The sequence below is a fragment of the Dendrobates tinctorius genome, unplaced genomic scaffold, assembly GCF_039654945.1.
Source record: "Dendrobates tinctorius isolate UK_male_01 unplaced genomic scaffold, ASM3965494v1 ptg000016l, whole genome shotgun sequence".
NCBI lineage: Eukaryota > Metazoa > Chordata > Amphibia > Anura > Dendrobatidae > Dendrobates > Dendrobates tinctorius.
The window spans coordinates 7,534,085-8,465,000 of NW_027361684.1; the positions used below are offsets into that span (position 1 = coordinate 7,534,085).

General features: G+C 44.1%; 3 protein-coding genes across 15 annotated transcripts in view; 1 reads left to right on the plus strand and 2 right to left on the minus strand.

The window, feature by feature from the left end:
- Positions 1 to 627: 627 nt before the first annotated feature.
- On the minus strand, positions 628 to 490,769 carry SPECC1 (sperm antigen with calponin homology and coiled-coil domains 1). 7 transcript variants are annotated; one of them, XM_073565374.1, is made up of 17 exons: positions 490,675 to 490,769; positions 362,702 to 363,230; positions 353,438 to 353,587; positions 345,470 to 345,605; positions 193,073 to 194,634; positions 178,792 to 178,999; positions 163,650 to 163,723; positions 161,511 to 161,686; positions 153,587 to 153,664; positions 138,183 to 138,325; positions 132,027 to 132,127; positions 122,096 to 122,162; positions 118,210 to 118,366; positions 97,668 to 97,770; positions 33,125 to 33,241; positions 3,295 to 3,354; positions 628 to 1,610 (listed from the first exon to the last, which is right to left on the minus strand). In XM_073565374.1, exons 3-17 carry the CDS (start codon positions 353,582 to 353,584, stop codon positions 1,521 to 1,523), a joined length of 3,219 nt encoding a protein of 1,072 aa, XP_073421475.1. In that variant the 5' UTR covers positions 353,585 to 353,587; positions 362,702 to 363,230; positions 490,675 to 490,769; the 3' UTR covers positions 628 to 1,520. The 7 variants fall into 7 exon arrangements, with proteins under 7 accessions (XP_073421475.1, XP_073421477.1, XP_073421476.1 ...); XM_073565376.1 differs by lacking the exon at positions 153,587 to 153,664; XM_073565375.1 differs by lacking the exon at positions 362,702 to 363,230 and having other exon boundaries at positions 490,675 to 490,746.
- A 27,385-nt stretch (positions 490,770 to 518,154) lies between these two features.
- TIMM22 (translocase of inner mitochondrial membrane 22) lies at positions 518,155 to 538,002 on the plus strand. Its single transcript, XM_073565381.1, has 4 exons — positions 518,155 to 518,656; positions 527,995 to 528,191; positions 535,362 to 535,434; positions 537,493 to 538,002. Exons 1-4 carry the CDS (start codon positions 518,404 to 518,406, stop codon positions 537,567 to 537,569), a joined length of 600 nt encoding a protein of 199 aa, XP_073421482.1. The 5' UTR covers positions 518,155 to 518,403; the 3' UTR covers positions 537,570 to 538,002.
- Positions 538,003 to 544,941: 6,939 nt separating this feature from the next.
- ABR (ABR activator of RhoGEF and GTPase) overlaps positions 544,942 to 930,916 on the minus strand; it is a 392,053-nt gene continuing 6,078 nt past the window's right edge. The window contains exons 1-24 of one of the 7 annotated variants that reach the window (XM_073565385.1): positions 865,489 to 865,844; positions 865,167 to 865,315; positions 786,161 to 786,345; positions 717,546 to 717,650; positions 693,723 to 693,908; positions 686,456 to 686,563; positions 674,613 to 674,673; positions 656,313 to 656,365; positions 653,236 to 653,376; positions 649,917 to 650,038; positions 648,833 to 649,001; positions 648,114 to 648,236; positions 643,682 to 643,757; positions 635,811 to 635,915; positions 632,890 to 632,964; positions 619,647 to 619,744; positions 618,374 to 618,505; positions 561,430 to 561,489; positions 559,766 to 559,875; positions 559,439 to 559,578; positions 559,223 to 559,357; positions 558,193 to 558,298; positions 552,410 to 552,557; positions 544,942 to 551,456 (exon numbers count right to left, since the gene is read on the minus strand). In XM_073565385.1, coding sequence (XP_073421486.1) covers positions 551,367 to 551,456; positions 552,410 to 552,557; positions 558,193 to 558,298; positions 559,223 to 559,357; positions 559,439 to 559,578; positions 559,766 to 559,875; positions 561,430 to 561,489; positions 618,374 to 618,505; positions 619,647 to 619,744; positions 632,890 to 632,964; positions 635,811 to 635,915; positions 643,682 to 643,757; positions 648,114 to 648,236; positions 648,833 to 649,001; positions 649,917 to 650,038; positions 653,236 to 653,376; positions 656,313 to 656,365; positions 674,613 to 674,673; positions 686,456 to 686,563; positions 693,723 to 693,908; positions 717,546 to 717,650; positions 786,161 to 786,345; positions 865,167 to 865,227 — 2,589 coding nt within the window. In that variant the 5' untranslated portion in view covers positions 865,228 to 865,315; positions 865,489 to 865,844 and the 3' untranslated portion in view covers positions 544,942 to 551,366. Of the gene's footprint in view, positions 551,457 to 552,409; positions 552,558 to 558,192; positions 558,299 to 559,222; positions 559,358 to 559,438; positions 559,579 to 559,765; positions 559,876 to 561,429; positions 561,490 to 570,036; positions 570,428 to 618,373; positions 618,506 to 619,646; positions 619,745 to 632,889; positions 632,965 to 635,810; positions 635,916 to 643,681; positions 643,758 to 648,113; positions 648,237 to 648,832; positions 649,002 to 649,916; positions 650,039 to 653,235; positions 653,377 to 656,312; positions 656,366 to 673,858; positions 674,011 to 674,612; positions 674,674 to 686,455; positions 686,564 to 693,722; positions 693,909 to 717,545; positions 717,651 to 744,997; positions 745,550 to 786,160; positions 786,346 to 805,314; positions 805,333 to 865,166; positions 865,845 to 930,916 lie in introns of those variants that run through there. The other 6 variants (XM_073565384.1, XM_073565386.1, XM_073565382.1 and 3 more) reach the window with 6 other exon arrangements.

Here is a 930,916-nt window from a genome sequence, read left to right on the forward strand (position 1 = left end):
CCGCCAGATTCATTGCAAGTCCCTGTATAGCATCCTCTCCCACCACCAGATTCATCGCAAGTCCCTGTATAGCATCCTCTCCCACCACCAGATTCATTGCAAGTCCCTGTATAGCATTCTCTCCCACTCCAATTTATTATAAACCCTTATACAGCATTATCTCATACATCTCAATTCATTATAAGCCCTGATAAAGCAATATCAACCCACCCCAATTCATTATAAGTCCCTGCATAGTGTCATCTCTCCTCCCAATCAAGTCATTATATAGCATCCTATACCCTCCCCCCTATTCACCATTATGCTATCCCTTACAGTGTTTGTTTTTCTTTAAAGTGTACTCACTTCTACAGACTATCCCCTGTGGCATCAATTCCTTTCTCTTCTGGTCTGGTATTTTATTAATGTATGCAGCATCAGAGTTATAGAGAAAGAGTTGGGTGAGAAGAGAACAGTTTCCTGTGGCTCTGCTGTAGGCAGTAATGCTGCCTGCCTGGTGCGCCACTAATGATGAGAGCAATCTGGCCAAGGGTTTCCTGAGCCTCGGTCAGCTGAGCAGCAGCCCAGATTGTACTCATCATAAGTTGCTTAAATATGAATCAAATGCAAGAAAAAGCTGCAGAATAATTAATATCAGGTGTATTTTATTTAGAAGGGGTAACCATCCCCTCAGTTACAACAGTGCATTACCATAATAAAAAAAATCCACGGTGGCAAAATGGGAATATCACCGCAGGCTGAAGCTCAGGGTAACACTGACACATTGCTTCTGTAAAGAACAAGGGGTATAGCTGAACCCTTTACTTTATGGGATTGCATATGTTATTTAACTCCATTGTATCGGCTCTGAAATCTCTGCTGGTAGTGGACAGGTTAATAGATTAGGAAAACGTTTCTTACTAAAGCATGGCACTTATGTCAGGGACCAGAGATCATATCGTACAATATGGATGTGTGCATCTCGTGCAAAACAGATCAGGTAACCATTATGGAATTATGAGTGTCCTCTCTGATGTGATACGTCCATTCACCTACGTAAATGAAGTCTTCTAGAAATATTCAACGTCCTTCTATGCCGTAGAATTCAGTCTAGTAGTGTATAAATAGCAAAAATCCCAGTTACTTGTAAAGTAATGCATATATTTTTTTTTCTGTGACCTGCAGAAAATAACGTCAATCATTGCTGTTATTGAAGCTTCTGCCAAATCTCGAGGTTCAGAAACCTCAGAAATACACCGTGTCAATTTTTACAAGGACCATGGTCGCAGTATTGTAGGACTTCTAGGTTAGTGTATCCATGCCAGAGGCTGATGATCGAGGTGATGGGGTTTATTAAGGGCAGCGTTATAATCCCCGCTCATGTTATACGTCATACAGTCAGCACCAGGATCCAGGAGCTCAACGTGTTGCCTCCACACATTCATAATGCAGTGTGAAGCTCTGCTCTTATCGAGATAGACCTGATCGATAAAGTGAATATGTGCTTCCTCTGTAGCAGTCTTCTTATTCACAGCCTTCATTTATGTCTCAAAATACTTGTATATCTGAGACACATACTGCATCACACTCTGCCAGTCTGGACGATCTGTGAACATCAACTCATTGAGCTCCTGCAGAGAAAAGAAAAACTGATAAGAGAGCTAAAGCCAAGCATATGGCCTCCAGACAGTTCATGAGACCTACTGTAAATCCCAAACCACATAGTATGGCATAGAGCTTTAAGGGGTGCATTGAATTAAAGGCCCCGTCACACTAAGCGATCTCGGTAGCGAGATCGCTGCTGAGTCACAACTTTTGTGACGTAACAGCGATCTCACCAGCGAGATCGCTGTGTGTGACAGCGATCAGCGAGCGGCCTCCCTGCCGGTATCGCTGATCGCTGCAAGAAACCTCTGGACATTTCTTTGGTCGCTGGTCTCCCGCTGGCCAGCACGCATCGCTGTGTGTGACAGGCGGGAGACCAGCAATCAGGTGTAAAAAATAATAAAAAAAATAAAAAATAGAGATATTCTCACCTTCCGACGTCCCGTTCAGCCATCCTGCCTCTCTCCACGCTCCGGTCCCAGTAATCCTTTGCACGAATGACCGCGAGACTTTGTTATCCCTCGAGACCGTGACATCTCGCGGTCATTCTCGCAAAGGATCACTGGGACCGGAGCGTGGAGAGAGGCAGGATGGCTGAACGGGACGTCGGAAGGGGAGAATAACTATGTTTTTTATTTTGATTCTATTTTTACAGGGATGGCCAGCGATGCCGGGTGCTCGGCATCGCTGTGCTGATCGCTGGTGAAGCTGTCTGTGTGACAGCTCACCAGCGATCACATAGCGACTTACCAGCGATCCTGACACCTTGATATCGGTGTCGGGATCGCTGGTAAGTCGCTATGTGTGACGGGGCCTTAACTTGTATGGCTGGTCCATACAATCAGGGCAACTGTTACCACCCACCTTTCGTGTCTACCTCTTTCCTCATAGACTGTAAGCTTGCGAGCAGGACCCTCATTCCTCTTGGTATTTGTTATAATCTATGTGATTATTGTTATGCTGTAATGTCTATTGTCTGTAAAAATCCCCTCTGAAATGTAAAGTGCTGCGGAATATGTCGACGCTATAGAAATAAAATGTATTATTATTATTATTATTAATATTATTATTATCCAGGCCCCGGTACCCAAGAGGGCTAAAAAACACCAATGTAAGGGCTCATGTAGACATCTGACTTTCACTCATGAGTGCTATCTTTGGTTTTCACAGATTGCACTCATATCTGTAATAGTGATTCAACATGTCGATGATTTTTCTTGGTTCTCTCGATCCGCAAAAAATTGAGGAGGACAAGTCCGATTTTAAACTCAGGGTCAAATCAAAATCAGCCATGCAAGTCTATGGGTCCATGATATATATTGGACCGCACTCGGATGATTCTCAAAGAACTGGAAAAGGTGAAGAAACTTTAGATTTTTATTTCTTCACATACAAGAAAAATGGATGACACTAGGACCACACTCTGATCAAAGCCTAATCAGAATAATCGGTCCATTTTTCTTGTACATGGAAAACTCAGATGTGTGAATGAGCCCTTATGGATATCATGACACAGATTCTCCACGAGAACGTACTGACCTTCTATATATTGACATAGAAAGGAAAGATTTCATTCTGGTTCTAAAAGACTAAAGTCTGGCTGTAGCGTCCTCCAATGACAGTACATGGGACTGCATATATTAGAGATGGTATATGACTGTCGAAGGTGGTTGCAGAATTTATATAGACACTAGAAACATTGGTACCCACCAGACTTGCTTTAATTCCAATGCTTTCAGCTGCTTGAAAAGCTAACATTAAATTTCTCTTCTGCGAAAAAAAAAATCAAAAAAGTTATTACAAAAAGCAATGATGTATATCTTTGTACCGTGTTAGCCAGTAGATAGAAAAATATTCAGAATTGAGAGTCCTCAGTGGTTGATACCTTTTAATGGCTAACTGAAAAGATGGTAACACATTGCAAGCTTTCCAGACTACTCAGGTCTCTTCATCAGGCAAAGACTAATACAAAATCTGAAAATCTGAAGAATATGTGACTCTTCAGATTTTGTATTAGTCTATGCCTGATGAAGAGACCTGAGTAGTCTCGAAAGCTTGCAATGTGTTACCATCTTTTCAGTTAGCCATTAAAAGGTATCAACCACTGAGGACTCTCAATTCTGAATATTCTTCTACAAAAAACAAAACATTTTAAACATTATTCTGGAATTATTCACATCTATCATTTAGACCTTATTCTATCAATGAGGTAGAAAACTGGAAGAACAATAGACGCACTAGGGTTTTATCGGCATGACAATGGGGAGACCAAAAGTAAAGGTATCGGCACAACCTTTAAAGGCTCAAGGCTGCCACAGACGCACGGCTAAGGTAAAAGCTGAAATGTAATCATAGGGTAGTCAAAGATGGAAGAGGAGAACGGTATCCAAGAATGCGGTTTATTTGTCAAAGTGTATCGAAGTTCCAAACTCCTTCATCAGGACAAATCACAGCGTGTCATTGCCCTATCATTCCAGCTCAGTTGTTATTCTGTCAATGGAAATTATTTAGAGAGTGGATTAGATTTCTACTGACTAATGTATAATTGTGATTCTAAAGGTACTCAGAGGCATGAAGAGTCTCTGGATTTTTGTATGGCAATATTGCACTTCCAAACCCCATTACCTTTACTACATATCTGAAATGGTTCGTGCATAGCCCTCAGGTGTCACTCCTTAAAGGGAAGCGGTCACTAGATTTATTCTCCCTCATCTGAGGGCAGTGTTATGTAGGGGCAGAGTCCAGAGTTGATAAAATCAGTTTTATCTGCTGCAGATCTACCAATTCTCTGAAATCTGAGCTCTGTATAACCCCACCCACCCCACTGAGCTTTATGTGTACACTGTGCATAGGCAGAAAGCTGCCAATCAGTGGTGGGAGTACGGCTATACAGAGCTCACAGATATGGACCTCTGGTGATAAACTCCTGCTGATAAAATGTTGATTTTATTAACACTACAGCAAATAGCCTGCTGGGATCAGGGATTTTGTCTTTACATAAATCTGCTCTCAGACCTGGTGTGACAGATTCTCATTAAAAGGGACTCTGGCTATGCTCTGTATTTTTTGGGGAGTTTTTGTAACGGATCTGCCTCAAAATCCTCTTCAGAAACTACCTAAAGGCTATGTGCACACAATGTCTTTTTCAGGTGGAAACCACCTGAAAAACCCATAAAAATGTGTGCATGCTTTTGAACGTATTTTAAGTTTATGATAATAAAATCTTCTTCGGTATCCAGCGCTGTTCCTCTCTTCTTCAGACTTTCTGGGTCACTCTATGGTCTTTGTAGGAGACGGAAGTCTCTTTTACAGTGTAAGTCTGCGGAGCCACGTTCTGACGCCCCATAGACTTACATTGTAAATGCCACTTTCGGGTCACGCAGAGCGCAGTGTGAACTGGAGAGTCTGAAGAGCAGTAACATCACCGAGAAGGGGTGCAGAGCAACACTGGATCCTAGAGAAGATGGCGGTAGGCGAGTACCAAATATTAACACATATAGTATGCACTATGCTACATACACATATTTAGTAAATTAAAGCCTTCCTGCGAGGGGAAGATGATGGTGACGGGTACAGTAAAGATAACAAGTGAGGCAGCTTACATAGTACAGTACACATCAGATGCACTGTGTGATTCAAGCCCTATTTGACAATTTGAGCAAATAATCAGGGACTGAGCACTCCAGATTGGCAAACACCCACACTCATTTATTGGGTACAATGATTTTAGGGGCGGCTTAAAAACCATCATTATCGGCAGCCCATCACCCTGTGTAATCACCAGGATGGGTTCTACCAATAACAATATTCAATGAGCACAGAACGATCATTTTAATGATTGTCCTGTGAGCATAGAATGCACTGTAGCTTGTGTATAGTTTATAGTCGGTCATTTAATGACCTGGATCTGCAACTGTAAAAGGTGCTTAACATGTCCATACACATTGAGTCATTTGGACATCGATATTAGATGTGCCATATAATACAATGGAGGCATAAACTATACTTTTAGGCAATTATCTTGAAATTACTACAATGTGTGTGCTAAATAATAGTGGCACTAATACAGAGAGGCATCTGACAGAATTATATACACTTAGACTGCACTTTTAATAATAATGTGATGAGTACAGACTTATATATTGACCTATCATATGATATACTAGCATTAGTGTGGATAATACTACATGAGAGTGTCATTTTCTTTCTAGCGCTCTTCTGCCGAGCCATCACTTAGAGAGCGCAACTTTCTACAGCAGCGGAATATCGCTTGAATATTTTTAATGGAATATTAAAATTGAATTTAAGAAAATATTTTTTCCCACTTTTATCAGTAATTGGGTGCTTAAAATTGGCGGATAATCATATTTGTACAGCACTTGTTTGTTGCTGGATCACTAATTTTCCCATAAACATTAGAGAAGTATTAATCAGCAGGATCAACTATCCATCCATAGGTCTGTAAGGTGCTGGCCTTTTCCTGATGACAAATCTGGTGGAAAATAGAATCAGGAAAATTGGATTTTCATAGAACCGATGTTTGGTCTTCATGATAGATAAATTATGGTCAGAGAAATCGGGCAACAGCTTGTCTCTCTCTGTTTATCGAAAAAAAAACATGCACACTCAGCAGAATTTGTAGGAGTTGGAATAGCCGTGAATTAGAGTTGAGAGGATCGATCTGTAGAGAATCGACTTTAGGTCGAATTTCCTGATATTTGCGGGTCCCCACAAATTCAAATACCCTGCAATTGGATTTGAGGGGACCAGCCCCTGTAAAATGTCTGGCGCCTTTTCACACACTTCTAAAGGCTCAGAGAGTGGGCTAATGATGTCAGTCACGGGCTGAGCAGGTTTCCTCATAATACTCTGCAGCTATTTTCTTCCCCTCTTTCATTTCTCCATGCTTTGTGTGCACACACAGAAACACAATATAAGATTGAGTTAACTTCTCCCCTTTTTTTAAGTGGTTCCAGGTGTGATTTTCATATTGCTCACACCTGTTACTTGCCAAGGGTGAGTATGAACGAGCATCACATACTTGAAGCAAAGCTGTTTTCCCACAATTCTGTAAAGGTGCCAAAATTTTTGTCCAGCACATTTTGGGGGTTTTTGTGAAATGATATCCAATTTGCCATTTTTTTCTTTTTTTTTTGGGTTGTTCCAATACACTCAAAGGAAATAAGCATGTGTATAACAAAACATGTAACTGCAATAATTTTCTGGGAGAAATACTTCATTTTCTGAAACAATTTCAAGGGTGTCAACACTATTGGCCATGACTGTATATGCCCCCCATCCTCAGCAGTGATTTTATGCCCCCAAGCTCCCCAGTGAATTATATGCCCCCAGCCCTCCCAGTGATATATATGCCTCACTAGTGATGTCTATGCCTCCCTAGTGATGTCTGTACCCCCCGCCCTCCCTAGTGATGTATGTGCCCAACAGCATCTCCTGTGTTGTATATACTGCAGTCCCAGCATCTCCTGTGATGTATATACTGCAGTCCCAGTGTCCCCTGTGATGTATATGCCCTCAGAATCTCCTGTGATGTATATAGCAGTCCCAGTGTCTCCTATGTGATTTATATGCTTCACAAAACTTATCGCAAAGAGTTCACTGTGCTCAAGAGCCATGCAAACCTAGAAAAGCAGTTGTGAGAAGCAACATGCTCAATATCACCTAACATCAAAGACACACCAAGAGAAGCAGCTCCAGCTGTCACGTTAGGGGTGAGTTAATTAATTGTTTGACCAAATATAGTAGGGTAATTTTCAAGCTGATAATTTTGTGCAGAGCCCCATTTGATGGTAGAAATTTCCAAATGGCCCTTGGCAGAAAAAGGTTCCCCACCTCTGCTTTAAGTGATATAGAGAACTGTTGTCGTAGCATAGTCACTCATTGTGACTGAATTGATTGATGTGAGTAATACTGTAACAACAGTACTTTAGTAGCCTTTTTTAGTCTTATGCACTGCTAACAAGGAGGCCAGTATTAAACCGCTCAGTGATAATTTTACTACTAAAACAAAATTCTTAATCCAAGGCTTGTGTGTCATAAACTGTGCTCCCTGCATTGTAACACACATTCAAATACACTGCTAGTAGACCTCAGAGTGTTACACATGTATTTTCTGGACAATTAGAGGCTTATTAGTATTTGCATTTTTCATCAAATTGCATTGAAATTTATTCAACAAAAATTGAATATTAGGGGAAAATTTAAATTTCAAAGAATTATAGAATGTTAGCGTTAGTTAATTGTGTCCAACTCCCTGCTTAATGGCGGATTCACTAAACCATCTCAATAGAAGTCTGCTCAGTCTCTGATTGAAGACTTCCATTGAAGAAGAACTCAACAACTCTCGTGACAGCCTGTCCCACTCATTGATTATCTTCACTGTCAAAATATTTTTTTCTAATGTCTAATCTGTGTCTTCTCCCTTTCAGCTTCATTCCACTGCTTCTCGTGTTTCCATGCAAATGAGAATAAGGATGATCCCTCTACACTGTCTCCTCTTAGCCTTCTTTTTGGCAAGCTAAACATTCCCAGACCCTTTAACCGTTCCTCGTAGGACATAATTTGCAGTCCGCTCACGACCCTGGTAATTGTCCTCTGAACTTGCTCCAGTTTTTCAATATCTTTTTTTAAAATGTGGTTCCAAGAACTGGACACAGTATTCCAGATGCAGTCTGACCAAGGAGGAGTAGAGGGGGATAATTACTTCACGTGATCTAGACTCTGCTTCTCATGATACATCCTAGAACTGTGTTGGACTTTTTTGCTGCTGCATCACACTGTTGACTTATGTGATGTCTGTGATCTATTAGTATACCCAAGTATATTTCACGTGTGCTGTTACTAAGTTCTATTCCTACTCCTCAAAAATCCTCTTATCTTTAATGTCAACTGAATGATTATTTCACTGAAAGATATTTTTTGTGCAAATGGACTTTATATACTACACAGAAAGTTGAGACTGGAGTTGTACTGTTTTTGGAGAAAATGGCAAACTTTTTTCAAATTCTGGATAATATCTTTAAAGTGTTAAACACATCAGCATTAGTTATAACCACTTTTACACAATACACCTGAAGCTTATGGGTTATCTAATGTGAAGTCTTGAAGGGGTTCTCCAGGCATTTGATAGTTAACCTATCCATAACAGTGGTCATCAATATCAGCTCAGTAGGGGTCTAATGACAAGCAGCCCTAACAATCAGCTTCTTGCAGCTCCAAAGTTGATATGCAGTTATTGATAGTGGCCATTACATAGTATATGAAGCTGTGCATCTCTTTTTAATGTTTATATCCAAGTGCTTCTCAATAAATTAGAATAATATCAAAAAGTTAATGTATTTCAGTTCTTCAAAAAAAAAAACTGAAACTCATATTATATAGAGTTATTACAAATAGAGTGATCTATTTCAAGTGTTTATTTCTGTTAATGTTGAGGATTATGGCTTATAGCCAATGAAAACCCAAAAGTCATTATCTCAGTAAATCGGAATAATTAACAAAAAAACACCTGCAAAGGCTTCCTAAGCATTTTAAAAGGTCCCTTAGTCTGTTTCAGTAGGCTCCACAATCATGGGGAAGACTGCTGACTTGACAGATGACCAGAAGGCAGTCATTGACACACTCCTCAAGAAGGGTAAGCCACAGAAGGTCATTGCTAAAAAAGCTGGCTGTTCACAGAGTGCTGTATCCAAGCATATTAATGGAAAGTTGAGTGGAAGGAAAAGGAGTGGTAGAAAACGGTGCACAAGCAACCGGGATAAACACAGCTTTGAAAGGATTGTTAAGAAAAGGCCATTAAAAATTTGAGGGTGATTCACAATGAGTGGACTGCTGCTGGAGTCTTTGCTTCAAGAACCACCACACACGGACATATCCAGAACATGAGCTACAAGTGTCGCATTCCTTGCGTCAAGCCACTCATGACCCATAGACAATGCCAGAAGCGTCTTACCTGGGCCAAGGAGAAAAAGAACTGGACTGTTGCTCATTGGTCCAAGGTGTTGTTTTCCGATGAAAGTAAATTTTGCATTTCATTTGGAAATCAAGGTGCCAGAATCTGGAGGAAGAGTGGAGAGGCCACAATCCAAGCTGCTTGAGGTCTAGTGTGAAGTTTCCACAATCAGTGATGGTTTGGGGAGCAATGTCTTCTGCTGGTGTAGGTCCGCTGTGTTTTATCAAGACCAAAGTCAACACAGCCATCTACCAGGAAATTTTAGAGCACTTCATGCTTCCCCCTGGCGACAAGATTTTTGGAGATGGAAATTTCATTCTCCAGCTGGACTTGGCACCTGTCTACATGGCCAAAAGTACCAATACCTGGTTTAAAAACAACAGTATCACTGTGCTTAATTGGCTAGCAAATTCACCTGACCTTAACCCCATAGAGAATCTACAGGGTATTGTCAAGAGGAAGATGAGAGAGACCAGATCTAACAATGCAGACAAGTCGAAGGCTGCTATCAAAGCAACCTGGGCTTCCATAACACCTCAGCAGTGCCACAGGCTGATCACCTCCATGCCTCGCTGCATTGATGCAGTAATTGATGCAAAAGGAGCCCCGACTAAGTAATCAATGCATTTACCAAACATACATTTCAGTAGGCCAACATTTCGGATTTTAAAATTATTTTTCAAACTGGTGTTATAAAGTATTCTAATTTACTGAGATAATGACTTTTGGATTTTCATGGCTGTAAGCCATAATCATCAACGCTAACATAAATAAACACTTGAAATAGATCACTCTGTAATGACTCTATGTAATATATGAGTTTCATGTTTTGTATTGAAGAACTGAAATAAATTAACTTTTTGATGATATTCTAATTTAGTGAGAAGCACCTGTACATCCACCATCAGAGGTAACAGCAGTTGGTCAGTGAGGGTGGCTTGAGTCAAACCCACACCAATCTGATATTGAGGACCTATCCAGGGAATAGGTCATCAATGTCAAATTTCTGGGGAACTACTTTACACCATATGGTCAAGTGACTTAGTCACTGTGGATGGCTTGCCACCTACAGCAGCATTGGACACAATCTGTGTTAGTTGCTAATTGCTTTTGTTTCTTAATCTTTGTGTAAAAATAGAAGTTGTATGATCAATAGTTGATATCAGCTACAAGACCAGTTCTTTTCTGGACCTATTGTTTATATGAAACCTTGAGGTGTAGTCAGGGGTGGATTAAGGGTAGCCAGGGCCCGGGGCAGTTCAGACTCTGTGGGCCCCCCTCGTCACGTGACGGGGGTCACGAATCGTAGAGCCACACTCTACATAGAGAATAATGGGGCCTCCAGCACCGACCTCCACCCGCAGAGCCACACTCTACATAGAGAATAATGGGGCCTCCAGCACCGACCTCCACCCGCAGAGCCGCACTCCACATAGAGAATAATGGAGCCTCCAGCACCGACCTCCACCTGCAGAGCCCCACTCCACATAGAGAATAATGGCGCCTCCAGCACCGACCTCCACCCGCAGAGCCGCACTCCACATAGAGAATAATGGAGCCTCCAGCACCGACCTCCACCCGCAGAGCCGCACTCCACATAGAGAATAATGGAGCCTCCAGCACCGACCTCCACCCGCACTCCACATAGAGAATAATGGGGCCTCCAGCACCGACCTCCACCCGCAGAGCCGCACTCCACATAGAGAATAATGGAGCCTCCAGCACCGACCTCCACCCGCAGAGCCGCACTCCACATAGAGAATAATGGAGCCTCCGGCACCGACCTCCACCCGCAGAGCCGCACTCCACATAGAGAATAATGGAGCCTCCGGCACCGACCTCCACCCGCAGAGCCGCACTCCACATAGAGAATAATGGAGCCTCCGGCACCGACCTCCACCCGCAGAGCCGCACTCCACATAGAGAATAATGGAGCCTCCAGCACCGACCTCCACCCGCAGAGCCGCACTCCACATAGAGAATAATGGAGCCTCCAGCACCGACCTCCACCTGCAGAGCCCCACTCCACATAGAGAATAATGGAGCCTCCGGCACCGACGTCCACCAGCAGAGCCGCACTCCATATAGAGAATAATGGAGCCTCCGGCACCGACCTCCACCCACAGAGCCGCACTCCACATAGAGAATAATGGAGCCTCCAGCACCGACCTCCACCCGCAGAGCCACACTCCACATAGAGAATAATGGGGCCTCCAGCACCGACCTCCACCCGCAGAGGAACACTCCACATAGAGAATAATGGAGCCTCCAGCACCGACCTCCACCCGCAGAGCCGCACTCCACATAGAGAATAATGGAGCCTCCAGCACCGACCTCCACCCGCAGAGCCGCACTCCACATAGAGAATAATGGAGCCTCCAGCACCGACCTCCACCCGCAGAGCTGCACTCCACATAGAGAATAATGGGGCCTCCAGCACTGACCTCCACTCGCAGAGCCGCACTCCACATAGAGAATAATGGAGCCTCCAGCACCGACCTCCACCCGCAGAGCCGCACTCCACATAGAGAATAATGGAGCCTCCAGCACCGACCTCCACCTGCAGAGCCCCACTCCACATAGAGAATAATGGGGCCTCCAGCACTGACCTCCACCCGCAGAGCCGCACTCCACATAGAGAATAATGGAGCGTCCAGCACCGACCTCCACCCGCAGAGCCACACTCCACATAGAGAATAATGGGGCCTCCAGCACCGACCTCCACCCGCAGAGCCACACTCCACATAGAGAATAATGGGGCCTCCAGCACCGACCTCCACCCGCAGAGCCGCACTCCACATAGAGAATAATGGAGCCTCCAGCACCGACCTCCACCCGCAGAGCCGCACTCCACATAGAGAATAATGGGGCCTCCAGCACCGACCTCCACCTGCAGAGCCGCACTCCACATAGAGAATAATGGAGCCTCCAGCACCGACCTCCACCCGCAGAGCCGCACTCCACATACATGGCTGCTCTCAGTGCTCTGTGCTGTGCGCACAGGACCTGTGATGAGGTCACAGGAGGGGAGGAGACAGGGGTCACATGATCGGGGCCCTGACACCTTACCTCCTGTGATCTCATCACAAGCCTTTGCACGCTACCAGCAGCATCAGCGTTCAGGTTACTTGTAGATGCTGCTGGTAGCAGAGCACATAATGCCGCCCCCACGGTCACTCACTTTTAGGTGGGGAGAGGATGGAGTGCCATTGCAGCAGCCAGCAGGAATGTGGTGGGGGCCCCCTTAGAAGCTCTTGTGGTGGGGGCCCCGGGGCTGAAGCCCCGCCTGCCCTGCCTATAATCCGGCCCTGCGCGGTGGCGGATTATAATGGGGCAATTTACTGGCCTGGGCTGTGGGCCCCTTAACCCCACTGGGCCCGGGGCAACTGCCCAAATTGACCTCATTATAATCCGCCACTGGGTGTAGTATGTCTGTATAATTAATATCTACAGCAATGCAATTTTCGTTTATCCCAAAAAGGTTTTAGTCCACAGGACTCAAAACAGGAATGGATTTAAGTAGAAAAACCTCTCCCATAGGTCCCCAATACGTTTTTCTGCTAGGATCCATTTCTTACATTTGCAGCTGTAACATGAACAATACAATCACATTTTGCACATTGTTAAATGCAATTACAAGAGTGGACATAGGTTCTGATATGAAGAGTGGATTATAGCCGATAAAGAGAATATGGTACAGTCCAAAGGATACAATTTTACTTCTTGTTCTGTTTATATTCTTTCTCTCTCAGCTGATCTGTTCATGGATTACATACAAAAGTAATAGACAATGGACATGAGAAAAAAACCTAACGAGAAGAAGGAAATGTCTATCATATAATATTTGACTGCACTATCTATACAGACTAGTAAATTAGAGTCACTGGAAATCAATCCAAACCAACCTTGTAAAATTAGTTGACATAAAAATGGGTTACTACAGTTAACATAAGTGTTCTCTTTGGCTACTTTTTAATCTTCGTCTTGAAAGCCTCTTCTTCACATATCAAACATTCTGTTATAACCTTTGTCCACCTGTGCAGCTGGGACCTCTTTAATGGGACTACTGAGCTCAATATGACTAAGAAGAAGCCACAGCTTTACGTAACAACCTCAGCTGATGAACTGGATGAAAATCAGATCATTTTCTTGTATCTGCACCACACGGCTCCCACAGCTAGGCCAAGTCAAAAATTTACACGAGGATTAACAGGAGAATAGCACAACTCTAAGATGCTCCAGAACATGAATATGTGGAATTAGAGGTGGGCGGATAGATTTGCTAGACTCTTGTCCATCGATCAGGTGCGTAGTCTCTGGCCACTGGATGGAAGGCTCATGGATCTCTTACCTTCTGGTGACCCCCAGTGAGAATTTTGATTACCTGGGATGGTGCAACGTCATCTGTATGTCATGCCGCAATGATGATGTTGCATCAGTTCAGCTAATCAAAAGCTACACCTGGCAACTGCAAGGTAAGAGATTCAAGAGCCTCCTGTTTAGTAACCAGAGACTACGGGACCCTGGTCGATGGACCAGAGTTCCACAAATCGATCTGCCCTTCTCTATGTGGAATACAAGTATTTATTGAAAGAGATCCACTTTAAAGTGTACCTGAGCTTTCATACACAAAAGGAATGGGCTTGCTGCCCTCACCCCCAACAACAAGCTAAAACTGCTTCTGGTGTATATACCATATTAATATGTCCAAAACTCTAGATTTCCTTGCTCTGTAACTTACTTTATACTCTTTTTGAGCAGGTCATTGCTCATCGTCAGGATTCTGCCCGCCCTATCGTACAGTAGGAATGGAGCTGCAAATTCATTGCAAAAACACCTACAAACCAAGTTAAGTAAGCTGGCATAAAAGAAGCATTCCAGGATGTTCATAAGTGATTCAGATTTATTCACACTTGTAACACTGGTAGCACGATTGGTGCATGGACTTTCTTTCCTTCACTTCCAAGCATGCATTGATCCTGCCAGAGTCCAATCACATTATCTACTCAGAGATAAAAGCCCTCCTCTCTGTAAAGGCCTGTATTCAGTGCACCAGACAGGAGAGTGTGATCAGAGAGACAAGGACCCTCTAGATCGTCTTGTAATCTGTCTCAGCGTCTCTGCTTTTAAAGATAGATTGCACTTGACAACAGGCAGTGGAAAGTAAGTTATACAGAAGGAAGACACCCAAGAGCTGCTCCAGTGGCTACACTTAACTTAGTTACTTATGACACCATAATTATATCAAATATGATCTGCAGATTGTCCTTTTATCACGTCATCTATCAAATCAGATCAAGCTGACGGAAAGTGACCATTAAAGCTGTACCATTGTTCATTATCATCCTTCTAGATCAACATATCAGATGTTTCATCTCTGACTCATGGTTTCAAAAACATGAAATTGTGAACACATTAGTCTCACATGTCTGCTCATTATGGTTTATGTCTGTTGTGAAATGTTAATGAATAAATGGGTTTGCTAAGTGATCATTAGGATACATGATGGATGCTGAACACAGATAGATACTGTAGGAAAATGCAGTAACATAAATATGCAACAACTGTAGCTTCCACATCTATTTAGTGGTGTACTGGCGTTATATCCTCAGCTATAGGAACAAAGACAGGAGGGGTTGGTAAACATTGCGAGGCACTAGTTAGCCATTTTAGTTTTGATGGCGCGCTCCTTGACAGCTCTATAACGTGAGGCTCAGGCGATCTGTCAAAAAGAGAACATTGCGTTCCAGGAATTTATCATTATGCCATCTACAATAGATTGTTCTCCCGGTAAGTTAGCACCGCGTTTATCGAGCTCCGGTGCCGGCTGTAGATCGGCTCTAATTGCGAACAGCGACTGCAGGTCTTTTCCAGGTTCACATGTATGTGTATGGCTTCCTCATATTTAGACTTTCATTTGAGAGGTGACATAAGATTCATAAACCATGTTGGCGCCTGTGAGGTGGAGGTTAGATGTGCAGAGGAAGATCAGGATCCGTGGGTTTTAATCATGTAAGAGGACAGACATGTCGTTTTATTATAGCCCTTGTGGTAAATAATGATGAACTATTGCTGAAGAAGCTTAAAAACGGGGCGAATTACAGCTCTCGGTTTAGTAATAAACACGAAAACAGGATTAAGTTAATCCTAATACAAAAAGAAAAGGAATACCGTAATTGCACAACATTGCAGCTAACAGAAGTATGGATAGTAGATCTGCTTGTGGAACCAAAAACTGCACTAAGACCGTATTGAGGCATATTTATTTATCAAGCAAAATGTGCCAAAAAATAATTTTCATGATTCACACAATATTAACAATATTTATTTTTTTCACTTTCTGCACCGTGTTCGGTAAACTGATGTGGTCTCATTGAAGGGGGGGCTGAGTATGGCTTAACATATAACACAGAGTTCCCAAAAATGCACCATGGTTTTGGTGATGAGTTTCAGTCAACTAATAGTTTATATACAGTAAACGTAAACCAGTTTAATAATAGTCCAGTCACGTCCCAACCCTCATCAGCAGCTTACTGTCAATATGCAATGTACATAGAAAGCCGCCAGTCAGGGGTGTGGCTGGGGTCAGTTTTCTGAGCTCTGCTACATCGACAGCAGAAAGAACTCTGATGATATCACAACTGCTGCACCCAGTAAAGTAAGTGATACATCACTGGAATCAGGTTTTTTTCTCTACATTATGCTGCTCTCAGATGAGGTGGCAAAAATCTGGTGACAGATTCCCTTTAAGACTGCCTAGTCTAAGTTTACACTGTCAAAGAATCAGACAATATTGATAAATATGCCTCATTATGTATGCAAAGCCATATGCATTTATTAAACATTAGCTGCAGAATCGCTCAGCTGTTTCTATGTCATTCGTTAGCATTTGCAGTTCTTGCCATTTTAGGCTTTATTCAGACATCAGTGATTTCTCATACATGTGAAAGAAAAACTGACTGATTTTCATCAGTATTTGTTCAGTGTGTTTTACCATCAACGTCTCATCATTTTCTTTCTCTTATGCGATATAAAGACCTGATGAAGGTTTCCTAGCTTTTCTTGTCAAACATGAAAAATGGACTAAGATACAACTACGATGTCATCATGTGCTGTTGATGCGCCCGAGAAGCCGTGGGATACTTAGTACCGGGCCCGTTAACTTCAATGGGAAATGTCACAGTGGCGGTGACCTGGTCCGTGGCCCCAGGCGGTCATGTAAAAGGGGATGAATTGAATGGGGATAAAGTTTATGTAGTGATTCGTGACGCCAGTTGGAGTGTTCGACTGTAGTATAGCCGGCACTGCAGATGATCCCTGGGGGAGTAGATGGTGATGGCAGTGCAGATGTTAAACCCTCTCCAACCAGGGCAGACCCCCAGAGATTGTGATGCAAGTAGAAGACACAGAGTAATAAGGCAGGAGACAAGAAAAGACACTTTATCATTTACTGTAGTTCAGGTGCAGTTCAGAGGAGATATTATAACTCTCACCAGATTACAGTCTGCTCTGGAGAATGGGAGTTATCTTTTCCTGCTGTGACTCAGTGTAACTTCCTGCTATTCTAATCCCTTCTGGGACCAAGGTTTCCCGGAGTTTAGAACTTCCCAATATTGCCTCTACTCACTGTGTATTTCTCCTTCAGCAACTTGCAACTTGAATCCTTTGTGAAGCAGCTCAAGTTCCCACTTGTACTATCCTTCACTGATCCTAGGTTATTGCAGTATTTCTGCGGGAAAACACTTTTCTGCTGGTTGTGTAATCTCATGCAGTCTCTCAGCTTACCACCCTGCTCTGAAAGCATGGATGGTCTAAGGGCTGGTTCCCTGATGCTTCTTATTAGCTGTACTCCTGGACCGAACACATGTCTTAACATGGCTTCCCAGACTTTCTTCCTCCTTTATGTTCACTGAAACAACAACTCGGCCCCTCCCCCTCCCAGTTAGGGTATGTCTGCAAAGCTCTCAGCTTCAGACAAGTGAGGGAGTGAGGCAAATTGTGTGTGTGTGTTGTGGTCTCTAGCAGAGAAAGCATAACTCCCTTTGCTCAAAAAACACATACAACACAGTACATATTTAACCCTTTTGTGGCGGTAAAGACGCAGGGCGCCACACTGTCAAATTTTTTACAGACCTGTGGACTGAAATGGATGAGTTTGATCTGTAACTAAAGCTCAAAACCAGACATCAATAATGGGCATATATTCAAGCCACAAAAACAAGGTTAGAACTTGAAAAACAGAAGTCTGAATGTGGCCTAAAAGGATAATTTCTGTAGTCTGATCTGTGATTTCCCATGATTTACAGAAATAAAGTGTTGTTGCCCTGCTGATCTATTGTCAGAATACAGGCTATTACGTACTGCAGGCTATGATAAAATAACCATCAACTGCTAATTAATCTCCAACTTTTTTTTTAATAAAAGCTTACAAGAATAGTTTATACTGTAAATTCTACTATAATAGAATGTAACTTTGTAAAACGTTGTTCTATTTTGCATGACAAAAAGTATTCGATTTTCTTTTCAGCTCCACTACCAATCGCCAACGTATTAAACATCTCCTAAACCCCCCATTTTTCAACCCCTGTAGCCCCTTCCATACCCACATGAACTGAATATCGACAGATACACATGTTATTTGGATAATTTGGCCACAGCAGCCATTTATTAACATATAAACAAACGTTTTACAGTAAGGGCGGTCCTCGAAGCCCCGAAAAACCAAGATTCCATAAAGTTATTAAACCAACATGGCCCCCAGGTCGAGTCTTGCCTCCCGCCGTAAAGCACCAGCTCAGAGGCACCAAAACAACCCGCCTGGCCATGAACCATTACCATATCCAAGTTCCCTTTATCCCTTCTTCGGGATGCCTCAAATATCCATCCACATAGGCCCACCCCGGAGGGCGTCTTCTGATCCCCCCCAGGGCGTCCAGCCTCACCAACTTCGAGGACCACCCCACGCTCCGCTGCCGTGACAGAAAGCGTACACGAAACTGCTGTTCTAACGTAGAAGAATACATTGACTGTTCCACACAATTCAACTAAAATACTAAACCAGGGACAACCCCCAACCCATAGCCCAACATACCGAGAGGGTGGGTGGGAGATTCCTACTGTTACTGAGGGGTACCTAAAATGGTTGCCCCTATGAAATGGCTCCCCCTATTTATACCCATGTCCCCTGACCCCTCCCCCCTTAACTAACCCTCCTCTTTAATAAACCCGGCCCCACTCAGCACTATTCACTAATTAACCCCTTACACCACGCTACCCACTATCCACAACTGTAGCTTCTTCACTCCCTCTCAACTTTGTCATGATGGCCTCCCTTTCACGGTCTTTGGCCTAGTATGGCCTCACTGAAATCAGGACCACTCCTGCAGATGATTCTATGGCTTCCGCTGAAGTCACATCGCAAGAGCAGCTGCTTGTCTTTCACTCCTCTCTGTTGACGGAGCCGATTTCATGCTGACTGACAGCCGGCTCCCTGCTGCCCAACTGCGTGAAGCTGACTGTCAATCAGTATCATACCAGTGGTCACGCCCCCATCGATAGAGCAGCTCGAAAGAGGAAGAGTTGCTCTGTTGACGTGAAGCAGAAGAATTTCCGGCAGCATCTGTCCGATCTATGGAATTAAGGGCGCTAAGTGAGTAAAATAAATTAAGAAGTCTCATCTGAAATACAGAAGAAACTAATACATGCTGCAGTTTGGTCTGTGGAAAAAAAAAAGTGAACTGAACAGCTAAGGTATATTGAATATCATTGGTCCGAGTGCTCCATAGACAGTATTCAGACCAAGAATTAGGTTGCGTGAACTTGGCTTATAAGAAACATAACCTGGCTAACAATCAGTAATGATTTGTTATTCCAATCTTTAAGAATTCAATTTTCCTGCTTTACTGCAGAAGCAGAAAATCAGAATACAGTCTAATAATGAATCCACAATTGACTGACCCCAACGACTTTATTGGGATCCTTTGGATTTCTGGTGAATCCCATCATTTTACATGGAAACATAGCGCTCATAATGGAGCTTCCAACACAGGATAATAGGAAAAGGCGGATTAAAAGTGACACATTGTATAAGATGGTTCTGATATCACATAATAACACAAGGTACATGCATCGAATAATGGATAATTATAAGATATCAACGCAGATTGTAGTCTTGACAAGTGACATATTCCCAAATCAGTGATCAACACATACAGTACCTGAGACATTAGGTGTTGGCATTGTGCCTCACTGGACTTTGGGCAAGTCACTACTTGCAAAAGGTAAATTCCTATAATTGGTGGAGTGGTCTGTGGAGGGCCACTACCATCACACATTTCTCATTTTAGAGCTTTAATTGCTTCATTAACACATTGTTAAGGCTCATTAAAATATCCCAGAAATGGTTGTCTAAATGGATATTGGGTGTCATTTATATAACACAATGACAGAAGAGCGATGATGGCTCAGTAACTAGGGAAATTATTAATAAACATTACAAGCTCTGAAAATGACATGAAACACAACCCTATCTATACCCGACATCTACATTATCCCAATTATCACTTCAACAACAAACTGACGCAATACACAGAGGAGCGTCTCAGATGAGTTTTCCCAGAACTTTTCTAGATTACAGTGTTAGGCAGGTTTCACACATCGGATTTTTTTCTTATACTTAGAAAAGCATCAGCAGTTTTTTCCGCGTGCTGGACCCATTTTCCGACAGTCATTACAATCCTTGTTCCATCCGTTTTTCCTTCTAATAAGATAACAATCTCGCAGCTTCTCCTACCCATTAAGCAGTAAAATACAGACAGCACACGGATGACATCGGTGTAATATCTTTTTTTTCACGGGGTCATTGACTTGTATTGGTGAGGTTGATGGACAATATGAAATAAAGTCCTTTATTTATTTATTTTGATTGAGGCAGACACTCGGTCCACGTTCACACGTTCAGTATTTGGTTAAATGTTGCTTTATAAAGGGTACATTCCTGCATTTCGTAGTAGGAATATACATAAAAAGCTTTTTCTCCTTTTTCCACTCCATTGTGGAGATAGAGTGCACATCTCTGCTCTACTCCCCTTCCCTGCTTGTAATAACAGTAAATGTCCTCAGTGAGACCAGTGAGCAGAGCAGAACAGTCTATCATTACAAACACCTTATGCAGCTCTCCTCTCACGGCAGTCAGTGAGGAGGACGAGTATAGCAGAGTTGACAGTGTTGCAAGAGGAGAGCTTTAGAGGTGTTTGTAATGACATGCAGCTCTGCTCTACTTCACCTCCCCTTGTAGTCCAGTAGGTGATGGCAGTGAGATCAGTGAGGAGAGCAAGGCTGTGTGTCATTAAATTTTTTCCGTAACACATAGAAAAAGCCAAATCTGACCTTTTCTGGGGGCATCTTCTTTTTTGCCTGCATGACGCCACCTACTAATGCTTGGACAAAGTCAGGCAGTAAAAAGATTAACTGTACCCAGAGACAAATCTCTGTCAATGTCCCATTGGTCTTAGCAAAAATTAGAATCTAAACTCTACAAGCTAATGTCTCTGCAATGCAGATGAGATTTTTTACTATATAAACTATGTTTTATTCAGCTCTCCAGACACTGTTCCATGATGTGGCCAACTTAACATGCTCAAACTGGTGAAAGGTCCTCTTTAAGCAGTTTAAACACTTTCTGTGTCTTGGCTTGGCCAACAAGGGGACATTACCTTGCTAAATACAGTCATAACTTAGATGATATGTTCTATAACTTAACATGTGGCTCTGTGCGCCAAAATACACAGTACTGATCAATATGCCCATATGTGTAGATTTTTTATATAGATTTTATATAGATTTTTTATATAAAAAGTACCTGGATAAGAATGAAGTGATTAATCAGAGTCAGCATGGGTTTGTAACTAATAAGTCATGTCAGTCTTAATTTCCTTCTATGATAGAATCACTGACTGGGTGGATCAGGGAAATGCTGTAGATATAGTATATCTTGACTTCAGCAAAGCATTTGACAAAGTATCTTACACCATCCTTATTGAAAAAATGACTAAGTATGGAATGGACAAGGCAACTGTTAGGTGGATTCATAACTGGCTTAGTGATTGGACCCAAAAGTGGTTGTAAATGGCTGCAGATCCAGTTGGAAGAATGTCTCAAGTGGGGTACCACAGGGTTCTGTCCTGGGCCCTGTATTGTTCAACATCTTTATCAATGATTTAGATGAATGAATTGAGTGTAAACTGATTAAATTCGCTGATGACACAAAGCTAGAAGGGATAGCTAATACTAGAGAAGAGATAGACAGGATTCAAAAAGATATAAATAAACTGGAGCAGTGGCCAGCAACTAACAGAATGGTTTTTAACAGGGAAAAATGCAAAGTACTACATCTGGGCAATAAAAATGAAAAAAGCATATACATAATGGGAGAAATATGGCTAAGCAACAGCACATGTGAAAAAGAATTGGGTATACTAATAGATCACAGACTGAATATGAGTCAACAGTGTGATGCAGCAGCAAAAAAGGCAAATGCAATTCTGGGATGTATTAACAGGAGTATACAGTCTAGATCACGTGAAGTCATCACTGCCCTCTACTCTACTCTGGTCAGTCCTCATCTGGAATACTGTGTCTAGTTTTGGGCATCACATTTTAAAAAAGACATCAACAAACTGGAGCAAGTTCAGAGAAGAGCGACCAGAATGGTGACCGGTCTGCAAAACGGTCAGACACAGCCATTACACAGTACACAGCAGGGGCACATTTATAAGATCTCAGCACAGGAACATTTTATGAAAACACATCCAATTGTGGAAATTATTATTATTCCAAGAACTATTAATGAAAATGAACTTTTGTTCTTGGGAAAACCTCTTTAAAATATTTCGGATCACCAAACAAATTTAAATATTAGACAGATAACACAAGTAAACACAAAATGCAGTTTTTAAATGAAGTTCCTTATTAATAAGAGAAAAAATAAATCCAAACCAACAGGGCCCTGTATGAAAAAGTGATTGCCCTCACCTCTTTAAAACATAAATTAACTGTGGTTTATCAAAACTTTGGGAAGCGGTATTCAAATTCCCTAGACACTCCCAGGCCTGATTACTGCGACACTTGTTCTAATTCAAGAAATCACTTAATTACCTGTCTGATAAAGTGACGTAGACCAAAAGTTCCTGAGAAACAAAGTAATAGAGGTCTATCAGTCTGGAAAGGGTTATATAGCCTTTTGTAAATTTTTCAGACACCAGCGAACCAAAGTGAGAGTTATTATCCACAAATGGTGAAAACAGTATTGAACATTCCCAAGAGTGGCCGGCTGACCAAAATTTCCCCAAGAGCACAGCGACGACTCATCCAAGAGGTCACAAAAACCCCACAACAACATCCAAAGAACTGCAGGCCTCACTTCACGTGCCTCAGTTAAGGTCAGCGTTCATGACCCCACCATAAGAGAGACTGCATGGCAGAGTTCCAAGAGAAAAATCACTGCTAAGCAATAAGAACATAAAAGTTTCTCTGTTTTGCCAGAAAACATTTTGATGATGCCCAAGACTTTTGGGAGAACACTATGTGGACTGATGAGACAAAAGATGAAACTTTTTGGAATGTGTATGTTATATAAAACAGGTCTAACAACTGGACCATTTTTTGATGAGTAGTGTTGTCATATAGCATAAGGGAGAACACATTTTATGGAACTAGTCACGGCTGTAGTAACTGTAGTATGAATAACCTTGAGACCCTTACAGACCATATTTTGATTGGGTAACACAACTTGGCACTCAGATTACAGTTCTTATTATTTTATTTTGCATCCAGATTATGTGTGTTAAACGTTTTCGATCCAATAATGGATCTTCATCAGAACTTCTCTAAAGGAATGAACAAATATACAAAAATAGAAATAAATCCATATTAGTATGTATCACAATATAGAGAAAAATATATCAAATCTTACAATGCATGAATAGAAATGTATCTTTCAAAGAAAACAAAATCATGTCAAACAGTATAATATCTCGGGGTTGGATTCCAAGTGCCAGTGATCTGTGAGACAAGGTATATAGGTCAATATTAAGGAAATAACCGCTTTAAATTCCTATATAGCGATCATGAGAAGTGAATATTATGATATAAGGATATCATGGCCTTCCGTTATCAAGGTGCCAACCGTAAAGTGCAGAGTGCTAATTATGCCTGGTGCGTGAATTCTATCTTTCCTAAAAGAAAGCAAAGAGACAGACATCAATTGCAGGTCCCATAGTATAATAACATATGCAGAGAATATTGTTTTATGCTCATTGACAGTGGTGTGAGGGTGCAAGATCATATTTATAAAAAATAATAGCCAATACCTGTTAATGGGATATATAAAGGGGCTTTAAAGCGCTTGGTATGGCGACTTTAGTCACTTGTTTTGTGGTGCTGTAAAAAAATAAAAATAAACAGGATTTCTTTTGGTATTATGGTGGACAAAGTCACCAAATGGTGAAGGGGAAGATCAGTGTATTACCTGCTCCTCCTGGCCCACATGAATAGCGTTGTAACCGCTAGGGTGAAGGACGCCAGGAACCTTGCGGTGTGAACGCTGTAATGGAGGACGCCAGAAAGCACCGGAGTGTATCCGGGTTATATGACCCGGCGGGGAACTCCCCCAATTACGTCATCGGGTCCGTGACTACTCAAATTTACTGATCTTGGTCTTCGTTCACACAGTACCTTTATGCCTCCAAAAAGCAATCCACCTATCGAAACCTTTATCAGTTTGGTTGAAAGGGACATAGGGGTTTTTCATAGAGAGGTAGAACAGGGTAAATTCCACCACCACACTAATCTGTCCAAAGAAGAAAAGATAGCACTAGAGTATCTCTCTTCTGACCAATCATTGGTCATCAAACCAGCTGAAAAGGGTGGGGCCTTAGTCATCAGGGATAAATCTGATTATCTGAGTGAAATCAACAGACAATTAAGTGACAGAGAAGTCTATATGCCTGTCTCGCACAATCCTCTTGAATCCATCATTAACAAAATCAAACCCATTATAGAACACCACATAGGGGTGGGCACAATTGATAAGAAAACAGGAGATTTTCTTTTAAACTCAGACCCCATTACACCAGTTTTTTACATCTTACCAAAGATTCACAAAAGACTGGAAAAACCACCAGGACGCCCAATCGTGTCTTCCACAGAATCTATTCTTTCCCCACCAGCTATGTTTCTAGAGAGAGTTTTGACACCTCTGGTTAAAACCACGAGATCGTATTTAAAAGATACCAACGAGTTCATAGCACTCATTAAATCTTTGGGTTCTCTCCCCCCATCCTCCTTTCTAGTCACATGGGATGTCAACAGTTTGTATACCTCCATCACACATGAAAAAGGTATAAGAGCCACTGTAAAGATAATGGAAAAAGCAGGCATGGACAGTAGAATCCGTAACCTTTGCTCCGATCTCTTAGAACTAGTGTTGAAGGAAAATTATTTTCTTTTTCAAGACACATTTTACATACAAAAACAGGGCACAGCAATGGGATCACACGTAGCGCCCCCTATGCTATTGCCTATATGGCCTCATTTGAGGAGGATTATGTCTACACCCACCCACCGTACACACAGTACTCTATAACATGGCTTAGATTCATTGACGACATTTTTTGTGTGTGGAATGGCCCCCTGGACACTCTAATAAAATTTGATCATGACATCAATAATGTGTGGCCCGAGCTCAAGTTTACTCTACAACATGACATGGACAAAATGAATTTTTTAGATACGTTGATCAGTAAGGATTCACTAGGGACACTTAAAATAGATCTCTACGTCAAGCCAACTGACAGGAACAGTATTTAACATTTTGATAGCTTTCACCCATCCACGGTTAAGAGATCCATTCCTAGGTCCCAATTCTGTAGAATAGACAGAATAGTCTCAGAGGAGGTGACAAAAGCCGAGAGACTGACAGATATGACAAAAAAGTTTACAGAAAGGGGTTATCCTGATAAATTTTTAACTGAGTCAAGATCCATGATAGGTCAATTTGAGAAATCAAATAAATCATACAAACGTATACCCTTTGTGAATACATATCACCCCTATTCGAGGAAGATACAGACTACCATAAACAAACATTGGGGGCTGCTTTCAAGGAGCTACCCAGGGATAGAGGAATTTCAAAAACCATTTCTCCCCTGTTATCGGAGACCAAGAAATCTGAAGGACAAGCTTGTTAGAGCAGATATTGGCTCTAACATAAAGATACCGAGACAAAGGTTTCTCCAGACACAAAAACAGGGTACATTTCCATGTCTATCTTGCTTACAGTGTAATAATATACAGAGAGGGGGTCAAATTTTCCACCCACAAACAGGAAGAGCTATTCCTATAAAAGGATATTATACCTGTGAATCTACGTATGTTGTGTATATGATCAAGTGCCCATGTGGCCTAGCTTATGTGGGAGAAACCACACAGATGGTGAAGGACAGAATTTCACAACATAAATCCAACATTAGGTGTAAAAAGGTTCATCTTCCTCTTCCACATCATTTTCTCGAAAAGGGACATAATATTTCTCAGTTGAAATTTCAAGTATTGGAGCAAATTGAATCAGACAGAAGAGGATATGACAGGACAAAAAGGCTCAAAAAGAGAGAGGCCTATTGGATTTTCACACTACAGACTTTGGAACCTAAAGGACTCAATAGAGACTACGATATATTGAGTTTCCAGTGAATTTAGCTATCATTGTTTTATATTATTTTTTACATTGTACAACCTTGAATATGTCTATATGACTTGCTTTGACCATGATTTCTTTTCCCTTTTTCTACAATAGAATCGTTAAACCTGGCTCTCTACTTCTTCACTGGGCACTACTGTCTCACCTGGTATAGTATATTTTCACTCCCCCCCCTTATATTCTCACATATTTTTTCCTGTATAGTGAATTTTAAGCTAGAGCATTATACTCACATTTCACAGTCACTACACTCTTTATACGATCTCAAATAATTCCTCATTAATATATACTTCACATGCCATTTCGGTACCGTATACAGGTCCCATGATTCAAAATCTCAACACTATAACTCCATTTTACCCTGTACTGCCACTAAGTAATCTAATGATCTGAATCTCAAAAATCAGTTCTTCAGACAAGCAGACAAAGGGTTCAATCACTTTTTACATATGTGAGCAATACAATGGAAATCTTTCAATTTAATGGTGGTGTTTAATCACACCCCTCGCCCCAATCTGATAACGTTACAATAGTACAAACAGCGCAGGCACGCTTCTCCTTAACATTCATGCAACCTCTTAGCCTGCAGCACGCAGACTCTGTGACAGAGCCAATCCCTCCCCGCCGGGTAAACACGTGACCGCCACAGCCAGTAATGCACGGACCCGATGACGTAATTGGGGGAGTTCCCCGCCGGGTCATATAACCCGGATACACTCCGGTGCTTTCTGGTGTCGTCCATTACAGCGTTGACACCGCAAGGTTCCTGGCGTCCTTCACCCTAGCGGTTACACCGCTATTCATGTGGGCCAGGAGGAGCAGGTAATACACTGATCTTCCCCTTCACCATTTGGTGACTTTGTCCACCATAATACCAAAAGAAATCCTGTTTTTTTTTATTTTTTTACAGCGCCACAAAACAAGTGACTAAAGTCGCCATACCAAGCGCTTTAAAGCCCCTTTATATATCCCATTAACAGATATTGGCTATTATTTTCTATAAATATGATCTTGCACCCTCACACCACTGTCAATGAGCATAAAACAATATTCTCTGCATATGTTATTAAACTATGAGACCTGCAATTGATGTCTGTCTCTTTGCTTTCTTTTAGGAAAGATAGAATTCACGCACCAGGCATAATTAGCACTCTGCACTTTACGGTTGGCACCTTGATAACGGAAGGCCATGATATCCTTATATCATAATATTCACTTCTCATGATCGCTATATAGGAATTTAAAGCGGTTATTTCCTTAATATTGACCTATACACCTTGTCTCACAGATCACTGGCACTTGGAATCCAACCCCGCGATATTATACTGTTTGACATGATTTTGTTTTCTTTGAAAGATACATTTCTATTCATGCATTGTAAGATTTGATATATTTTTCTCTATATTGTGATACATACTAATATGGATTTATTTCTATTTTTGTATATTTGTTCATTCCTTTAGAGAAGTTCTGATGAAGATCCATTATTGGATCGAAAACGTTTAACACACATAATCTGGATGCAAAATAAAATAATAAGAACTGTAATCTGAGTGCCAAGTTGTTTTACTCTATTACACGGGCTGGAAACCCTACTTGTGCACCTGCTACCGCATATTTGAGAGAGTGTCTTGGTGTTTCTACTACATATTTTAATTGGGGTCAGGTTGCTGTTGAGTACTTCACAACTTTTCTTTTAAAGGATTATTTATTCCTTCCAAGCAGGATTATGAACAATGCATAAAAAAAACTTATGCTACATCAAAAATAGAGTAATGACTGAACGCAGCGACTGGTGAATAATCTCCGTTTCAAGCTAGTCACATCTGAAGTGTCATTGAGGTCATCGACATGATGGAGATATAGGTCAAGTAACGCTGTAAAATCTCCCCAGCTAATACAGCACCAGAAATGCATCCTCCAAGTGGCTTTCATAAAGATATCCAGCAAGATAAACTAATGTGGAAAGAGCTTACAGAACAGCACAGATTATGATATAGGTCATTACGTGGATAGAGTTCTCATATTTACACAGCTTCGTTATCTAATTTTACAGCTCTACAAATAGTTATTTGGGTGCTGCTTGAGTACGACAGACACTATACATCCTGACTGCGTGCATTAAATGCAAATATTTGATAAAGGATGGGCTGATCCGGTCAGTTGTATGGGTGCTTAAAGGGAATCAGTCACCAGATTTCTGCTACCTAATCCGAGAGCAGAATAATATAGAGACAGGGACCTTAGTTCCTGCCAGGAGTCACTTACTGGGCTGCTTGATGTAGTTTTGATAAAATCACTGTTTTCTTTAGCAGGAGATTATCATTTTAGGACTAGTAATCCTGGTAGTTCAACCCCGCCCCTACCATGGATTGGCAGCTGTTTTTGTACATTGTGCATATGAAGAAAGTGGCCAATCAGAGGTGTGGGTGGGGTTATACAGTGCTCAGCATTTAGAGAACTGCTAGATCTGCAGGAGATAGAACAGTTTTTAAACAAAACTGCACTAACCAGCCAAGTAAATGACACATCACAAGAATCAGGATATCTGCCTCTATATTATGCTGCTCTCAGATGGGGCAGCAAAAATTTGGTAGCAGATTCCCTTTAAGGAGCATCTGAAACTTGTCACAGTTATGTATTTATGTATTTTGTGCTTCCTGAATCTGGAATTGGTTTTACTTTCTCCCTGCATTTCTCCATTGTATTTTACTTCTTTTTCCAAGTGGGTGGGGTTTGCTAAGTGGGTGAGGTTTGCTAAGTGGGTGGGGTTCTAAAGCATACACCCGCAGAGATCAGTTGAGGACCATGCCCCACTTGGATAAAAAGACTACATTTATATACTTGGTCAGTGTCAATAAAATGAGTGGGGTTGAATGATATCGTTCTAACTTGCACTTAGTCCTTTAAAATGTTAGCAAAAAAGAAGTATTGGTGCAAATAACTTAAATCTTCTCTTAATGCTATCGATCTAGCGAAAATTAGGAAATGGACTAGATATGTTGCTATGGACAACTACTACACTTTTTGCCTAAGTTTGTTGTTCTTAATTCATAAATTATACATGTTTATGGAATGGCACAAGTACAAGAAAAACTATTTACCCATTTTAATGCATCATTTTCTTTTGAAGAACATTTTGTGCCAAAATTGGCCGTAAATGTGATAACCTGAACATAGTTGTTCATAATTTTACTATGACTGCGTTCTCAAACCTTTATTTTTTTCAATTGTCGATTAAATATTAAAGCTGAATGGACTAACACAGCAATGGGTGACAGGACAGCCACAACGTCTATGCCAACAATGTCAGAAATTTATAAAAAAATTAAAAAAATAAAGACACCACTTATAATGATAAAATGTGAAGCTGCACTAAGTCTTTTATAAAAATAGATTTTATTTTTATTAAAAAAAAAAAAAAACTAATGGGTCCTAGTGTATTCTGTCTCTGCCTGCTCAGCCTGACTTAATGACAGCTGCAGCTTGTACTGAGCTGTATATCAGCAGCTGGGAGGAGGAGGAGGGACACTGAGGAGCTGTCAATCAGGCTAGATGTGTAGAAAGGTAGTATAAACTATCACAATGAATTATACAGCCATCTACAGTAATCTGTTTAATATATTTATTTATATTGGTCAAAAGGGTGATAGATCAATTTTAAAAAAGAAAAACTTGGCATAAAAAAAAATCTGCAGCTTTTCCTATATGTTGCACATTCCTTTAGATAACTGTTATAAATGACATTTGGATGGCAACACAGCATTATTCAATATGCTCTGATATCTTTTTGATCCCAGTCACTTTTGCACACGCTCTCACATAATGATATTTGACAATAACTGTCGTTACTTACGTCAGACACAGGCGCAGATTATAAAGTATCAGTCACATTTTTCAGACAGTGCACACAATAAACAGATAAACTGCCTCGACTTCACGTAGATATATCCTCAGGGGCAGACATTTTCTTTCTAGATCTACCTATGACTCCACATTAACTTCCAGCAATCCCGCTTCATGTTTTATTTAGTTACGTTCAGCACAAGAACACTATACATAATATTACATACAAGCTGCAAAGTGGACAGAAAATGGAAAATATGACTTGTTACACACATCCTCATGGGCAAATGGTGTCTTTCTTTTCTATGAATCATTTAATCACACATGTACCAGCCTACGGGTAGACTTTTATTAAAAAATAAAATAAAAAGATGTCTCGTCATTTGGACAGATATCATATGAAAAGCCCATCCTAGGCTTTCTCTTAGAAAATTTGCAAATAGCAAATCTGTTCCTTTACATTTTAATCATTGTTTATTCATATCCAGCCCTTTCTTGTCTGTCTGTGCAAGAAAATGGATCTTACATAAAAAAAGATTGATATGTTTTATAGAGTCAATAGGTGAAAATATTAAATTAGAAAGTGGGCAAAAAGTGATTCAAAACATGCATGAATGCAGACTGTGATATCTACATACCCTCCTACATTGAATATATATCTATACACACACATATATATATATATATATATATATATATATATACACACACGCAGCTCTGGCAAAAATTAAGAGACCTCTGCATAGTTTTATAAAAATCAGCTTCTCTACATGTCTGACAGCCATTCCATTCCAGTGTCAGTTGAATTCCAACCAGAGTACACCTTATTCTACTTATTGTGCTTCTGATTAGGTGATCATCTGAACCAAATCTTATTTAGAGGGAATCTGTCACCCCTTTTTTCGAACATGAGCTGCCGGCACCGCCATCAGGGGCTTGTCTACAGCATTCTGTAATGCTGTAGATAAGCCCCTCATGTAACCTGAAAGATAAGAAAAAGGAATTAGATTATGCTCACCGGGGGGGGCGGTCCGGTCTTGGTCCGATGGGTGTTGCGGTCCGGTGCCTCCCATCTTCATATGATGTCGTCCTCTTCTTTCCTTCCTGTCGCCGCTCCGGCCTGCCCTGTTAAGGGCAGAGCAGAATACTGCAGTGCGCAGGCGCCGAACTTCTCCCGATGCCTGCGCACTGCAGGACTCTGCTCTGCCCTCAACAGGGCAGAGCAGTGCGCCTGCGCAGGATACACTACAGGAAGGAAAGAAGAGGACGGCATCGTATGAAGATGGGAGGCGCCGGACCGGACGGCGACACCCATTGGACCAGACCGAACGCCGGGGTGAGTATAATCTAACTTTTTTCTTCTCTTTCAGGTTACATCGGGGGCTTATCTACAGCATTACAGAATGCTGTAGATAAGCCCCTGATGGTGGTGCTGGCAGCTCATATTCGAAAAAAGGAGTGACAGACTCTCTTTAACAAAGGAAAGTTAAAAAAAACCCTGCTGTGGTTGCTGAGGGACATTCGAATAAGATGATGGTCATCCCAGTCAGTGGAGAGTCATTTTCGCCCTCTGCCGGTCTGTAGCTTTGTTGTCCCCAATGTCTGCTGCTTGACCTTGTTGTAATGGACTGCCATCTTAGAAATTTTAAGGATGGAGGCAACATGACGCTCACTGTATCCCTCTGCTAGTAAAGTCAGAATTGAGCCTTTCTTTTCCTCATTCAAGACTTTTCTTTTCAACTCCTTTGGCATGGTTAAAAGTTATTTTTTCATTCCTATTACTTTTGGGATATTACTAGCACTTGCTTTGCCATCCAGCTTGTCCTATTGCAAGAGGATTGTGAACACCACAGCAGGTTTTTTATACTTTCCTTCGTTAAATAAGATTTGGTTCTTGTGATCACTTAATCAGAAGCACATTAAGTAGAATGAGGTGTACTCTGGTTGGAATTCAACTGACACTGGAATGGAATGGCTGTCAGACATGTAGAGAAGCTGATTTTTACAAAACTGTGCAGTGTTGTCTGAATTTTTGCCCAGAGCTGTATATATATATATATACAGTACAGACCAAAAGTTTGGACACACCTCATTCAAAGATCTTTCTTTATTTTCATGACTATGAAATTAGTAGATTCACTGTGAAGGCATCAAAACTGTGAATTAACACATGTGGAATTGTATAATTCACAAAAAAGTGTGAAACAACTGAAAATACTGTGTCTTATATTCTATGTTCTTCAAAGTAGCCACCTTTTGCTTTGATTACTGCTTTGCACACTCTTGGCATTCTCTTGATGAGCTTCAAGAGGTAGATGGAACATATGAACAGTAAGTAATTTTGATGTTAATGTACATATCTTATTTTTAACACTTATTTTGCATTTTTTCAGGTAGCTTCGAGGCGGCATAAGGTGTTGTGTGTACATACTCAAAATGAGTTGTACGGGCATTCAATATTGGATGATCTATTCTTAAAATAGTTAATATCAGATCAACAAAAGTACAACACCCAGCACTCTATGCTGTTTCAGCGGTTATCAGCTTCAGGAAATAAAAACTGATTACGTTTTTGGAAATATATATTTTACAGAGCCGCCACCACGGCTAATAGCAGCTGATCAGTATCTGGTGCCTGAACCCGAAGGATAGGTCATCAATATTATATGCATGTACAGAGGCAATAGATACTAACTACTGAATACCCCTACTGTTGGCTCTTACTGGGCTCACAGTGGTTGCCATCCATCTGTCACACCCCTGAGGAGCATGTACACTGGAAAGTTGCAATCCATAATATTTTACAAATATATTTAGGCTTTACGAGAAAAATGACAGCCCCACATGTGTCCCATGATGGCTGTCACTAGTGACCTAATTATTAACCATCTCTGAGATCTGAGTTACAGTCTCTATTATATTTATTCACATAAAAAGAAGAATTGCACATGAAAAAGAGAGAGTACCTTGTCTTGGCTGTTGAGTTCAAGGTATGGTATATGAGCTGGCAGATATGTGTGAAGCAGGGCACAGAAAGCCAGGCCATCGCTCCAACTGCTACTGAAGTTTGTTATATCGATATTCTGTGAAAACACAAAGGAATAATAATACGTTTTACACTGCGTCCATAGAACACAAGGGGCTGTAAAAACATCTTCCTCTGGTTAGGCTCCGGCCAAGTTTAATGACTCTTCTCATAATGTCAGAGCTGAATTCTAATGAACAATTAATTACTGAACTTGGCTGAGTAAGATCTTTCACTGCTTCCTGTATTTGCAGTTATTGGAATAAAGCCGTGCTTCCTTTCATTCATTATGAGCACATGCCAACATTCAGCAATGGTCCACTGTCACCAGCTCAGTAGCTCCATGCGTTCAGTGAGAAATGGTTCTGCCAATGGAGAAGCCATACAAGTCATCATCTGAGGTCAATCTGCTGCATACCTAATTTTATATTATTCAACATTTCATCCTATTACTATATATTAACTCTGATGGGACATGCTTCTCATCAACGGTCAACGGAGACCAAAAAATTCTTGAATCATTGAAATACTAAAATTTTTCTTTTTACCAAACACCTAGTAATATAATTTTTTTTAATGGAAATTTTCATAATTTTCAAGCTCTTTAAAGGGTACCTGTCAAGTGATTCATGCTGCCCGAACTACATAGACGCATGAATCAGTGACCGGCTCCTGCATTCTGGACATCTAAGTTTCACTCTGAAATGCTTCCTTGTTTCATACAAAAGCAGTTGCCTCAGATTCCCTCTGCCCGCTCAGCTCTCTTTCTATATGTGTGCACAGGGGAAGGGAAACCTGTCAATATAGTTGTCTGGGAAAAAGAAATTGGGGACCTGGCTCTTGGATCACCTCATCGCCAAGCCATGCATTCAGCTATATTTTTAGGCTGTGTGCCCACGTTGCGTTTTTTAAGCGCTTCCGCGGCGCTTTTAGACGGGCATTTCTGCCGGCGAAACGCTTAAGAAAAGCATCCCATGTAATCATAATTGAATCCGCACATGTTGTGCTAATGGTGCGTTTTTTTCCGCTGCGGAAACGCTTAGCAGAAAAAAACGCAGCGTGTTCATTAATTTTGCGGAAACAATTGTATTGCAAAAACGCATAGGAAAACGCATGCTAAAACGCTTAACAAAAGCGTCAAAAACGCTTACAAAAGCGCTTCATAAAACGTATGCGTTTTTCCGGGAAGAGGGTGTGCGTTTCCACTCAGGAATATTCTGCTTCAAAAAAGCAAATTGGGCACATAGCCTTAATCTCTGAAAGGGATTTCAGAATTTAAAAAAAAGATGATTAAAATGCAGGAGTCACTCTCTCACTTATGCTTCCCATAGTTTGGGCAGCATAAATCACCTGAAAGATTAATTTTTGAACTACATTCACCCGGGAAACTATCTAGCTTACCACCTCTATATGCATTCCCACCTAATATTCTGCACTAAGGCTAGTTTCACACTAGCGTTTATTTCCTGCAGCGCATGGTGCCGCTAAGCCCCGCCCCCTCCCGGCTCCCTGCCCGCCCCATCCGGTCATCGGCGCCTACTAGCGCACATGGGCGCTTGCGATCTGCGCATCCTATCTTTAGCATAGGGTGCGCAGATCGTGCGCTGGCCGTGCGCTAGCAGGATTTTGCCGTGCACTGCGCACTTTTGAAGGTGCGCCGAGCGCGCCGAAATGCAACATGCTGCGTTCGGTGCACACGGGCACACCTTCAAAAGTGCGCAGCGCATGGCAAAATCCTGCTAGCGCACGGCCAGCGCACGATCTGCGCACCCTATGCTAAAGATAGGGTGCGCAGATCGCAAGCGTCCTTGTGCGCTAGTAGGCGGCGATGACCGGAAGGGGCGGGCAGGGAGCCGGCAGGGGGCGGGGCTTAGCGGCGGCCGTGCGTAGGCCGTCGCTGCGCTATAAAGCGCAAATGTGAAACCGGCCTCATTCCTTTAATTTAAGCACAACTAGATTGCTCCATGTCTAGGAAACATTTTCTAAAACTGGTTCTACCTCCCCTTCCCAAGCCACAAAGCACACTGCATCTAAAAATCTACCCCCCCCCCCCCGTTAAAATGACAGGTCTTTGCCATGTAAAATAAAAAATCATACCAAGAAGAATCGTTTTGGAACTTTTCCCACCTACATAGTAACATAGTAACATAGTTAATAAGGCCAAAAAAAAGACATTAGTCCATCCAGTTCAGCCTATAAAATTCTGTCAGAATAAATCCCCAGATCTACGACCTTCTAAAGAACCTAACAATAACTATAAGATACAATACTGTTACGCTCCAGGAAGACATCCAGGCCTCTCTTGAACCCTTCGACTAAGTTCGCCATCACCACCTCCTCAGGCAGGGAATTCCAGATTCTCACTGCCCTAACAGTAAAGAATCCTCTTCTATGTTGGTGGAAAAACCTTTTCTCCTCCACCTTTAATGTCATCATCTGGACAAATAAATCAAAAATCAAACAAATCTTTTTGAGTGTAAAAAGAAAAATAAAGAATTAAGATAATGTGGCTGCGTAGATGTGCATACCCTTAAATTAATGCTTTGTTGAAGTACTCTTTGAATTTATAACCACATGGAGTCTGTTTGGGTAGGAGTCAGCACAGCACACCTAGAATTGGCAATTTTTGCCCACTCTTCCCTGCCATAGAGCTCCAAAGCTCTTTGTTCAGGTTATCCCACAGATATCAATTGGATTCAGAGCTGGGCTTGAGCTGGTCAGTTCAAAAACTTTGTTCATCTTCTGGCAAAACCATTCTTTTGTCAACTTGTATGCCAAGGTATCCTTAAGATCGTTGTTGTGTTGAAAGCTCAAATCCCTCTTTATTGTTAGCTTTTTAGCAGAAGCCTGAATGTTGTGCTGCAAAATTGACTGATATATGGAACTGCTAACAATTCCCTGCACCTTGACTAACACCCTAGGTCGAGCTGTCAACAAACAGCTCTAAAGCATACTGCTGCCTCCATCATCTTTCACTGTGGTTATGGTGTCCTTTAGGTGATGTGCAGTGTTGGCTTTGTGGCAAACATACTCTTTGGAATTATGGCCAAAAAGTTCCTTTGTTTCACCAATCATTAGACCATAACACATATTCCCACATGTATTTGGCAGACTTGATGCAGGCATTGGCAAAATATAGCTGGACTTGGATGCTTTTCTTTGTAAGAAAAGGCTTCACCTTACCCCATATGCCAGTCATGTGAAGTAAACAGGAGGTTGTCACATGCAGTACACAACCTGTACTTTCCAGAGATTCTTACAACTTGTTTAATGTTGCTGTAGGCTTTCTTGACAGCCTTTAAGACCATTTTGTTTTCTTGGGTTTTCATAAATTTTTGAGCGACGTCCACTTCTTGGTAATGTCACTGTTGTGCCGAATTTAAACCACTTCTTGATGACCATCTTCACAGTGTACCATGATATATCTAATGCCTTGGAAATAATTTCATAACCTTCTCCTTACTGACAACTTTCACAAATGAGATCCCCTTGCTGTGTTGTAACCTGTTTAAGGACTATGGTTGGTGCTGTAAAATGCAACAAAGAAAAGCTGAAGAAAATCCTACTAAATCAGCTAAACTGTATAAGGGGTTAATCAAAATTTACCAATACATGGAGGGGGCGGTTGCCTGGTATGTTAATGCACAATAAAAAACTTGTATGCGGCGCTGTTCACACTATGGCAATGCACAGCATCCAGGCCAGCCTAGTAGTGACACCCTTCTATTAGCTCAGGCGGGCTGCCCAGCGCTATCAGAATGCATGCCATGTGAACAGACACCACAGTTTACAAGACCAAATGGGCCCAACTGCACCCTGAATAAAAAGTGCAAAAACCACATTAAAAAATGTGGAGTATTAGCTGATATTTTTGGCCAAAATACGTGAGCCCTTAACCTGCGCCAAAGGTCTCCACGTTTACGGGTACCTAACACTAAATCCTAACACAGTGTTAATCAAAATTACTTTACATGATGGCAGCTGTGTACTGACTACTATTTAACATGAGTTTAAATGTGAATGGTTAATTCTGCACACAACCAAAACCACAAATATAAGAGGCTGTATATACTTATGTAACCACAATATTTTATTTTTGTTTATTTTCCCCCTAAAAATGATTAAAGTATGTTTCGCAATGGATTTGTTCAGATTTTGGATGATATTAAAGGTGTAAAAAGTTTTGAAATGTTTCTTCTTTTTTTACACAATAAAAACCTGACATTTTAACATGGTTATCTAGAATATATATGAATACGGTATATAAACACTGTGCAGTATTGTCTGTGATTACAACAACGAGAACTTTCAACAGACTAAAATCCTTGTGAACAGAGACCAGATCACATCTCATTTGATTGATGTAAATGGGAGAAGATTATTGGAATCATGTTCTAGTATCTCTTACATGTCACAAAATTTGAATTACAATACTTTTTTCTGCTTTGGTTTATTAGTAATAGATCATACAAAGTTCACTATTTCACATTCTGTTGGTCTGAGATTGGCATCTACAATATTTCCCATATTCTTCACACCAATATTATAATCAAGTAAGATGTGGATAATAGTGACATCCAAAAAAACATTGATCCTTTACTTAACACAAGCTACAAAGACACCCTGCTAATGTGTAGCCTGCACCTTTCATGGCCAATTATTCTGGACTTCCATTATGTAAACATCTGAAAGAAGTTTTCAAAATTTTACAAAATTTGCCCAAGATCAGGGCATGTTAGGCAATAAAGAAATAATCATTACTTACGATGCTGCTCCAGCACCACCAATCATTTGGGCTGCACCAGTGCTGCTGTGATGACGCCATGATAATCATCCACTTGACCATTGCAGCAAATAACTCGCATCGGCGTTGGCATTTGCATGTAGGATAAATCATGCAGGATTGGCAGGGACCATTGGAACAGTAGTGGGGGGATTGAAGGGGTAAGGAATGCTTATTTCTTTATTTCAGAACATTTGATACTTTTGACCAACTTTCGTAAAATCAAGGCCTATCAAAAATCTTCTTTGTACTGGAATAATTGTTCCTGAACATTTCCATGTGATTGTGATTTGAGTGACCCTCTACATTCAGCTCGTTCCTTCACAGTGAAGGGTTTTATTGCTGGTAAATAGAACGACCAGGAGCACGGTAGATAAACAAGACATAAAAGCTGGATACCAATAGTTATAGGCCACTGCAATTTATTCCTAGTGAAGGATTTTACCTCATCATTTCCATCTGATCCAACTTAAATGAAATGAATTCCCAGGATGCCTGTGTCGTTGCCAGGACGCTCTCCGAAATAACCCTCGATCCTGCACATTTATTCAGCGGACTATTGCTGTCTAAACCTATTTACCCTTCATTCATTACTTTGCACAGTCTTCTCTGTGAGTGGCAGACAGGAAAGCTCATTTATGTTGATTTCTATGCGACGAGCCGTCAATAGATATCTAAAAGTATTGGATAATGAGTAAACGAATGTATATTTTAATGTGGTAGGAGACACTAAAGTTGTGTGTATTACACTTAATACTACTACACATTATGAAATAGAACAATCTTATCAATAAAGGAGCAAAACGATGGTTGGACATGAAATTGCCGTAAGATAAATAAACGGTTTATCGCATGATCTGCACATATTAGAACTCGGATGTCCTCTTGATCTAGGTTTGTGCTGGAGCTCGCCACGGTCTTGGCTGAATTATGACAAAAGTGATATATCCAATGGTTATATCGGTATTAGGTTAGCCACCACGGGATATTTTGGGATGAAGTGGAAATCAGGTTTGATACTAGCCTCCAGTCTTGGATTATAGAAAGGACATTTCATGCATGTCTTTATATCTTTGGAGACCTAGTGGGCCTCCAGAACCTGCTCTACCTGTTCTTTGGACCCATTTAGTCCAAAAGTGGTGGCCTTACATGTTCGTGGCTCTCATCTTTTAAAGGGAATCTGTCACCTATTTTTTCCCATATAAGGTGCGGCCACCGCCATCAGGAGTTTATCTACAGCATTCTGTAATGCTGTAGATAAGCCCCAGATGTAACCTGAAAGATAAGAAAAACGAATTAGATTATACTCACCCGGGGGGGGGCGGTCCGGGTCCGATCCGGCACCTCTAGCGATGACGTCCTCTTCTTTGCTTCCCATCGTGGCTCTGGCGCAGGCGTACTGCTCTGCCTTGCAGTGCACAGGCGCCGGAGCCGAGACAGGAAGCAAAGAAGAAGACGTCATCGCTAGAAGATAGGAGGCACCGGACCGCGACACCCATCGGACCCGGACCGCCCCTCCGGGAGAGTATAATCTAACTCGTTTTTCTTATCTTTCAGGTTACATCGGGGGCTTATCTACAGCATTACAGAATGCTGTAGATAAGCCCCTGATGGCGGTGGCTGCATCTTATATGTGAAAAAATAGGTGACAGATTCCCTTTAATCCCTCTATTACATGGCGATTCTCAGGGTTTTTTTTTTCATTTTTTTCTCGCCTTCTTCCAAGAGCCATAACGTATTTATTTTTCCGCCAACATAGCCATATGAGGGCTTGTTTTATGCAAGACAAGATGTATTTATGAATGAAACCATTAATTTTACCACATAGCGTACTGGAAAATGGAAAAAAAAATCCAAGTGTGTTGAAACTGCAAAAACAAAGTGCAATTTCACAATTATGTTTTGGGTTTTTTATTTACCATGTTCACTGTACGGTAAAACTCACCTGGCAGCATGATTCCCCAGGTGTGTAAGAGTACGCCAAAACATGTATAGTTGTTTTTTTTTTTATTTAAATGGTGAAAAAAATTTAGAAATTTGCTTTTACCGCTATTTTTTTGAGGCCCTGTGTGAGGGCTTATTTTTTGTACCCTGAGATGGCATTTTATAGATAGCACTTCGGAGTTGATATGAGTTTTTGATCAATTCTTATTGTATTTTATTGCAATGTTGCGGTGGTCCCAAAAAACGTAATCTTGGCACTCTGGTTTTCTAATCTCATTATACCATTTACCGATCAGATTTATTAACCCTTGTGCAATACATAGCAGGGCTTCAGCACTGCTATGTAAAGAGAAAATAATGATCTCCTACGAACAACAGTCACAGGCTGGCTTTCACAAGAGGATCATAATGACAGGCATGGGGGTCATCGGCAGACCTCCAGCTGTTATGATAGCTCAATGACGATGGAAGCATGGAACAACGCACCCCCCTGCCGGCACATGTTAAATGCCTCTGTCAGAGACTGACTGCAGTATTTAACAGGTTAAGGCTGGGTTCACACGTTGCGTTTTTTTCGCGTTTTTAACGCGTGATTTTGCCACGAAAACGCAAAAAAACATTATCCCATGCAATCCTATGGGATTCCGCAATGCTGTGCTAATGCTGCGGATTTTCCCGTGGTAGAATCGCATCACGGAAAAATCCGCAGCATGCTCATTATTTTGCGGAATCGTGGCAATTCCGCCCACATAGGAATGCATTGTTCTGCTTACTTTCCGCATGTGGCTGTGCCCACCATGCGAAAAGTAAGCAGAACATTTGCGGATGGTACCCACGGTCCGGAGGAGCGGAGACTGTCCTCCGAGCTCTGGGTACCATATCCCTGTAAAAAATAGAATTAAAATAAAAAAAATCGGGTTATATTCTCACCTTCCGATGTCCTGCGCGGCGTCCCCAGGCTTCAGCGATACACGCGGCAGGTCCCGTTCCCAGTAATGCATTGCGATGACCTTTGCTGACGTCGTGTCTCGCGATACTGTAGCGGTCTCGCGAGACCGCGACGTCATCAAAGGTCATTGCCGCAATGCGACACTGGGAACGGGACCTGCCAGCAGCATTGCGAAGGCATGGGGATGCTGCGCGGGATGTCGGAAGGTGAATATAATCCGATTTTTTTTTTTTTTAATTATTTTTAACATTAGATCTTTTTACTACTTATGCTGCATAGCCAGCCTCAATAGTAAAAAGTTGGTCACACTCGTCAAACACTATGTTTGACGAGTGTGACCAACCTGTCAATCAGTTCTTCAAGCGATGCTACAGATCACTTGGAAAACGCTAGCATTCTGCAAGCTAATTACGCTTGCAAATTGCTAGTTTTTCCGCAGGAAAATCACGGGAATTTAAAATGTGATTTTCCCGCGGAATGGAATTCCGGAATTCTCACGGTAACTTCGGCAGGAATTCCGCTATGTGTGAAACCAGCCTAACAGTCACGGGCACATGATGGCTGATTAAATCAGACATCATGAGCAGGGAAATGTGCAAAATCAGCGTGCAAGCCTGCATCAAAGGCAGGGATACTACAGATTATGCAAGTTTACGTCATATCTTGTGAAGGGGTTAAAGCTAAGAAGGTTGCTGGTTTGACGCCATACACTGTAGTTAAAAAAATGGTCATCCTTATGTATAACCACCTATCTTATATTTAGTTGCAATAAGCCATTTGATTATTAGAGGGGGATGGGAGACTTCAGCAAGTTTTTGACCAGGATCTTCCGCCAAGACATAATTTGGCCTCCACTTTATCATCTGATGTCACATCCTCCTGATAAATGTTGACCAGATATTAGTATACACACCAAAATATTTTCACAAGTGTAAGGAAATGTCATGTATTTATTTTACATGAGGTATTTAAGTCAATGCAATAATTCAGAGAAGGAATAGGAAAATATAGAATGGAAATTAAAGATCATTTTTTGTAAATTGCATCATTACTGGTAAGAAAACAGCAGAGCACAATAGTATTTTGTATAGATAACCCGATCAGTCATATTGACCACTATTGCACACTAGTAAACTTTGTGATAAGGTTATAGGAAGTATTGCAGAACCAAAAGAACAAGCCTGGGGTTATATGTTGTAAAGCAGGATTTTCCAGTGTGCGCCAGCATTTAGAGCTGCTGCTAACTACTGCCAAGAACATTCACAATTGCTCAATTATCATTAGCTGCATTAAGAAAACTGTTCATCGCGCTAATAGTGAACAAATGGTGCTGTACAATCTGGTGGGAATGTCAACATTCAAACAAAGGAGTTATGGGTTTGCTTTGGGCATAAATGGGAAATATCAGATCTGTTAAATGTGGCTCAGGAAAAGCCTACAAAAATACATTTTCAGCCACTAGAAAAAATATGTATTATCAGAAGTCTTTCTAATGTGGTTTATCCTTAAAGAGACTCTGTCACCCCTTTTATCGAATATGAGCTGCCGACACCGACATAAGGAGCTTATCTACAGCATTTTGTAATGCTGTAGATAAGCCCCCCGATGTAACCTGAAATATAAGAAAAACTAGTTAGATTATACTCACCCTGGCGTTCGGTCCGGTCTGATGGGTGTCGCGGTCCAGTCCGGCGCCTCCCATCTTCATACGATGCCGTCCTCTTCTTTCCTTCCTGTCGTCGCTCCGGCTCCGGCGCACTGCTCTGCCCTGTTGAGGGCAGAGCAGAATACTGCAGTGGGAGGCGCCGGACCGGACCGCAACACCCATCGGACCGGACCCCCCCCCCGGTGAGTATAATCTAATGTGTTTTTCTTATCTTTCAGGTTACATCGGGGGGCTTATCTACAGCATTACAGAATGCTGTAGCTAAGCCCCTGATGTCGGTGCTGGCAGCTCATTCGAAAAAAGGGGTGACAGATTCCCTTTATTGGATTGTACAATATTAGAAAAAAGGGTCTCCTTATTCAACAGAAGGAACACCACTTGGATCCATGGACTGTCTCGTATTGCTGCTATCAAGAAAATTAGAACCAACGGGATGATTCGTCAAGACAAGCTTGGCGCTTCTTTGCACTACACCGGTGTTAATGGATTTGATGCCTCTTGTTCTCCATCAAGAGGTGCATGCCACTTAATGACTTCGACACTTCTGATGCTGAAAACTGCACAGAAATAGGTGAAGTCCTGAAGACCAGTGACAAGTAGCAAGGTTACTAGAAACTGCAGACAAACAGGTGAAGTCCTGAAGACCAGTGTCAGGTAGCAAGATTACTAGAAACTGCAGACAAATAGGTGAAGTCCTGAGACCACTGACCGTGTCATGATGGTGACCGCTGCGCCTGCTCCGCCTGTTATGTACGCAGCTGCCGTGCCCGCCTCGCACTCCTCTACTTACCTTCCCACTCCGCGCTGGGGATCTGCGCATGCGTCCTAGCCCGTGGGTGCGTGCTCTGCCGCCCCTTTAACCCTGCAGCACCTGATCCAGAGGCACTGGTGCTCCAATCAGGTGCTGTCACAGGGTATATCAGGCGGCTCCTCCATATTGGAGGTGGCTGATTATCATGTGCATCTCATACACTTGTCTTGGCCGTGTTTGTGGGTCCTTGCCCACTATTCTCTTCGTTACCAAGTCTGTCCTTGTTCCTCCTTGGCTTCCCTGTCTCCGTGTTCCCTGCCTGGTTGTTGCTATCCTTGTGCTCTGTCTCCATGCTCTGTCCTGATTGTCCTGTCCCCCTGCTCTGTTCTGATTGTCCTGTCCTCCTGCTCTGTCCTTGCTGTCTTGTCCTCCTACTCTGTCCTGGTTGTCCTGTCCTCCTGCTCCGTCCTGGTTGTCCTCATCCTCCTGCTCCATCCTGGTTATCCTCAGCCTCCTGCTCCAACCTGGGTGGGCCTCTGTTCCACCAGTCCAGTCCGAGTGGTTTCCCTGCCGCTCCTTGAGCAGTCCCTCTCGGAGCAAGCTGTCGCGGTATCTGACTCCCTCGGGTATGCCCCTAACAATCCCTGTACAGGGGTTGGCTCCACCTGGTCCACTCACTCGGGGGAGCTTCGGTGCCATGACCCAGAGGGTCCACTCTTGGAAGCACGCCACCCCTAGGCATCACAGACAGGTAGGAAGGTTACAAGAAACCGCAAACAGGTGAAGTCCTGATGACCACTGACAGGTAGCAAGGTTGTTAGAAACCAAAGAAAAACAGGTGAAATCCTGAAGACTAGTGACAGGTAGCAAGGTTACTAGAAACCCCAGACAAACAGGTGAAGTCCTAAATATCACCATCAGGAAGCAGGGTTACTGGAAACCACAGACAAGTAACTCAGGGACTGAAAATACAGAGAAGTAGGAGACGTTCTGATGAATGCGGACTGGAACAGTGCACAGAAAACTAAAAGCATTAACAGAAAGTCTTAGAGCAATAGCAAGACACAGGTGTGTCTCTTTACATAGGCCTTGGAAATACAACACATGGTGTGAGGAAACGATGCCGCTGCCAGCAATATTTGACGACAGCGCCGCTGCCACCAACTTGTCACAACGGCAAGCACACCCTGTGTCACCAATATGTCACGATCCCACCACTGACACGGGTATGTCAGCGGATGGAGGGATGCGACGCACTGCCGGCACACGGCTATCACAGGCACAGTGGGGGCTTATCTTAGTTATCCCATCACTGGTACCATGTGACAAAAATACACAGCAAGCTAATCTCGCTCTAACAATTTACTGCAGGGGGGTTATTTTGGATGCCCCACTACTGCTAAGAACCTTCCAAAAACTGCGGGGATTTATGTATATCCCACTTTCTCAGTTCCACTTTGGAACTCGCAGCTCTCCGGCACCCCCCTTACCCTCAGGTCAGTCAGGGAACTGCACCTAGGGTGATTAGTCGCCGGATGGGCTGCTTGTTGTGCGCGGGCAATTAGACTACTACAGTAAGGGAATTATCAATGCTGTGGCCGCATCCCCCCTTATTCAGCAATATAAGACCCTTCCGTACTGCCAACAAGCCTAACCAATCGCACACACCACGCTGCCACCAGCCACGATTCACTTAATCAAACAATTAATTAAGAGGGTCCGTGACAAACCCCCAAATTAGTAGCGATTATCTAAAAAAGGCGCACAGTTCGTTTCTTAGAGCATGGAGGAAACTGATAGATTTTACGATTTATTCCCCAAAGAGGGCAGTGATTACATAGATAAAAAATTGTTACAAAGTTGAGACATTAAATATGTACAATGCAAATATCAAAACAACATGGATGAAAACAGAAAGTACACTTACAGTTGCTTATGATTCCTTAGGCAAGCCATGTGTGGCAAGGAGGGGGAGCCACACATCTCCACTCATCCGGGGTTCTTGTCAGCATCAAGACTCCAGCTTAACTGACCCATTGTAAGGGAGGGGTACCTTATAGCCTAGGGTCGGTGACATCACGAAAGGGGCAGTCTGCAGAAGTTCATCCCCCTTTCTCCAAGTTGCCAATTAACTAAAAAACTTATGATAACCATATCTTAACGAGGGAGGCTCGTATCAACTCACCGAGGGTCTCATAGGTTGTAGTTTATCGAATATAATAAAACAACATCAGACATGCCATACTTAGGACACTCCGTTTGGGAGCAATCCATATCTCAGGTTCTGGAGGTCCGAAAACTTCGCAAGAGCCACCGTAGCGAAGTCGGGTCCACTCAGATCACAGAAATGTAATTATTATATCTCTGGCACGAGCAGAGTGCATGCTAGGCTTCTTTTAATATTTGCAAAACCTTTATTCAGCTTCTTGGCCAGGACAAAGGAATCCTTTAGCTTATAATTATCATTCCTTTCTCAACAGGAAATGGACAGTGTCCTGTTACCCAAATGCAGGCAGAGGCTGTATGTGGAGGAAGGGAGAAACAAAAGGAGGGGGGGCTGCAGCTAAGTGACATGATTTTCTCATCAGTGGGGTGAAATGGGAGATTTCTTGCATGTTACAGAAAACATCATACTTTACAGACATTTTACATTACACATGGATTATGCCAGGCAACTTACAAAGCCCTACATGGAGCACCATAAAATCAAATGGACTGGGGCATGTGCGTAACACCACTTTAATTTATCTCAAATACCAAAAACAGAAAATAAAAACATCAAAGCTTCTCCTATCCATGAAACAGAAAAAATGGACAAAATGTGGATGAAACATGGATGAAATATAGATGACATCCAAGTCACTAAATGAAGAACACGGCTAGAACTCATACATGAAAAGCAGATGTCTAAATGAGGCTAAGTTGCAAAACCTGAACCAGCCCATAGACAAAACTGGTGCCGGCTTCTGGAAAAAAGGCAAAATATTTTTCTTTCTAATTCCATACAACTCTTAGAGGACTAATATATACCTATAAATGAACGTACAGAAATCCCCATTTCTTTTCTGCTGCATGGCTGATATTTGCCAGTGCAATAGATCATGCCCATTTTGTATAAATTAAGCAACAGGGCAGATCAATGACATGCGAGTCAAATGTGCCCCCTCAGTTGTTGTCAGCTGCAAATCTCGTTAGGCCTTTGAGGAACCAGGGAGGTGATTGCACTATTAGAACTAGTAATGAAAGTCAATACCATATCAAGCAGTAACACTTGTGGTGTAGTGACCACTGTGTCCGCTTGGGGGCGCTGTGTGGATGTCCCAAGAGAGAGGATGAGTGGCAGAATACGGAAGGACCATTATGTATCTCAAGGTGGGTGGCCTTGAGATGGAGACTGATGTGTGTGTTGAACAGCAGTGATACTGCTGAGGTGCTGTTTCAGTGTGTCAGGGAGAAGTCTCCAGGTAACTGGGGAGATGGGCGAGCCCAGTTACCTACAAACCCACCCAGGGGGTGTGTTTAACACCTGTAGTAAAAGACCATGAGTGTGTGAAGGACATGTGATGAGGTCATAGCCATGTGACCCGGTGGGCACGGCTACGGACCATATATGGTGGCCAGGGTAGGTCACATGGGATGAATGCTTGGACCCGGTTGGTCCACTGTGGAAGGTCCCGCTTGGAGATGGGGCTTCCTGGCTGACAGCAAGTGAATGCTCTGTGAATGGCTGCCAGCGTCTGATAGTTCCCAGGAGGGAATGAACGTCTGCAGTAAGCTGCGGCAGCCATGAGGGAACCCTGATGGGTGAGATAACTTTGAGGCTGAAGAGCCTGAGTACTGGACATTGAGTAACCTGTGTGACCACAGGCTTAACAGAGGGAAGCTCTATAATGGACGCTATGCTGGTGATATGAACTTCATGTTATTGGTCACGATTTATGCTGCATAATAAACCTCATGGACTGGTATGGTTTTATGGAAAACCTGTGCCGGATGTGATTATTTGGCTGCCAAGCGAGAATCCCCTATCTGAATGACAGCGCTACCTCATAATTGGTGGAGAAGGCTATGGGCAGTGCTGGCAACGCTGAGCCAGGAGGGCTGACGGTTGTGAAAGCTGTGTGGTGTGCTGCTGACTGGAGTCAGAGACTGGTGATTGCTAGGGTGCCTCTGCGGATAAGAGGTACCTGAGGACCTGTGTGGCCGACACAGGTAACGGACAGCGCTATCTCACACACTATATACAAACTTGTAACATGGCTCAGCACCATCTGCCTTATTTGAATGTGACCTGAAACCTAAGGTTGCGGACTTCTAAATTAGACCTACTCGGTGCCTTATATAGATGTTACTCATTTGAGAAATGCATACAACATTTTGTAAACCAAGAAACGGTCGATAAGCTGAAAACAACTTTTGGTTACAGATAGAGATGAGCAAATCGATCTGTGGATGATCGTGCTCGAGTCGCATTTCCTGAATTCGAACATGTTGAGATTCGATTCACAGTTTGCCAAAAAATTTTAAAAAAAACTTGCACCATTTCCCACACTGCTGAAGATGGTGGGCTAATGTAATTTGGAGTTGCTGCGTGGGTCTCCCCATAAAGACCTGCACCCATGATAATTTATGGATTACAAACTTTGTACGTTGGTATTCAAAACCTGGCCCATCACAGATCAGCGGTTCCCAGTGGAACACAGTTTGTACAGCAGATTCGTTTTCCATATCCAGAATCACTGGGTAAGTGTCTTTCTCCCGTAGAGATTAAGCTCTTATGGTCAGCGGGGTCCACTCTTTTTTTCCTGTAGAGTGTAAGCTCTTATGGTCAGTGAGGTCTGCTCTCTTTTTCCTGTGCAGTATAAGATCTCATGATCAGCGGGGTTCTAACTCTCATTTAGAGTGTACACTCTTATGATCAGTGGCTTCCTCTCTCTTTTCCTGTTTCTCTCCTGTAGAGTGTAAACTGTTATGATAAGCATGGTCCTCTCTCTCGCTCTTTCTCTAGTAGTGTGTAAGTTCTTACTTTCAACGGGGTTCTCACTCTCCCTTCAGTAGAGTGTAAGCTCTTATGGTTTGCGATTCTCTTTCGTGTAGAGTGTAAGCTCTTATGATCAGCAGGGCCTTTTCTCTCCTCCACACATATTTTCCAAGCAATTACAGGCTTTCCAGTATTGAAATTCATGCAAATCTATTTACCACAAATAAAATTTTGGTTTAAAATTTGGTGAAATCGGCAAAATCGAATTTCAAAAGATGCGCTCATCTCAAATTACTTTACACTGTAGAAAGTTTTTCCACCATTTTTAACAGTGCACACTTACTAGATAAGATGTGACATAAGTATCGCATAACATTTTTTTTTGCCTATTAAGGAAATTTTCTACAACCCTTTTTTAAACAAAGTCGTGCAAGTCAAACGTCTCCGTCATGGAGGTAAACACCTGACAACATATATTTTTTGCAGTAGCCACTGACAAGATAAATTTGCCTTCATTCAAATGAATGACTGTCCATGAATTTATCTTTATCCTTGCACATATGGGAGGAGGAGTTCTAGTAAGGCAGATGGCCACAGACTCTCTTTCGGAAACAACCTTATTTCTCTATAGTGTATTTTTTATATTTTGGGCAGCTACATTCAGTAGAAATGAACATATGCTCTCGAGTTATCACAGATGAAATGGTTAAATGATGAAATTGATTTTTCTTGTTATACGCCACATCATGTGGTCGAGTGTGTAACAATAACATACGGTTAGAGACGCGTGACACTATAACCATGGTTTCTTGATGGGTTTACTAGCTTGAGTACTACGGCTGACGTTTGTTGATAATCTTACAGGTAATGCAATCCATGTTAATTGTCAATTTGCTCGTACATTTCAGGAAGTGATGATCTCATCAACCTTTCCCAAGGGTCAACACAAATTAGCTTTTTCCCAGGTTACGGAGTTTTTCCAATGGCATAATACAGAAGTGGAGAAACAAACTCTAACCCAGACATGACCTTTGGGTCAAGAAAAAAGAGGGGGAGAAGCCAGCGCTGCTTGTGGTCAGAACGTAATACAAGAAGTGTGAAAACACACATAGGTTTCAATCTGTATTCAAAAATGAGACATTTAGCAAAAAATTGATCAATTGTTTGAGCTACCCCGCCACGTCAAGGCAGTCTCGTATGGGGAGTCCTACTCTACGTTTTTTATATTCGCTGTGCCATTACGGCCTCCTAAATGTATAAAAGCAAGACCTCATTACATGCACACTGTACCTCAAGCATTTCAGAATCGCTCCTATGGCACCAGAGAGGACAAGCGCAGATAAAGATTAGCCAGGTCCATGCAGACATTTCAGGTCCAACCTCCACACTGCCTGTCCAGCACCACATGATAAAGGACGATCCAGGCCCAGATACAGGTGCGTAATCAAATAAAGCCTAGGGCAGGGCAGGGCTGCCGTTTAATGTGAACAGCAGCCTAGATCAATCACTGAGAAAACAGAAAGAATGGCGTACATGACCCAGCGCGCACGGCTACAGTGGTGGTCAGCCACAAAACCAATATCAAGAAAAAAGAGGGGGAGAAGCCAGCGCTGCTTGTGGTCAGAACGTAATACAAGAAGTGTGAAAACACACATAGGTTTCAATCTGTATTCAAAAATGAGACATTTAGCAAAAAATTGATCAATTGTTTGAGCTACCCCGCCACGTCAAGGCAGTCTCGTATGGGGAGTCCTACTCTACGTTTTTTATATTCGCTGTGCCATTACGGCCTCCTAAATGTATAAAAGCAAGACCTCATTACATGCACACTGTACCTCAAGCATTTCAGAATCGCTCCTATGGCACCAGAGAGGACAAGCGCAGATAAAGATTAGCCAGGTCCATGCAGACATTTCAGGTCCAACCTCCACACTGCCTGTCCAGCACCACATGATAAAGGACGATCCAGGCCCAGATACAGGTGCGTAATCAAATAAAGCCTAGGGCAGGGCAGGGCTGCCGTTTAATGTGAACAGCAGCCTAGATCAATCACTGAGAAAACAGAAAGAATGGCGTACATGACCCAGCGCGCACGGCTACAGTGGTGGTCAGCCACAAAACCAATATCAAGAAAAAAGAGGGGGAGAAGCCAGCGCTGCTTGTGGTCAGAACGTAATACAAGAAGTGTGAAAACACACATAGGTTTCAATCTGTATTCAAAAATGAGACATTTAGCAAAAAATTGATCAATTGTTTGAGCTACCCCGCCACGTCAAGGCAGTCTCGTATGGGGAGTCCTACTCTACGTTTTTTATATTCGCTGTGCCATTACGGCCTCCTAAATGTATAAAAGCAAGACCTCATTACATGCACACTGTACCTCAAGCATTTCAGAATCGCTCCTATGGCACCAGAGAGGACAAGCGCAGATAAAGATTAGCCAGGTCCATGCAGACATTTCAGGTCCAACCTCCACACTGCCTGTCCAGCACCACATGATAAAGGACGATCCAGGCCCAGATACAGGTGCGTAATCAAATAAAGCCTAGGGCAGGGCAGGGCTGCCGTTTAATGTGAACAGCAGCCTAGATCAATCACTGAGAAAACAGAAAGAATGGCGTACATGACCCAGCGCGCACGGCTACAGTGGTGGTCAGCCACAAAACCAATATCAAGAAAAAAGAGGGGGAGAAGCCAGCGCTGCTTGTGGTCAGAACGTAATACAAGAAGTGTGAAAACACACATAGGTTTCAATCTGTATTCAAAAATGAGACATTTAGCAAAAAATTGATCAATTGTTTGAGCTACCCCGCCACGTCAAGGCAGTCTCGTATGGGGAGTCCTACTCTACGTTTTTTATATTCGCTGTGCCATTACGGCCTCCTAAATGTATAAAAGCAAGACCTCATTACATGCACACTGTACCTCAAGCATTTCAGAATCGCTCCTATGGCACCAGAGAGGACAAGCGCAGATAAAGATTAGCCAGGTCCATGCAGACATTTCAGGTCCAACCTCCACACTGCCTGTCCAGCACCACATGATAAAGGACGATCCAGGCCCAGATACAGGTGCGTAATCAAATAAAGCCTAGGGCAGGGCAGGGCTGCCGTTTAATGTGAACAGCAGCCTAGATCAATCACTGAGAAAACAGAAAGAATGGCGTACATGACCCAGCGCGCACGGCTACAGTGGTGGTCAGCCACAAAACCAATATCAAGAAAAAAGAGGGGGAGAAGCCAGCGCTGCTTGTGGTCAGAACGTAATACAAGAAGTGTGAAAACACACATAGGTTTCAATCTGTATTCAAAAATGAGACATTTAGCAAAAAATTGATCAATTGTTTGAGCTACCCCGCCACGTCAAGGCAGTCTCGTATGGGGAGTCCTACTCTACGTTTTTTATATTCGCTGTGCCATTACGGCCTCCTAAATGTATAAAAGCAAGACCTCATTACATGCACACTGTACCTCAAGCATTTCAGAATCGCTCCTATGGCACCAGAGAGGACAAGCGCAGATAAAGATTAGCCAGGTCCATGCAGACATTTCAGGTCCAACCTCCACACTGCCTGTCCAGCACCACATGATAAAGGACGATCCAGGCCCAGATACAGGTGCGTAATCAAATAAAGCCTAGGGCAGGGCAGGGCTGCCGTTTAATGTGAACAGCAGCCTAGATCAATCACTGAGAAAACAGAAAGAATGGCGTACATGACCCAGCGCGCACGGCTACAGTGGTGGTCAGCCACAAAACCAATATCAAGAAAAAAGAGGGGGAGAAGCCAGCGCTGCTTGTGGTCAGAACGTAATACAAGAAGTGTGAAAACACACATAGGTTTCAATCTGTATTCAAAAATGAGACATTTAGCAAAAAATTGATCAATTGTTTGAGCTACCCCGCCACGTCAAGGCAGTCTCGTATGGGGAGTCCTACTCTACGTTTTTTATATTCGCTGTGCCATTAGCGGCCCTGCCCTGCCCTAGGCTTTATTTGATTACGCACCTGTATCTGGGCCTGGATCTTCCTTTATCTGTGGTGCTGGTCAGGCAGTGTGGAGGTTGGACCTGAAATGTCTGCATGGACCTGGCTAACCTTCATCTGCGCTTGTCCTCTGGTGCCATAGGAACGATTTTGAAATGCTTGAGGTACAGTGTGCATGTAATGAGGTCTTGCTTTTATACATTTAGGAGGCCGCAATGGCACAGCGAACATAAAAAACGTAGAGTAGGACTCCCCATACGAGACTGCCTTGACGTGGCGGGGTAGCTCAAACAATTGATCAATTTTTTGCTAAATGTCTCATTTTTGAATACAGATAGAAACCAATGTGTGTTTTCACACTTTATGTATTACGTTCTGACCACAAGCAGCGCTGGCTTCTCCCCCTCTTTTTTCTTGATATTGGTTTTGTGGCTGACCACCACTGTAGCCGTGCGCGCTGGGTCATGTACGCTATTCTTTCTGTTTTCTTAGTGATTGATCTAGGCTGCTGTTCACATTAACAGCGGCCCTGCCCTGCCCTAGGCTTTATTTGATTACGCACCTGTATCTGGGCCTGGATCTTCCTTTATCTGTGGTGCTGGTCAGGCAGTGTGGAGGTTGGACCTGAAATGTCTGCATGGACCTGGCTAACCTTTATCTGCGCTTGTCCTCTGGTGCCATAGGAACGATTTTGAAATGCTTGAGGTACAGTGTGCATGTAATGAGGTCTTGCTTTTATACATTTAGGAGGCCGCAATGGCACAGCGAACATAAAAAACGTAGAGTAGGACTCCCCATACGAGACTGCCTTGACGTGGCGGGGTAGCTCAAACAATTGATCAATTTTTTGCTAAATGTCTCATTTTTGAATACAGATAGAAACCAATGTGTGTTTTCACACTTTATGTATTACGTTCTGACCACAAGCAGCGCTGGCTTCTCCCCCTCTTTTTTCATGACCTTTGGGTCAGTACCACAGATGGGTTCTAAAATCTATTTCCAACAGCTTTGTAACATTTAAAACTGTGGGTCAAAGCAGCTAGACCCTTGTTAGGTGGCTACTAGACAATTATGCCCAAACATTAAGGTGGACTTGTCAGATCTCCTAACATACAGTATCTACTAAATTATTCTATTCCGCAAAAATAATTTAAGAGCTTTCTTTCTTAGAACTTTTTTGGCTGGACTGTTCCTGTTATTTCTACTAGAAGTCTATGACTAAGTTGACAACTGGGTGATACCAAGGTTGACACAGTATGACACTGTCCAATCATAAAGGACTGATTCTTGCAATGTCTAGTTGTTAATTAAATCATAAATATTTCAGAAGAATTGCAAAGCAAAGTCACAAGACAGAGGTATGAAAAACAGTGCCCTAGAAACGTTACTACTTGCGGAATACTAGAGCCAACGTGCTGGGGAGATGGTTGAGATTTATAGACTATTTTAAGTGAGCGTGGAGTGGGAAGTGAGGAATAGCTGAGCTTACTTCATATTAAACAAGGAACTCAGTTTTCTAAATGTTCAGATTATTTGACAAGGAAAGAATTTTGAAAAGACATTGTTCACATAACAGTACAGATTGTAATAATCTTTCACTATGAAAGAGTTATCATGCTCCACATCCATTCAAAAGTATTCCTAAATGTCAGCATGTTAGGGCAAAGAGGATAACGAGTACCGATGAACATCAAAAGAAGACTCTGAGAATGGCAACTGGCAACTACATTTTAGTATCATCAGAATTATGTGCAGATTATATATAAGAGAAGGAAAGACTATAAAGAATTTCTGATTTATTATATGCAATAAAAAAAAAAAAGGGACAGAATAAAAGGTTCACACACCCGTTAAAATGCCAGGTTTTGGTCATGTAAAAAAAATCGCATCAAGAAAAATAATTTCAGTACTTTTTCCACCCTTAATTTCATCAATATCTGTTCTAAATCCATTGAGAAACAAACTGAAGTGATTTTGAAGTGGGAAATAAAAATATAAAAACTAAAATAATGTGGTTGCATAAGTGTGAATAACCCTTTTAAAATTGGGGATGTGGTTATGTTCAGAATTAGCCAATAACATTTAAACTCGTGTTAAATAGTAGTCAGTATACAGCTGCTATCATTTATAGGGATTCTGACCTTATATAAAGTTTAAGACACTAGAATGTCCTTAAGACTAATTTAGGCACTTCAAACACAATAATACACATAGGGGGATCTCTGCACATGATTATCTACACCTGTATAATTTGGTCTAAGGTAATTATCAGTTTGATAGCTTTTCTACCTTGTCATTTAATGTGTTACAAGTTTATTTTAGCCTATGTTGTATTGGCGTTTTATGACAGCGGGGTTAGATTAATTCTCCCCGACTATGTCGATATGACGGCTTTATATGGTACCGGCACTATGTTGCATCTCTACAAGTATATAAGGTTTCTTTTACCCTGAATTTTTATATATAGAGTGAGACCTATGATTGTACACTATATGCCTTAGTGGCGCCTTATAACGGCAAGGTTAGATTGCTTCCTTTTTAGGATTGTTATAATATTGGTTTTTTGTCTTATTCCATTAATTGTACAGGAATATTATGATTATTTATAGAAGGATTATTTGTCCGGGTTTATGGTCTGTGCATTTTTCCCCGTTGGGGTATGTTATGAGTAAGGTACTATGTAGTCTGCAATTTTTATAAAAATTGGAATATTTTTGATATTCAATAAAATAATATTTTTTATATATATGGTTTGCTGGTTTGCTTCTTTTGGGGATAATTAGTGAATTCTTTTTACCCCTATGTGTATTCTTATATAAAGTTTAGTTGTTCTAGTAGGATTTTCCCAGTTGTGTTTTACAGCAAAAGCCATGTTCAGTCATCAGCTTACAACACAGCAATGGGATCTAATTACATATACCATGGAGCATTTTTAAGATGGCTGACTGATTGCTCATTTCAATAGCTGAGCTAGCTCCTTTTTCTAACCCAGCTGATGCATACACAGAGAAAAGAATCGTCTCTTCTATTGAAAGGAGCCGTCAGCCAGCCCCCTTTACACAGAGCATTGGTTTTGTGGCAACACAAGAAACTTTCTTCTTATGTATTTTTTTAGTTGACAAGAACTTTAAGGACTTAATTTCACAAACCTATATTATATGCAGCCCATGTACAAAGATAAAAAAATGAGCAAATCACTTTTCCCTTGTCTAATTTACCTTCCCTCCCAACAGTTTTTCTACCCTACCTGTTGTTCCTCACCCTTGATCCATATCCTTTTAAAAATGTTTAAAATACCAATAAAAATTATTGAAAGATAAAAAAATTAAAAAAAAATGAGCAAATATGTTATAATACATGTATCATATTTACTTTTGGATTTGCATTGGGAAAATGATTGTTTTTGTTGTTTTGTCCCTTTTGTTATTTCATCCCCTGTTTTCCCAGTCACACAGGGTTTCCTCTTGTCAGTCTAGGCAAAGTAATTGTGCTAATATAATGGCAAAAACAGATGTGGAGAACAGTATGTAGAATAATACACAGTTCAGCCGGTCATGGGTCAGTACATGTAATGGCCAGCTAGAGTTCTGAATCCTTACTACTTACGTGTTGAACTTGTATATTGTTCTTTCATTTAACAAACATACTGTTCCTTGGCAATATGATTGCGTCAAAGCCAATTGACAGATTCGTTCACAATTACCTATATATATCACTCATATGTAACTTAGGTCAAATGCTAAAAATAATTAGAAAAAATAAAATTTGTTGGTCTTCAGTGATTTATACCTATTAATGGCTAACTGAAATGTGAGGCAAATAGCAATCTAATGGTTAACAGATGTAATTTTATAACTGGATAAATTATTAAATACAGATGATATGGTATTGCAATACAATAGAGAGGTTACAGTTTTATTTTTCAGGCAGGAGGTTATGACTGTAAAAAACACAAACTGAATAACACAGGAATAATTTCCGCTCAGGATTGTGCAAGTTTAATCCACATTCTTTCTTCCTTCTGATAATACAGAGCGGGAACTCATCCTCTGTAAGGCTATTTATCCGAGAAGGGACAGGCACAGTCCGTACATTCCTTGGCTGATGACCCCTGCCAACATCAGCTCTTGCCAACATGTCTTACATTTATTCAGCATCTTCTCCCAATGCAATGATTTATTTTTCACGCCTCAAGCAAATTCTTATACTCAAACAGATCCCACCATTTAAAATAAAACAAGCAAGCATAAAACACTCAACATGGTAAAAAAAAAAAAAAAACCTTCTCTAAAATGTACGATCACATTCGAAAACCAATATACAATTCAGTAGTATGACTTTGTAAATGCATAGCATTACTTCGGTCCAGTACTGCATACACAATTGTGCCGGTTAGTGGGTGCTACAGTCCACAGTTACCCCTAAAGCTGCCCAAACACTTTCAGATAAACCCTGGCAGCAAATCCTCCTGAACACCCGTGCAGTCAATTCCCCATATAAATGCAGACTTGCGTTGATGAAGCCTGGTCGTATTTTCAATGAGTAGAGCGGTATAGGCATTGATGACCATTTTCTCCCCAATATCTGTCATCTGCTATTGGTGAAGAGTTGAGACCCCATATACACATTAGATAGCTGGCCACTCCAGCTGAAATCTGTGGCTTCAACCTACTTTTAATTAAAGTTATATAGGCATCTTAGGCCACATACTACTTCTTGTTCAAATGCTGTCAAATTACGGCCCAAAATAAAAGTGACTTATGGTGCCCAACTAAACCTGCCATAACATGCCTAACTAATATCAAATAACTTTTACATAATAATATATAGTCATTACATAATACCACATTCACCAAGGAGGTTTGCTGAAAGCCCGACAGATCTACTTTTGGCATAAATGCAATACTTTACATTAGGCTTAGTTGTTAGCAATGTTGCTTTGCAGCACTAGGGTCCTCCTGGGTTTAAATCCCACCAAGGAGGACATCTGCAAGGATTTTGCATGATTTACCCGTGTTTGCCTGGGTTTCCGCACACAGTCCAAAGATATACTGATAGGGAAAAACCCCATTCGGGACAGCAATGATAATGTCTGTAAAGCGCTGTGGAATATGATTGCGCAATGTAAGCAAAGCGTAATAAATGAATTAAATGTGTCTTTCTTGTGACGAAGTGTTGTCAGATGGTACGGTATTACATAAATGCAGCACCATCTGGTGGATGCAATAGGAAAAGTGTCCAGTGGCCCAGGGTAATGTGTTCTGTTAGCATCATCCTGGACACTTTGCAATTATCGCAACATCGATAATGGATGTCACTAGGCATGATACCTACTACACAAAGGGGTTCCAAGCAAGTTACTTTCATAAAAACACGCTTTTAACAGCAGAACTCTGCTGTGTAAAAAGCCTAAAAAAGTTGGGACACACTGAAAGGAATGAATAAAAAGATTGAACTTACCGTATCTTATTGGTACAAAAATAAAGAGAAGTATAATATTATTCCCTAGATATGGTATGAACATGGAATATGTGAACATTACAGTGATACCATATACTGTAACACTGGTCAATAATTGTTTTGATTTCTTGAATGTCAGTGGATCACAGCACTAATGGGCAATTAAAGTGCACTACACCAGCTAAGGGCTCATTCAGACATCAGTCATTTTTCTTGTACACAAAAAAACAGTGAGTTTCTTCAGTGTTTTTTATATCAAAGTTTGATCAGTGTCAGCTTTTATCATCAGAGTTTGGTCTGAGTTTTATCAGTTTTTCCCAGAAAGAAAAAAAAAGCAGTTTCTCAAGCTTTTTATTTCCAAAAAGTCTATGAAAATTGGACAGTATGCAGATTGTATCCGAGTGCTGACAACAGATAGAAATGATAGGCAATTAGCAAGACAACCCCTATAAAGGAGTGGTTCTGCAGGGGGTGAACACAGATCACTTCACTTTTCTCATCCTTTTTGGCTGTTTTGGTCACTTTTGCATTTTGTCATTCCGCTCACCCTTAAAGGAATAATAGCAAGAGGCTGTGTCTACAGTACAACCCACAGAAGTTGCTCAGGTAGTGCAGCTCATCCACGATGGCACATCAATGCGAGCTATGGCAAGAAGGTTTGCTGTGTCTGTCAGCACAGTGTCCAGAGCATGGAGCATATACTAAGAGACAGGCTAGGACACCAGGCGATGTGGAGGGGGCTTTCAGATTGCAACAACCCAACAGCAGGACCACTACCTCCTCCTTTGTGCAAGGTGAGGATAAGGTTTTTTATTTTTAATTCAGTAAAGGAGTCAGTGTCATTATTTTTTTATTTACTATTTTACTATAGAGTTAGTAATGGGAAGGTCTTATAGACGCCTCTGCATTACAAACCCCTGGGCTTTATGTCAGCTGCCAATACAAAGCTGACATCAACCCCCCAACTATCACCCCACTTGCCAGCGCACCAGGGCAAGTGGGAAAAGTGAGGTTTAGCACAAGAATTGGAGCATCTTATGGATGCACCTTTTCCAGGGTAGCTGAAGGCTAAGTACAGTTGTGCTCAAAAGTTTACACACCCCGGCAGAATTTTTGCTTTCTTGGCCTTTTTTCAGAGAATATGAATGATAAAACCAAAACTTTCTCTCCACTCATGGTTAGTGGTTGGGTGAAGCAATTTATTGTCAAACTACTGTGTTTTCTCTTTTTAAATCATAATGACAACCCAAAACTTCCAAATAACCCTGATCAAAAGTTTACAAACCCCATTTCTTAATACTGTGTATTGCCCCCTCTAACATCAATGACAGCTTTAAGTCTTTTGTAGTAGTTGTGAGGTAGTATGAGGTTCTTTATTTTCTCAGATGGTAAAGCTCTTCTTGGCAAAAGTCTCCAGTTCCTGTAAATTCCCGGGCTGTCTAGCATGAACTGCACGCAGGTGCAAAGTGATATTGAGGTCAGGAGACTGAGATGGCCACTTCAGAACCTTCACTTTGTTCTTCTGTAGCCAATGACAGGTCGACTTGGCCTTGTGTTTTGGATCGTTGTCATGTTGGAACATCCAAGTACGTCCCATGTGCAGCTTAGGGGCTGATTTGCCTCTAGTATTTGCTGATAACGTGCTGCATTCATCTTTCCTTCAACTTTGACCAAGTTTCCTGTGCCTTTGTAGCTCACACATCCCCAGAACATCTGCGATCCATCTCCATACATTACAGTAGAAATGGTGTTCCTTTCATCATAGGTCTTGTTGACCTCTCTCCAAATGTAATGTTTATGGTTGTGGCCAAAAAGTTATATTTTTATCTCATCTCTCCAAATTACCTTGCTCCAGGAGTTTTGGGGCTTGTCTCTGTGCTGTTTTGTGTATTGTAGATGAGATACTTTGTGGCATTTGCACAGTAATGGCTTTCTTCTGGCGACTCAACCATGCAGCCCTTTTTTCTTCAAATGCCTCCTTATAGTACATCTTGAAACAGCCACACCGCTAGTTTTCAGAGAGTCCAGTATTTCAGCTGATGTTATTTGTGGGTTTTTCTTTGCATCCTGAACAATTTTCCTGACAGTTGTAGACAACATTTTTGTTGGTCTACCTGACCGAGGTTTTGTTTTTACAGAGCTCCTGATTTTCCAATTGTCAATCACAGTTTGAACGCTGCTGCCTGGCATTGTCAATTCCTTGGATTTCTTTTTGTATCCCTTTCCTGTTTTATACAGTTCAACTACCTTTTCCTGTTGATCTGCTGTCAATTCTTTTGATTTCCCCATGACTCACAATCCAGAAACGTCAGTGGCTAAATGAAAGAAACAAGAGTTTGTCTGGATCCCACAAACTCCCTCAGCTTTTATGCACACTGATTACCGGCAAACAGGTCACAGGTGAGGATGTTACTTTTAGAAGCTATTCAAACTCATTTGCGTCAACTTCTGTGCATGTCATCAGGCCAAAAGCACCAGGGTATGTAACCTTTTGATCAGGGTCATCTGGATATTTTGGGTTGTCATTAAGATTTAAAAAGAGAAAACACATTAGTTTGACAATAAATCTCCTCACCCAACCACTAACCATGAGTGGACATAAAGTTTTGGTGTAATCATTCATATTCTCTGAAAAAAGGCCAAGAAAGCAAAAATTCTGCCAGGGTATGTAAACTTTTGAGCACAACTGTATACCTCTGTAAAATTATATTAATAGTCGGGGAAGCTCCATGTATATTACCCCTATCCCTGGCTATAAACATCTGCCCCTAGCTGTCCGTTCTCTTTGCTGGTTAATAAAATTTCAGGGGATCCCATGCCATTTTTTTTCAGATATTTATTTCTTAATTAAATACATGTACAGTGAGCTACACAAGCACTGTAGTAATTATGTATGTGACTGACAGCTTTTTATGTATATATATGTATTCTATCTATTCTAGCTTGTCACGCTGTGATTTTACTGTACGCAGCTGATGAAATGTCAGGTTTTCAAGGAGATGGGTTAGAAAAAATTGGACGGCACTCCCATGGTCCAAGTGCGGTGGGATTTTTTTTAATTGTAGTCATTCACTTGCATTAGCAAGTCTCTTCCAATATAAGAGTACAATCACAGCATGCTGTGATTTTTTTCTCAGTCCGATCTGAGAAAAAAAAATCACAGATGAGCAGGAAGTCACAGATTAACGTTGGTCAGAGTGCAATCTGATATTTTCCTAGTAGTGGACAACCCCTTTAATTATACTATAATCTGCACATATTCAAAGTTCATTCTCCATCTAATAAACTCCAGGAACTCAATATACATCTGTTTTTATTATATTTATTATAGTGTTTTATATACATTTGTTTTAAGTGTTTTTATACATTTTTATTATAGTGTGCATTCATTTTGGTATGTCCATGAAAAAGCACAGGATAGGACAATGGCCCAATCTCTCCTGGTGGTTCATGTGTGACCATGACTTAGGAAAGTCTGACTGACGGCTTCACTGTAATGACCCCTCCCAAAACCCACACTTACCCCTTCTTAACTTAAATAAGACACGACTGCGTGACATTGGATGTAAAAGGCCACAGCAGCCCCGTTTATTAACACCAAACAAGCAATAACATTTTATCCATAAACGTAGAAATATTCCATAAACATAACCACCAGCAAAAGGAGGGGAGGTAAATGAAGAGTCCATTGTACATGATTGCAACACCAGCTCCACCACGTGCCCTCAGCCGCACCACACCGGCTCGAGGACACCCAGCCGAGTGTTGCAAAAAACCCATTGTACATGATTGCAACACCAGCTCCACCACGTGCCCTCAGCCGCACCACACCGGCTCGAGGACACCCAGCCGAGTGTTGCCCAACCAATGTCCTGCTGGGACCCAGCCCAGCAGGGACCCACGTTAACATGCCCCGCTGTGACCGAGCACAGCAGGGTCCCACGTTAACATGTCCCGCTGTGACCCAGCACAGCTGGGACCCACCTTAACCAAGTATACCATTGCACCACCAGGGGTAACCCGCTCCTGCACTGGGTTCACCCCCCCCGCTCTTTGTGCAATCCACCGACTTCAAATACCCCCTCCTTTTCCGCCGACTGCTGCGACAACGTCAAATCTCTTCTTCTCTTCACCATGTCGATCTCCAGAAGATCCTAAAATTAGGGCGGGAGGGCGGGACGATTCCGGACGTCTGCAAGGTAAGGAATGACCATCCCCCCACAGTTCTACCCTATATATCCATCCCACTACTGACCACTCCCTGCCAACTCACATTGCACAATAAGCCCCATAGCTCCAACCCACACCTTCCCCACAAACACAAAGCACTACTGACTAGAGTTGAGCGACTTTTGGTTTTTTAGGGTCGCGTTTCGTTTCGTGAAACCCGACTTTTCCAAAAGTCGGGTCGAGCAAGATCGTCCGATTATAGGGAAAAGTCGGGGTCGTCCCGAAACACGAAACCCAATGTAAGTCAATGGGGAATAAAAGTCGGCAGTGAGAGGAGGACAGGAAACACACCTACAGTGCCCATTTGAATGTCAAAAGCATCAATTCTTCTTACTTAAGCTTGTCAACCTTAATTAACTTCATAATACAAGTTACGCACTGAAAAATGGGGGTTATTTGGCTAAAGTTGTGGGGGGGGGAGGGCTGGCTGCAGGTTTTCATGTGCCCTGGGCGAAAGAGCGCCCCTTTAACACATACCACAACTCATCATGCTCCGATACGGCAGATAAATAGCGGTATAGTACAATGAAAAATACCTCACTTTTTACATCTCATGACGAGGCCCATCTATTTCTCCATACAGAATCATTGGTCCCATATAATGTTTGAAACAGTATATGATGAGCTCCACATAATGCTACAGTATATGTTGGTCCCCATGGATGAAGCTCCACTGTCTTATGGGCCCAAATAATGCTCCAAACATAATGGGCCCCATTTCTAATGCTCTAGTGTATAATGGGCCCTGTAAATGCTGCTCCAGTGTCTGATGTCCACCTTTGGAATGTTCCAGTGTATGGTGGGCCCCATCTATCATTCTCCAGAGTATAGTGCTCCCCAAAAATTGCTGTCCCAACATTGAAAACAATCAAATAAGTCTCCTCGCTAGGGAATCCCTGTACTTGTCTGGACAGGTGCTGTAGCTTGCTTAACAGCTCGCCAGCCGTTCTCACGCCCAGTATGGATTGCACGTGATTGCACAAAGGTTAGAAAGGGTACCGTATCCCTGGATAACATGTATGGATAGCGTACACATTCAAAATATATGTCTCAGGAGGCAGGCTCAGACGGTGTCAGGCCCAGTATGGATTGCACGTGATTGCACAAAGGTTAGAAAGGGTACCGTATCCCCGGATAACATGTATGGATAGCGTACACATTCAAAATATATGTCTCAGGAGGCAGGCTCAGACGGTGTCAGGCACAATATGGATTTGACGGCCCAGATTACACAGCGGAGGAGCAGGGAGAGGTAAAGATTGCAAATGCTGGGGCCCTGCCCAAGCAAGGGGGGCCCACTCATGGGCGTCGGTACTGGCACTGGGCCCCTCATAGTACAGCGGTGTGTCTGACGGCGGGTGTGCACCACCGCCGTCAGAGACACTTGATTGCACTATGAGGGACCCTGTGCCAGTGCCCGCGCCCAAGAGTCGGCCTACCCACCTGTCCAGGGCAACGGCACTCGCACGGTGTCGTGCGGTAGGTGGTGACCCCGGCCATGGGGGGGGAGGCAGCACAGTTAGGGAGTTTTAGAAAGTGGCATATGTTGATGTTGGACATTCAGCTGATGCAAAAGGCGAAATAGGTGAAGTACAAGGAAGAGGTGGACCAAAGCAAGCCATTTTTCTGTCACCCTATGTGTCATCAGGGGAAGGTGGGACAAAATCCTTGGAAACCCATGCGTGGTTCATTTTAATGAAGGTTAGATCATCCACATTTTGGGTTGACAGACGGGTCCTTTTTCTGTCAGGATTGATCCAGCTGCACTGAAGACTCTTTCCGATAGCACACTTGCAGCTGGGCAAGCGAGCTCCTGTAAGGCATATTGGGCCAATTCAGGCCAGGTGTCCAGTTTAGCGGCCCAATAGTCAAAGGGGAATGACCTGTGTGGGAGAACATCGATATGGGAGGAAAAGTAGTTTGTAACCATAGTTGACAACTGCAGTCTCCTGTCACTTTCCATCGATGCAGTATTACCAGTTGTGTGAGCGGTATTTGAAAAATCAGTCCACAACATTGTCATGAAACCCCTGTCTCCAACGCCACTTCTGCTGTGTGCACCACGAACACCTCTGCCAAGCTTCCCCCGGCCCGTACGGCTCGTGTGAGAACCATCACCGCTGCTGTGTGCTGGGAATGCCTCAAGCAACCGATTTACCAGAGTTGCTTGTTTATTAGCCAATATTAGGTCAAGGTTCTCCTGTGGCATGATGTTTTGTAATTTGCCTTTATAGCGTGGATCCAGGATGCTGGCCAACCAGTAGTCGTCATCGTTCATCATTTTGGCAATGCGGGGGTCCCTTTTTAGGATCCGCAAGGCATAATCTGACATGTGGGCCAATGTTCCCAGTGTCAATGATGCACTGCGAGTGCTGGGTGGAGGAGCACTTTCTGGCAAATCCACATCCCTCCAGTCACGCACAAACCCTGTACCAGACCTTGCCACGCCAACATTTTCACTTGCCCCACGAGATGCATCCTCCTCCCCTAAGTAATCATCCCCATCATCCTCCTCCTCTTCTTCCTCCACCTCGTCCAGGAGAGGTCCCTGAGCAGACAATGGCTGAATGTCATCAAGGATTCCCTCCTCTTCTTCCTCCTCATCAACATTGGCTGCAGACGCCTGCTCCTTAAGGTGCGTCAAAGTTTGCATGAGCAGACGCATAAGTGGGATGCTCATGCTTAGGATGGCGTCGTCTGCGCTTACCAGCCGTGTGCATTCCTCAAAACACTGAAGGACTTTACAAAGGTCTTTCAGCTTCGACCACTGCACGCCTGTCAACTCCATGTCTGCTCTCAAAGTGCCTGGCCGTGTATCCTCCCACAAATGCATTATGGCCTGCCTCTGCTCGCACAGCCGCTCCACCATGTGCAGGGTGGAGTTCCACCTTGTTGCAATGTCGATAATGAGGCGGTGGTTGGGAAGGTGGAGCAATCGCTGCAGCTTCTGCATACGAACGGAGTGTACAGGCGACCGGCGGATGTGCGCGCACAGTCTTCGCACCTTCTGGAGCAGGGCTGTTAACTCCAGATAATTTTTGAGGAAGCACTGCACCACCAGGTTCAAGGTGTGAGCCAAGCAAGGTATGTGGCTGAGTTTTGAAAGGGATATGGCTGCCACAAAATTACGGCCGTTATCACTAACTACCTTGCCTGCCTCAAGATGTACACTGCCCAGCCATGACTCAGTTTGTCGCTTCAAGTACTCGGCCAGCACCTCGGCGGTGTGTCTGTCGCCCAAACACATCATCTGCAACACAGCCTGCTGACGCTTTCCACTAGCTGCTCGATAGGGGGACACATCGTGTGCAACAGTGGCAGCTGCAGATGGAGTGCTCGTACGACTGCGCTCTGTGGACGAGCTTTCGCTTCTGGAGGAGGAGGAGGAGGAGGATCGAACACCTACAGCCAACTGTTTCCTATACCGTGGGCTAGGCAGCACTGTCCCACCACCGCTGTCCCCTGTGGACCCTGCATCCACCATATTAACCCAGTGCGCAGTGATGGACACGTAACGGCCCTGGCCATGCCGACTGGACCATGCATCAGTTGTGAGGTGCACCTTTCCGCTCACTGACTGCTTGAGTGCATGGACAATGCGGTCTTTCACATGATGGTGGAGGGCTGGGATGGCTTTGCGAGAGAAGAAGTGGCGACTGGGTAGGTCATAGCGTGGTACTGCATAGGCCATGAGTTCGCGGAAAGCTGTGCTTTCCACCAACCGAAAGGGCATCATCTCAAACGAGATTAGTTTGGCAATGTGGGCGTTCAAACCCAGTGTACGCAGATGAGAGACTGAGTACTTTCTTGACCTACTCATAGTGTCTGGGAGGGTGAGCTGGACTTGAGAGCTGCATATGGTGGAAGTAGCGGTGGACAGGGCGGACTGAGAGAGGGTTGATGATGGTGATGGAGTTGGTGTTCTTTCTGATGGCCTAGAATCAGTCTTTCGTTGATATAACAGTGGGATTCCCTGACTGCTGTGGTCTTGCAACGACACCTCAACATTTGCTGCTGTGCTAACCGGTGGGCTTACAGTGGGGGAAACAATGTAGCGTTGCTGACTACCTTCGTTGTGATCAGTTGCACATGTGGCACTTGAGGTTTGGTGTTGTGTCCACGCTTGCAAGTGCATGCTGGTTAAATGTCTAAGCATGCAACTGGTATTCAAATTTTTCAGATTTTTCCCTCGGCTAAAGGTCTTTGCGCACTTCTTACAGATAACCTTGGCCTGATCATGAGGATTTTGTTCAAAAAAGTGCCACACTGCACTCTTCCTACTTTGGCAGACATTTTGCGGCCTAGCACGCTGTGATCTTTTGACCCTCTGGACAAGCTGTCCAGCAACTCTTTTGATGTTTGGAACCTGTCTTTGGAGTGCTCCGGGCCTGCCAGATAACAGCTGTTGCGATGTCGATGTCTGCTGTGGATGCTCCTCATCTGAGCTATTGGAAGCAGCACCCTCTTCCCCCAATGGATGCCAATCTGGGTCAACAACTGGGTCATCCATCACCTCCTCTTCTATGTCATGTGCACCTTTCTCTGTGTCACCGTGTATGGTGGTATAGTGTGCGGGAAGGGGCACCTGAGTCTCATCAGAGTCAAAATCTGGCTCTGTACACTGCGAGGACAATGTAGTGCTCTGAGTGAATGTACCAGCAGAATCCTCCATCAGCGGCTGTGCATCAGTGCACTCCATGTCAGATTCATCTTGGCCTGGGTAATTCACCATTTCACTTGATAATCCAGGCATGGTATGTGAAAACAGCTCCATGGAGTAATCAGTAGTATGGCCTGCGTCATCCTTGAATCTTGGTTGGGGTGAAGGACACAAGGAAAGGTGTGGTTCATGAACATGAGCCTCCAATGACGACTCAGTGCTTTTACTTTTTACAACTGAAGAAGAGGAGGCGATAGAGCTGGAGGCTGAGTCAGCAATGTAAGACAAAACTTTTTCCTGATGCTCTGCCTTTAAAAGCGGTTTGCCAACTCCTAGAAAACTAAGCGTTCGAGGCCTTATGTAGCCAGACGATGACGCAGGGTCAGCACCTCCTGCATTCGGTCCTATTTTGCTCTTGCCACTACCATCAGATCCACCACCAACACCATCATTAACAGCTGCCAACCCCCGCCCAATTCCACGGCCTCTTCCACCAGCCTTCCTCATTTTTGGTAGAAATGTAGACAAAATCCAACAAACTATATAGTCATGTAAAACAAGGTACAAGGTGTCTATAGGACAGGGGAGATTTAGAATTTCTGCACACACTTGTGGACAGTGGACACTTTTGGATTGTGTGAGGCCCACTGATATCTGAGCGCTATGTGACACGCTCGATGGCACAGCTGCCTGTGACCAAAGTGACGAGAGGATAATGGAGATTTTGAATCTCTGCGCACACTTTTGGACACTGGACACTTGTGGATTGTGTGAGGCCCACTGATATCTGAGCGCTATGTGACAGGCTCGATGGCACAGCTGCCTGTGACCAAAGTGACGAGAGGATAATGGAGATTTTGAATCTCTGCGCACACTTTTGGACACTGGACACTTGTGGATTGTGTGAGGCCCACTGATATCTGAGCGCTATGTGACACGCTCGATGGCACAGCTGCCTGTGACCAAAGTGACGAGAGGATAATGGAGATTTTGAATCTCTGCGCACACTTTTGGACACTGGACACTTGTGGATTGTGTGAGGCCCACTGATATCTGAGTGCTATGTGACACGCTCGATGGCACAGCTGCCTGTGACCAAAGTGACGAGAGGATAATGGAGATTTTGAATCTCTGCGCACACTTTTGGACACTGGACACTTGTGGATTGTGTGAGGCCCACTGATATCTGAGCGCTATGTGACACGCTCGATGACACAGCTGCCTGTGACCAAAGTGACGAGAGGATAATGGAGATTTTGAATCTCTGCGCACACTTTTGGACACTGGACACTTGTGGATTGTGTGAGGCCCACTGATATCTGAGCGCTATGTGACACGCTCGATGGCACAGCTGCCTGTGACCAAAGTGACGAGAGGATAATGGAGATTTTGAATCTCTGCGCACACTTTTGGACACTGGACACTTGTGGATTGTGTGAGGCCCACTGATATCTGAGCGCTATGTGACACGCTCGATGGCACAGCTGCCTGTGACCAAAGTGATGAGAGGATAATGGAGATTTTGAATCTCTGCGCACACTTTTGGACACTGGACACTTGTGGATTGTGTGAGGCCCACTGATATCTGAGCGCTATGTGACACGCTCGATGGCACAGCTGCCTGTGACCAAAGTGACGAGAGGATAATGGAGATTTTGAATCTCTGCGCACACTTTTGGACACTGGACACTTGTGGATTGTGTGAGGCCCACTGATATCTGAGCGCTATGTGACACGCTCGATGGCACAGCTGCCTGTGACCAAAGTGACGAGAGGATAATGGAGATTTTGAATCTCTGCGCACACTTTTGGACACTGGACACTTGTGGATTGTGTGAGGCCCACTGATATCTGAGCGCTATGTGACAGGCTCGATGGCACAGCTGCCTGTGACCAAAGTGACGAGAGGATAATGGAGATTTTGAATCTCTGCGCACACTTTTGGACACTGGACACTTGTGGATTGTGTGAGGCCCACTGATATCTGAGCGCTATGTGACACGCTCGATGGCACAGCTGCCTGTGACCAAAGTGACGAGAGGATAATGGAGATTTTGAATCTCTGTGCACACTTTTGGACACTTGTGGATTGTGTGAGGCCCACTGATATCTGAGCGCTATGTGACAGGCTCGATGGCACAGCTGTGACCAAAGTGACGAGAGGATAATGGAGATTTTGAATCTCTGCGCACACTTTTGGACACTGGACACTTGTGGATTGTGTGAGGCCCACTGATATCTGAGCGCTATGTGACACGCTCGATGGCACAGCTGCCTGTGACCAAAGTGACGAGAGGATAATGGAGATTTTGAATCTCTGCGCACACTTTTGGACACTGGACACTTGTGGATTGTGTGAGGCCCACTGATATCTGAGCGCTATGTGACAGGCTCGATGGCACAGCTGTGACCAAAGTGACGAGAGGATAATGGAGATTTTGAATCTCTGCGCACACTTTTGGACACTGGACACTTGTGGATTGTGTGAGGCCCACTGATATCTGAGCGCTATGTGACACGCTCGATGGCACAGCTGCCTGTGACCAAAGTGACGAGAGGATAATGGAGATTTTGAATCTCTGCGCACACTTTTGGACACTGGACACTTGTGGATTGTGTGAGGCCCACTGATATCTGAGCGCTATGTGACAGGCTCGATGGCACAGCTGCCTGTGACCAAAGTGACGAGAGGATAATGGAGATTTTGAATCTCTGCGCACACTTTTGGACACTGGACACTTGTGGATTGTGTGAGGCCCACTGATATCTGAGCGCTATGTGACACGCTCGATGGCACAGCTGCCTGTGACCAAAGTGACGAGAGGATAATGGAGATTTTGAATCTCTGCGCACACTTTTGGACACTGGACACTTGTGGATTGTGTGAGGCCCACTGATATCTGAGCGCTATGTGACACGCTCGATGGCACAGCTGCCTGTGACCAAAGTGACGAGAGGATAATGGAGATTTTGAATCTCTGCGCACACTTTTGGACACTGGACACTTGTGGATTGTGTGAGGCCCACTGATATCTGAGCGCTATGTGACACGCTCGATGGCACAGCTGCCTGTGACCAAAGTGACGAGAGGATAATGGAGATTTTGAATCTCTGCGCACACTTTTGGACACTGGACACTTGTGGATTGTGTGAGGCCCACTGATATCTGAGCGCTATGTGACAGGCACGATGGCACAGCTGTGACAAAAGTGACTAGAGGATAAGGGAGATTGGATTGCTTTTAAAAAAGCAGTTTGCGGAGCAGTGGGTAAACAGCAATGCCAGCGTGTCAGGAAGCCTTAAAAGGCAGCCCAACAACCAACACCACTGATACACCACAATATAGCCTCCCCTTGCACTGCACACACAGTGACTTGTGTGTTGTGCAGGCCAAATCGCTAGCAGCAGAAGCAGTTTTTTTGTCTTCTTCCCTGCCTAACGCTCTCCCTACAGAATCAGCAGCAACCTCTCCCTATACTAAGATCGGCAGAAGTAAGATGGCGGTCGGCGTGCACGCCCTTTTATACCCCCTGTGACGCCCACCAAAGCAAGCCAATCACTTGCATGCCCTTCTGAAAGATGGTGGTGACCCGTGCCTAGGTCATCACGTTGCCCACAGTGTCCGTGGATCCTGATTGGCTGAAAAAGAGCGCAAAACAAACTTTTGAAACGCGACTTTGGCGCGTAAGTCGCCGACCTCGTGGCCGACCTCATCCTAGGGTCGGGTTTCGTTTCATGAAACCCGACTTTGCCAAAAGTCGGCGACTTTTGAATTTTTTCGACCCGTTTCGCTCAACTCTACTACTGACCACTCCCTGCCAACTCACATTGCACCATAAGCCCCATAGCTCCAACCCACACCTTCCCCACAAACACAAAAGCACTACACCTTACCCTTCACTAACCCTCAGGCCTAGCAGCCCTCCTTAGTCATGTGCGCCCTCCCTGTAGCCCATTTGGGGCAGGCGTCCGGGCTTGCCTTGACTTAGGAAAGTCTGACTGACGGCTTCACTGTAATGACCCCTCCCAAAACCCACACTTACCCCTTCTTAACTTAAATAAGACACGACTGCGTGACATTGGATGTAAAAGGCCACAGCAGCCCCGTTTATTAACACCAAACAAGCAATAACATTTTATCCATAAATGTAGAAATATTCCATAAACATAACCACCAGCAAAAGGAGGGGGGGTAAATGAAGAGTCCATTGTACATGATTGCAACACCAGCTCCACCACGTGCCCTCAGCCGCACCACACCGGCTCGAGGACACCCAGCCGAGTGTTGCAAAAAACCCATTGTACATGATTGCAACACCAGCTCCACCACGTGCCCTCAGCCGCACCACACCGGCTCGAGGACACCCAGCCGAGTGTTGCACAACCAATGTCCTGCTGGGACCCAGCCCAGCAGGGACCCACGTTAACATGCCCCGCTGTGACCGAGCACAGCAGGGTCCCACGTTAACATGTCCCGCTGTGACCCAGCACAGCTGGGACCCACCTTAACCAAGTATACCATTGCACCACCAGGGGTAACCCGCTCCTGCACTGGGTTCACCCGCCCACTCTTTGTGCAATCCACCGACTTCAAATACCCCCCTCCTTTTCCGCCACCGCGAGCACGTATGACACCTTGTCTGTGCGAGTACCACCACCAAAAAAAACCCAACCCGAGCCGACTCTGCGGCTCGAGTAACCAATGTTTCTGTACCAAGACCAATCGATCAAAACTGATCCCCATTAGACCTCACAATGCCAACCTACACCAAAATACCAGTACAACAAGGTCAGCCACACCCAAGACCTGCAACTAGCCAACCGCATCGTCCAATCCTATGCACCGCCTGCGCGACCAGTCCCCAACCTGAGCCGCCGCCTCTGCCTCGTTGAGACCGCAACATTGCAGGCGCCTCCGAAAATTATACTTCACCTAATAATTAATCAAAGCCAACCATTATTGCCGTGAACAAAAGAACCTACAAACCTCCGATAGATTCTTGAAAATGTGCCCAGTAAAACCCACTATGTAGTCATTCCAAACAGGAGCCCCTATGGACACCAACATGAGCACGGCTCCCAGGCAGAAAATTGCACTCCACCTGATAATAATCAAAGCCAACCATTATAGACGTAACAACAGAACCTACACTGGTTCTCCAACCTCCGACAGATTCTTGAAAAACGTGACCCACAATATAGTCATGAACAACAACACGAGCATGGCTCCCAGGCAGGAGCATTCAGGCCCGATGTCTCAGATCAAAACTCCTTGACGCCCCAGCGACCAAGTCTCCACCACACATGTGCAGTACCAAAACGCTGTTGGTCCCGTCAACCCTGCGTGATAGCATCTATCTTAAAATATCCACCCAACTAGAAAACATAAACCAATCCACCCCGTAATCACCATGACCCGGAACGAATTAATTGTGTGCATCACCCATGCACTTCGAACCCAGAATCACAACACTATTGTTGCCACCCTCTTACCAAAAGTGAGATGTACTCCGCACCCATTCCCCGCTGAACTGCGGATTCGACACTACTCACAAAAGAAAGAAAAGCGACTCCACACCACCTGAAGTCCAGGAAAACTCAGACACACATCACGTCTCCCGAAAAACCCCAGACACCATAAACCCGGGCCGTCCGTCAAAACATTGCACTCACCGGTGCACGATGCTTGTCCGCCACTCAGCCTTAAAGCACCGCAAAAAGCACCCCCAAACGGAGCACAGCCCCAGACGATTACCAGGTCCTTAGAATCATTAAAAGTCAATGCACATCGCACTAGCTTCCCCTGCCACAGCGTACCACCAGCCCGACATTAATGAAAGTAATGTTATAGCTGCAACCTGCTCACCCACTACCTAAAGTACACCTCCCCCGCAGCAGCGCTGCACCACAACCGTGTCCCCATAATACCAGCCGGTCCTGACAAGTGCGCATAACGGAATAAATGACATAGCCATGTATTGCCGGACGGGCTACACCCACGCGGGAGACCATTCACACGGCCATCGAAACAACATGTCCTGCCTCATGCTCTATACAGAATTCCTGACAAATGGAACAACACCCGCTGGATAAACAAACCGTTCACCAACCAGGACCCCCGAGACCAGTAAAGCACACGCTGGGTTACCCAACTCAAATGTTGCATCATCCTTGCGCAACACTTCACCATGGCCCCCCCGTCCGGGGGCACCCAAAAAGAAAAGACTCTAAGGAGAGCTGTATACCCAGAAGGCAAAGCAGGACCAGCTGCACCCACAATAAACCTCCTAGCCCATTGTAACGAAAAACTATCCACTCTGTATAATAAACTCCTACGTAGCTGCAATCAACGGCTGTAACAAATACCACCCGATACAGTCTGCCAAAAGATCAATCGGCAACCCTAAAGAACCGCAGTGAGAACCCACCAGTCCTTACGTACAAAAGTTGTTAAAACTGCCCCAGGGCAGCCACGACCAGCAAATTACCGTAAGAACGCCATATGACTGCAGATCATGCAAAAACCCCCAGTGGATCATAGCTCCACGTATTCAATAACCAAAATCAACCCCCCAAAAACAGCAGCGCGATATACACGGGAACCTAATAACGACCCCCGACCTGACACGATGTACTCGTTAACCTAACCTGACTTAGACATAGGGCCCCAGGTGAATCAAACACTTTGACTTATCCAAACACATGATAACCGCAACAATGCCCTGAGCATGAAGAAAAACAAAGTAGTCAAGGGTTGGACCATGAACAGAAATAAGCACACCACCTTCCCTAATACCAGATAGTAGTCCCAGGTTGGACCATGAACAGAAAATAAGCACTGCACCATCCCTAATACCAGATAATCCCCGACTACCACACAGAAACCAAACCACGGACCTCAACAACCGGACATTGACCAACCATAACCCCACGCCATATCTACGTACCCCCAGAAATTAACCAGGAAAACAAATCCGGTAAAAGGTCAACTCCAAGCCCCCCGGGGAAAATGTCATCCATTGCTGCCAGAAAGGCAGGTTCCCGAAAAAATCTGCCGTCCCAAGCATCTCGACCTCACCAGAACGTCTGCCGCAACAAACCAAAATGCCCCTAGTGAACATGAAAACCCTTAGTACACTCAAAGCCCCTATTGGAGAACCGAACCCGGCATATAAATAAAACACACCCTAATGAAAACTCGACCACCTACCCCCTCACCTCTGACCAGCAATAGAACACACCCCACTGTAACATGAAAGATTAAGCCGCCCGATGCACTACCCAAACAGATCACCACGTCAGTGAACTTCCATCCAACCCTTATCAAATACTAGGCGCGGCGATAAAACTGCTCACCACATCAGTGAACTACCATCAAGCCCTTATCAAATACTAGGCGCGGCGATAAAACTGCTCACCACATCAGTGAACTACCATCAAACCCTTATCAAATACTAGGCGCGGCGATAAAAACTGCTCACCACATCAATGAACTAACATCAACCCTTATCAAATACTAGGCGCGGCGATAAAACTGCTCACCACATCAGTGAACTAACATCAACCCTTATCAAATACTAGGCGCGGCGATAAAACAGCTCACCACATCAGTGAACTACCATCAAAACCTTTATCAAATACTTGGAGCGGCGATAATCCTCCAGCCCAAAGACCCCATGCCTATAACAATAAACCATAAAACTGGCATGGATATGGCTATCCACCACCGTTCTGCCAATATCCGTATCACCACCTGAATTACTCACAAACCGCCATGGAATCACGACCAGTCATACACAAACACCCAGAGAATGCAAGCACAATTATACTAACCAAAATAAAATGATGTCGTCACCCATAGATATACCCACTATCATAAAAGCAAACTAGCATGAAATTAAAAATTACCTCCCAACACTCATGACGTGCACAAAAACAGCCTCCTGGACCACAAAGCAACCATTCCCTCACAGATTCGAACGCTGTCCACATGGACCAGCCGCGCATCTTTTCGAACCCCCAGACAAAACACCCGAAACCATACGTAGCAACACCCTTCCCAACCAATATAATCTAGACATTAATAAAGGTTTAAGTGAGCCTTACTTACTAGGCTGACTCCGCGGAACCCCACGGAACAGCCGTCACGTGTCCTCCGCGTCGAGCACCGCAACTGCGATCTTCTCCATGGATCTACGCCGACTGCAGCCCTCCTGGGCCGCAGCGCCAGCGCCCAGACCGACTGTCCGTCCGGGAACGCATGGCAAAAAGTCACTGGCTCGGAGCCTCAAACAGGGGGGGGAGGTTGGCGCTCCAGCCGCAGGCCTGAATCTGGCACCCAACGCCGGGGGAACGCGACGCCGGACCACATGACCTGTGGCCCCTGGCAGCTGAAGGGTGGCCACATGACCGAGCCACCGCCCGCTTCCCCCCAGCGCCGCAAGAAAGGAAATGAGGCCAGTGAAGTCACACACCACCTCGCCACCGGGCTCCTTGCCGCGTTACGTCACCGCCGTCCACCGATGCCGATGACCGCGCCGGGTCAGGTGACCACGCCGGGTAACGTGGCCGCGACGTGCGCGTCACCACTGTGTGACGTGATCCGAAATGGAGGGGAGGCCGGCCACGTCACTCACCGCCCCGTTACCTTGCTGCCTGCTTCTCGACTTCTGGCTCCGGCCCCACGATGTCTTCTGCAACAGGTCTGCTAATGGGGCTCATCCTCCGCTGCAAACTTAACTCCGGGCTGAGGTGCTCAGGAGGCCGTGATCGTCGCTGCCGCTTCGGAGGCAGAGGGGTCCCATCTTCTCCGCCGTCGCCATCACCAGACCATCGCTGCAGCTGTTCCTTCATCCACTGCTGGCCGCGCTGCTCCATCATCCTCTTCATCTGTGCCACGAGGTATTCCATCTTCTGGATCCAAAGATTCAAGCTGTAGTCCCAGATGTGAGGAGCTGACGATTCCGGACGTCTGCAAGGTAAGGAATGACCATCCCCCCACAGTTCTGCCCTATATATCCATCCCACTACTGATCACTCCCTGCCAACTCACATTGCACAATAAGCCCCATAGCTCCAACCCACACCTTCCCCACAAACACAAAGCACTACTGACCACTCCCTGCCAACTCACATTGCACCATAAGCCCCATACCTCCAACCCACACCTTCCCCACAAACACAAAAGCACTACACCTTACCCTTCACTAACCCTCAGGCCTAGCAGCCCTCCTTAGTCATGTGCGCCCTCCCTGTAGCCCCTTTGGGGCAGGCGTCCGGGCTTGCCTTCGTGACTAGGGCGGTCATTTACCATAAATATCTGATTTTAAACACAATATTTCACCATACATTTTTCTTTTACTGTAAATCTTTGCAAATGCTTTAAGTTTCAAGAAAGCTAAACATACCGGCTCTTGAGAACACCTCCCATATGTGCAGCTGACAACACCAGAGATGCTGGTCTTCTAATCAGCTGTAGTATAATTGGCTCAAGCTTGACTCTTCAATGGAAAACAATTACCTTTTGTTTTCCAGGAAACTGAGAAAAAGGGCTGATGAAGACAACACAGGGTCTAGAGACCCTGATGCTCTACTGTCTTTAGTTTCTGCAAGAGCTCCGGTGTGCAATGAAAATGCTCCATTCTTCGCTTATTTCGTTTGATATCTAATTTTTCTTAATTGCATAAAACTAATTATTCCATATTTTCCAGGAAAGCAATTTCTTTTAATACCTTTTCATTCCAGACTTGTCAGTTATATGTGTGTTATACGATTACTAAAATATTGGAGTATGAAATAGGGGTCATCTTTTTGCATTTACACTACATCCCATGTACAAAGAGCATTTGGTATAATACACAATGAGAAGATGTTTATTGGGGAAAACATTTATTAAAAACTAAATTAAAGGCCCCGTCACACTAAGCGACTCACCAGCGATCCCGACACTGATATCAAGGTGTCAGGATCGCTGGTAAGTCGCTATGTGATCGCTGGTGAGCTGTCACACAGACAGCTTCACCAGCGATCAGCACAGCGATGCCGAGCGCCCGGCATCGCTGGCTATCGCTGTAGAAAATAGAATAAAAATAAAAAATATAGTTATTCTCACCTTCCGACGTCCCGTTTAGCCATCCCGCCTCTCTCCACGCTCCGGTCCCAGTGATCCTTTGCACGAATGACCGCGAGATGTCACGGTCTCGCGGGATAACAAAATCTCGCGGTCATTCATGCAAAGGATCACTGGGACCGGAGCGTGGAGAGAGGCGGGATGGCTGAACGGGACATCGGAAGGTGAGAATAACTATATTTTTTATTATTTTTTTACACCTGATCGCTGGTCTCCCGCTGTCACACACAGCGATGCATGCTGGCCAGCGGGAGACCAGCGACAAAAGAAATGTCCAGAGGTTTCTTGCAGCGATCAGCGATACCGGCAGGGGGGCCGCTCGCTGATCGCTGTCACACACAGCGATCTCGCTGGTGAGATCGCTGTTACGTCACAAAAGTTGTGACTCAGCAGCGATCTCGCTACCGAGATTGCTTAGTGAGACGGGGCCTTAATTGTATGCCTAATCTTCAGCACAAAACAAAGTCTATTTGTGTAGTTATACAGAAACCACCGGAGCACTAAACGGAGGAGGACATGACTTTGGGAGGGGTGGACCTTTAACTCCTGCATCTTTGTTTGTATAGCGGTATAGATTTTAAGCAAGAGTGATGTTGCTTTAAGACAAAGGAGCTCAGTATGTCTGTGCCTAAGGCCCCGTCTCACACAGCGAGATCGCTGATGCATCACCAATATTGTGACGCAACAGCGATCTCGCTACATGTGACACATAGCAGCGACCGGCCCCCCCGCTGGATATCGCTGATCGTGCTCAAATGTCCTGGGTCATTTTTTCATCGCTGGTGTCCCCCTGGCCAGCATGCATCGCTGTGTTTGACGCCGATGAGCGACCTCGTTGGCAACGCAGGCAGGAATCGTTCAGAATAGCTGCTGCGTGACAACGCACCAGCGATCCTTACCAGGTCGCATTGTTGTCGGAATCGCTGGTGTGTCGTTGAAGAGATCAGCCTGTTTGGCAGCTTACTAGGAATCATGTAGCGATGCACCAGCGATCCCTACCAGGTCATATCGTTGTTGGGATCGCTGGTGTGTCGCTATGTGAAACAGAACCCTTACTGTGAGGAGGTTAGGGCTTATATAGAGGAGGTAACTCTGTCTCTCTCCCTATTTCTCTAACAGGATGAACTGGAGGAAACATTATGTGTTATAATCACCGTCCTAAAACATTTTAATTGTTGCTTGTATAATGATGAATGCTTTATTGTATTTTTATAATTTTCCAGTGTATATCTTGTACCAGGTCCAATTTTATCATGGCAATAAAGAGTTAACATTAATATTAACCTTCTAAAGGCCCCGTCTCACATAGCAAGATCGTTATCAAGATCGCTGAAACGTCACAGATTTTGTGGTGCAACAGCGACACGCCACGTTTGACACATAGCAGCGACCGGCCCCTCACTGTGATATCGTTGATCGTGCTCGAATGTCCCAGGCCATTTTTTGATCGTTGGTGTCCCGCTGGCCAGCATACATCGCTGTTTTTGACACCATAACAACGACGAGCGACCTCGTTGGCGACTCAGAACTCATGCCTATCGAGGTCTGAGTCGTCAGAATATCTGCTGTGTGAAAGGTCCCAATGACCGCCGAGGTCGTTATACGGATCGCCGCTGCGTCGTTGAGTAGATTTGCCTGTGTGACATCTTACTAGCGACCATGTAGCGACGTACCAGCGATCCTTACCAGTTCGTATCGTTGTCGGGATCGCTGGTGCATCGCTAGGTGTAATGGTACCTTAAGCCCAAGTGAAGGGCAATCCTTCAGCCATTGGTCCCTAGAGGTTTCCTCCACAGAGGATTTTCCTCTCCTGAACGCTGTAGGATGACTCTGTGAGTTGGAGGTTTGCCAAGTTTAGTCCCCTTAATGCTTTTAAAGGGACTTCTAGTTTATACGTTTACAAAAGTGATTTATAAAAAGAGTGTCAAATGTGACCTCGAATTTATAGCCCATCACAGCTTTGCAGTTTAGGAGTCAGGTGGAAGTTGCGGACAAGTTAAGGTGGACTCATTTTAACTAACAGAGGATGTAAAACCTCATGGTGGTGAATGGGCTCAGCTTTGGTGGCCAGCCTCAAGGACGTTGTAATGGTAACGTCAATCAGGGGCGAGCACAGTGGTTAAGCACAGGAGTGAGGATAATAGGGTCATTGGTGCCCTGAAAGTTTACTGGCTATGTTTGAATGGCAAGCCAGTGTGTGTCGCCCCTTTATGGCTGTGTGTCTTGGTGCTACATGTCAGACAGCAGGGGGTATCATAGTACTTGTGAATCCCAATGTACTAGCACTTCACTTGACTCCTACTGTGATTGTTTTAATCCCGTGATTTAAATAAAGCTGTGGCCATTTTGACAACCAAAATAATGCTTTGCATAATTATTCCAATGTCTAGGTGTACTGTAGTTATGGTGGTTTTAAGATGGAGTGGGGGTCCGTCCCATATCCAAAAGTCATGTATATTTAGACATATTTAGATATATTTTGTTGCTATTACTTTTATAGTATATTTATATTATAGTATTGGAGATTTTGACTTCCTCCTTGCATCAGTCTCTAGGCTATGTTCACAAATTGCTATTTTGCTTTGTTTTCTTTGTAGTTAAAAAAGCTGCAGCCAAAATTCAGGTTTTGCTATGTTTTGTGCTGCGGTTATTTGCTGCATTTTTTGCCGTTTTCAGGATCCCAAAGTTCAGTTTTGCTTCCAGCATACAAGCATAAACAAAACAAAATGTTTTATCACCAATGCAAGACATACTGTATGCGAATCCATAAAATATTTTTTGGAACAAAGGAAATTTGATCAAATTAATTAGGGGAAAAAAGTTTTTTGTTATGTGACTATTCTGAACAAAAATGCTGGATTCATGTATGAAGCGCAGCCGTGAACTAAGGTTATACAAGTTCATGAAAAAAATACACAATTGCAACCATATAAACAGTGAGGGAAGTTGAATTAGTCAGGCATTGTTTACTATAACACATATCGCTAATTTACCGTAATTAAACTGTAATTGGAATCAGGAGAAACAAAAGGATTGCTTTGAAAAATGAAGTGTAAATTACATTACAATAAAAAGATACTAACATCCAAGGTAATGTGAGGACACTAAGACATTATGGGTTATACTTGGGAAAATCACAAAAATATATGAGCTTCACATTTTGTTGTAAAGGCATTTTTTTTTCACCAGAAACGATGCAAAAACTGATATCAGCATTTTTGCTGTGTTTTTTGCACTTAGTCATGGTTTTCTATGGGTGAAAAAAAAACAAAGAAAAAAATACCCAAAAATTCAGTCAGGAAGCAACGTGTGTGTATGAGATTTCTGAAATCTCATAGCTTTTGCTGGTACAGTAAATAGCAGTTTTCCATTTGCATAAAAAAAAACAGCAGCAAAAATGGATCCTACCTGCACTTTAAATTTGTCAGCTTTTAGCCTGGGAGAGACATGTTTGATAAATTTTAGGTTCAGTGTCAAGATAGACCTTGTTTTAGCTGGTGGGCTCATGAATTGTCCAATTTATGCGACAAGTACCTTCATTTTTATAACTATTTTCTATATAAGAAGAATGCAGTCCAAATTTCACATTTTCAAGGTTTGCATAAATTTACAGTGGCTGCTGTATTTTTTGTTTGTATATTAAGCAGTCATAGCTGCATGCACCTGTTCACACTTCCTTTGTTTTGTTCACAGGTATTGGGTCAGTTTTTTTTGGGGATTTAAAGGGCGTTATACCAAGACTACAGACTATCATCTATCCTCAATAGGTGATAACCTGCTGCTGAACACTGGGACTTTGATCCTAGGGACCTAGACTGACCACAAAAATAGGGAGTCAAGAGTCCCCTGTTTGAGTAGAGCAGAGATTGAGCATATGCTCTGCCAATTCATCAAAGTATAATGAAGGAGATAGCTCTGTACTCCACTACCTCTGTCAGCGTCATTCTAACGAGGGAATGTCCTTCGTCAATGACCAAGCTATCACTTATCCTGACAACCTCTTTAAAGGAGCACGCCCATTAAAGTTTTTATCCTCTTAATATATTGTAATCATATTATATGGCAATATTCTACTGTGGCATAACTAGAGTGTGATGGGCCCCGATGCAAAATTTGGACCTGGACCATCACCCACACACAACCACTCCCTGCCCCCTCCCCCATGGTGAGATGTATGGGCCCTTGTAGGGTTCTAAATCCTATAAGGACATACGAGTTTCCCACCCTCCTCTAATATGTAGTAATATCCCCCATCCTGGGCTCCTTCCTGGTATATATTGTATGTCCCTCACCCTGGCCCCATCCTGGTATCTCCCCGCAGCTGGCAGCACTCATGCAGCCCCAAACTATGACAACTCCCACCACCATACTTGACGGTATGTTCTCCATCCTGATATATGTGTCCCATCCTGGTATATATGTCCCTTTATCCTAGGCCCCATCCTGGTATATATGTCCCTTATCAGGGATCCCCTTCCTGGTATAAGCAGTATATCCCAAAATTGAATACACCCCTCATATTTTTGTAAATATTTTATTATATATTTTCATGGGACAACACTGAAGATCTGACACTTTGATATAATATAAAGTATTGAATGCACAGCTTGTATAGAGTAAGTTTGGTATGCCCTCTAAATAACTCAATACACAACCATTAAGGTCTAAACCGCTTGCAACAAAAGAGATTACACCCCTAAGTGAAAATGGCCAAATTGTGCCCAATTAGCCATTTTCCCTCCTCGGTGACAATGTGGTGTTATAGCTCTCAAACTCTCTAAAGCCCCCGTCATACATAGCGATCTCGCTAGCGAGATCGCTGCTGAGTCACAATTTTTGTGATGCAACAGCGATCTCACCAGCGATCTCGCTGTGTGTGACACTGACCAGCGACTGGCCCCCCTGCCGGTTATCGCTGATCGTCCTGGAATAGCCAGGACATTTTTTTGATCGCTGGTCTCCCGCTGGCCAGCACACATCGCTGCGTGTGACAGGCGGGAAACCAGCGATCAGCGATCAGCGCGCTGGTAACTAAGGTAAACGCAGGGTTTCTAAGCAACCCGATGTGTACCTTAGTTACCAGTGCGCTGATGCAGGAAGCTGGTAACCAAGGTACACATCGGGTTTCTAAGTGACGCGCGCTGCTTAGAAACCCGATGTGTACCTTAGTTACCAGCTCCCTGCATCAGCGCGCTGGTAACTAAAGTACACAGCGACGCCAGGCGCTCGGAGTCGCTGGTGCTGATCGCTGGTGAAGCTGACTGTTTGACAGCTCACCAGCGATCACATAGCGACTCACCAGCGATCCTGACAAGTTGATATCGCTGTCGGGATGGCTGGTGAGTCGCTATGTGTGACGGGGCCCTAATACTGGTCACTGGAAGTTCAACAAGGCATAATTCCAGTGGCACCCTGTGAAGCTCTAGTGATCTCAGTGCCCAAGAAAGTTAAGGCAAATTTAAATTCTTCTCTTTTCTCTGCTCTATGTAGAAACAGGAAGTCTCTTGTACCTTCATTTATCATTCCCCTCTTCAACTCCTGACACAGCTGCTCCCTCATCCCTCCCTGCCATTGACTTTTGCAGTGACTGATGAATCAAAGGGAAAATTAACCTGTTGCTACCTAGAGCTTAGAAGCATTGAGCTGGTCAGTTTTTAATTACGTGATGTCATAAGACCCAACGGCAAACAGAAGAATTATCTGGGTAGAAGGACAAAATGAGCAATTGTAAGTACACAGTGCTATGAAATATGATGATTGCAAATATATTAAGATGATACAAATTTTGATGAAAATACTTCTTTAAATTGCTACCTTGGTATAATCCCTCTAACCTATACAAGACCCTCGCTAATTAGATATAGTCTAATTTCAAGTATGTTGAAAGCTCTGTATACTTGCTCCCAGGTTTTCCCACAGATAACAGCTGATCGTTGTGGGTTCATGCAGCAAGACAAAGTTTGATCCTTTACTTTACAGGGGACATTTCGAAGAAAAAACAGGAAAACCCTACAATTTTTAACATTACAATGATATTAGATTAAAATATCAGTCGAGGAAGGCCCATGATGAGATACACGTCTGTATCAGAGAACTTTCCCTTGGGATGTGACTTAAAGCTGCCATCAGGAAAACCGTGCTGCTGTTTTCCACTCTCCACACGCAAGCTTGTGATGTCATGGCTTTTATGTAGAACATCCCAAGCGTCCTGTTTGCTTAGAAGAAATTTTTCTACGTGGGCTGAGTCCATCAGTCCCAGCACAGTGTCCTTTTCCATACATTTCCGCATACTTCCTGCATCTCAAGGATATAATGTATATGCTGCAGATGAACGTGTGAAAATTCAGGCTTTCACTGTTCGGGTGGCAACAAGATTCTCGCTGCAGAAAATATTTCTAACCTCCTTCCCTTGTGTCAACATTTGTATGGTAGGATGCATACACTGGAGCACGGTACACATGATATACTGTCTACTGATGTACAGATGTTATCAATCAGATAATTCAAGAGGTACTGTAGAGGGGAAGAAAGCCCACACAATACCTGTAGAGGGGAAAAAATATAACAAAAATAGTATTGCTCACCTAGTAAGATATATGGTATCTCCTTAAAAATAACAGTTGCTGCTGCCCTGTGGCATGGCGATAAGTCCCAGATAAAATTCAACACTTTAAAGATAGGCTGCGAGGCTGGATAAACTGTTCTTTCAGCTTGTAGTAGTAGAAAAAAAAGATTTTTTTATTTATCTTTGTGTTGCAACGCCGAACTGGTGGGCTTTCTCAAGTTCAAAAACACCGACAGTTAGAGAGATACATGGAGGCATTTTAAAGCCTGAAATGGGAGCCAGGTGGTCTTTAAACATGTTCATGAAAGGTAAAGGATCCAGCTTCCAGTATATGTAAGAAACATCACATTTTATTTAATCCATTAAAAAAGTGAAAAGATGTATGTACATTGCGAAAGGTTGCAGTGAATACACTCCAAAAAAAAAGAAAAACGCTACAGGGTTCTTAGTCCTGGTACAATTGTGAACACCCAACGTGTTTCAAAAGCTACAGCCGTGGCATGCTTTCCAGGCTTCCCTACTGACTGATTAAATCAGAAACCAAGATCCAGCAAGTGATTTAAAAGTGCCAAAAATCCAATACTCAAGACCGTCTGTCCCACTGATAGTGTGAATTATCCAGGAACAGAAATAGCACTATACAAATTTATAATAAAACATATTTTTATTGAAAACATAATAAAACAAAAAACTGATAAATCCTCTGTGATAAGACACAAACACGGCTTATAATAATTTGTCACATGAAAAAAGAATGAACAACTGGTGCTTTACAAAAATGAATATGAAATATGCATAATTAATAATATGCCATCGGAAACCACCTAACAATACATTATAGACATATACCTTGAATTACTCATAGCTGAAAAGATCAAATAAATTAAGCTCCCATGACAATTAGCTGAAATTAACAATATGCTCACTCTCTGTTTTCATTGTAATAAAGATCGCTGGTTATTCATTACTGCTCTAAATTGAAAATAAGCATGACTGCATGCAAAATCTATAAACACTGCTTAAAAAGCATGTGTAAATCATAGATAGCAAAAATCGCGATCTAAATAGTCTAACAAATTAGCTTACATAAATGGAATAAGCCGCGTGTCCTATTCCCCGACGCTCGTTTCGTCCTCTTCCTCAGGGGGCGTGTCAATGTATATGTATATGTAAGAAACATCACATTTTATTTAATCCATTAAAAAAGTGAAAAGATGTATGTACATTGCGAAAGGTTGCAGTGAATACAATCCAAAAAAAAAAAATGCTACAGGGTTCTTAGTCCTGGTACAATTGTGAATACCCAACGCGTTTCGAAAGCTACAGCCGTGGTATAAAAGCAGTGTCATGCTTTCCAGGCTTCCCTACTGACTGAGTTCATTTGGAAGGGGGAGCTGGATAATTTGGTTAATTTGGTCATTAAACACGCCAATACAGGGATTGGAATACACATAAAAAAAAAGAGAGAGGGAAGAGGACAGAAGAATAGATACATGTGGAAAAATATTGCCATGAAAAGAAGAATGGAGAAATACGTGTAAAATGAAAGATGGTGTCCTTGACCAAGAGAAGACAGAAATATTGCAAAAATAAAAGAGAATTAGTCCAAATGCAAAGAAAATGAAATATCCTGACACTATTGTTAATGGGTGGGATCTGAATTCTATGTATTCCATATGGTATAAGAAGCCAGTGAATGAAAGTGGTGCTTCCTGAATGGGGAAGCAAAAAACATTAGTAGTCCACAAAAAAGAGAAGGTGACACTCACCATGTAAAAACACCTGTCACATTCGCACTCTACCTGCCTGCATGCATAAGGAAATGGACCTATGGACCATGTTCCTACTTCATTAAACAAGTGTTGTTATGTTGTTTAATGTGAACTGTGATGTGTGATAATAATGTTGATAATATGAATTGCTTGACAGTAGGGATAGCAAGAATTAATATTTGGGACTAGCCCAGAGTGGGACAGGATAAGTTGAAGGGAAAGAGACAGTTTCCTGTTGAGACAGCAGATAGGGCCCAGAGTGTTTAGAGAAGAGACCTAAGATTTGGTGTGAGCAGTGCCGCATTTTTTGGGTGTCCATAAAAGTGAGAGGAGACCGGGAGAAAGAGATTGTGCAATCTGGAGCAGAAATGAGGAAGAGTGACCGTGAGAGTGATTTATTGAAGATGGGTCCTGGGAGACTGAGGATGCCTAGCAGTATGGTTCAGAGTTTATAACTCCTAAAGGTAACACACCTAAACAGGACGAAGTACGGGAGACAAAGAGAATGCCAGGGCTGGAGTTCCAGAGCGTCAGAGACAGAGAATATAAATACCGGCTATACTGGTACTGCAGCTACTTTGAGTGGAAGAAGACGCTAAACCGTTGGTTGAGTAAAAGACTCTTGCTAGTCAAAATGTAGTATCGAGCTGAGTTGTGGAGAAGCACTGAGGAATAGTGAAGACAGAGAACAAGTATAGAGAGTAAAGAGAGAGAAGAGTAAGGGATTGAATTTGTATGAGGAAAAAGTTACCGATAACGAAGGAAACATTTGAGAAGATATGTACCCACTATCTGCGTATAGAACCCTTCCCAAGTTCATGTTCAGTCAAAAGTTTATTTTGAACTGTGGTCTCCCTCCTTGAACTGTCAAACATCTGGTCCTGGCCAAACATCAACATTGGTTACATGTGACATACACGGGCATAGTGCCCTCACAGCACAAGTCCACACACCCAGCCAGGGCACCCAACATCATGTAATGTGAGGGCATAAGAGACGAGTACCTCACCCACTGCTACCGAGCTGCGTTATACATTTTAAAGGACCTGAATAAAAGAAGTGTTTTTTACGTGGTGAGTGCCGCTTTATCTTTTTTGTGGAATAAGAGAGTATTAGGGAACAATAAAGAATAAATGGGTGTGGAATGTAGGAATAGAATTGGAGTGTGGATATTAAAAATGAAAAGATGGGAAGGTATTGACCGCACTGACAGGTGGAGCCATGGAGTGCTATGTGCAGTGGAGAGTATGGAGTGAGGGGTAAACAATAGATTAGAGAGAAGAATAAGAGAGGTAAGAGAAAAGGAGAAAAAAGTAGAACAAAGAGTTAGGATGGAAGGTGGAGTAGTGGAAAAGAAAGCGGAGAGAAGTGGGAGTATGGTTTGAACAGAGAAAACAATATTTTGTATGAATAAGCCAGTATTGGAGAAGTTTCAAATACTAGCTTATCTACACAAAATATTGCTTTCTTTACTCAAGCCTATGTTCACCTGTTCCCCATTACACAAGTGATTTTCTATTTAAATTTACTAGTGCGAATCAGACATTGTTTCTGAATTGTGAGTCAACAGAAGAAAAAAATAATATAAATGACCTGGACAAACGTGATGGTAGATTTAACTTAATATTTTGTTGCCTAACCTTTCGAGGCAAACAAATTTTTTCGGTAACTCTCAATGAGACTTCAGCACCTGTCCACAGATATTTTAGCCCACTAGTGCTCCTTGTGTCTCAGGTGGGAAGTTGCCTTCTCCATGCTGAAGGTTTCAACTCTTTCCACAGATGTTCGATAGGATTTAGATTACAGCTCACAGAAGCCACTTCAGAAGAGTCCAATGCATTGCTCTTAACCATACTTGGATGTGCATAGCTTTTTGTTGGAAGACTCATGACCTGTGACTCAGAACAAGCTTTCTGACAAAGGGCAGTACATTTTGCTACAGAATAACTTGATATTTCATTGTACCCTGCACAAATGCAGCAAAGCAGCCGCAAAACATAATCAAGCCACCTCCATGTTTCACAATAGGTGCAATGTTCTTTTAAATTTTGCATCTGTGAACATTGATCTTATGTAAATTGCCAAAAGACATTCTGACATAACCTTTGCAGCTTGTCCATATGCATTTGGAAAACCGAACAACTCCATAAGAAAGAACATCAGTTGTATGTCACCATCTGTAACAGTACTGTAATCTCTTACATGTTCTGCAGGATCAATATCTACCACTATATGGTCACCGTATGGCAATAATATCAGTGTTGGTCTTTGCATAGAGATTTATTTTCAGTAACTGCATGGTCATCTACTGAGGTTCCTCTATATCCACACCTATGATGCACCACTGTAGTTGTAATTAGGGTGATCTAGTTAAGGGCCCACTCAGATGGTTTGCCCCCTCAATTGTCATTCATTTTCCTCCTGTGGACACATCCAGTGAGGTTGGCTACAGTCCTTTAAAGGGGTTGTCCGGTCTAAATTGATAAGTCTGTTGTCACTCTGAGTGACTGGAGACTTATGAATCCCCCCAACCACACGCACTGTGGAAATTCACCTGTTTCTGAGCTGGGAATGGAGGGTATGTATGAGTTATACATACTCCCGGCCAGTAGGCATGGCCTTGCTTCCATAATCTACGCTCACTGGAAAGCCATGTCACTAGACGGGGCGTGGCCTTGTTCAATACAAGTGTATAGAGCCTGGCCACGCCCACTAGACAGGCCCTGGCTGGAAGTATGTATAACACATAGTTACCCTCCGGTCCTGTCTCAGAAACTGGTGCATGCGTTAGGGGGATTCATAAGTATGAAGTCACGCAGAGTGACTGCAGCATTATCGATTTGGACCAGACAAACTTTTGAATATTATGTGCATCTGTAGTAACAGGAGCATCATGGAGTGTGGAGACGCTCTTTATAGCCTTTAACTTTAATATGTTTGTCTATAATTTTCTTTCTAATCTCTGCAGACAACTCTCCTTGGCTTTCTTTGGTCTATGTTCACTGTGGTTCACACCTTGATTCCAAACAGCACAGTGACTACTTTAGTTTTCACCATTGAAACAGGCAGACTGAACAATTACCAGTTTGCAGACACATGTGATGTTAATTAAAGGACACATCTTCGTTTAACCCAACAATCGTATGGTCAAATTATTATTATTTTTTTTTAATTATGGTATTTTTCTTTTCAACCACAATTAAAAAGATTAAAAAGCACTGCCTGGTTTTCATTAGTTGATATTCAATAAATTTAAATTGAAAATTACTTTTGTCAGTTTCAAGATATTTCAGTGACCAATGTAGATTTTTCTTACTGTATCAGAAGGGTACCAACAGCTTTGTATATATATATATATATATATATATATATATATATATATATATATATATATATATATACACACACACACACACAGTATATACACACACACACAGTATTTTACGGATTATAAGACGCACTTTTTCCCCAAAAATTTGGGGGGGAAATGGGGGTGTGTCTTACAATGTGTATTTACCTTACAGGTACCGTTGCTGCAGACTGGGATGATGGGGTGCCCGGCGGTGCTGCTGGGGTCTCCGGCGCTGCTGCGGGCCAGAGGTTTCCTGTGCGGTGGACTCCGGGCAAATGGCCGCCGGGGGGCGGCGCATGCGCAGATGGAGATCTCGGCATCAAGATCTCGGGAGATGAGAAATCAGAGCTTATTTGCAAACAAACATACTACTGGACAAGAAATGGGGATGTCGATCTATATAACATGGAGCATAGTAACCAATGCCTATTGTGCCAATTGTATCTAGAAAAACATAAAAATACTCGGGGTAAAAATTCCCCCACAAGTTGATTAATAGATTATAGCATAATAGCGTTACTTACGGTACTTATAATTAGACTTAGTGGAAGCATCCCGTCGCAACAACGCATGTTTCGTCTCAATACTTCATCAGAAGTAGATACAATTAGCACAATAGGCATTGGTTACTATGCTCCATGTTATATGGATCGACATCCCCACTTCTTGTAATGGTCAGTAGTATGTTTGTTTGCAAATAATCTCTGATCTTAATATATATCTAATTTAATAAAATTATTTTAAAGGGTATATACTCCTCTGGTTATTTATTTAACCATTTTTTGCTAAAAATATTCAAATGTGAAGACCCTGCAAACCAGTGGTGAATGGAAATTTTTTAGCCTGCAAACCGGTAGTGTACTAAAACCACAAGACAAAAACCACGAGTGTGATATTTTAATGTGGTTTTGCACTGCACAACTTATGCATGTGAACGATGTTGAAAACCACATGTTACATTTGTAAAAGTCCAAAAGCCAAAAACTGAACTGGTTGTTAGACAAGGTACAGGGGAAAGGATTACAGCACGCACACACTGTGTATTGAGCACTGACTGTTCACAGCCCAAACGGTATCCTGTTGACTGTAATCGAGCAGTCAAAATGGTATTTATCTGCAGGTTATCACCATGGCTGTAGTTAAATACCATTTTGTCTTTGCAACAGGTTCTCATTAAATCATTATCCACATCATTTAACATTTCACATCCTAACTGGCTTGCCTATATATGTGGTCAGTCATCAGAAGTGTCAGATATAAAGTTAAGAGTCACAGTTTTACTAAAGCAAATAATCTGTATTCTGAGTTTTTCCAGAAAGCAATAATGCAGGATCTACCACCACCATTATTCATTAGGGAGCATTGCGCTACACTAAATCTCCATTTTTCAAAGAAAAGAATCACTACCAGCCGCCTCATTCCAGTTTTCAAACATGTTTTGTTATTTATCAGGATGGTTCTGAGAAAAACATATTACCAGCAGATGACAGAATTCTATAATTACTCGCAATTCCATTTCCTAATGTAAAATGTGTATTCCTCCTTACACAGCTTTTCATGAAAAATAAACATCAGCAATATGAGAATCAACCATTTACCAGCCATTTCCATGCAAATAGGGTTTGATAATTGACCAGTAAAGAAAGCCAAGCTCACGTCAGAAATAAAACATGGTGCCAGAAATGGATTTCCAATAGGTAGAGTAGGCCAGTGCTTATAAGGGACCCTAGGCTTTACAGAGCTTTTGATAATGTTCACTACCAAAAAGAAACCTGTCCATTAATTTATGCTGCCAAAACTGCGGGCAGCATGAACCATGGTTTGGCCCTATCACTGCAGCCAAGTATACATTTCTCTGAATCACTCCAGTAGTCCTGAGAAAATATTCTTCAAGGATCCAGCTGGGGACCATAGTCCGGCACAGTACCCCGCAGGCATTTCACAATGCTGGTCTAGGAGATTGACAGGTATCTCGCTATGGGAGAAACCTGTCGATCAACTGCAGCATTGCTGAGGGCAGAGCCAGACTAATCTAGTCTCTCAGGCTAATTTCACACTTGCTTTTTTTTGCAGCGCGTTTTTCCCGCAAAAAAACGCATTGAAAAAACGCATACAAACGCATACAAATGCTGTGTTTTTTTCAAGCATTTTTATGAGCATGCATGAAAAAAACGCAGCGTTTTTATGCGTTTGTATGCGTTTTTAGTGCGTTTTTACCGCGTTTGCGTTTTTTTCCAACATTAGGTGGCCCCTCACACTAACCCAAACCATGACTTTACTAACCCTAACCCTAACCCTGACCCTAACCCTAACCCTAACCCTGACCCTAACCCTAACCCTAACCCTGACCCTAACCCTAACCCTGACCCTAACCCTGACCCTAACCCTAACCCTGACCCTAACCCTAACCCTAACCCTGACCCTAACCCTAACCCTGACCCTAACCCTAACCCTTAACCAAACCATACTAACCCTAACCCTAACCCTGACCCTAACCCTAACCCTTAACCAAACCATACTAACCCTAACCCTGACTCTAAACCCTAGCTAACCCTAACCCTTGCCCTAAACCCCCTTAACTAACCCTAACTCTAACCCAAACCTCTAAATTCCATTGTCCAACTAATGGTAAAAAAAAAACGCATGCGCAAAAAAACGCATACATAAGCATGCCAATGCACACATATGCGCACCCATAGACTTATAATGGGTGTCTTGCTGTAAAAAAACGCATTGCGCGCGCATGTGTTTTTTTGAGGCAAGTCGGACGCCCAAAAAATGCAACAGGATGCATTTTGTGCGCCCGAGCGCATACCGCAAAAAAACGCATGCGCGGAAAAACGCATACAAACGCATGTGTATGCGCACATAAGCGCATCCCATGCAAAGTATAGGGGAAAAAAACGCATGCGTTTTTTAGCGCTAAAATCCCGCGAAAAAAAACGCAAGTGTGAAACCAGCCTCACTATGGTCAATCGGTCAGATCTTTAAAGAATATTTTCTATGAAACAGCGGAGCAATAACTGGTTGCAGTCATCCAGGCCTTGGTTCATGATGCCTCCGGTTTTGGCGAGTCAGGTGACAGGTTCCCTTTAAGGTGAATCTGTCAGCAACTTTTTGCTATTTAATGTGAGAGCAGCATAATAGAAGAATAAGACTTAACCCTGTTAGATCTACATTAGACAAAACAGGTATTTTATGAAAGTATCAATAAGTGATACATCCCCTTAAATCAGCCTTTCTTACCCTATGTTATGCTGCTCACAGATTATATAGCAAAAACTGCTGACATATTGCCTTTAAGCAGGATGCGAGAGGTAAAAAAAGAGGCTACAAGCTCACCTCACTAATTTTGTCTTAGAACGTTCCAAGCATTTGAACAATAGAAGGTACATGACATGCAAAAACTGGGCAGCAATTGTAACAACAGTATCTCAGGATACATTTGCAAGCTTTTCTTTTAGATTTATACTATGTATTTTTAACTACCGACTGTACAGCCACACTCTGGGAGATTGCTTGTAAATGCCAAAATGAAAGTTTGCATACTACTGGTGATTTTACTGCTGGGTGGCCGATGAACTATGACAAAAATAAATTGTGCAGACCTTAAAGAAAGTATGTGTGTGTATACATGACAAGTGCGATGTGGGTGTTCTAATTGTAATCAGTAAGATGGATTTCACGCAGAGCAAAGCATTACAGCACACATGCAATATTTTGTTCTAAGGAAAATAAGAATTCATAGTTTGTTGACACTCGTATAAGTGAAAATAAATCTACTAAAAGATCTTCAGAAATTTTCAGTCTCTATAAAAGGAAAAACAGAACTTTATACGGTTATTTGACTTTTGCTTACAATTAGAGGTGAGTGACTTTGCCTTTTTTTGGGTCGAGTCAGGTTTCCTGAAACCCGACTTTCTCAAAAGTCGGGTCGAACGAAATCGGCCGATTATCGTGAAAAGTCGAAGGCCGACTGAAGCACGAAGCCCAATGCAAGTCAATGGGGAACCAAGGTCGGCAGTGAGTGGAGGACAGGAAACACACCTACAGTTCCCATTTTAATGCCAAAAACATCAATTCTTATTACTTAAGCTTGTCAACCTTAATTTACTTTATAATAATGGTTAGGCATTGAAAACTGGGGGTTATTTGGCTAAAGTTGTGGGGGGGGGGTAGGGCTGGCTCCAGATTTTCGTGGGCCCTGGGCCAAAGAGTGTCACTGGGCTCTTTTAACACATGCCACAATTCATGATCCTATGATACGGCAGAGAAATAGCGGTATAGTACAATGAAAAATACTTCACTTCTTACATCTCATGACTGATATCCATTTTAAATTCTCCAATAGCTCCAAAAACGGACAGTATATTACTCCATACAGTATTATGGACACCGCATAGTGCGCTATACAGAGTAATGAGGCCCATATATTTCTCCATACAGAATCATTGGTCCCATATAATGTTTGAAACAGTATATGATGAGCTCCACATAATGCTACAGGATATGGTGGTCCCCATGGATGAAGCTCCACTGTGTTATGGGCCCAAATAATGCTCCATATATAATGGGCCCCATTTCTGATGCTCCAGTGCATAATGGGCCCTGTAAATGCTGCTCCAGTGTCTGATGTCCACCTTTGGAATGCTCCAGTGTATGGTGGGCCTCATATCATTCTCCAGAGTATAGTGCTCCCCAAAAATAGCTGTTCCAACATTGAAAACAATTAAATAAGTCTCCTCACTAGGGAATCCCTGTACTAGTCTGGACTCCTCGTTGTCCCCATCTTCCATCTCACTGCACTTGGACTGTTTAGGCAGAGGGCGTACAGACGTGATGTCATCGCACTCTCTGACCAGAATGTCACTGTCAGGAAACGCGGAAGATGTCACGGCGGTGGAGCAGGCAGAGCTAAGTATTTCAACTTTGCAAGTGCTGTGATCCTGAGCAAGCAGGGGGGGGCCCACTCGTTGGCGACGGCACTGGCACAGGGCCCCTCATAGTACGGCGGTGTGTCTGACGGCGGGCCTCCCACCCGCAGAGACACTTTTGCGTACTATGAGGGGCCCCGTGCCAGTGCTGTCGCCCATGAGTATGCCCCCCACCTGCTCAAGGAACCTGTACTTTCATCTGGACCTTCCTCTTTGACACCGTGTAAGGTGGTATAGTATGCGGGAAGGGGAACCTGAATTTCATCAGGGTCAGATTCTGGCTGTGTAGAGTGCGAGGGGAATGTAGTGGTCTGGGTCAATGTACCAGCAGAATCATCTAGCAGTGGCTGGGCATCAGTGCACTTGTGGCGCCCCCAGGAGTACGGTGGCCACAGTGGCGCCCCCAGGAGTACGGTCGCCACAGTGACATTACCTTCCTCCTAGGGATTGTGATGTCATGCTTGGGAGCAATGAAGGATCTCTCTAGCAGTTAAACCAACACACAACACAGTTCCCACTCCAGGCCAGCAGGGAGACCTCTGAACCTGACTGCTGAGGAGCTGCTCTCTGTGGTTGGGAGGAGGTAAGTTAGGGCAGTCTGTGAAGGGAAGGGGAAGTGTGTGGACGTGAGAAGGGGAGCTGGAGGATGAGCAGAGTTAAGGCTCACTCCTAGCTAGAGCGCATGGTTGGGATTCCGGTCTCCGAGTTTGTAGGGACACTGACGGTCCTGCAGCAGAAACCGGAGGAAGTAGCAGCTGTAAATGCTCTGTTCCCAACTATGGCTCGGAGGCCCCAGCAGCAACGTGTGTGAGCCAGAAGGAAAAGGCTATGGCTGCCTGCCATACGAGAAAGTTCCAAAAGAGAGTAAACAGGGGGAACTTCAGTGAACTCAGTACTGCGAGTACCTCAGATAAGTGCTAGAACGGAGGCCACACTACCTATCTGCAGAGAGAGAATTCCAAATTTGCTTCCAGGCTGACCAACTCCTTCTCCATCTGTACTCTGGGTCCTGGACGGCACTTGCCAAGTACAGGTAAAGGAACTGCACGACTGTGTCTGTCATCTTTCTCATGCGCCTGACGCACGGCTCTGCTACAACCTGCAATGCACACCATCTACCAACTCTTTCATCTGCCCTGCGACTACAGCCCTACCTGTGCAGGGCTTCTACATTTTAGCTGCACCACAACATCTGTCCCAGAGAAGCGACACCGCAGCGTGGGTCAATCGGATCAGAAACCACAGGTGGCGTCACGTATCATTCACCTATAAACGTTATTCACCCCTTTGCATGGACACCGAGGGCCAAGGAACGGGTCATCACCACCAACGTGACACATCCCTCTGAGACACCGGCCCGGTACCGATTAACCCCACTGCCCTGGCTGGCCACCCACACTCCATGTCAGTTTCATCTTGGACTGGGGAATTCACGATTTGAATTGCTAACCCAGGCATGGTATGTGAAAAGAGCTTCATGGAGTAATCGGTAGTGTGGCCTGCCACATCCTTCACTTTTGGTAGGGGTGAAGGACACAAGGAAAAGTGTTGATCCTGACCAGGAGCCTCCACTGACAACTCAGTGCTTTTATTTTTTGAAACTTCAGAAGAGGAGGCGAGAGAGCTGGAGGCTGTGTCAGCAATGTAAGCCAAAACTTGTTCCTGAAGTTCCGTCTTTAAAAGTGGTTTACCTACTCCCAGAAAAGAGAGCCTTCGAGGCCTTGTGGAGCCAGACGATGACACAGGCTCAACACCTCCTGCCTTAGGTGCTATTGTGCTTTTGCCACTACCAACAGATGCAACACCACCACCATCGGGACCAGCTGGCAACCCCCGCTCACTTCCATGGCATCTTCCACCATACTTCCTCATTTTTGTTAAAATGTACCCAAAATACCACCAGCTATATGGTACTGTAAAACAAGGTAGAAGGTGTATCTACTATTGGTGAAAATTTGAATCTCACTATAGATTTGAGGACGCTGAACTATTGTCTCAGGCCCAGTAGAGATTACACCTCAATGTAACAGGCTGAAATTGGATGGTGTATGACAAGGTGGAGGGTGTCTATAGGATTGGTGAGAATTTGAATCTCACTATAGATTTGAGGACGCAGAAGTATTGTCTCAGGCCCAGGAGAGATTACACCTCAATGTAACAGGCTGAAATTGGATGGTATATGACAAGGTGGAGGGTGTCTATAGGATTGGTGAGAATTTGAATCTCACTATAGACTTGAGGACGCAGAACTATTGTCTCAGGCCCAGGAGAGATTACACCTCAATGTAACAGGCTGAAATTGGATGGTGTATGACAAGGTGGAGGGTGTCTATAGTATTGGTGAGAATTTGGATCTCACTAGAGATTTGAGGACGCTGAACTATTTTCTCAGGCCCAGTAGAGATTACACCTCAATGTAACAGGCTGAAATTGGATGGTGTATGACAAGGTGGAGGGTGTCTATAGTATTGGTGAGAATTTGGAACTCACTAGAGATTTGAGGACGCTGAACTATTGTCTCAGGCCCAGTAGAGATTACACCTCAATGTAACAGGCTGAAATTGGATGGTATTTGACAAGGTGGAGGGTGTCTATAGGATTGGTGAGAATTTGGATCTCACTAGAGATTTGAGGACGCTGACTATGATGCTCTCAGTCCAAGTATGGATGCAGGCAGCCTAATAAGCAGGACTGCTGCACACACAAAAGGGTGGAAAAATGAATGCTTGGTAACTGTGCAGAAAAGAGGAAGAAAAGTATTTTTGCTTTTAAAAAAGCAGTTTGCACAGCAGTGTGCAAACAGCAATGCAGCTATCAGGGAGCCTTATAAGGCAGCCTAATAACCAACAGAGCTGATGCACAAAAATAGAGCCTCCCCTGTCACTGCACACAAAGTGTTGGGTTGTAAGTGGAAATCGCTAACAGCAGAAGCAGTTATTTGGTTCTTCTTCCCTGCCTAACGCTCTCCCTTATTCTGAATCAGCAGCAGCAAACTCTCCCTAATGCTAAGATCGGCAGAAGTAAGATGGCGGTCAGTGTGCATGCCCTGGCACTGGCCGCCTCGCCCCTTAAACTGTTTCAAATACTAATCTATTTCCGTTGCCAATGCTCCGGTGTCCAATCTCTTCAACGCCTCTGATTCTCAGTGATGTCTCAGTCCAGACTTCGCACTGATGTCACTACAGCGCTACCAGAGAGTCAAGACGCTGAGGAGACCTGAGCGGAGTAGCAGACACTTGAGGCTGGAGCACTGGTAGCAGAGAACAGGGAGAGGTGAGTATTTGGTTATTTATTTTTGTAGCATAATATGGGGCCATTATACTGTATGGAGCATTAATAAGGGGGCCATTATTCCGTATGGAGCAATATACGGGGCCACTATACTTCATGGAGCAATATATGGGGCCATTAAGTTGTATGGAACAATATATGGGGCCATTATTCTGTAAGAAGCAATATATTGGGCCACTATACTGTATAGAGTAATATAGTGGGCCATTATACTGTATGGAGTAATATAGTGGGCCAATATATGTATGCTGTATGTAGCATTATATCGGTTCATTATACTGTATAGAGCATTATATGGTATGGAGCAATATATGGGGCCTATTATTCGGTATATAGCATTATATGTGGTCATTATACTTTATAGACCATTATATGGGGCCCATTCTGTATGGATCACAGCACAATTTCTCCATCTCCCCTGCTGCTGGTGTCGGCAGGAATAGCACTGTATTGGAGTGATGTCTGAGTGCAGTGCGATGTTTTACACACACCTATAGACTTATATGAAAGAGTTTGATCCAAATTTGTCATGTAATCGCAGTATGCTGCGTTTTTTTTCCTGTCCAATCACGATCAGAGCAGGAAAAAAAAGCCATTGAGATTAGAAGCATCGGATTAAATTGGTACAAATGCAACCCGATTTTTTAAGTGGGAGCAAGTCCTAACTCGTGTTCTTATCACTGTACATAAGACAAATCATCAGTCAGGTCTGACAGAAATCCATAAAGCTTAAAGGGGATATCTGGTCTTATACTACAACTGCATTCTATGTGACCACAGACTTATGAATCCTCACACTGCGCCCGGTGAGGATTCTTCAGTGTCGGTGGGTGGTCATGTGACTTTAAGCATAAGACTTTTATACTCCCAGCAATATTCTGACTAGACTGTTTCCGGCCTCGGTCAATATACTTGCAATTGCGATAGGCTGGGCCCATCAAGTCAGCACGTGACTGCATGTATGGAAATCACATGCCTTTTAATAGTGAGGAAATTGCATTATATGAATAACATAGGATATTTAGGAACTCACCGAATAACCCTCCGTTTTCTTTTGGCACCATTTCAATAAAGCATTTCTTTTTGAGCCTCCATATTCTCTGGCTAAGGCAGCCAATGGGTCTTTTCTTTCCACACTGAAAATGAAAAATATTTATATAGTACCAAATATAAAAAGTAATAACATATCTACACATCACTTTTTGATAAAGAGATGTTAGAATTTTCTGCCCTGAGAGTACAATATAGTAATAAAAATTGATACACTATGTGCCATACAAGTCTGATATATGCAGTTCTCATCTCTGGATCCAACAATACAGGGTCTAGTTTTGTAATGTATATTCCTCCTCTAGAACCCACACATACGTTCAGAACAAAACATTCCCCTGACCCCATGTCAAATCCAGACAAAGAATAAAAGGAGAGGTGGTAATGCAGGGCAGCTCCTCTGCTGCACAGCAGTAGACAGAGGGCCACAAGTACATGACCACTTTGCAATTCCTTTTCTTCCTGGAGGCGGCAGCTGGTGGCCTCTTAAACAGGCAAAACTAGGCATCTATCAAACAGTTTTAGAAAACTGGAAGATTAAGGCCAGGATCACACTACCATGTGTGATGCGAAAAACTCGCACGAGTTTCTCGCATCAACACCCGGCACTGCCGCCGGCACTCAGGACCGGAGCTGCAGCTGCATGTATTTCTATGCAGCCGCAGCTCCGGTTCCAAGTGCCGGCGGTAGAGTCGGGTGTTGATGCGAGAGACTCGTGCAAGTTTCTTGCATCACACACAGTAGTGTGATCCCAGCCTACTACATAAAAACACAAATACCTGACGGTCTGGGTACTAACTAGATGAGTTTCCTTTCTTATAGAAATGTATAAAAGTACAAGCTCAGTGAGTCAGGCATCACACAAAAGACTCAGCTGTATTTCTTTGCTCTGACATTATCTACAGATTTTTCAGGCCCTAATAACAAGATGATTTCAAAGGAGTGGTAAGTCCCACTACCAACATACTCACCATTCTACAACAATCCAGGCCTAGAAAATAGCACTAGGCCATGTTCACACGTTGCGTTTTTGATGCATTTTTTATGCCAAGTTTAAGCTGCTTTAAGTTGAGTTGCAAAACAAGGAACAACCCATGATGTGGGATTGCACTGTTTGAAACAATTTGTGTATGAGGCTTTTCCCTGTCTGAGCCTCTGTTCCCTACAAACCTTCTCAGTCATGGGAATTCTCTACACAGACGGTTTTAATATAGTGTACAAATCTTTTTTTGAGCAGCAGTTGAAAGCAGCTTTTAAAGCAACATGAACTAGGGTTTGAAACTGCACAGTAGCATAGTGTTTGGGAGAGAATGAAATATAATGAGGCAATTAAATATATTGAAAACAAATCATAAGAACTTTGGAATGCCTGGAGGAAAATTCAATTAAAAACGTTAAATTACTCTTTAACTTTTGAAATATATAATATATCACATACTTTCCTGCTACAGGCTTATAATATAAAAAAAAATGTAAAATAAATCATGGGAACACGAAAATCCTTAGTGGCGGCCCAGCTAATGCTCCTTAAGCTTACGTTTTGCTCAAGGCATTAGAAATTTATTGGAAAGTCATAATATCCCAGTAAATTAATTTCCTTCAATTGAACTTGGACAGGCGTTAAGATCTGATTAGATATTAGCCCACACAAGACACTGACTGGTCTAATTACAGGTAGAAGACATACGGTAGATAAAAAAAAAAAAAACTTTCCTACAAAACATTATATTGACTACAGCAAGTGTTAGGAAAGAGAAAAAGAAATAAAAGAGGAATATATCAGCATTGGTGAAGGAAATATATTTTAACGATAAGGCTCATATCTAGTGTTGAGCGATACCTTCCGATATCGGGAAATATCGGATCGGATTGGATCGGATATCGGATATCGCCGATTCCGATACCGGAAACCAATGCAAGTCAATGGGACACAAATATCGGAATGAAAATAAACCCTTACTTTCCTTGTAGGTTAATTCTACATGAAGGAAAACAACTAAGAATAATGTAGAATGTATTGGGGGAGGTGGAGGAGACATTAAAGGCATAGAGGTTTAGCCCAATCAAATGGAATAGCAGGAATTTTTTTTTTTTTAAGACGTTCGGAGTTACAAAGATATTGACTATGTTAAGCTTTTTTATATTTTGCCAGATATTTATGTTTCACTACTTCCATGCTCTTCACCTTCTTTTTTACTTCTCCCACACTTTCTCCTTCATCATCCTCTTCAGGGTCATCTTTTTGGTCTTCTTCGGGGTGGTCTTCAGGGTCGTCGTCTGCAGGGGTCGTCGTTTTCGGGGTCGTTGTCTTCTTCGTGGTGGTCTTCAGGGTCGTCGTCTCCAGGGTCGTAGTGTTCGGGGTCGTCGTCTTCTTCGGGGTGGTCTTCAGGGTCATCGTCTCCAGGGTCGTCGTTTTCGGGGTCGTCGTCTTCTTTGGGGTGGTCTTCATGGTCGTCGTCTCCAGGGTCGTCGTCAGGGACATCCAGAGTGATTACCAAAAACCATTTCAAAAAGCTTGAACTTGGAAATGTAGCAGAAGGTACAAGAAGGCTGAGGAACTGCTGAGAACCAGCTGACGGTACTGGAACCTGGATGGGTAGCCGAAGGTACAAGAGCCAATGGAACTACCGAGGACCAGCTGATGGTACTGGAACCCGGTTACTAAGCAGGAGGTACCTGTGCCAGAAAGCACTACAAAGGAGCAGCAGACGTTGGTGGAACTCGGATACCGAGAAGGAGGCACCTAAGCCAAAGGCTCTGCCTGGAACCAGCTGACGTTACTGGAACCCAGGGGGACATATTCAAGATTGACTTCCAAAGAACCAGCTAATGGTACTGGAACTCAGATAGGCAGCAGAAGGTACACGTGGAAAAAAAAGTTGCAAGGCCGCGAGCCGGCCGGAGTTACCGAAACCCACAGTCCTACAGGGGGAGCTTGTCCTATTGGCACTACAGAACCAGCCTTCTTTGCCAGATCCTACAGCCCACATAGGAAGCACCTAAACTGCAGGCACCATAGAGTCGGCTAACCCGACCGCAACACGACAGGACAACGTATTGGAGGCAAAGTGACGTTGACACTACACGGAAACAGCTGGCGTGCTGGAACCAGGCTGGGCAGGAGGGAGTACCCATGCCAACGACACTTCTGAGCAGCAACTGGCGGTGCTGGAGCCCAGGGATTACAGTAGAAACAGAGTGTAGCCAGAGGCCTAATTGGAGCAAGTTTAATATCTGTAGTAGTGTGAGTGTGGTCGGAGCAGGAGATATTGCCGGACACACAGCAGGGGATCAGCTGACGTTACTGAACCCCAATAACACTGGAGCATGTGTTGACTGTGCAGATGGCACTTCTGAGCAGCAACTGGCAGTGTTGGAGCCCAGGGATTACAGTTCAGATGGTAGAAACATGAACACAACAGGAGACCTGGATACATTTGCCAACCAATTATTTAATCTGGAAGAGGACTGGCAAATTCAGGTGAGATCCAGGCCTTGTTCATTTTCAGAAAAGTAAGCCTGTCAACGTTATCGGAGGATAGTCGCATGCGACGGTCTGTTAGTACACCACCTGCGGCACTAAAGACGCGTTACGATAATACACTAACAGCAGGGCAAGCCAGCACCTCCAATGCATACTGGCTAAGCTCTGGCCATGTATCCAGCTTAGAGACCCAAAACTTGAAGGGGGAAGAGCCGTGTGGAAGAACACTGAGAGGGCAAGACATGTAGTCTGTCACCATCCATCTGATGGAAACATTGCCTCCTGCTGACTGGAGCCATCTGCGATTGTGTAGACATTTGTGGCAGGGACACAAAACTTTGCCACATTTGGCCATACTGGTCTTGCCTTGTGCTGAGGCGCTGCTTCTGCTCCCTCTTTGTGCAGAGCTTCCTCCACTGCCTCGACGCACTGAGCTGCTTTGTAAAGCACTAGCAGCACTGCTCTCGGGTTGAATGGAGAATATGATGGAATGCACCAGTGTGTCTTGGTACTCCCGCATTTTACGCTCCCGGTTCAACGTGTTATGAGGCTTTGTAAGTTGTCCCGGTAGCGAGGATCTAGGAGGGTGTACACCCAATAATCAGCCGTGCTGAGAATGTGGGCAATGCGGCGGTCGTTTCTCAGGCACTGCAGCATGAAATCAACCATGTGCTGCAGACTGCCAACTGGCCAAGAAACGCTGTCCCCTGCTTGAGGCATCATCTCTGCCTGCTCTGCATCACCCCACCCTCACTCTACATACTGACTACTAGAGCATTGTGTACCTCTCTCCTCTGGACAGATGTCTTCCTCCTCCATTGACTCCTCCTCATCTTCCTCACAAAGTGTCCCCTGCCTAGGCCTTTGTGAGGAACCACGTTGCGCAGACTGTCCAGAAGCAGATGACATTTGTGACTCCTCATCCTCCACCTCTTCCACAACCTTCTCCCTTAGTGCTTGCAGTATTTTTTCAAGCAGGCAGTTAAGGGGGATAGTCATGCTGACTAGTGCACCATCTGCACTCGCCATCCGCGTGGAATCATCGAAGGCACGCAAAACTTGGCAGATGTCCTTCATAGAGGCCCACTCAGTGGTGGTGAAGTGTGAACGGCGCGCCGTGCGACTTGTTTGCGCCTGATGCAGCTGGTACTCCATTACTGCTGCCTGCTGCTCACACAATCTCTCCAAAATATATAACGTTGAATTCCACCTGGTGGGTAGGTCACATATGATGCGATGTTCCGGAAGGCAGAATCGGCGCTGCAGAGCTGCAATGCGTGATCTTGCCATGCTGGAACGCCGCAAGTGAGCGCACTCTATGCGGACCTTGTGCAGCAGTGCATCAAGATCCGGATATTCCCTCAAAAAACTCTGCATGACCAAGTTGAGCACATGTGCCACACATGGGATGTGAGTGAGGTTGCCTAGTCCCAGAGCTGCCACCAGATTTCGACCATTGTCACACACTACCATGCCTGGCTGGAGATTCGTTGGCACAAACCACACGTCGCTCTCCTGCTTGATGGCATTCCAGAGCTCCTGCGCTGTGTGGCTTCGATTCCCCAAAGAAATTAATTTCAATATGGCCTGTTGACGTTTGGCCACGGCTGTGCTCACATCGGTTGTAACAGGTAAGCATTCACGGGTCCATGTGGAGGCAGACTGTGACGGCTCCTTGCAGCGCTGATTCAGAGGAACTGGAGTATGAGGAGGAGTCAATGTGTACAGACTGGATTCATGCAATCCTTGGAGTTGGCAGAACACGTACAATGCCACTCTCAAGATCTGTGCCCGGCTCCACCACATTTACCCAATGGGCAGTGAGGGAAAGATATCGTCCCTATCCATGGTTACTGGTCCACGCATCGATGGTCAGGTGGACCTTGCTACTGACAGCGTTTAGTAGTGCATGTTTAATTTTTCCCTCCACATGCTTTTGCAGGGCAGGGACGGCTTGCCTGCTGAAATAAAAGCGGCTGGGCACGTTGTATTGTGGGACTGCCAATGCCATGAAGTTACGGAAGGTGTCAGTCTCCACCAGCTTGAATGAGAGCATTTCAAGGGACAGTAGTTTTGCAATGCCAGCATTCAGAGCCTGTGCTCGGGGGTGGTTTGCCGAGTATGGGTGCCTTTTCTCCCATGCCTGTGCTACCGATGGCTGTAGACTGGCCTGGGAGTATGAGGATGACAGGGAACTTGGTGCTGTTGGTGGAATGACACTGTGTCTCTGTACAACAGTGCCAGAGGTTCTTCCATGGCAATCCTGTGAGGAAGCCGAACCAGCTGTGTGTGAGCTGGAGGAAGAGGCTACAACACGAGCTGAAGAGGTGGTAGGTGGCGCTGTAGGTTGGCCTAGGTCTTCAGTGTGTCTTTGTAAGTCCACCACGTGCTTGGTCCGCACATGTTTTCACATATTTGTGTTATTGAGGTTGCTGACACTTTTCCCTCTTTTCACTTTCTGATTACACAGCTTGCATTTGACAAAGCAAATGTCATCTGCAACTGTGTCAAAAAAGGACCAGGCACTGCAAGTCTTGGGAACGTCCATTTTGGGTTTTGGAAGAGGCATGCTCCTAATGGGTGCCGAAGTGGAGGCGTCAGGCAACCGAGTCTGCCCCCTCCCTCTCCCTCCTTTTTTGGCCGTTCGGGGAATTTCTTCCTCAGACCACCTTCCTGTACCTCATGCCATGATGGGTCAAGGACCTCATCATCTACACTACCCTCTTCAAACGACTGCTTCTCCTGGGTAGTCTCGACAGCACAGTACGCACCAGAAAGTGGCATCTGAGTCTCATCATCAGATGCGTACTGAGGTGTGCTGACCATAGGCGCTGGCCCACCCGCCTCTTCAGAATCAGAGAGACAAAGCTGTTGCGCATCACTGCATACTACCTCTTCTTCAAATTCTCGAATGCTGCTTGGCTGGGCCCCTCTGTCCAAGCCAACAGATTCAGAGAACAGAAGTAGAGATGGCTCCTGTCCAGGGCTCTCTGACTGCCTGGGCAATTTGGCAGGCGGTGAAGAGACAGATGGGTGCTCTTCAGTGCTCTGAACCTGAGTGGATTTGGAACTAATTGAAATCGATGCGTTAGCTGCCATCCATCTGACAACGGCTTCAATTTGTTCGTCCCACAGCAGTGGGGTACGGTGAGCTCCTACAAAGCTGCGCATAAAGGACTGGGAAAGCTGGGGGATGCTGAGCCACTGGTGCCCGCAGCAGGCACCGAATCCCCACGTCCTCTCCCTGCAGAAACTCCACGCCCACAACCACGTGCCTTACTCCCTGCCTTCTTCATCTTGGTAGACTGATAAAGATAGGCAGAAAAGTACTAAGGGCTTAGTGTGCTTATTCCTGAACAGCTGCTAACAGGTATAAGAAACACTAATTTTATAAAGTGTGGACTAGACTTTAATATGAGCTAATGTGGCCTACACAACTGTAAAGTGGAGTGTTTGGTGAACTTTATTAACTTTTTATTTTTTCACAAAAAGACACTGGATGTGCCCAAAGATGTAAAACCGATAGTATCACAAACTTTTTGTAGCTATTACAATGCAGGAAGGTAACCTACAATGCAATAGATGAGGCTCCAAAAAATAGGCTAATACTAATCTGGCTGGGGCTGCAGGGCACAAGCCAGCAGAAAGGCTCCTCTATCTACTCCTATATAGTGTTTGCAAATATTCTAGCTGGATACGGATGGAACCACACTAATAGGAGACATCTGGAAAAATGAGCAGCACTAATGCAAAAAAGGACAATGTATGAGGCAGTGACGCACGCTGAGCGGACTACAACCGGAGGTGGCTGCAGAACACACTACAGCACTCACACACAGAGACCTCGCAGACAGCCGTGAACAGCGCTGCAAGGCAAAAGAAAGCTACAGCGGTTGATAAAGTAGCCTGGGTAAAGCACAATATAGCAAATCACTAGGTCACACTGTCCCTCAGAACAGCAGTGTCCTATCCCTAACTGAATTCACAGCAGAGTGAACCCAAAATGTCAGCGGCGGCTTTTATAGTGCATCATGACATCATTTCAGCAGCCAATCACAGTCATGCCAGTAGTTACATGCCTAACATGCTCTAACAGGATGTGCCCACACTTCTTAGGATCCTCATTGGCTGAATAAAATCAAACTGGCTCAATGCATTATGGGAACTTCCGATTCCAGTATTCGATATAGTAAAAGTATCGGAACTCAGTATCGGAATTCCGATACCGCGAATATTGGCCGATACCCGATATTGCGGAATGCTCAACACTACTCATATCACATTAAATATTACATCAGAAATATATATTTGGATATTGTAATATAAAGATTAAAAACACTATTCCTATACAAACCCTGATGAAGGATTAACTCCGAAACGTGCATCGGGGAGCACATTTGTGGGACGTGCTGGACCTTATAGGTATATTATTCAATTTTGGCATTCTTTATTTAAGCATTCATTTTATTCCTAACGCTTTGTTTGCACAGTTATGTATTGAAGCCTTTTTGCACACTGCACTTTAGCAAGTAGTAGTTTTATCTAATTTCTATATTGATGCACGGCACTTCACATATAGTGCCATGGTTTAATTTTGCACAGCAATGTATTGCAATTTTCTTTTTTGCACAGGCACACTGCACTTTTATTAAGCAGTGTTTTATAAATTAGAAGCTGATTTATGTTGCACAGTTACACTGTTTATGTAACTATTATAAGTTTTCACTGTATTATTATAATTTTTATACAAAAAATCTTTCACAGCATTATATATTTTTACAAAAAGGAATGTTTCAAATATTTTTTATTTTGTATTTATATTTTATTTTTTATTATTTTTTAGGAATATTAAAATATTAAAATATATATTCTTGTATGACTGCATATGTAAATACCATATAATTGGTCTAAGTCACATTAGTCCCTACCATTGTGTAAAATTGTCCCACTTGTGCTTATTGTTTTTTATAAATTTTATGGTATTTTATACCACCACTGATTTAATATTAATAAAGGTATCTATTGAAGATTATATCTTGCTTGGTCTTTCTTGTCCACGGGTCCTCTTCGGTATTTGGGTTTGGTTCTATACAAACCAGAATATTAAAATTATATTTAGATTAATACAAAGAGCAAGTGATTGGCCCTCCTTTCCAACGGGATGTATGAATCCACACAAAGCTCTCTACCTCAAAAGCAAACAGAATGTCAACAAAACTGAGAAATGGACCATTTGCCCTCTTTAAGGATGGAGAGCCATAGAGTTTTGGTGTTCAAGCACCAGTTCCCACTTTATTGGGTAGAGATGAACAAATATCAAGAGAGCTGTCTCACAATGCTTTTTTGCAATAAATGTACATGACTGGCAACTAATATGGTTAAAAAATACAACCCATAAAAACAAATGCTCAATAAAAATTCAAATTGGGCCAGAGCTTCATATCTACACCTCACTTGGGATGTAATATTTTACCCATGTTTAAATTAAAGTAATTTTCTGTGGTTCTACAATTTGTGAGAGAGTACAAATGGTTAAAAATATGTGGTACATAAAGTATTCCTTGAATCCACCAACTCCGCTGCTGGTCTCCACAATAAATGGAAGTGGTGTTGTCCCAGTCAGTCACGTGACTGCTGATGACATTGATTAGCTGCAGTGGTCAGGTGATAGATGGGGCGAGTCATCAGCTCTTCAAATGTGATGACATTCTCTTCCTTCAGTCACATGTTCCCTGTAGTCAGGGGCCATACATGCCTCATAACTGATGAAGCCGGTGATACACAGTAGTACACTCATGACTGAAGAGCAGAACATAATCAGTTCTAGTGCCAGCAAGGACTTCTAAAGTGATGAGGGGACTTAAATGGTAAGTAAAGCTCATTTCTTTCATTTATAATGATCCCTACTCTCTGCCAAATGTTGAAAAGGCCTATTTGTAATAAACGCAAAAAAATTGCTGACTTTATTTTTTTAATAGCTCAAAGTGATAGACACATGATGCAGACTTGTGTTTGACTTGATATTTGGCTAACGGCCAACTAGCTCATGTTTAAAAATACCAGCCCATAGCAGAAATCTGCCTCTACCTTGGTGGTGTCTAAGTCTAAGTGGATTCAGCCATGGGCCCATCCATCTGGTCTATCGAGAGTCACTCTCGTACCATCAGTCCATAATAAAAAAAAACGTTCTAAAATTTGTCTTCAGATATTTCTTTGTCTACTTGACGTATCCATTTCTGTGTTCAGTGGTGTTTGGGTTTCAGCCTTCCTTACCTCGGCCATGAATGAGCATTGAACACCTTGTACTTCTGGACACTCCAGGGAGGTTGCAGTTCTGGAATTTGACAGATCTGGAGGATAATGGCTTCCTGGTCGATTCATGCTCGATTCTCAAATCTTTGGCAATTAATGTGCGTTTTTTTTTTATACTTTTTTTGTAACCCTATTGACCATTTGCAACAAAACTTTTGATGGTTCTGTGATCACACCCATATAGCTTAGCAAATGCATGAGTGGTGCATCGCCCTCTGGAAGACTTGTTATCAATTTTTGACTTTAGAGTCATTTTTTTTTGGCCCATTTTGCCTGAGGAAAATAAGCTGCCTAATAATTCTGTACACCTTGATAAAGGGTGTTGTATCCTTAGGCCACACTGTCCTCATTACACAAATACACATCACATGACCTGGTTCATCCAATAAACATTAAAGTTTATATAGTGCTGAGATAAAGATAATGAAACTGTCAAATTATTCACTTGCCTAATAATTGTGCTCACATAATAGTTAAATCTCTCGCACAATTTATAATGAACATTTTGGGAAAATCTCCAACAAAAACAAAATAAACAAAAAAAGTCTTCAACAGTTATTTTTAAAGCCAGTACTGCCAAAATGTTTGTAAACCAGTCAAAATTTTTCTCTTGATTACAGAATGACAGGGATAAAAAAAACAAGAACGAGCATAGGATAATATACAAGGAGATGGGAGACAGAAGGAAAGGTCTTGAATAATGTTTCCCTGACGTATCAATTCTTGGGAAGTGTACTCCTGTCAGGACGGAGGGAAGTTAAAACACATCTCATTGAGTTAAAGATGCTTCAAGTCCAACCATCCCCAGGGAGGAAATGGCCCCAAACAAGACAAATGCTGTTATTTATGTGGCGAGGTCAGGAGTTTGTGCACAAGAAAATATAAGCTCCACGCCAGCCCTTTACCTACAGTATGGTGCTTAAGACACCAGTAGAATTGAAGGAAGTGGATGCAGGCATTCCAAAATTCCTTTAAACCTCTGGTGTGCCATTGACAGCTGTCCATATGAATGAAGTGATTCTATATTTCCCTTAGGAAGGATGTAGTCCAGTGTTAAAGTAACATCCATGGTGAGGAGTAGAGTGTACAGCCTAGTGAGTTATTCGGTCACACCAAATACTAATTGGCTTATACTAAGGATGGCCTTAAATTCTCCAGAAAACAGGATATTTATACAGTGCTATAAATAATGACACACTAACCTTTCACATTGGTATTCATATCAATCTTCTCATATGAAAAGCTATATAACACCCTTTAGAGACCAAACATTTGTACATGGCGGTTTCCGAGTGGTCTAGAATTGTTTAGTGGTTAAAGGGAATGGAGGTTATGATTAAGAAGCATCGCTTCAAAACGCGTCAACCTTGTTATTTAATTTCTTGTGGGACGGTCTCCTCGGATGTGTTATATAATCATTGTCAAGTGTTAACTTTACAGTGATACTATGTTTTAAAGGATAAAATAAATCCTGGGATTTTATCCGAAGTGCTGGATCTATTTCTTCATTTTTCTACATGGACTGCTTCCCCTTGTTTTGTGGGATCCCGTGCACGTGAGGATAGGTGAGCTGATCGTTTTTTCTTTATTTTGGTTAAAGGGAATCGATCACAACCAAAAATGCTATTTACAAATATAATCTGCAGTTAAAAAAATGCTTAATCCTTGGGTAGATGGTTTACTGGAGCAGTGGCTGAAGGGAGAAAATGAAGTTTTATTCTGCATGCAGCCGCTCGATTCCAGTCATTGAGATACTGCACAGTCACCGGTCACTATTCAGTGAGGGCAGCAGTAATCACTCCCCCCTGCACTTTGATTGTGCAGGCTGTCAATTAGATGCAGGGGAGTGATTACATTCGCTCTCGCTGTGTAGTGGGGTAAGGAAAGGAACATACTGCCCATGTTCCCCTTTGAAGAAACAAGTATATTGCTATCATATGTAATGTGAATCCTGATATGCGTTAACGAAGTATGTTGTTTGACAATAGGAGAGCAAGCGTTAATGTTTAGGACTAGCCCCGAGTGAAGGGGGCAAAGTTGACAAGAGATAGTTCCCATTAGAACTTTAGAAAGAGCCTGTCTGGAGTGCATAGAGAAAAGGCCTAAGGTCTAATGTAAGCAGTGTCACATGAAGTGTGTGTTCCTAATGAAAGAGGAAATGGAGGATAGCGAGATCCTGAGCAGAGAATTAGAACAGAAGTGACTGAAGGAGCAGAGTGATCGGTCGGACATGTGTCCCGGGTCAGGACGCCTAGCAATGCGGCCTCGGTCAGAATACCTAGCAATGCGGCCTCGAGTTTATAACTCACAGAGGTAACGGGCCTAAACGGTACACACTCGTAGTGCATAAGATGAAGAAAGTGCCCCAGGTGAAAGTTCAAGAGTGTCAGAGACGGGAGAGATAAGTAACAGCCATAGTGGCAAAGTAGCTTCCCTGAGGGGAAAAGGACGTGGAACTGTGAGCATAACACTCTTACAAACTGGACTGCTGTACTGAGCTGGGTTATGGTGAAGTAAAGAGAAAAGGTGAAGATAAAGGACAAGAGAGAAAAGAAGAAGAAATCTGTGTGTGGAAAATTATCTGTATTGTGAAAGAAGCGTTCAAGATATGTGCCCGCTATCTCCTGTATCCCAGTTATCGTTGAGTAAAAAGCTTATTTTTGACTAGTGGTCTCCCTCATTGAACTGTCCAACACCTGGTTCTGGCAAAACAATGTCACCAATTACATGTGGGCTGCATGGGGGTAGCGCGCCACACACCCAGGCAGAAACCCAACCTTCATGTAATGTGCTGTGGCACAAGAGACTAATGCCCCCCCCATGGTGACCACCCTAAGTCACATTAAAAAAAATCTTTTCTGATGTCACAGTAAAGTACAGTGCCACTTTGCAGAAAAAAAAAGTTAGGTATTTTCACTCACCATGCCCTCTTACATGAACGCTTGTGGCACGATGGAGACAGTAACTCTCTCAGGAAGCGAAGAACATACGGTACTCAGAAGTGCTTCAAAGAAAGAATCTAGCACTCACTCCACGGAAAAAATATATATATATTTTTTATATATATTATTAATCATAGTTATGATTGTCTCTGCATTTCAACGAAGAACCAACTAAAAATTTATTTACAGGTTTGAAATGCATCAGCATTTTTTTCCCCATGCAAAAGTCCTGTAATTTTTAAGGGGGAATCATACTGGATCTAAATTTGCTTTAAATGATGAAGTAAAAAAAAACCTTCAGTCCTTTTTTTCCGTGGATGAATGTTGTATTCTTAGTTTGAAGGCCCTATGATTGTATTCACGTTTCTGACACAGAATTCCTATCTCCATTGTACCTCTATGAGTAGATATAAGACAGTCACTCCATGGTGAGTGAATATATACTGCTCAAAAAAATAAAGGGAACACTTAAACAACATAATGTAAGGGGTACTTCACACTAAGCGAGATCGCTAGCGAGATCGTTGATGCGTCACCGATTTTGTGGTGCATCAGCGATCTCGCCAGCGATCTCACTGTGTGTGGCACGCATCAGCGACCAGCCCCCCCGCCGTTTATCGCTGATCGTGCAGGAATGTCCTGGGCCATTTTTTGATCGTTGGTCTCCCGCTGGCCAGCACGCATCATGTGGCAGTGGGAGACCAACGTTCAGCGAGCTCCCAGCGCTGTAAGCAGACGCTGGGAGCTGGTATCCAGGGTAAATAGCAGGTAACTAAGCGCGTGCATCGCTTAGTTACCCGCTGTGTACCCTGGATACCAGCGTGCCGCGCTGGGAGCTGGTATCCAAGGTAATCAGCGGGTAACTAAGCGCCGTGCGCTTAGTTACCCGCTGTTTACCCTGGATACCAGCTCCCAGCACGAGCACGCTGGTATCCAGGGTAAACAGCGGGTAACTAAGCGACGCGCGCGCTTAGTTACCCGCTATTTACCCTGGATACCAGCTTCCTCGCTGGTCTTGATCGCTGGTGAGTCTGCCTGTTTGAGAGCTCACTAGTGATCATGTAAGCAACGCCCCAGCGATCCTGACCAGGTTGTATCGTTGTCGGGATCGCTGGTGCGTTGTTTAGTGTAACGGGACCTTTACTCCAAGTAAATCAAACTTCTGTGAAATCTACCTGTCCAGTTATGAAGCAACACTGATTGTGAATAACTTTCTTCGACTATTGTGCAAATGGAACAGACAATAGGTAGAAATGATAGGCAATGGCAAATAGCATGACAACCCCTATAAAGGAGTGGTTCTGCAGGGGGTGGACACAGACCATTTCTCCATTTTCATCTTTTTTGGCTGTTGTTTTGGTCCCTTTTGCATTTTGTCATTGCCCTCACCCCTAGAGGAACTGTACAATAGCATGAGGCAGTGTCTACATCTCACATGAGTTGCTCAGGTAGTGCAGCTTATTGAGGATGGCACATCAATGCAAGCTGTGGCAAAAAGAAGAGACGTGGAGGGGGCAGTAGGAGGGCAACAACTCAGCAGTAGGACCATTACCTCATCCTTAGTGCAAGGAGGAACAGAAAAAGCAGTGCCAGAGCCCTGCAATACGACCTCCAGCAGGCCACTTATATCCATGTGATTGCTCAAACAGACTTCCATGAGGGTGGTATGAGGACCCAACGTCAACAAATGGGTGTTTTGCTTACAGCCCAACATGGTGCAGGGCGATTGGCATTTGCCAGAGAACACCAAGATTGGCAGATTCGACACTGACACTCTGTGCTCTTCATGGATCAGAGCAGATTCACAATGAGCACATGTGAAAGATATGACAGGGTCTGGAGATGCCATGGAGAATGTTCTGCTGCCTGCAACATCCTCCAGCATGACAGGTTTGGCAGTGCGTCAGTAATACTGTGGGGAGGCACTTCTTTGGAGGGCTGCACAGCCCTCCAAATGGTAGCCAGAGATACCCTGACTGCAATTAGGTACTGGGATGACATCCTCAGACCCATTGTTAGACCATATGCAGTGGGCCTTGGGTTCCTTCTGATACATGACAATACTAGGCCTCATGTGGCTAAAGTTTGTCAGCAGTTCCTGAATGATGAAGGCATTCATGCTATGTACTGACCTGCCCGTTCACCAGATCTGAATCCAATCAAGCACATCTGGGACATTCTATCTCATTCCATCCACCAATGCCATGTTGCACAACAGACTGTCCAGGAGTTGACGGATGTTTTAATCCAGGTCTGGGAGGATATTCCTCAAGGTGAATGTAGTGGAAATATGTATTTGTAGGCGATGTATGGCAGGCAGTTAACTAGCATCTGTCTTTAGGCTGCACAAAGGTGACAACATATGTTATCCTGACAAAAGGCAGTTTTCCTGGTCTCAGACCCCAGGGGGGCCTTCCTGGGAACACACAAAATTGGAAACATTTCACACCTCTGATGCCTTGAAGGCAGACGCCAAATGGGACCTATTTACAGCCTGACAATTTCTATTTACTATGGGAAAGAAAAGCTAAGACAAGAACTTTTAGAAAAATAATGTATTCATTGGTAAAGTAGCCATGGTCCAGTCACAAACTAGGAATTAGAATATTAACATGAGAGGGTGGTCTAGAAATCTGATCTCTAGGCTAAACCTATTAATTAGGCCCTACACAAAAAAATGGTTCACAGTTTGAGGGGAAGCCAAGCTGATGCGATCCATATTCCTCCCCCCTCAGGAAGCAGAATACCAGGCTGCAAAAGTTAGATATTTCTGTAAGTTTATCCCTATTATTTTTATAACTGTTTTTCAAATTTGTATGTCACTTTTTATTTCCAAATTTTTATATCCTTTCATTGCAAGCACTGTACCTTTTCTATTAAAGTTTAAAGCTTAAAACTTTAATAAGTCTGAACCTTGTATACTCTAAAAGAATCCATAGCCTTGGAGTGTGTGATCCTGGTGATTGGCAGACAGTAGTACTTCCGGGACTCATCGCCCGTGTGTTCAGTGAGTGGTGGCAGCATGTATGAAGCGGGGTGCGTGGTCTGTGTCGGGGTGTGATTCATGTTTCCACTGCAGCATAGGACAGAGGTTGAATACTGGATGGCATGAGAGGAGACAGATTAACCCTTGCAGGCACAACCCCAAGACACGTGCTGAGGAGCGGGTATGTGACACAGAATATCTACCACCTCATCAGGACCATGCCCAGGCATTGTAGCGAGGTCAAACATGCACGTGGAGGCCACACGCACTACTGAGCATCATTTCCTTGTCTTGAGGTATTTCCACTGAGGCTGGATCAACCTGTAATTTGATTTTCCACTTGATTTTGAGTATTATTCCAAATCCAGACCTCCATGGGATATTAATTTTGATTTAAATTTATCATATTTATATTTTATTGTTCTCAACACATTGCTCTATGTAATGAATAAAGATTTGCAAATGGAATATTTCATTCAGTGATATCTAGGATATGGTATTTTAGTGTTCTTTATTTTTTTGAGCAGTGTATATACCAGTTAGTAGCACTTTAACGTTTTCATTTCCAAAATTGTGATCTACAGGACACAACCGTCCTTTTAGGCTCTTTCTGTTTGGCACAACGGGCCGAATTACCTGTCAGGCTTAGTAGGCATCTGATCAGACTCGGCCATGCAAGTCAACAAGCCAATGGAAACCATCAGACTGCACTTGGATGACTGTTGTGAATTCCCTTGCTCGGATTTCTGAGCGGAAGCTCCCTCTGGTGGTTACTGAGAGAAGTGGAGCTGGCCAGGTTGATGGAAGTTCCCCACCTGACGACGATAATTGGGAACCTGGGATTACTGGCTGGGAGCATATAATTGAGCTGGCTGCTCTTGAAGGTTGCTGGTGATTTTCCTCCTTGTGCATTTGGAGTTCTTTTGTCCCCTGCCTGATCTGCATGGTTCAGTTAAGTGATTCTTTTGCTAATTCTTTGCATCTAATTTGGTTGTGCCTTTTTTTTGCTTTCTGCTTTGTTGCTAGGGTTCAGCGTACTCCCTGCTGAGGGTAGCACTGAGCCCTGCTCTATATGTTACAGCTTGTGTCAGTTTGTTCAGTCCCCTGTTACGTTAGCATCTTTTGCTTTGCTTCCAGTTTATACCAGAGTGCTGATCTAGCAGGGGTGAGGTCGTGTGGCCTCTGGTTTTTTGTATATCAGAAGAGTTGGAATTTTTAGGGTTTTGTGCGTGATTGCAGACAGTGTCTTTTCTGTCCTGTCCTGTCTAGACAGCTTGGACCCCACCATTTGCTCAGTCTGTTTTCTGCCTGTGTTTGTGTTTCATCTCATGTCACTGACAATATATGTTTGGGGGCTGTCTATTCCTTTGGGGATCTGCTCTTGGGCAGCTTAGATTTCACCTTTCTGACTTCAGGCTTAGTTAGTTCTCCGGCTGTGACGAAGCGTCTAGGGCATCATAGGAACGCTCCACGGCTACTGCTAGTTGTGTTGATAGGATAAGGGTATATCCAATAAGACAGAAGAAGTATGAGCCATAAAATATACAACTTTATTAAAGCACAATGGCCAAACAATAAAAGCACAATAAAAAGGAGATACCTGGCCAATAAACCAGACAAGGTAAGTATGTATATATAAACCCACTAAGGGATGTACCAGTAAAAGATTAAAGAAATCTTATGACTAGAATAGCATCCTGGTGACTGCTCAAACATAACTCCCTACATGGTACATTCTAATCCTCTCTGCAGACCAAATGAGAGTAAAACAGTAGCGCACATATGTAATGTTCTAACCGCTCCAAGTAAGTGACTGCACAATGCTATAAACCATATGCAGTAACACATAAGAATGGACGTATGGAAGATAATGTGCAGAAATATATATACTGTAGCTATCAATGTGCATTAAGGCAATATAGGTGTAACCCCATAAATCAAGATAAGTGTATAGTAACACATAAATACACCATCAAAATATAACTGCCAATAGCGTTTCGCTAAAGTACTTTACCCCCCTGGATGAAGCTGTAGCGAAACGCGCATCGGGGACTGAACCCAACAAGGTTGTATGTTTCCTCTTTGCACTCTGCACTTTTTTGTATTTAGTGGGCGCCTAGAATATCATACAGTGGACATGTGGTAATGTGCTGACTTTAGTATTCATCAACTGTAGCTTCTATGTCGGTCACTGCCTGCACTATTGGCAGTTATATTTTGATGGTGTATTTATGTGTTACTATACACTTACCTTGATTTATGGGGTTACACCTATGTGGCCTTAATGCACATTGATAGCTATGTATATTTTTGCACATTATCTTCCATATGTCCATTCTTATGTGTTACTGCATATGGTTTATAGCATTGTGTAGTCACTTACTTGGAGCGGTTAGAACATTACATATGTGCACTACTGTTTTACTCTCATTTGGTCTGCAGAGAGGATTAGAATGTACCATGTAGGGAGTTATGTTTGAGCAGTCACCAGGATGCTATTCTAGTCATAAGATTTCCTTTATCTTTTAATGGTACATCCCTTAGTGGGTTTATATATACATACTTACCTTGTCTGGTTTATTGGCCAGGTATCTCCTTTTTATTGTGCTTTTATTGTTCAGCCATTGTGCTTTAATAAAGTTGTATATTTTATGGCTCATACTTCTTCTGTCTTATTGGATATATCAGTACTTTCGAAGTGCCATTAATGGTAGGCCCATTTCTTTGGATATATTGTGATAGGATAAGGGGTCTGCAATCCGCTTAGTTACCAACCTCTCTGGTTTTCTGGTGGCTTAACCTGTTCCTGCCATCCTCCTCGGTGACCCATTCATAACAGATGACCATCTGAGTGCAATCTGATTTCCACGGACTGACACAATGGAGAAGATGGAGACATTTATTTCTCCATCTTCTCCTCAACCGAGAGACTCTGATCAGGTGCTATCAGATGAGAAGATGGACAAAAAATCCTCTATCTTCTTCATTTTATTTTAGAAAATCATATTGCACTCAGATGTCACCCCAGCCTGATGGCTTCCACAGGCTCGTTGATTTACATGGCCGAATTTGATCCAAGCAGCATTTTTCTCCACGGATAGACTTTCTCCAACGAAAAAAAATGGACATGTGCATGGCTGCATAGCATAATATTGGCCCGAGTGTGATCCGATATTTTGTGGGATCGCACTTGAACTGAAAATACGCTTGTCTGCCCCCTACCTTTGTTTTACCGATGGATGGAGGGTGGTTGAGGAGCTACCTTCAGGATTCCTTTGATTACTAATTTAAGCCCATGAGTAGTCAAAATAAAAGAAATAAAATACAAGATACCTCCAATATAAATAAATACATTGGATATTTTTGGTAGATTTTAATTATTATTTTTTTTTTTACTCTGGCTAGACATGGTTAAAAGATTTAAATTCCATCTTATTTGCTCCAAAGAACACGTGTATAATAAAAAACCCAACCCTGAGTAATAAAGCACTTGTACAGACTGGGAAATATATAAAGAGTGTGATTATAAATATGTCATGTCTAATTGGGCCATTTGGGTGATCCATAATTATAGGAAGCTAGTCATGGTTTTTTACCTGAAAAGTAAACCAAGACTTGAAAGATGTGTTGTAAAACTTGTTACATAATATAACCAGTGTTATGTACACTCTTAAGGAATTGCAAATTGCTCTGGAGGACCTGTCCTACATTACACAAACACAATTGGCAGAGAGTTGAGGCCTATATTCACACAGTCAGGCAAGGCATAAACGGGGTCATTAAGTCCTACAAATTGGGACATTTAATGCACAGATCCAATATGACCATTGAAGAAACTGTAGCATTTAATGCACTCAAAAATGTCAAATCCTCCATAATAAAGCCGTCTGCTAAAGGAGGACCTCTAGTGATAATGGATAAATCCTACTATATATCTAACATTCTACTGCAATTGTCTAATTGTGAGAACTATACACCAATTCTATATAATCCTGTTGCTTTTAGCACAAATAAGATCAACATCATCTTGGATCGATATTTACACTTACAGGCAGGGTCGGTCTTAGCCTGAATGGTGCCCTGTGCACATGGCCGGACTGACCATCTGGCAATGGTGGAGGTAGAAGAATGTGAGAAGAGTACTGGGATAGCAGTAAAGTAAAGATGTCTGTGTGTTACACTTTAAACATGCAATTTGCATATATGTGCTAACTAGTCTTGTTCAGTAAAAGTGAATTTCACAAGGCCAAGTACATCTAGTCTGAATGTGGCCAGAGGTGTTGAGAAAAGATTTTTGCATTCACATGACGGGCCCGCTTCCAATGATCTGGAGAATCCTGACAGTGTGCGCAGTGAAGATTCAGAAGTCTGAATTCACATAGATTTTAACTTCAAGCCTGGACAACCCCTTTCATGATCAGTACGGTGCTATTACTAATGCTGTATATTTTGGTAATGGTTAGTTGGTATTTGTTATATTGCAATATTATTATTGCAGCTTTATTATTATTCTATCTTATATAGCTGTTTAATTGGTACTATTATAAATATTGGTAGATTTATCTCAGGTAGGGTAATATCAGTAATAGAGACCTGCATCTGGTGCTCGGGGGTGAGGACAGCATGGACCTGTGTGCTTTCAAATGCCAGGGCTGCTCTGAGATTGCGTAGCAGAAACCTAGTGACAGACAGATTCCCTTTAAACATAGGGGCAGACACAGCACCAGGCAATGCCGGGCAGATGTCCGGGCACAATGTACTTCCGGGGCGGACCTTGCACACATAATTTACGTGGCCCTACCTGAGTTTACTCTGCGGTGATAGAGAGTCAAGTGAAAACGGTGAAGAATTTCTTGATCCAAAACCTAATGGCGAGTGAGTATTCAGCGATTCTAAAGAGGGGCTTTTACGGGGGAACCGATCCGGCGTCATATCCTCTCTTTGTCCTTTCAACTTGTCTGTGGGCAAAAATTAAAATTTTATTTTATTAAACAAACAGTAATAAATGAATAAAATATATAAATATATATTCATAGATTAGTGAAATGCTAATTTACAGCTAAGTCTACCGATATACCAGAGCGGAAGAACAGTGTTCTTTACGGTTTTTTTTTCATGGCGAGGAATGAGGACTCAATATTCACAATCTTATACATAAAACTTTGATGTGTTTTATTACCCAATTAGAAGAAATAAACCCTAGATGAAAGCAATACTGTAAGGCTGTACAAATCCCAGCAGCACATCTAACGTACCCTGCAGATTTACTGGATTCAAAACACCATCAAAAAGGGATAAAACTGGAGAAGTCACTTCTGGTCTAGCATAGAAGGGCATCTCTCCACAAAAGGGAGACAACTATTCATGTGAACAAAAAATATTAACTTATAGCTATATTTTTATAACAATTGCCAAATGCATAGACATGCCTGTGTCTCCCTCGAGGATATCCGTCAAATATATCAGATATCTATCTCCTTCCTAATATACAATTACACATTATTAAAGAAGATAAAGGACAGGAAAACATTTATTGGGGACAATCGTGTTCATTGTTAGGCAATTTGTCCATTTTTCCTGGTAAATGCACAAGATATAAAAGCATCCACAGTAGTATCAATGACAGGACTGCTCCATTCACTGTCGATTAGACTGGTGGTCACATGTACAATCACCCCCTGACGAGGAATGTGGGTGCTATTATAATATTTGGAGGGCTATGTGGGAGCCTTTATACTTTATTAAGGGCTATGTGGGATCCATTAAACTGTATGGAAGCATTTACACAGTGTGAACGTTTGTGTGGGTCCATCTTACTGTGTGGAAGTCCTTATACTGGTTGGAGGGCTAGTGGGGCTATTACACAGTGAGGAGAGGCGTGGGGAGATTATACTCTATGTAGGCCCAGTCTACTGCATGGAGAGCTGTGTGGGGTTAACAGTTGGGGATCATACTGTATTTGGGTCCTCATACTTTGCTGGGGGAGTTGAGATGGGGTACAGTGGGGTCATCATACTGTGCATGTGTAGGGTACTGGGGAGGAATTCACTGTGACGGTATCATTTAGTGTTTGTGGGGCACTTTTGTTGGCACCATACTTTATGGGTGAAATGAAAGGGGGATTTCGGGCTCCAGTAGGAGGAAAATTATGGTAATTTGTAAAGGCTTCAAAGTCGTGAGATACTTCTGTGACTCCACCAAATATTTTTTTTTTTTTGGAGGGGGGGCAATTAGAACTTCTGATATGGGGCCCCATGATTTCTATGTACGCCCCTGATCTTTATATAGTAAAACTGGAATGCCCCTTTAAACTTGCCTTACTGTCTAGTAAAAGTAACCGTCCATGTTGATATTTACAGTAGGGCAAACAGGACAGACAGCGCTCATTCTGCAGCGGTGACCAAACCACTTTGGACTAGATTCTGGGTGACTTTCCCCAAGTTCCCAGCAGTTTTCCAATCCCTTAGTTATGTGTGAACACTGCAGCCTCTGTTCAGTGCATTACATCAGTGCTGTCTAAAATGAGAAGTGAACAAAGCAGCCCTTGTATTCCGGGCCAAACATTATTGGGACTCCAGCGGTGTCTATTATTATGTCCTACAGTTGGCAGTACATGCTGGACACACATTTACGGCTGACATTTATAAGGAAAACACACATCGCCCAGCAGACCCTTAAATGTAACCGAATATACTGTGCAAATCAAATTAATTTCATGCTGGTAGTGAAAGGGGGTGTCAGCACATTAGATAACAGTAGAAATCAACCGCATGTGAAAACATCTAATATTTTAAGTGCCTTTATTATTTTTTTAGAAGGTGATTAATGGAAATAATTATTATTTGCTTTCTTGGACTTTTTACAGCATCCATTCACAGTGTGAGATATATCGATATATACACACGCTCAGTGGAGAAAATAAGTATTTGATACACTGCCGATTTTCCAAGTTTTCCCAACCTACAAAGAAAGAATGGAGAGATATGTAATTGTTATCGTTGGTACACTTCATCTGCTAGAGGCAGAATCTTAAAAAGAAATCAGGAAAATCACATTGTATGATTTTTACATAATTAATTTGCATTTTATTGAATGAAATAAGTATTTAAAAACATAACTTAATATTTTGTACAGAAACCTTTGTTTTCAATTACAAAGGTCAGATGTTTCCTGTAGTTCTTGGTCAAGTTTGTACACACTGCATGAAATATGTTGTTGGCCAAAATTTTCCAATACATGACCACATCCATCCCTCCTCAATACGGTGCAGTTATCCTGTCACCTTTGCAGCAAAGCACCCCCAAAATATGAGGTTTCCCCCACCATGCTTCACATTTGGGACAGTGTTCTTGGGGTTGAATTCATCCTTCTTCCTCCCAACACAGCGAGTGGATACCAAAAAGTTCTATTTTGGACTCAACTGACCACATGACCTTCTCCCATGCCTACACTGGATCATAAAGATGGTCATTGGCAAACTTCAAATGGGCCTGGACATGTGCTGGCGTGAACAGGGAGACCATGCGTGCCCTCCAGGATTTTAATCCATCACAGCACAGTGTGTTACTAATGGTAATGTTTGTGACTGAGATCCCAGCTCTCTTCAAGTCATTGACCAGGTCCTCCCATGTAGTTATAGGCTGATTCCTGACCTTTCTCAGAATCTTCCGTACCCTATGAAGCGAGATCTTGCATGGAGGCCCAGACCGAGGAAGGCTGACAGTCATCTCGTGTTTCCTACATATTATAATAACTGTTCCAACAGTTGATGCCTTATCACCAAGCGGTTCGCCTATTGTCCTGTAGCCCATCCCAGCCTTGTGCAGGTCTACAATTTTCTCCCCAGTGTCCTTAGACAGCTCTTTGATGTTGGCCAAGGTGAAGAGGTTGGAGTGTAATTGAGTGTGTGGACAGGTGTCTTTTATGCAGGTAATGAGTACAGAGTAGGAGGGCTTTTTAAAGAAAAATTAAGTCCGTGAGAGCCAGAACTTTGGCTGGTTGGAAGGTGATCAAATATTTATTTTATGCAATAAAATGCAATTTAATTATTTAAAAATCATACAATTTTATTTTCTGTTATTTTTTGTTTTTAGATTCTGTCTCTCACAGTTGAAGTGTACCTACAACAAAAATTACAGACCACTCCATTTTTTGTAGGTGGGAAAACTTGCAAAATCGGCAATGTGTCAAATACTCATTCTCCCCATTGTACAATAAAAACATTGGTATTAGTGTACCTTTTCGCATAGGAAGTAAAGGGGTTATTTTTCTTGTAAATATCAATTTGGTCACATCCATGGGCTAGCACACTGAGTGATGTCCTTTTATGCCATACTAATTGCTTTCAGAAGGTTTTTTGACATGGAAAATGATTTAAGATAAAGAAAAATACATGAGAGGAAACTGGATAAAATATATAGCTATGGTATCCTACAACAAGGCACGCCAGCCTATGGACAATCATTCCTAATGCTATCTGAAAATAGTCACATCCGGACTTCGCAAATAGTTTCAAATTCTCTTATTAAGCCAGTTTTAAAAATAGAATCTGGACAGTGTCCCAGGCACGCACATCGTAACAGCTCCAGAAAAAGAAAGACCATTTGGACACAGTTCAAGTCATTGGAAGTCGTGGAGTGCTCGCTCCTATGATTACTAAACAGTCTCATTTATTGGCAGCACATTACCTGAAAGATCTAATTGCTTCTCGGTGTCCTTGCTCGAAAGCTTGGCAATGCTGGAAGCCGAGAGCCTCTGAGATAGAACGAAAGGTATATTACTAAAACATATTAAAACAAGTCATGTAAATGAAATTCATAGAAATATAATAGAAAAAATAACACTAAACACCCTCATATATATGTAACATGATTATTTACATCTTCCATTTCCTATGCTTACAGCATAATTCATATATTTCTTCATACCAAAGGAAAAAAAAATAACCTACATGCCTCAATATTGAAATTGTAACACCAAGAAGGAAAGTCCATGGAGTTTGGCAAATCACAGGATGTATAGTTATGTTAATGATATGCAAATGACAAAAAAAATGGCAACCGTTTTTCAAAACATCTCGATTTAGGCAGTAGTGCGTAGTAACCGTCACGTGCAGAAATCCTCACACTTACACCTAGTCTGCCATCAATGAGGTTATTAATGGATTGTCTGAGGAATGACCTGCCACGGTGAAGGCACTAGGGCATGTAAATTATCAAGATCTGCAGCTGGCAGCTCCAACCAATGCGATCTCAGATGTGCTAGATGGGAGACAAGTCTGGAGACGCTGCAGGCCATGGTAGCACTTTGGGCCAAGCAGGTTGCTCACAGTAGCACAATTAAGATATGGCCTGGCTTGTCATGTTACAAAACAGCTCCTGGACCACTTAGGGGAAATGTCTGTACTACTGGTAACACCACCAAATCCATGCAATGCCGAGCTGTTAATGTACTTACTTGGAATGAAGATTAAAGGGATCAGAGTGCTGTACACTATACTACCCCACAGCATAATCACAGGAGTAGAGTCGATGTTATGATCCCTCATGACGGCTTCTTCATGGCATTGTCCACTTGGTCTACAGACCAATCTCCAGCTATCATTATGTCAAAGACAAGTACTGGACTCATTGCTGAAGAGAATAAACCTCCATTTCAGCCTTTAGTTGGCAATTGCAAAGGAAGCTGCCAGCAGCGGATCTTGACAAATTGCCCAAGTACCTTCAGCATGTGAGTGTGGGTATTGATATGCGTGACGCTCATGAGTCATAATCAAAATTGAATAACTGAGATGTTTTGAAAATTATGTTTCCATTTTTTCATCTTTTGCATATCATTAACATGTCTATTTGGCCTGTGATTTCCATAATTCCACAGCTTTTCCTAATTGTTGTTGCAATTTCAATGTGGAGGAGTGTATATAAATTAGGGAATGATAAAAATACCTGAATTGTATAGCAGAAAAAGCTCATGTGCTGACCAAAGAGTGATTGAAATTGCTTATCTATAATACGACCAGGGCCGCGTTAGCGCCAGGCAGACTAGGCAGCTACCTAGGGCCCCACTTCCCCAGGGGCCCCCAGACAGTAGCATGCCACTAATAGCGGCACACCACATGGCCGAAATGGGGCCAGTGAGTCAGGAGGGTCCGCCCGGCGCCAGCCGCTGCCCCCCGCCCTGTGCACCGCATTCAACTGTATCGGCATCACTGATGCCGATACAGCTGAAAGCAATGATGGAGGAATCCCTCTCCCATCATTCCCTTCTGCCTCTGATACTGCGGGTGCGCAATGACACCACTTCATCACGTACCCGCTGTGTGCCGGGCAGTGCAGCTGCTGAGACCAAAGCAGAGCCTGGGGCAGCGCAGGGAACGAGGGGGAGGTAAGGATTGTTTTTTTTTGTTTGTTTTTTTTAAATATATCAGTGAGTGACTACTGGACTGTGTGGCAGTATTACATTCTATGGGGGAGGCTGCATCATACTCTGAGGGGGCTACACTATATTCTATGGGGGCTGCATTATACTATATGAGTGGGGCTGCATTATATTCTATGGAGGCTGCATTATACTATATGAAGGGGCGGCATTATACTATATTAGGGGGCTGCATTACATTCTACGGGGGAGCTGCATTATACCTTATGATAGGGCTACATTATATTGTCTGGGGGGCTGCATTATACTCTATGAGGAGTTTACATTATATTCTATGGGGGGTCTGCATTATACTCTATGAGGGGGCTACATTATATTTTGTGGGGTGGCTGCATTATACCCTATTGGACTATGGGCAGTGCATTACACTATATGTAATATATGGGACCTGCATTATACTGTATCAAGGACTATGGGGAATACATTATACTATATGAAGAACTATGGGGTGCATTATACCATGGGAAGTGATCAGTACTACATGAAGGACTATGGGGTGCATTATACTATATGTTGAATTATAAAGTATACTATATGGAGGACTGAGGAGTGTATTATACTACATGGAGGACTGAAGAGTGTATTTTAAATTATGGAGGACTATGAGGAGAGTATTATACTATTTGGAGGAATATGGGGCACATTATATTATATGGAGGACTATGGCATGTTCATTATACTATATGAAGGACTGTGGGGTGCATTATACTATATGGAGGACTAGGGGGTGTATTATATTAAACAAGCAAAATGCTGCTTATTCATCGAGTAAGTGGCTTGTTTATGCCAGAACAAAAATCATTGTTCTCTCCAGCACATCGCCCGGTGAAAACAGCAGATATGCTGCTGATAACATGATGATACTGAATGGGGACATATTGATGTATTATTGATTGTTCTGTCCCCATCATTATTACTCAGCCGGTGGAAAGAGGCTGAGAAACAAGCATCAAATGACTTCAATATTGTTGATCACGCTCTTTTTGTGGCCTGAACTCAGTGCATGTAAATACAACCAAAATGCTTTTGTGTGATGTGCAATATATGAGCATTTGGGGAATCATTTTAAACTTTTTCCTAGGGCCCCACTTTGCCTAAAACTGGCCCTGAATACGACACGCCCCCCAGAAGAAGTGAGCAGCGAAGCGGTACCCGTTGGGTGAGTGGGGGACACAGCTCTTCCAATTTTAGGTAATATACCCTTTCATTTCATATATAGCAACCCTGCTAAGTGTGTGTCAGGCTACGAGATTCATGTAGAAATGTCATTTTAAGTGGGGTGATGAAATGCAGGACTAATAGTCTTGCAGACTTATGCACTGGCACTTTAGCTATATTATGCTCTTGACTCCAATTTATTCTACTTACCCTATGAATGGGGACTTATATAATTGTCACTTTTACATAAAAACCAGCTATTATCTAGTTACCAGCTTTAATTAATGTTTTGGAACTTTCCTGATTATATATTACTATGTAGGCTATTGCCCTTTGGCTGGTTATTTTATAGAATTGATTACAGATCTGGTTATTTTGATACCCCCACTAGGTTATTTGCTTATTCATGCTGTGTTTTCCCCCCTTTTATTGCAAGCCTTTGCCCTGTTTTTTTATATGATATGTTTTTATGTTTATAATTAATATAATATCATGTTTTTATTGTACTTTTGGTTGGAATCTCTCATCTAACGGCTACGCACTGTAAAAGATGTTATGTATAATATGGTAAGGCCAAGTTCACACATCCAGTAATTATCTTGTTATAACAGATCCAGCAGCAGCCCGTTGATAAAATAAAACTGTGCAGACAACTATTTTGTCTGGCTAAAAAAAAAATTATTCCAATTGCATCCGGGTTTTTTTTTGTTTTTGTTTTTTAAACATTGAAAATAACTTTTTTGAATTTACCATATGACTGCAATGAAACAGAGTAAAAAATATAAAGGGGTCTGAATACTTTCCATACCCACTGTATGTAATCCGTTTTCCATAGGTTTTTTTCTCATTAATGTACACCTGGCACCCTATCTTGACTGAAAAAAAACAGAAATGTAGAAATTTTTGCAAATTGATCAAAAAACAAAAACTGAAATAATACATGGTCATAAGTATTCAGACCCTTTGCTCAGACACTCATATTTAAGTCACATGCTGTCCTTTTCCTTGTGATCCAACTTGAGATGGTTGTACTCCTTCATTGGAGTCCAGCTGTGTTTAATTAAACTGATAGGACTTGATTTGTAAAGGCACACACCTGTCTATATAACACCTCACAGCTCACAGTGCATGTCAGGCCAAACGAGAATCATGAGTTCAAAGGAACTGGCCAAGACGCTCAGAGACAGAATTGTGGCAAGCACAGATCTGGCCAAAGTTCCAAAAGAAATTCTGTAGTACTCAAGGTTCCTAAGAGCACAGTGGCCTCCATAATCCCTTAAATGGAAGAAGTTTGGGACCACCAGAAGTCTTCCTAGACGTGGCCATCCAGCCAAACTGAGCAATCATGAGAGAAGAGCCTTGATGAGAGAGGAAAAGAAGAACCCCAAGATCACTGTGGCTGAGCTCCACAGATGCAGTAGGGAGATGGGAGAACATTCCACAAAGTCAACTATCACTGTAGCCCTCTACCAGTCAGGCCTTTATGGCAGAGTGGCCCAACGGAAGCCTTTCCTCAGAGACAGACATATTAAAGCCTGCATAGAGTTTGCTAAAAAAAAACACATGCAGGACTCCCAAACTATGAGAAATAAGATTCTCTGGTCTGATGAGACGAAGATAGAACTTTTTGGTGATAATTCTAAGCAGTAGGGGTGAAAAAAAACAGGCACTGATCATCATCTGCCTAATACAATCCCAACAGTGAAACATGGTGGTGGCAGCATCATGCTATGGAGGTGTTTTTCAGCTGCAGGAACAGGATGACTGGTTGCAATTGAATTAAACATGAATGTGGCCAAGTACAGAGATATCCTGGATGAAAACCTCTTCCAGAGTGCTCTGGACCTCAGACTTGGCCAAAGGTTCACATTCCAACAAGACAATGACCCTAAGCACACAGCTAAAATAACAAAGGAGTGGCTTCAGAACAACTCTGTGACCATTCTTGACTGGCCCAGCCAGAGCCATGACCTAAACCCAATTGAGCATCTCTGGAGAGACCTGAAAATGGCTGTCCGCCAACGTTCACCATCCAACCTGACGGAACTGGAGAGGATCTGCATTAAAGAATGGCAGAGGATCCCCAAATCCAGGTGTGAAAAACTTGCTGCATCATTCCCAAGAAGACTCATGGCTGTACTAGCTCAAAAGAGTGCTTCTACTCAATACTGAGCAAAGGGTCTGAATACTTATGACCATGTGATATTTCAGTTTTTCCTTTTTAAAAATTTACAAAAATTTCTAAATTTCTGCTTTTTTCAGTCAAGATGGGGTGCAGAGTGTACATTAATGAGAAAAAAATGAACTTTTTTGAATTTACCAAATGGCTGCAATGAAACAAAGAGTGAAAAATTTAAAGGGGTCTGAATACTTTCCGCACCCACTGTATATTCGCTTATATGTAATTCATCCCAATTATTTGCATACTACGTTATTCCTATGAAAAGTGTGCTACGCAATTAGAGCAAATGAGCTATGCTATTGTGAAAACGCACAATGCCTGTTGAGTTATGGATTGTTATATCTGAAACTGATGACCAAGGTGAGGTCACAGGGGGTGAAGTTTTACCATACATCCACACTAGCGATGAATAAGAGTGTTCGCTACTTGAGGAAGTATCTGGGTGATCAGGTACGCATCGAGTATTGTTGGTGCTCGAGTGCTATGCTCTAGTCCCCCGCCTCTCATCTTTCATGGTTGTTAGACAGCCTAAAAACATGCTGATATTGCTAGCCTGCAGACTTATTAGCTATCTAACAACTGTGAAACATGTGGGGTGGGGAATTTGTTATATCTATGGGTCAAATCTTAAATATCACTGATGTTAAATGTGTGTATAAAAAAATAAATGAGGCATCACACAATTCATTGATTTAAATTCTTTTTAGCTAATGTTTTCCTAGGACGTTGAAAACATCTTAAAAACACCCCAGATCGTTCCCCATACTCCATTCAAGCTCTCCAACAAAGCAGGAATTTGTCACAAAAGCATCCAAAACATGACATCACCCCTTTTTATTCACTTGGTGAGATACAATCAATGCCTGTCCATCTCCGCCAGAGCAGAGAGGATTTATTATCTGATAGCTGTGAAAATCATCAGCTCGCTTTCCTTTTAGATCTGGCATTGGGGCTGTTCAAAATCAGCAAATTTATCCTTTTTTATTTTAACCTTTCTTATACAAAATAAATCTAAAAATAAAAAGTACAACTTTCCCGCTGTTGTGTTTTGTGAATTTATTAAAGGAAACCTGCCAGCGGACCCATTAAGCAACTCTGCAATATATATTATGAGATAAATTCCTTCTTTTTCCTCCTGGACTTATCATTCACTGCCAATTCATGGGTAAAATATGTAAAATCTGCAATCACTGAAGACAGACTTTCCCATTACTGAGATAGGAGATGGCAGGTGGAGCTTATTCTATGGAGGACCTAGAGGCAGGTACTGACATTCTGCTCGGAGCTCTCCTGAAACAATAGTGAGATTATGTTCACATGCAGAATTTTTGCAGCTTTTTTTGCTACTTTTATGCAGATTAAAAGCAGAGTTTTACAGTACTGATAAAAATAAAAAATAATCCATATTAGAAAAAACAACCACCATGACCCACAATTAGGGCCTACGTAACCCTTGGTAAATAATATGACATATCAAATACAAGGCGACATAGTGCATAAAAAAGTGTAGATCTCTCCAATTTGAGGTGCAGGGATGTCACGTTCCCTGGGGTTCCACTGGTAGCCTAAATCAATAGTCAAATCTACCTGCCCTGTCAATCAACATGTATGTTCTCCTGCCCTATCAAGGGCAGTACCCAAGTATAGCTCTCATGATCTATAACCCCAGGGGAGGGATTTTTTTCTTTGCACCAGTTTTAATCACTTTAAGGCAGGTGCTAGATGGGGTTGAAGGTGTAGAGGAGGCCTCTGTAGAGTTGGGCCCAGCCAAAAGAGTCTACCTTGTCATGATGGCGACTTTAAAAAAAAATCTTTTGGCCAAAACAAAAGCTGTTGACTATGTATGTGATATGGTGCTCAATGGGAACTCTTTTTGTGTGATTAGCGAGGACGTAGTGGAGTTTTTCCAAGAGTGAGTGGTGGGAGTGTCTAAGGTTTGAGGGGTGGAGGTGTAGCTGGGGTGGAGCCTGGCAGAGTTTCAAGGGGCAAAAAATTTTTTGTCAGTGTGGGGCCCTGAAACTCCTGGTGGCAGCCCTGTTCATGCTATATGCTCAATATGTAAAAGGAGCAGTGACGAGAGATGGGACACACTGTAAGCACACGAAGATGGGGTAGTTTGTGGATGCTGGTGACAAGGGAAAGTGTGACGTAAGGCCTATTGACAACTGCAGCAGGAGAGGTATGAGCATCATGAGCCAGAGAGTTGCAGCAGACCAAGGGTCCTAAGAGAAAAACTGATCAAACTGGTGTTATAACAGACCAGAGAGAGTGGAAACGATGTACTTAGCTGTGCATCAGACAGAGGATTAAAAAATCCACAGTCTATTTTAGAGTGGAGGGTTATATTGCTCTTTCAGCATTGCAATCTGGACAAATTACAAGTTATCAAAATTCTGCCGTCTACCAGGAGTGATTCAGAGACCCACAGAAATGGTGCTGATCCCATGTCCCTGTAGTAAAGACTATCTAAATTGCTTCTTCAGAGAATAACATGGCCTATAAGTCTCCTTACCCTGGCATGTCACTCTCCATAAGGAGAAACGTTACTCCTTAGGCTTGTTTTACACATACCGTGTTTTTGCTGGCCGTTTTTGCAGCCCCAATAGATTTCTATGGGGTCGCAAAATTGGCCTGCAAAAATTCCATGGTGTGCAGTGTGCCATATGGCTGTGAGGGCCGTATTTGCGGCCGTTAAAAAAGATTGAGCTTGCTCGATCTTTTTTCACAGCGTACGGACACGCCCAATTGAAAATCACCGTCACTTCGGGTTTTGCGGAACGCCGTTTTTTTTTCCCAATACTTTTTCCATAGTATTGGAAATCTGAAAAATGGCGATCCGCAAGTTTTTTAATACTTCTATTGTTATAAAATGATGCAGCTTCCAATATACAGACACTTTTTTGGGTGAGCGGATCCAAAGACGGGCACATCATTCATATGTGGCAAGCATTCCAAATGCAGTAAAATATCAAAATTGGTAAAGTGGAATAACATCAAGAGATCAAGAATGAGACATATGATATTTTAACAGATGCAAACTCTGGGATATGTGGTTTTAACAAATCCAGACTCCTTCTATAGCAAAAATGGTTGCATATCCAATAGTAAAAGTTTATTTTAACAATTTTCTACTTGTGACATGCTGTTTCAGGCGATATATGGATGGAGGTATTCGCCACTAGAATTATGGCTTCTAAGGGAGAATATAACATCTCAATATATATGGAGACATTCAGATTAAGTCTAGCAGTGCTTAAGAGCTGTGTGGCTCCATACTAAGATGCCGTCAGGGTTCCTACCTTGAATTTATGGTATTTTTTTTCTGGACATCTTATCAAAAAATCGTGAATAGACAATATTTTCTACGGACACATTGGAAAACCATGATAAATCATAATGGTCATAATCAATACATGTCTACAGCCCAAAATTCCGATATGGAAACCTCATCTACATTCACTGTAAACTGTAAAATGATGATAATTACAGTTAAAATAATTTTTATAAGTTTCTTCAGCTTCCAAAAAATCATAGACGCCTTACATTTTTATTTTTTACAGACAGGGCAAGAAAGTGTCCTATTTTTACGGACTGTCCAGGAATTTCTGAACAGTTGGCAACCCTGGAAGCTGTGTATCCTCCCTTTGCATCATTTTCGGTAGGCCCTACTAGAGACGGACACCCAGACTCGGTCTACTATGTCTGAAAGTCCAGTATATGCCAGAAAATTATGCACATCAAGGCACACGTTCGCTCTGCCGGCACTCTTATAGTCTATAGCCCAATCAGCGCATACTAACGAATCCAGATTTGCGGGGAAATCGGAAGTAAGCCCCAACGGGGCCACCAAATGGGTGCCTGAACGCAATATGAAAGCACCGTAACCCTTTAATTTTTTCTTACAGCACCCATGTTCAGAGTCCTCTGCTGCTCATGGTGTCGATACGCAGAAAGCAGACACTGTGTCCAACACTTTTCCATGGTTCCCAAAATGTGGGTATTCACATGACTGGCCAACGTCACCTCTTCTAGACTGCATCCTCTTCTGCGTATGCACAGGTACAAAAAAATAGAGGACAGAAACAAAAAGCGTCCAATCCAGGGTGTTGCATTTCAAATGTTCAGGTGTATTCTGCCATCATAATACAACATTTCGATCTATCACAGGTCTTTAATAAGTATTACTTGTGTGGCGCCCCCAGGAGTATGGTCGCCACACTGGCATTGCCTTCCTCCAGGAAGGGTGATGTCAGGCTTGGAAACAATGAAGGGTCTCTCTGGCAGTTAACCATATCATGCCACACACTTCCCACTCCGAGCCAGCAGAGGGAGCTCTGAACCAGAATTGGGGGAGGAGTGCTCTCTGAGGGCCAGGAAGGGAAATTAATTAGTGTGAGGAGGGCAACGAGTGTAGACGTGCGGAGAGAAGCTGGAGGTTGAGCTGAGGATAGAGAGCTCCCTCCCAGTGATAGCGCATGATCTGGAGTCTGGTCTCCATGGTTGTATGGATACTGAAGGTCCTGCAACAGAAACCAGAGGAATAGGAAGCTGTAAATGCTCGATTCCCAACTAAGACTCGGAGGCACAACAGCTAAGGGTGAGCCAAGAGAGATAGAAGGCTACAGCTGTCTGCCTTACGAGGTAGATCCAAAAGGGAAGAAGGAGGAACTTTAGTGTAACACTTGTATTATGATGGCAGAATAAACCTGAACACTTGAAATGCAACACCCTGGATTGGACGCTGTTTGTTTGTCTTTCTGCTGCTAATCCTCCAAGTTGGTTCCTTGAAACTTTCTCATAGGTTTTGAGCAAAGTATAAAAGGAATAAAAATAAAATTTACCTGCATGGGCGATACCGCTGCTGCCGGGGCAGTCCTTACAGGAATCCCACTCAGGGGACTTCGGGGGACAGAGTGCACTGGAATATTTGTACCCCCACCACCTGTTAGAGAAACAGATTATATGTCACATATCAACTCTGCAACTTTTTGAGAATCCTAAAGTCTCATGCACACGCTGCTTATTTGTGACTTGTAGTACGTCAATTCTTTAAGGGTTTTTGATGCAGATTTAATTTTTACTAATGAATGTGGAAAAATCTGCACCAAAACCCCATGTAAAACATGCATAAAAAACGCGACAAAAACACGTGCATTTGACGCTGTATTTTTCCTGCTAAGAGATGAAGAAATTTCTGCACCAAATACTTGACGTGTGCACATGCCCCAGCTCTCTCCTTTCATCCTATACACATCCTTATTTTCTTCCTGCAGAGATGAGGTGCTGTACATGCAAATGCGACCGACGCAGCCAACTACAGCCCATAGCCATATTAGCAAATACAGCATGTGACCACTGGGGGCAGTGATTGGCTACAGCAGTCATGTGTTCATGGACAGGATGACATCACTGCAGGAAGTAAAGTAATCCTGGTGGGAACCACGGGAGTGGCAGCACTGTATCCAGTAGGGAAATAAATGGATGAGTATAGGTTATTTATTTTATACTATTTCCTCTTCTACTGTATTTTCTTCATATACCGGAAAACCCCTTTGGGATTTCATAAATCGTATTCACTATGTAACCACAATTCCCAGTGCTGCTTCTTAAATTTATAATGAATATTCTTTGAGTAAGCAGATGTCCTCTAATACAAGCAATTTTCTTTTAGATTTTTAAGTATGTAATTTAGAATAGGAATAGATGTGCTTTTCTAATGATGTTTTGAAATTATGGATCTAACGAAAATCACCAAGTGAGAGATAATTATTCTACTTTGAATAGGTTAGCCATCAATTTCCACTACAGTGAGGAACACGGACTTACGATTACTGATTACCTGCATGACAACATGCATCAAGTATGTTTGTCATAAGTGTCAGATCGTTAATCCATCATGACGAATTGTGCAGAAAAATCAGATAAAGAGCAACAGCTCTAATACAGAGTCCCAGTCCGGCTGTAATGCAGGCGATCAGAGGAAAACTCTGATCACAGTCATTTAACCCTTTATATACACAAATTAACACTAACTATAGTTGTGTCGCCCTTCCAGGGCCGTGGGGTACTCGGTACTGGGCCGGTGTCAGGGGGATGTGTCACAGCAGCGGTGACCCGGACCGTGGCCCTGGGCGCCCAAGTCAATGGCGGAATGTACAGTGGGGCAAAAAAGTATTTAGTCAGTCAGCAATAGTGCAAGTTCCACCACTTAAAAAGATGAGAGGCGTCTGTAATTTACATCATAGGTAGACCTCAACTATGGGAGACAAACTGAGAAAAAAAAATCCAGAAAATCACATTGTCTGTTTTTTTTTCATTTTATTTGCATATTATGGTGGAAAATAAGTATTTGGTCAGAAACAAGCAATCAAGATTTCTGGCTCTCACAGACCTGTAACTTCTTCTTTAAGAGTCTCCTCTTTCCTCCACTCATTACCTGTAGTAATGGCACCTGTTTAAACTTGTTATCAGTATAAAAAGACACCTGTGCACACCCTCAAACAGTCTGACTCCAAACTCCACTATGGTGAAGACCAAAGAGCTGTCAAAGGACACCAGAAACAAAATTGTAGCCCTGCACCAGGCTGGGAAGACTGAATCTGCAATAGCCAACCAGCTTGGAGTGAAGAAATCAACTGTGGGAGCAATAATTAGAAAATGGAAGACATACAAGACCACTGATAATCTCCCTCGATCTGGTGCTCCACGCAAAATCCCACCCCGTGGGGTCAGAATGATCACAAGAACGGTGAGCAAAAATCCCAGAACCACGCGGGGGGACCTAGTGAATGAACTGCAGAGAGCTGGGACCAATGTAACAAGGCCTACCATAAGTAACACACTACGCCACCATGGACTCAGATCCTGCAGTGCCAGACGTGTCCCACTGCTTAAGCCTGTACTTGTCCAGGCCCGTCTGAAGTTTGCTAGAGAGCATTTGGATGATCCAGAGGAGTTTTGGGAGAATGTCCTATGGTCTGATGAAACCAAACTGGAACTGTTTGGTAGAAACACAACTTGTCGTGTTTGGAGGAAAAAGAATACTGAGTTGCATCCATCAAACACCATACCTACTGTAAAGCATGGTGGTGGAAACATCATGCTTTGGGGCTGTTTCTCTGCAAAGGGGCCAGGACGACTGATCCGGGTACATGAAAGAATGAATGGGGCCATGTATCGTGAGATTTTGAGTGCAAACCTCCTTCCATCAGCAAGGGCATGGAAGATGAAACGTGCCTGGGTCTTTCAACATGACAATGATCCAAAGCACACCGCCAGGGCAACGAAGGAGTGGCTTCGTAAGAAGCATTTCAAGGTCCTGGAGTGGCCTAGCCAGTCTCCAGATCTCAACCCTATAGAAAACCTTTGGAGGGAGTTGAAAGTCCGTGTTGCCAAGCAAAAAGCCAAAAACATCACTGCTCTAGAGGAGATCTGCATGGAGGAATGGGCCAACATACCAACAACAGTGTGTGGCAACCTTGTGAAGACTTACAGAAAACGTTTGACCTCTGTCATTGCCAACAAAGGATATATCACAAAGTATTGAGATGAAATTTTGTTTCTGACAAATACTTATTTTCCACCATAATATGCAAATAAAATGAAAAAAAACCAGACAATGTGATTTTCTGGATTTTTTTTTCTCAGTTTGTCTCCCATAGTTGAGGTCTACCTATGATGTAAATTACAGACGCCTCTCATCTTTTTAAGTGGTGGAACTTGCACTATTGCTGACTGACTAAATACTTTTTTGCCCCACTGTATATGTAGTGAATGGAATGGAATAGTTTGTGACGCCACCTGTGGTGCTCGGCAAGGGAGGTGTTAAGCCGACGCTGCAGACAGATCCTCTGGGACAGATGGCAGGATGCAGAAGTGATGGTATATCCCTCCACAGGCAGGGCTGATGTCCCAGGGCAGTGTAGTTGTAATAGTTGTGGAAAGGCGCAGGCAGTGTAAAATATGGTACCCAGATGTAGCGGTGCTGAATGGGTTGGCGCGAGAATGAATGGAGGACACCGAGGCTTGCAGTTCCAAAGCTTTACTCACAGTCTGCGGTACACAAGGGTGCCTGCCTCCGGGCCATGTCCTCCGGGTCAGAGACTCAGCCAACCTCCAGGCCAGATGGAAAGCTCCTCTCCAACACTCCGCCAACATGTACCTTTCCTGAACGACTCCTCTATTGCGCCTTAAGGTGTGAAGATCCCCAGTACCGTGGTACTCTGGAGTTCATCCTGTCAGATGTTCCTAACAATTCTACTCGTATGGCAGACAGCTGTAGCCTCTCTCGGGGACTCCTCTCTCCGGAGTCCTGGCTCTCTATTCAGTTGCTGTTGTGCCCCGAGTCTTAGTTGGGAGTAGTGCATTTACAGCCAACTACTCCACCGGTGTCTGCTGCAGAACCATAAGTGTCCATACAACCTCGGGGACCGGGCCCCGACCTTGCGCTGAGAACCTATAGGCAGGGCTCCTCTTCCAACCCACGTCTCCTCTCTGTTCTCCTACTCCTTCATTCCGTACTGATCCTTCTCTCTCTTATGGAAGCTTAGGTTGCAGTTCTATGTCTTTCTCCTTCTGTTCCTTTCCCGTGCCAGCTGGCTCAGATCACTGAGGCAGCTGCAGCACTCCTTCCTCCATCCCTCCTTCCAGGGATCCTCACTCCTGTCTGAGTGACTTCCTACCCGCCTAACCTTCTGCCAGACTGAACCTATCAGACTGCCCTGTAATCCTACACTTTCCCACTCTTTTATATATCTCAACTCCACCCACCTCCCAGCACATCCAGTGTTCCATGCAGGGAACCACCAGAGGTGCTCTGCTACTCTCTAAGCACTGAGCCGCAATGTGGTTGTGCAGAACTACCCTGTTGTGTGGGGTGCGAGTGTTGGAGCGTGGAAAGGAGTTCCCACCTTACCTGGATGGTGGGGCACTACACCTTAGGAGAAGGTGCCGTACCTCTGTGGCGACTGTATGAGGCGGCGTTCACACCTTCAGGTTTTTTTGCGTTTTCGCGGCGGTTTTTACCGCGCGATTTTCCCGTGAAAATGCAAAAAAAAACAGCATCCTATGCATTCCTATGGGGTGCTGTGCTAATGCTGTGGATTTTCCCACGGCAGAATTGCGTCGCGGAAAAATCCGCAGCATGCTCATTAATTTGCGAAATCGCGGTGATTCCGCCCACATAGGAGTGCCCAAAATGCGAAAAGTAAGCAGAACATTTGCGGATGGTACCCACGGTCCGGAGGAGAGGAGACTGTCTTCCGGGCTCTGGGTACCACATCCTTGTAAAAAATAGAACTAAAATAAAAAAATCACCTTATATGATTCACCTTCCGACGTCCCGCGCAGCGTCCCCAGGCTTCAGCGATACACGCGGCAGCTCCCTTCCCAGTAATGCACTGCGATGACCTTTGCTGACGTCGCGTCTCGTGATGCTGTAGCGGTCTCGCGAGACCGCAACGTCATCAAAGGTCATTGCCGCAATGCATCACTGGGAACGGGACATGTCGGAGTATCGCGGAGGCCTGGGGACGATGCGCGGGACGTCAGAAGGTGAATATAACCCTATTTTTTATTTTTTTTATTATTTTTAACATTAGATCTTTTTACTACTGATGCCGCATAGGCAGCCTTAATAATAAAAAGTTGGTCTCACTCGTCAAACACTATGTTTGACGAGTGTGACCAACCTGTCAATCAGTTCTCCAAGCAATGCTACAGATCTCTTGGAAAACGCTAGCATTCTGCAAGCTAATTACGCTTGCAAAACGTTAATTTTTCCGTGGGAAGATCACAGGAATTTAAAATGCGATTTTCCCGCTGAATGTAATTCCGGAATTCTCGAGGTAACTTCCGCGGGAATTCCGCTACGTGTGAACTTAGCCTGACTGTCACAACTCATACAATATATTTATAGAAATATGCCCCGACTGGTGTATGCCATAGAATCATTAAATTAGAAATGCAAAAATAAAAAATATATGTATATATAAAAACAAAGAAAAAGTAAATGTATATACAGATGCCAAAAATAAAACCTCTTACATAAAAGAAAAAATTTCTAATGCCAAAAAAATAAAAAGCCTCATACAGCCTGCAGCCTGTCAAACCCCAAAAAAAGTTATTAGCACCAATCTCGAAAGAAGAGAAATAAAGGAATTTTTGGTCTGTTATTACAGCTCTAAAAATAACATAAAAAACAAGAACCTTTATATATGTACAATTTCATGTACCATCTACATTAAATATGTCTAGAAGATTTATGTGGATTGTGTAATTGAACAATGTAAATACTGAAATAAAGGCTTGTTCCCATTAATTAAGTGGAGAATAGGAAACATGGACTTGTTCTCCCTTATAAATCACTAGCTAGTGAACCCGTTCAACGGTGGCGAGCATTTATATTGGTATAGGTCTCCATCCTGGTATGTGCTGCTTCCATCCTGCGCCCTAGTCTTGTCATGTGCTGCTACTATCTTGCGCCCCCATCCTGTCATATGCTGCTCCCATCCTGCGCCCTCATCCTGTTTTGTGCGCCTCCATCTTGTCATGTGCTACTCTCGTCCTGTGCCCTCATATTGTCATGTGCTCCCATCCTGCACCCAAATCCTGTCATGTGGTGCTCCCATCCTGCCCCCCGATGCTGTCATGTGCTGCTCCCATCCTGCGCCCCCATTCTGGTATGTGCTGCCCCCATCCTGCTATGTGCTACTCCAATTATGCGCCCCCATCCTGTCATGTGGTGCTCACATCCTGTCATGTGCTGCTCACATCCGGCAACGTATTTTATATACTGTATATATTCAGTAGAAAGTGGCTGGATTGCTCCACTGTAGATAAGCCCCTGATGCCGGTGGCCGCAACTGATAGGCAAAAAAATTGATGACAGATTCCCTTTAAATGTCAGTGTCTCTAAGCACAGGAAATAGTTTTTTTCATTTACTACAGAAAATTCCCAGCATTTAAATAAAGCAAACATAGCCTGTAGACTCTCTTACCTTGGGGAGCCACATCAAATGATTTGATTAAGGACTTGACTGTAGCTGGATTTTCATTGGCAGTCGTTGATGTTTGACCCACATTGTGGCTCTGCCATCTGATGGCGTTAACTCCATCCACATGTTCTTCACTCAGTAACTTTCTGTGAATTGACAAGATGGTTTGTTACAATAACAAAAATATTACTAATAGTTCACTAACACGAAGTAGCTTCAATCAAGACACACGGTCAAGTATAATAATCTATGAACCAAAGTCATTCTACTATGCTTGTGTAAGTGTTCTACAATCTCCATCAATGACGCTAGATGAAATACTAGACACGGCAGTAATAGGACTTGTATTCTCCAATTTAATCCTCACAGAGTAATATAGCAAGTTAATAAGCTATATTGCACTTTGTAAAATAGGAATAAAAGCGTACAGAGATATCAAACTTCACTATGAAATGCTTTTATTATCCATCTGCCACAGATTACCATGTGAAGGAAATGTAGACTTGAGGAAGACTAGAAGGCCTAAGGGAAATTAAGACCATTTCCTATCATTTGTCCACATAGGAAGAAATAAGGCAGAAGGTATAATATGCCTAATTAAGACATTACATGGCACAGATGCTGTAATAATGGACTCCGAAAGAACTGGAAATGGTATAAATATTATTTATCAAAAACTATTATATTATAATTCAGTTGAAGAGTAGGCAAAATAATGAACATGTCAGTCATTCACTGTATGATTGCCACTTAGAGGGGTTTTCCCACCAACAAAGATAATTTTGATCAATATTTTACTTATCAGATCTTGGAATAATAATTTCCACAATTGGATGTGTTTAAAGAATGTTCCTGTGCTGAGATAATCTTATAAATGTGCCCCTGCTGTGTACTGTGTAATGGCTGTGTCTGACCGTACAGGAACATGGTCTGATCATACCACAGCTCCTGGGCAGGGGAGGAAGCAAAAGAGAGTTTGCAGACAGGACAGCAGGGGATCACAGCTGATTCTTTCTTTGAGGTAAAACATTGTTTAAAAGCAGGAAGTGATACAGTATGTATTGCCTTAATAAAAAAAATAATTTGCGATCCCCTGCTGTGATGTCTGTATAGTCTTCCTCCCCTACTGAGGAGATGTGAAATGATCAGACCATGTTCCTACACAGTCAGACACAGCCATTACACACAGTACACAGCAGGGGCACATTTATAAGATGATCTCAGCGCATGAACAATTTTTTTTTTTTTTTTTTAAACACACCCAATTGTGGAGCTTATCATTATTCCTAGATCTATTATTTAAAATGTAGTTTGTTCGATGTAGTTTGTTCGTGGGACAACCCCTTTAACTGGCCAAAATCCTGTGCTGCATTAATTAAAGGTCCCATCAGGGTAGCCCATATCTACATACAACATTGGGGCATATGGAAAACAAAAACGGATTGACTTCTTTACAACCGACATAAAACTGCTGAGTATTCGCAACTGTTGCCCTGGCAAGCATGTAATACTGAATTTAACAAGAAGTGGCAACTTGGCGATGTCCTTTAAAGTCTCACTTAGGCTGGTTTCACACTTGCATTTTTTTGCGCTGTTTTTTAGCGCAAAAAAAGCATGCGTTTTTTCCCCCTATCTTTTACATGGGTGTGCATAGGTACGCATACACATGCTTTTTTTGTAGTGTGCGCTCGGGTACACAAAATGCATCCTGTTGCATTTTGTGAGTCCGACTTGCCCAAAAAAAACGCATGCGCACGCAATGTGTTTTTTACAGCAAAACACCCATTATAGTCTATGGGTGCGCAAACGTGCGCATTGTGATGCGCACGTATGCGCAAAAAAACGCATGCGGTTTTTTAAAAAACGCACCCAAACCCGCAAAAAACGCACACAAACGCATGATGCATTTTTTTCATGCGTTTGTGTGCACAAAAAATGCACAGCAAAAAAACGCAAGTGTGAAAGTAGCCTTAGCAAACACTAAAGCCATAATATATGGAAAGCCATGAAAAGTTCGACTTGAGCTTGATCAACCGATTGCTGTGATCATTTCATTCTCAGGGACTGTTGTCCTATTGAGATGTACCCTTCAAATCTGGGCCCTTTACCAACTACTAAGACCATGATGTACTTAGCTTGATTTGTCAACAGTCCCTGCGCTTAAATTTTAGGAAATACTCAAATTTATCAAGGGATCATGAGCTCTTGAGCACAGTGGGAACTTTTAAATAGTCAGTGCCTCCATACTTCTGGGACCAAGAATATGATGCTTCCAATGCCAGCATCCCTGCATGGTCCCTCTCCCTCCTTTCAGCAGAAACCCAACATACTCACCGCCCAGCTGCATCTCCTTCCCCTGAAGCGGCTTCCTGCTCCCTCTGCACGTCTTCGGGCAGCGCACTTAAGGTGCGCATTCTGTCTGTCTTAAAGGGTAGCGCGCATTTCTGATGTGTCCCCAGCCAATAGTTGGGAGGCATCAGGTACTTAAGGCACCTTCCCCTGTAGGGAGGTGCCTAAGCAACCTCTTTAGTTCTAGTTAGTGTTTGTACCCACTAGTCTGTTGTCAAGACCCTGAACACTTTCTGTCCGAAGCTATTCCAGAGTCTGTCCTGTCTGAACATCCTGTTCTGTTTGAGAATGATCTGGTTCAGTCTGAACCAGCTCCTATATATGTTTTACCAGTTATGCGAATCCTGTCCTGCCAGTGACTCCAAGTTTGTGTCCGTGACAACAATCCTGACCCTTGGGGTCAGCTGCTGCAGTGTCGGGGACATCCCTTGAAGTAGTATCTGCTTGACACCTACAATTAGTAAGGTCCTCCATTTCAATGAAAGGTTAAAAAAAAGTTCCAGGAAGCAATATGATTTAGCAATATCAAGAATAATTCCCAGCAACAGCCTGCCTCTACACAACGATTTTCCTAGAGTGCTCCATTATTATTATTTATTTTGCATCAACAATATTTTATAGCATTATATAGAAAATTCCTTCACAAAAGTTCCTGTTGCTGAATGGGGGTTAAACCCCAACTTTCCCAAATAGAGATAGTGATTTTTAAAAGGGCATCTGTCAGTAAGATCAACCCTCCTAAGCAGTCTATATGAACACATAGGTCATAGATAGCTGAATAAAATGACACCTTGATATCTGTGATCCGATACCTTATTCCAGAGAAACCTATATTTTTATTCAAATGCAAATGATCTGTTAAGATCTATGGGCCGGACATACGGTAGATCTCACTGAGAATCTGCCTCTAGAGCTTATTTTATATGAGGGGGCAGTTGTCAGTGTGAGACATGTAGCGACCGACAGTCTTCACTCCTGATCTACACGTCTCAGACTGATAACGCTCCTTTAATTTAAAATAAGCAGATTCTCAGAGAGATCTATGTCCGACCCATAGATCTTAACAGCTCATTTACATATTAAGAAAAATGGAGATTTCTCGAATATAAAAATATCGGATTGCAGATACCAAGGTATCGTTTTATTATTTATGACCTACATGCCCATATAGATGGCTTAGGAGATTTGATTCTACTGAGACATGACAATATTTTCATCTTTCTACAGAATATACCCCTATTTTTTCTCTTGTTCGCGCAAAGAGAAAATAAAAGGGAAGAGTACGACGAAAACAATAATAAAGTAAAAAAAAGACAAACATTAAAAATACTTAACACTGAATTGGCTCCTTCCACTAGTTACATGAATGGTCCAACTAGGAGGATGCCAGCACTTTCATTAGAAGCAATCCTTTTGGCAGATATCTGGCTGCTTATAATGAAAGACGCCAGTGTTATAAATAGGACTCTTGTTTCCTTAGCAGATCTTATCCTGCACAGTTTACTGTGGTGTCCTTCATTCTGAGCGCCGACAGTGACGGGACGAATTAAAAAGTGAAGCTGTGCAGCTTTGACACTCTCTACACACACCGTCACAGAAAAATCGGTATATCACTTCATGCCATTTATACCAAGTCCTTGCAACGTTGGCAGACATCCCAGGTCTTTCTGGATGACACCAACCCTAATTCCAGGAAAGCAGGTTAATTATTCCATTCAGCAGATAATTAGCTGTTTAGGACACCATATTTTCATGCCAAGATTTTTTCTTCACGGATTCTACATGAATCCAAGAGAAAAGATTTCAAATGGTGGTAAAGTACGGCTGATTTCAGGCCAATAAGGAGCATCGAACCGCTATATTTAAGTCTTTTGGAGCTCGTTTACTGGTCTTTTTTCCCCATGCCAATGAGAAATGACAGAACAATCACAAATATTGATCGTGCCGTCTCCACATACAGTGCACGCTACCGGCAGGATTAGAGCTGACGTGCTGCTGATAACAATTATTTTTATGCATAAACAACCCAATCACTCAAGGAAAGTTTTGCTTATTGATCAGGTGATTGCTGACATGTTTATTCAGCCAGAAAATTGGGAATGAGCGATCCTACGAAGATTATAGGTTGGTCTTAAAGGGGTTTTCCCACGAACAAAGATAAACTTTAACCCCTTTACCCCCCAAGGGTGGTTTGTACGTTGATGACCGGGCCAATTTTTACAATTCTGACCACTGTCCATTTATGAGGTAATAACTCTGGAACGCTTCCATGGATCCCGGTGATTCTGACACGGTTTTCTTGTGACATATTGTACTTCATGATAGTGGTACAATTTCTTTTATATGACTTGCATTTATTTGTGTAAAAAACGGAAATTTGGCGAAAATTTTGAAAAAAATTCCAACTTTGAATTTTTATGCCCTTAAAACAGAAATATGTCACCAAAAAATAGTTAGTAAATAACATTTTCCGCATGCCTACTTTACAACAGCACAATTTTGGAACCAAAATTATTTTGCGTTAGGAAGGTATAAGGGTTAAAAGCTGACCAGCAATTTCTCATTTTTACAACACCATTTTTTTTAAGGGACCACATCACATTTGAAGTCACTTTGAGGGGTCTATATGATAGAAAATACCCAAAAGTGACACCATTCTAAAAACTGCACCCCTCAAGGTGCTCCTCAAAACCACATTCAAGAAGTTTATTAACCCTTCAAGTGCTTCACAGGAATTTTTGGAATGTTTAAAAAAAAATGAACTTTTAACTTTTTTTCACAAAAAATTTACTTCAGATCCAATTTGTTTTATTTTACCAAGGGTAACAGGAGAAATTGGACCCGAAAAGTTGTTGTACAATTTATCCTGAGTACGCTGTTACCCCATATATGCAGGTAAACCACTGTTTGGGCGCATGGCAGAGCTCAGAAGGGAAGGAGCGCCATTTGACTTTTCAATGCAAAATTGGCTGGGATTGAGATCGGACGCCATGTCGCATTTGGAGATACCCTGATTTACCTAAACAGTGGAAACCTCCCACAAGTGACCCCATTTTGGAAAGTAGATCCCCTAAGGAACTTATCTAGATGTGTGGTGAGCACTTTGAACCCCCCAGTGCTTCACAGAAGTTTATAATGTAGAGCCGTAAAAATGAAAAATCATTTTTTTCACAAAAATGATATTTTCGCTCCCAATTTTTTATTTTCCCATGGGTAACAGGAGAAATTGGATCCCAAAAGTTGTTTTGCAATTTGTCCTGAGTAGGCTGATACCCCATATGTGGGGATAAACCACTGTTTGGGCGCATGGCAGAGCTCGGCAGGGAAGGAGCACCATTTGTCTTTTTCAACGCAGAATTGGCTGGAATTGAGATCAGACGCATGTTGCGTTTGGAGAGCCCCTGGTGTGCCCAAACAGTGGAAACCCCCAATTCTAACTCCAACCCTAACGCCAACACACCCCTGACCCTAATCCCAACCCTAACATACCCCTAACCCAATCCCAACCCTAACCCTAATTCCAACCCTAACCCTAATTTTAGCTCCAACCCTAACCCTAAACTTTGCTCATGGGAATAAAAACCCTTTAATGGACCTCTATTGTTTTTTTTCAACGTTAACTATTCAAGTATATAATAACAACATTGGTTCTGTAAGGATTGTGTGGGCTCCTCAATATTTGGATACTTGCATAGCATTCTAGCACGAATTGCCGGTTCCTTCTTAGCTTTATTATATGTGCAAGGTATGACATTAAAAAGTGACCCTTTAATTCAAATTGAAAATATTACTCCATGGAATTAAAAAAAATGGCAACCATTTGTATATTTCACTTGATAAAGACCAGTATGGAATTGAAACGCGTTGTGAATAAAAAAAAACTAAAGAATCGATTTACTCCAGCAGTGCAGCCCACCTTACATGTTTCATCCACGTGGATCCATAAAATGGCAACCGACAGACTAAATCCTCTTAAGAGATTATACTCAGAAGTCAGTCACATCTCCTCCCCCTCTGATAGGACTAGCACCGATGACACAGAAGGGATGAACATGGCGCTGACATCATCAGTGCTGGTTCTATCGGATAGTAGTGGCGGGTCATGATTGTGGAGAACTCTAACCATAAAAAAAAGTTACAGGCTGTAGTGACTTGATCCTAAAATGTTTAACCTTTAACTGCACCATGCAGTTTTCCATTTTTGCGCTCTCTTGCAAAAAAAAGGTGATCAATGTAATACCACTAGCGAGGAGTGAATGTGTTCAGATAAGGTGTTATCTGATCATGCTCGGGTGTTAACCGAGTGTCTTCGGCGTGCTCGAAAAAAGTGTCCAAGTACCCGCGGCTGCATGTCTCGAAGCTGTTTGACAGCTGCAACACATGCAACGATTTCCTGTTTGTTAGACAATCCTGGCATGTGTTGCAGCTGTTGAACAGCCGTGACACATGCAGCCACGGGGGCTCTTAACATATTTTTCGAGCACGCCGAAGACACTCGGTTAGCACCCGAGCATGATCAGATAACGCATTATCCTAGCACGTTCACTCATTACTAAATATCGCTATTCTACCAGTTACAAGTACATATCCTATTCCTTACACATAAAACAGATGATAAAAGATCATTAAATTCCTTCTGCTTCATTACCCGCTAACATCCACAGTAATAAAAACAACCACAACGAGAACATTATACATCAGATGCTTTATTTGTGTAGGAAAATATGAGATTTGAATAACAATTTTTTTTTTTTTTGCTGCCAAGAAAACAGAGACATTGGCAACAATCAATCACTTTTTCAGCATTTAAGCACATCATAAAAAATACATTAGTTTCACATAAACGTATCCGGGATACATTTAAGAGGGCCAAGCGAAAAGTAGAAAGGTGGCGGCTCTATTCGAAGGCATGGGATTCTGATTTTTCAGATGCTCGGCCATAATTTTCCTCCTTTGCATCACATCTCAGGAGCGTCCTTTATGGTCTTTGTAATAACTCGGAAATTATTTTACTACTGTATATTAAAGTTTTCCCAAAAAGCCAATTTTGACATTATCTGTATCAAATATTTAAATAGATATAAATAATAAATTTTATATTACAGATGAACTCAGCATTATCCGCCAACCTCCTCAATGGCGGGAGTAGATCACAGAATGGCACGAAGGGTGGATCACATGGTGCATTTTTAGCCCTCACCGGTCAAACTGTAAAGCGCTGCAGAATATGTTGGCGCTATATAAATAAAGATTATTATTATTATTATCCCTCACTACACATCTCCATCACACTTCCGTTTTCAAGGAAAAGAAATACGTAACCCTTAATCTCATGCTTAGTCTCACTTGAAGATTTCATAGTTTCATTCTGTAATTGCCTGTCCTTTGCCTGCCATTAGGATGTGTGTTTGGCAGGGTCTAATGGGTCTACAGCCATTGCCGGCCTGGGGGCAATGATGGGAAACCAAGAGCGTCCATGCCCATAATGGCATCTAAGGGTTTGTGCACATGACGCCTCATGACGTTTTTGGTTTTTTTAGATGTAGGAGAAGCCACAGAGTTTTTCAAGCAGAAAAAGCTTCAGGACACGTAGGCGCATTCTTTTTAATGAAGCATCTTTTCATTTGTTTTTTTGCAAATTCTTAGTCACCATTGTTCTTTTTTTTTAAACTTCCTAAAAGAATGGTCAGGTCACCTAACCACTTCAAAATCTTTGGAAACAAGAAGCTCCAAAGGAGTGATCACATGAGTAGAAAGTTTTTTTTACATTGCAGTGAATATGTCTCCATTCTTTCAACCATTATAGGAGCGTTAGGTTTCGCAATCCCACCTGAAAAAGCCTTTGTGTGTACACATACCCCCTAATGAATCAAAGCTCTGAGCCTGGTGGTTAAAGTGGGAAGGAGGAGGGCTGTCAGTTACCACTGGACTTCTGCAGCAATGGCATGGGCACAGCTTCTATGCTCACACGGTCACTCATATGAGCTAGCTGTCAGTCAGTGCTGGGGCGTGGTTTTAGCCATCGCTAATTTTGCACTGAGAGGTGACTGAAGCCATGACGGCTCACCCCTATGACTGAAAGCCCAAAGCTGCCCGGAGGAATAAAAGTTAAAATTTCCTCCCGGCAGCGGGGCTCTCAGCGCAGGCACAGGGAAGCTTCAGAACGCTATTAACATGCAGATTAACCCCCTATCTGCAGGTTAGTTGCATTTTTTTACATGACGGGCAACCTTTAAAAATGATTTACTCAGAATCGCAACTTATCGCCTATCTGAGGACATAATTTTGCTACCTCTAGTCTAAGGTTTATCGGGGCCATTACTAACAAAGACTTAAGTCGGGCAAACTCTCCGACAGTCTAATGTGTATGAGGGCCTCCCACCTGAGAGAAGGATCTGACCTGCAGGATTTCTAGTGGCTGACCCTTTTTTTTCATCAGTAAAACAATTGCTGTATGACCAATGAGCATGAATAGAGCTGGAGTGACTGAGACTTCAGATCTACAGACCATGTAGAAGGATACCAGTTATGTATGGAGTCTTATTGGCAATGCACAGTGCATTATACACCAGGGGAAAAACATGTAAAGAAGCGCTTAAAAAAGCCTCTCTCACTAGTAGGTCAAGGCCACTATTCACATTGGATAACTGGATAACTATTGAGTGGCTGATACCTAGCTCTCCTGATTCCCCCATGCACAGGAACGCTCGGCACATTGCTCCTGTGATTTCTATGAGAGCACAGCTGCCAGAACCCTCTGGCAGAAGACTATCTCCACGTCAAAGAAAAGGATCAGCCATTTAAATTCAATCAGCCTGACCCTTCTAACACTGACATCATCTGGAGGACCCCAAAACACAGACTGTAAGGCAGGATTGTCTGACTTTAATAAGTATGAAGGCCTTAAAATAGGTATTCCCATCTCCAACATCCTATCCCAGTATCTAAAAATAATATTAAAAAATGCAGTATAGTTCTTCTGATTCGCTATGTCACTTACCCCATGTGCAGGCATTGCAGTAGCTTAGGTATCTATGATTATGACCACTAACTGTCACTAGATGAGTGGCTGTATCTGTGGATACCTAAGCTACTACAACGTCCTGCACATGAGGTAAGAGACATAGCGAATCAGAAGAACTATACTACATTTCTTATTGAAGATACTCGTTAATATTATTATGATTACACCTACTACGTTTTGAGAGAGGATCTTGGAGATGGAAATACCCGTTAAGTCCCCTGAAACAAGATTCAAGATGGGTGTATGGCTTGGTGAAGATCTCTGGTCACATTTCAAAGCTTTTATGGGTTGTACATTGACTCATGGGGTAGCTACTTCCTGTAGGTGGCACTAGGAAAAGCAATTTGTTTTCCCGCTCTAGGAAGCTTTGCTGGATCATACTAGGATAGCCCAATTGTATTAAATGGTGTCAGTCAGAGCTCCATCATCTCTGACATCAAGAATAGTATATACATTGCGCTATTCTTGTGACTAGTGTGAATAGAGCCGAAGGAAACGCAGGGGGGAAATGTGATGGAGGCCTATACATACCGACAACCTCAAAATATTACAAGGTTCTAACACTCGCAGATGATTAGATCAATACTAACATTTCTTAAAATATGTTCTGGAAAGGATGGTGTTCTCTAAATGTACAGACGGAGAATATGGAGACCATGGAAGAATTCTAATCATGGGCTAAAATGTGCAAGGAATTTAATCAAGAACATATTGAGACACTGCATTAACCAAGGCAGGTGATTGATTATTTGGGGGAGTGAATGGGAAAACTAATTATACAAAATTAAAGAGGTATGCTTCCCGGACTCCATGTTTCACAAGGGCCAATAGTGCAAATAGTGCGAATGCTTCAGAAGACATCCAATCACCTTCTAACACTGACATCTAGTGGCTACAAATGGTATTACAAAGTGGTTGCTACATATATTAAAAGAAAAGAAAAGGGAAAAAAGAGAGCAGGACCAAAGTGTTAATACAACAGCACAAATGTCAATATTTATATAAATGCACAAACTCTAAAAAATAGAATGCCCACATTGCCGGAAATACAGCATAAAATAAACTTCTGCATAGCACAATATTTGCTCATAGATCTGCAGTTTACGGCTATCCCTTTCAACACGATAATACTACATAGCAGAAAACTAAACATATGGCTCTCTGAGATTGGGATGACTGGCTATAGTCCACAGCTGTCAGTGTGCGGCCTCATTCGGGGTCCATGGCTTCTCTTTCGTCCCATTGCTAGCTTGCACAGGCAGCATAACTGCAAAAATAGAGCACATGTGTCATGGGAGATCATGCGCAGAGGACGCAGGTCTTACATTCATGATATAATTCACCTCCTGTTACACATAGTAGTGACATCTTGTGAGGGAGCGTATGCAAAAATAAGCAAACAGGCAGCTAGACATGGACAAAAGGAAAGCACAAATGTGTCAGAACGGACAAAAAGGGCTGAACGCACATACAACTGGGACAGAGGGGATACTTGTGGTCACTGCAGCTGAAATGTATTAGTTATATGGGGAGACAGAAGGGCTCTATGGTTCGCACCGATGCCGTATGGGATTAAACCAGAAGATCTGGAGTTTACCTCTTCTCCTTAGAATGAAGAGTAGAATTATTATTTCAGTTAGGGCTTGTTCGGATAAGTATATCATCTGTCACATGGACACCAAAAAACTAACGTACCAGTGCACTTGGCTGATCTACACTGCGGACTGATGGCCTTCGCGGAATAGATTCCTAGTATGCCCTACTTCGGTCCATGTTACAGACCAGAATAGTGCATGTAATGTAACGTAAGGGCAGCTCCTGCACCCATCTGCATGTGGTCAGGCACTCAGAGATACAGACGGAGACAGCCATGTCCTCAATTTACGGACGCGACTGTCCTGATTTCCAAAGCGGCTGGGTTCAGTCAAACATATTTTACGGTCATTTACAATATGCGAAGAACGGACTGCCCATGGGTTTCCCAACCCGAGCTCACTGACTAATATTTGTCTATGAAGTAGTAAGTCCAGGGTAGTCCCCAAGGTCAGTCCGAGTATTGTGGGACATATACGGACCATGACATAAGCCCATGTGAACCCGACCTTGGGCTTCCCTCACATGTCCATGTTTCATGTTCGTGTACAGACCCAAGTGCCCCGACTGTCTCTGGGTCTCCTGAGCCCAACTAACAGACTCATCAGCATGTATGAGGCCGTTAGTTAGGGTCAGGATACACAAAGTTGGACTGGGCACTGCCTTAAAGGGAACCTGTCACCAGTTTTGTGATATATCAACTAAAACTATCACTTTATTCAGCGCCGGTGCTGCATTGTATAAATGCTCATATAACCCCGACTCCCCAAAAAACCTTTTTTACGCTGTATGGTAATCCGGTTGGCCAGGTCTGATGGGCGTGGTTTAAATCCCTCCTTCCATGGGGCTGCTGCTCGCCTTCCTCGTTCTTTAATTGACGTGGATGACTCCTCAACTCATCCACATTGCCAGGCAAAATCTTGTGCCTGCGCACAGAAATTGCAGCTCGCACCTACGCACTATGCTTTGACCTACTGCAGGCAGAGCCAAAAATATAAGTGCGCATGCGCCCGCAGTAGATTGAAGCACAGTTGCGCATGTGCGAACTGCGATTTCTGTGAGCAGGTGCAAGATTTCACCTGGTAATGTGGAAGACGCGAGGCATCCTCCCCATCGGTTAAAGAGGGAGGACGGCGAGCAAGATTTTTGGGGGGTATACAGAGGGAGTCTGGGGGTTATATAAGCATTTACGGAATACAGCACAGGCGCTGAATAAGGGAATACTTTTAGTTGATATATGACAAAACTGGTCCCCTTTGAGGTTGGCATACACATGAAATGATACTTTGGTCGATTGTTTGGCCGGCAGTCATCTCAGTCTTCTCTCCCATACACAGGAGCACTTTTTCTTCTGGAGCGCTCCTGTGCTCTCTACGAGAAGGACGCCAGCAAGAGATGTATTATCAATGGGGGAAGAAAACAATCAGCAATCTGAAACTGGACATGCCCAATCGACATCTCCCTGCAAAATCTGTCGAATGGTGCCCCCTTATACATATGGGTGTCGGCCGAACCTATCTATATGAATGAGTGCCGTCATCATTAATCTAATGTGTATGGGGGGCACTTTAGGCTTTTGTCATATCATCCTTTAGGTTACATTGGAGATGTATATTGGTTTATTCTCTAACATATACCTGCCTGTGACTGATACCACCCTACTGTATAGGCATGCAGCGGCGTACACTGATCACGGCTCTTATTTGTAAAAAAGAATGTCTACCACCCCTATACATCTTTATTATGTCAAGGCAAAGGGAAGCATGGTAGACCAAGCTTTCCTACACAAAAGAAGCCAAACCAAAAAGTTATATGCTGATGCATAACTGTCCTATGGACTCATTGGCTTACAATGGAGTTACTTGTTGGGGAATACTCCAGATTTTTGGCCAGCAGTGAGTAAGAGGAATGGGGAATGTACAAGTACTTATATTTTTATTAATTATACATTTGTAGGGGGAAATTTATTAACACAGGCATTTCCCTACAGAATTTTCTCCAGAAGGCTTTAGGTTTAAGACTATGTCAACTTTATGAAGCGCACGGGTATATTTAGTGTAGCCTGTGTGCCATAAAATGAAAACAGTTTACGGTAGGTATACTGTATGCATTTACAGTAAATTTGTCATGGGAAGGTTTGCCACACAACCTTTTCCTATGCCCAGTCACTGTTTAGATGTAAAAATTTGCTAAAATTTTTTCGCAAATCAGTCTTGTGTCAAATTTGGTGACTTTTTGACATCAGAAAATTGTTGCATAGGGAACAATAAACCCTAACCTCCACCACCTAGCTAAAACCCTAGCTAAAAATTACATGACATTTGGCCACTTGACTGATCACTGATTGGGAGCATCGGTCAAATGGCCAAATAGCACATGATCAGTCACAGCGTTGTCCGTCGACATGAAGCTGATAAATTAGTACAGCTGAAAAAAAAAATACGTACAGTGGTGTGAAAAAGTGTTTACCCCCTTCCTGATTTACTATTCTTTTGCATGTCTGTCACACTTAAATATTTCAGATCAACAAATACATTTAAATATTAGACAAAGATAAGACAAGTAATTAGAAAATGCCGTTTTTTAATGAAGATCTTTATTATTTAGGGAAAAAGAAATCCAAACCTAGAAGGTCCTGTGTGGAAAAGTGATGCAAAAGAATAGGAAATCAGGAAGGGAGCGAACACTTTTTCACACAACTGTATGTCCATCAAATTCAACCAAGAGATAGGAAAAAATAAAGGGAACAAAGTACGAGTACATCCAGTATGCATGATTCAGTCTGCACTATAAGAGAGCAAATTTTTACCTCCTGGAAATTTCACTTTTTTGGACTGATAAGGAGGAAATATTCTCTTTTCTTTTGAGGGGGTTTTTACATGAAATCGCTTTCACCATATTTTTGTATGGGGCATTTTTACATTTTGTGATTGTAGGAAAGTATAATATAGTCACGCAACAAATATGCTAATAGGAGTGTAAAGAATGCAAAATGAACTATGCCATATAGGACTATGTATAGAACTATGATATAGACTTGGCGGTATGTGTGTGTGCATGGAGAGATCATTTTAAAGTATGGCTGCTTTTTCTGCTGTCACTTCTGCAAAAATGTCCTTCATGACTGAGAAGACGAAAGCACTGGAGTATATATATGAAACGGTCTTTGTTGCATATAGGAACCAAGCACAGAACAGGTTTCATTTTATATTTAACTTTTGAAAAATGAAAGCTGCTCTACAGGCAACACAGACAGGTTTCATAAATCTGCCCGAATATCTTTTCAGTGAATGAAATGTAATTACCCCACTGTGGCTGCTGCATTTACTTCCAATTTACTAGGACATGGAGGATGTATAACTCATACATACCCTCCGGTCCCGGCTCAGAAACGGTCGAATCCCCGCAGAGCACAGTGCATGCGCTGGAGGGGTTCATAAGTCCGCAGTCACACAGAGTGACTGCAGACTTACCATTTTGGACCGGACAACCCCTTTAAGGTGGAATAATTTTAGTAAACCTCCCTGAATCATTACAACCATTATGAAAGTATTCACCGGGTTGTCACACAAATGTACCCCACTATAAAATGGCAACTCTGCCTAAGGGTATGTGCACACGTTGCGGATTCTGCTGCGTTGTACAGTAGCATTGTAATCAATGCAAAACAAAAAACGCTGTGCACATGCTGCAGATTTTTCCGCGTGGATTTGCTGCAGTTTTAAATCCGCAGCATGTCATTTCTTTGTGCGGATTCCGCAGCAGTTTGACACCTGCTCCATGATCAGGTGTCAAAACACAGGGGAAAACCGCAGGCTAATCCGCAGGTAAAACGCAGGTCTTTTGACCTGCGGATTTAGTGAAATCCGCAGCAGAATCCGCAACATGTGCACACACCCTAAGGCCGGCTTCACACATCCACAACTAACAGTTGGTGTACCGACTGGCTGTGGGTCTACTAACCCGAAGTGCCAGCCTCATAGGTATATACAGTATGAGGCAGTTCGCTCCGGTCAGGAGACCCACGGCCAGACCAGAAATGAAGGTGAAATGCGGATGTGTGGACTGGGCCCAATGTTCAGGAGCAAATCCCCTAGGTTCACTATAGAGATAGTCATGTATGCTCCTAGGTGTATGGGAAACACGTGTGGAAAATGAAAGACAGTCATAACCGTAGACGAAACTTGAGAGCTCCAGGCTCTGATGCAAAATCTGTAATAGGACCGCCACCTACTTTGTGCCATTTTTAATACTGCTTTCTAAGAATATGGTGGAGGGTCTTTTGGCTTAGTGGTGTTAAGGCCTGAAAGTGACAGCTGCCTTTGCACACCTTTAAAACCTTTGACATACTGGCTATCACTCCGCTCCCTCAATGCAAAATTTAAGGCAGCTCAGTAACTAAGCATAGGTTTACCCCTTACGTCCCTTTCCGGCATCTTACCTCTGTTTTATGTTGCTTGCATCAGTATCTAGTTTGCCAGCTTTCAGGAGATCTCCAGCCGTGAGCATCTTTTTCCCCCTTAACAGCAGAAGGATGACATCAGGTAAGACGAGCCAGGAAAGTACTGTATGTCCTATGTGATGTTCAAAGCATCTAACTGGGAAGAGTCTACACAGAACTTGTCCAAAAAGCGAACCTCAGGCTGAAAGCCATGTGTCCTCCAAAATCCAGACTTTAAATATATTTACAATTGTTGGGGAAAAAGACTCATCAAGTGGCAGGTAGTAATGTTTTGTTCATAATGATACCCAGTGATGTTAAAGTATAAACTGAGATCTAGGCACGACAACTTCTGGAAATGTAGAAGTCTCTGGGTGGAAATCTACTAAAACCTCAACATATTTGATGATTCTGATTAGTGTACGGCACAATACAGTCAGGTCATGTTTAGATGTGGTGGATTTGATGAAGATTTTACCGACCAAATTCTGTAATAAAATCAGTACAATACATGCAAATGGGGTTTACAAAAGTCCATCCACATATAACCATCTTTTTTCAATGATGAATTTTTAAGTCCGCAACATATCTGTTATCAGGCCCAGTTTTAGACAAAGTAGGGCTCTGGGCAAAAGTTTAAAGTGGAGCCCCTAAATGCCAACATTGCACCATCACACTCAAACATTTCGGTTGCATTTACATGCACTGAGTTTAGACCATTAAATGGGAGCAATTGACAATATTGAAGTGGTTTGGCGCTTGTTTGCCGGCCTTTTAAGGGCCTGTCACACTAAGCGATATCGCTAGCAATATCGCTATAACATCACTGGTTTTTGCGACGTTATAGCGATATTGCTAGCGATATCGCTATGTCTGATACTTACCTCCGACCGCTCCCCCGCTGGTTATCGCTGATCGCGCGAGAACGTCCTGGACCGTTTCTCGTTGTCAGCTTCCTGCTGGGCTTCCTGTGGAGAGACGAGCGACACGTGGACGCAGGCGGGAGGACGTCAGGATCGCCTCGTCTGACAGGTAATTAGCGACCCCCGACCCCTGCTATGTCGCTGGTGAGATCTGCCTGTGTGGCAGCTCACTAGCGACCACTTAGCGATGTACCAGCGATCCTGACCGTGTCATATCGCTGGTCGGGATCGCTGGTGCATCGCTAAGTGTGACAGTAACTTTACACAGGTTGACGAAGAAGGATGGGCACAAAACAATCACTGATAGATCAATTTGTCCCCATACAGTATAAGGTTATCAGCAGCACATCTGCAGTTTACACTGGGTGACGTGCTGCCGAGAACAATGATTTTTTGTTCTGCCATAAACAATCCAATCACCTGATGAATGAGCAGCATTTAGCTTGTTCGTTGGGCTGACATTCATCTACGCTGACATTATTTCTAAATGTGGATGCTACATACAGTACATACATACACCATATGTGACAGACACACATAGCACACACGCATGTATACTCCGAGCACATACACACATGAATACAGAGCACATACATACACACATACTACCAAGAGCACATACATTCTAGGCTCAACCAGACACACAGACACAGAGGTCCATTCACATCAACGGGTTGTCTGTGTGATACAGGACGGATCCTCGAGAGAGAGACACGCTCTTTGTAATCACTTACACTCTGACCAAGAGATGAGGTTTCTGAACACAGTATGCCTTGTATTAATTAAGAATGACTTAAAAATGTTTAATAACATCAGTTTTACAAACTGGAGAGTCAGTAAGAAGAACGTTTTCATAGGATCATCTACTTAAATGTCATTTTTGACAAAGAGCTCCTATATACTTTATACTAAAGTCTATTTTACACAAAAAAAGTGTTCATTTTGAATTATTAAGCACCATCCTAGTGTTCCAAAATCCATATGACAATACTTCCACACTAGTGGAAATGTTGGACTTAGGCTAGTTTCACACTTGCGCTGTTTTGCGCTGTGTTTTTGCGCAAACATGCGCATGCGTTTTTTTACCTATACTTAACATGGGTGCGCATAGACATGCATTTGTACGTGTTTGTATGCGCATGCGTTTTTTTGCAGTGTGCGCCCGGGCGCACAAAATGTATCCTGTTGCATTTTTTGTGCGTCTGACCTGTCTGGAAAAAACGCATGCGCACAAAATCCACCCACAAACACATTATAGCCTATGGGAGCGCTGACGTGCGCATGGTAATGCGCACGTCAGTGCAAAAAAGCATGCTTTTTTTGTAAAAACCATGCGCAAAACCCCCAAAAAACGCATAAAAGCGCATGATGCGTTTTTTATGCGCATTTGCACTGCGCACACAGCGCAAAAAAACGCAAGTGTGAAATAAGCCTTAATGCTTTGTAAGTGCTGCATAAGAACAGTCTACACAATTAGGAATAAAGTAGGTGCCTCCCTAACCCGAATTACATTTTATAGATCAGATTTTTTTTAGTTAGTAAACCCATCATGAACATCTGAAGAATGGAGCCTGCAGGTGGCACTCATGCTGCCATTATATGGCTATTACAAGGATTTTAACCCCTTCAACCCCGGGCTATGTTCAATTTTTGTTTTTTCCTGCCCTTCTTCCAAGAGCCATAACTGTATTTTTCCATCCTCATAGTTGTATGAGGCAGAAAGCCACTGTTTGGGTGCATGCAGGGTTCAGAAGGGAGGGAGCACCGTTTTACTTTTTGAACTCAAAATTGTCTCGAATCAACGGCGGGCTCCATGTCGCATTTGGAAGCCCTATGATGTACCTAAACAGTGGAACCCCCCATTTCTAAGGGTCTATCACAGTGATCAAAATGAACCTATAGGAGAAATCTCCTATTGTTGCAGGGTGTCGGCAGATCTCGGAGGGCGCACTGCGCATGCGCCCGCCATTTTTTTCCTGGAAGAAAATGCAGAGGGCCGGGGGACATAGCCAGAAGGACAGGAGGACATTGCAGGTACTGGGGGGGTGGCCCGGGGGACCCCATTTCAGAGGAGAGAGAAATAAATGGGAAATCTGACTTTTTTTTGCGGTCAGTTATTCAGTGAATAATGGTGATCACAACACTGGGGTCGGTAAAAATCAACTCGAATCCCATTCTCCGGGGTCTTGGCTACCCTCGGTAGCCGAGACCCCGGAGAAATTCCAGTGGTTGGGGACGCTATACACTTATTTCTCAGCGCCGTTAAATAGTGGTGCTGAGGAATAAGTACCCTTAACTGCCAGCGTTAAAAGGCGTATCGGCGGTCGTTAAGGGGCTAAATCTCTCGCTTTGCACACTATGCTGCACATGCATGTTATGGTCAGGGTGCGCATGTATTGAGCAGGCTCAGGAGGTATTCCAGCTACATAGAGGCAGATACCAGCTGTAACACATAGCCAGCATATGCCCGTCACAGCGATTGGCGCTAGCCGCAATCGCTACTGTTTAACTATTTTACCTTGTCAAGTAGCACATTTAAAAAGTGTGAATGCCGTTACATTTCTAATTGGAGGTATTTGCTATTAATACTATGACATCTACTACATATTGGGATAGTATCTTGAAGATGTGAATATCCCTTTAATGCCCTGATCTTTGTATGTTCTAGATTTTGATTGTGGCCATATGACTAAATACACTAAATCCCGAGCTACGAAAAGAAAAAAAACAAAAGGATCCCGTACAGAACACCATGCTATTGCTGAAATATCTGAAACTATAACAAAAAACTGCTAAATTGCAATTTTCTTTTTAAAACGAATTAATAAATAACGCTGATTCTGACTGTTCACTTAGTTCAGTTTGTTTGCACAGCTAATTGTAGACTTATCTGTGCTATGAACAAAGATCTCCTGAATATTTGTATAAAGATTTGGGTGCTGAGGAACTGAGAATTCTAATAGAAAAAAATAGTCAAATACCATTGTTGGTGCCTTATAGTTCCACAATTAAGACTAACGAGGAGCCAAGGAAACGAGGCTATGTATTATAAGAGACAAACCCTACCACAACAAACACATGGCAGACTCTGCCGTCTGCACGGAGATTACCAATATCATGTACTGTGTTTACGACTCCAGCTACAAATTCTGTCCCCAAGACGTCGGCGTGTCTGTCTTTATGACTGGAGAGAGAAAATTGATCCAAAGAAGAAAGGAAAACATAATACTATGTGCTGCACGGAGTCAAAATGACATAAATGGAAGATTAAATCTTAGTGTATGATGACCAAACCAACAGCAGATGACACCAGTGTTTCCATAGTTGGACTCCTTACTTGGAGCAAATTGGTAAAGTGAATAACCAATTTGGTTGCTGCTGTTTTTGGACATCAAAGGAGGGAATTATGGGCCAGAATGGTGATCCACTCGCAATACGAGACTCTCAGGCTTGTGGCTATAGTCATTCCATGTTTTACATGATTGGACATTCATTTGCTGCAAGTTGCAGTCTTACAGGAGCTTGTGTGATGTTTTCGCCATTGAACACAAAAAGAAAATAGCAATTACAGACCCAGACTACCATAACAGGGGAAGGACTATAGGTGCAACTTATACAAAACTGGAAGACCTAAAAATCCAGGAGGACAAGGACTGAGAACAAGAGCCGAGGGAATATTAATTATTATTATGAAATGTAATTTGAATTATTGGCAAAAGAGGCATTTAATGTAACACACATAGAAAAAAACCTGAAAAGTCAGTTTCAGCCCAGAATAAAATTTTGCACCCCCCTCTCATTGAGTTATAGCCCATACAGTGTCCTTGGTGTTTCATCACAACCTCTGCACAGGGTAAAAGCATGCAGGAGTGACAAGAAAGGATATTCCCTTAGATCCTCTAACCAGCAGGAACTAAGCATAACAGTTGTGCTCAAAAGATTACATACCCTGGCAGAATTATTGCTTTCTTAGTGTTTTTCAGAGAATATAAATGATAACTCCAAACCTTTTTCTCCACTCATGGTTAGTGGTTGGGTGAAGCCATTTATTGTCAAACTACTGTGTTTTCTCTTTTTAAATCATAATGACATCCCAAAACATCCAAATGACCCTGATGAAAAGTTTACATACCCTGGTGATTTAGGACTGATAACATGCACAGAAGTTGACACAAATGGGTTTGAATGGCTACTAAAGGTAACATCTTCACCTGTGACCTGTGCCAAATGCCAGGAAAATTGTTTGAGATGCAAAGAAAAACCCACAATTGACATCAGCTGAAATACTGGACTCTCTGAAAACTAATGGTGTGGTTGTTTCAAGATGCAGAATAAGGAGGCACTTGAAGAAAAATGGGCTGCATGGTCGAGTCGCCAGAAGAAAGCCAAATGACTCTGATCAAAAGTTCACATGCCCCATTTCTTAATACCATGTATTATCCCATCTAACATCAATGGCAGCTTGAAGTCTTTTGCGGCAGTTGTGGATGATGTTCTTTATTTTCTCAGATGGTAAAGCTGCCCACTCTTCTTGGCAAAAAGCCTCCAGTACCTGTAAATTCCTGGGCTGTCTAGTATGAACTGGGCACTTGAGATCTCCCCAGAGTGACTCAATGATATTGAGGTCAGGAGACTGAGATGGCCACTCCAGAACCTTTACTTTGTTCTGCTGTAGAAAATGACAGGTCGACTTGGCCTTGTGTTTTGGACCATTGTCATGTTGGAACATCCAAGTACGTCCCATGCGCAGCTTCCGGGCTGATGATTGCAAATTTGCCTCCAGTATTTTCTGATAACGTGCTGCATTCATCTTTCCTTCAACTCTGACCAAGTTTCCTGTGCCTTTGTAGCTCACACATCTCCAAAACATCAGTGATCCACCTCCGTGCTTTACAGTAGGAATGGTATTCCTTTCATCATAGGTCTTGTTGACCTCTCTCCAAATGTAACGTTTATGCTTGTGGACAAAAAGTTCAATTTTGGTCTCATCACTCCAAATTACCTTGTTCCAGAAGTCTTGAGGCTTGTCTCTGTGCTGTTTTGCATATTGTAGGCGAGATACTTTGTGGCATTTGCGTAGTAATGGCTTTCTTCTGGTGACTCGACCATGCAGCCCATTTTTCTTCAAGTGCCTCCTAATTGTGCATCTTGAAACAGCCACACCGCTAATTTTCAGAGAGTCCAGTATTTCAGCTGATTTTATTTTTGGGTTTTTCTTTGCATCCCAAACAATTTTCCTGGCATTTGTCACAGGTCACAGGTGAGGATGTTACCGTTAGTAGCCAATCAAACCCATTTGTGTCAACTTCTGTGCATGTTATCAGGCCAAAATCACCAAGGTATACTGTATAAACTTTCGATCAGGGTCATTTGGATGTTTTGGGTTGTCATTATTTAAAAAGAGAAAACACAGTAGTTTGACAATAAATGTTATCATTCATATTTTCTGAAATAAACACCAAGAAAGCAAAAATTCTGCCTGGGTATGTAAACTTTTGAGCACAACTGTACTTTTTCAGTCCCTCACCATTCCCAAGATTCTAAATGAGAGTACTCCTGTGTACAATCACAGTTTGAAAACAAGAGTCGATCTCTCAGCTGAGAGGCAAATACAATAGTGTTTAGCCTCAAGTTTTGCCCTTTTATTCAGGTGACCCCACAACGATTTGGGAATGCCATAAATATTGTACCACGGAAAAACCCCTTTAAAGGATAAGTCATAGTGTTTTAAAAAGTAACACAAAATGTATTTACGTACATAAACGCTAGTAATATTAATGTATCATAAAATACACTTATGTAGCAGAAAACATATAACAAGTATGGATTAGCAGAAGCGCAAACACAGAGCAGGTAATGCAGATCCCCAGGAGTGTGACTATGACCAGTGTCACGTTCATGTGCTACCAATGTCTCTGATGTCAATCTATCACATTCTGCCATGCTAGCATTTATACGTCAATCATATTGTGTGTAGAACTGGATTATACAACACTAATACTAGAATCAAAAAGCAAATAACATAAGTAAAAACACAACAGTCATTGTCAACAGATTGCACATATGACAAATAGTAATCATGGCCAAATCTACCAATGATGAGGATATTCTCTTGTTGGGCAGCATCCAAATTCCATTGTCCAACTTCTATATTACAGAAGTGTCGGAAGAGTGAGTTCATTGCCGACTAGGTACCAGCAACTCTGCCCCTTGCATGTTGCTGGATATATGGCACCATACTAATTGGAATGGGGATTAAAGGAGTGGTCTGAGACTTTAACATGGATGGCCTACCCTTTGGATAGGTCAATGTTCCTGGTGTCGGTGGTGGCCGGAACTGCTCAGTTATGGAGCTGCACAGCTCCGTTGATGGAATAGTACTGTCCACCGCCCCCCCTTCCCCTATTAATTTTAATAGGTGGCGGATGTGTAGTACCCAACCACGGCCACAATAGAGTTGACTAAGCTGTGCTGCTCTGTAACTGAGCAGTTCCGGCCACTGTCGACACCGGGAACAGCTGATTGGCGTATGTACCGTATGTTGCACCCCCACCGATCAATGTTAAAGCCCCTTTAAAAAGGAATTCTTTTATTCTTAAAATATAAAGCAAGTGAGCCATTCACGGAGGTTTTCGATAAAATTTAACCTTGTATTTAATAACTTTATACTGCGACAAATCACTGAATAAACAGGATTTCCTAATAAAATGTCATATATTAAAGGAGCCATGCTAACAATAAAATTATATTTGAGAATTGCTCCAATATATAATTGACATTTTATGTATATTGAGACTAGTGTGTATATTTGCAGTATTGGGGTGCATAACAATCAAAGGGTTTTATATACTGTTTATACGGTAAAAAAAAGAGTGATCAGTGATGGTGTGACTACTGGAGCTCCAACCATTTCAGAGAACATACTGGAGAATCCTTCATATAGAGTAAAAATGTACCGTAAATGGTAAAAAGTATAAATGGTAAATCAATGGTATCCTGACCTGCTCCCACGCACGTCTTCCAGTTCCCGGTGAAGATGAGCATTCCTTTCTTCCTCTTCCTGCAACCGCCTTTTCACAGCGCGCAACTCTTGCTGAGCTTCACATTTGATATCATTTGCTACGACCACAGCTGTCTGCAGGTCGGCTTGGAATCGCTTCCACTCTTCAGCATCTTCCTATGGTGGAATAACCCACAGGTTAGCAAAAAACTTGGCACTACTGACTTAAGAAAACCAGAGAGCAGCACAGCATTTTATTTAAAAAGAGCTTTTCACCATTTTTAGCATTGTAAACAGGCCATGTCATAGGGCAGTGGCTGCAGAGCTAAACAAAACATATCTTTTCATCTTTGTTGCAGAGAAATTAGTTTACAAAATTTAGGTTACAAGTTATGTGAAGTCCAAGGGGGCGTTACCAGAGATTCTTTCCTAGAGGCGTGTACTTCTCTCCCTCTATGATGCTGACCAATCATAAGTATGAGGCACTGTGGAGGGGAAAAAGAACACACCCCCAGAAAGTCAGAAGAACATGCCTTATCCTGTGAGACGTAATGACAGACAGCCCTGCTCTCAGCCATGATCTTTGTCCCTTCTATATAGTATAGACCAAAGCGAAGTGTTATTACAAACCACTTTCATCTCACAGCATTCAGTATAAGCATACTCACTGCATGAGATGAAAGCCGTTTTCAATCATACTGTGCTCTGGTCTATACTATACAGAAGGTGCAGAGATCAGGGATGTCTATCATTCCATCTCACAGGATAAGGCATGTTCTTCTGACTTTCTGGGGGCGTGTTCTTTGTTCTCCTGTATGTTGCTGCTTTCATATGAATGATCAATGTCATACAGGGAAAGAATTGCAAGCCCCTAGAGAAGAATCTCTGATAACGCCCTATTGGGCTGATCATAAATTATAACCTAAACTTTACAAGCCAACATCTCTGCGATGGAGAGGAGAAATTAAAAAATATAAATGATTTTTTTTTATCCAGCTTTGAAGCCACGATTCCATGATGTGGTCAGTTTAACAAGCTAATGATAGGTTCTCACAACCGTATTTCCAGTCCAAGTGCTGTCCATGAAAAAGGTACAGCACTAGGACCAATGTTACTTAATGGGGTAGTTCAAATTAGTCATTTTATTTCTTTTCACTGATCAAATCTAAGCAAGAAAAAACCTAGCATCCACTAGTCTAGTTTCTTCCATGTGTCAGATAAGACTCATTCATTCAAAACCATTTTTGCGCAAAATATATATATATATATATATATATATATATATATATATATCAGATGCCACCATATAGCATCCATTTTCTAAAGGGTTTGTTCCATGAACAAAGCACAGTACAGTTTAATTACCGTATTTAATTAACAAATCTTAGAATAAAATTAAGGCCCACAATTGGGTGTTCTTAAAAAAAAAAAAAGTTCCTGTCCTACTGTCCCGAGATGCAGTGGCATGCAAAAGTTTGGGCACCCCTGGTCAAAATTACTGTTATTGTGAACAGTTAAGCAAGTTGAAAATGAAATGATGTCTAAAAGGGCTAAAGTTAAAGATGACACATTTCCTTTTTATTTTAGGAAAATTTTTTTTTTTTTTTTTTTTTTCATTTTAAAAATTGCAAAAAGGAAAATGGGCCAAATTCAAAAATTTGGGCACCCTTGGAAATTTTTGTGCTGAGATAACTTTGACCAAGGTTTCAGACCTTAATTAGCCTGGTAGCGTTATGGCTTTGTTCACGGTCATTGTTATGAAAGACCCGGTGATGCAAAATTCCCAACTTTGTAAAAACCCAGCCTCCTTAATAATTAATTATGTTTGTTTGCTCCTAAAGCGGAACTGCAAATGGAATGTCCGAATGCAGCTGTGAATGTAGCCTTATTACTAACCCATTTCTGTAGCAAATGTTTTTTTATCAAGGTGTGTTCTGAATACCGTCACAGCTTGGCACATTATGGCAATATTTATAAAGTACCAACATATTCTGTAGCATCATCAGTAAACATAAAAAAAATACATATACGGTATATACTTTTAACATACATGCCATTGAAAAAAAATAAAAATATCCTGCTTAATAAAGCTTTCAATAGTTAAAATCCACATTGTTTCTACATTTGATGCCGATTTTACCTTCATTTGCTTAGTGAGGAGCTTTAGTTGTCTTTCCAAATCTTGTTTTTGTTCCTCCAGTTTATCCACTTTATCTAAATAAGAAAAAAAAACACAGATCTCAATTCCAGAGTGATGCAGACATGATGTAATTCAATGATGTCGCCACAGGGTGGTGCTGTTCCCCCACGATAATGTGAAATAACTAAGGAAATGTAAAGTAGAGCTGCGCCATATGACAGTCCCATGTAAGGATAGTAAACCGCATCTGATAATGTTCCATATCTAGCATCATCATATAAAAAAATTAGAAATTTTATTAGGAAGCCATAAGGGCTGTAACAATATTATATACTAGATGGTGGCCCGATTCTAACGTATCAATCTCTCTCTCTCTCCGCAGATCTGCCGACGGAGGTGTGCGTCGTTCGAATGCGCTGATTGGTCCCAGCCGGCTGGGTGAGACCAATCAGCGCCGCGGGATTATATAGTAGATAGTCCAGTGCTCTAATTTAATGATTCATTGAGGCTCTTCACATTGATATTTTGCCACTGCAGGTACAAGAAAATTTCCATGATAGCAAAACTCTGCTATTCTCTTGGATCATTTGCCAAATCTCTTTCTTCAATCATTTTTGTCCACTTGCACTCTATTTATAAGAACTATCGTGTTCGGATTGGTATGGTTGGGTCCAGTGAACAGTATATTCCTATCTTATCGGTTTCCATTTTCTGTGATTTTCACAGGATGGCCCCATGAGACTGATGAATGTATAAATGGGACCTTATTGTTCAAAGTAGAAAGAAAACACTCCCCCCCCCCAACAAAGGATGAAAAGCACAAGTCCCTGAGCCCCCGTTTTTCTTTTAAAAATCATATCAGCGTCATTTTTCGTGAGCTCAGATGCTTCAAAATTAAAAAGTTAATGGATTTTGGATTTTCTTTTCAAAGTCTCCAAGGACTTTCACATAAAAGAAGAAAAACGTTTAACATCAAGGCTCTTATCGAGTTTCTTTAGGTTACATGGTTGAAAAGAAAAAAAAAAAGGAGAAGGAGAAGGATGCGCTTTCTTGTTTTAGTAAAGTGCATAATAATCTAAAGTGTTCTGTAGTTTAAACCATTAATGATATATAACCAGGATATGGCATCAATATAAGATCTGAGGGGGTCCCACTGCTAGGACCCTTGCAGATTGTGAGCCCTCGGGGGCAGGGTCTGCTCTCCTCCTGTACCAGTCGTGACTTGTATTGTTTAAGACTACTGTACTTGTAACATAGTAACATAGTTATTAAGGTTGAAGGGAGACTTTGAGTCCATCTAGTTCAACCCATATCCTATCCTAACTTGCCCTAACATGTTGATCCAGAGGAAGGCAAAAAAAAACCCCATGTGGCAAACAGTAAGCTTCACATTGGGGAAAAAAATTCCTTCCCGACTCCACATACGGCAATCAGACTAGCTCCCTGGATCAACGCAATATTAAGGAAACTAGTGTATATACCCTGTAATATACTTTTCAAGAAAGGCATCCAGTCCCTTCTTAAGTTTTAGTAGGGAATCACTCATTACAACATCATATGGCAGAGAGTTCCATAGTCTCACTGCTCTTACAGTAAAGAATCCGCGTCTGTGAATATGCTTAAACCTTCTTTCCTCCAGACGTAGAGGATGCCCCCTTGTCCCCGTCACAGGTCTAAGAGTAAAAAGATCATTAGAAAGGTCTTTGTACTGTCCCCGCATATATTTATACATTGCGATAAGATCACCCCTAAGCCTTCGATTTTCCAAACTAAATAACCCCAAGGGGTGTTTATTATGTATACCCCTCCTCACATGTAAAGCACCATGGAATAAATGGCACTACCAGAATGGAGATGAGCAGCACAGTTAATTGTGGCAAGACTACGATATCTCACACAACACACGTCTAGTAAGTGAGAAGAGGCACAGTACTCCACTAACATATCTTCAGTCACATCAGCAGGTGCTAGAAGTTTCTACCTTCAGTGATCACATATTATTGGCATATCCTTGCAGAGCTGACATTACAGCCCTGTATTGTTTTTCTTATGAGTCTAAATTTTCCAAAATACAGACTATTGAGAAAATCCGACTAACTCTGATTCCAAACGATTGTCCTCTATTTACAGTGGGGCAAAAAAGTATTTAGTCAGTCAGCAATAGTGCAAGTTCCACCACTTAAAAAGATGAGAGGCGTCTGTAATTTACATCATAGGTAGACCTCAACTATGGGAGACAAACTGAGAAAAAAAAATCCAGAAAATCACATTGTCTGTTTTTTTTTTCATTTTATTTGCATATTATGGTGGAAAATAAGTATTTGGTCAGAAACAAAATTTCATCTCAATACTTTGTGATATATCCTTTGTTGGCAATGACAGAGGTCAAACGTTTTCTGTAAGTCTTCACAAGGTTGCCACACACTGTTGTTGGTATGTTGGCCCATTCCTCCATGCAGATCTCCTCTAGAGCAGTGATGTTTTTGGCTTTTCGCTTGGCAACACGGACTTTCAACTCCCTCCAAAGGTTTTCTATAGGGTTGAGATCTGGAGACTGGCTAGGCCACTCCAGGACCTTGAAATGCTTCTTACGAAGCCACTCCTTCGTTACCCTGGCGGTGTGCTTTGGATCATTGTCATGTTGAAAGACCCAGCCACGTTTCATCTTCAATGCCCTTGCTGATGGAAGGAGGTTTGCACTCAAAATCTCACGATACATGGCCCCATTCATTCTTTCATGTACCCGGATCAGTCGTCCTGGCCCCTTTGCAGAGAAACAGCCCCAAAGCACGATGTTTCCACCACCATGCTTTACAGTAGGTATGGTGTTTGATGGATGCAACTCAGTATTCTTTTTCCTCCAAACACGACAAGTTGTGTTTCTACCAAACAGTTCCAGTTTGGTTTCATCAGACCATAGGACATTCTCCCAAAACTCCTCTGGATCATCCAAATGCTCTCTAGCAAACTTCAGACGGGCCCGGACATTTACAGGCTTAAGCAGTGGGACACGTCTGGCACTGCAGGATCTGAGTCCATGGTGGCGTAGTGTGTTACTTATGGTAGGCCTTGTTACATTGGTCCCAGCTCTCTGCAGTTCATTCACTAGGTCCCCCCGCGTGGTTCTGGGATTTTTGCTCACCGTTCTTGTGATCATTCTGACCCCACGGGGTGGGATTTTGCGTGGAGCACCAGATCGAGGGAGATTATCAGTGGTCTTGTATGTCTTCCATTTTCTAATTATTGCTCCCACAGTTGATTTCTTCACTCCAAGCTGGTTGGCTATTGCAGATTCAGTCTTCCCAGCCTGGTGCAGGGCTACAATTTTGTTTCTGGTGTCCTTTGACAGCTCTTTGGTCTTCACCATAGTGGAGTTTGGAGTCAGACTGTTTGAGGGTGTGCACAGGTGTCTTTTTATACTGATAACAAGTTTAAACAGGTGCCATTACTACAGGTAATGAGTGGAGGAAAGAGGAGACTCTTAAAGAAGAAGTTACAGGTCTGTGAGAGCCAGAAATCTTGATTGCTTGTTTCTGACCAAATACTTATTTTCCACCATAATATGCAAACAAAATGAAAAAAAAACAGACAATGTGATTTTCTGGATTTTTTTTTCTCAGTTTGTCTCCCATAGTTGAGGTCTACCTATGATGTAAATTACAGACGCCTCTCATCTTTTTAAGTGGTGGAACTTGCACTATTGCTGACTGACTAAATACTTTTTTGCCCCACTGTATAAATCACAACGAACACTATGTTTCCATATACTTATGAATAGTACATTGCACCAATACAGAGAGTTATACTCCACCCCCTGAGGGAGCCAGGTGTCGGCGATACACATAGGACCACATTGTCCCTCACAGGGAACCTATAGTTGAATTTAGAAGTTTACATACACTGTATAAAAAGACACATCTGCATGTTTTTCTCAATATCTGACAAGAAATCAGAATAAACCTTTCCCGTTTTAGGTCAGTTAGGATTACCATAATTATTAACATTTGCTAAAAGCCAGAATAATGAGAGAGAGAGAATGATTTAAGGCATTTTTATTAATTACGGTTAAGTCAAAAGTTTACATACATTTCATTAGTATTTGGTACGATCGCCCTTAAACTGAATGACTTGGGTGAAACGTTTGGGATATCCTAACACAAGCTCCTCACAATAGTTGGTCGGAATTTGAGCCCATTGCTCCTGATAAAACTATTCTAACTGATCCAGGTTTGTAGGTTGCCTCACTAGCACCGGCCTTTTCAGCTTTACCCATAAATTTTCCATAGGATTGAGATCAGGGCTTGGTGATGGCCACTACAAACCATTGACTTTGTTATCCTTAAGCCACTTTGTTACCATTTTGGCAGTATGCTTCAGGTCATTGTCCATTTGGACCCATTTCCACCCAAGCTTTAACTTCCTGGCTGATGTCTTGAGATGTTGTTTAAATGTTACCACATAATCTTCTTTTCCCAAGATGCCATCTATTCTGTGAAGTGCACCAGTCCCTCCTGCAGCAAAACAACTCCACAACATGATGCTGCCACCCCCTGTGCTTCACAGTTAGGATGGTGTTCTTAGGTTAGTTTCACACTAGCGTATTTTCCATGCAGCGCATGGCGCCGCTAAGCCCCACCCCCTGCCGGCTCCATACCCGCTCCATCCGGTCATCGCCGCCTACTATCGCACACGGCCGCATGCGATCTGCGCACCCTATCTTAGCATAGGGTGCGCAGACCGTGCGCTGGCCGCGTGCTAGTAGGATTTTATCGTGCGCTGCGCACTTTTGAAGGTGCGCCCATGTGCGCCAAACGCACCATGTTGCATTTTGGCGCGCTCGGCGCACCTTCAAAAGTGCGCAGCGCACGCTAAAATCCTGCTAGCGTACGGCCAGCGCACGGTCTGCACACCCTATGCTAAAGATAGGGTGCGCAGATCACATGCGGCCGTGTGCGATAGTAGACGGCGATGACCGGATGGGGCGGGCAGGAAGCTGGCAGGGGGCGGGGCTTAGCGGCGCCGTGCGCTGCATGGAAAATACGCTAGTATGAAACTAGCCTTAGACTTCCAAGCATCTCCCTTTTTCCTCCAAACATAACGATGGTCATTTGCCCAAAAAGTAAAATTTTAGTTTAATCAGACCACAGGACATGTCTCTAAATATTAAGGTTTTTCTTCCTGTGTGCATTTGCAAACATTAATCTGGCTTTTTAGGTTTCTTTTGGAGTAATGTCTTCTTCCTGGCAGAGTGGCCTTTCAGCCCATGTTGATACAGTACTTGTTTCACTGTGGATATTGACACAATCTTACAGCTTCCACCATCATCTTCACAAGGTCTTTTGCTTTTGTCCTTGGGTTGATATGCACATGTCGGACCAAAGCACTTTCATCTCTGGAACACAGAACCCATCTCCTTCCTGAGCGGTATGATGGCTGGACATTCCCATCTTGTTTGTACTTGCGTATAATTGTTTGTACAGATGACCGAGGCACCTTCAGGTATCTTGGAATTGTACCCAAGGATGAGCCAGACTTGTGCAAGTCCACAATTCTCTTCCTGATATCTTGGCTGATTTCTTTAGACTTTCCCATGATGCTACACAAAGAAGCAGTGTGTTTCAGGTGTGCATTAAAAGACATCCACAGGTGAGTCTTTAACTCAGATGTTGCAAAAAAAAACATCAGAAGCGTCCAAACACATGACATCATCATATGGGCAGTCCGGAATTGTTTAAAGGCATAGTAAATCTTAGTGTATGTAAACGTTTGACTTTGCAGTAAGTAATAAAAATGCCTTAAAACAATTCTCTCTCTCTCATTATTTTGCCATTTGGCAAATATTAATAATTATGGTAATCCTAATTGACCTAAAACTGGAAAGGTTTATTCTGTTTTCATGTCTAATATTGAGAAAAACATGCAGATGTGTCTTTTTATATAGTATATGTAAACTTCTAGTTTCAACTGTATTTTCCTATACCCTGGTTTTGGTATTTACTTCATCTACGGTACTTCTTGCTCTTGTTGCCTCCCTTTACATTCATTGCCTATTGATATGTATATTTGATGCTGAAGTTTCCAGTAGTTATTTAGATCTCCTTTGATCCATTTTTCAACCAACATTATATACAGCTCTTGCAAAAATTAAGAGACCACTGCACAGTTTTATAAAAATCAGCTTCTCTACATGTCTGACAGCCATTCCATTCTAGTGTCAGTTGAATTTCAACCAGAGTACACCTCATTCCACTTAATGTGCTTCTTCTGATCACCTGAACCAAATCTTATTTAACGAAGGAAAGTATAAAAAAAACCCTGCTGTGGTGTTCACAATCCTCTTGCAATAGGACAAGCTGGATGGCAAAATAAGTGCTAGTAATATCCCAAAAGAAATAGGAATGAAATAATAAACTTTTAACCATGCCAAAGGAGTTGAAAAGAAAAGTCTTGTGTGAGGAAAAGAAGGGCTCAATTCTGGCTTTACTAGCAGAGGGATAAAGTGAGCGTCATTTGCCTCCATCCTTAAAATTTCTAAGACGGCAGTCCATTACAACAAGGTCAAGCAGCAGACATTGGGGACAACAAAGCTACAGACTGGCAGAGGGTGAAATTGACTCTCCACTGACCGGGATGACCGTCATCTTATTCGAATGTCACTCAGCAACCACAGGATGACATCAAGTGACCTACAAAAGGAATGGCAAATGGCAGCTGGGGTGAAGTGCACGGCAAGAACAGTTTGCAACAGGCTCCTAGAGGCAGGGCTCAAGTCATGTAAAGCTACAAAAAGCCTTTCATCAATGAGAAGCAAAGGAGAGCCAGGCTGAAGTTTGCCAAAGACCATAAGGATTGGACCATAGAGGACTGGAGTAAGGTAATCTTCTCTGATGAGTCTAATTTTCAGCTTTGCCCAACACCTGGTCGTCTAATGGTTAGACTGAGACCTGGAGAGGTGTACAAGTCACAGTGCCTTGCACCCACTGTGAAATTTGGTGGAGGATCGGTGATGATCTGGGGATGCTTCAGCAAGGCTGGTATTGGGCATAATCTTTGCGAAGGACATATGAATCAAGCCGCATACAAGGTTATCCTGGAAAAACAGTTGATTCCTTCTGCTCAGGCAATGTTCCCCAACTCTGAGGACTGTTTTTTCTAGCAGCACAATGCGCCATGCCACACAGCTAGGTCAATCAACGTGTGGATTAAGGACCACCACATCAAAACCCTGTCATGGACAGCCCAATCTTCAGACCTGAACCCCATTGAAAACCTCTGGAATGTAATCAAGAGGAAGATGGATAGTCACAAACCATCAAACAAAGAAGAACTGCTTAAATTTTTGTACCAGGAGTGGCATAAGGTCACCCAAAAGCAGTGTGAAAGACTAGTGGAAAGCATGCCAAGACACATGAAAGCTGTGATTAAAAGTCATAGTTATTCCACAAAATATTGATTTCTGAACTCTTCCTGAGTTAAAACATTAGTATTGTTGCTTCTAAATGATTATGAACTTGTTTTCTTAGCATTTTTGAGGTCTGCAAGCACTGCATTTTTTTGTTATTTTGACCATTTCTCATTTTCTGAAAATAAGTACAAAATTTATTGCTTGGAAATTCTGAGACATGTTGTAGGTAGTTTATAGAACAAAAGAGCAATTTACATTTTACTCAAAAATATACCTATAAAGAGAAAAATCAGACAAACTGAAAATTTTGCAGTGGTCTCTTAATTTTTGCCAGAGCTGTATATTCTTTCGATTATTAGCAACCAGCATCTTACATATTCTGCATAATTGAGTATTTCTTTGATTAGAGCAGTCATATAGTTTTGTATCCACCATTTATGTTGATTGTTTCCTTACAAATAATTATTAGATTGCCCTGTGAGTGTGTCAAGAACCCCATTTTTGAGTTCTGCTATAGTGGCACTTTAGTCAATGCCTATTTTAATTGTTTTTATCTCTTTGTGGTTATTTATGTACACTTGTTTTATGGATTTTAAAATCTGGATGTACATTTTGTTTAGTTTTTTTTTCCCTTTTTTAGAATTGTAGCTGTTTTTTTTTTCACTATGCAGTGTGCCGCCTTTACTATTGTAGTGGCGCCTGCTTAACCATTATTTTAGGATCCAATCATCTGTAAATTCTGATAAAAGTTTCAGCAGGTTCCCATTAGATCATGGAATGCTCTTTCCAAGTTAATTTCATACACTTTTCTATGACTGTCTGCTTATCTAACATGTGTTTGGTCCCAAATAAGTTGAATTAATGGATTTTAACGTAAGGCATTTTGCTAATATTAGTCTTACATATCATAATTGCATCCTTAAACACAATTGCGTTGGAACGTGATGCTTCAAAACATGGCAAATGTAGTTCATGTTGTGACTGCCTTGAGATATATAATGCCCGGTAAATGTTATATATCCTGGAGAGTCATGTTATGTGGAGGCACAGTCCTACCCATAAATCACGGGTGTACGGTCGCCCCCTTCCATGTCTGGATTTCCCAAGTTTCCTTTGAGATTGCCGTGCCCTCTGACACACCACACAAAGTTGACCTCTATTGCTATATTATCTAATCACATCCAGCTTCCTGCCTGGAAAAAGACAAAGTCAGTGGGTGTTGTGTGTTCAATCACCTTTTACAGATTATAGCACTGGACTGGTGGGGGGGCAGGGAAGGGAAACAAGACCACAGAAGCCCCTCAGGGACTTTGAAGAGGCAGAAATCTAGTGGGGGTTAGTCTGACACAGACATGGATGGGTGTAGCAATTGTCAAAGAGCCAAGGGGTCCTTTTGATCCATATGAGAAGACAAATACTATTATAGAAAGATATACATCTTTCCTGTATTATAGACCCATGATCGTTGGGGATCTGTTGGATATTTTGCATTGGGTCTCACAAGCTTAGGTTACATCCCACGGCACAGGATATAATGGGACATTTACTACAGTAATGGGTGACATGCATGGACCATGTTCCGGTAATATGGTGACCAGACCTGTCATACAAGATTTCTTACGTGCCACAAAATAACATTCTTAAAAACTTGTCACCCCTAGTAGCACTCTGAAAAGGAGATTAACAGGTTTTACTTGTGATAGCATGGATATATGACCTGCATTAATCGGTATTCCTGTCTCCAAGATCCTATTGCAATATGTAGTAGGCGTTCTCAAATAAGATGTTCGAGTCCCCACAGCTACAGGTCGCACGACTGTTTGACAGCCGCAACACATGCAGGGAAAGCCTAACAAACAGGAAATCGCTGCATGTGTTGCGGCTGTCGAACACCCGCGGGAACTCAAACATATTTTGCGAGCAAGCCGAAGACACTGGGTTAGGACCCGAGAAGGTTCAGATAACACCATATTCAAGCACGTTCGCTCATCACTTTCTGAGTTGAGACTGGTGCAATAGCTGCTTAGAGCAAGTGAGCTGTTACTGACTACAGCACTGCCTCAGCGCAACAGACAATACAGATACCAGGAGCATAGACCATACCAAAAAAAGGTGAACACAAGGCCAAAATAACATATAAAAAATACAATCCAATACACATCCAGCACACATAGGCCATCATCATGATGATAATTTACTAAAACATAAAATTAAAATATGGACCACACAAAACGTGAGCGTCACTGAAACAGAACAGTGCGATCAAAGGAATGGGGCAAAACTAATATGTTCATTTAATCCAGATGGATGGACAGTACCAAGTGTCCAAATCCACCTGGAATCTAACTGGGCCAACCTTTTAGACGTGTCTCCACCCCGAATACCAACATTCAACATGTCAATGCCTCTAACCCTGAGAAGACTACCATTGCAGCCATGGAACCTCCTGAAAAGACGGGGGATGGTTCTTATGGAAATAGCTAAGGGGAATGATTGTGGTATATACCCCAGCTGTATGTGTGTCCATTATTTTCCCTCTGGTATTATATACTATGTGTGGTTTTTTTCCCGTTTGGGTTAAATCACAATTGTGAGATCATTTTATACATTATTAGTATATATTAATCTGGATGTGTACGTCCCTTTGCATGTGCTTATGTACCACCATCATGTGTGCATTTTCCCACATCTTCCACCATATATACCTGTCGATTGGATTTTATTAATTGCTTCAATAAAAATTGTATTTTTTATATGTTATTTTGGCCTTGTGTTCACCTTTTTTTGGTATGGTCTATGTGTTGCTGGTGATAGGCAGCTAAATCCACAAACAATTTTATGGTAGATGTATAAGTAAAATACCATGTATGTGTGTTTGACCTGCTGGTGTCAGATACCAGGAGCAGCAGTGAAGGCTCAACACTGAATCCGGTGAAGGGGAGAAAGGTACGGTTTGTTCTCCTAAGCCTGCAGCCAGGGAAAAGGGGTTTTCTGAAACCGTAAAACCCCTTTAGGGTTTGTGCTTGGAACCTGCCTTAAAAAGTGCTAAAAAAAAACTCTAAAACAGAATGAACATTCACATATATTAAGTCTTTAGGAACTTTGTCTTTGTAAACCCAAAATGGTTAAAAAAAAAAAAAAAAGAAGAACCTTGACCATTCTTTTGGAGGCTTTCACTTGGAAGCCACTCAGTATTAAATACATTTAAAAAAAAAAAATGCAGGTAGGAAAGTCATCAAAAAAGATGCTTTAGGAAAACCACCATAGTGTGCACATACCCTTGAGCTGGATGGCACCTTATCCAGTATCTTCTGTTGGCACACCTATCTTTATACGTAAGAGTCCTACAAGTTACATATCACCATAGAATACGCAAACAACACTGACACACGGTGTCCAAATATCAGAATAACTGCACTATACAATGTCGCCTAGGGTTTGCATATTACTTTGATGTGGAATTTCGATACAGAATCCACAATTAAGCCAAATATAATGTCAATTAATGGAGTTTAAATACAGCCTTATTCACACCAATCAAAAATCCACAGCGGCCTGTAGATAAGCTGCAGATTTTCAAGTTTGTTGCATGTCCTATCCTGTATGGTTAAAAAAAAACAACACATATATTCACTGCTGTGCAAGGCAACGAGTGAAGTCCATTGCTATCTGTGCAGTAATATAGTTATGAAGGTTGAAGGAAGACTTTAAGTCCATCTAGTTCAACCCATATCTTATCCTAACCTGCCCTAACATGTTGATCCAGAGGAAGGCAAAAAAAACCCATGTGGCAAACAGTAAGCTTCACATTGGGGAAAAAAATTCCATCCCGACTCCATATACTGCAATCAGACTAGCTCCCTGGATCAACGCAATATTAAGGAAACTAGTGTATATACCCTGGAATATTATACTTTTCAAGAAAGGCATCCAGTCCCTTCTTAAATTTTAGTAGGGAATCACTCATTACAACATCATATGGCAGAGAGTTCCATAGTCTCACTGCTCTTACAGTAAAGAATCCGTGTCTGTGAGTATGCTTAAACCTTCTTTCCTCCAGACGTAGAGGATGCCCCCTTGTCCCCATCACAGGTCTAAGGGTGTGTGCACACGCTGCGGATTCTGCTGCGGTGTACAGTACCATTTAAGTCAATGCAAAGTGAAAAACGCAGTGCCCACGGTGCGGAATTTTCGGCGCGGATTTGCAGCGGTTTTAAATCCACACCATGTCACTTCTTTGTGCGGATTCCGCAGCGGTTTGGCACCTGCTCCATGACAGGTGTCAAACCGCAGGGGAAAACTGCAGGCTAATCCGCAGTAAATCCGCAGATAAACCACAGGTCTTTTGACCTGCGGATTTAGACAAATCTGCACGGAAAAATCCGCAGCAGATTCCGCAACGTGCGCACACGTAAGAGTAAAAAGATCATTAGAAAGATCTTTGTACTGTCCCCGCATATATTTATACATTGTAATAAGATCACCCCTAAGCCTTCGATTTTCCAAACTAAATAACCCCAAGTCCCAAGTGTAATAACCTGTCCTGGTATTGCAGACCCCCCAGTTCCCTAATAACCTTGGTCGCTCTTCTCTGCACCAGCTCCAGTTCAGCTATGTCTTTCTTATACACCGGAGACCAGAACTGTACACAGTATTCTAAGTGTGGTCGCACTAGTGACTTATATAGAGGTAAAATTATGTTCTCCTCATGAGCATCTATGCCTCTTTTAATGCATCCCATTATTTGCCTTTGCAGCAGCTGCCTGACACTGACCACTAAATGTGAGCTTGTCGTCCACCCATACACCCAGGTCTTTTTCAGTGACTGCTTTGCCCAGTGTTTTACAATTAAGCACATAATTATACATCTTGTTTGCTCTTCCAAAGTGCATGACCTTACATTTATCCCCATTAATGCTCATTTGCCATTTATCAGCCCAAGCTTCTAGTTTATATAAATCCTCCTGTAATATAAAATTGTCCTCCTCTGTATTGATTACCCTGCAGAGTTTAGTGTCATCTTCAAATATTGAAATTCTACTCTCTATGCCCCTTACAAGGTCATTAATAAATATGTTAAAAAGAAGCGGGCCCAATACTGACCCCTGTGGTAACCCACTGCTAACCGTGACCCAGTCCGAGTGTGCTCCATTAATAACCACCCTTTGTTTCCTATCCCCGAGCCAGCTCTTAACCCACTTAAATAAAATGAGAACAATGGGGAAAGGGGAAAATATGTGTATCAACCTTTTGTGTGGCACCGTATCAAAAGCTTTTGAAAAGTCCATGTACACTACATCCACTGTATTCCCTTGGTCCAGTCTGGAACTTACCTCTTCATAAAAGCTTATCAGATTAGTCTGACAGGAGCAGTCCCTCGCAAACCCATGTTCATATTGGGTCATGAGGTTATTCTTCTCCAGATACTCCAGTATAGTATCTCTTAGAAAACCCTCCAGGATTTTACCCACAGTTGAGGTTAAGCATACTTGCCTATAATTTCCAAGTTCAGTTTTTGTCCCCTTTTTGAATATTGGCACCACATTTGCCATACGCCAGTCCTGTGGTACAGACCCTGTTATTATGGAATCTTTAAAAATTAAAGTACGATGGCTCAGTAGGATGGCTCAGTGGTTAGCATTATATCTTTGCGGTGCTGGTGTCCTGGGTTAAAATCCCACCAAGGAGACATCGGCAAGTAGTTTGTATGTTCTCCCTGTGTTTACGTGGGTTTCCTCCAGGTTCTCCAGTTTCCTTCCACACTCCAAAGCCATAATGATAGGGAATGTAGATTGTGAGCCCCAATGGGGACAGCGATGATTATGTCTGTAAAGCGCTGCGGAATTATATAAGCAAGTGAAAAAATACATATCAAACACAAAAGAATTTGATTTTGGACATTGGTTTGGATTTACATAAAAAGGACTTTGTGTATGATGTCACCATATACTGCGGTACGGTAAGTCTTAATATTATGGTGGTGCCAAGGACTGAGTGTCAGTTGGACTCCCTTTAGCAGGGGGCACGAATATGGCCTTTGTGACCACAATCACCTGGCAAACTTATGGCTGGCTCGGTAACCTTCCCTATAGATTGCCATCATGGATTGCAGCCTCAGCAAACTAGCATTGAATTTATAAACCAAGCATAGCCTGAATAAGGTTGAAAAGAAAACCAGCTAAACATACAGCATAGACCAATGACCAGGGCCGGACTGGGACAGAAAATCAGCCCTGGCACACCAACCAAAGCAGCCCACGCCACATGCTATAATAATTATATATATATATATATATATATATACACATACACACATACATATATAGGCAGCCAGTGACGGAAGAGCATAGCAGAGGCGTGCTCTTTCCGGCTCTCCAGCGTTGATCACTCTCCCTGGGTCTGCGCTGCCTCCCTGCTGCTGCTAAGGATGTTTGCTTACCAGCTGCAGCAGTGACGTCACATCTATAGTGCTTGTAACTGTTGCAGCCAATCAATAGACCGGGGAAGCAGTGAATAAACTGTGATGTAGTACGTGTTTCAGACCTCTGTAACACAGCCTTATGAGGAGCGGAAGAAAATGTATGGGGAAATGAAGACATCCGTGAGCCCACTGGCTGAGAGATGGGTGGGAAACAATATGTCTTCGGAAAGCTTGCCACCCAGCTTTCCCAGACTCCTGCATGGCAATTATGACTATATAAATAATCCTACCCTCCTCCTGGTAGAGCAGAGTAAAGCTGCCTTTTTGTAGCAGTATTTTTTATGACTGAGTGAGTCACTCACTCTCACTCACATCATGGGTCGCCCGCGTTCAAATTAAAAATGGCCGCGGCCGCCAGGTTTCCTCCTGCTCCTACTGCAGTCCGGGGCGGGGCCTTGTTGACCGACGAAGTGCAGCGTCACCACGTCGCGGCACGTTTTTAACCCCCGCTGCCTGCCGCCTTGCCAGAAAATTTAAAGGGCCAGCGGCAGGAAAAAAGAGGTGACCGGCCGCCGCCAGCGGCCCATAACCTCATGAAAATGGCGGCCCAGCGGGAAAATGCCCGGTTGGGTAAGTGGCCAATCCGGGCCTGCCAATGACCCATCTCAATGTTCACATTTTCCATGATAACTTGTCATGATCCAGGACGGGGATTCGCTTTGGCCCGTCCTGGTTAGACAGGAGGTTAATTGTTTCTGCCTCTCTCTGGCAGAGGGTGGCTATTTAATGCTCACTGGACCTGGGTCCGGTCTCAGTTATACTCCTGCCCTTGGCTGAGTTAGCTGACCTCTTGTGTACGTGTGCCTTGTGCCTGATAACTTGTTGCTTGTTTGGTTTTGATCCAGTTCTGTCCCTGTTACGAGTTCTGCCTGTCCCTCTTGTACCGCACCGCCCTCTTGTGTATGACTCTCTGCTTGTGACTTGACTATTCTCTGCTCATTCCTTTTGTACCGTACCGTCCTCTCGTGTATGACCTCTGCTTGTCTGACCTGCGTTTTCCTCTCCTCTACTACAGTATTCCTGCAGTAGGTACATTACATTATCTGCAGTAGTAGGATGCTAAGCCCCGCCCCCTGCAGTCACATGATCGTAGGTCCTGGTACTCCTAACTATTTTCCGTGCCTCAGGTCCTGTCTGCTTAAACCTTCACTACCGTATTGGGCCCCGTGCTCTCCCGCAGTGAAGGTAAGTCACCCTGCTCAGCCGTGGCAGTTGCCGACGCTGACAGGATCCTGACATAACTTTTCTATACTTACTTTCCAGATCACTGAGGAGTTGGTTGTTATGTAGTTTCACAGCACGATGTTGTTCCACTTGGTCCTCCAGTTCAAAAATGGTGTCCTTCATGTCTTTTATCTCGGACTCTCTCTCGGTGCTCCTTTCCTGAAGCTTCTTGTTTGCAGATTTCAGCTGCTCTTCCCTCTGGTCCCCCAGCTCCTTCAGGTCATGGCACTCTGTCTCCACCTGTAGTAGATGAGACAGGATAAAGCTATTTAGGCCACGATCGATTCATCATTACGGGTTCTTTAAGTATTTTTTTTTTGCCTTGTCTTTCCTTTTGCGCTTGCAAATTTTGCGCCAAATCAATCAAAACAAGTGCACAATATTTGATGAACTTACAAGAATTCAAAGATTTTTTTTTTTTATTTTTTTCACCTTTTTAGGCTTTCTCATTAACTAAATTAGGTTACTTAGGTTTTTTCACCGAGTTTGTTTTTTTAAAATGTGTTCTATTGCTTTTTTGGTTGCAGCTTTTTCTCCTTTTGGTATGTAATGTTTTAAATAAAACTTGAATACTTCCTAGTATTTGGCTTTAATAAAACTTTATTGATAAAGTCATGGGCGGATTACACACGTTTTTAAAGCGTCAACGCTGTGGAAATGCACTAAAAAGGCTTTGAGTATTTTCCCTGTGGATTTCCCTCATCTCCTTCAAGTCTATGGGGAAACTCAACCAATAATACATTTAGTGAATGAAAAAAAATTGACATATTACAGATTTTTTTAAAATGCACTGAGGGGCACTTTTATGCTTCATGAAAAAAAAGCACAATGCGCGTGAGAGTTCTATAACGATGGTACACTTTGTTAAAACTGTAAGATGTTGAGAGTTTTTTTTTGCGCAACGAATATACGGGAGTCAAAAAATACTCTGTGCCTGGGGGATATCGAAGTACATTTGGGCAAAAGAATGCAACTTTTTAAAAAAAGAGGCCAATTTAGAATTTGATGAAAACATTTTAAATTAAGTTTGCAAAATGATGACCTTGAAGCTCTGGACAATAATACGGTTTGTAACTCTGCGTCTGTGCAAAATAGGTTATGTAATGTATTCATAAAATTTCTCAGTTTATGATGTTATTTTTCTATATGTAACCTGTACCAAATACGGGCATGCCCTGTAAATATTGCACCTCTGTGCTGTGTCCTTAGGGCATATAACTGCACCCTTAGTCAGTAGTGATTCCAAGCCCCGGCCTACAGCACTTGTCTAGGACGGCGGCTCCATAGCTTGTTGTGTTCATCTGCTCAGGGCTCGGCTGATCTTGGAATCATTCCTAATTTCATAAGTCACTAAGGTTGAACAGGATGAACGCTGACTGTGAAGATTAACAATACCGCAGGGTACTGACATTTACCGCATCAACAAAGGCGTGTCCATTAGCACATATGGAACAGGCCCAAATATTCAGAGCCCTGGGGTTCGGCTATTACATCATTCACCGTGATATATTCATCACACCTCGATCACCAGGAAACAACAAGTGCCAGACTCTACACATCATCCCAAAGGAAACGCTTAACACTGCAAACCTCAGTCTCATCACTGACTCATCCTCATCACTAGCAGCTCTCAATTTATATGTATTATGATGTCAAAATATTACTATAGCACCGAAACGTCTAAATCTAAAATGTCACTACTCTAGGGTGATTTCTCACAGCCATCTTATTTGTAGCCTCTCAGCCTCGGTATTAGGGTCCATAAGAATGCATTCACATATCCGTATTTATTATTCAGTCCAAACTTGGACTACAATACGCACATGGGTCTCTTAAGCTAAACCAACAATCTCAAAGGCATTTACACTATGAGGATATTAGTTTGGATCAGAAGACCTACGGTCGGGTAGGAATTGTGGTCCGAGCGCAAACCATATAATATTGATGTGTGAATTCACGTTTATAGACAACGCCAGGATTGTCTGCTGTTTTATTGAACCAAACTTAATGGATGTGGACGCCTTCGTAAGTATTTATTATTTCAATAAGCTCTCCCACAAAATGTTTTATTGCCTAAACCTGCCTAAATATATATGTATTGTAAGTGCGGTAACCTGCTCATCGATCACAGTCTACCCCGATTTCCATCGCTGCTTCGGTCCTCTTCTTACTCACGTTACGCATATTCCAACTTGCCGGATTTACACTGCACTCTGTGTGAGAGCTGGAAGTTGCTTTAATAATGTATGTCTATAATGCCTCATTCTGACACTCCATAGACTGACATTATAAAAGTGGCTACCGGCTCACAGAATCCGGTGTGATCCAGAGAGTCGGAACAGAAGTCATGTAATCCAGAGGAGGATCAAAGCGGGGCTGGAACTGAGAAAGATGGCGATTGGTGAATATACTAATTTGTATTACTAATTTGTATTACTTCATCTTCACCTAACCTTTTGCCATCACACAGAAGGGGAGGGGGTGACATCAGATACCACGTCCACTTTTACTTCAGTTGTAATGCAAATTAGTTCTCCCGCCGTTCTGTCTGTATCTGCTTGTCGGCGTGACAGTGCATGTTTTTGCTTTAACCCTTGGCTCCTTTCCCCCTAATTGAGCTGGGATACTATTGGCTGTTACCTGTATGGAGCCTGCTCAGTTCCCTGCTCTGCTGCGTAGCCATACATGTGTTGTTAGGTCTTTGCTCTGCTGAATGACTATCCGCATGTGCGGTCCCTGGTTGCGGCTGTGGAAGCTGTCTGCCGGTTGCAAGGTCATTTGCAGCTGGTGCATGACTTTCCACGTGTGTCTGGGTGTGCAGCCACTGCCAGGTGCCCAGAGCCTCAGCTCCTGCACTGACTGTGCTGTAATGGTTTCTGTTTGTGCTTAGGGCGTGCACGGGCACACCTTGCGTGCTTTTATCAGGGTTAGTGTGTGTACTTGAAATGCTGTCCCCAGCCAATTGCTGAGGGGAAGCTCCTATATAAAGATCCCCTGCCCTATGGGTGGGGCCAGAGCTACTCACAAAGCTCATGAACTTTGCAATGCGTGTTTTGTGTTCCTGGACCTCTCCTGTCTATGTTTTGGTACCAAAGTCCCTGCCTTGATTCCTGGTCCTGCGCCTGTCCTGTAGGCGGTATATCCAGGCCTGAATCCTTGATCCTGTACCTGTCCTGTACCTGACCCTGTCTGAATTGTGTCTGCTGTGTTCTGTTCCTGGAATCCCTTTGTGTCTTGAGCCTCGCACCCAGTGACTTTGAGTTTTCTGTAACCGGTGTTTCTGCTGAGCATCTACTACCCTGTGCTCTGACTACCATGCATGCGGTGCTAGCGCCATGCAGGCCCAGCAATCCTGAGGTTCTAGTACCTTCACGCTTGAGTTCCTTCCTAGGTCCGATGTCCGGAGCCTGACGACTGCAGTCTGGAAACTGATGATTGCTGCCTGGAGCTTGGAGCCTGATGACCGCAGTGGTGCCTGTAGGTCATGTCGGATGTCCGCAACTGAACAATTCCTGTCTGATGTCTGCCAGTGACTCTAATGTCCTGCCTGTGTCCTGATGTCCTCTTGTACCCCGACGTCCTGCCTGTGTCCTGATGACCTCATGTACCCCGATGTCCTGCCTGTGTCCTGATGTCCCGCCTATGTGTGCCTTGGTGATCCGTTGGTGCCTTGGGGTCCACTGGGTGGTACCCTTCTGAGAGGTGTGGAATCTGGAGCCTGGCATTGTCATGCTTTGTTTATGTAATGTGTGACTTTACTTTAGTAAACTTTACGTTCTCTATACCTGAAGTTGTGCGGTGTAATCAAGTCCTCTCCTTGTCCACATGCTCAGCTGCCACAGAATCCTGATCGCTGCCCTTCCCTAGTTCGGGTCCCCACTCTGCGGTATTGAGGGTCCATATTGCATCCCTAGGGGTCGCCCGCCCCACACCTTTGTGGCCAGTCGGCGTGGGGGCGTTTTTGGGCTGGGCCGCGTCTGCAGTTTTTCGTGACACTAGTTGCACAATATGTTTTCATGGCAAATGTCAGCAGCTGCTCCCTCTAACGTTTAAAAGTTAAAAACAGTAAATCTTTTTTTGTATTTTTTTATATATTTAAAAATGTAATATACTTAAAGAAGAAAAATAAATAAATGATTTACGTTTATTCTATTGTTGGGAAAAAATTTTGGATGACATTCCCTTTAAATGCTATGTGCACATTTACTATATGTACTATACTTTAGAGCTTCATTAAAAACATACCAAAACGTTTTTTGTTTTTGTTTTTTTTTAGGGCTCAATGTCAGACCTACCTGTCTTTATGAGTACAGACTATAAAACGAACCTGAATGTAGTCTAACTTTGCAGTCACATGATTCTACAATCAAACAGGTTTTTAATACCCCATTTAGCAATTCTCTGAATGCTGAGCTGTGTATAACCCTGCCCCCAAAACGGATTGTTTATACACAAAAAGCAGCCAATCACTGGTGGGGGGCAGGAATGGACTACCTTGCAACAGGTTTACTAGTCCTCCAGTGATAATCTCCTGCTGATAAAACACTGATTTTATAAAAACTACAGCAAGCAACCGGGAAAGTCACATGTGGCTGAAATCAGCGTCTCAGTTTATGTGGCTCTCAGATTAGGTGAAAAAAAAAACCTGGTGACTAATTCCCTTTAAGAAGCACAACCAGCTTCCATGCATACACAACTCAAGATAAACATATAAAGGACCATTTAAAACATCTGCATACGCACCACATTAAACTATATTCACTATTTTTTTTCTAATAAAATAAACTTTCTAAAAACATGAACTTCAGATCACACCACTGATTCCTAATTAATGTTGTTATGCATTGCTTGTTTTCCCTCGAAAAGCATTTCTTTCATGTGCACACGGTGTTAATATAATCATCTAATAAAATCAATATGTAAAAAATAACAAAATAAGAAATACAAAGAAACAAAACACTGTAATTGTGGTTTAAGTATGAAAGTATAATTCGACATCTAATAAAAGAATATATAGCAAGGAAAGGAAATAAAGGGTAACAACAAAACAAGAAGAAACACAAAACATACAGCCGAATTCTATTAAATCTTAATATTCAATAATTCTGCCATTTCCCCCAAGACTTTTTGCAACATCAGGCAGATTCTACTGTATTCCCCTCACCTCATAAACTTCCATGCACATCTGGAATTCCCTGACCTTTTCACATTAGGGGGTGCCGGTTGGCCTGGATATTCAAGTCTACTAAATCCAGCGGCCCACCACTTCCTTCTCCGCTTTCCCATTCCCATCCGCAGCATACAGTGACCCCCATCCTCCAGGACACAGAACAAAAAACACAAATCACCCCGATGTCTCACACACGGATTTCTTTCTGGAACCAACAAAATTTTAAACACCTGGACCAATAAAAGAAATAACCCCAAAACGAACTCAAAATTTAGCAATATTGTGTTTTTTTTCTGTTATAGGCTTGCAGAACATGATCACTGATGAAACAGATGTACATACAACTCTTTACACTCCTGAATTTAAAAGTAACACTACATAAAGGTATCAATGCAAAAAAAAAAAAATCGATAAACTATAAGGATTTCCACCTCCAAGGTAGGTCGCAAGGCACTGGTGCATTTTTTACATCGGTAATACATTGTAAGATGATTAACCATCATAAATCACAGAGATAGGGCTTATAGCATGAATATCCAATAATTTACCAGAGATGACCAAGCGCTGTTCAAGTAAGGCATTGGTCACATTGCTGTTAGAGGTTCCATTTATTTTATAGGAACCATAAGAAATATGACAAGTTGCTGATTCTTCAGATCTACGGCATGTGGAAAGCGTCTGCTATCTGTGAAATTACATTATAGCAAGAAATTATTAAAACTAATCCAAATCTATTATCAGATTATCTCCATTACAAAGCATCAGAGGTGACATATTAGAACAGGGCAATGGTAGAAAAATCTAAATGTATGAATGTAGAAGACCTCATACACACTGCAGATAGCCATATAGGACGCCATGGGTTTTCCACAATGCGCCGTTGAGTACTTATATGTGAAGCTGTAACGTGGTGTCAGGTAGTAGCTGTGCGCAAGGTACTCAACTCTTGTGCCCCGATACGTTGAATGAAAGTGGCGGTCCTGGCTGGGTGTTTGGACTTGTGATATGGAGGTGCTATGCCCTGGCAGGCCACATATAACCAATTGCTTTAGTTGCCCAGGACCAAATGTTTGACAGTTCAATGAGGGAGACCACCAGTCAAAAATAAACACTTTACTAAGCTATAACTTGGTGGGGATTATACCCAGTAGATACGATAGACTTTATTGATCCTCAGAGAAATTACAGAACGAGTACAGATAATGAGCACACAACTTTATGAATGGTTCCTTCACAGCACGGAGCATTTTCCACACACACAGTTCCAATTCTTTCCTCTCTACTTGCTTGCTCTCTATCTTCACCGTTCCTCTCTAATTCACTACAATCCAGTTTAATACTACTGTCCAGTTAAAAAGAGTCCTTTAGTCAACTATATTGCCAGTATGGCCGGAACTTACCTTCTCTGTCACTAACGTTCTGGAATTACCGCCCAGGGCACGCTCTTATAAACTCCAGGCCATACTGCTAGGCATCCTTCCCCTGGACACATCTCCAGTCAATCACTCTGTTTTTCGGTCACTTCTCTCATTCATTCCACTAGGATCTCGCTATCCTCTGTCACGGTCCCCTCTCATGTTAGGGACACCCAAATAATGCGGTACTTCTACTGTCTAGACCTTAGGTCTACTTTCTGCACACACGGGGCCCTATCTGACAGAAATCTGCCGGTGTCTTCAGCTTATCCCCCTCCTCCAACTTTGGGCTAGTCCCTTTCATTAATTCTGACTCTCCCTACAGTCGGGCAACACACAATATTAATGCATGTCATAAATCACATTACAACATGTGGGCAATATGTCCATCTCCTTACAGAGCAGTGATGCATTTTGTATGGTGTCCAGAAAAAGAAAACCTATTGATGCCTCCATATGAAATGAAAGTCATTCGCAGATACCATAGCAAACAATCATGTACATGAGGTACCATGCTGATCAGTATAGAACAGCCTGTGTCTGTGACAGGCTTCAGGGTGGCTGCAGAATATCCAAGTTCCTCATAGCTGTCATGCATCATGTTTAGGAATATTCCAGTGTCATAATACCAGAACTGTTTCGTTAGCGTGGTTTTTGTTTTTAGATGTTTCATCTGCACAGTCCATGCCAATATTAAAGTGAACCTGACAGACGATGAATTGTGCATGATTGACTGGCGGCATGTGTCAGGCACTGGCTGTATGATCTCAGACAGGTATGTTTGACCTTAAAGGTTACTGGAGACCAAGCAGTGCTGGAAACATGTCGGATAGGCGAGTTCCTGATGGCTTTACACTGCCCGAGGACAGTGACTCAGAGGACTTACTCTATACGTGAACATAGGCAGTGACCTGTCACTCCAGGGCAGTGGGTGGGAAAAAAAGTCACCGAGTAACCGCCTGTCTGATTAAAAGCCGTAGGGAATTGAGCCACACAGGAGACTAAAGTATGCTTTTCTCTGAGTTACAGAGTCAGAGTCAAACACATACACGGCTGAGATCATACAGCCAGTGCCTGATACATACTACCTGTGGTTTGGGCGGTATGAATCGGCTGTCAGGATCCCTTTAATAATCAATTGAAAATCATGATGATTAGCTGGTAAGACCACTGTCGGTTTGGTTTAGTGGACAGTGTGAGGTCTCATTCAGCCATTTGTTACATTTTTCCTCAATCTGCCAAATTCAACTTTCATATATTTTTGGTCAATGTGTCCATCTTTACAAGTAGCATGGCATCTGTTTTCCTGTATGCAAAAGCTTTTACTACCCATTAAACAATAAAAGCAAACAGTATGAAATAGGAATGGCATCCAAGTGCAAACCACTTTTTTTTCACAGAATCATCTACTTTAATGGACAAATTTAATCCACAAATCAGATAAAAAACAGACTTTTTTGCAGACACTTATTCAGGAAAAAAAATGACCATGTGACACATTAAAAGGGGTTGTTGGTAAGTCTCCAGTCACTCTGTGTGTCTGCAGACTTTTGAATCCTCCCAGTGCACACACTGTGCACTACGAGGATTCACCAGTTTCTGAGCCGAGACCAGCGGGTACATATGAGTTATACCCAACTAGACGGAGTGGCCTCGCTCCATACACTTGTATGGAGTGAGGCCACACCCACTGAACGGGCGAGCCGGATGGACTGCTGCATCACTAGACGGGCGTGACCTCGCTCAATACAAGTGTATGGAGAGAGACCGCGCCTACTAGACAGGATCTGGCTGGGGGGGCGTGTGCTGGGGGGATTCAGAAGTCTGCAGTCACATAGAAAAAGATAGACAGGAAAACCCCTTTAAGCCTAAAACTAGACAGTAAAAAAATAAAAAAGTAAAGGGTACTTCACACATAGCGAGATCATTAGCAAGATCGCTGAAACGTCACAGGTTTTGTGATGCAACAGCGACCTCGCCAGCGATCTCGCTACGTGTGACACATAGCGGCGACCGGCCCCCCGCTGTTATATCCCCCAGGTTGTTTATTATTATCATTGAACGTATGAACAGGACTAGAACCTATGACCAATGAAGTTACTTTAGGCCAGTTTCTCAGAGTGCCCAGGACAAAAAGTATCCCCCCACCCATGAGGAAAAATAGGCCACAAATCGTTGAGGGGGTCTAGTTTTCCCTCTTTGGGTTACATGGTTGATTCTGCAAGAGGAGGAACTTGGTAGACATTTATCTTATTTCAACCCATGTAGCCAAGTGACAGAAACATAACCACATATGTAAAACACACGGAAAGAAAACTCATCTGCTCCTCCAAGAAGAAACACAGATACATAGGATGACTATGATGTAGAAATATAAACGACTGGTTGGCTGCTGATCAAAATACATAAGGAAGAAATTATTGAAGACACATACACTCCATTAAAATGTTGTTTGAAGAACACTAAACCAGCTGTGGCATCTGCCCTCTCTTCAAATGCTGCAAAAGAATACCACTAAACAGGTTTTCTAGTACAATTATATTGATGACTTCTGCTTAGGAAAATTCAAAACATCACATTAGGAGGGGTCCGATGCCCCATGGATCAGCTGATACCAGCAAAGTCAGTGGCCGATGTAAACAGTGCATGCGTGGAACACCAGTTTACTAAATACCGTGGTCATTGGATCGCTGATATTAAAGGGAACATGTCAACGTCCTGAGGTCCATAAATTTCCACCATGCATTTACTGCTACTATTACACCCTTATGAACAAGCCCATGTTATTGTCTTATTGATTTCTGCATATGCCAAAAATAGTTTTTAAATATACAGGTGCTTCTCACTAAATTAGAATATCATCAAAAAGTTAATTTATTTCAGTTCTTCAATACAAAAAGTGAAACTCATATATTATATAGAGTCATTACAAACAGAGTGATCTATTTCAAGTGTTTATTTCTGTTAGTGTTGATGATTATGGCTTACCGCCAATGAAAACCCAAAAGTCATTATCTCAGTAAATTAGAATAATTAATATAAACACCTGAATATGCCTCCTAAGCGTTTAAAAAGGTCCCTTAGTCTGTTTCAGTAGGCTCCACAATCATGGGGAAGACTGCGGACTTGACAGATATCCAGAAGGCAGTCATTGACACACTCCACAAGGAGAGTAAGCCACAAAACTTGCTAAGAAGCTGGCTGTTCACAGAGGGCTGTATCCAAGCATATTAATGGAAAGTTGAGTGGAAGGAAAAAGTGTGGTAGAAAAAGGTGCACAAGCAACCGGGATAACCGGAGCCTTGAAAGGATTGTTAAGAAAAGGCCATTCAAAAATTTTGGGGAGATTCACAAGGAGTGGACTGCTGCTGGAGCCATTGCTTCAAGAGCCACCACACACAGACGTATCCAGGACATGGGCTACAAGTGTCGCATTCCTCGTGTCAAGCCACTCATGACTAATAGACAACGCAAGAAGCGTCTTACCTGGGCCAAGGAGAAAAAGAACTGGACTGTTGCTCAGTGGTCCAAGGTGTTGTTTTCAGATGAAAGTAAATTTTGCATTTCATTTTGAAATCAAGGTCCCAGAGTCTAGAGGAAGAGTGGAGAGGCCACAATCCAAGCTGCTTGAGGTCTAGTGTGAAGTTCCACAATCAGTGATGGTTTGGGGAGCCATGTCATCTGCTGGTGTAGGTCCACTGTGTTTTATAAAGACCAAAGTCAGCGCAGCCGTCTACCAGGAAATTTTAGAGCACTTCATGCTTCCCTCTGCAGACAAGCTTTTTGGAGATGGAAATTTCATTCTCCAGCAGGACTTGGCCCCGTCCACACTGCCAAAAGTACCAATACCTTGTTTAAAAACAACAGTATCACTGTGCTTGATTGGCCAGCAGACTCTCCTGACCGTAACCCCATAGAGAATCTATGGGGTATTCTCCAGAGGAAGATGAGAGACATCAGACCCAACAATGCAGACGAGCTGAAGGCTGCTATCAAAGCAACCTGGGCTTCCATAACACCTCAGCAGTGCCACAGGCTGATTGCCTTCATGCCACACCGCATTGACGCAGTAAATGATGCAAAAAGAGCCCCGACCAAGTATTGAGTGCATTTACTGAACATACATTTCAGTAGACCAACATTTCGGATTTTAAAATCATTTTTCAAGCTGCTGTTATAAAGTATTCTAATTTACTGAGATAATGACTTTTGGGTTTTCATTGGCTGTAAGCCATAATCATAAACATTCACAGAAATAAACACGTGAAATAGGTCACTCTGTGTGTAATGACTATATATAATATATGAGATTCACTTTTTGTGTCGAGGAACTGAAATAAATGAACTTTTGATGATATTCTAATTTAGTGAGAAGCACCTGTATATGGCGATATACTAATTAGTGGATGATTATTCATGGAGTGTGGTTTTCCCCAGACTTGTTATCCCACTAGAAAATTGATATTGTATAAAGGAATAGCACACCAACAATAGGCAGAAAATTATTTTTGAATGCTTTTAAATTTTCTACTCTCATATATTTAAAAAAAATGTATTACACCACAGAGAGAGGTATGGCAACCCTTTGTCAGACAGTATTTGAAGGGATGGAATCACACCCCATTCCTCTACATCCACTGATGGTTGGTCCTTCTCCTATGGGCAATAGAAATTTCCACACTCCCTCTGGATCCCTAGACAGCCCAGTGATTCCATCTTTTCATATACTTCCTGATGAAGGGTACATTACCCGAAACGTTGCTATATTTCACACTGCGGTGTAATAATTTTTTTTAAATGAGGGTAGAAAAGTTAAAAGGCAAAAATGCTGGCACTGCTATCACACCCTCCAGGAATGCATTAAGGCAAACACTTATTGCAGATTACCAGATACAGTGCTGCTCGGCTTGAGATATAGCAGTATAGAAGCCGGAAGAAGCATAGTTTTCGCTAAATAGCTGCACTTACCTCCTTGATCTCCTCTCTCCTCATGTGACTACCATAATAAAGAGCTGCTTTTTTTCCCACGTACCAGTGGCGAGTGCCACTTTCATTCAGTTTTTGCTCACAAGTTTAGAAAAATTAACAGCATTCAAAAAATCATTCATTTTTGTTTCTATTCTTTGTATGCTATTCTTTTATATAATGTTTTCTGATGAAGTAGGGAGTAAGGTGGTCTATTCCACAGGAATAAGCACCCAATCTTTTCTTCACAACATAAATTGGAGGTTGATCAACCCACCTGTCACGGGGTTACCAGGACAGAGAGGAGCCAGAAGACCTCAGTGTCTGATTGCGTCTACTCATGCGCTGAAAAGAAGCACCTTCTTTTTAAACGGGGTCAATTTCTTTTGGCAGTACAGGGGTTAATCAGCCATGCTGAGAGCTCTGGAAGTCTGGACTCTCAGCTGAGCACAGTTTAGTCACTCCCATCCCCTATATAATCTGGGTCCTGACTGACACACATCCTCAGAGGATAGCTTATGCTGCATGGCTGGGAGGATAGTTGTTTGGTGGTTAAATGAGAAGGTGTTTGATGGGTTGATCAATGACTGTTGCTTGGTTTAGTAAATGTGTTAATTCCGTTTCCTTCTCCTACTTTGGTTTTTCCCCATCCTCCACTCCCCGATGCATTCCTCTGTTATATGTGAGTGAATATTTGTATGCCTGGTATTTTTCTGTTGCCCCTGTTCGTGTTGCCTTGTTGGTCTGGTTGGTGTACTGCTGTGCACAGCTGCTCCCCTCTTCCCTGTGTGAAGGAAGGGAACAGACGGAGGGCAGATTCAGTAGATAAGGCATGGTATGTGGCCAAAGCATCTTCACCTTCAGAAGTAACCCGGGGAACAGGGCAAGCTAGGACGTCCACTACCGTTAGGGACAGGGGAATCCTGACGAAGGATTCATTCCGAAACGCGCGTCGAGGCTGTGCTGCTCGTTTACCAGCGGTCCTTAAAGGTATACACCCTCATTTGTCCTTATTTCACCCTCATTGCTATTTTTTGCACTCAGCACTTTGCACTTTTTATATTTGGATGAATATTCCACTGCTGCTATTTAATATTGCACTTTTGTACTTTTGTCTTGAATACACTGACACTTTCTTGAGCCTAGATATATTAGGGTTGGCTCTTTATATTTTATGTCACTTTTCTATAGGGCAAGTATAAAGGTGGTGTATTTACATTTTTTCATATATGTGGACCGTTGTGTATGTTGTTTATTAAACCTATACAGGTATATATTTTAATCAATCTGAGCACACATTGCTTTTCTATATATATGTACCACTATTATATAATAAAGGTATTTTAAATTTCATCTATGTTTTAATATTTTAATTATTTTAAAAAATTCCTATTATTGACCATAATTTCGGGTTTTTTCTTTTGGTTCGGTATGAATGTTTCCCTCGAATGGTCTACCATTCTTCCATTAGCATCCACTCAAAAACGTTGGAAATAGGAAACCTTAATGAGATCTGCCATATTTTTTTATTATTTTTCTACCGTTTCTTTGTGGTATTGCTTGTAAACAGGTCAATTGGTTTCACTGATTCTTGAAGAGCAAGACTCTTTAGAATCTCTGCCTCTCTGACAATCCTCAGTGATCCAAGTGTTTGCTCCCCGGCTTCATCGCTGCACTGTACATACGCAGGGAGACCGCAGTACCGTAGGACTCAACAAGATTTGCAGAACCGGTGGCAAGCATGGACTTTATCCTGCATAACTGTTTTTTTCCTGGGCATATATAGTGTGCCGATTAAACCCGGGTGCATACACACAACTTACATGCACATTGTCAATTGAGTCAGAGTTTAGCGGTGATGCCGATCTTGCGAATCATGTTACACACAACTACAAGGGAGTGATAACATGATTAGTGGGATGACTAGCCTAGGGAAAGCAACTCCCCCATGACTAGCCAACCACTATTTAGCATATCACAACCACAAGAATGATTTTTGTAATATGAAGAAATCAATAAGAAAATAAAATGGGCTTGTTAGGAATGGTATAACAGTAGCAATAAGTACAGTATATGATGGCAGTTTAGGGGGGCATGGGAAAGCTGACAGGTTCCCTTTTAAGTAACATACCTCTTCTCAATGTGACTGGTTCAAATCATGGATGAGCATAATCTGTTAAATGGCTAATGACAAAATGAATAATGTAATGTGGCTTACTGATTAGAGGAGTTGTCTAGCATAGAAAACACATTTTTATAGAGTATTTGAGAGCTCTAAGTTAATGGACTGAGTCCTCAGTTGAAGGTCCTCATCTCTGTAGAGTGTAGGTCAGTTATAAAAAATATTTTTTTACTATGGTGGACCTGTTCTGCATTACATAGAAAGCCCACTGAGTGGAATGGGCACAGTGTAATGCTCAATTTTACATGTGGTGGCGCTAAAGAGAAATTGAACACTTACTTTCAATGGACTTTTCTTGTTAGTAGGGATTATACAACACAGAGACCCTCCTTAAAAGATTGGTGTCCTAAATTACCTAACTTAAGGCTTGTTATGACAATGCATCCTTGGGTGAATTGGTATGAAAAAAAATTGGCAAGTACGATAAAACCAGCAGTCCTGTACCAGTTATGACTTGTATTGTTCAACATTATTGTACTTGTTTTTATGTATACCCCTCCCTACATGTAAAGCGCCATGGAATAAATGGCGCTATAACAATAAATAATAATAATAATAATAATAATAATAATAATAATAACCTTAGCCAGAAGACACTGAAGTTGTTTTACTTCACTGTTAGCCTTCAAGAGCTCTAGTCGAAGTTCTGAGCAGGTGAGCTCCAGATGTTCCTTGTCCATGTGGACAGACTTCAGCACCTCCTGAGATGTCCAGTTCTCTAGGTTATTGTTAGGTGTTACTGTTGTGATTTCAGGTATTTTTTGCCTTTCTCCATCCAACTGAGTTTTTAAACAGTTACTTTCAACTCGGAGACCATCAATTATGATATTTTGGTCTTCCACAGTTTTTGACAAATTACCTCTCTCTTTTCGTTCACTATCCAATAAATTTTGTAATTTACTGACTTCTTCTTTTAGTCTTTTGATCATTACTTGAGCCTCTTGGTGCTCTTTCTCAAGACTTCTCAGGCTACTTGTTAATTGCTGCTGAATGTTGAGCAGTTTCTCTCTTTCAAACTGAGATTGTTCAACAAGTTCTGAATACTTCTTCTCCATCTCTGATAACTTGCTTTGGACATGTGCTTCTTCTTTCTTCGACCTTTCTTGTAAAAGGGTCATTAATTTTTCATTTTCCTGACTGAGCTGTTCTGCTTTCTGTCTTTGTTGCTGTACGGAACTTTCCAGAAATGCTTTCTCTTCCACTAGTTTCTCACTTTCCATTGTAAGCTCTTGCACCATGAGATTCTGATCAGACAGTTCTTGTAGTGTAGCCTGAAGTTCTTCTGCAGTACTATGTTGATTTTCTTCCATTTTATGAATCCTTTCGGTCAATGATGCTACAGAAAGGTCACTTATGTTATTTGAGGAACTACCACTAGTTGAACATTTAGAGCCTTGGCACGGAATGCTTCCTGAAGAACCAGGTCTAGAAGGGACATCTGCAATATGTTCAAAATCTGAATCGGGTGATAAAGATGCTTTTGTCACATCACTACTTGAAGAACCTGATATGTGTAAACCACTTTCTCCTGCAGGCAAGTGACAGTTTTCAGATCTACCAACCATTGGACTCCTTGCCTTACTCCCAACACTTGCAACTCGTGTGGAAGGGGAAACGAGGCTGCTATCTGTTGCATTGCTGGTCGTAGTGTCAGAAAGAGGTGACTGCTCTAAACAATTTAATTTCTCTTTTAGGTTTTTGTTTTCTTGCTTAAGTAAATCAAGCTCCTGTTGGAAAGCTATGGTCTTGTCGTGAAGAGTTTTCATGAATAAATCAGGATCACAACCCTGCATAAGATGCCTTTCCACATCTAGGTCCAGGATATCAGAGCCTAAACTTTCTCTGACTTTACATTTCTGTAGCTCACTTTGCAGTTTACTGATTTCAAAATCTTTTGTTTTTGCTTCAGCCAAGAGCTCCTTAACTTGCAGTTCCAATAACGACTTGTTGTTGGGTTCATTTTCTTGTTTAATTTTTGGTGCTGCGCGGACAGTCTTAGGTGTAAGAGCGCTGGGAGATGTAGGACTTGGTAGTGTTTTTTTTGTTGTAGGGGCCTGTGCACGCAAATTTGTTCTGTCCCTTGTTATTTGGGTAGACAGTTCTCGAGGAGTCGGTATACCAGTCCTTCTTGTTGATGACGGCCCTAATAAAAAAAATATATAAATATATGTTAGTATTTATTCTGTGAATAGGTTCTTATTATATTAACAGCATATTAAATATGAGACATTTATTAGATTTTTTTATGTATGTAATTATTTTTCAGTGCAAACAAAAGTCAAGATGTTGAACTCCAAAGTGTAAAAATGCATTCACTGGACGATTATCGGGAATAAGAGTTTCCAATTGTTCAGTGTAAACAGGTTGCTAATCACCAGAGCAAAACGCTGGGAGAAAAGATCTTTTGGTTTATCATTTTCGGCAATACATCATCCTGTGTAAACAAGACCTGTGCTGCCGAGAACAAAGGCAGTCAATGCGCAGACTACGATCTGGTACTGATCATTCTGTGTGCAAATTAAATGAAGTCTGCCTGGCAGGCAAGCATTTAGTAGCCATTTAAATCAGCAAACAAATAAAGGCCCCGTCACAGTAAGCGAGATCGCTAGCGATATCGCTTAAGCGTCACTGATTTTGTGACGCAGCAGCGATATTGCTAGCGATATCGCTATGTGTGATACTTACCTACGACCGGCTCCCCCCGCTGGCTATCGCTGATCGCGCGAGAACATCCCGGGCCGTTTCTCGTCGGCCACTTCCTGCTGGCGCAGACGAGCGACGCGTGGACGCAGGCAGGAGGACGTTTTCATCGCCGCGTCTGACAGGTAAGTAACGACCGCTGCTGCATCGCTGGTGAGATCTGCCTGTGTGGCAGCTCACTAGCGACCATTTAGCGATGCACCAGCGATCCTGACCGGATCGTATCGTTGTTGGAATCGCTGGTGCATCGCTAAATGTGACGGTACCCTAACTGATCAGCGCGAGTTTACTACCGCCGGTCCGCTGGTGTAAACCCAGCTTCATTTTTAATAAAAGTTGATCAACCAACTTCACCTATCAACTGAACAAAATGTTAATTTACTATACAATGATATTAAAAGTACCTTTACATGAATCATTTACCAAATTACAACTTTTCTAAATTATTATTGCCTCATATCTAGATTTGCCAGGTTCTATTGTTACATTCCTTAATAAAATACATAAAGGAACACGGGCCCATTAAAAGGGGTTATTCCCTGAATCTATTATTTTTCTAAACTTCCTGTAGCCTAATAATCTTTCTAAAAGTAATTTACCCCAGATCTCTGCTGGGCTTCTTTGCTCCTTATAGAGAGCAGATTAGTAAAGACATTATTAATGCAGCTACATTCTGTGCTCAAATGAATGTATGCATTTTTGCCCCCTATACAAGGTGTATCAAGGTCAGGAAAAGTGATTTAAGGAACAGGAAGAACATAAAATGTAAAACTACTAAATCCTTAACCCACTTGCTCATAATTAACTGTTTATGATTAAAAAAACGGAATTAAAAAGCTGCATCAGAAATAAGCCACAGCACGCCTCTGTCTTGGGTTAAGCACCCGGTAGAGTAAGAAACAAAGCAAGCAGTGTTCAGAAGAAAATGAAGATAGCAAAGGACATTCTGACTACAGAGCAGACAGCCCACTCATTCAGGTCAAAGAGTTAGACATCCACAGCTGGAGAATTCCAGGCGAAAAAAGCAGAGAAAAGAACAAGATACACTGGTAATCTGACCATTATTAAAGGATGGAGAATTACGTCACACAGTAGACAAATGGCCCTGCGTTCTGCTACAATCACAGCACTATTAATCCCTGTCATGCTTTCTCAAGAGCTTTTCCAAGCCCCTTCCCCAGAATTGCACATGGTCACCACAGAGGAACCTAAGCAACATGAATACCCTTCAAGACAATGAAGAGGGCGGATGGCTGGGCAGCTGGGCTGATTGAGGTCTCTATGTTTTTCTGGTTGATTTTTTACTTATTAAACAACTCATCTGAAAGAGATCATTCTACTACGATCATCACAAAACCATAATGTAGGATAAAAACAAAATGAATACGGTAAATACCTTGCAGTAAGTAAATAGATAGTAATAGTTCATGTATATGACATAGGATACTTAGCTGACACTTAACAACAGGGCCATCTAAGTACCGTATGTTATTTACATGCACTATTTATTCATTTTGTTTTTATTCTAGGTCATGTTTTCTAATGGCCACAGTGAGTGTGCACCTACTTATTGCACGTCTAACAACATTTGTTCCAGCTCATTTTTTGGTGTGGCTTGAAATGTGTTGTACTTGGTACATACAGGGGCGCAGCTCCCTCTTTTTGGGCTGTGCATTTAGTTTAGATAGCTTTCCACAGGCAGGTGTTTAAACAGTCAGACCTTGGCCCTGTTCGGCCCACATCTACTGAGGCAGCCTGGCACATCGAGAGGTTTTATTTTAGAGATAGGGCCCTCCCGAGTTGTTACACCTTGTCGCGGTCGGATAGCTTATACACTTTTTTGATCATATCAGTGTCAACTAAGTACCCGATGTTATTTACATGTACTACCGAAATACTATTCATTCACTAACTTTACGGGTATGTATTTATTTTTTTCTTATCCTAGGTTATGTTTGTTAATTGCCCCAATGTGAAGGCGGACCCACACACTGCACTTATACCAACATGTGTTCCAGCTAGTGATGAGCAAAGGTACTCTGATATGGTGTTATCCCAGTATGGTTGAGTGCTAACAGAGTGTCTTCGGCGTGCTCGAAAATTATTTTCGAGCCCCCACGCCTGCTTTGACAGCCGTAAAACACACAGGGATTGTCTAACAATCAGCCAATCTCTGCATGTGTTGCAGCTGTCAACAGCCATGAGACATGCAGGTGCGGGGACTCAAACATTTTTTGAGCACTCCGAAGTCACTCGGTTAGCACACAAGCATGCTCAGATAACACCTTGCCCAACATGTTCGCTCATCACTAGTTCCAGCTCATTTCTTTGGTGTTGCTCAAGATCATCCTTAAACCACTAGATTTAAGATAAGTGTCTCTCTTACACTATAGAATACATGAAAAGACCTAAATAAGCTTTAAAAACTTGTACAACTTACTACTATAAATCAATTCTACCAGGTGCTTCGTTCCTCTGGTAGCCATTCAGCCAGCAGCTCTTCTTCCAGGTCTGTGATCAATACAAGACAGCGTTTTTTTGTGTTGGCACAATAAGGAGGCTGGGGGACTGCTCATTTTAGAAGCTGAGCCAGCATCTCTGCTGTCTATCCACAAGCTCTGACCATTCAAGAACTGGCTCAGTTATTGAAATGACGAGTCACCTTCCCGCTTTGGACGCTACTCTAGTCACGTGCCAAAACAGCGGCACAACCACAAGGGAAGCTATTACTATTGGAAACACATTTAATTTTTTTTTTATAGGCTGGACAACAACCTTAATATGTCAGTCTGTATAAATCCAAATCTGTGAAATTCTGTCAAGTTTTCTTCTACATTTCTTAATATTACTTACTGTCTATTATGTTATTCTACAGACTATTCTACATCCAACATTACTAGGAATAAGACAGGAACAGTATTCACTAGTGAAGATCAAGCACTAAAATGCTCGGTACTCAAACTGAGCATGTTGGACGCTGGAACGAGCTCAACCTGAGCTCCGACTATAATGGAAGTCAGTGGGAAACTCAAGCATTTTTCCGGAAGAGCCCAACAGCAGGGCTAGGCAGTCAGGAAAATCACTGAAACGGATGGAAACAGCGCTAAAATGGAATAGTAGTAGCATGGGGAAATCGCCTAGAAGCTTCTCTGCCTACCAGGTTGCTGCTGGGAACAATGTTGTCAGAGTATTACTCCACTTTTACGGACTGACAATAAAACATACAAAACTGAAGATAAAATGGATTTTACAGGAAAAAATGTTAGGAAACATTCATCCTGTATAATGACTTGAATATAAGGCAAAATTAAAGAGAGAAAAAACAAACGCCTCTCCACCCCTTAATAGGCGTATTTCCCGTCGTCTATGACTGCAGCAGTATACCTAGAGAAGGACTAAGGCAATAAACCCAGCCTATATGCCTCCAATCCAAAACTATCCATCCTCCACTGAATGCAGGTAATAGCTCCAGAACGGACAGTATGTAGCAATGTAAAGGATTTTTATTTTAATGGTGTAGCAGCAGTATACAAGTACTGCAACTGCAATTAAACACTGCATGTAAAAGTTTGCAAACCCCCCGGTCAAAATTACTGTTGTTGGGAATAGCTAAGCAAGTTGAAGATGAAATGATCTCTAAAAGGGCTAAAGTTAAAGATTATACATTTCCTTTGTATTTTAAGCTTAATTATTATACATTTACAAAAGGAAATTGGGCTGATGCAAAGGTTTGAGCACCCTGCACGTTTGGTACCAGTAGCACCAGCTTTTGAAAGCATCACAGCTCGTAAACGCTTTTTGTAGCCAGACAAGAGGCTTTAATTTTTTGTTTGAGGGATTTTTATCCATTCTTCATTGAAAATTCTTGCAGTTCTGTGAGATTCCTGGGTCGTTTTACCTGCACTGCTATTTTGAGGACTCACCACAGATTTTCAATGATGTTCAGATCAGGGAACTCTGAGGGCCATCGTCAAAAGATGGAAGCTGAAGGTTTTACATAGTCTAATGTGGATTATGACTTGTGTTTAGGATCATTATCCATTTGTAGAAGCCATACGCTTTTCAACTTCAGCTTTTTTACAGATGGTGTTATGTTTGCACCAAGAATTTGGCTGTCTAAGGCTGGTTTCACACTTGCGTTTTTTTGCGCTGCATTTTTGCGCATACATGCGCATGCGTTTTTTTCCCCTATTTTTAACATGGGAGCACATTGTCATGCGTTTGTACGCGTTTGTATGCACATGCGTTTTTTTAGGGTGTGTGCCCGGGCGCACAATATGCAACCTGTTGCATTTTTAGCGCGTCCGACCTGTCTCAAAAAAACGCATGAGCACAGAATTCACCCAAAAACACATTAAAGTCTATGGGAGCGCTGACGTGCGCATGGTCATGCGTACGTCAGCGTTTAAAAACGCATGCGTTTTTTGTAAAAACCATGCACAAAAAACAATAAAACGCATTAAAAACGTATTAAAAACACAAGTGTGAAAGTAGCCTAACAACTGGGAAACATGCAAGGCAAGAACTCCAGCAAGGCTCAAGCACCCGCGATACTCAAATCGAGTAACAAGCGTACCAGAGCACCCGATGCTTGATTGAATAATGAGCACGTATGCTCATCACTAGTGTTCACACAGTTAGGGACCTACCACGCGATTACTCTTATGAACATTCATTCTTGATCACTGGCCCATGTAAACATGCCAGCAATCAGCTGATGGATGAGCATGTGCTAATTCGGTGGCTAATCACGTCTTTTTTCTAGGCCAAAAATGATCATTGGTGGCAATGCATCGTCCCGTGTTTCTCTTGGTTATATAGATATTTTAGGAAGCAGAGGTTCCCAAGTTATGAACTATACATTCTAATTAGCTGTTCTAATGATACTACAAACCTGGTGATATATAATATAATAATCAAATATAATATTTCACATTTTTCTCAGCATTGAACAGTAGCGCTCCAGATGTGAACATGCTTCTAAAACGGTCAAAAGTGAACCAGAATCTCCAATAAGACCCACACAAAACTTACTAACTTCACACTAGGCAATGGTAGGATATATACAATAAGCAAAACAGAACAGAAACCGGATTACTATAGGTCTGCAACATGCTATTCACTAGCAAAACCTTTCTGGGATGAAAAATATTTTCTAGTAAAATCAAATACCAAGTAAAAAAATAAACCATAACAGATGAGACCATATAATGTGGAAAACGTTACTATGAAACAAGTCTAATATGGAGTTAAATAATGTATATAGGGCCTTGGATCCATTTCAGATGTATTAAAGGGATTTTGTCACCAGATTTTTTTTACCTCATCTGAGAGAATCAGAATGTGAGTTCTTAGGCCTCTTTCACACTTCAGTTTTTTGTGTCAGTGGATCCGTTCCTAACTGATGAGAACGGATGCCACAGGATCCGTAGAATGAAGAATTTTAAAGGAACCGCTGGCCAGGAAGAGGAGAGAGAGAGAGCTCTCTATGTACACTGTCTATTGACAGTGAGCTGCTTATCACAGGAGGGGGATTGGTCGGACCAGCAGTTGTATGAGCATCAGGTACGGAAATGATAAATCACCAAGTAACAAAACCTTTATGACAGGTAAACAAGAGTATACAGCTTAATAAATAACACAGGCCAAAAGATAAGTTTGACAAACGTTTTGCTTGTTTGTCGGTTGATCGGCAGCACCATTATCGTGAAATGAGCGTTCCTAGATATGCACAGTCACGATATTCTTCCAGAATGAATGGACCTTTACACATGTGCCATTTATAACACTATTGTCTTATACAGCAAAGGGACCTTCGGATCCCCACTGGCAACATGGGACAGGTGCGACGACTACCTTTGCACCCTCGGTAACACTACTGGAGACAAAAAAAAAATGAATAGAAAGGCAGCTACAAGTCAAGTCAGCAGTTGTTCATAGTGAAGATGGTGATGGCAATATTGCAGAGGACAGAGGTAATCACTCTGCAGCACAAAATATGTCTGCGTTGACTGCATTCAAACAAAGTGATGACTCAGCAATGCTTTTATTGATAGTGAGTAAATATAAAAGATTAGCACTTGTTTAACTCTTCTAAGTCTGTATTATGTCGAGTGATAAAAAACCATGCATATACATAGTATTCAATTTTCAATTAATAAGTATTATTAAAATAAAAAAGTTATTACCATTAAGGAGGAGAATAAATTAAAAAAACAGACCAATGTGCAATGATCTCGGGGATTAGGAACGGCCTCCTATCTGCAAGAATCCACAGGTCTTCTTTTGATTAGCCGGCCTGGCGTGAGGTCATTGATGCGGCGTAACACACATGTAACGTCTCTCCAGATCGGCTAATCAAAAGAAGAGCCATGGATGCAGTCAGATTAGAGGTCATTCTTAGGACTTCCACCCAACAACTCCAGATTACAAACATGGCCAATGGAAAGTCACACAAACGCTAGCCCCTACTAATAATGAGCGAACGAGCTCGGATAAGGTGTTATCCGAGCATGCTCGAGTACTAACAGAGTGTCTTCTGAGTGCTCGAAAAATATGTTTGAGTCCCCGCGGCTACATACCTCGAGGCTGTTTGACAGTCGCAACACATGCAGGGATTGGCTGTTTGTTAGGCAATCTCTGCATGTGTTGAGGCTGTCAAACAGCGGCAGGGACTCGAACATATTATTCAAGCACACCAAAGATACACTGTTAGCACCCGAGCATGCTCGGATAACGCCTTATCCGAGAACGTTCGATAATCACTAGCACCCTACATAATCTGAAAAAAATAAGCAATAACTAAATATACAATGAAGAGGAAAATGGCACAATGAATGCAGACTTCTAAGATTTTCCAGTAGTGTTCTATCATGGATAATATAAGCAATTACTACCGAGATATGTAAGGAAAGGTGTAACGATAATGTAAAGTGTGTATTTTTCCCTATTATCACACCTTCCGGACCATTCCAGAATCTTCTATTCACATACTGAACTCTGCTGTGGCTAGCGTTTGACTCCCCTGTTCTTTTCCATTTGCCTGTCATGCCTGCAACTTTCTCCCCCCTCACAGCCTGTGACATTGTCCACCCCTCTTTCTCCCCCCCAGCCTCCACACACACTCTTTGTAACCTGAGATACCAGTGAGTGATTTCCCTCCTCCCAGCAGGGAGCCTCTTTGTCTTCCCATGTGCTCTGACTTCTCATAGACAATAATGAGAATCTAATCATTTGGTCATAAAGAGATGCAAGTGTGTGATAGAAAAATGAGAGATACATATTTGGAACGTGCTATAATAGAGCTTCGTGTCAGCGCCTCTTGCTAAATTCTAGCTTCAGCGGAATCTGAGAAGTGGATTCCTGCGCAGCCGGGGCAGCCCGATGCTTCGTGTTTGGTTTTGAATGAATGCCAGAGACAAGCTGAATAAAATGATACTATGTGCGTTTCTATTCGAGGTACCCTCTGCGAGATATGATTATTATAGTTTTCTTAGCCAGATTGTAACTCTGAAAGCAGGGGGAGGACCGCCACAAACCAGCCCCTTTAGTGATGTCACAAGCCCAGAGGTATAAGGTACTTTCCTGCAGTCTGCAGTCACTTCGTTCCTGGGAATCTGCTGCAATCAGACCCCTCAATGCATTATGACGTCTGGCTCCTCCCACCAGCATGGTTTAGCCTAAGATGATCTAAGCAATACGTGAGTTTATTTCTGCTTTTAATCCCCCTTTTTATTTGTATTTGCTTTGTACATAATTTAATTGTCTCAGTTTGTAAAATCTTTTTATACCTTCTGTAAACACTGCCAACCTTTTTTTTTTAAGTAAAATATAAAATTATTAGTCTTGTATCTCTTTGCTCAATGACTAATTCACGTGCCTAAAAGTTAATTATACTACTAATTTGGGTTGGCTTCATACCCCTTTATTAATTTTAAATATTAATAGAGAAATCGGACGCTGGTGGCAGCGAAGTGTGCTCTGGGCTAGGTGGGCTAGCTGGCAATGACAGAAGGGGTTTTATAAGCTGATTGTCTGGCTGCGGCCAGAGCCTTTATAATTACCTCGCTGCAGCGGGCCTAATAGCCAGTGCACAAGTAGCCCGCCCAGCGACTAATTATCCTATGTGCAGTTCCCTGACTGACCTGAGAGTAAAGGGGCGCCGGAGAGCTGCAAGTTCCAAAGTGGAACCAAAAGTGGGATATACATAAATCCCGGCAATTCTTGATATAGTGTGGCAGTGGTGGGATAACTAAAATAAGCCCCCCTGCGGTAAATTGATAGGTCAAGACTAGCTTGCTGTTTTCATCACATTGTGGCAGTGGTGGGATAACTAAGATAAGCCCTCCTGCACATGTGATAGCTGTGTGCGGCCAAAGGTCATATTCCTCCTTTCCCTGACAAAAGGTAACAGGTCTTCTTAGGCATTTGTGTGAAACAATTTATTAAACCGTATGTCCATACATAGCCACTGAAATAAGGCACATGTAGAAAAAGATGTGGAGTCAAGTAACTGGATTAAAAAAAAAAAATACACCTTTATTAAGGCACATTAAAAGCATATGAATGCATGATAAAAATTATTAGAAAAACTGATAAGAGAATCAGAAAAACAGATGGGGAACCCCATGGATATACATGTAAGCCTATAATACATATTTCTGTCCCTCGAGGACAGTGTGTGTGCATGTGTATATAAATATATATATTTATTGTTTTGTAGGAGTTTCACTTACCCAGCTGCGGTTGAGGTAGGCACAGGAAATGGTTTAATTAAAACGTCCAGGCCAGGCTGGTTTATTACAACTTCATAAACTGCTCAGCATAAGAAAACCAAAAGACAGCCTTTACCATTACAGTGTGAAAAAAACCCCAAAGTGAATAGTCCATATATCATTCGGAGTTCGCCCGCTCAGGTCAATGCCCTTTAACAAACACACTGGAGACCGCCACACCTCAAGTCACAGACACTGAATGAGGCACTTGGTCTCCACTTTATCTGCCATACCGCACCCCTGGGGTGGGGATATGTGAGCAGTCATTACCACCCATTTCTTTGACTGCTCGCAAAACCCGGCCCTGATACACAATATTAACTCTCTCAGGACTATACTTGATGGAGCCTGCTTTCCCGGGCTTACATCACCGAAGCTACTAACCTTGATGATACATATCTCCTCTCAGGGACCTGTTCGTCGGCCATCTTACTATATAAGTAATCAATGCAAATGGATTTGCAAAGTAAGCCTAGCAATTAAAGCCAATAAGAAGAGAGATGGAAATATGTAGGCAAAGATTACCAAGCGTTCAAAAGGAAATCAAAAACAGTTATTCAGCAGGGATCAAAGGGTCCAACATACGTTTCGCTGAAAAAGATTCTTCTGGGGGTGGTTAAGTGCTGATAATTATTATATTTATACAGAGATTATCCATTTCAAAAAAGTTAGGAGTGCCTGCAGATGTAGACAATCATGTTACAATAATATCTAGCTCTGGCAGTATGGCGATTAGCTGATTACTACAGGTCTGGATTAAGAAACCTGTTATTGACAGGAAAAGTTGTAGATACCCATGCTAATCCTGCTATGGACACGTAAGAGTACATGACAGTCATTCAAGTAGTCTGTCGAATAGATGGGGTGGTCCAGAGAACCCCATCATGTTGTTCATAATGACCTGGACTGTTCTGACAGGACAGCTTCTGTAATTTGAGACACTACAATGTGGCTACCAATCCGGTAGCCAAAAATTGAGTGCCATGAACAGAGGCATTCAAGATCAAGTAGTTAGGTGGGGTCCAAATTATTGATAAATACAAAACAAAAATGCGTGTCGGGAATTTAAATGCAGTCATCTTTTCATTAGACCATGCCATTATTATTTGTTTTACCTACTGAATGTATGTATGCCTAACAAGCAGTTCTAAACCCAGTGACTCACAACTACTGTATGTGCTGCATTAGAGGTGTGGTGCCTTGTGTATATTTAATACTTCAGAATTAAACCAAACATGTATGAGATCAGATTTTTAGGATTTTAGAACTATATGATTATTAAAGAATCATCTAATTTATAGCTTTTATTATGAGAGGTAAGCTGTAATAACATACAACTAGAAAGTTACCTTGCTGTGTAACAATGTTGTATCAATTTCTGCACTGCTCCCTATAATTACCAGAATGGCAATTAGTATCAACTAAAACATATACTCTATGTGACTGCAGACTTCTGACAGTGTGCGGTGCATACACTGTCAGAATTCGCCAGTATTCCTGGCTAGATGATTTCCATACTTTCAGCCACATTCCGACTAGACATGTCCAGCTCCTCTCACAATGCGCAAATTGAGAGAAGTCAGGCACATCTAGTCTGCATGTGACCACATCTGCAAATCGCATACTTGCTCTCACAGGCAATACTGGTGAATCCTGACAGTGTGTGCACAGCACGCTGTCAGGATTCAAAAGTCAGCAGTCACATCGTGTATAGGATTTATTTGATACCATTTATAGTTCTGATAATTATAAGAACGAGTACAGACATGGATAAAACATTGATGAATGGAAATTTAACTGTCCAGTTGTATATTATTACAGTTTACCTCAGATTTATCAGAAGACCAGATCACCCCTTTAAATTCAGGGTGTTAGGTTTAAGGTGCTTTCCACATTAGCAATAGGTAATGCCATCAAAGAGGTTGTGTCACTAGTCGGTCAAGTCCTCCTGGGAGATCTGCAGTTAGAAAGTCACGACCTATTGTGAATCGCAGAGCTTCCACTTAGCCTGTGTGTTTGTGTTTCATATTAAATGGGTACCTTTGGGAGCAGGGATAGTTAGGGCCCCAGTCCTAGGGATGGTTCAGGGCCCCTTTCCTTTATGACGAACAGTCTCAGCATGACATGTTGTCGAGAGTTGGCACAAAATTCTTCAGTCATGCTATGTGACTACAGTATCCTGAATCCTTTCAGCGTGAACAGTGTGCACTGTCAGGATTCTCCAATGCAGATTCTGGGAGCGGGCGGTTATGCGACTGCACACTCAGCCACCTACTGACTACATGTGTGCGGCCTTGCTCAACACAAATGAATTGAGCAAGGCCGAGCAGTCTAGTCAGAATGTGATTGAAAGTATGGCACGTGTGCTGTGAGGATTCACTAGTCCGCAGTCACAAAGCGATTGCAGACTTTCGTGCAAACCAGAAAAACCCCTTTAATGTCTGATTAGAGGAGGTCTGACCCCCACTAACCGAAGAATAGACTGATGGTTCCTCTTTATGGGATTTGGATGTTTCGCCCTAAGCAGTTCGCCCACGGTGAAATTTTGCCCCCGCACATTTCATCCCCAGCATGCGAAATGATAGGGGCGAAATGTACCTGGGGGCGAACTGCTGGGGCGAAACTTCCTATAACCCCTCATTATTTACCACTTACTTGTTGCAAGTTATGCTCTTTAAAAAACAAAAAAGGTGATATTTTTGGGGGACAAAGTAGCCAAAAATTTATGGGAAATCTAAGAGATAGGTCATGAATAACTAATTACACTAACAAGAAAAGCTTAGGCCATTGACATGATAAGCCAAAATTGTGACCCAAAACCTTAAATGGTATGCCTTTGTTCCCATTGTTAAAATTGTGACATGTTCTTCAGAAAACCACATACATATAAAATATTGTATAATAGCAATAACGGGTTGGTTCAGTTCACTATTCTAAATTCAAGATACTATTATATTTCTGATTGGAGAATTCATAGAAAAGACCAGAGAGTGCATAGAAAGGTCCTGGGAAATTGTAATCCATTTTTTATACAGAGCCATAAATAAGCCAACATTTAGAGTTCAGCCAATTAAACACACCTTAATCCAAAAAGGAAAAGTTCTTGGTGGTCCTCATTTTATAAACACACCCAAACCACATGTTCTTTTGTTTGCTGTGGTAAATTAATGAGGACAATCCTTCATTTAATAATAGGACAGGACTTTTCATGGATTTCCAGGGAAACACTTTTATGCGTCACAGAGTCTGTGGTGGTCTGGCAGCTGGAACCCCACCAATCTGGAGAACAAGGCGGTCCAGTCTTCTATTCCCGGCAAAGATGTGCTACCATTTTCCAATAGAAAAGAATAGAAATTATAAAACCCTTTGAGCAAGAAGCCTCATACGGTTCCCAGTTATTTCAATAAAACGAATACTGTGGAGAAAAGAAGTATTTGATACACTGCAGATTTTGCAAGTTTTCCCACCTACAAAGAATGGAGAGGTCTGTAATTTTTATCGTACGTACACCTCAACTGTGAGAGACAGAATCTAAAAATAAAAAAAATTAAAAAAAATTGTATTAATTTTTAAAGAATTAAGTTGCATTTTATTGCATGAAATAAGTATCTGATCACCTACCAAGCAGCAAGAGTTTTGGCACTCACAGACCTGTTAATTTTTCTTTAAGAAGCCCTCCTACTCTGCACTCATTGCCTGTATTAATTGCACATGTTTAAACTTGTTACCTGTATTAAAGACATCTGTCCACAGACTCAATCACACTCCAACCTCTCCACCATGGCCAAGACCATAGAACTGTCTACGGACACCAGGGACAAAATTGTAGACCTGCACAAGGCTGGGATGGGCTATAAGACAATAGGCAGCAGCTTAGTGAGAAGGCAACAACTGTTGGCAGAGTTATTAGAATATGGAAGAAACACAAGATGACTGTCAGCCTTCCTCGGTGTGGGGCTCCATGCAAGATCTCACTTTGTGGGGTAAGGATAATTGTGAGAAAGGTCAGGAATCAGCCCAGAACTACATTAGAGGTCCTGGCCAATGATCTAAAGAAACCTAGGACCACAGTTTCAACCATTACCTTTAGTAATAGACTACGCTGTCATAGATTAAAATTCTGCATGACACCCAAGTTCCCCCTGCTCACGTCAGCAAATGTCCAGGCCCATTTCTAGTTTGCTAATGATCATCTGGATGATCCAGAGGAGGCATGGGAGAAGGTCATGTGGTCAGATGAGACCAAAATAGAACTTTTTGTTATCGAATCCACTCACCGTGTTTGGCAGAAGAAGGATGACTACAACACTAATAACACCGTCCTAACCATGAAGCATGGTGGGGAAACATCATACTTTGGGGGGCGCTTTTCTGCAACTGGGACATGACAACTGCACCATGTTGAAGGGAGGATGGATGAGGTCATGTATTGCAAGATTTTGGCTAACAACCCACTTCCCTCGGTAAGAGCATTGAAGATGGGTCGTGGCTGGTTCTTCCTGCATGACGATAACTCGCATCACACAGCCATGGCAACTAAGAAGTGGCTCCATAAGAGGCATTTCAAGGTCTTGGAGTGGCCTAGCCAATCTCCAGACATGAACCCAATAGAAAATCTTTGGAGGGCGCTGAACTCAATGTTGCCCAGAGACTGCCTCGAATCCTGAAAGATCTGGAAAAGATCTGTATCGAGGAGTGGGCCAAAATCAAAATGCAAATTAATTATTTACAAATAAAATGTGATTTTCTGTTTTTTTTTAGATTCTGTGTTTCACAGTTGAAGTGTACCGACGCCAAAAAATTATAGGCCTCTCCATAAAAAACATGAGCTACTTAATCAATTTTTGATCGAAAAATGTAAAAGTCATTCAACAACAACGTGTGCCTCAATATGGTTGGTCCCTAACTCTAGTGACTTGCCTTTCTGTGTGTCCAGACAGGACACACGTGAAATGGGAAGAGATTTGAACAAGGCTTAGCTCACAATGGAACCTCTTTGGGAAAGATGGACTGATAAGGGTGCAAAGCCCAGGAGTCAGCGCTGGCTTCCCTCTCCTCTCCTAAGGAAGTAATTGACATCTGGAGGTAGGGAGAGCTGCACCTGCTCTCTCACTTTCTCCGGATGTCTTCATTCATTCGATTTGTTATGTTACACAATCCCTGTGACCAATCAAAGCTGCCTTCATCGGCAAACCAAGATATCTGGAGGAAGTGAGAAAGCTGTTGCAGCTCTCACTTCCTCCAGATGGCAATTACATCCATAGGAGAGGAGAGGAAAGCCAGCGCTGATTGAACGCAGGCAGTGTCGGACTGGGGTGCCAAGAGCCCACCAGTAACATTGAAGTTTGGGGACCCACTTTTTACCTGCATACAAATATTACATGACCCTGATTCACAAAAGAATGAGATGCTGCTTTTTTCTGCACAGTGAATCAAGTGAATTATGACAAGTACTGCCAATACAGTAAGGTTGGGGGCCAATATCTGCACAGGGGGCCACCATGGGATTCCCCTGTTCTGCTAAGGTCCAGTCCGAGCCTGACTGAAGGGATGTATTTATTACATAATATCAGGCGATCACTGGGAGAGCCAGGGCAGACACCTCTGGAACAGCTCCGGCGCCAAAGGTGACTATAGGTATTTTTTTATTTTACTAGGAGGGAAACATAAGGTTTAAAAGAAGAGTTTGTCTGCGTAGTGGGCAACCTCTTAAAAGAGTTTTAGAAAATGTATTTTTTTTTGCTAAAGTAGTTTTTTGCAGCCTTTTGATTTGATAGGGCTTAGTCTTGAGTGAATTCAATTGGAGACGATCCATTTCAGAACACTTCTCAAAAAACCCTAGAACCCCCACTAATATGCTGACTACCTCGGATGACTGACCAATCTCCTTCATTGTTCGCAAGTCACAGTACTATATATTTTGTAATTGGTGTGCCCGCTGCTGTAGATATCTGCACTTCAGGTGGCTCAGTGGTTAGCACTAGAGTTGAGCGAAACGGGTCGAAAAAATTCAAAAGTCGCCGACTTTTGGCAAAGTCGGGTTTCATGAAACGAAACCCGACCCTAGGATGAGGTCGGCCACGAGGTCGGCGACTTACGCGCCAAAGTCGCGTTTCAAAAGTTTGTTTTGCACTCTTTTTCAGCCAATCAGGATCCACGGACACTGTGGGCAACGTGATGACATAGGCACGGGTCACCACCATCTTTCAGAAGGGCATGCAAGTGATTGGCTTGCTTTGGTGGGCGTCACAGGGGGTATAAAAGGGCGTGCACGCCGACCGCCATCTTACTTCTGCCGATCTTAGTATAGGGAGAGGTTGCTGCTGATTCTGTAGGGAGAGCGGTAGGCAGGGAAGAAGACAAAAAAACTGCTTCTGCTGCTAGCAATTTGGCCTGCACAACACACCAGTCACTGTGTGTGCAGTGCAAGGGGAGGCTATATAGTGGTGTATCAGTGGTGTTGGTTGTTGGGCTGCCTTTTAAGGCTTCCTGACAGGCTGGCATTGCTGTTTACCCACTGCTCCGCAAACTGCTTTTTTAAAAGCAATCCCAATTTTTTTTTTTTGTCCTGCTGAGAAGAAAAAAAAACTGCTTCTGCTGCTAGCAATTTCGCCTGCACAACACACCAGTCACTGTGTGTGCAGTGCAAGGGGAGGCTATATAGTGGTGTATCAGTGGTGTTGGTTGTTGGGCTGCCTTCTAAGGCTTCCTGACAGGCTGGCATTGCTGTTTACCCACTGCTCCACAAACTGCTTTTTTAAAAGCCATCCAATCTCCCTTATCCTCTAGTCACTTTTGTCACAGCAGTGCCATCGAGCCTGTCACATAGCGCTCAGATATCAGTGGGCCTCACACAATCCAAAAGTGTCCACTGTCCACAAGTGTGTGCAGAAATTCAAAATCTCCCTTATCCTCTAGTCACTTTTGTCACAGCTGTGCCATCGAGCCTGTCACATAGCGCTCAGATATCAGTGGGCCTCACACAATCCAAAAGTGTCCACTGTCCACAATTGTGTGCAGAAATTCAAAATCTCCCTTATCCTCTAGTCACTTTTGTCACAGCAGTGCCATCGAGCCAGTCACATAGCGCTCAGATATCAGTGGGCCTCACACAATCCAAAAGTGTCCAGTGTCCAAAAGTGTGTGCAGATATTCAAAATCTCCCTTATCCTCTAGTCACTTTTGTCACAGCAGTGCCATCGAGCCTGTCACATAGCGCTCAGATATCAGTGGGCCTCACACAATCCAAAAGTGTCCAGTGTCCAAAAGTGTGTGCAGATATTCAAAATCTCCCTTATCCTCTAGTCACTTTTGTCACAGCAGTGCCATCGAGCCTGTCACATAGCGCTCAGATATCAGTGGGCCTCACACAATCCAAAAGTGTCCAGTGTCCAAAAGTGTGTGCAGATATTCAAAATCTCCCTTATCCTCTAGTCACTTTTGTCACAGCAGTGCCATCGAGCCTGTCACATAGCGCTCAGATATCAGTGGGCCTCACACAATCCAAAAGTGTCCAGTGTCCAAAAGTGTGTGCAGATATTCAAAATCTCCCTTATCCTCTAGTCACTTTTGTCACAGCAGTGCCATCGAGCCTGTTACATAGCGCTCAGATATCAGTGGGCCTCACACAATCCAAAAGTGTCCAGTGTCCAAAAGTGTGTGCAGATATTCAAAATCTCCCTTATCCTCTAGTCACTTTTGTCACAGCAGTGCCATCGAGCCTGTCACATAGCGCTCAGATATCAGTGGGCCTCACACCATCCAAAAGTGTCCAGTGTCCAAAAGTGTGTGCAGATATTCAAAATCTCCCTTATCCTCTAGTTACTTTTGTCACAGCAGTGCCATCGAGCCTGTCACATAGCGCTCAGATATCAGTGGGCCTCACACAATCCAAAAGTGTCCAGTGTCCAAAAGTGTGTGCAGATATTCAAAATCTCCCTTATCCTCTAGTCACTTTTGTCACAGCAGTGCCATCGAGCCTGTCACATAGCGCTCAGATATCAGTGGGCCTCACACAATCCAAAAGTGTCCAGTGTCCAAAAGTGTGTGCAGATATTCAAAATCTCCCTTATCCTCTAGTCACTTTTGTCACAGCAGTGCCATCGAGCCTGTCACATAGCGCTCAGATATCAGTGGGCCTCACACAATCCAAAAGTGTCCAGTGTCCAAAAGTGTGTGCAGATATTCAAAATCTCCCTTATCCTCTAGTCACTTTTGTCACAGCAGTGCCATCGAGCCTGTCACATAGCGCTCAGATATCAGTGGGCCTCACACAATCCAAAAGTGTCCAGTGTCCAAAAGTGTGTGCAGAAATTCAAAATCTCCCCTGTCCTATAGACACCTTGTACCTTGTTTTACATTACTATATAGTTTGTTGGATTTTGTCTACATTTCTACCAAAAATGAGGAAGGCTGGTGGAAGAGGCCGTGGAATTGGGCGGGGGTTGGCAGCTGGTAATGATGGTGTTGGTGGTGGATCTGATGGTAGTGGCAAGAGCAAAATAGGACCGAATGCAGGAGGTGCTGACCCTGCGTCATCGTCTGGCTACATAAGGCCTCGAACGCTTAGTTTTCTAGGAGTTGGCAAACCGCTTTTAAAGCCAGAGCATCAGGAAAAAGTTTTGTCTTACATTGCTGACTCAGCCTCCAGCTCTATCGCCTCCTCTTCTTCAGTTGTAAAAAGTAAAAGCACTGAGTCGTCATTGGAGGCTCATGTTCATGAACCACACCTTTCCTTGTGTCCTTCACCCCAACCAAGATTGAAGGATGACGCAGGCCATACTACTGATTACTCCATGGAGCTGTTTTCACATACCATGCCTGGATTATCAAGTCAAATGGTGAATTACCCAGGCCAAGATGAATCTGACATGGAGTGCACTGATGCACAGCCGCTGATGGATGATTCTGCTGGTACATTCACTCAGAGCACTACATTGTCCTCGCAGTGTACAGAGCCAGATTCTGACCCTGATGAGACTCAGGTGTCCCTTCCCGCACACTATACCACCATACACGGTGACACAGAGGAAGGTGCACATGACATTGAAGAGGAGGTGATGGATGACCCAGTTGTTGACCCAGATTGGCATCCATTGGGGGAAGAGGGTGCTGCTTCCAATAGCTCAGATGAGGAGCATCCACAGCAGACATCGACATCGCAACAGCTGTTATCTGGCAGGCCCGGAGCACTCCAAAGACAGGTTCCAAACATCAAAAGAGTTGCTGGACAGCTTGTCCAGAGGGTCAAAAGATCACAGCGTGCTAGGCCGCAAAATGTCTGTCAAAGTAGAAAGAGTGCAGTGTGGCACTTTTTTGACCAAAATCCTCATGATCAGGCCAAGGTTATCTGTAAGAAGTGCGCAAAGACCTTTAGCCGAGGGAAAAATCTGAAAAATTTGAATACCAGTTGCATGCTTAGACATTTAACCAGCATGCACTTGCAAGCGTGGACACAACACCAAACCTCAAGTGCCACATGTACAACTGATCACAACGAAGGTAGTCAGCAACGCTACATTGTTTCCCCCACTGTAAGCCCACCGGTTAGCACAGCAGCAAATGTTGAGGTGTCGTTGCAAGACCACAGCAGTCAGGGAATCCCACTGTTATATCAACGAAAGACTGATTCTAGGCCATCAGAAAGAACACCAACTCCATCACCATCATCAACCCTCTCTCAGTCCACCCTGTCCACCGCTACTTCCACCATATGCAGCTCTCAAGTCCAGCTCACCCTCCCAGACACTATGAGTAGGTCAAGAAAGTACTCAGTCTCTCATCCGCGTACACTGGGTTTGAACGCCCACATTACCAAACTAATCTCGTTTGAGATGATGCCCTTTCGGTTGGTGGAAAGCACAGCTTTCCGCGAACTCATGGCCTATGCAGTACCACGCTATGACCTACCCAGTCCCCACTTCTTCTCTCGCAAAGCCATCCCAGCCCTCCACCATCATGTGAAAGACCGCATTGTCCATGCACTCAAGCAGTCAGTGAGCGGAAAGGTGCACCTCACAACTGATGCATGGTCCAGTCGGCATGGCCAGGGCCGTTACGTGTCCATCACTGCGCACTGGGTTAATGTGGTGGATGCAGGGTCCACAGGGGACAGCGGTGGTGGGACAGTGCTGCCTAGCCCACAGTATAGGAAACAGTTGGCTGTAGGCGTTCGACCCTCCTCCTCCTCCTCCTCCTCCAGAAGCGAAAGCTCGTCCACAGAGCGCAGTCGTACGAGCACTCCATCTGCAGCTGCCACTGTTGCACACGATGTGTCCCCCTATCGAGCAGCTAGTGGAAAGCGTCAGCAGGCTGTGTTGCAGATGATGTGTTTGGGCGACAGACACACCGCCGAGGTGCTGGCCGAGTACTTGAAGCGACAAACTGAGTCATGGCTGGGCAGTGTACATCTTGAGGCAGGCAAGGTAGTTAGTGATAACGGCCGTAATTTTGTGGCAGCCATAGCCCTTTCAAAACTCAGCCACATACCTTGCTTGGCTCACACCTTGAACCTGGTGGTGCAGTGCTTCCTCAAAAATTATCCGGAGTTAACAGCCCTGCTCCAGAAGGTGCGAAGACTGTGCGCGCACATCCGCCGGTCGCCTGTACACTCCGTTCGTATGCAGAAGCTGCAGCGATTGCTCCTCCTTCCCAACCACCGCCTCATTATCGACATTGCAACAAGGTGGAACTCCACCCTGCACATGGTGGAGCGGCTGTGCGAGCAGAGGCAGGCCATAATGCATTTGTGGGAGGATACACGGCCAGGCACTTTGAGAGCAGACATGGAGTTGACAGGTGTGCAGTGGTCGAAGCTGAAAGACCTTTGTAAAGTCCTTCAGTGTTTTGAGGAATGCACACGGCTGGTAAGCGCAGACGACGCCATCCTAAGCATGAGCATCCCACTTATGCGTCTGCTCATGCAAACTTTGACGCACCTTAAGGAGCAGGCGTCTGCAGCCAATGTTGATGAGGAGGAAGAGGAGGAGGGAATCCTTGATGACATTCAGCCATTGTCTGCTCAGGGACCTCTCCTGGACGAGGTAGAGGAAGAAGAGGAGGAGGAGGATGATGATGGGGATGATTACTTAAGGGAGGAGGATGCATCTCGTGGGGCAAGTGAAAATGTTGGCGTGGCAAGGTCTGGTACAGGGTTTGTGCGTGACTGGAGGGATGTGGATTTGCCAGAAAGTGCTCCTCCACCCAGCACTCGCAGTGCATCATTGACACCGGGAACATTGGCCCACATATCAGATTATGCCTTGCGGATCCTAAAAAGGGACCCCCGCATTGCCAAAATGATGAACGATGACGACTACTGGTTGGCCAGCATCCTGGATCCACGCTATAAAGGCAAATTACAAAACATCATGCCACAGGAGAACCTTGACCTAATATTGGCTAATAAACAAGCAACTCTGGTAAATCGGTTGCTTGAGGCATTCCCAGCACACAGCAGCGGTGATGGATCTCACACGAGCCGTACGGGCCGGGGGCAGCTTGGCAGAGGTGTTCGTGGTGCACACAGCAGAAGTGGCGTTGGAGACAGGGGTTTCATGACAATGTTGTGGACTGATTTTTCAAATACCGCTCACACAACTGGTAATACTGCATCGATGGAAAGTGACAGGAGACAGCAGTTGTCAACTATGGTTACAAACTACTTTTCCTCCCATATCGATGTTCTCCCACACAGGTCATTCCCCTTTGACTATTGGGCCGCTAAACTGGACACCTGGCCTGAATTGGCCCAATATGCCTTACAGGAGCTCGCTTGCCCAGCTGCAAGTGTGCTATCGGAAAGAGTCTTCAGTGCAGCTGGATCAATCCTGACAGAAAAAAGGACCCGTCTGTCAACCCAAAATGTGGATGATCTAACCTTCATTAAAATGAACCACGCATGGGTTTCCAAGGATTTTGTCCCACCTTCCCCTGATGACACATAGGGTGACAGAAAAATGGCTTGCTTTGGTCCACCTCTTCCTGGTACTTCACCTATTTCGCCTTTTGCATCAGCTGAATGTCCAACATCAACATATGCCACTTTCTAAAACTCCCTAACTGTGCTGCCTCCCCCCCCATGGCCGGGGTCACCACCTACCGCACGACACCGTGCGAGTGCCGTTGCCCTGGACAGGTGGGTAGGCCGACTCTTGGGCGCGGGCACTGGCACAGGGTCCCTCATAGTGCAATCAAGTGTCTCTGACGGTGGTGGTGCACACCCGCCATCAGACACACCGCTGTACTATGAGGGGCCCAGTGCCAGTACCGACGCCCACGAGTGGGCCCCCCTTGCTTGGGCAGGGCCCCAGCATTTGCAATCTTTACCTCTCCCTGCTCCTCCGCTGTGTAATCTGGGCCGTCAAATCCATACTGTGCCTGACACCGTCTGAGCCTGCCTCCTGAGACATATATTTTGAATGTGTACGCTATCCATACATGTTATCCAGGGATACGGTACCCTTTCTAACCTTTGTTCAATCACGTGCAATCCATACTGGGCCTAACACCGTCTGAGCCTGCCTCCTGAGACATATATTTTGAATGTGTACGCTATCCATACATGTTATCCAGGGATACGGTACCCTTTCTAACCTTTGTGCAATCACGTGCAATCCATACTGGGCCTAACACCGTCTGAGCCTGCCTCATGCTGTATAGACATATATTTTGAATGTGTACGCTATCCATACATGTTATCCAGGGATACGGTACCCTTTCTAACCTTTGTGCAATCACGTGCAATCCATACTGGGCCTAACACCGTCTGAGCCTGCCTCCTGAGACATATATTTTGAATGTGTACGCTATCCATACATGTTATCCGGGGATACGGTACCCTTTCTAACCTTTGTGCAATCATGTGCAATCCATACTGGGCCTAACACCGTCTGAGCCTGCCTCCTGAGACATATATTTTGAATGTGTACGCTATCCATACATGTTATCCGGGGATACGGTACCCTTTCTAACCTTTGTGCCATCACGTGCAATCCATACTGGGCCTAACACCGTCTGAGCCTGCCTCCTGAGACATATATTTTGAATGTGTACGCTATCCCTACATGTTATCCAGGGATACGGTACCCTTTCTAACCTTTGTGCAATCACGTGCAATCCATACTGGGCCTAACACCGTCTGAGCCTGCCTCATGCTGTATAGACATATATTTTGAATGTGTACGCTATCCATACATGTTATCCGGGGATACGGTACCCTTTCTAACCTTTGTGCAATCACGTGCAATCCATACTGGGCCTAACACCGTCTGAGCCTGCCTCCTGAGACATATATTTTGAATGTGTACGCTATCCATACATGTTATCCGGGGATACGGTACCCTTTCTAACCTTTGTGCAATCACGTGCAATCCATACTGGGCCTAACACCGTCTGAGCCTGCCTCCTGAGACATATATTTTGAATGTGTACGCTATCCATACATGTTATCCAGGGATACGGTACCCTTTATAACCTTTGTGCAATCACGTGCAATCCATACTGGGCCTAACACCGTCTGAGCCTGCCTCATGCTGTATAGACATATATTTTGAATGTGTACGCTATCCATACATGTTATCCAGGGATACGGTACCCTTTCTAACCTTTGTGCAATCACGTGCAATCCATACTGGGCCTAACACCGTCTGAGCCTGCCTCCTGAGACATATATTTTGAATGTGTACGCTATCCATACATGTTATCCGGGGATACGGTACCCTTTCTAACCTTTGTGCAATCACGTGTAATCCATACTGGGCGTGAGAACGGCTGGCGAGCTGTTAAGCAAGCTACAGCACCTGTCCAGACAAGTACAGGGATTCCCTAGCGAGGAGACTTATTTGATTGTTTTCAATGTTGGGACAGCAATTTTTGGGGAGCACTATACTCTGGAGAATGATAGATGGGGCCCACCATACACTGGAACATTCCAAAGGTGGACATCAGACACTGGAGCAGCATTTACAGGGCCCATTATACACTAGAGCATTAGAAATGGGGCCCATTATGTTTGGAGCATTATTTGGGCCCATAAGACAGTGGAGCTTCATCCATGGGGACCAACATATACTGTAGCATTATGTGGAGCTCATCATATACTGTTTCAAACATTATATGGGACCAATGATTCTGTATGGAGAAATAGATGGGCCTCGTCATGAGATGTAAAAAGTGAGGTATTTTTCATTGGACTATACCGCTATTTCTCTGCCGTATCGGAGCATGATGAGTTGTGGTATGTGTTAAAGGGGCGCTCTTTCGCCCAGGGCACATGAAAACCTGGAGCCAGCCCTCCCCCCCCACAGTTTGTAGCCAAATAACCCCCATTTTTCAGTGCGTAACTTGTATTATGAAGTTAATTAAGGTTGACAAGCTTAAGAAAGAAGAATTGATGCTTTTGGCATTCAAATGGGCACTGTAGGTGTGTTTCCTGTCCTCCTCTCACTGCCGACTTTTATTCCCCATTGACTTACATTGGGTTTCGTGTTTCGGGACGACCCCGACTTTTCCCTATAATCGGACGATCTTGCTCGACCCGACTTTTGGAAAAATCGGGTTTCACGAAACGAAACGCGACCCTAAAAAACCAAAAGTCGCTCAACTCTAGTTAGCACTGTTACTTTGCAGCGCTTGGGTCCAAAGTTCAAATCCCACCAAGGACATCATCTGCAAGGAGACTGTATGTTCTATCCATGTTTGCGTGGGTTTCCTCCAGGTACTCCAGGTCCCTCCCACACTGCAAAGACATACTGATAGGGAATCTTGATTGTGAGCCCAAATGGGGACAGTGATGATGTTTGTAAAGTGTAACATTGGCGCTATATAAGTGAGTAAATTAAAATAATTCAAGTAATAGGAGAGAGCTGCAGTACCAGTCTCAAACATTACTAAAAGTAGAGCGCTGGCACTAGTAAATAAACACTTGTTAGGTTATTATAAGTAGAGATGAGCGATCCCGAACTTAGAAGATCGGCGTTCATATGTGGCAGTTACTAACCGGTGCTAATCGCCGAACACTGACTTTTCCGGAAGTCATAGCAGTGTTTGAACTTCAGGGGCAAGTTCAAGTCTGTTGGAGGAACTTGAAAAAGAGAAGTAGCGAGAGCCTGAATTTCTACAGGTTCGTCCATCCCTAGTTAGGAGTGGCTTGGATATTTGATTCTACCTATCTGATATATATTAAGTCTCAAAATAAAACTTTTTTTTCTTTTCGATATGCTGCCTTCAAAGCCTTTCCTATCAATACACAGATTATAAATTTGTTCCAAATAAAAACGTTATTTTGTTTTTGTTTTAGGTTTCCACTCCATTATCTGGTTACAAAAAAGTCACAATTGTTTTTTTTGTCTTCTGTAACAGAAACACCCTTCTAATTTCGGTGTTGTTACAGCTGATTGCTGTTTTACTTCATTTTAGTTTGCGTTTGACCACTTTGCTGTGAAAAGCCCCATAAGATTAATGCAAACTAGAACGGCAGAGCTGTGTACATACAAGAAAACATACACTGTCAGAAAGGCCAGCCTAGAAAACCAATATTTAACAGTCTGCATGCAGAAATTCATTAGCATAAGTCCTTCAGCAGGGTGACAGGGTGTGATTTATACCGAGCATTCTAACCACTAGCAGAGAATACGTCACTCACACTTTCTAGAATAGGATAACAATTACTGCCACATAGACTTTGGCCAAATATTTATTTCATCGCCCCTTCATATCACAGAGATTCCCACTGGAAGAGACAATTACGGTGTTTGCAGAGTGTTAGTCACGCAGGCAACACCCTCTTGGCCTCGAGAACTGGACTTTTTGCATGTCAACAAGAGCATATTTCTATAAAGTGCCATATGATTAACAGCCTTACTTAATCTTTCCATCATAAGGTGAAAATGACAAACATATGCAGACGTCCTTGGTATCTACAGAACTGAACACAATTTCAAATACATAAGGTACATTTAATTAAAAAAGCACACATAAACCTAAGGTCAGAACAGGTTTGCGTGTTATGTGAATATATTACACGCGTGTGTTATGTGTGTCCATTAAGTTAAGAAACAAAAAATTGGCATTTTATTTTTTTTCAATCGTGATCTTGAATCAAAAACAGAAAAACATCATCTTGTAATTTTCACACTGACAACTGGGACTATTTTAGACTCCACCTTCCAGACCTTTCAGGAGGAGTTTACAGTAGTTTTATCAACAGAGGCACGATTACAACCAGTGCTGTGGAGTCAGAGTCTGTGTCCATTTTGGTGGAGCGGGACTCAGAGTTGGTATAAAAATGGACCGAATCCTAAAATATATAATAACTTGGGTTCAGTAGTACAATGCAGGATGTGCTCTAAATGTTTTCATAAGGATTTGGGAACGCTATGAAATGTCCTATAAAGGTCTGTTCTGTTCCTGATCTAAGGATCTCGGCTTTTAGTCAAGATAAATCTGTGCTGCACTTTATGGACATGCTCAGTGGTGAAGTTCCTCCTCCAGTGCTACAGAGTTGGGAGTCGGAGTCATGGAAATTGAGGAGTCGGAGGTTTGGCTTACCGACTCCACAGCCCTGATTACAATTACAGGTAATACTTTTATGCACTGCTGATCTGTGGACGTGACTGATCTATTTTCATCCAGTTGTCTAAATCAGGTCTTAGGAGGCATTAAAGGGGTTACCCAGCCTTTGGCTACAAATCTGCAGTCATTATATGTCACTACACGAACACAAACTGAGCACTGTGAGAATTCTCCGTTGTCAGGGCCAAGAGTGTGAACACAAGTATGCAATTTGCATAAATGCAGTCACATGCCGACTAGACGAGTCAAGCTTTGCTCACTGAACATCTAGTCGGCATGTGACTGCATACTGGCAGACACATGCCTGTTGCTCACAGCAGGCACAATGGGAGGATTTACAAGTCTGCAGTCACATAGATTACAGATTTGTAGCCTAAGCCCAAATAATCCCATTAAGGCTCTCACAGCATAGTCCTCTAGCTAATAGGTTTTTTTAATGCAAAATTTACAGAACATTTACCAGATTCACAGAAATAGTAAATACATGTGTGAGAAATTGGAGAATCCTGCTGAGATCTGAAACATGTTGCATAATAAGTTAAATTTTCCATCCTTTTGAAAAACTTTCTTACAATATAGAAGCTGGAAGTAGGAGTCCAGTAACTTAGTGGCCAATATAAAAATTGCCAGATAAGATTTTTTTTATTTTTTTTTTTTAATATAATTAACGTAAAATATAAAAACAAAAAAAATCTGTTTAACTTTTAAAAATTGTGATACACGATAATAGACTATTTTCTGATGATATGTTCCATTGGAAGGAAAAAAAAATCAATTGTTTAAATCAAGTTTTTGTGCTACAAGTATTTTTTTTAAAAAATTGCCAATTTTTTTTATTCATCTCTGAGGATCTGAGTCCCTGGCCCATTCCTCCATGTAGATCTCCTCGACAGCAGTGATGTTTTGAGCCTGTCGCTGGGCAACACGGACTTTCAAATCCCTCCAAAGGTTTTCTATTTGGATGAGATCTGGAGAATGGCTAGTCCACTTCAAGACCTTCATATTCTTCTTACGAAGCCACTCCTTCATTGCCCTGGCGGTATGCTTAGGATCATTATCAGTCTGAAAGACCCATCCACGTTTCATCTTCATTGCCCTTGCTGATGGAAGGAGGTTTGCACTCAAAATCTCACGATACATGGCCCCATTCATTCTTTCATGATCAGTCGTCCTGGTCCCTTTGCAGAGAAACAGCCCCAAAGCATGGTATTGCCACCCCCATGCTTCACAGTAGGTATGGTATTCTTTGGATGCAACTCAGCATTCTGTCTACTCCAAACACAATGAGTTCTGTTTCTACCAAACAGTTCTACTTTGGTTTCATCAGACTATATGACATTCTCCCAATACTCTTCTGGATAATTCAAATGCTGTCTAGCAAACTTCAGACGGGCCCGGACATGTACTGTCATAAGCGGGGGAACATGTCTGGCACTGCAGGATCTGAGTCCCTGGCGTCATAGTGTGTTACTGATGGTAGCCTTTGTTACGGTGGTCCCAGCTCTATGCAGGTCATTCACTAGGTCCCCCTGTGTGGTTCTGGGATTCTTGCTCACCGTTCTTGTGATCATTTTGATCCCATGGGGTGAAATCTTGAGTGGAGCCCCAGATCGAGGGAGATTTTCAATGGTCTTGTAGGTCTTCCATTTTCTTATTATTGCTTCCTTCCACAGTTGAATTCACCACTCCAAGATGCTTGCCTATTGCAGATTCAGTCTTCCCAGCTTGGTGCAGGGCTACAATTTTGTTGCTGGTGTCCTTCGACAGCTCTTTGGCCTTCACCATAATAACAATAATAATAATAATTTTATTTCTATAGCGCCAACATATTCTGCAGCCCTTTACATTATAGACGGGACTTGGACAGACAATAGACATTACAGCAAAACAATAAACACAGATCAAAACAGATATCAAGAGGAATGAGGACCCTGCTCGCAAGCTTACAATCTTACAAGCTTACCATAGTGAAGTTTGTAGTGTGACTGTTTGAGGTTGTCGACATGTGTCTTTTATACTGATAACAAGTTCAAACAGGTGCCATTACTACAGGTGATGAGTGGAGGACAGAGGAGCCTCTTAAAGAAAAATTTACAGGTCTGTGAGAGCCAGAAATCTTGCATGTTTTTAGGTGACCAAATACTTATTTTCCACCATAATTTGCAAAATAAATCTTGCCAAATCAGACAAGGTGATTTTCTGGATTAGTTTTCTCATTTTGTCTCTCATAATTGTGGTCCACCTATGATGTCAATTACATGCCTCTCTCATCTTTTTAAGTGGAAGAACTTGCACAATTGGTGGCTGACTAAATACTTTTTTTCCCCACTTTATATGCAACACCTATAAACACCATAGGGTCAAAGTCTGTTCATTATGGCTAAAGTACAAGTGGGTTTCTTGAAATAGCAAGAAGCTAGAATTTGAAAAAGCTCCAATGGCCAATTGTGAAAATTGCAAGATTTCTAATTTTATTAATGAATATTTTGTTATAGGGAGAACGTGATTTAAACAATGGTTCATTTTGTGATGACACGTTCACTTTAAAGCCTGTTTTCATGAAGCATTCATCGATAAGTCAATTAAAGGGGTTAACTTGCAAAGACAACCTTTCTACAATTGCCTTATGTTCCTCAAGACTCCCCTCTATTAGTTGGAGAAGAATGGCAGTAACAAAGAGCAGATCTCCTCGACCTAGATGCTACTTCGACCAATGGCTCTCTCTTCAGATTTCTTCTCCCGATACACGATACCTTAGTTGAACCCTCCTGTGTTCGCAATGAAAGAGCCGCTGCCAGAATTATTTCGCAGTGGCATATCTCAAGTGAGAACAAAATGATCAGCTATTGACATTCAATGGGAAGGATCCTTCTGTCCCTCAACATCATCTGTCAGGAACAAGTCGGGAGGCCCCTCACACATTAGACAGTTGGCCAATCTGGGTTCTGAAGACTTTATTCTAATATGTATGGGGCCCAAGCTTAGCATTGAATTAACTGGTAAATAGTAATATATGTTCCACCACTGGCAGTTACCCACATTCACGTTGGTAATTTGTGGATATTTTAGTCCCAAGGGCTCCGCCACAACTCCACCAGTAACCCTTCATTTGTGGGTTGAGTTAGAGCGAACCATGCATATATGACCACACGTTTCTTAAAGAGTCTGTTCACTTTAGGAAAGTCATTGCTTTATTCCGTATCAGGAAATTCTGACTTGTAGAATCATCATGCATCATACAGATAACCCTGTATCTGAATTGGTGCTATATAATATAATGCTAATTTATCCAATGGGGGCACTGCAGAAAAATTACTGTCTGGCTTCCCCAGTGATTACAGGTAATCAATGGTAGTCCTAACATGGGGACATTTTCTTATCCACTCATTGAAAAAAGTCCCTTTTAAGAATTTGGGATTGTCAAAATTGGAGAATCACTTTAAGCCACATCCACAGCAATTAGCTGATCGCCAAGCCGACCTAACTGAAAATCTTTGAAGAAACCCAGAAAGAGGCAAGATGAAGACCACAGAACATAAATAATTGAGAGAAAATCAGACCATACAAAGAACCCGTTACATTAATAACCAAGGATTGTATTTTCCCATCTTAAAGTGATATACCATCTCTAAAACGGAGGCCTGCCTCGCATTTCTATGAATGAAGAAACGGTCACATGTGCAAGGCTCTTTCCACTAACTTATATGGCAGTAAATGGGCAACAATTATAAAAAGTATAAAATATAATAAAACAAATTATATAATTGTTTATTAAACATTAACCCCCAACAAAGTGTGAAAGGAGAATAAAAAGGTAAGGAAAGCTTTAAAAGGAGGTCTATGATAAAGAGGTCTTGAACTGGGTTGGCCGGTTATGTAGTTCCTTATGCCGACATTTGATATACAGGTACGTTCATGGTTATCATGGCTTGCTGTAGGACTCTATTTACATTGCAATGGTAGCCAGGATTTACTAGGTCTATTCACAGTGAGCAGGCGTGATAACGTAAATGACAGACAAAATCTAAGCTTATTGTAAACCCTTCCTTAATAACTACATCATTAAATTGGCATTTCAGAGCCGGAGGCTGGAACAACTGCTTTTAATTAATGATATTCCTAATCGCACTCGGTTTGCATACCAAGCATTGTCTCATCGGAGGCTTACATCAGCAAGCTAATGTCACATGTCAATGAGTGACAATCCTCAGGGATATTATTTATATTCAGGCTATTTTGGCTATCTGACAATGGGTGTGGTCGTTTCTTAGAATTGAAATATATCAAATTTACATAATCTGAAAACTAAACTACATTTTTTAACCCAGTAGCAGATATCTAGTTATAATCATGGTGCCGGCCAGGAGGAGCTGACGATTGTCCACTTGCCCATTTCCACAACCTGCTTTATGTCATATACAACGTAAGGTTCAGTCTAAGAAATCATCAATTTACATAAAAGAGAACCAAGGATTTCTCTGGATTAAGACATCAAATCATAGATATCAAGGTATCATTTTCTTCAGCTTTCTATGACCTACGTGCCCATATAGATGACTTAGGAGTAGAGATGGGCAGACAGCTGGATGTCCGGGTCCGGCATATTCAGTTGAACAGTTACAAAAAGTTCGGGTTAGGGTACCAGAACAGTACCCGGACCCGAACCCCATTCACTTGAATGAGGGGCCCGAATATCCAGTGTTTGACACGCTGTTATGTACATGACAGCGTGGCAAAAACCGCTTCTGATCAGCGTTGAAATCATCCCCGCCGGTCAGAGAGCCGCGGTTCCCACACTGTCAAAAGACAGCGTGAGCGCACAGCTGGGATCGGAGGTATAAAGTTTACCTCCCGCCACTGGTGTCAGCAGATGGGACTACTGATCCCATCATCCGACACCTGCTGCCGCTAATAACAGCAAGAGCAGGAGTGGCTGATGGGAATATTTGTCAGCCGACGTCTGCATTGTAAATAAATAAATAAAAAAACGGCGTGGGTTCCCCTGTATTTTCTATAACCAGCCAGACAAAACTCACAGCTAGGAGCTGCCGCCCTCAGCTGTCAGCTTCAGCAAGGCTGGTTATCAAGAATAGAGGGATCCCGACACAGTATTTTTTGTCATCCCTGTGCTGTCCACACAAAATCCGTTTTTTTTTATTCAGAGGCTAGTAATCATTTACAGGATTATTTACAGTTTCCTATATTTCAGAAATTTAATGCATCCATAAAAATCAAATGCCACTCTGATAGTTGCATTGCATGTGATTTTTTTTCCTCTGGGATGGTCAGATTTTGGAGTAAAATCTCAGCATGCTGCAATTTTTTTCTCATGACGAATGCAGCAGAGTAATGACGAGCAAATGTTCTCGGATTAGGTGCTATCTGAGCATGCTCGGATGCTAACAGAGTGTCTTCGGCATGCTTGGAAAATATGTTCGAGACCCCGTGCCTGCATATCTCATGGATTGCCTATAGAACAGCCGTGAATGTGTTGTGGCTAACAAAAAGGCAATCCCTGCATGTGTTGCGGCTATCTAACAGTTGCGAGATGTCTCGAACATATTTTTCAAGCACGCTGAAGTCACTCTGTTCGCACCCGAGCATGATCAGATAACACCTCATTGGAGCATATTCGCTGATCACATAAAGCTGAGAAAAAATACACGGCTCTGCACTGCCTCATTAAACGTCGTTTGTTCTGAGTGCAGTAGATTTTTATCAGATTGCACTCGTCCAATTTATACACTAGGTATAAGCAAATCCTCAAGGAAAAAGTGGCAGAAGATCTGTGCAATTTTGTAACCACTGTACACTTATAGTTTTAAGTTATGCTTGCTTACATATCGCCATTAATTCCCCAGCGCTTTACAGACATTATCATTGCTGTCCCCATTGGGCTCACAATCTAGAATCCCTATCAGTATGTTTTTGGAATGTGGGAAGAAACCAGAGAACCTGGAGGAAACCCACGCAAACACGGGGAGAACATACAAACTCCTTGCAGATGTTGTCCTTGGTGGGATTTGAACCCACGACCCCAGCGCTGCAAAGCAACTGTGCTAACCACTGAGTCAACGTGCTGCAAACAGTTGTGAAATATTAATTAAAAAAATAATCCAGATTCTCTTTTACTAGTAGAGTATACAGTATGCACATTCTGAGAAGACAATCTGCATGGGCTGCTATTGAGCATCAACAAATCATATTAATACATCCACAAGGCTGTCCTTATAGATGCACGTCTATAATTAAACACCCCTTCCCCACCCCAACAGAAATTTAAAGTCAAATAGCAATTTAACAACATTTTGGGTGACTCGGCTTCTCTCACTATTTCCCTCTAGGGTCCCTCCATTGCAGGTCTCTGGGCGCTGATGACACAACGTTTGCAAGCGGTTGAAATTAAAATAAAGAAAATCTGTTCCAGAACTATAACAAACTCGGGCTCACATCCCCTTGTAATGCACATGACCGTACGAAGACAAAGGGAACAGCACTTTGCTGCAATCTGCTTCCAGTCCACTGAGCAACGTCTAAATTAAATATGAGGAACGGAGGGCATGCATGGATGAGCTGAGCTCTGTGCACCACAATATTCCTCAGGAAAGTAGATTTTTTCAGAGATACAATAGAACCTTCTTTAAAAAAAAAACAGATCAACAGGGTTTTATTTTATTTTTTCCAGTTTAGGTTTTGTCCATCTACTTTTTTACACGTCAGTTTTTTTCATGCATGTGCTATCCAGGTTTTTGACGTAAAGCTCATAATTACGGCACATGCTACATGTTCACATTTCAGTGATTTTTGGAGAAGACTGAAAATCGTGAAAACATGTTTGATCTGGTTCAGATGAAAAATGGTAATACAATACTATGGCTCCATGAAAATAAATTGGGGTGCAGTCTGATTTTCATAGAAACTTTTTCAAACTTTGATGAAAATCACATATGGAAATTGAGTTAGTTTTTCTCATCAATTACTTCCAAGATATACACTCACTGGCCACTTTATTAGGTACACCATGCTAGTAAGGGGTTGGACCCCCTTTTGCCTTCAGAACTGCCTCAATTCTTCGTGGCAGAGATTCAACAAGGTGCTGGAAGCATTCCTCAGAGATTTTGGACCATATTGACATGATGGCATCACACAGTTGGCGCAGATTTGTCAGCTGCACATCCCTGATGTGAATCTCCCGTTCCACCACATCCCAAAGATGCTCTATTGGATTGAGATCTGGTGACTGAGGAGGCCATTTGAGTACAGTAAACTCATTGTCATGTTCAAGAAACCAATCTGAGATGATTCGAGCTTTATGACATGGCGCATTATCCTGCTGAAAGTAGCCATCAGATGTTGGGTACATTGTGGTCATAAAGGGATGGACATGGTCAGCAACAATACTCAGGTAGGCTGTGGCGTTGCAACGATGCTCAATTGGTACCAAGGGGCCCAAAGAGTGCCCAGAAAAAATTCCCCACACCATGACACCACCACCACCAGCCTGAACCGTTGATACAAGGCAGGATGGATCCATGCTTTCATGTTGTTTACGCCAAATTCTGACCCTACCATCCGAATGTCGCAGCAGAAATCGAGACTCATCAGACCAGGCAACGTTTTTCCAATCTTCTACTGTCCAATTTCGATGAGCTTGTGCAAATTGTAGCCTCAGTTTCCTGTTCTTAGCTGAGAGGAGTGGTACCCAGTGTGGTCTTCTGCTGCTGTAGCCCATCTGCCTCAAAGTTCGACGCACTGTGCGTTCAGAGATGCTCTCCTGCCTACCTTGGCTGTAACGGGTGACAATTTGAGTCACTGTTGCCTTTCTATCAGCTCGAACCAGTCTGCCCATTCTCCTCTGACCTCTGGCATCAACATGGCATTTCCGGCCACAGAACTGCCGCTCACTGGATTTTTTTTCTTTTTCGGACCATTCTCTGTAAACCCTAGAGATGGTTGTGCGTGAAAATCCCAGTAGATCAGCAGTTTCTGAAATTCTCAGACCAGCCCTTCTGGCACCAACAATCATGCCACGTTCAAAGGCACTCAAATCACCTTTCTTCCCCATACTGATGCTCGGTTTGAACTGCAGGAGATTGTCTTGACCATGTCTACATGCCTAAATGCACTGAGTTGCCGCCATGTGATTGGCTGATTAGAAATTAAGTCTTAACACACAGTTGGACAGGTGTACCTAATAAAGTGGCCAGTGAGTGTATATGTAGCTATTAGTATGTCAATAGTGGGAGAAGAAGGTTGCATTGACAATCCAACACAATGGGCAGCATTTTGAACACATTTTATAAGTGGCCATAAACTTGTAAATAACTCATGAAGAATAAAGTTACGTTAAAACCAAGTATACCATTGTTTTACTTGTAAAATTCTCAATGAGTTTGATGTGTCACATGACCTTCTTCCCATTGAAAAAAATAATATTGGATCCAAAATGGCCTGCTTCAAAATGGCCACCTTGGTCACCACCCATCTTGAAAGGTTTCCCCCCTCCCATATACTAATGTGCCACAAACAGAAAGTTGATATCATCAACCATTCCATTTTATTTAGGTGTATCCGTATAAATGACCACCCTGTGTAACAGTGGTCCCCAACCTTTTTTTGACCTTGAGAGCCACATTCAGCACTGAGAGAGGGTCGCGAGCCATATTCAGCTCTGAGAAGGGGGTCACGAACAACATCCTGTTCCTGTCCCCCTCAACGTAGTGTCAACCAAAGCCCCCATTACAGGTATAATGATAAGCAAAGCTTTTTCACAGAATTCACTCCAAAGCAGTACACTGAGATCCAGGGGTTGTTCCCACAATACCCCCATTCAGTATTCTCCCATCAAAGACTCCCAACACACTATCGCATTCAGCTTCAAGAACCTCCTCTAACAGGTAGTACCATCCTCCAGCGTACCATCCCTAAAACATCTCTAAACCCCTAAGACCAGTGCATCCAGATCTGCTCTTCTGTGCAGGGCTACTCAACAATTCACCATTTTGAGATGCGCTCTTCATACCTGTTTGCTAGACCTGGACCTAATGCACCAAGCTGGCAGACAGTCGCGAGCCACAATTCCTGGGACCGCAAAACACGTGGCTCCCGAGCTACAGGTTGGGGACCCCTGCTCTATATAATATAATATAAGCTGATGGAAAGATTTAGCTATTAAATTACAAATAATCAGACATAAGTAATTGATGTTCAGCTCTTTTTGTCAAGTTTTAGAAAGTTTATGATAGGAAAAGTTTTAAAATCATCTAGTGTGAGAACTAATATTAGATTTATTGTTGTTCTTTAATCAACAGTTGAAGTTTTCATTAATCAGATTTCAGGGCACAGGGGCCGGACTATGCACTTGTTCTTCTCCCCCCTCTCTGCGATTCCCCGATCCATCTGCCTCTGGTCTATCAATGACCGGCCTCTTCTGTCTGGTATCTCAGCAGTGACCTGTCATTCACAAACCAGAGGCAGCAGAGGGACCGGAGAATCAAGGACAGGGAGGAGAAGAACATGTGCACAGTCCGGCCCCTGTGCACCGAAATCTGAATAAGTAGAAAACTTTAAATGGTGATTAAAGGATAACAACAAAGCGGATTTGTTCACCAATGGTATCATTTAATCAGTATAAGGCTGGAGTCACACTAACCTGCGCAAAATACGGTCAGTATTTTACATGCGTAATACGGATGACAGACCCCTAAATAGTGCTCCGTATGTCATCCGTAAGCAAGGTGTGGTCGCGTATTTTGCGCATGTCAGCATCCGTATGTAATCCATATGGCGGGATTTTCTCGCAGGCTTGCAAAATGGACATATAATGGAGCCCTATGACAGGGTTTCTAAAGACACCTGGTGCGTATTTCTCGCAAGTCACATGTGTGGTCCGTGTGTAATCCGTATTTTTTGCGCACCCATAGACTTGCATTGGCGTATTACGGGTGTAGTACGCTGACAATCGCAGCATGCTGCGAGTGGCACGGAGCGTAGGATACTGAGGAGAAATATACGCCTGGTGCGAGGGACCCCATAGAGAATCATTTGTCCGTGTGTAATGCGTGCTTTTTGCGCCTCTCACTCTCCCGTATTCCTCGCCAGTGTGACCCCGGCCTTAGAGTGCCATTATAGCCATGTGTTTACTTGACATTTCAAAAATCGAGCTGCCAGGTTCTCTTTAGTGACCCAATGGGTAGCACTTTATTGTTGGCATAGGGATACCTGTAGGCTATGGAATGCTCCTTGGGAAATAGTATTCAAATTAGTTCTCCTTCAAGAAAAAGTAATCAAGGTCTCCAATGCCACTCAAGTCAAGTAATGATGCTAGTTAGGGTGTGTGCACACGTTGCAGATTCTGCTGCGGAATTTTCAGCACATATTTGTCTAAATCCGCAGGTAAATCCGCAGGTCAAAAGACCTGCGGTTTATCTGCGGATTTTCTGTGGATCAGCCTGCGGTTTTCCCCTACGGTTTGACACCTGTCATGGAGCAGGTGCCAAACCGATGCGGAATCCACACAAAGAAGTGACGTGCTGCAGATTTAAAACCGCAGCAAATCCGCTCGGAAAATTCTGCACCGGGGGCACTGCGTTTTTCATTTTTGCATTGCCCTAAATAGTACTGTACACCATCCGCAGTAGAATCTGCAACGTGTGCACACACCCTTAAAGTGCTGACAGTAAGGGTATGTACACACAGTGCAGATTCTCCTGCGGATCCGCAAGTCATGTACAGTACAATGTTAGGCAATGGAAATTAAAAACCGCTGTGCACATGCTACGGAAAAATCTGTGTGGAAACGCTGCGGGTTCATTTTCGCAGCATGTCAATTCTTTGGGTGGATCTGCAGCGTTTCTGCACCCACTGACTTGCATTGATCCGAAGGCAAAACCGCACTGAAAAACTGCATCAAATCCACGGCAAAAACGCATCAAAAACGCACCTGCGTTTTCTGCCAAGAGCTGCGGTTCTTGTGCGGAAAAATCTATGGGAGAATCCGCACTGTGTGCGCATACCCTTAGGGTGGCTACCTTCAATAGGGAGCACCGCAGAAGCAGCTCTCTTCCTCTTCAAGAATTAATTTGCATACCTTTTCCCAGCTAGCACTGCATGGCTGCAAAAAAAAATTTTGCACAAAGTGAATAAGTGTCAATAGTGAATAAGTCCATCATTCCTTGGCCTATGGTCACACGGCGTCTCAACACGAAAGCAGTTTCTTTCCAGGCTCAGAAAGAACAACAGAACTTCCAGTGCTGATATAACAGAAGTTGGTCAAATGCAGGCGAATTTTTAATCAAGTTAAAATAAATTTGGTTTCACAAATTGCAGCTATTTGAATTTTTTTTTATTGTTTGGGAAACCCTTTAAAGCTGTACGGATGCTTTCTTTAATAGAATTTCCCTTGATAGCTATATTAATCATAAAAGAAACATTTCTAAGAGACTGGAAAACATTAGACAGCACATGTCCTTAATAAGTGGTGTCATATGCAACTATTTTTCTTGTACGTTGTTATCCATGTGTCGCATTGCCTTAAAAATCGTTCAAAAATTCCTTCTAGAAGTAATTTTATATATATATACACATGACCCCCTTTAAATGACACATTTAGACCCCCTGAAGGATACACTCAGCCTGGTTCCTAACAGAAAACAGACTGGAAACATTAACCATACCTCGTGGTTTCCACTAGGGAGGAAATGATGAGAAGCTGGATTGGGGGGGCACGAATGTAATTAAATCTTGAAAGGCAGATATTTTACAATACGTTGTCAAACCTGGCGAGTTTCATTTTGGTCATTACGTTCCTGAAAGTCTGATATTTGTTTTGTGTTGGAAACAAGATCCTGACACTTCTTGACAGCCGAAGAAAGAATTTCCCCTCTCCAGCCACCAAAGGAACATGTGTTGAATGAGGACGGAAAAAGGATAACCCTTATCACCCAACATGAAAGAAAAGTCAACTTTTACTTTTCCAGTCCCTGTAGACATGTGGACTGAATGTGAAGATGACAGAAGAATTACCAAACCTTCCAGGAAGTTTACAATGTGGCTCTTTATTCTTTAGATACTATTCTTTTACTGGAGAACTACCAAAAATGGTCACAATACAACTACAGTCTATGTGCCAGCAGATACCATCACCATATGAAGGACTTAAACTCTCACATTATTTCCCCAAGTGATCATTAATATTTCACTTCTCAACGTGCTAATGCGGCATATAGGTCCAACGTGACACGTGTCTCCATGTGTGGTCCAAGGAGTAACGTTTCTCCTTGTGGAGAGGGACATGCCAAGGTGAGGAGACATAAGTGGTGAAATATGCAAATTGTCTCTTCAGAGTGTAAGAGGACTAGAACTCAAGCGCCACCTATAGGAAGTAGCAATCCTAAAACTCAATGTCAACTCTTTGACGAGCCTTGCCACATGACTTAGGATAAACACTCAGCCAAACCAGATCTCACACTTTGCACTGACAAGGGGCAGTACCCAGAAACACAGTGGCTGCAAATAGAGATTCTGGTTTGACTTTTATCCTAAGTCATGTGGCAAGGCTCTTTAAAGGGTCAATATTGACTTATTGTATTGCTACTTCCAATAGGTGGCGCTAAAGTCCTAGTCCTCTTCCTCTCTGAAGAGACACTTTCCATGTGTAGTCTGATCTATCCCAGGATACCATAAAGTTTTCCTACTGGGGCACCACCAGAAATGATTACTCTGCTTTAGCAGTAGTTGATGTCTATGTCACTCCTGTCCAAGTGTAAGCAGGTTGCGGGATGCAGTGACAGACAGAAAGCATGGCAAGGGTTAATAACTTTACTTTAACAGGGGAATACTCCACGCAGGGAGGTAAACAGTTAAATGAGGAAATAAACGGTTCAAGTTGCAAAGGATATGCAGAACTAAGGAACAATGAATCAGGTAATGGCAGCTCTTGTGAACTACTTAACGTGTCAGAAGTTCCTCAGACTGACTCCTGCTGGGAAGTCAATAGCGCCAACAACAGCTGGCGCGGTGCTTATTCAGGAAGGTCCTGTAGGCAAGAAGGATCTGTCTTCTGGTGGCAGCGGTCGGTCTCTGGTACCTTCCGCTGAGCCCCTAGTCCATAAGCTGATGCGGCCGAGTCAATTCAGGCCGCAGCGCTGTCTGGGTCCAACATAGATCAGCGAGTATCAACTGGCAAATTAGGGTGCAAGTGTCTGTCTCGTATCTGGTTTCTCTTATGTGGAACGTGTGCTGTACTTACGGACAAGGAACGTATGGCACCTTGCTCTCTGGTGGTCACCGGGAACCCTGCACCTCTCTCAAGTCCCCGCGGTTGGCGGCGGGGGTTAACGGATGCAGGCCTGTGCAGAACTGGTGCTCTGGGGACGGAGCACTCCTCCCAGCCTGCTGCATACCGCCTGACCTCGCCAAAACTGTCTCTAGGCACTGGGTCGGTCTGCTGCAGTCCGTCACAGCTCCGGCGGTTTGGGTGCAGAGCGCGCTGCCTGCCCTGCTGCTCGAACGCTGATGGCGGGGGCCTCTCTGCAGCTTTGCATGCTTTCTACCTCAACTTCCGGCCGGGTTACCTGACTAAACACGCCCCCTCTTCCTGGATCATGGGGCCTGTCCAGTCCCCTATTCCTTCCCGCAGAAAACAAGGAAGGCAGCCTCAACAGTTCCGGTACCCACAGCCTGGTCTTCTCCCTTACACAAACGTCCAACCAAATGTCATTAAGGAGGTTTTCTTATTATAGACAGACCCTTTACCAGAGATTAGCGGCAACTAGTTGATTTTAAAGGTGGCATAGAGGAAGGGTTGCTTTTGCCTGATCACTTCCTCTACCGATAAATTTAGCATTAGACATATGGCTTCAATCTGCCAGAACAAGAGCAGTACATGAGCAGGTCACACAAATAGTTTATGGCTATGTGCAAGAAGAGTTTTGCTTTTTTTTTGTTTGTTTTTTTTAACATGGTTGGTTATGAAGCTGAAACTGTGTGGAAACAGTAATCTCTTCTAATCCTCCTCAAAAATGCAAGATTCCTCAAAAGCTTGGAGGTTCTGATCAGCTTCCTTTTTTTTTATAAAAAAAACAACCCAAACAGCAAAAATACTCTAGCATCGATTCATCATTGTGTTTGAGACCGTTTCTTGTCTAGTTTTGTGTGTTTTGCACCATTTTTGTTTGCAGAAAAATTCCTTATTCCAAGTCTATTTTATATGCACTCGCCTATTTATTTTTAGTTATTCTCATCGCTTAACTTATCAATTGAGACTTTTTAAAAATACAAAGTCGCAAAATTTGTCAAAACTGCACTCCAGTCCCCCACTATTGTATTTTTAAGTATGCCAATATTTTGGAACAGGTTTCGCACAACAGGTGACTTTTGGCACAAAACGTTGCTAAATAGGTTTAAGACAGAAAAAGAGATGATTTGTGAATTTGGCGCAAAGTCAAAAACTTTGTGCGCAGTTTTGAAGAATTTGGGGCCAATAAAGGTAACTTATACCACAAGACAAAAGGAAAGCAACAAAGAAAAAAAATCTGTAAATTATGAATCGGGACACATAGCCTATTTGTTGTCTGTAACCATGGAAATACATAAGATTACATAGAGAGTTTTATACATAAAGTACATGTCTTTTCACTACTGCTAACTTAAAAGGTAACATCCCACAGTGCCATTAACCTGCAGATATGAGGTTAATCTGCATGTTAATAGCATTCCAAAAGTTGCCTGGTCACAGTACTGGGAGCCGTACTACTGGGAGGAAATTAACTTTATGCATCCTGGCAGCCTCCGGCTTTCAGTGATAGAGATGCGGCTACAATCACCACTTAGTACATAGTAGGCGATGGCTGTACTATACCCAACTACCGACGCCGGATCAGCAATGCAGTAAGCAGTATGCGTTTGGCGGCGCATGCGTCCTTTTGACGGTGCGCCGAGCACAACCAAATTGCAACAGGTTGCGTTTGGCGCTGGTCAGCGCACCGTCAAAAGGACGCATGCGCTGCCAAACGCATACTGCGCACGGCCTGCGTCCCCAGTGATAAAGATAGGGGACCCAGGACGCATGCAGCGTCATGCGCCGGTAGGCGGAGCTACCGGAGGAGGCGCGTCAGGGGGCAGGGCTTTGCGGCGGCCGTGTGCAGGCCGTCGCTGCGCCCTGAAACGCTAATGTGAAACCACCCTAAAAGGAACACCACAAGTGGTAGTAATGTTAAACACCACAACAGCTTTTAAAAAAGGGCTGGATGATTTCCTCAATACACATAACATTGCGGGTTATAGTTAAATTAGTGACGAAATGTACAATTGGTGGAGAAAGGTTGAACTTGACAGACCTAGGTCTTTTTCCAACCTATGTAACTATGAATAAATTTACCGTAATTTCCTTAAAGTAGTCGGCGTTCTCGGTGCAGTGACCAGGTATCTTTGGAAAGCTACCTGCACACTAATAATAATAATCTTTATTTATATAGTGCCAACATATTCAACAGCGCTTTACTAACCCCATATTTTCAGGTTAATAGCATTTTAGGGTGTGGCAGGTTTCTTTTAATTCTATTACTTTGCAATATGGTATAGACCTGTAAAAAATGCGTGGCCTTTCCACTGTTCCCAGTAGACCTCACACCCAGTCATACGGCTTCCATTTTCAATGTAGATTATGTCACATGCTGTAAATCAGAAACATTATGTACCCCAGCCTCTTTCCACCTCCAGTGTATGTGTTGTTACTAATTACACTTACATAGGCCTTGTCTATAGCAGAGTTCCCCAACTCCAGTCTTCAAGGCCCACCAACAGGTCATGTTTTCAGGATTTCCCTTGTGATGTACAGGTGATGCAATTATCACCTCTGGGCAATACTAAGGAAATCCAGAAAACATGACCTGTTGGTGGGCCTTGAGGACTGGAGTTGGGGAATCCTGGTCTATAGTATGTGCAAACAGCATAAAGACTGGACACATTCACAGATTCATCCAATGTGCAACAGCTTCTTGGGCAGGAAGGTGGCTCAGTGGTTAGCACTGTAGCTTTGCAGTGCTGGGGTTCTGGGCTCAAATCTCACCAAGGACAACATCTGCAAGGAGTTTGTATGTTCTCCCCGTGATTGCGTGGGTTTCCAGCGTGTTCTCCGGTTTCCTCCCACACTCCAAAGACATACTGAAAGGGAGTTTAGATTGTGATCCCGATGGGGACAGCGATGATAATGTGTGTAAAGTGCTATGGAATAGCGCAACATATTCAAGTAAAATTAAAAAATTGATAAGACACAAAGCATTGTCGGAGATCGATGTGCCCTGCTGGAGCTCCGGCGTGCCCACAGACAACCATATTGTGAGTATGACTAGTTTGGATTTTTTTGGTATTTTTATTTATTTTCAGTATTTGAAAGGAATTCTGCAATTAAAGGAAACCCTTATAAAGTGGGAGGACATTTTTAAATTAAGACCACTTGCAAAGTTGCTTCGATATTTGATTGCCATTGGAGAAATTGAAAAAAATAAAAAAGCAATTCACAAAACTATAAATTACCAACTACAAAAAGAATGTGCAGGATTAGAATACTGGGCCGCTTTATAGCTGTAGGGGACACATAGCTGGATAATAATCTTAAATTTTGTGTTAACATTAACAGCCATGTAAGACAACACTGTAGTTAGTTATCAGATGCTACCAACAGTGTTCTCCCAGCTGGCAGACAAACTCTCATACCAGGTCTTTAAATGTCAGGGCCAATTGGAAGTGAAAGAAAAAAAAGGCTTATACAAACCGTACAGACAATGCACCTCCAGGATCAGAGCTGTTGCTAGGAAAATTGCTGATTCTTACAAAGCACCCAATTTAAGAGCATTATTAAATACTCAGCCAACTCTTGAAACTTGAGGCTTGAAAATACTATCAATGCCTTTCTATACTGCAACTAGCCAAAACTTTATACCAGATTTTACAAGACTGCAGACATTAATGTGGTTTTCTGGTTTTGTATAAATAAAGGGGTTTCCCACTGTAGTAAAAGATAGCACATCACTTGGCTAAAAGGTGACTTACTGATTAAGGCCTCATTCACACACGTGTTGCATGTACGTGGTGACACCGACACCATTTTTTCACGTACTTGTTTAAACATGGATATGTGACTGAGGCCTAATGGACATCCGGCTGCCACTGAACCCAAGAATAGGGCGCCACAAACTAGCTAAAAGCAATGGCACCTTCTCACTACGTTGTCTCTGAAACAATATAAGAAAGTTTTGCCTTCACTGAGTATTTTGTATTGATTTTATATTTTTTTCTGGTAAGGCTTGCTATGTATATTTTTTTTTTTAGTATGGGGTCAGTAGTCCTTTCTGTCTACCACTTTATACATGGACTGATCACGGTCTACGCTAGTGTGTTTGTAATCTGTGGATTTGTTTTGCCTTTTTCTATACAGTTTGTAATCAGGGCTGCGGAGTCGGTCAGTGTCCATTTTGGTGGAGCTGAAGTCTGTATAAAATGGACCGACTCCTAAAATATATAATAAATTGGGTTCAGTAGTACAATGCAGGATGTGCTGTAAATGTTTTCATAAGAATTTGGGAAAGTTATGAAATGTCCTATAAATGTCTGTTCTGTCCCTCATCTCAGGATCTTGGCTTTTAGTGGAGATGAATTTGCGCTGCACTTTACGTACATGCTCAGTAGTGACCAGTGCTGGGGAGTCGTAGATGAGATGAATCTGTGCTGCACTTTACGTACATGCCCAGTAGTGACCAGTGCTGGGGAGATGTAGATGAGATGAATCTGTGCTGCACTTTATGCACATGCTCAGTAGTGACCAGTGCTGTGGAGTCGTAGATGAGATGAATCTGTGCTGCACTTTATGTACATGCTCAGTAGTGACCAGTGCTGTGGAGTCGTAGATGAGATGAATCTGTGCTGCACTTTATGTACATGCTCAGTAGTGACCAGTGCTGTGGAGTCATAGATGAGATGAATCTGTGCTGCACTTTATGCACATGCTCAGTAGTGACCAGTGCTGTGGAGTCGTAGATGAGATGAATCTGTGCTGCACTTTATGTACATGCTCAGTAGTGACCAGTGCTGTGGAGTCATAGATGAGATGAATCTGTGCTGCACTTTATGCACATGCTCAGTAGTGACCAGTGCTGTGGAGTCGTAGATGAGATGAATCTGTGCTGCACTTTACGTACATGCCCAGTAGTGACCAGTGCTGGGGAGATGTAGATGAGATGAATCTGTGCTGCACTTTATGCACATGCTCAGTAGTGACCAGTGCTGTGGAGTCGTAGATGAGATGAATCTGTGCTGCACTTTATGTACATGCTCAGTAGTGACCAGTGCTGTGGAGTCGTAGATGAGATGAATCTGTGCTGCACTTTATGTACATGCTCAGTAGTGACCAGTGCTGTGGAGTCATAGATGAGATGAATCTGTGCTGCACTTTATGCACATGCTCAGTAGTGACCAGTGCTGTGGAGTCGTAGATGAGATGAATCTGTGCTGCACTTTATGTACATGCTCAGTAGTGACCAGTGCTGGGGAGATGTAGATGAGATGAATCTGTGCTGCACTTTATGCACATGCTCTGTAGTGACCAGTGCTGTGGGGTCGTGTATGAGATGAATCTGCGCTGCCCTTTATGCACATGCTCAGTAGTGATCAGTGCTGGGGAGATGTAGATGAGATGAATCTGTGCTGCACTTTATGCACATGATCTGTAGTGACCAGTGCTGTAGGGTCGTGTATGAGATGAATCTGTGCTGCCCTTTATGCACATGCTCAGTAGTGACCAGTGCTGGGGAGATGTAGATGAGATGAATCTGTGCTACACTTTATGCACATGATCTGTAGTGACCAGTGCTGTAGGGTCGTGTATGAGATGAATCTGTGCTGCCCTTTATGCACATGCTCAGTAGTGACCAGTGTTGTGGAGATGTAGATGAGATGAATCTGTGCTGCACTTTACGTACATGTTCAGAAGTGACCAGTGCTGTGGGGTCGTGTATGAGATGAATCTGTGCTGCACTTTATGTACATGCTCAGTAGTGACCAGTGCTGTGGAGTTGTAGATGAGATGAATCTGTGCTGCCCTTTATGCACATGCTCAGTAGTGACCAGTGCTGTGGAGATGTAGATGAGATGAATCTGTGCTGCACTTTATGTACATGCTCTGTAGTGACCAGTGCTGTGGGGTCGTGTATGAGATGAATCTGTGCTGCCCTTTATGCACATGCTCAGTAGTGACCAGTGCTGGGGAGATGTAGATGAGATGAATCTGTGCTGCTCTTGATACACATGCTCAGTAGTGACCAGTGCTGTGGAGTCGTAGATGAGATGAATCTGTGCTGCACTTTATGTACATGCTCTGCAGTGACCAGTGCTGTGGGGTCGTGTATGAGATGAATCTCTGCTGCCCTTTATGCACATGCTCAGTAGTGACCAGTGCTGGGTAGATGTAGCAGAGATGAATCTGTGCTACACTTTATGCACATGCTCAGTAGTGACCAGTGTTGTGGAGATGTAGATGTGACGAATCTGTGCTGCACTTTATGCACATGCTCAGTAGTGACCAGTGCTGTGGGGTCGTGTATGAGATGAATCTGTGCTGCCCTTTATGCACATGCTCAGTAGTGACCAATGCTGGGGAGATGTAGCTGAGATGAATCTGTGCTACACTTTATGCACATGCTCAGTAGTGACCAGTGCTGTGGAGTCGTAGATGAGATGAATCTGTGCTGCCCTTTATGCACATGCTCAGTAGTGACCAATGCTGGGGAGATGTAGCTGAGATGAATCTGTGCTACACTTTATGCACATGCTCAGTAGTGACCAGTGCTGTGGAGTCGTAGATGAGATGAATCTGTGCTGCACTTTATGTACATGCTCAGTAGTGACCAGTGCTGTGGAGTCGTAGATGAGATGAATCTGTGCTGCACTTTATGTACATGCTCTGTAGTGACCAGTGCTGTGGGGTCGTGTATGAGATGAATCTGTGCTGCACTTTATGTACATGCTCAGTAGTGACCAGTGCTGTGGAGTCGTAGATGAGATGAATCTGTGCTGCACTTTATGTACATGCTCTGTAGTGACCAGTGCTGTGGGGTCGTGTATGAGATGAATCTGTGCTACACTTTATGCACATGCTCAGTAGTGACCAGTGTTGTGGAGATGTAGATGAGATGAATCTGTGCTGCCCTTTATGCACATGCTCAGTAGTGACCAGTGCTGTGGGGTCGTGTATGAGATGAATCTGTGCTGCCCTTTATGCACATGCTCAGTAGTGACCAGTGCTGGGGAGATGTAGATGAGATGAATCTGTGCTGCACTTTATGCACATGCTCAGTAGTGACCAGTGCTGTGGGGTCGGAGTCAGGGAAAGTGAGGAGTCAGAGGTTTGGCTTACCGACTGTACAACCCTGTTTGTAGTAAATATATTCTTTTTGACTGGTAATACTGTACTTATGCATGAATGATTGGCACCCCAATATCTAGTTATGTTGTGCCCACTCATATTATCATACTAAGTAGGGACAAACCACAATGATACAGGTAACAATTAAAGGCCCTTGTGTCAATTCATTCATACATCTCCAGAAAGAATTACAGAAGAATAACTACCACATATAGGAATATATATATATATATTTTTACTCTGAAATGCTGCAATGCTTCAGAGAAAACTTATTTTAAAAAGCCAGATGGGAACTATGCAGTTTGGATGATTGGTCCAAGAGGCTGCACCCCAGTGGCTTCTTCCCCCTTGACTGACAGGTCTCTTCCTATACCCACACACATATTCACGAATCAGATGACAGGTTTCCTGTAAAGAAGCACTCCTCCCATCAGAGTGTTTATCTTCTTTATATATTACAGTCAACATATTATATAGCACCATGTACTTACAATTGCTCATTTTGCCTTTCTACCCAGTTATTCTTCTCTTTTCCATTAGGTTTATGACATCACGCTATTAAAAACTGACTGCTGACTACGCTCTATGTAGAAACAGGAAGTCTCTTTTCCCTGCATGAGTCACCACCCACTTCTACACATGACCCAGCTGCTCCGCTCTTCCAACCTAACAGGGAAATTGCAGTGAGTACAATTGTGGTTCTAATGATGGCTCATGCAGAATGAAAGAGTTTCTTTATCTGCATAAATTCGATTACCATCAAAGAATGTCCCCAGAACATTATATGGCAGGAGTCACTCAGAAGCCTGCTATTAATTTAAAGGGCAGGTCATGCCTGATGGATATTAAAGTAACAGTTGTAAAAGTCTCACACTCTCACAATGTGTCTTGCAGGAAATCAGGGCAATTTACAAAGCAGAATATAAGAAGTGCTGCCTGTTAACATTTGCATATTACATTTCATAGCAATATTATAAAAATTCCTGCAAAACAGGTAAACATACATACATTGCGTTATCACAAATCGTAGAAAAATATTCCTCAGTGGGTTTTTTTTTTACAATTTCAGATAAAAAATGTAATATACTGAACAGTCACACCAAGTTTTTCGAAAAGAAACCAACTGCAATGGAGCCTTCAGGTACATATTTTGGATTTGCACTATGAAAAGTTTCTGTAGATCTTGAGGCTACTCTGAGAGAAATCTGCAGCAGGACCAGCAATTCTGCCTCGAATTGGTATGAGGATCAACTGATTTTCAGCATAAAAGGATACAGGATATTAAATAGTAATTACGCCGCACAAATTTGTGAATAAGAGATTGTTTCCAATCTACACATTACAGGTGGGAGAGATGCAGAATCACAGCTCGACAGCGGATCTAGCCGTCTCAGACATTGCTGAGCTGTGATTGCCAATGTCAAAAAGGGAGGGTGAAAGCCCCCACCACTAGAGAAGACTCAGAAGAAACGCCCAGTTGCACTACATGCAGAGATTTCACATACTGCGCTCCAAAGGCAACAAATGCCAATATCTCTTCAATGGAGTGATGCAGTGCAAAATCAAAAAGAGTGACAGACTAGGGGGAGCTCACGGATTTTTACAATGCATTTAAGTCACGTTTTTGAGCAAGTGACAGATTCTCATTAAACATGCATAAAATTTGCAATGTATGAACATGGCCTTACAGAGCTTTCCTCCAAAAGATACATGCATTATATAAATTGTTTTTTTAATGCATGTATGTTTTGGAGGAAAGCTCTGTACGGCATGTCCACACATACATATAAGAGCTTGTAAAAAAAAATATAAAGTCATGCCATTAAGGGCTATCTTCTTCAGGTATGGGGGTCCGATCACTGGGACCCCAATGATCCAGAGAATGGCTGAATGGTGTAGAGGTTGAGCATGTGCACGCCCACTTCATTCATTTTCAATGGGACCAATGGAAATAGAGAGCTGCATTTGTCTCCGGCATGGAGGGGACCTTATACATGCTTCTCATACAGGGGTCCTTTGCTCTCACTGTCCGCCCCTGATAGGGCCCATCAATGCACATTAATGAGCATGGATCTCCTATATGCAAGTCATTTAAGTGCTCATTTACTAGTCTGTTCTCAAAGGCCAACAAGCAATGATGGGGTAGAATGATTGCTAATGTTATCTTTCTGTCCCTATTAAATATCATACACAGGAAAATGACTTTTTTTCTGGCATTAACAATCCGATTACAAACTAGCATTTGCTTGAACATCAGTTTAGCAGCATCCTCACACAGGCAGGTTAATCGGGAATGGTTGTTCATATGCTCATTCGCAGATTATCTACTAGTGCATATGCGCCTTTACTGTCCATTCCCGTCTTATATGCTGCTTGTCACATAGATTGCGCTGCAAGCAAAATCTGAGCTCACCGATTGGCTGCAGAACTGTCAATGTCATAGCCAAGCCAACTGAACTGTTCCGTAATATAAAGCAAACACTATATAATTTTATACTGCACACCTTATATTACACCACAAACCTGAGCAAAATCTATTACTTCAACTCTGGCAGATTTTACCCCTATGGTCTAGTAGTCCTCTATCCACAGTGATTGCTTGACACATCAGTAAATGCAGACATCAGAATAAGTATTGAGCGTTGATCTTTATGCAGTTTATACATTATTTTTTATAGATTTTTTGATTTATATAAAGCTAAAAATCTACCAACTCAGCTAAAATGCTAATCTGCCAGTCATTATGCAACTACATGGCCATATTTGTAGGAGGTCCTATTTCTGGTAGTGAAGACTTTATTACATACATGAAAATATATTAATCCCATACAGTTCTGAAATGCAATATCATTGCAGAAATCACTATTGGTATAATTACAGCTGAACTAGATGGACATAAGGTCTTCCTTCAGCCTTCAAAACTATGTTACTATGTTACAGCACGAGTCTTAAATATGAAAACGAGAAAAATAAACTGGTGTTATCCAATCAAAAGAGATCCATCACCTTGCCCACACAAGTACTCCAGGACCAAAGTGAACAGTAGGCAATGGTAATGATGATTATAATAACGCACAATATTCCACTAATTGAGACATTTCTTTACAAATAGTTGGAAATCAATTACTTTCTTGTATGTTTTCTATTTTTTATATTACTTTATTACTTTTGTATTTTATACTGTGGTTACTGCGGAAAACCATAATTTCCTTCAGGCTCTAAATAAATTCTTAGTTTCGACAGGAAGGAGAATCCACCTAAGGATGCCTTAATGCCATGAAATTGGAATAAAATGCAAATCAACCACATAGTAAAACATTCCTAGCCACTGAGTCGGAAAGCGATTTAGTATCCGGATTGTAAAGTAAAACTTTCTTAACGACAGGACAAACTAATTTGCTGTTGGCCTAAAGCATGAAGGGGTTGGAACTCAAGTACATTTCTAGACAAGTAGGTTCCTTAGTTCTGGTGCACAAACAGGGCTAAAACTACACACAGAATTTTTTGGAGATGGACTATTACAATAGGCGCTAATAAAAAAAACACTGATCAGATACTGATGAAAACTGTATCCCGTACAGTGACGAAAGTCTGAGTGAGCCATAAAAAGCTGTTAACGGTAACTGAAATAGGGAAATGGCGCAAAGCAGCAGTAGCCGATCTGAAAGCCCCAGTTTAGTTTGAAGGTTACATTGACCCTTCCAGTCAAAAGGCAACCATATATCTACTCTGTCCAGTCAAGAGTCTTTTCAACTTGATGGAATCAACATAGAGAAAGTTGATGCATGAAAATCCATTCTATGGTTTTGTGCCTTTGAGAGTCATTGGCTGGAATTTGGAATTTTCAGACTATGAACTTCTTACCACCCAGTATTCGCAGTAAGTTGGTCAGAATATATCAACATTTGTCACTTTTATCGAGCCAGTGCCATCACGCATGATGACTTAATATGAAGAACCTGTTCTTAAAGTCTGATATTAATTTTGGATGCTTAACAAAAAAAAAAAACAGGATTCTTCCTTTTTAAAAATTTACATTATATACCGCATACTGAATACAGGAAGTTGCCTATAAGGTCAATTATATTTGTAGTTCAATATATCTTAATCATTAAATTCAAAGCGGAGCGGTGAGTCCCATAAGTGACTCGACATTTAGAGATGTGTAGTTTCCTATTGCACATACACATCGATTCTTAGATGAGGGATTTAGAGGGAACTAAAAGTACTAGACGGTGTGGATATCCTAAGAACTGTGTAGCCTTAAGATCACAGGATACCCCCGGTGGATACATGGTTTTAGCCTATAGTAAAAATGGTGAAGGTTTTACTAATAGTAAAATGCAGTTTATATCTATTGATACCCAAAAATATATCAGTACAGCTTATAACACATTACCAGGCAGCAGTGTAATACTGAAAAATTATGGGATGTAAGGGGTAAAGTTTCTCCTTGCAGAGAGTGACAAACCAGGCCTGGCAAGTCAGAGTGAGGAGACTTATAGGCCATGCATGCTTCTCTGGGACAGGCAATTTGCATAATGAAAAAGTATGTTACATGCTAATAAAATAAAATTTTTCTAGAAGCACTTAAACATTAACTAGGGTTACACTAGGGATAAGATAAGGGCTGTGGTTATGCTTAGGACTAGGGTTATGGCACTAAAATTGTAAAATTATTAAAAAAATATATAATATAATAAACGTATAACTTTCTATTTTTAAAATTTTGAACAAAAAAAAAACACACACTAGAAGGTCAAAGTGTAAACTATAATTATATCAGTATGCTCAAAATATAATACATGTGCTTGCGGGGATAAGGGATATTATATTGGTCAGGATGTGCTAACAGTTCATGGGTTAGGAGCACCAAGTACAGTGCTGTGCAAATTAATTAGGACAAAGCATTTTTTTAAGTAAAATTGTAAGTTGGTTACCAGTCAGTGATTCAAACCAGTTTTAACTACTTTGAACAGGTGCTGGCAACCCACGCTAGGCCACTGCACACATGTGATCACAATGAATGGTCAAGTAGGTTAATTCCTCTGTAAATTCACATATGACACCCTTGAAAAAAATCGTTTTTAAGAAACCCAGAGTAGGATGAATTCCTGTTCTCTCTCTAAGGCTGGAGTCACACACAACGAATAAAAAATCGGTCCCATTTTAACGGTACGAAATCGCCCAAAGATTTCTTGTCCAGGGATCCGTCTGTCATCCCATTTACCGGCGATGAACCGATTTTATTCGCATCTAAGCATCAAATTGACATCCAATGCCAATGCCTGATGCTCTTTCCTGTTGACCTGGAGAAGTCTTGCGATTTAATCGCAAGTCACACGTGTGGTGCGTTTTCAATGCGTTTTTTAATCGCATGCATAGACTTGCATTGTCGAATCCGATCCGAAAATCGGTGACATTCGCAGCATGCTGAGATTGTCTCGGTCCGAGGAACGGATCCGATAAAAAACCGCATGATGGGAGCAGCACCATAGAATAACATTGGGACGAATGCAATGCGATTTTTTTATCACATTGCATTCGTCCGATTTAATCGCTAGTGTGACTCCGGCCTTAGGGCAGTTTCACACGTCCAGATAATTCCGGTACCGGAAAAACCGGTACCGGAGCTATCCGTGTCCGTGTGTCTGTGTGCATACGTATGCCATCCGTGTGCTATCCGTATGTCCGTGTGTACCATCCGTGTGCTGTCCGTGTGCTGTCCGTATGCTGTCCGTGTCCGTGTTTTTGAAAAATTATTTTCAATGTTAACCCTTTGACTTTTAAAAACGCCTACGGATCGCACACGGACAGCATCCGTGTGCGATACGTGTTTACACGGACCCATTGACTTGTATGGGTCCGTGTGATCCGTGCTGTTGCACAAAAACGGACATGTCAGCGTGTTTTGCACACGGACACATGGTCCGTGAAAACACGCTGACATCTGCATAGACACATTTATTAGAATGTGTCTACGTGTGTCAGTGTCTCCGGTACGTGAGAAAACTGTCACTACACGTACCGGAGACACCGACGTGTGAAACTGCCCTTAGGGCGCAGTCAGATGGCCATATAGATCGGACCGCAATGCACAGACTGGCCGGCAGCTCTCCTGACCTGAGTGACTGCTTCATATATTTCTACGCAGCCGTCACGCTCACTTTGGGAGAGCCGCGGCCAGTCTGAGCATTGCTCTCCGATTTATACAGCCATCTGACTGCGCCCTTAGGCTGTAATTAGATGAGCCGGTATTTATCTGGTAACGCGTGACGATCATCTATATACAGATGTAGCAAAGTTAACTTTAACATAGATAAGCACAGTACTGGGATATCACAGCACAAAAAGTGCAAAGTCAAGTTATTTCAACCCTCTAAAGTGAAAAGACCTTGTGTTACAAGTCGCGAAGAGCAAATGTGCTCGAATAAGGTATTATCAGAGCATGCTTGAACTCTAATTGAGTATCTTCAGAGTGCTCGAATACTATGTCCGAGTACCCGCGGCTGCATGTCTCGTGGCTGTCCAACAGCCACAACACATGCAGGGATTGCCTAACAAACAAGCAATCCCTGCATGTGTTGCGGCTGTTGAACAACCACGAGGCATGCAGCCACGGGGACTCGAACATAGTATTTGAGCACACCGAAGATGCTGTATTACACACGAGCGTGCTCTGATAACATCTTATTTGAACATGCTCGCTCATCACTAATTACAAGTCATCAAGAGGGAGCATGGTTTGTCAAGTCAAATGTGGCTACATCTATAGAAGCATACTAGCACTCGTTTACAGAGATGATCGTTCTGGTCTCACGCGGTATCATATCTCAAGCACATGTCCTGTTTTTATGGGGCGTCATGTTGCTCGTAATGATAATTTTTATACCGTCTGATCAACCGACAACTGAGCAGTTCTCTTGTTTGTAGGGAGAACATGGGCAGATATAATTGGTAACGACTAGTATTCTTTGGAAAGCTCATTCAATTCTCAGCCTGTCTTAATGCATCTTGTCAATCCCAAGTGTGGGATTGACAAGGCTACAGTTGCGTGGATTCATAACTGGCTCATTGATCGTACTCAAAGAGTGGTAATAAATGGTTACACATCCAATTGTAAAAGTGTTTCAAGTGGGGTACCACAAGGCTCTGTCCTGGCCCCAGTGTTGTTCAACATTTTTATAAGTCATCTACATAAGGGAACTGAAGGTAAATTAATCTACTTTGCAGGCAATGCAAACCTAGGAGGAATAGCTAACCCTAGAGAAGAGAGAAAAGGATTCAGAAGGATCTAGATAAGCTTGGACAATGGACAAGGACTAATAGAATGGTATTTAACAGGGAGAAATGCAAGATTCTACATCTAAGAAAGAAAAATGAAAATTACATCGACAGAATGGTATCAATAGGACTAAGCAACAGCACGTGTTAAAAAGACTTGGGTATACTAATAGATCACAGACCGCACAAGAGTCAACAGTGTGATGCAATGTCTTTGTGTTTTCAGTGGACTCCTAGAGCACACTGGCACTTTACAGCCTGTGGGGCTACTCACATGTTCGGGGTTATTTTACAGACAGAAAGTTGACTTTAGAAAAGAAGGAGACATGTCTTACTCTGGTCCAAGCTTATTCAACTGAACGGGTCAGTGAAAACAAACACCCAAACAACAGAGCTCACAGATGCCAACTGTTTTGCAACAGTGTGCTGTCAGTTTTTTTACCAACTGGTTATAAAGGAAAATTTGGGAAATTTGCTGTTTGTTTTTTTCAGACATGAGAAAAATGGATGAGGCTTGGATAATGGATGCAGATATGGTCCGAAAACCGATGAAATTACATCCAGCACCGGGATGGGAGGTTTTTATTTTTCAGATGAGGGAAAAAAAGCTGACATGTGAATTCAGCCTTAATATGCATATGGTACTCAGCAGGAAACTACTACTTTAGCAAGAGTTTGTAAAGTCCATAGAAAAAGTCACCCCAGAAGAACATGTCACTAGAGTAATGAAGAACTGGCTTTATTTGAGCATAAACCAAAAGATTGACAGTAATGTTCAAATCACCGCCTGAAGGAGAAACCTGGCTGCGGTGGCTGCAGTTATGCCTATGGTCAGAGGAAATCCATGATGTCATTGTTAGGACGTACAAACACCATACAGATGTTGCCTCGGTCGCATTCAATCTCAGGACCTCAGTGCTGCTATTAATTAGCGTTAGGCTACGTTCCCACATTGAATTTTTGCTGAGCATTTTGCATTTCGTATTTTCGAAAAAAAAAAAATGCAAGTAACCCATTTTACTTAAAGTACACAAATTCTGCAACATCAAAAACTCAGCAAATAAATATTCATTGTGGGAACGTACCTTAACTCAAATAAGAATCACATGCACCAGGTGAGGGTGGGCTATACCTCGATTCATAACAAAAGTCCAATATCCAAGATATCCAATATCCAGAAGGGTCCAGGTCACAGCAAGATGACTTTTTTTGTTTATTTGCGGGGCATGAATGCGCAAACAGCTGTAACACATATTGGTCGTGCCATAATGAAGAACTAAGAGAAGCATCTGGGACCCTTGTTGCATATTATACCACTGAATGGCCATGAATAAAAGGAGTTACATAACCAGCAATTACATAATAAATCCTTATCATATCCGCTTCCTTTACAAGTGAAAGCAATCCAAAAATAACAGGGCAGAAGTCTGCAGATCCTGAGAACATGATAAGGAAAGGATGGTGGTTTGGTTAGACTGTTGCTTTGAAGTCCTAGAGTCCAGGGTTCAAATCTAAGGAAAGACATTGGGTTTGAGTCATCATTTGCCCTTTTGTCACTTTTATTTTTTTTGCACCAAATTCATCACAATGATACATAACAGTTAATGAATTTTGCTCAAAAGTAAAAAAAAATGCATTTTATTTGTCCTTTAGCCGTTTTGTGATTTATTTTCTTTTAGCACAAAAAAAGATGTGCTCCAAAATATCTAGAGTTAAAAAAAAAAAAAAAACAACACTCCGGGGAGGGAAGCTGGAGTACATTTGCACTAAATTAAGCAAAATTATAAATTTATGAACCATGTGAAAATATCTGAAAACCCCAGCACCACAGACAATTGCATACTTAAAAAAAAATACAGGTTAACATACATTTTTAAAAAGGCGCAAATTAGAAAAAAAAAGTAGTAGAGTGAATGAAAACCAGGAGAAAACCCCCAAAAGAGACAAAAAAGTGCAAATGAATCAATCAGGCCCATTATCTACATGGGAGTTTTGTTCCTTCTCACTGGGTTTCTGTCAACACTTTAATAATACACTAATAGGTTCATTGACTTAAGGTACTGTCACACTTAGCGATGCACCAGCGATCCCGACCAGCGATATGACGCGGTCAGGATCGCTGGTGCATCGCTAAGTGGTCGCTAGTGAGCTGCCACACAGGCAGATCTCACCAGCGACATCGCTGGGGACGGGGGTCGCTACTTACCTGTCACACTAGGCGATCCTGCGTCCTCCCGCCTGGCTCCACGCTCGTCGCTCGTCTCTCCACAGGAAGCGCCGCAGGAAGCTGACGACGAGAAGCGGTCCTGAACGTTCTCGCACGATCAGCGATAACCAGCGGGGGAGCGGGTCGTAGGTAAGTATCACATGCAGCGATATCGCTAGCAATATCGCTATAACATCACAAGCTTAGTGTGACAGTACCTTTACTATGAAATAGGTATGAGATTGATTATATTCACACAACCGTATTGTCCGTGTTACAGCCCAACTGTGCGGTTTTGAGCTACACCCTCAGGTCAGGTGACTCACTGTCGAGTCAGTCTTTGGGGCCACAACAGACCGTAAAAAAAAAGAAAAAAAAGAAAGTGATGACAATCTGAGCAGTGATGTAGAATATGGTGATGCTATATAAGCAACGTATATAAATCTGAAATCAGAACACTGGAGAGACAGACCCACATTATGGGGAGCACAGTGGCTCAGTTGCTTTGCAGCGTTGGGGTCCTGGGTTCAAATCTCACCAAGGACAACATCTGCAAGGAGTTTGTATGTTCTTCTCATGTTTGCGTGGGTTTTCCCCGGGTTCTCCGGTTTCCTCCCACTTTCCAAAGACATACTGAATGGGAATCTAGATTGTGAGCTCCAATGGGGACAGTGCCAATAATGTCTGTAAAGCGCTGTGGAATTAATGGTGCTATATAAATGAGTAAAATAAATAGATATTGGAATACAATGGCATGGACTGAAGCAGTGGGACTTTTAGCTTGGAAGCTTTCATACTGTAATAATTTAGCTTGTAAGTCCGGGTGCCTATGATCTGGAAGTAGCAGTGCTTTGGACACAGCGTATATTCGCTGCATCCAAAGTGCTGCCTTCTATTGAATGCAGGTACATCTGCATGTGCTTGTAAAGGAGAGAGGTTCATTGGATGCAGTGAAGAGCCGGAGGCAGAGAAGGGGTTAACAGGATTTACTGAACAGGTAATTAAACAAGGAATACTCCACACAGGGAGGCAAGATTAGTAACGGCAACGACGGGAATTGCACACATACACAATGCTTGAGAAAAGGGGTATACAAAAAAAGGTAACTTATCGCTTGCAGTTCTTGTAGGGGAAAGACTGGAATATCTCCCGACGGTGTCACAAATCGTGGACAATGTCTCTGGCTCTGTTACGAAGGAAAGAGAAGCACTGTCTCCCAACGGAGCTGATGTATCCGGTCCCGCTTGGCTTGAGTGCGCTGGAACGTAGAAACAGTCCTTTGTGTAGATTCCTCAGGGATGGTGCTGAACACGAACCATAGGCACGCTCGCAGACCGCGGCAGCGGGCGGTCCTCTGGATTAGTTTCTAAGAACGGAGCAAGTGAGCTTATCTGCAACTGCAGGCGGGAAGGAGCCATCCAAAAAGGCAGGGTCAGAAACTAGCTCGGTCGTGACACAGTCAACTTTAGAGTAAGTACGTTGGGGGATGGATGACGTGGAGTTAGCAGTCGGAGCAGCAGGGAGGGAGTCAACCTTCTCCTTGTTCTTCTGTCACTTTCCCGCCAAGTCTCACCCGTTCCCGTGCTCAGTCCTTTTTATATTCCCTGTGCCCCCTGCTGTCCAGCGTGAAGGTCCTCCCCTCCCAGAAGAACTCTCTCCTGGCAACAGTGGTGACAGTCCCGATAGTTCCGGCCTCAAAGGGCACCGGAAACCACTGACTCTGTCCCGGCTCATCTTCTTACATGTTCACCAAACCATGCAGATTCACCGAGTCCAATACATTCTATTGATGTAATTTCTATTGCGGAGACTAGCGAAACTGACATACTGCGGTCTTGATAGACGCCTCACATGTCAGTGTCCACTTGTGATCTGCAGGAGACTATGCACGCATAGTGGACATGGGATTTCTATAAATCTCACCCTCCATGCTGTCGTGGCTGACCGTTGCGGATTTGATGCTGCAAAAGTAAGCAGCGTCAAACCGGAAGCAATTACTGATTGTGGGCCTAAACGATGCAGTTCTGATGCAGGCATCTTCATAGAATTCTCATTTCTCAAGTACTTTTTTCTCTTCCTTGTGAGCCAACTTGTAGAAACTACATCCCTGGAAAGATTGGTCTTCTCATTTCAATAAGTGGAGACAATCCACAATGGTCCTCAACCTCCAGACCACCAACATGGTGCATACATCCAAAAAACAAGAAAAATATTGATGCAGTTTTTCCTAGGAGTAAATGAAAAGTATCACGATCGCAAAGTGTGACCTGAGCTTTAAAGTTCTTATTCCTCGATACCTACACATAGGCTAGATGATAAACATATAATTGGGGAATCCAACTGTTTAAGGGTACCTGCAGACGAGTGCATGATTAATCGTCTGAATTTCATCCAGAAAATGTGGATTTTTTTTTTATTTTTGCATCACATTTTCAACCATGTGCCCGATTTTTTTATGGACGTGCGACGTTCATGTGTCAGCCGTACAACTACAGTTTCACAGGTTGATAACAGAAATCTATTTGTCACTCTGATGGTCCGGTTTTGATCCGATTTTTTTTCTTGCAACCATAGACTCAAATGGGCTAGTCTCATCCGAGACTCTGATGGAAATAATGCATGCTGTGATTTTTCTCATATAGACATTTGAACCAGGAAAAAAAAAATCTTTCTGAACAGCACTATTGAATATCGAATAACAAGGATCAGCATGTGGTCCGATTAAAAAACAGCTAGCACATGTCTGATGTATAAACTCGCCTGAATGAGCCCTGACAGTAAGGGGCCATGTGGATAGACCCCCGCCAACCATACATTTTCTATACACCCAGGCAATGCGATTATTTGATATTATAATGTTTATCCGAAAAATACAACTTTTCTATACAACGCCAGTGTGCCAAACATAGCCACCGAGATTTTAGGCCTTGCAGCTCCAAATCGAAAAACTGTTTGCAAGGCATCCCTAATATAACCTCAGTTTATTGCTCGCTGGAAGGTTTCTTCTACACGTTGGGCAGAGATCTGGCACAGGCTGGCGTATCAGACTGCAGAGCTCCGCGTCATATGTCACATCTTGTTTGTTGTCCGGACATTTCTGCAGCGTCTTGTTCTTCTGACATCTCGTAAGGTCGATCCAATGTGCGACAGTCAATATTCTACATGTCAGAGATTCACGAATGGCCACAGACTGACTGCAATGTGTCACAGCGGTAATCCTACACCATCAGCTCTATGGAAAGCAGTGAACGTTACCTGCCCCTGGCCGTAACTAGAGCGGTCAGGATATACCGCCATCGGCACCACTGCCTTTTCTCTGATTTCATCCTTGTATGTATTTATTTTCCATTTTCTATAAATACCATTTTTCCATTGAATATCAAAAATATCAGACTGCCAAAAATTGAGGTTATTTTCATTAAAAAAAAAAAACACAAAAAAAAACATTCACTTTATTATAAACGGTCTATTTGCTTAACTGACATGGATAGAAAAGTAAAAAAATTCAATATTTATAAACTGTTTTTCATCATTTTTTAAGGGCTCACATGACCTTGTAAGGCCGGTTTCACATTAGCGCATTTTCAGCGCGCGCACGGCCGGGGGTAGCTCCGCCCCCGAGCCGGCTCTCTGCCCGGCGTGCCCGCCCCTTCCTTGTAGCGCCGCCTCCTAGCGGACAGCGGCGCCTGCGATCGGCGCACCCTATCTTTAGCATAGGGTGCGCCGATCGTGCGCAGGCCGTGCGCTAGTTGCGCTTTGACCTGCGCTGCGCACTTTTGACGGTGCGCCGTGCGCGCCAAAATCCGAAAAGTTTGATTTTGGCGCGCACGGCGCACCGTCAAAAGTGCGCAGCGCAGGTCAAAGCACAACTAGCGCACGGCCTGCGCACGATCGGCGCACCCTATGCTAAAGATAGGGTGCGCCGATCGCAGGCGCCGCTGTCCGCTAGGAGGCGGCGCTACAAGGAAGGGGCGGGCACGCCGGGCAGAGAGCCGGCTCGGGGGCGGAGCTACCCCCGGCCGTGCGCGCGCTGAAAATGCGCTAATGTGAAACCGGCCTTATTCAATGAACTCGGACCAATGTTATTCAGTGATGCAGTGCTGATTTACGTATTTTTTTCTAACATCTATTTGGCGTGAGAAAAAAAAACACAGAATGTTGAGATATTAATTGGAAATTGGATGGGTGCGAGAAAAAAAACAAATAATCAGATGCCACACAGTATGGCAGCTTAGGAGACTGTAAATGGTCCTGTAACAGATTAATAGCTGCTGATTAAAAAGAACGGATTGTATACGGTTGACAAGTGAGAAAAAAATTATCACACTTTTCTGGATGGAAATTGGACTTTTTTTATTTGCTCATGTGAACGCAGCCTTAATGCTGGTCATTTTCAGGTGAGTATAAGGGCTCGCTCACATGAGCGAATAAATCTGACGAGTGCAATTCGATAAAAGATTGTACTGCACTCGGCCCAACGTTATACTATGAGGCACCTCACATCTGAGATGCTCTTCTCCTGCCAATTCGAAATGAGAAAAAAAAAGTTGGCACCGAAACTCGGATCGCACAAGTCTATGGGTGCGTGTGAAGCATCATACTGCACTCAGATGTCACCCGAGTGCAGTGCGATTCCCACAAACGCCAGCGATGGAGAAGTTACTTTCTCCATCTCCTCCGCACCTGTACTGCGATTCTCACATGTGAGAGGATGGGAGCATAGAGTACTGACACTCGCGGCAGAGCAGGAGCCGAGTGTCATTAGACCATCGCCTCGGATGTCATACGCTGGTGTGACTCCAGCCTTCCAGGGGCATTTGTACAATTATATTAGGAACACCGAGTCCTTGTTCGGCCGCGGGTCTAATGATAATGAAAGCGGAAAAAAAGTGGACAGTTCCTGTGATTAGGCTTGGGTCTGAAAAATGCTCTACTGAAACTGTACATTGATTATTTGTCAGTTTTGACCCTTTTACAAAAAAAGCACACGAAGCCTAAAACGCATCTCCTAACCAGCAAATAAAATACACAACTCATCTACAAATACAAGAATGCCATAATACATCGACGTAACACATGCCCGGTATTACATTCACTCTACACAGCCTTAAAAGCTCAAATGAACAATTCTAGATATCCTAATAATTATTAGGAATTCTAATCATTCATACTCCGGTCCATGTATCAGTCTAAATATTGAAGGCCTATCCGACTATTTTTTAAAGAACAGGTGCCTCCAGTCGGGCAACGATCATGTATTAAATTAGGGGCAAGGATCATGTATTTAATTAGGGGCAAGGATCATGTATTTAATTAGACGCCAGGCTCCTGGGAGGGTCGCTGAGGATTTAAGCCCCTCTTTTCATTAAGCATTTAGGCTAATTGCCATAAATCTCAGTTATGTCCATCCGCTGTGTCCATTTAGCAGTAATTGGCCTGAAGATATCTGTGCGCCCATTCTCCAGCTGAGCAGCCACATGCCAGGAGGGCAGGGTTAAAACTTCCCAGCTGCAGAGGGATAGTCAGTGACAGCCTGCACCCAGCAGCATGCAGATACCGGCTCCCCATTGTGCGGCTCCCCATTGTGCGCAGATACCGGCTCCCCATTGTGCGGCTCCCCATTGTGCGCAGATACCAGCTCCCCATTGTGCGGCTCCCCACAAATGCAGCTCTCCGGACAGCGCTGACCTGAATGCACACATTTACTACAGCCGCACACAAGGTCACAACTTCCCCTACAATCTTCCTACACATCCATGCTCTAGAATAAAGGATCCCATTCCTACCAACCTTGCTCCTGCTCCTCAGGCTTGGCCGGCTGGTTCCCCATGATGCAGAATAGTGCTCAGACCTATCACATTGGCCTGCATGTCCGGGCTCTGGCTACAGACATATTCCAAGTCACTTCTGCAGCTGGACCTTTGTAATGGGTGTATTGTCCTACATAGAGAACTCCCAGCTTTCCAACAGCGAGCAGTGGGAGCGAAGCCTGGGTGCCTGTGTCAGGGCAGTGCTGTGGCCATCCCTCCTCTCTAATTACAATACTCAGCACAGAAAGGCAGGGCTGTGCAGTTAATTAGCCGGCTGCCTGCTGGAATCAGGAAAGAAAGAAGAAAAAGGTGACTCAACATGTGAAGGAGGCCACATAGAGGCCAGCAGAGGCACTGCAGGCTGTGGGGAGGGAATATGGCATTTCTCTACATCTGCTCTCAGGATAACAGCGGATTGTGATGGGATCTCTGATCGATGCAGTTATGTGATCTAGTAACCATCGACTCAAATTGATGTTTATTAAATAATTTGTATGGTTTCCCAAGTTTATGTTTCCATATATAAATATATTACAAAACTATTTATGTTTTTTGGTTTATGCTAATAGCACAGTGGCTCAGTGGTTAGCATAGTTACTTTGCAGCGCTGGGGTCCTAGGTTCATTTCATTCCCCCCCCCCCAGGACAACATCTGCAAGGAGTTTGTATGTTCTCCCCGTGTTTGCGTGGGTTTCCTCTGGTTTCTCCGGTTTCCTCCCACACTCCAAGACATACTGATAAGGAATTTAGATTGTGAGCCCCAATGGCGACAGTGATGATATGTGTAAAGTGCTGTAAGTGATGCTATAGAATTGAGAAAAATAATAGACCAAACATATAGGGAAGTGTTGTGCCAAATTTGGCCACTTTTTAAGAAGTCGTACATAAAGAATCAGCTGAAATTACCTGGATTGCTAAACTGAGCAAAGAAAGGAGTAAAAAAAATAAAAAAACATGCAAATACATATAAAATAGACTTAAAAAAGGTGCAAATAGAATGAATTAGATGCAAAAAAAAAAAAGCACAAAGCTAGATAAAAAACAGGCAGCAAGTCAATAATGAAACAGGGCCAATGAGTCTCTTTTTAAAGGGAACCCAACGCCATGAAAAATGCTATTTACCTGCAGATATAGGGTTAATCTGCAGATAAATAGCATCACAATACTAAAAGTGCAGCTATCGAGAGAAAATGAACCTTATTTGGTCCATAGGAAAAAAAAAACTATCATCTGAGCAGCTCTATTGAGCGACATTGGTCCGTGTGCTATCTGATTATAACATGGACAGCAGCACATGCATGTATACTACAATCGTCCGAACGAGAAAGTGACACAGAATCAACCCCATTACCCAATGCAATAGTGCTTACCCTTCATCAATAAGGACTGCACCTTGAGAAAGAGGCGAAACGCGCGTCAGTGGCGGCGCTGCACGTGTCCTGACATTATTCATGATGGGTAAGCACTATTGCATTGGGTAATGGGGTTCATTCTTAGGATGCGCACCTGTCTGTTATCCTCATGAATTACTGAATCCCAATCATTCTGCCCATGAAGCACTTAGCACTTTTTACATATTGATTTTGTCAGGACATTGGTAGTATAAATTACCTGATACTCATTATATCTTTATGTCAGTACTATTTTGTATTTACTATATGGCTAATAAATTTGCACCTTTTATGATAATTTTGGACGTGAACTCCCTCTTTTCTGATGTTTAATATGACAACTAGATGTAGCAGAGCTAGACGCGTCGCGGGACAATTAGATTATTATCTTCACTTCGGGGACAAGTGAGGATGGTGTTGTATTTTATTTTTTTTTTTATTTTTTATAGGGGACATTGTCTTCAATGGATTGGGAGCAAAGGTGAGTATAAATCTTCTTGGTTAATTTTAATTCATTAAAGGAGTCTTTGTCATTTATTCAAAGAAAGGACTTTATTCTGGGTGTTATAATTTTACAATTTCACTATTGGGTTAGTAACCGGAGCGTCTTATAGATCTATAGTAACATAGTAACATAGTTATTAAGGTTGAAGGAAGAATTTAAGTCCATCTAGTTCAACCCATATCCTATCCTAACTTGCCCTAACATGTTGATCCAGAGGAAGGCAAAACAAAACCCATGTGGCAAACAGTAAGCTTCACATTGGGGAAAAAAAATTCCTTCCCGACTCCACATACGGCAATCAGACTAGCTCCCTGGATCATCGCAATACTAAGGAAACTAGTGTATATAACCTGTAATATTATATCACTCATTACAACATCATACGGCAGAGAGTTCCATAGTCTCACTGCTCTTACAGTAAAGAATCTGCGTCTGTGAGTATGCTTAAACCTTCTTTCCTCCAGACGTAGCGGATGCCCCCTTGTCCCCGTCACAGGTCTAAGAGTAAAAAGAACATTAGAAAGGTCTTTGTATTGTCCCCGCATATATTTATACATTGTAATAAGATCACCCCTAAGCCTTCGATTTTCCAAACTAAATAACCCCACGTATAATAACCTGTCTTGGTATTGCAGACCCCCCAGTTCCCTAATAACCTTGGTCGCTCTTCTTTGCACCCGCTCCAGTTCAGCTATGTCTTTTGTCATGATCCAGTGTTGGATCTGGCGGTATTAAATGCATTAAGTGAACTTTTTTTCCTTTGGTTCCAAAGTGTGTCGTGATTGCCCCCGGTGGCCATTAGAATTATCACGTGGTGTCGTTCATTCTAAGTTGCCCGGTGGTGGGGTATGGTATCGCACCTTAGGTTTAGGTTAATGTTCACTTAATTATGGATTAGGTGTGACACCCTATAAAGGTGTGCTCAGGGTGTTCACTCACTGCCTGTGATATTGTGAGTTTGTGTTAACTCTGTTTTTGGAGAGCTTGGATGAAGGATGGAGCTGGTGAGGAGTCCTGCGCAGCTTAGCCAGGGGGGATGTGTTTCAGCAATGGTGTCTGGACGAAGGGCTGGCATGGTGTGGTGGAGTCGCAGTGATGGTGTCAGCGGGAAGTGTCTGCATGGGCTGGTGGAGTGGCGACTATGGAGAGTGGCACTCACCATGTGGGACTTGGCCGCTGAGCTGGACTCAAGCATGCTTAACTTCGTGTCAGAAGCTGAACACTTCCTTGGGACTCTGGTGCTGAGCAGCTGCAACTGGTGGTGGACTCTGCTCCAAGGCTGCACTAAGGTGAAGGATCCTGTTATGGTGATGGATCCGGGTGGAGGAGAAGACGCACGCAGGTGGTGGGCTCTGTTGCTGGGAGCGCACGCAACAGAGCAAAGCTAAGTGGTGTTTCCCCTGTATTGTCTCTTTCCTCATGTGTGTTATTAGTGCAGTGGTGGGATTAGTCTCCGCACCGACCCATTCCCTAGTGAGGGTTTAGGGTCAGGGTGAGCAAGGGCGTTAAGGTACGCGTGCGGCGACAGGTGCGGAGCCTGTTTAGGGAATGTGAGGAGTGCAGGGACACTTGCTCAGGGGAGTTTAGGAGGTCTCCACGTCCCCCATTCCCTATCGCAGGGCCCACCATTGTTAAAGTTTCCCAGGTTTCCCCTTTATTATTTAAATTCGCCGTACTGGAGGCGGGGTTTCCAGATTTTATGTATATAACGTGTAATACCCAAATTCGCCAGGTGGAGGCGGCGTATCCACCTGCACGTTTTATTATTTAAATGCGCCCCACTGGAGGCGGTGTATCCAGGGTCACGTGTGTCACATGGGTTCGCCTTGCGGAAACATCTGCGTCCTGACACATGTGATCATGACATCTTTCTTATACACCAGAGACCAAAACTGTATGCAGTATTCTAAGTGTGGTCGCACTAGTGACTTATATAGAGGTAAAATTATGTTCTCCTCATGAGCATCTATGTGTCAGAGACACCGCACTACACTCGCTCACAGAGCCAGTGCGCGTGTCCTAAGTACAGAAACAGTGCTAAAAGATACCTGTGGAGCAGGGCAGCAGAGGTGACAATGCTGTGCTTCAACTATTAGTGTCAGGGTCCAGTTAGCGCCGGAAAGTAAAGATGCACAGGACCTGCGGACACTGAAGTTAGCAAGCTGGCACAGGACATATGGTCAGGTGACTGCAAGGGGGCAGGGCTTAGCGTCCTGCTTTCAGATATGACAGGACACCATACAACAACTCAGAGTCAGGCAAAACGGAGGTCACAACAGTACGGGCAAACGAGGCACAGGAGGGACAAACAGACGGGTAGTCAGACAAAGCCAAAGGTCATACACAAGAGGGTGACGTGGTACCAAGGGGACGAGCAGAGAGAAGTCGGGTCACAAGCAGAGAGTCATACACAAGAGGTAGCGCAGTACAAGAGGGGCAGGCAGAAGTCGTAACAGGGACAGAACCAGATCAAAACCAAACAAGCAAGCAAGATATCAGGCACAAGGCACACGTACGCACAAGGTCAACTAACTTAGCCGAGGGCAGGAGTATAACTGACACCGGACCTAGGTCCAGTGATAACTAAATAGCCGCGCTCTGCCAGAGAGAGGCGGAACAATTAACCCCCAGTCTGATCAGGAGGGTCAAAGCGAAACCCTGTCCTGGATCATGACACTATGCCTCTTTTAATGCATCCCATTATTTTATTTGCCTTTGCAGCAGCTGCCTGACACTGGCCACTAAATGTGAGTTTGTCGTCCACCCATACACCCAGGTCTTTTTCAGTGACAGTTTTGCCCAGTGTTTTACAATTAAGTGCATAATTATACATCTTGTTCGTTCTACCCAAGTGCATGACCTTACATTTATCCCCATTAAAGCTCATTTGCCATTTATCAGCCCAAGCTTCTAGTTTACATAAATCCTCCTGTAATATAAAATTGTCCTCCTCTGTATTGATTACCCTGCAGAGTTTCATGTCACCTGCAAATATTGAAATTCTACTCTCTATGCCCCCTACAAGATCATTAATAAATATGTTAAAAAGAAGTGGGCCCAAAACTGACCCCTGTGGTACCCCACTGCTAACTGTGACCCAGGCCGAGTTGCTCCATTAATAACCACCCTTTGTTTCCTATCCCTGAGCCAGCTCTTAACCCACTTACACATATTTTCCCCATCCCCATTGTTCTCATTTTATGTATCAACCTTTTGTGTGGCACCGTATCAAAAGCTTTTGAAAAGGTCATGTACACCACGTCCACTGCATTCCCTTGGTCCAGTCCGGAACTTACCTCTTCATAAAAGCTTATCAGATTAGTCTGACAGGAACGGTTCCTCGTAAACCCATGTTGATATTGGGTCATGAGGTTATTCTTCTCCAGATACTCCAGTATAGTATCTCTTAGAAAACCCTCCAGGATTTTACCCACAGTTGAGGTTAAACTTAATGGCCTATAATTTCCAAGTTCATTTTTTGTCCCCTTTTTGAATATTGGCACCACATTTGCTATACGCCAGTCCTGTGGTACAGACCCTGCTATTATGAAATCTTTAAAGATTAAAAATAATGGTCTATCTATGACTGTGCTTAATTCCTGCAGTACTCGGGGGTGTATCCCATCCGGGCCCGGGGATTTGTCAATTTTAGTGATTTTTAGAGGCCGCCGTACTTCCTGCTGGGTTAAGCAGGTGACATTTAATGGAGAATTTTTATCCCTGATCATGTTATCAGTCATGGGATTTTCTTGTGTAAATACTGTTGAAAAAAGTCATTTAGCATATTGGCTTTTTCCTCATCCTCATCCACCATTTCACCCAGACCATTTCTAAGGGGACCAACACTATCATTTTTTAGCTTCTTACTATTTATGTAGTTAAAGAATATTTTGGGATTATTTTTACTTTCTCTGGCAATGAGTCTCTCTGTCTCAATCTTTGCTGTCTTGATTTGCTTTTTACAGAATTTATTTAATTTTCTGTATTTATTTAATGCCTCACTACTACCTACTTGCTTTAATCCTCTAAATGCTTTATTTTTGTCAATTATTGCTCCCCTTACATCTCTATTTTAACCATAGTGGTCTCCTCCTATTTCTAGCATGTTTATTCCCATACGGTATATATTGTGCACAGGTCCTATTCAGTATGCTAATAAATGTCTCCCATTTTCTTTGTGTATTTTTATGTCTCAGGATATCGTCCCAGTTAATTGCACCAAGATCATCTCTCATCCGTTGGAAATTTGCTTTCCTGAAGTTTAGTGTAACCCCTCTACTACACATCTTATTAAAGGATACATGAAAAATTATTATTTTGTGATCACTATTACCTCTCCATTACTAACCCCTAATCTTGATGTCAGCTGCCAATACAAAGCTGACATCAATCCCAATACTATCATCTCACATGTCAATGTTCCACGGCAAGTGGAAAGGGCTAAGTGCCAGAATTATGGATGCGACTTTTCTCAGTTGGTTGAAAGCTGACTTTTTGTAGTCAGGGACGGAGGCCAATAACAGTGGCTCCTTTCTAGCCTATTAATATCAGCCCACAGCTGTCTGCCTATCCTTTGCTGGTTATTAATTATAGGGGGACCCCATTTTAATAACCAGTAAAGATTAGGTATACAGCTGTGAGATGATATTAATATCCTGAGATGCTCCATGGGGATTTACCCCTTCCTAGGCTATAAACATCTGCTGTCTGCTTTCCCTCTGCTGGTTAACAAAATTTAGGGGCTCCCACGCCAGTTTTTTTCCAGAAAATTATTTAATAAAATACATCTACAGTAAGATACACAGTCATTGTACTAATTATATACATCACTGACATCTTTATATCTATTTTATTTATTTTACTAATTCATATTGCACCATTAATTCCACAACGCTTTAGAGACATTGTATATATCTATTTTATCTGTTCAGTCATATCACGCTGTGATTTTACTGTACGTGGCAGATGAAATGTCAACTTTTCAAGGACATGAGTGTAAAATAAAAAAAAAAGTCGAACAGCGCTCGTTTGGTTCGAGTGCTGTACGATTGTTTTCTCGCACCCATTGACTTGCATTGGCAAATCTCATTCGATTTACGAGGACAATCGCAATATGGCATTATTATTTTTTCTGAGCAGAGAAAAAAAATTGCACATGAGCAGCAACTCATAGTTTAACATTGGTCAGAGTGGACTCCGTTTTTTTATCAGATTGCACTCATGCATTTTTCTCGCAATTGAGTATGAGCCCCTTACAGGAAATGATGTGACCTGTGACCTGGCCAACAGACTGCGACCTGCTCCAATCCTGTGCAAAAATTCCACTTCAAAGAATGGCATCAGTTTCCCTTCAGTGAAATGTTAAACGCCAGATGCAAACAACACAGCACCAGATATATGTGGACCTAGCCTAATAACTTGTGGTTATTTTTCTCAATTATCTTACAAATAGACGGTAAATAAAAAAAAAGTTTGTTTTTTTTTGCATTGGTAATTTCTGTTTATTATTTGCTTTGGAATCCTTGGCAGAAAACTGAGCAGATCCTTCAGTTTGAGCTTCTGCAATTCCGCACAGAGACGAGCTGAATTCAGTAGGTAACATGTCTAGCCACAGAAGTCCCACCAAGAAGGTTCATCTAACTTATTGAGATTTTATTTTAACCTGCAGCCGAAAAATCCACAACCGTATGACCGGAAACTTGGATTTCTCATTGAAGACAATGAGATGTGACTTATGGGTGGTTTTCATGCAGATTTCGGCAAAGAACAACGACAAAAATCATTGTGAAACCAAGATGCTGTTACTCAGACATGTTTAAGGGTGTGTGCACATGTTGCGGATTCTGCTGCGTTGTACAGTACCTTTATAGTCAATGGAAATTGAAAAACACAGTGCACATGCTGCGGATTTTTCAGCGCGGAGTAGCTGCAGTTTTAAATCCGCAGCATGACCATTCTTTGTGCGGAATCCGCGGCGGTTTGACACTTGCTCCATGACCAGGAGTCAAAACGCAGGGGAAAACTGCTGGCTAATCCGCACTAAATCCGCAGGTAAAACGCAGGTCATTTGACCTGCGGAATTTACCTGCGGATTTAGCTAAATCTGTAGGGGATATTTTTGCAATACTGGCATAGTAGAATTTTGGCTTTGTATGGGAATTTTTGGCTACTGTAAACCTAATACTTATATGATAAGGTAAAATATTTAGTGCTGTATTAGGTTGGTCTTATTGGGGATAACACGGTTGAGTCATGATACTATGTTTGCAATTTGTAATTTTACATAAAACAAAATTCATTTTCAATTCAGGATGTTACTGCTTCTCCACAAATAATTACAAGATTTAATCTCTTCTTCTGCAGAAAACCATCCAAAAACATTCCCTTTGAGACATCTCATTATATAGTTCTAGGGGTCCATAAACCTTAGTGCCTGGGGACTAAAAACAATGTCAGCCTAGTCCATGGCTGAGCTGGCGATGTAGCGAGAGTGACAGGGTTCCATCAAGCACAGATCAGATCCCATTGAAACAAATGTAAAAGTTTAGAAGCTTTTCCATGAATTTAGCTACAAATTAAAAGCTTTTGATGACGGTATCCTGACCATCTGGATGTACATTTAAACACTGGCGGACACAGTCGGAAGAGGCCCTTGTGCGAGAATAGTATATGGGCCCTTTACAGTCCAAGAGCTCATCATAATGCACAATTCTACCTGCTTTGGAGGTGGAAGTGGCCCCGTACTTCGTGGCCCCTGTGCGGCCACACAGGTCACATCAATGATCTATCTGCCCCTGTATGTAACCCCTTCACGCCGTGGCCATTTTCTGGTTTTTGAGTTTCTTTTTATCCTCCCCTTCTTCCCAAAGTCATAACTCTTATTTTTCTGTCTACATTGATACATGAGGGCTTTTGAGTGACACTATTCACTCTACCACATAGTGTACTGGAAACTAGGAAAAAAATTCCAAGTGTGGAGAAATTGTGAAAAAATGCAATGCTGACATTGCTGTTTGGGAATTCTTTTTATGGAGTACAGTTGTAGTAAAAATGACCTTGCAATATGATTCTTCTCATCGATGTGATTAAAGCAACACCCAACAAGTTTAGTTTTTATTATTTTAGTAGTGTAAAAAAAATCAGACACTTGAAAAAAAAAAATTGGGGGGGGGGGGGGGGGCGTGTCACCATTTTCCAAGACCTGCAACATTCTTATTTTTTGGCCAATGGAGCTGTGAGATGGCTTCTGGGGAAGCACTGATATGTGCGCAGACCTATTTACTGGAATAGGTCTACATGTGTTAGTGTCTCTGGTACGTGTGAAAACGGTCACCACACGCATCGGAGACATGGACGTGTGAAAGAGGCCTTAGATTAAGTTCTCTTTAATAAAAAAAAAGTTTACTCAAATGAAAAACACTTTTTCTTCTAATAAAGTCTAAAAGATAAACCCTCCACCCTAGGTCATTGCATTACAGTATTCACTTATCCACGTGTCATTGTAGGTATCAAATGTTAGACTGGTGGGGTTTGACTGCTGGGACCCCAACAATTGTTAGAACAAATGATGCTAGCCCCCAATTCCCTACAGGCACATGACTGCCTCTACGAGGAGTTCCACTGGGCTCCCGTGCCGTTGCTGTGACATGACCCCGGTGCCCAATCAGCACTGGTGTCACTGTCCCCGCTTCCAGTCAAATTGAGCATGAAAAGGAAGTCAGAGATCAGCTGCAGCCCGGACTTCCCCTTAATGTTTGATTTGTCCGAAAGTGGAGACAGTGATGCTGGTGCTGATTGGGCACTGGGGTCACATATGTCACAACAACCCGGGACCGTGACTGCAGACACAGCTGAGGCAAATATAGTTTTTTTTTTTAATTTTATCGGGGGTCAAACATGTTGATGAGGTAGGGGATGCCAAGTAGTGGACAACCCCTTTAAAGACACACTCCTTCTCCCCCAATCAAAGCTTTTATGCTCTTAATGTATTGCAGTCATCACATTATATAGCACTGTGTACTTACAATTGCTCATTTTGCCTTTCTACCCAGCTAATTCTTCTCTTTTCTCTATGTAGAAACAGGACGTGTATTTTCCCCTGTATAAAATGCCTTCATATCTAATGTACAATTTTACAAAATATGTCTCAGTACCTACACTACAATCCCTATGGTCACACCGCTGACAATCTACATTATGAACTCCAAAATGGATAACAAAAATAAAGATGGAACGATAAGTTTATATGGTCTGTGCTGCAGGACTGAACTCTGGAGGATAATCATTGTCAAATGTGACCTCATCTCTCATTCATTATAGCAGCAAGTAAATTTGGATTATTTTACACATTGGTTTCCTGTTGGATAATTCCTCCGGGAGAGATTTCCAAACTCTTATCCTGGTTCACTGAATTTCCAGTAACTAGTCAGAAGAAAAAAAAAATAAAATAATTCCATTTGCTGTCACTACTTCTTTATGTTCTATATAAAGTCTTTCTAATTTTTTTCTTTTTACACAAACATTCCCCACGGATGTGGATAAATGGCTAAGGGATTATTCATGTTTTGGAGCTTGTACGGCTCCATACTACAGGGCCATAGGCACTTTAAAATGACTTCATGCTGCTTCATTATAGAGAACTTCTCCCCTAAAAGCGCAGAGCAAGGCTATGTTCACACGTTGCATTTTTGATGCTTTTTAATGCAAATTTTAAGCTGCGTTTTACAGTACCAGCAAAAGCTATGAGATGTCAGAAATCTCATACACGCATTTTTTTTCCTGATGGATTTGGAAAATGGCTGTGTTTTTGCAAACTGCAGCATATCTCCTCTTTCAGCATTTTTGCAGCATTTTGTCAGCCCCATAGAAACAAATGAGTACGTGCCAGGAAGCAGCAAAAAAAAAAAAAAAATAATATATGAGGTTTTGTTGCGTTTTTGGTGCAAAAACCTACGGAAGTTGCATCATGATTTTTTGGGGGCGCACTAAACTTTATCAACTTTTTGTAAGCAGCTTCGTCACTGCCAAGAGAGCAGATTTAGCTTGCAGAAAAAACACAGCGTGTGAACATACGCAAATTGGCATTACATTAAACTGACTCCAGTTCCATCCATATCCATCATGAATGCAGCAGCATTATAATTTCACATTCTCATCTCCTTAGGCTGGATGCATACGATCCAGAAGTAACAGCGCTTTGGACACAGCACATTTTCGCTGCGTCCAAAGTGCTGCCGTCTATTGAACGCAGGTAAATCCGCATGTGTTCACTGAACTCACTGGGTTTACCGCATCCAATACATTCTATTGATGAAATTGACATGCTGCGGTTTGGAAAGACGCGCCACATGTCCGTCTCCGCGGGTGATCCGCGGGCGTCTGTGGATACATAGTGGACATAAGGTTTCTTGCAATCCCATCCACTATGCTGTAACAGTTAGACGCTGCAGATTTGACGCTGCATAAATACACAGCATCAAATCCACAGCAGTTCCCAATTGTGGGCACGTACCCCTATACTGCTCCTTAACCCCTTAGGAGTGAGGCAAAATTTTTCAAATCTGACCAGTGTCATTTTATAAGACAAATAGTGTTATGTGCACATGTTGCGGATTCGTCTGCAGATCCACAGCGGATGTGGCCCTGCGGATCTGCAGCAGTTTTCCATGTTATCCTATGGAAAATAAAAACCGCTATGCACATGCAGCAGAAAATTCCGTGTGGAAACGCAGCAGTTTCTTTTCCTCAGCATTTCAATTCTTTGTGCGGATTCCGCAGCGTTTTTACACCTATTCCATTCTAAGAATCCGCAGGTGTAAACGCAGGCGAAATCCGCAGGTAAAACGCAGGCATTTTAACCTGCGGATTCTGCAGATTCCGCACGATAAAATCCGCAGACGAATCCGCAACGTGTGCACATACCCTAATACTCTGGAACATTTCAACCTATCCCAGTGATTTTGAGATTCTTTTTCTGGACACGTTATACTCTATGATAAATGGTGAATTTAGGATGATATATTTTTCATTTATTTCTTAAAAAAAAAAAAAAAAAAAATTCAGAAATTTGGCAAATGTATAAAAAAAAAAAACTCTAATTTTGATTAAACCTTTTCATTGGTGTCTCATACCACACAAATGACAACATTAACCTAATGTCTGCTTTACGTCAGCACCATTTGTAAAATGTTTTTTATTTTGTTAAGGTGTTAGGAGCTTTAAAAATGTAGCAGCAAGTTTTAATTTTTTTCAGGGAAATTTACAAACTTTTATTTTGTATTCAGGTTTGAAGTGACTGGTGACCATATATTGGAAACCCCCAAAATGTGATCGTATTTTAAAAACCACACCCCTCAATATATTCAAAACTGCCGTCAGGTAGTTTATTAACCCTTCAGGTTCTTTTCAGGAATTAATGCAAAGTGACATGATAGATGGTAAAAATATAGAATTTTTTAATTCCTAATTGTTTCGAACAGGTCACTATAGCCGGAAGACTAAGGCTATTATTTGGCTGTGGATTGTCATGGCAACCATCAGGACCACACAATCATGATCTCAGGGTGCCCATTACACTCTGTTAACCATCTAGATGCCATAGTAATTATTGAGAGCAGCATCTAAAGGGGTTAAACTGCCATGGTCTGTGCCAACACCATGACGTTGGTATTGTCAAGTGGTTTACCTCAGGGGAGACTAAGCATCCTGGCTTTCCCCGTTATCCCCGCGTGACCATGGAAAACCCCACAATCTCACCGGCACTAACTAAGACACGGACACAAGTATTTTCTTTGGAATTTTTATGGCCACAGCAGCCTTTTATTAAACGAACAAAACAATAAACACTGTATCATAAATATCATAAGTACAATGACTTGAACACTGAAAGGAGGAGTCCTTGAAGCCACAAGATCATGGTGAAGTAGTCCAAAATACTGTGAACAAACCCCGTCCATTTGCTTCCAGCCGTTACCCCACAGGCTCAGGAGCACCAGCACACCAATATATATTGTCCACGAACTACTTGGAGATCCGCCTACTTCCGACGGAAACTCCCCATCCACCTTTCACCAGATCACGACCAGCATACCTTTTAATGGAGGAGACCCAACACACCGAGTCTCCAAAAACCAATTTCCACCGACTTCAAGGACTCCCCCCCCTCCTCCAAAACCACCATGACCCAAAATTAAAATAACGCTCCAGGCTGACAAAAAAAAGGGAGGGAGGGTGGGACTGCTTCAGTGCTGGGAGAGCAGGAACACAAGGAGGGCACACCCCTGACCCTCACCTAAATACCCCCTGACTCCCCTCCCTGTTAACCCCTCCCCCCCACTAAACCCTCCAACCCCCCCCCATCATGTTGACCTCTGCCCACGCCTCCTATGGGGGGCTGGGAGGCTTACTCCGGCCACTTCTATCATGGCTGATGCAGCAGGGTGCCAGCTATTGTGTACAGCCAACAGCTGCGGCATTTTCACCTGTTGGGGAACACTATTCACTTATATCTCAGGTCGACTTATTAATGGTCACTAAGGTGATAGATGGATTTTATTGGATGGTGCTTGTGAACAAACACTTTTGCAATTTTCTGCCTATTAAAATTTACAGCCGTTCTTAAGATATTAACACTTGTTTATGGCTTGTTGCCTAGGCCACCGACCACCTTCGCTTTGTAGCTAGTTAAATATAAAATATATCTGTGATCGTGGAAATACAGCAGCATTTTGCCAGAATTTTTGGGAAAAAACGGAGAAACATCATGCAGCAAAAAAGTGAAGAAAAATAACGCAATGTGATTCCAACAGGTGAGCACAGCATTTGGCCTATTTCACACCCGCAAATATATATGCCATTCAGGGTTAGTGAAAAGCTGGGTGCCCTGTGCCATTAACAGATTCCTACTTTGGAAATCCAACATCTTCTAGGCCAAGATATTGGATCAATGTGACCCACTCTTTTTATTCCTATTTTTAAAAGTAGATCTCTAAATGTCATTAATAAAATCAGTGTTCGCAGTCCTATATCTGGTCCCCATTTTTTCCTGTCCGTGCACATCAATGATGCGGCCGAGATCTCCAGTAGCATCTCACGCATTCAAGCTCTTCATTCATTACACAATTTACTAAGATCAACAGAGCTGAGAATTTAACCCCGGCTGCTTTCTGTACTAACAAGGCCCATTAAAAACACAGCTGTATGTTGCCTGAACTCTCAGCAGTGACGGGATCAAGATATCAAAGCAGCAGGCAGACAGACTCTACTCATGCAGATGGAATTGGCAGACATATTATTACAAAGAAAAAATGCACCAAAAAAAAAGTTCAACTTATCCAAACTTTTACCTTTTTAGGTAATACAGTTTAATAATTCTACATGTTGGCAATGGAACGTTTCTTAGCATTTTTTAATCTGGGATATTTTTGGCAATTTCGCGAGCTAAGGGTGGAATGTTCTGCTACGTGGGAGCGGGGGGGGCAGAAATAACAAATGGAGCAGTGGGAACATTTATTGTTAATTGTCCTTCAGAAAATGGACACAAAAGTCCCTTAATGCCAGGGCCAAAATCTGTGCTGAATTCAGCAAGTCATGCCCATGGCAGCCTGTAACCCTTATATTTTGCAAAATTTTCCTTTAATGATTCTACTGTACAATTATAGGGTATGAACACTTGAAATGGAAAAATAATTTTTACCTACGTTAGCGAGTGCCTATAGTAAGTAATAGAACGTTACTTTTCAACATTCAATCTTCGTTCTTTCATTCAATCACATTGATATGTAGCCTGATGTAAGTTTCAGATTTTTCACTTGTGGGAGTATCCCTGCTGATAATATAGGTTGGATATAAGTTCTTTGTGTTTTTAGTGTATCGCTGTCTTCATTAGCTGATATCAGCACAGCTTCTATCCTGCACTTATTTCCTTTTCATGTGCTTTTCTCCCTTTCTACAGCCCATTTTCTCTAGCCTCCATTACATACTTTCTCACCTCTCAATGTTATTTAGATCTTTGTAGAACAATCTCCTTGCTGCTATCTCTAAGGCTTGGTTCAGATGACCAGTTTTTGAAAGTCCATATCAAGACTCGACCTAGCCACAGGTCTACTGACCCGAATCTACAATCCATATGTAGCCTGTAAGTTCAGATAGGTAAACCCCCAGTCAATCCAGACATTGGGGTTCATGTACATGAAAGAAGGGAAAAGGAGACCAGAGAGAGTTGTCAAAGCCAGGAGGATTGGATTTGCATCATGTTTGTAAATCCATTATCTAGCTAGCTGCAGACACTCTGGAGCAGCAAAATGGTAGAAAATGTTTAAGGCCGGGGTCACACTAACTGACCCAAAATATGATCCGTAGTTTACATGCATAATACGGATGAATGACCCCTAAATAGTGCTCTGTATGTCATCCGTAAGCAAAGTGTGGTTGCGTATTTTGCGCATGTCAGCATCCGTATGTAATCCGTATGGCATCCGTATGGCGAAATTTTGTCGCAGGCTTGCAAAATGGACATTTAACGGTTTTGAGGCCTGCTAACTATTTAAATCATTAGCCTGCACCCTATTTATTGCCTCAGGAACAGGTGGCTGCCTCCATTCTGTCCATTTGTGACCTTGCCTTGACTAGGTGTGTTGCTGTTGTATGTGCAACATGGCAAACAGTCTGAGTTTCAACACAACTGAGCAGGTTCTCTTCAACTGGCTTTTGTCACGCCGCTTTGGTCAACCATACCCAGTGATAGTGGATCTGTGGAGGAGGAGACGCATATGGGTCCATCTACTTTTGAGGTGACGACTCAAAAGAGGTCATTTTCACCGCCTCTATTCTTCTCTGCGGGAGCATCCGGAAAAATTCTACCAATACTGTCGCATGAGCCTTGCAACATTTGATCTAATCTTGGAGACAGTGCGCCCTGGGATAACCTTTCAGGACACAAGGATGTGCAAAGCTATATCTGCAGAGGAGCGACTTCTACTCACATTACGGTATGTACTACACAACCACATTCTCTATGTTCATGATGTGTTGCCCAAAGTATGTATTTATTGCTTCTTAGACTAAGTTTAATGCCCTCATCTTATTCCAGATATATTTAAACTTACAGTCCAGAATGTTATGTGTAATATGTACTGAATATCACTTAGTCATTGTGCGACCAAATATATGTGTGCTAGTAGATCTGAAATATTAACAAGTTTGGTATGTATGTACCTGGTTTTTAGTTAATTTGTGCATTCTAAAATGTTACATTTCTGTTGTTGTTCAGCTTCCTGTCCACTGGCCTGTCTTATGCCGCCCTCCACCATGAGTTTCTCATTGGAAGATCTACCATTTCTGGCATAGTCAGGTCGACATGTAGTGAAATATGGTCAAGACTACATCAACTCGTCATGCCCCAGCCCAGGATGGAAGACTGGTTGAGGATATCAAGGGACTTTGAGGAGGAATGCCAGTTTCCTAATTGTATTGGGGCCCTTGATGGCAAACATATCCGGGTGCGTAAGCCGCCGAACTCTGGCTCTCAATTCTTCAATTATAAACAATACTTTTCTGTTGTATTGTTGGCTCTGGTAGACCCTCAATACAAGTTTATAATTGTTGACATTGGGGCCTATGGAAGGACGGGAGACTCTAGAGTCTTCAATACTTCCATTATGGGCCGACGGCTACGCACCAACCAGTTGGATCTACCACCACCATGCCAGCTACCAGGCTCCACTCAAGAATCAGTCCCTTATGTCCTTGTGGCAGATGAGGCGTTTCAGTTAATGCGCAATGTCATGAGGACATATCCCCGGCGCAACCTGGACCACCGGCGCAGAATTTTTAACTTGCGCCTATCACGTGCTCGGCAATTGGTGGAGTGTTCTTTTGGCATTCTTTGTGCCAAATGGCGGGTACTCCAGTCTGCCATTCAGCTGAGTGAACAAAATGTTAATGAAGTTGTGAAAGCCTGTGTGGTTCTTCATAACTTCACCAGGATACATGATTGTTCCTCCTCTGCTGGTGTTGTGCGTGGGTCGGACAATGTGCATAGGGCGAGACCACCTATCAACCCTCAATGTAGACCACTTTCTGGGCTGAAAGTGCGTGATATTTTCACAAATTACTTTATGTCACCTGAGGGGGAAGCTTCTTGGCAAGAGCATGCTGTGTCTATGTTATAATTTTTTGGTTTATGTCTGTCTAAATATATATATTTAAACCCCTTATGATTCTATGACTGTTTAATTGCATTGGTAAGCATATGTTATTATGCTGACACCGTTTTTTTGAATTGAGACAGAGATGTAAAATGTAGACAAATGTTTACTTTTGCTTTTTTTTTTTTTTTTTTGAAGCAAAACATATTATTGCCATATGAGAAATGTGGGAATGGGCCAAATTGGCCTTTGTGCAGATGTGAAAATTGGGTACAATAAACATCTTCGGACAAATAAAAAAAACAAAACACCATTAGGCAATAACAAAATGTCAATATTATAAATTTTGGTACGTCGGGGGAGGAGAAGGCAGAAGACCAGCCTGTGTTTGCTGCAGGCTACTTTGCCCAACTTGGCCATCGCCCTGTGTGGGGGCATACTGTTGCCCATGATGTGGGTAGTGTACTGCCTCCTGGGATTGTGCTTGGTACTGGCCAGAGTGATACTGGAGAGGGGCCTCTTGTTGGGTCTGGTAGGCCCGTGTCTCATACCCACCAATATAGCCATATCGTCCCCAACCAGGTTGGGACCAGCCTCCAACACTGGGTGGGAACAAGTGGCCATATTGGTGAGGTTGGCTAGAGCCAGACATATGTGGCTGCTTTTGGAAAGGTTGGGTAGGGGGAGGAAGGGGGTGAGGTGTAGGCCCACGTATTTGAGGATCCTCAGAGCCTGCTTGAGCAAGCATGTGTGTGGGGTATCTAAGGCGCATTAGATTTCTGGGTGAAAGCTGCCACCTCTCCAGATATTCAAATAACTCATATGGGGTATTGTGGTGTGTGCTGGCATCAAGCAGGATCTGAAAACATCCTCGAATACGGAGCCTCACCTCACGGGAAAGGGCACAAAGATAAAGGGCCAGGCTGCGTGAGTATACCTCCTCGACATCATCATTTTTGACTCTAGCCAGATAGTTCAGTACCCCTGTGTCAACATTGGTACGGGTATCTTGGTCAGGGATATGGCGCCTTCTTCTTCCTCGCTGGGATGGTCCATCAGGCTGTGGGGAGCCCCGGATCTGGCAAGTTGGGCTGCTGCTCATGTTGCCCTGCTCCTCCTGTGTGGCTGATGTAGCAGCAGGAGACGGTCCTGCTTGTGGATGTGGTCCTGGTGGTGGGGTTTATGGCGCAGGCACTGGGTTTTCCTGAGAGGAATCTTCACCCATGCTTCTTGGAGGGGGAGAAGATGGGCCAGCCACCTCATCCCCTACAGACCCAGGATCTATGATGGGCTCGGTATCTGAGCCAGTTCCTCTCTCCGTAAGGTTGGACTGAGTTCTGTTATGAAATAGAACAGAGCCAAAAATAAATCAATTTTTTTGGCCCTGTAAAGTATCTGTGTAATGTGGTATGAGGTATCTACTTACGGTCTCAGATCCAGAATAGGATCGAGGAAGGAGAGGCGGTCATAATAGATGTATTTCCTCTTTATGTGGCCCGCATCACCACTCCTGGACCGCTGCTGACGTTCCCGCCTGTACTGGTCGTGGATGCTGCGCCAGCGTCTCATCACATCTTCCACTGCAATGTGACAGGAAATATTCTCAATTTCACATATTTGATAGGTCAAATTTGCTACCAGTAGCCTAGGCATGTGGCCTTCTGGGGTGTGCTTTCTATTCAGGGTGGCATATATTGGGGCATCCAGCCCAGATACACAGGGGCACAATAGTTCATGTATCAAGTAACTACACTTAATAACTTGGTTGGCTAGGAGGATGAGGAGCTTGTGGGCTGGGCCAAATTATGGCAGTGTAAAACCATGGGTCACATCAAAATCTACCCTCCTCATGAGGCAAAAAGTACAAGCACAGGAAGGGGGGGGCTGATTCTAAATGCATTTTTTGAAGTGAGGTAATTTTAAACAGTTTTTGGGTTGTACTTACTCAGTTGCTGCTGCTCCTCACGTGGCCGATCACCAAAATTGTGGAACATCTGGCGACATATGCGCCTCCATGATGCCTTCTTTCTTGCCTGGTTGGCATAATGGGCATCACGTTGGTCCCAGATTTCTGGCCACTCCTGCACTAAGACAATCAGCATCTCCACATTGAGAAAATATGGCGCCATGACGCTGCAGGACTCCGTAGAGGCGTACTTCCTGGATGTCTGGAGCGCTTTTTGAGCTCATTTGCATGTCTAAGCTTCCTGATGATGGATTGGCCCATTTCCTGTCACCTGCCAAAAGACCTGCGTATTTCTCGCAAGTCACACGTGTGGTCCGTGTATAATCCGTTTTTTTTGCGCACCCATAGACTTGCATTGGCGTACTACGGGCGTAGTACGCTGACAATCGCAGCATGCTGCGATTGGCACGGACGAATACGGGCGAGAATTATACAGCTGTTGGGAGCTGCCCCATTGAGAATCATTTGTCCGTGTGTAATGTGTGCTTTTAACGCCTCTCACTCGTCCGTATTCCTCATTATATTCTTGACATTATACCTGAGGAAGACTCTTAGCAGTCGAAACCGGTTGTATTCTATTTTTAATCAAAAATAAAAATCATCCTTGAACCTAAATATCAAGTTCCATCATCATCCTTCAGGAGCGCATATTGCTGGGAAAAACATTCACCAACCGTTTGTCCGTATTCCTCTATAGTGTGACCTCGGCTTAATGAAGACTATTTATGAAGTTGCTTAACCTGTGTGACGTTGTATATGGTCTTTGAAACATCACAGACAACACAAGAAAAGTAACTTTATATTCAAAGAATTCTATCTAAAATATAGTCAACACCTTGAAGAAAGCAGCGTCATAGAAGAGAGATTTCCCAGAGAGAGGCCTTTGTTCTGTATTGAGACCAAGCTAAAGTCACACTCGACTCTGAAGCTATTAAAGTTACTAAGTTTTACCCCTTCCTTTCATCCCCTTTTTATAAAATCTTCTTAATGTACTGTTAAATAATCCTAATTTCCAAAAATCAGTCATAACACTTATTAAGTTGCAACATTTATACATTTATTGAGTCTCTTCAGCAAATATATCCGCATACAATATTGATAAGAAAAAGCTTAAGGCTGTGTGCACACAGTGCGTTTTTTGTGCTTTTTTTTTTTTGCCTTGTGGAATTGGCCCAAAAATGCTAGGGAAACCTTATGCCAGCAAAGTCAATGAGAATCCTGAGGTGTTGTGCACATGATCAGTATTTTTCCTTTTAGGATTTGCTGTGCGTCTAAATTCGTAGCATGTCAATTCTTTGTGCGTTTTTGCCTGCGTTTTTGACTTATTGAATGCACAGGAAAAAAATGCATGCAAAATTGCACTAAAAATGCAGCGGATTTTTCCGCAGCGTGTTTGCTGCCAAGAGATGCAGAAATTTCTGCAAGCAAATACTCAAAATGCGCACATACCCTTAACCCCTTTCTGACATCAGACGTACTATCCCGTCCATGGGACCCGGGCCCCTATGCCCATGGACGGGATAGTACGTCTAGCACGATCAGCGGCGCTCACATGGTGAGCGCCGCTGATCGCGGCCGTCAGCTGATTATCACAGCTGACACACGGCACAATGTGTCGATACGTTAACCCCTTGCACACCGCGATCAAACACGATCACGGTGTACCGGGGGTTAAAGGGAAGCATCGTCAGGGATGGGGCTCCCTCCGTGCTTCCCTGAGTCCCCCACAGCAGCGCAATGTGCAGCGTTGCTGCGGGAGGTCTCCATCACTGCAGGTCCCCGAATCCAAGATGGCGTCGGGGACCTTCGGGGGCCTGCAGGGAGCTGGCTTCCTCAGTGCCTGCAAAGCGCAGGCAAGAGGAAGTCTTCAATGCCTGTGACAGATCGCTGATCTGTCACAGTGATCTGTGATGTGACGATCAGTCACAGGACATGGGACATTATAATAAGGTAAAAAAAAAAAGTGTAAAAATAATTTTAAAAAAATCGCGAAATAAATTAATAAAAAAAAATATTCCCTAATAAATTCATTTTTTGGAAATAAAAAAACAAAACAATAAAAGTACACATATTTGGTATCGCCGCGTCCCATTAGTTAACCCCTTTAGCGAACCCCTTAAAAAATAAAAATAAAAAACGAAGCAAAAAATAATGATTTATTATCATACCGCCGAACAAAAAGTGCAATAACGTGCGATAAAAAGACGCATATAAATATCCATAGTACCGCTGAAAACGTCATCTTGTTCCGCAAAAAACGAGCCACAACACAGCATCATCAGAGAAAAAATAAAAAAGTTATAGCTCGCAGAATAAAGCGATGCAAAAAGAATTATTTTTTATATAAAATTGTTTTCATTGCATAAAAGCGCCAAAAACATAAAAAACAACATAAATGAGGTATCGCTGTAACCGTACTGACCCGAAGAATAAAACCGCTTTATCAATTTTACCGCAGGTGGTACGGTAAAAACGCACCCCCCAAAAGAAATTCATGAAACGCTGGTTTCTGTTCATTCTGTGTTGCAAAAATCAGAATAAAAACGAATAAACATCAACTCGTCCCGCAAAAAATAAGACCTCACATGGCTCGGTGTGTCAAAATACGGAAAATTTATGGCTCTGAAAATGTGGTGATGCAAAAACTATTTTTACAATAAAAAGCGTCTTTTAGCATGTGTCAGCTGCCAAACATAAAAACCGCCATAAATAGTAAATCAAACCCCCCGTTATCACCCCCTTAGTTAGGGAAAAATAATAAAATTAAAAGAAAATGTATTTATTTCCATTTTCCCGTTAGGGTTAGGGTTAGGGCTAGGGTTAGGGCTATGGTTAGAGCTAGAGTTAGGGCTAAGATTAGGGTTAGGGGTGTGTTGGGGTTAGGGTTGGAGTTAGAATTGGGGGGTTTCCATTGTTTGGGCACATCAGGTGCTCTCCAAATGCAACATGGCGTCTGATCTCCATTCCAGCCAATTCTGCGTTGAAAATGTCAAATGGTGCTCCTTCCCTTCCAAGCTCTGCCATGCGCCCAAGCAGTGTTTTACCCCCACATGTAGGGTATCAGCCTACTCAGGACAAATTGCAAAACAACTTTTGGGGTCCAATTTCTCCTGTTACCCTTAGGAAAATAAAAAATTGGGGGCAAAAATATCATTTTTGTGGAAAAAAATGATTTTTTCATTTTCAAGCCCCGGCGTTATAAACGTCTGTGAAGCACTTGGGGGTGCAAAGTGCTCACCACACATCTAGATAAGTTCCGTGGGGGGTCTAGTTTCCAAAATGGGGTCACTTGTGTGGAGTTTCAATAGTTTAGGTACATCAGGGGCTCTCCAAATGCACATGACACCCAGAGACCATTCCATCAAAGTCTGCATTCCAAAACGTCACTACTTCCCTTCCGAGCCCCGACGTGTGCCCATACAGTAGTTTTCTCCCACATATGGGGTTTCAGTGTACTCAGGACAAATTGGACAACACCTTTTGGGGTCCAATTTTTCCTGTTACCCTTGGGAAAATAAAAAAATGGGGACTAAAAGATCATGTTTGTTGAAAAAATACGATTTTTTTATTTTCACGCCCGGTCGTTATAAACTTCTGTGACGCACTGGGGGGTTCAAAGTGCTCACCACACATCTAGATAAGTTCCTTAGGGGGTCTAGTTTCCAAAATGGGGTAACTTGTGGGGGGTTTCCACTGTTTAGGTACATCAGGGGCTCTCCAAAAGCAACATGACACCCGCAGACCATTCCATCAAAGTCTGCATTCCAAAACGTCACTACTTCCCTTCCGGGCCCCGACGTGTGCCCATACAGTAGTTTTCTCCCACATATTGGGTATCAGCATACTCAGGACAAATTGGACAACAACTTTTGGTGTCTATTTTCTCCTGTTACCCTTAGGAAAATAAAAAAATTGATGACTAAATGATCATGTTTGTGGAAAAAATATGATTTTTTTATTTTCACGCCCAGGCGTTATAAACTTCTGTGAAGCACTGGGGGTTCAAAGTGCTCACCACACATCTAGATAAGTTCTTTGGGGGGTCTAGTTTCCAAAATGGGGTCACTTGTGGGGGGTTTCCACTGTTTAGGTACATCAGGGGCTCTCCAAACGTGACATGGCGTCAGATCTGAATTCCAGCCAATTTTGCATTGAAAAAGTCAAATGGCGCTCCTTCCCTTCTGAGCTCTGCCATGCGCCGAAACAGTGGTTCCCCCCCACATATCAGGTATCAGCGTACTCAGGACAAATTGCACAATAACTTTTGCCATCCAATTTCTCCTGTTACCCTTGGTAAAATAAAAAAAATTGAACCTGATGTATTTTTTTGTGAAAAAAAGTTAAATGTTCATTTTTTTTTTAAATATTCAAAAAATTCCTGTGACGCACCTGAAGGGTTAATAAACTTCTTGAATGTGGTTTTGAGCACCTTAAGGGGTGCAGTTTTTAGAATGGTGTCACTTTTGGGTATTTTCTATCATATAGTCCCCTCAAAGAGGCTTCAAATGTGATGTGGTCCGTAAAAATAAAATGGTGTTGCAAAAATGAGAAATCGCTGGTCCTCTTTTAACCCCTATAACTTCCTAACAGAAAAAAATTTCGGTTCCAAAATTGTGCTGATGTAAAGTAAACATGTGGGAAATGTTACTTATTAAGTTTTTTGTGTGCCGTATCTCTGTGATTTAAGGGCATAAAAATTCAAAGTTGGAAAATTGAAAAATTTTCGCCAAATTTCCATTTTTTTCACAAATAAACGCAAGTTATTTGAATTAAATTTTACTACTAACATGAAGTACAATATGTCACGAGAAAACAATGTCAGAATCACCGGGATCCATGGAAGCGTTCCAGAGTTATTACCTCATAAAGGGACAGTGGTCAGAATTGTAAAAATTGGCCCGGTCATGAACGTGCAAACCACCCTTGGGGGTGAAGGGGTTAAAGGGGTTGTTTGTAACTTTTACATTGATAGCCTATTCTCAGGATAGGACATCAATATCTGATCAGTGTGGGGGGGGCAAAACCCGACACCTTCACCGACCAGCTGTTCCCGATGCCAGCGGCAGCCAGACGTGCTGCATTGTGGAGCTGCACAGTTCCGTAAGCGGAATAGTGGCTGCGGCAGGGTACTGCACATCCTCCCTCTATTCAAATCAATGAGGGGCGGATGTGCAGTACCAGGCAGTGGCTACTATGCAATAGACGGAGTGAAGCTGTGCAGCCCTGCAACTCAGCACATTTGGCTGCCACCAGCACTGGGAACAGCTGATCAGTGGAGGTGACGGTGTGTCGTGCCACCACCGATCAGATATTGAAGAAGCCTTAGGCTATATGCACAAGTTGCAGATTCTGCTGCGGATTTTTCTGCGCGGATTTTGCTAAATCCGCAGGTAAAATGACCTGCGTTTTACCTGCGGATTTAGTGCAGATTACCTGCGGATTTTCTGCAGATTTTGTGCGGATTTCACCTGTGGATTCCTTTAATGGAGCAGTTGGATCTTTACAAAGAAGTGACATGCTGCGGATTAAAATCGACAGAAAATCTGCGCAGAAAAATCCGCAGCATGTGCGCAGCTTTTTTGTTTTACATTGGATAAAATGGTACTGTACACCACAGCAGAATCCGCAACGTGTGCAGATTTTTCTAGGCTTTTTTGGAGCAGAAACTCTCCAAATCACAAAACTTCTAACTTCTACTTGATTGCTCCACTCACAAAACTCAAACTATGGCAGGAGTTGTTCCCACTGTCACAGAAGTGCCTGCAAGCCATATTTTCTAAAGGATCCTTGTTTGTAGATACCAGTTATACAGTGCTAACAAGGCACCCTAAATCTAGGCACCTACTTTGTGTTGGACATATTTCTATGCAGTGTTTTTTACAATAATGCCCCAAAATAAATAAATGCCACATTAAATAATTACTTAAAATATATTATTATTATTTCTCATTCAAATTCTACCCAAATCAAGTGTTTTTCAAGTAAAGGTAGAAAACAATTTGGTATTTCCAGGGTGAGACATGGGTGTGAGATCTTTAGCTGTGAATAGTGATTGAGGAATGCTTGTCGATATAGAATTCTGTGCTAAATTATTTTTACTATTAGTCATTTATGCAACTGCAGCAAATAACATAAAAAACAGGTTGTCCTGGGTCTAGTAAACTATGTTTAATAGCAGTAATGCAAAGAATACTCAGTAATGTACAATGTGTTCCGGACTTGCACCATTTCTCCCTCTGGGGCCGCTTCCGGAGAACATACGTAATACTGAATCTTGTATACATGAGAGATGTCCATGACCATAGCGGACAGCTGCGAGTTGCTTTATCCTATAAACCTATTTGTTATTGCTGGTTGGCGCACTTATAAAGGGGACCTTATACATTTATGGCATATCTATATATGTGTCGTGGATATGGATCCGACCGACTGGCCCTGTATCTATCTCAAAAATGGGGCCCCGTACCACTCTGCTTTTGGTAGAGAATTGGTCAGAGTTCCTATTCAAAGAAATGGAAATTCTGACCACCTCTACACTGACATCAGGGCCACATTCTCAAAATTGATGCTTTTTTCTTTTTACAACACTTACCATATGGATTCATAAAATGTTATATTTTAATGGGTCAGAAAATTTTTAAGGACTGCAATGACATTATAATTTTTATATTTTCAAAAATATGAAAAAAACTTTCAGAAACCTTTTTTATTTTTTAAGTCCCTTTATGGAACTTGAACTTACCGTATGATTGCTTGATTACTTGTGTTATATACCACAGTATTACTGTATAGTATAATATATATATGCTCTATATAGTGAAAATTACTTTCTCCATTAGCGCTTAGCCACAGGTAGACTTCACAACAAGACCAAGATAGCAGTCATCTTGTAGCTGCCACAATAACCCATCTGCACCCTGCGATTGAATGACGGTGGTTGGATGGGTGGCAATGGGAGCCAGTTTATCAATCAACGCACCGGCAATTGCGAGATTTTTATACATGGGGCAATTGCCAGCTCCATACATTAGGACCCAATGTAGGGTGTACTATTATTGTCCTACATTGTAAAGGGTTAAAAAGAGTCAGTCAGTACAAAATGACTCAAATCAAGCACAGGCGGCTCGGTGCAACCTTGGTATGGCTGAGCATTTCAATGAACTTTTTCATCTACCATATATCTGTCCCCTCTTCCTTGACTAATAGATGGAAAACAAGTAGGTGTGAAGATGCATTAAAATGCAACATCAACGGTGCATCAAGCCCCTGTGCTCAGTTTGATCAGTGATTCTGTTTATTTGAAACCCTCATTAAAGGGAAGTTGTCACAAGAAAAACACTATTAACCTGCAAATATGGAGGTTAATAGCATCCTGAACCTGCCCGGTGCTTAGCAGCAGCTCCACAATTGATGGTTAGTGGCAGGTCCTTGGTGTAATAAACAGCCATCACCTGCCGAGTTTGGAGTGAGTTCACCTTCTGAGCCCACTCCACAAACCCGCCTTTCGACTTGTGCCATACATGAAGAGGTTACATGAAGATGTGCAACAATTTAGGCCAATGCACCAAGTCCTATGGGTAGCAAATGGTGGCACTTACAGTCTAAGGCCGGGGTCACACTTGCGAGTGTGATGCGAGACACTCGCGCATCAATACCCGACACATTTCTATGCAGCCACATACTCCGGTCCCGAGTGCCAGCAGCAGTGCCGGGTATTGATGCGCGAGTGTCTCGCATCACACTCGCAAGTGTGACCCGGACCTAAGGGTCCCGTCACGCCAAACGATGCACCAGTGATCCAGACAATGATATGACCTGGTCAGGATCGCTGGTGCATCGCTACATGATCTCTGGTGAGCTGCCAAACAGGCATACACACCAGCGATCAGGACCAGCGAAGACGCTGGTATCCAAGGTAAATATCGGGTAACTAAGCGCGCACGGCGCTTAGTTGCCTGCTGTGTACCTTGGATGCCAACGTGCTCGCGCTGAGAGCTGGTATCCAAGGTAAATATCAGGTAACTAAGCGCACGCGGCACTTAGTTATCCACTGTTTACCTTGGATACCAGCTTCCAGCGCGAGCACGCTGGTATCCAAGGTACACAGCAGGTAACTAAGCGCCGTGCGTGCTTAGTTACCCGATATTTAACTTGGATACTAAGCGCGATGCGTGCTGGCCAGTGGGAGACCAATGATCAAAAAATGGCCGAGGACATTCCTGCACAATCAGTGATACCCGGCGGGGGGGGGCGGTTGCTGATACGTGTCACACACAGAGAGATCGCTAGCGAGATCGCTGATGCGTCACAAAATCAGAGATCTCGCTAGCGATCTCGCTGTGTGACGGGCCCCTAAGTCTTAGGGCCCTGTCACACATAGCGACGTACCAGCGATCCTGACGATATTACCTTGTCAGGATCGCTGGTGTGTCGCTACATGATCGCTGGTGAGCGGCCAAACAGGCAGCTTCACCAGCGATCAGCACCAGCGACACATGGGTAACAAGCTGCGCACGTCGCTTAGTTACCCACTATGTACCTTAGTTACCAGCGCGCTGGTGCAGGGAGCTGGTAACCAAGGTACACATCGGGTTTCTAAGCTGCATGCAGCACTTAGAAACCCAATGTGTACCTTGGTTACCAGCGCGCTGGTAACTAAGGTACACATCGGGTTTCTAAGCGCTGCGCGCCGCTTAGAAACCCGATGTTTATGGGTCGCCCTCACACCCAGGGCTGTGGGGTACTCGGTACCGGGCCCGATGAGCTTCAATGGGAGATGTCACAGCAGCTGGGACCCGGCCCGTGGCCCTGGGCGTCCATTGTAAAAGGGGTTGTTTCAGTGTGCTGATGGTAGTGAAGGTTTATAAGTGATTCGTGACGCCACCTGTGGTATTCAGCAATAGAGATGTAAGCCGACGCTGCAGACAGATCCTCTGGGACAGATGGTGTGGTGCAGCAGTGATGGTATAGCCCTCCACAGGCAGGGCTGTAATCCCAGGGCAGTGTAGGTGAAGTGACACTTAGATGATGTAGTGTCAGGCGCGAACGATGTAGAGGTGCTGGGCAGGTTGGCGCAGGAATAAGTGGAGGACACCAGGGCATGTAGTTCCAAAGCTTTACTCACAGTCTGTTGTGCAAACAGATGCCCGCTTCCGCGCCGTGTCCTCCGGGTTAGGGACTCAGTCAACTTCCAGGCCAGATGGAATCCTCCCTTCCAACACTCCGCCAACACATGTGCCTTTTCTGAACGTCTCCTCTTATAGCGCCTTAGAGTGAAGTACTCCTAGTACTGAGTTACACTGGAGTTCCTCCTGTCAGATGTTCCTATGAACTCTACTTGTACAACAGACAGCTGTAGCCTGCTTTGGGGACTCCTTGCTATTAAGTCCCGGCTCACTAATATGTTGCTGTTGTGCCCCAAGTCTTGTGTGGGAATAAAGTGGTCACTACTTCTATTCCTCCGGTGTCTGCTGCAGGACCATTAGTATCCGTACAACCTCGGGGACCGGGCCCCGGCCTTGCGCTTAGAACTTGAAAAGGGTTCTCCTCTAACCCTGGTCCTTGTTCTCTTATTCTCCTCACGTTCCGTGCTAATCCTTCTTTCCAATCGAGAATCAAGCTTCCTTCCTCTGTCTCTTTCCTGTGCCAGCAGACCCAGATCACTGTGGCCTACTGCAGCACTTCCCTCTTCCATTCCTCTCCCGGGGATCTACTCTGTCTCACACTCTCTCCTTCTACATCTTCTCTCACTCACTGAATGAAAGACTGACTGACTGACTCAACTCTTCCCGCTCTTTTGGTGCGAACAAAACTCCACCCACCTCCCAGCACGTTTCGTGTTCCTAGCAGGGAGCCACCAAGGGGTGCTTTGCTATACTCCAAGCAGGGAGTCGCCGAAGGTGCTTTGCTACACTACTTTGTGGTGTGGGGTGCAGGTGTTGGAGTGTGGTCAGGTGCTTCCACCTTACCTGGATGGTGGGGCACCACACCTCAGGAGGAGGTGCAGTACCTCTGTGGCGACTGAGCCTCAGGGGCGCCACATACGGGGGGGTTAAACACAGCACGTCCGCGGGCTGCAAACAAAGTTGACTATACAGGAACATACAAATTTTTATATTGCATAATGAACATATCTTATCTAATCTTCTCAAAATGAGAGGCACTCATTCTTGAATGTTACAAACAATTTAACTGTCTATCCATATTTAAAGTTATGCTACCTAATTTAAAGTGCTATAGAAGCAAATTCACTATCAGCTTGAGTAACACATTTTCTAGCAACACATTTCTTTTCTGTTATCTTTCACATTTTCTACTCTCCCCTTTCCTTTCGTCTTAGGAGTGACAACCGTTATTGCTTGATTCGTCATCTGCATATTTTTATTCAATTCTCACATCTTAATTCAAACTTTGTAAAACATTCAATGTATTTCTGTCCCAATTATACCCTATGAAATCTGTCATTAATACTTTCACTTCCTAGTTTCTTATTCAAAAATACTAAGCATTATCAATAAGTGCAAAGAGTAGGCATTGGACCGGCCATCATGTCTGGAAATGTCCGTATAACGAGGTAGTCCTTGTTCCAAGGGCAGGTTCCTATGTAAAACCAAGAGAAAGCACCTAAAGAGGTGCAAACTATATACATTAACAGTTCGGGATCACTCAGCGTCTATGATCTCCATAGTTCAAGTGTAAAGGCTGCCAACCAAACTGGGCAACGACTGGAAAAAAACAAAAACATGATAACCAAAAAGAAAAATAGAAAACAAGAGCAAAGGGTGCAAATACCCTCCAAGGCAACAAAGTTAGTTATTAGGGCTAGTTATCCCCTCCTGGGGTTCCGGAAGCTGGTTGCTTGGGCCGTTTCCAGGGGAGATACTCTGGGTGTCTTGAGGAATCGAAGACTCACTGATCTTCAGTCGGAATTTGTATCAAGGAACGCTGGATTGGTACAGCTTGGTTTACGGGCATGGGTACCAACACAGTTTTAGTGATCACGGTGGAGGTACCGGGGAAGCGCAGGCCTTTTCCTTCTTAAAGGTGGTGAGAAAGTCCTCGGGTATCTGGCGTACGTTTAAAGCGTACCAGCCACGAAGTCCTTCATGCCGTGTGAAAGTCACATATTCCCTCGGCTGTAAGTCTCGAGCAGGGTGTCTCTTCCGGAGATGAGACTCCACGTCTCTCCGGCTAAAGAACAGGTCGGAGATCCGTGTAGGGTTGGTGATGAAACCGAACCCTCGCTCGTGGTTCACATTAAGGACCTGGCCCCATCCTGCCGAGTCCCGGGACCCATAGTGACCAGCACGGGCTTTCTCCTTGCGGTCCAGATCAGGACCCAGCACAGCCAACCTCCGCTGTTCTCTCTCCCGTTGCTCGGCCGCCAACTGCCGGAGGGTCTCCTGGCATCGGGCTTCTGTTTCCTCCTCCTCTTCCGGGACCGTCCCCTGCTCACTGTGGACCGCGGGGTTCAGGTGTTTCCCCCCGGGGACTGATATCCCGGTCCCAAACCAAGTCCAGCACCACCTGTCCGGCCGCTGTAGCACTTCCCTCTTCCATCCCTCTCCCGGGGATCTTCTCTGTCTCACACTCTGTCCTTCTACATCTTCACTCACTTACTGAATGAAAGACTGACTGACTGACTGACTCAACTCTTCCCACTCTTTTGGTGCGAACTAAACTCCATCCACCTCCCAGCACGTTTCGTGTTCCAAACAGTGAGCCACCAAGGGGTGCTTTGCTATACTCCAAGCAGGGAGCTGCCGAAGGTGCTTTGCTACACTACTTTGTGGTGTGGGGTGCAGGTGTTGGAGTGTGGTCAGGTGATTCCACCTTACCTGGATGGTGGGGCACCACACCTCAGGAGGAGGTGCAGTACCTCTGTGGCGACTGAGCCTCAGGGGAGCCACATTTACCTTAGTTACTAGCGACAGCTCACTGATCGCTGGTCTCCCGCCTGTCACACGCAGCGATGCGTGCTGGCCAGCGGGAGACCAGCCATCTAAAATATGTCCTGGCCATTCCAGGACAATCAGCGATACCTGGCAGGGGGGCCAGTCGCTGAGAAGTGTCACACACAGCGATCTCGCTGGTGAGATCGCTATGTGTGACGGGGACTTTACAGTCTGTGTCCTAAAGTTGAGATCTATGAATTCTTGTTCTGAGGTCCTTTGGACGATCACAATCTATTATGTGTTCTAGGTCACTGGAGAGCTGAATAGACATATGAATAAACTGCTTATAATGTAAGAGAAGCCGGTTCCTGTTTTCCTGTTTACCCATCACCTTTTAGACTTGAATTACAACCTTGTGTTCCAGAATGTCTAATGTGAAATATGTTTCTAATCATAATTGTTTAATTACGTACAATTCTCAGTAACGGCTAATTTATGGTTCTGACATGATTCACATGTAAAATCACACTCATAAATAAGGATTTGTGAGGCCTTAGAAACTAAAACACAAGTCAGTGACAAGTATAAGAAGCCACATAAGTTTAAATAAATACATGGAACCCATTATAGCCGCTATTTGTGTTTCAGAAGCAACCAAGATGTATAATGTTACCTTACAATGCTACCTCAGTGTGTGAGATAATATTATATAGTCAGTGGTGAACAATAAATTATGGCTGATGAGCCACAAGGAATTACCTGGTAGACATTCAGGTTTTACAGGATAAGTTCATAATACATACAGGAAAATCTTTTATTTTAGGTCACTCCAAGTTAATAACTTTTTAATAGTTAACTACTTTGTTTATAAAGATTGGCAAAGGATTTGAAGGGCTCTGGAGCCAAGTGCTGGTGCCCAGAGATTCCTAAAGTTCATGCGTAAAACATCTTTTATGATATAAGTCATTGAAGATGACTTGGAATTGAATTTATTGGGCATTGTATTTTCCTATAGGCTTGGTACACAGCATTGTACAGCTTTTATGCATTTTCACTGGCTTGTTTTACTGTTTTTTTATAAGTCCAAAATGTGACCAAATGTTACCTTGAAGGCTACAGATTACTGAAAAGTTTACATAGAATTTTTAATGATTTTTTGGATTTTTTTTCCACTACAGTACTGACCTTGCACAGCCCATGATTGCTTGAACAGATTTGTTTTAGCACTTTCAGGTATTTTGAAATGGGCTCAGGTCGTACAGAGTAAAGGGAACCAGCTAAGCATTGGAACAGGAAGCTGCAGGGAATGGTGAAAGGGAGTATCAAAGGGTGGTTCACTTCTTTGACACAATTTAAAAATAAGTCTATAGTGGTTTTAACATTTTCAAAAATACATAAATTAAAAAAGGTAGTCACCTTCGAGATCCCTGCCGCAACTCTGAACTGATGCCGGTATCCTCCGCTACACTACCAGCTTTATTCCATCCAATGAACCAATAAGAGGTCACTCATTGGCTACATTGGTCATGTTCTTCTGAGCAAGAAGAAAGAGCCAAGAGACTGTTTCTTCTGGCTCTGATGAAACGCAACCACTGCAGCCTTTGATTTGTTCAAATGACACCTCCCGCCAGAAGGGAAATTGAGACCAGTAGGTCACTGGTAGGAGAGAGAAGGAGCAGTTCAGCGGGTATGTTTTTTGTTTGTTTTTTTTAACACTACCATGGCTATGTTTTCTAAACCGAGTCAAAGCAGTGGACAACCCCTTTAATCCTTTGATTTTTTTTAACCGATCAGAGCCATTTTAAAAATAATTTAAAACCTCTTTAGGTCTCTATTCATAAGAATGAATTCATAAGTATGAATTGATTTGCAAGATCCAGTCCAGTGACCAGGATTGTAATCTTTGGCCGCAGGATGGGAACCTTGAGAACTGCCTCCTTCCTTCTGGCATCTGCAGCTTTCTTTGACTAGATGTCCTCGTGAAAAGAAGAGCCACAGATTCCAAAAAGGTAGAAGGTAGATCTGAAGGCTCCAGTCCAGCAGATTATGGACGTGACCATTGGACTGGGTCCTGCAAAATAATTCTCACCAACCCTACTGTATATATCTAACTATTTGTCATATGTTTATTCCTCTATACTACATGTATAGAAACCGTAGAAAATCATCTATTTTTCATTGCTTAAAAAAATTGTGAACTAATGCTGCATAAGGTCATCCTTCATAATCCAATTCATCGATTTTAGACATGACCACTATGGCCAATTTTCCAGAAAATCAAATAAGTGTCAGTATATTTGAAGTGTGGTTGGAAATTGGAGAACCCAGAGAAAATCCATACAAATAGTGGGAGAACATACAAACTTCAAACAGATGTTGGCTTTTGTCAGATTTGAACCCAAGACCTTAAAGTCAAAGTGCTAACCACCAGAGATCACAGGTATAAATGCGATAAACTCACCTTATTTATAAACTCCATGTTATCTGATGTCTTTAGCTATTCTATTCAGCCACATCGGAGTTGGTCTTTATTAACAGGTAACAGATGCTGGGTGTCAGCATCTAGTAGCAGCCCATACATTACCCGTGGGGCCTGTCATTTGGCTTTTACAGAATTTTGCAGATTTATAAAAATTTGCAAGGCTTTATTCAGTGTTTCCTGTCTCCTGCCCCCCTCTGTCATTGTTAATCTTAGTTAGAAGATACAAGCTCTTGCAGTTTTAAACAATTCTTTTGATTATTGGCAATCGAGTTATAAATTGAAATCAATCAATTTTATTTTCAGATAATTGTAAACTACAAAAAAAAATCATTAAAAGGGAATCGGTCATAAGGATTTCACCCCCTACGCTATTAATATGAACATGTAGCTCTTTCAACGACAAGTCCAGCAATACCTTTACATGGCCGGTCCATTCCTGCATTACAGATAAATCAGTATTTGAATTTTATGGTAGATCTGAAGCCTTGGTCACTCAAGCTCTATTGAGATCTATGTAGGGGCTGTCGGTCAAGCAGGAGATTTGAATTCTACTAAAGCTCTTCAGCCTCATATACAGTATATGCACACACACATATAGCTATATCAGCTACGGTATATCAGGGAGGTCATTGCCTCAGATTGCCATGTCAACCCACCAGAGATCCCACAATCTGTAAGTGTCTTTACATTGTGGTAACAAGCTTATGTTCCTCAGGCAAGCAAACTGCCAACACTTCTGCTTTTATAGCAATGGCCACATTTGCTAGTTAACAATTAACCAATTGCACTGAATTTCCAGAACATGGCAGCTACTTACCCTTTTAATTCTTAAGGAAACAGTAAAAGTGTACTTGATTTTTCACATACTGCTTAAGTATTTTGGCTAGTGGATAACTTCCAAGCTGTACAGTAGATAACCCCATTAAACAGGTTTCCCAGGATTAAGTTTTGTCCATATGCTTCCAGACATAGAAAATAAGCACCAATAGTGACCCTCCCCAAGTCCAATGCCACTTCTTTAACCCCTTCATGACCCAGCCTATTTTGACCTTAATGACCTGGCCATTTTTTGCAATTCTGACCAATGTCCCTTTATGAGGTAATAACTCAGGAACGCTTCAACGCATCCTAGCGATTCCGAGATTGTTTTTTCGTGACATATTGGGCTTCATGATAGTGGTAAATTTAGGTCGATAATTTTTGCGTTTATTTGTGAAAAAAATGGAAATTTGGCGAAAATTTTGAAAATTTTGAAAATTTTGCAATTTTCAAATTTTGAATTTTTATTCTGTTAAACCAGAGAGTTATGTGACACAAAATAGTTAATACATAACATTTCCCACATGTCTACTTTACATCAGCACAATTTTGGAAACAACATTTTTTTTCGTTAGGAAGTTATAAGGGTTAAAAGTTGACCAGCAATGTCTCATTTTTACAACAAAATTTACAAAACCATTTTTTTTAGGGACCACCTCACATTTGAAGTCACTTTGAGGGGTCTATATGGCAGAAAATACCCAAAAGTGTCACCATTCTAAAAACTGCACCCCTCAAGCTACTCAAAACTACATTCAAGAAGATTATTAACCCTTCAGGTGCTTCACAGGAACTAAAGCAACATGGAATGAAAAAATGGACATTTTAATTTTTCCAACCAAAATTTTATTTTAGCATCAGTTTTTTCATTTTCACATGGGTAACAGGATAAAATGTATCCTAAAATTTGTTGGGCAATTTCTCCTGAGTAAACCGATACCTCATATGTGGTCATAAACCACTGTTTGGGCGCACGGCAGGGCTCAGAAGGCAAGGAGTGCCATTTTACTTTTTGAATGTAAAATATGCTTGAATATTTACCGGTTGCCATGTCTTGTTTTAAGAGTACCTGTGTGCCTAAACATTGGAGCTCCCCCACAAGTGACCCCATTTTGGAAACTAGACCCTCCAAGGAACTTATCTAGATGCATAGTATGCACTTTGAACCCCCAGGTGCTTCACAAATTGATCTGTAAAAAAAAAAAGTACTTTTTTTTTCACAAAAATTTTATTTAGCCTCAGTTTTTTCATTTTCACATGGGCAACAGGATAAAATGGATCCTAAAATTTGTTGGGCAATTTCTCCTGAGTACATCAATATCTCATATGTGGTCATAAACCACTGTTTGGGCGCACCGCAGGGCCCGGAAGGGAAGGAGCGCCATGTGACTTTTTGATTGGAAAATTAGCTCCAATCGTTAGCGGACACCATGTCGCATTTGGAGAGCCCCTGTGTGCCTAAACATTGGAGCTCCCCCACAAGTGACCCCATTTTGGAAACTAGACCCCCGAAGGAACTTATCTAGATGTGTGATGAGCACTTTGAACCCCCAAGTGCTTCACAGAAGTTTATAACGCAGAGCAGTGAAAATAAAAAATAATTTTTTTTTGCTCAAAAATGATTTTTTAGCCCGTTATTTTTTATTTTCACAAGGCTAACAGGAGAAATTGAACCACAAAAGTTGTTGTGCAATTTGTCCTGAGTACACTGATACCCCATATGTGGGGGGGAACCACTGTTTGGGAGCACGGGAGAGCTCAGAAGGCAAGGAGCGCCATTTTGGAGTGCAGACTTTGATGGAATGTTCTGCGGGCGTCATGTTGCGTTTGCAGAGCCCCTGTGTGCCTAAACAGTAGAAACCCCCACAAGTGACCCCATTTTGGAAACTAGAACCCCCAAGGAGCTTATCTAGATGTGTAGTGAGCACTCTGAATCCCCAAGTGCTTCACAGAAGTTTATAAATGCAGAGCCATGAAAATAAAAAAATATTTTTTTTTCCTCAAAAATGATTTTTTAGCCCGCTATTTTTTATTTTCCCAAGGGTAACAGGATAAATTGGACCCCAAAAGTTGTTGTTCAGTTTGTCCTGAGTATGCTGATACCCCATATGTGGGGGGAAACCACTGTTTGAGCGCACGGCATGGCTCAGAAGGGAAGGAGCGTCATTTGACTTTTTGAATGGAAAATTAGCTCCAATCGTTAGCGGACACCATGTTGTGTTTGCAGAGCCCCTGTGTGCGTAAACTTTGGAGCTCCCCCACAAATGACCCCATTTTGGAAACTAGACCCCCTAAGGAACTTATCTAGGTGCATAGTGAGCACTTTGAACCCCCTTGTGCTACACAGAAGTTTATAACGCAGAGCCGTTAAAATAAAAATATTTTTTTTCCCTCAAAAAATAAATTTTTAGCCTGCTATTTTTTATTTTCACAAAGGTAACAGGATAAATTGGACCCCAAAAGTTGTTGTCCAGCTTGTCCTGAGTACGCTGGTACCACATATGTGGGGGGGACCACTGTTTGGGCACACGTTGGGGCTCAGAAGGGAAGTAGTGACGTTTTGAAATGCCGACTTGATGGAATGGTCTGTGGGCGTCATGTTACGTTTGCAGAGCCCCTGATGTACCTAAACAGTTGAAACCCCCCACAAATGACCCCATTTTGGAAACTAGATCACCCAAGGAACTAATATAGATGTGTGGTGAGCACTTTGAACCCTCAAGTGCTTCACAGAAGTTTATAACGCAGAGCCGTGAAAATAAAAAAATATATTTTTTTCCTCAAAAAATGATTTTTAGTCCACTATTTTTTATTTTCACAAGGGTAACAGGATAAATTGGACCCCAAAAGTTGTTGTTCAGTGTGTCCTGAGTACGCTGGTACCCCATAAGTGGGGGGGACCACTGTTTGGGCACACGTTGGGGCTCGGAAGGGAAGTAGTGACGCTTTGAAATGAAGACTTGATTGAATGGTCTGTGGGCGTCATGTTACGTTTGCAGAGCCCCTGATGTACCTAAACAGTGCAAACCCCCCACAAATGACCCCATTTTGGAAACTATATCACCTAAGGAACTAATCTAGATGTGAGGTCAGCACTTTGAACCCCCAAGTGCTTCACAGAAGTTTATAACGCAGAGCTGTGAAAATAAAAAAATATTTTTTTTTCCTCAAAAAGTGATTTTTAGCCCACTATTTTTTATTTTCACAAGGGTAACAGGATAAATTGGACCCCAAAAGTTGTTGTCCAGTTTGTCCTGAGTACGCTGGTACCCCATATATGGGGGGGAACCACTGTTCGGGGACACGTTGGGGCTCGGAATGGAAGTAGTGACGTTTTGAAATGCCGACTTGATGGAGTGGTCTGTGGGCGTCATGTTACGTTTGCAGAGCCCCTGATGTACCTAAACAGTGGAAACCCCCCACAAGTGACCCCATTTTGGAAACTAGACCCCCCAAGGAACTTATCTAGATGTGTGGTGAGCACGTTGAACCCCCAAATGCTTCACAGAAGTTTATAACGCAGAACCGTGAAAATAAAAAATCTTTTTTTTCCACAAAAATAATTATTTTAGCCCTCATTTTTTTATTTTCCCAAGGGTAACAGGAGAAATTAGACCCCCAAAGTTGTTGTGCAATTTTTCCTGAGTACCCTGATACCCCATAAGTGGGGGTACACCACTGTTTGGGCACACGTCGGGGATCGAAATGGAGGGAGCACCGTTTGACTTTTTGAACGCAAAATTGGCTGGAATAAATGGTGGCTCCATGTCGCATTTGGAGACCCCCTGACATGCCTAAACAGTGGAAACCCCTCAATTCTATCTCCAACCCTAACCCCAACACACCCCTAACCCTAATCCCAACCCTAATCATAACCCTAACCACAACAATAATCCTAACACACCCCTAACGAAATCCCAACTCTAACCCTAACCACAAGCCTAACCGTAATCCCATCCCCAACCCAACCCTAATCCCAATTCCAACCCTAACCCTAAGTTCAACCCTAACCCTAAGTTCAACCCTAACCCTAAGTTCAACCCTAACCCTTAGTCCAACCCTAACCCTTAGTCCAACCCTAACCCTATTTCTAAACCTAGCCCTAGCCCTAACCCTAGCCCTAACCCTAGCCCTAGCCCTGGACCTAACCCTAATGGAAAAAAAAAATATATTTTATTATTTGTCCCTACCTATGGGGGTGATAAGGGGGGCGGTGATTTACTTTTTTTTATTTTGATCACTATGAAAGTTTATCATAGTGATCAAAATAAATAAATGAATCTGCAGCGTTGCAGATTCGATTCGGCGCACTGCGCATGCGCCCGCCATCTTACAAGATGGCGGCGCCCATGACACTGGACGCCGGGACACCGGGACGGATAGCGGGAGGTCGGAGGCACAAAGGAGGGTGAAAGTGGGTGATCGGAGGGGTGATCGGAGGGCTGGGGGGGCGGAGGGAAGGCGGGGGGGCAGATTATGACGGCGGCTGCCGATCGGTGCCGTCAATCGGTGTGGGGGGGTCGGGTCTCGGTGTCCAGCCATGTCCGATGCTATTTCAGCATTGGCCATGGCTGAATTGTAATATTTTAACAATTTTCATTGGTGAAATATTACAATCGCTGATTGGCAGTTTCACTTTTAACAGCCAATCAGAGCGATCGTAGGCACGTGGGGGCTAAGCCACACCCCCAGGTGTTAACTCTGAAGGGTCCTTTGTGTGCGGGTCGGGTGACCTTTCAGTGACCCCGGTCACCCGACCCGCAGGGGGGCTATTTATAGCATGACGCCTACGTAGGCGTCATAGGTCGTTTGGGCACTGCTTTTCATGACGCCTACGTAGGCGTCATAGGTCGTGAAGGGGTTAACATGAACACTGAGGCCATTCCACATCACAGGAGACATTGAGATCACTGTTTATATTTGATAGGATAGTATAGACAGCATATAAGCACAGACTGCTGTATATTCATTACATAGAAGACGCTGAAACTGCTTTAGACATCACATAGTATACACTGAGAGTGCTCTGAGGGTTGTGGGGAGGTTGAGCTGGGTACAGTTCTGTCTGTGATAGGAGACAGAGAGTTTGACAGCAGGTGTCATGTGGCAGTCTGCCCATCAGAGATCACTAGAGAGCACCGATGGCAGTGATTATGTAACTGTCATTTGAGTGTTACATAACTGCCAGAGGTCAAAGTGACTCTGATTGGGCAGAGGTGACTGTCAGGTGACAGAGGGTGGGGCTACCTGGTCTGTCTGAATAAATACTGAGGTAAGCTTCCAGAAGCTTCAGTGAGCCAGGGGAGCTCACAGGTTAGGAGAGTCTGTCACACAAAGGAGACCCCCTCAGAGACTTTGGACAGTGGAAACGGTCACGGGGGGTGACCCTATAGGACATTGGTCACAGGCAGAGACGGCCTGTGAGGACCTGGATTATTGGTGGACTTTGTAAGGTGAAACGCCGTGGTGGATTGGCCTAGGGCAGCCACGGCGGATAGAGCCACGAAGTACGCCTGACGGAAAAAAGTGTACAAGTGAAGGTACCAGGGCCTGTCTGCAGGAGGGTAACAGTGTGAAACATCTGTCGTGTTTTGTTCTGTTCGTCGTGAGGCCAATAAAAGCAAACCTGTTGAATACAATTCCTGCCTCTGTCTCGTGCCTGTCGACGTCAAGAAGTGGGTCACCCACACCTTCCTGTGAGTACAGCACACCTCCGCCACCTACCAGCCACACCACCTAAATTCCACAGCACGCTACCCTCCGCCCCAGCCTGCCACCGGTCTCTACAGGGTCACGGGTTTACTGCAACAGAGCGGGGGCTGGAAGAATGCAGCATCTGATTTCACGTACTTCCCACTGATTATAGAAGTACATCTTCATATTAATAATAATAATAATAAATTTTATTTTTATAGCGCCGACATATTCCGCAGCACTTTACATTTCAGAGGGGATTTGTACAGACAATAGACATTACAGCATAACAATAATCACATACAGTAGATTATAACAAATACCAAGAGGAATGAGGGCCCTGCTCGCAAGCTTACAGTCTATGAGGAAAGAGGTAGACACGAAAGGTGGGTGGTAACAGTTGCCCTGATTGTATGGACCAGCCATAATGTTAAGTGTGTAACAGTACAGACACAAAGGGCTAATGGATGCATAAAGCATGTGGGAACATGATGCTGGGAACCTGGTTATGGTAAAACTTTTGGCTCTGTCACACAGGGATAGGTTAGGTTAATGTGTTGAGGCGATAGGCCAGTCTGAATAAATGCGTTTTCAGGACACGCTTAAAATTGTGGGGATTGGGGACTAATCGTATTGACCTGGGAAGTGCATTCCAAAGAATTGGCGCGGCACGTGTAAAGTCTTGGAGACGGGAGTGGGAGGTTCTGACTATTGAGGATACTAACCTCAGGTCATCAGCAGAACGGAGGGCGCGGGTAGGGTGGTATACTGAAACAAGGGAGGAGATGTAGGGTGGTGCTGAGCCATGGAGGGCTTTGTGGGTGAGGGTAATAAGTTTATACTGAATTCTGGAGTGGATGGGTAGCCAGTGTAATGACTGGCACAAGGTAGAGGCATCGGTGTAACGATTGGTGAGGAATATGATCCTGGCTGCAGCATTCAAGACAGATTGGAGAGGGGAGAGTTTTGTAAGAGGGAGACCGATTAGAAGAGAGTTACAATAGTCGAGACGAGAATGAATAAGAGAAACAGTAAGAGTTTTTGCAGAGTCAAAAGTAATAAAAGGTCGAATTCTAGAAATGTTTTTGAGGTGCAGATGACAAGAGCGAGCCAGTGATCGAATGTGGGGGGCAAAGGAAAGCTCGGAATCAAGTATGACCCCAAGACAGCGGGCATGTTGCTGGGGAGTAATAGTGGAACCACAGACGGAAATGGCAATGTCGGGTGTAGGTACATTAGTAGCGGGAGGAAACACAAGGAGTTCAGTCTTTGACAGGTTCAGTTTCAGATATAGTGAGGACATGATATTAGACACAGCGTTTAGACAATCGCCAGTGTTTTCTAGAAAGGCTGGCGTGATGTCAGGAGAAGAAGCGTATAATTGGGTGTCATCAGCATAGAGATGGTAATGGAAACCAAATCTACTGATTGTTTGACCAATAGGGGCAGTGTACAAGGAGAAGAGGAGGGGGCCTAGAACCGATCCTTGAGGAACCCCAACAGTAAGGGGAAGGTGAGAGGAGGAGGAACCGGCAAAAGAAACAGTAAAGGAGCGGTCGGAGAGATAGGAGGAGAACCAGGAGAGAACAGTGTCCTTGAGGCCAATGGAATGGAGCATAGTGAGGAGGAGCTGATGATCCACAGTGTCGAATGCTGCAGAGAGATCCAAGAGAATTAGCATGGAGTAATGACCATTTGTTTTAGCTGTTAGCAGATCATTAGAGACTTTAGTGAGGGCAGTTTCAGTGGAGTGTAAAGAGCGGAAACCGGATTGGAGAGGGTCGAGAACAGAGTTTTCTGAGAGATAGCGGATAAGACGGGAGTGGACCAGGCGTTCCAGGAGTTTAGAGATGAAGGGAAGATTAGAGACAGGTCTATAGTTAGCGGCACAGTTTTGGTCGAGGGATGGTTTTTTAAGTAGTGGATGTATGATGGCATGCTTAAATGAAGAGGGAAAAATACCAGAAGAGAGAGAGAGGTTAAATATTTTAGTTAGGTGAGGGGTGACAGCAGGGGAAAGGGACTGGAGGAGATGTGATGGAAATGGGTCACTGGTGCAAGTAGTTGGGCGAGAAGATGCAAGGAGCCTGCTTACTTCTTCTTCTGTGACTGGTTCAAAATCAGAGAGTGAGTTAGATGCAGTGGGGGAGGGAGGACAGTGCATGGTATGAGGGGATTTGGAGATAATTTCCTGTCGGATCTGGTCAATTTTTTCTTTGAAGTAAGTGGCCAGATCGTCAGCTCGGAGCTCCGTGGTTGGGGCCTGTACTCTTGGATTGAGTAGGGAATGAAAAGTGTCAAAGAGACGTTTCGGGTTATTGGACAGTGAGGTGATGAGGGTGTTGAAATAGGTTTGTTTGGAGAGGTGAAGGGCAGTGTTGTATGTTCTAAGCATAAACTTAAAATGGATGAAATCTTCGTGTAGATTGGATTTTCTCCACAGACGTTCGGCGCACCTGGAGCACCGCTGCAGGAAACGTGTTTGCACCGTGTGCCAGGGTTGTCGCCGTCTGCGTTGTGGTGTTCTATTTATAGGGGGTGCAAATTCATCCAGGGCAGTTTGAAGTGTTTCATTGTAATGCTTCAATGCAGAATCAGGACATGAGAGGGAGGAGATAGGGGCCAATGAAGACTGCAAGTTCTTCAGAAGTTTCTGGGTGTTAATGGCCTGTATGTTTCTATAAGTCTGGACAGTGGGGGTGACCTGAGCAGCCTGGCAGTTCTTTATAGAGAATGAAAGAAGATTGTGGTCAGAGAGCGGGAGAGGGGAGTTTGCAAAATCATCCACTGCACAAAGCCGAGAGAAGACCAAGTCGAGGGAGTTTCCGTCTTCATGCGTTGGAGAATTAGTAAGCTGCGAAAGGCCAAATGAGGAGGTTAGAGATAAAAGGTGAGTAGCAGATGGGGAGAGGGGAAGAGCAATGGGGATGTTGAAATCTCCCATGATGAGGGTAGGGATGTCACAGGAGAGAAAATGTGGAAGCCAAGTGGCAAAATGATCCAGGAACTGATGGGAGGGGCCGGGAGGACGATACACCACCGCCACTCGCATGGAGAAGGGGGTGTAGAGTCTGACGGCATGGACCTCAAAAGAAGGGAAGACAAGTGAGGGTACTTGAGGGATAACCTGAAATGTACATTTTGGTGATAGGAGCAGACCAACGCCTCCACCAGCTCTATTGTCTGATCTTGGGGTATGAGAGAAGTGTAGCCCCCCGTATGAAAGAGCAGCAGCAGCGGTAGTATCTGACTGCTGGATCCAGGTTTCAGTAAGAGCCAGAAGGTTAAGAGAATTAGAAAGGAAGAAGTCATGCATGAAGGAGAGTTTGTTACACACTGAGCGAGAATTCCAAAGTGCACAATTAAGAGAGACAGATGGCATGCAGGGAATATTAATAAGATTAGAGGGGTTACTGAGTGTAGCAGTGGGGGGGTTTGACTTTCTATAACATGGGGGACCAGGGTTGGGAGCAATGTCTCCTGCAACTAGGAGAAGGAGGATAGAAAGAGTGAGCAGATGGTTAAGTGATTTGTGAGAGCGTCTCTGGTGTTGAATGGTGGGACTGGCTGGATCTGTGCAATAATAATAAATTTTATTTTTATAGCGCCGACATATTCCGCAGCACTTTACATTTCAGAGGGGATTTGTACAGACAATAGACATTACAGCATAACAATAATCACATACAGTAGATTATAACAAATAAGAGGAGTGAGGGCCCTGCTCGCAAGCTTACAGTCTATGAGGAAAGAGGTAGACACGAAAGGTGGGTGGTAACAGTTGCTCTGATTGTATGGACCAGCCATAATGTTAAGTGTGTAACAGTACAGACACAGAGGGCTAATGGATGCATAAAGCATGTGGGAACATGATGCTGGGAACCTGGTTATGGTGAAACTTTTGGCTCTGCCACACAGGGATAGGTTAGGTTAATGTGTTGAGGCGATAGGCCAGTCTGAATAAATGCGTTTTCAGGACACGCTTAAAATTGTGGGGATTGGGGTCTAATCGTATTGACCTGGGAAGTGCATTCCAAAGAATTGGCGCGGCACGAGTAAAGTCTTGGAGACGGGAGTGGGAGGTTCTGACTATTGAGGATACTAACCTCAGGTCATCAGCAGAACGGAGGGCGCGGGTAGGGTGGTATACTGAAACAAGGGAGGAGATGTAGGGTGGTGCTGAGCCATGGAGGGCTTTGTGGGTGAGGGTAATAAGTTTATACTGAATTCTGGAGTGGATGGGTAGCCAGTGTAATGACTGGCACAAGGTGCAGGTTTAAAACGGTGCAGGTTCCTGTTAGCAGTGCAAGGGTTAATCCGTTCAGTTGAGAGTTCCTGGAAGCTTTCCAGTATTGATTGTTTCAGCTGTTCAGTGTTGGCCACTCCCCCCCCTCTCCTACATATACTCACCTCTGTCAATCTGGATTGCTGGAGTTAGTCTTGTACTGTCTGATGAGAAGTGGAGGTGTCGGTTGTTGGTAGAGGCTTTTGGAAAGTTGATGTGTGACTGTTGCTTGGTGTTTCAGCTGTGTGTAAATCCTCATCCTCTCCTATTGATTCACCTACATTTTCTCCCCAGTGTTCTTCTCTGCTGTCTGTGCGAGTGCACATTTGTATGTTTGGCATTTCATTTATCCCTATACGTCCTCCCTTGTCAGTCTGGTTTGTGTATATACATATACTATTACTCCCCAATTCCCTGGGTGGGCAAGGGGGAAAGATATAAGGCTGATTCAGGAGTTCAGCAAGGTACATGGCCCCGGTGTCTTCACCATCAGAAGTAATCCGAGGAGCAGGGATAGATAGGGCATCCCTAGCGTTAGGGACCGGGAAGGAGCCCCTGGTCCCGGGTATCCTGACAATAGAGCTGTGACACTGAGGCTGCTGTATATACCAGTATACATTGAGGCTGCAGTATATACATCACATAAGTATACAGCAGTCTCTGTGCCATCCTATCACATAGAAGACACCGACACTGCTATATATAAATCAAATAGGAGACACTGGTGTTGCTGTATACACATTACATAGGAGACACTGAAAGTGCTGTATACATCAAATAGGATACACAGAGTTCTGTATACACATCACAGACACTGGGACTGCTCCATGCATTACATTGTAGACACTGAGACTGTTATATATACATAACATGTTAGACACTGAAAATGCTGTATATACATCACATAGGAGACAAGTTTTCTGTATATATGTGAGGAAGGGTCAGGGCCGTAGTCATGGTCAAGGACATCGGTGCATTTGAGCCCTGGCCTCCCATCACATGAAAATAGTGTCCATTACTATGCATACCTGTGGCTCCATCTTCTGCGCCGTCAGAGTCCTCTCTGCTTTGCTGAAGGCTCCCTATAGATGGTTCCGCATAAATAGAGACACAGTCCATTTCAACTTTCAAATGAACAAATTTACTGGTTTCTTTATGCTGCACATTCATATTCTTCACAGCATTAACAACAGGTTACACATTGCACATTTCTTCCTCTTTCCCTGCACTTCTCTCTGTCACATAGCACGTACCTAGGTCGGACCGTATTGTACGGTTCCACAGCATCCTCCCTGTTCAGCTCTGTTATGGTTAGATGCTCCCTAGTCTGGTTCGCCTCAGACATGAGAATCGCCCCGGGTCTGAGGGCATCAGCCCATGCGATAAGTTGACACATTATGGAGCTACCTGCATCCCCATACTGCCACTGTTTCTGTCTTAAGCTTGTTCTAGGACTGCTGTGGCCCGCTGCTGCTCTGGCCTGGGGCTTCTCCCTTAACAAACGTTGCGTGGTCACTGCTATCATTCCGGGCTCTATAGCCTATGCAGGCGGTTTGGGCACCCTGGCCTGACTGACTACTTTGAGGAAGTTCTCCCTCTCTTAGCTGCAGCTTACCCCTCCTATGTTTATCTGTTTTCTAACTAGTTTCACTATACTATATTACATCTACTATACTGCCCCATCTAGTGGCCAGAAATTGGTACTACATTTTCCCTAATAACAGGTACACAAAATAAATATATACATTACATTATGTACAGTAAATGTAAGGGGGCGAAGCACAAGAAGGACAAGAAAGGGTTTACCTCCTCTGCTCCATGCCTGCAACCATTTAGCTGCACAGTAGAGTTGCCAGGGGGAAGGCTGTTGGACCTGGACCGACTGCATCTTGGGCATGTGAGTAGCAGTGGGGAGGAAGAAGTGGTGCTGTACAGGAAGGAAGCCAGGCAGAGCGCAGGAAAAGTGGGCGTGCAGACCTCAGAGCAGCCTGGGCAGCGGTCAGGACAGGACCGCACAGAGAGACCATAGCCCGTGACTACGTGAAGCTGGAGTCTGCAGTGACAGTTGAGGTGTGTCCTGACCCCCGTGCAGAGACTGTGCCCCATGTAAAGAGTGTGGCCCATGCAGAGAAAGCAGCCCGTGCAGAGATGGTGGCCCATGCAGAGACAGTGGCCCGTGCAGAGACAGTGGCCCGTGCAGAGACAGTGACCCATGCAGAGACAGTGACCCTCGCGCATAGCCCCGGTAACCGCAGTGCTAGTTCAGAGCCCCTGATTTCTGCTGAGAGAGAAACAAGGGACAGTGTGTTTCCCCTGGGAGAGGCTGTTGTGCTTAAACAAAAGACTCAGAGCAGAGGGGACCCCGTTTGCCCAGTACACCCTCTGCCTCTTGCAGTAACCCTTGAGTCCCCAGCAGATGATTGTTAAGACCACAGAGTTCACAGACTATAGACAAGTGCCACTGTTGTTCGGTGCCTACGCTGGAGAAGACGACCCTGCAAGCAAGTCCTCTTCAGACTGATAAGTTCTTTCCAAGAGATACCGTTTATGACTGTTCATACCGTTTGCCTATCTGATAACCTGTTTCACTTTTCTAATACTCACACTGTTATATTACCAGTTTACATCCCTGTAAATACAGTTGTGGCAAAAAGTATTGACACCCCTGCAATTCTGTCAGATAATACTCAGTTTCTTCCTGAAAATGATTGCGAACACAAATTCTTTGGTATTATTATCTTCATTTAATTTGTCTTAAATGAAAACACACAAAAGAGAATGAAGCAAAAAGCAAAACATTGATCATTTCACACAAAACTCCAAAAATGGGCCAGACAAAAGTATTGGCACCCTCAGCCAAATACTTGGTTGCACAACCTTTAGCCAAAATAACTGCGACCAACCACTTCTGGTAACCATCAATGAGTTTCTTACAATGCTCTGCTGGAATTTTAGACCATTCGACTTTGGCAAACTGCTCCAGGTCCCTGATATTTGAAGGGTGCCTTCTCCAAACTGCCATTTTTAGATCTCTCCACAGATGTTCTATGGGATTCAGGTCTGGACTCATTGCTGGCCACCTTAGAAGTCTCCAGTGCTTTCTCTCAAACCATTTTCTAGTGCTTTTTGAAGTGTGTTTTGGGTCATTGTCCTGCTGGAAGACCCATGACCTCTGAGGGAGACCCAGCTTTCTCACACTGGGCCCTACATTATGCTGCAAAATTTGTTGGTAGTCTTCAGACTTCATAATGCCATGCACACGGTCAAGCAGTCTAGTGCCAGAGGCAGCAAAGCAACCCCAAAACATCAGGGAACCTCTGCCATGTTTGACTGTAGGGACCGTGTTCTTTTCTTTGAATGCCTCTTTTTTCTCCTGTAAACTCTATGCTGATGCCTTTGCCCAAAAAGCTCTACTTTTGTCTCATCTGACCAGAGAACATTCTTCCAAAACGTTTTAGGCTTTTTCAGGTAAGTTTTGGAAAACTCCAGCCTGGCTTTTTATGTCTCGGGGTAAGAAGTGGGGTCTTCCTGGGTCTCCTACCATACAGTCCCTTTTCATTCAGACGCCGACGGATAGTACGGGTTGACACTGTTATACCCTCGGACTGCAGGGCAGCTTGAACTTGTTTGGATGTTAGTCGAGGTTCTTTATCCAACATCCGCACAATCTTGCGTTGAAATCTCTTGTCAATTTTTCTTTTCCGTCCACATCTAGGGAGGTTAGCCACAGTGCCATGGGCTTTATACTTCTTGATGACACTGCGCACGGTAGACACAGGAACATTCAGGTCTTTGGAGATGGACTTGTAGCCTTGAGATTGCTGATGCTTCCTCACAATTTGGTTTCTCAAGTCCTCAGACAGTTCTTTGGTCTTATTTCTTTTCTCCATGCTCAATGTGGTACACACAAGGACACAGGACAGAGGTTGAGTCAACTTTAATCCATATCAACTGGCTGCAAGTGTGATTTAGTTATTGCCAACACCTGTTAGGTGCCACAGGTAAGTTACAGGTGCTGTTAATTACACAAATTAGAGAAGCATCACATGATTTTTCGAACAGTGCCAATACTTTTGTCCACCCTCTTTTTTATGTTTGGTGTGGAATTATATCCAATTTGGCTTTAGGACAATTCTTTTTGTGTTTTTTCATTTAAGACAAATTAAATGAAGATAATAATACCAAAGAATTTGTGTTTGCAATCATTTTCAGGAAGAAACTGAGTATTATCTGACAGAATTGCAGGGGTGTCAATACTTTTGGCCACAACTGTAAACCTCCCTTTAACTGTTGGTCCATCTGTTCCGTGGTAACAAACTCAGCATCTGCTCGTTATTATATACATAGCAGCATTGATATATCACTAAGGAAGGGAGTGAGGTATTACACGGTCCCGGTAAACCCCTTACATATACATCACAGACAGGTTGCTGCACCCATCACAGGATATATTGAGGCTGTCGCATATATTGCAGAAGACACTGAGGTTGTTGTATATACATCATATAAGAAATACTGAGGCAGCTTCCCCAGCGGCCCCCAGCCAAATACGTCTGTATCATAAATGCTGATACAGTTGAAATCAATGATCAGGAGAGCGTGTCAGGTGACGTTCCCTCTCATCATTCCCCCCTCTGCTTCTGATGCAGTGGGGCGATGATGTCACTTCATTGGACAACACACTATGCGAAGCAGTGGAACTGCTGAGACTGGAGCAGAAGGAGGAGCGGAGAGAGGGGAGTACGTATTTATTGATTTTTAAATCAGTGAGTATATGGTTGCCTTAATACTGGATGACTATGGGGCTGCATTATACCTCTATGGTGGCTGTGTTAAACTCTATCAACTATTATGGAGAGTGCATTATACTATGTGTATTATATGGGGGCTGCATTTTACAATGGAGGACTATAGGGAACGCACTATACTATATGAAGGACTAGAGGGTGCATTATTCTATATAAAGGACTATGGGGGTGCATTATACAATATGGAGTACTATAGTATGCATTATACTATATTGAGGACTAGGGGAAGTGCATTATACTATATGGATGACTATGGGGAATCTATTATACTATATGGAGGACTATGGGGAACATTATACTATGTGGAGGACTATGAGGTGCATTATACTAAATGAGCAAAATGCTACCTATTCATTGATTGGATTGTTTATACTGGAACAGAAACCATTCTTCTCAGCAGCACATTGCCTGGTGAAAACCACAGATATGCTGCAGATAACATGATACTGTATGGGGACAGAGTGATCTACTAGTGATCTTTCTGTGCCTATCATCCTTCCTCAGCCGGTGTAAAGAGGCCAGGAAACTAGCATTGAACGACTTTGATATTGTTGACCACACTCATTTAATTGCCTGAACTCAGTACATATAAATACAACCAAAATGTTTCTGTGTGATGGTGCAATACATTAGCATTTGAGGCCCCACTTTGTCTAAAACCAGCCCTGCGTATTGGCACTCCATACAGTGGGGTCATAGCTGAATCCTGTGAAACTCCAGAATCTCCGAGGTCATATGGCCAACCGTGAACATAATCTGCGTTTATTAGAGATTAAGAACAAAAACTTTATCTCTATACTAGTCTCATATGGAATTCTATCCTTTTTAGCAAGTGCAGAAGCTTTGGCAAAGTGTAGCAAAAATCCCTCTGTAGAACAACAGTTCATAGTTTCCAGGCAGAGAAAAAAAAAAAGGAAAAGCTGATTGTGTATTGTGTGACCTGCACTTGGACTTCTCCATAGCAGGCCACAATAAGCTTTTAATTTTTTACACCTTCCTGAATTTCAACCAAATCATCCTCTGGGACAGTTAAAGGAAGGAATGTAACCATGAATAATGTACTGTGCTTTACTACCATCCCACTGTGAGCATTTTGATTGATTTCTGCTTCTTTTACGTCTATTTACGGTGAAACCTATTCATTCCAAAGACAATCAAAACGTAGTAATTAACTGAATCAAATAGAATTGTCAGAATCCTGGCTGAATGGATTTAGATTAACCTAGATTGTGAGTAAAATTAAAACAGATTTTTAAAGTCATTATTATAGTTGGGCAACATGGTAAAGCATGGACGCTTTAGTTTCCAAACACCACCATGAACAGCAGCTCAGTCAAATAAGTTTGATGGGACTTCTCTCCGATCGAGCACATCTAGGATTCCATTGGTCGGCAATTGCGAAGGGTCCAGCCAGAAATATAAATGTTAATTTAGACAGGGCATCAGAAAGTAACTGTCAGCTTTCATTTGTAATTCTTTAAAATGGATAGCCCATCCTTAGGATAGGTCATCAATATTAGATCAATGTTGATCTAACTCTTAGCATGCCTACTGCCCACTCAGCTGTTTGGAGAGGTTGTGGTATTTGGGAAGGTTCTGTGGTCTCTACATGGTTTACATTGTTTCTTACTTAACGCCACAGAACCCTAGGGGTCTACAATATCTTCACGTCAAACTTTGGAAGCCAAGATGTCAGAGTCTTTAAAGATAATCTAAACACCCTTGTAGAATACTTGTACATGGTAATAGCATTTTTGGTCTATTCAGGTGTGTTGCCTTTGCTATTTTGAACAAACGGTCAATAAAACTGGCCTTTTTAAGCATCAAAGCTACCATTCAGAGGCGGATTAAAGTCTTGAGCATCGAGATGGTGAGAATAGGGGAACAGAAGTTCTAATTAATCACAGTTTACACAATTATTAGGCAGTGAGGATTATGACCATATGATCACTTTTAGGGCTCATGCACACATTGAGTATTTGGTGAGTTTTTTACCCCAGTATTTGTAAGCCAAAACCAGGAGTGGAATGGTCAAAGGAAAAGTAGAATAGAAACATTTGCACCTCTTCTGTATGACTGCGGCGACCCGACCGCAAAACCCACTCCCCAGGCACACTTCCCAATGCCCCAAAAACCCAATAAATTAATACACTTAACACCAAGTGATGGGTGAAGGTCGGTCACAGCTTTATTAAACTTTACATCCAACCATTAGAAAGGCACTTATATTTTATTAAGCCGTGCTCGTCGCCCAATGCCCTGCAGCATATTCACAGGCAAGTCAGCCAACGAGCCGTAAACTTGTGTCCTTTCTTTCCTTTACCACTGTGACTTGAAATCTAAGAAAGATAAAACAACACTGAACATTAAAAACTCATCATAACAAGGGAGGGAGGGTGGTACAAGCACCTCCAGGACCCGATCATGCCGGGGGGAAGAGGAAGTCAGGGGGCACAACACAGCATTATATGGCAGCAGGGAGGGGCTGTACTAAACCCCTTTAATTTAATTGGCCCTACAAATGAGTAGCCAATCCCCCCCGAGAGGGTGGGCAAGCCGAAGCGTGCCTCAAGCATCATGGGAGAAAAGAGGGGGAAAGAAGGGGAAGGGAGAGCGCCGCAGTCAGAGGCACCCTCCTTAGTCAGTGCAGTGCCTGCCATTATCACCCACTCCTGTTTTGGCTTACAAATACTGGGGTAAAAAACTCACCAAATACTGAATGTGTGTATGAGCCCTTATGCAGATTTTTCAACTCTGCGCTATATAAACTTGAATGCTGATTGGATGAAGCAGATCAGGTGATGTGTATTTGTGTAATGAGGAGAATGAGGCCTAAGGATACAACACCCTTTATAAAGGTGTGCAGAATTATTAGGCAGCTTGTTTTCCTCAGACAAAGTGAGCCAAAAGAGAGATTTAACCGATTCTAAAAAGTGAAAATTTGCTACAAATCTTACAGAAGGATGCAGCACTCTTGAACATAAGATATTTGGATGATCACAGAACCATTAAAAGTTTTGGTTGCAAATAGTCAGTCACAGAAAACATGATTAGTAAAAAAACAAACAAAAAACAACGCACGTTAATCAAAGATTTGAGAAGAATCAAGCATGAAGCTAACAGGAAGCCTATAGAGCCAAGAAGTGCAAGGTATTCAGTGCTCACAGACACCGCAAAGGTAAGGAAAGGTTTTATTGAATGAGGAGAGCGATTCTTGATGGACCACTAAAGGTCACAGACTGCCTCTTTAATACCAGCCCATCTCCAGCTAGCCGGTATTAAAGATGAGACTGTTGGACTTTTCTGGGTTAAAGATGGACTTAAAATCACCTCTCAAACCTGCTGCCAGTTTTTAGAAGACACTTTCTTCAGTGGTTCAAGTCTGCATCTTTCAAGAAAACTATGATTTTATGCAGGACAATGCTGGCAGCACAGAAATCTCCACTGCTCGGCTGCCAGTGAAAGCCTAAAAATGAGAACCTTTCTCCAAATTTTGCATGTTGAAATGGATACACAATGTAATACTGTAGTCGCTGTAGAGCAGAATAAAACTTTTTTTTCATTTTCCCTCTTTGTTACAGATATTTAGGCAATCCAAGTGTTTGGCAGCTAATTAGATATTTTCCATGGGGTGTGTACTTCTTCTCCATGTATGAGTTGCTATCTGATAGAACCCACTTGGACTTAAAAGTTAACAAACGTTTCTTCTGCTCTACAGCCACTAGTATATTGTGTGTCTAGCTCTTCATTAAAAATTTTGTGAAAAGGTCCACTTAAAAGATAAGAAAAGAGAAATGACATGGCCCCTTCCTCACATAACCTAAGCCCTAGTGAGAACATGAGAGGCCTTCTTAAACAGTTAAAAAGAAGATTTGCAGTGAAGGAGAACAGTCACCTCTCTAATCAGTGTCTGGGAGGCCGTGGTTGGTGATGCCCAAAAAGTTGATAGTCAACAGATTAAGAAACTAGCCGACTCCGTGGATGGAACTTATAACCGTTATTGAAAAGAAGGAAAGCCATATTGGTCACCATTATATATATATATTTTTTTATTTTTTTTTTTTAAATGGCAGAAATTTATTTTGGTATATTTTGAGTTGTTTGGTTATTATTCTCACTTTAACAGATGAAAACAAACAACTGAGATGGAAAATGTAATTGTTTTTCATTTAGTTTCCTAATTCTGCCCACCAATAATAATTATGCCTTCAGATATTCTCCTAACAAATACAAAACATCCCTTTTACTTTCTAAACATTCAGGTTTATTAACCTTTTGTATTGACTGACAGCGCCGTCGTTGTTTAATAATAAAATTAATCATTAAAAATACAAAATTGCCTAATAATTGTGCGCACAGTATAAGTCCAATCTTTGTCCCTTTTTTAAACTAGATGTTTGTCTTTTGTCTCTTCTCTTTTTTCGTATTAAACATAGGAGCATCTATCCAAGCAGTATAACTGGACACTTTATTCCAGTGTCATGATCCATGCTAGATTATGACAGGTTTTTGTATAAGTAACCTTTTTTTTCTTTGAGCTGTTTGCTCAGGGTTGGTTTTGCCCCAGTGGCCATTTAGGGTTATTACACAGTGGTGTCTTTTTCTAGTTTTGCCCCCAGTGGCCGATAGGGTCATTGCACTTGATGTTTTCTTTGCTTTGCCTTTTGCCCCCGGTGGTCACTGGGATTATTGCAGTTTTTGGCCCCTGATCATTTGACCATTCCCTTTTCCTATATAGGGTCACATGGTCTATGAGCAGGTGTTGGTGATAGCGTCTTTTTGGGATTCCAACCACGGTGAAGGGAGCAGCTGGCTGAGGTGTGAAGCCACTGCAGAAACCTGGTGAAGTGAGCAGCTGGCTGGAAGGTTGGAGCCACTGCTGAAACTGGTGTGAACTCTGTCTGCCCAGTGTCCGCAGCAGAGTGAGATGGTGAAGGTGGCAGCTGGCTCTGAGGTGTCGAGCCACTGCGAAAAGTTAATCCGGTGATGCACTCTGCTGCCTGGTGCTGCAGCAGAGCCAGATAAGTGTTTTGGTGTTTCCCCTGTTTGTATTTTTTCCTGGTGTGTATTAGTACAGCGGTGGGGCCAGTGCCTGCACCACCCAGCTCCCTAGTAAGGAATTAGTGTAGGGTGTGTGCTAGGGTGACAGGTATCCTGATCGGCGACAGGTGAGGAGCCTGTATGGGGAACGTTAGGAGTGTTAGGGACACTGACTCAAGGGAGTGCAGGAGGTCTCCACGTCCCCCGTTCCCTATCGCAGGGCCCACCGTTGTAACTGTTTCCCCTTCCCCCGTGTCTTGTCTTAGTTACCGGCCTGCGGGCCGTGTCACACAGGACAGCTTCACGTGCCGCGTCTTGTTGTCTCAGCTACCGGCCTGCTGGCCGTGTCACACAGGACGGGTCATTGTAACATCCAGAAGATAGTTTACATGCTATATTATTTATTTATTATGCTTTTCTTATATAGCGCCATCATACTCCGCAGCGCTTTACAGACATTATCATCGCTGTACCCATCAGTAGGTCTTTGCATTGTAGACGGAAGCGGAAGAACCCGGAGGAAACCGATGTACACACGGGGAGAACATACAGACTCCTTGCAGATGTTGTATCAATCAGATTGAGCAAAACTATAAAATCTATGCATGTAGAGTACTATTCTTTACATAGTTATGGTGAATCATGAAGCAAAATATGGTCTGGGTCTAAATTTGATATGCTTTATTAATGTTGTCACCAATCTTTGATTATTATGAACGCAAATTAAAAAAAAATAAAACACAACACTCTTGGCATTGATATTGGATGTGCATGTTATGAACCCAGCACATTCCTAGGCATGAATCAGTCACTGTGATATTTTTATTGTCCTGTTTTTCAGTCATCATACTAAAGATATGAAGCTGTGCTGCGGAGCATCGGAACTCGCTACAACTGCAAGGATTCCAACAGTAATTTAGCCAGGCCTGGAGTGAAATGCGCATCTATTAAGAGATGTGCATTTAACACTGGGACTGGATACTGTGCTAATCGTTATTAGACAGAGGTTATTTGGGTTTTCGTTTTAGACAGCAACATACTGCAGATTGACTTGTGATTAAATATGTAAAGTGATATAAAAGAAAACTTCTTACTACTTATTTTACTCGCTTTTATAGCTCCACTAATTCCACACTTTACATATATAATCATCGCTGTCCCCATTTGGAGCTCACAATCTAAATTCCCTATTAGTAGGTCTTAGGAATTTAGGAGGAAAACGTATCACACGGAGGAAACCCACGCAAACACAGGGAGAACATAAATTCCTTGCAGATGTTGTCCTTGGAGGGATTTGAACCCAGGACCTCAGCTGCAGTGCTAACCACTGAGCCACCGTGCTTATGAAAAGCTTTTCTTTCTGTACCTACAGATCAGTCAGGAATAACACAGATGAGGACAGGAATGGGACGCTACAAGATACAAGTCTCTGTGGCTCTTTTGAAATCTATATATGTATGTATGTCGAAAGAAAGTTCTCAGCCCATAAACCAAATATTTTATAGGGCTGGAGTGTGTCTGTATTGCTTTTTTTCCCCACAGGCTAGAATAATTCATTATGCTATCCTATCCTATGCTGCAGAATATATTAAGTAGATTTATGGGCAGCACGGTGGTTCATTGGTTAGTACTGTGGTCCTGGGTTTAAATCCCAGCAAGGACAACATCTCCAAGGAGTGTGTATGTGGCAAATAAAATCTCTTGCGTATTTTAGAATAGTTGCTTCCTTCTGGCCAGTATCAAAAAATGTGTCAAAAATTCCCCTTAATTCTTCCTTTTCTTGTAATTACTCTAGGAGTCCCAGATTTTGTAATATCAGTACATTTCATATCCATCGCGCTATCCATGAATATGTTGCACCTTACATGTATTAGTAACAGATAATTTGAACAGATGTGCAGCTGGGTTTCTGGCAACATCTTCATTCCTTCACCCAGAATCCAATTACCCCCAATGTCCATTCACTTTAGCTTTTAGGATTTTTGGTTTAGTTTCTTCTTAAATATTTCAGAAAACTTCCATCCAAAGGTCATTTTCATTTGTCCAGCATGGAAAGGTATGAAGCTTGACAAATTACTTTATTAGAAGTTTGTCTTCATTCCTAGAAAAAAAAAATTGCAAGTAGGGACTTCCAATCCCCTACTTTCCCCTTGCCCATTTGCCTACTCTTAGCTGTATTTATTTCATTTGGAGTACAGCTGATGGCAGTGAGAGGGTCAGCATCTGCTCCTCTCAGTGTTCTGCTAATCAGATCAATCTCCTGCTGCAGCTTATCCCCAGAGTTAGTGAGACACAGGTGCTGACCCTGTCACTGCCCTCTTCTGTACTCCAAATGAGTGTGCAGATATAAATGCAGCTAGAACCAGGTAAATCGATCGAGAAAAACTAGATGGAGAACAAAAAAAAATTGGAAGCCACTTACGATACATGCATTTTTTTTTTTTTGGGGGGGGGACGAAGACAAGTGCCAAAGCAAAGTTTGCTAACTTTCCATGCTAGACAAAGTTATTAAGAAGAAAAAAAGTTATAGACAGTATTATATAACTGCACATCTATCATATGCAAGGATAAAAAAGCAAATGGTAATGTGTGGGATGACGATTGCTTTAGCCAGGCCGTGACTTGTAGATTATGTCACTGACATATAGAAGTGCTTATCTCAAGAGAAATGAAGGCACTGCTGTCCAATCCACAGGAGCACCCCAACATTAACACATCACCATTATATATTTAGCCACAGGGTAGGGATGGTCACGTGGCATCACTCCTCACATATGGATGTAAATATTTATTATTGCTCAAGGGCTTTTTGAGAAGAAAATATTAATTGTATTTTATTTTGTTTTTTATTTATTATTTTATTTATGTATTTTAGGCATTTGTGGCTTATATCTCAGTTTGGGATCATGCACATGACTGATTATATTGGACGAGCGCTAGCCGTGGTTTTCTCGAGTAGCACGTGTACCTATGATATTCTATGGGTCTGAGCACACATTCGGAAAAAAAAAATCTGAGACATGTCCAATTTTGATCAGAGTGTCGGCTCAAAACTTGGCAATGCAAGTCTATGGGTCCATGAAAAACATCGGACCGTACTCAGATATCAGAGTGTTGTCAGATTTTCACGAACTCACAGAATGGAGGAACTTTTTTTTTTTTTCTTCACCCCCGAGGGAAAAAAAAAATGAAAAACTGATGACACACCGATCAGAAATAATCAGAGCGTTTTTCTCAGATGGAGAGAAAAAAACAGTCATGTGCATCTACCCTTATACGGATCCCGTGACGTATGTACATCGAACACACTAAAGCAACTATGAGCTAAAAGTATACTTACTGAATGTGTGCTGGTTTGGACTATGCACTTTACAAATATAAGGAAAAAGAGCAGCACAGCCAAGTAGCAAAATAAATTATTCTATATTGCGTAACAAAAAAACTATACCTTGCAGTAGGTATAGTTCACATTATTGCCATGACTGACTAACGTGTTTCTGGAGTAACAACAAGGCCGGGATCACACACAGCGAGATACAGCCAAGTCTCGCAGGTTAAAAGCAAGCTCTGGCACCGGCACTCCGGAGCGGAGCGTGCAGCCACACAGCAATACATGGAGCTGCACGCTCCGCTCCGGAGTGCCGGTGCCAGAGTTTGGTTTTAACCTGCGAGACTCGGCTGTATCTCGCTGTGTGTGATCCCGGCCTTATTGTTACTCCAGAAACAACATTATTTATATATGTATATTGAAACATCAGCATGACAACTTCTGCATTATTCAGTATATTAGTCATTCACATGGATCAAGAACATGGTTGACTGTCTGATATATCTCATATGTGATCAGTAAGAGCGGTTTGAATCGATTCTGCCAATTGCCACCTCCAGTTACTTTTTCATTCCCATAAAAAGGAAAGTGAGCTGACATTTCCTGCTTGATTATCTGTAATGTATAACCCCAACATTTCCCTAATAAAAAAAAAAATATATAAAATAATCCTACTTTGGCTTTAGCATTCAATTCCTTGCTGTGTTTGCCTGAAATTGGTCTTTATTTGAATATAACAATGAGGCTCTCTGTGCACCTTAGGCATGGCTGAGCTGGCCAGTGCACTATCCCACCTACTTGGTCTCTATCCATCTGTAAGGGGTGAACAGGAATAGTGTCATCGGTCCGAAATACGCTCTGGAGCCGGAACCATCGGGGCCGTCATCACTGTTGCAGGGGGGTGACTTGCCTGGGTGGGGAGAGCTCGAGCACCTGACAGAAAGTGGCATGGGAGACTTAAAATGAGCGGAGCACTGGAAGAAGAGGGACTTGGCGGGAAGGCGACTGCAGAGCAGGACAAAGGTTGACTCCCTCTCCTTAACTACTGCCACTGACGCCAGCCCTTTACAGACTGTCCTCCTCTCATACCCTTTACCCAGTGCCCCTCCATAAACGAGACCCCTTAACGGGTAGGGCAGCGACGTACTGATCTTTTCTGAATGAGGCCTTGTCACCCCTGCGGCCTGTACGACATTGTGCTCCCGATGTGTTGCGTCACCCTTGAGTAACCCACAGAAGGAACCGTTTCCCCTTTCCAATGGAACCAAGACCAACGGATCTGGATACTTCGGCACGGTCAGGAGACAGTGCATCTCGTTTCTACACAGCAGAGCCAGAGACTTTGTTCACGGACTGCGATGCCGACGGGAACTGTTCCAACAGCTCCCCAACAAGAACTCCAATCGATAAGTCATTACCTTCACTTTTCCCTTTTTGTTGTGTTTATTGTATAGTTCACTATTTGCCTTAATACCTCCCTGCACGGAGGTTTCCTTGAATTCATATTCAGTAATTGCCTTAGTAAACTTTTGTTAACCCCTTCTCTGCCTCCTGCTGCTTACTCCATCGACGAACCTTTACACATCTTTACTCTTTATTGGTTTCTGTAAAGACAGAACTGTTAATCAACAAAGAGGGGGTGGAGAGAGAGATGCAAACAAGTAGGTTGGAAGGTGCACTGGATTCTTTGGTCATCCTAAAGAGCCTGTCACACTAAGCGATATCGCTAGCAATATCGCTATAACATCACTGGTTTTGTGACGTTATAGCGATATTGCTAGCGATATCGCTATGTCTGATACTTACCTCCGACCGCTCCCCCGCTGGTTATCGCTGATCGCGCGAGAACGTCCTAGACCGTTTTTCGTTGTCAGCTTCCTGCTGGGCTTCCTGTGGCGCCGACAAGCGACACGTGGACGCGGGCGGGAGGAAGTCTTCATCGCCTCATCTGACGGGTAAGTAGCGACCCCCGACCGCTGCTATGTCGCTGGTGAGATCTGCCTGTGGGGCAGCTCACTAGCGACCACTTAGCGATGTACCAGCGATCCTGACCGCGTCATATCGCTGGTCGGGATCGCTGGTGCATCGCTAAGTGTGACAGTACCTTTAGGGAGCATTGTGGGCCTCATTAGCATATTTCAATGAAGCACACTTTTGGGTAAACACAGCAATTAATTTGGTACAGTTTTTATTAGGGATATGTCCCCTACAAGGTGCTAGGCTTGTTTTGACCACTCAGTTTTAGTATTGAGCGCAAGTGCTTGCTACTCCAGTTTGCATCAGGTGGATCAGGAATGCACCGAGTATCGAGGGGGCCCAAGTGACAAGTCCCGAGACACGAGTCCCTGCCCTGCATTTTCCTGACTGTAACACCCCAAAAACACGAAGCAGGAAACCGAGATACTCAGTGCATACCCGAGCACCCGATGCAAACTGGAATAGCGAGCACTTGCACTCAACACTACTCATTTTGTGTTGACAGACTAAGTCTGAGGGAAATTCGGTTGCAAGCTCTATTAGGAACAATACTGTTGAATGGCAACAATCTGAGTACAGAGCAGTGGAATATATTTGCACTATAATAACTAATTATTGAAGGACAATAAGACAAACCGACTGACTAGCAACCAACAGTTTTAATACCTCTACCCTGTCTTACCCATGATGTGGAATAATTCGAGATGAGCAGATCAGGCAAACTTTAAAATTTGCAGAGAAGTTATTAGCCACAACAAATTTAATGTCCCTTATTATGCCCTGGAGTCTCTCCAGATGTCATATGTAAAAGACAAAAAATGGTTATAGTCACCTCTCCGGATCCATTGCCACTCGTCAACCTATCCAGCCCTCGCCGCCTTATTAGACCGCTACCGCTCATACGGAAATCCCTGGGCCTCTCACAATGGCCTAGACTTTTGACTTTGATGTGGCACAGGGTGGTTTTTATGCATGTACACACAAGGTTCACCCAAATATGTTTTGCACACTTGTGCAGAATCCACACGGGCTTCATCATCAAAGCCAGAAATACCGGCCCAATGTGAGATGCTTGGGGATTTCAGTGCGAGCAGAGTTGACCTGAAGATGTGGCGAGGACCGGATAGGTGATACGGACATGCAGGAGTGGTAAGCGGTAAGGCAACAAGGGTCTTTTTTTTGGGGGGGGGAGGGGGTTTCAAATGTTGCTGGCCAGAAAAAATGTCCATGTCCAGCAGCCGACAGTTTGCTAAATCTATGAGAAAGCAAATTATTAAAAAAAGTCTGCATCGTGGTGAATGCAGAATTTTGTAAAATTCGAGTAGAATTCAGTTCCACTCAAATGTATTCACTCATCTGTAGGAATAACATATATATTGTGACTCCTTATAGTTCACTTGGTTCAATTGATGAGTTACCCCCTCAATGGCTAAGGATGTACAGTATGTGTTCTCCATCAAGAAGTTGTCTATAAACGATGCCCATGTAGAAGGGCTGATTTGCAGATAATTTCTGCCCGTATTATATAGTCTAGGGCTGAAGCCACACAAAAGCTGTTTCTTATTTGAACCAAGTTAACTATGGACAGACATGTTCTTTTGAAAAAATAAATAAATGTAAAATGTTGCCTGGTCTTCCAGAAAAGTGACCATTCTATTGAAAAGAAGGCTAAAAGTGATGTACAGACAAAATAAAACCAACAGGGTGTGACCCCCATAGAAGAGTGGATGACTATGCCCAGTTGACCAAAAAAACAACTAGATTTACATAGAGGACAAAGATTGCCAGATCTCAGGGTTAAGAATCACACGAAAGAAAGCAATGGAGCCTAAAATCCATAATGAAGAGTCTGCATAATATCATAAAGTATGAAAAATCTTTTTAATTCTATAAGTACACATAAACAGACTACAATTATTTAATTCATGAAAGAACCAAAACAGAGATAAGATGGTATAGATCAAGGTGCACCGGTTAATAACAGAGCATACTGTTACATAGCCTCACAGCACGGGCAAAGAATCCCCACCCTAAGATATAAATCATGGTAAGTGTCACGTCCGCCATGTCTGCCATGTCTGTTTGTCTCAAGAACTCCTGGAGCGATGTGCATGCGCATGTTTTGTCTGCTGTCCTGCATGTTCGCTAGAGCTGTGTGCAGACTCACCTCATGTCTGAGCTGCAGGATCCCTGCGTTTCTGCTCTGCCTTCTGTGATCTTCTCGTCATGTCTGGAGTCCTTGATCATGTGATGTTTCTTAAGATCCTGCACTGTCTGGTTCTGCAATCATCTCGTCATGTCTAGAATCCCGGATCATGTGTTCTTCCTAGGATCCTGCACTGGTTGGTTCGGTGATCATCTCGTCATGTCTGAAACCCTGATCATGTGACGTTTCCTAAGATCCTGCACTGTCTGGTTCTGCTATCATCTCGTCATGTCTAGAATCCCAGAAGTTCTCCCCTGGTCCTGACCTGGAGGAGGAGGTGCTATGCCCTATATCAGGCCGCCTCTTCCTATGCTCAGGGCCTGATTATTGTGTTGCTTCCCTGCAAGGCTCTGGGTCTGTGGGGTTGCTCCCTCTATTCTGTGCCCTTGCACTTTGCTCTGTAGTGCGTCTCTGCACACGCTCCGTGCTCGTATTCCGCCTCTTGTCTTGTGCCATGTCTTGTGTTGTCTCTCGTGCCATGTTTGTCTTTGCCTTGCTTTGCCTTGTAGTCCTTCTGCTGTTCTTTGTCTTAGTCTGTTTTGCTATGTCTCGCCTTAGCTATGCTTTGACTTGTAGTCCTTCCTTTGTTCTCTGCCTCGCCTGTTTTGCCATGTCTTGCTTTTGCTATGCTTTGACTTGTAGTCCTCCCTGTGTTCTCTGCCTTGCTATTCCTTGCTTTGTGTTCCTCCCTATGGTCTCAGTCTTTGCTTGCTCTTCCTCGCTCTCTCCTATGGTGCTCTGTAGTGCTCCCTGGCACACGCACCATTTCTCCTCTCCTTAGTGCTCGTTTCTATGTCTAGTCCCAAGGTCTTCCCTTGGCCCGGCTCTGGGCTTCTGCCTACGCTCCGCTGCTAGACTCTGTCCTCGCTCTGACCTGGCTCTGTTTCTGCTTGTTCCTTGCCTTGTTCCCTGCCTTGTCCTTGCATTGAACCCCGGCGTGGGTTCCCCTTGGCCGTCTCCTGTGCCGTGGTAAGTGCCACGTGTTTGTGTACAGCCGTGTGTACTGGCCAGTGTGGCGTGGCTCCTAGCACGCAGCCCTTCCTTGTGCCCTGGCGTGGCTCCTAGCACGCACCCTGCCTTGAACCCTGGCGTGGCTACTAGCACGCACCCTGCCCTGAACCTGGCGTGGCTCCTAGCACGAAGGTTCCTTTGCCCCCTCCTGTGCCTTAGTCATGCCTCGTGCTGGCGTTACAGCCGTGTGCATTGGCCAGTGAGGTGTGCGTCCCTGCGTAGCTCCTAGCACGCAGCCCTGCTCTGAACCCTGGCGTGTCTCTACACGCACTCTGTCTTGTGCCTTGGCGTGTCTCTACACGCACTCTGTCTTGTACCTTGGCGTGTCTCTACACGCACTCTGTCTTGTACCTTGGCGTGTCTCTACACGCACTGTCTTATTCTATGCTTTGGCGTGGCTACACACGCACCCTGTCTCGTTTGCGAACCTTGGCATGTCCCCTACACACGCACCTCGCTTTGAACCCTGGCGTGTCCCCTACACACACACCTTGCCTTGCACCTAGTCTTGAACCCTGGTGTGTCCCCTACACACGCACCTAGCCTTGGACCCTGGCGTGTCCCCTACACACGCACCTAGCCTTGGACCTTGGAGTGTTCCCTAAACACGCACCCTGCTTGGATATCTGTCGTGCCTCCTTGCCTGAACCCTGGTTTGCCTGCCGGATGCCCGGAACCTGCCGACCGTTGCCAGAGGTTCGGAACCAGATGACTACGGCCTGATGTCCGGAGCTGACGTCCGCAGCCTGATCCCTGGACCCTGTCGGTTTGCCAGCAGTCCGGAGTCCGATGCCATCATGCCATTGCCTGTGCCTAGGCGTGCCATCTGGCACGTACCATGTTATGGACCTTGGCGTGCCCACGCGCGCACCTTGCACGTTTTGCTTGTTTTCTCTGTATGTGATCTTGTGTTATTCTAATGAAGATACCTTGCACCTACGTCTAGTCTCGTCTTGCTTCCTGCTCGTCCTTGTCGTCAGACACTCGTCTAGTGTCCCCTGAGCCGGCCGTCTGGTCCCAGCAGTCGTGGTGGCTCACCCCCTTGGTCTTGCCCCTGACACTCCCTGTATAGGGGGTGGATTCTCACAAGGTCAGCTCGCCCTCGGTGGGTGGGTGCCACGACCCAGAGGGTCCACTCAAAAAATGGGCTCAGCAGGAGCTGAGTCCGTCACAGTAAGTTCATATCCTATATAATGCCAGTGCCATTTTGAACGTACCAACTAAAGAACGGGAGGAATAAATGGGGGGGGAGGAGACCACACTATACTTCGTCCCTGCCAAAATAATTCCATTTTATAGCTCATAGCAAGGTATAAGCTCCCATCAGGCATTTCTGCTGCTGAAACTACCCACGGTGTAAAAAAAAGAGTAAAAGGGATAGAAGAGATCTAATGGTCAATTACCCATGCTGGAGTCCATGGATGAGTACGCGCGTTTCGCGGTCGCTTCTTCGGGGGGGAAAGGGAAACCGGTCCCCCCCTATTTATTCCTCCCTTTCTTTAGTTGGTATGTTCAAAATGGCACTGGCATTATATGGGATATGAACTTACCATGATTTATTTATATCTTAGGGTGGGGATTCTTTGCCCGTGCTGTGAGGCTATGTAACAGTATGCTCTGTTATTAACCAGTGCACCTTGATCTATACCATCTTCTCTCTGTTTTGGTTCTTTCATGAATTAAATAATTGTAGTCTGTTTATGTGTACTTATAGAATTAAAAAGATTTTTCATACTTTATGAGATTATGCAGACTCTTCATTATAGATTTTAGGCTCCATTGCTTTCTTTCGTGTGTTTCTTAGTTAGGAGGAGCTCCATAGGGTATTTACCCAATCCTAGGTAGTGAAGACTAGGAATTTGCTATTTATCATGTGTTCTGTGCTCGAGTTTCTGTTTCTTCACATCTCAGGGTTGTAGAGTCACAGGAACAAAAGAAAAAGAATGCCAGATTCTGGCAGCCATAGCCATTTATTACATCTATAAAATATACATGCATGATCAGCCAATTCATTTGTCCATGTTTACTGGGGTATCAGAGGGATGACGACTCGTGCGACCATCATAACACGCTACATGTAATGTAGATTGTGATTTCTTCTCACAAATCGATCGTCACCAGACGGCAGCCTACAACAGTCATCTGGATCATATCTCCGTATGTGTTATCTGCATGTCATAGCAATAAACGAATAACTCATCATTGACATGTGACATCCTGTGCAAGGAACTGAATACCATCCTTATCTGCTCTGTGGCTGCAGGAACGTTTTGCAAAGGCCAGAATGAAAAATCTGCATTTTGTAACAAATTGGGTCCTTTGAAACTGGTTAGATGGCGTAATTATAATGCAATGTAGAGGAGATAAGAAGCACAAATACCAGAATAGTTCACAGCACAGACTGAGCCTGGTGTATAGTAAGACTTCAGTAAGAGGGGCTGTATAGAGTTAGCATCACTATTACTGCTGCTTTTCTACCTCTATAGTATACTATACTTTATAGTTAGGCATTTTATTGTAGTTGTGTGTACACATTAGCCCTGATTTGTGTTGTTTTTTTTCTTTTTTGAAGTCACTTTCCATTTTTGTTTTGTGGCATTAATTGCCATTTTTGGTGCCAAGTTCATCAAAATGGCTCACGCAATTTTTAGAATTTGGCGCACAGTAAAAAATTGGCTTCCCCATTTTGAACTGCTTTTCCAACTTTTTGCCACTAAGAGTCACAATATGGCACCCAACAGCCAAACGTCACAAAAAAATTGTGCCGATATATTGAGGTTTCAAAAATACACCAGAAGTAGACTAAAATGAAGTTGTGCCAAATTTTGCAACTTTTTAAAAAGTTGCAATTGATGAATCAGGCAAAAAATCATCTGGAATCAGTAATTTCCAAGCAGAAGCTGGAGGGGAAGTAAGAACATGAACAAAAATGCGCAAGTATGAAATATACTAAAAAAAAAAAATAAAAAAAAAGGGTGCAAATAGAATAAAGAACTAGTTGTAAAAAAAAAAATTAGCTCAAAAACACAAGACCCAGGTGCAAAGTGTGACATGACAAGGATAGGCAGCTTCCGAGAGTGGACCCTCTGGGTCATGGAACTGAGGCCCCCGGAGGCGAGTGCACCAGGTGGAGCTGACCCCTATACAGGGACCATTTGGGGCAAGCCCGCTGGAGTCAGACACCGCGACAGCCGGAACCAAGAGGGGCGGCTCAAAGGACCAGAGTATGCTATAGGCAGGACCGAAGTACCAGACAGGGCACAGCGGAATAGGACTGGAGTACTGGACAGGGTACAGAGTACTAGGAGAAGACAGCAGGTACCGGGTGGTGGGTACAGGACTGGGCACAGGATACTGCTCAAAAGACACGGAGAGAAACACGGAAGGGACAGGCACAAGACAGGAGAACCAGGGTGAGGACCAGGACGGACACAGGGATGAGAGAACAGGACGAGGAGCGGAGCAGACACAGGCAGGATCACCACGACAGGGACTAGACGGACAACAGGACAGGAGGAATAATTTATAGAACCCCTATAAGTCGGCCGAGATTAACGCAGGAGTAACACACGATAATCAGGCGTCTCCCATATGGAGGAGCCGCCTGATAAACCCTGCACCGATGCATGATTGGCCGGCAAAGGCTCTGAATGCCCACTTCAGGGTTAAGAATCCTGCAGTGCGCGCGCCCGCGCCCTAAGGCGCATGCGCGTCACAGCCGCTGGGAGGGAGGAAGGGAGGAGGCAAGGAGTGGGCCCGCGCGAGTGGAGACAGCAGCGTGTCAGGACGCGGCCCGGAGAGTGGAGGCAGCGGCAGACCCCGCCGCTGATGGAACGGCGGCGGGCACGACCGCTGACGTGACACAAAGGCAATGATGATTTCGGACCATTGTACATGATCTTTGGCAGCAGACTAAAGCTGACCATACAAGTCACTATTATAACATTTTTTGGGGACCTCCTAGCTTTCACACCAATGATCCCTTGTAAGATGGCATAATCTTGGAAATGTAAAGTACCGTATATACTCGAGTTTAAGTTGACCCGAGTATAAGCCAACTACCCTAATTTTGCAACAAAAAAACTGGGAAAACTTATTGACTCGAGTATAAGCCTAGGGTGGAAAATGTAGCAGCTACTGGTAAATTTCAAAAATAAAAATAGATACCAATAAAAATAAAATTAATTGAGACATCAGTAGGTTAAATGTTTTTGAATATCCATATTGAATCAGGAGCCCCATATAATGCTCCATACAGTTCATGATGGGCCCCATAAGATGCTCCTTACAAAATACGCCCCATATAATGCTGCACAAAGGTTACTAATGGACCCATAAGATGCTCAATAGAATAATATGCCCCATATGCTGCTCCATAAAGGTTATGACCCCATAAGATGCTCCATAGATTATGCCCCATATGTTGCTCCATAGATTATGCCTCATATGCTGCTCCATAGATTATGCCCAATATGCTGCCCCATAAGATGCTCCATAGATTATGCCCCATATACTGCTGCGACTAAAAAAAAATTACATACTCACATCTCGTTGCTGGGGGACAGGTGCTGGTGTCCTGAGCTGGCTCAGGCCCCGGCACCTGAGATATTCACCTGTCTCCGTTCCACCGCCGCGCGCCCCTCTGTCTTCTGGGTCCTTCTGTCAGTGATTGTACGTCATTGCGCCCTCTGACCTGAATGTCACAGACAGAGGACGCGGAGGACAGAGTGGCGCATGCAGCGGTGGAACAGGGACAGGTGAATATCACATATACTTCCCCCCTCCTGGCGCGGTCTCTGCAGTCCCTTCTCCTATGATCTCTGGCAGCTCTTCCTTCCTTCAGCGGTCACATGGTACCGCTCATGAAAGTCATGAATATGCGCATATTCATGTCTTTAATGAGCGGTACCACGTGACCGCTGAACACAGGCGCCCGAGACCTTGGGAAGGGGCTGCAGAGATGCACCAGGAGGGGGTAAGTATGATCTGACACCCCCGCTCCCCCTCCCTCGCCGACCCCCTGGCATATATTGTGTATAATATAGCGTGGCACTACTGTTGGGTGCACAAGTAGGTTACCCAAACCAAAGCATAATAGTGAAAATAACTTGGCATTCACCTTAAGGCATTCATGTAGCAGCGCGAGCTGCTGTCCATAAAATTAACATTTCGGCCTATATGGTCTTCATCAGTCTGACTGCTTAAAATTATTGTGGTAAATATTTATTTCCATTTTCCCATTAGGGCTAGGGTTAGGGCTAGGGGTGTTCGCACATCATATTCTGGCACTTAGCCTCACTCTTCCACACTGCCCTGGTGCGGTGGCAGGGGGTAATGGTGGTGGGATTCATGGCGACACCAGCCACCATGAAGCCCAGGTTAGTAATGGGGGGCGTCTATTTTAGTTTAGCCTTTGCTGGCCATTTTACAGGGGGACACCCCCAAAAAAATGACATGGGGTCCCCCTAGAAATTGTAGCCAGCAAAGGCTAAGCGGACAGCTGCGATCTGCTATTAATAGCCTAAAAAGGTGTTATAGGCCCCCCCAAGGCTATAATATCAGCCCTCAGCCATTCCAGATTTGGCGCATTTACGGCACTGCTGCACCGTGAGAATTTCTCACGGTCTTCGGTCTTCAGGTCCGTAACGAGTTCACCCGTGCAGCGCGAGCTGCATTCAGGTTGAACTCGTTATAAAATGAACGGGGTCGCTTTACATCCCCGTTCACTGTATCGGCGGTGGTTTAGAGCAGCCACATTATGTGGCTGCTCTAAACTTTAGATCAAAATGGATTCTACAGAGGGTAGGTATCTTTTGTGGTTTGTTATTTTACTTTTTTTCAGGTGAACCAGGGCTTCGGGGAATTAGGTGTCTACAGTAGGTGAGTATATGATATTTTTATTTTTTAATTTTATTTTAGATGGCGATCGGCGGGGACAGTTATGTCTAATTTTTTTCCACAGGTAGCCACTGGCCACCAATGAAATTTATTTTTGGGGACAAATTTAAAAAATAAGAAATAAAAAAGGGGGGGAAAGAGTCAAAGTAATAATATGCAAAAAAAATAGAGGGGAAAAAATATTTTTAAAACATAATGGGGGGGGAAATATGGGGGCAAAAAAAAATATATATAGATATATAGTGTGTTTTTTACAGCAGGAACAGTTCGATGGGAAATACTTTACAAAACCGCAGCAAATGCGCTTGAAAGCCACAAACATTTTTCATATTTGCGGATTTCAAGCATTCCAATTCAAGTCTATGGTGGCGGAATCACCGCGATTCTGCAAAATTAATGAACATGCTGCGGAAAAATACGTGGCATGGGCACAGCATTTGTGGAATGTAATTAAAATGTAATTAAAATGAATGGGTTGCATTTTGTAAGTGGTTTTTAAGCGTTTCCGCAGCGGCACGACTGCTGCGGAAACGCTTAAAAAACGCAATGTGGGCACACAACCTTAATGGTTGAGCAACAGTAAAGAGAAAAAATAACATGGATATCTCTGGCTTACTGCAAATCTACTTGATATAAAGTTAAAACTGGATTTGTCAGGTGTCATAATATAAGCACAACAAACAATGTTCTTATATTGCTATATTAGGCTAGTTACTCGAATCCAGAATAACCTTAAAGGGTATCTGTCACCTATTTTTTCGTATATAAGCTGCAGCCACCGCTATTAGGCTATGTGCACACGCTGCGGGTTTGAATCTGCGGATCCACAGGTAAAACCACAGGTAAAATGACATGCGGATTGGCCTGGGGTTTTCCCCTGCGGTTTGCCACATGGACAATGGAATAGGTGGCAAACCGCAGCGGAATCCGCAGAAAGAATTGACATGTCAATTCTTTCTGCGGATTCAAAAGTGCAGCTTTTCCGCAGTTGAAAAACTGCAGCATGTGCACAGCGGATTATAAATCACATAGACTTACATTGTACTGTACACTGTCTGCAGAACTGCTGCGGATCCGCAGAGGCTAAATCCGCTGCGGATACGCAGCAGAATCCGCAGCGTGTGCACATAGCCTTAGGGGGCTTATCTACAGCATTCTGTAATGCTGTAGATAAGCCCCCGATGTAACCTGAAAGAAAAATGAGTTATATTATACTCACCCGGGGTCCGGTCCAGTCCCTCCCATCTTCATACGATGACGTCCTCTTCCTTGCTGCCTGTCGCGGTGTACTGATCTGTCCTGTTGAGGACAAAGTAAAGTACTGCAGTGCGCAGGCGCTGGGCCTCTCTGACCTTTCCCGGCACCTGCGCACTGCAGTACTTTACTCTGCCCTCAACAGGGCAGATCAGTACACCGCGGCAGGCAGCAAGTAAGAGGACGTCATCCACCAGGATACAGTATACAGTAGGGTCACCATGAAGTTGTGGGCTGTATAACAGATCGTGAAGGTGCCTAGGACTGTGAGGGGTTAAGAAAGGTTTCAAGGTATTTGATTTAAAAATTATAAGGTTTCTTGTGGTTGATCAAAGATATATGGAAGTAGTCTGTTTTCTCAAATGGGAGATACACTTTAAACATTTCCAATATAAATCCATTATGTTACACTCCCATTCTTCTACGTATACCAGAAAGGAATTTATTACAGTAAAAGCAACATTACAACCAGGCTGTTATAGACCGGAAGAAAATTGTTAATAGTGAGTATACGCTACACCTCTGGCTTCAACAGTATTCATTAAAGACTTATTCAGAGCAATTAGGTAACCCTCGACTGAATGTGGGTCACAGAATGACAGGTGTTTGGAGCTGCCCTCATGGCACCTTTATATACTAATTGTCATGTAGATGAAACCTGTTGGTTTGATTCCAAGCCAGCACTGATCTACAGGCTATAGGGTTTATTGTTAGGGCCATTGTAAGACACGTTCCCAGAATCCATGGCATGCAAAATTTGTTCTAATAAACCTTTATATGCTTTCTGGAAAATAACATTGTAAGTATGAAAAAAAAAAAAGATCTTCAGCTTTTCAAGCACATATGAATTTAAACTGTATAGATTATATCCTTCTACTGCACCATAAAGGCATATTAGCCTTATTTTCCTGAAAGCCAATGCACACCTCCACGTTTTTTATTGTTTAATTCATTCCTTAAAAAAATCAAACAAATAGTCTTCATTAAAAATATTCTATTTTGCTGCTGCAAGATTTTGTAAGGGTAGTGTGACAAAGTCACTGGTAAAGTACTAGAGGGGAGATATGTGTCACTACACTTAAAGGGGTTTTACACATAGCGATATCGCTAGCAATATCGCTAAAACGTCACCGGTTTTGTGACGCATATCGCTATGTGTGATACTTACCTCCGACCGCTCCCCCGCTGTCCATCGCTGATCGCGCGAGATCGGGCGGCTCCATTTCTCGTTGTCTGCTTCCTGCTGGGCTTCCTGCTGTGTGAGACGAGCGACGCTGGAGGTGGGCGGGAGGATGTCAGGATCGCTGTGTGTGAAAGGTGAGTATCGTGCGCTGCGTCGCTGCTGCATCGCTGTGAGATCTTTCTGTGTGACAGCTCACTAGCGATCATTTAGCGATGCACCAGCGACCTGACCGGGTCGTATCGCTGGTCGGTTCGCTGGTGCATCGCTAAATGTAAAAGGGCCTTTAATGGCATCAGTGATGTGAAACCCACAGTATTTTCCTCCAGCACACCATGTGCCATGAGGGGTTAAGCTACTTTTCATAATGGGCTGGCTTTTATGTGGACATCCATAGAGTGGGAGGATGTCCACCTTATCTCCACTTGCAGAGCGGGCACCACCGTGTGCTGACATGACCTGTGTGATGTCACAGTCATGTGTTCAATCACATGGAGGAGTCACATGGTCTGAGGCTTAAATAGCCAGGCTCCAGAAGCAGTCTTTGTTCAGCAAGACTGGAGAGAGGATCTCCAGTGGTTTTGTGTCCTGAGGAGGAAAGACTGAACCCATGTTGCTCGAGAGCGGGATGTTAGCCGCAAACGTATGGACTGTGTTACAGCATTTTTGTTTTCTTTGTTGTTTTCCTGTCTTTGCCTGAAGGGCTGTGTTTACTTTCCCCTTCTTGCTGGTTTATGCTGTCATAAAATAAACCAACTGAAGATTTAAAAAGACAGTGTTTCTGTTTTCTACCGCTGTAGAGTTGAACTACCACACTAGGTACCAATCGCATTTATGGCCACTGTTCAGGAGGTATACACTCACTGGCCACTTTATTAGGTACACCTGTCCAACTGTGTGTTAAGACTTAATTTCTAATCAGCCAATCACATGGCGGCAACTCAGTGCATTTAGGCATGTAGACATGGTCAAGACAATCTCCTGCAGTTCAAACCGAGCATCAGTATGGGGAAGAAAGGTGATTTGAGTGCCTTTGAACGTGGCATGATTGTTGGTGCCAGAAGGGCTGGTCTGAGAATTTCCGAAACTGCTGATCTACTGGGATTTTCACGCACAACCATCTCTAGGGTTTACAGAGAATGGTCCGAAAAAGAAAAAAAATCCAGTGAGCGGCAGTTCTGTGGCCGGAAATGCCATGTTGATGCCAGAGGTCAGAGGAGAATGGGCAGACTGGTTCGAGCTGATAGAAAGGCAACAGTGACTCAAATTGCCACCCGTTACAACCAAGGTAGGCAGAAGAGCATCTCTGAACGCACAGTGCGTCGAACTTTGAGGCAGATGGGCTACAGCAGCAGAAGACCACACTGGGTACCACTCCTCTCAGCTAAGAACAGGAAACTGAGGCTACAATTTGCACAAGCTCATCGAAATTGGACAGTAGAAGATTGGAAAAACGTTGCCTGGTCTGATGAGTCTCGATTTCTGCTACGACATTCGGATGGTAGGGTCAGAATTTGGCGTAAACAACATGAAAGCATGGATCCATCCTGCCTTGTATCAACGGTTCAGGCTGGTGGTGGTGGTGTCATGGTGTGGGGAATTTTTTCTGGGCACTCTTTGGGCCCCTTGGTACCAATTGAGCATCGTTGCAACGCCACAGCCTACCTGAGTATTGTTGCTGACCATGTCCATCCCTTTATGACCACAATGTACCCAACATCTGATGGCTACTTTCAGCAGGATAATGCGCCATGTCATAAAGCTCGAATCATCTCAGATTGGTTTCTTGAACATGACAATGAGTTTACTGTACTCAAATGGCCTCCTCAGTCACCAGATCTCAATCCAATAGAGCATCTTTGGGATGTGGTGGAACGGGAGATTCGCATCAGGGATGTGCAGCCGACAAATCTGCGCCAACTGTGTGATGCCATCATGTCAATATGGTCCAAAATCTCTGAGGAATGCTTCCAGCACCTTGTTGAATCTCTGCCACGAAGAATTGAGGCAGTTCTGAAGGCAAAAGGGGGTCCAACCCCTTACTAGCATGGTGTACCTAATAAAGTGGCCAGTGAGTGTATACATGACCGTGGCAAAAGAATTAAAGGGGACCTGTCAGCAGGATTGTACACAGTAACCTACACATACTGTCAGGTTGGCACCGTTATAGTGATTAAAATGATACCTCGGTTGATGAAATCCATCTTGTGGTTGTTACTGATCCCTCAGTGATCTACCCCCTAGTTTACATAACGAATAATATGCAGTACAGACCAAAAGTTTGGACACACCTTCTCATTCAAATTGTTTTCTTTATTTTCATGACTATGAAAATTGTAGATTCACTCTGAAGGCATCAAAACTATGAATTAACACATGTGGAATTATATCATTAACAAAAAAGTGTGAAGCAAGTGAAAATATGTCTTATATTCTAGGTTCTTCAAAGTAGCCACCTTTTGCTTTGATTACTGCTTTGCACACTCTTGGCATTCTCTTGATGAGTCACCGGAAATGGTCTTCCAACAGTCTTGAAGGAGTTCCAGAGATGCTTAGCACTTGTTGGCCCTTTTGCCTTCACTCTGCGGTCCAGCTCACCCCAAACCATCTCGATTGGGTTCAGGTGTGGTGACTGTGGAGGCCAGGTCTTGGGGGAAGAAAAAAAAACCCTTCTGCAGGCAGGCGCCGGAAGTGGCACCTGCACTGCAGCATGATCGCATGCATGTGTACTGTGTATGTAATTAATTTGTTTCATGTAATCCTGATATTCGTCGCCATATTGGAGGAGCAAATGTTTTGTTTCCTCTAGCAAGATGGCACCGCCGGCACCTGTGCAGTAACAGCTATCGGATCACCTTTATATTCAGTGATAGCTGCTACTGTGCAGGCGTGGCCAGCGCCATCTTCAAACTTTTTTTTTTATGAATATCAGGATTACAGCAAACAAATTAATCAAACTTAGCCGAAGCCCTAATATAGATGCACAGGCACAAACAAAATGAGTAATTTTAACACTGTAGCACCATTCAGCAGAAAATGCCTCATATGTAACACTTAAAATCTAGGACATTATGGGTGCTTAAAGTGAATCTGTCAGCAGGTTTTTGCTATGTAATATGATGACAGCATGAGGTAGGGGTTAAAACACAGATTTCAGCGATGCCTCTATTATCAAACTTACAATGTTTGATAAGCTACTGGTGCTAAAACTTTGTTGTGACAAGCTGGTCATGTGAGCACTGGTCTCACACACCCCTTCCTGTGACAGGCAGCTCACTGTCTATGCACATTGTATATACAGAGCCTGGTGTGGGTGGAGTAAGCTTTTCAGCACTGCTTCACTGGTAAATGTACTGCACTGAGAAAACTAAGTGATACATCGTTGAATTCAGCTTCTCTTTTCCCACATTATGGCTGCTCTCCGATGAGGTAGCAAAAACCTGGTGACAGATTCCCTTTAAAGCCCCCATACACAAATGATTCTGACCATTTGACAGAATTCCCAATCCACAGAAACACTCAGATCAAATATGCTCAGCCTCAGCCAGATTTCCGTGAAGGAATCATGAGTACTCCACACACATTGAACAGACAGATGGCCGATCCCAGCGTTCTCTTCAATCTAATGTGTATCAAGCTTTTACAGTGGCCTCCATGACTTACAGTATAGGCTATAAAGCAGGGGCAGACTGGGACTAAAATTCAGCCCTGGCATTTGAAGTTACACAGGCCCACTAGTCACATGGTGACTATATAATATCTTTGTGCACGTGTAGGTTACAAGAAGTGAAAGGAGATTAACACGACTATATAACATGTAGTCAGAGCTGTGCCCAGTATTTCAGCTCAGTCCTATTTATTGCTTTTAGGTACAGTACTCCTCCCAAATCTCTGTCCCCTTTTGTACGCACAGTGACAGAATTACTGGCAGAACTGCTATCCATTGGGCAACCAGACCCCCTGGTCATAGCTGCCCCTATCATACCTCCGAACTTTTGAAAAAAGGAAAGAGGGACAAAGACTACAGCGCGCCGCTGCAAATTTTAGGCCACGCCCGGTCACACCCATTTCACAACTAGTCACACCCATGTCCACTCCTAATCGCACCCATTTAGCACTGCTGATCACACTGACTGGTACTGAGGGCACAGTGGCTGGCATTATGGGCACACTGACTGGAACTAAGGAAGAGAGAAAACAGAGAGAGAGAAAAAAGAAAAAAAGAGAAAGAAAGGAGAGTGAGAGAGAAAGAAAGAACAGAGAGAGAAAGAAAGAAGGGAAAGAAAGAAAGAACAGAGAGAGACAGAGAAAGAACAGAGAGAGAAAGAAAGAAGTAAAGAAAAGAAAGAAAGAACAGAGAGAAAGAAAGAGAGGAAAGAAAAAGAAAGAGGTGAAAGAAAGAACAGAGAGAGAAAGAAAAAAGAAAGATTAGAGAAAGAAAGAACAGAGAGAGAGAAAGAAAGAACAGAGAGAGAGAAAGAAAATGAGGGAAAGACAGAACAGAGAATGAGAAAGAAAGAACAGAGAAAGAAAGAAAAAGAGAGAAAGAAATAAAGAAAGATTCTATAAAGATAAAATAGCAGCCCGACTCCCATTATAGTGCCCACCTGAGCCTCCCGGTGCAGGACATATCATGATCCGCTCACATGGCCGGCATTCCCGATTCCAAGGCGATCCTGCTGTCTGCGCTGTCGGAGGAGGACACGGAGATGGAACTGAAGCATTCCTGGTTCTGTCAGAATCTCCTCAAGAAATCTCATTTCCGGTCAGCTTCCAGCACATCACTTCAGGTGGAACGTCATGTGTGTGTTTTAAAATGCTCCTCGGGCCTCCGCCATGTACTCCTGTGTCCGTGGGAAAAGTCCGCTTTGTATGCTTCGTACACACTTGGCTCCGCTCCGTACATCTCATACACACGGCTCCGCTCCGTATACCCCATACACACGCAGCTCCGCACACCAAGTACACGCGCGGCTCCTCTCCGTACACCTCATACACGCGCTGCTCTGCTCCGTACACCTCATACACGCGCGGCTCCGCTCCGTACACCTCATACACGCGTGGCTCCGCTCCGTACACCTCATACACGCGCGGCTCCGCTCCGTACACCTCATACACGCGCGGCTCTGCTACATCTACCCTGTAAACCCCTCCTGGCCCCACACATACTTACCTCATCCAGCACCATGACAACAGCACAGCAGGGTCTTGCAGACACCAAGAGGCAAGGCTGAGCACACACAACCTGTGACGAGGTCACAGGAGGGGCGGAGTCAGGGGTCACATGATCAGGGGTCTGGATAAAGGCTCCTGATCATGTGACCCCTGACTTCTCCCCTCCTGTGACCTCATCACAGGTCCTGTGAACAGAGAAGAGAGCAGGCAAGCGACGATGTGAGTGGCTGCGGGGGGGAGGTCTCATGCTGCGGCGAGGATGGGGTGCGTGGGGGGCGTGGCGGCTTATCTCCCTGCAGTGCGGGAGGGTTGGAAACTATAACCGCTGTGCCCACAGAGGGCCCGCGGCAGGAGCAACAGCCAGGCCAGTGGCCGCATCAGCTGGCAAGCGGCCAGCTGCCGCCCGCGGCCCACATGAAAGCAGCCCAGCGGGAAAATGCCCGGTTGGTTGGTTATATTAACAATCCGGGCCTGCTATAAAGGCATCATTTTAACAAATAGTACATCATGAAAAGACTTTGCAAAAAGCTCACAAGATTTCTTTGGCGCATACAAGGTATCAGAGCGCTCAGTCCCAACAGTGACTTCATGATGATGGGGTGGCCGACCTCTGTGTTACCTGCTTACTATTTTTGTGATATTCTAATGTATACCAGTCAGACACTCAGTCTCCATCTGACTAATGGACCCCTATGAGCAGAATTAGTTTAGTTTATAGATGAGGAGCTTTGATGGCATGAACACTAAAAATAAACAGTGTGATGTCAAAGGGACCTAATAAAATAGAGAGGGCATCAGAAGTAATTTACAAACGTAATAAAGTACCCAGTTATCAGAACATGCCGATATAAATCAGAGGTAATATTAATGTAGAGAGAAGTAAAGGAATATGTATAAGACAATTATCTCACAAACCTAGGTGTGTACTGTACCTATCACCAGCTCCAAGGTCAGAGTCCATATGTACCATCATCCTCCATTCTAGCAGATCAATAAATTTCTCGCATCTAAACAAGTCAATGCAATACAGATAGCTCCAAGCTCAGTCATTACCATGCAGTAAATTAACATTTTATACACCCTTAATGATTTTTCTATTTAATTGTTTTCTTTCATAGTCATGCCAATTGTAACACGTCAGAGTCACCATTACAGAACTTCTATCGCGCCAATGACAGCTCTCCAACTATAGTCTTAGCTTACCCGACTGCAGCAATGATGTCACAACTACAGCATGTGACTGATGCAGCCAATCACTGGTTTGAGTGGTCTTATGATTAGTTGTACATCGTAAAATTTTGAAATAAAGACAACGTAACCAGGAAAAACCCTTTAAAAGGACATTTTGATTGGTAGAGTCTGAACAGGCAAAAAAAAATATATATATTGAACTATGAATGCGCAGTAATCGGAGATAAATGAGAACCTTTAGACGGACAGTCATATAATTGTAAGAGATCAATAAACAATTTGATATGTCTTCATAGGGCGATAATGGGGAAAATATCAATGTGTCAACAGATAAAGTGAAAAATACAGGAAAAACATGTTCTGATGTGTCAGAAATCCAAGTAAGAAGCTCATAATTGATCTCCAAAATTGAAGACCACTGCTCCAGAGCTCCAAATAAAAGCCCACCCTCGCTTATAAACCAGGTGTCAATCATAGGGCTGGTCTCTATGTGGCAGCGGGGGGGGGGGGTATTTAGGCCCTGAAGGGTCCAGCTATGCACCTGCTTAAAAGGTAACCACAGACATTACATTCTCAGAGCCTGGACTTGCCGATGATTTTGGTGGGCCAACCACTTATTGGAAATGGGGATGTCCTGACTGAATTTCAGGGTCTGGTATTTTTTTTTCCCCCTTAAAAAAAGGGAGATAACCCACTGCTGAAGGTAACCAGCAGTGGCTAACTCCCCTCTCCCTAATAATAACTCGTGCACTCAGTGGAAGAAAGCATGCATGTGTGGGGGAGAGGGGGTTAACCGCTATTTAAATTTTGTCCAGTCAGCCATATATTACCATCAGTAACAGAGGCCTCTTTCAGTAACTGAGAACGGCCTGTATTCTGTGACTGGCGTGATAAAAAAACAAACCTGTTGTGATGACTTTAAACACATTGCAAAGGTATTACTCTTATCTCCATATTCAGCTCTTATCCTATATGTATGGGGGTAAGGGTAAGGGCTGTATATTACAGTGGTTGCGGAAAGTATTCAGACCCCTTTACATTTTTTACTCTGTTTCATTGCAGCCATTTGGTAAATTCAAAAGTTCATTTTTTTCTTATTAATGTACACTCTGCACCCCATTTTGACTGAAGAAAAAACAGAAATGTAGAAATTTTTGCAAATTTATTAAAAAAGAAAAACTGAAATATCACATGGTCATAAGTATTCAGACCCTTTGCTCAGACACTCATATTTAAGTCACATTTTGTCCATTTCCTTGTGATCCTCCTTGAGAAGACTCTGTGTTTAATTAAACTGACAGGACTTGATTTGTAAAGGCACACACCTGTCTATACAAGACCTCACAGCTCACAGTGCATGTCAGACCAAATGAGAATCATGAGGAAAGGAACTGGCCAAGGAGCTCAGAGACAGAATTGTGGCAAGGCACAGATCTGGCCAAGGTTACAAAAGAATTTCTGCACTACTCAAGGTTCCTAAGGATTATGGAGGCCACTGTGCTCTTAAATGGAAGAAGTTTGGGACCACCAGAAGTCTTCCTAAACCTGGCAGTCCAGCCAAACGGAGCAATCCTGGGAGAAGAGCCTTGGTGAGAGAGGTAAAGAAGAACCCCAAGATCACTGTGGCTGAGCTCCACAGATGCAGTAGGGAGATGGGAGAAAGTTTCACAAAGTCAACTATCACTGCAGCCCTCCACCAGTCGGGCATTTATGGCAGAGTGGTGTTAGATAACCGATGAGGATAGCAGGGGAATAGACTAGGCAACCAGATAACCAGAGAGGTTGGTAACTTAGCGGATTGCAGACCCCTAAACTGACAACACAACTAGAATTAGCCGTGGGACGTGCCTACGATGCCCTTGACGCCTCGGCACAGGCAAAGAATTAACTAAGCCTAAAGAGAGAAAAGGGAAAGCTAAACTGCTCCGGAGTAGAACCCCAAAGGAATAGATAGCCCCCGAACATATATTGCCGGTGAGACAAGATGAGGCACAAAACACAGGCAGAAAATAGAGTAAGCAAATGATGGGGCCCAAACTGTCTAGATAGAACAGGACAGGAAAGGATATTGTCTCCAATCACGCAAAAAACCCTAAGAAAAAATCCAACACGTCTGATATGCAAAAATACTGAGGCCACATGACCGCTCCCCCACTAAATCAGAACTCTGGTGTAAACTGGAAGCAAAACAAAAGATACTGATATAACAGGGGATTAGAAATACTGAAAAGATGGACATGAGCTGTGGCATAAGGAACAGAGTCCAGCAAAGGTCCCAAAAGGGGACAAGGCTGAACTCACACCAGCAAAGCAGAAATCAGAGGAAAGCCAAAAAATGGATCAAAGGCAAAAAGATTCAAGCAGACAAATAACTTATCTGAAAGATGCAGGACAAAGCAGGAGGCAAGCAGACTTCCAAAATGCTCAGGAAGAAAACCAAATCACCAGCAACCACTGAGGGAAGGTTGCTCACTTAAATCTCTCCAGTCTGTAACACCTGACCTCCAATCATCCTCCTCAGGTGATTGACTTCTGTCAGCCAGACCAGCTCCATTACCAGCAGCAGCCACCAGAGGGAGCCCAAACTCAGAAGCCAGGTCAAACGTGTTCACAACAGTGTGGCCCAACGGAAGCCTCTCTTCAGTGTATTATACCTATGCGGATAAGGGCAAGGGCTGTATTATAAAATACAGACCTTACCCACATACATGTAAATCACTTTACCCTTATCCTCAAACATATAATATACAGCTCTTACCATTATCCACATACGTATAATATACAGTCCTTAACCTTATCCCCAGACATAACACCACAATATATCAAGAGATTATAAAAGGAGAAATGCTTACAATGCACATTTCCTGTTTTAAGTAACATTATGTTTTTACATCCATATTTGGCGCTTTTCATTAATTTCAGTTTGATAAAGAGAAAGCATTAGCTACCTCCAGATTACCTTCACCAATTCCATAAAACAGAACAATAAATGCCACGTTCTTCGGGCGTCATGTCATGAATTATTACGACCATTGAATAAGAGAAAAAAGCAAACAAGAGAGTCAGCCGAACAATAGAAACAGCACCGGCGTCAGACCGCAGCAGGGGTCACATCATCCTGAGGGCGGGGATGGGATATAGAACAAGCTGTGAGGGTCTTGGAGGGCCCTGATTTTACATCACATTCTCTATGTCCATACATTACATTTTTGAGCTTTATGGTGGAATTACCTTGTTCTATGTAGTATCAAACTGATGCACAATGTTCAGTATTATAAGAACAGATCCAGTTGCTGTTTTTTTGACAGATGTCTTTTGAATCAGTTAAAAGAACCGATTGCAGTGAACTGGAAGACATTTTAGGACATCTCCACCCCCATTCAAATGACCAGATCCTGTACTAGATCACTATTTCAGCTTTTGTCATCCAAAACTGATCCAAACACATAAATAACTATCATTACAGGTGTGAACAGATCCTTAGAAAATCATCCCCACTGATGCGGTAGTGCACAGACTACGGATTTCCAGAGTTTGTGAGCCAGAAGTGGTTTTATTTTCTATTTCCTTATTTATTACATTTTTTTTTTTTAAAGAAAGGATAAAAACTCCATCCTAGTATGTTGTGGAGGAAAGAGAACACCTGGAACACTTACTAAATAGTTCAGTGATAACTTGTTTGAGCTATGCAAATGAAAGCTAATCGGATCCATTGATTATTATGGGGTCAACCTGGGTTCTGTTTTCTAGAACAGAAGAAAAAGTTCTGAGAGAAGAAAAAAAAAAAAAAGACACCAAACGAACTCCATAATAGTCAGTGCATAACTGATGCAAGAGATCACTTATGTAATATGTTTGCTCGGGAGCAGACCCTTAGGAGAATGAAGGATATAAAGATGGAAGTTTACAGCTCTGCAGATACTTTCAGCGATCAGTTCCCATGTTTTTATAACTTATATGATAAGTTTTGCGTTTTTTTCTTAATGGCACGGATCCTTTTTCTTCATACATCATTTTATTGCAACGTGTGGAAACATGTAAAAATGTTAGTGATATGAAGATCTTTTTATGGCATTTTAGGTTTTGTGTAATTTTTTTTTTTACAGGTATTTTTCGACATTTTATTGAGAAGCCTATACAGAGGAAAAATACCACCACTGATCCTAAAAACACTACACAAAAAAAAGCCACAAACCACAAATTGGGCATTTGTAGAATTGTTTTTTTCACATTTCTTTATAAACAGGCAACACTTGCCAATCAAAATAAAAAATTGGCAGAAGAAGCACAACAAACACCAAACAAAAAGGGCTGCAGAAAGATCTGTGTGTAACCTGATTTCTGAAAATACTGCTACTTAAAAAAAAAAAACAAAAACAGACTTTTCGTTAGAATTGTGGACAAATTGCCAGTCTGGCTTTGCCACCAGAAGAGAAGTTGACATGACCGAGCCTTTACTGCCATCTACTGGACAGATTATGCACTTCAGGACATGATTTCTTCTAATGAAGACATCTTCCACATATGATTATATATATACAGCATGATCGACTTCTGATATGATTATTACAGGAAAAAAAAACTACCAACACCCTGTTAATCTTCTGGTAGTATAATAAAGGCAACAATTGAATATAGCGTTACTAGTGAGTCACTGCTTAGCAAGGCATCACTGTCACCAGAATCAATATTTGTTAGAAGTGACGTCAGTGACAGCTGATAATCAGGAGACGGAGGTAGAAGAGAATTTACAGACTACTGCACCTTATAGAAATTTTTCACCTTATAGTTATCAGCATCAATGATCCATACTGGATGGAGAATTAAAATTGGAGAATTAAAATGGGTTCACAGTTATAACATTTACTGATTTATGATCGGCTGGGGGGCTTAAAAACAAAATAATAGGCTCAGTTTATCATTTACGTTTCTTTTTTTAAGTCACTTTCTTTTCTCATCTTGTGGTATTTAGTTGCCAGTTTTGCTCCAAATTCATCAAAATGGCTTGAATTTGGCAAAAAGTAAAAAAATGAGCTTTCTTACTGGCTTGCACTGTTGTTGTGACTTGACACCAAAAGTTGCTGAAATGCACCAAAGATTGGTTAACTCAAAAATATACTAAGGGGAAGAACTGGAATGAAGTTGTGCCAACTTGAGAGTTTCTTTTTTTTTTTTTTTTTTAAAGTTGCAACTGATGCATCAGGGTAAAAACAAACAAAAAAAACCACGTAGTTGCTGGACTATAAAGTAGTCTTTAAAAAACCCTCAAATAGAATAATGGATTGTGGGCCAACAAAAAGACACACAAAATTAAAAAAAAAAAAAAAAAGGCACAAAGGGTATGATGATTTGGGGGTTATAGAACCTTGTTCATTAGAATGTTTTTTCATTTTTCGTGAAATTACATTAGTTTGCATTGATTCTATCTGCTACCCTTTTTGGCCGAACAAACAAAAAAACAATTTTTTTTTTTCATGCTACAAAAAACAGGTAGCACACAGAACAGACACTACATAGTGATGAGCGAGTATGATCGTTGCTCGAGTTTTCCAAGCATGCTCGGGTGATCTCCGAGTATTTTGGCGTGCTCGGAGGTTTAGATTGTGTCACCGCAGTTGCATGATTTGCGGCTGCTAGCCAGCCTGAATACTTGTGAGGAATGCCTGTTTGTTAAGAAATTCCCATATATATTCAGGCTGTCTAGCAGCCGCAAATCATGCAGCTGAGACGACACAAACTAAATCTCCGAGCACGCAAAACTACTCGGAGATCACCCGAGCAACGAGTATACTCAATCACTAGACAATAGTATTCTTATTTTACATTATATTCTATGACAAACACATCATAATGCATGGTCTTCCGTTATGCTTTTTATTTAACAGTTCCGTTATTTTAGCATTGCGAGTACCCACAAGACTAGAGATGTTCAGAGGCGCCTGTAGTAAAATGGATCCAATACAAAGAGAAAAAGAACGGATGCAAATGGAGGCCAAAAGCTTAACCACACCGGTCTTAATTAGGGGCATCATGGAGTCAGAGACAACTGATTGATTAGGAGGCGCACACCTCTTTATGGATCCTGCACAGCTGAAAAAGATAATTCCCCTCCATGCTCCTCACCACATCTTACACCAGGGACTGGAGTAGGATTTCTGGCGTAAGGCACGCCACAGCTGATCCTGAATTAGATTAGCTGTGGGGTCAATCTGTGTCCTGTCTTTTTTGACAGAGATGTTTGACACTTGACATGAAAATGTTAAAAGCTGCAAATTTTTCGCACAAACCTGAGTTCCACCAAAATGTTGTGATTTATCATGTTTTATGCCCGATTTACGGCACTTTGATGACTCGGAGCCAAATTATTTATTTTTAAACGGGTCTCCTGCTTGTCTGGCAAAATGATAAAACAAGCTGTGGTGTCACGATGTGTTCACCATACAGGGTGGTAAATGTTCTCTATGGTCCACTTGGGTGTCCATCAGCCATAAGTTTAGATGCATTCGCAATAACTGACGCTCATGGGCACCAATTTCCAGCAGGACGCCGAAATATCACAGGTTTTATTCACAATATGTTAGATAGGTAAAATTACAGTGACTGAAAAAGCATTTAGCGCTCATTAAAAACCCTTTATGTTCACAAGAATGAGGGAATTTTTAATTCTATAGTGCAGCCCTTGATACCTAAGTTACCAGTCACCTCTGCAGTGTACCAGAGGTGGCTGGTTTCGCAGACAAGGAGATCACGAATGCTAGCTCTTTGCTTTGGTGCCTGTGTAATACCATGGCCGCCAGGGGGTAGCTTCTGCGGCCGCTCCAGTACTCACTGTGCTGGAGGCTGTTTCATCACCCATATGCTGTTCACTTTGGGGACCCGATTGACTGCAGACAGAGGCTGGAAGCAACTTTAACAACTCAGCTTTATTCTCTTCAGGGCACAGCATATCCACAATGGCTACAGGACTCTTTACTCGATAACAGCCATACATCTTCATCTACAGCAGTACGTCACTTCTTCCTTCACTTCACACATATGCACCACACAGGCAAGCTGACACATCACACGGAGCACGATGAACACAGAACACTTCCCTTCTTCCAGAGCCCGACTTCAGCCCATGAAGGTACCCAAGTTTTCCGTTACAGCTCACCCCCTTAAAGGGAATCTGTCACCCCTTTTTTGAGATATCATATAATGACATCATTCAATTGTGTGTCACATAAGGATTCTCTTAGTACTTTTGCTTCCCCCTGACCCCGCACCTTTCATCCATAAATACCTTTTTTATATCGGTTCAGATGTATGTAAACTGCCGCTGTCCGGTCCGATGGGCGGGGCTTATTCACCTGCTCCCCCCCTCCCTGTCTTGCTCTATGCATTTCTTCTTGTGTAGAGCAAGACAGGGAAGGGGGAGCAGATGAATAAGTCCCGCCCATCGGACCGGACAGCGGCAGTTTACATACATCTGAACCAATCTAAAAAGGTATTTATGCATGAAAGGTGCGGGGTCAGGGGGAAGCAAAAGTACTAAGAGAATCCTTATGTGACACACAATTGAATGATATCATTATATGATATCTCAAAAAAGGGTGACAGATTCCCTTTAAGGCACTGTTGCTCCTGTTCGTGTCCTAGGTTCGCAGCTCACTAAACTCTCCACAAAGCTCCCGTACTCCAGCTGCTACTCCCACAGGGACTCTTCCACGGACCTCCCTGGCTTGCAATTCTCCAGACACGGGCTGGACTCAATAGACTGGCTTGGGTTGTCACTTCAGCTCTTCCTTGCTAGCTAACTTGACCAACGAGACTCCTTCTGTCTCGCTAGCCTTACAGTCCCCAGTCCCTGACTGCAAGGCCTCCAGCTGTAGGCACTCCACTGTTCTTCACTCTTGTCCTGTCCTGTTCGCTACCCCCAGCTCAACTAACTTTTGGAGGGAAATCTATCTCCTTTCCTCCTGTCTAGCCAATCCTCTAAGTTAACCCCTAAGCAGTCTTCTCACTAGTTGAGCTCAGTGCCCCCATCTAGAGGCCCTTTGCTAATACTACACCTAACTAATTAATGTTGTGTGGACACCAACACACACACACACAACATGCATACTGCACACAACAACATCAACATTCGCAGGGCAAAGCCCTTGCCCCCCTTACATTCCCCCTTCCTGAAACCATTGCCGTCCTCAGCAATGCGGGGGTGTACCAAAACAGATCACACCTTTTAAACTATACAATAGGCATAACGCAACATTCTACATATAAGCATTATTGTAGTTTTTTTTCTTTCTATAAATATAGCAATCTTTGTACCCTATAAACACAGTTATTTTGTACATTCTTCACATCAAAATTCTTATTCCTTTTACAAAATTAGGTCACACGAGAAAAACAATGTCATGTCCATATATAAAACTTCTTCAGAGAAAAACACAAGTGTCCTTTCCCCCCCTTTCTGTGAGGGGAGCACTACTTATTTTCTAATCACACACTGGTGTGCTGAAACAGTCCTCTAAGCACACAGTCAGTCCATCTTTACAAAATATCTACATTTTAGAAGTTCTTAAAGGGTTACACCCCCTTCCTGGTGTACGATACAGTCCAGTGCTGCATATGCAGGATGCCTGGTAGTAAAACACAGTCTGTTGCTGCAGCCGCACTTGGTCCAAAAGTCCATGGACCTATGGCCCCACGCAAGGGAAGTCCCAAAATTCGGTAGAAGGGCCATCACTACAAATTATATACAAAATAATGTTCTCTATAGGCCGTATTGCCTCCAAACTCGAGAGCGCATCAGTGCTTCTAAGAAAAACTCAAGACAAAGAGAAAAAAACATTTTTACAAAAAAAGGTCCCGTAGACCATCATAGGCTCTCATCAGAAGAGCGCTGCAGGGTTCCCTTTACCCTGAGGGGACGCAGAACAGTCCCAAATGGTGCAACAGGCACTTAAAGGGTTAAACACAGTAAATTCAGCAGTGTGCATTCTGTGCAATTTTTCCACTAATTGCCCGGCCCCTGGCGCAGGCTAAAAAGGACTCTGCAGCCGCAGAATCTCCATACTGAGGGGAAAAATCAAGGGCAGAGGGGCCCTCAGTTGCCTCTGCACGCAGATCCACATCAGCTCCAGGGGATACAGTGGTTTCAGCGGACGCCTGTCTGAAGTGCTGCTGTTCAGGGGCTTTGGGGGATGCCTGGCTGGAGCGCAGGTGTACGGTGGCGCAGACCTTGGGCCGCATGTCCCTGCATTGGGACAGCATTGGGGCAGCGTGGTCCACCACCGGTTGAGGCTGAGTAGCACTCACCTTTACTTGCACAGCTCCGCTCCATCCGGCTCTCAGCTCCTCCTCACGGACATCAGCAGCACTTTCAGACATAGCAGCGGCGTCCTCCTCTAGTCGGGTGAGCTCCGTCAGCTCTCAGTCACTGTCGGTACTGGTTTCCAGGGTGCACTCGTGTTTCATCTCAGGCGGTCCGACGGAAACAGCTTTTGGGTACAGTGGTTCCGGCACGGCCTGTTCTTCCGGTCTCGGCCCCGCTGACGTGGTCACGGATGCCTGTGAAGGGGAGAGACACTCTGGCTCCTGACATTTCGGCCCAAATCCCGGCGGTCTCCTCGGTACCTCCGCCAAGTCGCCGTCGCTACCGGAACAGACGTCTGGGGTGCGCTGGGGTTCTTCCTCCTGCCGTCCGGCAGGAACAACTTCCGGGCTTGTTGGTTCCTCCGGGTGAAAAGCGGGCTCTTCTTCTCATGAGATTTCTGGTATCGCGGGCTGCGGTGAGTGCGGGCGTCTCTCCGGTGCAGCAGGGCCAGGTGTCGGCGGCTCCATGGGCAGCGAGACTCCGGTCCGGATAAGAGCTTGGCACTCCTTCAGCTGCTGCTCCCAGCTCTAGGTGACACATCCGGTCTCCTCCTCCCGTCGCCATCGCCACTCCGCACCTTCTGCAGGGCCACTCCCGTTCCAGGGTGGTGATCTGTCCGGCCTCTCCACCCACTTCTCAGCATTCAGGGGGAGAGGGTGCTGCAAATACCACTCCTTCCAGGGGCGGACCCGACATTGCTGACAGATCACATTTGGCACCATCCAGGCACTGTCACACCCACGAAGTGCTCCTTGCTGACAAGGACAGTCAATTTTGGCGCCAGAATTCTCCATCTTGGTAGTCGCCATCTTGGGGTCCACAGAATCACTTTGCAGATCTTCTTCTTGGGTCACAATCAGTCTCTTGGTCTAATTTTGCAGCATTTTTCCAGTCACAATCGGTATTTCAATCATCTTCACTTGCCCATCACTGCTCTCTTCAATTTGCATCTTATAGGGTGCTGCAGTCACTGTCAGACTGTCTTCTTCCTCCGCTGTGGTCTCGCCGCCATTTTGGGCATCGAGATCCTGCCGACTATGCCAAATGTAATACCATGGCCGCTGGGGGGTAACTTCTGCGGCCGCTCCAGTACTCACTGTGCTTGAGGCTGTTTCATCACCCATATGCTGTTCACTTTGGGGACCCGATTGACTGCAGACAGAGGCTGGAAGCAACTTTAGCAACTCAGCTTTATTCTCTTCAGGGCACAGCATATCCACAATGGCTACAGGACTCTTTACTCGGTAACAGCAATGCATCTTCATCTACAGCAGTACGTCACTTCTTCCTTCACTTCACACATATGCACCACACAAACAAGCTGACACGTCACACGGAGCACGATGAACACGGAACACTTCCCTTCTTCCAGAGCCCAACTTCAGCCCACGAAGGTACCCAACTTTTCCGTTACAGCTCACCCCCTTAAGGCACTGTTGCTCCTGTTCGTGTCCTAGGTTCGCAGCTCACTAAACTCTCCACAAAGCTCCCGTACTCCAGCTGCTACTCCCACAAGGACTCTTCCACGGACCTCCCTGGCTTGCAATTCTCCAGACACGGGCTGGACTCAATAGACTGGCTTGGGTTGTCACGTCAGCTCTTCCTTGCTAGCTGACTTGACCAATGAGACTCCTTCTGTCTCGCCAGCCTTACAGTCCCCAGTCCCTGACTGCAAGGCCTCCAGCTGTAGGCACTCCGCTGTTCTTCACTCTTGTCCTGTCCTGTTCGCTACCCCCAGCTCAACTAACTCTTGGAGGGAAATCTATCTCCTTTCCTCCTGTCTAGCCACTCCTCTAAGTTAACCCCTAAGCAGTCTTCTCACTAGTTGAGCTCAGTGCCCCCATCTAGAGGCCCTTTGCTAATACTACACCTAACTAACTAATGTTGTGTGGACACCAACACACACACACACCATGCATACTGCACACAACAACATCAACATTCGCAGGGCAAAGCCCTTGCCCCCCTTACACCTGGATTCAGCTTGCTTCAATGCCCCTGCACTTCTCCAAAGCTGCCTCGGCTTGCAGCGAGGAACAGTGAATGGTTGGCATTTGCAACTTCCTGGAAAGTAGGCAGAGCCAGTGACAGCGCTAATATTGGCAGACCAGAAGGCTGCTATGGGACCCATGAGTCGGTGGAGCCCTCTTCTCCATCCTTGCCTGATATTACACTTTCAACTGTATCAGCATCCTGGATACAGATACCGTGTTGGGGGTCACTGAGGGGTCAGGGGTAATGTTGGGTCATCAAACTGTGTGTGGAGAGTACTGTTTAGGAATTCATCGAGGGGGCATGGATGTGTAGCCAACATATTCGTCATCATTTAGTAGTATAAATTATGGCAGAAATGTACTCTAGTCAATTTAGTGCCAATTTACCAAATTTTAATAAATTTGGTGCAAAAATCAACCAGCATGAATGGAAAAACAATGCAAAAAAATTACTTTAAAAAAATACTAAATAAAATCTGAATTTGCGTCCTTATTGGAAATCAGAAAGATCCTTGCAACAGTACCAAGAGTTATATTGGAACGCATAAAAGGTTAAAGAAAAAAAATCTGCATCCGGCAATCTGAAAGTACTGAAATCTATGAGGATGTACCTGTACCGGTCCTGAATCTGCTCTCTGACAGCTCCGAGATGCCTCCTGTTGTAATAGTCTTCTTCAGCCTGGATGTTGTGAAGGCTGCGCTGCCCCCTGGCTTTGTAAGCATGTCATCACTGCTTGCTCTTTTTAACTAAAATTATAAAAATAAATGTATTTATCAGCATCATCATCATCAATTTCGCCACCAGAGTATCAGAGATGTATGTAATACACCAATAATGAATGGAATATGGAGTAATACTTGTTTAAAGAACAGAACACTGCGTAAAAAAAAAACTTCAGGTAGCATAAAAATTAATATTACAACCAATGACAGCACAGCCTTCATTGTCCCAGGGCCATTTTTTTTTTTTTTTTTTACCAAAAACTGAAAAAAAAAAAAAAAAGTTAATAGTGAGTGTGCCAGAGAAACCTATATCTATCCTAATTCCTAGACATGCAGGTTCCATGAGGCAACTACTCTTTGGACATAGTTAATACACTGCTCAAAAAAAATAAAGGGAACACTTAAAACACTTAAACAACAGAATATAACTCCAAGTAAATCAAACTTCTGTGAAATTAAACTGTCCACTTAGGAAGCAACACTGATTGACAATCAATTTCACATGCTGTTGTTCAAATGGAATAGACAACAGATGGAAATTATTGTCAATTATCAAGACACCCTCAATAAAGTAGTGGTTCTGCAAGTGGGGACCTCAGACCACATCTCAGTACCAATGCTTTCTGGCTGATGTTTTGGTCACTTTTGAATGCTGGTTGTGCTTTCACACTCGTGGTAGTGGGTCGCCCCTCGCACACCCAGGGCAGCGGGGTACTCGGTACCGGGCCGGTGTCAGGCGGGAATGTGTCACAGCATCGGTGACCCGGTCTGTGGCCCTGGGCGCCCAATATCAATGGCGGTGATGTTAATGGTGTTAAAGTTTATTAGAGTAGTTCCTGACGCCACCCGTGGTGTTTGGCAAGTAAGATGTTGAGCCAACGCTGCATGCAGATCAGCTGGGACTGATGGTGTGGTGCAGCAAAGATGGTGTAGCTCCCCACAGGTGGAGCTGTAGTCCCAGGGCAGTGTAGGTGCAATGGATGTGGAGAGGCGCAGGCTGGTATGGATGCTGGTACCCAGATGTAGCGGTGCGGGAATAACTGGAGGACACCAGAGTATGCGGTTCCAAAGCTTTACTCATTGTTTGCAGTTCACACCACTGCCTGCCTCCGTTCTGTGTTCTCCAGGTCAGGGCTCCAGCCAACCTCCAGGCAGGATAGGATTCTCCCTTCCACACTCCGCCAACATGTACCTTACTGAACGACTCCTCCAATGCGCCTTTAGGTGCGAAGCACTCCAGTACTTACTTACCCTGGAGTGCCTCTCTCTAGGTGTTCCTAGTCTTTACTTGTATGACAGACAGCTGTAGCCTGCTTCGGGGACTCCACTCTGTGTCCCGGCTCTCTGTTAAGTTGCTGTTATGTCCCAAGTCTATGATGGGAGCAAGGTGTTAGCGGCTCACTACTCCTCCGGTGTCTGTTGCCGGACATAAAGATCCAATCAACCTTGGGGACCGGGCCCCGGCCTTTGCGCTCTGGACTGGAAGAGTTCTCTCTCTTTCTCAACCTACTTCCCACCGTTCTTCTATTCTCCTTCGTTCCGGTCTGTTCTCTCTCTCTTATGGAATCTGTAGTCTCCAGTCTATGTCTCTTTCTCCTTCTCTTCCTTAGGGAGCTCGTTCCACTAACACCAGTCCTCAGCCTCTCCTGACTGACTGTCTTCCTCCGCCTTGAGCCCCTCTCAGGCTGACCTGCTGTCAGCCTGCTCTCTCTCTCTCAGACCCTCGTCTGACTCACTTACTGACCGACTGACTGACCTGAAATCCTACACTTTCCCTCTCTTTTGTATCATCTTACTCCACCCGCCTCCCAGCACATCTCGTGTTACGAAGCAGGGTTCCACGAGGGGTGCTCTGTAACCCCCAGCCTGAAGCTGTTAGGTGGCCCCACTGAACTATCATGTGTGTGGAATGCAGGTGTGGAGCGTGGTCAGGAGTTCCCACCTTACCTGGATGGTGGGGCACTACACCTTAGGAGAAGGCGCAGTACCTCTGTGGCGACTGAAGCCTCAGGGGCGCCACAGTAGCATGAGACGGACTCTACACCCCACACAAGTGGCTCAGGTAGTGCAGCTCATCCAGGATGGCACATCAATGCGAGCTGTGGCAAGAAGGTTTGCTGTGTCTGTCAGCGTAGTGTCCAGAGGCTGGAGGTGCTACCTGGAGACAGGTTAGAATACCAGGAGACGTGGAGGGGATCGTAGGAGGGCAACAACCCAGCAGCAGGACTGCTACCTCAGCCTTTGTGCAAGGAGGAAAAGGAGTAGCACTGCCAGAGCCCTGCAAAATGACCTCCAGCAGGCCACAAATGTGTATGTGTTTGCACAAACGGTAAGAAACCGACTCCATGAGTATGGTCTGAGTGCCCAACTTCCACAGATGGGGTTGTGCTCACAGCCCAACACCATGCAGGACACTTGGCATTTGCCACAGAACACCAGGATTGGCAAATTTGCCACTGGAACCCTGTGCTCTTCACAGATGAAAGCAGGTGCACACTGAGCACATGTGACAGACATGACAGAGTCTGAAGACGCCATGGAGAGCGATCTGCTGCCTGCAACATCCTTCAGCATGACCGGTTAGGCAGTGGGTCAGTAATGGTGTGGGATGGCATTTCTTTGGAGGGCTGCACGGTGTTGGACTGTGAGCACAACCCCCATCTGTGGACGTCGGGCACTCAGACCATCCTCATGGAGTTGGTTTCTAACCGTTTGTGCAAACACATGCACATTTGTGGCCTGCTGGAGGTCATTTTGCATGGCTCTGGCAGTGCTCCTCCTATTTTTACTTGCACAAAGGCTGAGGTAATGGTCCTGCTGCTCGGTTGTTGCCCTCCTACGGCCCCCCTCCACATCTCGTGGTGTACTGGCCTGTCTCCTGGTCCGCCTCCAGCCTCTGGACACTACGCTGACAGACACAGCAAACCTTCTTGCCACAGCTCGCATTGATGTGCCATCCTGGATGAGCTGCACTACCTGAGCCACTTGTGTGGGTTGTAGAGTCCATCTCATGCTACCACGAGTGTGAAAGCACAACCAACATTCAACGTGACCAAAACATCAGCCAGAAAGCATTGGTACTGAGATGTGGTCTGTACTCCCAAATACTCCAATACACAGGTTTTAGGATCTGCTTGGATTCGCACCCTGAACACTCTTTCAATGAAAGGGTAAAACATTTCAATATGGGCCCAACAGAGTACACTCCCAGAACACATGCATTATATGAGCATCTGTTGTCCCACACCTAATGCAATCTGCATTTGCGCGAACCCCTATTTTGCACAGGAAACTCGGTGTACTGTATTCTCTGTGAATAAGGTAAATTTGTGATAGTCTCTATGATTCACATGGGGATATCCTGGGAATAAGTTCCAGCAAGTCTTCCCATTGCTCTTCAGAGATCAGACCCACATCTCTTTCCCATTTAGATTATTCTTTTATGTGAGCATGTAAAAGCTGTTGATAAACTTTGGAAATGAAACCCTTTGTAGTTATGGCTGAAGCAATTAACTCTAGGATGTTGTTCTACGAATATGAGCCAGGACAGAGTCAGCGGTGTACTTTGGAGTCAGACAAAAAACGTTACAATTTTCAAAGGATCCGGCGAACGACGGATGAAACATGAGGCCATCCGTCGCAATCCGTTGCTAATACAAATCGATGAGAAAAAAAAACGGATCCGGAGGCATCAGTCGCCGGATTCGCTTTTTTCAAAATTCGACAGATTGCGGCTAATAGCAAAAAAGTGATGTGTGAAAGGGGCCTTACATGTCACTTCAGCTTTCCCTTCACTTCTGTCCCTGTCACACGACTAGAGATAGGGTCATACCGCACTATACGTTTTCTCGGTGTCCTCCCTGTCCAGATTTGCTGCCACCGGTTGATCCATCAGCCTTTTCACCCCGGATCTGAGGGCATCAGCCCAGGCTAAGACCTGTCACATGGTGAGTGACCCGCCCGTCTGTCCTGCAGTGTCCACTTCTGCAGCTTCCACACTTGGAGCTCAACCTTCTGTAACCCCTGCAGCTGGGTCTGTGCTGTTCCCCACACACTGGATGCCTGGACACTTCCTTGGTATGAACATTACGGGGGTCTTACAGTTGCCTGGGCAAATAGCCCACCCGAGCTCTAAGGGTGCCCTCGCCCTTCTGAATCTAAACAGGATGCTCCCTTCTCCTAACCACAGTGACCCCTCCTACAGTTAACTATTTACATTATTGCTAAGCCCAAATCCCTTGTTATACCCTTTATCTCCATCTAGTGGTCTAATACTATTATTACACTCTCCCTGTATTACATATATAGGAACATATTTACACATTGTGAAGCAGCATACAATATGCATCAACGTTTATATATATATATATATATATATATATACACACACACATTATGTACTCCCTACACCGGGACATACTTAAGGGCCCAGGACAGCTACTGTGACCCCCTTATAGGAGTCTGAAATGGTCCTTATCCATGAGAACCACGCCCTCCTGGTTCAAAAGGGGGCAATTACTACAACTCATGCCCTGTCCTTCCTGATCTTCCTCACCACTAGAGGCAAAAGGGCTAAGGGGGGAAAGGCATAACTCAGATTGATGTTCCACTTTATCAAGAAGGCATCTACCACCAGTGGACTCTCTGGGGTTCATAGAAGAGAACCTCCTCACTTTTCGGTTCTTCCTGGTGGCAAAGAGGTCTACATCTGGCTGACTCCATATCCGCACAATTTAGTTGAAGACAGTACTTTTCAACGTCCATTCTCCCTGCTTTAATAGGTTGTGGCTCAAAAGGTCTGCCCTGATGTCCTTTCTTCTTATGTGCAGCGCTGTCAAAGTCAGCTATTTGAAACAGCCGCTCTGTCACTTCCATTAGGGGTATGGACAGAGTTCAACCTTGGTGGTTGATGTAGACCACCGCAACCTGATTGTCTTAGAGGATCCTTATGTGATGACCCTGTAGCCGGTATACAAAGAGCCACTTAACTGCCAGTTGTTGCTCCCATAGGCTCTGGACTACGATCTTCCCCATATGTGCCCCCCCAACCTGTAGGGCTAGCGTCTGTGACAATTTTCCCAGGGAACCCCCCTGGACAGGTTATCCCAGTCTAACCACCACCTCAGGGAACGTATAGAAGCAGGGGATAAGGTCACCTGTCCTTGCAGATACCCCCTAAGGGCCCCATCATTAGCCAACACGTCCCATTGTAAGGTTCTTTTATGGAACTGTGCCCACCAGACCGCTGGGATGCCGGAGGTGAATCAATTATCAGATGCAGACAACACTCCTGCCTCTCTGAGTCAAGAATGAGCCCCAGAAACTGCTGCACTTTCAAGGGTTGTAGCCGAGGTTTTTTAATGTTCAGTAGCCACCCCAAGACTTCCAGTGTGGACATTGTCCTCTCTACCTGAACTGAGCAATGATCTGTTGACCTGCCTACAATAAGAAAATCGCCCATGTAGGAAATAATCAGGACGTTTGTTTCATGCAGGTGGGCCATGACCTCGACAACTACCTTTCTAAAAACACAAGGGGCCATGGCGAGACCAAAGGGGAGAGCCCTAAATTGGAAATGCCCAACCGAGTCCCCCGTGACTTCCGCTACCCAGAGGAACCGCTGAAGATCTGCGTGAATAGGCACGTGGTAGTATGCATCTTTTAGATCCAACACTGCCATAAAATAGTTTTCAAAAATTAGTTTTATTGCCGAACCAATAGATTCCATCTTGAAGGGGCGCACTACCAAGAACCCATTTAGAGCTCTTAGATTAATGATAGTCCTGAAGGAGCCATCCGGTTTCCAAATCAAAAAAAAAAGGGGGGGGGGAGTAAAATCCTCTACCCCTCTACAGCCAAGGAACCTCCACCAGGACCTCATTATGTCATAGCTCCAGGACCTCAGCCTCCAGGTCTCCCTGTTCCGAGGGGGATGACTGGGAAGGGGTTATCATGAATTTATCCCACAGGATAGAAGAAAATTCCAACCTCAGCCCTGATGATAACAGGTTACATACCCAGTCATTATAGGTAATATTCGACCAGGCTTGCAAGAAGGCAGACTTCCTACTCCCTACCGGGGCCGGCAATCACTGAGACGGTTTCTTACGCTCTCGTGAGGAGCCTCCAAACATGAACTGATGTGTGGGAAAGGTGCCGCCCTTTTATATCTGTAAGTTTCCTGTCCCTGAAGGGCAGATCCCCTCTCTCGTGGTGCTGTCATGGGAGATCAAATAAATTATCTTTTTTCTCAATGCCAACATTTGGTATTCAGTTATAGAGGTGAAGGCGCCGCTGGTTCAGTGACTGACACTAGCTCTACATTGCCGGGGGCACGGTTACAGCGGCCACTATGTATTCTCAGAGCAATGACTGAAACGCCCCCGACCCTATGACTGAATGCTGGTGGGAAGAATAAAGATCATTTTCTCCCCGCTGCGTGCAGATGCTGGACAGCATAATAACGCCATTAACCGCATTATTTCTGGTGACAGGTTCCCTTTAAATTTGTCGCAAGTCTGCAATGAAAAATAAGCAACTTGTGGATGAGATTTTAGGAATCTCATACACTTTTCTAGCACTAGGAAATTCTTTAGGTTTCGCAACAAATCTGCGCAGAAACAAAATCGTGTCATGTACGCTGGCCCTTATGCTATTTACCAATGGCTTCTCTGAAAAAGGACAGAAGTGCAGATCCGATTTAATGCAGTCATAGTGTTGAATAAAACGGTCACAATTTTTCTGTTGTTGATTTGAGGAAGAGATGTAGGAGCTCAGAGAATAGAGTGGTGAATTTACTAAGAGAACCATTTGCTTTTTAGGCCAGTCCTTATAACAAACCTGTAAAGTGCATTTAAAATTATTGCTGTGCATACACTAGAAAATCAAATGTAGGCCAGACAATTCACTGGTGTAGATATGCCACTTTCTGGTGCAAATTATAATAAATCTGTCAGACTGTGTGGCACCCAACTTCCGCTAAGCTAAAAGATCTATCACACTGAATAAAGAAGCAACACTTGCTATAAACTCAGAGATATTATATATACACACCTCTTCTTTTGGAACGTGGTTACTGTGGTACTAGGCCTGGGCATTTGGGGTACAAATAATAGTCACAGATGTACACGTCGTTGGCATTGAAGACGTCACTAAAATATTTCAGCAATGTTCAACTGCTAGGGTTAATGTAATATGATGAAGATCTGATTAGTGTAGATACAATATTCCATCGTTGTTCTGTCTCCGACATTTAGTTCATAATCCCGGATTATCTGCTTGTTAATGTTTACAGTGTTTTCTGGCTCCATCTAGTGACCAGAGTCATAACTGCAGTGTTATTCTGTGTTTTACTTTCACTTTGCTATTTCCCTCCATTTGCAGTGCATTCTGGTAAGGTTGCAATGCATCCTGGTAGCCCTTTGCAAAGGATTATGGTTAGCTCAGCCCCCGTTTTCCCTCCAGTCCACCATTTTCCTTCTGCCTGCAGAAGGAAGCATCTCATTCAGGAAGCATCTCATTTCTCATCTCCCCTTGTGACAGCATCGCTGGTATGTATTTATGTCTCCTGTATCCAATTCCTGTCTCATATTAGCCTGCTTAGTTAGTTCTCTCCTGGTTAGCTATTAGTGCAGATGATGTATTATTTATATATGAATCCCTGATGAACCCAGTATTGATTGTATACATATATGTTTTTGTTTGTAGTTTCACCACGCCAATATAAGATCACGTTCAATAAAGCACAGATTCAACTACAGTCTCCTTATTGGACCTCGGTATAGCGGTTTAGCTGCCTGTATAAGTTACATGAATTCTGCTTCATTTAGTGAGGACAGAACAGTCGTTCTTCTTACCTTACTTAGTCGGGACTCAAATGCGAGTGAATTAGTTGATCTAGACGTTCTCATCCCAAAGGCAATAGTTGGAATGGCTTTCGCTCTCTCTGTCCCATGGTTTCCTTGCTTGTTCTGTACATTTATAGACCGTGCAGAGCTCTTCATACCCTACAGATACAAAAATTCAGAAATAACATTTAGATTACCCATGGGTCTAATTCACAAATACTAATGATAGGGTATGATATACTACACAGCAGGGTATAGAATTTACAGGTAATGAGAAAAAGATTAAAAAAAAATGTAAAAATATTTATTTTTATTATTTTTCAAAGGAAGCACCATAAACAAGGCACAGTGGGTGGGGGAGTTGTTACAGCTCTTCTCCATCAAGGCCCGGGAGTTTCGTCACTCAGCTACTGATGCAATTTATCAATTTAAAAAAAAAACATCCATTTTCTTAAACTGGCCATTTTTTATTCTTCATAAAAAAAATATCAAGACTTGAAAAAGTTCACACAATCAGAAGACAAATTTAAAGAAATGACACCCACATGGTATTTGCACAACCTGTACAAAACACTGGGTCCATACCAAGTGAGCCCACTTTAAAGAGAACCTGTCAGCAGGTTTTTAGGAACGGACGTAGCACTATGGCTGTATAGTGGCTTGTTCTCTATTAATCCCACCATGGAAAACATCTACACGGAGTTTGTATGTTCTCCCCGTGTTTGCGTGTTTCCTCCCAGACTACAAAGACATAGTGATATGGAATTTATATTGTGATCCCCAATGGGGACAATTGATGATAATATATGTAAAGAGCTGTGGCATTAATGGGGCTATATAAATGAGTAAAATAAATAAATATTAAAATGTTACCTACTTTTTAATAGAGATTCAAATGTGCCGGTCATGAGAAATCTAAAATAAAGGCAAAAACGTGTGCTCAGTGTCTGCCTGTGAACTGCTATTCCATGTCTGATAGCAACACCGCAGAAGAAATGCTAGTCTAAGGGGGTCAGATTCCTTGTAGGAATGCTCAGACCTGACACCCATAATGAGGTGGTGCACCATCTTGCTGGAAAAACTCAGGGAACGTGCCATCTTCAGTGCATAAAGAGGGCAACACATCATCATGTAGCAATTTCAGATATCCAGAGGCATTGAGGTTTCCATTTATGAAGAATGGCCCCACTATCTCTGTACCCCATATACCACACCATACCATCAATTATGGGTGTCAGGTCTCCCTTAGACTTTTATCTTTGGGGTTATCTGAAGGCAATTGTCTATGCTGTGAAGATTCGAGATGTGTAGCATCTTAAACAACGAACACTGGAAGCCTGTGCTAGCATTTCTTCTGCGGTGTTGCTATCAGTGTGTCAAGAGTGGGAGAAGAGGGTTGCATTGACAATCCAACACAATGGGCAGCACTTTGAACACATTTTAAAAGTGGTCATAAACTTGTAAATAACTCATGAAAGAATAACGTTACGTTAAAACCAAGCACACCATTGTTTTTCTTGTGAAATTCTCAATAAGTTTGATGTGTCCCATTGAAAAAAATAAAGTTGGATCCAAAGTGGCTGACTTCAAAATGACCGCCATGGTCACCACCCATCTTGAAAAGTTCCCCCCTCCCATATACTAATGTGCCACCAACGGGAAGTTGATATCACCAACCATTCCCATGTTATTTAGGTGTATCCATATAAATGGCCCACCCTGTATATATCTCATGTATATTACATGCATTTATAGTTTACAACACTTATGGTCTTTGACAATGACCATAGAGAGTAGCCATGTAATATCCTGATCGAAGTATTACAGAATACGAGGACTTTGATCCTGCATCCTGTGAAATATGGAGCAGTATTGGTGTGGCGGAAATGCATTGGAAGGGGTTGTCCGTCAATGAAAATATATCACCTATCCATAGATGTTGGAGGTCTGACTGGTCAGACCCCCACTAATCACAAGTATACTGGTCAGGTATCTGTGCATGGGTGGCGCTGAAGTTGTACTGTACTTGGTTATCTTAACCACTACTCCAATCAAATGGGACACAAGACCCAGTTTTTGTGATCTTTTGTGATCCCAGTTAAAAGATCCCCAGCACTCGGATAGTTATCACCTATTCTGTACATGGGTAATGCATTTTGCTTGCAGCCTTTAATGTATATAAGGCTATAATGTGACAATTGCAAATTGCTATAGTAAAAGTGGCAACTTTTTTTTTCCACTTTTATTACAGTTTATAAAATAAAAGCAACACCCTGGAGTGTCTGTTATGAGCATCATCTCCATAGATTGCATTCCTAAATCAGTAGTTTCCCAACGCACTACCGAGCAAATGAGATAACTGTTCGGCTCTGTATTTTCAAAGTGCTTTTAATCAATTATTCTGATGTAAAGCAGAAAACATCTGAGAACAAATTCTTCAAAACTATTTGCATAAAATGAAAGACACACATATTCTAGAAATGTTTCAATTGATGCACAAAATTACACAAAGCAAAATAAGTGGTGACACAGACCGCATTGTAACGATCAGCAACAGGGCTTACAAAGAATTTTTAAGGTCATACGGCAGCCCGAGGCCAAATATGCTTTTTAAAAACTTTTAAAGAACTTTTTGCACTTACTTGTGTAGCGTTTTTGCAAATAACTTTGGGCATCCAGGAATCTCTGCACAGAGCAGCTCACCCCAATTAAAATGAAAAAGTATTTTTCCTCCCCAGTGCCTAAGACCAACCTCCCTTAGTAAATTTAGTAGTAAATTGACATATCCTTTAAATACGAGAAGAGTTGGACCACTGACTATAAGGACATGTTCACACAGATTTTTCAGATTGGAAAAATCTGATGCATATTTGTCATATAATCCACTGCTAAAATTTAAAATTGACCTCTTGGATTTTCTGCAGACTTGCATTTTACCAGTCGTGAGCGCACACGTAGACTAACCCAATTTAATAGACCAATCCATTAGTAGCGTTTCTGGGAGAAATGCGCACAGAAAAATCTTCAATAAATGACTTTTTTTTAATCTGAAGCATAAAAATCCAATGACTGCATTAACTTACTACTGGAAACAAAGGGAAGCATTTTGCGGAGGGAAAGTATGTCAAGTGGATTTCGGAGCACAATATCCTAAAAAGAACAAAATGAAAAGCTGGAGATTAATCACCTTTCCTAGAGTGCTGAGTAACTAATCTGTCCAGTTCTGCCAGAAACATACAAGGGACCGAGACTATTTGTAATGCTCTTATGTGTGATTGTGCTCTCCATGAAGTAACATTTTGGTGCAGGACCTTTTCATGCTGCATGCGTTGCGTGAAGGAGTGTTGCGGTAATGCACATTTGTGTCCCACAAATAGGCCGGGGCTACATCACAACTTTGGTCACAACACAGGTTGTGAGACTTTAAGGGAGAAGACCGGGCTGCTGGTACCTGCTTGCTGGGAACGGAACTGTTGAAGCTGCCTTCCCTGTTTCCCGGGGGAAAGGAATAGGGGACCAGACAGGCACCATGACCCAGGAAGACGGGGAATGTTTAGTCAGAGAAACCAAATGGAAGCTGAGGTAGAAAGTGCGCAAAGCTGCAGAGAGGCTCCCGCCGTCAGCATGTGAGCAGCAGGGCAGGCAGCACGTGCTGCACCCGAACAGACGGCGCTGCGACGGACTGCAGCAGACAGACCCGGCGGCCTAGAGACAGTTTTGGCGCAAGAAGGCGGTGTGCAGCAGGCTGAGAGGAGTGCTCTGTCCCCAGAGCACCGGTGCTGCACAGACCTGCGTCAGTTAACCCCCGCCGCCAACCGTGGAGACTTGAGAAAGAGAGGTGCAGGGTGCCCGGTGACTAGACACTTGCACCCCAATTAGCCAGTTTTTACTTGCCAGTCTATGTTGGACCCGGACAGCGCTGAGGCCTTAATTGACTCGACCGCATCAACTTATGGACTAGGGGCTCAGCGGAAGGTACAGGAGACCGCCAGAAGACAGATCCTCGTTGCCTACAGGACCTTCCTGGATAAGCAGCCATTGTTGGTGCTATTGACATCCCAGCTGGAGTCACAGTCTGAGGAACTTCTGACATGTTAAGTGGTTCACAAGAACCGCCGTTACCTGATTCATTGTTCCTGAACTCTCGGTATCCTTTGCATATTGAACCGTTTATTCCCTCATTTAACCGTTTACCTCCCTGCAAGGAATATTTCCCTGTTAAAGTAAAAGTTATTAACTCTTGCTTTGCCTTCTGTCTGTCACTGAATCCCGCAACCTGCTCACAAGGCCAAACATCGCTGTATGCTAAATTGCAATATAAATGTGACCCCATTTACTTGTATTAGGGAGCAGCCAGAAATACATGAAGCATTGCCGTTAGATCTTACTCAGATTTATACTGTCTGACTGCACCATTTTACTGTGATAGACTCTCTCACGATTTAGGGATTTATTACACTGTCTAATTTATTTTGCATATACTGTACATACACTATACAACAGCACTCTGCAATTAATCAATACACAAATATCACTTTTGCTACACACTACCCTCAATTACTATGGCTGAAGCCAAAATGGATAAACATGAAAAAAAAATATTAAAACAGCAGAATTAAAAAAAAAATTCACCCACTTAAAAAAAAATAAACATTTATGCCATTTAGATATTTCACCTTGTCTTACAAAAAGATCATTGAAACTGGCATCACTAAAGTCCTGGATCCAGCTGAACATTCCCAGATCTGAGTAGGTGGCATGTCTCTATTTCTACTTTATCTGACGGTGTCATGCACAATGTAGGAAAGACTAAGTGCAACACAAAGGGATGAGGGGAAGGGAGCCCAACACTAGGGAAGGGGGGAGCGGAGACCCCTAGGCAGATCTAAAGTCACCCTGTCTGCCCTAAACGTCCCCATATAGGTTCTGCACCTATCGCCTAGCAGGAACCTAATCCCTACCTGAACCTGGCAATAAGCCCTACTTAGCAAATGACGGGGTAGGCACTAGTCGATCCCCACTACCACTAAAGACAGCTGGGATAGACGAACAAGTGTAACACTTACCATGAGTAGAATCAGAGATGTGTCCTCCAGCAATACTAAAGAGGAAGATAGCTAACTGCTATAGCGCCAAGCCTCAACAGGGTGAAATGGAAATATCACGAGCAACTCCTAGCAGCAGGCTGGGAGTCTATAAACAACCAGGTCCAGGTGTGTCAATTAGAGTCGAAGTAAGGTTGCCACTGGGTTAAAGAGTCATAAGGATTAAGAAGTTTTCTGCAAAGCCAAACACAGAGACATTCTGCAGCTAGATGCAGTGCGACTGTCTGCAGCTTCTGACATCCGTGACAGAGGGGTATGGTGGGGGGCTTCATTCTGTTAGTTATTTTAATGTCTCGGGAAAATACTGTGTGAGAGTGGGGGAAACTTTGAGGGAATCTACTGTGTAGGGGTAGCACTTTGGGGGCATCATACTGTGTAGTGAAATACATTGAGGGGGCATCATATTGTGTGGAGAGGTCATATTGTCTGGTGGTCACAAAATGGATACTGTACCATGTGTGAAGACTAAGGAGCTTCACTTGCGTTATTTCTATGTGGATGCATATAAAGGATTGTGCGAGATTGGAAAAGTAGACTAATGTAAAAAAGATAATTTATTTGTCTCTGCTTGTCACAATTTGTGTCTCCCTTTCCTGACTTCTGCAGAGACCACACAAAAGTAAAAGTGCAGAAATGGCTGATTTATAAAGGGAAGTGCGCAGCTATAAACAGACTGAAAAGATTTAATTCCTTACAGGACATTGTTCAAACAACTTTTTGTAAGTTGTTTTTTCCGTCTCTCCGGATCTCTGCTTTCAGGTTTATGTACACATCCATTTAATGACTATATGCACAAATCATATACCGGTAATTAGAGCCAAAGAAAATACTAATTCTGAAAGTTTTGGAAAGTCTTTCCTAATTCTTTCATAGGGAAATCCTTCTTAAATATAACTTGAGCAACTTTAATTGCCAATAAAGAAATATTTCTGCATTGATATATTCCAATGTCGAAACTGAAACTAGCAAAAAAAAAAAAAACAACACACACTGTGTATCCCCCAAAATTAAGACAAAACCATGAGTACGAGTATTAAAGCAGCAAGAAAAAAACCCACTAGAATATGAATTTAGGGTAATTAAACTCATAGATTAACACCATGAACAAAAAGACGGTTAAATAGATAACCAAAGAGTATATATTAAAACCAAAGATACATTAGAAACAAAAACACTACTGGACACTAAATAATGTAGATGTCACACAGTACAACATAAAGCATAGTAAAAATGCTTGTGATGTCAAATAAATCTACAGAGGCATGACAGCGTTACTTACATGAAATTAGATTGTACAAGAATGCACAACGCACCAACACACGTTTCGTCTTAGTACTTCATCAGGAGGCATGCGAGAACCAGTATGCCAGAATAAATATGTACCATCAACCCCATAGCTGTTGTAAAAATGGTTATTTAGCAAAGTCCAAATTTAAATTTTAGGATCTTTTCTGCAACTTTGACCATGAACTTCCTCCCATTTGCCCAGGGTATATCAGCTGAACCAATGGCGATAAGCAGATTATGGGATGGCTTCAATTAAAAAAGTGGGAGTCTTGAGACCTTTAAGAGAACCTGTTCACATGCTTTTGTAATGTAAATAAATATATGAAGGCAATACGGAATAAATTGATTCCTCTGGTGAAGAAATTCTCTTTTTGTTGTTTTTAATCGCAATTTGAAGTTTTCTGCTGATTAGATTTCAGTGCACTGGGGCTGGACTGTGCACTGGGTCTTCTCCCCTCCCTGTCTGTGATTCCCCTGCCCCTCCGCCTGCCTCTAGTCTGTGAATGAGCAGTCAATGCTGAGATTTCACACAGAGGAGGCCGGTTATTCGTAAACTGAAGGAATGCGGAGGGGCCGGGGAATCACAGATGGGGATGGGAGAAGTCCGGCCCCTGTGCACCGAAATCTAATCCGCAGAAAACTTCAAATTGTGACTAAAGAACAAAAATGAAGATTTCTTCAGCTAAGGAATCAATTTAATCAGTATTGCAGCCCCATCGCAGCCACCTCTTTATTTTACATTAAAAAAACATGCCGACAGGTTCTCTTCAAATGAACTTAAATTGGAACTGACTGATGGCTGTGCATGAAAACCTTTGCTACAGTTTAATATTCCAAGAATAATTTGCCTGGTTCCAGACTGCACATTAGCTCCAGTCTTCATGATATGTGTAGTCATTTGGTGCTTACAAGCTTGGATGTTCAAGTAACTCTTTGTAGTCATATTTAAACAAGAAACTGCAGAACATGGACACAAGCCACCGGTGTTATGAATGGGTCACCGAGGAGGAAAAAAGCAACACAACGCTAAGTCTCAGAAAACCTGAGAGGTTGGTAACTATGCAGACTGCAGAGCCCTGGTTTTAACACACAACTAGAAGCAGTCGTGGAGCGTGCCTACGGTGGTCCTGGACGCCTCGTCACAACCGGAGAGCTAAATAAGCCTAAAGTAAGAAAAGAGGAAAACTAATTCCCCAGAGCAGACCCCAAAGGAAAGACAGCCCCCCACATGTATTGACGGTGAAGCAAGATGAAAACACAAACAAAGGCAGAAAAATAGGCTGAGCAAACTAACTTGAAAGGACAGGAAAGGAAAGATACTGTCTGCAATCTGCCAAAAAACCCTACCAAAAATAATGTCCAACACTTCTGATAACAAAATTAACCCTGAAGTCACTAGACTTCTCCCACTATATCAGCACTCTGGAATATTCTGAGACAGAGCAAAAAGAGGCCAATCTAATAAAGGACAAAAAGGCAAATTGGCAAATACAGATAAATAAGAGTGGAAATTCAGCACAGCCCAGCCGAGCTGGCTGACCACACAAAAACTGAGTTGACCAACAAGAGCAAGTGTGAACATTAGCAAAAAACAAACTTAACTTGAGATGACTGGAGTAGAGCTGAAGTCCAAGACCTGAGAAACAGACTGAATCACCAGCAACAGGATAGGGCGTTGGCTGTCTTATATCCAGTCTAATACTCCAGAGATCCAATCACTATCCTCCTCGTCAGGTGGCAGACCATTATCAATTAAACTAACCTCACTACCTCCTGTCACTACCAGAGGGAGAACGGAAGGAGAACTCCCAGCTGGTGGAGCAGAAAATGAGCTCATAACACACCGGCATATATGTGATAGGCATTTTATAAATTAATCTCTAGGTGTCTTCCTTTATTAATCCAGGCAATGTAATTACAAATAAAAAGGCCTCCAGGTGTAAAAACACAACACTATACATTTTTTTATGATCTGAGAGCATGCAATGCAAGACTATGTTCACACTGTTGTTTTCTGGGCCTTTCTGATATGTTAGGGTATGTTTTCACAGGCCGTATTACATCTGGATTTGCCGTGGGTTGAACACTGCGTACAGCCGCAGCGTTTCATCCGCAGCGTCCAGATGTTACAGCATAGCGGAGGGGATTTTATGAAATCCCGTCTCCACTATGGGTCCTAATTCACGGGTGACACACCTGGGAAACCGGACATGCGGCGCGTCTTTTTAGACCGCAGGATGTCTGTTTACTGTGCAGAGACGCTAAGTCTCCGCAAGGTAAATAACCCAGTCTATGTATGCGATGCGTTGATACCGCTTGTGTTCAATGCGCACATGTGGTATCACCGCGTGTACAGGAGGGGGCGGGGCTTTGGGCGGAGCGGGGTTTCTGCTCCGTCCAAAGCACAAAGAATGTGCTACTTAGAAACTCAACCTTATGCAGCAACATTAGAAACATTTTAGCTGTAAAAAAAAACAAAAAAAACAAAAACACAGAAACCCCAACAAACCCTATTAAAGTCAAAGGGTAATATAGCATCATATATATTTGAAAATCACATCAATAACACAACCTGAAGACCCAAGAATAAAAGGTAGGCGGCAAAAGCAACCACAATAGTAAAATATATAAATTTTTTAGAATGTAATATTAAAAGGCCCTTTTAACTGACAAAGAAAAATGACATCTGTATCTCCAAGAAGAAATTCTGGCAGCGCAGCACGGATTATTAATTACCATTTAGACATGCTGCTATATTTAGTTGCTCTGTGCAAGGACAGAGATTTTACCCTGTGCCACATATGAAGCCGCTATTCATCCTCCTCAATGTCAAACACTCAGGGAACAAATCAGGATGAAGATGCAACATTTAAATACTTACAAATACTTCTTGTAGAATATTCTATTTTTCCAAAGGCTATCTGCTCCTTCGTCTCGCTGTCAGCATGTGTACACCAGACTGAGTATTTCAGTGTTTTCTGTTCTTCATATAGAGGAAAACCACAGTTCAGTTAGAAGCAGGCTGCTTGAGCAATGATTCACATACGGAAGCAAGCTGGCTTCACTAGTTCTCTGGCACGCGGCGGCGTACACAACAGGCAGGCTAATGTAGGGGAAAAAATGAATATTTCTTCTGTATCCTCAGGTTTCCTCAATCTGAGACACCGATCAGGCTAAATTCACTGATGGCTGCGTCAGTAGGAGTATTGCACGTTGTAGATTGCTGGGAGTTGTAGTGGCACCAACAGTACAGTGCTACTTTATATAATTTTGATCCAGAGCTTACACAGGCTATGCAGAAAGTGTATGTTTTATTTCATTAGGGGTTGGTCTTATACCGCCTTGCTTTGGGTAATGAGACAGCTTGCTTCATCCAAAACTTTATGCCACTGTTCTGTCTTCAATTCAAACTATGTAGAAAAAAGACAAAATATCAGCTCACCATAGTTGTCATCAATACTGGAAACCAAAATCAGTGCAGGGAAAAGGACACTTGTCCAGCACCCATCTGTACAGTAGTATCACGAAGAAGAAGAAAAAAAAAACCCAGCACCGAAAAATATATATGAAAAACAGAAAATTTTCAGTATGCGAGATGTACAACCAACATAATATTTATTGCAACTGGCCATGTAAATAACATACTGTACAAAAATTAATAAATCCCTTAAGGGTACGTTTCCACATACTGTAATGTCTGCGCTTTGGACGGAGCGGAAACCCCACTCTGCCCAAAGCCCCACCCCCTTCTGTCCGCGCAGTGATTCCAGATGTGCTCATTAAACACATCCGGAATTGCCGCAGCGTATCCATAGAGTAGGCTGTTTACCTTGCGGAGACCGGTCTAAAAATGATGCGCCGCATGTCCTGTTTAGCGGGTGTGTCACCAGCGTAATTGGAAGTAATTGGAAGCATAGTGGAGATGGGATTTCATAACATCCCCTCCACTATGCTGTAACAGCTGGCCGCTGCGGATTAAACTATGCAGCTGTACGCAGGGTTCAATCTGCAGCAAATGCTGAATGTTTCCGCTACGCGGAAACATGTCCTAATAGTGTATGTTATGTTGTTGGTATTGCTGACTTAGGAGTCTACTTTTTAACAAATATTTGCATTTATAACCACCACACTTGAAGGAGAACTTCAAATCCAACCAGGTTCGATTCCGTGGCGGATTGCTCGAAAAAAAGACTGGGAGAAATAGATTGTCCGATATTAGGAGCTTTCTTGGCAACACATCTGACACCTTCAGAAAGAATATCTTGCAATTTCTCATCCTGATATAGGATGGGAATATATTTGAGTGTAAGCTTGGGAATATCCAAATGGTCAATACTCTAATGAGCTGAAAAAGAAATACACTGTGGGGTATCAGAGACATGGGCAGCACGGTGGCTCAGTGGATAGCACTGGAGTCCTGGGTTCGAATCCCACCAAGGACAACATCTGCAAGGAGTTTGTATGTTCTCCCCGTGTTTGCGTGGGTTTCCTCTGGGTTCTCCGGTTTCCTCCCACATTCCAAAGACATACTGATAGGGAATTTAGATTGTGAGCCCCATCGGGGACAGTGATGATGTGCGCAAACTGTAAAGCGCTGCGGAATATGTTAGCGCTATATAAAAATAAAGATTATTATTATTATGGGTGCTTGTCAGTGAGTCTACCAAGAGAGACTTCAGAGTTTTATTGGCTGTAACAGACTTTGATCCATTAAGGGTGGTAGATTTATAGTCCCTTTTTAAGAAGACATCTTTACTACGTGCACATTCCTTCTCATAAGAAGATGTAGTGGAACATGCAGAGCGTGCTCTAATATATTATACTAATTTAATGTCCATTAGTTGATATTGGAGAGACACACACAAGAATAAAGGGAAATGAGGCTCAGAGTGTACGTAAATCAATAAATAAAATACATAACGAAGACGTATAGACTAATATGGGGTACATGGGCAACATGGTGGCTCAGTGGTTAGCACTGCAACCTTGCAGCACTGGGGTCAAATCCCACCAAGAGCAACATTTGCAAGGAGTTTGTGTGTTCTCCCGCTATTTGCATGGCTTTACTCCGGGTACTCTGGTTTCCCCCCACACTCCAAAGACATACTGATAGGGAATCTAGATTGTGAGCCCCATCGGGGACAGTGATAATAATGTCTGTAAAGCGCTGTGGAAATAATAACGCTATATAAGCGAGTAAAATAAAGATAGTATACATGGGCCCAATATATTATTTGCATTTCTTTTAAGGCACCTTTCTTTTTTTGCCTTCTGGTATTCGTTGTTTGTTTTTTTTGTTGTTGTTTTTTTTTTTGCGCTAAATTCTTAAAAATGGTGAACATTGATAATGAATTTCACTAGAGATAATAAATGCTCTTTAAGGTCTTCAACGTTTATTGGAACGGTTAGTGCAAAATGTCACGTGTTCCACTAAAATATCCCAAAATTTGAACAAAAAAAAAAATTTCAGGCATACATAAAATCACTCCTTTACGACTGGAGAACATGTGTCCAAAATGTTATGACTTTTTAAAACGTTACAATTGATGATTGGCTGAAAACATCTGGAAGTTTCAACACTGCACACAATGCCAAACATAAAAAAATGCAAACAAACATCCAAAATAATCTTTAAAAATGGTGCAAAGTACAAGAATAAGGAACAAATAAAAAAAAGCTGAAAAACACCAAAAACTAGACAGGCCCTGATTCATAAGTAATAGATGCATACTGTACTGTATGTGTCAATATACGTAGACCCTCCAGATAAACCACATACCAAATTACATGTAACTTTTGTTTCTTTTGAGGAAAATCAATTTTCTCAAAAAATTTTCTCTTTTTATTTTAAAACGTTTAAAAAGTTCTTTAATGATTTTACGAATAATTTTGTCTTTGTTGCTGAGATAAGGCCAAATACTATAATGTACATCCGTGTCCGCTTGTAAGATGTCACATGCTACTTGTAACGAGAGAAGTGCAGCATGAGAGAAGAATGGTTTAATCGCTGTCCATATGTGCTCTTATTATACACTACAGAGGGGAGAGCCCTAGAAAACAAACGATGTCTTCTGTAGTGAGTTTTCAAGCTTTTTTGGTACCAAAAAAAATGCAGCATCATACAGTTCTATAAAATCCCATCCACTTTGCTGGAAATCTCATAACCACTGTGCTTTTTTACACTGCGTAAATTGATCTGCTGTGCAATTGAAATCAGCAACCTGTCAGTTTCTCTAAAAAAAAAACCCACTCAAAAAAACATAAGTAACCATAGCTGAAGAATAAGACATGGACCGCACAAGCAAAATTCAGTTATCTAAAGCCGCTAGGCAAAAGCTTACAAAATTGATCATGAGGTTCTTAGTTTAATATTCTGATCAGACTGCATGAAGTCCACTAATGTCACCGTGAAACTCTCAGTCAGGCCCTAGCCTAAAAGGTGCAGCACCATGCGCCGACCACCATTGGGGTGACCTGATGCTCCACAGCACCCAGACTGCAAGTCAAAGCTCCCTGGCTCCAGATAATCACCCCACAAGCACAACACCACAGCAGCAATAGCCACCACACCAATACCAAGTGAGTAGATCTAAAAACCTCACCTTCCACATGTTCTCAAACTGTGAGCGGAGAGCAACAACAAAAAAAATAGGTAGAACCCCTATTGCCGTCTCTAGCTAATTTAAAAAACCTGGGTCAAATGGGAAATGGGAGGAGTGATAGTTGATAGTACCAAGTATAAAAAAAAGAAAAAAAAAACATGAATACCATAGCTGAAGAAAAAGACATCCAAAAATCATATATTGATCTAAAGCCTTTAGGCTAGGAAAAAGTTGGAGACCCACTGAAAGGTTGGTAGTAACTTCATACAGTCTGACCAGAATATTAAACTAAGAACCTCATGTTCAGTTTTGTAAATTTTTGCCTAGCGGCATTAGATCAATGTATGATTTTTGCATGTGCAGTCCATGTCTTTCTCTACAGTCTACAGCTATGATATTTTATATGGTCTATTTTTTTTTTTTTTCTTTTGTTTTGTTTTACTTGGACCAGCACCCCTCACGTGTGGCTCAGGCTTTTTAAAATTAGCAGGAGATTGAAAGAGGAGTTCTGCCTAATTTTGCTCCCCATTCACAGCGTGAAAACATGTGGAAGGTGAGGTTTTCAGCTCCTTTCACTTGGTGTTGGTGCTGGGTGGTGGCCATTGTCTCTGTGCCCGATGAGTGATGTGGCCTGAAGTCATGGTGCACTGTTCGTGATGGTGGTTTCGCATGTCACTGCACCTTAAGCAGGGCCGGTTTTAGACAAAGTGGGGCCCTAGGCAAAAGTTTAAAGTGGGGCCCCAAATGTTAACATTGTATAACCACACATTTAGGTTACATTACATGAGCAGGAAGTGGATAGAGGTGGCAGAGGGGCCTGGAGCCAGTGCTGGCACTGTGGCCCCCATATTCAGGGGCCTTATATCGGTCAATGGGTCTGCCACTATTAGCATTACACAGGAGCGTGGCTAGGATCAGAAAAGATTGGAGGGCCAGGCCCCAAGACAAAAAGTTGTCCCCCAACCCCCTCTTAATTTTTTTTTAACACTGCAGATAACACAGCAGGGCTCCCAACTGTCCTGGATCCAGCAGAACAGTCCTGATTTTGACACTCCCACCCGATATCCAGGCCGAGATTGCAGTTTTCCCGCACTGCGAATCAGCCACCACGCCCACCTGTCATTTCAGAAGGGGCTGTGTACCGATCGCCATACAATTCCCTCTATGCATAGCACACTCCAGAACAGAAGCCCTCCCCGGCTCATGTGACCAGTCACATGACTCTGACCTCATCTTATGTAACACCAGAGATAGCAGTAATAACTCTTGGAGAACAGATAATCTAGTAGATGTCACCTGCAGTCCTATGTAACACCACAGATAGTCTTACTCTGAAACGCTATGGCTATGTTCACATGCATTTTTTTCAGTAGCCAAAACCTGTTCAATTGGCAGTAAAAATGTTACGTTCAAAACACCTGTTTTTCAGCTTGTTTTCTGGGGTTATTTACACTTTTCTCAGCTTTTTTTAAAGTGAGGATGATTGCTTTGTCTACAGTATGTTTAAGGCCACGTTCACACGTTGAGTATTCGGTCAGTATTTCACATCAGTATGTGCAAGTCAAAACCAGGAGGGTGAGAAATCCAGAAGTGGTGACCTGTTTCTGTTATACTTTTCCTCTGATTGTTCCACTGCTGTTTCTGCATTACAAATCCTGATGTGAAATACTGACCAAATACTGAACGTGTGAATGACACTTAATAGTTTAATTCACCAAAACCATTTAAAAAATTGCAGCAAAAAATACCGATGCAATATCTGCAGCTTTCTTTTTTATTCTTTCATTGCTTTCTAAAGGTGAAAACACACTGAAAGAAGTGACACGTTGTAGATTTAAAAAGTGCTACAGTTCTGAAATTCAGTCAGAAAAAAATCAAGCGCATGCAGGAGATTTCGGAAATCTCATATGTTTTGCTGGCACTTTAAAAAGCCGCTCTTGGCCACGTTCATATGCAGAATTTCTGCAGCTTTTTCTTCTGCAAATAAGAAGCTTACAGCATTTTACAGCACAAGCAAAGACTGAGATTTTCAGAGATCTCCCGCACACCCTTTTATTTTCTCCTGACTGAATTTCACAACTGCAGCGTTCTTTAAATCTGCAGCGTCACTTCTTTCAGCAATTTTTTGCACCCGTAGAAAGCAATGAAAAAGTTTTAGAAAATCTCACCCCTACCATGTACTGGACGCAGTGATTTCGCACGGTTCAGTGACCACATGTGGAATCACCTGCGTTCAAAAGATGGCAGCAGTTTAGACGGAGCACAAGTCCGCTACGTTCAAAGTGCTGCCATTTCCGGATCGTCTGCACATACCCTAAAAAATGGGCATTTTGAAAGCAGTGTTTTTACTGCCAAGAGAGCCAGCTTTAACATAGTAACATAGTTTTGACGGCTGAAGGAAGACCTTATGTCCATCTAGTTCAGCCTATTTTTAGTGCAGCTGTTCTGCATTGTTGATCCTGGGGAAGGCAAAAAACCCACAGAGTAGAAGCCAATTTTCTCCATAGGGAAAAAAATTCCTTCCCCTAAGCTGCGTCAACCATCTACCTTTAATATTATGTTATTCGTATCCTTCTATACTGTTACTCACAAGAAAAGCACCCATTCCTTTCTTAAATTCATTCAGTGAGTTGGCCATCACCACTTCCTCAGGAAGAGAATTCCAGAGCCTCACTGCTCTTACCGTGAAGAACCCTCTTTTATGCTGGTGCAGAAATTGTCTTTCCTCCAAACGAAGAGAATGCCCCATTGTTCTTGTCACAGTCCTTGGTACAAACAGTTCATTGGAGAGATCTCTGTATTGCCCTCTGATATACTTGTACATATATATTAAGTCTCCCCTAAGTCTTCTCTTTTATAGAGTAATTAGACCTAATTTTGATAACCTTTCTGGATATTGTAGTAAACCAACTCCATTTATCATTTTAGTAGCCCGCCTTTGAACCCTTTCAAGTTCAGTAATGTCTTTCTTGAGCACCGGCGTACAAAATTGCACACAATACTCCAAGTGTGGTCTGACGAGTGATTTGTACAGAGGGAGAATTATGTTTTCATCTCGTGTCCCCAGGCATCTTCTAATGCATCCCATGACCCTATTTGCTTTGGTGGCAGCTGCCTGACACTGGGCACTCCAATTTAGCTTCTTATTGACTAAGATGCCTAAGTCTTTTTCCATGTCTGATTTCCCCAGCAGTTTCCCATTTAGTAAGTAATTGTAGCATCTGTTTCTCCTTCCCATGTGCATAACCTTACACTTATCTGTGTTAAACCTCATTTGCCATTTTTCAGCCCAATTCTCCAATTTACTCAAATCTGTCTGTAGTTGCAAACTGTCCTCCTTTGTGTTAACTACCTTACATAGTTTTGCATCATCTGCAAATACTGATATTTTACTGTGTAAGCCATCCACTAGATCATTAATAATTTTTTGGCTGCAAAAAAAAAAGGCACCAAAAACGCTGATTCCTATGCAAACCTGTACTAGTACTATATATATGTATGGTTTACCCTTGTTATTTCACATGGGAATTCATTTATTTCTATATCATAAATCCCCTGATTCAGCAGACAATATCCTTGTCATGTCATCCAGACAGTAGTGACAGGAGGTCGCCCTGTCACATTACAAGCAGTGATAAGTGACTGTGGTCAGAGCTGATGCTGATCGCTGCTGTATGTGGCTGTGAATCCTGATCCTACAGCAATCAGCACAGAGCTCTGGGACCAGAGTGAGTAAATCACTGCACTTTGACCTGATATTGCTGCTCTTACCAGGTTCTGTGGCTTCACTTAGGCATATCCATTCTCAGGTCAGTGCTAGGAGCAGCCATGACACAGGAGGAGACATAGAGCTGCAGTCATCTGCTGTGCTGTAATCGGACCCTCCCCCTCACTCTCAACTTTTAACCTAACTGCAGGGAGAGACAGGGGGGCTCAAGGGTCTTTGCGAGAGACACTCCAAGACTTCAGAGCAATGCACAGCGTTATTCACTGCTGTACACCCTCTGGGCACTTCATAAATGGACTGCAGATGCAGGGGGCCCCCTTTGTAGGTGGGGGCCCCAGGCATCTGCCTGGTCTGCCTGGTCCAAATGCAGGCCCTGACCTTAAGACAAGGAAAAAGTTAGAGGACCCACTGAGAAGTTCTCTGTGATGTGGTAGAGGCTACATACAGTCTGATCAGAATGTTAAACTAAAAACCTCATGTCCAGTTTTGTAAATTTTTGCCTAGCGGCATTAGATGTATGAGTTTTGGAGGTGCGGTCCGTGTCTTTTTCTGCACGCATAGTCAAAAACACAAGTCACCTAATTTACCTAATAGGTGCAGAAAATCGGCAACATCAAATACTCAACGTCGTGGGAATATAACCTTAGACGGTAAATATGAAATACTAACGTCCAACCAAACCACATAAAATAAAGCTATAACCTGTCCATAATGACTGTATTCTGCAGCTCTGACATAAAAGCTTGTGTTGGGTTGAGCACAGATCATGAATATGACATTTGCCAGTTTTAACCTAAGAAAAAAAATTCAATACAGTATGTTTTGGAGACTGGAAATAACCATACTTCTTTATAGAAAGGACGAACACCCATAAGTGCACTTTTAAAATGTTCCATTTCAATACATTAATTCTGCACAGGATGCACTGAGAATGAAATGGCTTTGTTTTCCATAGCTCTTTCCATTAGTCACTATAGATATGTCAATAGTAATATGGCAGTAATATTTTTTATGAGCCCCTGCATGTAGTATATGGAGCACTTTACTACAGAGGCCAATTTTTAAAAAGACAAATCCAGGTTTACTGGGCTCAGAGCTCATCACTGACATGATGTGGATCTTTATTTACTTAGCATTGAATTTAAATGGTAAGGCTGGAGTCACACTAACCTGCGCAAAATACGGTCCGTAGTTTACTGGCGTAATACGGATGAATGTCCCCTAAATAGTGCTCCGTAGGTCATCCGTAAGCCAGGTGCGGTCGCGTATTTTGCGCATGTCAGCATCCGTATGTAATCCGTATGGCGAGATTTTCTCGCAGCCTTGCAAAATGGACATTTAACGGTTTTGAGGCCTACTAACTATTTAAAACATTGGCCTGCACTGTATTTATTGGCTCAGGAACAGGTGGCAGCCTCCATTCTGTCCATTTGTCACCTTGCCTTCACTAGGTGTGTTGCTGTGGTATGTGCAGCACGTCAGACAGTCTGACTTTCAACACAACTGAGCAGGTTCTCTTCAACTGGCTTTTGTCATGGTGCTTTGGCCAACCATACCCTGTGATAGTGGATCCGCGGAGGAGGAGACGCATGTGGGTACATCCACTTTTGAGGCAACGACTCACAAGAGGTCCTTTTCACCGCCTCTATTAGTCTCTGTGGGAGCATCCTGTCAAATTCTACCAATACTGTCGCATGAGCCTTGAAACATTTGATCTACTCTTGGAGACAGTGCGCCCTGGGATAACCTTTCAGGATACAAGGATGCGCAAAGCTATATCTGCAGAGGAGCGACTTGTACTCACAATACGGTATGTAGTACACAACCACATTCTCTATATTCATGATGTGTTGGGCAAAGTTTGAATTTTTGCCTTCATGGAGTAAGTTTTAGGCCCTCATCTTAGTCCACATATGTTTCAACTTACAGACACGAATGTTGGGTGGAATATGGACTGAATATCACTTACTCATTGTGCAAAGCAAGATGTGTGTGTTCTGGCATAGTCAGGTCAATATGTCTTGAAATATGGACAAGACTATATCAAGTCGTCATGCCCGAGGTCAGGATGGAAGACTGGTTGAGGATATCAAGGGACTTTGAGGAAGAATGCCAGTTTCCAAATGGTATTGGGGCCCTTGATGGCAAACATATCCGGGGGCGTAATCCGCCGAACTCTGGCTCCCAATTCTTCGATTATAAACAATACTTTTCTGTTGTACTGTTGGCTCAGGCCGACCCTCAATACAAGTTTATAATTGTTGACATTGGGGCCTATGGAAGGACGGGAGACTCTAGAGTCTTCAATTCTTCCATTATGGCTCGGCGGCTACGCACCAACCATTTTGATCTACCACCACCACGCCAGCTACCAGGCTCCACTCAAGAATCTGTCCCTTATGGTCTTGTGGCAGATGATGCCTTTCAGTTAACGCGCAATGTCATGAGGCTATATCCCCGGCGCAACCTTCACCACAGGCGCAGGATATGTAACTTGCGCCTATCACGTGCTCGGCGACTGGTGGAGTGTTCCTTTGGCATTCTTTGTGCCAAATGGCGGCTACTCCAGTCTGCCATTCAGCTGAGTGAACAAAATGTTAATGAAGTAGTGAAAGCCTGTGTGGTACTTTATAACTTCACCAGGATACATGATTGTTCCCCTCTGCTGGTGTTGTGCATAGGCCGGACAATGTGTGTAGGGTGAGACCACCTATCAACCATCAACGTAGACCGATCTCTGGCCTCAATGTGCGTGATCATTTCACTAATTACTTTATGGCACCTCAGGGGGAACCTTCTTGGCAAGAGCATGCTGGATCTATGTTGGCAATGTTGGTTTGATGTGTGTCAAAATATATATATTTCTACCCCTTCTGAATCTCTGACTGTTCCTTTGATTTGGTAAGCGTATTTTGATATGGGTTTGGACAATTAAGACAGAGACGTAAAGTGTAGTTGGCCAATTTTTACTTTTGCCTTTTTTGTGCTTTTTTTTTAAGTTTGTAAGGCAAACATATTTTTGCCCTATGAAAAACTTGGGCAATGGCCCAAATTGGGCTTTTGGCATATTTCAACACTGTTGTACAAACAAAATTAGAAACATATCCTACAACATACATAGTGCAATTACAACATTGCAACTGAACACATTTGGAATACAAAGTTAAAAAGAGGAGTTATCCATCATCAAAATGAGCTACACAAGATAATGCTAACATTTATTATGAATGTTTGCAGATCATATTAATAAGCCACCACGACAGGCAAGGCTACCTTACGCGTTTCTGACACATATTACATGTCTGTAATAAACACAATATTTCACCGCACTATACTGGGAAAGTCAAAGGATCAAAATAGAAGACTGACTTGATAATACATAGAGCGTGATGGTCTTGAGGCTGTTTGCCTTGATTTTGGAATATAGCTAGCTGGCCTAAATTGAACTAAGAGAATATGGACAGCACGCCTTTTCTATGCATTTTCAAGTGAGTACTCTATTTTGATCCTTTTGACTTTGCCAGTATAGCCCCGTGAAATATTGTATTTTTTACAGACATGTAATATGTATCAGAAACACATAAGGTAGCCTTGCCTGTCATGGTGTCTTAATCATATGATTTGAAAACCGTCATAAGAAATGTTAGTATTATCTGTTTTAGCTCATGTTGCTGATGGATAAAACCTCTTTTTGACTTTGCCTTGGGATTTTAACCACCAGTTCAAACACACTGGACATCTCCTCCCATAAAAACAATTAACAACAGTCATATACAGTATGGGTTTACTAAGTCCATGTTTTAAGCCACTTATAAATTGTGGAATGTCGGGGAAGGAGAAGGCGGAGGAGCAGCCTGTGGTTGCTGCTGACTACTTTGAGCAACATCGCCCTGTGTGGGTGCATAATGTTGCCCATGCTGTTGGTAGTGACCTTCCTCCTGTGCTTGTTGGGGGTAGTGGCCATAATAATACTGATGCGGGGCATCTTGTTGGGGCGGGTAGGCCCGTGTCTCATACCCACCAATATAGCAATGTCGCCCCCAACCAGGTTGGGACCAGACTCCAACACTGGGTGGGACTAAGTGGCCATATTGGTGGGGTTGGCTAGAGCCAGAAATCTGTTGCTGGTGTTGGGAAGGTTGGGTAGGGGGAGGAAGGGGGTGAGGTGTAGGCCCACATATTAGAGGATGTTCGAACCCTGCTTGAGCAAGCATCTGTGTGGATGGTCTCATGCGCATTAGATTTCGGGGGGAAAGCTGCCACCTCTCCAGATATTCGAAAAGCTCATATGGGGTATTGGGGGGGGTGCTGGCATCAAGCAGGATCTGAAAACATCCCCTAATACGGAGCCTGACCTCACGGGTAAGGGCACGGAGATAAAGGGTGAGGCTACGTGAGTAGGCCTCCTCCCCATCATCTGGAGTTACTCTTGATAAACAATTGAGCATCCCTGTGTCCACATTGGTCCTGCTCTCTTGAACAGTGACCTGGCGCCTTCTTCGTGTTCGCCGGGACGTAACAGCAGCCTGTGGAGATGCCCTGATCTGGACAGTTGGGCTGCTGCTCAAGTTGCCCGGCTCTTCCAGGATGGGTGATGGGGCAGCAGCAGACCGTCCTGGTGGTGTTGTGTATTGGGAAGCCAATGGGTTGTCCTGTGATGACTCATCTTCTGCCATCCTTCTTGTAGGGGGAGAAGATGGGCCAGCCACCTCATCCCCTACAGGATCTATTATGGGCTCTGCCTCTGAGGCCGTTCTGCGATCCGTAAGGTTGGATTGAGTTCTGTTATGAAATAGAACAGAGGCAAAAATACATCAATATTTTTGGTCCTGTAAAGTATTTGTGTAATGTGGTGTGAGGTATCTACTTACGGTCTCAGATCCAGAATTGGGGCGAGGAAGGAGAGCCGGTCATAATATATGTATTTTCGTTTTACATATCCAGCATCCCCACTCCTGGACCGCTGCTGGCATTCCTGGCGGTACTGGTCCCGGATGCTTCGCCACCGTTTCATCACATCTTCCACTGCAATGTGACAGGAAATATTGTCAAAATCACATATTTGATAGGTCACATTTGCTACCAGTAGTCTAGGCATGGGGCCTTCTGGGGGTGTGCTTTCTACCCATGGTGGCATATGTAATTGGCCAGGTACACAGGGTCTCTTTAGCTACACTTAATAATTGTTTTGTCCAGGAGGATGAGAAGCTGTGGCCTAACCCCAAATTATGGCTGTGTGAAGCCACGTGTCACATCCAAATCTAACGGCCTCATGAGGCAAAAAGTACATGCACAGGAAGGGGGGGGTGCTGATTCTATATTCCTTTTTTTTGGGGCACTAAGGTTACTCATGTTTTGCGTTGTACTTATGAATTTTATGCTGCTCCTCACGTGGTCGGTCACCAAAGTCATGGTACATCTGGCGACAGATGCGCCTCCATGACGCTTCCTTTCTAGCCCGGTTTGCATAATTTGCATCGCGTTGGTCCCATATTTCTGGACGCTCCTGCACCAGGACAATGAGCATCTCCTCATTTATGTAAGTGGACGCCATGCTGCTGCTGTACTCCGTGGAGGCGTACTTCCTGGATGTCTGGAGCGGTTTTTGAGCTCATTTGCATGTCTAGGCTTCCTGATGATGGATTGGCCCATTTCCTGTCAGCAGCCAAAAGACCTGCGTATTGCTCGCAGGTCACACGTCTGGTCCGTGTGTAATCCGTATTTTTTGCGCACCCATAGACTTGCATTGGCGTACTACGGGCGTAGTACGCTGACAATCGCAGCATGCTGCGATTGGCACGGAGCGTAGAATGCGGATGAGAAATATACGGCTGGTGCGAGGGACCCCATAGAGAATCATTGGTCCGTGTGTAATGCATGCTTTTAGCGCCTCTCACTCGGCCGTATTCCTCGCCAGTGTGACCCCGGCCTTAGTCTCATCTCTGCCTTTAATCACTTAGACGAGAATAACTGCTTCTAGGTCCCATCCACCATTGGTGGTTTAAGAAAATAGCCAACCTCAGCTGTGCTGCGCAGGCTGCAAAACTCTAATTGAAATTAATAGGCGTTATGGAAGCAGCGTAGCACAAAGAGCCGGGCTGTCTGTAACTCCCGAGTTGCAGAAATAGCATAGCTTGCTTTGGTATTCTGTGTCTGTGTAACTCCCATAGAACTGAACAGGAGGCACAAACAGCGCAATGCAGCTGCGATTTGCATTTCTCGTAATCCCTTTCTGGTGGCCGACACCTAGAATCAGTAATTCCCAACCCAGCCATGAAAGGCAGAGATTGTCCACTACTCGTCTCGGACAACCCCCTTCTCAAGTGCTATATTCTTCCATGTAAAATAAAAAGAGCCTGTACTCCCCTCTGGTGCCAGCATAGTTCCAGCAACATGTGCGCTGGGTCTTCTAAGGCTCACGAGCGTGCAGTCAATCACTGACATTTGGAAAAAGTCAGAAAACAGCAGCAGCTCTCACTTCTTCCAGATGCCAGTTGCTTCTGAAGGAAGCGGGAGAAAAGTGGCCAATTAGTGGTTGCTGTTTAGCTGCAGGGCTCACGTGGCATAGCGTCACGCAAGCACCAGGAGACCCGGCACCAAAGTCACCGGAGGTGAGTACAGGCTGTTTTAATTTTACAAGAGGAAATCTAGCCATTGAGAAAGGGTTGTCCGAGTAGAGGAAAAGCCCTTTAAAGAACATCAGAACCCAGTTTAATTTAAACACAAACTGCTCAGTGGAAGACTAAATGCACAAAGTCTTGCTTCCGACATGCTTACCTGGATCAGAAAATGTAGCATGTTAAGGTATGTTCACTGGGCATTTTTCTCCGTTTTTTTTTTGTGGGTACGCGCATAAAAACGTCGGAAAACCACTATAAAAATTGCCCCATTCATTTATGTGGAAGAAGCATCGTTGTTCTAGTTTTTTTGGGCTTTTGAAAGTCATGTAAATGCTAGTCTTCATGCATTTTCCACTAGGAATAAACTCAATACTTTATAATACAAGTCAATGTCAGACCTGTGAAGACTCAGACGTCAAGGTTAGATTTCAGAAAGGCAGATTTTAAGGGATTCAGAAAGAGAATTGGAGGGATCCAATGGCTGGATATCCTTAAAGACAAAAATGTCCAGGAAGGATGGGAAATCTTGAAAAATGAAATTCTCAAAGCACAGTTGTTAACAATTCCGAAAAGAGGGAAGAATAGGAAGCATTTAAGGAAACCAGGATGGATGAACACAGAACTTAAGCACATGCTAAAAAGGAAGCAAAAAATGTTTATAAAATGGAAAGAAGGAGGCATATCTAAAGAAGAATATAATGCTGTCTGCAGAACCTGCAGGGCACAAATCAGAATAGCTAAAGCTGAAAATGAATTGAGGCTTGCAAGAGATGTCAAAAGCAATAATAAAGGATTTTGGGGATATGTCAAAAGTAAAAGAAAAGTCAAAGATGCTATAGGATTTTTACAGGATGAAAATGATGAAATGGTAAGACAGGATGTTGAGAAGGCTGAACTTTTAAATTCCTATTTTGCATCTGTTTTCTCTCAGAAAGGAAATGTAACATCAACTGTTATTCACTGTCCTATTAAGGGAATAGAAGAATCCAGGATATCTATAAACAGAAAGATAGTGAGGAAACACTTAGCTAACCTAAATGAATTCAAGTCTCCAGGTCCAGATGAATTACACCCCAGAGTACTGAAGGAGATAGCAGAAGAAATTTTTGAACCCCTCTCCATAATCTTTGAAAATTCTTGGAGAACAGGAGAAGTGCCAGAAGACTGGAGAAGAGCAAATGTTGTTCCTATCTTCAAAAAGGGGAAGAAGGTGGACCCAGGCAACTATAGGCCGGTGAGTCTGACTTCTATACCAGGAAAGATCTTTGAACAAATTATTAAACAACATGTATGTCAATACCTGGATAAGAATGAAGTGATTAAACAGAGTCAGCATGGGTTTGTAACTAATAAGTCATGTCAGACTAATTTAATTTCCTTCTATGACGGTATTACTGATTGGGTGGATCAAGGAAATGCTGTAGATATAGTATATCTTGACTTCAGCAAAGCATTTGACAAAGTCTCTCATGCAATCCTTATTGAAAAAATGACTAAGTATGGAATGGACAAGGCAACTGTTAGGTGGATTCATAACTGGCTTAGTGATCGGACCCAAAGAGTGGTCGTAAATGGCTGCACATCCAGTTGGAAGAATGTCTCAAGTGGGGTACCACAGGGCTCTGTCCTGGGCCCTGTATTGTTCAACATCTTTATCAACGATTTAGATGAAGGAATTGAGGGTAAACTGATAAAATTTGCTGATGACACAAAGCTAGGAGGGATAGCTAATACTAGAGAAGAGAGAGAGAGGATTCAAAAAGATTTAAATAAACTGGAGAAGTGGGCAGCAACTAACAGAATGGTTTTTAACAGGGAGAAATGCAAAGTACTACATCTGGGCAATAAAAATGAAAAAAGCATATATAGAATGGGAGGAATAGGGCTAAGTGACAGCACATGTGAAAAAGACTTGGGTATACTAATAGATCACAGACTGAATATGAGTCAACAGTGTGATGCAGCAGCAAAAAAGGCAAATGCAATTCTAGGATGTATTAACAGAAGCATACAGTCTAGATCACGTGAAGTAATTATTTCCCTCTACTCCTCTTTGGTCAGACCTCATCTGGAATATTGTGTCCAATTTTGGGCACCACATTTTAAAAAAGACATCAACAAACTGGAGCAAGTTCAGAAAAGAGCGACCAGAATGGTGACCGGTCTGCAAACCCTGTCTTATGAGGAAAGGTTGCAGGATTTGGGAATGTTTAGTTTGCAAAAGAGAAGACTGAGAGGAGACTTAATAGCTGTCTACAAATATCTAAAGGGCTGTCACATTGTAGAAGGATCAACTTTATTCTCATTTGCACAAGGAAAGACTAGAAGCAATGGGATGAAGCTGAATGGGAGGAGACACAGATTAGATATTAGAAAAAACTTTTTGACAGAGTGATCAATGAGTGGAACAGGCTGCCACGAGAAGTGGTGAGTTCTCCTTCAATGGAAGTCTTCAAACAGAGGCTGGACAGACATCTAACTGGGATGATTTAGCGAATCCTGCTTTGAGCAGGGGGTTGGACCAGATGGCCCAGGAGGTCCCTTCCAACTCTACGATTCTATGATTCTATGATTAATGGGAAGGATTAAAAGACACTCTGAAGATACCCGGAATTCTTTTTTAACGACTTGTGCAATCGACGGTATAACTTGGAAGCGTTAGCGTGCTATCTGTTGTCTTGATGGATATCACTCGTCTCCATATTGTTTCATGACACTCAGTACATGTCCAAATTTTTTTATTTTTTTTCCCCCCGAGTTGGTCTAAGGAAAAAAATCATAGCATGGACAATTTTCCTCTGCGAGTCAGATGACCCATGCGCATTCAACTTTATGGGTCCATGAAAAAATAGGACTGCACTTGGAAAACATCTGAGTGCGGTTCAATTTTCACAGACTGATATTATAGAGAAAGTGAAGAAACTTGTTTGTTTTTTTTGCTCTTACATCTGGACTTTGACTTGGCCATTCAAACACATGAATATACTTTGATCTAAACCATTCCATTGTAGCTCTGGCCAAATGTTTAGGGTCATTGTCCTGCAGGAAGGTGAACCTATGCCCCAGTCAATGGTTTAGATCAAAGGTCACGGGGTATGAATACTTTTTTCAAGCCACTGTACCTCTTGCTAAAAATCCTCTTCATTAGTGATGAGCGAGTATACTTGTTGCTCGTGTGTCCTCCGAGTATTTTGGCGTGCTCAGAGATTTAGTTTTCGTCGCCTCAGCTGCATGATTTGTGGCTGCTGGACAGCCTGAATACATGTGGAGATTCCCTATCAAACAGACATTCCTCACATGTATTCAGCCTGACCAGCAGTCGCAAATCATGCAGCTGCGTCGACAGAAACTAAATCTCCGAGGACGCCAAAATACTCAGAGGTCACCCAAGCAAAGAGTATACTCTTCAACCTTACATATGTAGAGATTTTTAATTTTATAGTGTTCTTCTTGCTGCCTGTGATAGAGATGGCTGGTTTTCTAGGCAAGGAGCACCCACTTGCAACCCCAATCAGGCCAACTTCGGTGACCCTGAACTCGTTCGATTCTCCAATCGCACTGCTGCATAGTTTGGGCCAGGAGCGCAGCCATGTCGTAGGTCTAAAATGTTGATTATCAGGGGGTGCCTGTCGGTTAGCAACTAGGAGGCAGAGGAGTTGTGCGCGCCAGAAGAATTAAGACTAGACAACCCTTTTTTATGCTTTATTATATTAAAATGTGACTTATTACAAATGGCTATAAAGGATATAGGCTTTATAGATCAAGAGCAAATATTTAGACCAGCAAATGAGTAACAGATGGCACATGTACGCCATTCATCCTATTCAAATACTGAAGTATTAGCTAAACATACAGCACTGTACACGATCCCTCAGATTTAAGCAATTTCATCGGTGATGCAAAAAGCAGTAAAATTACGTTTTCCAACAGTGGAAACCAAGAACGGAGTTCCAGCTTCCTGTATAAAGTTGTGTCCAAATCACTGGAGCTGTAAGAATCATCAGGAATAGAGTGGGGCTGATGGCGCCCCGGAGCACAACATCCTCATTTTAACCTATTTGTAGGTAAAAAAGCTTAATTTGTAATTATTGGTTAAAAAAATGCAGTAAATGTTTTATATGTAAAAAGAAAACCGAAGAAAAGAAGTTAAAACCTCCTGGAAACTACAAACACATATACATAGACTTATGGGAAAAAAGGGTAATGGAATGGCTTCTTTAAATCTCATATTTCATTTATAACAGAAGCCACAATGTTCTGCTGTACAGTATCTGTCCCTAAACAAATACCACTAGTACTATGAGGCTAAGTGCACACGCTGCGGATTGGTCTGCGGAACCGCAGGTAAAATGACCTGCGGATTGGCCCGCGGTTTTGCGGTTTATTACCTCTAAAATGGAAGAGATGGTAAACCGCAGAAGAATCCGCAGAAAAGAAGTCACATGTCATTTCTTTCTGCGGATTCAAAACCGCAGCTTTTCCGCAGTTAGAAATCCGCAGCATGTGCACAGCAGAATGTAAATCCCATAGATTTACATTGTACTGTACACTGTCTGCAGAACTGCTGCAGATCCGCTGCAGCCAAAACCGCAGCGGATCCGCAGCAAAAAACCGCAGCGTGTGCACATAGCCTAAGTAGTACAATGGCTCATACTGGGGTCTTCCAGGTTCCTCTGTTGTGTTAAACTCCTGGAGGTAAGCATAGCACTGAATGCAAATGTTGGAAGTGTGAATAGAGCCGAACATGAAGGAAGTTAGGTGTACGGAAAATGTACATCAGTCTTTATTTAGTCTTGAGAAGAGATGTCTAATTAGGACCCTTAATTAAAGGGTTATTCTCAAGATGGTAAGTTATCCCCTGGAGCTTGTGGAGCGCTCCGGCCAGGGTTATCGGGGTACTTGGCACCGGGCCCGTTGACCTCAATGGGAGTTGTCACGGAAGCTGTGACCCGGTCCATGGCCCTGGGGCTCCATGGCAAAAGGGGGTGCAAGAACAATGAAGCAGAATTGATGAATAGTTTGTGACGCCACCTGTGGTGCTCAGCAAGGGAGATGTTAAGCCGATGCTGCATTCAGATCCTCTGGGACTGGTGGTGTGCTGCAGCCAAGATGGTGAAGCTCCCCACAGGTGGAGCTGTAGTCCCAGGGCAGTGTGGATGTAGGGGTAGCTGAGAGGCGCGGGCAGTGTAGAAGCTGGTACCCAGATGTAGCGGTACCAGGTTTGTTGGCACAGGAATGAATGGAGGACAACTGGGCTTGTAGTTCCAAAGCTTTACTCACAGTCTGTTGTACACACCGGTGCCTGCCTCCGTACTGTGTCCTCCGGGTCAGAGGCTCAATCAACCTCCAGGCCAGATGGAATGCTCCCTTCCAACGCTCCGCCAACATGTACCTTTCTGAACGTCTCCTCTTATAGCACCTTTAAGTGTGAAGATCTCCTATTACTGAGTTACACTGGAGTTCCTCATGACAGATGTTCCCAAGAACTCTACTTGTACGGCAGACAGCTGTAGCCTGCTTCGGGGACTCCTTACTCCTGTATCCCGGCTCACTATCAATGTTGCTGTTGTGCCCAGTCTTAGATGGGAGTAGTGCATTTACAGCCCACTACTCCACCGGTGTCTGCTGCAGAACCATTAGTGTCCATACAACCTCGGGGACCGGGCCCCGGCCTTGCACTTAGAACTTCTAGGCAGGGTTCTTCCTCTAACCCACATCCTCTCTTCCCTTTTACTCCTACGTTCCGTACTAGTCTTTCCTTCTTATGGAAGATCAGGTTTCTGCTCCACGCCTTTCTCCTTCTTTCCTTTCCTGTGCCAGCTGGCTCAGATCACTGAGGCAGCTGCAGCACTCCTTCCTCCATCCCTCTCTCTGGGATCTTCCTTCCTCACTCCTCTCTGAGTGACTCTCCGACTGACTGACCTGAAATCCTACACCTTCCCGCTCTTTTATGTATTCTAAACTCCACCCGCCTCCCAGCACGTTTTGTGTTTCAAGCAGGGAACCACCAAAGGTGCTCTGCCACACTCCAAGCAGGGAGCCGCCATGTGGCTTTGCTGAACTACCGTGTTGTGTGGGATGAGAGTGTTGGAGTGTGGTTAGGAGCCTCCAACTCACCTGGATGGTGGGGTACCACACCTCAGGAGGAGGTGCAGTACCTCTGTGGCAACTGAACCCTCAGGGGCGCCACACTTGGGGGTTCGACCAGTGGGATCCCGATCAGTCCCTAGAACTTGGCTTTAGGACATGGTAAGGCTGGTTTCACATTAGCGCATTTTCAGCGCGCGCACGGCCGGGGGTAGCTCCGCCCCCGATCCGGCTCTCTGCCCGGCGTGCCCGCCCCTTGCTTGTAGCGCCGCCTCCTAGCGGACAGCGGCGCCTGCGATCGGCGCACCCTATCTTTAGCATAGGGTACGCAGATCGTGCGCAGGCCGTGCGCTAGTTGCGCTTTGACCTGCGCTGCGCACTTTTGATGGTGCGCCGTGCGCGCCAAAATCCGAAAAGTTTGATTTTGGCGCGCACGGCGCACCGTCAAAAGTGCGCAGCACAGGTCAAAGCGCAACTAGCGCACGGCCTGCGCACGATCTGCGCACCCTATGCTAAAGATAGGGTGCGCCGATCGCAGGCGCCGCTGTCCGCTAGTAGGCGGCGCTACAAGCAAGGGGCGGGCACGCCGGGCAGAGAGCCGGCTCGGGGGCGGAGCTACCCCCGGCCGTGCGTGCGCTGAAAATGCGCTAATGTGAAACCGGCCTAATCGTGCTCTGCAGTCTGTTTCTGTAAGAAAAAGCCAAGTACAGCATTCGGCTACTTCTGTCAAGTAGACAATGGGTAGTGCAGAGGTCCATCAGTCTCACCTCCGTTCCATCCAAGATGAGGCTCAGCAGAGCCCAGTTTCCAGAGCTCTGTTCTCCGCATCGTTGGGGATCTCAGCGGTTCACCCCCAAGAAGATACTCTTTTAACTTGTACAAGATTACAAAAAGGGGGCCAAACAAAAAATTTGATAAAAGCTGTTCCATGTGAAAATCCACTGAAAAGACTAGGGGGATTATTACCTTCATCTGGAGAAATAAAAAAGTACAATTCCCAAAAGAGACATGGCTTCTTTACCATTAAAGTTTAACTATTGATCTGAGGAATAGCAGAAGCTGGTCACAATGGCAACTGACAATGGGTTTCAAAAAGGCCTAGATGATTTCTTAAAAGAAAATAACAAATACTTACTGTATGTAAATGTATAATATTCTTGCTTGCAATGCTGATCCACTTGAGATCAGGAGGGAAAATGAGCTCTTTCAGGTCAGACTGTTTCATGCATTTCGGTTGTACCTATTCCCCTTTCTCGCTATCATCTCTCATCCCTTAGTTGAACGTGGTGGACAAGTCTATTTTCATTCGTACTATGTTACCCACATAATACAAAAAGTCTTTGCAACATTGAAAAATTCTACCACTTCCAAGAGATTTACCAAACTTACACATGCTTTACCCTACTCCTTATATAAACTTTCTCTGGAAACTTTTAGTCCTAAAGGAACGGTATATAGCAATATACATTCTACCCTAAAATTACAACATATGAACAAATAGACAACCCCAAGTGCATAGACAATGAGGTCATTTCCATGTATAAAAGAAGACATTCTCGTTCAGTACACTCATTTTAGTAGCCAGGCGGATTACTCTGGAGAGCCAATGATGTGTACTTTTTCCATTTTACTTGTCTAAAATGGTCATGCTGATTGATAAAAAAAAAATACAGATGTGAAAAGTTAATGCCCAGTTCCACCTTGATGACGTTTAAGAAAACTGGACACTTATCAGAATATATGGCAGTCATTTTACAGGAAATGTCCCACAGTCACTGATCATATCTGTTTTCAGGAATAGGTAGAACTTATAAATGCACAGTTGATTAAAGGATAAAATGTATTGGGATCTCTATGTTGGTTTCATGGTTGGACAAAATACCTTGCTAATCTTGAACTTTACTAGAATATAACCTCCAGACCATGAGCCCAATTTATTAATTTTTGCCATTTTTTTTACATGAATAACTCTATTAGTGACTTTTTTTTAGAGGTACAGACTGGGGCTGAAATTCATCCCTGGCATTTGAAATCACACAGACCCATGTTGTCCCGGATATTTTAGACCGATTCATCAAATGAGCCTTTTTGTAAACATGCAAAATTTGGAGCAAATGTACTCAAGTCCCCTTCCCTCCTGGAGTAATGTTCTGTACAATAGCTATATTGGGGCAATTTTTGCACCATTTTGCAAAACATGCTACTTTTTATGCTTAGGAGTTGAAAAATTGGGTCAAAGGCAAAGAAAAAGAGCATTTTTACTAGTGCACAAAATTCATGAAACACGAGCAATTTAAAAAAAAAAATTGCCACAAAAAATGATAACAAATACCACAAGACAAAAAAAGAGGTGAGGCAAAAAAAGGCTAATGATGAATTGGACCCCACGGCTCATAAAAATCCATTTCCATGTTTTTTCTGAGCCTTAGAATAGGTTTTGTCAAAGGACAGATATAGTTTAAAGCAGGGTTCCCCAACTCCGGTCCTCAAGGCCCACCAACAGGTCATGTTTTCAAGATTTCTCTTGTGTTGTACAGGTGATGCAATTATCACCTCTGGGCAATACTAAGGAAATCCTAAAAACCAGATCTGTTGGTGGGCCTTGAGGACCGGAGTTGGGGAACCCTGCTTTAAAGGGACTGTCAGCACACAATTATTATTAATTTATATAGCGCCATTAATTCCATGGTGCTGTACATGAGAAGGGGGGACCCTGTCCTTGCGGACTTACATTCTATGGGACTGGTCAAACCATGTACAGGCTCTCTGTGCACCGTGGCGGGGCCAAACATTTAGGTGCATCCTTCCACCTGCTTGTTTTCCATCTATCAATCTAGAGCTGTCAATCAAACAAAAGGGGGATGGAGATGAGGGAAGACAAGTAGTTGGGAAGGTGTAAATGTTTGGCCACGCGCCAAGATGCACCGAGCGGCAGGACTTTGTCAGCACAGTATGATTGTTCAAACCAAGTCCCTTTTAATGATATATGACTTGACCAGCATTTTGGTATTTCAATGTATGAACATATGGAGAACATTAACATAATAAATAAATTCCTTGTTTTTTTCCGATAAATTAGCCACTAATGCAGTGAATCTCTATGCCTGATCACCATCCCAAAGATGTTCTCCCTCCCGTACAAACATTGGTCCCATTTTGAGATGGTTTTCTCTATCCTTTTATAGGGTTATTCTCGAGACAGTAAGTTATCCTCTATCGATAGGATGGGAAATAACTTACTGATCTCTAAGGATCCGAATACTGGAACCTCCCAGTCTTTGTAAGAATGGGACTGTGAAACCTGGAACCAGTATTCTACAGAACCTTATCTTGAATGGAGATGTACATGCTTGACTTCCTTATCAAGCCATTATCTAGGTTGCAGGAGAAGGTAGCATACAGCTCTTCACTATTTCTTCCAGTCCCATAGATGATGAATGTAGCGGAGCTTCTGCATGGGCATCACTGCTCCACTGAAGATGAGAAAAGGGGATAACTTCATATCTTTGGAATAACCCTGTTGACTTATAGTCTGGTCATCCCAATCATCTCCTTTCCTCCTGCATAGACATTAACTTATATTTTCATGAACACTCATTGCGTCAAATGATTTATATTACATACAACACCAACATTATGGAAATAAAGCCTTCAGTGTTCTTGTGGAGTGTAACAGACAGGCTTTTCATGTAAGCAGTGTCTCAGACCATGCCATACAGATCCGATGACACACTGCTTTACTGTGCATGTGAAATTACCCCTCTAAATGTGCCCTTTAGAAACTTCATGCAAGACCACCGATTACAACAAGCCCAGATTCTGTATACTTTTTATTGCTGGGTCTCCTTGTGCAACATGCAGAACCCATCTGTGAAGGGAAATTACTGAATTGTACAAAAATAGCACAAAATCTAATTTCAGACCAAAAAGAATCTCTACAGAAGCAGACTTTAAGGTTACCACCCTCATAAAGAATTGTAATTATAGTGTGGAGATAAAGTGGATAATTCTATAAAAATATCATCTAACAAGAAGGGTGGATGAACAGTTGGGTCTTTATTTTCATCATTTTCTGGCAATGGTCCACGCATCTAAATATCTAGTACAATCATATGATGTCTGAATCACTGCCAAAAATATATGGAACAGCTTACTTCTCGATCTATTTAAGTAAACCCGCCATTTATCCAAGTATGATATATGGAATATTACAATTCAGTCTCCATATAATTACCACCACCTGAATATCAATTTGTGGCTGAATCTACTGGAACCTTTAAAGCGCCACTCCAGCGTTTGTTTTTTATTTCATCTCTAGAGTGGTACTACTAATTGTAGTTTCCTGGCCCTACCCTTACACTTACCAGCCACCGTCTTCTGCTGTTCCCGGTACTGCATCGCCAACTTGTGACCAAAACTTCTTCTGACTTACTGAAAGTCAAAGGTAACGGTCACAATCTCTCAGTGTAAAAAAAAACAAAAACCTTAAAAAGAAAAACTGATCACACTTTGACCAATGATATTTAATGGAGTAGTGCAGATGAACAATTTTTTTCACTAACAATCTACATGTAAGAAAAAACTGCAGCATGCACGAATTTCCCCCCAAAATTGAATGCCATATGGTGCCACAGTATAGCATCTAATTTTTACAGATACATTGCAGTTCTGTAACATAGGAAACTTGAATTGGTCCTGTAAATGATTAATAGATGCTAAGTAGAAAATCTGATTGTACACGGAAAACGGGTGACAAAAAAAATAATTTCACTTTTCCTGAAGAAATTCCGCCTTTTTTTATATATACCGTATTATATACTGACATGTGACCTTAGCCTTTGAGAGCCTCACTCTAGCTCTCATAGACTTACATTAAGTTGTGATTTGCAGATTGCTCAGCAAACACTGGATCGATCCGGCAGGCCACAAAGTGATAGAAACTGACCGGAGCGGTGCTGAGAACAGAAGAAGGTGGCAGCTGGTAAGTATGAGATTAAATGCAGTGAACTTACATTAGAAGCACCACTCCAGCACTGCAATAAAATAGATAAAACACTGGAGTGATGCTTTAAATGTCTTTAAGGAATCATTCAGACAACCATATTTCACGTGTGTGGTTTTCACTGATAGAATAGGTACCCATTATAAGCTATGGAGTTGTTCGTATGTTCATGTGTTGTTGTGTTTTTTTTTAGCTAATTTTGTCTCTGCAAAAAAAAGAAATGTCCCTTTTTACCAGCATCACGGATGAAAAGTCGCAATACAAGTATATCGGTCGATGAAAGTCAGAGTGTAGTCCGTGTGTTGTCCGTGATTAACACTGTAATGGATTGGAAAAGTTGTGCATTTTTTTTTCATACATGAAATGAAAATCAGTGATGAAACGCTGATGGTAAAAACAGAGATAGGCGTTAAGTGAGTATAACTTTGTTTTGTTATTTTTAAATAAAAAAGTAAAACTGTGTTTAGTCTTATTTCTAATAAATGACTTTATTCTGGCTGTGACTTTATTTACCATACCACTATAGGATTAGTAATGGATAGGTGCCTCATAGATGACTCTCCATTAGTAATTCGTGGGCTTGATGTCACCTGACAATACAAAGGTGACATCAACCCCACAAATATGAACCCCACTTGCCACCACTACAGGGCAAGTTGGAAGAGCCAGGCAAAGGGCCAGAATTGGTGCAGCTGCTGCCTGCTATTCTTAGGCTGGGGGGCAATATTCATGGCCCCTTACCAGCCTGAGAATACCAGCCCCCAGCTGCCTGCTTTAGCAGCGCTGGCTGTCAAAAATAGGGGGGGGCATGCCATTTTTTAAATTATTTATTTAAATAATTTTAAAAAAAGCAAAAAAAAAACCAGCATGGGGACCCCTCTATTCTTGATAACCAGCCTTGCTGAAGCTGACAGCTGAGGGATGTGAGTTTTGCCTGGCTGGATATCAAACATACAGGGGAACCCACGCTGTTTTTTGTTAAATTATTATTATTTATTTACAGCACAGGAGTCGGCTAATGAAAACACCCATCAGCCGCTCCTGCTCTTGCTGTTATTAGCGGCAAACTTTACAACTCCAATCACAGCTGAGCGCTCACGCTGTCTTTTGACATCGTGGGAACCGTGGCTCTCTGACCAGCGGGGATGATTTTACCGCCGATCAGAAGCAGTATTTGCAGCGCTGTTATGCACATGACAGAGTGGCAAACACTGGATGTTCGGACCCCCATTGAAGTGAATGCTGTCTGGAACAAGTGAATGCGGTCTTTTTGTAAATGTTCGTCCGAACCCGGACATCCAGGTGTCCGCCCATCTCTAACCAGTGGAAACCCAAAACGGGATGAGCAGGAGATCAGTGGAGCAGAGAATTTCATATTTTGGTCTTATCTTATTGATCAGCTAGACAAGGCATTTAGGAGTAAATCCACACATGGCAGTTTTCTGAAGAAATTTTTTATGATTAAAAATATTTAAATTGGGATTGTTTCTGAAGCATAACAACAGATTTCGGCAAATTATTTTCTGTTAAATGGGACAATCATAGAAATTTCTGAAATTCTAATTTCCGGGGAGGTTGCACTTTTAACTCCTTAACAACCTGCCCCATATAAATCACAGGTCATCTACATCTCAGATGGGGTAAAGAGTGTATGCAGAGGGCTCTGTAGCTAGCTTCAATCCCTAATGTTCACTCATTTAGATGCAATTGTCAATCTCTGACAGAGGGATTTAAATAGTATGAATAAATGAGTATTCGTTCAGGTAGCCTTCACCACCCCTTCCCCCAATGACACAGTAGCAGGGTGCCAATGGATTATTTTGGCAGCCAGGGTCCAATTGTAGCCTCTGTTGAGGTCATTTTTGTGTTCCTGTAAATCCTAACCTGGTCCTTTTTAAAGCTGAATTTCATAGGACATTATTATTTTTATGATCTACAACAACATTACAGAATACAGTACAAGCACGTTCTAGTTCCAAATCCCCCACAAAAAAGTTTATATCACTCCCTTTCACCAATACAAAAATGAAGAAATTAAAAAAAATATTACATATAGTATTGCCATATCCATAAAAGTTCAATCTATCAAAATCTAAAATTAATCCATACTGTAAGCGTTAAGAAAAAAAAAAAGAATTGACAATATTTTTATTTTTCAGTCACCTCACATCCCCAAAACAATGCAATAAAGAAGGATCAATATATTGTATATGCCTCAAAAGACTGATGAAAACTACAGCTATCCAAGCAAAAATCATCTATGGAAAAATAAAGTTATTATAGTATGAATGTTTGCATTTTTGCTTCCCCTTTTACCAAGAGCCATAACTTTTCTTTATATCTATCTGTATGAAGGTTTTTTTGTACAAATTGTAGTTTTGAATGACTACATTGATTTTACAAAAAATGTACCGACCAATTGGAAAAAAAATTTGCATGGGATGAAATGAAGAGAAAAAGGAATGGTGCCAATTTGGGGATGGGGGGGGTGTTTTTATGGCTGTGGTAAAAATGACTAGGAAACATGATTCTCCAGGTCGGTGTGATTACGGAGATACAAAACCTGTCCAGTTTTTTATTTTGCTGGTAAAATAAAATTCTAATATTTGTTATAAAAAAATTCATTACAAAATGCTCAAATTATTTAAAAATACACTGAAGTTTTGGCATTTTATTGTGTGTAGTGATGAAATTAAACTGGAACTTTTCAGACCTGTGGATTAATAGTATGTCTGGAGGAGGAAAAATAAATTTATACACTGAACAGGACACCCTGCCTACAGTGAAGCATGGTGGGGAATTAGTGATGCTCTGGAGCTGTTTTGCATCCTCTAATATTGTAAACCTGCAGCAAGGGGAGCGTTAGCTGGATTCAATCAAATATCATAAAATCCTAGGAGATAACGTCATGCCTTCTGTGAGGAAGCTGAAGCTTCAACATCATAAGATCTTCCAACAGGACAATTATCCCAAGTATGCTTCAAAGTCCACCAGGGCTTGGATTTAGCAGAAGTCCTGGAAGATTCTGGATTCTGAATTCCTCTTATCAGAGTCTCTGGGACTCAGTGATGGACATCTTTGTCATCCTATTATGTGTTGGGGCGTGCTGAGCGGTCAGTGCTTTGACAGCTCAGTTGGGTTATCTGAGACTGGGAGGTGAAGAAATTTCCACATGTGCTCCCTGTTCTTGGTAATTGTCCAGCTAGTTAGGTGAGCTGTCTGGCCAAGATCACTGCCAGTTGAAAGCTGAGTTCTGATCTACTGCTGCTGACCTTTTTGGACCGTGTTCTGACTACCTGTTTGTTATTACCCTTTGTTTATCCACTATTTCTCTGTTATTCTGACCCTGGAATGTGACCTGACTTACGCCTTTGTCTTTTCCCTTGGTTTACTACGTGCTGTCTTGGTACTGAACCCGGAACGTCTGACTTCTATGCCTCAAGGCCTGTCCGTGAGTTGCGACTAGCATCAGAATAGACTAGTGAGGAGTTACTTTGGAGAGTCACAACTTTTCAAAAGCTGTATATCTGTCCATTTAATATAGAACACCATCTGTACTGTGCCCTGATAAATAAAACACATATGACTATCATGATCACAATTACTCCTAATTATCAAGATACCAAAGCTTATGGCTGTAGCTCATCAACTTCCTCTGGTGATTGTACCATATAGTAGGTGGCTTGGGGAAATATGGTTAATAGATAAATATGTAACTGCTTTACCGCAGAGTATGATCTGCTGATAATGTAACATTATCTGAATGATAAATAGTATTTAATTGTTATTATTTCTACAAAATTAATAGGCAGCATCCTGGTCCAGCTTCCTAAATTGCAGACCTCCAATGTGTGTTCATGATGCCTCCTATTTACTGAAAGTCATACAGAAATTGCTTGTATATCATAAAATGGGTCTGCATTGTGATTGCTATAAGTGTGTGCTAGAAGTGTGAAGATTAATTTAAGAATTAAAACCAGAAGGATGTATACAGACTGTGCCCTGCTACCTGCCACCATCGCACTCTAACAAGCATCTCTATTCTTCCGACAGGTATGTCCATCCACCCAGCTCTCCTGCTCTCCTGCTGTCTGTCTATGAAGGACACACAGTGCATCACCCAGCTTTGCACATAGACTTGCCTCTGCACCTAGCATTCACATGGTATGTCCATCCACCCAGCTCTCCTGCTCTCCTGCTGTCTGTCTATGAAGGACACACAGTGCATCACCCAGCTTTGCACATAGACTTGCCTCTGCACCTAGCATTCACATGGTATGTCCATCCACCCAGCTCTCCTGCTCTCCTGCTGTCTGTCTATGAAGGACACACAGTGCATCACCCAGCTTTGCACATAGACTTGCCTCTGCACCTAGCATTCACATGGTATGTCCATCCACCCAGCTCTCCTGCTCTCCTGCTGTCTGTCTATGAAGGACACACAGTGCATCACCCAGCTTTGCACATAGACTTGCCTCTGCACCTAGCATTCACATGGTATGTCCATCCACCCAGCTCTCCTGCTGTCTGTCTATGAAGGACACACAGTGCATCACCCAGCTTTGCACATAGACTTGCCTCTGCACCTAGCATTCACATGGTATGTCCATCCACCCAGCTCTCCTGCTCTCCTGCTGTCTGTCTATGAAGGACACACAGTGCATCACCCAGCTTTGCACATAGACTTGCCTCTGCACCTAGCATTCACATGGTATGCCTTTCAGCTAACCCCAGCTTACCCCAGTGTTATTTATGACCTTGTTTACTCTGGCTTGATCATATACATATGGTCCACTCTTAATTGTCTGGCCAAGATGAGCAGAGACCACTCCTCTCTGCTTCACACCTGACTGCACTTAGTTGTACATATATTGCAGAGCACAAGTCTGCATAGACTTCAGTCTGCATTGTGATTGCTATAAGTGTGTGCTAGAAGTGTGAAGATTAATTTAAGAATTAAAACCAGAAGGATGTATACAGACTGTGCCCTGCTACCTGCCACCATCGCACTCTAACAAGCATCTCTATTCTTCCGACAGGTATGTCCATCCACCCAGCTCTCCTGCTGTCTGTCTATGAAGGACACACAGTGCATCACCCAGCTTTGCACATAGACTTGCCTCTGCACCTAGCATTCACATGGTATGTCCATCCACCCAGCTCTCCTGCTCTCCTGCTGTCTGTCTATGAAGGACACACAGTGCATCACCCAGCTTTGCACATAGACTTGCCTCTGCACCTAGCATTCACATGGTATGTCCATCCACCCAGCTCTCCTGCTCTCCTGCTGTCTGTCTATGAAGGACACACAGTGCATCACCCAGCTTTGCACATAGACTTGCCTCTGCACCTAGCATTCACATGGTATGTCCATCCACCCAGCTCTCCTGCTCTCCTGCTGTCTGTCTATGAAGGACACACAGTGCATCACCCAGCTTTGCACATAGACTTGCCTCTGCACCTAGCATTCACATGGTATGTCCATCCACCCAGCTCTCCTGCTGTCTGTCTATGAAGGACACACAGTGCATCACCCAGCTTTGCACAGACTTGCCTCTGCATCTAGCATTCACATGGTATGTCCATCCACCCAGCTCTCCTGCTCTCCTGCTGTCTGTCTATGAAGGACACACAGTGCATCACCCAGCTTTGCACATAGACTTGCCTCTGCACCTAGCATTCACATGGTATGTCCATCCACCCAGCTCTCCTGCTCTCCTGCTGTCTGTCTATGAAGGACACACAGTGCATCACCCAGCTTTGCACATAGACTTGCCTCTGCACCTAGCATTCACATGGTATGCCTTTCAGCTAACCCCAGCTTACCCCAGTGTTATTTATGACCTTGTTTACTCTGGCTTGATCATATACATATGGTCCACTCTTAATTGTCTGGCCAAGATGAGCAGAGACCACTCCTCTCTGCTTCACACCTGACTGCACTTAGTTGTACATATATAGCAGAGCACAAGTCTGCATAGACTTCAGTCTGCATTGTGATTGCTATAAGTGTGTGCTAGAAGTGTGAAGATTAATTTAAGAATTAAAACCAGAAGGATGTATACAGACTGTGCCCTGCTACCTGCCACCATCGCACTCTAACAAGCATCTCTATTCTTCCGACAGGTATGTCCATCCACCCAGCTCTCCTGCTCTCCTGCTGTCTGGCTATGAAGGACACACAGTGCATCACCCAGCTTTGCACATAGACTTGCCTCTGCACCTAGCATTCACATGGTATGTCCATCCACCCAGCTCTCCTGCTCTCCTGCTGTCTGTCTATGAAGGACACACAGTGCATCACCCAGCTTTGCACATAGACTTGCCTCTGCACCTAGCATTCACATGGTATGTCCATCCACCCAGCTCTCCTGCTCTCCTGCTGTCTGTCTATGAAGGACACACAGTGCATCACCCAGCTTTGCACATAGACTTGCCTCTGCACCTAGCATTCACATGGTATGTCCATCCACCCAGCTCTCCTGCTCTCCTGCTGTCTGTCTATGAAGGACACACAGTGCATCACCCAGCTTTGCACATAGACTTGCCTCTGCACCTAGCATTCACATGGTATGTCCATCCACCCAGCTCTCCTGCTCTCCTGCTGTCTGTCTATGAAGGACACACAGTGCATCACCCAGCTTTGCACATAGACTTGCCTCTGCACCTAGCATTCACATGGTATGCCTTTCAGCTAACCCCAGCTTACCCCAATGTTATTTATGACCTTGTTTACTCTGGCTTGATCATATACATATGGTCCACTCTTAATTGTCTGGCCAAGATGAGCAGAGACCACTCCTCTCTGCTTCACACCTGACTGCACTTAGTTGTACATATATTGCAGAGCACAAGTCTGCATAGACTTCAGTCTGCATTGTGATTGCTATAAGTGTGTGCTAGAAGTGTGAAGATTAATTTAAGAATTAAAACCAGAAGGATGTATACAGACTGTGCCCTGCTACCTGCCACCATCGCACTCTAACAAGCATCTCTATTCTTCCGACAGGTATGTCCATCCACCCAGCTCTCCTGCTCTCCTGCTGTCTGTCTATGAAGGACACACAGTGCATCACCCAGCTTTGCACATAGACTTGCCTCTGCACCTAGCATTCACATGGTATGCCTTTCAGCTAACCCCAGCTTACCCCAGTGTTATTTATGACCTTGTTTACTCTGGCTTGATCATATACATATGGTCCACTCTTAATTGTCTGGCCAAGATGAGCAGAGACCACTCCTCTCTGCTTCACACCTGACTGCACTTAGTTGTACATATATTGCAGAGCACAAGTCTGCATAGACTTCAGTCTGCATTGTGATTGCTATAAGTGTGTGCTAGAAGTGTGAAGATTAATTTAAGAATTAAAACCAGAAGGATGTATACAGACTGTGCCCTGCTACCTGCCACCATCGCACTCTAACAAGCATCTCTATTCTTCCGACAGGTATGTCCATCCACCCAGCTCTCCAGCTCTCCTGCTGTCTGTCTATGAAGGACACACAGTGCATCACCCAGCTTTGCACATAGACTTGCCCTTGCACCTAGCATTCACATGGTATGCCTTTCAGCTAACCCCAGCTTACCCCAGTGTTATTTATGACCTTGTTTACTCTGGCTTGATCATATACATATGGTCCACTCTTAATTGTCTGGCCAAGATGAGCAGAGACCACTCCTCTCTGCTTCACACCTGACTGCACTTAGTTGTACATATATTGCAGAGCACAAGTCTGCATAGACTTCAGTCTGCATTGTGATTGCTATAAGTGTGTGCTAGAAGTGTGAAGATTAATTTAAGAATTAAAACCAGAAGGATGTATACAGACTGTGCCCTGCTACCTGCCACCATCGCACTCTAACAAGCATCTCTATTCTTCCGACAGGTATGTCCATCCACCCAGCTCTCCTGCTCTCCTGCTGTCTGTCTATGAAGGACACACAGTGCATCACCCAGCTTTGCACATAGACTTGCCTCTGCACCTAGCATTCACATGGTATGCCTTTCAGCTAACCCCAGCTTACCCCAGTGTTATTTATGACCTTGTTTACTCTAGCTTGATCATATACATATGGTCCACTCTTAATTGTCTGGCCAAGATGAGCAGAGACCACTCCTCTCTGCTTCACACCTGACTGCACTTAGTTGTACATATATTGCAGAGCACAAGTCTGCATAGACTTCAGTCTGCATTGTGATTGCTATAAGTGTGTGCTAGAAGTGTGAAGATTAATTTAAGAATTAAAACCAGAAGGATGTATACAGACTGTGCCCTGCTACCTGCCACCATCGCACTCTAACAAGCATCTCTATTCTTCCGACAGGTATGTCCATCCACCCAGCTCTCCTGCTCTCCTGCTGTCTGTCTATGAAGGACACACAGTGCATCACCCAGCTTTGCACATAGACTTGCCTCTGCACCTAGCATTCACATGGTATGCCTTTCAGCTAACCCCAGCTTACCCCAGTGTTATTTATGACCTTGTTTACTCTGGCTTGATCATATACATATGGTCCACTCTTAATTGTCTGGCCAAGATGAGCAGAGACCACTCCTCTCTGCTTCACACCTGACTGCACTTAGTTGTACATATATTGCAGAGCACAAGTCTGCATAGACTTCAGTCTGCATTGTGATTGCTATAAGTGTGTGCTAGAAGTGTGAAGATTAATTTAAGAATTAAAACCAGAAGGATGTATACAGACTGTGCCCTGCTACCTGCCACCATCGCACTCTAACAAGCATCTCTATTCTTCCAACAGGTATGTCCATCCACCCAGCTCTCCTGCTCTCCTGCTGTCTGTCTATGAAGGACACACAGTGCATCACCCAGCTTTGCACATAGACTTGCCTCTGCACCTAGCATTCACATGGTATGCCTTTCAGCTAACCCCAGCTTACCCCAGTGTTATTTATGACCTTGTTTACTCTGGCTTGATCATATACATATGGTCCACTCTTAATTGTCTGGCCAAGATGAGCAGAGACCACTCCTCTCTGCTTCACACCTGACTGCACTTAGTTGTACATATATTGCAGAGCACAAGTCTGCATAGACTTCAGTCTGCATTGTGATTGCTATAAGTGTGTGCTAGAAGTGTGAAGATTAATTTAAGAATTAAAACCAGAAGGATGTATACAGACTGTGCCCTGCTACCTGCCACCATCGCACTCTAACAAGCATCTCTATTCTTCCGACAGGTATGTCCATCCACCCAGCTCTCCAGCTCTCCTGCTGTCTGTCTATGAAGGACACACAGTGCATCACCCAGCTTTGCACATAGACTTGCCTCTGCACCTAGCATTCACATGGTATGCCTTTCAGCTAACCCCAGCTTACCCCAGTGTTATTTATGACCTTGTTTACTCTGGCTTGATCATATACATATGGTCCACTCTTAATTGTCTGGCCAAGATGAGCAGAGACCACTCCTCTCTGCTTCACACCTGACTGCACTTAGTTGTACATATATTGCAGAGCACAAGTCTGCATAGACTTCAGTCTGCATTGTGATTGCTATAAGTGTGTGCTAGAAGTGTGAAGATTAATTTAAGAATTAAAACCAGAAGGATGTATACAGACTGTGCCCTGCTACCTGCCACCATCGCACTCTAACAAGCATCTCTATTCTTCCGACAGGTATGTCCATCCACCCAGCTCTCCTGCTCTCCTGCTGTCTGTCTATGAAGGACACACAGTGCATCACCCAGCTTTGCACATAGACTTGCCTCTGCACCTAGCATTCACATGGTATGCCTTTCAGCTAACCCCAGCTTACCCCAGTGTTATTTATGACCTTGTTTACTCTGGCTTGATCATATACATATGGTCCACTCTTAATTGTCTGGCCAAGATGAGCAGAGACCACTCCTCTCTGCTTCACACCTGACTGCACTTAGTTGTACATATATTGCAGAGCACAAGTCTGCATAGACTTCAGTCTGCATTGTGATTGCTATAAGTGTGTGCGAGAAGTGTGAAGATTAATTTAAGAATTAAAACCAGAAGGATGTATACAGACTGTGCCCTGCTACCTGCCACCATCGCACTCTAACAAGCATCTCTATTCTTCCGACAGGTATGTCCATCCACCCAGCTCTCCTGCTCTCCTGCTGTCTGTCTATGAAGGACACACAGTGCATCACCCAGCTTTGCACATAGACTTGCCTCTGCACCTAGCATTCACATGGTATGCCTTTCAGCTAACCCCAGCTTACCCCAGTGTTATTTATGACCTTGTTTACTCTGGCTTGATCATATACATATGGTCCACTCTTAATTGTCTGGCCAAGATGAGCAGAGACCACTCCTCTCTGCTTCACACCTGACTGCACTTAGTTGTACATATATTGCAGAGCACAAGTCTGCATAGACTTCAGTCTGCATTGTGATTGCTATAAGTGTGTGCTAGAAGTGTGAAGATTAATTTAAGAATTAAAACCAGAAGGATGTATACAGACTGTGCCCTGCTACCTGCCACCATCGCACTCTAACAAGCATCTCTATTCTTCCGACAGGTATGTCCATCCACCCAGCTCTCCTGCTCTCCTGCTGTCTGTCTATGAAGGACACACAGTGCATCACCCAGCTTTGCACATAGACTTGCCTCTGCACCTAGCATTCACATGGTATGCCTTTCAGCTAACCCCAGCTTACCCCAGTGTTATTTATGACCTTGTTTACTCTGGCTTGATCATATACATATGGTCCACTCTTAATTGTCTGGCCAAGATGAGCAGAGACCACTCCTCTCTGCTTCACACCTGACTGCACTTAGTTGTACATATATTGCAGAGCACAAGTCTGCATAGACTTCAGTCTGCATTGTGATTGCTATAAGTGTGTGCTAGAAGTGTGAAGATTAATTTAAGAATTAAAACCAGAAGGATGTATACAGACTGTGCCCTGCTACCTGCCACCATCGCACTCTAACAAGCATCTCTATTCTTCCGACAGGTATGTCCATCCACCCAGCTCTCCTGCTCTCCTGCTGTCTGTCTATGAAGGACACACAGTGCATCACCCAGCTTTGCACATAGACTTGCCTCTGCACCTAGCATTCACATGGTATGCCTTTCAGCTAACCCCAGCTTACCCCAGTGTTATTTATGACCTTGTTTACTCTGGCTTGATCATATACATATGGTCCACTCTTAATTGTCTGGCCAAGATGAGCAGAGACCACTCCTCTCTGCTTCACACCTGACTGCACTTAGTTGTACACATATTGCAGAGCACAAGTCTGCATAGACTTCAGTCTGCATTGTGATTGCTATAAGTGTGTGCTAGAAGTGTGAAGATTAATTTAAGAATTAAAACCAGAAGGATGTATACAGACTGTGCCCTGCTACCTGCCACCATCGCACTCTAACAAGCATCTCTATTCTTCCGACAGGTATGTCCATCCACCCAGCTCTCCTGCTCTCCTGCTGTCTGTCTATGAAGGACACACAGTGCATCACCCAGCTTTGCACATAGACTTGCCTCTGCACCTAGCATTCACATGGTATGCCTTTCAGCTAACCCCAGCTTACCCCAGTGTTATTTATGACCTTGTTTACTCTGGCTTGATCATATACATATGGTCCACTCTTAATTGTCTGGCCAAGATGAGCAGAGACCACTCCTCTCTGCTTCACACCTGACTGCACTTAGTTGTACATATATTGCAGAGCACAAGTCTGCATAGACTTCAGTCTGCATTGTGATTGCTATAAGTGTGTGCTAGAAGTGTGAAGATTAATTTAAGAATTAAAACCAGAAGGATGTATACAGACTGTGCCCTGCTACCTTCCACCATCGCACTCTAACAAGCATCTCTATTCTTCCGACAGGTATGTCCATCCACCCAGCTCTCCTGCTCTCCTGCTGTCTGTCTATGAAGGACACACAGTGCATCACCCAGCTTTGCACATAGACTTGCCTCTGCACCTAGCATTCACATGGTATGCCTTTCAGCTAACCCCAGCTTACCCCAGTGTTATTTATGACCTTGTTTACTCTGGCTTGATCATATACATATGGTCCACTCTTAATTGTCTGGCCAAGATGAGCAGAGACCACTCCTCTCTGCTTCACACCTGACTGCACTTAGTTGTACATATATTGCAGAGCACAAGTCTGCATAGACTTCAGTCTGCATTGTGATTGCTATAAGTGTGTGCTAGAAGTGTGAAGATTAATTTAAGAATTAAAACCAGAAGGATGTATACAGACTGTGCCCTGCTACCTGCCACCATCGCACTCTAACAAGCATCTCTATTCTTCCGACAGGTATGTCCATCCACCCAGCTCTCCTGCTCTCCTGCTGTCTGTCTATGAAGGACACACAGTGCATCACCCAGCTTTGCACATAGACTTGCCTCTGCACCTAGCATTCACATGGTATGCCTTTCAGCTAACCCCAGCTTACCCCAGTGTTATTTATGACCTTGTTTACTCTGGCTTGATCATATACATATGGTCCACTCTTAATTGTCTGGCCAAGATGAGCAGAGACCACTCCTCTCTGCTTCACACCTGACTGCACTTAGTTGTACATATATTGCAGAGCACAAGTCTGCATAGACTTCAGTCTGCATTGTGATTGCTATAAGTGTGTGCTAGAAGTGTGAAGATTAATTTAAGAATTAAAACCAGAAGGATGTATACAGACTGTGCCCTGCTACCTGCCACCATCGCACTCTAACAAGCATCTCTATTCTTCCGACAGGTATGTCCATCCACCCAGCTCTCCTGCTCTCCTGCTGTCTGTCTATGAAGGACACACAGTGCATCACCCAGCTTTGCACATAGACTTGCCTCTGCACCTAGCATTCACATGGTATGCCTTTCAGCTAACCCCAGCTTACCCCAGTGTTATTTATGACCTTGTTTACTCTGGCTTGATCATATACATATGGTCCACTCTTAATTGTCTGGCCAAGATGAGCAGAGACCACTCCTCTCTGCTTCACACCTGACTGCACTTAGTTGTACATATATTGCAGAACACAAGTCTGCATAGACTTCAGTCTGCATTGTGATTGCTATAAGTGTGTGCTAGAAGTGTGAAGATTAATTTAAGAATTAAAACCAGAATTGAACCAGAAGGGAACTGAAGGTAACTGGACAGTCACTGTAAACAATGTTTCTGTTTGTTATCACTTTCACCCCAATAATCCTTCACTTTCTGCTAATTCCCCTAATCCCTACTCCTAGTAAGGAACTGTTCATCTCTTCTTCAATCCTCCCCATCCACCTCACCTCCGCCTCAAAACTGTTCCTTAACATACAATCCTCTGTCTCCAAACACAGACAGCCCCCTCATGCCCTCTCCTGCTCCCACCTGCTAACACTTTCTCTGCTCCTTCTCACTGCTGGTGATATCTCTCCAAATCCTGGTCCTCCTCACCACATTCCCACAGTCATTTCTACCTCCCATCCACGCTCTATCACAACCTTCCGTAACCTCTCCAACCTTATACCCATTCACCCAGCCCCCGCTTCCCCAGTCCCACTAACAGGAGCTCTGTGGAACGCTCGCTCTGTCTGCAACAAGCTTTCCTACATCCATGATCTTTTTGTTACTACCAAACTCTCCTTCCTCGCCATCACCGAAACCTGGCTCACCCCTTCTGACACAGCCTCTCCTGCTGCACTTTCGTATGGTGGCTTCCACCTTTCTCACACCCCCCGCCCCAGCAGCAAACATGGTGGAGGAGTTGGTTTTCTCCTGTCAGATACCTGCTCCTTCACCCCAATCCCACTGCCACCCTCTGTTACCCTCCCTTCCTTTGAGGTGCACTCTGTGCGCATCTACTCCCCCTCCAACCTCCAACTGGCTGTCATCTACTGCCCCCCAGGGCCAGCCACCACCTTCTTTGACCACTTCACCACCTGGTTACTTCATTTCCTTTCCGCTGACATCCCTACCATCATCATGGGCGACTTCAACATCCCCATTGACACTTCCCTCTCAGCTGCCACTAAACTTCTATCTCTCACTTCCTCCTTCGGCCTCACTCAATGGTCTTCTACAGCCACCCACAAAGATGGCCACACACTGGACCTCATCTTCACCCGCCTCTGCTCCCTATCTAACCTCTCTAACTCACCTCTTCCTCTCTCTGACCACAACCTGCTTACATTCTCTTCCCTCTTCACTCCATGTCTACAATCCTCACCCCACAAACTTTCACACCCTCGCAGGAATCTTAAACACCTTGACCTACACTCATTCTCTGAATCCCTCCTCCCTCTTACAGATATAAGTTCCTTACACAATGCGGATGACGCTGCCGCTCTATATAACACCACAATAGCTGTAGCTTTGGAATCCGCTGCCCCACTTACACATACCAAAACTCGCAAAATCAACAGACAGCCCTGGCACACCAGCCTGACCAAAGAGCTGAGGCGAGCTTCCAGGGCTGCTGAGCGCAGATGGAAAAGATCCCACTCCAACGAGCACTTCATCGCATTCAAACAGTCCCTCACTACTTTCAAGACCACACTCGCCACAGCTAAACAAACCTACTTCTCATCTCTCATATCCTCCCTGTCTCGCAACCCTAAACAGTTATTCAACACCTTCAATTCTCTCCTCCGCCCCCCAGCACCTCCTCCCTCCCCACTCATCTCAGCTGAAGACTTTGCCTCATTTTTCAAGCAGAAAATTGATAACATCAGGGACAGTTTTGGTCAACAACCCCCAGAGCCCTTCCTCCCGACTTCCCAGCCCTCCACCTTCAAAACCAACTTCTCCACCATTACAGAAGATCGACTCTCCACTCTACTCTCAAGATCACATCTCACCACCTGTGCACTCGACCCGATCCCATCCCACTTCATCCCAAACCTCACCACAGTCTTCATCCCAACCCTAACCCATCTCTTCAACCTATCACTAACAACTGGTGTTTTCCCCTCAAGCTTTAAACATGCCTCCATCACACCTATCCTCAAAAAGCCCTCTCTTGACCCATCCTCTGTATCTAGCTATCGCCCTATATCACTTCTCCCATACGCCTCCAAGCTACTGGAACAACACGTCTACCTTGAACTGTCCTCCCATCTCTCTTCTTGCTCCCTCTTCGACCGCTTACAATCTGGCTTCCGGTCACACCACTCCACTGAAACTGCCCTTACTAAGGTCACCAATGACCTCTTAACTGCCAAAAGCAAGCGACACTACTCTGTCCTCCTCCTCCTGGACCTGTCGGCTGCCTTTGACACAGTGGACCATTCCCTATTATTACAGACCCTCTCATCCCTCGGCATCACAGACTTGGCCCTCTCCTGGATCTCATCATACCTAACAGACCGGACATTCAGCGTCTCCCACTCACACACCACCTCCTCACCTCGCCCCCTATCTGTCGGAGTCCCACAAGGTTCAGTCCTTGGGCCCCTGCTGTTCTCTATTTACACCTTTGGCCTGGGACAGCTCATAGAATCTCATGGCTTTCAGTATCATCTTTATGCTGATGACACACAGATCTACATCTCTGGACCAGATATCACCTCCCTACTAACCAGAATCCCTCAATGTCTGTCCACTATTTCATCCTTCTTCTCCACTAGATATCTGAAACTCAACATGGACAAAACAGAATTCATCATCTTTCCCCCATCTCACACGACCCCCCCCTACGAACCTATCAATTACAGTAAATGACTGCCCACTCTCCCCAGTCCCACAAGCTCGCTGCCTCGGAGTAATCCTTGACGCTGATCTCTCCTTCAAACCACATATCCAAACCCTTTCCACTTCATGCCGACTTCAACTCAAAAATATTTCACGCATCCGTTCATTCCTCACCCAAGAATCTGCAAAAACCCTAGTCCATGCCCTCATCATCTCTCGCCTTGACTACTGCAACCTCATGCTCTGTGGCCTCCCCTCAAACACTCTCGCACCCCTCCAATCTATTCTAAACTCTGCTGCCCGACTAATCCACCTGTCCCCCCGCTATTCCCCAGCTTCTCCCCTCTGTCAATCCCTTCACTGGCTCCCAATTGCCCAGAGACTCCATTACAAAACCCTAACCATGACATACAAAGCCATCCACAACTTGTCTCCTCCATACATCTGTGACCTCGTCTCCCGGTACTTTCCTGCACGCAACCTCCGATCCTCACAAGATCTCCTTCTCTACTCCCCTCTTATCTCCTCTTCCCACAATCGCATACAAGATTTCTCTCGCGCATCACCCCTACTCTGGAACTCTCTACCACATCATATCAGACTCTCACCTACCATCGAAACCTTCAAAAAGAGCCTGAAGACCCACCTCTTCCGACAAGCCTATAACCTGCAGTAACCACCGATCGACCAAACCGCTGCACGACCAGCTCTACCCTCGCCTACTGTATTACCACCCATCCCTTGAAGATTGTGAGCCCTCGCGGGCAGGGTCCTCTCTCCTCCTGTACCAGTTATGACTTGTATTGTTTAAGATTATTGTACTTGTTTTTATGTATACCCCTCCTCACATGTAAAGCGCCATGGAATAAATGGCGCTATAACAATAAATAATAATAATAATAATATCACACTACAGTAAGCGATTACCCCAAGTTTATACAACTAAGACATTAAAGAGTAGATTTATTAAGACTGGCATTTCATATATGTCTAAATTAATTTGTGCTGAAGTAAGAGCCCAAATATATAAAGAGGCACATGCAAAGAAGTCTTCTTTATACTATAGACTTCCATAAAAGCGGTCTACGTGGGCTACGAGGACATCTTGTTTTCAAAACTGTGAAAAAAAATACAATAAGATTTTTCGACTTTCCTTTCTTTCAATAAAATAACAAGAGAAATCAGCCTTAATGAAGAATAATCCTGACCAGAGACTGCTTATTCTCCCTCTGCAGCTGAGGCCTCAGGTTGCCAGTGCAATCTGCTTTGTGTGACGCATATCAGACACCAGGCTCCAGATATTATTCTTCTAGCTCCGGAGGGTCAGCCAGAAATGTATCTTAGCTTACCCTTGAGAGCTAGGAAAATAAAAAGGAAACCAGGTATGAGGGAGAAAAGCAATTATTTGCTCAGCAGAGAGATGAGCTCTTTTGTCCCCAGCTGTAGCCCCAGCCTAAAGCTTTGCTTCTATCATATCTGCTCTTTATAACAGCTCCAATCTTGTGTACAAGTGTCTCCTTCCTGGCATCAAGGGCCTTCACCAAGGCACCAAAAAGGGTTGACATCAAGCTTTCACAATTCTCTTTATTGCAAACTCACCAAGCTTGAATATATTTCTAATATTGCCACTTATCTGGTTAAGATGACAATCTCCCCGAGAATATAGGAAAGCTAGTCACTGGACATGTGAGGGGTGCAATGGCAGTCAAATTTCCCAGGATCATCAAAAACTATACAAGACTGTATAGACTTCATATCAAAATTACAACCAATGCTATTAGTGTGGCTCCTATTAGGCTACTTTCACACATCCGTCTTTTTGAATCCGGCACGATGCGGCGAAAAGTGTGAAAACCGGATCCGGAATTGGATCCGGTTTTGTCACATAGAAAGTAATGATCGCCGCATCGTGCCGGATGTACATGCGGCGGCCCCAGTTCTTTCCGGATACGGCAAAAATGCGCCGTCCGGCGTCTGCAAAAAACGTTCCCTGCAACTTTTTTTGGCAGCACCGGAACGGCTTTTTAAAGTGCGCATGCCCGGACACTGAGTGATTTAACCCCACAAGTGCCCGGCAAGCGCAAGACTCTCTCTGTATTTCTCTCTCTCTCTGTATCTCTCTCTCTGTATCTCTCTCTCTCTCTCTGTATCTCTCTCTCTCTGTATCTCTCTCCCTCTATACCTTTCTTTGTCTGACTCACTCGTCCCCCCGCTCTCTCCAGATGGCTCTCATCGCTGCAGCTCCGCTCTCTACAGCTGGCTCTCGTCGCCCGGTGCTGCGGCTCCCGTCTCTACAGCTGGCTCTCGGTGCTGCGGCTCCTTTAAATTTTATCCAGGCCGCATCCGGCGACGCATCCACATCCGGTGTCAGCGCTACAGGCCGATTCCGGCGGCACGGCTTTTCGCCGCAGGCCGCCGGAACCCTGAAACCGGATGTGTGAAAGAGGCCTTACCATAAAATATATAGGAAGGGGCTAGTAAAAGTCACTGTGCCTTTGACATTAAGATATGTTACTAGAGGTCTCGGTTATACTGTGCTCTTCAATCCTCACTATTCTCCATTTTATTTTTATGCTTTTAATCTTAATACCTAAAAGCAGTTATTGTGCTCATTTCATAATTGGATAAAGCCAATGGATTCTCGGTCATTGGGATTACGTAAAGTCTGATATAAACAAGATATTAGATTCAACAAAATTCCAAGGCAAAGGTGCACATAAATAAAAAGTGATAGTATAAATGGTATGATTAATTTCAGTCAACCCTATCAGTGCACTAATGGACAATGTAAAAAGGACAATTAGGAAATTAGAATAATCCAAAACAAAGAAAAAAACGAGAGAACGTCCGATATCCAAATAAAGAACAATTATTTATTTCAAAATACAAAAAACCATAGGGAGGGGTGGAAACAAAATACCAAAAGGAGGGGCAACACAGGGGACCAATTGCACATATATATTGCACATAAATGTAGTGTGGCCAATATAAGTGTAATATCATCAAAGAAAGTAATCAATAAGCCACAGAAACAAATAAAATGCTAGTGTGCAAATATTATACGAATAATATAAATTAAGTCATTACCTTAAGCCCGCATGTGCAATGTTCCCAGGATGCCCCCAGCCCCGACGCGCATTTCGGCATCAGCCTTGTCAGGGAGTTCATGTACAGTTTAGGGAAAGTAAGGTGCATCTTTTTGGGACATTAGAGGAGGGCACCTTAGTATTATAGTTCTTATAGACAAGATGGGGGCATACTAGGTATAGTTGATAGTATGTTTACAGGGGGTTAAGTGTAGGAGGGGCTGCCAGGTGGTAAGACAGGAGTTTCTAGGAAATTAGGTCAGACAGGGCCAGGGTGCCTGAAGTGTCCACATGGGCTATAGGCCCGGACAGCTTGGCAGCCATGTAATGTTAAATCGCTGCAACCCACATTACCCACGGCCACTGTGCATCATAGCAGTGGGCCAGAACAGGGAAGGAAAGATGTGGTGACTCATCGCCTGGGCGGATGCCTTTAGGGCAGGAGTCAGTTGGACTGAAGAGATGAAGGAAGTTGGAGCTTCGACGAGATCGGTACAGACGGGCCAGATGCTTTACCAGAGGCAACCAAACCTGGTGACTGATTAAGTCTGGGGCGAAACAGACAGAAGGAATTGTCATTGTGGCAAGGTTAGGCCAGGAAGGAACTGGGGAGCAGTCTAGGACGGTCCAGTCCGGGCGTGTACTGCACAGAAGCGACAGTCAAACAGGGAAAGATGAGGAAACAAGTGAATTCCATGATGTACCAACTGTGGATGTAACGTGTGAAGTATTCAGTAAAGAGAATATTAAAGTTATCTTCGACTGTGCCTCCATTGCTGGGGGTCGCCTGGAAGAGGGGCTGTCGTTGCCTGGGAAGTGACCGGGGGAATCTAGATTTGGAGATGCAGGTACGCTGAAGAGAAGAATACAGTTTTCTGTAGGTGAAGGACTGGACATAGATGTTTCAGTAATTCAGGTCACGACTACAGTCCTATCCTCCCCTTACACTATCACCAGAATTGGAAACAGCTGATTGGTGGAAGTACTAGGTGCCGCACTCCCACTAATCTGGTTTTGATGACCTATCCTAATGACAGACCATCAACACTAAAGTACCAGACAGGTTTTCATTATATGGTTGTAATGTAGCAGTATTCACTATATGTGATAAATCCGATCCTAGTTTGCCTAAACTAGAATTCTTTCTCTTTATACAGGTATTCTATATTCAAAATCACAAGGATGAAATCGATGGATGGACGGATGAATGGTGTGATTAGTTTAACACTTCTAACTTGGCCAATTTCACTTACAAATTGCAGCTGTACAGTCCCAGTGGTAACAGGAAGAGGCCCATAGGCGTGCAGCTGTTTCACATACAGAGCTGTGAGCTCCTTCTGTGCTTTTAAAAGGAAATATTTAAAAACAATATTACACGTGTTAAATATGAGATCCACAGAAGTCCACTTTCTTATCCTAGTTTAAGTCCATAATGTAACCATCAGTAAGTGGAAAACCAGATTAAATGTAAAAAAACAATCTTTTCTCAGTTATAAACATACATCCAGATCGGTCCTCAATGGATGCCTGCTGTGTATATACACTGACTGGCCACTTGATTAGAGACGCCCATCTGGAAACATGTTGGACCTTTTTAGACCTTCAAAACTCAGTAGTTTGTTGTGGCATATATTCAATTAAATTATTATGTTCTTAAAGCACCACTCTAGTATTTTTTTCTTTTTTTAGAACTGGAGTGGTGCTTTAAATGTAATCCCCCCTGTCATATACTCGCAATCCAACGTCTTCACTGTTTTTCGGCACCGCTCCTGTCCCACGGTGCCATCTTGTGAGACCAGTTTCTGACTGTCCGGAAGTCCGAAGCTACATCAAAAGCTCTGAATACAAGGCTATGAGAGCCAGAACGAGGCCAGAACCAGGCTCTCATAGACTTGTATTGAAACGTGACCTCCGCACACCTCCTTTAAGCATTGGAGTTGCCGGCAGGTCACTTTTTGCGGGAGACCGACTGGAGCAATGCTGGAAATTGATGAATGCAGCAGGTGACTATGATACAGGGGGCAGGGCAGGGGCGGACCTACCGCCCGTGCATTGAATGGGGGCCCCAGGGGAGAGGGGGCCCCTCCAGCCTCCTGCACCGCACATGACTATTCAATTCAAATTAGCCATATGGAGCGCTGCAAGGTGGAGAGCAGAGGAGAGGAGAGCAGGGCTGCAGGAGGCGGCGGGGGTCCCAGGGGAGAGGGGGCCTCTCCAGCACCGCACGCAGGGGCGCAGCTGTAATGATTTGAGTTGAGCCAGCTGCTCAAGCGGCAGGCAGCAGGGGGCGGCATTATGCGCTCCTCTACCCGCAGCACCTACAATTTAGCCTCTGCACGCTGGTGCTGCGGTCATGCAAGAGGCTTGTTGTAATTGATGAAGTCACAGGAGGGAAGGAAGCAGTCAGGGCCCCCTGATCATGTGACCCCTGACTCCTCCCCTCCTGTGACCTCATCACAGGTCCTGTGCACAGCCCTAGCCCTTGTTTTAAGCAGGACTCTGCTGTGCTGGTTGTCATCGTGCTGGATGAGGGGAAGTAAGTTTATGTGTGTATGGAGCTGCATGTGTGTACGAGGTGTACGGAGCGGAGCCGCGCGTGTGTACGAGGTGTACAGAGCGGAGCTGTGTGTGTATGAAGCAGAGCCGCACGTGTGCGAGGTGTACAGAGTGGAGCAGCGCGTGTGCGAGGTGTACGGTGCAGAGATGTGTACGGAGCAGAGCCGCATGGGTATGAGTTGTAAGGAGCAGAGCCGCATGTGTACGAGGTGTACGGAGCAGAGCCGCAAGTATACGAGGTGTACGGAGCAGAGCCGCACGTGTACGAGGTGTGGGGAGCAGAGCCGCACGTGTATGAGGTGTACGGAACAGAGATGTGTACGGAGCGGAGCTGTGTGTTTGTACGAGGTGTACGGAGTGGAGCCGCGTGTGTGCAAGGTGTACGGAGTGGAATTGCATGTGTACAAGGTGTATGGAGCAAAGCCGCAAGTGTACAAGGTTTATGGAGCGGAGCCATGTGTGTACAAGGTTTACGGAGCGTTGCCATGTGTGTACAAGGTGTACGGAGCAGAGACGCATGTGTATGAGTTTTACGGAGTGGAGCCATGTGTGTACTAAGTGGAGCCGTGTGTGTGCGAGGTGTACAGAGCGGAGCCGTGTGTGTACAAGGCACAAAAAGCGGAACCGTGTGTGTATGTGGGGTGTGGAGGCATATGTGTACAAGGTGTATGGTGGGGAGCATTCATACCTCCCAGCGGGACAGTCCCGATTTTGAGAGAGAGTCTGCCTCACTGCCCCTGCTGGGAGCTTACTTTTCCCGCGGACACAGGAGTACACGGCGGAGCCCCGAGGAGCACTTTAAAATTCGCACGTGACGTTCCACACAGGAGTACACGGCGGAGCCCCGAGGAGCACTTTAAAATTCGCACGTGACGTTCCACCGGAAGTGACGTGCTAGAAGCTGACCGGAAATGAGGTAATTTCGAGAGGAGATTGTGACAGAACATTGAAGGCACTTCAGGGAATGCTTCAGATCCATCATCGTGTCCTCCAACACTGCGGACAGTGTCCTTTGACAGTTTGTGTTCTTGATGCTATAGGCTATGGTGAAGACTCTTACTATATATATATATATATATATATATGTATATATATATATATATATGCGGAAGCTGATAAGTTAAAGCCAGGGATCATTATACTACAGGCCTAAAACCCCATTCTGCCTCCATACAGCAGGATTACAGCCAACATTTGCAGACTGGTGAGTGATAACACTGCTTCTTTGCATTGTAATTCAATTCATTCTATGCGTTTTGGTTTATAAATATACTACCTGAAGATTACATAGTACAGCGCAGGCACCAGGATTTGAAAGTAAAGATTTGGAGGCGGAGACACAATGTAGGAATACATGAGTGATGGATGTGAGGCGTCTCTCTCAGATGGGGAACACCTGCCCTCCTGACGAATATCAGGAATGTCTGACCAATTTTAAAAACGATTATTTCTGCGGTGGAAGGTACCCTAAATAAAAAGAGCCACCTTGACAGAATGCAGCATTAGTGCTGCACAAGGTGGCTCTTTTACTTAAAAATGCCAGCGGGGGGTGACAGGTTCCCTTTAAATTTGTTGCAGTATTGGGGGGGGCCCGGGAAGATTTCTTGCACAGGGGCCCTCTGCAGTCTGTGTCCGCCCCTGGGGCAGGGGACTTACATTTAAATCAATACAGCGGTACTATAGAAAAAAAACAAAACGCTGGAGTGGTGCTTTAAGAACATTGCCCCAAGCAGACAGGCTAGCTCCTCACATTCCCCACAATATTACTCCATCTCCACCAACCTGAAGAACTGTTGACAGAATGAGTTCGTCAATTCATGATTCATTCTGTTTTTTGATAGCTTCTGATTCTCTTGTCAGCATGGTGCAACAGATAAATCTGGATTCATCTGATATTTTCCCACTGTTCAGCTATCTAATTTTTCCCTTTTCTGGCACCCATTGAAGATGTTGCAATTGAGACGTGACTGATGTGATGTGCTAGACTAATGCATTCATTGTACATCTACCTCCAAACTTTTGAAGAATAGAAGGAGGGACAGATCATGCACTGCAACATATTTTTGCCACGCCTGTGGCCACACTCCAATCCATGCCGATTTACCATTTCTTTCTAGCTTGGCAAGAGTAGTGGTCAGAAGGGCGGTGGTAGTGAGGGACATTCAGCAAATGGCCAAGAATGCAGAGCGTAGACCCAAATCTGGGACAGTCCGCTGAATTCGGGACAATTGGGACTAGAGATGAGCAGATCGATTACCTGGACTCCGGTCCAGCGTCCAGGTCAGTGGTACCTGGCGGCTTGACGGGAGGCCATGAATCTCCAACCTTCCAGCATTCCCGTCGCAGCTTTTGATTAATCCGGGCAGCACAACATCATCTGTGCGTCCTGCTCATCTCTAGTTGGGACCTGGGGATTCATTTTTTGTTCCTTCATTGACAGTCAGAGCTGCCAGAACTTTCTAATCTTTATGTAGCTTTACTATATGACATCTGGCTTTTTTGTGTCTGTCAGGCCGTGTTCACATGTTGCATAAATACTGTGTTTTTTTGTTTCTGCAGGTGTCCGAACCAAACTACACAATAACAATCTTCTCCCCTTTATTTGAGCATTTCTGGTGCAGATTTTAAGCCGCGTTTTTACTGTGTGTTTTATAGAACAGAAAAGTTTTGATTCTGCACTTAAAAAACTAATTGCACGGTTCAGAAGCGGCTTCAGATATACAGAAGGTGCAGTTATCATGGTCCACTTTGCTTGGACCATTAATCACAGCAGAATTTTTGTGCAAAAAAAAAAAACAGCAGAAAATACACAATATTTACGCTACATGTGAACAGTCTAAATGTCTAAGCAAAGTGGACGTGATTTCATGAAATCTCTGCCCTCTGTGCGTCTAATGACGCTGCTGTACTCTGCGATTTTTGGTGCATTGTTTCTCTATAGGTTTCTTCTAGAAAAAAAAAAAGCATGAAAAAAAATGCAGCTGCATTTTTACGCACAGGATCAAAGCTTTACTGTAGTATTAAAAAAATTTAAAAACTCTGCTTCATAATCTCATTAAAATCTCATCAAATAAGGTGGAAAACACATAAAAGAAAAGGAGCAAACATGCCATAATCAGAGAAGATTGTTATTGCATTGTGTGGTGAGGACACCTGCAGAAAAAAGCAGCAGAAAGAACGCATTTACAAGCCCTCAGAATTACAGTTTTATTACATTTTTTTAATGAATTTAATAGAGAAAAATATCCATCACGGCATTTACCGATCCCGTAAATAATCTGATTGTTGTGATGTGCGAGTCGTTACAGGGACACCAAATATGTTCGTGTTATTTGCGGATTTGTGATGTTTATTATTGATAAAAATAAACAAAACATTAAAAATTATTGATTTCATTATCAAGCATTTTTCATTTTTTAGTAGATTTCTAAGATGAAAAAATCTTTTATTCTCCCTCTAGAATACAAATACATAAAATCAGTACAATCTGCCTGTGGTGTCAGAGCCTGCACTATCAGTACAATCAGTACAATCTGCCTGTGGTGTCAGAGCCTGCACTATAGATCAAGTACACATAATTCTCCCCATTACATCACCGGAGCTTGTGTCTCAGTAGCTTTAGCTCCTACCTGTAATGTTAAGGATGTGTGTTTGAGACCTGGGGAGGCTCTCACACAAAAATAAAAACATGACATTTTTGTACTTGCTTATTATTATTTTTACTACTTTTTAAAAGAACAAAAAAAAAAATCTTTTTCTTCACCTCCAGGAACAGGGACCATGGAAATACATTGTTAAACACAATGTATCTCTATAGACAAGTATAATATTCTGGGCTTACTGCCTGCAGTACGGGTCAAGATTGCCAAATTCTCCAATTTACATCATTGTGGGCTGTGACTCCTAGATAGAGCCACAGCTTGTGAACATGGAGACGAGAGTTTGTATCTTGGGGAAAACTGATCACAGGATGGAGAAAAAGTGATTAATATAATTTAATGTATGCACTGAGCATGTAGAAGAGGCACCGCCGTCTGAGGAGGAGTTAAGGGAGCGATGAAGATGTTGGAGAGTGTCAGTATTTAGAAGCCGGGACACAACCTCTGATGTGCTTGGACGCGGGACTGAGCCTTCAAATCGGGACAGTCCCACTGAATCCAGGACGTTTGGGAGCTTTGACTGTACATAATGTCTGATGCAGTCGTTTACAGTGTTACGCTCCTCAGATGTGGTGATATTGGAATACATAGCAGGCACTGGGCAAAGAGGGATTAACAGTTAGCCCGGCCTGCCCTGGGTGCCCTGTCACCGGACTATGTGACAGACTAGGCCATACAACGTGTGGTCTGTGAGAAGGAAGGCGTCTTGGATAGCAAGTCTGCAACAGGATAGTATCATGGCATCTGGGATCAGGATACAGCAGGCAAGTCTGGGTGCTTGGTGAGTTGTGGATGAAGAGACCTGAGTAGTCTCGAAAGCTTGCAACTTGTTACCATCTTTTCAGTTAGCCATTAAAAGGTATCAACCACTGAGGACTCTCAATTCTGAATATTTTTCTATCTACTGGCTAACACGGTACAAAGATATATATCTCTCCTGGGTGAAAACTAGACAGATGAGGTTAGATTGTGAAGTACAGATCCAGAGGTCTGAAGCCATAACCATAGGTTAACCATAGGTTAGTTAGTGGAAACCCTGAGACAGCACAAGAGTTTGAAGTAACAAAAGCCACGTGTAGGCCAATGTAGAAGTGAAGAGATACTGGGCTTGCCAGGCTGAGGCTTGGGTACTGCAACAAAGTGAGCTGTGGGTGGAAGGAAAGCAAACTAGAAATGTTCAGGTTTATGGTTTCACAGGAATTTGCACTCGAAAGAATTTGAAACAAACTTTGTATCTGCTACCTATTGTATATATGTTTCACCAGATAAACCAGGAGAGGATGCTTCCTTACTAAACTGCTGAGTCCCAGTTTGCTGTACCATCTACTACCAACAGTTCATGGGAAAATCTCTTTCAGAGAGACAGTCATATACACACCTAGAGACCCATTTCACTAGTGTATGTGGCCGCATCAGGCACGTGTAACCATTACACCAGATGTTTTTCCTTCATCTCATTATTATACTCTCGACAGAGTTGCATGAGAAAACCCCAATAGGTTGTCATGCTCTGATATACTTGCCCTGGCTCGTACAGCATTGATGACCACGCCTCATTCAAAGAGACTCGGATCACTCGATTTTGCCATTCTAATGAGGATCCACACTAAAGCTGATCCATGGAAAACTTACGCCCTTGATTTTATGGAGCATATGTCTAATATTCATACAGGTAAACTTCAAACATATAAGGGTTGGCATCTATATAATCTGGTCTGTATATGATATTTATACAGTATATACTTCCCTTTTCAGTTCTCCTGCATGGTTTTCACAGTATAGTACAGTTGCATAAGCCCAGTTTTATCAGTTTGCTGACATCACGCGCCGGTTCCCCTTGCTGCCTGTGTGCACTAAACGAAGCCTTTTCCACTCTTTATCCAAACATATACTGACAGCAACAATATAACCACATCCTCAGTGAACATTATAAGACATTCTGTACTTTTCATGTGGTTGTGGCCTTCATACAGCTCCATGTATATAATAGACTCTTAACTAGTAAGTATAACAAGAAAAATGAAAGGAGGTCATTTGGTTACTCGGCCAAACTGGATAACCGTAGTTCTGACCCAGCAGTTTTTGTTTATGAGTTTATCATTTACTACCGTGTTTTTTTAAAAATAGAGGAGTAGTCCGGTCTTCAGACTGTGACTGTAGACGTTTCAATCCTTGCTGCATACCAGGATACAACAGTATTGCTGGGAAGAGTGAGCGGTAACATGATCGCAGCAGGTATGTGATCTGCATACTTCCGGTCACATTCCAACTAGATGACTTCTCTCAATACAAGCCAATCACGTCTAGTTGGCACATGATCGCTTGCATGCAAATCGTGACCGTCCACTCTCATCAGTGAATCCTGACAGTGGGCGCACTGCACGCTCTCAGAATTCAGAAGACTGCAGACCTTTATCAAATGACCAGACAACCCCTTTAATTATAAATAAATAATTAAATCCCGGGATATGTTTCACTTCTCTTCCATGATACTACTGTATGAATAGATGCAAAAGCAAAAACCACACATGTATGTTTAATACATTGCTGGCCTACATCTGAACTAATGAAAAATGCAGTAACTTTCAGTGAACAAAGAAACATTTCATTGGGAAACGTAGGCATTTATACAAGTTCTCTCATTTGCTCTTCATTTCATCCATGCAAGAAACTAAAATATGAATCTGCATCATTTAATATCCCTATATAAATCCAGTATTTGAGCAAACCTCTTACAACCCTATAGACGTTAATGATTCTTTGGGCTCGTACATTAATGGGGTTGTCCTAATTATAGTGGTTTGAAAAAACCACTATATTGTAATCCGAACGCTGCTAACTTATTCTTCTTCTTCTTATTATTATTATTAAGTTGATTTCCGCAATTAATGCGGCCCGAACCGCTACACGCACAGACGCCGTTGAGGTGTCGTTTCGAAGCCAGCGTCCATGAGAGGTGTGCTAAGTATTTTTCGTGTCGATCGGATATGTAGTTTTTGCGCAATTTGCGTTTGAATATTTTTTTTCCCGTCATTGGAATGCACTGTCTCCAATGCTTTTCAATAGGAAATGGCAAAACGTGCCCTGAGGCGATTGAAATGACAGTTGAGCTCATTGATATGCGCAGGCAGACCCAGTTACTATGCCAACGCCTACGAACTTCACTTGAACCCCAGCACAGAGCCTCTGCCACATAATATCAGCTCTTAAAGCGAAACTCACAGAACAAATGCAAATCTAGCTTTATCACATGACACATGCCCCTGAGAGAGAATGTGTGCGCCAAAGTGGATTTAAAAGAAGCCCAGTGAGCCAAACTAGCTCTTAAAGGGCCAACGCGCCAAAGTGACTGTTAAAGGGCCAGCGCACCCAAATGAGTCTTAAAGGGCCGACACACCAAATCGGAGGCTGAGCCACCCCGGCCTCCATATCGGAGGCTGAGCCACCCCGGCCTCCAAATCGGAGGCTGAGCCACCCCGGCCTCCAAATCGGAGGCTGAGCCACCCCGGCCTCCAAATCGGAGGCTGATCGACCCCGGCCTCCAAATCGGAGGCTGAGCCACCCCGGCCTCCAAATCGGAGGCTGATCGACCTCGGCCTCCAAATCGGAGGCTGATCCACCCCGGCCTCCAAATCGGAGGCTGAGCCACCCCGGCCTCCAAATCGGAGCCTGAGCCACCCCGGCCTCCAAATCGGAGGCTGAGCCACCCCGGCCTCCAAATCGGAGGCTGATCCACCCCGGCCTCCAAATCGGAGGCTGAGCCACCCCGGCCTCCAAATCGGAGGCTGAGCCACCCCGGCCTCCAAATCGGAGGCTGAGCCACCCCGGCCTCCAAATCGGAGGCTGAGCCACCCCGGCCTCCAAATCGGAGGCTGATCCACCCCGGCCTCCAAATCGGAGGCTGATCGACCCAGGCCTCCAAATCGGAGGCTGAGCCACCCCGGCCTCCAAATCGGAGGATGAGTCACCCCGGCCTCCAAATAGGAGGCTGAGCCACCCCGGCCTCCAAATAGAAGGCTGAGCCACCCCGGCCTCCAAATCGGAGGCTAAGCCACCCCGGCCTCCAAATCGGAGGCTGATCCACCCCGGCCTCCAAATAGGAGGCTGAGCCACCCCAGCCTCCAAATCGGAGTCTGATCGACCCCGGCCTCCAAATCGGAGGCTGAGCCACCCCGGCCTCCAAATCGGAGGCTGAGCCACCCCGGCCTCCAAATCGGAGGCTGAGCCACCCCGGCCTCCAAATCGGAGGCTGAGCCACCCCGGCCTCCAAATCGGAGGCTGAGCCACCCCGGCCTCCAAATCGGAGGCTGATCGACCCCGGCCTCCAAATCGGAAGTTCATCGACCCCGGCTTCCAAATCAGAGGCTCTTTGACCTCGGCCTCCAAATCGGAAGCTCAACGACCCCGGCCTCCAAATTAGAGGCTGAGCGACCCCAGCCTCCAAATCTTACCCAGAGTTGCCCCGCCCACCAAATCGGACCCTGAGAGGCCCCACCCACCAAATCGGACCCAGAGTGGTCCCGCCCACCAAATTGGACCCAGAGTGGTCCCGCCCACCAAATTGGACCCAGAGGGGCTCCGCCCACAAAATCAGACCCAGAGGGGCCCCTGCCACAAAATCAGACCCTGAGGGGCCCCTGCCACAAAATCAGACCCTGAGGGGCCGCGGCCACAAAATCGGACCCTGATGGGCCCCAGTCACAAAATTGGACCCTGATAGGCCCCGGCCACAAAATCGGATCCTGAGGGGCCCCAACCACAAAATCGGACCCTGAGGGGACCCAACCACAAAATCGGACCCTGAGAGGCCCCGCCCACCAAATTGGACCCAGAGTGGTCCCGCCCACGAAATTGGACCCAGAGGAGCCCCACCCACAAAATCGGACCCAGAGGGGCCCCTGCCACAAAATCGGACCCAGAGGGGCCCCGGCCACAAAATCGGACCCTGAGGGGCCGCGGCCACAAAATCGGACCCTGAGGGGACCCAACCACAAAATCGGACCCTGAGGGGACCCAACCACAAAATCGGACCCTGAGGGGCCCCACCCACAAAATCAGGCCCTGAGGGGCCCCACCCACAAAATCAGACCATGAGGCCAAAGTGGCCCCTGAGAGGCACCCACAGTTAAATCGTATCCTGAGTTGAAAGTCTTGCAGGGGCAGCAGGCAAGTCTCTCTTAAAGGGGCAGCCCGGGCACCATTTCAAACCACTATCTGTACTTCCTTCAGGAAATACACATCTAGTTATAGTGGTTTGAAAAAACCACTATATTGTAATCCGAACGCTGCTAACTTATTCTTCTTCTTATTATTAAGTTGATTTCCGCAATTAATGCGGCCCGAACCGCTACACGCACAGACTCCGTTGAGGTGTTGTTTCGAAGCCAGCGTCCACGAGAGGTGTGCTAAGTATTTTTCGTGTCGATCGGATTTGTAGTTTTTGCGCAATTTGCGTTTGAAAATTTTTTTTCCAGTCATTGGAATGCACTGTCTCCAATGCTTTTCAATGGGTAATGGCAAAACGTGCCCTGAGGCGATTGAAATGGCAGTTGAGCTCATTGATATGCGCAGGTAGACCCAGTTACTATGCCAACGCCTACGAACGTCACATGACATCCCAAGGACAGAGATTCTGCCACATAATATCAGCTCTTAAAGTGAAACCCACAGCACAAATGCAAATCTAGCTTCATCACATGACACATGCCCCTGAGATAGAATGTGCGACAAAGTGGATTTAGAAACCCAGTGAGCCACCCTGGCTCTTAAAGGGCCGACGTGCCACAGTGATTCTTAAAGGGCCAGCGCACCGAAATGAGTCTTAAAGGGCCGGCGCGCCAAATCGAAAGCTGAGTGACCCCGACCTCCAAATCGGAGGCTGAGCCACCCCGGCCTCCAAATCGGAGGCTGAACCACCCAGAGTAGCACAGCCCACCAAATTGGATCCTGAGGGGCCCCGCCCACCAAATCAGACTTCGAGTGGCCCCGCCCACCAAATCGGACCCTGAAGGGCCCCGTCCACCAAATCGGAACCTGAGGAGCCCCGCCCACCAAATCAGACCCTGAGAAGCCCCGCCCACCAAATCGGACCCAGAGTGACCCCGCCCACCAAATCGGACCCAGATTGACCCCGCCCACCAAATCGGACCCCGAGGAGCCCCGCCCACCAAATCGGACCCAGATTGACCCCGCCCACCAAATCGGACCCAGAGTGGCCCCGCCTACCAAATCGGACCCAGAGGGGCCCCGCCCATCAAATCGGACCCTGAGGGGCCCCGCCCACCAAATCGGAACCTGAAGGGTCCCGCCCACCAAATCGGACCCAGAGGGGCCCCGCCCACCAAATCGGTCCCAGGGGGCCCCGCCCACCAAATCGGACCATGAGGGGCCCCGCCCACCAAATCAGACCATGAGGGGCACCGCCCACTAAATCGGACCATGAGGGGCACCGCCCACCAAAATGGACCCAGGGGGCTCAACCCACAAAATCAGACCCTAAGGGGCCCCACCCACAAAATCGGACCCTGAGTGGGCCCGGCCACAAAATCAGACCCTGAGGGGCCCCAACCACAAAATCGCACCCTGAGAGACCCCGGCCACAAAATCGAACCTAGAGGGGCCCCAGTCACAAAATCAGACCCTAAGGGGCCCAGGTCACGAAATCGGACCCTGAGGGGCCCCAGCCACAAAATCGGACCCTGAGGGGCCCCACCCACAAAATCGGACCCTGAGGGGCCCCACCCTCAAAATCGGTCCCTGAGGGGCCCCGGCCAAAAATCGGACCCTAAGGGGCCCCACCCGCAAAATCGGACCCTAAGGGGCCCCGGCCACAAAATCAGACCCTGAGGGGCCCCATCCGCAAAATCGGACCCTGAGGGGCCCCACCCGCAAAATCGGACCCTGAGGGGCCCCACCAAGCAAAATCGGACCCTGAGGGGATCCGGCCACAACATCGGACCCTGAGTGGCCCCACTCACAAAATCGGACCCTGAGGGGCCCTACCCACAAAATCGGACCCTGAGGGGCCCTACCCACAAAATCGGACCCTGAGGGGCCCCAACCACAAAATCGGACCCTGACGGGCCCCGGCCGCAAAATCGGACCATGACAGGCCCCCGCCACAAAATCGGACCCTGAGGGACCCCACCTACAAAATTGAACCCTGAGGGGCCCCAACCACAAAATCGGATCCTGAGGGGCCCCACCCACAAAATCGGACCCTGAGGGGCCCCACCCACAAAATTGGACCCTCAGGGGCCCCGGCCACAAAATCGGACCCTGAGGGACCCCGGCCACAAAATCAGATCCTGAGGGGCCCCAACCACAAAATCGGACCCTGAGAGGCTCCGGCTGCAAAATCGGACCCTGAGGGGCCCCATCCACAAAATCGGACCCTGAGAGGCACCGGCCACAAAATCGGACCCTGAGGGGCCCCGGACACAAAATCGGACCCTGAGGGGCCCCGGCCACAAAATCGGACCCTGAGGGGCCCAACCCACAAAATCAGACCCAGAGGGGCCCCGCCCACCAAATTAGACCCTGAGGGGCCCCACCCACAAAATCAGACCCTGAGGGGCCCCAGCCACAAAATCGGACTCTGAGGGGCCCCAGCCACAAAATCAGACCCTGAGGGGCCCCAACCACCAAATCAGACCCTGAGGGGCCCCGTCCACCAAATCGGACCCTGAGGAGCCCCACCCACCAAATCAGACCCTGAGAAGCCCCGCCCACCAAATCGGACCCAGAGTGACCCCGCCCACCAAATCGGACCCTGAAGGGCCCCGCCCACCAAATCGGACCCAAAGTGGCCCCGCCCATCAAATCGGACCCTGAGGGGCCCCGCCCACCAAATCGGAACCTGAGGAGCCCCGCCCACCAAATCGGACCCAGATTGACCCCGCCCACCAAATCGGACCCTGAAGGGCCCCGCCCACCAAATCGGACCCAAAGTGGCCCCGCCCATCAAATCGGACCCTGAGGGGCCCCGCCCACCAAATCGGAACCCGAGGAGCCCCGCCCACCAAATCGGACCCAGATTGACCCCGCCCACCAAATCGGACCCTGAAGGGCCCCGCCCACCAAATCGGACCCAGAGGGTCCCCACCCACCAAATCGGACCCTGAAGGGCCCCGCCCACCAAATCGGACCCAGAGGGGCCCCGCCCACCAAATCAGACCCAGGGGGGCCCCGCCCACCAAAATGGACCCAGGTGGCTCCACTCACAAAATCGGACCATGAGGGGCCCCGCCCACCAAATCGGACCATGAGGGGCACCGCCCACTAAATCGGACCCAGAGTGGCCCCGCCCACCAAAATGGACCCAGGGGGCTCCACTCACAAAATCGGACTCTGAATGGCCCTACCCACAAAATCGGACCCTGAGGGGCCCCAACCACAAAATCGGACCCTGATGGGCCCCGGCCACAAAATCGGACCCTGAGGGGCCCCGGCCACAAAATCGGACCCCGAGGGACCCCACCTACAAAATTGAACCCTGAGGGGCCCCAACGACAAAATCGGATCCTGAGGGGCCCCACCCACAAAATCGGACCCTCAGGGCCCCGGCCACAAAATCGGACCCTGAGGGACCCTGGCCACAAAATCAGATCCTGAGGGGCCCCACCCACAAAATCGGACTCTGAGGGGCCCCACCCACAAAATCGGACCCTGAGGGGCCCCACCCACAAATCCAGACCCTGAGGGGACCCGGCCACAAAATCGGACCCTGAGGGGCCCTGCCCACCAAATCGGACCCTGAGGGGCCCCGCCCACTAAATCGGATTCTGAAATGCCCCAACCACAAAATCGGACCCTGAGGGGCCCCGCTGACCAAATTGAACTCTGAGGGGCCCCGCCCACCAAATCGGACCCAGAGTGGCCCGCCTACCAAATCAGACCTAGAGTGGCCCCGCTCACCAAATAGGACCCGGAGGGGCCCCACCTACCAAATCGGACTCTGAGGGGCCCCACCCACCAAATCAGACCCTGAGGGGCCCCGCTCACTAAATCGGACCGAGGGGCCCCGCTCACCAAATCGGACCCTGAGGGGCCCCACCCACCAAATCGGACCCTGAGGGGCCCCGGCCACAAAATTGGACCCTGAGGGGCCCCACCCACAAAATTGGACCCTGAGGGGCCCCGGCCACAAGATTGGACCCTGAGGGGCCCCACCCACAAAATCGGACCCTGAGGCCAAAGTGGCCCCTGAGAGGCACCCACAGTTAAAACGGATCCTGAGTTGAAAGTCTTGCAGGTGCAGCAGGCAAGTCTCTCTTAAAGGGGCAGCCTGGGCAGCATTTCAAACCACTATCTGTACTTCCTTCAGGAAATACACATCTAGTATTAATGTTGTAATCCGACCGCTGCTTACTTATTCTTATTATTCAGTTGATTTCCGCAATTAATGCGGCCCGAACCGCTACACGCACAGACTCCATTGAGGTGTTGTTTCGAAGCCAGCGTCCATGAGAGGTGTGATAAGTATTTTTCGTGTCGATCGGATTTGTAGTTTTTGCGCAATTTGCGTTTGAAAATTTTTTTTCCCGTCATTGGAATGCACTGTCTCCAATGCATTTCAATAGGAAATGGCAAAACGTGCCCTGAGGCGATTGAAATGACAGTTGAGCTCATTGACATGCGCAGGCAGACCCAGTTACTATGCCAACGCCTACGAACTTCACTTGAACCCCAGCACAGAGCCTCTGCCACATAATATCAGCTCTTAAAGCGAAACTCACAGCACAAATGCAAATCTAGCTTCATCACATGACACATGCCCCTGAGAGAGAATGGCCGCCAAATTTGATTTAGAAGAAGCCCAGTGAGCCAAACTAGCTCTTAAAAGGCCAACGCGCCAAAGTGATTGTTAAAGGGCCAGCGCACCCACATGAGTCTTAAAGGGCCGACACACCAAATCGGAGACTGAGCCACCCCGGCCTCCAAATCGGAGGCTGAGCCACCCCGGCCTCCAATTCGGAGGCTGAGGCACCCCGGCCTCCAAATCGGAGGCTGAGCCACCCCGGCCTCCAAATCGGAGGCTGAGCCACCCCGGCCTCCAAATCGGAGGCTGAGCCACCCAAACCTCCAAATCGGAGGCTGATCGACCCCGGCCTCCAAATCGGAGTCTGATCGACCCCGGCCTCCAAATCGGAGGCTGAGCCACCCCGGCCTCCAAATCGGAGGCTGAGCCACCCCGGCCTCCAAATCGGAGGCTGAGCCACCCCGGCCTCCAAATCGGAGGCTGAGCGACCCCGGCCTCCAAATCGGAGGCTGAGCCACCCCGGCCTCCAAATCGGAGGCTGAGCCACCCCAGCCTCCAAATCTTACCCAGAGTGGCCCCACCCACCAAATCAGACCCAGAGAGGCCCTGCCCACCAAATAGGACCCTGAGGGGCCCCGCCCACCAAATCGGACCCTGAGAGGCCCCGCCCACCAAATTGGACCCAGAGTGGTCCCGCCCACCAAATTGGACCCAGAGTGGTCCCGCCCACCAAATTGGACCCAGTGGGGCTCCACCCACAAAATCGGACCCTGAGGGGCCGCGGCCACAAAATCAGACCCTGAGGGGCCGCGGCCACAAAATCGGACCCTGAGGGGCCCCAACCACAAAATCGGACCCTGAGGGGACCCAACCACAAAATCGGACCCTGAGGGGCCCCTGACACTAAATCGGACCCTGAGGGGCCCCGGCCACAAAATCGGACCCTGAGGGGCCCAACCCACCAAATTGGACCCTGAGGGGCCCTGCCCACCAAATTGGACCCTGAGGGGCCCCGCCCACCAAATCGGACCCTGAGGGGCCCCAGCCACAAAATCGGACCCTGAGGGGCCCCACCCACAAAATTGGACCCTGAGGAGTTCCGGCCACAAAAATCGGATCCTGAGTGGCCCCGGCCACAAAATCGGACCCTGAGGGGCCCCAGCCACAAAATCGGACCCTGAGGGGCCCCACCCACCAAATCAGACCCTGAGGGGCCCAGGCCACCAAATTGGACCCTGAGGGGCCCCGGCCACCAAATCGGACTCTGAGTGGCCCCGGCCACAAAATCGGACCCCGAGTGGCCCCGGCCACAAAATCGGACCCTGAGGGGCCCCACCCACAAAATCGGACCCTGAGGGGCCCCACCCACAAAATCAGGCCCTGAGGGGCCCCACCCACAAAATCAGACCCTGAGGCCAAAGTGGCCCCTGAGAGGCACACACAGTTATATCGTATCCTGACTTGAAAGTCTTGCAGGGGCAGCAGGCAAGTCTCTCTTAAAGGGGCAGCCCGGGCACCATTTCAAACCACTATCTGTACTTCCTTCAGGAAATACACATCTAGTTATAGTGGTTTGAAAAAACCACTATATTGTAATCCGAATGCTGCTAACTTATTCTTCTTATTATTATTATTATTAAGTTGATTTCCGCAATTAATGCGGCCCGAACCGCTACACGCACAGACTCCGTTGAGGTGTCGTTTCGAAGCCAGCGTCCATGAGAGGTGTGCTAAGTATTTTTCGTGTCGATCGGATTTGTAGTTTTTGCGCAATTTGCGTTTGAAAATTTTTTTTCCCGTCATTGGAATGCACTGTCTCCAATCCTTTTCAATAGGAAATGGCAAAACATGCCCTGAGGCGATTGAAATGACAGTTGAGCTCATTGATATGCGCAGGCAGACCCAGTTACTATGCCAACGCCTACGAACTTCACTTGAACCCCAGCACAGTGCTTCTGCCACATAATATCAGCTCTTAAAGCGAAACTCACAGCACAAATGCAAATCTAGCTTCATCACATGACACATGCCCCTGAGAGAGAATGTCCGCCAAATCTGATTTAAAAGAAGCCCAGTGAGCCAAACTAGCTCTTAAAGGGCCAACGCGCCAAAGTGATTGTTAAAGGGCCAGCGCACCCAAATGAGTCTTAAAGGGCCGACACACCAAATCGGAGACTGAGCCACCCCGGCCTCCAAATCGGAGGCTGAGCCACCCCGGCCTCCAAATCGGAGGCTGAGCCACCCCGGCCTCCAAATCGGAGGCTGAGCCACCCCGGCCTCCAAATCGGAGGCTGAGCCACCCCGGCCTCCAAATCGGAGGCTGAGCCACCCCGGCCTCCAAATCGGAGGCTGATCCACCCCGGCCTCCAAATCGGAGGCTGAGCCACCCCGGCCTCCAAATCGGAGGCTGAGCCACCCCGGCCTCCAAATCGGAGGCTGATCCACCCCGGCCTCCATATCGGAGGCTGATCGACCCCGGCCTCCAAATCGGAGGCTGAGCCACCCCGGCCTCCAAATCGGAGGCTGAGCCACCCCGGCCTCCAAATCGGAGGCTGATCGACCCCGGCCTCCATATCGGAGGCTGATCGACCCCGGCCTCCAAATCGGAGGCTGAGCCACCCCGGCCTCCAAATCGGAGGCTGAGCCACCCCGGCCTCCAAATCGGAGGCTGAGCGACCCCGGCCTCCAAATCGGAGGCTGAGCCACCCCGGCCTCCAAATCGGAGGCTGAGCCACCCCGGCCTCTAAATAGGAGGCTGAGCCACCCCGGCCTCCAAATCGGAGGCTGAGCCACCCCGGCCTCCAAATCGGAGGCTCATCGACCCCTGCCTCCAAATCTGAGGCTCTTTGACCTCGGCCTCCAAATCGGAAGCTCAACGACCCCGGCCTCCAAATTGGAGGCTGAGCGACCCCAGCCTCCAAATCTTACCCAGAGTGGCCCCACCCACCAAATCAGACCCAGAGAGGCCCTGCCCACCAAATAGGACCCTGAGGGGCCCCGCCCACCAAATCGGACCCTGTGGGGCCCCGCCCACCAAATCGGACACTGAGAGGCTCCGCCCACCAAATTGGACCCAGAGTGGTCCCGCCCACCAAATTGGACCCAGAGTGGTCCCGCCCACCAAATTGGACCCAGTGGGGCTCCGCCCATGAAATCGGACCCTGAGGGGCCGCGGCCACAAAATCAGGCCCTGAGGGGCCGCGGCCACAAAATCGGACCCTGAGGGGCCCCAACCACAAAATCGGACCCTGAGGGGACCCAACCACAAAATCGGACCCTGAGGGGCCCCTGACACTAAATCGGACCCTGAGGGGCCCCGGCCACAAAATCGGACCCTGAGGGGCCCAACCCACCAAATTGGACCCTGAGGGGCCCTGCCCACCAAATTGGACCCTGAGGGGCCCCGCCCACCAAATCGGACCCTGAGGGGCCCCAGCCACAAAATCGGACCCTGAGGGGCCCCACCCACAAAATTGGACCCTGAGGAGTTCCGGCCACAAAAATCGGATCCTGAGTGGCCCCGGCCACAAAATCGGACCCTGAGGGGCCCCAGCTACAAAATCGGACCTTGAGGGGCCCCACCCACCAAATCAGACCCTGAGGGGCCCCGGCCACCAAATCGGACCCTGAGGGGCCCCGGCCACCAAATCGGACCCTGAATGGCCCCGGCCACAAAATCGGACCCTGAGTGGCCCCGGCCACAAAATCGGACCCTGAGGGGCCCCACCCACAAAATCGGACCCTGAGGGGCCCCACCCACAAAATCAGACCCTGAGGCCAAAGTGGCCCCTGAGAGGCACCCACAGTTAAATCGTATCCTGACTTGAAAGTCTTGCAGGGGCAGCAGGCAAGTCTCTCTTAAAGGGGCAGCCCGGGCACCATTTCAAACCACTATCTGTACTTCCTTCAGGAAATACACATCTAGTTCTTCTTCTTTTTATTATTAAGTTGATTTCCGCAATTAATGCGGCCCGAACCGCTACACGCACAGACTCCGTTGAGGTGTCGTTTCGAAGCCAGCGTCCATGAGAGGTGTGCTAAGTATTTTTCGTGTCGATCGGATTTGTAGTTTTTGCGCAATTTGCGTTTGAAAATTTTTTTTCCCGTCATTGGAATGCACTGTCTCCAATGCTTTTCAATAGGAAATGGCAAAACGTGCCCTGAGGCGATTGAAATGACAGTTGAGCTCATTGATATGCGCAGGCAGACCCAGTTACTATGCCAACGCCTACGAACTTCACTTGAACCCCAGCACAGAGCCTCTGCCACATAATATCAGCTCTTAAAGCGAAACCCACAGCACAAATGCAAATCTAGCTTCATCACATGACACATGCCCCTGAGAGAGAATGTGTGCGCCAAAGTGGATTTAAAAGAAGCCCAGTCAGCCAAACTAGCTCTTAAAGGGCCAACGCGCCAAAGTGATTGTTAAAGGGCCAGCGCACCCAAATGAGTCTTAAAGGGCCGACACACCAAATCGGAGACTGAGCCACCCCGGCCTCCAAATCGGACAATGAGCCACCCCGGCCTCCAAATCGGAGGCTGATCCACCCCGGCCTCCAAATCAGAGCCTGATCCACCCCGGCCTCCAAATCGGAGGCTGATCGACCCAGGCCTCCAAATCGGAGGCTGAGCCACCCCGGCCTCCAAATCGGAGGCTAAGCCACCCCGGCCTCCAAATCGGAGGCTGAGCCACCCCAGCCTCCAAATAGGAGGCTGAGCCACCCCGGCCTCCAAATCGGAGGCTGAGCCACCCCGGCCTCCAAATCGGAGGCTGAGCCACCCAGGCCTCCAAATCGGAGGCTGATCCACCCCGGCCTCCAAATCGGAGGCTGATCCACCCCGGCCTCCAAATCGGAGGCTGATCCACCCCGGCCTCCAAATCGGAGGCTGATCCACCCCGGCCTCCAAATCGGAGGCTGATCCACCCAGGCCTCCAAATCGGAGGCTGAGCCACCCCGGCCTCCAAATCGGAGGCTGAGCCACCCCAGCCTCCAAATCGGAGGCTGAGCCACCCCGGCCTCCAAATAGGAGGCTGAGCCACCCCGGCCTCCAAATCGGAGGCTGATCGACCCCGGCCTCCAAATCGGAGGCTGATCGACCCCGGCCTCCAAATCGGAGGCTGATCGACCCCGGCCTCCAAATCGGAGGCTGATCGACCCCGGCCTCCAAATAGGAGGCTGATCGACCCCGGCCTCCAAATCGAAGGCTGAGCCACCCCGGCCTCCAAATAGGAGGCTGAGCCACCCCGGCCTCCAAATCAGAGGCTGAGCCACCCCGGCCTCCAAATCGGAGGCTGAGCCACCCCGGCCTCCAAATCGGAGGCTGAGCCACCCCGGCCTCCAAATCGGAGGCTCATCGACCCCAGCCTCCAAATCAGAGGCTCTTTGACCTCGGCCTCCAAATCGGAAGCTCAACGACCCCGGCCTCCAAATTGGAGGCTGAGCGACCCCAGCCTCCAAATCTTACCCAGAGTGGCCCCGCCCACCAAATCGGACCCTGTGGGGCCCCGCCCACCAAATCGGACCCTGAGTGGCCCCGCCCACCAAATCGGACCCAGAGTGGTCCCGCCCACCAAATTAGACCCAGAGTGGTCCCGCCCACCAAATTGGACCCAGAGGGGGTCCGCCCACAAAATCAGACCCAGAGGGGCCCCTGCCATGAAATCAGACCCTGGGGGGCCGCGGCCACAAAATCGGACCCTGATGGGCCCCAGTCACAAAATTGGACCCTGATAGACCCCGGCCACAAAATCGGACCCTGAGGGGCCCCAACCACAAAATCGGACCCTGAGGGGACCCAACCACAAAATCGGACCCTGAGAGGCCCCGCCCACCAAATTGGACCCAGAGTGGTCCCGCCCACCAAATTGGACCCAGAGGGGCCCCACCCACAAAATCGGACCCAGAGGGGCCCCTGCCACAAAATCGGACCCAGAGGGGCCCCGGCCGCAAAATCGGACCCTGAGGGGACCCAACCACAAAATCGGACCCTGAGGGGACCCAACCACAAAATCGGACCCTGAGGGGCCCCACCCACAAAATCAGGCCCTGAGGGGCCCCACCCACAAAATCAGACCATGAGACCAAAGTGGCCCCTGAGAGGCACCCACAGTTAAATCGTATCCTGAGTTGAAAGTCTTGCAGGGGCAGCAGGCAAGTCTCTCTTAAAGGGGCAGCCCGGGCACCATTTCAAACCACTATCTGTACTTCCTTCAGGAAATACACATCTAGTTATTATTATTAAGTTGATTTCCGCAATTAATACAGCCCGAACCGCTACACGCACAGACTCCGTTGAGGTGTCGTTTCGAAGCCAGCGTCCATGAGAGGTGTGCTAAGTATTTTTCGTGTCGATCAGATTTTTAGTTTTTGCGCAATTTGCGTTAGAAAATTTTTTTTCCCGTCATTGGAATGAATTGTCTCAATGCATTTGAATGGGGAAATGGCAAAACGTGCCCTGAGACGATTGAAATGGCAGTTGAGCTCATTGATATGCGCAGGCAGAACCAGTTACTATGCCAACGCCTACGAACGTCACATGACATCTCCAGAACAGAGCTTCTGCCACATAATATCAGCTCTTAAAGCGAAACCCACAGCACAAATGCAAATCTAGCTTCATCACATGACACATGCCCCTGAGAGAGAATGTGCGCCAAAGTGTATTTAGAAGCCCAGTGAGCCAAACTGGCTCTTAAAGGGCCGAAGCGCCAAAGTGATTCTTAAAGGGCCGCCGCACCGAAATGAGTCTTAAAGGGCCCCACCCACAAAATCGGACCCTGAGGGCCCCCAACCACAAAATCGGACCCTAAGGGGCCCCGGCCACAAAATCGGACCCTGAGAGACCCCAGCCACAAAATCGAACCCAGAGGGGCCCCGCCCACCAAGTCGGACCCTCAGGGGCCCCGCCCACAAAATCGGACCCTGAGGGGCCCCGCCCTCAAAATCGGACCCTGAGAGGCCCCGCCCACCAAATCAGACCCTGAGGGGCCCCACCCACAAAATCGGACCCTGAGGGCCCCCAACCACAAAATAGGACCCTAAGGGGCCCCGCCCTCAAAATCGGACCCTGAGTAGACCCGGCCACAAAATCAGACCCTGAGGGACCCCAACCACAAAATCGGACCCTGAGGGGCCCCGGCCACAAAATCGGACCCTGAGGGGAGCCACCCTCAAAATCGGATTCTGAGGGGCCCAACCAACAAAATCGGACCCTGAGGGGCCCCAGCCACAAAATCGGACCCTGAGGGGCCCCAGCCACAAAATCGGACCCTGAGGGGCCCCAGCCACAAAATCGGACCCTGAGGGGCCCCACCCACAAAATCGGACCCTGAGGGGCCCCGGCCACAAAATCGGAACCTGAGGGGCCCCGGCCACAAAATCGGACCCTGAGGGCCCCCAACCACAAAACCGGACCCTGAGGGGCCCCAACCACAAAATCGGACCCTGAGGGGCGCCAACCACAAAATCGGACCCTGAGGGGCCCCGGCCACAAAATCGGACCCTGAGAGGCCCTGCCCACCAAATCGGACCCTGAGGGGTCCCGCCAACCAAATCGGACTCTGAGGGGCCCCACCCACAAAATCGGACCCTGAGGGCCCCCAACCACAAAATCGGACCCTGAGGGGACCCGGCCACAAAATCAGACCCTGAGGGGCCCCAGCCAGAAAATCGGACCCTGAGAGACCCCGGCCACAAAATCGGACCCAGAAGGGCCCCGCCCACCAAGTCGGACCCTCAGGGGCCCCGCCCACAAAATCGGACCCTGAGGGGCCCCGCCCTCAAAATCGGACCCTGAGAGGCCCCGCCCACCAAATCAGACCCTGAGGGGCCCCACCAACCAAATCGGACTCTGAGGGGCCCCACCCACAAAATCGGACCCTGAGGGCCCCCAACCACAAAATAGGACCCTAAGGGGCCCCGCCCTCAAAATCGGACCCTGAGTAGACCCGGCCACAAAATCAGACCCTGAGGGACCCCAACCACAAAATCGGACCCTGAGGGGCCCCGGCCACAAAATCGGACCCTGAGGGGAGCCACCCTCAAAATCGGATTCTGAGGGGCCCAACCAACAAAATCGGACCCTGAGGGGCCCCAGCCACAAAATCGGACCCTGAGGGGCCCCAGCCACAAAATCGGACCCTGAGGGGCCCCACCCACAAAATCGGACCCTGAGGGGCCCCGGCCACAAAATCGGAACCTGAGGGGCCCCGGCCACAAAATCGGACCCTGAGGGCCCCCAACCACAAAACCGGACCCTGAGGGGCCCCAACCACAAAATCGGACCCTGAGGGGCGCCAACCACAAAATCGGACCCTGAGGGGCCCCGGCCACAAAATCGGACCCTGAGAGGCCCTGCCCACCAAATCGGACCCTGAGGGGTCCCGCCAACCAAATCGGACTCTGAGGGGCCCCACCCACAAAATCGGACCCTGAGGGCCCCCAACCACAAAATCGGACCCTGAGGGGACCCGGCCACAAAATCAGACCCTGAGGGGCCCCAGCCAGAAAATCGGACCCTGAGAGACCCCGGCCACAAAATCGGACCCTGAGGGGCCCCGGCCACAAAATCGGACCCTGAGCGGCCCATCCACAAAATCGGACCCTGAGGGGCCCCGGCCACAAAATCGTACCCTGAGGGGCCCCACCCACAAAATCAGACCATGAGGGGCCCCATCCACAAAATCGGACTCTGAGGGGCCCCACCCATAAAATCGGACCCTGAGGGGACCCACCCACAAAATCGGACCCTGAGGGGCCACACCCACAAAATCGGACCCTGAGAGGCCACACCCACAAAATCAGACCCTGAGGGGCCCCACCCACCAAATCAGACCCTGAGGCCAAAGTGGCCCCTGAGAGGCACCCACATTTAAAACGGATCCTGAGTTGAAAGTCTTGCAGGGGCAGCAGCCAAGTCTCTCTTAAAGGGGCAGCCCAGGCACCATTTCAAACCACTATCTGTACTTCCTTCAGGAAATACACATCTAGTATTATTATTACTATTCAGTTGATTTCCGCAATTAATGCGGCCCGAACCGCTACACGCACAGACTCCGTTGAGGCGATGTTTCAAAGCCAGTGTCCACGAGTGGTGTGCTAAGTATTTTTCGTGTCGATCGGATTTGTAGTTTTTGCGCAATTTGCATTTGAAAAAACATTTTCCTCAATGCATTTCAATGGGAAAATGTTTCCATAGGGAAAACATGAGACAGTTGTGAGGTGGCAGTTAAGCTCATTGATATGCGCAGGCTCACCCAGTTACTATGCCAACCCCTACGAACTTTACATGACCCCGCCAGGACACAGTTTCTGCCAGATAATATCAGCTCTTAAAGCGAAACCCAAAGCACAAATGCAAATCTAGCTTCATCACATGACGCATGCCCCTGAGAGAGAATGTGCGCCAAAGTGGATTTAGAAGTCCAGTGCGCCAAACTGGCTCTTTAACGGCCGATGCGCCAAACTGATTCTTAAAGAGCCGGCGCACCAAAATGAGTCTTAAAGGGCCGGCACGCCAAATCGAAAGCTGAGTGGCCCCAGGCTCCAAATCGGAGGCTGATTTTCCCCAGGCTCCAAATCGGAGGCTGATTGACCCCAGCTTCCAAATCGGAGGCTAAGCCACCCCGGCCTCCTAATCGGAGGCTGATCAACCCTGGCCTACAAATCGGAGGCTGTGCCACCCTGGCCACCAAATCAGACCCAGAGTGGCCCCGCCCACCAAATCAGACCCTGAGGGGCCCCACAGGCCAAAGTGGCCCCTGAGAGGCACCCACAGTTAAAACGGATCATGAGTTAGAATCATAGAATCGTAGAGTTGGAAGGGACCTCCTGGGCCATCTGGTCCAACCCCCTGCTCAAAGCAGGATTCGCTAAATCATCCCAGTCAGATGTCTGTCCAGCCTCTGTTTGAAGACTTCCATTGAAGGAGAACTCACCACTTCTCGTGGCAGCCTGTTCCACTCATTGATCACTCTAACTGTCAAAAAGTTTTTTCTAATATCTAATCTGTGTCTCTTCCCATTCAGTTTCATCCCATTGCTTCTAGTCTTTCCTTGTGCAAATGAGAATAAAGTTGATCCTTCTACAATGTGACAGCCCTTTAGATATTTGTAGACAGCTATTAAGTCTCCTCTCAGTCTTCTCTTTTGCAAACTAAACATTCCCAAATCCTGCAACCTTTCCTCATAAGACAGGGTTTGCAGACCGGTCACCATTCTGGTCGCTCTTTTCTGAACTTGCTCCAGTTTGTTGATGTCTTTTTTAAAATGTGGTGCCCAAAACTGGACACAATATTCCAGATGAGGTCTGACCAAAGAGGAGTAGAGGGAAATAATGACTTCACGTGATCTAGACTGGATGCTTCTGTTAATACATCCTAGAATTGCATTTGCCTTTTTTGCTGCTGCATCACACTGTTGACTCATATTCAGTCTGTGATCTATTAGTATACCCAAGTCTTTTTCACATGTGCTGTCACTTAGCCCTATTCCTCCCATTCTATATATGCTTTTTTCATTTTTATTGCCCAGATGTAGTACTTTGCATTTCTCCCTGTTAAAAACCATTCTGTTAGTTGCTGCCCACTTCTCCAGTTTATTTAAATCTTTTTGAATCCTCTCTCTCTCTTCTCTAGTATTAGCTATCCCTCCTAGCTTTGTGTCATCAGCAAATTTAATCAGTTTACCCTCAATTCCTTCATCTAAATCGTTGATAAAGATGTTGAACAATACAGGGCCCAGGACAGAGCCCTGTGGTACCCCACTTGAGACATTCTTCCAACTGGATGTGCAGCCATTTACGACCACTCTTTGGGTCCGATCACTAAGCCAGTTATGAATCCACCTAACAGTTGCCTTGTCCATTCCATACTTAGTCATTTTTTCAATAAGGATTGTATGAGAGACTTTGTCAAATGCTTTGCTGAAGTCAAGATATACTATATCTACAGCATTTCCTTGATCCACCCAATCAGTGATACCGTCATAGAAGGAAATTAAGTTAGTCTGACATGACTTATTAGTTAGAAACCCATGCTGACTCTGTTTAATCACTTCATTCTTATCCAGGTATTGACATACATGTTGTTTAATAATTTGTTCAAAGATCTTTCCTGGTATAGAAGTCAGACTCACCGGCCTATAGTTGCCTGGGTCCACCTTCTTCCCCTTTTTGAAGATAGGAACAACATTTGCTCTTCTCCAGTCTTCTGGCACTTCTCCTGTTCTCCAAGAATTTTCAAAGATTATGGAGAGGGGTTCAAAAATTTCTTCTGCTATCTCCTTCAGTACTCTGGGGTGTAATTCATCTGGACCTGGAGACTTGAATTCATTTAGGTTAGCTAAGTGTTTCCTCACTATCTTTCTGTTTATAGATATCCTGGATTCTTCTATTCCCTTAATAGGACAGTGAATAACAGTTGATGTTGCATTTCCTTTCTGAGAGAAAACAGATGCAAAATAGGAATTTAAAAGTTCAGCCTTCTCAACATCCTGTCTTACCATTTCATCATTTTCATCCTGTAAAAATCCTATAGCATCTTTGACTTTTCTTTTACTTTTGACATATCCCCAAAATCCTTTATTATTGCTTTTGACATCTATTGCAAGCCTCAGTTCATTTTCAGCTTTAACTAATCTGATTTGTGCCCTGCAGGTTCTGCAGACAGCATTATATTCTTCTTTAGATATGCCTCCCTCTTTCCATTTTATAAACATTTTTTTCTTCCTTTTTAGCATGTGCTTAAGTTCTGTGTTCATCCATCCTGGTTTCCTTAAATGCTTCCTATTCTTCCCTCTTTTCGGAATTGTTAACAACTGTGCTTTGAGAATTTCATTTTTCAAGATTTCCCATCCTTCCTGGACATTTTTGTCTTTAAGGATATCCAGCCATTGGATCCCTCCAATTCTCTTTCTGAATCCCTTAAAATCTGCCTTTCTGAAATCTAACCTTGACGTCTGAGTCTTCACAGGTCTTCCACCTCTAGTAATCCAAAATTCTAAAATAGCATGGTCGCTACCTCCTAGGGTCCCAGCCACTTTTACCTCCTCAACCATTTCCTCCCTTTTTATAAGGATTAGATCCAAGGTAGCAGTTCCCCTTGTTTTCTCCCTTACCTTTTGGAAGATAAAGTTGTCAGCAAGAGAGGATAAGAATTTCCTTGACCTGTTAGTTTTGCCTGAGAGAGATTCCCAACAAATGTCTGGATAGTTGAAATCTCCCATGACAACTATGTCATATTTTTTGGAGAACTTGGCCATCTGATGCATAAAGAGTTCATCTATATCTTCGGCTTGCACAGGCGGCCTGTAGTAAATGCCTACAATGGTGTCCTTTACATTGTTCTGTCCTTGTATTCTTACCCAAACAGTTTCCACAGAACTCCCAGTCTCTGAAGCTTCAATCTCTGTGCAGATATACGCGTTTCGAACATACAATGCGACACCCCCTCCTCGTTTATCAAGTCTGTTTCTTGCAAATAAGTTGTATCCTTCTAGTCTTGTATTCCAATCATGTGTATTGTCCCACCAAGTTTCAGTGATTCCAATTACATCATATTTCTGTTCCTGTGTTAGTAGTTCCAATTCTCCTTGTTTGTTGCCCATGCTTTGTGCATTAGTATAGAAACATTTTAGTTTGTGATTGGTTTCTCTTTCTCCAATATTTTTAGTAATTAGATTCTTTCGTCTTTGTTCTTCCTTTCCACTTCTAATAGCAGAGTTCTCAATAGCATTTGTCAGGTGTATGGCTTTTTCTGGTCTTTTGCTTCCCTTCCCATGTTGTTCTAGTTTAAAGCTCTCCTTACAAGTGTAGCAAGGCGACTTCCAAATACATGCTTTCCAGTCTTCGTAAGGTGCACCCCATCTCTAGCAAGTAGTCCATCGTATAAGTAGTTCACTCCGTGATCCAGAAATCCAAATCGTTGCTGACGGCACCATCGACGTAGCCAGTTGTTCACCTGCAGAATCTTATTCCACCTCCTTGTTCCATGGCCATCCACTGGGAGGATGGAAGAGAAGACCACCTGCGCTCCCAGTTCTTTCACTTTCTTGCCTAAGTCTTCAAAGTCTCTGCAGATGATTTCCAGGTCGTTTCTTGCGGTGTCATTTGTCCCCACATGTAGTAGCAGGAATGGGTAGTCATCTGTAGGTCTGAAGAGTCCTGATATCCTGTCAGACACATCTTTAATTTTTGCACCTGGAAGACAGCACATTTCTCTTGTAGTTATATCCGGTCTGCAGATAGCGGCCTCTGTTCCTCTCAGCAGGGAATCCCCCATGACCACCACTCTCCGTTTCTTCTTCACAACATTTTTCTTTCTCCATCCAGGAGGACTCTGAGGGCGTACAAGGTTGCTGTTTGTTGGCAAAGTCTTATCCTGATGTATTTCTTCATCGTTTTCCTGCGTGAGAGCCTGGTACTGGTTCCTGAGCAGTATGGGTGCTGACTGCCTCCTGATCCTCCTGCTTCTCTGGGTCACATGTCTCCATTCCTCTGTTTCTTCAGGTGCACTTCGAATTTCTTCTCTTTCTGTAACATGAAGAGATAATTCTGCTCTGTCCAAGAACTCTTCACCTTCCTTAATGATCTTCAATGTAGCTAACCTCTCTTCGAGATTTTGCAACTTTTCCTCCAACAGGGACACAAGCTTGCATTTGTGGCATGTGAAGTTTGGCTTTTCCACTGGTAAATCTGTGAACATGTAGCAAGAAATGCAGCTCACCAAATGGCTCCTGGCCTCTTCCATCTTGAGATTTCTTAAAAACGATGAAAGATGAGCCAAATTTCGCGCGCCGATAGGCTCAAAACCCAGTGATCGTTGAGCTCGCGGAGACTCTTCACTTATCCCAGAAGGCACTGGGAATATGCAAATGATCTCCTCAAGACTCTTCCCCTGGTTTTCCGATTTCCTCTTTTCAGCTGCAACGGCCAAAACCCAGTGATCGTTGAGCTCGCGGAGACTCTTCACTTATCCCAGAAGGCACTGGGAATATGCAAATGATCTCCTCAAGACTCTTCCCCTGGTTTTCCGATTTCCTCTTTTCAGCTGCAACGGCCAAAACCCAGTGATCGTTGAGCTCGCGGAGACTCTTCACTTATCCCAGAAGGCACTGGGAATATGCAAATGATCTCCTCAAGACTCTTCCCCTGGTTTTCCGATTTCCTCTTTTCAGCTGCAACGGCCAAAACCCAGTGATCGTTGAGCTCGCGGAGACTCTTCACTTATCCCAGAAGGCACTGGGAATATGCAAATGATCTCCTCAAGACTCTTCCCCTGGTTTTTTGAAAGTCTTGCAGGGGCAGCAGGCAAGTCTCTCTTAAAGGGGCAGCCCGGGCACCATTTCAAACCACTATCTGTACTTCCTTCAGGAAATACACATCTAGTTCTTCTTCTTCTTCTTATTTTCCAGTTGATTTCCGCAAATAATGCGGACCGAACCGCTACACGCACAGACGCCGTTGAGGTGTCGTTTCGAAGCCAGCGTCCATGAGAGGTGTGCTAAGTATTTTTCGTGTCGATCGGATTTGTAGTTTTTGCGCAATTTGCGTTTGAAAATTTTTTTTCCCGTCATTGGAATGCACTGTGTCAATGCTTTTCAATGGGAAATGGCAAAACGTGCCCTGAGGTGATTGAAATAGCAGTTAAGCTCATTGATATGCGCAGGCAGACCCAGTTACTATGCCAACGCCTACGAACGTCACATGACGCCCCAAGGACAGAGCTTCTGCCACATAATATCAGCTCTTAAAGCGAAACCCACAGCACAAATGCAAATCTAGCTTCATCACATGACGCATGCCCCTGAGAGAGAATGTGCGCCAAAGTGGATTTAGAAGCCCAGTGAGCCACCCTGGCTCTTAAAGGGCCGACGTGCCAAAGTGATTCTTAAAGGGCCGGCGCACCGAAATGAGTCTTAAAGGGCTGGCGCGCCAAATCGAAAGCTGAGTGACCCCGACCTCCAAATCGGAGGCTGAGCCACCCCGGCCTCCAAATCGGAGGCTGAACCACCCCAGCCTCCAAATCGGAGGCTGAGCCACCCTGGCCTCCAAATCGGACCCAGTGTGGCCCCGCTCAAAAAATCAGACCCAGAGTGGCACAGCCCACCAAATCGGATCCTGAGGGGCCCCGCCCACCAAATCAGACTCCAAGTGGCCCCGCCCACCAAATCGGACCCTGAAGGGCCCCGTCCACCAAATCGGACCCTGAGGAGCCCCACCCACCAAATCGGACCCTGAGGAGCCCCGCCCACCAAATCGGACCCAGAGTGACCCCGCCCACCAAATCGGACCCTGAAGGGCCCCCGCCCACCAAATCGGACCCAGAGGGGCCCCGCCCACCAAATCGGACCATGAGGGGAACCGCCCACTAAATCGGACCCAGAGTGGCCCTGCCCACCAAAATGGACCCAGGGGGCTCCACCCACAAAATCAGACCCTAAGGGGCCCCACCCACAAAATCGGACCCTGAGTGGGCCCGGCCACAAAATCAGACCGTGGGACCCCGGCCACAAAATCGGACCCTGAGGGGCCCCGGCCACAAAATCGGACCCTGAGGAGCCCCGGCCACAAAATCGGACCCTGAGGGGCCCCAGCCACAAAATCGGACCCTGAGGGGCCCCACCCGCAAAATCGGACCCTGAGGGGCCCCACCCGCAAAATCGGACCCTGAGGGGCCCCGGCCACAAAATCGGACCTTGAGGGGCCCCGGCCACAAAATCGGACCTTGAGGGGCCCCAGCCACAAAATCGGACCCTGAGGGGCCCCGGCCACAAAATCGGACCCTGAGGGGCCCCACCCGCAAAATCGGACCCTGAGTGGCCCCACCCACAAAATCGGACCCTGAGGGGCCCCAACCACAAAATCAGACCCTGAGACGCCCCGGCCACAAAATCAGACCCTGAGGAGCCCCAACCACAAAATCAGACCCTGAGAGGTCCCAACCACAAAATCGGACCCTGAGGGGCCCCCGGACACAAAATCGGACCCTGTGGGGCCCCGGCCACAAAATCGGACCCTGAGGGGCCCAACCCATAAAATCGGACCCCGAGGGGCCCAACCCACAAAAACGGACCCTGAGGGGCCCCAACCACAAAATCGGACCCTGAGGGGCCCCACTCACAATATCGGACCCTGAGGGGCCCCACCCACAAAATCAGACCCTGAGGGGCCACACCCACAAAATCTGACCTTGAGGGGCCACACCCACAAAATCGGACCCTGAGGTGCCACACCCACAAAATAGGAGCCTGAGGGATCCCGGCCAACAATTCAAGCTCTGAGGAGCCCAGGCCAAGTAATCAGATCCTGAGGAGCCCCACCCACCAAATCAGACCCTGAGGCCAAAGTGGCCCCTGAGAGGCACCCACAGTAAAAACAGATCCTGAGTTGAAAGTCTTGCAGGGGCAGCAGGCAAGTCTCTTAAAGGGGCAGCCGGGTACCATTTCAAACCACTATCTGTACTTCCTTCAGGAAATACACATCTAGTTAGACAATACTTTTTAATTAGGAAGGCCCCTGTATGTATTTTATTAGATGGGATTCATTCAGCATATGAACATCCTGCCTATATCATCTTACAAGGGGAAAATAATTAGATACAACCCTTATGGAGATGGTGGGACCTCCAATAAATAATTAGCCATCATTTAGATGTCAGTGTTTTTTCGCGCAGGCAAAAATATGGTTGGCGTTTCAACGGCATTTGGTCCATGTCAGTTTCCAATGGGAAAATGTCACCCCCCCAGGACGTATGTGACCTATTAATATGGGCATACAGGTAATAGAAATGTTACACTGGTCCTACCTGTATGCCTTATATTAGCGATCTTGTTGCTGAGAAATGTTATATTCTGACTTTATGTTAATGATTTCTTCCAGGCTCCGGGGCGTGCAGTGCCTGGAAAAAATCTCTGCCTCCTGTCCTCATTACAATAATAAGGCTGGTTTCACACTTGCGTTTTTTTGCGCTGTTTTTTAGCACAAAAAACGCATGCGGTTTTTTTCCCTATCTTTTACATGGGTGCGCATACACATGCGTTTGTACGCGTTTGTATGCGCATGCGTTTTTTTGTAGTGTGCGCTCGGGCGCACAAACTGCATCCTGTTGCATTTTTTGTGCGACCGACTTGCCCCAAAAAAACGAAAAAAACGCATGCGCACGCAATGCGTTTTTTTTACAGCCAAACACCCATTATAGTCTATGGGTGCGCATACGTGCGCATGGTAATGCACACGTATGCGCAAAAAAGCATGTTTTTTTTTTAAAAACGCACCCAAACCCGCAAAAAATGCACACAAACGCATGATGCGTTTTTTATGTGCGTTTGCACTGCGCACGGTGCGCAGCGCAAAAAACACAAGTGTGAAAGTAGCCTTACCCCCTCCCATCAGCGTCAGTTATGGCATCGGAATCATGCACCTGCGCCCTGAACTCCCTCCACAATACATACCTCTTCCTCCCTTCTGAGGGCGCTGCACTGAAGGATTTTCTGTGCAGGGGCCGGCGAGTCACTGTGATGTTCGGAGTGCGCACCGATAGGTTGTGATGTTCGGTGTGCGCACCGATAAGGTGCTCTCCACACTCCCTCACTGCACAGTCATCACTAGGAACCATGTGTACATGGCAATGACTATGCAGAGAAGTGGGGAGAGCACCTTATTGGCTCGCACACCGGAGGTTACTGGAGCGGAAGTCTCCTGCGCAGAAGATCCCATAGAAGGGAGGATGAGGTACGTATTGTGGAGGGAGTGCAGGGCGCAGGCGCGGGATTCTGGGGCCGTAACTGGCGCTGATGGGAGGGGGGTAGTTTTACAATGAGGACAGGGGGCAGGTATTTTTTCCAGGCACCGTACGTCCCTGAGTCTGGAATAAATCATTAGCATAAAGACAGAATATAACATTTCTCAGGAACAAGATCATTAATATGAGACATACAGGTAGGACTAGTGTAACATTTATATTACCTGCATGCCCATATTAATAGGTCATATACATCCCGGGGGGGTGACAGATTCCCTTTAAGGCTACTTTCACACATCAGGTTTTCGGCGTCAGGCGCGATCCGGCGTCGTGCCGGAACGCCGGATCCGGCAAATGTTTTGTAAAACCTGATGTGCCGGATCCGGTTTTCTGCCGGATCCGTCTTGTTCTTGACAGACAAAACCGGATCCGTCTCATCCGGTTCATCCGTTTTTCTATCCGTTTTTCGACGGATTACGCCGGATCCGGTTTTTAAAATTGACCCTTGTGGCCTTCCGAACGGGATTGGCTACTGGAAAACTATATATAGCGTGTTCCTACAGCCCTTCTTTGACAGGTTGTAGAGGAGAAAGTGCAGGTTGGAGAGAAGAGCAAGTTACTGGCGAAGATGGATGTTGTCATTGGAAATATTTTGAAGAATTTGGCGGATTTTATAGCGGAGGCGAATCGTTTGAGGGTGATTGTTCTGGAGAAGGAGAGAGCGAGACAGCAGCGCATCAGGCATCGTAGACGACGTTTGTGGATCCACCCCATCACAGCCAAGAGAATGACGCGTGGGGTCTATTCTACACTCTGCATGGACCTTCGACGAAACCCGGATAAATTTTTTGGATATGTTCGGATGAAAATGGAGAATTTTGATTACTTGGTGGAGCGCATTGCACACCTCATAAGAAAAGCGGACACCTATTGCCGCTTCTCCGTTTCACCCGCAGAGCGTCTGATGGTGACTTTAAGGTAAGCCACATTTATTGGATGTGATCGCATCAGAGCACACTTTCACTGCAATCTTGTTGGTGGTAGTTTGTATCTCCAAGTGTTATAGCTGAGTTTTGGTATGTAATGCTGTGATAAAACTAATTTATTGTTTTTTAATTCCCCACAGATTTCTTGCAACTGGAGAATCCCTTTCGTCACTGCATTTCCAGTACAGACTCGGGATTTCCACCATATCTGGAATAGTGAAGTACACATGCCGTGCACTGTGGGACTCCTTAGCTGAAGTGTTTTTACCAGAGCCCACAACAGAGAGGTGGATTGAAATTGCTGACAAGTTTCAACAGATATGTCAGTTTCCCAACTGCTTGGGCGCTGTGGACGGGAAACATATCCGCATTGTAAAGCCAGCCGGATCGGGATCGGAATATTTCAATTACAAGAAATATTTTTCAATTGTCCTCATGGCCATCGCTGACGCGGAATACAAATTTATTGCTGTTGATATTGGGGCCTATGGCCGCTCCAATGACTCTCAAGTTTTCAAACTGTCTGCCATGGGGCGTAAACTGTATGGAAACACCTTCCATTTCCCACCACCTAGACCGCTGCCGCAAACATCTGGTCCACCTATGCCATTTGTCTGTGTAGGGGATGAAGCCTTCCAGCTGTCAGAACACCTTTTGAAACCGTACTCTAGCAGAGGATTGACAAGAACAAAACGCATTTTTAATTACCGCCTCACAAGAGCAAGAAGAATGGTTGAATGTACCTTTGGTATTCTGACAGCCAAATGGCGGGTCCTATTGACTGCGATCAACCTCAAGACAGAAACTGTTGACGAGGTGATCAAAGCTTGCGTGGTACTCCACAATTTTGTTATCTGCAAGGAACCCATTTCCATTGAGGACATTACCACTAGAAGTTCTGTGACGGTTTCAGTAATGAGGGACAATTTTGCACTATACTTTATGTCACCTCAAGGCAGAGTACACTGGCAGGATGACAGAGTGTGAAAGATTTGTGCCCTAACCAAACTTGTGTACCTTCTGTACCAACAGTATATACCTTTGCCAACCAAAGTTGGCTATCTTGTCATGGTCTCTATTTTTAGCTTTAGGCCACAGGTGTGTACCTGGTTGTGTTTTATGCAAAGTATTTCACCTTTTAACAAAAGTTGTGTACATTGTTAGGAAATCACCAACAATAAACACAACTTTTTAGGTGAAATACTTTGCTTCAAACACAACCAGGAACACAACTGTGGCAAAAAGCTAAAATTTACCCACAGTTATATACCTGGTTTTGAATACCCTTTTACCTTTTAAATACCCTGTATTTAACCTTTTTTTTAAACATATTTCGCCGCAGAAAGAAATGACAGACAACCAGTGTAAACTATAATTTAACTTTTATTTAAAATATTTTTTTTTTGTAAACTGTTTTTAAAGTTAAAAAAACTTTTTTAATAAAGGTTTGAAACCAACTGGGCATTTTTATTACAAAACACATCATAAATCTGTGTAGTGTGGGGTGGAAATACTGCTGGAGGGGCTGCGGGACACTTCGACAATGGGAGTGTGGAGAGAGGATTGGGATCGTGGTGGGGAAGGAACAGTTAGAGGTGAAGGTGTGGAAAAAGCTACAGAATGGGTGGACATGTGGGAGGCAGAAGAGGTGGTGGGCGGTGGAGTGGAGGGTTGGGCAGGGACTGTAGGAGCAGATGATGTTGATGGAAAGTTGTATGGGGAAGGAGTTTGGTACGGGGAAGGAGTTTGGTAGGGGAAGGAGTTTGGTATGGGGCAGGTTGCTGGAAGTGGGGAGATGTCTGGTACTGGGGAGGTTACTGGTACTGGGGAGGTTGCTGGTACTGGGGAGGTTGCTGGTATGTAATAGGAGGGGGAGGATGGAAAGTGGCTGGAGGGGGTGCAGATGTAATAGGAGGGGGAGGATGGAAAGTGGCTGGAGGGGGTGCAGGTGGAGGAACTACAGTGGTGGGAGGTGGAGGTTGGGAGGTAACCTGCTGTAGAGCACCATGCATCTGCTGGGTAGGAGATAGCGTTTCCATGCGCTCCACAACAGACCTGAAAAAGGTGTGGTTTGGCGAAGATCTTGCTTCTGAATGCATGGTTTGCAGAAGTGTCTTCACCTCCAGAATGCTGGAGTTGATCTGCTGAAAGCCTGCGGAGATTTGCTCTGACAAGACTTTTAGACAGTTCTGGAAAGATGCATTCAGATGCAAGAACTCTGGCGCATAACTCTTTTCCTGACCCCTCTGCCGCTGCCGCCCAGTACCCGCAGGTGTACTAGAGGTGGCAGGGGCAGAAGGGTGGGGTAAAGGGAAAGCGATCTCCTCACCAGCAGCTTCATGTAATGTAGGCGGCCACGATGCTCCTGTGCTGGTGGATGGGACAGATGGGTCGAATGTGTGGGAAGGCTGGGAAGGTGCAGATGTACCGGGGCGGTCGAAGTGTCCCTCGGTGCCGGTCTCCTCAGGGATCGCCTCAGAAGGGTCCAATCGTGCAGGCTCCCGAGTGCTGCTCACCGTGCTGTGGAATAAAGAGAAAAAAAAACAATTAAAATAGTGACATGGTATGGCCCTGGCTGAAAAAAAAAAGTTACATCTAAACATTTTTTTGTCACATGTGGTGTGTAATATTTACCTTCTGGTGAGCATTGTTTCCCGGAGGAACGACAGGGCTCGTGCGTACTTGTACTTGCTCCTGCGTCCTCCAGATCCACTCGGGGCCCGCATCTCTTTATTGAACTCCTTCTTGAAACGATCCCTCACAGACCGCCACCGCTTCACAATTCTCTCCCCTGAAACGAGAAAGGACAAAGTGGTTAGTATACAACATCAGTGTTTCCCAAACTCCAGTCCTCATGGTCCCCAGGGGTCATGTTTTCAGGATTTCCAAAGTAAATAGAAATCCTGAACACATGATGCGTGGGGACCACGAGGACTGGAGTTCGGGAAACACTGGTTTAAATCAAGCAACCGGTACTGTATATACTTACGCTCTTTAATCTGGGCCCGAGCTTCGAGGTCCTCCCAGCAGTCCACAAGGAGCGAACAGATTTCCTCCCAGAGTCGTCGGGTAACGATAAGGTCAGCGTGGCGGCGGTCAGCCATATTCCAGAGCGGCTCCCTTTCTCTGACGAGATCGATGAGGTGGTCCACATCGATTCCTCCATCCTCACCGTCAGAGTCGGGAGCACGCTGTGAAGGCTGTTAAAGAAAAAGACAAAAATAACATAATTAGCCTCCACAAAAGAAATGAAATAAAAAGTGCAAAAAAAAAGCAAAAATATTTATACTTACACGCTGGTGACCGCCGCGTTGCTGTCGCCGACGACCCTGGGAGGCACTGCGAGGACCTCTTGGCCGAGCACCAGATTGGGAAGACTAGATAAGAAAACAAAAAATGTTATGTCTTTGAATGTAGGCATTTGTTTGCTGTGTGTGGTCTGCAGAACATTGTTTTCTATGTTTTGTGTGTAGTGTGATGTTGTGTTTCTGCGTTTGATGCAAAAAACTTACCAATTGTGAGCCCACTCCAAGTGTCTGTCCACCCCTTCCTTCTTCTTCTGGGAGCTCCTCTTCATCTTGTGATTCCTGTTTTGAAATAAAAGGCAATGAATAGACATATATTACAGAGATGATGGATTTTGGAAATAAAAACTTACCGTCAAACTCTGACGATGCGAGGGAGGGCTCCCAGAAGAAGATGTGCTGTCTTCCTGATGGCCAGACTCCATGGCTGTGGGTGGTGTTCCTGCTGCTGCCATTGCTGCTGCTGCTGCATCTATTGGGCGGCTGTTGAATAAAGAGAAACAAAGGGCCAATGAATATCTTGATATTCCATAGCCCTAGTTTGGAGGAATGGGGGATTTGATAATTACCGTCTCTCATCTGCTGCTGGACTCCCCTCCCGTTGTTCAGCATGCTGCTCCATTTGGGGTGGTGCTGATGGTGCTGCTGCAGATGTCTGCTGCCTTCTCCTGCTCCTGGTTCTTGGCTTGGGTGGCATGTTGGGTGTGGCTGAGGGTCCCACTGTCTTGCTTTTATATATGTCTTGTGGGCAGAGCTACTGAGTGTGCTCAGACCAAAAAAACCGGATCCGGCCATCGCCGGATCAGGCGCATTGCGGCGCTCATAGGCTTTCATTGTATGAAAAAGCCGGACACGCCGGATCCGGCGTGTCCGGCTTTTTCGCCGGAGACAAAAAACGTTACAGTAGCCGTTTTTTCCAGACGCCGGATCGCGTCACATTGCCGGATCCGGCGAAAATCGGATGAAACGCATGGCCATCCGGCTCGATCCGGCTCTAATGCAAGTCAATGGGGGGGAAACCGGATCCGGCATTGCATTTCGCCGGATCCGGTTTCTGTCAAAAGCGCCGGATCGCGCCTGACGGCGAAAACCTGATGTGTGAAAGAGGCCTAACATCACAGTTTGGTTAAGGTTTCATCAGTTTTACTTAATGAAAAAATTAGGATGGTTTCTAAAGCTTCTTCTATGAAACAGTCCATGAAAAACAGATAGCTCACAAAGTTGTGACCATGAGCACATGGATATTGGTGTTATAGGAGAATAGCTAAACTGTTCACCTAGTTCAGTTGTGCTAGAGGCACAACTCTCTTGAGTGCACGCAGAATTTGGTGCCGCAAAAGTCCTGGAAGCCTCCGTTTGATATTTTCAACTGAGTGGCAAACAAGAACCAAAAATGAAATGCGTCATTATATATGAAATTTGCATCCAATATTAGAAAAATACTAGTAATACAGTGGCTTGCGAAAGTATTCACACTCTTAGCATTTTTTGTGTTATTCTACTTTACAACCTAGAATTTCACTGTTTTTTGTTTATTTTTTAAGGCTTTGCATCAGTTCATGTAAAGAACATGCCTACAACTGTGCACATTTGGCTTTCTTTTTATTGGGAAGCAACCAACAATTAGGACAAAATAACTGAAAATTTCAGTGTGCAGAACTATTAACCACCCTAAATTTAGTACTTTGTAGAGCCTCCTTTTGCAGCAATTACAACTGTAAGTCACTTTGGATAAGCTCTGAGATTTCCACATCTTGCCACTGGTATTTTTGCCAATTCCTCAAGGCAAAACTGCTCCAGCTGACCTCAAGTTAGATGGTTTCCTCTGGTGAACAGCAATCTTCAAGTCTGACCACAGATACTCAATTGGATTAAGGTCTGGTCTTTGACTGGGCCACTCCAAAACTTTTACACATTTCCACTTAAACCAGTTGAGTTCAGCTTTAGCGGTATGCTTTGGGTCATTGTCTTATTGGAAGGTGAACCCCCGTCCCAGTCTCAAATCATTGTCAGACTGAAACCAGTTTTGCTCAAGAATATCCCTTTATTTCACACCATCCATCTTCCCCTTGACTCGGACCATTTTCCCTGTCACTGCTGTAGATAAACATCCCCACAGCATGATGATGCCACCACGTTTTACTGTGGGGATGGCATTCTTGGGGTGATAAGTTAGAATGGCGCCAGACATAGTGTTTACCTTGGTGGATAAAAACTTGAATTTTTTTCGCCTCTGACCACAGCACCTACCTCCATAAATTTGGGGAGTCTCTTATATGTCTTTTGGCAAACTCAAAATGAGCCTTGCAATTTTTGATGTGTAATTAAAGGCTGTTTTCTGCCCACACTTCAATAAAAGCCACCTCTATGAAGTGTACAGCTTATTGTGGTTGTATGGACAGATACTCAAGTCTTTGCTTGAGAACGCTGCAGCTCCTCCAAGGTTACCTTTGATTTCTGCACTTTTGATTAATGCAATCCTAGCTCGGGCTGAGCGTTTTGGTGGGTGGCCCTCTGTTGCCAGGTTTGTTGTGGTACCATGTTCTTTCTATTTGATGATAATGGATTTGATAGTGCTCCTGGGGATCAACAGAGATTGGATATATATATTTTTTTTTTTATAACCCAACCCTGACTTGTACTTCTCAACAACTTTGCCCCTGACTTGTTTGGAGTTCTGCTTGGTTGTGTTTGGTTAGTGGTGCCTTTTGCTTAATGATGTTGCAGCCTCTGTGGCCTTTCAGAAAAGGTAAAGTGTATATACTGACAGAAGTGACACTTAGATTGCAGACAGGTGGACTTCCTGTCTCTAAGCATGTGACTTATGAAGGGAATTGCTTGCACTAGAAATTTTTAGGGGCTTCATCGCAAAGTGGGTGAATACATACAGTATGTACATGCCAATTTTTAGCTATATGATCCCATAAATTTAATTTACGCCTATATTTTTCTCATTTCACTTCATCAACTCAGGCTCATTTACACATTAAGAAAAACAGATTTCTCTGCAATAAAACTACAGATCAGTTTTCAAAATAACATTTTATTCAACTTTCTATGACCTACATGTCAATATAGACTGTTTAGGAAAGTTGATCATACTGACGGATTCCCTTTAATTGGTCTTTTTCAATTAAATTTTTTGCAAAAATTAGTAATGAGAAATGTTGTAAGTCATTTTACCACAGAAATCAGATTTTTTTCTTGATTTATGAACCACTTCTTCTCCCCCCTAAACTCATTCACACTGAAAAACTGCTAAAATTAACTTTGTCAAAATAAGATGGACTGCCTGCTCAAAGAGGCGTCCAATTTAGGCTGTTTGTAGAACTCCATAGAGAGGAGAGGAGCTGAGTGCGAAGCAGAGTGAAAGAGAGAGGCACATATACAAAAAGAGAGCTGCTTTGCTTTCTAGTAAGTTATATCACCCTAGCGCTGGATTCACAGCTACACGGTTTAAGTTTCTCAATGCTGCTTCTGAATATACTCTAGAAACAAGAGAGCAGGAATCCCCCATGTCTGCAGGTGCATCTCACAAAATTAGAATATCATCAAAAAAGTTAATTTATTTCAGTTCTTCAATACAAAATGTGAAACTCATACACAGAGTCATTACAAACAGAGTGATCTATTTCAAGTGTTTATTTCTGTTAATGTTGATAATTATGGCTTACAGCCAATGAAAATCCAAAAGTCATTATATCAGTAAATTAGAATACTTTATAACACCAGCTTGAAAAATGATTTTAAAATCTGAAATGTTGACCTACTGAAATGTATATTCAGTAAATGCACTCATTACTTGGTTGCGGTTTCTCTGGCAATTACTGCATCAATGCGGCATGGCATGGAGGCAATCAGCCTGTGGTAGAGGGAAGCATGAAGTGCTCTAAAATTTCCTGGTCTTGATAAAACACAGTGGACCTACACCAGCAGATGACAGGGCTCGCTAAACCATCACTGATTGTGGAAACTTCACATTAGACCTCAAGCAGCTTGGATTTTCTGTCTCTCCACTTTTTCCTCCAGACTCTAGGACCTTGATTTCCAAGGTCTAGTGATGGTTTAGGGAGCCTTGTCATCTGCTGGTGGAGGACCACTATGTGTTATCAAGACCAATGTCAGCGCAGCCGTCTACCTTGAAATTTTAGAGCCTTTCATGCTTCCCTCTGCCGACAAGCTTTTTGGAGATGGAAATCTGCCATAATTTGACCCAGGCCACAAGCTCCTCATCCTCCTAGCCAACCAAGTTATTAAGTGTAGTTACTTGATACCTGAACTATTGTGCCCCTGTGTATCTGGCCTGGATGCCCCAATTATATATGCCACCCTGAATAGAAAGCACACCCTAGAAGGCCACATGCCTAAGCTACTGGTAGCAAATTTGACCTAGCAAATATGTGGAATTGAGAATATTTCCAGTCACATTGCAGTGAACGATGTGATGAGACGCTGGCGCAGCATCCGCGACCAATACAGGTGGGAACGTCAACAGTGGGCCAGGAGTGGTGATGCAGGCCACACAAAGCAAAAATATATTTATTATGATCGCCTCTCCTTCCTCGCTCCTATTCTGGATCTGAGACCGTAAGTAGATACCTCACACCACATTACACAGATACTTTACAGGGCCACAAAAATGTCGTTCATTTTGGCTCTGTTCTATTTCATAACAGAACTCAGTCCAACCTTACGGAGAGAGGAACTGGCTAAGATACCGAGCCCATCATAGATCCTGGGTCTGTAGGGGATGAGGTGGCTGGCCCATCTTCTCCCCCTCCAAGAAGCATGGGTGAAGATTCCTCTCAGGAAAACCCAGTGCCTGCACCACAAACCCCACCACCAGGACCACATCCACAAGCAGGACCGTCTGCTTCTGCACCATCAGCCATACAGGAGGAGCAGGGCAACATCAGCAGCAGCCCAACTGCCCAGATCCGGGGCTCCCCACAGCCTGCTGGACCATCCCGGCGAGGAAGAAGAAAGCGCCATATCCCTGCCCAAGATACCCGTACCAATGTTGACACAGTGGTACTGAACTATCTGGCTAGAGTTAATAATGATGATGGCGAGGAGGCATACTCACGCAGCCTGGCCCTTTATCTTCGTGCCCTTTCCCGAGAGGTGAGGCTACGTATTCGAGGATGTTTTCAGATCCTGCTTGATGCCAGCACACACCCCAATACCCCATATGAGTTATTTGAATATCTGGAGAGGTGGCAGCTTTCACCCAGAAATATGATGCGCCTTAGACACCCCACACACATGCTTGCTCAAGCAGGCTCTGAGGATCCTCAAATACGTGGGCCTACACCTCACCCCCTTCCTCCCCCTACCCAACCTTTTCAACAGCAGCCACATATGTCTGGCTCTAGCCAACCTCACCAATATGGCCACTTGTTCCCACCCAGTGTTGGAGGCTGGTCCCAACCTGGTTGGGGACGACATGGCTATTTTGGTGGGTATGAGACACGGGCCTACCAGCCCCAACAAGAGGCCCCTCTCCAGTATCACTCTGGCCAGTACCAACCACAATCCCAGGAGGCAGTACACTACCCACATCATGGGCAACGGTATGCCCCCACACAGGGCGATGGCCAAGTTGGGCAAAGTAGCCAGCAGCAAACACAGGCTGGTCTTCTGCCTTCTCCTCCCCCGACCTACCAAAATTTATAATGGTGCCATTTTGGTATTGCCTAATGGTTTTGTGGTTGTTTTGTATGTCAGAAAATGTTATTTGTACCCAATGTTCACATCTGCAAAAAGGCCAATTTGGCCGATTGCCACATTTATCATATGGCAATAATATGTTTTTCTTGAAAAAAAAAAGGCAAAAGTAAACATTTGTCTACTACATTTTACGTCTCTGTCTCAATTCTATAAAAAGGTGTCAGCATACTAACATACGCTTACCAATGCAATTAAACAGTCATAGAATCATAAGGGGTTTAAATATATATATTTAGACAGACATAAACAAAAAAATTATAACATAGACACAGCATGCTCTTGCCAAGAAGTTTCCCCCTCAGGTGACATAAAGTAATTTGTGAAAATATCACGCACTTTGAGCCCAGAGAGCGGTCTACGTTGAGGGTTGATAGGTGGTCTCGCCCTACGCACATTGTCCAACCCACGCACAACACCAGCAGAGGAGGAACAATCATGTATCCAGGTGAAGTTATGAAGAACCACACAGGCGTTAACAACTTCATTAACATTTTGTTCACTCAGCTGAATAGCAGACTGGAGTACCCGCCATTTGGCAAAAAGAATGCCAAAGGAACACTCCACCAGTCGCCACTCCACCAGAGCACGTGATTGGCGCAAGTTAAAAATTCTGCGCCGGTGGTCCAGGTTGCGCCGGGGATATGGCCTCAAGACATTGCGCGTTAACTGAAACGCCTCATATGCCACAAGGACATAAGGGACTGATTCTTGAGTGGAGCCTGGTAGCTGGCGTGGTGGTGGTAGATCAAACTGGTTGGTGTGTAGCCGCCGACCCATAATAGAAGTATTGAAGACTCTAGAGTCTCCCGTCCTTCCATAGGCCCCAATGTCAACAATTATAAACTTGTATTGAGGGTCAGCCAGAGCCAACAATACAACAGAAAAGTATTGTTTATAATTGAAGAATTGGGAGCCAGAGTTCGGCGGCTTACGCACCCGGATATGTTTGCCATGAAGGGCCCCAATACAATTAGGAAACTGGCATTCCTCCTCAAAGTCCCTTGATATCCTCAACCAGTCTTCCATCCTGGGCTCGGGCATGACGAGTTGATGTAGTCTTGACCATATTTCACTACATGTCGACCTGGCTATGCAAGAAATGGTAGATCTTCCAATGGACAGGAAGCTGAAGAACAACAGAAATGGAACATTTTAGAATGCACAAATTAACAAAAGACCAGGTACATACATACCAAACTTGTTAGTGATTCAGATCTACTAACACACATATATTTGGTCGCACAATGACTAAGTGATATTCAGTACATATTACACATAACATTCTGGTCTGTAAGTTGAAACATATCTGGACTAAGATGAGGGCATTAAACTTAGTCCAAGAAGCAATAAATACATACTTTGGGCAACACATCATGAACATAGAGAATGTGGTTGTGTATTACATACCGTAATGTGAGTAGAAGTCGCTCCTCTGCAGATATAGCTTTGCGCATCCTTGTGTCCTGAAAGGTTATCCCAGGGCGCACTGTCATCCAAGAGTAGATCAAATGTTGCAAGGCTCATGCGACAGTATTGGTAAAATTTTTCCGGATGCTCCCATAGAGAAGAATAGAGGCGGTGGAAATGACTTCTTGTGAGTCGTTGCCTCAAAAGAGGATGGATCCACATGCGTCTCCTCCTCCGCGGATCCACTATCACTGGGTATGGTTGACCAAAGCGGCGTGACAAAAGCCAGTTGAAGAGAACCTGCTCAGTTGTGTTGAAACTCAGACTGTTTGCCATGTTGCACATACAACACCAACACACCTAGTCAAGGCAAGGTCACAAATGGACAGAATGGAGGCAGCCACCTGTTCCTGAGCCAAAAAATAGGGTGCAGGCTAATGATTTAAATAGTTTGCAGGCCTCAAAACTGTTAAATGTCCATTTTGCAAGCCTGCGAGAAAATCTCGCCATACGTATGCCATACGGATTACATACGGATGATGACATGCGCAAAATACGCAACCACACCTTGCCTACGGATGACATACGGAGCACTATTTAGGGGTCATTCATCCGTATTACGCATGTAAAATACGGACCGTATTTTGCGTCGGTTAGTGTGACCCCGGCCTTACAGGTATTCTCCATCCAGTAGCTCACAGACAACTGAAAATGGGTTAAAAACATGGATTTTTGTGAGTACTCACCGTAAAATCCTTTTCTCCGAGATGCTCATTGGGGGACACAGATACTGTGGGTGTATGCTTCTGCCGCTAGGAGGCTGACACTAAGTGAAAAAAAGAGGTTAGCTTCTCCTCCGCAGTATACACCCTCGCCCCTATTGCGGGCGGAAATCAGTTTGGTGCCAAAGCAGTAGGAGGACAACAAATCAGCCTTAATACAGGTACAACATGTCCAAAGGAAAAACACCACCTTTATATCAAATAAGTAAACACATATTCATTTAAACAAGAGCCAACTGGCTAATAGGGTGGGTGCTGTGTCCCCTAATGAGCGTCTCGGAGAAAAGGATTTTACGGTGAGTACTCACAAAAATCCATGTTTCTCCTTCGTCTCATTGAGGGACACAGATACTGTGGGACGTCCTAAAGCAGTCCCTGGGTGGGAGATTGACTCACCGATCCAAGCTACATTCACCTCCTGTTTAAAGGTGCGCCACCGTTGCTTGGAAAATCCTTCTACCCAGGCTTGCATCCGCCGAGGCCTGAGCATGGATATTATGTTTGGCAAATGTGTGCAGGCTGGACCAGGTTGCTGCCTTGCAAACCTGCTCCGTTGAAGCCTGATGCCGAAGCGCCCAAGAGGCGCCCACTGCCCGAGTAGAGTGCGCTCTGATCCCTGCTGGAATCGGCGTGCCTCTAATGCAGTAGGACTCCTGAATAGTCAAACGAATCCATCTGGCTATGATCGACATTGAGGCAGCGAGTCCCTTCCTGCGTTCTTCAGGGAGCACGAACAGCGTGTCCGTCTGAGGAAAGGGTGCCGTCCGTGATACGTACCTCCGGAGGGCTCTTACCAGGTCTAACGTGTGAAGAGCCTTCTTCCACACGGTGCACCGGTGGTGGAAAAAATGAAGACAAAACAACATCTTCATTGATGTGAAAAAGAGGACACGACCTTTGCAAAAAAAGAGGGGCTGGTCTGAGGACCACCTTATACTTATGGAAAGTGAGGAACGGAGCTCGGCAGGATAGAGCCGCCAGCTCTGAAAACCCGCCTGATGGAAGTGATGGCCACTAGGGGAACAATTTTTCCAGGAAAGGTATCCTGAAACAGTTCCAATGGAGCTTCCTGCAGAATGCTTAAGACCATGTTCAGAACCCAGACGTCCATCGGCGCCATATAGGGAGGTATAAAGTGGAACACTCCCTGGATGAAAAGTTCTCACCTGCAAATTGGCAGTAACCCTGCACTGGAACAGGACGGATAAGGCCGACATTTGTCTCCTGCGGACACCTGGGGCAAAGCCCGAGTCTAATGCTCTAACAACTGAGCTCTCCGGGCTCTCTGAGCCCGACTGGAGAAAAACCAAGATGTTGGAGATCGAGAATCTTAGCGGAGAAACACCGCGCCTCGCCATCAAGCAAAGAACCCTTCCAGGTGTGGTGGTAAATTCATGCTGAAGCAGGCCTCCGGGCGCTAATCGTTGTAGCGACCACCTTGCTCCCGAACCCTGCCTGGGTTAGAATCCGAGATTCAACGGCCCGTCAAACACAGGGTCCTTGAGTTCGGGTGGCAAATTGGCCCTTGAGACGGTAGATCTGGACGCTCTAGCAGGCGCCCAGGAACGTCGGCGAGCAGCTGCCTTAGAGCTGCGTACCACGCTCGACGGGGCCAGTCTGGGGCCAGCCGAATCGCCGGCCCCCCTTCCGTCTTGATCCCTTTGCTGACTCTCAGGAGTAGTGGCAGTGGGGGAAATAGATATGGGAGGCGAAACTGGTTCCATGGCAGAACCCCCGCGTCCCCCGCAAATGCCTGCGGGTCCCTGGCCCGAGACACATATGTGGGCACCTTGGCATTCACTCTGGAAACCGTCAGGTCCACATCTGGAGCTCCCCACAGTTGACAAATCTGTTGAAGAACTTTGGGATGTAGAGACCACTCTCCGGATGCAAAACCCTGCCAGCTGAGGAAGTCTGCCGCCCAATTTTCCACTCCTGGGATGTGGACAGCCGAAAACACCGAGTGGTTTGCTTCGGCCCACTGAAGAACGTGCTCCACCTCGCGCATGATTGTTCTGCTGCGGGTGCCCCCCTGACGAATTATGTAAACCACCGCCGTGGTGATGGCCGATAGAATCCGGACAGGACGGCCTGCTAGCAAGTGATGAAACCTCTGCAGAGCCAGCCGAATTGCTCGTATCCCCCAATAAGTTGATCGGGAGGCGTGCCTCCTGTGGCGACCACCGTTTCTGGGTTGTGTGGTGGCGAAACACCGCTCCCCAACCAAGGAGACTGACGTCAATTGTCATTATCAGCCCATGACATAGGCCAGAGAGGAACTGGTTATCCACCATCCGAGCGACTGCCTGACTTGAGAGGCCAGTTTGCACCGCCGATCGAGCCTGAAAGAATTCTTGTCCCAGGCTGACACGAGGCGTGCTGCAGAGGTTGAAGGATGGAACTGGACGAAAGGTATCACTTTGATTGCTGCCACCATTTTCCCTAGGATCCTTATCGCGGATCGGATGGTATGAGGGACTGGTTGGCGTAGTGTCCGGACTCCCTGCCGGAGACTAGCGCCCTTTCCTGAGGGAGAATTATCAACCCTCAGCAACTGTCGAAGATCATCCCTAGGAAGGAGATCCTCTGAGCTGGCACAAGGGATGATCTCTTTGCATTGACCAACCATCTAAGCGGCAAGAGTATCTAGCATGATGTTGACACCTTCCTCACCTGCCCGTATTGACGGGCCCTTGACCAAGAGGTCGTCCAGATAAGGCAAGACGACTATGCCTCGAGAATGCAGTGTGGCCCTGACAATTGCCAAAACCTTTATGAACACTCCGGGAGCCGTGGCTAGCCCGAAGGGTAGCACTATGAACTTAAAATGCTGAACGCTGATGGTGAAGTGTAGCCGCCTCTGATGAGGAAAAAAATGGGAATATGCAGAAAAGCGTCATGGCTGTCAATTGAGGCCAAATATTCTCACTGTTCCATGACCGCTATGACTGAATGGAGAGACTCCATCCGGAAATGTCTGATCCTGATGAATTTGTTCAGAAGCTTTAGGTCCAAAACAGGCCTGACAGACCCGTCCTTTTTGGGGACCCAAAAAGGTTTGAATAGAACCCCTGAGCTCTTCCATGTTCCGGCACTGGAACAATGACTCCATTGTGCAGGAGCAACTTGATGGCTTCCAATAGAGCCCTTACCTGGGTATCCACCCAGGGAAGCTAGGAAGGAAAAAAAAAACCTTCTTGGAGGGTATCCGACAAATTCTATTTTGTAACCTGAGGACACCAACTCTTTTACCCATGCGTCGTGAGCGATGTTGGCCCAGACGTGGTGAAAACAGAGTAGGCAGCCGCCCACTTGCTGGTGTCGTCTGGTAAAGACCTCGAGTCATTTGGCCGATGATCCTTAGGATCTGGGTCCCCTCGATCTGGCCTCTTGAGCACGCATTCTCCTATATGACCTGCCGCTCCTTATCCTGGTTGGGGTGGCCTGAGGAGGCGGAATTGGGCCCCGTAGTCCTACCCGGAGTGTTTCAACACATGAACCCAGACCGTCTCCTATTCGGGTCCCAGACCAGCCTCAGGCTGTTTTCCTGCCACCACCTGACTACTGCCGTCACGCCCAGCCTAGAATGGCCGGTGGCACTGTGAAAGGCCCGAAAACGTGCCTGAAACGGGTGACGAAAAAAACGATCTAACCTTCTGTTGGGGGAGAAACCCGCTCCCTCCTCCTGTGGAGTCGGAGATAAGTTGATCCAAAAATAGGCGGCCGCACTGATCAGGCAGGGAAGCCAAGGACTTCTTGGAAGTAGAATCGGCCCGCCATGTCCTCAACCATAGGGCTGTACAGATAGAGATTGCATTAGCGGCCGCAAGTGCTGAACAATTGTCCGCATCCAAAAAACGCATTCATAACATAATCTCCGGCTATCGTCATCTGACCTGTGACCTCCGAGATCTCTGCAGGTAGATCCTGCTCCTGCGCGACCCTGTTTAATGTTTCTGACTATGATATCATAGCCTTGGCTGCGAACGAGGGAGCGAGTGCATACCCTGACGCCTCATATACTGAACGAGCTAGGCTCTCAATAAGGCAGTCCGTGGGATCCTTAATCAAGGAAATCCTAGGGACAGATAACAGGGTCTTAGTGGCCAGGCGTGAAACCGGAGGATCCACTATCGAGGATTCCATCCATTGTTTACGGAGGTCCGGAGCAGACGGATAACGCGTTTCGAGTGCCCTTTAACCCAAGAAAAACGCCCTTTTGGACGTTCTCTGTGCCGCTGTACTATGTCCTCAAACTCAGGGTGAGAGGAAAAAATTCTGTGCGGCCGCTTCACTCGTTTACATGCCCTTTATGCTCCGCAGCCGCTGCGGTATCATCCTCAATCCCCAGGGTCTAATTGATGGCTTCTATGAGGCTGTCCACCGTTTCACGTGACTCTGGAGTGTCCAGGTCAATGGGCTCGTCTGAGTCGCAATCTGAGGTCTGCTCGCTATCAACCACTGGTGACGGGCAGCGAGAAGCAGATTGTCAGAGACACCACACTACACTTGCTCATAGAGCCAGTGCGCGTGTCCTGAGTACAGAAGCAGTGCTAAGAGTTACCTGGGGAGCAGGGCAGCAGAGGTGACCAGGCGTGCTTCAACTATTAGTGTCAGGGTCCAGTCAGTGCTGGAAAGTAAAGAGGCACGGGACCTGCGGACACTGAAAATGAACAAGCTTGCACAGGACCTATGGTCATGTGACTGTAAGGGGGCGTGGCTTAGAGTCCTGCTTTCAGATATGACAGGACACAATACAACAACTCAGAGTCAGGCAAAACGGAGGTCACAACAGTACGGGCAAACGAGGCACAGGAGGGATAAACAGACGGGAGGTCAGACAAAGCCAAAGGTCATACACAGGATCACAGTACAGTACCAGGGATGAAACAGAGCGGATAATCAGGGCCAAGCAGAGATCAAAACCAAACAGACATATAAGGTACCAGGCAGAATCCAAAGCGATATCCAGAGAACAGACCGAGTCATACACAGAGAATCAAGTAACCAGAACACAGCACAAACACACTCAGGGGTCACCACACAATGCCAAGGGCGAAAGTATAACTGACAGGGATGGGAGCGTCCTGAGGCTAAAAGAAGCCTCCCCCAGAACCAGGGAGAGGCCACAATCATAGCCCCAGGTGTGCAGGTAAGCCTGCATCGGGATCACAACCTTTAACCCCAGAAATGCCAGTCATCAGCACTGGTTCCAGACATTAACCCCACGTGTGTGAGTCAAACCCGCACTGAGATCATGACAGTACCCCCCTCTCAACGGGGGGCCTCTGGACCCCCAGGCTTGCCCGGGTACTTAGCATGGAAAGCCCGTACCAGGCGATCAGCATGCATCAACCGGGCCGGTACCCAGGACCTGTCCTCGAGTCCATACCCCTTCCAATGAACCAGGTACTGTACCGACCGCCGTACCAACCTGGAATCTACGATATGACCAACCTCGTACTCCACCTGCCCCTCGATCAAAACAGGAGGAGCAGCAGACTCGGAGTCTCCCCGGAATGCTTCAAAAGGTTTCAGTAGAGATTTGTGGAAGACGTTAGGGATCTTGAAAGAGGGTGGAAGGCACAGCCTATACGCCACTGGATTGATTTTTTCCACAATCTTGTACGGGCCAATGAATTTGGGTCCTAACTTGGCTGACGGAATCTTTAACTTAATGTTTCGCGTGGAGAGCCAAACTTTCTCTCCAACCTGAAACGTGGGACCAGGTGTTCGTTTCCTGTCCGTGAAAAACTTATACCTGCCTTGAGACCTGGATATACGCCGCTGGACTTCTGCCCATGTATCTTTTAACCGCTGAACAGAGTCCTCAGCCCCGGGGCACCCCGAATCCAGACGAGAAAACTCACCAAAATGAGGACTGAACCCATAGTTAATCAAGAAAGGGGACCTACCAGTGGATTGACTCACCCGACTATTGAAGGCAAATTCAGCCAACGGCAGTGCATCGCACCAGTCATTCTGTCTAGCAGAGGTTAGACACCTGAGGATCTGTTCCAGGGACTGGTTAGTGCGCTCCGTCTGCCCATTGCTCTCAGGATGGTATGCAGACGAAAAGGACAGAGACATACCTAATTTTTTGCAGAAAGCACGCCAAAACTTAGCCACAAACTGCACACCATGATCAGACACCACATTCAGGGGTACCCCATGCAACCGGATCACATGATGCACAAACAACCTGGACAGCGTCTCAGCTGACGGTAGTGCGGACAGGGGTACGAAATGAGCCTGTTTAGAAAACCTGTCCACCACTACCCATACCACTGTATTACCCTTAGATGGAGGGAGATTGGTAACAAAATCCATGGATAAGTGAGTCCATGGCTTTTCGGGCACTGCCAAGGGTATCAGCTCCCCTGCCGGCCGGCTATGAGAGCTTTTAGAATGAGCGCAGACCCCACAACCAGCAATGAATTTTTTTATGTCCGAACCAAGGGTAGGCCACCAAAAGATCCTAGCCACCGCCAGACGTGTGGCTGAAATACCAGGGTGAGCACTCAGCTTGGATTCATGGAACTCCTGCAAGCGTTTCAGGCGAAGTTGCTCTGGGACAAACAACTTCCCCTCCGGCTTGGCCGCCGAGGCCTGCGACTGGGCCCCCTGAATCTCCCGTTCCAATTCAGATGAGACCTCTGCTATCACAACCCCAGGGTGAAGAATGGAGGACGGTGACTCAGGGGGCGACACCGGCTGAAAACTGCGTGATAAGGCGTCAGCCTTGACATTCTTAGACCCTGGACGAAATGTAATCGTAAACTGAAAACGGGAAAAAAAAAGTGACCAACAGGCTTGTCTGGGCATTAGTCTTTTAGCAGACTCAATGTACGACAAATTTTTGTGATCCGTGATCACCGTAGCCGGGTGACTGGCCCCCTCCAAAAAGTGCCTCCATTCTTCAAACGCCAATTTGACCGCAAGAAGCTCTCTATTGCCTACGTCGTAATTTCTTCCGCAGCAGAGAACTTCTTGGAAAAGAAAGCACATGGCCTGAGGTTGGTTAGAGTGGCAGGCCCTTGGGACAACACCGCCCCCACCCCCACCTCAGAGGCGTCCACTTCCACGACGAATGGTTTGGACGGATCTGGATGCACTAACACAGGAGCAGACATAAAACATTTTTTCAGCGTCGCAAAGGCCTCTTTTGCGAGTGAGGACCAATTTCTCACATCCGCACCTTTGCATGTTAGATCCGTGAGAGGTTTGACCACTTGTGAAAACCCCCGGATAAATTTGCGGTAATAATTGGCGAACCCCAAGAAGCGCTGAAGACCCTTAAGATCTCAGGGTTGCACCCAATCCGCAATGGCCTGCACCTTCTTGGGGTCCATGCGAAAACCCTCACCGGATACAATTAACCCCAAAAAGGACAACTCTTGTACACAGAATACACATTTCTCCAATTTGGCATACAAATGATTTTCTCTCAGCCTTTGGAGCACAGTTCGTACATGTTCCAAATGAGAATACTTGTCGGGGGAATATATCAAAATATCATCTAAGTAGATAACGACAAAACGACCAATGAGATCCGAGAATACCACGTTGATGAAATTCTGAAATATGGCAGGGGCGTTGGTAAGACCAAACAGCATGACTAAATTTTCAAATAGTCCCTCGGTCGTGAGGAACGCGGTTTTCCATTCACCCCCCTCTCGGACCCTTATCAAATTATATGCCCCCCAAAGGTCCAGTTTAGAAAACCACTTTGCCCCTGATAGTTGGTTACATAAATCGGGAATCAACGGAAGGGGGTAAGTATTCCGTCCAGTAATTTGATTAAGCTCCCGGAAGTCGAGACAGGGACGTAACCCGCCATCTTTTTTCTTTACAAAAAAGAAACCAGCCGCCACAGGTGAGACTGAAGGACGTATGTGTCCTTTGTGCAGACTTTCAGTAATGTACTCCTTCATAGCCAAGCACTCAGGACCGGACAAATTAAACAGACGGGCTTTGGGTAATTTAGCCCCCCCGGGACCAGCTCAATAGCGCAGTCAAAGGGTCTATGTGGCGGTAACGTCTCGGCCTCGCTTTCGGAGAATACATCTTCGAAGTCCTTCAGGCATTCCGGAATACCTTCCAGCTCGACAGATGATACAGACACAGATTTAACAGGTTCAACCAGCAGTGCGGATTTATCACATAACTCAAAATCATTAAACCCCCATTGTACAATCTCCCCCGTTTTCCAGTTAATAACTGGGTTATGGTGTTGTAACCAGGGCATGCCCAACACCAACCCTGCAGGTAGATTGTCCAGCACAAAACAACTTATGTTTTCCACATGAGTAGCGCCCACTCTGAGCGAAAACACATCAGACATAAAGCGAATTCCCTCCTTAGTGAGGGGAGATGAGTCAATGGCCATCACCTTGATCGGAACCTTGAGCCTAACTGTCCCTATCTTGCAGTGCGTGACCAATTGGGAGTCAATAAGATTAATAGATGATCCGCAGTCCACGAAGGCTGTAGAGGAAAAAGAACTACCATCTACAAACAGTTGCACAGGCAGTACTACTTTAGAAAACGAGGAAAATGGTACCTGTCTGAGCAGCCTCCCCGTTGACTACCCAGACCTAGTCGTTTCCCGCCGACCGGGTTTGAAGACGGGCAATTCGGGCACTCCCTTTTCCAATGTCCCGTTTTACCGCAGTAAAAGCATAACTGCTTGTCCTTCCGGCGTTTCCTCTCCATATACTTCAGGGAGAGGGCGCCTACATCCATGGGCTCAGGGGCAATCTCTTTTCCACTGGGGAATAATGGAGTATCCACCTGCATCACCCCTCTGGCCCGCAGCCTGCGGTCCATCCGGACGGCCTGGGTCATGGCGTCCTCGAGAGAGTTAGGTGGGGGATGTAACACCAAGGCATCCTGCAGCCGCTCGGACAAGCCTCTGCGAAAGAGTCCTCGGAGTGCGGCGTCGCTCCAAGAGACCTCTGCCGCCCAGCGGCGGAACTCAGAACAAAACCACTCAGCTGAGTGTTTCCCCTGACAGACACTCATCAACATGTCCTCTGCCAATCGCACTGGGTCAGGTTCATCATAAATGTGCCCGAGGGCCTCAAAGAATGCGTTCACTGACATACGTTCAGGAGCAGAGGAAGACAGAGAGAAAGCCCATGCTTGCGGAGCCCCCCCGAAGTAGGGAAATAATGACCCCCACCCTCTGGAACTCATCCCCGGAGGAGCGGGGCCTTAGAGAAAAAAAAAAGCTTGCATCCTTCTCTGAAAGACCTGAATTCCTTTTTATCCCCTGAGAAAAGGTCTGGTAATTTGACTGGAGATTCGGGGGATGCTAAGGACACATCCCTACCCCCAGAACCAGAAGCCCCTGCATCGGCAGCCCCCTGCACAGTAACCACCAACTGTTGCTGGGTCTGGGCCATCGTGCGTTGTTCCACATTGAGCTTATGGAACATTTGGGTCAGGTGCTTGACCTGATCAGCCAAGGCTTGTATGGGATCCATGAGGATAACACACACATTTTTTTTTTTCTTCAGAGAAAAAAAAAACAAAAAACTGAAACGGTCAGTTATAATGTCAGAGACACCGCACTACACTTGCTCATAGAGCCAGTGCGCGTGTCCTGAGTACAGAAGCAGTGCTAAGAGTTACCTGGGGAGCAGGGCAGCAGAGGTGACAAAGCGTGCTTCAACTAATAGTGTCAGGGTCCAGTCAGCGCTGGAAAGTAAAGAGGCACGGGACCTGCGGACACTGAAAATGAACAAGCTGGCACAGGACCTATGGTCATGTGACTGTAAGGGGGCGTGACTTAGCGTCCTGCTTTCAGATATGACAGGACACCATACAACAACTCTGAGTCAGGCAAATCGGAGGTCACAACAGTACGGGCAAACGAGGCACAGGAGGGATAAACAGACGGGAGGTCAGACAAAGCCAAAGGTCATACACAGGATCACAGTACAGTACCAGGGATGAGACAGAGCAGATAATCAGGGCCAAGCAGAGATCAAAATCAAACAGACATAGGAGGTACCAGGCAGAATCCAAAGCGATATCCAGGGAACAGACCGAGTCATACACAGAGAATCAAGTAACCAGAACACAGCACAAACACACTCAGGGGTCACCACACAATGCCAAGGGCGAAAGTATAACTGACGGGGGATGGGAGCTTCCTGAGGCTATAAGAAGCCTCTCCCAGAACCAGGGAGAGGCCACAATCATAGCCCCAGGTGTGCAGGTAAGCCTGCATCGGGATCACAACCTTTAACCCCAGAAATGCCAGTCATCAGCACTGGTTCCAGACATTAACCCCACGTGTGCGAGTCAAACCTGCACTGAGATCATGACACAGATCTTACGGATGCCAAAGGCACCGGATGGACTGGGCGACACCGTGTGGATTTGTTTCCCCCGGGTCTGCCTGGAGTGAGGGCGGCCCCTGCAGGCCGGAGGCTCCTGTGAGGTGAATGTTCCCTCTAAAGGCGGCGACACTGTCCCTGCCCCTATCTGGGGCTTAAAGGGATTCTATTGCTCTCGTAAGCGACACCATGTACTGTGACAGTGATCGGGCCCACTCCGGGGGATTTGACACATTAGTCGCGGTCGCAGGGGAGGGCTCCTGGGCGCGTTTGGATTCGCAAGGTTCGCATAAACGCTGCTCTGTGCCCGCAGAAACGCAGTCCAACAAGAGATGAATGCCGCGTAAAAGAACGTGTGCGTCTTTGCTTTTTTTCGGACATGGTGTATCTGTCCGCTGATGGGGATATGGGGAAGAGGTAGCTCCTCATTTTTCCCTAGCATGGCCTCTCGGGCAGCCCTTACCCCAGTCCTGCGCCCCCCCGACCTGGATGCTTACTTTAAATCGTGCGCCGAAGTCGGGGCCTCGATCTTTTTTTTTTTTTCCGCCGCCGAGTGCGGGCTGCCAGAAGTGACACACGGCCCCGAGGGCGGAACTTCTGGCCGCGGCCTAGCTCTGGCCGAAGTCGCAGCCTCAATTTTTCCCCTACCCGACCGGGGTGGGGGGGGCGCGGTACCAAAAAATGGCGCTACTGACCGGCGCAGCATTCTTGTCCTGACGGATCCAGTCCTTCTCTTGTATGCTAGTGGACGCCGCCTTCTGCGGCTGTGGGCTCCAGCCCGAAATCTTCGCAGGAGCCCTCCCCGACCCTCTCCTCACCGATGATCCTCTTCAGCCTTAGCGCAGGTATGTGAGGGGGTCTTTGATAAAAAACAGGATGGTGCAGGCACCCTAGCTCCATCTAACCCCTTCAGGGGGTGAGGAGAGGGACCGTCCGCCACCTTGCAGCACCGCCGTCTAGCGTTGGTGGAGCAGTGGGGGCCGCACAGACTAGTCTTGTGCCTCTGTGCAAGCCCATGGTTTCAATATCGAGGGGTGGACAGGGCTAAGTCTGGTATAATGTCCCACGTCGCGGGAAAGGATACGTGGAGGGACACTCGCACGTGCTCGCCCGTTGATGGTTTGGGGAAATCCGATCCTTTCAATAGGATGCGTTGCCCCTGTCTCATCTTCATAAAATAACAAACAAAAATAGAAGTCTGGGGAAAAGTCCCAGATATGTCCCTCGGTGCGGGAAAGTATACGTGGAGACTATACTCAGCGCGTGCTCGCCCATTGATGGTTTGGGGAGATCGGATCCTTTCAATAGGATCCGTCGCCCCTGTCTCATCTTCATAGTAAACTAGAAAAAAATAGACTGGAGAGATCCAGACTGTGTGTGCCTCCATAGGACACTAAGCAAAAAACTGATTTCCGCCCGCAATAGGGGAGAGGGTGTATACTGCGGAGGAGGAGCTAACCTCTTTTTTTCACTTAGTGTCAGCCTCCTAGCAGCAGAAGCATACACCCACAGTATCTGTGTCCCCCAATGAGACGAAGGAGAAAAGCAAGATGGAAATAATTTAATGGCAAAAAATAAAGTAATTTTCTCTTGTACACATGGCAGCTTATTGTGAAAAGTTACCAAAAATGATAGGAAATTTTTATGATTTAAAATGTATGTCCAGAGATGTGAACAATGGTCAGTTTTTGTATATCTAATACCTAATATTTCCTCGACTTCCAGCTGCATGAATTTCTTATGAAACGAAAGAAGGCGGGGGGTTATATTGACTTTCTCATCTGTGTCTTGCTAATTTAACTTCTCAGGATGCCACATTTCTCAGCTTAACAAAAATAATAAAAAATGCCCAGAAACCATATAGACCATAAATTTATGTAAATGTTCAAGTATGTCCAGAATGCACATATAAACATTATGCCTCTAATCCCAGATGTTTCACATTCTATCACCATAAATTCACGTATGTTTCTCTACAGTAAAAGGGCTGAAAGGAAGGTTCTCATTGTAATTCATAGCAAAGGATGCCTGGGAAAAAGAGAAAGGGGACCATGTGGATGACTATGTGACACAAAATGTCCTATGAGCAAGGGTGTATACAGAAATCATGGGGCCCCATAGTATAAGGTCTTATTTGGCCCCAGCTTTCACCAAAATAAAATAAAATAAAATTCAGTGGGGCCACAGAAGAGCATATCTCACAACTTTGCAGCCTTTTCAAAGTAATTTTCCTACTGCTGGAGCCCTAGATTCCCCTTTCATTGCACACATAATGTATGATGTCAACAAAAGTGCCCCACAAACACTGTAAGATACCCCCCCCAGTGAATTCTTCCACAGTACCCTCCACATGCACAGTATAATTACCCTACTGTACACCACCCCTAAACTTTACCAGAAACGTATGGTGACTCCAACACAGTATGATCCCCTCCCCACTGTGACATCCACACAGCCCTCCATGCAGTATAATGGGTCTAAATACAGTATAATGGCCCCACACCTCTCCACACGGTATAATGGCCCCTACACACAGTATGATGAACTCCACACAAACCTTCACACTGTACCATTGGCTACATACAGTATAAAGGATCCCACATCGCCCTCCAAATATAATAGCCCTCACATAGCCTTCCACACACTATATGAAGGACTATGGAGTGCATAATCCTATATGGAGGACTACGGAGAATGCATTATACTATATGGAGGACTATGGGGAGTGTGTTATACTACATTGAGGACTATGGAGTGCATTATACTATACTACTCCTCATAGTCCTCCATATAGTATAATGCACAACTTGTTCAGGATTAGAAAAAGGCTCCACTTATTTCCCACAGAAATGTCTGTCCCTCACTTGAAAGCTGCATTACTCGATCTAGCCAAAGGGTGAAAGTGAGGCTTTTTTAGAAAATAAAAAAATCTATTTTCTTACAATTTTTTATTGTTGAGGTTTTCGTTTTTTTCAAAAATATCACGAGAACGAGGAAGACATACCAGTGTGTGTAGAAAAAATATAAATAAAAAATACAATAAAAATAAAAAATGAAGAAATGTGACAGATCACCTGGAAGACCGAAAAAAAAATAAAACTGTCCATGGGGCAATGGTACGGCTTTTAATAAATTGAATCATCTGCCAGTCAAATAGGGTAAGAAATTACACTAAGAAAGCAGGTATCAGAGGATAAAGGGGAGGGAAGAAAAAGAAATGTTATCAGAAAATAGAGCATTCTCTGGGAAAGGAGGACATACAGTTAGGCCCAGAAGTATTTGGACAGTGACACAAGTTTTGGCATTTTAGCGGTTTACCAAATATATATTCAAGATACAGTTATATAATCAATATGGGTTTAAAGTGCAGACTCTTGGCTTTAATTTGAGGATATTCACATCCTAATTAGAGTAAGTGTTCAGGAATGACAGCTATTTAATATGCATCTGCCTCTTTTTAAATGGATCAATAGTAATTGGACAATGATCTCAAAAGCTCTTTAATGGGCTGCATGAGCTCTTCCCTTGTTATAATTCATCATCAATTAAGCAGCTGAAAGGTCTGGAGCTGATTCCAGTTTTGGCATTTGCAATTGGAAGCTGTTGCTGTGAACCCACAAAAAGCGGTCAAAGGAACTCTCAATGGAAGAGAAACAAACCATCATTAGTCTGAAAAAAAAGAAATCCAACAGAGAGATAGCAGAAATGTTAGCCAAGTCAACAGTTTAGTATATTCTGCAAAAAAAAAAAAAAGGGCACGCTGATAAGCTTGGGAACTCAAAACTGCCTGGACGTCCACGGAAGACAACAGTGGTTGGATGATCGCAGAATCCTTTCCATGGTAAAAAAGGAAAACCTTCACAACATACACCCAAGTGAAGATCACTCTCCAGGAAGTACGGTAAGTGTTTCAGTATCCAAGCCTACCATAAAGAGAAGATTTCATAAGAAAAAAATAAAGAGGGTTCCCACAAGGTGCAAACCATTAATCAGCCTTAAAAATTGGACAAGGGAGCAAATTCTAATACAAAGTATTTTAAAATAGGCAAAAGGTCCACAAAACAGACCAACTCACCAAAAAGGTTTAACAAAGATTTAACAAGATAGGTGATGTCCACAGATGGCACAACATTTATAAGAAAACTGGTAATATCAAAGTGAAATACTAATTTAGTGATACCACAAAGTAAACTACAACGAAGAAGTTCACTTATTCTAGACAAAACAGTTATGATCTTAAAATGGAAGGGAACAGGAAATTGGTTTCAGATGTTGCTTTTGCAGGAATTTTTTTTTTGCAGTCAGCTCAATTTCTGCAACCTTCCAAATACAGTGACAATGATGAGACAGATAAACTGAAGGTGATGATCTACACAGCATCTGGCCACTAAATTACACATCACACAAGGACACGTACGGAAGCTAACCTTCCATCTTTTGCACTTGATATTTGGTAGAATATCATCACATAGTAATCAATTTGTTAGTGTTTTGGTATGATACAAAGTTTTAAAAATGGATATTTTATACCAGATGCATATTTCAGTTAAATATTGTAAATTTGTTGTTAAGGCGATGTCCATATCTTGGACAACTCCTTTTTAAATACTATTATTGTACAAAAAAACAGACTCATTGTATGTTATGCACAAATCTACTGTGCCTTAACAGAAACATTAACTCCACTGCAAATGTCATATAGAAACAGGAGGACTACAGGAGTTTTTTCTTATAAAATTACAAAAGTTTTTATTTAAATGTAAAAAAAACTACATACATAACACACAGATAAAAAGTGAATGTGCTCAATCAGACACCAAAAGAAAGGGTATGGACCTCTATACAAAATACATATCTTAACAGTTCGTATGTATCATACTGATATATCACTGAGTAAGAAATCCCCGCGCAACAAGATATATAAGAGTTATACAGCAGTAGATCTTATAATAAAATCCCAAAGCCCCAAGACAATAGTGGGGCCACTGTAAAGTAACAGGGGATCATATGTCGGTAACTGCCTCTCCTTTTTTTTCTCCAGTATTGCTTTATCCCATCATGCATTGAATGCCCCTTACTAGGACGCTATCAGGAGAAACATGGAGGAGAAAAGCACAATGCCTAATGTTTCTTACCCAGTGCGGTATTCAAGGCCCGGTCCCAACACAAACCCGTTTGGACCGGGCCTTGAATACCGCACTGGGTAAGAAACATTAGGCATTGTGCTTTTCTCCTCCATGTTTCTCCTGATAGCGTCCTAGTAAGGGGCATTCAATGCATGATGGGATAAAGCAATACTGGAGAAAAAAAGGAGAGGCAGTTACCGACATATGATCCCCTGTTACTTTACAGTGGCCCCACTATTGTCTTGGGGCTTTGGGATTTTATTATAAGACTAGCTGAAGAGCCCGGCGCTGCCCGGGCATAGTAACTAACTACGGTTAGTTATAACAAATCATAATGATTATATCTATATATATATATATATAAAGCTGAGTGTAGAGCCCCGCCCACTCCGCATAGCCACATTCACTATAATATCCCACATCATCCCTTCAGCCAGAGCTACCGGACTACAACCCCTAATATCCCACATCGTCCCATCAGCCAGAGCCACCAGACTACTACCCCTAATATCCCACATCATCCCGTCAAAGCCAACAGACTACTACCCCTAATATCCCACATCATCCCGTCAGCCAGAGCCACAGGACAATTACCACTAATATCCCACATCATCCCGTCACAGCCGCCGGACTACTACCTCTAATATCCCGCATCATCCAGTCTGCCAGAGCCACCGGACAACTGCCACTAATATCCCACATCATCCCGTTCGCCAGAACCACCGGACAACTACCACTAATATCCCGCATCATCCCATCAGCCAGAGCCACCGGACTACTACCCCTAATATCCCACATCATCCCATCAGCCAAAGCCACCGGACTACTACCCCTAATATCCCACATCATCCCGTCAGTCTGGGGTCAGAACCAGAGCACTGAGTGGAATGGTCCTAACTTCCATACTGGGGATTCCTTTAAGAGAGGCCTGGGGTCAGTTCCAAAGCGCAGAGTGGATTTGCCCTTACTTCCATACCAGAGATCCCTTTAAGAGAGGCCTGGGGTCAGTACCAAAGCAAAGAGTGGATTTGCCCTCACTTCCATACCGGTGATCCCTTTAAGAGAGGCCTGGGGTCAGAACAAGAGCTCTGAGTGGATTTGGCCCAACTTCCATACCGGGGATCTCTTTAAGAGAGCCTGGGATCAGAACCAGAGCGCTGAGTGAATTTGCCCTTACTTGCGTACCAATGATCCCTTTGATAGAACTCTGGGGTCAGAATCAGAGCGCTGAGGGATTTGCCCTGTCTTCCATATAGGAGAACCCTTTAAGAGAGCCTGGGGTCAGTACCAGAGCATTTGAAGGCAATTGCACTGACTTCCATTCTGGAGATCCATTTAAGAAAGGCCTGGGGTCAGTACCAAAGCGCAGTGTGGATTTGCCCTAACTTCCATACCAATGATCCCTTTAAGATACCCTGGGGTCTCTCTCTCTCCCCTTTTCCAGAGTTCTGTTCCTTTAAATTTCATACTCTGGCTGCTGCGACGGATCCGTCCAAAAACCGGATACGGTGCATCAGTTTTTTGCAAATCTGCAACGGATCCGTTTTTTCACACTTTGACGGTTTGGTATGGCGGATGTGTGATGGGAGGGGGGATTCATTTCTGTCATGTGCTCGCTGCTCCTTTCTGGGGGCAGACAATGGCTGGGAGCTTATGTTCCCAGGGATGCTAGATTTCTCCCACCATGTCAGTGTCTGCTGAGGTGTTGTCAAGTGGGAAAACTTGCCATAGCAACCAATCACAGCTCAGCTTCTTTTAACCAGCTCTGATGAAATGAGAGATGCTTAGTGATTGGTTGCAAGGAAAACTGTTGCTCATAGCAACCAATCACAGCTCAGCTTTTTTTTGAACAGCTCTGGTGAAATGAAAGATGCTTCGTGATTGGTTGGTGATACACACATACATATATTCAGTTTTATATATATATATATATATATATATATATATATATAGATCTACTGCTGTATAACTCTTATATATCTTGCTGCGGGGGGATTTCTTACTCAGTGATATATATCAGTATGATACATACGAACTGTTAAGATATGCATTTTGTATAGAGGTCCATAGTCCCTTTCTTTTGGCATCTGAGCACATTCACTTTTTATCTGTGTGTTTTGTATGTAGTTTTTTGACATTTAAATAAAGACTTTTCTAATTTTATAAGAAAAAACTCCTGTAGTCCTCCTGTTCCTTTTTAAATACTGTAGTTTCCTCGGGTACTCTGGTTTCCTCCTACATTCCAAAGACATACTGCTAGGGAATTTAGATTGTGGTCCCATCGGGACAGTGCCAATAATGTCTGTAAAGCACTGGGGAATTAATAGCGCTATATAATTGAGTAAAAAAATAAAATGGCGCACTTTATTGCTTTACTTGCTCTCCCTAACACAAAGACACTAGCTCAGGTGTTTATCACTGAGATTGTGAAGATTCACGGGGTTCCTTCAGATGTGGTGTCAGATCGGGGGATCCAGTTTGTATCTAAATTTTGGAGGGCATTTTGTGCTCATTTAAGGATGCATCTATCCTTTTCTTCAGTTTTCCATCCTCAAACTAATGGCCAGACTGAACGACAAAACCAAAGTTTGGAAATTGACCTCAGATGATTTGTGTCAGATAACCAAGAGGATTGGTCTTCTTTCCTACCACTGACTGAGTTTGCTTTAAACAATCTAGTAGTGAGTCTACTGGTAAGTCGCCATTTTTTTGCGCATATGATTACCATCCAGAATTCTGTACCTTCAGTAAAGTTGAATCTGGGAGGAATCATCTGTGTGGGAATGTTTTCAGAATAATTTAAAGATCATGGGGACAAATACAAATGTATGGCTGATAAGAAACAAATGTCAGGTCCGGACCTGAGGGTGAATGATTTAGTATGGCTATTCACCAAAAATATTAAACTGAAGGTTCCTTCATGGAAATTAGGTTCTAGTTTATTTGTCCTTTTATAAGGTGGTCGCCATAATCAACCCGGTAGGCTTTTCGCCGACTCTCCAGATCAATAATATTTTTCAGAGGTCTTTGCTCAAAAAATGCGCCTGTGGAACCTTTACCGCTGCCACCGGTTATTGTTGATGACAATTTAGAATTTTAGTAGCGTAAATAATAATCGATTCCCATATATCATATGGTTTGCTGCTCTGTACAGATATCATATGGTTTGCTGCTCTGTACAGTACAAGGGGCGGTTCGGTCACATGTGTCACGCCAACCTGGGAGATCTGGGGGTAGAAGATCACTGCATTTTAGCCTGTGTATTTGGATCCCATATTAAATGAATTTGGTTTCCTTTGGTGCTGAAGAAGTTAATGACCCTTTCTATGCTGGTCAAAAACCTACAGCTCCATTACAGCTGCTTCTGATTGGGTCCATTACCCTTTCTATAAAACCTGGCCAGACCCTCTCTGCCCTGCCAGTGAAAACTCTGATTACTTTCTCTTAGATGCTGAGCTGAATAGGAGTTTGTTGTTGCTGTTGGAGATTTGTTTTCCTGTGCTATGTGCTAAAGGTAAGTAGTTAAAGTTGTGGTGTTCTGTAGCTTAGTGTTGTAAGTACTGTATGTGTATCTCCTGGTCCCTTTTCCCACTTAGTTTATTCCACCCAGTCCCTATCCTCCTCACTATTGTTGGTTAGTGCTTTAGTATGATTGAGGTTTTCTGTTATCCCTGTTTTGTCTTTGTGCCTGGTTTACCTTTTTGCGATGAACATAAAGGATTCACACCTCGCCACCCCGCTTGAGGTCAATATTTAGTCAGCGGGATCACGTGGTAAGGTCTCCGCACCCCCCTGGGGACAGCTTAGCACAGTTTTACACAGACACCCCCCTGTCCACTCGCGCCCAGGGAGGCACAAGGAGTGAGAGAAGGTGGCCCACACAGTCACTGATGTGGCACCACATTCACCCACAACCCTCACAGGCTGAGAGGCCCCTTTCACTAGCACCAGTGAAACAGAACCTTATGAGCCCGTTAGGACTGCCACCAGTTCCTCGTTCGATATATGCCTGGTCCATTAACAGGGTTATATCAGGCCAGAAACCAGCCCCGGGAACTTGTGAAATTAAGCCGAGCAACAGAAGCGTGGATCGAGATAAAAGAGCAGCCCAAGGTTAAATTATATATAATTTAACATATTTAATCACCTAAAGGGAACACTAGATAATACACTATATACACACTGGTTATACATATATAATAATAAATAATAATAATAATAATAATTTTATTTCTATAGCGCCGACATATTCCACAGCACTTTACATTATAGAAGGGACTTCTACAGACAATAGACATTACAGCACAGCAATAGACACATAGATCAAAACAGATACCAAGAGGAATGAGGGCCTTGCTCACAGGCTTACAATCTATAAGGAAAAATGGTCAGATATGCAAATACAATAGTTGTATTACAAAAGATGTAAGCAGAACATATGGTTAGTTACCAGTTAGATGAAAGGCCAGAATTGTGGGGTAGGGGTTTCCACATGAGAGGCTTGTGGTCCCCTTTGTGTGTGACTCCTCACACTATGTGTTGTCACAAACTCCTCAGAGAATAAGGCGTTTTTTAACTTGCAAAATTGCCGTGAAAATGCAAAAAAAAGCATCCCATGTAATCCTATGGGATTCTGCAATGCTGTGCTAATGCTGTGGATTTTTCCGCGGCGGAATCGCATCGTGGAAAAATATGCAGCATGCTCATTATTTTCGCAGAATCGTGAGGATTCCGCACACATAGCATTGCATTGTTCCGCTTACTTTCCGCATGTGGCTATGCCAACCATGTGAAAAGTAAGCGGAAAATTTGTGGATGGTACCCAGGGTCTGGAGGAGAGGAGATTCTCCTCCAGGCTCTGGGTACCATATCCCTGTGTAAAAAAAGAATTAAAATAAAAAATCGTGATCTTCTCACCTTTCGGCGTCACACGCAACGTCTCCAGGCCTGCGCGATGCTCATGGCATCTTCCGGTCCCAGCGATGCCTTGCAACAATGACCTTTGATGACGTAGCGATCTCGTCAGCAAAGGTCATTGTCGGAAGGCAACCCTGGGAACGGGACTTGCCGGGAGCATCGCGAGGATCGGGGACGCTGCGCGGGATGCCGGAAGGTGAGAAAAACACGATTTTTTATTTGTTTTGTTATTTTTAACATTAGATCTTTTTACTACTGATGCTATATAGGCAGCCTCAATAGTAAACAGATGGTCACACACACTTGTCAAACACTATGTTTGACGAGTGTGACCAACTTGTCAATCAGTTTTCCAAGTGATGCTACAGATCGCTTGGAAAATGCTAGTATTCTGCAAGCTCATTACGCTTGCAAAATGCTATTTTTTCGCGGGAAATACGTGGAAATTAAAAATGTGTATTTCTCGCGTATTTCCCGCGGCATGGAATTCTGGAATTCCCGCGGAAATTCCAGACGTGTGCACATAGCCTAAGACATAGGATATGCTTCACACAATCATTTAACACTCTGGGTCACTCCTCTCCTGCCCTCTGGGCTGAAGCTAAATCCCCTCCCCTGGTGGTTTGGAGATAAATTTCCCAAAACCTATGAAAGATCATAACTCTTTTCTGGACAGTCCTAGGGCAGCGGTTCTCGTGCCTTCAGATCTGTCTGGGTCCCTGCTACTCATAGAGACTAAACACAATTTTGCTACTATATTGAATATAAACACTTTGATTAAATCACTGTGTTAAATTCTGTACTTATTAAAATACAATCTTTATTATAGTCTTGACTTATCCTTAAGTTAGTGATATAGATAAAAAAGAGAGACGACTATCACCATTAAGAAGAAATAGGACCCAGGAGGTGCCTGAACCTATCTGATTGCTCGTCTGGTCCTGCCTTTCAGCGGAGGTTGGTACCCTAGGACCTGCGCACTGGCGCCCCTGGTCACTGAAGGCTGACCCTTCTATCCCTGTGTCACCCTATATAGGATGGGGGAAGGAGAAAAAAAATGTATAGTCAGCCTGTAGGGATGCGACTGTGGCCGAGGGTTGGCCTTGTTCGCACTGCAATATCTATATCTTTATATGGGAAATTGATGTAGATATAAAGTTTATTGCACTTAATAATTGGATAAAGTGCAATAGTGCTATAGCATAGGCAGTGAAATTAATACCATTGGAAGGTGAAGGTGGACAAATTCACTCTTTCTGTGCCATGCCTGACAACGGAGGTTGGCACTCTTAGGGGGTGTGCACACGCTGCGGATTCTGCTGCGGTTCCGCAGCGGTTTTGGCCGCTGCCGGTCCGCAGCAGTTTTTGCTGCGGTGTACAGTACCATTATTCCCTATGGGAATACAAAACCGCAGTGCAGACGGTGTGGATTTTTCCGCGCGGTTTTTCTGCGGTTTTGAAACCGCTGAAAGAATTGACATGTCAATTCTTTCTGCGGATTCCGCTGCGGTTTGCCATCTCCTCCATTGAGATGAAAAACCGCAGGGCAAAACCGCAGAGCAATCCGCAAGTAAAACCGCAGGTCTTTTGACCTGCAGATTTACCTGCGGATTTTACAATATCCGCGCGGCCAAATCTGCACTGGAATCCGCAGCGTTGGCACGTACCCTAAGTTGGTGACGAGAATTGCGCCCCTGCTCCAGATGGCTGACCCTCCTCTCCCTAAAGATGTCAGCAAAGACCACGTGGGTCACAAGGGATAGACACACTAGGAGGTGAAGAAAGGAAATGTGAATAAATTTGAGAGGAGGGGTGTCTAGCAATCATATATAGTAAACAATAGTAAATTAATACAACGTTACAAACATGTAGAAAGATGTTATTGCTCCACGCCTAATAAGAGGCAATAGGTTAATATATGAAACTGAGAGCTCTGGAAGAACACTCACAGGTAAATATATCAAAACATGAGACTAAGCTCTGGAAGAACACTCGACGTGTTTCCCCTTTCAAAGGTTCATCAGGAGTGAGCTAAATGTAAAAGAGGCTACTTAGCTGATAGATATTCCAGTTCGCCCAGTGTGGTACCAGAGTTTAGAGATCAGGCACATGTGGACCAATTCCTCTTTATTTTGTGCTGGATGATACAATGCATGTCAGATCCGACCAGGCACCTGCTACTCATAGAGACTAAACACAATTTGGCTACCTAGCTGCTACTGGTTTAGATTAGTTCATAGAAATATATTTTCAAAGTCTTTTTCTCTGAGGATTTTGAAGACCTCATGGAGGCTGAGATAAATTTGTACGCCCAGCAATTTTTGGCCCAAAACCCCACTACTTCACTTTCTAATTTGAGCCCTGTATGTGTAGTAGAAATTAAGACATCTTGGGTCCCTGTTTTTCATATGGGGTTAGTGAAGAAGCCAGAACTTCGGCAATATTGAATATAAATGCGATGACGCCATCCAAAATTTTTTGCATCACAAGGATAATGCAAGGTGTCCTCCCCGACATGACCCCAACTTTAACCGACTTTTCAAAGTTTGGCCAGTCATTGATCACTTCAGCGACAAGATTGCTGAGGGGTACATTCCCCAAAGAGACATCTGTGTTGATTAGTCCCTAATACACTTCAAGGGAAGGCTCAAATTCCGACAATGACTACCCAGTAAGAGGGTCAGGTATGGAATTAAACTAAATTGTGCTTGAGTACCTCGGGGAACACCCATAGGTTTAGAGTTTACAAAGGGGAGGACACTCTGACTCAACCCCCTGAATGTCCCCCTGGCCTGGGAGTGAGTGGGAAAACTATGTGAAATTTGGGGCACCCAATTCTGAATCAAGGTTATCACCAATATGTAGTTAAAGAGTGGGATGCTGGAATAAACGATAAGTCCCTCTCTGCATGAGCTACCACAGTATTCAGTACTGTCGGCAAAACACAGAGAGGCATCCCTAAGACGTTAAATGGACAGCTGCTCAGAAAGGGTGAGAGCAGAGCCCAATGTAGCCAGAACATGCTGGTGGTCAAGTACAAGGACAAGAGGGAACACTTTTCTTGACCACCATACATAGTGATGGAAGCACCCCCACCGCTACACAGGTCACTAACTCAGACAGTCCCCTGGGATACAACAAGAACATGGGGGGAGTTGATCTCTTTGATCAAGTCCTTCAGTAGTACAGTGACATTGGAAAGATAAGGTGTGGTGAATTGGACAGATGGCAATGTATAGCTCTTTTGTGCTATCACGATGTGCAGGTCAGACCAGTATGTACCTTCAGTTCCAGGAGGTAGTAATCAAGGACCTAATCTTTGGAGGTCAGGAAGGAGTGGGTCCCCATACTTTCAGAACTGAATATGCCCATATCGTACTAGGGCAACATATCCCCGGTGAGGTCCTGCGAACATCAAAGAAAGGAAGGTTGCAAAAAAGGTGCCAAGTGTGTTACAGAAGGGGGATAAGAAAGGGCAGCACTTGGAGATGCAACACCTGCCCCCAGCAAACCTAGCCAATATATAATAGAATGCTTCAAACTGTACCTCACATCCAAGGACTACTAAATTATTTTCCTGACTTACACAACTTATATAAGCTAACCTGATGTACTCTACACAACTCACTGATGCCAACCTGATGCAGTCTACACAACTCACTGATGCCAACCTGATGCACTCTACACAACTCACCAATGCCAACCTGATGCTCTCTACACAACTCACCGATGCCAACCTCATGCTCTCTACACAACTCACTGATGCCAACCTGATGCTCTCAACACAACTCACTGACGCCAACCTGATGCTCTCTACACAACTCACCGATGCCAACCTGATGCTCTCTACACAACTCACCGATGCCAACCTGATGCTCTCTACACAACTCACTGATGCCAACCGGATACTCTCTACACAACTCACTGATGCCAACCTGATGCACTCTACACAACTCACCGTTGCCAACCTGATGCACTCTACACAACTCACTGATGCCAACCTGATGCACTCTACACAACTCACCTATGCCAACCTGATGCTCTCTACACAACTCACCGATGCCAACCTGATGCTCTATACACAACTCACTGATGCCAACCGGATGCTCTCTACACAAATCACTGATGCCAACCGGATGCTCTCTACAAAACTCACTGATGCCAACCTGATGCACTCTACACAACTCACCGATGCCAACCTGATGCACTCTACACAACTCACTGATGCCAACCTGATGCTCTCTACACAACTCACTGATGCCAACCTGATGCACTCTACACAACTCACCGATGCCAACCTGATGCTCTCTACACAACTCACCGATGCCAACCTGATGCTCTCTACACAACTCAGTGATGCCAACCGGATGCTCTCTACACAAATCACTGATGCCAACCTGATGCACTCTACACATTTCACGTATGCCAAACTGATGTACTCTACATAACTCACATATGCCAAACTGATAACACTTGCTTGTGTCTCTACCAGCTACAGCACACATTTTGGCTGGTGACTCACCAGCTTCAACACACTCCACTCTGCTCCACATCCAGTAGACTGAGACAAGGTGAACCCATTTCCTGGTTCTTAAAGCTAGCCATCTGCATCTAATTAAGACATGTATCGCTAGAATTTAACCCAGTCTACCTGACTTTGCTACACAATGGAGACACATGGGTCTGTGAAAGACCTAAAGACACAAAACAGTAGGATATTCATAATGCACAATAGAAAGTTGCCTTTATTTTAGATAAAATCAAATTAGGACTTTTCAGCAGTTATGCAGTATATACAGAGATGAAGGAGCATCATTGTGGAGCATGTTGTTCTCTACTTGGTAGGCAGGTTTTACTACATACTACCAGTCTCCTTGTCAGATGGTTTGAGTATCCATGTAATATTTTTTATGTACAGTCACATTGACCAATGCCAATACTGCCAAATGTCCAACTGCAGAACACTAACTTCATCACAAAAAGTACAAAATAATAAAACTTCTCTAGGCAAACAGAACTAACATTCCTGCCCGAGTTAGCGCTATACAAGGTGATGAAGTATCTTATGGCAACACGGCTTATAGTAACACGATGCTTTGAAAGCACACAGTATACCACTGCCAGTTCCTCAAGCTATGATCTTATAAGCCTTGCGTTGCAGGTCCTCTAAGGTCAAATCACCAGAAAAATAATCAGCTCATGAATGAGACAAACTAAGCTTCCTGGAGATTTGGACATAGATCTGATGTTTTACTGGCCACAGTAAACATTCTGCACGGGTTCACGGATTAAGGAAAGGCGAGTGTTATAAAATGTAAAATATTTTAATGAAAGGTCTACTTCAAAAGAATGATAAAATAAGTAAAAAAAAAAAAGTATCGTCCATTCATGTAGAAGAGTAAAGTCTATTTAGAGACACATTGGATGTGAGGTAATAATTTTGAAGCAGAGTGCCAATCTCTCCACCATGCTGATAGAAGAAACGAGGTGCTGGTGCCCTGCCTGGTAAAAAGGTGCAATATTCAGCAATTTATAAGTCACCTTTATTGAAAGTCCACAGATAATAGATCGCAAACCAGTTTTCGGCTCCGGACAGGTAATGATAACCACCTAAGAAGGCTCCTGTCAGCAGCCTAAAACCGATTTGTGATCTATTAACTGTGGACTTCCTATAAAGGTGATTTATAATTTGCTGGATATTGCACCTTTCTACCAGTCAGTGCACCAACACCTCGTCACTTCTTCTGTCAACTTGTTAACCCGCTCATTCCCTGAACGGGTTCTGTTCTGGTGCTGTCTCCCGTCTTGAAGTTGAAGTTGGCTCTTCACCCATCACTTTCTATTTCACCAACTGAGCGCCATGTAAACTCCATCTCTTCAGTATTTCCACCAAAGTAGAGGGCTCAGGGCACAGTACACCTTGTATAGTAGTTCTCAAAACACTAGGCTAGTCCTAAGGAGAAAAGTTTTGAAACACCTTGGTAAGGGTGTTGGGCGCACATCTCTTTCAGGCAGATTCCGCCTGAAAAAGCACAAAAAAAAGATCATAAACCACAGCAATGTAAAACCGACACTGCTGTGCACATGTTAAGTCTTTTGTTACTACTTTTAACTGCCTCAGGGATTGACAACTGTGAAGCAGTTAAAAGCAGTAGCATATCCATTCTTAGGGCGGCTACCATTAGGAAGCCACTTGCTTCTTATTGTTTAAACCATAGAAACAAGACACAGGTAGCAGAGCCAACGCAAAAACTATGGCAAAAGCGCCAGCAAGGCCGCCTCTGTAAAAAAGCGGCCGGATTTTTTCTGAAGCAGCTTCGCCTGGGAAAAATGAGCTTTCTCTTGGCTCAACTTGTCATCAGTAAATTAAATACTCAGGTATTGCAGCTAGGCTCCCATTAAAGCGAAATTGAGCTTATCTGCAGCACCCAAATAACAGCCACTAGACATTGTAAGGTGCCACGGTGTTCCAATTCTCTAATCTGTGTTTATCAAACTGCAGTGGGAAGGAATCGTGAAAACATCATATTTATATAGAATTAAATAAAATAAGAAATACAAAAACTCATATTGGATGTTAGAATCTGTCAGTAGGATCAACTCTCCTAAGCCGTCTATATAGGCATATAGGGCGTAGAAAGTTTAATAAAATTACACCTTGATATCTGTGATCCGATGTCTTGTTGCGGAAAAATCCACATTTTTCTTTATATGTAAATGAGCTGTTAGGATCTATGGGCCGGGCATAGATCTCTTTGAGAATCTGCCCCCAGAGCTTATTTTAAATGAAAAGGGGTGTTACCAGTGTGAGACATGTAGCTCAGGAGAGTAGACTGTCAGTCATTACATGTCTCACACTGGTAACACCCCCTTTCATTAAAATAAGCTCTTGAGACAAATTTTCAGAGAGATCTATGTACGGCCCATAGATCTTAACTTATTTACAAATTAAAAAAACATTGTGAATAAGACATTGGATCGCAGATATCAAGGTATCATTTTATTCCCATTCCTATGACCTCTATGCCCATGTAGATGACTTAGGGGGAGATGATCCTACTGAAAGATTCCCTTTGAATGAATCTAACAGTAAAATAAAAATATATATGTACAATAAGAAATAAAAACAACCCTGCAAGTCGCATATTAAAGACCTCTTTATTCATTCAATGTTATATCCTGTAGTCCCTGGCTGTCTTTATGTATGTGCCAGCACAGAATAAGTGCCACACTGGCACATGACTGCTGAACCTAATCACTGGCCTCTGTAGCTTTGTGCTGTACTTAGTGATATCACCTTCAGTTGTGTGAAAAAGTGTTTGCCCTTCCTGATTTCCTATTCTTTTGGATTTTTGTCACACTTAAATGTTTCAGATCAACAAACAAATTTAAATATTAGACAAGGTTAACACAATTAATCACAAAATGCAGTTTTTAAATTAAGTTCTTTATTAAAGGAAAAAGAAATCCAAACATACAGGGTCCTGTGTGAAAAAGTGATTGCCCCTCCAACCTTTAATACATTAACTGTGGTTTATCACATCTTTGGGAAGCTGAGTTCAAATTCCCTAGTCACACCCAGGACTGATTACTGCCACACCTGTTCTCAATCAAGAAATCACTTAAATAGGACCTGCCTGTCAAAGTGAGGTGGACCAAATGGTCTTCAAAAGCTAGACATCATGCCACTATTCAAAGAAATTCTGGAACAAATGAGAAACAAAGTAATTGAGATCTATCTGTCTGGAAAAGGTTACAAAGCTATTTCTATAGCTTTGGGACACCAGCGAATCACAATGAGAGCAATTAATCGCACATGGCAAAAACATGGAACAGTGGTGAACCTTCCCAGGAGTGGCAGGCTGACCAAACTTTCCCCAAGAGGACAGCAACTACTCATCCAAGAGGTCAAAAAAGACCCCACAACAACATCCAAAGAACTGCAGGACTTACTTGCCTCAGTTAAGGTCAGTATTCATGACCCCACCATAAGAAATAGACTTGACAAACATGGCCTGCATGGCAGAGTTTCAAGAGGAAAACCAGAGTTTCAAGAGGAAAACCATTGATGAGTAATAAGAACATAAATGCTCATCTCAGTTTTGCCAGAAAACATCTTAATGAACCCACAAGATTTTTGGATGAATACTTCGACTGATAAGACAAAAGTTTATCTTTTTGGCAGGTGTATGGCCAATTACATCTGTCGTATAAGTAACACAGTATTTCAGAAAAGGAGCATCATACTTACAGTAAAATATGGGAGTGGTAGTGTGATGGTCTGGGGTTGTTTTGAAGCTTCAAGATTTGCTGTTGTGAATGGAATCATGAATTCAACCTAAAAATCCTAACTGAGAATGTCCGGCCATCTGTTCGTGGCATCAAGCTGCAGCGCACTAAAGTTATGCAGCAGGACAATGATCCAAAATACACCAGCAAGTCCACATCTGAATTGATTAAGAAAAACAAAATTAAGACTTTGGTGTGGCCTAGTCAAAGTTCTGACCTTAATCTGATTGAGATGCTGTGGCATGACTTTAAAAAAGCGGATCATGCTCAGAAATCCTCCAATGTGGCTGAATTACAACAATTTTGCAAAGATAAGTGACCAAAATTCCTTCAGAGCGTTATAAAAGACTCATTGCCAGTTATTGCAAACGCTTGACTGCAGTTATTGCTGCTAAGGGTGGCCCAACTAGTTATTAGCTTTAGGGAGCAGTCACTTTTTCACACAGGGCATTGTAGGTTTTGATTTCTTTTTCCCTTAATAATAAAGACCTTCATTTAAAGGGAAACTGTCAGCAGGATTGTGCTGAGTAACCTACAGTGTCAGGTTGGCGCCATAATACTAGGAAAAAAAAAATTTCTCCTTCAAGATGGCGATCGCTGATAGCTGCTACTGTGCAGAGGCCATCTTTTAAGGAGGAAATGTTTTTTCTCTAGCAAGATGGTGCGCCAGCGCCGATGCAATGTTTCAGACACTTTTTTTAAATTAATTTATTTCTAGTATGATATAAAAGAATGAACTGCAGGTTACACATGCGATCATGCTGCAGGTGATTTTTTCCCCCCAAATATATATATAAATATATATATATTTATACCGTATATATCTTATATACTCGAGTATAAGCCGACCCGAGTATAAGTCGAGGCCCCTAATTTTGTCACAAAAAACTGGGAAAACTTATTGACTTGAGTGTAAGCCTAGGGTGGAAAATGCAGCAGCTACTGGTAAATTTAAAAAAAAAAATAGATACCAACAAAAGTAAAATTAATTGAGACATCAGTAGGTTAAAGGTTTTTGAATATCCATATTAAATCAGGAGCCCCATATAATGCTCCATACAGTTCATGATGGGCCCCATAAGACGCTCCATACAAAAAATATGTCCCATATAATGCTGAACAAAGGTTATTGATGGCCCCATAAGATGCTCCATAGAATAATATGCCCCATATAATGATCCATAAAAATTGATGGCCCCATAAGATGCTCCATAGAATAATATGCCCCATATGCTGCTGCTGCGATTAAAAATAAAAAGACATACTCACCTCTCCTGTCACTTGGGGCCAGGTGCCGGTGTAGCCCCTGGCTCAGGCCCCGGCACTTGCAATATTCGCCTGTCCCCGTTCCACCACTGTGCGCCGCTGTCTTCCGGGTCCTCTGGCTGTGACTGTTCAGGCAGAAGGCACGCACTAAACACACGTCATCGCGCCCTCTGACCTGAACGTTACAGCCAGAGCATGCGGAAGACACAGCCGGGCGGTGGAACGGGGACAGGTGAATATCGCATGGCTCCCCCGGTCCTGCCCGTCATACTCACCCCCCTCCTGGCACGGTCTCTGCACTTCTTGCTTCTCCGATGGTCTCCGGTGCCGGCAGCTCCTTCCAGTGCTGAGCGGTCACACGGTACTGCTCATTAAAGTAATGAATATGCGCTCCACGCCTATGGGAGTGGAATCGTGTGCATATTCATTAATTTAACGAGCAGTACCACGTGACTGCTGAACACAGGAAGAGCTGCGGCGCCAGAGACTATCTGAGAAGCAGGGAAGTGCAGAGACCGTGCCACGAGGGGGTGAGTATGATGTGACAGCCGTCGGCTCCTGCGCTCCCCCTCCCCCGCCTACCCCCTGTGACAATGACTCGAGTATAAACCGAGAGGGGCACTTTCAGCCTAAAAAAATGGGCTGAAAATCTCAGCTTATACTCGAGTATATACGGTAATCATTTTGTAAGATAGGGGGCAGGTCACTGAGGAATCAGTGTCAGCAGTCTTCATTATGAATAAAAAAACTGCATTTTGTGATTACTTGTGTTACCTTTGTCTAATATTTACATTCGTTTAGTGATCTGAAACATTTAAGTGTAACAATTATGCAAAAGAATAAGAAATCAGGAAGGGGGCAAACACTTTTTCATACAATTGTATGCAGTCAGCGATAGGTGAGTAATATGCATTTTGCTTATTACATTTTCTGTGGCAAGTTGTTTTTTTTCATCTTGGAACAACCCTACCGTTTATGACTCAGGGCACATTTACACTCGCAGTTGATAATACAGATCAAATATTGATGCCAAATACTGATCTTTTTTTCTGCTTACTTACTGCATCATTTATTTTGTCTGTTTGTTTCTGTATTGTATTAGTTTTTCTTCTATAGTGTGTGCTATGCAATTCAGTTTTTTAAAAATGTTATCTATATTTGCTCCATTTCAGTTAAAAAAAACTCTTTTTGATTGATTTTCAAATGTTGCAGAAATATGCTTGTAAAATAAAACAACAAAACCTATAGATAATAAAAAAAAAAAACACACAAGTAAATTATGCGAACATTGAAGATAAGTTTTTAAACTCAATTCACCAACGTCTATGGGCTAAAAACAGCACTTATACAGATCCATTGCAGTATACCACTACAAATCCTCTTGGACATGCAGTATTAGCGCAGGTGCTGATGGCCGTATACTCTCTCATCAATGCGAATCGGGCTGATTATACTAATCACGCTCTGATTAGAGTGTGTTCACAGTGTGATACGATTTTCTCAGATGAGGAGATGGAGAAAAAAAACTTAATTGTGTCCGTAGAAATTGGACTGCACTCAAATGACAGACGAGTGCAGTCTGATGATTTCCATACACTGGTTGATTTGCATGGCCAACTGCGATCTGATTATCGGATCAAACTCGGACATGCAGCAATTTTTTTCCTCGAACAGATTCTGTCAAAGACGAAATCAGACATGCACGGCCCCATAATCTAACATAGGTCTGGGTGTGATCCAATGTTTTGTAGGATCACACTCAGATTGAAAATACAGTCATCTACACCTGCCCTTTAAAAAATAAAAAAAGTCATTGTAAACCGGACGTGTGCTGCAGAGAACAATGTCGGTCACATTCAATGTGCACAGGGCGATCAATTACAGGTCGGCTATTAAACTAAACTAAGTCTAAACGTACCTTGTAACCCTAAATATATTGTCGCATCTTCATTTTCAGAAAATATAGTGCCTTGCCTGTTTACACTGCACTTTCTATCATTTCCACTGGCCACGTCAGAAACACATGAAAGTGACTCATCAATCTCATAAGGAGGTCATTGACTCCAGATTTTAGTTGTGGTCTCCAGCCAGGGCTGTCAGTATAATTTTTAGAAAGGCAATATGTAAGGAGCACTGGGCTGATATCTTTTTGTTGTGAAGTATTCTATACAGATGGAATATAATGTATTATTTTGTTTGTTTTTCAGAAATAACTGGTAATTCTCAGCAGGCACATCGTTACTTCTCAAAACAATATTCTGCATGGAGCATGCAATAATTTTTGCCTGAATTCCTAAAGACCACTAATACTGTCAATATTGGAATCACAGAGGTTAAAAATCGGTAAATACCCCTCATTTTATTACTGTATAATCGCCCCCACAATTTAAAATATTTTCAGATGTTGGACAAACCCCTTAAAGACAATAACATCAATATATCTATTATTAAGGTTTACGCATTTTCAGTTTTATTTTTTGCAGAGGATTGAGGTTGTGAATATTTGTGACCCCCTCAATATTAGGTAGAAAAATATTATTAATAACAGTATTATATTTTGATCAAAATAGCTGTATGGGACTTTGTTTTCTGGCAGGGTCAATGTATTTTTATGCAATTTTTGGGTACATACAGTCATTGACTAAAGTGTTGGCACCCTTGAAATTGTTCCAAAAAGTGAAGTATTTCTCTCAGAAAATTATTGCAATTGCACATGTTTTGTTATACACATGACTGTATATGTTAGTGATTCATTTTATTTATTAGTCTGCCAAAAATATAAAAAAAATATATTTTTCTTCTACTTTCTATTTATTCATGCCATAACATTTAATAAAGTTCTTGATACACTACAATTATGGTTTTATAGGGCCTAAGTTCCCTATATGAATAAATCAGTGGTATAATCTTAGTTTGGGGGGGGTGGGTGACAGACTCCCCTTATATCAAAAGTATTGTTTATTTTTTGTTGGTTTTTTACTTTTTTTTTTTATATATATAAAGCAGACAAACAGATATTCCAAAATAAACTGCATACTGTTACAAGAAGTTCAAGGGGATCACTAGGTGAGGTGAATCCTCTAAGCCCAAGGTCCAGGTGGGTACGTGGGACACAGGCGTTGGTGCAGCGGGCTGGTGAGTAGGACTGGAAACTATAGGTAGACAGGTGGAGGACATTCAAAAACCACAGGCAAGCGGGTGGAGTGCAGGAAACCGCAGGCAGGCAGAGGATGTCAAGAATCCGCAGGCAAGTAGGTGGAGTGCAGGAAACCGCAGAAAGGCAGAGGACATCAGAAAACCGCAGGGAAGTGCAGGAATCCAGGAAAACCGCAGGCAAGCAAAGGACATCAGGAAACCACAGGCAAGCAGGTAGAGTGTAATGCTGGAAACCGCAGACAGGTAGAAGATAACACTCCGGAGTATCAAGAAAGTCAGCAACTAAGGAAGCGGCAAGTAATTCTGAAAACCACAGTAGGGCACAGAGAAGAGGTCCAGGCAATGACAAGACAGGTAGCCAACAGAACTCCAGAGTCAAAAGAAGTCTCAGACAAGTGGGAAGAAGAACTAGAAGCTGTTTGGTCTATAGGACACATCCTGCAGCCCACAGCCAGGCTGCTGTGCACACACAAACTGCAAGTCTAGTCTCAGATACAGTACCAAGGCCCGGGTGTGTGTCTTAGAAGCGACTAAATAGACCCAGGCAGTTCATTACATGGAAGCACGATAGGCCACCTGCAAAGCCCAAGTTAGAGCGCAAGAAAGTTCAAAGGACAGGGGCAGATGGAGCAGAGTGCAGACCAGGGACAGGTGTGTAACACATACAATATTAAATACATTTCTTAGACCCGATGGGCCTAGTGTATTTACCTATAAAATCTATGTGAGTATGGTAAGTACGTTATAATGTAAAAATATAATGGATCGCATTCAGGGGCACATATAACCACATATACTGCACTGTGCAAAAGCTTTAGGCAAGTGTGGAAAGAATGCTGCAAAACACAAATTATTTAAAAAATAGAAGCGTTAATATTGTAGTTTATTTTTACCAATTAATAATATGCAAAGTGAATTGACAAAAGAGAAAGGTAAATCAAATAACTGTGACCGCCCTTTGCCTTCAAAATATCAGTTCATCTATGCACCCAAACACAAATTCAGAGACTTTGCAGGATTATAGTTCGGTGTATGAGTAACAACTTTGGTAATAATCATCATTTTCATATTTTGGTTGAAACCTAGTTATTAACTTAAACAGAAACTGCTGTGTAGGAGGCTTAAAATCTGGGTGAGGAACAGCGAAAAGCTGCTACAACGGTGAGGGTGTGAAGACTTTTTCATGTCATGGGTCATACAACATAGTAAGACTGAGCACAGCAACAAGACACAAGGTAGTTATACTGCATCTGCAAGGTCTCTATCAGGCAAAGATTGCAAAGCAAGAAATTACTCCTTAAAGTAAATGACAAAAAAATTAAACAAAATTCCATATATAAATATATCTAAATTGTATTGATTAAAAACAGTTATGAATACAAAGCTACTAAAGAAGAAGGAATAAAAACACTTCACAACAACCAGAAGGAAAGGGCAAGTGCGGTCAGTGGTAAATCAGCCAATGGCTCAGTATAGTTCATAAAATGCATAATACAACAATCAAGCAGTAGAGGTACGGCGCTTTACATCTAAATGTAGAACAATGTATAATAAAGGAATGCAACACATAATTATAAAGGGCAATATCATGATAACCATGGTAAAGAGCATTAATTCCAAAAATATCTCCTCAAGTGAAAGACTTCATAACTAAATACAGCACTGCAAAAGCAGCCATACCCACCACAAGACATAATAAATGGACCAGAGACAGATCACATTGCCCACTATCCCGACAAGCATTTCGCATATAGCTTCATCAGGGGATTGGAGTGTCTGCAGTAAAGGAGACACATGGTGGAGGTTACTTGCAAGTTTGAGTCTGTATTTCAGCAAATTGTGTTGGGGATTTGGTCAGGATTCATTGTGTCCTCAATGCTGAGAAATAGATAATGATCCATCATGTAACACCATCAGGGAGGCATCCGATTGTCTTCAAATTTATTCTGCAGCAGGATAATGACCCCAAAGCATACAGCCAACGTCATTAAGAACTATCTTCAGTGTAAAAAAAAAAACAAGGTGTCAAGAAGGATATGGCCACCACAACCCTGATTTCAACATCAAGTGTGGGATTACTTGGAGAAACAGAAGGATTTGCACAAGAGACATCCACAGAAGATTTGTGGTTAGATCTCCAAGATGTTTGGAACAACAAAAACTGTATTCAAGTGTATCTAGAAGAAGTAATGTGGTATTGAAGGTGAAGGGCGGTCACCCCAAACATCGATATTTTCCTGAGCATATTTTAAATCTGTAGCATAAAAATTTACGGTGTGGACTAACACGGCCGATTACTCTTGTAACGTATAGTGTGAAATCTGTAACATTCTATCACAGAATTTACATAGTAACATAGTTATTAAGGTTGAAGGAAGACTATAAGTCCATCTAGTTCAACCCATATCCTAACCTAACAAGCCCTAACATGTTGATCCAGAGGATTTTGTTCTGGATCCATATGTGAAATGTACAGAAGCCCAATACTATTAAAGACCAGTAAAGTTGAGGGCCATGATGGATATTGTAAGAGTAATTGCTCTGAAAGACTGCTAGAAATATAGAGGACTTTGTGCTTTGAGGGAATAACAATAACTGAATTATGCTCTCTCCTTTCTGGCATGGTATAAGGTATCAGTGCATCTCACATCAACTATAATGTATTTTTAAAAGTCCATAGTTGATAAAATAAAATTCACTTATCCTGGAAGAAATGTGTTTTCAGCTTGGAAAGAAATCTTATTATGGTGAAGGAGTGGGAGGATTGTTCACTGGCATAAATTGCTCCATTCTCAGCTCATACAGATAAAATACCTCCAACACCGCTTCACCGGCTGCAAGAACAGACTCCGGTAGATCTGTAACTGCAACGTGTTGTTGTCATGGCTTGCTGGGTTTTGACATATAAACCTCGATTGTGTTCCACATATTCAGTTCTTTTAAACAGTTATCCCTTATGCATGCAGCAACCGATGCAAAAAAAATGGCCTAAATTCACACATAAAACTATCCATGGTGTCCATGTTATAATAATTCTGCCAAAACGGTACACCGCACCATGACACACTTTTCTCTTCATATGACCCCTTCATGGTACTCATTTGCCCCAAATCACACAACCCCTTTTTTATTGGTCGTCACTAAAAGGCACTGAAATCCCACATTGACGACAAAAAGTATCACGGTCACATGTATATCAAGTACACGTTCTATCATTTTGTGGATCAAAATTGAATATTCAAGTCAATGGGAAAGGGGAAAACAACCACACAGGACACTGACACCATCCATGTTGAATCCTAGTGCTACCCATTCTATAGGGTAAGTGAAGTTTGTAATTTTTTTTAACATACTAATAAAACAAATGCCAACCTGTAAGAAACACATTGGACAAAAAAAACAGAAGAAAAAATCTGATAAAAATCAATCACACCTATGGGGCATAACTTGCAGGCTTGGACTGGCCCACAGGAGAACAGGACAATCTTCTGGTGGGACCCTGTGCAAGAGTGGGCCACTACCCTAATACACGTGAATCACACTGTACAGACACAGGCAGCATCTTAATCATTTATCAATCTACCCAGGTCATTGTTATAGAAACTTGTGATTGTGTGATTGAGGATAATGTCACATTTGCATGTAGTTGAAAAGTGGGGGCCCTGGCGTTGGTTACTGGTGGGCCCTTTTAACCTCAGTCCAACAATGGGCATGACTGCAGATACTGAGCCTGGCCTAGTCTTGGTTAGTAAATGCCTCACCCGTTTACTAACGGCAGTATCTAAGTTTGTTTTGTACAAATAGGTGCATTAGTAAATAGCATCATAAACAGAATAAAGGTCTGAAAGCTCATGGGGCAATTTATGAGTTCAGGAGACTTGATAGGTTCCCTTTAATTACAAGAATTGGAGACATATAGCCCTGGATTGGCATAGAGAAGCTTAGCAAGAGCAAAACTGGAGCCCACTACGCCCCTTCACGACTTTCACTTGGCCATTCTTGGAAAGCCTGATGCTTGTTAATTCTCTTACCCAAACATTTTTGTGCAGAAAAAAAAAAACAATCGCGTATAGCAATTTGGAACTTTTATGGACCCTATAGCAGAAGCCCCATCTTCCTGTATGGGATGTACAACCCATGCCTATTGATCAGTGTATCCTTGGCTTAGTATCTGTCCGGTCATTCCAGGAACAAACATACAGAGTAGATCATCATCCACAGCATCACTTGTGCAAATGCAAGTAGAGGGGCCCCAGTGATTATATGGGATCTGCTTGGGTTCGATTTTTTTTTTTTAGAATGGAAAAAAATGTTTTTCCAAAAAAAGCGCACACCAACCACAATACCCAATGGGGCCCCTCTGCCTTCATAACTGAAGCAATGGATCACTTATTCCACGAAAACGGAGCATCCGAGCGGACATGGGAACGGAGACAGAACATTTCACATCAATTTCTAGGTACAATTTAATGAGTAGGAATAAATCTAACTCATCGATTTCACAAAAGACTTTCTGGAAAAAGTGTAACTTTATTTCTTACATAATGAAAAATCCATTTGTGCCTTTTTTTGTAGGATTTTACTATCTTTTTTTTGCATTGCAGAAAGTGTTGTAGTCTCCTCTGTGTAACACCGTGACTGTATACATGTCGTGTACACATGGTGCACATGTATGGCAGTCCCTAGCGCAGCCCCCACCCTATATACTCACAGGTATAGCAGTATCCTATATAGCACGCGCTGCTAGCCGCTGTATACCGACAGCACAGAGGTGAGTAGCATTGCACTGCAGCAGATCAGCACAGAACCAGTCCATGCAGATGAGGACAGATCAATAGTCTGCTGCACAGCAGGCAGCACTGGGACTTCAGCCTGTGGATGATGTCTACATAGCTCCAGTAAGGCAAACACTGCTGGACATATACACCAGGACACATGCTATAATCACAGTAGCCAATAATATGTGTTGGAAAGCTCTGCCCCCCACTCCATTACTGCCCTCCATGACAATCACTGTTTACCACTGGCTGATCTCCTCCAACTCCTGCACCCACTGATTGCTGGCTCTTACCTCGCTCTCTCAGCCCCGATCTCTTCTGCAGTTGACACAGGTACCAGTTGTAATATTCACATACCGCCACTAGAGGGCATCGGATCCGTAGCCGAAGCCTCCTCCCCCCCTCTCGCCTCCGCACGCTGCTGGGTCCCGCAGCATCCTGGGAAATGTAGTTTTCTTGACCTGAGTATAATAAACCAATGGCCTTTATAGAACTACATTTCCCAAGGTAAGGAAAAAACTAGCTTATTTTGGGGGACTGTTGTCTTTGCTATGACGACGACCTGCGCCCCCACATGTCCTTGCAGAGCTACAATGCAGGTTTAACTCGTTCATGGAGCCTCCTGGTGTGTGATGTGCAGCAGAGACTGTGCAAAGGCAGAAATAAGCTGAGGTGACTGGCATCAGGAGTGACAGGAGGAAGGGACATGGCTGCTGGGGACAGATGGCAGTGTAATGTATGGGAGGTGTATGGAGGACCCTGACCCTAAGGCCTCTTTCACACATCAGTTTTTTGCCTTCAGGCGCGATCCGGCTTTTTTTGGATCCGGTTTTTCCCCATTGACTTGCATTAGCGCCGGATCGCGCCGGATGGCATTGCGTTTCATCCGTTTTTTGCCGGATCCGGCAACTTGTCTCATTCCGGCGTCTTGAAAAAACGTCTACTGTAACGTTTTTTGTCTCCGGCGAAAAAGCCGGAAGCGCCGGATCCGGCGCTTCCAGCTTTTTGCTACAATGAAAGTCTATGGGCGCCGGAATGCGCCGGATCCAGAAAAAGACGGATCCAGCAACCGGATCCGGTTTTTTTAAGTCTGCGCATGCTCAGATCCAATTGGCCAGCCCCCAGGAACAGAGACGGATCCAGCAAAAAAACGGATCCGTTTCTACAGTTCTCCAAAATTTATGCCGGATCCGTTTTTTCTAAAAAAAGCCGGATCCTGCCTGACGGCAAAAAACTGATGTGTGAAAGTAGCCTTAGACTGGGCTTAGGCCTCTTTCACACTTCAGTTTTTTACAATCAGTCACAATCCGCCAGGTTTTGAAAAAAAACGGATCCTCAATTTTTTTTTGAGGATCCGTTTTTTCCCCATTGACTTGCATTAATGGCGGATTGTGACGGATTGCTGTCCGTTGCATCTGTTTTTTGAGAGAGAGAGAGAGAGAGTGAGTGATTTTTTTTTGTCCGGCACCCAGAACCCAAATCAGTGTCTGGAGGATCCGACACAGAAAAAAACGTTACAAGCTCCGTTTTGAAATCTTTGAGGATGGTGACGGACAGCAATTTTTGGCGGATCCTCAAAAAAAACGGATGCAACGGACAGCAATCCGTCACAATCCTCCAATAATGGAAGTCAATGGGGAAAAAAACGGATCCTCAAAAAAAATTTGAGGATCCGTTTCTTTCAAAACCAAAACCTGGCGGATTGTGACTGATTGTAAAAAACGGAAGTGTGAAAGAGGCCTTACCCGAAATTCTTTCTGGGTGCCGGACCAAAAAAAAAATCTCTCTCTCTCTTCCCCCCCCCCCCCACCGGTTTCTGTAAATTTCCTCATTTTCAGGATCATTCTAAAAACGGATCCTGTGCCATCCGTTCACATCAGTTGAGAACGGATCCGCTTGTCAGCGTTTTTGGCGGATTTGAACTGATGCAAATAACTGAAGTGTGAAAGAGGCCTTAGTGGGTCACATGGATGTCACTCTTTGTGGGGGGCTTTCTGGATATTTACTGCAATAGCAGAAAAATAATACTTAATATAATTATACACCAATAATGATATTGCAATAAAAATGCAGAAAACAATGAAATAACACAATAAGTCAATTATAATAGGAAAATGATAAATAATACAATACCAATAATGCAATAAAAATGCAAAAAGGACTGCTAATCACCGCGTCTATAGTGAAATAACGAATAATCGGATCTGATGGACCATTTTAGATTTTCTGTGTATTTTCTCTGGTTGCTATTTGCTATAATTGTAGTACTAGCAGTTTACTTAAAGGGGTTGTCTGGTCAAAACCGATAAGTATGCAGTCACTCTGTGTTACTGCAGACGTATAGATCCCCCAGACATGGGAACTGAGGGTACGTATGAGTTATACATACCCCCGGACAGCTGGTGCGGCCCCGCTCTCCATACACTTGTGTGGAACAAGGCCATACCCTCTAGTCAGACACACTTAGGGTGTGTGCACACGTTGCGGATTCCGCTGCAGATCCACAGGCATTGTACAGTACAATGCAAAACAATGGGATTTCAAATCCACAGTGCACATGCTGCTGATTTTTCCGCACGGATTTGTTGCGGTTTTTTTTCCGCAGCATGTCAATTCTTTGTGCAGATTCCGCAGCGGTTTGACACCTGTTCCATTATCCAGGTGTCAAACCGCAGGTGAAAACAGCAGGCAAATCCGCAGATAAACCGCAGGTCACTTTACCTGCAGTTTTACCTGCAAATCCGCACGTAAAATTCCGCAGCTGAATCCGCACTGTGTGTACTCACCCTTACTGGCCGTCCGCGTCACTGGATAGGGAGTGGCCTCGGCTCTATACTATACAAGTGTATGGAGCAAGGCCGCGCACACTGCCGGGATACGTATAAGGCTGGGGTCACACTTGGAACTGCAATGCGAGAAACTCGCGCCTCAATACCTGGCACTGCAACCGGCACTCGGGACCGGAGTGTGCGGCTGCATGTAGTGCTGGGTATTGAGGCGCGAGTTTCTCACATTGCAGTTCCAAGTGTGACCCTGGCCTAATTCATACATACCCTATGTTCCCGTGTCTGAAACCGGCGAATCCGCGCACTGCACTGTGCGTACACTGGGGGATCCACAAGTCTGCAGTCACACAGAGCATACACTCCCAGAAACTTCATCAGTATATGAATACACCACCAGAACCACCATCAATCAGTACATGAATACACTACTAGAAACATCATCAAAACCTGCAAAACACAAAATGAGAAAAACCCTGCTGTAATTAAATAAAAAGCAAAAGTGCATTTAAGTAATGCAGAGTTCTTGGTAATACTGTATTTGATCAAATATAACATAAAAGCCGTCCCACCATCGACAAGGTGACTCTGTGGTCGGGGCGGTCCTACACTGTCTAGTATTAATAACCTGATCATGTGTCAAAGTTGACATCAGTGTGTGAATAAGGGCAGAGAAGAGGACCGGGTCCCAACCAGTAGCCACCAGTCAGGGGAAGCCTTTAACCCCTTTACTCCCAATGGTGGTTTGCACGTTAACTCCCGGGTCAATTTTTACAATTCTGACCACTGTCCCTTTATGAGGTAATAACTCTGGAACGCTTCCATGGACCTCGGTGATTCTGACATTGTCTTCTCGTGACATATTGTACTTCATGTTAGTGGTAAAAATTTCATTCATATAACTTGCGTTTATTTGTGAAAAAAAATGGAAATTTGGCTAAAATTTTGAAAATTTCACAATTTTCCAACTTTGAATTTTTATGCCCTTAAATCACAGAGATATGGCACACAAAAAAAATTAATAAATAACATTTCCCACCCTGTTTACTTTACATCAGCACAATTTTGGAACCAAATTTTTTTTTGGTTAGGAAGTTATAAGGGTTAAAAGTTGACCAGCGATTTCTCATTTTTACAACACCATTTTTTTTAGGGACCACATCACATTTGAAGTCACTTTGAGGGGTCTATATGATAGAAAATACCCAAAAGTGACACCATTCTAAAAACTGCACCCCTCAAGGTGCTCAAAACCACATTGAAGAAGTTTATTAACCCTTCAGGTGCTTCACAGGAATTTTTTGAATGTTTAAAAAAAATGAACATTTAACTTTTTTTCACAAAAGAATTACTTCAGGTCCAATTTTTTTTATTTTACCAAGGGTAACAGGAGAAATTGGACTGCAAAAGTTATTGTGCAATTTGTCCTGAGTACGCTGATACCTGATATGTGGGTTGGAACTACTGTTTCGGCGCATGGCAGAGCTCGGAAGGGAATGAGCGCCGTTAGACTTTTTAAACGCAAAATTGGCTGGAATTGAGATCAGGCACCATGTCACGTTTGGAGAGCCCCTGATGTACCTAAACAGTGACCCCCACAAGAGACCCCATATTGGAAACTAGACCCCCCCAAGGAACTTATCTTGATAATGTGGTGAGCACTTTGAAGCCCCAAGGGCTTCACAGAAGTTTATAACGTACAGCCGTACAATTTAAAAAATAATATTTTTTCCAAAAAAATGATCTTTTTACCCCCAATTTTTACTTTCCCAAGGGTAACAGGACCCCAAAAAGTTATTGTCCAATTTGTCCTGAGTACGCTGATACCCCATATGTGGGGGTAAACGACTATTTGGGCGCATGGCAGAGCTCGGAAGGGAAGCAGCAGTGTTAGCTTACTGTGTAGCGTGGTATTGTGGTACAGTATGGCAGTGTTAGCTTACTGTGTAGCGGTGGTATTGTGGTACAGTATGGCAGTGTTAGCTTACTGTGTAGCGGTGGTATTGTGGTACAGTATGGCAGTGTTAGCTTACTGTGTAGCGGTGGTATTGTGGTACAGTATGGCAGTGTTAGCTTACTGTTTAGCGGTGGTATTGTGGTACAGTAGGGCAGTGTTAGCTTACTGTGTAGCGGTGGTATTGTGGTACAGTATAGCAGTGTTAGCTTACTGTGTAGCGGTGGTATTGTGGTACAGTATAGCAGTGTTTGCTTACTGTGTAGTGGTGGTATTGTGGTACAGTATAGCAGTGTTAGCTTACTGTGTAGCGGTGGTATTGTGGTACAGTATGGCAGTGTTAGCTTACTGTGTAGCGGTGGTATTGTGGTACAGTATGGCAGCTTACTATGTAGCCGTGGTATTGTGGTACAGTATGGCAGTGTTAGCTGAGTGTGTAGCGGTGGTATTGTGGTACAGTATGACAGTGTTATGTTACTGTGTAGCGGTGGTATTGTGGTACAGTATGGCGGTGTTAGCTTACTGTGTAGCGGTGGTATTGTGGTACAGTATAGCAGTGTTATCTTACAGTGTAGCGGTGGTATTGTGGTACAGTATGGCAGTGTTAGCTTACTGTGTAGCGGTGGTATTGCGGTACAGTATGGCAGCTTACTGTGTAGCGGTGGTATTGTGCTACAGTATGGCAGTGTTAGCTTAGTGTGTAGCGGTGGTATTGTGGTACAGTATGGCAGTGTTAGCTTACTATGTAGCGGTGGTATTGTGGTACAGTATGGCGGTGTTAGCTTATTGTGTAGCGGTGGTATTGTGGTACAGTATGGCGGTGTTAGCTTACTATGTAGCGGTGTTATTGTGGTACAGTATGGCGGTGTTAGCTTATTGTGTATCGGTGGTATTGTGGTACAGTATAGCAGTGTTTGCTTACTGTGTAGTGGTGGTATTGTGGTACAGTATGGCAGTGTTAGCTTACTGTGTAGTGGTGGTATTGTGGTACAATATGGAAGTGTTACCTTACTGTGTAGCGGTGGTATTGTGGTACAGTATGGCAGTGTTAGCTTACTATGTAGCGGTGGTATTGTGGTACAATATGGCAGTGTTAGCTTACTGTGTAGCGGTGGTATTGTGGTACAGTATGGCAGTGTTATCTTACTGTGTAGCGGTGGTATTGTGGTACAGTATGGCGGTGTTAGCTTATTGTGTAGCGGTGGTATTGTGGTACAGTATGGCGGTGTTATCTTACTTTGTAGCGGTGTTATTGTGGTACAGTATGGCGGTGTTAGCTTATTGTGTAGCGGTGGTATTGTGGTACAGTATAGCGGTGTTAGTTTACTGTGTAGCGGTGGTATTGTGGTACAGTATGGCAGTGTTAGCTTACTGTGTAGTGGTGGTATTGTGGTACAATATGGAAGTGTTACCTTATTGTGTAGTGGTGGTATTGTGGTACAGTATGGCAGTGTTAGCTTACTATGTAGCGGTGGTATTGTGGTACAGTATGGCAGTGTTAGCTTACTGTGTAGCGGTGGTATTGTGGTACAGTATAGCAGTGTTACCTTACTGTGTAGCAGTGGTATTGTGGTACAGTATGGCGGTGTTAGCTTATTGTGTATCGGTGGTATTGTGGTACAGTATAGCAGTGTTTGCTTACTGTGTAGTGGTGGTATTGTGGTACAGTATGGCAGTGTTAGCTTACTGTGTAGTGGTGGTATTGTGGTACAATATGGAAGTGTTACCTTATTGTGTAGTGGTGGTATTGTGGTACAATATGGAAGTGTTACCTTATTGTGTAGTGGTGGTATTGTGGTACAGTATGGCAGTGTTAGCTTACTGTGTAGCGGTGGTATTGTGGTACAGTATGGCAGTGTTAGCTTACTGTGTAGCGGTGATATTGTGGTACAGTATGGCGGTGTTAGCTTACTGTGTAGCGGTGGTATTGTGGTACAGTATGGTGGAGTTAGATTACTGTGTAGCGGTGGTATTGTGGTATAGTATGGCACTGTTAGCTTAGTGTGTAGCGGTGGTATTGTGGTACAGTATGGCAGTGTTAGCTTACTGTGTAGCGGTGGTATTGTGGTACAGTATGGCAGTGTTAGCTTACTGTGTAGCGGTGGTATTGTGGTACAGTATGGCAGTGTTGCCATACTGTGTAGCGGTGGTATTGTGGTACAGTATGGCGGTGTTAGCTTACTGTGTAGCGGTGGTATTGTGGTACAGTATGTTGGTGTTACCTTACTGTGTAGCGGTGGTATTGTGGTACAGTATGGCAGTGTTAGCTTAGTGTGTAGCGGTGGTATTATGGTACAGTATGGCAGTGTTAGCTTACTGTGTAGCAGTGGTATTGTGGTACAGTATGGCAGTGTTAGCTTACTGTGTAGCGGTGGTATTGTGGTACAGTATGGCAGTGTTAGCTTACTGTGTAGCGGTGGTATTGTGGTACAGTATGGCAGTGTTAGCTTACTGTGTAGTGGTGGTATTGTGGTATAGTATAGCAGTGTTAGCTTACTGTGTAGCGGCAGTATTGTGGTACAGTATAGCAGTGTTAGCTTACTGTGTAGCGGCGGTATTGTGGTACACTATAGCAGTGTTAGCTTACTGTGTAGCGGTGGGATTGTGGTACAGTATAGCAGTGTTAGCTTACTGTGTATCGGTGGTATTGTGGTACAGTATAGCAGTCTTAGCTTACTGTGTAGCGGTGGAATTGTGGTACAGTATGGCAGTGTTAGCTTACTGTGTAGCTGTGGTATTGTGGTACAGTATGGCAGTGTTAGCTTACTGTGTAGCGGTGGTATTGTGGTACAGTATGGCACTGTTAGCTTACTGTGTAGCGGTGGTATTGTGGTACAGTAGGGCAATGTTACCTTACTGTGTAGCGGTGGTACTGTGGTACAGTATGGCAGTGTTAGCTTACTGTGTAGCGGTGGTATTGTGGTACAGTATGGCGGTGTTAGCTAACTGTGTAGCGGTGGTATTGTGGTACAGTATGGCGGAGTTAGCTTACTGTGTAGCGGTGGTATTGTGGTACAGTATGGCACTGTTAGCTTAGTGTGTAGCGGTGGTATTGTGGTACAGTATGGCGGTGTTAGCTTACTGTGTAGCGGTGGTATTGTGGTACAGTATGGCAGTGTTAGCTTGCTGTGTAGCGGTGGTATTGTGGTACAGTATGGCAGTGTTAGCTTACTGTGTAGCGGTGGTATTGTGGTACAGTATGGCAGTGTTACCATACTGTGTAGCGGTATTGTGGTACAGTATGGCGGTGTTAGCTTACTGTGTAGCGGTGGTATTGTGGTACAGTATGGCAGTGTTAGCTTAGTGTGTAGCGGTGGTATTGTGGTACAGTACGGCAGTGTTAGCTTAGTGTGTAGCGGTGGTATTGTGGTACAGTATGGCAATGTTAGCTTAGTGTGTAGCAGTGGTATTGTGGTACAGTATGGCAGTGTTAGCTTACTGTGTAGCGGTAGTATTGTGGTACAGTATGGCAGTGTTAGTTTACTGTGTAGCGGCGGTATTGTGGTACAGTATAGCAGTGTTAGCTTACTGTGTAGCGGCGGTATTGTGGTACAGTATAGCAGTGTTAGCTTACTGTGTAGCGGCGGTATTGTGGTACACTGTAGCAGTGTTAGCTTACTGTGTAGCGGCGGTATTGTGGTACAGTATAGCAGTGTTAACTTACTGTGTAGCGGTGGTATTGTAGTACAGTATGGCAGTGTTAGCTTACTGTGTAGCGGTGGTATTGTGGTACAGTATGGCAGTGTTAGCTTACTGTGTAGTGGTGGTATTGTGGTACAGTATGGCACTGTTAGCTTCCTGTGTAGCGGTGGTATTGTGGTACAGTAGGGCAATGTTACCTTACTGTGTAGCGGCGGTATTGTGGTACAGTATAGCAGTGTTAGCTTACTGTGTAGCGGTGGTATTGTGGTACAGTATGGCACTGTTAGCTTACTGTGTAGCGGTGGTATTGTGGTACAGTAGGGCAATGTTACCTTATTGTGTAGCGGCGGTATTGTGATACAGTATAGCAGTGTTAGCTTACTGTGTAGTGGTGGTATTGTGGTACAGTATGTTGGTGTTACCTTACTGTGTAGCGGTGGTATTGTGGTACAGTATGGCAGTGTTAGCTTAGTGTGTAGCGGTGGTATTATGGTACAGTATGGCAGTGTTAGCTTACTGTGTAGCAGTGGTATTGTGGTACAGTATGGCAGTGTTAGCTTACTGTGTAGCGGTGGTATTGTGGTACAGTATGGCAGTGTTAGCTTACTGTGTAGCGGTGGTATTGTGGTACAGTATGGCAGTGTTAGCTTACTGTGTAGTGGTGGTATTGTGGTATAGTATAGCAGTGTTAGCTTACTGTGTAGCGGCAGTATTGTGGTACAGTATAGCAGTGTTAGCTTACTGTGTAGCGGCGGTATTGTGGTACACTATAGCAGTGTTAGCTTACTGTGTAGCGGTGGGATTGTGGTACAGTATAGCAGTGTTAGCTTACTGTGTATCGGTGGTATTGTGGTACAGTATAGCAGTCTTAGCTTACTGTGTAGCGGTGGAATTGTGGTACAGTATGGCAGTGTTAGCTTACTGTGTAGCTGTGGTATTGTGGTACAGTATGGCAGTGTTAGCTTACTGTGTAGCGGTGGTATTGTGGTACAGTATGGCACTGTTAGCTTACTGTGTAGCGGTGGTATTGTGGTACAGTAGGGCAATGTTACCTTACTGTGTAGCGGTGGTACTGTGGTACAGTATGGCAGTGTTAGCTTACTGTGTAGCGGTGGTATTGTGGTACAGTATGGCGGTGTTAGCTAACTGTGTAGCGGTGGTATTGTGGTACAGTATGGCGGAGTTAGCTTACTGTGTAGCGGTGGTATTGTGGTACAGTATGGCACTGTTAGCTTAGTGTGTAGCGGTGGTATTGTGGTACAGTATGGCGGTGTTAGCTTACTGTGTAGCGGTGGTATTGTGGTACAGTATAGCAGTGTTAGCTTGCTGTGTAGCGGTGGTATTGTGGTACAGTATGGCAGTGTTAGCTTACTGTGTAGCGGTGGTATTGTGGTACAGTATGGCAGTGTTACCATACTGTGTAGCGGTATTGTGGTACAGTATGGCGGTGTTAGCTTACTGTGTAGCGGTGGTATTGTGGTACAGTATGGCAGTGTTAGCTTAGTGTGTAGCGGTGGTATTGTGGTACAGTACGGTAGTGTTAGCTTAGTGTGTAGCGGTGGTATTGTGGTACAGTATGGCAGTGTTAGCTTAGTGTGTAGCAGTGGTATTGTGGTACAGTATGGCAGTGTTAGCTTACTGTGTAGCGGTAGTATTGTGGTACAGTATGGCAGTGTTAGTTTACTGTGTAGCGGCGGTATTGTGGTACAGTATAGCAGTGTTAGCTTACTGTGTAGCGGCGGTATTGTGGTACAGTATAGCAGTGTTAGCTTACTGTGTAGCGGCGGTATTGTGGTACACTGTAGCAGTGTTAGCTTACTGTGTAGCGGCGGTATTGTGGTACAGTATAGCAGTGTTAACTTACTGTGTAGCGGTGGTATTGTAGTACAGTATGGCAGTGTTAGCTTACTGTGTAGCGGTGGTATTGTGGTACAGTATGGCAGTGTTAGCTTACTGTGTAGTGGTGGTATTGTGGTACAGTATGGCACTGTTAGCTTCCTGTGTAGCGGTGGTATTGTGGTACAGTAGGGCAATGTTACCTTACTGTGTAGCGGCGGTATTGTGGTACAGTATAGCAGTGTTAGCTTACTGTGTAGCGGTGGTATTGTGGTACAGTATGGCACTGTTAGCTTACTGTGTAGCGGTGGTATTGTGGTACAGTAGGGCAATGTTACCTTATTGTGTAGCGGCGGTATTGTGATACAGTATAGCAGTGTTAGCTTACTGTGTAGTGGTGGTATTGTGGTACAGTATGGCAGTGTTAGCTTACTGTGTAGCGGTGGTATTGTGGTACAGTATGGCGGTGTTAGCTTACTGTGTAGCGGTGGTATTGTGGTACAGTATAGCAGTGTTAGCTTACTGTGTTGCGGTGGTATTGTGGTATAGTATGGCAGTGTTAGCTTACTGTGTAGTGGTGGTATTGTGGTACAGTATGGCACTGTTAGCTTCCTGTGTAGCGGTGGTATTGTGGTACAGTAGGGCAATGTTACCTTACTGTGTAGCGGCAGTATTGTGGTACAGTATAGCAGTGTTAGCTTACTGTGTAGCGGTGGTATTGTGGTACAGTATGGCACTGTTAGCTTACTGTGTAGCGGTGGTATTGTGGTACAGTAGGGCAATGTTACCTTACTGTGTAGCGGTGGTATTGTGGTACAGTATGGCGGTGTTAGCTTACTGTGTAGCGGTGGTATTGTGGTACAGTAGGGCAATGTTACCTTACTGTGTAGCGGTGGTATTGTGGTACAGTATGGCGGTGTTAGCTTACTGTGTAGCGGTGGTATTGTGGTACAGTAGGGCAATGTTACCTTACTGTGTAGCGGTGGTATTGTGGTACAGTATGGCGGTGTTAGCTTACTGTGTAGCGCTGGTATTGTGGTACAGTATGGCGGTGTTAGCTTACTGTGTAGCGGCGGTATTGTGGTACAGTATGGCAGTGTTAGCTTACTGTGTAGTGGCGGTATTTTGGTACAGTATGGCAGTGTTATCTTACTGTGTAGCGGCGGTATTGTGGTACAGTATGGCAGTGTTATCTTACTGTGTAGCGGCGGTATTGTGGTACAGTATGGCAGTGTTATCTTACTGTGTAGCGGTGGTATTGTGGTACAGTATGGCGGTGTTAGCTTACTGTGTAACGGTGGTATTGTGGTACAGTAGGGCAATGTTACCTTATTGTGTAGCGGTGGTATTGTGGTACAGTAGGGAACTGTTACCTTACTGTGTAGCGGTGGTATTGTGGTACAGTATGGTGGTGTTAGCTTACTGTGTAGCGGTGGTATTGTGGTACAGTATAGCAGTGTTAGCTTACTGTGTAGCGGCGGTATTGTGGTACAGTATAGCAGTGTTATCTTACTGTGTAGCGGCGGTATTGTGGTACAGTAGGGCAATGTTACCTTACTGTGTAGCGGCGGTATTGTGGTACAGTATGGTGGTGTTAGCTTACTGTGTAGCGGTGGTATTGTGGTACAGTATGGCGGTGTTAGCTTACTGTGTAGCGGCGGTATTGTGGTACAGTAGGGCAATGTTAGCTTACTGTGTAGCGGTGGTATTGTGGTACAGTAGGGCAATGTTACCTTACTGTGTAGCGGCGGTATTGTGGTACAGTATAGCAGTGTTAGCTTACTGTGTAGCGGTGGTATTGTGGTACAGTATGGCGGTGTTAGCTTACTGTGTAGCGGTGGTATTGTGGTACAGTATGGCGGTGTTAGCTTACTGTGTAGCGGTGGTATTGTGGTACAGTATGGCAGTGTTAGCTTACTGTGTAGCGGCGGTATTGTGGTACAGTATGGCGGTGTTAGCTTACTGTGTAGCGGCGGTATTGTGGTACAGTATAACAGTGTTATCTTACTGTGTAGCGGCGGTATTGTGGTACAGTAGGGCAATGTTACCTTACTGTGTAGCGGCGGTATTGTGGTACAGTATGGCGGTGTTAGCTTACTGTGTAGCGGTGGTATTGTGGTACAGTATGGCGGTGTTAGCTTACTGTGTAGCGGCGGTATTGTGGTACAGTAGGGCAATATTAGCTTACTGTGTAGCGGCGGTATTGTGGTACAGTAGGGCAATGTTAGCTTACTGTGTAGCGGTGGTATTGTGGTACAGTATGGCGGTGTTAGCTTACTGTGTAGCGGCGGTATTGTGGTACAGTATGGCAGTGTTAGCTTACTGTGTAGCGGCGGTATTGTGGTACAGTATGGCGGTGTTAGCTTACTGTGTAGCGGTGGTATTGTGGTACAGTATGGCGGTGTTAGCTTACTGTGTAGCGGTGGTATTGTGGTACAGTATGGCGTTGTTAGCTTACTGTGTAGCGGTGGTATTGTGGTACAGTATGGCGGTGTTAGCTTACTGTGTAGCGGTGGTATTGTGGTACAGTATGGCGGTGTTAGCTTACTGTGTAGCGGCGGTATTGTGGTACAGTATGGCAGTGTTATCTTACTGTGTAGCGGCGGTATTGTGGTACAGTATGGCAGTGTTATCTTACTGTGTAGCGGCGGTATTGTGGTACAGTATGGCAGTGTTATCTTACTGTGTAGCGGTGGTATTGTGGTACAGTATGGCGGTGTTAGCTTACTGTGTAGCGGTGGTATTGTGGTACAGTAGGGCAATGTTACCTTACTGTGTAGCGGTGGTATTGTGGTACAGTAGGGCACTGTTACCTTACTGTGTAGCGGTGGTATTGTGGTACAGTATGGCGGTGTTAGCTTACTGTGTAGCGGTGGTATTGTGGTACAGTATAGCAGTGTTAGCTTACTGTGTAGCGGCGGTATTGTGGTACAGTATAGCAGTGTTATCTTACTGTGTAGCGGCGGTATTGTGGTACAGTAGGGCAATGTTACCTTACTGTGTAGCGGCGGTATTGTGGTACAGTATGGCGGTGTTAGCTTACTGTGTAGCGGTGGTATTGTGGTACAGTATGGCGGTGTAAGCTTACTGTGTAGCGGCGGTATTGTGGTACAGTAGGGCAATATTAGCTTACTGTGTAGCGGCGGTTTTGTGGTACAGTAGGGCAATGTTAGCTTACTGTGTAGCGGTGATGTTGTGGTACAGTATGGCGGTGTTAGCTTACTGTGTAGCGGCGGTATTGTGGTACAGTATGGCAGTGTTAGCTTACTGTGTAGCGGCGGTATTGTGGTACAGAATGGCGGTGTTAGCTTACTGTGTAGCGGTGGTATCGTGGTACAGTATGGCAGTGTTAGCTTACTGTGTAGCGGTGGTATTGTGGTACAGTATGGCGGTGTTAGCTTACTGTGTAGCGGCGGTATTGTGGTACAGTATGGCGGTGTTAGCTTACTGTGTAGCGGTGGTATTGTGGTACAGTATGGCGGTGTTAGCTCACTGTGTAGCGGTGGTATTGTGGTACAGTAGGGCAATGTTACCTTACTGTGTAGCGGTGGTATTGTGGTACAGTAGGGCACTGTTACCTTACTGTGTAGCGGTGGTATTGTGGTACAGTATGGCGGTGTTAGCTTACTGTGTAGCGGTGGTATTGTGGTACAGTATAGCAGTGTTAGCTTACTGTGTAGCGGCGGTATTGTGGTACAGTATAGCAGTGTTATCTTACTGTGTAGCGGCGGTATTGTGGTACAGTAGGGCAATGTTATCTTACTGTGTAGCGGCGGTATTGTGGTACAGTATGGCGGTGTTAGCTTACTGTGTAGCGGTGGTATTGTGGTACAGTATGGCGGTGTTGTGGTACAGTAGGGCAATGTTAGCTTACTGTGTAGCGGCGGTATTGTGGTACAGTAGGGCAATGTTAGCTTACTGTGTAGCGGTGGTATTGTGGTACAGTATGGCGGTGTTAGCTTACTGTGTAGCGGTGGTATTGTGGTACAGTATGGCGGTGTTAGCTTACTGTGTAGCGGTGGTATTGTGGTACAGTATGGCGGTGTTAGCTTACTGTGTAGCGGTGGTATTGTGGTACAGTATAGCGGTGTTAGCTTACTGTGTAGCGGCGGTATTGTGGTACAGTATGGCAGTGTTATCTTACTGTGTAGCGGCGGTATTGTGGTACAGTATGACAGTGTTATCTTACTGTGTAGCGGCGGTATTGTGGTACAGTATGGCAGTGTTATCTTACTGTGTAGCGGTAGTATTGTGGTACAGTATGGCGGTGTTAGCTTACTGTGTAGCGGTGGTATTGTGGTACAGTAGGGCAATGTTACCTTACTGTGTAGCGGTGGTATTGTGGTACAGTAGGGCACTGTTACCTTACTGTGTAGCGGTGGTATTGTGGTACACTATGGCGGTGTTAGCTTACTGTGTAGCGGTGGTATTGTGGTACAGTATAGCAGTGTTAGCTTACTGTGTAGCGGCGGTATTGTGGTACAGTATAACAGTGTTATCTTACTGTGTAGCGGCGGTATTGTGGTACAGTAGGGCAATGTTACCTTACTGTGTAGCGGCGGTATTGTGGTACAGTATGGCGGTGTTAGCTTACTGTGTAGCGGTGGTATTGTGGTACAGTATGGCGGTGTTAGCTTACTGTGTAGCGGCGGTATTGTGGTACAGTAGGGAAATATTAGCTTACTGTGTAGCGGCGGTATTGTGGTACAGTAGGGCAATGTTAGCTTACTGTGTAGCGGCGGTATTGTGGTACAGTATGGCGGTGTTAGCTTACTGTGTAGCGGTGGTATTGTGGTACAGTATGGCGGTGTTAGCTCACTGTGTAGCGGTGGTATTGTGGTACAGTAGAGCAATGTTACCTTACTGTGTAGCGGTGGTATTGTGGTACAGTAGGGCACTGTTACCTTACTGTGTAGCGGTGGTATTGTGGTACAGTATGGCGGTGTTAGCTTACTGTGTAGCGGTGGTATTGTGGTACAGTATAGCAGTGTTAGCTTACTGTGTAGCGGCGGTATTGTGGTACAGTATAGCAGTGTTATTTTACTGTGTAGCGGCGGTATTGTGGTACAGTAGGGCAATGTTATCTTACTGTGTAGCGGCGGTATTGTGGTACAGTATGGCGGTGTTAGCTTACTGTGTAGCGGTGGTATTGTGGTACAGTATGGCGGTGTTGTGGTACAGTAGGGCAATGTTAGCTTACTGTGTAGCGGCGGTATTGTGGTACAGTAGGGCAATGTTAGCTTACTGTGTAGCGGTGGTATTGTGGTACAGTATGGCGGTGTTAGCTTACTGTGTAGCGGTGGTATTGTGGTACAGTATGGCGGTGTTAGCTTACTGTGTAGCGGTGGTATTGTGGTACAGTATGGCGGTGTTAGCTTACTGTGTAGCGGTGGTATTGTGGTACAGTATAGCGGTGTTAGCTTACTGTGTAGCGGCGGTATTGTGGTACAGTATGGCAGTGTTATCTTACTGTGTAGCGGCGGTATTGTGGTACAGTATGACAGTGTTATCTTACTGTGTAGCGGCGGTATTGTGGTACAGTATGGCAGTGTTATCTTACTGTGTAGCGGTAGTATTGTGGTACAGTATGGCGGTGTTAGCTTACTGTGTAGCGGTGGTATTGTGGTACAGTAGGGCAATGTTACCTTACTGTGTAGCGGTGGTATTGTGGTACAGTAGGGCACTGTTACCTTACTGTGTAGCGGTGGTATTGTGGTACACTATGGCGGTGTTAGCTTACTGTGTAGCGGTGGTATTGTGGTACAGTATAGCAGTGTTAGCTTACTGTGTAGCGGCGGTATTGTGGTACAGTATAACAGTGTTATCTTACTGTGTAGCGGCGGTATTGTGGTACAGTAGGGCAATGTTACCTTACTGTGTAGCGGCGGTATTGTGGTACAGTATGGCGGTGTTAGCTTACTGTGTAGCGGTGGTATTGTGGTACAGTATGGCGGTGTTAGCTTACTGTGTAGCGGCGGTATTGTGGTACAGTAGGGCAATATTAGCTTACTGTGTAGCGGCGGTATTGTGGTACAGTAGGGCAATGTTAGCTTACTGTGTAGCGGTGGTATTGTGGTACAGTATGGCGGTGTTAGCTTACTGTGTAGCGGCGGTATTGTGGTACAGTATGGCAGTGTTAGCTTACTGTGTAGCGGCGGTATTGTGGTACAGTATGGCGGTGTTAGCTTGCTGTGTAGCGGTGGTATTGTGGTACAGTATGGCGGTGTTAGCTTACTGTGTAGCGGTGGTATTGTGGTACAGTATGGCGGTGTTAGCTTACTGTGTAGCGGTGGTATTGTGGTACAGTATGGCGGTGTTAGCTTACTGTGTAGCGGTGGTATTGTGGTACAGTATGGCGGTGTTAGCTTACTGTGTAGCGGCGGTATTGTGGTACAGTATGGCAGTGTTATCTTACTGTGTAGCGGCGGTATTGTGGTACAGTATGGCAGTGTTATCTTACTGTGTAGCGGAGGTATTGTGGTACAGTATGGCAGTGTTATCTTACTGTGTAGCGGTGGTATTGTGGTACAGTATGGCGGTGTTAGCTTACTGTGTAGCGGTGGTATTGTGGTACAGTAGGGCAATGCTACCTTACTGTGTAGCGGTGGTATTGTGGTACAGTAGGGCACTGTTACCTTACTGTGTAGCGGTGGTATTGTGGTACAGTATGGCGGTGTTAGCTTACTGTGTAGCGGTGGTATTGTGGTACAGTATAGCAGTGTTAGCTTACTGTGTAGCGGCGGTATTGTGGTACAGTATAGCAGTGTTATCTTACTGTGTAGCGGCGGTATTGTGGTACAGTAGGGCAATGTTACCTTACTGTGTAGCGGCGGTATTGTGGTACAGTATGGCGGTGTTAGCTTACTGTGTAGCGGTGGTATTGTGGTACAGTATGGCGGTGTTAGCTTACTGTGTAGCGGCGGTATTGTGGTACAGTAGGGCAATATTAGCTTACTGTGTAGCGGCGGTTTTGTGGTACAGTAGGGCAATGTTAGCTTACTGTGTAGCGGTGATGTTGTGGTACAGTATGGCGGTGTTAGCTTACTGTGTAGCAGCGGTATTGTGGTACAGTATGGCAGTGTTAGCTTACTGTGTAGCGACGGTATTGTGGTACAGTATGGCGGTGTTAGCTTACTGTGTAGCGGTGGTATCGTGGTACAGTATGGCAGTGTTAGCTTACTGTGTAGCGGTGGTATTGTGGTACAGTATGGCGGTGTTAGCTTACTGTGTAGCGGCGGTATTGTGGTACAGTATGGCAGTGTTAACTTACTGTGTAGCGGCGGTATTGTGGTACAGTATGGCGGTGTTAGCTTGCTGTGTAGCGGTGGTATTGTGGTACAGTATGGCGGTGTTAGCTTACTGTGTAGCGGTGGTATTGTGGTACAGTATGGCGGTGTTAGCTTACTGTGTAGCGGTGGTATTGTGGTACAGTATGGCGGTGTTAGCTTACTGTGTAGCGGTGGTATTGTGGTACAGTATGGCGGTGTTAGCTTACTGTGTAGCGGCGGTATTGTGGTACAGTATGGCAGTGTTATCTTACTGTGTAGCGGCGGTATTGTGGTACAGTATGGCAGTGTTATCTTACTGTGTAGCGGAGGTATTGTGGTACAGTATGGCAGTGTTATCTTACTGTGTAGCGGTGGTATTGTGGTACAGTATGGCGGTGTTAGCTTACTGTGTAGCGGTGGTATTGTGGTACAGTAGGGCAATGCTACCTTACTGTGTAGCGGTGGTATTGTGGTACAGTAGGGCACTGTTACCTTACTGTGTAGCGGTGGTATTGTGGTACAGTATGGCGGTGTTAGCTTACTGTGTAGCGGTGGTATTGTGGTACAGTATAGCAGTGTTAGCTTACTGTGTAGCGGCGGTATTGTGGTACAGTATAGCAGTGTTATCTTACTGTGTAGCGGCGGTATTGTGGTACAGTAGGGCAATGTTACCTTACTGTGTAGCGGCGGTATTGTGGTACAGTATGGCGGTGTTAGCTTACTGTGTAGCGGTGGTATTGTGGTACAGTATGGCGGTGTTAGCTTACTGTGTAGCGGCGGTATTGTGGTACAGTAGGGCAATATTAGCTTACTGTGTAGCGGCGGTTTTGTGGTACAGTAGGGCAATGTTAGCTTACTGTGTAGCGGTGATGTTGTGGTACAGTATGGCGGTGTTAGCTTACTGTGTAGCGGCGGTATTGTGGTACAGTATGGCAGTGTTAGCTTACTGTGTAGCGGCGGTATTGTGGTACAGTATGGCGGTGTTAGCTTACTGTGTAGCGGTGGTATCGTGGTACAGTATGGCAGTGTTAGCTTACTGTGTAGCGGTGGTATTGTGGTACAGTATGGCGGTGTTAGCTTACTGTGTAGCGGCGGTATTGTGGTACAGTATGGTGGTGTTAGCTTACTGTGTAGCGGTGGTATTGTGGTACAGTATGGCGGTGTTAGCTCACTGTGTAGCGGTGGTATTGTGGTACAGTAGGGCAATGTTACCTTACTGTGTAGCGGTGGTATTGTGGTACAGTAGGGCACTGTTACCTTACTGTGTAGCGGTGGTATTGTGGTACAGTATGGCGGTGTTAGCTTACTGTGTAGCGGTGGTATTGTGGTACAGTATAGCAGTGTTAGCTTACTGTGTAGCGGCGGTATTGTGGTACAGTATAGCAGTGTTATCTTACTGTGTAGCGAAAGTATTGTGGTACAGTAGGGCAATGTTACCTTACTGTGTAGCGGCGGTATTGTGGTACAGTATGGCGTTGTTAGCTTACTGTGTAGCGGTGGTATTGTGGTACAGTATGGCGGTGTTGTGGTACAGTAGGGCAATGTTAGCTTACTGTGTAGCGGCGGTATTGTGGTACAGTAGGGCAATGTTAGCTTACTGTGTAGCGGTGGTATTGTGGTACAGTATGGCGGTGTTAGCTTACTGTGTAGCGGCGGTATTGTGGTACAGTATGGCAGTGTTAGCTTACTGTGTAGCGGCGGTATTGTGGTACAGTATGGCGGTGTTAGCTTACTGTGTAGCGGGTATTGTGGTACAGTATGGCGGTGTTAGCTTACTGTGTAGCGGCGGTATTGTGGTACAGTATGGCAGTGTTATCTTACTGTGTAGCGGTGGTATTGTGGTACAGTATGGCAGTGTTATCTTACTGTGTAGCGGCGGTATTGTGGTACAGTATGGCGGTGTTAGCTTACTGTGTAGCAGTGGTATTGTGGTACAGTAGGGCGATGTTAGCTTACTGTGTAGCGGCGGTATTGTGGTACAGTATGGCGGTGTTAGCTTACTGTGTAGCGGCGGTATTGTGGTACAGTATGGCGGTGTTAGCTTACTGTGTAGCGGCGGTATTGTGGTACAGTATGGCGGTGTTAGCTTACTGTGTAGCGGCGGTATTGTGGTACAGTATGGCGGTGTTAGCTTACTGTGTAGCGGTGGTATTGTGGTACAGTATGGCGGTGTTAGCTTACTGTGTAGCGGCGGTATTGTGGTACAGTAGGGCAATATTAGCTTACTGTGTAGCGGCGGTATTGTGGTACAGTATGGCGGTGTTAGCTTACTGTGTAGCAGTGGTATTGTGGTACAGTAGGGCAATGTTAGCTTACTGTGTAGCGGCGGTATTGTGGTACAGTATGGCGGTGTTAGCTTACTGTGTAGCGGCGGTATTGTGGTACAGTATGGCGGTGTTAGCTTACTGTGTAGCGGCGGTATTGTGGTACAGTATGGCGGTGTTAGCTTACTGTGTAGCGGCGGTATTGTGGTACAGTATGGCGGTGTTAGCTTACTGTGTAGCGGTGGTATTGTGGTACAGTATGGCGGTGTTAGCTTACTGTGTAGCGGCGGTATTGTGGTACAGTAGGGCAATATTAGCTTACTGTGTAGCGGCGGTTTTGTGGTACAGTAGGGCAATGTTAGCTTACTGTGTGGCGGTGATGTTGTGGTACAGTATGGCGGTGTTAGCTTACTGTGTAGCGGCGGTATTGTGGTACAGTATGGCAGTGTTAGCTTACTGTGTAGCTGCGGTATTGTGGTACAGTATGACGGTGTTAGCTTACTGTGTAGCGGTGGTATCGTGGTACAGTATGGCAGTGTTAGCTTACTGTGTAGCGGTGGTATTGTGGTACAGTATGGCGGTGTTAGCTTACTGTGTAGCGGCGGTATTGTGGTACAGTATGGCGGTGTTAGCTTACTGTGTAGCGGTGGTATTGTGGTACAGTATGGCGGTGTTAGCTCACTGTGTAGCGGTGGTATTGTGGTACAGTAGGGCAATGTTACCTTACTGTGTAGCGGTGGTATTGTGGTACAGTAGGGCACTGTTACCTTACTGTGTAGCGGTGGTATTGTGGTACAGTATGGCGGTGTTAGCTTACTGTGTAGCGGTGGTATTGTGGTACAGTATGGCAGTGTTATCTTACTGTGTAGCGGCGGTATTGTGGTACAGTATGGCGGTGTTAGCTTACTGTGTAGCGGCGGTATTGTGGTACAGTAGGGCAATGTTAGCTTACTGTGTAGCGGCGGTATTGTGGTACAGTATGGCGGTGTTAGCTTACTGTGTAGCGGCGGTATTGTGGTACAGTATGGCGGTGTTAGCTTACTGTGTCGCGGCGGTATTGTGGTACAGTATGGCAGTGTTAGCTTTCTGTGTAGCGGCGGTATTGTGGTACAGTATGGCGGTGTTAGCTTACTGTGTAGCGGCGGTATTGTGGTACAGTATGGCAGTGTTAGCTTACTGTGTAGCGGTGGTATTGTGGTACAGTATGGCGGTGTTAGCTTACTGTGTAGCGGTGGTATTGTGGTACAGTATAGCAGTGTTAGCTTACTGTGTAGCGGCGGTATTGTGGTACAGTATAACAGTGTTATCTTACTGTGTAGCGGCGGTATTGTGGTACAGTAGGGCAATGTTACCTTACTGTGTAGCGGCGGTATTGTGGTACAGTATGGCGGTGTTAGCTTACTGTGTAGCGGTGGTATTGTGGTACAGTATGGCGGTGTTAGCTTACTGTGTAGCGGCGGTATTGTGGTACAGTAGGGCAATATTAGCTTACTGTGTAGCGGCGGTATTGTGGTACAGTAGGGCAATGTTAGCTTACTGTGTAGCGGTGGTATTGTGGTACAGTATGGCGGTGTTAGCTTACTGTGTAGCGGCGGTATTGTGGTACAGTATGGCAGTGTTAGATTACTGTGTAGCGGCGGTATTGTGGTACAGTATGGCGGTGTTAGCTTACTGTGTAGCGGTGGTATTGTGGTACAGTATGGCGGTGTTAGCTTACTGTGTAGCGGTGGTATTGTGGTACAGTATGGCGGTGTTAGCTTACTGTGTAGCGGTGGTATTGTGGTGCAGTATGGCGGTGTTAGCTTACTGTGTAGCGGCGGTATTGTGGTACAGTATGGCGGTGTTAGCTTACTGTGTAGCGGCGGTATTGTGGTACAGTATGGCAGTGTTATCTTACTGTGGAGCGGCGGTATTGTGGTACAGTATGGCAGTGTTATCTTACTGTGTAGCGGCGGTATTGTGGTACAGTATGGCAGTGTTATCTTACTGTGTAGCGGTGGTATTGTGGTACAGTATGGCGGTGTTAGCTTACTGTGTAGCGGTGGTATTGTGGTACAGTAGGGCAATGTTACCTTACTGTGTAGCGGTGGTATTGTGGTACAGTAGGGCACTGTTACCTTACTGTGTAGCGGTGGTATTGTGGTACAGTATGGCGGTGTTAGCTTACTGTGTAGCGGTGGTATTGTGGTACAGTATAGCAGTGTTAGCTTACTGTGTAGCGGCGGTATTGTGGTACAGTATAGCAGTGTTATCTTACTGTGTAGCGGCGGTATTGTGGTACAGTAGGGCAATGTTACCTTACTGTGTAGCGGCGGTATTGTGGTACAGTATGGCGGTGTTAGCTTACTGTGTAGCGGTGGTATTGTGGTACAGTATGGCGGTGTTAGCTTACTGTGTAGCGGCGGTATTGTGGTACAGTAGGGCAATATTAGCTTACTGTGTAGCGGCGGTTTTGTGGTACAGTAGGGCAATGTTAGCTTACTGTGTAGCGGTGATGTTGTGGTACAGTATGGCGGTGTTAGCTTACTGTGTAGCGGCGGTATTGTGGTACAGTATGGCAGTGTTAGCTTACTGTGTAGCGGCGGTATTGTGGTACAGTATGGCGGTGTTAGGTTACTGTGTAGCGGTGGTATCGTGGTACAGTATGGCAGTGTTAGCTCACTGTGTAGCGGTGGTATTGTGGTACAGTATGGCGGTGTTAGCTTACTGTGTAGCGGTAGTATTGTGGTACAGTATGGCGGTGTTAGCTTACTGTGTAGCGGTGGTATTGTGGTACAGTATGGCGGTGTTAGCTTACTGTGTAGCGGCGGTATTGTGGTACAGTATGGCAGTGTTAGCTTACTGTGTAGCGGTGGTATTGTGGTACAGTATGGCGGTGTTAGCTTACTGTGTAGCGGTGGTATTGTGGTACAGTATAGCAGTGTTAGCTTACTGTGTAGCGGCGGTATTGTGGTACAGTATAACAGTGTTATCTTACTGTGTAGCGGCGGTATTGTGGTACAGTAGGGCAATGTTACCTTACTGTGTAGCGGCGGTATTGTGGTACAGTATGGCGGTGTTAGCTTACTGTGTAGCGGTGGTATTGTGGTACAGTATGGCGGTGTTAGCTTACTGTGTAGCGGCGGTATTGTGGTACAGTAGGGCAATATTAGCTTACTGTGTAGCGGCGGTATTGTGGTACAGTAGGGCAATGTTAGCTTACTGTGTAGCGGCGGTATTGTGGTACAGTATGGCGGTGTTAGCTTACTGTGTAGCGGCGGTATTGTGGTACAGTATGGCAGTGTTAGCTTACTGTGTAGCGGCGGTATTGTGGTACAGTATGGCGGTGTTAGCTTACTGTGTAGCGGTGGTATTGTGGTACAGTATGGCGGTGTTAGCTTACTGTGTAGCGGTGGTATTGTGGTACAGTATGGCGGTGTTAGCTTACTGTGTAGCGGTGGTATTGTGGTGCAGTATGGCGGTGTTAGCTTACTGTGTAGCGGCGGTATTGTGGTACAGTATGGCGGTGTTAGCTTACTGTGTAGCGGCGGTATTGTGGTACAGTATGGCAGTGTTATCTTACTGTGGAGCGGCGGTATTGTGGTACAGTATGGCAGTGTTATCTTACTGTGTAGCGGCGGTATTGTGGTACAGTATGGCAGTGTTATCTTACTGTGTAGCGGTGGTATTGTGGTACAGTATGGCGGTGTTAGCTTACTGTGTAGCGGTGGTATTGTGGTACAGTAGGGCAATGTTACCTTACTGTGTAGCGGTGGTATTGTGGTACAGTAGGGCACTGTTACCTTACTGTGTAGCGGTGGTATTGTGGTACAGTATGGCGGTGTTAGCTTACTGTGTAGCGGTGGTATTGTGGTACAGTATAGCAGTGTTAGCTTACTGTGTAGCGGCGGTATTGTGGTACAGTATAGCAGTGTTATCTTACTGTGTAGCGGCGGTATTGTGGTACAGTAGGGCAATGTTACCTTACTGTGTAGCGGCGGTATTGTGGTACAGTATGGCGGTGTTAGCTTACTGTGTAGCGGTGGTATTGTGGTACAGTATGGCGGTGTTAGCTTACTGTGTAGCGGCGGTATTGTGGTACAGTAGGGCAATATTAGCTTACTGTGTAGCGGCGGTTTTGTGGTACAGTAGGGCAATGTTAGCTTACTGTGTAGCGGTGATGTTGTGGTACAGTATGGCGGTGTTAGCTTACTGGGTAGCGGCGGTATTGTGGTACAGTATGGCAGTGTTAGCTTACTGTGTAGCGGCGGTATTGTGGTACAGTATGGCGGTGTTAGGTTACTGTGTAGCGGTGGTATCGTGGTACAGTATGGCAGTGTTAGCTCTCTGTGTAGCGGTGGTATTGTGGTACAGTATGGCGGTGTTAGCTTACTGTGTAGCGGTAGTATTGTGGTACAGTATGGCGGTGTTAGCTTACTGTGTAGCGGTGGTATTGTGGTACAGTATGGCGGTGTTAGCTTACTGTGTAGCGGCGGTATTGTGGTACAGTATGGCAGTGTTATCTTACTGTGTAGCGGCGGTATTGTGGTACAGTATGGCAGTGTTATCTTACTGTGTAGCGGCGGTATTGTGGTACAGTATGGCAGTGTTATCTTACTGTGTAGCGGTGGTATTGTGGTACAGTAGGGCAATGTTACCTTACTGTGTAGCGGTGGTATTGTGGTACAGTAGGGCACTGTTACCTTACTGTGTAGCGGTGGTATTGTGGTACAGTATGGCGGTGTTAGCTTACTGTGTAGCGGTGGTATTGTGGTACAGTATAGCAGTGTTAGCTTACTGTGTAGTGGCGGTATTGTGGTACAGTATAGCAGTGTTATCTTACTGTGTAGCGGCGGTATTGTGGTACAGTAGGGCAATGTTACCTTACTGTGTAGCGGCGGTATTGTGGTACAGTATGGCGGTGTTAGCTTACTGTGTAGCGGTGGTATTGTGGTACAGTATGGCGGTGTTAGCTTACTGTGTAGCGGCGGTAATGTGGTACAGTAGGGCAATATTAGCTTACTGTGTAGCGGCGGTTTTGTGGTACAGTAGGGCAATGTTAGCTTACTGTGTAGCGGCGATGTTGTGGTACAGTATGGCGGTGTTAGCTTACTGTGTAGCGGCGGTATTGTGGTACAGTATGGCAGTGTTAGCTTACTGTGTAGCGGCGGTATCGTGGTACAGTATGGCGGTGTTAGCTTACTGTGTAGAGGTGGTATCGTGGTACAGTATGGCAGTGTTAGCTTACTGTGTAGCGGTGGTATTGTGGTACAGTATGGCGGTGTTAGCTTACTGTGTAGCGGCGGTATTGTGGTACAGTATGGCGGTATTAGCTTACTGTGTAGCGGTGGTATTGTGGTACAGTATGGCGGTGTTAGCTCACTGTGTAGCGGTGGTATTGTGGTACAGTAGGGCAATGTTACCTTACTGTGTAGCGGTGGTATTGTGGTACAGTAGGGCACTGTTACCTTACTGTGTAGCGGTGGTATTGTGGTACAGTATGGCGGTGTTAGCTTACTGTGTAGCGGTGGTATTGTGGTACAGTATAGCAGTGTTACCTTACTGTGTAGCGGCGGTATTGTGGTACAGTATAGCAGTGTTATCTTACTGTGTAGCGGCGGTATTGTGGTACAGTAGGGCAATGTTACCTTACTGTGTAGCGGCGGTATTGTGGTACAGTATGGCGGTGTTAGCTTACTGTGTAGCGGTGGTATTGTGGTACAGTATGGCGGTGTTGTGGTACAGTAGGGCAATGTTAGCTTACTGTGTAGCGGCGGTATTGTGGTACAGTAGGGCAATGTTAGCTTACTGTGTAGCGGTGGTATTGTGGTACAGTATGGCGGTGTTAGCTTACTGTGTAGCGGCGGTATTGTGGTACAGTATGGCAGTGTTAGCTTACTGTGTAGCGGCGGTATTGTGGCACAGTATGGCGGTGTTAGCTTACTGTGTAGCGGTGGTATTGTGGTACAGTATAGCAGTGTTAGCTTACTGTGTAGCGGCGGTATTGTGGTACAGTATGGCGGTGTTAGCTTACTGTGTAGCGGCGGTATTGTGGTACAGTATGGCGGTGTTATCTTACTGTGTAGCGGTGGTATTGTGGTACAGTATGGCAGTGTTATCTTACTGTGTAGCGGCGGTATTGTGGTACAGTATGGCGGTGTTAGCTTACTGTGTAGCGGTGGTATTGTGGTACAGTAGGGCAATGTTAGCTTACTGTGTAGCGGCGGTATTGTGGTACAGTATGGCAGTGTTAGCTTACTGTGTAGCGGCGGTATTGTGGTACAGTATGGCGGTGTTAGCTTACTGTGTAGCGGCGGTATTGTGGTACAGTATGGCGGTGTTAGCTTACTGTGTAGCGGCGGTATTGTGGTACAGTATGGCGGTGTTAGCTTACTGTGTAGCGGCGGTATTGTGGTACAGTATAGCAGTGTTAGCTTACTGTGTAGCGGCGGTATTGTGGTACAGTATGGCGGTGTTAGCTTACTGTGTAGCGGCGGTATTGTGGTACAGTATGGCATTGTTATCTTACTGTGTAGCGGCGGTATTGTGGTACAGTATGGCAGTGTTATCTTACTGTGTAGCGGCGGTATTGTGGTACAGTATGGCGGTGTTAGCTTACTGTGTAGCGGTGGTATTGTGGTACAGTATAGCAGTGTTAGCTTACTGTGTAGCGGCGGTATTGTGGTACAGTATGGCGGTGTTAGCTTACTGTGTAGCGGCGGTATTGTGGTACAGTATGGCATTGTTATCTTACTGTGTAGCGGTGGTATTGTGGTACAGTATGGCAGTGTTATCTTACTGTGTAGCGGCGGTATTGTGGTACAGTATGGCGGTGTTAGCTTACTGTGTAGCGGCGGTATTGTGGTACAGTATAGCGGTGTTAGCTTACTGTGTAGCGGCGGTATTGTGGTACAGTATGGCATTGTTATCTTACTGTGTAGCGGCGGTATTGTGGTACAGTATGGCGGTGTTAGCTTACTGTGTAGCGGCGGTATTGTGGTACAGTATGGCGGTGTTAGCTTACTGTGTAGCGGTGGTATTGTGGTACAGTATAGCAGTGTTAGCTTACTGTGTAGCGGCGGTATTGTGGTACAGTATGGCGGTGTTAGCTTACTGTGTAGCGGCGGTATTGTGGTACAGTATGGCATTGTTATCTTACTGTGTAGCGGTGGTATTGTGGTACAGTATGGCAGTGTTATCTTACTGTGTAGCGGCGGTATTGTGGTACAGTATGGCGGTGTTAGCTTACTGTGTAGCGGTGGTATTGTGGTACAGTATAGCAGTGTTAGCTTACTGTGTAGCGGCGGTATTGTGGTACAGTATGGCGGTGTTAGCTTACTGTGTAGCGGCGGTATTGTGGTACAGTATGGCATTGTTATCTTACTGTGTAGCGGTGGTATTGTGGTACAGTATGGCAGTGTTATCTTACTGTGTAGCGGCGGTATTGTGGTACAGTATGGCGGTGTTAGCTTACTGTGTAGCGGCGGTATTGTGGTACAGTATAGCGGTGTTAGCTTACTGTGTAGCGGCGGTATTGTGGTACAGTATGGCATTGTTATCTTACTGTGTAGCGGCGGTATTGTGGTACAGTATGGCGGTGTTAGCTTACTGTGTAGCGGCGGTATTGTGGTACAGTATGGCGGTGTTAGCTTACTGTGTAGCGGTGGTATTGTGGTACAGTATAGCAGTGTTAGCTTACTGTGTAGCGGCGGTATTGTGGTACAGTATGGCGGTGTTAGCTTACTGTGTAGCGGCGGTATTGTGGTACAGTATGGCATTGTTATCTTACTGTGTAGCGGCGGTATTGTGGTACAGTATGGCAGTGTTATCTTACTGTGTAGCGGTGGTATTGTGGTACAGTATGGCGGTGTTATCTTACTGTGTAGCGGTGGTATTGTGGTACAGTATGGCGGTGTTATCTTACTGTGTAGCGGTGGTATTGTGGTACAGTATGACCTTTTTGTATAGCATAACGGTATTATTGCGGTATAGACGTCACGTGACACTAGAGTGCTGGCGGTCCATGGGGAGATCCTCCTGTCGGCACCGCCGCGCAGGCGCACGCATCGCTCTCTTGGCTGCCTGACGCGGAGGGGCGGGGTAGCAATCACGTGTTATGTGACGAATCTGCTGGCGCCGTTGCTTGAACGTGCTGGCTGCCCTCCCAACAGCGGGTGACCGATTAATCCCGGGAGGCATTGTTGCTCATCGTTGACATCTGTTCGAATAGTTTTATTTGTTTTTTCCTATTTGTGTGGAAAGTGCGCAGCGGAATCTATCACGTGTGCAGACTGTCATGGCGGCGCCCGGTGGAAGCACAGTGTTGACCCCCGAGGCCGGGACTCCGTCCTCAGCAGCGGCTCCCGGGCATGGTACACTGCAGTACAGCCTGATACTGGAGCACCTGGTCGGGGAGAAGAGGAGACCGAAGGATGTGATTCCCGGGGGCCTCGGGGGATTCCCGGCGCCAATAAAATCCGATGAGCAGAAGCTGATGGAGCGGGTGATGGAGAGCTGCGGCTTCAAGGCGACCCTGGCCTGTGTGGGGGGTGAGCGCACTGTCAGCAGCACTCTCATCCAGTAATGGGTGTGGTCTGACCCAATTCGCCTATGAGGGACAAGCTTCTATCCTGTAATTGGCTTTGTTGAAATGAAAGCAGCTCTGTGACTGGTTGCCATGTGCTAAACTGTGTGGTGATTGGTGGTTGCTGGGTGTTATACTGAGCAGCAATGCCTGAACGCCACAGATGGAGAGACTGCAGTAATCCTGGGAAAATGCAGTATTGCTGCATGTATGAACACGGCCAACAGGGATTTTCCAGATATAAATGTGTTTATTTTTTTTTTACACTATTTATTTACATATGTTAAACAGTAAGGCTACTTTCACACATCAGGTTTTCGGCGTCAGGCGCGATCCGGCGTCGTGCCGGAACGCCGGATCCGGCAAATGTTTAGTAAAACCGGATGTGACGGATCCGGTTTTCTGCCGGATCCGTCTTTTTCTTGACAGACAAAACCGGATCCGTCTCATCCGGTTCATCCGTTTTTCTATCCGTTTTTCGACGGATTATGCCGGATCCGGTTTTTAAAATTGACCCTTGTGGCCTTCCGAACGGGATTGGCTACTGGAAAACTATATATAGCGTGTTCCTACAGCCCTTCTTTGACAGGTTGTAGAGGAGAAAGTGCAGGTTGGAGAGAAGAGCAAGTTACTGGCGAAGATGGATGTTGTCATTGGAAATATTTTGAAGAATTTGGCGGATTTTACAGCGGAGGCGAATCGTTTGAGGGTGATTGTTCTGGAGAAGGAGAGAGCGAGACAGCGGCGCATCAGGCATCGTAGACGACGTTTGTGGATCCACCCCATCACAGCCAAGAGAATGACGCGTGGGGTCTATTCTACACTATGCATGGACCTTCGACGAAACCCGGATACATTTTTTGGATATGTTAGGATGAAAATGGAGAATTTTGATTACTTGGTGGAGCGCATTGCACACCTCATAAGAAAAGCGGACACCTATTGCCGCTTCTCTGTTTCACCCGCAGAGCGTCTGATGGTGACTTTAAGGTAAGCCACATTTATTGGATATGCTCGCATCAGAGCACACTTTCACTGCAATCTTGTTGGTGGTAGTTTGCAGCTCCAAGTGTTATAGCTGAGTTTTGGTATGTAATGCTGTGATTTTAAACTAATTGATTGTTTTTTAATTCCCCACAGATTTCTTGCAACTGGAGAATCCCTTTCGTCACTGCATTTCCAGTACAGACTCGGGATTTCCACCATATCTGGAATAGTGAAGTACACATGCCGTGCACTGTGGGACTCCTTAGCTGAAGAGTTTTTACCAGAGCCCACAACAGAGAGGTGGATTGAAATTGCTGACAAGTTTCAACAGATATGTCAGTTTCCAAACTGCTTGGGCGCTGTGGACGGGAAACATATCCGCATTGTAAAGCCAGCTGGATCTGGATCGGAATATTTCAATTCCAAGAAATATTTTTCAATTGTCCTCATGGCCATCGCTGACGCGGAATACAAATTTATTGCTGTTGATATTGGGGCCTATGGCCGCTCCAATGACTCTCAAGTTTTCAAACTGTCTGCCATGGGGCGTAAACTGTATGGAAACACCTTCCAGTTCCCACCACCTAGACCGCTGCCGCAAACATCTGGTCCACCTATGCCATTTGTCTGTGTAGGGGATGAAGCCTTCCAGCTGTCAGAACACCTTTTGAAACCGTACTCTAGCAGAGGATTGACAAGACCAAAACGCATTTTTAATTACCGCCTCACAAGAGCAAGAAGAATGGTTGAATGTACCTTTGGTATTCTGACAGCCAAATGGCGGGTCCTATTGACTGCAATCAACCTCAAGACAGAAACTGTGGACGAGGTGATCAAAGCGTGCGTGGTACTCCACAATTTTGTTATATGCAAGGAACCCATTTCCATTGAGGACACCTCTGAAGAAACCACCTTGCAAGATTACCATGACATTACCACTAGAAGTTCTGTGACGGTTTCAGTAATGAGGGACAATTTTGCACTATACTTTATGTCACCTCAAGGCAGAGTACACTGGCAGGATGACAGAGTGTGAAAGATTTGTGCCCCAAACTTGTGTACCTTCTGGACCAACAGTATATACCTTTGCCAACCAAAGTTGGCTATCTTGTCATGGTCTCTATTTTTAGCTTTAGGCCACAGGTGTGTACCTGGTTGTGTTTTATGCAAAGTATTTCACCTTTTAACAAAAGTTGTGTACATTGTTAGGAAATCACCAACAATAAACACAACTTTTTAGGTGAAATACTTTGCTTCAAACACAACCAGGAACACAACTGTGGCAAAAAGCTAAAATTTACCCACAGTTATATACCTAGTTTTGAATACCATTTCACCTTTTAAATACCCTGTATTTAACCTTTTTCGCCGCAGAAAGAAATGACAGACAACCAGTGTAAAATAATTTAACTTTTATTGAAAAATGTTTTTTTTAGTAAACCGTTTTAAAATTTTAATAAACATGTTTAATAAAAATTTGAAACTATAAAACTGAAACCATAAAACTGGTCATTTTTATTTAAAAACACACATTATAATTCTGTGTAGTGTGTGGTGGAAATACTGCTGTAGGGGCTGCGGGACACTTCGACACTGGGAGTGTGTAGAGAGGACTGGGATCGTTGTGGGGAAGGAACAGTTAGAGGTGAAGGTGTGGAAAAAACTACAGAATGGGTGGACATGTGGGAAGCAGAAGAGGTGGTGGAGTGGAGGGTTGGGCAGGGACTGTAGGAGCAGATGATGTTGATGGCAAGTTGTATGGGGAAGGAGTTTGGTACGGGGCAGGTTGCTGGAAGTGGGGAGATGTCTGGTACGGGGCAGGTTGCTGGAAGTGGGGAGATGTCTGGTACGAGGCAGGTTGCTGGTACTGTGGAGGTTGCTGGTACTGTGGAGGTTGCTGGTGCTGTGGAGGTTGCTGGTGCTGTGGAGGTTGCTGGTGCTGGGGAGGTTGCTGGTGCTGGGGAGGTTGCTGGTGCTGGGGAGGTTGCTGGTGCTGGGGAGGTTGCTGGTGCTGGGGAGGTTGCTGGTGCTGGGGAGGTTGCTGGTGCTGGGGAGGTTGCTGGTGCTGGGGAGGTTGCTGGTGCTGGGGAGGTTGCTGGTGCTGGGGAGGTTGCTGGTGCTGGGGAGGTTGCTGGTGCTGGGGAGGTTGCTGGTGCTGGGGAGGTTGCTGGTGCTGGGGAGGTGGCTGGTGCTGGGGAGGTGGCTGGTGCTGGGGAGGTGGATGGTATGTAATAGGAGGGGGAGGATGGAAAGTGGCTGGAGGTGGATGGTATGTAATAGGAGGGGGAGGATGGAAAGTGGCTGGAGGTGGATGGTATGTAATAGGAGGGGGAGGATGGAAAGTGGCTGGAGGGGGTGTAGATGTAATAGGAGGGGGAGGATGGAAAGTGGCTGGAGGGGGTGTAGATGTAATAGGAGGGGGAGGATGGAAAGTGGCTGGAGGGGGTGCAGGTGGAGCAACTACTGTGGTGGGAGGAGGAGGAGGAGGTTGGGAGGTAACTTGCTGGAGAGCAGCGTGGCATGAATGCATTACATGCATCTGCTGGGCAGGAGAGAGCGTTTCCATGCGCTCCACAACAGACCTGAAAAAGGTGTGGTTTGGCGAAGATCTTGCTTCTGAATGCATGGTTTGCAGAAGTGTCTTCACCTCCAGAATGCTGGAGTTGATCTGCTGATAGCCTGCGGAGATTTGCTCTGACAAGACTTTTAGACAGTTCTGGAAAGATGCATTCAGATGCAAGAACTCTGGCGCATAAGTCTTTTCCTGACCCCTCTGCCGCTGCCGCCCAGTACCCGCAGGTGTACTAGAGGTGGCAGGGGCAGAAGGGTGGGGTAAAGGGAAAGCGATCTCCTCACCAGCAGCTTCATGTAATGTAGGCGGCCACGATGCTCCTGTGCTGGTGGATGGGACAGATGGGTCGAATGTGTGGGAAGGCTGGGAAGGTGCAGATGTACCGGGGCGGTCGAAGTGTCCCTCGGTGCCGGTCTCCTCAGGGATCGCCTCAGAAGGGTCCAATCGTGCAGGCTCCCGAGTGCTGCTCACCGTGCTGTGGAATAAAGAGAAAAACAATTAAAATACTGACATGGTATGGCCCTGGCTGAAAAAAAAATTTACATCTAACATTTTTTTTCACATGTGGTGTGTAATATTTACCTTCTGGTGAGCATTGTTTCACGGAGGAACGACAGGGCTTCTGCGTACTTGTACTTGCTCCTGCGTCCTCCAGATCCACTCGGGGCCCGCATCTCTTTATTGAACTCCTTCTTGAAACGATCCCTCACAGACCGCCACCGATTCACAATTCTGTTCCCTGAAACGAGAAAGGAGTGGTTAGTATACAACATCAGTGTTTCCCAAACTCCAGTCCTCATGGTCCCCAGGGGTCATGTTTTCAGGATTTCCATAGTAAATAGAAATCCTGAACACATGATCCGTGGGGACCACGAGGACTGGAGTTCGGGAAACACTGGTTTACATCAAGCAACCGGTACTGTATATACTTACGCTCTGTAATCTGGGCCCGAACATCGAGGTCCTCCCAGCGGCCCACAAGGAGCGAACAGATTTCCTCCCAGAGTCGTCGGGTAACGATCAGGTCAGCGTGGCGGCGGTCAGCCATATTCCAGAGCGGCTCCCTTTCTCTGACAAGATCGATGAGGCGGTCCATATCAATCCCTCCATCCTCAACGTCAGAGTCGGGAGCACGCTGTGAAGGCTGTTAAAGAAAAAGACAAAAATAACATAATTAGCCTCCACAAAAGAAATGAAATAAAAAGTGCAAAAAAAAAAGTAAAAATATTTATACTTACACGCTGGTGACCGCCGCGTTGCTGTCGCCGACGACCCTGGGAGGCACTGCGAGGACCTCTTGGCCAAGCACCAGATCGGGAAGACTAGAGAAGAAAACAAAAAAAGTTATGTCTTTGGATGTAGGCATTTGTTTGCTGTGTGTGGTCTGCAGAACATTGTTTTCTATGTGTTGTGTGTAGTGTGATGTTGTGTTTCTGCGTTTGATGCAAAAAACTTACCAATTGTGAGCCCACTCCAGGTGTCTGTCCACCCCTTCCTTCTGCTTCTGGGAGCTCCTCTTCATCTTGTGATTCCTGTTTTGAAATAAAAGGCAATGAATAGACATATATTACAGAGAAGATGGATTTTGGAAATAAAAACTTACCGTCAAACGCTGACGATGCGAGGGAGGGCTCCCAGAAGATGATGTGCTGTCTTCCTGGTGGCCATACTCCATGCCTGTGGGTGGTGTTGAAGCTGCTGCCATTGCTGCTGCTGCATCTATTGGGCGGCTGTTGAATAAAGAGAAACAAAGGGCCAATGAATATCTTGATATTCAATAGCCCTAGTTTGGAGGAATGGGTTATTTGATAATTACCATCTCTCCTCTGCTGCTGGCCTCCCCTCCTCAGCATGTTCTATTTGCTGCTCCATTTGGGGTGGTGGTGGTGCGGATGGTGCTGCAGTGGTCTCCTGCCTTCTCCTGCGCCTGGTTGCTGTCTTGGGTGGCATGTTGGGTGTGGCTGTGGGTCCCACTGTCTTGCTTTTATATATGTCTTGTGGGCAGAGCTACTGAGCATGCTCAGACCAAAAAACCGGATCCGGCCGCCGGATCAGGCTTTCGCCAGATCCGGCGCATTGCGGCGCTCATAGGCTTTCATTGTGTGAAAAAGCCGGACGCGCCGGATCCGGCGTGTCCGGCTTTTTCGCCGGAGACAAAAAACGTTACAGTAGACGTTTTTTCCAGACGCCGGATCGCGACACATTGCGACACATTGCCGGATCCGGCGATAACCGGATGAAACGCATGGGCATCCGGCGCAAATGCAAGTCAATGGGGGGGAAACCGGATCCGGCATTGCATTTCGCCGGATCCGGTTTCTGTCAAAAGCGCCGGATCGCGCCTGACGGCGAAAACCTGATGTGTGAAAGAGGCCTAAATCTGCTGTTTTTCCCCCTCCATTTTTCTCTGTGTTGTTGCAGTGCCCTCAAGACTGCACCAGGTGATCAGTGGGCGCAGCGGCTAGTGGCGCCCTCACCGGCAGCACCAGTCAGCCCAGTGATTGACTGCAGCAGATACGTGGGCAGTAGATGTGATGTCGCTGCTGCAGCCGGTAAAGGCAGAAGGGAGCAGTGGAGGTGATGCGGAGGGCGAGAAATGTCAGGTTTTATTGCTATTAACACGGGATAGGTGATAGGTTAAGAAAAATCAAACCCTCAGATTTAAATCTCTTCAAGGTGTTGTCTGGTCTTAAGCTGCAAATCTGCGGTCACTCACTAAGGCTAGGTTCACATTAGTGTTTGAGTCCGCATCGTATCATTCGCATGTTTACACAGCGTTTTTCATGCGCATCATCTTACACATGTCTGAAAAAAACCGCTTTGTATGCATTTTTGCATGCGTTTGCATTGTTTATGCGCATGCGTTCGATATGACGTCAGACAAAAATGGGCGTGTCTCATGGGATTTCTATTTACATTTTGAAGAGCGCATGCATACATGTCCTTGTGTACCAATGTGTTCCCATAGACAGTAATGCGTGTCCGCAGGTATGTGATCTGCATACTTCCTGTCACATTCCAACTAGATGGCCACAAAAGAAGTGTAGTGAGAGGCCGCACACGTCTGGTTGGAATGTGGCCGGGAGTATGTAAATCACACACTTGTGGTCACACGACTGCCTTTCCTGGTGCTGACACCGCAGGATCCCTTGCGATGTGAGGTATTCACAAGTCTGCAGTCTTGTAGCTGAAGATTGGACAACCCCCTTTAAATTCATCTTGTGCTACAATATATAACCAAGAAAGTAGATTTATTAGGAGCCACAAGTGGAGCCCTGCAGGCAGCCGAGCGTTTTTTATTATAACATTAATGACAGTGACTGCGGACTTATGGTTTTTTACCAGACTACCCCTTTTAAGTAACTTTATTTAGGGGCATGACAGTATCAGCTGAGTGTGCCTACAGTGGGCATCTGAGCTGTAGAACTGGACCAGGGAGCAATGGAAGACGTTGGGCCAGTGCGATGTGTATCCTGTTCTCATACATCGCATGGATGGCTGGATTCTTGTCCATTTTCTGGGGACAAGATGATACTAGGATGTACTAAGCTGTGGCAAGGGAGAGGGGGGCAGGGAGAAGCTCCCGGCAATGTTGGGCTAGGATCCAGGGTGTCCCTGCAGACCTGTGGCTGTTACATTGACATGTACCACCTATCTACAGACCAAGCACAACCCATTGTGGTGGCGGAAGCGCCTGATGGCAGTGGTTATAATGTCATTGTGTTTTTCACCTGAACAATTAAGCAATCGAGGTGGTGACTTCAGATTCCCAAGGAAAGATCCATCATAAAAGGCGTGGGCAAGGAACCGACAGTGGCCCCACGCGTATCGCTGTGTTAACCGCGGATCTTTCTCTGGCTCCTGATTGGTAAACAGCTACAATAGGCATATACAGGCTATCAGCTTATCCTATATAGAGGGGGTATTGCGACCCCAGCTATTTATCCGTACGGTGTAGGGATTTTTTTCCGGGATCCAAAGTGCAATACTGTTCCACTATAATTGTAATATGCACTGTGAGTGTCAGTTTACTACGCAGAGTCAATTTACGTATAGGATTGGGGGATTAAGTAATTAAGGGGATTAATTAGGGGATTGAGATTGGAGGATAAAGTACTTGTATTGACATTACTGTATGTGTTTCATGGGCTTGGGCTGTGGGACCCACGTGGTTTTAATTATGTTTTATGTTTGGTTGTGGGCTAATAAAGCTTTTTCTGATATGATTTAACTCTTAGTGTGCATATCGTACAGTAGAGCTCTTTTCTTTGATTCCTGCTTTACTGTTTTACTACTGGATATAGCACCTACATACAATGTATTTGGATATGGTAGTGCGCCTTATTTTCTAAATTATTTCAGATTCCCCAAATCTCAAGCTGAGCTGTGAATCTCCATTCTCTGGCGCTGCGGCTTCACTAACTGACCCCAGACTTTACTGCCTCCATTGAGTCTCTCTCCATCTGAGAAGCTTCATGTTTCTCTGGTGGGGGGGGGATTTGTTTGTCTGCCTGTGTCTAACCCTGTACAACCTAATGGGTTAAAAGGGTTGTCCAGGTCTAAATTATTTTTTAAAATGAGCAGCAACTACCTGCCTGTTCTATCCGGTTCAGAGCGATTACTGACCGCTCCTGCTGGCAATTCAGCTGCTGCACGTAAACAAAGCAGCGCTTCTTCTGGGCTTCTCTGTTGATATGGCGTGACTGCCGACATCATGCGGATTGACAGGTGGCACCCTGCTGTCAGTCACCATGATATCAGCTATCACACCCTGTCAACAGAGCAGAAGAGAAGCCAGTGCTCTGACCATAGCAGAAGCCGCAGAATCGCCGGCAGGAGCAGTCTGTGACCACTGTGTTGGTGGAAGTTTGTGCTGGGCAGAAATGCAGGTAGCTCTCAAAAACCTGCCTGTTAGTTCTTAGTCCCACAGTAAAAAAACGAATATAGTCCTGGATAGCACCATTAATAAATGCCTGTGAGAGGCAGATGCAGGGGCAGTAACAAGCACTGACTGACGAGGGTCCAGGGAGGCAGCTAGTTCGGTACATTGCAAACTTGACGAATATATCAGGCGCCCTGGGAAAGTACTAGTGATGACCATTTCACACACAGCTCTATAGGACAGTGTTACTAACACGGCCTCCTCAGAAATGATGTAGTGGACAGTACAGAGGGGCCAGGAGCATAATGTATTCCGTAGTATGGTCGCCTACCAGCAGGTTCCCACCAGGCCTCCAGCGAGCAGTTCTGCATCATTCATCCTACTGATCTGGGCTGTTTGAAGCATCTGTGCGTTATTACCATGAGGCCAGCTGTAATGATCCTCTATTATGTGTCATTTTCATCCATTTATTACGACTGGCAATTTACCGGGGGGGAAGTAACCTGATCCTGTAGAGACAAAACAAATCACACATCAAAGAGACCGTGGCCGGCCCGTGTCACAGTATGGGGTCACTGAGCGGCTGTCCACACCGTGGGATGTAAGGGGATCCAAGGACACGTCTCGGCCATTGGCCACTGTATTTCTGCTGGATTGTGAATTTATTGCTCAGGGTGCACTGAGGTTCCTGTGTTGTGCTGCTGGCACCACTTTAGACTTCCCATGGTCTGCCAATACGCTTTGCATAAGCACCTATGGGCGGCCATGGCTTCATTGTTGTTGCAAAAGTACAACTCCCATTGTGTCCTGAACTACAGTCATCCAGCCCTCCACATATGATAGTCTCTGCTTTCTCTTTCAGGTTTTGTCCTGGGTGGAGCCTTCGGTGTTTTTACTGCAGGTATCGATACCAATGTCGGCTTTGATCCTAAGGATCCATATCGTACTCCCACTGCCAAAGAGGTGCTGAAGGATATGGGTCAGAGAGGAATGTCCTACGCCAAAAACTTTGCCATTGTGGGAGCGATGTTTTCCTGTACGGAGTGTTTGGTGGAATCTGTAAGTCCATATCTGCTGTCTCAGACCTGTATTATACCGTGTGTGATGGTGGCATTAATCTTCTGACACTGGGCAAAGAATGTCACCCACAAAGTTTTGTGATCACATGAAAGATCTGTAGGATCAGCGAACGTTATGTGAGATTAGGAAAAACAAAGTGAACTCATGACTGCCCTGCGCTCGCCATGTCCCCCCTCCGGTGTTGGAGGATTACTTGCTATCAGCTTTAGTCATTGCTGTAAAAAAAAAAAAAGTTTACATGTCCTCCAAAGCCGCCTGAACTCGGTCATATTCCCAAACGTATGGTTATATTATTAGTTACGGTGGCAAAAAAAGGGGGACAAAAAGATGGCTCCACGAAATCTCTCAGATCTGAGTACTTGTCCATAGTTTGTCTGCTTACAGGACTTTATGCAACAACCTGAAGCAAGTAATCTTTCATTTTCCAGAAGATTTCTGCATTTAATTACACAGTCATGCCCAACTCCTGTATGTCACTGCTCCTCCATGGTAGTGGACAGATCGGGGTCAGACTCCTGGTGACCCTCACAAAGTTTTCCCCACCAAATACATTTATCCCCTAGCTACACAATACATGAAAATTGTATGATTACTAGAGGTCCTCACCGATGGTGAAAGCAGCAGTCCCGAAATGTCTCTTGTCCGCGGCTCCACTAACTTCTATGGGTGACAGCTCGCAGTTCCATCCGTCCATATTGCGTCTAATTTTCTTTTGATGTAATCTTAAGCAATAGGACCGTAAACTTCATCGTCACTTTTTTTAAAAGAGAAAGCCATTTCTTGCATTTCATTGGTGAATGGCTTCTCACAAGCAGAATAACTGCTAATAAATGAACTACGGTGGGCACGGATACGTCCTCCCTCTTTCCTGTCAGTGGTAGAAGTTTCACAGCTTTCTGCTTCATTATATTTGATGCCAAGGTTTATTAAGGCTATGTGCCCACGTAGCGTTTTAAAACGCTCACTAAAAACCGGACTCCTTCCCAGAAATCGCGTGGTTTTTTCCGCGCGATTTCACCGCGATTTTACCGCGATTATGATCGCGATTTTGCCGCGATTTTCGCGTGCGATATTCAAGCACTTTCCAAGCGATTTGAAGCATCGCTTGGAAAGTGATTGACAGGTTGGTCACACTCGTCAAACATAGTGTTTGACAAGTGTGACCAGGTTTTTACTATTGAGGCTGCCTATGCGGCATCAATAGTAAAAGATAGGATGTTAAAATACTAAAAAAAAAAAAAAAAAAAAAAAATCGGGGTATATTTACCTTCCGGCGTCCCGCGCTGCATTCCCGGGCCACAGCGTTCCCAGTAATACCTTGCGAGACCTGTGATGACGTTGGTCTCGCGTTGCTATAGCGATCTCACGAGACCACGTCATTACAGGGCCTTGCCGCAAGGCATTACTGGGAACGCTTAGGCCGGGAATGCAGCGCGGGACGCCGGAAGGTAAATATACCTCGATTTTTTTTATTATTTTACAGGGGTATGGTGCCCAGGGCCCGGAGGACAGTCTCCTCTCCTCCACACCGTGGGTACCAACCGCACATGAGACGCTTAACTTCCCGCATGGTGGGCATAGCCACATGCGGGAAGTAAGCGATTCTCATGCATTCCTATGGGTGCGGAATCGCGGCAATTCTTTGCGATTCCGCACAAAGAATGAGCATGCTGCGATTTTTTTTTTTCCGCGATGCGATTCCGCCGCGAAAAAAAGCGCAGCATTAGCACAGCATGTGCGGAATGCCATAGGAATGCATGGGGGGCGTTCTGTACACGATTTTTAAGTGTTTTCGCGCCGAAAATCGCGGCAAAAACGCTTAAAAAATCGCTACGTGTGCACACAGCCTTAAGTGAGGATGAATGAACTCATGGAGATCAACATCCAACACTGCGGAGACACCATCACATGTTTCTCAACGCAGTGATTCTAGATCAATGCCCCCATTCCTTATGGGAAATATGTAAAAATATGCAAAAGCCACGGAGACACCATCACATGTTTCTGAGCGCAAGCAATGACTAGCCAGGTCTTTCCCCGGGAAGGGCAGTCTCCAATGAAGGAAACCACCTATGCAAAAACATGGTATCCATCCACAGACAGCTGTTTCGGGGTATTGCCCCTCATCAGTGTGGAGTAGGAAACTGGCCAGTAGGAGCAATGCCTAGTAGAAGACTGTGAAAAATGAGGATGAATGAACTCATGGAGATCAACATCCAACACTGCGGAGACACCATCACGTTTCTCAACGCAGTGATTCTAGAGCAATGCCCCCATCCCTTATGGGAGATATGTAAAAATATGCAAAACACAAGCCAGTTTCCTACACAACACTGATGAGGGGCAATACCCCGAAACAGCTGTCTGTGGATGGATACCATGTTTTGGCACAGGTGGTTTCCTTCATTGGAGACTGCCCTTTCCGTGGTTGTTCCTTTCCGGGGAAAGACCTGGCTAGTTATTGCTTGCGTTGAGAAACATGTGATGGTGTCTCTGCGGATTGTGTTTTGCATGTTTTTGAAGGTTTATTTAAGGGCCTAACTTAATTTTATCCGCACGTGCTGCATGACCGGCTGTATGTACCAGGCCATATTGGAGCCTGTGAATTACACTGTGTTCCAAATTATTATGCAAATGATATTTTTTTATGAGTTTCCTAAATAGTCGGTACAAATGACAGTCAGTCTAATAAAAGTCATCACCTGTTAGAGTATACATCAAATTTTATTGAAGAAACCTCCCAATGATAACAGTATAATCTCCAAAATGAATAAAAACTCAAATTGCACTGTTCCAAATTATTAGGCACAGTAGAATTTCTAAACATTTGATATGTTTTAAAGAACTGAAAATGCTCATTTGTGGAATTTGCAGCATTAGGAGGTCACATTCACCGAACAAAAAAGCTATTTAACTCCAAAACATCCTAACAGGCCAAGTTACATGTTAACATAGGAACCCCTTCTTTGATATCACCTTCACAATTCTTGCATCCATTGATCTTGTGAGTTTTTGGAGAGTTTTCTGCTTGTATTTCTTTGCATGAAGTCAGAATAGCCTCCCAGAGCTGCTGTTTTGATGTGAACTGCCTCCCACCCTCATAGATCTTTTGCTTGATGATACTCCAAAGGTTCTCTATAGGGTTGAGGTCAGGGGAAGATGGTGGCCACACCATAAGTTTATCTCCTTTTATGCCCATAGCAGTCAATGACTCAGAGGGATTCTTTGCAGCATGAGATGGGGCATTGTCATGCATGAAGAGGATTTTGCTCCTGAAGGCACGTTTCTGCTTTTTATACCATGGAAGACAGCTGTCAGTCAGAAACTCGATATACTTTGCAGAGGTCATTTTCACACCTTCAGGAACCTTAAAGAGCCCTACCAGCTGTTTCCCCATGATTCCGGCTCAAAACATGACTCCTCCACCTCCTTGCTGATGTCGCAGCCTTGTTGGGACATAGTGGCCATCCACCAACCATCCACTACTCCATCCATCTGGACCATCCAGGGTTCCTCGACACTCATCAGTAAACAAGACTGTATGAAAATTAGTCTTCATGTATGTCTGGGCCCACTGCTACCATTTCTGCTTGTGAACACTGTTTAGGGGTGGCCGAATAGTAGATTTATGCACCACAGCAAGCCTTTGAAGGATCCTACACCTTGAGGTTCGAGGGACTCCAGAGGCACCAGCAGCTTTAAATATCTGTTTGCTGGTTTGTAATGGCTTTTTAGCAGCCGCTCTCTTAATCTGATGAACTTGCCTGGCAGAAACCTTCCTCATTCTGCCTTTATCAGCACAAACATGTCTGTGCTCAGAATCAACCACTAATCCCTTAACAGTTCGATGATCACGTTTAAATTTTTGGGAAATATCTAATGTTTTCATCTCTTGACCAAGGCATTGCACTATTTGATGCTTTTCAGCAGCAGAGAGATCCTTTTTCTTTCCTAAATTCCATGAAACCTGTGCCCTGCTTTATAATGTGGAACATCATTCTTAAGTAGTTTTCCTTTAATTGGGCTCACCTGGTAAACTAATTATCACAGGCATTTGAGATTGATTTCAGTGATCCAAAGAGCCCTGATACACAATACCATCTATGAGTTTACTTGATAAACAAAAAATTACATCTTTATGACACCTTAAATCCAATTTGCATAATAATTTGGAACACAGTGTAGTTCCTATTATTTGCCGTCAGACACCTGGTTTTAGTGGTCTCTATTGATGCCTAATGACCTAGGTCTTGCTTATATTTAAGAGTTGTATGGGAACGTGTAGCTACATCCCAGGACCAAATGACTGCGCTGCTGGACCGGATACCTGGATGAGAGTGGCACCTTATCTGGACCGGGGGTGGCAGATCTCAGCAGTCAGTACACCCCTGTGACACATTGGCTGATCGCAGGTATGTCAGCATTATCATGAAAAGAATAATTAGTTCCAGCTGCGTAAAACTTATCCTTCTTTATTTCATCAGTTTAAAACATGATACAGAACTCTCCAAAAATTGCCACAACCACGAACAAGGCAACGCGTTTCGATCAGAACAATCTTTGTCTAAACCATGGCGTTGCCTTGTTCGTGGTTGTGGCAATTTTTGGAGAGTTCTGTATCATGTTTTAAACTGATGAAATAAAGAAGGATAAGTTTTACGCAGCTGGAACTAATTATTCTATTCATGATCTACTTCCACGTCTGTCTATACGGAGTTCCGAGGATCTGTGGTGGTTACTGGTGAGCTGGCATATTTTTTCTTTCTATTGATGTCCGCATTATCCCTGATCTCACATGTAGGACTGAGAGAAATCACATACGTCTATCATCCACTTCACTACGACTGGACCAGGGTCTTAGTCACCTATGGGGAACACATTTGAGTGTCTGCAGGCAGCGAGCGGTGGATGCTGAGCCTCACTAGGCGGTTTCTCTAGACTGCCCAATACATAACAGTAAAGCCACATTCAGATTTTCAGTTTTTGATGAGTTTTTTTTCACCTCAGTATTTGTAAGCCATCACCGGGAGTGGGTGATAAATACAGAAGTGGTGTTTCTATGATATGATACTTTTCCTCTGATTGCTCCTCTTCTGATTTTGGCTTACAAATACTGACCAAATACTGAATGTGTGACCGTGGCCTAATCCTCTAATTCTGCCTGTTCTATAGGTGGCTACAATAGTCCCCATGACAGGATGCGGACATTTCCTCTAGTAGCAGTGTGTTCTCTCGGGCTGATTCCAGCTATACATTACACAGTGGTGATGTGTGGGCTGATTTCGAGTTCCTGTTATTTTTAGCAAGTAATTACCAAACTGTGCTGAGGAACGGCATGAAGTTACAGGGTTTGTCTATAGAAGTGTTCGTTCTCTCAGCTGTGCCTACACACGGGAGACAATGTCACCTGCTGCTCCTAAAGCGAACATGCCATTTCTTATAGAAGCAGCTTCTATAATCCTTATACCAGGTGTCTGAGAACATACGGCCTATAGCGGGTCAGTGCCTGAAATCTGCGGGCCACCCGTGGATTCTCCTCATCATGTAATGGTTTGGGGGGGGTCTACAGCCCATCACAAGCCAGGATATGTCAGCCATATAAATGGTTAGTTGCGACTTGTATATCCCCGTTAATAACTTGCTGCTGGATAAGGTGATGTCACAGTGAACAGCGCATCCATTCTCTATGTGGACAGAAGCTCCTGCTGCCTCCAACTCAAAAATACTTTCAAAATGTTGTCCTTTTCTCAATACAAATCAACCCAAATGTTAGTGCATGCCCTCATGATCTCCCGCCACAACTACTGCAATCTCCTCCTCTGTGTTCTCCTGAATACAGATCTCTAGTCCTTCCTTAACTTGACCACCGGATTAATCCACCTCTGCTCTCACTATTCCTCTGCCAATCTCTTCACTGGCTTCCAAGTCCCCAATGAATCCATCTGAAATGACTACAAATGACCTACAAGACTGTCCATAATCCGTCTCCTCCACACTAACCTCCCGATACCTTCTCACATGTAATCTCCAGTCATCACAAGATTTGCTGCTCTTCTCCTCGCTCATACGTTCCTCCCCCAACCATCTCCCCAAATTTTACTGAGCGTGCCCCATCCTCCATTCCTCATCACATCAGATTGTCTTCTACGATTGAAAACTCATCTCTTCAGAAAAGCTTACAGCCTGCAGTAAGTACACTGCCACCGCAGCACCGCTGGAGCTGCTCCAACTCCGACCTACTGTCACCCTCCTCCATACCCTATAGATTCTAAGCCGGGTCCTCTTTCCCCTTTATCAGACAGTTATAGATTCTGTGTGCCCTGGAACTGATGGAGCTTTATAATTAATATACAATACTTATGAGTGAGAGTCTGGTCTGCTTTCACACTATTCCTGGCCTCTTGTATATATACTGTCTGGCTGTGACACGTGGAGCTGTCGTCTTATACCACCCTTACCTTGCTATCAATTTTTTTTTTTTCCAAGCCATTTTGAAATGGGCAGTGCACTGTATTTTTGATGTATAGTGCCAATGCAAGTGTTTTTGGCACATGTTAGGCCTATTATAATTTGTGGGTATTTTCGGCATATACATTGGTAACATCTATTGTGTTTGCCAAATGTGCAAGTACAGATGGTTTATATGACAGAGGCCAAGTGTTAATTTGTATATGATATGGGATGTACTATGTATCTTGTGTACTGAGCCTTACAGTAGGGTAAGGCCGACTGACTATTGGGTGTTAAAGTGCCCGTACATATGTTATTAATGTCGGGTGAACTCACCAGCTTTAGCGGGACTTGTTTTCTGGCTCCCCCCATACACAATATATGGGTGGCTGGACCCGCTGAAGCCGACGGCTGCTTGACATTAATACAGTGTGTAAGGGATGCCTTAGCATACAAAATAAAGTCGGGGTGTGAAGGATTGGGATTTCCAAACTTTAACAGGTTTGATCCTTTGTTCTCAAAGAAAGTTAGCTTCTGGCAGCGGCTTATTCTTTTTCCACGTTGAGAACACATGGACGCCCGGGTAATCAGACACGTGTCATATAAAGAGCCTAACCAGCTACCAGAATCATAGCTGTGGAATGGGGGATAAGAAGCATCAAGTAACTCTAATTCTGTGCTTGTTTCTTTTCTTTATAGTATCGTGGAAAGTCAGACTGGCAGAATAGTGTAATTAGTGGATGTGTTACAGGGGGCGCTATTGGATTCAGAGGTTAGTAGATAATTGGTGTAGTCGTTATTGATTACAAATTGATTACAAATTGAATACAAACCTGTGCTTTGTATCCCCCCCACCTCATTGTAGATTGTAAGCTCCACGAGCAGGGTCGTCTTATTTCGCTTTAATTATTGTATTGTTAACGTTGTTACTTATGACTGTTGTGTTTGAAACTGTTCAACTGTAAAGCGCTGCGGAATATGTTGGCGCTATATAAAGATTATTATTATTATTATTATTATTGATTACATGACTAGTTGTCTTCTTGAAACTCTTACTAAAGTTTTAGGAATGAAGAAGATAAAACATAAGTAGTGCATAGGATGCTGTCAGCTTCCTGATGTTTAATGTTTTCTTGCACAAGCCATGGTCCACGTGGAGAAGGATGAATACACCGTGTCTCTCTGGGGGCAGCGTTTGGTCCTACTAGGTCTCTGTATACATGGAGACACATATAGGCTGTGTGCACACTGCTCTCCATCACCAGTCCTGGAGGAAACCACTGAACCTCCTTATTAGCCAGCGACAGAAGTCCAGTTTGGAACGTGTGCGATGCTTGTGTCTGGCTTTCGTTATAAGGGAAACTGCAACACAAGTCTTTAAATGTCCTTATACGTCCATGCAGTTCAAGAAAAAAAGGTTGCCAGAAGCAACAAAGATGTACTAGTCCAGTAGTAATTGTGTAAATCAATCACATTTTTATTGCTTAAAATTAATACAAAAAAGTATATAGACCGACATAGGAAATAGCAGGAGGGAATGATGGAACAGTTCGTGCCCCCTGGCTAAGGCTGAAACGCGCATTGGGGTGGGTGCGCACATCTCCCTGGACCATACACTGAAGCCGAGCCTGCCATTCTACCCAGGTAATACAACCATTACGTTTTGTCCTGTAACAATAACATGATCGCTGCCCATTCATGCGACTAGGATTTGTGTCTCACATGTTTCTTTGCTCTGGGCATAATGGCTCAATACTATTGGTATATTGGATTTATTATTTTTGCTTCTTGAATTTGGGTCTCAGGGGGTTTGTGCGGCCCTTGAGTACAGCAGCATCATTTCCTCCTGCTATTTCCTATGTTGATCTATATACTTTTTTGTATGAATTTTAACCAATAAAAATTTGATTGATTTACATAATTACTATTGGACTAGTACATCTTTGTTGCTTCTGGCAACCGTTTTGTCTTGACAATGTTTTGGTGTGTCCAGCACTACGGTCCATCACACTGACTTGGTTCTTATCATAATTGTAATGAAATATATCATGTGTGTGCGTTGGTGGAATATACTGTATCCACACAGTTTAGTAGTGTGCACACGTTCACTGCAGGCGGTCAGAATACGCTGGGAGTTAGACCTCATTCACACCTCTGTCTCTTGCTTATAAGTGCGACCTGTGATTTCCTCGGATAGCATTCATACCTGGGATAGTCTATGGTGCCATTCACATGTCTGTGATTTTTCGCAGGCAGAGAGGTACGCAGGAAATCAGGGAGACATGTCCAAATTTGATCCAAGGGTTGGATCAGAATCGGCCATGCAAGTCTATGGGTCCGTGAAAAAATTGGACAGCGCTCGGATGACATTGGAGTGCAGTTCAATTTTAACGAACTGTCAGAATGGAAAAGGTGGAGAAACTTTTTTTTTTTTTTCCCTCCTTCATGTATGAGAAAAATTGATGACACTCTGCTCACAATAATTGGTGTGTTTTTTTTCGTACGTACGAAAATCCAACATGTGAATGGGCTCTTATAGGGCCACATTTGTCGAGACACAGAATGCAGATCACTGCTTTATTAAAATGTGACTCTCCTAGTAGAGCCTGCTCCCATGCGGCATCATTCTTGTAAAGATGGCGCATCCATGTAGTGGTAGAGAGTAGGGTAATGTAATGGGGGGGATGCTCCCCATCTGCGTAACCACTTGGTCATTCTGTGAGGAGATGGGTGAAAGTCAAGAAGATAAAATCTAGTCCAGTCTCCTTTCTGCCTGTATCCGATCTTTGTCCTGGCACTCGGGAGTAATGTGCCTTCTGTTCTCTTGCAGCTGGACTCAAAGCTGGAGTTATTGGCTGTGGAGGATTTGCTGCTTTTTCTGCCGTCATAGACTATTACCTGCGGTAGAAGCGGTTTGCAGCCAGGTGGCGCTACTCCACCATGGACATCGACGACGGGAACATGCAGGACTGAGGACGTTGGCCGTCCTCTAGTTCTGGTTTTGAAGTGAAAATGTTCTACTTGTCAAGAGTTTCCAAGACCAGTCAGAAATCCTGGAGATTATGGTCCACAGGAAAGAAAGTATTTATCTTTAAAGAAATGTTTGTTTTACCCAAAAACTTATTTATACATCTGTACATAACGTATGTTTCTGCAGTGGAATTAAAGGACACCTCCATGAAGGGAATCCTGGGGTCCCTGAGCTGTTCTGCATGAACCCTAGCAGAGGGTGTGTGTTTTTCCATAAGAATTCCTTTAATTTCCAAATTCTGAAGACTAAACAAGCTGAAGTCTAAGGATCATCTCACAGGGCAATAAAATATTCTAGATTTCTATAATATTTGGTGAAATCCTGTCCTATTGTGTGTGCAGTCTGATCAGCTTCTCATACCTCCTTTTTTTTTTAATAGCAAAAAAAAAAAAGTGCGAATACAAAGGGTTCAATAAATTGTACTGGAGTGCCAGGGGCTGAGGATTCCTGCTGCCGGAGGCAAGTACATGATTTTCATACTTCTGGCCATATTCCAACTAGACATATCCAGCCTTGTTCAATACACTTGCATTGAGTGAGGCTGTGCACGTCTTGTTGGCACGTGGCCACAAGTATGCAAATCACATACTTGTGGTCTCGTGCCTGGCACTGAAGAATCTTGACAGCTGTGAGGATTCACAAATCTGCAGTCACATGTAGTGACTGCAGACTTGTACTCCAAGGCTGGACAACTCTTTTAAGGACACACTGGAAATTGCAGGATCATGGGATAAGATTGTATATGGTGCTGACCTGATTTTGCAATTGATCCTGTACTAAACTCTGTGTTGTACTGATGGTGGTTCTGATACTGTGATGTAGTAATCCTTAATTTGATTTGACAGTAGATCATTATAGGGTCAGTGCACTGTCCATTGCACACATGGATGACATGCAGATTGAAAATACAGCAGTCTAAGCAAGGACTTGTATGTCAGCTGGACAATTGTTCAGCTAGCCGGTATTTCACCCAACTCTCCCATTCACAGAAGCACTGGCTCTGCAGAGCGCTTCTTTACTCAGTGAGTCCCTGTTGGACATCTCTGGTGCTGGCTTATTTCTAGAGAAGAAAAGGATTCAGTCTGAAATCAGACATTCCAGATCCTTATTTCCTCCCCAATGATCTGTTGGCCAACAGTCTGTATACAGGGGCCTTCTCTATTGCCAAAAAGATATAGGCACTTTTAGTCTGACTTACCAGTAGGGGATCTGACCACTTACAGTGCCTAGCGCAGCATAAACAGAACATACAGCCCTAAGTACACCGTAGGTCATCACTGCTTGAATGGTGGGTGCCAACTGCAGGGACCATTGATGATCAGCAGAATGAAGGGGCTGCCATATTCCTTTGTTGTTACTGGTCTGTATTACAGATAGGCCTGGCACTGTAGTTCGGTACTCCAGACTGGATCGCTGCATGCTTAAGCTAGGGCAACAATGTTTAAATGGGTCATCCAACAGCTCTCGTGTACGATACGAGGCACCGCCGATGTGATAGCCGTTGTCTGTTTGGCATGTATCCTGCACACATCCTGTTCCTATTAATAAGATAGGCTTGCAGTCCTCAACCCCATCATGTGGAAGTGAGACACGCTAACTTTTTTACATCTTGAAAAAGTCCTTCAACATGAATAATTTACAGAATGTCAGGAGTAGTGATGGGCGCTGTGGTGTCTTGTGCAGAATACTACATTTACACTTATTTTGTTCAAACTATAGGTAAAACAAGAGCGCAATAGGGTTTTATCCGAGTAACTTATGCAGAATATTAAGGAAATATACTCACCCTTTCCAGGAGAGCGTTAAGCATGTAGAAAGAGTATGTCAGCCTGCTGCACGGCCAACGGTCCACACACAGTGACCGCCATGTAAAACTCTTTGGATTAAAATTCTTGGACTTAAGTGCGCTGCCAGACAAATTATCAGCTCCAAATCGGGTAGATGAATTAACCTAATTCCCAACGCGATTCGAAGTTCACAATACTTCTTCCTCAGGGGATGAGATATGTCATCCCCTGAGGAAGAAGTATTGTGAACTTCAAAACGCATTGGGAATTAAAAGGTTAATTCATCTACCCAATTTGGAGCTGATAACTTGTCTGGCAGTGCACTTGGTAAGTCCAAGAATTTTAATCCAAAGAGTTTTACATTTACACTTATACCATTCACATCTTACTAGGAAACTGTGATAATAGCTGAAGTGGATGTGACGCACAATTGTCCCATTTCTGGATCGCTCCCAATACGCACTGAGTGGACCCTGCATGTAATGAGACTCCAACCGCACAGATCCTGTTTGTAATACTGATACTTTTTGAGAAAGTTACTGCAAATAGTGAATCTCTTCCATCACATGTTCTGTAACCTCAGAGTAAATAGTGTTGGTTCTGAAAAAGCCTCTGCTTACAGTGGACATAAACCAGGCCCCACTAACAAGGCATTACCGGGACACCTCACGGGACACTTAGTGCCGGCAGGCTGCCATATACGTGTATCACATCACTGGATGACCTGCTGTACTGTGTACACTTGTACAGATGTTTTCTTTTTTCCTCTTGGCTTGAGATCTCCTGAGATGATTTAGTGGTGAGAAAAAAAACTTGCATCACAACATACAAAAAAAGGAACCTCACATCTTTGTTAGAAGCTAAGAGGAAAAGTGAGGATGCATCCGTATACCGGTACCTGTAAAGAGGCTACACTCGTCATCTAGATGCAGTGTTCTAATTCTTATAAAGAGGTTTGCTCTTCTCCATCTACAGCAGCTTCTCGTTTGTTTTTCCACTGGCTGCAGTTTTCTTCTATTACTGGTTATTAGTATCAATCAACATGGTTCCTAACATACAGGTGCTTCTCACAAAATTAGCTCTTCAAAAAGTTAATTTTTCAATTCTTCAGTATAAAAAGTGAAACTCATTTTATAAGCATCATTACAGACAGTGTTGTATTGCATGTTAATGATTATGGCTTACAGCCAATGAAAACCCAAAAGTCATTATCTCAGTAAATTAGAATAATTAACAAAAAACACCTGCAAAGGCTTCCTAAGCATCTCAAAAGGTCCCTAAAGGTACTGTCACACTTAGCGATGTACCAGCGATCCCGACCAGCGATATGACGCGGTCAGGATCGCTGGTACATCGCTAAGTGGTCGCTAGTGAGCTGCCACACAGGCAGATCTCACCAGCGACATTGCAGGGGCCGGGGGTCGCTACTTACCTGTCAGACGAGGCGATCCTGACTTCCTCCCGCCCCGGCTTCACTCGTCGTCACAGCAGGAAGCGCCGCAGGAAGCTGACGACGAGAAACAGTCCTGGACGTTCTCGCGCGATCAGCGATAACCAGCGGGGGGAGCGGGTAGTAGGTAAGTATCACACACAGCGATATCGCTAGCAATATCGCTATAATGTCACAAGTTATAGCGATATCTCTTAGTGGGACATGCCCTTTAGTCTGTTCCAGTAGGCACCACAATCATGGGGAAGACTGCGGACTTGACAGATGTCCAGAAGGCAGTCATTGACACACTTCACAAGGAGGGTAAGCCACAAAACGTCATTGCTAAAGAAGCTGGCTGTTCACAACAGAGTGCTGTATCCAAGCATATTAATGGAAAGTAGAGTGGAAGGAAAAAGTGTAGTAGAAAAAGGTGCACAAGCAACTGGGATAACCGCAGCCTTGAAAGGATTGTTAAGAAATGGCCAATCAAACATTTGGGGAAGATTCACAAAGAGTGGACTGTTGCTGGAGTCTTTGCTTCAAGAGCCACCACACACAGACGTATCCAGGACATGGGCTACAAGTGTCGCATTCCTTGTGTCAAGCCACTCATGACCAATAGACAACGCCAGAAGTGTCTTACCTGGGCCAAGGAGAAAAAGAACTGGACTGTTACTCAGTGGTCCAAGGTGGTGTTTTCAGATGAAAGTAAATTTTGCATTTCATTAGGAAATCAAGATCCCAGAGTCTGGAGGAAGAGTGGAGAGGCCACAATCCAAGCTGCTGGAGGTCTAGTGTGAGATTTCTACAATCACTGATGGTTTGGGGAGCCATGTCATCTGCTGGTGTAGGCCCACTGTGTTTTATCAAGACCAATGTCAGTGCAGCCGACTACCAGGAAATTTTAGAGCACTTCATGCTTCCCTCTGCAGACAAGCTTTTTGGAGATGGAAATTTCATTCTCCAGCAGGACTTGGCACCTGTCCACACTGCCAAAAGTACCAATACCTGGTTTACAAACAACAGTATCACTGTGCTTGATGGGCCAACAAACTCACCTGACCTTAACCCCTTAGAGAATCTATGGGGTATTCTCCAGAGCAAGATGAGAGACACCAGACCCAACAATGTAGATGAGCTGAAGGCTGCTATCACAGCAACCTGGGCTTCCATAACACCTCAGCAGTGCCACAGGCTGATCACCTCCATGCCACACTGCATTGATGCAGTAATTGATGCAAAAGGAGCCCCGACCAAGTACTGAGTGCATTTACTGAACATACATTTCAGTAGGACAACATTTCGGATTTTAAAATAATTTTTTAAGCTGGTGTTATGAAGTATTCTAATTTACTGATATGACTTTTTGGTTTTCATTGGCTGTAAGCCATAATCATCAACATTAACAGAAATAAACACATGAAATAGATCACTCTGTTTGTAATGACTATATAATATGAGTTTCACTTTATGTATCGAAGAACTGAAATAAATTTTTGATATTTTAACCCCTTAACCTCCAATAATGGACAGAGTCCATCATTGGATGCCTCCCCGTTTGGTGCGGGCTCCGGCAATGAGCCCGCACCTTTTCCGGGACATGACAGCTGATCTGATCAGCTGACATGTGCCTGGAACAGACATGGGTGAAATCGTGCAGGAAGAGAGTCATTCCCTCCTCCCAATGGCGCCTGTGTCACATGACCGTGGGTTGCCGATGGGTTGGCATGACAACCTGTGGTCAGGAGAAGGTCCCTGTGGTTGTCATTGCTGTATTGCCATGAGCACCGCCTGGTGGTCGGTGCTCATAGCAAGTGGGCATTTCTGCTACATAGAGCAGGACTGCAGCCCTGCTCTATGTAGCAGAGGCGATCGGACAGCTGCAGCTTCAAGTCTCCAATGGAGACTACTGAAGCATGCAAAAAGTAAAAAAAAAAAAAAAAGATTTTAAAAACATAAAAGTTCAAATCACCCCCTTTCAAAATAAAACAATTTAAAAAAAAATCAAATGTACACATATTTGGTATCGCTGCATTCAGAATCGCCCGATCTATCAACATAAAAAAATTAATCAAATGGATGAACGGCGTAGTGAGAAAAAAAAAATTGAAACGCCAGAATTAAGTTTTTTTGGTCGCTGCAACATTGCAATAAAATGCAATAACGGGCAATCAAAAGATCGCATCTACACCAAAACGGTATCAATAAAAACATCAGATCAGCATGTAAAAAATAAGCCCTCACCCAACCTGAGATCACGAAAAATGAAGACGCTACGGGTCTGAGAAAATGGCTTTTTTTTTTTCTTACAAATTTTGGAATTTTTTGTTTCACCACTTAAAAAAGAACCTAGGTGTGTTTGGTGTCTATGAACTCGTAATGACCTGGAGAATTATAATGGCAGGTCAGGTTTAGAATTTAGTGAACCTGGCAAAAAAGCCAAACAAAAAACAAGTGTGGGATTGCGCATTTTTTGCAATTTCACCGCACTTGGAATTTTTTTTCCGTTTTCTTTTACAAAACATGGTAAAACCAATGGTGTCATTCAAAAGTACAACTCGTCCTGCAAAATACAAGCGCTCACATGGCCATTTTACCTAAAAAATAAAAAAGTTATGGCTCTTGGAAGAAGGGGAGCAAGAAATAGAAATGCATAACCAAAAATACCCCTAGTCGTTAAGGGGTTAATTTAGTGAGAAGCACTTGTATTCGGTGAGCTCTTCTGCTACAGAACATGTAATTGTTCCTTACATCACTGTATAATATCTGCACAGTGAAATCTGGTGACAGATCCACTTTTAACAGCAAACTATATTTTACTGAATGTTAGACCGGACGAGGCCGGTATAGTTACTTTGAAAATCCATGTTAGAAAGGCTAGATATTTATTTCTGAATGTTTATCTGAATCTCTGCTTGCCTTGCCTGATTGACAGCGCCTCAGTGTCGCTCCAGCTACTGATATCTCGCACTGTTCAGTAAAAGCTGCAGTTGTCAGGAGGGAGGGAGTGTAAGTTGAATAAACTCAGACTTGTGAACTATTTCATTCTATAGTTGGACATACAATGCACATCTTAATTGTACAGCCATGCTGAAATGGATTTTCAAAGTAAATACACCAGCCTCACCATGTCTATTTAATAACATGTAGCTTGTACTGTGAAATCCGGCGATATATCATTTTCACCACGCTTCTAGGTATCAGCGGACCTGTGGAAGTTCGGGTCCTGGAACCTGACCAGTTAGGTTATGGTACCAGAACTGTACCTGAACTTGCACCCTATTGAAATCATTGGGGACCTGGAAAAAATCTGTTCTTCTAATGCAGAGCAACAGATCAGTGGAAGAACATGGAGTTAATTCAAAAATGTGCAGAATTCCATTATAAAATGGATGGCATTTTGTTGCATTATACAGAATTTTTTTTTTTCCTTAAAGGGTGTTTATTTTGTAAAAAGTTTTCACCTGTGCGAGGGATAGGTGGTGTTATAGGGACTCGCATAGATTGCCAGAACAAGGCACCTTTACCACCGTTATAATAAAGCCCCAGGTCGGACGTTCGACCACTGCGCCATTCATTCTCTTTGGAGCTGACGGAAAAAGCCAAGGATAGCAAATGGCAGTCCTATAGAAAATGAATGGAGTGGTGGTCTGCGCAGTGCTGCTACATGGGGTAAGAGTCCTTCTGGCGCTCAGTGGAGGTCCCAGCTGTCAGACCTCCAGGGATCTGTAAGTTATCACCTGACTTATCGATACGCAATTTCACTGGACAAGCCCTTTAAAAAGCATAGTCAAGAGCAATGTTCAATGGAGTTGAGGCAAACGTGTGGAAAGAGATATATTAAGCATATATCTGGCCAATGAAAGTATGGGAGCTTTGGTGTATGATGTGGAGTCGCCCTTTAATACATGGTGGGATTCACGCACCTGAAGCACTTGGGTGCAGGGCTGCGCGCTTCTTCAGTCGCTAATTCTTGACTTTCTGCTCATGTTAGGGGTTTGTCCTTTATTCCAGAGAAAAGGCAAAAACGACATTTTGTAAATCTTTTATTAACTAACGTTATCATTACTATTTTTGCTCCATTTCTAGCATCATAATAATATACAGACAAGGCAACAGTACAGACACAAAATAAAAATATACAAGGCGTATTTTTCCATCCCTTTAGGTTTTTTTTTTTTCCCCCTTGGGCTTCATAAATACAATATTGATGTAACAAAAAAAAAAAATCTCAAACCCCAAAAGAAATCTGGGAAACCATAATATTTTCTATCTGCTGCCAATGACAGTGTGTGAAATGTGGAGGGCAGGATGGGGGTCGTGGTTCTGTATCGTCCCCATGTAAAGTGGATAAGTTTATTGTGCAGTTTCCCATGGATGGCCAGGCAGGTTACATCAAGATATACTGGCTGCCAACATGGCTACTTGGTTGTACAGAACAGATATAAGTATTTTTTACACAGTTCTGAAAAAAGACAAAACAAAGAAACGCAGAAACTATAAGATCAGACACAAACGGGATTTTCAGTAGATCATGGAAGATACAAATAGCTGCTTTTCCTTTAAAGGGTTTGTCTGGCCTTAAGCTGCAAGTCTGCAGTCATTCTATGTGACTCCTCACATTGCGTGTACTGCGCACTTTGAATATTCTCAGGCACCTGGAGCGGGCTGTGATGTGACCACAATCTGCACTATGCATACTTCTGGCCACATTCTGACTAGACATGTTCTGCATCACTTGGATTGTGTGCTGCTGCGCAAGTCTAGTCGGCATGTGACCACATGTATGCAAGCTGCAAAGTTGTGGTCACGTGCTAGCTGCTCCCGAAGCCGGAAAATCCTCACAACCATGCATAGAGTGACTGCAGACTTGTAACTGAAGGCCGGACGACCCCTTAAAATAAATGTTCCCCAACCCAGAGTCTGTGAACTTCTAGAATAGGATTAGAGATTCACTAGACCTGTCACTGCAACATAAAGAATGGAAAACTAGTCCGTGCCTGCTTAGTGTAAAGGCAGAAGACGCAGGTAACAAAGCTGTCCTAAAGGCGTGGGCAGGCCGGCCAAGAACCATGGGCAGCATTCATTCCCTATGGGGTTGCCGAGCGCTGCACTTGACTTTTTCCAGAAAGAATGAATGGAGCAGCAGTTGCGACCAACCTGCTGTGCTATTTTGGAACGGAGATAAAAGTTTGGTCATCTATCGATCACTGCGGGTCCCCAGTAGTTGGACACCCACCGATCTGCCATTTATGACCTAACCTGTTAATAGGTGATAAGTTGTTTGCACTGCACATCCCCTTTAAGCTTGGCCCTTTAACACTTGTACAGTACATGAGCGTCTGGGGATGCGTCTAATCCATAGATGGTTTATAGGTCGTTTTGTAACCAGCGCAAAATTCAGCACCTGTTATCCTGTGGGGTTAGTATCGATTCATGGTAAATCTGTAGGTTTCGTCTGCATTTTTCTAATGGGGGCAACCAGTTATTGGCAGTAAATTCGGTCAGGTTACTGGGTATAAGTCAGCTGTAGTATGGCCACATGTTCTATCCCTAGAGTTTATCTACTAGCTTGTCTTTAGGACGTTTCATATTTAGTAAATCTGGCAATTATTGTATTCACTTCCCTGAATAGCTAGTCTGCCATGGAACTACAAGAAGTGACCATCCTGGGCTTTGACACTTGCCCTGAGCCTCGTGAGGACTGTGGGAAAAAAAAAAACTTGAAAAGTTCAAGATTAGATTTAAAGGGAATCTGTCATCAGGTTTTTGTAATCTGAAATTTGCATAATGTAGGGACAGAGACCTTGATTCCAGTGATGTGTCACTTACTGTGCTGCTTTATGCAGTTTTGATAAAATCGCTGTTTTCTATGCTGCAGATCAGTTCTCGGAATACAGAGCTCAGTACAACCCTGCCCACACCAGTAATTGACAGTGTACACAGGAAGCTGTCAGTGGTGGTGGCGGTTTACACAGGGTAAGAGGAATATATGGCAAGAAACAACTAGTCCTCCTCTAGTGATAATCTCCTGCTGATAAAATAGTAATTAAAAAAAAAAAATGAAACGGCAACATAGTTCAGTGAGTGGTTTCACTGGAATCAAGGTCTCTGCCCTGACATCATGCTGCTCTCAGATTCTCTTCTCTCAACACTACAAATCCAGCAATGTTCATGTCTGAGCACATTCTTCTAGTTGACGTACAGAGATATCTCATGAGATAAATAGCTGTTCTGCGCAGACATTGAGCCAGCAAGGGCTGCTGAGCAATCTGATCGTACTTTATACGTGGAGTAATTCCATCTGAAAAAAGATAAGAGTCAGTATATCCGACCCTCCGCATACGAGGCTGACAGCAGTACATTCAGCACTACCCACAGCTCCTTCTAAAATCTCCAGCTGGAACGGATGACGGATTTACCAGAATCCACAAAGCGTTAGTGCCAGTAACAGGACAGCGCCGATCTGCCGGATGACCCATAACTGTTTGCGGTTCATAGTGTTCTCAAGACGACATTAACATTTATGAAGGTCATGAACATGAAAACAAGACTTCTAAAACTGCACCGAGGGAAAAAGGAAAATCACTGCGCAAGGAAAGTGATCAAAGCACAGAATCGCTTCTTCTATGAGGAAACGCTACTAAAGCAAGACGTACTCTGCTGCACTGGAGCGCGACGGCAAATCCAGCCGCTCCTGTCATGTACACGGCCATGACATTTAAAGGGACAAAGAGAATCCGAGCAGCATCTGATGTTCCCTTCATTGATACTGTTCTTATTAAAAAGAGAAAAGTATCTAATTATTCTTCCCTCCTCTCCCTTCAGCGCTAGTGCTCATCATTCAGAAAGTTTGTGAAATTGGGCTTCTCCTGCCTGGTTTTCTCTTACCAGCAGAATACGGGACCAGGAAAAGCCGGATCAGCTCTCTGCACTGGATTTCAAGCAAGGCTGTTTAGGTCATAACCGCACAAGGACTAAGGCCAGGTTCACATAGAGTTAACCAGCCCTATTAACGCATAGCGATGACGGGCTGCGTTAAAGCTATAGCATAACTCGATATGCTATACTGCTAGCGTTGATGATTCGTCAGCGCTAGCGGTGACAGAGCCTTGGACGCTGCAGCCCGCGTCCGAGGCTCCGTCAGTGCTTAACGGCACATTGCGAACGTGTGCCGCTTTACGCCATACGTCGCGATGTGCTAGTTAATGGGAGGCTATGGCAGCGTTAACGGACTGTCATAGCACAGTATGAACCCAGCCTTACAGAGTTTGTTATGTCTCCTACAGTCATTTTGCATTACTTTAATATGTTAAAAGGCTATCTGTCACCAGGTTTTTGATCGGTAATCTGAGAGCACCATGATGTAGGGGCAGAGACCCTAATTCCAGTGGTCTATCACTTACCAGGCTGTGTTTTTCTGTTTCAATACAATGAGTGTTTTATCAGCAGATTATCACTACAGGACAACTGGCCTCCTGCCTCCTAGTCCAACCCCCGCCTCTCCAGCATTGATTATCTGCTTTCTGCCACTATACAAAGTACACAGAAAGCTGTGGTGTGGACAGAGTTATACACAGCTCAACATCTGAGCTCTGCAGCAGAGATATCACCATGACTATTCGAACTGCTGCACCCAGTTAACTAAGCAACACATCACTGGAATCAGGATCTCTGTCAGATTCCCTTTAATACCGTAAATATGGAATGAAAATGATGGAAGTTTTATAGCTTCAACTGGATAAAAGAACTGCAGCCTGAAAAACAAGATCCAATTCCATCCTTTAAAGGATGATGATATTTTCCATAATTTTTTTTTTCTTTCTATGTCTGCATTACTGAAAATCCTGACCCGGGAGTGATGACCTGTACTAAACCAGCAAATCAAGTTATTAGGCCTGTAATTGGAGAGACACTACCCTGGTGCAAAATGTGCCCTAAAGGGATATATAACGGCCACATCCCTGGCTGTGGTGTCCTTATACTACGCTCTGGGGACTGGGGCACCAGTGCGAGCAGGCGAGGACTTCACCCTATGTATGATTAATCCATGAAAAGGAGGAAACACATTAACCCCATGAATATTGGGGCTCAGGTTACTGTCAGCTGCAAACTTGTAAAATGCAGTCACCCTAAAATACTTCCCCCACCCCTCCACAAAAAACAAAACACTAATGCATTTACTGAAATTTACGGCATAAAATGACCAGACCAATATTATATGAACCCACATTCTAAAAAAACAAACAACAAACATGATTATCCGCTATCCCAAGGAGGAATAGTCTGTGGACAGATCAGGGGGAGTCCCAGGAGAAACATTACAGCGATCCATCATTGTTTTCACTATTTTTTTTTTTTTTTAATTAAAAATTTGGGTTTTTCGGTTTGTGCAAAATTCAGAATGGTTTTTGCAGCACCTTCAAGCTAGATTTTTCAGCACTTGTGATTTTGTAGATTTGCTCAACAATCTGAGTGTGGTTTATTATTATCCAAATCTTTCTGACTAATTGAACATTTGTGACTTGTCAAAATATTGCAAAATTTCTGCACAATTGTATTTCTGGACCCTATCAAGAGTACAAAAACTTTTGTGTGCAGTTGAAGGCTAGCATGCAACATTTTACGCAAAAAAGCAACATATAAAGCAAAAGAAACAAACAAAACAACGAAAAGAAAGGCAAGAAAGTAACCAAGCACATGATGAATCGGGATCATAATGAATATCACCTAACACACATTAACTTCGGGATCCGACATCAGATCCAATCCCTTTATTGAAAATCAAATAAATGGCCGTAAAAGCAGCCAAATCTGCGCCCCCTGCACTCCTACACGTGCGGCTGATCAATCACAGCCCGCATTGTCTACTGCCCTGTCCAGAGCCATCAATAGCAATAAAAAGTTTCTCTTGGAAAAAAACAATAAAATAATAATCCCCTCATTTCCCCCTGGAGGGGTGGTTAAGGGTTTCCTAAAACCACAGCTGAGAATGATGCAGTCATGTGTGTTCTTCAGTGTCATTACAATGGATGGAGGCGAACCAAGGTCTCATTGTATTGTACCCCACCTCGCCCTTTTCTTTCTGGTTTCTTTAAATATCTTTTTTCTGCTTTTCTACTTTTAACCTTTAATACAAATAAATAGGAACCAAAAAAAAAGGAAACTCAAAAATAGAAGCAATGTACTGCACAAGAAGCTGCCATGGATTATCACGTGCATGTGTGTGAATGGAGGAGAGAAGGAGCAAAGGACACGGCCTGTGCAGTCACCCCCCGCTGCAAAAAAGACAGGGGCATCCTGGATTAGAAAAACTGACTTTTTTAAAACAAAAAAAAAAAAAGAGCACCACACCTGTTCAGAGGAGGAGTGTGGTATTGCAGGTCAGCCCTTTGTAATTTATTAGCGTGCAGCTGCAATACCAGACACATCCCGTGGAACAGTGGTGATGGTTCTAAAAAGAAATCTAAGCTAGACCCAACCTTTACTTTCCAATATGTTGGCGTAAGTAAAGATAGATCTAAACACACGACATATTGACCGTCTGTTCTTACAACTTCATTTTCCCAATTACTGTGGGGACTGCGTGCGTGTGTCTGGCATCAGCGAGGGGCGTCTGACTTCTCGGAATTGATTGGACGTGATTAAGGGCAGACGCGCCACCTCGCCGGTTGTGGTACAGTTCCGGTACCGGTCAATTTCCTCATTCCGGGAGGAGTAACAGAAACGTACCACCTTGTGAAAGCAGCAAAAATCACAAGTGACAAATCCACTAGGAAAAGAAAATTAAAAAAAAAAAAAAAAAAAAAAAAAGGACCAAAACCACTTTTCATCCACAATAGAAGACAAAAGTTAGAAGAAAACTTCATGGCAACGGTTTAGAATTAAAAACGTTAGGACGGAACGTCCGCTCATATTCTGCCAAGTCTATGAAGGAAAATATCGCAGAACTGAGCAGAGTATCCCACTGTTCATCAACCTCCACTCTCCATGTGCGGGGGGCAACTGTCAAACTATGGGTTTCATGTTTGGCCCCTGTGGTCCCCGAGGGGAGGAAGGATACAGTGCAGCTTGCAGTCTCCAGCACAAGGTGTTGAGAATATGGCAGGTTAAAAGACCCTTTAATTCAGCAGAGGTGTCAAGATTTTCCCAAACCATTGACTCACATGAAGGAATGTGGATAACAAGAAAGTTCTCCAAACCTCCGCTCCCCCGGGGGTCGCCTGCTCCTACATAAAATAATGCCTGAAAACCAATATACAAAATACAGCTCGCTACAAGGGGAGCACAGTGCCGCTTATTTTATAGTTTTCTTTCCACTTTTCTGTACAAAAGGATTCAAGAAATGAACAGGAGCAAGTTGGGGGCTGCTCTGGGTTGTGGGATCCGTCTCCAAATCTATTTTGCCAAATGCACAGAGAGAAGAGGAGCCGCCTGGTCTTCTGGTTGTCGGCTCACACGTCCGTTGAGTAGTACAGAGTGTTCCTCTTCAGCTCTGAGAAACTGATCGGAGGGTGCTGCAGGTAGTAAAGAAGGACCTGGACCTGAAGAAGAAAGACAAAAAAAAGCATTGAGTAAGGGTCCCGTTACACATAGTGACACTCCAGCGATCCAGACAATGATACGACCTGGTAAGGATCGCTGGTGCGTCACTACATGGTCGCTAGTAAGCTGCCAAACAGGCAGATCTACTCAACGACGCAGCAACGATACGGTGATCCGCTTAATGACCTCGGCGGTCATTGGGACCTTGTCACACAGCAGCTATTCTGACGACTCCCGCCTGCGTCCCTGAGTTCTGCGTCGCCAATGACGTCGCTCGTTGGCATCAAACAGCGATGCGCGCTGGTCAGCCGGACACCAGCGATCAAAAAATGCCCCAGGACATACCAGCAAGATCAGCGACATCGCAGCGGGGCCCGATCGCCGCTATGTGTCACACGTAGCGAGAGTGCTGGCGAGGTCGCTGTTGCGTCACAACACCTGTGATGTTTCAGCGATCTTGCTAGCGATCTCTTTATGTGAGACGGGGCCTTAAGTTTCTAAATACATAGCATTATCTGCTCCAGAGCTGCATTCACAAGGCTACAGTTTTTAGGGCTGAAATCTCCCAGCAGAGATTTAGGAAAAGGAAACGTGACACAGGATCTCCGCTGTAAGAGTTTGTTCATTAAGAAGTTTGCTGACTGTTCTTAATGACTTCCAGCAGAATTGTAAATGCAGCTCTGGATGATAATAGAGGAAGTCACTCTGGATCGGTGCAAGACGAGATGTCATTTTTGTTTCCAAGTTACATGTAAAATGCTCAGTAGTTTTAAAGCTGTTTCCCGGCCCATACACAGAATGCAATATTCAGTTCTAGTTAAAGGGATTCACCGCTTTACACAATCTGTTTGCCATCTGTAATCTGTGGGGGAACGAACAAGCGCGAATCCCACCTGCATGAGTTAGATATCATCAGAGGAAAGCACCAAGAGGCAAAATAGAGGATAATTACCTGTGCCATAACGTCGTGTGACCAGATGTCTGATGCCAGGTTTGTGTGACCTTTACTTTCCACTTCAGAGGGTCTTAGTAATGTGGGGCCAAAGACAGTGGCCAAGTTATGCAGTGACATCTTGTTGATTGGCTCTTTCTCTGCAACCCTACAATCAAAATGGAACAAAAATAGAAAAAAAAAAAGAACCTTCAGGCTGCAAAAGTACAAGAATATGGAAATGACCCAAATATTCTCGGCTTCACCTAGACATTTGGTTTGGATGTATATATTCAAGAGGCTACAAAGAGGGGACTAATTTATTGTCGGACCAGGGGCTTTCCTGTCCTATGTGAACGGGGTTTTCCAAGATTATTAAAAATTTGCCTACAGACAAAAACCTTTCCGCACACGTTACATCCACCCCTTATCAATCTTTACCTGGCTTCAGCAATGACATGCCGGCTACATACATGATCGTTGCAGCAGATCACGGGTGTACAGCACAAGACGGCTGAGGTCAGTGACTGGCTGCAGCCATCAGTAGGTGAGCGGCAGTAAATGAAGACCACAGAGGAGCTGGAGGAGATAATGGGCTATTTAGGGTCCTTCTCAATGTTGCCTGCTTTTGGAAGGATCTGAAAAAGGAACGTTAAATCATTGAGTGCTATCTCTGCTATGGCCATTACATAGCAGCATATAATACTTAGCATCTTCTGAATTCCTGCAAGTCAGATGTTACTGTACAACAACAGCTTGCATTACACCGCAAAGTGGGTAAAGTTTTTGCTTGTGGAGAGCGCCAAGTTGGAGTATGGAGACTTATAAGCCCTGTAATACTTGTATTCCCCTAGGAAATTAAATGTGCAAATAGCCTCTTCAGAGAGGAAGAGACTGGAGCTCTAGCACCTGGTATTGGAGGAATCAATCCTACAAGTCAATATTGATCCTTTAAAGACCCTTGTCACGACTTAGAATAGGAAGCTAAACCAGAAATTCAATTTTCAGACATATGTTTCAGGGTTTTTGCCCCTCAACAGTGCAAAGCAGGATAACTGGTTGACTGCGTGAGAAGCCTTACACTTCCTCTTCTTCTCCAGTATCCTGTCCTGGTCAACTCTGGCATTGCTGCTTTGGGATTTCCAGTATATCACTTATGTCTGCTTTCACAAATTGGTTGTTTTGCAAAATTCCCAAGCTCCTCCTTTTTATTTTGTTGCTTGGTGTGCCTTTCTTTAACCCCTTAAAGACCGCCGATAAGCATTAAAACGGCGGCTGTTAAGGGGACTTTTCCCTCATTGACTTTTTAAAACAGCGATCAGGGATAAGGTTATAGCGTCCCCCAGCGTTGGAAAATCTCCAGACCCCATCACAGTCGTCAAAAGCCAATAATTAGTATGTTATCCCCATAGTCAGATTAATTTTTTTTTATTTTATAGTAATTTTTATTTCTTTCATTCTTTGCCATTAGGGTTAGGCTATGGTTAGGGGTGGTGTTTTTCAAAGGTAAATAAAAAAAAAACCGATGACGATATGATGACTAGTGTTGAGTGGCCACTGTTCGCTACTTGAGTTTTCATCGGGGTCGCTTGAGCACCCGTGATATTGTGCATACCAGAGCACCCTGGAGCAAACTCGAGTAGCGAGCATTTGCACTCAAAACTAATAACATATTTAATATTACGATCTAATGTTATCAAATTCTGTGTAGTACCTTTGGGTTAAAAATCCTCACTATACCCCTGAATAAAATCCTTGAGGGGTGCAGTTTCTAAAACTGAATAACTTGTGGGGGGGTTTCCACTGTTTAGGCAAATCATGGGCTCTCCAAACGCAACACTGCATCCGCTCTCGATTCCAGTAATTTTTGCGTTCAAAAAGTCAAACTCTGCTGCTTCCCTTCAGAGCTCTGCCATGCGCCCAAGCAGTAGTTTTCCCCCCATATATGGGGTGTCGGCGTACCCAGGATAAATTGCACAACATGTTTTGAGGTTTATTTTCTCCTGTTATCCTTGTGAAAGTAAAAATTTGGGGGTTAATGCAAATTTTTTGTGAAAAAAGGTAAAAATATTCCATTCTTTCTTCCACGTTCCATTAATTTATGTAAAGCACCTGAAGTGTTAATAAACTTCTTGACTTTAGTTTTGAGGACTTTGCAGTTTGTAAAATTCTGTCACTTTTGGGTATTTTCAAAGTCACTTCAAATGTGAGGTGGTCCCTAAAAAATGCTTATGTAAATTTTGTTGGAAAATATAAAAATCGCGGATCAACTTTTAACCCTTATAACTTCCTAACAAAAAAAAAAATGTCATCCACGGAGCACAGTAATAATATTTGTTGTCCTAACTTTGCAATTATGTGCAGCTGCCCGGTACTCCATCATGTACCACGTTCAGCCACCAATGTACCTAGTGTTTGCACTGTGTGGACGCTGGATGTCAGTACTAATGGAATCGCCACACAGCCGACTACATCTGGGCAGAATGTACTCTACCTTACTTTCCGGACTGAACTGCTCAGTGGTGTCCTGTCCTTGGATAGTGCCAGGTTCTTCTCTCATGGGTGAAGGGATCATATGTACAGTCAGTATGACTTAGCACCACCATGTTATATTGTGTGGAGGAAACCACAAACCAACCAATCATTTATTAATCCGTCAGTACACACAGTTGTAAGAGTGCGGTGGTGATGTGCGGCGGACTGACTAACTCATTCTACAGATATAAAAGTGGCTTTTCTGCCAGGACACTCGCTGCCGCACACTGTACTTTCCCAGCGATGCTCGCCGTAGCCTTTTTAGGTCCTGCCACACGAGCTACTGCTATGAGAAAAACATCTGTGTATCCCCTCCTCTCATGTTCCCTCCAAGGCAGATGTGGGAGCTGGCGAGTACCCGTCTCTCAAATGGAAAACTTGACTTTTCCTCTAAACTCTTGGCCTGATTCTCATAAGAGGAATTTACTAAAGATTTGTAGCCATGGAAAAATATGAGACTAGAAATGTTGCGTGTCCCAGTCACGATCGTTACCTGGGCCGAGCTTCAGCTGACTCCAGTCCGTGCAATGTGGGAGATGAAAATCTGGAGACCAAACACCACAAAGTGCACCCAACTCCTGCTCATTATATCCATCATAGAGAAGGGCGCTTGTACGGGCGGTTTATACACTACATAACACATGATGGGAAGTCACTCGACAAGCTGAGCCTGGATATTCTTACCAGCAGAAAGTAGCTAAAGTTGATCAAATCTTGACTATGTGACCACACGTTATATGGGCTGACTATTCGCAAAAAATCTGAGATCAGAGCCCACGATTCCTGAACTGATAACGATTAGGTGACGTCCATGTAGGAAAATCTACAACCGCATATCCCACATCAAATTGTACGGATTCTGCAGCACATTTCATCCTTTACAATGCAAAATCTGCTGCGAAAATCCATAGCATTAATTAATCTGCTGCAAATCTGTCATACCAGCCAATTTAAGTTGTAGATTTTCTCTGTAGTGTATGGAGAAGATTTCATAAAATCTCACCCACAGTGCTGCTAATCGGAAGGCAATTTTTACAAAAACCATAAAATCAGGACAGAAAACTCACTAAGTATCTCAGCCATGCGTATATACCATTAAAGGGAGCCTGTCGTGCTATATATGCAGGCCAATCTGGTATGGTATACAGAAGGAGATGCTGAGCAGAATTATATATAGGTTTGTTGGAAAATACTCAATATATCTGGTATTTTATTCATTGAAGTCCCCGGTGTTTGTATGTATACTAGTCCAGTGGGCGGTCTTACTAGTGATTGACAGCTCTCTCTGCATGCACGGTCATACAGATAAGACTGTCAATCAGTAACTAGGACCAACCACTGGACTTGTGCATACAATCACCAGGGATTTCACTAAATAAAATGAAAATTATACTGGAACTTTTCCCACAAAAAATGTTTATCAATCTGATCAGCTCCTCCTGCTCTATGACATCCTGTCTGCAGATCAGATGACATTGTCAACATAAGTTTCCTTTAATGGTCAACTTAGAGCAGCGGTGGAGAACCTATGGCCCGCGTGAGAGGAGGCAGGCAGAGCCCTCCCTGTGGGCACCCGCACGCTACAATCTCAATCTCAGCATTAGCGGTGTCGCCACTCTCCTCAGCCCACACGCCACCCCATCAGTCCGCGTGCAGAGTCTAGACATTAATGGAGAGAGAATTGTTAAGAGCAATGGTCGATAGTGACCTAAGGTCTTAGAGGACCTGCAGCCCATACCAGATTCTCCAAATCTCTGCATGGGAGAAATTAAATGAAGTCCAGATTGGCTTGATTATATTGAAAGAAACATGTCCAGATGTGCTCATTCTCATCACTACAGATTCTGCTAAAGGGATGCTAAATGGCACAAGACAGGAATGCCCCCTCTCCTCCTTAACATTTCAACTATTAGTAAATAACAGGATGGCGCCATATGCCAGGATGAGGGTCGATATACCAGGATGGGAGGGGGTACACCAGGATGGGAGGGGGTACACCAGGATGGGAGGGGGTACACCAGGATGGGAGGCGATACACCAGGATGGGAGGCGGCACACCAGGATGGGAGGCGGCACACCAGGATGGGAGGCGGCACACCAGGATGGGAGGCGGCACACCAGGATGGGAGGCGGCACACCAGGATGGGAGGCGGCACACCAGGATGGGAGGCGGTACACCAGGATGGGAGGCGGTACACCAGGATGGGAGGCGGTACACCAGGATGGGAGGCGGTACACCAGGATGGGAGGCGGTACACCAGGATGGGAGGCGGTACACCAGGATGGGAGGCGGTACACCAGGATGGGAGGCGGTACACCAGGATGGGAGGCGGTACACCAGGATGGGAGGCGGTACACCAGGATGGGAGGCGGTACACCAGGATGGGAGGCGGTACACCAGGATGGGAGGCGGTACACCAGGATGGGAGGCGGTACACCAGGATGGGAGGCGGTACACCAGGATGGGAGGCGGTACACCAGGATGGGAGGCGGTACACCAGGATGGGAGGCGGTACACCAGGATGGGAGGCGGTACACCAGGATGGGAGGCGGTACACCAGGATGGGAGGCGGTACACCAGGATGGGAGGCGGTACACCAGGATGGGAGGCGGTACACCAGGATGGGAGGCGGTACACCAGGATGGGAGGCGGTACACCAGGATGGGAGGCGGTACACCAGGATGGGAGGCGGTACACCAGGATGGGAGGCGGTACACCAGGATGGGAGGCGGTACACCAGGATGGGAGGCGATACACCAGGATGGGAGGCGATACACCAGGATGGGAGGCGATATACCAGGATGGGAGGCGATATACCAGGATAGGTGTATTAGTTTTTTTCTAAATTAAAATTTCAACATTCAGGTTAAATTGCCATGTTGTCATTTTAATAAGTGGATTTGGGTTGCAGTATGGGCCCTCGGTCTCTGAAAGGTTCACCATCATTACCACTGGTGTAACAGTCTTAATAAATTTGGAGCCATTACCCCCATAGATCAGTTTAAGAAACACACAACTCAATAAATGTGGAGCATCTTGGGCAGCTCTAATGACGGATATTGGAAATTTATGTTAGTGATGCAGTTTGTGCCGATTTTGTAGTATTTCCTAATAAATTTGGTAGCCCACTTTCTAGCCACTTTTAGAAAATGGTGAGAAGTGAAAAGGTTCAATTTTTTCGTACATAGGCCGTGCAACAAAATTTGCAACTTTTTTGTTTCCTTTATGGCAAAAGTGACATATCCTTCCCTGTATTTTATCTACTTACCTTTTTAAGTGCTGAAGCAAGAAGAGAAAGGTCATGAGATTGGGGTCGGGCAGGGAGCGCAGAAGGTGCATCATGCAGTTCTCCTTGGCAGCGGGATCAGACAGAGCTGTAACCATGGAAACACAGGATGATTAGAACTCACCAGCAGCGCACAATCGCCCACAGGAGAAAGTCCACAGCTGGACCAGAAGCCACCGGGGCGAGCCGGCCCAGGAATGGCTAATCACTGATACACGCACACATGTGGGTATACATTGGGCGTGCTCCTCTGTATATCATACATGGGCTGCTATCCATTGTAGATGCAGCATGCAGAAGATGAATAACTTGTATTAATTGGATATTCATGCTGATCTGTCACTTTTTCCAGCACTTCCCATTATACTGTGGAAGAGCTGCCACTGACGTGTCGTTGCCCTGCTTTCGCCTGGTAAGGAGGCAGCAATACGACATTGTAAGTAGACCTAGTGAAATCCATCCTGAGGAGTTTTGGGACCCCCTTCATTCTGGCAGTGCAGAGCGTAGCACCAAAGTACTGCTTCCATTTCCCATTATGGCAGAGCTGACAGGGTATTATAGACTGACTTCACTGGCATGTTGGAGAGTTGAGTAAAAAGATTTGCCCTGCCCTGATCCCGGGTCTTGTCCGGTCCCTTGTGGCAGCCGGACCACGGCAATCTTCCCTTCTGTGGCCAAAATCCTCAGACTAGCAAACTGGGCCTCCTCACCATGTCAGCTCTAGGTAACCAGATATTAATTTATGAAGCACCTTCTTGCTCCAGTTTAGCCTGGCTTCCCCCTCTCCTAGACCTACAGTGTCATGTAAAATTTTGACCATCACCAGAATGATCATCAGGCCTTGCTGCCGAACAGCTGATTGGTTTCTATGGATCCTGGTGTTGTACCTAAAAGATCTGAGCTCAAATACTTGGAAAAAAAAAAACTAAAAAAATATGTAATTGACTATTAATTGCCATAATGAGAAGCATTGTTAGAGGATTACAGAAAAGAAATGTAAATTGACTCCTACCAATTCCTTCCATAAAAGCCAGATACAGCTTGTCAGTAAGGAGGGGTTCTGGGAGCTCCCGGAAGTAAAGCTTTAAGGTGCCAGCAATGGCGTTGATGTCCATGTCACTGAGCATCATCAGAATGTCTTTATTATCTAAGAAAGAAATAAAAGAAGCTCCGTAAGATAAATTTTCCCCAATCTCATTACGTTATGTCACATATCAACTCCACTTACTGGCATCAAATGCAGCCTTCAAGGCCTGGATATCAGTAGCCACTCCAGATATTCTGTAAATCCCGACCTCCTCAATGCCACGTTTCTCCACCTCCTCTATACATTGACGAACTATATATGGCACCTTAGATCTTTCTCGCCTGGCAGAAGAGACAGATGTGTGCTCATTAGAGGAGCAGTAATAAGCTTGGCGTCACCAGAGAAGATGCGCTTATATGTCGACATTGGCTCTACTAATTGGCGAAAGTCAGAGGAAACTGACAGACTTCCCAAGTGCTCATTAAAACCAAGGGTAAGAGGTGAGGATGTTACTGGTGGTCTACTTACTTGGTTACCACACTGATTTTAACTCCAAAAACCCCCGTCTGCTTTTTAGAGGGCGTCCTTTTCAAGCTCATGTCCCGGCTGCTAAATTTCATCGAAAACTCAACTTTGATCTGTCAATAAAGAAAAAAAAAAAAAAAAAACAATAAGTGCCAATATGTCTACAAGTACAATACTAGTACCAGCTATGGACCATAATCTACAGTATGTGCAGAAGTGAACTGATGCAGTGAGAAACAGCATGTTTAAATAATGCAAGCTACCTCCTATCATCCATGGGATAGGAAATAACTTCCAGATCACTGGAGGTCCGATCAATAGGACGGCCATCATTCGCGAGAACAGGAGCTCTGAACAGAGCGGTGGTCAATTATTAACGGTGCCGCTCCATTCATTTTTATGGGTCTGCTGGAGATAGCCAGGCGCAGCCCTCGGCCATCTCTGGTGGTCCCATTATGAATGAATGAATGAATGAAACAACAGTGTGCATGATTGACCACCACTCCATTCACATAGGGGATCTTCAGAGATTTTCTTGTTTTTGGGATCGGTGGGGATCAGTCGGCTCTTCAGCGATTGGAATGATATCTCGTATCCCATGGGAAGGGAATCTTTCAAACTTTCAAATAACTTCCAAATTTGAAAATACCCCTTTGCCAAAAAATGACCCCCCCTTATCATTAAACTTGGCGAGTGAAGAGAACCTAACATTTCAGATATAGAAACCAATCTGAGACTCACTCACCACTCAGTAGAAGTGACCGAGCTCAATTAATTTGGCTCATTAATGTAAAATATGGACACAATATAAATTGCAAATCCGGGGGCAGAGTCTGTGATATTACCATGTTCTGGTGATGTAATATCCACTTACAGAAAGACCTGAACATTTTCACCAACTGATAAAAACAGGACTAAGTGCAGCCAAACTACATTTTTTGACACGGTTTCCAAGGCAAATAATACTTATCAGGTCTGGGGAATTTTTAAGACAAATACTTGATATCATTATAGTTTAGTAAATTATTAACCGTACTTCGATGTTCAAAACTAAAAAATAAAATGTGTAGGTTTCCGCATTGTACCATGTATTCAGGGGAGATAATACACTGTTATGTAGAGATTATATCAATTGCAACCTGGAGGGAAACCATACAAACCCCATGCAGATGTTGCCCTTCACGGGATTTGTGCCCAGGAAAACAATACCAAGCACGGAGCCACCATGCTTTAGCTATGTAAAGAAACCATACAAGTTGAGATGGTTGTCTTAAAAGGGTTACCTTATGTTCCTTCAGGACTTCAGGAGCACAATGCTGCCATGACTGCTAGAGATTAACAGTTTAGGGCTGGGACAAGTGTTGGAGAACTGAGCCTGGCCAGATCAAGCCACCCGGCCCCGATCAAGCCATCCGGCTAGCTCTAGAGCAGAGTTTGCAGTCTGCAGTATATAACAAACAGCTAGCAAGTCTAGGAGGCTGGCTGATAGCCATAACAAGGAACAATATCCTACCAAATTAGAAATCTTTTAGTTCTAATTTTTACTGATAGGTAAATAGCAAAGTTGCTTATTTTTAGAAACATTTATTAGATTAGTAAAATTGCATAGACAAGACAACCCATTTAATGGTAAAAAAAAAACAACAACAACTGTATATGTCTCCTACCCCGTTCATCTCGATCACGTCCACGTGCCAGTTCTTGCTTTGCACTGCTTGAGGATCCAGCTATTAAGAAAAAAGAAACCAGGTTAAGACTTGTCTGGTTTCTTGTTATCATGTAACACATATATGCAATCGCTTCACACCGGGAGTAGATGCACACAGTTTCCTATCATTTACAGTTCGGTCCTGAAATATTTGGATAGTGACCACATTTTTGTGATTTCTGCTCTGTAGCCACTATTTTTTTTTTTACTTAAAATGAAACAAGTGAGATATAACGGAACTGGAGACTTTCAGGCTTAAAGGGGTTGAACAAAGAAATTTTCTACAAAGCCTCCTCATTTCATTGGTTGAAAAGTAATTGGACAAAATAACTTTACCATTTATAAAATGTTCATTTTTAAATACTTTGTGGAGAATCCTTGTCAGGCAATTACTGGACTTGAAGTTTTGTATTAAGCATGTGAAATGTATTCTCGATGGGGGACGAGATCTGGTGATTGACTCGGCCACTGCAGAATATTCCAATTTTTTGCCTTCAAACCTTAACTCCATTGAGAACGAAGGATAGGGATTGTTGAAATCCAACATGTCTGATCCTTCTTTCTCTCAAGATCTGCAGTAAAGGGGAAATTTTAGTGACCCTATACACATTGAGTTGTCTCTAGTTCAGGCAAAGTTTTTTTTTTTTTCAAAGGCTCAGCAAAATATCAGTGATTTCACTTGTATGCAAAAAATGGGCCAATTTTCATCAGTTTGGTCAGTTTTTACCATCAGAATTTTATAAGTATTTATTTATTGCATATGAGAAGATTTTTTAAGCATCTTCTAACATGAAAATCGGACAGCACTAGGCTGCAACTTGGATGAAGTGTTGTCCGATAGTTTTCACGGACCCATAAACTTGCATTGGTTAGTTTGATCAATGTCCAAGATCAAAATCGGAACATGTTTGAGTTCTGTTGTGGTCCACTCGGTCAGAAAAAGAAAAATCCACAGACAAGTAAACAAACCCATAGACTATTATAGGGAAAAAACAAAGAGGACACCGAGGAAAAACATACCTCTGGAGACACAAGGTGTATGGCCGCATACATTCTCAAGCCAGATTTTAACCTCAAGAGTCCAGTGGTGAATGGCAAGAAAGCTACAGACGGACACACCGTGCCGGTGTCCAACAATCAGCAGAATGTAGCACACAACTGCTCTCCCGCTCGTTACAGATATCGTGACATTTGCCTCTTGTACAACGATATCACGGCAGACAACACAAAGGTAGAAAACAAAGATAGAACAAAGCACGGCCCTCTATTTTTGCACCTGTCAAAAAACTGCAAACGCTTCTCCAAGACTCAAGAAAAAAATCTATTTCTATCCAATTAGCCATGGGATAAACAGGCGAGAATCTGAAAGTTCAAGTTTCCATTTCAATAGGGTCTAGAAAACATTTTCTCATCTATTTATAACCCCTGGGAAAGGCAGGCAGACATTTCCTGCTTAAGTTTATTTTGCCCAAGGTTACAAAAAAACAAAAAACAAAAAAAACCCCTCCAACACGGGCACAATTCATTATATTATGTGAATATATATTCCGATGCAGGAGCAGACACTTCATTAGTGCAATCAGTGGCCACTACCACCTCCATAACGTCTTCTGTCGCAGGCTGGACTCTTGGACTGCCGCGGGTCCACATACTGCTTTTGCACAGGGGCCCTAATCCTGTGTCCGCCGTATATCCAACAGCCCAGAGCAATGTACGTGACGGCTGGTTCTAGGTCTAGAAAGCATGAGGCATATCAGGGGGTCTCGTACAAGCACGGCATATATTTATCCACCGCAAGCCGATGACGAAGATGTATCACTTGATAGATACTGCACCCAAGGAGACGCTTGTTTTAGTGTTTTTATTTAGGTCCACAATCCTATAACCCCTGGAAGATCCAATAGTTTTCTAGACACTTTGTCAAAGTATAAATTTAGTCAATGAAAACATTTTTCTTACAGAGAGCGGAATATCTAGGAAAATACAGCGAGTACCTGTGTAAGCCAGGCCTCAACATGAGATCAGTGAGCGTCCACCACCCAGGATAAGACCCAACCAGCAAAACGGACAGGTGGCTACTCTCCCCTTCATTGTGGCCACACAAGCTGGTCCATTCTTGTGGTCGTGTTTGGTTCTAGAGCTGTGCCCCATTCAAGGTCTCAGGGCTCAGACCAGACCCTCACACACATCTTAAACCGTAGTGGTCATAGACATTGTTGTTCTCAACTGGACAGTGCTAGAAGAATTCAGTGGTGGTGAGCCAAATTTCAAGATGGCACATGCTGCGTACTACAAGCCACGGTTCTTTACACCACGTCTAGCCTTTTTCACATGTATACAAACAATCCAGATTGCCAAACCATTATGAGTTCTACATGAACCAAAGACGCTTTGTTTGGTGCTTTTTTGGGCCAGTAACTGGTGCGGTTTTTAACCATTTCATGTCCCCATGTGAACCTACAACTTTTTGATGTTAAATTACCCACTATTTTATTTTCTACCACCGCACAAAATTCAGAGGTCCCATCCTACTGATGTAATTACAAGGAGTAACAGACCTGAATAAAATTATCCTCTCACATTTCATCTGTACTCTCCAGTGAAAGCAAATAGCCAAGAGTCCCCCATCCGGAGCAACTTCAAAGGGATGCTTGCGAGATACTGGAAAGAGAATATTCTGCATGCGGCACTAACAAGCCTGAGTAAGTGCAATTCAGCTCATGAGTCAGCAGGTAGCCATCTCTAATGCATCGCTAGCAGACTCCCAGCGCCTCCCTCCAACACCGGGCGGCACAATGGGGACCATTCAAGTTCAGGAGACTGGAGGCAAAGATTACTTTTAAGTAAATGACCACAGCTGATGACATCCATTTATTTATTAAATGGCGGCTGTAACAGTGCACGGACATCCTGGCTTCATGGTCACTGTTCTGTAGTGTAGCCTGTCATCTGGTGCCAGTGTCCTGCATATCGGCCACGACTCACCTTCAAGGGCTGTGAACAAATGTGTTAGTGTTTCTATCCAGCATTAGTCATCCATCATTCATACTATATATAATAAATGGAAATGGAATATAGTCCTAAAAAACTTTAATTGCACACCATAGTTGCACCCTGAATTGCTAAGAATGATAACTCTGGAACATTGGAACTGAATTACTGCCATAGAAAAATACTACGTTATGTATATATGGAATATTGTATAAATGAAACTGCAATATTGCTATGAAAAATTACAGTAAAAAAAAGGTACTGCGCGCATAGATTGGCCAATTTATGGGAGCCCAACAGCCAACGTCAAGCCGTCCTTCATTGTTCGTCCCTGTCCTGATATGACACCTCCCATATATTGGCCAATCTATGTGCCAAGTACTTTCCTTTTTACTGTAATTTTTCATAGCAATATTGCAGTTTCATTTTTCCAATATTCCATTTATACATAACGTAGTATTTTCCTATTTTCTATGGCAGTAATTCAGTTCCAATGTTCCAGAGTTATCATTCTTAGCAATTCAGGGTGCAACTTTATCCTTTCCTATAGCTATATTTTTTTAGTTGGCACCTGTACACACTAGTTTGGATGTGCTGTTCATTTTCTTCTATCATATTCAAGATCATACATAGACTAGAAAGAGCTACGACTCTCCTAGGTGTTCTGATTATTATTATTATGCATTTATATAGCGCCATTTATTCCATGGCGCTTTACATGTGAAAGGGGAAATATAGACAAGTATAATAAACATGTGTAAGACAAGGGACACACAAGTACAGAAGGAGAGAGGACCCTGCCCGCGAGGGCTCACAGTCTACAGGGATGGGTGAGGATACACTAGGAGAGGGTAAATTACTTATTGTAATTATTCTGCCACTGACATAACTCCATGATTTCCTAAATCAAATATTGAAAGAAATTTTACAAGGCATTTTGGCCCATTCTGAGCCTTTGTTTGCTGCATTATGGCTGATGAAGACCCAGGAGGCGGCAAAGTGTTCTGTAAATCACAGGGTGCAAAAACATCAAAAATGTAAATGCTGCAGACAACAATAAACTGGAAAGGAAATGGTGACATGGCTCGGTCAGGACGGTGCACAATCTCCTGACCTTGTTATTCATTCTGTGTTATAACGCTCCATCCATGGAAACTGTTCCACCCAGCAACCTGAATAGGAAGCCGATGCCCTCTGCATGTTTCTAATTATCCTGACAGTTGTGCGCACAATGAAGAAAATCGGGGGAAATGAGACGACGCTGGATGTTTAAATGTAATTGTGAAGGAGCACACATCTCCTATTAACAAATCAACCCGGCCATGGTGGAGGCCATTTGTAAGGATTAACGGGATACATATGTGGAGCAAATACCGGCATTACATAACGGACTGGCAGCCGACTATCTGCACTGACAAAACACTGCTCTGGAATAGAAGGGAATGTACTCCTGGCAAGAAGAAAAAGCCCTGATTCAACCTTTGTGGTAAGAATTCTGCTCCAAGGGCTGATGATGAAACCTACGGGAGAGATTACGATTATTTTTTACAGGAATGCACCCTAACTAAAGGCATCCACGATGGCTCAATCGGTAGGATCAGCATTCTTCATTCATACATGCACCTCAACGGAGGCTGGCCAAAACAACCTCCCTCCGTCAAACAAAGAAATACAGACGAGACCTTCTGAAACTTGTCTCTAAACCGGACATGTCGGTCCTCTATATCGAATGGCTCCAATCTTAAAAAAAAACAAAAAAAAACACCACCACACTTTTTTACCTCATGGCTGCAATGGATGCAGTCCTTCCTCTACAGGCTCCCAGGAAGGACGGCCTCTGATCAGGGGCAGGAGGGTGGTAATGTGGTTACGATGGAATAATCAATTTTAAGCCCTAATTTAGGGTGCACTCCCCATTCCTTATATGAAAATATACAAGCTCTTCAAGGGGTTTTCCAGCCTGTTGATACTGATTGCGCCGACGCCCGGCACGCCAACCAGTCAGCTGTTATCACCTCCGGCCTGAAGTAAAGTGTGTACGGAGCCAGAACAGCACATCGCCAGTACCGGCGCCAGGCACAACTGCTCAGCCACAACTTAATCGCCTAAAATATTTCATCAATCTCAACTTAAAGGCCCACATACACATTAGGATAACGATGACTGGAACCCCCAACATTGAAAGACTCAACCAACAGTCCAATATGTATGGGGGCCCCGGACTCTCCTCTAGACAGATGATGTAGTGAGAGATAAGATCCTTTTCTTCTTGCGAGAGAAGTCTGGCAGTGGCTTTTGTAGAAAACAGGAGCACTCGGGAGAGCAGGGTTGGGAAAGGCAACTGATTGAGAGATATCTTTTGTTCATCTGACAGCTATCTATTGTGTATGGGGCTCCTAAATTACTCTTGTAGAAGCACCTAGGTGTATATATTTTGTCAGACGGACATATTTGCACTGAACCACTACTAGTAACAACAATGCTTTCCATCTGTACTCACTGGTTATTATCATAGATTATACGCCTGCTCTGTTATTTGCATTTACTACTCTGCTGCATACATGTGCATTAGTGGTGGTGTCACAAGATCTTGATGGATAATTATTACAATTTGCTATTAAAGAACAATAGGTAAATGGCACATTGTGTGAGAAATCATTAACTCCAGATAAAGGGTTCACAAACATTCAAGAGTTCAGATGTCGGATGGAAACACCTCGAATTACAACAATTAACACCCATGCGGGTGATGTAGACATGACAGGTCCCCCAGGTCAACCCACTTCTCACATAACAGCAGATGGTGACACAGCAGCCATGGTCAGATCAGAGGAAAGCAGGGTCTGTCTTTGTGGGTGACTCAGATACCCGCCATACTGGTCTGCAGTGAATCACTCCGGTCTGGCCGGTCCTTGGCCATTGTCACCTGCTGTATAGTCATCCACACTATCACTTTCCCTGGTCCTGACTCATTAGACGAGCGTGGACCTTCTCAGACGTCCCCGAGCTTATGATCTTACAATTCAGCAGGCATTATCTAGACAAGTCATGAGGTTCTGGAAATCAGGAACACGGAAAACATGACAACTCTGAGCTGATGGGGTTCAATGGAGCCAAAAAATATTGACAACAGACAGAGGTTTGCTGGTACTTTAGGAATTAAAAGTTAAAGAATTCAGTACAACAGGGGTCAGCAACCTTCAGCACGCCAGCGAACTACAACTCCTAGCATTCAGGAAAAGCCACAGGCAACCAGATGGCTGTATGGTATTAAGGGCATGTTGGGAGCTGTAGTTCCACCGCACCTGAAATGCTACACCACAAGATATAACAAAAAATAGATTTGTCGCACGCGTTGGTTTCCATTCTGCCTGTGTTTTTGTACTATTCGTAATGGATTTTACTAGAGGTGTCTCTGGGGTGCGTGCAGTGCTTCTGATTTTTTTTATCTGTTAACTAATGACCATCCATTATTTTTTTCCTGTAGACTTCGATGGAAAAAAAACACAGATCCAGTTGCTATCTGTTTTTTGGCCAGAAAAAAATGTTGTGCAGATGAGATTTTGATCCACCTAAAAAAAAAATGGATTGCAGTCAAACAGAAGCCACTATAAGACATTTCCATCCCCATTGGAACATTTTAATTCTTTGCCATCCCAAAACCGTTCCAAAATTGGAAATAACTACTAAACATGTGAACAGAGGCCACTTACTTCCACACAATAAATGAGGTCAGTTTCCTGGTGACTATTACGCTATTTTCTTCTGTTTGGGTATACACTAGCGGTGTTTGGATGCACACAGTGAATGGACCCGGACAGCTCTGAGTGTAGAGGCCACTGCAGCTCAGTGCCAATTCACTTTATTAGGAGCTCGGCTGCAGCGCCTGAGAACGGCCACTACATGGCGTAAGGAGCTGTGCTTTTCCCTTTCCATACACTGTGTACAGCTGATTGGTATTGAACCGCCACCAATCTGGTATTGATGACCTACTGAAAGCATAAGCCACCAATAATTAACATGACCCCGTAAGCCATTCTAATGGTGGTCATCTCCAGCTTGTGTGACCATACACTGCAGGAAATCTTTTGTTGGAGTCCATGCAGTTTAGTTAGTGAAATTTATTCCCTAACTGACAATCGAAGATATTTCCTCTTGAAATAAGAAAAATCCTGAGCTGGCTTATATGGCGTCACAAGCCAAGGCTGCACCATTATGCGACTGCACCTCCGCAGCTGCTATCCCTAGCCATTACATGGTCAGAGGTGAGCAATGCTGTGCACGCCTGGCGTCTATGGCACTGTGCTAGCACGCTCTCCTGGAATGGGGTGGCACGCATGTTAGATCATACCCCACATTCTCCTGACAGCTGCCCGGTGCACCAGCTGCTGACCGCCCTCATGGTCACACACAAAGGCCGCTTCTCCTGCCAGTCATTCAGGATGGCTCCTGGGCAGCGGTGCCGCTCTGCTCGCTTTCATCTGTCTGCAATGTGATACTGCTGTATACAGCACAGATTCTGCTCTGTTCAGCTACAGAATATACGCCTGACACCAGAGTCGCCATACAAAGCGCCTCTTACATTTATTGACACATGCAGTGTAATTGCTTCATTATTCCAGCCCAAAATTGCAAACAAAAAAACAAAACAACCGATCAGCTGTATGGTGTCCATCACATCCAATGGTCACAAACGAGCGCAGTCACCGCGTGAAGGCAATTGTGCGGCCCCAGCCTAGCACCACATAACCTAGTATAAGAGCATCCGATACTAAAACGCTGTACATTGAATACAGTCCTGATGCTTTGCTGTAGATGTCCTGCTCCAAAGACGCAGATGGTAACAATCTGCACAACAGAAAACAGACTTCACCAAGGGCCCAAAGGGAATGTAATGATACCAACCAGGGCCGGGAAAAAGACCCCAATTTGGTATACATGGCTCCGCAATCTACGTTACAATCCACGAATAGACACAAGCTCGTTTGCCGTTATACAAGGATATCACAGACCCGGAATACATCATATCTGATGTAGCAGTGCTGGAACAGCCGACTTCGCTCTGCTACATGAGATACGAAAAGACCATAACCAGCTCTGCTACATCACATAGGATTGTCCTCCGCACGTGGTAAAAATTGCAAATTAAAACCAGTTTATAAATCCAGTTTCTATCTAGCAGAACCGGAATATGGCTAAATCACCCCGCAATCTACTGCTAAATACAAGGACTATACAATGAGCAGGCTCGGAGAAGCTCCAGCGCTGAGCGTGCCATCTGTCGGCACCAACACAACAGCACATTATTTAATCTGCCCGGCAGCAGGAACATCTGTATTTAACACAGGACTAATGTTTGGGTCTTCGTTTCCTGCGGGGGGAGAATCCAAACCACAACTGAAAAAATCCCAGAGAACTCAGCTAGTGGGGAGTCATAGCTCGCCAGTTATCTGCCCTACCGGACCTGTACCAATGGCGATCCTTCTCATTTCCCATACAAACCTTCCAATGCATGAGTCGCCAATGGGTAACAACAAAAACTGGGGTGAAGCGACAGGCGGTAAGAGTCATTTACCTTTGGTCTAAGCAGCTTATTCCGAACCCGTCCCCAGAGTCGGGCCCCGGTGTTGGCCGGACGTTTGGCCCCCGCGTCCTGCATCCTCTCCAGGCAGCAGTGCTCCAGGTGCTCACACACAGAGTTCAGGTTGCAGTCGGTCTGCATGATCACCTCCGTCATGGCTCGGTGCAGGTATCTCCTCTATACACCTGAGCGGACTGTGTCACCTCTGCTCAGACACCTGTATAAGGGACCAGCCTCCGGCCCCCCACCCACCTGATCACTGCTCTCCCCGTCACTGTCACTCCTCATTCCAGCCCAGGAAGCCTTTCTTGCACAAATCAATGAGAAGAGATTCCAGTCAGCAAAGTACAGAAATCCCAGCTCAGCTTCCTACAGAATCCAGCCTGCAGCTCCAGCCAACTGAGCCCAGGCTCACAGGCAAGGAGGGGGATTCAAAAGGCGGCCTCTCCCCCCACTCCTCCCTTTTGCCCAGGCTCTCCCCCTCACACACACATCTTAACCATTTAGATACCACTCCAAGGAATGGACATTAATCCTAGAGGTCATTTGATAACGAAAATAGGTTCAAACCTGCAGAAACATAATCTCACATTGGCACTCATTGATTACAGCTCTGCAGCCCCTCTAAGCGCAGTGAATATAAGGCTATGGTCGCACTGAGGATTTGGATATGGATTGTTCTGAGAAATCTACACAAAAGAGAAGAAAAAAAAAAAGTTCTTTGTCACTTTTTTCCAGTTATTTTTTTCTATAGTTGGCGTTTTCTACCAGAAATTCCACAAAGAACTGACACGTAGATTTTATTTCAAGTGGCAAAAAACAGCACCCTGTGAACGATCAGAATGTTTTCCTATTCATAAAAGTATTTGCAGCAGTTTTAATGTGGAGTTTCCTAAAGAACCCCCTTTAAGATCCACATTAAAAACAGCTCAGTGTGAACATATCCTAAGAGTTGTCTGTTGCCTGTTAATGTTCCTTCTTCTTAGGGCTCATGCACATGGCTTTATTTTCAGTCCCAGTGTGATCTGACAAATCATCTAATCGCGCTCTGACCAATATTAGTCTACGGAGCCGTGCACACGTCTAACTTTTTCCTCGGACCGTCAAGCAGCACACCTGAATTAAATCCGATATTCGCATCGCACTCGGCCGTGAAAGTCAATGAGTCTGAGGAAGCCATCGACTGCACTCAGAAGACATCTGAGTGCAGTTCGATTTCCACAGACTGACAACATGGAGAAGTTGGAGACATGTTTTGCTCCAGCCAAGAGAATCAGAACACACTCTGATCAACGTATAGGTTTTTGATGCGTTTTTTGAAGCGTAAATGCATCAAAATCACCATTACTACACCTCATACAATGAAGAGATACATAGAGAAAAAAAATAGACTGAAGACATAAAACATCAAAAAATGCATCCCAGACATATATTCTGGCTGGGGTGCTTAAAAAAACTCAGCAAAGTAATGTTAAAAAAAACAAACAAGAAATCTGTAAACAGGTTATTAGACTCCTATATAAAGGAAAGTGTGTAGTGGCCTTTTAATGCTTATTACCTTCATACTTTGCTTGTAGTATTTCATTTGGAAATTGTAGAGAAATCCGGCCTTGAAGTCTAAATCACAAGTGCATGGGGGCGGACACTGCACCTCCAGCTCTCCGGCCTCTCTCCCTTTTCCCTGCCTGCTGCTGGACTCTGATGAACGGACCACTTTGCTCTCAGAGTGACCTGCCTCCCTGCCCAGGGTCGATTCATCTGAGGGGCGGTACATGTGCAGATTGGTGGTCCAGCTCTTGCAGTGTCATCAGGCGCTTACAGCGCATATGTCACCCCCTCTGATGAGACGACCTGAGCAATAATGCAGAATCTTGGAAAGGGCAGGCAGCTCACGGAGAAAAGAGACCTATTCATCAGAGGCCGGAGAGTTGGAGGTGCAGTGTCCGCCCCCTGCACTTGCAATTAATACGTCAACGCCGGACTTCTCTACAATTATCTAACAAAAAACTACAAGCAAAGAATTTAATAAGCCTTAGAGGGCCTTTAGTCTAATATTCTGAAGACAGTTTCCCTGTGTGAATACGCCTTAAAGGCAGCGACATGTACGGTAAATTCATTGCCGATTCCATCCCTGATAAAACCAACTGAGGTGAAGTTTCCAAATCATGCAGCACAAATTGTGCAGTGAATTTGAAGTTAAAATTTGCAGAAGATTTGTATGGAATGAGCTATAAAAAAAAGCCAGACTCCTGCAACCCCTGTGAAAACAGATTTCAACACTGCGTTTTCCCCAAACAGACTTGGTAAATGTAGAGGTTTCATGAATGACAACTTAGAATTACTATTAATGTGTTATTTTAGGGGGATGAGTATAATATTCACAAAGCCCACAATCATGTACCCATATATGAACAGCAGCGAATGAATGGAAATGTGGGAAGGCTGGTACAGTAATGGGGTCACACTGACCTCCCCGCTCACAAGCACATCACTGCTATTACTATTGCTTATATTACATAATATATATGTGTGTAGGTCTTTCTTTCTGTGAATACAGTGTGTTACAGCCTACGGGTGTATCTGTATGAGAACATATGTTCACATTTCTTGCACTGACTCTTGTAAAATCTCAATTTGGTTGAAGTTTCTGGGAATTTAATAAAACTTTGCCAAAATGTTAGATGTTAAGAAAAAAAATTACATCCTTATATAGAAATTCTCAGCGATCTCCTGCTGATCAGCCATGTCCCTGCTTATAAGCTACTTCTACATGATGGTTTGTTGTCTATATGGACAAAGCTGCATGTGACAATCTGGAGTAGTGACTATGGGAGACACTTCTGCCCAGCGGCTAGGATTTGTCCACTTACGTAGGCAGATGCGGTGGACGACATGAACCGCAGTCTAGAAATGGTGAAGAGTGCTCGTGGGTACACACAAAGTATCGCGGGTGCTCGAGTAACATGTTCGCGTCCCCGTGTTCCACGGCGGTTAGACAGCCACAAAACATGCGGCTATGGGGACGTGAACACCTCACTCCAGAACCCGCAATACTCAGTGCATACCCGAACACCCATGACAAACCCGAGTAACGAGCACCCGCACTCATCACTAGTGACGAGTCCATAAGGTAAGACTTTACCACTATAGTCAGTGGTGTCTGTCGGGCATCATTCAGGTGCTATCTGTGCACAGGGCCCATTCTGCCTATTAGATTGCATACAGGGAATTGACCTAATGAATGTCACAGCTCCCAATTACTGATGGATTTTTTTTTACTATGGCCTCATTCCAACGTCAGGATGTCATAGATAAAACACGTACCCAATATAGTCTATGGGGCTGATCATATGTCCATGTCTTTTTACGTACCACGTGGTCCACAACAAAATATCAAGTCATGTCTGATTTTGAGTCACTGATCAAACTCTTCAAAGAGAATCTATGGGATTGTGAAGACCCTCAGATGCCATCCATGTGCCATCCATTTTTAATACAGATACTGAATTGACTTGCAGCAGCCTGGTCCAGGTGCCGGATCAGTAATAAGTGGCTGCTGAATGGAAGCCCTGTGATCAGCCTCGTACCTGCTGGCATCCCAGACTGCTCTTCTGATTAGCTGGCCTGCCAGGAGGTCAGTGAGGCAGCGTGACGCACATAAGACAATGCGTCAGGCAGGATAACCAAATAGGAACTGCAGCTGCTATCAGGTAGGAGGCGATACTCCATGTTCCCATCCAGCAGCCACGTAATATTGACCTGCCAACTGGACTTCTCTAGTTTTCTGCACTGCAATTGGCAGGAAAAGCTTGAAAATACATCACTAATATCTTCATCACGAGTGCACTGTTACCCAGCCTCCCTGCTCCCTGAGGAACAGTGCACTCCTGACTGTTTGAATATTTTGGACCAGCAGCATCATTGCTCCGCTGGCCCGAACTGTGAGTTCTCCAATGCTTTTAGGCACTGAATCTGGCCGGGATTGGGAAAGAACTGTGCACTCCAGTGATCCCGGGCCAGTTTCAGTGCAGTGCTTACAAGCTCTATTGGAAAGCTTAGAAGATAACGTTGTTCTTACACAGTGAAATGCTTGAATTGCTCAGTACTTGAATCGAGCACGTTGCACGCTCAGAAGTGCTTGACTCAAGTAGCGAGCATATTGGAAGTGAATGGCAAAAGGGGACAGAAAAATTCTGTTTCTCTATGCTCCCGGCTCAGATAATTCACTTACTGGGATCCGAGCACTACGCAAGATGTTGAACAGTGACCGCTAACCTAAAGAACCAGCCATTCTTGAGAACAGAGAATTATTCAAAACAAATTGCAAAGCTGCTTGCTTTTAAAATCATTTTTTAAAATATTTTTTGGATGGCTTGGATTGTTTTAGGGGTAGCAGGAGCTCTGTCAGGTGCTTTAAAATATTTCTTAAATCAATTGTCCCACTATAAGAACATGTCCTTTAACATCTTCATATCAAGGTATTGAAACTTACGGCACGGAATGCAAAATACTTCCAATAATGAAATTCTTTCAGTAGTGAAGAATGCCAAATCTAGTGAAGAAAGTTCGTGCGCTGGGGTCAAAGTCAGATGATGGCAGCTATTAAGAGGTCAAATTACCAGGAGGCCTCACACAAAATGTATTACTTTTCAAAATAGGAAATTTAAGCCCTGTCCTTTAATCTCTGACAGGCTCTATAAGTATTGACTATACTGACGAAATTAAAAACGGTTTCCTACTGCAGGACTTGGAAAGGTCTTACATTATCCAGACCTAATCTAGACTGGAGTCATATTACACTGAGTAACAAAGAATTCACCGGCATTCTGCAGAATTTGGCAAATTATATTGCTGATATCAGACAAATATCAAAACATAGGCAGGGAATAAATGCGCTAGAAGCTTGTACAATGCATACACTAAGGTCCAGGGCTTGAATTTTCTACATCAATATTATCCGAGGGGACATATACCGGCATTACAGTGCCCGTGGTTGCACCTTGTACCTCCTTAAGAGGAATCTGTCAGTAAAATCTACCCTCCTCAGCCGTCTATATGGACAGGTAGGTCATAGAAAATTGAATAAAATAGTACATTGATATCTGTAAAGTTTTATTCCATAGAAATGTGTTTTTGTCTTGATATGGAAATGAGCTGTTCAAATCTAGGGGCGGGACAAAGATTTCCCCAAGAACCTGTCTCCAGAGGTTATTTTACAAGAAAGGGGCGTTTCCCAGTGTGAGAGGTGTAATGGCTGACACTCTGCTCTCAATCATACACAGCTAAGAGTACAGCAGAAGTGACCTTTGTCTCATTACAAACCCTTTAAAAAACACCCTTATTAGGGGAAATTTGATTTAGAAAGCTCATTCTGAAAAATCCTGATTAGGCAGTTACTAGAAGGAAGTTACTGCTTAGAACTGGAAGTGTATCTCCACTTTCATAAGAACATGATTATAGTACAGGACTCTGCATTACAATCATTTCAATAAATCACTCTATTACACATTTTTGCTGATAACCCTCAGCAAGGACCATCCGAAGTAGCAACCTTTGAACTAGGTAGAGTGTATATATATATATATATATATATATATATATATATATATATATATATATATATAAATCCTAATTACAGAAATTATTAAAAGGGAATCACACACAATTTGACCTAACTAAGCTATTAATATGAAGCTATTAATATGGGTATACTGGCTACAGACTACTGAAAAAAGTCCTGTGTGTCTCTTATCAGATGTCTTGTTGTTGAGAAATCAGCTTTTATAATGTGTGCAAAACTCTAAAGCGCTGCGGAATATGTTAGCGCTATATAAAAACAAAAAGATTAGAAAAAATTAGATTTTATCACTTTATATAAATGACCTCTTCAAGGCTCAGGGGAGGATGGTGACCAGAAGATAACTCTGCCTCCAGAGCTTATTTTACACGAAGGGGGAGGCACCAGTGTGATGTGTAAAGATTACCAGTAGGAAGATTACCAGTAGGATGTGTAATGGCCACTCTGTTCTCCTGATCTCACTGCAAAGCTGTGTGTGATTATACCTGACACATCTGCAGGTTCCTCCGAGCTTCAGCTTCCAGGCATGCAGTATTGCTGCAATACAGCAGAGCTGAGAGAGAAGCAAAAAATGTGTTTGCAAGAAGACAAATTTCATTCTTTCTGCTATATGTTAGTTACTTGTCTCACACTGGTAACTCCCCTTCATGTAAAACAAGCTCTGGAGGCAGTTATCTTCCAGGCAGCATTCTCCCCAGAACCTGGAAGAGGTAATTTATATAAAATTATAAAAGATGATTTCTCAACAACAAGGCATCTGATATTAGACATTCAGACTTTTTTCGGCAGTCTATAGCCACTATGCCCATATTAATAGTTTAGATACAAGTATATCAGAGGGCAATACAGAGATCTCTCCAATGAACTGTTTGTACCAAGGACTGTGACAAGAACAAGGGGGCATTCTCTTCGTTTGGAGGAAAGACAATTTCTGCACCAGCATAGAAGAGGGTTCTTCACGGTAAGAGCAGTGAGGCTCTGGAATTCTCTTCCTGAGGAAGTGGTGATGGCCAACTCACTGAATGAATTTAAGAAAGGAATGGATGCTTTTCTTGTGAGTAACAGTATAGAAGGTTATGAATAACAGAATATTATAGGTAGATGGTTGACCCAGCTTAGGGGAAGGAATTTTTTTTCCCTATGGAGAAAATTGGCTTCTACTCTGTGGGTTTTTTGCCTTCCCCAGGATTAACAATGCAGAACAGCTGCACTAAAAATAGGATGAACTAGATGGACATAAGGTCTTCCTTCAGCCTTCAAAACTATGTTACTATGTTAGATAGGTCAAATGTGGTAACAGATTCCCTTTAAAAGGGAACCTGTCAGCAGGATTGTGCACAGTAACCTACAGACACTCATGAAAGAAAAGGATTACATGCACATTATATATGCAATCATGCTGCAGTGCTGGCTCCTGCCTGCAGAAGGGCATATATTTTTTTCCAAGTAGTATATAAAATATTCATCATGTAAACTAGGGGGAAGGTCACTGAGGGATCAGTGACCTGTCAGCAGTTTTCAGTATGAATACCTAACCAGAGCACCACAAGAAGCCTATCATTATCGCTAAACTGAAAATAAAGGTTAAACAACCACAAGAAGGATTTCATCACCCAGGTATCATTGTAAGGCCGGTTTCACATTCGCGCTTTTGAGCGCAGCGACGGCCTGCGCACGGCCGCCGCTAAGCCCCGCCTCCACCAGTATCTCCGCCTCCGGGCGCATGACGTTGCATGCGTCATGCGTCCCCTATCTTCATCACAGAGGGCGCAGGCCGTGCGCAGTCTGCGCACAGTCTGCGTTTGGCGGCGCATGCATCCTTTTGACGGTGCGCCGAGCACAACCAAAATGCAACAGGTTGCGTTTGGCGCTGCTCGGCGCATCGTCAAAAGGACGCATGCGCCGCCAAACGCAGACTGTGCGCAGACTGCGCACGGCCTGCGCCCTCTGTGATGAAGATAGGGGACGCATGACGCATGCAACGTCATGCGCCCGGAGGCGGAGATACTGGTGGAGGCGCGGCAGGGGACGGGGCTTAGCGGCGGCCGTGCGCAGGCCGTCGCTGCGCTCAAAAGCGCGAATGTGAAACCGGCCTAATCAGTATAACGGCACCAACCCGACAGTATATGTAGGTTACTGTGCACAATCCAGCTGACAGGTTCCCTTTAAGTAAGAAACTACAATTGTCCCTAAAGGTGAGAACCCCTTTAAAGTAGTCTTGCATTTCCCCTGGAAGCAATAAGTGACATCAGCTCTCCTGAATGGGTGCCTTATTCGGCTCGCTAATCAAGCTTACCGAATAGCTGCACCGGGAACCTGGATACCTGGAGTGCTCACGGTAAATCAGGTGTCCGGCGCCGAAGCTGCATGTGTCATGGCTGTGTGACAGTCACAACACACAGGCTCTATTAGCGAGCCGAATAAGTAGGGAGCCAACGATAGTCGCTCATGTCTACCTAAGCGTCCATTGACACTTTACTAGTCACCATATAAAGATGGTGCAAGTGATTTTGTTGTGCGCACGAGCTACAGAGACAAGGAAACTGATTCATCAAGTCGGGCGTTTTGTACGCCAGCATTGATGAACTGTGTAACGCATGAAGAAGCGTCTCTTAGTGAATTTGGTGCAACCTTAAGTGCCATACGCCATCACCAGAAGTGTAGTGGACTAAATTATCATGAGTTAGTTGGGCAAGCTTCGTGATAACCCTATCCTACACCAGATCTGTCCACTTCCCTAAAAGTTGATGGAGCAGGGAGTGGCACAAAAGCAACAAAAGTCACAAAATTTTGGCAAATTTCAAGGTTTTTACACCAGAATTCTGGGAAAATCTCCTTGATGATCCAGGCCATATTGAGACCAAATTACTAACGCTGCAAGCTTACAGTCTGAAAAAGCAACAAATTTATCAAGGTGGCTCATGCTGGATATATTTTTGATCTTTGTAGACTGTATCACTGAGGTTGGTAGCCTCGGTGATGTAAGCCCGGGAAACCTGGTTAAAGCACGCATAGTGCTAGGAGAGTTAATAGGGTGGGACTAGCTGCTCATATATCCACAGGGGCGTGGTATGGCAGATTTAAAAAAAAAAAAAGTAAAAAGTCAATTGTCTCATTCACTGTCTGTGTCTGGAGGTGTGTAGTCTTCTAGTATTGCTTGTGTTCACTAAAGCAGTCAAGCGCTGGACACTAACCTGACCGGGCAAAGCGGGACTAAAGTATGGACTATTTACTTTGTGTTTTCACTCTGTTCCGGAAAAAGCTGTCTTTTTGTTGGTTATGCTGAGTGGTTTATGAAGGTTAATAAACCAGCCTGGAGATTTTACTGAAACCGCTTCCCCTGACTACCTCAACCGTAGCGCGAGAGTGAGCAGAATGAGCAGAAACCCTACAACTATGCATCTATAAGTTGGCATACTTTGGTCAACAAATTTCTTCCAAATTGAGCCACAACACCATGTCGCACATGTCGAAAATAAACTCATCAAGCATGCCAAAAACATATGGTTGATGGCATAAAAGACTGTTTTCTTTTTGCATACTCACTGGCAACTGCGTTAATACCCTTCTATTAGGAAACAAGGCACAAAATGTATGAAACCCAATATGAAATAATGCGTTACTGTTTTCTAAGTGTGCCATATTAATGTTGCATGGGATACTCAATTCCGGCTATACCTTGATATTGCCTTATGGAAAATACATTGGTAAATTCGAAGAATCTAATAGTTAAAGTTCTGACGAGAAGCACCCACACAAATAATCTCATTTCCTAATACTGAGACCTTCTGTCCTGTTTATACACATGTAGAAGAGCTACCACGCGATGCTGATGAACAGGGCGATCGCTGGAAAATCCATTTGGGTTAAGCAGGGGGTAGGTGATGTGGAGTATGGGAAAGAGTAGCCCTAAACACATGGAAACTCTGTGTCTCTGAAGGTCACCTCTTAATATGCCTCTTCCAGGTAACTTTCTCCTGAAGATGCATTTAAATTTACACATTGAAAAGCCATTACATTTCATAAACATGGAAAATAGAAAAGGTCCATAGGGACAATATATCTCTGTGGTGACCGCATAAAAAAAAAGAAAAAACCACAACACCCACACAATAGTTCTCATGCGTACTAAATCTATTTGCAATTGTGAGGGATAAGAACGCCACATTAATGAGAATTTCCTTACTTTATCACATCTACATCATTGTTACATTATAATGGTCACATCAAAAGGTCTTTGAAGATATAACTCTAGAAGAATATCCTCCACCTCCAGAGACAAATTTCTGTATGTTCCCATATGGGTCCCATGAGATCCAGTCTTATGGGCAGATACGATAAAAGCACAAAGTTAACTCCAGACTTTAATCTAATGGTGAAGTGGCTAAAACGAAACATCGTAAACCAAAACCATAATAAAAACGGAAACCAGTATGAAGAAGTTGTGAGATTTCTATATGAAGATTTGCAAACGACTTCAAAGCCCGACATAAAACAGGACAATCCGTTACACACTCTAAGATGTCTTATCTGCAAGCACATATGGCTCGCAGATTAATTTGTGTCCTATAAAACAGAACCATCCGGCGGGCTGACGAGATATTTTCAGAAGGCTCTTCCACACCCACGGTCTGTGCGCAGCGGACACCACAGAGACTGCACACACTGAGCGCCTCCACTGCACATGTGTCAGGTGTGAAATTCATGCTTCACCCTTCTTCCTTGTATATTGTTTTTCTGTATTTCAAAACAGAAGGGGGGTGGAATAGAATATAATGGAGCATTGTCTGGAGATTACGCTCATTGTCTGGAGTACTGGAATAGGTCTGACGCTGAGCCAAGAAGCCCAAGGGGGTCTGCTCACCAGCTACAATTAATGCCATCTTCACTACGAACAATGTTTACGAGGAGCAAAACCTATGACGACTCTAAATGTGGTGCAAATACAACAGGACATGTATTATATAGAAGGATCTGGTTTATACTATTATAGGCAGCTTTGAATGCAAATTTTATTATATCAAAATGTTATATAAAGAATTCTACTGCTTTGTGCTTACAGCTCTTAAACAGACCTATGTGTCTCCATGGTAACAGACTACAATCCAACCCAGTGTAGTCAGACCCAACCACCATAGTGTTTTCGGTCAGTGAGTACAGTACAGGGGGCTCCTTCAAACATACTCATTTTATTTTTGTCTTTTTAAATGATTCTTTAAAAGCACCACTCCAGCAATTTTTTTTTTATTTAGTGGTGCCATTAATCTAAATTCCCCTACCTTAGGTACTATAATCACCAGCTGCCATCCTCAGCTCTTTTCAGAGCCGCTCCGGTCACACACCGCCATCTCGTGACCTCAACTTCTGATTGATCGGAAGTCAGAGGTATTGGTCAAGCTATCAATGTAAGTCTATGAGAGCCCGCTTCTGGCCCTTGTAGACTTACATTGAGTTGTGCCATCTGGATCATATAGCAAACGCTCAGCGATCCGGCAGGTCACAGCCTGCAGAAAACGATCGAAGAGGCAACAATACAAGATGAAGGCGGTGGCTTGCACCAGTACAATACTAAGGGCAGGGAACTTAGATTAGTTGCACCCATCCAGTGCTGCAATAAAAAAAAAAAAAACTGGAGTGGTGCTTTAAAAAAAACATGGATTTTTGTGATAAACTCACCGTAAAATCCTTTTCTCTGAGACGCTCATTGGGGGACACAGATACTGTGGTGTATGCTTCTGCCGCTAGGAGGCTGACACTAAGTGAAAAAAAAAAAAGAGGTTAGCTCCTCCTCCGTCGTATACACCCTTGCCCCTATTGCGGGCGGAACACAGTTTATTGCCAAAGCAGTTGGAGGACAACAAAATCAGCCTTAATACAGGTACATGTCCAGAAAAGGACCACCCTTATATCACATAAATAAATGCGTGTTAATTAAACAAAAACAGAGCCAACTGGCTAATAGGGTGGGTGCTGTGTCTCCCAATGAGCGTCTTGGAGAAAAGGATTTTACGGCGAATTTATCACAAAAATCCATGTTTCTCCTTCGCCTCACTGGGGGACACAGATACTGTGGGACATCCTACAGCAGTCCCTTGGTGGGAGATTGACTCACCGATCCAAGCTACATGCACCTCTTGTTTAAAGGTGCGCCACCGCTGCTTGGAGAATCCTTCTACCCAGGCGCTCGCATCCACCGAGGCCTGAGTATGACTATTAGGGTATGTGCACACGCTGCGGATTCTGCTGCGTTTCCGCAGCATTTTTGGCTCTGCAGAAACGCAGCAGATTCTGCTGCGTTGTACAGTACCTTTATTTCCTATGGAAATAAAAAAAAGCTGTGCACATGCTGCGTTTTTTTCCGCGCGGTTTTGCTGCGGGTTTACAATCCGCAGCATGTCAATTGTTTGCTGCAGAAACGCTGCGGTTTTACACCTCATCCATTATGAGGTGTAAAACCGCAGGGCAAAACCGCAGAAAAAACGCAGATAATCCGCAGAAAAACCGCAGCACTTTGTCCTGCGGATTTCCTGCGGTTTTCTCTACAAAATCCGCAGAGACTAAAAACTATGTGTGCACATACCCTTATAATGTCTGGCAAATGTGTGAAGGCAGGACCAGGTTGCTGCTTTGCAAACCTGTTCTGCCGAAGCCTGATGCCGAAGCGCCCAAGAGGCGCCCACTGCCCGAGTAGAGTGCGCTCTGATCCCTGCTGGGATCGGCGTGCCTCTAATGCGGTAGGACTCCTGAATAGTCAAACGAATCCATCTGGCTATGGTCGATTTTGAGGCAGCGAGTCCCTTCCTGCAGAGAGCACGAACAGAGTGTCCGTCTGATGTAAGGGCGCCGTCTGCGACAAGTACCTCCGGAGGGCTCTTACCAGGTCTAACGTGTGAAGAGCCTTTTCCATGCGGTGCACCTATGCTGGACCAAATGAAGGCAAGACAACATCCTCATTAATGTGAAATGAGGACACGACTTTCGGCAGAAAAGGAGGGGCTGGTCTGAGCACCACCTTATACTTATGGAAAGTAAGGAACGGAGCTCAGCAGGATAGGGCCGCCAGCTCTGAAACCCGCCTGATAGAAGTGATGGCCACTAGGAACACCACTTTCCAGGAAAGGTACCTCAAGGAGATATCCTGAAGCGGTTCAAATGGAGCTTCCTGCAGAACACTTAGGACCAGGTTAAGGTCCCAGGGGTCCATAGGCGCCTTATAGGGAGGTACCAAGTGGGAGACTCCCTGGATGAAAGTCTTCACCTGCAAATTGGTAGCAATTCTGCGCTGGAACAGAATGGATAAGGCCGATATTTGTCTCCTGAGGGAACTTGGGGCCAAGCCAGAGTCTAGGCCCGACTGGAGAAAAGCCAAGATGTTCGGGATCGAGAATCTCAGCGGAGAAACATCGCGACCTCGACATCAAGCAAAGAACACCTTCCAGGTGTGGTGGTAAATTTGTAATGAAGCTGGCTTCCGGGCGCTAACCAATGTAGCGACCACCTTGCTCCCGAACCATGCCTGGGTTAGAATCCAAGATTCAACGGCCATGCCGTCAAACACAGGGCCTCTTAGTTCGGGTGGCAGATCGGCCCTTGAGAAAGTAGATCTGGGCGCTCTGGCAGACGCCAAGGAACGTTGGCGAGCAGCTGCATTAGATCTGCGTACCATGCTCGACGGGCCCGTCCGGGGCCAGCAGAATCGCCGGAACTCTTTCCGTCCTGATCTTTTTGATAACTCTCGGAAGTAGTGGCAGCGGGGGAAATAGATATGGGAAGCGGAACTGGTTCCATGGTGGAACCAACGCCTCCACAGCAATCGCTTGCGGGTCCCTGGCCCAAGCGACATATGTGGGTACCTTGGCGTTCACCCTGGAAGCCATCAGTTCCACATCCGGAGTTCCCCACAGTTGACAAATATGCTGGAAGACCTCAGAATGTAGTGACCACTCTCCGGACGCAAGACCCCGCCGGCTGAGAAAGTCTGCCGCCCAGTTCTCCACACCCGGGATGTGGACTGCCAAAATCACTGAGTGGTTTGCTTCGGCCCACTGAAGAACGTGCCCCACCTCGCGCATAGTTGCTCTGCTGCGGGTGCACCCTTGGTGATTTACGTAAGCCACTGCCATGGCGTTGTCCGATTGAATTCGGACGGGGCGGCCTGCTAAGAAGTGATGAAACTGCTGCAGAGCCAGCCGAATCGCTCGTATCTCCAGTAAGTTGGTCGGGAGACGTGTCTCCTGTGGCGACCACTGTCCCTGGGTTGTATGGTGGCGAAACACTGCTCCCCAGCCGAGGAGACTGGCGACGGTTGTTACCACCAACCAATGGTCTGGGGGGAAGGGTTTCCCCTGGGTCAGAGAGGAACTGGTTATCCGCCATCCGAGCGACTGCCTGACTTGAGGGGACAGTCGGCACCGTCGATCAAGCGTGAAAGGATTCTTATCCCAGGCTGCCAAGAGGGCACACTGCAGGGGGCGAAAATGGAACTGGGCGAATGGTACCGCTCCCATTGCTGCCATTTTCCCTAGAATCCTCATCCCGAAACGAAGGGTATGAGGGACTGGTTGGCTAAGAGTCCGGACTCCCTGCCGGAGAGCTAGGGCTTTTTCCTGAGGGAGAATTACCAACCCTTGGCAAGTGTCGAAGATCATTCCTAAGAAGAAGATCCTCTGAGCTGGCACAAGGGATGACTTCTTCGCATTGACCAGCCACCCTAAGCGGGCAAGAGTATCTAGCGTGATGCTGACATTTTCCTCGCGTGCCTGTATTGAAGGGCCTATGGCCAATAGGTCGTCCAAGTAAGGTAAGACGACTATGCCTCAAGAATGCAGAATGGCCATGACCACTGCCATAACCTTTGTGAACACTCTGGGAACCGTGGCTAACCCGAAAGGAAGTGCCATGAACTGACAATGTCGCCCGTTGATGGCAAAACGCAGTAACCTTTGATGAGGAGGAAAAATGGGACTATGCAGATATGCGTCCTGGATGTCGACCGAGGCCAAGTACTCTCCCTGCTCCATGGCCGATATGACTGAACGGAAAGACTCCACCCGGAAATGTCTGATCCTGATGAATTTGTTCAGATGTTTGAGATCCAAAATCGGTCTAACATACCCGTCCTTTTTGGGACCCGCAAACAGGTTGGAATAGAAGCACTGAGTCCTTTCGTGCTGTGGCACGGGAACAATGATCCCATTGCGCTGGAGCGATTCGATGGCTCCAACAGAGCTGTTGCTTGGGTATCCACCCTGGGAAGACAAGAAAGAAAAAACCGTCTTTGAGGGAATCTGACAAATTCTATTTTGTAACCTGAGGCCACCAACTCCTTTACCCATGCGTCGTGCGCGACACTGAACCAGACGCGCCGAAACCAGAGTAGCCGGCCGCCCACTTTGCTGGTGTCGTCTGGCAAGCGCCTCGAGTCATTTGGCTGACGATCTTTGGGATCTGGATCCCATTGATCTGGCTGTTGAGTTCGCATTCTCCCCAATGGGTTGGTTCTATTGAGACCTGCCGCCCCTATCCTGGTTAGGGCGGCCTGAAGCGGCGGAATTGGCCGCTTTGGTCCACCCGGGGTTGCGAAAGGCCAAAAACGTGCCTAAAAAGGGTGGCGAAAAGGTGGTTTGACCTTTTGTTGAGGGAGAAGACCACTCTTACCTCCTGTGGAGTCGGAGATAAGTTTATCCAACTTCAAGACTCCACGGCCATGCCATATCCTTAACTATAGGGCTCTTCCGATAGAAATTGCGTTAGCGGCTGCAAGTGCCGAGCAATTGGCCGCATCCAAAGACGCCTTGATTACGTAATCTCCGGCCATAGCGATCTGACTCGCGATTTCCGATCTTTCTGCAGGTAGCTCTTGCTCCTGCGCGACCTTGTTTAATGATTATGACCATGAGATCATGGCCCTGGCTACCCAAGTTGCTGCTAATGAGGGAGAGAGCGCTGATCCTGACACCTCATATACTGAGCTCTCTATGAGGCGATCCGTGGGATCCTTAATAGAGGAAACGCTAGACCCGGATAACAGGATTATAGTGGCTAGGCGCGACACCGGTGGATCCACCGTCGGGAGATTCCGTCCATTTTTTACAGAGGTCCGGGGAAAATGGATACCTTGCTTCCAGTGCCTTTTGACCCGAGAAATGCCTGTCTGGTCATTCCCTGTGTCGCTGCACTATGCCCTCAAACTCAGGGTGAGAGGAAAAAATTCTGTGCGGCCGCTTCACTCGCTTAAACGCTACCTTATGCACCGTAGCCGCTGCGGGATCATCCTCAATCCCCAAGGTCTAATTGACGGCTTCTATGAGGCTGTCCACTGTTTCACGTGACGCTGGAGTATCCAGGTCAAGGGGCTTGTCTGAGTCGAATTCTGAGGTCTGCTCGCTATCAACCACTGGTGACGGGGAGCGAGAAGCAGAACTTACGGATGCCAAGGCACCGGATGGACTGGGTGACACCGCGTGGATTCGTTTCCCTCGAGTCTGCCTGGAGTGAGAGCGGCCCCTGCAGGCGAGAGGCTCTTGTGAGGTGGAGGTCCCCTCTAAGACCAGCGAGCCACTGTCCCTGCCCCCATCTGGGGCCTGAAGGGACTCAATTGCATGAACTGTGACAGTGATAGGGCCCACTCTGGGGGGCTTGGCACATTGGTCGCGGTCGCAGGGGAGGACGGACACTGGGGTTCTGTTAGGCGTCGGGTTCCGGGCGCTGCACAGCGGGAATCCCGAGCGTCGTCCTCTGCGGTCTGCCCACACCAGCATTTTGGGTTCGGTCACAGGGGAGGGCTCCTGGGCGCGTTTTGAGTTGCCGGCTTTGCATAATCGCTTGCTCTGCGCCCGCGGAAACGCAGCCCGATGAGATGCATGCCGCTTCTTCGGACATGCTGTATCTGTTCGCTGCTGGGGATGGAGGAAAGGAGGTAGCACCTCATTTTCCCTGTGGTCTCCCGGGCAGCACTTACCCCAGTCCTGTGCCCCCCCCGTTCCTGGACGCCTCCGCACAAAAATCGCACGTCACCAGCTGTGGGGCGGACCGCCTGCATATAAACTGGTCCAGGGGCGGTACTTTCAGGTCTTCCGCCTAGCCGCGCTCCGAAGCCGGGGACTAAATTTATCCCCCGCAGCCCAGGCCTGGGGGGCGGGCCGCCGGAAGTGACGCGCGGCCCGGAGGCGGAACCTCCGGTCGCGGCCTAGCTTCGGCTAAAGCCGCGGCCTCAATTTATCCCCTGCCCGCGACGGGGGAACGGGGGGCGCGAACTCCATGGCGCCACAAAAAAATGGCGCTACTTACTGGCACGGGCTTCTCCGCACCGCTCTGCAGCCAATGGCCGGTGGCATCTGACAGCTAAGGGCTCCAGCCCCGGATCTTCGCCGCAGGAGTCCTCCCAGGCCCTCTCCTCACTGACGATCCTCTTCAGCTTCCCAGCTCAGGTATGTGAGGGGGCCTTGACAAAATAGGACGGTGCAGGCACCCTAGCTCCATCTAACCCCTTCAGGGGGTGAGGAGAGGGACCGCCCGCCGCCTAGCAGCACCGCAGTCTAAGCATTGGTGGAGCAGTGGGGGCCGCACGGACTAGTCTTGTGCCTCTGTACAGCCCGTGGTTTCAATACCTAGGGGTGGTCAGGGCTAAGTCCGGCATTGTGTCCCACGTTGTGGGAGAAGATACGTGGAGGGACACTGGCACATGCTCGCCCGTTGATGGTTTGGGGAAATCGGACCCTTTCAATAGGGTCCGTCGCCCCTGTCTCATTTTAGGATCCGTTGCCCCTGTCTCATCTTCATAGACGGTAAAAATAAAATAAAAAAAGGTCTGGGGAAGACGGCCCAGATATGTCCCACGGTGCGGGAGGGGATATGTGGAGACGATACTCAACACGTACTCGCCCGTTGATGGTTTGGGGAGATCGGACCCTTTCAATAGGGTTCGTCGCCCCTGTCTCATCTTCATGGGAAAAAAAAAGAAAGAAAAATTCTGGAGCAAAACCAGACGTGTGTGCCTCCATGGACACTAAGCAAAAAAATTAGTTCCGCCCACAATAGGGGCGAGGGTGTATACGACGGAGGAGCTAACCTTTTTTTCACTTAGTGTCAGCCTCCTAGCGGCAGAAGCATACACTCACAGTATCTGTGTCCCCCAATGAGGCGAAGGAGAAAATTAGTGAGGTTACTAACTTTTTGGAGGAAAAAAAGCCAGAATAAAAGCTATAACCCGTACATATGCTGGGTTTGGCTTAAAAATGTCAGTTATACTATAAATCGCTGTGTGTGGATCCAGCCATGACTCCACACCCCTCATATACACAGCGGGGAAAATAAGTATTTGATACACTGCTGATTTTGCAAGTTTTCCCACCTACAAAGAAAGGAGAGGTCTAATTTTTATTGTAAGTACACTTCAACTGTGAGATAAAATATAAAAATAAATAACAGAAAATCACATTGCATGATTTTTACATAATTAAATCGCATTTTATTGAATGACATTAAAGTATTTGATCACCTACCAACCAGCAAGAAATCTGGCTTTCAAACATCTAAGTTTTTCTTTAAGAAGCCCTCCTACTCTGCACTCATTACCTGTATTAATTGCATCTGTTTGAACTCGCTGTTAGACCAAACAGCTGTCTAAGAACACCAGGGACAAAATTGTAGACTTGCACAAGGCTTGGATGGGCTACAGGACAATAGGTAAGGCTAGTTTCACACTAGCGTTTCACTGACCTGCGTCGGTCTGCGCACGGCCGCTGCTAAGTTCCGCCCCCTGCCACGCCTCCTTCCGTCAGCTCCGCCTATGGGCGCATGCAGCCTTGCATGCGACCTGCGTACCCTATTTTTAGCATTGGGTACGCAGGCCGTGCACAGGTATGTTTGCCGGCTCAGGCGTCCTTTTGACGGTGCGCCGACCTGCGCCAAACGCACCGTGTTGCATTTTTGTGCATTCTACGCACCGTCAAAAGGACGTATGCGCCGGCAAATGCATACCTGCACCCAGCCTGCGTACCCAATGCTAAAGATAGGGAACGTAGGTCACATTCAGGCCGCATGCGCCCATAGGCTGAGCTGACAGGAGGAGGCACGGCAGGGGACGGAGTTTAGCGGTGGGCGTGCACAGCCCGACGCAGCTCCAGGAAACGCTAGTGTGAAACTAGCCTAAGCAGCTTGGCGAGAAGGCAACTGTTGGCACATTTATTAGAAAATGGAAGAAACACAAGACTGTCCATCTTCCTCTGTCTGGGGATCCATGCAGGATCTCGCTTTGTGTGGTAAGGATGATTTTGAGAAAGGTCAGGAATCAGCCCAGAACTACACTGGAGGACCTAGTCAATAACATGGAGAGCTGGGACCTCAGTCTCAAACGTTACTGTTAGTAACACACTATGCCGTCATGAATTAAAATCCTTCAGGGTATGCAAGTTCCCCCCTGCTCACGCTAGCAAATGCCCAGGCCCATTTCGATGATCCAGATGGTCATTGGTGAACTTCAAAGGAGGCATGGGAGAAGGTCATGTGGTAAGATAAGACCAAAATAGAACTTTTTGGTATCAGCGCCACTCACCGAGTTTGGAGGAAGAAGGATAAGTACAATCCCAAGAACACTATCCCAACTGTGAAGCATGGTGTGGGAAAGATGATACTTTGTAAAAAAAAAAAAAAATGCAAAGACCCAAAGGGCACAGGAAGACTGCACCTTATTGAAGGGAGGATGTATGGGGTCATTTACACCAGAGATTTTGGCCAACAACCTCCTTCCTTCAGTAAGAGAGTTGAAGACAGGTTATGGCTGTGTCTTCCAGCATGACAATGAAATGAAACACAGCCAGGACAACTAAGAAGTGGCTCCGTAAGAAGCATTTCAAGGTCCTGGAGCGGCCTAGCCAGACTCCAGACATGAAACCAATAAAAAAATCTTTGGAGGGAGCTGAAACTCAATGTGGCCCAGCGACAGCCCCGAAACCTGAAAGATCTGGAGAATCAAAATGGAGGCGTGGACTACTGCAGTGTGTGCAAACTTGGTCAAAAACTACAGGAAATGTCTAACCTCTATTAAGTTCTGTTTTTCTATTGTATGAAATACCGTACTTATTTCATGCAGTAAAATGCAAATTATTCAAAAATCATACAATGTGATTTCCTGGATTTTTTTTCTTTAAGATTCTGTCTCATAGCTGAAGTGTAACTATAAAAATTACAAACCTTTCTATTCTTTGTAGGTGGGAAAACGTCAAAATCTACAGTGTATCATGTAGTTATTTTCCCCACTGTATATGGTTAAAAGATGAGGATCCTTTTGGCAAATCTGTCGTGACTAATCTGCAGTATTTAGGAGAGAATATCCCCTTTCTAGTGGACAGCCTAGACAGACAGACTGTCAGGGCCAGTTGACTACCGAGTACAACTAGAAACAGGTTTTTAGCATAGCAGTGTTATTATACACAGAGGCGTAGCAGTGTTATTATACACCATATGACAAACCTTCATATATATGGAAGTAGTTGTATAACTACGAGTCTGCCTTTACAGTATTAAAGGAGTCATTTGTGACTAGCACAATTGGCTACTGTCTATAATGAGGCAGAGGAGCAAGGGGACTGATGGCGCTTGCTTGCTCTGCTGTGGCGGGATGTTTTTTTTGTACACATGCAGCTGCCGCTTTAGCCGCCACCTTTCATGGATGTGGATTTTCTGCCATTCGTGATACCGGCTTCTGACAGTAACTGATAACAGCGGCAGTGGCCAGATAAAACCTCCAAGGTTCTTCTGCTCCATACATTTTCCTTCTGAAGCCCCGACAAAGAATGAACTGCCAGGCGGCTCAATCCAGCGTCAACAAAGGAAGAGAGAAATCTCATTTGTTCAGGGAATCTGCTTAGCTAGTGGAGAATAGAAGATTTAAGGAAATGAAGGAAACGATCATATGAAGCTATTCCCTGCTCCTTACGGAAATGTAAAGGGACTGCCAGCGATGCCCTGTCTGCACCGAGGTGTCCAAGAGTTAAAGGGCGCTATGCGGAGCCTCGGAGTGACTGTGGATAAAGTATAGAAGAGATTAGAAAAATAAGAATTTAAAATACCCACCCTGGCCAGGACTCGATTTTCAGACAGAGCTCTAAACCCTCTGCACATGATTAAAAGGGTCGTAGGATCATCCACTTTATTGAAGTTTTGATGTTTTCTTGGTGTAATTCTATATAACTTACTAATGGACAACGGTTTCCAAAGCTCCACTGATGTCTCCCTTTCGCCCTTGGTCTTGGCAGCTTCTCTTCTGGCCCAGTGTTCAGCATAGGAGAGAATTTGCAGTGTGAAGGTTTCATTAGTCATGGGTATGATACTCACTGCTTGTTTCGGTAGCTCAGCCAGGCACCTTCTTTGTCATTGCTCATGTATAGAAAGAGAAGGGGGCTGGCTTAGCTAATCAAATAAGCAACCAGACAGGAGTACTTCTGTGGTTTGTCCTGAGGAAGAAGCAGGTGTGCTTTAAAACGCGTTGATATAAAATCCAAAAAATGCATTTATATCTTCAGGATTTTTCCATTGCATCTTTTACTATTGTCAGCATGTTTTTTTCTCCTCTTTCACCAGTTGCACATGGCAGGCCCTTTATGTCGGCACATGACTATCTACTGCCAAGCACAGGGTCGTACGTGAAGCCACCTGACTTCGGACCAAGGGTAAAACCCGGGCATCAGTGCATTATTGCAGAGAGACAAATTAGTATGTTAAATAGAAATAATCTAAGTGTACCGTTACACATAACGATGTCCCAGCGATCCCACCAACGATCCGACGTGGATGGGATCACTGGGACATTGTTAGCTGATCGCTGGTGAGCTGTCACATTAACAGACCCTCCAGCGATCAGGACCAGCGAGCACGCTGGTTACCAACGTAACCATCGGGTTTCTAAGAGCTGCGGGGCCCTTAGAAACCCGATGTTTACCCTAGATACCAGCGTGCACTTAAGGCAGGGCGGGAGGTGGAGGCAGAGCGGCGCAGACAGACCGGCGTAGCTCTATCTGCTACTCCGGTTTGACAGACTGGAGTAGCAGATAGCAGAGCTACTCCGGTCTGTGCGCCGCTCGGCGCTCTGCCTCCACCTTCCGCCCTGCCTGCAGTGCACGCTGGTATCTAGGGTAAACATCGGGTTTCTAAGGGCCCCGCAAACCTTAGAAACCCGATGTTTATGTTGGTAACCAGTGTGCAGCGTCGCTCATCGCTGGCTCCTGCTGCCACACGCAGCGATGCGCGCTGGCCAGTGGGAGACCAGCGATGAAAAAACGGGCCAGGATGATCCAGCACGATCAGCGATACCCCGCGGGGGGGGTTCGATCGCTGCTGGATGTTACACACAGCGATTGCTGATGTGTCACAATATCAGCGATCTCGCCAGTAAGTATTTGGTCAGAAACAAAATTTCATCTCAATACTTTGTGATATATCCTTTGTTGGCAATGACAGAGGTCAAACGTTTTCTGTAAGTCTTCACAAGGTTGCCACACACTGTTGTTGGTATGTAGGCCCATTCCTCCATGCAGATCTCCTCTAGAGCAGTGATGTTTTTGGCTTTTCGCTTGGCAACACGGACTTTCAACTCCCTCCAAAGGTTTTCTATAGGGATGAGATCTGGAGACTGGCTAGGCCACTCCAGGACCTTGAAATGCTTCTTACGAAGCCACTCCTTCGTTGCCCTGGCGGTGTGCTTTGGATCATTGTCATGTTGAAAGACCCAGCCACGTTTCATCTTCAATGCCCTTGCTGATGGAAGGAGGTTTGCACTCAAAATCTCACGATACATGGCCCCATTCATTCTTTCATGTACCCGGATCAGTCGTCCTGGCCCCTTTGCAGAGAAACAGCCCCAAAGCATGATGTTTCCACCACCATGCTTTACAGTAGGTATGGTGTTTGATGGATGCAACTCAGTATTCTTTTTCCTCCAAACGCGACAAGTTGTGTTTCTACCAAACAGTTCCAGTTTGGTTTCATCAGACCATAGGACATTCTCCCAAAACTCCTCTGGATCATCCAAATGCTCTCTAGCAAACTTCAGACGGGCCCGGACATGTACAGGCTTAAGCAGTGGGACACGTCTGGCACTGCAGGATCTGAGTCCATGGTGGCGTAGTGTATTACTTATGGTAGGCCTTGTTACATTGGTCCCAGCTCTCTGCAGTTCATTCACTAGGTCCCCCCGCGTGGTTCTGGGATTTTTGCTCACCGTTCTTGTGATCATTCTGACCCCACGGGGTGGGATTTTGCGTGGAGCACCAGATCGAGGGAGATTATCAGTGGTCTTGTATGTCTTCCATTTTCTAATTATTGCTCCCACAGTTGATTTCTTCACTCCAAGCTGGTTGGCTATTGCAGATTCAGTCTTCCCAGCCTGGTGCAGGGCTACAATTTTGTTTCTGGTGTCCTTTGACAGCTCTTTGGTCTTCACCTTAGTGGAGTTTGGAGTCAGACTGTTTGAGGGTGTGCACAGGTGTCTTTTTATACTGATAACAAGTTTAAACAGGTGCCATTACTACAGGTAATGAGTGGAGGAAAGAGGAGACTCTTAAAGAAGAAGTTACAGGTCTGTGAGAGCCAGAAATCTTGATTGCTTGTTTCTGACCAAATACTTATTTTCCACCATAATATGCAAATAAAATGAAAAAAAAAACAGACAATGTGATTTTCTGGATTTTTTTTTTCTCAGTTTGTCTCCCATAGTTGAGGTCTACCTATGGTGTAAATTACAGATGCCTCATCTTTTTAAGTGGTGGAACTTGCACTATTGCTGACTGACTAAATACTTTTTTTCCCCACTGTATGCTACTACAATGCTCTGAACAAGGGGTAAGTGACATAGCGAATCAGAAGAACTATACTACATCTCTAATTGGAGGTATTTGCAAATATTATTCTAAATCCACCCACTACATATTGTTATGGGATCTTGGAGATGGCAGTACACCTTTAATGTTGGAACCCACAGGCAATTTTTACCAGTGTATACCTACACAGTCACATTCTTTATTAGTATCAGGGAAATTCTCATGATGTAAACCTCCAATGTACACTGCAATTGTTTTTTTTTTTCTGCAAAAAACGGCATTGATTCCAGCACTTCTACTGTGAGATTATGAGCACCACCGGGGGCTAGGACTGAGACGTGTGAACGTGCTCTGTGCACAGATCATCGGAGATTTCACTGGTTTATAGGTGGCTGATCATGAATAAGGCTTTGTTTCCGTAGGTGTAATGCAGGTTACATTTCCATTCAGTTTTTATTTCCTTCAGAAAGAGGAATAAATCTCAGCAGAGGCAAAAAGGAAAACATTCCCGAAAGAAAAGGCTTGTGAACCCCTCACTTATTACCTCTGCGGAGATCTGTTTCCATTAAAATAGAATGAAAATGGTCCCCTTTTACACACAAGACTGGCACGGATATTGAGGAGGGGGCACTGCACTGTTACTGAGGCTTGATTGGTAGAATCATGCAATAAAAATAAAATCCTGCACAATTTGGTTAAAGACTAAAGCACAAAACTATGTAATCAAAAAAATCAAATCCACATTTAAGAAAAAAAAAAAAAATCCAGCAAAAGAAATGCCCGTAAAACATCTGCTTTCAATTTCAGACCCCTGTCCCACATGGGTCAAAATCAGAAATGGCAGCGAAAGAGGCCAGCAAGACTTTGGCAGGAACCAGTCACAGGCACAAATCTCCAGAAAGTATGCAACATAAAAACACGCCGACTCTTGGGATCTCTGAAGAACATAACGCCCAACAGCCCAGCACCAAACAAAAATCAGATATTAGGAAATGTACAGGCAAATAGTTAAGAAAAAGGAAAAGATGCCTTCACGTGATCATTGTACTGATTATAACTCCTCCAAGAAAAATAAATTAAAGAAAAATATAACATTGCTTTAAATATCAAGTCAGGTATTTTAGTTATTAAAAAAAAATAAAAAATCAGCATTATAAATTTCTACAGGTGAAAGAAGCCATGATTTTCTAATCTAGGACAACCCCTTTGACGTGGACATTGTAACAACATTCTTTTGTCAAGATCAGTATTTATACTATATTTTATAAGTGTACAGTCAGGAGTCTGAACGGTCATCGCTTACATTATAATTGTGTGACCGGAGCTGTGCAGTCATCATTATCTGTGACAGCAGATACTGGTTTCCCCTGTAGAAAACTTCAGTGGTTGAGCATGCAGTTTTACCACACAGTAGGTTCTAGTGACTGAGATATTGACTCTTCAGCAGCGGTGTACAACCTGTGGCCAGAAGGCTACATGTGGCCCGCAATGCCATTCCATGAGGAGCCATCTGACTCCACTGTATTCAGTAGGTTTCAAACTATAGTGATGGTGGTGCTCATTGTGCGGTCATCTTCAAGTGCTAAATATTGGTGCAGAGGATTTTTTTTTTTTTTTTATAGTACTGTTGATATATAACTCTGATCAGAATATCGTTTTAAATTTTATGTGGACCTTGGGAGTGGTACATAATTTTGCACTTGGCCAAAAAAATGTGTGCACCTCTGCTCTTCAGAAATCATAAAGCCGTATAATTCCCAGACAATCCCTGCATGTGTTGTGGCAGTCGAACAGCCCCGAAACATACAGCCGCAGGGACTCAAACATATTTTTCGAGCACGCTGAAGACACCGTTTGCACATGAGCATGCTCAGATAACACCTAACCTGAGCACGTTCGCTCATCACTAATGGTACCATATAAGTGAGTGAGTAAAATCTATAAAAGAAAATTGCTTTAGTGCTGCTTGCAAATTCTGTTGTGTCAATCCTTCTGATTTATTCAATAAAACTTGTACGAGATCAATCATGGCCTTCACAGACCATGTAACGTGATAATGTAGGTAGACCCTAAAAGATGCAGGAAAAAAACTTGACTGAAGAACTGATTAGCAGATATTATTTCATCACCCTCTCCAACAGATTGGGAAACCTCAAAGTCTGCACAAACCGGGCAAGAATTGCATTTATTTGTTCAGTGTCATACACACACATGCTGCTCTTTCTCCAAGTAGTAAGAGGCTGGAGTGTGGAGGCTGTTTTGTTAAACACATTAAGATGATAGAGGAGAAAAGCAAGAAAACAGGGATGGTATGCATCTCGCCCCATAAACCCTGCAAAGCATTAACATTCCAGCGTAGCCACCGGAAAGGCAAAATAATGTGATAAAGAGAAATGCCAAAAAGAGAGGGAAATGCACTCACTACTTGAGGTCTCCAGGCCTCCATACACATCAGATAAAATTCGTCTGAACCCAGCCATGTAACGTGTATAGGAGCCTCCCAACTCTGCCATGACAGATTATATCGGGGACATAAGGATCGGGTGGATCCCCTAGTTCTCCATGAGGTAAACCAATGTCAGATGATTGTGGCAGTGGCTTTCTCATAGAGAATCACAGGAGCGCTTGGCCTAGCAGTGTTTCTTTACATGGAGGAGTCGGCGAAGATAGCTGTCAGCCGAATCAGGGCTGTGGAGTCCAGCCAAACCTACGACTCAGACTCCCCAATTTCCCTTACCCTGACTCCACAGCCCTACCTCACTACTGAGCATAAATTGCAGCACAGATTTATCTCATCTATGACTCCACAGCACTGGTCACTACTGAGCATGTGCATAAAGGGCAGCACAGATTCATCTCAGCTACATCTCCACAGCACTGGTCACCACTGAGCATGTGCATAAAGTGCAGCACAGATTCATCTCATCTATGACTCCACAGCACTGGTCACTACTGAGCATGTGCATAAAGTGCAGCACAGATTCATCTCATCTACATCTCCACAGCACTGGTCACTACTGAGCATGTGCATAAAGTGCAGCACAGATTCATCTCATCTATGAATCCACAGCACTGGTCACTACTGAGCATGTGCATAAAGTGCAGCACAGATTCATCTCATCTACATCTCCACAGCACTGGTCACTACTGAGCATGTGCATAAAGTGCAGCACAGATTCATCTCATCTATGAATCCACAGCACTGGTCACTACTGAGCATGTGCATAAAGTGCAGCACAGATTCATCTCATCTACATCTCCACAGCACTGGTCACTACTGAGCATGTACATAAAGTGCAGCACAGATTCATCTCATCTACATCTCCTCAGCACTGGTCACTACTGAGCATGTACATAAAGTGCAGCACAGATTCATCTCATCCACATCTCCTCAGCACTGGTCACTACTGAGCATGTACATAAAGTGCAGCACAGATTCATCTCATCCACATCTCCTCAGCACTGGTCACTACTGAGCATGTACATAAAAGTGCAGCACAGATTCATCTCATCTACATCTCCACAGCACTGGTCACTACTGAGCATGTACATAAAGTGCAGCACAGATTCATCTCATCTACATCTCCTCAGCACTGGTCACTACTGAGCATGTACATAAAAGTGCAGCACAGATTCATCTCATCCACATCTCCTCAGCACTGGTCACTACTGAGCATGTACATAAAAGTGCAGCACAGATTCATCTCATCCACATCTCCTCAGCACTGGTCACTACTGAGCATGTACATAAAGTGCAGCACAGATTCATCTCATCTACGACCCCACAGCACTGGTCACTTATTGAGCATGTACATAAAGTGCAGCACAGATTCATCTCATCTACGACCCCACAGCACTGGTCACTACTGAGCATGTATATAAAGGGCAGCACAGATTCATCTCATCTATGATCCCACAGCACTGGTCACTACTGAGCATGTACATGAAGTGCAGCACAGATTCATCTCATCTACATCTCCACAGCACTGGTCACTACTGAGCATGTGCATAAAGTGCAGCACAGATTCATCTCATCTACATCTCCCCAGCACTGGTCACTACTGAGCATGTACATAAAAGTGCAGCACAGATTTATCTCATCTATGAATCCACAGCACTGGTCACTACTGAGCATGTGCATAAAGTGCAGCACAGATTCATCTCATCTACATCTCCACAGCACTGGTCACTACTGAGCATGTGCATAAAGTGCAGCACAGATTCATCTCATCTACATCTCCTCAGCACTGGTCACTACTGAGCATGTGCATAAAGTGCAGCACAGATTCATCTCATCTATGAATCCACAGCACTGGTCACTACTGAGCATGTGCATAAAGTGCAGCACAGATTCATCTCATCTACATCTCCACAGCACTGGTCACTACTGAGCATGTACATAAAGTGCAGCACAGATTCATCTCATCTACATCTCCTCAGCACTGGTCACTACTGAGCATGTACATAAAGTGCAGCACAGATTCATCTCATCCACATCTCCTCAGCACTGGTCACTACTGAGCATGTGCATAAAAGTGCAGCACAGATTCATCTCATCCACATCTCCTCAGCACTGGTCACTACTGAGCATGTACATGAAGTGCAGCACAGATTCATCTCATCTACATCTCCACAGCACTGGTCACTACTGAGCATGTGCATAAAGTGCAGCACAGATTCATCTCATCTACATCTCCCCAGCACTGGTCACTACTGAGCATGTACATAAAAGTGCAGCACAGATTTATCTCATCTATGAATCCACAGCACTGGTCACTACTGAGCATGTGCATAAAGTGCAGCACAGATTCATCTCATCTACATCTCCACAGCACTGGTCACTACTGAGCATGTGCATAAAGTGCAGCACAGATTTATCTCATCTATGAATCCACAGCACTGGTCACTACTGAGCATGTGCATAAAGTGCAGCACAGATTCATCTCATCTACATCTCCTCAGCACTGGTCACTACTGAGCATGTGCATAAAGTGCAGCACAGATTCATCTCATCTATGAATCCACAGCACTGGTCACTACTGAGCATGTGCATAAAGTGCAGCACAGATTCATCTCATCTACATCTCCACAGCACTGGTCACTACTGAGCATGTACATAAAGTGCAGCACAGATTCATCTCATCTACATCTCCTCAGCACTGGTCACTACTGAGCATGTACATAAAGTGCAGCACAGATTCATCTCATCCACATCTCCTCAGCACTGGTCACTACTGAGCATGTACATAAAGTGCAGCACAGATTCATCTCATCCACATCTCCTCAGCACTGGTCACTACTGAGCATGTACATAAAAGTGCAGCACAGATTCATCTCATCCACATCTCCTCAGCACTGGTCACTACTGAGCATGTACATAAAGTGCAGCACAGATTCATCTCATCCACATCTCCTCAGCACTGGTCACTACTGAGCATGTACATAAAAGTGCAGCACAGATTCATCTCATCCACATCTCCTCAGCACTGGTCACTACTGAGCATGTACATAAAGTGCAGCACAGATTCATCTCATCTACGACCCCACAGCACTGGTCACTACTGAGCATGTGCATAAAGTGCAGCACAGATTCATCTCATCTACATCTCCCCAGCACTGGTCACTACTGAGCATGTACATAAAGTGCAGCACAGATTCATCTCATCTATGATCCCACAGCACTGGTCACTACTGAGCATGTACATGAAGTGCAGCACAGATTCATCTCATCTACATCTCCACAGCACTGGTCACTACTGAGCATGTGCATAAAGTGCAGCACAGATTCATCTCATCTACATCTCCCCAGCACTGGTCACTACTGAGCATGTACATAAAGTGCAGCACAGATTCATCTCAGCTACATCTCCACAGCACTGGTCACTACTGAGCATGTACATAAAGTGCAGCACAGATTCATCTCATCTACATCTCCCCAGCACTGGTCACTACTGAGCATGTACATAAAGTGTAGCACAGATTCATCTCATCTATGACCCCACAGCACTGGTCACTACTGAGCATGTACATAAAGTGCAGCATAGATTCATCTCATCTACATCTCCACAGCACTGGTCACTACTGAGCATGTACATAAAGTGCAGCACGGATTCATCTCATCTATGACTCCCCAGCACTGGTCACTACTGAGCATGTACATAAAGTGCAGCACGGATTCATCTCATCTACGACCCCACAGCACTGGTCACTTATTGAGCATGTACATAAAGTGCAGCACAGATTCATCTCATCTACGACCCCACAGCACTGGTCACTACTGAGCATGTATATAAAGGGCAGCACAGATTCATCTCATCTATGATCCCACAGCACTGGTCACTACTGAGCATGTACATGAAGTGCAGCACAGATTCATCTCATCCACATCTCCACAGCACTGGTCACTACTGAGCATGTGCATAAAGTGCAGCACAGATTCATCTCATCTACATCTCCCCAGCACTGGTCACTACTGAGCATGTACATAAAGTGCAGCACAGATTCATCTCAGCTACATCTCCACAGCACTGGTCACTACTGAGCATGTACATAAAGTGCAGCACAGATTCATCTCATCTACATCTCCCCAGCACTGGTCACTACTGAGCATGTACATAAAGTGTAGCACAGATTCATCTCATCTATGACCCCACAGCACTGGTCACTACTGAGCATGTACATAAAGTGCAGCACAGATTCATCTCATCTATGACCCCACAGCACAGGTCACTACAGAGCTTGTACATAAAGTGCAGCATAGATTCATCTCATCTACATCTCCCCAGCACTGGTCACTACTGAGCATGTACATAAAGTGCAGCACAGATTCATCTCATCTACGACCCCACAGCACTGGTCACTTATTGAGCATGTACATAAAGTGCAGCACAGATTCATCTCATCTACGACCCCACAGCACTGGTCACTACTGAGCATGTATATAAAGGGCAGCACAGATTCATCTCATCTATGATCCCACAGCACTGGTCACTACTGAGCATGTACATGAAGTGCAGCACAGATTCATCTCATCTACATCTCCCCAGCACTGGTCACTACTGAGCATGTGCATAAAGTGCAGCACAGATTCATCTCATCTACATCTCCCCAGCACTGGTCACTACTGAGCATGTACATAAAGTGCAGCACAGATTCATCTCAGCTACATCTCCACAGCACTGGTCACTACTGAGCATGTACATAAAGTGCAGCACAGATTCATCTCATCTACATCTCCCCAGCACTGGTCACTACTGAGCATGTACATAAAGTGCAGCACAGATTCATCTCATCTATGACCCCACAGCACTGGTCACTACTGAGCATGTATATAAAGGGCAGCACAGATTCATCTCATCTATGATCCCACAGCACTGGTCACTACTGAGCATGTACATGAAGTGCAGCACAGATTCATCTCATCTACATCTCCCCAGCACTGGTCACTACTGAGCATGTGCATAAAGTGCAGCACAGATTCATCTCATCTACATCTCCCCAGCACTGGTCACTACTGAGCATGTACATAAAGTGCAGCACAGATTCATCTCAGCTACATCTCCACAGCACTGGTCACTACTGAGCATGTACATAAAGTGCAGCACAGATTCATCTCATCTACATCTCCCCAGCACTGGTCACTACTGAGCATGTGCATAAAGTGTAGCACAGATTCATCTCATCTATGACCCCACAGCACTGGTCACTACTGAGCATGTACATAAAGTGCAGCATAGATTCATCTCATCTACATCTCCACAGCACTGGTCACTACTGAGCATGTACATAAAGTGCAGCACAGATTCATCTCATATACGACCCCACAGCACTGGTCACTACTGAGCATGTACATAAAGTGCAGCACAGATTCATCTCATCTATGACCCCACAGCACTGGTCACTACAGAGCTTGTACATAAAGTGCAGCATAGATTCATCTCATCTACATCTCCCCAGCACTGGTCACTACTGAGCATGTACATAAAGTGCAGCACGGATTCATCTCATCTATGACCCCACAGCACTGGTCACTACTGAGCATGTGCATAAAGTGCAGCACAGATTCATCTCAACTGAACACCGAGATCCTTAGATCAGGAACAGAACAGACATATATAGGACATTTCATAACTTTCCCAAATTATTATGAAAGAATATTCGTCAGCACATCCTGCATTGTACTAATGGAGCCAACATATTATATATTTTATGTGTCAGAGATGGTCCATTTTATACCGACTCCACAGCCCTGAGCCGAATGATAGCTCAATTGACAGCTATCTAGTGTTTATGGTCAGCTTTATAGTCTCAGTATTTATAAGCCAGAGAAGGAAAGCAGAATAATTCAAAAATGTGCACCTATTCTGTGATTTGAAGCTACTTCTTTTTTTCTTGCAAATACTGATGAAATACTGACCAAAAATACTGGTACACAATACGGCCATGTACAAGACACCTGAAAAAGCAGCTCCAATTGCAGCGGACCAAGGAAGTTGTGGAACCAGTTAGGAGTCAGTCTGGTTTCCACATTAATAATCCTGAACACCCACGTCTTATACAGCACACAACACTCATCAGATTAATTTCACCATGCGTCTCCATGTGAAGTCTGAAGAAGCTCACAAACCACCCATGTAGCTCCACTCCAAGCACATCCCGGGCCCCCCCATACATTACTGCGACAGTCCCCTCGGTACTATTGGAAGACTGGCAGTGTAAGCACTTAGTCTAAACATGACTTTATAGGAGGGGGGAAGAGGTCAGGACCCCAATCTGCTAGCATAACAGCAAGGAGCGGGGCAGAGATGACAGTTGTGTCAGTGAGTTAGACAGCGTGTTGTCCCATCTATGAGTCCAGGGTCTGTTCTAGCCGCACGTACATCGCATACCGGGACACATGGTGAAAGGTCTGCTCATTAGTAGGGTCCTTGTATACACTAACAGACCACCAGTGATGGTCAAGAGAGGTTGTAATATCGGAAACCTAATAACACAAAAATGGTCAAAAACAAGCAAAAAATGTTGAGATCGCTCTGACAATGATTATATCTTGTGTCACCTTGAAGAAAATGTGCGCGCCTCTTAAATATCATTTCCAGGAATGTGAATGCCGACCCAATGACACGGGCAGAACGTGACATCGGGACAGTTTATAATAATGGGATCCCATGAATAATAAAATAGCTGTATAATGTTAAGAACTAAGAATATAGTAAGGGGAGAAGTATAGTATAAATCACTTATTGTCATACTTAAAATATTCTTAGAATATTCAAGTATTGAGCACAAGATCCACAATGCTCACACGTAAACGCTACTACCTCACTTTTAGGGTGAATTCACACACAGAAGGTTTGGGTGCAGTAATAAAATGTCTTCAAATAAACGGCAAAGGTCACATTTTGCCGCTTTTCAAGGGCAATGTGAGGCCTCATGAATGGATTGATGCATAACGTGTGCAGAGCCTATAAATCCCTCCGATATTATACAGGACTTATACTTCACTATCAAATACTGACAAGCAGCACACGTCAGGCGATGTTTACACATGGCGAATAAGTTGTGTATTTTTAGTCTGAGTTTGTGGGTGAAGATTTTACCAACACCATCCACATACTGAAAAAAAAATATCTGTGGCGACAATCGACCTGCAGTGCAGTTATCAAATCTGCTGCAGATTTTTCACAGTGGATTTTACTCTATATATATTTTGAAATCTAGGGAAATAGCAAAATCAAAGACGCCAACATGCTTTGCAAATTTTGTCACTGATTTGTTTTGGATTCATAGAAAAGGCAAACATTCACTAAATAAATGTATAGGTAATGATGTGTGTTGCTGGGAACGCTCCCCATATATGATGGAAGAGATGTACAAATCATCTTCTGATCATTGTATTAATGTAGAAAATTCTCTAATCTAATCTCAACCTCCTAAAACTCAGGAAGAACCGCAAACTTATGACCTTTGATGAGACCAAAAGGGCGAAACCCTGGATCGGGCAGGCCGCTGAGCGTATGGTATCGTTTTCAAAAATGGATTACCGTATACTGATGTGCTGACGCTCCTCTGTGAGGAAGCGAATTGCATTGTGGAATTAAAAAAAAAAAAAAGTGTGAATAGTTTTATACTTTGTTTCGGCTACTGTGTTTTATAGAGAATCCCACCATCTATCTGGAGAACATCCTGAGCATTAGGAAGGTGGTTCTTCTAGTGGAAGCTGCTCAATTAGAAGAACCACCTGGTCGGAGTATTGGTATGAAAGCGCGTGAGTTTTTTATGACACCATTCAGACTGTGAGGCCATGTGCACACGCTGCGGAATCACCCGCGGGTTTTTTCCCGCGGAAACGCAGGTAAAACCGGAGGCAAAGTGACCTGCAGTTTTGCTGCGGTTTGGCCTGCGGTTTCACACCTCTACTATGTTAAAGGTGTGAAACCGCAGCGGAATCCACAAAAACAATTGACGTGCTGCGGAAAAAAACGCAGCGTGAGCACTGCGGTTTTGAAAACCCATAGGGTTACATGGTACTGTACCATGTCTGCGGAACTGCTGCGGTTCCGCAGGGCCAAAACCGCAGCGGAACCGCAGCGTGTGCACATAGCCTGATAGTCTTGATCGGCCATAATTTTGACTATTCCAGAGTTCTTTATGGACTTTCTCCTCCATCATAAGACCAGGTCCATTAAACATGGGTAACATATCGACTTTATATGTGTAGTAATTTTACTAAACATTTTATTTCTGCTTCTGTAACAATATTTGCAGCTTTTTTTTTATTATTGTGCTATGATTACTTTATAATCTAATTGTGTAACAGCCGTAAACTCCTATGACCGGAAAGCTGATATATGGGGAGTTTAGTTCTCTATTTTACCCACGCAAAGCGGAGATAGCAACGTGGCAACTGGTGATTTTTCCCACAGTGACTCTGCGCAGTATAGAAGAAAGAAAAAATTCTTTGACTCCTTGGCGCTTACAGACGCTAAAGATTAATATTCCGGATGATTTCTGGAGGCACAGGGATAGCCATGTTTGATTAACAGTTTCCTGGCATAGTCGGTGTCGAGCACATGTTGGATCATTAAATACTAAGTATGTAACAAGAAGTGTCCAGACCTCTGGTGTAATGATACAGCTTGTACTTTTCTCCGATCAGGGACAGTAACAATGTCCAAGAGGCTCATAAAAAATAATACTTAAGCAGCAGAGCTTCTGGATGTGCCACCTCCTGCGAAACACTGCGCACGTGGCCAACTCCACAAGTAATGAGATGAGGCCGAGATACCACAGGGAGGATCATTAATCATCCGGTGCCAGGCACAGCTGTGGCCCCAGACAGCCCACTTGTCTCCTGCCTACTGGACAAGACAGGACGGGGATGATGAATATTTACAAGGTGTGTCCAGCTGAGGACGATTACACCGAGCCTGGAGAGAAGGCATCCATGGGAGAAAAACCTACTAAAGCGATGACATCGGCACCAGGGTGCTGTAACACAACAGCTCACATCTCTACCATTGTGAAAAATGGCGCACAACCACAGCATCAATGCCCACACGATCGGTGCTCGGCTGGCACACAGAATGAATTTGGCTGTCATGTATCGGGCTTTTCTCTTTTTTGTTTTATTTACTTTTTGTGCCTTTGGCTAGAACTCGCTCATGAGAATATACAATTGTGACTGTTTTTTTCCCCATTGTTGTGATACTATTTTAATATTTACTGTTTTTCCCTAAAAATCACGTCAAATTCTCTGCAATATACTTTTGCCTAAAATCAAGCTGTAGTTATCGCATGCAATGAGAGCAGAGATCCTAGTCTTCAGAGAGTTTATATTGTGACTCTTATTTTGTGTGCACACGATGCAGATTTGCAGCGGATCCGCAGCGCATTTTACCGCGCAGAAACGTTGCATATCCGCATTGTGAGGATGTACAGTAGCCTTAAAATCAATGGGAAAAAAAACCGCTGTGCAGACGCTGCGGATTTTTCCGCGCGGTTTTCCTGCGGTACAAAATCCGCAGCATGTTACTTGTTTTGTGCGGTTTTCCACCTCCCGTCTCCAAATCCGTAGGGGGGAGTCCGCAGTGGAAAACCGCACAAAAAAACGCAAGGAAACCGCAGGAAAAATGGAAGAAATCTGCAGGAAAAATGCAGGTCATTTGACCTGCGGATTTCTTCCATTCTGCAAAGAAAAATCCGCAGGGCTAAAAACTCCGTCTGCACTCAGCCTAAATTTATAAAAGTCCATCAGTGTTTGCACCAGGTATGTATAAATCAAAGACTGTGCAATTAGTGCATTATTCTGGCTGCACCACTTCCTACAAATATCAAATTAAAGGGATTCGCTAAGAATTCAGCCTTTATTTCGTTGCGTGGGGTCCACTGGACCCCAATTTTATTTTTGTCATATTTCCGCAAGAATGGAAGGTAGGCAACCGTCCGTTTGGGTAGCTCCCTAGCTCGGGCCCCTGCCTCATCAGTGCATCACGTCAACTACACGTGCCATAGCGAGGTGTGCAACTAATATAGAGTAAGTATTTTGGGGCGACTACCTGAAGGTTAAGTGCTGATAGACTCTAGATCCATGAGAGTCAAAAGCACAATCAGCCCTTTACTGCGAGTGAGGGTCCTGAAGGTAGGGTAACAACTAATCTAATATCGGAGGGGTTTTCCAGGTTCATAAAGACCCTATTCCATTTTTTTTTTTTAATTAATTTTGACCATTTTTCAATGTCACTGTATACTAAATAATATCTTGGCTCAATGGAAATAAATTATTATACATTCATAAAAGTTATCTGTGAGTGACTGCATCTGGTCCGGGTGAGAGTCAGGACTGCACAAGAATGCAAAATATACGAGGTGTTTACCTAACGAACACGCTTTATTCTGGGAATGAAAACCAGCTGTCACCTCTTACAGAACGCGGACCTGCACAGATTCCCCATGTTTAAGTTTTGTATCAAGTTTTAGTCTTCGGTCACAAGTGGTCACCACTGCCTGTGACCAGAGTGAAATTTTCACATATAGAATACTACATTATTGATGATAATGTGTGCAAACTGTGAAGCGCTGCAGAATATGTTAGCGCTATATAAAAATAAAGATTATTATACATTGTAAGGCCGCATTCACACATCCACATGCAAGGCCATCTGGCAATTCTGGCAAATGCCAGAAGGGCCTGTCTGGTCGGGGGCCATCTTGTTTGCTACATTGTTAACAGAATCGGTGTTCTCAAGACAACTCATACTGTTAACAGTTGTGACGGAGCACAAAGTCACAGACTCCGTCACTTACCCCAGCAGGCCACGGGTATCATTAGGAATATTGGTCTTGTTGTAAATCTTCCTTTTCCTCCATCTAAGGTAATATTAGGAATATATCTCCACCTGGTTCTTGGGGATGAGGACATCATGGGCCTGTGTGATTTCAAATGCCAGGGCTGGATTTCAGCCCCAGTCCGTACCTGTTCACATGTCATGATCTGTGATACAAGGTCCAGCCGCGGGAGCGCCGACACAAACCAGGTGGCCTCATAGGTCAGTCCGTGCACCGCCATCCAAACTCAGACTATGTCACATGGATGTGCAAATCTGGCTGAAGGCCAGCGCTCTACCACAACTGCTGCAGGTTTCCGCCACCCCAATGTTTCCATGCAGGCGGAGGCAGTCACAAGAATGGCGTGATGCTTTTCTCCTTGCATATGAGGAAAATGGACCTATTGACCTTAATGGGTGATACTGATCCACAAATCAGATAAACCCGTAGCCAGTCGGGAAATCACAGACTGTACATGGACATGTGAGTGCAGCCATACAGCCGCAAGATATTTGGCCCTGAAAGTCATATGCGGATGGCCTGTGGTTATATTCACACACAGAATTTTTGTTGCATTTTTTTTCTTGGAAAAAAAACCCCCACCCAAGTAATGCAGTTTTGTTTTTAGTTTTTTTTTACTTGCACAATAGTTAAAAAAAAAAAAATAAATAAAAAAAAAATACAAGGAAAAAAATGTTTCAATGAGATGTAATAGTTCTCAGTTTTGCTGCTGGAAAATACTGCATTCTTTTGCTACCAAAGGAAAAAAAAATTGATGGAAAAATGCCAAGTGTGAACAAATCCTTAGGGTGAGGATATACATTAGTGTTTCATGCTATAATTTTGTAGGTTGAACTAGTCATTTTTACTCCCCAAAATTATCTAGTTCTCAAATGTATATCAAACATATTTGCAAAGTTATTCCACGTGGACGTAGCTAAAGTTCATTGTGGTATGTCCTGAGGAAGAAGCATGAATACTTCGAAACGCGTTGACAAATAAAAAACGCATCCAAACACGCTTGGTCTCCGATCGCTTATTGGACCTCTGGCAGAGCGGATTTACATCCACTTTCCATCATTTTCAACATCAGAATAGAAAGAAAAAAAAACAGCATCAGGGCTCAGGGATACTTTTTGTTGGATAATTACGCCTTTTCCCTTCCAGAATGGTGCAATCATCTCACATAAGGATGTTTGGCTCATAAGATGTAGCATCTTCAATACCAGGATTATCCCTTTGAAACAAAGATGATGATCATTTACATAACTCAGTCATGTGATTAATTATATAGGGAGTTTGGAAGATAATGACCCAGTGGGGAAGGGACTGATATAATTAGAAACATAAGGAACAGTATGAATGTAAAACAGCATAAACTGCGTTGTGCCTCCACCTTGCCACGTGAGCAATCACACATGACAGAGCCGAGTTACTGCAGAGAATATCTGTCCAATTAATGGCTTGCAAGTCAATCAAATCCAGAAAGGTCTCCAGCTCCTGGTCTATAACAATGTCAAGGCATGAGAAATCTCTACATCACGGCTGCTAATATAACACACGTGTACGGGAGCATTCGCGGAATGTAGACGTTCTACACCAAGGTTTGCAACATTCAGGGTAGCACTTCTGGTTCCCCCATACTCCGGCCTTATCCGCACTCGCTGCCCCGATCAGACTATGATCGGCTAATTGTGTCTGCAATGACATTATCGGTACGCTGCAAATTGCCCATTGATATTTTTCATGTAAATAGAGATCAGCACCTAAATGCCCTGGATCTGCTATTTATGCACACATTTTATTACTTTACAGTACGTTTTTTTCCCCTCTGGCTGCATTTTACATAATTTATCATTTCCCCTAAGAGCACTAGGAATCCTTATAAATCGGTATATAGAGAATTGGTATTTTTAAAAAAGGACCTGTATCAGATCTAAGCTCTCTTTATTCCTGCTGCCCCCCAAAATATTCTGTTTTTTGTTTACACCTACCATACTGTTCCAGAGATATGGGCCTTGTTATTTAGTGCTAATGTCCATGGTCTCAACCAAGAGGGCATGGTCACGGGATTTTCTGGGGGCGTATATTTAGACAGCTCTGCATAATTACCCTTTAAGCCCTACCTCCTAATAAAAAAAATATAAAAATTAGCACAAAAATAGCCCTGTAAATTTAGAACTGTATGGCAGATAAAAAAAATTATTAAAAATGAAATGGGGCAGCAGTGGGAACAAACTTTGCTGAGGTAATCTGGAGAAATTTCACCCCATGCTTCCAGAAGCCCCTCCCACAAGTTGGTTTGGCTTGATGGGCACTTTTTTGCATAGCACATGGTCAAGCTGCTCCCACAACAGCTCAATGGGGTTGAGATCTGGTGACTGCACTGGCCACTCAATTACAGATAGAACACCAGCTGCCTGCTTCTTGCCTAAATAGTTCTTACATAATTTGGAGGTGTGCTTTGGGTCATTGTCCTGTTGTAGGATGAAATTGGCTCCAATCAAGCGCTGTTCACAGGGTATGGCATCGCAAAATGGAGTGATAGTCTTCCTCATTCAAAATCTCTTTTACCTTTTACAAATCTCCCACTTTACCAGCACCAAAGCAACCCCAGACCATCACATTACCTCCACCATGCTTAACAGATGGCGTCTTTTCAGTTCTGTCTTACAAATGTTCCTCTGTGTGATCCAAACACCTCAAACTTGGATTCGTCTGTCCATAAAACTTTTTTCCAATCTTCCTCTGTCCAATGTCTGTGTTCTTTTGCCCATATTAATCTTTTCCTTTTATTAGCCAGTCTCAGATATTTTCTTTGCCACTCTGCCCTGAAGGCCAGTATCCCAGAGTCGCCAATTCACTCTAGACGTTGACACTGGCGTTTTGCATGTACTATTTAATGAAGCTGCCAGTTGAGGACCTGTGAGGCATCGATTTCTTAAACTACAGACTCTAATGTACTTGTCTTGTTGCTCAGTTGTGCAGCGGGGCCTCCCACTTCTTTTTCTACTCTGGTTAGAGCCTGTTTGTGCTCTCCTCTGAAGGGTGTAATACACACCGTTGTACGAAATCTTCAGTTTCTTGGCAATTTCTCGCATGGAATAGCCTTTATTTCTAAGAATGAGAATAGACTGTCGAGTTTCACATGAAAGTTCTTATTTTCTGGGCATTTTGGGTGTTTAATGGAACCAACAAATGTAATGCTCCAGATTCTCAACTAGCTCAAAGGAAGGTCAGATTTATAGCTTCTCTAAACAGTCAAACTTTTCAGCTGTGCTAACATACTTGCACAAGGGTTTTCAAGGGTATTCTAACCATCCATTAGCCTTGTTAGACAGTTAGCAAACACAAAGTACCATTAGAACACTGGAGTGATGGTTGTTGGAAATGGGCCTCTACACACCTATGAAGATATTTCATTACAAACCAGATGTTTGCAGCTAGAATAGTCATTTACCACATTAACAATGTATAGAGTATTTCTGAATCATTTAATGTTAGCTTCATTGGAAAAAAAACTGCTTTTCTTTAAAAAATAAGGACATTTCTAAGTGACCCTAAACTTTTGAACAGTAGTGTACATTCATTCTAGTATCAATAACATAAGAATGGAAGAGCGCAGAGATCTAAGAACAGAGTCTTCAGAATTCTGCAATACCAGAGTACATTTACCTACGGAAAAGCTGTAGTTTCAAATATATTAAATTTTGGTCTACTGGGATTTACCCTGTCCTGCATTGTGAAATATATTATTCAGAAAATGTTGGTCTTCTGCTGAAACGTGCGATACGTGACCAGCAGACTCAACTCCACAAGATGTATTCCACCAAAAGTATACGCAAGATAAGCTCAGGAAGCTATTTAGGGAAAGTGAGACAGATCAATGCCTGGGAAACTTGTAGAAAACCTAAAATAGCACTCGAAGGATAAAAAAAACTCACCAGAATGGTTTTCAGGCTCGTTCAGTCCTAATAGATGAGCCATCAATCCTCAAGATGAGTGTGAAAGCGGAGCTTAGGTAAACTACACTATAAATACAAAATATACATTAGAGTTTCACTATTACCAGAAGGAGAACAAGGAGCTGGAATGGGGTAAGAAACGTTCAGAGCCAACAGTTTATAGAGTGCTTCTCCAGTTCTATAGCGGACCATCATTAGGATCGGCCATCCATATTAGATCGGTGAAGGTCAGGTTTTCCCGCATCCCTGTTTATCAGCTCCTTGAAGGGGCTGGGACTCTTCCGTGAGCTTTGCATCCCCTTTGTACATTGCTTTGTACTGGACAACAGCATATTCATGTGATGTCCAGAAAGAGAAAAAATTTCACCCTCCATGTAAAACGTTCCTTTATTTCATACTGTAAAAAAGTTGCAGCGAGAGAATGGTGGGACACTTCATGAGATAATGGCCGATTCGCGCTGTCTGCGCTTCAATGGGTCCTGTACCGAAGGTCCTGTGACTTTTTTACAATATGAAATAAAGGAACGTTTTACATGGACGGTGAGTGCCACCTTTTTTCTCTTTCTGGACAAAGTTTAAAACTTTTTTCTGGTGTGCACTTGAACTCTTTATTGACCGGTGTCGTCTTCATACAGGCTGATGAGGTAATTTGCAATGGCAGAAAATAGGGGATTTGGTGCCGGTATTTTGTCTTGTCTTCCGGTACATATTCATGAAATGATTGGCGGGGTGCCAAGCGTAAGTTCACCACTGATGCACCACAGATGGCTTAGCCTACAGATCATTAATTTTGCCAAACAGGATTTTAATGCATATAAAAAATGATATATTGAGTATGACAGGACCAGAAATGAGGGATCACCACCTGGTCAGGTTTGCTGCACCGATCCTCTGAGCCTGTTAAACTTTTGCACAGGCATGACAAATCTAACACAAGTAGTAACAGTCGTTCTGTCCTGCTAGGAACGTGAATAAGGGAAAACAGAGGGGAACCCAACGGCGAAACATCACTTATAGTAATGGTGTTCTCATACGGGACAGTGGAAACATTCGGACTCCTTCAAGCGCCAATGTTTGGGTAAGAACCCGACCTTGGGACCCCCATAACTACACAGGTAATTATTTAAAGTCCACCCATGTATTTGCACTAGAAGACAGGAGTTTACTATAAATCAGGGATATCGTCCAGATGGGACACGGAGATCATTAATCTAGTGATTAGTGATGAGCAGACATGCCACATCCTTGACTTTTTCCTCCGTGTCGGCACAGACCGTTCTAATTTTTGATAAATGATAATAAAAGATGAAATGGAATGGACTTCAGTGTTGTCTCCAATGTGGGAGTTAAATACAAGAACTATTTTCTGCTTTAAAGGCTTATCACTAAGAAAACAGATTACGACCAAACATCAAGAATAAATGGATTTCCATCTAGGAGCAGCTGGTGAGATGGAGATTTACCGTACATGAAGAGACGGGAAGGGTTCTTACCAAAAATAACAAAACCAATAGCCCAAAGAACGTACCATACGGTGCCAGCCGCACGCTGGGAGAGGCACAGGATAAAATATTAACCCCTGCTTTATTAGTAAATCCGTCATCCCTCTGAACATTGCACCTCTCCGGTCTGACCCCAGTTCAAGGGGAAGAGGTAATTATATAGGATATCAGGGGGCCTAGCGAGGGGTTGTATGGACTGACAAGATCTCCTGTGAGGGAAGGAAGAAATTAACTTAGATGCATTCCTGCCTTCTCCCCAAAGATTCACCGCAGCAGAGGAGGAGAACGCAGCACCCCCCAGAGCGGAATAGTAATGAGAAACATGACAATTATGGCACGCTTCATACATTACATCACAGGAATCACAACTGCGAGCGATAGTAGAGCGCGCGGCAATGATACAACACTACAGCCACAGAATGCCGAAAATTACACAGGCATCAGTCTCAGAGTCGGACGCCATGTTCACAAAATATAAATAAGAATTTCATGTACTAAATGCTAGAGAAAAGCTGCAAAGTAAAGTAGACTTCATAGAACCGGACAACTTAGTTATAGCAATTTCTAATAATGTATGTATGCATGTATGTATAAAACACATACATACAGCTTAAAGTGGTCACACTGTTAAATATACAATTTTCCTGTTAAATCAGACAAAATATTTTTAGAGACTGACCATATTTCTCTACATAGCAGTTACATATTTGTTATAGTGCCCGCTGATATCAGAACATTCATCTACATATGCAACAAAAAAAATAATTTGATGGCATGAGTGCATCATGCCAAGATGCTTAAAGGGGTCATCCACTAGTCTGACAACCCCTTCTGAATTCCCATGTCATCCCCCCAATAAAAAAAAAAAACTACACTTTGGCTTAATTCACACGTCAGCATTTTTGAGCAGCGTTACATTAGTATTTTTGAGCAGTATTTTATTAGTACTTTTATGCCAAAACACAGAATAGATGTCAATCTTTGAATTATAGTTTTTCTCTAAGTGTCCCACTTCTGGTTTTGGCATACAAATACTGACCAAATACGGACGTGTGAATGAGGCCTTATACTTGCCTCAGATTCTGGCACCATTCCAGAGATGTTGCCACTGGCTCTCCTGGGGATTGCCTGACATTATGTCTCTTGCTTCTCTCTTGCCTCCATTAGACAAATCAAGACATCTGGAGAAAGTGAGAGAGGTACTCACAAGATCCCCAGGAGAGCCAGTGCTAACACCGATGAAATGGCGCCAAACACCAGAGGTGAGTGTAGGTGTTATTATTTTACTGGGTAGTGGACAACCCCTTTAAAAATTAATACTGCACTTTACGGACAGAACATGGCTGCCCAGTTCACTGATTGGCTGCAGAAGTCACACAATAACTGCTCATAAACAAAAGCATAAGGACCACCGGAGAATTGAGCCTGGAATGCCTTGGAAAAGAGCTGAACACTTATTTTTGGGCTTTGTAAGATTTGCAGTAGTTTTTCTTTTAGAGCCCCATTAAATGTTGATGAGAAGTGACATCTAGTGTGCTGGTTCTTGTTGAATGGCTTAACTAAAAAATCTAGAATCCTACATTGTGGCCTTGCATCTGACCAGAGATACTGTTTGGTGCGTGCAGAAACCTTGGGTACAATGGTCTGTCCATGCATTTCACACTAGTTATTCGAGAGGGGTTTCACTGCTGGTACATAGAGATGTTAGATGGGAAGCCAGGGAGACCCGGAGGGATTCTGAAGGTAGCTTTGTTTTTGTACATGCATTGATAAAAAGCAGGAAATATGTAATCCTATGTGTGTTTATAACCCCCCCCCCCCCCCCCCCGGCTAATACGTTCATTCTTCAAAAAGCAATGAGCTTTGCCCTAAATTATCCAGACGCGGACGTTATCTGTATGGGAGACTTCAATATGGTCATGAATACTTACCTTGACAAATTGAGATTAGAGGGAGGCACGTCTGGGGGAGTCTCTTCGCTGAATGTGACCCAACTGTCACTATTTATGGAGGGTGGTGGGTGGCTAGATTTATGGAGGATGTGTCACCCTGAATCAAGGGAGTATACCTGCCACTCATGCACTAAGCGATCTCTATCGCGCATAGACTACATATTCGGATCCAGCGGCCTGGCGATGTGGGTAGACGGTATAGAACATGGCAGTAGGGGGATTTCAGACCATAGTCCAGTCATTCTTAAACTTAAATATGGACAACCAAATAATAGGATGTTCTGGAAGTTGAATCCTTTTTGGTTAAAGCTGATGGTGACTCCAGATAGAACGATCGATCAGTTGCATTGCTTCATCTCGTCCCACCCAGAACCTCAAGATATCAATTTATTTTGGGATGCCCTTAAGGCATATCTGAGGGGTTGCTTATCCTCCACGATTTCTTATATTAAAAGGGTAACCTCAAGGGAGGATGATGAGATGGAGCAGTGATTGAAAGATTCAGAGGCTACATATATATCTAACCAAACTAGCGGTAACAGGACTGAGTGGTTGGCTGCTCAGAGGTTATATGCTCAGCATAAGGACACTAAGTCCAAGCGTAAACTATTCTTTAACAACTCAAATACAATACTACAGATTCGTAAGCCGGATGATTCATTGGTATCGTCAACCGAAGAAATACTTGGCTGTTTTTATGATTATTACAGATTATATGAATCTAAAAGTGACTGTGACAGCTTGGGGTGTTTAGATTATTTGTCAGATGTGACATTCCCTACATTAGACCCTGAACAGCGGGCCCTTATGGACGCTGAATTTACTGCGGAGGACATAGAAAATGCCATAACGGACATGGCCTCCGGGAAGGCTCCTGGGCCGGACGGATTTCCTATTGAATTGTACAGGAAATATCGGGATATATTAACGCCACTGTTGGTTAAAGTATTTCGGGGAATTTGGGAAGGGAATTCTATGCCTGAATCCTTTTACGAAGCCAATATCATAGTACTTAAGAAGGAGGGGAAGCACCCTTTGGAATGTGGATCCTACCGCCCTATCTCGTTAGTAAATGTGGACTATAACATTTTCACTAAGATTCTAGCTACCAGACTGAATTCGATTATATTGAGCCTTATACATTCTGATCAAACAGGCTTTATGCCTGCTAAGAGCACTTCCATTATCAGACGGGTCCAGTCAATAGCCCAATATAGCTCGCTAAGGGTACCGTTACACCTAGCGACTCACCAGCGATCCCGACCAGCGATATGACGCGGTCAGGATCGCTGGTGCATCGCTAGGTGGTCGCTAGTGAGCTGCCACACAGGCAGATCTCACTAGCGACATCGCTGGGGACGGGGATCGCTACTTACCTGTCAGACGCGGCGATCCTGCGTCCTCCCGCCCGGCTCCACGCGTCGCTTGTCGTCACAGCAGGAAGCGCCGCAGGAAGTGACCGACGAGAAATGATCCAGCAGCTTCTCGCGCGATCAGCGATAACCAGCGGGGGAGCCGGTCGGAGGTATCACATGCAGCGATATCGCTAGCAATATCGCTGCAACGTCACAAAATCGGTGACTTTACAGCGATATTGCTAGCGATATCTCAGTGTGTAACGGGGGCTTAATGCCAGATAACAAGTGGGCACTGGCATCGCTAGACGCTGCCAAAGCTTTTGACTCTCTTGAGTGGCCTTTCCTTTCCACGTGCTTATAAAGATATGGCTTTGGTGATAAATTTATAAAATGGATCAAAGCACTATATATGAAGCCCAAGGCCCGTATCATAGTGAATGGCTCTGTGTCTGAGTCTTTTCCATTACATAGGGGGACTCGTCAAGGGTGTCCCCTCTCCCCGGCCCTATTTGCGGCAATATGCATTAGGTCTTCCCCTGGCATTAGAGGTATAAATATAGTGGGTCGGGTAGATATCATTGGTCTATATGCTGACGATATGGTGATATTCATGGATGAAGCGGAGGAGACTCTACCACAAGTAATTGCCATTATAGATTCAGTAAATACTCAGGTCTATATATAAATTGGGAGAAGTCCGCTCTGTTACCCCTTTCCCATGCCCCAATGCCCCAGCTAGAAGCTCTCTCTTCGCTGTCTATTGTATCTAGTTTTAAATATTTGGGTATACACATATCTCGAATTAATACGCTTGACTCACAACTCAATATTCACCCACTGCTGGAACTAGTTAAAGTGAAATTTACAACTTGGAGCACACTCCCACTGTCTGTGGCCGGATGTATTAACCTGATTAAAATGATATTACTCCCCAAGCTCAGCTACTCCCTTCAGCATAGTGCCGTAGTGGTACCCAAATCCTTCTTTGTAAGTCTCAATTCCCAGATCACATATTTCATCTGGGGGAAAACTAGGCCTAAACTTAAATTGATCACCCTGCAGAGATCAAAAAAGGGAGGTGGGGCGGCGTTACCAGATTTTTTCTTATACTATTTGGCTGGGCAAGCTAAAGCTTTAAATAAATGGATGCCGGGTAGTTGCCTCCCCAATTCGGAAAGCCACCTACTCCATGCTGCACGAACTGCCTGCCCACTAGGCTTCCTTGAGTTGGAGAGGACTAATGTCCCTCGTCTACTACCCTTGCTCCGACTGGCGAGATTAGTATGGAGACAAATTAAAAAAGTGATTGGGTTTAAAGATTTTATAGCTGAAATGCCCCTGTGGAATAATGATTATTTCCCGGAACTACTGAACCACCCATCCACTGATTTTTGGATGCAACATAAAGTCTCCTCGATGGGAGACTTGTATGACCAGTTTTTCCGTTATTTACAGCTGATGTCGGCTCTTCAATCACACATGAGATGTGGGGGTGTGGACCATACTATTTCATCTCTGCCTCTGATAGGAAGCCTTAATTCGCAGGGTCCCATCTCCTCTTTATACACGTACATGCTGTCGGTGGGAACGGAATCTGCTATAAGCTCTATTAGAAGGAAATGGGAAAGACTCATCCCTGATACTCAGGGAGAGGAGTGGGAGGAGATCCTGGAGCCTCCAAATGGAATATCACCATCTATTAATAATAGAATGATACAGTTGTATATAATTAATCAATCATACTTAACTCAGACACGTCTTTTCAGGATGGGTCGACTTCAAATAGACTGTCTGCGATGTCATTCACCAGATGCGGATTTTGTTCACATGATCTGACAATGTCCCATTATTTTACATTATTGGAAAGAGGTGACCCTGATTTTGTCATCCTTGATGCAGGCCCCAGTCCCTCTTGAACCACTGGTCTGCTTGTTTGGGGTATGGGATGAGGAGAATTGGGGTCATCATGATGGGATTTTTCTGCGTGAAACACTATTTATGGCACGGAAGGTGTTGGCACTACAGTGGATGGGGGGTTTGTGTCCCTCCCTTAGAATGTTGATTGACCTGGTGAACTCGATTGTTCCATACGAACGTATGCTTTATCAAACTAGGGGATGCCCGGGCAAGTTTGAGAAGATCTGGGAGAGGTGGAATTCCTCTCACCTTACTTTGCAAAATTGAGACATCATATGTGAGATAATATGATATAAGATATTAGGCTGCGCAGTAGTAGGCACCAGTTGATGTAGTTGTAGTTTAGGAATTTTCTTTATTATCTGAATGACAATATTGATAACAGCTTGTGAAACTCAACTGATATACATGCTTCACAATGTATAACCGGCTGTTATTGCTGTATACTTGAAAGGCTGTGTGTGTAATTAATTATCATAAGCCAAAATGTATGTTCTGCATTCTTTTTGTAAAATAAACAAATTTAAAAAAAAAAAAATAAAAAAAATAAATCTAGAATCCTGTTGATAACAGTTTGTTAGAATATCCAGGCTAGGAAGGACACAATTTGGATGTCGTGAGAGAGAAGCTAAAGACCAGAATGGGGCGCCATAACAAGAATTTTGCAGCATTCTCATAACCATACTGACAGGTCGAGTTTAATGTTCACCAAAGAAATCAAAATTAATAGGAGATAAACAATGACTAATATGCAAATTCTATTAGTCTTAAGATATACACATGAAGGCTGAGCCAAAAACAACAAGAGGTACATTGGGCCACAGAATTACTTGTTAGAATCTACCACTCCACCAGATTCCCTGACATAGGGAGCAGACGTTGGTAACAATATGGTATAATTTCAGCATAGTTTGTACCTGGATCTGTCCCTTGCCCATGATCTTGTCCACAATCTCGTTGTTGTCTTTGTTGAGCTTGCTTTTGTCATAGCATTTCTCATAGCACAAGATTCGCAGGTACTGAGACCCCTCCAACTCAATTTCAAATTCCTGCCGGAAAAAAAGAGCATAACGCTGGTATCAAGGTGCAGAACTTGGGCTAAGAATGTATAGATTCAATAGTAGCACACTCCAAGTTGTGGTTAAAAAGTTTTTTGACCAAAATCAGTTGTCAATTTAAAGCACTCCTCATCCCAAAAAAGTTTTCATCCTGCTAATATATTTTAGTCATCATATTATAAAGCACTGTGTTCTTACAATTGCTCATTTTGTCTTTCTACCCAGCTAATTCTTCTCTTTTCTGTGTTCTGTGTAGAAACAGGAAGTCTCTTGTCCCTGCAGAAATCATTCCCCTCTTCACCTCCTGACCCAGCTGCTCCCTCCTCCCTGCTGCCAGGGACTTTTGCAGTGATGTCTCATACAGGGAAAATTTACCTCCTGTTTCTACACAGAGCTTAGAAGGATTCAGTTAGTCAGTTTTTAATCACGTGCTGTCATAGACCTAATTGAAAACAGAAGAATTAACTGGGTAGAAGGGAACATGAGCAATTGTAAGTACACAGTGCTGTAGAATAGGATTACATTAAGGAGGATACAAGTGTTTATGGGAGGAGGAGCAATTCTTTCATAAAATTGAATCAACTTACTTTTTTGTTAAATAAGGAAATTTGGTCACTATTACAACAAGAAAAGCAAAATATATATATATCCATATTTGTACAATCATGATCCTAAAATGTGTTTATTAGGCAAAAAGAGAAATGGGAACTAAGATTTTCTCTGTTGTCAAACTTCTAAACTTGTTCATTTTTAAGATTCTAAGCAGACTATTTTAATAAATACTAGAAATCTGCGGTTAGCTGATATAACCAGCAGCTAGCTGATGTAACTAATTTCTCATTAGAGAAATCCCACTGGACTCAATGGGGGTTGTTAATGGAAAGATTTCATCACATTAGTCTTAGATCAAAAAAGAAAACTAGGAAACAGAATAATGTAGAAAAAAAGCAGGTATGAAGAATGGCTGTCCAATTAAAGTATATGTAACTGGACCTGTGCATGGGATAATCCCTTTAACGAGACCATTTAAATTTCTTTTTTGTCATGTCAGCTAGTACATAGGCTGTATGGATATGATAAGATCGTTGTCGAGAGAAGCACAAAAGTCTGGGCAATGCTCCTCACTGCTCACCTCGTTCCACTCAGGTTCTGTAGTGTCTCGGAAAACTCTAGTTTTAGCTTTGCTGACAAAATAGCCAAACGAGTCTACTTCTAGTGTGCAGTATAGGTCTGAGGAGACAAGAAAGGAGGGCAAAATTCAGACGCAAGAAATAATCCACCTTTCAACTCTAAAGCCTACAAAACTATGCCATAGTGATATCTCTATATGTAATCGTGTTCTACTGGCTTCAGCCGTTTTGCAGCTGATTTTCGTCATATGTCGGATTTAGAAAAATGTTGGCGTTTCGGTGTTCCTCAAGAAATAACAAATCAGGAGAATATTTTCTTTAAACTCTGTTCCTGTTATCCATACTTGAAATTTATGAATTACCCTAATTGCCAGCTTGGTGTTACCATTCCTCATGAAAAAGGGGTGTATTCCTACACACTGAGGGCTGATTGGACTAGCTCGAAAATTGTAGGGACACACCCCCAGCTGGTAACAGTTAATTTATGTCAGAATTTGTAGGAGGAATAACAGAGGATCAAATAGAATGCAAGTCCGCAAGGGCAGGGTCCTCTCCCCTCTGTGCCAGGCTGTCATTGTAAATTTGTTTACTGCTAACGATATCTATAACTTTGTATGTAACCCCCATCCTCATGTACAGCACCATGGAATTAATGGTGCTATATAAATAAATAATAATAATAAAACCAAAGTTCTAAGAAAGAATGATCCAGAATTGTTACATCCTGTTATAACCACGACAAACAGGAGACCGATCCCCTAATCAGCCATTCTGACATATCCATCCAAGTAAAAACGTATACCTTTCCTAAAATAACATTGAGGAGGCACAGTTTCTTGGAGCTCTGCATTGTACTATTCCTCCTGGACATTTGTTTATAAATTGACAACTAGGTGTTACCACTTCCCTTGACAATAGCAGGGATTCTTACAATAAATGTCAGTATCTAATCAGCGCTGACAGCATCAATAGAGATACAACCAAATGACAAGGAAAGTGGTAATATCCAAGAAAAAGAAGAACAGCAGCATAATGCTGCCTTCAAAGCATTTTTTTAATGGTGAATGCAAGTATTTACTAAGTGACAGGTCTTTATCAGGCAAGAGAAGACTTTAATAATCAAGATTATGAAAACTCCACATTGTACGTAGTGAAGTTGTGAGATGAAACGCGCCTCTGAGTGATATTGGATTACAACTTTGCATTTCTAGTTTTTTTTTTTTTTTTTCTTTAGAAATATTGTATAAGGTGTCGCCAAACCCGATGGGCAATGTTAGTCAATGATCATAATTATCCCCCAATTAGATTGGTAAAGATAAAATCGCACTGAATACGACATGTGTTTTCAGGGAAATGTCAGGTCAGATTGCCTTTGAATATTGAGATCAAGTTGCAAGGTGAAGCCTAGTATTAGACATCAAAGCTTCCCTGCCATAAATACCCCGGCAATTCAGGGCAACCAAACTGAAGAGAATCGGGCCCCTTTAACTGAACTCTTGCATGACATTCATCTCTGGAGGACCTGATAAATATTAAGCGTGACCCTGTCACACTTGCAGGATCCTGTAAGCCTGTACATGAAAGGAGCCCGAGCTTAACATGTCAGCTCCACTTAGCTGCTTTAGATCAAAAGCTATTTTCCAACATGGGAGTTCAGGGCAATGGCTCATCTATCAGGACGTATCCAGCCATATATCCCAAACACATTGTAGGGAAAACTTGCCATATTTAGCGGTGTTACATTTAGACGGGCCAAGGTGCATCTATGAAGATCACCTCTTGCTTCATCGATTTTAGCTATGAAATGACATATTAACCCCTCTAAGGATACATTTACACAGGCCAATCAAGAGGGGCGGGGGGACTGCTTATTTGCTATATTAAAGCTGATCGGTTGTCGTTTAAGGGCAACAAAACAGTGATGGGCACAGAACGACTGCTAATATTTTAGTACTGTCCCCATATAATATCATGTTTTGACAGAACATGTGCTATTTACACAGGAAGATGCGCTGCACATGAGCTTTATGCTCATTTGTTGAGTGATTGCCAGTCTGGTTAAACAGACCAATAACCGGGAACTGAGGCCTCTGAGGGTAGGTACACAAGGTCAGTAAGCAGTGCGGGTTGGACGCTGCGCACTTGCACAGCATCCAGATGTTACAGCATAGTGGTTGGGATTTCAAGAAATTTCATCCCACTTTGCGTCCAGAGACGCCCGCAGATCATTCGCGGAGACAGTGAATCTGTATGGTTCAAAGAACACATGTGAATTCACCTGCGTTCAATAGACGGCAGCACTTTGGATGCAGCGGACATGTCCTGCGTCCAAAGCGCTGCCAATTACTAAACATCTGCACATACCCTTATGAATGCTCAGTTGCTGATTACTGGCTCGTCTCAATGTGCAAAAAACAATATTTATGTACAGCTTAAAGGCTCCATAGATAATAGGGCAGACTCGTGTATAAAGCTTGATGCAGTAACATGTAGAAAACGAGGAACGTGGCACTCTACACCGGTATTATGCCACTTTCCTTGTTTGCTACCTGCTACAGTGATGAACTGAGCACCGTATGATCTGGCGATTGGATCCGCATGTTATTGGTTTTCCTTAAGTTTGGGTGTGGGAGTAGCGCCAACATTTTTCCTTGCTACTCCTTTTATAAAGTTTGATGCTTATGATAAAATGAAGAATTGCTTTAGGCTGTGGGCCCACGTAGCGTTTTAAAACGCTTACTAAAAACCGGACTCCTTCCCAGAAATCACGCGTTTTTTTCAGCGCGATTTCACCGCGATTATGATCGCGATTTTGACGCGATTTTCGCGTGCGATATTCAAGCACTTTCCAAGCGATTTGAAGCATCGCTTGGAAAGTGTTTGACAGGTTGGTCACACTCGTCAAACATAGTGTTTGACAAGTGTGAGCAGCTTTTTACTATTGAGGCCGCCTATGCGGCATCAATAGTAAAAGATAGGATGTTAAAAATGCTAAAAAAAAATAAAAATAAAAAAAATCGGGGTATATTTACCTTCCGGCGTCCCGCGCTGCATTCCCAGGCCTCAGCGTTCTCAGTAATGCCTTGCGAGACCTGCGATGACGTAGTCTCGCGTTGCTATAGCGATCTCGTGAGACCGCTAGAGTCACACGAGACTACGTCATCACAGGACCTTGCCGCAAGGCATTACTGGGAACGCTTAGGCCGGGAATGCAGCGCAGGACGTCGGAAGGTAAATATACCCCGATTTTTTATTTTTTATTCTTTTTTTTACAGGGGTATGGTACCCAGGGCCTGGAGGACAGTCTCCTCTCCTCCACACCGTGGGTACCAACCGCACATGAAACGCTTAACTTCCCGCATAGTGGGCATAGCCACATGCGGGAAGTAAGCGATTCTCATGCATTCCTATGGGTGTGGAATCGCGGCAATTCTTTGCGATTCCGCACAAAAGAATGAGCATGCTGCGATTTTTTCCGCGATGCGATTCCGCCGCGGAAAAAAGCGCAGCATTAGCACAGCATGTGCGGAATGCCATAGGAATGCATGGGGGGGCGTTCTGTACACGATTTGTAAGCGTTTTCGCGCCGAAAATCGCGGCAAAAACGCTTAAAAATCGCTACGTGGGCACATAGCCTTAGTCTTGCGGCTCGCTTCCTCTAGGACAGACATGACGACAGTTTGCTCGTTTATTTTCTAAACTTCTAACAAAAATCAATATATAAAGTTGCGTATGCGTGGCCATTTCTTCAGCACAAGTTTGGGGGACCCCCATCATTAAAATAGGTGCGAACCCCAGCTGTGGGATCCACATCTGCTGTTGTAGAGAAGGATCAGTGGCTGTGGGTCCAGAGGTGACAGATGAGGCCAATCCTGGCCCTGAAGGCTCGCCCACATACGTGAAATATGTAACTACGAGGGGCGATCCAAAAGTAATGATAATCAATAATAAACACAATGAATATAGTAAAAAAAAAAAAATCTATTTTTCTACTTAGTCTCCTAACAAGTCTATACATTTAGTCCATCTCTTTTCTAAACTTAGAATTCCCTTCGAAAAAAATTCTTGATCTTGACCCTCAAAAAACTCCCCAACAGCGGTTATCACATCGCTATTGTCGTCAAATTTCTTGCCCCGGAGGTGTTCCTTGAGCCGAGGAAAGAGAAAGAAGTCACTGGGGGCTAGATCTGGCGAATAGGGGGGGTGTTCCACCAGTTCAAAGCCCGCTTCTTGAATGGTAGCCATAGCAACTGCAGCTTTGTGAGCCGGTCGTTATCTTGGTGAAACAGCACTCCAGCCCCCAGTTTGCCGCGCCTTTTCTCCTTGATAGCCTCCCGCAATCTTCTTATTTGTTCTGCATAGTAGGAGCCCATAATAGTGGCTCCCTTCTCCAAATAGTCCACCATAATAATTCCTTCAGCGTCCCAAAAAACAGACACCATAACCTTCCCTGCTGAGCTTGACACTTTGAATTTCATCGGCGTTGGTTCGTCGGCTCGTTTCCATGTCATCGATTGTTGTTTAGTTTCGGGATCAAAGTGGTGGATCCAGGTCTCATCCATGGTCAAAAAACGTGACAAAAAATTCTCCTTGTCTGCTTGGAACTTTTCGAGATTTGCTATTGAAATGTCAACTCATTTCTTCTTTTGCTCGTCGGTTAACATTTTTGGCACCCAACGCGTGGAGACCTTTCTCATATGCAATTCTTTTGCAAGAATTCTTTGAATACTGCCATATGAGATCCCTGTGACCTCAGCTACATGCCTGATAGTCACTCTTCGATCTGCCAACACAACTTCAACTTTTTTCACGTTTTCTTCATTGAGGGACGTGGATGGGTGTCCTTCGCGATGTTCATCTTCCGTCGATGTTCTTCCCAGCTTAAATTCCTTGGCCCAGCGTGCAACTGTGGAATATGGAGGAGAAGAGTCCCCCAATGTTTCCACCAAGTCGCTGTGTACGTCTTTGGTAGACAGTTTTTTCAAGCAGAGGTATTTTATGCCAGCTCTGAGCTCGTTTTTTTTCCATTTTGATGTTCACGCCTTGGCAGTTCATATTCAAATGAATGTAGCTCCCGGGAATCGTGGCCTATTTCAGTGAGTTTTTTTTCATGGACTAGTGGGTAACTAAAAGAGAAGAAAACATTTTATTTTTATTTCTGTGTGCAATAGAAATAACCGATTATCATTACTTTTGGATCGCCCCTCGTAGATGTGGTCAGGACAGTAGAACAGTAGATACCGCTTGTGCCTTGCGAACAGCTCGCTTTCTTTTTGCCTCAAAGATTCTGCCTCGGCAAGCTGAAGGGTTCGGGGCAAGCTTCTCCCATTCATTGATGTTGACTCCAAGTTTTTGAGAGATGCTTTAAGGCAGTCTTTATAACGTTTCTTCTGCCCCACAACTGCTCGCTTTCCCTAACAGTTCTCCATACAGTAGTTATTTAGGCAATTGGCTGTCTGGCATCCTGACCACAGGTCCAGTCCACACGGCTAGGGCTTTCAGCATGTGAGTGTAAACGCTGCAGAGCCCAGATTGTTCCAGGATTGCTGTGTTGGGGACATCGTCTTGCCACCTGATGTGGGGACCGATCAGGTGAAAGCGATAGAGCTGTTTGGCATGCCGGCTGTAGACTGTCCAGGTCTCTCTGGCATAGAGAAGTGTGGTAACGACCACAGGGAGGTAAACTTTCAGCTTAGTAGGAAGGCTGAATCGGCTTTATTCCCAGATGTTCTTATGCAGTCTCCCAAAGGCGATGCTGGGTTTCACAGTTCTGTTGTTGTCCTTTGAGTCTATGGTCACTGCACATGAGTGTGTGTTGCCCGGTAGGTGAAGTTGTCAACTGCTTTGAGGTTGTGCTCCTTCACAGTAATGTGTGGCTGCTGGTATGGTTTTCCTGGTTCAGGTTGGTACATAACTTCAGTCGATTTAACATTGCTAACGAGACCAAGTTGTCAAAATCTTGTGAAAAACGGTCCATTTCATACTACATCTGTTGCTCTGTGCTGACGTGGAGTGCGCAGTCATCAGCAAACAACAAGTCACAGCTAACAGTCTCATGCATGCACCTTTGTAACAGCCTTCAGGTGTCTGGGATAGAATAGTTGCAGTCAGTCCTGTACCTGACATGGATTCCGTCTTCGCTGTTGCTAAAGGCATCTCTCAGTATGGCATAAAATAGCATATTGTACAGGGTCGGGGCAAGTACACAGTCTTGTTTTATACAGTTTGTAACCAAGAAGGCCTCTGTTTTGTCTCCATCATTCAGCGCCTTCATCGTCATATCATGGCGCTTCTGGACGATTGTGATGAACTTGCTTGGGCAGCCAAATTTTGACATGATTCTCCCACAGGCTCTCTCTGCCGACTGTGACGAAAGCCTTGGTCAAGTCCACAAAGGTTATGAAAAGGTCGCTGCTTTGCTCTTGGCACTTTTCCTGGAGTTAACACGCTGCAAAGACCATATCTGCCTCCACACGTTCAAACCGAAGCTGCACTGACTGCTCCTCAACCGCCACCTCAACCTGGGAGGAGTAGACGACCTTGCTCAAGGTGGCCGTGAATGGGTAGTAGAGCTTGCTCAAAGTGGTTGAGGAGGCGGTTGAGCAAGAGGAGAGCCAAAGACTTCCCAGCAGTGGACAGAAGGGAGATGCTTCAATGTTTGTTGTAAGATTGGTGTTTGCCTTTTTTCTTGTAGATGTGGATTATGCCTCCTGTTTTGTATAACTCGACAGGTATGGAATCGTTTCCTGGCACTTTGTCACAGGAGAGTTGTTTTACTGCCTTCATGACTATGTTCACTGGGAAGAACATTGAGGTCCTTGCTGATTTGTATCTGGGGCAAGTGAGCAATGGCCTTGTCATTGATAATGGCACAACAATTAAGGATACTGTTGAAGTGCTCAACCCACCGTTCCAGAATCTGTCTCTTTCCTGTCAGAAGATTAGGGCCCCGTCACACATAGCGACTCAACAGCGATCCAGACAATGATATCAACTTGTCAGGATCGCTGGTGAGTCGCTACATGATCGCTGGTGAGCTGTCAAACAGACAGCTTCAACAGCGATCAGCACCAGCGACGCAGAGTGCGCGGCGTCGCTGTGTACTTTAGTTACCACCTCGCTGATGCAGGGAGCTGGTAACTAAGGTACACAGAGGGTTCCTAAGGGGCGTGTGTCACATAGAAACCCGATGTGTACCTTGATCGGACCCAAAGAGTGGTCGTAAATGGCTGCACATCCAGTTGGAAGAATGTCTCAAGTGGGGTACCACAGGGCTCTGTCCTGGGCCCTGTATTGTTCAACATCTTTATCAACGATTTAGATGAAGGAATTGAGGGTAAACTGATTAAATTTGCTGATGACACAAAGCTAGGAGGGATAGCTAATACTAGAGAAGAGAGAGAGAGGATTCAAAAAGATTTAAATAAACTGGAGAAGTGGGCAGCAACTAACAGAATGGTTTTTAACAGGGAGAAATGCAAAGTACTACATCTGGGCAATAAAAATGAAAAAAGCATATACAGAATGGGAGGAATAGGGCTAAGTGACAGCACATGTGAAAAAGACTTGGGTATACTAATAGATCACAGACTGAATATGAGTCAACAGTGTGATGCAGCAGCAAAAAAGGCAAATGCAATTCTAGGATGTATTAACAGAAGCATACAGTCTAGATCACGTGAAGTGATTATTTCCCTCTACTCCTCTTTGGTCAGACCTCATCTGGAATATTGTGTCCAGTTTTGGGCACCACATTTTAAAAAAGACATCAACAAACTGGAGCAAGTTCAGAAAAGAGCGACCAGAATGGTGACCGGTCTGCAAACCCTGTCTTATGAGGAAAGGTTGCAGGATTTGGGAATGTTTAGTTTGCAAAAGAGAAGACTGAGAGGAGACTTAATAGCTGTCTACAAATATCTAAAGGGCTGTCACATTGTAGAAGGATCATCTTTATTCTCATTTGCACAAGGAAAGACTAGAAGCAATGGGATGAAACTGAATGGGAGGAGACAGATTAGATATTAGAAAAAACTTTTTGACAGTTAGAGTGATCAATGAGTGGAACAGGCTGCCACGAGAAGTGGTGAGTTCTCCTTCAATGGAAGTCTTCAAACAGAGGCTGGACAGACATCTGACTGGGATGATTTAGCGAATCCTGCTTTGAGCAGGGGGTTGGACCAGATGGCCCAGGAGGTCCCTTCCAACTCTATGATTCTATGATTACCAGCTCCCTGCATCAGCGCGCTGGTAACTAAGGTACACATCGGGTTTCTAAGCACCACCTGGTGCTTAGAAACCCTGTGTTTTTTACCTTAGTTACCAGCACGCTGATCGCTGGTCTCCCGCCTGTCACACGCAGCGATGCATGCTGGTCAGCGGGAGTCCAGCGATCAAAAAATGTCCTGGCTATTCCAGGACGATCAGCGATAACCGGCAGGGGGCCAGTCGCTGGTCAGTGTCACACACAGCGATCTCGCTGGTGAGATCGCTGTTGCGTCACAAAACTTGTGACTCAGCAGCGATCTCGCTAGCAAGATTACTATGTGTGACGGGGGGCTTTAGTTTCATCTGAGTTTGCGATGAAGAGTTGAATGATTGGGGCCCATATACAGCCTTTTGCACATCATACAAGCGCTTGAGGTCATGGCTGTCTGCATAGCCTTGGATTTCCTGGTGTCCTGCATCGTGCGTAGCTTTTTTTGTACCTTTCTTTTTGTGCTGGTAAAGGCATCCGTCTGGGCTAGCAACATGGCGTCGGTTTGATGTGCTTTGTACTGCTGATGTTTCTGTTCTAGGAGTGCCTTTATTTTTTTTGTCATTTTCATAGAACCAATATTGGATACTTCGGGCTGTTGGTCTGAGATGCTTCATGGCAGTATTGTAAATAGCATCTTAAAGAGTCATCCACTGTTCTTCAACACCAGTCTTGTCTGACTGCGGTATGTTTGAAAGTCTGCCATCAAGGTAATTGGCAAATTCCTTTGCAATGCTTCTGCTTTGCAGGTAGGAGACATTCAGCCTCTTTGTAGTCTTCTGGGGGCCATCAGAAGGTTAGTATATCCCTATTTTGTATTTTAATTCTATTTTTTACAGGAATATGGTACCCAGCGCATGGAGGAAAGTCTCCTCTCCTCCAGACCCTGGGTACCATCCACACACGAAGCGCTCACTTTACGCATGGTAGGCATAGCCACATGTGTAAAGTGAGCGTTTCAATGCAATCCTATGGCGGCGGAATCGCCGCGATTCCACAAAATTAATTGACATGCTGCGGATTTTTCCGCTATGCGATTCCGCAGCGGAAAAATCCGCAGCATTGGCTGTTCTGAGTTCATTTTCCCCTTCACCGTTGATGTCTGATGAACTCCCTCTGCTGGTGAAGAGAGGTAGTGAAATTGATTGGGTTGGGAAGAACCTGTCATCTTAACAGGTGGAGCCTGATTGGACACCCGGAATCACTGAGTGGATAGAAGGGAGCCGACGCCCTACAGGGGTGCTGGTGATCCTTTCTGCTCTGAGCTCTTGCAAACCAGTTCAGTACCTGTCTTCTGAAAGCTAAGTATTTGCTCTCTTATTTTTCCATGAGATATTGTCTGTTTACTTAGTGTTTGTGTTCTGCCTGCCCTTGTTGGTACAGGCTGAGCTCCATTTTTGTCTCTCGTCAAGTTGATCTTTTGCTCAGTCTTCAGAATATACCTGAGTGCTGATATAGTGTTTTTGAAGTCTAGTGACTTCAGGGCCTTTTTTCTATCAGACGTGTTGGACATTATTTTGGCAGTATTTTTGCGGATTGCAGCCAGCATCTTTTCTGTCCTTTCCTATTTAGTTAGTTGGGCCCCATCGTTTGCTCAGCCTGTCTGTCTGTGTTTGTGTTTTCATCTGCTTTTCACCGACAATACATGTTGGGGGCTGTCTATTGCTTTGGGGTCTGCTCTGGGGCAGTTTAGATTTCCCCTTTCTTTCTTTAGGCTTATTTAGTTCTCCGGCTGTGAACGAGGGGTCTAGGGCACCGTAGGAACCCCCCACGGCTACTGTTAGTTGTGTGAATAGGATCAGGGGTCTGCAATCCGATAGCTACCAACCTCTCCGGTTTTTTGGACTCAGCTTGTATTTTTGTTTTTTCCTCCTTCGGTGACTCATTCATAACAATTGGCACAGCAAATGCGGAATCCCAGAGGATTGCATGGGATGCGTTTTACCTAGCGTTTCCACTGTGGCAAAAACGCGACAAACGCTTAAACGCAATGTGGGTACACAGCCTTAAAGTCACTTGGATTGGTCATGGTGAGAGCATAGGCACTAATCAGCGTGGCACGCTTCTTGTTTGTAAGTGGGAGCTGAAGTGTCATCAAGCAATCGTTGATGCCCTCTGGAGGCTGGATAAGTTTAAGAACAAGGTGAGGTTTGATAGGTCATCCCACTCCTGCTTCTTGTTGTTCAGTGCTGCCACTCCAGAAAAGCGTGTATCCACCACAACGCTCTTTCAGTTGGCCCTTAAGTGCTAAGTACGTTGCGGTGAGAGCTGCTATGTCCATGTTGTAGAGAGCTAGCTCCTTAACAAACAGTGCTGTTCTTCTCTCTGGTCTGTCCGCCTTGATATTGTGTAGCAGAGTGCTTACATTCCATGTGCCAAGGTTGAGTACCATCATTTTCTTTTTTGTGTATTGACCGCTATGAGGGATACCCTCTAGCTGAGGTAGGCTGGTTAGGGCAAGGTGAAGCACGCTATATATGAGGTACCGTTTCTAGCTCCTTCCTCAACAGAGGTGAGCAGAGTGATTCTAAAGAGAGCTGCTCAGACACCCATGGGGCTACCGAACGCCACTGCTGCTTTGGTCCAGTGGGGAGCGACCCAATGCCCTGGGCCACCTTGGTGCAGGCTCGTGACTACAGATTCCAGAGATTCCACACCTGTCGCTTTGCCACTCCCCCATCGCTACAGGACTTTTAAGTGCGGAAATAGAAGTCATCACTTCTCACTTGACTTGAATTAAAGTGAAGAAGAGTTGCGCATGTCATCAGCCTCACTCGCTTGTCCATGCCTATCAGGTCCCAGTGGCCAGAGCTAGTTTAGACAACTGGAGACAGGTCAGGATGCAATGGATGGACAGCAGTGTCCTTTATGTGCCTCGCTGCGCACCCACAGTGCTCCATAACACTTTGATGGGAGTCGATTTTCTGTCTGTTGAAGCTTAGATGGTTTCATCCGCCGAATCCAACCTTCTCATGCACGGGTAGGCAAACCCTTAAACCTACTGTGTGCCTTAAAACAAACGGCTACCCTCACCAGGTTTGGCCCGCCTGCCCTGGTGGTGTTCCAGGATGTACCCACTGCCGCATGCTAGCAGTTACTTGGAGGTACAGGTGAGACTTCAGTACCAGGTTAGGACCAAAGATGGGCATGCAGTCCTAAAAGGACACGGCAAGCCCTCCACCAGAGGTGCTACTTCTATCTGGACACCCCATGACATTCTGTGTATGATGGAGAATAAAATGCATTTTTATTATTTTTATCAGACTCTGCATCAGTTTGGTTCTTCTAATACAAGTTATATCAGTTAAAGCCATAGCAAAAAATACCCCCGATAAACTCTTCCGTAAATAAAGCGGTCAATGGGTTAAGTAAGTTCCTAAAAATAAACAACGCAAAAAAGTGAATGTAGCTAAAAGCAATAACACAATTCATTGTGCAAAGCAATACCTCCCTATGCATCATGTTCACAGAAAGCAGTAATACAAAGCAGCTAATGACTTTGGAGGCCGCCTCCACAGCACATTAGGAAGTACGTAACCCAACTTTCTGTTCCCAGGGAAGCAGGACGACTGCGGAGCACGAGGAGAAATCCGCACAATACTCCTCAGCAGGAGACCAGCGCTCTTCCATCGGTAGCACACAGCTGCAAGTGCTTGGATCTGCTGCTATGCGGCTGACGGTTGTGGTCTATGTAGGCCATGCTATTAATGGTGATACAGTATCAGGGCTGCTCACTGGTGAACAACAGGGGAAACTCCTGAGACAGATACAAAGGATCTACTTTTTATTAACTTTTACATTGTTAAGGCTAAGTCAATATAGCATTTCCACGCTTAGCCAAAAATATGTCAGGAAAAGCTCCCGGGAAATACTTGAACATTCCCATGGGTCACTGTTCACCAGAACATCTGGTCAGTACTGTGCGTCCGCAGACCACTTATTAGATAGTATAGGAAGGAGCAGCAGACTTTAATCTCCTATATAGGGGGTCACAGCAAAAAAAAAAACTACCATCCACCTGTATAATGCGCTTTAAACATGTTTTTGGAGTGGGTCCCTATGGTGGGCAGATGCCACAGCGCCCATCATGACTGTGGTCACTGTTGGGCATATAAAGGCTCAGAGTGGCCAAAAGGAAAATGGGTGAATCCCGCAGAGTCAATGTTATTGGTGGGCCTGTCTGACACTGGGCTTCATGAGTGTATAATACTTGATAGTGGTCACAAACACTATGTGAACTCAGCCTTATAAAAAAAAAAAGCGTTGCTAGCATTTTTTAATTATTTTAGTGTTCTTTTAAGATGGTAAACATTAGGGCTCATTCAGACATCAGGGAATTGAATTTACTCCTATGTAAAAAAAACAAAAAAAAACAACAACAATAAAACAGATTTCTTTAGTGTTTTGGACCTGAGCATCATCAGTGTTTGGTAAATGTGTCAATTTTTACCGTCAGAATGTTATAGTTTTTATCGATCGTAGATCGTATGTGATCGTAGACTTGCATCAACGACTCGAATCAAAATTGGATGCGTCTCTGTGACTTGGTGAGGACCACGTGATCGGCAAAACTGCAGACGCATACAGATATCCCCATAGACTATAATAAAAACGAGCTCCGTCAGTGAAAAACACCGATGCAAGAAAATCCGATGTCTGAATGAGCCCATGGGCCTTATTGATATTTGTGCTGGATCTTCTCTAAAAACCGCCAGAGCTAATCGGGCAGCATGCTGAGCTGTGTCCTCAGGTGAAGTGACGGAAATCCAACACTCAGGTGTCAGAGTCCGGAACAGAAACCAGGTACTAATAGTGCAGATGGAAGAGATATTACTTCTCGAGGCACCATCCCATTAATATTACATATTTCATGCCAATTAGAAAAACAGAATAAACTTTGATTTACTACAAAACCTCCTCCACATGAGATCAGCGTCTACACCGAACCAATACAAACAGATGAGCTCACGTCTCTGGACGGCAGGACTTACTGGCAGAGTGGTCGAAGCCTTTGGCAGAGTGAACAATCACATGCAGGAAACCGTACAGCCCAGAAGACTCATCATCTAGGAGAAACATGGAGGTGTCAATGCTCAATATACATTCAGCGAAAAAAAACAGCACAATCAAGTCTTCTCTTGCAGTAGCTTCTTTACTATCCGGACATTTCATGCTGGACACAGGCTGCCGGGGGAAACCTGCGGTCACTGGACTTTATGCTGCGGACTGTAAATATCATTTCCTATCTTGTGCACATTTTAAAGCTCCACAGTTGTTTTATTTTTTATTTTATTTAAGGGGGTTTTCCCATGAAAAAAAAATTTGATTTTAATCACTAGATCTCAGAATAATAATAATGTCCACAAATGGATGTGATTAAATAAAGTGTGCCTGTGCTGAGATAATCTTATAAATGTGCTCCTGCTGTGTACTGTGTAATGGCTGTGTCTGACTGTACCGACATGGTCTGATCATACCACAGCTCCTGGGCAGGGGAGTAGGCGAGTGTTTTTTTTTTTTTAATATTTTACTTAAAAAAATAAATAAATGAAAAGAATAATCTATGATTCCATGGTGTTCTGTCTGTATATTCTTTTACGCCTCCCCTGCCCAGGAGCTGTGGTATTATCAGGTGATGTTCCTGTACAGTCAGACACAGCCATTACACAGTACACAGCAGGGGCACATTTATAAGATTATCTCAGCCCAGGAACATTTTTTTTTTAAAACACATCCAATTGTGGAAATTATTATTACCCCAAGATCTAATAGTTAAAATGAACTTTTGTTAGTATGGAAAACCCCTTTTAGCATTGGAGTGGTGCTACTAGACCAAGAACCCTGCTTCTAGCATTATACTTAGCAGCAGCTGCTTTCAGCGGGTTCTGGCGCCGCTCCGATCGGTCTCCATCAGTTTGTGACCTGCCGAATCGCTCCAGAGTTTGTTGGGTGATGCAGAAGTTACAACTCAATGTAAGTCTATGAGAGTCAGAAAAAGGCCCTCAGACTCACACTGAGAGCTTGTGATCATTACCTCTGACTTCCGGTCAGTCAGAAGTTGCGGTCACGAGATGGTGATGCAGGACAGGAGTGGTGATGAGAAGAGCTGAAGACAGCAACTGGTAAGTGTAAGACTAGGTGAAGGGAACTTCGATTAATAGCATCACTCCAGAACTGAAATAAAAGAAAGGTGCAAAACTACAAACGCAATCATTCCCTGATGTGCTAAGCAAGTCCACTGTTGTAGCATATTGTTAGCACTGGTTCCAAATTGCAAGAAAACATACAATATGTAACAGAAAATATGCTATTAAAACAGACATTTCAATAATTGATGCCTCTAATTAACATTACCACTTAATGGTGTTTTCCCACAAAGTACATTTTAATCAATAGATCTTTGAATAATAATAATTTCCACAATTGGATGTTTTCATAAAATGTTCCTGTGCTGAGATAATCTTATAGATGTGCCCCTGCTGTGTACTGTGTAATGTCTGTGTCTGACCGTACAGGGACATGGTCTGATCATACCACAGCTCCGGGGCAGGATGGGGGTGGTGGGGGGTATATACAGGCCTTACAGCATGGGATCACAAATGAAAATAAAAAAATAATTCCCTGCCTGTTTTATCACAGGAGTGAGTGTTTCCACTACGTCTCCAGCACTCTGAGTGTTACTGCCGGGTCTCATAAAGTAAGTCAGTAATGTAGGAGTTCAGCGGCAGCCATTTAATTTATACCCATCTAGTAATTTCTCTACCAGTTCGGTGCCATAGCATGAATGCTTCCACTGCTTTTTGTGAACTGTCTTGCCAATCAGTGTCCTCTAATCTCATCACTATAGGACAGTTTGCAAAAAGTAGATGGATCCCCCAGTGGGGCAAGGCAGTTACCAGATGAATAGAAGTTATTTTTTAGCCTGTGGCCATTTTTAAATATCTTAGACAAATCCTAAAAAAGCTCTGTCTGCACATAATAAATATGACCGAGTCCACTAGAAGACAGATCAAACCGAATTCAATAGATAACACTGATCGACTTGTAAAGGTGGAATGAATACTATGAATACTGCATGTCCTCTGCTGCTCCTTTTACTTTCAATAGGACCTAAGGGGTAACGTCTTTCTGAAGAGTGACATGACTGACAAGCCAGTGTATGGAGACTTATAGGCCATGCAAAGCTCCTGTGGGAAATTAAATATGCAAATTGGTTCAACATTGACTTCAAAGATCGCTCTTTCCAATAGGTGGCACCATAGTTCAAGTCTAGGAGTGATGGAGTGAGTCCCATACACAATGCATGAAAACGCATACACGACCATCACTTCATTAACAAAGGGAACGCGGACCCCCTAATTGAATTTTAGACAATTCCTTTAAGAATGATTTCACATAGATATTTTATATTGGGGCACATGCTACATTTTTTTTATTTATTTTTTTAACTGAATCCAAAAGTGGATTCAAACAGAATGGGAAATATTTTACTTTTTGCTGGATTTTAGATCCGATAAAAAAAAAAAAAATAAAAAATAAAAAAGGAAAAATAAACTGTACAAAGAAATTCAGTGGCTAAAACCACTACAAAATCCTCAATAAAGTCTGAATGTTTTACATTTTCAGTCTGTTGCCGCTCGACTTAAAGGGGACTGTCTCAAAACGACAACCTCTTTACAAACAGAATTGAATATAGGTAATGCCTTAATTGCTTTCCTGCTATGTGCAAAAAGTCTTAATATTTCAGTCATTACACTCAGATATTCAGGTAATGACTTTCTTGCTCCCTAGATTTATACTGTATGACTAAGTACCCTAGAAAAAAAAAAAAAAAAGGAAAAAGTCAAAATACAACTTGCAGTGCCACACAGTGGTCAGAAGGTTGCACTACCGGCCGGCCGCAGTCGCTTACCATCTTTATTGCTGATTATAGGCATGTTGTGAACTGTTCTCAGCTTGAAGCAGGATCCGGTGAGCACCTGGAGCTCCAAAGAACTGAGTGCAAAGGCTTGTAGATCTAAAATGAAAGGAAATGAACAATTCAGGGTATGTCCACATGTACAAGTTTTGAGTTGCAATAATTCTGCGGCACATCTGTGATAAAACAATCATGTGCTCCATTCAGATTTGATGCATATTTGTCGCACATTGCAAAGTGTGAAATCTGCACGACAAACGAATATTAAAAAAAAAAAAAAAAAAGCATTGCAGGTTAATTTCAGAAACAGATTTGAAAAAAACTATATAAAAAAAGCTACTAAATTGCCGTTATGAAAAATCTGCAATACATCTGGTTCACCTTGGTCTAGAAAGCGCACTCTGCATTTGAAGGGGTATTCCCACCTTGTATATAATGGGATATTGGTGGGACGTTCAGCTGTCTTGGAACTAAGCCTGACCGTTCCACTGGCACATAAAGCTCCCATTGTTGGGACCAATGTCTATATGTTCATGACACACCCTGTGGAGAGACCATAAAAATATAACATGGGCATAGCCCTTTAAGACGTAGTTGGGCTTTGCAGTTAACGTTCATGCTATTACAGTAGCGTGACTGCAAAATCTGGACCCATCCTGGTACATACGTCCTCCATCCAGGACGCATTCTGGTATATATGTCCTCCATCCTGGGCCCATGCTGGTATATATCTTCTCCATCCTAGGCCCATCCTGGTATATATGCCTCCATCCTGGGCCCATCCTGGTATATATGCCTCCATCCTGGGCCCATCCTGGTATATATGCCTCCATCCTGGGCCCATCCTGGTATATATGCCTCCATCCTGGGCCCATCCTGGTATATATGCCTCCATCCTGGGCCCATCCTGGTATATATGCCTCCATCCTGGTATATATGTTCTCAATCCTGGGATATATGTCCTCCATCCTGGGCCCATCCTAGTGTTATGTCCTCCATCCTGGGCTCATCCTCGTATATACTGTATGTCATCCATCCTGGGCCCATCCTGGTATATATATCCTCCATCCTGGGCTCATCCTCGTATATACTGTATGTCATCCATCATGGGCCCATCCTGGTATATATGTTCTCAATCCTGGACCCATCCTGGGATATATGTCCTCATTCCTGGACCCATTCTGATGCATATGTCCTCCATCCTGGGCCCATACCGGTATATATGTCCTCCATCCTGGGCCCATACCGGTATACATGTCCTCCATCCTGGGCCCTTACCAGTATACATGTCCGCCATCCTGGGCCCTTACCAGTATACATATCCTCCATTCTGGGCCCATCCTGGTATATATATATCCTCCATCCTGGTATATATACTCTCCATCCTCATATAAATCTTCCGTTCTGCTGCTGTTCTTTAACGCATAAAAAAAAATAAACAATTCCACTCACCTTCTCTAAGCTCCACCGCCGCTCAGCGTCCTCTTCTGTAGCCGGCAGCTCACTTCAGAGGGCAACCAACAGGCAGTGCAAGACGTCACTGCCATGCATAACCAGCGACATGCAAGCGGACGTCAGCTGCTGGCCTCTGATTAGCCGTGGCATGTATTGTGGTGCAGGACCCGTTGAGTAACACACAATTTTTTTTTTTTAATTATTTTTAAAAATATGGCGTGGGGACCCCTCTATTCTTGATAACAAGCCTTGCTGAAGCTGACAGTTGCAATCCCCAGCTGTTACCTTTGCCTGGCTGGTTATCAAAAATACAGGGAAACCCACAACTTTTTTTTTATAGTTATTTACAGCGCAGGAGGCGGCTGATGAATACTTCCATCAGCCGCTCCTGCTCTCACTGTTATTAGCGGCAGCAGGTGTCGGATGATGGGATCAGTAGTCCCATCAGCTGACACCAATGACTGGAAGTAAACTTTATACCTCCAATCCCAGCTGCGCGCTCATGCTGTCTTTTGATCAGCACAACAAACACCAGGTGTTAAGGGGCCGAACCTGAAAGTAACACGGATTTCCTGGTCCGTGTCCGAACAATAACTGTTTGGGTTCACTCATCTCCACTTGCAATAGGATTCTCCTTATTAGTACAATTATGGCAATGCCAAACATGTCCAGTTTTGTTTTTAATATCTTAGTAGTGAAAAAAAAAAAAAATCAGAAGTTTGCCAAAAATGTTTGAGGTTGTGTCGCCCATTTTCCAAGACTGGATGCTGTGTTACGGCTTATATTTTGCGGGGCGACAACTGTTTTATTAACAGCATTTTGGGATCGATGTGACATTTTGATTGCTTGTTTCAGAATTTTTTGTGGTATTGCAGAGACTAAAACAAAAAATTTTTTTTTTTTTTTTTTTTTTTTTTTTAAACGGTATTTTCAGATCTGTTTACTTATTTTTATATTTTGATAGATCAGACATTTCTAAATGTGGCAATGCCACGAGTATTTTTTTTTTTTAGTATCTTTATATTAAATGGGGGAAAAGGGAGGCAATTTGAACTTGTGTTTGTATGATTTTTTTTATATTTTATAACTTTTTATTTTTTTTTACTTTTCAATGCACTTGTTAGCCCCCTTAGGGGACTTGAAGTCTGATCGTTTGTGATCATCTGATCGCTTGTGCTACATACAGCGATGCCACAGCATTGCTGTATATAGTAAAAATCACGGTCTCCTTTGAAGCCAGGCTACAGGCATTATAGAAATCCGCAGGCCAAATCCGCATTAAAAAATGCACGGATTTTGACCTGCGGATTCTGCCAAGAGATGCAGATTCCGCGCAGAAAATTCCGCACAGCAACCCGCAACTTGTGCACATATCCTTAAAAGATCTGGAACAATCCACAAAAAGCAGGAGGACAAACAAAACACAGAAATTGTGATAAACTCCAAGCACTGATTAGACAAGACTCATTCAAGATTGGGCCCAGGGCGAATGGAAGTAGTGATAAAGAAGGGACAACTCTGTAAATATTGAGTCTTTACATAAACTTTGTGTTTGTCAATAAAGGTTCAAAAACTTGTAAAATCCTTATAAGGGTATGTGCACACGTTGCAGAAAATTTCTGCACAAAAACCTGAATCCCTTCCCAGAAACCGCACCTATATTTCCACGGCGGTTTTTGTGCGTTTTTTGCGCGGTTTTGATGATTTTTTACCGCAGCGGTTTCTAAAAGCATGGGAGAAGCCTAAACCGCGGAAAAAAACGCAAAATTAATGTGCATGCAACGGTTTTTACCGCGATGCGTTTTTTTTGCGGTAAAAAAACGCATCAATGTGCACACAAAGCGCAAAATGCATAGAAATGACTGTGCAGCTTATTTTTAGCGGTTTTATAGTGAAAACCGCGGTAAAAACCGCTAAAAAAAACGCTATGTGTGAACACAGCCTAAGGCTATGTGCCCACGTAGCGTTTTTTAAACAAAACACTCAGGAAACGGGTTCTCCTTCCCAGAAAACGCACGTTTTTGATGCGTTTTTTTCGTGCGTCTTTTCGACTATAGGAAATAGCCAAAAACGCGGACCTAACGGGAAATTAACGAACATGCTGCGTTTTTTACCGCTAAGGGTTTCCTTAGTGCTAAAAAAAAAAAACGCATCCATTGGCACAAAAAGGCCAAAATGCATTTAAATGAATGGGATGCTTCTTGTAAGCATTTTTGATGCGGTTTGACCCCGAAAAACGCATCAAAAACGCTTAAAAAAACGCTACGTGGGCACAGAGCCTAAATGTACTTCAGTAATTACAGAAACAGATGGCTACGGCTATGTACACACGTCGCGTTTTTGCTGCATTTTTTTTACTGCAAAATTTAATCTGCGTTTTCCAGTACCAGCAAAAGCTATGAGATCTGAGGAATCTCATGTACACGCATTATTTTTTTTTTCGGGGGGGGGGGGGGGGGGGGAGGGACTGCTGCGTTTTTGCAATGTTTTTTTCATCCATAGAAAGCAATAAGTCCAAAAACGCAGCAAAAATGCACGTATCAGCTTTTGCTGTGCTTGTGGTGCAAAAACCTTAAGGGAATTGCATTATGATTTTTTGGAGGGCACTAACCTTTACCAGCATTCACAAGACACAACAAAAATGCAACAAATACTCAGCAAAACCTGCTGTTTGTAAGCAGCTTCTATATTGCCAGGAGAACAGGTTTTGTCTGCAGAAGAAAAAAAAACGCAGCGAAAACGCAACGTGTGAACATAGCCTAAGGCCCACGATGCGATTTTTAAGCGTTTTTGCCGCGATTTTCGGCGCGAAAACGTTTAAAAATCGTGTACAGAACGCCCCCCATGCATTCCTATGGCATTCCGCACATGCTGTGCTAATGCTGCGCTTTTTTCCGCGGCGGAATCGCATCGCAGAAAAAAATCGCAGCATGCTCATTCTTTTGTGCGGAATCGCAAAGAATTGCCACGATTCTGCACCCATAGGAATGCATGAGAATCGCTTACTTCCCGCATGTGGCTATGCCCACCATGCAGGAAGTTAAGCGTCTCATGTGCGGTTGGTACCCACGGTGTGGAGGAGAGGAGACTGTCCTCCAGGCCCTGGGTACCATACCCCTGTAAAAAAAAATGAATAAAAAATCGGGGTATATTTACCATCCGTCGTCCCGCACTGCATTCCCGGCCTAAGCGTTCCCAGTAATGCCTTGCGGCACGGTCCAGTGATGACGTAATCTCGCGAGATCGCTATAGTAACGCGAGACCAACGTCATCACAGGTCTCGCAAGGCATCGCTGGGAACGCTGAGGCCCGGGATGGCAGCGCGGGACGTCGGAAGGTAAATATACCCCGATTTTTTATTTTTTTTATCATTTTTAACATTTTATCTTTTACTATTGATGCTGCAAAGGCGGCCTCAATAGTAAAAAGCTGCTCACACTTGTCAAACACTATGTTTGACGAGTGTGACCAACCTGTCAATCACTTTCCAAGCGATGCTTCAAATCGCTTGGAAAGTGCTTGAGAAAATCGCGAACAGAATCGCGGTAAAATCGCGGTGATATCGCGCGGGAAAAAAACGCGCGATTTCTGGGAAGGAGTCCGGTTTTCACTGTGCGTTTTAAAACGCTACGTGGGCACATAGCCTAAGGGTGCTTTTGCACTGTGTTCTGTGTCACCGTCGGGAAAAAAGTCCGAAATCCCCAGCAAAACCTGGTCCGTACGCATGTGCAGACGAGGCCAATAGACTGCGATGGTGACGGCAGAGCGAACATGCGTGCTGCCGTGCGCTTTTTTCAGGAGTTTACACCTACTGGAGGCGGACAGTCAGAGGTTGTAGACTGCGTCTGAGTGTCTGCCTCTTGTACGGTAGACACACACTCCAGAGAAAAGTCCCACTGCAGTCTATTGTTTCACAGGTAGAGAATTGATCTCTGTGCAGGTATGGAACCAAAACTTCTGACCCCGTCCACGTCACTTCCGGCTACAGCGCTGGCGATCACTGACGTCGACCTGGCTTCAGCGGTACGCGCCTTGAATCAGCTGATTGTGGAACGCATACAGCGTTCTAACGTATGCTTCAGGCTACCTCGGCGCACATGTGCTCGTTCCTAGCGTGACCCAGGTGCAACACATGAGTAATGATATGGGCCTTATATACAGGGTGGGCCATTTGTATGGATACAGATAAATAAAATGGGAATGTTTGGTGATATTAACTTCCTGTTTGTGGCATATTAGTATATGGGAGGGGGAAAACTATTCAAGATGGGTGGTGACCACGTCGGCCATTTTGGATCCAACTTTATTTTTTTTCAATGGGAAGAGGGTCATGTGACACACCAAACTTATTGAGAATTTCACAAGAAAAACATTGATGTGCTTGGTTTTAACGTAACTTTATTCTTTCATGAGTTATTTACAAGTTTCTCTTTGTTTACAGCCATTGACATGTCGCAGCCAAAAAAGTTTGCCTCATCACTGAACATAAATCTTCTGTGTAAACTGAGGGTCCTGTTCCAATTTTTGTTTTGCCCATTCTGCAAATTCAGCGCCGATCTGGGTCACCAACCATTCCTATTTTATTTAGGTGTATCCATATAAATGGCCCACCCTGTAGCTATACGCACCTCTCCTGAACAGATGATATGCATCGCATCATGCAGCACACCATCAAGAGGGATTGATCCCTATGTGCCTGATCTCTACACCCTGGTACCGCAATGGTACTCTCTTTACATTTACCTTACTCCTGATGAACCTTTTAAAGAGGAAACACGTTGAGTGTTCTTACATCGCTCTTAGTTTCAGGCTTTGATATATTTACCTGTTGCCTCTTATTAGGGATGGTGAAAAGATATTTTTCTACATGTTGCTATTTTTGGACATGATCAATACATTATGTTCTATTACATATGATTGCTAGACACCCCCCTCCACTATTCACACTTCCTAGTGCATCCATCCCCTGAGACCCACGTGGTTTTTGCTGACACCTCTAGGGATGAGGGCCAGACGTCGGGTGTGGGGGAACCATTCTCGCTATTAACTTAGGGCGCCAACCTCCGCTGACAGGCAGGGCACAGAAAGGGTGAATCTGTCCCCTCCCCCACCACTGGCATCAATTTCACTGCCTATGTTGTAGCACTATTGCGCTTTAATTATTAAGTGCAATATTCTATATCTATATCAATATATATCTTTAGATCTTTCACTGTGAATAAGGCCAACTCTCGGCCATAGTTGCATCCTTTCAGGCTGATTACATCCCCCCCCCCCCAACCTATACAGGATGACACAGGGATAGAAGGGTCAGCAGTCGGTGAGTGGGGGCACCAGTGCGCAGGTCCTAGGGAGCCAACCTCCGTTGCAAGGCAGGACCAGGCTAGCATTCTAATAGGTTCAGGCACCTCTTGGGTCCTATTTTTTTTTTCTTTTAATGGTGATGGTGGTCTCTCTTATTTATATTACCAACTTCCCAGTAAGTAAAGACTTTAATAAAGGTTATATTTTAATAAGTACAGAAGTTGACACGGTGATTTCATCAAGTGCAGTCTATTGGCCACATCGGCAAATATGCCCAGACTCCAAATGTGAAAGCAGCCTAAAAGAGCTAAAAACACTGCAAACTGTGAAAACCAAAATTTGTGTCAATCTCAAAACTTTTGGCTGTGACTGTACACACTACTTTCACAGGAAACCAATTAACCTATCTGTAGAGTATAAGTTGAAGCCACAAGAGGCGACACTGACCGCGTCACCAGGCAGCCTAAACCCGTAAGGGACAGCGGCCAATATGGTTTCTACATCGGTTGTAAAATAGCAGCATCGCTTTGTAGATAAACAGGAGTTTTACTGCAAAGCAATGCGTTTGAAGATGGAAGTGGTCATGTCCTGATGCCGCCCCTTGTGGCCTAATCCTTAAAAGCTTTATTCATAAATTTGGATGGCAATAAAAAAAAAAAAAAACCTGCACAAAAAAGAAAACTGAATTAACACGGCGTTAAAATAAACAAAATTTTGCAAAAGAAGCAATAGTTTCACCAATTACCAACAATTCCCATTCTGACACTGCACCCGTCTCAATCACCTCCTGCAGCCTTGAGTGTCTGGATTAGTTACTACTGCCTGTGATTGGCTGCAGTGGTCACATATTCCTTTTTCAGGACATCATCAATGCTTCAGGAAGTAAAGATTGTACGGGACCAAGCAGCATCAGAATGTGAGTGATGGATGATGGGTGAGCAGTGCTTGTATTATCATTAACTCCTTCTTGGCCTTTTGTAACAATTTTTTACAGGCTGGACATAGAGTAAATCTTGGTGGTGATGCACAGCTGTAGCATAAAGGTGAAACGGCACAGTCCATCATATCAGACAAGTTGTCAGTGGGTTACATCAGGAGGCTTTTACCTTTCTTCTGCAGCTTCTGAATGGCCTCCCTCCACTCCGACCTCTCATAATCTGATGATAACAGGAACAGATAGCTCTGAGGAGGAGAAGAAGACGAGGACTGCATTATCTTACGCAATTTACTATAGAGACATGGACAAAATGATTAACATACAGCACCTGACACATAAGTCGAGGAAACCACATTACCTGACTATGTAACCCAAAGATCTTGGAGACTTTTCACCAAAATTGCAGAGTCATAAGTATATTTTTCACTGTAAGGTACACCTGGACACACGTCGCCTTCCCGTGGTGGCCAACGGCTGCACGATTTATTGGCAAAATTGCACAGCCTTTGGCCACCGTGTACAAGCCGCAAACATTCAGCCACACTGGCTGGTCTTACCCTAAATCAACTTTTAGCATCAATTTTGAGCCCTGCAGCCATTTGGGAAGGCTGATTAATTTTATTTAATACACTTCACACTTTTGATGTGTGTTGTATCTCACGGGTGACTAATATGAAGGGACGTTTACCTATGTAGTTGTGTTACTTTCCTGGTGTGATTGCATTACAAAGAATGGAGTTTAGGCAGGTAAGACTAAGCTTGCAAAGTGTCGGAAGGGCAGCAGTAGAGGTATAGAGTGCAATTACACTGGCCAATTATCATGAATGGCAGTTCCTAGGAGCACTCTCATCTCAAAAATCGTACAGTGGAAAAAGGCTTGCAAAACACTCATCCATTTGGGAAGAAGCCATTGGCGAAACACGCGTCGGGGTGAGAGGATGGCACTTCGGGCTCCAGCTCACAAGGTGAATCGGTCTCCTAATACTTGCAGGCACAGTCATTTACTATTTGCGGGCACTTTTTTGATTCTGTCAGTGGTCATTTAGCAGGTTACTTATCACTAGCAATTATAAGCTTATACATTGTTGGGTCTAGTATTAAGTATAAGTTGCCTTCATCACAGTCAGTAAACTTGATGAAGATATATATATATATATATATATATATATATATATTTATTAGAAAAAACTTTTTGACAGTTAGAGTGATCAATGAGTGGAACAGGCTGCCACGAGAAGTGGTGAGTTCTCCTTCAATGGAAGTCTTCAAACAGAGGCTGGACAGACATCTGACTGGGATGATTTAGCGAATCCTGCTTTGAGCAGGGGGTTGGACCAGATGGCCCAGGAGGTCCCTTCCAACTCTACGATTCTATGATTCTCTAACTATATAAAGTTCCTGAATTCTCCTTGCACTCCTATAACTTTAATTCTCATATGTACTATATTTTTAGCCATCATGGTTTTGAGTCAGTTTCTTTATTTATCCTCAACTTTGAGGTAGCTACTGAGCAAATCATCGATATGTTTAAATACTGGTATATATGAAGTATTGGATATTCAAAAAGGACTCTCTAAGCCGGTTGCCATCAGATATATGTAGACTATTTCACCGTATTTGCTAGTAAGGAATCTCTACTTAGCATACTAATTTTGTACATTTATGGCGTGTTAGTTCTGGGCCTCTCTGCATTTTATTTTTATGAATAAAAGTTAATTTTAAACCTAAGGATCTCTTCATTCTCCCTTTGTACTTCCAATGGGATATGAGTACTGCATATTGAATTGAAGTGCCATTATTTACGCACTTTTGGACACTATTTTGAGCTAAACTCCTTACAGATGTTGTCCTTGGTGGGATTGGAACCCAGGACCCCTGTGCTGCAAAGCAACAGTGCCAACCACTGAGCCACCATGTTGCTCAGGTTAAACCCACTGATTAGCATACATGATTGTTTAACACTTTAAAGGAGTTCTGTCACCCAAAAACTGAATTTGAACCATTTAGGAGACTTCGCCTCAGGGCTGAGGAGTCGAAGTCTTGGAAATTCAGGCGTCGGAGGTTTGGCTTACCGACTCCACAGCCCTGCTTAGCCCCAATAAAAATTATACGTGTACTGTAGATTTTAGCAAATGTGTTTTATAGAAAAGTCTCCTGTGTATAGCAGCCACTTGCTGCACATTGGATCACACGGCAGAGTGTGGCCTCTACGCACAAGAGGTATGAGAATGTGACACACGTAATGTGCGCATGCATACAGTATGCGCTCACTTATTCCACTCCCGTCAGCTTCAGCTGCTTTGTAATTTTGTATGCAGCAAGTTGCCACTGCACACAGGAGAGGGATGAGAACTCAGTCCCTGGAAATCAGATACTTATGCAGTTGGTCAGCCGCCCTGATGACAGTGTATGCAGGGCTGGTGAGTTAGATCTTATTGTCACATTTCTGCTCAGAAATATAGACGGATCAGGCTCAATACAAGTAAACATGTTGGGATGCACCATGTTAAAGGAGTTTTCTAAAGTTGCTTCTTCAGGCGCGCACCGCCACTGTCTCCCAGCTTCCTGCTTTGCAAGGGGGTGGTGCACTCCTGAAGATTGACAGTTCACACCAATAGCATGGTTGTCTATATGGTGCTTTGATTTTTTCCTCCCCTTCTTTGAAAAAGATAAAGGCTATGGCTTTTCCATCAATATAGCTGAATGGAGGCTTGTATTTTGTGGGATCAGTTTTAGTTTTGAGTTAAACCAATCACTTCACATATCTTAACATATCGAAAAATTTGAACAAAATTCCAAAAAGGGTGAAAACAATATAAATTAGCAAATTTTTTTGTTTATTTGGGTGGGTGGAAGATGAGGTTGGTTCTTATTACAGCATTTATTTTACAGAAAAATTAACTTGGCAAAATAATTCTCCAAGTCAGTACGATCATGTCAATATCAAGCTTACAAGGTTTTTTTTGGCATTTTCATTTTAGTAGTTAAGAAAAAAAGGTTTGTTTCCGAACTCCGTATCAGTTCTATTTTTCTGTCCACAGATTTGTGCAACATGTTGTTTTTTTTTTATATGGTGAGCTGCAATTTCCATCTATATCATTTTGCGGTACACATGACATTTTAATTGCTTTTTATTGCATTATTTGGGGGGGAAGCAATTACCTATATCCATCCAGCACTTTGATCTCTTTACCTTGTTTAGCACTGGGTTAATTTTATACTTGATAGTATAGACTTCTATGGATGCGGCACTACCAAAAGGATTTCTTTTTTAGTTTTTCTTTTTTAAATTGCAGGAAAAGGGAATCAAAGTTTTATATTTTCTCTTAACATTTTTAAAATAATTTAATTCATTTTCACTTTGTTTTTTTAGTCTCCCTCAGCAAATTGAATCTGTTTGATCACTTGATTGCTTCTAGTAATTACTGCAACTCTTCAGTATTGTAGTATTTAGTGAAATTGACAATCTTCTGAGGAAATAAAAAGACCGCAACAATGCAGTTACACGAGTGCACCGACAACGCAACCACTGAGATTGTACTGTCAGTGATCGTCAGAGGCATCTAAGCAATCGGAGTCCTAGTTGCTGCTATTCGAGGCAGATGCCGGCTGTACAATGCTCCATACACGCACAAACTGATTCTGCCTAGTAGAATAGGGTAGAATAATATGCGTGTTGTTCTGGAGCAAACATGTACCAACATGCTGCATGTACCGACTAACCTCTGGGTATGAAAAATTGTGAAGGACGATCAAAAAAGTGTCTAGAACGCTAGATTCTGCTCATCTTATGGAGATGCTGTCATATAAATATGAATTTATATTTGCAGTTTTAAAGACTTTCACCCTAGTCTCTACGATTGCACTCACATTGCCTAGCACGGATTTTGCAGGAACGCATGGTAAGCCCAATGATTGGAGTTACCAGTTGGGAGCTTTAAGAAGGATCATGGACACAACCTTCAACTACTGAAAATCAAAGTAAACGTTGCGCCACGCGATACTTTCCAGAGCAGCTTATATGAATCACACATCCCAAGATGAAAAGTTGACGACTCCTTTAAGGATTATAATCCCCTAGAAGAATGCATGCAAGAATAAATGTGAATTACTTTCTATCCCTGAGTTCCTCTTATGACTTACAAAGACCATTTCTTTAGCTATTTCAGTTTTCCGGAAACATACTGCCAGCTGAACTGCTCAATACAACAACATGGGGTCTGGAGCAAAAAGGAGCTCTTTGAAGGTTTGGCTTTAAAGCAATATGTCCTTGTAATTTGGACTCAAAGGCAAAGAGTGGGTTTAAAGCCATATCAGTGGAAGATGTGTGTGGAGCTCATATGGCTCCCACGCATTTGTTCCCCCGGCATCCTGACTCACTCCTTACACATCAGACACTGCAGAAATCCCCTCCTGGCATCATCCTCTCCATATAGAAAATGTTCAAAGTATGCAAATAACCAGTGTCGTCTTTCCTCAATTCCCGAGTGGGAAAACCAAAGCAGATTCCTATTTGTATCTCTCACACAATACTGGCTTGATCTAGCATCTCAGCGGGCGATGCAGCTGCCAGCTGTGGGCAACCCACGACTACGGCTTACCTTGCCATTCTTGTTATGGATTCGGAAAGGAATAGTAGGGGAGAAGAGAAGAAGCCAGGATTCATACTCAAACATCTTCTTCTTCAGTCTTTCTATAGCACGACTTGATCCTTTATTGGACTTCTGCAGATATAAGTGAGGACAGCAAAGATCAGAAATACCCCGTTACTGCTGGTCAGAAACAAAGTCACTAAGGACAGACAGGAAATAGGAAAACATTTAACTTATTGACCGCTGGAGGTCCGATCACTAAAGGAGTGCTGGTTTGCATTCTCGATCTCTGCAGAGCCCCATCTGAAAAGGACATTTTTAATTTACGTATGACCTTCCTCTATGGGTGGTGAGGCCCAGACTATCTTGGCCTGTCCAGTGAGGCCCCAGCAGAAAAACTTTAGGAAGATCTGCCCCATCACATCGATAGGGTCGGCCTACGGGGGTCTGTCTATTTCTAGGAGGGATAATAGAGGACCTGCACAGAAACATGAGCTACGATTTTATGAAAGTATCTACTAATATTAGAAATAGGTCGACTCTGTCCCCACGCAGATTTTATTGTTCCCAGGTTTATGGGACATTAGCTAATCCGCTGGTAAAGCCCTCCTAAAATACTATTTTACACTTTGCTCTCATGACAGCTTCGGATCCACGGTAATTTACCTTTCGCCCCTTATATATAAAAGGCGAGAATGTAATAAAAGAGCTTTAATTGATCAACTGACCTTTTCTTTTTGGATCTCACTTTTAAGAACAGATATCTTTGCCTTCATCTCCTCTATCTCATGGTCGGGTGGGGCGTGTAGCTGTGGAATGGGCTCCGACTCCTCCACGGAGGGGAACACCAGATCGGCCAGGGGGATGTACCACTTACAATCATACTGCTGGTGTTTCCTGAAAAAAAAAAAAAAAAAATTGTAATGCTTGCAGTGATGAAACCCAAATAGCTGTAATAAAAACCCAGCAAAATGAAAAAACTGTAGGATGCCGCGCTGATGGCAGCAGTACGGCTCGTGAATGCTAAGGCGCCGATTGCCTGCAGCAGTCACTTGGCGGATACTACAACTCAGCGCTGACAATCTCTATACAAGCAAAACAGGGAACAAGCTGGTGCAGCGGCGCAAGATCAGGGGGAAAGAGGCGAGTGCCGATTCCTATATTTTAGAACATGGTCTACTCCCTTTTTCTCAGCTCAAGCACCCAGACACTAGTATAAGTCACTAATCCCTGTTACAGCACAAGGATGCCGCCACATTGAGCCAAGAGGCAGATTACAGAGGCGAAACTGTCAGTGCCAGCTGTACATAGCGGGTGCCAACACTTCAAAAACTGTTAATTAACACATCTTGGCAGATTTCTCATGCCCCTGTACACGGAGCACAAAACATAAGCAATATTGTTGGGAACAAAGGACATATATTGGTAACCGCAGGAAATAAATTATAACTGGCGTCACACCTTCTCTGCGGATTGTTGCTGGCTTTTACATGGCACATGGTTGGCAGCAATGGACACAGTTTTCCAAGGCACAAACATATAACAAAAAAAAATGCCGTAAGAAGCAGATAAACATGCTGGTCTTTGTAGGAGCGCTGTAAAGAGCAAGGTGTAAACATAGAAAAAACATAAGACGCAGTTTGCTCACAGTGGGGATAATGTAACTGCCAATGAATGGAGAGAAAAACAATAGAGGATAAATGGTGCTGACTACATCTACATGTTGTGCTCTGCCAAATACAGGCCCGACAATGGATATGCTCCGAGAATAAAACACTCATATACTCCCACACTTCTCTACATTTCACCTACCCAACAGTTGCCTTCTTGAGTTTGGCACAAAGCAAGAGGTCTGTAAACAAGAAAAGATGCCGCAGTTTTCGGGAGTTTTCTGAAAGTTCAACCAAGAAGCCATCTTTTACAAGTTGACGGGTCTGAAAAATAAACCAAAAAGCAAATAGTACCATACAAATGAATAGGTCACATATATAATTATAAAATTTGGGTGATATATTCCAACTCATAGTAGTAGCAGCTCTGCCAAGACATGCTTGATTTACACCACGTAACAGAAAATGACATGCGCACTTTCCATACACAGCTACAGGCCACGGGGCTCTAACTGTAGAGCCTTTAAAGAGTTTGTCTGGTCACAAGATATTGATGAGCCATCTCTATAAAATATAGAATATAAGTTATAAGTAATTGATATGAGATTAGTAGGGGTTCGACGTCCGGCAACCCCAATGATCAGCAATTATTGGATCCAGCTGTGTCTGGATGTGAACACTGAATCCTGTGCTACACTGCTCCAAGTCGTGTGTGGCAGCCGCTGCATGATGCTTCTTCCAAATCTTTTGAAGGTGTTGCAGCTACAGCACAACAGCTCTTATTTTCTGGAAGGTGTAGCAGCCGCTGCTGGGTACTGAAGACCAGCCCCTATTTTCTTGAATGTGTAGCAGCTGCTGCCGTATGTTGCAGAACAGCACTGATTAGTAGCTGTTCTGCGATACCCAGGAGCAGCTGCTACATACTGAATGGAGTTGCGCATTTGTAGCTCCATTCACTGTTTACATCCAACCAGCATTGCTTCTAACAGCTAACAATGGGGATGCCGGGAGCCCCACTGTTCTGATATCGGTGCCCTATCCGGTGTGATCAGACAAACTTTTTACAATAAAACTAACACAATGAGGGTCAGATTGACCAATATCAATATCGCCACGTTTGGACTATAGTACAATGTGTATGGGGGCCCCAACAGATTATGTTGGGAGAGAAAAAGAACTGGAACGTTGGATTTTGGACATCTGATCCATTTGTGTTGTAAGAGAGAAGATGCCACCATAGATGTCTGGTAGCGGCTCCATCCTAGAGATCACAGGTGCGGTTGATAGAGTGAGCTTTCCTGTGTATGGGAAGTCAGAAAAGATACCTGCTGGCTAAATGATTGGCCGAACCGTAATTCGACCGAAGTCTATGTAAAGTGTATTGGGAAGGTCTAAACACCAGACAGTCTTAAAACGGGAACAACGTATCATAAATTGGCACATTATTAGTCACTTCTGCCCAATTTTACATCACATATTGATTGGCTTTGTTTATGATAATATTTGAGACGTTTTGGTGCATATTGTTCTATTTTAAGTCACAGTCTCTCTAGAAATGGATATGTACTGGCCACGTGGATTTTATGGAAAGGCTCAGACAAATCTACAGTACATGTAGCCGCTGTTTCTTCTGTGTAAAGTGAACAATTCCAATTGTGCAAATCGGGGTAATACATTTCAATCAGCCCCATAAACTTCCTAGGTGTCTTTACCTGTAGCTCACCTATAATATTTCTCATATTCACAACTTTAAACTGTATCTTCCAGTCAGATGGGCAGGGAGGGAATGCCGCCTACTTCCTGAACGCATGCCTGAGCAGCAGCTACCTGACACTGAATTTGGCAGATACTAAGCCAATACTCACTTACTTGACTTTTGTAACAAGAAAAAAAACAAATCTTCAATCCAACTTTTTTTTCTGTCCAAGTAAACATATGCTATGAAACTTATTTTGAGACATTTGTAATTGCATGCATATGGCAAGGCATTGAAACGGTTATATAGCAAGCAAGAAGGGCAGATTTTTGACACAATTAAGACTCGCTCTTTGCACTATAAAACATTATCATTATCCGCAGCGTTCTCCGAAAGAGCCACATTGTCAGCAGATGCACAGCTGTCTGATTCAACGGCTGAGTGTGTGTGGCGAAGATGCCACACTGGAGTGGCTGGAACAATGGAGCATATTAATATAGACTGTTTAATGTTACACTATTAATTTAGAGGCGTTGTCCATAATTTTTCCTGAACTTCAGATTTCAAGGAGATTTCTGTATTACAATTTTAACCACACATGTCCATACAGTCAATCTACAGATGTGAATGGAACCAAATACACATCTATACAAAGATCTATCCAGGTCACTCACACAACCAAAAGTAAAGAGTTGTGTTTTAAATTCCACGTTTTAATACCGTAACTAGCTCTGTTTATATAGAGCCGAAGGCAGATTACAGCCTCAGCTACCTGAAAAATGTGGGGGAACATGTAAAATATTTTGTTTGCCGCAGTGCCTATTGATTGATTGATCTGAAAAAAGAAAATATTGACACTATCTGCCCCATAATGTGTATAAGCTCATCAAAAATCAGATCTCGAGTGCCACCAAATGATTGATCCTTTCACCAGTTTGGGATTGTTAAACTGACCACATGGCTCCATTGCGGCATCTGGCATGCTCTAGCCATAGTCTCATTGGTCACCTGGCATGCTCTGGCCATGATCTCATTGGTCACCTGGCGAGGTTTGGCCATGGTCTCATTGGTCACCTGGCATAGTCTAGCCATGGTCTTATTGGTCATCTGGCATGGTCTGGCCATGATCTCATTGGTCAACTGGCATGCTCTGGCCATAATCTCATTGGTCACCTGGCGAGGTTTGGCCATGGCCTCATTGGTCACCTGGCATAGTCTAGCCATGGTCTTATTGGTCACCTGGCATGGTCTGGCCATGGTCTTATTGACCACCTGGCAAGGTTTGTCCATGGTCTCACTGGTCACCTGGCATGAGCTAGCCATGGTCTCATTGGTCACCTGGCATGCTCTGGCCATGATCTCATTGGTCAACTGGCGAGTTTTGGCCATGGTCTCATTAGTCACCTGGCATAGTCTAGCCATGGTCTTATTGGTCACCTGGCAAGGTTTGGCCATGGTCTCATTGGTCACCTGGCATGCTCTAGCCATAGTTTCATTGGTCACCTGGCGAGATTTAGACATGGTCTCATTGGTCACCTGGCATAGTCTAGCCATGGTCTTATTGATCACCTGGCATGGTCTGTCCATGGTCTCATTGCTCACCTGGCATGATCTAGCCATGGACTCATTGGTCACCTGGCATGTCTAGTCATGGTTGCATTGGTCACCTGGCATGGTCTAGCCATGGTCACGGTCTTATCGTCACCCGGCATGCTCTGGCCATGGTCTCGTCACCTGGCATGCTCTAGCCATGGTCTCATTGGTCACCTGACATGATCTGGTCATGGGCTCATGGTCACTTGGCATGCTCTGGCCATGGTCTCACCTCGCCTTTTGGTGTTGTCACTGCAGTTCTCCGTGGATCAATATCCTCATTTATACTAGACAGAAAATTCTGAGAGATGCGAAGTGCATCTTGTAGCAGTGGATAATCAGGGTGGTCGACAGGTGTATGCTTCAAAAGATCCTGAAACACAGGAAAGGACAGAGAAATATAAGTAACATATAGCAAAGCATCAAGTATGTGTTCACGTTCAGACCATGGCTCTGTCATCAGACAATATGGGGACATTTCCACTCTCCTATTAGCCTAAAAAACATATGCACGAGTCTGTATCATGAGGTCCAACGTTCTGCATTTTTTTTTGCATTTTTGACATTTGTCTAAGCACGGTAGATTATAAACACTCAGATCAATAGAGTTCTTAGGTGTGGGCAGATCTGCACCTCACCAGGCCATGAACATTTTATTAGTTATGTGAATATTAATAAATGTCTGACACATAAAAGAACTGCTAATATGGGTCAGTGCAAAGCCGACTACACATGGGCGCTCACCCAGAACATATTACTTAGTCTAGGTGACATCATTGCTCCTGGGGGGCATTGTAAAGCTCGCTGAATTAGGAAGGTTGTGTTCTACATAAGCTCTTTAATACCAAAGGGGTTATCCCAGGCGTTGGTTTAGATATAGGAAGTCTGTATATACATTATATCAACCAATACCCTAACAATGTTTCTGTGCAGAGAAATACTCATTACTATATCATTATAGTGCCCCCTAGTGTTGATTCTCCAGCGTCTACAATGTGTCCACCTTCTATACCCTATTGTTAGACATGCATAGGCATAAGAGATTTCTATTGGTGAGCAGGCAATGTCATGAATCTTGGCTTCATGGCTTTTCAGGCACGGTGGCATCCTCAGCTTTCCTGGGAAGCAGAGAAGAACTGGCACCTGCCCAGCAGCTTGTCCTCGAAGTGTCGTGTCCATTACTTTATCTGCAGAATGGGGTCAGGCTGAGACTTGAGGCCATAATACGGATGATTCAACAAGGTTATGTGAATAGGCCTCTAGACGAGCAATCTGGAAGGTCTCGCAGATTCTCTTCTGGTGTATGAAGACACAGCAGGGCAATCATGGAGGTGCATGGGGTCCTATTATACAGCTCTATGCCTTTGATTTCATACAAATCACAAGCCGTAATATGGACGTATTTTCACCTAATAGCATTGATTCCCAGTGCACTCCATGTACCACCATACAGCCCCCTGCACTCAGTACTGGCCTGTCCATTGAGTGGGACCTTCAGCATACAGCTAGAGGACAAAGCTCATCACAACGTCCTTTCTCGGAAATTGCAGAGAAAGCATTCATCCCTTAACACAGCATCTCTCTTCGTAGTACGAGTACAGCTCTGCAGCCCGCACTCTCACATCACTGCGGTAGTCCATGTCATTCATGAGTCACAGCTTCAAATTTATATTCATCCCCCGACCTAAAACAAAGACTAAGTAAATCCGACAAATCCTGACAAAGGAAAAAGATGTGACTCTAGCACGATGTTAAGTGGAGGTAATGTAAACTTTCTCCATTTCACTCCATATACATGACTTTTTGGATAAAAGTGATCATTTATTAGGAGCTTTCCTTCTAGGGCAGTGGTGGCGAACCTATGTCAAGCGTGCCAGAGGGAGCATGCGCACCATCTCATCACTATCGTCGCCAACACTCTCCTCTGTACATGCATCTTCTCCTCAGCCTGCGCGCCACCCCCCCTCCTCACCCATCAGGCCACGCGCGTGCTGTGGAGGGCGAGGGTGGTGGCTCAAGTGATGAGGGGGATGGCACAGGTAGGACTGTGATATGATGAGCCAAAAGCAGCGGGGGAACAGGTAGAGGTGAGTAGTTATTTGTTTTAATGTGGGGCCCATTACACTGGAGCACCACGAGGGGCCCATTACACAGTACGGAGCACCATGTGGGGCCCATTACACAGTACGGAGCACCATGTGGGGCCCATTATACTGTATGGGAGATTGAGGGGGGGGGGTACACATTAGGGTCATCATACTTTGCGTGGAGGGTCCTGTGGAGGAATTCACTGCCCATACTGTGTTTGGGGAGCACTTTTATTGGCATCATACTTTATCTGTTTTATTCAAGGTTTTTTATCTTTTGTTATTACAGATTTAAAATAGGCCATTGGGCCACATGATTATTACTGCTCTTACATAGCATTATATTACACCAATATAATTCAAAAAGTTAATCATTTTGTTTGATAAGGAAGTACTTCCTCAATGGTAGACATTTTTTTTTTTAATATCAAGGTTGGCCTGCAACTTTGTCCAAGCTTTTAATGTTGGTCCTCTGTGTATTTAAATTTGACATCCCTGGCCTAAAAGATTATACTCATCATGATAAAGGGTTACAGTTGCAAAGAGGTTGTAAAAACAAACAACTTTGCAATTTTACTTTTGATTAAAAATCCTCTCCATTCTCAAAAACAGACCTTCACTGCAATCAGTGGCTAGTATCTTAGGCTTGGAGTGCAGCGCTTACAAGCTCTTTGCTATTATAGACTCTATAGTGCACTAATATACGAGTTGGTTTTTTTTAATCTAAAACCTTCAGGTTAAGTTGGCACTTTGTGATAAGTGGGTTTTGGATTGCAGTTTGTGCACTTGGTCTCTAAAAAAAATTCACCATCACTGTTCTAGGGGTTTTCAACAGCAGAATGAGGATTAAGCTGTGAATAAAGGAATAAAATTGGTTAATATTTGCTTTTATACTGTACAGGATGGTTTTGAGGCTGGATTTATATACGGTATATTCATTGTATTCACTGGAAAGTAGTGGCTACAAAATTGTGAACATTGGGTTCAAATGATTTGGGGGTACATCCTAGGTATGGACCATGAGCTCCTGCTACGAGGGCTGGACAGGCTTCATCATGCCAGGGAGGTGCAGTAGGTGCATCGCTGGGCACTGGGCAGAAAAGGGTTAACCATCGTCAAACACGTTTCGTTTGTTTGGTAACTCACTATTATGAAACCTGAAGAAAACGTTTTTTAGTAAAATCTGGAGCTAGGTTGGATTAGACTACGCACTATTACTCACATGAAGCACTAAGGTACTCCGCGTCACACGATCAATAGGCTTGTAGAGAAGAGCTAAAAGGAGAAAAAGGAAAGGCTATTAGGAGTAGATAAGCTAATACACAGGAAATCAAGAGAGACGGGCTGGACTGTACATGTAAGGAGGAAAGGGAATGAAATCGTGGTAAAATGTGAATAACTTTTTATAGCCCGTTCTCACTGTAGACCCCAACCACATTGCCAATATTCACAACACTCAAGGCAATATGCTAGTGCGCGGCCTAACAAGACCTACAGTTGTGGCCAAAAGTATTGACACCCCTGCAATTCTGTCAGATAATACTCCGTTTCTTCCTGAAAATGATTGCAAACACAAATTCTTTGGTTTTATTACCTTTATTTAATTTGTTTTAAATGAAAAAAAACACAAAAAGTATTGTCCTAAAGCCAAATTGGATATAATTCCACACCAAACATAAAAAAAGAGGGTGGACAAAAGTATTGGCACTGTTCGAAAAATCATGTGATGCTTCTCTAATTTGTGTAATTAACAGCACCTGTAACTTACCTGTGGCACCTAACAGGTGTTGGCAATAACTAAATCACACTTGCAGCCAGTTGACATGGATTAAAGTTGACTCAACCTCTGTCCTGTGTCCTTGTGTGTACCACATTGAGCATGGAGAATAGAAAGAAGACCAAAGAACTGTCTGAGGACTTGAGAAACCAAATTGTGAGGAAGCATGAGCAATCTCAAGGCTACAAGTCCATCTCCAAAGACCTGAATGTTCCTGTGTCTACCGTGTGCAGTGTCATCAAGAAGTTTAAAGCCCATGGGCACTGTGGCTAACCTCCCTAGATGTGGACAGAAAGGAAAAACTGACAAGAGATTTCAACGCAAGATTGTGGATGTTGGATAAAGAACCTCGACTAACATCCAAACAAGTTCAAGCTGCCCTGCAGTCCGAGGGTACAACAGTGTCAACCCGTACTATCCGTCGGCATCTGAATGAAAAAGGACTGTATGGTAGGAGACCCAGGAAGACCCCACTTCTTACCCCGAGACATAAAAAAGCCAGGCTGGAGTTTGCCAAAACTTACCTGAAAAAGCCTAAAACGTTTTGGAAGAATGTTCTCTGGTCAGATGAGACAAAAATAGAGCTTTTTGGGCAAAGGCATCAACATAGAGTTTACAGGAGAAAAAAAGAGGCATTCAAAGAAAAGAACACTGTCCCTACAGTCAAACATGGCGGAGGTTCCCTGATGTTTTGGGGTTGCTTTGCTGCCTCTGGCACTGGACTGCTTGACCGTGTGCATGGCATTATGAAGTCTGAAGACTACCAACAAACTTTGCAGCATAATGTAGGGCCCAGTGTGAGAAAGCTGGGTCTCCCTCAGAGGTCATGGGTCTTCCAGCAGGACAATGACCCAAAACACACTTCAAAAAGCACTAGAAAATGGTTTGAGAGAAAGCACAGGAGACTTCTAAGGTGGCCAGCAATGAGTCCAGACCTGAATCCCATAGAAGACCTGTGGAGAGATCTAAAAATGGCAGTTTGGAGAAGGCACCCTTCTAATATTAGGGACCTGGAGCAGTTTGCCAAAGAAGAATGGTCTAAAATTCCAGCAGAGCATTGTAAGAAACTCATTGATGGTTACCGGAAGCGGTTGGTCGCAGTTATTTTGGCTAAAGGTTGTGCAAGCAAGTATTCGGCTGAGGGTGCCAATACTTTTGTCTGGCCCATTTTTGGAGTTTTGTGTGAAATGATCAATGTTTTGCTTTTTGCTTCATTCTCTTTTGTGTTTTTTCATTTAAGACAAATTAAATGAAGATAATAATACCAAAGAATTTGTGTTTGCAATCATTTTCAGGAAGAAACTGAGTATTATCTGACAGAATTGCAGGGGTGTCAATACTTTTGGCCACAACTCTATTCACAAAACAAGATATATAGTCATAGGTAGACAAAGTAGTACATTTTACTTAGCAATAAAAAGTCACATCAAATATTTAAAACAAACTCAAATTGAGTCCATAAAGAGACGACATTACATAGCAGGAGGAGACAAAATATAATGGGTATCGTAAAGAGTGTTAATTAGGTAAGAAGATTGCATCAGTGCATGTACTTGTATTTATCTCCTCCTGCAAGATTGGCACAAGGCCCCAACGTGCATCTCGGCGCTAGTCTTCATCAGCGCAATATAAGAACAAGGAGTATAATAGTCTGTCAGGTCACAAAGGAACTCAAGGTAACTTCAAAGCAACTCAAGGCCTTATTCACATTAGCTAATGTTACTATTCATGAGTCCACCATCGGAAAGACAATGAACAACAATTATGTACATGGTGGAATTGCAAAGAGAAATACACTTCTTTCCAACAAGAATATTGTTGCTCATCTGCAGTTTGCTAATGATCACCTGGGCAAACCAGAAAGCTAGCGGAGCAATGTTTTGAGATGAAAGAAGTCAATTAGAGCCCTATGGTTTAAATGAGAAGCGTTTATAAAAAAACCTCATACCTCTGTGAAATGTGGTAGCGTTGTGTGTCATGGTTTGGGTCTGTTTTACTGCATCGGGGCCAGGATGGTTTGCCATAATTGATGTAAAAAATTAATTCTGAATTTTATCAGTAAATTCTAAAGTAAAATGCCAAGAGTTCTGGTGATGAGCTGGGTCTCAAGAGAACGTGGGTCATACAGCAAGACAATGACAGAATGGACAAGTCATTTTACAAAAGAATGGTTAAAAAAAAAGAATAAAGTTAAATGTTTTGGATCAGTCAAGTCAATGTCCTGACCTTAATCCTATAGAAAATGTTGTGGAAGGACCAAAAGTGTGCAGAAAACCCATCAATAAAACAGAGTTTGAGTTGTTTTGTACGGAGAAATGGGTTGAAATTCCTCCACGCCGGTGTCCAGCACGAATCATCAATTACAGAAACCGTTTAGATGCAGTTATTGCTGTACAAGGGTGTAACACCAGATACTGAAAGCAAAGGTTCACATACTTTTGCCACTCACAGACATGTGATATTGAATAATATTTGTCACAAATGGAGCTATGAGTTATAAAAGGCTGGGGGGCATTGGATCACTGCCGGCATCCCTGCTGTGAACAGGCAATTGAAGAAGGTTATCTGATGGAGAGCAGACATGGAGTGTGCACACAGTTATTAACAAGTAGCTGACTATTGTTAGAAGGGCAAACTTTGACTGAATACAGCCAGATTACCAAAGAGGATTTAATCAAGGCAAGGTGAAAACAGCTGCCCGTAAGGTAGACAATGCAGCTCCATATCAGAGACCTCACATGGCAAAGGAAATACAATATTATCCATGTCAGATCGATGAAAAACGAGTCTGACATTATAACTCGTGTGATTCTACAAGGAACTTTAATGACAAGACCATTGAACCTCATATCTGGCCGCTGTGGGACCTGCAACAAGATTATTGGTGCGTGTGTGCTGGGTGTCAGGCCTCAACAACGTGATATTGAAGACCCATTTGAAAGACTGACAACACCAATATTATATATAATATTGGTGTTGCCAGTCTTACAAATGGGTCTTCAATATCAGAGATATATATAGATATCTATCTATATCTATCTATCCCCTACCCCCAAAAAAAACAAGTAGAAATGCTTTTTTTTTTTATAAAAGCCTGTGTAAAGGCAGCCTTACAGTAATATGTGATTTTCACTCAAAAAGCAAATATAACAAAAGCTTCCGAGCAGACCGCCTGCGTGCAGTAGAGACACTTTCCTTTCTATACTTTCAGTACCGTTTTTTCTTTGTTACCTGCCCGTTCTTCTCGTACACAAAGGTGGATCTGATCGCACAAGACTTGCACAATGGCGCTCAGAATTATATTTGTCATTGCAGGGAGCCCTATTCCACGTTTCCAGCGGCTTGTCTCTTTTGAGCCGGTTAAACCCATTATTCCAAGAAGCAGAAATAGGAGTAGAGCATAAAAAGCGCTGGGGAGAAGAGAAGTCACTCATCACCGTCATGAATTCCATGGCTTCCCGCTCCTCACTTCTAAACAGCAGTAGGCACTTGACTTTTTCACAAACAAAATACTGCACCAGCTCAAAAATTCAAGTACTAACCCAGTGTCAGTCTGGGGACGTAAGAAGACAATCAGCGACGATACGGAGACCTCAACCACAAAAAAAAGAAAATAAAAATCTACTTTGTAAGAAATATGAACAGCCGACAAACCTGGATGCTCCAAAACCTAAAGAGCAAAAACCTAAATAAAAAAAAAATTAAATACTAATATTATAATATATCATCAATAAACAAAGATATAGCAGCGCAACCAACAGTGAAAAATGAAGCACGGGAGCAAAGCAAATGTGTCTGCGCCCCTGGGACATGAAATATGTCGAAAAAGATGGATTTGTAAGAGTCAAAAAAAAAATTGGCATCAAACAGTCACGGTATATATTGTGACTGTTCGAGAGGCAAAAGTATCGTCGGGGTTGTCTTATAACATAGCTCATGTCTCAGAGTCTCTATAAAGTATATTACTGAATTGTGAAAGTGCTGCATATGGCTCATCCGGACGCTCTTCATACGTCGTCGTTTCATCTGCAGTCACCTAGACGCTTGAGAAGATGACTATCCCACCTCTGTGTGGTCACCTGCTAGGAGAATAAGTCCCACTGAAACATTTAAGAGCCACTCAAGCGTTATGTACTTGTGCCAAAATATTTTAACAGTTTTGATTATTAAAAAGGGGTTGAATACTTTAGAAAACGCCTGTTCAGCAGGTGTTCCGCTCCTCCCAGCTATTAGGTAATTTTTTGGGAACAAGGGAAGGTGTTTGGCTCCTAATACCCCTGAAAATTCACTTATGATGAGAGAAGTGATCGCTGGGCGATTATTGCTTCTCACACGATGGCAGTGAAGCCCTGCGTGGTGCCCAGTGCAATCAATGGTCCTTGTTATGGCCGCTTCCTACATCAGATCTGAGCAGAGTCGTTGTACAGAAGTGGCAATAAGGCACCCCAGATTTCCAGCACAGATTGGACAGTAAGCATTAGTATTATTTACAGGAAATAATTCTATATATTCTCAGTTACAGGGGTTGGCCAGGGATATTTTTTCATTTATTTATCATAATAGAAAAGATTGGTCATAAAAAATTCTTTACCTTTTATTATTTTTTTGGTAGCATTGTGCCACGTGGCTACAGAACTTTGGCCAGTGCAATAAACAGCCATGTCTGGGCTGATCCTCCACTTCACCGCTTATGCGAAAATGCTTATTTTGTGTGTAATGCAAATTAATTACAAAGTTTGACTTCTTGTTACGTGGAAATTGAAAGACGATGAGATGAAACACTCTCAGATAACCTCTGTCTCGGCACTTTCTTGATTTATCTGTGGCCACTAGTGATGAGCGAGTATACTCGTTGCTCGGGTGTCCTCCGAGTAGTTTGGCGTGCTCAGAGACTTAGTTTCCGTCATCTCATCTGCATGATTTGTGGCTGCTGGACAGCCTGAATACATGTGGGGATTCCCTAACAAACACACATTCCTCACATGTATTCAGCCTGTCCAGCAGCCGCAAATCATGCAGCTGAGTTGACAAAAACTAAATCTCCGAGCACGCCAAAATACTCGGACACCTGAGCATGCTCGGGAAAACCAGAGCAACGAGTATACTCGCTCATCACTAGTGGCCACACTACAGACTTTTATCTAACTGGGCAAGGTGGGACTATTGGATGTAACTGGACGATTCAGGGCATATTCTCATGCGTCCACATGGAACTCCCATCCACATGCTGCAGAGGAAAAAACTCAGCGTAAATTGACTTCAGTTGTGGTTTTGACGTCTCTTTATCCTGTGGATTTTGACCCTTTGGTGCGGCCAATCTACAGCAGATGAGTCCTGTATGGACAGAGGGGAGATGCACATTGGTGGACTAGCTGTGCATCATCTACGTCTAGAACGTCCATCTCTATTTTTCTACCAAATAATACATATATTTTAAAACTCTAAACTACAAGTTTTCCGCGTGTGACCGACTTGAGGGACGAATTGTAGCACGTCAATGCTTTTTGGATTTGGAATTTCTACTGCAGTGGAAAGGGGTGAAATCTGCATCAAAATCCTCTTGGTATAAATGCAGAATGTGCAGCTTTGAGGTTGAATCTACAACGGAATTTGCTGTGGAAATCTTGCCCCGTGTGAACGTACCCCAACCCTGACCATTTCCTTTTTCTCTTCTGTCTACATTTGCCAAAGACAAAGCAAAACCTTGATAAGATAACGCAAGGAAACCAGCTTTCCAAATAATGGCAAGTAACCCAAATAAGGCAAAAAAAAAGAATATTGACAATATCATCATATTCATCTCGACTTTTTATAAATTAAGTAAATTACCTGAGCGCTAAAAAATCTATTCACATCCCACTGTGGCGCTAGGCTATGGGAACCAGAGACATTGCCCTACTTTCAGACAATTAGTATGGCTGAGATTGCACAAATCTCATTAGTGCGTAACTTTAATTGTCACTGGCCATATTCCAGTCACTATAGGGAAATTAAGAGTAAGAAGCAAATCTGTCTAAATCACCGATGTAACAAAGAATCGCGCCTTCCAAGATTAAACGTTGCTGTAGGCGGCTTTTCCCATCAGTCAACAAACGATGATACATTTCCTTATCCGACACCATCGCTCTCCCAGGATTAATGATGCCGATACCTGCACTGAATAACAGTCCATGGCGTATGCCTGCAGAACAGAGATAAGCGACGTCCGTACACACAAACACACACCACAGACATTAGTGAAAAAAAAAAGTATAGTAATGACCAAAATAGCAACTCCACATCAATCCCCAACAACGGGGCAACAGTTGGACCAAAATCCTAATGACAAAAAACAATGTGTGCATGAGATTCCTGAAATCTCATAGGCTTTTTGCTGGTACGGTAAAAAGCAGCTGAAAATTTGCATAAAAAACGCTGCAAAAAAACGCTCAGTGTGAACTTAGCCTAAATATGCTGCAAGTTCTCTAATTTAGCTATTTTATTGGACGGACAAGCGATCCATCTCTATATGAAACCAGAGGGACATAAAGGTATTATAAAAGGGCTGATAAACCGCTCTGGTCTTATTATGACTTGGTAAATAATAGCGCTATAATACAGACCTATCTGTATGTGTATTTAGGCGGGGGGCTATACGGTCACACAACAGGAGTACCAGGGTGATCAAAATGACAAACATTGCGTTTATACATTGTCTATGGGTTTACATTGTGACTCGCGCATGAGAATCTGCTGGATTTTTGCTTGCAGGTCTCAAGTAGCATGCACTTCAACCCCACAGATTTCATTGCATGTTGTATGTGACCCGTCTGCAATCTAGCCATTTACAGCCACATCACAACCTCCAAACCTATCATGGCACAGCAATTCCCCACTGCAGTTAGGTTTTCGGGACTTGGCCTTTCTGCCTATGCACAGTGCATACAGAAAGCTGCGAGTCAATGTTGTGGGCGGGTTACACAGAGCTCAGCATTCAGAGAACAGCTAGATCTGCAGCACACAAAACTGATTTTATTAAAAAAAATTAAGAAAAACACAAAAAAAAACACAGGAAGCAGCTCAGTAAATGACATCACTCGAGTCAGTGTCTTTATACTATGCTGCTCTCAGATGGTAGTGGCAAAGACCTGGTGACAAATCTCTATATATAAAAAAGTGTGTGTGTGTGTGTGTGTGTGTGTGTGTGTGTCACCAACCAATCACGTAGCACCTCTCATTTCACCAGAGCTGTTCAAAAGAAGCTGAGCTGTGATTGGTTGCTATGAGCAACAGTTTTCCTTGCAACCAATCACTAAGCATCTCTCATTTCACCAGAGCTGGTTAAAAGAAGCTAAGCTGTGATTGGTTGCTAAGAGTAAGTTTTCCCACTTGACAACACCTTGGCAGACACTGACATGGTGGGAGAAATCTAGCATCCCCAGGTACATAAGCTCCCAGCCACTGTCTGCCCCCCAGAAAGGAGCAGAGAACACATGACAGAAATGAATTCCCCCCCTCCCGATGCCCATATACCCATCACACATCCTCTGTCCCATAGGCACATCCTCCCTCTTAAAGGGATCATTGGTATGGAAGTCAGAGCAAATCCATCCAGCGCTTTGGTTCTGACCCCAGGTCTCTCTTAAAGGGATCTCCAGTGTGGAAGTTAGAGTAAATCCCTCAGCACTCTGATTCTCACCCCAGGCTTCTATTAAAGGGATTATTGCTGTGAAAGTCAGGGCAAATACACTGAGCGCTCTGATTCTAAAGGGATCCCCGGTATGGAAGATAAGACCGTTGCACTCAGCGCTCTGGTTCTGACCCCAGGCTGACGGGATGATGTGGGATATTAGGGGTCGTAGTCCGGTGGCTCTGGCTGACGGGATAATGCGGGATATTAGTGGTAGTAGTCCGGTGGCTCTGGCTGACGGGATGTTGTGGGATATTAGTGGTAGTAGTCCGGTGGCTCTGGCTGACGGGATGATGTGGGATATTAGGGGTAGTAGTCCGGTGGCTCTGGCTGACGGGATGTTGTGGGATATTAGTGGTAGTAGTCCGGTGGCTCTGGCTGACGGGATAATGCGGGATATTAGGGGTAGTTGTCCGGTGGCTCTGGCTGACGGGATGTTGTGGGATATTAGTGGTAGTAGTCCGGTGGCTCTGGCTGACGGGATGATGTGGGATATTAGTGGTAGTAGTCCGGTGGCTCTGGCTGACGGGATGTTGTGGGATATTAGTGGTAGTAGTCCGGTGGCTCTGGCTGACGGGATGTTGTGGGATATTAGTGGTAGTAGTCCGGTGGCTCTGGCTGACGGGATGATGTGGGATATTAGGGGTAGTAGTCCTGTGGCTCTGGCTGACGGGATGTTGTGGGATATTAGGGGTAGTAGTCCTGTGGCTCTGGCTGACGGGATGTTGTGGGATATTAGTGGTAGTAGTCCGGTGGCTCTGGCTGACGGGATGTTGTGGGATATTAGGGGTAGTAGTCCGGTGGCTCTTGCTGACGGGATGATGTGGGATATTAGGGGTAGTAGTCCGGTGGCTCTGGCTGACGGGATGATGTGGGATATTAGGGGTAGTAGTCCTGTGGCTCTGGCTGACGGGATGATGTGGGATATTAGGGGTAGTAGTCCTGTGGCTCTGGCTGACGGTATGATGTGGGATATTAGGGGTAGTAGTCCTGTGGCTCTGGCTGACGGGATGATGTGGGATATTAGGGGTAGTAGTCCGGTGGCTCTGGCTGACGGGATGATGTGGGATATTAGTGGTAGTAGTCCGGTGGCTCTGGCTGACGGGATGATGTGGGATATTAGTGGTAGTAGTCCGGTGGCTCTGGCTGACGGGATGTTGTGGGATATTAGTGGTAGTAGTCCGGTGGCTCTGGCTGACGGGATGATGTGGGATATTAGGGGTAGTAGTCCGGTGGCTCTGGCTGACGGGATGTTGTGGGATATTAGTGGTAGTAGTCCGGTGGCTCTGGCTGACGGGATGTTGTGGGATATTAGTGGTAGTAGTCCGGTGGCTCTGGCTGACGGGATGATGTGGGATATTAGGGGTAGTAGTCCTGTGGCTCTGGCTGACGGGATGATGTGGGATATTAGGGGTAGTAGTCCTGTGGCTCTGGCTGACGGTATGATGTGGGATATTAGGGGTAGTAGTCCTGTGGCTCTGGCTAACGGAATGATTTGGGATATTATAGTGAATGTGGCTATGTGGAGTGGGCGGGGCTCTACACTCAGCTTTCTGTATATAGATATAATCATTATAATTTGTTATAACTAAAGGGGGTTTACACATAGCGATATCGCTACGTGTGATACTTACATCTGACCGGCTCCCCTGCTGTCCATCGCTGATCGCGCGAGAATGTCCGGCTCCATTTCTCGTTGTGCGCTTCCTGCTGGCGCCGACGAGCGACGTGTGGAGGCGGGCGGGAGGACGTCAGGATCGCTGTGTGTAAAAGGTGAGTATCGTGCGCTGCGTCGCTGCTGCATCGCTGTGAGGTCTGCCTGTGTGGCAGCTCACTAGCGATCATTTAGCGATGCACAAGCGATCCTGACCGGGTCGGATTGCTGGTCGGATCGCTGGTGCATCGCTAAATGTAAAGGGGCCTTTACCGTAGTTAGTTACTATGCCCGGGCAGCGCCGGGCTCTCCAGCTAGTTCCATATAAGGGTGGGAATAGGTGGAGGTCTTGTGACCTCACACAATGGCAGGAGTCAAGGAAAAGTGGGATCAAGCAAGTTAGGACTTCAATTTGCCCAATCCTTTTTTCTCAGAACTGAAAACCACTTTCCAAGGTCTGTCTGCAGCGTTTTGCCCTTTAGTGGCGGTAATACTATGCTCGGAGCGTGCATGCTAATGGAGGATGATGGATTTACAGCTCTCTTGTGTATATCCAAGCACCTTAGTCAATAAAAATTAAATAAGATAAGAAATGTAGCAAATGAAAAACGCACGTGTATCCGAGTCCTGCTACAATTCAATTTATTCATCATCAATGGCAGATGGTAATACAAGCAGCAAGTGTGGGCCAGTTCTTTGGTTTATAAAGCTTTGCAATGGCCACGTGCAGGAATAAATGAATAGTGAATTACAAGACACCAGGGAGGCAATTTCCCCAGAAAACAACAGATATTAAGTTAATATTTAAGAAGAATGAATCATCATCCTTTATAATCCCAGAATAATGAATGAATGAATCACCAAGCTCTTAGCGGTGGAGACATGGACTAATATGCCTGACAATAGAGAAGGAGCTTGTAAACACACTGCACCAACACCACAGCTCAGACCTTTCCCCTACAACATTAAGCAAACGCATCCCACTCCTATATTTTTTTTACTGCTAGCCAGACACAATGGCATTTGCGCTCCGCCATACACGACGCTTCCACTTAACATCAGCATTATCCTTTTGTATGTCTGTGCTCCGGAAAGAAGAAAAGAGCAATAAAATGAGCAATAAAGCAAAGCAGTAATAAGAACATTCATATCACACGATATCTATGAAAGCAGATTCAATATTATGAATATTGACATCCAGCATTCTAGTAAAGTGTTTCATCATGGAACAATTCTAAAGTCAGATTTATATAGACACGTGCAAGATATAAGACCGCCATATCATCACCATAGGGTTAAAGGGTATTGCTAAGCAGGTTCTTGCAATGTAATCTGTGCATAATATAGGGCAAAAGCGCCTGATTTGAACAATGTATCAAGTACTGGGCTACTTGCTGCAGTTTTGATAGAATCCCAGTTTTATCTGTTGTACATGTAGCAGTGCTCAGAATACTGAGCTGTGTATAACCCCACCCACACACCCCTGATTGGCAGCTTCCTGTGTACACTGTCAGCAAGCTGCCAATCAGTGGTGGGGGCAGAGTTACACAGGTTAGCTGGAATGGACTGCACAGGAGACCTAGTCTTGCAATGGTAATCTTCTGCTGATAAAACACTAATTGCATTGAAACACCACACAGGCTAATAAGAGATGCATCCTTCGAATTACGGTAGGTTATTTTGCACTATATTATGATGTTCTCAGATTAAATAGCATGTTTTGAAGGCAAACAGTTTATTTCTCTGAAGTACTGGAAAGGTTTGGGACTGTTAGTATTGCTATATCATAAATGAATGCATAGGTATTGAATAAAGTCATGATTAGGCTAAAGATGGTAAAACCAATAACAGATCTAGAACATCCTTTGTTACAGTAAAAGTACTGGGGTGTCATCTGGCCATGCGTGCAGGGGTGAATTAGTGAATTATTCTCAATTATGCCAGACATACTGTTCCTTTGTTAAATAAGTCAAGGGACATGAGCCATTGTTTCATGTGAGACTGTCTGTTGAACCGTAATGTATGTTAATTTGTAGAATGCCTGCCGATTACATATTGTATCCGCTCCTGCAGTGTATTAGTCTGCACAACTTAAAGGACAAATATGAAGTTTAATTGAACAATCAAACAATGAGGGATTACCTCGCCCCACCTTTCCATAATCCTATGAGACAATGCGAAGAAATGAGACCTATAAAAGGACCATGCTCCCGTTATTGGCGTGACTCTACAGGACGTCAGCCCAGGAACGACGGCTCCAGCTGGTGGAATACAGATCTGCTCCACTGCTCATCATGGAGCACACAAACAAGTTTGGAGAACCCAGGTTGAGATAATCAGGTCACCTGGCCACATGCCTTGCTGTGCTTGGTCAGATTCCTAAGCTACCTCCTCTCTGTGGGTGCCCGCTAAAAGCAGGATGCTACTTGGATGGGGTAGTTGGACCTGGATGCCCTGAAGTCGCGGAGGTTCTAATCCCCAGAGGGCGAGAGGAATAATCATCCAGAATGAAAATCTTTTTTGTTCTGTTGCATAAATATGAAAACTTTTGGTGAAAAAAATAGATTACTATATTATTTCAACTTTTACAATGAAAGGGTTTGTCCAGTACTAGGACAACCCCTTTTTAAACTAAATGTTTGGGCCCGATAAAATAGAGCCTATACTCGCCTCCTGTGCTGGCTCTGTTCCAGCGGAGTCTGCACTCGTGGTCCCAGGGCTGTGACTGACACGTGACGTACGGCGCCCAATCAGCGCTGCCGTCACTGTCTCTGCCTTTGGACAAACTGATCATGAAGAGGAAGTCCGGGCTGCAGCTGAACCGACTTCCTCTTCCTGTCCAGTTTGTCCGAAGGCGGAGACAGTGAAGCCAGCGCTGATTGAGCGCCGGTGTCATGTGTCACAACACCCGCATCACAGCCCAGGCAGAGAGAGCGCCGACACCATGGGAACAGTGCCGGCACAGGAGGCGAGTATAGGCTTTATTATTTGATTGGGGCCAAACATTTAGTCTAAGAATGGGTTGTCCTAGTAGCAGACATCCCCTTTAATCCACAGCGCACATCTACAATTCTATATTGCCAGAGTTGATTGACGGAAGAGATGCTTCATGAAATGGAGCAAGTATCCAATGTAAGGGAATAAACCACATATCGGTGACCAAAGGAAAGAAAGATGCTCCAAGGTGTCACTTACATTCTTTATAGTATTGAAACTTAATATGGGAAGAAAAAGTCAATAAATCCTTGTATGTTCAAGGTTAAATTTTTTATTGAGAGATTTCTGTAAAGCTGCGTGCTCAGCAGAACAACGATAAGACGGCGTGAGGCATTTCAGAATAACGAAGTTAAAGGAACGGTGTTATAAAGACAACCCTATCCTTATGCCATAAATAAAGTTATACAACTTGGAGGACTGCAAATATATTTAAGTATGAAGTCACTAAAATTCATTTTGTTGAAAAACCACTTTATCAACCCCCTCCACAATCCCAAAAATGGGGGCCCAAACTCCCCTGTGGACGGAGGGTTAGTGCACCTGAATGATAACAGCTCCACTCACTATTAGAACTGACGGGGACAGCAGTTCATCAGTGACCGAAGCGGTGGGGTCGCTCGTGTGCACTACTGCACCATTTTTCTTAGGACACTTTGTGACCTCTGTACTCAGGATCAGTAAGGTTCTGGGAAATTTGGACCCTAAGAGATCATACATCATCTACTCTGCAGATAGGTAATAAATATTTGGGAAAAAAAACACAAGAGAGTAACTATGCAACCAAGTGAAAAATTGGATTAGGTTTGAGAAATGGCCATAGTTTGGTCATCCCGAAATATTGATGCTTTTCTACTCTGTAAACAGTGGCTGTTTGCAAAAGTTACCATGATTGATGCATCTGTAAAGATTCCTACTCTTAAATTAAAGACTCTGGAGGGATCTCTGGAGAGCTATGTGTAAATGGAAGGCGGCTGATCCAGTTATTGGGGGATATACATACGCATGATATAACGGCATCAATGTAATTTTAGAACAGCACACGTGACACTGGGGGTTGTGAAGCCTTCTCAGGTTTTTGTTGGTCATCAGTGTGGAAAGTACAAAAATACAGAAGGAAGAAATGACCGTCCTGACACATAACTGAACTCACCTGCCTACTGACCATCCTACATGGACAAAAGTATTGGGAAAGGCACGTCATTCGGATTTTGCATTCAGTCCCATTGACACAGGCGTCTAACATCCAGCCCCTTGCTGTGCCATCTGGCTTTACCAACATTAATGAAAGAATGGCTCCTTCTAAAGAGCTCAGAGATACCCGCGAGATCCTGTAATAGGAGCCATCAATGTAACTAGCGGCTAGTTACTAGCCATTTCATGACATTTCTACCATGAGCTAAGAGTGGTATTATTGAAAAGTGGAAGGAACAACAGCAAATCAGCCACAAAATGGAGATCACATAAGGTTACAAAGCGGGATTGCCAAGTGCTGAGAAGCAAAGTGTATAAAAGTCAACAAGGTGCTTCTTAACTTAACTACACAACTTCCAAACTCCTCCACTATTAACACCAGCACAAAAACTGTGCACCAAGAGCTCCATGGCATGGGATTCCATAGCCGAGCAGTCGCATACAAGCCTTATATCACCAAGCACAATGGCAAGCATTAAATGGAGTGATATAAAGCCACCACTGGACTCTGGAGCAGGGGAAAGGTGTTCTGTGGAGTGATGGATAACACTTCTCTTTCTGGCATCTGATAGGTAAATCTGGGTTTGGTGAAGGAGAACATTATCTGCCCAAATGGAGTTGCCATCTATAAAATTTGGTGGGAGAGGGATTGTTTTGTAAGGGATGGACAAGGGCTCTTAGAACCACAGCGATTGGGAAGTTATTCTGCGTCTTAGGCATAGGGGATAAATTCCAAACTTAGCACAACATCTTTAATGTTTCAGCATACCTAGACATTTAGGACAAATGTAAGTTTCCAAATTTGTGTGAAGAGTTTGGGGCAGGTCCTTTTCTGTTCCAGCATGAGCAAGATCCATGGACATGGCTGGATAAATTTAGACCCCACACAGAGACCGGCCTGACCTTTGGGATGATCTAGAATGGAAATTATGATCCCATCCCTCTCATCCAACATCAGTGTTTGAACTAAAAAATGTTTTTCTAGAAGAATGGGCAAAAAATCCAATAAACACACTCCAAAATCTTATAGAGAGTCTTCCCAGAAGAGTAGAACCTGTTATACCTGCAAAGTGGGTACAGATACCATATTAATGCCTATGGATTTAAAACGGAAGGTCAAAATCTCCTGTAGATGTATTGTGTGGGTGTCCCAATACTCCTGGCCATATATTGTGTATTAGGTGGAGATTATTTTTGTTCATTTTTGTGTTTCATGCAGACATAAAATCCAGAGGCAGGAACTGGAGTAAGACTCTGGTGTGGAGCATAGAGGTGTAGGCCATCGTCAGAAGTTCCTATGAATCAAGAGCATCTTACTCCTACCGACCCCCTCATCAAGACCGGTGAGAAAATCAGGGCGTACATATCTATTTAGCAATCAGCTATTAAAGATGGGGAAAATGGCAGGCAATCATTTATTTTCTGCGGTTTGAGTAAAAAAAGGTGGGAAAAAAAAGAAGCCTTATTGAAAATGTCCAATTTTTGTCTACAGTTCATAGGCAGACTTATCTGCCACAAAAATCCGGGGTTGATGCCACAGACTTGTATTACACAATAGGAGCTTTTGGCACCAAACGGCAGGGTATTTTTAATAAAAAAATATTTACCAAGATACTATTGTAATTGCAGTGGAACATGAACAAAGCCTTTTCTTTCTCACGCTTATCTCGCCATTGGCTTTGCACAGAAGTTACTGAAGTCCTTTCCTTGTCTATTCCCTTAGCAGTGCACATATCTGAACACATTATTTTTAGGATCAGTAATAAGTCACAGCAGAGTCGGCCATTACCAGGCCAATCCCAGAAGAACACAGCTACTGTGATTGCCGTAGGTTCAGAGACCCGTCCATCCTTTATGGTTCTTGTATACAATCAGGTCAATCATACCGGTGTCTAGCGGATACAATTCCCCGCATATTAGCAGCCAATAGGACTTCTCTCTCCACTGCCAGTTAGAGAAATCAGTCGCTTTTCAAGAGAAAGTGAAGTTGAACTTTCATTAGTGAATTTCCAGGGCGGCATGTAGCTGCGTAATCAGCATCCAGGTTCTGATACAGGAACGAAAATGACTATTTGGAATAGAGTTTTCCTGAGCGGCGTATCATTACAGCGGGGCAGTGAGTAAAGTGGCAGACTTATCTCAATTCTGTCACATTTCATGCAATCAGGGAACGTGCACAGCTGAAAAGAAAACGGGTTTTATCGTGTGTCAGATAGAATCTCGCGGTTAGAATTGGCGGCGAGAAGGGAGGGATCCCACTGCATCCGGACACTCCATGACTCAAGCTAATTAGACTCATTACAAAGTTGCTGTGACCGCTCCTTTACAACAAAAAAAGGGTATGATTCATTCACACTCTGCTCTTGAGGAACCGAACAGACGGTGCCACTGTCATCAGGAGGAATGCTATGGACAATCTGTATTGAGATGCCAATCATCAAACCCAGACGACCCCAAAAGCTGTCCCCCCTAAATTATCACAATATGTACATCTCTATATAAATATCTACTGATTCATTAATACAGGTTTGAGTGCACGCTGGAGCGAGTGAGTGGCATGTGCACTGGACCATAGTGTGAGTGGTGTGTGCGCTGGAGAGTGAGTTTGAGTGGTGTGTGCTGGAGAGTGAGTGAGTGCGAGTGGTGTGCGCTGCAGAGAGAGTGAGTGGTGTGCGCTAGAGAGTGAGTGCTTGTTTGCCTAATTATATACACACATACACACTGTATAATACACAGCACAGGCGCTTCAGGGTGGCGGGGGATCTCACCGGCTGACCCGCCACACCAGACAGTCACCCAGGTCCATTGTTTAGTCAGTGACCTGAATGCATCGGTCTGCAGTGTGTCTGACCCTCCCCGAGCGCACGCTCCACTCATGCACAGAGCTCCCCGTGTTTCTTAGATGCCACAGTTCCATCACTAGGAACGCCCCTCGCCACAGGACAGACTTTACAGCCATAATACTTCCAACTAAATGTCAATGCAAAGCATCAATGAAGGCGAGTACAAATTCCACACAACCCAGGGATCTTATTCTCTCCCTCCACCAGGAGACACATGGCCGGGCACAAGACCCTTTGACAACTCCATTCTCCGTCCCTGCACCTTGCAGAGGATGAATGCCCCGCTCTCACCAGTCACCATCTACAAGTAACGCAAGACAAAAGAGCCAAGCAGCAGAAGCGTGGCTACAGAAGACAAATGGAAGAAATGACAATAGGGAATGACAGCCGTGTGCGGTGAAGCTTGCAATCAAAAAAGCAATGGTCACCGGAAGCTTCTCCTACATGACAGCGAGAAACTGCTTAACATTCCTATGAAAGAGTATATTCCGGAGCGACAGATTGACCGTCTCCCAAATTAAAGGCATATGAATGAAATACAAGGCTGTTTGAATGAAGCATTCACTCCTGTCAATAAATCATAAAGCACAGACCACAAATAAAGCACAAGCCGAAGAGAAAAGAAGATCCACTTTACCATAAGTGCAATTACAGCAAAGACGGAAGATGAAGAGAATTTCCATTGCCCCAGCATCCAGCCATGTCTCGTCCCACTCCCCATCACCAGCCGGCACAAGCCAATCTGCTGGCTTCAGCACAATAGCAGCCACCTAACATGCAGGCTACCACACAGTCACAGACATGCACTCCATGCAATGAGGAGAGGTGGGAGGGATGGTTAGAGGAGGAGCGGGACCGGGAGGAGTGTGCAAGGTGGACAGCATCGGCATTTTAAAGAGGGATTTGGAGAAATTGTTTCCTCCTCACTTCCAAGCGTTTTATGGAATGTATTGTCCTCAAAGCAATAGCTAGTGTGCACAATCGTGCTCAAAACGAGAAGGGATCCAGAGCAAGCATAAAAGAGCATTACACAGCCGAGCGAATCAATGATGTCAGGAAAGATTTCATTGAAAAAAAAAGCTTAACTGAGAAGGGGTAGACGGCAGGGTAAGACGAGACAGGCAGCTTCAGATGCCGAAGGACCAGGCATCCTCTTGGTAGAGGGCTCTGGCACGTAAAGGGTGAGTTCACTACACTGGAGTCCAGTGCCGATAGCACTAATCAGGGCAATGATATCCTTCATGCCCTAGCTAGCAATCGCAGAAGTGACCTTGAGAAAACATGTTCCCTACCATGGCTCAGCTCAAACAGCAGATGTTCAAATCGGTAAAGACTGGAGCAACAGACACAAAGGCTGGAACATAGGACGACAGGCAGAGAGGGGTCAGTACCTTCCATGGTAACAGATGTCGGCTGCTCCTTTGAGTCCTTCGGTCCTTTCACCTTCAGATTCTGAAAAAGACAACTCAAGTCAGGAGGGAACAAAAGGAATCCTCATATTTATAAGATGATCACATTTGTCCTGTCCTAGGGGTTAAATAGTTTGATTGCCAGAGGAATAGTGCCATATATCCATACACATGCCAGTAGTACTGCCTCCTATAAATCAGGGCATTTAATAACACTGCACTAGTGGGCGCAAGTGCACTCGAAACCCACGGGGCACACAATCCCACTCGGAGTACCATCATGTCCCACTGAGCTTGTGCATTCTAAACCCACAGGACACACAAGTCCTACTCCGAGTACCGTCATGTCCACTAAGGCCTCTTTCACACTTCAGTTTTTTGCATCAGTTCAAATCCGCCAAAAAGTTAGAAAAGCGGATCCGTTCTTAACTGATGTGAACGGAATGAGGAAGTTTAAAGGAAACGCTGGCTGGGAAAGAGATAGAGAGATAGAGAGAGAATTGTCCGGCAACCAGACAGAATTTCGGGTTAATTCAGTGTCTGGAGGATCCGCTGGGAAAAAAAACGTTACAAGCTCCGTTTCAAAATGTTTGAGGATGGAAACGGACAGCAACATCACGGCGGATCCTCACAAAAACGGATGCAACGGACAGCAATCCGTCAGGATCCGCCACTAATGAAATTCAATGGGGAAAAAAACGGATCCTCAAAAGAAAATTGCGGATCCGTTTTTTCCAAAACCTGGCGGATTGTGACTGATTGTAAAAAACGGAAGTGTGAAAGAGGCCTAAGCTTGTGCACTCTAAACCGACGGGGCACACAATCCCACTCAGAGTACAGTCATGTCCACTAAGCTTGTGCACTCTAAACCCATGGGGCACACAATCCCACTCAGAGTACAGTCATGTCCACTAAGCTTGTGCACTCTAAACCGACGGGGCACACAATCCCACTCAGAGTACAGTCATGTCCACTAAGCTTGTGCACTCTAAACCCATGGGGCACACAATCCCACTCCGAGTACCTTCATGACCACTGAGCTACTTGTGACCAGCCGTTTTAGAACTAGAGCAGGGGAGATGTATCAAATTAAAATCACCAGAGTTTTGGCGTATTATGCGCCAACAACAGATTTTCACAACCTGCAACAAATTACCGTATATACTCACGTATAAGCCGAGATTTTCAGCCCATTTTTTGTGGCTGAAAGTGTGTGTGTGTGTGTGTGTGTGTGTGAGACCCCCTTCTCAGCTTATATGCGAGTCATATACTGTGGGTCGGCGGGGGAAGGGGAGTGGGGGTGTCAGGGATCATACCTACCCCCCTCGCGCAGTCTCTGCAGCCCCACCGCTTCTCCCGGTCTCAGGCTCCTTCTTCAGCGGTCACGTGATACCGTTCATTAAAGACATGGATATGCGCATATTCATGTCTTTAATGAGCGGTTCCACATGACCGCTGAAGGCAGGCGCCTGAGACCGTGGGAGAACGGGGCTGCAGAGACGGCGCCAGAAGGGGGTAAGTATATGCGATATTCACCTGTCCCCGGTTCCCACGCTGCTCGCCGCTGTCTGCTGCATCCTCTGTCAGTGATGTTCAGGTCAGAGGGCGCGATGACGTGGTTAGTGTGCGCTGCGCCCTCTGCTGCCTGAACGTCACAGAGATGACGTGGTAGACAGCGGCGAGCAGCATTCTATGAAGCATTTTATGGGGGCATATTCTTTGGAGCATCTTATGGGGGCATAATCTATGGAGCATCTTATGGGGGCATAACCTTTATGGAGCAGCATATGGGGCATATTTTCTATGGAGCATCTTATGGGGCAATTAACCTTTTTGGAGCATTATATGGGGTGTATTTTGTATGGAGCATCTTATGGGGCCCATCATGAAGTGTATGGAGCATTATATTGGGCTCCTGACTCAATATGGATATTCAAAAAAACATTTAACCTACTGATGTCTCAATTAATTTTACTTTTATTAGTATCTATTTTTATTTTTGAAATTTACCAGTAGCTGCTGCATTTTCCACCCTAGGCTTATACGCGAGTCAATAAGTTTTCCCAGTCTTTTGTGGCAAAATTGGGGGGGGGTCGGCTTATACACGAGTATATAAGGTAATTGTGTGTGTTTAGACTGTTTTCACGCTTTTGCCAACGAAGAGGAATACCATGAAGAAATCACAATGCGCTAAATTTGTGTGCAAACTTATACTAGACAATCTTATGACAAAGTCCCATTTTTCAACTCTAAAGTGTTCTTTCCACTAATATATTAACTCATCCCCAAAATTTCCATCTTCTCAAGAGATAAGAAGAAAAGATGGACCTATCTATCATATGGTATGTGGTCAAACACTGCTGTTTGGTTACACGGCAAAAAATAATTTTGGAATGTTAAGGTTCTTTCTTTTACGCCGTTCACGGTGTGATAAAAGTGATAGGACAGCTTTGTTCTTCTGGTCAACGTGATTACAGTGATCTTCTGGTCAACGTGATTACAGTGATACCACGTTTACATAGGTATTTTTTTTTTTTCTTGGCTAGTTGTGTTAAAGCCAACCTTTTTCAAAAATAAATTTGATTTTCCATCGCCTTATTCTGACAGCATTTTTTTTTGTGTGTGATGAGATCATTTTCAGTGCTACATTTTTATTTTTTTTTAATGTGATCACTTTTTATTCCACGTCTTGTGTTTCAGTATGATGAAAAAGCAACATTTTTGGGGAGTTTTTTTAATGTATTATTTTTCTTCACAATGTTCACCATATGAGTTGACTAACATGAAAGTTTGTTCCAAGGCGTGGTGATACCAATTATGCTTTTTTTTTTTGTTTTGTTTTTTTTTACTATTTTTGTATTTGTATTAACGCTGCCTTTTAAAAGGCAGCATTTATTCTTGTTAAACGTTATTTTATTATTTTTTAAACTTTTTACTTAGTTCCACTATGGGATTTGAACATATTTCCATTTTGATTGCTGGACTCGTACACTGCAATACCTCTGGCACGGCCTGTTAGACTTTGTTTATCGCAGGACCTAACAGGCTAACATTCTCTGAGGCTATTACTTAGCCTCAGGCTGTCATGTCAGCTAAAGTAACTCGTGAACTTGGGGTGACAATATGGATAAAGACGGAACCCTCTCGCTCAGTTAACCATATACTTGCCGCTAACATGATTAACAGTGGCATCCAAATGGTTAAACGGCAGCGATTGGCACTAAACCTGATAAGGGTCGATGTAGCAGGGTGTCAGCTACAACACTTAGCTTGTAAGAGTGTGGACAGTGACTGTCATGTTCCTGCTCCTGAAGACAACAATCGAGACATGTGAACGTTGTCATGCATTTTTATATATAGATGTGTTAGGTTAGATAGTCATATGATGTGAATTGCCATGTATCGTGTTATGGTATCGTACAGCGTATAAGTAATGTAAAGAGTCAATGTACAATATGAGTAGTGTATAGTGCAGAACATGCATAGGGTAAGATAGTTTAGTGCTTAGGATAAAGATAAATAGTGTTTGTAGTGTACAGCATAAGACTGCATAGGGTACGATATAAATTAAGATTCAGGACATAAGATAGTGTGATAAGTATCGTAAGTGCAATATGCTTAGTGCATTCTATAATATAATGCTAGGAGCGTCACTCTGCCCGAAGCCTTTATAAACTGCGCAAGCGTGACGCGCCTGCGCAGTCTGGACTTCACAGAGTTCGCATCTGGGGATGAGGATTGCGTAAGCACTGAACGCATACCGCAATCTCCGGCACAACAACTTATTGCACGTCCCGCTTTTCAGTTTTTATATTTCCACAAAAATGTAAAATAACCAATAAATTTCATTCAACTTCACAATTGTGTCCCACTTGTTGATTCTTCACCAAAATTAACATTTGATATCTTTATGTTTGAAGCATGGTATGTGGGAAAATGATGAAAAGTTCCAGGGGGCCGAATACTTTCGCAAGGCACTGTACCAATATAAATGCTCGCCACCCGGGCATAGAACGGGTTCAATAGCTAGTACTGTTATAAGATGCATAGTGTTTGTAAGGGAGATCTGCCCAGCAACAGGCTTCAGGGACAGATATAATTAAGTATTTGGTCTAGCCCACATTGGGAGGGGTTAGGGCCAGTAAAAGAGGATCCTGTTTCTGGAGGAGAGTTCATTTGCTAGGTGACAAGGTGAAGTTCAAGGTGCAATGAGATGATAGCAGCGAGAATAAAGTGTTCTGGGTGGCAAGAGGCCTTACAAAATTCCCTGCAGACATGTCTGCAACGTCCAGAGCAGACAGTTTGACACAGGTGCTATGGAGAACACCTTAACACCTTCTGTACAGAGGAAGATGGATGTGGAACTGCATGAGGGAAAGGTATTGAAACCTCTGATATACTGCGGGACTGAATGTGAAATCCCTGGGGCTGACAGGATCAGTGGATGTAGGGATAGTTCAGGAAGCAAGGAAAGTAAAGCAGGAAAGGTACTGTATTCTTGAAATAAGAAACAGAGTGTGCTGTGTCCAATGCTGTGTGATACAATCTGTGAAAGTCACTGAGCGGCTGCAAGCGCAGCGTCAGTGACTAGCGGTGACGTCAGAGGTTACCTCCAGTCACTGAGGCTCCATTCCCAGCCGGGCTGAACTGCGGTGACCTCTGTGAGATCCCCGCTAGCACCGTGAGAAAGTCGCATGGTACAATTTCACCAGAGAATTTCACTGCAGTGAATTTCAACTGCAGTGAACTCGCCTCTGCACCATGTGACTTTCTCACAGTACGTAGTTCAGCCTGGCTGCAAACGCACCCTCAGTGACGTCACCGCTAGTCACTGACGCTGTGCTTGCAGCCGCTCAGTCACTAGTGGTTCCCAGCCTGGACGGTCGCATGTTGGCACCATCCAAGTTGAAAACTATTTCTCCCCCAGACATGGATTACGACAGAAAGGTATGGTATATTGTTGTTTTATTATTTTTGATTCATTACAGGAGAACGAGGGCTTTGATGGAATTATCCAAGGTCATAAGCATGGTTTAATTAAGATTCATTAAAGGAGTCTGTGTCATTTTTTCAATTAAAGGACTTTATTCTTGGTGTGTGTGTTTTCATACAATGTGACTATGGGGTTAGTAATGGGGGCGTCTTATTGACGCCTCTCCATTACTAACCATGGGGCTTGATGTCACCTGACAAAACAAAGGTGACATCAACCCCCTCAACTATCACTCCACTTTCCTCCGCTACAGGGCAAATAGGAAGAGCCCGGCAAAGTGACCGAATTGGCGCATATAATATATGTGCCTTTTCGGGGCAGCTGCGAGCTGCTATTTTTAGGCTGGGGGGGGCAATATCCATGACCCCTTACCAGCCTGAGAATACCAGCCACCAAGCTGTCTGCTTTAGCAAGGCTGGTTGTAAAAAATGGGGGGGGACCCCATGCTGTTTTTTTTTTTTTATTATTATTTACCTAATTAAAAAATAAGGTGTGGAGAGACTTTTATTCTTGATGATCAGCTTTGCAGTAGCTGACAGCTGAGGGTTATAGCCCCCAGCTGTGAGTTTTTGCCTGGCTTATCAAAAATAGGGGGAGAACCCACGCAAGTTTTGACTTTTTTTTTTTTTTTTTCTTTTTTTTAAGTTATTTATTTACAGCGCAGGAGCGGCTGATGAATACACCCATCATCCGCTCCTGCTCTCATTGTTATTAGCGGCAGTAGGTGTCGGATGATGGGATCAGTAGTCCCTATCAGCTGACACCAGTGACCGGAGGTAAACTGTATACTTCCGATCACAGCTGAGAGCTCATGCTGTCTTTTGACAACGTGGGAACTGCGGCTCTCTGACCGGCGGGGATGGTTTCACCGCCGATCAGAAGCGGTGTTTGCCGTGCTGTCATGAATATGACAGCGTATCAAACACTGTACTGTCATGCCCCCTATTCAAGTGAATGGAGATCGGGTCTGGTCTGCTGGATGACAGGCTATATGGACGCATCATGCAGCCTGTCATCTAAAGGTAGCAGAGCCGATTGAGGTCACATCCGGCGGTCCTTGACTTTTCTGCTGCAAAAAAAAGTCAACCTGCGTTTTTGCAGCGTGTTTTCACTATCCATTCAAGTCAATGAGTGAAAAACGCTTCAAAACACTGAAGTGACATGCTCTACGTAAAAAAACACTGCAAAGTATAAAATCCTCACGACAAAAAAAAAAACAATGTTTGTGCATGAGATTTCTGAAATCTCATAGGCTTTGATGGTACTGTAAAAAGTAGCTGAAAATTAGCTTAAAAAAACGCAGCAAAAACGCCCAGTGTGAACATACCCCAAAGGAGACTTAAAAAGGATGTTTCAGCTAGAGCATTTTCACCAATCCACAGTATAAGAGTTAACTACTAGAGATGAGCGAATGTGCTCGGATAAGGTGTTATCCGAGCATGCCCTTGTGCGAACAAAGCGACTTTGGCTGCATGTCTCGCGGCTCTTTGACAGCCGCAACTCATGAGAGGAATTGCATGTTTGTTAGGAGTGAGATATGCAGAAGCGAGGACTCGAACATATTATTTGAGCATGCCAAACAACACTTGGTTAGCATGCTCGGATAATACCTTATCCGAGCATGTTCGCTCATCCCAATTAACTACTACAGTAGTTCATCAAAACAGGAAGGTTTGTGTCCCATTTTAATAGGGTGGAGGTCGTGCATATGCACTCCTACTCAATTTTAAGTCTTTAGCACTGTCAGAGGTAGTGGAGCAAATCAATGGGCTAGTCCGGTAAGGCTATAAAGACTCATGTAGTAGCAGCGCACATAGGTCACCACCACTTTATTCCAAGAGTAGACAAGCCCTCATTCTGCTAGCTACTGTTGACCTTACTGGTCGGACCTATCCTATGAATACGCAATAAGTGGAAAGCAGCTGTAACGATTCAGGTTTGGATTCGTGGCAGCTCTGGTTCCACTATTATTTACAGTGCCTACAAGTAGTATTCAACCCCCTGCAGATTTAGCAGGTTTGATAAGATGCAAATAAGTTAGAGCCTTCAAACTTCACACAAGAGCAGGATTTATTAACAGATGCATAAATCTTACAAACCAAAAAGTTATGTTGCTCAGTTAAATTTTAATAAATTTTAAACATAAAAGTGTGGGTCAATTATTATTCAACCCCTAGGTTTAATATTTTGTGGAATAACCCTTGTTTGCAATTACAGCTAATAATCGTCTTTTATAAGACCTGATCAGGCCGGCACAGGTCTCTGGAGTTATCTTGGCCCACTCCTCCATGCAGATCTTCTCCAAGTTATCTAGGTTCTTTGGGTGTCTCATGTGGACTTTAATCTTGAGCTCCTTCCACAAGTTTTCAATTGGGTTAAGGTCAGGAGACTGACTAGGCCACTCCAACACCTTGATTTTTTGCCTCTTGAACCAGGCCTTGCTTTTGTTGGCTGTGTGCTTTGGGTCGTTGTCTTGTTGGAAGATGAAATGACGACCCATCTTAAGATCCTTGATGGAGGAGCGGAGGTTCTTGGCCAAGATCTCCAGGTAGGCTGTGCTATCCATCTTCCCATGGATGCGGACCAGATGGCCAGGCCCCTTGGCTGAGAAACAGCCCCACAGCATGATGCTGCCACCACCATGCTTGACTGTAGGGATGGTATTCTTGGGGTCGTATGCAGTGCCATCCAGTCTCCAAACGTCACGTGTGTGGTTGGCACCAAATATCTCGATCTTGGTCTCATCAGACCAGAGAACCTTGAACCAGTCTGTCTCAGAGTCCTCCAAGTGATCATGAGCAAACTGTAGACGAGCCTTGACATGACGCTTTGAAAGTAAAGGTACCTTACGGGCTCGTCTGGTATGGAGACCATTGCGGTGGAGTACGTTACTTATGGTATTGACTGAAACCAATGTCCCCACTGCCATGAGATCTTCCCGGAGCTCCTTCCTTGTTGTCCTTGGGTTAGCCTTGACTCTTCGGACAAGCCTGGCCTCGGCACGGGAGGAAACTTTCAAAGGCTGTCCAGGCCGTGGAAGGCTAACAGTAGTTCCATAAGCCTTCCACTTCCGGATGATGCTCCCAACAGTGGAGACAGGTAGGCCCAACTCCTTGGAAAGGGTTTTGTACCCCTTGCCAGCCTTGTGACCCTCCACGATCTTGTCTCTGATGGCCTTGGAATGCTCCTTTGTCTTTCCCATGTTGACCATGTATGAGTGCTGTTCACAAGTTTGGGGAGGGTCTTAAATAGTCAGAAAAGGCTGGAAAAAGAGATAATGAATCCAAATATGTGAAGCTCATTGTTCTTTGTGCCTGAAATACTTCTTAATACTTTAGGGGAACCAAACAGAATTCTGGTGGTTTGAGGGGTTGAATAATAAATGACCCTCTGAATAAACTTTTCACAATTTAAAAAAAAATTAAACAAAGAAATAACATTCTTTTTTGCTGCAGTGCATTTCACACTTCCAGGCTGATCTACAGTCCAAATGTCACAATGCCAAGTTAATTCCGAATGTGTAAACCTGCTAAATCTGCAGGGGGTTGAATACTACTTGTAGGCACTGTAAATGTAGCTTTTTTCCTGTCAAGCCAGCAAGGGTTAATGTCAGTTTCCTTGCTGGCAGCTGCGGTGTTGATGGTCAGCTGATGTGGGTGGTGACCTCTCCCACCATCCTTTAAAGGGAATCTGTCACCCATTTTTAGTGATGTCATGTAAAGATATTGTGTGTCACATAAGGATTCTATTAGGACTTTTGATTCCCCCTGACCCTGCACCTTTGATGCATAAAATACCTTTTTTATCTTGGTTGAGATGTATGGAAATCACCGCGGTCCAGTCCGATGGGCGGGGCTTATTCGCCTTCCCCTCCCCCCTCCTCGGCTTGCTGAACGTAATCTTCATCTGTGAATATCACAGATGCCGTAGTTTTCCGCGCTTGCGCATTGAAAAGGCCTCCGGCGCTTGCGCAGTATGCTTTGCCCAACTGTGCGCGAAGCATATAATCGTTACTGCGCATGCGCCGGTATTTTTCAGCATGCATCCGGCGTCCAGGAAGTGTGTCCTGCATGTGAAGACTTCCGGGGCATAGACCACGCTGAAAAATACTGGCGCATGCGCAGTATCGAATATATGCTTTGCCCACAGTTGGGCAAAACATACTGCGCATGGGCCGGAGGCCTTTTCAATGCGCAAGCGCGGAAAACTACGGCACCTGTGATATTCACAGATGAAGATTACGTTCAGCAAGCCGAGGAGGGGGGAGAAGGTGAATAAGCCACGCCTATCGGACCAGACAGCGGCAATTTCCATACATCTCAACCAAGATAAAAATGGTATTTATGCATCAAAGTTGCGGAGTCAGGGGGAATCAAAAGTCCTAATAGAATCCTTATGTGACACAGAATTGAATGATATCTTTACATGATATCACTAAAAATGGGTGACAGATTCCCTTTAAATAGTCAAATGACACATCAGCTGACTGTTGGTGATAAGAGTTATAACATGTAGACCAGCCTTGCAGTTCACTGGTGTCAGCGCTGAATCTGCTTCTGCTGTGGATTTCAGGGTCCTGTCTCCGTATCCTCGGCAGTGTGGAGCTTGGAGCGAAAATTTGTGAATTTACTTTGTCTGCCTCGTACTTGTCACTATCCCCTGCGTTTGTACTATCTGCAGTGGTGAGGCTAGTGCCCATGCTGGCCAGTGCACTAGCCAGGGCGTTGGGGGGGGTTGATTCATTTAGTAGTCTAATGTGAGGGACTAAATTATTTAAAGGACTGGTCAGAGATTGAGATAATTAGCAGAGGTTACCCCAATATGATTAATATTCTTCCATGGGTTCCTCAATGCTAAAATGGTCAATACTGAAATAAATCTGAAAAAGAAATTGATGCATAATGCTGTATATTATATTTTTAAGCCATCCATTATTATCGGTTTAGAGTCTTCATATACTATGGCTGTCCGTTGCCAGAATATGCTGACACTATGCAAAAACAGGTGAAATGCATCAAAGCGCGTGGGCTAAGAGCTGAAAATCACACCACTTTCTGTAACCTAACCCAAGGAAGCAGAATTTGTAGAGCACTCCTGGGTGTTCTGTGATACCTGAGCAAAGCGGACAGTAACCTTCACTTATTCTTATTGCTCCACGTAATGGCCTGTAATTGCTACACATACTGTAGTTACACGGTCCCGCTAGCACAGAAGATGAAATTCCGCAAGGCTGATGATTTGGAGGGGGATGACTTGTAGAGAATGGATAGTTTTGCTTCATACTTCATCTCCACATAATTAGATAGTAGTACAAGGTGTAAGCACTTTATAAATGAAGCATCTCCTTACACGAGGAGGAATAGTATTATAGGAAATATGCTTAGTAGCATTATTTTATGCCACTGTAATGGTATACAACCTATAAAAAGGTCTAATAGGGTCATGCCCGATGAGAAACCACACTTTTATAGCAACCATCACTTACTTAGGAATTGTCTGTAAGAGAGGTTTGGGCCCATTACCTATCCGATAAATTTCTGTACATGCATGAAGACCGCTGCCGAGAACAATACAAATCATCATTTACCATTTTCCATCTTAGATTTATGCTCAGGGAAATAGGTTCAAACAAGATAAAAAACATAGCTGCATAAATACACATTAAAGGCGACAGGAAAAAACACAAGCAATCATGGAAATGTTACGGTATAGCTCAAACAAAAAGTATTGCTTCATATTTCTCATGAGAGTTAACCCAATCGCAAACAATGGAGATGAATGTGAAAAAGGATGAGAGCGCAGAGCAGCTGAACTACAAGTGTGAAGGCTCGGCAGGGGTCCCACAGAAAACGGACACTGCGGGGGGGAGAGGTGGCCTCCATACAAAAGCCCCTTTTGATATGCACAATAGGAACATAGATGAACTATGGGGGAGCTAGACAGAGTAGGGAGCCACTGCGAGGGGTCTAGCACTCATGAAATGCACCAATTGGTGCGCTGCAATACTTCACTTTCCCTACAATACAGTGATTGATTATCTCTGCTGGAGGAACGAATTGCAGAGTGAAGCCCCCTGCAATCAGTTAAAGTTCCTAACTAATGATAAGGGGTCTTCCTAAAAGGAAAACCTAACCGGTCCCAACTCCTTGTACTACTTAATACCCAAAAGGCTTCCACTACTCCTCCATACTGCTGCCAGTGTCTTCTGGCTTCCGCAAAGGGTAACCGCTGCAGCCAATCACTGGTCACATTCCGTTTGAATACAAAGATAGAGCCTGGTGACCTCTGATTGCTGCCGGGGTCATCCAATGCCTCTGGCCAGAAGACGTAACCAGAAGATTGGGAGGGGGGGAATGCTTCACTGTATGGAGAAGCGGTAGAGAAGCACATTTATTTTTTATTAAGTTACCATCCCCACAGACCTATTCTTAGAATCTTTGTTCAGCGGTGGACAACCCCTTTAACATCATATCAAATGGGTTTCGATGCACAGTCTTGGACTCTGGTAGACCGTGCAGGGAGACCCCTCACCCAACTGGAAATACAGAGTTGTCCATTCATTCATACATTTCAAGGAGGAAATAAAGGAAGGCACAAACATTGGGATCAATTTGAAAAGCTAAAAACCATCTAAGTGTTCATCAGTTAAATGGCCATGTGCCACATTATTCTTTTGGGAGCTTTTTTAGTGGTGTCTCAATGGCGATGAAGGAGAGTGAAGGCCGCACACTTGCTTTTTTTCGCATCTATTCTCCATTGCCTGCTAAAATTACATTAAAGTACAAATGCTCCAACAGGGGCCAGAAGAAATTAGCGATATTCCCAGCCTTACCTCGGAGATCTTATTAAACTGGTTATTACACTGGCTGCACTTCTCCGCCGTCTCCAGGGCACATTTGTAGTTATCCACAAAGGCCTTATACACTCCCAGCTGACTGACCTAAAAACACAAAAAAGAGAGGAAAGGGAAGGTCACTGAGAAAGTTCTCACACCCTGGGATTCCGGGATGTACATTTTCCCCTCTCTTAGAACATACAGAAGATGGATGCCATACATTTAGCTTCCGAACTAGAAACCGGTCAGAGTTTCCATGACAACAGGTTGGGGCCTTAATGTGAAAATGGCTGATACAAGGCCAAACAGCCATCCATAACCTGCTGCATCAAAGTCACAAGCAGGTTTATACTAAGGCTATGTGCACACAGTGCGGATCCTCCCGCGCTGATTTTACTAAATCCGCAGGTCAAATAACATGCTTTTTTCCTGCGGATTTCTTCCTGTTTTTTCGCGGTTTTTGTGCGGTTTTCCACCTGCGGATTTGTAGAATGGAGCAGGTGGAAAACTGCAGCAAAACCGCACAAAAGAAGTCACATGCTGCTTTTTTTTTTTCCGCACAAAAACCGCAGCATGTGCACAGCGGGTTTTTTTTGTTTTTTTTTACATAGGCTTTAATGGTACTGTACATCACCTGCAGTTCCGCACCGTGTGCACAGGGCCTGAGTGTGCACTGCAATGATTAACCACCTACAATTACATAACAGTAGCAAGTAATTAAAAAGGAAAAATTTAGTTATCTCCAGCATAGCAAAAAAGACATAAAAAAAAAACTTAAGAGGGATCCCAGAAATAAGTAGCGAGCCACATGGGATTATAGGTCACCATGTTGAATCTTATGTAAAGATAGGCGGACACCTGGATGTTTGGGTCCGGCGGGTTCAGCCAAACAGTTACAAAAAATTTGTGTTCGAGTACCAGAACAGTACACGGACCTGAATCCCATTCACTTGAATGGGGGCCTGAACATCCAGTGTGTGCCACACTGTCATGTGCATATATATATATATATATATAGTCAAAGTGCTGTTTATTAGCCCATCTGGCTAGTTGCCCATGCATCAACGTTTCGGTCCTGGGAGTTGTGGACCTTTCCCAAGCTTGAGAAAGGTCCACAACTCCCGGGGCCGAAACATCGATGCATGGGCAACTAGCCAGATGGGCTAATAAATAGCACTTTGACTGGATTTCTTTTGGTGTGCTGAGGACTATTTTTGAGGTTTGGTATATGCCTGGAAGGCTTGCACCCGCATTGTTTGTTCAATTTTTGTGTTGCTTTTTCCTTTTTTCACACACACACACACACACACACACACACACACACACACACACACATATATTTGGAATACAAGTCCATTGTATATGATTGCGAGAGTTAATCAATCCCCTATGCACGGACAGTTGGTAAATGTATGATCACTGGGGATCCTAGAGTTGGGACCTCTATTGATCATAGGAATAATGGTCCCATTTGTCTTCCGTGTGACTGGAATGGTTGTGCCCATGTGTGACCACCGCTATATTTGCTGTCTATGGCAGTTATAGACACACATGCGCTCAACCATGGCCACAGACAGAGAATTTGATAGAACAGTCACACATTCGTGCCATGGGGCTGCCCACTTTAGCAGAGGGTTCCAATATTTAGAAAGCATTCGACATTAGCCATCCTGCACATTACAGCTACATGGAGTAATTTCTTTACTTACTGCATACCACAACATTGGCCACAGACACTCATCACTTACAGCTACTTCTCCCGACCTCCCCAGACACATGAATTCCCCCCATCTGGTGAGTGAGTAGGTGTTCATAATGGGGAGAGGGGAAAAAAAAAAAGACACTGCCAGGCACCAATAGTGGTGGCTTGTTTCCTTTTAGAACAAAGGACCAATAATGTTAAAATTCAACATGACCCAATCCTTTTTCCTCCTAAATGTGTTGTAGGTATATAGAGATGGCGCTAGTTTTGGGTCAAGTCAGTTGAAATAGGTACAGACTCCAGCTTGAAATAAAAATAATTATCACAAATGAAAATTGTATAAATCAATTTATTTTTAATAGGAATTAAAAAAAAGTTTAGACATGTGAATAAGTATATATTATGATCCTCAAACCTAGGTACCTACCATACTTGTAAACAAAATATTAACCCAATGATAAGAAAAATTGATAAGATAATGATAAGAAATTGATTGATTATTAATTATTGGCATTGAAGTTTGTATATAGTTAAAAAAAAAAAAAAAGTGGACTGGTTGCTTTGGCTTGCCAACACCACAGCCCTGATGTGAAGCTCAAATGTTGGACAAACTCCTAGTGCAACTAGGCAGACCATACACAAGATAATAGTCAACTACGGTAAGTATTTGTTCGGCAGAGAGCAATTTTTCCAAATTCCCCTGTATACAAGAGCCGGGCTGAGCATTTATGATGACTCTTCAATGGGTGAAAAGAAGCTGCTGTCAGACATTTCTGGATGTTGAAATTCCAGAGGCTCAATTCTTTTCTCCCAGGACGTAACCCATCAGTGGAGAATCGAGAGGACCCCCCATACACATCAGATGGCCGGCCGGTTCTGCCAGGGTTTGGAAAACTTTCATCAAATGTGTGTGGGAAGTAGGGGCACTTTTACATGATTGTCAAGACTTGTAAAAATCAACAGGTCTGACCAACGGTAGTCTAAGGCTATGTGCACATGTAGCGATTTTTAAGCGTTTTTGCCGCGATTTTCGGCGCAAAAACGCTTAAAAATCGTGTACAGAACGCCCCCCATGCATTCCTATGGCATTCCGCACATGCTGTGCTAATGCTGCGCTTTTTTCCGCGGCGGAATCGCATCGCGGAAAAAATCGCAGCATGCTCATTCTTTGTGCGGAATCGCAAAGAATTGCCGCGATTCCGCACCCATAGGAATGCATGAGAATCGCTTACTTCCCGCATGTGGCTATGCCCACCAAGCGGGAAGTTAAGCGTCTCATGTGCGGTTGGTACCCACGGTGTGGAGGAGAGGAGACTGTCCTCCAGGCCCTGGGTACCATACCCCTGTAAAAAAAGAATAAAAAATCGGGGTATATTTACCTTCCGGCGTCCCGCGCTGCATTCCCGGCCTAAGCGTTCCCAGTAATGCCTTGCGGCAAGGTCCTGTGATGACGTGGTCTCGCGAGATCGCTATAGCAACGCGAGACTACCTCATCACAGGTCTCGCAAGGCATTACTGGGAACGCTGAGGCCCGGGAATGCAGCGCGGGACGCCGGAAGGTAAATATACCCCGATTTTTTTTTTTTTTTTTTTAGCATTTTAACATCCTATCTTTTACTATTGATGCCGCATAGGCGGCCTCAATAGTAAAAACCTGCTCACACTTGTCAAACACTATGTTTGACGAGTGTGACCAACCTGTCAATCACTTCCCAAGCGATGCTTCAAATCGCTTGGAAAGTGCTTGAATATCACACGTGAAAATCGCGGCAAAATCGCGATCATAATCGCGGTAAAATCGCGGTAAAACCGCGCGATTTCTGGGAAGGAGTCCGGTTTTTAGTGAGCGTTTTAAAACGCTACGTGTGCACATAGCCTAATGTGTTGGGCCACCCGTAGATTTTCTGCCTCTCTGTTACCTTCTATTCCTGGACAAGGGCTGAAAGCTATCTAGTAAGGATACACGCCCTGTGGGGCTCAGGAATTTCTATACTGTTTTATTCACCAATATATTCTGCATTGTTCAATATAGCACCAGTGATGATACATATCTATGACTTTTCTTACTAAATCCGGGTGGTGTCTGGCCAATCATGCCGCACGTTGTACAGTCCCTGAGCACACACCTTACCATGGAGCAACGCAACTATTCCTGATAATTACTCCGCTAATCTCGCAGTGAGCCCCTCGTGTATTCGCTCTCATCACCGCTTGGGAAATTCTAAATACGCGGCATCCTTGAGACTAATTAATTTAAGCAACGTCACGGTTGCCATGGAACAGCCTCTTGGTGCGACTGGTGCTCCAAAACATTTGTTAGACCTGTTAACGCTTTATGAAAACAGATCTCTGTGAAATGAGAGAGAACAAGCAGCGTCTTCATAATTGCCCAAAAATCTAGACGTTCTATAAAGGGCATGCGTGACTTACAAGTGAACCGCTAACACCTGCGACCTGAGAGCTTTCCAAAACTGCGGTAATTAAAAAGCAGTTTTCTAAAAGTAAAAAAAAAAAAAGAATTTGACTATCCTTGAAAAAAATAAAATATTCAGAAATTTAACACCAAAAAATGACATAAAAAATGCGAGATTGGGTCTTACAGAAGGGAAAAGGAAAAAAATGCCGAGATTAATTTCTAGTATTCGAAAGAAAATGCTTTTTTTTTTTTTTCTTTTGGCTATGTTCACACATTTTATATTTGGTCAGTATTTTACCTCAGTGTTTTTAAATCAAAACCAGGAGTGGGTGATAAATACAGAAGTGGTGACGAGTTTCTATTATACTTTTCCTCTGATTGCTCCTCTCCTGATTTTGGCTTAAAATACGGAGGTAAAAAAAAACCGACCAAATACTGAACGTGTGAATGTGGCCTTAAATTCCACTTCTGCGTTATCTCTTCTGATCATCCACCAGCATTGCAGGACACCTTTTGCCCTTCGTAACGCTCCTCAATGGTGGCATATGCCATTGCCTCTGAAGACTGCACATTGCATTTGTGCAAAATCGCCATCTTCACACTGAACAATGTACAATCTACCCTTGAACAAACGCCGATCGCTGTGATTGCATGTGATGCCCAAGCTGCAAAAGTTGCCATAACCCCATTGACATCATTATAGAAAGTGAGCTCACTTATATTATATATAATTTTTCTATGTAATGTATATGCACATGTGAAATAAAAAAAAAAAAATGTAACAAGCAATAGTAAAGCAACTCAATCCCATTGACTTGAATACCCAACCGTAAACGCCTCTTCATTCTGCCACTCGGTGGGGGAAATTGGAGGTGAAACTCTCAAATAACAAGCATTGACAGGCTTCACTAAAATTAGGCCATCAATATTTGACACCCGTAAAATCTCTTTAATCAATTACTTATTGGCCACTGTGACTACAACATAATGAACACAGAAAAAATAGATAGCAATACACAAAGACCAAGTATTAGGTTGACAAGACCTAATAGCTGCAAATTCTCTATACTTTCTACCTCCAGAGGATAAACATCAAGTATTGATTATATTTTATGTACGTCACAAAATCATCAATGGGACCTATTTTTGTATGCTTTGAAGAACCATTTTTCACCTTATGAAGCAGAGGTGTCCTGAGCCTGGCAGAAGCCCCATGTACGGGGAACACCATGAAATGATACAGCATTGCTGACGCGGATACGTGAGCTTTGCATCCAGTTTCATTTATTTACAATTTTTTCTTATTCTACTAAAAATGTTACCAGTCAGAAAGTTTACACCTCCTGCTTAAAATAAAACTACAACGACAAATTCCTGCTTACTGCTCTCCTGTTTGTCACCCTGCCTACGGGTGTCACAGAGGCAGGCATTCAGATCAGTGAGTGCAGGTCATCGGTCAACGGCAGGAACCAGGCATACTGGGAAATGACGTTTCAGCTCCGGTAGCGCTGGTAGAATATTGGCAAATGCTGGCTACTTAAAGGGAATCTGTCACCCATTTTTAGTGATATCATGTAAAGATATCATTCAATTCCGTGTCACATAAGGATTCTATTAGGACTTTTGCTTCCCCCCGACCCCGCACCTTTGATGCATAAATACCCTTTTTACCTTGGTGGAGATGTATGGAAATCGCCGCGGTCCCGTCTGATGGGCGTGACTTATTCACCTTCTCCCCCCCTCGGCTTGCTGAACGTAATCTTCATCTGTGAATATCACTGATGCCGTATTTTTCCTCGCTTGCGCATTGAAAAGGCCTCCGGTGCTTGCGCACTATGCTTTGCCCAACTGTGGGTGAAGCATATAATCGATACTGCGCATGCGCCGATATTTTTCAGCGCGGTCTATGCCCTGGAAGTGTGTCCTGCATGTGGAGACTTCCGGGGCATAGACCGCGCTGAAAAATACTGGCGCATGTGCAGCAACAATTATATGCTTCGCCCACAGTTGGGCAAAGCACACTGCGCATGCGCCGGAGGCCTTTTCAATGCGCAAGCGCGGAAAACTACAGCATCTGTGCTATTCACAGATCAAGATTACGTTCAGCAAGCCGAGGAGGGGGGGGGAGAAGGTGAATAAGCCCCGCCCATCGGACCAGACCGCGTCGATTTCCATACATCTCCACCAAGCTAAAGAAAAAGGTATTTATGCATCAAAGGTGCAGGGTCGGGGGGAATCAAAAGTCCTAATAGAATCCTTATGGGATGCACAATTGGGTGATATCTTTACATGATATCACTAAAAATGGGTGACAAATTCCCTTTAAAGGGAAGCTGTCAACAAGTTGCTATATAATCTGACATCAGGATGCTGTAGGGACAGAGATCTGATTCCAGCGATGTGTCACTTAGCTTACTGGATGCAGCCGTTCTGATAGAATCACAGTTTTCTCTGCTGTAGATGTAGCGGAGCGCAGTCGCTGAGCTGTGTATAAGCACACCACAGCTTTCTATACATTGTATAGTGATAGAGCTGGTAAAACAGTGTTGGGGGAGTGTTTGGACTAGGATGCATGAGGCCAGTTGTCCTGTAGTGATCTCCAGCTGATAAAACACTGCTTGTATTTAAACAACAGCACAAAGCCTAGTAAGTGAGACGTCACTGGAATCAAGGTGTCTGTTCCTACAGTATGGTGCTCTCAGATTACATAGCAAATACCCCCTGACAGATTTACTTTAAAAAGACTGAATGGCAAGTTAAAGGGCAGGAGGATCAGGACAGTTACTGGAGATATTAAACCACTATGTGCGTCAAAGAGCAATTTTAAATTGTGGTGGGGTATGAGGACTAGATGACCATGTTTTTCCCCAGCAGTCCTGGAGTGATGTCTTCCTATCATCACTTTACGGGCAATAACTGTACTCAGAGGTGACCCTTCTATTTACAATACATGACTGCTAAAATCCTTTTATTGGCTGCATAGTTCATGAGAATACATGAGATGTCATCACTGCAGGATTAGCGAGGACAATTCCTGCAGCAGACGATGATCAGAGATGTGATCCTGTAATATCGCATGTGAAATACCAGGGATACTCTCTGCTGTTGGGGATCTTTTCCGATTGTAAGGCTTTTTTTGGGCTTACCAGTTTTTGGAATAGGTGTCCAACAGTGGTTTTGTCATCCCATTCTTGCACGCAGGGGCAGAGGCTGTCGTAGAAGTCTTTGTGGATCTCGTAGATATCCTGGACCTTGTAAAATATGGCATCTATTTGCTGCATGGTTAGAACAGGCTGTGAGGTTGTGGCAGTGGCTTTCAGTGGCTTCATTGGCTGAAAAACAAAATGAAAATCACCGACTATCAGTGGAGACATTAACACTTCACTTTAAAAGACCCCAAGTTAGCCATACCCTCAAGTTCATTAATTAACACAAATTTCACTTTGCTGTAGTATCTACAAGGAAAACGTTCAGCCAATTAGCCGTGGAGCGGGCCACACAATAGAGATTTTGGACATCTGAAATCAAATATTTAGAACATCTTCTGCCAACCCTTGGCCTTAGTGGTCCACATGACAATCAATTGTTGAAAATTTGATGCGCCATGTTGGATTTTTTCAGCCGCGCTGGGTGCAGTAGTTAAAAGTTGTAGAGGTTTGCGTAATTGGGGAGAAGACCAAACAAGAGATTGATCGGCCATTTGTTGTTTTTCCTTATCCAGGACAATAACTTTCACAGCCCAATCATGGATGACACACATGCCTTCTGAAAACCTTACTTCGGCTGATCGTTCAGTTGAGAGCCCTCTCGGGCGTATGTCTGAAAAGTTCACTATGATCGTACAGAAAACTACATTTTGCCCATGACACACAGCTAAAAATCTCAGGCTGAAGGTCAGTCTGAGAATTAAAGGGGGTGTTTAAAGGTACTGTCACACTTAGCGATGCACCAGCGATCCTGACCAGCGATATGACGCGGTCAGGATCGCTGGTGTATCGCTAAGTGGTCGCTAGTGAGCTGCCACACAGGCAGATCTCACCAGCGACATAGCAGGGGTCGGGGGTCACTACTTACCTGTCAGACGAGGCGATCCTGACGTCCTCCCGCCCGCGTCCACGCGTCGCTCGTCGGCGCCACAGGAAGCCCAGCAGGAAGCGGATGACGAGAAACGGTCCAGGACGTTCTCGCACGATCAGCGATAATCAGCGGGGGAGCAGTCGGAGGTAAGTATCAGACATAGCCATATCGCTAGCAATATCGCTATAACGTCACAAAAACCAGTGACGTTATAGCGATATTGCTGGCGATATCGCTTAGTGTGACGGGCCCTTTAGAGATTTTGGTAGTAAAGCCCACAGCCAATACAAATCATTCAATATATAAGAAGTGATCTGTTTAGGAGAGCGTGTTCCCAGCTCTGGACATTTGGAGAAGATGAAGGCAGCCTTCCAATCCCGATGGAGCATCACTCCAAGATCTAAGATGCCAAGTGCACAGGTAAGGGTCAATTAAATTTAGTGTTAGTTTCCAATTTGCTACACTTACTGATAAAAAATAAATACCGTATTTTTTGGATTATAAGACGCACTCCCCCCCCCCCCGCCCCCCGAATTTGGAGGGAAAATGGGGGTGTGTCTTATATTGCCAATATGTAAATCAACAGCCGCGGAGACACCATCACGTTTCTCAACGCAAGCAATGACTAGCCAGGTCTTTCACCGGGAAGGAACAACCACGGGAAGGGCAGTCTCCAATGAAGGAAACCACCTATGCCAAAACATGGTATCCATCCACAGACAGCTGTTTCGGGGTATTGCCCCTCATCAGTGTGGAGTAGGAAACTGGCTAGTTGGAGCAATGCCTAGTAAAAAGACTGCGAAAATGAGGATGAGTGACCTCATGGAGATCAACATCCAACACTGCGGAGACACCATCACATGTTTCTCAACGCAGTGATTCTAGAGCAATGCCCCCATCCCTTATGGGAAATATGCAAAAACATGTAAATCAACAGCCACGGAGACACCATCACATGTTTCTCAACGCAGTGATTCTAGAGCAATGCCCCCATCCCTTATGGGAAATATGCAAAAACATGTAAATCAACAGCCACGGAGACACCATCACGTTTCTCAACGCAAGCAATGACTAGCCAGGTCTTTCACCGGGAAGGAACAACCACGGGAAGGGCAGTCTCCAATGAAGGAAACCACCTATGCCAAAACATGGTATCCATCCACAGACAGCTGTTTCGGGGTATTGCCCCTCATCAGTGTGGAGTAGGAAACTGGCTAGGAGCAATGCCTAGTAAAAAGACTGTGAAAATGAGGATGAGTGACCTCATGGAGATCAATATCCAACACTGCGGAGACACAGGTGGTTTCCTTCATTGGAGACTTCCCTTCCCGTGGTTGTTCCTTCCCGGTGAAAGACCTGGCTAGTCATTGCTTGCGTTGAGAAACATGTGATGGTGTCTCCGCAGCTGTTGATTTACATGTTTTTGCATATTTCCCATAAGGGATGGGGGCATTGCTCTAGAATCACTGCGTTGAGAAACATGTGATGGTGTCTCCGCAGTGTTGGATGTTGATCTCCATGAGGTCACTCAGCCTCATTTTTCACAGTCTTCTACTAGGCTTTGCTCCTACTAGCCAGTTTCCTACTCCACACTGATGAGGGGCAATACCCCGAAACAGCTGTCTGTGGATGGATACCATGTTTTGGCATAGGTGGTTTCCTTCATTGGAGACTGCCCTTCCCGTGGTTGTTCCTTCCCGCTGAAAGACCTGGCTAGTCATTGCTTGCGTTGAGAAACATGTGATGGTGTCTCCGCGGCTGTTGATTTACATGTTTTTGCATATTTCCCATAAGGGATGGGGGCATTGCTCTAGAATCACTGCGTTGAGAAACATGTGATGGTGTCTCCGCAGTGTTGGATGTTGATCTCCATGAGGTCACTCATCCTCATTTTCGCTTATATTGCCAATATACCTTACCGGTCGCGGTGGAGAAGTTTCTCAGGATCGCTGCTGGAGGCGGCAAGAATGGCGCGTTGCTGCAGGCTGGGATGAGGGGGTGCTTGGAGGTGTTGACACTGCGGGCGTTCGGTTTACATTGCGGTGGACTCTGGGAAAATGGCTGCTGGGGGCAGATGCATGGATTGCACAAAGCACCACCATTTTATTAAAAAAAAAACAAAAAAAAAACCACTTTTTTTTTCTATTTTTCTCCTCAACATTTGGGGTGCGTCTTCTAATCCGCAAAATGCAGTAAACGAAAACTTGACAACTTTATGAGAAGTCCCATTAATAACAAATATGAAGGTCTTGTTAAAGGGTGAGGCATTGACTTACAGGGCAGCTACTTCTTCTAGGTGATACTCGCAATACAGTTTGTTATATTTGCGAGAACACCAATCTGCCTATGTACCTGTGAGAATAGACTGAGAACATTTGTCACGTGCTTGTGACTTTCCATATACAGTATTTTCTATTTCTTGATGGGGTATATCTCAGAAGAAGGTTCTGATGAAACACCCCTCCCCCATGTGAGGGCGGCGAGCTGCTCATAGAGGACCAGCTTCAATCACCTGATCGCGAGAGAGAGGATGATTTTGTGAGACAACCTGTTTAAAATGTTTTTTTTTTTTGCAAAATAGGAAGTGATGACAAACAATATAGAGCTGATGAAGCAATGATGAACTTTCACACGTTATTTGCATAGTGCCATTTGCAAATCTCCACACTACAGGGTGCTAGAACAAGTCGGTAACCATGTTCAGTTAAATGGGGATAAGTCGCAGATCACTGCTCAGTGTGTGACCATCAGAGCCGCTGTGAGGCTGAAATGCTTCAAGACCTCGGTCCTTTCCTTAACAGGATAGACAGTGGTCCCAGAGGTAGGACCTCTTGCCAAGACGAATGTCACCAGGCTTTTTCTCCCCCATCGGAGATCAGCATGAAGTAAAGACAGACACTGATTGCAGTGTTGTATCACTTACTGGGCTGCTTGCTGCAGTTTAGATAAGTTCTCTGTTGCTCATCTATCAGTTCTCTGAATTCTGAGCCCTAAAATAACCCCTCCCACACCAATGATTGGCAGCTTCTCTTCACAATGTGTATAGGAATAAAGCTGCCAACCAATGGTGGGGGCGGAGTGGGAAAAACCCATTGACAGATTCTCTTTCAGGCTGTAGTCTTCCAATTCTATACATCGAAATAAAAGTAATAGTGATGAATAAACATGCTCTGATAAGTAGTTATCCGGGAGCAAAATGTCAGGATTCACAGAGGTAGACACCACCGAAATGAATAGGGAAATTAATAGGGTAACCGAGCACGCTTGTGTATTCGAGCATCCCGAAGATAATCTATGTTCGAGTCCCCGTGGCTGTTAGGCAATCCCTGCATGTGTTGCGGCTGTCAAACGGCTGCGAGACATGCAGCTGCGAGACATGCAGCCGCGGGGACTCGAACATAGTATTCGAGCATGCCAAAGATATTCTATTAGCACATGAGCATGCTCAGATAAAACCTTATCCGAGCAGTCTCGCTCATTACTAATAGGTAACTAAAATCTTAATCCTTAGGATACCAAAGAGGTGAACGCACATATAGAATATGCATTTCTAGATCAGCCTTTTAACTATCTGATACTGCATAGTAAAAAAATAAAAAAATAAAATAACATTGTATTCCATTTATCCATCTACACAATGAGCATATCTTATTACATGAACGTCACAATATACTGGCAATGGAAATACAAAACCTAATATGTTGTTCACTCAGCATTTATAGGATTTAATGGTTTTGCTTCCGACTGTGATAAGACGCAGTAATCCTCTCCCCTTCCTACCACTATCATTCTCAGATATTGAAAATAAAATCCAACACAATATACAAAGAGTCCGAGAGATGGTTCGGCAGCAGTCAGAGACGTGTAGTTATTTAAAGGGCGCGACATCTACAAACATCCTCCTTTAGGTCAATAACCAACCAACTTGGCCTTCATTCAGACATCAGTGATTTTCATATATGCAGAAAAAAAATAGACGTGACATCAGTGTTGCAGATCAGAGTTTCGTCAGTTTTCCTTACAGGCCGCAAAAAGACAGATTATAACTGGTACGTGTTCTGTGAAAACTAGAACATATAAGAAACACGGGGTCTTAATGAGGCTTCAGGATGGATTCAGATCTTACAGTTCAGTTAAAAAATTATGCTTTACTATTATTGGCTGCCGTTTTTGCCTTTTGTTTAGATTTTTTTGTGTTTGTTTTCATGACAACACATCCAGAATATGTTTTTAAAGAGGAACATTCACTAGAGTATCGCCTCCAATTCTCACTGTTTCTGGGACAGTCTTTCTTCTGTGCCCCTGAGTTCCAAAGTTATGAAGCCCCCCAATAACATACACGCAAATTTTTCCTTCATCCAACTGGGCGTATTCCACAAAACCTCTCTCCGGGCACGGCGGTGTTTTGATTGGTCAGCATCAGAGGAAAAACCGCAAACGCTCAAAATTTAGTTCTGTGGTCTAGGTCCAGTTGGTTGAAGGGAAAATTTGCACCATTTTTACTAGCGGTATAATTTAGGAACTGAGGGGCACAGAGGAGAAAACAAATACTATTCCAGAATCGGTAAGAAAGTAGCAATTAGAGGAAGTACTCAGTTTGTGTGACCCAGCGACTGTTCAGAGCCGCTGGGTCTCGCGGAGCGCAGCGTGAGCTAGGAGCGGCTGCCGCTAAAGTCTATGGAGCCTCAGAACAAGGCTCAGAAGGCTTTATACGAAGGAATCAGGGAACGTCATGGGAAGCGCTGGACTAGGTCAGATCTGTGTGTGAGACTATAATATATATATATATATATATATATATATATATATATATATATATATATATATATATATATATCACAGCACTCCAATAAATGATGAAAAAAGTGGACTTTATTAGCCCATATGGTGTGGCAACGTTTCGGCTGTGACCAGCTTGAGAAAGAATGGTCACAGCCGAAACTTGCCACACCATACGGGCTAATAAAGTGCACTTTTTTCATCATTTATTGGAGTGCTGCTATCTTTTATAATTTTTCTTATTTATACAAATGGATATTTGTTTGGAGGGCCCCTGCACCCTGAATTCAATATATACAGTGCTGTTCCATTTTTTTCTTATATATACTGTATGTATTTATTAGATCAGGACAGTGTCTTGTTTTTATTCATCTTTTTTATGCTTTTCAGGTATCCATCTGTGGATTCGGTTGACAATGTTGCATTACCTGGACTATGTCGGACCTGCATCATTCTTTTTTTCAATAAATTGGCGAACCAGGGAAAGAGTCTGGGAGTGTTTATTCAAATAAAGTATTTTTTGTGTGTTTTTTTTACTACTGGGTTAGTAATGGGGGTGTCTGATAGACACCTACCAATTCATAAACCCAAGTCTTGATGCCAGCTGTGATTTTTGACAAGCTCAACTATCCTGATTGCCAACATACCAGGGCAAATCGGAAGCAGCGAAGACAAAGCGCCAGAATTGTCGTATCTAATGCGATGCGCCAATTCTAGGGCGGCTGCGGGCTGGTATTTTTAGGCTGGGAATGGACCAATAACCAGGGACTTTCCCAGCCTGATAATATCAGCCCACAGCTGTCTGCTTTACCTTTGCTGGTTATCAAATATGGACTTCCATTGGCGAGTCTCATCCAACACACGCAGCCACTCACAGCATGTTGTGATTTTATCCTCTGCCCGATTACAGCTGAGAAAAAACTCGCAAATCAGCACTGACTCACTGAATAACATTGGTCAATGTGCTTACTGTAACATGTATTCTTACATGGAGCAGCGAATCCGCACAATACACACTGCAACAATGAAACTGCAACACCAAGAAGGAAGTATTATGGAAATCATAGAATGGATATAGACATACTAACGGCATGCAAATTATGAAAAATGTTGCCATTTCAATGGTGAGAGTGTAACTTTTTATAAATCATATGCTCCTGTTTCTCAGCCATTTGTATGATAAGTAGTGATGAGCGAGTATACTCGTTACTGGAGATTTCCCGAGCATGCACGGGTGATCTCCGAGTATTTTGGCGTGCTCGGAGATTTAGTTTCTGTCGCCGTAGCTGCATGATTTGCAGCTGCTAGACAGCCTGAATACATGTGGGGATTTCCTAACAAACAGGCAACCCCCACATGTATTCAGGCTGTCTAGCAGCCGCAAATCATGCAGCTACGGCGACAAAAAATCTCTGAGCACATCCAAATACTCGGAGATCACCCGAGCATGCTCGGAAAACTCGAGTAACGAGTATACTCACTCATCACTAATAGGCAGAACAGGAAAAGTCAGAGAGCCAGATGCTCTACTGGGTCTACTTACTTTTCGAAACAGCGCCAATCTAGTTCATTCACAGGAGTGTATATGAAGTACAATAGCAGATACAGCCCATGGACAAGAATGGCAAAGTTTCTGAAAATAAGAACACCCCTCTTCCTTCTAACTATGGGTAACACCTTTTAATATAGCACATTAAGGTGGGTTCAGATATTACACAGTTTTCTTTTTCGTCACAGATCTCACGACAAATCCATGGCAAAGCATTGGCCAAAACCAGGCTGGTTCCTTTAAATGATCTGAAGATGATTGTTCCCCGACACTTCCCCATAATGTATTTGCATAATTAGAATTATATTTACATTGATGCAAATCCAGGAGGCGTATGCCCATACAATCCAAACAAAGCCGGCTTAAAGCACACAGGAGTTACCGTACCCATCCTTCTCTCCTTTCAGATAGATACAAGTAATGGTGTAGAGCAAGAATCGGGAAAGTCTAAACTTATAAAATATAGAAAATACACAAAACAAATCTTCTCTCCTCTTTGCTTTGTGACGCAAAATAGGATCAATCAAAACAAAAAAAAATATATAGCAAATTCAGCTGAGTATCAGGAGCTCAGCCATGTCCCTCTCCTCCTTTTTACTATCTGTAGCTGGCAGTGAGACAACTGTCTGCAGCAGCCGCTTCCCTACAACCCGTCTGTGTGGATTAGGACAGGACGGGCTAGGCTTATACATTGCATTTGCAGAATGACTGTGTGCAGCACAGCCGGGAACTACACAAGAAAGTCCTTACAGTTTCACAAGTCCAGGTGAAGTACAAACAAATTGCATAGTTCACCGGCACTTTGAGAATCCGCAACAGATTCACCTATAATTGCTACTTCCAACAGGTGGTACTAGAGTTCTAGTTCAAGTTATCGTCCTCTCTGAAGAGACAATTTGAATATTTAATTTCCCAGAAAAGCATTGCAATGCTTAAAAGGCTCCTCATCTTGGCATGCCAGGCTTGACATGTGACTCTTCACAAGGAGAAACGTTACCCCTTGGATCCCGGTCAGACGCCTCTCGCCTAGCTAAACCAGTACTGCCCCTTGTCACACTTTACACTGACAAGAGGCAGTACTCCAAAACACAGTTTCCCAAAATTGAGATTCTGGTTTGACTTTTATCCTAAGTCATGTGACAAGGCTCGTAAAAAGGTCGATATTGAGTTTTAGGATTGGTACTTCCTCTAGGTGGCACTAGAGATATAGCCCTCTTGATCTCTGAAGAAACAATTTTCATATCCTCTGTAAAACATGGTGGAGGCAGTGTGATGGCAAAGGAATGCACAGCCTCCAATGGCGCCAAGTCACTAATGTTTATAGATGACTAGATGGTGGCCCGATTCTAACGCATCGGGTATTCTAGAATATGTATTGTGAGGTAGCGCTGTCATTCAAATAGGGGATACTCGCTTGCAGCCACAAAAACACAGATCCGGCACGGGTTTTCCACAAAACAATCATAGTCCCTTCGGTTTATTCAGCATCATAAACCATCACAGCAACAGAAAACAGCATATAATCAGCATAACGTCCATTACAGAGTTTCCCTCTGTTATCCTGTAGTCATATAAGTTATGCACTGTTCAATGCGCGGGCTTCCTAGCCCCAAGTTCTCTCACCCTGTCAGGGTTTCCTCATGCTGCTTCACCATGCTGCACACGTTCATTCCCTCCAGGGAACTAACAGGCACACGTTGCCATTACTCACAGCCACTTCACAGGCTGTTAGCAAGAAAGCTCCATCTCAGCGGGACCTTCCACACTGGACCAACCGGGTCCCAGCATTCACCACATGTGACCTACCCTGGCCACCATATATGGTCCATAGCCACGCCCACCGGGTCACATGGCTATGACCTCATCACAGGTCTTTGACCCATTCCCACACTCTTTGCAATAGCGTCCTTAAACACACCCCCTGGGTGGGTTTGTAGGTAACTGGGGCAGCCCGTCTCCCCAGTTACCTGGAGACTTCTCCCTGACACAGTGAAACAACACCTCAGCAATATCACTGCTGATCAATACACACATCAGTCTCCATCTCAAGGATACCCACCTTGAAATACATAATGGTCATTCATGACTCTGCCATTCATCTTCTCTCCTCGGACATCCACACAGCGCCCCCTAGCAGACACAGTGGTCACTACACCACATACCTCCCCCCTTTGTTCAAACCTGTGGGGTTGAACACACAGCATTAACCCCAGTATCTCGAGACCGGGCACTTATTACACCTTGCCCCATTGGTCAAGAGAACCGTCTCCATCTGTCATACGGTCTCATCTCTACGTTAGGCCTCCCCCGCCCCCAGCGGTCAGAATATCGGCCCTGATCTTTGGCCCTCCAGTTAGTGTCTGTCTGCACCATCAGACACTGTTTAGTCATCCCATTCCTTTCTCTGTCTGTTCCGTTCGCCGACCAGCTCCCTCGGTTGGTACGGTCATAAGTCTTAGTTAAGCCTACTGTCTGGCATGAGTCTGACTCATTCAGCATTTCACAGGAACTACGGTCTCTCAACGTCATCCTGCCAGTCGAATTACCACCTGCTGACGTTCTTCGGCCATCTGCCATGTCACTTCTTGGAGGAACCGTTCGGGTCCTTACATCTTGGATTGAAGGCGGCCGCCACCTGGTGTTCTGTGCCTCTTTACTGATTTGCGACGGTCCCGCCTCAACTGCTGAATCTCTTGCAGGTACCCCACTCGATACTCTATGAGCATCCGAAAGTCTCTCAGGCTCTCCGCGGAGCTAACCACCATGATGGGAATTCTACCCACTTCACTGGATACCTGGTCATCATCAGGAGGGATCCTCACCCTCACCACACCGGAGATATTCACAAGGTCTTGCATTACCTTCCCGGATCTTCCAATGATTCTTCCAATCAGAGCTTTGGGTACCGGAATCACATCTTTCCGCAAACCCAGCCGATTCATAGCCTCCTTCGCTAACTCTAGGCGTCGAGCAGCCTTCATATTACTCCGCCTGACCAGTTGTTTGGAGTGGAGACATTGTAAATGCATCTCTTTCAGGACAGCTACCCGGTTTGAAGTATCTTCTCTGGCTGATATTATCAACAACTGCCGAGTCTCAGGTGCCCAGTGCACCTTACACGCCTTGACTGCCTCTTTGAAAGCCTCATGTACACCTTCCTCCACACAGGCTTCTTGCATGTCTTCGGGTACCTCGATCACAGATTTGAAGGTCGTGGTCTTGCTCTCTTCCTGGACAGAAGACTCTGGCTTTACCACAGACACTTCCCTTACTACAGTTGACCCGACCGGGTGACTGTCTTCTTCCGTTCGTTGCTCACCAACTTCACAAGATTTTATCTCTTCACAACCCTTTGCCAAGATGGATACTGGCAGTTCTGTCTTGTTATCACTCGCTCTCACCCGCGGTAAGTCTTCCTCCAACTTCCTCTCCTGCCAAAGACCTTTTACTACTCCTCTGAGTTCTTTCCATCTCTTCCCTAAGGGTCTTGTTCACGTTTTGCCACGTTGACAGGTGACCTCTGAGCTCCAAGACTTCTTTCTCGAGCCCCTCCAGACTGTGCTCGGCCATTTGTCTCAGGACCCTATCTCGTTCGAGATGTTTTTCCACTGTCTTATCAACTGTATCTTATGGTCTTGTTCTTTTTTGGCCATCACATGTCGCACCACCACTTCTCTAATTATATCTTCAACGGATACCACTGGATCAGCCCTATCAGTCGAGTGAACCCTCCAGTCACCCTCTGACCGTGTGTCTAGTCCAGTCGTCTCATCTCCCAGCCCACCATCCGTCCGATCACGAGACGTCAGGTCCGTACGTTGGGCAGATGTACCTCCTCTTCCGGTCAGTTCTACCTCTGACCTGTCCACTTTGAGAGGCGTCACTGTCTCAGTGTCTTGGCCCCAGTCGAAACGTCTCCCTCGTCCAACCGTACGTTATTAAACAAAACAAAGTCTCGGCCCCTCTCCAAGGCACACACTAAGTCTGGTGGTATACCGCCCCCTTGGCACTCAACGCTATGGGACGGGTCAAAAATTACTCTGTCTACCGCATAGTTCACCATAACCCCCATGTTTACAGCGAACCTGTACCATTTTCTCGGTCAGCCAGAAAGTGAGTGAAGTTTCTGTCAGAGTCACCTGACTGAGTCCAGCCGACCAGAGACTCTTTTCATAGAAACGTAGAGTTGGAAGGGACCTCCTGGGCCATCTGGTCCAACCCCCTGCTCAAAGCAGGATTCGCTAAATCATCCCAGTTAGATGTCTGTCCAGCCTCTGTTTGAAGACTTCCATTGAAGGAGAACTCACCACTTCTCGTGGCAGCCTGTTCCACTCATTGATCACTCTGTCAAAAAGTTTTTTCTAATATCTAATCTGTGTCTCCTCCCATTCAGCTTCATCCCATTGCTTCTAGTCTTTCCTTGTGCAAATGAGAATAAAGTTGATCCTTCTACAATGTGACAGCCCTTTAGATATTTGTAGACAGCTATTAAGTCTCCTCTCAGTCTTCTCTTTTGCAAACTAAACATTCCCAAATCCTGCAACCTTTCCTCATAAGACAGGGTTTGCAGACCGGTCACCATTCTGGTCGCTCTTTTCTGAACTTGCTCCAGTTTGTTGATGTCTTTTTTAAAATGTGGTGCCCAAAATTGGACACAATATTCCAGATGAGGTCTGACCAAAGAGGAGTAGAGGGAAATAATGACTTCACGTGATCTAGACTGTATGCTTCTGTTAATACATCCTAGAATTGCATTTGCCTTTTTTGCTGCTGCATCACACTGTTGACTCATTCAGTCTGTGATCTATTAGTATACCCGTCTTTTTCACATGTGCTGTCACTTAGCCCTATTCCTCCCATTCTATATATGCTTTTTTCATTTTTATTGCCCAGATGTAGTACTTTGCATTTCTCCCTGTTAAAAACCATTCTGTTAATTGCTGCCCACTTCTCCAGTTTATTTAAATCTTTTTGAATCCTCTCTCTCTCTTCTCTAGTATTAGCTATCCCTCCTAGCTTTGTGTCATCAGCAAATTTAATCAGTTTACCCTCAATTCCTTCATCTAAATCGTTGATAAAGATGTTGAACAATACAGGGCCCAGGACAGAGCCCTGTGGTACCCCACTTGAGACATTCTTCCAACTGGATGTACAGCCATTTACGACCACTCTTTGGGTCCGATCACTAAGCCAGTTATGAATCCACCTAACAGTTGCCTTGTCCATTCCATACTTAGTCATTTTTTCAATAAGGATTGTATGAGAGACTTTGTCAAATGCTTTGCTGAAGTCAAGATATACTATATCTACAGCATTTCCTTGATCCACCCAATCAGTAATACCATCATAGAAGGAAATTAAATTAGTCTGACATGACTTATTAGTTACAAACCCATGCTGACTCTGTTTAATCACTTCATTCTTATCCAGGTATTGACATACATGTTGTTTAATAATTTGTTCAAAGATCTTTCCTGGTATAGAAGTCAGACTCACCGGCCTATAGTTGCCTGGGTCCACCTTCTTCCCCTTTTTGAAGATAGGAACAACATTTGCTCTTCTCCAGTCTTCTGGCACTTCTCCTGTTCTCCAAGAATTTTCAAAGATTATGGAGAGGGGTTCAAAAATTTCTTCTGCTATCTCCTTCAGTACTCTGGGGTGTAATTCATCTGGACCTGGAGACTTGAATACATTTAGGTTAGCTAAGTGTTTCCTCACTATCTTTTTGTTTATAGATATCCTGGATTCTTCTATTCCCTTAATAGGACAGTGAATAACAGTTGATGTTACATTTCCTTTCTGAGAGAAAACAGATGCAAAATAGGAATTTAAAAGTTCAGCCTTCTCGACATCCTGTCTTACCATTTCATCATTTTCATCCTGTAAAAATCCTATAGCATCTTTGACTTTTCTTTTACTTTTGACATATCCCCAAAATCCTTTATTATTGCTTTTGACATCTCTTGCAAGCCTCAATTCATTTTCAGCTTTAGCTAATCTGATTTGTGCCTTGCAGGTTCTGCAGACAGCATTATATTCTTCTTTAGATATGCCTCCTTCTTTCCATTTTATAAACATTTTTTGCTTCCTTTTTAGCATGTGCTTAAGTTCTGTGTTCATCCATCCTGGTTTCCTTAAATGCTTCCTATTCTTCCCTCTTTTCGGAATTGTTAACAACTGTGCTTTGAGAATTTCATTTTTCAAGATTTCCCATCCTTCCTGGACATTTTTGTCTTTAAGGATATCCAGCCATTGGATCCCTCCAATTCTCTTTCTGAATCCCTTAAAATCTGCCTTTCTGAAATCTAACCTTGACGTCTGAGTCTTCACAGGTCTTCCGCCTCTAGTTATCCAAAATTCTAAAATAGCATGGTCGCTACCTCCTAGGGTCCCAGCCACTTTTACCTCCTCAACCATTTCCTCCCTGTTTATAAGGATTAGATCCAAGGTAGCAGTTCCCCTTGTTTTCTCCTTTACCTTTTGGAAGATAAAGTTGTCAGCAAGAGAGGATAAGAATTTCCTTGACCTATTAGTTTTGCCTGAGAGAGATTCCCAACAAATGTCTGGATAGTTGAAATCTCCCATGACAACTATGTCATATTTTTTGGAGAACTTGGCCATTTGATGCATAAAGAGTTCATCCATATCTTCAGCTTGCACAGGCGGCCTGTAGTAAATGCCTACAATGGTGTCCTTTCCATTGTTCTGTCCTTGTATTCTTACCCAAACAGTTTCCACAGAACTCCCAGTCTCTGAAGCTTCAATCTCTGTGCAGATATACGCATTTCTAACATACAATGCGACACCCCCTCCTCGTTTATCAAGTCTGTTTCTTGCAAATAAGTTGTATCCTTCTAGTCTTGTATTCCAATCATGTGTATTGTCCCACCAAGTTTCAGTGATTCCAATGACATCATATTTCTTTTCCTGTGTTAGTAGTTCCAATTCTCCTTGTTTGTTGCCCATGCTTTGTGCATTAGTATAGAAACATTTTAGTTTGTGATTGGTTTCTCTTTCTCCAATATTTTTTTTAATTAGATTCTTTTGTCTTTGTTTTTCCTTTCCACTTCTAATAGCAGAGTTCTCAGTAGCATTTGTCAGGTGTATGGCTTTTTCTGGTCTTTTGCTTCCCTTCCCATGTTGTTCTAGTTTAAAGCTCTCCTTACAAGTGTAGCAAGGCGACTTCCAAATACCTGCTTTCCAGTCTTCGTAAGGTGCACCCCATCTCTAGCAAGTAGTCCATCGTATAAGTAGTTAACTCCGTGATCCAGAAATCCAAATCGTTGCTGACGGCACCATCGACGTAGCCAGTTGTTCACCTGCAGAATCTTATTCCACCTCCTTGTTCCATGGCCATCCACTGGGAGGATGGAAGAGAAGACCACCTGCGCTCCCAGTTCTTTCACTTTCTTGCCTAAGTCTTCAAAGTCTCTGCAGATGGTTTCCAGGTCGTTTCTTGCGGTGTCATTTGTCCCCACATGTAGTAGCAGGAATGGGTAGTCATCTGTAGGTCTGAAGAGTCCTGATATCCTGTCAGACACATCTTTAATTTTTGCACCTGGAAGACAGCACATTTCTCTTGAAGTTATATCCGGTCTGCAGATAGCGGCCTCTGTTCCTCTCAACAGGGAATCCCCCATGACCACCACTCTCCGTTTCTTCTTCACAACATTTTTCTTTCTCCATCCAGGAGGACTCTGAAGGCGTACAAGGTTGCTGTTTGTTGGCAAAGTCTTATCCTGATGTATTTCTTCATCGTTTTCCTGCGTGAGAGCCTGGTACTGGTTTCTGAGCAGTATGGGTGCTGACTGCCTCCTGATCCTCCTGCTTCTCTGGGTCACATGTCTCCATTCCTCTGTTTCTTCAGGTGCACTTCGAATTTCTTCTCTTTCTGTAACATGAAGAGATAATTCTGCTCTGTCCAAGAACTCTTCACCTTCCTTAATGATCTTCAACGTAGCTAACCTCTCTTCGAGATTTTGCAACTTTTCCTCCAACAGGGACACAAGCTTGCATTTGTGGCATGTGAAGTTTGGCTTTTCCACTGGTAAGTCTGTGAACATGTAGCAAGAAATGCAGCTCACCAAATGGCTCCTGGCCTCTTCCATCTTGAGATTTCTTAAAAAGATGAAAGATGAGCCAAAATTTGCGCGCCGACAGGCGCGCGGTTTCTCCGATTTCCTCTTTTCAGCTGCAACGGCCAAAACCCAGTGATCGTTGAGCTCGCGGAGACTCTTCACTTATCCCAGAAGGCACTGGGAATATGCAAATGATCTCCTCAAGACTCTTCCCCTTTTCCGGCGCAACATCACAGTACACACCTGCGGCCCATCGTTACTATCCGGAAAGGATATCCCACATTCTGACCAAGTCATACAACACACTGCGGTTCCCCAGACATACCCACTGAGGTACCCAGTGCTGTTATTTCCTCAAACTCGGCCCCTTTCTGGACCACCACCCCACTTTGGGTTGCCGCCCCCTCCTGGGACTCCACCCCTTTTTGGGTTACCACCCCAATTTGGGTCACCACCCCGATTTGGGTCACCGCCCCCTTCTGGGACTCCACCCCCTTTCAGGATCTCCCCATTTCCGTTATACCGGTCTTCTCAGACCACAGTTCACACCACAGTTTATGTCTCTTACGATACCACACAAGTCCTTGTTGGCACCACCACAGCTCCTGCTGTCACCGAACACAGACACCACCGGCTGCCGTTCACACACCGCTGCTGGTGTCGCCTTCGTAACCCCGCCGAGTTACCGGAAGCCGCTTGCCCCCTTCGTAACCCCGCCGAGTTACAGGAAGCTGCTTGTCCCCTTTGTAACCCTGCCGAGTTACAGGAAGCCGCTTGTCACCTTCTTGACTCCCACTGAGCCACCGCAGGCTGAGTTGAGAAAAGAAAAAAAGACATCACACAAAACTCACGTGTCCTGGCTGTGTGCTATTCAGGACATTCCGTCTCCGCCTGAGACCGTCCAACACACAGGGCACACCGGGTGCTATTCAGGGAGCCGACCCTCCTCCCAGGGTTTCCCAACACACCAGCCTCACCAGGTGCTCTTCAGGACATCCGTCTCCACCTGAGACTGCCCAATACTAACACCTCACCAGGTCCAAGGTCACACCACATGTTCCAAGGATCCGATTCTTCTCCCAGAACCTCCCAACACTGACCCTCCAGGACCTTGCTCACTGACCCAGGTCAGTACAACACGAACACCTGTCCATTGCCTGTGTCGGCCACACAGGTCCTCGGGTACCTCTTATCCGCAGAGGCACCCTAGCAACCACCAGTCTCTTTCACTGACCTGCTGTCAGTATATCACATGGCTTTCACAACAGTCAGCCCTCCTGGCTCAGCGTTGCCAGCACTGCAACATGTGGCTTTGGAAACCGTTGCCCTTAGCAACCGAAACTTTGCAGTCCTCTTCCATTGCTCCTAGCAACAAGGCTACAACAATGCCCATAGCAATCTCTTCTCCAGCATTTCTGAGGTAGCGCTGTATTCAAGTAGGGGATACTCGCCTGCAGCCACAAAAAAAAAAAAACAGATCCGGCACGGGTTATCCACAAAACAATCATAGTCCCTTCGGTTTATTCAGCATCATAAACCATCACAGCAACAGAAAACAGCATACAGTGGGGCAAAAAAGTATTTAGTCAGTCAGCAATAGTGCAAGTTCCACCACTTAAAAAGATGAGAGGCGTCTGTAATTTACATCATAGGTAGACCTCAACTATGGGAGACAAACTGGGAAAAAAAAATCCAGAAAATCACATTGTCTGTTTTTTTTTCATTTTATTTGCATATTATGGTGGAAAATAAGTATTTGGTCAGAAACAAGCAATCAAGATTTCTGGCTCTCACAGACCTGTAACTTCTTCTTTAAGAGTCTCCTCTTTCCTCCACTCATTACCTGTAGTAATGGCACCTGTTTAAACTTGTTATCAGTATAAAAAGACACCTGTGCACACCCTCAAACAGTCTGACTCCAAATTCCACTATGGTGAAGACCAAAGAGCTGTCAAAGGACACCAGAAACAAAATTGTAGCCCTGCACCAGGCTGGGAAGACTGAATCTGCAATAGCCAACCAGCTTGGAGTGAAGAAATCAACTGTGGGAGCAATAATTAGAAAATGGAAGACATACAAGACCACTGATAATCTCCCTCGATCTGGTGCTCCACGCAAAATCCCACCCCGTGGGGTCAGAATGATCACAAGAACGGTGAGCAAAAATCCCAGAACCACGCGGGGGCACCTAGTGAATGAACTGCAGAGAGCTGGGACCAATTAACAAGGCCTACCATAAGTAACACACTACGCCACCATGGACTCAGATCCTGCAGTGCCAGACGTGTCCCACTGCTCAAGCCTGTACATGTCCGGGCCCGTCTGAAGTTTGCTAGAGAGCATTTGGATGATCCAGAGGAGTTTTGGGAGAATGTCCTATGGTCTGATGAAACCAAACTGGAACTGTTTGGTAGAAACACAACTTGTCGTGTTTGGAGGAAAAAGAATACTGAGTTGCATCCATCAAACACCATACCTACTGTAAAGCATGGTGGTGGAAACATCATGCTTTGGGGCTGTTTCTCTGCAAAGGGGCCAGGACGACTGATCCGGGTACATGAAAGAATGAATGGGGCCATGTATCGTGAGATTTTGAGTGCAAACCTCCTTCCATCAGCAAGGGCATTGAAGATGAAACGTGGCTGGGTCTTTCAACATGACAATGATCCAAAGCACACCGCCAGGGCAACGAAGGAGTGGCTTCGTAAGAAGCATTTCAAGGTCCTGGAGTGGCCTAGCCAGTCTCCAGATCTCAACCCTATAGAAAACCTTTGGAGGGAGTTGAAAGTCCGTGTTGCCAAGCGAAAAGCCAAAAACATCACTGCTCTAGAGGAGATCTGCATGGAGGAATGGGCCAACATACCAACAACAGTGTGTGGCAACCTTGTGAAGACTTACAGAAAACGTTTGACCTCTGTCATTGCCAACAAAGGATATATCACAAAGTATTGAGATGAAATTTTGTTTCTGACCAAATACTTATTGTCCACCATAATATGCAAATAAAATGAAAAAAAAACAGACAATGTGATTTTCTGGATTTTTTTTTCTCAGTTTGTCTCCCATAGTTGAGGTCTACCTATGATGTAAATTACAGATGCCTCTCATCTTTTTAAGTGGTGGAACTTGCACTATTGCTGACTGACTAAATACTTTTTTGCCCCACTGTATAATCGGCATAGCGTCCATTACAGAGTTTCCCTCTGTTATCCTGTAGTCATATAAGTTATGCACTGTTCAATGCGCGGGCTTCCTAGCCCCAAGTTATCTCACCCTGTCAGGGTTTCCTCATGCTGCTTCACCATGCTGCACACGTTCATTCCCTCCAGGGAACTAACAGGCAGACGTCGCCATTACTCACAGCCACTTCACTGGCTGTTAGCCAGGAAGCTCCATCTCAGCGGGACCTTCCACACTGGACCAACCGGGTCCCAGCATTCACCACATGTGACCTACCCTGGCCACCATATATGGTCCGTAGCCACGCCCACCGGGTCACATGGCTATGACCTCATCACAGGTCCTTGACCCATTCACACACTCTTCGCAATAGCGTCCTTAAACACACCCCCTAGGTGGGTTTGTAGCTAACTGGGGCCGCCCGTCTCCCCAGTTACCTAGAGACTTCTCCCTGACACATTGAAACACCTCAGCAATATCACTGCTGATCAATACACACATCAGTCTCCATCTCAAGGCCACCCACCTTGAGATACATAATGGTCATTCATGACTCTGCCATTCATCCTCTCTCCTCAGACATCCACAGAGCACCCCCTAGCGGACACAGTGGTCACTACACCACAGTATGTACAGTATTTTTCGCCTTATAAAACTCTCCGAATTATAAGATGCACCCCAAATTTTGAGGAGAAAAATAGGAAAAACTTTTTTTTTAATAAAATGGTGGTGCTTCTTATAATCCAGGAGTCTTATTGCTTACCGGGGGTGGTGGGATGTGGGGTCCCAGGGTTGCTGCTGGAAGAGGCGAGAGTGGAATGTTCCTGCTAGGATGAGGGGGTGTTTTGATGTGCGGCGTGCCGCTTCGGGTGTCTGATGCTGCCGCTGTGCTATGTCCCCACGGTGCTGCCGCCCGCTCTGTCCCCCGCTGCTTGCCATTGCGCTGTCCCGTGCTGCGTGGGGGGGCTCTGCCGTTCCATCCATGCTTGCTTGCCTGTGCAGTGGATTGCTTCCTGGAAAATGGCCGCCGCGCAAGCGCAGATGGAGATCTCGGCACTGAAATCTCAGATGAGATTTCAGCGCTGAACAGCAGAGCCCCCCTCACGGGACAGCGCGGCAGCAGCACCCGGCGGACAGAGCGCGGCGGGGGTCCCTGCAGCGGGGGGTTCTGCGCAAGCGCCTGGTACCACCAGCGGGTGCCAGGACTGCGCCTGTAGCTGATTGGTCGCACCCGGCCGGCTGCGACCAATCAGCGACACGGGATTTCTGTTACAAACTGACAGAATTAGACGATTATATAGTAAATGTGACTGAAGAAAGAAGCAGCCGGATGAGTTCTGAAGTGTACGGAGCGTTCCTTTCTGCTCAGATTCATGCAAAACGCAGCAAGGATGATCGGACGGCGCCTCACAGTACAGATGGACTATGACCCAAAACATACTGCGCAAGCACCAAAGGAGTTTAAGGCAAAGAAGTGGAATATTCTGCAGTGGTCGAGTCAATCACCAGATATGAACCCCATCGAGCAGCATTTCACATGCTGAAGACAAAACTTAAGGAAGAAAGACCCACAAACAGCCAATAACTGAAGTCGGCTGTAGTAAAGGCCAACAAAACATCACAAAGGAGGAAACCAAGCGTTTGCCTTAAGTCCGGAAGCCATGGACGTCACCAGTCATTACCTGCAAAGGATTCTCCACAAAGTATTAAAAATGAATATTTTATTTATGGTAAAGTTAACTTGTCCAATTACTTTTGAGCTCCTGAAATGAGGAAGCTTTGTAGAAAAATGGTTGTAATTCCTAAACGTTTCATGGAATATATTTGTTCAGCCTTTTTAAGTCTCCTCGTCAGTTATATCTCAGTTGTTTCACTTTAAATTATAAAAAAAAAAAGTTACCTGCAGAGATGAAATCATGGCGATTCATTCATTATCCAATTATTTCTGGATGTGTGTGTGTATGTGTGCATATATACACATACGGTATATATATATATATATATATATATATATATATATATATATATATATATATATATATAGTGTGTGTGTATACACATACATATACACGCATTTCCGCTGCAGTTTTGCAATGGGCACAGTCTTATATGTTTGTTCTTCTTTCATAGGGAAGTTTAACTTCAACGAAAGGTGATTTAACAATAGCACAAGAAAAAACAAACCTTTACAATAGTCTCTGCTCACACCACAAGCACACACATCACAAAAGGTTTCTACATGGCAGAATAATTCTTTTAGCATGTAATACCAGGCTCTTTGCTGATGGAATTTACGGTATTATTCTTGTACACTGTATGGATTTTTTTATTTTTTTGGGGGGGAGGGGGGCTCTTAAAGCCACCATTAGAATAGCTATCTGAAATACCCCGCCCTCTCACCATTGGCCTGTGTATTGTGGCCTCCCATCTATTCTATAAAGGTCAAATTTGGGGTGAAGGAAGGATGATGACTAGGTTGGATTTCACCAATCCAAATCTTTTGTCCCTAAGTGAAATAAGCCACTACCACAAAGTCTGCTTATATCGCTCTTCTCAATAATGCAAGAAAGGAAAAAGTGTGCAAATGCCAGACAATCACCGAGTAAAAAAGATCAATTTAATTTATGTCAAATTACTGGGTGATCTTCTGGCATTTGCACACTTTTTTTTTACTTGCTTGTTACATACATAGTAGTATGTGCTGGAATGAGCCCTTAAATATCAGGTGGTGCCCTAACATCCATGGTTATTCATCCTCTTAATGAAAATGCACTTTATGGCTGAGCATGCATTATTATGGCTGAATCTGGCAAAATAGCCATTGGCCATATAAGCATTTGACGACACATTTGTAACATTTTTAGCACTAAAATATGTATTCCCTAAAAAAAAAAAACCCTTGTCAACCAATTCCAGACTAAGGGATCAGTGCGATAAGCACACTTCTATAGGTATGGTAAGATTTGTAGCATTGACCCCTAAACAAAAAAAAACAAAAAAAGATTGCTGTTATTTTCTTTTAAATGCATATGATTTGTTTTTTTTTTACAAAGCAAAATTTGCCGTAACACAGGGAAGTTAGTACATTAGCATTTTGTTTACAAAAAACAGAACCAGTTCATAAAACCAAACTGATTCCAGTTTCAAGGTGTAGCAATGTAATAAATGACTTGTACATGTGTTCATGGTTATCTTTAGTTACTAAAATTACAGTCTGCAATTTTCATTCCTTCATTCATTTTTTTCATTTTCAGTCCTCCCTGATATGCAGCTTGCAGCCTGGTCCAAGTTTCAGATTTTTCTCTTGTAGGAGTGCCCCTCCCTGTATTACATGCTGGATGTGAGGTCTCTTGTAGGAGTTTCCCTCCCTGTAATACATGCTGGATGTGAGGTCTCTTGTAGGAGTTTCCCTCCCTGTAATACATGCTGGATGTGAGGTCTCTTGTAGGAGTGTCCCTCCCTGTAATACATGCTGGATGTGAGGTCTCTTCTAGGAGTGTCCCTCCCTGTAATACATGCTGGATGTGAGGTGTGTGTATATCCAGGGGCTGAGGTCTTCCTTGCTTGCATGCATCAGCACAACGCCAATATCGTACTAATTTTTTCTTGATTTGATTTCTTCCTCATCTATGCCACGTTTATCTGCCCTCAAGAGATACTTTCTCCTGTGTCCAGTCTAGATCTGTATATAATCTCTTCCTCCTTATTGCTGCCATCTCTAACGGTAAGAGGAAGAGCAGAGCGAGCCATCACAGCCGGTGCAGGAGCTCTGGTTTTGTGTAAAGGTGAGCAGAAGCATTTTCAGACTGTTAAAAACTTATTTTTATTTACTGGGGCTGCAGAAATAACTACATTTTTAAATATAGGAAAAAAAAAGTAACAGTCCATCTAGATTTTTGAGGCAAATTTCCAGTTTCACCATATATTATGCATACTTTCGATCTTTGAGAAAACTACTTTTTCATTCCCTTTTGGGTTCATGTCTCAGATCCTACTGTATTTTCTTTCCTGCACTGCTGCGCTCTATCTTCCTCCATGCCTGTTCCTAGGTATTGTGATGTGTATGGTAATTCAAGAAAAGCCTATACCCAAGACCGCAAATGGCAAAAGCTGTCATGGTCCTGTCTTCCAGCAATAATGGAATTTTAAGTGTTAAATAGTGATGAGCGAGCATGCTCGGGTGCGAACTGTCTTCTGCGTGTTCGAAAAATGTTTTAGTCCCCGCGGCTGCATGTCTCGTGACTGTTCGACAGATGCAACACATGCAGGGATTTCCTGTTTGTTAGACAATCCCTGCAAAAAGGAATGATTCTTTTTCGTCTATTAGGTGAGTACATTATTTACAAAGGTTTTTTTTACTCTATTTCTCCAACATGCATGGTTTTTCAATTTTAACCAAAATAGCCACAGATCCCTATCAAATTTTTTTTCTTATACTCTCATTATAACATTTAGGCTTTAAAACATCATATTTATTACATACCTATTCTTCAAATAAATTTTTTAAAATTGTATTACATTATTTTTTGGGCTACAGGGTTTTTATTTTTTTGTATGTATTCCTACCACATATCTGCACCAATTCCTTTGGTTTGAGGATGTGGATTATTCTTGCTCATTATTTTGAGCTGAAATAAGTCATCATATACACAGTTGGGGGGGTTTAATAGCGATGTTAAATTTGTTCTCTTTTTCCAAATAAAGTCTCATTTATGTGGATGTGCAGGCCTTATTTTGTATATACTTTGTTTTCCATTGGTTGATTTCATATGCTTGACTGGCCCTCTACACATAATAGTTGTACCCACTACAATTTCACTTTTACTTAAGATTTTCTTTTCAAAAGACAAGCTTGTTAAATCTCCATGGATGGACAAAAGGGGACGATGGTGATGAGCGAACGTGCTGGGATAAGGTGTTATCCGATCATGCTCGGGTGCTAACCGAGTGACTTTGGCATGCTTGAATATGTTTGAGCCCCTGCGGTTTCACATCTCACGGATGTTCGACAGCCGCAACATGCAACACATGTGAGGATTGACTAACAAACAGCAATCTCTATCTGTCGCTGCTGTCAAACAGCCAGTGCGGGGACTCTAACATTTTTCGAGCACGCCCAAGACACACTTAGCATGGCCAACCTGATGGGGCAACCGCCTGCAGCTCAGGATGGCATACACGAACGCCTTGCATCATCACCTGGTAACCTTTCCACCAGTAACGCACAACTTCCTACAAACCAATAATAATTCCTCACTTAATGACTTTATTACTATCACTACTCATAAAAAAGAAAATCTACTTACCAAAAGCAGTGCTTCTAGCTGGTTAATATAGATTTCTTCACTCGCTAGGACCCCAGAGAGGACAAGTTTTCTCATCAAAAGCCCTTTATCAGATTCGCTTTCTCCCTGTAAGAAAAGACGGAGGTGGTGAGAAAGATACAAGTGGGAGAGTTCATAGCCCTGAGCTGATGTCGGTTATAAGGTGTGATCGGCGACCATAGTACAACAAAGATAAGAACCGCATTATATCATGCAGAAAAGACAAAAGTTTTGCAATTTCAATAACAAAGCTGCTCTGCCAGAGCGCTAACGACAAGAGCCGCTGAGGTCACTGACTGGCTGCAGTGCTGTTGACCTGACATCAGGGCTGCAAACAATAAAAGACACCAACAGCAGCTGCAGAGACTCAGGAATGGACACCGGGAGGGTGAGTTAAGCACAGGTTTTAAATATATACACATATCTACAGATTCCAATAAAGCGTATCTCCTGTTATTAGTCTGTTGAGGTAACCTACAACATAGAGCTTAATATGGTCGTATGCCTGAGGATTTTAAGCTGCGGCAAGAAAAATAAAAAAAGAAGCAAAACAAGGAAGAACTTGAAAGAATCGTGACAGAACACTACAGAAAAAGTCACGTCCTGGCGAAGCCTTGGTTTGACGTTAACATTTTCCTTGCACTTTTAAGTATATTTATCACATAAAATGGGCTGACAGCACTTTTTCCATACTGCACTATTTATTTTTTTGAATATTTGTGAGAGTACAAGAGGCCATAAATGTGAGCCGCATGGTTAGATGAAGCCGGCTTGCTCCAGCTGAACCTCTGGCAGACCAAACACAAGAACATTCACTGTATACAAATGCAGCCAAACCTACCAAGGTAACGAAAACAATCCAACAGTAGAACCGTTCATTACTTCATGATGGAAACAGGAAGTTCCCTCAATTATTACAGCTCTGAAGGCCAAAGTGATGCAAACTTAGAACTATTATCAGCAAAAGCTCCAAGGATAACAAAGATATTCTCTATAACAGGAGGAGCAGCAGACCGCACCGGGGCGCGGCATTTCATTCATCGTCACAATTGGTAAATGGCATAATACATTCTACAATCAAGAAGTGAGCGAAAAAATGAAGAACCAAGGTGTCCAGAACATTAGTGTATTTTTAAAAACAATGTATTTGATATATTTTACCAGTACTGATCTTCAGCCTCATGGCAGCCAGCCTACAGGTTCATAAGAAAAAGGGTACATGTAAAACTAGTTTAATAAAAGAGGGGTTGCCTCACATAAGACTAACTAGATATGTCATAAATGTGGGCCCATCCATCGCCAGAAGAGGGGTTCCTCAGGCCTCTCTTCCGACCTCCAGTGTGTGGATGAGTGGCAATGCATGTGGTCTCTCAGACAATTCAAAGCTTTGGGAGTTCCGAATCCACCCAAGAGTATTTCCTTTCCAGTTCCACCATGACAGTGCACCAATGCCCAAAGTATGGTTTATAAAGGGATGGTTGGGGGAACTCTGATGAGGAATAACTTAACTGGTCCACACAGATTCAGGACCTAACCCCTTCCAAGATCTTTAAGATGAACTAGAACAGAGATTGTGAGCCAGGACCTCTCACCCAACCTCAGTGCCACCTCAAAAACGTTCTTCTGGATAACTGGGCAAAAACGTCTACACATAAAATCTTGTAGGAAGACTTCCCAGAAGAGTGGAAGCTGCAAGGTGGTGACCAAGTCCATATTAATACCTGTGGATTTTCGTATGAGATTTCATAAAAGATCCGGTAAGTTTATTGTGTAGGTGTCCAAATACGGTACATTCCTCCATATAGTGTACATAATTGATTTCTTAATCAGAAACATACCAGGTAAATGAAAAAAATATAGAAAGTCCTCAGTAATTTGCCTCCTGAACTAAGCTTTCATCAGGTACTTATTATAGCTGAGGGTGTGTAACAATGGATGCCATCTTTGCCAGTCATTTTATAGGCAGAAAAAAAAAAAGGATTCTGCAGCCGGAGGAAACAAAACCCCACCCAAGTCTTGTCTCACCATGTTTAGAAACAGCATTTACAAGCATAATGATGGTGCTGCAAAAGAGAAAAAGCAGTCACTGGATCCTGTATAATTTAGCTCAATACTGGTAGGACACGACGATCGATTCTTTATGCATAGAACCTAATACTTACATCTCTAATAAGAAAAGGAAGATGGAGCCAGAGAACGTAATGAGGCGACGCTCTGTCTGAGTCTTAAGGTGCCCACACTCAGATGCAAGTTGGTTGCCTATCGTGAAATGAAACCACTAAGTATTCCACAAATCTGAATATGTGGGAGGACGGGACAGAAAGATTGGGCATATTCATTTCATCCTGACCGATCCATTGTTTCTATGAGAGATCATTCATCCCTCCAGGAGTCTGGCAGCGACTTAGATCACTTCTCTGCAATAGGAACACATGCACACTCAACTGAACCAAGCGTGCATGGCAATGGGGCAGGAAGGGTTGTCTGGAACACCTGGTGGCTGAATAAGTCTGAGGCCAACAGCTACCTGAGGACATGGCCACCTTTCCTAGAACACTGACATATTCATCACCAGCACAAGGTAGAGGGAGATTTTAATAAGCTTTGCATAAGAATAAGTTCACGCTGGGCGTTTTTGCTGCTTTTTTTTCTGCAGCAAAAGCCTTAGCCAAATGTGTGCCTTGCCACAATTCTCTCTGAGCTCCTTGGCCAGTTCCTTTGACCTCATGATTCTCATTTGGTCTGACATGCACTGTGAGGTCGTATATAGACAGGTGTGCGCCTTTACAAATCAAGTCCTATGAGTTTAATTAATCACAGCTGGACTCCAATGAAGGAGTAGAACCATCTCAAGGAGGATCACAAGGAAATGGACAGCATGTGACTTAAATATGAGTGTCTGAGCAAAGGGTCTGAATACTTATGACCATGTGATTTCAGTTTTTCTTTTAATAAATTTGCAAAAATTTCAACATTTCTGGGGGGGTTTTCAGTCAAGATGGGGTGCAGAGTATACATTAATGAGAAAAAAAATGAACTTTTTTGAATCTACCAAATGGCTGCAATGAAACAAAGTGAAAAATTTAAAGGGGTCTGAATACTTCCCGTACCCACTATATATACACTGTGGTGAATTTCAACTGCAGTGAACTTGCCTCTGCACCATGCGACTTTCTCACGGTGCTAGTGGGGATCTCACCAAGGTCACCGCAGTTCTGTCCAGATGGTAACGCAGCCTCAGTGATGTTACTGACGCTGTGCTCCCAGCAGCTCATTCACCAGTGGTTTTCAGCCTGGATGGTCGTATCTTGGCACCATCCAGGTTGAATACTATTTCTCCCCGAGACATGGATTACGGCGTGGGACAGAACGACGGAGAGGTGACGGATATTGTTATTATTATTTTTGGTTTATTACAGGAGGATGAGGGCTTCAGTGGAATTAGGCGAGGTTGTAAGTACGGTTTAACTAAGATTATAAAGGAGTGTCTTTTTTTCAATTAAAGGACTTTATTCTTGCTGTGTGTGTTTTTATACAACGTGACTCAGGGCTTGATGTGACCTGACAATACAAAGGTGACATCAACCCAACAAATATAATAAACCCCACTTGCCACCGCTACAGGGCAAGTGGGAAGAGCTGGACAAAGCGACAGAATTGGCGCATCTAATAGAGTGCCTTTTCTGTGCAGCTGCAGGCTGCTATTTTTAGGCTGAGGGGCAAATATCCATGGCCCCTTACCAGCCTGAGAGTACCAGCCCCCAGCTGTAGCAAGGTTGGTTGTCAAAAATAGGGGGACCCCACACCGGGTTTTTTTTTATTTATTTAAATAATTAAAAAATCAGCATGGGGACCCCTCTATTCTTGATAATCAGCCTTGCTAATGCTGACAGCTGAGAGCTGCAGCCCCCAACTGTGAGTTTTGCCTGGCTGGTTATCAAAAATAGTTGGGAACCCACGGAGGGTTTTTTTTTATTATTTATTTACAGCGCAAGAACGGCTGATGAATACTCCCATCATCCACTCCTGCTCTCATTGTTATTAGCAGCAGCAAGTGTTGGATGATGGGAGTTGTTGTCCCATCAGCTGACACCAGTGACCGGAAGTGAACTTTATACCTCCGATCACAGCTGTGCCACTCACGCTGTCTTTTGACAGCGTGGGAACTGCGGCTCTCTAACCAGCGAGGATGGTTTCACCGCCGATCAGAAGCAGTATTTGCCACGCTGTCACACATATGACTATGTCAAACACTATTGTCGGACCCCCCATTCAGGTGAATGGGGATCGGGTCCGCTCTGCTAGATGATAGGCTATATGGACGAATCATGCAGCCTGTCATCTAGAGGTAGCGGAGCTGACTGTGATGTCACATCATGCTGTCCTTGACTTTTCTGCAGCACATACGCTACAAGAAAGGTCAACCTGTGTATTTGCAGCATTTTTTCACCATCCATTCAAGTCAATGGGTGAAAAACACTGTCTATGTCAAAAAAATGCTGCAAAGCACAAAATCCTGATGAGAAAAAAAAAAAAAAAAAAAGTGTGTGCATGAAACATCTGAAATCTCATAGGCTTTGCTGGTACTGTAAAAAGCACCTGGAAATTAGCATAAAAAAGTAGCAAAAAACGCAGCAAAAACGCCCAGTGTGAACTTAAAAAGTTAAGTCTAGGAAGCAGATTTAGAGCTCCCTACATTGCTAGCGGAGCGGTGTGCTTCTATCTGTGATGATATTGCTCAGTCTATTTGATCATCTTCATTAAAAAGTAGGGAAACAGATCTTTTATCCCAAGGTTATATATGATGAACTGCAGCAGAGCCTGACATTGAGGCAGCTTGTTGGTGTCAGCTGTCATGAACACCCAAAGTCTTCAGAAGGATTATTCTGGAACCTCTTCACTACTTCCCATACTCTGTGATTGATATGCAGCCGTCACTTCAATCATTTATGCCGTTTCCAGAAATGCAAACCACAATCCCAACTAGAGAACAGACGTGCATCCATTTAGCTAAATATACTTGTGGTTTAATCAAACTGATGGAACATCCTCAGCTGAATCTTCTAAATGACAAAATACCAGCTCGTCTTCTCTTACCAGGGGAAGAGTCTTGAGGAGATCATTTGCATATTCCCAGTGCCTTCTGGGATAAGTAAAGAGTCTCCGCGAGCTCAACGATCACTGGGTTTTGGCGGTTGCAGCTGAAAAGAGGAAATCGGAAAACCAGGGGAAGAGTCTTGAGGAGATCATTTGCATATTCCCAGTGCCTTCTGGGATAAGTAAAGAGTCTCCGCGAGCTCAACGATCACTGGGTTTTGGCGGTTGCAGCTGAAAAGAGGAAATCGGAAAACCAGGGGAAGAGTCTTGAGGAGATCATTTGCATATTCCCAGTGCCTTCTGGGATAAGTAAAGAGTCTCCGCGAGCTCAACGATCACTGGGTTTTGGCGGTTGCAGCTGAAAAGAGGAAATCGGAAAACCAGGGGAAGAGTCTTGAGGAGATCATTTGCATATTCCCAGTGCCTTCTGGGATAAGTAAAGAGTCTCCGCGAGCTCAACGATCACTGGGTTTTGGCGGTTGCAGCTGAAAAGAGGAAATCGGAAAAACCGCGCGCCTATCGGCGCGCGAAATTTGGCTCATCTTTCATCGTTTTTAAGAAATCTCAAGATGGAAGAGGCCAGGAGCCATTTGGTGAGCTGCATTTCTTGCTACATGTTCACAGATTTACCAGTGGAAAAGCCAAACTTCACATGCCACAAATGCAAGCTTGTGTCCCTGTTGGAGGAAAAGTTGCAAAATCTCGAAGAGAGGTTAGCTACGTTGAAGATCATTAAGGAAGGTGAAGAGTTCTTGGACAGAGCAGAATTATCTCTTCATGTTACAGAAAGAGAAGAAATTCGAAGTACACCTGAAGAAACAGAGGAATGGAGACATGTGACCCAGAGAAGCAGGAGGATCAGGAGGCAGTCAGCACCCATACTGCTCAGAAACCAGTACCAGGCTCTCACGCAGGAAAACGATGAAGAAATACATCAGGATAAGACTTTGCCAACAAACAGCAACCTTGTACGCCTTCAGAGTCCTCCTGGATGGAGAAAGAAAAATGTTGTGAAGAAGAAACGGAGAGTGGTGGTCATGGGGGATTCCCTGCTGAGAGGAACAGAGGCCGCTATCTGCAGACCGGATATAACTACAAGAGAAATGTGCTGTCTTCCAGGTGCAAAAATTAAAGATGTGTCTGACAGGATATCAGGACTCTTCAGACCTACAGATGACTACCCATTCCTGCTACTACATGTGGGGACAAATGACACCGCAAGAAACGACCTGGAAATCATCTGCAGAGACTTTGAAGACTTAGGCAAGAAAGTGAAAGAACTGGGAGCGCAGGTGGTCTTCTCTTCCATCCTCCCAGTGGATGGCCATGGAACAAGGAGGTGGAATAAGATTCTACAGGTGAACAACTGGCTACGTCGATGGTGCCGTCAGCAAGGATTTGGATTTCTGGATCACGGAGTGAACTACTTATACGATGGACTACTTGCTAGAGATGGGGTGCACCTTACGAAGACTGGAAAGCATGTATTTGGAAGTCGCCTTGCTACACTTGTAAGGAGAGCTTTAAACTAGAACAACATGGGAAGGGAAGCAAAAGACCAGAAAAAGCCATACACCTGACAAATGCTACTGAGAACTCTGCTATTAGAAGTGGAAAGGAAGAACAAAGACGAAAGAATCTAATTAATAAAAATATTGGAGAAAGAGAAACCAATCACAAACTAAAATGTTTCTATACTAATGCACAAAGCATGGGCAACAAACAAGGAGAATTGGAACTACTAACACAGGAACAGAAATATGATGTAATTGGAATCACTGAAACTTGGTGGGACAATACACATGATTGGAATACAAGACTAGAAGGATACAACTTATTTGCAAGAAACAGACTTGATAAACGAGGAGGGGGTGTCGCATTGTATGTTCGAAATGCGTATATCTGCACAGAGATTGAAGCTTCAGAGACTGGGAGTTCTGTGGAAACTGTTTGGGTAAGAATACAAGGACAGAACAATGGAAAGGACACCATTGTAGGCATTTACTACAGGCCGCCTGTGCAAGCCGAATATATAGATGAACTCTTTATGCATCAGATGGCCAAGTTCTCCAAAAAATATGACATAGTTGTCATGGGAGATTTCAACTATCCAGACATTTGTTGGGAATCTCTCTCAGGCAAAACTAACAGGTCAAGGAAATTCTTATCCTCTCTTGCTGACAACTTTATCTTCCAAAAGGTAAGGGAGAAAACAAGGGGAACTGCTACCTTGGATCTAATCCTTATAAACAGGGAGGAAATGGTTGAGGAGGTAAAAGTGGCTGGGACCCTAGGAGGTAGCGACCATGCTATTTTAGAATTTTGGATTACTAGAGGTGGAAGACCTGTGAAGACTCAGACGTCAAGGTTAGATTTCAGAAAGGCAGATTTTAAGGGATTCAGAAAGAGAATTGGAGGGATCCAATGGCTGGATATCCTTAAAGACAAAAATGTCCAGGAAGGATGGGAAATCTTGAAAAATGAAATTCTCAAAGCACAGTTGTTAACAATTCCGAAAAGAGGGAAGAATAGGAAGCATTTAAGGAAACCAGGATGGATGAACACAGAACTTAAGCACATGCTAAAAAGGAAGAAAAAAATGTTTATAAAATGGAAAGAGGGAGGCATATCTAAAGAAGAATATAATGCTGTCTGCAGAACCTGCAGGGCACAAATCAGATTATCTAAAGCTGAAAATGAACTGAGGCTTGCAAGAGATGTCAAAAGCAATAATAAAGGATTTTGGGGATATGTCAAAAGTAAAAGAAAAGTCAAAGATGCTATAGGATTTTTACAGGATGAAAATGATGAAATGGTAAGACAGGATGTTGAGAAGGCTGAACTTTTAAATTCCTATTTTGCATCTGTTTTCTCTCAGAAAGGAAATGCAACATCAACTGTTATTCACTGTCCTATTAAGGGAATAGAAGAATCCAGGATATCTATAAACAGAAAGATAGTGAGGAAACACTTAGCTAACCTAAATGAATTCAAGTCTCCAGGTCCAGATGAATTACACCCCAGAGTACTGAAGGAGATAGCAGAAGAAATTTTTGAACCCCTCTCCATAATCTTTGAAAATTCTTGGAGAACAGGAGAAGTGCCAGAAGACTGGAGAAGAGCAAATGTTGTTCCTATCTTCAAAAAGGGGAAGAAGGTGGACCCAGGCAACTATAGGCCGGTGAGTCTGACTTCTATACCAGGAAAGATCTTTGAACAAATTATTAAACAACATGTATGTCAATACCTGGATAAGAATGAAGTGATTAAACAGAGTCAGCATGGGTTTCTAACTAATAAGTCATGTCAGACTAACTTAATTTCCTTCTATGACGGTATCACTGATTGGGTGGACCAAGGAAATGCTGTAGATATAGTATATCTTGACTTCAGCAAAGCATTTGACAAAGTCTCTCATACAATCCTTATTGAAAAAATGACTAAGTATGGAATGGACAAGGCAACTGTTAGGTGGATTCATAACTGGCTTAGTGATCGGACCCAAAGAGTGGTCGTAAATGGCTGTACATCCAGTTGGAAGAATGTCTCAAGTGGGGTACCACAGGGCTCTGTCCTGGGCCCTGTATTGTTCAACATCTTTATCAACGATTTAGATGAAGGAATTGAGGGTAAACTGATTAAATTTGCTGATGACACAAAGCTAGGAGGGATAGCTAATACTAGAGAAGAGAGAGAGAGGATTCAAAAAGATTTAAATAAACTGGAGAAGTGGGCAGCAACTAACAGAATGGTTTTTAACAGGGAGAAATGCAAAGTACTACATCTGGGCAATAAAAATGAAAAAAGCATATATAGAATGGGAGGAATAGGGCTAAGTGACAGCACATGTGAAAAAGACTTGGGTATACTAATAGATCACAGACTGAATATGAGTCAACAGTGTGATGCAGCAGCAAAAAAGGCAAATGCAATTCTAGGATGTATTAACAGAAGCATACAGTCTAGATCACGTGAAGTCATTATTTCCCTCTACTCCTCTTTGGTCAGACCTCATCTGGAATATTGTGTCCAGTTTTGGGCACCACATTTTAAAAAAGACATCAACAAACTGGAGCAAGTTCAGAAAAGAGCGACCAGAATGGTGACCGGTCTGCAAACCCTGTCTTATGAGGAAAGGTTGCAGGATTTGGGAATGTTTAGTTTGCAAAAGAGAAGACTGAGAGGAGACTTAATAGCTGTCTACAAATATCTAAAGGGCTGTCACATTGTAGAAGGATCAACTTTATTCTCATTTGCACAAGGAAAGACTAGAAGCAATGGGATGAAACTGAATGGGAAGAGACACAGATTAGATATTAGAAAAAACTTTTTGACAGTTAGAGTGATCAATGAGTGGAACAGGCTGCCACGAGAAGTGGTGAGTTCTCCTTCAATGGAAGTCTTCAAACAGAGGCTGGACAGACATCTGACTGGGATGACTTAGCGAATCCTGCTTTGAGCAGGGGGTTGGACCAGATGGCCCAGGAGGTCCCTTCCAACTCTACGATTCTATGATTCTATGATTCTATGATTCTACTTCAGAAATACTTTTTTTTTTTTTTTATCTTAAAAGTGATAAACATTTTCCAATAACGTATTATTTTCAAAATAATTATTCTCCTACATAGAGTGATTTGGTTGTTAATACAGATGATCCTTAATGCCAAGTTGGATTTAACGTGCATGTCAATGTGCTGAAAGAGCAGAATCTGTGTCCGTATATTCCTTACATACTTGCTTATGTGGCAGCATACTATTGCAGCAGCGGAGACGTGGCCATCGTGGCACGCGGCACGCAGCAGCGGAGACGTGGCCATCGCGGCACGCAGCAGCGGAGACGTGGCCATCGCGGCACGCAGCAGCGGAGACGTGGCCATCGCGGCACGCAGCAGCGGAGACGTGGCCATCGCGGCACGCAGCAGCGGAGACGTGGCCATCGCGGCACGCAGCAGCGGAGACGTGGCCATCGCGGCACGCAGCAGCGGAGACGTGGCCATCGCGGCACGCAGCAGCGGAGACGTGGCCATCGCGGCACGCAGCAGCGGAGACGTGGCCATCGCGGCACGCAGCAGCGGAGACGTGGCCATCGCGGCACGCAGCAGCGGAGACGTGGCCATCGCGGAACGCAGCAGCGCAGACGTGGCCATCGCGGCACGCAGCAGCGGAGACCATCATGGCACGCAGCAGCGGAGATGTGGACATCGTGGCACGCAGAAGCGGAGATGTGGACATCGTGGCACGCAGAAGCGGAGATGTGGACATCGCGGCACGCAGCAGCGGAGACGTGGCCATCGCGGCACGCAGCAGCGCAGACGTGGCCATCGCGGCACGCAGCAGTGGAGACCATCGTGGCACGCAGCAGCGGAGATGTGGACATCGTGGCACGCAGAAGCGGAGACGTGCCATCGTGGCACGCTTCCAGCTGCATAAAAAAGTTTTCAAACTTTTGGGCTTTTTATGCCAGGTCCAGACAGCTGCATCAATGTGGGTAGAGCTTTGGTGGTACAGTGCTTGGTGAAGCCTACCAGTAAATTTATTGAAAGTTACGCCATTACTGTAAAATTGTAGGAAAGAAGCATTTCTGGAGGCAGGCAGCAGTTGTAAGATGTCCCTGTTGAAAGAAAGCAGCGTAGGAGTAAGATGCACTAAAATCATGAACACTGGTGTAAAAAACACCAGCCACAATGAATAGGGCCCGCAGTGTTTTACTGTAACAGCAAAATTAATGCCATTGTTAACACCTCTTTCACCCAGGGAATTTGTTTAACTTGCGTCTTCTGACCTGCGGTCATTTTTCCCCCATTGAGATCAAAATGGTTTAGCACAAAAATAATAAAACAAATGCCTCAATATGTAAAAAAAAATGCACCAAAAACGTGTAATATGAATTTCCTTTGCAGCTTTCCTGTATTTTTCATGCAGCAAAATAAAATGTATATTTAAAAAAAAAAAAAAAAAAAACTACGAACATGAAAACCTATCCTTAGTTGAGCAGGCATAAAGAGCAAAAACTGCACACTTTTAGCTTGGTGAGAGGTCCTCAGGATACAGCATAAGAAAGCATTAACACATTTCACATTATTACACTTTTTGTAAAGTTTATTTCTGATCATTTTGGACAATCAGCAATTACGGTATCTTGTATTAGCAATAAGACCAGCGCTGGCTCTCCCATGCACTCAGGATTGGACTAGCCCACAGAAGAACCCTCTGGTGGGCCCATGTGCAGGAGTGGGCCACTACTCTCTTATATGAGCAGTACTTGGCAGTATATAATTCAATCAGCATCTTATTCATTTACTAATGTACCCAGCTCATTGCTATATAAGTTTGTGATTGAGGATAATGTCAAATTTGCATGTAGCTGAAAAGTGGGGCTCTGGAGTTGGTGACTGTTGGGCCCTTGGCACCCCCCAAGTCCGACACTACATGTACTTAAGCATTTCAGCTACAGCGATTAAAAGGACAAAAGGGACAGTGACCGGAATCGGAGAAGACCTAAGCCCTTATGTATGCAACAACAGATGAACTGGACTTGCATGTGGAGTACTTAGAACTACTTGAAATGCGGGATTTACAATTTGCTGAACCTTTGTACTTCTGTTTGGTGTACACCGTACCACGTAGTAATTATATCATATTATGACAATACCTTCTGTGTGCAAGCAAAATAAAAATAAAATATATAGATTTACCAGGAAAGCCGTCCCGATATTTATCTTGAGCCATATTCCCATTTTCCTGGTCTCCTCCACACAGTCTTAGGGTACCGTTATACTTAGCGATGCACCAGCGATCCAGACAACGATATGGATCGCTGGTGCATCGCTAAGTGGTCGCTAGTGAGCTGCCACACAGGCAGATCTCTCCAGCGACATCGCTGGGGTCGGGGGTCACTACTTACCTGTCAGACGAGGCGATCCTGATGTCCTCCCGCCCGGCTCCACGCCTCGCTCGTCGGCGCCACAGGAAGCTCAGCAGGAAGCGCCCGACGAGAAATGATCCAGGACGTTCTCGCGCGACCAGCGATAATCAGCGGGGGAGCAGTCGGAGGTAAGTATCACATGTAGCGATATCACTAGCAATATCGCTGCTACGTCACAAAATCGGACATCAAGTTGTGGCAGAGGGAATAAAAAAAAAATGTATTAAATACCGTCATCATAGGTTCACAATAGTTTATATGGGTCCTGGAAAACCTGTCGAATACCAGCGTTTACTGATCGTCTGCACATACCTTTAGTCAAATCACAGCAGAACGAATACGGAAATATAAATATAACTCTCTACTTCTGCAGAGTCAATTTCAACTACTACAGAAGGAAAAACTGGCCACGACATGTACAGTCAACCAGTTCTCACAAGTGGAAAGTTTGTCAATTGTTCAAAAGCGCAGCCAAACATCCGTCCGCCAGTAACGTGTTAGGACTAAAACATCGTACAGACAGGATGCCGACATGTGAGGATGAGATCTGCCACATGGACCACGCGTCCTTTATTACATGGACCTAAAGTGTATATAAGTGCAGAAAAGAACATGCAATGTGTTAAGAATAAAAAAAACCCCTACTGACAGCAGACCACTGTTTGCCAAAACATTTAGGCCATGTTGGAATTTCTCATCCATTATAAGAAGAAACTAGACGTGTGTGGTCTCATCAGACAACTCCCGTCAGGCATACGTTTATGCAAGTGCGTCATTTCCTTTTGCGTGCACATACAATCTGATTGTCTGCGTTCTCACTGATCCTAATCACGACCTCTCGATCTCTACCAACTCCTCCATACACAGGAGTGATCGGCTTCTCTGTTCTCTATGAGGAGCCCCTGACAGACCCCTCTCTCTGGGTGTGACTTCTCTACCAGAGAACAAAAAAAAATAAAATATCGGTCTTCGGTTGGAAATCCAAAGAGCGTGTTGGATCCTTCTTGGATCCTTCTTAGGCCTGTTTCACACTTCCGTTTTTGTGTCCGCCAAACGGATCCGTTTCCGTTTTTTTGACGGAAACTGATGCAAACGGATCCGTTTTTTTAAAAACGGATCCGTTTTTTTGACGGATCCGCGGTAACCGTAATGGAAGTCTATGGGACAAAAAAAACGGATCCTGCAAAAAATGGCGGATCCGTTTTTTTACGGAAAACAACGGATTTTGACGGATTTAAAAAAACGGAAGTGTGAAACAGGCCTTAGCCCCGACAGTTTTTTGGGTGTGTATAGGGAGGTGGCCATACACATTAAACAATTTCAGCCAACTTTAAAGAGTATGGAGGGTGTAAATCTAGGCCGGATCTGTCATTGATAATTTCATGTCAATGACCAGCTATAGGCGAAGATCAGACGAATATATTCTCAGTCTGAGTGCGCTACAGACAAGATAGCTGACGGACCAATGTTCGCTTATCTGCCAGGACAGATGGACGATTATCGTGAAAGATGACAGCATGCGCTAGTCTGGTCCAGTAGTAGGCAGCTCCTGCCCCTGTCCGCTATACATCTGCTGCTGTGGACGTGACTGCTCCATAAAGTACAGCTCTCATCTGAACTTAGTCTTAGGGCTCATTAAGACATCAGTGACTTTTTTTTAGAACGCAAAAACATGATCCGAGATTCATCAGCGTTTTATCCGAGTTTCATTGTGGTCAGTGTCAGTTTTTACCATCAGTTTTGTCAGAGTTTCATCATTTTTACCTGGATAAAAGAAAAAATAAAACAATGGAGGTTTTTCACACTTCTATTATACAGTCTGTGAAGAAAGGACAGAACATGAATGGCATCCGAGTGATGTCCATTATTTTTCACACATTTCCATAGACTTACACTAATGAGTTGGATCCGACACCTTGATCAATTTTGGACTGAGTTTTTGTGTGGAACGAGGAAAAAAAAAAATCGGACATATGAACCACCCCACAGAATATCACAGATACGAGTGCTATCCATAAAAAAATAACACCTGTACCACAAAAACGGATGTCTGAATAAGTCCTTATAGTGATGGAACAGATTTCCATTGGTCCAACCTGACGCGACTAATTAACTGCGACCATTTTCTAGATGTGTGAAGAATCTGATTGGTAGTTTTCGGCATAGAAAGTCATAATGTGTATGCAGAGAAGACACAATACATACACAGGTGTTGTACCGCTCCTTGCATAAGCGATGATAGCGACGTCCCCCCGATGCCTATCTGGAGGCAATGTGAATAATGCGGCTAATTAAATGCCACAAATGTGCAATATTCGGCTTTGTTCCCGATAATCGTGGCATTGTCCACAGAAATCAATTCTGTGTCACAAAGAACTAAGTCTCCATTTGAAAACTAATGAAAAGCAAAGCATATTAGCGTGTGCGATATTCCCATCTCTGGGCATCGCAGATGAAGGAGGGCAATCTAACGCACTCTTCTTATAGACGAGGAGTGATGGCTCTTTGTAGCCTGTCGTACAGTCACGTAGCCATCGCCAGATGCAGTGTAATGGCTGCACAACAGTAATCGTCTGGTGAGGAAATGTCATTTCCAGTCTCCTCCTCTAAATCAAATGAACTGGATGCAAAACCCATATTGCAGGCGGGCGACGCTGCCAGCGGGGATTATTTTTAGGCCATAGTTGGCAAGTCTGATCTGCACGTACAAAACATTCAGATGACGGGTTCATGAAGCATCTGAAGAGGCCAGAATTACCAGCATCCCGGAAAGTGAGCTACAGCAAGGACATGCAGGGAGCCAGAACACAAAGGATCCTCTGTTCTGTACAGTCATCACTGTGGTTTTCTACCTGTCCGGGACAGAAGTGGAAAGTTTGGAGGAGCCATGTTAAAAGTGACGGAGGCAAGAGCGGCAAACAGAACGGCCATTGATTGTGTACTGACAGAAGTGTTGGCAGTTCAGTGAGAAGATTTACGCAGGGTTACACCGTTTTCTTCAGAAAGTCTCAAAGTCTGACAGTATAGTGCGAATGCAAAGCCGGATTATGAGAGTAACTCATGACAACTCTGTGTAAAAAGGAGCAACCGAGGAGGAAAAGAAAGGAAAAAATACACAAAGAGAAAAATATTCAGAACAGTCTTCACATGCAGCGTAGAAAAAATGCTAAAAGGATGCGTACCTGTGGGTAATGGACTGGAGGGACGGACAACCTGTAGAAAACTGTAGAGCAAAGAGTTTACGTTTAAAAGGGTTGTCCACTACTAGGTTTAACTCCTTATCGAACTAAATGTTTGGTCACAATAATATAAAAATAAAAAAAAACCTATACTTCACCTCCCGTGCCAGCACCGTTCCCGCAGTGTCGGCACTCGTGGTTCTGGGGCTCTAGTGCAGCGTTGTGACACCTGCCACCAATTGATGCTGGCATCACGGCCCCCGCCTACGTACAGATTGAACATGAAGAGGAAGCCAGCGATCGACTGTACCCCAGACTTCCTTTTCATGTTCAATCTGTATGTAGGCGTGGACACAGACGCCAGCGCAGTTTTGGCACAGGGGTCACATGACACAACCACCGCATGAGAGCCCTTAGGAGAGAACGAGTGCAGACACCGAGGGATGGCGACAGCCCAGGAGGAGAGTATAAGTTTCGGTCATAAGATTTAATACACTTGTTCATGCAATGGTTTCCCTTGTTCCTATTGGAATGTGCACATTGCAGATTCAGACTAAAGGCCGCAAAATCACAGGGAACACATATGGAAACAAGGAGTAAAGAAACATGTATGAAACACACCAGAATGTGTGATAAACCACAGATTCCCCAAAGTACCCCCTTTTTACTCTGATGACAGCTTTACATATCCTTTGCATTCTCTTCCTCAGGTAGTCAACTGTAATGGCTTTCAACAGTCTTAAAAAGATCCCAGATGTGCGGAGTACTTGTCGGCTGCTTTGTCATCATTCTGTTTAATAAGGTGTGATCCCAAACCATCTTCATTGGTTGAGGTCAGGAAATTGTGGAGGTGATGTCATCTAACACAGCACTCCTCCATTCTTTTCCTTCATGGCACCAAAAATCTCAAAATTTGTCTCATTAGACCACAGTGCAGACTTACACTTATTTAATGTCCAGTTCTTATGTTACTTGGCCCAAACAAGGTTCTTCTTGTTTGTGGTCCCGAGTAGTGGTTTCTTTAGAACAATTTGACCATAACGGCTTTCTTCTTGCCATCTCCTCTAGAGAGTTGAAGTCTGTGCATAATTTATGAGGGCTGTTGGGTGCTGTCAATTTGCTAGTTCTGATGCTGATAACACTGATGAACTTATCCTCTGCAGCAAACAATTATTGGTCTTCGCTTAAAGGTTCGGTGTTCAAAATAGCTAGTTTCATCATAGTTATTAATAGTGCTCAAGTCTGCACTTGAGAATATCTTCAAAGTTTTGGCAATTTTCCAGAATAACTGACCTTCATGTGTTAAAAGTAATGATGTGTCATTTCTCTTTATGTAGTTGAATGGTTATTGACATATTTTGGCTTAGAGCATGTGGAATAGTGCTTTGTACTGTATAGAACTGTGCACTAACACAGCCTCTGCAAAACACCTGATGGTCAAAAACACTGACTGCCAGTAACTTCACAAATGGGGTCTTAGAGAGTCATACTTGTTCATTGGTAATCATTCCAGGTGACTACCTGATAAAGCTGCTTGAAAAAAATGCCAATGGGGTGTACAAAAGGGGGTCAACAAAGCGAGGGGAGAACTTAGATGTACAGACAGGCAGCAGGTCTCCTTACTCGAACTTGACAGCTTCATAGGAATGTATATTTCACAAGTGTCAGAACGCCGCCTGGGTTTACCATACTTTGATTTTTTTTTCCTGCATTTCTTTACTCCTTGATTTGAATTGTCTTCCTTTGTGGATTTGAGGCCTTCAGTCTGAACATACACTGTGGGCACAATTATTAAGTGATGATTTTGACCATATAATTTTTATGCAGATTTTCCAACTGCGCTGTATAAACTTGAATACTTATTGGATGAAGCAGGTCAGGTGATGTGTATGTATGTAAGGCCTGTTTCACACTTCCGTTTTTTCAAATCCGTCAAAATCCGTTGGTTTCCGTAAAAAAACGGATCCGCCATTTTTTTGCAGGATCCGTTTTTTTTGTCCCATAGACTTCCATTAGTGGTTACCGCGGATCCGTCAAAAATACGGATCCGTTTTTTTAAAAACGGATCCGTTTGCATCAGTTTCCGTCAAAAAAACGGAAACGGATCCGTTTGGCGGACACAAAAACGGAAGTGTGAAACAGGCCTAATGGGGAAGGTGCGGCCTAATGATACAACACCCTTAATCAAGGTGTGCAGAATTATTAGGCAGCTCGATTTCCTCAGGCAAAATGGGCCAAAAAAGAGATTTAACTGACTCTGTGAAACCAAAACTTTTTACAAGAAGAAATGAAGTAGTGATACTAGTTTACTAGTTGCACGGGACTCACAGACAACTTTTACCTTTAGTTTTTAAGCTTTTGTTTCTAGCATGATTGTACCTTTGATTCTATATTCAGTTGAGTTTATGTGAGCTTATTCAGACTTGTACATAAATATATATTTTATTTATTGCAATAATAGGCCTTATACACAGAGGTTATGTTATGGCACAGTAAGTGAAGCTCTCGGTTTTCCACTGGAGTTTAGGAAATTAAAGTGCGACTATTAACTGGTTTTATTAAATAATGGCAGGTTAATCTTACAATAGAAGTAACTAAAGGAAAAAGTGAAGTAGAAAAAGTGCAGTCTAGCCAGTTCCCTGTTATCTGCATACAGGCAGGAAGTAAAAGTGTGAAGGTTTCGTCATCCTAACATTGTATTTCATGTCAAAATTAGAAAAATGTAACAGAGTGCAGCAAGCTGCAAAAAGAGATCGACCCTCGAAGCTGCAGGAGGTCAAGTGTTTTGGGGTGTCCGTAGTATAGACACTAATCATTAAGGCCTCGGGATAATACAATGACAAGTCCAAACAACAAGCAATATCTTACAATATCAGCCTAGATGCAATACTACATAAAATAACAGTGGCTGCAGTTGGGTAATGGACGCCCGACTTCTGCCTTTCTCCTTTTTGTGTTACCAGGTCACCACACTCCCGTCTCATAGCCTGGGCACTAGGGGGATACACAAATCTGTTGCCAGGTTTTTGCCACCTAATATCAGAGCAGCATAATGTAGAGACAGAAACCCAGATTCCAGCGATGTATCACTTACTGGGCTGCTTGCTGTAGTTTTGATAAAATCACTATTTTATTCAGCAGATTATTATTATTATTATTAGAGGACTAGTAATGATGCTGCCATGTATTCCTCCATATTCATGAGGTCTGTTTAATGGGATCTCACCGATTTACAGGTTTCTGCCTATGCACAGTGTATACAGAAAGCTGTCAGTGGTGTTGGCGGGTTATACAGAGCTCAGAATTCAGAGAACTGGTAGTTCTGCAGCAGATACAGCAGTGATTTTATCCCTTTAAGGCTATGATCAGAAAATGGCAGCGTTTTGGATGCAACTCACTTGCGCTGAATACAAAACGGTGCGTTCCACATTAGAAGCACAGTGGATGGGATTTATAGACGTCCCTTGTGTAAACTCACCCGAGGTGTGGGTTTACTAGCCATTCACTAGATGCGGTAAATCCGCATGGTTCACTGAACACCTGCAGATTTAACTGTGTGAGCAGAACGCGTTTTGGACACAGCAAAAATATGTTACATCCAAAACGCTGCCATTTCCTGATCGTGCGCACATGGTAAGCCTTTTCCTGTTAGCCTATGTGTCAAAAACGACCTCACTGTGAATAAAGGCTATTATTACGTTTATATAGCTTCCCATTGCTGGGTGTTCATAGTCGGACCCCAGTCCTGCTCGGCCCTTATTCACATTGTAGTCACTTTTGACACATGGTAAGGTTTTAATACTAGAGGTTAGGACCGTCCCGACTAGGTACAGCTTGGCGCTGGCGGGATAGATTTTACGAGGGGCGCCTGAAAACTTTCGAGGCCCATCCATGAAATCTTTTTTGCATGGTCTTGTTTTGCAATGCAATATGTTATTTAGTAAGCTGAATGGTCTCATGAGCAATCTGGATTTATTTTGATTTTTTTTGTTTCCGTTACAGCATTTTAAAGTTGGGTCGCAAGGCTGAAATATGGAAATGGAGAAGTTGGCAAAGTTCATCGGCTGCTGCAATTCACTCCTGTGGTTTCCAACTGCTTCAGCACCCACCCTATTCCCCTGATTTGGCTCCCTCGGACTATCACCTATTCCCACAGATGAAAAAGCACCTTGGTGGAAGGTGGAATTGCAGCCATTGCAGTAGCGGATGTGTGAACTTTGCCAACTTCTCCATTTCCATATTTCAGCCTTGCGACCCAACTTTAAAATGCTGCAACGGAAACAAAAAAAAAATCAAAATTAATCCAGATTGCTCATGAGACCATTCAACTAACTAAATAACATATTGCATTGCAAAACAAGACCATGCAAAAAAGATTTCATGGGTGGGCCTCGAAGTTTTCAGGCGCCCCTCGTAAATACAAAACAGTGTTTATCAAGTCCCCTATTATTTATATGCACTATTGCTTTTGCATATTGCCTTACAGCAAGGTATATGTTCATTTTGTTTCTATATCAGGTTTTGTTTGTTAAATGGCTAGTGTGAACATGCTCCTACACACTGCATGTATATCAACTTATACGCCAGCTCATTTCTCTTGGTTTTGCTAAAAATTAACAGGTATCGATAGGTAGAACTAACTGCCTGTTCTACCCAGAGCCGACTCCGAGCGGTGACAAACCACTCCTGCTGGCGATTCAGCTGCTCCACGTCAACACAGCAGCTCCTCTTCTTCCGGGCTGCTCTTTCGACAAGGTGTGACTGTCGACATCATGCTGCTTTACAGCTGGCTCCCCGTTGCCTATCAGCACGACATCAGCAGTAGAACTTGATCGGGTCTCTGCTTATTCGGCAAGCTATAGCGTTTGCCGAATAAGCTGCAGAGGGAACCCGGATACATGGAGCGTGCCCGCTGATTAGATGTCCGGCGCCGCAGCTGCATGTGTCACGGCAATGTCACTGCACATGCATGGAGAGCCCGTTTGTTGGGTCCTGTTCAACCTCCCTTTCTTCCATTCGACCTCCAATTCGCCCACCTGCTACTCTTCTTGTGCCCCCTCCCTGTTAGTGCACTGTGAAGTTGGAGGCCATCTCTGTCTGCTGGTTGCCTGCAAAATACTAAGTTCAACCCTGCTGCCGGTAATAAGGTACAGTTCCCTGTCTTGAATGGGATATTCTAGTAGCCTAATACTTATCCATATGGTTTGAGGGGTGCAGGGGTAGCTGGGGTGGAGCCTGGGTAAAGTATCAAGGGTGCCCGAAAATGTTGCCAGTACGGGGCCCTGAAATTCCTGGTGGCAGCCCTGGCACCAAGTATTAGAGATCCACCTCTAGGACAGATCACGTGTGCACTGAAACGCTGGGTACACTAAAAGTGAGCGGTCCACAGAGATGCAACCCGATGTAACCATACAGCTCAGACGTTCATACGCTGAGGCACTAGTTGAGATTTCCACCTGATGTATCTCTATGGCGGCACCATGTCCAGAGCATCTCTACAAATATTTCTGCACATTCACAGTGCAAAAAGATTTATTTTTAAATAATTCTATTTTCAATAGTAAGCATTGCCAATCAGGAATGGGAGAGACCATGAGAGATCTGCTGGTATGGAATATACACAATAAAGGGCTACAACGTATTGCCGCTCCAGAGACGGCTCCTGGCAATATTATGCCGTGAGGGTTTCCTTTTCATTTTACAGGCTGGTCAGTGTATAACAGCCGCTTTCTAAGTTCATAACCCCAGGGAAATACATAGTAAAGAACCTTTTAAGACTGCAGTTATGAGATGAGCTACACTGACCGGAAAATGGAAGCCACATGGTGTGTACAGGAAGAGAATGGGAGACGTCATCCCCAACCGTCTCACTGGCAGAAAGGACCAAAACAAGAAGGATTTCATTGTAAGCAGCCCATTCACACAGTCCGGCTGCACTGAGGTCACTGCATGATCAGACATGATTAATAATGCATCCATCTGGGCAGAATGGTGGACGCAGGAGCCGACCTTTACATCTACTAATACACTTGGGAGTACAAATATTATATATATATATATATATATATATATATATATATATATCTCTATCTATCTATCTCCATGTCTAATCAGGAAACCTTTACAATGTGAGCAATGCAATCAAAAATACCCCCGTTTTTTAAATCCATGCTTACGACTATGTTCACACTGCACATATGAGCTATAAATTGGCAGCAATATTTGCATATGACACAAGCAGATTCTGCAGGATTTCACAATACCCACTTTTTTGTTTTGCAGCGACTTATTGTACCCCTCTGTCCGCTTGCATTACATTACACTTTGCTGCAGATTTTCGGGTCATGTTAATTGGGTTTTCCCCACTACCTGAAATTCTCACCTATCCAGAGTAATGCATGATCACCTGGGGTCACAACATAGGGACCCCCAAGATCATGATATTGGGGCGCCTAACGTCTCATTTGCACTCAGTTGTGGACCTGGCTGCGCACTATGGGGCAGATACATCGAACATTTTATGCTACAAAACTGGAAGCAAAAAGTCACAAGTCTTTATTCCAATTAATTGACAAGCAGGCGGAGATTAGCTGAAGGGGCATGACAAATACTTATACTATAATTTACACCACAAAAGTAAATGATAGCAGAACTGTACCGTAGTCCATGACCAGAGTGCACTTTCTGACTCAGCAGAAAGATGTGCCAAACTCATGGAGAGGCGTCCTACTGAAACTGGTGCATTTTACCAAGGCCTCATTCAGATATTTAATTTTTATGGACAGCACTCGTACATTCTCATGTCCGTGATTTTTTTTGCAGCTGGCAGAAAATCTAGAAGACATGTCCAATTTTTATCCAAGAGACATAATAAAATTGGCAATGCAAGTCTGTGCGTCTGTGGGGAAAAAAAAAAAATTGGCCTGCAATTGAATGCCATCCAAATACAGTCAGAATTTCACAGACTCACATAGGAGAAGGTGGGACCAAACTCTGACTAAATACTGAGGTCCTTTTTTTATTAAGCGTGAGAAAATCAGATGTCTGAACACAGCCTAATGACACGTTCAGTATTTGGTCAATATTTTACCTCAGTATTTGTAAGTCAAAATAAGAAGTGGAACAATCAGAGGGAAAGTATAATAGAAACCCGTCACCACTTCTGTATTTATCACCCACTCCTGGTGTTGGCTTACAAATACTGAGGTAAAATACTGACCAAATACTGAACATGTGAACGTGGCCTGAGACAGACTCTGGATAAAGACTAGCTTACAACACACCAGTGTTGATGGACATACCCCAATGGCTCTATTCCCATAGTGGTTTTGAACTCCCCTGATCTCACCCCCCCCCGATCATATGTTTATTTCATTTCCCTGGGACAGGTGATGAATAATAATAATAATAAATTTTATTTCTATAGCGCTGACATATTCCGCAGCACTTTACATTTCAGAGGGGATTTGTACAGACGATAGACATTACAGCATAACAATAATCACATAGATTATAACAAGTACCAAGAGGAATGAGGGCCTTGCTCGCAAGCTTACAGTCTATGAGGAAAAAAAGGGAGACACGAAAGGTGGGTGGTAACAGTTGCCCTGATTGTATGGACCAGCCATAATGTTAAGTGTGTAACAGTACAGACGCAGAGGGCTAATGGATGCATAAAGCATGTGGGAACATGATGCGGGGAACGTGGTTATGGTAAAACTTTTGGCTGTGCCACACAGGGATAGATTAGGTTAATGTGTTGAGGCGGTAGGCCAATCTGAATAAATGAGTTTTCAGGGCACGCTTAAAATTGTGGGGATTGGGGACTAATCGTATTGACCTGGGAAGTGCATTCCAAAGAATTGGCACAGCACGTGTAAAGTCTTGGAGACGGGAGTGGGAGGTTCTGATTATTGAGGATGCTAACCTCAGGTCATCAGCAGAACGGAGGGCGCGGGTAGGGTGGTATACTGAAACAAGGGAGGAGATGTAGGGTGGTGCTGAGCCATGAAGAGCTTTGTGGGTGAGGGTAATAAGTTTGTACTGGATTCTGGATGGATGGGTAGCCAGAGTAATGACTGACACAAGGTAGAGGCATCGGTGTAACGATTGGCGAGGAATATGATCCTGGCAGCAGCATTCAAGACAGATTGGAGAGGGGAGAGTTTGGTAAGAGGGAGACCAATCAGAAGAGAGTTACAATAGTCGAGACGAGAATGAATAAGAGAAACAGTAAGAGTTTTTGCGGAGTCAAAAGTAAGAAAAGGTCGAATTCTAGAAATGTTTTTGAGGTGCAGATAACAAGAGCGAGCCAGTGATCGTATGTGGGGGACAAAGGAAAGTTCGGAGTCAAGCATGACCCCAAGACAGCGGGCATGTTGCTGGGGAGTAATAGTGGAACCACACACGGAAATGGCAATGTCGGGTACAGGTACATTAGTAGCGAGACGAAACAAAAGGAGTTCAGTCTTTGACAGGTTCAGTTTCAGATATAGTGAAACGTGATGTTAGACACAGCGTTTAGACAATCGCTGGTGTTTTCTAGAAAGGCTGGCGTGATGTCAGGAGAAGAAGGGTATAATTGGGTGTCATCATAGAGATGGTACTGGAAACCAAATCTGCTGATTGTTTGACTAATAGGGGCAGTGTACAAGGAGAAGAGGAGAAGAGGAGGGGGCCTAGAACCGATGCTTGAGGAACCCCAACAGTAAGGGGAAGATGAGAGGAGTAGGAGCCAGCAAAAGATACAGTAAAGGAGCGGTCAGAGAGATAGGAGGAGAAACAGGAGAGAACGGTGTCCTTGAGGCCAATGGAACGGAGCATAGTGAGGAGGAGCTGATGATCCACATTGTCGAATGCTGCAGAGAGATCCAAGAGAATTAGCATGGAGTAATGACCATTAGATTTAGCTGTAGATCATTAGAGACTTTAGTGAGGGCAGTTTCAGTAGAGTGTAAAGAGCGGAAACCGGATTGGAGAGGGTCGAGAAGAGAGTTATCAAAGATACAGCAGATAAGACGGGAGTGGACCTGGCGTTCCAGGAGTTTAGAGATGAAGGGAAGATTAGAGACAGGTCTATAGTTAGCGGCACAGTTTTGGTCAAGGGATGGTTTTTTAAGTAGTGGATGTATGATGGCATGCTTAAATGAGGAGAGAAAGATACCAGAAGAGAGAGAGAGAAGTTAAATATTTTAGTTAAGTGAGGGGTGACAGCAGGGGAAAGGGGCTGGAGTAGATGTGACGGAAATGGGTCACTGGTGCAAGTGGATGGGCGAGAAGATGCAAGGAGCCTGCTTACTACTTCTTCTGTGACTGGTTCAAAATCAGAGAGTGAGCTAGATGCAGTGGGGGAGGGAGGACAGTGCATGGTATGAGGTGATTGGGAGATAATTTCCTGTCGGATCTGGTCAATTTTTTCTTTGAAGTGATTGGCCAGATCGTCAGCTCGGAGCTCCGTGGTAGGGGCCTGTACTCTTGGGTTGAGTAGAGAATGAAAAGTGTCAAAGACGTTTAGGGTTATTGGACAGTGAGGTGATGAGGGTGTTGAAATAGGTTTTGTTTTGAGAGGTGAAGGGCAGTGTTGTATGTTCGAAGCATAAACTTATAATGGATGAAATCTTCGGGTAGGTTGGATTTTCTCCACAGATGTACGACGCACCTGGAGCACCGCTGCAGGAAATGTGTTTGCAGGGTGTGCCAGGGTTGTCGCCGTCTGTGTTGTGGTGTTCTATTTATAGGAGGTGCAAATTCATCCAAGGCACTTTGAAGTGTTTCACTGTAAGCTTCAATGCAGAATCAGGACAGGAGAGGGAGGAGATAGGGGCCAATGATGACTGCAAGTTCTTCATAAGTTTCTGGGTGTTAATTGCCTGTATGTTTCTATAAATATGGACAGTGGGGGTGACCTGAGCAGCCTGGCAGTTCTTGATAGAGAATGAAAGAAGGTTGTGGTCAGAGCGCGGGAGAGGGGAGTTTGCAAAATCATCCACTGCACAAAGCCGAGAGAAGACCAAGTCGAGGGAGTTCCCGTCTTCATGCGTTGGAGAATTAGTAAGCTGCAAATGGCCAAACGAGGAGGTTAGAGATAAAAGGTGAGTAGCATATGGGGAGAGGGGAAGAGCAATGGGGATGTTGAAATCGCCCATGATGAGGGTAGGGATGTCACAGAAGAAAAAATGTGGAAGCCAAGTGGCAAAATGATCCAGGAACTGATGGGAGGGGCCGGGAGGACGATATACCACCGCCACTCGCATGGAGAAGGGGGTGTAGAGTCTGACAGCATGGACCTCAAAAGAAGGGAAGACAAGTGAGGGTACTTGAGGGATAACCTGAAAGGTATATTTTTGGTGATAGGAGCAGACCAACGCCTCCACCTGCTCTATTGTCTAATCTTGGGGTATGAGAGAAGTGTAGGCCACCATATGAAAGCGCAGCAGCAGCGGTAATGTCTGACTGCTGGATCCAGGTTTCAGTAAGAGCCAGAAGGTTAAGAGAATTAGAAAGGAAAAAGTCATGAATGAAGGAGAGTTTGTTACACACTGAGCGAGAATTCCAAAGGGCACAATTAAGAGAGACAGATGGCATGCAGGGAATATTAATAAGATTCTGAGTGTAGCAGTTGGGGTGTGTGCCTTTCTATAACATGGGGGACCAGGATTGGGCGCAATGTCTCCTGCGACAAGGAGAAAGAGGATAGAAAGAGTGAGCAGATGGTTAAGTGATTTGTGAGAGCGTCTCTAATGTTGAATGGTGGGACTGAATGGATCAGTGCTGTTTAGCAATGTGAAGAGAGCGTGAGTGCTATACATAGGAGAGGAAAGGAGTGAGGGGCCAATATGGACGGAGTGTAGAGAGTTAGTGCCAGGGCGGTGGACGTGTGTAAATGCCGCGGCCAGGATATAAATTATACAAATGCATATGGTAAATATTTACGGTAGCCAAAATGTACAGGGAATAGATTTATTTATTTGTCTTACCTGTCTCCTGCCCTGTCTAACTGCCATGAATTAACTGCCAGCGTACTTTGATACATGTACATAAATGCCCCCCTGCATAAATGCATCCCCAGGCTGAATTTATAGAAGACCAGTTCTAAGATCTTCCTTTTTTTTTTTTTCTTTCCTTACTCGTTAGCAATCAAACTAAGTTAGGACAGCAGGACACAATAAATGTATTTAGCAGATAAACAAGTGTCCAGGCCTACATGGATCATAAACCACTTTGAAAAGTTACTTGACCTCAATAGCATAAGGGGACAAGCAGGGTGAGTTGAAATAACTATATACCATTATATATGCTGCAAAGATGAATGATAGAGGTTGGACACATGCAGGATTCAGTGAAGTTGCTGGAAATAGTTAAATACCATTATATATGCTGCAAAGATGAATGATAGAGGTTGGATGAATGTATTTAGCGAGAAAATAACTATACAGAACTCAATCGCACACATCACCTGTAGCCTCCTACAGGTGAACTGATTTTAGGGGATAATAAGGTACCTCATCAAGGACCCAATCAGCAACACACAGACCCATAGGCACACCTTCTGCTGTATGGGGCTGTGAGCATGAGGCCTATGGACCAATACAGTACTTCTTATTTTAGGCAAAAGAGGTTTATTCCCAGTATCTTACAATGCACAGCCTGAGAATAACATTGTGTCTTGACTTTGTCAAAAGTGTTGTTATAGCGTAACTCTTTCTAGTCTGTGAAAAAAAAAAAAAAGGTTTAAAGGGCAGAGTAAAGTATGACGATAAAATAGTATCTAGATTACAGTGACGTTTCTGGCTGATACCACCCCCTATGGTTTACTTATTTTGGCATTGTATACACGATCTCCACCCACTGTCGAGATTATGTGATCTAATTACTCTGCCGGTCTGCGCAGTCACACAAGGCTGGGTTATAGGGTGCTGACAGCTCACCCCTCCTCCTCCTCACCTGGTGTAAGAAGGTGTGACGGGTGTGCTGCCCAAGGTGCCAATACAGGAGAGGATTAGGTAATCCAGCTTATGTCAAGAGCCCAGGTGCAGAACATGAGCTTCCCCATCCGCCGATATCCCACCACCTGCCACAATCCAAAGGGCTAAAAACTATTCACAGCCACAGGACCAGGAACAGTAAGAACCATAAAAAAGTTACATACAAAGTTACAAACAAAACATCAATAGATTCATTTTATAAAACACCTTTACCAAGTGGCATGGGGCCAACTCGAGGTCTGAACGTACCTTTGGAGTTTCAGGGAAAGCAGTTGGCCGGTCAGGTGTCGTAGGGGTCTGGCATTCGCCATCCTCGAAATAAAAAATGACTTCATCCTCAAGAACGCGGTCAAGGAACCTTATTACCTCCTCTTCCTCCTCCATTCCTGGTATGACAGCTGGTAGATTGTTCTCCATAAGGTCCTATGCCAAATTTTTCCAAGCCAATAAGACAGGCGGGTACAGTACGTGTCATGCTTGTCTGCTGCACATCTTTACCGCAGAGACTGAAACCCACCGTCAATCAGCTGTGGCCCCTGTGGACCTATTCATCATCTCAGATCTGATCTTCTAGTCTCCCAGCGCTGTGGAAATTTCACTTCTACCATTCAGCGAGATGAAAGGAGGGGGATCCGGGGAATTTCTGCCACTTCCTCAAACACTTCTTCCTTTTTCATGCTCCTTGGCCTCCTTTGGTCAGAGCTGCTCTCACGCTGCACAGCCAGGCTCTTCTGGAGAGGTCGGCTGTCTTCTTGCTCATTGAACTTTCCCTGCTGTGTTTGAACTGGCGTCTCAGCACACAGGAAGCGCTGTCTGTAGGGCAGGCTGTCTGTAGGGCAGGCCTTCACAGGCGGGGCAGCTGTGTCTCCACCAGCCTCACAGTAACCCATCACTTCCCACAGAGCATTAACAGGGAGGTGGAAAGATGGGTCTCATGTTCTGCTGCACCAGGCGGAATGGCAGCAGCTACACAATGGGGCAAACAGGAGCTGTAGGAGAGGTGGCCCCATAATCTCTGTATGGAAACTACACACCAAAGGCGATTACGGGACATGAATTAATAAGGAACTGTATGATCGGTCTTTTCCGAATGGAGTCACCCAAAACTATAACAGAGGATGGAGGTATAAGGCCACATGCACACATTGAGTATTTGGTGCATTTTCCACCCCAGTATTTGTAAGCCAAAACCAGGAGTGGGTGATAAATACAGAAGTGGTGACGTGTTTCTATTATACTTTTCCTCTAACCGTTCAACTCCTGGTTTTGACTTGTACATACTGGGGTAAAATACTGACCAAATACTCAATGTGTGCACATGGACTAAGTCCCTGATCCACCAGATTCAGAGACTAATCCTGGGAGCTGTCAGGAAGACGCACAGTCGGATCTCGGGAGCTGTCAGGAAGACGCACAGTCGGATCTCGGGAGCTGTCAGGAAGACAATTGGATCTGGAACTGTTAGGAAGACAGTCGGACCTCAGGAGCTGTCGGGAAGAAAGTCGGATCTCGAAGCTGTCAGGAAGACGCACAGTCTGATGTCAGGAGATGGCAGGAAGATACAGTCTGTTCGCAGAAGCTATCAGAAAAATAACAGTTATTGTAATTTTTGCAAAACTGACGCAAAATTAGTTTTAATTGTTCCTACAATAAACAGTCTGCAAAATTAGACAGTTAACTAAACTTTAGTGTCAGTCAATAAAAGCAGCCTGACAAAGTCTTTCTGATTCCAAACATTCATCCTTTGGACTTGGTCTGCCTCATAAAAAGAATGGATACATCAGGAGACGTGTTTCAATCCTCTTATCTGCAGGTGTATTTTTAAAAATTGATGCAAAATAATATTGTTTTAATGGTTTAAAAAGTAAATTCCACCTCCATCCCACAAAAAGCTCAAAAACCATAGACCACACCCTGTGAATGAACCCTTATGAAGGACTCTATTGTCTACAGACGGGATCCTCAGAGGGGAGATAATAAAGTTAGGTTCATATATATTTGGACAGAGACAACATTTTTCTAATTTTGGTTCTAGACATTACCACAATGAATTTTAAACAAAACAATTCAGATGCAGTTGAAGTTCAGACTTTCAGCTTTCATTTGAGGGTATCCACATTAAAATTGGATGAAGGGTTTAGTTAAGAGTTTCAGCTCCTTAACATGTGCCACCCTGATTTTAAAGGGACCAAAAGTAATTGGACAATTGACTCCAAGGCTATTTCATGGACAGGTGTGGGCAATCCCTTCGTTATGTCATTCTCAATTAAGCAGATAAAAGGCCCGGAGTTGATTTGAGGTGTGGTGCTTGCATTTGGAAGGTTTCGCTGTGAAGGTAACATGCGGTCAAAGGAGCTCTCCATGCAGCTGAAACAAGCCATCCTTAAGCTGCAAAAAGATTAAAAAAACCCATCCGAGAAATTGCTACAACATTAGGAGCCTACTTGGTCTACTAGGCATTGCTCCCACCTAGCCAGAATCCTACTCCACACTGATGAGGGGCAACACCCCGAAACAGCTGTCTGTGGATGGATACCTGGCCTTGGTATTTCCCTTGTCATATCTGTAAACTCGTAAAGAGCTGGATATTGACTTAAAGGGCCACTTAATATGGTGGTAATGGTGGTTTCCGAAAGGAGCCACTCCTTGGCTGGGTCCTTTCCTGGAGGAAGATCTGGCTAGTCCCGTGTTTGAGACTTGTAAATGAGGCTCCAAGGACTTTATTTGCATATTCGTATTTCCCAGGGAGCAATGCACCTAGGATTTCACTGATTGAGCGCCTTTGCCGGCTGCCGCAGTGTTTTCTTTGACTGGTCTCCCTGAGGTCAGTGATTGTTTTGTAACATTAGGAGTGGCAAAATCTACAGTTTGGTACATCCTGAGAAAGAAAGCACTGGTGAACTCATCAATGCAAAAAGACCTGGGTGCCCACGGAAGACAACAGTGGAGGATGATCGCAGAATAATCTCCATGGTGAAGAGAAACCCCTTCACAACAGCCAACCAAGTGAACAACACTCTCCAGGAGGTAGGCGTATCAATATCCAAATCTACCATAAAGAGAAGACTGCATGAAAGTAAATACAGAGGGTTCACTGCACGGTGCAAGCCACTCATAAGCATCAAGAATCAAAAGGCTAGACTGGACTTTGCTAAAAAAAACATCTAAAAAACCCAGCACAGTCCTGGAAGAACATTCTTTGGACAGATGAAACCAAGATCAACCTCTACCAGTATGATGGAAAGAGAAAAGTATGGCGAAGGCGTGGTACAGCTCATGATCCAAAGCATACCACATCATCTGTAAAACACGGCGGAAGCAATGTGATTGCTTGGGCATGCATGGCTGCCAGTGGCACTGGGTCACTAGTGTTTAGTGATGATGTGACACAGGACAGAAGCAGCCGAATTAATTCTGAGGTATTCAGAGCCATACTGTGTGCTCAGATCCGGCCAAATGCAGCCAAACTGATTGGTCGTCATTTCATACTACAGATAGACAATGGCCCAAAACATAAAGCCAAAGCAACCCAGGAGTTTATTAAAGCAAAGAAGTGGAATATTCTTGAATGGCCAAGTCAGTCACCTGATCTCAACCTAATTGAGCATGCATTTCACTTGTTAAAGACTAAACTTCAGACAGAAAGGCCCACAAACAAACAGCAACTGGAAACCACCGCAGTGAAGGCCTGGCAGAGCATCAAAAAGGAGGAAACACAGCGTCTGGCGATGTCCATGAGTTCAAGACTTCAGGCAGTCATTGCCAACAAAGGGTTTTCAACCAAGTACTAGAAATGAACATTTTAGGCTAGTTTCACATTAGCTTTTTTTGCGCAGCGCATCGTGCGCATGAAAAACGCAAAACAAACACGCGTTTTTTAGCGTCATGCATACACTGATGCGTCAAAAACACAGCGTTGCTTGCGTTTTACATGCGTTTTTGCATGCGTTTGCGTTTTTTGTGTGCATGCGTTTTTAGGTGTGATATTTTTTTCCATTGTCTAGACCACATTCCAGACTTGTTTACCTCAAAAACGCATGCGCAAAAAAAGCAAGCGTGCGCAAGACCATGCGCATGCATGCGTTCCCATAGACTTCAATGTGTTGTTTTTGCGCATTCCGTGCGCAAGCGTTTTTTTGCCGAGACAGGGCGGACCAAAAAATACAACATGTTGCGTCTGGCGCGAAAGACAAAAAAAACGCATGCGCACAAAAACGCAAGTGTGCGCAAGACCATGCGCACGTTATGTTAAACATAGGTGCGCACGATGAGCTGCGCACAAAAACGCTAATGTGAAACCAGCCTTATTTACAATTATTTAATCTGTCCAATTACTTTTGGTCCTTTTAAAAACAGGGTGGCACATGTTAAGGAGCTGAAACTCCTAAACCCTTCATCCAATTTTAATGCGGATACCCTCAAATGAAAGCTGAAAGTCTGAATTGTTTTGTTCAAAATTCATTGTGGTAATGTCTAGAACCAAAATTAGAAAAATGTTGTCTCTGTCCAAATATATACGGACCTAACTGTACCCCTAGCTATAAATGGTAATAATGGTATAATAAAGGGTGGACATCTTCCTACAAGTAGGAGTGATTCCAATAGAATCTACCTGTTTTCTCTTTCGACATACCGTATCTACTGTATTTTAGTAAATCCCTTCTATATAACAATACCGGTTCATCTTTTCCTAAAACTATTCTCTATGTTAGTCTTCCTCGAAATTTACATATAAATTGACATCTGGATATTACCAATTGGGTTCAAAATACAAAGTACACAGAAAGCTGATAATCAGGGAATTGGATGGAGTTTGCTTTCTGAGCTCTGCTACATGTAAAAACTGATTGTATCGCAAGTGCTGCATCACAGGAATCAGGGTCTCTTTCCCTACATTATGCTGCTCTCAGATGCGGTAGGAAAAATCTGGTGACAGATTCCCTTTAAAGTTGCTGATGAACTGTATGTTTTCTATGTGTTTTTTCCCCCCATTAAGATCTATGTGGAGCCTGAAAAACTACATACAAAAACTATTAAAAATGCAATTGTGCTTTTAAGTGCAGAATGCCAAAGTTTCTGCAATAAACAAAGCATATAAAGCTACATAAAATATGCATTGGAAAAACGCAGCAGAAATATAATTATCAGATAAGATTGCCACTTTTAATACACATCAGACGTTAATCTCTGGAAAACAACATTTACTTTTTTAATCATTGAGACCTTGTGATAAGCATAAACTAGACATATACAGTTTCAAAAAGTTATGAATATTTGAAAAAAAAATTATTAAAATATAAAGCTTTCAGGTTTATTGTGGTAGATGTACAACGAACATCTAAAAAGCTTTTCACACCTAAACCAAAAGAAAAACCCCAGCGTAAATGTATTGTTCCGAGAAGCCATGAAATATAGGCAAGAGTTTGCCACAAATAGATTTACTACAACACGTCACAAACAGTCTAAGGCCTCATTCACACATGCAGATTTAAATGTGTACGGGGAAAAAAAAAAAAATGTACTGGTGTCATCAGTATTTGGTCCGTGCGTTTTTCACACATGAATAAAGAAATAAATGACAAATCTTCTCCTATCCTTTGCAATGATGAATACGGACTGTACATAGATGACGTCCGTGCTGTATGCGTTTTTATGGATTTGTATTGGCCTTTGTCATCTGTGCTGTCGGAAAAATGTCTGTGTGAGTTTTGCATGGACACAGTCTGTGAAAAAAAAAAAACATGAACATGTGAAAAACACCATCGATTATAATGGGTATATGGGGTACATGGTCTGTTAGTGAAAAAAAAACCGGATACAACACGTAAGTGAGGTCTAATGGCCCCATACACATTAGACTTTAGACTAATGTGGGCAAACACATGGATATTGGTGGGGCCTAATATGTATGGGGGTTCCTGACTCTTCGCCAACAGATGATGTTGGGGGTGATGAAGATCAGGCACGTCAGATTTAGTGTGCATGGGGGAAAATAAATCCGGTTTAAGACGTGCAACATTTATGGTCCGAGTACTCAACAGCCCTAAAGGCATAAATGATGCTATTAGACTTTTTTTTTTTTTTACTAGAAGCAGGGTCTGTGTTCACTAGATGAGTCAGTCTGCTGGATGTATTAGAGCCGTGTGCTGCTGGTGAGTGACCAGCCAAACTGTGAGCTGTAGCTGTGAGAGGCAAGCCAGAGTCTCTCTCTGAATTGAGAATGCATGGATCAGCTTGGAAAGCTGAGCAGTCTGTGTGTTGGAGCGACGGAGAACAGCGTGGATTCTGCAGCCTGTTCAGTGTGACCTGTGTCTGGAGTTGAGTACTTCTGTTTGGCATTTAAACAATGGTAACTCTTAAAGCATACCTGATTTTTCACACAAAAGATGTAAAAAAGTATGGTCTTGTTGCCTATATACCCTATTAACAAATGAAAACTGCCTTTTGATGCACAAACCAGTCCAATATGTCGAATAACCACCACTTTTTCCGCTCCTTCAATGGGAAGTTCATTTCCCTTCTCATTCTGTCAGCACTATAGTGACTGGAACTTTCATAACACTTCCAAGCATGCGCATGCTTTTATCCTGCCCTTGTCTTCTCAAAGAAATGTATTAATGGTCTATTAGAACTAGAGTTGAGCAAATCGATTCGCAGGATGCTGGACTTTCAGCCACATCGGTACTCAATGGCTGCCAGAGAGGAGCCCTGCAATGGCATGTGCACAGACTCTGAACAGCTGACGTCTGGCTCTCCACCATATATTGTCCCCAGTAATCAATTCTTCCAGGGAAGATTATCTCAATATTTCTAATCAATGTGGTTAAATTAGTGGTTTACACCTTATCCTCTGCATAAGATTCACATTTCTGCACCACATAACGATGTGTAAGTCCATGGGCTGGGCTAGATATGAATTTACATCACAAATGTATCATCCACTACTTAGTGCTCTCCTCAAGACCAATCCTGGCACGGTTAATTCATTTTGATACCTTTTTAACTTGTCACACAACCGCTGCCAAAGTCTATGGAAAAAGTTCTTAAAACTTACAGGCACACCCCCCCTTGCAACCCGATGATGTCTGGTGGACCACAGGAGATATCAGTGGCTTGTCATTCTTTGCACATGACGGGCGCTGGTTGAGGGAATATAGGTTTCTGACCTAAAAGAATTCTCTTCATAGAAAAGTCACAGACTATGGTGGCTATTTTTGGCAAAAAGGAAAAAGAGGAACCAGTAAAGAAGAATAGTGGAAAGATCGCCCATGATGAGAGAATGAGGAAGGTTTACTATGAATTTGTCATATATATTCTTAATTTTTTTTCTAGCAGCATTAATACCACAGCGCTTTACAGACATCGTCAGTCACATTTTCAGTCTGAATTAGAGGGCCTCTTTTAGACATGTGCTATGTGATTCCGAATATATTGGCTTTGAAATGTAAATTTATCAACACCTCTAAATCTTCTATTTGTGGCTACATTTTCAAGTGATTAGCACTTTAAAGGGAATCTGTCACCCCTTTTTTGAGATATTATATAATGATATCATTCAATTGTGTGTCTCATAAGGATTCTCTTAGTACTTCTGCTTCCCCCTGACCCCGCACCTTTCATGCATAAATACCTTTTTTATATCGCTTCAGATGTATGTAAACTGCCGCTGTCCAGTCCGCTGGGCGGGGCTTATTCACCTGCTCCCCCCTCCCTGTCTTTGCTGTACACAAGAAGAAATGCGTAGAGCAAGACAGGGAGGGGGGGAATAAGCCCCGCCCAGCGGACCGGACCGTGGCAGTTTACATACATCTGAACCGATATAAAAAAAGTATTTATGCATGAAAGGTGCGGGGTCAGGGGGAAGCAAAAGTACTAAGAAAATCCTTATGTGACACACAATTGCATGATATCATTATATGATATCTCAAAAAAGGGGTGACAGATTCCCTTTAAGACATACGTAAATGAGGCATTAAGTGCTCTGGGCATGACCGAGCACTTCTGGGACATCTGCCCAGCAAAAGCCTCTTTAGCTTGATTGATGCACCGTAAGGTCCTGATGACATTGCCAGAGTCGGACTATCGATCTGCACATGTGCCGCCCTTGAAAATTACATCACCTGTGCAAGATCTCGGGAGAGTCAACAAGTCCTAAAGAGTGGCCGGTCACAAACTGACAGGAGGCAGGCAGGGTGAGGAGAAAAATGGAGAGAGGCCGGAGAGCTGCAAGTACAGGCACTTGTGAGCTCACTTGCATAAACCGTCACAGATGGGTTTCTAGAAAACAAAGAAATGGATTAAGGTCTGGGCATCATCAACATCTCTTTATAAAGATTATGTTACTTTAAGGTCTAAAAACCTGCTTGTTTTCCCTTTAAACCTGGCCGGGCATACAAGATGGCAGTCTCTATTAACAAGCACACTGACTATTTCAATGAGTGGAGACGAAAACGAGGCAAGGAAAATGATTAGGTCTGTTGAAAAATACAATAAAATCCAAGATCCCAGACAGGAGACACTTTATATGATCTGTGGGTAGTTAGGAATTGCTGACCAGACACTTAGAGGTAAGCACTTGTGCAGCGCTGGGGACCTGGGCTCAATCCAACTAAGGGCATCACTTGCGCAGTTTGTAGGCTAGCCCCGCAGGTTTCCACCAGGTACACCGCTTTACTCCAACACTCCAAAAAAATAAATACATAAAATGTTACCACTATGTAAATGAATACCATATATCAGTAAAGGGCAGGACAAGAGGGAGGTCCGTCTATCAGCGGAGTGCCTTTTTTTTTTTTTTTTTTTTTTTTAAAGACTATAAGGTCACACAGTGGAACACAAATCGGCTGGTACCAACACGAGCTCCCCCTTCCTGAGGTGTAGGACTATCCCCAGCTAGTCGACAGGACTCTTGGTGGGCATCACCCACTGGTGTGGCATGGGCATTTCCGGGGCCTGCCTGGTTGGCCAATAGTTGCAAAAGTACAGAATCTTTGATGAACAATAAGAGGAAAACTCAGCCGTTCCTTTATGCTGAGTGAACGAACACTGGCCGACCCACGGTTGCTAAACATCTGCCAATCATCTACACAGAAGCCGAACAGCACTAGTTTAGTACAGTGATTGGCCAGGGGCCACACCAGGCCCGCGATGCTATTCTGTGCGGCTTCCAACCAAATGGTCACAAAAATGCTGGTTTGACAAGTTAACTATATGTGACCATCCTCACTGAGCAGAGGAGAAGGGACTTGCGAGTACTAATTGAGCCCTGTGTGCACATCTCTGGATGCCTCATACATCAGCAGAATGGGGTCTCTAATAAGGGGCATGAGACAGACAGGTGGCCCAACGTGTCTGCTGCTCGCTCCATCGTAGCTCATGCAAGGCAGTAAGCACAAAACCTCTAACAAATCCCATGTATGTTCAGGACTTTTTCCTCATTAGGGTATAGTCTTTTTGATGGGGATTTAAAAGTGGATTTTGCTCCAAAATACATTTAAAAAAACATAGTTACTTACCAATAACGGTATTTCTCAGAGCCCATGACAACACCACGGAGAGAGGGGATCCGCCCCACGGGGACAGGAAACCTACAGATAAAAGGGCGGTACCTCTCTCCCGCATCAGTTGGTTATAGGGCATCAGAGGGTCTCCAGGTTAGTTAAAACAGAAATATATACATTATAATACTGCTTATCAGAAGAAAACATCGTGCCTATACCAAAACACTCTACGAAGAGTAAAACGTGCTCACCGCACACGTGATGGGAGGGAATAAGCGGGTGCTGTCATGTGCTCTGAGAAATACAGTTATCGGTAAGTAACTACGTTTTTCTCTATCCCCCATGACAGCACCACGGAGAGAATTACAGAGACTGGTAGCTTAGGGAGAGACCACAGCCTGAAGAACCGTTCTTCCATAGGTTAAGTCAGACACACAGAGGCTAGGTGTAGTTGATAGTGTTTAAAAAAGGTTGAAGGTGATGACGAGGTGGCTGCCTTACAGACTTGTTCTATCAATACCTCAGACCTCTCTGCCCATGAGGTCACCATGGCACTTGTGAAATGAGCTTTCAACCCCCTCCGGGATGACGCTCCCACTGGATGAATAGGCCAGGGCTATCGCATCCCTTATCCACCTTGCCAGGGTATTCTTGGATGCTTGGAGTCCCTTTCTAGGCCCACAAAGAGAGAACCTTCCTTCCTACACCTCTTGGTGGCCTCTAGGTATTGACGCAACCTTGTAGGTCACCCGTCAGGGACAGGAAACCAACTGGTGCGGAGGAGAGGTACCGCCCTTTTATCTGTAGGTTTCCTGTCCCTGAAGGGCGGATCCTCTCTCTTTGTGGTGCCGTCACAGGGAATAGAGAAAAATAGCTTCTTATTAATTTTAATGGTGTATGCTAAAAATACTGTGAAACAGCACTCTGCACCACAGAAGCTTTTTCCCATTACAAAAAAAATTGGAAGCGTATTCAAATAGTATTTTAAGTACCATGTTTATAATGTGAATTTTGGTGCAGAATCTATTTCTGAATCCTTGCTAAAAAAAAAAAAACTCTGTGAATGCACAATTAGTGAGCCGACTGGTTTAGTCAAGAGGTAGAATTTCCAGTGGAAACTTTTACGATATATACTTTCAATCACCGCGAAAGATACAAAATGTGAATTTTCATTGTGGCCCTTGGGATTGGTTCGGTATGACGATGTGGCCCTTGGACCAAAAAAAAAAAAAAGGTTATACATACCCGCTCCTCTAGCTCGTTCCCAATAATTGGCCAGTGTAAGTGCACCTCATCTCTGCCGATCCATATATGGTATATGGCCACCATATAAAGCAATTACGGTAAGTATCATGGCGAGACATTCTAGCCCACGGTAATGTGATCTTTTACGGTGTGGTTATTAGGTCTAATTCTTACACTTACCATAAGTTATTACTGTCTTACCGGTAACAAATTCCATCTATTACGTAGGAATTATCCGCGGAAACCTTGCTGTGCATATCTGATAGGAATCCATGCTGCGGAGACTATTTATACACCCGGAAAGGTTATGATGGAAGGTATTGATTTTTCTACAAAACTTTAGTCCACCGTTCATTTAGATGTAGGAAGGAGACCCTGAGAAAATGGAATGGAAGATAATGGTGATGGGTGCGGGGATATAGGGTATAATTCACCCCCTGATGAAGTCCGCTCCTATATTTTAATAGTTTTTCTGCAAAAACACCACTGAAACAAAAGTAGACCCATTTCAAGGGTTTTTTTCCAGTCTGTGCGTCTTCACCTTGAGCCCCTTTCTCACTTTTTGTGTAATGGGCCAGACATCTGAATATGAAGTGGGTTTATATGTTGAGTAACAGCAATGAAAGGCTGAAGGGTCAATCAGATGAAAATGGATCTGTCAAAAACATTATATATATTAAATAAGAAGTAATTGCAGCAATGTGAACAGAGGCAAAATAATAGTGTTGAGATCAAAAGGACACATTATAGGGGATGAGCGCCAAAATAATTTGTTTTAAAGTTTTACATGTTGATCCTTTGTTCTGAATGATATTGTGTTGGCAAATCTATACCTTTTATGGCAAAATAAAGGCTTTTTACAGAGAAGGGATCTTAGCATCCTCGTCTACAGCTCTGCTCTAATAGGACCAGAGAACATGAAGGCTTTTCTAAAAGGACACGTTCTCCTTTATGGTGGAAAAATAAACAGAAGTGTATGAGATACAGCGGCTACTGATAACTGGGCACCCTGTCAATTTTTAAAAAGGGAGAGGGACATTTTTGCGGTATGCATGCCGTAATTATGCCCCTACTGAAGCACTTTAATGCGTTCACCCACTAGGGTACCCTTTTCTTGGCACTCAAAAAGTATGAACACACCCCCCCCCCCCCCCCAAAAAAAAAAAAAAAAAAAAAATCACCCATATACACTGTAAGATAACCCCACAGGGAATTTCCCCACACATTAAGTGTGATGTCACCACAATGTCCCAACAGTATGATGCCACCAGGCCCAAACACAGTATTATGACCCCATAGCTCCCACACACATGCCACAGTATTCCTGAAAGTGATTTTCCCTCAGTGTTCTTTAATACAGTATAATACCTCCCATAGACCCTGAACACAATATAATGCCCCACACAGTTAGATGGCCATAAGGTACTTACACAGTATCCTGGTCCACACAGCCCCTAACACAGGGGATCATTGTCCCTCACACGCGGCATTATAGCCTACCATACACAGCACAATGACCCACATAGTCCCCCCACACAGTATGTTGGCCCCCTCGCCCCAGTATGCCCTCCACTGCCCTTTCACATACGGTATGGTGCTATCACAGCCCCCCACACACCGCATCATGGCCCAGACAGCATCCCACACACAGAATGGCCCATTTTCATCCAAAAACAGTATCATGGCCAACAGAGTATAATGACCCCCACTGACAGTACGACTCCCTCCATATCCCCCACACACTATGATATCCCTAACACATTCCCCTGGAATCATACACACAGCATCATGCCCCCCCCCCCCCACACATATAGTAACAAGGTCCCCCCTACAAGTACGATTACAATTTACCAGAGAAGTGCTCGCGCCTCCCTGGTGCTCCACTCTGCATTCTGAGACTCCAAACACCAGGCGCAATCTGGTGACAACATGGCACCTGCCGAGCTGAGGCTCAGATGCTCGGCCTAAATGGTTTAGTACCAATCGCCCCATTATACACCATTCTACTCAAAATATCTGTATAAAAGGTGGCAGAAGGCATTTGTTACTTGGCATTTGCACATTTTATTTATTCTCTACCTGTAAAGTCCCGTCTCCTTCCTGCCATGTTTGTTACTATCTGCCACCACCCAGTGGTTCAACAAGCGATTCACTTAGAAATGCAAAAAAAACCCCCAAAAATAGCTCCGCCATACAATGTGGGCATAGTGTCGGTGTTGCTATGGTGACAATATGATAATGAAACTTGCACATCGATTGCCTTTGTAATGTAATGATTGCACGAGCTATGGAGGAGTCATAGCAACAAGACAGTTGTCATCTGCACCCAGAAGATTCTCACAAGAACAAACAATCTTATGGTCATTTAATTGAATTATTTTAGGTAATTATGAAATATACTGATCTCAGCACGTGACTTTCAGCTGTCCCATCAGACATATAAGTTAGGGCTTTCACCACCATCTCAATACATCTAAGTCGGGATTCACACTGCGGCCAAATCGCAACTGAAACATCGATGTTTTATGGATTTGTGGGTGCGTCTGTGGTGTCACCTCAACATGTAAACCATGTCTAAGGCTGAATTCAGACATCCATGTAACATGGTCCGTGTAGGGTGGAGATGCATGGACCAGCCATGGGTCTTGTGACCTGAACCGCCTCATATTCCCATGAAACGGTCAAGCTCAGCTCCAGAGACCGATGGCCAGTTCATGCAACCCAGTTCCAACTGAGCAGGCTTAAAGTAATTGTCTAGGACTATTATATTTCTTTCACTATAGCCTAAAAACTAATAGGCAGGTAGTTGCAGAGGCAACTACTTGCCTGTTCTTCCCGGCACAGACTCAAGAGTGGTCACTGACCGCTCCGGCTGATGATTCAGCGGCTCCACGTCAACAGAGAAGCTCTTCCTTTCTGGGCTGCTCTGTCGACAAGGCATGACTAAAGGCGTCGTGCTGATTGACAGCCGGCTCCCTGCAGTTAGGCAGAGGGGAGAAGACTGTCAATCAGCATGACTATGGCCCATCAACAGAACAGCCCAAAAGAAAGAGCTACTATACCATGTTCAATACATTCTATTGGTGACAATTCTCTTGCGTCTCTGCAAGACAAATTGACATGCTGCGGTCTGGGAAGATGAACCGCATATCCGTCTCCGCGGGTGAGCAGCGGGTGTCTGTGGACGCATAGTGGACATGGGATTTCTTGAAATCCCATCCACTATGCTGTTACAGCTGGACGCTGCAGGTTGGACGTTGCACAAGTGCATAACATCCAACCCGCAGCGTTTACTGATCATGTGCACCTACCCTAAAGGTATGTTCAAAATCCATGAGTTTATCAAGCAGAAACCGCCTCAGGGAACTTTACTCCTTTGGGGGAAATTTTCTTATCCTGAATCTTTTTGGAAGAGCTTTTTTTCCTGCAGCATTCTTTACAGCGATTTGATTTGACAGTGACTATTTTAGAAAGGTTTCTTCAGGATCCGTAACATGCGCTTACTTTGGATACCCGGATTTTTTTCAAGATTTCTTCACAAAAAATAACCTTATATGAACACCCAAGTGGCTTTCCCATAGAACTAAATTGAAAAAATGTTCTAGATTTTTGGAGAGGATCTGCTTGAAAAAAAAACACTTAAAAACCTCTGTGTGCACATAGATTTGGCTATGTTCACAGTTCATTTTTCTGGAATGTTTCTTGGACCAAATCTTCAAAATCACCTTAAAAAATGCCACATACCGAATTTCTTTCTGTGGGAAAGCCACTGTGCTGTTCATAGAAGGAGTCTTTTGAACATTTTTTTTTCCGTGAAGAGGTTTTCAAAACCCTTGGTGGAAGAACAAAAAGTGCATACCACTTCTTCGATGTGGATCCTGAAGGAAAAGTCTCTAAATTAGGCATTGTCCAATCAAAAAGCTGCAAAGAAAACTTCAGGAAACAAAATTCATCTAAAACCGCTCTGTAAAAGCTCCACCAGAAAACATTTTCTGTTTGAAAAACCTCAAAGCTTCACCAATATACATCACAAAACCTCTGTATGAACACGGCCTTACATTGTCAAAGTTACTGTGTTGTTCTGTTCCCAGTAGTATAAGAGCTGAGCTCCTTATCAGTGGCTATTGCAGTGCACGGAGCTGGGCTGTTCTGGATCTGTACACCCAGAGCTTATACCAGCTGATCGATGGTAGTGTTGGGTGTAGGACCCTCACCAATCTGATTTTGATTACCATGTAGTTGGGGCGTTCTGAGATAATAATGAGAAGTCTCTAGTTTGTGGTCACCATTAGTGATGGGTGATCATGCTCAGATAAGGAGGAGTTGTACAAGCATGCTCGGGTGCTAAGGCTGGTTTCACATTTGCGTTTTTTTTTCGCGGTAATTTAGCGCTAAATAGCGCATGCGTTTTTTTTCCCTATACTTTGCATGGGATGCGCTTATGTGCGCATACACATGCGTTTGTACGCGTTTTACCGCGCATGCGTTTTTTTGCGGTATGCGCTCGGGCGCACAAAATGCAACTTGTTGCATTTTTTGTGCGTCCGATTTGCCTCAAAAAAACGCATGCGCGCGTGTTTTTTTACAGCAAGACACCCATTATAAGTCTATGGTGAGCATATGTGCGCATTGGCATGCTTATGTATGCATTTTTTTGCACATGTGTTTTTTTTTTTACCATTAGTTTAGACAATGGAATTTAGGGGTTTGGGTAAAGTTAGGGTTAGTTAAGGGGGTTTAGGGTTAGGGTCAGGGTTAGGGTTAAGTATGGTTTGGTTAAGGGTTAGGGTCAGGGTTAGGGTCAGGGTTAGGGTTAAGTATGGTTTGGTTAAGGGTTAGGGTCAGGGTTAGGGTCAGGGTTAGGGTCAAGTATGGTTTGGTTAAGGGTTAGGGTCAGGGTTAGGGTTAAGTATGGTTTGGTTAAGGGTTAGGGTCAGGGTTAGGGTTAGGGTTAAGTATGGTTTGGTTAAGGGTTAGGGTCAGGGTTAGGGTTAAGTATGGTTTGGTTAAGGGTTAGGGTCAGGGTTAGGGTTAGGGTTAAGTATGGTTTGGTTAAGGGTTAGGGTCAGGGTTAGGGTCAGGGTTAGGGTTAAGTATGGTTTGGTTAAGGGTTAGGGTCAGGGTTAGGGTTAAGTATGGTTTGGTTAAGGGTTAGGGTCAGGGTTAGGGTTAAGTATGGTTTGGTTAAGGGTTAGGGTCAGGGTTAGGGTTAGGGTTAAGTATGGTTTGGTTAAGGGTTAGGGTCAGGGTTAGGGTTAGGGTCAGGGTTAGGGTTAAGTATGGTTTGGTTAAGGGTTAGGGTCAGGGTTAGGGTTAGGGTCAGGGTTAGGGTTAAGTATGGTTTGGTTAAGGGTTAGGGTCAGGGTTAGGGTCAGGGTTAGGGTCAGGGTTAAGTATGGTTTGGTTAAGGGTTAGGGTCAGGGTTAGGGTTAGGGTTAGGGTTAAGTATGGTTTGGTTAAGGGTTAGGGTCAGGGTTAGGGTTAGGGTTAAGTATGGTTTGGTTAAGGGTTAGGGTCAGGGTTAGGGTTAGGGTTAAGTATGGTTTGGTTAAGGGTTAGGGTCAGGGTTAGGGTTAGGGTTAGGGTTAAGTATGGTTTGGTTAAGGGTTAGGGTCAGGGTTAGGGTTAAGTATGGTTTGGTTAAGGGTTAGGGTCAGGGTTAGGGTTAGGGTTAAGTATGGTTTGGTTAAGGGTTAGGGTCAGGGTTAGGGTCAGGGTTAGGGTTAAGTATGGTTTGGTTAAGGGTTAGGGTCAGGGTTAGGGTTAGGGTCAGGGTTAGGGTTAAGTATGGTTTGGTTAAGGGTTAGGGTCAGGGTTAGGGTCAGGGTTAGGGTCAGGGTTAAGTATGGTTTGGTTAAGGGTTAGGGTCAGGGTTAGGGTTAAGGTTAAGTATGGTTTGGTTAAGGGTTAGGGTCAGGGTTAGGGTTAAGGTTAGTTAGGGTTTGGGTTAGGGTTAAGTATGGTTTGGTTAAGGGTTAGGGTCAGGGTTAGGGTTAAGTATGGTTTGGTTAAGGGTTAGGGTTAGGGTCAGGGTCAGGGTTAGGGTCAGGGTCAGGGTTAGTAAAGTCATGGTTTGGGTTAGTGTGAGGGGCCACCTAATGTTGGGAAAAAACGCAAACGCGGTAAAAACGCACTAAAAACGCATACAAACGCATAAAAACGCTGCGTTTTTTTCATGCATGCTCATAAAAATGCTTGAAAAAAACGCAGCAGTTGTATGCTTTTGTATGCGTTTTTCAATGCGTTTTTTTGCGGGAAAAACGCGCTGCAAAAAAAAGCAAGTGTGAAACAGGCCTAACAGAGTGACTTCGACGTGCTTGAAAAATATGATCAAGTCCCTGCGGCTGCATGTCTCGGGTCTGTTGAACAGCCTCAATACATGCAGGGGATTCCTTAACAACAGGAAAACCCTGTATGTCGAAGAGCCGCGAGACATGCAGCCACAGGCACTCGAACATGTCATTCGAGCACGCCGAAGACCTAGGTAAAAGAGGGCCAAATATCCTGCCAGTCCAGTGCTCATCACATGACCCTATAAACTTCCTGTTTCAATATGGATTGTATGCCATACACCACCAGATACAAGATCTAGCTCAACTTAATACCACCCCCAATGTACTAATCACTAATGGTGTCATACACATGGGCCGACTCTAGCGCTACATTTCCACAGTAGAACATGCAAAACAGAAGCCGCGGAGACACCATCACGTGTTTCTCAACGCAAGCAATGACTAGCCAGGTCTTTCCCCGGGAAGGAACAACCACGGGAAGGGCAGTCTCCAATGAAGGAAACCACCTATGCCAAAACATCTAGAATCACTGAGTTGAGAAACACGTGATGGTGTCTTCGCAGTGTTGGATGTTGATCTCCATGAGTTCATTCATCCTCTTTTTCACATTTCCACAGTAGAAGTACAGCATTAGACAGCTCACATACATGACGTTTTCATGAGCAATAATGATAGAAGGGTTGGAAGCTTTACGAAAGGAGCACTGGGTGGTCACAACACAGCCAAGTAACATGGAATCACGCTACCGTGGAAACGATAGTACGGTATTCATTTAACTTTCTACAGGTTGTAGAAAAGCCAGGTAGGCTAGGGGTAAATCCAGGGCTGTGGTTTCAGTAAGCCAAACCTCCAACTCCTCAATTTCCATGATTCAGACGCCACAGCCATGGGTAAATCCTAGCATTACAGGTCCTGATTAGGTGCCCCTGGATAGCTATGACTACAACCAGGCCATGTGTTCACTGGGCAGTCGGCTGGGGAAGCTGAACAGAGCGGGTTGTGTTGGAGAGGGGGTTGAGCTGGACAGAGAAGCTGGAACCTGTCTAAGAGACTGCACAGGTCGTGTGCACCAAACTGTAAGTATCAATGGTTACTAGGGCAATAGCTGTTTTCTGGGACTAGCTTGGCAATGTATGAGTAGCCAGGGTCTGCATTGCTTCGTTAGCACCTGGCCAAGCCTAGGGATTTTAGATTTATGGTTTTGTTTTCGGTATTGTGCAACCAATGGCAAATAAACATTTATTCTGATTTTGAGAAAAGAACCCTGTGGCTTCATGTTCCAAGCATCTACTCGAGAGCGTGAATCCTTAGTCCGCAGATTGGACTGCATTTTCAACTTGACAGCTTCTGTTTTTTTGGAATTAAAATAAGTAATCATGCAATCTGATGAAAAACTATCGATCTGGCCCAAAAAGCTAAAAACACACCTCAAAAAATAAACCATAATAAAGATTCTTAAAGTTTTCTCAAAGATGCAAAACAGCACATTTCAACGCCAAGGGAACAATTCGTAATGAAGGGAAATATTTATATAGGTATGTAAGGTACTTGTATATTACACGTTCTCCACTAGATGGCGATACATGACCTGAAGTTTTATTAGATCTGGCTTTTGAAATTTTCTTGTCCAGGAGGAAAAATCCAAATCTCACTGAAGTATCTAATCAATGTAACTTGTGGCAGCACATTTTCCTAATAAATCTCAAGCTTATGTCCTTTCCATGCACTTTAATCTATTACAAGGGAAGGGGGCACTAGCAGCTTATAATATAGACAGTTTTCTAAGGGTTCTGAAACACATATTTGCAAAGGTGTTCACATTGAGATACACAAGACTCGTATGCTGCAGTTGATGTTGATCAACTGGTCTAATATTATAGAACGTACAGGCTCAAAATAAAGTGTGATCGACTGAGATGCTCCATCTGTGAGGATGAAACAATCATGGAAAGTTAAACCAATAGGTAATTTTGAGGAGGAAAACAAAGATTAAAAGAGAGAGAAAGAAACAGAGAGGAAGAAAGGAACAGAGAAAAAGTGAGAGTGTAAGAAAGTAAAACTTTCTGCCCACAAGCTTGTTGTGTATCTATAAGGGAAATTTTTAAGTTAAATCAAGTCCTGTGATCACAGCAGCATCAGCACTGAATCAAGTAGCTAGTCCTGTGATCACAGCAGCATCAGCACTGAATCAATCAGCTATTTTTTCCTGCATTGTGAGTTAAAGAAGCTTCACGTGAGGCGCGTCTTGCAAAGACCGTAGCCATGACAGTGTACATTCCCACTGCACAGGTAACATGGCAGACATCAACCTTGTTAATATTTGCGCAGATTTCTTGTTTGTTATGAAGAAAATGTTTGCTGCACAAATGACTGACTTGAAGGCATGAGCAAGGAAACTGTGCTGTTTTTTTTTTTTTTAACTAGCTATATTCTCAGAAATTCCAAAATGTCAACTAAAATGCTACATGGCAGATACAGGGACAGGTTAGCCCAGTGAACACTCATATCTAATGTCAGGCAATCAGAACCTAACCTTTACAGAGAACCTGTCAGCACGGATTTGGAATCTGAAGTAAAGACGTGGCTGTAGTGGCGCTGTAATACAGACTACATAGGTAGTTTGGTGATGAAATCTGCCCTGTTGTACTTCAGTAATCAAGTTTTAGGTTAATTAGGTTCAGGTGCAGCGGGGCCGGACAGTGCACGGGGTCTTATCCTCCGTCTGTGACTCCCTCACCCCTCTGTATGCAGCCGGTCTGTGAATGACAGGTGACTGCTTTGTCAGTGACCTGTCTCCTTTCTCTGAAATCTCACATTGGCATGGCTGTGGACAGCGCTCATCTAGTCATCTCTACAAGACGATAATGAGCCGGAAACTTAATATGCACACGTGTCGCCCACAGCAATAATAGCATCGACGCAAGATTTCAGACAAGAGGAAACAGGTTACTAAAAAGAGAAGTCACCCATCATCCAAAACCGCAGGCAGGGGGAGGGGGATAAAAGCAGGGCTGTGGATTCGGAGTCTGTGTCCATTTTGGTGGAATCAGAGTTTGAGTCGGTGTAAAATGGACCATCTCCAACTCCTAAAATACATATAAATTGGGGTCAATAGTTCAGTGCAGGATGTGAATATTTTCCTAATAGTTTGGAAAGCTTTGAAATGACCTATAAATGTCTCTTCTGTCCCTGAACTAAGGATCTCGGCTATTAGCCGAGATGAATCTGTGCTGCACTTTATGCACATGCTCAGTAGTGACCAGTGCTGTGGAGTCATAGATGAGATGAATCTGTGCTGCACTTTATGTACATGCTCAGTAGTGACCACTGCTGTGGAGATGTAGAGGAGATGAATCTGTGCTGCACTTTGTGTACATGCTCAGTAGTGACCAGTGCTGCGGAGATGTAGAGGAGATGAATCTGTGCTGCACTTTATGCACATGCTCAGTAGTGACCAGTGCTGTGGAGTCATAGATAGAATCATAGAATCATAGAATCATAGAATGGTAGAGTTGGAAGGGACCTCCTGGGCCATCTGGTCCAACCCCCTGCTCAAAGCAGGATTCGCTAAATCATCCCAGTTAGATGTCTGTCCAGCCTCTGTTTGAAGACTTCCATTGAAGGAGAACTCACCACTTCTCGTGGCAGCCTGTTCCACTCATTGATCACTCTAACTGTCAAAAAGTTTTTTCTAATATCTAATCTGTGTCTCCTCCCATTCAGCTTCATCCCATTGCTTCTAGTCTTTCCTTGTGCAAATGAGAATAAAGTTGATCCTTCTACAATGTGACAGCCCTTTAGATATTTGTAGACAGCTATTAAGTCTCCTCTCAGTCTTCTCTTTTGCAAACTAAACATTCCCAAATCCTGCAACCTTTCCTCATAAGACAGGGTTTGCAGACCGGTCACCATTCTGGTCGCTCTTTTCTGAACTTGCTCCAGTTTGTTGATGTCTTTTTTAAAATGTGGTGCCCAAAATTGGACACAATATTCCAGATGAGGTCTGACCAAAGAGGAGTAGAGGGAAATAATTACTTCACGTGATCTAGACTGTATGCTTCTGTTAATACATCCTAGAATTGCATTTGCCTTTTTTGCTGCTGCATCACACTGTTGACTCATATTCAGTCTGTGATCTATTAGTATACCCAAGTCTTTTTCACATGTGCTGTCACTTAGCCCTATTCCTCCCATTCTATATATGGTTTTTTCATTTTTATTGCCCAGATGTAGTACTTTGCATTTCTCCCTGTTAAAAACCATTCTGTTAGTTGCTGCCCACTTCTCCAGTTTATTTAAATCTTTATGAATCCTCTCTCTCTCTTCTCTAGTATTAGCTATCCCTCCTAGCTTTGTGTCATCAGCAAATTTAATCAGTTTACCCTCAATTCCTTCATCTAAATCGTTGATAAAGATGTTGAACAATACAGGGCCCAGGACAGAGCCCTGTGGTACCCCACTTGAGACATTCTTCCAACTGGATGTGCAGCCATTTACGACCACTCTTTGGGTCCGATCACTAAGCCAGTTATGAATCCACCTAACAGTTGCCTTGTCCATTCCATACTTAGTCATTTTTTCAATAAGGATTGTATGAGAGACTTTGTCAAATGCTTTGCTGAAGTCAAGATATACTATATCTACAGCATTTCCTTGATCCACCCAATCAGTAATACCATCATAGAAGGAAATTAAATTAGTCTGACATGACTTATTAGTTACAAACCCATGCTGACTCTGTTTAATCACTTCATTCTTATCCAGGTATTGACATACATGTTGTTTAATAATTTGTTCAAAGATCTTTCCTGGTATAGAAGTCAGACTCACCGGCCTATAGTTGCCTGGGTCCACCTTCTTCCCCTTTTTGAAGATAGGAACAACATTTGCTCTTCTCCAGTCTTCTGGCACTTCTCCTGTTCTCCAAGAATTTTCAAAGATTATGGAGAGGGGTTCAAAAATTTCTTCTGCTATCTCCTTCAGTACTCTGGGGTGTAATTCATCTGGACCTGGAGACTTGAATTCATTTAGGTTAGCTAAGTGTTTCCTCACTATCTTTCTGTTTATAGATATCCTGGATTCTTCTATTCCCTTAATAGGACAGTGAATAACAGTTGATGTTACATTTCCTTCCTGAGAGAAAACAGATGCAAAATAGGAATTTAAAAGTTCAGCCTTCTCAACATCCTGTCTTACCATTTCATCATTTTCATCCTGTAAAAATCCTATAGCATCTTTGACTTTTCTTTTACTTTTGACATATCCCCAAAATCCTTTATTATTGCTTTTGACATCTCTTGCAAGCCTCAATTCATTTTCAGCTTTAGCTAATCTGATTTGTGCCCTGCAGGTTCTGCAGACAGCATTATATTCTTCTTTAGATATGCCTCCCTCTTTCCATTTTATAAACATTTTTTTCTTCCTTTTTAGCATGTGCTTAAGTTCTGTGTTCATCCATCCTGGTTTCCTTAAATGCTTCCTATTCTTCCCTCTTTTCGGAATTGTTAACAACTGTGCTTTGAGAATTTCATTTTTCAAGATTTCCCATCCTTCCTGGACATTTTTGTCTTTAAGGATATCCAGCCATTGGATCCCTCCAATTCTCTTTCTGAATCCCTTAAAATCTGCCTTTCTGAAATCTAACCTTGACGTCTGAGTCTTCACAGGTCTTCCGCCTCTAGTTATCCAAAATTCTAAACTAGCATGGTCGCTACCTCCTAGGGTCCCAGCCACTTTTACCTCCTCAACCATTTCCTCCCTGTTTATAAGGATTAGATCCAAGGTAGCAGTTCCCCTTGTTTTCTCCTTTACCTTTTGGAAGATAAAGTTGTCAGCAAGAGAGGATAAGAATTTCCTTGACCTGTTAGTTTTGCCTGAGAGAGATTCCCAACAAATGTCTGGATAGTTGAAATCTCCCATGACAACTATGTCATATTTTTTGGAGAACTTGGCCATTTGATGCATAAAGCGTTCATCCATATCTTCAGCTTGCACAGGCGGCCTGTAGTAAATGCCTACAATGGTGTCCTTTCCATTGTTCTGTCCTTGTATTCTTACCCAAACAGTTTCCACAGAACTCCCAGTCTCTGAAGCTTCAATCTCTGTGCAGATATACGCATTTCTAACATACAATGCGACACCCCCTCCTCGTTTATCAAGTCTGTTTCTTGCAAATAAGTTGTATCCTTCTAGTCTTGTATTCCAATCATGTGTATTGTCCCACCAAGTTTCAGTGATTCCAATGACATCATATTTCTTTTCCTGTGTTAGTAGTTCCAATTCTCCTTGTTTGTTGCCCATGCTTTGTGCATTAGTATAGAAACATTTTAGTTTGTGATTGGTTTCTCTTTCTCCAATATTTTTATTAATTAGATTCTTTCGTCTTTGTTCTTCCTTTCCACTTCTAATAGCAGAGTTCTCAATAGCATTTGTCAGGTGTATGGCTTTTTCTGGTCTTTTGCTTCCCTTCCCATGTTGTTCTAGTTTAAAGCTCTCCTTACAAGTGTAGCAAGGCGACTTCCAAATACCTGCTTTCCAGTCTTCGTAAGGTGCACCCCATCTCTAGCAAGTAGTCCATCGTATAAGTAGTTCACTCCGTGATCCAGAAATCCAAATCGTTGCTGACGGCACCATCGACGTAGCCAGTTGTTCACCTGCAGAATCTTATTCCACCTCCTTGTTCCATGGCCATCCACTGGGAGGATGGAAGAGAAGACCACCTGCGCTCCCAGTTCTTTCACTTTCTTGCCTAAGTCTTCAAAGTCTCTGCAGATGGTTTCCAGATGAGATGAATCTGTGCTGCACTTTATGTACATGCTCAGTAGTGACCAGTGCTGGGGAGATGTAGATGAGATGAATCTGTCCTGCACTTTATGCACATGCTCAGTAGTGACCAGTGCTGTGGAGTTGTAGATGAGATGAATCTGTGCTGCACTTTATGCACATGCTCAGTAGTGACCAGTGCTGTGGAGTTGTAGATGAGATGAATCTGTGCTGCACTTTATGCACATGCTCAGCAGTGTTAGTGCTGTGGAGATGTAGATGAGATGAATCTGTGCTGCACTTTATGCACATGCTCAGTAGTGACCAGTGCTGTGAGGTCGTAGATGAGATGAATCTGTGCTGCACTTTATGTACATGCTCAGTAGTGACCAGTGCTGTGGAGATGTAGCGGAGATGAATCTGTGCTGCACTTTATGTACATGCTCAGTAGTGACCAGTGCTGTGAGGTCGTAGATGAGATGAATCTGTGCTGCACTTTATGTACATGCTCATTAGTGACCAGTGCTGTGGAGATGTAGCGGAGATGAACCTGTGCTGCACTTTATGCACATGCTCAGTAGTGACCAGTTCTGTGGAGTCGTAGATAAGATGAATCTGTGCTGCACTTTATGTACATGCTCAGTAGTGACCAGTGCTGGGGAGTTGTAGATGAGATGAATCTGTCCTGCACTTTATGTACATGCTCAGTAGTGACCAGTGCTGTGGAGATGTAGATGAGATGAATCTGTGCTGCACTTTATGCACATGCTCAGTAGTGACCAGTGCTGGGGAGATGTAGATGAGAAGAATCTGTGCTGCACTTTATGCACATGCTCAGCAGTGACCAGTGCTGTGGAGATGTAGATGAGATGAATCTGTGCTGCACTTTATGCACATGCTCAGCAGTGACCAGTGCTGTGGAGATGTAGATGAGATGAATCTGTGCTGCACTTTATGCACATGCTCAGTAGTGACCAGTGCTGTGGATTGGCAGTCAGCGAAATTGAGGAATCAGAGGTTTGGCTTACCGACTCCACAGCCGTGATCAGCAGAATTATGTGGTCTAAAATCAACACACAAATATACTAGAAAGTGTAAAGCTCTGATTCATAACTTGCAATTTTTTTTATTAATTTTTCCATTTAGTCTTGTGGTATTTGTTACAGTTTATGCAAACACCTAAATAGTCTATTTTTGTCTTTAACCTGTTTGCAACTTTTTAGCACAAAAAGTCGCATATTTTAGAAAAAGGCACAAAAATTGTGCCAAAATAACAGGCGGACATAAAATCCCTCAGGGGACAATTGTGACAAATTTTGCAACTTTTTACTAAACAGACTCTTAAATTAAAAGAAGAATGAGAAGCAAATGAAGATTAAGTGAAAAGCACCATAATCTAGTAAAACATTAGATAATGGTCCCTAAAAGTGCTGCCCAGTAAATCACAGTTTAAATCATTGTATTGACATCACAGACTGGCATATAAACATTGACAAAAATACATAAAAATATGGTATTTGTGTAGAATTTTTACAAAACCTCTGCTCCAAATGTGAAAATTGGGCAAAATATTTGGAGATTCAAAGCAGAACAATGCCATTTACTAATAATTTTAACCATTTTAGTTACCGTATTAAAGAAAAACACATTAAAATAACAATGGTAGATACAACCCAATGTTGTTTCTTAGCCTGCATCGCATATTTCAGCAGGTTGCCCGTATACCTGTCCCCCATATGATGACGTAAGCTTCATTCATAAGAACCGCAGGCGTGTAGCTAACTTTCTTATACTAGATGTAACTCTGACCCCCTTCGCACCTTCACTTTTTTGTACACGGGGGAAACTTATTAAAACTGCAGTAATGTGGAGCCTACACCTATAGTGATCAATCCAGATGTCATTTACAGAAGCCCATTAAACGACTTGTACCCCGTATATAAGTTATCCCCTAATGATAGGATAGATGATAACATATTGACGGCTGAGGGTCTCACCGATGGAACCCCCCACCGATCTAGAGAACGGGGGCTCTGCAGGATACTGCCGGCAATCCCGCAGACGAGGAAGAGCACATGCTTAATCTCCATTCTGCGCAGAGCCTCTATCTTGGGAAGGGTGGGGATTTCAGCAGTCGGACCCCCAGCAATCAATAAATTAATTTTTTTTTATTGATAGGTTTTCCCCCTATGCACTTTGATAACTCTCCCTCAACGTTATAGCAGTTTGCTCATTGTAAGGAAGAGTTCAGGCGTGGCCTTAAGAATTAGCAAGGACACACTGTGTTAAAACATAGAAAAATAAGAAAAAAAGAAAAAAGAAGCTGTCCTTTCATTCTTGAAGATAATGCGATATATTGGAAACCTGCCTTCAACACTTCTTCCCCTGACACACTGTTCTTCATCTCCTTAGTTTCCATGTGAAACATCTATATAAGGAAGAGAGAAGAATCGAGACACAATCCTGTAGCTCGGAGGATGCAGCACCGATGAGGAGCCACGTAGGTGCGGGAGCCTGAACGATGCACTAATGTATGCATCCAATCCAAAGGAGGACGGAGCACAGATCCGCTGGTATCGGGAATACAGGACTGTATTAATCAGTAGCCACTGGATCCATATACAGGGTGGGCCATTTATATGGATACACCTGTGTGGGCCATTTATAAAGTTTGAATCCAAAATGGCCAACTTCAAAATGGCCACCATGGTTACCACTCATCTTGAAAAGTTTTCCCCCTCCCATATACTAATGTGCCACAAGCAGGAAGTTGATATCACCAATCATTCCCATTTAATTTAGGTTTATCCATATAAATGGCCCACCCTGTATAATAGTCCCAGTTTTCTGAGAAACCGATGGCCTAATACTGTGCAAAAAAAAATAAGACAGGTATTTACAGTAAGAGTGTGGGTAAGAGGAGGAAGGAGCAGAGAGGGAAAAATGGAAGTAGGAAAAGGGAAAAAGAGACATTGAGAATTTGTCTCTAGCCTACAATGGCACCACCATATTAGTAAGGCTATATATGCTCTTCCTCCTGATTTCAACTAATACTTTATGTTTATATGTTCATTTTTTTTTGGAAAAAAAAAAATCGACTTCAGGTTTTGCTAGTGGTCTGATGGAGAAAAAAAAATGTGCATGTCACTTCTTTGAAGCAGATACTTATGGAATCCGCTATTAAACTAGACAATGTTGAGTCAAAGGATTGAAAAATGCTTAAAAGAACAACTCTTCCAAAAACTTCAAAAATTCTTCAAAACTTCTCCATTAAAAAAAAAAAACTCTACCAAAAACTGCCCTCAAAAATTGCATTTTTTGAAGTGGTTTCTGATTGGAAACACTCTTTTTAATACCTTAAAAAAGCTCCATTTGTGCGTACCCCAATAGTGGGTAAAGTGAGCAAAACTGGAATAAGGAAACCAAGGCAGTACATGAAAACGTTTTGGTTAGTTTAGCCAAAATGAAGTAGGGGCCCGGTGTGCGCGACAAAGATATAGGGGTTACGTTATCCCTATGAAACGACCATTCACGTTACTTTTAGTATGCTGTTAAGAAAAGATTTTGTAAACCTTTAAGGCGACACTTATTTTTATTATTACTGAAAAAAGCAATGTTTTTCTTAAAATGTGAAAAAGTCATATCGGACAATTTAAAAAATTTGTCATCTAAACCAAAATTCTGTATTTTGTCTACCTGCTGCTAAATCCCTTTGGGAGCCAGTCTAGGAATGTGTTATACAATGGGGGTAGACCGTAATAATTTACAGTGTCTCTAATAAAAAGCATAAATTCGGCACCTCTACCGAGTGGCATGCACCACGCCTGGGACTAGACAGACATTTCTGGTGGGAAACTCACTGCCACTTTTCATGCTCCACTCATTTTGGCGTAAGTGACCCAAAATGGAATGAAAACGCCAAAAGTGGGAGATCATTCTTCCAACTCCATGTTGCACAGAAAATGCTAATTTTCAAAGCTTTCGTGCCAATAAAGTAACTTTGGTCAACTAGCCCCTAGCTGCGGAAACTTTTTGAAGTCGTAAATGGAACAGATGCCAATGTGATACAAGTGAATAACTATTTTAGGGACTTCTTTTACAGTTTAACATTTCTGTCACTGTATAGAGAATAAAGACACTATTGATCTTATCGTTTTTAGAATATTGTTAAAGATTCAGCTAAAGCCATTAGGTCGAAAATGATTAAGAGGGTTTGTCAGCGATGAACACAATGCGCCGAGGGGATGCCATGAAACAATAAATGAAGTGTTAGGATATAGATACACTGCATGATTATAGGGAAAGATTGCCGAATGTGCCTTTTCCAATAATTGGGCAGTGTAAATGGCTTCCGATCATCCAATAAACGAGCATGCTTAGAACAATCCTTCTCGGCAGAACATCGTCCTGTGAAACACAGGAGAGGGGCTGCCGAGAACAATGACATTTTGACTGCGTACAGAGCAAGCTATCAAATTCTGTGTCATCGTAAAGGCAATCGGCCTGATTAAACAGGCTATGAAATGACAGCTGATCACAAATATGTAGCCGATCGCCACTTGTTTAATACCACTTATTCTGTAATGTATATGAGCCCTATATCACCCAATAAATACCCTTTTACTACTTAACAGTAAATAGAGACAAGCTGGGAGCACTGCAAGTAGAGACAAGCGGGGAGCACTGCAAGTAGAGACAAGCGGGGAGCACTGCAAGTAGAGACAAGCGGGGAGCACTGCAAGTAGAGACAAGCGGGGAGCACTGCAAGTAGAGACAAGCGGGGAGCACTGCAAGTACAGACAAGCGGGGAGCACTGCAAGTAGAGACAAGCGGGGAGCACTGCAAGTAGAGACAAGCGGGGAGCACTGCAAGTAGAGACAAGCGGGGAGCACTGCAAGTAGAGACAAGCGGGGAGCACTGCAAGTAGAGACAAGCGGGGAGCACTGCAAGTAGAGACAAGCGGGGAGCACTGCAAGTAGAGACAAGCGGGGAGCACTGCAAGTAGAGACAAGCGGGGAGCACTGCAAGTAGAGACAAGCGGGGAGCACAGAAAGTAGAGGCAAGCGAGGAGCAGAAAGTAGAGACAAGCGGGGAGCACAGAAAGTAGAGACAAGTGAGGAGCACAAAGTAGAGACAAGCGAGGAGCACAAAGTAGAGACAAGCGTGGAGCACAAAGTAGAGACAAGCGGGGAGCAGCACAAGAAGAAGAGACAAGCAGGGAGCACAAAGTAGAGATAAGCGGGGAGCAGAGGAAGGAGACAAGCAGGGAGAGCACAGGAAGTAAAGACAAGCGGGGAGCACAGGAAAGAGACAAGCGGAGAGCACAGGAAGTAAAGACAAGCGGGGAGCACAGGAAAGACTAGTGGGGAGCACGGAAAAGAGACAAGCGGGGAGCACAGAAGTGGCACTGGAGCAATAATGAGATATAACAGGCAAGTAATGCTACTTTCATTACATTACTACATTTCTCCACCTCAGTCCATTTTTTGTTTATTGCGGGTAGCCTATTTAATATCAGTTTGTATAGCCTTAAATTAAAGCTCCAAGAATAATTTCACAACTGTTAAAAATAATGAGCACCAAATATGTTAAAGAGTTTGGCCACTACTTTACAAGCCCCTTCCACGTGAACTTACTGTCACAGATAAACACTTTCATTGGTCGAATCCTGCGGTAACCTGCACTGCTTTTCTGTTCACATGATCTCTGGCTGAGAATCTCCTGACTTCCTGTAATGTCACATCACTTTCTCCCTGAGATATGGACTCTTCAATTCGGACTGGTGGGCCGACCTTGCTGTGCAGGTGGGCACGGCTCCATTCAGCAGAGCTCACACTGCTCCTATGCATGGTCTGTCTGTCTAAGCGTATACATATACACACTGCTGTATACCTGTGTAATATTTGTCCACCTTCCTGTATTATTATTATTATTATTATTTATTGTTATAGCGCCATTTATTCCATGGCGCTTTACATATGAGGAGGGGTATACATAAAAACAAGTACAATAATCTTAAACAATACAAGTCATAACTGGTACAGGAGGAGAGAGGACCCTGCCCGCGAGGGCTCACAATCTTCAAGGGATGGGTGATAATACAGTAGGCGAGGGTAGAGCTGGTCGTGCAGCGGTTTGGTCGATCGGTGGTTACTGCAGGTTATAGGCTTGTCGGAAGAGGTGGGTCTTCAGGCTCTTTTTGAAGGTTTCGATGGTAGGTGAGAGTCTGATATGTTGTGGTAGAGAGTTCCAGAGTAGGGGTGATGCGCGAGAGAAATCTTGTATGCGATTGTGGGAAGAGGAGATAAGAGGGGAGTAGAGAAGGAGATCTTGTGAGGATCGGAGGTTGCGTGCAGGAAAGTACCGGGAGACGAGTATTCCTTCTATATTATGAATACATCCATGTCTCTCTCCCCATCCATACACCCAGGACAAGGGAATGATTCTTATTGTCAGAGCTGGTGTTGTGGGCATTACTTCTACTCCCTGCAATGTCCTGTACAGGGGATCATGCTGGGACTGAGTGAGAGTGGCAGAGGTTTAGGTGGAGTTACCGGTCTGTGCTCACTGCTGGCTTGCAGCCCAGCAAAAGGGATGATAGAAAATGAATCTGACAACAGAGCTTGTGCCAGGCCTCAGGAACTGAAGCAATAAGGCATAAAACAATTGGCAAAAAAGGATATAGGGATTTTTAGGGGCATTATCCTTAACGGGGAATGGTCACCATTTCTTTCCCAATATAACCTATGGCCACAATCTTTCAACCCAATGTGATCTATTATACTCAGCTACTGGGAAAGTCAGTCCGGCGCCTCCTCTCTTCTTGCGATGCTGTCCTCCTCCTGTGCTTCTTGTGGATGACGCGCCCTACATCATCCACTGTTCCCCTTTGCTTTCCTGCGCAGGCGCACTTCTCTCTTTCCTGCTGAGGGCGGAGCATAGTACTGCAGTGTGCATGCGCAGGTGTTCTTAATTTTTCATGACACATGCGACTGCAGTATTGCACCCCATTTCCATTTTTTTACCACTACAGTGTGGGTATCTAAGTGCCAAACAGACCCCACTGTCAAAAAAGAAAAATAATCAAATTTAGGTTTTAAAAAAAGAAAACTGAAACTTTCAACAAATCTGTAAATGGTGGTGTACACCTGACATCGCCTGGCTCTCTAAGGACTCCTGGATGTCAGCCATATAATCCAGGTGCAGTATTAAAATTAATTTTGACTAATAGTTTTCACACCAAGACTCCTGTCAGCCGCAGTGTTACATTTGGAATTGCTCCGCTAACATTGTTATACCGCTCATCATCACCACCATTTTCCATTGCTTGCATGCAGAGAAAGAAAAACATCTGGCAGATCAGCAGTCTTGTTTTCATCCTTCGCTTCGTCTTTTCTTTCAGCTGTAATTCTCTCTTTACATTTATTTGCTGCAATCATCAGCCTTTGTTCACATGTTGTGGTCATGGCTGTTTAGTCTTTTTTTTCTTCTTCGAAAAGTGACAAAAAAAATTGTAGAAATTCATTTTTCAACGACGGCTTCTTGTGTTCCCCAAATCTCAACATATGGATATATTTTTTTGTCAAAATTTATCAAAAATATATGTACATTGGTCAAACATTAAGCATGAAGTCTGACAATCTGCCCAGAGCATAATGGCTACTATAAATTCTGCTCGTTTGCATATTAATTGTAAGCCATTAGAAAACCGGAATTTAGCCAATTACTACATACCAGGGGTACACTACATGCGGCCCGCTAATCTATTCTGTACGGGCCTCCAACCATCTGGCACACTAATCCGTGTCTTGTGGCGGCTCATGAGCATTTTTGATGGTGGAGAGAAGAGGAGCAATGTTTCGGTGGGAGAGGGGACTGGCAAATAATGCAATACAGTGATCATCTCTTGGTCCTCAAATAAAGGCACAATGGGGTCTGATGTGGGGCACTTCAGGAGACGATGAGGTGTCCATAAATGTTATTGCCATTCCCATTTTTTTTTTTTTTTTTTTTTTTAGGAAGTAGTGAAATTCAGATTCAGCAACTCACAAACTGCAATAAAAAAAGCCAAATGCATACAGTTGTGGCCAAACGTATTGACACCCCTACAATTTTGTCAGACAATCAGTTTCTTACTGAAAATGATTGCAAACACAAATTCTTTGGTATTATTATCTTCATTTAATTTGTCTTAAATGAAAAAACACAAAAAGAATTGTCCTAAAGCCAAATTGGATGTAATTCCACACCAAACATAAAAAAGATGGTGGACAAAAGTATTGGCACTGTTCGAAAAATCATGTGATGCTTCTCTAATTTGTGTAATTAACAGCACCTGTAACTTACCTGTGGCACCTAACAGGTGTTGTCAATAACTAAATCACACTTGCAGCCAGTTGACATGGATTAAAGTTGACTCAACCTCTGTCCTGTGTCCTTGTGTGTACCACATTGAGCATGGAGAAAAGAAGACCAAAGAACTGTCTGAGGACTTGAGAAACCAAATTGTGAGGAAGCATGAGCAATCTCAAGGCTACAAGTCCATCTCCAAAGACCTGAATGTTCCTGTGTCTACCGTGCGCAGTGTCATCAAGAAGTTTAAAGCCCATAGCACTGTGGCTAACCTCCCTAGATGTGGACGGGAAAGAAAACTTGACAAGAGATTTCAACGCAAGATTGTGCGGATGTTGGCTAAAGAACCTCGACTAACATCCAAACAAGTTCAAGCTGCCCTGCAGTCCGAGGGTACAACAGTGTCAACCCATACTATCCATCGGCGTCTGAATGAAAAGGGACTGTATGGTAGGAGACCCAGGAAGACCCCACTTCTTACCCTGAGACATAAAAAAGCCAGGCTGGATTTTGCCAAAACTTAACTGAAAAAGACTAAAACGTTTTGGAAGAATGTTCTCTGGTCAGATGAGAGAAAAGTAGAGCTTTTTGGGCAAAGGCATCAACAGAGTTTACAGGAGAAAAAAAAGAGGCATTCAAAGAAAAAACCACGGTCCCTACAGTCAAACATGGCGGAGGTTCCCTGATGTTTTTGGGTTGCTTTGCTGCCTCTGGCACTGGACTGCTTGACCGTGTGCATGGCATTATGAAGTCTGAAGACTACCAACAAATTTTGCAGCATGATGTAGGGCCCAGTGTGAGAAAGCTGGGTCTCCCTCAGAGGTCATGGGTCTTCCAGCAGGACAATGACCCAAAACACACTTCAAAAAGAACTAGAAAATAGTTTGACAGAAAGCACTGGAGACATCTAAGGTGGCCAGCAATGAGTCCAGACCTGAATCCCATAGAACACCTGTGGAGAGATCTAAAAATGGCAGTTTGGAGAAGGCACCCTTCAAATATCAGGGACCTGGAGCAGTTTGCCTAAGAAGAATGGTCTAAAATTCCAGCAGAGCATTGTAAGAAACTCAATGATGGTTACCGGAAGCGGTTGGTCGCAGTTATTTTGGCTAAAGGTTGTGCAACCAAGTATTAGGCTGAGGGTGCCAATACTTTTGTCTGGCCCATTTTTAGAGTTTTGTGTGAAATGATCAATGTTTTGCCTTTTGCTTCATTCTCTTTTGTGTTTTTTCATTTAAGACAAATTAAATGAAGATAATAATACCAAAGAATTTGTGTTTGCAATCATTTTCAGGAAGAAACTTAGTATTATCTGACAAAATTGCAGGGGTGTCAATACTTTTGGCCACAACTGTACACAAAGTCTGATTCATCAATTACGTTTTCTGAAGTAAATTTAGCAAAATTTGTGACATTTGGTGTTTTTATGCCAGTCCCAGCCTGCTCCGCCAACTTTTTGAAAAGTGAGCACAGCTTTGACAGAGGGGTACGACTACGAAGTGACAGAAATTACAACACAGACCAATGCCAGACACTTCTTGAAAGGGCACACTGCCTTTAAATAATTTTGGCACATCTTGCTCCAGTGGCCCCAGGACTGGTTTGCAGAACGCCCATCTTGATGAATCAGCCACATGGTCTCTTAATTTCTCGAGTTTGAATGGGGGAAGAACTGGTCCTCAAATTGTTTTAATGTGTGTTGTAATACCCATAATACTCAAGTTCTGCTCTGCCCCCGAGATTAATTCAAGCCACACTGGCCCAAAGACCAAAAATGGTTGCGTCTCCCTTCTCTAAAGTGTGAGGACCCCCCCTCCAAACAAATTCCTATGACACCAGAGAAAAATACTTGCAATCAGGGGGCTGTGGAGGTTAATCATGGAGTTTACTTTCAGTTACTTCACGGTTTTTCTTGGCAGAGAGGCATTATATGTAAGGCGGTGGGCAGAGAGGCATCATGTGGTAGGCGGTGGGCAGAGAGGCATCATGTGGTAGGCGGTGGGCAGAGAGGCATCATGTGGTAGGCGGTGGGCAGAGAGGCATCATGTGGTAGGCGGTGGCAGAGAGGCATCATGTGGAAGGCGGTGGCAGAGGGGCATCATGTGGAAGGCGGTGGCAGAGGGGCATCATGTGGAAGGCGGTGGCAGAGGGGCATCATGTGGAAGGCGGTGGCAGAGAGGCATCATGTGGAAGGCGGTGGGCAGAGAGGCATCATGTGGTAGGCGGTGGGCAGAGAGGCATCATGTGGTAGGCGGTGGGCAGAGAGGCATCATGTGGTAGGCGGTGGGCAGAGAGGCATCATGTGGTAGGCGGTGGGCAGAGAGGCATCATGTGGTAGGCGGTGGGCAGAGAGGCATCATGTGGAAGGCGGTGGCAGAGAGGCATCATGTGGAAGGCGGTGGCAGAGAGGCATCATGTGGAAGGCGGTGGCAGAGGCATCATGTGGAAGGCGGTGGCAGAGAGGCATCATGTGGAAGGCGGTGGCAGAGAGGCATCATGTGGAAGGCGGTGGCAGAGAGGCATCATGTGGAAGGCGGTGGCAGAGAGGCATCATGTGGAAGGTGGTGGCAGAGAGGCATCATTTGGAAGGTGGTGGCAGAGAGGCATCATTTGGAAGGTGGTGGCAGAGAGACATCATGTGGAAGGTGGTGGCAGAGAGGCATTATGTGGAAGGCGGTGACAGGTTTACTTTTGGGTATTCCGCAACGTATACCTTCAATATGTACCAACTTATTAGACATACAGAGGCTACTGATTCCTGACAACACATACCGGTTCGGTATATGCATCCATGGAAGCTGGGTGTATGGGGCCTATGAACATGCTGGAGGGCAGGGAACGCTCCAAACCTACAACATCAGATATACCAATAAATGAGATATAAACAGAAGTATAAAGGTTCCCGATGTCCAAAGCAGCCAAAATATCACTAATGAGTATTGTATTGTAAAATGTAAATAACACATTGGATTCGCTTTATTCACCGGAACGACATGCAGCATTTACACCCAGCATTAGACAGTACAATCTGTCCTGTCTATGCTCCAGTACTGGACCAGGGGCACTATATCCACTCCAGAAGATGTGCATCTCTGCCCTCAAATATGCCTCCTCCTTTTCTTATCCCATATACAAAACCAACTGTCCTTCAAGATGATTAAAGGGGTTGTTCGGAGATATGTTGAAGCAAATCGGAGCGGAGGAGCCGTACATTACATAGCGGCTCAGTACCGTGTATACAACGGTGGGGTTTCAAACCCCACTGATCTGACATTAATGACTTTTCTTAATGATAGGACATCGATATTGGATCATGTTACTGCGGCACCACCTATCAGCTGTTACTGGTGAGAGGCGGACATTCCATTATTTCCATAGTGGCTGTGGTTGCGTACTATTCATTTAAATAGGTGGATTTGCAGTAACCTGAGAAGAGACGGAAATGACGGAGCTGCTATGTTCTGGAGGCATCAGAGAACTTCCAGCCACCGTTGGAGTCGGTAACAGATTAGTAACGGTGCGGGTGTCGTTCCCCCACTGATCAGATATTGAGGATCTACCCTAAGGATAAGACATCAATAAAAAAAAAAAAAAAAGTAGTGGCCAACCCCTTTAATGCTCGCATACCCTAGCCGGCCTGGAGCAGTAAAGCCATGTCTTGCTCCTTAGTCGGGTGATTGGCAGCCTGTTCACCCTGCACCCTTAGGCCATGCTAGGCACTACATTGTTGCTGACTTCCAAATGACAAGTCTGACACCATCTTTGGGGAAGAATGGAGATTAGCACTATAAAAGGACATGGTTGTTTTTTTCTGCACACAAGCCTATGACACATTGAGGCATCCAATCCATTCCACTTCATGTAACCGAACAGCTGTAACCCTATAATTACCCATAAATTCACCGATAAGTGAAGTCATTTCTTATACGCACTGCTCATCTTCAACCTCCGCACAAATCTACACTACTCGCTCAGAGCATTAGGCAAGTCTTAGGGGAAGCTGCTCTATACCAGATGCTTAAAACCCAAGTTATCCTAAATGGTAAAAGGGTCTCAAGTACAATTTATTCCAGAATTCTGATTGTAATATTCACCTGGATAAAGCTGCTTTTTTCAGTCGTAGAAACTTTGAGAAGAAATCTGCTGGATGTGAATATCCCCTTGACCGCAATAGTAGGATAAGTCTCTACCTTATAATAATATCTTATAATCTATTACTCAAAAAGCTAATTTTCCATTAAGCACAGTGTGACATGACTTCACCTGAGTAAATCCACTGTATGTCTATTCTTATGGTAATCTAACACCGAAAAGCTGTAATTAGGCAGAACCTATCATTAACAATGTCATAATCTCTTATCCTTGAAAACATAGCTTTCTGGCTGCGGTCATAGGGCTGCTGATCCTTGTTAGTGCCATATACCCAGAGTAGCCCTGGACCACATTACCTATCAAGATCACCCCAAGAAGACAAGCCATGTTGTCAAAGGTTCACGACTTCAATCCTACAGAAACAACGACCCTTTGTCCATATACTCATTAATCAACCACACAGCCTGCACATATACACCGTTCATCCAATGCTTCTTTATATCAAATATTGTTTCCAAAATGCACATTATTCTTTCATGGGGGTATAACAGAAAGGTCCATCACGGCTCTCACCAAGGTGAAATTAGTCCATTTAGACGAGGTGTAAAAGGACCCATTATGGCCATATTCAGCAGAGACGCTGCATCGGGGACCAGGAGCTCGCACCTCAATGCTTGAGAAATAGGAGGTCCCCAAGCTTCGTAACAAGTGCAGATCCTGGATCCCTGATGCAGGGTCTCTGCAGTACATGGCGATAATGGGGCCTTTAACACCTTTCTAAACGGACTAATTTCACTTTGGTGAGACAGGTGATGGACATTTCTAAGGCTACGTTCACATCCTTTAGGACCGACCCTGCAGCTTGCTCTAGACAAAAAAGTTGGGCAGAAACAACTTATTTCGTATTCCAAAAAAAAAAAAAAAAAAAAAAGATTTCAACAGACAGTCGTATCACACAAACAATAATACATAACATTTCCCTCCTGTCTGCTTTTCATCAGCACCATTTTTGAAATGTTTTATTTTGTTAGCATTTTAGAAGGTTTAATAATGTAGCAGTCATTTTTCATTTTTTTTCAAGGAAATTTACAAAACTTATTTTTTTTTTTTTAGGGACCTATTCAGTTTTGAAGTGACTTTGGAGGTTCTATATATTGGAAACCCCCAAAAGTGATACCATTTTAAAAACCGCACCCTTCAATGTATTCAAAATTGCTTTCAGGTAGTTTATTAACCCTTCAGGTGCTTTTCAGGAATTAAATCAATGTGGCATGACATGAATTAAAAAGTTGATTTTGACCACCTAAATGTCGCTAACTTCTGAACAGGCCGTTGTAGCTGGAAGACTTTAAGACCATTATTTGGCCATGACAAACATCAGGACCACACAATTAAGAGCTCAGGGTGCCAATGAGGTTGAAGAGAGCACCCCCACACTCTGTTAACCATTTAGGTGCTGCAGTCACTATTGACAGTAGCATCTAAGGGGTTAAACGGCCATGGTCTGTACCAACACTGATCGTGGCTGGTGCAGCAAGGTGTCAGGTATTGTGCTCAGCTGACAGCTTCAGGATTGTCACCTGTCGGAGGACGCTATTCTCTTATATCGCAGATCAGTAAAAAGACGTATTGTCGGTCATTAAGTGATTACTATAAAGAAACATTGCAAGAACTGTGTTTTTATACCGGATGAGTAATTGCTCGACAGTCAAAGCTCATGACTCAGACTGTTTGAGAATCTTACAATGGAAACCATCTCTGACTCTTAAAAATGTACTAAGTTTTCATGGGAGGAAATATCAGTAAAAAACATCTTAATTTGTTTTACCAAAAGGCAATTAACTGAAATATTGTACCTATGACCCAAACCAGAGAGAAAACAACCATTGTTGCACATGTATAAGTCTGTATCCTTTTTTTCTGTCCACATAAAAATGCTCATCTTCTGCACAGACCATCCATGGTCATCACCGAGTGCCCAAATCTGAGTCATCAAAACAGATTGTGCAGTTTATTGGGACACACAGATCTATTAGTTTAAAAAAAAAAAAAAACTACAGGTGAGTCAGTTGTACCACTGAATTCTTTTTAAAATGGAAAAAATGTTGAGTATACCATCGACCGAGTATACAACAAGGTAAAGCTATCTGTATGCACATTTACAGAAGGGCAATTGTCAGTTATTGTGCGAGACTCTGGACTCACACCCAGACTGAAGAGGTTTAAAAAAAAAAAAAAAAATTCTACTGAATCTACAATTTGTTTTGTAACATGATAAAAAACACTTGGAATTGTTGTTTGTTTTTTGTTTTTAGTTCCTATTAATTTTTTTAAATTTCGACTATCAGCCACCAAAAGAGAAAAACTTATGAGCAGATACATTTACTTACTTTAATAAATGCTTGCATGAAGCTTTACCAAATCTGGGCTTTGAGCACACATTGTATCTGTATCAGGAAAGACCGTTTCAGCTGCTGTACAGCAATTGTATAAACATTATAGGTACCGCACATATTGGGACCAGTAGATAAAAGAAAAACAAAAGTAGTGGTATAAAAAAAAAACAAGTCACATCAAAGGGTGGACATTCAATTCAAAGACATTTTTTCAGGTATTTATAAATGAGAAATGGGACATTTTAATGATTTATGTTTATGCAGCAGCAAAATACAAATATAGAAGGTGTGAAAGCAGCAGACGTAAAGATTGATAAAGAACCATACTGCTACATCACAGCTTCTGTGAATATTATAAAATATATATATATATATATATATATATATATATATATATATATATACACACACACACACATATATATATATATGCACACACACACACGGAAGATGCGTTGCATACTATGTCACAAAACTTGTCAGTCTGCCTAGTTAGTAACATTTTTGGAGCTGAGGAGGTGTCACTGAGTAAGAGTATCTGTCATTGGGGGGGGGGGTCTGAATCACTGGGTGACAATCCATTTGGATGCTCTAAGAACAAGCTGAAGTTTTAAAACAAGAAATCAAATTATAATTTTAATATATAGGAAAATCCGCTAATGGTAAAACAATTCGATACATACTCCGTACTAAAGAAATGTAGTAAGTGAGAACTCTAGAACACATGAAGGACATGGAAACATGAAGGCTGCAGACTTATATTCATAATATTATACTTTCATTAATGGCTATGCTATAATGACATATTGTAACACATTTGCTATGAGATAGTTTTTATTTTTTGTTTTTTTTCCTCCCAGTTAATGTTACTGCATGTTGCTGATCTGTACGTAAAGTCTCACTGAATATGCGCAACTAATATGGAGATAGCGATGTGTATTGTCCAAGTTTTGGCTTCTCGTTGCGTAGGACATCTGTGTGTCATCTACAGAAGACTGGATGATGAGGCTGTTACAAATCACAAGACCCGAGATCATAAGAACTAACAGTCCAGCAACTGCCTGCTGCAAAGAAATGAATCACGACCGAAGATCAGGGGATTCACATACATATCTGAAGTACGACGAGTAGGGACAAGATGATTCTCCTTGTGAGACAATAGTGATTTGGATAACTGGGGGACAGGATTCCAAATAATATGAAATGGTGTTTCCCAAGCAGTGAATCTCAGACCCCTGAATGTGGTATCCCAGCTGTAGACTCCGTTACAAACTATTGTGCACTAGTGGCACCCGTGATCACATCATTGCAAAACATGGTACTACGGTCAAAACATTTCACTGATTGTGAAAGATTAATCGAATATGTTTTTTTCATATTTGACACGTGCATCTAAATTGCCTGCAAATTGGAGGGGGATGAAGTGTAGAGTCCCCCACCGGTTGCTCAGTATTCCACCATACAGTGCGCAGCTCAGCACATAACACAGATCGGGGTATGGATTCAATAAAAGCATACATTGTGCTCTGCTTGGTGGGCTATAGAGTGATCGATGGTGGTCTCAAGGCCCCTATCACCAAATAGGAAAAAGTGTTCAAAGTTACTCTAGCACTAAAAACTATATTAATATCAACTGGGCATATATTTAGTATAGTTTCCTGTTCAAAACCACAACTTTTAAAAGTTCAACCAATAGCTACATGAAGTACTGTACTTTATCAGAGGTGCCCAATTCCTTTTTGACTGATGCCCTTCACATGATACAGCACCAATTGTGCCACAAAACATTTGCTGTCCCCATAAAGAAAAGAAATTTATGCAGGAGTACCCAGGTAAACTCATCACGTCGTACACAATGCCTGGCTGTGGGGTGTAATTAAGGTCACGAGGAAGCATAGACAACTTGATTCCATATGCCTTAATTTATCGACTCCTACAGTACACAGAAAATCACTCCCCCACACTCATCACATCTGAGTAATTTCTGACATCCATAATATCCAGGCAACGAGATAGGAGAACAAGAGAAAAAGAACCATAACACATATCACACATTGAGTGCTGTCACGTTTCACTAATAGACAACTCTAAAGCTTTTGGTCTCAAATGAACATTGAACTTTTTTGCTGAATTACCAAAAAAAAGGGAAATAAATTAAAATTTAGAACAAACAAATATCATTGAGATCAGATATTATCTAAGGAACAGTCAAGGCTTTGTAAAGTCATGATCTCGGACACTAACCAAGTTTAATTTGGAAGAGACTGGGTCTCCTTGAGGAAACCCAGCTGCTGTAAAACATCTCAGACAATGTTCCTTGTCAAAATGTATGCAAAGTTTATCTCCTCCAAAACCGAGCTTGATGCAAACATATAAATAACAATAGCCAAAGTAAAGCAAATCGAAATGCAAAGCTGAATGCCCAAAATACAACACAGTACGCTGCCGTACGAGATGCATGAACTATAGCAGTGACGGGTACGGTAACAGACTGCAATAGTATGAAGGAGACATCCTTTATGCTAGACAAGTTAATCTACAAATCCTATACTACTTTAATCAAAAAAAAAAAAAAAAGAACAAAAATGACATGTGATAATAGAAATTATGCCTTCTGAAAACAGGATAAAGTGTATCAGCATTTGAAGAGAACAAGAGCAAAAAAAAAAAAAAAAAAAAAAAAAAGACATGATATAATAATTATACACTCTGAAAACAGGATAAAAAGTACTAATATTCACACCCATTTATGTTAACGAAAAATGTCTTTACCTCGGGAAGTAAGCCCTCTGTCGGAGTAGGCGAGACACCATCCACACTGTCTTGACTTCTGGCACTGAGCTGTGGAGACATGGTTGGAGATTCATCGATGTAGGGCATGGTTTCTGACCCCTCACGAGAGCTCTTCTGCTCCTCATTCCCTTCGGCGTCGTACCCGTCGGTGCCGTAGTTGAAATCTGTGACGAGGAATAAGAAAGGCCGTTGAGTGCCTTCGATAAGGGCGGCCAACGAAGAGGAGTAGGGCTTGTGCCTGGGGGTCATACTGGCATCTGAGCTTCTTGAAGGGAAGACGAGAAAATAAATGGGAAGCACGGGGAACGAATGCTATAAAAGGTTGACAGAAAAGAGAATAGGCTGAAAACGAGCACACAACGAGGAAGGAGGAAACTGACGGAAAGGGGAATAAAATAAAGGGCAAACAAGTTTAAATATGGAGATGAGAAGGTGTGAGGAAAAGTGAAAACTGGAAAATCGAGTTATCGGAGTAGAGAATAAAAAGCAAGACAAACATAGAAATGGTGAAATAACTAGTGGACAAGTAGAAATAAATATGCTGAAAAACGATAATATGAGGGGAGCACAGAGACGGAGGACGGCACAGCACATAGGAGAAGCATCGGGAAGCTGGAGAAGAAGCCAGAAGTGCCAGTTCCACCAGGTTACATGGAGACTACAGAGGTCAATTGACCACCTCTGCAACACACTACGACTGAGGGATTAGGGGAAGCCTGGGAGCTTGTGAAAACTGGAAAATCAGCGGCTGTCCACAGATGACAGCATCTGAGCTATTCCGGGCCCTGCTCGTTGCCTCCTTCTCTGAGTCAGAGAGACAGAAGGGGGGTGTGGGGGCTCACTGTTCCCATTTTAAAGCTCCAGTTATTGTGCAAATACAATTTATAAAAAGGTACATGTAAAAAGAACACCTTTACTGCGGAGTCGATTTCTCTGCCAATTGTTTTCTTTTTTTTTCCTCTCCCGAGAGCGCTGTTTTATGTTCTATACGTTTAAGATTTAACTCTAAATCATAGGCCTTAAGCCTCTGGAACTGGCGTCACCATAGCAACCTTCAATACAGGATTTTTAGAATGTGCAGACACTTTACAAAAGTCCTAATCGGTTACTGTTGAGAGGAGTGGGTTCCTCGGAGCGGAAGAGAATGGACATGAAACAAAAACAGAAAAGAGAAGTGACAAGCACGCGGGTAATCGGCTGATGGCTGGCACTATGCCCGAGTTCAGCACACAGTGACGCCCGTCAAGCTGGCCATCACACTCACAGAACAACGTAGCAGGGCCGTCCGTAAATAATGTAAGAGACGGAGGCGCAGATACCTCATATGATATTAGAGCCATCTTAGAGTGGTATTTCAGATTAAAAAAATAATTTCCTATCCCCTGGTCTTCTCTCCAGGTGATAGTAGGGGATCTCTGTCTACATTCTCCTTTGGCTGTACGACCACAGACAGAAGCTGGATGGAGCAGACTGAAACGTACGCCCCTAGCGGCCTCATTTATGGCAGTGACAACTGCTGCACTCGGTTATCTTTGTCAGTGCTATAGACTTTGAATGAAACAGAAGGGTATACGCGTGACCGGACCCTCCATTCATCCCCTCCTGGCTGCAATTGCAACCACGGAAGAACCAACAATCCCCTTGTACTGGGTAAAGTAGAGGTCCCAACCTGGGATCTGCAACAATCCAACAGGCCAGCACTTATCCAGTGGATAGGTGATCATTTTTATAAACTAGGGCACCCATTAATATCATATGCAAGTGCATTTCATGCAGTAAAGGTAGTAGACAAATTCTGCCAATTGATGATGGAAAGTGGCGCTTTCATAGAGAACACAGTAGTGCTTAGCCAAGCGAGCGCTGCTGTGTATGGAGGGTCTGCTGAACAATTAGATGATATTCAATGTGTATCACAACTCGTTCGGTACTTAGCATCTGCCTTACTTTCATAGACAAAATCTTAAAGGGAATCTGTCGGTAGAATTAACTTTTTTAATATGCAAATGTTAAGATCTCTGGGTCAGACATAAATCTCCTTGATAATCTGCCTCCAGAGATTACTTTTAATAAAACAGTGCATTACCAGTGGGAGACGTGTAGATCAGGGGAGCAGACAGTCAGGCATTATATGTCTCACACTGGTAACACCTCTTTTCATTTATAATAAGCTCTGGAGGCAGATTTTCATGTAGATTTGTGTCCGACCCATAGATCTTAACAGATCATTTACATATAAGAAAAACATGGGATTCTCAGGAATAAAACATCTGATCACAGTTATCAAGGTATAATTTTATTCTGCTTCCTATGACTTGCATGCCCATATGGACGGCTTAGGAGGGGTAATCCTACTCATGGATTCCCTATAACCATTACTATGTCCACATACTGACTTAGGCCTGCGTCTCAATAGGCATTGGATTTTCTGTTCTACAGGGTCTTTATAGGGCACATTATGGAGAGATTTTCCACAAAAAGCAATGTGTCTAAGGGATAATTCCACATATGATATCAGGTCACATACATTTCGGGGATTAGCCCGTTTGTGGCACTCTCACTGGACTTACCATGGGTTTTGCTCCAGCATTTGTGTCCCTTATACCATATGGCTGGATTCTAGCACCATTTAGTGACGGGCAGGAGAACAAATCTCTGAAATAACAGTAATTTTAACGTTGAGCCAGCGAGGATTTTTTTGACAGTTGATCATATTTGGGTTGAGAATTGGATGTCAATGGGGCCCAATGGTTAGACCCTGGTCCTTGTTCACTCATAAAACATGAATGCCGTCTATTACAACACTGTTGTGCAGGGGTGAGGAACCTTTTTTCGATCAAGGGCCATTTGGATATTGATATCATCCCTAGGGGACCGTACCAATCGTGCACTAACTCCACCCACATAGTACGTCATGACACTGGCACGGATGTCAGGATGTAATCATTCAATGCATGCGCCTCAGCGTTCAGCAGTGAACTGTGTGTGTGCTCACAGAGAAAAAAAAGCAAAGCGCTAGCGGTCGTCAAAACACAGTTACCGGTCCAAGCACTGCGGTCTGGGGGAATCTGTCTGGGGTTGGAAAAAGTCTTCGAGGTCTGTAATTGGCCCGAGGACCTGAGGTTCCCCACCCCTGCTCTAGTGGAACTGGTGCTGCTGGAATTTTTTTCTCTTACTATTTGAACAATTTAACTATAAAAACAGTCCTGTCTAAAGGATAAAAGAAAATAGATGTAGAGATAAAGCTATCTAAAACTGTAAAGCTTGTCTGATTAGAGGGTCGTTCTTCGATTGGTACAAGTTCCAATGGCCTTGAACACAATCACACATAAGTTGTCTTATCCTTAAGGGTTAGTCCTTAAAAATCAGGCTATCCCCATCAATGGATAGAGGATAACTTGCTGATTGCTGGAGCTCTGCAGCACTATTCTGAATGGAGCGGAAGTGTCCACGTGCAGTCTCTGCTCCATTCACTGCCTATGAGGCTGACCAGCATAATTCCCGTCAGTCCCATAGACCAGTGTTCCTCCACTTCTCCAGGCCCACCAACAGATCATGTTTAAAGGATTCCATTAGTATTGATATGTTCGTGTTGAACCTGGCCATATACAATTAATGGAGAGAAGGCCGAGCACGCGCACCTCCAGTCCATTTAGGACGGGACTAAAGCCTCCGTCACACATAGCGATCTCGCTAGCGAGATCGCTGCTGGGTCACAATATTTTAGAAACCCGATGTTTACCTTAGTTACCAGCTCCCTGCATCAGGCGCTGGTAACTAACGTGCACAGCGACGCCGGGCGCTCAGAGTCGCTGGTGCTGATCGCTGGCGAAGCTGCCTGTTTGACAGCTCATCAGCGATCATGTAGCGACTCACCAGCGATCCTGACAAGTTGATATTGTTGTCGGGATCGCTGGTGAGTCACTATGTGTGACGGGGCCCTAAGAGATTGGTTCTTGATTTTTATGCAAACAACCTTTTAAGGAAGGCAAGAAAAAAAAAACCTTTGGCCATGAGTTTTCACATTCTTTTTTCATTACATATACTTCTGTCTGACCAGGAAACTAAGTATATAAGGATTCCAAACCTGTAAAAGTAATTTCCACCCTCTGTCAGCAAGACACCTACACTTTTCCAGGATGGATTAGTACTCATTTACATAATTAATGTACAGTAAAAGCATGAGGTAGATTTAAAGTAAGTGGAAAAAATCCCATACAGATCAATAGCTTTTACTCCGAGAGCCCACACAAACCTTTGTGCACACTCTAGGCCTTAGGTATAACCATCAGCGGAGGAGCCGGACCACCAAGGACTCTCCGCAGTCTTCAGCTGAGAAATTCTTTCGATTCGTTACACCCACAGGCGGATGTAATCAAAACGGTCAGACAGTGTTAGGCTATGTTCAGACGCTGAGTTTTTGCTGCTTTTTTATGCAAAGTTTAAACGGCGTTTAAGTTGCTTACAAATAGAAGGCTTTGAATAGTTTTTGCTGCGTTTTTATTGCTGCGTTTTTGTCAGGGTACATTTGTCTCTTGTCCATGCTGATAAAAGTTTAGTGCCTAAAAAATAATCTGATTCACCTTAATCATGTTTTGGTGCCAAAAAAAACGAAAAAACCTGATACCTGCGTTTTTTGCAGCGTTTTTTTTTAACTAGCCATTACTTTCTATGGGTGAAAAACGTTGAGAAAACGCTGAAAGAAGTGACATGCTGCATTTTACAAAAACGCAGCTCTATGACAAAACAGTGAAAAAAAAAAAAAAAAAAAAAGGTATAAGCATAAGATTTCTGAAATCTAAAACTTTACTGGAAAAGTGAAACAGCTGAAAATTTACAAAAAAAGGTGCAAAAAATGCTGCAAAAACGTAACGTGTGAACATAGTCTTAGACTCCAGTTAGTCAAAGTCATTTTGAAAGAATTCTTGTGTAAATTACTTTGAAAAGCCAGAGTTGTGAAAAAGTCAAAAGTGCCAAAATTTTTATGCAACAGTTTCTCCCAGCTCCCCCCAAAATGGGCATAGCTGTGGTGGGACGGGCGCGCAGCGGGCACAAGTCGTGACGAGGCTAAAGCCACTCAGAAGCATATCCACCTCAAAAACTTGTGCGCACAAAGCAACCAGTCACTGCACAAATCTGATTTCTTAGGCCTCATTCAGAAGTCCGTTCTTTACATATGTGATCTAGCCATGTTTTCACAGATAGCACATGAACCCACTAAACTGTGTTCAAAATTATTATGCATAAAGAGTTTAGGAGTGATAAGGTTAGAATTTTTTTGTTTGTCATTTAAACTCATTGATGGTGATGTGTGTCAGGGCTCTTTATATCACTGAAGGAATTGCAGATACCTGTGCAAATTAGTTTGGCAGGTGTGTCCAAATAACGGCAAGACTACTTAAGAAAGCTGTTCCACATTATTAAGCAGCCTACATTTTTTGCCAAAATGGGAAAGAAAAAGGATGTGTCAGCTGCTGAGAAGCAACAAATTGTGGAGTATTTAGGTCAAGGCATGACTACAATCAACATTGCCAAGACACTTCATCGTGATCATCGCACAATCAAGAAGTATGTAGCTGATTGCCAGCACACACGTGTGCGTGCTGATAAGGGAAAATTGAGGACTCTTTCCAACAGGCAATTGCGTCAGGTTAAAAGAGCAGCTGCAAAAATGCCTTGTCATAGCAGCAGACAAGTTTTTGAAGCTGCTGGTGTCTCCAACGTCACCCGAACAACAAGATGCAGGGTCCTTCAGAGGTTTGCAGCTGTGCGTAAGCCATCCTGCCGACCACCTCTATCCACTGCACACAAGCAGAAACGGCTCCAGTGGGCCAAACGATACATGAAGACTGACTTCCAAACTGTTTTGTTCACCGATGAGTGCCGTGCAACGCTCGATGGTCCAGATGGATGGAGTGGAGGATGGCTGGTTGATGGACACCCCATGAAAACACGGCTAAGGCGCAAACAAGGAGGAGGTGGAGTAATGTTTTGGGCTGGAATCATGGGGAGAGAGATTCTCGGCCCCTTTAGGATCCCTGAAGGGGTAAAGATGAACTCCATAATCTATGTGGAGTTTCTAAAACAGCACTTCCTGCCATGGTTCAAGAGGAAGAACCGTGCTTTCCGCAGCAAGATCATTTTCACCGTCTCATGCTGCAAATAACACATCTGCATCTCGGGCTGCTATGGGCATAAAAGAGGACAAACTTATGGTGTGGCCACCACCTTCCCCTGACCTCAACCCCATTGAGAACCTCTGGAGCATCATCAAAAGGAGTGTCTATGATGGCGGGAGGCAGGTCACATCTAAGCAACAGCTCTAGGAGGGGATTCTGTCCACATGCAAAACAACTGAAGCACAAACCATCCAAAAACTGACAAATTCAATGGACGAGAGAGAGTTCAGAAGCTTCTTTCGAACAAGGGGTCCTATGTGCAAATGTAACATCACCTAGAATAATGTTTTGACTTGAAAACTGTCTGATTTCATTTTGTAATAAGCTGATAATGCTTATCATTTCACAATTGACCATTTTTTTGTTCAAAATAAAAATAAAAAGGTTGAAAACTCTGCTGTGCATAATAATTTGGAACATGCATTTTGAATGTTTCTTATTTTTAAAAATATACTGTTTTCATAGGCAGTTTGTTCAAAAACATTGCAATTATACTAGAATATTAGATGACTGGAAAATAACAATGACTGCAATTCATATACAGTGCCTACAAGTAGTATTCAACCCCCTGCAGATTTAGCAGGTTTGATAAGATGCAAATAAGTTAGAGCCTTCAAACTTCACACAAGAGCAGGATTTATTAACAGATGCATAAATCTTACAAACCAAAAAGTTATGTTGCTCAGTTAAATTTTAATAAATTTTAAACATAAAAGTGTGGGTCAATTATTATTCAACCCCTAGGTTTAATATTTTGTGGAATAACCCTTGTTTGCAATTACAGCTAATAATCGTCTTTTATAAGACCTGATCAGGCCGGCACAGGTCTCTGGAGTTATCTTGGCCCACTCCTCCATGCAGATCTTCTCCAAGTTATCTAGGTTCTTTGGGTGTCTCATGTGGACTTTAATCTTGAGCTCCTTCCACAAGTTTTCAATTGGGTTAAGGTCAAGAGACTGACTAGGCCACTGCAACACCTTGATTTTTTCCCTCTTGAACCAGGCCTTGGTTTTCTTGGCTGTGTGCTTTGGGTCGTTGTCTTGTTGGAAGATGAAATGACGACCCATCTTAAGATCCTTGATGGAGGAGCGGAGGTTCTTGGCCAAAATCTCCAGGTAGGCCGTGCTATCCATCTTCCCATGGATGCGGACCAGATGGCCAGGCCCCTTGGCTGAGAAACAGCCCCACAGCATGATGCTGCCACCACCATGCTTGACTGTAGGGAAGGTATTCTTGGGGTCGTATGCAGTGCCATCCAGTCTCCAAACGTCACGTGTGTGGTTGGCACAAAAGATCTCGATCTTGGTCTCATCAGACCAGAGAACCTTGAACCAGTCTGTCTCAGAGTCCTCCAAGTGATCATGAGCAAACTGTAGATGAGCCTTGACATGACGCTTTGAAAGTAAAGGTACATTACGGGCTCGTCTGGAACGGAGACCATTGTGGTGGAGTACGTTACTTATGGTATTGACTGAAACCAATGTCCCCACTGCCATGAGATCTTCCTGGAGCTCCTTCCTTGTTGTCCTTGGGTTAGCCTTGACTCTTCGGACAAGCCTGGCCTCGGCACGGGAGGAAACTTTCAAAGGCTGTCCAGGCCGTGGAAGGCTAACAGTAGTTCCATAAGCCTTCCACTTCCGGATGATGCTCCCAACAGTGGAGACAGGTAGGCCCAACTCCTTGGAAAGGGTTTTGTACCCCTTGCCAGCCTTGTGACCCTCCACGATCTTGTCTCTGATGGCCTTGGAATGCTCCTTTGTCTTTCCCATGTTGACCATGTATGAGTGCTGTTCACAAGTTTGGGGAGGGTCTTAAATAGTCAGAAAAGGCTGGAAAAAGAGATAATTAATCCAAACATGTGAAGCTCATTGTTCTTTGTGCCTGAATTACTTCTTAATACTTTAGGGGAACCAAACAGAATTCTGGTGGTTTGAGGGGTTGAATAATAAATGACCCTCTGAATAAACTTTTCACAATTTAAAAAAAAATTAAACAAAGAAATCACATTCTTTTTTGCTGCAGTGCATTTCACACTTCCAGGCTGATCTACAGTCCAAATGTCACAATGCCAAGTTAATTCCGAATGTGTAAACCTGCTAAATCTGCAGGGGGTTGAATACTACTTGTAGGCACTGTAGGTAATTTAGAGAAAATATGAGGAAATATTTTTTGCATAATAATTTGGAACACAGTGTATATGCAATGGTGCTGATCACATCTGCGTTTTGTGAATTTTTGCAGACAGCGTGCGTGGACAAAAAAAAAAAATTACAGACTTGTTGGGCTTTTGATGATATGCTCCGAAGGAAAATCATCCATTCGTCTATGCATCTGTGACGATGACTGACAGCTCACATCATCAGTGTGCATGCCATTAATATTGTATTATTATTACTACTACCTTCATGCAATTTTTGCAATTTATTTTTTACTCTTATTTTAAGATATTTGCTTTTTGTTTTCTCTGTGTAAAGGCCATGTGTTTATATGCATTTACATTTTGCATACACATTAATTTACTTTTTCAGCTCAGACCTAGTTTCTCATTTAGTTCAATGTGCATTCTGTGTGACCGCCCTGTTTCTGAGTTGGGAAATCCATCCTGTCTGGCCTATGCTATTACTGGTGGTTCAGTCCCTCGGTCCTTGTTCACATTTACGTCACTTGACAAGTGGGAAGGTTTTAAATACAAGAGTTAGGACTGTCCCACAAGGGTTGTAGTGACGTGGCGGGATGGCTTGAACATTCTTTTGATCAAAATTATGTTTACCAAATACCCTTATTATTACTATTATTACTACCTTCATGCAATTTTTGCAATTTATCTTTTACTCTTACTTTAGGATATTGGTTTTTTGCTTTTTGTTTTCTCTGTGTAAAGGTCATGTGTTTATATGCATTTACATTTTGCATACACATTAATTTACTTTTTCAGCTCAGACCTAGTTTCTAATATTGTAATGGGTAGGAGAAGCCTTGCAATTTTGGGGGGGCATATGAGAAATTCACTGATGGCAAGAATGGACAAACTCACCAAACACACTGATGAAATAGTGAAATAGGCCTCATTTTTCACATCAGATTAAAAAAAAATAAAAATAAAAATGGTCATCTTAATGGTCCTGTAAGCTGCTGTGGAAAAATGAAAGCTGCACTGTGTTTGTTTGCTAGGAGCAAAAAAGAACAATTAGCGTGATTTGCCTTGGCCCAAAACATGTACATGTGCACCACGCTGTGTGTTTTTGACACTTTTTCTAGATTTATGTAACAAATGTGATAAAATTTAGGGCAATAAGTTTTTTTTATTTATTTAAAGCAGATGTGGACTCCGACTTCCACAGTGGAAATGAGACTGCAGTTTTTAGTGTATGGTAGACTTTAGATTGTCCCTCTGTGTAAGAGGGCTTAGCAGATTGCACTTCACTATACAGTAAGAATTATACCGCCAGACCCAGCATATTGCAGATATCCGATCTCAGCATGCGCTCAGTGCGTGGTGGACCAGGTGCGTGCGTCTAGAGCTTCCTTGCAAGATGAAGAGCAAAAATAAAATATTAATAGACCCATTATTGAGTCTTCAGAAGGACATCAAAATCTCACATGATGGGGGTAAAAAAAAAAAATTCATCTGACGCGTTTCAAGCATGCAAAAAAAATTCTTTACCTTGAAAGACCTTATAGACCATCCTGAAAAACACCATACGGACCCGTGTGTTCCTGTCCTCACTCCCAGCCAACTGATAAGGATTTCCTTGGTATTGTACATGTGATAGAGGTATGATCATGACATCAGATGTTGCCACAGTTTCTCTCACTTGTGCAATACTAAGGAACTCCAGAAAACATGATCTTTCAAAAGGAGGATAGTCTTAAAGGGGTTGTTAATTCCTTAAAAATCCACCAATAAGTCTTCAAAATACCAAAACAAATACCAATCTCTCAGTCCTCATGATACATGCACCATTCTCGCACCACTCTCCCACCAGTCTCCATACGTCCATCTGGATAAAAAAAAGGAAGTAGAGCCTGAACTTGTATTTCCTGCTCGGTCAAGACATGCACGTGACCACTGCAGCCAATCATAGTAGATCATGAGTGAGGCCAGGGCTTATATATACAGTATGTAAGCGTAGAAACAAAGAGGTTAATGAAGAAGCCAAGGAAAGATGAGCAGAATGAGATCTTGTGTTTGTGTGATAAGCCGTGGGAGGACTATAATTATTTTCAAAGAACTCTTGCGGGCAAGATACTCAGTTAACTGTTTAGAGAAAGAGCTCAATGAAATATGAAGTGCTAGAAAGAATTACAGTACTTCTACATAATACCAAAACCACAGCAGGTGTGAGAACGACTAGCGCCCCCATGCTGCGCACAGTCAGCAGTCTGCCATACAACAGACTTCTAAATCCTTCTAGATAGAAAACAGTTAAAGCAGCGAATCCGACGGAGCAATTTAATCCCAGGTGACGGGAATTTTCTTTAAAAAGCAAAAGATTGAGTCCCTAACTCCAAGATCACATGTAACTTCTTATAGCTGCGTCATCACAGGCCTTCTGCTGACAACATTACATGGGACTGCCATATACAGATCAGCCTCAGATTGGAATCACTTTTCTTCTTTCACTTTTTTTTTTGTCGCTTATACAAAAGAATGCCATGAACATTTCCAGAATTTGTTTACAAGAATATTAAGTGCATTTCTTCTATTAATTTCATATGTAACAATTTGTTTCTGACATTTACCAAGAAAAGAAAAAAAAAAAAGAAACAGACCACTGACCCCAAAAACTACCAAAACAGCAAAACAGCAACAACAAAAAAAACCTCACGGAAAAATCATTGGGGGGATATATTAACTAAACTTACTGTAGCGTGATTTGCCTTGGCCCAAAACATGTACATGTGCACCACGCTGTGTGTTTTTGACACTTTTTCTAGCTTTATGTAACAAATGTGATAAAATTTAGGGCAATAAGCTTTTTTATTTATTTATTTAAAGCAGATGTGATGAGGAAGTGGCGCTGAGGGGCTTGAACTCTCCACTGCGTTAGATCAGCGTCACCATTTATATGAGCCGCTTTTCTATCAATAGGGGGATACGGAATTAAAGGGAACCTGTCCGCACATTTTTTTTTTACATATAGAAATAGTAGGCTAAAAGTATGGCAGTATATATATTTGTTAAAAAAAAAATGACACTTTTTTTGCAGAGATTCGATGTGGCAGCCATGGAAGATCAAGTGCTGAACTCATATGGAAATCAGGCTGGAAGTGCACTGGGGGAGTGTCAGTGCACTTGGTTAAAGCAGTACAAGTACACTGATCAATCATCCCCCCCCATTACACTGGCAGCCTGATTTGCATATGGCTTCTACACTAGATTTCCAATGACTGGCACACTGGATCCATATTAAAAAAAAATAATTATTTTTATTTTGAGACAACAAGTGCCCATACAGCCATATCACTACTTCCATATGTAAATGTGCGCCAATAGTTTGCTCTTCATAATGCTGTACAGTAGGTCCTGTCAGGTCAAGGCTGCATTCAACAGATCTGTGTTTCATGCCGAGTTCCCGAACCAAATTCAACAGCCCCACTAGCAAATATGAGGTAAGTTCAGGTCAGGAGACCCACGGCCAAGCCGTCCATCAAAGTCCATACTCTTACCATGGCACTCAGATATAAGAGTCCGGCCTAAGTAAATCAGATCTAACACCTGTATCTTCTTCTCTGTGATGAGATCTCCCTCCCACCCGCTGCTCTCACCGGTGACTAACAGCCGCCATGTATCTGCATGTACAGATGGCATCAGTCATTAATGAGGGGTGTGTGAGAGGCGGAGAAAACCCCCCGATCATATGTACAGCGAACTCTATCAGTTCTTTTAATTCTGTCTAAGCCGCACTGTACAATATATATTTTTTGCATTTGGTCTCATACAACAGTACCTGGGCATTTCAGCACTGCCAATACAGGGGTATATAGTTAGTAAGGTTGGAAAGGAAAGAAAAATATCCAGTCTAAGAATCATGCTGTATTGCTAAAGAGAAAGGCAAAAACTATCCAAGTAATACAGTGCCTTGCGAAAGTATTCGGCCCCCTGGAACTTTTCAACCTTTTCCCACATATCATGCTTCAAACATAAAAGATACCAAATGTAAATTTTTGGTGAAGAATCAGCAACAAGTGGGACACAATTGTGAAGCTGAACGAAATTTATTGGTTATTTTAAATTTTTGTGGAAATTCAAAAACTGAAAAGTGGGGGCGTGCAATATTATTCGGCCCCTTTACTTTCAGGGCAGCAAACTCACTCCAGAAGTTCATTGTGGATCTCTGAATGATCCAATGTTGTCCTAAATGACTAATGATGATAAATATAATCCACCTGTGTGTAATCAAGTCTCAGTATAAATGCACTGTTCTGTTTGAAGCACAGAGAGCAGCATGAAGACCAAGGAACACATCAGGCAGGTCCGTGATACTGTTGTGTAGAAGTTAAAGCCGGATTTGGATACAAAATGGTTTGCAAAACTTTAAACATCCCAAGGAGCACTGTGCAAGCGATCATATTGAAATGGAAGGAGTATCATACCACTGGAAATCTACCAAGACCCGGCCGTTCCTCTAAACTTTCATCTCAAACAAGGAGAAGACTGATCAGAGATGCAGCCAAGAGGCCCCTGATCACTCTGGATGAACTGCAGAGATCTACAGCTGAGGTGGGACAGTCTGTCCATAGGACAACAATCAGTCGTACACTGCACAAATCTGGCCTTTATGAAAGAGTGGCAAGAAGAAAGCCATTTCTGAAAGATATCCATAAAAAGTGTTGTTTAAAGTTTGCAACAAGCCACCTGGGAGACACACCAAACATGTGGAAGAAGGTGCTCTGGTCAGAGGAAACCAAAAGCGAACTTTTTGGCAACAATGCCAAACGATATGTTTGGCGTAAAGGCAACACAGCTCATCACCCTGAACACAACATCCCCACTGTCAAACGTGGTGGTGGCAGCATCATAGTTTGGGCCTGCTTTTCTTCAGCAGGGACAGGGAAGATGGTTAAAATTGATGGGAAGATGGATGAGCTAAATACAGGACCACTCTTGAAGAAAACCTGTTGGAGTCTGTAAACGATCTGTGACCGGGACGGAGATTTGTCTTCCAAAAAGACAATGATCCCAAACATAAAGCAAAATCTACAATGGAATGGTTCACAAATAAACGTATTCAGATGTTAGAATGGCCAAGTCAAAGTCCAGACCTGAATCCAATCGAGAATCTGTGGAAAGAGCAGAAAACTGCTGTTCACAAACGATCGCCATCAAGTCTCACTGAGCTCGAGCTGTTTGCCAAGGAAGAATGGGAAAGAATTTCAGTCTCTCGATGTACAAAACTGATAGAGACATTCCCCAAGCGATGTGCAGCTGTAATCACAGCAAAAGGTGGCGCAACAAAGTATTAAGTTAAAGGGGCCGAATAATATTGCACGCCCCAATTTTCAGTTTTTGAATTTCCACAAAAATTTAAAAATAACCAATACATTTCGTTCAACTTCACAATTGTGTCCCACTTGTTGCTGATTCTTCACCAAAAATTTACATTTGGTATCTTTATGTTTGAAGCATGATATCTGGGAAAAGGTTGAAAAGTTCCAGGGAGCCGAATACTTTCGCAAGGCACTGTATATGTTTAGCCATACGAGTCATTTTTAAAATCAGAGAAAGCAGACACATTTCGACCTTTCCAGTATTTATTACCAGATTGCATTAAAGCATAATTAAATACATAAGCCCAACCAAATAGCTGAAAGAATGTACAGGTTTAAAAGGATTGTCTCTGGATCCTATCTATCTGCAGGAGCACACAGCTCCCTTGCTTCCCCCAGGATCCTATCTGCAGGAGCACACAGCTATCCTGCTTCAACCAGGATCCTATCTGCAGGAGCATACAGCTCCCCTGCTTCCCCCAGGATCCTATCTGCAGCAGCACACAGCTCCCCTGCTTCCCCCAGGATCCTATCTGCAGGAGCACACAGCTCCCCTGCTTCCCCCAGGATCCTATCTGCAGGAGCACACAGCTATCCTGCCTCTCTCAAGATCCTATCTGCAGGAGCACACAGCTATCCTGCCTCTCTCAAGATCCTATCTGCAAGAGCACACAGCTATCCTGCCTCTCTCAGGATCCTATCTGAAGAAGCATACAGCAAAGTTTCTTTCTTTTACGAGCACTTTGCAATTTTACCCATTTAATACGATAAAACAGCCCTTTTAAAGGGCATCTGAAAACAGGATATAAGGACAGAGACCCAGATTCCAACGATGGTACCTACATTATGCTGCTCTCTGATTACATAACAAAAACCTGATGACAGATTCCCTTTAAAAGGAATCTGTCATTGATTCAAGCTGTCCAAACTGTAGTCAGAACGAGTCAGAGCCTGGCTGCACGATGTTAGCCACGTAGAACTTTTAAAATGCTCTGGCGTTTGAGACAAAATAAAATGTAAAGATTCGGCGAGGTACCATAGCTGAAGACTAGGCTAGTCTGGCTCTGCCCTCGTGGCCTTCTCCCATAGCCACTGCGGGTGATTGACAGGTCTCTCCTTATGTGTACATGAAATGTGCATGTAGAATGAACAGGTGTGATAATATTGCTCTTCTTGGTGGAGCTTCGTTTATGACCGGACCAGTCCATCAGTCTCCTCCAACTGTAGAACATCTCAGATGCGGAACTTGCTTTTCGACTGGAGGATTCTGATGGACTGGTCCAGTCCCATGATCCTCCATCAGCAGCCATTTTATGGACAGAAGTGCTGGATAGTTCGTGATGAATTTCGCACTAACTAGAGAAAGTGACTGACTGCTTAATGCTACGTTAGACATAAGAGGTTGTCCCCTTTAAGAAAAGTTTTGCCTATTAAGTTCTGTTAATAGTATAAACACACAAAAACAACAACTATGCTTAACTTCCCCTGCCGAGCTCAAACAGCACTGATTCTCCACCGCTGCTCCCAGTGTTAGTTGTCTGCAGCGCTGGTATCACGTCAACACTGCTGCAGCCAATCAGTAAACTAAGCAGCTCTGAGCGGCACATGCCATCTACATCGTCAGAGCTCTTCTATTGTCTAAGGCAGTGCCAATATGATATCAGTGCTGCAGACAATAACAGACACTGGGAGCAGCGGCAGAGACGATCACTGGACCAGGGGAGGGTGAGGAGAGTTTTTTACATTTATTTTACTACTAAAAGCTTATAGTCAAAATGGGAAAATCACTTTAAGACTAATCCTACAGCAATGATTTATCTACTAAAACGTGCTGCTTTACAGTAGATGACCAGTGAGGGGCGCCCAACTCACTCAACTGCATATAGAAAGCGGTACAGAAATCCAACCCCTGCTCTGCGGTCATACACCCACCTGAAATGCTATCACCACAAGGCAAAGATAAGTGTGATCTTGAGAGCAACATCCGTTACGATTACATAACAAAGCATGCGTTACACTGCAGCGATCTCTCCGGGGATTGGGGCTTTATTAAATCAAAACTCATGATGGAAACATTTCACAAAATAGATCATGGTGAGATCTTGTATACATAAACACACAGACATACAAACATTACATATTCATAATGTACAGTGGGGGAAATAAGTATTTGATCCCTGGCTGATATTGTAAGTTTGCCCACTGACAAAGACATGAACTGTCTATAATTTTAAAGGAAGGTTAATTTTAACATTGAGAGATAGAATATCAAAAACGAAATCCAGAAAATCACATTGTATAAATTAAATTTATTTGCATTTTGCAGTGAGAAATAAGTATTTGATCCCCTACCAACCATAAAGAGTTCTGGCTCCTACAGACCAGTTACACGCTCCTAATCAACTCATTACCTACATTAAAGGCAACGGTCTTACATAGTCACCTTTATCAATTACTCCTGACCACAGACTCAGTCAGCCTAACTACTACAACATGGGCAAGACCAAAGAGCTTTATTTATATGCCAGGATCAAGATCATAGACGTGCACAAAGCTGGAATGAGCTACAAAACCGTAAGTAAGACGCGGTTTAAGACGACGACAACTGTTGGCGCTATAGTAAGAAAATGGAAGAAATACAAAATGACTGTCAAATTGTTCTGGGGCCCAATGTAAAACCTCACCTTGTGGGCTAGCCTTAATCATGAGGAAGGTGATAGATCAGCCTAAAACTACAGGGGGCAAACTTGTTAATGATCTCAGGGCAGCTGGGACCACAGTAACCAAGAAAACCATTGCTAACACATTATGAGGTAAAGATTTAAAATCCTGCAGTGCCCGCAAGGTCCCCCTGCTCAAGAAGGCACATGTGCAGGCCCGGCACAAGTTTGCCAATGAACACCTGGTTGATTCTGTGAGTGTTCGGGAGAAGGATTCTGTGGTCAGATGAGACAAAAATTGAGGTCTTAGGCATTAACTCAACTCACCATGTTCGGAGGAAGAGAAATGCTGCCTATGACCCAAAGAACACAGGCCCCACCGTCAAGCATGGAGGTGGAAACATTATATTTTGAGGGTGTTTCTCTGCTAGGGGCACAGGACTACTTCACAGCATTAATGGGAGAATGGATGGAGCCATGTACCATAAAATCCTGAGTGACAACCTCCTTCCCTCTGCCAGAACATTAAAAATGGGTCGTGGCTGGGTCTTCCAGCAAGATAATGATCCAAAACATACAGCCAAGGTGACAAAGGAGTGACTCAAAAAGAAGCACATTAAGGTCATGGAGTGGCCTAGCCAGTCTCCAGACCTTAATCTCGTAGAAAACTTATGGAGGAGGTTGAAGCTCCGAGTTGCCAAGCAACAGCCTCAAAATCTTAATGATTTAGAGATGATCTGCAAAGAGGAGTGGACAAAAATTCCTCCTGACATGTGCACAAACCTCACCATCAACTACAAAAAACAACTGACTGCTGTGCTTGCCAACAAGGGTTTTACCACCAACTATTAAGTCTTGTTTGCCAGAGGGATCAAATACTTATTTCTTACTACAAAATGCAAATATAATTATATAAATTTATACAATGTGTTTTCTGGATTTTATTTTTGATATTCTATCTCTCAATGTTAAAATTAACTTACTCTTAAAATTATAGACTGTTCATGTCTTTGTCAGTGGGTAAACTTACAAAATCAGCAAGGGATCAAATACTTATGTCCCCCACTAACTATTCCAGTTATTCACACATACGTACATAATCACACATATATACATAGACATACACACATTACATGTTCATACTATATATATATATTCCTACTTGATATATATAAATATATATATTAATCAGTTATTTACACGTATATAACCTCACACACAATATAGTACACATAAATGTGCACACATTACATACATGCGCGCAAACACACTACACATACATACACACAAATACATGTACACATAGATAGCTAAATATACTTAGTTTGCGAGTGTTTATTTGTACTCATTTGCTTGTATCTACATGGATCCATACATGAATATATATATATACACACATACACACACACACACACATTAGTGTACGCATAGATGGATCTATATAAATGCATCCCATGCTGTGTACAGGCGATGTCTTGCGGTGCCTCTCTCTACGAGATGTGGATAGGATACAGATAAAGTTCCTGTAGATATTTTTTGGTTGTGCAGTAGGGGCCGTATCAGGACATTCGTGATTTCACAGTCAGGTCAGTAGCGTAAATCGTGAATTAGCAGCCATAGCGGATCCGGCTGTTGTGTCAATTAGGACAATGTTATCTGCGTGCGTCAGCTGGAAGTAGTATGGGAAAACAAACGTTGCCGTCATTCTGAGGAATGGCTGGTCAGAACATCGGGAACATCGCAGTGGAAAACCACGGGAGGACGATAGCGGCAGGTCTTGTATGTGCTCAGACAAATGGAGATCTCCTCCTCCATACACATTATCCAGAAGCATGAGTCCCCTAGATTGGAGGGCATTGCGGACAGAGGCAATCACACAACTTTCCATGCAGTGGCCACCAATAACAATGTAACGGACACAAAAAGACAATCGTGCTAATCAGAGGACTGTGCCGCTAGTGAACGTGGCCCTATAGCGATACAAACACCATATATAGAGTGCTGCAAAACGGAAATACAGTCACTGTTTACCATCCATGGGGGAGGAGGGCACTGAGACGTCGCTCTCCACCAGGAATCAACCTGGAGAGACAGAACTAGAGCACACAGACGTGTATTGTTAGCCATGACAAGGAATACTTCAGTCTCATCAATCCAATTGATGCCATTGACTGAACGAAGATTGATTGGGGGATAAAGGGGCCGGAGGCGAGGTCATCTCTGTATATCCAAAAAGAGCATCCTAAAAATCAGGAGCACAGATTTAGGAAAGGACAAGATAAGGTAAACATATATTCCCAAGACTTTTCGGCCCCCTGGAAAAAACCCTATGCCGAGAAGCATCAGCAGCACATGTGGGGACCCCACTCGTCCTGCTCCTGCAGGGAGGACCCCACTCGTCCTGCTCCTGCAGGGAGGACCCCACTCGTCCTGCTCCTGCAGGGAGGACCCCACTCGTCCTGCTCCTGCAGGGAGGACCCCACTCGTCCTGCTCCTGCAGGGAGGACCCCACTCGTCCTGCTCCTGCAGGGAGGACCCCACTCGTCCTGCTCCTGCAGGGAGGACCCCACTCGTCCTGCTCCTGCAGGGAGGACCCCACTCGTCCTGCTCCTGCAGGGAGGACCCCACTCGTCCTGCTCCTGCAGGGAGGACCCCACTCGTCCTGCTCCTGCAGGGAGGACCCCACTCGTCCTGCTCCTGCAGGGAGGACCCCACTCGTCCTGCTCCTGCAGGGAGGACCCCACTCATCCTGCTCCTGCAGGGAGGACCCCACTCATCCTGCTCCTGCAGGGAGGACCCCACTCACCCTGCTCCTGCAGCCACTCCATTAATTGTGCAGTTTGCAATCCATCCAACCTCTTCACTGCAGCTCCCGCTGATCCAGTCACTTCATCTCCACTGCACACAACAGATCAGTGGGTAAAAACAGAAGAGCTGGAGAGCAGTCCCCCGTCAGTGTATCTGCTGTCTGAGAGAGGAGCCTGGATGTGAGGGATAGGAGGGGAGGGGGTGCTTGGGCCAGAAGCCGGTCAATTACCGGCACAGGGGGCTCTCTTGGGGATGCCTGTAAGAGTGTGCAGGGGCGGAGACCTCAGGGAGGAAGGAAAAGGCTAGTGGAACTGTACATGATGGATATGGGAGCAGCAGGATCTGATTCCACTTAACGATACGGCAGAGATTGGATTATACTGCCTGGTTTTACGCTCTTCAACAAAGCAAAGGCTCCGGCTGACACGGATCCTCTGTCTAGTCAGCTGGCAGCATCCCAAATATCTGCTATCATCAGGCTTCACTCTACAAGGCACCAGTGCTCGGCGCTCTCCTTGGTCCTTACAGGACTGGGATGATGGTCAGCTCCTGGGATTACAGGGAAACCAGCCCACAGCTAACTACCTGTGGAAGAAAAGATCAAGTCCTACTGACTGGGAGACATCGGTCCAGAAACAACCAAAAACAGGACACAAACTGTACTGGCGACATCACAAACCACGGCTACTTATAGGGGGCCATCAATATCACAGGACAGACAAAATGGGGTTAAAAGGGATTCCATCAGCAGGTTTGTGCTATGTAATCTGACGACAACATGAGGTGGGGGCTGAGAAACGGATTTTAGGGCTGTGTCACTTATTAGGTTGTGTGCTGTTTCCATACAATATTTTATCACCAGATTATAACTACAGGACTACAATGCACATGAGACCTGGTTCGGCCACACCCCCTCCTTTGATAAGCAGCTCACTGTCTATAAGCAAAGTACACAGAGCTGTGGTGTGGGCGGGAGCAGCTTTCTGAGCTCGGCTACATCTAAAAACTCAGATTATATCTCAAATGCTGCACAAAGCAAACTAAGTGATTCATCGCTGGAATCTGGGTCTCTTTTCCTACATCATGCTGCTCTCAGTTGAGGTAGCAAAAAACTGATGGCAGATTCCTTTTAAGCAATGAATACACATAATATACTCACACCAGTATCTGTATCCAACGTTATTGTGTTCCACCATTTTTACAGAAATGTCGCTTCGGATTTCTGTTGGCCTCCATTCTGTCTGTCCAGTTAGAAGCTCAACAACTACATATACACTCACTGGCCACTTTATTAGGTACACCTGTCCAACTGTGTGTTAAGACTTAATTTCTAATCAGCCAATCACATGGCGGCAACTCAGTGCATTTAGGCATGTAGACATGGTCAAGACAATCTCCTGCAGTTCAAACCGAGCATCAGTATGGGGAAGAAAGGTGATTTGAGTGCCTTTGAACGTGGCATGATTGTTGGTGCCAGAAGGGCTGGTCTGAGTATTTCAGAAACTGCTGATCTACTGGGATTTTCACGCACAACCATCTCTAGGGTTTACAGAGAATGGTCCGAAAAAGAAAAAAAATCCAGTGAGCGGCAGTTCTGTGGCCGGAAATGCCTTGTTGATGCCAGAGGTCAGAGGAGAATGGGCAGACTGGTTCGAGCTGATAGAAAGGCAACAGTGACTCAAATTGCCACCCGTTACAACCAAGGTAGGCAGAAGAGCATCTCTGAACGCACAGTGCGTCGAACTTTGAGGCAGATGGGCTACAGCAGCAGAAGACCACACTGGGTACCACTCCTCTCAGCTAAGAACAGGAAACTGAGGCTACAATTTGCACAAGCTCATCGAAATTGGACAGTAGAAGATTGGAAAAACCTTGCCTGGTCTGATGAGTCTCGATTTCTGCTGCGACATTCGGATGGTAGGGTCAGAATTTGGCGTAAACAACATGAAAGCATGGATCCATCCTGCCTTGTATCAACGGTTCAGGCTGGTGGTGGTGGTGTCATGGTGTGGGGAATTTTTTCTGGGCACTCTTTGGGCCCCTTGGTACCAATTGAGCATCGTTGCAACGCCACAGCCTACCTGAGTATTGTTGCTGACCATGTCCATCCCTTTATGACCACAATGTACCCAACATCTGATGGCTACTTTCAGCAGGATAATGCGCCATGTCATAAAGCTCGAATCATCTCAGATTGGTTTCTTGAACATGACAATGAGTTTACTGTACTCAAATGGCCTCCTCAGTCACCAGATCTCAATCCAATAGAGCATCTTTGGGATGTGGTGGAACGGGAGATTCGCATCAGGGATGTGCAGCCGACAAATCTGCGCCAACTGTGTGATGCCATCATGTCAATATGGTCCAAAATCTCTGAGGAATGCTTCCAGCACCTTGTTGAATATCTGCCACGAAGAATTGAGGCAGTTCTGAAGGCAAAAGGGGGTCCAACCCCTTACTAGCATGGTGTACCTAATAAAGTGGCTAGTGAGTGTACATCACAAACTGCAGGAGACTTTCCAATATTTATTAGCATCAGATCTTACTCCCTGGATACTTTTTAGCTCGGTTCAGTTTGGGCAAAATTCTGCAGGTCTCACGTAGTCTAAAGCTGGCCCTATACATCAGATATCTGCTGGCCGAATTATCGCCCTCAAAACATGAACGTTCAGCCATCGGGGGATAGTCATGAGGTTCCCATACACATTAATAGGATGATCCCCTGCAACCAGCGGGTTCGGACAACTTACCTAATGTATATGGGAGCCTTAGATATACCCCATCTCATTGCTGATTCAAGCTGCCGTTCCCAAAATGTTATATTTTAGACTCCATTTGCCTAATTAACATGCAGGGATAAGTCTGGGGACACATCTAAATAATATTTCAATTACACAGAAGCCCCTGGTGGACTGCTCAATGGAGAGCATAATATTTGAAAAGCCTCGATTTTCAGGAACTTTAGTCTAATTTGTATGGCCGTCTTCAGTGACGGGGAGAGCGGAGGCTCGTTGGTATAAAGTTAAGGAGTACTGCAGCGGGATCCCAACGTACCCATGACTCCATTCGTAATGCCACCTGTTACTGATGATTTGATGGAATAAGAATTTACAGTCAGAAGTTTTGGTTGCCCGATACATCAGTTCACAAAGAACGGACACACAAATGGGCATCTGGGGAAAACCACGCTGGTGTAACACACCAGAAAAAATTAACTGTGTCCAGAAGCGACGTCTGCAGTCAATCCAGAGGCTACAGAAATCAATATACATGTCATGTGGTGTCCAGTTATCTATGGAGGTGTCTGACAAAACGCAATCAACTGAGCCAAGCATGGCCGCTAAACACATCTGTATACTCCAGAGATCAGACCTCCGGGGGATATGGATGTCATGTTGTGTAATATGGTCGAACTCCAGAAAAGTGGCAGCCTGCTTCAGCAATGTCTACATACAGATATCAGCTCTGTAGGTCAATCCCCTATAATTTCATGGCATTATTGAAGCTGATCTATATTTTTTTTTTTTCCATGGAAAAATTGAAATGTGATTTTTCTTGACAATCCACATTAGCAATCATGTGACATCGAATTAGGAGAACTGGTGTTAAACGTCGGCCGTCAAGTCATGACATGTGTCACCCCGGGCACCGAGTCATCATTCCACAAAGCCCACATACAATAATCATCATCATGGCACCGCTCGATAACAGATGCCAGAGAAGGCTCTATCTAGGTATGTGATGAGTATGTATCGACTACATATCATGCCGCCCTACTTAAATCAGACTGGGATGCCTGCATTTAAAGAGTTAATTCAATCAGAGTAAAAATCTCTTCCCGATCTCGGTGGAGGAGGATGCTGGATGCTAATTGCATTGAGCTGCATTGTAAAACTGCATCATGCATGCGGAAGATACACAGAGAGGTTGGCATATTAACCACAGTAGTGCACCCCGGACAGGATAGCTATCTAAAACATTGGCCCTCCCATTGCCTTCACGAGAGAGAACGATGGTAGAACGGGTGATTGTAATATAAATTTAGGGTTTACAGAAAAGGTGCAGAAAAGCAGGAACAGCTGCACTATGCAGAAATAGGAGGACGTGGCCATACACATTACACAAATGTCAGCCAAGCCTGCAGAGCAGGAGGACATAAGCTCTATGATCTTTTCCCACAAAACTATATTGAAAGGAAAATTGTGCTCAATTTGAGTTTTGGAGTCCAGTAGGCGGTCCTAATCAACAATGGACTGACTTCCTTGTAGGAGAAAGCAAGAGGAGGAGCTGTAGGTCAGTGAGTAGGACCGCCCACTGGACTCCACAACACAGAACGGGCAGGACTACACACAGGTAAATTACAAGTTATATTGATTCTTTTCCCAGAAAACCATTGATAACACACTGTATCATCTCTGATGCTATTCACATCTGTTTTTTCCATTGTCACAGATGAAATGGGCCAATATAAGTCTATGGGTCCGTGAAAAACAAGTAAAGCACAGGGACGGCATCAGTTTACAAACCGTGTGCGGACCGTATTTAACGCTGCAAAGGATAAAAGAAGATTTGTAATTTTTTGTATTGACCCATTTATTACTTTATGCATCTGTGATAAGCACTGATGACTGATGGTAAAAACAGACACAGATCATGCACTGATCCAAAACACAGATGACACCAGTACCATTTTTTTTTCCAAGTAAATGTTTAAAAGGATTCAGTCACCAGATTTTAGCTACTTCATCTGAGTGCAGCATACTGTAGGAAAATGAGACCCTGAATCCAAGGATGCATCACTTCGTTTACTAGGTACCACAATTGTAACAGAGTTTTTAGATGAAGCAGAGCTCAGAAAGCTGCCCCCTGCCCACACCACAGCTCTCCATGTACATTGTCTGTTGACACTTGACAGGGAGCTGCTAATCAGAGGAGGGGTATGGTCGAACCAGGGCTCAGGTTTATTCACTATCTTGATGATAAAACAGTGGTTCTCAACCTTTCTAATGCCGTGACCCCGCAATACAGTTCCTCATGTGTCGGTGACCCCAAACCAAAAAATAATTTTGGTGGCTACTTTAAAACTGTAATTTTTACATTATTAACCTTTTTTACACCAGCAGGCTGTCTCACAGGTTGTCTTGCCTCTCCGCCTCCTAGGCTTCTGTCCTCCGGCGCTTGCTGGCTGCGTCCGCCCACTGATGACGTCAGCAAGCGCCGGACACACGTAATGCGCTGCTATGGACTGTGGAGCGTTCCCCCGCCCCTTAGGCCCCGGACGGATGATGCAATCATGTCTGTGCAGGCAGTTTGGAACGCGCATCCATAACGGCGTGCGTTCTAGCTGAGTAGCACTGCTGCAGATGGTAGCACGACTTCTCAGCGGCTAAAGCTATTGGAAATATGTATTTTCCGATGGCTTTAGGCGACCCCTGTGTTTTGGTCGTTCGACCCCCGCCGGGGTTGCGACCCACAGGTTGAGAACCGCTGTGATAAAACATTCACCATATGGAAACAGCACACAGCCTAATAAGTGGCACATCTGACACGTGTCTCAGCACCTAAATACATAGCAAAAACCTGTTGACTACAGACGTGTGAATGTGGCCTTGCCGACATGCATTAGTACAATCAATTTTAGAAAGATGGCTGTTTCACACATACCCGGCACTTGTCATGGTCACAGTAATATTGTATAAAGGTCTCTTATGGGTCTGCAGCTGTACAGTTTAATTATCTGAAATTCTACTGCAGAGATGCCGCATTGAAGAAAGACTCAAGTAAAAACCAAAACCAAGAACTGTCGTCTTGTGTTAAAGTCAACTGATCCGCTCTCCTAAGGCCGTCCTAGTACAGGGATTACTAAAAATGAAATGCCAAAATGGCACACTGAAGACTCTGCCTGACCTTTTATCAGCTCCACATTCTACATTCTTCTGCCCCCAAGAGAGGGAAGAAGAGGGGAGGACAAGAAAACGCTGGAGACTGAAGGCCTTCTTTTGCCACTTTCAAAAAGGAGAGACATATGACTGATATATGTGACTTTTATTCTACTGCTGATGCTCGCTGATCACTATTAAAGACTTGGTAGCAGGTTCACAGTGTTGTGCCCAGTCGCCGCAAGGCCCGCGCCCAGACGCCGCAAGGACCGCGCCCAGTCGCCGCAAGGCCCGCGCCCAGTCTCCACAAGGCCCGCGCCCAGTCGCCGCAAGGCCCGCGCCCAGTCTCCACAAGGCCCGCGCCCAGTCCTCCACAAGGCCCGCGCCCAGTCCTCCACAAGGCCCGCGCCCAGTCCTCCACAAGGCCCGCGCCCAGTCGCCGCAAGGCCCGCGCCCAGTCGCCGCAAGGCCCGCGCCCAGTCGCCGCAAGGCCCGCGCCCAGTCGCCGCAAGGCCCGCGCCCAGTCGCCGCAAGGACCGCGCCCAGTCGCCGCAAGGCCCGCGCCCAGTCGCCGCAAGGCCCGCGCCCAGTCGCCGCAAGGCCCGCGCCCAGTCGCCGCAAGGCCCGCGCCCAGTCGCCGCAAGGCCCGCGCCCAGTCGCCGCAAGGCCCGCGCCCAGTCGCCACAAGGCCCGCGCCCAGTCGCCACAAGGCCCGCGCCCAGTCACCACAAGGCCACGCCCAGTCTCTATAACGTTACGCCAAGTCTTAAAGCAGTTTTTACACATTTAAAATATTATAAAAAGGCCAAACGCAGTTTCCTATGTTAATAATTGAAGTGGGTCCAATAAAAACGGACGAGATACAATATATATATGGTGCTCTGGCAAACACAGCTCTGCTCCAGCACCCGCTGTAAGAACACTCTTTGTATAGCAGTGATAAGGAGGAGATTCAATCTGCAGGCCAGAAATACCGTCACGCTGCGTCTCAGCATAACATCAGTCTGCTGATTGTCTAATAACACATCAAAGGCCTAAATGAATCAGAAAGCTGCGCCCGAGCCACCGCTTAGCATATCTGGACTCCATCATTATAGCCGGGCTTCTGTCACCATGGCAACAAGCTCTTCCAGATCGCTCCTCATCAGGGAATATAGGATTGTAAACAGCGCAGATGCCGCTGTCATCCACGAGAAGATGTGTTCGTACCGGAGGATCTCACTAACATAATCCCATAACCACACCGCTACTAAAGGGAGAAAAAGATGCTTAGCCAGCAATAAAACCCTGTGTGGAGACTTCTGGTACAAACAGTACCCACTTGGCTTCCCGAGCCTGACCTGCCTGCAGCGCTCCTTCAACACTCGCACCGCAGGGGGGCCCGGAACATTAGGAACTTGGCAAGAAATTACAGCCATTCTCACTGCTGCAGAGCTTTCAACCTGCAAACTGATCTGCATCAGCAGATTGCCGAGGACCAGCTGCCGGCTACCATCGAACTACTTGTGGCTTTGTAGTAATTACTGTCCAGGAAGGATAGACGGAATAGTGACTGGCCAGGCCGCTCAATCCGCAGCAGAATCTCACGAGTACAAAAGGTTCTGCAGCAGATACACATAGATTAACCAAATAAGACAAAGATTCAGGTATTACAATGTAATAAAAGTGCAGGAAAAAGGACCGAAGTTGTATAAATCTAGAACCATGCTCGTCTAATGGAAGATAAATCCTCTGCAGAGGCCACACTTATAAAGGGTTTTACGGAATTAAAATATTGATGGTCTGTCCTTAGGATAGAAAAATCACTATCGGATCATTCGGGGTCCGACGCTCAACAACCGCCCTGACTAGCTGATTGAAAAGGCCACCCCGGCAAGTGCCACATCTCCTTCCTTAGCCCTAGAACATATTGCAGATCAGGCCTGAATGGGGCAGAGTGACAATAAGTTGCAGTACCAGGCACAGACATTAGAGAAGGATGGAGCTGCTGTTCCTAGTAAACAATGAGAGTGACTGACACTTGCCGGAGATGCCCCTGTAATAGACTGTTTGCTACTAATGAATCTGATAGCAATAAACCAGTCATAAGAAAGCACCATTACTGTTATAATTTTGGTGGAAAAAACGCATGAAAGGGCTATTCTCATCTCCAAGATCCTGTCCCAATATGTAGTAGGTGCAATGATATTATTAACAAATACCTCCAATTAGAAATGTAGAAGAGTTCTTCTGATTCGCTATGTCACTTACCCCATTGGGCAGGGCATTGCAGCAGCAGCTTAGGTATCCATGGCTACAACTACTCAAAGTGACAGTTAGCCGTTAGTGGTCGTAACCATGGATACCTAAGGTTCTGCAATGCCCTGCGTATGGGGGAAGCGACATAGCGAATCAGAAGAACTATACTACATTTCTAATTAGAGGCATTTGCTAATACTATTATTGTTACACCTACTACATATTGGGATAGATCTTGGAGATTGGAATACCTCTTTAAAGATTAGCAAAAAGTTTCACCACCGGACCATGGTCCTGCAGCCATGTCAATGTAGTGCTGTGGTCAGTGGACCAGAGCCCTGTGACCCACATACTATCTGCGGGCGTCCCTGGTGCAGCTTCTGATTAGTAAATCCAGCGAGTCATCATTACATTGTGGCACAATGCACACGACAATGCGAACATCTACTAATGAGAAGAGGTGACGGGGATGAGAATGAGGCTTACAGGGCTGTGGTCCGGCAGGCTCAGACCACCAACATGGCCACCAGGCCAGGATCCTATGAACCTTTCTAGCTCATCTGTGGCCTTAAAGGGAACCTGTCATCTGTTTTGGCTGCTATAAGATGCGGCCACTGCCTTTCAGGGCTGATATACAGCATTGTATAATGTAGATAAGCCCCCGATCCAACCTGAAAGATAAGAAAAATAAATTATACTCACCCAGGGAGCAGTCCGGTCTGATGGGTGTCGCAGGTCCGGCACCTCCCATCTTCTTGCGACACCGCCCTCCTGCTTGCATCGTCGCTCCCGACACCGCCCTCCTGCTTGCATAGTCGCTCCCGACACCGCCCTCCTGCTTGCATCGTCGCTCCCGACACCGCCCTCCTGCTTGCATCGTCGCTCCCGACACCGCCCTCCTGCTTGCATCGTCGCTCCCGACACCGCCCTCCTGCTTGCATCGTCGCTCCCGACACCGCCCTCCTGCTTGCATCGTCGCTCCCGACACCGCCCTCCTGCTTGCATCGTCGCTCCCGACACCGCCCTCCTGCTTGCATCGTCGCTCCCGACACCGCCCTCCTGCTTGCATCGTCGCTCCCGACACCGCCCTCCTGCTTGCATCGTCGCTCCCGACACCGCCCTCCTGCTTGCATCGTCGCTCCCGACACCGCCCTCCTGCTTGCATCGTCGCTCCCGACACCGCCCTCCTGCTTGCATCGTCGCTCCCGACACCGCCCTCCTGCTTGCATCGTCGCTCCCGACACCGCCCTCCTGCTTGCATCGTCGCTCCCGACACCGCCCTCCTGCTTGCATCGTCGCTCCCGACACCGCCCTCCTGCTTGCATCGTCGCTCCCGACACCGCCCTCCTGCTTGCATCGTCGCTCCCGACACCGCCCTCCTGCTTGCATCGTCGCTCCAGACACCGCCCTCCTGCTTGCATCATCGCTCCCCGGCATCGGGCTCCATCGCAGGTGTAGTTCTCTGTCCTGTTGAGGGCAGAGCAAAGTACTCCAGTGCAGAAGGCGGGAAAGGTCAGAGAGGCCCAGTGCCTGCGCACTGAAGTATTTTACTCTGCCCTCAACAGGTCAGAGAAGAACGCCTGCGTAGGAGCACGATGCCGGGGAGCGATGAAGCAAGCAGGAGGACGGCATCGCAAGAAGATGGGAGGCGCCGGACCCGCATCTGCGACACCCATTGGACCGGACCCTGGGGTGAGTGTAATACAACGTATTTTTCTTATCTTTCAGGTCGGACCAGGGGACTTATCTACAGCATTATAGAATGCTGTAGATAAGCCCCGAAAGGCAGTGGCCGCATCTTATAGCAGCCAAAACAGGTGACAGGTTCCCTTTAAAATGAAATAATTCAATAAGCAGAAATGTATCATAAATATAAACCACATTGATACAGAAAAAATGACTTTGTTCACTGCAAGCAACCCACAAAAACTACTGCATTGTCATGTGCAAGAGTTTGTGTACCCTACCAGTAGGTAATGTACTGAATCTGTTTTTACAACTCTTCCACACAGACAGTCAAAGTTGTTCTCGGGTCACCCTGCAAGTGTATAAGGCAGTAGATACTCTGGATATGGAAAAAATAATTTCCACTTGTCAGTGGTTACTTTTAGATAAAATAGCGCCGTCTTCATCCTTTCATTCATTTTAGGGTCCACCAATATGCAGCTTGTAACCTGAGCCAAGTTTCAGATTTTTCTCTTGTTGGAGTGTCCTTCCCAGTAATATAGGCTGGATATGACCTCTGTGTGCCCAGGATGCTGCTGTCATCGCATGTACCAGCAGAGTTCCAATACTGTACTTATCTCCTCTCCATTGGCTTTCCCTTGCTTGTCTATATAGCCTGATTTCTCTGTTCTTCATAAAACTTTAGATATTTTCCCATCTAACCACTTCACCCTAAGGCTATGTTCACACATTGCGTTTTTGGTTGTATTTTTTTCCCACGGGCAAAACCTACTAAGAAACTTTCTGCAAAAAAAAGGAGGTTTTGCATAGTTTTTGTTGCATTTTTTGTCATGCTACATTTGTCTCTTGTGCATACTGATGAAGTTTAGTGCGAAATCCCATATCACTTTGCTGGGACGGCAAACAGCAAAAACATGAAATTTTCAATGAAGACTATTGAGAAAGTTTCTTAACTTTGTTTAGTGAGCGCATGAACAATACAAAAAATGCTGTGTGAAGGTGAACAAAGCATTTAAAGTCTACCCAACAAATAATAGCAGAAGACAAGGAATGAACGCCATCTCTATATCATAATGTTCATTTAATATCCAACTCCAGCTTCGTTTCATCACTGACCGAGGGACATTGGCTTCTAGGAGTCATCAATATTTGGAGGAATCCAGTCTTCTCACTATCAGCACAATGTATTCCTTTGGTTTCCCGTGATAACATTATGGAGGCCTGGCCTTTGGGCGTTTCGGCAACGCTGTAATTTCATAAATAAAGTGATCTGGATTCTGTGATTGCCCCTTTAACGGTAGAGCAGACCCCTCCTGGTAATCGCCGGCCCAGTGTATGGCTTAATCAATTTTTCATAGCCCATTTATGCATAAGATTTGCTCAGCAGATTCTGTCTGTACAGACGAGCCATTGTTCTATTGTGCTCCACGGGGGAGAAGTAATGTCTGTACCCGGCTAAATTACCGCATTTACACTACAGCGTACAATTCTTCAGTTTTTACAGACTAATACGCAGACTAAGTAATTGCTTAAGTCAGGAATGCTGAGCACATTAAACGCCAAGTCTTACAAAAAAACACCAGAACCAAGATCAAAAGTGGAAAAAATAATGCCCGATGTGACCATGAGAATCCCGATGCTACAATTTGTGTGTATGGACCGAGCCGGGTCTGTTCAGTGTTCCACATACACTAAAACTCAACTTAGGTGATCAGTAATCTTTTTAACAAAAAAAAAAATAAAAAATGTCCACAAATCTCAAGAAACCCAATTAATCCATTAGTAACATACACTATATTCAGCCTAGTCCTCAAACATGGAAAGTCACTTCTGCGTTGCGTGGTCTGGTCGCGGCATTGGGGATGGTCTTTGTAATAAGGTTCATGGTGCTCATTCACTAGCAATGTCCGACATCGAAGATGCACAATATACAAGATATCAACACTTTGGGGTTTCTCAAACTCGAAGGATGAGAGACAGAATTCTATATAATATGTAGTTTGCTGTACACTAATCCATAGCAGCGCTGCTGCTGCGATGGACTGACAACTGGCCATGGACAATAAGTTAGACAGGAAGGAGACTCATTTGGAGTAGGTTATGGTTTTAGTCTGAAAACGATATTTTAGGTGAAGTTTCTTTATTGCCGATTGTCATTGCATCGGCCATCAGATGAGCTTAAGTTTATAGAAAAAAAAAACAACTCCTTCTTGGTCAAAGCAAGACAGACTGCTAAGCTCACTGAGGTGTCAGGTTACACAGCCTATTTACTATACTATATGGAGGAGCACTCAACACCATGAGGCACACACAGATTTGTGCTGCAGCTTTAATCAACTGTTATACCTCAGTACAGTTCTGGATGCACAGCCACACAGCTCAGTACTGCTGTATAATATCCTCTAAGCTGCTTTATTTTGTGTTCCTGTGCTACACAGAGAAAGCAGTGCTGGGATCCCTCTGTTTTACTATGCTGTATATGGGAGATATTGTAGCAGCTATTTTACTCCCATTAGATCAGAAAGGACTAAACAGAAAAATAGCTTGCAGAGGGGAAAACTAGTCAAATACACAGAATAGAGGTCATAAAATAGTCAGAAATGGTGTTATTCATCATCTACCCAAGAGAGCATATTTTGAAGAGTGACCTGAAAAGACCAGTTCTTGTGACCAGTGGGTCACAAGGGTCAGACCCCCCGCACCTTGTGATTATAAATTTATCACCTTTCCTGTAGATCCAATGGCTGCCTACCTAGTCTATAGAGCGTCAATGAACTTATTACTTCCCACCTCAACAGAGCATGGTCACAAACCCTTTCTGAGCCAGAAGGAAAACATAGCTGTCTTTTCTTCTGTTTCCTCTGTAGAATGTCCATTTTCAGCAGTAATTCAGCGCCAAGTCACGTCATCGGCCCATAGACAAGTAACTGCGCCGCTACAAAACGCAGAGCGTACTGAATAAAAAGCCGCCAATTAGTCATTTGAGAGATGCATCCTGAAACATGACCTGAGTTTACCTCAAATTCTTCAGAGAGAAAAAACAAAAACAACTTTGTATTCGGTAGCAAAAATCTGAAATATCATCTCCATGGAATAACATGGGACCAAAAGGGGCAGCTCAGGGGTCAACGAAGAGCGAGAAAACATAGTTACGTGGGTCAGTAATATCCATGAAGGCCAAACGAGATAGCTAAAGGCTAATTGCCAGGTATATGTCCATGTAATATTCATGAGCGCAGCGGTGAGCACAGTGGGCGCTGCCGCTCGCTCCGGTGCTCCTATCATTATATAAGTATGGGAATTATGTGGGAGGTGAATGACAAGTTCCCCCGAGTAGGATGCAAGGTGCGCACTGCGCTGATGCCATCTGCCATCTTCTGTAGCAGCAACTTCACGGCACTGGTAAATTTTGATGCGCGGAATACACGACAGTGCCCATAATTACTGGGATACTTATTATTTATTGAATATTGTGCAAAAAGAATGCCACGCGTGACCGTAAACTGTGTGTGACTTGTTGCCAGGCCACACTGACTTCAATGGAGGCGACTTGTAATGCCACACAACCTGTGTTACAGTTTTTGGAAGACAGGAGCCATGTCATTATAATCCTGGACTACCCCTTAATGAATGTCAGCACAAAACGACTGTTCAAACCAAGCACAGGCACTTGGTGCTCCCGTGGCGTACCCAAACAGTATCGTGTACATTCCCACCTTCTCAGATTACAAGCATTTCCGCCATTCCTCTTCCTTAATTATACCGTAAACTGAAAACAAGTAAATGGGACGGTGCACTGAACTATTCGGCCATGCCAAGTAGTGCGCTGAGGCATGTGCTTTGTTTGAACAGTTATATTGTGCTGACAGACTCCCTAGAATCATTACTTTTTCGATACTCCATTCTGACAATGATGGCAGCCAGGACGGGATCACAGTCTGTAGTGTCCTGTAGGCACGGAAATATCAGATGCATCCCTCACCCATGTTTTGGAAAGAGAAAAACGCAGTATAAAAATTCTATAATACTGCTGAAATAATAGTGCTGCTACCCGGTGCCCAAATGAGAACACATTACGGTAGCATATAGTGCAATTGATGTGCACGTGGTAAGACCAAGGGGCTTTTCTGTAGCCATGGGGGCAAGGGCAGCCAAATTCTGCTGATGGTACCAGACTAGTTGGATTTACCATTGTTTCTCCTGAATATATAACCAGTGACAATCTCCCTGAAAACATCGAAGACCAGCACCCACACTCCATTTGCCAAAGCAAACAGGGACATGGATGTGTAGAACATGAAGCAATTTCCTGCCTTTTCCATTATCCAGAGTGCTTGCACAATGTTCCCTTCCGCCTCCACAGAGAAGCATAGACTGATAATCAGAGAGATGGATTCTCAATCGAAAAGGGAACCGAGACACCAAGTAAAATGGCACCTATGCACAATGTAGGCCACAAAGCGCTGTCTGATACATTGCATAATGGACACTACCTCCATCAGAGGACTCGGAACTTATGGTGGAGTCCATCAGATGTGCCAAAACGGCTTATGGAGGCTCCAAACACAACCAAAACTAAAATTCAGGGGACCATAGATGTAAGGAGACCAGACAAATAGCAAGATGGCTGAATGATATTTACGCAGACGTTGCTGTACACTTTTGGGTCCATACCGTCTGGTCCATTTCTTCCAGCCATACGTGTCCAATGCCACCGGGTAAAGGATGAACCAGCTTTCTGGGAAAGATCTTACATGGACTAGCAACTATCAGTCAAAATTTTTCAGCACATTTGACTTCTTTCCAGACACTGACGGTGACGCCATTTCTCGGTTAGGTCGTTTTTTGTTTTGCTTTTTTTTTTTTTTTTTTTTTTTAAATTACCCCAACTAATGACTGTTTTGGTTGAAATCGCCCTTTTTGATGAATTAAAATTGTCCATACACCTTTAAAAGGGGTTGGTTGATGGTCATAGCTCTGAATCCCTTGCACACACACACACTCTGATCAGTTGAGCGTGCAGGTGGCTTCAATGGGGAGAAAGAGTAAAACCCTTATAGGACAGGCCAATCTCGCAGGAAAAGAAAAGTCTGAGTCCTCCTATCACATTACCTGTCGGAGGGCTTTAGACTCATTGGTGTGGGCAACAAGCAGTGCGTCCGGAAAGAAAAGAAGAGTGGTAGTTATGGGCGACTCACTACTAAGAGGCACGGAGGCAACTATCTGCAGGCCGGACATAACCGCACGAGAAGTATGCTGCCTCCCAGGAGCAAAAATCAAGGATGTGACCAACAGGATACCAACTATCCTCAAATCCAAGGACGACTACCCTTTCCTACTGATACATGTAGGCACAAATGACACGGCAAGAAATAACCTACCAACTATCTGCGAAGACTTTGAAATTCTGGGGAAGAAAATAAAGGAACGGAACGTACAGGTTGTTTTCTCATCAATCCTCCCAGTCGATGGTCATGGCATCAGAAGGTGGAATAGGATACTAGAGGTGAACAACTGGCTACGACGGTGGTGCAGGCAGCAAGGATTTGGATTCTTGGACCATGGCGTGAATTACCTCTACGATGGACTTCTAGCAAGAGATGGGATACACCTCACAAATCCTGGGAAACACACATTTGCCAGAAGACTTGCCACACTCATCAGGAGGGCTTTAAACTAGAAGAAGAGGGGATGGGAGGAAAAACAGCAGACAAGAACATGCAGCAGAAGGACAAGCTAATCAAGGATACTAGATGTGGTAAAGAGGACCCAAGACAGGGTACTCAGAAGGAAGCTAAGAAAAAGGAAGCAAAACTTCTTTCCTGCATGCTGACCAACGCAAGAAGCCTGACCAATAAGATTTAAGATCTGGAGTTGGTAATGTATGAGGAAAAATACGACATAGTAGGAATAACTGAGACATGGTTAGATGACAGCTATGACTGGGTGGCTAACTTGCAAGGATATGATTTGTTTAGGAGGGATCGTAAAAAAAGGAAAGCGGGTGGAGTCTGTCTATATATAAAGTCCACTTTAAAGCCCACACTAAGAGAAGATATACAAGAGGGAAATGAAGAGGTGGAGTCTCTATGGGTGGAGATACAAGGAGGGAAAAGTAATAAAATCTTCATAGGGGTTTGTTATAAGCCACCAAATATAACAGAAACCACTGAAAATGTATTATTGAAACAAATAGACAAAGCAGCAAATCACAATGAGGTGATTATTATGGGGGACTTCAACTACCCCGACATACGTAGACTGGGAAACTGAAACCTGCGTATCTCAGAAAGGAAACCAATTTCTGTCAGTGACCAAGGATCATTATCTGTCCCAACTTGTGTAGGGCCCAACTAGAGGGACAGCCCTTCTGGACTTAATTTTAACCCCTTCCTGCCATCCGACATACTATCCCGTCCATGGGACCTGGGCCCCTATGCCCATGGACGGGATAGTACGTCTCAGCGATCAGCTGCGCCCACGTGGCGAGCGCCACTGATCGCGGCCGGGTGTCAGCTGATTATCACAGCTGACACCCGGCACAATGTGTCAGGGGTGGTCACAGACCGCCCCCGACACGTTAACCCCTTGCACACCGCGATCAAACATGATCGCGGTGTACCGGGAGTTAAAAGGAAGCATCGGCAGGGAGGGGGCTCCCTCCGTGCTTCCCTGAGCCCCCCACGGCAGCGCAATGTGCAGCGCTGCTGCGGGGGGCTCCTTTCCTGCAGGCCCCCGAATCCAAGATGGCGACGGGGGCCTTCGGGGGCCTGCAGGAAGCTGGCTTCCTCAGTGCCTGCAAAGCGCAGGCATGAGGAACCCTTCGGCACTGCCTGTGACAGATCGCTGATCTGTCACAGTGATCTGTGATGTGACAGATCAGCGATCTGTCACAGGACAGTGATGTCCCACCTGGGACTATGTAATAAATTTTAAAAAAATTGCCAAATTAGTAAAAAAAAAAAAAAAATATTCCCCAATAAATTCATTTTTTGAAAAAAAAAAAAACACAATAAGTACACATTAGGTATCGCCGCGTCCGTAACGACCCGCCCTATAAAACTGTCCCATTAGTTAACCCCTTTAGTGAACCCCTTAAAAAATAAAAATAAAAAACAAAGCAAAAAATAATGATTTATTATAATACCGCCAAACAAAAAGTGTAATAACGCGCGATCAAAAAGACGCATAAAAATATCCATGGTACCGCTGAAAACGACATCTTGTCCCGCAAAAAACGAGCTGCCACACAGCATCATCAGCGAAAAAATAAAAAAGTTATAGCTCGCAGAATAAAGCGATGCAAAAATAATTATTTTTTATATAAAATAGTTTTCATTGCATAAAACCGACAAAACATAAAAAAACGACCTAAATGAGGTATCGCTGTAACCGTACTGACCCGAAGAATAAAACCGCTTTATCAATTTTACCGCATGCGGAACGGTGTAAACGCACTCCCCCAAAAGAAATTCATGAAACGCTGGTTTTTGTTCATTTTGCGTCCCAAAAATCGGAATAAAAAGCGATCAAAAAATGTCACGTGCCCGAAAATGGTACCGATAAAAACGTCAACTCATCCCGCAAAAAATAAGACCTCACATGACTCGGTGGGTCAAAATACGAAAAATTATAGCTCTCAATATGTGGTGATGCAAAAACTATTTTTACAATAAAAAGCGTCTTTTAGTGTGCGACACCCGCCAAACATAAAAACCGCCATAAATAGTAAATCAAACCCCCCGTTATCACCCCCTTAGTTAGGGAAAAATAATAAAATAAAAAAAATGTATTTATTTCCATTTTTCCATTAGGGCTAGGGTTAGGGTTAGGGCTAGGGCTAGGGGTGTGTTGGGGTTCGGGTTGGAGTTAGAATTGGGGGTTTCCACTGTTTGGGCACATAAGGGGCTTTCCAAATGCAACATTGCGTCTGATCTCAATTCCAGCCAATTCTGAGTTGAAAAAGTCATATGGTGCTCCTTCCCTTCCAAGCTCTGCCATGCTCCCAAACAGTATTTTACCCCCACATGTAGGGTATCAGCCTACTCAGGACAAATTGCAAAACAATTTTTGGGGTCCAATTTCTCCTGTTACCCTTAGGAAAATAAAAAATTGGGGGCAAAAATATCATTTTTGTGGAAAAAAATGTTTTTTTTATTTTCACGTCCGAGCGTTATAAACTTCTGTGAAGCACTTGGGGGTTTTCACCACACATCTAGATAAGTTCCGTGGGGGGGTCTAGTGTCCAAAATGGGGTCACTTGTGGGGAGTTTCAATAGTTTAGGTACATCAGGGGCTCTCCAAAGGCAACATGACACCCGCAGACCATTCCATCAATGTCTGCATTCCAAAACGTCACTACTTCCCTTCCGAGCCCCGACGTGTGCCCATACAGTAGTTTTCTCCCACATATGGGGTATCAGCATACTCAGGACAAATTGGACAACAACTTTTGGGGTCCAATTTCTCCTGTTACCCTTGGGAAAATAAAAAAAATGGGGAAAAAATACGAATTTTTTATTTTCACGCCCGGGCGTTATAAACTTCTGTGAAGCACTGGGGGGTTCAAAGTGCTCACCACACATCTAGATAAGTTCCTTAGGGGGTCCAGTTTCCAAAATGGTGTCATTTGTGGGGAGTTTCCACTGTTTTGGTACATCAGGGGTTTTCCAATCGCGACATGATGTCCGATAATTCCAGCCAAAAACGTCAAATGGCGCTGCTTTCCTTCCGATCTCTGCCATGCGCCCAAATAGTGGTTTACCCCCACATGTGGGGTATCAGCGTACTCAGGACAAATTGCACAATAACTTTTAGGGTCCTGTTACCCTTGGGAAAATAAAAATTGGGGTGAAAAGATCATTTATGTGGAAAAAATATGATTTTTTAATTGTACCGCTGTACGTTATAAACTTCTGTAAAGCCCTTGTGGGTTCAAAGTTCTCACCACATACCTAGATAAGTTCCTTGGGGGGGTCTAGTTTCCAAAATGGGGTCACTTGTAGGGGGTTTCCATTGTTTAGGTACATCAGGGACTCTCCAAACGTGACATGGTGTCCGATCTGAATTCCAGCCAATTTTGCATTGAAAAAGTCAAACGGCGCTCCTTCCATTCTGAGCTCTGCCATGCGCCGAAACAGTCGTTCCCCCCCACAAATCAGGTATCAGCGTACTCAGGACAAATTGCACAATAACTTTTGCAGTCCAATTTCTCCTGTTACCCTTGGTAAAATAAAAAAAATTGAACCTGAAGTATTTTTTTTGTGAAAAAAAGTTAGATGTTCATTTCTTTTTAAATATTCAAAAAAATTCCTAATATATAAAGTGCTCTCAGTGAGAGAAACAAAATAGGAATCTTGTGGGTATGATACCTTTTAATGGCTAACAAATACCGTATATACTCGAATATAAGTCGAGATTTTCAGCCCAAAAAATTGGGCTGAAAGTCCCCCTCTCGTCTTATATTAGAGTCATATACAAAGGGGGTCAGAGGGGGAGGGGGGGGCGGGGGTGTCAGGTCATACTTACCCGTCCTGATGCTGTCTCTTGAGCCCCCAGCTTCTCCCCGTGCTCTCTCTTCCTGCCTTCAGCGGTCACGTGGTGCCGCTCATTAAAACTCATGAATATGCGCATATTAATGAGCGGTACCACCTGACCGCTGAATGCAGGAAGAGAGAGCGCGGAGAAGCTGGGGACTCAAGCGACAGCGTCAGGACGGGTAAGTATAGCGATACTCACCTGTCCTGCGTCCATGGCTGCTTGCTGCTGTCTGTCATCGGTCAGTGACTTCAGACAGCAGAGGGTGCGGTGACGTGGTTAGTGCGCGCCGCGCCCCCTGCAGTCTGAATGTCACTGACTGATGACGTGCAGATAGCGGTGAGCAGCCATGGACGCAGGACAGGTGAGAATCTGACACCCAGCGACGGAGAGGTGAGTATGTCATTTTTTTTATTTTTACATGCAGCAGCAGCATGGGGGCAGCATATGGGGGAACAATCTATGGAGCTATTTATGGGGGCAGCATATAAGGGAACAATCTATGGAGCTATTTATGGGGGTAGCATATGAGGGAACAATCTATGGAGCTATTTATGGGGGCAGCATATGGGAGAACAATCTATGGAGCTTCTTCTGAGGACACCATATGGGGGAATAATCTATGGAGCATTTCCCACCCTAGACTTATACTCGAGTCAATAAGTTCTCCCAGTTTTTTGTGGCAAAATTAGGGGGGTCGACTTATACTCGGATCGACTTATACTCGAGTATATACGGTATGTGACGCACCTAATGGGTTAATAAACTTCTTGAATGTGGTTTTGAGCACCTTAAGGGGTGCAGTTTTTAGAATGGTGTCACTTTTGGGTATTTTCTATCATATAGACCCCTCAAAGTGGCTTCAAATGTGATGTGGTCCTAAAAATAAAATGGTGTTGTAAAAATGAGAAATCGCTGGTCAACTTTTAACCCTTAAAACTTCGTAACAAAAAAAAATTTTGGTTCCAAAATTGTGCTGATGTAAAGTAAACATGTGGGAAATGTTAGTTATCAAATTTTTTGTGTGCCGTATCTCTGTGATTTAAGGGCATAAAAATTCAAAGTTCGAAAATTGCGAAATTTTCAAAATTTTTGCCAAATTTCTGTTTTTTTCACAAACATACACAAGTTATTTGAATGAAATTTTACCACTAACATGAAGTACAATATGTCACGAGAAAACAATGTCAGAATCACCGGGATCCATGGAAGCGTTCCAGAGTTATGACCTCATAAAGGTACAGTGGTCAGAATTGTAAAAATTGGCCCGGTCATGAACGTGCAAACCACCCTTGGGGGTGAAGGGGTTAAGCAACAGGCCAGATAGAATAACAGAAGTACGAGTCGATGTGCACCTAGGGAACAGTGACCACAATATAATACAATTCCACTTGTCCTTCAGTAAGGTGCTCTGGAAGGGGGTTACAAAAACGCTGAATTTCAGGAAAGCAAAGTTTGATCAGCTTAGAGAGGACCTTCGCCGAATTGATTGGGACCATGTCCTCAAAAATAGGAGCACAGAAAATAAATGGGAAATATTTAAATCAGTTTTACACACCCACTGCGAGCTAGCCATACCATACAGAAATAAAAAAGCGAAGGAACAGGAGAACACCAATGTGGCTAAATAAGAATGTAAAAAGGGCAATAAATAACAAGAACAAGGCATTTAAGAAGCTAAAACAAGAAGGCAATGAAGAAGCATTAAAAAGTTAGAGAGAAAAAAATAAAATGTGTAAAAAACAAATACATTTAGCAAAAGTGCAAACTGAGAGACTCATTGCTAAGGAAAGTAAAACAAACCCCAAACTATTCTTTAATTATATAAACAGTAAAAAGATTAAAATTGATGGTGTCGGCCCTTTAAAGAACAATGAGGGTGAAATCATAGAGAGCGATGTGGGAAAAGCAAATGTTTTAAATACTTTTTTCTCAACAGTGTTCACACAGGAAAAGGATTTGCCAGGGGAAATGCAGAGTGATAATGTAAACTCCCCATTAAGTATTACCTGCCTAACCCAGGAAGAAGTGCAGAACCGCCTTAGTAAGATTAAAATTGACAAATCACCAGGCCCTGATGGCATTCACCCTCGGGTATTAAGGGAGTTAAGTAACGTGATAGACAGGCCTCTATTCCTTATATTTAAAGACTCTATAGAAACAGGGTCTGTTCCTTAAGATTGGCGGCAAGCAAATGTGGTACCAATATTCAAAAAGGGGTGTAAAAGGGAACCTGGAAACTATAGGCCGGTAAGCTTAACATCTGTTGTGGGTAAGATTTTTGAAGGGTTTCTAAGGGATACCATTATGGAATATCTCAATGTTAATAAATGTTTAGCTCCATATCAACATGGATTTATGAAGGATCGCTCCTGTCAAACTAACCTGATCAGCTTCTATGAGGATGTAAGCTCTCAAATGGACCAAGGAGAATCATTGGATGTCATTTATCTCGACTTCTCTGAAGCATTTGACATTGTCCCACATAAAAGATTGGTAAGTAAGATGAGAAAGCTTGGGCTAGGGGAAAATGTGTGTAGATGGGTAGGTAGCTGGCTTAGTGATAGAAAACAAAGAGTGGTTATTAATGGGGCATACTCAGATTGGGCCAGGGTTACTAGTGGGGTACCACAGGGTTCTGTATTGGGCCCCCTACTATTTAATATATTTATTAATGATCTAGTGGATGGCTTACACAGTAAAATATCAGTATTTGCAGATGATACAAAACTATGTAAGGTAGTTAACACAAAGGAGGACAGTTTGCAACTACAGAGAGATTTGAGTAAATTGGAGAATTGGGCTGAAAAATGGCAAATGAGGTTTAACACAGATAAGTGTAAGGTTATGCACATGGGAAGGAGAAACAGATGCTACAATTACTTACTAAATGGGAAACTGCTGGGGAAATCAGACATGGAAAAAGACTTAGGCATCTTAGTCAATAAGAAGCTAAATTGGAGTGCCCAGTGTCAGGCAGCTGCCACCAAAGTAAATAGGGTCATGGGATGCATTAGAAGAGGTCTGGGGACACGAGATGAAAACATAATTCTCCCTCTGTACAAATCACTCGTCAGACCACACTTGGAGTATTGTGGGCAATTTTGGACGCCGATGCTCAAGAAAGACATTACTGAACTTGAAAGGGTTCAAAGGCGGGCTACTAAAATGATAAATGGAGTTGGTTCACTACAATACCCAGAAAGGTTATCAAAATTAGGTCTATTTACTCTAGAAAAGAGAAGACTTAGAGGAGACTTAATATATATGTACAAGTATATCAGAGGGCAATACAGAGATCTCTCCAATGAACTGTTTGTACCAAGGACTGTGACAAGAACAAGGGGGCATTCTCTTCGTTTGGAGGAAAGACAATTTCTGCACCAGCATAGAAGAGGGTTCTTCACGGTAAGAGCAGTGAGGCTCTGGAATTCTCTTCTTGAGGAAGTGGTGATGGCCAACTCACTGAATGACTTTAAGAAAGGAATGGATGCTTTTCTTATGAGTAACAGTATAGAAGGTTACGAATAACAGAATATTATAGGTAGATGGTTGACCCAGCTTAGGGGAAGGAATTTTTTTCCCTATGGAGAAAATTGGCTTCTACTCTGTGGGTTTTTTGCCTTCCCCAGGATCAACAATGCAGAACAGCTGCACTAAAAATAGGCTGAAATAGATGGACATAAGGTCTTCCTTCAGCCTTCAAAACTATGTTACTATGTTACTTTCCCCTACAGACAGACAGGGTTTATTTCAATCTGCACCATTTAATCTGGTTACCAGGAGCGGTATACAGCATATTCAGCATTGTGCGGTGAGGGTTGCAAGAAACCACTAGTCTTATACATTAGGTGCATATTTATAGTGCACCTACCTCATCTACCTATACAATAGTCTGTACAAACCTTACCATCATTAAAGGGACTACTACTGGACATGGGGTAGTGAGCTGAAATGCGGCACTGGTCTGGAAAGAATATAGATTTTTCTTTGTTTCGTGAGACAGTTCTGCAGCAATTAAGATGGGATTCCACAATTGGAAGCATATGCTATACCTAATAGCTGCACATCCAACACTCTTCCCTGGTTTCAGCCCTACTTAAATATATCTTTTACACTGGTGAGCCGATAAACGGTTCGCTTTTCTCATCCAAAACTCATATTGATCTATTGTGGCTGAGCACAAATATACAAAAACTGAACATGAGCTTCTTAGCTGAAGATTCTGTTCCGACTGTATGAAGCCACTGACACGTGGCGGCCGGGGAACCTCTCTCTGTGGGTTCCTTACTTAATAAAGGTGCGGCACAATGTGCATAACACTACCTCGAAGATAGCGCACCAGCAGGACAAACAACCTGGGGCCCCTTACAGCACCAATGCTGCAGGCCGAGTGCCCATGTATACAGGCCACACCACCCACAGGCACAGCGACAGTGGCCGCCACACGGCACCAAGGGACATTTCAGGTCAGAGACCCACTTAGAGGTTCGCCATCACGTGGCAGAGGGGTACAGACAGTCTGATCAGAATGTTAAACCAAGAACCTCATGTGATGCATTTTTGCACGACCGCAATAGTACAATGTATACGGTTAGTTCTGGATGTGCGTCCCGTGTCTCTCTCTGCTGTTATGATAAATGCCATCTATACCGCCATCCACTGCTCATGCACCCATTAGGACATTTGCACAGCTCTGCAGTGCCACCTACTGGTCTAGTAGTGGATGTTCATAATCTGCAGCGGTGCACAGAAATGACAGCATATAATCAATATTGGTGTGTATAAACCAAAAAAGCAAAGAATAATGTTAATAAGTATTGTCCTATAAAACAAGGAGACTCTGCTACTATATTTAAAATAATGCAAAATATCTTTATTGAGTCATGGTTGCATTGAAAAGAACCAAGAAAAACAATACAGGGAAAGGTAACATGATGCAGGACAAGGCATGTGGTATATTCAGTACGTCATAGATAACTGCTACGCTGCAAACATTTTTTACATTCATTGTTGTGAAAGTGAAAATAGATAGACAACTACAGGTGGGGAAGAGCTAGCACGATCCACATCCAAGGCGCCTCATAAATCCTGTTTCAACATTGAATATTATTTTTTACGAGTCAAATGAAAAGAAAAACATGGAAGGATAAATGTGGTTCACATAACTCCACTCTAAAGTGAAAGAACAATATACCGTAAGCAATTTGTGATTGCAAAAAGGGCAGGTGTCCACCAAAGACCACCCCTGACGTGCGTTTGCATCAGATTGCCTTGGGTGATCAGGACTGCATTTCGCTCTGCTAACTGGACAGTCCAGAATATACTTTCCAGTATATGATTTATAAAGAATGAGTCACGACCACCATTATTCCCAGGAAACCATCCGTTTTAGATCCTGCTCCCAAATCTACATACATGGCAGTGTCTCTTTAATGTGGTAGTTACTGGTGCTCCTTATACACGAAGGCAAGACATACTTTGTGTTCTCATACAATTTGGAGACCCAAGCCTTAGCGTCCTTATTTTTTCTAATATATTACTCTAACTGTAAATCAGGGAAACGTTCTTTTTCATCCAAACCACAATTTACGTAATTCAAAGAAAGCAGCAAAATGTTTCACATTCAGAGAGAGTCTGCTGAGCGGACCAGGCGCATCCTTCATTGCTCTTATTTAACCCAAAAAGCAATGTACTAACTGAATTGTATGCAACTACACACAGATCTAAATTTGGCTTCATGTTATGGAAACTCAGGCAGTGGTTGATCATGGGGTTGTTCAGAATGTTTCAAAATTGGGCAAAGGATAGAAAATGAGCTAAAATGAGCTAAAATGAGCGTTATTCAGTTTATTCATCCCCCACCACTCCAGCACCGCCGCGCCGGTTGTCCCATTCAAAAAAACTGGTCTCAAAGGTCACATGCTGTACATGATGCCAGCATGAGCGCTGTGACCATAGACTGGCTGCAGCAGTCACAAAAAGACGAAAGAATTGTGAACAGAGAAAAGGGCTTCCGATTGGCACCAAAAAGCCCAAGTGGTGGTATCAATTAAAGGCATAAGAGAGGCAGATGGTAAGAAAACTATATTTATTATATTTAAGTGCAAGAAAGGGATGGACATAAAAACACTAAAAAAGGGGGGTGGAAAAGTCGGAGTGGGTGAAATGACTGAACCACCTATATACAAAGTCCATCTTATGGTAAGAAATGGACATATAACAAAGCATTATAGCATATCACTCAGGAACAGTATAATGTGTAATGACAAGCCTATCCAACAAAGTGTAAGTACAGTGCCTTGCGAAAGTATTTGGCCCCCTGGAACTTTTCAACCTTTTCCAACATATCATGCTTCAAACAAAGATACAAAATGTAAATTTTTGGTGAAGAATCAACAACAAATGGGACACAATTGTGAAGTTGAACGAAATGTATTGGTTATTTTAAATTTTTGTGGAAATTCAAAAACTGAAAAGTGGGACGTGCAATATTATTCAGCCCCTTTACTTTCAGGGCAGCAAACTCACTCCAGAGGTTCATTGTGGATCTTTGAATGATCCAATGTTGTCCTAAATGACTAATGAAGATAAATAATAATCCACCTGTGTGTAATCAAGTCTCCGTATAAATGCACCTGCTCTGTGATAGACCAAGGAACACATCAGGCAGGTCCATGATACTGTTGTGGAGAAGTTAAAGCCGGATTTGAATACAAAATGATTTCCAAAGCTTTAAACATCCCAAGGAGCACTGTGCAAACGATTGAAATGGAAGGACTATCATACCACTGCAAATCTACCAAGACCCTGCCGTCCCTCTAAACTTTCATCTCAAACAAGGAGACGACTGATCAGAGCTGCAGCCAAGAGGCCCATGATCACTCTGGATGAACTGCAGAGATCTACAGCTGAGGTGGGACAGTCTGTCCATAGGACAGCAATCAGTCGTACACTGCACAAATCTGGCCTTTATGGAAGAGTGGCAAGAAGAAAGCCATTTCTCAAAGATATCCATAAAAAGTGTCATTTAAAGTTTGCAACAAGCCACCTGGGAGACACACCAAACATGTGGAAGAAGGTGCTCTGGTCAGATGAAACCAAAATCGAACTTTCTGGCAACAATGCCAAACGATATGTTTGGCGTAAAGACAACACAGCTCATCACCCTAAACACACCATCCCCACTGTCAAACAAGGTGGTGGCAGCATCATGGTTTGGGCCTGCTTTTCTTCAGCAGGGACAGGGAAGATGGTTAAAATTCATGGGAAGATGGATGGAGCTAAATACAGGACCATTCTTGAAGAAAACCTGTTGGAGTCTGCAAAAGACCTGAGACTGTGACGGAGATTTGTCTTCCAACAAGACAATGATCCCAAACATAAAGCAAAATCTACAATGGAATGGTTCACAAAAACGTATCCAGGTGTTAGAATGGCCAAGTCAAAGTCCAGACCTGAATCCAATCGAGAATCTGTGGAAAGAGCTGAAAACTGCTGTTCACAAACGATCTCCATCAAACCTCACTGAGCTCGAGCTGTTTGTCAAGGAAGAATGGGCAAGAATTTCAGTCTCTCGATGTACAAAACTGAGACACATCCTCCAAGCGACTTGCAGCTGTAATCGTAGCAAAAGGTGGCGCAACAAAGTATTAAGTTAAAGGGGCCAAATAATATTGCACGCCCCACTTTTCAGTTTTTGAATTTCCACAAAAATTTAAAATACCCAATAAATTTCATTCACCTTCACAATTGTGTCCCACTTGTTGATTCTTCACCAAAAATTTACATTTGGTATCTTTATGTTTGACGCATGATATGTGGGAAAAGGTAGAAAAGTTCCAGGGGGCCGAATACTTTCGCAAGGCACTGTAAGCTATCCCAAGATGGAAATACCTGTAATGGAAGTGAGATCAAGGAACTGACAAACAACATGAGGGAAAAACGATTGACGGAGTCATCAATAAAAGTAGGAGGGGCGTTGCCTACCGTCTCACATCAGACTGATGGGATTCACCCTTTTCTCCGATGCGTTTCCTCTCTGTCCGGATTGTGCTCCGTGTTGGTTCATGCCAGGTTTCGCTATGTATGATTTCCATTGGATTTTAGTAACTTCATAATTGTAATACTGATGGCCTAAAATGTTCCCTTCCCTCCTTTTTCTTCTTATAACGATGTTTTATTGGACGATATACTTATACTCTATGTTCTACTGATGCTGATATTGTCCTAGTTATTCTTTTCTTTTTGTTGTATTTTGAGATTGAAAATTATTTAACCTTTCAATAAAAATTGAATATTGAAAAAAAAGGAGGGGGGAGAGTAACAAGCTCCCACGCGTTTCGCAGCTATGTGGAAGACTGTGCTCTGGTCAGATGAGACCAAAGTACAATTTTTTGGGCTAAATGCAAAACGCTGTGTGAAAACTAACATCCCCACTGTCATACATGGTGGTGGCAGCATCATGCTGTGGGGATGCCTTTCTTCAGTAGGTACAGGGAAGCTGGTCAGAGTTGACAGGAAGATGGATGGCATTAAATATAGGGCAATCCTGGAGAATAACATGTTAGAGGCTGCAAGAGACTTTCGACTGGGGAGTAGGCTCGCCTTCAATCAGGACATAAACAGGCCGCCAGAGCTACAATGGATGGTTTAGATAAAATAACTCTTTGTGTGTGAATGGCCTAGTCACAGTCCAAACCTAATTCCCATTGAGAATCGGGGCCAAGACTTGAAAATTGCTGTTCACAGTGGTTCTCCATCCAGTCTCACTGAGGTAGACTAGTTTGCAAAGAAGAATGTGCAAAGCTGGTTACATGCCCCAGAGGCTTGCTGCAGTAATTGCAGCGAAAGGTGGTCCTACAAAGTATTAACTCATGGGGGCTGAATACAAATACACGTCACAATTTCCAGATTTAGATTTTTTTTTGTTAATATTTAGAAAACCATGCATCATTTATCCCTTATACTTCACAAATTCTTGCTACTTTGTGTTGGTAAATCACATAAAATCCCAATAAAAATATATTTAATTTGTGGGTGCAACGTGAAAAAAAAGTGAAAAAGTTCACGAGGTATGAATACTTTTTCAAGACACTGTATAAACACACAATTTCAGGTACAAATCAAACAGTCAAGTCTCATTAAAAAAGAAATACATTTTTCCAAGCGTGTTTAGATGGTTACATGAACCGATAGGAGTCCAGTGTGCGGGGACAGCACATTTTTAGGAAGCAATTCATTTTAATGGACCAGAAGTAGAAACATAAGGACATGGATAAAAAAAATAATAATAAGCCAGTAAGTTAGGACCCAGCAGCAGATTTATGGCTGCTACGCTGGGTGGACTAATTAAATGAATGCAATTCAGCAAAGCGCTCGGCACATCCACCTCTTAGCGGAGAGCGCAGCCCTCTGGCCACAATATGTAACTACACACCGAGAAAACCACAGAAGCCTTTTCTGCATTCCTGCCACAAGAGATCCGTTCACACGTTCATTTTTCTGGGTTTTATCTGTGCTTTTGCATAGATAGAACCGGTGAGCATCACAATTTTGGGGGCTGTTCATGGGCTGTTTCAGAGCAGTGATAGAGGGCATAAAACAGGCAGGATGATGCCCTTCGGTCTGTTCTGCGGACAGTGTGTGCTTTGGTGTACTGTCTGTTTTTCAAGAACTGGATACTTGGAAGCGCTTTAAAAAATACAATTCTGATTTTTGTGTGTCTAATAAAACAAATGAGACGCTGCTGACTAAAACACACAGAGCACAAATGGATTAAAATAGAAAAAAAAAGATCATGTGATTATTTTTTGGCAGACGCAAAATGGACATACGGTATGTAAACTGCCTGTTCTTCGGAGGCCAGAATAGCACCCACCTATAAATTTCCTACACGTACATCCCAGTGGAGTGTAGCTTATTTAAAAAAAAAAAAAGTTTATATAAAAGAAAGATGTCAAAGTTCACCGCTCAAACTATTTATATGCACATGCAGCTCTGTCAAAGTACCTTTACATGGCCTGTTCGATCCTCCAATATCAGCATCTAATCAGCATATGAATACATATGCAAATGAGGCTGAAGTGCTTTCAACATGTGGAAGATCTTCTCAAGCCTATGTCACTCCGGCTCAACTCCTTGCCCAGCATTGTTTTTTCCTGCTTGACTGACAGCCGCTGTGCTGTGTGACTACAAGCATAAAAGCTGTCATTAGAACAGGAGAAAGTAGCACTGGGTGAGGAATAGAGTTAGGGAGAGAAGTGGCCTGTGAATTGTTTCTACAGGTTAAAAAGCACTTCAGCCTCATTTGCATATCATGTGAGGCCATGCGCGGCCATGTAAGGCTGTGTGTGCACGTTGAGTATTTGCTTGAGAAATTTATGCAAGGTTTCTGCATCTCTTGGCAGGAAAACCACCGAGGAAGATGCTCAGCGTTTTTGATGCTTCTTTTTACTGTGCATTCAATGGGTCAAATACGCACAATGAACTGACATACTGCGGATTTAAACGGACAGCAAATTCTGAAAGGAAAAATACTGATGATGTGCAACCCAAAGCAAAAACGCGCTGTGTGCACACAGCCTAAAGGTATAGCCGGACTGGCCTATGAAGGAGCTACCGTATATAAACAGCTTGGGGTGATGACAGATTCTCTCTAATTCACCATTCAGGCTTCATCTATTTTTTTTTCCTGTTGATGAAGGTAGAGGGCATGGTGGCCTTTCCTAAATGTGCGAAAGAAATATCTGTAGACACAGAAAGGAACATGAACCAAACAAATATTTAGATAGGATGACACTCAGAGCAGCGATGTGGACCCGCCAGAGCAGCGATGTGGACCCGCGAGAGAAGCGATGTGGACCCGCCAGAGCAGCGATGTGGACCCGCCAGAGCAGCGATGTGGACCCGCCAGAGCAGCGATGTGGACCCGCCAGAGCAGCGATGTGGACCCGCCAGAGCAGCGATGTGGACCCGTGAGAGCAGCGATGTGGACCCGCCAGAGCGGCTCTCCATGGATCGGGGCGTCAAACTGATAAGCCGGGAACACTGGAAACCCAGGTTACAATTAGGATATACCACATTTCTCCTGCTGCTCCCATCGCCCTGGAACAGATACGACAACGCCGCAGCCATCTGCCATTTCGTCTGCTTTCCATTAACCTCGATGCAGTAACTGTGTAACGGGCCCTTTATTTCCAACCCATTAACAATCGCCCAGAGCGGAGGCTTCCGCAGCACTGACCTCTATCTGCTCCCCCCACACAGCCATGCCCGACCTCACACACCAATACCAAGCGCCAGGGGCAAATCAGCGCTTATTAAACTAACAAGAAAATAATGGGGGTCGCCTTCATGAATAATCCAGGGAGCGGGGCACTCACGGGCGTCACTCCAGGTACTGTATAAAGTGCCGTTACCCCGCACACTGGGATACATTGCACGCTCCATCATGCAAACCCGCGGACCTCTCAGTAATAGCCCAAATTATTTGCTGCCTATTATTAAATTGAAAAGCAGAAATGTTAAACAATGTTTCTGGGATTTTCTTTCAGGTCTCTATTTTTTCGCCCACGCTCCTAACATATGTATACAGCAAGTCAATCAGCACAACCTGGTCTCTCTGCATATATTAATGTGAAGCAGAGCTGTCAGGATGATTGATATAATATGCACAGAACAAAACAAAAGCTCTTTTTTTTTTGCGATTGCCATGTCACTTACTGCAAATCAAATCCAGGTTAAAAAAAACCCCTGAACATTTCCTTACAGAGGTCGTTTCACCTTCATTGCCGGATAAAATTGCAAAGTGTTTGTAAAGTAACTTTGCAATTTACCTCTTAATCTAAATTCTCTCTCTTCTCAATAACAAAGGATTCCCAATCCTATTGTGTACAGATTGTTGCCTAGGTTACCGACCACTTCAGCAATTGCAAAGTGGCAGGTTACCTAGGTAAGGCGGGCACAACATGTGCAGGTGCTATGAATTAGAACTTGCATCTCGCTGGATCCAGGGGTGTACAAAGGGATCATGGGGCCCCATAGCAGCAGTCCGAGGGATGGTGGTCACAGAAGAGCATCTCTCACAACTTTTGTTGCCCTGAAGTCCCTAAGTGTTACACCCATTAAGATACCCTCTTCTATCATGGCCCCAGAAAGTATGATGCCAACAAAAGTGTCCCAAACAGTACAATAGTCCCACAGCAAATTCCTCCACATGCACAGTATGAGGACCCTACAGTACCGTGCCGTAAAGTCGGATACCCCACCCAGTGACCCCAACGCAGCCCTCCACACGCGGTATTGCTGGCCCCGACACAGCCCTCCACACGCGGTATGCTGGCCCCGACACAGCCCTCCACACGCGGTATTGCTGGCCCCGACACAGCCCTCCACACGCGGTATTGCTGGCCCCGACACAGCCCTCCACACGCGGTATTGCTGGCCCCGACACAGCCCTCCACACGCGGTATTGCTGGCCCCGACACAGCCCTCTACACTCAGTATGCTGACCCCGACACAGCCCTCCACACGCGGTATGCTGACCCCAACACAGCCCCCACACACTCTATGATGGCTCCGACACAGCCCTCCACACGCGGTATGCTGGCCCCCCTCATAGGCCTCCACACACTATATGATGGCTCCGACACAGCCGTCCACACAGCCCTCCACACGCGGTATGCTGGCCCCCACACAGCCCTCCACACGCGGTATGCTGGCACCCACACAGCCCTCCACACACTATATGATGGCCCCCACACAGACCTCACACTGTATGATGGCCCCCACACAGCCCTCCTCACACTGTATGATGGCCCCCCCACAGCCCTCCTCACACTGTATGATGGCCCCCCACAGCCCTCCTCACACTGTATGATGGCCCCCCCACAGCCCTCCTCACACTGTGTGATGGCCCCCCCACAGCCCTCCTCACACTGTATGATGGCCCCCCCACAGCCCTCCTCACACTGTGTGATGGCCCCCCCACACAGTAGAATAGCTTCCACTGGCCATCCAAACAGTATAATGGCCCCCACAGAAGCCTCAACACACTATGATGAATGCCACACAACCCTCCACACTGCATAATGGCTCATATACAGTATAATGGCCTCTCACACAGCCCTCCATACAATATAGTTGCCCCCCACATAGCCCTCCAAATAGTATAATGGTCCTCACAATGCACTCATTGATTTAAAAATAACTGTCGACTTCTCCCGATTGCCCCGCTGCTCCAGTCTCTGCAGCATGACGTCTGAAGCGCTGCATAGAAGGCTTGATGTAGTGACGTCATTGCGCCCACAACGCTGAGATGACAGTAGCACAGGGAGAACGATGGAGTAGGGAGCAGACGGCTTCGTGTTCCATCATTACTTTCAAATGTATCTGCATCCAGAATGCAAATACAGGTTAAAGTGAGATGCTGATTGGGGGGGCAATCTCAGGCCCTGTGGCGGCCAATTGTCTAGTGCTATTAGCAAAACGCCACTGGCTGGATCCCACTAGCTTCAGTCCAATATGCTTCTTCCAGATCATTGACTGCAGGCAAACAGTGGAGCCATGCCGCTGGTCTGAACTGTCCATCTTCAGGGTTGCACCACCCCAAGCAACCAGAAAGCCGAGAGGCAGAAGAGCGGTGTGCACCCGAAGGAGAATTAGACAAGCTCTTGACAGGTTTCTGTGCAAATAAATTAACAACATAGTCATGGGTAAAACCTTTTGTCATGATTTTGGAAGACTAGAGTAGGGCTATAAGGTGACATGTGTCATGTGACATCTCAGCTAATGAGTGTCGTAAAGGTGCAATGTGCAACATAACACGATTGCAATGTAATACAAAAGGTTAGAAAAGGGAGGAATTAGACGCACGGAGTTCGGATTTCTGTACATTAATTAAAGCTGAACTGAACTGCACTGAATACCTTGGTTAAAAAAATAAAAATATATCTGGGAGGGTCTGACTCACTTGCCATATTTTTGACACATGCCCATCATAGCTAATAGGTGAAAAAAGGCACTCAGCCATCAAGACCAACCTATAATCTTCAGGAGTACAGTTGAGCAAATTTTTAAAAATTGATTTCCGATCATGATCAGCAGCAAATATTGTTTTTGCAATATTCGCCAAACACAGCCGAACGTCATTGTACACACAGTGAAAATAAGGCTTTCGGAGACTTGCCTGGCGTAAAGGGCGTCATAAAATCCCTAAGAAAAACATCAAGGACAGGATTTCATTCTGTAGATAATACAGTCATTTGACTGCAGAAGGTTGGGGGGGGTACAGTTATTTCTGATTAAGGCTAATTTCACATTAGCTTTTTTTGCGCAGCGCATCGTGTGCAATAGAAACGTATGCAAAAAACCGCATCATGCATTTTTGCATCTGTTTACGTTTATGCGCATTCGTTCTCTAGGGGTTAAACCAGTGTCTACACATGTTTACGCCAAAAACGCATGTGCACGAAAATGCAGACGAACGCATGTTCATGCGCACACCTGCGTTCCCATAGACTGTAATGTGTTTTGTCGCATTACGTGCGCAAGCGGGGGTTTTTTACGCCTTTCCAAAAATGCAACAGGTTGAGTCTGGCGCGCCCAGGCGCACACCTTGAAAAAAACGAATGTGCACGAAAACGCATACGAACGCGTGCAACACAAGACCATGTGCACGCCATGTTAACCATAGGTGCGCATGGACGCGCACGATGCGGTGCGCAAAAATAGCTTAGTTACTCACCGATAACGGTGTTTCTCGGAACCCATGACAGCACCACGGAGAGAGGGGATCCGCCCTTCAGGACAAGAACCTACAGATAAAAAGGGCGGTACCTCTCCTCCGCCTTCAGTTGGTTACAGAGCATCAGAGGATCTCCAGGTTAGTTAGACAACAGAAATATATACACAATATTATAATACTGCTTATTTATCAAAAGCACCGTGCCTAAACGGAAACACTCTACTAACAGTAAAACGTGCTCACCATACTCGTGAAGTGTAGGGGAATAAGCGGGTGCTGTCATGGGTTCCGAGAAACACCGTTATCGGTGAGTAACTAAGCTATTCTCTCTCACCCATGACAGCACCACGGAGAGAATTACAGAGATTGGTAGCTTAGGGAGGGACCACCGCCTGAAGGACCCTTCTCCCGAAGGTCAGGTCAGACATAGAGGCTAGATCTAATCTATAGTGCCTGAAAAAGGTCGAAGGTGATGACCAGGTGGCCGCCTTACAGATTTGTTCTATTTATACCTCAGATCTTTCAGCCCATGAGGTCGCCATTGCCCTTGTGGAATGAGCTCTCAGCCCCTCCGGGATGGTATTTCCACTGGATGAGTATGCCAGGGCAATCGCATCCCTTATTCACCTTGCCAGGGTACTCTTGGATGCCTTGAGCCCCTTCCGAGGACCCTGGAAACATACAAAGAGAGCCTTCCTTCCTACATTTTTTGGTGGCCTCTAAGTACTGTACAAGGCACCTTTTAACATCTAAAGTGTGGAATTTTTCTTCCCCCTTATTTTTTGGATTTGGGCAGAAGGAAGGAAGGACTACCTCTTGGGACCTGTGGAAATGTGATGATACTTTAGGTAGATAGGCCAGGTCAGGTTTTAGGATGACTCTATCCTCTAGAATTTTTGTAAAAGGTGGCCCTGCTGATAAGGCTTGAATATCGCTTACTCTTCGAGTTGATGTTAGTGCCACCAGAAGCACCGTTTTAAGTGATAGGATTTTTAGGGGTGCCGAGTAAATTGGTTCGAACGGAGGGCCTGTCAGTGTTGAAAGTACAAGATTCAGGTCCCATGACGGTAACCTTTGACTAGCTATTGGCCTAGATCTGGTTGCGGCCTTAATAAACTGTGCTACTCAGGGGTCACCTGCCACATCATGGTTATAGAGGGCGCCTAACGCCGCTATTTGTACTTTTAATGTGTTGACCGCCAGACCCTGTTCTAGGCCCTTTTGTAGAAATTCTAGGATCTTATCAATCTGAACCCCGTCCTGAACCTTTGCCTTAGAAGTGGATAGGAATTTTTTCCATGTTCTGCCGTAAGCTCTCATCGTAACCGGTTTCCTACTTTTTTGTAATGTAGTTATCAGGTTCTCTGAAAATCCCCTGTCCCTCATCAGTGCCCTCAAATTCCATGCTGTTAAATGGATGTTCGGTGCCTGAGGATGTAACACTGGGCCCTGCGATAGCAGGTCCGGGAGATCCGGTAGGATCCATGGGTCGGTTACTGAGAGCATTCTTAGCCAGGAAAATAAAGTTCTTTTGGGCCAGAAAGGGGCTATCAGTATCATTCTTGCCCCGTCCTCCCTGACTTTCCTTAGGACCGCTGGAATGAGCATGATTGGGGGAAAGGCATATGTTAGACTGTGTCCATGGGAGCATAAACGCGTCCAGAGTTAGAGGATTCCCCCTGGGATCTAGGGAGCAGAAGGTGTCTACTTTTTTGTTTTTGAAATCGGCAAACAGATCTATGTCTGGGGTCCACCACATTTTTACAATCTGCCGAAAAATGGACCACTTTAGTACCCATTCCCCCTGTCGTAATTGGGTGCGGCTCAGAAAGTCTGACCTTTGATTCTCTGTACCCCGGATGTGTATGGCTGTCACAGATAGCAGGTTTGCCTCTGCCAGTTTGAGGATTTTGACAGATGTGTCCATTAGGGCTTGGGACCTGGTTCCCCCCTGATGATTTATATAGGCCACTGTGACTCGATTGTCCGAAAGAATGCGGACATGGTGATTCTGGAGCAGGGGTAGGAAGTGTGTCAGTGCATAGCCTACTGCTAGAAGCTCTTTTTGATTTGAGGAGGCTTTTAGTTCTTGATCTCCCCATACGTTCTGAGTCACCTCGTTGTTCATGTGTGCACCCCATCCCGTGGGACTGGCATCCGTTGTCACTATGTGTGTTATCTTTGTTACCCAGGGGATCCCTTAGGACAGATTTTCATGGTGTCCCCACCAAGCTAGGGAATGAATAGTTCTTCAATTTAGGGTAATACGACCCTCAAGGTGTTCCCCTATTGCTGCCTGGTTGGCTAATACGTCCCACTGGAGATCTCTCGTGTGTAACGGAGCCCACTGAACTGCTGGCAGGCAGGCAGATAGGGAACCCAGCAGTGACATAGCCTTCCTTAGTGTCATAGAGGGATTTTGGATTGCTCTCGCTGTAATTTGAGCGATTTTCTCCATTTTGTGGTCTGGGAGGCGACACTCCTGAATGTTTGAGTATAGTGTTAGGCCCAAGAATTCTTGTACCCTGCTGGGCTCCAATCTTGATTTTTTTTAGATTTAGAAGCCAGCCTAGGCCTTGTAGAGTGTCCATCACGCTGTCTCTCTGTTCTCTGCATTTTTGAGCCGAGCTGCCTGCTATTAGGAAATCGTCTAGATACGGGATTATTATTATGTCTTGTTCCCTTATATGAGCCATCATTTCTGCTATTATTTTGGTGAATACCCGCAGGGCTATCGATATTCCGAACGGCAGGGCTCTGTACTGGAATTCTTTCACCTTGCCCTTTATTGAGACGGCTAACCTGAGATATTTTTTGGAGTCTTTGTGGATAGGGACGTGATAATAGGTGTCGCTGAGATCTAACACCGTCATGTAGCAGTTTGGGAACAGGACTTTGGTGGTGGACCTGATCGACTCCATTTTGAAGCTCTGATTCCTGACGTATTCGTTTAGCTTTTTCAGATTTATAATCATTCGAAAGGTGCCATCTGGTTTGGTTACTAGAAAAAGAGGGGAGTAGAACCCTCTGCCCATATCCTGCAGGGGAACCTCCTGGAGAACTCTTTTTACTAGGCCTAGGACCTCGCTTTCTAGTGATTCCTGTTCTCGCGTACTGGATCTCAGCGGCGTTGTTACATACTTTTGAGGTGGAAGAGAGAGAAAGTCTATTCTTAGGCCCTCCTGGACTAGATTTACTATCCATGGGTTGTTTAAAATGCTCCTCCAGGCTGGAAGAAAAAGGGTTAACCTTCCCTGGGCGTACTGTCACTTGGAGGGCTTTTTGTCTCGGGGAGAGTTATTAAAGAAGAACCCTCTCTCTCTTCTTTTGTCATCCTACTTTTGTTCCCTCGGTGGTCTCCTCTGAAAAAGCCTCCTATTTCAAAAGGGCCTCTTAAATGCTGCTGGCCCTAAATTTGGGAATCCTTTCTTCTTGTCTCCTGCTTTCTGGAGGATGTCATCTAACATCTCCCCAAAAAGGAATTTCCCTTCACAGGGGATTGAACATAATTTCATTTTGCTCTGTAGGTCCCCTGGCCAACTTTTAAGCCATAGTGTCCTTCGGGCCACGTTTGAAAGTGCTGCTGTTTTGGACGATAGCCTGACTGAATTGGCCGATGAGTCCGCTAGGAATGCAGCCGCTCCCCTTATTACTGGGATAGAATCTAAGATCTTATCTCTTGGTGTCCCTTCCCTCAGCTGTTTCTCAAGTTGGTCCACCCATACCATTAGGGCTCTTGAGGTACATGTTGCCGCTATTGCTGGCCTGAGGTTACCGCCTGCCGACTCACCATGCCCCCTTTAGAAAGGTATCCGCCTTTTTATCTAGGGGGTCCCTGAGGGTGCCCATGTCCTCAAAGGGAAGGGCGAATTTCTTTGAGGCCTTAGCGACTGCTACATCGAGTTTCGGGGCTTTATCCCAAAGCGTAAATGCCTCCACCTCAAAGGGATATTTTCTTTTAAGGGAAGGGACTGTAGTATTTTTCCTGTCTGGCTTGTCCCATTCTTTTTTGATTAGGCCCTTGACAATTTCGTTAAGCAGAAATACTCTCCGTTTTTTCTGGCCTAGTCCGCCGAACATTATGTCCTGGACTGTTTTTTCCGGCCTAGGGTCCAATACCCCCATGGTAGACCTTACAGCTTTTACTAGTCTGTCTACCTCTTCTAGGGGAACACAGTGACGCCCTCCTGTTTCCTCGTCTGAGGATGAGGAGCCTGATTCCGAGGTTTTAGACGTGATTTCTCCCGACGTGGAAGAGTCTGACTGGGAGGTTTCTATCGTGTCTTTCTTCCTCGTTTTATCCCTATGCTTAAGGGACACGAGGGCACTCTGAACCTCTGATTTAATTGCGGCCCTTAGGTCGGATGCGAAATCCGGAGTCTCCTGACAAAGAATTTCTTTTGTGCAAGACTCTCAGTTTTTTCTCCCATGATACAGGTAGGGGTCTAGTGCAAGTGGGGCATTCCCTGTTCTTTTTTGCCTTCTTCTTTCCCTAATAAGGGAGAGGAATTGTATTACAAGGGTGAACATTCACGAAGATCACTTACCCCCAAAAGGTGCGCGGCTGCAGGTACTGGTTCGGCAGATAGAGTCAAGTCCTGTATAGGCTGATCTCCTGGTGGCGATTCGCTCCTTGTCGCTGACGTACTACGCCGCGTGGAGTGACTGCTGGAACGGCCCTCTGTTTCGTTCCTTTTGTCGGTGGTGGTGTTGGTGGTGCTGCTTGAGCTGCTGCCTGGCATGCTGCTCCTGTTGCTGGTCGCTATCCTCCATTATTAGGATCGCTTCCAGCCAGGAGTTTCTGTACCCACCATTTTTAAAGTTGCCGCCCGCGTGACGTCACCGCTCCCATCCTGCATCGCGCTGGTCGGGGAGCGTGCTCCTGCGCATGCGCCTGATTCAGGGACCCGGAAGCCGCTCCTCTACTTCCGGGGCAGCGGCCATCTTGGTACTCTCTGTACCATGGAGCTGCCCGCGCTTCCACCGGATCCCCACGAGCCCCGATCTCCTTTCCGGAGCGGCAACTCCAGCGTCTCCCCCCGCTCACCCGGCAGCCCGCATCGGCCCCAGCGGTGGCGGCTTCGGGCACCGCTCCTGCCGCGACAAGAGCCTCCCCGCTGCCGAATACCGGACAGGCCGGCCCCGGATCCGGACTCTTCCTTTGATACACAGGTACGCCGTACTGTGGGTCCCCCCAGTCAGGGACAGGAACCCAACTGAAGGCGGAGGAGAGGTACCGCCCTTTTTATCTGTAGATTCCTGTCCCTGCCCCTCTCTCCGTGGTGCTGTCATGGGTGAGAGAGAAAACGCTAATGTGAAACCAGCCTAAGCTGCAGTCAGACTGGGACATATGGAAAAATTATTTTCTTCTGGACAATCAGAGCGCTACCACGAGTTCTGTGCCATGCATTCACAATTTTGCCTAAGAACACTGCCATGGATACAGAATGGAATCTAATCATTCTCCAAGGGCAACTTCTCCCAACAATCCAGGAGCAACTTGGTGATGAATGATGCTTTATCCAGCACGCTGAAGACCATAATACAAAGCAAAAGTGATAAGTGGCTCTGTGTATAAAACATTGAAGTTTTAAGTCCATGGTTAGGAAACTCTCCAGATCTCAATCCCATGGAGAACCTGCAATCAATCCACAAAAAGCACCTGGACAAAAACAAACATTGTGATAAACTCCAAGCATTGATCATGCAAGAATTTGGCATCAGTCAGGATTTGGCCCACAAATGGATCTCCATTTACAGGGTGAATGGCAGAAGACTTGAAAAATAAGGGACAACATTATAAATATTGAATTTTTGCATAAACTTCATATATTTTTCAATAAAATTTTAAAATCTTTCTAAATCTTAAAATTGATCTACAGTAACCATAAAAACATCCAACTAAAAGACCTAGAGACGCTGAAGAAGCAAACTGAGAACGCAAAAATTTGTCTCAACCTCAAACTTGTTCATATGTAATACGGCATTTATCACCAAAAACACAGGAAAAAAAATCATAATGTAAGATGGATGAACACAGAACTTAAGCACATGCTAAAAAGGAAGAAAAAAATGTTTATAAAATGGAAAGAGGGAGGCATATCTAAAGAAGAATATAATGCGGTCTGCAGAACCTGCAGGGCACAAATCAGATTATCTAAAGCTGAAAATGAATTGAGGCTTGCAAGAGATGTCAAAAGCAATTATAAAGGATTTTGGGGATATGTCAAAAGTAAAAGAAAAGTCAAAGATGCTATAGGATTTTTACAGGATGAAAATGATGAAATGGTAAGACAGGATGTTGAGAAGGCTGAACTTTTAAATTCCTATTTTGCATCTGTTTTCTCTCAGAAAGGAAATGTAACATCAACTGTTATTCACTGTCCTATTAAGGGAATAGAAGAATCCAGGATATCTATAAACAGAAAGATAGTGAGGAAACACTTAGCTAACCTAAATGAATTCAAGTCTCCAGGTCCAGATGAAATACACCCAAGAGTACTGAAGAAGATAGCAGAAGAAATTTTTGAACCCCTCTCCATAATCTTTGAAAATTCTTGGAGAACAGGAGAAGTGCCAGAAGACTGGAGAAGAGCAAATGTTGTTCCTATCTTCAAAAAGGGGAAGAAGGTGGACCCAAGCAACTATAGGCCGGTGAGTCTGACTTCTACACCAGGAAAGATCTTTGAACAAATTATTAAACAACATGTATGTCAATACCTGGATAAGAATGAAGTGATTAAACAGAGTCAGCATGGGTTTGTAACTAATAAGTCATGTCAGACTAACTTAATTTCCTTCTATGACGGTATCACTGATTGGGTGGATCAAGGAAATGCTGTAGATATAGTATATCTGGACTTCAGCAAAGCATTTGACAAAGTCTCTCATACAATCCTTATTGAAAAAATGACTAAGTATGGAATGGACAAGGCAACTGTTATGTGGATTCATAACTGGCTTAGTGATCGGACCCAAAGAGTGGTCGTAAATGGCTGCACATCCAGTTGGAAGAATGTCTCAAGTGGGGTACCACAGGGCTCTGTCCTGGGCCCTGTATTGTTCAACATCTTTATCAACGATTTAGATGAAGGAATTGAGGGTAAACTGATTAAATTTGCTGATGACACAAAGCTAGGAGGGATAGCCAATACTAGAGAAGAGAGAGAGAGGATTCAAAAAGATTTAAATAAACTGGAGAAGTGGGCAGCAACTAACACAATGGTTTTTAACAGGGAGAAATGCAAAGTACTACATCTGGGCAATAAAAATGAAAAAAGCATATATAGAATGGGAGGAATAGGGCTAAGTGACAGCACATGTGAAAAAGACTTGGGTATACTAATAGATCACAGACTGAATATGAGTCAACAGTGTGATGCAGCAGCAAAAAAGGCAAATGCAATTCTAGGATGTATTAACAGAAGCATACAGTCTAGATCACGTGAAGTCATTATTTCCCTCTACTCCTCTTTGGTCAGACCTCATCTGGAATATTGTGTCCAGTTTTGGGCACCACATTTTAAAAAAGACATCAACAAACTGGAGCAAGTTCAGAAAAGAGCGACCAGAATGGTGACCGGTCTGCAAACCCTGTCTTATGAGGAAAGGTTGCAGGATTTGGGAATGTTTAGTTTGCAAAAGAGAAGACTGAGAGGAGACTTAATAGCTGTCTACAAATATCTAAAGGGCTGTCACATTGTAGAAGGATCAACTTTATTCTCATTTGCACAAGGAAAGACTAGAAGCAATGGGATGAAACTGAATGGGAGGTGACACAGATTAGATATTAGAAAACACTTTTTGACAGTTAGAGTGATCAATGAGTGGAACACGCTGCCACAAGAAGTGGTGAGTTCTCCTTCAATGGAAGTCTTCAAACAGAGGCTGGACAGACATCTGACTGGGATGATTTAGCGAATCCTGCTTTGAGCAGGGGGTTGGACCAGATGGCCCAGGAGGTCCCTTCCAACTCTACGATTCTATGATTCTATGATTCTAGATGCAAACTTCTAGCGCTCGACTCAATTCCAAAATTTTCTTTAAAAAAGAGACAAGCAGCGTATTCATGTCGTTAATGTTTTTTTTTTTTTATCTTGCTAGTGGCTCTTCTTCATGGTTTAGGGAATGGAGGATTAATGTTGCCCCCTCTTTCTCTGCCATAAACACTAACCTGGATATTTATTAGCACCATTACGACGGTTTTCCAACAGACAACAATCCCGATGGTCCATGGCTTCGGAATTTCGTTATTATAGCTTTCTTTAATACAAAACAGAATGAAAAGATAAAATTGCTTTGAGAGCATGGAGGCGTAATTCGGAACATAAAAATAAAAATACGAGAAAAAAAAACCAAACATTGGAAGTAACCATTTAGAAACACTGATCAGTAACAAGTGATAAAATAATTAAAAAAATAAAAATTATAAAACATTTAGACTATCCCCCAGCAGCCGTTGGGAAGAGGACAGGAGATCCACAAGGCTTCTGCCATCATTGTGGTGGGGAGCACATGGGACTCCCAGAGGTAAGATGAATACTATTAAAAACACCCAAGCCACTTCAAGAGAATCAGACCTGAGAAGCCCATCAGACCAGACAGGGGTCAGACAATGACTGTCTGCTGCATCACCCCCTGGGGAACGGTTCATCAGGAAAGCCTAGCAGAGCGATGGCGAGGAGCCCAAAACGAGGAAAGCTCCTGTGCAATAAGGAGGTTTCTAAATCTATGGAGCTTGTAGAAATCACCAAATCAGAAGAACTAATTAAGGGTTCAATTCTCCTATTTTTGCATTGCATGACTTGAATTGACAAATGTTGATGTTATGAAGACCAACTCATTGGACAACAAAGACTAAGTTCACACCGAGCGTTTTCGCTGCGTTGTTTTAATTTTCAGCTGCTTTTTACGGTACCAGCAAAGCCTATGAGATTTCAGAAATTTTATTCACACACACTGGTTTTTCTGTCATCAGTATTTTGTTCTTTGCATGGTTTTTTTGAACAAAGAACATGTCACTTCTGACATTGGGGTTTTTTTCAGTGTTTTTCACACACTGAATGAAAAAAAAAAAAAACACCAAAAACGCAGCAAAACCTGTGTTTTTTGCAGCAGCTCCTTTCTTGCCACTCAGGTTTTGCTGCAAAAAAAAACAAAAAACCGCTCAGTGTGAACTTAGCAACTTAGCCAAAAAAAAAAAATTTGTCCAGGACTCTTAGGAGAGGTCATCAATATATGATCGGTGGTGGTGCGACACCCGGCACCCCAAACCAAACAGCTGTTCTCAGTGCTGCCGGCAGCTGGGAAGTGTACAGCGCAGCGCTACACTACTGACGGAGCAGCTCTGCCACTGACCACATCACCGGGAACAGCAGATCGATGAGGGGGGGTGCCGGGTTTCGCATCCCCACCGATCAGATATTTATGACCTATTCTAAGGATAAGCCATCAATATAAAAGTCTCGGATAATCCTTTAAAGTTGCCATATTTTTTATGTTATTCACTTCTATAGCGCCATTAATTGCACAGCGCTTTACAGACATTATCAATCATCCATACACATTATATAGATACTGGCTTGAAGCCACCTATTTTGGCAGAATCAACTGGCCAACTTTCTAATTTACATAGTAAATTCCCCAGGATCAACAATGTAGAACAGCTGCACTAAAAATAGGCTGAACTAGATGGACATAAGGTCTTCCTTCAGCCTTCAAAACTATGTATAGTAACATAGTAACATAGTTATTAAGGTTGAAGGGAGACTTTAAGTCCATCTAGTTCAACCCATATCCTATCCTAACTTGCCCTAACATGTTGATCCAGAGGAAGGCAAAAAACCCATGAGGCAAACAGTAAGATTCAAATTGGGGAAAAAATTCCTTCCTGACTCCACATACGGCAATCAGACTAGCTCCCTGGATCAACGAAATATTAAGGAAACTTGTGTATATACCCTGTAATATACTTTTCAAGAATGGCATCCAGTCCCTTCTTAAATTTTAGTAGGGAATCACTCATTACAACATCATATGGCAGAGAGTTCCATAGTATCACTGCTCTTACAGTAAAGAATCCGCGTCTGTGAGTATGCTTAAACCTTCTTTCCTCCAGACGTAGAGGATGCCCCCTTGTCCCCGTCACAGGTCTAAGAGTAAAAAGATCATTAGAAAGGTCTTGGTATTGTCCCCGCATATATTTATACATTGTAATAAGATCACCCCTAAGCCTTCGATTCTCCAAACTAAATAACCCCAAGTGTAATAACTTGTCTTGGTATTGCAGACCCCCCCAGTTCCCTAATAACCTTGGTCGCTCTTCTCTGCACCCGCTCCAGTTCAGCTATGTCTTTCTTATACACCGGAGACCAGAACTGTACACAGTATTCTAAGTGTGGTCGCACTAGTGACTTATATAGAGTCACAAATTGAAATAATGATGATCAAAAGGCAATGGATTATATCAAAAAGGTACAATTTTTATTATTAGAACAACCATATTAAAATCATATTGCCAGACATTGAGCAGATAGGCAAGTACAGACACTCGTCACTCAAACTCTCATACGACGCTCTGAATCCTGGAGTGGTTGTCACCCTTACAATAATCAATTGGTAACAGGATGGTATACATCATATAGGCTGCCACTGCTAGTCAAATGTGGCCCAAATTATTAGAAAAGGAGATGTCTCATGATATTACCCACCTATATAGCCTTTCAATACAGTATATGGCTAGCCTTGCTGGACAATACCTCCTACACAGTCAGCTTACACCATAGAGTGCAAAGGGGAACAATGGCTTCACTATAAAATTCACACAGTGGCTGACATCCCCAAAGAAATATATATACAAGGTGAACACCGCTGGTAGGTATACCTATCCTAATATCCCACATTCAGCAATCCACCCATAACAATCATGAGGTGGTCAATTTACCTGGTGGATTCCGGGACGGGATGCCACTCACAGGAACAGCTGTGTCCCGGCATCCACCACTTTTACACTTGCTGGTTTTTTTGCGGTCCGTTTTTATGGGCCGCTTTTGAGGGCTGTATTGCCGTGATTTTTGCAGTCTCCCGCAAAAACGGGCCACAAAAAACCTTCTCGGATCGCCATTTTTCCCCGTTATAACAAATAGCAGACAAAAAAACGGCGATTTGCAAACACGGTGTACCGCAAAAACAAGCTAACGTTGTTTTTGCGGTACTATTGAAATGCACTGCGGCCGCAAATACGGCCATACGGAGCACAACCCTCCTACTAATTTTTGCGTCCCGTTTTTGCGGCTTCATAGAAATGCATTGGGGAAGCAAAAACAGACAGCAAAAACAAGGCAAGTGGAAAACCAGCCTAAGAAATAAGGAGTCAAAAACATACAATGTCAACAGATGAACATCTTGACAAGAACAACCCATCAAAATCTACACAGTGAGGTTACAGCCTAAATAATAATGCAATGGCGATAAGCGACTGTTCAACATGGAATCTGTGCCAATAATCACCAAAATGCGGATTTAAAAGCTTTGAAAACGTCTCTCCCTGTAAGAAGACCACCTCCGTTATCTACACCAGATTTCCAATCCCACCATATATTATTCACATTGGGAAGGCTGGGTAGATAATCAGATTAATTTGCCTAATGCTTTCAGAACAATTCAGATTTGTGCCTAAATCGTGAAATCGATTTTAGCTCCGCACCAGCGGACTGGGTCAAAATTGCTGCCCAGTGAAAAAGGCAAAGTTATGTAGAAGAGGCCAAGGAAATGGTGACGGACAGAGGGGGAGGTACCGTACTTAGAAGCATCACCATCGTGAACCAACAAGCCTTCTTCATAGTGTTCCTCCTCTCTAATTTCTGAAGAGTCAATTCATTTCCAAATGAGTCCAGTGCACGTTGACTCGGTATTTTCGTGCCGGGGGTCACTTTATTGCTGTGAGCTATGACAGCGCTGTGAACTTTCATACAGATCATCTGATGACCTGACGACAAGACCCGAAAGTAGGAAAGTGTAAGCTGCTGACGGAACTCACCTCCCAGCAGAGCGTCCGGCGGAGGGACATCACAATACTGAATAGACCAAATAAAATTGGGATTACCGTACATTTATTTCACACTTTAAAAAAAAAAAAAAAAATTAAAAAAAAAAAAAATCTGATTTTAATCTTAAACCCAATCATCCAGTCCTACTTTCTGGCTATCTTCCTTAAGACCACCAGTAAAAGACCACCTTTGAGTGTGATTTTGGGTTCTCATCTCTAGGTGCCGCTTCCAAAGAATCCTGTAGACATCGACATTGACTGTCAGACATGTTGCCTATAAATTATGACAACTTACATTCTAAGGCCTCGGTTACACTACTGTATTTTCGGTCTGAGTGTTGCCATGAAGAAAAAAAATAAAATAAAATCGGACTGCACTATTGTTCTCCGAGACCGTGTAGATGAGCCATTTTATTTTCACTGACCAAATCTATATGTGAATAAGAGTAAAAAAATAAAAATTTGCAGCGTGCACTAGCTACTTTGATAAAACTGATGAGACTCACCCACTCAAGTCTATGGGTGAGCAAATAAAAAAAAAAAAAGCAGGGCCATAGTACAGCATCCATTTTTAAGGATACATTGCAATTCTGTAACTTAGGAAACTGTAAATAATTAATAGTTGCTGCAAAAAAAAGACAAAGTGGATTGCATATGGACGACAAGTGAGAAAAAAAAATCATTCGAGTTTTCTGGATAAAAAACTCTGAATCTACCCTAAATAGCGGTATTTAGCCAGGATCAGGTAATGCATTTTTCATCTAAGCGGTCAACCCAGACTACGCTAGCGATATTTACTACCACTTCACCATGCTACTTAATAGATGCCATAAATATCCTGCTCTGCAGTGCCTATTCTCAGAATATTAAAGAATATACTAATATCAAACACAGTCATTAAAAAATAATATATGATCCACAGTTTAGGATGTCTGATAAATGCGGGTCTGAAAAATATTGTGTAAAAAAAAATAATAATAATAGTGGTGGGGTTCCCAACATTGGTCTCTTCTGGAGAGGCGACATCTGACCAAAACACCAACAAAGAATAAACGTACTGTAGATGTGGCCACAATCTCTTCTATGGAAGATGAGGAAATAGATGAGCAGCACGCACATCTACACCTGTCAAAGGTGGGAGTATCCCTTGAAATGCAAGTTCTCTGCTAAAACCTGGCCAAAAAAGTCCCAGTGACTCCAGAATGGACGTATAAGCTCAGTCTCTTCCACGGGGATAAGTTACTTCTCAGGTTATGCAAAAGACACAAAAATCAAAAACCTCGACGGCCTGGAGACATGTGAGACTTTGGAATTCTATGCACAACCAAAAAGGCGTGAGAGCGGCGAGGCGGCATAAGGTTCTGAGGGTCAAATGTTCCTTCTACTTTCACAAAAATGGGGAATGAATCTCATCAAAGCGTACAAGGAAATAAACAGGGTCTTTCACCTGTTGCGTCTGTTAGGATTGCCCATCGGTCACATACGAGTCCATCATAGATGGAGGGCTCATCTGAAAGATAGACCCTGCTGGACATAGCACAAAAGTGGAGAACTTTTCCACACCATTTGCGTCACTGAAGTCTATGGCTCCATCGGGGGTTACGTCTGAAGTTATAAGTCAGAGCGGCCGATGAGACTGCCCAGAAAAGCTACAGGAGAGGAGTTACTTGTAGTAGAGCTGTGCTGCTCTACAAAGCGCTAGTGCTAAGCCATGACCCCCCAATGATAAGTCTGAGGAAGAGGACCGGTCACTGGGGTCTCAAAGGAACGTTCACACGTAGCATATTTGCTGCGGGTTTTGTTGTAGAAAGGTCTTCAGCTGATCCATCTATCAGAAACTACCACCTGGCAAACTCTCTGTGGATTTTACCCTTTGCAAGATTCAAGGCAAAATATGTGACTTCTCTTCAGGTTGGTGATAAAATCTGCACCGGAAAAGTTACTTGAAAAACTCAACGTGACAATTTACCAGCTTTAAAGAGTATCAGTCATTTGATTTTGTCAGGAACCAACAGTACAAGTGAAAATGAGAAACTATGCAGTAACTCTGATCGGAGTAATTCATATCTTTCTCCTCCTTGATTGATCACTCAAAATTCTCAATTCACTGGAAGATTCTTCAGTGGACACAGATGTTACCATTAATTAGATAGATAACAGTTGGCGCCCATAAAGTTTTATGGAAAACTGCTTCAGAAGAACTTGCAGCAAAATATCTGTGTCTCAATCAACCTTCTCCTTCATAGAGTTTTAAAAGCACCAACAGATACCCTAGCTCAGTAATGGGAAAATCTGTCATCACTGCATACAGATTTTTACCCAGATCAATCCAGAAGGAAAAAGCAGATTTCTCTGATAATTTGTATAATAAAGTTGCTCATCTTCATGTTTGCTATTGATTTATGTAATAAAAATTAAAACAACGGTTACTTTATAAAATCATTTTTCTAGTTGGACATGCCCAGAGATTTCTGCCAATTGAAGCAAAAGCTGTAACTTTTTTTTTTTTTTTTTTTTTTGAGATCTAAAATATAAATCTCTTTCCGGTTGTCTCCGCTGATCTTCAGATATAGATGCCCTTCATCAACATTTCCTGTGGAGATTTCTTGCCGGATGAGTTTAAAAGGCTCAAGCCCTCAGAAAGTGCATTAATATGGGCCACTTAATGCTGCGGATGATCAACCCCAGTGTAGACTGGCACTAAGTGGCACGAGCAGAACACAGAGCAATGCCAGGGAAGCCGTCACCCATGGGGATTCTCAACCGTATAGAGCAGATTATCAACTATTAGCTGTGTCTCAGCATTAAATCCTGCTGACTGAAGGATTATGTGAGGCCTGGCAAAGGACAGACATGGGTTATTCCTGGTCATTCCTCTATATGAATAAAAAATTAATTGCTCACATGTTCAATCCCCTGTGTATCCAGTGATGCCGCTCTGGTGGTCCTGAAGTCTTTATTTCCTTTGCCATATATCCACATAACCACCGCAACCAATCATTGGCTTTGCAGTGATGCTAGCATCTGAGTCAAACATCTGCGACCACTGATTGGCTGCAGCGGTAACGTGCAGATGTGTCAAGTCATCAATGTAGCAAATTAAACACAGATTGGACGAGACCACCACGGCAGCTGGCAATCTACGCACTGCACCTATACTGATGTTAAATGCATAGAGCTGGGCCCGCCCCACTGTGGCCAAGAGCTGGGCCCGCCCCACTGTGGCCAAGAGCTGGGCCCGCCCCACTGTGGCCAAGAGCTGGGCCCGCCCCACTGTGGCCAAGAGCTGGGCCCGCCCCACTGTGGCCAAGAGCTGGGCCCGCCCCACTGTGGCCAAGAGCTGGGCCCGCCCCACTGTGGCCAAGAGCTGGGCCCGCCCCACTGTGGCCAAGAGCTGGGCCCGCCCCACTGTGGCCAAGAGCTGGGCCCGCCCCACTGTGGCCAAGAGCTGGGCCCGCCCCACTGTGGCCAAGAGCTGGGCCCGCCCCACTGTGGCCAAGAGCTGGGCCCGCCCCACTGTGGCCAAGAGCTGGGCCCGCCCCACTGTGGCCAAGAGCTGGGCCCGCCCCACTGTGGCCATAACTTGCTTACCGCACTTGTGGGAAAACCCCACCCTTCCCACTGCCTTGGAGCTTTATGAAATTTGTAGAAAAAGATCACCTATTGGGCATCGGTCCCTAAAGGGATTATTGACCTAGAGAGACGCGAGAAATGTAAAAAAAATAAAAATATATAATATGTATATATCCTTCCCAGACCAGGACTGCTCCATCACACTTGGTTTGCTGATGTGCCCCATGCCCCTGCCAGTTGGCTGAAGCATTCACATTTCCTCTGAACAGGTTGAGCAACTTTATTAGAGGTTCCAAGGATGTGCCACTTATTAGGCTGTGTGCTGCCGCTTCCATACAAAAAAGGTTTTAATCACCAGAATATATTCACTGCCAGGACTTACACTCACACGACTGTTAAGGGCATGTCACACTAAGATATCGCTAGCAATATCACTATAACTTGTGACGTTATAGCGATACTGCTAGCGATATCGCTGTGTCTGATACTTACCTCCGACCACTCCCCCGCTGCTTATCGCTGATTGCGCGAGAACGTCCTGGACTGTTTCTCGTCGTCAGCTTCCTGTGGAGAGACAAGCGTGGAGCCGGGCGGGAGGACGCAGGATCGCCTGGTGTGACAGGTAAGTAGCGACCCCCGTCCCCAGCGATGTCGCTGGTGAGATCTGCCTGTGTGGCAGCTCACTAGCGACCACTTAGCGATGTACCAGTGATCCTGACCGCGTCATATCGCTGGTCGGGATCGCTGGTACATCGCTAAATGTGACAGTACCTTTAGAATGACCTTGCCCCCTCCTGTGATAAGCCACTTACTGTTAATAGACAATTTACACAGAGAGCTGTGATGTGGGCAGGGGAAGCATTCTGAGCTCTGCTGCATGCTACATCTAAAAACTCATTATTGCATCACAACTGCTGCACCTAGTAATGTAAATGATACATCACAGGAATCAGGGTCTCTTTCCCTACATTATGCTGATCTCAGATGAGGTAGCAAAAACCTGGTGACAGATTCTCTTTAAGTTTAACTTTTATAGTAGGAGACACCAAACAAATCTGCTGTGAACATCAGATATAGCTGATTTCAACCTAAACGTCCATCCTGGCAGCTTCATCCTGTGTGCTGTGGTCACCTTCTCCCTCTTCCAGGCCTATACAAGCTGCAGCAAAACTGTATGAACATGAACTTCATGCCTAGGGCAGTATTACAGGTGGATGTGCCCCACGCCGCGCATGCCTTGTGTCACACAGAGGACTCATTACATATAAGCTGATGTCAGATCCCGCTGGTAAGAGGTGCTCCTGCTCCTCGTCATTGATCGTGCAGTGGGCTCGGTGACGTGCTCTGCAGTGGGCTAACCTATGAGACGTATGAAGAATGTATAATCCCATCAGTCTGATCCCGCACCTGCAGGTTCTCTCCGGCTGGCCCTGCACAGATACGGCTGCCAATTACAGAACGCATCGATCACCATGCCATACGGCATAGACTTCACCTTATATAGGATGGTATTGATTGAAGCAAATGTATTCTATTTTCTTCTATGCAACATTTTATTCTTCAGAGGAGGAACATCCAATATGTCGAGCAAGTTGATCCATAGATAGAACACTGTATGCACAACTGATTGGTCAGTCTCGATGCTTAAAGGGATTGTCCAGAGATTCTTCCAAAAGCAATGTCCCAAATGTTCCTAGGTTGCGTCTGCACCTCCCACCGACTTCAATTAATGGTGGTGCGATTTCTACTAGAAAGCAGTTATGGTAATATAACTCTGCGTAACCCATTTACACCGGAATAATGGCACAGATCAGAAAATAAAAAAAATCTTAGAAAGGTAAAAGGAGACCATTCCAAAATGAAGATACCTGCTGAAGCCTAACCAAGGATGCACAAGGTCTGCCTACGATAAATGACATCATTTCATCTACTCATTAAAGGGAATCTTTTGAAACCCCATCTGAGAGCAGCATGATGTAGGGGGCAGAGACCCTGATTCCAGCGATGTGTCACTTACTGGGCTATTGACAAAATCCCCGTTTTCTCTGCTGAAGATCTACCAGTTCACTGTATGCTGAGCTCTGTGTAACCCATCACTGATTGGCAGCTTTCTGTGTACACTGTGCATAGGCAGAAAGTGGCCAATCAGTGGTTGGGGCAGGGTTATACAGAGGCTCATGAATATGGAGGACAACATGGTAACAAGTTTACGAGTCCTCTAGTGATAATCTCCTGCTGATAAAATCGATTTTATCAAAACCACAGCAAGCAGCCCATTACTGGAATCAGGGTCTTTGATCCTACATGATGCTGCTCTCATATTGGGTAGCAGAAACATTGTGATAAACACTCCCTTCAAGAACCGGGCATTTTCGTAGGTTATATTCAAATTATATCACCACTGTAACATCATCTGCCCTAATAGGTACAGTGGTTGGGTGCAGTGCAGACACAATGGCCGCAGCACCCTGGAAACACTTTATTGACCCATAAACCACAAGATTAAGAAAGATCGTATCGGAGGCAAGTTACAGTAAGCCAAATAACAATGACTTTGTACTGCTCTACAGCTATGGGGCCCAACCCGCGGTGAAAGGGGACAAAGGGCCGATCTCCTGATTACCAACATACTGACAGTAATCAGATTCAGACCACGTTCACACGCTCAGTATTTTACATCAGGATTGTAAGCCAAAACCAGGAGTGGAGCATCTAATTCTAAAAACTATAATGGGAAAAACGCAGGTGCGAGAACGACCACCAGCTCGCTTTACTACACAAAGTCGCTGGGTGCACACAGCTTTAGCTTGGCTAGTGAAACCCTTGGTCAGGCTGGAAACTTGCGCTTGCCATACAGATGCTAAAAAGCACCTGCATTAAGTTTGTCTGAAAGTATTTTTCAGTTTTAAAATTTAAAAAGGAGTTTTCCACTTTTGGGGACAATTTGTTAGGTAAATGCATGTACTTGGGGAGTAAAACCTTTTTTGGAATGGACTTTTATTAGAACTTTTTGCTAGCTGCAGAATGAGTGACTGAGGATCACTGAGCTCGTTCTGACAATCGTTTTCTGTGCGCAGATCTGTGACCACTGACCACATCAGAGTAGAGTGTGCAGAAAAAGTCTATAAAAGCCAAATGTTGAAAAAGGTTTTAAATGTAACCCAACTGCAAAAAAAGAAAAAAGGGTTTAATTGGGTTGATTTTTAGCTCCAAATACATACATAAAAACAAGAAAAAAAACTGCAACAACTGATCCCACAAAAGGTAGATAACCCTTTCAAGGCTATGGTTACACGTTGCTTTTTTCACTGCGTTTTATCTGCAGCCAAAACCTGGTCTCTTGGCAGTAGAAAAAAAAAAAAAAAGCTGCAGACAAAAAGCATGTTTTGCTTTGCTTCCACCATACAAGCATGAACAATGCAAGGTGTTAGGCCATAGACATTTGTGACTCCATAAAACATTTTTTGGAAAAAGGGGCAATTTGATCAAATTATTCAGCAGAAACAGATTTATGTCTGAAAACAGTGACTATTGGGAACAAACATGTTCATGAGTTCATCAAAAAATAAACAATTGCAAATGTAAGGTGCTGAGGAGCCGAATTGGTCAGGGATAGTTTGCGCAAGACATTAGCAGTGCATTCTGTAGGTCAGGAATTATTTCACTGGGCCCTTGAGTTGATCAGGCATTGTTCAATGTCACACCTTGGTCAGCCAATGTTTACTTTAAGCCAGGTTCGCATAACGGACTGCGTAAGGGTGTGTGCACAAGGTGCAGATTCTGGTGCAGTTCTGCAGCAGATTTGGCCCTGCAGATCTGCAGCAGAACAGCAAGTGATGTGAAGCACCATTTAAGGCGATGTAAAACAAAAAACGCTGTGCACATGCTGCAGATTTTTCCACGCAGATTTGGTCCAGATTTAAAACTGCAGCATGTCACTTCTTTTGTGCAGTTCTTCATCTGCTCCATTATAGAAATCTGCAGGTGAAATCCGCACAAAAACTGCACTAAATCTGCAGGTAAAAGGCAGGTTATTTTACCTGCAGATTTAGCAAAATCTGCGCAGAAAATTCCACAGCAGAATCCGCACCGTGTGCACATAGCCTTAACGCTACTCCCTAACAGAATCGCGTTATGTGATCACGCAAGCGCAGATGCTCCATCTGTGCTAGCAGTGACGTACCCTCGAACGCTGCAGACCGCGTCCGAGGGTCCGTCACAGAATGACGGCACATCGCTAACGCATGCCGCTTAGAACATGCGTTAGTGGTGCGCCGCGTTACGCAGCGTTAACGGATGCTTTACATCGCGTTATGCCGGGGTGTAACGCAGTCAGTTAGACGGACTGCCATAACACAATCTGATCCCAGCCTTATACATATCACTAATTTACTTAAACTGTTCTAATCCTACCTGGCATTCTCGGGTGTGTAGATCAACACATCTTGGTTTAATCTTCAGAAAATCACAAAAATAAACTTATGGCAACATTTTTGTTGCATTTTCGCACTTACCCATTGCTTTCTAGGAGTGAAAAAATGCTGCAAAAACGTTTAAAAGAATTGACATGCTGACGTTTTCAAAAAAAAGCAGCAGTTTTCCAACCAAGTCAGGGAAACAAAAAAAAAAAATACATGAGATTTCTGAAATCTCATCGCTTTTGCGGGTACTGTAAAATGCAGCTGCTTAAATACATAAAAAAGCAACAAAAATTTAACATAGCCTAATAGTCTAAAAGCTTCATATCCTTAAGAACAACAACACTGTCATTCCTTCCACCGTGCTGTTCCAGCCCTACCTCTCCCTCCGTCCCCCTGTACTTTTCCAGCCTTGCCTTTCCCTTCCTTCTCCCCACACTGTTCCAGCCCTTCCTTCTCCTTCCTTCCCCCTGCGCTGTACCAGCCCTACCTCTCCCTTCCTTCCCCCTGCGCTGTTCCAGCCCTTCCTCCCCCGTGTGCTGTTCCAGCCTTTCCTTTCCCTTCCTTTCCTGCCTCTCCCTTCCTTCCCCCTGCGCTGTTCCTGCCCTGCCTTTCCCTTTCTTCCACCTGCGCTGTTCCAGCCCTGCCTCTCCCTTCCCCCTGCACTGTTCCAGCCCTGCCTCTCCCTTCCGTCCCCCTGCGCTGTTCCAGCCCTGCCTCTCCCTTCCTTCCCCCTGCGCTGTTCCAGCCCTGCCTCTCCCTTTCTTCCCCCTGTGCCGTTTCAGCCCTGCCTCTACCTTCCTTCCCCCTGCGCCTCCCTTCCGTCCCCCTGCGATGCTCCAGCCCTGCCGCATTCCTTCCTCGTGCTGTTCTATCCCTGCCTCATTCCTTTCCCTTGTGCTGTTCCAGCCCTGCCTCTACTCCTTCCTTTCCCTTGTGCTGTTCCAGCGTTGCCTCTCATTACTTCCCACCGTGCTGCTCCAGCCCTGCCTCTCATTCCTTTCTCGTGCTGCTCCAACCCTGCCTTCTCATTCCTTCCCCCATGCTGTTCCAGCCCTGCCTCTCATTCCTTCCCCCTTGCTGCTCCAGTCCTGACTCTCAATCATTCCCCCCTGCTGTTCCAGCCCTGCCTCTCATTCCTTCCCCCTTGCTGCTCCAGTCCTGACTCTCAATCATTCCCCCCTGCTGTTCCAGCCCTGCCTCTCATTCCTGACCCTCATTCCTTCCCCTGTGCAGCTCCAGCACAGCCTCTCCGCAGCTTCCCTCCAGTCTTGGTAGAGACAGTCGCAGAAGTGACGACACATGATTGGCTGCTTGCAACCAACCACTGGCAAGCTAAAGTAGGTATGAGACTTGGATTTAGCAGCAATTTTAGGCCAAGAAAAGGCTGACTGTACTGTTCTTCAATGAGATTACAACAAAAAAGTCCAGAAAAATGTCTGCCCCCCTTGTTCGGTCACAGATCTCTGGTTCTTAGATCACCCAAATCTACAAATTATATTTGGAAAAAAATTGTATTTTTCCCAATCAAAGGCTGACCATTCAGGACACAATCCGTACAGGTAAGATGTACAAACTTCTACAAAAATAAAGCAGCTGTCAGTCCACTCAGAGGGCAAGATACCGTTCTTACGTTCTGCCCACACCAGGCTAGGGGCACTGGGCATTTTTCAGGCTATAACTGTATACAGTAGCATTTGTTGCCCATAAGTCCCCAAATTTTGAACATATATTGGGTGGTATATGTATATATGTTTTTTACTGGAAGCCTTTATAATGGAATACTGCAGCAGACTGAACAATGCCATAACGCAGAAAATAAACGGCATACTAACATACCAGCCTGTCAGAGGCAATAATGATTCTTTTTTTGGCCTTGGTCCGGTAAATGGGGTCTATACACACATTTGAAGACTTGACGCACAGGCTAGCGCCTTCCCATATAACAAACAAGCACTGGAAATGCAGTGTGAAATCCACGAATAGCACAGGATACACGGGCACCATGGAAGTGATGACGAATAGATGCAAAATAAATGACTGACAGCGCCGATTACATTTACTGCAGGAATAGAACGTAATTATATAGGAAAACTAATTATTGCTGCTTGAACCCGGTTTATCCTGAATGTATACATTATCAGTACCCATATATGATGCAGCAGCACGGCACAGCCATGATCATCAGCGGCTAAACCGCACGATACGTCAGCGCAATGTTATCTATGACCGGGAGACCTGGCAATGTGCAATTTTCCAGGTGATTTGGTGTTTAGTGAAAATTGCAATACAGCAATTTTACAGCTTTCAGATGCCGCATTTCCAGTCTGGTTCCCTCCCTTGCCGGCTCCCTCAGCCGACAGCCATCAGTGTGGCATAAAACTCTGCTGTCACTCAAAAAATGGCACCGGGCTCTCATGCAAAAATGCTGCACCCTGTGCCATCAAGACTGTCTTCTGGATCCCTGAAACATTAGTAATATTAGTAATATTAGTACCTAATACAATATTCTGATATTCAACATGGCGAGCTGTTATATGTTAACCCCATCAGTCTCAGGCTGATATGAATCAGCCCCCCCTTTATATATTGGATTATTAACCAATACGTCCATGATCATGAATCTGGACAAGATAACATGTCGGTGCAATCTAAGCGCCATTGCTCTTGGGGTATTTTATGGACAATATCAACTTCGTATATGCTAAGCTACAGATGGTGCTGGTTTGTACATTGCACCATGTGTGCGTTATATTCAGCATTCATGAATATTAATCATATAATGGATATATTAGAATATGCATAGGAGTGACCCAGCATTACACATCTTCCCTCAATCTGTTTCGCCTCATTTGTCCAGGCATGGGTGTATACACCATACACACACACACATACACACACACCGTACATACACACACACCATACACACACACACACCATACACACACACACACCATACACACACACTGTACGTATACACACACACACACACACCATACACACACACACACCATACACACACACACACCATACACACACACACACACCATACACACACACACCATACATACACACCATACATACACACACACACACACACACACACCATACATACACACACACACACACACCATACATACACACACACACACACACACACCATACATACACACACACACCATACATACACACACACACACCATACACACACACACACACACCATACACACACACACACACACCATACACACACACCACACACACACCATACACACACACCATACACACACACACACCATACACACACACCACACACACACCATACACACACACCACACACACACCATACACACACACACACACACCATACACACACACACACCATACACACACACACACCATACACACACACACACCATACACACACACACACACACACCATACACACACACACCATACATACACACCATACATACACACACACACACACACACACACACCATACATACACACACACACACACCATACATACACACACACACACACACACACACACACACACCATACATACACACACACACCATACATACACACACACACACCATACACACACACACACACACCATACACACACACACACACACCATACACACACACACCACACACACACCATACACACACACCATACACACACACACACACACACCATACACACACACACACCATACACACACACACACCATACACACACACACACCATACACACACACACACCATACACACACACACACCATACACACACACACACCATACACACACACACACACACACCATACACACACACACACACACACCATACACACACACACACACACACCATACACACACACACACCATACACACACACACACACCATACACACACACACACACACACACACACCATACACACACACACACCATACACACACACACCATACATACACACACACACACACACCATACATACACACACACACACACCATACATACACACACACACACACACCATACACACACACACCATACACACACACACACCATACACACACACACACACACACCATACATACACACACACACACCATACATACACACACACACACACACACACACCATACATACACACACACACACACACACACACCATACACACACACACCATACACACACACACACACCATACACACCATACACACACCATACACACACACACACACCATACACACACACACACACCATACACACACACACACACACACACACCATACACACACACACACACCATACACACACACACACACACACCATACACACACACACACACCATACACACACACACACACCATACACACACACACACACCATACACACACACACACACCATACACACACACACCATACACACACACACCATACACACACACACACACACCCACCATACACACACACACACACCCACCATACACACACACACACACCCACCATACACACACACACACCCACCATACACACACACACACCCACCATACACACACACACACCCACCATACACACACACACACCCACCATACACACACACACACCCACCATACACACACACACACCCACCATACACACACACACACCCACCATACACACACACACACCCACCATACACACACACACACCCACCATACACACACACACACCCACCATACACACACACACACACCATACACACACACACCCACCATACACACACACACCCACCATACACACACACTCACCATACACACACACTCACCATACACACACACTCACCATACACACACACTCACCATACACACACACTCACCATACACACACACTCACCATACACACACTGTACTCTTCTTTTATTCAGGAGGGAAATGAAAATCAAAGGGCTTGAGTCTGCCACACATCTAGACAACGCAGACAGCTGATCAATCCCAAGCCAGACTCCTCCGAGCAGCGATGCCAGCCCCAGCTGGGAGAAAATGAGCACAGAATACCAGATGTGAACAGGATCACGTAAGCGGGGAAGTGAGAAGCCGGGAGCGATCTGTGCGCAAAGTGCATAAAGCTGCTGCACAGCACAAAGGTAGAGAGAGTGCAAAATTATTAACAAGGCAGGCCACGACTGGAGAAGAGTAACCACAAAAAGATATGTAGCAAAAATAATGTCACAGACCACAGGAAATCGCACCGCTCCTCATACAACTAGGGCAGGCAGCGATGAACGCGAGCTCGTCCTTCCAATTTACGTAGACATATGTTCTGGGAATCATTGATGTACATCCTCTATAGGTGCTCGCCGATCCTATACACTGTATCAAGGTGCACGCTGCCCATGTGTGTCCATGGGTGAATCCGAAATGTAATAATATAGTTGTGGATATAGATTGTGTGTATATATATATGTATAAATGTATACATATATACACACACATATACATATACACACAAGAAATTCACGACAAACTACTTTTTTGAAGGTACAGTTCGTACTCAAGCGTTGTAATGCGATCCATAACCTGGCCATTCCATATACGAGCGAATGAATGACGCTTTAAGGAAAATATAAATATATATTATATACATATATACACACACACATATACATGCATCTGCATTATCGACATGAAGACTGGCACCATGCAATTCCCCCGTAAAAACGGCCACTTACTGCTGTAGAGAGTGTCTATCCAGGAGAGACGAGGCATTCCTTGGTGGCTCACGGGCTCCATGGTGTCTCATTCAAGAAGTCCTTCAGATCCCCACCTGCATTTCAATAGAGACTGATGGAGAAGATGCTCAGGCCAGGACCGGTGCCCCCTGGGGAAGGAAGCGGTTCATGTCTCAGAGAGGGAGCGATAGGTAAAGCGCAGAGGACAGGTCACTGCAGGGGACAGGCCAAAGCTTTGCAGAGGAAAGGAGCAAGGCATATGAAGAAAAAAAAAGGTAGGAGAGAGGATAGCAGGAGGGCAGGGAGGCGGCAGAAATTCTACCGGAGAATGAGGATCCTAGCGCCAAGGATGCCCAAGAGATCCACGCTCATGCATGAGCGGAGGCGCGGGCTGATGCTTTGTGTCCCTGAAGTTCTCTGTGTGTTTACACTGAAGATGCAGAGGAGGGGGCTGCGTTAGGTGGAAAGGGGGTGGGATAGGGGAAGCTCTGTCCTGAAACTGACAGATGGGCGGATGGTTTTCCCCTTGGATGCAGATGGTAATTAGCTGTGTCCTCCACACACAGCCTGTGCTCCCGCTAGGCACCTGCCGGGGACCGCAGCATCCGAGACCTACACAATGCTGACATTCGCCTGCATTGTCATGTGCAGCAACTCCACTACTGCGGTCTTCTCTTCCAGTCACTGGGAAACCCCTCGATAAGATGATATCACTGTATGAGGGTCTCCATGTCAACCATCCCCGGCACAATGGTGCTCCTCTGATACAGACCGCCTGCTTGTAGAGACTATGGATGCCAGCTGGTAACCATGCTGCCTTCTAGGACTGGTCTTGTCCCAGCCTCTCCTCCCTTTTGTACCTGTTGGAAAGCACAAGTTGTTTTTTTTTTTCAGCGATTTGCCACCGTCTGTGCCGGCAGTATTGTTTTCTGTAATGAAATGGATCCTGCGTCTGCACAAACGTGTTAAGTCTTGTAAGCAGAACCGCCGGTGTGTCAGCCAACAAATCGATAAACTCCTTGGGAGAATGACGCCTGCGGACACCAGACTCTATCATTAAAACAAATGGGTTTTTAATTTTAGCCACTATCATCGGCCTGATAGATAATGTCTTTGGCAGATTTCCATTTAAAGGGACATCAGAATTGAACTTGAGACTTTACGACAAAGGCACGTGCCAATCAGATCCACAGACTCCGGGCAAAAGTTGGCCAAAGTAGTAGATTTTGACAGACCATTATTTTAAAATTCCGCCCGAGCGTCTGCAATGGTCAACGACTGCGATCTGCAGCAGGAACTTGGGTGCTGCTGTTAGGCTGAACCAGATGCGTGCAGCAACCATTCATCAGCCACAATGCACATTACAATCATTTTTATATTTTACATGTCCCTGAAGTGCCATTTTAGTCTGGCATGTTGATGACTGGATTGTTAGCACATATGATCTGATGTTCAATTGGTGACCCCAAACTTTGGGCACATGTGGCCAGCCGTATGCCAGTGCGCCCCAACACTGCTCCAGATACTAGAACGCTCCATAGAAATGCATTTGTGAATGATCACATCTACAACTTCTCATCCCGCCAAACAAGCTGCGGTCTATCTACAAATTTGGCAAAGGAAAACATATTCCAAGACAAGGGATTTAGGAACAAGTCCAAAACAATGAGTGACGGAGTGCACACTGCGTTGTTGCCAATGTCAGCATATACAGTCAGGCGGCATTCACCCAATAATAACATCAGGCCATCATAGAGATATATTGGGGAAAAAATACACACTGCATAGTATACGGCATGCTTTACTGAGGGCTGAAGCAAATTAAAAAAAAAAAAACACGAGCTGCACTTTTACATACGGAAAACAGGGCGCAGGCATGTACCAGGCTGATCGGGGGACGGCGTGTACTAGACCGGCTGCTCGCAGACATGTGCCGGACCAACAGTGTGCAGTCGTGTTCCGGCCTGAAGATTTTTGGTCCTAGCCAAGTCAGCGGCAACGTAGTAGGATACACCATGGGTGTGCAATTAATTTTCCCAAGGGGCCAAATGAGACCATGACTGTTGTGGAGGCTGAACCAATAGGCTAAAATTAATTCTGCTCAAAAATTATATTTACATAACTTATCTTAATATGATTGGATCACTTAATATTGAGCAGAATTAAGTATGCCGTAATCCCCCTATATATCGCAGGAGCCCCCACATAGGCCCCTATACACAGCAGGAGCCCCCACATAGGCCCCTATACACAGCAGGAGCCCCCACATAGGCCCCTATACACAGCAGGAGCCCCAACATAGGCCCCTATACACAGCAGGAGCCCCCACATAGGCCCCTATACACAGCAGGAGCCCCCACATAGGCCCCTATACACAGCAGGAGCCCCCACATAGGCCCCTATACACAGCAGGAGCCCCCACATAGGCCCCTATACACAGCAGGAGCCCCCACATAGGCCCCTATACACAGCAGGAGCCCCCACATAGGCCCCTATACACAGCAGGAGCCCCCACATAAGCCCCTATACACAGCAGGAGCCCCCACATAAGCCCCTATACACAGCAGGAGCCCCCACATAAGCCCCTATACACAGCAGGAGCCCCCACATAAGCCCCTATACACAGCAGGAGCCCCCACATAAGCCCCTATACACAGCAGGAGCCCCCACATAAGCCCCTATACACAGCAGGAGCCCCCACATAAGCCCCTATACACAGCAGGAGCCCCCACATAAGCCCCTATACACAGCAGGAGCCCCCACATAAGCCCCTATACACAGCAGGAGCCCCCACATAAGCCCCTATACACAGCAGGAGCCCCCACATAAGCCCCTATACACAGCAGGAGCCCCCACATAAGCCCCTATACACAGCAGGAGCCCCCACATAAGCCCCTATACACAGCAGGAGCCCCCACATAAGCCCCTATACACAGCAGGAGCCCCCACATAAGCCCCTATACACAGCAGGAGCCCCCACATAAGCCCCTATACACAGCAGGAGCCCCCACATAAGCCCCTATACACAGCAGGAGCCCCCACATAAGCCCCTATACACAGCAGGAGCCCCCACATAAGCCCCTATACACAGCAGGAGCCCCCACATAAGCCCCTATACACAGCAGGAGCCCCCACATAAGCCCCTATACACAGCAGGAGCCCCCACATAAGCCCCTATACACAGCAGGAGCCCCCACATAAGCCCCTATACACAGCAGGAGCCCCCACATAAGCCCCTATACACAGCAGGAGCCCCCACATAAGCCCCTATACACAGCAGGAGCCCCCACATAAGCCCCTATACACAGCAGGAGCCCCCACATAAGCCCCTATACACAGCAGGAGCCCCCACATAAGCCCCTATACACAGCAGGAGCCCCCACATAGCCCCTATACACAGCAGGAGCCCCCACATAGCCCCTATACAAAGCAGGAGCCCCCACATAGCCCCTATACACAGCAGGAGCCCCCACATAGCCCCTATACACAGCAGGAGCCCCCACATAGCCCCTATACACAGCAGGAGCCCCCACATAGGCGTCCATATACAGCATGAGCCTCTTATGTATATAAATATCCCATACACATGAAAAAAAACAAAAACACACCCGCCTTGTTCCTGTTCCCCAGGCGCTCTGACTCTGCTCCTGCCTCCGATGCACTATCCACAGTGTACAGATGATGCGATAAAATGACATCGTCTCATCAGCTGTCTCACATGCTGACTGGTGGACGACAAGGCCGGTGACCCCTCCTCCCCTCTTTTTTTTTTAAATTGAAAGCATCCACCACTGCCTATATACCATACCCCCCACGTGAGGCTGCATACAATCACTGGCCTCTGGGATATACGACACATGTGGCTGTTAAATCCAGTGATCGGCTGCAGCGTTCACGTGAGGGTGATACAGATGACTGTTGCAACTGATGATGTGGGGATTAAATGAACGAGTATATCCTATTGACTTCTTTTGCAGGAAAGCGGACGGCACCTTTAAACAATAGCAAGCTTCCGTCCCTGGTGCCAATTTCACCTTCTTCTAGAAACCCCAACAATCTAACACCATTGTTGCTCCGTATGGGCGTCATTAACACCTCACTTGGGGTATAGTAAAACTGAACAGATTTTTGCTGAAATTTCTGACAATAAACGCCACCTCCTAGAATTCATCAGTGGATGATAGCCTTATAGTCCTATGTGCACACGTTGCGGAATTGCTGCAGAGATTTCCGTGGGAATTCCAGAATTCCATTCCGTGGGAAATATGCGAGAAAACCGCATTTTATTCCCGCCTATTTCCAGCGGAAAAACTAGCGATTTGCAAGTGTAATTAGCTTGTAGAATGCTAGCGTTTTCCAAGTGATCTGTAGCATCGCTTGGAAAACTGATTGACAGGTTAGGCCTCTTTCACACATCCGGTTTTCAGCATCAGGCGCGATGCGGCGAAAAGTGTAAAAACCGGATCCGGCGCCGGTTGCCACCGGATCCGGTTTTTCCCCCATTATTGCCGCATCGCGCCGGATACCTATGCGGCGTATCCGGTTTTTGCCTGATCCGGCAAAAACAGCCTGTCCGGCGTCTGGAAAAAACGTTCCATGTAACGTTTTTTTGCAGCGCCGGACCGGCTTTTTCCACAGCGCATGCCCGGACTCTGTGAATGTTAACCCCACAAGTGCCCGGCGAGAGAGAGAGAGATCTCTGTCACCCGGACACTTATGAGAGATCTCTCTCGCCGGGCACTTGTGGGGTTAACACTCACAGTGTCTGGGTGAGAGAGAGAGAGATCTCTCTGTGGGGCTAACCCCACAAGTGCCCGGCAAGAGAGAGAGATTCTCTTGCCTGGACACTAATGTTAACCCCCCATGTCGCTCTCTCTCCACCCCCCTCCCCTCTCCTATCCTCTCCTCCCCTCACCTCCCTTTCAGCAGCTGTCTCATTGGCTGCCTCTGTCCTGCGGCTCCTTTAATAATGTCTGAGCCGTATCATCTCGCCGCACACACATCCGGTGTCACGGCTGCAGGCCGGATCCGGCGGCCCGGCTTTTCGCCGCACGCCGCCGGACCCCACACACCGGATGTGTGAAAGTAGCCTAGTCACACTCGTCAAACATAGTGTTTGACGAGTGTTACCAACTTTTTACTATTGAGGCTGCCTATGCGGCATCAGTAGTAAAAAGATCTAATGTTAAAAAATTTTAAAAAAATAAAAAAAATGGTGTGTTTATCACCTTCCGGCATCCCGTGCAGCGTCCCCGATCCTCGCGATGCTCTCGGCAGGTCCCGTTCCCAGTGATGCATTGCGGCAATGACCTGTGATGACGTCGCGGTGAGATCGCTACGGTATTCTGAGACCGCGACGTCATTAAAGGTCATTGCTGCAATGCATCACTGGGAATGGGACCTGCCGGGAGCATCGCTGAGGGCTGGTGACGCTGTTAGGGACTTCGTGAGGTGAGAATAACACGATTTTTTTTATTTTAATTCTATTTATTACAGGGACATGGTGCCCAGAGCCCGGAGGAGAATCTCCTCTCCTCCGGACCGACCGTGGGTACCATCCGCAAATGTTCTGCTTACTTTTCGCATGGTGAGCATAGCCACATGCGGAAAGTAAGTAGAACAATGCATTCCTATGTGTGCGGAATTCCCGCGATTCCGCACAAAGAATGAGCATGCTGCGTATTTTTCCGCGATGCAATTCTGCCGCGGAAAAATCCGCAACATTAGCACAGCATGTGCGGAATGCCATAGGATTGCATGGGATGCTTTTTTTTGCGTTTTCGCTGCAAAATCGGGCGTTTAAAATCGCCGCAAAAAAATGCTACGTGTGAACACAGCCTAACGCACCCCACCACAGGCTCAATCCGGAGCTATGGGGGTCCACATTGTGCAATATATAATGGGGAATGAACAAGTACGCAGCAAAATATAGCGTCCAATACATATAAATCTACAAAAGGTTCTGCTAAGCAAAAACAAGACTTGCATTCATGCAACTATTGGGCCAAGGCCAACTTTTGGTAGCAGCCGGCTAGTGGTAACATTGGCAGCTATTTCTACCCACGAGGGGCGATCAGACATTGGAATTCGATACGCACAGGTTATTATGTATGCGTTCCATTGCATTTCCCCGTCAGTCCCAAATTGTCTGAGCGCTGTGAAGGTTGACAAGCTTAGGTAGTGCTCTACAGATCACCCAGCTCCTTTGATGCCTCATACACACACGGCCTTGGTCTCGAGCCCGCGGGCTGGGAGCAGAGCAGCAATTACACAAAAACGCTGTTGTGAAAACATTAATGATTAGTTGGGCCCCAGAGCATCTCACATTTCTCCGGCTTCAGATCCTTTGTTCTGTGGTTTTCCAAACCGGAGCTGACGCACAAAGGGCTCAAGTCCTCGGCAGAGAAGGAGCACACAGCTGATCCTACACATCCGAGCTAGAGAATAGGGGCTTGTAGGCCACGGGGAGACAGCATTCTTTCCTTGTACTTTATAATAATCCAAATAAATGTCATATTAGTCTAGCTAAGTAAGTCTATTCCGTAACATGCCAATGTGCTGCAAGCAGATCATGGCATAAGGCTGGTGTATACCGCACTAGTCACCATCAGCACATGCACTAAGGAGGAATACGGCCACAGTCTGGAGAGAGGACTGGGAAGGCACGGAAATAAAACCCTATACAGCACGGAATACTTTATTGTGGTGGCCCACTGTGGACAAATGTTCAGTCTTCTGTGCCTCCCTGTACACCTAAAAGGCGTATTCTCAAGTTTGGAAATTATCTGGTATCTGTGGATAAATATCTTCCCAATCACTACTGGGACCCTCACCGTTCCCAGACAACCAGGGGCCTGAAGAGCCTCATGTGAAAAAATGATATGCGTGGCGTCAGCGCTCCGGGCCAGTGCGGAGTCTGCGCTTTTCACGGATGGCTAAATTACAAAGCTCCTCCTTTACTTTTGAATGTTAAATACAACAGCACACGGATGCCATTCACATGCTGTGAGTATTTTTCAAAGATTCATAGATTTGAATTGGTCCTTATCATTTAAAACAAAACATATGACTAGCACCATAGATTTTGATGGGTAAGTGATGCATCCATGGAAAACACGGACATGTGAATGAGGCCTTAGAGACTTCTGTTGTAGGAAGAGCGAAACTGAATTTATTCAGAACACAAAATGCTGATGTGAACAGGGCCTAAACAAACGGTATATAGACGCATATTTGTCATGTGAAAAAACAAAGCACTCTAGGGCCTTCGATTGTGGAATGGGGACCTATGGAAGCTTTAAAGGGGTTGTCCGGTCGGACCTGATAAGTCTGCAGTCACTCTGTGTGACTGCAGGCTTATGAATCCCCCCAGGGCATGCTCTATGAGCTGTGGGGATTCGCTGGTTTCAGACCCGGGATTGAAGGGTATGTATGAGTTCTACAAACCCTCAGCCAGTGGGCGCAACCCTTGCTCTCTTTTGACCAGACAACCCATTTAAATTAAATGTCAGAAAAAGCCCCCTAATATACACTATGGGCTAAGTGCACTAAGGCAGTGTGTACTTCGCCTCATGCGCAGTATTGGCACATGAGGTCAAACCTTGTAAAACATGGATCCAAGCTTCAGAACAAGAGTTAGGGCGCAGTCAGATTTCCACATTACACGGTCGAGGATTGTATCGCAGTGCACGGACTGGCAGTCGGCTCTCCTGACCCCGAGGGTGACATCTGCATAGAAACACATGCTTTCCCGCTCAGGTGAGTAGAGACGACAGCCATCTGCCTGCGCCCTTATCAGACATCTCAAGTAGTGTTTCTACATTAAACAAATAGTATAATAGGTCAAAGGTGCTGCACATAATGAGAGTTTTTACACTGCTCTAACCTGTACGGTCACTGGTGGCAGCAGTGATAAATCTGACCCACTGCATTTTTCTACCTGTACAGCCCAGAAGACAATACTCGATTACACCCTTAAAGTCAGTTGTCACAGCAATCATTTCTTAGGGCACATGCACACAACCGTATTTGTCATCCACCAACACAATCAACTATTTTCCAGGATGTGGGTATCCCATCCACTAAAATCTATGAATGTGCTATTCTGATCAGTTATTGCAGATCAAACTCAGCCACACAAGTCCTAACAGATGGCACACGGAAGCCATATGTTTTTAACAACTGCGTCTTTTGCAAGCGCAAAAACTAAGCGACTGTGAACATACAGTACCAGTAAAATGTTTGGACAAACCTGGTCGTGAAATGGTTCTCCCTAAACTTATTGAAATGTGCACATTATAATCTGCCTGACAGGAGCAAAACCACAAAAGCAAACAGATGGAAACAAGAAGAAACGTGTGAAACCAACCAGATTACAGAATATGGGCTGAACCTAAAGATTTGTCGGAGTACCCCCCTTGATTTCTGATGACCGATTAATAAACCCCACAGCATTCTCTCAAGCAGCTTCATCAGATTGTCTCCTGGAATGGATAGGAATACCTAGTCAAGAGGTCATTCGGGAAGTCACTGATCCTCAGAAAGTGTTTCGGGCCATAAGGTATGTTTTGCGATTCTATACAGTGCTGAGCTCTATTCAACAAACGTTCTAATCCAGAATATGGCAAGGACTAAACTAAACAAAGAGAAATGATAGTCCATTACTACTTTAAGACATGAAGGACAGTCAATCCAAAAAAAATAGCTAAAATCTTAAAAAGGTATCCTCAAATATAGTCAATTCCAATGATGAAACTGGCTCTCACGAGGACCTCCCCAGGAAAGGATGGACAAACACCTCAGCTGCAGAGGATAAGTTCATCAGGGTTACAATCCGTTAACACTGCAAATTGACAGCGCCTCATGTAAAAGCCCTCAAATGATTCACAGACATCAAGCAGCAGAAACATCAACATCAAATGCCCAAAGGAGACGCAGATCTTTATTATTATTATAGCGCCATTTATTCCATGGCGCTTTACATGTGAAAAGGGGTGTGCATAAATAAATAATAAAAACAAGTACAGAAATCTTAAACAATAAAACTCATGACTGTTACAGGAGAAGAGAGGACTCTGCCCACGAGGGCCCTCATGGTTGAATTGCTGCAAAAGAGCCATTACTGAGGTTTGCAAACAAGAATAGACTGGATTAGGCCAAGCAATGCAAGGATTAAACATTAGATCAGTATAAAATTACACTGTGGTCTGATGAGTATAATCTTAAGATTCTTGGCACTAACAGCCATGTCTTGGAGATTTAGAAACAATCCGCTCACCATTTCTACATGTGTGGTGTCCAAAATGAAGCATGGAGGGAGAGGTGTCATGGTGTAGGGGTGCTTTATGCCAAACTCAAGGGCCACTTATCGTGTAAGGCAACAGTAGCTATCTTCCACTTCATGCCATCCAATCTGGACTGCACGTAGTGACAACATTTTCTGTGTTTTGGACAATCACCCAAAATACACTTTTAGTCTGTGTAAGGGGTACGTGACCAAGAGAAACAGAGATTGAGTTCTCCATCAGAAGACATGGTCTTCAAAATTACCCAAACTCAACCCAATTGAGATAGTTTGTAATGAGTTGGACATGAAAGTGAAGGCAAAGCAGCTAACAGCTGCTCAGTACCTCTGGGAACGCCTTCAAGACTGTTCAAAATCCATTCAAGGCAACTATGATGACCTGGAGAATGGTCGCAAAAAGCTTCTGAAGGCTGGTGATTCCACCAATGAACTCTTGAAGAGGCATATTCGTTCACTGGAAGCCTTCAATGAAGCTGCTAGAGAAAATGCCAAGGGGGTGTAAAGAGGTCAGAGTAAAAGAGGGGTACTTTGCACATGTGTTAAACCTTAAATTCCTCAAACAATATACAACCAGCTCACCCATTCACTGAGTGCACAGATCTAGGCCCATGGTATTGGTAATCCAGAGGCAATCCAAAAGACAGCAGGCCGATAACAAAAACTTATTTTATTTTAAACCACTGAAACGTATCAGACAGAGGAAACGACCCACAAAAGAACGTTTCAAAGTGATAATTCTTCAACATAACCTCCAAGGTTTAACACACATTCTGGTTTATCATGTGTTACTCTACTTCTTGTTTTCATGTATGATTGTTTGTGGCTTTGCTGCCTTCAGTCTGAATCTACAATGTGCATATTCTGATATAAACATGAGTAACCACTGCATGAACAGGAGTGACAAAACTTTTGATCAGTACTGTATGCCCAATTAGGTGCTAAGGAAAAATTTCTGCACCTTTTTTTGGTGCTGCTCTTTAAAAAAAAATCCAGTTGCAGAAAATAGTCATGTGCCAATTATGTGGTTGTACTCCAAACAAAAAAGCAGAGGATCTGTACCATGGAATGACAAATCTTGTGTGGATCGATGGCACATTATACGGTACTTGAAACCTGCAGCAAAAATGCAATGTTAACACCGATTTCAGCAGAGGACGCGCACGTCAGAATTTTACTCCAGTGTGAAGACTCGCTGTCAAGACACAGATGAAATAAAACATAAGATTTTTTTTTTTTTTTTTGCAAACTCACAAATGTGGCGTTAAAAATGTAAGTACAGCGCAGCATAAAACCCATCTCCGGACCAATAAACCAGGGATGTGTAATCAGTGTTCTGTTTAATAGGACGACAGCAGGGAGTTCTGGAATAAACTGATAATTTAAGCTGGAGAAAGAAAAACTTTGGCGAATGTGAAATTGTTTACTCCGTTTCTTATTTGTTCGGAGGATTAACTGTTTTTAATTAAGTAGATTCCAAACGCTGTTCAACGGGGGAAGCTGGCAGAGGACGGGTATAGGATAGGATGTCAAATAAATCCTAAACGCCAGGAGCTTGGCGACACATTTTGTGCAATGACAAATATCTGACATCTTTAGGATTGGGGAATTAGGGTAAACAAAAAGAAAAGAAAAACCCCCTCAACAAGTTTGAATTTTTTTTTATTCATTAGGAGCAATAAACATACGTAGTTACACAATATATATAAAAAAGGAGAAATATCCTAAAAATATTTGGTATCGGTATAGCTGGCCATAGACATGAGATATTTACGGTACACGCGACGCCATAAGCATTTTTTTTTTTTCTAACAAAATGATTAGTAATATATAAATTCATGTGGAATCCATGATTTTGGAAAAACCACTGCTAAAAAAAAAATGCACCAAGGCAACAGATTCTTGGGATTAATGTATCTATGAAATAGCAGTAGTGCAGGAGATAGACAATGGTCGTGGGACTTCAAGTGCCCCAACAATAAAAACAGATTTAGGACCACTGGCTAATCGCCTACATAGAGTATTTGACTGAAAAATGGGATAGTCGACAGGGAGAAATAGATCTGTGCATCCAAAAATCCAGGTATATTCTAACACATACAGGTGCTTCTCACTAAATTAGAATATCATCCAAAAGTTCATTTATTTCAGTTCTTCAATACAAAAAGTGAAACTCATTATATAGAGTCATAACAGAGTGATTTCAAGTGTTTATTTCTGTTAATGTTGATGATTATGGCTTACAGCCAATGAAAACCCAAAAGTCATTATCTCAGTAAATTAGAATATTTATAACATCAGCTTGAAAAATGATTTTAAAATCCGAAATATTGGCCTACTGAAATGTATGTTCAGTAAATGCACTCAATACTTGGTCCGGGCTCCTTTTTCATTAATTACTGCACCAATGCGGCGTGGCATGGAGGCGATCAGCCTGTGGCACTGCTGAGGTGTTATGGAAGCCCAGGTTGCTTTGATAGCAGCCTTCAGCTTGTCTACATTGTTGGGTCTGGTGTCTCTCATCTTCCTCTTGACAATGCCCCATAGATTCTCTAAGGGGTTAAGGTCAGGCGAGCTTGTTGGCCAATCAAGCACAGTGATACTGTTGTTTTTAAACAAGGTATTGGTACTTTTGGCAGTGTGGACAGAGGCCAAGTCCTGCTGGAGAATGAAATTTCCATCTCCATAAAGCTTGTCGGCAGAGGGAAGCATGAAGTGCTCTAAAATTTCCTGCTAGACGGCTGCGCTGACTTTCGTCTTGATAAACCACCAGCAGATGACATGGCCTCCCAAACCATCACTGATTGTGGAAACCTCACACTAGACCTCCAGCAGCTTGGATTGTGGCCTCTCCACTCTTCCTCCAGACTCTGGGACCTTGATTTCCTAAAGAAATACAACATTTACTTTCATCTGAAAACAACACCTTGGGCCACTGAGTAACAGTCCAGTTCTTTTTCTCCTTGGCCTAGGTAAGACTCTTCTGGCGTTGTCTATCAGTCATGAGTGGCTCGAAACAAGGAATGTGACACTTGTAGCCCATGTCATCTGTGTGGTGGCTCTTGAAGCAATGACTCCAGCAGCAGGCCACTCCTTGAGAATCTCCACGAAATCTTTGAATGGCCTTTTCTTAACAATCCTTTCAGGACTGCCGTTATCCCGCTTGCTTGTGCACCTTTTTCTAGCACACTTTTTCCTTCCACTCAACTTTCCATTAATATGCTGGGATACAGCATTCTGTGAACAGCCAGCTTCTTTATCAATGGCCTTTTGTGGCTTACCCTCCTTGTGAAGTGTGTCAATGACTGCCTTCTGGACATCTGTCAAGTCCGCAGTCTTCCCCATGATTGTGCAGCCTACTGAAACAGACTAAGGGACCTTTTTAAACGCTTAGGAAGCCTTTTCAGGTGTTTTGTGTTAATTATTCTAATTTAAAGAGATAATGACTTTTGGGTTTTCATTGGCTGTAAGCCATAATCATCAACATTAACAGAAATAAACACGTGAAATAGATCACTCTGTTTGTAATGACTCTATATAATATACAAGTTTCACTTTTTGTATTGAAGAATTGAAATTAACTTTTTGATGATATTTTACTTTTGGGAGAAGCACTTGTAGTTTGTGACTATAATACATTCTCACATTATACACAGAAGGTAGAAGAGGTGACTCAGGCTTTACATCAGGAGCTACAGAGAAAGCAGTATCCATGCTCTTCTTGTGAGAAATATGCTGAGCGGCGACCTTCACTGTACAGAAGGACAAAGATCCCAGTACGAACCCAAACGGAAACATGCAGCTGCTTCACCAAGGTCTAATGAAAACTGCCACTGAACCTCGTACAGCAGTGCGTACATGGCATCTGTGTACATAGTCTTTCCTATTAGAAATAGAACGCCACATCTTTCTAGTATCCAAAAGAAAAAAGCCTGCACACAGTACAAAAGAGACTCATGCACTCTGGAAACTGCATACAGCACAGAAGAGACTCATTCCCACCAAGGACAACATCTGCAAGGAGTCTGTATGTTCTCCCCGTGTTTAAGTGGGTTTCCTCCAGGTTCTCCGATTTCCTCCTTCACGCTAAAGCAGGGGTGGGGAATCTTTTTTCTGCCAAGGGCCATTTGGATATTTATACCATCGTTCGGGGGTCGTACAAACTCCGCCCACAAAGGACATCCTGACTCTGGCACTGGTGTCAGGACGTAATCTTTCACTGCATGCCCTTCAGTGTTCAGTAGTGAACACTGCGTGTGTGCCAACAGAGCAAGAATTAATGAGCTTGTGGCAATCAAAATACAGCTCCCTGCCCAAGAATGCAGTTCCTGAGAATCTGCCCGGGGGCCTGATAAAAGGTCATCGAGGGCCGTAAATGGCCCTGGGGCCTGAGGTTCCCCACCCCTGCTCTAAAGAAATATTGATAGGGAGTCTAGATTGTGAGCCCCAATGGGGACAGAGATGATAATGTATGTAAAGCACTGTGGAATTAATGGCGCTATATAATTGAGTAAAATAAATAAAATACACTCTAGAAACAGCATACAGTACAGAAGAGACTCATGCACTCTGGAAACTGCATACAGAACAGAAGAGACTCATGCACTATGGAAACTGCATGTAGTACAGAAGAGACTCATGCACTCTGGAAACTGCATGTAGTACAGAAGAGACTCATGCACTCTGGAAACTGCATACAGAACAGAAGAGTCTCATGCACTCTGGAAACTGCATACAGAACAGAAGAGACTCATGCACTATGGAAACTGCATGTAGTACAGAAGAGACTCATGCACTCTGGAAACTGCATACAGTACAGAAGAGACTCATGCACTCTGGAAACTGCATGTAGTACAGAAGAGACTCATGCACTCTGGAAACTGCATGTAGTACAGAAGAGACTCATGCACTCTGGAAACTGCATACAGTACAGATGAGAGTCATGCACTCTGGAAACTGCATACAGTACAGATGAGAGTCATGCACTCTGGAAACTGCATACAGTACAGATGAGAGTCATGCACTCTGGAAACTGCATACAGTATAGATGAGAGTCATGCACTCTGGAAACTGCATACAGTACAGATGAGAGTCATGCACTCTGGAAACTGCATGTAGTACAGAAGAGACTCATGCACTCTGGAAACTGCATACAGAACAGAAGAGTCTCATGCACTCTGGAAACTGCATACAGAACAGAAGAGACTCATGCACTATGGAAACTGCATGTAGTACAGAAGAGACTCATGCACTCTGGAAACTGCATGTAGTACAGAAGAGACTCATGCACTCTGGAAACTGCATGTAGTACAGAAGAGACTCATGCACTCTGGAAACTGCATACAGTACAGATGAGAGTCATGCACTCTGGAAACTGCATGTAGTACAGAAGAGACTCATGCACTCTGGAAACTGCATGTAGTACAGAAGAGACTCATGCACTCTGGAAACTGCATACAGTACAGATGAGAGTCATGCACTCTGGAAACTGCACACAGTATAGATGAGAGTCATGCACTCTGGAAACTGCATTGTGCCAATTTATTCCAGCCTTTCTCTAATGTACTTTTTTTGGGTGAGCAGCAACACTGGGATTTTACACTAAAAAAAAAATGCAATTAAGATTTTTTTTACATGCATTCTTTCAGGCTCACTACAAAATCCTACATGTAGAAAAAAATATTAAAAAGTATTAAAAAAGCACACAGTTATCTCAAACAAAAACTCCCAGTCCGTCATTAGCAGATTGCGTCACACACTGTACTTTTACTTTCAGGCACAGGCGTGGCACTTTTTCCAGTTCAGTCACAGTTATTCATGGTCCTGTTCAAAATTATTCATGCCCACTGCATTGTGATTGATTGCCGTGACTTGCCTGACATCACGGCAATTCTCTTTAAGAGCAAAATTCTGCTGTCTCATCCAGACAATCTATTCTATTATTTCTAAACACTGTTTTTCGGTGATTACTTTGTTTCCCCGTTCACACACAAATGATCACCATTTGAAAGATAAACTTACTCCCTTCAGCAAGAAAACAGCCGAACAAACCACACATCCACGATTTTATCACTAAATACAGTTTAAACATTCATTTTCATAAACCTGCAGAAAGACACAATGACCTGCAGGTGGCACCTCAACCGGAAAACATTTTTTGGCCTCTACTTATCAAAACAATTTATTGTATTACCAATCTACATATATAAATACCTGTCTGTGTTTATCAGCTCATGAATTACATTTGACCAGCTTGCCTTTTCTGAAATTGCCTGCGCCCCCGACCAGGGGCGGGCTGGGCCGGGTGGCAGGGAGGCATATGCCCCCCGGGCCGCTCCCCCAGGCGCACACGTGGGCCGGCAGCTTTCAAAGGAGTCTGAGCTGTGCATAGCTATCTTACCTTGACAGCTGCGCAGCTCCGACTCTCTCCCTCCGCCCTCCCTGGACTGGTCATGTGACATGGCTGTAGCTAGAATGTAGGGGCTCCTTGCAGGTCCTAACTACAGCCCACACATTCTAGCTGTCTCAGTAGTGAATGTGCTAGGCTGTATGGGATCCTGTCAGGTCCTCTCAGCAGCCCATACAGCCTAGCTGATTCACTGCTGAAAATGATACAATGTATGGCGGGCTCCTTCCAGGTACAGCGTCTACCATGAAAAGAGGAGCTGTGCCTGCTGGGGATCACTTGTGAGGCAAGTATGAAAAACGTTTTTTTCTTTATAAAATGAATTAAATGGGTGAGGGGACTGCAAATGATGGAGGGAGGGGACTGCAAATGATGGAGGGAGGGGACTGCAAATGATGGAGGGAGGGGACTGCAAATGATGGAGGGAGGGGACTGCAAATGATGGAGGGAGGGGACTGCAAATGATGGAGGGAGGGGACTGCAAATGATGGAGGGAGGGGACTGCAAATGATGGAGGGAGGGGACTGCAAATGATGGAGGGAGGGGACTGCAAATGATGGAGGGAGGGGACTGCAAATGATGGAGGGAGGGGACTGCAAATGATGGAGGGAGGGGACTGCAAATGATGGAGGGAGGGGACTGCAAATGATGGAGGGAGGGGACTGCAAATGATGGAGGGAGGGGACTGCAAATGATGGAGGGAGGGGACTGCAAATGATGGAGGGAGGGGACTGCAAATGATGGAGGGAGGGGACTGCAAATGATGGAGGGAGGGGACTGCAAATGATGATCTCTACCAATATTGCTGTTGCGTCACAAAATCGGTGCCGCATCAGCGATCTCGTTATGTGTGGAGGGGACTGCAAATGATGGAGGGAGGGGGCCTGCAAATAATGGAGGGAGGGGGCCTGCAAATGATGGAGGGAGGGGACTGCAAATGATGGAGGGAGGGGACTGCAAATGATGGAGGGAGGGGACTGCAAATGATGGAGGGAGGGGACTGCAAATGATGGAGGGAGGGGACTGCAAATGATGGAGGGAGGGGACTGCAAATGATGGAGGAAGGGGACTGCAAATGATGGAGGAAGGGGACTGCAAATGATGGAGGGAGGGGACTGCAAATGATGGAGGGAGGGGACTGCAAATGATGGAGGGAGGGGACTGCAAATGATGGAGGGAGGGGACTGCAAATGATGGAGGGAGGGGACTGCAAATGATGGAGGGAGGGGACTGCAAATGATGGAGGGAGGGGACTGCAAATGATGGAGGGAGGGGACTGCAAATGATGGAGGGAGGGGACTGCAAATGATGGAGGGAGGGGACTGCAAATGATGGAGGGAGGGGACTGCAAATGATGGAGGGAGGGGACTGCAAATGATGGAGGGAGGGGACTGCAAATGATGATCTCTACCAATATTGCTGTTGCGTCACAAAATCGGTGCCGCATCAGCGATCTCGTTGTGTGAAGGGGCCTTTAGAAATTGATAGCAGTTAACACATCTCAAAAGTGTGACGGAGCCATGTCTAGTATTGGGTACCATCACCTCTTGCTTTTACAACAATCTGTTGACATTTAGGAAGTGAAGAGACATATTGAAGCTCCCCAATTCTTTTGGGAGAATATTCTGTGGTCTGACGAGACAAAAGTTGAGCTTTTTGGAAGGACGTACCATTACATCTGGCACTGAATATGGAGTGTGAATACTTTCACAAGCTACTGTAGTGCTGCGTGTAGGTCCCTTCCCTTTAAAGTTAGGGAGGCTCGACAGATTCTGTACGAACCTTGAATTCGGCCTGGCACAGCATCTCATCTGATTTTTATGCAGTCGCAGGCAGGACGCCCCGCACTTAGCACTCCATGGATATTCGGTAGTAACGATAGTATGTCCTCACAGACCCGTCAGAGGTGGCAGGTCTCCTTTAAGTGTCAAATATTGCAAATAAGACGCCGTAAATCTCCTCTCACACAGAGGCCATTTACAGGAGAGAAATAACCATCTTCTGCAGGGAATATGAAACACTGCCTCGCTGGATGATGAAATGACTAATTAAATAGAGAAACCGCACTCTTGGGCTTAAATCAAAGCCTACTCCTACAGGGATCTCTGGGCTGGAAGCTGCAGCGCACACATGGCAGAAAATCATTCCACGTTCAGGGACATTTCTAGCTGCAAAAATGTAATCACAGCTCAATGACTTGCAACGTGAACCCAACAGCACGTCATCTGCCTGCCCCGCACTGTAGTGAAGGCACACGTGAGACTGGAGGACTAGTGCACATATCGGATCAGGAACGTATGTGGGATAACAGGAGGTGGAAAAGGAAAAATAGGAGTGACAACACATGGCCTGTCCAGCGAGCCAACGGCCAACAAACCTACCACTGATACTCTTTCATTAAAGTGGGTATTAATGCAAAATTTCAAATGGGTTGTTCACAACTAAACCCATTACTTTTCCAGCAAAGTTGTCAGTTGATGGATGCAGCGGTCACATTCTGTCAAAGCCAGAAGAAAGCTTCAAAAAAGCCATTTCTACTGTCTCCACTGATTAGCTGCAGCGGTCAACACTTCTCTTCTGCTTGGAATGGAAGCCAGCAGACTGACAGGGGAATCCAGCAGATGAGGTTATGTGGGTTTATTATTTTTCATTTATTGCGCAGCTATATGCTTATTTTTTGAATTTTTTTTTGGCATCGGGCAAACTCTCTAGAATTAGTTACTCCGACACCAACAACATCATTCCTCCAGTCTAATGCACCTCTAACAATGGGACAAATCATTGAGGAGGCAAAGTGTGAGAACCTATGTGGCTATTATCGCTTGTAAAAGGGACTACTGCCACAAATCAACAGAATATCAAACTGGATATTACTCATTTACCAATATTTTACAAAATAAGTTGAAGTTTACATTGATCTCTATTGATTGTCTATGGGTACGGGCAGATGATGACCATTATCCGGCAGATGTTTTTTTGAGATGAAGCCTCTTAAAGGGAACCTGTCACCAGGTTTGGCCGATACGTGTTACGGCCACTGCCTTTCAGGGCTTATCTACAGCATTCTATAATGCTGTAGATAAGCCCCCAATCCGACCTGGAAGATAAGAAAAAAACTTATTATACGCACCCGGGGGGGGGGGGGGGGGGGGGGGTGGCAGTCCGGTTGGTGTCGAAGGTCCACGTCCGGCGCCTCCCATCTTCTTGCGATGCCGCCCTTCTGCTTGATTCATCACTCCCCGGCATCGCAATCCTGCGCAGGCGTACTTACCTGCCCTGTTGAAGGCAAAGCAAAGTACTGCACTGCGCAGGCACCGGGAAAGGTCAGAGAGGCCCAGCGCCTGTGCACTGCAGTATTTTGCGCAGGGGAGCCAAGCAAGAAGGAGGGCGGCATCGCAAGAAGATGGGAGGCGCTGGTCCAAGAAGAGCAATACCCATCGGACCCAGACCACCCCGCAGATAAGTATAATAAAAGTTATTTTTCTTCTTTTGCAGGTCAGATCAGGGGCTTATCTACAACATTATCGAATGCTTTAGCTAAGTTTTTCTTCCCTGTAGCAAGGCTTATTTCCTCCGATGAAGCGCTTGCTTTCCGGCATAGGGGAGTGCACAGAGCGCTCACAGTCACCACTCACTGTATAGTGCCTATAAACACTGATAGCTTTATCAGCAACAGTAGAAAGCCGTTTACCTGCAGATTAATACCTATAGCCTATACCTGCGCGTAAATCGCATTGTTTGCGCATTACAGGTTCCTTGTAATGGAACCTTATGGATTCCAATTGTGTACTTCTTATGCAAAACTTTAATGCAGTGTGCACAAGGTCTATGTGGCTTTATAAAGCCCATCCACTTGATTACGTTCTCAATCCCCCCCCCGCCAGGTAAATCTGATATACTCTCTCATACCCCATTTAACAGCTGATCAACAGGGTGTTGAGAATCAGATCTTCACCGCTCCGATATCGATGGTCTATCTGAAGTATAGGCTTTCATTCTTATAGAACTCAAAAATCTTTTAAAAGGAGTTTTCCAAAACTTTAGAGGTAACAGATCCCACAACAGCTAGGATTAAACAGCGTAGCGAGCAAAAGAAAAAAAGGAAAAAAAACAAAACAAAACACACAAGGTAATGGACATTGTCTGTTACTGCAGCTCAACCCACATTTACTTCAGTCCTAAAAGTCGGGCAATAGGAAAGCCTGGACAACTTCAAGTTTTCATATGTAAATTGAAATAGTTACTGCAGTTTCAACAAACTGTGCATAAATCAATAGTACAAGAGCATATAAGAAACCTAGTAATAAATCTTTATCAGAAAAATTAGCTTAGTTCAGCAGCAACTTCTTCCCCCCCACCCCTCTGAAAACACCATCCATTATTAAACAAAATAAATAAAAAAGTAGCCTTGGTCAAAGTAGAATGGACTGCCAGAAATGTAACGTGTCAGGTTATACCTCCTATTATATATGCTATGAAAAGGGGGGAGAAAACAGGAGCACTCAGCACAGTGAGATACCAGGCAGACCATGCTGAAGCTTTCAGCAAATGTGTTTCACATCAGAGCTGGATTCACAGTTACACTGTTCAGTACATTTTCAACTTCCTCCAAGCTGCAACTTGTGCTGGTTCTGAACATATGATACAGAGAAAGCCCAGTAAGAATCCCTTCATAACAGATAATCTGCACCCAACGGCTCAAAAACGAGTGAAAATTAGAGATAGGATCTGCAGATATAAATATACATTGACCCATGCACGACCCAAATATATGTGCATCGCGCGCGCGCACACACAAAATAGATTAACCCATCATATCACTCTTTCACCACCATGCCACATGCGTAATCTGCCCAATAATCCGACCAAGAGCTGTTTTTGGACACATTACAGAACACTTTTTTGCAGTATTGAACTTTACGCCCAGAGAAGCTAGAAGCCAAGTAAAGTTCATTACTTCCATCCTACCGTCTCTCGGCGTGTAGGTAGATCATATTAACATGACAGTAAATGAGTCACCCGTCATTCCACGTCTTGCCGTACAATGGGGGGATTTGACAGGATGAATCCCACACAGGGATGTGTCATCCACCTTGACAATAGAGGGAATTAGGAATATAAACATGGTGAAGAGATGAGCCATCCGCGCGGTGCAGTACGCTGTTCTCAGTGTCTGTATAAATCAACTCTTAAAGGTAAAAATAAAAGCAGCATAGAATGTGTCAGATCCGCATCATTACAGACACACTGCAGGCTTCGATATATTAGACCATATGCTGCTGCAACTATTTTCATACTTTTGACATATAATTAAAACCTGTCAGAAAAAAAAACCCCATACTTATTTGGTAAAAGGACACCCAATTCTCTACACTCCGAGATGCCTTCATCCAGTATTAAGTTTTGCCAATGGCTGATGTTCTGAGACAGAATAGATTTCTGTATATTTTTGTCAGTATAAGGCCTCAGAAGTCAGATCCCACGGATAGAATACATATGCATTATGACGTGTTTTTTTTTGTTTTGTTTTTTTTAAAGACCATGTCCTCCCTCCAAAAAGAAAATTCAGATACGTTTTTTTTTTTTTTTTTTTAATCTGAGCCTGGGATCATATTCATACCACCCCCTTTCTCTACAGTTCGTCTAGACTTCTGCAGTTAAGGCCCCGTCTCACTCGAGATCGCTGCCGAGTCACAACTTTTGTGACGTAACAGCGATCTCACCAGCGAGATCGCGGTGTGTGACAGCGATCAGCGAGCGGCCCCCCTGCCGGTATCGATGATCACTGGAAGAAACCTCTGGACATTTCTTTGGTCGCTGGTCTCCCGTTGGCCAGCACGCATCGCTGTGTGTGACAGGCGAGAGACCATCGATCAGGTGTAAAAAAATAAAAAAAAAAATAAATATTGTTATTCTCACCTTCCGACGTCGTGTTCAGCCATCCTGCCTCTCTCCACGCTGCGGTCGCAGTGATCCTTTGCACGAATGACCGCGAGACTTTGTTAACCCTCGAGACCGTGACATCTCGCGGTCCTTCTCGCAAAGGATCACTGGGACCGGAGCGTGGAGAGAGGCAGGATGGCTGAACGGGACGTCGGAAGGTGAGAACAACAATATTTTTTATTTTGATTCTATTTTTTACAGCGATGGCCAGCGATGCCGGGCGCTCGGCATCGCTGTGCTGATCGCTGGTGAAGCTGTCTGTGTGACAGCTCACCAGCGATCACATAGCGACTTACTAGCGATCCTGACACCTTGATATCGGTGTCGGGATGGCTGGTAAGTCGCTTAGTGTGACGGGGCCTTTAAAGACGTTTGGTGATATTATGATCACCTGATCGTGTCACCAGAGGTCCTTAAGCAGTCTTCACCCTAGAATAGAAATGCTGGGGGCCCTTAAAAAAAGTGGTGACCCTGGGTAATTGCCCAGTTATCTGCTGGTCATGACTGTAACTAGGGTTTATTTTTGGAGTAGGACTTATATTTCAAGCATACTCCAAAAATCCAGGAAAATCCTACTACGGCTTATTTTTGGGGTAGGTTTTATTTTCGGGGAAACACGGTAGTAAGGCTGGTTGCACATTGTTCTGTTTAATGGTCACAGACTGATTTATGGATCAGTTGTAGGTCTCCTGAGCAGAACTCAACAGTTTCATATACGCCTCAATGTGAAACCGGCCTCAGGCCTCATTATTAAATGTCAGATTAATTTTTGAATACTGCATACTGCGGGGGGGGGGACACGTTTTCCATAAGTCTGCTGGGTCCAATCACCATCAATTTTTGGTCCACGTGTCCGTTTTTACCATCAGAGTGGCATCAAACGGAGGACAGCCCCAGGACAATACAAGAGTGATTGGTGTAGTATAGTGGTTTCTGTGGATTTGGACACAGAGATACTACGGTAACCTCAGACGTTCCTGTTGCACATGTGTTATCTGTTTTTTTTTTCTGGGATACAACATGCATCCATTATAATCTATAATGTTGTTCACATGTCCTTTTTGCTCCAGCAGCATGGATAATAAGGCCCAATATAAGTCTATTAGTCCATGAAAACCATGTACAGCACATGGATTGTATCCGTGCACCATCCGAAGAATAGGTGAAGCTTGGTAATTTGTTTATTGAGCCACAGTGATGACACGGATGATAAAAACGGACACATGAATGAGACCCTGATGCACAGCAAAAAAAGACACCGTACCATTTTTTCTCAGATGTGTGAATGAGGTCTTATACAGTGGTTTGCGAAAGTATTCACTGCCCTTCAGTCCCCCTGTGTGCAATCTAAGTGTCACAGAGGCCACATTAATCAAGAGGCACCACTAACCAAACACCATGGAGACCAAGGAGATCTCTTAACAAGTAAGACACAAAGCTGTTAAGTGTCGGGGTTGGTTAAAAAAAAAAATCCCAATCTCTGATGATCCTCTAGAGCGCCATCAAATCCATTATCTAATGGAAAGAACATGGTACAACAAACCTGCCAAGAGAGGGCCGGGCACCAAAACTCGCAGCCTGGGCAAGGAGGGCATTAATCAGAGGCAGCTCAGAGACTAAAAGGTAGCCCTGAAGAAGCTGCAGCGTTCCCAAGCAGAGACTGAAAGGTCTGTCCATACGACCACAATAAGCCATACACCTCATAGAGGTGGCATTTATGTAAGAGTGGGCAAAAAAAGCCTTTACTTACACACAAAAATTGTAAGGCTCGTTTTTTGCGTTTGCCAAAAAGACAATTCGGAGACTCCCCAAAATATACCAAGGAAGGTGCTGTGGTCAGATGAGACCAAAGTTGACCTGTTTGGCCAGCAAGGGAAAAGCTATGTCTGGTGCCAAACCAACAGAGCTCATTAACCCAAGAAAATCAACCACACAATGAAACATGGTGGAAGCATCATGCCGTGGGGATGTTTTTAGGCAGCAGGGACAGGGAAAATGGTCCAAGTCGAGAGGAAGATGGATGGTGCAAAATACAGTGATATTCTTAAGAAAAACCTGTTTGTCGGTCAGTGATTTGAGACTGGGACGGAGGTTCACCTTCCAATAAGACAATGAGCCAAAGCATACTGCTAAAGCAACACTCGAGTGGTAAAGGGAATCGTGTAAATATTTTGGAGTGATCTACTCAAAGCCCAGACCTTAATCCAATTAAGAATCTGTGGTCAGACTTGAAGATTTCTGCTCACTAGAGGAAACTGTCTAACTTGAAGGAGTTGGAGCAGTTTTGCCTTGAGGAATGGGCAAAAATCCCAGTGGAAAGCTCAGAGACATATCCAAAGCGACTTGCAGCTCTAATTGCCCCAAAAGGAGGCTCTACAAAGTACTGACTTTAGGGGAGTGAATAGTTATGCACACGGAAGTTTTCAGTTATTTTGTCCTATTTAATTCACACAAAAAAAGAAAGACAGATGTTCACAGTTGTAGGCATGTGAAACTGATGGAAACCCTAAAAGGGAAAAAAAAAGTGAAATTCCAGCTTGCGAAGTAACAAAACATGACAAATGCGGAGGGGGGGTGAAAACTTCCACAAACCACTATATATATATATATATATATATATATATATATATATATATATTTAGTGTAGAGACTATAAATCAGACCTACATAATTGCCCTTAATGTCTTAAAACAGCTTCTTGCGTAATTTACAGTAAAATCTCCAGATTCAGATTACCAAGAACAGTTCAGCTGTCGGAGAGCGTCGCCCCTTCTGTGGTCACTGCTTTCTGCTTGCAAAACACCAAACAAGATGCATCAAGATTTCCTGTGCAAACAGCACAAAGCAAAACATAGGAAAACCAGCACAAGTCCAGAAAGCATCGTGTGTGGAGTCCTGTATACAGAATACTCTGCAATTACTCCACAGTAACAGCATTACCCAGTATTCATTAACTGTAGCTTCCAAAGTATTAAAAAAAAAAAAAAAAAAAAAAATCAGTAAAATTGTAGAAATGTGGCCATATTCAATATCTCAGAGCAAGTGTGCGCCCTCTTGTGGGAGAAAATAGAAATCCATTTGCCACGGACATTTTTTTCACAGATTGGATACATGAAGCCATGAATAAAAAATAAATGCACAAAATACAGAAGGAAAACCAGTCAAAATCCATCTGTCATTTTTGCTGCAGCACATTAAAACATTAAAAAAAAAAGTGATCCTTTTGCATTAATAAAAATGGCAAGTTAGAAGGGCACTATTTCCATGTTGTTTCTTTGTGATATTTTTCTCACATGACGCAATGTACTAAGGATGCAGGTACTGTGAGGTGTCCTCTCATCCGAGAAAATCGGTCCCATTTTCCTAATCACAGTCTGGTCAGCGTTTGAACACAATGTGATCAGATCATCTAGGATGGAGAACGAAAAAATGACCCATGTCTATTTTTCCGATGTTTTCCACAGAAGTGAATGGGCGAGTGCCATCCAATTATTGGAGGTAACCCATTCATGCGGCAATTTTGTCCTCGGACTGATTCGGATTTTAACCCCTTTGCAAAGCACAAGATTAATTCTGCAGCAAACTGGCATCAAAATCCACATCTAATACAAGATGATTCTGGATCCGTGACAGAATCCGAAGCTGATCGTTCCTATGAACCATCACAGGGTGTGTGCACACGTCGTCTTCAAGGCAGGTCCAACTCTGAGACCTGCCCGAAAAACAATCTAAAGCGTGAACATGTGTATCTGTACGGCAAAACAGCTCGCAGTTTATACAGTTGTGGCCAAAAGTATTGACACCCCTGCAATACGGTCAGATAATACTCAGTTTCTTCCTGAAAACGATTGCAAACACAAATTCTTTGGTATTATCTTCATTTATTTTGTCTTAAATGAAAAAACACAAAAGAGAATGAAGCAAAAAGTAAAACATTGATCATTTCACACAAAACTCCAAAAATGGGCCAGACAAAAGTATTGGCACCCTCAGCCTAATACTTGGTTGCACAACCTTTAGCCAAAATAACTGCGACCAACCGCTTCCGGTAACCATCAATGAGTTTCTTACAATGCTCTGCTGGAATTTTAGACCATTCTTCTTGGGCAAACTGCTCCAGGTCCCTGATATTTGAAGGGTGCCTTCTCCAAACTGCCATTTTTAGATCTCTCCACAGGTGTTCTATGGGATTCAGGTCTAGACTCATTGCTGGACACCTTAGAAGTCTCCTGTGCTTTCTCTCAAACCATTTTCTAGTGCTTTTTGAAGTGTGTTTTGGGTCATTGTCCTGCTGGAAGACCCATGACCTCTGAGGGAGACCCATCTTTCTCACACTAGGCCCTACATTATGCTGCAAAATTTGTTGGTAGTCTTCAGACTTCATAATGCCATGCACACGGTCAAGCAGTCCAGTGCCAGAGGCAGCAAAGCAACCCCAAAACATCAGGGAACCTCCGCCTTGTTTGACTGTAGGGACCGTGTTCTTTTCTTTGAATGCCTCTTTTTTTTTCTCCTGTAAACTCTATGTTGATGCATTTGCCCAAAAAGCTCTACTTTTGTCTCATCTGACCAGAGAACATTCTTCCAAAACGTTTTAGGCTTTTTCAGGTAAGTTTTGGCAAACTCCAGCCTGGCTTTTTATGTCTCGGGGTAAGAAGTGGGGTCTTCCTGGGTCTCCTACCATACAGTCCCTTTTCATTCAGACGCCGACGGATAGTACGGGTTGACACTGTTGTACCCTTGGACTGCAGGGCAGCTGGAACTTGTTTGGACGTTAGTCGAGGTTCTTTATCCAACATCCGCACAATCTTGCATTGAAATCTCTTGTCAATTTTTCTTTTCCGTCCACATCTAGGGAGGTTAGCCACAGTGCCATGGGCTTTAAACGTCTTGATGACACTGCACACGGTAGACACAGGAACATTCAGGTCTTTGGAGATGGACTTGTAGCCTTGAGATTGCTCATGCTTCCTCACAATTTGGTTTCTCAAGTCCTCAGACAGTTCTTTGGTCTTCTTTCTTTTTTCCATGCTGAATGTGGTACACACAAGGACACAGGACAGAGGTTGAGTCAACTTTAATCCATGTCAACTGGCTGCAAGTGTGATTTAGTTATTGCCAACACCTGTTAGGTGCCACAGGTAAGTTACAGGTGCTGTTAATTACACAAATTAGAGAAGCATCACATGATTTTTCGAACAGTGCCAATACTTTTGTCCACCCTCTTTTTTATGTTTGGTGTGGAATTATATCCAATTTGGCTTTAGGACAATTCTTTTTGTGTTTTTTCATTTAAGACAAATTAAATGAAGATAATAATACCAAAGAATTTGTGTTTGCAATCATTTTCAGGAAGAAACTGAGTATTATCTGGCAGAATTGCAAGGGTGTCAATACTTTTGGCCACAACTGTATGTTCGGTCTTTTCATCTTCTCTTAGTTTTGAAAAGGTGACAAGCAGCTAAAAGAAGTGACCCGACCATTGTTTAGGCGTCCTCCGCTTGGAAGTAAATGAAGGAGTCAATGGGATGTAAAAAGAGACAGAAGGAAGATGCCCGGGGGTCTTTTGTAACATTTAAAAAAACGACTGCGCCTTCAGACGCCGGTTCAGCTTAAAAAACTTGCCAGGTTAACCAAAGTTTAAGAGAAATCGCTTGCAAACACTATTAAAGATGAGGCCCTACGAAAGTATGAAAAAATATTCAATTTTCATCCCGAAAACTCAATATTCATCCATACTGTCATTTGTGTGCCGGTATTTTAAAAAGAGAACCTATCACCCAAAAAAAAAATCATTATTAACCTGCAGATATGGGGCTACAGCCGCCAGCGTCGCTGCTGCTGGGGAGGAGAAAGTCCATTTTCTCCCCGCAGTGTTCCGCTATGTGCAGTCACCACTGCCAACCTACAGGTTAACGACATTTTTTTCTGGTGACGGGTTCCCTTTAAGTCTGTGTTCCTTCCGTTTTTATACAAGTAATTTATATGTAGCTGTAAAACTGGATGCGACATGGATAGCATGGATAATATTTTAGGGCAGAAATGTCATTTAACTTACAACTGCAGTGTTTCTAAAAACGAATGTAAGAATTTACCATTAGGAGAACGTTTTTCAGTAAATAATGCATAATCAACGTAGAATGAAAAGTTGCACGGCGACGTAGATTTAGTATTGCATTTACACCTGACTTCTGGAGTCAAAAACCAAAGACCAAAGGTTATCTGGTGTACATCAGTCTTTGCCAAATTTACCTGCAGACGCTTTGGCGTGCCAGTGTCAATAATCCGTGCTGTAATTTATCAGTTTCCACATTAGCCATCACGGAATGAAATCCCTTCTCTTTACTTTGGGGCCAATAGCTCATCCAGAACACGTCCGTCCTGCTGACACAGGTGTGAGGCTTGAGAAATGGAAGACACCTTGTTTCTGTCGCGTTCACCAACTTGCCAGCAGAACATGATCAAACAGGAAACCGAGATCTCTAACATGTTGGTAAATGGAATCACTATACACTAAGGCCTGATTCATTATTGTAGTTGTGCTCTTTTTTCCGGTCTAGTTTTTTTATATTTTTGGTATGCTTCTTTTTTATAAGCCTATTTTATCTGTTTGCTAGTTTTACTTTTAGGCTCACCATTGTGGATGTGGATTGAGGTTTCCAGATGCTCTCGGCTTTAACATCAAGTGCAAGATTTTTAAAAGTCACAAATTTTTTGTGCAAATGAACTCTGGTTACCCTTTCCCCACTGGAGCCATGTCATGTACAACCGAGACAGATTTTGCACAAAAAATGCTTTAAAAAAAAAAAAAAAAACACAGCAACGAGTGCCGCAAACAAAAAAAAACGAAAAGTGGCTTGGAAAAAAAATGCAAATGTATCATGCAGGGTTTTGAGATCCTCAAAAAAAAAAAAAAAATAGTATAGAAGCACATTTAAAGCACTTTTAATTGTGGTTTTTGAGGCGGATCCACATAAGGGAAAAAAAAGAACACATACTTAAATATACGGTACTTCTTGACTTTGAGCTAGTCAAAATCACAACGTAGACTAATAATAATTACGTACATATATGTTTATTCAATTGTGTGAATATAAATCTGTATTTTCTGCACACATCATCCCCCCCAATGATGCCCCTCCAGTTGTCATTGGAACCGTCCTGCTGTAGGGCCGCTGCTCCTGCTCAGTGATTTCAGTCTCTACCTGCTGGCTTCTAGCACAGCTGTGCGGCCTTCAGCACTGACAAAGTGCACTCTATATGTAGAAAACACTATAGTTCTGTACACTGTAGGATCCTTTACACAATTATGCTAGGCCAATTTTATCTTTCGCATATATCGGTAAGTGTTTTTACATCATTTATCTGTTAGGTTTCCAGGAAAGCTTGACTGTCCTGCGCCCGATTCTGCAGAGTCCCCAAAACAGAGCTTGAGATAACCAATGAGGAAGCATAGCAGAGCGGATCTTTACTTGATGTGTGCTGTAGACAAATCAATTACCATATGTAAAACTGTAAATTCCCCTCTGTCGATGCATATGGCAGAAGATATCAGTACATCAGTACTCGTGTGCAAACAATTGTTCTCCAGAGTAAATAATTCTTGTTGTTTTTTTCACTAATCTATGTTGTATCATTCTTCATTTATTTCCTATTGATATTTATGAATAAGCTGAATGTCACAACCATTCAACATGTAAACCGGTTTTTCAATACACTTTGCATTGTATAAACAGTTGTCAATTTAATCTGTTTGTCATGAAGAATAATAGAGGAACAGTATTAATGTCCATGTTTTACATAAATGTTCTGTGGTTTTTATGAATAGAACGCAAGTCTATAGGCCTGTTCACAAGTCAGTTTTGGAGTTTTTTGGTAAAATCGTTCATAATAAAAAAAGCTGAAATACGTCCATCTTTGATCCATAGTGCGGCTCAAACTTGCCAACGTAATTTAATAGAAAGAGGTGAAAGAAAAAAAGCAACTCAGAATGCCATCCATGAGCGAGACCCATAGCGGACATTGATGTTGGTGTCTGTAGAGCGCTGCGGAATTATTTTTTGCATACAAGAAAAACAATAGAGCAAACTGATGAGCGCGCGCGCGTGTGTGTGTGTGTGTATATATATATGTATATATATATATATATATATATATATATATATATATATATATATATATATATATATATATATACATATACATATACATACATATATATATACACACGTCAGAGGTGGTGACTGAGTACATGAATCCAGTAGTGAAGCGCCTCCTTGGGTCGGGTGGCGCACACCTGACATCTACTTTTTAATTATTTAATACTCAATTGTCTCTGGAAAAACATCCAGTAATGATTATACACAAGAGCTGACACCGTACACTGAATACTAAGGGACTTATCACGTTACCATCGGCAGGAGGAAGGAAGTCCACCACTTGGTCAGCACGGTAACATTCTGCTGGAAGGATGAGGTCAGATGAAAGAATAGTATAAATCAAGTACAATATAGTTTCACTAAATATATAAGCTGAACGAAGCCATGATAAACATACAGCTGCCCCGCTAAATCACACAAGCTTTTAATGTCTGTGCATATCACATACATCAGACTTGTCTGCTGTCCGATCTTTTGCTTAAAGTCTGCAGTTACTCTATGAAGATTCAGAAGTCTACAGTCACAGTGTGCACGCCGCCGCTGTCAAGAGTCTCCACTATCTACTGTGAGAGCGGATGGTCATGTCACCATAAGGAAACAATTTTCCTACTTTCAGCCACATTCTGACTAGACTTGTGCGGCCTCGCTCAATAAAACACGTCTAGTCAGCAAGTGACTGCATGTATCAAGTGTTTAGCATCCAAATTTTTGGTCAGTGATTTTCAAGTATGGATAAATTACAAAGCGTCTCCAACCCTAATCATGGAGTGTATCCTGATGCCACACATGCTTTATGTGGTTTTTCACAGATCCATTGACCTGTATTGGTAGTTTTCATCCATACTGCCAATAAAAAATGGACTTGCTGGACAGATTGACCCCATAAAAACAGACATAAGAACAGCTCCATGGACTATAATGGGTACGTGTTCCATCTTTGCAAATCATGGCTAGAACAAGTACGTGCAACACTATTCGTGTTTTTACATCTTTAGAAGGGATTGAAAGCCTTAGGCCCCCCACACAAAACATATTTAGGCCGAAAGATGGGTCGGCAAACAGCTCTCTCTCCCGACTTCTGCGTTATGTTCAGGACGCTGCCAGACTCCTCCTCTGGCATCGGCTTATCTCATCTCAGGGAGAATAAAGGATTGGCAGTCCAAAAATCGGACATGCCAGATCCTTCTCTCCCACAACTTCAACTGTTGTGGGAAACGCTGGAAGCCCTCATACAAATTAGACCATCAGCTGATCCTGATGATATCGGCTGACATCATAGCCTAAGGCTAGGTTCGTAATAACGCTGTGCTCTCCCCGTTGATCAATAACATCAAGGTTTCCATCAGACTCCCTGAAAAACTTGAAACCAAACAACAATTTTGTGCAGGTCAGAAAAAGCAGAAAGCTACCAGGACGGAGAACAAAAACACTGTCCTGAGTGACTGTGGGCTTCATTCAAGACATTGGCTCCGTTGGGGCTCCCATCAGAATAAAGTTTTTTGGGAAATCTGATGGAAACCATGAGATTGGGCTCGCCTAAGGGCACTGTACTGATGTGAACCTAGTCTAATGTGTTTGGGGATCCTTTGGAACAATAATTCATGATGTAGAAATGCCCTTTTTATAGTTTGTTTTTTTCATAGGGTGGGTTCCCAAATCTTGTAGGCTAATACAGAAACGAAAAACCTCACTATTATTACCACTAACCTTTGCAGCGTCACACATATTAGAAGAGCAGTTTTGTGTCGGTGCAAAACCACGAGCCTCTGCAGCCAAAGCTCAGCCTGCACCGGCGGAGGATGCACCTGCAAGTGCCAGCTCTACCCAAAAGTGCGACTGGCCAATTCTTATTTTTATAGCCGGAGGGCAAAATACCACATCAAAATAATGAGTAACCAAAACTAATGTGACGTCAAATAATAGCGTCATGGGGATTTAATGCAAACATGCATTCAAAAACGCCACTGCTACAATTTGTGCAGGTCGGAGTTGACTTTGCATATGTTCACCATACCCGAAAGGTGTCCATGTGACTGGGGCAATTGCAAGTCACAAATTGCCATCAGACAAACCAATCTAAGGGAAAATGGCTCATCATACCCTGCTCCCCCCTCTATGAGAGCACACAGATCTTCACAGTTTTTACAGATTTTCTTCAATTAATAGTATTTAGATTTGAGTAAATATGTTGGGGATTGGTCGCTGAATCTGAATTTGCCATATTCGTGCCATATTGGTACCCCATTTGTACCAAATTTGTGTTTGATGATCGGTTCCGAGCATATTCGGTAATTTCTACGCCGACTCCAATGATGCTCGGCGAATATTGCAAAAATAATATTCACCACCGATCATAATCGGAATCAAATTTTGAAAAATTTGCTCAACTCTAATAGAATTCATGAATTTCACAAACATTTTGGCATGTTTTTTTTTTACAAAACCTATGGAACGCCCCCCCCCCCCCCAACTGTAACCTATAGTCCTTAGTTTGTTTCCCCCCCCCCTCCCCTCCGTTTGCCTTCCTGTATACAAATCTTAATGTCAAGTCGGTCTTGATGTCACAACGTTTTTGGAAGAGACACATGCATTATGAAAAGAGTCTGCTTAAAAAGCAGAAATTGCTTCAAGAGGGAACTGATTTTCGGAAACTGATGTGTACAACAATGCTCCGCAATGACTGAGGAGCAGTGATCTCATCAGGATACATTAGTCACCCCCCAAACAAAAACGAAATAAAGAACAGAGCGACAGTGAGGTTCATTAAAGAGTCACTCCCGCAGATTTCCATTCACACTGCTGTGAAGAACACTGATCTCTTTTGTAGGCTGCAGATGATTTTATAGCGGCACGCAGGGCCGCACAATGCGCATTTGCATCCCAGTTGCTGTTGAATATGGTCATTGTGGCCAAGAGCTTCAACACTGGAGTGAGGTCATAAAACACACACAAAGCGGAGTGATTTTTAATTAAAATCGACATTAGCAGAACTCTGCTCAATAGGAGGCAATGTTACTGAAGGCAAGAGACAATGCCCCATAGTACAGCAACAGGCAATGCACAGGAAAAAAATAAGCATCACACAGGATTACAAAAAAGTGTGAAATATTAATAAGGCTAGGCCAGGCTTCCCCATCTTAGTAAAGGCAGGGCAGGCTCGGGTTTATAACTTCCATCCAGATCATGACCGTGTCATAGCCAGCACTCCGCGGGGAGGAGAAAACACTGTAATCGCACTGCGCCCCCTGCCAGTCATCAGGGCGGGCACAGCATGGAGCAGGCACGTCCTCCAATCACGGACACTGATCGGATGATTGACGTTCCAGATTGATCGGCCATGAATGGAGAACAGCCGTGCCCGCTCCGTGCTGTGCCCGCCCAGATGACTGGCAGAATGCGAGAACGTTCTCTTTTTGTTTTCTTTCACCTCTGAATGAAGCAATGGCACAATCACAAACCGGATGACAATTACAACCTCTCGGCTGCTCGGACTTTGCCTTTTCCAAAATAAAGACCCATAAAGAGGACTTATAAAGTCAAAAGTGGTCTGTTTCTGCTCTTATTTCTTTCCCTCTGCTCCCCCCTCAGGTATGCCAATCTTTATTTTTGTTCTTAAATCTGCCGTACAGGTCCAGATTTTTTTTTATATATATTTATTACTGTTTTATATCATTGACAAGAGAGTGTTGATCACAGGGTAAAAGTGTCGAGAACACCAAGGACTCGTCCATAGAAAACAACACGAGCAACATCCCCTTGGTGGTACGAACCACAAAAAATTAGCAGTATATAAAAAGGCCCATACATCTAGAACCCTATGGCAGGTTTAAAAAGTAAAAAAACTGAATACATAGGGGAGCGGCAGTAATCAAATAAGAGCAAAAACTGGCCATTTTTCACTTGGTGACAGGTTCCCTTGAAAGCACGCAACTTTTTGGTTTAGTTGTTCTTGCTCTGGCACATACTTCAGCAAATGTGTCTTTTAGGCCTCCATTGGGCTGGTATATTTATTTTAGACTCCTTTATTCCATCCATTAAATATAAAAATGCAAAAATGCATTGTAATAACACTCCAAGAAATGAACTTTTTAGTAGATTTGCAACGTCCAAAGTAGTGGTGTAACAACACACGACAAGGAAATCCACCCTTTAGGGTACGTTCCCACGTTCAGGATTGAAATGATTCAATAGAAAATTGTGATCCAACCATAGTCTGTCTTTCAACTTAAAATCAACTATTTTATACAAAACATGTAAAAATAAAAAAGCGATGCATCGTGGAAGAAAAAAAAACATGTGCGTTTCAAAACATTATAAAACCTATATTACATTCAATTCAAATACAGGGAACGCCAAATCACAAAAACAAAGTCAGGCCAAAAAAAAGGAAATAAAAATGATAAGATGCAAAACTTTCACATATGTAAAACTTACAATAAAACACTGGAGAATATTTCTTAAGTCAGTTTTTTTTTCGGTTACAAAAACCACTTGTGCTTGGCTTTTTAGATAAATACTGATATGATAAAGGATAAATGAAAATCTACTTCCCCTTCTGTTGTGCACCACAAAAATACAAGAATGAGGCAGAAACCAGACTGTGATGAGAAAGTTTGAATTGTACAATTGTGCACATATAGAATGGTCAAAAAAAGGAAGCTTGTGAAATATATAAAAATATGTATTTTGAAATAGATACAACAAAAGTTACAAGACTAAGTAATCTGTCGAATGAGGTATAACTTAAAAATTGCCGCATTCTGCACTCTCTGGCAGTAAGGACACAAAGCCTACACCTGCAATTAGCCAAAATCAGGCTCATCCGGTCATAATCTACATATTAAATGTCGCCTAAACAATCTTTCCTCTTTATCATCGGAAAATAAATTTGGTGCAAAATAAGTCACAGACTTTAGAGGACACATACCATCACTGACCTTTCAGCAGCTCAGTTTATGTCAAAACCTGGCACAAACGGCTTCACCCATTCTTGCCAAAGCCAGTTTTAGCTTGTTGACCAAGAATCATTTTATTAATATGACATGTATCACTTTAAGAGGCTTTGACTTTGGGATACTTGTACAAGTGAGTGCTCATTCCGATGTCACTTTGTTAGTTTTTCTCGTACTAAAAAAAAACTAACAAATTAACAGTTCATCACTAAGTGCCGACAGAACTCTGATTCTGCTATTGCTTCGTGACACCGTTTACTTTATGTCAGCAGTAAATTAAAGTTGACATGGTTTGCGCTCATTTTTTATTAGATCTAATAACAGAAAATTTGGAAATTAGCAATTTTTAGATTTATAGTAATCATACCACACAAAATAGATAAAGGTAAACCCATGACAAAAAAAAAAAAAAAAACGGTATGTAGTTGCTAACAGAGGCAATTACTTGTCTATTGTACCCTTCGTCATTGACCGCTCCTGCCAAAGATTCAGCTCCTCCCTGTGAACACAGCAGCAGCTTCTCTTCCTGTTGACAGGGAAGGACCACTGGTGTCATGCTGACTGACAGCCGGCTTAACCCAGTTAGGCAGTAGAGACCCAGCTGTCAATCAGCATGACACTATTAGTCCTGCCTTGTCAAAGGAAGTAGCTAAATCTCTGGCAGGAGCGGTGAATGACCACTGACTGGGTCAATGGCCACTGGGTATTACAGGCAGTTAGTTGTCTCTGTTAGCAACTACATAACCTTTTTTTTTATTTAAATAAATCCCCGTAACCCTCTGTAATTTATCACATCTTCCATATGTCAAACTTTATGCTGCTATCATTTTTTTTTTTTTAACAGGTTAGAAGGCATAAAAGTTTAGCAGGAGTCATTCTTGACATTTTTCAGAAAATTTCCATAATCAATTTCAATTCCGTTTTAATGTGGCTTTGAGGTGCCTGTATGTTATAAATGCCACATAAATTACACTATTTTAAAAACTACACACCCCAAAGTAGTCACAACCGCATTCAGTACGTATGTTAAGCCTTCGGGTGCTTCACAGGAACTATTGTAAAGTGGACGTGAATTTTAAACGGGCAATTATTCAGCAGGAATCTGTGTCATAACAGAGAAACACCATCAAAGATCTATTAGCCAGGATTATGCAGTTTTTACAAATGTCCAGTAACAAGGCACTAGACTAAAAAAAATAAAAAAATTCCTAGAATGAATAATTTAGAAGTCAGATATAATTTAGTTGAGAAATTCAAATATATATTAACTAGCTTGGCCCGTGCAAAATTTTCACACATTGGTCGTCGGGGGAGCAGGCAATTTCAGAAAAAGCAAGCTGGTCAAATGTAAATGTATTTCATGAGATGATGAACACAGACAGGTATTTATATACAGTGCCTTGCAAAAGTATTCGGCCCCCTGGAACTTTTCAAGCTTTTCCCACATATCATGCTTCAAACATAAAAGATACCAAATCTAAATTTTTGATGAAGAATCAACAAGTGGGACACAATTGTGAAGTTGAACGAAATTTATTGGTTATTTAAAATTTTTGTGGAAATTCCAAAACTGAAAAGTGGGGCGTGCAATATTATTCGGCCCCTTTAACTTAATACTTTATTGCGCCACCTTTTGCTGCGATTACAGCTGCAAGTCGCTTGGGGTATGTCTCAGTTTTGTACATCGAGAGACTGAAATTCTTGTCCATTATTCCTTGGCAAACAGCTTGAGCTCAGTGAGGTTGGATGGAGATCGTTTGTGAACAGCAGTTTTCAGCTCTTTCCACAGATTCTCGTTTCGATTCAGGTCTGGACTTTGACTTGGCCATTCTAACACCTGGATACGTTTATTTGTGAACCATTCCATTGTAGATTTTGTTTTATGTTTGTGATCATTGTCTTGGTGGAAGACAAATCTCCGTCCCAGTCTCAGGTCTTTTGCAGACCGCAACAGGTTTTCTTCAAGAATGGTCCTGTTTTTGCTCCATCCATCTTCCCATCTTACCTGTCCCTGCTGAAGAAAAGCAGGCCCAAACCATGATGCTGCCACCACCATGTTTGACAGTGGGGATGGTGTGTTCAGGGTGATGAGCCGTGTTGCCTTTACGCCAAACATATTTGGCATTGTTGCCAAAAAGTTCGATTTTGGTTTCATCTGACCAGAGTACCTTCTTCCACATGTTTGGTGTGTCTCCCAGGTGGCTTGTTGCAAACTTTAAACAACACTTTTGATGGATATCTTTGAGAAATGGCTTTCTTCTTGCCACTCTTCCATAAAGGCCAGATTTGTGCAGTGTAGGACTGATTCTTGTCCTATGGACAGACTGTCCCACCTCAGCTGTAGATCTCTGCAGTTCATCCAGAGTGATCATGGGCCTCTTGGCTGCAACTCTGATCAGTCTTCTCCTTGTTTGAGATGAAAGTTTAGAGGGACGGCCGGGTCTTGATAGATTTCCAGTGGTATGATACTCCTTCCATTTCAATATGACTGCTTGCACAGTGCTCCTTGGGATGTTTAAGGTTTTGGAAATCATTTTGTATCCAAATCTGGCTTTAAACTTCTCCACAACAGTATCACGGACCTGCCCATTGTATTCCTTGATCTTCATGATGCTCTCTGTGCTTCAAACAGAACCCTGAGACTATCACAGAGCAGGTGCATTTATACGGAGACTTGATTACACACAGGTGTATTATATTTATCATCATTAGTCATTTAGGACAACATTGGATAATTCAGAGATCCACAATGAACTTCTGGAGTGAGTTTGCTGCACTGAAAGTAAAGGGGCCGAATAATATTGCACTCCCCACTTTTCAGTTTTTGAATTTCCACAAAAATTTAAAATAACCAATAAATTTTGTTCAACTTCACAACTGTGTCCCACTTGTTGATTCTTCACCAAAAAATTACATTTGGTATCTTTATGTTTGAAGCATGATTTGTGGGAAAAGGTTGAAAAGTTCCAGGGGGCTGAATACTTTCGCAAGGCACTGTACGTAGATTGGTAATACAATAAATTGGTTTGATATATAGAGGCCAAAAAATGTCTTCCGGTTGAGGTGCCACCTGCAGGTCATTGTGTCTTTCTGCAGGTTTATTAAAATGAATGTTTAAACTGTATTTAGTGATAAAATTGTGAATGTGTGGTTTGTTTGGCTGGCTACAATTAAAAAAAAAAGGTTCCTGTGTGCAGAACCTGATATCTCTCTCTTTATATGACTCCTCCCTTTATGCTTCTCACAACTCACACTCAACGCTAAGACACAATAATCCCAAGCACAGCATCCATCCCCCCCCGCAGTATAATCCCAAGCACAGCATCCATCCCCCCTCCGCAGTATAATCCCAAGCACAGCATCCATCCCCCCTCCGCAGTATAATCCCAAGCACAGCATCCATCCCCCCTCCGCAGTATAATCCCAAGCACAGCATCCATCCCCCCTCCGCAGTATAATCCCAAGCACAGCATCCATCCCCCCTCCGCAGTATAATCCCAAGCACGGCATCCATCTCCCCTCCGCAGTATAATCCCAAGCACGGCATCCATCCCCCCTCCGCAGTATAATCCCAAGCACGGCATCCATCCCCCCTCCGCAGTATAATCCCAAGCACGGCATCCATCCCCCCTCCGCAGTATAATCCCAAGCACGGCATCCATCCCCCCTCCGCAGTATAATCCCAAGCACGGCATCCATCCCCCCTCCGCAGTATAATCCCAAGCACGGCATCCATCCCCCCTCCGCAGTATAATCCCAAGCACGGCATCCATCTCTTCACATTGTAATCCCAAGAACAGCATTCAACCATGTACAACTACAGTATAACTCTGCAAATCAGCATCCAAACCCACAGTATAAACCAAAAAACAGAATCCAGAGTCCAAACCCCATAGTATAATCCCCCACACAGCATCCAACCCTCCCCCCATCCGCTCACCACAGTATAATCACAAAAACAGCTCCCCCCACCACCCCAAAGTATAATCACAGGCAAAGCTTGTGAAAGTCACGAACAGCACATAAATGGCATCAGTGTACGTTTATGTGCTGTCCACCATTAACACTGCAAAGGATAGAAGATTTGAAAGGAGACTTAATAGCCGTCTACAAATATCTGAAGGGCTGTCACAGTGTAGAGGGATCATCTATATTTATTCTCATTTGCACATGGAAAACACAAGACGCAATAGATTGAAATTGAAAGAGAGAAGATACAGATTAGGTTAGAAAAAAAACTTTTCCAGGACGTCCACCTGACAGCACCATGGAGGACGTCCTCCTTCTTACAGGGACAGGAAAAGCACACGAGAGGTTAAAAGGTCCCGTCCCACCCCCATTTCCCTTAGTGTTTTTCCTGTCCCTGCATGGAGGGACACGCGAGAGGAAGCGCTGCAGAGCTTACCATAGGGCCCAGGTGGATCGGGCGGCCATTCCGAACCTTTCCCCTGTCAAGACGCCCGGGGCCGAAACTTCCCGGTGGGGAGTCCCTCTGCCCCAAAGGCCAGGAGCAGGACGACGCTCCTGGAGAGAGCCGCTCCTCCCGGTGGGAGGCTCTCGGCTCCAGTCGGTGGCCACCAAGGCAGGCGAAGGCCGGTCCCCCGCAGGCAGCTGGCCGAACGGGCGCCGGCATCACGATGAGATCGCCGTCAGAGGAGCAGGCGGGGCTAGCGGCAGAAGCGGCCGGAGCGATTCCCAGCCTATCGTGAGAAGATGCGCGTCACTTCCGGTGACGTCGCGCGCCGGGTTTGAATCTCAGCGTCTCAGCAGCAGTCCCCCAGTCCAGGGCCAAGCCGCAAGCGTCCGAGGTGGGAGGCAGAGCCATTGTCCGATGCAAGCTCTATCGAGGGATCAGACTTCCGGGACTCGGATCCAGAGGAGGAAGGAGAGATCCCGGCGGACAGACAGGATCGAGGCAGGAAATACCTGTTCAGGCTAGAAGACACGGACGAGTTGGTCCAGGCGGTGAGGAACACCATGCAGATCGAGGAAGCGCCTAAGCCACAGTCTAGACAGGACCTGATGTTCGGAGGACTGGTGGCTCGGACACAGACAGTGTCCCCCGTAAGTGAACACATCAAAACAATGGTCCTCGAGGAGTGAAAGGAGGCAAAACGCCGACTCGTACTATCCCGTGACTTTAAAAGTCGACTGCCTTTTGATCCTGAGGAAACACGATCGTGGAAGGAAGTTCCGAAGATCGATGTTCCTGTAGCCAAGGTCACCAAGAAGATCGCCATCCCATTCGAGGACTCATCAGGTCTCCGGGACCCGATGGACAGGAAGGCAGACGTTTTATTAAAAAGGACATGGGAGACTTCGACAGCCCTCCTCAGGGCTAACATAGCGGCCACCTCGGTGGCCAGGCCTATGTTTCTGTGGATGGGGCAGTTGGAGGAACACCTAACCAACAAGACCCCTAGATCTGAGATCCTAGCATCCCTTCCCCTCATGAAATCGGCCACGGCGTTCCTGTCGGATACGTCAGCCGAATCAGTAAGGTTTGCAGCCAGAAACGGCTCCCTTTCTAATGCAGCTCTAAGAGCGATCTGGCTTAAATCCTGGTCAGGGGATAACGCTTCTAAGGCGAAGCTATGCTACACCCCCTTCTCGGGCCTAAGGGTATTCAGACCAGCCCTAAATAACATTTTAGAGCTGGTGTCCGACTAAAATAAAGGTTTCCCAGAAGAAAAACCTAAGCGGCCCCAGTCCTTTCGGAGAGGTCCCTTCTATAGGAGACAGGCTGACTTTAGGAGCCAAGCCAGGTCCAAAAGAGGCTCCTATAGGAGCTCCCACAGCCAGGGTGGGAGAAGCAAAGGCTCCCTTTTTGAGTCAACCTCCAGATCTAGGAGGCAATGACGCCATAAGTATCGAGGGAAGACTTCGCCACTTCGCAATAAATTGGGCCCGAGTTGCCCACAACCAGTGGGTCCTCAGAACCATTGTGGAGAGTTACAGTATAGAACTTTACTCCCCTCCCCCCGACAGATAATTGCCCCCACCGTAGTCCCGGCGGACTCCGCCATGTGGGCAGACATACAGAACAATGATCAGTTCAGAGGTTATAGTACTGGTTCCTCTGACAGAAAGGGGAAAGGGACACTACTCCTCCCTGTTCTCCATTGCAAAACCATCCGGCGAGGCCCGAACCATTATAAATTTAAAACCTCTAAATGCATGGGTCAGGTACAAGAGGTTCCGGATGGAATCAATTCGGTCCATAATACAGCTAATAGACAGGGACGCTGTCATGTGCACCCTCGACCTGAATAGTGCATACTATCAGGTCCCTATCCATCCGTCATCCCAAAGTCTGCTAAGATTTGCAGGCAAATTACCAACCCGGACCTGCCACTTCCAGTTCCAATGCCTTCCATTCGGGCTGGCGTCAGCCCCCCAAATCTTCACAAAACTGGTGGCGGAGGTAGTGGCCTTCCTGAGAGGTCAGGGTATCGTGATCATACCATACTTAGACGATTTCCTCCTGGTGGCAGGATCCGAAGAAGCGCTCATTCGAGACAGGAACCGGGCAATTACAGTAATGGAGTTCCTCGGCTGGGTGATCAACTGGCAGAAGTCAGACCTCATACCAGAGTGCAGAAAGGTCTTCCTCGGAGTTCTCTTAGACTCACAAGACAGGATATCCCTGCTACCAAAAGGAAGGCAGAAGACTATTCAAGACAGAGCCGGGGACCTCTCGAAGCATCGCTCCTCCATAAGAGGGGCAATGGAGGTGCTGGGCTTAATGACTGCTTGCATTCCGTGCGTCAGATGGGCCCAGTTCCATTCGAGACCATTACAAAGGGAGATCCTCGCAATATGGGACAGGAGTCAGGCTTCACTCAACAGACCCATAAGGCTGCCAAGACTAGTGAAAAAGTCACTATGGTGGTGGACACAGCCCAGGAATCTCCAGGTGGGCGTATTATGGACAACCTCTCCATATGTGGTACTCACCACAGACGTCAGTACGTGGGGATGGGGAGCCCACATAAAAGGGAAAATCTTCCAGGGAAGATGGCAGGTAGACATCAGAAGCAGATCCTCCAACTTCAGGGAACTCTATACGGTCTGGGAAGCCCTGCGGCGGAACCGGCTGGTCCTGAAGAATCGACATGTCCAGGTACTATCCGACAACATAGTGTTATTCCTGAAGCAGCAGGGAGGCCCGAGGCTCCAGGCCCTAGCAGGAAGAATATTCACCTGGGCAGAGGGAATAGCCCTCTCAGTAACGGCAGTCCACCAAGAACGTGGTAGCGGACTACCTAAGCAGACAGCAGCTCTGCCCGACGGAGTGGGAACTGAACGAAGAGATCTTTCATCAACTGTGTCAGCGTTGGGGGACCCCCAGTATAGACCTGTTTGCAAGTCGAAAAAACTCAAAGGTCTCCAGATTCTACTCCCTGAACCCGGCGGACCACCCGGAAGGCATAGACGCCCTGAGCCAGGCCTGGGAAGAAACCCTCTCTTACGCGTTCCCACCACTGGCACTCATACCGGTGGTACTCAGGAAAATCCGCGAGGACCGCGCAAAGGTGATAATGGTGGTTCCATACTGGCCAAAGAGAAGCTGGTTTCCCCTACTGGTGGCCATGGCGGTGGAAAACCCAGTCGAGCTACCTCTGAAGGACGTCATCCACCAGGGCCCGATCCGCCATCCGAATCCAGCAAGACTCCACCTCTCGACTTGGATCCTGAAAGGGACATCCTGAAGGCAAGAGGCTTATCAGATTAGGTCATATCTACCCTACAGGCCAGCAGGAAACCGGTTACATCCGCAATATACCGGAAGATATTCTGTCTGGACGGTGGCAGGTCCGACCTCGTGGCGGGTACCCCTGACCTCCCTAGTATCTTAAACTTTCTACAGTCAGGGTTTAATAAAGGCCTTAAGCCCAGCACTTTAAAGGACCAGATTTCGGCCTTAAGCTCCTTCTTTGATTACTCGTTAGCTTCTCACCCCTGGGTAGTAAGATTTATAAATTCCACGCAACGTCTTCGCCCCACGATGAGGCAGCTCACCCCCGCCATGGGACCTTGGCCTGGTACTCAGGTTCCTATGTAGGGATCCCTACGTCCCCAGGGAAGAGATGTCCATTTCAACTCTCACTCACAAAACAGCCTTCCTTGTAGCCATTACCACGGCCAAGAGAATAGGGGAAATCCAGGCCCTGTCCACCAGAGACCCATATCTCCAAATCAGAGAAGATCGTATAATCTTGAGATTAGATCCGGTATTTATTCCAAAGGTAGCCTCTTGCCAAAATATAAACAAGGAGATAGTGTTACCATCCTTCTGTGACAATCCCCGTAATGGAAAGGAACAGCGTCTTCACTCACTGGATGTGAGACGCGCGGTTATAGACTATTTAGAGGCCACCAGAAATTGGCGTATTGACCCAAATCTGTTGGTCCTTTTTCGGGGTAAAAAGAAGGGGAAAAAAGCCTCTAAGGCAACCATCGCAAGATGGATTACTTCAGTAATCTCAGACGCCTACCAAGCTGAAGGCGCCAACCCGCCAGATACTTTAAAGGCCCACTCTACAAGGGCAGTATCGGCCTCGTGGGTCGAACGGGCAGGCGCCTCGGTTGATCAAATCTGTAGAGCAGCAACCTGGGCCAGACTTAATACATTCTGCAAGCACTACAAGCTTGAAGTGCTAGCTGGTCAACAGACCGCATTTGGGAGAAAAGTTCTCCAGGCGGTAATCCCACCCTGAGAAGGTGCTTTGGTACTCTCCATGGTGCGGTCAGGTGGACGTTGTGGAAAATAGGTATTAGACCTACCGGTAATGATGTTTCCAGGAGTCCACCCTGACAGCATGGGTAGTTCCCTCCCTGTTTATGTTTTGTCGTATGCTGTAATATGATTGTATCTTTAAAGTGTTATTTGCATTATTCACGCTGTGGTACTTGTTAAATCACTGAGGGAAATGGGGTGGGACAGGATCTTTTAGCCTCTCGTGTGCTTTTCCTGTCCCTGTGAGGAGGAGGAGGACGTCCTACATGGTGCTGTCAGGATGGACTCCTGGAAACATCATTACCGGTAGATCTAATACCTATTTTTGACAATGAGGGTGATCAGTGAGTGGAACAGGCTGCCAGGAGAGGTGGTGAGTTCTACTTCAATGGAAGTCTTCAGAGGCTGGACAGACATCTGTCTGAAATGGTTTAGTGAATCCTGCATTGAGCAGGGAGATGGACACGATGACCCTGGAGGTCCCTTCCAACTCTTAACATTCTAGGATTTATTTCTTTTTCATACATAAAAATCTCTGATGAAAACCTAATGGTAAAAACTGACACTGACCAAAATACTGAAGAAACTCAAAAAATACTGATGACACTTGGGATTATTTTTGTTGCATATAAGAAACATCACTGATGATACAACGCCAGGCTAAATAGACTCTCCTTGCTTTTTAGGACAGGACAAATCTAATTATACAGTACACACCACATTCACCCTTGCAGCTTCATGTGTGACTAACTGTGAATATATGTAAATATATGTAAATAACTATCAAGTGTGAAAGAGTCAACTATTGTAACAAAATCAAAAGAAAGGTGATTTGAGAGATCAGAAAACAATGCAGGTGCAGATGAACTACAAAGAACCCTAAAAAGACACTTATCACAGGCCTAAGAACATGTAGGTTATTGATAATTAGCTGCCTGTTGCCAATCTCTGCCAGCAGCTTCCACTGACCTCAGGTCCACAGAGCAGCGGTTTATGTTATGCGCTGCGGACGGGGCATGACTGCCGGCGTCATGCTGATTGACAGCCGACTCCCCGCTGTCTAACTGTGGGGAACCGGCTGTCAATCAACATGACATCATCAGTCACGCCCTGTCCACAAAGCGGCCCAGAAGGAGAAGAGCTGCTCTGTTAACTTGGAGCAGCTTAAGCGTCGGCAGGAGCGGTGATCACTCTGTGCCAGCACGGGGTAGAACAGGCAGGTAGTAGACATTATTAGTAACTACATGCCTGCTAGTTTGTTTTTTTTTTACTATGGTCCTAAAAACTTAGTTGTGGACCACCCCTTTACAGCTGAATAGAGAATGGTGCCGTCAAAGAGCATAAGGGACATGCCATCACTTTATAACATGAGAAGAACCCTTTACATGGCCAACAAGAGACAAAGACAAAGGAAAACCCCTGGCACAAATCTAAAACTACATGTAAATATTAAAATTACCAGCGCAACGTTTCTAGCAAACCCCATTCAATATAAATTGGCGTTACAGAATGTTTACTGTCATGTACGGGACGGCTGCGGGGGTGTGGATGCTTACACGGCATGTGGTCTTAAGGAGGGTAGTTTTCAATTAAAAAAAAAAAATGGATTTTTGTGATAACTCACCGTAAAATCCTTTTCTCCGAGACGCTCATTGGGGGACACAGATACTGTGGGTGTATGCTTCTGCTACTAGGAGGCTGACACTAAGTGAAAAAGAGGTTAGCTCCTCCTCCGCCATATACACCCTCGCCCCTATTGCGGGCGGAAATCAGTTTGGTGCCAAAGCAGTAGGAGGACAACAAAATCAGCCTTAATACAGGTACAACATGTCCAAAAACACCACCCTTATATCAAATTAGTAAATGCATATAAATTTAAACAAAACAAGAGCCAACTGGCTACTAGGGTTGGTGCTGTGTCCCCCAATGAGCGTCTCAGAGAAATGGATTTTACGGTGAGTTATCACAAAAATCCATGTTTCTCCTTCACCTCATTGGGGGACACAGATACTGTGTGATGTCCTAAAGCAGTCCCTGGGTGAGAGATTGACTCACCGATCCAAGCTACATGCACCTCTTGTTTAAAGGTGCGCCACCGCTGCTTGGAGAATCCTTCTACCCAGGCTCGCATCCGCTGAGGCCTGAGTATGGATATTATAATGTTTGGCAAAAGTGTGCAGGCTGGGCCAGGTTGCTGCCTTGCAAACCTGTTCCGTCGAAGCCTGGTGCCGAAGCGCCCAAGAGGCGCCAACTGCCCGAGTAGAGTGCGCTCTGATCCCTGCTGGAATCGGCGTGCCTCTAATGAGGTAGGACTCCTGAATAGTCAAACGAATCCATCTGGCTATGGTCGATTTTGAGGCAGTGAGTCCCCTCCTGCGCCCTTCGGGGAGCACGAACAGAGTGTCCATCTGACGAAAGGGTGCCGTCCGCAACACGTACCTCCGGAGGGCTCTTACCAGATCTAACGTGTGAAGAGCCTTTTCCACACGGTGCACCGATGCTGGACAAAATGAAGGCAAAACCACATCTTCGGTAATGTGAAAAGAGGACACGACTTTCGGCAGAAAAGGAGGCGCTGGTCTGAGGACCACCTCATGCTTATGGAAAGTGAGGAACGGAGCTCGGCAGGATATGTCCGCCAGCTCTGAAACCCGCCTGATGGAAGTGACGGCCACTAGGAACACCACTTTCCAGGAAAGGTACCTCAAAGAGATATCCTGAAGCGGTTCAAATGGAGCTTCCTGCAGAACACTTAGGACCATGTTAAGGTCCCAGGCGTTTATAGGCGCCTTATAGGGAGGTACCAAGTGGGAGACTCCCTGAATGGAAGTCTTCACCTGCAAATTGGTAGCAATTCTGAGCTGGAACAGGATGGATAAGGCTGATATTTGTCTCCTGAGGGAACTTGGGGCAAGGCCCGAGTCTAAGCCCGACTGGAGAAAAGCCAAGATGTTGGGGATCGAGAATCTCAGCGGAGAAGCACCGCAGCCTCGATACCAAGCAAAGAACACCTTCCAGGTGTGGTGGTAAATTCATGCTGAAGCAGGCTTCCAGGCGCTAACCATTGTAGCGACCACCTCGCTCCCGAACCCTGCCTGGGTTCGAATCCGAGATCCAACGGCCATGCCGTTAAAACACAGGGTCCCTGAGTTCGGGTGGCAAATCGACCCTTGAGAATAGATCTGGGCGCTCTGGCAGGCGCCAAGGAACGTCGGCGAGCAGCTACATTAGATCTGCGTACCACGCTCGACGGGGCCAGTCTGGGGTCAGCAGAATCGCCAGCACCCCTTCCGTCTAGATCCTTTTGATGACTCTCGGAAGTAGTGGCAGTGGGGGAAATGGATATGGGAGGCAAAACTGGTTCCATGGCAGAACCAACGCGTCCACCTCGAATGCCTGCGCACCTTGGCATTCACTCTGGAAGGCATCAGGTCCACATCCGGAGCTCCCCACAGTTGACAAATCTGCTGAAAAACTTCGGGATGTAGAGACCACTCTCCGGATGCAAGACCCTGCCGGCTGAGAGTCTGCCGCCCAAATATCCACGCCCGGGATGTGGACAGCTGAAATCACCGAGTGGTTTGCTTCGGCCCCCTGAAAAACGTGCCCCACCTCACGCATGGCTGCTCTGCTGCGGGTGCCCCCCTGGTGATTTATGTAAGCCACCGCCGTGGCATTGTCCGATTGAATCCGGACGGGGCGGCCTGCTAGAAAGTGATGAAACTTCTGCAGAGCCAGCCGAATTGCTCGTATCTCCAATAAGTTGATCGGGAGGCGTGCCTCCTGTGGTGACCACCATCCCTGGGTTGTGTGGTGGCGAAACATCGCTCCCCAGCCGAGGAGACTGGCGTCGGTTGTCATTACCAGCTAATGATCTGGGGGGAAAGGTTTTGTCTGGGCCCATCCGAGCGACTGCCTGACTTGAGAGGACAGTCGGCACCGCCATCGAGCGTGAAAGGATTCTTGTCCCAGGCTGACAAGAAGGCGCGCTGCAGGGGGTGAAAATGGAACTGGGCAAAAGGTATTGCTTCCATTGCTGCCACCATTTTCCCTAGAATCCTCATCCCGGATCGGATTGTATGAGGGACTGGTTGGCGAAGTGTCCGGACTCCCTGCCGGAGAGCTAGTGCCTTTTCCTGAGGGAGAATTACTAACCCTCGGCAAGTGTCGAAGATCATTCCTCGGAAGGAGATCCTCTGAGCTGGCACAAGGGATGACTTCTTCGCATTGACCAACCATCCTAAGCGGGCAAGAGTATCTAGCGTGATGTTGACATTTCCCTCGCATGCTCGTATTGACGGGCCCTTGACCAAGAGGTCGGCCAGATAAGGCAAGACGACTATGCCTCGAGAATGCAGTATGGCCATGACAACGGCCATAACCTTTGTGAACACTCTGGGAGCCGAAGGGTAACGCTACGAACAGAAAATGTTGATCGCTGATGGCGAAGCGTAGAAAACTCTGATGAGGAAAAATGGGAATATGCAGATATGCGTCCTGGATGTCTATTGAGGCCAAGTATTCTCCCTGCTTCATGGCCGATATGACTGAACGGAGAGACTCCAACTGGAAATGTCTGATCCTGATGAATTTGTTCAGAAGCTTTAGGTCCAAAACAGGCCTGACAGACCCGTCCTTTTTGGGAACCGCAAAAAGGTTGGAATAGAACCCCTGAGCTTTCGTGTTCCGGCACTGGAACAATGACTCCACTGTGCTGGAGCGATTTGATGGCTCCCAATAGAGCCCTTGCCTGGGTATCCACCCTGGGAAGCAAGGAAAGAAAAAACCGTCTTGGAGGGTATCTGACAAATTCTATTTTGTAACCTGAGGCCACCAATTCCTTTACTCATGCGTCGTGAGCGACATTGACCCAGACGAGGTGAAACCAGAGTAGGCAGCCGCCCCCCTTGCTGGTGTCGTCTGGTAAAGGCCTCGAGTCATTTGGCCGACGATCTTTGGGATCTGGATCCCCTCGACCTGGGCTGCTGAGTACGCATTCTCCCCAATGGGTTGGCTCTATATGAGACCTGCCGCTCCCCATCCTGGTTGGCGTGGCCTGAGGCGGCGGAATTGGCCGCTGTAGTCCACCCGGGGTTGTGAAATGGCCCGAAAACGTGCCTGAAACGGGTGACGAAAAAGTGTTTTGACCTTTTGTTGAGGGAGAAACCCGCTCTTTCCTCCTGTGGAGTCGGAGATAAGTTAATCCAACTTCTCCCCAAATAGGCGGCCGCACTGATAAGGCAGGGAAGCCAAGGACTTCTTAGAAGTAGAATCGGCTCGCCATGTCCTTAACCATAGGGCTCTTCTGATAGAAATTGCATTAGCGGCAGCAAGTGCCGAGCAATTGGCCGCATCCAAAGACGCCTTGATTACATAGTCTCCGGCCATCGCCATCTTACCTGCGACCTCCGAAATCTCTGCAGGTAGATCCTGCGCGACCTTGTTTAACGTTTCTGAACATGATATCATAGACTTGGCTACCCAAGTTGCTGCGAATAAGGGAGCGAGCGCTGACCCTGACGCCTCATATACTGAGATAAGCTAAGGCGATCCGTGGGATCCTTAATCGAGGAAACACTAGGGACGGATAGCAGGGTCTTAGTGGCTAGGCGCGAAACCGGAGGATCCACCATCGGGGATTCCACCCATTTTTTACGGAGGTCCAGAGCAAACGGATACCTTGTTTCGAGTGCCTTTTGACCCGAGAAACGCCTGTCTGGACGTTCTCTGTGCCACTGCACTATGTCCTCAAACTCCGGGTGAGAGGAAAAAATTCTGTGCGGGCGCTTCACTCGCTTAAATGCCACTTTATTCCCCGTAGCCGCTGCGGGATCATCCTCAATCCCCAGGGTCTGATTGACGGCCTCTAAGAGGCTGTCCACAGTTTCACGTGACCCTGGAGTGTCCAGGTCAAGGGGCTCGTCCGAGTCGCCATCTGAGGTCTGCTCGCTATCAACCACTGGTGACGGGGAGCGAGAAGCAGAGCTCACGGATGCCGAGGCACCGGGAGACACCGTATGGGTTTGTTTCCCCTCGGGTCTGCCTGGAGTGAGAGCGGCCCCTGCAGGCCGGAGGCTCCTGTGAGGTAGAGAACCCCTCAGACAGGCGAGCCACTGTCCCTGCCCCTATTTCGGGCCCGAAGAGACTCAAAACCTCTCGTAAATGACGCCATGGGTTGCGACAGTGATAACGCCCATTCCGGGGCTCGGTCGCAGGGGAGGGCTCCTCAGGGCATTCGGACTCGCAGACTTTGCTCTGCGCCTGCGGAAAAAACGGACCGACAGGAGATGCATGCAGCGTATAACAATGTATGCGTCTTAGCTCTCTTCCTGATATGTTGTACCTGTCAGGCATCCGCCAGGGGAAGGCGCTCTTTGCTTCGATTAGCGTAGCCTCTCTGTGGGGCTAGGGGGGAGCACTTACCCCAGTCCTGTCCTGTGTCTTCAGCGTGCGAGGCGTCGCTTTATCTGCGCGCCAGCACTGTGGGCAGGCCCCCGGACGGTACATCCTTTTGCGGCCTAGCTTTGGCCTGAAGCCGGGGCCTAAATCTTTTCGGCGTCCGCCCAGGCTATGGGGCGCGGGGCTGCCATGACATGACGCCGGGGGCGGGGACTTCCGGCCGCGGCCTAGCGCTGGCTGAAGCCACGGCCTCGATATTTACTATCTGCCCGGGGGGGAACCGCCAGGACTCCAGAATCAAGGCTGGGACCGGACCCGCCACTGCCGGACGCCCGTCTCTGCTGCTGCCCGAGAGAGGCCAAGGGCTCCAGCCCTGTGCCGCTGCAGGAGCCCTCCCTGGCCATCCACCTCCGTCCATGTCAGGTAGAGGGGAGGGGGGCCATATGAAACAAGGACGGTGCAGGCACCCTAGCTCCATCTAACCCCTTCAAGGGGTGAAGAGAGGGACCGTCCGCCGCCTTGCCCCACCGAAGTCTTAGGCTGGGTTCACACGTAGCGGAACTCTCGCAGAAATTACCGCGAGAATTCTGGAATTCCATTCCGTGGGAAAATCGCATTTTAAATTCCCGCGATTTTCCCGTGGAAAAACTAGCATTTTGCAAGTGTAACTAGCTTGCAGAATTGCTAGCGTTTTCCAAGCGATCCGTAGCATCGTGTGGAGAACTGATTGTTTGACGAGTGTGACCAACCTGTCATAGTGTTTGACGAGTGTGACCAACTTTTTACTATTGAGGCCGCCTATGAGGCATCAATAGTAAAAGATAAAATGTAAATAATAATAATAAAAAAATATATATTGTTAATCTCACCTTCCCGCCTCTCTCCACGCTCCCGGTCCCAGTAATCCTTTGCGACAATTACCGCGATGACGTCCGTTCTCGCGGGATCGCGACGTCTCGTGGTCATTCTCGATGACGTCGTGCGAATGACCGCGAGACTTCGCGATCCCGCGAGAACAGTCGTCATCGCTCGCAAAGGCTTACTGGGACCGGAAGCGTGGAGAGAGGCGGGAAGGCTGCGCGAGACGTCGGAAGGTGAGAATAACAATATTTTTTATTTTAAATTCTATTTTTTACAGGGATATGGTACCCAAAGCCCGGAGGACAGTCTCCTCTCCTCTGGACCGTGGGTACCATCCGCAAATGTTCTGCTTACTGTTCGCATGGTGTGCACAGCCACATGCGGAAAGTAAGCAGAACAATGCATTCCTATGGGTGCGGGATCGCCGCGATTCCGCAAAATTAACCCCTTAGCGACAGAGCCAGTTTGCAGCTTAATGACCAGGCCAATTTTTACAATTCTGACCACTGTCCCTTTATGAGGTTATAACTCTGGAACGCTTTAATGGATCCCGCTGATTCTAAGACTGTTTTTTCGTGACATATTGTACTTCATATTAGTGGTAAAATTTCTTCGATAAGTCTTGTGTTTATTTATGAAAAAAATGGAAATATGGCGAAAATTTTGAAAATTTTGCAATTTTAAAACTTTAAATTTGTATTCCCTCAAATCAGAGAGATGTGTCACACAAATTTCTTAATAAACAACATTTCCCACATGTCTACTTTACATCAGCACAAATTTGGAAGCAAAATTTTTTTTTGTTAGGAAGTTATAAGGGTTAAAAGTTGACCAGCGATTTCTCATTTTTACAACAAAATTTACAAAACCATTTTTTTTTAGGGACCACATGATATTTAAAGTCATTTTGAGTGGTGTACATGACAGAAAATACCCAAAAGTGGCACCATTCTAAACACTAGACCCCTCAAGGTGCTCAAAACCACATTCAAGAAGTTTATTAACCCTTTAAGTGCTTCACAGGAACTAAAGCAATATGGAAGGAAAAAATTAATATTTAACTTTTTTTTGCAAAAAATTTACTTCAGAACCAATTTTTTTTATTTTCACAAGTGTTAAAAGAGAAAATCAACCACAAAATTTGTTGTACAATTTCTCCTGAATACGCCGATACCCTATATGTGGGGGTAAACCACTATTTCAGCACATGGCAGAGCTCGCAAGGGATGGAGCGCCGTTTGACTTTTTCAACGCAGAATTGGCTGGAATTGAGATCGGATGCCATGTTGCGTTCGGAGAGCCCTTAATGTGCCTAAACAGTGGAAACCTCCAACAAGTGACCCCATTTTGGAAACTAGACCCATTAAGGAACTTATCTAGATGTGTGGTGAGCACTTTGAACCCCCAAGGGCTTCACAGAAGTTTATAACGTAGAGCCGTGAAAATAAGAAATCTATTTTTTCAAACAAAGATGATCTTTTCGCCCCCAAATTTTTATTTTTTACAAGGGTAACAGGAGAAATCATACCCGCACAGTTGTTATGCGATTTGTCCTGAGTACGCCGATACCCCATATGTGGGGGGGAACCACTGTTTGGGCGCATGGGAGAGCTCGGAAGGGAAGGAGTGCCATTTTGGAATGCAGACTTTGATGGAATGGTCTGCGGACATCATGTTGCGCTTGCAGAGCCCCTGATGGGCCTAAACAGTGGAAACCCCCCACAAGTGACCCCATTTTGGAAATTAGACCCCCTAAGGAACTTATCTAGATGTGTGGTGAGCACTTTGAACCCCCAAGCGCTTCACAAAAGTTTATAAACGCAGAGCCGTGAAAATAAAAAGTCCTTTTTTATTTCCACAAAAGTGATTTTTTTAGACCCCAATTTTTAGACCCCCAAAGTTGGCAAATAGTGGAAACCCCTCAATTCTTGCTCCAACCCTAACCCCAACACACCCCTAATCCCAACCCTAACCCTAATCCCAACCCTAATTCTAGTTCGCCCTAACCCTAATTCTAACCCTAGTCGTGACCCGAGCCCTAACCCTAGCCCAACCCTAACCCTAGCCCAACCCTAACCCTAGCCCAACCCTAACCCTAGCCCAACCCTAACCCTAGCCCAACCCTAACCCTAGCCCAACCCTAACCCTAGCCCAACCCTAACCCTAGCCCAACCCTAACCCTAGCCCAACCCTAACCCTAGCCCAACCCTAACCCTAGCCCAACCCTAACCCTAGCCCAACCCTAACCCTAGCCCAACCCTAACCCTAGCCCAACCCTAACCCTAGCCCAACCCTAACCCTAGCCCTAATGGAAAACTGAAAAAAAAAATAATTTTCTTTATTTCATTATATTGGCCTATATAAGGGAGTGATAAACGGGGGGGTTATGTACTATTTTTTTTATTTTGATCACTATGATCGTTTATCATAGTGATCAAAATAATGAATGGAATCTGCCAGCCGGAGCCGGCAGATTACCGGCGGGCGCACTGCGCATGCGTCCATTTTCAAGATGGCGGCGCCCATCGGAGGATGCCGGCGGGACGTGGGACCACCGGGAGGGGACGGAGGGCCACGGAGAGGTACCGTGGGTGGATCGGGGACCCTATTTCTCTCTCCTCTGATGTGCGATCACATCAGAGGAGAGAGAAATTAAATGTAAAATCGCGGCTTTTTTTTTTTTGCGGTCGCCGTTATAGGGTTAATAACGGCGATCGCAAAAGCGGGGGTCGGTAAAAACCGACCGATTCATGTTCTCTGGGGTCTCGGCTACCCCTGGCAGCCGAGACCCCGGAGAAAATCCGACACTGGGGGGCGCTATTCACTTAAATCACAGCGCCGTGAATTAACGGCGCTGTGGTTTTAGTACCCTTAATTACTGCCGTTAAAAGGCGTATCGGCGGTCGTTAAGGGGTTAATGAGCATGCTGCGTTTTTTACCGCGAAGCAATTCCGCCCCGGTAAAAACCGCAGCATTAGCACAGCATTGCGGAATCCCATAGGAATGCATGGGATGCTTATTTTTCGGGGCAAAATAGCGCGGTTAAAACCGCCGCGGAAACGCAAAAAAAAACGCCACGTGTGAACTCAGCCTTAGCATTGGTGGGGCAGTGGGGGCCGCACAGACTACGCTTGTGCCTCTGTGCAGCCTGGAGTTTCAATACCCTCGGGTGGACAGGGCTAAGTCTGGCATCATGTCCCACGGTACGGAAGAGGATACGTGGACGTGCTCGCCAGTTGTTGGTTTAGGGAGATCGGACCCTTTCAATAGGATCCGTCGCCCCTGTCTTATCTTCATGGGGAAAAAGAAAAAAGTTTAAAAAAAAACGGTCAGTCTTGAGACAGACCGACGTGTGCCTCCAACAGACACTAAGCGAAAACTGATTTCCACCCGCAATAGGGGTGAGGGTGTATACGGCGGAGGAGGAGCTAACCTCTTTTTTTCACTTAGTGTCAGTCTCCTAGCGGCAGAAGCATACACCCACAGTATCTGTGTCCCCCAATGAGGCGGAGAAAAAAAAAAAAAAAAAAAAAAAGATTATGAGAGATAGATGGATATCTGTCTCTATCTTGTTTCAGCAAATATTTCATATGAGAAGAAAAAAGTTTACACAAAATAGGGAGAAGAAAGTTCTGCATTTCTTTTTGGGAGTTTCATTTGTAGATGTCACTATGGTGGCATAGATTTGATATAAAGGATATGGTAGAGTCCTATTGACTGCTCACGGTATATTATGTGTATGTCTCGCCTGCTACAAGACTGTCAGCTGTATACGGCATTAATTGTGTAGCTCTATATTTTAAGAAACAGGAGAAACCATTCATATTTTTTTTTTTCACACAATTGATATTGTAACTGACAAGTTTCATGGCAGCAGCTGCTTTTTCAGAGGTGCTAATGTAGGTGTCACACATGTCAATCTGTGACATCCACCTCCATCATTCACAAATATGGCAGCCGTGTTAACTCACTCAAGCTAGCAAAAAAAAAAAAATACAAATCAGTACCTCTGACACAGCTCCCTGCTTAAAATAAAAAGCACTGATAACAGGGGAGAAGAACAAATAGTATATATCAAGATCACCATTAACTCCCTCGTCATAAGTTTAAGGAGCATTCTTCTCTAAAAGTTGTGTTCATTATTATTACTAAATACAATATTTATTAAAAGAAAACAAAATTAGTAATCATACATATATTTACTCTGGCCACAGGAGCCATTTTAGATTCCTACTTCTTGCCCTTTTAGGAAGAGTTTATAGAAGTTTCCTCATCATCAGAGGCAGGATTTCAGTGACTGGTGGATCCTGTGTTATCTGTTGTATGTAGAGACAATAGGCGATGACCCTGCTCCCTTCCTAACTTCACAATGACATTTTCACACATTGATTAGATGCTTCAATATATAAGACAGTGTCAGAGACTGTTCAGTGTGGCTAATGCACGTGTTTCCTGAAACACGAACTGAGTCTTTAAAAAAAAAAAAAAAAAAGCCCCAGTCGCCAGTGTCAAAATCTCAAGATTTATATTTTTAATACAAATAATGATATGAGAGAAAAACAATTAACAAAAAATACCTGATTTAAACAATAGGTCATTTCCTGATATTAGCTTCACTTTGAGAGTATGTTCCCGAGACTTTTTTTTTTTTCAGGCAATTCTGCTCCAAAATCTGCAAACAACATTTAACAAAAAAATGTTCAAAAGAATGAACATATGCATTTCTATGTAAAAACCTCAGGTTCTCAAAGACATCAAGAAGGTAAAAGTATTGAGCTGACCAATGGTCAGATGTCTTCAACTTTGAAGACACTTTACAAGTCAATTAAAGGTTGATTAATGAACAAGGATCATTCATTGTCGACTGGTCTGAAAAAAAATTACAGAAGAAAATTGGCCTCAAAATTGCTTAAGGAAAAAAAAAAAACCACACAATTGTTCAGGAAATTACCAAAAAAAAAAAAATTTTTTTGGGCTGCCCGAAAAAAAACGTTTTTGTGATCATTCCCTAAACCACCTCTTTTTCTTAGAAAAGACAATAGGTTGATCACAGGGTATGCTTGCTGCTGGAGGGTCCCATTGAGCAGATGTAAATTGCAGAGGGGTCTGGCATCACTTGTCCTGCAGAACCGCCATGGGTGAAAATGAGATCACCTGAAGCTAACCGCCATGTTGGGTAAACTCTATGTGGCTTCTCAACGTTCCACTTAACTGGTGCACATAACTATCGAGGATTCCACATTATTAACTCACAATGCTCTAATAAGAGATTTAATAATGTTTTTTTGGAAGTCACCCAACTTAAAGAGTGACAGTCATTTTCATATCAGACGTGCATGGGAACATAAACCTCACAATATTGCTTATAAGGGAAATCCACTTTTCTCATCTTGGACAGATCAGTAATTCTCAAAATTTTCAATTCATATGTGAAACCTGTCTTCATGGAACGCAGATTTTCACACTACTGAAACAGAGGACAGCGGTGCTCATGAAGTTCTATGGAATTTGCAGTGGAATCTGGGTCTGTGCTTCCAGCTCCTTCCCTCATCACAGAACCATACAAGCACCAACTGCTATCTCCTATCTGAGATTGCACTGATTGCTGTCCTAGTGACGTATTCATGTACTGATGGTGGTTCTTGTGCTTTGCTCATGTACTTTTGATACTTACAATGCTGTATTCCCATACTGATAGCGGTTTTGGTGAAATTCACGTAGATTAAACAATTTGGATTTTTGATTAATTTTATTAACGAGCAACTATATTGGGGAAGGGAGAAGGGAAATGACTGCTGGGATACCTGCGATCATTGCAATAAAGAAATCCCTGCATTTGGTTCACGGTGGTGTCTCAGCCACACAAACAACTGATACTGTTCAGATATTCAGTGTAGGGTAATCTTACATTTATTAACATTTTTATAGCCTCAACTCCCTGATGAAGCCAGTCCTGCTGGTGAAACATGTTGGGGAGGCTTAGGAGCTTGTTTTAGTGACTAGTCAGCATGTCCATGGGTCATTCTCTAATGAGGTAATAAAGGTAGCGTCTGCGCCAATATACCCTAACCCTAAAAGAATACATTGTCAGGATACTAAATATAATTATGTTTTCAACATAATAAGCAGTATACTAATATCCTAAGACATATATACTGACTACGCAGATTTTAAATGATTTTTCCTTTAAATAGTATAATTAAAAGTTAATTTTGATGGTCTTTAGATAGGGTTTATTTACCTTTGGCAATTTGTTAATAAAAGAGATTAGGTTGCAGTCACATTTGTTTGACTAGGGTTGGGTTAGAATTCCTTAGGTGTCCAGGAGAACCAGGACCACCAAAACAAAAGTCAACCTTACCTTGGTAACTTCATCATCTGAACTGGCAGGGGAACACAGGTTAGACCAGATCATAAATTAATAGCAGATTCAATTATTTTGCATGATGGGAGTAGTCAGGAGTAATTACAGAAGGTCTCCAGCTTTTTACTGTGAAAATATCCTAATTAATATATTCCAAATCTATTGAAAGACGGTTGTGTAATAAAGTAACGCAACATTTTATACTTCACATATTTGAGTGTTACTTCTTGTTGTTCCTGTTCTTTCAAAAAAAAAAAAAAAAATAATCTTCTAGATGTTGGCTATTGCAAAACATAAAATATTTTATATTTCTTCAATAGTGTCACAAAGTGAAGGACAGCAAAAAAGACGATGTCCTGTGTGGTCACGTGGGTTGGACTGCTTGTGAGGAAACAGTGTTCTCCTATCTCCACTAATTATTTATTTTACTCACTTCTATATCGCCATTAATCCCTCGCCGCTTTACAGACATTATTGGCTATCTGACCAAACTTATCACATAGGCAGGAAGAAAAATAGGAGCAAAACTGGGCAATTATCCCAGACGTCAGCAGCTGCTTACCAGGCTGGAGACGGCAGCACAATGGGGTTTTATGCTTCACTTGTAAATCACAAACATGAGCCAAAACCAAACTGGAAGTTACCACATCTATCACTACGAAAAACAGAGTTCACGAGCTCCAGCGCGTGCTGTCAGATCTGTATGGGGTACGCACAATGGCCCCGATTCTTCATTTACAGGTTGGCTGGTTTTTATTTTTTAAAGTCACTTTTCTTTATTTGTCATGTGGCATTCGTTAGTTGTTTTTTCTTTGCTCCAAATTGTTCCAAAATGTTTGTACAAATATACGCCACATTCCCCGGTAGTGATTTTAGGTACAACCATTGACTATGCACATATGAGAACTGTCCAGCAGACACTTTATGGTTCTGCAATGTTTTTGAACATAAAGTGCAGGACAACCATTTCATTTATGTCTAACACTACAGTGCATGTCTGAATAAGGGCTCGGCGAGACTTGGGGGCCATTCAGACGCCCATGATCATCAGTCCAATCTCAGACCACAATGCACAGATCGGCCACGAGTCTCCCAAGCTGAGCGAGACAGCCTCACATAAATACGGTACATGAAGCGGTCACAATCGGGGGTCAGGAGACGCGTGGCCGCTCTGTGCATTGCGATACGAGAACAGCCAACGATCACAGACATCAGCGAGCCCTAGTCTAGCAGGTGGATACACCCCGATTTGGCTCTCAGCGGCGTCTCCATGTGAAATTGGGGAAATGAAGCTACAAAAAACCTGATCTTTAATACTGGGGGTCAATATATATAGTCACTTTATTGTGGGTCATGTGCATCTGTATGTGATGTGAACTCAGCTGTGCAACAAGATATATGGTGAAGACATCAGAAGAGACAAAACAGAACTTGTAGTTACTGGACTTTTTTGTTTCGGACATTGTTTCTATTCTGAGTGATTTTATGTAAGCCTGAAATATTGATGCAAACGTTGGACCATTTTAGACGAAAAGTTTGTTTTGTTTGTCTAAAAAGTTGCAAAAACAAAAACAGGCTAAAGAAAAAAGTAAAAAGATTTATGTTGCACAAACTTCATGAACAACAGGCGCCGTTTTGATGACCTTGCAGCAAAAGTGTTAAATACCACGAGGAAAAAAAAAAAAAAAAAAAAAAAAAAGGAAATTGGGGGGGGGGGGGAAAGAAGGCTAATGACAACTTGAGGCAGTAAGGTTATATACTCTATGTTATAATAAGCAAGTCAGCAGCCTCTTGGGTGTCAAAGTCTGAAGCGGGACTGCTCAAACACTGGTAAAGAAATGCTACATAACCAATAATACGCCCAGCAATGTCAAATACCAACAAGAATAAAAAAAAAACCCTAACAATTCCAAATACCAAAGTGCTGCATAATGGACCACCCTACTGGTGCCAAACACCACAGTGCTTCCGGTTCTCCCACTGGCAGCAGTGACCCTCTGTCTCTACTCTCTATGACAGCTATATCATCCTTCACTTTTGGTTGCAAGTTTCACACTATTTCACTTCTCCCCCAAACTATTCTGCTTCCCTGGCAGCAACATTTTCTCCATTTCGCCCATTCCCAGAACACAAAGGACAGGGACAAACAGAATAATGATCATGATGAGGACTGTAAAATAGAACCCGGTGATGGCAAGAATGTCAGGAACTCTCCAGGGTTTCTATTCCCTTCCTAGCAATTCTTTTGTAACAGACTGTACTACCACCGGCGTGTAGCACCCAAATCACGGGACCATGAAATCATTGCTACCCCTTCTAGATACAGAAACGGCATTTACAATGTGCAGGTATTAGTACAGCTTATACATTGAATTTCCCAATTCGGACACACATGCCGCACCAGCCAAATGAGCCGTTCCCAAAACCTTAGGACGTTCTGCTCCATATGACTAATTGCATGAAAAAAAAAAAGTAAGATCTCGCGTAAGCACGTCACACAAACTATCACAATTTTGGCATAGACACCATAGGAATCCAGACTTTTGGAAGGAGCCATGTTTCCTTGCAGATATCTTGGGGGTCTCCTAAAGCTCTTTTTAGCCATTTTTCATGTGAAACTTTTTTTTTCATTTCCTGTACTGCATGTCCTACAGGGGTTTCTCGCTCAGCAAATATTTCAACCTCCCTTGACTTCCATAAAGCATGTGATATGGAATAGCACAGAGGTAAGCAACTGATTTCCTCCCCAAGGGGCCACGTTAGAGTCCATGACTATGTGGAGGGCCGAACCAATAGGTTCAACAATTCTACTTATTAATTTTGCAATAATTACTATTTTATTGATTTTATTGCTTAATATTCAGCAGAATAGTATGATGAATATTCTACTCCTGACGCATGGTATTATAGGGCTTATGGTAACATATTCCTTACAGTAGCAGCTAATAAAAGCCATAAAATGTGCTGCCTTTTCTGAAGGCTATAAATCATATGCTGCAGTTATTCGACCTCAAGTATAACAGATGACCCATGATCGGCTGTCACCCCCACCCATGCTCCCTCGTCGGCTGTCACCCCCACCCATGCTCCCTCGTCGGCTGTCACCCCCACCCATGCTCCCTCGTCGGCTGTCACCCCCACCCATGCTCCCTCGCCGGCTGTCACCCCCACCCATGCTCCCTCGCCGGCTGTCACCCCCACCCATGCTCCCTCGCCAGCTGTCACCCCAACCATGATCCCTCGTCGGCTGTCACCCCAACCGTGATCCCTCGTCGGCTGTCACCCCAACCGTGATCCCTCGTCGGCTGTCACCCCAACCGTGATCCCTCGTCGGCTGTCACCCCAACCATGATCCCTACCATGAATCATGGTCGGCTGTCATTCCAACCATGATCCCTACCATGATCCTTGGTCTCCATTTGTTTCTCTTACAATCCTCCGCTCTTTTTCCTTACATACATGAAGTCATTTATCAAAGTTTTCCACAAACATTTAAGCGAATTTGCCTTCATTCTACTAATAAATGTACAATTAAAAACTAAACTGAAGGGGAAAAAAAACTCAAACTGAACATGTATAAAAACAGGATTTTTTTTCCAATCTTGTTTTTTTTATGTCACAATTTGTATTGGGAAAAAAAATACTCCACTCTCGCTACCAAGGCTACTTCTCAACTCATTTTCTGCTTTCAGGAAATCCACATGTAGCAGCAATAAACTGACAAACCCCATTTTTTGTACTAAAGCACGTAACATCAGCGTTCAAAAATCAGTTTAAAGGGAGGAGAAGGAGGTGAGCTGTGACATCAATTATTGTGAACTGATCCTGTGCTATCAGTTGTGAATAGAGGCGTTATCAGTCATTGTAATCCTGCCTGTGATAATGAGACTGCTGAAAACAGTTCTTTAAACAAACAGGAAGTGAAAATGTAAAGGCCCTGTCACACTTAGCGATGCACCAGCGATCCCGACCAGCGATATGACGCGGTCAGGATCGCTGGTACATCTCTAAGTGGTCGCTAGTGAGCCGCCACACAGGCAGATCTCACTAGCGACATCGCTGGGGACGGGGATCGCTACTTACCTGTCAGACGAGGCGATCCTGCGTCCTCCCGCCCGGCTCCACGCGTCGCTCGTCGTCACAGCAGGAAGCGCCGCAGGAAGCTGACGACGAGAAACAGTCCTGGACGTTCTCGCACGATCAGCGATAACCAGCGGGGGAGCCGGTCGCTGGTAAGTATCACACACAGCGATATCGCTAGCAATATCGCTATAACGTCACTAGTTATAGCGATATTGCTAGCAATATCTCTTAGTGTGACAGGCCCTTTACACTAGCTTGAGTGGCCAATTTGAAAATTGCTACTTTTTTTAATCATCTGTACAAAAAATACAGAAAAAAAACATTGAAAATACCTTTTTTGAAAAATCATTATACACAGTGGGTCATTTTATGATCACATCTTGTTTAAAAGCTGAAATCTCAATGCAGAATGTTTCTATTATTTGTTACCAACCAGTCCTAAGTCTGTGCAGCCCTGTGGACTTGGCGCGGCTTCCCATGGTAACTGGGAGTCCAAGTTCGGCTATGTCACACAGTGAACACTGAAAGGCCGGCTCCCCCTCCAGCTTCTAAATGACACGGGATAAAGTGTTGATCAGGACAGTGCGAGCAGCAGGAAACTTTCCTACGGCGGCAGGTTTTCAGCTCTAATGCGGCTCTTCCGGCTGCTGAGGATCCGTATGACGGCTCGAAGAGCAAATATCCTGCACATGTATAACGGGTGGAGAAAAGGGTCTAAGTGATGGACCCAGGTCTGTAACTATACGTAAGGTATTCATCACCGCAGAGCAGCGTTATATTATATAGATGAGGGTTACATCCTTATGGAGGCTGCCATTGTTCCAGATTCACCGCTCAGTTCTAGGGAAAGCTATACCATACCTTTATTTGCGGCTATATTCACACAGTCATTTTGCTCAACCGTCTGCTGTTTTAAAAACTGACACCATAATGACCCCGAGAGTTTACAGGGATTGTTCAGTTTTGAGCCGGAGCGCTGCAGCCCCATGGTGACTGCTGATTGTTATGCCATGCGAGTGCTGCACCACTGTCACATGAATGCCAGGAAGCCGGTGCGGACATCGCTGGAGTGGCGCCGCCGATACAGTACAATGATCAATAATATAACACATAATAAGGATGTATCAGTATTCCAGCAGATCTTCCATCTGTATTTATAGTATACTAGCTCAAAAGCCCGGCGCTGCCCAGCATAGTAACTAACTGTGGTTAGTTATAGCAAATTATAATTATCCTCCATCCCATAGTCCCGTGCCCATATACCCATCATACATATCCACGATCCCATAGGCCCGTGCCCATATACCCATCATACATATCCTCCATCCCATAGTCGAGTGCCCATATACCCATCACACATCCTCCATCCCATAGTCCCATCACACATCCTCCATCCCATAGTCCCATGCCCATATACCCATCATACATATTCGCCATCCCATAGTCCCCTGCCCATATACCCGTCATATATATCCTCCATCCCATAGTCCAGTGCCCATATACCCATCACACATCCTCCATTCCATAGTCAACCATTATGTCATCATAATGAGCGGCGGGGCTTGCAAACTACGATGACATCAGCGTCGCCATGGCAACCATTATGACATCATAATGAGGGGCGGTGCTTGACACACACTTTTTCCCCCATTATGTAGATAGGGGCAAAATTTGTGAATTGGAACGCGCGGGGTTAAAATTTCGCCTCACAACATAGCCTATGACGCTCTCGCGGTCCAGACGTGTGAATGTGCCAAATTTTGTGGTTGTAGCTGCGACGGTGCAGATGCCAATCCCGGACATACATACACACATACATACACTTGAGCTTTATATATTAGACTAGATGGTGGCCCAATTGGCATTCGGTCCAGTCCGATGGGTGGCTCCGTCCCGTCTGGCGCCTCCCATCTTCATACGATGACGTCTTCCTCCTTGCTTCTCCCTCTGCTCCTGCGCACGCGTACTTTATCGGTCCTGTTGAGGGCAGAGCAGAGTACTGCAGTGCGCAGGAGCTCTCTGACCTTCCCCGGCTCCTGCGCACCTCAGTACTTTACTCTGCCCTCAACAGGGCCGATAAAGTACGCGTGCGCAGGAGCAGAGGGAGAAGCAAGCAGGAGGACGTCATCGTATGAAGATGGGAGGCGCCAAACCGGACCGCGACACCCACCGCACCCGACTCCGCCCCCCGGTGAGTATAATCTAATGTGTTTTTCTTATCTTTCAGGTTACATCGGGGGGGCTTATCTACAGCATTACAGAATGCGGTAGATAAGCCCCTGATGGCGGTGGCCCCAGCTTATATGGGGCAAAAATGGGGTGACAGATTCCCTTTAAGACCCACGGCAACCGTCGGGAGATTAGCGGCTAGCGCTGCAGATCTGCCGACAGTAGTGGTGGCGTGCGTCGTTTGAATTCCGCGCCAATTCGCGGCCAGACTGCGCCTGTCGCTGATTGGTTGCGCCCGGCCGCGACCAATCAGCAACGTGGGATTTTCGTTATAAACAGAGAGACAGATAGAATTAGACAATTATTATATAGGATAGTTGATCTACTTTTGCATAATAATAATAATAATAATAATAATAAAGCAATAAAATGTAAATACTGATACATCCAGATTTTAATCGCTTCCAAACACTTTAGTGGCACCAACATATCAAAATAATTTTATATTAAACTCCTTATTCCAAAAATACTTTGTATTGGTAGTAAGGCATAATGTCTTCATTGGGAATAAGGGTCAGGAAGGGAGTGCTGCCTTATAATGGAGCCAAATATTCCAAGCATACTCCCCCACCCCACCCCCTCATAGACCCTACACAGCGTCGGACTGGAACACCTTGGGCCCACCAGAGAAAATCATTCTTGGGGCCCACTATGTAGCTGCATAGAGTTAAATACCAGACCACCAATTGTGCGGTAAAACACGCTAATATCCGGGTATAATATAAGGTTGTACATGTCTTAATTATGTAGCAGGAGTTGGGGTAGCCCCCTCATAGAATATAAAGCAGCCCCCTCATAGAATATAATGTAGACCCCTCATAGAATATAATACTGCCCCCCTCATAGGGTATAATACTGCCCCCCTCATAGGGTATAATACTGCCCCCCTCATAGGGTATAATACTGCCCCCCTCATAGGGTATAATACTGCCCCCCTCATAGGGTATAATACTGCCCCCTCATAGGGTATAATACTGCCCCCCTCATAGGGAATAATGCTGCCTCCTCATAGGGTATAATGCTGCCTCCTCATAGGGTATAATGCTGCCCCCCTCATAGGGAATAATACTGCCCCCCTCATAGGGTATAATGCTGCCTCCTCATAGGGTATAATACTGCCCCCCTCATAGGGAATAATGCTGCCCCCCTCATAGGGTATAATGCTGCCTCCTCATAGGGTATAATACTGCCCCCCTCATAGGGAATAATGCTGCCCTCCTCATAAGGTATAATGCTGCCTCCTCATAGGGTATAATACTGCCCCCCTCATAGGGAATAATGCTGCCCTCCTCATAGGGTATAATGCACCCCCTCATAGGGTATAAGGCTGCCTCCTCATAGGGTATAATACTACCCCCCTCATAGGGAATAATGCTGCCCTCCTCATAGGGTATAATGCTGCCTCCTCATAGGGTATAATACTGCCCCCCTCATAGGGAATAATGCTGCCCCCCTCATAGGGAATAATGCTATATAGATATATAGATATAGAGTTAGATAGAAAGATAGATGTAGAAATAGATAGATATAGAGATAGATAGTAGATAATGGATAGAAAGTAGATAATGGATAGATATAGATAGAAAGATTCATAGAGATAGATAGAGATAGAGATAGATATAAAGATAGATATAGAAAGAAATATAGATAGATGGATCGATAGGTAGATAGATATAGAGATAGATAGAAAATAGATAATGGATAGATAGATAGATATAGAGATACATAGCTATAGATAGAAAGATATAGAGAGATAGATATATAGATAGAGATAGATAATAGATAGAGATATACAGAAATAATAATAATAATAATAATAATAATATAGACATATATAGATAGATATAGAGATAAATATATATAGATAGATGGCTATAAATAAAAATAGATATAGAGATATATATAGAGATAGAGAGATAATAGATAGAGAGAGATAGATAGATATAGAGATAGATAGAGAGATAGATAGAGAGATAGATATAGAGATAGATATAGAGATATGTATAGAGATAGACAGATATAGAGTTAGAAAGATAGATAGATATAGAGAGAGATATAGAGATAGATAGAGATAGCTAGATAGATAGATGGATAGATAGATATAGATAATAGAGATAATAGATAGATGTAATAGATAGATATAGAGATAGATATAGAGATAGATGGATAGATCAATAGATAGATAAAGCGAGAGAGATAGAGATAGATAGATAGATAATGAGATATAGAGATATAGAGATATAGTGTTAGATAGAAAGATAGATATAGAGATAGATAGATATAGAGATAGATATGGATATAGAGATAACAGAT

What these genes read in the sequence shown, in the direction of transcription:
- SPECC1 (XM_073565374.1), bottom strand. Translation starts at nt 353,584, where the DNA reads ATGAAGAGCTCTGCACGGTCTATAAATGTACAGAACAAGCAAGGAAAC. An exon ending in CAGATTCAGGACCGGTACAG is followed by an intron (nt 194,635 to 345,469) that starts GTACATCCTCAT and finishes TTTTTTTATTAG; the next exon opens with GGCCGTCATCAACAAGAAGG. An exon ending in TTCAGTGTCTTCTGGCTAAG is followed by an intron (nt 179,000 to 193,072) that starts GTTATTATTATT and finishes CATCTACTACAG; the next exon opens with GTGGAGACAGAGTGCCATGA.
- TIMM22 (XM_073565381.1), top strand. Translation starts at nt 518,404, where the DNA reads ATGGCGGCGCCCGGTGGAAGCACAGTGTTGACCCCCGAGGCCGGGACT. An exon ending in GACCCTGGCCTGTGTGGGGG is followed by an intron (nt 518,657 to 527,994) that starts GTGAGCGCACTG and finishes TTTCTCTTTCAG; the next exon opens with GTTTTGTCCTGGGTGGAGCC. An exon ending in CGGAGTGTTTGGTGGAATCT is followed by an intron (nt 528,192 to 535,361) that starts GTAAGTCCATAT and finishes TTTTCTTTATAG; the next exon opens with TATCGTGGAAAGTCAGACTG.